The sequence below is a fragment of the Phyllostomus hastatus genome, unplaced genomic scaffold (genome assembly GCF_019186645.2).
Source record: "Phyllostomus hastatus isolate PE091 unplaced genomic scaffold, TTU_PhHast_1.1 phas_contig_40, whole genome shotgun sequence".
Taxonomy (NCBI): Eukaryota; Metazoa; Chordata; class Mammalia; order Chiroptera; family Phyllostomidae; genus Phyllostomus; species Phyllostomus hastatus.
The window spans coordinates 18,328,029-19,481,461 of record NW_025333872.1 but is presented as its reverse complement, the minus strand read 5'-3'; the positions used below and the strand labels follow the sequence as shown (position 1 = coordinate 19,481,461).

The following is a 1,153,433-nucleotide window of genomic DNA, read 5'->3' as shown; positions in this document are numbered from 1 at the left end:
ATTATTTACTAAAAATAAATGTATACGTGTCATATTTTCCATCAATTCTGCTCCTCAGTATATACTCAATGGGAAACATACCTACATGTCTTAATGAATAGACACTAGTTATGATAGCCAAAGACAAGATATAACCCAAATGTCTGTCAACAATAAAATGGGAAAATAATGATATATTCCCCTAATGGAGCACTATACAGCAGTGAAAATAAACAAAATCCAGCTATATCCAACAATGCAAATAAATCTCTTAAAATATGGTTAAGAAAAATAGCCTGTTCTGGACACATTCCATTTGCCCCTCTGGGTCCACTCTCCATTGTCTCTATTCACCTCTGTGTCTAGGGGCCTGACCCATACGATTTCTTCAAGGAAGGCTCATTCTCTGGCTTTTAGTCAGATCCCACCAATGAGAAGCAGGTAAAAGAGCAGGGAGAAAGAGGTTTAGGGTATTTGTCCCTTTAGACTCTCTCTGCCAGGGCATAGTTGGCAATGGTTACATTTCTCCGCCAAAGGCCACACGTGCTGTTGAGCAGCTCTCCCCACCACCAGCAACAGGGAGCCAGGGCTTCTATAACAGCTTGCCCTGCAGGTCTGTGGGGAGTAAGGCTCCCCACTTACCCACTGTTGTTAGCCCTGGGACCCCAGCATCCCTTGTTGATTCCCTTTAGTCTGGTATACAATTTGTATATAGTCTCTTGATGAAACTCAAATCCTCCTTTTGAATATGCTATCTGTTTCCAGCTAGGAACCACACCCATTCAAAGCCAGACCCAAATGTTTATAAACTATGATTATATAAAGTAAAAAAAATAGACCAAACTAACTACAGTTTGAGGGAATGCATACATAGGTAGTAAAATTATAGAATAAAGGAAGGAAGTAATTACCATAAAAGTCAGGCCAGTGGTTAATTTGTGGGAGGAAAAGAAGTGTGATTGAGAAAGAATGCATGAGGGGATTCTGGGGCACAGGCAATGTTCTATTAACTTACCCAGGTGACAGTTAAATACTCTTTTACCTTATAATAATTTATTAAACTTTACACATTTTTACTGTATGTTTGCCATTGTTCATCATAAAAACAGGTCAAAAAGTAAATTAAAGGGGAAATTTTATTTGATTGCTGCATCCCATCAAGTGCACTCTGGTTTAAGAACACGGATGTCAAGTGTGTAATTTAATCAGCCTCACACAGTTTGGAGAGAAAAGCAGAAACCAGGAGTGTTGAAAAACGTTTCCTCTAATTGCACTGAGACTTAACCAGGGATACCATTTTATAAGCATCCAGTTGATTTTGTTGGCCTAGAAGAGAATAGAATGAAAGTCAAGAACACAAGGAAAAAGAGACAGAATGCTTGAGCAAGAAGAGCACAATAATAAGGAAAATAATGAGTTTTAAAAAAGATTTCAGAAATACACCAAACCATTATTGCCAGTATTACAAAGATATGTGGATACAAAAGAATACACAGTAAATGTGCTCACATTTGGGCTCAGGTTATTAACATGAAAACCATCTCGTCTGTTATGTTCTCTTAGCTGCCAACTTCCAGGCAGTCCTCATGATCTCTTAGTAATAATAGATAGGTAGAAAATGAAAAATATTTACTTGCCCAGACCTATAAAAGAAATATCAAAACAAAGAAAAGTTAACAGAATACAGTCTATGTCAAGGGCATGTCCTAGCAGGCAAGCTCATTCCTTGCCCAAATTAAAAGTAAAATGCAAAATATTTGGAAAATTAATGAAGGTCAGTGGATGAATGCAGACTATTTTAAAACAGTCATATAATGGCCTGTTAAGTAATATTCTGTGTGGAAGAACTACAGGCTGCAGTCTAGTACCAGTAGGTGCACATATTCAAATCATACGAACAGATTACATGCATTACTTATTTATGTAGTGACATCCCAAATGCTATTGTACATAGCCTATAAAACCAAGAGACAAGCACTACCTCTCACGGAGTCTCAAACATTGCCCATTAGACAAAAAAAAAACCATAAAAAGTTTATAAATAGCAAAACTTGGTTAAGATTAGAAGAGATTCTTTGTTGTAGAGATGATGGCACAGAACGCATTTCACTCAGTGGAGGGAGGCTTAGTTTTAGCTGATTGGGTGGAGAGGCTTCTATAGTTCTGGGGGTGGGGGGGTTGTCAGGGTGATTTGAATCTGTGGCCATAGCGCATCTCTAGATTTTTCCCGTTAATCCAGGATATTATACGAAGTAGCATTTTCCACATGTAAATATTTTGTCACATTTTTTATTCTTCCAAGAGAACTAAACTGAATATAAGATTTTAAAACAGCACAGAGCAATTTAACCTCCACCTGAAATGCCAGATTTCTTTTTTGTCATTTGTATTGTTCATTTTGTTAAATGTTAAATCACATTTGTTTCTGAATAGATAATGTTTGTACATGGTATGCCACTCAATGCACCAGAAGGTATTCTGTGTAAAATCTTCCTCCCATGCCTCTGCTCCAGGCAATCAGTTCCCAATTTGTGAGCTGTCAGCATCACTGACAGGAGCCATCTCAGAAATGCAGACATCTCAGAAGTCTGTCCTTCCCCGCTCTGAGGTAATGACACTCAAAGGACCTCACTTGTCTCTCCACAAAGACCCACAAAAACAGACCAGAGAGGTCCTCTAAGTCCCTAGGTGTGTTAGGGGATACGCTGCCACACGAAGACAACAGAGATGTCAATGAACTAACCAGCCCTGGGCGGTCACTCGTGCAGTCACCACGAACTGGCTTATGCAGCATCATACAGGGATCTGGTCTTTCCCAATCCTTGAAGCCACCATAGGAGGGTTTTTTCAGGAGCAAAAGAGTGTACTTTAGTCCTCCTTGTGTCGTTCCATTAGCAAGTATTATTTTCTTACATGTTGTTGACTGAGAACCATTCAATGTTTGCCACTATGGTGGCCGAAGGGGTGTGTGTGTGTGTGTGTTTATATATAAAAGATGTGTGTATATATATATATCTTATTTATGTAGTGGATATATATATATATGTGTGTGTGTGTGTGTGTGTGTGTGTGTGTATATCCATGTTAGAAATTTTACATACTTCATGTGGTACAAATTAATGATTTTGTTAACCTATAGCCTATTTCATATACCAATTTTACTGATCTTGTGATATGATTTAACTTACCTTGTTTCAAGAAGAAAGAGAAGAGTGATGAATTGAACTGTGATTAAATTTAATTGAATTTTTAATGTTCATCAATCATTGCTAAAGGACAATTCTCAAAGTTCAGGATGCACAGAACGTAATCTAGAGATCTCAGTGGATATGCGCTGAAGAGAATTATTTCCTCTGGACTTGGAAAAAGAAAATTGAGAATATATTTTGTATTCTTCTTGACCATCTGTACTTTTTTCTAAAAAATCTCTAACATTTCTGCAATATGAAGAAATTATAAGCTATTAAGCTATATAAGAAGTTACTGTTCCCATTTACAATTAACAAAACTGAAGATGGCCTGAGTGACTTTGCCACTGTCCCTCAGAGATTCAGTAGGAAAATGGAATTTCGCACAGAGTCCCTCTAGGTCTTCATCTGTTTTTTAGCCCACTGACTCCACCATCTTCTTTTATAAGAGTGCTGTATCTTGAAAGCATCTCTTGGAGACACCTCTGAGGTTAATGCCTTAGAAAAACCTATCAAACGTAATGACTTTGATAGAGACCATTTCACATTGCTTTTACCAATCTATTTTTCCTGGTTCATGCTCTTAAGAAAAAGTCTGACTTTTCCCAATGACACTGTTCACACTGATTCTAGTTTTTAACAACATAGACAAAGATTAACCTCATTGTCTACGAAGCGAAAAGAAAGTGGCAGTAGCACTCAATTCTCCAGGACAGATAGGGAATATGCAATACATCTCCATATCAGGAACCATCAGTATTGCATCACCCAACAACCTCTACAGCAGCTAAAGAGGACAGTACTGGCAGCTTCATGGGATCTTTGGGGAAATCTCTCTCCTCCACTTCCACTCTGCCCCAACTTATTCCCAAATTATTCTTTGTAGCTATTAAGGTTGCCAAAATAAGTGGCTCCAGAGCCCTGAAGTGTGAATTTTGTGATGAAGAAAAGTAGGAAATGTGGGACATGGAATTTCTAGAGAATAGAGAACTCTGGTGACATATATTTGGTCTAACCCCCTCACAAACAAAACGTATGCATAAAAAGATCAAACCTTTTAATTCACTAACAAATGGTGGACTCTGCTTCTCAAGGACTTGCATCACCGTGAAGAAGTCCATTTGCCTAGTTTACCTGATACACTTTCCAGGACAAAGGAGTTGGAACAGACCTGGGGTGCCCTTCGAGGAAAATATAGGAAGGCGTGTCTGAAACTACTGAGTAACTGACCTTGACTCTCTCACCACTTTACACAGAATCTGCCTTCTCCCTTTAGGTGTAGACATTCTACCTCCTCCAATCCACCATGAGGTGGTTTCTCATGAGACACAACTTATTTCTATCCATATAGCAACAGTCATTTCCCTGGATCCAGAGAACTGGAGTAAAATGGATTGAGAGGGCTAGGCAGGTCCAACCACTAACCCTTTAGGTTACTTGGAACCAGGAATTAGATCCTAAGGGAATCATTAACAGGCTAATTCAGATGTTATAAGTGAGGGAAAGGTTGGTCTGGGTCCCATTCTTCAAGGAGATATAAATTAAGCCAGGGAGTCTAATATGCAACCAGGTCCAAGAACAACATTGAGGCCTAACTATGAAATAGAGCTATATGAATAGGGAGAAGGAAAAGAATGGAGTAGAGCTGGTCAGCAATGAAAGTGTAATGTGTCTATGCAATTTTGGTTTGGGGAGTCTATTGCTTGCCTTTAATTTAGCAGTGGACAGAATGCTGGGATTTGCATCATACTGGCTTAGAACACACACCATTATTTGTAAAGAATGTCTTCTACACTGCCATCTCAAAAGCCAGCAGGAATTGTCTATGCAAAATTAAAGTACAATTCATTACCTGTAATTCCACTTTATCTCTCCTTAGCATGTGTATCAGTCAGACTCTAGGTTGTAAGCAACAGAAGGTGACACTGACTGACAAAGCAAAAATATACAAGGTAATCCATAAAAGTGCTGGTTGGGAGGCCTGGAAGCAAGACCCAAGGGAGACCTTGGTTATAATGTCAAAAACCATAGTGCAACTGGCCTGTTAAAGAACAGTCACCATTGTGAAGGCCCCACCAAGACTAGAGGAAACAACCACTATACCAGAAAGCACAAGGCTATACCTAGGCTTCCTCATATTGCTTCCTTCTGTCAGTCTCACGTGGGTATATCTGATGGCTGAGTCCTGGAGTACATGCCACATTTTAGCTACAAGAGAGACTATAAACTAGAAGTTTAACTCTACACTGAGAATGTAGGGCTCAACAGTGGAATCTTTTTCAAATACAGAAAAGCCTATTCAAAAGGTAATGGGTAATTTGGGAGTAGGGGGTGGCAGGGAGCAAAATAATTCAAGGATAAATGTTCTTTTCAGAAAATGGTGCTGAACAAGTGGATATTCACATGCAAAAGAACTAAGTGAAAAGCATCCCTGCCCTGACCAGTGTGGTTCAATTGGTTGGGCATCATCTCACAAACTGAAAGGTCACTGGCTGGATTCCTGGTCAGGGCTCAAGCCTAGGCTGAGAGTTTGGGACATGTACGACAGGCAACAAGAGCAACCTATCAGTGTTTCTCTCTCAAATAAATGTTTCTCTCCCTTTCTTTCTCCCTCCTTTCCCCATCTCTAAAAAATAAATAAATTTAAATCTTTTTTAAAAAAATCATTCCTTACACCACATACAAAACTTTATTCCAAATGGATTACAGATCTAAATATAAGAACTAAAACTATCAATATATGACTCTTAGAGGAAAACATAGAGGTAAATCTTGGAACCTAGGATTAAGTAAAGCTTTCCTCAATATGGTGCCAAAAGCATAAAGGACAAAAAAAATGATAAATAGAATTTCATTGAATTAAAAACTTTTGTCTTTCAAATGATACCATCAAGAAAGTGAAAGGTGATACAAAAATGATTTAAAAATGCAAATTATATATATATATTTTTTACTGCTTCCCCTTTGCCTCTTGGTGAGGCAGGGATTCCCACCCTAGCATTATGGACATTGCCAAACATACAACACCCACAAAAAGCACATGAGAATGACAGCAATTCATTAGTCACATACACTCACAGCCCAGAAGAGGAGGACACCCTGCCATGCAGGGTGATGTAAGAGCTGCACTCAGAAACAGAGTAAACAATCTGGAGCCGTGGAGGCCAACTTTGTGGTATTCAGAGAGTGGGATGCCCTCTGGTCCCCAATAAAGGATGTAATTGGCTTATTTAATTTCATGAGTTGGCAGGAAATTGAAACTCACTAGTCAAGAATAAGCAGAAACCACATTTGGTCCATTTGATAAGGAGGGTTGTTTGGCTAGGTGGCCTTATACCTGGGAGCAGACTTATGCACAAGAGCAGAGTGGAGAGGGAAACAAGAAGTTAGGTCTCTCAAGGCCCTTACAAGTCTTTTGGATGTCAAGGCAGCACATGATATTAAACCTTAAGTTTATGTCCTACACCACCATAAGGCACCAAGTCTTATAAGGACTCATTTCCAGGAGATATAAAGAATTCTTATCATTAAACAATAGAAATACAAATAACTGAATTTAAAAATGGGTAAGGATTTCAATGAACATTTCTCCAAAGAAGATACAAATGACTAATAAACACATGAAAAGATGCTCAGCATTATTAACTATTAAGAAAATGCCAGGGATACAACTTCACACTCATTAGGATGACTATTATAAAAAAAAGACAGACAAAAACAGTTGGCAAAGATGTACAGAAATTGGAGCCCTCATCGTTGCTGGGAGGAATACAAAATGATGCAGCTGCTTCGGAGAATGGTTTGGCAGTTCCTCAAAATGTTAAACATAGAGTTACCATATGAACCAGCAATTTTACTCCTACTTATATGCTCAGGAAAATTAAAAACATATGCCCCCACAAAATTTGTACATGAATGTTCATAGCAGCATTACTCATAACTGCCAAAAAGTGGAAAAAACACACATGTCCATCAAGTGTTGAATAGATGAATAAAATGAGGCACATTCAGTCAATGAAACATTATTCAGCAGTAAAAAGTATGAAGTACTGGTATGTACTACAATACAGATGAATCTTGAAAATGTGGAAAGAAAATAGTCACAAAACAAACCTATTGTATGAGTCAATTTACAAAAATGTCCGAAACAGGCAAATCTTTAGAGACAGAAAGTAGATTACTGCTTGCTATAACTGGGGACGGTGGATGATGAGTGCCTGCTAATGGTTACAGGGTTTCTTTTTGGAGGATACAAATGTTCTAAAATCGATTGTGATGATGGTTGCATAACTCTGTGAATGTATTAAAGGCCATCGAATTGTACACTTTGAATGGGTGAATGATATAGTATGTGAATTATTGAGATATAAAGTGGTTATTTTTGAAAAAGGTAATTAGTAGCCTGAATATGATTGATTCCAATGGTTTAATTATCCTCAAATATCTATTTGAATCTTCTACTTTAAAATAGCTTCACAAGATTTGGAAAATCTTCTCTATGGCTGATTGCCTGTACAGTAATCCCTTCTAATTCATGGGGGATACATTCATAGACCTCAGTGAATGCCTGAAACAGTGGATGGCATCAAATGCTATAGATGTATACTATGTTTTTTAATGCACATATACTTGTAATAAAGTTAATTTATAATTTAGGCACAGTAAGATATTAACAACAATAACTAATAATAAGATAGAATAATTATAACAGTAAAATGAGGAGTAATTGAATACAAGCACTATAATACCATATCAGTCACTCTCAGAACTATTGCTGCTAAGCAGCTAACTGGCAGGTAGCTTACTCAGCATAAGTACACTCGACAAAGGGATGCTTCACATCCTGGGTGGGAGGGAAGGGGCTGATGCAAGATTTTATCATACTACTTAGAACAGCGTGCAATTAAAACCCTGAATTTTTTATTTCTGGAATTTTCCATTTAATATTTTTGTACCACAGTTGCTTGTAGGTAACTGAAACCACCGAAAGTAAACCTGCAAAGAAGAAGTCTACTGTATTCCTTTTAAATCTCCTATAATCTTGCCAAATTTGTTGTTGGTGGCAATGGTAAAAAACATAGTCATTAAAAATATAGATGAAAAAGGTTGTGGTACATTTCTGCATGGAATACTACACAGCTATAAAAAAAGAAGAAGCTCTTACCCTTTGTGACAGCATGGATGGATCTGGAGAATATGATGCTAAGCTGGTCAGAGAAAGACAAATACAATATGATCTCACTCATATGTGAAATCTAACAAATAAAATAAGTTGACAAACAAAATAAAACCACAGGCTCAGAGACAAGAAGCAGACTGACAGATCTCAGAGTGGAGTGGAGTGGCAGGGACTGGAAAAGAGTAGTCAAAGAACATATATGCATAGCTCATGGAGACAGACAACAATGTGGCGAAGCACGGAGCGGGGAGGAGGGGGGACTGGGTGGAGAGGAGCAACCCAGGGAGGGTAGAAATGGGGGACATCTATAATAATGTCAACAATAAAAAAGAACACAGCTCCACTAAATAAATATACCTTGGATGCTGAAAAAGAATATATATGAGAACTGCAATTTTATTTTTTATCCATCTGTGTAAACAAGGTTTAGGGAATAGGCTGAACATGGTTTTTAGATGAATAAAGGTCAACAGAGACCCACCAGATGATAAAAATGAATCTGAGAAAAGTGAGCTAACTTTGCAAGGTCACACAACCAAATGATGAAGACATCGTGTACATTGTGGACTCCTAACACACCATCTGTGACAGCCATTTTCCATGATGTCCCCCAGTGATCCTTGCCTCCTGACCTGTACATCGTTATGTAGACCCCTTCTCTATTTCTCATCGCTCATTCTGGAGGAAGCTACTGGGATGTAATGATGATATTCAAACAACCAATGGAGAGGTCCATGTGTTAAGGAACTGAGGCCTGCAAACAATTACATGAGTGAAACTGGAAACATATCTTCCCTTAGTTGAGCTTTCAGACAAGGCTGCAGACCCGAGTGATGGCTTGAGAGACCATGAGCTAGAGCCATGGAGCTAAGCTACTCCTGAATTCCTGCCCCACGGAACAGTGAAACAATAAATTGGCTCAAGCTACCAGGTTTGGGAGAAATTGCTATTCAGTAATAGATAATGAATACACCACTTATGCTCTTTCCACTCTAACAGATACTTCTTACCTGGGAACTGTTAAATATTTACAATGATTTTCCAGGATACATGGGTTAAAATTCAAACCCTAACCACTCTGGGTAGGAGTTTGATTTACATTTCTCCATTTAAGAAGAAGAAATATAAGTATCATGATAATTATGTAATTTTTTTTCTATCTGATTAGTTTTTTTTCTCCAACCTCCCTGGCTACTTCCTCTCAGTCTCCTTTCTTGACTCCGCCTCTTCTGCCTGCTTTCCAGATGTTTCTGTTCCTCAGGGCCAGTCAAAAAACATCTCTTTTCTCTCCTGCAAGTTGCTCTTCTACTCCCAATAAATGAAGTCCATGAAATGCCAAAATTCTCACATTTATGCCTCCAGATTTAGATAGAAAACTGTCATCTTGAGATCTCTACTTGCCATGCATACAGATTAAACTTAACATGTTTAAAGCAGAACTCTTCATTCCCCAAAAATTACTCTCCTAGGTATCTCTATTCACCTGGATGTTCAAGCCTGGAACTAACTGGAGTGTTACTGAAAACTTCTCCCTCTCCCTTAACCTCCATCCATATTTAATCCAACAGCAAGTCCTGTAGATACTATCTCCAAATTGTGTCATGAGTCCATGCATTTTATGTCAAATGCAACCAACCTAGTATTGTACAGTCTGTCCGCCACTATCATTCACCTATAATAGTTCAATAGCTCTCTTTTTTAGTTTTTTCCCCCCTAATCCCTTCCCCACACAGAAAGCAGAAAAATCACCTTAAATGACACTTGGCAAACTCAGCAACAAACTTTCAACTCCCTGCCTACCTCTCCAACCTCATCCAGTGCCAACTCTCCTCACTTGTGAACTGCCACCACTTGGACCTTTCATTTCCTGGAGCAAATTATGGTCTTTCTTGCCAAGACCTTCACAATTACTATTATATATTGCAAATATTTAAGAGCTGCGAGGTAAGAAGCAGCTTGTACAGTGAAGAGGGCATAATGGTATATTAGTTATTTATTGCTACATAACAACATTCTCCAATTTCATTCTGTCTAAAGTGAGCCCTACCCCATCCCATCCTCCAGGCTCTTTAATTGATTAGTCTATTATTTTAGACTAAATATTATCTCAGTTTTTGACTCAATCCCTTGTATTCTCTTTTATAAGTTCTTGATGGCTTATAATTATAAATGTATTTACTTGTCTGTTGCAGCTCTATCCTCCTACACTATAAATTTCATAAAGTAAACCTCTGTGTCTTCTTCATTCTAAATGTAGTGTCTAGAACAATGCTATGAATATACTAATTCCCTATTAATATTTTTAATTTATAATAATGATAATACAATATGAGATTCATAGAATCAAAGAATATTCTGCCTAAGAATTACAAAATCAGGAGACCTTTATAAAGCAAACTGGCCATTCTTGTGCAAAAGGTACATGTTATCAGTATGCCTTACATTTAAGAAGTTTACTAAGCTCAAAAATGCAAATTTTTGCAAAAATGCAAAATTCCCACCCCACCAGAGGCATATATTATTTATATGTACGTACAGCTTGTGTTTATTTCTTAAAGGTTCTCTTCTACTATTCTAATTCCTGATTCCAGCACCTTCTGACTAAGATTGACCAGGATTTGTCCCCCGCTAAAATGCTCTTGATTCCTCTTAGAATATTTGACCTTAAAAGGTCACCTGTCAGAAGCCTAAAAAAGTCATTTCCCCAAGATGCAGAGGCTTGTCTCGTTTCTTTAACCACTAAACTAAATGATAAATCAAAGATACTCTAAGGGCGGGTGGGGAAAAGGACTATCAGAAGTTTTACCCACAAAGCAGAATTAAAGTTGAAAAGAAAGTAGGAACCAGAACACTATCTGGGCATCAGCAGCCACAGGGGAATCCTGACAAAAAGTCAGAAATAGCTTCTCAAGGGTAACCATTTTCAATCTATTTCATTTCTTTTTATTACGCTTCCCAGGTCACACAAAACTTCAACTGATATGAAACCTCTTAACAAATGCAGCTTGTAAAATGGTCTATTTATATTCTTATTTTATTTGATTCAATTATTCTCCTATAATTCTCCCAGTATTAAAAGTCCTTTTGATGGTTGCTCTGTTTTCCATTTCCAAAATCATTAACCTCATTCTCTACCCGAGGTAAGGGGAATGCTTGGTGAGTGACAGCCTTGTTTATAGAGAACAGGAAAGGACTTGGCAGCTGTTTCAAAGTATCAAACGAGATAGCCTCAAGAATGCTATAGAAAACTGTCACCAAATGGGGAAGCCATGTCACACTAACTAGACTGCCTTCTTGTCGACCACTAATAGAATTCTCTGATGTGTCCCTCTGGAGAGGGAAAGATTTGCTAGGAGGAGGGAGAGAGCTGGGTAATTTCTTTTGTACCTTTCATATGACTTCTATAGCCCTTAAACTTTCCAAAGCATAGGGGTTGACTTAAACAGGCAGATAATGAGAACAAACTTTATTAATTTGAATTAAAACATGGAACCCTTTTGAGAATTATTTTATTTTTAATATCTCAGAGTACCTCTAAAATACCAAACTTTTAGCACAAAACTTATGCTTTTTATCTGTTTCAAAAGGTATATCTGAGAATGTGCCAAAGGATAATTTTGAATTATGTCATTACTTAAAAAGCATGTATTCAGTTAGCAATCAGCCAAATTTCTCTAAAATATTTAAGTATTAAATTCTTATTCTCTTGTTACATTTCATCTCTTGGGGAGTCCGATTTGCTCATTCAGAGACATGTTTTTAAACACCTACTATGTGGAGGCACAACTTGAGGCACTTAAAAGCAAATAAAATTTAAAATTCAATTTCCAAACTGCACTAGCCATATCTAGGAGACATCACATAGTTCCCAGTGAGATAGGACAGAGAGGAAAGAGGATAGCAGTACTACACTAGTCCAAAGAATGCCCACAGGGCAATATTTCCCTGTGCTTCTTTGGACTCAACCCTTTCACCTGAATCCTAATCTATTTCTTCTAATCCATGAAATTTCCGACCTTCACCTCAAGGTCAGGATGTTCAAAACAGATTTTTTTCATTGCTCCCTACCCCAGTCTGGTTCCCATTCTTAGATTGTCAAAATAATAATCAACAATGAGCCCAAACTATGTGCAGGGAATGGCATTAGTGTTCCACAGATTATCTGAATGGACCTTCAAAATATTTCTATGAACTAATACTGTTAGTCTACTTTACAAATAAGGAAATGACCATCAAAAGACCTTCAATTAATAAACTTCCAATAGGAAATGCTTCAGAAAATTAAAGGAAAGAAAAGCTTAAAATGCAAGAATGGTGGCCAAAGATATTGGTGACATGATAATAAATCTAAAACATATCTATATAAAGTAATAATAATGTCTGCTGTTTGGGGTTTAAATAAAAAAGACCTAAAATACTGAGCAAAGATCAGATGTAAGGTGCAAGAGTGTGATTGGAACTAAAGTGACCCAAAGACCTTCAACAGTTCAGAAGCAGCTTAAGATATCAAGTAATTTCTTTAAGGCAAAAAGCACTTTTAAGGATGAAGAGATTTACTACATGTTAATAAACATATGTTAATCAGAATCTTTAAACAGGAAGAAATAAAAATTCTAAATTGATATTTTAAAAAAGATATAATTTAAATGCTTATATTTTAAAAAGAATGTTTAAAACACACTGAAGTAAAAGTTCATCCTAATTATTTTTTAAATAAAATAATACATCACACTTAAAATTGTTCTGAAGGTGCTATATAAAATTTAAAATTAAAAATTAAAAATTTGGACTTCTTTAATTTAATTTAAAATTAAATTAAAATTTAATTTTGAAAACATTAAAAAGAGATAGTCATGAATACTGAAAAAATTAGACATGACACAATAGGCAAAAGGAAGCAAAGGTATAAAACTTTCAAAGACAGAAATAAAACTATGTCTCTTTGCAGGTGATATAATTGTATATCTAGAAAACCCAAGAGAATCAATGGGGAAAATTACTACAAACAATAAGGGAATTTAGCAATGAAACTCTAATATTAACATACAGAAATCAATAGTTTTCATATGTACCAGTTAGAAGATATAAGGAGAGAGAAGACTCAATTTACAGGAACAACAGAAAAGAAAAATATACTTGATTATAAGGTTAACAATAGATATATAAATTTACATGAGGAAAATTTTATATTATTTCTGAAATATAAAACAGAACTGAACAAATAAAAAGAGAACAATATTTTTGGATAGGAAGATTAAATATCTTAAATATATCAATTCTCAATTCTCCCTAAGTTAATTTATAAATTTGCTTCAATCCCCACAAAATGACAATAAGTTTATTCCCAGATACAGATAAGTCAACTATAAAGACTGAAAAATAAACAAGCAAGATGGAAAAGTTCTAGAGATCCATTGCACCACAATTTGAATATACTTAACATTGTACTTGTACACTTAAAAATGGCTAAGACAGTACATTTTGTTACTTTTTACCATAATTTTAAAAAACAGGAATGTAGGACAACTTCATACTGATCACTTCTCAAGCATTCTCACATGACATTATAGATAAGCTCTCCATTCAGAGGGAACATCTATCTACTGAACTAGAAATACTGATCTTATTGAACTGAAGTACATTACCTCAAATGTGGTACACTTGTGCTTATTGAATTCAATGCCTGACACAGAGTGAGTGATCAATAAATATAAGTTATAAGTAACCTCCAACTTTCCTTGTAAATGTATTGAGTTATCAATAAATCTATATGCATTTCCAAAAAAATGAACAAGGAAAAATCATGAAGAAGTCCTAAAAAAAGAAGAAAAAAGAGGAAACTAACCTAAATGGGTATTAAAACACTATTATAAAACTATATTTAAAGTTGTATGGTATCCAGAGAAAACAATACATAGTATCAGAAGTAAAAATGAACAAAAGAAACTATCTAGAAATAGACCCAAGCACATATCTAAATTTATGTGATAAAGGTGATATCTCAAATCACTAGAGGGAGATATAAAAATATTAATAAATGGCATAGAGAAATCTGAATGGTCACTTGGAAGAATTATCATTGAATCTATGCTTTATAACATGCATCAGGATAAACTCCAAATGAATTATATATGTAAATATAGATAGATGATTGATAGATAGATTGATAGAAAAATGGATGATATGTATGCTAGAAAAGAAAGCAAAAGTTAAGAAGAAAGGAAGGAAATGACAGAAGTACTATAATAAGACATGAATAAATTCATATATTACTTGGGAGAGGGAAAGAAATTCCTAACCATGTGTCATGTCTAGGAGCAATAAGATAAAAATGGGTAATTTTGAAAAAATTAAAAATAAACAAGCTCTTGTAAAGCAAAACAATAACACTATAAGCAAAATCAAAAAATAAATGACAATGATAAACCAAAAAAAAAAGGTCTGTAATTATTTTAAAGCAGAGCTAACAGCTCTAATATACAAAAAGTTCCTAAAAACTCAGAAGAAATAAAAAGTAATAGAAAAATAGGACACTACACACCTATTGGAATAGCCAAAATCCAAAACACTGACAATACCAAACACTGAGGAGCTCTCATTCACTGCAGGTGAGAATGCAAAATGGCACATCCACTTTGGGAGACAGTTTGGCAGCTTCTTACAAAACTAAACATAGGCTTAGCATACTACTCAACAATAACACCACTTGGTATTTACCCAAATGAGTTGCAAACTTATGTCCACACAAAAACCTGTACATGGATGTTTCTGGTGGTTTTATTCATAAATGTCAAAAATTTGGAAGTAACCAAGATGTCCTTTAGTCAGTAAATCAATAAATAAATTGTTATATCCAGACAAAGGAATATTCTTTAGTGCTAAAAAGAAATGAGCTATCAAATCATAGAAATACATGGAAGAAACTTAAATGTGTATTACTCGGTAAAAGAGGCCAGTCTCAAAAGGCTGCATACTGAATGATTCCAGCTATATGGCATTATATAAAAGGCACAACTATGAAGGCAGTTAAAGATTGTTGGTTGGCAGACCTAGGGAGTGATGAATATATGAGTACAGAAAATTTTTAGGGCAGTGAAAGTATTTTGTACAATACTACAATGTTGAATACATGCCATTATAAAAGATACATTTGTCAAAGCCCATAAAATTTACAACACCAAAAGGGAATATATGTCATAAAGAACACATTTATAAAAACACTTAGAATGTACAACACCAAGAAGGAATCCTAATGTAAACTACAGACTTTTGGATGATAATGGCATGTTAATAAAGAGTTATTGAAACAAATGCACCACTCTGCTTCAAGATGTCATCAATAGGGAAGGGTGTATATGTATAAGGGTAAATACGTATAGGAATTCTATGCACATTCCACTAAGTGGCACTATGAATTGAAAACTAAAAAATAAAGTCCATTAAAAATAACAAATTAATAAATCAGTCTAATATATACTAATTTAAGTCCCATAAAAGGAGGAGAGGCATGAAAGCAGTATGGAGATACCTCAAAAAATTAAAAATGGACCTGCCTTTTTTAAAAAAAGAATTTATTTATTTATTTTTAGACAGAGGGAAAGAAACGGGGAGAGTGAGAGAAACATCAATGCGTGGGTGCCCCCTACTGAGGACCTGGCCTGCAACCCAGGCATATGCCCTGACTGGGAATCAAACTGGCAACCCTTTGGTTGGCATGCCCACACTCAATCCACTGAGCTACAACAGCCAGGGCTGTATCTGCCTTTTGAGCCAGCAATTCTACTTTTGGGAATGCAAGGTCTGTCAGGAAAAAGTCTAGCCATTATTAACACAACAAGAACAGTTAGTGATATAACCTGGCAGCCAAGGAGAGTGGACTGGAAATCACATGCTTGACAATGATGGCTTCACTGTACTAGTCAGTGAGGGAGGTAGATGCCATTGAGTGAACATGTGTACTGTGTGGCCATCACATTCAAAATGACTGAGCGAGTAGAGCAGTGAATCCATATCAAATTTTGCATTAAGCTTGAACATTCCTCCATGGAAACTATTTGGATGATTCTAACGCCACAGCTATGGGGAACTGGTGACATGACAATACACCCACTCACGTATCACATCTTGTGATACGTGAGTGGGTGTATTAAAAGTGCAGAGTTTTTTGGTGAAACATCAAATCACCCAGGTGCCTCAGTCCTCCTACAGCCCAGATTTAGCACACTGTGACTTCTGGCTTTTCCCAAAACTAAAATCACCTTTGAAAGGGAAGGGATTTCAGACATCGATGAGATTCAGGAAAATGTGATGGGACAGCTGATGTGATTGGGAGAACTGGGTAAGGACCTAAGATGCCTAGTTTGAGGGGAACTGAGGTGTCACTGTCCTATGTACAATGTTTTTTGTATCTTGTATCTTCTCCAATAATTGTCTCTATTTTTCATATTATATTGCTAGATACCTTCCGGACAAACCTCATGTATAAGAAGGAACCCAAAACACTACTTTAAAAGAACATAAGCACCCCTATGTTCATTGCAGTGTTATTTACAATCTCCAAAACATTGAAGCAGCCCAAGTGTCCACCAAGTGTCCACCATAATTGTCTCAAAACAACTATGGGACATTTACACAATGATATACTACTTGGCTGTAAAAAAGAAGAAAATTTTACCCTTTGTAACAGTATGGATGGACCTGGAGAACATTATGCTAAGTGAAATAAGCCAGAGAAAGACAATTACCATATGATTTCATTCCTGTGTAGAATCTAATGAACAAATTGAACTAACAAGCAAAGTACAGACAGATTCATAAAAAGAGAGCAACATCTAATAGGGATTAGGGGGTCGAGGAGTTGGGCAAAAAAGAAAAAGGCTCATGGACAACAGTGTGGTGATCGCAGGTGTGGGGGGTATAAGGGAGGTATAAGGAGACTAAATGGTAATGGAAAAAATACAATTAAAAAAATCACAATAAAAAGGGAGGAGAGGCAAGAAAAAATATCTGAAGAAACAGTGGTCAAAATGTCCTGAACAGTATAAAGCAACAATCCAAGATGTTCATGATCTCTAAGAAGAAACATTTTTTTAAAGTATGTCATAATCAAATTGCTGAAAATAAATGGTAGAGGGAAAATCTTTTTTTAACCATTTTAAATTTATGTGTTTTTAAAATGTTTCTATTGCAGCCTACTTTCGGTATACAGCATAGTGGTTAAACAGTCATACACTTTACAAAGTGTACCCCTTGTAATTTCCAGTGAGTACCTGGCACCATACAGAGTTACTACAATATTATTGACTATATTCCCTATGCTGTACTCCACATCCCTGTGACTATTCTGTAGCTACCAATTTGTACTTCCTAATCCCTTCACCTCTTTCATCTAGTCCTCCAAATCCCCTCACCTCTGTCAATCACCAGTCTGGTCTGGTAAAGAGAAAATCTTAAATAAGTCTAGAGAGAGATAAACACATTATTTATAAAAGAACAAAGATAATTATCACAGCTGACTTCTAAACAAAAATTATACAGAAGAAAATGGAATGATACCTTAAAAGTAATTAAAAAAAACTCGAGTACTAGACTCAATGAAATTATCCTCTGAAAGTGAAATCAAAATGAAGTCTTGTTCAGATCAACAAAAGCTGAGAGAACCGCACCAGCATACCTACACCTAAACAACCAAGCTAATGAAATACAAACCTTCAAGTAAACCTAGTTAGGCTTAACACTACTTTCCCAATGAATTAATTTCATGAACTATTGCTGTATAGTCAGATACTCTAACTCAGTGGTTGTCAAGTCTGGATACACAACAAAACTATCTGAGAAACTTTCTTAAAATTAGAGTTACCCGTGTCCCAGGCCACAGCAACTAAGTAAGGCTCACAGTGAGTGAGGCATAGGCTCCTCAGGAGATTCTAATATTCAAGTTAGGCTCCAACTGGCTGCTTAACCTCACCCCTAAATCCCTACCCCATTTCCAATCTCTTCTGCTCTGCCGAAAATAACTGACATGTAGGTCAGCCATGTCTTCCACCAGTTAACTAAAAAGAAATATAATGAACAGGGAAAGCCACATAAGGAACACCAAGTGAACAATTTCACACTCTGCCATCAAAATTCAATTTAGAGATTTATTTTGCCCATTGGGCTAAAGAAACCCCTTAGCCTCTCCTGAGGGCAACACTTCCAGATCTTTCACACATACAAGTAAGTCAGTCTTGTATATGGTTCCCTGTCTTCAAAAGAAAACAAAGGAGAGAAATAGTTCTTTTGATCTCCATGTTGCCATCTTGACTAATCCTTCTGCTTTTCTCCTATAAGCTCTTCCTCTGCAGGACTGACAAACTCCTGCTGTCTCGGTCATCAACCTTTCGGGGCTTTTCTTTCTCAATGCACTCTATGATACTCTCAGAGCCACTGTCCTGTTAGTAAGGAAGAACAAGTCTATTTCTTCCAGTCTGGCTGAATAGGCTTAGAGTTAAGTCTATTAAGATAAAACCAAAGCAAATGTTTCTTCCCCTAGCCCAACATTTATTTGTCTCAGATAAAACTTTTCTAGTCTTTTCTACAATAAAAGTCCTTTTTTTTTGGTCTAGCCTATGTTAGACACCTTCTATTCTCTGTTACAAACAATTCAACAAGAGATTTTCACAAGAACAGAAATATTTTAAAGCCACTTCCTTTCTAATAAAACCTTTGACAATATGTGGTTGCCTATGTCCTAATTTAATTATTAGTAGCATCCCTGCTTACTCTAAAATTTCTCCTACTTTGGATAATAAATTATATGTTTACCTTGTTTTTTTATTGTTGTTCAATTACAGTTGTTCCAATTTTTCCCCTGTTGCTCTCCTTCACCATGCCCAATCTTCTGCTCCCTCAGTCAATCTCCACCCTGTTGTGTCCATTACCATGGGTCCTTTATACATGTTTCTTAACTAGACCCTTCCCTTTCTGTCCCCCATTTTCCCCTCCCCCTCCCCATCTGGTCAAGTCAGTTTGTTCTTTATTTCCATGTGGCTGGTTCTATTATGCCCATTTGTTTGTTTTGTTCATTAGGTTCCACTTATATGTGAGATCATATGGTATTTGACCTTTGCCACCTGGCTTATTTCACTTAGCATAATATTTTCCAGTTCCATCCATACTGTCTTGAAATGTAGGAGCTCCTTCTTTCTTTCTGCTGTGTAGTATTCCATTGTGTAAATGTACCACAGTTTTTTCTTATTCATTCATTTACTGATGGCCACTTAAGCTGTTTCCAGCACTTGGCTATTGTAAATAATGTTGCCATGAACATTGGGATGCATAGGTTCTTTTGATTTAGTGATTCAGGGTTCTTAGGGTATAGTTTCACCAGGGGGGATCACTGAATCAAAAGGCAGTTCCATTTTTGAAGAAATTCCATCCTGTTTTCCACAGTGACTATATCAGTCTGCATTCCCACCAACAGTACTCTAGGGTTCCCTTTTCTCCACAATCTCCCCAGCACTTGTTTGTTGATTTGCTTATGATGACCTTTCTGACTGGTGTGAAGTTGCATCCCATGTGGTTTTTATTTGCATCTCTCTGATGGCTAGTGATGTTGAACATTCTTTTGTATGCCTGCTTGCCTTCTATATGTCCTCTTTGGAGAAGTGTCTGTTCAGGTCCTTTGCCTACTTTTTAATTGAATTGCTTGTCTTCTTGGTGTTGAGTCATTTGAGTTCTTTATATATTTTTGACATCAAACCCTTGTCTGAGGTATCATTGGCAAATCTGTTTTTTCATACAGTTGGTTGCCTTTTCATTTTGCTGATGTTTTCTTTAGCCATGCAGATGATTTTTAATTTGATGAGGTCCCATTTGTTTATTCTTTCCTTTATATCCTTGTCCTATTGGCAAAGATATTGCTGTGTGGGATATCTGAAATGTTCCTGCTTGTGTTTTCCTTTAGGACTTTTATGGTTTCATGATTTATATTTAAGTCTTTCATACATTGTGATTTATTTTGGTGTATAGTGGTCTAGTAAGTTGATGGTCTAGTTTAACTTTTTTGCATGTACCTGTCCAGATATCCCAGCCCCATTTATTGAGGAGGATATTTTTACTCCATTTTATGCTTCTGCTCCCTTTGTCAAATATTAATTGACCATAGAGACATGGGTTTATTTCGGGGCTCTTTATTCTGTGCCATTGATCTATGTGTCTGTTCTTATGCCCCTACTAGATTATTTTGATTACAGTGGACCTGTTATATAATTTGATATCAAGTATTGTGATCCCTCCTACTTTGTTCTTCTTTCTCAAAATTGTTGAAGCTATTCAGGGTCATTTATGGTTCCATATAAATTTTTGAAATATTTGTTCCATATCTGTGAAATAAGACATTGATATTTTAATAGGGATTGAATTGAATCTATAGATTGCTTTGGGTAGCATGGACATTTTAATGATATTAATTCTTCTAATCCATTAACATCGTAAATGCTGCTATTTATCTGTGTCTTCCTTGATTTCTTTCTTCAGTGTTCTGCAGTATTCTGAGTACAGGTCTTTTAACTCCATGGTTATTCCTAGGTACTTTATTTTCCTTTTTGCTATAATAAATGGGATTTTTCCCCTAGTTTCTATTTCTGATATTCATTTGTGGTATACAAAAATGCCTTCAATTTCTGAATAATGACTTTATGTCCTGCTGTTTGCCAAATTTATTTATTAGGTTGAGTAGTTTTTTGGTGGAGCCTATGGGTTTGTCTATGTATGTGATCATGTCATCTGTGAACAATAAGAGTTTTGCTTCCTCCTTTCCAATTCGGATGCCCTTTTTTTTCTTGTCTGATCACTGTGGCTAGAACTTCCATGTTATGTTAAATAGAAGTGGTAAAAGTGGACACCCTTGTCTTGTTCCTGACCTTAGGAGAAGGCTTTTAGTTTGTGTCCATTGAGTATGATGCTGGCTTAGGTTTCCCATATATGGCCTTTATTAGGTTGAGGTATGCTCCTTCTATTCCCATTTTGCTGAGCATTTTTATCATAAATGGGTGCTGTACTCTATCAAATGCCTTTCTAGCATTATTGATATCATGTGACCTCTGTCTTTCCTTTTATTTATGTGATGTATTATGTTTATTGATTTACAAATATTGTACCATCCTTGCATCCCTGGGATGAATCCATCTTGATCATGGTGTATGATCTTTTTTATGTATCGCTGGATCTGGTTTGCCAATATTTTGTTGAGGATTTCATCATGTATGTTCATCAGTGACATTGATTGGCCTGTAGTTTTCTTTGTTTGTATGTCTTTACCTGGTTTTGGAATTAAGATAATACTGACCTCATAAAAAGAGTTTGGGAGTCTTTTCTCTTCTTGAAGTTTTTGGAATAGTTTGAGCAGGATAGGAGTCAGCTCTTCCTAAAATGTTTGGTAAAATTCACGAGTGAAGCCGTCTAATGCGATTTTTGTGAGCTGGGAGTTTTTTCATTACTGCTTTAATTTCGCTATCTGTTACCGGTCTATTCAGGCTTTCTGCTTCTTCTTGATTCAGTTTTGGAAGATTATATGTTTCTAGAAATTGGCCCATTTCACCCAGGTTGTCAAATTTCTTGGCATGTAGTTGTTCATGGTCATTTCTTACAATCCTTTGTATTTCTGTGGTATCAGCTGTAATCACTCCTCTTTCATATCTGATTTTATTTATTTGGCTCCTTTCTTTATTTTTCTTGATTAGTCTGTTTAAAGGCTTGTCAATTTTGTTTATCTTTTCAAAGAACCAGGTCCTGGGTTTTTTGACACTTTGAATTGTTTTTTTCATCTCTATGTTATTTAATTCTGCTCTGATCTTGATTATTTCCTTCCTTCTCCATGCTCTAGGCCTTGTTTGTTGTTGTCCCTGTAGCTCTTGTAGATGTAGGGTTACATTGTTTATTTGAAACTTTTCTTTTAAAGTAAGCCTGTAATGCTATGAACTTCTCTCTCAGTACTGCTTTCACTGTGTCCCAAAGGTTTTGGATTGTTGTGTGTTCATTTTCATTTGTTTCCAAAAACTTTTTGATTTGTTCCTTATCTCATTATCAACCCATTCATTGTTTAATAACATGCTATTTAGTCTCCATAAACTTGAATGGTTTTGAGTTTTTCCTTTGAGGTTGGTTTCTAGTTTCAGGCCATTGTGATCTGAGAAAATGCTTAATATGATTTCAATTTTCTGGTATCTGCTGAGGCTTATTTTGTGTCCTACCATGTGGTCCATCTTTGAAAATGCCCCATATGCATTTGAAAAGAATGTGTATTTTGCTTCTTTGGGGTGAAAGATTCTGTATATATCAATTAAGTTCATTCAATCTAGCTTGTTGTTCAGTGTCACAATATCCTTGTTGATTCTTTGTTTGGAAGATCTATCTATCGTTGACAGTGGGTGTTAAAATCTCCTGCTATAAGTGTGTCGCTGTCTATATCTTTCTTGAAGTCTTTCAAGATTTTCCTTATATACTTGGGTGCTCCTATTTTGGGTGCATATATGTTTACAATGGATATATCTTCTTGATGGAAGCTTCCCTTAATTATTATGAAGTGTCCTTCACTGTCTCTTTTTATGGTCTCTGTTTTGAAATCTATTTTGTCTGATATGGGTATTCCTACACTGGCTTTTTTTTGTATGTCCATTTGTTTGGGAACCTTTTTTCCATCCCTTCACTTTCAGTCTGTGTAGATCTTTTTTTCTGATGTGAGTCTCTTGTAGACAGCATATATGCACATTGTTGTTACTTATCCATTCAGCTACCCTATGTCTTTTGATTGGAACTTTCAACCTATTTACATTTAAGGTTATTATTGATAGGTATTTATTCATTGCCATTATTTCTGTACCTGTGTACTTCTCTCTCTCTCTCTTGCTCTCTCTTTTTCTCTCTCCCTCTCAGTCTCTCTTTCTTCTTTTTATAGCAGTCCCTGTAGCATCTCTTACAGTGGTGTTTGGTGGAGACATACCCTTTTAGCTTTTTTTCCCTATGGTAAGCTCCTTATTTCACCATCTAATTTAAACAAGAGCCTTGCTAGATACATTAGTCTTGGTTGTAGGTCCTTCTTTTTCATTATGTGGAATGTTTTATGCCAATCTCTTCTGGCTTGTGCTGTTTCTGTTGAGAAATCTGCTGCTATCCTTATTGGAGCTCCTTTGTATGTTACTGTTTCTTCTCCCTTGCTGCCTTTAAGATTCTGTCTTTGCCTTTAACATTTGGCATTTTAATTATGATGTGTCTTGGAGTAGGCCTCTTTGGGTTCATCTTGACTGGGGCCCTCTGTGCTTTCTGAACTTCTGTAACTTTTCCCCTCACCTAGTTAAGGAAGCTTTCTATCATTATTTTTTCAAACAAGTTTTCTATCCCTTGTTCCTTTTCTTCTTTTTCTGGTATTCCTATGATGCCAATGTTACTACATTTCATGTTGTCCTGAAGTTCTTTTAAACTATCCTCATTCTTTTTACATCTTATTTCATTCTGTTGCTCTGCCTGGGTATTTCTTTCTACCTTGTCTTCCAGCTCACTGATTTGGCTCTCTGCTTCATCCAGCCTGCTTTTAATTTATTCTAGTGTATTTTTCATTTCTGATATTGTTTTCTTCATTTCTTCCTGGTTCTTGTTCATAGTTTCTATTTCCTTTTTCATGTTGCTGTAGTTTCCACTCAGCTCCTTGTAGTTGTCACTGAGTTCCTTAAGCATCCTTATAAACATTTTTTTTTAAATTCTGTGTCTGCTAGATTGCCCTCCTCAAATTCATTTAGCTCTTTTTCTGGGTATTTCTTCATTTCTTTTCATTTGGGGTTCTTCTTTTGTCTCCCCATTTTAGGTGACTCTTTTTATTTGTTTCTGGATCTCAGGATACTCTGCTTTGTCTGCCTGTCTTTGTGGGGTGGGCTTTTGTAGTAGCAGTTCTGTGGGACTCACTGGTGCAGTCTTTTTGATCACCTAATCTCAATGCTCTAGGGTTGCCCTTTATTCAGTTTGTTTGGGCTCCCATTGTGTTTGGACTTTGCCTATTGGTGGCTCATTCATTGGTGGATTCTCCCCTCCAGCTGAGCTGACTGGGAATCATAACCCCTGCCTCATCTTATGTGTTGTTGTACAGGTGTTGGTTAACAAAGCAATGCTACTAGTAGTAGTAGCAATACTACTACTAAAGCCAACCCCATGGCAGGAAATAAAAACCTACCACATTAGCAATATTAACAGCAATTGAGCAAAGATTAATAAAGATGGAGAGAGATTAAAAATATTATAAGATAGGACAAAGGGAATATGACTAAAAGAGGGAAAAATGATTTTGAGTGAGAAGGGGGAGGAGAAATAATCAGAGTAGGGAATAGAAACAAGGCAAAGAAAGGTAAAGAATAAAATTTAAAATGTAAGTAAAACAGGGAAGGGTGATAGCAAAAATGGAGTAAGAAAAGGGAAGAGTATACTGTGAGGTTTCAAGTAAAATTAAGAAGGTATTGAACCAATGGGAACAAAATTACAGAAATACCACAGCAGAGTCAATAACAACAACAGCTGAGTGAAGATTCATAAATGTGGATAAGTAAATAAGAATATTATACAAAAATCAAAAGTGAATATGAGATGTCTATAGTAAAGAAAAATGATCTTGAGAGGATGGAAGAGGAAAACTAATAAGAGTAAGAAACAGAACCCAGGCTAAGAAAGGAAAAAAAGTGAAAACAGAAAGCCTAATTCAACTGATCAAGGGCAGGAGAAGTCAAAATGGAGTAAGACAGGGGGAGAGTGTCCTATGGGATTTGAAGTACAAACAAATAGTAAACAAATTGGAATACCGTTGGAGAACAGCAATAACCACAATATCCTCACCCAACTAGCCACAACTTATAAAGGTGGAAAGAAAATAAGACTATAAAAGGTGGGGGGAGAATGTGAGCTGACTTAAGTAAAGAAGAAGACTTTTGCAAGGAGATGGAGTAGAAAGAGTAAGGAATGGGAATATGACATAGCATATTCAGGAAAAAATAAAGTTGACAACAATAAGGAAGTTCAGGAAGATAGCAAAACGGAGTAAGACCAGGTAAGGGTACTACGTTGGATTTGAAATAACAATAATATGAAATATATATAATCTGAATAAAAAGAATAAAAAACCAAGAGTAGTGAGTTAGTTGGAATGCAATTAAAGCAAAAGAAGAAATACTAAAAAGCAATGTGAACGGAAAGAAAACATGCAAGTTCTGAAGAAGCTAGATGAAATTCATCTCAGTGGTTGGTGTTTGCTTTTTGACTTTTTTCTGGATCTGTTTTTGGTTTTTTAGCAGCACAAGGTCCAGGGTGGGTCCTCCAACTTCTAGCAACACTGCCTGTATCTCCTTCACCTGCCTCTACAGGGAGCTTCTGTTGCAATGAGAGGGTGGGGCCTCTGTGTCTCTCCTGGGAGACACCTATCAGTCCTCTGGGAAAATTATGAGTATGCTCCCGCTGTCCCTACACCTCCTGTATTAGTCTGTCCCAGTGTATTCCAGTAATGTATAGATTCTGATTATATAGCTGTCCATTTCATGGGGTGAGGGGGACAATCTGTGTAAGACTGTCAACTCTCTCCTGCTTGGTACAGAGGGCAGCTCCATGTGCAAGCCGAGGCTGGGTGGAGCCCTGAATCCCCCTTGCTGCACTACTTTCTGAACTTCCTGCTTTAATGGCCTCAGTGAAATAGGGCCCTAGATCCCAGTGTATTTTGCCTCCCTGTGAGGAGTTCAAAATGGGCCCTTTCTTTTTCAGATCTCCTCTCAACCCCCTCACCCCCCTGCTCCTGCCATCTCTGACTAGGCTCTCAGTGTGTGCAGGTGCCACAGCTGCACACAGCACACCTGCTGGCTCCACACCCAGGAACTACCCTGTTCACCCATAAAACCTCCTAACCATTCGTTTTGAAGCCTCCTTTGTAAGAGGCTTTTGGCTTCCAAACTTCGTATCAGCTCAGATTCCGTTGACTGTTTACTTTATTTTTCACAAGATCAGCTAAGTGTCCAAGCTGAGTGCAAGAGCAAGTGGCCCTGGCTCCCACCTAGTGGGCCGCCATCTTCCACCTTCCTGTTTACCTTATTTGCAGACAAAATGAAGACCAGTTTTCATCAGAAGGAGTTTTGCCTACATTAGCTAGCATTCATGAACTAGCAGATTCGTGTGGCTTAATCATCCTCCCTGTGCCATTGAACTATAGAGCATTAAAAGGCCAAACTGTTACAGTCGCAGTAGCTGGAATTATGGTTAAATGCAACTAATCCTACAGGGATGAGCACTTACATTCGAGTCTCCTAAAATTATATAATACAACTGGAGTATTAGGAAGGGTTGCTAACAAAATGAAAATAAGAGTAGGCATTAATAATGCCTATACAATTGGTTTGTAGCCAGTATTCATATGCCAAGCCAGGACCCTTTTTTTTTTATTGAGAGGAAGGCAGAGAGAGAGAGATCAACATGTTGATCCACTTATGTATGCATTCATTGGTTGCTTCTTGTACATGCCTTCACCAGAGACCAAACTTGCAACCTTGGTTTATCAAGACGGTGTTCTAACTGAGCTATCCAGCCAGGGTCACCAGGATCCTTCTTCTTCTTTTATTATTATTTTTTATTGATTGGTTTTAGAGAGAGAAATTAAGGGAAGGGAAGGGAAAGAGGGAGAAAGAAAGAGAGAAACATCAATTTGATTTTCCACTTATTTATGCATTCATTGGTTACTGCTTCTTTTATGAGCCTTGACCAGGGATCAAACACTCAACCTAACCTTAGCATATTGAGACAATGCTCTAACCAACTGAGCGACCCCAACCAGGGAGCCAGGATTCTTCTTGATCCATATTGTTCTCAATAAAACATTCATGTACCTCTTACACATAAGAATTTCTGATCAGGTGATCTCCTACTGATATAATTCAGATGCATCTTGCTGAAAACATGATTCATTACAAACTCCAGTTCTATTTCTATCTACTTCTATCTACCCTCAGAACTTACTGCCACATGTTTTCCACTTTCCCTAATTGAAAGTTCCATTCTTCACACATTGTATCCTGGCCTAAACATTGGTATCAATAGTATAAGATAATACCCAATATAAGAAACAGTTGGAGAAAATACAATAGCTTTACCTAAATCACTGAAATACCTAACAAAAGGGAAGAGAATATTTAGCTAACTCCCTATGTGTGCTGCCAATAGGTACTGGTGACTTTCGCATTCAAGGACTTCCTGAGGGCAGCTGAATGATAACAGGCAGGGCTCCCACAGTCCCCAGAGACCCAACTCTAGAGCAATGGTTTGCTACACTGCATTTCCTCTAATAGATCCATTCATAAAATCTTCTAAGTGAAATTAGTTTCTTTGAAATAACAAATGAGTTTACAGTGAGTATTTCTATATGGCTAGTCACTATAAATAAACTAGACCTTTAACACGGGGCATAACTGAAATATAGCAGGCATGTTTCTCCATAGAAATACACCAGAATGATGTGCTGCATCCGTTGACCTTTCCAAATAATCTTGCTTTGTGAACTAAAGGCAATGTTAATTTCCTCAAGAATAAGAGCTGATGCAGTTGTCAAAGATCACAGAAAAAGGACACAATAGCTGCAAACTTCAAATGTACTCTGGATAGTGAAATAATGATAGCCAAGAAGATCAGTGACCTCGAGAATGACAACATACTAAAGTGGGATTTAGAGGTCCCTGAGTATAATGTATTCACCAACACTTTTTATTTCAAATGGACAAGCAATGGAGAATTAATGTCCTGTGGAACTCATGGCTGTGCATTGAAATCCACCAAGTTACCAAGACTTATGGGCCTTCCAAACAACCCAGGTGAAGGTGGCACTCTTTACGGTGTGCTTGACCAGCAGAATACAGATTTGGTTTTTTGACCCTTGAGAAAAATACAAAGCAGTCACTTTGAGCTAAGGCTCCAAATTAGAGCTGTGGTTCAGCTTAGATTTCTTTTGTGGAATAAAACTTGCTGACTAAGGCCACAAGATTTGATTTATCTTTTCCTTTTAATGGTGTTTATCAGAATAGAATTGGTCTCTTGTTACCACTCTGAATACATTGGGCTTTGCTGCATATCTAGCTCAGTACATTTATTCTAACCTCATTGTGGCTATCAGCAAATGAATTTGCTAATTAATAGTAGAAAGGGAAGAATAAACAGAGAAAGTAAATGCAAAAGAATAAAATTCTTTAGGAATAGTGTCAACTATATTTCAGATAACTCCCTCTTGGCCAAATAGCACACAAAACTAAACATACAGGGACTTTCAGCCATGAAGAGTCAAAGAAAAGAAAAATCAACAAATTGAATATAGAAATAATTTGTCATCTCAGAAGACTTCCAAAGCACAATAAAAGACTGGAAACTAACTGAAATGATTCAGGGAATGAAATTACATCAGCGCTTGGTGAAGGCACATTAGAAAAACACAGTTGCTCCAGTGAAGAACTAACGAAGCCCTCACTTTGGCCTAATGGTGCATGGGAAAAGGCGCCTTCCAGGTCACCCACTTCGGTGCCACCACAAATCAACACGACAGGACAGACCAAAGACAGGGGCGGGCCCCGTGAGAGTGCGAGTCAGTGAGGCCCCTGCTGCCTTCAACTGGAAGTACTCATGATGAGAACAAAAAAAATTTTAAATGGGGCTTTGCCAAGCTCTCCCCAAGAATCTGCTCCCCTGAGGATAAAAGTGTTTAGAAATAGTAGGGCACGCTGCTAGCTCCTTGGAAATGGAAAGGAAGACCTGAACCCTCCATTTCTTTAAAGAAATCCTGTTTAGTTTATTGAATGTTAACAGAACATTACTAAGAACTAGGCAGACACTGTACATAGCACTGGGGACCCTAAAAGTCACAACACTTGTTTTCATATAGTTGCTCCCTTACCGAGGGTTAAATTATAATACTATAATGTGGCTATACAAAAAACATATGTAAAGTCCAGAATAATTTTGCCCAAGCTGAAGTACACCCACAAGTAGAGGTGCCTCAGTGTGATGTTACAGCATGAAGGTGAGTTCACATGCTGATGAGGCAGAGAAGGGTACAGCCAACTGACTCTGAGAATGAAGCCGTTAGAGTGAAAATCCAGAACTGCTATTGCCTAGGGACATGGAAGGGCACTGAGACAGCCAGCTGCTGTCCAACTGTGGGTGCCCTCAACATGAACAGAGACTTCCCAATAAAATCTTCCCTTGAAAGAATTGTCTATTTTCTTCTCTCCAATTCCTCTTTTCACATTTTTTCTTGAACCTACTCCAAATAGGCATTTGACCCCACCACTCCACTAAAATTGCTTTCGCCAAAGTTACCAAAATCTTTATGTTTATTTTTAATCCAAAGCCAATTTTAAGCCTTAAAAATTTTATCCAATTAATAGAATGTCTCACATCTTCTTTCTGGAAACATGTTTTCCTTTGTCTTTGGAGATACCATCCGGCACTGGGTTCTTCTGCTATCTCTAATAGCATCCCTTGGTTCTCCCTCATTTCTTTGCCTCTGAAAGTTGGAAAACTCCCAAACTCAGCCCTCATACCTCTTCCTTGTTCTGTTTAAACTAACTTCCTAGGATGTCACACCTAGCTTCACACATTTAAAAATCATCTATAGGCTAATGACTCCCACGTTTCTACCTCTGGACTAGGTCTCAACCATGAACTCCAAGTTCACATATCTCACTGCCTATTAAACACTTATACTGGGAAGTCTCATAGAAATCTCAGTCTTATCACATGCCAAAAGAAACTTCTTACTCCTCCCCCAATGTGTTTCTACTCTGATCTTAACCTGTCTCAGTTAATAGTACCTCCATATTTCCATTGTTCATGCCAGAAATCTTGGTGATTCTTCTCTTTCTGTTCCAGCCCAGATCCAGTGCAACACCAAATCTCTTTCAATATACATCCAGAATGTGACCTGTTCTCAGCATGTCTGCTCACAAAATCTTGGTCCAAATCACAATCATCTCTCACTGAGAATAGTGCAATAGCCTCCACAAAAGGTCTCCCTGTTTCTGTTCTTGCAGTCAAAGTGATTGCTCAAAAACTTGTATCAGATTTGGGCATTCCCCTGCTCAAATCCTTCCAATGGTTTCCCACTCCAGTCAGACTAGAATCCACAGTTCCTTCCCAACACCTCTACCCCTGATATCATCACCTCCATCACTTCTGCCCACTCCCTGCTTGTATAGCCTCAGCCACAATGGCCTCCTTGAATATGCAGTCTATTCATATGGAGCAGTCTCCCTCTTCAGAGCCTTTGTACTTTCCTTCCCTCTGCTTCTAAAGCTCTTCCCTCTTGGAGTTGCACGGCTCACTTTCTCACTTTCTTTAACACATATGTAAATGTCACCTTTGCAGTAAGGTCTTCCATGACCACTTTTTATAACATCCCTATTCTCTTTTCCTTGTGTTTTCTAAATTGCCCTTATTGTCAACCGATATATGTTTATATGTATACATACTCATTTGTCTCTCTATCCCTATCAGAATATAAGTTCTGGGAAAGCTAAGACTTTGTCCTTAGTTTAACGGGTGTACCTCCAGGTCTCCAAATGGTGCCAGCTATGCAGTAGGCACCCAATAAAAATTTACTGACTGATTGTATTAATGAACAGAAGTGGTTCCTTGAACCTGAGTACTCAGGAGAAAGCCAATTCTTTAGAATGCCAGCGATACCAGCGCCTCCAGAGAGGAGCTAGAGACTGAAAGCAGAATCACATAATTTCTCTCTTGCTTATACAAACAAAATACTCCCTCACACACACAGTAAGTCCTGAAACTCTCATAATTGAACACTGATACAATCATTTATAAGGTTCTCTCATAAACTTCATGAAGTTGCTAATTTAAGAATCTGTTTTAAGTATTGTTATGTTTTATACTTGAACCAAATTCATACTTGTACCTTATCTGCCTAGTAGAGTCAAGAATCTATTGCCTTTGGAGAAAAATTTAAATGGACATTTCTTGAAGAATTTTGAAAAATAGGTACTAATATTTAAGATGTACATATCATTCTCCTAGGAATCCCACCCTAGGTATATAACCTAGGAAACCCATCCCATGTGCACACGAGGAAACACGAATGCAAAATATTTATTGAAGCATTATTTATAATAGTAGGATATTGGAAACAACCTAAATACCCATTAATAGGAGAATGGATAAATAAACTGTGTTGTGTTCAAACAGTGGAATATTAAGTAGCCCTTTAGAATTAGAGTCTCATGGATCAGCTTAAATAAAGCATTTTTGAGCAAATAAGCAAGTTGCAGGGTGCATACCACATAATACCACTTACATAAAGCTTAAAGTGTATAAAACAATACCATGTAGAATTTATGGAGGCATCAGCAACATATGAAAAAAATAAAACAATTAATACCAAATTCAGTAGGGTGGCCGCCTCTGAAGAGGGAGAAGTGAAAGGAGGAGGATGAGTCTCTGAACCGTACCTGCAATGACGATTCTTAACAAAGAAAATGTATCTGAAGGAAATCTGTCAAGGTTTTAAGATTTGACAGAGCTTGGTGGTATTTTCCAGTATTTTTCTCTCTGCTTTCCTATGGGTTTGAAATGTTCCATAATGGAAAAGATTTTGTTTCCAAAGTGGGGAAACCAGATAAACAGCCCCCTTAACACAGTGCAATATTAATGAAGCTCGATTATATTTACAAGGGCATTCCAAGTGGAGAAAACTATATTTGCATAATTGCCTATTTTGGATAACACTAGTAGTCAGAGTTAAATCATGAAGGACTTTATAAGTCATGCTAAGCAGTTGGAATTTTATCCTGTTGGCAAAGGGAGGTCATTGAATTTTAAGCAAGGGAGTAACATGATTTGATTTACATTTTAGTGAGATCACTTTTAGGGAGCAATTTGGGGAATAGAATGAAGGACTAAAGTGAATGGAGGTAGTAAAACCAGATTGGAGGCTTTTATAATGGTCCAGGAAAAATATAATGAAGTCCTAGACTAAGTTAGTGACATGGGGGTAGAGAAAATCAAATGAATGTAAGAGTATTTGGGGGTGAAAAATCAACAAAGTTCTGGTATGCAAAGTGCAGAAGGAAGGAAGTCCAGGGTGCCTTTCAAGTTTCTAGCTTGTTGGAGTGAGCGAATAAGGATTGTAGCCACTCGTGTAGGAAAGGGCGATTTGGGAGTGGCAGGGCAGACAAAGAGGATGGCACAAACCCTCTGTCCTCCCCTGTACTGAAATGATTGAATTGCCTCCTCCTCCTGAAGGCTAATGTCTCCACCTGGGCTTTGGATGACTTCAAAAGTGCGTATGTAAACCCATGAAGACTACTGGATATGTTGTCAACAAAAGTCTCAAAGGAATCAATTTCCAGAGCCTCGCATTCCATATTACCCCTCTTGAAACTGACCTGCCTGAAAATACTCTTTGGGCTGGAGCATTAGAAAAAATCCTTTCCCACCTCTCCTTTAGTAATCTCTTTCTTTACTCTCTCTCTCTCTCTCTCTCTCTCTCTCTCTCTCTCTCTCTCTCTCTCTCTCTCTCTCTCTCTCTCTCTCTCTCTCTCTCTCTCTCTCACACACACACACACACACACGGAGAGAGACATTCTCCTCACCCATTCTTTTCTTTATCTCTTTGTTTTCTTAATGACTGTTGACAGGGAGGTAGGGAGAGAGAGAGAAAAAAATTGATTTATTGTTCCATTTATTTATGAATTCATTGGTTGATTCTTATATGTGCCCTGACTGGGGATTGAACCCCATGACCTTGGCTATCTGGATGACATGCTAACCAACTGGGCTACCCTGCCAGGGCTCCTTGCCCATTCTTAATAATACTTGGATACATTTCTCTAGGGTGTAAAAACATGCCAAAGAAATAATTCAAGATTTTAGTCTCACCAGAGCCTTACTGAGTCAATTAAGCACCTGAAACACATTGTGGGCCTCCTGTCTTTTCCTACCTTACATATTTCTTACAAGGGCTCAGCGTGGCTCTAACATCCTAGGTTCTGTATCCGCCTTCCGTGACCTCTTCCAATCCTTGCCATGTCCCTCCCCTCTTATTCCCCTGTCCAGTTCTGCACAGGCTTTGACCACCTTCATGCAGGTACAAGCTACAAGCTCCCGGCCTCATCTTCCCTAGTGCTGTGTGTTAATGGGCACTCACACCAACGCAATCTGCTGTGTGAGGAAGTTAACTCTTTGTACGGTGGTCCTTGAACAGTGACGCAAGCAGATAAAGCCTTCCCCCTTTATTCGGAGAGTTGGTCCTGAGACGCTTTCCAGTAGACTCCTCAGATGAGCATGTGGTAGTCAGCAGCCAGGCCTCCGTAGCCGACGACAACTGGGTACAGCTTCCTGCACTGGCTCTCCCTCTTCTGCCTTCACTGCCTTCTGCCTGTGCTTGGCAGGCACACTCCATCTCGGGCTCTGCTCTCAGGGGAACCCAGGCTAAGAGAGCTGGGATGCTCTGAAATCCGGTATTTTGTGAGGTGGGGGAAAAGGAGTGATAACAATTTCATTTAACAACTTCCCTTCTTCCATTCCTGGACTACCGCCAAAGGACAAGCCATCTCAGGGTGCGTGGTAAGAGACCGGAGAGAACAGGAAAAATACCAAAGGCGGCAGTGCCTTGTTTTACCCAAGTGACAAACTCAAGGCAAGACTCATCTTTCTACGTGTCCTAGAATTGGAATATTTGAGATACTTGGAAGGCATGCCAGGAAATCCAGTAGGCTATGACTGGGACCTGCTGTGGTTTTCAAAAATTTTGTTTTAATGAAAACTTTTGGTGAGAACTCATTTAGGTGTGCCTTGATCTCGGTCCCAGAAGAATTTTCATGATCTCAAGGAGGAAGTGAGAAAGTTGCTCAACCAGTGAGTGTTACATCTTCAGGGAAAAGGAAAATATTTGAAGGTAAGTTAACATTTATAGAATCTTGAACATTTATTCAGATGTCTGAGAGAAAAAAATTTCATTAACTTATACTAAAATGCTATTGAATCCATATTCACTTTTTTCTGATATGCAGGTCTCCTGTTTGCTACTCCTTGTCAATCACTTCACTGCTATTTATTCATCACTATTATGTGTATGTTAAGCTTACATTAATTTAATAGAAATGTTATTAATTCTACTGTAAAAAATGTTTTAAAAGGTTAATTCACCTAAGTCCCACACTTACTGGTGGCCCAATACCTTTTTTTTCCGCTGTGAATTTCCATGAGGCAGGTTAAGGTGCACTTGTAAAGCAGAGCATTTCCTTGTGTATGGAAAGAGGATACCATGTTGCATAAATCAATCTAGGATGTAATGCCCTGAAATTTAGAAAAGTGAATATTAATTTCTCCCTCTCAGAGGCAGATATGCTGTGGAATTCTCTCAGTGTATAAAGTTAAACAATTACCTTCAACAATACAATGAAATCACCAATCTGTGTATAATAATACTCCTGGGTGACTCTCTGACCTCCACATATTCTGAAAGCAGTTTTTGGTCATGTAGAAAATTAAAATTTAGATGAATATATAGGTCACCACTCAAAGCCAATGGGAAAAGTCCTAAAATACACAATTTCCAATTTCATGGTATTAGTTTTTGCTCAGTTGTCTGTATTTTTAGCTCCCAGTGCAAGGAGTTTCTAACTGTAAGAATAGCAGGTGCAATTAAGAGGCATTTTGATCAGCCTGGTTAAAGCTTCTAAGTGTATTTTCCAGAAAATGAGAAGTTAGTAATTGTAAGTGTCAGGTAAAAATACTTTGGTCAGTCAGTCATCACTTTTCCATGCTTTTCCTTCAACAGAATTAAATGTAAGCCTAATAATGGTCAGTAGCTAAATTTTTCAATATCATTTTTAATGTTACTATGAATTTGATTACATAACTTGGAAGAATTTATAAGAATTTAATGATGTTATAAAATTACTCAATTTTCTTCCTTTACTGTGTAAATAATATTTCTTATTTAACAAATATAAAAATAGGAGTATAGGCGATGCTGAACCCTGTTTTTCTAGCGATGTCATATTTATCTATGGATACATAACCTAATTAGAAAAAAAACTATCCATCTCACAAAGCAATGCAATTCCCATAAAATTTTACTTTCTAGAATTATCATTATGTATAACATATTGATTTGATAAACATGTATTAAAATAAGTGTAACTTATACTGACATACATTATCTTTGAGAAAAATACTAACCTTTCCATTTATATACATATTTGGTTGCAGAGAAGTTTGATAGAATGATACAGAAAACTTTTAAGCATAAAGTTATATTACATTAGGACGCAGTTCTTTGAAGGAATTAAAATGAAAATATTTCAAGGAGAGAAGGTAATTTTTCATCTGTTAAAGTGCTCATTTGTAGATGATAGTGAGTCATTATGTAGTTTAGATTTCCTTGTTTACATTTAAAAGAGTGATCTAACACCATTTTTTAAAAATAAAATATGTACATATAGCAGAGATTATATCCTTTTTAACGTTTTTAACTTAGTATACAAAATTTTAGATGTTTGCATAAAAATATGGGAGTGGGCTAATAGTTTTTAAAAAATTATTTAGGGCTGCCCTAGCCAGTTGGCATAGTTGTTTGGAGCATTGTCCCCTACACCAAAACATTGCAGGCTCAATCTCTGGTCAGGGCACACACTTAGGTTGTGGGTTTGGTCCCCCGTGGGGATGCATATGGGAGGCAAATGAGCACCCACATCAATGTTTCTTTCCCTCTCTCCTTTCCTTTCTCTCTAAAATCAATAAAAAAAATATGTCCTTGGGTAAGCATTAAAAAAACAAAAATTATTTAGCATTCATGTGGGCAAAAATATTTGAAGGTCATCATAGTAGATTCCTTTTGCTACTGTAACAAGTGACCACAAACAAACTTAGTGACTTCAAACAATACATATTTATTCCCCTATAGTCCCGTAGGTCAGAAGTCTGGCATGGGGCTCTGGGTTGAAAGCAGGTGTTGGCAGGGCTGAGTTCTTCCATGGGGATCTAGGAGAAAAATCTGTTTCCTAGCTTTTCTAGCTACTAGAGCCACCAAATTCCTTGGCTCATGACCCCATTCTTCTGTCCTCAAAGCCAACAATGTTGGACCACGTGCCTCTCACACTGCCATCACTCTGGCCCTCTCTTCTGTCTCCTTGTGGCACTTATAAGGACCCTTATATTACACTGAGCCCACCTGTGCAGTCCAGGTTGGACTCCTCATCTTCGAGTCATCTGATTAGCAACCTTAATTCTCTCTTGCTGTAACATGTGCTAACATATCCAGAGCATCAGGGATCAGGGCAAGGACACCTCTGAGAGCCATTATTTTGCCTGCCACAACCACTGCTCACATTCCCACCCACTTCCTCATTTTCTCATACCCCATACTATCAGTTATTCTCCTTCTCTCTTGGTATTATCAACTCCTTTCTACTTGTCTCTTCCTTAAGAGTAGAGAATACCCCTATTTTATTCATATAGTCCATTTGTTGTGCATAAATGAATAATTTACAAATTGCTTAAACAAAGACTTCTTTCCAGTTCGAACTTCCCTCGTTGAACTCCCCAGGTGTCGTCCCACCTCTCTCTGCTTTTACTTTCTTCACTCTCCTCACTTCTGACCCTCAACCCACAGCCTGCCTTTCACTCATGAAAATGCTCCTCCCACCATGGTAAACAATGGACTTTGTCATTAAATCCAATGGCCACATGACAGCATGTAACACAATGATGATTGGTTTTTCCATCTGAAACTCTTCATTCCCTTGGTTTTTGAGGCCCCACGTTCGGGGCTTTCTTCCTACCCCTCTGCTAGGTGTCTGCAGTCTCCTTTATGGTCTCCTTTCCCCATACCCAGCCTATATGTCTTGCTATTCTTTGGGGTCCCATCATGAACCTGTTTTAATTCTGCACACTCTCTCCAGGCAATCCCACAGCTTGATTACATCTATAGGTAAATTGCTCCCAAACCCTTATCTTCAGTCAGGCCTATCTCTTTGTTTCAGATCCACAAATGTTTCTATTGATCAAATTTCTTTGTTTGATGTTCTGCAAGTACCTCAGTTTTAACATACTAAAAACTGACTTTATCGTTCACTACCACGCTTCAATCTCCTTTGACCCTTCTATTCTCTATCTCAGTAAATGCCACACCAAACCCTGGTTGAACAAGCCAAAACCTGGGGCATCATCCCCTCCACCCTCATCAATCACTGTCATGTCCTGTCAGTTCTGTCTCTTAAGTGTATTGGGAATCAGCCACACACTTCCCAAGTTCAAACCACCATCATTTCTTCTCTGGGTTACTGGTCTTCCTGCTTCCAATTTCTTCCAATTTTAACACCTTCTTCCTGATTTCCACACTTGAACCCCACTGCGGTCAGAGCTGAAAGACAAATCTCATTATGTCAATTCCCTGAATAGAACAGTTCCATGGCGCCCACTGCCCTCAGTTAGGATCAAGACCCTTGCCTCACTGCAAACATGCTAAACTTCTTTCACTCCCTTCAACTTGTCATGTTGCTTCTCAATTTCAGACCATCTTACAGGCTGTTCCCTTGCCAAGCATATGCTTCCCATCCTCCTTGCCTTCCTGTTTAACTCCCCCTATTTAATCCTGAACAGGAAGGTATCTCATTTTCTGAGATTGGCAGGGAAAAGAAAGGGATGGGTAGGAGAACAAATTGTTTTGTAGCTTGGGAGTAAGAAGTTGGAACTCAGGTTTTCTCAATGAAGTGGTAAAGGCATCTGCTTAGAACAGGGATAGGTACAAGCAAGGAGGGTATGTAGAGGCTGCTAAAGTTCGATATAGCCTTTATGGAAAATGGAAAAAGAGGGTGACCAAAGACAAGCCAAGAAATATTCAAATGGAATTCCATTAATATACATTTGTAGCTTGCAGTCTGAATAGTTGAGAAGATCTTTCCAACAATGGTCATTCAAGCCTCTCTTCCTAAAACCCATTCACCTGATGCTAAGTCAGTTAACCAGATTACTGAAAAATTCAGACCTCTTTTAAATGTGTTTACAACTGATCACATGCTGTTTTTATTTTTGCCAATTATAATGATTTGATATATGCATGTATTGTGAAATAATTACCACAATAAGTTCATTTTTGTCATTTCACATAGTTACTATTTTTTTCTGGGGTGAAAAATTTTAAGATTTATTTTAGCAACTTTCATATATACAAAACAGTATTATTAACTATAGTCAAGATGCTATATATTATATTTCCAGTAATTAAGTCTCATGATTGGAAGCTTGTATCTTTTGACCACCTTCATCCATTCTCTCTGCCACTCCCCCCAATCCTTAGTGATAGGATGTCTCTCTTTTCCTAGTGAAGTGACTCTGAGTGGGCTTCTGGGTACTCATCACCAGAGAGACTGAACCATAATCAGAGGCTTGAACTTTTCAGCCACACCTCCACTTCTCTAGAGAAGGGGGAGGGACTGGAAATGAAGTTAACAATTGATTGTGCATGTGTGAGGAAGCCTCCAAAGATCTCAATCATGTGGGGATCAGAGAGCTTCTGGGTTGTTGAAGACAGGGACTTTCTGGGAGAATGGCCACCTGAAAGGACACAGAATCTTCAGGTCCCTCCCCACCTTGCTCTGTGTGTCTCTCCCATCAGAATGCTCATCTGTATCCTTTACCATATTCTTTATAAGAAACGGATAAATAGTAGACTGTTTTCCTGAATTCTGTTGAGCATGATGTTAGCTATGGGCTTTATTATGCTGAGGTACTGTCCCTCTGTACACAACTTGTTCAGTCTTTGTTAAATTTTGTCATTCTTTAGCTGCATTGCAGAGATAATCATACAGTTTTTAACAGTCATGTTGCTTATGTGCTGTATCACGCTGATTGATTTGCAGATGTATCTTGGGCTGCCTTGTGGGTCTCATAGACACAAGCTCCACTGGCTTACAGAGCTAGATGTTTTGGGGGCCCATCTCTCAGGTGAACGTCTTAGAAGTTGACGTACAATATATGTGATCCAAACTCTTATCTCCTCAGGGAAAAGCTGGGAGTTGTGAGCTTTCTCCCAGTTGTGTGTTGCTGTGCCTTGATGGCTGAGGCTTATGACAAGATTGTACCTCAGCCTCTCCTCCCCACTTCATCGTGGGTTTTCCCTCATTTGCCCAGTGTGTGGGAGTCACTCAGCTGGTTTCTGGATTATTTTAGAGGGAGTTGTCGCATGTGTTGCTGTAGATTCTGGGTGTCCCTGGGAGGAGGTGCATTTAGGAGCCTTACGTGTCACAGTCTTGAACTAGAACTCCCAGTCTGAGGAATTTTAAGGAAATTTTAAAACATTCCCATGTATATTCTTTTATAGGGCAATTATCAACCTTTAAAGGGCATTTCCATATTCAAAAGAATATTTCTAACTTCTATAAGTATTTATCAAGTTTATAATCTTGTGTAAATTATGAAACTATTTGGTAGCTTTATAGTTGACTTTTTCTATTTTTCTTTTGCACACTTTAAACACTGGTCACTTTGGAAGTATTCACTGTCTTGAATTATAATCAGTTATGAAAGCACTGCACCACTTGACCTTATCCTTAAAGTAAATGCAGTTATAACACTGCAGCTTTTGGACACTGGAATCTACACTCTGGAAATGAATTCATTTTCCCTTCATGCTGGGTCTCAATGAGGCCCAGGGCAGAAAAACTAGGATCACAGTTCCTGTTGAGTGTGTTTCCACTGCGTGGGGATCTCTCTGTGGCAGAGACCGAAGGGCACGCTTGTCACTTAATGCCTTTATGACGTGCTAACAAATAACCATAGGGTGTGTTTATAAGAGATGTGAGAGAGAGCCTGGCTGGCGCTGTCGTGCACAAACTGATGGGCATCCTAAGTCCATGGTCTCAAAAGAAAAGTTAAATGTGGTTGGCTTTGCTTCTATTTCTTATTACCCTTGTGGACAAAGAATCAAAAAACTCTTGTGGAAACCTTGAGGCTTTTCCAACTGGATTCATCCCTCAAAAGAATCTCAAAATTTTATCCTGGAAATATCTTTAGAGATCATCTAGTTCAACATTGCCCCCTTCCTATATTTATTTCACACTTCATTTACCTATTTCCTGGCATGAATAAATGGCTCTATTTTAAAATGTCTCTACACATAAACATTTGTGCATGAATATCCAGTGTGAAAGCTACACAGGATGTGCTTATTGTAGGTTATTTAATTCCTTTGCATCGCTCCTTCTCAAAACTCTAATGCAATGACCTTTCATGAGTAAATATTAGAAAATGCACATTAAATACTTGATTCTGAGATACCTAAATGCTAAGGAAGCAGAGAGCAGTGTGGGTGGAGAAAAGGGGAAACCTGAGAAGGCTGGTGTGAGAATCCAAAGGTCAAAGGACAAGCCCTCCCCAGGCCTTCACGTGATCCAAGTCGACCTTCAGCGTGGTTCACCAAGTGGGGAAGTGGGAAGGAGTCATCGGGCTGCCATAATAGAACTCAGTTTGGAAAACATCATAGTCAATTTCCTTTCCATGTCCAATCACTCTCATTTGAAGGAAGAGATTTGAACATGTCTGTGCGCTTTGCCTGCCATCCCTGTGCGTGCTGAGCAGCAGAGAAAGTGTCCCAGAAGAGACAGGGCTGGATATGAAGAACTGTGAGTGTCAAAGCATTGGGCAGTGTGGGGTGGGGGGGATTTCAGGTTCACATTCCAGTTCACATTTCAGGTTCTAGCTTTGTGTTACCTGGTGCATTGCCCAACCTTTTCTAGCCTCAGTTTCCTCAGGTGGTTAACTGAGATTAGGCTGGGGACCTCTGTAAGTTCTCTTCTGACTCTAACACCCTATGATTACAGGTGTTGAGCATCTCCTAAGCAGAGCCTTGCCTTAACAGAGACTGCTTGACGTGGGATTCAGTAAAACTTGAGTCCAGTGGGCCCCTGTCTGAGTGAGGCAAAAGGACCTCATTAGAACCTAGTATCTCCTCTAAAGCTATCACCTAAAACAAGGTCCACAGGAGCTTAGTTTTGGAAGCAGCATCTCCCACAAAGCTTAGCAGCATGCCTATAAACTGCAAACCTGAAATATAGTTTCAGCCACTTGGTAAGTGCAAATGTGAGGCTCTAGGATTGGAGCTGGCGGTAAGAGATGAAACATGTGGCCCTCACCCTCGGGGGAACAGAGATAACTTTTATTCTGTGAGTGGTAGAGAGGAGATGTGCACAGAAGGTCGAGGAGGCCAGAGAGAGTGGTGAACTCTCTGCCAGCAGGGAGGGAAGTTCCAAGGGGAGGCTGCCCAGCCTTTGAGTAGGATGTGGAACCGTGAACATTTGTCAGACAGTAACGGGCAAAGAGCATTTTCAGGCAAAAGAAACAGTTTGGATAAAGGCGCAGAGTGAAGGGCAGTGCTGTTTAAAGAAATGCTGAAAAATGAACTGAAGCTAGAATGTAGGGCACAGGATTACAGCGTCCAGGAAGAAAAAGGAGTGAATTAGGTTGAGGCCAAATTGTAAATGACCTTATGTGCCTGTCAAAGGAACTGTGAATTACTCCTTTAGGCAACAGCTGGGAGTTGAGATGTTTCTAGGTGGAAAATGTACTGGCAGCAGCATGGAGGTTGAGGAAAGGCTGGTTGATGAGAAACAAGAGTGGGTGTTCCTGCACAGCAGGTAGCCAACTTGTCCCAGCTCACACTACCTGTCATTTGCAGGATGGAATCTGAATTATATTTGCACATCCATCCTGGTCTGATCAGCAGTAAATGTTGAGATACAGAAAGACTTTCCAGGAGTCATAATGGGAATAAGGCAAATCTCTAGACCAACAGTAACAATCTTATTACAGAAAAAAGACCATGCATAGTATTTCTTATGGCTCAATTTATGACACAAACCTTACACAATTTATTACAGAAATTCGTAGTATGCTACTTTCCCTGTTATAACCTATGCCCATAGGGAAGGCTTCCAGAAAGGATATCCCTTTGTCCATCAGAATCCTTTTCCCTCTATAGCTGGCTTTACCTGAACTGTGGCCATCTGGGTGCTGATACATACTTTGTTAGAAATGTGATGGATATCATTTTCAGGCTTTGTTTTTGTTTTGACAGGGGATAACCAAGCTAATGAACTTCTTTGAATTACGTAGGTATACAGAAAACTCAGGTCTGGGACAAATATGAACATTTATCTCAAGATTCCCAATTCCTTCCTAGTAGGTGCCATTTCTTAATCTACACAATAATTCAAAAACCTGATGGCGAGAGACTGATGTAACCCTGAGAGATTACCTTTGAAATACCAAAATTTTGTTGAAATTCTCTATCCATTCTTTTCTTGTGCTCAGTGAGCTATTTTATTACCATTATTTTGAACTATCTATCAGGTAAATCACTTATCTCTTTCTGTTCATTAAAAACTTTTCTGAGTTTTTTATCTTGCCTTTTTGGTGGTCATATGCAACATATTCCTTTGTTTTTTATTTTTATTTTTTTTGACACTTTGTGTTGTGCCTGTACATTAGATAAAACAGCTGCCTCTCACCCTGGCTGGTGTGGCTCAGTTGGTGGGAGCATCATCCTGTACACTTAAAGGTCACAGGTTCAATTCATAGTCCAGGCCCATACCTAGGTTGTGGATTTGATCCCTGGTTGGGGTGTGTATGGGAGGAAACCCATTGATCTTTCTTTCTCTTTCTCTCTCTCTCCCTTCCTGTCTCTCTGAAAGCAATGAAAAACATGTCCTCAGGTAAGAATAAAACAAGCAAATATAAAACAGTTCCCTTCACAGTCTTGAAGAAGTGCCCTCATGTAAGTGATGAAACTTATCATTCAACACTGCCACAGCTCTTAATTGTCTCTTAAACTTTTGTGGGAATCGAAGCAATCTATTTTATTCTTTTTTTTATTGAATGTATTGGTGTGACATTGGTTAATAAAATTACATTGATTTCAGGTGTACATTTCTATAACACGTATATGCATATTGCACCGCGTGTTCACCACCCCAAGTCAAGCTTCCTTCCATCACCATTTATCCCCGCTTTACTCTCTTCTACCTCCTCCCAACCCTCTTTCCCTCTGATAACCACCATACTGTTGTCTCTCTATATGGTTTCTTTTCCTTTTCTTTTTTCTTTTTGATTAATCCCTTTACTTTTTTCACCCAGGCTCCCAACCCCTTCACCTCTGACAGCTATCAGTCTGTTCTCTGTATCTATGAGTCTGTTTCATTCTGTTTGTTTATTTTGTTCATTAGATTTCACATGTAAGTGAAATCATGTGGTATTTGTGTTTCCCTGACTGGCTTATTTCACTTAGCATAATATTCTCCAAGTCCATCCATATTGTCTCAAAAGGTAATTTTCTTTCTTTTTTATGATCAAGCAGTATTCCATTGTATAAATGTCCTATAGCTGTTTTGTCCACTCATCTACTGATGGGCACTAGGAATGCTTCCAAATCTTGGCTATTGTAAATAACACTGCAGTGAACTTAGTGGTACATATATTCTTCTGAATTAGTGTTTTGGGTTTCTTCAGATAAATTCCCAGAAGTAGAATTGCTGGGTCATAAGACAGTCCCATTTTTAATTTTTTGAGGTATCTCCATTCTACTTTCCACCATGGCTATGCCAATCTACATTTCCACCAACAGTGCATGAAGGTTCCCTTTTCTCCACACTCTTATCAACAATTGTTTGTTAATGTATTCATAATAGCCATTCTCATAGGTGTGAGGTGATATCTCATTGTAGTTTTAATTTGCATTTCTATGATGATTAGTGACAGTGAGCAGCTTTTTATATGTCTACTGGCCACCTGTATGTCCTCTTTGGAGAAGTATCTATTCAGGTCCTTTGCCCATTTTTAAATTAGATTGTTGTTTTGTTTTGTTTTCTTTAGTGTTAAGTTTTATAAGTTCTTTATAAACTTTGGATATTAACTCCTTATCAGATGTATCATTGACAAATATGTTCTCCCATTCAATAGGTTGTCTTTCATTTTGTTGATGGTTTCTTTTGCTGTGCAAAAACTTAGTTTGATGTAGTTCCATTTGTTTATTTTTTTCTTTGTTTCCCTTGCCTGAAGTGATATATTAGAAAAAAAAATACTGCTACCATAAATGTTCAAGATTTACTGCCTATGTTTTCTTATAGGTTTTTTATGGTTTCAAGTCTAACATTTAAGTGTTTAATCCATTCTGAGTTTATCCTTTTGTATGATGTAAGAAGGTAAGCTAATTTAAATTTTTGTGCATCTCTGTCCAATTTTCCCAACACCATTTATTGTTTAGACCATCTTTAACCCTTTATGTGTTTTTGCCTCCTTTGTCAAATATACATTGACCATTAAAGGTGTGGGTTTATTTCTGGGCTCTCTATTCAGTTCCATTAATCTATATGTCTGTTTTTATGCCAGTACCATGCTGTTCTGATTACTATGACCTTGTCGTATAGTCTGATACCAGATAGCATGATTCCTTAAATTTTATTCTTCTTTATCAAGGTGGCTGTGGCTATTTGGGGTCTATGTAAACTTTTGGAATATTTGTTCTAGTTCTATGAAACATATCATTGCTATCTTCGTAGGAATTGTGTTGACCTATAGATTGCTTTAGGTAGTATGGGTATTTTAATGATGTTAATTTTTCTTATCCATGACAAATAAATGCACTTCCACTTATTTGTATCTTCCTAAATTTCATTTTTTAGTGTCACGATTTTCTGAATACAGGTCTTTTACATCCTTGGTTAAATTTATTCCTAGGTATTTTATTTTTATTTGATGCAAGTGTAAATGGGATTGTTTTCTTAGTTTTCCTTTCTGATAGTTCATTATTGGTATATATAAATGCAACTGATTCTGGATATTTATTTTGTATCCTGCTACTTTACTAAATTCATTTATCAGTTCTAGTAGTTTATTCATGGAATGTTAGGGTTCTCTATATACAATATAATGTCATCTGTGAATAAAGACAGTTTTACTTCCTCTTTTCCAATTTGGATGCATTTTATTTCTTCTTATCTGATTGTTATAGCTAGGACATCATTACTATGAGAATAAGAGTGGTGAGAGCAAACATCCCTGTCTTGCACTCAGTCTTAAGGGAAATACTTGTAGTTTTTGCCCATTGAGTATAATGTAGGTTGTGGATTTCTCATATATGGCCTTTAATATGTTGTGGTATGATCCTTTTATTCCCACATTGCTGAGAGTTTTTATAATAAATGGTTGCTGGGTTTTATCATGTGCTTTTTCTCCATGTGGAAAATAATCATGTGATTTTTATTCTTCATTTTTTTATTAGGTATATCACATTTATTGACTTGTGGATATTTTACCCACCTTGCATCCCTGGAATAAATCCCACCTGAACATGATCTTTTTAATGTATTGCTGGATCCAGTTTGTTAATATTTTCTTGAGGATTCTAGTATCTGTGTTCATCAAGAATATTGGCCTATAATTTTCTTCATCTATAGCATATCTGATTTTGGAAATAGGATAATGCTGGCTTCATAAAATGAGTTTAGGATTCTTCTTTCCTCTTGAAGTTTTAGGAATAGTTTGAGAAGGATAGATGTTACTTCTTCTTTGAATATTTGGTAAAGTTTACCTATGCAACCATCTGGTCTAGGATGTTTGGTTTTGGGGAGATTTTTTTTTTAATTACTTCAGTTTTATTAGCTGTAATCAGTCTATTCGGAGTTTCTGATTCTTCCTGACTCAGTTTTGGAACATTGTATGTTTCCAGGAATTTATCCATTTCTTCCAGATTGTCCAATTTGTTGGCACATACTTGTTCATAATATTTTCTTAAAATCCTTTTTATTTCTTTGGTGTCACTTGTTGCTTCTCCTTTTTTCATTTCTGATTTCATTTATTTGAGTCCTCTCTCTTTTTTCTTGATGAGTTTGACTAAAGGTTTTCTAATCTGGTTTATCTTTTCAAAGAACTAGCTCTTGGTTTCATTGATCTTTTGTAATTTTTTAGATTCTTTTGTTATTTCGGTTCTGATCTTTATTATTTCTCTCCTTCTACCCACATTGGACTTTGTTGTTCTTTTTCTAGTTTCTTTAAGTGTAAAGTTAAATCCTTTATTTGAAATTTTTCTTGTTTCTTAAGGTAGCCCTGTATTGCTATAATTTCCCTCTTCGGACTGCTTTCACTGCATCCTGTAGATTTTGGGTGGGTGTGTTCTTGTTTTCATTTGTTTCAAGGTATCTTTTTAATTCTCTTTTGATCTTTTTGTTATCACATTCATTGTTTAGTAATGTTATTTAGCCTCCATATCTTTGTGTGTTTTTCAGTTTTTTTCTTGTGAATGATTTCTAGTTTCATACCATATGGTCAGTGAAGATGCTTGATATGATTTCAGTCTTCTTAAATTTATTGAGACTCATTTTGTGTCCTAACATGTAGTCTATTCTAGAAAATGTTCCATGTGCACTTGAAAAGAACATATATGCTGCTGCTTTGGGGTGAAATTCTCTGAAGATATCAATTAAATCCATTTGATCTAGTGTGTCATTTAAGGCTGCTTTATCCTTATTGATTTTCTGTTTGGAAGATTTATCCATTGATGTCAATGGGGTGTTAATATACCTGACTATGACTGTGTTTCTATTGATCTCTCCCAGCATTGAGATTTACTTTACATATTTAGGTGCTCTTATGTTGTTTGCAAGAATGTTTACAAGGGTTGTAGCCTCTTGTTGGATTGTTCATCATCATGTAGTGTCCTTCTTTGTCTCTTATTATATATTTTGTTTTAAAGTCTGTTTTGTCAGATATAAATATAACTATCTCACCTTTTCTTTCCTTTCCATTTGTATGAAATATCTTTTTCCATCCCTTTACTTTTAGTCTGTATGTATCTTTGATTTTGAGGTGGGTTTCTTGTAGATAGTATATATGGGTCTTGTGTTCTTACATATTCAGCTACCCTGTGCCATCTGACTAGAGCATTTAAGCCATTTACATTTAAAGTGATTATTGATAGGTGCGTATTTATTGTCATTTTATTTTTTTAACTATGTGTCTCTGTTTTTTTCTTCTTTTTTAAAAATAAGACCTTTAACATTTCTTTTAATAGTGGTTTACTCTTAACAAACTTCTTTAGCTTTTTCTGGTCTGGGAAGCTCTTTATTTTCCTTTAAATTTTAAATGATAGCCGTGTTGGATAATGTATACTTGCTTGTAGGTCCTTGCTTTTCATTGCTTTGAATATTTCATGCCAGTTCCTCCTGGCCTGAAATGTTTCTGTTGAGATATCAGCTGACAGTCTTATGGGAGCTCCCTTGTAGGTAACTGCCTTTCTCTTGCTGCTTTTAAGATTGTCTCTTTGTCTTTACCTTCACCATTTTAATTACAATGTGTCTAGGTATGGGCCTCTTTACATTCATCTTGTTTGGACTCTGTGCTTTCTAGACTTGTGGTCTTTTTCCTTCACCAGGTTAGGGAATTTTTCAGTCATTATTTCTTCAAATAGGTTCGCAGTCCTTTGTTTGCTCTCGTCTCTTTCTGGTACCTGTATGATGCAGATGTTGGTATGCTTCATGTTGTCCCAAAGATCCCTTAGGCTATCCTTATTTTTAAAAATTCTTTTTCCTTTTGCTCTGATTGGGCTTGTTCCACTACTTGTCTTCCAAATTGCAGATTCAGTCCTCTGCTTCATCTAACCTACTCTTTATTCCCTAGAGTATATTCTTCATTTCAGGTATTGTGTTCTTCAGTGCTGACAGGTTATTTTTTATGGTTTCTATGTCATTTTTCCATGTTGTTGTAGTCCTCACTAAGTTCCTTCAGCATCCTTATAACGATTATTTTGAACTCAATATCTGTAAAATGCTTGCCTTCATTTCACTTAGCTCTTTTTCTGGAGATTTCTCCTGTTCTTTCATTTTGGACATGGTTCTTTGTCTCTCCATTTTGCAGCCTATTTTATTTTTAGTAGATTCTAATAATTGGAGTTGTACCAAGACCCATCAGTGTCCAGTAGTGGAGGACATTAGTTAGCATCTATGAAATTGGATGGATTTAACTGCCTTGACTACAAGTTTCTTGATCTTTTCATTCACTTAATGTAGTCTGCAGTTGAACATCTCTATTGAAGTTTTCAGTTTAGTTATTATATTCCTCAGCTCTGTGATTTCTCTTAGGTACTCTTTTATTTTCAGTTTTTGAAATTCTCACTTTGCTCACACATTGTTTTTCAGACCTTGGTGGGCATCTTTATGACCATTATTTTGGACTCTGTATCAGGTAAATCACTTATCTCCATTTCTTTAAGGTTTGTTTCTGGAGTTTTATGTTGGTTTCATATTTGGATCACATTTTTATATTTATTCATTTTTCTTGACTCTGTGTTTATTTCCATGCATTAAACACCCACCTCTCAGTCTTGACAGAGTGGTCTCCTATAGGAGAGTAAGCTTATTATTCAGTCCAGCCCCAGTTCTTGGTTGTCTCTCAAACCTTTGTGATTTTCCAAGTAGCCTATTTTATTTTTAGTGCCTCCCAATAGTTGATGCTGGGCCAAGACTCTCAGCATACCAAAGAGGAGGATTTTGGTCAGCATCTAAATGCAGGCTCATTGGAAACTAGACCTCCTGACAGTGACTCTAAAGTATGCAAATAGACCTTTTAGACAAAGTCTAGGAGGTGGTCATTTTTGTCTGCTTCCTCTGCATTGACTGAGCCCTGAGGAGCTGCCAGGATAAGAACTGTTTCTTTGTTTATTCATGCTTTGGGGGACCTTTCAAATCAAGTCCTGCTTGCCACCAGAGCTAGGTGATTAAGGTTGTGCCCCTGAGCCAGTCACAAAAACCAGAGCCCTGGGGTGGGGTGGGGGTGGAGTAGTGGGGGGTAAATGCAGACAACTGTGCTTGAACAACAATAAAACAATTTTAAAAAAAACCCAGAGCCCCATAATCACATGCATAAGTTCCTTCCATGGAAATACTTATGTGGATCTGGCCACAGGAAGAATGTCAGGATGGTACCAGCAGACGTGCCTAATCTCTGGGTAGAATATCTGTCAGCCCTTAGATGTGTGCAAAATTTGAAGTCTGACCTATAGGCTGCAACTCTTAAGATATGCAAATAGACCTTTCAGGGGAAGAATGTTAGTTGAGTATTTCTGTCTGCTGCTTCTTTGTTGATGAGCCTTGGAAAGATATTTGGTTAAGAACTTAATTCATTTTTCACTACAAATCTATTGAAACTAAGAACATAAGCCCTGCCTGGCCACTAGAGTGAGGCTAATCAAGGTATATGCCCTCTGGTCTGCAGCAACAAAAAGCCAGGGTACCACAGACATGCAAAACCTCCATTCACAGAGACAGAAGTCATGTGGAGTGATGCTGAGGGAAGGCAGGAAGAGCGAATCCACTGATTCTTAGGAAGGGATCAGAATATGTTGCTAGCACTATGTTAAATTAGAAGCCTGACCCTTTGTGAATGTTGGAACACTTAAAGTTCTCCCAGAAGCTGCTTACACTACCCTTATTTTTTTGGATTCTTTCTTATTGTTGTTGTTCTGAATGGTTGCTTTTTGCTTCCTTATGTTCTGAATCATGGATTTGTTTCTTAGCTTAATCCACTCTACTGTTATTTCCCTGTACATTATTCTTTACTTCAATTCATGTATCCTTTGTTTCTGACTGGATCTTTTGTATGCTGCTGAGGTCCTCACTAAGTTCCTTGAGCATCCTTGTAACTGGTGTTTTGAACTCTGCATCTGATAGATTGCTTATCTCCCTTTTGTTTAGTTCTCTTTCTGGAGTTTTGATCTGTTCTTTCATTTAAGTCATATTTTTTGTCTCTTCATTTTGGAAGCTTCTCTGTGTTTGTTTCAATACATGTGTTAGGTAGAGCTGTTATGACTCCTTGTGGCCTAATATAATCCTATAGTGTCCTATAGTGTCCAGTAGGTACAGTCTCCCCTATCACCCAAACTGGGTACTTGAGATGTGCTGAGTACAACCTCCTCTTTTAGTTGAGCCTTGATTGCTGTGGGAGGGATATACCCAGGTCAGCCAGCTGTGAAGACTGGCTGTGACCACTGACCACCAACCTCCATGGTCCAGTGGCAGGGTGGTGATGCTCCAGTGTGGTCTGTAGCTGTTTATTGGGTGTGCAGGCTCTGAGGTTTCCTGGGTGGTACAGGCCAAGGTCAGCCCCAACCTGTGTTCAAACTGGGGTCACCCTGCCTGGGCTATAAAGCAATCTGAGATGGCTGCTACCTGTACTGGGCTTGGAGATTCCCAGGTTATGAATCTAGGCTAGCTGCTACTAGTGCCAGTCCTGGAGCCACTTAGCAAGAGGTACAGGGACTGGGGGCTCACTGAGGGTAGCTGTTGCTTCTTTCATTGAGCAAAAGTTGTGAAGCATGAGCAAAGTTGTGAAGCATGAGCAAAAACAGCCATTCATATGGAATGTCACTCTTAACAGTTTTGATGGACCCATAAGCTGAGTGGGACAGAGTCTGAGGGGATCTCCAGAGTGGGGCAAATAGTGTTAGCCAGGTTGATGGAGTGTCAGTTATGGCACCCGCCTGCTGGTTCTGTGGCTCTGTCAGTGGAGGGCTCAGAAAAGTGACAGTGGTCTCTGCCCACCTTTCTGTATGGGAGAAAGCTGTTCCCCAGCTCCCACTTTGATGCCAGGCACTTCAGTTCATCCTTCTATGCCACTGGTCCTTTCATGCTGCCACCACGGTACTGGAGCTCATAAGGAGTAATCTAAGTCTGTGTGCAGGTTGTTTAAGGGGAACTGCTTGAGACTCCAGAAGTTTCTTCGTGGACTCAACCCCCACTGGTTTTTGCGGCCAGAAGTTATGAGGACTTATCTTCCTGTCACTGGAACTCTGGGCTGGGGACCTGGTGTGGGGCTGGGACTCCTTGCTCCCGAGATATCCCTCCTGAATTTTTATCCACCACATATGGATGTGGAACAGCCCATTCCACATCTGTGCCCTCCTACCAGCCTGGATAGTTGTGGTTTCTTTAATTCTGTAATTGTCAGACTTCTATTCCACTCAATTTCTGATGTTTCTGAGTGATGTTCGCTCTATATTTTAGTTGTAATTTTGATGTGGTTGTGTGAGGACACATGCATGTTTACCTTTGCCCTCATCTGACCAGAAATCAGGTACTATATTTACGATGTTCTTGCAGGTCCCATGGACCTAGATCCACTGGCTTTTAGAACTAGAATTTTGGGGTCCTGTCAGGCTGGAGTCTTAAAATTGGTGTAGGATCCAAGTCCTTTACTTCTCAGGCAGAAGCTGGGAGTTGGGAGTATCCCCCAGATTGTATGTTACTGTACTGGAAATGGGGTTCATGGTGAGATTGTGTCTCAGCATTTTCTACCCATTACAATGTGTTTGTGGGTTTTTTTTTGTTTATATAATGTATAGGAGTCATTTGTTTAGTTTCTGGAATTATTTCAAAATTAACAGTTACCTCTGAAATAGTGTAGCTATAGGTTTGGTGTATCCATGGAAAAAAGTGAGTTCAGGGACCTCCTGTATTGCCACCTTGAACAAGAACTTTCAGTTCTGAGTTCTAGCCATGAACAACATCCATTCCTGTTTGGATTTTCATCATGTGCTCCTGACCTGGAGGCTGAAGAGCTGAGCACAGATTACCATAGGTTTATGGGCTGGGGAAGACTAAAATTAGAGTTCAGTCTTCCTAAAAGTGTTGGTAAACATCCAAGGATTTCAGCTGGGACTCCTGAAAGCTAAACCTTAGGAGGATGTCCAAAGTAAAGAATAGATTAGCCCTTCCAAAGACCAAAATCATGCCTTAAACCAGCAGTCCCCAACCTTTTTGGCACCAGACACGGGTTTTGCGAAAAACAGCCTTTCCATGGACTGGTGTGGGGACCAGGGGATGGTTTCGGGATGATTCAAGTGCATTACATTCAAGTTCACCTCCTCTGTGTGGCCAGGTTCCTAACAGGCCTGGACTGGTACCAGTCTGCAGCCAGAGGTTGGGGACCCCTGCCTTAAACCAACTCAGCCCCTGGACTGGATTAGGGTCATACACCACTGCCTAATTGCCTCACAGAAACAAACGTAAATCATTTCTGAAGGAAGAGAAATTAGTTCTGCAATTTTTCTGTATTCTGACATATAATCAAAACTTATGAGGCAAACTGGAGATGAAATCATCAAAAAGCAAGAGAAAAAAAACAAGAGAAATAAAGCCACAGGCAATATAGTCTCGGAATTAAAAGGGGGCTATAAAATAACTATGAAAGTTAATTTTTAAATTGATAATTAGATGGGGAATTTTAATAAAGAACTAGAAGTTATACAAAGAATTGAGTGAATATTCTAGAGCTAAAAAATTACAATAGTAGAAGTTCAAATCTCCATAGATAGGTTTAATGGCAGGTTTAGGTTTAACAACAATAAAGCATTAGTGAACTAATATACAGGCTGGTAGAATCATCATAAACTGTGAAGTTTATGAAATTTTATCCTATTTGTAAGGTAATAATTGAGGCTGCCACAACTTTAAAGATGCTGGAAAGTAAACATGAAAAATTCCTGGGTCAGAGACAAAGGCCTTTATCACTCAAGGCTGCACACTCAGTTCATGTCTTGTCCACAGTGGCTGCTGCACTACACTCACAGAGTTGAGCAGTTGTGACAGAGACTACTGGTCCTCCAGCTGATGATATGACTATGTTGGGTTAGAGGCTGAAAAAGGACAGCTCTAAAGTGCCTACTTTCAGGTAGGCTTCAAAGAAGGATACATAATAGATTTGGGGTGAGCTGTACTCTCCCAATTTAAGTGGCAGGAATCTGCACTTAGCCTTGTTCCATATCTTTGTCCTTCTGAACAATGGACACCACCTTCATGGATAGGGCTACTTTTCCCAAGGTAAGGGGGAAGTCACCCAGAGGCTATATGTATTCCCTTTTGCCTTGGTGCTTTTTGCAGCCTGCTATTTGTATATGGATTAGAAGCTGTATGTAACTCTGGTGCTTATCTTATTTTGATGTACAAATCAATTTACTAAGGATATTATATATGGATTTAAGTGGTATTACATATGGATGCTTAGTACCAAGAAATTGGTATATCCCAAAGCTTCTTGCTTCTTAAAACTATTGACAGGGGGCATCTGCCACAAAAGCACAGAGGCCTGGATGGGACCCAAATGAGAAAAGCCCAAAGCTTCTTTCTGAATTCTATGGGACTGACAGCCCACATCACGTGGGTTATGGGAGATAGATGGCTGTGGTCCAGGGAGGGGGATTGATTGAGATGATAGAAGATGCCATGAGAGAGACAAGCAAATAAAAGTGCAGAACTCTGACCAGGGCATGAGGAGGATATGTTAACTATTCTTCAGAAGCTTATAAACAACACAAGGCATATAAAATTTCCTATAATTTTGTTTGCCAGTTCTGGCTCTACTTTTTCTACATGACTTCATGATACCAAGGAAGCCACAGTTAGGAGAAATCCTGGTAGCAGGAAGTCCTTATAATTTTGAAAGTCTGTAGTTTGCTTTTATTTAAAGATCTAAGGGTTATGAAGTTTTTATTCTGTAGAGCAAAATTAAAATATAATCCTCATCCTTTAATATGAAATATTCTATTGTAGTTTCCAAATTTTATTTTGGGCAAAGCTTTTCTTTAAATAAAATTTAATAGAACCCCCATATAATAATAGCTAACATTTATTTAAAGATTATTGTGTCAGACCACATACCAAGCTTTTGATAAATTATTTAATCTCACACCACACATGAAATGTAGGTAATTATCATCCCAATTTTACAGATAAGAAAATTGAAGCAAAAGGGTTACTTGACGAAGACAACAGAAGAAGTCAGTCTGGTTGGGGACTGCAGTTTGTGCTGAGTGGCCGTGACGCTGCTCTAGAGGCAACTCAGTGTGAACAGCAACAGTGGAGAAGTGCAGAGACTGGAGTCACGGTGCCTGATACCATCAGGGGCTGTGTGCCCCAGATGAGGGGACATAACCTCTCCACCTGTCACTTTATTTTTTAGAGAAAATGCAGGTGATTATTATTATCCACCTCCAGAGGTGCTGTGGTAGCACCTGATTTGATCTTCACGAAAGTACTTTTATAGTGCTTACAGACTAGGCATTGCACGGGCATCACTGAATTATCACAGCCTCCACAGAGGACATTTTAGGATGCTTTCTATATACCAAAACTCAGTTTGCCTCGGACCTTCCCTTTCAAAGGACCAGTAGTACTCTGTGACGTCCTGCCAGCAACTTTTCACACCGTGGTGTTTGCCACGGATAGGAAATCCTCCAGGTTTGCAGTTTGCATCTCTCCATCTCTCCTGCTGGCTGTGAAAGCATCAAGGTGGGGTGCTCAAAAGGTGAATCCACTGACACCAGTTCATTTTACTAAAACCTTGTTTGGTGCCCCTCCCCCCACCTACTGCAGCATAGTGCATGTGGAAAGATCACTCTCGGTAAGAATCCCTCAGAATGAATGCCCCTCCATCAGGAAGGACCCACATATACCAGTTGCTTATAGAGCTGATTATCAAACAGCAACACCCAGCATTTACTAAGTGTTACCATGAGTCAGGCAGTGTTCTGTGAGCTGTAGCTGTACTGGCACTGCTCTAATAGGACCTTGTATTCTAATAGAATAACCCTTGCAATGGATGCAATTATTATCTTCATTTCATAGGTCCTAAAGCACAGGGAAATTAAGAAACTTGCCCAAGATTACACAGTAAGAGACAGCCCCAGTCTGAGGCCCCCAGTCCATTCTACCCCTGATTTGTAGTTGTGGAAACTCAGGATTTGAGATTCCTGTAGGGAAACTAAGTAAGCCTCCACCCTACACACATTTCCTAAGTGCCCAAGATTTCATGCAGGATGCTAAAAACTAGAGACAATGTTCATTATTGAGGACTCAAATATGAAAGTGACAGAGTTCCTGGACGTAGTTCCTGCCTTTAAGAACTTTACAGTCCAGTGAAGGGCAACATGAGTAAATAGGTTGTTACAAACCTAAGTACTGTGATAGAAATGTGTTAGGAGGCCTAAAAGGAACAATGAACCTACACAGGGCCTATCAGAGATGGCTGAAAGAATGTGTAAACTAGCCTGAGCCTCAGAGAAGCAGTAGTTAGTTAGCAGGACAAGGAATGGAAGGATGCTCCAGGCAGGAGAAGTGACAGAGACGAGAGAGCCTGATGAATGTGCAAGGCAAGCTTGTTTGGGGTGGCTAAATCACAGGTTTGGATGGCAGAAGAGGGTGGATGGCAATGGATGGGACTGGAGAGGTCAGCAGGTCAGGTCATGAAGGACCTCGTGCATGAAATCGTGGAGAGTTAGACTTCATGTACATGAGGGAGAGCTGTGTTAAAGAAGGTAAACACTTTAGGGGGGAAAATTGGAAACAGGCACAGGGAGAAGCAAATGGAGACCAGGCCAGTAAGTTAAAAGGTCACTGGTAATAAATACAAACTCGAAGTGATAATGAGAGGAGAGGAAGGCACTTACGATTTCTCAGCCACGCACTGACATTTTAGGCTGGATATTCCTGTTGTGAGGGGCTGTCTGTGAATCGCAGGGTGAGGAGCAGCATTCTTGGCCTCTACCCATCAGATGCCAGTAATAGGCCGCTTTCCAGGCCTGACAACCCCAAATCGCTCCAGACATTACCAGATGTCCCCTGCAGGCAAAACTGCCCCCAGCGGAGATCCGTGGGTTCAGACATACTGGTATTAAATCAGAATCGATTGGACTTGGATGTGTAAAGAATGTGAAAAATGAGAAAGTGAGAGAATGGTCAAAGTTCACTTCAGAATAGAATTTCTACGATGACAAACTCATGGGATGAAAGATAACAGGCTTGATTTGGGACACATTAGAGACACTGGTAGGACATCCTAATGGAGAAGCCCAAGCAGCAGTCAGATAGGTGAGTCTGTGCTCAGAGAAATGTGAGTTGGAGACACAGATTTGGGAACTATTTGCATGTTGGTGGGAAGTAACACCATGGGAGTGAATGAGATCACCCAGGGAGACTTGTGGAGAAGAGAACCAGGCAGGAACTCTAAAGAGAACCAAGAGTTAAGGGTGGAAGAGAATTATTAAATCACAACTCTGATCCTCAGCAATGAAAGGGAAGGTAGAAGAGAAGCATATAGCACTACGTCCTTTTAGTCAGTAATGATCTTGGTATACTCTATGACCCAAGTGCATGCTATAATTAAAAAAAACAAGGTAGGGGGAAATTAGGAAAATTTGCATGAGATGGTTAGTTTTCTTATTACACAGTCTTAAATTAAAGGTATCATTTGCTGAATTTATTTTCTCTCTATGCTTTCAGTGCAAAATCAAAAACCATTAAAGAGCCTCACAGTTCTGTTAGGGTAAATGAATACCTTGAAATGCAGGGCTGAATTGGAAAATCCATCATCCATTTATTAGCAGTGTTGTTTCACTACCTTGTCATCAGTGTTCAAAAACGGTACTGCAACTGAAGGCTTGGGGGAAATACAGAAGCTTTATATACAGAGATATTCTTTAGCTTTTGATTAGGTCCTACAGTGATAATTCTTGGAGAAAATAAAATGTCATGATGAAGCAATGGACAGAGAGAGCTTATGGGATAGAAAGCAAATCCAGTAAGTGGAAATACTATCGCTTTTGGCAGGAAGGTCAGATGGAGTGGGAACATAATTTCCTAATAGATGACAAGATTACCATGGAGTCCCAAAGCTAATTGCTTACAATGTCAATTATGGTGAAAAGTCTTAGACTTGGGCAATAGCTGTCTCTCAAAAAGGAACTCAGTTTTGGAGAGAAGGCCAGATGCTTTTGGTAAATAAGTGATTGCCTGAATGTAGCAGGTGACACTCCCCGGTGAGAAACACTAACTCTTTGGGCCCACAACGCATTTGGGAGGCCACTGCCTAGTAGTGCTGTGCATGGGCCAAAGGGCCTGACTACCAGACAGGCCCACCTATTCAAAATGCAGCGTTCGCACACTGCAGTTCTGTCTGTGTGTTGAAAAAAAAACTCCCCAAAAGTTCTTAAAATAATTTTCCCATCCTACCTACTTGTCAGAGGGGATATTTGCCATTTTTTGTTGCTACACAGGACTCTGCACAAACCCCACAGGGAACACTGGGCTGCCTTTCCAGTTCCTGCCTCTCTTGCCTCTGTGTCACCTCTCCCCCTCCCTGTGCCAACATTAGAAAAGAAGTGAACAAATGGATCTAATTACCGCAGTGGTTTGAGGCTTCTCAACTTTTTTTCCCCTTCCAGCTGTAAAGATGTCCTCAGCCTGAGCTTCACATTCACAACTGCTGTCAAACCTCACTTTAATGGGCACTTACGTTTAATGTCAAGCTGATGCCTGTGGAAGACCCTGATTAAATTTGCAAACAGTAGACTCTAACCAAACCAGAAACTTGAGCGTTGTCTTATTTTGTCTTTCAAGCTTAAATCCCAGAAGCTTCTTTCTCTTCTTTGCAAAGAATTACAGAAGTTTGCTTGCAAAGACCCTAAGTGTCAGTGAGACAGTAACGTGTAACCAGCAAACACTCTGAATGCTTTTAGCGAGAGAAGAAATCCCTCAGCTTTTTAATATTCTGTATGAATTAAAGATCTTTCCCATTGCTTTATTTGGCTCCCTCTCATTCAAAATCCACAACTGTTCACTTTTATCATTCTCTAATATTATAGGTGGTCCTAAGTTTACTTAAAACCTTCCTAGTGATCTTTTATGAACATTGCAATTAAGAGTTTTGTATTCTACAGGCAGTGTAAGAAACATGGAGAAACAATGAAAGAAATATAATAGACTCTTCACTAACAATATCATTGCTTCAGCCAGCTACAAATTTCCAGCCTAGTCTGTTTCCTCTCCTGTTTCTTCTTCTGTCTCTGACAATCATACAGCCTCTCCTCTCTGAAGAAGTCATAACAAACTAGAAGCTAAAAGACCTGGAAGACTCATATTCCTTTTCATTGGCCATTGTTCTGAAGAGAGGCTGCAGGCTTTTGATTTTTCTTTTGGGTCCTTCCTACATCATTTGATTCAAACAGGTCTGCTTTCAAAGAAAACAAATCAAAATTGTCAAGACCTGTGAAGCATGAAAAATAAATTGCTTTTTCCAACTCCAAAAAGCACCAAAAAGGCATTAATTTCTGTCGTCTTATATAAACCTTTTACCCCTATCCTCTAATCTACAGACTTCACAAAATATTTATATATTCTTCTGTATAATACATGACAGGAGATCAAGTCTTATTACAAAGAAATTGAACTTGTAATACGACTAATATTTAAACTAGTGTTATTTTGCAGTTTGACTAGAAACATATAAAACATTCAAGTAGGATGATAAATTCTTGGGGCTGCCAGTATAAAATAAAAAGTCAGCTAAGACACATATACTGTGCTGTTAATGGCTCTGTCCTTTTTGCTGGTGGGAGCACTGTCTTCATAAAGAAGGTGAACATGAGGCAGTAGAAAAAGATAGCCTTGCAAAATGTTGCCAGATATGAAATATCTTGTCATAAGGTTTCTCATTGAATTACAGTGGTGAGACTGCTTCTAATATTTCCCTTCTTTTTAATACAACAGAGACCTACATTTCTGTGCTTGGTTTTCTAAAGCTAATTTAATTCTGTGGTTAAAACAGCCCCATGCAGCACTTGTTCTTAACATTAAAAAAGAAAAGAAGACTGGTGGTTTTGCAGTTCATGGATAAAGTGGTAGGCAATCATCAGATTCCTGTTGAGAACTATAAATGATAAAAAGAATAGCAGATGGTTTCAGAAGGGAGAAACTTATAGGGGTAATTTGCAATGGAATAATACTATTTTCTGAACTAGGTAATAATAATTCACAAAGACAAGTAAAGGTTCAGGTGGTTATCTCATGAAATTATATATTACAAAATACTTCAAGAAATCTTTGCACAGCAGTTTAAAAGTAAAAACCTGATCACCTGACACTTTTAGGCTCCGACGATCTGATCCTGCTTATATCCTTTTCATGCTGCTGCAGTTTTCCAGAATTTAAAATGTGGTGCTTCCAACAGTCTAGTTTTCTGAATACAATGTTCTCTTTTCACTTTAGTTAGTATCAGATTCAAGAAGATAAAGGGAAAGTACCCTTCTTCACCAGGAAAAGAGGACTGAAACAGACTGCTATGTTTACATAATCCAAGAGACGAGGAAGGGCTGCATTTCCACAGGCTCTCCCTTGTTTAAGCCACCCCCTCCCCCACATCCTCCAGCTGAGGACCACTGGGAGGAAGTGCGTTAGACAAGGGCCTCCAATCGGACTGCTCTGCAGGGCAGAAAGTGCAGCGCATGACGTTCGTATGCCTGTAATTGTCCACAACGTTTACTAAATCCCACAGCGGGCACTGGAAGTAAGGGGTAACTATAAATACCAGAATATTCATTCCTGAGCTTAATGAATTTACTAAACCCATTTGGCAACGCAGCGACCACAGAAACAATAAGGTATGAAAGTTGGAGGGTGGAATGGGGAAACACTTCAGACTTTCTTCACAACCGTCTTTAGTAATTGTCTATTCTTTGTGAGCCCGGCCCCAGAGTGAATGGAAAATGATAGCAGATAAGGAGTTAGCATCATTTTACATAACAAAACACTTCTGTTCATTACTTACATAGCTGACAAAAATTCCATTTGATCTTAATTCATAGTTCATTTCAGTAGAGTTTTCTGCCACTCAAAAGGGCAAAAGCTCTTTTGCTGATAGGAAACAACCACAAATAGACAAGTCAAGAAAAAAAAAAAAGAAAACATGTTTAAAATCTTTACTGGTAATTGATATTGTTGGATATTCCAAAGTGCCACTTTAAAAATGAACGTAATGTCTAATCTGTTATGACATAATATGACTCCTGCAATTACACACAGACACACTTGTATGCATTTTGATATTTATTAACAAAAATGATCCAAAATAGGGCTGGACCAAAATTACAATGATGAGGGTTAAAATAAAAGTTGTTTTCACTATATTGTTTCTAGGGAACTGTAAACAGTCTAGAAAGCTGTTTTAATCTGCTAAATCAGAACTTAAATTAACACACCATTTAAGTGTTAGATTTCAAGAGAAATTTTTCTTCTTCCCTGCTGTTAAAGCAAAATATGGTGGAGGTCTTCATTTTAACCTGCTTGAGACATAGATGGATTAGATTGGGGTGGGGTGGAAGGAGAAGTTAAACAGACAGGTTAAAAAAGAAAAAAGCAATGAAATGAAATGAAAGCTAGTGAGATAAAGGGTCACACATCAGTCACTGAAGTAATCTTCTAGTCCTTCCATGTCCACTTCCAGAGAGGAATTCAGGGAGGCCAGAGCAGATGACGCATCCTTGGTTTTCTGGACACTTGGTTTGGGTTGAGAGGTTTCTGGTTGGACGGATTCCTTCTTGATGTCTTTACCACCATTTAGAATCTTCTGGCTCTCAATAAAGAATTGATTAGGATGATTCAAAGAAAAGCCACAATCATCTACCTGTATGGGGAAGTGAATGCATATCACATTAATACATAGCTAAAGTATAAATAAAAGGGCTTCAAAAACTGTGCCAGACCTCATTAAAAATCGATTTAATACTTGAAACATGGATCCTAGCAGTTCTCATTCATAACACTCAGTCTACGACCCACATTTCATTCCGAGTGACCTTCAACCACTACCTAAACACGAATGGCTCCTGCATTTATATTTCTAGCCCAACCCTCTGCACTTAGCTCCAGTTCCCCAACCATCTAGTTCCACATCCAATTCCTATTCAACATCTTGGGTGGCTGAAAGGCAGTTCCAAGCAAAATGATGGCACATTGTCAGTCAATAGGTATTTGTTGTTAAAAAAAGGCAAAAGGATCTTTAAATACTCCAGAGTCCCGGGGAATAAGTATAAGCACAGACACCACTGATACCCCTTGTATGTTAGAGCTTATTTACAAGTTTGACATAGGCAACCCCAGGAAGTATAACACAAACTCTGAAAAAGCAACCTAATTTAATATTAATGTCTCCATTCCAGTCTTGGACTCTCTCTGCTCTTTGTCTAGAAAATCTGTTTCTTTTCACAATTTTTATCATTGCTTTATGCAAACATGACCAGGCTCATTGTTGTATACGATTTCTTTTCTTAAATACTATCATTCAACTCAAAATTAAATTTTGAATATCATTTCAAATTACTCATTACTCTGTGCCTTTGGTACTCAATGAGCATTCAAATGGGTATCAATTAAAAGGTATCAATACCTTTTTTATTTGAAGACTCAGTGAGCACTACTTTTTCTACATTTTGATTCTAAAATTTACTAATGGTGAACAAAAATATATTCCTTAATAGTAGCTAACAATTACTTAATGCCCATTATGTGCCAGCCGTTGTTCTAAGTGGCATAAACACACACACACACACACACACACACACACACACACACACAATTTGCACATGTGTACTCGTAAACCCAGTTAACTTCCACTGGAGCCCTCTGAACGAAAGTTGTCTGTGCTTTCCCAGTGTTTCATATGAGGCCCCCGTGAAAGGGAGAGATTAGGCACCTGCCCAAGCGCACTCACTGACAGGGCTGGAGGTGGGATGTGACTTAGCACAGCCCATGCTCCTAACTGTATGCTCAGCTGCCTTGTTCCTGTGCCAAGGTCAATACTTTTACATTGCATTCATTTCCTAAAACTTGTAGACCTTTACTAATTCTTGGTGTTTTATACTGGGGTGTGGCATAAGAGCAAGATAACACTTACAATGAAGTTTCTGCTGAGTGTGAACCTCCTGCACGAGTCACTTTCTTCACATTCAGCCAACGGGTCAGACTGAGTCAGTGACTTGTAACACAGCCTGATTCAAATCCCCGCTCTCTCTGACTCTGTCGTTGAAGTCACCAACCAAAAATGCCATTTTGCTTGAGCTATTTTTTTTTTTACTTTTCAAATATTATTTACTTTTTTCTTTATTTTTCAAAATCCTCTTGACTTTCCATTTTTTTTGACTTTCAATTTTTTTTTTATTAATCATTGTTCATATACAGTTTTCTCCTTTTTACTCCCAATCCAGTTCCCCCTCCCACCCGCCCCCCTTCCCTCCCATTACCACCCTCCCCCCAGTCTATGACCATGTGTCCTTTAAGTTTGTTCCTGTGAACCCTTCCCACTGTCCCCCTAAATTCCCTCTTCTCTCCCCTCCGGTCACCATCAGCCTGTCCTCTATTTCAGTGTCTTTGGTTACATTTTGCTTGTTTCTTTGTTTTGTTATTTAGGTTCCTGTTAAAGGTGAGATCATATGGTATTTGTCTTTCACTGCCTGGCTTGTTTCGCTTAGCATAATGTTTTCCAGCTCCATCCACGCTGTTGCATAGGGTAGGAGCTCCTTCTTTCTTTCTGCTGCATAGAATTCCATCGTGTAAATGTACCATAGTTTTTTGATCCATTCATTTACTGATGGGCATCTAGGTTGCTTCCAGCATCTAGCTATTGTAAATTGTGCTGCTATGAACATTGGGATGCATAGGTTCTTTTGAATTGGTGTTTTAGTATTCTTAGGATAGAGTCCCAGTAGTGGAATTGCAGGGTCAAAAGGCAGATCCATTTTTAGTTTTCTGAGGAAGTTCCATATTGCTTTCCATAGTGGTTGTACCAGTCTGTAGTCCCACCAACAGTGCACTAGGGTCCCCTTTTCTCCACAACCTCTCCAACACTTGTTGTTTGTTGCTTTGTTTATGATGGCCATTCTGTCTGGTGTGAAGTGGTGTCTCATTGTGGTTTTAATTTGTATCTCTCTGATAGCTAGCGATATTGAACATCGTTTCATGTGTCTTTGGATCCTCTGTATGTCCTCCTCGGAGAAGTGTCTATTCAAGTCCTTTGCCCACTTTTTAATTGGATTCCTTGTCTTCTTAGAGTACAGTCGTGTAAGTTCTCTATATATTTTGGAGATTAGACCCTTGTCTGAGGTGTCATTGGCAAATATGTTTTCCCATACAGTTGGTTCTCTTTTAATTTTCATACTGTTTTCTTTAGCTGTGCAGAAGCTTTTAATTTTGATGAGGTCCCATTTGTTTATTCTTTGCTTTATGTCCCTTGCTCTAGGGGACACGTCATTAAAAAAGTCTCTTCGTGAAATATCTGAGATTTTCTTACCTACGTTCTCCTCTAGGACTTTAATGGTGTGCTTGAGCTATTTTGTTGCTTTTTGTTGTTGTACGGGAGGTAATTTCATTTCATATTTTTTTTATAAACTAAGAAATCATTACACTTCTTTTGGTCATCTGTCTTTATCAACCTTTTTATGTTTCACTCTTTGTACTGAAGTGATTTGCATATGGTAGATATCTAATAAATATTTGGTAAGTTGGATGCAGAACTAACCAGTGTTACATGGAACATTCATTGAAGACTTCATATGGATAAGGTCATGTATGAACCAGTCATTTTTTCCACATGTAAGAATGTATTTGACTAAGATTAACACTGAAGACATTTCCAGCCTAATAAGTCATATACTTAAAAACATCTATCAAGAATGAAGAAGTGATTGGGGCTAAGATAAAGACCTATTATTATACTCTAATCACATTAGAGAGAAATTCTGGCTGGGGAGATCAAGGAAGGCTTTGTGAAGGAAGCAGTTGGTACATAAGTTAAGTCTGGAAAGATGGAGAAAGTGGAAAGCTGATAATGGGGTCAAGGGCAATACAAGCTGCAGGAGGATAGGAGGAAGGCGAACAGGCAGTGTCCCAGGAAAGGAAATAGCTCAGATGGGCTGGTGTGAAGGGGACATAAAGGAGAACAACAGGAAATGAGGCTGGAAAGATAAGCCAGGGTCAAACCTTGGAGAGCCTTGAAAACCAAGCCACATACTAGTTTAGACTTAATCCTGTAGGCAACAGGGAGTCATTTACAATCCTTAAGAAGGGACAGAAAGCCCTGGCTGGCGTAGCTCAGTGGATTGAGTGCAGGCTGGGAACCAAAGTGTCCCAGGTTTGATTCCCAGCCAGGGCACATTCCTGGGTTTCAGGCCATAACCCCCAGCAACTGCACATTGATGTTTCTCTCTCTCTCTCCCTCTCCCCCACCTCCCCCTCCCTTTCCTCTCTAAAAATAAATAAATAAAATCTTAAAAAAAAACATTAAAAAAAAAAAAAGAAGGGACAGAGCTATGTGGTTAGAGCTGTGTATAATCTTATGGTTGATTAAAATGGATTAGTAGAGGGTTAAAGGACCTGCTGTCACAGTCCAGAATGAACCCTCTTAACGGGTGGGCCAGTAAATAGAAATGAAGTCCTTTCTGATAATACTCAGTACCCTGGGATTTTCTGATTCTCTTTAGTCAACTGTTGATACACATTGGGCCAACAATTTTACTGTAACTTCAGCATATAGCAGATTGATAATAAACAGAATGATTTAAGAGTTATTACCCAGGTAACTAAACAAATTTTTATCTACTACTTTGCTGCTTAATTTCAAAATGTTTCCTGAATGTTTTATAGTACATCTATGATTTTTACTAACAATGCAGTAATTTGTGAACTTCTTTCTTAGATTTATTTTCATCTCATTCATTAAAAATAGGGAGATTGAATTAAAAGTTTGCATTTTACAAAGTATTTAATGGAAAGTAAGTCAACTGCCTAGCACATTTCAATCAGAAGGCTTATGTTCTATAAATAGAGAATATTATACTGGAAAGATCTTGGGGCTCCTTTAAGCTGAACTCCCCCCATGCACAGATTAGGAAACCTGAAGAGATTACAGGGTTTATGCAGAGCCACAGAACTAGGAATTGATTTGGTCTGAATTAGAATTCAGGCTCTTTGACTACATCACTTAGTTGCTCTAAAATGTGTTAAGCAAAGTTAAATAAATATGCAATCTTACCATTACAAATACGATTTTTAGAGCTAAACCTGACTATAATGATTATACAAAACATAATGGTGTTATTTCATACAAAAAGAATCTAGCACTATGTCCTATAATTACATATTGAGGATTTTGTATACTTTGCTTCAAGTTGTGTAAATTTCTGATACATCTATCCAGACAAGATGACTCTGTGGATTAAACTGAATTATTAGACTTCAGTGTGGATAAAAAAATATGGTCATCCTAATAAACCTGTTTCCTCATCAATGAAATGGAGGCAATAACAGTGGTTACATTATAGGGCTGCCATGAGGAAAACCCAAGAAAAATGAATGTGAAAATAAAGAGTGGTTGGTTCTATGAATTCTAAATTAATTTATAAATTCTTATAAGTTAAACGTATGCAAAGGCTCAAGAAAAGTATCACTTAAAAAAAACTTGAAGTCCCAAAAGATGGGGGAAAAGATTATGCTGATTTGCATGTATCTTTAAGTTCCTTTTCCACTTTAAAGAAACCCAAAGTAGAACTTCGTGATGATGTATTAGGGGTATAATTTATGAAAAAAAGATGAAATTGAATGCCAATCTGAAAACTTTACTCAAGAAAAGATTTTGCCCTTACATAAAAAATTAGCATATAAATGACATTTAAATGTTTGACTTTTATGAATCCCCATTTAATTAATATTCTTATTAACAAATTAACACAGTGCCAAGTCTTAAAAGGAGGGCCTGTATCATGATTCTGTGTGATGTTATGTTTTTCAGTTTTCTCTCTTAGGTCCACAATTGCCCTTTCTTAACTCATTTTAAGTTCTATATCACTCACCTTATGGTCTGTTAAGTTACTTGACAGCATAATGAAATTATGAAGAGTTTACTTCTGTTTACTGCATTGTATTTTTGTCTAGGAAGGGTTGTCTTTTGAGTGTTTCTTTCGCTTTTATTTTGGCTAAAGGAAGTGTACAGGAGTCCTTGAATAAGTCATTTTGTTACAACATTGATGAGATGCCATAGGAATCTAACTGTTGTTTATATAATTATCTTATGATAAAATTGGTTTCACTTACATTTAAAGGTTGTTGTGCTTAAAATCACAGAACCTATCAAAGACATTAAATGATATTACTAAATGTAAGTTCCCAGTCACTTTTCATCTTGCTTAGGAAAATAAACTCAGGGTTTTTGGGGTGGAAGGTGAGGAGCATAAATCAAAGCAAATGAAAATAAATTTTATTTTAAATCAAATTAGAAAAAAGAATAAAGAAAGTTACTCCCAATTTCACTTGTTTCTGCTTAACAGTCAGTAGCTCTTCCCTTTATTCCTCATTAAAACAAAATAAAACAAACAAAAAAATCCTGTTTGTTTCATTCTGGATTTGGAAATAGTGAGAATTTTCACACTGTTGCCTGCTTTGAATCTTGTTTCTTTCCTTGCCTTTTTTCTTGTTTGGTTGCTATTGGTGATGTTTTCCTTTGTGGTTGATGATTTTTTTATTATGTTTTGTACATTTTGTTACATACTGGGAGAGGGAAATTGTAGAGGGCACTTTCATTCTGCCATATTAGCTTGGAATTCCCAAAGAATTATGGAGGATCTAAACAAGATCAGTCTAGTTGGAGCCTCGAAGAAAGGGGTCAGGTGGAGGACTCTATAGGCTACATTATAAATCTTGGATTTCATCTTAAGAGCCATCGGGAAGCCTCTTAACGCTTTTAAAGAGCATGTTACTAAAATGACCAGATTCTTCTATTTAAAGACCACTCGAGCAGCTGTGTGGAGGAGAAAGCATTGGAATGATGTGCGTGTTGCAGATGCTGGGAATGAGTTAGGAAGATGCTACTGCAGTGATCCAAGTGAGAGATGATGGTGGCTTCCAGCCCAGCATCCTGACCGATACTCATACCAATAACCTTGAGTTATTGTTAAAAAGCTTAATTGTATTTGGTACATCCTGTTTAAATTGCAGGAAAATATGTGATAGATTTTAACAAGATATCTGTAGAGATTTATATGGTTGGAAAAAAAACTTATGCTCAGCTGTTTGGAAAATAAGTATCCAGAATGACTCAGTGCCTAAAGAGGTCTATTTCTAAAGAGATTATTTTCTATTAAAATTCAGATTAATGTACAAAAGGCCTAGTGTTGTCATTTATAATGGAGTATGTTGAAAGAAAGTACAAAACATTGCTCCCTAAAAATACTGAGGAAAACAGTTTCCAACAGGCCAGCTTCTGACACCCACTAAGTGAATCTCTCTCAAACATTTGCTTGGAATCAACACATTTGTACACGGTGACCTTCACGTAAGCATAGTCTCGTATTTCTGCCACAGCAAATGTAGATTTTGAAGGAATGAAAGCAATACTGTTTTACCTATGGGATGTTTGGGTTTTAATCAAGAGGTTCTGCAATGACAGCTTATAATGAGGCAGCTGGTATTACCAAGAAAACCATATGGAACTATCAGAGTGCTGCTGTAAATGGTATCAATTAACTGGTTTATTTTCAGAACTTTTATTAAAGTGAGTTTGATTATAGAGGCCTCAGGAAAATAAACATAGGGGGCTATTTTTTGGAGAGGGGAGGGGCAGGCAGAATGGCAGAAACCTAACAATAAAAATTCTGTTTTTAAATAGATTAGAAAGAATAAGTGGAGATATTCACAACTAAAAATCTATAATGAGACATCCAGTGAACACGAACAGCCTTTTTACTTCATTGATCTATATGCAGTTTCAGTTAGACCATTTCTACATGTGGGAGGATTTAGACATGTCTTTTCAATGTCTTTATTAACTTAAGGCAGGTGTTAAACACTGACAATAGCAGTACTGCTCTGGTAGGCATAACTAATAGGAAAGAGACTACGAAAACAACCGAGAACTAAATAAACCCTTTTTAGTGAACATCTCACAAAATCAATGTTTAAATCTATCTTTCATCTTATTAAAAAGAAAAGAACTTGAATAATAGGCCTTGATTTTTTTAAAGTTCTGAGTCCTGTTAATTAAAAGGATCCACAAATAATTAAAAACATATACAAAATTAACATTCTCAAGCTGAGCAAGCAAATTAAGTAGTACAGTCTTCAGGAGAAAGATTTATGTAAATCTGGTGCTGAAAATATCAAACATGGCTTACCTGGAGGGATTCTGATAAAACTAATAAGAATCTGTTGTTTACTATTTTACTGGCATTTAGTCCTTTACATTTTTAAAATATTTTATTTATTTATTTTTAGAGAGGGAAGGGAGGGAGAGAGAGAGAGAGAGAGAGAGAGAGAGAGAGAGAAACATCAATGTGCGGTTACTGAGGGTTATGGCCTGCAACCCAGGAATGTACTCTGGCTGGGAATTGAACCTGGGACACTTTGGTTCCCAGCCTGCACTCAATCCACTGAGCTATACCAGCCAGGGCTAGTCCTTTACATTTTGAAAAAATAAATTTTATTTATTTAATAATTTTTAACTGCAGTTGACATTCAATACTGTATTAGTTTAACCTATGAAGTGATCACCCTGATAAGTCCAGTGCACGATAGTTATTATAATATTACTAACTTTATTCCCTATGTTCTATTTTACATTCTTGTGACTATTTTGTAACTACCAATTTGTATTTCCCAATCCCTTCATCTTTTTCACCCAGGCCCTTAACTCCCCTCCCATCTGGTAACCTCAGTTTGTTCTATCTATGAGTTTGTTTCTATTTATTAAGTTGTTCTTTACATTCCACATGTGAGTGAAATCATATGGTATGTGTCTTTCTCTATCTGACTTATTTTACTTAGCATAGAAACCGCTAGGTCCATCCATGCTGTTGCAAATGGTAACATTTCATTTATTTTTTTATGGCTGAGTAATACTATTCCATGCTTTATAAGTATTGCCTCTTCTTTATCCACTCATCTACTGATGAATACTTAATGTGGCTTCCATATATTGGCTATTCTAAATAATGCTGGTATGTTCTCAAACTGGCGTTTTGGTTTTTTCAAATATAAACCTAGAAGTGGGGTTGCTGGGTCATATGGTAGTTCTATTTTTAACTATTTAAGCAAACTCCATACCGTTTTCCGTAGTGGCTGTATCAATTTACAACCCCACCAACAGTTCATGAGGGTGTCCTTTCCTCCACATCCTCACCAATACCTGTTTGTAGATTTACTAATAACCATTCTGACAGGTGTGAAGTGATATCTCAATGTGGTTTTAACCTGCCTTTCCCTGATGATTAGTGATCTTGAGCATCTTTTCATGTCTGTGGGCCATCTGTGTGTCCTCTTTGGAGAAGTGTCTCTTCAGGTCCTCTGGCCATTTTGTAAATTGGATTGTTTGAGGTTGAGGTTTTTTTTGTTTGTTTGTTTTTGGTGCTAAGTTGAATTAAGTTTCTTATATATTATGGATATTAACCCCTTACCAGATGTATCATTGGTGAATATCTTCTCCCATTCATTAGGGTATCTTTTGTTTTGTTGGTGGTTTCCTTTGCTGTGTGAATCTTTTCAGTTTGATGTAGTCCAATTTATTTTTTTGTTTTGTTTCCCTTGTCCGAGGAGACATACCCCCCAAAATATTAACTAAGAATGATGTCGAAGAGTTTACTGCTTATGTTTTCTTCTAGGGGTCTTATGGTTTCTGGTCTTATGTTTAAGACTTTAATCCATTTTGAGTTTATTCTTATATATGGTGTAAGTGGTCTAGTTTCATATTTTTGCATGTATCTGTCCATTTTCCTAACACCATTTATTGAAGAGACTCTCTTTACCCCATTGTATATTCTTGCCTTTGTCATAGATTAATTGATTATATAGGAGTGGGTTTATTTTTGGGCTATTCTGTTCCATCGATCTATGTGTCTGTTTTTATGCCAGTACCATGCTATTTTGATTACTATCACCTAGTAGTATAGTTTGATATAAAGTATTGTGATACCTCCAACTTTGTTGTTCCTTCTCAAAATAACTGCCACTGTTTGGGGTCTTTTGTGTGTTTTTTTTAAGATTTTATTTATTTATTTTTAGAGAGGGAAGGGAGGGAGAAAGAGAGAGAGAAAGAAACATCAATGTGCAGTTGCTGGTGGTCGTGGCCTGCAACACGGGTATGTGGCCTGACTGGGAATTGAACCTGCGACACTTTGGTTCGCAGCCCGCGCTCAATCCATTGAGCTATGCCAGCCAGGGCTTATTTGGGGTCTTTTGTGTTTTCATATAAATTTTAGATTTAATTGTTCTAGTTTCAATGAAAATGCCACTGGTATTTTGGTAGAAATTGCACTGAATATATAGATTGCTTGGGGTAGTATAGACATTTCAACGTTAATTCTTCCTATCCATTAGCACAGTATATTCTTCCATTTATTTGCATCTTCTTCAATTTCTCTCTTAAATGCCTTAAAGTTTTCTGAGAACAGGTCTTTTAACTCCTTGGTTAAATTTATTCCTAGGTATTTTATTATTTTTGATGCAACTATAAATGGAATTTTCTTAATTTGTTTTTGATAGTTCATTATTGGTGTATAAAAATGCAACTTATTTCTGAATATTAATTTTGTATCCTGCTACTTCACTAAATTTATTTATTAGTTCTAATAGTTTTTTGGTAGAATCTTTAGGGTTCTTTATGTACAGTATCGTGTCATCTACAAATGACAGTTTTACATCTTCCTTTCCAATTTAGATGACTTTTATTTCTTTTTCTTGTCTAACTGCTGTGGCCAGGGCTTCCAACACTATGTTGAATAGAAGTGGTGAAAGTGGTGGTGACATCCTCATCATATTCCTGATCTAAAGGAAAAAGCTTTCCATTTTTCCCCACTGAGTGTAATGTTAGCTGTGGGTTTGTCACAACATGGCCTTTATAATGTTGAGGTCTATTCCCTCTATCCCCACTTTGCTGAGAGTTGTTATCATAAATGGATGGAGGATTTTGTCAAATGCTTTTCTGCATCTATTGACATGATTTTTATCCTTCAGTTTACGTGTTGTATCACATTAATTTATTTGCAAATATTGAACCAACTTTCCATTCCAGGAATAAATCTCACTTGATCTTTTTAATGTATCACTGAATTTGGTTTGCTAATATTTTGTTGAGAATTTTTGCATCTATGTTCATCAGTGATATTGACCTATAATTTCCTTTTTTGGTAGTATTTTCCTCTGGTTTTGTTATCAGGGTACTGCTGGCCTCATAAAATCAGTTTGGGAGGCGTCCCTCCTCAGCAGTTTTTTGGAATACTTTGGAAAGTACAGGTATTAATTCTAATTTGAATGTTTGGCAAAATTAATCTGTGAAGTCAACAGGTCCAGGACTTTTGTTTGTTGGGAGATTTTTTTGTTTTGTTGTTTTTCTGAAAAAATTACTGATAAATTTCCTTAGTAGGTATCAGTCTTTTCAGATTTTCTGTTTCTTCCTGATTTGATCTTAGAAGATATGTTTCTAGGAATTTATCCATTTCTTCCAGGTTGTCCAATTTGTGGCATATATTTCATAGTATTTTCTTACAATTTTTTGGGACTCCTTTGGTGTCAGTTGTTACTTCTCTTTCATTTTTTATTTTATTACTCTTTTTACTTGATGAGTGTTGCTAGAGGTATATCGGTTTTCTTCATCTTTGCATAGAACCAGCTCTTAGTTTCACTGATCTTCTCTATCAATCTTTTTAGATTATTTTAACACTCTGAACTTTATTACTTCCTTCTACTCACTTTGGCCTATGTTTGTTCTTCTTGTTCTAGTTCACTTAGGTATAAGGTTAGATTGTTTATTTGAGATTTGTGTTTTGTTACTTGAGGTAAGCCTGTATTGCTATAAATTTCCACCTGAGAACTGCTTTGGCTGTGTCCTACAGATTTTGGGTCAATGTGTATTTGTTTTTATTTGTCTCAAGGTAACTTCATTTCTTCCTTAATCTCCTAAACCAATTAAAATTGTTAACCAATTCATTGTTTACAACCATGCTATTTAGCCTCTATGTGTTTGTATGTTTTTCAGTTTTCTTGCAATTGATTTCTAGTTTTATACCATTATGATGAAGCAGACACATGATATGATTTCAATCTTCTTAAATTTATTTGAGTATTGTTTGTGATTTAATATGTGGTCTATCTGGAAGAATGTTTTATGTACACTTGAAAAGAATGTATATACTATTGCCTTTTGGGTGAAATGTCCTAAGAATATCAATGATGTCCATCTAGTCTAATGTGTCACTAAAGGCCACTGTTTCCTTGTTGATTTTCTGTCTGGATGATCTATCCATCAATGGATGGATAGATCAATGGATGTTAAATTCCCCCACTCTGACTATATTACTGCCAATCTCTCCCTTTATATCTGTCAATATTTGCTTTATATATAAAGGTCCTCCCACACTGGGAGCTGAAACATTTAGAAGGGTTATATCCTCTTGTTGGATTGATCTTTATCATTATGAAATGTACTTCTTCGTCTCTTGTTATAGTCTTTGTTTTAAAGTCTGCTTTGTCTGTTATAAGTATTACTACTTTAGGGTTTTTTGTTTTTTTTTTTAAGATTTTATTTATTTTTAAAGAGAGGGGAAGGGAGAGGGAGAAAAACATCAATGTGTAGTTGACTCTTGTTTGCCCCCTACTGGGGACCTGGCCAAAAGCCCAAGCATGTACGCTGACTGGGAATCCAACCAGGGACCCTTTGGTTCACAGGCCAGCACTGAATCCACTGAGCCACACCAGCCAGCGCACTACCTTAGATTTTTTTTCTCATTTTCACTTGTATGAAGAATCTTTTTCCATCCCTTTAAATTTAAAGTGAGTCTCCTATAGGCAGCATAGGTATATGCCTGGTTTTTTATCCACTATGTCCCTTGATTGAAGCATTTAGTCCATTCACATTTAAGGTAATTATTGATAGAGATATAGTAACTGCTATTTTATTAATTGTTTTCTGATTGTTTTGTAGTTCTCAGTTCATTTCTAATTCTCTTACTCTCTTGTATGTCGATGACTTTGTATAGTGTTATATTTGGATTCCTTTGCCTTTATTTCTGGTATATCTCTTACAGATTTTTGGTTTGTGGTTACCATGTGCTTCATATAAACCAAACTATGTTTATAGCAGTCTATTTTAAGTAGATAGTCACTTAACTTTGAACGCATTCTAAAATCACTACAATTTTTATTCATCCCCTCCACATGCATGATTTTGTCATTATTTTTTACCTCTTTTGTGTGTTTATGTGTATCCCTTAATGTACTGTTGAAATTACACATGGTCTTCCTACTTTTGCCTTTAACCTTTGTACCAGCTTTTAGAGTTGGTTGATTCACTGCTTTTACTAACTCTGCCTTTTCATTGTGAATTTTTTTGTTTCCTATATTTTTGATCTTTTCTTTTCTTCTTCAAGAAGTGCCTTTAACCTTTCCTCTAATACTAGTTTCCTAGTGATGCAACACTTTAGCTTTTCTTGTCTGGGAAACTCTCCTTCAATTCTAAATGATAGCCTTGCTAGGTAGTGCATTCTTGGTTATAAGTCTCAGACTTTCATCATTTTGAATATTTTATGCCATTTTCCTATGGCCTGCAAAGTTTTTGCTGAGAAATCAGCTGACAGTCTTATGGGAAACTTCTTGATACATAGCTAACTGCTTTTCTCTTACTACTTTTAAGATTCCCTCTTCATTTGACCTTTGGCATTTTAATTATTATGGGTCTTGGTGTGGGCCTCTTTGGGTTTGTCTTATTGCATACTCTTTACTTCATGGAGTTTTATGTCTACCCTTTATCAGGTTAGGGAAGGTTTTGCTTATTATTTCTTCAAACATGTTTTTGATTCCTTGCTCTCTCTCTGTTTCTGGCCCCCCTCTGATGCAAATATCGATATGTTTAATATGGTCCCAGAGAAACCTTAAACCATCCTCATTTACTTTCAATCTTTTTTCTTTTTGCTGTTCTAATTGGGATTTTTCTGCTATCTTGTCTTCCTGATTATTGAGTTGATCCTCTGCTCCATCCGATCTGCTGTTGTTTCTATCTAATGTATTCTGCATTTCTGATTGGTCCTTTTTATGTTGTCTAACTCCATTTTTATTTTTCCTGTCTCTTTATTGAAGTTCTTACTGAATTCATGTATTCTTCTCCTAAGTTCAATAAGCTTCCTCATAACCAATGTTTTAAACTCTAAATCTTGTAGATTGCTTGTCTCTATTCTGTTTAGTTCTTTTTCTAGAGTTTTATCTTTGTTTCATTGGGATATGTTTATCTCTTCATTTTGGCTAACTCCCTTTATTTGTTTCTATGTATTAGGTAGATTTGCTACATCTCCTGGTCTTGGCTGAATGGCTCTATATAGTAGGTGTCCTGTGGGGCACAGTCCTATAGTCTTCCTGGTACCTGAGTCAGGTATTCCAGGTGTGTCCCTTGTGTGGGTTTTGTGTACCCTTTGGTTGTAGTTGATCCTTGATTACTGTGTCATTTCAGGGGTTGGGACTGACCCTAAGACTGACTGGCTATGACTACAGTGAATGAGCTGTTGTTCAGGGGCTGACCCCCAAGACTGAGTTGCTTAGTGGGGTTATAATGCCAGCTGAGTCTACCCTTCAAGTGTGCTGTTTATGGAGCTGGGTGAGTGGTGCTCTGGTGTGGTCTAAAGCTAACCATTAGGTATGTGGGTCCTGGAGCTCTGGTGTGTTTCCAGCTTGGGGCCATCTGGTAGTACTTACAAAGTGATCTGTGCTTGGTTCATGCTTGGGCTGAGCTTGGGGGTGCTTGGGAGAGGTTATTCTGCGAACTGAGGATGGCTGTCATTTATGTTGGGCTTGAGACCCTTTGGTGGGCACCATGATGTGAGTTGAGCCAGCTGCCACTTGTGCCTGGCTTGTGGTCATTTATTTGAGGCTACATTCCAAGCCAAGATTGCCACTTCTTATGCTAGGCTTGGGACTACCTGATGTGAGTTATGATGTAAGTTGAGACAAGTCACCACTTCGTCTGAACTTGACATAACTTAACAAAAATACAGAACACACAGAGGTCAGGCACTATCTGATTACAGTTAGTGGGCCTTTGAGAGAGTTTAGGGATGTCTACAGCACAAGCCAACGCAGGTTGCTTATGTGGAGGAGTAGCTGGAAGAGGTTAGGCCAGGCATGTGAGTTGGGTGGGAAGGAGTCTCAGGGCATCTCCAGGGCAGGCAAACAGTGTTAGCCAGGTTAATGGGATGCTCAGATTTGACATCCACCTGGATCAGGCAGCTGGGTGAGGGGAGGACTCAACAAAAGAGCAATGGCACCTGCCAGCATTCCTGTCCCCAAGAGAGTTGTTTTGACTCTTGCCCTTCTAGCCTTTGCCCTGAAGCCAGTCAATTTAGTTCCTCCCATATGTCCTTGGCACTTTCTGAGCTGCTGCCTCCGTGCTGGAACCCAGAGCAAGTAAGGCTATGCACTGGCCCTTTAAGACCTGCAATGCCTAGGTCTCCAGGTGCTCTCCATCTCACTAGGATGTAATCCCCACTGGTTTTCACAGCCAGATATAGCAACTCATTTTCCCAGCACTGATGCCCTAGGCAGGGGTCCTAACCCCACAATGCCCTAGGCAGTGTGGGGTTAGGACCCCTTGCTCCTCAGGGAGGATCTCCACAGCTGAGATATCCCTCCCAATTCTTAACCACCACACTGTGGATGTGGGCACTGCCCATTCCACTTCTCTGCCCCTGCTACCAACTTCTTTGTAACTTCAGCTATAGGACTTCTATTCAGGTAGCCTTTAGGAGGTTTTCAATGATGGTTGTTCTAATTCAGTTGTAATTTTTATGTGGTAGTGGAAAGAGATAAGCACAGCATTTTCTTACTCTACTCTCTTAACTAAAAGTCTCTAAACCATTTTTTTAAATAATAATGACATTTTTAACTTCTAGGTATAATAAGGTGAGAGCTAGAGCCACAACAGCCCAGCATTCTAGCTCCAGATCTCCCACTGACCAGGTTTGGTACCTTTTGGGCAAGTCCCATAGAATTGGTAGGCGTAAGTTGTTTTAACGTAAGCTATGAAGGTTGGATGATGAATCTAGAAAGGAAAATGCTAATGATCACAACAGTAATTACAAATCCAATACAAGGTACTGTAGAACAGCATGATTAGGCTCATAAGTTCTAGGTGAGTTATTCAACAGCCTGGTTTGAATCCAAGTTCCATCCTCTATAAGCAGTGTAATCGTACACTGGCTGTTCAGCTTCTCTAAGCTCTATTCACAAATGGGGACAAAAGCAGTGCCTAGCAGTAGTCCTACAGTGTGGATCCAAAGAGCTAATGTGTCCAAAGTGCTTGTGCTATGCCTAACATGTATTAAGGATTCTATGGATGTTGGCTGATATTATTATCATTGTTGTTATTATTTTTATCATCTTTACTAATATTACAGGATATATTTTCCTATGAATTATTTTATCAAAAATATAACCAAACTAGAAAAATTTCATGAAAACTAAATTAAAAAACATAAAAATTATAAAACTTAGCATAGCATGGTAGCTGATAATGAATTCAATAAATACATCTTTTTTTTTTAATCCTCACCCAAGGATATGTTCACTAACTTTAGAGAGAAAGGGAGCGAGAGAAACATCAATGTGAGAAACATCAATCAGTTGCCTCCTGTATGTGCCCCAACAGGGGATGAAACCTACACCATTTGGTGTATGGGATGACGTTCCAACCAACTGAGCCACCTGGCCAGGGCTCAATAAATACATCTTTTAGGAGAAGGTATGGATCCCTTTGTATCTGAACAACACCACTGATTCCAAGAAAGGCTCACATATACTCATAAAAGAAATGTTTCAAGAGGTGCTTGGACCTCGAAGTCCATTCTTGGATGTCTGTCCTCAGTTAGGAAGCCATGATCAGCATCAGTGGTTGAAAACTGAGCATCAGTGAGCTGAATCTGACCTGCAGAGTCTTAAAACTTTCCGATGTGAATGCCTCTAAGGGTATGAATTCTTCAGTACACCACAGTTCCTACCATACTCTCTGGTATTAATCTCAGGAAACCTCACTTTTGGGGGTTATTTGCCTGACCTCTATAGGCCTCTGAGTTTGTGACCCTTGTTTTATACCTTTTAGCCCCTACTGTAGCAGACCTTTCTTGTACTAAGGATGCTGGGATGAAAGAAACCAAACACATTTCCCTAACTCTCTTGCAGTTAAGGGTCCACCATGTAACCTAGGTTCTACTTGCAGATAAATGTAAGACTTGGGTAGTAGATCAGATTAACATGAGGTGGCAGCGAGTAAAACAATCAGATTTTCTGTGTGGAAGATGGCAAAAGCCTTAGGTTCTTCTCAGCAACTGTGGCCAAAAGTTCTAGATCTACTCCTGACGTTGGCTATCTGAGGCCTATCTGAGGTCAGATCTGACTCACTCTGTTTTTTGTAAATAAAGGCCTACTGGAACACAGCCATGCCTGTTCAGTTACCTACTGTCTAAGGCTGCTAGTGTGCTACAACAGCAAAGCTGAGCAATTGTGACAGAGACCATATGGACTGGGAAGCCTAAAATTTTTACAATCTGACACTTTACAGAAAAAGTTTACAGACCTTTGGTCTCATCCCTAGATGTGTAGTTGTAGGTGACAGCTGTAGTAAAATAAGATTTTCTCATCATGTAGCTTCTCCTAGGAACAATATTCCCTGTTCTGGAGAATCTAAGCTTGATTCTCTGGACCTTCTATAAATTTTAAAAGGTACCTACTACCGTATAATAAATTCCTTTCTGCCAACAATAGCTGGGGTGGTTTCTGTTGCTGCAGGTAAAAACCCTGAATGAAAGACAGAGTCACAAAAGACAAAGAGTTAGGCTATAAAGTTTAAAAATTTAAAAGTTTAAAATACTTACATTATGTGTCATCTCAAAGTACTTCTGACAGGCTACCTGGTAATGTGTCCCTTTTACTAAATCCAAAATCTAAAATGAATGAGAAAAGAGAAAAGAATTAGAAATTAAAAGTTTCTTCTATACCAGAGTACCTCATGGTTGTTGGCCACCTTCATTCCACACAGGAAATGCATTAAGTCACGCAGCATGTTGTACTTCTGCAGCCTGCACACTGTGATCATTTTGACATTACACAGTAGCAGTTAAGGTCAGTATTAAACCACAGATGACAACAGACAGAAAGTGTTCTGACCTACTCACTGTGAATTTCAGTAACTTTACCTTGACAACGAGATGAAAATAGATCCTAGTATTGTGACTTTGACAGTTATTTTTTGGAACATCTTATTGCAACATTTCTTCTAAAATTGTAGATATAAATCTGGTAATCTAAATGGTTGGTGCATGAAGCAATCAAGTATACTATTTAGATTTTTATTTTCCACATTACCAGTTTATACAGAGCATAAAATACAGCTGTGTGTCCATCAGGAAAATTTGATGTAAACCCTTTGGATGGCTATCTGTGGAGAGGGAATGCTTTTACCTTCAATCGGATTTGTCCTTTTTTTTGAAATGAAGTTATTTCTAGTAAAGCTGAGCAGAATATGAGAGTAAATAGTCTATTCTGAACACCTATTAGGAACATCATCCTATCTTTTGTAAATACAATTTGCTGTCCAATTCTACTTCATGTAATCTCTTCAGAGCGATGCAAACTCCCATTCTTATCAGCAGAGTGCAATGCCAGTTGAAATTTATAAAGTTTCATCACCTCCCCCACCAAATAAATAATATATATATTTGGCCTGTTTATCAAACACACTAAAATGCTGGAATTAAGAGATAGCCTCAAATGAAGGGAAATACCATTCTGCAGAAATGTAAATTTCTATCCTTTTTTCAAAGGCTGGCCTTCCTATGACAAAAAAAAATGTTCATGAAGTTTCAAATTCTTGCTGTCTTCATTATTGGATATAGCTTACCGCTTCTGACAGACACACAAACAAATTACAGTTACAGAATGGGTATCACAGAATACTGATAAGAGTGTGCTTAAAAAATTGTACTTCTCTGACTGTCTTAGAGATTACATTTCTGAATTTCAGGTCATCTTGTAATTAAATCTATATGAATGACCTATGTAAATGCCAACCAATCATAGCACCCAGGATCCTCATTGTCTGCCTATATAACGTATCCACTTTTCATGAATTATTAGAGCAAAAATAAAAAATAAATCAAAATGAGTGACTATACACTTTAAAAATGAAAAAAGTCACAAAATTTTCCAAGTAACTCCAACATTCTGAGCTCATATTTGCCAATGTTTTTACACATAGATAATTCAAAATGTGTTGAGGTGAACTTGCAATTGATTGTTGGCAAACATCAATGATACCAACACAGGGCTGGGCAAAAGCAGGTTTACAGTTGGTTATGTGGAAAATAATACAATAATCAACAAATAATAATACAAGAAAAACCCTGTTTCATGTATTTACAACTGTAAATCAACTTTTGCCAACCCCTGTATATGCATATCTGTGAATACAATTTTGGAGAAGCCAAAGCATAACATAAAGTTTAAATGATACTGTAAATTACCAGAAAAGGACTTCACAGAAATAAGCAAAAAGCTCAACTGTGTGATGCATAAGTTACTTTTATATAAAAACAAAACAGTGAATCCCACATCTTATTCTACATATATAATATGTATACATTTCTTGTTATATATATGCATATATGTATGTACACACATATATAATAGAATTTGTATATAGTATTTTCCTTACAAAGTAAATAAGCAACTTATACGCATACAATCTAATAAATATTAGAAAGCATGCTATAAAGGAATACTTAAAAGAAATATTAATAAAATATATATAGTTGGGTAATATACAAATAAGTAAAAAATTTATCCAGGAAAATTGACATATAAGCCACAGAATGTGAGAAAAGAAGATTTATGTATCTTGAAATTTTATATTCCATCAAAAAAGTTAAATTTAGATTAATCCCATAACAACCACCCCACCCCACTCCACTCCCATAGTAGGCTCTTCATTAACAAAACTATCACTTACTTTTCCTCTTTTTGTATCATCTTTTCAGGAAGAATATGTACAAATAAATAAATCTATCATCAGACAACTTTATTAATCATGTCACAACATATATGAGTGGATAAAAGTCCCTGTATAATGAGAAATAATGGGATAATGTAAAGGTACAATGGGAAAAAAGGACACTAGAGAGTTTTTCATGGGCTAGCAAAGCTATCCAAAGACAGACAGATAAATTTGGGCCTAAGGAGAGGAGCTAGGGAGGAGAAAGAATACTAAGTAATAAAGATACAGAGGCAATAAATGAGCTAATAGAAGAAATTCAAGATAAGGACTGCTTTGAGGTGATCAGGTGTTATCTTAATTTTAGAGATGAAGAAACACATCCTCTTAAAAATAGGGTGTCTGTCCAGTGAGAACCATTTACTATGGTAAGAATTAAAAATTAAAACATCATGTGGAACTAAGTGATCCTGTTTTCCTGAAGAAAATATACAATATTTATATGTTTTAAACATAGTATAGAAAATATACAACATTACTCAAAAAATCCAACAACTAATACAAATATGTACTTTAATTTTACATTATTATCTACATTGCAAAGACACAGGAAAAGAAAAGAAGAGAAAGAGAAGGGTCTTGTGGACCAATGAATGAATTATGGCTTTTTCTCTGAGTAAAATGAGGAGCTACTGCAATGTCCTAAGCACAGGAGCGACAGCCACTGACTTACATTAACAGGAATATTTTTCCTTCAGTGTTAGGAACAGACTGGGAGGGTGGAGGAAACAGGAAGCTGATTCAAAAACACATGAAATAGATGATGGAGGCTTGCTCAGGACGGTAACAGTCATGGTGAGAACTGGTCAGGTTTGGAGACAGAAGGATTTCCCACTTAATGACCATACAGTTTCTGAAAACTAGCTGTTCTACATGAAAATGCTCAACATGAGCCCTGGCTGGTGTGGCTCAGTGGACTGAGCACTGACCTGTGAACCAAAAGCTCCCCAGTTCAATTTCTAGCAGGGCACATGCCTAGGATGCAGGCCAGGTCCCCAGAAGGGGGCGCATGGCAGGCAACCACACACTGATGTTTCTCTCCCTCTCTCCTGCTCTTCCCCCCTCTATAAATAAATAAATAAATAAATAAATAAATAAATAAATAAATAAATAAATAAATAAAATCTCTAAAAAAAATGCTCAATATGAACTTGATCCCCACTGTTTTAGAATGAGGCATTACCAATCATTGAACTCCTCCCTTCCCAGACTGATTTCCTAAATGAAACTAGTTAAATACCAACATATAAGTAACAAGCAATCATGTAAAATAAATGAAAAATGCCACTTATTTACTAGTCACTAAGCCATATGACTAAGATGCTTTTAAGCAGTAACACATGAAGACAGCCCCCCTTCGTGTCACCAGAAGTTTTGATGCACAACCCTTCTGCTGACATCAGGATTTTCACAAATGAGTCTGATGCTCTACCATTTGTACACGAAGAGCAACTTGAGACTTTTTCTGCACCTTATTTACCTAGATTTTTCTGGTATAAACATCACTCACTGGCAAATACTTACAGGTATATCTATTTTGAGGATGGTGCTGGTGCAATCTGCTGATGGGATGGATGACTCCAAAACAGGAAATGCAAGTCTAAATATCAAAGGATGGGAAAGGAGAACTGAGGTGTGAGCAAGATACAAAAATTCAGTTTGTGAAGAAGGAGCAAAAATAGAAACATGGCAAAGAAACACGAAAATACAAGAAGGGCGGGTGCCTGAGGGAGAATCTGTTCAACAGGATTTGGGGACAAAAGCTAAAATCTCTACAATATGTTTTACGTACCCTGGAAAGACTGTTCTTCCCAAAGTGAATCACTTATGTGTTCATGCAGAGATGCTGAGAGTGCCCACTGCCAACCCAGTGAGGCTGAACAGGGGTGACCAAAATGTGTGATGACTGGGATTACTGAGCTCTCTTTAATAGCTGGTCTCATTGAGAATTTAAATTTTTTGTTAAGTCATGATTCAAGTAACCCTTTTTTTAAGTGCCAAGTTTTGACAGAAGGGCTCGTGTCCCAGGGCCATGGACAGACAGGCTTGACTTACAGCCAGACTACTGTGAGCCTGAGAAAGATCAGGGTTTAACTAAATGTGGTGTGCTTTTCTTTGAAACTGAAATTTTTCTTGGATACTGAATTTTTTCTTTGATGTTTTCTCAAGAATGAAGAAATATTGGATGAGGTAATATTTTACAATGTGCTAACTTTGACCTTACCTACCTAGCCTTTTCAAAAATATATACTGTGGGCAGGGGATACAGGGTGCTCATAATGTGCTTGTTGATATATTTTGTGTTAGAATCATATATAAAATATATGAAATGTTTTTTAAAGAAAAAATATTCTGTAGAGAAGCTAGAATGAAGATGTGGTCAGGCAACAGTACTTTCTGACCATCTTAGTTTTGCCCACACCACTTGTGAAGGGCCTGACCTCCATCCTCACAAACTGCCTTTGCCCATCTCAGAGGAATAGTTTCCCTGTGCCCAAGTCCTGCCCGCAGTGACTGGCCAGAGTGAGGGTCTGAAATAACATGGGTGAGGGAAGCCCATACTACATGGAGGCAGAAACTCACTGAGAGGAACAACTGCCACGAGATAAAAGGAAACAAACAGGAAGATGAAAGACCATGTGAAAGAAAAATGTGCAAAACCAGAGAAAAAGGTAAATGACATGGAGTCCACAATCTGCTACTTACGTGGCTTGTCAACATTAAAGTGTAACAACCCACAGCACACAAAAGGTGTTCCACTGAGCAATGAGCCCCCAGTTTCCATGTTCCATTCTAGAAGAGCCCGAGCACACCACGAGTTCCTCTTGTACACACAATATTAATGCCCAAAGGTGTCTAAGGAGGAAAGCAAGACAGGCCTAGTGTAGAAGTTCCTTAATTCAGCTTAAAAATATATGTAACCAATTTGAACAGTCATCTCAAATAAAGGCATTTTTGAAACACAAGCTTATTATTTAAAGAAAATATTTCTATGAAGATCTAAGAATATTGCACAAATAGCAATTTGACCTTTGGTTTTTAATGCCAGTATTTCCAGACTAATGTACAAAATGTCAAGCATAATGATCCATTTATTATTCTAATCTAGTTCATCAGTAATCAAAAGGCTAAGAAAAATTAAGAGTAGTGATATCAAACAACTATATTTGGTCAATCATATTCTTTAACTTTTTCTGTCTGTATTTTTAACTATTCTTTTTATCAGCTAACATCCACCAAGGAGAATATTAGACCTGTTTTTCTAAACACTGCAGTTTGTCATTTTTGCAAGAAAACATCCTTGTATTTGCTTCATCATCCTTGTATTTGCTAAGTTTGGTTAAAGTATTATTTACACTCACCTACTATTTCATCCTCAAGGCAAATTACAGTTTGGTTTTGAATTCTAATAAAGTGTCCAACCAAGATAACATTACAGTGGAAGAACAAAGAGCAAGTAAGATGGTATTTTCCTCATTTGATTGGTGACAGATCACAGCCAGCTGACAAACATGTGATAGAGCAGAACACTGGGGCGGGAGGTGCTGTAATCATATTTATACACACATATAAACACATATAAAATAGAAATATAGACTGCATTTTATAACTTTGAGCCACACTTCCTTCTCCCTTCCTAATCTCTCTAATATTCCCTACCATCTGCAAATTCCTCTCTGCCTTTTGCTTCAGTGCCGGCCAGTGAGGCCCAGGTGATTGATTCTCTGGCAGCAGAATGGAGCCACCTGCTGGCCTTGGCTCCTGTGAGCAAAGCGCTGTTACAGCTAAGTATGCGACACTCACACAGTTCTTGTGCCTCTAATTCAGGGTCACATTGTGTCTCCTTTAAATGTGATAATAAACTTGTTTCTTCCTAAAAAGCACAACATTTCAAATGCAGACCATGCTGATTTTTTTCCACTTCATTTCTAGCCTGCCTTATTCCAAAGGTGGGAGAAAATGTGAGAGGCCGAATCCGGAACACTCTCAAACACATGGCTTCTGTTTCTCACACACTCAGCAGAGTGTACGCTGTGTTGCCTACAACTCTGCTGTGACCTTCGTTTGCTGGCAGATTGGGGTAAGTTTCCCCCTTGTGAAGATAAACTTTCATTCACATAAACTTTCATATGCTGAGAACTTTTCTGACGACACATTCCTCATTGCCTTTAAACATGGTTATGTGACTGTCTTGAAGACCTACCTTGTGCTCTCCCATTGTTCAGACTCTCATTCTCTTTATTATCATAAAGCTTCTAGATTTATTCTTTCCTTACTCAAGAAAGCTTCCAAACTGCCACCATAGTAACTTTTCTAAAAGCTAAATGAAGTCCTGGCATTGCTGCTTCCTGCCATGGAAGGGGTGCAAGCTCTTCGTCGCCATTCACATGGCTGTCTTCATCAGCCACAGTCTCATCTCTGGGCCTGCCTGGCCACGCGGCCCTTGCACTCTAGTCTGGCTTCTCCCACAGTCTCTTTAGCACACAAAATCCTCGGGGTGAATCAGTGGGTTTTCTAGTCTAATGCATTGTTTGATGTGGTTCAATCCAGAATTATCTCAGCTTCCTCATGGCAAGACTTATTGGGGTGGTATTTCTAATCTGATTTGTCCCTAGAACCTGTTTTCATAGATCTCCGAGGACTAGGGTGCCTCAGAAGACACCCTGACAACCTTACCTAAATACTTGTAGGCCCACCTCTCCCAAGTCTCATTATTTTCCTTTATCTTGTCTAGTTTTCTCTTACCACACTTAATTTGTTTATTGTCTGTCTCCCCCACTGGCATATCAGCTCCAGGAAGACAGGGGTCTTGTTAAGTGTGTTCATCGCTATATCCCTGGTGTCTGGAATGGTGACTGGCATACAGTCCTCGTGCAATCATTATCTGTTGATGTTGAATGAATGTTATTTCTTTTGTGTGATAGGCCTCACTTCCCTCTAGTGGGGAAACCCCTACTCAACTTTCATATCCAATTCAAGTAATACTCCCTGCCCCAGCAAGTCTGTCTCTTCTGAATCTACAACTAGTCCTTAGAATATATTTTTTACTGAGGCAATTATCATGCTTTATTTTAGTTAATTGTGTCTTTTTTACTCTACTAGGCTAAAAGCTCTAAAATAGTTTCTTAATCATGTTTCTACTTCCAGATTTGAACATAATGAAAACTCGGTGACATGATGAGCACTCAGTAAATGTTTATTGAGTGATAAAATAAATGTCTTTCCTCACCAGAGCAACTTCTGTTTCAATCAGCCTTAGAACACTTCTACTAGAACCTATGCAATTAAGACAGTTGCACTCCCTCCCTCCCTTTCTTTTCTTCCTCCCTCTGTCTCTTTGTCTCTCTCTCTCTTTCTGTTTTTGTTGTAGCACCACAGGGGGGAAAAAAAGTCACTTAATTTAGTTCTTCAGCTAGTTTTAAAAGGCTTAATAACTTGAAACCTGCCCCCCACTACCACTCTCCTGTCACCTGCCCAGCTCCAGCTGACACGGTAGCAGTGGAGGTGGGTATGGGGTTACAGCCTTCACTCCACAGTCTAGAAAGGACTGAAGGGGCAGAAGCAACATTCCAGCCTGAGTGGCCAGTACTCACTGTGGCTAAACCCACTGCAGCACCGCCCCACACACTGCCACAGAACCTAGCAGAGGCAGCTGGAACACCTCAGATAGTAAGGACAGAGCGGCTGGCAGCCTCTGGTTACAGGGAAGCAGCACCAGGAACTCACAGACTCAGAGCCCCATAGCCTGTCATCCCACCACCAAGGTGGTGTCCTGAGACCACAGTCATGGAGGGGACATCACCTCCTCAGGATAGGTGCAGTTTCCACAGCCAGGGCAACACCGCCCCACTGAAACACTGAAGTCCCAGTAGGGCAGGTAAGAGAAAACAAAAACTGGTGCTATGGCATCATCTACTGGAAAACAAAAGAAAGACCTCTACTTACCAACCTTCTAAATTGTCAGCACAAAACAGTACCTAAAAAAGATTTCAGTTCCTCAATTGTCCAGGCAGAAAAATAATCCATCAGTACCATAATTAACCAAGGTAACAAGGTAGCTCAGAAAGAAACTGAAGTCTCCAAAAAACAAACTCAAAGGCATAGAACACTGTGATTAAAATGACAGGGGACTGAAAATTATAGTTTAAAAAAAACTAAATGAGATACAAGAAAGCTCAGAAAGGCAGCTCAATGATCCCAGGAATAAAATAAATGAACAAAAGGAGTACTTTACGAAAGAGACTGAAGCTATAAAAAGAAAACAGAAATTCTAAGCTGAAAAACTCAATACATGAGATGAAGAATAAATGAGAGAGCTTAGGAAACAGAGCAGACCAGACAGAAGAAAGAATTAGGGATCTCAGAGAGAGAAATCTAGAAATGACTCAGGTGGAAGAACAAAAAGAACTGAGAGTTAAAAAATAAGAGAACTCTACAAGAACTATCTGACTCCATTAGAACAAACAACGTAAGACTAACAGATATATCAGGAAGAACAGAGAGAGAAGGGGACAGGGAGCCTATTCAGACAAATAATGAGAACGCCCCACACCTGTGGAAAGAGCTGGACCCTTGAATCTAAGAAGTTAATACAACGCCTAATTATCTCAATGCAGAAAGACCTCCAAGACACATTATATTAAAACTGTCAAAAGTTAATGACAAAGAACAAATTCTTAAGGCAGCCAGGAAAAAGAGGACTGTAAACTATAAAGAAAACCCCATTAGACTGTCACTGGATGTTTCAGCAGAAATTTTACAGGCTCGGAGTAAGTGGAATCAAATACTCAAATATATTAAAAGAGAGAAATGATCAGCCAAGAATAATATGTCCATCGAAGTTACTCTTCAGATATGAGGAAGAAATACAGGCTTTTCCAGACAGACAAAAGCTGAGGAAGTTAACCACCACAAGACCTGCAGTACAGAAAGGTTAAAAGGAGTTTTATACCTAAAACAAAAAGATAAAAGGATACAAGACTGCAAGATGACAAAGACAGAGAGAAGCAGGAAACTGCAACTCTATTTTACAATAGGCTTTTAAACAATTATAACATAAGGATTTAAGGAGGTAAAAGCATTTAAAAAATAAAGTTTCTGCAATTTAGAAGTGAATGCACAGCATAAAAAAGGGTAAGAACATAAAAGGGGCAAGGGAAAAGGACTGAACTTGCACAGGTGAATGGAGATAAGAATCAATTAGAAGAAAAGGAACTACTGTATGTATAAAACTTTTTCATAAAAGAAATCATAACACAAATCTAGAACTGAATTTAGAACCAAAGAAGCTATTTCAAACCTACTTTAGTAGGGGAAGTGTTTGCAGGAAGTATTTAGGTAACTAAAATTTTTAAAAGATATTGTTTTGAGTACTTTAATAGTAAAGATGATGTACAGGTGATTAATTTTGCATCTTCATGTAATTAGCACATTTGATTAGTGTAATAACTGATCATACTGTTTTTGTTATGGATTATAATATTGAGGCAAGTATTTTCTTCAAGAGTTTAAGACAGAATTTAACTTCATCTATGAGTAGAATTGATAGGCTATAGTTTCTTTAACAGGCGCACCCATATCCTTTAAATTGCACCTTGTTCTCTTGGCTCAATGCCTTTGTTCACGTCTTCCCTGTACTTTGAATGTGTCCTCTTGTTCTTTTCTCCACCTACCCCCAATCCACCCATCCACATTCCATCCATCTTTATGTATCAGCTCAAATCCTAAATTCAAAGAGGTTTATTTTCAGCCCCTTAGGCAGAATTAATACCTCCTAAATGTACAGTTACTGTATGACCCAGCAGTTCCACTCCTAGGTACATAGCCAAGAGAGATGAAAACTAGTGCTTGGATGTTGTCTGCAGCATTATTCAAATAGCCCCAAGGTGAAAACTATCAAATAGCCATCAAATGATGACTGGATAAACGAATGTATTACATCCATACAGTGGAGTATCATTCAGCCACAAAAAGAATGTACTGATACGTGCTGCAACATGGATATACCTGGAAAACATTTTGTTAAGTGAAAGATACCAGTTACAAAAGACCATATACTATGTGATTCTGTTGTATGAAATGTCCAGAATAGGCAAATCTATAGAGACAGAAAGTAGATTAGTGGTTGCCTAGGGCTAGAGTGGAGTAGGGGGTAATAACTAAAGAGTACAAGGGTTTCCTTTTGAGGTGATGAAAATGTTCTAAAATACTAAAAACCATTGAATTATGTATTTTAAATGGGTGAATTGTAAAGTGTATAAATTATATCTCAATAAAGCTATTATAAAAAACTAAACTTAAAAATTAGTACCTCTTATCCATATTCCTATATGCATTGTTATACCTCTAATAAAATACTTAGCACAGTCTGGTTATAATTATTAATTCAAGAACTCCATCTTTCTTATTGCATTATGAAGCTCCAAAAGAAAAAAAGAGTGTTTTTTGGTATTCTCTAACAAGCAAGTGCTTTGCTCTCTGTAAACATTAATTTAATTGAATGTCTTCACAATTATGTTCCATCCCCTGTAAAACAAGAATGAGAAAAAAATAATTGAATGTCACCACAAAGTGTTGTTACAAAATGGTATTCCTTAATTTTTATACTTAATTAGTTTTTGGAAAAATAAATATTTACTCTCATATACCAGAAAAAAAATCTAGCCCTGGCTGGTGTGGCTCAGTGGACTGAGTGGTAGCCTGCAAACCAAAGGGTCACTCCCCATCAGGGCACATGCCTGGGTTGCAGGCCAGGTCCCCAGTAGGGTGTGCACGAGAGCAACCACACATTCATGTTTCTCTCCCTCTCTCCCTTTCTCTCTCTCTAAAAATAAATAAATGAAATCTTAAAAAATAGTCAAAAAAGAAAAAAATGATAAAATCTAGAACTGAGACACATAACATAAAAAAAGAGGTAACAGAGGAAAAAATAATAGAATACTGCCAAACTAAAAGAGCACACAGAAACACAAGGAAAAAAAAAAAACAATGGAGATACAGAGCAACCAGAACACAAAATAAAATGGCTATACTAAGTTCTCCTATTTCAAGAATCACCCTAAATGTAAATGGACTGAACTTTGTTCACTTTACCCCATAGGCCAGTGAAGTAAAAGCAAAAATAAGTAAATGGTACCATACCAAACTAAAAAGCTCCTGCAGAGCAAAAGAAGATATTTGCAAATGATACCTCTCATAAGGCGCTAATATCTGAAATATATAAAGAACTCATACAACTGGACAACAACAGAAAACAATCCAATTAAGAAATGGGCAGAAGACCTGAACACTTTTCCCAAGAATACATATGGCTAACAGATATATAAAAAATTGCTCAATTTCATTAGTTATAAGGGATACACAAATCAAAACCACAATGAGATACCACCTCATATCTGTTAGAATGGCCATCATGAATGAGACAGGAAGTAACAAGTGTTGGAGAGGATGTGGAGAGAAGGGAACCCTCATGCACGGCTGATGGGAATGTAAATTTGTGTAGCCTCTATGAAAACAGTATGGAGGTTCCTCAAAAAATTAATAGAGCTACCATATGACCCAGCAATTCCTCTTTTGGGTATCTGGACAAAAAATTTGAAAACACTTATCATAAAGATATAAGTACCCATATGTTCACTTGAGCATTATTCACAATAGCCAGAACTTGGAAACAACCTAAGTGTCCTTTGATGAATGGCTGAATAAAGATGTGGTACAAAGTACTCAGCCATAAAAAAGTGATGAAATATTTCCATTTGTGACAACATGAATGGATCTTAAGATCCATTCATTCATCTTAAGTGAAGTAAATCAGACAGAAAAGGACAAGAACCATATGATTTTACTTATTAGGATATAAAACAGAAAGCAACAAGCAAACTCATTACACAGATCACAGCATGGTAGTTACCAGAGGGGAAGGGGGGTGAAGGTATATAAAAAGAGTAAATTTACTTGTAAGACTAGTTTTCAGTTTAATAGAAGTAAACTTTATTAGGTTTAGCTAACAAAGGTATATGTTATTTGACTTCCAAAGTGATTTTTATTTGAACTACCTTGAATAGTATTAAATAATCTTCAAATGACCTTCAGTCTAGAAGAAAGGAGGCTATACACAGAAATGTGTGATAGAGCCCAAACTACAACTACATGTTCCTGGCGCCAAAGCTAATACTCAGCTTTCCATCTTCTCCTTAATGCAGCTCTAAGTTGTACCAAGAACAATGTACACATTTTCAACTACAAAACGGAGAAAAGCAAGCTAAATGCAGCAAAGTACTGTTCTTATAAATCAGAAGAGATGCTCCTGGAGATGAAATAGATAGAAAAGCTGCTCTTAAAAGCAGTTACTGTACATAAAGTAATGGACAGACTGACTACCATCATCTACTGGTAAGTACCCTCACCTATGAAAAAAGGAGGAGTTTTAGGTAGTTCAGATTTATATGAACATTGAATAGTTTTTGAGATTTATCTTTGCCATAAAATCTTTTTGACATAGTGTTACTTTTAAGCCTTTGAAACTACTTTGAAAGATTTCTTCATTAGATTTAATATGTTCACTAACTTCTTCAGAACTGTTGTGCTGTGAAACCTCTCAAAAAGCATAAAGAGCATACTTTTTTTCTCATATTTCATGATTTTGCTATCAATAGCAAGTTTTCTTGGAAGCACCAATAAGATTTGCTTTTAGCCCTGGCTGGTGTAGCTCAGTGGACTGAGCATGAGCTGTGAACCAAAGGGTCACTAGTTCAATTCCCAGTCAAGGGACATGCCTGGGTTGCAGGCCAGGTCCCCAGCAGGGGATGTGCAAAAGGCAACCACACATTGATGTTTCTCTCCCTCTCTTTCTCCCTCCCTTCCCCTGTCTCTAAAAATAAATAAATGAAATCTTAGAAAAAAAAAAGATTGGCTTTTAAATAATCATTAATGGTTATGCTGAATCAAAATTATAAAACATAATTCCTTGTGCTATACAAAATTTTTAAAAACCCTAAAATGTGAAATAAAAGAATTTCAAAAATATATTTGTAAATAATACATCATTTCAATGAGAAATACTGAAAAAAGAGTAGCCTTATACTCATTTATAGCTCAACATGCAGAAGTTAAGTATTGGTTGTAATGGGTCAAACACAATTGTTAGCTGGCAGCAAACATTAAAATATGTGGAAATAGAAGCTAATCACTCTAATATAGTCTCAACCAACTGTTTATAGTATTGCTATTCAATACAAATAGGAGTGACATTTGTAATTTTAAATGGTCTATATCCATAATTATAAGGTAAAAAAGATAAAAATTAATTTTAATAATTCAAATGATTAAATCATGGTTGATTTAAATTAGTGTTGTCATTTCAACATGTAATCAATATAAAAATATCATTACTAAAATATTTTACAATGCTTATTTTTTATACTAATTTGTTAAAAGCTGGTATATATTTTAAACTTACAGCAAGTGGTATGCTTGAGCTGGCTCAAACTGACTTGTGAGAGTTGATTGTGCATATCTCTTCCCAAGTCAGGGTTTGTCACATCATACTGGTAGTTTGACACCGGCCACAGTAGGAGCATTTACATCACAATAATCGGCAAATGACATAAATTGGAGCTCCCCCCACCCCTAGAGAACTGGTTTGCCAAAACATCACAGCCTTCAGTCCCTCCCAATTTGGACCAGCCACATGTCTCGTACTGAAGAGTCATCACATGTAGCCACTACACTAGTGGCCACTACACTAACAGCATAGCCCCAGCATACTAATGGAATCAGACTTGCAGAGGCAGCAATCTTCATGGTCAAATGTCCTTCACTGTTCTAAAAATATTATGAATGATGGAAAGAAACAAGAAAGTAGGGCCCATTCCCAGGAGAATCACCAACTATCCTCAGACAGGTTCAGACATTATTAGACTAAACAAAGACTTTTAATCAACTCTTAAACACTCTCAGAAAATAGAAACCAGAAGAATGATCTTAACAAATAGAAAACAGCAATAAAGAAAATGAAACTATAAAAAGGACCCAGACAGAAATTCTACAGCTGAAAGTCATAATAACTAAGGAAAAATGAAAAAGCCAATTTCAGCAGGCAGTAAAAAAAGAATGAGCAGACTTGAGAGTAGGTCAATTGAGATCACTCAGTCTGAAGAGTAGAAAAAAATAAATATTGAAGAAAATATGAACACAGCCAAAGACATAGTGGCACACTGTCAAGTGTACCAACAGGTGCATAAAAGGTCCCCCAGAAGGAATAGACAGAAAGGGATAAAAAGAATAGTTGAAATAATAGCTGAAAATCTCCCAAACTTCATCAAAGACACACATGGAAGTAGCTCCAAAAGCTCCAGGAATGACGCATACAGAGATCCACGCTGAAGCGCATGAAAAGCAAACCGGGAAAGGGCACAGAGAGAACCTGGAGAGCTGCAAGACAGGCTCCTCATCACACTCCGGAGACAGTAGACACACTAACAGATGCTTCTCTCAGCAAAAACCGTGCAGGCAAGAAGGCAGTGAGATAACATATTTTGCTGAAAAAGTAAAACTGTCAACCAAGACTATTCCTTCAAAAATGAAGAGGAAATTAAGACATTCCCAGATAAACAAAAGCTGAGGGAATTTGTTGCTCCTAGAAGTGCCCCATAAGAAATGCTAAAGGGACTCCTTCAGGCAGGAACAAAAGGTCACTTAGATAACTCAATGTCATAGAACATTAGAGACACTAGTACAGGTATATAAAAGCCAGTACTTTTGTATGTAACTCTCCTCTTTTTCTTCCAATGTGATTTAAAAGACAAATACATAAATAATTATAAATTGATGTCAATGGCCATATATAATATACAGGGTCCAGCACAAATAACAGCCCTTTTTTATTACAAAATTATAAGCATGTAATTCTTTAACATAATAGTATCACATTCAAGCACACCATATGGCATTTTAGGTTGAAATTTTCATATTAAAACTATAAATTATTACACCCATATTATTACTCCACCAACCACATTCAAGCAGGCCTTACTTCTGCCGGGCCGTATATGAAGATGTAATTTGTGTAGACAAAAAAGGAGACAGAGCTATAGAGAAGCAGAATTTATTTCTCTGAATAAAACGGATTATAGAAAAGAATTTAAATTCTTTTAAATTCTTCTTTAAAAAGGAGAATAAGAAAGAAAAGAAAAATACTACAGCAGCAGACCACCACAGTGGAAGGAAGTTGAGCTTAGGGCCAGGTGAGGTGTGAACGCTGGCCTTCTTGTACATTAAGCTCTATGGTTGGAGCAGCCTCTTATCTTTTATAAACTTCAGCTTTCTCTTCTGAAACACAAGGACAATACTGTGACAAAAATCAAATGAGATATAGTTTAATGAAGAAAAACTACTAAAAATCAAAAGCATTCAGAGATTACAACAAAAGATATTAGCTCCACTGTGGCATATTTGAGTAGTACAATGAACCTTTTCATGTTTGTGGCACATAGTGGGATTCATTTTAGTTTTAAATTGTGCCTCCCTAATACCTAATGATGAACATTTTTTCATGTATTTATCATTTACATATTTTCTCTGATGGAATGTCTGTTCAAAGCTTTTATATATTTAAAAACTATTTTGTTATTATTGAGTTTTGAGAGTTCTTTGCATCTTTATATGTTCTCCATACAAGTATTTTATGAAATATATACCTTGCAAATATTTCTTACAGTCTATGGCTTATTTTATCATTCTCTCAACACTGTTTACGGAAAATTTTAACTTTGCTAAAATCTAATTTATCAACATTTTTCCTCGTGGGACGTGCCAAACTGAAGGTCATTCAGATTTTCATGCTTTCTTGTGGAAGCTTTACATTTTGCATTTTGAACTATGATCTACTTCAAGTTAATTTTTCTATAAGGTGTGAGGTATGAGTCTATGTCCTCCCCCTCTCCTCCTCCTGGCAGATGGACATTCAATTATTTTGTAACTACTTGTTCTAAATACTACCCTTTCCCTATAGAACTGCCCAGGTACTTTTGTTTAAAAACCAGTTGGCCATACATATGTGGGGGCCTGTTTCCTCCCAGTTGAATCTCTATGTTTATTGTTTCCCTGATACCACGCTGTCCAGACTCCAGCAGCTTAACAGTAAGTCTTGGAATCAGGAAGTCACAATTCCACTTTTCCCCTTTGACTGCTTCCATCAGTGTTTCAGCATAAAGACCTTGCACATATTTTGATAAATACATTTAAAAGCCATTGATATCTTCCTGCTACTCTTTCATATGGCACTTTAATTTTTTTTTTAGTTCCAGTTCAAAATTGATTTTTGTATGCTGATTTAGATAGAATCCCACCACCTATTATTACAATAGTGTTTTGGTAGATTCATTGAGATGTTTTTTCATAACTCACATTAAGAACAGAAAAAGGTTTTTTTCTTTCTTCCTTTCTAATTTGCCTTTTATTTTTATTTTCCTTGCCTTATTGTACTGATTATAGTTGGAGAACATATTTTCTATAGTTTCAGTTCATTTAAATATTTAATGGCATTTTGAAGACTCCAAATACGATCTGTCTGCATTAATGTTCTATGTGCACATGAAAAACATTGTGTTCACCTGTTGTTTGATGTTGTATTCTATAAATGTCAATTAGGGCAGTCAGGATGGTTGACAGTGTTGTTCAAGCCTTTATACACTTACTGATTTTCTGTCTGCTTGTTCCATTAATTGCTGAAAGAGGAGTGCTGAAATCTCCAACTATCATTGTGGATTTTTCTAGTTCTCTCAGTTCTGTTTTTGCTTCATGTATTTTTAAGCCACGTTGTTGGGGTATAGACATTTAGAATTTTGATATCTTGCTGGTGAACTGACTTCCATGTTTTTCCCTTTTGGGGGAAGGTTGAGAAATAAGTGCAGGCCTGAACATTTTCTTTGGTTTTATTTTGCTGTTAAATTGCTCTCTTCTCAAGCTGGATAGCAAGCTCATTTAAGAAGAAAAATGAAATGTGATCCCATAAATATGCCTTTTTAAAAAAGTATGTGATGTCAGAATAGTCACAATGCCCTCTCTTCTGGTCATCAAAATGATAATATTTAATACTGAAGTATTTCTAAAAGTTGAAGGTAGTTTTTTCAAGTAGTTTTTTTCTGAACAGTAGCTAAACTGAGTTTTACCTTACGTGTATTTAATGATGTTTTTCTTGACTTTCATTCAATATTTTAACATTCACTTGAACTTTTTAAGATCTAATTTACGCCAACCTGCAACTAAGCATGTAACAAAATATTTTACTTGGATTTTTCATTCATCAACATTCTACCCTTTAGAACGAACACAGTCCCCCCAGTGTTTCATTCTACTGGGATCCATTCAATTAAGACATCAGATGAAAGCCATACATTATTTACAGCTTGCCCTTGTGCATTATATATTTCTGTTCATCTCAGATAAAAGGTTACAATGCAGGTCCAAAGGATAAAGTAGAAATTACTAACCAGCTTCAGCTAAGTAAGGAATCTATTTATGGATTAAGAGGATCCATAACTTGCAATGTAGGAATGCAATGGAGTTAAAAGAAAGCATAAACAAACATTATTATTATTATTATTATTATTATTATTATTATTATTATTATTAAATAAAAACAATCTCTCAGTAGATATGGTAATAGGAGACTTCCAGCCAAGATGGAGGTATAGGTAGATACACTTTGCTTTCTTGCACAACCAAAAGAAGGACAACAACAAATTTAAAAACAAAGACTGCCAGAACAGCCAGAAAATCCAACAACCAAGGAGTTAAAGAAGAAACATTCATCCAGACTGGTAGGAGGGGCAGAGATGGGCAGCCAGGGCAGAGAGGACCTGCAGCAAGGCAGCAGGCCAGGGAGATGAGTCAGTGGCTGACAAAACAGGCGGTCCCATATTTGCCTGCAAATAAAGCTGGGAGGAACAAATTGGGAGACAGATATACTGCACAACCCAGGGTTCCAGTGTGGGAAACTAAAGCTTCAAAACCTCTGGCTGTAAAAACCTATGGGAGTTGTCGAGCAGGAGAAAGCTTCCAGGCTCACAGGAGGGTCCACTGGAGGGGCCCACAAGGTCCTAGAATGTACCTAAGCCCACCCACCTGGGAATCAGCACCTGAAAGGGCACAGTCTGCTTGTGGGAAGCAAGGAAAGTAACTCAAAACAGGGTGAGAGCCAATCAGTGGCATTGTTCCCTCTCTGACCCCTCCCCACATACGACACCACAAAGGAGCGACGTGTGTTGCCCCAGCCTGACAAATACCTAAGGCTCCACCCCTTATAACGTAACAGGAGTGCTGACACAAAGATACATGGCCTAAATAAAAGAACAGATCAAAATTCCAGAAAAAGAACTAAGTGATGAAGAAATAGACAATCTATCAGATGCAGAGTTCAAAACAACTCTGGAAACCAGGTTGCTCACAGAAATGCCTGAGTTCGGTTGCAAAATGAAGTAAGAAATGAAGGCTATACAAAGTGAAATAAAGGAAAATATACAGGGAACCAACAGTGAAGGGAAGGAAATGAGGACTCAAATCAAACATGTAGAATAGAAGGAAGAAATAAACATCCAGCCAGAACAGAATGAAGAAACAAGAGTTCAAAAAAAATGAGGAGAGGCTTAGGAATTTCCAGGACAACTTTAAATGTTCCAACATCCCAATCATAGGGGTTCCACAAGAAGAGGAAGAGCAGGAAAGTGAAAACTTAGTTGAAAACCTAATGAAGGAGAACTTCTCTAATCTGGCAAAGGAACTATACTTCCAGAAAGTCCAGGAAGCTCAGAGAGTCCTAAAAAAGTTGGACTGGAGGAAGCACATACCAAGGCACATCATAATTACATTACCCAAGATTAAAGATAAGGAGAGAATCTTAAAAGCGGCAAGAGAAAAGGAGACAGTTACCTACAAAGGAGTTCCCACAAGACTATGAGCAGATTTCGCAGAAGAAACCTTGCAGGCCAGAAGGGGCTGCAAAGAAGTATTCAAAGTCATAAAAGGCAAGGACCTACATCCAACATTACCCTATGCAGCAAAGATCATCTAGAATACAAGGGCAGATAAAATGCTTCCTAGATAAGGTCAAATTAAAGGGGTTCATCATCACTAAGCCCTTGTTATATGAAATGTTAAAGGAACTTATCTAAGAAAAAGATCAAAACTAATAACAGCAAAATGACTCCAAACTCACAACTATCAACAACTGAACCTAAAAAATAAACATAGAAACAAAAACTAAGCAAACAACTAGAACAGGAACAGAATCACAGAAGTGGAAATCACATGGAGGGTTAATAGTGCAGAGGGGGAGGGAGAGAATGGGGGAAAAGGTACAGGGAATAAGAAGCATAATTGGTAAATACAAAATAGACAGGGGGAGGTTAAGAATAGTATAGGAAATGGAGAAGCCAAAGAACTTTTATGTGTAACCCATGGACATGAACCGAGGGGCGGGGGCAGAATGCTGGAGGGTGGGTGGGTGCAGGGCAGAGGGGGTTACAGGGAGAAAAAAAATGGGACAACTGTAACCTCATATTCAATAAAATATACTTAAAATAAATAGCCTGTATTTTTTAAAGGGATTCCTTACAATTGCAGAAAAAGCCTCTAATTCTTTACTTGTAGATCCCCTATCAAATTTGTCATCCACAGTTCCTAATCTTTTCTATGTCCACAGCACCATTCCTACTCCACTTACTCTCAGCTAATGATCAGACCTCTTACTTTACAAGGAAGAGTAAAGCTACTTGATAAACTCCACCAACTTCCCTTTGCTCTGCCACTAAGCTTTTCTGTATATTCCCAATTGGTTGAGGGATATGCCTTTTTCTGTCACTATCATTTGTCCAAGTATATCTCCCCCCTTTCTTCAGTAAGGTTCACACTGTCACTGAGTTCCAATTTGCCTCTGTCCACACCCCACAAAAAACACTCCAGCATTCACTTCATATCTAAATATGCCCACTTACTTTAAACATTTTTTCAGTGCCTACCAAGTGCCAAGTCACGAAATTACTATGAGAAAGAAAGTTAAAAACCCAGTCATCCTTTTAGGAAATTCACAAACTTGTGGGAAAGATAAATAGTTAAAAAATAATTACAATTGGTGTAGTAAGAGCAAAGGTATGTATGGTATAATTGTGGTATAAAGAAAAGATAACAATAGAGAGGGATTATGTGTTTTTTTATATCTTTATGAAGCCCACCCTCTCTGATGAGTTTATCTTTCTACAGACAGGATCAGGTCTCCTCTAGCCTTAAACACACACACACACACAAAACCATTCTATGACGAGTAAGTTAATATTGCTGCCATCCCTTTTCACCAGCACATTTTTTGAAAAGGTCACTTATACTCACTGTCTGTGAATCCATTGTCTTTTATTCATTCACCTTCTGTTATCTTGGCTTCCACCACTATTTCGACACCTCTCATCAAATCAAAGCTGAGTAAGACACTCAACATATTACCTTTCCTCAGTCCTCATTTTACAAAGCTATGAAGGACTGTTATGGACTGTACCCTCTTCTCCAAATTCTCTCCTTTACTTTTGTGATATTTTACTTCCCTGATGCATTACCTCCCTCTGCTCCCAATTCCATTCAGTCTTCCCTGATTCCACTTTCTTCTACAGCTTCAGAAAGGGCAGCACTAGCCAAGATTCCCTTTGAGATATGACTTTGACCCCCAGCCTCCTCACTCCACTGTTTTGTTCTCCCTCTCTCCCATGGAAAACTCATGATAATCAGCTTTACAGTAGTAACCTGGAATTGAGAAAAATAATCATGAAATTAAAAGGCCTGACTTCAATTTCTGATTCTACTACTGACTTACTAGCTGTATACCATAGGCATGTCACAGCCTATAACCCCCTAAAAGAGAATGGCTTTCTAATGTTGCTTCCAATCCCACAGTTCTACAGGTCTAACTGGAGAGAACATCAGACTTTTAGAAGTCAGAACATTCTGACTTCTCTAATGCACTACAAAACCACATTCTATCTGCCATCTAAATGCCCCACCTCTAAAACTAATCTCCTTAACCAAATACTTCTTTAAATTGCCCACTGATGTTTATGTACTGGTGTCACCACTATCTTAAACTTAATCCTAATAATCTTAGACACATACTGCCTTTCATTCATGTATTCTCTCTTCCTAATTCCCAACCCTCCTTTTCAAGGACTAACTCAAAATCTCTTCCAAAAAGTGTTCCTTGGCCTCTACTGCTGGTTATAGTACCCACCTTCTTCAGGAAATCCAAGATATTCTCTGTGTACAGTAGTCTTCCCCATTATCCATGGTTTCAGTTACAACAGTCAGTGGCAATCCAAAATATTAAATTTCCCCAACCATCAACACAGCATTGTTCCTGACATCCAACCATCGACACGGCCATGGCTTACTGATCTGGGGTCACCCAAAGCAGATGACCCTCTACGTCAGAAGGTCAACAGCAGCCTTAAGTTACGTTCACATCATGCATCTCACTTCATCTCATCATGGACAACTTTATCATCTCACATCATCACCAGAAGCAGGGGGAGTATAGTACATAACATATTTTGAAAAAGAAACTACGTTCACACCATTTTATTACAGTATATACAGTTATAATTATTTTAGTTTATTATTAGGTATGATTGTTAATATCCTACTGTGCCTAATTTATAAATTACACTTTGTCATAGGAATGTATGTATAGCAAAAATACAGTATTTACTGTGGTATCAGGCATCCACTTGGGGTCTTGTTACGTATCCCCTATGATAAAAGGGGACATACTATACCTCTCTCATGACACTTGGCATACTTGCCCCCAGACTCTTGGTTCTGTGGAAGCAGCAGGATTTACAAACGGTTCTGCTTTGCATCCCCCAACAGCACCCTGGGCACTGTCTTGCCCAGAACACTGAAAAAACCCAAATATTTGAATTGAATTAAACTAAATTCAACCTCAACTTTGGACAGTGTAGAAGTAGTAGTATTCTAGAGTAATTATTTTCTTCAAATAGAAATAATTGTTTACGGATACATGATTTAGATTGTTCCAGCTATAAAATATATATATTGTTCTTAAACTCTGAAAGAAGCTCCTCTTGAACTCCTTCAAAATCCAAGTCAACTCAAAAGCACACTATGGACAGTAATCCTTGCGATGTCACAGTATTTTTAAAAGTATATTTACTAGAAGATATACTCTTAAATATTTGATTTTACATTTGAGCATTTTTAAAAATCTCAACTGTTTATAAGACAATGCATTTTGACAAACTATTAGACCAAATGAACTATCATTAGAACTGGAGATTTAACATAGCAACAGCTGACGCTTATCAGAGCATTTAGCCACTACACACTACATCATCTTCTGCAGCATAGAAAACAATTTCCAAAATGCAATAAGATGTCATTAATTTTCAGCTTCATTAATAAACTTCAATGCATTCCTCTATAAATTTTTTTAATGTCTTCAATTGAGATAGTAAAACAAACTGAGAGAAAAAACGGTTTCCAGCTCCCTTATTACCAAGGAAAATACAAATGCCGCCTAGCAGACCAAAGAACTAGAAAGAACTTGGAAAGAATTTCCAAGCAGTCTAAACCAGAGAAGTCAAGGCTTCAGCTTAACTCGCCTAGCAGATAGGCTGTCTGGTGGGAGGCCTGACAAGGAGTATACAGAATCACTGCAAGAACATGAAATGAAAATGAGAGGAACTGTCTGATGCCTCATTACTGAGGATGCAGAGCAGAGTCTGACCTACCTGGTTTATCCCTGCGGGAGAGATCTTGTATGACTGCAGCTTCTGCTTCAGCAGCTCCGGATCACTGTGACGGAATGGGCAGCCTGACAACAAAAAGCAGGCCAGCACACCAACAAGGTTATTTACTCAGGACTTAGTACAGTGCCACACTCGAGAGACTATCTAAGCTCCCCTTAATTGTCTAACAGCTTATTAATAAAAAAGTTAATTGCCCATGAGTGCAACTGCTTTCCTCTCTTTATCTAAGTGACGACTTAGCTGCATGGTTATCAGGGTACCACAGGTTCAAGAGTTACATGGAGCATTACAGCATCGTCAAGCTAAGCTGCTCATTCACTAGGAAGAGAAAACAGTTTTAATTGTGCTACTTGCTAAGAAGCAGGGATAATCACAAAGTAGCTATAAAACAGTTTATATAAAAACTTTATGTAACTGCACATTTTTTCTACTCAAAAAATTACATAAAAGGTGTACTAGAGAAGGAAGATAGTGTAAACAAAAAAGTAGGTGCAAACTCTAAAAAATATAAAAGTCACATCATTTTCGGATGTAAATTCTATACCCATTTCCCATTGAGTAAAAATGATACAAATGTCAATGAATCATGGATGGGAATGAGATGAATTACTAAGAAAATCTTTCATAGAAAAACAACTTATAGTGGATACATGTCATCTCTGTATTATTTCATGAGAAAAATATAACAAAGATGGATTACTAAAAGATTTGCATAAATAAGAACACAGAAGAACTGAAATGTAAAAGCTGTAGTAGGCCAAAACCTAGAAAATTTTAATATTTTAATAAGAAACTGCAATGACAAGTCAAAATACTTAAAATTTAATAAGGGTGCCAGATTATTTTTTTCTGTCACACAACTCTGTAAGTTAATTAGAAACAATCATGCATTTTTAATGAAATCAACAGGAAATTGGTTGGGGCAAAAAAATGGAAAAGAGCCTACAGTTCAAACAAATATGTTTGCCAAAAATCTTAACTACAAATAAAAACATTAATGATAATAACACAATGGATTCCTACAAATTATGAATTTCACAAAATTCATATTATGTACTTTATTCAGATTAAAACCATAGTAATTTATAGTACAAGGAAATATTGTGAGAAGCTGTGTAGCCCATGTTTAAACCACACACAAGAATAAATTCAAAGACTTAAATGTTAAACCCGAAACCATAAAAATCCTAGGAGAAAATATAGGCAGCAAAATCTTGGACACTGCTCATAGCAATATTTTGGGGGAATATATCTCCCCAGGTAAGGGAAACGAAAGCAAAAATAAACAAATGGGACTATACCAAACTAAAATGTTTTTGCATAGCAAAGGAAATCATCAACAAAATAAAAAAACAATCCATGGAATGGGAGGTCATATTCACCGATACATCTGATAAGGGGTTAATACCCAAAATTTAAAAAGAACTTACAAAACTCATCACCAAAAAAACAAACAACCCAATTAAAAAATGGTCAAAGGACCTGAATAGACACTTATCTGAAAAGAACATACAGATGGCCAACAGACGTATGAAAAGATGCCCAATGTCACTAATCATCAGAGAAATGCAAATTAAAGCCGCAGTGAGCTATCACCTCACACCTGTCGGAATGGCTACCACTGATAAATCAACAAACAGCAAGTGCTGCTGAGGATGTGAAGAAAGGGGAACTTTTCTGCACTGCTGATGAGAATGCAGATTGGTACAGCCACTGTGGAAAGCAGTGTGGAGATACCTCAAAAAATTAAAAATGGATCAGCCTTTTGACCCAGTGATCCCACTTCTGGCAATATATCTGAAGGAACCTAAAACACTAATTTGAAAGAATATAATCACCCTTATGTTCATTGCAGCATTATTTACAATAGTCAAGGTATGGAAGCTGCCCAAGTACCCATCAGTAGATGAGTAGATAAAACAACTATGGAATGTTTACACAATGGAATTCTACTCGGCCTTAAAAAAGGAGAAAATTTTACCCTTTGCAACAGTATGGATGGACCTGGAGAACATTATGTTCAGTGAAATAAGCCAGTCAGAGAAAGACAAACACCATATGATCTCACTCATATGTGGAATCTAATGAGCAAACTGAACTGACAAGGAAAATGTGGACAGACTCATAGATAGACAACAGGAAGACTTCTGGGTAGGGGAGAGGGGAGGTGGGGTGGGTCAGGGAGTGGAGGGATTCAACAAAAATGAAAAAGGACTTATGGGCATGGACGACAGTGTGGTAACTACTGGGGACTGGAGGGTATATGGGGACTAAATGGTAATGGAAAAAATACAATAAAGATTAAATCAAAATAGACAGGAGATAGATAGATAGATAGATAGATGATAGATAGATAGATAGATGATAGATAGACAGACAGATAGTCCAGCTATAATGCCTGTGTTTGACTCTCAGTTTAACAGTTACAAGTTATGAGACTTAGGCAAATTTTGTATTTCCATGTTGACTCAGCTTCACTTTCTGTCAAGTGAGGGAAACACTGAGCTCTTGTGAGAATGAAAGCTCTTAGAAGCACCTGGCACATAGTAAGCACTCAACATGTGTTAGTTATCATTATTATGCTCAAAACTATCTGAGAATGCAATTGTAAAGAATCACAATGAGAAAGATATGAGGCTGCATGGGGAATTATTGGTTCAGCCCTGAATTATTAAAGGACACAAGAAGATTAATTGAATTACCCAAATTACATTCGAAATAATGGCTATACCTGTATGAAAGGTCAGAAAGGGCAATACCAAGAACAAACTAAAGATGGCCAAAGTACTAATGATCACACAAAAGTCTTTTAAACCTATGTTCACTATAAGGAGAAAGCAGAAGAACGGGATTACTACTTAGAGAAGTTGGTGTTCTTTTAACAGATAAAAGGAAGAAAACAGAACTCAGCACTTTATTTCTATCTTCCACATCAAAGAGAATGATTTTTAAAATTGGAAAGGGTTGAACTAACAACATAACTGGAGAAGTGAGTTCATAAACAACACTGACTACAGCTAAGTGTTTGGCAGTGTTTTGTGGAAGAGATGGATAAACGTCACCCAGAACATAGTTATACCTACACAGATTCATAACTGGTGGTACAACCTTGCTAGGCAGTGCTGCTTAATGAAATAATGTCAACCTAGGAACTAATTAGTTTTACAAGCAACACAAAAATAAAAAGATGGAGACTTCTGGTTTCCAGTCCAGCACGTAAGGAGGTTAGAAGTTGCTACTTCACCCAGCTAAGAGCTGAACTGAAAAATCAGCAACTCACCGGAGATGTGAGGTCACAAGGCAAATTGCTGCCCCCAAAACTGGAGAGAGGGGCAGATACAAAGAATCACAACTTACCAGAACAGTAATCTCTGCAGGAACTGGTGCTGGTGGAGGAAAACCTAACCTGGACAAATCGCTGGGCAATACTAAGAGTTAAAAACTCCAAGGAGACCCACTCATGTCCCCCAACAACCCCAGTTTTCTAAGTTTAAGCTCCAGAAGCTCTTCCAGATCCTCACAGTGAGTAAGAGAGAAACCTCCACATCTTTCTTGAAGCAGAGGGGGAAAAATAACCATTTTGAAATAGAGTGTCCAGCCTTTTGGTGTCTCTGGGCCACACCGGAAAGAGTTGTCTTGGGCCACACATTAAATACACAAACACTAATGAAAACTGATGAGCAAAAAAGATTTTAAGTAAATCTACAATTTTGGTTAGGCCACATTCATAGCCATCTTGGGCTCTATGCGGCCTGCGGGTTGGACACCCCATCTTCCTCTTAACAAGGCCTGCCCTCAGGAGACACAATTTTACCAGGACATAAAATACTGGGGTTTTAATAAAGCCTAACTTACCTAGGGGAAAGGAAATACTCACCTCCAGCCATCCTGTCCCACCTCATGGGGTAAAAGATGACTGAGAATCACTAGTGAAATTCGTAACTCCAGGCCACAGGCTCACTACAAGACTGAGATCGAATCACAGAACTATAGAACACCTCCCCCCATTCCATTCAAGGCCTATTTACTGGAGTTCTTGCCACCCAGTATGTCATGTCTACCTTTCAACAAACAATTACAGTTGTATGAAAAGGCAAAAGATAGTTTAAAGAGACTGACCAAGCCTCAGAACTAGAATCAGATGCAAAGGGCTCTAAAGAAAAATGTAGATAACCTGCAAGAACAGATGTGTAATATAAGCACAGATGGGATATTCTAAGAAGAATCAAAAGGAGATCAAAACCACTCATGGAAATGAAGAATGCCTTTGATGTGCTTATATTAGTAGACACAGCTAAGTAAAGACTCTCTGAATCTGAGGATATGTCAGTAGAAACTTCCAAAACTGGAGAAGAGAACAGACAAGCAAGCAAGAACAGGATATCCAAGAACTGTGGGATAACTATGAAAGCGTAACATGTGACAGGGAAAACCAGTAGGAGAGAGGAAGAGCAGCAGTAATAACAGAATTTCCTTCAAATTAATGTCAGACAGCAAACCAAGGTTCAAGGACTCTCAGAAAACACCAAGAACAATAAATGCCAAAAGGTACATCTAGGTGTAATGATATTCATGCTTTAGAAAATCAAAATTGAAGAAAAAAGTATTGAAAGAAGCCAGGGAAAATAAACAGCTTAGCTATAGAGGAGCAGAGAGAACATCTAACATCAATGGAAGGCATGCAAACAAGAAGAGAGTGGAGTGAAATATTTAAAGCGTTGAAAGGAAAACCTAGATTTCTGTACCCTGGACCCACAAACCTAGATTTCTGTACTGCTACCTTATCAGTCAAAAGAGGAGAAATAGACTTTCTCAGAGAAACAAAAACAGAGGCAATCTGTTGCCAGTAGACCTGCAAGGAATGTTAACGGAAGTTCTTCAAAAAGAAAGAAAATGGAATAGGCCCAAAACTATGTAAAGAAAAAACTATCTAAAGAAAAGAACATCAAAGAATGATAGGAAAAATAAACTGAACATTTTTATTTTTCTTATTCTTAATTGACTAACAGATAAGTTTGTTTGAAATAATAGGAACAATGTATTTGATTACATTACTTACATACCTATGTGTATGTGTGCTTATGTGCAAATGAAATGAATGGTGGAATGATATAAAGGAATTAGAAATGTTTCAGTATTAAAACGTACTTGTGCTATCCGTGATATGGTATAGTGTGATTTGAAAGGAGACTTGGATTAATAGAAATGCATAGTGAAAATTCTTAGAAAAGTAAAGCCATTGAAAAAATGTAACATAACCTGTAACAGATATGCTAAGAAAGGAGAAAAGAGGTAGTAATACAAAATGCTCAATAAAAACCACAAAGGGCAGAAAAGTATGGAGGATGAAAACAGAAACAAAGAATAAGAGCAACAAAGAGAAAACAGTAACAAATACTAGAGATGCTAATCCAGTTACATCAATAATTACTCTAAACGTCAGTGGGCTACAACGAACTGGACATAATTGATTTCTATAAAACAGCTACACCTAACAGCCGATTTTACCCATCCCTCTCCACACACGTGTCACTAAGGCTCTGAGAGGGGGGACCGCTGATCAGATATGAGGTAGGAGACATCTGGGAACTCTACATTCTGCTCGGTTTTGCTGCGAACCTAAAACTGCTGTACAAAATGAAGTTTTAATTTTAACAAATAGATGGATAAATGTGTCTATAAATAATATGAAATCATTGAGTGTTTGCTAAGTTTTAATATTTTCTGATGGTTCAAATTAAAAACAAAGTAAAACAAACAGCATAGACTGGAATAAATAAGACATAACTTTTCAGGATAATAACTATAAAATCCCACATTTAAAATAATAAAAGTCAACAAAGTAAGTGACAAATGCTAGGACTTAGAAATTGGCAAGAGAATCCCTGGGAGGAGTTTCACTTGGCTAAACTGAATCTAAGTTACTTGCCTGTTGGGGCTGCTAAGAAACGCTAGAGGCTTTCTCAACTAGACAGTGTCTGGCCAGGAGTTTTCAAAGTTCAGGAAACATAAAGATCATCCAGGGAACTCGTAAATACATCTGAGTTTGTATGTCTGAGGGCAGGCCCAAGGATATACATTTCTAAAAGGTACGTTAAGTGACCAAAAGTGATAAGAATCACTCTCTGTTTATACCACCAACATGGGCTACCTTTTCATCTATTAAATATGAATGTCCAAGCATTTTTAAATGCTCTATACAAATGTAGCATCTTTCTTAAAGTTCTGTTTGTGATTATATAATCTTTAATAATCTAATGTGTCTAAATCTTTTTTAAAAGTTTCATTTAAGATGCTAAAACAAGAAAACTTTGACATATACCATCATGAACTTCAACAGTCCAGAAAATGTATTAATGTGGATTATTAAACCATTTTTTGACGTACCAGACAAATGAAGAGATTTTCAAGGTATGCCCAGGGAACTATTTTAAAGAAAGAGTTGCTGAACTCAGAAGTCTATAGAAAATAGTTTAACATGGATATATACATATAAATATATATTTTTATATATTTATATATTAAAATGTATATTTAAAATATATGTATATATGTTTATATATAATGTATTAATTATATTAATTATAATATATAATATATAAACAACATATATTTATATATCATATACATATATTTATATGTTGTTTATATATTGTTTATAAACATATAAATATATATAAACAATATATATTTATATTGTTTATATTTATATATAAACAATATATATTTATATGTTTATATATTATATATATAAAATATACATTTTTTTAACATACAACTCAGGCAAATTGATAGATGTTTGATACCATCATGACTTGTGAAATTCCTGACTTAATCTGTGTTTGTTAATCAGAGGACAGTAATGAGAATAAAACACACTTCCTTGCAGTCTTCTGAAAATTGATCAATCTACTACTATTGTAACATTTGAAGTATTCAGTTTCAAAAAGCTTTGAAGAACTTGTGTTAGTCCCTAGGACACTCGCAGACCACAAGACAGACAGAGAATGGCTAGCGAGGGGCGGTGGGCACCGAGAACTGTAGCGTCTGGCCCCGCCCAGACTGCCACGGGCTGAGTGCCTTTCTCTCACCTGACCTAGTTCAGCAATAAGACAAACTGGCAAACGAGTAATGGGACTCTGGCTTGACACTGATAACTGACCTAATCTGGAAACTAGTTCCTGTCAGTAATGCAAAACGCCATTACCCGGTTGCACTGTTTCCTGCAGAGCTCATGGGTTTCTGTACTTCACAAAACACATCAAGTGGAAGCACTTACCATGATAATCCCCTTGGCCTGGAGGATTGTTCAGAATAATCTTCATGCAACTAAAAGGTGTATAGTCTGTCCTCTTGCCTTCTTTTCCAAAGCTATGACGGATATTGTAAGAGTAGCCTTTGTCAAACTGATTGGAGGAAAAAGAAAGAAGAGACGAAGTAAGCCAATATTGTACCAGTGGTGTCAGCCATGCTAGCTAGGATCAAAGAGCACAAAGTGATATTTTCTAAAAAAAAAAAAATATTCAGGAGGACCTCGGCAGCCACTGAGGGAGAACCACATGGTTTTGCCAGAGTGGGGACCCCTGCAGCTTTAGAAGGGGGAACCACCACCTGGCTTTAGCAGAGATCCCGGTGACACAGCTGATGGTGCCGGGAACCAAGGGAGGCCTACCAGCCAAGATGGGTTATTAGGAAGAACCAGGGCTGCCTGAGCCATGGACTTCTATTTCTTTTCCTGAGATACTGTACCCCAGACTGGGCAAAGGGGGAAGGAAGGACTGTGTGTGTTTGTGGGTGTTTTAAGGGTCTTTGGGATTTTGATAAAGACATTACGTCACTATTTTAAGTCTGTACAGCATTAAATAAACATTTCCTTTCCTTTTCACACACACACAAAAATTCAGCATTCATGGGCAGATGTATTGTACATTCAGATCACAGATACCATTTGGGTCTTTTATGATACAAATAGATTTTTAAGGTGCAAAACTTACAAGAAACAAATTTCTTAGGTAGGAACAGCTAGTTTATATTTGTAAAGATGAGGCTAATCCCTTCCTAAGAAAAATAATCAGTTTGCCCATTTCTTGGTTCAATTCCAAATATTATACTAGAAGTAAACCAGTTGAGCCTCTTCTCTACCAACCTGATCCGAGTTCTCCTGGAATTCCCACATCCCATCCATTCTACTTCTGAAATGCCTGTTAACATAATGAACCCCTTCCTCTGTATTTTCACTATACAAAGCAAGCAGTCAGCAAATGCATGATGAATGAATGAACTACTGCCACTACCTACCACCTGGAGTGCCTGACTCCACATTTATATCAAGCTAATGGGATAGAAAGAACTTTGAGATGGGTGGGATAGGAAGAAAAAAAGGAACTAGCATTTGTTGAAAGGCTCAGTATAGTGGGACTAAGCTGTCCAACACTTAAAGTAGGAAAGATAATCAGAATAAGAGAGATGGGAAAATACTGTGTCATTTTTGGGGTGAAATTTTTAAATTTAATATTATAATTTATATATAGTGAAAGACATAGATCGCAAGTCTATCATATGATAGGATTTAACAAATCACTGTAACTTAACAATGCAAACAGTGTAATTTAACACTGCAAAAACCTTTGTAACCTGCAACCCCTATCCCTACCGAGAAAGAGAACATTTCCATCAACGCAGAGTTCCCTGGTTCCGCTTCTCAGTCAGTGTTCTTCCCCTCTCTCCATTCCCAGAGCTACTCCTGGGCTGCGTTTTGTCACTGTAGTATGTTATTCTACAACTTTATATAAATGGAATCACACAGCATAAAGTGTTTTGTGTCTGAGTTCTTTCATGTCTTTTTATGTTTTTGATTTATTATAAGCCATTACATGCATTTGTTTGTTCGTTCACTGCTGAGTAGTATTTCAGTGTATGAATACATCAGACAGTTTCCCTGGTCTCCTACTGATGGACACCTGGGTTTTTCCAATTTGGGGCTATTATCAATAAAGCTGCCATGAACATTTTTTTATTTAATTTCATTGGGGTGCCAATGGTTAATGAAATTACATAGGCTTCAGGGGGAACAATTTGATAATACATCATCTGTAATTGTATTATGTGTTCACTACCCCCAAGTCAATTTTCCTTCCATTTATCCCCCTTTACCCTCTCCTACCTCTCCCTACCCCCTTCCCCCCGGTAATCACCATACTGTTGTCTATGAGGGGTTTTTTTTTGTGTGTGGCCATGAACATTATATAGATGACGTTTGTGGACATATATTTCTATTTCTCTTAAATAAATACCTAGGAGTGGAATTGCTATCAACTGTTTTTCCAGAGTGGCTGTACCCCCCGCCCCTGCCACCAGCAATACATGAGAGTTCCACATGCTCCCTGATGACTAATATTGTTGAGCACTTTGTCATACTTCTTTCTTGACTAGTGATATGCCTAATTTATAAACTGTCTCTTCAAATCTTTTGCCCATTTAAAGAAATGAATTGTCTTATTTTAATCATTCCACTGTAAGAATTCTTCATATTTTCTGGATAGAAGCCCTCTGTTGGAGTATGCAGGTCAGGTTCCAGACCACTGCAAAAAAGTGACTGGTTATCTTTTTGCTAGCGGAGGGTCTTGCCTTCAGTTTGTAATAAGCACAACACCTGTGAGGCGCAATAAAGTGAGGTATGTCTGCTTAGATGTCACATATTTTCAGTTTGTGGCCTATTTATCTTCTTGATATTATCTTCTGATAGAATGAGCAGATGTTTTTATTTTTGATTACTCCCAATTTATCGACTCTTTTATGGTACTGCTCTTCATGTCCTCCCTAAGACAGGTTTCAGAAATACTCTCCTATGTTGTCCTCTGGAAGTTGTAATGTTTTAGCTTCTAAGTCTGGGTCCAGTTTCATCTCAAGCTAATTTGTGTGTGGTATGAAGTTGGAGTTCAGGTTCTTTTTTATTTCCTGTAGGGGAAGCAAGATCTTTCTCCCTCTGCCTTCCTAAGTTCACTTGCTGGGGTCCATGAATCAAACTACTAAAAGACAGACTAACAAGAAAAAACCCCACAATTTATGTATACATGTGGAAACACATACAGACATCAGGCATCTTACAAAGAAGACTCAAAGAGGTAGCCAGATAAATTAGGATACAAACACCTCTTTATAAATGTGTATTCCCTTTATTTAAAGGAGAAATTTATACTTGTGCCTTTAGCTCAAAATAATCCCTATGCCAAAGTGGCATATTTTGGGATGGCTTATTCTGATACCCTTCATCCCCATGTGAAAAACACTTTTTCCAACACCACTTGTTGAAGACACTTTCCCTTCCTTACTAAACAGTACCTTTGTCAACTTTGACTGTGAGTGTGTGGGTCTATTTTGGACACTGTATTAGACCACCAATCTACATATCTATCTTTTTGCCAGTACCACACCGTCTTCATTACAAAGTCTTCAGAGTTAAGTTGAAAATTCTGATTATGTAAGTCCTCCTGATTTGTTCTTTTTCAATACTGTTTTGGCTATTCTATGTCCTTGCATTTCCACATAAATTTCAGAATCAGCTTATCAATTCCTATTAAAAAAAAAAAAGACTGCTGGAATTTTCAATGATCAGTAGCTTAAGTCTTCACAACTACCTATCTGCCCGTAGAAATTGACAACCAGGAAAACAAAAGGTATTTCAACTAAAAGAAAACTTTCAAAAAAAGAAGACAAACTTTCAAAACAACATTAAATTTCACCAGTGAAAACAAGACTGTTTAGAAGTTGCAGTGAACATCTTTTATAAACAACTTCTGTTTGTGTTGTAAGTTATAAACATTAACTATAATCAATCACTTTGTGTAGACTTCTAGGTATGAGCTGAATTTAAATCCACATGAGATTTCTGTTTGTTCACCAGCAAACACCGAAAGACCTTTTTGGTCAGTTATCCTACTAAAGCAATGGAAAGCTACTCTCTCAAAAGGACGGAAGGCTAAATTAGTATTTTTTGCTGCCCACCTGTGTGTACATGACTAAAATTTGGACCTTACTATGATTCCAGACTATCTACACATTCATCACACAAACAGTCCTCTCTAGTTTTCAGACTGGCAAACTCTTGTAATATTGTAGAGAAGGTGTAGTTACTGGAAGAGATTTTTTAGGAAATACTGTCTACATGACCGTATCCATAACTTAAAGGAATATCTTTAAGTATTTACAGCAGAACTGAGTGAACGTACTTTCCGGTCTTGGCTCCTCCATCCCACTCCTTCCAGTGACAGGACATGCCAGGAAATCAACACTGGTCAAAAGGTGGGTGAGTGGCAGTCCATGACCTCCTAAATTAGTCCTGACATCCAAGCGGTGGCCCTGGCAACACACCAACCTATATTTCTGCCAAGTCAGCAGTAAATTATTTTCAGGAGCACTGTGTTACCAATGGAACTCAAGAAAAGTGATAAAGCAGGCACATCTGTTTGTTTTTCTCTTGTAAATCTGTCTTTCGTCAGTCTAATTTACAGTGCCCCAGCTGAAGAACTTGAGTAGAGAAAAAAGGGTATCTCCCTCCTCTACAGTTTTGTCCAAAAAGAAGTAGGACATATGTTCTCCATATTCACTTCCTAATCCCTTTCCTTGTAGTCATGGAGAAGGCTTTCAGTTCTAGAGTAAGCAGATATTCTTCCCTTCAAATTTCCCCTGAGGCAGGGTGAAGCTAAGATTTAAAAAATTTTTTTAAAGGTTTTATTTATTTATTTTTAGAAAGAGGAAAAGAGAAGGAGAAAAAGAGAAAAAATGTGTGGTTGCCTCTTGCGTGCTCCGTGCTGGGAATCTGCTGGAAACCCAGGCATGTGCCCTGACTGGGAATTTTATCAGGGACAGTTTGGTTAGCAGACCTGCACTCAACCCACTTAGCTACACCAGCCAAAGCAAAATTTTAAAATTTTGATTGACCACTTTGTTAGAAAATGAGAAGGAAATAGCAAAATGCCAAACCCACAGGAAAAGTATTGAATAAAATAATCGTATGTGATTTCATAAGTTAATTGATTAAGCAGAACACTTTCAGTAAAGCCAACAGATCAAAAGAAACATCAGCTGTGTATCAAAAAAAATAGAAATGGGAAATAGAGCCTCAAAAACACCAACTGAAAGTACCTGTGGGGATTGAGGTGCCGGGAGAAACTCCCAGCCTCATAGGAGAGTTCGTTGGAGAGACCCACAGGGTCCTAGAACATGCACAAACCCATCCACCCACGAATCAGCACCAGAAGGGCCCAATTTGCTTGTGGGAAGTGGGGGAAGTGACTGACATCCAGCAGAGAACAGAACAAGTACCATCTTAAAAAAAACCTATCTTAACCCTCAGAGTTAAATGGAGAGCTATCTGTTCAGGAATGCAGGTGGTGTGTGGGCTAGCAGGTGTTGTTTCTCTTTTTCATGTTCTGCTATACAAGACTCTACCCAAACAGTCTCAGAAAACAAAATCTGAGGGTCATCTGTGACTGGGGGCTGTGTGAGCTACATTATTTTAACTGCACTTATTAGGTTAGCTATTACATAAAGAATATCATTTATAAATTCTTAATGGAGAATTTAGTACAAATGCAATACTGTTATTAACAATAAAAATAAAGTAATATTTAGTGATGTTTCAATACTAATAGCTTACGTTTCAACAGATCTTTAGTGGTGTCAAAATGATGATTCTTAGACCCTTTACTATTTGTAAGGCTTTAAGACATCCTTATTTTATAAAAGGAAATTAAGGTTTCAAGAAATCAAGTGAACTTCCAGCCAAGATGGAGGTTAGGAAGGGCAGAGTCGGGCAGCCGGGCAGAGAGGGCTAGCAGCAAAGTGGCGGCTGGCGGACCCCGGGTGCGAAAGGCAATAGCTGGTGGACCCAGCAAGGTGGAAGTTGTGGAGGGGCCCGACGTGCAAGGCAGCTGGAGGACTGGGTAGTCCCACATTCGAGTGCAGATAAACCAGGCAAAACTGGGGAGCAAGACAGACCCAGCAACCCAGGGTCCCAGCGCTGGGAAATAGAGCCTCAAAAACACCAACTGAAAGTACCTGTGGGGATTGAGGTGCCGGGAGAAACTCCTAGCCTCATAGGAGAGTTCATTGGAGAGACCCACAGGGTCCTAGAACATGCACAAACCCATCCACCCACGAATCAGCACCAGAAGGGCCCAATTTGCTTGTGGGAAGTGGGGGAAGTGACTGACATCCAGCAGAGAACAGAACAAGTACCATTGTTCCCTCTCGGACCCCTCCCCACATACAACGTCACAACCCAGTGACGCGGGTTGCCCCACCCTGGTGAATACCTAAGGCTCCAACCCTCACTATGTAACAGGTGCGTCAAGACAAAAAAAAAAAAAATGGCCCCAAAAAAGAGTAGATCAAAGTTCCAGAAAAAATACAACTAAGTGATGAAGAGATAGCCAACCTATCAGATACACAGTTCAAAGCACTGGTGATCAGGATGCTCACAGAATTGGTTGAATTCGGTTGCAAAAGAGATGAAAAAATGAAGGCTATGCTAAGTGAAATAAAGGAAAATGCACAGGGAACCAATAGTGATGGGAAGGAAACTGGGACTCAAATCAATGGAATGGACCAGAAGGAAGAAGGAAACATCCAATCAGAAAAAACGGAAGACATAAGAATTCAAAAAAATGAGGAGAGGCTTAGGAACATCCAGGACATCTTTAAACGTACCAACATCTGAATTATAGGGGTATCAGAAGGAGAAGAGGAAGAATAACAAGTGGAAAACTTATTTGAACAAATAAAGGAGAACTTCCCCATTCTGGCAGAGGAAATAGACTTCCAGGAAGTCCAGGAAGCTCAGAGAGTCCCAAAGAAGTTGGACCCAAGGAGGAAACACCAAGGCACATCAAAATTACATTACCCAAGATTAAAGATAAGGAGATAATCTTAAAAGCAGCAAGACAAAAGGAGAGAGTTATCTACAAAGGAGTGCCCATTAGACTGTCAGCTGATTTCTCAAAAGAGACCTTATAGGCCAGAAGGGGCTGGAAAGAAGTATTCCAAGTCATAAAAAGCAAGGACCTACATCCAAGATTGCTCTATCCAGCAAAGCTTTCATTTAGAATGGAAAGGCAGATAAAGTGCTTCTCAGATAAGGTCAAGTTAAAGGAGTTCATCATCACCAAGCCCTTATTATAGGAAATGTTAAAGGGACTTATCTAAGAAAAAGAAGGAGATCAAAACTGTGAACAGTAAAATGACCACAAACTCACAGCTATCAACAACAGAACCTAAAAAGACAAAGACAAACTAAGCAAACAACTAGAACAGGAACAGAACCACAGAAATAGAGACCACATGGAGGGTTATTAACAGGGGAGTGGGAGCGGGAGGGAGGAGAAAAAGGTACAGAAAATAAGTAGCATAGATGGTAGGTAGAAAATAGACAGGGGGAGGGCAAGAATAGTATGGGGAATGTGGAAGCCAAAGAACTTATATGTATGACACATGGACATGAATTAAAGGGAAGGAATGTAAGTGGGAGGGGGTGTGCAGGGTGGAGGGGATTGAAGGGGAAAAATGGGACAACTGTAATAGCATAGTCAATAAAATATATTTTAAAAAAGGAATCAAGTGAATAGTTATTTCAAGTACTTAGGAATAAGTAATTCTAGGGTAAAGGCTGGAATTAAAATCCTAGTTGTCTACTTTCTAGAAAATGCTACAATATTATAGATGGAGAAAATGAATAAATAAATAAGTATGAGCAACTGTCAGTTATCTGTGGCAAGCATTCAACTGCAGGCTGCCTCCCTACTGTCAGTCAATTTCTTCAGGGACATGTGAAAGTCAAAGTAAACCAATCTGATTCTAGTGAAAACCAGAGAAAATTGTCTACTCTCAAAAGAAATGCTAAGTCTAGTAAGCTGTTCACATATCACTTACATGGTTTCTAATTTACCATAATTTTAGAATCACGAAAAATGGGAAATTTGAAATTACATATTTGAAGTGAAGAACACTAGTGTTTCTAAACAATAAAAATAAATAGTGTATCTGCATGCTTTCAAATTACCAGGTACACTGGGTAGTCCTTCTTCTATAGTATTCTACTTGGAGACATGATAAGGAAATGGAGAACAAAATCAAAGAAAATGCATTGTGAAAAATGGAAAAGAAAGAACACAGAACACACCATCGCTTATTTAACTGCAACTCAAACTGCAGCCTTAGCAAATTTAGCTTCTTTATCAGATTCCTAAGTTGAGGGCTCGCACAGGCTTTAGACATCATCTAGCACAGCTATTATTACATAGAAAGCAGTAACAGAGGGTCTAACCCTAACTCGCAAGGTGAGTTGGCAAAAGAAGCCCTGTCTGTAAATCCCACCAAACCTGGCACATCGTAGCTGCTCACTAAATGTTTACTAGGGCAAACTCCTAAGAATCTTCTTTGTCCTGTATTGTATTAGCTCATCCCTACCAGAAGACTGAAAGCTAATCTTATATTTATTACTCTGTTAACTTTCACTGACAAGAGATTTAACAAATTTCTATCACTACATACTGTGACTTAACACATCACTTAAATGGAGGCCTCAGTGATCCCACATGCAGGAAATGAGCTGGAGGAGTTGTGCAGGTCATTTTAACTGCTATCTGTTCAGCTCCTGTGCCTGATATTAAGAAAAGGACACATTCATGACAACTTTCAGCATCTCACCTGGAATACTTGTTTTACAGAAGAGCACTATAACTCACGGACAAAAACCACTGCCATTGCAGTGAAAGTTGATTAAGATTCTAAATATAATTTGCCCAAATTTGAAGACAGAAACCACAAACAACCCTTCATTCACTCAAATACATTTACTGAATTACATACTTAAAGCCTAAAAGACAATTTAGTAACTCTTAAGAGGTATTCAATTTAGTCACTACCTCACTGGTAGGATAAGAGCCAACATAAAACAAATATCACCAGAGAAATCACAGGGGCTAGCTGACTGATGTAGAATGCTCTAGTCCAAGAAGAGTGGCTCAGCGTGAATAAATTGGTCTTTTCACTCACTGCACACAAGGGCAGCAAACCGAAAACATCATCCAAGCCTGCAATCAAAGACTGCACAAAGTTTGCTGATGAGAAGGAAAAGACTCCCTCTTCACAGATGTAAGGATCGATTTGTACAAACACTTTGAAGTAAAAATGAAATGTAAATTTATTTAACTTCTGCTAGATTAGTTTAATCCTATTTACTTGTTTTCACAGGAATTTTTGTCAATTTTTTCATACTTTGCTTTTCTAGATTGCCTTATTTGGCGACTTTATTCTCCAGTGAGTATTTTCTATCACTAAATATCTATATTTGATAGAATTTTAAAGATCTGGCTAGATCATATATAAATAAGTCTAAGATTTTGAAGAACTATCAGGATGATTACAGAAATATAATTTCCTAATCCTACAAATGTTAAGAAATACCTAAATATTTTTACTACAAACATTTAAATATTTATATATATTAATAAATGTCAATAGCATTTTCCTATATTCCTGGTGAAGTATACCTCTTATAAACACATACTTGTCCTGTGTAATACTTTTCTCCTAGTACTGAATTTTATATAATATTTTGAGTCCAGTTCTTTTCTTTCCTTTTTTTTTTATTCCACCTGCTAGTATTCCTCTCCTCACCTTTATTACTGATCTTCCAGCATCAGAATACCTTGAACAAATTGCTCATGGGTAGTTGGTTACCCATGACCACCCTCCTTGGGGTTACTCAGATCATATTAAAACACATTTTTCTATGAATGCCAAAAATGAATCAGACTCTCTATACACAGGCACATGAAAGGTATTTAGCACACTTTTATTTCCATCATAATTATAAAATTAGAACTGCTAAAAGAATTAAATTATTTCCCCAAAGTCACCTCAATATAGTGAGATATTTCTCTTACAAGATTACATGTCATCTTCTAGAGCAATGACCAAAAGAAAAAAAATTACATTAGATTTTAAAAGCTCGCAAAAAAATGGTAGATAAAGGTATCATTCCTGGAAATAGGAAATGGCCTGAAATGAACTTTTAATTTATGGTGACAAGCCAAACTTCTCCTCTACAGCACAGGTGGCAAACACAAGGCCTGGGTGCCGAATCCGGCCCTCCACCTTGTTTTATCCAGCCCTACACCTTGTTTCTACCCAGTGGCAGCGCCAAGCTCTCGAGCTCTCGCTTAACCAGTAAGGGGTAGTTACATTTATACAGTCCTAAAATTACATTTGGCCCTTTGAAGGCAACGGTGAGGCTGATGTGGCCTCCATTGAAAATGAGTTTGACACCCCTGTTCTACAGTTTCAGAAACAAACTGAAGATTTGTTGCCTTCTGCTTCTAAAAATAGTTTCTGCTATTAGAACTTAATGATAATTTTCTACTTGCTTAAAATATGACATATAAGGAAGTGAAAAAAAGAGGTTTTCTGGCATCATAATAAGGGGTGAATTACTATATATGTAAATAAAGGCATTTTAATTTACTGTAACATCTAGCAAGTCTTACAGAACTCTACAAATTACAACACACTGACTGCTATGCTTCCTAATATAAAATATAAGAAAGGTTGATTTGTTAAAAAGGTTGTTCAATGTCAACAGGTATAAGTGTTTTCTTATAGTTCAAAGATACCTAGCACAGAAAACTTAAGTGAATTTTCAGATTTATTTTTAGTGGGTTTTTTCTTGCAACATTATACCACTTACCTACGTAACCAACATATAAATATTATTTAATACAAAGAAAAAGCATATCAAACTCCAGGGAAATATCTGAGAAATAATAAAATATTCATGACAGAAGAGAAATACTTCCCCCTCTCCCCTTTTATTGATACATTACTCACAGGCATCAGAATTAAAGTCTCAAAAGAAAGTGGCTGCTTTCTTGTAACCTAATGTAACTAAATTGAATGTTGTGTTCTCAGCAATGTAAGAAGAAAGCTATGGAAACTTATTGTACAGCTTCAGGGCATGTTTGCTTCCCAACTTTGTGCCATCTCATTAAGAAACTTAATTCATTTTGACATGCTGTTCTTTTGAATTAACTACATATAGGGGACATGCTAAGAGAAAAGAATGATAAGATAAACCAAAAAAATACTTTTTTCAATTCCACCCTCTTTTTTTTAAATCACATATTTTTAAATGTTAGAAGATACTTTAACAAATCTTTTATATAATCATTTATAGTTTTATACAATCATTTATACTTTAATTTAAAAATTAATATATCAATGACATAGTGAACATGATCTAAAAGAACAACAATGGAAAATCTGCTCACTGAGCAAAGACTAATTCAGATACAGTTTGAGACATTTGAAAACTAAGAGTTTTGGTTCCGTTCAAACCAAAATGTTAAAGTCTGTAGTACCTTAGTTAAGAAAAACAAAACCAAAACCAAAACCACATAGCTTAAATTATGAATATGAACACTGTTATTACCTATATCTGACACACAACTCTCACCCTTCTAAAGACTGAATTTTTAAACCACTTGGTAATTACTCATTTACTTTCAACCCTTATTAACTTATTACATTTCCTGATGGATATTACATTTCCTGATGGATACCTGAGTACCAGAGTTTAACAGCAAATCTGAAACTGCAATCTAGCTCTGCTGATTCCCTATCCAGAGCTCATTCACTGAGTCATAACACGTCTCAGCTATTTACCATGTGTCGTGAAGGATATGGAATAGCTTGTTGCAATGTATTAGAAAGAGCAAATACATTATAGTTGTGTTTAGCAGTCTACCAGGCTCCATTTTTATGTCTGGGTACATTTTGAAATTCAATACATGAAAATCACCATGTGGTGCTATAGAAATTATTGCCTTGTTTACTGGCTCTATTACCTTGACACAGAAACAGAAAGAGATCTTGGGCTAGGTCATACATTCGAGATCCTTCCACCTGTGATATCTATCTACAAAGTAGATAAAGTCTAAGTGTATTGTTTATTCATCAGGAACTGGGTTTAAACATGTTTGGATACCTATTCAGCACCCAGGTGGACATGTAGAGAAGGCAATTGGATAGATGTGAGTCTAGAGTAAGAGAGCTCGGTCTGGACCACCGAAGAGAATGCAATATCCAGGAAGACAGGTGTTGTCTCTTTGTTAACTACTGCGCCTTTAGCTCCTACGACAGTGCCTAGCACATCCAAGTGACTCTAATTAAATGGGACCAAATGCAACTGCTGTGACATTACTCATTTTGATTTACATAAATGGCAATTTCTTATGGCTTCACTTAATACTTATCAAATGAATAATAAACTATAACTGTTTATTTCACAGTCTCTCCTCTGGGCCTGAGCTAAAAAAAAAAACAAAACAAAACTGGGTGTCTTTCTAGAAAAAGAGTAGAGCAGAGTACATGGAGGAGCCTGAAGTTGGTCTTGACCCTGTTTCAGAGCAAGAAGCTGGAGTCTCGTGCTCCTTTCCGTGCCCCGTGCATCACGGGCACTGAATAAACATTTATTGTTGGGGTGATGATGACTATGATTACCTTGTCCTGATATTTCCTACAAGTAATTATTAGGACCTTAAGAACAGCCTCTTGTAGATTATATAAGCAGTTGACTTTGAATACGTTTGCAATGCCTTTCTCAGTATACAATCACCATTTTATAGCTAAAAGAACTGAGTAACTGATTATTTCTCCAAAGCCACAGCAGAGGCATAAAGGAAAAAAAGAAAACTCAAAGTCTCTACGTTCACTTTTATGCTCAATTCATCACAACATGTCTTTATCACCAACTATACAAAAATATTATATGTCTGTATTTATAAGTATGGTCTTATGATATTTAATTATATTAGGGATTTCCCCCCTTAACTTTTCTTCTATACTGTCACATTTAGAAACTTTTAAAGAAAAATCCAATTCCTTAAAATTTTATCAAGATAGTTACCTAGATAATCATGTGAAGCACCTCTCCTCCTAAAATACACACATGCACACATACCCATATGTATTTCATATATATGAAAAATGTTTCAGATGACGATGTTGCTACAAAAAATTTCTCGAGTAGCTATCGTCTCCAGTTTGTCATTCCATAAATTAAGCATTCACTGTAAGTTATCACTTTCTGTTCTGCTTTACAAAGAAAAGCTGTTCCTGAAATAAGAACTCTTAGTATACATTAATTTGAATGTAATGATTTAAATGACAAGGTCATAACAAAAACAAAAGCCGGAGACAGCTGTAAAAATCTAAAAACGGCACTCTGATATGACAAGTTCCAGAATCACAAGTCTACTAGCCACTTCACATGTAGATTAATTTTCTTTAAAACTTGAAAGCCACCTCTGGTGCCCCACACAGCATGTGAATGAGCAGAACAGTGATGAGAAGCATAACACACATAAAATTACAGAAGTAATATTTTTAAATGCAGCTTTCAAGAGCAAATGTTGAATACTAATAATTCTCAAATCATGTTGATACACTTAATTTGTTTTTAAAGAAATAAAAGCACATTATCACTTTGGAAACTTCAATAAGAGATAATGAGAACCTTTCCATCAAGTAGTGTGTGTGTGTGTGTGTGTGTGTGTGTGTGTCTTCAGTATACATATACTGAAGAACGTGTTTTATCCTGTAATATTAAACAATTCACACTTCACAAATCTCGCTGGTCTGACTTGTGTTAAGGGATGATGTGCCCCATCATGTGATTTAGGTTTCCCTCCCTGAACTGTATTAAATCCAACTGGACAGTGAGTTGTGGTAGCAGGGACTTCTGTCAATTTCCTTAAACCTCTCTGCCCACAATTCCTGAGAGTGAGGATCTGCAAAAGTTATACATTAAATTCCATTTAAGTATTCACATAAAATTGCATATAAACATATAATGAATATTTTAATGGTGTTGATTCTTCCAGTCTATGAACATGGTATATGCTTCCATTTGTGTCTTCCTTAATTTCTTTCTTCAGTGTTCTGTAGTTTTCCAAGTACAGATTTTCTACCTCCTTGGTTAAGTTTATTTCTAGGTACTTTATTTTTCTTGCTACTATGGTAAATGGGATTTTTCTCCCAGTTTCTGTTTCTGATATTTCATTGTTGGTGTACAAAAATGCCTTCGATTTCTGAATACTGACTTTGTATCCCCTCTATTGCCAAATTCACTTACTAGGTCTAATAGTTTTTTGGTAGAACCTATAGGGCTTTCTATGTATACTATTATGTTGTCTGCAAATAGTGACAGACTACTGCAGCCACTGTTGGAAACAGTATGGAATCTCCTCAAAAAACTAAAAATGGAAATGCCTTTTGACCCAGCGATTCCACTACTGGGAATATACCTTAAGAATCCTGAAACACTAATTCAAAAGAACCTATGCACCCCAATGTTCATGGCAGCATTATTTATAATAGCCAAGTGCTAGAAACAGACTAAGTGCCCATCAGTAGAGGAGTGGATAAAAAAATTTGGAATACTACACACCAGAATGAAAGAAAGAGCTCCAACCTTTCACAGTAGCATGGATGGAACTACAGAGTATTATGCTAAGTGAAATAAGCCAGGCAGTAAAAGACAAATACCATATGATATCACTTATAACAGAACCTAATGAACAAAACAAACAAACAAGGAAAATAGATCCAGAGTCATGGAAGCAAGGAACAAATTGACAGGGACCAAAGGGGAGGGGAGAGGAGGTTAAGGGAGGAAAACAGGGGAAGGGTGTATCAGAGGCGTCCAACCTGCAGCCCACATGCTACATGCAGCCCAGGATGGCTATGAATACAACCCAACACAAAATCATAAATTTACTTAAAACATGAGATTATTTTGTGATTACGTGTTGCAATGTATTTAATGTGTATCCCAAGACAACACTTCTTGCAGTATCACGAGGGGAGGCCAAAAGGTTGGGCACCACTAACAAGTATAGAGGACCCAAGGACACGGACAACAGGGTGGGGACTGACTGTGGAAAGAGGGGTTGGGCAGGGCAGGGGCGAACAACGGAGGAAATTGGGACAGCTGTAATAAAACAAGAATAAAAAATATATAGTGAACTGTTAAAATTCAGCTTCTTAAAGTTTCAGAGGATTATTATCTACTCTTTTGCTGTGAAAACATCATATTCTATACACCTTCAAAATTAAGCTACCCAACCCACCCAAGCTGTTTAGCTCATAAATTGAGGTGACACATGTGCAAAGGAAAGTCACCTTAATTCCACTAAGGAAAAAAAAATGCACTAAACCCCATCTCTCTCAGCTGAGCCTTCATTCAATATTGAAACAAGTAATCTCAAATTCCATGGTTTTGGCTGCCGCTCAACACTATTCCATTCAACTGGGGATTGAGCACAGCAAAATGAAAAGGGGCTTTAATCTGTCTTTTCTTCTCTTTTTGCTATACTACACTGACAGCATCTTGTTCATTAATTAAACTCTTTTTCCTTAAAGAAATTGACTGTAGAGTACCATATTGGACACTGAAGAAAGAAGGTAGAAGGTAAAAGGCATGGTTTTCAAAGATCTAGGTATTAAAAATTATAGATAAAAAATATTCACAAATGATATGACCAGTACAGAGAAACATTCCAACAAATACAAAGGGATGCAAAGGCAGAACCAGGAGTACACATGAATTGAGACAGCTCCACTTTGGTGACTCAGAGTTCACGTGCATTGTCCATGTTTCTTCATTCTCCTAAGGAGATGGGGCTATGAATTTAAATTTTTAGAAACCATGAACTCAGTTAAGAATCGCTATAAATTTGCCAAATTTGCTGGAATCCCCCAAAGCAGTCTTTTATTTTGTGAGGCTGGTTTTCACTTGGTTTCTTAAGAGAATGCATTCACTGCTATGAGCTCTAATAACAACCAGGGCAGGGATATCATGGTGGGGGGGGGGCGGGGGGACAACCAAAATGCTTATTCATTACCTTATTGATATGTATGAACTTTTGCTTTGGTACTAATTTAAAGAAGATATGTCATTTCTAATTTTGCCATCTTAAAACACAAAATAATAATTCAGTAAACTTCAAAGTTTATGCAAAATCTTCTGACAGAAAATGACAAGTATTCTAAAGGGAAATGACAGAAAGGTAAAAAAGTGAGAAAATGCTTTTCATGTATTTTTTATTTGGGTTTTTCATACCTCAATACACAAGAACTGGATGAACACTGGCTTTTGTTACTATTTTATCATTATGTAAATCAAATAGATTTTCTTTTCCAATAAAATTCTATGTGTGAATTGCCAATGTAAATATCTTAGGGGAAAATTATAGGAATGATGCCAGTTTGAAGGTAATTTCAATAAAAAAAAATACTCCTCAGCTTTACAACCTAAATATTAACAAACCTTACAGTTTCCTGAAGTCTCCACTAAAAACTGAAGACCAGTGTGAAGACCAATAGATAATCTTCTTCCTCAGTAAACAGTGATTTCAACAGTCATATTAAACAATAATCTTGAATTCACATTACAACATCTCGGTTTACTTTTGGCAAAGAGAAGTTGTTGCCTATCTACAGTAATTGTTATCTTTTACTGAGTTTTTATTCCGTTCTAGGTACTGTGCTACCTATTTTATTTCTGTTTACTTCCTAGCAATACTATGAAAAAGACTTCACTACCATTTTATAAGCCGAGGGAACTGAGGTTCAGAGAAATAAAGCAACTTGCTCAGAGAAGCCGGCGCAGCCCGTTGATGGTGGGACTGAGCTCTGGAGTCCGGCCTGAGTGACCACTCACTGCATTACAAATCTGAAATACAACATTTAACCAGCACCTAACAACATTTTCAGAGTACGATTATTCTTATTTTCCAAGTTTGAAAAGTAGACATCACAGTCACCAATTTTTTTTTAATTATACTGTTCATAAATTGTATATAGCATGGATAGCTATACCAAGAGTTATGTGAGTTGTAAGATTAGATCCACTTTATGTAAGTAATAAGCCAAATCAGTTTTGCTGGTAGAAACACCTACATTTTCACAACATTTTTCAAAAATTGTCATGACTTGACATTCTGAGAGCGTCAGTGGCAACTGTGAATTTTAGAGCATGGCATACTGTCCCAGGGCCACACCTTGCCTTTCATTGTTATGCAGGACAATATTTTTTTTTAAACAAAAATCTCAGTGCTTTAATTCCAATCGTGAAATTACTTCAATTATGGAAAATATGTTGAATGACACGTTTTATTTTTCTCCTAACATAATTGCAGTTTTGCAGGCAAAAGGCCAATAAGAGTCTTTACAGTTTGTCTAGGACAGCCTGCAAAACCCCAAAACCCTTTAGTTGGCTGCCCCAGAAAGGAAGCAGTCCTTTCAATGTTAACTGCCCAAGTATTTCACCACACTTATGCTCAGAAAAATTACCCTAATATTAGAAAAACAATGCTATTTATAGATACCAAGAGAAAGCTCTCAAAATATAAAGAACTGTGATGTTGAAGGTATTATCAAGTTCATGAATTCTAAAAGGAAATTAAAGACGTTCGTTATTTGTTATTTGTTAATTAGGAATTGCAAAAGACATGGTAAGAAATAATTTTTTACTCCATGACACTGATAAGGGATCAAATTGAAAAGCTGAGACAAAGGCATTCGGCTGGTACTACAAACCTATATAAAGTAGAATATAAAAGGCTTATACACAGCTCTTTCATAGCAGTTAACTTTGATTCCTAACATTCTCCCAGACAAGTGTTTCTATTACTTTTCTTAAAGATGTCAGCATGGCTCAGCAGTGGCCATAATGAGTTAATGGACTAAAAAGATGGTTTCTCATGCACACACAATTCATTTCCACATCCACAAGAAAATAATGGGCAAGAATAACTAATAGAGTCAACCAAAGCAAAGAGTGAGAATTGAAATGAAAGCTGGAGGCTTATGAATTCACCTTAGAACTCATTGGCAGAATATGAACTTTATAAGTTTTTCTCATTGACTTATACTTTTACTTCTATAACTTGGTATCAAATCCTATTTGTCTGTTTTTTTTTAGGTCTAAGTAGTGAACACAGTAGATGACAGCATTTAGGGAGAAAGGAAAGATCATTAGTGTAAATAAAATCTAAGCTTAGAACTTCCTTACTTATTACAGTCATTAATGTTTTGGTTTCAAGAAAAATCAATATTGTTTACTTAATTTCACAACATTGATTTTTAATTAATCCTATTACCTTAAAAGAGAAAATGATTTGAAACCAATACTTTCCACAAATGCCACATGTTGTTAAAACTAACAACTTCCTCCTTCTACCAAAAGGGTTTAGTTAGCTTCCTTCCTATTAATATGCACAAAATGGATGTGTGTTAACTATCATTACTATTTTAAAGCAAATGACAGCGGCAGCTACCATGCACAGAGCATCTATATGTGCCTGGCACTGTACCGAGCATTTGACATAATTGCTGCTCCTCACAAGAACCAATGCAAAATAGAAAGTATTTTTTCTTACATACAATGAGGGCACAAGGCAGACCTGGGTGAGGGTCGGTACCTTGACCAAGCTCATAAAGGGAATCAAATAGTCAAAGCTTATGACCAATACAGCTTATACTAACTTCAATGCATTAACAACCTGCACTGTAGAAAGAACTTGCACTTCCAGGAAACTTACTTCACCCTTCATCCTCACACACAAACAAGCAGGTATTATTTCCTCCCTTTTGCATGGGAGAAAACAGAGGCCCAAGGACAGGAAGCAGTTTTTCAGAGCTCCCAAAGCAGATCCCAGGGCCTGGTCCATGCTCTGCCTTCAGATCCAGTGCTGTTCCCAGCACTCAGGCCTTGCGAGTCGTTGAAATCCTTGTATCTGTATCACAGTACCTGGATGGGCACACCCCGCTGAAGGCTTTGACAGCTCCCCGATCTTTATATTTAATCACACACTTAAGATTTTTATTATTCCCTTAATATCTTTGTAAGAATAATTTTATGTATATTTTGCTTTATTTGAAAACTAAGAACTACCTTAAAACTCTATGATTATTGCTTTTTTAAAAAAATGGCCTACCAAGCCTGGCTGGCATAGCTCAGTGGATTGAGCGCAGGCTGCGAACCAAAGTGTCGCAGGTTTGATTCCCAGTCAGGGCAGATGCCTGGGTTGCAGGCCACGGCCCCCAGCAACCACACATTGATGTTTCTCTCTCTCTCTCTTTCTCCCTCCATTCCCTCTCTAAAAATAAATAAATAAAATCTTTTTTTAAAAAAAGCCTACCTATACAACTAGAAACTGGACTAACCATATGCATTCTGATTTGTGTGGCCAAATACGAAGCTCTTACAAACACTCATAAAATGTTAAATGAAGTATAACACATATCTGTAACACAACTGTCCTTCTGAACGGGGCTCAAAGATAAGTGACAACTCAAGGAATATAAAGGGAAAAGACTTTCATAATAGTGTTCAACAAACCCGAGAAGAAATGGCTACGAACAAACAAATAGTTACGATCAAACTAAGTGCATACACATACTTTTGGCACAGTCTTAAAATGCGAACCATTAGAAAATAATGCACAATGATAAAGTTTATAACAGACTTCAAAAGTACATCTTGAAAAATATAATTATGACTTCCATTGCCATATAAGATGATGAAAAATACTGTGCTAAAGGGAAGTCTTAAAATGTGTCTTGAAACAGCCCACCAATACAACTAAGATGACTATAAACACAATTTAAATATAATTATACCATCTATAACTAGCAAATGGGTAATGGAAAGAAGGGTAAAAGAAAAGTGCATTTTGCTTTTCCCTCATCCCACACAATACAGTATTTTACATTCTGTTAAAAATATGGCAATACATTTGACAGTTTTTCCTCCTGTGCTCAGACAACAGTTTTAAGACTCCAGAAAGCTGAGTGTGGTTGTGGGAAGAAAAAAAAGATTCCATAAAGAAGTATTCTTATGTTAAGAAATTCAAACATAACAAATTTAAAATGCAGAACATACAATTACATACATGTTTTCAATCACTATCCCTGGAGTTCACTGAGTAACTAATTCTATGTAAGTAACTAAATTTAAAACAATGTTTCTCTGCAATTACAACTGTTAATAGAAGTGCAGCTTCCACAGGTTCCATTCTTTAGATTCATGCTCTTTTTCTCAGGCCTTCAAATAAGACCTCCCAAATACTGACCTATTATCATCACTTTTAGCATCACAGCACAACATAATATTGTTTTCCTAACAATTACTATGCTATTTCAAATGCTCAGTTTGGATGGCTAATAGAATTAAAGGTGTAGGTCTTTTGACAGTTTTATTTCTGAAAAGCTAAATGGTATTGGGTACTTATTTTTTCATGAGACTGTTCTAAGCACTTTCCTTGTAGCAATTCATTTATTCCTCATAATAACCCTCTAAGGCAGATACTATCTGGATCTTCATTTTATAGATGAGAAAACTGGAGCATGGGAAGGTTAAGTAAGCTGCCAGAAGACAGGATACAGCTGCTAAGTGGTAGAGCAGAAATGCACATCAGAAAAATTTGATTTCGAAACACTCGGTTGCTCTGGAACACTATCTTTGTAGTTTATCAGATAAAACTACCTCTCCTTTTCCTGAACTTATTGGGGGTAGGGTGGGAGGGAAGAAAAGAGGAAAGGGAAATTACCCCAAATCTCTCTACTTCTCACCCTTGCACTGCTGAAGCAAGGAAGCTCATGACTCGGTCCACTGGCTCTCACTGCTGTTACATGAGACACCTAGAACGGGTATCAGAAACTTCACGTTGATTCTTTGAGCTTGTGTAGGTTGCTAGGTTTGTGACTTCACACAACTCATTGAAACTTTTTGAAACTCAATCCCAATCTATAAAATAGATTCAAAAATACTGCCTTCCCTGTATTTCAGGGTAAACAACTAACCAGGATGACTGGAGGCCATTTTTCACAGAAGAATTCCAGCTAATAAATGTAGAAATGAAAATAAGATAAATGATTTGGAAAGATGATTCAATGATTAATATCAGATGAAAAGTTGAAGAGGAACTTTACAGTGGAATGTTCACACTACTGATATGCTTCCTGATGTGACACAGTATGAAAAACAAGGTACCACTTATGAAGGATTCTTGCCAAAATGGTTGAACCTGAATTTACATAAACCTTAACAGCTAACTCCATTTACAGAAAGAAAAAATGGGAAATATAGTAACAAATTAAGTGACACCACAGGAAGCAAACATACACATTTGGAATGTGAAACATTCTATGGAACAACTGCTTCATTTTTCCAAGAAGTTGTAGCCTAAAACAACAAACAAAAAGAAGGAAAAAGAGGGTGAAAGAATTACTAAAATTGACTTATGACACAAAAAGCAAATATAACATATGATCTGATGTGGATTATGATTCAAATTATATATAGTATATAATTATATAATCATATATACATATATATGCATGTGCAATTGGGGAAATTTGAACTTGACCTGGATATTAGATGTTATAAAAAATTATTGTTAATTTTGTGAAGTGGTAAGATAATGTTAGTATAATCATGAAAGAAAATGTTCATAATTTCTAAAAATGTAAAAATATGTAGGCATAAATGACAGTTTGGAATTTGCTTTTAAATGCTTCAGCTAAAATAAAAAAGAATTAAAAGGGATATGTAAATGAAATGTGCACAATACTAATCATTGTTTGATATGGTAATGGAAATATGGTGATCTGCATCTGCACGTGTTCTACATTTGGAGTCCATAAACCATGTCCGGACCACAGGCCCAGTCCAGACAGACAGCTGTCTGTTTTGTCAGCGACAACATCGTCTCTCCATTTGTTAGACTTTGTCCATGGCTGCTTTCGTGCTACAACAGCAGAGTCGGTGCAGCGGACACCACATGGTCCACAAAGCCAAAAATACTTACTATCTCTCCCTTTAAAGAAAATTCACTTTCTCCTGTTCTAAATTCTATTTTGTTTTACTGCTTCTTTGAGAGGAAAATTAGCCTCAAAAGGTTTTCAGAGCCTTTCTCCTTCAAATTTACTAAGGATCTTCCCTAAACAGAATTATCCACAAAGTAGGATGTAGGCAGCCTCATACTTTTTCCCATAAGTGAATAAATCATTTCATAGCTTCAAGGTAGTTACTTTTCTGCTAAATCTAGAAGCTTATAATGAAAATAAATAAACCAAAAAAGCAAAGATAAAAAAATTAAACTTCAAAATGTATTATTATTATTATTATTATTATTATTATTATTATTATTATTTCAAGTTCCCTGGGTTAAAAAAAAATAGCCCAAGGGAAACAATGTGTTACATTTCAACACATTACAACCAAAGGGCATTCTTCACTTAGGGATGAAGGGAGGAAAGAACCCATATAAACACACAGAATGCTGGAATTCCGTCCTTATGAATTCAGCAAGAACACTATAAACCCATGGGCCATTTTTTTCTACCTATAAATTTCTGTATATTTTGAGTTAATAGTTTAAATACATTCTTTGGCAGTCTTTAACTTAGCTTACATAACCTTTAGGTATACCCGTGAGCTGATTAGTAATGTAAGGCCTGAGAAAAGCAAAGTTGCAGAGGGATATACACAGAGACATGCATGAGTTTAATATGCAAGTACACTAGCTAAAGGGCATAATTAAAACTACATCATTCCTTTAAGTCTACATAATTATGGCTCAAAGACATTCTTATTAGTATCTTCAAATTTGTCACAAAGCCAGAAAGGGCCTCAGGTCTCCATGGTTGAGAAATAAATATAAAATAAGTTAAGGCATATATATACAGGTCAAATAAAATACCTGCAAAACTCAATTATTGAACTTTCCTCTTTAAAGTAATATATAAAATCCACCAGTCAACCATCATTGTTCTTGAGTCCACAACAAAATACACAACCATATCTGTGGATGACCTTATGCCCATTTCAGAAAATAAAATAAGCAGAAAGTTTTAAAAAACTATTTTTTTTATTTTAGAAGAGAGAAAGCTTCTTTTTTCTGACAATAACTCAGCTGGAAATCTCTGCCAAGCAGCACTCCCGTCATCATGTGATGGTAACGGGTGCTTCTAATGATCAGCCTGCAGCAGCCCCAGATCCTGGAGTTCATTCAAAACCGTTAAAAAGAAGATAAAATTAATTTCAGTACACTTTTGGTAGTGAGTGCACATCCTAATATTCTCATTATTTTAAGATTAGTAATATACTTAAGATACATAGGGCAACTCTCCATCAAGAGGCTGTTCAACTCCAAGTCAGACATTTACAGGAGTCACGCTGAGAAGCTCTTCTATTCCTATCAAAATCTGGGGCGTGAAATTCTGTGTAAAAGGGATTCTGTCCAAGGACTTGAAGGAATTTTAAATTACTTGTAGGGAAAATATTGGCCTGAACAGTGGCCCTTCTTCCACCGGCTCCCATTGATACTGATCACATCCTCTCAGACAGAAAGAAGCTGGAAACACAATTAGGAAGCTTCTGCAACAATCCGCATGAGAGACAGTGATGGCGTGGACCCGCGCTGGAGCAGCAGGGATAGTGAGGCATGACAGACTTTCAAGACTGAATCAAAAGGACTTGCTGATAATGTAGATATGAGAGAAAAAAGTGAGTCAAAGACTGTGTACATTAAGGTTTTTGATGTGAGCAAGTGAAAGATGGAGGTGCCATTATCTGAGATAGAAAAGACAGTAGGAGTTGATCTGGGGAAAGGTGGTGGACCAGGAGCTCAGTTTTGGAGGCATCAAGTTTGAGATACTTCAAGCATTACTGTGTTTGTATGGTCTAGAATCTGGATCAGAAGTCAGCACTTGGATATCACGGCCTAGAGCTCAGGGAGGCTAGGCTGGTAGGAACACATTGGAAACCTTACAAAAGAAGGAGTTCACCTATGGAGTCAGCACACAATGTTTTGTTTTCTTTTTTTTAGGACTATGCTGTTTCCTGGGGCACTAACATATCAACAAAATGTAATACCACCTTAACGATATTGAATAGCTATGACATCTATGTTGTCTAGGATCTAACCTGTAAAGTATCCCCTGAACACTTTTGAAGCAGTTCTTCAAATTCTGATCAAAGCATTAACTTATCTTTGCTGCAACTGAAGAAAGATGGTTATAGTGACATCAATCAGATAGGATTCTAGCTGAGTAGGTCACCAGATGTGTTTTAACAAAGGCCTAAAGGCACAACTTGCTGTAGATGAGAAGCACAGCTAACACCCAGGAAAAACTGTGCGAGCTCACTAAGACACGTGCAACACCGACGTTGGGCAGTCAGCAGTTCTACTGAGACGGTGACAGTGCAGGAGGGAGACCGAAGTGACTCACTCTGCAGTACCTTTCATGCATTCAACATAAATCCTTTAAGCCTGCCACCAAAAGTCAAGTATCCAAAATGTGTGACATAAAAAATTTGAGAGGTACTAAATTAATTTTTCTATCACCTCAAAGCTTAAACGTTATCTTTTAAATGACTACCTAGAAGCTAGAATTTTGGCACTTGTTATAAAATTGAACCCTGAATAGATCTCAGCTCAGCACTCACCACCAATTTTCTTTGGACACCTGACACTGTAAAGGAAAATCCAAACACATGTATCAGGTAACCATTCTTTTAGATTTTCTAATCTCTCTCTCTGTGTTAAGATCACTCAATAGCAATGAAACCAGCCTCTAATTTCTCAGTAGACAGCAGGAATACTTTTACTGAGGTTTACTAATAGGCTCCTGGCTTTTTACAAAGGTTCAACATAAGATTCACCCACCTGAGTTATAGATCTGTTCTTCTGCCAAACATGGCTTTAAAAGGTACTCCATGATGTTACCAGCAGCCTTTACACAAGTACTTCATGGATCATGAAATACTCTTATGTTCCAATTCTATAGTTCCTATCATCTTTCCAGATTTAATTCAAACATCAATTTCCCCATGAAGCCTTTCTGAGTCCCCTGGGTAGATACAGTATCTTCTGAACTTGCCCTAATACTGTACTAAACACTTTCAACCTCAGAATGAATGAGAACTAAAGTGAGAGCATTTTATTGATTATCTACCATATATTAGACACTATGCTAATAACCAATATACTAAGAATATTATCTTATATAATTTCCATACCAACTCCATTACTTCCTTATTTGAGGGATGAGAAAACTGAAGTGAGAGAAGCTGACTTATCAAAGTCACACAGCTAATAAGCAGCAGATGGGATCTGAGCTCTGGTCGGACTGCCTTCCGAACAAGTTAAACTACCTTGTTCAGTAGGCTAGCGTTTTTATTCATTAAGTTATTTGAAAGACTCCCAAGTATTCAATAAATGTTACTTGAATTTCAACTTGAGAAAACTATGGTCTCTGCCCCTCAAAAAGCATATAATTCACTGGAAGGTAATTCAATAGTTGTATTAGAAAACAGAAGTTATATCCTTCTAGTATAGGTATTTTCCTTAAGGTCATGAGTCATGTCTTATGCACATTTTTTTCTCTCATAGTCTTAAAGCCATTGGCATGTATAGAATTTAATTAATAAGAATATGTAAAATTTTATGCTACTTTCCAAAAATGAGGATCGTAGGAATTTTCCCTCTTAGCCAAATTCTATGGGCTCAAGGAGAATAGTTAACTTAGCTAGATGTTCAACAATGCCCATTTCTCTTGTGTCTTTCATATTCTGTTTTTGTTTTTCATCTTCCCATATGAAAGAGACAATGCCATCAAAGCATATCCAGCATTTGTGGTATGGCATACCCCGCAGACGAAAAGATCATGTGAACCTTGTAGCTTCTAATTACCAAGAAATTCACAGAAAAGACTTCTGGTCAAGGTGGCAGCACAGGTAAGCATGGCTTACCTCCTCACAAAACCACATCAAAATTACAACTGAAATAGAGAACAACCATCACTCAACAGTATCAGAAATTGAGTTGACTGGAAGTCTAACAACTACAGAATTAAATTACATCCATCTAGACTGATGGAAGGGGCAGAGATGTGTTACAGGCTGGTCCTACATCCAAATGTGGTGAATAAAAATTCAGGAAGGATATCTCAGGAACAAGAAGTCCCAGCCCCACACCAAGACACCAGCCCAGGGTTCCAGTGACAGGAAGATAAATCATCGTAACTTCTGGCTGGAAAACCCAGCAGGGATTGAGTCGGTGGAAGAAACTTCTGGAGTCCCAAGCAGTTCCTCTTAATGAACCCACACATGGACTTACTCAGACTCACTCCGAGCTCCAGTACTGGGGTAGTGGCTTGAAAGGCGCCAATGGAATACAAGGAGAAACTGAAGTGTCTGGCATCAAGATGAGATATGGGAGACAGCTTTCTACCAGATAGAAAGGTAGACAGAGGCCACTGTCCCTTTACTGAACCCTCCCCTCACAAAGCCACAGAGCTGGCAGGTGGGTTTCATAGATGAGCCTCCATCAACCTGGCTAACACTGTTTGCCCTGCCCTGGAGATCCCTGGAAGTTCTGTCCCAGCCAACTTAGAGCTTTTAACAGTGGTTTTTCCATATGAATGGCTGGTCTTGGATCATGCTTCACAACTTCCTAAATATTTCAAACAAATAACAGAGAGCTTCAGTGAGCCTCCAGCACCAATACTTCTTGCTAAATGACCCCAGGCCCAGCACTAGCAGCAGCCAGCCTAGATTCACAGCTTAGCTTTGCCTGGGAATCTCCAAGACCAGCAAGGGTAGCAGCCATCTCAAATTGCTTAATAGCTCATGGAGGGTGGCCCTAAGCAAAATACAGGTTGGGGCTGACCTTGGCCTACACCACCCAAAAAACCCCAGGGCCTGTGCACCAGTGGAGAGGTACAGACCATGTCAGAAGACCAAAATCCTGCCCCCACACAGCTGACCCTCCAAGGAGGGTGGAGGTTGGTGGTCAGTGGTCAGAGCACTGACCAGCCTGGGTAAATCCCTCCCATTGACTTGTCAAGGCTCAACTATAAGAGGAGAGTATACTCAGCTCACACAAAGGGTGCACTTCAAGTAAGCAGCATGGGTGACAGGAGAGGCTGTACCACTGGACCCAACAGGACACCTACTATATTAGGTCATGTTACTAAGACAGGGAGTCATAGCACCTCTACCTAACATATAGAAACAAACACAGGGAGACTGCCAAAATGAGGAGACAAAGAAACATGGCCCAAATGAAAGAACAGATCAAAACTCCAGAAAAAGAACTAAACAAAAGGGAGATAAGTAATGTATCAGATGTAGAGTTTAAAACACTGGTTATAAGGATGTTCAAGGAACTTACTAAGCACCTCAACAGCATAAAAAACATCCAGTTGGAAACAAAGGATACACAATTAAAATAAAGGACAATTTACAGGGAAACAACAGTAAAGTGGAAAAAGCCAAGAATCAAAACCATGATTTGGAACATAAATAAGCAAAAAGCAACCAATCAGACCAGGAAGGAAAAAGAATCCAAAAAAATGAGCATAAGCTGTCCTCCAGGAGGTAAAGCAGTATAAGCAGCCTCCAGGAAAAACTTCAAGCCTTCCAACATTCACATTATAGGAGTGTCAAAAGGAGAAGAGAAAGAGCAAGAAATTGGAAATCCCTTTGAAAAATAATGGAAAGAAATACTCCTGATTTGGTGAAGGAAATACACATGCAAGCCCAGGAAGCACAGAGAGTCCCAAACAAGATGGATGCAAAAAGGCCCACTCCAAGACACATCATAATTAAAATGCCAAAGGTTAAAGATAAATAATCTTTTTTTTTAAGATTTTATTTATTTATTTTTAGAGAGAGAAGGGAGGGAGATAGAGAGACAGAGAGAAACATCAATGTGCGGTTGCTGGGGGTCATGGCCTACAACCCAGGCAGGTACCCTGGCTGGGAATCGAACCTGCGACACTTTGGTTCGCAACCCGTGCTCAATCCACTGAGCTACGCCAGCCAGGGCAAAGATAAATAATCTTAAAAGCAACAAAAGAAAAAGAAGTTAGTTACCTAACAGGGGTATTCCCATAAGACTGTCAGTTGATTTCTCAAAAGAAACTCTGCAGGCTAGAAGAGATTGGCAAGAAATATTCAAAGTCATGAAAAGCAGGGACCTACAGACAAGACTGCTCTACCCAGCAAAGCTATCATTTAGAATCAAAGAGCAGATAAAGAGCTTCCCAGACAAGAGAAAATTAAGAGTTCATCATCACTAAGCCATTATTATATGAAATGTTAAAGGGACTTATTTAAGAAAAAGATCAAAACTATGAACAATAAAATGGCAATCTATCAACAACTGAATCTAAAAAACAAATTAAACAAACAAGAAGAACAGAGACAGAATCATGGATACGAAAAGCGTTTTGATGGTTGCCAGCTGGGAGGGGAGTGGGGGAGAATGGGTGAAGAGGTTAGCGGATTAAGAAGTACAGATGGGTAGTTACAGAATAGCCATGGGAATGTAAAGTACAGTATAGGAAATGGAGCAGCCAAGGAACTTATGTGCATCACCATGGACATGAACAATGGTGTAGGTATTACTTGAGGGAGCAGAGAATGTTGGGTGGAGAGGGACAAAGGGGAGAAAATTGGGACAATTATAATATAATGAATAAAATGTAATTAAAAATTAAAAATAATTTTAAAAAATAAATTCACTGAGTGTCAGGGTATCTCTGAAAAACTTGGATAATGTAACAGCTACTCTTATATGATGAATGCCAAAGATTAAATAAGAATATTTACATAAAGTGCCAGGCGTACTGCAGGACTCAATAAGTGCTAGTGCTCTCCATTTGACAAGCCATTCCGAATGCCGTACCCATGCCAGAGGACAGCAAATTTACTCTAAATCAATCATCCTTCTAAGAGCCATTAAAAATATTACATATGTTTCAGCCCTGGCTGGCGTAGCTCAGTGGATTGAGCGCAGGCTGCGAACCAAAGTGTCGCAGGTTCGATTTCCAGTCAGGGTACCTGCCTGGGTTGCAGGCCATGACCCCCAGCAACCGCACATTGATGTTTCCCTCTCTCTCTCTATCTCTCTCCCTTCCCTCTCTAAAAATAAATAAACAAAATCTTTAAAAAAAATTACATACGTTTCTAAGGAAAAGAATGACATTTTTTACATTTGTATCTACAACCTCAAAAATTATATATCCCCTATATAGCTTTTCTTCACTGTAAATCCTACAAACAATATGGAAAATATAAGAAATCTTTTAGGATTTTATGTGTCTGTAATAAAGAGAAAATACCACAAGCCATTCACTCTGGCCCTCAGGATTCACCTGCTTTAAGGATTAAGCCACCTTGTGAGTGAATTGTCTGCAGGCGTTCCCTGAAAGAATAAAATCATCATCCTGACCAATTATAAATGTTTAATGAAAAAATATCTTTATTACTATAGCAGAATGCAAATATGAAGGGAGAAAAAGAATAAAGCACATCCTGAAAATGCTAATGAGGAAAACTAACAGTGTGACATACTCAGGACCACTTTCAACCATTGAATACATATTAAAGGTAACCTAGGTACACTGCATTCTAGTGAGGCAGGTGAATCCAGGGAGGCAGGTGGGGAGAGTATAAAAATTACAAGATAGAGTCTCTGCTACTTAGATACTTGAATTTTACCTGAGATTAAATGGGGTGTTGAGGGGGGTGGGAGTCCCTGTTGGCTCAGGTATTCAGGAAAAGATTAACCCAAGGGCTAGGCCTTTGGTGATAAACAGGAAGGATTCTTTGGCTCTTATCAACAGTGGCTTAAACTAAATCCAATTTATCCCCAGTGGAACTGAAGTTAATTTTACCTGGCAACTCCTAATTATTCAGAATCTTCTCCCCTCATCAGAAAATACAATCTCTCCCTTTTCTCTAGCCACTAAATTTATCCATACTTTGGGTATATCAAAATTATCTTTTAAAAAACCACAAAGTTTTTGAATGGCCTTAAATGTGAATATCCAAATTTAACAAAATAAAGATTTTAAAAAAATATTTACATGTAAATCAAACCATACATGCTATGAGTCCACAGAAAGGAGTTATTATTACTGGCTGAAATGAAACATAATACAGTTGTAAACTGAGATTAAATGGCATTACCACAGCATTATTCTAATTGCATCCTTTGTGTAGAAGGCCTCAAGGTGCAATCAATAAGTCAATAATTAGAACACATAAAACAGTATCAGACAGTAATCACCATAAAACTCTGCTAACATAATATTTAAGTGTTGACTTATCAAAAAAAGCCTATTATTAAAGACAGATTTTTTTTGCACTATTACTAGAAGGTCCATAAATCGGAAAACAACAGTAAGGGATGAAGAATGCCTTGCATAAGATACTTTCTGGAAGCCATCTTGGCTTGTGTTCTTTGTAATAAGGATTTGGAAACTACGGAAACATATTGCCTCAATTCATGTGTGGCCAAGGCAAGCTTTGCAAAGAATAAGGGGGCAAGAACAGGGGACTGGAAGTAGCCTTAAGTGTAATGACATCCCCAAAACTCCAACGACCAAACTAGAATGTTTCTGTCATCACAACATGTGTAAAGAATGAGGATACCCAGACTTCAAAAAGTACGAGAGTCAAGGCTTTCATGGTGAGTTAATATCGGACATGCCACGAAGAAGAAAGAACACTAAAGCTTATGACAAAAAAAGAGGATCTGCAGCCACCTTTAAAGACAGAACAAATGGAACATTTCCTGGGAAAGGAGGAAAAATACTTTAAGATCTCTTCTTCAATTACTTTGAGTGAAATTGCTTTTGTCAGTGCATATCATGTTCAAATACAGGGCGGGAGAAAAGTAGGTTTACAGTTGTTCGTCTAGAAAATAAAATTAATAGATAATAATACAAGAATAAACTTGGTGTTCTGAGTGCTCACAACTGTAAACCTACTTTCGTCCCACCCTGATTCTGACAAAATGACTATGTCCTAGATTTATGTTTTTCTAAATATATATTTTCAAGATTTTTAAGTGGTTTAAATATGATGGTAGAAATAAAAGTATAACTTGGATAAAACTCATATCCAAGAAAATTTGTCAATATACATTTTTTCCTCTGTAGGTAGAGAAACATCACATCTATAATATATTTAAAAACATCAAAGTGGAAAGCATAACTCATCTTTAATGGGTTTTAAAGTATTCTCATTATATCTAAATTACTATATCTACACCAATAAAAGTCTTTAATCCCCACATTTCCAGGAAATGTCAGTTTTTACCATTCTGACTTTACCTTCACATTTGTATTAACTGAAAGGTATTCCTTAGCCACTCCCTCAGCTAATGACAGTAATGTATTGTCTCATAAATATTTAATCATTCCAGCAAGTACTTTGTTTTCGTTGCACTGTCCAAATAAATCTGATATGATAAAATATAATTTATTTGTAGAGTTTTTATTATTACAGGGGAGAATATCTGACATGAATTTTCATCATGGAGTTTATTTTGAAAGACTATGGGAAATAAGGGTTCATTAATACAAAGACTTGTTATTAAAACCTGCCCAAGGACAGGGCAGGAAAGACAGGTGGTCACAGAGAAAGTGGGACTCTGCGCAGTGATGGCAAAGCTGACCTGCAGGGGCGGGGCTAGGACTCCAATGTGTAACGCTATTTACTTACCTGAGGTCCATGTGAAAATTCAGAGGGTCAGGATGGCATATAGGAGCCTATCTGAAGAATGTAAGGGACAGTCAGAATTAACCAATGCAAAGGAAAAGGAGAAACAAAAGGTCTTTAGGTAGAAAGATGTGTAGTAAAATGTAAAGATATAGTAGCCCAAAGGCCTAATTTAGCTCAAGACCCAGATATCACATTGGAATTGGGCATCAACCATTTCCCTCTTGGGTAACTTTCCAGTCGGGGATTAAAACATAGCCAGGCAATCTTTTGAGATTTTTGCAGGAAATCCTTCACCTTTCCCTCTCAAATCCTGGAACCTTGACTAAATTACAGGATCCTCTGTTCTAGGTGTGATTAATAAGTTTTCCTTTACTCATCCTTCTGGGCTATAAAGATCAGAGCCTGGAGAACAAGGAAGTCAGCCCCATTCAGCCCTCAAAGTGATCACAGACAAAGCCTGGTGCCTCTTTTTAAACCATAACCCTTCAAAAAAAAAAAAAAAAAGGGGGGGGGGCTCTAAAACTACTTCCCTCACTGAAACCTGAGATGCAGTGAGCTCAGTAGAGGCCTCGTGGGTGCCTGGGTCCCCCCAGCCATGGCTTCTCACCCATCTTCTGCTAGATCTGCCCAAACCTTATGACTGGGAGTCAGCCTCAGTCCGCAAGGCCTGCTACTGGCCCCAGCAGGTCTTTCCCGAGCCCCTGACTTTTTGGCTGGAGCTGCCTACATGGCAGTTTAACTTTCAGAATCCAAATCGCAATATCCAAAGTTTCTAAGATCCAGCATCTGCTGTTTCTGGGTACAGCTGGATAGAGTTCTTTCATTGTAAAATGGTGGGCACTGCCATTCACTGACTCGTAGCCCGAGATATGATAAATAACAACAATGCCAAGCCTAGAGCTCGTGCACAAAACTCAAGCTGTGGGTAAATGTCATCTTTTACTCATACCTTCCCTGACTATGTTATTTAAAAACCACATTCCCTGTTTTCTCCCTGCAAAATTTCCGTCAAAGCACTTATCACCATTAATATATACTCACCTACATGGTTACTATCTCCCACCAGAATGTAAACACCAGAGGGTTGGTATTTTTGTCTAATTTTGTTCACTGCTGAACCTCTAGTACCTAGAGTGTCCGGGACACAGTAGACACTTGATAAATTATTTGTTGAATGGATGAATAAAATATGCTCTTAATGTAGCCATCTAGGAAAAGACAGGTTGGCTTGGGTGTATTTGTACAGTGCAAAAGAAAACGACAACCTTATTCTAAAGGAAAAAAGGAATCTACTTCTTAGGGTGCCTTATCACTGTCATCCTCAAAATTTTTAACCTGAGTTACAGTAAATTTTTTAACTTACCTCATTCTTCTCTGAACGTATGCTCACTTACAAGCTGGTGTTCTTGCCAGTCTAAAACATTAACCATCTATATCTCTCCTTGAGAAAACATCCCTCTATTCCTTATCTGGTTAAGATTCCTATTTTTCTGACTGGGCTGCACACAACACAACAAACTGCACTCTCACAGCACAGCAATCCTCTGAGTCCCCACAACATGGAAACTTGCCAAGCCCTATTATAAAGAGCAATGCACGGTGACATGTGCAAAATAGCTATTTGTTTTTCTTTTTTAAGTAAAATAAAATCCTACTTTACAAAGAAGTAAACTAATTGGGAAGATAGTGCCAAGTAATTTTTTTAAAACAAAAACAAAAAAAAATTAAGATTTATTGGAGGGCTCAGAGTAATAAAGACATATGGGTTGTTAAAGAAAGCCAAGAAATACCTTCTCCATACACCAAGCCCTTGAGATTCCTGACTTTAATACATTGTCCAAAGAAAAATCCCTTAGTATCAGAAGTCTGGCCCATTTTGGAACATATACATACCTAGTTTTTCTGGAGACAATTTACCACCAGCACATGGCAATTAAGACAAACTGTTTCAAAACTTAAACTAGTACCTCCTTATTGTCATTTTCTCCTAAAAACACTGCATGTATTAACAAAATGTTAACCTATCTTTTTAAATGTTGGATAAAATGTCATTTTATAACAATTTTAATCCATAAGGTACCACTGATAAAATGGTTGTAAATGAATGTTTAAAGTTGAACTTTTCTGCTTTTTTATCTCATTTTCATAGTTTAAGAATTAAAAAGCATTTAGAGTAGAACACCAAAAGAAATTAGACTTGCTAAAGCTAATTGCTACCAGAATAGTGTTGGGAGGTAGGGATAACACTTGTTTTATTCTAATGATAGACTTAACACAATACATAATTTAATTGAAAATGTGACTTGCTAGCCTGTTGACAATTCATGAAAGTCAGTCCAACCTGCTGATGTCAGTGTTTTAGTATTAATCCTTATATTGTGTTATCTGTAATTTGTATTCCAAAGGCAATGGAAGGCATGGCAGTAAGAGTTAAACCCTTAATATGCACACATCTTTATTATACATTAAAATATTTGAAAGAGAGACTACAATAGAAAGTTTATTAAAAAAAATTTGAAAAGTATATTCTAGATGGCTTGGTAACTGTTAAGGGTACCTTTAAAATTGCTGCTCAATAACAATACTGATGATGATGAGACAGACTACTTTGGTAAGAAATTACTTTTTATTACATACAAATAACTTTCCTAGGTTATTGCTAATATGAATATTCAAACAAAACAAGGTTTTCTTTGAAAGAAAGCCCTACAACATAATTAATTATTATAATTAACATAATTAATTAGTAAACTAATTAAGGTCTGAGTCTATAGGTATTAGGTTTATATTGAAAAAACATATGAATGATTATAAAATAACCCATGCTTCATTTTAAAATCATTGACTAATACTGGTTTAGTATAGTATAGACATAATATTGCATGCATATATTTATTTCTTTGCAACATTTTAGTAGTTGTTAAATTACTTTTGTCCCCATTTTAATGAAGTGATTGAAGTTCTAAGTGATTAAAAATAGAACTAAAAACCTCTATTGTAAATTGTGTCTTAAGTTTCCATGATTGATCATATCAACATCAACCTAAATAATACGTTTATTCTTTTCCCTGGGGGTGTGAGAAAGCAGTGTTTGGAATTAAACAGACCTGGGTTCTCACTCAGTTCTGATCACATACCACTCTCCCTTGCCGCCTGGGGAAAGCTCATTACACTTTCCATAAAAGGAGGATAATATTTATCTCACAGTGTCATAAGATTAAGTAAGAAACAAAAAAGGATTTATTAATAGCATGCCTGCTTTGCCATTTTCTAAACCTGAATGAATTCTACCTTATGCCCTCTCTTGCTTCTGCTCTAGGGCCACAAGACACTGTGAGGGAAAATGCTGACTCAGCTGATTACCAATATGGCCTGGTACAGTTTTCTCACTAGTAAACTAGACAAATAACACCTATCTCCATAGATGATGTACATAAAGTATTAATTATAGTGTCTGGAATATGCTAGGCACTCAGTAAATAGTCAAATTGTAATCTCTGTAGCTTAGCAATCTTTTATTTATCATATAGGTGAACTCCTTAGCATACTTCCAGAAGGTGTTGTTCTACATTCTCTTGACCTTTTCTTAAAGCCCTAACTGCATCAGATCCTTCTGGTAAGTGATCTCCCTGTTCAGTTTACTGAAAAGATGGGCAGTTTACTGAATAGATGGGCATGAGCTTCCCCAGCTCCTTTCTTCCTTTAAACACTTCTTTACCAACTTCAAATCTTTAATATATCTTTGAAGTGTCAGACAAATAGACATCCGCACTGAACTCCTTACACAATTCATTCACTCATTCATTCAACAAATTTTATTGAACATGCACGACTCTGGGCACTGTGTGAAGTGTTGGGTATATGGTGGGAGGAGGGAGGAGGAGAGAGGAAGAGGAAGGAGGGGGAGGAGGGGGAGGGAGGAGGGGAGGGAGGAGGGGTAAGGGGGAGGAGGAGGGAGGAGGAGGAGAAGAAGACAGAAAAGCTCCCTACTCACAGGGAGCATTGCATGGGAAGGGAGAGTCACATTATATAACAACCACAATATAAATGTATATTTATAAATTTTCGGTTTCCTCAATTATTCCCCACACATTTTCCATTTCCATGAGCTTCACTGCTTCTGACCACCACACCTGAAAATAATCTTTGCCTGGCACAGTCACCCTTATAGCTAAGATGTTCTGTTTCTTTCCTTCCTGACATCTCAAACTTCTGGAACACTCTATTTCCATTGCCTCCACTGCTTCCTGTGTTCAAGGAAACTAGGAAGTCTGTCTCCTGCTCTGTACTTTTCTTAGTTTTCTAAAACCAATATCCATGCCCTTCTCAGTTCTGAAAGAACGAAGTACACCTTACTTTTGAAACTGTCCTCTTTCTTAGTGCCTAGGCCTCCAAACTGATTTCTCTCTTCTACCCCAATTTTTCTGATAACTCTGCTTTCACTTTAGGTTCCTCCCTTTCCATTCCAAGCAATGGGTATTCCTCTAAGTTGAGTCTTCTGCTCTACACATTTCTCTCTGTACTCTCTATCTGCCAACTTATTTACCTTCAAAAGATTTTCCTCCCATTTTTATTTTAACCCTCAAACCAACATCTCCACGTTCCTTCTCACAGAAGAAATAGTGCCTTTAACAGTGTAAGTACTTAACAAATAATTACAGAATGAATGAAGGAAAGAACAAACAAGCCAACTAATCAACCAGAAAGAACTTGCACTTGGACATCTGTTCAAATTTACACCTAAAACCAAACTCATGACCCATTTCTCCTCCACTCTAACCCCAGACAATTCAGCTCACCACACATTATGTTACCTATTTTAATGGAGCTTCTTATTTTTCTATTTTCCATAGGTTGACCACCTGAATTATATTTAATTCTTTCCTCAGGCTTTCCTATAAACTGTCCCTCAAAGCATTTCTACAATCCATCCCTTCCATTTCGTCCTTATCACTGTCACAAGACCTAATCAAGTCAACAATGTATCCTACTCTTAGTCTCTCTCCATTTCAACTCTGCATACCACTTCCACATTAATCACCTCAAAAAAGTTCCCCCCATTTAAAATTCACTAATGGCTTTCTCTTGACTAAAAAACAAATCTCATTTATAGCACCTATATTCTCACACTAATGTCTCTTTCTCCTCTATCCTTTCTCTCCTTATTCCCTTACTATTTTCCTAAATTCTACACTACAAATAAAGTAGGATAGTAATTTTTAAACATTGTAAGTACCAAAATCCAACTTTTAAGTGAAATCTTACAGAGAATTATAGCATGTAAAGATAAAGACAGAAGCACCTTGTTAAAGCGGGGCCAGAAATCAGACACTCAATCTCCCTTATGAAATTCTGCCCTCCTTGCCATGGAATCCATCCCATTGGTCTGTGCCCCTTGAACATTCCCTAAAACAAACTCTCCACTGGAATTCAGTCCTTAACTCCTTTCTTTCCCCTTAACCTTCCTCTCCATTCTAAGTTATAGGAACCTCTTTAAAAGCCAGCACAAATGTTATTATTCTACCTGTGGAAACTTTACTGATCACTTCACATCAAGCTAACATCTCCTTCCTATGAAGTGTTAGAATAACTAGCACTTACAGAATCTCAGAATCTGCCCCACAGTCAATGAAATGTAGACAGATAAGTAGATAGATATACCTATATATGGAAACATAGTTACTATCCAAATTCTACAGGTGATGGCCATGTTAGGTAATGTGCCAAGGGCACAGTTTTTTTCCCAATAATAGAGCCAAATCTGAACCCAGTCTGACTCCAAGGATGAACTCTATATTAGTTCTTCCCAACCTTTTTCGTGTCACTGAGCACATAAAATTATACTTGTAAAGTACTATAGGACAAATAGTAGAAACTCCTCACAGTTGAAGGCAACTAGTTTTTGAGTACTCCAAGCCCAGCTTAGCCTTCTCAAGGGTTCATGGGATCAAATTGGAGTGTGTTGGAAATTCATTAGCAATATATCAGCTGAAAAACTCTGCTGTAAAATACTCATTGAGTATTTACTAGTACCTGGCAGACAAGAGCAGCCCAAATACATATATGTGTGTGCATATGTGCAGCGTATTGACAAAGGACAATACATTATGCTAAAACAAACTGCCAATAGAAGTGGACGGGAGAACAAACAAGATATGAAAAATTTCAATGCCTATATTTTGAAAAGCTAAAACCAATTTAGATTTCTATAAGGGCAACATCTACATTTACACAATGGAATACCACTCCATCACCAAAAGAAAAAGGAAATCTTACTTTTTATGACAGCATGGACAGACCTGGAGAATATGATAATAAATGAAATAAGCCAGCCAGAGAAACAAATACTATATAATTTTACTTACATGTGGAATCTAATGAACATAATCAACTAATAAAATAAAAACAAACTCACAGATACAGAGAACAGACTGACAGCCAGCAGACATGAGTTGGGGGGGCACACATGAGTTGGGGGGTAGCTGAGTGGAAAGGGTGAAGGGATTAGGTTAAAGGGGGGTGGGGGAGGTAGGAGAGGGTTAAGGGGGGACAAATGATCTGGAATGATACTTGACAGGGGGTGGGGAACACATAATAAAATATACAGATGATGCATTTTAGAATTGTAACCTGAAACCTAAATAATTTTATTAACCACTGTCACCCCAATATATTCAATCAAAAATAAAAGGCTTCCATTCAAGATGGTGACATAGATAAACATGGCTAGCTTCCTTGCACAATGACATCAAAATTACAACTAAAATATAGAACACTCACCACTCAGGACCATAAGAAATCAAGTTGAATGGAAGTTGGACAACTACAGATTAAAGACACCACATCCATCCAGACTGGGAGGAGGGGCACAGACACGGTAAGGACTGGTGCCATATCCATGTGTGGTGCATAAAAATTCAGGAGGGATATCTTGGGAGCGAGGAGTCCCAGCCCCACAACAGGCTCCCCAGCCCACAGTTCTGGTGCCAAGAAAAAAGTCCCCATAACTTCTGGGTGAAAAACCAGCAGGGATTTAGTTGGTAGAAGAAACTTCTAGAGTCCCAAGCAGTTCCTCTTAAAGAACCCACTCAGGACTTACTCAGACTCACTCCCTCTGGGCTCCAGCACTGGGATAAAAGTTTCAAAGGCATCAGTGGCACACAGGGAGAAAAATGAAGTGTATGGCAGCAAGGCCAACAGAGAGGGACAGTTTCCTCCCAGACAAAAAGGTGGTCAGAAGCCGCTGTCCCTTTGCTGAACACTCACCCAACAAGCCACAGAGTGGGTAGGCTGGTACCATATCTGAGACTCCATCAACCTGGCTATCAGAGTCAGCTCTTTCCTGGAGATCCCCTAAGACTCCATCACACACAAACCTACAGGGCCACATAAGCTATAAACTATGACTTTTCCATATGAATGGCTGGTCTTGGTTCATGCTTCGTAACTTCCTAAATCTTCTCAAGCAAGCAACAGCCAGCCTCAGTGAAGCCCCAGGACCTGTACTTCTTGCTATGTGGCCCCAAGCACGGCACTAGCAACAACCAGCCTACATTCACAGCTTGGCTTGGCCTGGTATTTTCCAAACCCAGCACAAGTAGCAGCCATCTCAGATTGCTTTATAACTCAGGTAGGGTGGCACCAGGCAAAACACAGGTGGGGGCTGACCTTGACCTGCATCACCTGGGACCCCAGAGCCTGCACACCCAGTGGACAGCTACAGACCATGTTGAGCACTACCACACTGCTCCTGCACAGTTGCTCCTCCACGGAGGGTGGAGGTTGGTGGTCAGTGGTCATAGCCAGTCCTAATAGCTGATTGGCCTGGGTAAATCCCTCCAATAACCTGCCAAGAGCAAACAATGCCCAACTACAAGAGGACAGTGTAATCAGCTCACATGAAGGGTGCACTTTGATTACCTAGTGACAGTAATAGGGGAAGGCTGTGTCACTGGATCCACAGGACACCTACTACATTAGGCCACACTACCAAGACAGTGAGTCATAGCACCTCTACCTAATATATAGAAACAAACACAGGGGGGCTGCCAAAATGAGGAGACAAAGAAACATGGCCCAAATGAAAGAACAGATCAAAACTCCAGAAAAAGAACTAAACAAAAGGGAGAAAAGCAATCTATCAGATATACAGTTCAAAACACTGGTTGTAAGGATGCTCAAGAAACTTAGTAAGCTCCTCAACAGCATAAAAAATATCCAGTTGGAAACAAAGGATACACAATTAAAATAAAGGACAATTTACAGGGAAACAACAGTAGAGTGGATAAAGCTGAGAATCAAATCAATGACTTAGAATATAAGGAAACAAAAAACAACCAAACAGAAAAACAAGAAGAAAAAAAGAATTAAAAAAAAAAAAAGCATAGCATAAGCAGTCTATGGGACAATTTCAAATTGTCCAATATTTGCATCCTGGTGGTGCTACAGGGGGAAGAGAAAGAGCAAGAAATTGGAAATATATTTGAAAAAATAGTAAAAGAAAACCTCCCTAATTTGATGATGAAAGTAAACATTCATGTCCAGGAAGTACAGAGTCCCAAACAAGATACATACAAAGTGGCCCCCTCCAAGACACATCATAATTAAAATGTCCAAGGTTAAACATGAAGAGAGAATCTTAAAAGCAGCAAGAGAAGAGTAGTTTAGTTACCTACAGGGGAATTCCCATAAGACTATCAGCTGATTTCTCAAAAGAAATTTTGCAGGCTAGAAGGGACTGGCAAAATATTCAAGTCATGAAAAGCAATGATCTTTGCTCTACACAGCAAAGATATATTTAGACCGAAGGGCAGATAAAGAGCTTCCCAGACAAGAAAAAACTAAAACTAAAGGTGATGAGTTCATTATCTCCAAACCATTCATATATGAAATATTAAAGAGGCTTATTTAAGAAAAAGATCAAAACTATGAACAATAAAATGGTAATAAATACATATCTATCAACAATTGAATCTAAAGCACAAACTAAGCAAACACAAACAGAGACAGAATCAGGGATATGGAGAGTATTTTGATGGTTCCAGATGGGAGGCAGATGTGGGAGAATGAGTCAAGAGGTGAGGGGATTAAGAAGCACAAATAGGTAATTACAGAATAAGCATGGGGATATAAAGTACAGTACAGAAAAGGGAGTAGCCAAAGAACCTATGCATGTCCCATGCACATGAACAGTGATGTAGGGATTGCCTGAGGGAGTGGGTTGTGCTGGTTGGAGGGGGGGGCAAAGAGGCAATAATTGGGACAACTGTAACAGCATAATCAATAAAATATAATTTAAAAAATAAAATAAAAAAATAGACTTCCAGTCAAGATGGAGCTATAGGTAAACATTCTAGCCTCCTCATGCAATTACAGAAAAAATGCAACTAGACCACAAAACAAATATCACCCAGAACCATCAGAAAATTGAGCTGTATGGAAGTCGGACAAGGATTTAAAGAAGCCACATTCATCCAGACAGGTAGGAAGGGCGGAGAGACACAGAAACACAGTATCACACAGAGAGATGGTGGAACGGTTGGTCCCACTTGTAGTGGAGAAAATCAGGAGGGATACTTCAGGAGGAGGGATACCAGCCCCAAGCCAGATAATACATCCAAGGGTTCCAGCACCAGGAAGATAAATCCCCATAATTTCTGGCCGTAAAAACTAGTGGGGGTTAGGGCAGTGGAAGAAATTGCTGGATTTTCAGTAAACTCCTCTTAAAGGGCCCACACAAACTTAGGACTTATACAGACTCACCCGCTCTGGGATTCAGCACCAGTGCAAGAACTAGAAGGGCACTTGTGGTATATGTGGAAAAAGTGAAGCAACTGGAAACAGGGCAAGTGCCAGGAGACAGCTTTCTCCCAGACAAACCTCTAGAAGCCAGGCAGCAGCATTGTCCCCTCTCTAAGCCATCCCCCCACACAAAGCCACAAGGTGGTGAATCAGGTTGTGACACGCTGGCCATTAGCAAAGGCTCTTCCCCACATAATTTACAAGTGCCTTTTCTACAATAGGCCACGCTATACTAAGACGTGGAGTCAAGGCAGCTCTACGCAATACACAGAAAACAACATAGGGAGGCTGCCAAACTGAGAAGACAAAGAAATGTGGCCCAAATGGAAGAACAGGATAAAACTCCAAAAAAAGAAGTAAGTTAAACAGAGATAACCAACCAAATATGTGCAGAATTCAAAACACTGGTTACCAGGATGCTCAAGGAACTCACTGGGTATCACAAAAGCATAAAAAAGACCCAGGTAGAAATGAAGGTTACATTAAGTGAAATAAAGAAAAATCTACAGGGAACCAACAGTGAAGGGGATAAAGCTGAGATTCAAACCAATGATTAGGAAGATAAGTAAGAAAAAGGCATTCAATCAGAACAGCAAGAAAAAAGAATTTAAAAAATGAGGACAGTCTAAGGAGCCTCTGGGACATCTCCATGTGTACCAACATCTGAATCACAGGGGTGCCAGAAAGAGACGAGAATGCAAATTAGACAAGAAATTAGAAATCTGTTAGAAAAAATACTGAAAGAAAACATCCCTAATTTGGTGAAGGAAATAGACTAGACATACAAATCCAAGAAGCACAGAGTTGCAAATAAGTTGGACCCAAAGCGGTCTGCACCAAGACACAACATAATTAAAATACCCAAGGTTAAACATAAAGAGAGAATCTTAAAAGCAACAAGAGAAAAGCAGTTAGTTACCTACAGGGGAGTTCCCATAAGACTATCAGCTGATTTCTCAAAAGAAACTTTGCATGCTAGAAGGGACTGACAAGAAGTATTCAAAGTGATGTAAAGCAAGGACCTACTACCTAGATTATTCTATCCAGAAATGCTATCATTTAGAATGGAAGCGCAGATAAACTGCTTCCCAGACAAGGTAAGGCTAAAGGAGTTCATCACCACAAAGTCATTATTACATGAAATGTTAAAAGGACTTATCTAATAAAAAGATGTTCAAAACTGTGAACATTAAAATGGCAACAAATTCACAACTATCAACAACTGAATCTAAAAAAAAAAAAAAAAAACAACAAAACACTAAGCAAACAACCACAACAGGAACAGAACCATAGATACAGAGAACATTTGGAAGGCTGTCAGCTGGGAGAGGGGAGGGGGAGATTGGGGACAAAGGTGCAGGGATTAAGAAGCATAAATGGTAGGTACAAAGTAGATAGGGGCAGGTTAAGAACATTACAGGAAATGGAGAAGCCAAAGAACTTATATGCACCATCCATAGACATGAGCTAATGGCAGGCATTTGATGGAGGGTATAGGGGTACTAGGCAGAGGGGGGCAAAGGAGAAAAACTGGGACAACTCTAATAGCATAATCAATAAAATATATTTAAAAAATAAAAAGATAATAGTTTATCCATCTTTATATGCATCAATTTTACCTGGAAGGACTACGAAACCACAAACTATTGGCTCCAGACTGAGTCTGATTCAGAGAGTTTGCATTTCACACAAATTCCCAGATGATGCTGATCTGATGCTCCTGGTACATTCCTGGGAGAACCCGAGGTCTTATAAACAAAAACCGGAGTGATAAATATGCTTCATACATTCACGTTCCCTTCTTCAGCACCAGCCAATATTTAATCCTTTGGTAGTCAATTTTTAACAACGTAAGTCTGTTCTAAGTCATGATGCAAGCTGGGTTCTGGGACAAGAGATAAGCTTTTTAAATAGTGTTAAATGTTCCTTGACCCAATTATAACAACATGTAGTACACCTTAAGTATGCTATCATCAGGACAGGAACTCAGCTATATAAAATAAACATGATCTACGCTGTGCTTAATATCCAGTGCAGCCAGGTCAAAGCCATTCGAACAACAACAATATAAGCAATCTGATTAAGAGGACACATTACTTTGAATTTATTATAAGAATTATCCAGTTCAATTTATTTTTAACAAAGCTAGCGGCTGAAGTGATTTAATATCCAAGTTCCAAGTGAACAGATATTATAGCAGTATATATGTTCATGCTATAAACCTAGGTTCGATTAATGTATCCCCTGTACAAAGTGCGAGGCTTTTTCTCAGGTACACTGGCATGTAAATAATTACAACTAAGAAACACTTGCATAAAACTGTACTGAGATTAATTATATAGTTTATTTACAGAAAACACAGATGCATTTCTTTTAGGAATCTAAGAAATTATTTAAAGAATAGGATACTCAAAGCTTCAATACCTCTTGCAGAATCATTCACAAATCCAAAGAATGCTATTTGACAACCCAAAAGCAATTTTCAAATGTCCCGAACTCCCACTGACAAGGGTAACTGAAAAGGCTTCACTTAAATTTTTTAATATATCATAAATATTCATACTCAATATATGCAATTAAATCTGAACATAAAAACCTGACATTATGAAACTAATATTATTGGAGTAAAGTATAACCTAAAGCAATTAGTTTGTTATAAGGTCATTCATAACAACAGAATATTCTCTTGCAAGTGGTTGATATTTTAATACTAAAAGCCTTTATACTCTAGTATAATATGCATCCAAATTAAAACATTCAAATATACTGACCAGGTAAAATGCAAGAAGTCTGAAAGCACAGATTTAAGAATGACAACAATCCAAAATCACAACAACCCCAAACCAGATGACAAAAAAGGGAAAAAAGACTCAGTGAATGACAAATTATAAGGTAATAGAAGAAAAACAAATAACGAAAAAGCCAACAATGCCCTGCCTCCCCTCATCCCTTCTTCAGTGTATCTTCTTATCCTTACTCATCTCTCTACAAACCCATGTCATTCACTTCCTTCACATCCTAATTCAAAAAGGATCTTGAAGAAATCTGAAACGTCATCTACTTTAATAACTTCCTTATTCCACATTACCTCAACAATACCTTCCCTTTCTCTGTGTTTTGAAATTGTTTTCTAGTTACATCTATCTCTCAACTCATCCTATTGCCAAATAGGTTAAAGATTAAAATCTTAACCAAATGGACTGCTCATTTTTAAAAAAATCATTACTGGCCCAGATGATCAGAAATCCATATTTAGAGAGGCCAAATTAATGTGTACCAAGTGGGAAAATAAGTGGAATTTTTGTTCATATTATTTTTTGTCAATATACTTTCAAAACATCCCCACATTCACTATACAATTTTAGTAAATATTCAAAATTATGAAATTATCTGTTTATGTATTTCATATATAAACATGCATATAAAATATATGAAATTATATATATATTTTTAACTAAATTACAGTTATCAGTTGAGCCTTATAGCTGACCTGATCCCAGTTGGCAGTTAGCACTTCCTCCTGGCCTACTAATCCATCCATCTTTGGTAATTATTTTTAAAACAAATACCATATGATTTCACTCATATGCGGAATCTAATGAACAAACTGAACTAACACGCAAAACAGAGACAGACTCATAGAGAGCAGGCTGACAGCTCGGGGCAGGCGTGGAGAGTGGGGAATTAGGTGGAGGGATTGAGCAAAAAAGAAAAAGGACTCATGGACAACAGTGTGGTGGTTGTGGAGGTGGAGATGGGTTGAGGTAGAAGAGAGTATAAGAAGAATAAATAGTAATGGAAATAAATACCATAAAAAATGAACATTAAAAAATAATAAAAATAATAAATAAAAAAAACACCTAGGTCTGCAGACTCATCTCTAGCTGCAATCACACCTTTACTGTTCAGGGTACCACTACTGAAAGGGTGGGCTACACTCTCTCATCTAAGGTCCTTCAACAATGCTGCTCCCTTAACATGGTATTTTGCTTCTTTCTCTGGCTAACTCCTTAATTTTACCTGGCAAATATAACATCTTCACTCAGTGACACACTCAGTAACTATTCTCCTTTCTACCAGCTCCACCTTCTGTTCTGTAGAATCCTGTGACCGCCTCTACCACAGCAATTACCATGCTGAGTTTGTATATTTATATCTACCCAGTTTTTTCCAGGAGACTGAAAAGTCCTCATAGAGAAGGGCTTGTGTCCTGTCCACTGTGAACACTCAATAAAAAGCTGCTGAATGATCGATGCAAAGTAGACAGAGTATGCATACATGTGTACGCATATATATACATATGCATATTTCTGTATTCTTAACAAGACATAATTTGACAACTACATTATTAATATATTTGTAACTGAGTATATATTTCTAGACATTAATAATGATGATAACTGCTTACCCCTTCTTATATAGCTGCATATTCTTCCAACTTGTATTTTGATTTAGAGAAATACATGGAAGACAACAAATTTGGCTAGCTACAAAAATTAGTAATAATACTTTATAACTTTTTAGAAGTATAGCTCTACCTAAAAAGAAACAAAGATGATTTCTTTTCTCATACTGAAAGCCACTTGTAAAGCCTGGGCAGACTTTTACTGCACACTCAGCAAACATCGATGGGTTGCCAGGTCTTGTCCTAAGGTAAGCCCTTGAGACCCACAGTGGAAAAGTCATAGTCCCTGCACTCAAGTGGTGCAAAATCCAGTCCTAAGACACACATGCGACAAAGACAGCAGTTACAAAGACGGTGTGTACAAAGTTCAATAAGCATAGATCAGTATAAGTATTCTAGTCCTAATTTAGCAGGGGAAAAAAATGAAAATGGCAGTTTCTGAACAATTAACTAAGTGTAACACAGTAAACTAGAAGCCCTGTCCTCTACTATGATAACCTTTTTTTTTAAACCACAGACCCCTTTGGCAAGCCCATGATGAGAAATTCCTTCTAAGTTATAAAATCAATATTTCCTATGCAAATTTCAGGTCCTACTGAAATTCTTGCTGTAATTCAGCATCAAGTTCACTATAAATGGGATAACAGCATATTAACAAACAGTTATATAGTACTGATTATGTAAGATTATGTAAAGACATTTGGGAAAAATAGATTTTCCATGAATTTATATCTCTGGGGACTTATTCTTCAGGTCACTCAATGAGCAATAATTGAGTGCCTACTACGATTCAGGCACTGTTCCAGGTGCCTAAACATGCAATGATGAACAAGAAAGACAAGATGCCTGCTTTTATGTGTTTTTTATTCTCATTGTAGGATATAGATAAGAAATGAATAAATATGATTAGTGATAAGTGCCCTAAATTGTAAGAGCATAATCTGGCAGCAAGTAACCAGAAGCTATATAAGGCAGCACCTCTCTCTATCATTGATACCATATACTGGATTGTGTATGCTAGTCTTAAAATGGTTTTTAAAGTTCAGAAAAATAATCCAAACTAACAATTCTGAATAAGCATTCTATAGGCAGTTGGCTCCTTTTCACATCCATAGAGGGACCTAGTATATTGAATTCCTAATAAAAGACAACTAACAGTGAGCCTCAGAATGTTAAGACAGTAGACAATCTGTAGACAATCTGTCTACTGATTAGGCAATCAATTCATGAAGAATGGAGCTTAATTTTTAGAAAGGAGGTAGTGAAAAGAGATATTTAGTGCAGGACAGTGTGACCTGGGAAGGTGCCAGTGACGACCGTTAACAGCTAAAATGTGTGTGAGGGACAAAGCCCTTCTCTGTTGCCTCAAAAATAATTGCTGAGTACCCACAATTTCTGCTCAGATCCATAAAGCAAGGTATCTCAAATAAGTCCCAATGAGGACATAAGCATAAAGAGAAAAAAAATCTAATATATGGTCATACAATGAACAATAGTAAAGGAGAATTTCAGTCGAAACTGGCCGCATCACCACAACACTGTATTGCATTGTCAGGAAGTAAGGCATTCAACAGAAGTGACTGCTCCAAATCCTCCCTAGGGTTCGCGCCGAGTCCTTTAGAGCACTGCAAAAAATGTCTAATGTGCATCCTCCATACTCACTTTTTATCAATGGTATTTAAGCCACCAATTTTTACATTTCATAAGAGTATTTTTAATTGTGCATGTAATTAACAATGAGGTACAATTATTAAACTGAAGAGAATATTTAGTAAACTCAAAGATACTATATTACATTTTACTGCAAAAATATGTAAGAGATATCATTGAGAAAAACATAAACATGTATTTACAAATACAGACTCTAAAATAGAACACTAGACAGACACCATAAATCATAAGTATAATTTATAATCTTTTGTCAAAATAATAGATTTGCTATCATCAATAATAAGCTAATGAATATACAAACTGCTATATATTATCTAGAAAGGTAAAAATAGTTACTGATTTCCTTTTGCAATAATTTTTAAGAAAACATTTACAATGCAAAATAAAAATCCCATTCAAAAACTATTTTCAAGCACACGGGTTTAAAAATAACTAAATACCGATGACACTTCTATATAGGCCATCCCTGATACATGTGAAAACAGGTAGTTCAGTGAGCAGGTGTGCAAGCCAAAGGCCTAGTATTTAGAGCAAGTTTTCCCTTCTGTCACTTTCCCCTTCCCCCTCTCTTTGCACAGCACAAGCCACACCAAAATGCTAACTTTGCTTCTCTCTTTTCACTTCAAAACTATGGCCTTACTCTCTCCACAGTTCATAAAGATTTACCCACCGAGATGGTTTTGTGTCAAGTTGACTGGGCCACAGGGTGCCCAGACTTTCATCAAACATTACTCTGGGTGTGTCTGTTGAGGATGTTTCTGGATAAGATTAACATTTGAATTTGTTGACTGGTATGACAGATTGGTCCCTGGCGGTGGTGGGACTAAGCCAACCCCAATCTTTGGAAGATATGAATAAAGCAAAAGGGCTGATCCCCCAGTAACAGGGCACTTCCTCCTGCCTGACTGCCTTAAGCTGGGGCATGGATTTGTCCCTGCCTTCAGACTAAAGCTGAAACACTAGCTCTTCCTGGGTCTCAAGCCTACTTGCCCTTGAACTGGAACTGGCATTCCTGAGTCTCCAGAATGCTGACTGCAGATCTTGGGACTTGTCAGCCTCCATAATCACATGAGCCATTCCTTATAATCTCTTTCAGTGTAATGCATTCTATTGGTTCTGTTTCCCTGGAGAACCCTAATACTCCTTCCTACTTAATATACAAATTCCTAATAAAATATCAAAAACATTTTGAAGTAATAATATGTAAAATCAATGACAAAGCAAGATACATAGCTTCATGAGAGTCTGATCTAAAACCTTTCCTAACAGTCATTTCATAGCATACATCAAAACTTTAAAACTGTCTACAGTTTCCACCAGGTAATTTTATTACCTGATGAATATATACAGAAGACATAATCAGAACTATAATCAAGGATTTATGTGCTCAGGATATCCATTGCAGTAACATTTATGACAGAGCCAAAGAGACACAACCATATGCCCAATAATAGGGGAAAGTTAATTAACCATATTAAATCACTTTCAAAGGATGTGTCGTCTGACAGCTAACCCAAACAGTATTTTCAAATATCACTCAGCAACACTGGGAAATAATCATAATATAACATCAAAATCTACAATGGGGGAAAGCACAATGGTATCTGGCTACCTAGGTTACAGAGAAAGGCTAAATGTTCACAGTAATTATTTCTCAATAAGGAAATGGCAGGTAATTTTTTTTGTATTTCTCATATTTTCTATAATCAGAATGTTACCTTTAAAAATGGGGATAACTATAATAGCATAAACAATGAAATGTAATAAAAATATATATAATGGAAGTCTAATAACAGTATCCAAAATTGTGTTTAAAGAAAACCCTATTAAATAATAAATTAAGACTCTATATGATAATAATGAAGACAGTTTATGAAACAAATCTATAAAAACTGTAAGAGCTTTTGATATACTGTAAAAGAATCTTAACTTATAAAAATATATGAAGCTAGAGATATGTGGACTGAATTGTGTCCTCCTAAAATTCAAACGTTGAAGCCCTAACTTGAAATTGTGACTGTATTTGGAGACAGGGCATTTAAACAGGTAATGAAAATTAAGAAAGATGGTACAGGTGGATAGTAATCCCTTCTGATTGGTGTCTTTATAAGAAGTAAAGACATCAGGGAAGTGAGGGCACAGAGAAAAGGCCAGGTGAGCACAGAGATGGTGGCTACCTGGAAGTTAGGGAAACAGGTTTCAGAAAAGACAAACCTTTCAGACAAAGACAAAATCAACACCTTGATTTTGGATTGCACGCCTCCAGAACTAGAAAAAATAATTTCTGTTGTTTAAGGCACCTGTCTGTGCTATTTTGTTATGGTAACACTACCACACTAATATAAGACATAATAAAGTATTATAAAATGATGTACTTAGGGAACTTCCGGCTAACATGGTGGCGTAAGCAGGCATGGCTCACCTCTTTACACAACCACAACAAAATCACAACTAAAATATAGAATAACCATTGCTCAGAACCAACAGAAATCAAGTGGAATCAAGTCTGAAAACTACGAAATTAAAGAAACCATATCCATCGAGATTGGTAGGAGGGGCACAGCTGGCTGGTCCCACATCCACGTGTGGTGGATAAAAATTCAGGAGGGATATCTTGGGAACAAGGAGTCCCAGCTGCACACCAGGTCCCCAGCCCAGGGTTCCAGTGCCAGGAGGATAAGTTCCCACAATGTCTGGCTGCAAAACACAGTGGGCATTGAATTGGTGGAAGAAACTGCTGAAGCCCCATGTAGTTTCTCTTGAAGAACCCACACATCAACTCACCTACTCACTCACTCCCCTGGAGCTCCAGCACCAGGATAGCTGCTTGAAAGGCACCAGTGGTATACAGGGAAAAACTGTAGTGTCTGCCATAAGGTGAACAGAGGCCATTGTCCCTTTCCTGGGCCCTCCCCCAACAGAGCCCACAGACTGGTGCCTATCTGAGACTCCATCAACCTGGCTAACACTGTTTTACCAGCCTTGGAGATCCCGAGACTCCACCCCAGCCAACGTATGGGCCTACCCAAGCTGCTTTTCCATGTGAATGGCTGGGCTTGGCTCATTCTTTACAACTTCCTAAATCCTCTAAAACAAGCAGCTGGCCTCAGTGACCCCAGCCAGAAACTAGCAGCCTAGATGCATAGCCTGGCTTTGCCTGAGAATCTCCAAGCCCAACACAAGTAGCAGCCATCTCAGAATGCTTTACAACTCAGGTAGGATGGGTCTGGGAAAAACACAGGTTGGGGCTGACCTTGGCCTGCATCACCTGGAAAACCCCAGGGCCAGCATACCCACTGGACAGCTACAAACCACATCAGAGTACCACAGCCAATCCTTGCAGCTGACTGGCCTGGGTAAATCTCTCCCATTGATCTGCCAACAGCAACCAAGGCTCAACTACAAAAAGAGGGTGTACTCAGCTCACACGAAGGGTACACCTCGAGTACCCAGCTTGGGTGATAGGGGAGTCTGTGTCACTGGACCCTTCAGGACACCTACTACATTAGGCCACACTGCTGAGACAGGCAGTCAAAGCAGCTCTACCTAATACATAGAAACAAACACAGGGAGGCTGCCAAAATGAAGAGAAAAGAAACATGGCCTAAATGAAAGGACAGATTGAAACTCCAGGAAAAGAGCTAAATGAAATGGAGATAAGCAATATGTCAGATGTTGAGTTCAAAACACTGGTTATAAGCATGTTCAAGGAACTTAGTGAGGACCTCAACAGCATAAAAAAGACCCAATCAGAAATGAAAGATACACTAATTGAAATAAAGAACAATTTACAGGGAAACAATAGTAGAGTGGATGAAGCCAAGAATCAAATCAAATGATTTGGAACATAAGGATGCAAAAAACAACCAATCAGAACAACGAGAAGAGAAAAGAATAAAAAAAAATGAGGGTCGTGTAAGCAGCCTATGGGACAACTTTAAGCAACACAACATTCACATAATAGGGGTACCAAAAGGAGAAGAGAAAGAACAAGAGCAAGAAATTGGAAATCTATTGAAAAAATAATGAAAGAAACTTCCCTGATCTGGTGAAAGAAAGAGATATGAAAGTCCAAGAAGCACAGAGAGTCCCAAACAAGATGGACGCAAAGAAGCCGACTCCAAGATGCATCGTAATTAAAATGCCATAGGTTAAAAGAGATGGGAAGGAGTGTAGGAGAATGGGTGAGAGGCAAGGGGATTAAGAAGTCAAATGGGTAGTTACAGTATAGGAAATGTAAAGTACAGTATAGGAAATGAAATAGCCAAAGAACTTACATGTATGACCTACAGACATGAACAAGGGTAGGAGAATTACATGAGGGAGTTACAGGTGCTGGGTGAAGGGGAGCAAAGGGGGGAAAATCAGGACAAATTTAATAGTATAACCAATAAAACATAATTTAAAAAATGAAAAAGAAATAAATAAAATCTTTTAAAAAAGAAAAATGTACTTGGTAAATATTTCTGGTTTTATAAGTTATCTTTACTAAGAAGAAGAATCCAAGAAATACATCAATAAAAAATTTACTTCATAGCACAGTGCCATGGCTTTAAAGAGGCAAGAAACCATATTTTCAAAATAAAATGTCATTAGCTAGTACTATTAAATAAAGAATAGGATTGGGAACCTGGGTATTATAGATAAATTTAAAAACAGTTCTTTCAATAACTACCTAAAAATGCTTCATAACATAATTCAGTATAACACAGTAGAAAACATTTTAAATTGTTTTCACTTTGTTAATATCACCTAGTCCTGAAAATGACATTATATGTGCATATATGTAATCAGGCTTCTAGGAAAAACTATTAATATAATCATCATTCAAATCTATATTCCATCTGCAGAAACGGGAGAAGAAAAAAATGAAAACTTTTATACAAGTATGCAAGAAGAAGCTGACATGCTGATAAATACAGAAACAAAAGTAGGAAAGAAGGCAGAATCAACTGTCATCAAAAAACTCAAACTAAGGGTCAGAAATAGAGCAGGAGGTTGGCTCATAGATTTGTGCGAAGCTATCAACTTGTCAATCACAAACCCATGCTTCAGACAAGTGAACAGACAACTGTGTACACAGACAGCGCCAGATGGCCAGCACGGAGATCAAACAGAAGCTGTATTCTCTCTGCCAAACAAGACCAGGAGCAGATTGTGGTGCTGACCATGAACTGTTAACAACAAACATTAGAGTAAAGCTGAAGAAAGCACTAAAGGAACTGTAGAGTCAAAATACAATGTAAAAAACACTACTGCTAGATTTTAAGTCCACATTAAAAACAGACTGCACTGTTACATTTAATAGGCCAAGAACCAGAAGAACTAAGCCTAGAAATATCATCATGGAGGAATGTGAAAAAAAAAAATGCCAGAAGTGAAAGCAAAAGATAAATCGAGATGGGTGACAGAAGAAACACTAAAAATTGTTAGTGGCAAACGAGAGGCAAATGCAAAAGGTGACAAAAGCAGGGTTAGGATCCTGAACTCGCTTTTCAACAGCTGTCACGTAGAAATGAAGGCAATTATTACAATGGCAATATAAGGAGATAGAAGAGGACAATTACAAACGAAAAACAGAGACTGCTACCAAAGATTCAAGAAATCAAAGGGAAATTCAAGCCAGCAAGGAAGCACCTTATCTAACCAGGAAAAAAAATAAAGAGCAGGTAGAAACAGTGTACTGAAAATACATACAAGAAGAGACAAAAGGATGACAGATACCTTTGAAGAAGATTCCTAGGGAAAAGAATCTATAACACTAGAAAGTGAAATGAAAGCTGCCCTGAAAGTATCGGGAAGAAATAAGCCACCTTGGCAAATGGCATGCCAATGGAAGTATTTCAGGTCCCAGAGATAGAATCTGTCATAATCCTTACAAAAACATGTCCAAAAATATGGAAATCAAAACAATGACCTCCAGATTGGAAATGGTCAATATACAGCCCAATCTTCAAGAAAGGAGATACCAAGGAGTACAAGACCATTGCTCTGATTTCCCACACGAGTCTAGTGAAGCTCAAGGTGACCTAACTAACAAAGGGTTCTACCTTCCATGAAGCAAGAAATGCCAGATGTTCAAGCTGGCACCTTCAAACAAGGAAGAGGCAGGTGAGAACTAATTGCAAACGTTCTCTCAATACTGGAGCACCCCACAGAATTTCAGAAGAGGGTTACTCCATGTTTTACAGACTACATACAGTAAAGCCTTTGACTCTGTGGATCCTAAAAAGCTATGGGTTGTCCCAAGAGAAATGGGTGTGCCTCAGCCCTTGACTGTCCTGATGAGTGGCCTGTTTTGTGGACAGGAAGTCATGGTCAGGATAGAACTGGGAGAGACAGGATGGTTTCCTACAGACAAAGGTGTCAGACAAGGGTATATTTTATCTCTTTATTTGCTGTACATAGAACATATCATAATGGACTAGAATTCAGAGGAAGAAGAGTAGATTTTGATATAAGAAAACCAATAACTTAAGATATGCAGATAATACAATCATACAGGCAGAAAGCGGCAATAATTTGAAATGACTTCTGATGAAAGTGAAAGAAGTGCCAAAGCAGGACTGCATTTGAACATCAACACATTCAACTTTACAGAAGAAGTACACAACTTCAACACAGACAAGGGAGGTGTCAAAATTGTTAAAGATTTTGCTTGCTTTAGATTAGTCATCAATTCAAATGGAGACTGCAGCCAAGAAATTGTGGCAGCAATGAAAAATTTAAAAAGATCACCAAGAGCAAAGATGTGTCATTAGAGGTCAAAACTAAGATCATCCACACCCAGTTTTCCCAGTTACTATGTACAGATGTGAAAGTTGGACAGTGAAGACAGCGAACAGGAAAAAGACTGGTTCGTTTGAAATATGATGTGGGAGGAGAACTCTGTGAATGCCCCGGACAGCCAGAAAGACAAACAAGTGGGCCCAAGAGCAAATTAAGCCTGAAACATCACTGGAGGCAAAGATGACAGAACTGAAGCTGTCCAACTTCTAGCATGTCATGAGAAGGCAGGGTTATCTTGGAAAAAACAATAATGCTGGGGGAAAACAGAAGGCAGCAGGAGAAGAGGAAGACCTCATATGAAAGGGATTGATTCTATGACAGAAGCCATAAGCAGGAGTCTACAGGAGCTGAGCAGGGCTGCTGAGGACAGGACATTGTGGACATCACTCAGTCATAGGATTGCCAGGAGTCAGAGCTGACTCACTGGCAGGTACGCACACATATATTTGTAAGCTATATATACACATACATTCCTACAGAAATATAACTCAGAAAGTAATTTCAGTCTCATAACAACTACTGGCAGTATACCTACAGAGGAGAAGACTCTTCATTTAGGCATTGCTTTACACCTTACACTGCTGTTTCAATCTTCCCCTTGGAATTAATGTAACTCTCCCAATTTTTTGCTTAGCATCTATTAGATTAAAAAATGAGGGGTCTTTTGTTTGGTTTTGTTTTCACCTAAAAGAAAGTGTAGGCATGTTTATCTTTTAGAATTTTCAAGTACATTTCAGGAGCATATTGTGTATGCTCCTAAATGGTGTATCAAAAAATACACCATTTAGTTTTCAGACCAAAGTAAAATTTCAGTGACTGTTCCCATTTTCCATTATTACCTTGTCTGGATCCATCTTTCCTCTGATAAATTCCTGCTTCCAGAACTGCAATGCCTGCTCCAATGTCAAACCAATGCCCTTCAGGAAGAGGCCATACTGCATTCGGCCTCCATGGCGAAGATGGTGGTTTTCCCGCAACGCTTTGTGTAACTGACGCATGCAAGGTGGAAAGGATTTGATGGAAAGCTACAAGAAAAAAAGAGGTTTTGGTTACATGGAAGATTTATCAAGTCAGTCACAGTATTTGTTGCAAATTCCATCTAATTTGCAAATTGCAAATTCATTCTAATTGCAATAAAAACAAAAATTATAAGAATTAATGTCTTATTGTGATTATAGATGAACTTTTTATTACTATTTTTATGTTGATTACATGTTGAAATTATAAATATTTTGGCTTGGGGGTTAAATAAAACATTAAAATTTATTTAAATGAATTCTTTTTAAAAATTTTAATTAAACTTTTTCCTTTGAGAAACTATAGATTCACATGTAGTTGTAAGAAATAACACAAAGAGATATTATCATATATCCAGTTTCCCCCCAAAGGTAATATCTTATAAAACTAAATTATATTATCACATCCAAGATATTGACATTGACATAACCCACTAGTCTTAGTTAGATTTCCTCAGTTGCTCTTACATGTGCATTCCTGTAGTTTATTTCGTTTTATGTAATTTTGTCACAGGTTCCGGCCTCCACCATCACAGTCAAGATGCGGAACTGTTCCATCACTGCGAGGATCCCTCATGTTTCTCTTTCATAACTGCCCCTACCTACATTCTGCACCCACCTCCACCCCCTCACCCTTGAAAACTATTAATCTATCTCTATAAATTTGTCATTTCGAGTATGTTATGTAATCAGATAGTATGTCATGTTTTGGGATTAGGTTTTTACTCAGGATAACTCCCACGAAATTCATCTTAGTTACTGTGGGTATCAGTAGTTCACTCCCTTTTTATTGTTGAGTAATATTCCATGGCATAGCTAAACCACAATTTGTTTAACCATTCACTCGCTTTAGGGCATTTGGGCTATTTCCAGTTTGGGTTGATTTCAAATAAATGAATGTACAGGTTTTTGTGTGATCATAAAATTTAATTTCCCTGGGATAAATGCTCAAGAGCACAGTTGCTGAATCACAGATGAACTTTTAAAACAAAGAAGAACACAAAAATAAGAGAAATGGTTCTCGAAAGGAATACTCAAATAAATGTATTAAAGAAATCAACAGTTCAAACAAAGAAGTACAGGTCATTCCTTTGGCATCAAAGGTAAAATATCATTGTGTGCTTTCAATACAACTGTTTCATTCATGGTCTTAATTGCATTCTCTCTGACTTCTTCAAATATCCTCCTCCCAGGACAAATCCTCACCCCTTCAGCTATTCCTTGGCAAGTTCAACTTTCCCCATAAAAAGGAGCAGGTCGTACTTTGCTTGAGGTCCCTGCTCCCTCTAGTGGCGATGCAGTTTCTTCATGCTTTCACAGCAACAACCAAATTTTTCCATCCCTAACCTGCTTTCAGTCAGGTCCCTAGCCTCCCTGGGCAGCCCTACTGAAAAGCCTTCTATGTGTACATTCTTGTTCCTTCATACTATTACTAAATCATTTTTCTTAACTATTATTCTAATTCAAAACATCAATGAATATTCAACATCCTTAGTATGAATATGCAAGTTTCCCTCAATATCTATAGTGAACTACTTTTCAATTATATGCCACAGAACAAATATTTATTGGATGTTTTGGGCAATGAGAAGGTTAATAAAACATAATTTTCCCTGTTACTCAGTTAAGTGAAGGAAAGAGGCCTCCAACAGGGGCATAAATCATGCCGAGGAAGCTTGTGACAGTGCAGGGTAGAAGAGCCATCTGTGACTCCACCAATACGCACGCTTTGCCCCAGCCAGCTGGGTTATTCCAAGATCACAAAGTTGTGGTTTGTACCTCCTCATTTTCCTCATTCCACAAGCTCTGCCTGGTACAGTCTTGCCACTCCCTATGCCATCCAGCCAAAGCCCGGTCATTCATCAAGACCCAGCACAACTACTTCCTTTGGCACAATTCCTTGATGAGTTTTTACTCATTCAATCACCAAATAGCCACTGAATACAACTATGTGTATAATCCTGGGCAACCAGCAATGAACAAAGAAGGCAAAGACACTATTATCAGAGAAACTATATTCTAATGGGAGAAGACAGACAATAAACAGAAATATAAGTGAAAAAAGATAATGTCTGATTCCCAAAGCACTGGAAATAAAATAGAATAAAGGGTCAAGTGTAAAAAGGAGAGGAGTACTTTAACTTGAGTGGCCAGGGAAGCCCCTCTGAGCACATGGCACTGCAGCTAAGGCATACATTTTAAGTAGGACTCCAGTCAAATACAGATCCAAGAACACTGCTCCAGCGAAGGAAACACATGCAAAGGTCCTGAGAAGGAAGGAGTTTGTGTGCTAAAGAGAGCATAAGGAGGCCCATGTGGCTATGGCACAGTGAGTGAGTCAGAATGAGGAAGACAAAATTGAAATAAGTATATGTGCCTTTACTGGCCATACTCATGAGTTTGGATTTTAATCTAAATGTGATGCAAACCCAACAGAGGGTAATGAACAGAAGACTGACATGGTCTGATACACAAAGAGAACTCTGGCTGTCATGCAGTGAACAGAATAAACAGAAGCAAGAACGAAAACAGGAAGAACAAGTAAAAGAGATTTTGGCAATAATCCAAATAATGGAAATGAAAAAGATGAGGTGTAGGTGTAGCAACCATGGGATGGAAAAATGACCGTGGATATCGAGCTGACAAGGAATTAGAAGGCCAGGGTATGGGATGAGTCATCAACGTGGATGCTGCGGAGGTCAAGAACAGTAACAGGAATACTGCTAGTACAAAAGCCCATGGCCAAGTGCTAAAGCCATCAATGAATGAGGGCAAGGGTCATGAAATATCAGGGGGTATAGCAGTATCACAGGGCTTTAAAGGAGCTGGGAGTTCTGACCATAGAAGGCAGAGGAATGGTTTGAAAGTGGTCCTGTAGACCCAGGAAGACACATCCCATACTTTATACATAGAGTGTGGGAGAAAAAAGCAGCTTCTACTTGAAAGAGGCTACAGGGCAAAGTGTCATCGAGGGAGCCAGACTGTAGTTAGAGAACAAATCTAAAGGAAACATTTAGAAAAAAACTGAGAACATTGAGGGCTGTGCTAATGGCATGCCACAGTGACCGTCAGACAATACAAACATAGAGTAAGGAAGAGATCCAGGTAAGGATCTATTTGTATCACTTAGCACAGGTTCTCGGTCACAGTAAGGTCAATGAAGACAGAGGTGTTTTCTGTTTATTCACCTCTCAATCCACAGGCACAGTGGCTGGAGCCTAATTGATGGGCTTAATACATACTTACTAAATGAATTAATAATCATATTTCTATACCTTCCTACAGTATCCAGCCAAGTTCACGTTTGCTTGTGAATGTGATAGAATTAGAAATACAATTGACTTCTAACCATTCACATAATATACACAATCATATGTCAGGGGAAGTGTTAGAGATTTCAAATCAACTGTATAAGGTAGGCAATCCTATTGTTATCTCTAGACATATTAACTGCAAGTGTTGATAATAACTTTTCCAATAGGTAAGACCTATTCCTTCTGGTCTCTAAAAACTCATGGTCTCTCCTTATTCATCTTGTTATAACTCTTGTTTCCAAGCATTAAAATATCAGTATATTTTCAATTTATTGTAAATAATTTGGTAATTGTCTAAACAAAGATTATTTGTGGCTCCTTATATTCCATTTTTTGGATAATTTGGATAAAGGGGGAATTCAACTATGCATTAAAGAGAAACCCTACGGACTACAGTCAAGCATGCTACTCCTTCACCCTAACTATGGAACCACAGAGTGAAGTTGGAACACAACAACCAGTAATCTAGTGGCAATCCCAGGATGAGAGCCTGCACTTAGCGGTATAGATTTTATCCTGCCAAAATGCATCATGTTAAAGTCCTAATCCCCACTACCTCAGAATGTGGCTGTATTTGGTTCTGGGGCCTTTAAACATGTAAAGTTAAATGAGGCCATTGGGGGTGGAGCCCTGGTCCAATTTCTAAGAAGAGGAAGAGACACTAGGGACGCAGGCACAGTGGAAAGACCATGTGAGATGAGGCCCCAGAAGAAATCCCACTTGTTGACACCTTGGAGTTCTAGCCTCCGGAACCAAGAGAAAATAAATTTCTGTTGTTTAAAGCACCCAGTCTGTGCTATATTGTTACAGTAGCTCTATCAAACAGACACATTTAGTAGTTTCCCACCTTTTCTTTTCTAAATGTATAATGTATTTAAATAGAAAGACATAAACACCATTTAGCTATCATCAATTAAAAGAATTTCCCTCTGGAGTAATCAACTATATCCTGGTTTTCATCAGAATACAATTTTCTGATTAATTTTGGTGTTCCTATGATTTAAAAATATCTTATGTATAGCACGTGGGATTTCCTTTAAAAATTATTGGCAGGCTAAGAAATAATATTCTCTCCCAATCTTCCCACCCAGAAATAATCTTTGGTTGAAGAACGTCTGTGCTTCCTCCATTGACAAAAGGTCTAAACTTAAAGGGGCACGATGCTTACCGAATCAATTTGATCTAAAGCAATCTTCCCAACGTTTCCCTGTGTGCTGTAATCTTGACCAGTGTAGGAATGACTAAAATGAAAAAGAAAAAAAATATTGAAATAAGATTGTAAAACATTTTTGGTCACATTAAAGGGAATTATTATGATGATGATATTAAGTCAGAATGAGAAAACATTTTATAGATAAACCTTAGCAGAAACATAGCTCAGGGTTTTAAAGGTATTTCAATAGAACACATTTAAGTAACTTACCTAAAAATAGTACAAGAATATAGTGACACTCTCCCTCATTCCTAGCCTAGAGTGCCACTTTCCCATTTCTTAGTAGCATAATGCAAATTGTTAAAGTTCAAACTTCTACTACTGACCCTTTATTAACAGCACAGCAGCACAGCAAGAAAGAAAGTAGGGCTTAATTCAGGTATAATCACTTACTAGTGGTAAGTCCCTGAGCAAGTTACTTAGACTCTCTATCTCCCTGGTTCCTTATCTGTGAAATGGAGATGGCAATGCCTGCTTTGCAGTGTTGATAGGTCTGAATTGAAATAACTTCCCATAAAGTACAGGGAATATAGTCAGTAATATTGTAGTAACTATGTATGGTGTCAAATGGGTACTAGTCTTAGTGGGGTGATGACTCTATAAGGTACATAAATGTATAACCACTATGTTATACACCTGAAACTAACATAACACTGTATGTCAACTGTAATTGAAAAATAAAACAATTACTTAAAAGATCTGAAATATAACCCTGGCTGGTGTGGTTCAGTAGACTGACCATCAGCATGTGAACCAAAGGGTTGCTGGTTCGATTCCCAGTCAGGGCACAGGCCTGGGTTGCTGGCCAGGTCCCCAATAGGGGACTTGTGACAGGCAACCACACATTGATGTTTCTCTCCCTCTCTCCCTCCCTTCCCCTCTGTCTAAAAATAAAATAAATAACATCTTTTAAAAAATCTGACATATAGTAATCACTGTTTATTAAAATAGATTAACATCCAAATTGCACTTTATATATGCAGAGTTCTTATCTGTATCATCTACATACATCCTCACAACCCTGAAAGCATTTTTATTTTACATTCGACAAATGAGGAAATGGAGACTCAGAGGGGTGAGGAACTTGTCAGATCAGAAAGCAAGTTAGCAGTGCAGTGAGGAACTCAAACCTTTTAACTCCCAGTTCCACTTCTTTACATGCCATAATAAATTTCCCTGTAGTATTATTCATAAATTAGGATTTTAACTTTACATATATGTATATATATAGATACACACACATAACTTTGTAACTTTTCATCTCCTTACATAAATAACACCATGCCCAACTCCATAAATACTGATTCAGATGCAGACACTCAGATACAACACAGTGAGAAACAACAGCTGTAGTACACGGAAAACCACAATCCAATCATGATCCACGCAGACTCCACAGCCAAAGGGGAACCTGGAATAAAGTACCACTGCAATCATAAAGAACTGCAGACTCTCTACATTCCATCTGGTCAGTAAAAATTCCTGCTTCAGAGTGACATAAATACACACACTCAAGGTGCTCTGTAGAAGGCTGTTGTTCCTACAGCCAATCAATTGTACTGACTAAACAATGGGAAGGGATGATGAAACAAAACTACAGTACAGCTGGGGGTGCTACAGCCAAGGCTAGGAGGCTGTTAGGAATATAGATTTCTCCTCCCTATCTCCCTCCTTCCATGGATTCAGAAGGGCCTGAAAAGCACTGAGAGCAGGAGGAATGGGATGCCAAGGAGTGATACAGAACGACTCCACACCCCAAAACACGCCTTCTTGCTCCTGGTGTATTTATCGCTTGAGTAACAAAAATCTGATAACTCCACTCCTTTAAACCCAGTGGTTCCATGGCAGAGAAAGCTCATGCTAAGTTAAACCAACAATTGCCATTTAATTTTAATATTTCACATTTTAATATAGAGAAAACCAGGTAATTGTGTCAATGGAATTCCCAAACTAAAAATGTGTTTCAGGTCCCAGTACATCTTACAGTGGGGCAGAGGCAGCAACAGGAGGCCAGGTGTCTGAAGGCCCGCTCTTGTTTTGTTTTCTAATCACCAGCGGGCAAATAGGAGTGAGTCACTCACCATCCTGATTTGTACTGTCCTCACTTGTAAAACGGCACTAATAATGCCAGGCTTGCCTGACTGCCAGAAATGCTGGTAAATTAAATGAAATAATATATTCAAAGCACTAATTAAAATCATTAAATCATATTCCAGTACACAGAGCGATTGCAGCCTTGGCTAATAAGTACAGAAAAAACAGCACGGAAGTGAGGGGAGCACAACCCTGTAGAGCCATGAGCCCGTCGGGAGGTGTGGGCCACTCCACTGACCCCTGCAAGCTTCAGCTCCTTAGTCTACAAAATTGACTGCAATCATGTAACAGGACTGTTCAGGTCCAATAGACTGATAAACACAGAAGTGCTCCACCACAGGAAAATGGTGTACAAGTGTGACTGTGGTGACTAAATAAACATAGCCAGGGGTTACCATGAGGAAGCTTCTCTCGGCCCAGAAAAGTACAAAGCATACGAAGTACAAAGAGAAGGTGTGTAAAAAGGAAACACACATTTGCCTGAATAACAGCGCAAAATGCTTGTTCCTCTACACTTCAGTAGAATATGCAAAATAGCTAAATTCCAAGGGAAAAAAGTAAAAAGAGAATGCTAGTAATAATTAGTGCAAAGACTTTAATGGATATTAATAACTACCAAGAGGACATAAAAAACTATGTAGACGTATTTCTAAAAATATTATTAGTAGACAGGAAAATGGCCACCAGCCAATCCAGTGGGGACAAGCATGGAACCCAGGGGAGGAAAAATGATAGAAATGAAGATGTTAAGCTTCAGAATTAAGAGTGAGATTTCTGCTCTGCTCAGGATCAGAAGGGATGATAGCTCATGTCTTGGTTAAAAGAGCTGGTACATCATAGCTATTTAATACATGTTTGAACTAGTTATGGAGAGATGAGGTAGGGGAAGTTTTTGGGTGTAACACTAGAAAGGCAGGTCATGGGAAGCATTGTTTCCAATACTTTGTAGGCAATAAAGAACCATGAAAATGGTTTTAGGGAAGAATTCACAGAACCAGACTTACACTTGAGAAAGAAGAGACTGGAGGAATGACTAGAAAGGGGAGAGACTGGGCCAGAGACAGTCAGCAGGCAGAATACTGCAGTAATCCAGAGAGGAGAAGGCGGGAGGGAGCCTGAGGTAAAGTGGTGCCAATATGGAGAAAGGAAGGCAATCAAGGCAGGAAAAAAAAGGAACGAGGAATGCTGTCATAACAGAACAAAGAACAACTCACATTAACTCGCAAAACTGGACCTTCGTCTTTGCCCTGGAGGCATGGCTGGAGGTTGCCAGTGAGATTCATAACAGGCAGCCAGGGAGGAAAGGCGCTTTTCTGCCACATTCGGAACTCAGCCTCAGCTTTACAGCACACTGCTTCCTAATGAATGCAGATGCTACACCAATGAACTGTCAACATATATTCTTCTTTTTATGATTTAAAAAAATCAACTTTACAAAAGAATATTTCTTATACTGGGAAAACACAGAAATAGAAATAGTAATTCTTAACACTGAAATCATTTCTAATTAGTTCAAGAAATGGACAAATAGGTATTTGCAAATATAGAGATATAAACACATGTAAGACCAGCAGAAAACACTGTTTTCTGTCCATTTTAAATAATGTTTTTCTGAGAAACATTCATTGTTACTTATGTATAGTTTTTCTAAAAGGGGGATTTAGGAGGCATAAAAGTTTTCCTCATTGTAACCTTTCATAAAAGAGTAAATTGGGATATACCACACGTACAATTTTTTCAATACAGTAGGCCAACAAATATTTTAATGGACCACAAAATTCAAATTATGTCACTAATTACTATTTTGCCAAATATAAAGAGTAATATTTGATTAACTAATTAGAGAAGCCTGAAACATATCAACATGTGATTTTAATTCTCAGTTTAGCTACAAATTAGCCATGAGTTAAAAAAAAAAAGGCAAGTCAAACTATGCATAAATTGGTTTATCATAAATACACTGGGGAGGGATGGCAGTGACACACTGGCACCCTCCTTGATGCATAACTTATCTTTTATCTGCCAGAGTATCAGATGAACAGCACGAGGGTAAATGTTTATCATTTTCTCAAATTACCAAAAAGCCAGAAAAGTAGTGAAAATAATGATATGATTCAGTAAGTAGTCAATTAGAATACTCTCTGAAGATACTAGGTTATAAAGAATATAGTGTACTTTTACTAAATGTAACAATTACTACACTGCACCAGCCAAATTAACACCTTCACTACCCAAACAACCATACAAATACATAAAACCCAGGATAAAAATCGTTAGGCTGTCAAACAGGCTTTCCTCCAGTTATTGTCCTTATCTGGATAGAGCAGGCTCTAATTACCAGGAAAACCACAAAAGCAACCAAAATGCATTCAAGCATCCCTGTATGGCCCCTGAATCATCCAGCGCACACTCAATAAGCACCCTTGTAACCAAGAAAGGTCAGAAAGGAGTGAAGGGTCCAGAGAAGGTGCAGAAGGACAATGTGATCAAATGTGCCCCGAGCCCACAGAGAATAAGGTCTCTTCAAAAACAAGGGTGGGAGGAAGACATTAGCGGCATTAAAGTTCTTAAGCAATGAAATAGCACTGACTACAGAGTTATGTGCTTTAGAAACACAGACCACAGGACTCTAGAATGCTATTAGAATGCTGCTAGAATGACTGACAACAGAGTCTGGGCTGAATAAGAGAAGTCTGTTAAGCCAGAAGGGAGAGGCGACTTGGGGGACAAGCAGGAGAGGCTGAAATGAAAGATGGCAATCATTGAGAATGAGAGGGACTGGGCACAAAGTGGAAAAGTAAGAGATTATTCTCAGAAAATAATTTGAAGGTTTAGAAGTAGGATGTGATGGTCACATAAAAGTCAAAGGCCTGGTTGTTTCAGTATTTTTATCATTTTAGTTTAACAATTTTATACTCATTAAAACATTCTTAAGTTTTGACCAAGTTCATAGGTATGTGATTTGAGTTTATTAAGGTTGTTGTAGGGGTTTAAAGGTGAGCATGAGATAAGAAGGTGGCATTTTGGAGTAATAAAAAGGTCTGTTTTTCTCAGAGTCTGGAAAGTTAGTACATATCAGATGGACAGGGAGAAAGAGATAAGCAAAACCAAGGAAAATTTTAAACCACAGTTTATAGAAGAGGTTGCCTTAGGTAAAGGGGTGGGGGGAAGGAAGACAAGCATAGGCTAGGGGAAAACTCTGAAATTGGGTAGGTGGGTCCTGAAGGCAGATCTGTAAACAAAACCCTATCTCCTTTTACAATAACATAGTGCTAAATTGACATTTTAATAACAATTTGAGGCTTTGTCAAGTTTAAAATCTTTAAAAACGTAAATGTATGCATAATGGTGGTTTCTAAGAAAACAATTTTGCAATTGTGGATAACAAACCTTCTAAAGATACAGAAGTAATTCAGTGTTTGCCCTCTATTTTTTTTTGAGGTGCTAATCCTAAACTCTCTAATCTACTCTGAGAGAACTAGTAATACACATAAAATATAAAAGCATCTTCTCACTGTAGCATTTGTTCAATAAACTTACATGCAATTTAAAACTCAATCACATCTGAGAAACTTTCCCCTCCCATATTATCTTGTTTATTAAATAGTAAGGGGTAAGCACAACCAAGTTTCCAATATAGCTAAAAAAAAAAAATCACCGTCAACAAAAATTGTAAGGCTAAGAGTTTCAACATATTGAAAGCTGAAAGAAACAAAGACTTTCAGAATATCCGTAAATATTTATGTAGCGAAGTTAAAATGATCCTATTGTAAATCCAATTAAAGCAATCCCAGGGGGTGAGGAGGTTGTGGGATAACGGAGACAGGGAGGCGGAACTCCTCACATCCCCAGGGAATGTGAACTTTCCCCAAACACTACCACACAAACATCTAATTTACAGAATAAACACAGAGCAACCGTACAAACAAGGTAAATCTGAAACAGATGTATCTGCGCACATCGGATCTGTGAATCACAAGGGAAAGGCAGGTCTCCTGGTCTCTGCAGAAACCACAGAAATTTAAGTCCTGCTCAGTGCACCACAAGTATCAACATGAGCACGTAGGTGCTCAGCAAGGACTTGTGTTTTGACTATTGCAACTGAGAATTCAAAACAAAAAGAAGAAATTATATGAAAGTGGATTTGTGGGTCTCACAGCAAGATTAGCTGGTTAAGAAAAAATAATAACCTTTTCATGCTGTGGCACTGATCGTTAGTGGAAGATGGATCATCACACCTCGGCTCCGCAAGTGGTAGTCAAGAGCTCCATCCACTACAGGGACAAAAATGCCACAGGGCGTAACAGACAAAATGAGAGGGCCAGAGTCAGCTTTTCAAAGGCGATTACTTCTCCAGCCACTTTCTCCTTTTTGAGGAGAATAGCAGGAGTTCTTCTCAATGCATGAGGGAATAAACAAGGAGCACTGGAATAGCTGCAAAAGTTTATAACTATTTTGCATCACAAGTAACAGTTTATAACTGTTTTGTATCACAAGTAACAATTTATAACTGTTGCTCCTATTCCAGTGCTCCTTGTTTATTCCCTCTTGTTTCTTCAGGAGTCAGAAAAGGAGACAGTGGTTGGACAAGTAATCACTTTTGAAAAGCTGGCTCTCTCCTCTCATTTTGTCAGTTATAGCAGCAGCAACTCCTCTTCATTTGCATAATTTGTTCCCAAGCCCCAAGCAATCATGGAGGCAAGAAAGAATAAAGGAATAAGTAAAATGACTAACAGCACAGGTTGCAGAATCCTCTAGTCCGGGTTTTGCACACACTAACTGTAGGACTTTGTGAAACCTCTCAATCTCTTTCAGTGTCCTCACTGGTAGAGAGGGATCGCAAAGGGGGTCACAAAAGTACCTCCCTCCAAGGGCTATCGTGGAGACCAACACAGATGTCTGTAAAAAAGTTTACCACAGTATTTTTCACTCAAATTTTAATCATCACCATCATCATCTGGGCCTAATTTTATTGCATTTAAATGTTTTGGTGGTTGTTTTTCTTCTTAACATTTACCAGTTTCTTCCCTTGAATATTAGGGAAAAATACATTTCTTTCCTACCTTTTTTATACCATCACATAAAATATTTAATCTTGAAGTTGGAGGATATACGTGTCCTTGAATAACCTGATGATCTGGAATGGTTTTATCTACACTTATACATTCAAAAGGTTTCCAAAGTACAAAAATTCAACATCAAATATTTCAATCTCCACTTCCATGGAGATTTCAATGGAATCCAGTTTTACGGAGCTGGACTGTCCAATACAGTAGCCACCAGCCAAACAGGACTACTGAGCACTGGAAACACTGTGTGGTCTGAACTAAGACATTTAATAAATGTAAAGCATGCACCGGATCTCTAAGACTTAGTATGAAAATATCATGTAAAACATTCCATTAGTCATTTTTTCACATCAGTTACATGTTGAAATGATATTTTTGGATAGAAGTGAAATAAGATTAAAATTAATTTTACTTATTTCAAAATTACATAAGTGGTTCACATTTGTAGTTCTCATTACATTTCTACTGAATGGCACTGCTGTCATACACAAGGCAATCAAATGATTCTTGAGGACCGGGTATACCTGTCAAATAGCCAACTGACCTACCTTAACTTCTATTTGCCAAGTTAAGATCAATTTCTGTTACTTATAAGCAGAATATGAGCCACCATTGGGCCTACTAAAGGGAGTGCCTCAAGTCCACTGCAAATATGCTTGTTTTCACAACAGTCTGTCCACATAAGCTAGTTTTACTTGGGAATCAAGTTTTAAATGTGAGCCACAGGTTGCCACATATACTATTAAAGAAGCAATCTTGAATTCTGATTAGCTGGAGGTAAAATGAATACTTTCTTTGGGGGAAAATAAAGTGGTGACAGATTTCTTTCTTTTCTTTTTGCCTGTTTATTTGCATAATTTTTTAAAATTATTTTATTGTTGTTCAATTACAATTGCCTGCATTTTTCCCCCACCACTCCCACCCACCCCAGCCAAGCCCACCTCCCTCCCTTGCTTCCACCCTCCCCCTTGGTTTTGAGGAAGGGTTTTCAGGAACTACTATAAAGGACAGATTTCTATTTGGGAATCTTTGGGGCTGCTTGGCCTACCTCAATACCTAATTACAACGGTCTGTTCTTCTGTCATTTGTAAGAAGCCATGCTAGGTGGGACAGCAGGACTCTGGATGACAGAAGACCTTGGGACAGACTGGAAAGAACTCCTCTCCCATCCTTGGGGAGTGTGTCTCTGCCCACCCTCCCCAGCAACAGACTGATTCTGAGGTTCATAAAACAATTAACATATGAAACATATTTCCTTTCTTTGTCAAGAATTTCCCAGAACTCTTGAACCTAAAGAGGTTAATACTATTTACTCCTTTCTATCTGGCAGGCTACAGTTTATCCTATTTTAAAAACTGGTATGAAATATAAAAAAGCAGTGAAGAAAGCATCACAAGTAATCAAAACTGATCTCTACATCAAGGAAACATTTATTGGGACCATTAAGAAGTAAGCTAAGACATCTTTCAAACGAACTGTAATCCCCTACATCATTCTATAAGAGAATACAGAGTTCCAATACAGCCTTCTCACACACAGCCAGGTGTAATCAACGGCACAAATGGAAAAACAATTTCAGGAGGAGGAAACAAAGGTTTTGTGTATCGCCCATCTATCCACTTTTGCAATCACAATTTTACCACTTTGGACGTTAAGAAAAATAGTCTGTCCACATAAGCTAGGCTATTCAGACATTTAGAAAGCACGATCCCTGCAGTTTGGATTTGTTAGGTGGGTAGGAAATCCAAGGAGCTGAAGTTACAATATATCATTTCCAGCTGTGACGGATATCACACGAAAATTCACTCAACAGCTGTCACCACTGAAATTGAAATTAGTTTCTTTTTACAGCTAAATCCCGAATAAATGGTATCCAACTTGTGTTGGCCCAGGTGATTTTCCCTGCAGTTATTCCAAATGAGAACACAATCAATGAAACTCTGTTAAAAATTGAATGTAAATTATTTTCCACAAGCTTAAAGTCTGCAGTTACATTTTAAAAAATCTTCCTAAAACTACCATCACCATATGCAGTGTAATAATCTATATTTCTCTACAACTGGGACATATTCTGTGATACCAAGAGGCTCACATATTCAATAAAAATCAGGGTCAAATGGGTTTCCATGTCAGATGAGAAGCATAAACACCACACTTGCCACTTTATTTTGGGTTGACCTCATCTTGCTCCATATGGCCCATATTTTCCTACTTACTCCAATTTCTAAGTTGCAACAATCCTGTGAGAGCTAAAAGGTGCATCTCATTCTTCTATCAAAAATATCTGTACCTTACATTTGACTAAAGTCATTAAACTGTATGTTTAAAATAAGTGCAATTTACAGTATATAAATTATACCTCAATGAAACTGATGTAAAATACATAGACACTTATTGGTAAGATACATTCAAACTACAGACCTACATAGGAATTTTCACCAACAAATACCTCTATTTTCATAAGTAAATTTTTTATATTGCTTTACATTCCTAGTATATATTCTAGTAGTATAACTGATTTGGTTTTGACCCAAGAGAGTTAAATAATTACAATACAGAAAGGTTGCCTAAGAGAGCAAGGCACCAGTCACAGGCACTACGTACAACCTCATTACAAAGTCTATTGTTTGCAAAGGTGTGTATTTGCCTTGACTAGGTAGCCAGTCAGAGAGACTGAAAAGATTTTCCTATCTTCTTTCTATATTATTAAAAAGAAAATCAGGAATTTATTTATATTTATGTGAAAATCATTTGTTAACTCTTTTATTTAACTTTAAAACATGTTAAGCTAGCAAAGTTAATTAAGCTAACCACAAAAACTCAGGGAAATTTAGTATTCTACATAAATTCAGTTTCTTGTAAAACTGAAGAAAAGTGATACAAAAAGCTGTTTTCAACTCTCCAAAAGAAAACCCTCACCGTGAAAAGTAGACCAATGGTCCTCCCAAGATGTTCACACTCTGATCCTGGAACCCGTGCACATATCAGGTCACAGGGCAAAAGGCACTATGCAGATGTAATTAGGGTAAGAACCCTGAGATAGGGCGATTTGTTGTGGATATCCATTTGGGCCAATCTAATCACAGGAGCCTAAAAGCAGGAAACTTCCTCGGGTGGAAACAGAGACATGCAGCAGAGGTGGGGCAGGGTGGGTGGGGGTGACAGATATTGGAAGCATGACAAGGACTGACACGCTGTTGCTGGCTCTGAGGGGGGACCCACATGCAAGGTCCGGAAGGAGGCCTCAAGAGACTTACAGAAAGCATGACAAGAAATAGGGGCAGGCCTCTTGGGGCAAAGATGGGTACCCAGTTGACAGCCAGCAAGGAAAGAGGAGCTCAATCCTACAACAGCAAGGAACTGAATTCAGCCAACAACATGAATGAGCTTGGGAGCAGATCCTTCCCCAGGGTCTCCAGTAGGGACCATAGAGCCCCGCTGACAGCTTGAGTTTAGCTTGGTGAGACCCAGGTCAGATTTCTAAACTACAGAACTGTATGAAAATAAATTTGCAATGCTTTACACCTCTAAATTTGTGGTAGTTTGTTACGGCTTCAACAGAAGGTTCTGATCTACATGCGCTATTAAGGTTTAAAATTCAGCTTCCTGAATTTCATCTTTTTAAAGTCACTGGTTCACTTGTGAAGAACTCTGCCAGCTTCTCACCTGGGCACTATGACACCCTGAGAATAATGAATTCTTCTGTGTCTTCAAAGCTACACATCTCCTAGTTTGCTGCTGTTCTTTGTTCTTATCGCCATCTGCTGGAAAACATCTATGCCACGATTTTGCTTCACAGGTTTATTCAACCAAAGAAGCCTAAATACCCAATAAAGGGGAAATGGCTAAATCATAGGTGGCAAACACAAGGCCCTCGGGCCAAATCCAGCCCTCCACCTTGTTTTGGATGGCCCCGGCACCTTGTTTCTACCCGGCGGCAGCGCCAGGCTCTCACTTAACTATTAAGGAGTAGTTACATTTATACAGTCCTAAAACTACATTCGGGCCTTTGAAGGCAACCTCTGTTGCCTTCAAAATGAGTTTGACACCCTGGGCTAAGTAAAAGTAGATATATCCATCCTCAACCGAATATTATAAAGTCACTTATAATTAAAGCCATGACATCAATTGTTTACTTTATTACATGGTTGTGACATATTAAGTAAAAAATAAAAAGTTTACCCACTTTAATTATAATTACTTAAAAATATACATACAGACTACAACATAAGCCTAGCAGCAGTTTATCAGCGAGGTAGGATTTGTTTCTTCTATTTTTTCAAATTGTATATACTGTGCTTATAAACTGTATTAGAAACAATGAAATGACATTAAATTTGTAACAAAACGACAGATACTACCTCTCATGAAAGATTTCCCACCTTTCTCTTGATTAAGCTGCAGCATTTTTGTAGCACAGCCTTGTTCAGGGGGTGGGGGAGCACGTGTGTGTGCGTGTGTGTGTGTGTGTGTGTGTGTGTGTGTGTAAATTGGCCTCCTTCCCCTGTTAGAATATAAACTTCTTAAGGAACAACATCTACCTACTCTGCACTTAATCAGAGTATCCATTATGGTGCCCTTAACATGTTAGGCTGCCTTTAACAAAATGCTGACTTATGACAAGTGCATCTCTGAGAAGGCAGGAACACTTTTCCATACAGATGTGAGGAAAAAAAAATAATTCAAAGACAATAAATAATGGAAAAGGATATATTTTTTCTGATTTATTAATATCTTACAAGTTATCTGAAAAACCTTCACAATGATCACTGCGCTAAAAGCCTAGTATTGCTCTATGTAGAAAAGGAAATAAATATTACAGTTCAAGGCACTGCCAAGAGGCTGGACACAGTGATGAGAAAGAGCTGATAAACAACCGAAGCATGTGGACCGTGTTAAGGAGACCTTCGTTTCAGCCCTCAATTGATGGAAGTCTCTATCTGCTAAATATTTTTCTAATACATACATGAATTCCCACACAGTTTTCGATTTCAAAATGAGAACTAATCCAAAAAGGAAACACTGAGAACTGCACCACTATGGATACTGGGGAGAGCTTCCTTACAGAGACTGCATTTCTGATACAGAAATCTTTGCACATTCTTCACAGGAATAAACAGAAATGGGTACATATTAACCAAATGTACCACATTAGGGAAAAAAGTCACAACAATAGTCTGTAATAATACCAACTGAGTGAAGGTACTTTCATTATTTTAAATGACTTTAAAAGTCAATATCAACATCTGCTTACAAACTCAGGACACATGACATATTAATCCACACGACACAGCCTAAGTATTCACTGTCCACAATACTTTCTTTGCTAGCTTGTTGTATCCTCTATTTACACTTCATCATTGGGCTCAAATGTGGTAGTAAGGTGAGGAGCAAAAGCACAACAAATGCATGTTTTTGAAATTATCCTTTAAGAAAAACATTAAATGAAAGCAACTATTAAAGTAATCTTGAGGTGGAGGCGTAAGGAAGAAGATATCACTATGGGGAATGGCGTTATTTTTAAGGGAAAAAATCTCAATCACACAACTGAAATTATGATATGCAAGTTTTCCTCTCTAGTCTCATTTGTTTATACCCTGCATTTGTGACATAATAAATAAAAATAATAACCTTTAACACACGCCCTTGATAGTTCAATGCTACTTTATAAATATTATCCCAAGAGCATCGTCAATAAGGTAGCAAAAATACTTATGTATGACAAACTTCTACATTCACAGGAACATATCCCAAGACCTTTATATATCTCCAAATTAAAAATTCAGTACACTATAGAATTCATCCTAGGAAATGTAGTGATACATGGGCATCACTACATTGTGAAGTCACATTGAGATGTCGACACATTAGATGACTGTACCTAGATGTGTGAACTGGGGAGAACAGAAACAATGTTTATACAAATTCTCGCTGGCACTTTAGAATTTGTAACATTTGGGCATAAGTCTAACAAAGCAAGTTTATTTCTCCCAATGGAGAAGTTCTTGGTTCCAATTTTCAAAAATAGTAAAGTCTTATAAAATAATCCATTCACCTCTTTTGAGGGAATTGTAGTCCTTTTCATTTGAAAAATCAGGTTTTAACGTGAACTTACTGAGGCTCCATCACCAAACTTTAAAATAGGGACAATTGTAAGTGACCATCTCTTGCCCTCACTGGGTTTTTCTGAGCATGAACTAAAAAGCCATGTTGGAAAGTACTCTGTAAACTCTTGCCAGTTTGATTTCTTAATCCCATCTCCTCCTACCTCTTCTAAAAACTTCCCCTTTCAATTATTTCATCTTATTCTTATAGACATCATTTTCCCCTTAAAATCTATAAATATGCTCATCTTTCCAACTTTACAAGAAAAACACACACACTTCTTCAACCATGGAGCTCATTGAAAGAGGATATAGTACTCTTACCTTCCTTGCTCTTCCTATGCCTACACTCCCTGGATCTCTACAGCCTCAATTCTTCTTTGCTCCTTGGCTCCTCACAGGAATCGGACTTGTACCTGTACCATTACAATGTGGTGGCCAAGCCACCAGTGACTCACATGTGCCTAATCCAACTGACATTATGTAGTTCTGACCCGACTTTCCTGTGGGATTTGACAGTGTTTACCTTTCCTTTTTTAAATCTTTCCCTTAGTATCTTTGATACCTGATATCACTATTCTTTGCTGTGTTCCTGTTTCATTCAAGATTCTTCCCTAGTATTTTCACTGGTTTCTCTTTTAATTCATCTTCTATCGTTTCCATTGCTGCTCATCAGAGTCACTTAAACACTGATGTTCTTTGGGATCTATTCAGAAACACTTCCCCTTTTCTTGTCACTCTATACTCTTTCCTGGAGCAATCGCAATCATTCTCCTGATTTTAACCACCAGGCGTACTGTGATGATTAGCAGATGTCTCTCTCTGATGTACCCCTCACTCATAAACTGTGGTTTATATTCAGCTACTTACTAAACATTCCCCCCTCAATATCCTGCAACTAAACATGCCTCCCAATATACTCCACAGGCATCTCAAGTTTAAAATGTCTGAAACTACCAAATTTATAATCTCAGCAATCACATTCATTCCCTAATCTCTTTGTCTCCCTTTATTCTTCTTAGTTAAGGAAACATCAACATCCAAGTAAACATGAAGCTCAGTCCAGTCTGAGTGTCAACTGGAAGCCACTGTAGTGCTGGGCTCTGCACTAGGGAGTATGGAACCCAAAGCCAGTAGATCACAACCCTGTTACTCAAGGAAATAATTCAGTCAGGGGCACAGTTCAACTAATAAAACTAAGTAATTTGTGCTAAATTCTTTATGGAAAGATTTACAATCTCTCAAATGAAATCAAAACTGTAAACTCCTTCAGCACAGAAATTATGTCTATTTTTAAAATTCTAACCACATAATTGTTACACCAAAGCTCTTCAAGCAGTTAAATCCTATAAAATGATTTGTAAATTTCTCTGTATTGCTACTTCAATTTTTACAAGTATTTGTATCATTATCCCAAATTAGTTTTATTGACAAATTTAATTAAAATGATAGTCTTCATTCCACTTTGATCATCGAACACTAAAAATCAGATCTAATAATGATTTCAGTCTCAACCACCTAATGTCCATCTCCTCCACATAGCGTTTAAACTACACAGTTCATGCAAATTAATGATTATTTTTTCCTAACAAGATTATCATTACAGTCTCTCAAACCAAGTAGTATGCATTCCTGTTTTGACCTAAGCAAAAGAAAGGTAAAAAAAAAAAAGCATTGTGTTAAGACAGCCAAGAGACAATTCAATATGATTGAAAGCCATATCATGAGGTTACTTTGTACAACAGCAAGTGTCAAACTATGCACATCAACTGCCACCCTACATACAGATGTCTCTGACATGGTAATAAAATGAGAAACCATTTGGTTTAATAATAATAAAAAAGCAACACCAATTGGTGCATATTACATGTAGCATCTAGCCCTGGTTGCCTAGCAACTAGGCAGAAGTGAACCCCACAGAGAATGAAAGCCCTAAACGAATGTACAGTTTGTGCAAGTTTCAAGGACTCGAAGAGACATGCCAGTAGTTAATCTAAATTCTAGTTGACAATTACCATACTAAGGTGGAGGAAGGAAAATCCATCATTATCGCACTGAATCGAGCATTGACTCGAGGTGAGATTTGGCCCTTTTAGTGTGTATCTTCTATACCAGTGGTTTTATAGGAAGCATTGTCACAATATGATTTATGAATTATAAAAAGTACACATAAGTAAAAACAAAATATTAATGTTATAATATACATTCATTCACTCAACAAAATATATAATGAATATGTATCGTGTGCCAGATACTGTCCCAGCCACTGGGGACACAAATATGAAAGTCACTTCACAAGCTCTCAAGAAGCTCATACTATAATGGAGTACTCAGACAAGTAAACAGACAAGTACAACATTGTAAATTCTGTGAGACTGAAGTAGCTACAGGATATTATGGAAACACATATAAAAAACATCAGATGCTGACTGAGGGGAGGGGAATGGGAACTAAATGAGGACACAAGCTAAGTATTAAAGGACAAGCAAAATTTAGTCAAGTTATAAATGTGGCAGAAGGGGAAAAGAGCATTCCAGGCAGAAGAACATTTACAAGGGCATAGAGATAAGTAAGAGCATGCTGTATCAGAGCAACTTCAAGGCACTCGAAGGCACTAGAAGTTAGGGTACCAGTACTAAAAGAAGAGTCCAGAGAAACAAGCCAAGCTTCTTCCAGAGAACCTAGTATGTGAGACTAAGAACTTCAGACTTCATGCAAAATGAAATTGAAGGGACAGAAAGGTTTTAAGCCAAGGAATAGTATAATAACTCTGAAAATTATGTGACATATTTTAGAGAGGGCAAAGTTGGTGTCAAGAGCAGACAAGACACTACCACAGTAAGATAGGTACTCGAGATAAAAAAAAGCATCAACAGATTAGAGCAAGGGGGTGGGTTGGGGAAGTGACTCAAATGTGATTCACTAACATAATGCTCTAGGAAATTGAACAACTAGGCATATTATTTATGATATTCAGTCCTGATGAAATGGTAGTCTGACCCCCCCCCTCACAACCAACAAAACAACTACGAAGTTAAAAAGTACAAGTCTGGAAGGAAAAGTTACTAGAAAGCAGGATAGGAGAGCAGGGAAGGGGAAAAGGAAAGAAGGAGAAAAAAAGAAAGGATACTAAAAGATACTGGAAATTAGTATCTATCCAAGTTTATGAATGAAAAGTGATAAAGAAAAAAATTAAAAACCATAAAGGAAACCACTATTGGTGCTTGGCTACCTAAACCTTGAAAATGTTGGTAGGTTGGATAATTAAAACCTTTCAGAAAAAAAGTTTGTAACAAATACAATGAAGAGTTATTATCTTTCATATTGAAAGTTTACTTAATATATTTAAAGTTTATTTATATTGAAAATTTGCTTAAGATGAAATACAAATCAGAAGATGCTATAAATAAATGCGCAAAGATACAAATAGTTAATCCTATCCCAGAATAAGAATTGGTAATAAAATGTTTTAAAATCATTCTAAATAAATGAAATGTACATGATCACAATAGTATCTCTACATTAACTATTAAATTAGCAACTGTCCTGACTGCCCCAGCTTGTTTACAGTATGGTAACATGGGTGACCTTATACAATATGAAAATATACGTAGAATAAGATTTTAACACACATATACTTAAATCTTTGAAATGGTTCATACACTTTGACAAAGGAATTCTACTTCTGAAAGTCTATACTAAAGAAATGGTCAAAAACACAGATAAAGGTATACATGTGGTATTTTTTTATACTAGTGAAAAGAATTGGAAATAGTCTAAATGCCCCCCAAAGAGAGATAAATACACTACAGTATATCCATATAAGAAAATATAAGAAAGCATCATATAGTCACTAAAAATTATGTTTTTGGAGAGAGTCTAATAACAAAAAGTCTTACAATCTTTATTTTAAAAGGAAAAAATAAAGTATATAAAAGTATAATCTCAACACTGGGTTTTAAAAACATTATAAAAGGAAGAAGTATTCTGGGTTGTTAGTTTTACTCTCCTGTTTTTTCTAAGTTTGTTTGTTTGTTTGTTTTTAATGAGGATACATTATTTTTGTATTTGGAAAATAAATCCTACCTATTTCTTTTTCCATCATAATCCATGTGGGGATCCCAAAGTATTACTTGGCTTTGTATTTAAGTAAATAGCTCCTTCTTAGTGATCTTCCTTTTGCCAGTCATCTCTACTCATTTTAACTTAAACTTATCAACTAGTTCTACACACTTTTATTGAATTGAAAGAGTTTTCTATAGTACCCTAAAGTCAATGGTAACAAGTGTATTATATTAAGAACTTCATCTTAAGTCACTGAATTAAAGCAAGAAAAAAAAACTAAGTTTTTAATAATTGAAGGGGTTCTTGCCACTTTAATACACTTGACTTGCTATAATGCACTTGCATTTATAAGCATTAACAAGGATGTGTCTTCATATTACCTGAGATGTTTAAGCAGAGGCTGAAGTCTCTCATCAGACTGCACGGCAGGCAAGGACCTGGCGGTTAACTACAAACAAAGAATAGGGTTAGTAAAAACAGCAAAGGTCAAATATGAACATGTCTGAACACTGAATGCAAAATGGGGATAAGGTAGCAAAGGGAGAGGGAGTACTTAACATGTAAGGGCATTTTTCTCTTTGAATCAAAGAATTGTATAGGAAACTGACACTTTATATAATTAAAGCAAACTATGTGGTCCTAAATTTATAGGTTATGTCACTGAGTTTACAAGAAAGAAAAAGGAGGCAAAACAAACAATACCATCTGAGTTCTTGAAAAAGCCTCGAGTCATGAAAATATTTTCTTTGTAAATAAAAATGGAAAAACTTCTAAATGTAGAGCAACCCCCACCTTGTAGTGCTCAACGCTGGAATGACGAAAATTGGAGCAAGGGATGTGCATTTACAGCTAAGCCACCGTGAAATTCGTTACATGCAGAAGCGCGCGCACACACACACACACCTGTACACACACTACCATGTATTCCTCCATTTGACAACCATCTGACTATAAGTAACTAAGAATGTCTTTTAAACATACAAAAGGTATTTAATATTGAAAGATAATACCAAATTGCCCTACGAAACAAAACATAAGAGTCCAAGCCTTATCCTTAAATACTGTGCATGAAGTTTACAGTAGAATCAAGAAAATATGAGCCTCTGGTAGACTTTATTGCAAAAATATGAATTATAGCTCTATGTATACCTATTTTCCTATCGTTCTTAAAAAAGTTCTCTTGTGCTATGAGAATTTGACCCAAAGGAATTAAAAACATTCATCTCAAGTAATTACATAGCTTGAAGTAACCTTACTAAAATACCAAACCAAAAATAAGAGATAAATTTCTTCTGGATTCTGTTATGTCAAAATAGTTCTTGTATTCTAACAAATCATTTGACAATTCACAAAAGAGAACTTTCCTTAAGACAGGTAGCAAACTGAAATATGTCCTTTGGTTTTATGTAGGGTGTCTGTCTTCTCTCTTTAACTATGTCATACATTAAAATTTTGTAAAAACAGACATTTAATTAATCAAACCTAATTTTAATATTATGCAAATAAAATAAAACCATCCCCTTAAAACATCTAATAAATATTATATATGTGAAAAAATGTTTACTAAAATGCCACATATGAAGTCATTTTTATTAAATCATATCTAATATTAATAATAATGGAGAAATACTCCCAATTTGGTGGAAGTTAGCAAAGTTATGGACTAAAATCAATAAAGTGAGACAATCAATCTGCTGTGATCTTAACACAATGAAAAGACTCAGTATCCCTAAGAAATTTTAACTCTAGTATTTCATGATATATAAAATAATATCAAGGGTTTTTAAACAAAACACTTTAATACACCCTATATCTGCTAATGTCAGCTCTCTTTACAAAATGCCATTTTCATTGTTTAAGAGATTTCATGTCTCCGAACTAAAGTTATGCTCTAAAAATATTAAAATTATTTACCTTGATATCAAAGGTCAATTTTCTGGAAAAAAAAGATGGGGCAGATGGACTGTGTTTTTCTGTTATTTCTGTCAATCTATATAGCATGCCTTCTAATCAAATCATCTTTTCTAAATGAAAGCAAATGAATTAAAAACACTTCAGTAACAGCAAACTATTTTTGAATGTCTGCTCATTCCCCATGGGAAATTCTTCTCAACTCACTGTTATCTTAATCATAGCCTTCATTTCCTTTTTCCTAACTATTAATACATCTCCATTTCACTGTTGTTTCTGCCTCAATTCTTGCCTCTCTTCCCTAATTCATTCTCCACACCAAGACCAGATTGAAATTTTCAAAATGCAAGTTAACTGTTCCCCTAATTAAAACCATTTGAAGGACTTACAAACACAGACAACAGTGTGGTGATTGGTCCAGGTGGGGGGTGGGGTGGAGGGGGAAGGAGACTAAATGGTAATGAAAAACATACAATAAAAAATTTTTTAAATAATAATTCCCTAAGGCTCTCAGGCTACTCTTTCATCAGACATTCTCCTAAAACACTCCCTGGGTCCACACCACAGAAACACTAGGCACAGGACCAATGTGACTGACTGTGGAGCTCCTGCCAACCCCACCACAGCCCCAGTTTCTGGAAGACACATGCTCAACCACTGATTCCCTCTCTACCCCTTCCCTATCCCACAACTTATTTTCAAGTTTGAATCACTGACAAGAATTCCTAAACTGTGGGTCAGTGCTCTGAGTAAAATTATTTCAAGAAAGATTTTGAGCTTTGCAAAAGTGTTGCTGTCAACTTTCAAAACAATATTTTCAAAAAGAGCATATATCTCCTCACATTAAGGAGATGAGGTAATAAAGCCAGTATTCCACAGCTCTTAAAAGAGGCAAAGCCATCTGCTAACTTTTTGCTGACAGATTTAAACGTCCTTTTAGAGGCTTCTGGCTCCATCATTTCTCCCCAAATTTCTCTCTGAGTCCCAATAGTTACTACTCTGTCTACTGGACTATGAGGGCCAGTGCATCCCTCACACTTGCAACGTAACAGGTGTTTGATAAATATTTATTAAAAGTGTGACAAATCCAAAAACTTGCAACTGTGTAATTCTTATTCACTGATGAAAACAAAATAGTATATTTACATTTCACAGTTACAGTGTTTCGAATCCCTGCTTTGAGCAAAACTAAATGAAAATCAAGTTTCATTTAGTTTAGTCATCATTGTGATTAAACTAAATCACAATGGTCAGCCTTCCAAGAAAGTAATACACTATCATAAGAATTTCATCACTGGTTTCTTCTACAATCAAAAATGAATAATTGTCTAGTTGAAGTTGACTTTGATTTCCACATATTTCAGTTGTTTGTTTTTTCCTAAAACAACAATGTCCTTGGCCCTGGCCCGTTAGCTCAGTTGGTTAGAGTGTCGTCCAGATACGCAAAGGTTTGATCACCGGTCAAGGCACATATGAGAATCAACCAGTGAATGCATAAATACATAAATAACTGGAGCAACAAATTGATCTCTCTCTTTTTCCCCCCTTCCCTTCTCTCTCTCTTTAAAAAACAATAAAAGACAAACAAAAAAACAAACAACAATGTCCTTGATCCATAAATCACCAAGAATGAAAGAGAAAAAGCTATCATGGTTTACAACTGTGAAGCCTAAATGGGTTGTCTGAGTTAGAGCTGTTTCACAGGAACTATAATACAGTCGACATAATTTATAGTTCATTTATTATTGTTGAGAGGTCGGAGGTGAGCTGTTAAGATCTCCATTCATTATTAAGAATATATCTAGCATACTAAATTTATTAATGCAAAGTTTGTGCTGTTTTAGACAAGTATGGCAAATTACTAATTCTCAAATAAATTTTATTTTCAAGATTAGTATCATTAGCCAATCTTGCATTTTGCCATATAGTTGGGTAAAAAAAAACCAATAATGCATTTGCCAACTAATGATTCTTTTATTCCCCACGGATTTAAAAGCACATCTCACACACACACACACACACACGAGTCTAGAAGGATCTGGGCCAACCCTGTCATATCATTCTTGAAGAAACTGGGTTCTTCAGATCATAAGCAGCAGCTGGTCAGTCACTGAGATTAGGGCCAACACAACTCAGGGCACTGTGTACAGGCATAGTATGACTCATTGCACTCCGCAATCTGCCCATCGGCCTGCCTCCTCTTATTCCTTCCACTTGTCAAACTGGACAATTCTCTTCAAGATTCACAAACCATGGACTTTGTCTTGAAGACTCCCAAATTCGTACATTGAAGATTCCTTCACAACATTTGGGATTTGACTCAAATGTGACCTCCTCTCTGAGGACTTCCCCAACCACCTCTGATAAAGTAGCATCCTCTCTGTAGGTAATTTATTCCAGGTATCTCACAACATTTATCATCATCTGGAATTATTTATTAGATTGCTCACTTCTGCCTGTCTTTCTCTCCCCACGAGAATATAAACTTCATCAGGGCAAGAGCATTTTCTGTCTTGCCCACCACTCCTCCCCCATGTGCTGCTGAGAAAAGCATGTGGTGCAGCATGCAATGGGCACTCAATACATATTGTGAAATGAATAAAAGGTTCACCTCAAATGCTTCCAATAGAAGTATAAGTTTAGAAAAATCTGCCCTAGATGCTGACCCTTTTGGTCTTGCATTTCTAAAGTTTTCATAAGGAAATATGACCTGTGAACTAGAGGAGCCATGCACATTTCTCTTTCCATTTCTAGCTGATGGAGTATCTGAAGTCCTCCCTTTAAAAGGAGGGCAAATACTCTACCACTCAATGCAGCTTAAACTACAGCTCTCTGGTTCAAAGGAGACAAGTAGCCCCAAACTAACAGCCCAAAACCCAAGTTATGGACATACAGTAACAGGCACTACTGAAAAGGCAATCATGACATAATTTCTTTGTTCTAGTCTATGTGTCTTTTGGCTTTTTGTGTACTTTTCTGGCCACTAAATGATAGCCACAAATAAAGCAGAAATGTCAGCTAAATTACAACATTACTAAAATCTTAAAGCATGCAAAGTTCGACGCCTTTTACAGTGGACATCCATTAAAAAAAAAAAAAAACACCTTAACCTGGCAAGACTGAAACTGCTTCAAAAATTCACAGAAAGGAAATAAGGAACAGATATTGTAAATGTGACTATTTAAATAAGACTCACTTGGCAGATGTAAAGAAACATGCTTTATCATTATACAATAAGAAAATTAAAGTGCTGTGTTAAACAATTTCCAAGGTATTATTGCTAAATAAATGGGTTGCAATTTCTGGCAGATAAGTTATTTTGAAAGGGAATCCAAAACATTTGTCTCAAACCACTCCTACCCCAAAAGGACATAAAGTTTCAAGAACACTGAAATCCAAATAGCAATTAGAAGATTAATTCTAATCAATGATGGTAAACCTGGATATAAATTATGCTTGATTCTCACATCTTTTTAAGAGTAAAGCAAACAGAGAAGATAGTTTATTCTTAGGCTTTCCACTTAAAAATTAGATCATTGTGAGAAAAGTAATTTGCAGAATTATAATTCTGCAAGTAACTACATGGGTGTTTGTTATATTATTTTACATACATTTATGTTTGAAATAGTTCAAGAGAGAGAGGGAGGGAAGGAGGGAAGGAAAAATTGACTGATTTTCCAGCAATGTGAGGAACGAGTGGAGGAGAGTGATCCAGGAATCCAAAATGAAGAACCAAATTGTGACAGAGGCAGTAGTAATGGAAAGGAAGACAGGAATGTGAGACACATGAAGGATGGATACTCTCCCTAGCTTCATGTGTACAACAGAAGAAGTAAGAGAGGACATCCAGGTGAGTAGACAGTTGTATTAACTTCAATACAGCAGCTACAGGAAGAGGAGGTTGGGGAGATGGAAGGAAATTATTAGTTTTACGCATGCTGAATTTGAGGTGCTTTTTAATATACAAAAGGCAACTGAATATATATGGATCTAGAGCCCAGGAGAGGTTATTGAGCTACACATTTATATTTACATGTTACCAGCAAATAAGTATCAGGTAAAGCTCTGGACTGGCTAAAAATTCCCAGGGATTATGCAGAAAGCACAGAAGTCCAACGGTCACTCACTAGTAGTTTACTGGGGTAGTATGTTGAAGGTTTGTTCCAAGCCACATCCAGAAAGAAAATAGGACTTATAACAGCATCTTCCTGGATATGGAATGGGAGATTAGAGATATCTGTCATATATGTGCTAACCCTAGTGAGAATGAGACAATAAAGAGAAATAAGGAATTTAGCCAATAGATTTAAAAGTTTTACAACACTGATTTTAAGCAACTATAGATTTATGAGAGAGAGAGGTAGGAAGAGAAAGAGATATACAGAGAGAGAGATAAAGAGAGAGAGAGAGGGAGGGAGAGAGAGAAAAAAAGAGAGAGAGAGAATGAATACAAGGAACAGCTCCTTTAATTTAACTTGTTGCAAACCTGGAATGAATGAATTTCACTTTTTCACTTTGTGGAAAGAAAAAAATGTTCCCTGAGGAAAGCCTTCTGCCTCCAGCTATGAAGCTGACTGACACTCTTAAAATCCTACAGGAGATTGTGCTGTCAGCCAGCTGCTATTTTGAAGCAGAATTTTACAAAGGGGCCTGCGGAAAAAAACTTTTTTTCAAATGATGGGCATGAAGTAAGGAAACAAGAATACACCAAGAGGTAACTACATAAGTAGATATGGTAAATAGTTCTTAAAAAGTCAACATTTGGAAAACAAAGGTGACTCAATCAGGTGAAAATGATGAACAAGAGGATGACTTCTTTTTAAAATAATAAATCCCTTCTCTCAGAACTTCTCACCCAATACTGGCTAAATTAAAACACATAAAAATGACAGGAAAACAATGCTCACTTAGAAAATATTGCTCAATTTTGTTCTCTGGTGTTTTTACTCTCTACCAGTCACTTCAGCTTCCTTACAAAACTGAAGAGAAATGGCAATGTGCACTAATATCAAAGCTGCACCTTAAAAGAAATCCAAGGTTGGCCCTTTTTTTCATATAATCTTGTTCTACTCAAAGAAGCAGAACAGTGGCCAGTGATACTAAGGGAGGGGCATTCATGTATATTTACAAATGACAGAGACCAACATTAGGTTGTTTTTGTTCTGGTTTGGTTTTTTATTTCTAATCATTTTTTTCCAAGCAGTTTTAGGTTCACAGCAAAATTGAGAAGGTATAGAGAGTTCCCACATACCCTCTGCCCCACCCATCCACAGCCTCCCCTATTACCAATATCCCCTGTGAAAGCGGTGCATTTATTACAATTGATGAACCTACACTGACACTTCATTATCTCCCGAAGTCCACAGGTTACATTAGGGTTCACTCTTTGTGTTGTAGGTTCTATGGATTTGGACAAATGTATAATGACGTGTATCCACCACTGTGGTATTGTATAGAACAGTCTCACTGCCCCCAAAATCCTTGGTGCTCTACCCACTCATCCCTTCCTCCTCACTATGGTTATACAGTTGGAGTCATACAGTTTGTAGCCTTTTCAGATTGGTTTCTTTCCCTTGGTACTATACATTTATGGTACCTCCGTGTATTTTCATGGTTTGACAGCTCATTTCTCTTTAGCATTCCATCATCTGGAGGTACCCCAGTTTATTTATCCATTCACCACTGAAGGACACCGCTGATGCTACAAGTTGTGTGGTAGGTATAAATAAAGCTGCTATACACATCCATGTGCAGTTTTTTTGTGTGTGGAAACAAGTTTCCAACAGGTGTCTTTTTAAATGAAAAACAAATGGGGAATGATTTTCAAAATATCTTTACATTCTCCTTGTTTCATATGCTGCATTTTACTATCTTAATATTTAACCTGTATTTTTAATACAAAAAAAACATTGGGGTATAGATCACAGGAAACGACAGGATGCCTTCAGGGAAAATTAAGTTTTTTCTTTCAGTAAGTGTGATGCAGGTATAACGTTCAATAACCTTTTCTAAATGGAACGGGGGATGATATTTGAGATGGCTTCTACTGCACCTTATAAATCCCCAAGATACCAACTCAAAATCTAAAACAACCATCTTTTTCTACTGAATCAAAGATGCATAGATTACACTTTTGCAAACATTCTAGGGGACACACAATTTATAGGTTGAGAAAATAATTTTTTGAAACCAAAAAGGCAACAATTTATTTAAACAGAGACCCCCCACAGTAAAAAAAAGAAAATATACACACACACACACACAGCACTAGAGAAAACAGGTTGTTCTACAGAACTATCATTTTTATTACCAGAACTAAGGCAGATGTCAAGTACAATTAACTTCACAGGCAGCTGCTCTTTTAATTTCATTGATTTTAACAATGGAAAATCCTCTGTCTTTTTGATCTGCATTTTCTTAAAATACAATGATTCCCAATTACAAATCACAAACAGTGAGACTCCACATTATATTCCACCTTGCTCTGGAACCAAATTTGCCCCCCAGGTTCACAATCTCCCTGGGCTGGCTGTGAGGCTGTTTGTCACTAATCCTAACAGGTGAGTGCTTCGATGCCCACAACATTTCCTGGCATTCATGGGGCCCTGACACACATTATTTCATTGGATCTTCACAACAGTGGTCATTTCATCAGTACAGTGCTCCAGAGCATGGGAATTTCTCTATCAGCTGGCCACAAACATGAGTTTCAATATGTAAGCTCTAAAAACCAACCTTGTCAAGCAACTTTGTCAAGCAAAACGCATAGATTCCATTTGAGCTCTAAATATGCCCAAGTAGTTTAATTTCCAAAGAATATTAAACAGTGCAGAGGTAACAAGATATTTCCAGTTCAGAGGTCTGGATGATATGAAGAACTGAGAGAGTAAACCTGGGAATAGTGCAAGCAGACATTCCAGCACTAACTTTTGATCATGAAACCTATGATGTGAAAAGAAGCTTGTTATTCAAAGGCTAACCTAAGCACCTTACTGATGCTCTATATCACTTAGACATGTAAAACAATTGCTTGAGCAAGAAAAAAGGTATTAAGAGATGTGCAGTAATAAATATACATGGATCGCTGAATTTTCTCCCTTAGAGTAAAACACCCATAAAATAATTTCACTTCTAGAATACCCTGCTAATTCTGGTTCGAAATTCTTAAGCTACTACAGCAAGCAATTTTACAATTACGCTTCTCATAAGCAAAGCAAAGACCTAGCAAGTAAAATTCAGCATGATTTGTTTTTCACATTGGCACCCAAGAGATTAAATTGTCAATGTTTTGTTTATCCCCCTAAAGGACTGCTCTTGTAGATAGGAGTAAGAGCAGCAGCAACATGGGCAGCATTCCTCATCTTTTCACTACACGCAGGGTATTCTACTGGGAGTTCTACATAAACTCTAATCCTCACGATATACCTAAAAGTGATATTATCTCCAGGCATCCAATGGCTTTGCAAACTATTCAGTCAAAGGCATCTGGAACCCCAAGCAGAGGGAGTAGGTGCCCTTTATGACCTAAGCACCAACTTTTCTTAGCCTCATGTATGTATCTTCAAAATTTATCCAAAATTGGCATCTCATTCTAGAACATGTTCTTCTTGGTCTTACCATAAAGGTGTTTAATTATTTTACCACTGCCATTATTGTCCTATATGTACTTTCTATATTCCCTAGTATATCTAGTCCCATACATCCTGGCTATCCTACTGCTTCAGAAAACATGTCACTGCACTGTACTCCTTACAGTCCCGCTGAAGTCTCTACATCCACATGGGGCTGGGAAGCTGGCTGACATGCTTCGGGTCTCGCTGGCTTTCACTGCCATGTCCAGTGCCTTTCATGCGACCAGCACAACTGTTTTAGCCCCAATCTTTATATGCAAAACCTCTAAAAATCATTTCAATTCCTAGATCTTTCACTCATTTAATAAATTTGTGAGGCAATAACTGAAGCTCTAAAATTCCTTATTGGTTATTATCATTTTCATTTGTCATTTTTGTCTTCTGAAACACCTGTATCATATTTACCTAAATTTACATTTGTCAATTTCCTATTTAATGTAAGAAATATGCTTATCTAGGTTTTCCAGAACCAAACTCTTCCTTTACTGTTTGTTGTAAGCATGAATCTTGAGCAAAATCTTATTATGTGGAAGTTTCTCATAAAGCTCCCTAAATATGCACATAAATTCTACTATGTGCACAGGAGTTGCCAACTCCATCTATATAGGCGTCTAGTAAATGTTTAAAAGACTGCCCAGACAGAATAGTGGCTTTTGTAGTGTATGTCATTTATCTTCTTTAAGTAGTATAATCCAAAATTCTTCAATTTCCTGCTGAGTCTATTTCCTATTACAAATGTCAAACATAAACACCTCATTACATTGCCAATCTTATCTCCTTCCCAAATATTACTAAACAATGTACCACTTCTAATGCTGGAAACTTTAAATTCAACATAATCTATCCCACACTACACTTCCATACTTAAATTTGTTTATTAATTAAGGTGAAATTAATGTCAAAGGACCCACAATTATATTTAACTACCAAAGTGAAGAGACACAAAAGATATGTATGCGTAAGTGCATAATTTCATTTTCTACAAGAATTATTTTTCCCTTGATTTGGACTTTTACAAACATTTGGAAGTAAAGACAGAGCAATGGGGGATGGAGCAAAGGGGGAGAATGGGATCTCTATTAAAGCCTGTGTGAGAGTGACCTGCTGTGTGACAAAACAAATAGTCCTATTGTACGCACTTGAAGAACTGGAGGGCTGTCTGTGACTAGAAACAACCGATCAGCAAGGATATATAGAGACTTCCATTTCCCTCCACAGCTCAACTTCAAACCAGTGATTCAAATTTATAAGTCAGGATGGTAGCCGCAGATGGCTAACAACACACCTCTAATGTTTATGTTAACAGATGCTGCAAAAAGCATTCATTTGCTTCGTACTTGTCCTTGCCTCTGAGACTTAATTTTCCCTGCTGTTTCAGAGCACCTTGATTTCTTCCTTGTCAGAGACCCTGCTTTTGTGGATGTAGAGAATGTTTTTAGTTAAGTGTGAAAAACAGCTCAACGTGCCTCCACATCTCCCAGTCTATTTCTCTAACCTGATATAATCAGCACACTATTTTTGGTTTCGTTCAATTTTGTTGAAATTTAAGCAATTTTCTCTATTCATGAAGTACTCCTACAGTTTTCCTTTAAAAATAAATAAGACTGTTATATAATTGTGTTCCTCCACTAAAGAATTTCTATAATTAAGTCCTTCTTAAAATATTTGACCAGCTTTTGATTACACACAGAAGCACGGTTTGCTACTCAAACGAGAGCCTTATAATTAATTATAAAACTTCTAATGTATTTTAAACAAATCAGAACAGAAACAAATAAATAATTTCCATTATTAGAGCATAAAAATCAGCTATCATTAACAACCATTCACTGAGAAAAGGAAATAGAGATGTTTAGTGTCTTTACCATGGCAGACAATTAAACACAACTGGACTTTTCATTTCAAATTCTAACATCAGATAAAATGCATTTTCCAAAAGGTTTTACTTCATCATAAATTTAGAAACAAAACTTATTTAATATGACTAAAAATATAGACAAAAATTAAATAAATGCATTTTTTAATGTTTCAACAAATACAGCAGGGTCCCCAAAGCCTCTTCTTTTCTTTCTTGCTTTTTTCCCCTCGAAACATTGGTAATTAGCACAAGAGAGTGCCCTGGATCCCTGATGTCTTTTCATTTCTAAACTCATGGAAGTTTCAAATAATATACAGTCCCCTTAAGAACACAGATCCAAGCTTCTGAATTTACTAATATAAAAGAATATATCAGTTCATTGTCAGTTCAGATGACATTATAAGTTAAAACTGCATGCAAAATTCTATTTTCCTAAGAAAGGTAAATATTTTTCTTATTCCTTATTTCCTTTCAGGTTATGACCTTTTCTATTATTTTTAAAGTTGTAGGCAATAACTAAATCCTACGGTAAAGAAGAAATGGTGGTCTGAAAAATTGAAAGAATCCTTACTTACTTAGAAGGAAAGGTTTTTAGAAAATAATGTGGCTATTATAACAACTGCCTATTGTTTTGACTGCCTAAAATTATGAGCTGCCATTTTAGTGAGGGAAAGAATCCTACCTAGTATTTTCCTGAAAGCTATTGAGGGTATAGATTCTGGACCACTATGACATAATATTAAGTGCGCCTACCCCAACTGGCTCAAAGTACTAAGGTATGAAATCAAGAGAGAAGAGGGACGTAAAGTGAGCCTGTTCAAAGATACATTTCCTAAGAGTAATCATTTTACCATATCATATCTGTAAAACATCCTTTGATATCAGAACAGTTAGTTGAGACTTTTAAAAGACCTTGATACACACTTGACTGATGGCTTTCTGGTGACATTATTTCTTACTTTCTGGCACAATCGAGTTGATAGGGTTTGATGGATAACCAGACAAGCAAAGGACAAGTCTGAGCAACAGCCATCCTTTATCTCTGACACCTCCATGTTTTACTACATATCTTAGGAAAAGGGAAAGGAAACAAAACCCCGTTTTTTGTTAGTTAGACAATGTTAGTTCCAAAAGATCTCATTACACACAGAAAGGCGCAAATCAGTATTATTTTGAAGTAGCCAATCTCTAAATAAAAAAGCATTTTGGACTTCCGGCAAGATGGAGGCAGAGGTGGACGCACCGTACCTCCACGCACAACCAAGATTACAACAACAACAATTTAGAGCCACAATAACACCCAGAACTGATAGAGAATTTATCTGAATGGAAGTTGGACAGCCAAGAATTTGAAGTAGACCTGTTCATCCAGACCGGTAGGAGGGGCAGACCAGGGCGGGCGCGGGTCGGCAGTGGCGCGCCGTGATGGGGGAGAACTCGGCGCGAACTCGGCGTGTGAGCCATCCGGGGTGTGCAAGATCGCAGCGGTGGACCCTGAGTACGCAAGCAGCGGCTGGCAGACCCAGTGAAGCAGCAATTGTGGACCAGGGCAGAGCGTACAACCCAGGATCCCAGAGAAGGGACTGTGATCTCAGGAGAACGGAACTACCACCATTGTTCCCTCCCGCCCCCGCCACCATATACAAAATCACAATCTAGCAACTGGGGTGCCCAGCCCAGGTGAACACCTAAGGCTCTGCCCCTCACCATAACAAGAGCAACCAGACCGAAAAGAAAAAAAAAAAGGGAGAGAGAGAGAGAGACATGTCTCCAACAGAACAGATCAGTCCCCCAGGACTCATCCTTTTGAGCGACCAAGAAATAGCCAGTCTATCAGATTCACAGTTCAAAACACTGGTGATCAGGAAGCTCACAGAATTGGTTGATTTTGGGCACAAATTACATGAAAAAATGCAGGTTACCATAAAAGAGATGAAGGAAGATGCTCAGAGAACCAATAGTGATGGGAAGGAAACTGGGACTCAAATCAATAGAGTGGACCAGAAGGAAGCAAGAAACAACCAAGCAGGAAAGCATGAAGAAATAAGAATTCAAAAAAATGAGGAGAAGCTTAGGAACCTCCAAGACATCTTTAAACATTCCAACATCCGAATTATAGGGGTACCAGAAGGGGAAGAGGTAGAGCAACAGATTGAACATGTATTTGAACAAATAATAAAGGAGAACTTCCCCACTCTGGCAAAGGAAATAGACTTCCAAGAAACCCAGGAAGCTCAGAGAGCCCCAAAGAAGTTGGACCCAAGAAGAAATACACCAAGGCACATCATAATTACATTAGCCAAGGTAAAAATGAAGGAGAGAATCCCAGAAGCAGCAAGCGATAAGGGGACAGTAACCTACAAAGGAGTTCCCATCAGACTGTCAGCTGATTTCTCCAAAGAGACCTTACAGGCAAGAAGGGGCTGGAAAGAAATATTCCAAGTCATGAAAGACAAGGACCTATATCCCAGATTGCTCTATCCAGCAAAGCTCTCATTTAGAATGGAAGGGCAGATAAAGTGCTTCTCAGAGAAGGTCAAGTTAAAGGAGTTTATCATCACCAAGCCCTTATTTTATGAAATGTTAAAGGGACTTATCTAAGAAAAGAAGATAAAGAAAAAACATGTATAGTATAAGGACAGCAAACTCACAATTATTAACAACCACACCTAAAGCAAAGCCAAAAGAAACTAAGCAAACAACTAGAACAGGAACAGAACCACAGAAATGAAGATCACATTGGAGGGTTAGCAACAGGGGGGTGGGAGGAGGAGAGAGAGGGGAAAGGAACAGCGAATAAGTAGCATAGAATGTAGGTTGAAAATAGATAGGGGGAGGGTAAGAATAGTATGGGAAATGTAGAAGCTAAAGAACTTATAAGTATGACACATGGACATGACTAAGGGGGGGATATGGGTGGGAGAGGGTGTACAGGGTGGAGGGGAGTGAAGGAGGGGAAATGGAACAACTGTAATAGCATAATCAATATAATATATTTAAAAAATAAAATAAAATAAAATAAATAAAAAAGCATTTTGTTGCAAATAAAGAATCAACAGTTATAAAACTGGGGAGAGGAGAAATCTTCACTTTACATTTGTTAAAGTTTTCTTCTCTAATAAAATGTCCTTTGGGGGGGTTGTTTCTTGTTGTTGTTGTTTAGTTTTTAGAAAAGGGGGAAGGGAGGGAGAAAGTGAGGGAGAGATGCATTGATGTGAAAGAGAAATACAGATCAGTTGCCTCACACACACATCCTGACTGGGGACTGAACCCACGACCTAGGTGTGTGCTGTGACTGGGGATCGAACTCGTAATACAGGCATATGCCCTGACTACCTTTCGTTTTGCAGGGTGACGCCCAATTAGCTGAGCCACATCAGCCAGGGCTCTGGATAAAATGTTTGTAGCCATTTAAGTCCACAAGATCCTGGGAAAAGCACAGTACACCAAATGCAAAGTTAGGTTTTCTTGTTCTGCCGTTGGGCCTGACTTACAAATATAAGCTACTCCTCAGCTTGCCCATTTTAATCGGAGGCGAACGAATGCCAGCATGAACTGAAATCAGTCCTATCGAGATGCTTCAACAGTGTCGGCATGTGAACTACCAGAGAGCTGACAGAATTTTAAAGTCAACTACTGAAAAACACATATATTTGTCCTTAACCTCCACTAAGGTGTTTTTTTTTTTAAGTGACATTAACATTACTTAAAAGTATTCAGCAGACTTTTTTCATTAAAGATACATCACAGTAAAAGTATGGGCAACTAAGGACTTAAGGACTGTACATTTGCAACAGGAGACTATGACTTTCACCAACATTCTAGCTGGAAGTAAAGGAAGAACTTTTGGCCTGCTGGCAGGAGAGAACAGAGAGGCCATTCACTAGTATGAGGGGAAGCAGGTTTGCAAGGAAAGACCATAAATTCAGTTTTGTCCGTGTTAATTCTGAACTGCCTATTAGATGTCCATCCAGGTAGAACTACACGAATTTAAGAAATAAAACTGTAAAATCAGTCAATCAATCTCAGAACATTCTGTGGATGTATGTGTTTAACATAAGTTCTACCCCAAACTATAGCCATGAAATAATATCTTACACTCTTAGTGCTCCTTTTTATGGTTAGCTAAAACTAATGGATAGAAGTATCTCTTACTACAGGACCACTCAGTTCTAAGACCCCTTAATCTCAAGGAGATCCCTTCTTAAACCACCCAACAATTCTCAGACTACTGAACGGCCATATGCTTTAGGAATGTACTGACAATATGTTAACTACCAGCCACTTGCAGTCCTGAGTTCTTGGAGTGTGGCTCGTCCAAATGGAGATGTGCTGTAAAATAGGAACCAAATTTCGAAGACCTACTATTATATAATGGAGAAAATAATGTAAAATGTCTCATTAAAATGTTTGTATACCAATTACATGTTAGGATGATGATATTTTGTGCAATTAGGTAAATAAAATACAGTAAAATTAATTTCATCCTTTTAAAGCTTTTTTTTTAATGTTGGATACCAGAAATTTTTAAATTACATTTGTCACATTATATTTCTACTGGACAGAGAATTTCTGAATGACAATAAATATGACTTCTTTCTGGTACACAAGCAGTAATAACATGGTATTTAAATAATTAAAATCTAGGAGCATAAAGAAGAGCAACTGAAAATCACTTGCATTTTAGAAACAAAAAGTTATCTGTATCACATCTATGGCTGTGAAAAGGCATTTCTAAAAAGTACATGACCCAATATAAATTCAAATGGAACTAGAAAATTAAAAATTAAAAAAAAATAAGGAGAGATGTTATTGCTTTAATGAAAATGGTTGACAACTGTTTCTAAATATTTATACAAAATCCTAAAATTATATATTGTGATCAGCCACCTTAAATCTTTTTTCAATCAGGAAGGTTATAAAGAAAATATGTCCCTTATTACATTGAAAAAATGTTAGCAAATACCATGTGGTGTAATATACTTATTATATAAATTTTACATTATATATCATTTTCTCTTACCTCCAATATGCACAATAACTGAGAACCCCAGGGCTGAAAAGATAACTTAGTTTGATTCATGTTCATTTGTGGATAGTCCATTCTTTTGCTCCAAAACTTTTTAGATTTCCTTGACAATGATATTCTCAAATTTCACTAGTCTACCAAGATGCAGATTTGTCTTATCCTTCCTCCTTGGTATTCTATAGCCCTTTCAATCTGAAGTCTTTGTTCTTTCTTAATTGTGAGTAATTTACCATCATTATTTCTTTGAATACTTTTCTCTCCTCCAATTCCTTTTTCCCCTTCTGGGAATCCTACTACTTGAACGTTGGCACTACTATGGCTCCTTCACATCTCTTAGCCTTCTTCACACTTTCTACCTTTACTTTTCCTCTTCCTTCAAAATTCTACAGCATGGTCTGCAAGTTCATTAACTCATTTTTTTTCACTTGTATCCATCCTGTATATATGATTTACTGAGTTCTTTACTTCTGTTATTATGTGTGTCATATCTAATATTTCCACTTTGTTCTTCTTGACTTCTCAATACTACTACTATTCTCCTTTATCTGAGTATATTTAATTATGTTTATTTTAAACTAGTGATCCCTCTGTTCCAATAATTCTGCTTCATGGAGTATATACTATTTACTTTATCCTTTTATCTTTTCAATAGCAGTTGTACGAGCAAGGAACTCAAAAAACCAGGAATTTATCTATAAAAAAATTGTGTATTTATTCTTACATGTTTAACCTTCAGTCACCTTCAAAGTACTCTGCATGTGATACACCTATTGAGACTTTTTTCTCACTACTCAAAACAGTTTTTGAACTTGTCTATTTTGATGCCCTTTAGTATTTCTGCTGTTTTTTGTTTCACCCCTTCCACATAAGCAAAACATTTCTCTTTGAGGTCTTTTTTCATCCAGGGAACCAAAAAAAAAAAAAGTCACTCAGGGAGAGATCAGGTGAATGGGGAGGGTGGGGCAAAGGGGTCATATCGTTTTTGGTAACAAACTGATGAACACTCAGTGTGATGTGGGCAGGTGTATTGTCATGAAATGGGCAGACATGTTGAAAGAGTCTTCAAAAAATTCACTGAAGCCAAATGCAGTGTCTTGCAACACCACCAACTGGTACCCTGATATAGAGGGGTTCCTAGAACACTCACATAAAAGGGGAAACCTGTATAAAGGGCCTGCCCACCAGAAGATTAATTCTGGTTTTTTGGGTCCCCCCTCGTACTCTACATGCATCTAATTATTTTGATCTGTGTGGTCATGTTCACCAAAGGATATGAGCTAATAGATCTGGAAATGTTTGTGGAAAATGGCCAAAACCCAAGTCCTACTATTATCCCTCCTGATATATTTGCGGGAGATGGCAGAGATGAGCCACAGGCATCAAATAATCACACTTGACCATTTCTTTTGCTGCCACCACCTGGCAACTCCTTTGGAAGGGATTAGCCTTTATACTCTTAACAAGCAGCAGTGGCAGAAGGCCATCTCTGTAAAGTACAATCTGCAAACCCTGGGAGGAATGAGTGCCCTGGGTTTGCTGATTAACATGTACCTGTTCTCCTCACTTCTCACCCCAGCAGGGCTGTCATGCATCCCTAACAGGACCCCATTGACATCAATTTCTGTAGCAGGCAGGCAGCAATTATCATTTCAAGGCAACTGGAGAAAATCAGGTCAAAATAAAACTTAAAAGGAAAAAAACTTATATTAATGTGTGATTTCCTGATTCCTCAGGAAATCCCATGCCGTAGGCTAAACCACCTACAGCAACTCTCGACAGTCTCAGTTACCTCTAGAGTTTTCACAGTTATTTTAGTTATTTCTTGATCCGTGTTTTTTTTTCTTACTTCTGTATTTTCTCCATGGTTACTTTTGAGAAAAAAGAGCCAACAGTCCTCCTAGACTATCTTAACATGATCCCAGACAACTTAGCAGAGAAATAAGATCCCTGTGCTACAGTTCAGGAAACTGGTAAAACATTAGAAAATCCTGTAAGGATTCATTGACAACACTAAGTATAAATAACCTAGCACTTTTAAAGTAACACATAACAGTTAAAAATACAAGCAAACATCTATTCCCAGTGTCAGACTAATACAAACAATTTAAAATAATTCTTAAAATAGAAAAATAGAGCCCTGGCTGGTGTGGTTCAGTGGACTGAGCACCAGCCTGCAAGCCAGAAGGTTGCAGGTTCAATTCCAAGTCTGTGCCTAGGTTGCAGACCAGGTCCCCAATATGGTGTGTGAGAGGCAATGGATCTTTGTTTTTCTCCCACTCTTTCTCCTTCCCTTCTCCTCTCTCTAAAATTAAGTAAATAAAATCTCTTTTTTAAAAAGGAAAGAAAAATAGAGCGAAACTCCTTTACAGAACTCCTAACCATGAGATATTGCTGGTACAATGTAAGTATTGGGAAAGGTAGTCATGTGCAGCTTGTCACCATGCGTAACTGCATAAGAATAGGTTTTGGGACCAGATTTTCTTACAAAGAGATAAAGTGCTCTCACAACCTGTACTGGTCATATCTCTTAGCCTGGGAATATCTTTACCTGTTCTGGGCTTGACCTGTACTTCTTCATTCTGCTTAACCCTCTGTGCCACGTGGCACCTGGCCGACCCCCCTGCTATCTCTGTTGTGGGCAGGGAGGGAATGGGGTCCTTCATCTGCAGCACAGAGGGGTGCATATAGACCACCTCCCTGCGTAGGCTGGCTGCTGGCCACAGGGAACCGACGTTCACTGCAGAAGCTGATCGTGCTCTGCCTCTTCTCTACGTGAGTAAAGTGTTCCATCTAGTGTCTGTGCAGGTCGTATTTTTTTTGATGATTTTGGCACCTACAATCCATACATCTGGTTGACCCTGGGACTGCTGCTCCTGATGGCAGGCACTGTCATGCCCTTCTCTGTGCTCCAAAGAATGGGACTCCTCCCCTGAGGAATGACAGGTGTCACTCACCCAACAAGCACAAAAACATCCTCGGAATCACAGAATTCTCAGTGAAATTCCGAGTAACTGTTAAAACTTACATTCTACTTTTGAACTAACCACACGGTTTCTACTATTAAAAATGCACAGCTTTAAAACCACATTGTATAAACTGTACAGTCTTCCCAAGGACCACTCACTCACTCCCGGTTCATGTTAGATTGCACGTGAGGGGAGTGGGTGGCAGGGCCATTGCTCAGGAAATGCTGCTGAGGTAATAATCCTGGGAAATCTGATCTACTGGGATTCCAACCAATGCCACCAACAAACACCAATCATTTGTGGCCATTTGTTCCTGTGGAATTCTCCTTTCCAACCACCTATAACACAAAATCAATACTGTGTACTATCTGACTATAGACAGAGTTACATACTAGGATTTTAAAGTAAGACCGAAAGAGGAAGTAAGAAATCAGGTATAAAGAACACAGTAATGAATGATGCCAGCCTGAGCTTAAAGTCAGACATGCCTGGATTCAAATCCTAACCCTTACTAGCTGTGTGATCTTGAAATAAGTATTTAATTCCTAAGTACCTCAATCTCCTCATCTATAACAGGAGGGGACCAGTCCCTATTTCACATGGCTTCTGTAAGAACTAAAAATAATAAATGAAAGAAACGTAAGGACATAAGATGCCTTCAATTATTCAGCAAATACATGTTGTGCAAAACATATTTTTGTGCTGAGGGCTGCTGGCTGTTCTGTGCCAAGAGCTGCTGGCTGCTGCTAGTACACACTAACCACTGCTAAGACTACCACTACCACTGCTATTAGCTCTATTAATTCCAATAAACTGACTGAGCTTCACTCAGAATTCATATGCTTACCCTTGAGGCAATTACCCTAAGAATACATTTACTGAATTCTCAAATTATTTCAATTCCCAGTGGGTCCAATCTGCTTCTAAAAAAATCAAACTATTACTATATGGATTTTAGTAAAATGTCTCCTCCACAAGTTGGGGAATGTGTTTGCTTCTCATTATTTCTAAATATAGTGCTTGTAGTACCATAAAAATAATGACTTTAAGGTTTCAAATTTCACTGATCAAAAATACTCGGCCCCAAGCATGATATATATTGCTACATTTGTACCACGATATGCATTATCCCAAATAGGCAATTCTTTACAAAGTAATACATATACATTTACATATACAAACACCTTGAAACACATTCGATGTATATCTCTTTTATACTAGTTTCCATCTCCTTGTCTGTCTCTACTACATGAATATTTTGTAGAAGAGAGTACACTTGCAGACACTGATTCAAAACCAAGTTGAATGCTTGTTCCAATTAAAATTTAATATTAAACAAGCTTATTAGAAGACATTTCTTTGTTGTAACTTTCTAGAGGAATTGTTAGAACTTGACTAGTGATTTTTTAAATTGTTTTTCTGATGCAATGCCTGTAAAAATTCAAGGGCTAAATAAAAACCACTAAAATTAACATTAAAACTCAGCACACACTTCTGCTCTGCACACATCTCTTTGCTTGTCGCTCTCCCTCTCCTGGACAGCGAGCACCTTCAGGGCGGAGGCAGGGCTTGCTCCTCTCTGCCCCTACAGAGCACAGTGCTCACTCACTAAATGATTGACAAATGGATTGATTAACATGTAAGGAAAATACCCCACACAGGATAAGTGCTCATTAAATACATATTGAATAAACGAACGAATGAATAATTCTCTAGACATTGATAATAATGTGTGAACATCTACAGACTCTCAAATTTCTTATAAACTAAGAGTTTAGAAATACAGATGCAAACTTTTCTCCTACCCCCTACTATTCTTTGGAAACGTACGACAAAAAAGAACAAGAAAATGCTGATGCCAATTCCATAGGAATTGCAATTGGCATTCCATAGGAATATGCAATTGGCATCACCCAATTCCATAGATCAAGACCAGCTCAGACCTTATGATAATAGTTACATCTGGATGAATTCCTATGACTTGTCTCTGCCCACCTGTTATTAGGCAGAACTCTTAGTGGGGAAGGAACAGACACAAAACTTTAACTACTTGAGTGGGAAAACCGCAATTATTAAAAAGAGTCCAGGGCTGGACTAGCTCACAGAATCTAAGGAAGAACTACAGTAAACAGGGGAATGGCAAGGCCTCACAGAATAGCGCCAGGTTATTCTGGACATCAGCTCAGTTTGGGGCAGTATGTCCTAGGCTAACCACTGTGGCCAGCAAAAGGTGAAACAATGATTTCCCAGCCTACGTCACACGGTCACAGAATCTGGTCCTCCTCCATAGATATTCACTTATCCTTCTATATAACACTGCACACGTCGACTAACCCACTATTCAAATATCTCCAAAATATCAGCTCCATAGTAATTTGTCTTGCACCTTTTTAAAAACTTTTTTTAATTTTTCAATTACAATTGACATTTTTTATATTTGTTTTAGTTGTACATTACAACTTAATGAGGCAAGTATTTATCCATTCATCAATACTAATTTGAGTATTTCTGTCCAGCCACACTTCTAGATCCTAAGGCAAAACCCCTGCCCTGTAGTGGTGGAGACAGTAAACTAACACAAAATTCAATGTCTGGGAGGATTAAGTGCTATAACGAAAACAACATGTAAGGGGGGAGGGCATGAGAAGGAAGGTAAGGTTATTTTAACCAGGAACATTTTCTCTTGGAAGATGACATCTGCGGAGAGAGACCAGATTAAAGAGAGGACACAAGCCACATACATAACTACCTGAGGGGAGAGCATCCAGGATGAAGGTAAAACAAATGCAAAGGGCCTGAAGGACCAGTGTTCAGGGAACCACAAAAAAACTGGAAAAGAAGTAGCCCGTGGTGAAGGAAAAGCATAGAAAGGCTTTTCCTTCTATGAAACAAGAAAAACATGGTGCAGCGGGAGAACAGGGAGGAGAGAGTGGTTTTCCAAAGTAAAATGGGACAGGTTAGGGGGTGGGAATTTTTCATTCTGAGCTGACAGGAGACCATGTGAGTTTTTCCCTCATTCCAAACACACAATTTTCAGTTGACACAGGTCCATGCCTTCTTATTCTAGGGTGAAAAAAAATCAAGTACAGCAGCAAGTGACAGCATAATCCCTGCAACAATCCCTAGCACTATTATTTACTTTCTGACCATCTGTGTAAATACTATTATGCATCAGGTTTTGTAATCAGTTATAAAGAGATTTTATGTGATTATTCAAGGGAAAAACACAATTTTAATTCTCCCTGTTATAAAGTTTTTAAATCTATAAATCTCAAGCAAGGTGAAATATTTGAGAACAAGCAAAAAGAAGTAAATAAATTTCAATTATTAATACCCAGCAATAATAGGATCAAGGATTGGTCATATCATAAGGTACTATAAAATCAATGAATAAAATGATACAGAGACTTGTACTATTGTAAGAATATCAGAACTACTTAATACCTTAATCATTTTAGTATCAAACTCAGGCCACTTTATTTACTTTTTTACTACTTCTACACTACACATTATCTTCTTGTGCCTTTACTGTAGACCAATACTGCCTCACATTTCACTATGTTACATTACCATACACCACCAAAAAAATAAGTATTTCACTGTACTATACCAGTACTTGTGTTACATGAAATACAAGTTAGATGAAGTCTCAGTAATTAATGACAGCGCCACACACCACCACCACGTCTCCCAACCCAAACCCCTACATGTAATGTAGCGAATGGCATTTCCTTCATTCTCTTCCTGCTGAATGAATCTTTTCCTTCTTTTGCCTTCTAGGCTTATACTACATTGTCATCTGCAATGCATTAACAAACAGTCAACATTAACAATGCCTTGCTCAGCGAGCCTTTCACCTACCCTGCATCACTTTAAAACAAACAAACAAACAAAAACAAAGCCTACCTTCTGGTTGATCTGAGAGTCATAAATTTTGGTTGGTTTGAGCATTTTGTTTTGTTAACTATGATATGTGATTAATATATTTTCATGTTCACTGTAAAAAATTTAAAGGTAATTTTTTTCCAGCAAGATATACAGGAAGACACGTATGTGTCCCTTTTAAAACAAACCCACTGATAGGATTATAAAATATATTGTTTTTGCTGCTGGCACTTCTTTTCGCTGCTGCTGCTGCTGTTTAAACATTTTAATGAACGATTGCATAGTACTCATATCCTGAGGCTTTAATCAAAGCAATAGTTTTATAAATAAATAATCTGGAATCATCCAAAATGTCTCATAAAGGAAAACAATCTACTTCCCTAAGATCAGGGAAGCCACCTGATGCTTGTCCTCAGTCGTCCTCCTCAAAAATCCGTTGGCACATCCTTCTCGTTCTTCCCTCTTGGACCCTGAGAGAGGTATTTAATTTCCTTGACAGAGATGATGCTTTCTCCTGCCTCTCAGTGTTGTCTCTAACATGCTCCTTGTATCTTGCTTCAATCAGGAAACTTTGCTCTGCAGCTTTGAAGCAATTTCCCTCATATGTATCTTCAACTTTTCTGGGTTCTCTTGGTTCCTCTTTTCTCTTCATATAAATATGCTCACTTCTGTGTTTAAAAAAAAATTCCAAACTTATTGCTGCCATTTACACCTCAGTTCCCTCAGAGTTGGCATGCGCATGTCCCAGTGGACTGAAAGTGACAACACCTTTCTTCATCCTTCTCTTCCTTGATCTTCTATAGGCTGTGACTCTGCTCACCACCAATGCCTACTAAATTGGTCCCTCCTGTTTCCTTCCAGATCTCGGACTTACAGATATCTTTTGCTTACTATTGCTTATATCTAAGCAAAGTATAAACTAAATGAATTTCCAAATTAAAAAGAAAATTCTGAATTATCTATTTGACAATATTACCCTGAACTTTCAGTCATCAAGCATCAATACCCAAATTTTCATTTAACTTTTTCTCTCCCTTATCCTTAGCTGTTCACATCCATGCAGACTCTCATACCATTCTTTCTCTGCTAAAGCTGGCTACCTAAGAAACCTTCTGAATTTTCCACTTAAACTAGTTCAATAGCTCCCAAATTAATCTGGCTCTTATTTCTCTTCTGACTTGTCCAACACCAAGTTTTTTCAGAAAAACTTCTTGAAGTGTCAGTTTCAAACTCAAGAAATATTTGATGGAAAAAAATGTTCAATATCATTAGCCATCAGGAAAAAGTAAATTAAAACCACAATGAGCTAACGCTACACACCTGTCAGTATGAAGAATGCCAGACAGAACACAAAAAAAGCCTAGACCACTCTTATATTGACAGTAGAAATATAAACGATACAGCCACTCTGGGAAATAGTTTGGTAGTTTCTTAAAAAACTAAACATGCAATTACCATATGAGTCAGTAATTGAACTCTTGGGCATTAATTACAAAGGAAGAAATAAAACCTACGTTCACATAAAAACCGTACACAAATGTTGGTGGCAGCTTTAATCATAATAGTTCAAAACTGGAAACGGTCCAAATGTTCTCCAACAGATGACTGGTTAAACAAGCCATGCAGCGATAAAAAGGGACAAACTATTGCCACATGCAACAACTTGGGTGAATGTCAAGAGTATTATGATGACCAAAAAGAAATCAATCTTAAATGGTCACAAACTGTGTAAATCCATATATATAATATTCTTAAAATGAAAAAAAACTGTGTGGAAAATGAGTTAGTGATTGCCAGGGATTAGAAGTGGAGTGGGGGTAGGGAGGATGGGGGTGGGCCTCTGAAGGTAGGACAGGGAGATCTCTGTGGTGACTGAGTAGTCCTGTACCTTGATTCCGACGGTGGTTACGTGAATCTACATGTGATAAGACCGCACAGAACTATACACATCCACTTTACCAACTTCAATTTCCTGGATGTGATATTATAATATAGTTATGCAAGATACAGTCAATCAGGCCAACTAAGTGAAGGGTACAGGGAGGGACTTCTATACTGTTTTGAAAACTTCCTATGGATCTATGATTATTCAGAAATAAAAGGTTTTTTTTAAAAAAATGGTTACACACTATATTATTCCATTTACATAACATTCTTAAAAATAACAAAATTATAGAAATAAAGACAATATTAGTGTTTGCCACCAATGGGGTGGCCATGGAGAGGAAAGAATAGGGGAACTTAGTAAGGAAAGTCTTATGGTAATGGTTACACAGATCTGTACATGTGACAAAAGTACACTTCCCTCTCTCTCTCCCTCTCCCCCCCCCCCATGTGTGTGCTCACGAGTGTGTGGGCACACGGGCATACACGCATGTTGCCAGGTCTTTATCTACCATTCCTTTAGCCATCTAAGCACTATAATGAGGATAATGGTACATCTGAATATTCTTTAAAGGCCACATGTACATAGGACAATATATCCAGAGGCAAGGGAGACAGAGAGAAAGAGAGAGAACGCTTTTTTTCCCTTGTAAGACAGTAATAAGAACATTTTAGATTATGCTTAAAGGTGTATCTTTCAGAAATCTCCAAGCTGCAAATTATCCCCTACTCAGACAGGAAAATCATTAGTTCTTCTCTACTTGAGTTAAGACCGAAGAAACAAGACGAATCGTGAAAAGCAGTCCATACAAAGCTTTTCCTAATCCTGTTTTTCCTAAAAGAATTATTTTAAGTTTTGATGCATTTTTTTAGAAATCCACAGTACATTAACCAAGTAAAACTGACCAATCGAGCAATTCCAAATGCACTACTGTATAACAAGGACAAGCACACAATGCTCGTAATTATTAATTAATACTCAAATAAGTCAGTCCAGATGGTCTATTCTTAATTCATAGGATTTCTTTTCATACTTAGGCCAGCTTCTAAAATCATATAGAAAGATTGTAATAAATGTTTAACCTAGAATACAGTTTAACCAATTCTCTTCACTCTCTAGAACAGTCAGTTATGGAACCATGGAAATAATGACCACTTCACAGATGAGGAAACTCAGGCTCAGAGAGGTTAAGGAGCTTGCCCAAGGGAACAGTGGGTCGACTGGCATTGCTGAACTTCAAAACCCAGGTCTGTCTGACTCCAAAATAGATACAAATCCTAATTCTCCCACCAACTAAAATTCACCAGCTAAGAAAAGATAGTCTTACAAAGACAAAAATTAAATAGTATTAGTAGAGTGTTTTAATCTCCAAGTATTTCATATGTGTTTTTGTATGTACCAAGAAACATACACGTAAGAGGCAATATACTCTGATTTGTTCAACTTGTTACAATGAATATACAGTATTTCATCATGAGAAAAAGAATCCAATAAAAAATAACACAAAAAGGCAGTACCACAGTGGTCAAGAACACAGATAATGGGATTAGTCAGGATTAAGTGATCTTTAGCAAGTCACTTAACCTATCTGTGCCTCAGGTTTTTTTTCACCTATAAAGGGAGAAATCACTATACCTCATAGGTTTTCAGGTGTTAAATATATGCACATTACCTGACTTATAGTAAACAACCAAAATTAGCCACTACTATTTCTATTGTACTGTTATTGATATAGGTACTTTACTGCAGTGCATGATTTTGAATTATCACTGACATGCTGATTATCTATTATGTCTAGGAACAAGGAATATTATGCCATCTAAGACACAAACAGCTTGCAACACAAGTGGAGTTTATAATGCTTACTTTAAAAAATATTGCCTATTATCACATATACATACTACTTGTTTGATGCTGATGTTTTCCATGTAAGTTATTATCTGGTTTTAAACAAGTATGTTTAGTCTCCAATCCCCTATCACCACTCACTCTCACTGCTACAGCTTCCTATTTTTCTACACTTAAAAATCTACGCTCTTTTACTATTTAAAATACCTATTGTTGTTGTTGCTAGTAGTAGTAATAGTATACAGCTTAGGGACATGTAAATGTGAAAAAATTCTGTGTCAGTGTAGTATAAAAATAAACACTCATTTAAAAATTTTTAAACATTAAAGGCTATACAAATAGAAGATAGAAGACATTTTAGTTTCCTATGAAGAGTAGAAGAAAGGCTATTTTCTTTGGATTTCAAGTTTTAAGGAAACATTTTTGACATTTGATGCTATTAATTCTGAAGTTACATTTATACTACTAGGAATGAATACATATGCTTCAAACTATAACTATTCAGTACTATTTGTAATATCTAACATACCTTCAAAAACTAGGAGTAAAATTTCACAAAATCCTTAAAATCCAACTCATTTACAAAATTAGTATATAAAATCTTTTCTCAGTTCTTACAGTTTATTATAAAATTTTAAATCACATAATATTACTTACACTACATGATATTTAAAATTAATGCATCAAGATGCCCTACAGAGTTTTAGCAAAGAGCAAGGTAAGTACACAGAGAAACATTCATCTTTTACAACCAATTATGCTATATTATAAATAAAATGACAGTGGCATTGTGAATATTCTTATATGATACAACATTCTCTAATATTAACAATCAGAAAGAATGACATCCTAACTATAAAATCTAAGTGAAGCAGATGAATGGCATTTCAAACATCCTAAAGAGAATTTCTCTTGCGGGTCTGTAGATCACTCAGCGGGCCACAGCGGGTATTTATGCAATGCTTATTAGGGTACGCAGAAGCTACAAGGGTTCTCATCCATTAAACCTGCCTTTAACTCGAATTACAGCTGAATTAAATAGGACATTATCACTGTGCAATTTTGGTAGCTGAATAGACTTTTCCATTACTGAACATTTTTTTATAACTTGGTACTAAATGATACTCTACATTTTTAGATCCATTATGACCCATAAGCTTCAAGAGTCTAATAAAATTTTAATATTTATTACTTTTAAACTAGAAAAACTCCAAAATAACTCAGACTCATGTTTTGATCTTTAAATTTATGGGGGAAGGAGAATAAACTTGTTGACTACAGTTCATATCTAGGAGACCAATGCCACTTCATGAAAGGTAAAGTTATGATAAAAAAATAAAATAAAAAGATAAAAAAAAAAGAAAAAAAAACACTAACCTAGGAGCCAGGAGAACTAGCAGCCACAAACCACAAACACAAACAAATCTTTCCTTCCTCTGAACCTGATTTTGCTTACAACATGCTTACAGCACAGGTCACATGTTATGACATTTCTTTTATGTGTTTATACTGTAAAATCTAGCATAGTGCTATACACACGTTAGGCACTCAATATAAATGTAATAAATGCACAAAAGAATGAATGGTTCCATTTTACCTCTACCTAGCTGTGCAACTGCATCTGTTCTCTCCTGCATTGCTGAGAGGCATGGCCTTGGCCATTGAAGCCAAAACCAAAGCTCAGAGTTAGAGGCAAGAGATGTAGAAGTCAGAATAAAACCATCCATCTGCTACATCCATACAATGGAATGCTATTAAGCAAAAAAGAGGAATGAAGTACTAATACATGCTACAGCACAAATGAACCCTGAAAATTTCATGCTAAGTGAAAGAAGTCAATTACAAATACCACATATTATATGACTCCATTTACATAAAGTACCCAGAATCGGCAAATCCATAGAGTGAGGAGATAGGGAGATCGAGGGTGAAAGCTAAACATTATAGGGTTTCTTTTGGGGGTGATAAACATGATCTAAAACTGACTGGGGCGATGGCTGCAAATTTATGAATACACTAAAACCACTGAATTGTACACTTTAAATGGTTGAGTTATCTGGTACATGAATTGTATCTCAACAAAGCTGTTAGCAAGAAAAAAAGAATGGGGTTGCCAATCAAACTGCATTTACACCTGTAGGAAATGCTCTCCACTGGCCATTCTTGTGTCCCCTTCACCATGCCAAACCCCCACACAGGCCTGTGCCCCTCAGTGCCGACTCCACCCAGCGTGAGAAAAGAATGCCAATGGCAGGTGGCTGCCTGATGCTCAAGGTTGGGTTGATGCTCAAGGACGGAAGAAAACAAAAGAAGCTGAGGCCAAGCAAGTCAGTGAGTTCCTCTGGAAGGAAAGTGGATGTGAGCAGAAGCTCTGTGTTAGAACGGGTCCACAATAAGATGCACAGAGGTAGGAGAAAAGGCAAAACAGCTTAAGTTAAAAACCAGGTTCTGAGTACGCAAATCTGGGCTCTTCCATCCACTGGCCCCCGTTTTCTTTTCATCTTTAAAGTCGGGATAATAACAGTATGCACACCTCAAGGTTAGTGAGAGGCTTCAAGTGGCCGATGTACGTGGAGCACTTAGCACTGCTTAATACCAAGTAAGCTTTCAAAAAATTGCTACCACCGTTATTAGTATTATTAATAATACTGTCCCTTCAGAACTTCTTACAACATCATTTAGGACCATCTGCCACAACTAGGTTACAACTTCCAAATATACTCAAACAAAAGATAGCACAGTAGCACTAATAGATAACAGACACTAAAGCCATTTTCAAATAGAAAACCTGAAGCTGTGTAAGATGAATCTGTACTTGGTTTCCTCTCCTTTAAAAGAATGGATAATACGTATTAATTCCTCAGGCATGTGAAATCTAAACAAAACAGAGTTTAATCAGTAATTCACACACAAAAAAAGATGTCATGAAAAGCACTATAAATCTTTATTTTAAAACTTTTCTAGGTCAAAATGTGATTTTAAATATTCTCTCTCTCACACACACACACACACACACACACACACAAAAGGCAAAGCCTCACTGAAAAGCTGGTCCTTGGTGGAGCTATAAAACTGTCAAGTTTACCAAAGAAACCTTAGATTAAACATTGTTTACATAGGTGAAAAAAATGAAGTTACAAAACTTAAGGGAAATGTCAGGAAAATGTTTGCCTCTGAATAGAATTATACAATGAAGGAAGCCCAAGAGAAAACAATGCAACCTGGTTTTGTTCATTTGTTTTGCCTGATCATATTTTCTACTTGTAGAAGGAATATTGGAATATGAGGCCAAGAACAAAGAAGAAATCTAGCTTTTCAAGTGAAAATCAACCAAATAGGACTGAATAGATTTTTTCCATGCTTGGTTACACATTAGATTCAACAGGGAGGCCTTTAAAAACATCCACACCCAGTATTTAATTGTTGGGGGGAGCGGGAGGTTGAGGGGAGGCCGGCATTGAATGTGAAGAACAGCTGGCATTGACAACCACTGAGTTAGCTGCAAAGAGTGTCTGACAGGTGCAGTACAAAGCCTGGCATGATGCTATAAGGATAATAAACATCTGGTGGACACTTTCTGATTAATGCTTTGCAGTTTTCTGTTTTGAACTGTGATGTGGCCACCTCCTCATCATAGGACCAGAATCTCTTCCAGGCATCTGATCATCCTCAAAGTTAAACAGCATCAGCAATGCACATTTAAAGCCAACTGAGAAGTTCTCGCTGAATCAAGTACCTCTGATGAGATTCTAAAAGACAGGATTTTCACTATTTAGCATAAGACCTAATGTAAGCAATTCTTCTTCAAAAGGAGAATTTAGGTTTACTGAAGCAGAAAACTAAAAGCTGTTAATACAAAGCTGTAATTAATGGGTATTATAAATCATAGCAGCGCATCTATGATTTCAAGTTTGTGGGATGCACTGTGTGCACCGCACAGTAATTCAACAAAAAGTGGCCTCCCGCATATAATTGCCTTTCTTAGAGAAAACCAATTTGATCCCAAAGAGGTTGGAAGGAATGCAGATAATTACACACACTTACAAAACAATTGCCTCCTGCACTCCAAAGCCAACTTTAAAAAGTATGCTTTTATTTTAAGCAAAATAATTTTTCTTCAGCTATGCCTTTTTATATTCAATCTAATAGACTAGTAAAACCAAATTGTCGCGTTGGCCTATTTTATGTATATAATTAGTTATTCTGAGACTTGAACATTCCAAGGTTTCATACAGATTAAATTCCTATACTCCCCCAATAGAGGACCTAGTAGGCAAATTGCCCCAACATAAAAATACAAATCAAAAGGGAGTTAAAAGATACCATTCTTATGATGTAACAAACATGTAGAGTATCCTGCTGGGAACCCAATGGTAACAGATGGGCAATCTCTATTCCACCCATGACCTTCACTTAGGAGAGGGCAGCCGTAGCCAGAACTTGGCTTTAATGCACAAGGGGCCTCTATAGTGAGAAGCCTGTCTGTCCTCCTTGGCAAAATTCACACCTGCAGCTCCAGTTCTGTCCTCAAAGTCTCCTCCCCTACCCGACACAGAAGTCATCTAAGTGGTAACTGACTCCAGAATAACGTCCGTTTAGGGTAGTCTTTGTTTAGTTTTCAAGATTACCTGGTCAACGATGACAGTTTCCCAGAAAAGCAGCACACCTCAGAACAATTGCTCCAGAATAAATGCTATCAAAAGCTGCTATATAATAACTTGCATCTTTAAATATATTCAGCTTAAGTTTTTCTTTCTCCCATATCTTGAATAAAATATGGAAAATTCAACTTTTTATGTATGTAATAAACTATTATCATTGCTCAAAGAAACTCTCTTACTAGAGCGTATGCTTAATTTTTTTAAAGGAAAGGAAGGGATAGTAATCTGAAGACTCACCTAGCTCAGTTTAACTTTACAACTCTTTGCAAAAGTGGAAAGACGTACATCACTGTTTATCCATTCTCCTTGGGGAACTGTGAAGCACTGACCACCACTGCACCTGCTGGGAATCTACCTTGTACATAGTGACCATCTGCAGTGCCTCCCACCTATTCCAGCAGAGCACTGGACAGAGGGTCCATTTCTCCTTCCTTACCATCCTTCTAACCTTAGCTCACCTTCCCTTACTCTGTAACTCCAACGCTCCCTTAACTGCTCTTTTATTACTACTTTTTCTGTCTTACGTTGAACCCACTCTACCTCCATTCTTTGTACCACTTATTTTTCTCTAGACTCTCTCCAACCTCCTCCTCTTCTCCATGCTACCCCTTCTACCACCACCCTAACCTCGGCCTTTTTTTTCCTCTTGGCTCTCTGGCTCTTGCTTCTGCCTCAGCCATCTCCCTCCACTATTTGTTTCCCTCCCTCTCCTGGTCTTCCTTCAATGAACTCACACCTCATTACACTAAGTACCTTTCCCACAATGGTTGCTCCCTGGAGAACAGCAAGATCTAAAATTCCAATCAACTAGAAACTCTAGACTCTGGATTTAAAATAGAAAAAATGCTAATATCTAGCACTATGAATCCGTGTCACATGGGACCAACTCAATTATTGCTATCACTGTAATTTCCTACCAATATTCTTTCAAAAATTGAATAGAGAGAACTAGATTCTGATCTCATGGAATTAATAACTGGTTTTATTCATCTCTGTGACTTTACCATGGAGGCTGCTGTTGGGGCTCATTGTGGCTTCCCCTTATTCAACTTCTGACGTTCCCGTGAGAGGGTATTTAGTGGGGAAGAACAACTGGAATGCCAAACACTGAGAAGAAAACATGGTTTTCATGAAAACCTAGGATCCAGGAACCACTTTAACCATAAAAATGAAAGCACAAGATAATAGGCTGTAGCTAAAACTACCTGGAACTGCAATCTAGTAAGATGTGAAAAGACAACTTATGTTCATCCTATATTCATCCTACCAAACTAGAATATCTGCTAACAGTGAGGCTACTGGCATTTATTTAGTAAACATCTTTCCTAGTACAAATTCTGAGTGGTATTTAAAGATTAAAGCAGAATCCTGGGATTTCAGGTGTGCAAAAGTCATTCTGATATATGACAATCCACATTTACTCTCTGCACATTATTCTACCAAAGCAGCAAAGCTCCTGTCATAAGCTTTGCTAGAAATTACCTAAAGACTACCTTTTGCAAAAAAAAAAAAAAAATCTATCAGGAAAAAAATCATTCCTTCATTTTACTTTAAGCATCTAGCTCACTAAGAACCCAAGCCAACTAACTTGTGATGGAATTTAAGAGAAGAGAGCCCAGTCCCACAGAGCAAAGGAGGTGGAGAGGATAAGAGAGTTATCCAGACTGAGGAGATAAAGGTGTTTTCAAATATTTGTAAGATGTGATTGAAAAGACTGAGGGAAAATAAAACACATCTGATAAAATGCCACACACTCAAATAAAAATCTACACGTGTTGCTGTTTTAGGAAGCTGAATTTATTGAACACTATTTGTCCAAAAGATAATCTATGTTTCCTAGGTCGAGCTTAAAATGGAAAGGCTTCTTTAACAAGTCAAGGTAACCCAACTACTGCATTTTTAACTTCCCATGTACTGCAAATTGACAGATAAAGCTCAAATGGGTAATTTTACAAAAGAGCAAAATTTAGAAGAATGAGAATGCAGGGAAAAACTAAGTTCTCATGCAGGCAGAGCAAGTTTAAAGTCCTGTGTCTTTCTAAGATAATATGCTATGTTCTCAAAAATATATATTTATTAACAAATACCATTTTCAAAACAGAAATATTTAAACACAAATGATTGTGTTTTAAACACATAGCTATAAATACATAAGAAAACTGAATATCCCTTCTGTTAACATATGTTAAAATATTAAGAGTGTATATACTATTCAAGATAAATTCAAATCTACTGCACAGGACCCTGGGTCTCATTGCTTATTCTGAATCAAGGACAAAAACTCATACTATTTTCATACCTTGCATACAAAACAGCTTGTTCTCCAAAAATCAATATGTCAAATATTTGACTGCTCTATGCTCTGTGCTCTGATTGGAGAATTCTCATCACTAAGGTCACAGTGTTCTACCTGCTTTTTCAAGTTTTTCACATTAACAATCAGTATCTGGGGCTGAATTTTCCTAGGTTTAAATGTCACTATCTGTTTTCATTGTAATGGTGACAAAACCATAAATGTGATTCAGTAGTGTTTTTATATGGAGGGTGGTAAGAATTTGCCTGCTGTGAAAATACCAATAGTTCACCTTGCATGACATATTCCCATTTGAAAGTATCTGCTTCCACAAACTGAAACCTAATGTGCCAGAAGGCATTGTGCTTCTCAGCATCGCAAACAGGGTTCCAGGGGGAAATTCAGCCTCTGGAATGGCCCTTCACTCGGGGCAAGAAGTGAGTTAAACAGTGTCTTCATAGAGAATACTGATTAGGAGCAATAAATGTATGCCGAGATCATCTAGATGGATAATGAAATCACTACCTGACATCAGCCAGATAGCCTAACACACGATGCTCACCTCATAACTATTTCACCACCGGGAAGAACCTGTTCTGGAGTTTATAAACAAATATTGCAGTAAGTCTGGCATCTGAGCCTGAGGTCCTCAGTGAAGTCAGTCAATCCAAACCAGACTAGAAAGTGAGTTCAGCATTTTTATTAAAATAACATAAGCTTTGGCCCTGGACACACATGAGGAATGGTTCTTCTATAAAAAGAAACACATGATTATACTATACTCCACACATAGTCCCATTCAATAAGTGTATGTTGTATCAGTCAGGGCACTAAGTTGTAAACAACCTACTCCAACTGATAAATGTAAGCTGAAAAAAATAACTTATTTTAAAAAATGATACATACTTTTAAAGAATATCCAGAGGGTCAGAGAATAATGACAGAAAACACTAATACACATTACAACAAGTATGCCAGTCACTGTTCTGAAAGTGTTACTTTTAATTAACTCATCTAACCCTCACAACAACTCTGTGAGGTACGTGCTATTATTTTCCCTTTTTACATTTGAAGGAACTGAAACACAGAGAGATCGGCTAACCTCCTAGAGCCAACTCACAGGGCTCGAAGTGGCAGAGTTGGGCTGGGATTCCAGGAGGAACTTGAATGCCGCCAGTCTGGCACCCGAGTCCATCTTCTGGGCTGCCTGTCAGACAACCAGGTCAGGAGCAAAGTCCACAATCACTCTTCACCACTGGTCCCACAGGGAAACCACTGCTCTATTCCCAGACACAGACTCTACAGTTCGCACCACCAACTCCACTAACTCTGCACCCTGGACAGTGTCTCTGGAATGACTGATGGTGCTATTTCTGAAAATCCTATACAGCTGCTGTTCCCACCTAATCCTCAGAAGAATTGATTCTCCCTGTACCTTCTTTTTTGTGTGTCATGAGCTTCTGATTTGGAAACGAGGGCAAATGCATCATATTCCTACACCCTAGCTACAAGAAAAGCTGGGAAGGCAGTTATCTGACATGTTCTGCTTATATGAAAAGAGACAGGTTCTGTCATCCTGGAAGGGAAAGACAACTTCCAGACACAGGAATTTCCCAGGGAATCAGAGGTGTGGTAGCCAAAATAAAGGATGAGATATCTTCTACAGTCTGATGGTAGGGGTGGATATAGTAAAGAAGAAAAAAGATGTATGAGCAAAAGACAGGACTTGATCTGTGTAAGAAATGCTACAGAAAGCTTTCAATCTTTTCTTCTAATACTCCCAATTGTAGAGCATATTGCCGAGGATGTGGATTCTAGGGTCCATACCTAAGTTAAAATACTCAAGAAATTATGGTAATGATGACAATGAAAATAACAAAGAGCCCTGACTGGTGTGGCTCAGTGGATTGAGCCCGGCCTGGGAACCAAAGGGTTGTCAGTTCAATTCCCAGTCAGGGCACAGGGCTGGATTGCAAGCCAGGTCCCCAGTAGGGGGCATATGAAAGGCAACCACACATTGATGGTTCTCTCCCTCTCTTTCTCCCTCCCTTTTCCCCTCCCTTTCCCTCTCTAAAAATAAATAAATAAAAATCCTTTAAAAAAAAAGAAAATAAGAAAGATGGAGATGGGGAGAAGAGCAGAAGAATCGTGTCTGGTACAATGGAAGTGCATAATAAATAGCCTCTGCTACTGGGTTGTTATTCTTACCCTTATTTATTCCAAATCAAGAGGCTCTGGTAGTTTGGCTGTGCACTCACACAACAAATATATACTGCGCACCTACCTACTAGGTTCCAATTACTGAGTCAGGCACTAGAAATAAGTATAAAGACAGCAAAAAGAAAAAAAAAAAAGGGCATGACCTGCATTCTCATGGAGCTTTCAGTAAGTATATAGGGGAAGGAAATGAGTAATCAAATAACCATATGAATAAATGAAATTATAATGATGGCAAGTACTACAAAGGAGAGGTATATGGCACTGTGACTATGTATGAGGAAAACTGACCTAGTCAGGCAGGTCAAAGGACTGGCTCTTTTTAAGTGATTCTTGAGGGAAGGTCCGGAAAGTGAGGAGGAAGCTAACTGAGAGAGGCCAGACAGGAAAGAGCAATCCTGGCAGAGAGAGTTGCCAACTCTGTGTCAGCAGAAAACACTGCATTCCAAGAACTAAAAGGAGGCTGGTGTGACTGGAGAAGAAGAGGCAGGGCGAGGTTATGAGACTTCCAAACGATGTAAGAGAGGCTTGCAACCTGAGGGCCAGTGACTGGGAAAGCAGCACCACGTGTCTCTCGAACTAGGCTTCAAACCCACCCCGGGAATGTTGGAGTGTCATCACCACGTGAAGATGGGACCTCCGTGTGAGGAAAATAGCTTATGTGGGTTTAAGATATTGTTAATACCCAATACTTAACAGGTACTCTTCCGTATTTTTTCTAATAAGAATACTGATATATATTTCCTTTTTAAAAGATTTTCTCATTGTTATTCTAGTACAGCTGTCCTAATTTTTCCCCCTTTGCCCCCCTCCGCCCATCCCACCCCCTGCTCCCTCAGTTGCCCATGTCCGTGGGTCATTCATGCATGTTCTTTGACTAGTCCCTTCTCCTTCTTTACACCATTACCCCCTCCCCTCTGGTCACTGTCAGTCTGTTCCATGTTTTGAAGACCTAAACAGTTTAAAGTCTCTGAAGATGCTTTAAAAGACATTTGTTGGCACTCTGCCCTGCGCCCCACAGCCCCTGAAAAAGTGTTTTAAATCATAGAACCAAAGGAGGATAAATTAAAGATAAAAAGAATCCAGGCATTATCTAGCCTTCCTCATGTTCTAGAAGAAAAAATCATACTGGTGATTAGTGACAAAACCAGGACTAGAACTCAGTCCTAGATTTCCAATGCAGTGCTCTCCCTGCTATTCCTCTGCTGCTCAGAAAGTCTCATCTCTTTACCCCAAAGCCAAAACTGTGTCAACACACTGAGCAAGCTGGCTCACTTCACTGCTGAGCACAAGCCTGCCTTGAAACAAACAATTCTAACAGGCAACATAATGGACCAGAAAGGAAAGAGTAGCACATAGCAGGGGATGTCAGCCCACATTTGTTTAACAGCTGTCAGCTCTCCTCCAAAGTAGTTAAATCTTGATTAACTGGGAGCTTCCCTTTTTTGCTCAAGACTCCACTTTCAAAAGGAATCAGATTACAAGCAAAGAACTGAGATTGTTTTTCTGTTAAAAATAATAATTAGAGGTAACAAAAACGACTACAGCAAGCTGGGTGACTCCCTTATATTAACTCCATCACAGAAAGAAAGTCATGGGCAAGATGGCAGCTCCAGGGAAGTGGTGTTTCCTTTAAAGTGGCAAAGGAAACACTCCCCACAAAACTGTGCCCCTCTACTGCAGCCTACAGGGTCCAGACTGGGTCACAGGCAGGTCACAGAGGAAAAACTAGGAGAGTAAACCCCTACATGGCCACCCCCCACCCCACCGCAATCTTCCATCAGGGTTTCAATCTTCCATCAGGGTTTCGCCAGACAAGTGAAAGGATCATTCACAGTTTTGATAACAGGTAACAGAGAGGCTAGTCTCATTTTTCTAATGACAATAAAACTCTTTGGTCTTTTGTCAAAGAGTGTAAAACATTAGTGCAAAATTATAATAATTCAAAGTTTTTTAGGACAATAGCTTAGCGAATCCAATATCATCTTCAAGTGGACAGAACTGAAAATACTAATAAATGCATTGTTTATTGCCGCAATTTTCACAAAGAGATACGATTTCTACAACATTCATCTTTTCATACCTTTTTAGGTTTTATTTTGATATTTTGCCACATTCTTCTCTAATTTTTGACAAAATGGTCACAATCTATGTTTACCCAATGCTATGGACTGAATTGTCACCCCCAAATTCCTATTTTGAAGTCCCAATCAACACCCAATGTAACTATATCTAGAGATTGGGGCTTTATGAGGTAACTACAGTTAAATAAGGTCACTAACTATAGGGCCCTAACCCGAAAGGAGTTATAGGGATTATAAGAAGAGAGATCTTCCTTCTCCCCATCCCCCTCAAACCAGGAAGAGGGCCCTGGTCAGGAGTCAAATAGGCCCACATTTTGATCTTGGATTTTCTAGCATCCAGCATTGTGAGAAAACAAATTTATGTTGTTTAAGGGACCCAATCTATGGTACTTCCTTATGGCAGCCTGAGCTTCCGGCATTTGTTTTGACTTATTTGAGCAAAGAAAAGCCACTTCAAACCACTCCTGCAAGAACAGGCAACATCATCTTCACCACTGTCATCAGGACAACCACCCAACCACCGTGCGGGGCAGGCAGGTGTGTCAGGCACCCTGTTACTAATAACTCACTTAGCACTCTTTTGTCTGCTACTGTCCTGACGTTGCAGAAAAAGAAATGGCAGATTGGAGTGTTTAAATAGGAAAAGAAGAGGTTTGAATCCATGCATTTGGGTTGCAAAGCCCAAGCCACTAATCACAAATAGTCTGTATTTCATGCCAAACTGACATTTTTTCATCTTTAATGTTTTAATTCTTCAGGTATCTTTCCTTATTTTCCAGGTACTATTCTATATAAACTGATTTGGATTGCTATCATTTTTACATACACACTATTCCAGAACTGGCTAACTGAATTCTATGAAGAGAGAAAAGCAGGCATTGACTCCATCTGAGGTGTACTAACATTTTCATATATAAATTCTTTTTGCATGAATTTCCTGTTATTTTAATAAAAGTATAGACCCTCAAAATTAACCAAAGTTGGTCATGATTAGCACAAGCTAACCATAACAGACCATCTTGATTTCTAATATGTCTCCTCTTCTAAAAGGTGATTTGCACTGAATTCACTATCGGATTCAGCTACCCAGCATGCTGGGAGCTCTGCTATACTATCCAGACACTCAGAAACACAGAAAATACACTTGCACATCTGCCAGAAGCTTCTGCTGCCAGAACTTGTCAGAGTAAGAATGATTTAGTACTAATTGCAGTGCCCTTGACAGTCCCGAACAACAAGGTTTATCCATCTCAGGAAGATGGAGCAGGTGAGGGAGCAGGTGAGGGCAGACGCAGGAAGCAGCACAATCTTCTCTGACAGCTAAACAACAAGACCATCAGTAACAGTGCTCATCTTTCCACCATGTCAGCAAAGCCACTTACCAGGTTTTATGTAATGTTTTGCTGGCTGCCCCGATGATTCCCCCTCCTCTTCCCACAAGTTATTTTCAAAACCACATCACTGCATGAGCCCTCTCGGTTCTCCCTCTCTCCGTTCCTACACCTTAACTCTCCATTCTTAACTACACCTGACTTTTCCTTCTCTTTCATGGATCATATCATCTTTAAATATAGACTTTCAACTGTCTTAAAACGAGATGAGAGACTTCTGGGCTCCTTGATCCTAATCCCCCTGCAACAAGGCACATTTTTCTTATCTGTGTCATTAATCAATAAAGGTGCTGACGAGAGAGTCACTCAGTATTATGGGCCATTTGGTTGAGTTGTAACATTGCTCCAGTAAAATTCAGAATAAGAAGTTGTTAGGCTTCATAAAATTGATCTTATCCCAATAAAACTTGGTTAAAGAGTCCTTCTTCATTTTTCATAAGGAAAATCCAAGAGCAAGGAAAACACAGCTTATATGCAATTTTATAAAATTAATATTACTTTTGCAGTAAATCAAACCCATAGAGGGACCTCAGAAGTTACACCTAGAAGTCAACCTTAGAGTTCAATTTAAAGTCATTTAAAAAAAGGGTAAAATCTATGCTGACAGTCATAAGCCTGGCTTATCAAAAAGCTTAAGTCAGTGAAATCTTAAAAGACACCCTTTAAAATGACACAGGTTTAAAATCCAGTAGATACCATATTTAACCTGCTAAAGAAGACAGAACTTAACAAGCATTACAGAATATCCTCTTGATGGTTTTCAGAAGTATTTCCGTCTGTGAAATTGCAGGGACTGTTCAATTAACAAAGGAGAAGCTTACTGAGCCTCGAGTATATTCCTGAATATGAGGGAAAGCTCCACAAAAGCCTACCAAAGGCCCTGCCTGGTGTGGCTCAGTTGATTGAGCACTGGCCCGCAAAGCAAAAGGTCTCAGGATCAATTCCTGGTCAGGGCACATGCCTGGGGTATGGATTCAGTAGCCAGAGTCAGGGCATATATAAGAGGCAGCCAGTCAATATTTTTTTCTCACACTGAAGTTGCTCTCCTTCTCTTTCTCCCTCCCTTCCTCTCTCTCTAAAAATAAATAAATAAGAATCTTTAAAAAGAAAAAAGCCTACCAAAAACTATCACTGAATTAAGCACTCCAACAGATTGAACATATTCCTATTTTTTCTTTTGGTAGCACATGGCCAGCAGCAGAACAATTTTTCTAGATCCATCCTCCTTCTGATAATTGTGAACAAGTTTCTTTTTCTTTAAACGTAAGTTTGAGAAACAGAGCCTCCAAACAGTTTAGAGACCACAACAAAACCACTCACACTGGTTTATATGTTACTGCGGCTGCCACATGGCATCAGACGCACTAGAAAAGCATGGGGAATGAGGCTGCAGCAACCTTCAATATGAATGGGCTGAGGGAGAGGTGACTCTAGGTCTCTGCACCCCTCACACCCTCTTCTGCTTCAGGAATCCCTTTGTGCCTGCACAATGGTTAATTTTATTGGATATGTGAACCTGGCTAGGCTACCTGGTGCCCACCTGTTTGGTCAAACAGTAACCTAGGTATTGCTATGAAAGCAGTTTGTAGAGCTAATTAACATTTTCAATCAGCAAACTTTAAGTAAAAGAAATTACCCTTGATAATGTAGGCGAGTCTAATTTGATCAGTTGAAGGTCTTAAGAGCCCAAAACTAGTTTCCTGAACAAGAAAGAATTTTGCCTCAAGACTGTAATACAGAGCTCCTGCCCGAGCTTCCGGCATAGCTGCCTGCCCGGCAAATAACAGACTCCAAACTGCAACTTCAATTCTTGTCTGAATGTCCACATCTAAACCACAGATGTCAGACTTGACAGTCTCCCCAGTCACGTGAGCCAATGCCTCGTATCTCTCTCACCCGTCTCCTGTTTCCCTCCTCCCCCACATCCTCTCTCTTTCTCTACCCACCCCCCACACTTTTTTCTCTGCATACTATCTGCTGTTGGTTCTGTTTCTCTGGAGAGCCTGGAATGATACAACCTGCTTTAAGTATTAAGCTCAGGAAATATTTGGAAAATCACCAGGGTAGAAAATCAAGCAAAAGGAAATGGCACCAATAAAAGTTTTCAGATAAAAATAAAGCAGAACACTTTATTGCCCTAGCTGGTGTAGCTTAGTGGATTAAGCATGGGCCTGCAAACTGAAGGGTTGCTGGTTCAATTCCCAGTCAGGGCTCATGCCTGGGTTGCAGGCCAGGCCCCCAGTAGGGGGCGGCAAGAGGCAACCACACGTTGATGTTTCTCTCCCTCTCTCCCTCCCTTCCCCTCTCTCTAAAAATAAATAAATTCTTTTTTTAAAAAAGCAGAACACTTTATACCTTTTTTTTCAACAAAGGCTAAACTTTTTCATCTATGTACTCCTTTTAGGTTTTACTAAAAACATCACTTTCAACTGAGAACAAATGAAATGTAAACTACAGATGTGACTTCTCTATTTTTTTTTCAGTCATTCTGTCCAGCTGAAAGGCCACACCATATATTGAAAGGATATACTGGGTGTATTAAACAGATACTTCGGCCTACAGAGAGATTTCACTAAGCATTAATTATCCATTGCTGTGTAACAAGTACCTCTCAAATTTAGTATCCCACACCAGGGCTGAGGGTCAAGAGTCCAGATGTGCCTCGACTCCTAGCTAGGTGGTTCTAACTCAAGATCTCTCATCAAGTTGCAGTCAAGCTGGTGGCAAGGGCTGCAATCACCTGAAGACTTGACTAGGACTGGTGGGGCTGGATACTCAGTCCAAGAGTGTTCATTTCCATTGGCCAGCAGCCTCAGTTTCTCCTAGCAATTAACAGGGGGCCTCAGTTCATCCTCACATGTACCTTTCCATAGGGCTGCTTCAGTATGTTCACAATACGGCAGGTGGTTTCTCTCAACATGGGCTATCCAAGAACAAGAAGGATGCCACAGTGCCTATTATGAACTAGTCTTGGAAGTCACCTGCCATCATTCTGTCCATTAAATAGCCACACTCCACCTTTTAACAGGAGCAGTATCAAAGAGTTTTTAGATATATTTTAAACCACCATAGGGTGTGAAACCATAATCTTGATTTGATCTATAAGCTTTAATTGATCTTTATTTCTCATAATTTTATTCTTATTGTTGGACTTAAGAATTAGTTTGTCTCTTTCTATCCTACAAGTCTCTAAATGTGTAGCCTCTATATACTTTTCCATTCCTACTTGTGAACCAGGCACTTCATCTCATTTTAACAGCAGCCAACACATCCACTGTTAGCATTCTATTCTAGGTACATTATGCCTCCACAGATGCCTCATCTTCTTGAGCTAGGACGAATCATAGGTCAGTGACAGGCTATTAGGCTAGCTGATCTTGGTTCCAGTGCAGCAGGTCAACCTTCATGGAGGACGTTGGTGGTGGTGATGGTAGGACTCTTCAGGCAACCTGACTATTCAACAGGCAGAGGAGTTTCTCTTAGAAGAGCAGTATGTTTGGCAGGCGTGCTGCACTGGGGCCTGTTTATCTCAGTTAAAAACCTAGTTAACTTATCACTGTGTAGGAACTCATCACCTGTGAGAAAGATCAGTTACAAGAGCATCTGAGGCTTTCCTCAGAAGGTAATGCTTAAATTGGAGATAAAAAAGGTCCACTTAGGCATTTCATCCAATCCCTAATCTCACAATTGATTATGTTCAATCTATTCCTTTCAAATAATCCTATATTTAAACAACTCTACTAACGGAGGAAGCAAGGTGGAAGGTAAAGGGAAGGGAGATGACATTTATTAATTAAACTCTTCTCATGTACATAGTGCAATACTAAGTATTTTATAAGTCATCCAATTTAATCCTACAATCAGAAATGTAAGATAGACATTATTATCTTCATTTTACAAACGAAGAAACCCAGCCTCTGGGAACTCAAATAATGCACCAGTAGCAGAGTTAAGATGAAGCCCAGGTTGTCTTAACTCCGAATTCCATTTTGGCAAGTAGCCTTCTGCTGGTCACACCAAATCCAAAAGCTCAGTGACCTACCATATAATTTGGTTTTTTGTTCATATGAAATAAAAGTTACAGGCTGAGCCAAGCTCTGTTCCACATTGCAGGTTATTCTACACGCCTTCTCATATTGGGATTCAAGCATAAGGAGCAGTCTCTATCCAGAAAAAATTCAAGCCAAATCACAAAAACCACATTTAAAGCTTCTGCTCAGACCTGGCATACCTGATGTCCACACACGTTCTGACCAAGAAGTCACATGGTAAGCATTACTGTGGGGACACAGAGTACACTCTGCCTGCTAGAAGTTACTGAAAGCAAAGGCTACGGATGTGGCTATATACTTCCTACAAGATTTTTAAATCCTCTCACAGGAGAAGAGAGGATGTATTCCACACAAGAAGAAAAGGAAAGGGAATGGCTGAGATCAGAGGAGCGAATTGCAATAGTCACTAGTGTTGCCTATCACATAACTGCAGCTCTCCTCTTCCAGGACACGTGGAAGGGTTACATTCCTCATCCCATTGATGTCATGGGTGGCCAGGCAGCTAACTTTGGTCAATAAAATATGAGCCAAAGATATGTCATTTCTGGGGGAAAGCTGTATAAAATGGTGCATGATTGGGAACTTTCTTTCCTCACAATGTTTCTAAGGATGACTGCAGCTTGGGTCCTGCATAAGGATAATATGGGGCAGAGCCCCCAGCCAATCCATGATGAACATAGAGCATAAGTAAGAAATTATATGGACCTTTCTGTTACCTCCACATAATTAGCTTATACAGAAATATATAATTCAATTAGATTATTCCCTTAAGGAATATAAACTAAGAAAGAGAAAAAACTGGGTGGTAAACAGTAGATGACATATGCAAATGTTGAATCTAAGACTTTATAACAAGCCAAAACTAAATTATGAGTTAAGTAGAAGCTGAGACATAAAAAAGAGAGACGAGGTAAAAGATGACGAATGTAGTATGCAGTTAGAATTCTAAAAATGGAGCAGATACAAAGAAAACAACAGACACACAAGGAGAGGTCATGTGGTTCATAAGTATATTGATGAGAGTTTCCAAATTCTCAAGCCACCTTTATGACTACAGCTTTCTGGCCTGGTTCAGGATGAATGAACCATTATAATCCCCGATTTTCCTTAAAGGGCTCAAGTGAGTATTCAATGAAAAAATGGGACACAATGAAACCTGTCAGATACTCTAGGGTAAACAAAAAAAAATTATATAGTGAATCCAATTACAGAATAAAGATTTACTTCATAATATAATCATTAATTTTTATATCAAGTTTAGCTAAGGTAATATTCAGAAATAATCAAAAATGTTAAATACACATACTTATATAAAATCATTACATACCTCCTACTAAATATCATCTAGGTACATGAAGAAGTAAGGCAAAAATAAGAAAAGACTCTCCCCAAATCAAAATGCTAAAACAAAAGAAAGTCTCATCTTCCTAAAACATGTTCTTATTTATAAAGCTAAGGGGAAAGGCTGACCCTTCTATAAAAACATGCTGATCATGTACAACAACCTCCCAAGGAAAACCCAAAGCACCTGAAAGTACCTACTTTAACACTGGAATTAAATAAATACATAGATGACTGATGGAGCATATAAATCATGAGGAAAAGTATTTGCTTTATAACTCACTCAGTACATACACTCATGCTTCATATTCCAGATAAAAAGCTATTGGTGATGCCTACGTTGGTTACCCACTGTGCCAGGTGCTGTAATTCTAAGATCTAAAATGAAATTAATGTAATAAATTAGGCATATGATTGAGGAAACTAAATAGCTAAAGAGTATATTGAGCTTAATTTTTGTCTATACACATGCCAAGGCTTTCAAATCAAAATAAGAAGTACTGACTGAAAAGCTACTGTATGGTTGGCACAAGGCTAAGACTTTTCATACGGAAGGAGTAAAAAACAATCAAGAAATATTTTATAAATTATAGTATAGTACTGAAGCACTGAATTTTTTAGTAAATTCAAATAGTATATTGGCCAAATGGATAACAAACTCCACAAAATTAGTTTCCAACAGGTTTGGGTATGAGACACTGGAAAGAACTAATAGCCAAAATATTGTTCCAATTTACATTTTTATAAGTCAATAGATTTGAAGTTCCTAACTTTTTGATAGTTATATTATAAAATGTATTTTCACCTATTCCCTAAGTCTTGTTTTTGTGTTCAATCAGCTAGGATGATGGACAAACAGGAAAATGACAAAATTTATACTTAACTGATTTTTAAAAGATTGGATACATGTTCACCCTTAACTGATAGGCTCTCTAAGAATGGCATGTGACAGGGAGAAGTAAATGAAATAAAACTGAATTAGTCTTGTCATCAATCTTGTTCCTTTGTGTAGTAAATCTAGTTTGGGAGTGACACATTCTGAATTTTACTATTCAAGCACTAAATGAATGTGTCTCTTCCACATGACAGTTCCGGCACAGCAGTGATACATTTCCTCATTTTAATTAACCTAATGGTCTATTCACGGATCATACTTGGAGGTCTATTTCATTACCCTAAATTAACATTTTCTTTCTATTAAAGTCACAGATAATAAAGTAAAATAAAAAAATCACTGCTTTTGTGTGTGGCTTACAACACATTTAGTCTATAGTACTCCTTTGCTTAGTGATTACAAGCACTTAAATTTTCTTTGAAAGCACTTAGATGACTAGCAGCCTGATGATTTATTTACTCATGTGCATGAAGAGACATTAATAAGGAAAATAAAAATGCAATATTTCAAGAATAAAAATATCTATTCATTAGCTCAATGAAAGCAATTCTAAGATAAGTGTTGACTGATCTCATTTTAAAAGGTGTGATGGTCTCCTTAAAGTAAATGGGCTTGTATTTATGTAAAATAAGTAAACAATCTTAACTGACACATTTTGTCATTTTACTTTCCTTGCAATTAGAAGATTTAGAGTCAAACATAAGAACAACAAAGTAACTTTAGTTGTTCAAGAGGACTATTTAAAGCAAATGTTTGCCAATTTAATGAGAAATCATTTGGTCATAATTTTCTGATACAAGTTCAACACCTAAGGCCAAACTGTCAACCCCTGAATAGAAATTTGCATATATATCTATACATACATATGTATATACATACACACACATATGTATATGTACATATATATGTACATATATATGTACATATACATATACATATACATATATATATATGTTCATTATTTTTTAACACTCCAGATTAATCCCTATTGATCAAAACAAAACATAAACCTCGGTCTGCTTTAAAACACACTCTCAAAAACGACCATTAAACACAGTGCATTCCTTTGAACTCTCTCCCTCTGCCCATCTAATCTCCATTCTATTGCAGAATTTACTTTCAAAAGCTATTCTGATGCCTAAAAAAACCCATAAATTTTAAGTGAACATTCTACTTTTGTTACATGATACTGTAAAACTCTCACTGACTTGAAAATTTAGGTATTTTATAAAAGTGGTTAGTTTTTTTATAGAACATTTTTTAAATTTTTTTAATCTTTATTGTACTGTTTTCCATTACCATTTGTACCCCTCTCCCTCCAGCAACTGTTGTCCATGATTTAAAATTAATCTATTTTGATTAAGATTTCTTGGCAGAAACACATCTTAATAAGTTAGATTTTTCTACAGAAATATCTGTATAGCATTGTCTTAATAAATAGTCAGAGGTTTGCACTTTTAAAACTGTTTGCTATACATTTGAAGACAGTATTTTTTTAATTCTTTCAAATTCACTTAGAAAACTAAACACTGATTTGGTCAGTTCATTTTCCAAAACTTGATGAAACAAATACTCAAATACTTCAACATCAACTATCTCCAAAGTTAACCTTGGAAGTCTGGGAATAGTTTTGTGTCTATTAGGATAATACCAAAACAAAAGGTTATTCATTCCAACTATTTTTCTTCAGTGAATAATATACAAAACTATTTTATCAAAACTTACAGTTCGTCCTTGAGCAACATGGAGGTCAGGGTCACTGATTGCCCCCCACACACACACAGTCAAAAATCTGCATATAACTTCTCACTGCCCCCAAAGTTAACCACTGTACAGTTATCCCTTATTACCAGCAGGGACAGGTTTGAGGACCCTGCAGACACCAAAACCTAGTATGTTCAAGTACCTTGCATGAAATGGCATACAATGCACACAGTCAGCCCTCCACATGTGCAGATCCCCAGCCAGGAACAGGAAATACTGTTTTCAGTACGTGTTCGGTTGAAACTGCCCCTGGGATAAAGAGTGCCGACTGTATATTTATTGACACAATGTGCATGTAAGTGGACCCAGACAGGTCAAAGCTGTATTGTTCAAGGGCCAACTGTACACATATTTTTGAGTTTTAGGCCATTTTAATAAGAAGGTAGAAGGTTTTTCTAACTCCCTAGCATTTCCTCAATTTGAAACAAATCATGTGAAACATAAATCCTTTTCTATACTTAAAGAAACTACTGCTGAGAGAAGCTTTATTTAATAACCTCCTAAAATACCCTATTTTCAATCTACACCTTTCTGCCTGCCTTCTCTGGATTTCTACTAGATTGTCTCACCCTACTTCATCCTACTCACCCTTACTTCCATCTGTGCTCCTAATGGGCTCATTACTTCAGTTAAATCGATGTGATCATTATCTTCCAGTGCATATTATAGAGTTCATCCCATCTTTCTACCCATTCTCTCAGAAATGCCTGTCTTCCTTTTCCTCTCCACCTACCCAAAACCTGCCCACTTCAGGACCCAACGGAATAGTAACTGACTTCCCCTTCAATCTCTAGAAACTTACTGTGCATAAAGTGTTACTTTGTTCTTCAAGTGTTTATGTTCTGCCATCAGCTCCTTGAAAGCAACAGGGACCAGGTTCAGCACCACATACTACATCCAGAAGCATTATCTCCATAAATCTGCACGTAGGCATCTGAATATGCCCTATGCCAGTCAGCCACCAGAGCTGAGTAAAGGTAAACAAGCCCAATCCTACAGCAAAAAGTCACTAACTCTATTCTGAACTATTACACATTTGTATGCATCTCAGAACTCGGTGGAAAGACAATTTCAAGCAATTGCCTGGTGGTGCTGCCCCTGATGTGGGCCAAGAAGGCAGGAGCTGTTCCCTGACCTGTCTCACGAAGTGCTAAGTGTGAGGCCTCAGCTGAGTCAGGCCTCCAAAAGGTCCCAGTGATGAGGCTCTAGGGCCTAGACCTCATTGCCCCCTAGTGGTACCAAAAGAGTAGATGCCCCTCACCTTGACCAACATCTCCTTCCACCCCAACTTCTGACCTCCCTTCCACCATGGAGTAGCAGGTGCAGCCAACTGAACAAGCAAACGGTAGAGTGGGCAGTGTATCAGGATAACATAGGACAAATGGAGGTGGCTAGATGTCTCTGGGCTCATCTGAGGGAGGAGTAAGCAGATAGATCCCTTTCCTAAATACCTACTCCAGGAAAGCAGCCAAGTTGGGTGCAAAAACTTAAAGTCCAAAGGCTGCTTTACCAACAGCCCTGGACCCAGACGTCATTAATAACTGAGCGGATATTTCTGATGATTCTTACCTACTCAGTTCCCCTCTAAAAACCCAAATAAGACATTGTGTTCTACTTTTTTATCTCTCTAGGAACTGACACAATCCACCATCCCTTCACACATGCTATTAGTTACCTTTCAAACATTGCACATTTAAACTTTTATGAAAGTATTACAATGAAAGCAAAGAGTAGACTTCTAGTCAAGATGGCATCAGCATAGGTAAACAGGGCTCTCCTCCTCCCACAACCACATCAAACTTACAGCTACACTAGAACAACCATAACTCAGAACCATCAGAATGCAAGCTGAATGGAAGTCCAACAACTACAAAATTAAAGAAACTACATCATTCCAGACTGGTAGGAGGGGTGGGGATGTGGAACGGGCTGGCCCCACATCCGTGTAGTAAATAAAAATTTGGGAGGGATATCTCGGGATTGAGGAGTCCCAGACCCATACCAGGTCCCACAGCCCAGGGTGCCAGTGCCAGGAAAGTAAGTCCCCATAACTTCTGTCTGCAAAAAAACCAGCAGGGATTGAGTAAGCTCGAGAAACTGCTGGAGTCCCAAATAGTTCTGCTTGAAGAACCCACATACAGACTTACTCAGACTCATTCCCTCTGAGCTTCAGCACCAAGGTAGCAGCTTGAAAAGCACCAGAGGCATACAGAGAGGAACTGAAGTATCTAGAATCAAGGTGAGAATTGGGGAACAGATTTCTCCCACACAGAAAGGAAGGCAAAGGCCAAATCTGAGACTCCATCAACCTGGCTAACACTGTTTGGCCCACCCTGGAGAACCCCTAAAACTCTGCCCCACCCAACTTACTAATCCACCCAAGCTGCTTTTCCATATAAATGGTTGGCCTTGGCTCAAGCTTCACAACTTCCTAAATCCTCTTAAACCAGCAAGAGCCAGCCTCAGTGAGCCTCTAGCCCCCATACCTCTTGCTAAGTAGCCTCAGGCCTGGCACTAGCAGCAGCCAACCTAGATTCATAGCTTTCCTACACCTGGGAATCTCCAAGCCCAGCACAAGTAGCAGCCACCTCAGATTGCTTTATAGCCCAGGCAGGGCGGCCCCCAAGCAAAACATCGGTGGGAGCTGACCTTGGCCCGCACCACCTGGGAAACCCCAGAACTCGTGCACACATGTCAGAGCACCTCCACCCTGCCCCCACACAGCTGATCCTCCATGAAGGGTGGAGGTTAGTGGTCAGTGGTCACAGCTAGTCTTTGTAGCTGAGAGGCCTTGGTAAATCCTTCCATTGATCTGCCAACAGCACTCAAGGATCAAATATGAAGAAGGTATACTCAGCCCACATAAGGGCACACCTGGAGTATACTGCCTGGGTGATAGGGGAGGCTGTGCCACTGGACCCTAGAAGACACCAACCTACTCTATTAGGTCAAGCTACCAAGACATAGAGTCATAGCAACTCTACTTAATATATAGAAACAAACACAGGGAGGCTCCCAAAATGAGGAGACAAAGAAATAAGGCTCAAATGAAAGAACACATCAAAACTCCAGAGAAAGAACTAAACAAAAGGGAGATAAGCAATCTATCAGATGCAGAGTGATACCACTGGTTATAAGGATGCTCAAGGAACTTAGTGAAGTCCTTAACAGCATAAAAAAGATCCAGTCATAAATGAAGGACACGTTAATTGAAAAAAAACAATTTACAGAGAAACAGCAGTAGAATCGATGAAGCCAAGATTCAAATCAACAATATGGAACATAAGGAAGCAAAAAGCAACCAATCAGAACAAGAAGAAAGAATCCAAGAAAGCAAGGATAATGTAAGCAGCCTCTGGGACAACTTCAAGCATTCCAATATTCATCATAGGGGTGCAAGAAGAGAAAGGGCAAGCAATTGGAAATCTATTTTAAGAAAAAGGAAAGAAAAGTTTCCTGATTTGGTGAAGGAAATGGACATGCAAGCCCAGGAAGCACAGAGAGTCCCAAACAAGATGGATGCAAAGAGGACCACTCCAAGACACAAATTAAACAGCCAAAGGATAAAGAGAGAATCTTAAAAGCAGCAAAAGAAAAGCTGTTAGTTACCTACAGGGGAATTCCCATAAGAATGTCAGCTGACTTCTCAAAAGAACTCTGCAGGCTAGAAGGGATTGGCAAAATACATTCAAAGTCATGAAAAGTGGGAACTACAGAAAAGACTGCTCTACCCAGCAAAGATATCATTTAGAATCAAAAGGCAGATAAAGAGCTTCCCAGACAAGAAAAAACTAAAGGAGCTCATCATCACCAAACCATTATTATATGAAATGTTAAAGGGACTTACTTAACAAAAAGAAGATCAAAACTATGGATAGTAAAATAGCAATAAATATATATCTATCAACAATTGAATCTAAAAACAAACTAAGTAACAAGAAAAACAGAGAAAGAACCACAGATATGGAGAGCATTTTGATGGTTGCCAGATAGGAAAAGGGTGTGGGGGAATGGGTGAAGAGATAAGGGAATTAAGAGGTACAAATAAGTAGTTACAGTATAGCTATGGGGATATAAAGTACAGTGTAGGAAATGGAGTAGCCAAAGAACCTATATACATGACCTGTGGACATGAACAATGGTGTGGGGATTGCCTGAGGGAGTGGGGGGTGCTGGGTGGAGGGAAACAAAGGGGGAAAAATTGGGACAACAATAATAGCATAATAAAACACAATTAAAAATTTTTTAAAAATGTTAAAAAAGAAAGCAAAGAGTACAATCTCATCTGATTTTAGCCATCATTTCAATCTATCTCTCAGCTTAAATAGTTACTATCCATTTTATATGACTTACAACTAGGACAGGAAAGTAAGATTTAACCCTGTCACTGAGAAATTAAGAATACTGGCAAAGAAATGAGCTTAAGATTCAGAGTGGTCTCCCCTTATCCACAGGAGATACATTCTGAGACTCCCCAGTGGCTGCCTGAAACTATAACATGTGTTTTTCCTATAAATATATACATATGATAAAGTGTAATGCCTTTTCCATCTTAACTCAGTACTTATGCACTGTGGCTACAACTTTTGTTGTTTGAATTACAACAGCAATCCTAGCACAAATTTCTTTTTCCTCTTCACAATTTCACAGGTAGGTCTGTTCTTACCAAAGATCTTTACAAACTCAGCATGTAATTACTTTCCCTATTACAAGAACTTTCACCTTTTCACTTAAAAAAAAAAGCACTTTACAGCTTCTCTTTGACACATCTGAATTGTCAGTATCCCTGCTGTTTGCTCTGGGATGATTGTTAAGTAAAATAAGGGTTACATGAACACATGTACTGAGATACTAGACAATCAATCTGCTAACCAAGATGGCTATTGTGACTAACAGGTGGGTAGTGGGTACCATGTGGATACATGGACAGATGGATGATTAACATCCCAGGAGGAATGGAGTCAGGCAGTGTGACATTTCATCATGCTACTCAGAATGGCACATTATTTGAAACTTATGAATTGTTTATTTCTGAAATTTTCCATTTAATATTTTTAAATTGGTTGACCATGGGTAACTGAAACTGCAGAAAGCAAAACCACAGATAAGAGGGCACTGCTGTACATAATTCAACATATTTTCCCAGTATTTAAAAACCAAAAAGTTCTTCAGGATATTTTTAATGAATAAACATCTGGTCCTTAATGCTATGAAAGCTGAAACTACAACCACTACTCCGTGAGGATTACTTCATTTTGTAGCACCTCTGCTGCTCCAGATGATCTGACTTCACCCTTAGCTACAAGGGTAGGTCCAAACTGGCCCAAGCAAATGAGCATAGTCTCATTCCCCTTGCTACAATCTTAGATTTAGGAATAAACACATGACTTAAATTGGTCCAATCGGCATAAAACCAAAATGTTAATTCTCTATCCCTCTGGACCATCTGGTATGTGGGTGTGAAGCCTGGCATTATTCCAGTCATTTTGCTAACACAAGGGAAGCTAGCCAAGGTCAAAGTTGATAAAGAGAAAATAGAGACAAGAGAATCACAAAGAAATGGATCCAAAGCCTGTCAGACCTAAAGCCCACCCTACTCTGGATTTTATCATTACATGAACAAATACATTCCCTTTCCTGTTTATGCTATTCTGAGGCAAGTGTTCTATTACCTGCAGCTAAAAAGAAATGCCACTCATCGTTTTGAAGCACAAAAAAGAGTAAGTCCATAAGTTTAAGAACAGAAAAGACTCCTCTATCCTCAAGGGTCAAGATGTTGAAATTTCACAAGAGGAATTTCCAAACACACTGCTGGCTAGGACAGCAACTCCTCTTGATTCCAGCCCTGGATCTGAGAGATTAAATACAAAGAAATGGCTTTGCATGTCTGTGCATGCTAAGGAAACCAAACTGGAGAGCTGGAAAGTCTAGGGCTGTGCCTCTCTCCACCATTGGAAATAAATGTTAGACCAGCAGTGATGGCACATCCATCTGTTACTGTGGGGTGTTGGGCTGCACAGAGAACCACACTCTCCTCACTAGATAAGAATGCACTGGGCTGCAGGGAACAAAACTCCTTCAGTAAAACAATGAAATCTTCATGTTTCCCTCTGTGAAAACAGTAACCAGGACCAGCTACCATTCCAGGATCATTCCTATAGTTGTATAGGAATAAGTAAGTCCCTTGGGACTCTCAGGCAACTACATAGAGAGGAATCTTGAAAATAAAATAAATTCTCAAGAAAATGTGGCAGGGCTGAGGGTACTATCTGTGACATATTGAAGAATTACAGCCTGCCCTTTCCTTTCTGTCTTGCCTTCCATCCTGTTTCTAGCACAGAGGAGTCAGCACAGTAGCTGAGGCAGCTAAAGACACAGCAGTGAGAAAGAGTTAGGGGTCTGTGCAAAGGTCCAAGCCAGTCAGGGCAGGGGCAGGCAGTGGCCTAGAGGTCGTTAACAGCAAAGACAGCAGCATGACAGATACACACACATTAAGTTATTTCTGATTGAGCAAATAAAATTTACTGAGGACAACAGGTGCTGTGTTTCTCACTGCCAGAGAAAGTATTTGCAAAGTATTCCAAGATGTTGGGTTAGAATTGAAGGTATCATTGTGAACCCATGATCTTATCATACACACAGACATAGATACAGAAACATTTATAGGTATGTGCATATATGTATATGCTTCTTATAACCTTCATAAATATATATATCTCCTAATCCTGTTTCCAGATAGGGTCTCATTTTCTTCAGTTACAAAAATGAAAATTAAAGGTAGACCATAAAGTCACCCTGAATCTCTTCCAGCATTAAAATGTTGGCTGACACAAAGAGATCCACCTTTCTGCAATCTGCCTAACCTACCAAAAATAATATTTCAGAAATACATATGTCATGACAGTTAAATATTAGATATTCAATAGGAGAAAGCAGAATTATCCATTATATCTACCACACAGCATGAAGTCACACATTACAAATGTTCACTCTCCAGATGTTGTTATTGCTTAGAGGAACTGTCACCTCAGCAAAGAATTTCTGTTGATGCCAGACAGACACAACACGAACATTACTCTGCTCCGAGAGGGCGAGGGGGTAGGGAGGACTATCACTGACAAAGAGCTACCACTCTAAGTTATTTCAGTTCCACTTTACAGTAGAGATGAAATTTTAAATATTTAAAAACCAGAACACATAACATGCAGAGAGGAGCCAAGGAAAAGCAATTAGAATTGTGAAATATTAATTTTAGCTTTCGCTTCTCATAACTTTGATAAATACATCAAAATGTTAACTTTTCCGCTAAAACTCAAGTACAAAATGCCCTTGTAAAATGAACACGTATCTGTGAACTCTTCTACTCTTTTTTACGACTTTGCCACTCCCCAAGTAGCAGAGACAAATTTAACATTAGCCACCATGATAACCAGAATTCTTACTCTACACAATGATTCTTTTAGGAAACACAGATTTATTTTCTATTCAACTCAGAAGCATTTCTTTGTTAAACTGCCCTATGCATATCTAGTATCTCAAATGCTATTTCAACCAGCATAACATCGCCCTGATGTCCTCATTAATTTCACGAGTTAAACAAAGTCTTGACACAAATTCATTGTATATTTACCTGACAATGACTTTAACTTTTTGAAATGACCTTTTAACACAATAAAACCAGAAACCACGTCTGTACAAAATTATGATGGGTAAGTTTATGCAACCACTATTCATTATTAATTGGTTAGATCAAACAAAATACTGATGAACATCAAAACCATTTAATACTATAATATTATCTATCTCATAGAAATCATTATTTTCAGTGTATAAAAATGTTTAATGCACTGATTCATTTTCTCTCACTGAATTTATCTTTTTTGCATTTTTAATTTTTATTTTTCAGTTACAATTTACTTTCAATATTATTTTGTATTAGTTTCAGGTGTACTGCATAGAGTGGTTAGACAATCATATACTTTACAAAGTGTTTCCCCCAAATAGTTACCACAGTATTATTGACTACATTCCCTACGTTGTACTTACATCCCCATGACTGTTCTGTAACTACCAATTTGTACTTCTTCAGCCCTCCACCTCTTTCACCCAGTCCCCCACATCATTCCCCTCTGGCAACCACCAGTCTGCTCTTCTCTATGTCAATGAGTCTGTTTCAATTTTGTTTGTCCACTTATTTTGTTCTTTGGATTCCACACAAAGGTAATATCATATGGTATTTGTTTTTTCTGAGTACTTAATTCACTGGACCTAATATCATCTAGGTTACAATTTCTCTGGTAAGCTCAGAAGAACTAGAAAGAAAAGGTGTTGACTGTTAAGTCCAGCAGAATGAACAAATCACAGACAAGGGAGCTATGGCTCTGGCAACTGGCACGGGGTTCTCTTGACTGGGCTTCTCCTTAAATTATGCTTGAGGATGAAAGAGTACGTGGAGATGTGAAAAACCCCACACTAATACATAGTTAATGAGCAGTGGGACCTGTGCAGCTACACTCAACACAGTAGCACACACTCTTGCTAAACAATACACAGTGCATTTGACTTCGGCAGACAATAAATAACCACCTGTAATTCCAATCACCTTCACCAAGCTGCCAAGAGATGCAGACATTTCTTGATGTTAGGTTTAACGAGAGGTTCTAATGCTGCTTATAGCAAACCAGCATGATTTCTGTTCTGCTATATTTATTTTACACAAGGGCATTATATTGAATTTTACTGTTAAAAGACAAATAGAAAAATCTTTAAGATTTTTCTGTAGGAACTTCTATAGCAAAAAGATTTAAACAAGAGTGAGTTTTACAGAGAAAGAACAAATAAGGCTACTGGGAAGCAATTTAATTTGGTCAATAAATATAGTTACTGTACAAACTTGTTAGTTGATGGAATCATTAAAAATGCTGCCAGTCAAAAGTCAAAGGTATTCCCTAAATGACAAGAGACGTCACGAAGGCGAGATTAGTTAGAGTATTCGCTATCCTGCAACCCGGAGATAACTCTTGAGCCAAGGGCCTGGAGGAATGTGTGTATATGCTTCAAACTGAATAGCTGTCTACAAACAACTACAATTACTCCCCAAAAGAGAGAGCTAAAGGGGAATCTGATTCCAAAACAAGTACTAATCTCTTACTCCTTGATTTACAGTACATTTCTTCCTTACTGTCAATGCATAATCAAGACTGGTTATAGGATCCTCGGCTGGAAGTGTGGGCTTAGAAGATTCTCCTAAACATAAAATGCAACTGAGCTAGAATAAGTAATGGAAAGCTCTTTGCCAGAACGTAAATTGTGGTTATTTCTATGTGACGGGATTCTAAATTACTTTAATTTTCATACTGGCACTTCTCTGTATTCTCTGAAATTTCCAAAGGGAACACAATATTACTCTATTCATCAGAAAAAGCAGACAGCAGACAGACATATATAAACATATGTGCATGTATACATACATATATACATAATTTTAAATATTTTTAAATGAGCAGTGATCATTCAAAACTCTTTCACTTTAAAATAATTTGGGAAATAAGACTGAATTTTTAATAGATAATATCATTATTAGCTTTTTTAAAAAATGCTTCAGTCTATAGCCATATTACCCTGAACAGTGCTCGTCTAAAAAACGCTTCAAAAAATTCTACATGTCAACTACAGTATTTGATTATTAGAGACTAAAATTTTAGAATCTGGTTTAAACATATTTTACATAATCTTAATAAAGCACATGAAGTGACAGAATTTATGTAAGTTTTCAGAACAAAAGTGTCTGTTCTCAAAGTTATGGCAGTGTAACCTCTCAGCATAGGACAAAGGCAATAAAATAATTCAAACTACTAATCAGCATAGAGAGAATCCTCTGAGAAAGAGAAAGGTTTGCCTAGTTTACATTCAATTAAATTAAAAAGAAACAAGTCAGTCAGAGAAAGACAAATACCATATGATTTCACTTTTATGTGGAATCTAAAGAACAAAATAAATGAACAAACAAAACAGAAACAGACTCGTAGATACAAAGAACAGACTGATGGTTGCCAGAGGGAGGGGAATTGCGGGACTAGGTGAAAAAGGTAAAGGGATTGAAAAGTACACACTGGTAGTTACAAAATAGTTATGGGGATGTAAAGCTGGTCAATAATATTGTAATAACTAAATGTGGTGCCAGGCAGGTACATGAAACATCAAGGGTTCACTTTGTAAACTATATGATTGTCCAACCACTATGCTGTACACCTGAAATTAATACAAAATAACAATGAATGTAAACTGTAATTGAAAAATAATTTTTAAAAGGTTAAAATAAATGTGTATTTTTTTCCACTGAGGAGACAAAATACATAAAAGCCTAAACACAAATCCAAAGTCAAAGTGGTCATAATTACAATTTTTCAAAAAATGACAAAAAAGTCTGACCTAAACAATATAATTAACCCAAGTCATAGCCCCTGAACTCCCTTAGTCACCAATAGTGACTAAGTGATGTCTATCCTAAAATGTAACATTTCCTTAAAAAGCTCAAGAGCAAGAGGCAGAGTTTATTAACTTGGGGAATATACCTAGAGGGCCAGGGACTACCCTCCCCTGGAAATAAACGAACACTGCTTTTAAATAAACTCCATGAGATTCTCTGTTTCAGAAACGAATCATTTTAACCTAACTCTTTCAAGGAGCATTTAAATGTATTCCATTTCGCTTCATGCTTGAGGTAATACAACTTCTACACACCAGTATCCAGAATTAGGGTGATTGCTGAAATATCTTAATTTTAAAATATGCTCATATTCATCAAGCTCAACTAAAGTTACAACTGCAGGCTAGGCTTGGTAATTTTAGAGGTCATCGCTTCTTTATTCCAGTTCTAAAAACCAGTAAAGCACTTCCTATATGATTTTTAGCAACAATTTTCCAGCTCTTCATATCCTTTGACACATTCCCTAATATTCAAGAGTATTTGAACCTAGCCCCAAACAAAAACCTTTCCTTGAAGGACTTTTTGTTTCAAAGTAGTAAATTAAAGCTTATAAACCTGAACATTTCAACAAGGAAGAACTTTTGCCACTGATTTGCTACTAAAAAAAGAACCTTAGCATTCTTAAGGTTCTGGGATAAATCTTAAAAAGCAAATCATACAGTTGAGAAAAATAACTAGTGAATTTTTAATTTATTACTTTGGGCAAAAGACTACATTTAAAATATCTCAAAACTGAAAACAGACTTTTAAAAGCCAATTTTTAAAATGCTATTAGGAAAACATCTAACTTATTTTAGTGGCCAATACCATTTAAATAGCGGAGCTGGGGAAGGGGTATATTTAAAAATCCTTCCCAAGAATCTTTGTTAGTTGTTCAAGTACAGATCACTCTCTTTCAGTCACTTTATCTCATAAAAATTCTACACTGAAAATGAAATCTAGGTCTTAAAACTCCCTTCCAAAAATTTTTCGGGACCTCTGTTATCACACCTCTGGTAGGCAAAGCGTACAGAAGAAAACCTGAGCAAGAACCAAATAAGAGTCAACCAGGTGAAAACTGAGTATTTAAAAAAGACAAAAAATGAGTGAATAAAGGTGGGAAGAAATAATGAGAGCAACCCAAAGTCTCACCCCTAAGCAAAAACTAAAATGCCTACACTGTGCAAGTATGTTGTACAAAAACTGCAATGACAAGAAATACAGCACCTTAAAGTAGTAGCTCTCTCTTTCAATTTCAAAACCAGTATACAAAGTAATTTTTGTTAGGTAGATACACATCCACAGGACTCACAGGGCTTGTGCAACTTAGTTAAATAAACGAAATTCTTTCACTTAAATTCTTGGCCAATAGTAAAATAAATCTATTTATCACAATAACAAAATAGGGTTAAACCTTTACATGAAATGTACCATGCAGAAACAGATTTCATTACAGGTCCTTTGCACATCAACATGCAAACCTAATGCACAATGCAAAGGCTCTAAAGGCTAAGTGAGCAGCATCCAATCTAAGTCAAGTCAGTCTGTATTTCACTCATGAACACTGCTTAGTGGTCAGTACCGCCAATGGGAATCCAACTCATTACTGCTTATAAGTTTTGTGAGTCTAGGAAAGTTGAAAATCGCATTTCCTGAAGACAAATGATCAAACATTTAAATAGGAATTTTTCTCTCTTGTGATTAATGACATGTGCAGCTCACGAAGGGAGACAACTGACAAATCACATTATGCTCTGGAAAAGACTTAGGGACCTTATAATGATATATTAGATATGATGTAGTTTTCTCACACCTTTACTCATTTCAAATCCTCTTCATCAGAAATAAAACTGTCCCAGTGGCTCTTAAAAATTACAATCCAGTCAATACTACTGTTGGCAAACTCAGCAAAAGTTGTGTTATCAAGTATCAGCCTTCTTCCATTCTAATACATGAGAAAGGAGGAAGTGAATCCAAGGAAAAGAGAAACATGAAAAGAAAAGATGAGAAGATGGGGGTGAAACAAAAGAGAGAGATGGGAAAAGTACTTAAAACTTACAAGCAGACTTCCAGTCAAGATGGCAGCATAGGCAGACATGGCTCAGCTCCTTGAACTACCACATCAAAATTACAACTAAAATATAGAAAAACCATCACTTAGAATGGTCAGAAATCGAGTTGAATGAAAGTCTAACAATGGAATTAGAGAAACTACATTCATTCAGACTGGTAGGAGGGGTGCAGACACAGAACAGGCTAGTCCCACATCCATTTGTGGTGGATAAAAATTTGGGAGAGAAAAGTCCCAGCCCCACACCAGGCCCCCCAGCCCAGGGTTCCAGTGCCAGGAAGGTAAGTCCCCACAACTTCTGGCTGCAAAAACCAGTGTGGATTGAGCCTGTGAAAGAAACTTCTGGAGTCCCAAGCAGTTCCTCTCAAAACCTGCACTCAAACTCACTCCCTCTGAGCTCCAGCACCAGGGTAGACACTTGAAAAGCACCAGTGATGCTTCAAGGAGGAACTGAAGTGTTTGGCATAAAGGGAGCAGAGGCCATTGTCCCTTGTCTGAATCCTACCCCCCATGGAGCCACAGAGCCACAGAGCTGGCAGGCTGGTGCCATATCTGAGTCCCCATCAACCTAGCTAACACTATTTGCCCTGTCCTGGAGATCCCCAGAGACTCTGCCCCATTCAACCTACAGGCTCAACTAAGCTGCTTTTCCTTATGAATGGCTGGTCTTGGCTCATGCTTCACAACTTCCTAAATCCTCTAAAACAAGCAACAGCCACACTCAGAGACGTCCCCAACCCCCATTCAGCTTGCTAAGGGGCTCCAGGCCAGCAGTAGCAGCAGCTGGCCTAGATTCACAGCTTGGCCTTGCTGGGGAATCTCCAAGCCCAGTACAAGTAGAAGCCATCTCAGATTGCTTTACAGCTCAGATACGGCTGTCCCTGGCAAAACACAGGTGAGGACTGACCTGTGTTTTTGAACTGCACCCCCAGGAAACCCCAGAGCTTGTGCATCTAGTGGATAACTCCAACTATGTTGGAGCACCACCACCCTGCTCCCGCACAGTTGATTCTCCACAGACGTGGAAGTTGGTGGTCAGTGGTCAGTGGTCACTGCCTATCCTTGCAGCTGAAGGACCTAGGCATATCCTTCCCATTGACCTGCCAACAGCAACCAAGACTCAACTACAAGAGGAGGGTATACTAGGTCCACATGAAACATTCACCTTGAGTACCCAACTTGGGTTATAGGGGAGGCTGTGTCACTGAACCCTACAGGACACTTACTATATTAGGCCATACTACTAAGACATGTTAAAGCTCTACCTAATACATAGAAACAAACATTGGGAGGGTGACAAAATGAAGAGACAAAGAAACATGGTCCAAATGAAAGAAAAGATAAAAACTCCAGAAAAAAAAAATAAACAAAATGGAGAATAACAATCTATCAGATGCAGAGTTCAAAATACTGGTTATAAGGATGCTCAAGGAACTTGGTAAGGACCTCAACAACATAAAAAAGATCTGGCCAGAAACAAAAGATACACACTAATTGAAATAAAGAACAACTTATAGGAAAATAGCAGTAGAGTGGATGTAGCCGAGAATCAAATCAATGATCTGGAACATAAGGAAAAACAAAAAAACAAAAAAAAAATAAAAACCAATCATAACGACAACAAAAAAGAATCAAAAAAAATGAGTATAGCATAAGCAGCCTCTGGGACAACTTCAAGTGTTTCAACATTCACATCATAGGGGTGCCAAAAGGAAAAAAGAAAGAGTAGGAAACTGAAAATCTATTTGAAAAAATAATGAAAGAAAACTTTCCTAATTTGGTGAAGGAAATAGACATGGAAGCCCAGGAAGCACAGAGAGTCCCAAACAAGGTGGATGCAAAGAGGCCCACTCCAAGACCCATCATAATTAAAGAGCCAAAGGTTAAAAATAAAAAGAGAATCTTAAAAGCAGCAAGAGAAAAGAAGTTAGTTGCCTACAGTAGAGTTGCCATAAAACTGTCAGCTGATTTCTCAAAAGAAACTTTGCAGGCTAGAAGGAATTGACAAGAAACATTCAAAGTCAAGAAAAGCAGGAACCTACAGCCAAGACTGCTCTACCCAGCAAAGATATCATTTAGAATCAAAGAGCAGATAAAGAGCTTCCCAGACAACAGAAAACTAAGGGAGTTCATCACTGCCACACCATTATTATATGAAACATTAAAGGGACTTACTTAAGGAAAAGAAGAGGATCAAAACTATGAACAATGAAATGGCAATAAATACGTATCTATCAACAACTGAATCTATAAAACAAACTAAGCAAACAAGAAGAACAGAGACAGAGTCATAGACATGGAGAGTGTTTCTGATGGTTGCCAGACGGGATGGGAAGTGTGGGGAAATGGGTGAAGAAGTGAGAGGATTAAGAAGTACAAATAGGTAGTAGTTACAGAATAGCCATAGGGATATGAAGTACAGTATATGAAATGGAACAGCCAAAGAACCCATACACAGGACCCATTGACATGAACAATGGTTCATGTTCGATGGAGGAAGGAATGCTGAGTGGAGGAAGGCAAAGGTGGAAAACTTGGAACAACTGTGATATATCAATAAAAAAAATTAATTTCAAATTAAAAGACTTTATAGCAAAATACAAAAAAATAAAAATAAAACTTACAAGCTGAACTCAGACCTAATTTTATTAGTGAAAGAGTGGCATAATTTTGCTAGAATCTGAATGTAATGTGCCTATTGCTGACAGAACAATCAATCAGCAGCTCCAGAGAATTCTAAATTAAAAAAGATCAATTACTATACTCAAGAAATATAATAAAGTCCATTGATAGATCAGAAGAATAAATGCCCAAGGAGCAATGTGGGCAATGTATAGTCACACAAAGGTGCTAGCAATGAAAGATCTCAAAGTCAGGATGGACTGCAAGTTTAATCAATCATCATTTAAAAACTATTTAAAAGAAACTTCATGTGAAATAGAGCTTGATAGTGTTACAGGGGAAATGTATTAAAATCAACATTATAATGTTGATTAAACATAGGAAGAGATTACCATGACAGGTTGTGAAATTGTCTTCCTCAGAAATTTTTTAAAATATGATGCAATAGTTTAAGCACAGGCCTCTCTGTAGTCATGAGACGTACAAAGGGCCCCTGTCACCATTCAGATTCCCTGGCAACACCTTTACCATTTACTACAGATGCATATTTTATAGTGATAGTCACTGAGCAACTCTCAATATCAGCAACATGAGGGCCAGAAGTTGCACGTCAAAGAACAACCTTGCCCTTCCTCTACTGTATCTAATTCCTAAGACAATTACACAACAAATTAACAGGTAGACAAAACACTGTTATGTAGTGATAAATTTCCTATACCTAGACTTAGTAAAGGGAAGGAAAAGAGAAACTTATTTTGTGGGAGTTATATTAATGGAATGCTCCAGAAAAGTACAAGCATAGAAAACCTAGAAGTTATTAGGATTCTTTGAGTATTAGTCACCAATAATCTACAAAAAAAGTACTGAATTTGGGGACACACTTGAAGCTAAATTAAAAAAAACTTATGGAGCCTGGAAATTTTAAAAGGAAATTGGGAGTGGCCGCTGTCTTGAAGTGAAGGAAAATGAGCATGCAGGTGGCCTCAGTGTGGCAATTAGGAAGAAGGCACCCCTGAGAAGCCTGGAGGCAAAGTTTAGCCAGGCCAGTCAGAGCAGCTCCTCAAGTGTTAGAACAAAGGGATCGATAAAGTCTCCAGTCCTTTCAATAGGATTCTTAGGAGCAGAGGTCCCCATCTCAGAAGTGTATATTTACAACGTTGGCCTTTTCTTTTAAGTACTTGTTTTCTACTTCTCTCCAAAGTTCTTTTGAAATTATCGGGCTATCTTAACAGGGTTAGCTCAGTGTAAGTACAGTATGGGCTTAGAAGAGGAAGGAGTAATCTGAGGGAGGGAAGGCAGTCCCAGGCCAGCAAAGCAAGAAAGAGGTAAGAACAGTCACAGAGTCAAGACTTCCTGTCTCTCTTGAACGCTCTTCCTCCACAGTCCCTATTCAAACCTCAGCCAATTCTGGGACACTGGCAGAAGTCGGCTCGCTCTCAACAGATTTCATCTCTTCCACAGTCTAACTTCTTACCAAAAATATAGAAAAAGTCAGAGAACTCAGTGATTTGCACTTCAAATCATTTCGTTCCCCATATCTGGTCCTCAAATTTTGGTGTGCATAAGAATCAAGAGATGGGGATGGCGGAGACCATCTCTAAAGATCTGGGTTCAGTCAGGTCAGAGCAGAGACCAGGAACCTGACAGGTTAAAAAGTCCACCACACTTTCAGAAACTCAAGATGGTGGAGAAAAATATTTAAATGACAGAAGGCAAGCAACAGAAAGAAGTTAAATCAAGGGATTAAAAGAAACATTTGCCTCAATTAATTTGTCACTCATCAATTAAAATTGATTGTACTACAGGGATGGCTTCCATTTTCCTTCAGAAATGAAGCTTCTTACTTGGTTTTCGGCTCTGACTCTTCATATGAATAACATCACTTGACAGTTATGGCCGGTACAGAAAGAGCCCAGGTTTCAGGGCAAATTCTTGTGATTTCTTTTTTACCTTCATCCATGCACAATACTTCCAATTACAGAGGCTGCCACCTTTTGAGTGGAGGAGCTTCAATAAAGTACTATAAAAGTAAAGCAATCTTATAACAACATAAATTAAGCATTCACAATATGCCAGGCACTAAACTAACCCAACATTTGTATGCATGAACCTAACAGCCCTGTGAGGGAGGTCTTCTTCTTGTCCCCACTTAACAGACAAGAAGACTACAGGGCACGACTTACTGGGATGATCACTTCATAATCACTATGCTGTATACCTGAAAATAATGTCATCTTGGATGTCAACTATAACTAAAAAAAAAATTTTTGAAAAAAGAAAACTAGGGCACAGAGAAGTTAGGTTACTTGCCTGCACAACTGTTAAGACAGCAGAATTCAGACCCATGTCTCTCTGGATGTGTCATGATAAACTGCCTCAGGCTTTAGGGAAAATATTAAAAATTGGTTTTCATATCATAAAACATAAATAACTTGCTATATAGACTGCGAGGCAACAAAATAAAATATGAAAATAAATAGTTCTAAACACCTGCTTTGAGTGTCTTATATAATTTAACTGTTGTCTTTTTAAAAGATACTGGTTTGTCACCTTTATTCAATCACTTCTTCAGTGGCTGTTTAAGGTGGGATGTGGCTGCTAGTTAAGGTACAGCTCATTTCATAACTCCTGCTCCACACTGAGGACAAACTTCCTATAGAAGGATTCCAAATGCCACCAACACATGTAGCATGCTCCCTTCTGTGTAGAGCAATAGCTTGATTTTCTTAAACCAGGAACAAGTTCTAATCTTTTAAAATCATTTTTAAAAAATGAAATTATCTTTTTTAATCTTTTATCTAAGATTTATGCACATTTTTTCCTGCTATCATTTAGCACTGGGGTCAGCATTCTGATAGTAAATATTTAAGGCTTTGAAGACCACATAGTCTCTGTCATGACTATTCAATTCTGCCACCAAAGCCACAGGACATACATAATGAGTGGGCATGCCTGTGTTCCAATAAAACTTTATTTACAAAACTAAGCAGCTGGCTATATTTGGTCTGTGGACCCTCAGGGTGCCAGCTCCTCATTTAGCAGGCACTACTAATGGTAGAATTTAGAAAAGGCTGTATTGCTTGTTTTGTTAATTAAAATTCCTAACTACTCCTAGTAAATGTCCCTGTTTAAGTTATAGTGTAGGCTGGATCATCCTCTGGGCATTCTGCTAACACTGCTGAGCCAGAGCAAAATTTAGTTTTTAAATCAGATAAACAAATATTCAACTGCCTACTATTTCGATGACAAAGGACTAACTACTCAGTTCCTCAAAATTCTATAGCAATTTTACAACCACACACTGATGTTTCTTTCCCTCTCTCTCCTTCCCTTCCCCTCTCTCTAAAACTAAATAAACTCTTAAAAAATTCTATAGCAATTTTAAAGGAGCTTAACATCTTGTGAAGCATGTAATAATATAAGGCTCTTAAAAGGACTGACAATACTGTTGTGTGTGTGAATTATAGAAATTTTTTCCCAAATTATTGTTAACTGCTGGTCTTAAAAATAAAATAGAAAAAATTAAATTTTTATTTTAATGACACTATACCTCTATTTGTGGAATTATTTAAATGCAAATATTTTACATGCTAGTTGGCTATAATCTAGGCAAACAAGTTTTCTTTTTTCATTTTCTAAGAAGCTACTGAGTGTCCACTGTTCAGTTTTAACGATCCTCATCACAGAAAAGGCAGAACAAAAGTAGGGCCTCCCAGTACCTTTTGTTCCTCCTACTTCACGAAAATTATCAATACCATTCTTAGTATTTTAACATACCAAGCCTAAGTTTTAAAAATGTTCTGCTTTACCATTTTCACTAGAATCTAAGCAAATTTCTTTCATGAAAGGAATTGTATATTGTACCAAAAGAGAAAAAGTTACACTTTTTTTCATTTCTCATATTTCTAAGTTCATTTATTCCAAGAGTTGGCAAATTTAATCATCTAATTTCTTCTCCTTTTCATAAAAAGTCATAATGCCAACATTCCATTCATCTTACTTTTACAAAGGCTAAGTTGGTAATAATATATTAGTTGGCACAGACTATATCTATATTAAGAAAAAAAAAGTTTTAACATCTTACAATTCCTGTGATGGATAAAGCAGATGCTGTCATAGACACAAATCTAAAAAGTCTGCTTCCATCTTGATGAATTGCACCCACAACTACTCATGCAATTCTATTATTTTAGGTTCAAAGCACAGAGAGAAATAAAACTTACACACACACATATTTTAGAAAAACAAGGCAATGTTATGTTTGGAAGTGGAAGAGAGATAAGATAAGCACAATAAAGTTATCAACGTTAGATCTGGGCCACAATACCAGCATATGAAAATATCATTTAGGGCCCTGGCTGGTGTGGCTCCATGGATTAAGTGCTGGCCTGTGAACCAATGGGTCGCTGGTTCCATTCCCAGTCAGGGCACATGCCTGCCTTGCATGCCAGTAGGGGGCGTTTGAGAGGCAACCACACATTGATGTTTCCCTCTCTCCTCTTTCCCCAGCAATTTTATACATTATAATTGATGTTTCTCTTGCCCTTCCCCTCTTTCTAAAAATAAATAAATAAAATATTAAAAAAAAGAGAAAACATAATTTAGGCCCATGTGATTAAATACCTAGGTTTACCTCTCAAAAATGAACAGCTCAAATCTTCTTTAAAAGTACATTAAGACAGTCTAGTCACTGAAGACTGAAAGAGGCAAATCTGACCTGATCTTTGGGAAGCCCATTTAACAGAACCGAGGTAGCTCACAGTTGCTATGTAACAGTGGGGAAAGGTGATTTAGTTATATGACCACATGAGAAAAATCACTGTTGCTCTGAGGGGGTTCTCCATTGGGCCACAGAAGCCACAGACCTGAGAACATTAATTTACTAATTTCTATATGGACACATTAAAAGAGGAGATAGAAAAGATGAGAACAAATGTCCAATGTGGGGAAAGGGGAAAAAAAAGGGACTTGGAGGAAGACCACCTGTGTGTGCATGCACCCACGTGCATTCTTCCTTAAAACTTTCTTCTACACAATCCACAACACGTATACTACGTGAGAAAGTGGTAAAATTAAAATAATACATCTTCAAAACATGCAAAAGGTTTCATTTTGGTTTTCTGCAATCAGTTCCATTAAAATTAGGATAAGCTTATTTGAAGAAAATGCCTGAAGTAAACAGAGAATACATTAAAAGTTATTCATTATCCAAATAATCTTCAAAACCTACATTAAGAAATTTAATTATATGTATTACATATAATACTCTAGCTTGCTTCTCTCAATAGTAGCTTTTCAAGATTTGAGAAACTCAAATTAAAAATCTACCATTTTGTATAAAATTGCTTTCTGTTTTCCATTACTTATTTATGAACTCAACCTTTAATCCCATGTCTTCGGGATTCTGGTTTTTACTAGCTACTTACTAACCCATACAATACTGTGAGCAAATGTGTAAAGAGGTAGAAATCAGTTCACCTGTTACCCTTCATGAGTAGCATTCATGCACTTTGACAGTCTCTAGCAAAATGGATTTGTCATTCAAGCACTGATTTTTCTTAACACAATATTACAAAGCACACCACCAAGGACAAAGCCCAACTGTAGAATTCAATTCAATGGACAATCTTCATTGTGGCTGAGCTAACAATTCACCAGCTCTTCAAGTATCCCACTTCCGGTAATCCCAAATGTCCTTTATATCTATCCTCAATTTCAATTTCCTGGCCTTACCTCTAGTTTGCAATCAATGCTCTGCATATCCGAACTAAACAATTATGACACAAGGATGGCAAACAAGTAAATGAAAAGATGTTAAACCTCTTTAGCCATTAGGGAAATGCAAATTAAAGCCATGATTAGATACCAACACACACCAATTAGAATGGTAATAAAAAATACTGACAATACCAAGTGCTGGTAAAAATGCAGAACAAATGGAACTCTCACACACTGCCAGTGGAGATGTACAATAGTTCTGTTGGCCTGGAAACCAGCTGGACAGTTTCTTCCAAAGTTAAACATGCAGTTACCACAGGACCCGACACTTATTCCTGGGCATTTATCCTAAGGAAATACACACATGTTCACACAGAACCCTGTACATGAATGTTCACAGCAGCTTTATTCAACATGGATCCAAACTAGAAACAACTCTAATGCCCTCTAATGAGTGAATGAATCAACAAGCTGTGGGGCATCCACTAATGAAATGCCACTCAGCAATTTAAGGAATTACTGGTATGCTATTGGATGGAGAATTATGTTGCATTTTTTTTCTGATAAAAGCCAAGACTTTTATTTATTAGCAAGTAGGGGCAGAGCTGTGAGGGCATGCAATGGGCTGCAGACATCACTCATTCGCACAGCCGAGAACATCACCCAGTAAAAGACACAAATAACTTAATCTAAGTTAAGCTCATGTCCTCCTCTTTGTCCTTCTTGTCCTTCCTGTTGCCCTCCTGCTCCAATCTGGCACTGCTCTGCATCGCTTGGGCAAACGATTCCACATCACCCTTGTTGGCGGCCTGCATGGCCTCCAGAGGCTGACCAAACTGGAACAGGAGGGAAGCTGGCTGCCCGGAGGCCAAGGCCACGCTTAACATTCCCAAGGCCTATAGGAACTGGAGAGAGGTCAGCATGCCCTGGATCTCCTCTACAGTCTGGAACAGTGACTCCCTGGAGGGCAGGTAGGGCAGCAGGTGCTCCTGGACATCCGCATTGGCAAGGGTAGGTCTCAAGATCTCAGGCATCAGGACACTGGCCAGGTCTACTTGCTGGCCACCTCCTGGCCCAGCCAGCACGTTCATAGTGGCTAGAGATCACTCTAGCATGCTCTAGAGATCACTCAGCTGGATGGGCTTGGTTGGGCTGGCTGCCATGCTGGTTCCTTTGCCTGAACTGAGCACAAGGCTTGGGCAGCTGCTGGAGCAGAAGGGGATGGGATGGCATGGGCGGAAGAGGTGGTGGAGGACCGGGTGACTGCTGCCAACTGGCTCCCAGAGCTGGATGAGAGCTGCTCCTCACCAGAGGCCCTCTGCTCCCCAGTAAGGTGGTGAGGCCTGGCCCAGTCAGGGTCCCCGGCCCACCTGGTCCTCCGAGGCCAGCAGGTCAGATGCATGAGCTGGCTGTGGCTCGTGTACCCAACAGGTTCTTCCAAAAGTTCTCCTCGTCCTGGTCAGTCTTGGGCTCCTGCATCCGGAAGAAGGGTCTGCTGCCTTGAACTTGAGCAACTTGAGCACATAGACCCTCCCACTGGGGCAATGCAGGAAGCGCTTGAACTCACAGTGGTCAGGGAAGATCAAATCATCCTCCAAGTTCCCAGACATCCTGTCCTTCCAGAGTGAGGGAGTAGTCCCTCTGCTGGATGTACACGAGGACTTTCCTTTTATCAGGGGTGACAGTAGTTCCTTTAAATGACATTTTTCCTGCTCAAAATTTCACCAAATGTTGGAGGCACCACAGGAACCCGGCACCAGGCAGGGAAACAAAGAGCTGAAGGGAAACAAAGGCAGGGAAACAAAGGATGAAGTCATCATCCTGGCCCACATGGAGACTCAGCTAAGAGGTGCCCTCTTGGTTCGCTCTTCCTCGCATTTTTTTTTTATGATAAAAGGTTACAGATTGTGTGTGTATTAGTTTGCTAGGATTGCCATTAACAAAATACAGTCTGAGTGGCTTAAACAATAAAAATTAATTTTCCCACAGTTCTAGAGGCTAAAAGTTCAAGATCAAGGTGATAGCAGGGTTGATTTCTTCTGAGGCCTCTCTGGTTTGCAGATGGCCTCCTTCTCTCTATGTCTTCACATGGTCTTTTCTCTGTATACTTGCACCTCTGGTGTCCCTCTGTGGGCCCAAATTTTCTCTTCTTTTAAGGACACTAGTCACATCAGGTCGGGGCCCATTCAAACAGCCTCATTTTAACTCTATCACCTCTTTAAAGGCCCTATCTTCAATTACAGTCTCCTTCCAAGGTACTGAGAGCTAGGATTTCAACACAGGAGTTTTGGGGAGACACATAACAATATGGTTCCATACATACAACATCACTAATATGACAAAATTATAGTCAGCAACAACAGATCAGTGGTTGCCAGGGCTGGAGGAAAGGTTTTGCTATAAAGGGGTAGCACTGAGAATATTTTTTGGCAGATTGTGGTGGCTACAAATATCAATGCATGTAGCAAAATTTCATAAAATTACAGAGTACATGTAAAAACTGGTGAAAATTGAAAAAGCTCAGTATTTTAGTTGGTAATAGTACTACAATTATGTAAAATGTTATCCTGGACAAAGGTAAGTGAAAAGTATAATGGAACTCTACTGTTTTTATTATGTCACATTATCTCTTCTGATAGTTTTTTTATTGGTGACACCAGTACAGATGTCCGCCAGTTTCCCCTCCTGGCAAGCCTCCACCCAGCCCCCACCCCACCCCTGTCCCCCGGCCTTCGCCACTCTGTGTCTCCCGGCTATGCCCCCTGGAGCTATGTCCCCGGGCTATGCACACATGTTCTTTGGCTCCTCTGTTCACCTTCTTTTACCCAAACCCTCCCCTCTGACATCTGTCAGTTTGATGGAACTCTACTATTTTTGCAACTCCTGAGTGAGTCTATAATCATTTCCACATAAAAAGTTAAAATATGTATATATATTCATCACTCACAGAACCTCTAGTGAAGCCTAGAGAACCACTGTTAGTGGCTATGCTGCCAGCTGCAAAGCCCTCCCCGCACACACCCAGAAAAGAAACAATTACGGTCTCAGTATGCTCCCCCATAACTCTCAACTCACACCACAATATTATGGGTATGCTGTCAAGGGGCTCAGAAAACCTGAATCGGAAGTCCTAGTGGAAAATAACTGAAAATCAATGTCTTAGGCAAAGATTCTCAATGGCTTTATTATTTCTTTCTTCAAAATATCTTTACATGAGGATCTGAACACTTTACTTTGAAACAGGTAGGCCTAGATTTCAAGAGCAATTTGTTTATTAATTTTATTCTCCCTTGAATTTAATTTTGGAAACAATGAAGATGGAGAGGAAAGGTAAACAACTTTACATTTGGTAGTATTGGTTCATTTCCAATTAATGAAGAGTTACCTCAAAAATCATTACATTTCAGCCCTGACCGGTGTGGCTCAGTAGGTGGGGCATCATCTTGCAAAGAGAAAGGTAGCCAGTTCGATTCCCAGTTAGGGCACATGTCTGGGTAGCAGGTTCAGTCCTCAATAGGGGCACATTCAAGAGCTAATCGATCCATGTCTCTCTCTCATATCATTATTTCTCTCCCTCTTTTTCTCCTTCCTTTCCTCTCTCTCTAAAAATAAGTAAATAAAATCTTTTAAAAAATAATTACATTTCAACAAAAAGACAGTGACAGGTATAACACATTTCTTGTGTATATAATTTTTTTTAAAGAAAATCCTTTCCAGGGTATAAATAAACCCTGGCTTAAAAAATATATCAATGTTAATTACCTAAAATTAAGCTACATACCTATACAATCCTTCTTTCTTTTAGTTCATTTTTAATGTAACTTTTCTCCTGTCTAGATGTAGCCACAGGATTCCTACATCTTAGGAAACAGATGTCCTCTTAGGAAACAATCACTATCAGAGTTTTCCATATAAATTTAAATTAATTTGAAACTGCTTGAAATTTGAAGTTAATCTGCACAGTTTCACTTATAAGAGTAAGGTTCACAATTATAGTATTCGTATTTCATAAAAAAGCAGAATTATAAAACCATATGTAAAGGATTCCAGAATTCTGACTTCTGATCTTACAATTTTCTGTTATCTCGGTTAGTATCCCTGATAGGGCTCTTAATTCATCATCCTTAATGAAGTCAAACAGTACAGCTTACTTTCATTTGTAAATAAATCCCAACCCCCCCAAAAAAGAGTATGACTACAATAAAGACAATACTGATATGAATTCACTATTCACTGAACCTGAGAATTGAATCATACCATTAAAATACAATTCCAAGAAAATTTCTGATTCAAAAGGCAATCTAACTAACAAACAGTTCTTGACACACCCATTCCCAAATTCTTACTTAATACCTATGAAATGTGGAAAATAAAAAAAAAAACTTATAACAAAAATTACTACTGAAAGATTCTGGGAGGAATCAGAACAATAAAAACAAACCACTTTATTGTTTAAAGTCAAATTGTGCCAGGGTGATAGTCTACCTCATTTTCTAGATAATTCAGTTCTGACCCAGAAGAACTTTCCATAGAGAACTACTTTCATACAGGCAGAACATGGATGGGCAACACTTTCCATCATACTCTACTAGTTTTTCCCAGGTCACGTACACAGCGCAGAAATCCAATGCTTTTTCCCTTTTAGTCTCACCCAAGGATATGTTTACTGATATTTAGAGAGAAACGTTAATCGGCTGCCTCCAAACAGAGATCGAACCTGCAACCTAGTTATGTGCCCTAACCAAGGATCGAACCCACAACCTTTTGGTATACAGGATGACACTCTAAGCAACTGAGCCACCCAGCCAAGGCAGAAATTCACTGCTTTTTTAATGTGTTAGGAATAAAATGAAATAGAATTCTATTGTGATTTTTGGTTTAACAAAGACCTGGCTATTTTTTCAAGACTCTTTCTGAAAAAGAGTCTTACAATTTCTGAAAATTTCACTTTTCTAAGTTAGCCAAGGACAAATGTCCAAAGTACAAGAACAAAATAAAATCTATATAAGAATGTATTTCACTTGATGGTGGACATCTGGTTTATTTCTAGTTTGGAGCTATTATGTGCAAAACTGCTATGAATATTCATGAACAATTCTAGGTATAGATATGTTTTGCTTTCTTTTGTGTAATATCTAGGAGATTGCTGCATCACATTATAAGTGTATGTTTAAGTTTATAAACTGCCAAGTTGTTTTGCAAAGTAGATACACCATTCCACCAATCCCAATGAATACATGAGAATACAATCTCATCACCAGTTCTCAGTATTACCAGTTTTTAATTGTAAGCATTCTAGAAGGTTGTGCAATTGTATCTCACTTTGACTTTAATTTGCATTCCCCTAGACGACACATGACGCTGAGCATTTTTTTCACATACTCTTAGGCCATTAATATATATACCTTTGAAAAATGTCTGTTCAAATCCTTTCCATATTTTGGGATATTCACACAATGGAGGTTACTTAGCACTAAAAAGGAATAAAACACAACAAACGATGAACCATACAGGCATCTTTCTGAGCAAAAGAAACCAGACACAAAAGAGTACATGCTATATGATTGCACTTGCATAAAATTCTAAAATAGGCAAAACTAATGTATAATATTCAAAACCACTCTGGTTTCTGAGGGCAGAGAGCTGGAGAAGACTGACTATGAAAGACCACAAGGGTACTTTCTGGGGAGATGGGAATGTTCTATGCTGTGTTTGGGATGGTGGTTACATAAAAGGACACTTTTGCAAAGGTTAGAGACCCATATATTTAAAATGAAGTTCATTCTATGTAAATTATATCTAAGTAAACACTATGAGATACTTCACATATCTTCAGACATCTCATCTGAGTTATAATGGTTCTCTGTGCAATGAAAGGAAGTGCTTAGTCATTAGCTGTCCATGTAGACTGACTGGGAAACTGACACCTGACTCTGTGATGTAGGTCCAGGGTCCCTTCTGGGCACAAACAAGTTTATATTTGACTAAAAGACCCTGTCAGTCAGGATTTCTGTCTATTTTACAACACTTCAACTGATCCCTGGGGAGAAGGTGAATTAATAAAAAGGCACGCTACTTCTGAGTAGCGTGATTTACTGTTGTCTCTGACAGTGTCATCCATCCCTGGCCTTCTGAAAGTGCCTTGGAATTGAATTCTTAAATGACCCTCATCATTACTCAGACTACTAATGGCTTCTAGCTTCTGAGAATTATGTATCTGGTCTTTAAAGAGACCGTTAAACTTATGTTGACCAAATGTTTCCCATGCTCAAAGGAGATTACTAATCTTTCACCAACATTTCAAACATCTAATGTTATAAATTAGACTACACTCTGAATAATTTAAAATAAGCCCATGGAAAACAATGGGCTTAGAACCCAAGTCAAATGAAATATTATTTGCTCTGAAAGAAAATAAAATAGAATTAAGTATATAATCACACATTGAAAACTAGATACAGTACATATTTTATGTGAGAAAAGCGTGAGAAGTCAAAGCTATTCCCTAATTATAACTTTATAGTTACCTACTTAACAAAGAAAAAATGTTTTATGTGCTTGTGTTTATTCATTCATTCACTTATTTGTTCATTATTCTTCTACCTAATACTTGAGAGAACACTGTCAAGGTTTTTATTTTAGTTATTTTATTTGAATAGCATTTATTTACATGTGTACAAAAAATCTAAAGCAATCCTTGTTAGTTTATTTAATAATTAATATATTTCAGTTGTCTCAATTTATGTTCAGTGCATCAAAATTAATAACCTTTTCATTGTATAAAGACTATTGATCAAAAAAAGATATTTCCAGCAGCATGTGCAAACTTTGAAGTCAGAAATGCACATTCTAATTAATTTCTTCCATCTGTAATTATCCAACATGATGTCTTTTTAAGGTATTATTATACATAAGATTCCCTTAAATTATAGACCAGTGTTATTATTTAAGCATTTCTTTGATTTAAAGGTAATTTAGTCTCCTTAATATAAGAATTTCCCAAATTTGATAGTCTTTCAATGAAGTCATTGCAATGAAGCTGTATCTATTCTTGATATGCTATTTACCAATTACTTGACAAGCTTAAATACCTTTATTTTAGCACTTACTCATGTCATCCTCTAGAGACAGGCGGTTGCTCATATCTTTTGCATCTGTTCTCACATAATTAACTAAATATTTAAAATCTGTTAGGGTTTTCCCCCCAGTCTTTCAATTTTGTTTAATCTCTCCCTTGGTGCAACTTAAAGAACTTCTTATATTCTCTACTTTACCTAAAATTTTACTATCAATAAAATATTAATTTTATTAATTTTACATTAATAAAATACATTACTTTAAGCACTGTAAGATGTGGATGTAACAGACAATAGTTTAATTCACTTTGGTCTTTTAGTTAAATCCCAGAGGACCAGTGAGCCATGAGCAAATATACAAAGAAAGACTGTTTACTTTCTAGGAGTATCTGATTTTTAAATTAAATCCACATTTTGTTTTCTTTTTCTTGTAATTTATTAAAATAAATGCACTTTTTCACAATCTCTGCTAGTGAAAATAAACCCATTTCTACCTCTATATCTGTCTACTCACCTCTGGCCTCATAGACAAAAATTTCTAGTCAACCCAAAGTCACAAAGCAAGAATGCCACTCCTAAGAAATAAGATATTGAAAAGAAAAGCTCTGGAACGTATCTTGAACTAATACTGACTGGGCTTCAATGAAGCTGAAATTTTGTGGGATACACATGAATGCACACATGTGCGCACACATGCACCCCTCCACCATGTGCATCGACAGGCACACATACCACACACACAGGCAGGCACCCACAAGAAGGAGCTCTAACAGAGCCAAAAGGTGTTAATTCCACCTTCAGACATGGACCTTTAAAGCTCTTGCACTAACTGGATGATTCACTGGCTCCTGGGGATCAGCTATGGAACTAACGTATGCCCTTAATCATAGTAAATGTTTCTCTAAGGGATGTACCTGAGACAGGGGATGTGTAGAACAGCTGCAGTCGATAAAAGCTACAGAAGCTGTCCAGAAAAGAGACCCCTTCCCCTGGATTCATGGTTTAAAACTGGCAAAGACCAGCTCAATCCAACATGGCGATTAATCTCACCTAATGGTAACCCCTAGCCTCATTACACACTCATTGTCCTAAATCAGCATGCTAAACGACACACCCCAAGCCATCATGATCAGAAATGAAAAGACCATGTAAGGACACAACATAGCCGAGGAAACTCCTCTCAGAAATCTCTACCCCTTGCAGGAGAAGACCGTGGATATTCCTTCCCTCCACTGAATACCCTACTCCTCAATTAAACGAACCTCAATAAAGGAAACAAATTCTACCAAAGGGGAGCTAGTGTCTCTGTGGGTTTTTAGCTTCACTAAAAACCTCTCTTTCACTTTAAATTTTATGCTTGCTAGCGTTTGAAATCCCTCCTGTGCAGAGCAAAGAACACACAGTGGGCTGCCGACCCCCAGAATTCCTGCATCATTCCCACCACACAGCCCTGGATCCTTTAGTATTAAATGGCCAGGGATGTTTATTAAGTCAACATATAGGTTCCCTTAGTTTTGCACAACCAATCTCAGTTTGCTACTTTGTCACAATTATCTTAAGAGGACTTGTGACCACATCTTAGGCCATGAACCTTTTACTTAAATCCTATTGCCTAGTATCCACTGATATCCTACCAGACCCTAATTCTGCAGCCTCCACGCTTCTTGACGGCCACAGCCTCATCTGCCACACTGAGCATCTCTCCCACTGTCGAGGTTCCCACCCCAAACCCATTCAGGGGAACAGTGAAGTGTGCGTTGTCTCCTATTTTGACCTGAGGCCTTCTAGGTTTCTTTTGTGTTAACCATCAACTGATTGATACTGATTAATTTCATAAATTGTCAACAGCACCATTTCTCAGTTCATTGGTCTAAAACAAAGTTTACATATAAGCTTATCTGAATAATGACAGAAAATTATCATTATGTGAAAGTCTACTGAAATGTCCCTAAACCTGGAACTTCTCAGACAACAAAAAATAGGGGTGCCATAAATTATCAGTAAAATTCTACAGTGTTATATTAATGAAGAAATGAAAATAAGCTTCCTAATAGGCTAACAAGTCAACCTCAAAGTGAGAAAAACAAAAGACCCAAGGATTTTTTGTGTTGCTAAATTACCTTACTACACTAACCTTCTGTGTACATATTATAAAAATCATCTACTTGTGCTACAAGGAATTACTTCGGGCTAACACTGGAAACATGGTACCTGAAAGCAAATTCCAAGTGACAAGCTCCTCATTAATCATCATTTTGAAATATTCATGCTTCAACATGGTCTTTTAGCTCATTATTTAACATTTCAAGTAAACACAGCATCTCAAAGATTCACCTGAAAAAAACTACGTTTTTCCAAACCTTCTTAGCTCTTAGCATCTGACATGCTTGCCAATTTATTCTGAAAGGTCACAGTGTAAACAGAGTTCTGTTGTATCTAGGGGGAAAAAACCTGTTTAGCATAAAGCACTATCATTTGGATATCAGCAGTACGCTATAGAAGAGAAAATGCCATCAAGAAAAAATGTAAATGCTATTATTGTCATTGAAATTTTGACATATTAGTTTAAATAAAACTATTTAAAATTTTTTTTTGTATAGCAACTTAGTCTCTAAGTAAAATTCTAAATTTCAGTAGTCAGTATAGCCAATATAGCTATTGGCAAAAAAAGAGAAGAAAAAATTTTAGTTTTTAGACTATGACTTATAAACAACTCTGTCAAAATAGTTTATTAAAACAAAGTAAATATCAGACTAGAAATTCAAAGTCCACAGTATACATCCACTCTGCACCAGACACCGACCAGGTGCCAGCCGACCTCACTGAGCCTGGTTTTCTCCATCTGGGGGTGGGGTAGGAGTGACTCACTACCACTAGCACCAAATAAGATTATACTTCCCGTGTATGCTGCCTGGAATTATGTCATAGATAAAGCCAATAACTACAAGGTACTTTAAACTGTCATTTACATAAAGGAATAATTTAGAGAGGGGGTTAGATTCTAAACTAGATGACCACTGAAGAACCCTTAATTTAAAGTTCTATAATAGGTAATAATATTCAGATCATCATCTTCCATAAACTGAAAGTGAAATGCAATCAATTTTAAAACACTCTGCCCAAAAATGACAGAACTTATAAATAAATCTTTATTTAAGAAACACTGTTTGAATTTAATGTCTTCTATTTGACTACAGATATTAAGGCAAATAAATTAAAATTCTATAAATTTAAACTGTATGTTTGATGAAATGCCATAGCTCAAATCACAATGCAAGATACATCTTTAAGACTGGTTAAAGTCAAGATCCATTCTTGTGGATAATAAACCCTTGTAAATTAAGACTGGCATCTTTGAATCTCTCATCTTGCTTTAGTATCTTATATCTATTCTAGATTATTTTGCAGCCATGATTCAAGGCCCTTGGACTTGCATTTTGAGCAGATAAATTCTATCAGAATATCAAATATAAAGAGACAGCTCTTTTAAATAGAAAAAATGAAAACATAAAAAGACAGCACTTCGACAAACAGAAAAAGTGAAAATCTTGAGTGCCAGAGGCTATAACCAACAAAAGAAGTCAAGCTTCTCCTTCAGTAATAATGAAGTCACTGTCAATGAGCAGGAGGGAAGAAAAAGCTAGAATAAAAGGAACAAAAGACAGGCTGCAGATAGTTGGGCAAAAATGTAAAGCAAGGTCAAACCATTAACAATGATCACTGTAATACTTACAAAAGGAAACTTTTCACATTCACAATCAAAACACAGATGTCACAATTACATTTAAATTCTCAAACATTTGTTTACAGCTTACATAATAATGCTTAATGAACACTAAAATGGTAAGCAAAATATTTTCCCAAGTTTTTCACACTACAGAGCTGTTGCCTCATTAAAACAAAAGAATTTGATCTATCAATGCAGTTAAAAAGACAAACTTAACAACCAGCCTGACAAAAATCTGGTAAGGAAAAAGATATGGGCTGTTCTCTGACTTCGGAATTTATTTTATGATTTGGATTCCAAATCTGTGTAACAAAATTTGACAAGCATTTCCCATTAACCTCTTTCGTTGCAGGTATCACCTCCGTCCTTCACTCTGCTACTGTCGGGTGCTGTTCCATTTCCCTTGACTTTCTCCAAAGTCACAGACATAAGATTGGGCCCTTCTGAGTCTTTACTCTTTCTAGAGTTTGACACTACTGACTTAAAGACTGTCTGCTCCTTGTAATTGCACCCTTTTCGAGCTTCTCAAATGGCACACCCTTTGAGTTCTCTTCCATTCTTCCAGAATGCTCATTTTCAGGCTTCTTCTTTTTTCCTTCCCCCATCTTCCCCATAAATATGAACATTCCCAAAAAGGCTGTCCTCAGCCCTCCTCTCTACACATTCCATGTTGCTGCCCTTAGCACTCTCATCCAATTTCAACAGCCAGATATCTCCATAAGTGAGCATTTCCACTGGTATCTCAAACTAAACATATCCAAAACTAAACTCATTGCTCCACACTCCCAACAAGCAAATAGACCAATTACCGCCACAGTTACTTCCCGTGTCTCTTCCAGCTGCAGGCATTCCGAACAGGTCCCACCAAGATGTGCCACTTTGGCATGTGAATCATTTCTACCTGAGGCAAATGAGAGCCTGCAGGCTCATGAGAAACTTTTACCTCTCTCTTAAAAATTTAAATTTAGGGCCTCGTCCATAGTAAGTGTTATCCCCAGAATTAACTTTTCGTGACTTTTCCACAGTGCAGGGCAAACACCTAATTATTGAACATCTGCTCTCCTTACCATCCTGCAAATGACCTCCCCACCCCCCACTCTGAAGCCACAAGGTACCTTCCCTCATGCTTAGCTCAGAATGCCTCATTATAACTTTCTGTCTGAACCTCTCGTGTATATGGGGTTCCCATACACTTGTAATTAAATGTGTTACTTTCTATTGTTGATCTATCTCATACAGCTTTAATTATCAGACCAGCTAAAAGAGCTTAGAAGGGCAAAGGAAGACTTCTTCTTCTCACATACAATTCACCCCAAAATACAATCTGAAACAAGTCCCCACTAATGGGGTCTATGCCCAGCCACCCTCGCTCCTACAGCAGCAGGAGCAGACTTGGCTGACACCCACAGGTTCAGTTGCAACCAGTTACTAGGTGGCATCAAAAGCCTTGTCTTTATCTGCTGCCTTATCTCCTAAACTACCTAGTTTTCTCAGTTGAACACAAAACAGGCTAACTCAGGCTGGTTAGCAGAAAAGAAGTTTCTTAAGAGGTTTCTGGGTATCTGACAGAACTGTTCGAAAGATGAAGAACGATGCTCAAAGTTAACTTTCCAGGAACAATGTTCGAATCATGCCACCAAACAGGACAGATTGGAAATGGCCACCAGAGCTGCTGTCCCACAGAGAACTAAAGAAACTCCACCACGACCACCATTCCCAGAAGTCCAACGGGCCACCACTGGGAAGCCACTGCTGTCACCAGCAAACATGGAAGCTCTAAGCAAAGTCTGTTCCCTTGAATCCAGGTGAAGTCTTGTGCAAGATGAGTCGCACTGGTGAAGTCTAAATCATATGCCCTCATCTGATTACAAAAGAAAGTGCAAATTTAAGTAAAGCCTTCTATGTTGGCATGACTGACTCCTATATGTTATTAGCAAAGCTAAACTTACATTAGGAACATTTTACCAAATATAAAAAAACTATTCAAAAGGTGGGGTTAAATATGAATGCAACTACTACATACCACTCTTCCTCCTGCCCCTGCCTCCTAGCCTGCAATAGAGCTGTCCAAAATCCTGTCAGAATTTGGTGAGCACACTTCAATGTACTTGCTGGTCCTGGACATACCCTGTGGCCCAGGTTACTTGACTAGGGTCCAAATTCCCTGCCTGAGTACTGCCCACCCCTCCACCTAAGGCCAACACCCCCTCCCCCAGCCATACCTAGGTCCTCCCCCACACAAGGGAACCCACCCCAAACCCACATTAATGTCATCACAGACTTTAAGTATCATTAGTAACAAGGCACTCTTGTTGCTGTGTTCCAGACACCACAGTGAATCCTCTTGGATACCAAAACCAATCAAGAGTAAGTCTGATTTCTACATAGCCTTTGAAGACTAGGACTTGATGGGCTACTTCCCACATTCTCCTCGCCCCATCCTCCTGGGCTAGCCATTGCCCATCATCAATGGGACACCAAGATCCCAGGGCACATCTCTCACAATCATCCCTCTCCTTCTATCCCCACTGTCACCATTCCAGCCTGACTTCTTGTCACTTCTTACCTGAATATTGCAACAGCGTCCTAACAAATTCACCAGTGGCAACATTCGCCTGGTACTGCCTCCACCTTCACACACACACACACATAGAATTCATGTCAAATATTTAATTCTTTGGAAAGCTGAGTATCTCAGAAAAGTAAGCTGTTTATAAATACAAAAACACGTTCTCCAAAAGTACATTCCCAGGAATAAGGAGAACTGGTTCTTCATCATCCTCATCACTTTTATACATGAGTATGAATAGAGACAGGAAAGAAAACCAGGTTTGGCAAGCAAATAACTAACCTCTTTTCTGACTGACTTGGCAGAACTAAAATATGAAAAATACTTCCTAAGTTCCTCTTTACAGACTACGAACTGAGGAGGCACACATGAATTATTTAATGAATGAATAAGAATATAAAAGCATAGGAAATATAATGCTATTCCATTACTATCTCTAAATTGAGTCCTTATCCAGACTCTAAATTCTTCCATTAACTTTTTAATTTAGCCCTAGACTTCTTTTCTAAAAAACCCTTTTGACTAATAGACACTTTTCTACTTGAGTTTCCTCCCTAAAATTTCCCCTACATTAGTCTAATGTAAATGTAGTCTCCTGCCTAGTTATTTTCTCCATTCAATCGTATTATTATGGCACTTGTATATGGCCATTTTTAAGCCTTCTTATTAATAAATACCTCCTATTCTCCTTTGTTTGGTGCAGCATTTTTTAGCATTTATTTTACGCTATAATTTTCCTCAGAACTGCCTTATAGCAACCTTGTAGCTATAAATATTCACATATTTGCAATGAAGCTAAATTCCTGTTAAAATAGTGATTTATAATATTTGTGCTCTAACAGACTAGCAAGGATCTAGACAGCTGCGTGCATACCTGTCAAACAAAGGGGAATGCGTATTTCCTTTTCTTTCTTAACCGGTAAAAAGTGGTTGGGTAAGTTCATGAACTTCATCTTCCTTCTAAAGATTAACCAGTATTGCTTTCACAGTCTTTATCAAGTCAGAGATCTCTTCCTTCTCACTCAACAGACATAGCTATTGAGTAATGTTTTTACTATGCCATACTAATTGTCACCTGTTCATTTGTTCACATCAACTGAAATTGTATGTAAGCCACTCATAGCAAGAGTCCTGCCTTGTAGCACTTCTATTCCACGTCTCCTACATAGAAAGCACTCATGAAACATTAGTTCACACATTCCATAAATACCGTGTTGGATACTATGCTGGGTGCCAGAAATAATCAAATATTTAACAGTCCAGTAGGCTGACTGGTAATAAGTAAGGTAATCAAAGAACTCTGATAAGAAGCAATGCTTCACCAGCTACTACTTTCAGACAATCAAAATCTGTGGTTTCCCTACCAGATTAGTGACCAACATCTCCATATGTGAGATTGTTTTGTAAATTTATACAAGTTCCTTTAAATTAGTATTATTTCACTTAAGTACAGAAGATAAACTAGGCTCTAACAAAAATAGTGACAAGTTATCACCAAAACTATTTTAGAAAAGTAAACAACTCTCTACTCACCCAATCCCTTCTTTAAAACTCTCTTTCAAAAGGTTTCTTTTCATTTAATTTTTTATTTCTCTTATCAATTGTTATAGAACACCTCTCTCCCATTTTTCTCTTTTTAGTCATTCATCCAATAAACATTTATTAATACCAGGAGAAAACTCCAGAAACAGAACTAAATAAAATGGAGGCAAGAAATCTACCAGACACTGAATTCAAAACACTGGTTATAAGGATGCTCAATGAAGTCAGAGGAAGAATAAATAAACTCGGTGAGAACTTCAACAGGAAGATAATAAGCACATAAAAAAGGACACAGAAACAATAAAAACCAAAAATCAGTCAGAAATGAAGAAAACAATTGAAACAAATAATATACTAGAAGGAATCAATAGATTAGATGAAGCAGTAATCAGCAATTTGGAAGACAAGGAAGCAGAAAACACCCAACTGGAACAGCAAACAGACAAAAAAAGAATATTTATTAATCCTTTATAATATGCCAACTAGTATGGTAAGCATTGAGAACTCAAAGATGAAAAAGAACAACCTATTCTTTTTAGATCTGCTTCTCAATTGGCATAAAAATGTTCACGTTTTTCAAGTATCATTTATGATCTATCTTTTGTGACCATCCTTTGCAGAGAATATGAAAAGTGGCCTCATATTCTCCACTCCGATGTCATTTGGACCCTGAACTGAATTCAAAACATGAACACCAGCTAGACCTCCCCTTGGTCACAGTGTAGCTCCTACAGATCGTCCTCCCAGCCCACAACTTATTTTCCACTTACTCAGATGCTGCAGGACCCAGGTCAAATAATTTGCATAGTTCACACATCGACATATATGTAAGTACCTTAGACATCTTAGACCTTATGTTGAATTATTTTCTATGTGTTTCCTGTTGTTCATGTGTCTTCTGGTCCAGAATTTAAGCTTTCATAATATAGAGACGTTAAGTGGATCTCTATCTTTTCAAAGCCCTGACAACATGCTGAGTGTATAGTAGCTTCTTGATGAAATTAGATAGATGGGACAAAAACATAAATACCAAGATATAAATGAGATCTGTCCAGAAAGTATCTAGCCATGTACTATGAAAAATGGAGGCATTTATTGAAGATATATGATACAAGAAATATTGTACATAGGGCAATGACACCTCAATACCCTTCCAAGTAGGCCCTTTGGGACCTCACACAGTTCTCCCAGTCACCACCGGCTGCCCCATAGTATTTACCTGAATCTCATCAATGGTCTGTAATCTCTTACCTTTCAAAGGTGATTTTAGTTTTGGGAAAAGCCAGAACTGACTTTAGTTTTGGGAAAAGCAAGGCACCAAATCTGGGATGCAGTGGGGCTCCTCACTCATCCAAACAGTTTTCAAGGAGGAATGTTCAAACAATGCAAAATTTGATGCAGATCTGTTGCTCTACTCACTCAGTCACTTTGAATGCAACAGGCCACACAGTACAATTCTCACTCAGCAGTGTCTACCGCCCCCCACTAGTACAGTGACTAGTACAGTGAAGTGGTCAATGTACATGCATGTGCATTCAGTCCACTCTCCCTGGCTGCCAGGTTACATCCATGTGAAGCAAACCATTCTCATTATATTAACAATAGCTGGACTTTCCCGGACAGACCTGGTAAATAACAGTTCAGATCACATCTATAAAGTTTAACAGAAGTCTCAAATATAGTAGATTTGACCATTTTGATGACTTACTATTTTTAGATTAATTCATGTACCTTCTTCCATCAGTAAAAATCTTTGCTTAATTGGCACAGCACAGTCCTTAAGTCTTAGATTTCAGAAACTGGTACAGTCTCTCCTTCCTATCTAAATGATTAGTTTCCTATTTGCCTGTATTCCCAGGAGACAAATAACCCAATGTTAAGTACAAACACAGCATCCATGTTGCCATTTAAGAATTACAGTTTTGCATTAGTGCTAATTTTTCTTTTTTCTTTTTATCTTACTATTTCAATGTGTTTTATTGTAAGCTGCCTCAGATGTTTCCTGGAAACAAGCAGGTTATAAACAAATTTACCTATTATGAAAAAGATATACACCAAATTTCTATTTAAAAGCTCACATTTTCTTTTACCCACTAAAACATACTTCATTTCTCCTTCTCCTCTAAGTTTTTGCTAGTCACCCATGTTCTTAAATTGTACTGTCTACCAAATTTACTACAAAGACAAAATTTTCTACCTATAGCTTCAAATACTTTGTGAGTTTCACTGCTCTTTTCTTTCACTTCTTTCAAATTACTACTTTTGAGTGGCTTATTATCATAGTTGAGGCTGCAACAAGGTCTCTCTGTGCTCTAGACACTTTTAGGTAACAGGTAGCAAAAACTTTTATCAATGATATAAGCCATAAAAAGCAAATTTATAAGTACTAAGATTCATTAAGTTTAGAAAGTGTTAGCATATTTTGAAGAAATTAGAATAGGCAAATCACAGTTCTTGCATCACTCTATCCACTTCCTATTAAACTAATGAGACCATTTGATGTAAGCTAAACTTCCTTTCCCTTTCCCGAGGATACATAAATTCCACGGGGGTGTTTAACCCGCACCTGCAGGCAGCATGCGGCCCAACACAAAATCATAAGCTTACTTAAAATCTTTTTTTTGCTCATCAGTTTTCCTTAGTGTTTGTGTATTTAATGTGTGGCCCAAGACAACTCTTCTTCTTCCAGTGTGGCACAGAGATGTCAAAAGGCTGGACACCCCTGTAAGCTTTATGCTTTTGCTTTTCTATTTCTATTCATTTTACTTCAGAAACTTGTTTTCCATATAGTTCCCCTTTAATACTTCTGTTGTATAACTCTTCAGAATTAGTAGTCTAAAAATATTCAAGAGAGTTTTTAAAATATTTCCCTAGTAATTAAAGAAATGGAACTAAGAGCAATAAGATACTACTTCTTACCTATATTAGCTAAGACTTTTAATTGTAAAATCCTACACTGTTGAAGAGCTGAAATAAATATTCTTGTACACTGCTTGAGACAGTACTAACTGAAGTAATATATAGAAAAGCAGTTCCATAAATGCATCAAGGCATCAAGAACTTTAAAATATTTAAACTTTTTGACCCAAGAATTTAACTTCTGACTATATCGATTTCAGAAACTAAAATAGAGGCTTACACAAAAATGTAAATTACAAAAAAAAAAATCAGAAGTGGTAAAATTCCAATATCAAACAGACAGAAACACAAATTATTGTAACTCCACAAGACAGAGTACATAGTCATAAAAACGCTATTAACATAAATTACCTTTTCAAAAAATGCTTGTGAAATGTTAAGACATCAGATTCCAAATGTTAAATACCATGTTATCAGTAATACACTATATAAATTTTTGTCTCCACACATTCATACACTTTCCAAATTTTCCCAAATAGTCTATGAAAAATCCTACTGCCCTAGAATAATTAGCATACCTATTTTTTAAATCACAGTTTTTGATCTATGCTTTTAAAAATCTTAATACTTAAAATATTCACTTTTAATTATAAAATATTAAACCAGCTTGTAACACAAACTTAGTTAAGATCTATTTTAAGGGAAAATAAGAAAGATAAAGTTGGGGGTAATTTATGTTATTCCATATATAATTAAATTGTATGTTTTACACTACACTACTATATAAACTGCATATAGAAGATGGAACAATTTTCCAACTCATTTTATAAGACCAGCATTAACCTGACATCAAAATCAGACAGATATTATAGTTAAAGTAAACTCTAAACCAATATTCCTCATGAGCAGTGAAGCAAAAATTCAGCAATTTATTAAAAAAAAGAAAAAGAAAATATACTTTGACCTAGTAGGTTTATCCCAGGAATGCAAGATTGATTTAATAGTTTAAAAAATAATCAAGTGAAATGAGCCAGGCAGTGAAAGACAAATACCATATGATCTCATCTATAAGTGGAACCTAATCAACAAAATAAACAAATGAGCAAAAATAGAACCAGAGACACTGAAAGAACAAACTGACAGTGACCAGAGGGGTGGGGGGAGGGAGATAACGGGGGAGAGAAGAAGGGTCATCAAGGAACCTCTATAAAGAACCCCAAAATAAACAAACAAACAAGCAAATAAATAAAAAATAATCAATTACATTAAGAGACTAAACAAATTATTTCTAAACCAAATGGTCATCTCAATAAATGAATAAATGCTCAAATCATTAGATAAAATTCAACATCCATTCATAACAAACCCTTGCAATAAAAAACAAGCAAACTGAAAACAAAAGAGAGCTTCCTTAACCTGATCAAAGAACATCTATGAAAAATCCACAGATAATATCAAACTTAATAGTGCAAGACTAAATGCGTCCCCATATCAGCAGCAAGGCAGGGCATCCCACTCTAACCACTTCTGTTTGACTTGTATGAGAGCAGTCCTAGCCCGTACAGTAGACGAGAAAAATGAAAGGTCATTTCAGATCAGAAGGAAAAAGTAAAACTTTCTTTATTCACAGAATGCATGGAATCTATGTAGAAAATACTAAAGAATCTACCAAAAGACTACTAAAATTAATGAGTTAAGTTAGCAAAACTGCAACATACGAAGGAAATATTTAAAAATTCTATCTGTATATACTAGCAACAACAATTGTGACAATGAAAAAAAATTAATGTTATTTATTAAAGCATCCAAAACATAAAATACTTAGAAATTAATGAAATACAATATGAAATCCTCTACAATGAAAGCTACAAAATAGTACTGAAATTTTAAAAGACCTCAATAAATTCGATATATTCCATCTTTGTAGATTAAATGACTCAATATTGTTAAGACAGCAACGGTCTCCAAATACATCTACAGATTCAATGCAATCCCAGTCAAAATTCTGGCAGACTTCTCTGTAAAAATCAACCAGCTGATTCTGAAATGTACATGGAAATACAAAGACCTAGATGAGCCAAACCAATATTGGAAAAAGATAAAAATTAAAACATGCTACCTGATTCCAAAACTTATTAAAAAGATACAGTAATCAAAAGGCGATAGTTATAAGGACAGACATATGCATTAATAGAACAGCGTAGCAGAGAAACACACCCATGCTCACATGAGAAAATCATTTTCAACAATGTGCCGAGGTAATCCAATGGGGAAAGGATAATCTTTTCTACTGCTGGTGCTGAAACAACTTGAAATCAATATGGAAAAAAAAGAATAAATATTGACCTTTACCTTACACCATATCTCATATTGACCTTTACCTTACACCATATCTTAAAATTAATTCAGAATGGATCACAGAGATAAGAAAGAGCTAAAACCATAATATAAGAGAAATTCTTTGTGCTCTTGGGTTTGGTAAATATTTCTTAGATAGAAAATGAACCATTAAAAAAACGATAAAATGGAATGAATCAAAACTTAAAACTTTTGCTCTTCAAAAGATATCATTAAAGCAATAAAAGGGCAAGTCCAGACTGAGAAAGAATATTCAGAATGCACACACACATAAACACACATTCATGTATATGTATGTTTTATGAGTTCTATTACAGTCTTCGGATAAGCTGTTACATGGATGGGTGTGTGTATGTATATGTATAAACACACACAAACACACAAATATGACTTATCTGAAGAATATATACAGGACTCATAAGACCCAATAACAAGAACACAACCCAGATTTTTTAAATTGCAAAAGGATATGAATAGACACTTTAACAATGAAAATATATGAAACACAAATAAGGACTGAAAAGATGTTCAATGCCATTAGTCATTCAGCAAGTGAAAATTAAATGACACAGCATCATACACACACAAAAATGTTTAAAATATAAAACTCTAAAGTCAATCTTAAAAGTTCTCAGCATAAAAAAATCGTAACTGTGTGAAGGATGTTAACCAGAGTTACTCTGGTTATCATTTACAATATATACAAATACTGAATCACTATGTTATACATCTGAAGTTAGTATGTTATATGTCGATTTTATCTCAAGTTTTAAAAACTCAAGATAAAAATCAATGAAAACTGACAACACCAGCTTCTGGCAAGGTTGCAGAGTAACTGTAACCCGTACACTACTGCCGGGAAGGCAAAAGGGTCTTGTCACTTTCAAAACAGTTCGGAAGTTTCTCATAAAATTAAACATACTTTGCACACACGTACCACACAACCCAGTGGTCCCACGGGTGTTTATCCAAGTGTTCACAGCAGCTTTATTCACAGTAGCCAGAAACCAGAAACTACCTAAATGGCCATCAAGTGGGGACTGGATGAATTCTGGTGCATTCATACAATGAAATACTACCCAACAATAAAAAACAATTAACTACCAATACATGAAGTGACACAGATAAACACTGGAAATATCATACAGATTTTTTAAGCAAAACACAGAGGAATAAATACTATATGATTCAATGTATATGAAATTATAAAACACATAAAATTTTCATGATAATGAGTGTTCCAGGATTGGGAAGAGGGAATGAACTGCTAAAAAACACAAGAGAATTTTGGGGGGTGGGGAGGGTGAAGAAAATATTACATCCCTTGATTGTAGTGATAGTCACACAGCCATACACGTGTCAAAACTCCCCCAACTATACACTTAAAAATTGGTGAATTTCATGTATTAATTTCTACCTCAATAAAACTGTTTAAAAAATTCAAACTGATAATAATAAAAAGCATAGTACCAATAATATTATAAAAAAGAGAAATAATATTAAAAAGAAAAAACTGACCTCATAAACATTAAAAAATAATCCACATATATTACTAATCAAAGTATAGTGTGTAATATGTGATTCTAATCTTCACTATACTTAGTCTTCTAAGAATATGCTGCTAATCTTTAACAAGGGACAAAACCTATACTCCTGCTTCAAACAGTTTCTATTCTGCTTGATGGCTTTTCTTGGATAGTCATAGGAAAAGTATCTCTGATCCTTAAAAGGGTGAAATCAGGACTAAGGGATACTTAAATGAATTGGAGCCCAGTTGTTGAATTAAAAGCCCTATTGTGAAGCGTTTTGTAACAAAAATGTCAGTTTCAATGCCTCAGATGCCAAGGGTGGCCATAAAGAGAAACACTAAACACAGTTAAAGCAAACATATTAGTAAGAGCAAAGAAGATAACCAACACTGTTCCTTTAGGGGAACACACACGTGCACACGCACACCTGTGGGGATAGGGGTTTGAACAATTTCCAGAGGACGACCTAGAAAAGAGAACAGCCTACAGTACATACACAGGACAGAACAGTTTTTCATTAACAAAGCTTACAGGACCTTGAGGGTATTATGTTAAGTGAAATAAGTCAGACAGAGAAAGGTAAACACCATATGACTTCAAATATGTGGAATCTAAAAAAATAGTGGAAAAACAAAACTCATACAGAGATTAGATCAGTGGTTGTCCAAGAGGAGGGGCTTGGGGAGGGCGAGACGGGTGAGGGGGGTAGAGAGGTACACACCACCACTTGGAGAATAAATACGTCATGGCGCTGTGGTGCACGACACAGTGGCTGTCGTTAATAATACTATATTACATAAGAAAGTTGCTAAAAGCATAAATCTTATAAGTTCTCATTACAAGAAAAAAAACTGTAACTCTGTATGGTGACTAGACTCCCTGTGGTGATCATTTCCAGTACATACAAATATTGAATCGCTATGTTGTACGCCTGAAACGTATAATGATATATCCAAATTCTACCTCATTTTTTTAAAAAAGAATCTCTTAGGATTAAAAAGAAGCTTACAGTAGAAATGACAAAGGTATAATAATTCTTCCTAATTCTTAAAGTATTCTCTACCAAAAGTACAATATAATCAACATTTGGATGCTTCTTTGGTGAAGAATTAGAAATTTATATAAAAACAGACACTATCTAAACTGAAGACAAAACTTATCCATTAGGACTAAGATACTTTAAAATTAAACTACCTATTATTTCTAGATGCATCTTCCCAGAAACTGCTAATCTTTCTTACCATAATATTGTGACAGACAGAATCATGATGAAAATTTAAAAAATAAAATTGGAGAATATATGCAAATATGAGTGTGCATTTACACAATGAACCATGGATTCATGTCCAAACATACTGAATTATGAATTAAGCCTAAAATGTGTTGAAGTATTCCAGAAACATAATAAACAATGAAGCAAGAGTATAACTGAGTAGTTTTTGACACTATAATATGAAACCTTAAAAGTTCCACAACCCTATTTTTTAAAAGATACTTACAATATTCTATTTAACAATGTTTTATTTCTAAATAAAAGAGTAGGCTCAAATATGATACTCTCAGAAGAACTTACCGAAGCAAAATGTCGAATTGTTGGCTAGTCAAATATCAAGTACCACTCATAGATTTTTTTTAATTCATTCATGAATCATGAATCATTGCTTTTAGCAATGGTACATGCAGAAATTACAAGTTGGACTACAGGAATCATAAATTATATTTGGCCACAAAAACGATAAAAATTGTTGTGACCCAGCACTAAAAACTACAACTATAGATCATCACCAGCAGCAGAAAAAGGTCTGACTCGGGTTTCCACCAACGCAAGACCAGTGCACGGCGCTCTCCTCAGGGGACACTCACCGCCCACGAAAATCAGGACCAGGCACAGTTTCCCCACAAGTCAAACTGCAGTGTTTTCAAAAGTCAATTAATTACATCTTCAATACTTTAAAATATGTTGTAGATTATCACTTTTTCTCCCTTTATACTTCTACAAAGCCTCAATAAAATCTTCTGATTCGTCAATTTACTCCTTATCATCAATTTACTTTCTCAAAGTATTTATTATGCAATAGTGTCTGCAGTGGCACATTTTGTTTACCTCCTTAACTAAACTACATAACATACTGGGACAAATTTAAACTGTAAGGAAATAGTGGCCAGCCTTCCCCCTAGGGCAGCTCTTACTATGTTTATATTTCCTTCAAAAAATATTAATAGCATATTTATTAAGATATTGTTATATGGTTTAATGATGATGTACTTATTTGATATCTGTTATAATATTTAATATATTATAATATACTATACATAGGGGTAAAAATAGGTTGCAGTTGTATGTGAAACACAGTTTGCTCTTGTATTATTTATTTCTATAACTGTAAACCTGCTTTGCCCACCCCTGTATATTATGTGATAATACATTATCATATATATATTAATACCTAATATATTATAATATTATATTTGTTTATATTTCTTTCAAGGCAATTTCAAAAAATAGCTGAGGAAAACTGGAAGACAAATGGTCAGGTCCACACTTTCTAAGTACTTCTAATGCAATACAGAGTTCCAAAATATAAAAATATAGTAGGCTACAAAGCCTAACAGTAATTTCTTAAACTTATACACCGAACAATTTTTTTCTGTGTTTCTCACATTATTTTTATTAAGCTATATTAACATAAGCACCTCATTTTACTCCACTCAAAACCAGTGTTACCTACCAATAAGTTCCTCCCCACCTCACCTTCCCACCTCTTCATGCCTAGTCTTGCTTTATCACTAAGATAAATTTTAACAAGACACAAGAAAAAGAAAAGAAACACACAACTAGAAATACAGCTGAAGAGTTAAGAGGGACCAAAAGAGAAAAGTGCATTTCCAAAAACTATATTAGAGTCATACTGAAGAAAGAGAATTTAGTTTTACTTTATAAAGAGGACAGGTGGTCTGAGTACTGTTTATTCAAAGACACCACAATCCAAGTGAAATAAACTATCTCAAAGAGATATGCATGTTCCTTAGCCAAGATATTGAATCAACCTAAACGTCCATTGACAAATAAATGGATAAAAATATATATGTACAAACACAGGCACACACACAGGAATATTATTCAGCCTTTAATAAAAAAAGGTGAATCCTGCCACTTGTAACAACATGGATACACCTTGAGGGTTTTGTGCTAAGTGAAAAAAGCCAGACAAATATTGCATTATCTTACATGTGCCATCTTTAAAAAAAAAAAATATTCATAGTAACAGAGATTGGAATGGTGATTATCAAAGACTGAGGGCTGGAAAAAAGGAAAGATGAAAACAAATAAAGTAGAATGGTGGTTGCCAAGAGCTGAGAAGGGAAACATGGGCAGTTATTTTTTAATAGGACAGAGTTTCAGTTTTGCAAGATGAAGAGAGCTCTTGAGATGGGAGGTGGCGGTAGCTGCGTTACGATATGAGGTGCTTACCACCACTGCACTGTACACTGAAAAACGGTTAAGACAATAAGTTTTATGTTACGTATATTGTACCACAATAATAAAATCAGAAAAAAAATATGGATAAGAGAAGCTAAGACACAAGACTCTGAGCTGAAAGATCATGGAGTATATCAGTGATAATAAGAAGATGAGTATATGAAACACATGACACGGGGTGGGTAGGTTGTAGGGTGAGTAGAGAAAGCAGGAACGATGATACAAAGAGTTTAACTGAGACAGAGGGTTTGAACAGTAAAAATATCTACTGCAGCCAAGTGTCTGCAGCCAAGATTAAGCTCATATAAAATACATCACAATTTGTCACACACACACACACAAAAGCACAAAGACAGTACAAGTCCCTGTTCTAAAACAACAATGAATTAAAGGACCTCAGTCAATGGAGCAACCTAACATGACAGAATCATGAAAAAAGGAACTTATTTTTAAAGTGAACATATACTTATTGGGTAACATATAGCTAAGGGCTACTCTGTCACCTGCCAGGCAGCTAGGCCCCACAAAGTGAATGACAATAATAACTTTTCATTTGTTCCAACATCTTCCATTGTCTGCAGACTTTTCCTTTACATAGGTGCACAAACTTGGAGAGCTATAAGTCATATCAAAGGTTGTTAGTCCACCTCCCCTGGCTACTTTCTCCAGCCACAGTTAGTAACTTGGGACAGGAGAGCAGGAAGAATCACAGACAACCCATTCCCAAGAGCATCCAGACAGTGACTACCCTTACTCCACCACTCATGAAAGTAATCAATCTGGACTTGGTGATCCGAGTGATAAAGATAACACCAATCTAATCATTTCAAAAACCCTTGCTATAAACAAGACAAAACAAAAGACAGGCTAGTAACTTATTACTCAGCCCCTACTACATACAAGTCTCACATGGATTCAGCACATTCTTGATTTCAGATTTTCTCTCTCTCAACCCAGTTTCTCTCAAAAATAAATCGCTAGCTCCTTTCCCCCAAAGCCTCTCCTCTCTTCAGCACTTGCGATCACCAGCCCATTTAGCTAGAGATAAAGGTATGTTCCATTAACTCAGCAGCTATATTGTCACCTCCTAGTACTATCTTCCACTATGGAATACAACTCATGCCCACCAGGTACACATTAAGAAAGTCCTCTTCTAATCCATCTGCAGGTAAGTGCATTTCATCTCACCTAAATTCAGGAGAGCCCATCAATCTTGTGGCAAACCTGCAGCTTTGCTCTTCAATCACCCAATCCCCTGCCTGCCTCTACCACAGTGGCTGAAGAAGTAAAATATTCGTCTACACTCTCTCAAACAAAGGTGGCGATGAGGCACAGGTTTCAGCCAAACAAAAAATACAGAGCACTTTGCTAGGAAAGGAATAAGGTATGGAAATTCTGAGAGAGCATTTGCTCCCCAATGAAGAGGAGCAAAGGCAGGGTGATCATCCTAAAGAAGGCAGGAAACAGAAGCTAAGCAGCCAGACATCCTGCAACCCAGTGGCATAACCAGGAGGGAAGGAACAAGAGGATTTAAGAGACATACCCTGATATTGCTGAGCTACTGCAGTATGGGGAGCAAGCCCCTGTCTCAGGCTGGGTCAGGAAAATAACCCCTACTTCAGTTAAATACCTTAAACAACTTACTTAAGACATTTCTAACTGATAAAATCCCCAATTCTACCATGGCTATGGAGTAAGGGGTTGATTAACACATTTAAGCTCATCAACACTGATCTGAAAATGAAAAAGGAATCATATTTGTGCCACTTTCCATAAAGAGGCAGACATCAGGAAAGATCACGAGCCGAGAAACCATGGATTCAATACTGGCCTGGAATTCTGGCTCAGCCACTAGTACTGTGATCTTAGATAAGCTACTTTACCTTTCAAAGTCCCACTTTCCTCATCTGCAAAACTCATGTTACTAACCACCTCATAATGTTACAGACAGGATTAAATTGGCAATGCATATTTAAATTTAACAGTGGCTGGCTAAGTGCTGACTAGAAACCTGCCTCCATCACCACAACCACAAACACCATCACCCAGCAGGCCAGGTCTTCAGCTAAACTGGCCAAGTTCAGAGATTCTTGACCTAAGAAGAATGATTCAGTGCCACATGAAACTGAAAAGGAAAATACAGTTTCAAATTGTGTGTGTGTGTGTGTGTGTGTGTGTGTGCACGCGCGCGCGCAGCATGCCACCTCAGGCCTAACCCACAGTATGCAATTGATACATACTTGCTGAAGGAAAAATTCCTTGGTCAAAGTGTTAAGAAATGAGAGGAGAAACACACAAAACATTGCAGTCATCAAGGTAAAAAAGTAATTTCTATAACTTTCAATACCTCATCTTTTTCAGCTATCCTCAAAAAGTAGACATGATGTCCTTCTTAATATTTTAAACAAAACTGAAAAGTAGTCCAAAGGATTAATGAAAATGGACTTAAAGATTTAAGCTACTTGGGAGAAAAAACTATAAATGCAAATTGTTATTCTATCTACCCTCTTAGGGATTATAACTGCCTTGACAAAATCCAAAGCTATGAGTTTGTTTTTTTCCTCAAAGATTGAACATTATTGCATCTTCTCTCCATTATTTCAGCTTTAATAATCATTGCCATAACTGTGGAATTTTTGATGGCATGGTTATAGAAGATAACACTCTGGTTACCAGTCTTGCTTGCTACTCTTCTGTTTTCAAATTTACGAAAAAGAAATCTGTCTTCTATATCTTCTTCCAGCTTCAGTTCTCTATTTTCTAGACCATTACCCCATTCACACCTCCATTTAGTAAGCTCATTGACATTGTTCACTTAACTGTTTTGCAACTCAACAAATATAATTTGTACATGGACAAAATCATAGTTTCACAAAGGACAACTGTAATATTTTTAAGACCAGAGCTTAAGTGCTTTCCATATTACTAAAGTCTCATAACTCTATGATAGGTTTCTGATTAAAAATGCAGGCATGAAAACACAAATTCACCTACTTTCATGTTTTTAAGTATACCCTAAAACAATAAATTATAAAAAACAAAAGGAATTTTAAACAAATAGCAAGAGCCTCATAACATATTCACTTCTAACCTTAGTGCCTTTTTATATTTTTTAGGGGAAATCAAACCTGTGCATTTATTTATTCTCCATTCTCTCATTCCTTGATTATTTCTAGTATCAACTATTATTGCTACCAGTTCTGGGGCAATTCTCATTTGTTACTGTTATTTTTGTTTTGAACTTACACATTACTCTCCCAGAACATTCCAGACGCCACTTTCTGCACTGCTCCAATTTTAGAATGGCTGCTGCCCACTTGAGTTCACAGGGCTCTGTCTGTGTCACTTGATAAAGACATAAAGTCTTAATAAGAGTTTTATTTCTGAGATACAAGACTTTGCAATGCGTGTAAATCAGAAGATGGATTCTGCAGTCCCTGACAAGTTCCTCAAATATATATGTACAATTAAACAGACAAGCAGTGAAATTTGAAGGTATAGAATTCTCCTGCCTGAATGGAGCAGACAGGAAGAGAAATGTCAGGTCTTATTATCAGCTGAGGGTGTGGATGAGGAAGAAACACAGAGGGAACTTAATACAAATGAAGAAAAATCACAGTGGTCCCATTCTCCATCCCTCACCACCACCCCACAAAATGACAAGATCAAGGGATTATTCACACTGAAGATAGAACCCTGCAAAACCCAGCTTAGAGCTGACATTTTCTTCTATTCTCCTCACCCAAGGGCATTTTCTTTCATTGCTTTTAGAGACAGAAGAAGAAAGAGAGGAAGGGAGAGAGAAACACTGATGAGAGAATCGATTGGTTGCCTAGCACACACACCGGAACACAGGAATTCAACATGCCCAGACCAGGGATAGTAGGAACTGGGGATCAAACCCACAACGTAGGTATGTGCTCTGACCAGGAATAAAACCTGCAACCTTTTGGTGAGGGGATGCCACTCCAACCAACTGAGCGACACTGGCCAGGGCAGAGCGTACATCTTTGAAGCTCTATAATCCCCAGACTAAGTTCATCACTCTCTTTTCTCTGCCCCTTCAGTATCCAGTGCACACTTCTTTTTTACTGGCCTCACTGTATGATGACAAGCTTACACCTCTCCCCGCTACTGTCCTGTCACACATTCTGAGCACCCAGAATGCTTAACCAAACGCTGGTGTCCCAGTGTTTTTGCCTGTCACATAGTGAATACACAAAAACAGTTACTAAATTGAACCTGAATAAACATCTTTTTCTAAATGATGATCAGCTATAAAGGAAAGTGTAAGTGATTACTACTGCACACTTCATTTTAATATTCACTCTTTCTCTGGCATGTAATTACTAAGTATCATAGATGAAAGAGCAGACATGGGTGACAATACTGGATGTGAACAAAGTTGGTTTAATTCATACAAAATTTCACTTTGGTTTAAATTCCTCTGTGGTGTGTGTGTGTGTGTGTGTGTGTGTGTGTGTGTGTGTGTGTGTGTCTTGTTCTTGCTCTTTTTCTCATTAATGATAAATCAGAAAACTTTCAGAAAACAAACTCAAAGGCATATATATAATCATTACTGCTCACTGTCCAGTCACTGTTAAAAATTACACTCTCAACACGATCAATCCTGCAACATTATCCGTACTCCTGGATCCCCTTGTGCAAAATTTTTAAATTGGAAAACTAACAAGTGATGCATCTTTCTTTGTCGTGATTGAATAAATTTGTGCTATATGAGAGTACAACTGTCAAAGAGTTGAATTTACAAGAACCAAAAAAATTTTTTTTTCAGTATTCAGGTGTTTCTTAGCAACTGAACCTACTGATATTTTCTCATCACAAGTAATAGGAATAAAAATCAGTGTTTCAGTGCACTCTGGCGTCAATAAAAGCAGTGTAGCTCAGTGAAAAAACTATAAATAATGTGTAAAAATACTAAGTATTTTCTAGTCAATCTAGGCTGAGACTTCTGAAACAGGTAATCGTAATTCTTACATATGATAAATGATCTGAGGAACAGGTGTGTTTTACACTGGAGTGTGGATGAATCTTATCTTTTCTGTGAATGGGGTCAGGGGTGCCGGGGACACAAAGGTGACCACAAAAATTGTAACCTAAGAACTACTCTGGAGAGTCAGTTCAACCATGAAGAATGAAGCTGCTATTTTAAAGTACTACGCGTAGCTAGAGTTTAAACCTGGCTTAAATTTGGTTTACACTGCATCATAAATTTTTAACAAAGTATCAAACTCACATCTCACATACCCCAGAGAAAAAGTGTCAACGTGTAATAATTCGAACTACTGCAGCTAACTGTAGTAATTCTTCACAAGTATTTTGAGACCATCAACATTTGCAATTGAGATTTAAGAAATATTCTGCATTTACAGCACTTCACATACATTATTAGGTACCTCACTCCTTTACAAATAGTACACTGAAGTGCAACCCCATTTAACTTTAGTTTTCTCAGGTAATATGGAGAATACAAACCTGCCACTCTCACAAGGTAATTCATCAGATTCTGAGTACCTACTCTTCACAAGGCACTGTGCTAGCACCAGAGACAACAAAGTTGAATATGGCACAACCCTACCCTGGAGAACCTTACGTTAAACACGTAATGGAAACACCACTACAGGGAGGGTGAATCAGAGAAAAGTAGTAGAGGGGTTGAGGTATTTGGGCCTGGAGAGAGGTAACAAACTACTGTAGTAAAAAGGGCACTGAACTAAAGGAGCTATGCAAGCCCCAGGTCCTTCACTAAGTAGCTGTGTGAGTTTTGGTAAGCCTTCAACCCAACTGGGGCTGCACTTTCAAGGGCAAATGAAGAAGCCTGACTGGTAAGTTTTACTGAAAGCCCCTTATAAAAGAAGGCTAATGAACACTACCATACACAATAGGACAAGCAAGCACGTCCACTGATATACAAACCTAGAGTCTGCATTCTAGTTGACAAGCAAGAGGGCAACGTAACACACAAATGATACCCAAGTCTAAGATCCTTCCCTGTAAAAATTCTCTAGGTAGTAACATTTGCTAGCAGCTAAAAAACAAAGAACTTGAGACAAGTTATTCATTAAAATTCTTGTCACCAATATTTCCCATAAACACAAAATGCAGAATTGTACTGAGTACTAAAGAAATAAAAGGAAAAATCAAAACCTCTTAAAATACTCTTATGAACTAGCCCCTTCAAATGAAGGCCTAAAAAATATATAGAATTATATAATTTTTAAAGCACTGTCATATACGTTATTGATTTTTTCAATGAATGAAACTTGTTCTATCAAAAAACTAGAATATTTCCCTAAATTAAAAAAATAACTTTTACTCAATCCTATTCTGTGATTGGTGCTAAAAGCCTCACATTCTAAAATAAAATACATAAGGTGAAAGATGCCAAGACTCATGCATCATCCCCTGTCCGTTCATGGTACCCAGCTCACTGCATCCACCTGATCCCCACATCCAACCTTGCAATATTCAATTGGTATTTGGCTGTCTTCTCTTTTTATTCTTTACTCCTTAGAAATTGCAGCTACTAGTTTGGCTTCTATTTTCACAACCATGTGGTGGCTCCAAAATCTCTCTCTTAATCTCTAGGCACTCTTCTGAGTTTCAAACCAAGTTTACCAGGATGCCCAACTAATCCAATAAGCCCAACAGGCCCAATACCAAAACCATTTTCTCCCCCAAACAGCGCTCACACCCCTGTTGCTGAAACACATCTCCAAGAGCCCATGCTTTCCAGCACCCAACCATTTAGCTCTACTGCTCTCTGCAAACCGTTCATCTCCCTATCACCAAATCATTTATTTTTTTTAATATAAACTACTCTAATGAAGTAAAATTTTACATATATGTCCAAAGTTGGACAAATAATAAGGATACAGTTTGTTGAATTTTCACAGCAGACACATCCATGTAACCTCCAAAGAAATAAAAAACTGAATATTGACATTTAGAGTAATATCTATAATTTGGCTAAAATTGATATTATATATTGTATGACACTGGGGTCAAGATAATGCATAAAGTCTTGTAGACACCACTACAGTCATGGCATGAAATATTTCTGATACAGTAGGCAGTCAGACACACATGAGCAGAGTAGGAATGGTAAGCCAGGTACAGAAGGTCACCAGGGTGAAAGGCCCAGGTGCCTAGCAATGGGCAAACTGTAGGGTAGGACTTCACCTCCAGGTGGCCTTTCCTCCCCTGGCTTATCACTGGCCATATGGATTAGACCCCCTTAGAGGAGTAACAAGGGGACTCACATATCTCTCCTCAGGGCCGGAGTCTCCACTGACTGGTCGGCACCAGGGCAGGGGGTCATTAGCCCTCATGGCTGGTCCTGATGTCAGCCATGGTGTCACCTGCATGGCCTTGCTGCTCTTCTGGCCTGAAGCTGAAACAAAACTGAGGCCTAAATGTTATCTCCAGTTTGACCAAAACTCTGTCTCTGTGGTCAACAGACCCAAGGTTTTGTTCCTAAAATTATTTGATTCCGGTCAGAACCTCCTTGTCTTAAGGGCTTAATGCTTAACGGAGTGTTTGTGTAAGGGTTTATACAGGAGTCAAATCATTTGAGGTTAGCCAAATCATTTAAAGCAAATGTCAACTCTATCTCTAGAAATTCCCTGGACTCAGGTGATGCAACTCTCAGGACACACCCACTTTCTCCTTAGTCACTGAGTCCTTTTTGTACATGTTAGCTCTCCCTACTAGACAAGACGGTTGTTGAGGGCCAGACTGCTGTCTCAGAAATTTCCCATTTCCCATAGGCACTGTGCAGTAAACCTGAATATGTCCAAGAAATATTTATTGAATGCACAACAAATTACAAACTGTACATTATAAAGCGCTTAACAAACCTATACCTCACAAGCAGAGCAATGATCAAGTTTAGCTTAGCATCCTCAGTCAATAAACATCTCAAAGTAGAAACAAGCACATATGTTTCTCCCCCAAAATGATTTCTTCCTGTTAGGTTCATGCTTTCAAATACAATGTTTTGTGTTTCCTACAGATTGGTGTGATGGGAAAATAAACAAGCAGCAGCCTGGTAGCAAAGGTGGGGGGAAGATATGGTATCCACAATTTGCATATTGATGGATTAGCTGTAGCCCTGACTAGTTCATTGCAACCACTTCAAAATAGCATTTTAAAAATTAGGAAGCAGTATTAAAAAAGGCCTATCAGTCAATCTAAACCCCAAGAACATCAACTAGACACAAATAAAGCAAATAAAATTCCTATATGATTCCAAAGTAAGTAAACTACTCAACAAAATAATTATATTTAACCATAGCTTAAGGAACTAATCTGAACACTGCTTTTAAAAAGAGGATAACAGATTTAAGAGAGGTCCAAGTTCTTTATGTAAAAATTACTTGATCAAATGCCTACAAAAAAACATTTTCCAGAGCAACAAACACTTGGTGAACCATGGACTCAACTAGGATTCCAAAACTATGAAAAAGGAAATCCTTTTTAAAAAAAAGAAAATCCTTACTTTTCTCTGTGACTCCAAGAGCTGCTTACTTGCCTGTCAATTATTTACTTGAGAATTCAAACTACTTCCTTCTACATCTAAATAAAAATGTATAGATACATGTTCTGAAAGTCTGGTTTTTAGAGTTTTACCAGAGCCTCTTAAGAATGAGTCTCAGAAAGAGAAAGTAAAATCTGTCATACTACGTGAGAAAAAAAGAGAATTTGCCTTAAAAAAACTAAGCTACAATTTAAGAAGCTGTCCAGTTTTTCAAAACAAAGAAAGCCTTTCAGCTACTTAATGACAAAATGGAAGTGTGTGGAAGCTCCAGCTCAATGTGGGCCCTCTCTCTCCTCCACTGACACACCACCTCCTCCCCCCTGCCCCCCGTGACCTCACAGTCTCACGGCTGCACCCTCTCGCCCCCAGAAACCCAAATCTAACTGCATACTTGCTGTCTCCATCTGGATGACCAATATGCATCTCCCACTTACCATGGTCAAAACAGAACTCTTGACTTTATTTTATATATTTCTCTCTCAGTCTTGAGCATCTTGGTAAAAAGGCATCACCCTCTAATCAGTTATTCAGGCCAAAATCTAGGACATGGTAATAGGGTGTTCTGGAATACACAGTCATAAACCAGACTGCACAAATTCATGTCCTGCCTTTGCTTTCACTACCTGTGCGAAGATACTTACTCTAAGTTTCAGAAGGTAATAATGGTATGCACCAGAAAGGGTTGCTATGAAGATTAAATGTATTAATTCATGTCAAATATTTAGAACAGCACCTGGCAAATACTACATTTTCACTGAGTTTAGGGTACCATTATTACTATCCTGATTCCTCTTTGTCTCTCTCTCACCCCCAGTCTATCATGTCAACAATATGTCAACAACACAACTGAAATCCACTTATTTCTCTCGCGTGTTCCCACCCTGTTTCAAGCCACCATCTAGATTAATGTGATAAACTCCAAAACTAGTCTTTCTTTTCCTTTTCCTCACCCTAGGGCATGCCTATCAATTTTGGAGAGAAGGGAAGAGGGGGAGAGAGAGGAAGAGAAACATCGATCAGCTGTCTCTCACACACACCCAACTGGGGACTAAAGCCACAACCTAGGCATGTGCTCTGACCAGGAATCAAACCTGCCACACCTTTTGGTTTGCAGAATGATGTTCCAACCAACTGATCCACTGTATACCCACCCAAGTGGTTTTCAAGCACCAGCTGCAATAATCTATTTAAAATGTAAGTCAGATCTTATCACTCCCTTACTCAAAACCACCTAATGATTTTCAACTATTCTAGGCTAAAATTCAAACTCTTTACCCCGGTTTATTTAAAGTCCTACATCTAGGCTTTGTAGTCTCATCGTGTACCACTCTCTGCTAACTCACTACACTTTAGCTACAGTAGCCTTATTAATTCTGCAAAAATGCCAAGATTCCCTCCTTGGGCCTTTGCATTAGTGACCCTTCCTGCCCAGAATGCACTTTCCTCTATATTTGTTCAGCTGGCTCCTTCATATCATAAACAATATTGCTATTGTTTATTTCTTTAGTAATTGTCTATCTCCCAATAGAATATAAGCTTTATTAAAAAAAGAAATTTCATCTGTCTTGTTAAATACTGTATCCCTAGTACCCAATACATGGGTGAACAAATAAAAAGTTATTGAAAAAATAAACTATTAACTGAAAGAACTGGCTAAAGCTTCTAAAACTGTTATGTGAAGCAAAGAATATATCCTTCCCTCATTCTTTCCATAACCAGTCATCAATTTATTGCATCTCAGCTCCAAATTCACCCTTTTTGCCTGCTCTGTAACTGGACCCTAATATAATTTCCTTCCAATATTTTCTCAGAGTGTGAAGATCTAAATTTCCTAATAATACAACTCCTTACAAAGGAACAGTTACCATCAAAAGATCTTCAGAATTACGATTAGAAAACCTGATATATTCAATTATGGCCTCAGCGAAAACCTTGGATAAATTATTTAGCCTCTTGGAGCTGCATTTTCCTCATCTGTATAATGCACATTAAACCTGTCTATCCCAGAGGCTCACGGAAAGAACAAATGCATAAACAGCAAACTATGGACAAGTAGAAGTTATTATTATTCAGTGCCTATCAGTCCAACAAAATCTTACTGAGCACTGCTCCGACAGGCTACATGCTACACTAGATAAGAAATTTTAGTTAAGGCCGCTCTTCACTCTCAAAAAGCTTATGTTTTAGTTGAGGGGAGAAACACACAATTGCAAAAATTTCATCATAGTTAGGTAGCGTGATGAGTGTTACAGGAGAACAAAGGAGAGACACTTAACACGATCTCGAGGGTTAGAGAAGGCTTGCTGGAGAAAGTGAGGCCACCGCTGAGTCTCAAAAGAACAGGACGGTAAGAAGAGTTTTCATCAAATGTGAAGGCAATGGCCACCTTTTACTAGTCCCAGAGCATGTTCAAAAGCCAGATTGATTACATAATCATAAAAAGCCTATGGTCACAGGTTAAGAGCAAACTTTCAGATAACACCTGGAATAAAGCCTTCACCAACTTAGACTTCCCCGGCCCCACTTATTTCATCCTCTACCACTATTAAATACATCTTTTTTCATATTTAGGGCAATTTTTCTCATCATACAAGAATATTTCCATTCATAAGACTGAAATTTTGCAATTACATACTCCAAGGCACAAATCTTCCTCATGGGAAAGGACAGTATTAAGAGACCATAGCAGTAGATTTATATTTTTTCTTCACCATAGCCCTAAAAGAAATTCCCTACCTTCCTTCCAGTTCCCTCCCACAGCTGTCAGGGCAGGTTCCCAGGCAGCAGACTCCATCCGCTATCCTGCATGATAAGGCAAAGGGTTCTCTAGACAACCTGCCCACCAGACTTGGCCCTGACCCATCCAGGAGAAAGCCAAGCAGTGCCTTAAGCAGCAAGTCACTGTCCCTCTACTATCAAATCTAAAGACATTGAGGCCAGAGCTCCCCACAACCCCTGGCAATCAGGACAAGTTCAGCAAGTCCAAACGCATTAAAGCAGAATGTGAACTACCCTACACTCTACAGTTCCAACCCTCAGCATAGAGTCAACAGAAATGTGTTTTCCAAAGGTGCCCCAGAATGTTCAGAGCAGCAGTATGAGTAAGAACCAAAAGAAAAAGCAAAACTCAAATGTACATCAATAGAGAATAGGTAAATAAACTGTTAAATAAAGCCCATCAAAATTGGGATGAATCAAAATCAAGTGTCTCCTGATAGTATGCAATGAAAATATACCCCCACTTCTGTGATATTCCTGCTCAAGATGTATAACATGCATCTAAACATGCACAAACATCAGACAAACCCAAATTAAGAGGTATTCTATAAAGCAACTAGCCTAGAATCTCCAAAAATAACAAAGTTGTGAAAGTCAAGGAAAAACTAAAAACCTGTTCCAGGCTGAAGGGGAGTAAAAAGGCAGTAACTAAATCACACCTGTGGTTTAGGACAGATGCTGGACATAACTAAGAGAACTGGTGAAACCTGACAGGGGTCTGAGGATTAGTGGTAGTCACGTACTGATGCTCCTTTCCTTGTTTTGACAGCTGAACTCCGGTTACAAGGAAGGACATCTCTGTTTGCAGGTATTACACTCTAGAGCAGTGGTCCCCAACTTTGTGCCACCAGGGTCTGGTTTCCTGGAAAGTCGGGGGCTGTGGATGGGGAGACAGTAGGCGGAGCTCTGGAGTTGGGGGGAAGAGAGGGACAGGAGGTGGAGTCCAGGCCAGCTTTGCTCACTGCCCAGGCCTCCCGACTGGGGGTGGGGAGGTGAAGTTTGGGGACCCCTGCACTAAAGTATTGGGAGTGATGAAACATAAGGTTGGGAACTTATTTACAAGTGATTTAGGGAAAACAGTATTGTTTATAACTTGCAACTTTTCTGAAACTTTGTGATTATTTCAAAATTCTAAAAGACTATCTTAAAATTTCTTATAGTTTGTTGGAAGGAGGAAAGAATGAGCAGGAGGGAGGTACAAAGCTTAAGTGTAATTTGCTGGCAAAAATAAATGTATTACTACCTTAGGAACTCATAGAGTTTTAGCCTTAATCTCAGTGTATTTAGATCCCCCATCTTCTGCCCACAAATAGAGGAAAAAAATTTTGCAAAGATCTGCCACATGTCCTTCTTTGTACATTAGATTGTTAGGAAGATAAGCCAAAGAGCAAATACACCTGTGCCTGTTTTTATTAGCAAGGGAAGCTTTTTTCAGAAGCCCCCAAACACCTTCTCATATTTTCAGCCAGAATGACATTGTATCACATGCATAAACCCACAATTTGGAAAGGAGGAAGAAACCACTGTTATCGGCCCCAGGATGATACCAACACTCCAAAAGCTTTGTGAAATACCTGCTGATATTTTCGGTTGTAATGGGAACTGGAAGGCACTATTGGCATTTGGAGGATTCGAGTTAGGGATACCCAATATCCTGAAAAGTATACAGCCGTTTCACATATGTCAAAAAACAAAATGAGTGAACAAAACCAATAATAATAAAACAAGGAGAATGGCCAACCAGTGGGCAAATATGTGTCGGCTACAGAGATTGACAGTAGTGATAGATACTATCTTTATATGTGAACAGATTACGGCCCAGGGTAAATCATAAAACAAGGGAAGAAACTATGTAAAAACAACATTACTGAGGATAAAAAAAAAATAGGATTAGTGAGAGAGGGAAGAATATTAACAGTTATTAAACACCTATTGTGCTAGGCATTTTCATAAATTGCTCTATTTAATAAAACCAGAGTTAACATTTTAGTCTTCCCAAATTCTAATATAGCTGAATTACACATGCTTAGTTAACCCAGGAGAGTCAATAATAAAAATGACCTAGACCAGAAAATATTACAATTTTTAACTCAAAAGGAAAAGTTGCTTATGATGTAATCAGTATAGCTTAAAAAGAACCGTATCACAGAACTTTGCAGTTCTCTTCTTCATTAAGTACCAAAAAATATAAAAAGAACGAGACTTGGATTAAAACATAACACTGCAAAATATATATATTTTTAAGATGTGACACTTAAGTATAACACTTTCGACAAATCTCTTACAAAACAGTGATCGTGCCATTTATTCGACACGGCTAACACCACTCTCACGCGGCAGTAGGCTGTTTATTGATTGCAGCACTAACATGTCACTGTTTTTAGTACTTAATATACAGACTTTCTTCTACATTGTCCTCTACTAACACAAAATACCAATTTAGAACAAAATTTCAGGGTACATCCACCAGAAACCATTCTACCTGTGAAAGGTCTTATAGGAAATCCATCCCCAAGCAAAGAGACACGACCTTGAAAAAACCCAGAGGCCACTCACAAATTTATCAGCTCTCCATTAGTATTACTAAGAAAGAGAAAAAAAAATAGGAAAACTAACTATGGGCAAAAACAAATAAAAACCTGGCATTCTAGAATTACCAATACAACATCATAAGCAATTTGAATATCATTATGAAAATTAAGTTATTCCTTAAGAAGTAAAGAACAAAACTACCAAGGGTATCTAATTAAAAATGTGAATGTGGAAATAAAGTGAATATGGAAATATGGTAATGAAGTGAAAATACTTACTGCCAAAGCCTTGGACAGTTTGGTTCTAAATTCATTCAGAATGATTGCCACGATGTCCTTAAGTGGTACATAAGCAAAGCCACCTTCCAAGTAGACTTTCCTTCCTCGGAACAAGTCCAGAGCATCAGCAAAAGGGATCTGAACTCAGAGTGAAATGGGAAAAATAAGCAATAGCTGCCATTTTGAAATCCTCCCAAGTCTTCATATGTACCAAATCCAAATAAAATTCCTCCTATGAGAAATTCATTAATCCCAGACAATCAGAGAGGAAAAAAATCAATTTATACATATTAATCAATTTAAAAATAAACAATTAGCATTAGGAAGAAGTGGCAGTCTAAAACCATGTTTGTTTCAGAGTAGATGTTTTGAAAAATACTAAGTCAAGCTACAATGCTTTCTTTTTACTTACCACATGAATGTACAAATTACAGTCCCCAGGATTTCAAAGCCTCTCCCCCAGCCCTCTGCACACACTGTACTCCTCTCATGTGACACACTCCACATCCCTTTTATTCAGCAACAAGCAACATCCTCATTTGTACACCATACGTTCAGTGCTGAAAATTACTAACAAGTGGACACAAATTTCTTCACCTATGTTCCATCCTTTTTCTAGAAAAATAGTTTTCAAAAGCTAATCTCAATAAGAAATGAAAATAACAAGCAGCTTTTCTATTAAAATATTTGCCAGTATTTTTTAAAAAACCAATACTAGTCTGCATACATTTTTAAAGTCCTATAAACCACACTAAAACTTTAAGATATCATCACAATATATTAGTATTTTCCAATACTAATATAGTTTTCTCCTTTGTAAAAATAAGGTAAAAAATTATGTTAAAAAAAATTCCCAAATTGCCTATTCACCCAAGTTTTAGAGAAATGCTAAATCTTCACACCCATTATTCTTCAATATCTCCAATGACATCACACAATGAGTAGATTGTGTGATTTTGACAGTTTATTAATTTACATATTTTTACGATGGCAACACAGCCCTTGACCTGAAGCAGGTCGTCACTGCGTTGAGAAGACAAGACGGACACACAGGGGAAGTCAAACAGCTCTCCCGGGCAGCGTGTATGCTACTGCCCCAAACAGGGAAGTTCCACAGGACACATCAGAGGAGCAGTAAGAGGGGCTTTATTTCAATAATCCAGGCAAGAAAAGGGGACAGTGTTTGAAAACATGAGCTTTTCATCCAAGCTCTGTTACTTACAAGCTCTGTTACTCTGTTACTTACTTACTTATGATTTCAGTACATTTAATGAATGCTTCTAAACCTCAGTGGGCAAACCTCTAAAACAGGACAGGGCAGGAAGAGATAGTTTAAACCAGGGGTATCCAACCTTTTGAGGTCTCTGGCCCACAGTAGAAGAAGAGTTGTCTTGGGCCATAAGTTAAATACACAAATACTATCGAAAACTGATGAGCAAAAAAAGGTTTTAAGGGAATTTACGAGTTTGTGTTAGGCCGTATTCAGTCATCCTGGGCCGCATGCGGCACAGAAGCCGCAGGTTGGACACCCCTGTGCCGATTCTCCTGGGGTTTTCACCTCTAAAATCCATGATCCTAGCTTACTAGGGTGTTCACAGTGGACATAAAATGCCTAAGCAGAAGCAAAAAATAATATCAATGCAGAATAATGGGAAATGTGCAATGTGGGAGGGATAAATATACATTCCCAAACTTAACGTTTGGAAGGCTGACTGAACGACGGTCTAACTGGTAGAAACAGAGAGGTCAGAATGGGGAGCTAATGTGGAGGCAGGATTTTAAACTACTGGCACTCAACAGTAACAGAGAGTATATTCTTGTCAAAGGAAACTGGGGGCAGGGGGGTTGTAGCTATCAAATTTTAAAATGAATTTCAGCTCTCCCCTTTTCCCTTTCTGGAACTATTTAGTCCAAAAAAACATTTAATGGATTCATGTAAAGCAGGTATCTGTGCTAAGGAACAGAGAATAGCAGAGGCAACTGGTGCAAGATGCTGAGACCTGGGTGGGGTAAAGAAGGTCTGGTCAAAGGAGAGCACATGTGAGAGCCCAAGCAGAACGTGACCACATTCACACGGGCAGACGGGCCAAGCGTGGTGTCAGAGCGCAACAACAGCAAAGAGGACTTCTGTGCAGAGCAGTCATCCAGAACAGGCAGGGACAGGAGTGTCCTTGCAAGAGGCAGCCCAGCATGCGGTATAAAAGCCTGAGCCCTGTGAGAAGAGAATTCCCTTTAGAGAATGGCCCCCAGCAGGGGGTCAGAGCCCAGGCAGGGCACAGCAGGCGTCTGTGGAGGCTGAACACCCAACACAGAATGCTGGCTCACTCCTACTGGGGTGAAGAAGAAATGCACGCAGCAAAGGGGAAGGCTGTGGTGACGAGAGGCTACACACACATGGGTCCATTAAGTACCTGTACAAAGCTCAGTGTGATATATTTAACAACCCAGACAGTATTTTAAAACTTTACATACCTTATAAACTAACTCCAGCACAGCCCCACTTAAACTGGGTGATGAAGCAAAAATATCCTTTTCCCGGAGAGTCTTCTCTTCATCACTTATCTAAACAAAACACATTTTATATCATTCAAGAAAGTGAGTCTTCACTCAGTTTCTATACAATACTTTCCTGTTCTGGCGAAGGTTCTATATTTTTATAAAATGTTTAAACCTAGATATTTCAAATCATTCCTATTATGATTATCAAATCATTATTGTCATTAGTGAAAGCAAATATAAAAGAAAATTTAAATATACTTTTATATAAATACTTATATAAAATTCAATATACTTTCAGATTTCTACTCTGCCAATTTCTGATGACATATACCAAAAGAATAGCAGAAAAACAGAATATTATGATATAAAATGAAATTACAATAAAAACTCAGGTTAATATAGTCTGAAAATGAGCATTATCCCAATTCAAGGGTTATGTTAATTTATCCAAATATCTACTTGCAGTCAAGAATGCTTTGACCATTTCTCAATTTTCTACACATAAAACAACTCCAAACTTAAAATACTAGTTTTGCTAAAAACAACTATACTTCTATTATCTCAGACTAATTATGGTTTTAAAGAGTGATATATCTAACTAGATAAAAATTATAAACTTCTATACAGAACAATAAAAGATCTGCAACTTAAGATCAAATGTAAAAGACAAACTGCAGGAAGTATTTTCATCCTTCGGTATCTGAGTTACTCTCAACAAGCCCTTTAGAAGTCAGACATAAATACTCATAATTCAAAAGTAAACTATAGCCACTATTCATATAAGTGAAAATAATAAAAGTAAATTAAAATAATAATGCCATATTGTTTTCTACCTGTCAAATGGCAAAAGTTAGAAAATTCAGGGTACACAGTGTTGGGACAATCTCTGCACAAGGCTCTTTGACAAACCATTTCAGAAAGTGTTAAAACATGCAGACCCTAAAAGTTTACTTCTAGGATGTTAATCTTAAGTAAACAACAGGACAAGCACACAAATAGGAACAATTTGTCTTCATCACAATATTGTTTATAATATTAAGAAAATACAAATTCAACAACAGGTACTTGGTTTAAAAAAATGGCAGTAGATCTTGTTTCAGCATAGCAGGCTACATTATTCAGATCAACCTCTCACAGAAATCAAAGAAAAAACACCAGAAAAATTTTTAAAGCCATTTTTTCTTTACAGTACAGAAGACTAATATACAAAGTCAGGCCCAGAGGAAGGATGGTATCTAACTTCACTTTAGTTCCACAGTACAGAAGACTAATATACAAAGTCAGGCCCAGAGGAAGGATGGTATCTAACTTCACTTTAGTTCCGTGGAGACCCTCCTGCTCAAATGCATGGTCATCAGAAGAAACCCAAGCCTTGAACTGGTTTTAAGGTGGTCCCCAATTCACGCCCCAGACACCTGGCAGAAGCAAACTCAAATCCTCTCCGGAGCAAGGAGCAAAGTACATTCACTGCATGCCTCAAATGACTCCTACAAATACATTTTCAAACACAATGTCAACTATCTTGCATTTTATATAACAAGGCACACAATAAAACATCACTTCATGAGCAAAAACAAAAAAAATAGACTCAAAGCACACAGGCGTGTAAAAAAATAAAAGACAAGTGTGATGACACCTATATGAGTAGGAAGCTATAAAAACTTACTTGAGAAAGAAAGGAAAGAAGGAAAGGAAAGGAAACAAAGAACTAATAGAAATGCACAAAAAACTCAGGAACCAGAATTAGATATTCAATGAAATCATAAACACCTTAAGTTTCAGGTAATGTGGACGACGTAATTTAGACCAAACCATCTGCATCATAGTTGCCACAGGTTACTTACAATTGCCAGGCCAACAGTCAAGGCCTGTCACTTAAAGCCCACTTTTATACGTGCTCATTCTGGGAAAGAAGCTTCAAAGAAACTGCCCAAAGTGGATCAACTATCCCCTACTCTCTAGGGCCCTTGAAGGACTTAGGTGGCGGCAAACCAGAAGTTCATAAGCCATCGTATGGAGCAGTCAAGTCCCCAAGTATCTAGTGGGCCAGGGACCTCGGATTATGGATTTAATTGAAGTTGTCCTGGACTGTCAGTGTCCCCAGACCCATGAGAGAAACAAGTGAAAACTCTTACAGAGAAAGATATAACCCTCCGAGGCCTGAATGTAGCCCTCCAAATGACTTTCCAAACCCCACCCCCAGTACACAAAGATAAAGCACACAGGGAACAAGACTCATGAATAAAAACCAGATAGGGAAAACCAAACATGAGCCTAAGGATTGGAAAAGAAACAAAACTGTCATCCTTCACAGATTATAAGGCTAATAACCTTAGAAAAGTCAGAATTCACAGATAAATTATTATACCTGTTGACCTCATTAGTCAAGGTTTTGGATATAAGGGCAAATGTAGAAAAACCAATCATATTTCTGTATGCCAGCAACCAAGTACAATAATGGAATTTTTTTAAGGTACCATTTACAACAAAATTAAAACTATCAAGCACCGAGGAATAAATCTAACAAATGATGAGGAAGGCCTCCACAAAGATACTATAACTTTACTGAAGGAAACAGGATAAAACTGAAATAATAGATAACCCATAAACATGCACCAGAAGACTTAATATTATAAATGTACCAATTCTCCTCAAATTGATCTATAGAGTCAATACACTCTCAAACAAAATCACAATGGCCTTTGTGTATGTCTGTGTCTTCGTGTGAACATTTACAAGCTGGTTCTAAAATGTATATGGATATGCAAAGGGCCAAGAATAACCAAGACACAAATGAGACAATTAATCCAAGAAAAATAAGAAAAAGACATGAATAGGCCCTTTCAAAATGATAAAATTCCAAGGATTAGTAAGTCTATGAAAAGATGCTCAATCTCCTTAGTCATTAGGTAAGTGCAAACTAAAACCATAGTGGAAAGTCAATTACATGACACTACCCAGCCATGAGAATGGCTAACATTAAAAATGGGGAAAAACGTTCATGAGGGTGTGGAAGAACTGCAACACCCATTATTCGTGGGAATATAAATGGTATACCCACTTGGGAAAAAAGATCTGGCAGTTGCTTTGAAGATTAAAAGTATCTGACCCTATGACCTAGCAATCCCACTCCTAGGTATTTACCCAAGAAAAATGAAAGCACATAACCATAAAAAGACTTCTATGATCCAATTTCTATGAAGTTTTAGATCAGCCAAAAGTGAATAGTAGAAAAAGACTAGAGTAGCAGTTACCTCTGTGAGAGCCAAGACAGATTTATTGAGGTGGGGCATGAGGAAACTTTCAGATAGTAATGCTGAGTCTTTTTATAAGTTTAAGTTGCACAAGTTTATGCATTTGTCAGAATTTATGAATTGGGTATGCTTAAGATTTGGACATTTCCTTGTATTGGGTTAGCGAACAAGTTCATTTGTTTTTTTCCAGAAGATGGCTCTAGTAGCATTTACTTGTCTTTAACTTCATTTGAAACAATTCTGTTAGATTGTATGACAGCTGTCATATCAGTGTGCATTTAAAAAAATAAAAATTGGTGAATGTGCAGCCATTTTAATAGTGAAGATGGAAGAAAATAAGCAACATTTTTGGCATTTTGTGCTTTATTATTTTAAGAAAGGTAAAAATACAACTGAAACACACAAAAAAGAGATCTGTGCCCTGGCAGTGTATTGAGCGCTGGTCTGTGTGCGAACCAAAGGGTTGCTGGTTTGATTCCCAGTCAGGGCACATGCCTGGGCTGCAGACCAAGTCCTCAGTAGGGGGCACACAAGAGGCAACCACACACTGATGTTTCTCTCCCTCTTTCTCTCCCCCTCTCTCTAAAAAATAAATTTTTTAAAAAAAAGATTTGCACAGTGTATGGACAAGGTGCTGTGTCTGATCAAACCTGTCATGTGGTTTGCAAAGTTGGAAAGAAAAAGAAATTTGGAAAATACAGGCAAGAATCTAGAGCAATGGGAACTCTCATAACCTACTGACAGGAGTATATTTGGTATAACTACTTTAGAAAATGTGGTATTATCTCAGGAGTTGAAGGTAAATATACCCTATAACCTGGCAATTTTAGTCCTAAGTATATACATCAAAACACATAAGCAAGTTTTTTTCCAGACGAGGCCAAATAGTTAATATGTTAGGTTTTGCAAGCCATCAGGTCTCTGTCACAAGTTCATAGTTTTCTGTTGCAGCAGGAAAACAGCCATATGTAATTAAATGAACACAGCTGTGTTACAATAAAACTTTATTTATAGACTCTGAAATTTATATATCATATAATTTTCCTGTGCCAAGAAATGTTATTTTCCTTTTAATGTTTTTCAACTATTTCAAAATGTAAGGGAGGGATAAAAATACAATAAATAATAAATAAAACAAAATATAATATAATATAAAAGCCAGCCTTAGTTCACTGGCCATGCAAAAACAGGCAGCAGCCACGATTTGGCCCGTGTCCACATTTTGCTGACCCTTACCCTACAGCAATGGACTCTAAACTATAACATTCACAAGAATCACCTGGAAGGCTTAATAAAACACAAATTACTTGGCACCAGCCCTAGAGTTTCTGATTCATAAGTATGTTGTGAGTCCCAAGAATTGTCATTTCTAACAAGTTTTCAAGTGATGGGAATGTTCCAGTTCTCAGACCAATGCCATAAAGCAACATACAAACAAGTAAACATGAATAAGCATTATTCATGTAACCATAAGGTAACATTATTCACAATAGACAAACATTGGAAACCCAAATATATATCAAATGCAGAATTAATAAATGTATGGTATATTCAGTGTAGAATATAGGGTAACAACAAAAATAATACAACTTCACACAATGTGCATAATCTGAAATATATATTAAGCAAAACAATCCATGAACAAAATAAAATATACCTGATTGTTCCATTTATATAATGGTTTCTTTTAATACAAAAAAATCATATGGTTTAGGGATGAATACTCAGGTCAACTAAAGAAAAAATGTAAGGAAGTAGTTACCATCAAGTCAGATTGGAGGTTTCCTCGATCAGAGAGAATGAAAGACTGGTTTAAAGGGGCAGAGGGAGGTATCTCAGGAGTGACAGCAGTGCTTCATTCGTCACCTGAATGATAGTTAGACTGATGTTCCCTTAGTAATCATGTCCTAAATTGTGTATTTTTGTACTATACTCTTTTCTGGAGATGTTTATACTTCTTACCACTTAAAAGGTTAAAAAATAAATAGTAATATAATAAAATACACATTCAGTAAAATTCTTCTTAAATTATGGAAATGCATGATTACTGTCATAATGCTGTTAGGTGAAAGTAAATTAATACTTAGGTGCAAGAAGTAAAATAAATCTTTTAAGAGATTCCAAATATGTGTTTGTATATAACCTTATGAATGGAAAAAGTCTACAATGTCTAACTTTGGGTAAAGGGATTATAGATAATTTCTATTTTCTTCTTTACAGATGCACTTATTTAATTAAATTTATCCTTTAGATATTTCATGTTCTGGATATTATTATAAATGATATTTTCCTATTTCAATTTCTAATTGTTCACTGCTTTCTTGCATATCATTTTAATGTTTATTTATTTAAAAATTAAGAGCCCTGACTGGTGTGGCTCAGTTGGTTGGAGCATGATCCCATAACCCAAGGGTTGCGGTTCAATTCCTGATCAGGGCACATCCTGAGTTGTGGGTTTGATTCCCAATCCAGGCATGCGCAAGTGCAGGCACATGCAAGTGCAGGCACATGCAATTCCCAGTCCAGGCATGTATGAGAGGCAACCAATCGATGCTTTTCTCTCACATTGATATTTCTCTCCCTCCCTTCCTCTCACCCTTTTCTCCCTTCCTCTTTCCCTACAAGTAATAAAAAAAGTCCTCAAGTAAGTATAAAAATTTTTTAATAAAATTAAAGATAATGTTGACTAGCTTAAGTCCAAAAGTATTACAGTAACACCGTAGAATCTCCACTTTTGGCATACTGAGTGATTTCCATGTTTATCCAAATCTACTGAGTCAAAGACTTGTGTTTCTTACTAGTAGTATTAGCTAAGCATTTCTTTCTCTGTTTTCCATAGAAGGTAGAAATACAATAGAAAACGAGAAATACAATAGATTTTTCAAATGCATTTTTAGGAACAAAACTCCTTCTTCAAAGGAAATCTTGCTTGGAAAGATAGTGTATTGCAAAAACTAGAAAAGAAAAATGCTCTGGTTGAAGCAAGGCCAGGCTCAAAGCACTGCCTATTCACCCCACCATCACTGCATCCTGGCCCTTCTGTGGCCCATCTCTAAAGGGCACATTCAGTAAAACCCCAAGATGAGATACTTAAGCAATTGCACAAACAATACCATAAAGACAATGAGAGAAGTAAACTAGAGTAGATTATTAAAGAATGTAATAAGCTTTTCTTTCACTGAAATGTACCCAGAAGAGAAAAAATAATAATATCTAGCCTTGATTAGATTAGAAATAATGGATAAAATTGTGAGGAATTCAATGTGTTTCCAAACCATTCATCCAAAGTAACCAGGTGCATTCCCAAATCACATGACAGCTATCTAAATTACATGTCATTTCCTGAATTCTAGCCTTTCAGTAAATACTCTGTTTTTTCTTGGTGCATTAAAAAGTTCACCCATTTGTCACACATATTCTAAATTTTCATTCATCTATTTAGTTATAGCCAAGATTTAAATTTCCAAAGAGAATACTCACTGAAAAATGTAGGGTGATTGTCTGAAACTTTACTAATTAGTGTAAACTGCTATTGATTTCATTATTTTCAAAATTTTAAATAATCTTGAGTACTCTCTTCTGCTTTCTAGCTAAAAAACACTGAGAAAAATATAAGCATACTCCATTTCCTCAGACTCCCTTAACGAGGTTACCTACTGCTTGCCTCGAAAAGACTCATAGTCTCAAAGAGCAAGACAAAATTAAATGGCTTCCTGCTTCTGCTAACAAAGCGTCTCATGTAAGAGCAAAAACAGTTACAGTGGAACAATTATAAAAGTGAGCAACAGAGTGGAAAGGACATAAGTTTTGTAACTGCAGAAACCTAAGTTCAAATCTTAAACAAATTAATTAACCCTATCATACCTCTTTTCTCCAGTAAAGTGAAAAAAATACCTACTACATGTAGCTTTTCATAAAATAAAATATAGGGAGTGTCTAGAACAGGCATAACAAATAGTATGCCCTTAATAAATGGTAAACATTTATTATTATTATCAGCAACGTACATTTTGATTAGCTTCTGTTTTCCAGGCTTTTCCCCAAGAATAAAGTGAAATGTTTCCTGCATCTAAACTGATTTCAATAAACTTTTATTAATTAAAACTATGAATTGTATTAAACTAACATATAACTGGTGTTTAGAGGGTATTCAAAATATTTACTAAAGCAAGCTAGGTTATCACTGCAACATCTTACAATCAAGACACAGTAAGTCCTCACTTACCATCATGAAAAGGTTCTGTGACTTTAAGCGAAATAACATATAATGAAAATTTTACCATAGGCTAAATGGTAAACTCTGATAGCATCTCATCAACATTACAACAAAATGATGTTGAATGAAATGATGTTATTCAAGGACCTATTGTATATCATGCTTCACAAAATAAACAGCTTCCTAAAGAGAAGTATATATAACAAACTGCTCTATATGGAATCACATTTCCTAAGTGACTTAATTACTATTCCAGAAATGCTCCACCTTCACTCTGATTAATTTTCAATCAGAAAAACCCTGATCATTTTAGCTTTGAAGTTCTTCTCTTTCCACCCCTATTCGTAATTCCCCACACCTCAATCCCTATCATCTATACCCACCCACTCAACAGTCAATCCCGACTGCTTCAAATGGCAAACAGTATAATGGTAGAATCTTTTTGTCAAGCACAAATCACACTAAGCATTAATAGTTTGTGTAAAGTTTTATTTCTATATTTTATAGTTACATTATTTTACATGATACCTTACTAAAAGAATTAAGGATTTGGGTTGTGTTTTGTTTTTTTTTAAATAATATATTCTCCATCAAACCAAGAACTGCAAGAGCAGTCTCATTCTCTCCTGAATGGAGATCAGGAGCAAGCTCTGGAGAGGCAAAAACGTCCCACGTAGTAAACACATAGGTAGAAGCTGTCTGTGTAGAGGCTTGCACTGCTGCTCACCCTATGCAGAATCCCTTATGCATCCCCTAACTGCTGGACTCCCACATGGCCTTGTAACTTGCTGTGGCCAGTGAAATCTAAGCAGAAGTGACATGTGTCACTCCCAAGCAAAAGCCTCATAAGCACATGGTTTACCTACTTCCTTCCTCCCTCTGCCATAGCAACTGGTGAGGTCCAGATAAAGACTGCTCAATCCACAAAGCTGCAGCATCAGTATGACACAGAGCAGGGCTGTAGATGATGGCCCACAGGAGACACAGGGCATGAACAAGAAACAAACCTTCTCAGTGAACCCATGGTTTGGGGATTACTTTTCACCACAGCATGAGCTGCCCTGACGGCAGAGTCATCTCCCTCCTCTTTGGATCACATGTTTTTATCAACAAAAATATTCTGAGCACATACTTCCAGTATATGTATACTTAGTTATAAATTACATACATATACTATTGTACATTATGTATGTAAAATAGGCCTGTCCTAAAATGTTTAAAAATTAGGTTGAGAATATACGTTGTATTATTTATTTCCTTCCACACTCCCAAATGATCATCTCAGACATACCACTTTGGCATCTGTAACTGTCACACTACCCCCTATGGTGAAGATATAAATAAGGCTTCCCACAGATTTATTCTGTAACTTCCAATCAACAATATTCAATCACGTTTATAAATAATGTGAAGTTTTCTACCTGAATGCACATAGTGCTCTCTCTCTCTCTCTCCCCCCTCTCCCCCCTCCCTCTCTCTCTCTCTCTTTCAGGCCCTGGTCCTTAAGCAAGAATGTGCATCAGGTTAGTAGTGGAGCTTTTCAAAATTATAGATTCTTGGTGCCACCCAAACCTGCAGACTGAAAATCAGGTATATATTTTTTTAAGTCCATTAGTGATTCTGATACACATCACCTGTCTACAGAGTGATCCCATGGAAAGAACCATCTTTTCTAAAATAAATTTATCATGTCCTAAAAATACCAACATTACTGCTACAATGTTATTTTCTATGTAGAATTCATTAATTCTTTCTAAAACACTGAGGACCTACTATGTACCAAGCACTATTTACAGCAGATGAGATCCAACTATAAACAAAGAAAAAAAAAACTGTCCTCATGAAGCTTACATTTTATGAGGTGAAAAAGACAATAAATAATAAATAATAATAAATAAATAATCAGGTAGTAAGCATAACAAAAAACAAAAAAAGAAGTGCTATGGACGGACAGATTATACTTTAAGATGTATGGTCAAAGCCTCTCTGAAGAAGCTACATTTAAACAGAAACGTGAAAGAAAGGAGTCACCCGTGCAAACCCATGGCAACACCATCCCAACCAGGGGTAACAGCTAGTGCAAAGGTCCTAAAAGGTCCCTCTTTAGGGAAAGAGGAAAAAGGCTGGAGAGTTGAAGGAACAGGAAGAAGACAGATGGAGCACAGTGGCAGGCAGGGGGTGGTGCCAGAGGTGAATAGAGAGCTGGATAGAGCCCTCAGACCTGAGTGAGACAGATGTTTATTCTAGGAACTGCATTAAACCGAGGTTTTAGCAGAGGAAAATTAAGACTGATTTCCCCTGCTCATGCATGCTTAGTGGCTATTTTGGTAGTTTAGGAAAGAGATGATAGTGGACTGAACTGGAGGAGCACTGGTAGAGAAAACACAAGTGGACAGAGCTGGGGTGGATTTTGGAGGCAGCAGAGACAGACAGATTGCAAATGAAGGGGAAAAACTCCCCAGACTGGTGCCTCAGTCACTGGGCAGTGATGCCATTTGCTTGCTGTCTTTCTTTATCCTCATTATGCTGTTTGTTTTGTACTTCTATACGGATTTGTCATGTGTGTCTTGTTGCAAGTCACCACAAATCCTTTGTGGAAAGGGGCATAATATTTGCATCAATAAATGCAAATATTAATAAATAATTTAAGTATTAGTTTTTCCTAAAATGCAACACATTTGTACTAGCAGGTAAAAATACATGTTAACAATTCCAACAATATTAAAACAATTAAAATGAATAATCAAAACACTGTTTAAAACATCCAAGGTCTAATGAAACCATTAAGAATTATTTATTTTATAATGAAATCAAAAATTTATAGTGAAGCAAATACCGAAAGCAAATATCATTTTTAATAGTATTACTATTTCTAATAAATACATGTTTTGTACTGGTAGTAAGTATTATGATCTACAATGGGCACCTTGTTTTCCCAAATGCATGCACTTTGACCTAATCATTAATCTTCCTGTGAAGATTAAAGATGGCTGCAAAGTCTTTGACACTGAGAGCTGAGATCTACTTGCCCTCCTCTTTATCTGTGCTGCCCTATGGCTACTCTGACAAACAACATGGAACAAGCGATGCCATGCCAGTCTCAGGCCCAGTCTTCAAGAGAAATGCAAGCGCACTGTTTCTTGGAGTCCTGGGTCACTCCCAGGAAGTTATTCAACCCCCTTCCTTGTTGGTGGGGGCTGGTGGGATCACATGGAGAGGATCACATGGAGAGGGTCCCAGCAGTGTCTAGCCCTCTAGAAGTCTTCACCTTGGCACTAGGCATTGGAGTAGAGCTGTCTTGCACATCCTAGACCAGACTGGCTACCAACAAGTAACCCCAGGGATGCCATATGGAGCAGAATTGCCCTTTGAAGCCCAGTTTGAATCCCAGCCCTCAAAATTGTGAGATATAATAAAATGGTTGTTGTTTTAAATTTCAGGATTTGGTCTTAATTTTTGATGTTAGGTTTTAAAACTATTTTTTTTAATATTTTATTTGTTTTTAGAGAGAGGAAGGGAAAGAGAAACATCAGAGTGGTTGCCACTTGTGCGCCCCCTACTGGGAACCTGGCCCACATCCCAGGCCTGTGTTCTGACTGGGAATCCACCAGCAACTTGGTTCGCAGGCACTCAATCCACTGAGCCACACCAGCCAGGGCTAAGGTTTTAGAATTATTGCTTTAGTTTGAGGGTAGTTGCTAAGTAGACACTAATAACCAGAACACATTCAACCTAAATTTAAAGTTAGCTGAAAATAGCTTTCTATTTACACCCCAATACTACAACACACTTTCTTCATTTAAATGTACAAAAGAGAGCCAAATACACAGGAAAAAAATATTTCAATTAAATTGTTAACAACTGGTAAATCTTTAGGAAAGACTGAAAAGTGGGAAATAAAAAAGGAAATAATTTCCACTGTGTGACTGTGTTAATTAACCAAAATTGACAGGATGGTATGTCACTTAACTTACAAATTCTTTTATAATCGTCCAAAACATTAAAAGTTAGAAAACAAACAGTAATTTAATATTCTGACATTCTAATTAGTTATGTTGATGTCTCAGTAACTCCACCAGGCTGATCAATGTAAAAAAAAAAATCAATTGTCTGATTACTTTATTACCGGTCTTTTTTTAAATAGCTCTGACACATTTGAAAACTAAAAATTACACTAAAGGGAAAGATTAATTATATTCAAGCATGTTTCTTTTCTTCTACAAGAAAATAAATCCCTTTTTAAAACATGGTTAATTTATACAAGGGTTCTTAAAAGTCTCCCAAATAAATCAAATCAGCAGTGATCCCCTCGCTGGGCATGACAGGCCAGATACACGTTTAGATACATCACAACCTGACAGCACACATCAGATACACATTCCACTCCGCGCCGCCCCACTCAGCAAGCATTTCTTCAGCACCTTCTAAAAGCACCAGTAGATAAAACAAACAAAAGGTAAGATGCTAATCTGTAAATTAACTACATCATTCAACCACAGCACAAGTTTATAAGAGAAGACAAGTTGATTCCAGTCACAAGAGGAAAAAGCCTATTTCCAGCAGGCTGCTGAATGAGCGCAAAAGCTCTGTGAGAGCCTGCATGTCCAGCAGGCCTGGTGCTCAACCTTGCTTTTGAATTATGATAAGCAGAATGAAGGGAAACAAACTCATTACAGGGAAAGAGAGGCAGCAAGATGATCCTTCCCAGGAACATAACTTCAGAGCCTAGTTCAGAGACTGCTCAAACAGCTCTATATAAACTCAGTTGAAAGGAACCCAATGGCACAGCTGTGGCAGTGACTTTTGCTGAGGCTCAGAGAAGAACGGTGATACACAGGGTACCAGGCAGCATTTAGAGCATTAAACATTAAGATTGACTGAGAATAGCATGATGCCTCTCCAGAGACCAGGAACCTAGGACGCCACGTGGGGCACAAAAGATGGAAGTGAGACACTTCCAATTAATCAGTCTCTGCCTCCCTCTCCCACTCGCCTCCTTCTCCTCTACCTCCTTCCCCTTCCTCTCAGTCAGAACTGAAAACAACTTTATACCAAAATTTTCAATGAATCTTTTGTTCAGTTATTTCTGTCTCTCATCCTTGCCCTCAGTCAGTGTCCAAAATATAGATTCCTCCAGAGACGTAGCACTGCTCCTTGATCTTCTCATTTAATTCAACCCAGACCCCCATCCACCCACCTAAGTCATTTATATCTTCTCTGCTGAACTCAAGACAAACATTTTCCCCTTTGTCCTCTACTAACCAATCCCCACCCACACATGCTCAACCTCTTTAAACACTCCTCTACTCTCCTGAGAACACCACTCCAGCATAAATTAGCAAAAACACATTCCCTCCTTTCTCCCTCCACTCTGGCCAGCCCCTCCCCCTTGATTTCTCTCCACCTTTCAATGCCTCAGATTCCATCCAGCCTTCCTGGCACCTAACTAGGGTGACCAGCCATCCCAGTTTTCCCAGGACACACAGGTTTCTCAGGACAGGGACTTCAGTGTGAAAACTGGAACAGACACCATCTAAATCCAAACCCTGTCAACATCTCGTGACACTCACCTTCTTGCCACTATCCCAAGTGATTGTTACACCCACAAGTATGATTCAGGGATGCCCCACAGACCCAGGCACGCCCACCCTCTCCCACTGTCATGGCTCAGTTCACAACCACCCCAAACACTCACTCTCCCCAACTGCACCTAACCCACTCCTTTATCCCCACTACACGGGTTCTTTGGGTCTCTCCAAGTCCCTTTATAACCCAGGCCTTTCAACTCTTTCTGGTTTTCAATTTTCATCCCCAAAATACTTCATCTGTCAATTACACCAACCTATCTTACAGCCTATAGCACGCCATGACTTTTATCTCTATGACATTACACATACTTCCCATACCTGAAATGTCCCTCCACACCATGTTTCTCCTGGAAATGTCTATGTCACTTATACATTACCTCTGCAAAACTTCCCCAGATGTCCTCAATAATAGTTATTCCCTCTTCTCTGTTTGAACATGCAGTATTATAGCATTTATGTACTATACTATAAGCATTTATATGCCCATGTCCCTCACTATAACAGGGAACTATGCACACATTAATGTGCTATACTTATTCTTATATTCCCAGGTCTCATCACAATACCTGGTAAAATGTTTAGAAACTGGAATATACAAACTATGAAAGGTGACAATATTCAAACTGAAGAAATAAAAATAAAAAAAAATTCTGTATAATGAAAGTCCAAAAGACTAAAAATTTACAATGAGAGTATGTAATAAAATATTTCACCAAATGATAAAAACAGATAATTCACAAGAGGTCATAAAAAGTCACAGCTGCAAAAGAATGTTCAATTCTGGTCATTAAAGACCAGTAATGAAGTAATTAAGAGGTTACAAAGTATGTAAAAATAACCCTAGAATTAGGATACTGTGATAGAAATGGAAGAAAAAGAAAAGCAATTAAGAGAGAAAGGAAACACCAAGAAATTGAAGATGACAGGCTCATGCCTGAGTGAATGTAAGAACAGCTGTACATTTAAAAAACAGATTTTCCCTGACACAGTTCCTCCAGCCAAGCACACGAACACTTAAGCAAATTAAAATAATAGTACCCTTAAGACCCACCCTGTCTCCAGCACAGCCTTTACAGTCGCTGCAAAGAATATGCTGGCTCGAGGGGTGAGGTTCACAACAGCATTCCCAACAGCGCTGCAGTAAGTTCGGGCCCTTAGGCTCCAGCCCTGGGCCTGCAGGCAGTCTCTGATTTCTTAAGTTATTGAGATCTACTCCCCACTGAAAACAATGAAAACCACTGGATAAACTATAAATATATACACATATACATATTAATTTAAGAACACTAAAAAATTGACAAGACATGGAATTAAGAGACCAAATTTTGAGTAAAACCTCAGCCCAGGAGAGCCAAACCCACTTTGGCCCCAAGGCATCAGCCAATGCCATCTGCTTGTACTTTAGATTTTCATCCTCACGGGGAAAGGTGGCAAAAGACATGGGTTAACTCTTGTCAAACATAGAAGTCTTAAAAAAAAAAAAACCCTCCCTACATTCAATTGGGACCCCAAAGGGTAACATCTCCAGGGGAAGAATGAACTAGAATTGACCCACCATCTCTCGATCAACCACATGAGAATGAAGAACAGGTTCTCTTGGCACTGGACAAAGCAGGCAAATGAGAAGGAGGGAAAATAAAGTCTTTGAGATGTGGCCTCCCCAGGCACACAGCCACAGTGAGACAGAGAGGGGAAATCCTAAAAATGACTTAAAAGGAGTCCCTGACCAGTAATACCCCCAGAAGTATGGCAGAAGCAACCCAGTACCTCTCAGAGGACAGCACATTCGTCCTGGGAACCCCCTAAAAAATCACTCGAGGGCAATAATCAGAGATAACCAGACACATAAGAAAACAAGGCAACGCGAATGAGAAGCAAGAGTAATAGCGGAGATAGACTACACAGATTTTAAATCTTAGAATTATTAGACACAGATTAAAAAGCAACCTACAATGTTTAGAGAAAAGAACAAATTTTAAAATATCAGCAAGGTACAAGAATCCATAAAAAATAACATAGCATTATGTTATGTTAATAACATAGATCTTTAAAAAAAAAAAAAACCAACTTCCAGAAATTATAAGAGTTGAAATGTAAAACTCAATAGCAAAATAAATAAAACAGAATGAAAAATAAGCTGGGAAATAGTTCAGGAGAAATACATCACTCAGCAAAAAAAGCAGAAAAAAGGAAAATGCAGAGATGTGAAGAAGTGACTGAGAGGATTTAAAATGCATTTGGCTGGAATTCCAGACAGAAAGGAGAAAGAGTGAGTAGGGGAAAGTTTAAAATCAGTAATGGCTGAGAATTTTTCAGAATTAGTTAGTACAAGACACCAGTCTACAGATCCAAGAAGCCCAGTTATATCTAAGCAGAAATAAATAAAAAGAATTGCACTCCTAGACAAACTGAGAATGTTTAAATCAAACAAAGTATCTTGAAAGGAGACAGACAACCAGAGGGGTGGCTACCTTACCCTCAAAGGGGCTACAATTAGACTCTCAGCTGACTTCTCAACAGCAAAAGGACAAGCCAGAAGACAACAGAATTGTGCATCTCCAACGTGCTCTAAGAAAGTATCTGCCAACAGAGAATTCTACATCCAGCAAAAATGTCTTTCAATAAAGAATGTAATCTGCTTTGTTTTGTCTGTGAAAGTATTTTTAAACAAACAAAAGAAGTAATACAGTAATAAAAACTATAACCTGTACTTTACCTCAAACTAATGCAATATGAGAACAGCTGGACATTTATGGAAAGATGACCATTTAATGGTTTCGTCCACATCTCCTTTATACATACAATAACATGCTTTCTTTCATTATTCATTGGTTACTCCTCTAACTGAGCTGTGGTTCTTCAACAGATAAGACAGGAGGTCGGACACCACGTATTGAACAGGCTTCAGTGGCCTCCCTCCTACACACACTCAGAGCCGCATGGTGCCCAGTTTGGAAATATGTGCTGACTGCTGAGATTTTCAACAGTTCAAGACTGAATTCCCATGATCGTAATTCATTTTCATCAAAATATAGTTGGAATTTGATTTCAGTAGTTTAACATAAAATATTACATTAACAATCTTTCTGATTTTATATAATTAATCTTTATAATCAGTAAATATTTTGAAGCAAAACTTGAGTGAACGGGAAGTATGCTTCACAACTAAGTAATATGAAATTTGTTCCCCTCTCCTCAGTCTCTCTTTGAACTAAATCAGAGATTCTTAACTGGTGTGCCACAAGCATTTTTAAAACAGGCACTACCTGACTATTTAGTCAGGGGCACTGGCCTCCTTTCCCTTAGACTGTCAAATTAAAAAATGACAACAACCAACACAATAGCCATCCAGTGTGAATGAATCAAAATTATACCTGGTTTTTTTGTCAGAGTGGCAAAAAATATATATTTTGGAGTGCCACAGAATTTTAGCCATTAGTTTATGTGTGCCATGAGAAGAAAAAAGTTGAAAATCACTGAACTAACTGAATCAAGTCTTTGAAATTTACAACTGTTTCTTTAATTCTAAACTATTTATTTCAAGCACCCAGTTAATTGGCTGAATGCCTATTTCTTCACAAGGCTGTCGATTACTGAGCTTCGAATTTTCTTTTTTATGACATCCCCCTTATGTTATCTTCTGCAATAACCTTTTGGTGCACAATTAAAGGCCTCCCAAACTCAATCTTTCTGGAGGCTCCAACTGGCAAATGTCTTACAAAAAAAAACAAAAGTAATTTGCCCTTCCCAATTTACAGTACAGCCCAGAAGAAAATTGTTCGACTTTACTTAGTTCTCAGTTTTTAAGCTATGTGGCATTTTGGACATTTTCAATATCATTAAAAGAGAGGCAGCCAAACTGATTCATGAAATATCTGACGAAGCCTGAAGCTTTCCAAGTGAAGCAGCTAACAGTAGTATATCACAAAAATAAGGCCTTACTTAGCTGAGAAGGGAAGGCTGAAACCTGCTTAGAGTCTATACAGACCAATGGTAAAGCCATGTTTATTGAAGCAAGTGGAGAATGAAATAAAAAAGTAGGGAAAATAGGTCAGAAAAAGAAATGAATTTGTTACATTTTCTCTTATTAGGCCATGGGAAATCAAACATTTGGATATTAAATTTTTTATTGTTGGGTATTATTAAATTATATTTGCATCATATTTTTCAAATTCAAGCAGCTAATAGAATCCAAGCTATTTTTTGTGTTTGCAGTAAAGGGAAAGAAGGTGTTTATTCCAACAGATACTCAAATACATATATACAGCTAAAAATATTAGAAATTGGTTTTACGGTTTTGACAAAGGTGTCATTTGTTGACCCACTTCAACATTTTTAGTTCCTTAAAAATATTCAGACATCTGAAATTGCAGCTGGCATGATATCTCTCACAAGATCTCTCTCCATTACCTCCTTTCTGCCTAATCTTTTAAGATTCAGTCCAAATAATACTGTTAGCTCAAAGACACCTTCCTAGATGAATCCAGCCCACAGCAATATCCTCTTTTGCTTAACTCTTATTGACTGTATCAAACATTCTGGCATGTGATTATTTTACTTGTTCTCCGTTTAATGAAAACAGTTTCTTTCTGTTCTCCCAAATTATAAGCATATTACATTAATATAAACATATTAATGTAAAACCTCCACAGCATACAACATAATGCTGAATATACATAAAGCATTTCTTAAATGTTGGCTATAAAGTAATATCAAGGAAAACAGTGACTCCAGAACTTCTATATAGGAAGGGGTCAGACTCAGAATCTGGTAGCTAAGGACTTATCTTAAATGTGCATTTGCCTAGCAAGCACACTTTTTATTAACTGAGCTCAACTGGGGTGCCTTGGAAGGCAAAGGGCTGGTAAATTCAAGTCCCTCCAAGCCACTCTATGATGCTAACAGGGACTGAGACAAGCATTCCCCCACCATCTCATACACGTGCCCTACATCAAGAAGGAAGAAAGATCCTAGTCACCCATTTATCTTACTTCAAACTCCATCAACAGACTCCTTCCCTTAGTAATAATACCCTTACTCGACTACTCAAATTAGGATAGCTCTCTCCCTAATTACTGTCCTAAAAATGTTGAAGTGCTTTGTCTACACCTAAGATATAAGTTCATATACAGGAGGAAGCCATGATGCCACCCAGAGGGCTGGTTTTGTTCGGGACATCCAGTTCCCAAGAACTGCAACACTAGAGTATGACAGGAAGCAGTATTACTTGCACTACCCAAATGCCACTCTTCCATGGCCCAGCAATTCACAGACCTCCTTCTACTCCTCTACTTCAGAAATGTGAGGTAAGAGTTCGTTTCAGATACCTCTAGTCAAGGTGGAGGCATGAGTAAACACACTTTTGCCTCCTTACACAATCACAGAAGAATTATAACTAGACCTCAAAACAAACAATATCCAGAAGTGTCAGAAAATTGAGCTGTATCAAGTCCCACAACCAAGGATTTAAAGAAACCACATTCATCCAAATGGGTAGGAAAGATGGAAACGCAGAGATGGACAGAGAGGTACAGCGTTACGGTGTGGTGCAGAGAGGCAGCGGCAGCAGAATTCACATGTGGCGGATAAAAATCAGGAGGGATACCTTGGGAGAAAGTGATCCCAGCCCCAGGCCTGATTAAGCTGCCCAAGTTTCCAGTGCCAGAAGGATAAATCCCCATAATTTCTGGCTATAAAAACCCGTGGGGGTTGGAACAGCAGAAGAACTGACAGATTTTCAGAAGACTCTGCTAAAAGGGCCCACAAGGACTTAGAATATACACAAACCCACCCTCTCTGGGATTCAGGACCAGGGCAGCAGGTAGAAGGGTGACAGCCACATATAAGAAGTAAGAGAAGTGACTGGAAACAGGACAAGTGCTGGGCAAACCTCCAGGAGCCAGGCAGCAGCAATGTCCCCTCTCTGAGCCCTCTCCCACACAGAGCCACACAGAGCCACAATACACTGAAGCAGGTTGTCCCACCCAGGTGACTATCTAAGGCTCTGCCCCACCCAACTTACAGGTATCTTTTCTACAGTATGCCACATGACTAAGACAGGGAGTCAAAGCAGCTCTACCTAATACACAGAAACAAACATAGGAAGGCTGCCAAATTGAGGAGACAAAGAAATACGGCCCAAATGAAAGAACAGAACAAAACCCCAGAAAAAGAGCTAAATAGCCCTGGCTGGTGTGGCTCAGTGGATTGAGTGCTGACCTGCAAAACAAGGGCCACTGGTTCAATTCCCAGTCACAGTACATGACTGGGTTGCAGGCCAGGTCCCCAGTAGGGGACACACAAGAGGCAATCACACATTGATGTTCTCTTCCTCCCTTCCCCCTCTCTAAAAATAAATAAATAAAATACTTTTTCTAAAAAAAGAGCTAAACAAAATGGAGACAACCAACTTATCAGATGTGGAGTTCAAAACACTGGTGATCAGGATGCTCGAAGAACTCAATGAGTATGGCAACAACATGAAAAAGACCCAGGAAGAAATGAAGGTTACACTAAGTGAATTAAAGAAAAATCTACTGGGAACCAACAGTGGGGAGGATGAAGCTAAGAATCAAATCACTGATTTGGAACATAAGAAATAAGCATTCAACCAGAAGAGCAAGAAGAAACAAGAATTCAAAACAACAAGAAGAGTATAAGGAGATTCTGGGATGCTCCAAACATAGCAAAGCTGAATCACAGGGGTGCCAGAAGGAGAAGAGGAAGAGCAAGAAATTGAAAACTTATTTGAACAAATAATGAAAGAAAACATTCCTAATTTGGACAAGGAAACAGACATACAAATCCAGGAAGCACAGGAAGCACAGAAACAAGTTGAACCCAAAGAGGTCCGCACTGAGACACATCATAATTAAAATGCCCGAGGTTAAAGGTAAAGAGAGAATCTTAACAGCAACAAGAGAAAAGGAGATAGTTACCTACAGAGGAGTTCCCATAAGACTGTCAGCTGATTTCTCAAAAGAAATTGCAGGCTAGAAGGGACTGGCAAGAAGTATTCAAAGTGATGAAAAGCAAGGACCACAACCTAGATTATTCTATCCAGCAAAGCTATCATTCTGAATGGAAGGGCAGATAAAGTGCTTCGAGACAAGGTAAAGCTAAAGGAGTTCATCATCACCAAGTCATTATTACATGAAATGTTAAAGGGACTTATTTAAGAAAAAGAAGATCAAAACTATGAACATTAAAGTGGCAGCAAATTCACAACTATCAGAAACTGAATCTAAAAAACAAACAAAGCTAACAATCAGAACAGGAACAGAATCACAGATATGGAGAACATTTGGGGAGTTATCAGCTGGGAGGGAGGAGAGGGAGAATGGGAGAAAAGGTGCAGGGATTAAGAAGCATAATTGGTAGGTACAAAATAGACAGGGGGAGGTTAAGAATAGTATTATGAAAGCCAAAGAACTTATATGCACCACCCACGAACATGAACTAAAGTGGGGGGATTGCTGGAGGGAATGGAGGTGCCAGGTAGAGGGAGGCAAGGGGGGAAAATTGGGACAACTGTAATAACATAATCAATAAAATATATTTTTCAATAAAGAGCTCATTTCAGCATTGAGGAACCTATAGCATCAATATGAACTTCCCTATAAAAGCCATCATATTCTTATAACATTGTAATCATGTTATCTCATCCACATTGTAGTATCACAGTGTCTCCTTCCAAAGCCTGAACTGCTACCATACCTCCAATACGGGTATTTTAATTTTCTTTCCCCAAATTTGAAAAAAGACAATGTTGAACTCATATATTCCAGATCCTTTACGTTGTTTTCTGTAATGACCTTGACATTGATCTCTTATTCAACATATCAGTCACTTGATTCTTTATCTATATTTTCCTTCCTATTGTTTTAAGTTACAAAAAAAAAGCAAATTTATTATTTCTGTTTTGCAGAAATAATTAAGAGCAGCCTTGGGAAACTTATAAGAAAACTGTATGCTGCATCTTGTTCCCTTTGTTTCTTGCCTCTGGTAAGACCAAAAGTGATACAGCTTAAGAAATCCAGAAAGCTGAGCAGTAAATTCAAACAGCTGTTTTGTGTGTTTGCATTCATCCAGGATTCTCCTGTTCCTTAAGCACAGTGTTATAACAGCAGTAAATGTGTCTGCCAACACAAAAGGGTTTTATTAGGCTTCATCTGTCCTGTATCTCCGGACTTATGAAACAGATTTTTGATCTATGTACGTATTTTCAGTTTTTAATAAGACACAATTTCAACAGACTTTCCATATGAATTAAAATCTCACCTTACCTAAACCTAAATTCCGTATCTTGAGAGCCAACACAAAGCATTAAATGCTGAAAATAAAAGAAAGTAAAAATCGGCAAGTATTTCAAAAGGGCACATAAAAATCAAGGGGCATGTATGCTTTGGTGCCTAGGGCAACTTACTATTGCTTTTGCTTTTAATTTATGCCCCTTTCTGTTTAAGAAAGTGCTTTTAACCCCCGCCCCCCCATGGCAACCACACTGTGTCCTGAACATATCTCTTAATTCATCATCTTTTACTTGAATTGAATTCAGCAAACAATAGAACTAGATACAATCTATGCTCTGAAAAACCCATTAATTCAGGCTACTTTAAATTTTGGCAAACTCTGAGGTGGGTTAGAGCCCTGTATAAGAACACTGACTGCTTTATAACCTCACTTCCCAGGGTCCTAGAACATAAAAGGTCTCATTGGAAATAAAGACGACCGAAAGGATCCTCAAACTACTGGCAGATCTCAGACATGCAGCAGCCCCTCTTCTTCAAAATTAAAAAGCCATAAACTTTTCAACCAACTCTTTTCAAGCAGCTTCACCAAATTTATGAAAGGTAGATAGCATTTACCAACAATTTTCCCATTCCTGTCCCTTCTGAGTAATCTGAGTTCCCTCAGAGTTAGCTTCTCTATTCACGTAACTACCAGAATTTCATTTTCCATACCATTAACCATAGTTTTCTTTACATTTCATAAGTGCTTTTCAAATCATGGTAGGATTGTTTGAGGGCATTTGGGGTACATTGTTTTGTAGTGTTTTCAGCTCAAATTGAAGAAGCCAGAAGCTCTAGCTTAGCTATCGATTCCAATTATCTATTACTGAATAACAAAATGTAGCAGCTTAAAACAACAGCCATTTTATTCTATCTCCTATTGTGTTAGTCGGAAATTCAGAAAGGATACAGCTGACAATCTCTCTTTTCTGTGTGGTCACTAGAGGTACTGAGCTGGTGAACAGACAGAAGTGAGGAGTCTAAGATGACTTCACTCCCAAGATACCGGGTACCTTGGTGGGGATGGCTAAAAGGCTGGACTCAGCTGGGACTGCTGGGGAATGCTGAACCATGGCCCCTCCAGCCCGGCAGGTGCTGGTTTATGCCAGGTTTCAGAGCACATCTCTCCAGCAAGTCTCAGCAAGGCTAGTTACACTTCTCTCGGGGCACTTTAAGACTCCCAGAGTAAGTGGGCCAGATGCAGGAAGGGGCAGCTGCCAGCTTCTCAAGGTCTGCACCCAGACATCCAGAATCTGGTAGTGTTCCCTCCACCATATTCTATTGGTCAAAGTAGTTACAAAACCCACAGCACTCTGCTTCCCTTCATCCTATTACACAGTAACTTGTTTTTAATCTTCTGGGAGCTACAAATAACTGTATTGTAAAGTAACTTCCCCCTTTATCCTTTGAATGAAAATGTAAAAAGTGCTCATAACCGGGAATAGTCCAGTTATTAGTCTAGCACTTATCTATACTATCCGTGAACCCCTCACACTACATAAAAAGAAGATTTGAACTAAAATCTGTGCAATTCACTTTAATGTAATGCTAGTATTTCACATTCTATTAGTTTATTTTATACAAATGAAGTTCTTATAATTTTTTACTGACTCAAAGGGATATTGGGGAAAGAAGCCAACATTCACCATATACACACAATCTTTTGCAAATTTCATGCAAAAGTTAGAATGGCAGAAAATAATAATAGTAATAATAATGTTAATATTTACTGAGTATTACTATCTGCCAAGCACTGTTCTGTGTACTTTACATGCATTAACTCATTAAAGCTTCCTAACCCTATGAGGTAGTACTATTATATTTTCTATTCTGCAAGTATGGAAACCAGAGGGAAAAAAAAATCTAGTACCTAGCTGGCCAGTACTCAACCCTAGATGGTACCACTCCAGAGCCTGTGCTCTTCACCCCCAGTCATGTGACCTATAGATTATCCCCACCATGAAAGCAGCCACCTCATCCCACGCTGCCCCCATCTTGGTGCTGGCTGAAGCAGGATCCACATGTCAGGACCTCAGATCCCCTATCCTAACATCCGAGGTCTCCAATGCAAAACCCCAAACATTTTCTGTCACTGGGCCTTTTATATCTGACTCAGGTTAGGAATTATAGTTTCCAACTTTCTTTCTCTAGTCCTAACCCTAAATCAGATGCCTGTAACTAAATAGTTAGTTTTCTGTCTTTGTTCTCCCTGAAAAATAAAAAACAAGCTAGGAAGAATACAAAGGCTGGGAACACGGACCCAAATTCTTGCTCAGTTACTGAACTAAGATGCTCCCCTGCTTCCGGACATTAACACTGACCCATACCTGTTGACTGTTTCCCGCCACACGTCAGACTTGGTAAGATGAAGATGTGGTAACTGAAGGAAACCTAGCATACCTGTCTCTGATACACCTGCCTGTTTCTGTGCCTGGTGTGAATGCACATCTTGGCTCCCCTGTGCTGTCTGATTCACAGCAGAAAAAAAAAGAAGCCAGGAAAAGAAAATCAGAGACCCAAAGGACCAACAAAGGTACAACTAGAGAATCTAATGAGCTCAGGAAAATGTCAAAGTTCAACTCTTAACTTTAGGGAATACTGAAATTCATAATGACACCGCATACACCAAGCCTCTGGTGTATACAGCATTGTGGGTTATCCTCCCCAGCGTTACACCAGAAGTCTACAGATAACTACTGGTATTTGTTACTCCTTAAGTTTATGTCTTAATTAGTTTGACAAGTTGATTTTAAATAATAAAAGCTATCTCTGAAAGGTCCATTTAGACTTGTGCAGATAATCAGCATCTGCCTCTAATCAAACTGAAATGATTAGCAAATTAAACCCTTTAATTAGCATTTTGCATAATTTAGGCAAATTGTGCTTCTTATGCTTAAGAAGGTGAAACGGTGAATTTATCAGTTAGATATTCCTTTAAATCTTTATTAATTATCTAATTTTACCACATATACAGAAACATAAAGAAATACAAATTAAGTTCAGTTTAGTTTGCTAAAACCTAGTCCTTCACACTTAGGCTAATTCTGTCATTTGGGACAAATTAACATAATACTCAGAAGAGAAAAAGAACATTTCATTTCAATTTTCTCCGTTAACTCTCCCAGAGGTCAGCTTTACCCAAATTCAATTCAAATAGCATTTTTTACCAAGGAAGAAAGGAAGAAAAAGAAAACTTCTTTCCACTCTTAGTACTGCAGAAGCCAAGGTTAATTTCAGGCATTCAACCACACAGTTTTAAAGAAAAACACTCATAAAAAGGTAAGTAACCTGCCAATTTTCTTTGTTAGACAAAGAGAAACCAGAAGACAACAAAACTGCCATCACAACAAAAAGCTACCACATTATTTTTACCTACAGGAAGTATCACATTCTCTAACACACACAGGGATGCTGGCATTTTTTTTTTTTAAGGATTTCCTCTCTTGACTGACCCAAAATATCCCATTAGCTAACAAAAGTAAGCAACTCTGAGATTTAATACACAAAGTCAGGTAACAGATTGCAAGAGATTAAGGGATTGTGGAGGAAGAATACAGCTATCATTTCTAACATACAGTGAACCCCCACTTCTCGTGAACGCATGGTCTTGGAGATAGCCCCTATGTTCTAGAATTAATCCTCTTATTTAAAAAAGAGGAAGCAAAATTCAAAAGTAGACTTTTCTCATGACTACAGATATAGCATGCTAAAAACTTCAAATAAATCATATCTTTATCCTGCCATAAATTCTACCCAAAATATAGCGTTTTTTCATGTGTGTATGTCAGAGGAAGTGGTAAATAAACAGAAGAGAAAAAAATCATGCCAAGGCTTAAAAGGGATCTAAAATGAATTCTAATACATTTTACAGAGTATACAACAAACTAAATAAAAACTGAGATGAAAAAAAATGAAGAAGCTATCCTTTGCAAATGCAAATCCAATCTATTTGTATGCACAGCCCATTGCATCCCTGAACAACCTGTATCTAGAAAACCAAACAATAGCTCTGATGCACACTAATCAAGCAAACAGAACCAAAATTGTTTCTTTAAGGACTCACTCAAGTGGCAATATTTTTAATATAATTTACAGTGATTTGCATCCACAGGCACTAACAAAATATTAGTCAGTTCATTGACTGGAAAAATCAAGCCTATATTCCAAAGGCTCCTTTTATCAGGCATTTCATAGCAGGTCTCAATTAGACAAGGAATTGACAGTCTAACCTGAAATAACTACAGCTCTGAAGATGACATATACCCAACTGAAAAGACTAATTTTGACTCCGGTCAAGATGGCGGCATAGGTAGACATGGCTCACCTCTTTGCACAACCACAACAAAATTACAACTAAAATATAGAACAACCATAACTCAGAACCAACAGAAATAAAGTTGAATGGAAAACTGAAAACTACAGGATTAAAGAAACCACATCCATCCAGACTGGTAGGAGAGGCACAGACGCAGAACAGGCTGGTCCCACATCCATATGTGGTAGATAAAAATTTGGGATGGAAATACTGGAACTGAGAAGTCCCAGCTCCACACCAGGTCCCCCAGCCCAGGGTTCCAGTGCCAGGAAGATGAGCCCCCACAACTTATGGCTGCAAAAACCAGCGGGGATTGGGTCAGTGGAAGAAGCTTCTGCAGCCCCAAGCAGTTCCTCTTAAAGAACCCACATACAGACTCACTTACTCAGACTCACTCCCTCTCGGCTCTGGCACTGTGGTGGCAGCTTGAGGGACACCAGTGGCATGCAGGGGAGTGCCAAGGTATCTGGCATCAAGGGGAACAGAGGCCATTGTCCCTTTTCTGGGCCCTCTCCCCGAAGAGCCAACAGGCCGGTGCCTAAGATTCCATCAACTTAGCTAACATGGTTTGACTGGCCTTTGAGATCCCCAAAGACTCCACACCACCCAACTTACAGGTCTGCCCAAACTTCTGTTTTGCTGTTGCATTTGAATGGCTAGTCTTGGCTCTTGCTTCACAACTTCCTAAATCCTCTCAAACAAGCAATACCTGGCCTCAGTGAGCCCCAGGCCTGGAACTAGCAGCCTAGATTCACAGCTTGGCTTTGCCTGGAAATCTCCAAGCCCAGCACAAGCAGCAGCCATCTAGGATTGCTTTACAGCTCAGGTTGAGTGCCCTAGGCAAAACAGAAATGGGGGCTGACCTTGGCCTGCATCACATGGGAAACTCCAGGGCCAGCACCCAATAGACAGCTACGGACCACATCAGAGCACCACCACCCTGCCCCTGCACAGCTGATCCTCCACAGATGGTGGAGGTTAGTCGTCAGTGGTCACAGCCAATCCTTGCAGCTGACTGGCTTGAGTAAATCCCTCCCATTGATCTGCCAATAGCTACCAAGGCTCAGCTACAAGAGGAGGGTGTACTCAGCCCACACAAAGGGCAAACGTCGAGTACCCAGCTTCGTAATAGGGGAGCCTGTGCCACTGGACCCTACAGGAACCCTACTACATTAGGGCATACTACCAAGACACTAAGTCAAAGTGGCAGCTATACATAACACACAGAAACAGACATAGAAAGGCTGCCAAAATTAGGAGACAAAGAAATATAAGAACAAATGAAAGAACAGATCAAAACTCTAGAAAAAGAGTTAAACAAAATGGAGGCAAGCAATCTATCAAATGCAGAGTTCAAAACACTGGTTATAAGGATACTCAAGGAACTTAGTGAGGCCCTCAACAGCACAAAAAAGACCCAGTCAGAAATAAAGGATACATTAATTTAAATAAAGAATAATTTACAGGGAAACAATAATAGAGTGAATGAAACAGAGAATCAATCAATGATTTAGAACATAAGGAAGCAAAAACAAGCAACAGCACAACAAGAAGAAAAAAGAATAAAAAAACTGAGGATAGTGTACGCAGCCCATGGGACAACTTCAAGAGGTACAAAATTCACTTCTTAGGGTTGTCAGGAGAAGATAAAAAAATTGAAAATCTATTTGAATATATAATGAAAGAAAGCTTCCCTAATTTGGTGAAGGAAATAGACATGCATGCCCAGGAAGCACAGAGTCCCAAACAAGATGGATGCAAAGAGGCCCACTCCAAGACCCATCATAATTAAAATGCCAAAGTTTAAAGATAAAAGAGATAGAAGGGTGGGTGTGGGAGAATGGGTGAGAGGTGAGAGGATTAAGAAATACAATAAGTAGTTACAGAATAGCCACAGGGATGTAAAGTACAGTATAGGAAAGGGAGTAGTCAAAGAACTTACATGCAGGACCCAGGTACATGAACAAGGGTTGGAGGGATTGCCTGAGGGAATGCAGGTTGCTGGGTGGAGTGAGGCAAAGGAAGTAAAATCAGGACAACTGTGATAGCATAATCCAAAAATATAATTTAAAAAAATTAAAAATTACAATAAATACAGAAAAAAGGAAATACTAATTTCTCTTAACCCTTAAAATATCACCAAGACAATAAAAATGCAAATATAAAAAGCTAAAACACTCAGTTAATAAGCACCTAACATTTAGTCTTATTCACTTACTATTTAATAACCCCTCCAACCATTTACTATTAAAGCAGAAGAAAAAATAAAAACAAAAACAACTGTAAAGCATGAACTTTCATTCATTTCGCTATTTTTTCCCTTCACCACTGAATGGCAGCTTGTAAGCTAAAGCACAGTGCTCTGGCTCCCCCACATGACACTTCCAGAGCATGATGATCCTGTCACAGAGAAAAGAAAATCGACGCCAAGTATAACCGGGCTCCTTGTGGCCCATCTTCATCAGGAGAAATCTGTCAAGTATTATTCAGTTTTATTGTCATCATCCTTCATTTACCCCACTCTCTACCTAATCAAAGAAAAATATCATCTATTCGACCAAGAGTTTATCTCTAAATCCCAAAAGGTAAAGGAATTATATAATTAAGAAACAGATGAGAAAAGTGACCGTGAATCTACTGTACCCAAGTTTGCATTATCCAAGAATTAGCAGTCAAGAAAAATGTGAGCTTTCTATTAAAATACCTGAAAGTGAATTAAATAATTATCACAAAAATTAATTCCATGACTACAACTGACCAGACTTTCAAAAACCAAAAGTTCTAATTTCAGAAATAAAAATATCACTGCTACTAAGGTCACTTCTTAATTTCAAACGTCCAATACAACTTCTAAAGTTAGAAGTACAATTCAGTTGTTTTTATCAGCATAACCAAATTGCTTAATAAATAATAAGATAGCTTACCTTTAGTGTTTACCATGTGCCAAGCATTATGCAATTTACATAGATAATTTCACCCAGTTTCAGAACAATCCTAAGAGAGACAGAAACACTACGCTGTTCTCAATTTTATGGTAGAAGAAAATGAGGCATTCATTGTGAGGCTAAGTAATTTGCAGAGGGTCATAAGAAACCCACTATAAAATTAATTTTCCCAAGTCTTCTCACTTATATTCTCTCCCTGAGCAAACTTCTTTTCCACAATTTCCAATACTACTGTTATTTTGATTATATAACTTCAACCATGACCTCTTGAATACAAAGTAATGTTTTGAATTATCCACTGCTTATCTTCATTGGCCCACCAGGACTCATAAACAATACTTTCACAACCAAATGTACTAGCCTATCCCCAAAACATTGCTCCTATTTCTGTATTTCCAATATTCACTAACATTACACTATTCTTGTACTTCATATGGCAAATAGCTTGGAGTCATCCTCACTTCACATTCCATTAGTCATCAAATCTTCAGGCTACTTCCATAATATCTACCATTTCAAAAGACTTCTTTCCATTGCCATAGCCACTGCTATAGTTCAGACCTCCCATCAGTCCCTTCATTTGGTCAGTCAACAAATTCTCCTTATATGACATTAACACAGAAATTGGCAATATCCTAACAAAATTCTGTCATAAGTCTCTATTACTTCAAAATCCTTTTTTTTAAACTTTTAATTATAAAATAGGTATAGACTCAAGAACTTTCAAAAATAGTATAGAGAGGTCCCAATTATGCTTCTCCAAGTGTCCTTCAATGGTTATACCTTACATAATTACATTATAATATCTAAACCAGGAGATTGATACAATGTGTATATAGTTCCATGCCATTTTATCACATCTGTAGATTTATGAAACAACCACAACTGACAGCAATTATTTTTACCCTGAGGGTCTTAGTGCTAATTAATTAACCTCATTAAGCTTTTAATAGACTCAGTCATATGTTCAGTTAGTTGGCAGGTTCACTAGAAGATACATGAAGTGGTATCAACTCTCCACTTACTTATTTTCTTACTCAGATACTGTAGTCATCTTCATCATACTAAATTATAACATGTCAGCCCATGCCTCAAAAACCTTCAACAATTCCCTTCTGCCCTCATTTTCCTCTCTTACCCTAGTAATCCTCTGCCCTGGTAATCCTCACTTACTAGCCTCATTTTCCATTCTTCCCCATAATTTAACAACAAACTGCCTTGTCATAAAAATGTACAAAACCAAGATTAATGCGGGTAATAGTACATGAGTATATTTCCTTGAAATAAGGAAGGGAAAGAAATCATTAAAATATTATTAAATGAACAGAGTATATGACATCTAGGAGATGTCGAGGGGTAGGAGTTATGCTATGGTTAGGCAGATGAGACGATGGAACTGTCTGTGTTCAAGCTGGAAACAAGGAGAAAGAACCACACCACATTAAGGAAAAGCAAGCTGCTATTGATGGGGGTTGAGGGGGCGCACAGGGGGAGGTTGCCCTCTCCCACCAACCCAGCCTTGGACCAGAGCTCCAGCAGGCACTTCGGCTTCCAACAAAGAAGCAAAAGAAAGATATCACCCTAACCCACCCATCCCATCCCTCAGGTTTTATCTTCAGGACCTGCAAACTGACAAATTTCAGAGGTCCCTTAGTCCAAAGACAAAGTTCTCCCAATGGTTTATAAAGCTTAGGATTCCTCTTCGGCAATATTTACACATCATAATCATGGATTAAAATGCAAATCAATAAACTTTTATAAAATTAGAATTCTTTTTATGATTAACATTCCTCAAGACTAGCTATTTTAAGCCATAATCATAAATATTTACTCTCTTGGGATTACTTCTATACAAAGGTGATCCTCACTGATACAGACAGCACAATCCAGGAGAAAAGGCACCTTCACTAAGTTCTGTGTCTTATGACAATGATTTTCAATCAGTGTCCCACAAGAATTTTTAAAACATACAATACCTGACTATAACAGCCAATGTTACAATAACCATCCAGTGAAAATGAATCAAAATTATACATATTTTTCTTGTGAGATTAGCAAAAAAATACATTTTCTGGTGTGCCACAGAATCTTAGGGATTAGTTTATGTGTACCATGAGATGAAAAAGGTTGAAAATTGTTGGGAGCCATCCTGCCTGGTTTCAGGGACAATAGCCTCATTAATGGGCAAAAGAGTCCCACAGGTAGGGCTGCGCGGAAAGTCCTTGTGGCCATGAGCCACTAAGGAGACAGAACATATCCTCCTGGCAGGAGTGCAGCCCCTGCCTCCCTCACTTCTCCCTGCTTGGCCCAGGCAGATGACTGGTTAGCCAATGATGGGTAAGATTCCTCAAGGGAGGGCAACCTAAGACAGGCACAATAGCAATGGGCCATCAGGGAAGGACTTAGGGGTCTACAGGAAGGGGCAGAAACACCCTCACCGCTCAGCTTTGTCATAGCCTGAGTCTTCATTCTTTCTGTAAAAGTCTAGTAATCTCTTGGCTGCTTTGCTCTCCCAACCTGACTGAGCCTGAATAAAATGCCAGAGGCAGCTGCGGACTTATACTGGAACAGACAGCTTCCAGGACTGAATCTGGCCAGAGAAAGATATTGTTTCTTTTGAGACCTGCTCTTCCCTGTTAGTATGAAACAGACACTCGAGCTAAAGCCGACCCTAACCAGAGACAATCCCTGTGTTTCTTCAACTATTACCTGTAAATGATGTCAGTTTTCCATGACTGTAGCTTTTTGGACATTGCTTGATGAGCTTTATGTACATACTATGTATCTCTGTGTGAGCTGAACTCAATAAAGACGCAGGGCAGGAGATGTTCAGGACCCTTCTCCTCTGAGAGATTGGTTATCTTTCCTCCCCAGGCAGCTCATGTCTTGGTAGATTTATTCTCATCCACAACAGCGGGAGAGCTCTGTGGGTGGAGCGCCCCCCCGCCACCACAGAAAATCACTGTTCTATGAAGACAGCCCAGAGAGGAGCAGAAAGAATTGGATGTCCTACCCCAGGCCCACTAAAGGACATGTGAGCAGAGACCAGTCTTATTCTCCGCATCTCAGAAGTTTGCCTTCCTCTTCCACCAGGACACTGGGAAGCTCTGCATTCAAAATATATGAAGTGCTTAGAACTCTGCTCATTAAAGGGACTACAAAGAAGTATTATTGTGACACCGCTTTTCGCCATTTCCCTCATCTGACATGTTCACAAGTTGTTGTGGATACTGAAGTATGTGATACACAGGGTTTATTTAAGAAGGTTCTTTTTTACAAAAAAAACTAGGAAGACATCTAGCTATGACTTTGTGCCTCAGATGACAGCTACATAAGTATCAATGAGGTAAACAATATGTTTTTTAAAGGGCGTAATTCCATATATAAAATTTAAGAAAAAAATAAAAGCAAAGTAATTTAAAACAAAATAATACACAAATGATCAGGCACAGTGCATGAAACGACATGATCAAGTACTCAGATGCCATGACCATTCCTAGGAACACTGTGACTGCAACGCCTTCCCCTGCACACCGCACTGTGCATGTGGTGTCGGCACCTCCATACCACGTCAGGGATGTGCTTTCCCAAAAGGTGAGCCACTCGCAGAAACATTCGGAACAAAATGCAGTGTAATCTTTCACCAATAACAGAGTAGTTGCATTTTGCATTCTAGGAACAATCAGGGTATGTAAAACCATGGGGGGCAAAACACTTTGTGTTTATTTCTAAAACTGTTTGGTTCTAGGTTGAGATCATTAGAAACCGAGTTTGTTTTGTTTATTTGGTTCACACAAATATACAACGAACATAAAAAGTCAGGCAGCACATGGGAAAAGTCACTGTTGCACAGAACCATCTATCCAGCGCACTGGTGGCACTCCAGCACCCCCGTCTCCTTTGTATTAAATGCCTGTAGCCCCCATGAATCACTGTGCAGCTGCCAGAAGTACCACAAAGGTGTCCAGAACATCCAGTAGGGGAGTACAGCCCCTTTAGTCTGGAACCCCTAAACTGAACCAAGAAGCTATCCTCCTAAAAGTCTCAGCCTCACCCTGGCTGGTGTGGCTCAGTGAACTGAGCACAGACCTACAGACCAAAAATCACCGGTTCAGTTCCCAGTCAGGGCATATGCCTGGGTTGCAGGCCAGGTCCCCAGTGGGGGGCCTGTGAGAGGCAAACAATTATTTTACACATCATCTCACACACCAATGTTTCTCTCCCTTTCTCCTTCCTTTCCCCTCTCTCTAATAATACACACACACACACACACACTTTTTTAAAATGGCCCAGTCTGAAATAATCTGTGCACCTCCATAACTTTTCTTCTCCTGACCTGCTAAATTAAATTATTCCTGGCTTAAGCATAAATCTACTCTTGGATTTTGGTTTACACTAATCTTAGAATAATACGTGAGTTATTATTGAATACGAACTAAAACATACTTGTGATTAAAGAAATGTTAAAAAAAAAAAAAAACCCAACCCGGTACCAGAGAAGAAAAGCTACAAAGGGCATAGAAGAGCCATGGGCTAGATGATGAGCCCCTTAACAACGGAGCTATGTGGGTAAAATATTTTCCCTAGAAGCAGCACACATATTACATTGGGAAACTACTTACATTATACTCACATTATATTTCATATATTGTATTTGGTTTCCATTTCTGCCAAGAACTGTTAGCTAATATGTCTTAGTAAAATTACACTTAATGCTTTAATTCCCTATGTGAATGTAAATCTCTCACCTTGTATGTGAGCATCTACTCCACTGCCATTCAGCACTAGTTAAGGTCTAGCTGAGAAGAAATCTGCTCATATACTTCATAACACGCTCTATCATTTCCACAGTTCAAAAAACCTAGAGGTCTGATTTTTGGATTCCAGTTGTATCGCTTAACTCTGGGGAGGTTACTTAACCACTCTTGAGTTTCAGTTTCATCCTGAAGATGTTGTGAGGATTCAATTACATAATCCAGGTAAAGCACTTAGCTAAGTGGGTGGCACTCTGTTACCAGATAGCAAATGTTAGCTACTAGTGACTAACTTCTCTTCTCTGACTCTTTACATCACTGGGCAGACAAAAACCTTAGTAACTCCACTGCTCATTGAGTATTCAACAAGCATTCCTTCCTTCATGAATAAGAACCCCATGCAAGTACCAAAACAGTCCTCTAGATATTCTAACATTCATGCAGAGGACTTGCTCCCGGATCAACTAAAAGGAGCTGGAAAATATCTGAGTATTAGGCTCTAGTATAGATGACAGAAAGATTGTCTTTCACAAAAGCATCACGGGACACTGGAATTGAGAGAGAGCATTTTATCCAGAGATAATAGTGTGGGGGGGGCGGGGGGAGCCAGACAGTTGACAGGTATCAATAGCTAGAGTATGGCACCAGAAATCCAAAAGTCAGAGATCAGCAATCAGTGGCAGGTAGAACGTAAATGGATGCAGAGTTCAGAATAAGAATTTTAACTGCTCTGTCTACATGCCTTCAGCAGGATGGTAACGCTGACACGGCCTGGGCTGATCGGCAACTGTTGTTACTGCAACTACTTCCTCTGGACTTTGTCACTCAGGGTTAGCCTTTTTGTGCAACTCGACATCCCTAGTTCTTACTCGCATTCAAAGTCCTAGGAAAAGGCATTCTGACCTGGGTCTGAACTAGTCCATGACATCCAACTAAAAAGGATTAAATTTTCAGGGAGCTTGGGGGGAACAGGAAAAGGTTAGAAAGATTACAGAATAAAAAGAATAATGTATACATTAAAAAACTCTACCTTATTTTGGAACACCTTCAGAAAATATAACACTTGACAATGTAAATGTTTAACCACAGAGAATATTAAAACACTGACGAGGATATTTAGTAAAATTTATTTCACTATTGTAGGATCTAAATAGCAACATATATAACATTACAAGACAATTAGGGCATAGCTATATGCCCTAATTTAGTCATACACTTTTTTCAAGGGCAAAGTCATAGACATGGAGTCATGAACAATGAGAATATAAGGAATTCCATATTCAAAAGCTGTACAAAAACTTTAAAAATGAGAAATGACTTTGCAAGTTATTTTGAAAATTTTTGCATATGTTAATTTTAGCCTTCAAGGGTAATTCAGCTTGAAGTTTCACATTTAGCTAGGTTTAAACTATCTTATAATGAGCAGAATCTAATTTTGTAGCTTGATAAGGAAAACCCAGATTCTGTGAACTTCTAAAATATTGCCACTAAAGACCATCTGCCATGGTGTATTTTTACAACTATAGCCTCAATTAACTAGCAAATTCAGTGAAACTTTTCCTCATTCTCCAAATATAATACTATAGCTACCCCACAAACACATATAAAATAACACAAGGTTGGCTTCCATAATTCTGTCATTTGGGAAAAAAACCTGTAAAAGTATTATAGTATTTGTGGAGTCTGCTTACAGAATGGAAGCCCTGTGTTAATGCCTTCATTTAAATAACTTGGAAAGTTAAAGTTATTGTAACAAAAACACATAAAGAACTGTCTAAATCATAAATTTCCCTATATAAAATACAAAACAAATTGAAATTTGCTGACAAGCATAATCCTTCAAATTTAGTTCAATAGAAAAAGTTCATTTCATATATAACATATATTTCACCTAACATTTAACTCTAAAAAAGGGTAAGTATTCCATGTTACTGTACTCATCTTAAAGATTACCTAGTGTTCATAAAACAGAATAGAGGCAAATCTTTTGAACTTACAACTATTTTTTCTAGAAATTAATTCAAACATTTACTCAACATTCAGAGATCACCATGCTTAGAACCATTAAGAAATCCAACTCAAACCTGACTACTTCATATTCTCAGAACATAAAACGATTTACATCCCCACTTCAGAAATGAACTTCGGAAATAATCATCTGATTATTACTCCTTTCCCCCTCAGTTCCTTTTAGGTCTGAAATTTCCACCAAAAGTGTTAAGAGTGTACATCTTATGACCCCTCTTCACTCTGGTCCCAATGCCCTCTCCACTCCCATCAGGGTTGGTGGCTTGTCAGAAGTCCTGTGAAAGCTTCCAGGCTTAACAAATACATTTGTTCTCTAGGATGTTCCACTTTCACATCTGCATGTCCTGTCTCAACTATATCATCAGACTCCCTATCACCTGAAATTTATTCTGTGTCAAAAGGAGAGATTAAAGGTACACATATTTCATTTTGCAGGCACCATATCAAAATCACTTTGCAACTTATTAATAGGCTTATAATTTATAAATATATTCCAGAGGGTAGGTAGAAAGAGTCATGTATACCAAGCGGATGGCATTTTCACTTTTTAAACAGTAGAAATGAAGTTCACCGCAAAGACAAATGCACATCACAGAGGGGCTACAACCCAAACTAGACCAACTAACCATGAATGACACAGGGTGGGGCAAAGGCAGGTTTACAGTTGTGAGGACACAAAACACACAGCTTATTCTTGTATTATTATTTACTAATTATTGTATTCTTTTCTATGCAAACAACCGTAAACCTACTTTTGCCCTACCCTGTAAAGAAAGGGCCAAAATGATCAGAAAACCACAGCTACCTTAAGGTCAACTTGCAAATATCTAAGAACAATGATACACAAGAAAACACCAAAAACTATTTTAAAAGTCTACCCATGTGAAACCATTAAATCAATGTAAAAATCAATGTTCCAATATTAACTGGAGAAAGGCATCCAAAGTTCCTAATAAGTTCACATTAACTGGCATTTTCAATTACAAAGTACAAACTTTAATTCATGTTCTCTGAAAAGAAGTCATCAGCCAAAACTGACATGAGATAATTTCTAAGATAAAAGAAATTAAGATTTCAAACTACAAGGGCTAAGAAGCAAATTTTAAATGTTAGGTTCAGGATAAAGAAAAACTATTTTAAAATAAGCAAAAATAAGCAATTAAAAGTTTTGCATGTACTTATTTTCAGTGAGCAGGGCAATAAGGCTACCAGCCACACTTGCCTTCACTCAAAGTGTTAGCTCCGGAACGTATTTGGCAACTGAACAGCACTAGTTCTGTTTAACAAGCAATGGAGTTTTCATTTGTGACACACAGGATCCTCTCCACATCTTTTAGGATGCTCACCTTCATGGCCCCTGCCATTCTGTACTAGTCTAATGAAAATACCCTGCCACTAACTCCACTGGCATTTCAAATCAATTAAAAAATATTTTCTGACTGTCCTGACGTTGGAAAACACTGAGGTACATTATAAGCTGCTGTCAAGTGTCTGAGCTGCAACAGCACAGAGACCCTTCGTCTACGAGGCTGACAGCTGTCAAAGCCTGACCTTTCCCTAACTGGTCAACTGAAGAAGCGTGAACAGAATCTGTTTAACCTTACCCACTCACCTTTAATGTGACACCAGGGTGAGTCAATCAACTCAGTGGTGAGAGATCCAAAATGGTCCCACAGACAGCAAGCCTTATTTATTCATTTCTAATCCTTCCTAGAAAAATCCAAGCTATTTACACTTAAGTCCAAAAATTAAAAAAAAAAAAAAAAACACTAGTTTCCCTTTTTGAATAGTTCATATTATGGTTTTCTGTTGTGTGTCATAAAGATTCAAAATCTACTAGCCACTGGAAACCCACCTACAGACTAAAACAGCCAAAGTATCAGAGCACTGCCACAGCCAGAAACAGAACCCAAGAATCCCGAGATCCGGTAACCAGCCCCATTTGCCTCTTCCAATTTTTATCAAATAAAATTACATCAGCCGTGGCAAAATGAACAAAATCAAAATTTAAGGGGAAAAAAAACTATGCAAAGAAATTAGTTATCTATTTTTCTGTATGTCATGTCCATCAAAGTAAACACAGTACAATTTACTTGTGACACTGCATTTCCTCATAACATAAAAACATTTATTTTGCAGAAGGATCACCAAAAAAGTCATTGCCATTTTAATGAAACCGAAGAGATAGAGAAAGGCACACACTCTAAGATGTGTATGCCAGCAGTCCAGCCTCTGTGACATAGAAAACCCCCTACTCTCCACTCCTACTGTGCCCTTCAGCCTCTACTGAGGCAGCAGAGCAGAAGCACACCAGAGACCAGCTTGTGTGACAAATGCTAGTAACATTTCCCTAACCCTTGTTTTGTCCTGAGTCTAAAGCATGGGTCCTGAATCTAAAAGCATCACTGACATCTGTTTTAGTACTATAGTTTTCAAATGCAAACCAAACATTCTAATCAAAACAAAGGAAGTGTGCATGTTTCTATATATTAATGAAATGGTAAAAGTTGGGAAATAGGAAGAACTATGGGACCTAACTAATCAATAGCACCCGAATTCCAGTCACTTACTTGCATCAGAGGCCCTGGGAGAGCACCAGAAGAGGGAACAGGGCTCTGTCCACAAAGTGACTACCATCTATCACAGCAGTGATTTTTATGCAGTCCCCCTGCAATGCTTTCTTACTCCATGAAACCCCACTGGCTACAAATACTTGATCAAGTTTTATATTCTACAGTGTTTATTGCAAAAACAAAAAGCATAATGTTTTTCACATGGTACATACTTCTGCCCAAAGTTCTGATAAAGCTCAAGGAGGGCTACCTGTATTCTGTGCCCCCACTGAGAACCTCTGACCTAGAAAAGCCAAAACATCACACAAGAAACCAAAATTACTGTTCCTTTTAGAAACTGTATTGAACACCCTCACCTCCACTGATATACACATGTGGATATTAATTTTCTCTTCAGTCAATCTTTCCATTTTATCCATATTTCTACATCTTACTTTAAAGTATGTTTATTATAATGCCCCTCAAATAACCTGCAGAATGAAATAAAATAGAAAGAAAAGAAGAAAAAATTAGAGCAAACAGACTAGCAACCAGAATAATAAGAAAAACCAATTGTGACAATAAACACACTAGTTAAAAGTACAGTAGATCCACCGGGTGGGATAACTTAGTTGGTTAGAGCATCATCCTGTTCGGCAAGGTTGCAGGTTCAATCCCTGGGAAGGTTACATACAAGAAGCAACCAATGGCCCTGACCAATGTGGCTCAGTAGTTTGGGTGTCATTCTGTGAAGTGAAAGGTCACCGGTTTGATTCCCGGTCAGGGCACATGCCTTGGTTGTGGGCTAGGTCCCCTGTTGGGGGCACACGTGAGGCAGTTGATCAATGTCTCTCTCAGACAATCAATGAATGCATAAATAAGTGCAACAACAAATCAGTGTTTCTCTCTCTCCCTTCCTCTCTAAAAATCAATAATTTTTTTAAGTTTTTTTTTAAAATACAGTAGTCCCCCCTTATCCACACATTTAGTTACCCACGGTTAATTGCGGTCCACATACAGGTCCAGCATTAGTAAGGCCTGTTTGGGTGTGGTTGGTACGGTAATAATATGGGTGTGATAATTTCTACTTTTAATTTGAACATTTCAACTAAAATGTTACATGGCATGCTTGAATGTAATATGATTATGTTACAGAATTACATGCTTATGATTTTGTAATAAAAGATTTTGTAATAAAAAAGGGGCATTATTGGTGCTGGGCCCTGTGTATTAAATGAAAAGCTCCAGAAATAAACAATTCATTAAGTTTTAAATTGTGTGCCATTCTGAGTAGTATAATGAATGTCACACCACCCTGCTCCTTACCCAGGATGTGAATCATCCACTTTGCCAGCATATCTATACTATATACACTGCCCACCCATTAGTTGCTTAGTAGCTGTGTTGGTTATCAGATCAACTGTCATAGTATCACAGTGCTTGTGTTCAAGTAACCCCCTACTTAATAATGGCCCCATGGTACAACCACTATGGAAAACAGTATGGAATTTTCTAAGAAAACTAAAAATGGATCTGCTTTTTGACCCAGCAATTCCACTGCTGGGATTATATCCTAAGAATGCTGAAACACCAATCTAAAAGAACCTCTGCACCCCAATGTTCACAGCAGCACAATTTACAATAGCCAAGTGTTGGAAGCAACCTAGGTGTCCATCAGTAAATGAATGGATCAAAAAACTATTGTACATTTACAGATGGAATTCTATGCAGCAGAAAGAAGAGGGAGCTCCTACCCTTTGCAACAGCATGAATGGGACTGGAAAGCATTATGCTAAGCGAAATAAGCCAGACAGTGAAAGACAAATACCATATGATCTTACGTTTAACAGGAACCTAAACAACAAAACAAACAAGCAAGCAAAATATAACCAAAGACACTGAAATAGAGAACAGGCTGACAGTGACCAGAGGAGAGAGGGGAGGGAAACTCAGGGGCAAAGAGGAAGGGTTTACAGGAACAAGTATAAAGGACACATGGACAAAAACTAGGGGGGTGGAAATGGGAGGGAGATGGGGAGGACTGGGGGATGGGCTGGGATGGGAGTGAAAGACAGAAAACTGTACCTGAACAATATTAAAATAAAAGTAAAATAATAACAATAATAATGGCCCCAAAGCAGAAGAGTAGTGATGCAGAGTAGTGATGCTGCAATTCAGATATGCCAACGAGAATAAGGCCCACTAGTAGTGTCTCATACACTTGCATGTGCACATAAAGTCCAATCTTGCAATCTACTTTTCAGAATCTCAATCTTAAACAAAAACAGCCCTGAGTGGTGTGGCTTAGTTGGTTAAGCAGCATCCCACAAAGCCTAAGGTGTGCAGTTCAATTCCCAGTCAGGGCACATGCCTGGGTTGTGGGCTGTTAATAGTTGGGGCATGTGAAAGAGGCAACGAATCAATGTTTCTCTTCCTCTCTTTCTTTCCCTTCCCCTCTCTCTAAAAGTAAATAAATAAAATCTTTTTAAAAATAGGAAAGGGTTACTATACATTCAAGGAAAACATTCAACATGATATACTGTCTAAAACAGATGTACTAAATAAAGAAATGAGAGGCAGACTATGAAAGGAATAGGAAACAAAATCTTCAAAAAAAGAAAAAAAGAAGATATTACATTCATAAAATAAAAGCAGAAAGTTATATATAAAAAGAAAAGGACCAGAAAGACACTGAGAGTAGAAAAAATAGAAAATGTACAGTTGAAGAATTGGCAGGTTAAAAAAAAAATCTTTCCCATAAAATAAAATAAAAAGATGGCAAGGCAAAAAAGAAAACATGAAGGCCAAATTCTAACTAACAGGAAATTATAGAGAACAAAGAAAACAAAAAAAGAAATTATCAAAGCAATAACAAAAAGAAATTTACTAAACGTTAGAACCCAAGTTTTCAGATTAAAAGGGCTGACCAAGTTCCCATCCTAATAAATGAAAAAAGATTCAGATATCATAATAAAATTTGACAATACCAGGATAGGAGATGGGAGGGCCAAAGTATACAAAGTGAGTTGCAAATAATCAGAAATCAAGATGCAATCAAAAGAGGAACTCGGTAAGCTAAAAGGTATGCAGCAATACCTTCAAAATCCTGATGAGAAATATCTCTATTTGAGCTGTAAACCAAAGCAAACTTCACTCAAGTGTGACAGTATAATAAAGACATTTTCACAATTTCCAGAACTCACAAAATTGACCAGTGTTAATGTATAAAGATACCATTTGTTTGACAATAACAGTACAGCATAGGGGAAGGGAAAAGAGCAGTATGAGAGCCAGTTATTGTACACTACTAAAATTAACTTAAGTGTTAATCCAATCTAGATTGTTTTAAGATAAAAATGTTAATTGTAATTCCCAGGGAAATTACTTAAAAAATAACTAAGAAAATAGAGAAATGATAAGGGAATTAAAAGTACCACTAAAGAAAATACCTACTTAGCCCTGGCTGGTGTAGCTCAGTGGATTGAGCGCGGGCTGCGAACCAAAGTGTCACCGGTTCGATTCCCAGTCAGGGCACATGCCTGGGTTGCAGGCCATGGCCCCCAGCAACCGCACATTGATGTTTCTCTCTCTCTTTCTCTCTCTCTCTCTCTCTCTCTGTCTCTATCTCCCTCTCTTCCCTCTCTAAAAATAAATAAATAAAATCTTTAAAAAAAAAGAAAATACCTACTGAACAAAAAAGAAGTCAGTAATGGAGAACTAGAAGAAAAAAAGAATCCTAAGATATATAGCAAACAAATAGTGACAGAGCAGATGGAAATCCTAGCTTCTCAGTAATTACATTAAATATAAGTGGAAAAACACTGCAATCAAAAGGCAGAGACTAGCAGACTGGATTTTAAAAAACATGATTCAACTATATGCTATCTACTAGAGACACACTTTAAATTCAGATACAAATAAGTTGAAAGTAAAACAATGGAAAAAAGATACATCATGCAAACAAAGTATTTGAAATGGATATCCTATTATCAAACAAAACAGATTTTAAAACAAAAAAAAATGTCACTAGAGATAAAAAGGAACATTACACAATAATAAAAGGGTCAACCCATCAAAAAGATACATTTAATAATCACAGACACATATGTACCTAGAAACAGAACCCCAAAGTACATGAAGCAAAGCTGACAGAACTGAAGACAGAAACAGATAATCCAACAATAATGGTCAAAAACGTCAATACCCCACTTTCAATAATATACAAAAAAAAAGGCAAAAGATCAACACGGAAATAGACTTGAAAAACACTAGACTAATTATACCTAACATACTGTATCAAGAGAACACTCCAACAAAAAGAAGCAAATGAACAAACAGAACATTCTCCAGGACAGACCATATAGTAGGCCATAAAATAAGACTTAATTTTAAAAGGATTAAAGTCATACAAAATATATTCTCATACTAAAATGCAACTAATTTTTTTTAATATCAATAATAGGAGGAAGTTTGGGAAATCCAAAAATATGTAGAAATTAAATAACACACTACTAATGACCAATAATATGTCAAAGAAGAAAAAAGGAAATACTCTGAAATGAATGAAAATGAAGCACAACATACTAAAAATTATGGAATGCATATAAAGGAGTGCTTGAAAAAAAATTTATAGGTCTAAATGCCTACACTTAAAAAAAAACAACACTTCACACCCAGACCGGTGTGGCTCAGCTGGTTGGGCACCAAGTCACAAACCGAAAGGTCACCAGTTCAATTCCCGATCAGGGCGCATGCCTGGGTTGCAGGTTCAGTCCCCAGCTGGGGTACATAGGAGCGGCAATTGATCAATGTTTCCCTCTTACATCGATGTTTCTCTCCCTCTTTTTCTCCCTCCCTTCCTATCTCTCTAAAAATAATAAATAAAATCTTTATTTAAAAAAAAAAACCATTTCGCAAAGAGAAACCTGGGATAAAGTCACTGTAAATTCCGCCAAACATTTAAAGAATTAACACCAAACCTGTACAATGTTTTCAAAAATCACCAAAGGAGGATTCTATGAGACCAAATATTATCCTAATACCAAAACCAGAAAAACATCACAAGGAAACTATACTAATATCCTTTAGTAATAAATGCAGACATCCTCCACAAAATCCTAAAAAATCAAACCTAGAAACATATAAAAAGTATGATACAGTATGACCAAGGGGGCTTGATTCCAAGAATATCACAGCAAGGTCATTTTAATATCTAAAAACCAGTTAATCAGCTAATGTAATATTACCATATTAATAAAATAAAGGACAAAACCATATGATCACTCAACAGGTACAGAAAAAGCATTTGGAAAAAACACTCATAATGAAAAAGCTTGACTAAATTTTATTTTTTTTATTTTTATTTTTTAGAATGGACAAGTAAGTGTGGCAGGTTCGATTCCCAGTCAGGGTGCATGCCTGGGTTGCAGGCCATGACCCCCAGCAACCGCACATTGATGTTTCTCTCTCTCTATCTCCCTCCCTTCCCTCTCTAAAAATAAATAAAATCTTAAAAAAAAAAAGAATAGACAAGTAAAACATATTTATATTGCTCAATTAAATTTTAAAGGAAATGTCCTCAATCTGTTTAAGGGCATCTACAAAAAAACCCACAGCTAACATCACATGTCTCCCGAATATCAGAAACAAGCCAAGTTTGTCCACTATTGCCACTTCTATATTCATACAGTACTAGAGAGCCTAGCTAGGGAAATTAGGCAAAAATAAAGAAATAAAAAGCATCCAGATTGGAGAGTAGTAAGGTTATCTATTGGTAAGAGACATAATCTCCTATGGAATCCACTAAAAATTATTACAACTAATAAAAGACTTCCAAGCTTAATATATAAAAATCAATCAGATTTCCGGACACTAGCAATGAACACTCCAAAAATGAAAGAAAAACTCTATTCACAATGACATTAAAGAATAAAATGCTTAGGTATCAATTTAACAAAAAACGTACATTATGTTGTTTGAGAAAAATGTTTTAAATCTTAAGAAATAGAATAATATTGCATGTTCATGTATCAGGAGACTTAATATTAAGATGGATATATTCCCCAAATTGACGTACATAGTCTCTGCGAATCCAATCTGATTCCTAGCTGGCTTACTTGTAGAAACTGACAAGTTTATTCTAAAATAAAAAACAGCAAGGTACCCAGAGTAGTCAGAATAATCTTTAAAAAAGAACAGTTAGAGAACTCATACTTCTCAATTTCAAATCTTACTGTAAAGACAGAAAGTAGATTAGTGGCTGTCAAGGGATGAGAGATCGAGAAATGAAGAGTAACTACTAATGGGTACAGTTTCTTCTTTAGGGTAATGAAATGCTCTAAAATTACATTGAGGTTATGGTTGCACAGTTCTGTGATTATACTAAAAACCAACAAATTGTACATTTTAAAACAGTGAATTTTAAGACATATGAATTCAATCTCAATAAAGCTATTATTTAAAAAAATTATGATTTCATTTATATGTCGAATCTAAAAAAGCCAAATCATGGAAGCAGAGTAGAATGCTGGTCACCAGGGGCTGGGGATGGGGAAAATGAGGTGTTGGTCAGAGGATACAAACTTCTAACTATAAGAAGAATAAGTTCCAGGGATCTAAAGCACAGCATGGTGACTACTGTTAATAATGCTGCACTGGAAACTAACTACAAAGTTGCTATGACAGATTTTAAATGTATTCACTATAACAACAAAATGGTCATTATGTTAGGTGAAAGATGTGTTAACTAACCTTATTGGAGTGAATATTAATTATACCTCAATAAAACTGGAGGTGGGGGATACACCATGTAATACTTTTTATATAAAAAGGTCAAAAACAGACAATTTATGATAATGGTTACTTTTGGGGGGGAGGCAGGAGGCTGTGAATGAGAGGAGGCACAAGGGAGCACAGGGTTACAGCAATGTTCTATTTCTTAACCTTGATAATGCTCACTTTGATAATTCAGAGCTGTACACTTAATGATCTGCACAATTTTCTATATCTGTTATACCTTAGTTTTAAAAGTTTTTAAAAAGAAACACAGTTTTCACTTTAAAAAATTACACTTGCTGACATGTTAAGATACTCTAGAATAAAGAGTAAATCTCAGGACACTTTTTCTCTATGGCATAATAAAATCAATAATGGCAAAAACGGCGAAAATATAAGTTATTTTTAGTATGAAAGGATAAGTTGACTGTCATTGATATTAGCCATACTGAACTTCATGAAGAATCAAAGTTAAAAGCAAGTGGAGAAAGCATGGGGTCTGAGTGAGAAGGTCCTGAACTTGACACCTTTCTAGGCCTGGGCAGATGTTACTTAGAAACCTCCGGGGGCTCTCTTGAGAAGTGAGAGAAGCTGTGGCAAGCACATAATAGACTCTAATGTCTACAAATGTTTGTTTACTCTTTTTCTTTCCAACCCAGTAACCCACACTGATTCTTACATCCTCCACTTCTCAGATAGGATGTCTTTCATCTACTCCAAATTTTATTTTATTTTGGCCTCAAATCACCCATTCTAACACCCAAGTAGAGTGTCCACCAGTCCCACTACCATCTGACTGCTCAGATTCAGCCTTCCCACTGCAGCCCAGAGCCACCTAAGGACATAAATTCTATTTCCTCCCACAACGCTTATCCCTGCTAACCATGCCCAAACACTTCTTCTTAATATAATTACTATATGTAAATCACGCAGGTTTGTCTGCAAAGTTATTTGTAAAACTATTCAAAGATTATACTGACAACTGACTTTTAAAGTATGAACCCCTCTAAACTTCATTATTGGAAATAAGTACTACCACTTATACTTTCTTTAAAACATTATTAGCTTTAAATTTTTGGACTAGAAGATTCTGTTTAAAGATGAACTTTTATAAATTCAATCTTTTTGAATTAATCACATAGTTAAGAAAGCAACTAAACTGAGGCCTTGGTACTGAGAAGCCCCTTTTCTTCCAGTCCAGGAAAGGAAAGCTTCATTGTCATGCAAAACCCATAGCCATTCTCTGAGGCAGACACATGGGAAGAAGATGTTAAGAGAACAAACTCCACACACCAATACTAGCTAGCACTTAGGAAGGGATGACTAGTGAAAGCAATTGGAAATGACTACAAAAATATACTCACAGCCTCAAACTGCAAATGACTATCCTTTAAAAAATCTTGAATTTTGTCCCTGGGTAAAAGAGTGAATCGAAATCGAAGGAGATCCATTTCCTGTTGAATGAACCAGCGTCTAAGATCTTCACTGAAATGGAGACAGGAAAATTGTAAGTATAAATGATATGTTCAATGATTACTTTAAAAGGCCACTGATCATTAAATCCAAGAAGTTTCTATGAAACAATATTCAAACATCACCACGACGCCAACGGAGAGAAGTGAAAAGGGCTCTATTGTGATACAGATGTCACGAATACCAAACACCGCAATCTTCCAGGGATGGTTGAATACAGGGAGAGGGGTGCAATGAACAGTACAGTAAAAGAATTAAATACAGTATACTTCAAGCCTAGCTTCATTATTATCAAATAATATAAAATAGTCCACTGTATTTAATGTAACTGCAAAAGTCTATTACATTAGAATGTAGGGTACTACTTGTGCCTAAGGTGGTTTCATCAATGCCAAATGAATCCAAATTTTATACAGGTAACTTTATCTTTGAACAGATTATGATCAGATAAACTTCTCAATATAACATTTGCTTACAGCTTTATTGTTTATAATTTCACTAAATTTAAGATGCACAGTATACCTCAATTTTTTAAAAGCCAACACACAAACACTGTATATTAATTTACAAGACAGATCCATAATCAGCATTACTATTGCTATAATAATAATTATGCTACCACATGTAAAATATTTAGCTTTTTCCAAAGTGGATTTCACATTGTCAGCAATTCACTCACTGTATAAATTGCATAAACTACACATTCTTTTTTACAAAAAAAAAATCTCTAGGACCAAAGCTGGTCAATAATTTCTCAGTTACTATCTTGGGATAGTAAACAATTTGAAATTCTCATTTGATAAATCAACTAGTAAAAAGAAACAGAAAAAAAACTTATAGGTATGTTATTTTGCCAAAATCAATACAGGAAAAAAGTTTAAAATAAAAGACAACTCACTGCTTTCCCTCTGGGTGGCACTATTGACTTATAAGAAACCAACTAACAAAGGAAAATATCTTAATCGAATGGTCAGTAGCCCATACACCTCAAATTCTAAATACTGATATCAAATTCAAGTGTGTATTTGATTCATTATTTCTCATAAATATTATTGAAAAATAATATTCTTCTGGGGGGAAAAAACTGTATAAAAAGTCCTTTTTTTTTTAAAGTGGTAGAATGTCCTCAATTTATTTTAGTCAGCTTAAAAAATTTAAACGTTAGACTGTAAATCAGCACAATCATTTTTTTGGATCTTTATTTTTTTAATATATTTTATTGATTATGCTATTACAGTTGTCCCATTTCCCCCCTTCACTCCCCTCCACCCTGTACACCCTCTCCCACGCATATCCCCCCCTTTAATTCATGCCCATGTGTCTTACTTATAAGTTCTTCAGCTTCTACATTTCTCATACTATTCTTACCCTCCCCCGATTTTCTACCTACAATCTATGCTACTTATTCTCTGTACCTTTTCCCCCTCTCTCCTCCTCCCACTCCCCTGTTGCTAACCCTCCATGTGATCTCCATTTCTGTGGTTCTGTTCCTGTTCTAGTTGTTTGCTTAGTTTCTTTTGGTTTTGCTTTAGGTGTGGTTGTTAATAATTGTGAGTTTGCTGTCCTTTTACTATACATGTTTTTTCTTTATCTTCTTTTTCTTAGATAAGTCCCTTTAACATTTCATAAAATAAGGGCTTGGTGATGATGAACTCCTTTAACTTGACCTTCTCTGAGAAGCACTTTATCTGCCTTTCCATCCTAAATGAAAGCTTTGCTGGATAGGGTAGTATGGGATATAGGTCCTTGTCCTTCATGACTTGGAATACTTCTTTCCAGCCCCTTCTTGCCTGTAAGGTCTCTTCTGAGAAATCAGCTGACAGTCTGATGGGAACTCCTTTGTAGGTGTTCCCCTTATCTCTTGCTGCTTCTAGGATTCTCTCCATTTTTACCTTGGCTAATGTAATTATGATGTGCCTTGGTGTGTTTCTTCTTGGGCCCAACTTCTTTGGGACTCTCTGAGGTTCCTGGACTTCCTGGAAGTCTATTTCCTTTGCCAGAATGGGGAAGTTCTCCTTTATTATTTGTTCAAATACATTTTCAATCTGTTGCTCTACCTCTTCCCCTTCTGGTACCCCTATAATTCAGATGTTGGAATGTTGAAAGATGTCCTGGAGGTTCCTAAGCTTCTCCTCGTTTTTTTGAATTCTTATTTCTCCATTCTTTCCTGTTTGGTTGTTTCTTTCTTCCTTCTGGTCCACTGTATTGTTTTGAGTCCCAGTTTCCTTCCCATCACTACTGGTTCCCTGTGCATTTTCCTTCATTTCTTTTATGGTAACCTGCATTTGTTCATCTAATTTGTGACCAAAATCAACCAATTCTGTGAGCTTCCTGATCACCAGTTTTTCGAACTGTGCATCTGATAGGTTAGCTATCTCTTAGTCGCTCAAAAGGATGAGTTCTGGGGCACTGATTTGTTCTTCTGTTTGAGCCATCTCTCTCTCTCTCTCTTTTTTTTTGTGGGGGGGGGGTCTGGTCGCTGCTACGGTGAGTGGCGGAACCTTAGGTGTTCACCAGGGCTGGGCACCCCAGTCGCTAGATTATGACGTATGTAGGGACGAGGACGGGAGGGAACAATGGCAGTAGCTCCGTTCTCCTGGGACCTCAGTACCTTCCCTGGGATCCTGGGTTGCACGCTTAGCCCTGCTCCACAATTGCTGCCTCACTGAGTCTTCCAGCTGCCGCTTGCCTACTCAGGGTCCACCCACTGCAATCTTGTGCGCCCCAGATGCCTTATGCGCTTCCGGTTGCCTTATGCGCCCAATTCTCCCTGTTCTCTGCACCAGGACCCATGCCCAGCTGTTAGTCTCCGCCCCTCCTACCAGTCTGGACGAACGGGTCTATTTCAACTTCTTGGCTGTCCGACTTCCATTCACATAATTTTTCTATCAGTTCTGGGTGTTATTCTGCCTCTAAATTGTTGTTGTTCCAATCTTGGTTGTGCGTGGAGGAACGGTGCCTCCACCTATGCCTCCATTTTGGCCGGAAGTCAAAAGTCTTCTTCTTAATAAAATCCCCTCCAATTTTAAATCACAAATGAAGAGGCTCTCCCATAAAGGTAAAGTGTTTCAACAGGCAAAATTTTGCAATGGGTTTTTTTTGGATACTCTATAGTAAACAGCTTGTTTCAAACAATTCACTACAATATGAACCACTGGTTTCTGGTGCTGTTCTCAGGTTTCCTATGTTCAGTACAACACATGTTATCTTTCCATGCACGATTCATAACCCAAGACATCAGATTTGACAGGGGGAGTATAAATGTGTACTCACGACTGGCAATATGCAAGACGCAAGATGAAGTGAGAAATGTGATCTCGTCTTCGTGCTTCATATTCATTTTCTAAGTTTTCCTTAAAAGTAATGATACATGGATAAAATAAATGCATTAGAATAGTTACAGATATAAGGAAGTACTGAGTCAGCATAAGCCAATGTAAAGTAAAAATTTCAAAGCCACAAATTTTACAATATGCTTTCCAGGATAACTACCATTTTAACTACCATTTTACTTAAGTCAGCAATGGGGTGAAACGGAGAACTGAACTCATCTCAGCAAAACTTCCTGGGTTTGAATACCCACTATTTTCTTCCTATCAACTCCTTTTCTCTTACCTTTTCTTTTTTTTAATTTTTAACCCTCACACAAGGATGTTTATCAACTTTAGACAGAAAGGAAGGAGTGGGGGGGGGCAGGAGTGTAGAGAGAGAGAGAGAAACATACAATGATATGAAAGAGGAATATCTATCAGTTGCCTTCATCCACTACCATACACACCTGGGCAGGAGATCAAACCCACAACCTAGGTATGCACCCTGACTGGGAATAGAACCCACAACCTTTTGGTGTATGAGATGAGACTCCAACCAAATATGCCACCCAGCCAGGGCATAACTTTCTTTTTTATCCAGCATATAACCAAGGTACTCAACGTTTCAACAACTTCTTACATCAACCCTCAACTTCTTGCCTTTCAACCTTCTGGAAAAACCTAGATTCTAAATTAATCTATAGCTATACTCTGTAGTCCTATTCCAAAATGCTGAGAACCTTTAAAGAAATATACAACTTTGGGAATTTGGAGTATTAAAAAAAATCATATCCTCTAACCTCAGCTGGACCTTTACCAACACTAAGGAAACCTTATCAAGTCCAAAACAGTAAGGGCAAACGTCTTGTGCACTTACAAGGTACCAGGCACTATTATAAAGCATTTTTAATCTATTAACCCATTTAATCCTTAAAAAAAAAAAAGCCCTATGAGGTATACTTTGCTGTGTATTCCTGTTTGAAAAAAGAGGAACTTGAGGCACAGGGAAGGTATATAACTTGTCCAGGGTCACAAAACTTTCAAGCAGTAGAGCTGGGATTTGACACATAATCATCTCTGTTCTCATTTCTTAGAAAAGCTATTTCACTCTTCACTGTTGGCCCAAATTCGTATCATACCACCTTCCCCTTCTCTCGGTTTATGACTTCAACTATTTCACAGAAAATAAATGCCACCAGGCTGACTTCTTCAGCTCCAAGCTTCTGTGTCCACATGCCATATTACGTTCCGTTCCCTTCCCTTCCCTTCCCTCCCCTCCCCTCCCCATGGACAAAGTGCCTCTCCATCCCCCTACAAAAAGCTAATTCCTACACCTAAGCCCTGCAACCCATCTGTTCCTGCCTAAGGACTGTAATCTGTCAATGCTCTCTCAAAGTATCTTCAAGCCCCTCTCCTCTTTTCTAGATCTTCCTGTTCAGCTTATAATTCTTTAACTATGTCCTGTCATGAAGTGTGTATATATATACATATGTGTCTTCACTTTTCCCTACAACTTCCTCCATATTCAGCTCTATTTCTCCCCATCCTTCCACCTAAACATCTTAACAGAACACACATTCCATCTCCACCCCTCAGCATCCCCCTCCAACCACTGTCATCATTGGGGCTTCTACTGTACAGAGTCCACCCCGCTGATAAATCAATGGCTCCTATATAACTCATCTTAGGTGATCTATCCAAAGCTTCTGAAACTTGGAATCTTGGCTCTACCATTAACTGTCTCCTGAGCTTGGGCAAGTTATTTCGCCTCTCTGTAACCCAGGATCCTCTTTAATATGACAGGGACGACAATAGCACCACCAGATAAGACTGTTGTCTGGGTCACATGGGTTAATGCATGCAATGCACTTAGGACAAACTCTGGGGCAGAGTAAGCATGATAGAAATGTTTGCTGTTGTTGTTTCTATAATATCACTATTAATATCATTTATCGATTTGTATCTTAGGGTTTTTTTTCAAATTAATTGACATAGTTCTTCACATCTTGATAATATCAACTTTTTCGAAAAATATTTATGGTGCACATTTCCTGCGGTTTGATGACTGCAAATATTTTTGTAATGTTTTTTAAATGCACAATTTTATATTTTTAGAGTGAAATCTTTAGACTTCTTTTCTTTGTAATTTATTATATGTAGTTTCCTCTCCTATCCAAAGATCATATACTCATGTAAATGTCCCTATGGTCTGTGCTCCAGGTTTTTTCAGGCAATTCTCAGACTTTCAGGTGTCTTTTTTGGGCCAGGCAGCTCCTTCCCAAACTCCTCCATTCTACTTCAGCCTAAATATGGGTATTTCTCACATCCTGTCCTCTGTCACCTTCTCTTCTCACTCCAGTACGTTCTTATAGCACTCTCACTTACTCCTGATAAGTCCATCATTCCTCTTAATTCTATACTCCTACTCCAGATGTTCCGTAAGGGCAGACCTCTATGTATATCCAGTTATCCACCAGGCATCTCCCCAGGCACCTGAAGCCCATACCTAGAACTAAACTCAACATCTTCCTTCTAAGTCTTACTTTTCCTCCTATGTATCACATTTCAAATATCACCACCATCCACCTTATTGTCCTAACTAAAAACCTGGGTGTCATTCATAACCCTTCTCTCTTCTTCCTGCAACCAGTCACTAAAACCCTTTGATTCTACCTCCCTAACGCTCTTCAATCAGTCTTCTTCTGTCCATTCAACTCACTCAACTGTCATTTCCAAACTCCTACCCCGTTTTCCTCCTACCAGACATGAGCCTATCAACACACTGTTAACAGTCATCTTCCCAAAATAAAAATCAAATCACTTCCATGAAGTTGCAATCCCATCACTATCTGCTCTGGGAAGCCTGCCCAAACCACCCCAAACCACCCCCATCTGAACTGGGTGGTTATTCGTGCCACTGGAATTCCTTAAGCACACCACCAGTGACAGCACTCATCACCCTGTGTTGCACTGTGTATACATGGTAGTGTCTGGAAACACTCAGTGGACAGAAACCAAGAATGCTACTGAGCATCCTACAATGCACAGAACAGACCCCACAACAAGGGATTAGCATTCCCAAAATGTCCTCAGTTCCAAAGCTGAAAAACCCCGCCGTGTGACAATCATCTTACTACATGTCAATCACCCGTAGGGGACTGTATGTACCTTCAGACAAAGTCAATGCTATATCAGTCGTTATGAAAGCCCTGTGCCTAATATAAGCCCCTTCCCATAAATGATACTCAGTACATGAATATACAGAAACTGAAGGAACATTTTTTTCTCTCTTTTACTTACTCTGTAAGAAAACTTGACCTTTCGAATCTCAGCCTCCAGCTTACTCTGGTATTGCTCACTTCCTTTCACATAGCTCACACCAAGATGTTCAACTGCTTTTAGCACTAAAAAAGATAATTATTTTAATAAAAGAAAAACATATAAATACAAGATCATTATTAAAAACTAAATTCACTACATAAAATCTATGAGTAACAATTCCATAATTGTTTATAAAAGATGACAAGTTATAACAGTTATTTTTTGCAAGTACAATATGAGATCTGTCCAGAAAGTATGCAGCCATGTACTATGAAAAATAAAGACATTTATTGAAAATAATACAAGATACAAGAAACATTGTACATAGAACAATAATGACTCAGTCCCCTTCAAATTAGGCACCTTGGGACCTCACACAGTTCTCCCAATAGCTATCAGCTGCCCCATAGTAACTTTCTGAATCTCATCGGTGGTCTGAAATCTCTTCTCTTTCAAAGTTGACTTTAGTTTTGGGAAAAGCCAGAAGTCATACGGCACCATATCTGGGCAGTAGTGGGGTGATCCCCGGGGTAGTAGCTGGGTCACCTGGGTGATCTGATGTCTCACCAAAGAACTCTGCATGAAACATGATGCACAAGCAGGCGCTTGTTGTGATGAAGCTGCCAATCACCAGTTGCCCATAGCTGCAGCAGATTCATTGCTCTCCTGGCTCAGTCATTTTGAATGCAATGGCCACACAGTACACATGCTCACTCAAGGTAGTGTACTGCCCTCAGTGACTAGTACAGTAAAGTCGTGTCACTGTTCACGCATGCGCATTACAGTCTACTCTCCTTAGCTGTCAGGTTACAACAATGTTGTGCAAACCATTCTTATTATATTAACAATGGCTGGATTTTTTTCAGAGAGTCCTCGTAAATTATATCTGTTTATAAGAGGATAACCTCCTTTCATGTGCAGAATATATTGATATCCCACAGCATAATCTAATACCAAAGATTACCAACCAGGGGAAAGGGAGAAATGGTGATAATCACTGCTATACTGAGCCACTGTGGTTGAGGAACAGAAAAGGAGAAAAAATATTAAACATCCCTTGTTTGCATCCCTCATGTGGAGCTGCCTTTTGTCAGTCTGCTTCATTTACTCAGCACAGACTCATCAGAAAGATAGCCCTTGCTTTCTGATGAAGCAGAGAAAAAGACACCATAGTGAAAAAGCAGAGCCCTCCAATCATCCAAGGAACCACTCTGAATCTTGTTTAAAAGTTCTTAAAGCCCCTTGTCAATCATTCAGATGAATTTTTCTTCTCTTGATACAAAAAAAAAAAGAGGTATTCTTGAATTCAAGAATTAAAAACTTCTCAGATAAACCCTGAACATAAACCCATGCCCCTCCGGTACCTCCTCATTATGGTATACCGAAGCAAACTAATTATCTTCCTCCAAGTCCTGCTCCTTTTCTGGCTATCACCGTCTCTACTAGCTTTAGCCACCACCACTACTACAGTCTTTAAAACACTGTTGTCCCTCGCTATATCTCGGTTCACTTATTGCAGCTTTGCTGTATTGTGGGTGTTTTTAAAAAATATATATTTAATTCTGTATCACGGAATTTTCGCTATATCGTGGGATTTTGCAGTATACTGTACCTATATAGAATTTTATATGTTGTTAAAATTACCTAGGTTTAAGAGTGTAGAAAGTGTTTAAGAGCATATGAAGTATTTATAAGAATGTGGGAAAGGTTAATAAGAGTGGGAAAAGTTTATAGGAGTGTGGAAAGGGCTTATAAAGCCTTAAAATATATATAAATTATAAGATAAATACAACACCGCTACTTTGCAGATTTTCACCTATTGCAGGGGTCTCTGGAACGTAACTCCCACGATAGGTGAGGGATCACTGTACTAAAATATGATTTTTATTTTGGATGCCTGTCACCATGTACTAGAATACAACTTCATCAAAGATGAGGATTACATTATTCATCTCAAAATCCCTACCACCTACAGTCCAGTGGATTCTATAAATATGAACTGTACAGTAAATAAATAAATAGCAAATTCTCAATAAATAATTGAATGGATTGCTTAATAAAGGAAATAAATTACCATACTCATTCTCACAAAGTATAAGTGAGGTGCTCATGAATATATAAGTTCTAATTAAAATATCACTCACATTTAACTCTGTCGATAGCCAAGTTTTCAAACTCCATCAAAGATATATTTTCGGTGGGTGGCTTCAAGTAAAACTGAAGGCTGTGAGGGTAGCAAGCATTCCTCTGATCACCTCCCAACTTCAGTTTCTTCCTCTTTCCTCCGGAAAAGTCCATCGTTACCTTATAAGAAAGCACATGAAAAGTTTGAAATGACGGAAACGAGTTGAATAGAAAACAACCAAAAACATAAACAAAAAAACAGTAACTCTACACGCACAGGAAAAGAAAAAACGAAGTTCAAGGGCATATCTCTGGGCGATGTCTTTCTGTATTTTCCAGATTTTCTACAATTCACCTGTAACAATTTTGTAATTAGTTGGGGGAGGGGCGTGTTAGAGAAGACACAAGTGGTCATCCTAACATCCATCAACATGAGAGTCAGGTGATGTTGCCTGCTCCCTCTAAGTCTGTGTGTCACTGTCCTTAGACTCTGACGTCCCAGGAGTTATAATGAAGTTCATACCGGCTGCAATCCTCTGCTCCTGGAAAAGCGCGGTAGGTTCTATATAATAAGAAACTTACTGGACCGGATCCAGTTACTTCCTACCTTAATGACCCGTGGAAACAAAACTGTCTTGAATCCAGTCTTTAGGAATTCCTTCTAGGGGGCATCCACAAGTTCCTTATAAAAATTCCCATCCCCGATCCTTCCCAGATGCCCCTCCAGTGAAGCTGTCTCTACTGAACCAACTCACAAGCACCAGAGTCTCTGGCCCAACAACCAACCCAATAACCAATACCGGAGGCAAATCGATCCTTCTGCTCCCACTGCCCGCTAAGTGCTTTCCCTTCTTTCTCGACTTGCGAGCCTCAACACCAGCATTGCTGTCCCTCCTAAACCCACCGGAATGTCTCTTACCGGCAACCGCACCAAAAGCGTACAGAGACAAACGCCCACTGCTGGCTTTCCCGGGTGGCGGGAGATTTCCCTTAAACTGGAAGCGGAAATGACTGACAGAAGTCCCGCCCCCGAACGTCCCGCCCACGCAGCGCGGGCCGAGAGCGGGTTAAGGGCGCGCACCTGAGAACCTGCAGAGTAGAAGGTAGGTAGTAGCTTTTAAAGGTGGACAGTGGGGTGCTGGAATGCTGATAGCAAAAATCTCCACAGCCGAAGAGTCTAGTACCAATAATTGTGTTTGGAAGACCAGAAACGATTCCAGAAGTTGACAATGTGGCAGCGCTTTAACCCACAGGGCTGGCACTCATCACTTTCGATCTGGGGGAGAATGGAGGAAGAATAGGCATTTACTAAGCTCCTTTATTGCACCTGGCTCACTCTTAGGAACTCGTAGTTGTACTTTTTTAAGTACTTTAAATTTTATTTTTCAATTACAGTTTACATTCAATATTGTATTATTTCGGGTGTACAGCATAGTGGTTGGACGGTCACATACTTTACAAAGTGTCTCCCTACCCCACAGAAGCTCTGATTTGTCTAGTTTAATATTTCAGCGATCCTGTTGGGTAAGTGGCATTACCCCATTTCACAGATGAGAAAACAGTAGCTAAAAGATCATCGTTAGTGTGCCCATCTACGTACAATGCTTATTTTGTTTTTTTCTGTTGGATGGCAACCCCAACAAGACAGATAGTTTTTCTGTTGAAAGGCCACCCCATCAAGTTCAGGTCACTACTGCGACACGCCCCACCCCGCCCCAACCCTTCCCACAAAGTGAGCGCCCAGGAAAATATGTGGAATTAACTAGAAAGAGTGAATGAACGCGCACACACAGAGAAGTCGTTCTGGGATCTACAGAAATTAGTAAAAATCAGGCTCAGAGGGGAAAAAAAATAGGGGTAGAATAAGATATGGAAAGCGCTGGGAAGAAAGCGGATCTCGGACTGCAGACTCTCGGAAGAGGCGGGTCAAAGCTACACCAGCTCTATTGTCAGTAGGGTTTTCTAGAGCTGGAAATAAAGCACTCTTGTAGCCTCTAGGAGGCGTGTCTCACTTACAAAAGTGGCCGAGCAAGGCTCTAGTGAAGGAAGTCACTGGAAATGAAGATCGCGTTGAAATGTTCAAGTTTTTAGAAATGTAAAGTATATTGAAACAGTATCAAGCTTCAGAGCACCTACCCAGCATTGGCCAAACTGTGAGTGGCACTGACTTTGTACCAGGATGTGTTGTTTTAAGTGATTTACATGCCAACTTATTTTATTTGCATTACCATATGAGGTAGATTCTATTAACCCATTTTACAGATGAGAAAACTGTAGAATGAAGAAGTTAAGTGACTTCAAAGATCTCAATAAGTGACACCGCCAGCTTCCAATTCAGAGACTATCTCCAAGCACCACAACACTAACCATTACACTGTACCTATTCCACTAATATGATAGCTGTACCTCTCCATAATTCCTCCCTGTATCAGACAAATAACTGATATCCTCTGGCCCAAAAAAGATACCTGAAAGCATGAGAACTGCCTGAAAAAACCTAGAGCACAGACCATAGGAATATTTATGAGAGTATCTGATCTCTTGATAGGAAGGAAACTAAATATAACAAGTTACAAGGGAAAAATCTAAAGATTTGACTTTAAAATTATAAAATCTTTTTCAGTCATCAAACTGTAGGAGATGTTCACCATAAATATATATCAAAAAGCTAATACTTTTAAGATGTGAACTATTTCAATTAATTTGAAAAAATCCTAAGATACAAATTGGAAGATGAGAAAAGAACAACAGATAGCTCAGACAAATAACTAATGATAAAATGTGAAAAAAAAATGTTTATCATTGACAGCAAAGAAATTACTCCCTACAAAATTGACCCAAAAAATTACAGTGAATACTCAGTATTGGGAAAAGTACAGTACAATAGGCTCACATAGGACTTGATTGTGGTGTTATAATTCCAGAACACAGTATAGTAATGTGTGTTACAATCCCTAAAAGAATTTATACACTTTGACCAGATAATTTCACCTACATAAATCTGTCCAGAAATGGACATCAAAATATGTGTTCAAAGAACTTCATTGCACCATTGTAAGAGTGAAAACCCAGAAAAAATAATAAATAAAGTATGGTATATTCATGCCATGGAACATTACACAACCACTCAAAAAATATTATGTTTTGAAGAATATCAACCTGCAGAAATGCTCAGGATACTTTAAGTTAACAGAACAGAATACATAAAACCACATATGTCATATGATCCCAATTTTGTAAAAATATTACTTGACAACATTAATTTTTAAATTATTTTTTCTAGTAAATAAAGGTACTATATATTCATTGTGGACATTAATATCAAAAAGAAAATCCAGCTATGATGCTGCTATCCACTGATAGCTTCACCCAGTGACACTGTTAACACTTTGCTTCAAGCAGCAAAGCCTCATGGTTGATGAGAACTAATGAAAGTTCCCATTATTTACATTTATCTGTGATGCTTCTGACTATAGGGAGGCTGCCTCTGCCACTCCTCCTGTCCAAACATGCACTAATCCTTGTCTTCCCCTTATTTTACAGTCTTAGCAGATGTTATTCATTACAATCAGAATTTTAGGTGTAAGACAGCCCCTCTGATCTATACTGATTTTTATTTAATTTTTCTTGGCTTTATCCTCAATCTGGTCTTTAAACTGTCCCACCTTTATTGCAAATGCCAATGCCCCTTTCTCTACAATAGTTAATGTCTATTAAATATTTCTTTGGACAGTTAAAAATAGTCTACCACAAACAAAAATGCTTACATTAGTGGCAACTAAGAAACTGGCAGTGGAGTCGAATATATGAGCATTTGATGATATTTTTAAATTTCTATTTTAATCATTCAGCAAACATCTGAAGGCGTCCCACCACATGGTACCAAGGTTTGGTGACTATTGCCTACACATGCCCTCCAGCTTAATAACCAGCTCTTCCTCAAAGAAGGCCTTGCACTTCCCTGCCTTCTGTCTCTCTTGACAGTGGTCTCTCCACTTCAAGAGATTTACCCCTCCCTACAGTGAGACTCCCACCTATCTATCCGTCAGTAGTCACACACTGCCTTCATCCTATTGAAATTTTGCTATGCCGCCTAGGTTGCTCCTCATTTACAACCCATGTTCTTTGTAATTTCTGTACAGTAAAGTTTTTCTCTAGTGATATTTCTTTACTACATTGGTTCTTAACCTTTTGGGACCATGAACCACTGGATGATCTGACATACACACCTCTCAGAAAAGTGCTCCTGCACACCAAGTTTGTGCACTACTTCAAAGGGTTTGTGAACACATATGCAGCAAGTTAAGAATACTAGCACTACTAGCTTTTAAGCTTTTAAGCTACTAGCTTTTAAGCTTTTTTCCACCAATCCTTTTGTTTGTCTTTTTGATCCCTAAAGTGCCTGCCATACAAAGTATCTTCCAAATTAAAAGTTGAGGTAATGTCAGTTTATGACCAACTCGAAGATGACTGGAAAAATATGCTCATGTTTAACATTACCAATATCTTACCAAACATGTCTCATAATAGTTGCCTTTCATCATTTTAAAAATCTATTTTAAACCTCAGAGAACAAAGTAGTCTCTGTGCATAAGCTATTCCAGCATCCTTAATGTTTTCTAAGTGCCAGTTTGGTTCACTACCTGTGAAGGGGGTTTTCTGTACCTACAGGCAATTGTGGTATGAATCTACAAATTATAGTACCAATTATGCACAATGTTATATGTTTCAGTAGCCATGTTTGGTAAATCACTGCAAGCTCTTTAGTGTATTTCATCAACAAAAGTGGGTCCACACAAAGCTCAGCGCTGGCAACCAAAATGTATGTAAGTTACAAACCCTGACCTCACAATTGGGGTCAAAAAATGCATATAAACTGTTACTTCCACTAAGCCATAAGAAGCATCTCAAAAACAGGAACCACTGTATTATTTATCTTTGTAACCCCAGTGTCTGGCATTCCATGGGCCCCCAACAAATATGTATTATTCTAACCTGATGTAAAATGTGAGAGATGTATGAGAGAAGTGATGGGTTCAGCTTGACAATTCAACAGATGGTTTTAATCAAATGTGACTCCAACCTATAAAACTTCAAGTCCTCTTCTGAAAATTTCATACACATTCCTTCCAGAATGACTTGGCTCCTTGGTTTATCCTGTAATAAAGCACAGAGTACCTTCTCTGACAGAATTTCCATGAATCATCACTGCTCAATTCAGGCCTGTCCTGGGCATTACACAGCTGCAGACAGTCTGTCCCACAGAGCAGGCACCTTGAGATGACTCCACAGTTTCAGGAGTCCTGTCCTGTAGTGTGTCACACTTACAGGTCGGATTTTAGTTGCCATGCTTGGTAAATCACAGTGAGTGTCCATTCTCCCCCTGGGCAGGGTGTGTCACCCAAAAAACCAAAGACATGGTATGTTTTTTTACCCAGTGAGGACACTAGAAACTCTAGATCCTGCTAGCTCTGCTTGCCATGGAAAGCAGGACGGGGGCATTTCCAGCACAATAGCGTACTCATAAAAGCTAATGTACAGCTAACCGACCACTGGCCCCTCCACCCTTTCTATCCCACTGCCCATCTCTGGGACATGGCTAGGGAAGAAACCTTAAGGAACACATCATTCTTTCTTCCTTTGCTTAAGATTCCTTTTATCAATCCAACATCAAAGAGCAAGAGAACTAGAGAAAAATTATATTCTTAAAGGGAAGGATAGGGAGGAAGGGTGACCCGTCCATATATCAACATTATGTGATTTATTCCAGGCATACTGATTGAGCACTTTCTAAGTGCCAAGCAATGTTTTCTGCGCTGGGGATACAAGAATGATGAAATAGCCCCAAATCCCTGACCCCATAAACCTAATGTTCTAGTAGGAAAGAGAGACAATAAACAAGAGAAGTATATACATTACTATGTTAAGTAGTGCTTTTCTTATTTATGGATATTTTTTAGGGAGAGAGAGAAAACATTGATTTGCTGTCAACTTATTTATGCACTCATTGGTCGATTCTTATATGCGCCCTGACTGGGGATCGAACCTACAACCTCGATATATCAGGATAACACCCTAACCAACTGAGCTACCCAAACAGGGCTGTTAAATAATGATTTCTAAGAAGAAAAAAGATTAAGCAGAGAAGGGGCATATAAAATTTTTGGAACAGATATTGATATTTTAGAAGAGTAGCCAGGAAAGGCTGACTAAGAATATGACCATGAAGGAGAGACCAGAAGAAAATTAGCAATTTAGTAGTATGTATATTTAGGATAATAGTATTTCAAGTAGATGAAAGTCTTATCATAATTCCATAGTATTGAAGACAATGTGATGTTGGCACAAGAACAAACAAATGAGCAATGAAACAGAAGAGAACACAGAAATGGACCCACACTTGTCAAGAAACATGGTATATGACAGATCCACTGTACAAATCAATGGAGAAAAAAATGGACATTTCTAAATGGTCCTGGGACAATTGGCTATCTATATGGGGGGTGAAATGTGTTTCATACCTCCTGCTATACACAAAAAACAATTTCAGATGATTTAATGATTTATGTATAAATGGCAGAACTTTAAGAATTTAGAACAAATATACAGATGGTCTTGATATAGCAAAGAATTTCTGAAAACAAAACATTAAGAAAAAGTACAAGCAGTTCTGGAGGTGATAGTGGCGGTAGTTGCACAACAATGTGAATATACTTAAGGCCACTGAACTGTGCACTTAATATGATTAAAATAAGTTTTGTGTAAATTACATCAATTTTTCTTAAAAATCACATAAACATACATTTTTATAAGATTTTATTTATTGATTTTTAGAGAGGGGAAGGAAGGGACAAAGAGAGGGAGAGAAACATCAATGTGTGGTTTCCTCTCAAGCACCCCCTACTGAGAAGAACTTGGCCCACAACCCAGGCATGTGCCCTGACTGGGAATTGAACTGGTGACCCTTTGTTTTTCAGGTCAGCACTCAATCCACTGAGCCACACCAGCCAGGCACATACATTTTTTACTGAGCCACAAATTAGGAAAAGAAAGTTGTCAGCTATAATTAACACAGAAGTAATATCAGAATATATTCAATTCAAAAAGATAAAAACACAATAGAAAAGGGGAGAAGCCTGAATAGATATTTCACAACAGAGGAAACATAATGACCAAAAAATATATGAAGTATGTTCAACCATATTAGTAATTGAGAAAATGAAAATAAAACCCTGGGAATAACCCTGGAAATAACTGGTCCTGGGACAATTGGCTAGCCCTGGTGTAGCCCTGGCTGGTGTAGCTCAGTGGATTGAGTGCCAGCCTGTGAACCAAAGGGTCGCTGGTTCAAGTCCCAGTCAGGGCATATGCCTGGGTTGTAGGCTGGGTCCCCAGTAGAAGGTGCATGAGAGGCAACCACACATTGATGTTTCTCCCTCTCTTTCTCCCTTCCTTCCCTTCTCTCTGAAAAATGAATAAATGAAATCTTTTTAAAAACCACAATAATATAATATTCTGCACCCACTAGATGGACAAAAATTTTAAAGTCTAAGAATATCACACTGACAGGAATTCATGTACTCATGTAGAAGTATTAATTGATGCAGCTACTTTTGACAGCAAGTTGGCATCATCTGGTAAATTTGACCCTTTGTCTCAGTGCAGTAATTCTAAGTATAGAATTCTAAGTATAGAATTACTCTAAGTATATTCTCTACTCTAAGAATATTCTCTAAAGAAATTCTTGTGCATAAGGATCAAAAACCATTAACAAGAATGATTATAACAACATCAAAATAGTAAAACATTGGAAACTACTCATCATCAAGAAACTGGGTAAATGAATTGCAATCAATTAACAGAGGAATATGAAAAAAAACTGAGAATGAATGAACTACAATTAAGGTTAACATAATATTGATGAATCTCAAAACATGTTAACTGAAAAAGCAAACCACAGAAAAGTACATGTATGCGCTGGATATCTTCCATTCTACTCTTCACCCTACATGCCCATCCTCTCCCCTGCTCTCTGTTTCTGACTTTTATGAACCATATGAGGTCTGTTCAGAAAAAGTCCAACCATTGTTAATATAACAAGAGTATTTTGCTCGACATTAGTGTTGTGGCAGAGAAAGAAAACCCCCATGATAAGCTTCTGTGCTCTGTAGCCCCATGGTAAGCTTCTGCGCTCTGTAGCCTCTGCAAATTCCTCCCGTGCTTTGTTCCTTTGTTTCCCATGTAAGGTAGCTAGACCTAACTTCCGCATTTAGCTTCTGCAACCTCGCTTAGCTATGTAGGTAGGAAGCCCGAGGCTATTTAAACCCTGGGAGAATAAAGTTCAGGGCTCAGAATTTGGAGTTTCTCCTCTGAGCCTGCGTGTAATAAAGGATCGTGCTCCGCCATCTCTCCCACGTGTGAGTTATTTTTCCACAACATTGTAACCTGGCAGCCAAGGAGAGTGGACTGGAATGAGCATGAGTGAACAATGATGACTTCACTGTACTAGTCAGTGGGGGCAGTAGATGCCGTTGAGTGAGCATGTGTACTGTGTGACCATCACATTCAAAATGACTAAGTAGAGCAACACATCTCCATCCAATTTTGCATTAAGCTTGAACATTCCACTGTAGAAACTATTCAGATGATTCAGAAGGCCACAGCCATGGGCAACTGGTGATTGGCAGCTTCATCACAACAATGCACTGACTCATGCAACACATCTTGTGCAGAGTTGTTTGGTGAAACATCAAATCACCCAGGTGACTCAGCCCCTCTACAGCCCAGATTTGGTGCCCTGTGACTTCTGGCTTTTCCAAAACGAAAATCACCTTTGAAAGGGAAGAGATTTCAGACTCAATTAGATTCAGGAAAATATGACAGGGTATATGCTGATGGCAATTGGGAGAACTGTGTGAGGTCCCAAGGTGCCTACTTTGAAGGGGACTGAGAAATCATTGTCCTATGTACAATGTTTCTTGTATCTTGTATCTTCTTCAATAAATGTCTCTGTTTTTCATATTCCAGGCTGGACACTTTCTGAACAGGCCCCAATATGTCTTCCTGTGCCATCTGCTTCCAGGACTCCTAAAGTTACCTTAGGATCCCCAGTAGGAGGAAATGGGAAGGAAGGAAGGAAGTGAGACGAATGTATTTATTCCCCTAGCTGCCTCTCCACAACTGTCATTGCTCCTCTAATGGTGACAACCCTAGAGGAGTCCCTCACTCTGAGTCTGTTAAAAGCCCCCTTCCTTCTACCTTTCAAGTCTCAACACAGTATAGACTTCAATGAAATCCCAGTTGATTTAACTACTAATCTTTATGGTTCCTGACTTCCACACCTTTACAGATAATTTCTGCAAAAAGAAAAAATCCATGTTTGAATTAATCTATATTGAGTGTGCCATCTGTCTTTTCTTGGATCTTGGTGGACACATTCAGCATTCATATAAAAGCTTTTTAAAAAGAGAAATAATATATGGTTCAGGGATACATACTACAGGTAGAAAATTATCAAAAGAAATTCAAGACAGTTGACTCTGAGGAAGGGAAAAGGATGCACTGTTGGGGACGCGTGAAGCCTTGAAGGTTCTGGTGATGTTCCAGTGCTTGTGCTCAATTGCGAGTACATGAGGGATCCTTTTATTCTTCTTTAAGCAGTACATAATGCATGGGGGGAATTTTAAAAGGAAAAGAATAAACACAGTATGACAGCCCAAAAAACAGGAAAGTCCAATTATTCTTCCTCCCCATAGTACCTCACTGGGGAGTGTTTGGAATCATTTTCACCCTCATTCCCTCCCCCTTCGACCCCACAACCCATCTCCACTTCTCATCCCCCCAAAGCCCTCTGTCCTCTCCTTTCTCTCCCTATAAGACCCAAGGCAGATCTGGTGTATGATAGGGACTCAGATTTTTTCAGAGCATGGACTCCTGACAGCTCACTGTAGAGGTTTCCTGCAGACAAACATACACATGAGGTCCCCTGCCTCTTCCACCCATGGTCCTGGGACCAGGAGCTCACCCTGACAACACAGGTCCTCTTCTTGGTCTGTCTCCCTTATCTCTGAACTGCTAGGTGACAAGATCCACAGGTTCTTTTTACCTACAGCTACCAACCAAGCCTAAATTCTCACCCCCACCTGCCAGTGCAGTTCTCCCTTTGCTCTAATGACCTGGTAGGGAGGTCGCCTGAACCCCCGTGCAGCTTGTCCTGCCTGGAGCTCCTCAGCACCCTGCACACATCTGGGAGGACATGGTGTGGTAGATGCACTAGTCTGGCCCTCTCACTTGGGGTAGCATGGTGTGGAGCTGAGCACAGAATCCTGAATCTGGGTGGGCCCAGGAAGAGACATGAGACAGGAACTCTATGAAGCTTAATCCGATACCTTTGCTTCAAGTTTATCCACTTGTGTGAGTAGGAGGGGTGTGTGAAGTGAATCTCACAATGAACATACTATCGAGTAAAACTGTTCTTCGTATATATATCATATATATGTATACATGATAAGAAGCACAGAAAACAATTGACCTTGAATTAGCCATGTGGAAATAAGTTTACTCGTATTTATGAGCACCACTTATCATTAATGGATAATTGCCCTATGCACCATAATTTTAGGCATTTCATTACTCTGATAAAATAATTTTTGACCAAATTAATTTTGTTATAGTACTAACTACACATGCCAGCTCAGAACATCCAAAAACTATAAGAAATATCTATTTTAGGTAAGTACACAACCCAATTTGGTGCCTAACAATTTAGTGGAATGTCCTTTACTGTTTTTTTCCCCATTTAAACTGACTGGAATCCATTGTGCTAGACGTGCATACTTAGAATCACCTTACTGATGCTGAAAGGAATTTATTTGAAGAAAGAGATCATGAGAAAAAAATCTAAGCAACTAAGGAACTGCCCTCTAATACAATTTTAATTTTTTCTCTTCAATTAATGACATTTTTAAATATGCCATTTATATAACATGATAAATGAGAACTCCTAAAGTGGATTGGTTATTTTGGATGAATTCAACCAGATCTTGGCAACATCCATTGTCTTATGGGCCGGAACTACTCTGAATACTTGAGCTCTGAATACTACTCTGAATACATGGTTATTAAACCATGCGCTCCTGGAGACCAAGCTACTACCGCACTCGTTTCCTCACTCCTGCCTCAACCTCCTGGCACAGGACTGATGTTCCATAGCTGTCTGCTGAACTGGATTGAACTCCTCTTGTATTTACACCCCACTCCAGATGGGTTCTCATACACTTCATGATGTAATCCTTCACAGAAGATGTGTTTTCACTTTAGGTTTTGACTTTCCCACTGAAATTCCTGATCAAAATAGTTTCTTTCAGTTGGCTGACTTTTAGAAGCTGAAGTAGGTGTAAATATGATCCTGTTATGGGGCCAAGATTTAGTTCCAACCTGACTGATAATCATGTCCAAAATTTAGGATTCTTAGAAAATCATTTTAACATTTTAGAAAATGGAAATTAAAAAATAAAAGTAAATCTACCTTACTCTGATAAATATAAACATTTCAGGATCCATGTTCAGGGTTATCCTAAGCAGAGGGGAAAAAGGGAACTTCCTAACACATGTGAAATCAACTTATCTGCATATTCTTCTTGAACAACAAAATGATCTGTCAGCCATGGGCCCATGTGGTAAAACACTTCATCCATCTACAAGGAACATGTTTTTTTCCTATGAGGTTAAATATTTTAGGGTCAGTGCCCCAGAAGCAATGTAGCATGTACGTGGGACTTAACTCTAAATAGGCTTCTCACCTACTGCTCTCTCTCCAGACCTCTCTGCCCCTTGAGGGATAAGGCCACGAGCCCCCAAATCAACTGCTACAACCTCTTCCTCCACACCCGACACTACCTCCCCTTCACTCAACACACACACATGCTCAGGCCACACAGGCAACTCTTCGAACCAAGCTCAGTCTTCCCCAGAGTACATTTATGAAGGAATTAGGTTGTTTTGTGCTCTTTCCAGTGGATTGATAGGAGCAGATGTTTTCCTGGAAATGCTGTTTAATGATCTCCACTGTGGGAATTTTTTGTCTGCTATGTAGAGTTAATCCAATCTCTTTTATATTAATTCCAGACTTTTCCAATTATCCTTGTTTCCTAATAATAATGGTATTGGCATTTGTGGAGCACGTTATAGTTTTCAAAGCAATTTCATTTGTATGTTCTAACCAAGGATTTCTCAAATCAATTGAATCTCTAGGCTCTTTAATATGCTCTTTATTCAACTATAATTTCCATTTTCCCTTTCATTTTTCTGGTAAGCTTTAAAAGTTTAATACAAAGCATATCCTGGGTCATATGTGAGACTCTGCTATTTCCAAATAGTGCTGTATAACTTCGGTGATTGCCATTGCATGTGACACCAATCCCACTGGTGTCGTATAATCATCTGAAAACACACGGGGTGGCATGTCTGTATTGGTAAGCTGCCCTTAGATTCCCAGCAGGTCCTAAAGGCAAAATGTCAGTTATCACCTTGCCTCACCGATGTTCTTAATTGGATATTTTTTAAGTTATAAAGACAAAACTAGCTTTTATCTTGCAGTCATAATTTGCCATTGCAAGACATTCTATTCTCATGAATAAGCATTTAGTTTCTTAAGACATTTGATAAGTTAAGGTTTGGTTTGCTATTGTGAAAACAAACCAGCATAGAAAAATAAAGTACTATTGAAAAGGTGCACTTAAACATGAAAATGATTCCTTAAAGCCAAATAAGGTAAATAATACTTCAGTTCATTGAACAAGCCGATTTCATAGTAGTTGAATAGATATTTGTGGTAGAATGCTTGGGTTTTCACCAGGTTTATAACAGTGATTCCAAAGAACCTGCTGAGCCCGTCCAGCCAGTACTCAGTGAGTACTACGAGTAGAAGGATCCCTCCCATTCTGCCTTTGTAAATACGGACTTGCAGTAGTGTACAATCAATATAAAATATTTGTTTGTATTTTGCAGGGAACAATTAAATTGATTGACCCTCTGATCCACTGTAGTGGTTAGAAACAAATTCACTTTTTAAATAGGAAAATAAATAAGCAACCATGGTAAAGACAATGATACAGATAATGAGTTACTGTGGTCAAATAAAAAATATCAAGTAATAAAGTGACTAAATCTTTCTATAATTACCTCAACATCATATGCTCTTTAGTTTTAGCAAAACATCATCCAGAAAATTAAATTAATACTGTTAATTGGAATTGTATTGATTTTACAATTTTGCATTTAACATATAAACGTATTTAGGTTTTATGTGGTTATCTTTAGTATACACATATAAAAACTATCATAACAATGACATCAAAATGAAATACATCAGCTCTGGATATTCTCAATTATTTTCTTTCTCGTAAGGGCTTATTTACATTACTCAAGTTTGAGAAAGTCTAATCTAACAATAAATTTACAGTAAATATTTTGACTTACAGTGTTTCTCAGTATAAGTGCTACCCACAGTAACTTAAAATGTTTTTGACAAACTTAAAAATTTAAAATCAATTTAGATTTTAGAAATTTAAAAAATTAATCAGTTCTTACTTTCTCCTTCAATAATTATTTTATTTGAATTAGCATGAACTTTTTATGACTGGGTTATTTCCAGAATTCATTGGCTTAAGAATACAAGTACTACGGCTCTGAAGTGTTTAGTCTGTGGGACGCAATGTTGTTTTTTAAAAACACTCTTCCAAATGACTCAAGGTTGTTTAGAACATCCATTAACCCTAGTGGAGTTACAAAATATTAAGGGAAAAAATGTGTTTTAGTAGGTGTATCTTTGAGAGCTAGAGATAAAACACTTTATATATTTATCCTTTAGCTATATGTGGATAACCAAGCAACAATATTCATATCTCCATTGGGCATATAATTTTTAACATACTATTCAAAATTCTACACCTACCTCGAATTCAATGAAGCATATGCAAAAGTTCTGGGAAAAAAATGAAACACCAAAAATGTTTGCTAATGATTCAAATATGTACTTAAAAACTCAAGAGTTAAATAACCTAGAATGAATATATATTTATATATATTCAAATGTAAGTAACTCTACTCAAAAAACTAAACTAAATAATAACTAAATTATTTGGCAGATATTTATATTTAGGTTTTTTCCTAAATAATTTTATATTATAAAATGCCCAGATGAGGCAATGTGTCATAGCTGGTAGTTTAAATTTGGAAGTGAAATTAATTCAAATTTGGAAGCAAGAATTTTCTGACTCCCCACCCTCTCCCCACCAACCAAGGGTAGAGACTGAAAGTTCTGTCTGAGCTTTTGACCTCCCGGCCAGAGCCTGGGGAAAGTCTTCTGAAGTATCTGTCTTGATGAGTGCTGTGGAGAGGCAAAGGAAAGTAGAACCAGAGTTGCTTTAGGATTCAGTCTTAACTCATTCTTAACTTCAACACTCATATAATCAATAATTCATAAAAGTTCTTTTATGTAAAGTCTTGTTAGTGCACATGTGCAGGAAATCAGAGTCTGGCTGGCAAACTTTTCCACTTTATTCTTAAGACTAATCATTTCAAGGCATCAAGTATAAAGCTTCTAGGTCTATTTCATTCTTAAGACCACCAAGACTGACAATGATCTGAGCTCTGGGCCACCTGGAGTTTTAGCTTGGGCAACAGTCTTTTAAAGGAGAGGTAGGAAGGATAATAAAACAAAGAAGAAAAGTGTTCTTGTCCACACCAGGTACTTAAACAATTGCTACACTGCAATTAGGGCAGTCAGATATTACTTCTGTTCTTGCCAAAAAAAAAAAAAGACCTTTAAGCAAAAAAGGACCTAAAACATCCTGTGTTTGAAATCAACTACCTATTTCTCCAAAATCAACTTATCTTACACCAACATTAATAGTAGGGTGGAAAAGATAAACCTTCCCTACCCCCATGAGAGGGAAACCCTTCCCAATCAGGATACTTTTGTAAAGAGTAGTGTCTTGCACAAGGAGAGACAGAGAGCATTAAAGGTCCTCTGTGTTGCTGCTGCTTCCCTTGGGTCAAAATTGGAAAGAAGTCTGACTTTGCATCTCAGCATGATGATTAGGACTATTGTTTCTGAAGGTAGAACCACAGCAATGCTAGCAGGGAAAATAGCAATACAGAAAAATTAATGTCTGTCCTTAAGAAATGTACTCATTTATCGTCAACAAATCAAGAAACCAACAGCCTTACTACTCTTACTGAAGGAAGACTTAACTCCAACTGGAAGACACACATTAAACAACACTCAAGGGACTGGAGCCCATTCACTTCCCAGTCCCCAGACCTGACACACACACACACACACACACACACACACACACACACACACACCCAGTATTGCACAGCAACTACATTCATACTTACCCAGCTCGCATACCCAGATCTGAAGCCCAGGGTGTTATTCTAATCCAAATCTCATTTTATGCAGAAAGGCTTCATTTTCCCCAGAGGAGTTGAAGTTGCTAGGCTGAGATACATGAAGCTGGAGGTGCTTGTGAGGATGGAAGGAGCACAAGGTGCAGTTGCAAATGTAAGAGCCAAAAAGCCAAGTCCGAAGTGGAAGAAGCATCAGCAGGACTCAGTTCCTGATGCAAGAGAAAGTCCAAGCTGGCTAAAAATTTAACACTCCTCCCTCATATACTATAAAGACCTTTTGAAATTACCCTCACCCTTCAGTAAAGAACTTCATATATAGATATACAGGGTTAACTGATAAAAAGTGTGTGTGCACATGTCAAGATACCTACTCTACCTCACTCCCTCCTGGGCTTTAGTAGAGAAAAGACGCCAACATTCTGTGGATTTGTCAACTGGTGCTTTGCAGACAAAAGAGACCTACATACTGTATGTACCACCACCTTCACTGCCTGCAGAATAAACTAAACCTGTGCAGACCTGAAGACCATCTCCCCAGCAAGGTTCTGCTACTTTAAGGACATATCTCTGGTTTAGGTAAGGTAACTGAACAGCACATCAGAGAATATGGGAGCAGAGAAGTGGGGAATAGATTCTCAGATCTCTTCTCTATTCCAAAATTTAAGAGTATCCTGCTTATCTGTGGCCTCCAATAGTTCCTCCCTTTAATTAAATGCAAAGGAATTAGGCTCATTTCTTCAAGACTCAAAAAGAAATATATATCTATCCATTCATTTGTTGATTCATTTCACAAAAGTTTGTTGGATGCCAAGCATGGGTGGACTGGGAAAGAAGACAAGATGGGATATAAGGAGCTCAGGAAGTTATCACTTTGGATATTTTAGTCCAGTACATTGATTCCCAGATGCTGGTCCTGGAACCACTGATGGTTTGGGCCAGTCTGCAGCCAAATGAGAAAACCAAAGACGAGGTGATTTAGAAATGTAAGTCAGCACAAGGCTGGGAGGGATTGTTTTTCATGCTAAGAGTATGTTCTTCCAGCACTTTTCTGTTAAAATGTCCTACCTTTCATGAAATGGTATAGTGAGGAAGATGTAGCTCTTTATTTCGTCAAATGGAAAGTTCTGTCAGTTAATCAATTTTGTTAGTTCATAAAATCATAAAATTGGGGAACTGCTCATCAAGATAATAGCTATTAAAGCCCTGAATAAAACCCAGCATTTGTATAGCACCTTACAGTTTATAAGGGGTTCTCATGTGCGTGATTTCAGTGAAACTTACCCACTCTCCTCCCAAAATACACATACACACACAGAGGAACTAGGGCACAGAAGAAAACGTCCAGTCACAGGACTAGCAAACACAAAGTGAGGATGAGAACCCAGGCTTTCTGATGCCAATCCTAGTGTGAGAAATCATGTGAGGATGGAGTTGACAGGGCCTAGTGACAAATGGGACATGGGAGAACAGGATATGGGAGGCAGGGAGGAGAATGCAGATCAGAATGACTCAGATTTTTTGTTTTGTTTTTGTTTTTTTACTATTCTCAAGTGTAAAGTAAAACTACATAACTTTTAACTTCTATAGCAATGCACAAGTTTGGACAGCTTGACAGTCATCTTACACAACTGAAAATAACTGAATAAAATGACTATTTTTACAGTTTAAAGGAAGCCAAATGCCTCTCATTAATCTGGAGGGAGAGGAGAATAAAAGGGAATACACTGCTTTTCATGAAGGCTCAATTCTGTAGCTGTTAAAACTGTGCTCTCCTTGGTGACATTTAAGTCCTCTTCCATCTGCCCCTAGCCCTGCTACCCAGGGTCATGCCCCCGGGTGCCCTGCATGTGCCCAGTGTGCCAGCCTGGGATGCACATCCACTCTTCATCCCTGTGGCCTTATCATACTGTTAGTGCAGAGAACCAGTCTGCAAATTGACATTCTTTTTTTAACTGATGTTTAAATTTTTAGCCTTTTCATTTTGAAATAATGCAGGCTTGTAAACAAAATACAAAATAGCACCAAAAATTACCTGTCAACCTTCATCAGCTGACCCCAAAGACATTGTGCCACTGATGTCTTTTTTCATCGTCCAGGATCCCACATCACATTTTGCTGTCATGTCTCCTGCCTCCTTTATAAAAGCCAGTTCCTGAGACCTTTTTGTCCTTCATGTCTTTGCTACTTTTGGAGAGTATTAGCCAGTTATTGTGTACATGGCCCCTGTTTGCTCATGACTAAACTCAAGCTGTACAATCCTGGCAGGAGTACATCCTCCCAGGAAAAGATGATGGGCCCATTCACCCATTCCCTCCACACCAATTCAGATGTTATTTTAATCTGGGTGTTGGGGATTTTGCTCTTAGGTATGTTGTGGGTTTTGCTCTTAGGTACATTAAGAAACCAAGGGACAGATGGCAGATATATGGAAAGAAGATAATGTCTTCAATTTTGCAAATGAGGAGTTAAGATGCCTGCCTGTGTTCACGTGCAATGAACATCAGGGTTTTGGCAATTAAGATTTACCCCTCAGAAGAGATTTAGAACAAAAAGAGAAACAGTCCTTCCCTTAAGTTCCTGGCAAATCCATATTTTCTTCTATCCTTCCATATATTCTCTTTTCATTTTCCTGAACCAGTCATTCATTAAAAGCAAACCTCAATATTATAATTCTATCTCATTAAACTATAATATATTATCCACCAGACACATAAGTGGCCTTTTTTCATGCCAAATATTTTCTTTGGCAAAAGAGAGATTTAAGGCTATTTTTTATTGAATTGGTGTAGACTAATTCATTCCAAAACAAAATAGTAGTTTGCTACTGGTTAAACCTCTAGGCACTGGATCAGATATTCTACATCTAAACTGCTATTAGTATAAAGCCTAATTCTTACTGATTAAAAAAATCTTGCTTTGGAATGTAGCTGTATTTGTTATGTAGATGTAATTATTGGCACCAAAAATGTTTGCAGCATTTCCTCACCCCAGTTGGGGGCAAGGAAACAAATAACTCTTAAATAGATGACTTATAAGTGAAGTTTGAAAACTGGAGTTCTCCTAATTTTTTAAAACAAAGTGTTTCTTTTTTCTGATTATAAAAGTAATATATCTTTACTGTAAAAATTAAATTGATAGAGAAAATATGACAGAGTAAAAAAATTCTAAGACTCTACCATTTAGAAATAACTATTATTAACTTTTTTTGAATTTCCCTTCATGTATTTTTATTGGATACACATAAATAGCAAAAGTTTATTATATATGTGTATGTGTTAATATGTATTTATATATATAACCTGCATATATAGAAACATATATAAATGTGATTATACTTTAAAACTGAGCCTAATTTTGCTCATTTAATGACATATTGTGGACCTCTTTCCATATCAATAAAAGTAGCACTAATATTGTCATCTTTAATGACTCCATATTACTCTATTGCATGCCTGTACCATAATATATTTAACCAATTTTCTACTAATAACACATTAAATCATGTCTAGATTTTCATGACTGCAAACTATACATTGCAATGAATATCCTTGTGTATACATCTTTATCTGATTACCTATTTCTTTGAACTGAAATTGCTCAATCAAAAAATATGTATTTGATATTTTGTTTTTGCCAAATTGTCTTTCTGAAAAATTGGACTAATTTATTAAGATTATAATTTGTTGCATTTATAGAATGTTTTAATATTTATAATTTATTTGTACTCACTCTTTATTTTGTGTTTTTTTAATTTAAATTACATAGGAAAAAGTGAGATTGGATGGATAAGAGGTGATGGAGGGAGAGACATTTTTACTCTCTTTAATCCAACATCATTTTAACTAGACACAACAAAACTATACACATGTGTTACTTGGGTAATTAAAAACAAACACTCTTTAAAATCAGAATATAGACTACATCTTTAACTTTTGACAACACACATTTTAATGGTATGATTAATAACTTTTCAAGCTGTCTGGCATCCAAGTGTATCTGCCAAAAATTAAACTCAAAGACTAAACTTGGCAATGTTGCAGTGAAGTACAGCTGGTTTATCTTATCTGACATACAACTATTTAAGGAAAATAAATTTACCCACAGGCTTTATGATGTCCATCAGCTGAAATATTTTCCCAAGTAAAACATTTACTCTTGGACTCAACTCTTTTTGTCTTCAGAGTTTTCTTTCTTCAGAGAAAGTTTGCCTTGTGTCCCTTATATTTTCATGAAACAAATTGCCATGGTTCTGTTTAAGCAGGGTCACTCACGGGGAGGGTGACCAAATGTATATCATTGTCCAAATAAACAGAGTTCTGAGAGGGAGGGAGGGGCTATACTAATTATGCTAGAATAACAAGAGTAAACCAGAACCATCTCATGCAAAGTAGATTGAATAATCACCCTACTGATAAGTATTTCTAACTACTGTGATTTTAGGGGTTAGCTTTTTTAATTTTTTCAAAATTCAATAAACAACAACTAGGTGCTGTAGGAGTCAGAAATAATAGATGACCCAAGATCTGGTCTTCCAAGGAGAAGTCACCAGGCACTTAGGAATACAGGACTAGCGGCAGTAAAACACATCATGGCAAATGTAAAGAGGCCAACAACAACAAATAACACCAAATGCTGCTTCCTTAGTGCCTTACCAACCTTTCAAATATTAATCTACTCTTCTTCATAATATGCAAGTGAAATGAAATATTATTACCTTCACTTTAGAGTTGAGGCTGAAAAAAGTTATGCCTCTCCCAAAGACACAAAGGTAATATAGATGGGGACTAAACCCAAAATTCTAATATGACCCAACGTTAATCTTCACTACCAGCTACCTGTATATATGGTATACTATATGGAGAAGCACCTCTTTGATTGTAGGGCTTACACAGTGTTGATTATATATTTGAAACTATAGCTGATGTAGGAACAGAGCAGACAGACAGGTTAGGAGGTTGAAACTAAGGAAGTCAAAAATATATATACCAAAGTCAGACATATAGGTCAGATGAGAAGTTAGCAAAAAGGCATGTAGTTATATATCTAGATCCACAAATCACTAATTAGGTCTTAGGAAAGAGAAGCAAGGACACTCCCAACAAAGGTAACAATATGGGCAAAAAAGTGCTTGAATTGTCAATCATTCAGTATGATTTGCATTCAGAATACATATGGGATAGTATCATAAGAGATAAATCAGGTACTGAGATCTGTGTATAAAGAGAATTGTGTTCAGCCTTTTAAATTAGAATCAAAATTGTGGCAGACTAGCCTTGGCTAGTGTAGCTCAGTGGGTTAAGCATCGACCTCCAAACCTAAGAGTCACTAGTTTGATTCCTAGTCAGGGCACATACCTGGGTTGTGGGCCAGGTCCCTAGTTGTGTGCATGCAAGAAGCCACTGATTGATGTTTCTCTCTCACATCAATGTTTCTCTTTCTTTCTCTCTCCTTTCCTTCCCCTCTCTGTAAAAATAAAATAAAGTCTTTTTACTTTTTCAAAGATTTTATTTATTTTATTTTTAGAGAGAGGGGAAGAAAAGCAGAGAGAGAAGAAGAAAGTAAAAATAAAATCAAATCTTTTAAAAAATTAAAAGATTTGATTTTATTTTTAGAGAGAGGGAATGGGAGGGAGAAAGAGAGGGAAACATCAATGTGTGGTTGTCTCTCATGCACCCCCTATTGGAGACCTGGCCCCCAACCCAGGCATGTGCCCTGACTGGGAATTGAACCCACAGCCCTTTGGTTCACATGCCAGTGCTCAATCCACTGAGACACACCAGCCAGGACTAAATAAAATATTAAAAAAAAAATTTAAGTTGAGGCAGACTAGAATAATAGCAGTGTTGATAAAGGAAAGAAAGGGAACAAAAATATTTAGTGATGATAAAAGGAGTTGAGAGTATTGACAAAAGACCTCCAAACATTTATGCCTGAGAGAATGTTGGTAAGTGACGAAAATGTAGAGGAGCATCAGTAAGGCCAGCCATCCACTCTGTGGTACTTTGATGTGATTGGGCTACCCTAACAGTACCACAGCCTGGGTGGCTTTCACTTTCTCACCGCTCTGCCGGCTAGAAGTCCAAGATCAAGGTGTAGACTGAGTCTGTTTCTTCTGAAGCCTCTCTCCTTGGCTTGTAAATGGCCATTTTCTCTCTGCGTCTTCATGTTGTCTTCCCTCCGTTCCTCTCAGTGTCCTAATCTCCTCTACTTATAAAGACAACCAGTCATAGTAAATTAGGGCCCATCCATGTGGCTTCATTTTGCCTCAATTATCTCTAAATATAGTCACATTCTGAAGTACCTGGGGACTTCAACATTAGAATTTGGGGGATACGATTTAGCCTATCACAGTAAGAGACGAAGAGGAAGGATTACTTTAATATTAGCTTTCTGGAATTTGCAATGAAATTATGTTACTGAAATAGAACCATGTAGGAAGAATTTTGAGATACCCAACAGAATTTACATACTGAAAGATATTACTTGAAACTCTGAGACTTCATGATTTCTACAAGGGAAAGGACCCATGGATATGAAGAGCACTGTGGTGATTTCAGTGTGGAGGGGGTATAAGGGGGACAAATAGTAATGGAAAATACAATAGAAAATAAACTAAAAAAATTAAATAAATTTTCAAGTAAAAAAATAAAAATTAATAAATTTTAATTTTAAAAAATATTTAACATGTGATAAGTAGCAAGGCATGGTACTGAGAACTGTGCACTACTTAAAAATGAAAAAGATACAGCATTACTCAGAAAATATACAATATAATAAGAAATAAGCTCATGCACACATCTCATGCATACGTGAAAGGCATAGTACGAAAATAGCCCTAAGAGAAGACAAATAAGTGTTAAGGATGTTTTAAAAAGAAAGAAACTATATCAGATGGTGAAAAGGAACAAGCAGAGGATCTAGGACTGAGGCTTGGAAATAGTTTGTTTCTATCATTAGTGGTGACTTTTGCCAGCATTTGATATTTTCCTTGGACGATCTGTGAGGACCAAGTAATTAACCCAGTACTTCAGGACTGATCATAAATCATTCAGCATTGGCTTTAAGCAATGCCAGTAAATGTTGGATCACACTCAGGGTTTAAACTAGTCAAGATAACACAGAAAGTCGTTTTTATTACTTTTCTTAAATATAAAAAGAAACATCTGCAGATCACTTATCGATATCTTAGTGAGTCAGGATTCATCTGGAAGGAGGGCTCACAGCTGCTTCCATATGCAGGCTAAGCTATAGGGTCCTGAAAGTCCCCTCCCTGCCCGGAATTTCCACTCTTCTAGGTTAATGCACTGTGACTCCCCAAGACCTTGTTCAAGTACAGTTGTGTTTCAGGCTGAGAAAGTCCATTGGCTCACAGGACTATGGCCAGTTTTCCAGTTTAGTTAGTAGTCACTTTAGAAACCTCAGTGGAAATATAATAGAGGTAAGTACATTTTGACAGAGAGATGAGGAGATAGGAAATAAAACGTAAAATAAACATTAGAGAGCTGGGTGAAGGACATGCAGAAACTCTTGCACTCTCTTTGGAACACTTCTGTAAGTCTCAAATGATTTCAAAGTTAGAAATTTATAAATAAAAATAATATAAAGTAAGGAAATGTCCAGGAAATAATGTTAATGTAAAAAAACAAACCCTAGTATTATATATAAAATGATCACAAACTTGCAAATAGATATATACCAAACATGCCAAAATATTAGCAATGGTTGTCTCTGTGTGATGGAAATAAAGTTGATCTTCTGTTTCTGTTTATACCTTTCTATAAAACCTCTAAATTTTCTTTAATGAGAACTTTTAAATTTTATAAATGAAGAAAATAAAGATTATAGAAACAGTTTTTTTTTTAAAAACCCTCTTTTAAATGCTCACAGCCTTAGTTGATCCCTCAGTGTCTCTATGGAGTGTTGAAGAGGCTATTCAGATTTCTCAGCATGGCAAATGGGGACCTCTACTTCAGCCTCATCTTTTGTGTTCTTCCCTTACCATCCTAAACCACTTAAAAGCCCCCAACCTACCTCGTGCATGTGGAATGTCCCCAGTGTGGAAAGCTCTTCCCCAAACCCTCTCCTACTTAAGGACTGCACCCTCAGGATTCAGCCCAGGACTTCCCGGAGGTCCACTCAGCCCATTACTACCACAGTACCATACTTGGACTGACTTTAGCACTTCCCACACATTGATCTGTCTCACCCAATTGTCTGTGAGCTCCTCGAACACAGGGCTCTGTTATTTTCCCCCTTGGAGCATAACAGTGCTGGCACCTACTAGGGCCACAAATATTTTTTAAGGACACTAATTTTATTTACTATATTGTTTATCTCCCCTCTAGCCCACCCCATCCCACCTTCCTAAGTCCCTATATGTAAAGAGAAGCTTCCCTCAGTCTAGTCATACAGTTCTCCAAAAAGGAGGTGTCTGCCTCCCACCTGGGGGAGATTGATCCAACATCTTGAATTCCTGGAAATTCTCCCAAGGGCACTGCAGTTACTGACCCGCAAAAGGTTACTGTGTTCAAAATGCTGAGCAAACTGTTGTCCAGTAGTTCCCTAGGCTATTTCCCTACATCTTAAAAGCAAACTAACCCACCTGGGAATTGAAAATGGAAAAAGCAGGGATTTCCTTTTCCTACCAGACCTAACGAATGCAGTTTCCAGAAGTTAATATATTTTTTAAGTTTTTTAGATGAAAGGAGACCAGTAAAGTAAACAATCAGATCTTCCATTTCTAATGGGCAGTTTCCCTTACATAAAACCTTGACAAGTACAAGTCCTTCTTAAGACTGGACTTGGAAACAGGATTTTAAGTCATTTTGAAAGCCAAACCTCAAGTACCATGCTTTCAGTGAGTTGAGTTTAGGGTTTCACAGAGCACAGCTTCACTCCTTTTGGTAGCAGAACACACACTCTCAGCACTCACAGCCACGGCCTTCACTGCATGCTGCAGGCCATGCCCTGGTGCCTCCCACAGCGCCTGGCGCATGGCGGGCAAGCAGTAGGCATAAAACTTAATCACTGAATGAATGGTAGTCTCTTTTTTTCTTATTTGCTTCATTGTAACACTATAACTGTCACTTAGAGAGTGGGGAATATTCCACAAAGTTCCAGAGCAATCTTGATGGAAAAGGTCTCAGTCTGTACCTTGCTTCGTATCTACGCCCCCCATTCCTTCCCTAACTGCTGGAGACCCTTTCCCACCTCCTTCACGGATCCTTTCCTGAAGCCACTCCCTCATCCACAGCTCTTCTTTTCTCTGTGGAACTCTTCAAATCTTAGAAGACTTGAAGAAGCAAAAGAAAATGAGAAAAATCACAGACACATCATGTCCATATTTTATATTGGATTGTGTCTCTCAGAATATCACAGCTCTTTATGCGCTACTGCCAACAAAACATTTTGGGACATAGCTCTTGTCAAAATATTAAACTTGCAAATTAGACTATGAAGAATTTATTTATAAAACATCTTCCTAAACAATAGTGTATTATTCATAATAAAAATGTATTGAGGCAATGGAGTGAATTTATAACAATGACAGATTGGTGTGAGGAGAGCAGATACAAGGAAACGGTTTTGGACAGCAGGCTCTCCCGGAGCCCTACAGCATGCATCTCCCCTGAGGCATATGCTCCACAGGCAGAATCTTTCACCCAAGCTCACGAACTGACGCTGACTCTGAATTCCCATCATGGCCCTCAAAGATCATCAACTCTATGTCCAAGCAGAAGCAGAATCCCAACACTCCCCACCACTTCCTCTGTGTTCCAAAGGTACCTTGTGCTTTCCTCCAACACACTGAACCGCAAGTATCTAAGTATATGTGTGACTCTCCTCACTGAATTCTCCTCGCTTCAAAAGCAAAAGCGAGGATCCATTCCATATCTTTAGCATCCAGCAGTGTTTGCCATCTATGAAGTGTTCAACACATATTTGTAGAATGCATGAATCTCTCTCCTTCCCCAGGTGTCCGGCTGGGAAGTTCACACTTGAACAGGTTGCACACTGAAAGAATTTACCTGCCAAACATCTCAGCTCCATAACAGCAGATTTTTGGCTGTTTTGTCCACTGCTGCATCTGGAACAGTGCAAAGCACATATAGTGAACAAATACATTTTGAATGAATGAATCTGCTCTATTTCCATCCTTCTCTTTCATCTGATTTTCCTGGCAGTCACACACAGATCTCAGATTCGCCCCCTCGGTGTTCCCTCCTTTTACACTGAGTCTCCATGGTGGTGACTCCTTGCTAAAACTGCACACCTCCTAGAGCTCACTGGCCTACTGCTTCCCATTCCTGCTCCTTCCCACATGGTCTTCTCCCTCTTCCTTTCCTCTCCTCTTCTCCCTTCCTTTTGTCCTCATCCTCCACTCTCCCCCTTCTTCTCCCCTATTCTCCTTTCGATTATTTGAGACATGCCAAAAATACATATATTATATCTCTTTTTTCTTTTTCTATTTAATTTTTATTGTATTTTCCCATTACCATTTAGTCCCCTTATATTCCCCCAGCAATCACCATGTTATTGTCCATGAGTCCTTTTACCTTTTGCTCAGTCCCTCCATCATAAATTATATCTCAATCATCACGCCTCCACCCACCATTCAGCTCACAAATTAAGATATTACAGTTGTAAATGAAGCCCCTGTAGCCTTTCTCTTCCTAAAAGTAGCCATCATCTTTTTAAAAAATATATATAGTATTGTTTCACAGTTTTTAACTTATTATTATATATACAATGCATAAATGCATACTTGTCTACATGTGGCTACATGGAGCTATAGTTCCTTCTTCATCAGTGCTGTATAATATAATATTCATTGTACAAATATATCACAGCCAATTAATTTATATTGCTACTAATTGATGTGTAGGTGGTTTTTACTTTCTGCTCTTAGGGACACTATTGCTATGGACATTTTTGTTACCCTTTAGGTGGGAGCAAAGCTGGCCCTTGGGGAGAGAGACCAGTTGGCTTTTTCTCAAGGACACAGGCAGAGCCAGCACCCTCCAGCCACCTCAGACTCGGGACCTCAGAAGCTCAGGAAAGGGAGCCATGTGGGTCTGACAGGGACAGTGAGGAGGAATGCATCCAAGTTGCCATCTTTTCAGAACCTCCACCCTCTACACAAAGCCTTGACTTTATAATAGCACCAAACTGTCCTGTTATGAGATGTTTCCTTGGCAGCCTGGCAGTTCGAGTGTATGACTGGAGAAAACAAATTTTTGGATTGATCCAGGACTGGGGTTGGAAGAAAAAAGTTATTTTAAAATTGTGCCTCAGACAGTTTAAAACCATCCAGTAGTGACAGCATCTACTTTAAACTACAGTGTTGCTTTCTTGCCTCGGTAATTAGTAAATCATTCTGCTTGCCTTTTATTTCCCTTTCCCCCCAAATCACTACTTTTGACAGAATTATCAATCCATATCTTAAACATTTTGGAGATGGCATTGAAAGATGAGGTATAAATGTGGAAAAACAACTTTTTAACAGTGTTGGCAACCAAAAGATATAATAATATAAATAAAAATCCTGATAAATGCCCCAAAATCTAGTGTATTAGAATTCTTCTTAAGCTTAATAGAAAAAATGTGGACAAACATTTTGATATCACATATTTTAAAAACCATTGATAGTCCTCTCAATATATGAAATCTTTATGTGTTGAGGCTAAAATAGTTGAATACATTCTGCTTTTTGGTTCTAGGAGTGCATATCCTTATATTGTACTAGAAATCATGGAATTCTGTACAGTAATTTGAGCACCACCTAGTGGTCATTCCAACTACATTTTTGACCTGAAGGAAACTAATAATGTGGTTTAAGGTATGTGAGTCTAAGAAGGAATGTGAGTAGCAAGATGCCTCCCCTTCCTACTGCAGGAGACTGAAGTAACAACTTACATAATGCATAGATCCCTCTATCTATCCACCCAACACTTTCTTTAATAATGATCATAGGCTCTTCTAAATCCATCTTACTTAAAATGTAAAGCCAGAAACGAAAGCCATTATTCTTCTAAGGCCCAAACAATGCTGGGTGGACTAAAAGGATTGTGCTTCGGCTCCCATATGCTCGAATCCTACAGCTCAGCAACCTGTTTTTACAACAGGCTTCATCTTGTGTGTCTCTCAGATCTTTTCTGGGACACAGTTCAGCACAATCTGTCCTGCATTTTCTATGTCTGGACTTCATTATTGTTTCCATTTCTAGCCTTTAATAATTTACAACCTTTTCTTCCTTGATTTTTTAAATCACCTCTGGTTCTTTTAACTAATATTGATTCAAACAGCATATTCCAATATAATTAAAGGGAGATGCTAATAATGAATGCTTTAAACAATTAACAAAACAGTTTTATTACTATCAAATCAAAAGTATTTCAAAAAAATTAATGGCCATTAAAATAAACAAGGACTTAAATTCTTTTTTTTAAGATTTTATTTATTTATGTTTAGAGAGGGAAGGGAGGGAGAAAGAGAGAGAGAGAGAGAGAATCATCAATGTGCAGTTGCTGGGGGCCATGGCCTGCAACCCAGGTATGTGCCCTGACTGGGAATCGAACCTGCGACACTTTGGTTCGCAGCCCACACTCAATCCACTGAGCTACGCCAGCCAGGGCAAGGACTTAAATTCTTAATTTAAGAAACAAACAATTATTAAATTAAAGGTGGTATTGAAAGTTTAGCAGATGTCACTTAGCCCACAGTATTATGGAATCACTGACAGCAGAAAGCTTGGAAGTCATTGTTCTTCACCATGGCATAGGGATCCCTTTGAATTTTCAAGCAAACAACCAATCTCTGTGAGAGAGAGAGAATAATTAGGTCTGAAACAAAGAAAAGACAATGGGTTCCAACATCAAACAAAATCAAGTCCTGGTCTTTGCTCTTGGGAGTCCAAGTTTTGCAACCTTGGGCAAATAGCAAAACCTCTGAAATGTCCCTTTTATGTTCTGTAAAATAGTTTGGTTGGGGATTGAGGGAAAAAGTCAAGATCCCCATTCACACGATTATTATAAGAATTAAATGAGATAATGTGCCATGTGCTGCTCTCCACAAGCAGTCTATTTGCTTTGAGACAGCTCTGATAAAGACTTCTATTTGCCTCCCTCTGTTTTTCACCTATTCATACTGTTTTTACTGGACTTCTATTTTCTGGACAGTTTTTCAGTATAGAAAGACCCTAAACTCCAACTTCTGACCTCATAGCCTTTGACCACACAGCCTAACATAAAGTTTCCTTTCTCTGTGTTAGGTCTGTACTTTTCTCTCAAAGATTCTTCATCGCAACTCTTCCCCAACTTTTCATGTGGTAACACTCCTAAAAAGTGATAAGATTTGTACAATACCAAGCTACATGGATGAGGTTGCTCAAAGCCAACAGGTTTCTGCTGTCTCTCAGAGGGGCCCCAGTGGGATGGAACTCACTAGACCACTCTGGTGGTAGCCCTCTTATCAGGGTACCTTTAATGGCATTCTGCTCTTGCCACTCTTACTCTCCCATTCCTGGTCATGCTTGCTGGGATCACTTCCCAAATAAACCACTTGCACCCACATTCTTATCTCATCATCATAGATAAGGAGTGCCTCCTCGCAAAAATTACAATAAAAATAATATCCAAGCAAAGTGAACCATTGTGCATCAAGCTCTGCTCCAAAGCATTTATCAATCAGTAAGATAAACAAAGTCTTTGATCAATTAATGAAGGTAACTGTTTAAATTCTATACTTCACTTTATGTGTAGAAGCATTACATTCATTTTAAGAACATTTTCAGACTTATATCAAAATAATTGTCTTTCATAACTAAAAAACTAGACTATAAAGTTTTAATGACTTCCAAGTTCGCATCTTTAACAGTAAAACTAAGATAGTTAAGATTTATTGAGCATTTACTATATGCCAGGCCCAGTGTGAGGTACATTGTACCATTCCACTAATTATTGCTGCAACCTTATATTATTTTACAGGTGTTATTTTATCCACTCTGCACATGCAGAAATTGAGGCTTAAAGAGATGGTACAAAGAGGCACCAATCAAAAATTAAAGAGAAAGTTTTAAACTGGCAAATGGAGAGATGTGGCATGATAAACTATTTTCACCCTACAAAATGTTATTCTGATAAAGTCTGCATAAACATCCAGAAGTGAAGTGGAAGGTCGAGGTAGGTAACTAAATAATGCAAGAGCAACAGATTATTTCTTTCCTTGATGATTTATGAAGAATATTTTGGGGCGAAACCATCCATGTGGTACAATCAAATCTGTACTACATATTCTATATTTAACTAACTTTGGACTTTGTTTTAAACAAATAGTCACTTTCATCAATTCCATAAGCAACTATGGCTACAAAAATTGTCAAGATGATTATTTGATTAGATGGAACTGAAAATTCTGGTATTTTAGAGCTGACATTATTGACACTTTAGTAAAATGAGTTCTTCATTTTTGGCTTTGAAGGCTGCCTGGGTTTATTTTCTAGAGAAAGACAGAGAATTTGTATCAAAAATCTAAATATAGAAAAATAGGCCTGAGCATATGGCCAAGTTTTCATGCTAAGTTGCTTAAATACTTGTGTGCTCACATGAAACTGCTGTTGTCTTCCATAAAGGCTTGGTTTCTCAACTTATTTACACTGCCTCACATTATAACCACTTGATATTGAAAGTAAAATGGAAATTCTGCTGCATTCTACTCGAAACCATGCAAATTGCAGCTTTTCCTTTCATTTCTGGGTATTTCATTTCTTTAAGTGTCTCATAATAATAGTCCTGAGCCTAGAAATTAGATTTCTAAGTGTTCTGGGTTTTTTAAAATTTTTTCTAATTTACAAATCAAATTATCAGACTTCATTCTACTTTTGTAAGTGGGCAAAAAGCCTGTTTCCTGTGAAGGATGAGCTAATCATGTTCAGACAGCACTTTAAAGGAGACTTGGACAACCTGCTGGTAGGAGAGAGTCAACTGGGAAAAAAAGTATATTTGCATTTGGAAAATGAGTCAATGCTAGATACCAACTACATTCAACACAAAAACATTTGCTAAAAATAAGCAAATTGAAAAGGATTCAAAGAAACCACTAGAGCTGATAAATGAATTCAGCAAAGAATACAAAATTAATGTCCAGAAATCAGTTGCATTTTTATATGCTAATAACGAACTACCAGAAAGGGAAATTAAGGAAACAATTCCATTCACAAGTGCTACAAAAAGAATAAAATACCTAGGAATAAATCTAACTGAGGAAGTAAAAGACCTGTACTAAGAAAACTATAAGACACTGAAGAAAGAAATAGAAATAGATACAAATAGCTGGAAGTGCATATTGTGTTCATAGATAGGAAGCATTGACATCATTAAAATGTCCATACTACCTGAAGCAATCTGTAGATTCAACACAATTCCTATCAACATTCTAATGATGTATTTCACAGAACTTCACTAAAATATTTCAGAAATGTATGTGGAACCACAAAGACCCTGCATAGCAACAGCAATCCTGAAAAAGAAGAACAAAGTTGGAGAAATCACACTACTTAATATCAAACTCTACTACAAGGCCATAGTAATCAAAACAGCATGGTACTGGCATGTAAACAGACATGTAGAACAATGGAACAGAATAGAGAGCTCAGCAATAAACCCACACCTTTATAGTCAATTAATATTTGACATAGGAAGCAAGCACATACAATGGGCTAAAAATGGTCTATTCAATAAATGGTATTGGGAAAACTGGACAGATACATGCAGAAAAATGAAGCTAGACCACCTTCTTACACCACACACAGGAATAAATTCAAAATGGATCAAAGATTTAAATGTTAGACCCAAAACCACAAAAATAGTAGAAAAAAAAACATAGGCGGCAAAATCTCAGACATTGCTTGTAGCAATATTGTATTGGATATATCTCCCCAGGCAAGGTAAACTAATGAAAAAATAAAGAAATGGGACTACATCAAACTGAGAAGTTTTCATACAGCAAAGGAAATCATCAACAGAATAAAAAGACAACCCAGAAAATGGGAGAGCATATTCACCAATACATCTGTTAAGGGATTAATGTCCAAAACTTATAAAGAACTTACAAAACCCAACTACTGAAAACCAAACAATCCAACTAAAAAATGGGCCATGACTGGTGTGGCTCAGTAGATAGAGAGCCAGCCTGTGAACCAAAAGGTCGCTGGTTCGATTCCCAGTCAGAGTATGTGCCTGGGTTGCGAGCCAAGTCTCCAGTTGGGGGCATGCGAGAGGCAACCACACATTGATGTTTGTCTCACTCTCTTTCCCCCTCCCTTTCCCTCTTTCTAAAAATAAATAAGTAAAATATTTTTTAAATGGGCAAAAGACCTGAATAGACACTTCTCCAGAGAGGACATACAGATGGCCATAGACATATAAAAAGATGTTCAACATCACTAATCATCAGAGGAATACAAATTAAAACCACAATGAGATATTATCTCACATCTGTCAGAATGGCTACCTTCAATAAATCAACAAACAACAACTGCAGGTGAGGATATGGAGAAAAGGGAATCCTTTACATTGTTGATGGGAATGCAGATTGGTGGAGTCACTGTGGAAAACAGTATGGTAATACCTCAAAAATTAAAAATGGACCTGCCTTTTGATCCAGTGATCCCACCTCTGGGAATATATCCAGAGGAACCCAAAACATAATTTGAAAGAACGTAGCACTCCTATGTTCACTGCAGCATTGTTTACAATCACCAAGATACGGAAGTGGCCCAAGTGTCCATCAGTAGATGAGTGGATAAACAACTATGGGACATTTACACAATGGAATGCTACTCGGCCATAAGAAGAAGAAAGGTTTACCCTTTGTGGCAATGTGGACCTGGAGAACATTATGCTAAGTGAAATAAGCCAGTCAGAGAAAGACAAATACCATATGATTTCACTCATATGTGGAATTTAATGAACAAACTGAACAAACAAGAAAAATGGGGACAGACTCAGAGATGGAGAGCAGGATGACAGCTAGGGGTGGCATAGGGTATTGAGGGATTGAGCAAAAAGGAAAAAGGACTCATGCACATGGACAACAGTGTGGTGATTGCTGGGGGGGGTATAAGGGGACTATATGGTATTGGAAAAAATACAATAAGGATTAAAAATAATTAAAAAGAGAAAAATAAAATGCTTCAACAACCAATGTCACCGCAATAAATTCAATAAAAAGGAAAAAAGAAAAGAAAATGCTTCAAGAAAAATTATATAATAAGTATATCTGGACTTGTCAGGCAGAAAATTCTTTATTAAGAAATCTGTTTAATTACAATGACATCAATTTTTAGAGCATCTCCAGAATAAATTAACAGATTTGTAAAACTAAAATACATAAATCAAATCACTAAGTGTATTCAGAACTTTGCTCTAGAATTTTTGAAGTCTGCACACCTAAATGTGTTTTAGTAAGAGACTAAGTGTCTGCCCTAAACCAAAGTATATAAAAATTTTTTTGAAGGAACAAAATTATAATAGTATATGTCAATATGCCACACAAGCAATAGATTAATAAGAGAGACTTTATTTCATTTTTCTAATTAATTTATTGTTGTTCTATTTTTTATTTTTTGAGGTATTTCCAAACTGCTTTCCAGAGTGGCTGCACCAGTCTATATTCCCACCAACGGTGCACAAGGGTTCGCTTTTCTCCACATCCCCACCACCACTTGTTTATTGGTGATGGCCATTCTGACAGATGTGAGGTGATATCTCATGGTTTCACCAGAGATTGTTTCTTCTCATGTTCACCCAGGTCAAAGACATGTAGGTCAAAGGCAGAGCCAAGACTATTAAGAGTCTACTTGTTGTAATTCACAATGACATTTGTGAGCATTTATGGCACCATATAGCTTACAAATTGCTTTCCCATGCATTAATCACGTGGCCTTTATCACAATCCTACCAAGTAGGTAGCACAGGTATTGCTATTACTATTTCCATTTTACAGAAGCAAACGAATCTAAGTCTCCCAATAGCACAGTTTTCTCTCGTCCCGTTACTCAGTCTCGATTCTCAAATGGTACATCCTTAAAAGATTGCAAGTGCTCTGACAAGCCTAGATCGCCCCTCACCACATTGATACTGAAGGACTGCATCCACTTATTGATTTACTTGGTGACAGGATGGGGCTGGCCCTGCCATTACATTCTGTGAAATCATGGGTTGATCATTTAAAGAGGTGATGAGCACTCTAGAACCAATGAAAAGGGAAAAGAAACCAGTGTAATAAATCAGGCAACCAAAATAAATACATATCACCCCCCTGATGACAACCAATTACTAAGCCATAAAACTAGCAAATGAAACCCACGGCTTGAACATCATCATAAATCTGCACTAAAGTAGGCTCCAGGCACCACCGCACCCAGCACTGCAGGGAACTCTACAGTACTTCCATGGCAACTGTAACTAAGGACATCATCAAGATGCTGAAATTAAAAAAAGAAGAAAAAAGAGCCATAAACTGGAGACAAACAAGATTGTTTCCCTGGTAGAGTGAAGTCTGCTTTTCACTCCCAGAAAACATAAATATTTAACTACCTGAGTCAGGCAGCAGCCAGCTATTTCAGCCAACCAAACCCACCCTCCTGATCTATATTCTTTCAAGGAAAAAAAAATGAACCAAAGAGCTGAAAACACAAGGAACTCAGAAATGCATATACCAAGTAGGCGACAGCATGCTCCAGTCTAATGGATTGGTTGTGAGTCAAGAAAGAAGCCCAGTCATTTATTAACTATCAAAGCTATATGGCCAGGCAGGTATTGCCAGGGCAAAGAGAAAATCACAAACAGATTCTGCCCTAGGTCTGTTGTAAGAGGGCATAAAAGATAAATTACTTAAAGAGAAGCTAAAATGTGATGGATGTCAAAAGAGAACTAGGTAGTTGCTATTAGATTTTAGATTATTGAAGGGTATTATGAGTTCAGTTATGTACCTCAAAAAGATATTATAAAGTCCTAATCCCCAGCGCCTCAGAATGTGACCTGATTTGGAACCAGGGTCTTTGCAAACATAATCAAGCTGAAATGAGGCCCTCAGTGTAGCCCTACTCTGACTGCTGTTCTTATGAAAGAGGAGAATACCATGTGAAGGTGAAGGCAAACAGGGAGAAGACACCCATGAGACAACACAGACAGTTTCGAATGATGCAGCTACAAAGCCAGGTACACCAAGGATTGCAGAGGACCATGGGAAGCCAGGAAGAGGCAAAGAAACATTGTCCCTAGAGCAGGCAGAGAGAAGATGGGTCTGCCAACACACTGATTTCAGACTTGTACCCTCCAGAACTGTGAGGGCGCACATTTCTGTGGTTTTCAGCCACCCAGTGTTTGGTACTTTCTAACTGCAGCCCTAGGACACTGATACAGAGGGAGAGATCACTTTCTACTGAAGAGTTTACAGCCAGGCTTCTTGTAAGAACTGACATCTAAATTGAACCTTGAAGCACTTGTAGCATCTGAATGCTAAGAGATTCCTTACTTATATGATAATGCCATCTACCATTTATTGAGAATATACCATTTCCAAGTATTGTTCCAGGAATCCTTCATGTGTAACTGGAGTGATGCCCTCTGACTCATACATAGAGGACATCTGGAGCTCTCCTCCCTCAGTGAGCCTCCCTGCTCCATCCCACAATGGGTGATGTATATAGAAGCTTCAATTTGGAGAATGGAAGAAGCAGGAGGGTGTGGGGGTTGGGGGAGAACTGCGGAGGGTAGGAGAAAATGGAGCAGATGGCAAAGCATCTGTTCCCATTCTAAGCCCTGGCCACGACCTCCCTTTAGAAGAGAAGGTGGAAGCAAGTTCCAGAACCTCTGTGAGTTGTTTTGTTTTCATGTGGTACTAGGTGAGGAACTAGTTAGAGTGATTCTCAGAGGCTCTGCATGTTTGGGACTGAGACGGCTTAGAGCCAGCCCTCGTCCTCTCCACAGAAACAGGCCACATGGAGGCTTCCCAAGGACCAGGCTCTTTAAAAAAGGGAGCAGTAAGAGTCAACACCCTTGGCATGGGCTGTGTTCTCCTAACGGACAGTGACCCTGGATAAACTTCAGCTTTGGCGAGGCTTCAGCAAGTGGACTTGTAAGCAGATGCTGGCCATGTGGGAGTTAGGGCAAAAAAAATTAAAAAATAAAAAAATAAAAATAACAGGACAGAAGCCCATGGCAACTGCAAAAGAAACAGGTTAGCAAGGGAACTTGTGGGAAGGGAGTCAATTTCCTGAAGTCAATTATGGTGGAAATTCATACCATAAAAATTGAAATATAAAAAGAATGTGAGACCTTGTTTTGTGATAACAAGCTGATGATGAGGCCTGGAACACACAGACTAGGTACAGATTTTCCCATTTAACCCAACAAAAATCCATCATTATTTCCACTTGGGAGGCAATGATGGTTAAAAGGTTAAATCATTTGCCCAGCCAGTTACCCAGTCATTAAGTGATTCAATCAAAAAAAAGCTGTGCCCGTCCACCACAAAGGCCAGGGCTCTTTCTGCAATGCCACACTGCAGATCTAGGAAAAGGGAAGTCACGACATTTGCAAGGAGTTCAGGAAAGAGTGCAGTAGGTCAGGGTGTCAGCCTGGGTCCTGGCAGGAAACGGAATGCAACCCAAGTTGTTCAAATGAAGAGACTTTAATAAAGATACTGCTGACATAGCATAGCTGTGGGCTTAATTAAGAATATCAACAAGGGCTATTAAGACACCCTGAGATCAGCAGTAAAAAGAAACTATTACTCTCCTAATGAGTCCTAGTGAGACCTAGAGCCATGATAGAGAGGCCACCAGCAGGATCTATAGTTGTGGAGTGACAACACCCCAGCCAGAGATGTGGCTCCAAAGCAGAGAGAGAATGGAAAAGAACAATTCGACCTTTGATCTCATCTTCCAGTCTCCTGGTGCCACCTACCAGCTGTGCCCAACTCTAAACCAGCTGTGACAGGAGCTTGGGCGAGGCTGGTACAAGGATCAGAGACTCATAGAGATGGAAGAGAAGGAAGATATTTCCAAGGAGAGGAAGGTAGTTCAGGCTGTGTGCTGGCTTTGACCTGTTTTTGTTCTCAGATCCATCCCCTGCCCTACTCTGCCGTGCTGTATATCAAAAAGAATTACTTTTCCCAGCTTCCTTTGCCCTCTGTTTCCTGCATGAGTTCAGCCAGTGCCAGGGGCGGGTATTGAAGGAAGACGTTAGGACAGAAAGGGAGAAGCCAGCGTGTTTCTGCAACTCTCTGCTTCAGGTGTTTTCTATGGCAGGGGCTGTCTCTTCCAGGGACACGGTGTTGCCGCGAGGACTGCTGTAACCCCAGCTTCTGCTTGGTGACCCTGGATCCTTTCTTCCCTTAAGCTTTAGGCAGTGGTTGCAGCTTTCTGCTCTTAATCTTAAGGATTCCACACTCTCCCACCTTAGGCTTCTTAGCTCTGTCATCTCCTATATAACCAATTTCTTGAACTAAATTTTCTCTGTGTAAAACATCAAGAATATATCTGGGAGCCTGGCTGATAGAGTAAACATATCAGAGAGCCCCAACTTTCCCAGAAAAATAGGAGGACAATGAATATAAAAAAGACTTGCATCTCGCACTGTTGTGAGCCTGTTCCTTCCTGACATTGGGGCCTCCAGGACCCCAGCCACCAGTGTTCTGACTTACTTTCTGGCCCAGCTTGCCATTCTCACCCCTGGAGCTCACAAAGAGCATGGAAGCAATCTTCAACTGCAGCCCTTAATTTTCTTACTGACTTGTTCTTCTGTAGCTGTCTTATGAATACCCAGCCATGACTAGGACAAAGTATCTATTTTCTCTCTTCCTGCTTGTTTAGTATAGAAATACAGCTTGGTCCAAAGTTTCTTCTCCTGGGCTGTTTGTCTGTTCTATTCATTATTTGCATAGTACCCATTTCCCACAATCCCACACCCAGATCTTTCCAGAATCCCTTGAATCTGCTAGGGTTCATATTGGTTTAAAATTAGTGCAAAGGAAATCCACTAAGAATCAGAGCCCAACAATAAATTTATGACAACATGCTATAATTTCACACATGAAGTTGTAAAAACCTGAAATGACTTTATAAAAATGAAATAAAATGTTGATATATGAAACCTGACATAGAAAAATCAATAAGTGTTTACAGTGATTACCCACAAAATAAATTCACTGCATTTTTCACTTTAGAATAGAAAACTCCTACCAACACTTGGAATTTAATTCAATTTACAAAATTGCCACTTGCCCACAACTCTTCAGGACCACCTGTCTTTATAAACTGAGTTTCATCTCAAATACATGACACTGATTTAAATACATATAAGGACATTCCAGACAAACACTCAATGTTTTCTCCAATTCATACTTTTTCTTTCAAGCTGGGATGCAATTTAGCCTAGTTGTTAACTGTAAAGTTGTAGTAAATTGCATTATTGGGTATGATTCTTTCCTATATTCTATCCAGTCCTTTACTGTTGTCTTTGGAATCCCTCCCATGTGGAAAGTTAGATTTGCAGGTGGTAATTATTGAGGAGTGCCCTTAGGAACACAAGATTGGGCAGAGAGAAAAATCCAATCCATTGAGGGCCTAAATATGAATAGAACAAAAGACAGAAGAAGAAATTCATCCCTTTTTTTGGCTGCCTCACTGCTTGACCTGGGACATTTCATTTCACCTTCTCCTGCCCTTGGGCTGGAATTTACAACATCATCTCCTCTGGTTCACAGGCCTTTGGCCTTGGACTGAATTACACCACTGGCTTTCCTGGGTCTCCAGCTTACAGATGGCAGATATCTTCTTTTGGGACTTTCATAAATGTGTGGCTCAATTCCTTATAATACATACAGATCTCCTGTTGTTTCTGTTTCTCTGGAAAACCCTGACTAATACAATGAGCTACTTGTGACCTTGAATAATTTTCCCAGCTTCTTCTTCTAAGCCTCAAGTTCACCTTTGATATAGAAATAATAATGTCTGTCCTATAATGTGTGTGAGTTTGGCACATAGCAGCTCAAAGGCACTCAGTTACTTTGAGTTATGGTCAATATTTGTATGCTTTTGTTTCTAATTGCAAAAACCACAAGCCTAGAAAATATCGGTTGGTGAAGCGGGGGAGCAAAGACAGGATGAGTTCCCACCGATCTCTAGTTTCTTAGGCTGCTCCTGTCCTGACCTCTGCCCTCCAAACGTTTATGTTCTGGCAGTGGAGGTGATGGCAGAGTTGGGTCCAGCAATGTGATGGTAACTGGAGTATCTGGCCTTTGATTCCTGGACCACTGAGCCAAAGATAATATCAGATGGAAGAGACAAGAAAGAACAGGGGACATGCCCCCTCTAGTCCTACACTAGTGCTTTCCTGTGCCTTCCAGGCACTGGAACTTTCTCAATTTTACATAATATGATGTTCTGATGCAGCAAGAATAGTGTGTGGGGCCCTCACTGTGCAGCTACTTCAAACATTGCTGTAGGTGGAAAATTTTTGTTCACTGAAACTCTTCTGCCGAGTTTCAGCAGGGTGGCAGGGTGCTTTGCTTTTTTCTCTTCCTTTTAAAGCTGACAAGGAAAACAAAGTGCAGAAGTCATGTTAACCAAATAAAGAGACACTGTGCTTTTTTTAAAACCTCATTGGCATCAGAAATTTATTCCCAAATGAGCCATAACCAGATGAGGCTACACATATCCCAAGTCTTATGAGAGAAAGTTTTAATTACAGACTTTATATTTTATGAACACTGGATCCAAGTTTAGTTTCTGAGGAGAATTGAGACCTTCAAATTACTCACAACTTGACCTCTGAAATCTTAACTATAGCACTCTATTTCCAATTATTAGATTATTTTATTTTAAACATGAATGAAACTGAGAGTCATTCCTCTTCACTTTCTAAATTCCTAAAACAGCCACTCTTTGTTTTTAATGGTGCTGTAAAAAAGAGAAAAGAAAACAGTGCATTCCTGAAACATTACGAAAGACCAACAGAAGAGAGGCAAGTGCAGGATATTGGAGAGGATCCTGGGGAAGGGCTTCTCAAATGTTTTAAGCCAAGACACCTTAACAAAAGAGGAGGGAAAAAAATTGCCCCTGGGACATCAGGAAGTATAAATACAAATGAAAATAGATAACATTAGTGGGAGCTCACTGTGTACCCGCCACTGTTCTAACACTTAACATAGATTTGTAATTTATGCTCATAAATGTATAAAGGAGATGATATTATTATTTCCATTTTATAAATAAGGAGGCTGAGGAACTAAGACCTAAAGAGATTAAGCCACTTGCCCAACAACACACAGTTAGAAAAAAATAGAGCTAGGATTCCGAGTCCTGCTCAAAAGTCTACGGTTTCAATCCCAAGTTGCCTAAATAGTCTACCGCCAGCTTCAAATTTCATTAAGCTTTACCTTGAAAATACAAATGGAAATCTCATTCAATTCCATAATAGTTTCATATTTAATTTAGTATAAAATACTCTTTAAAAATATTTTAATCTATATTTTCAGTGTCCTAATTCTTCTTCAAGTAAATCCTCAAGTAAAAGTGATGCTCCAAGAAGACAGACCAATTATTTGAGATGGTGTGCTCAGTGTGAGAAGTGTTGGCCCAGGGTAGCTAACTAGCCCAAGAAAAATGAAAATATCTTTATTGTTTCAGTCATGATTAATTTCTCTAATTAACCAAATATTTAAGACAAAGCTTAGTTTCTTTCCCAGTGTAAAGGTGACTTATTCTAAAGGGTTGTGCGTAAAATGGGATTGAACAGAACACAGGAATGGAGTAATTCAGCAGGAAAAAGGAGACTAACACATTAGTTAGACAGATGAGGTTTACCAACTCAAAATAAGCATAAGACTTGACATAAGGCAGGCCATCTTATTAACAGGATATTTTTAGTTTGTGCTGAGATGAGGAGCATGTGAGAAAGAGAATGAGAGGAAGAAAATGTGTGTGTGTATGCATGTGTAAGAGGGAGAGAAGGAAAATTTGGAGAAGGAGCAAAAAGTCTGCTTTTGTAATAAAAGATGATGCAATTTGAAAAGGATAAAGTGCAGGATTTATAGCTAATTCAACCATGAATGAGAACATTATATGTAATACTTAATAATAGTGCAATTTATTTTATTTATTCAAATTCATTCAAATTTCAAAGACTTAAAATGTTTTTTAATTTCACCTTAGAATTGATGATATGCAGTAATTTTTCTGAATCCCATTCACAAAATGAAGATAACTCAGCCCTACAGAATGATGGTGAGGGATAAGTGAGGTAACACAGGCCTAACATAATACAAGTCCTCAGGAAACATAAGAAGTATTATTATTTCCACCCCTTTTTGCCAAAAGCAAGTTAATACTGTGCTTCCTAAAACTAATATTTTAGTTTTTACTGCAAAAGTTTAAATTACAAAAGGGAGCATTAACCTCATCATAAATGAAAACAATATGCCAATGGATAAAGCAAGACGATATTTCTCCTCCCCAGTTTTTCCTGTGCTTTCAGAACAAATACCTGTGTGTGAACATCTGCACACACATAGAAAGTGATACATCTCTTTTAAATACACTTTTAAATGTATTTATTTGAGCACCCGTAGGGTTTTTTGTACTGCATTATAAATAAAGAAGCACATTAGAAGAAACACAATTTATTAATTCTCTTTTTTAAAAGTACTAGGAACTATTAGTGAAATGAATATACATTACACCATATGTATACTTAAAGAGCTTTAGAGACTAGCAGCGTTTTATTCATACTTGTGTCTCCCATAATAGACTTGAATGTTTTTATTTTTCTTTTTTTAAAAGATTTTATTTATTTATTTTTAGAGAGAGGGGAAGGAGAAAGAGAGAAAGAGAAACATCAATGTGTGGTTGGCTTTTGCACACACCCCCACTGGGGACCTGGCCTGAAATTCAAGCATGTGCCCTGATTGGGAACTGAACCAGCTACCCTTTGGTTCACAAGACAGCACTCAATCCACTGAGCTACACCAGCCAAGGCAAAAGTTTTTCTGATCATCCTAATTAAATGTAGTGTTTCTCACCTTTACAAGTTCAAGAATTTCTGTATTATGTTTATAATTTTTTTTCAGAAGTTACTGGTTACTGTGGTGCCAGACCAGTGGTATTAACATCGCCTAGGAACTTGTTAGAAATGCAAATTCTAGGCTGCACTCCAGATCTACTGAATCAGAAACTGAGGGTAGGGCTAGGAAACTGGTATTTTAATAAACCCTCCAAATGATGCTGATGCTTGCTGACGTTTGACAGCCACTTGTTTAGAAGTTGCCATGGAAAAAACTGAACAAGTCAGCACCCACACATTTTCCATTACAACTGTATTTTAGTCTACTTTGAGATTTAGATTTCAGTCAATCCCAAGAACTGGAGGAAGCATTGCAGAGAAAGACTGGTGGCTAGAAGAGATTGTTTACAATGGCACAAGAGTTCCAGAGTCAGGTCTGGATGTTGACTTCCTGCCATCCTATCCTAAGCCTTTGTGTGACTCACTATCCTAAGCCTTTGTGTGGGCTCAGCCTTTTTTTGAGAGAGAAAGAGAGAGAGGGAGGGAGAAAAACATTGATGTGAGAAAGAAACATCAATTGGCTGCCTCCCATACATGCCCCACCCCAGGACCACACCCATAACCCAGACCCTGACCAGGAATCCAACTGTGACCTCTGGGTTTACAGGACAATACTCAAATGATACACATTGCTCATGGCACTCAGCCATCCTTTTATTTATCCTTTTATTTCCTTTTTCCCCCTTAATTTTAGAGAGAGGGGAATGGAAGGAGAAAGAGAAGATGAGAAACATGGATGTGAGAGAAACATCCATTGGTTGCCTTCCATCTGCAACCCAAGAGACCAAATCTGCAACCCTGGCATGTGCCCTGACTGGGAATTGAACTGGCAACCCTTAGGTTCACAGGACGATTCCCAACCAACTGAGCCACACCAGCTGGGGCTTAGCCAATTCTTGATAGAAACTAGTGACTGGTGTATACAAGGGGGATATCTGGATTAATAACTATATCAATATTTCATAATAGTAACTATAGTTAATAACTATTAATCCAGGTTCAGTGCTAAAAACCAGCAAAAGGACAAGCTCCATGGTCTCGCAGTTCTGATGGGTGGAGCATCTGTTTGCACAAGTCTAATATCATATGCAACAGGCATAGCCAAATAGACTAACAACTATTCTGTTTATCCTCAGACTAAGCAAATCATAGGATATTAAGCCCACAGTACCTAAGAAGCACTTAAGTTCACAGGGGATTTTATTTATTCAAATGGGGAAGGGAGGGAGATAAACATTGATTTGTGAGAGATATATCAATTTGTTGCCTCTTGCAGACCTCCATGGCCCCAGCTGGGAACCTGGCCTGCAACCCAGGCATGTGCCCTGACCAAGAATCAAACCAGTGACCTTTTGGTCTGTAGGCCAGTACTCAATCCACTGAGCCACACCAGCCAGAGAGAAACTTTTTGATTCATACTCCATGCTTGTGCTCATGGACTTCTCCTTTGCTGCAATGCACACCCCTCCCAACCCACCACCAAGACCATTCTCCAAATGGAGCCAACTATACCACTGGTGGCTTCAGCCCTAATTACACATGTTACTTCACACTACTGTTTACATCATTTGTATTTTGTTTTTCCTAAGAAATTGATGAGGGGATCCTGACACCCAGACAACTAACTGGTCTGTTATAGTTGGACTCTCTCCTCCTGGCTAAGCTTCAGCTTTGTTCTTGGCTCTCAGCACTCTCGAGTCTCGGGAATGTAAACACTGGGAAAACTCATTCTTTTTATCTTGTCTCTTACTTCCTATGTCCCCGGAATTTACTGATATATATTTTTTTACAATAACTACTAAACCAAATACATTTCCTCCCTTCAATAAAATAGATCTCCTTTTCGATCAAAACAACCCGAAGTGAACAAGGCAAGAAGGTGGGGCCAGGCATCCACAATGAACAGGGTGAGGACTGGGAAAGTAAAGAGCTGCGATGGGAATGCTGGCTTAGCCAGTGTTTGAATGTGAGTCAGTACAGAGTTGTGGCTGATGAGAGAGCTTGGAAACTTAGACAGACTTGGATTCCAGAATTAGATAAGCCAGTGTTTCGCTGTGTAATCTTGGAAATAATAATAGTAGGCTCATAGGCTTGTTGCAAAGATTAAATGACAATAAGTGCACAGCAGAGTTTCCAGTACAGCATGAACCTCAATAAACAGTAACTTGGAATTTCCATTTCTTATGAATAAACTACACCACTCCTTAGACCAGTTAAAAGATAATGCACAATACAGATTTAAGTGATAATTGAGTTTTTATTGGTTTCTATAAACATAAAAATATTCCTGAGGAGGGAAGTATTACTAAGTCTTTGGATAAGATTCAGGAAGGAATTAGCACTATGCTATAATGAATTTAAAGGAGAAGACAAGGTCTCCAACCCCAATGGGGCAAGACATGGAATTTTTTAAAGACCTTATTTTTTTAAAGGAATTTTAGGTTTACAATAAAATTGAGAGGTATGTACAAGTTATAGAGATTTCTGGCATATTTCCTGCTTCCCCTCCTGCATAAACTCCCCCTTTTCAACATCACTCACCAGAATGGGGTTTTTTGATTATTTGTTTGTTTGTTTTTGGCCAAGGATGAACCTATATCGCGATACATCACAGTTATCCAATGTCTGTAGTTTACTATGCAATTCTTTCTTGGTGTTGCACATTCTATGGATTTTGACTACAGTATAATGACATCCATCCATCATTAAAATATTTAGAATATTTTCACTGCCTTAAAAATTCTTTATGCTCTGCCTATTTATCTCTCCCCACTTCCACCCCTGGCAACCTTTGACCTTTTTATTTTCTCCAGAGTTGTGCCTTTTCCAGAATTTCCTATAGTTAGAATTATATAGTATGTAGCATTTTCAGATTGGCTTCTTTGACTTAGTAATGCATATTTAAGGTTTGTCCATGTCTTTTCATGATTTGATAGCTCATTTATTTTTAGCACTGGATAATATTTCCATATTCTGCATGTACCACAGTTTACTTAACCATTAACTTACTGAAGGACATCTACTTTGCTTCTGAAACTTGGAAGTTTTGGCAATTATGACTAAGGCTTTTATATACATCCATGTGCATGTTTTTGTGTAGAGAAAAGTTTTCAACTTTGGGGAGCAAACACCAAGTAATGAGATTTTGCTGGATTGAATGATAATAATATAGTTAGTTTTGTAAGAGATCACCTATCTTCCAAAGTGGCTCTACCATTTAGCATTTCTACCAGCAATGTATGAGAGTTTCTGTTGTTCTGCATCCTCACCAGCATTTGGTATTGTCAGTGTTTTGGATTTTGGCCATTCTAATGCATAGTGGAATCCCATTGTTGTTGTTGTTGTTTTTAAAGATTTTATGTAGTTATTTTTAGAGAGGGGGGGAGAGAGGGAGAAAAACATCAATGTGTGGTTGCCTCTCAAACACCCCCCAGTGGGGACCTGGCCTGCAACCTAAACATGTGACCTGACTGGGAATCGAACCAGCACCCTTTGGTTCACAGGCCGGTGCTCAATCCACTGAACCACACCAACCAGGTCCCACTGTCTTAATTTGCATTTCCCTGATGTATACAATGTAGACCATCTCTTCATATGCTTATTTGTCATCTGTGTACCTTCCTTGGTGAGGTGTCTGTTAAGGTCATTGGCTCAATTTTTTAAAAGATTTTATTTATTTACTTTTAGAGAGAGGAAAAGAGAATAAGAAAGAAAGGGAGAGAAACATCAATGTGCAAGAGATATATTGATCTGTTGCCTCTAACATGCCCCCAACTGAGGACCTGGCCCACAGCCCAGGCATGTGCCCTGACTAGGAATCAAACCAGCAAACTTTTGGTTCACAGGCCGGCTCTCAGTCCACTGAGCCACACCAGCCAGGATGCCGGCCCAATTTTTAATTGAGTTATTTTCTTATTGTTGAGTTTTGAGTTCTTTGTGTGTTTTTGGTTACTATTTAGCAGATGTGTCTTTTGCAAGTACTTTCTCCCAGTGGTTTGTCTTCTACTTCCTTTGATGTTGCCTTCCACAGAGCAGAAAAAAATTTTATTTGAATCAAGTTAACTTTGTCATTTATTTCTTTCATGGATTGTGTCTTTGGTGTTACATCTAAACAGCATCACCATACCTAAGGTCATCTAGGTTTTCTCCTATGTTAGCTTCTAAGAGTTTTAGAGTTTTGCATTTTACATTTAGATCTATAATCCATTGTTAGTTAATTTTTATGAAGGATGTAGATAAGTCTTGGAATTTTAAAAGGTAAAGATTAGTGCACTGCAACTATACAAGCAAGGTTAAGGATTACTTGGTTAGTGAATAATGCCATGCAGGAATTGAGCAGTAGGAAATAATTAGTAAGGAGTGGAGTTAATTAAGAATGTCTTCCTAGAGGAGGTGAAGTTTGAAGGAAGACATAATTGAAATTTTAGGATGGAAGTAATAACCCAGATTGTTCAGACTCTAGAAAGCATACAGTGTTTACTCTGGTTAAAAAAAAAAAAAAAGAATGAAGCTGGTGGGAAAGAAAGGATGGTTTTGAAGGATATCTTATGGAGTAAAAATGGCTGCCTCAGTAACACCTAGTCTGATGGTACCTGCCAGCTCATTTCCCCTTCTGTATAAATGGTTCCAATCCACAAAAATGATCAGCGCACCCCTTTGAAGCAGTTAACTGCTACGCCATGGCCCCAGATGATTGAACAAAGATAGCATCTAATCCAAGTTAGGCATTCAGATCCTTTTCTAGAAATTTGGGATGGGCCCAGGGATAACTGAACCACTAGATGAAAGTGACCTAAACCACTAAAGGAATGAATGGAGCAGAGCACTCTCCTGACAAACTGCATTAGACTGTGACCCAATGAGAAATGAACACTTATCATATTACACCACCAAGACTTGGCGAATGATTGCAACAGTGGTTCACCTACCTGGACTAAGATAACAATTTGACTATACCACCTTTAAATAGCTGTTCAAACTCTTAGATTTCCTAAAAAAGTAAGACTTTAAAAAGTATATAATCTATAAATGACCAGAAAGATGGATCAAAGGGAAAGAGAAAATGGAAGTAGATCAGGTAAAAATCTCATACAAAAATTTAGCATGCACATGTTAGGGGCCTAAATCTGGGACTAGGGTAGAAACACAAAAGTAAAATATAACTGAGAAGATTACTAGAGGGAAATCAATAGTAACTAATTGTATTAGTCATGCCTTTTTATTTCTTGTATTTCAGATGATTTGACATTTGGTATCTTATTGACCCAAGGAGAATGATGCTCCCAAGAATACCCAATTCCTAGGGGTACTTGCCTATGAGCACAACTCTATATGCAAACTAACCAACCCAGATCTTACATTCCAACTACCTCTTTTCTAGGGTGCTGGCTCACAGGGCTCTCACACTGACCCATTACCCACTTGCCCTAATCACCAAAGGGCCAGATACTAAACAACTGGAGACAGCCCCTGTGCCCCAGAGCCTGCTGAAATTATTCAAACTAATAAAAGCTAAACCTGCTCACTCTGCTTCATTCCTCTCCTTGAAAACCACAACAGAGACTCTAATCCACATTTTCCCCTCACTCCCACTGCCTCCTGACCAGCCCTTCCCTATACAGCCTGGTTTGGCATGGTGTGCCCCTCCTTTTGCAAGTGTGAGTAACAACCTATCTTTTCCATGGCAGTTGTCTCCTGGTTTGTTGGCCTTAACATGCCTGAATAGTAATAACACCCACATTTAAAAACACTCACTGGGTGAGATGGGCAAGAAAGAAAGGGCCAAACACTGCCTCATCTTGTACCACTCTCCACCTGCCCACTGTATTTCAGTGGTTTTTTAGTACCTTAAACACACTGAGTTGTTTTCCACGTCAGCGCATTGATACATAACCTTCCTTCTGGCTAGAATCTTTATCCTTTCTCTTCATGTGGCTAACTCTCTGCTGGCTATTTGCAGGTCTTTATGCAAACGTCACTGTCATGAGAGGCTTTTCTTGATTCCTCGAACTAAATTATGTCCCCCCCCTCCTCATTTTTGTCTTTCACAAGCCCCTGAATTTTTTCTTTCATAGTATTACTACAAATTACTAATTGTATCTATTTAATTATATACATATAATGTATATATGTAATATATGTATATACATATAATGTATATATACAAGTATATGTATATCTGTAAGTGTTTATTTAAAGTCAGCCTGTCCCCCTGAATTATAAATATCATGAGGACAGTGGTCATGTCTCTTGTATTTCAATATTTTATACCCAGTTCCCAATATAGTACCTGATACTATGGAGTAATAAAAGCCAAATAAATATTTGATGTATGAATGAATGAATAAATTCCCAGATTTCTAATATGAAACATTGGAGAAATGATACACATTGTCTGAGTCAGTATTCACATATTGAAGAATAGCAGTATTTGTAGAATCAAATAATTAAAGACTTAGGGAATAAAAACAAATCAGGGAATATCATCTGTCTGGCTCAGTATCTGATCAATCAACAAACAGTAGTTCCATATCTTTATCTCCTAAGGGTTATACCCCAAACCACCAGACAAATCATCTGCCACAGTGGAACTTGCACTGAAACAGAAAATACAGGGTCCAGCAGAAGTGAAGTGTGCTTCATTGTGTTTGGTAGGGTAATAATATGGCTGTAGTAATTTATAGTTTTAATGAATTTTTCTCCTAAAATGTCATATGGCGTGCTTGAGTGTGATAATGTTATATTACAGAACTGCATGCTTATGGTTTTGTAATTTAAAAATTTGTAATAAAAAAGGAGCATTATTTGTGCCAGACCCCTGTAAAGACTTTTAGATATTGGTCTTCTTCATACCAAAAGGGAAATAAATACTCCAGACAGGATGTAACAACTTCAGAAGCATCAGACCCATAAAAGAGCCACAGTCCACCTTGTCAATAATCAATATTCCATTTAAAGCCTTCCCATGCATCTCAGTTCTCATACTCATTGTGCCACCTCTAATCTCTGCCCAACCTTTTTTGGCTCTAAGCCTTCCACCAGCACATTAACCTATGGTAAGGTGATAGGTAAAAATTATTTATCTTTCTCCATGGATAGCAATGATGCATTTGAAGATTTCTTCGTAATGTAAAGATCTTAGCTCAACTTCAAACTGCTTCTACAATTGTTTTCAGTGTTAATTTGCTGAGTGTCTGGGGACTACCCTTTTCTGACCAACTCTCTGCAGTTACAATTCAAAACCACATGTAAATACAGTTGGATACTGTCTTATGCCATGTGATATTTATAATATATGATTGGGATATGCCACATGAAATGTATGATTTATATAATTAAAGATTTTATGTGCATTCCTTAATTCCCTACTTGGTCTCATTCTGACCATTGGTCCCTATAAAGGATCCAATTCCTTTTCAGTTAAACTCAAAATTCCCAAGGATAGATTGAATTAGATGCTATGTTGACTAGTGTTGTTACACCCAGTGTCTTGCTTTTTCTTTAATCTCAGTATTCTCTAAAGATTTCAAAATAATCTCATTTTAAATGTCATATTACACCACGTTTTCCTAATAGACATTTTTTGAACATTCCATCCAAAACTTGCAGGTGCCACATTTTTCTTAAGTACACATGGGACATTTTCCAGGATAGGCCATATATTAGGCCACAAAACAAACCTCAATAAATTTAAGGAGACTGAAATTATATCAAGCATAATTCTTGACCAAATTGGCATGAAACTGGAAATCAACTACAGGAATATACCTGGAGAAAACACATTTGTGCAGGGATTAAACTACATTCTAATAAACACTCAATGTATCAATGCGGAAATCAAACAGAAAATCAAAAACCTTGAGGTAAATGAAAACACAGCTTTACAAAATGTATGGGATGCAGTAAAAGCAGTTATAAGTAGGAAGTTTACAAGTATACATGCCTACCTCAAGGAGCAGGGAAAATTCCAAATACACAATATAACTTTGCACATAAAAGAGCTAGGAAAATAAGAACAAACAAAACTCAAACATAGAAGGAAAGAAATAATAAAGATCAGAGTGGAAATAAAATGAAGACTTGAAAAATAATAGAAATAATCAATGAAATTAGTAGCTGCTTCTTTGAAAGGATAAATAAAATAGATAAACCACTAGACTCACCAAGAAAAAAAAGATAACCCAAATAAATGAAATCACAATTGAAAGAGAAGAGATTACAACCGACACAACCCCGCAGAACTACGAAGGATCATGAAAGAATGCTATGAACAATTTTATGCTGACAAATTGGACAACCTAGAAGAAGTGAATAAATTTCTAGAAACATATAACTTTCCATGGCTAGACCAGAAAGAAACAGAGAATCTGGACAGACTACTAGCAATGAAACTGAAGCAATAATCAAAAAAACTCCCAACAAGCAAAAGCCCAGGGCCAGATAGTTTCACAGGTGAATTCTACACAACATTTAAATAAAAGCTAATACCTATCCTTCTCAAACTATTCCAAAAAAATTAAAAAGGAAGAAACACTTCCAAAATCATTCTACAGGGCCAGTATTACCCTGATACCAAAACCAGATAATGACAACATAAAAAAAGAGTATTACAGGCCAATATACCTCATAAACATAGATGTAAAAATTATCAGCAAAATATTACCAAACTGAATTTAACAATACATTAAAAGGATATATACCAGGGAATCAAGAGTTCAATATCCACAAAACAATTAATGTGATTCATCACATCAACAATACCAAGGATAAAAATTATATGACCATCTCAACTGATGCAGAAAAAGCATTTGATAAAATTCAATATCCATTTATGATTAGAAAAAAAACTCTCAACAAAATGCATACAGAAGGACCTTACCTCAACTTGGTAATGGCTATATATGACAAGCCCACAGCTAATATACTCAATAGTGAAAAGCTGAAAGATTTTCCTGTAAGACGAGAAACAAGACAAGGATGCCCACTCTCACCACTACTATCCACTATAGTATTAGAAGTCCTTGCCACAGTAATTAACAAGAAATAGAAATAAAAGGCACCCAAACTGGAAATAAAGAAGTGAAACTGTCACTATTTATAAATATTATATGATATATAGAAAATCCTAAAGAATCCACCAAAAACAACCTTGAAAGTTTTTAGTATTCAAAAATAACATTCTAAGATAGAATTTTGAAACACTTTCTCACACAGACCAACCATGTAAAGAACATTTCCACTTTGTCCACAGCAGCTACAAATGGGGATTTATGCTATTTCAGCAGTTTTTACTATTTTATTGGTTTCTTTGACATTTATCTGGTGCTCAAAATATACCAAAAATAATGTTTCTCTGAATGAGCTTCAGTTATAACTCTGTCATTTATTTCACAATATTTTTTCTTTCAAAGCTTACTCATTCATGGGTAATTATTAAGCACTTTTCAAATTCCTAACAATGTATGTGGTATGAAACACAGCCTTGGAATTTGACAAGTGCTAAAATTCATTGCCATCTATTCAGGCCAGAGAAGTGATGAGTAATTTTATATAACTCAATCCATGCCACCCCCAGATGGGATGGCAATGAAGGAAGTCTAGGCTGAAAGGGTTAAGGTTAGTTCTCCAGCAAAATGGGAGAGAGGGTGGATACCTTAGGTCTACACAATCAAGAAAGCACGTTGCAGGGATGTGAAGTGGACAGGAGGGAGCAAGTGAGGACTATAAGCACAGAAGCAGAAACCAGCAGGTGAGAGAATCAGCAGGAATGGTTACCTTTGTATGCATCTGCCTGGCACTCCTTGCGATGATGATGTGCCTCTCCTTGTTCCAGTCTGGTGGTTTTGACAAGAGCTACCTCTCCTATCACCTTTCCCCATCTAACTGGGCAAAGGTACGGATTTACAGGTATGGATTTACTAAACAGACTGAGTAAATCCCAGCACTAGGAGGAACTGTGCTCCCCATTTCTGAGGTGGTGCAGCTCTGTCTTACTTTTAATACCTGCTTCCCCCATCACCAAAAGGTAGTATCAGAGGGGTGAACAGAGATTGAGGAGGGGAAGTTGTTGGTAAGATTTGGACCAGAACAGGACTGGGTCAGTTTGGGTTGCTTTGGTTTTTTTTTCTTTTCAGGTGAAGCATTTCTGCAGCTATATCTCACTAATATCTTAGGAAACCCAGAAACAAACTTAGGTAGAATAGCATTATCTCTAGTTTCACAGCCATTTTCTCTTGGCCTCTAGGAGAAAGAAAATCAAGTAACTTTCTATTGTTTTCCACTTGAAGATGTAAGAAGTTATATAGGAACCAAAAGAGTGGATGCTTTTAAAGCACACACCAAGAAAGCCTGTAATACTCTTTTACTCACACATGGCCTCTAGAACAAATAACAGCTTTTTATAACACAATTTAATATTTAAATTAGTTTCAGAAAGAAGGAGGAAATAATTTATTTATATGAAAATTAAATTTTTTACAATGTTGAGACATGATACATAGGTAAATAGATACACCTGTGATACAATAGGAGAACAACCACTAAAATAATAGGACTGTGACACAAAATCAGAATTAGACATGTTTTCTACAATTAAAGTGACATTCTAAATAATCATCTCATCTTTTGCAATAATTTGGAGACTGTAATTTTCAAATAAAAATTCAATGTTCTATATTTCAGGAATATTCAGGTCCTACCATTTCTAAGCAAGTGATCCAGGTGCACTCCCACTCCCCCCAACCCCCACCTCCACCTCCACTCACTGGCGCCCAGACTCAGGGACTCAGGGAATCTGCGGGGACTCAGGATCTGATCATTATGTTCTTGCTGAGCTGTTGTTTGGTACCTCTGAACTCTGAAATCCCAGCAAATGTGCTGGACCAAGAACTTAGATTGGCCAGTATCTCAGAGCTAGCGATGGGAAATCTACGCAAAAAAACTGGCAAAACTGCAATTGGAGTCGGAAAAAGGCAAGGCCTAAGAGGATAAAAAACAGAGTTTTGTTGCAGCTTCCTGAGCTTACTTGGTGATTTGGTTACCAGAGCCAAGGCAAAGTCTCCCTGTGCGGTTACTGGCACCCCCCCACCAGAGATAAGAGATATCATTATTATATAAAGCATAATTAGAGGTAGGCAGGCTGGGCTTCATGGATATGTGACCTGGTGTCAGGTTTTCAGAAAGACTTACACTGTCTTGAAATTATAAATAATATTTCCCTGACCAGTGTGGCTCAGTTGGGGGGACATCATCCCGCACAGCAAAGTTCACCAGTTTGATTCCCAGTCAGGGCACATGCCTGGGTTGCAGGTCTAAACCCCGGTCAGGGTGCATACATGAGGCAGCCGATTGATGTTTCTCTCCCTCTCTTTCTCCTTCCCTTCCCCTCTTTCTAAAAGTAAATAGTCTTTAAAAAAGAATTATTAATAACTGTATCTTTGAACTTGTTTTGTAAATAAGATATGACAGGCACATACTCTAGGAACAGAGAGAATGGTAGCATACACCTTTGGCCTTGGGCCCACCAGCAAGACCTACAGTGCATCCTGGTGACTTGGCTGACCTGGTGTGCCCCTGCATGCATTGGAGTAGTACAGGGTGCAACAGAACCCCAAGGTGATGGGAGATTGGCTGTGGCAAAGGTAGTAGCAGAAATAGCAGAAGAGAGAGGAAGGGCTCCATGAGGAGCAGTGCTGAGACCCACAGTGGAGCAGCTAACACTCACCCATCCCCAGAGCCTGTCCATCCCCATAGAGGGTTCCTGGGGAGTGTACACAAATATTACCTCTTCAACCTTTGCATTGGGACAAGAACCGCTGGCCCTCAGGAGGTAAACTTTGTAAACTTTGTCTGTAATTATTACACAATAAAAGCATAGGTCCTGGCCAGGTAGCTCAGTTGGTTAGGGCATCCTCCAGATATGCCAAGGTTGAAGGTTCAATCCTTGTCAGAGCACATAAAAGAAGCAGCCAATGAATGCATAAATAAATGGAACACCAAACTGATGTCTCTCTCTCTCTCTCAAATCAATAAATAAAAACTTTAAAAAAGAAATGAACTGTTACGAAAAAATAAAAAGTATATACATAGACATTGCAATAAAGCATTTTCAGGGAGTTATTACTATACAAGGAGTTTAGGAACTTTGGTTTTGAAAACTCTTGCAACTTGGCAGAGCAAATATCCTCAGGCTAAGAAATAAAAATTAAGTGCAAAGATTGTCATATTCAATGGAGAAAAAAAGCTATTTTTATATGAAGCTTTGGATGAAACAATTATTAATAAATTAAGATAAATTTAAAATTAGTTTTTTGTTATAACTGAAGATACAGTGATACAATGCATAAATGGGCCTAATGAATTATATGCAAATCATGAAGCCATTTGTAGGTCTCTGTACAACCTCCACAAGTTTAAGGAATGTCAGAAGAAACATTAAAATGCTATCATATAAATTTCATTGAAATTCAAATTCACACTCAGACTTACACAAAACAGATTTGTATAAACATTTCTAGAAAAATCATTCCATGACAATCATCATCTCCAGATGTACTAAAACATATTTCAAAAGAACTGGCCAGAAATTCATCTTAATGTTGTCATATCAGGATATTAATTCACATTAATTTTTGAAATCATGTGTGAACTTGCATTTGCTAAGTGAGACTGACATTACTTTGTTATATCAGCTGAAAGTGAAGTTTCTTAGGTCACATTTGATGACATAATAAGTTAATTTGCAGAAATCTGATCTAGAAAAGTCTCATAATTAATCAAGGTATAACATTAATCAAGTATAATTATTTATTGCATTAATAAAATTATGACATCAAAAATATTACATAGTTTTCAATTTGTAATTTATGTTTTTACTCAGGTATCACTACTATCCTCATTACTTTTCACAGTTAACAAAAGCATTTTTAAATGAAAAACCTTTATATTTTAGTTTTTTTAAATGGCATGTTTTCTCTACTTTTTTAACAAGAAGCTCTTCAGTTTTATTTTGACTGAGCCCTACCAATAACGTAGACATCCTAGAAGTAAGATTAAATCAAAGAATTGGACTTCTCACAATTTAATTATAATTTCCACATGATCCCAGAGCTATGGGAGTAATTTTTCTTTTGAAAAGAGGTGGAGGAGATGTGGCATTACAGTGTGTCAAAAGTTACATTTCAAAAGTGACTCAACACCCACTTGGCTTATAAATAATTCTGTCCCTGATGATCTTATTTGTATCTATAGTTTAAAAAACATAAATTAATATTCCAGATATGGAACAAAATTAATGAAGACAAGTATACTTTGGTTTTGCAGATACTATCACATTTAATTATTTAATTCAACAAAATATTTAATCAGAAAACTTCCAATCAAGATGGAGGTGTAGGTAAACATGGCTTGCCCCCTCACACAACCAATCAAAATTACAACTAAACTATAGAACAATCATCACTCAGAATCATCAGAAATTGAGTTGAATGGAAATCAGATAACCAAGGAATTAAAGACACCACATCCATCCAGACTGGTACAAGGGGTGGAGATAAAAAACAGGCTGGTCCCATCCTGTGTGTATAATGTATCCACATGTGATGGATAAAAATTTGGGACATATATCTCAGGAGTAAGGAGTCCCAGCCCCATACTAGGTCCACCAGCCCAGAGGTACAGGTCGAGGGAAATAAATCCCCACAAGTTCTGGCTGCAAAAACAGGTGGGGAGTGAGTCAATAGAAGAAACTTCTGAAGTCCCAAGCAGTTCCTCTTGAAAAACCTACATACAGGCTTACTCAGACTCACTCCCTCTGAGCTCCAGCACAAGGGTAGCATTTGAAAGGCCCCAGTGGCATACAGGGAGGAACTGAAGTGTGTAGCACCAAGGCAAGAGCTGGGGGACAACTTCCTGCCAGACAGAGGGGCAGACACTGGCCATTGACCCTTTTCTGAATGTTTCCTTCACACAGCCACAGAGCTGGCAGGCAGGTGCCAAATTTGAGACTCACAACCTGGCTAACACTGTTTGCCCTGCCCTGGAGATCTCCAAGGCTCTGCCCCACCCAACCTATGGGCCCACCAAAACTGTTCACAGTGGCTTTCCCACTTGAATAGCAGGTCTTGGTTCATGACTCACAACTTCCTAAATCTTCGCAAACAAGCAATGCCAGCCTCAGTGAGCCTCCAGCCTTCATACCTCTTGCTAAGTGGCCCCAGGCCCAGCACTAGCAGCAGCCAGCCTAAAATCATACCTTGACTTTACCTGGGGCAGAACAAGTAGCAGATGTCTGCTTTGCAGCTCATGGAGGGTGGCCCTGGGCAGAACACAGGTTGTAGCTGACCTTGGCCTGCATCATCTGGGAAACTCCAGAGCCTGAGCAACAAGTGGACAGCTACAGACCATGTTGGAGCACCACCACCCTGCCCCTGCACAGCTGACCCAGAGGGCAGAGGTTGATGGTTAGTGGTCACAGCCAGTCCTTGTAGCTGACTGGCCTGGGTAAATCCCTCCCATTGACCTGCCAATAGCAATCAAGACTCAACTACAAGAGAAGGGTGTACTTGACCCACACAAAGAGCTCACCATGAGTACCCAGCTTGGGTGACAGGTGAAACCTTGCCACTGGGCCCTACAGGACACCTACTACATTAGGCCATGCTACCAAGACAAAGCATCCCTACCTAATACATCAAAACAAACACAAGGAAGTTGTCAAAATGAGAAGACAAAGAAAAATGGCCTGAATGAGAGAACAGATCAAAACTCTAGAAAAAGAACTGAACAAAAGGGAGATAAGCTAAGAGAGATAATCTATCAGATGCAGAGTTCAAAACACTGGTATAAGGATGCTCAAGGAACTTAGTGAGGCCCTGAGCAGCATAAAAAGACCCAGTCAGAAAGGAAGGATACACTAATTAAAATAAAGAACAGTTAACAGGGAAACAATGGTAGAGTGGATGAAGCTGGGAAACAAATCAATGATTTGAAACATAAGGAAGCAGAAAGCACCAATCAGAATAACAAGAAAAAAGAATTTTAAAAAATGAGGATGGCACAAGAAGCCTCTGGGACAACTGCAAGACAACATTTGCCTCATAGGGGTGCCAGAAGGAAAAGAGAAAGAGCAAGAAATTGAAAATCTATTTTTAAAAAACCATGAAAGAAAATGTCCCTAATTTGATGAAGGAAATAGACATGCAAGTTCAGGAAGCACAAAGAGTCCCAAACAAGATGGATGCAGAGGCCTACTCCAAGATACATCATAATTAAAATGCTAAAGGTTAATGATAAAGAGAGAATCTTAAAAGCAGCAAGAGAAAAGCCATTAGTTACCTACAGGGAACTTCCCATAAGACTTCTAGCTGACTTCTGAAAAGAAACTTTGCAGGCCAGAAGGAAGTGGCAAGAAATATTTAAAATCATGAAAAGCAGGAACTTATAGCCAAGAGTGCTCTACCCAACAAAGATACCACTTAGAACTAAAGGGCAGATAAAGAGCTTCCCAGACAAGAAAAAACTAAAGGACTTCATCATCACCAAACCATTATTATATGAAATGTTAAAAAGACTTATTTAAGAAAAAGATCAAAACTATGAACAATAAAATGGCAATAAATACATATCTATCAGCAATTGAATCTAAAAAACAAACTAAGGAAACAAGAAGAACAGAGACAGAATCATGGATATGGAGAGTGTTTTGATGGTTGCCAGATGGGAAGGGGCTGTGGGGAAATGGGTGAAGAAGTGAGGGATTAAGAAGTACAAATAGGTAGTTCTGGAATAAGCATGGGAATGTGAAGTACTGAATAGTAAATGGAGCAGCCAAAGAACTTATATGTATAACCAATAGACATGAACAAAGTTGTGTGGGGTGCTGGGAGGAGGGGGGGCAAAGGCTAAAACTAGTACAACCGTAATAGCATAATCAAAAAATATAATTAAAAAATTTTTACTCAGTGTCCCCGTATCAAAGGTGTGTGAAATATAAGGGAAGTTTAAAAATACTTAAAAGGATACAGAGGTCAGGATGTAGCATGTCATATGGCTTGGTTAAATATGAGGAACCACAAGGAGCCTCCACTTTAGCTTTCCTAGCTTTCATGTACCAATAAATAAAATAAGTAATAAGACACCCTGAGCAACAATTATTCAGTGTCAATTATTTCTTGCTACCACAAATTTGAAACTAATTATCTACCATAACACCCCAAAAGGGTCAATAATTGTTCTTTTGCTTTTGTTATGTTGGATCCTAGAAGTCTCAGTGCTTAATTTAAAGCTTCATCACGGTAACCAAATTAGTTTGATACACTCACTGGTCTCTCTCTGTTTTTAATATTTCTATTTTCATTTTAATGATATTCATCTGTATGTGCCATGAAGCTTTGATGCATATAGAACTAATTTGGTAATCACCTGATCACAGTGCTTGGACAAGGTGAACCAAACTAGGCTTGTCAAATGTTCTTTAACGTGAATATGAATCCTGAGAGATTTGAAAGAATCTGAAGAACAGACCTGGGACAAGGCATTATTCCATGTGATTGTTCACAAAAACAAATAGGGAAGTGCCATGTTAAACAAGGATGGGTTTTCTCTACAAAGAATATCTTTTTTAAAAGAAGGTCATGCCCTGGTTAGTATGGCTCAGTGGATTGAGTGTGGGCCTGCGAACCAAAAGGTTGTTGGTTCCATTCCCAGGCAGGGCACATGCCTGGGTTGTTAGCTAGGTTCCCAGTTAGGGGCATGCGAGAGGCAACCAATAGATGTATCTCTCCATATTGTGACTGTTCAAGGCCAGACAGGTTCACTCAGGACTTGGGCAGATGAAAGAAAATGCGTGGACCTATGGGGATGCTTGACACACCTTTATTCAAGGGTGGGCAATCCACACATGCTGCAAACCTTGTGTCTCCCCAGCAGGAAGCCCCTAATTCCCTTATATACTAATTGCACACAAAGCCAGCAGGGAGCCAGCATATTATGTGATACAGCATGATTCTGTGCACGTGAACTGATTCAATGTTATGGGAACCATTTATTGGACCCAGTCTCAAGGCTATGGGAACACTGCTTTTCTTGGTTCCCCAGACATCTGGGTGAGGGAGCCAGACTGACTTTGTTTACCCTGCACTCTGGCACATCGATGTTTCTCTCCCTCTCTTTCTCCCTGCTTTTCCCTCTCTCTAAAATTAAATAAATAAAATCTAAAAAAAAGTCATGAAAGAGCTAGCAGTAAGATACAATAATGTATGCTATTGTCTGTCTTTCCCTTTAATTTAAGGGAGATTACAATGTGGTCTAGCCACCAGATGAGCAGCCATAAACTGATTGGTTAGATTTGGCAGTCTCGACAATAAACTGTGAGTAATATTCTGAAAATATTCAATAACAGATTAAGGATTTGCTGTTAACAGTGGACGACTAGCCTCAAACTGCTGTTTTTACAACACAAACAATTTGGGAGTGTTTAGGGGATATCTCTTTCACATGCTGAGTACTCTCCCATTTGAAAAAGAACAGTTCATTACTTGTTGCTTACATTTTTTTCTTCCCACAATCAAAATGAATTTATATCAGTAAGAGGCATTGTATTTACCCAAAAGAAATGCAAAATAAAATTAATACTCCGAAAAAGTGCCTTGTATTAACCTTGTCTTTCATTTTCTGTATTTTAATGCTTTGAAATCAATCAATCCAGAGCCCACACCCCAAACCACCTTCTCAATGGGCTTTTGCAGGCAGGGCAGCTCCTCTGCCCCAGGGCCTGCTGCCAGACAACGAACTAGGGACAGCCCCTGTGCCCCAACACCCACTGAAATTATTCAGACTAGACACCTGTGTACCCTGCTTCATCTGTTTCTTTTTGCAGAAACAACAGTAAAGGCTCTTGCCCACATTTCACCCTATTCCCTCTGCCTCCCAACCACCTGATGCCCCCCATAGTGAGGCAGGAGGTAGTCAGGAAGGAAGCTCCCGAGGCCCCCCGCAGGGCTGAGGTAGAAAACACCTATACATGACAAAGACCCCCTAAGACGGGTTGTGCCTGTTTTCTGGGACAACTCTGAATCATAGAATGCGCCTGCGCGCTACCCCTGATTCATTATAATATCATTATAATGAAATAACATCGTGGGACTCCCTTCTCCAGTAGCCAATCAAGAAAGTCATGGGAAACCACGCATGCACAGTAGCTTTGAAATCCAACTCCTTGTACCTGCGCAGGAAAAGCCCGCCAAAGACTAGCAGGGGGCTTCTGCCTCTATAAGAATAGAATCCCCCAGCCCACGTGCCCTTTTTTTTCCTCTGCTCAGAGCTGGCTCACTCCCGTGTCCTGTGGTGTGCACTATCACTTAATAAACCTCCCCTCTTTCTTTATGCTATAAACTTTGTGTGTTCGGTTCAATTCTTTGTCCTCGATCACTAAGAACCTGGTTACCTGTGCACACCTGTGCACACCTGTGACAATAGGGCCCACATGGTGGAGCCTGCCCTTTCCTCTTGGGATCTGTGAATATAACAAACTTCTTCACAGCAGTCATGTCATGATGTATTGTCCTTTCCATACCCAAATAATAATGAAAACTATATTTTAAAACATTCCTGAAAACTTCAACCATGATTTTTCTTTACCTAATAATAATTTATTAGAGTTGACAAAAACACTATGTAAATAATGTATTTCAACCCATGCCATGATGAATTTAATAATAGGCTCTGGGGAGGCCACTGGCAAATTATGTTCATGTCCTGTCAGCTTTCCTGCTGAATGCAGAGGCAACCCCAGGGCCCTCTGACAGGAGCACTCCAGGCAGCTTCTATCAGTCACAGATTTGGCTTAAAGATGAAATCTATTTACTATACATGGATTAGCCCAGCTATAGCAGTGCCCTGACTGGACCTGTCACAGGTGGGCACAGGTAGCCAGGTTCTTAGTGATCGGGACAAAGAATTGAACCGAACACCCAGAGTTCATAGAAGAGAACATGGGAGCAGGCCAACTCCAAGCAGAGATTGACCTCACGGGCTGGAGGGACTCTATTCTTATAGGGAGCATCCTTTCTGGCTAGTTTTGGTGGGCTTTTACTGAGTATGTACAAGTAGTTGCATTACTTTAAAGCTACTGTGCATGTGGTTTCCCATGATCCTCCCCGATTGGCCACCAGGGAAGAGGGTCCCACAATGCTACCGAATTGATACCCGTTTCTCCTGGGGTCCCCCTGTACTAGGTTTGCCTTTCCCTAAGCCAGAGAATTATAGCTCTCCATGCTAGAGATTGGTGAAAAAGAAAGGAGTTATTTATTCAAGTTATACAGACCAAAAGTAATGACTTAATGCCTTTGTCAAAATCCCAAAGTCCCTTGAAACACTCACAAACACACACAGTCCTTCCTTCCCCCCTTTGCCCAGTCTGGGGTACCATATCTCAGGAAAAGAAATAGAAGTCCGTGGCTTAGGCAGCTCCCGGTTTTTCTTAGTAATTTGTGCTCAGCTGGCAGGCTTTCCTTAGTTCTCAGCACCATTGGTTGCGTTGCCAGGATCTCCAGCTAAAGCCTCTTGGTGATTCTTCTCAGGGATGGGGGGGTGGGGGGTGGGGGGGTGGGGTTGATCCCCCTTTCTGGGAGAGTGATGGCAGCAGCAGCAGCACCAAGAGGGCTAGCGCAGAGCTTATTGTGTCCTGGCCAGAGCAGGTGGCTGCAAGGTTGGCTGAGCACGAGCGGTGAGAGCGCGGGCGCAGTGTGCGGAGGCCTGGTGGTGGCTGCGGCGGGCAGGCAGTGACCTGGTGCTCCTGAGTCACTTACTGGTGGCCCCTTCTCGCAGCCGCGGCTGCTGAGCCAGCTAGGGCTCAGAGCTGGGGGGTAGAGGAACCACAGGCAGCTTCATCATGGACGGTGTCTGCATGGCTGCAGGAGTCCCCACTCTGCTAAAGCCGCATGGTTCTCTCCTCAGTGGCTATGGTCCTCCCTGCACTGCCACAGCTGCATGGTTCTCTCCTCAATGGCTGCCATGCCTGAGTTTAAATCCCTGCGCCAATCTTCCTCCGTAGCCCTATTTCTGACTCCTCCCACATTCAGCCTCACATGCCAGAACTCATATCCTTCCAGCTTTACTGGGCTGCCATCATGAGTCTGGGCAGGTGTGGCCCCATGTCATGGAGCCAATCTTCTCTGAGCTCCCACGCAGATGCTGTAACTCAGGGGACCTGCCCCCCCAGTTACATCTTGGTGGGGAAGTTACTTCCATTCCCCTGGCTTAGAGCTGGTCACAGCTATTTAACATATCTATGCAACCAGTTAAGGTTATAGATATGTTAAATGACCACACCAGAGGGTTGCTGCAAGGCTGTTGCTATGCAAAACAGTTCTCTATGGCCCTGCTTCATTTGTCCTTTCCCCCAACCCACACCTGGGGGCGGGGGGTGAGGACAACTTAAAATCACCTGGACACCTTGAGTTCTGGACCTCATTCCAAATCCTTCTTTTGGGGACCCTTTGACTGCACCCTCCTACAGACCTAGGTTTTCTGACCCCCGCTTCAGTGCCCTTTAGGTTACCCCATCATCTTCCACCTCCTCTCTCACAGTGGGGAAGACAAACTTAGTGAAGAAAAATAGCCTTCACTGTTATTTCCCTTTAGATCTGATAATATGTGAGATTTAAATTTTTAACATCTAAGTACATAATTATACACAATGAGCATACATTAATTTAAAATTAGAAAAAAGTGAAAACAAAACAAAAAATCTGTTATAATAATAGCATGAAGACTTCATAATTGCTTGGTCTCATGTTCTAACTACTAAGAAGCAACAGGTATAAAGCTTGAATATCTTTCTCAGTTCAGCAAGAATTTATTAAATGTCTACAAAGTGCAAAGCACTTATATAAATCTGGTGAGCGACTTGTCTAAAACTCTCCAAACTTTATGGCTATGGTTTCCAATAGCTTAGAGAAAATGTAATAGCCAACAAATATAAATTCAATTTCCAAGCATTTATGAAGCTTAGCTAATACAATCTTGTTTATCCTTTTTGTCTTCATTTCTGCTTTCTGTATATTTTTTCAAGAGTTTGGCTTACTCCTTTTATTTACATTTTAACTAATCCAGATTTTTAATTATTTATATTTTAACCTTCAATTTATTTCAGGACTACTTCTAATTCTTTATGAGACAAGTAAGGAAATGACCAAATAAAAGAATAAATCATGTAAATTATAAAACTTGAAAAGGAGTCTTTATGCAAACTTACTTTTCACTTTATGTATGCTACACATTAATTTTCCATTCTTTTTTGATTCTCAGAGTGTCTGTATTACCTTCAGCCTCTGCAGGACTTTATTTTAAAAGTTGACTGTTATTTCAAATAACTTCAGTGAAAATGCCTCTATCCTATAAAGGGAGATAGATAAATTTTGAACCATTAACCAACACAAAAACTTTGAGGAACTCTCCTTGTCAGCTAAGTGTTTACTCAATGGGTGGGCCATTCATAGTGACAAAAATGCTAAAAATGTAGATTTTGGTGGTTTATTAGTTATATTAATTTAATTATTAATTTAATTAATTATTTCTCTTTTTCCCATATTATAAATGTGGCTCCTTTGGCCAATATATCAATGGTTGTTTTCTACAAAATAAAACAAGACAGAATGCCTCACTATCATTTCTAAGTAAACAAGAAGAAAAATCCAGGGGAAACCCAAAAAAAAAACCCCTGGAATTTATTTATAAAAAATTGTGTATTTACTCTTACATGTTTAAACTTCAGCCACCTTCAAAGTACTCGCCATTTGATGCAATACACCTGTCAAGACTTTTCCACTGCTCAAAAGTTTTTGAACTCATCGATTTTGATGACTTTTAGTGCTTTTGTTGGTTTTTTTTTCCCCACCTTTTCCAGATCAGTAAAATGTTTCACTTAGAGGACTTTTCTCATCTGGGGTGAGAAGCAAAAAAAAAGAAAAGTCACCTGGGGTGAGACCAGGTGAATAGGGAGGGTGGGGTATGGGGTTCATGCCATTTTTGGTCAAAACTGATGAACACAGCACGGGGTGGGCAGGTGCTCTCATAGATCACCCATCATAAAATGGGCAAATGCATTGAGTCTTCAAAAAAAATTCACTGAAGCCAAACACAGCCTCTAACAACAATAGCTGGTACACTGAAACAGATGTGTTCCTAGGACACTCGCCTAGCAGGGTAAGCCTATACTACAAGGGGCCCACCCTTCAAAAGATAATTCTGGGTTTTTTGGGGTCCCTCCCTCATATAGTGTGTCATTTTCTCTTCAGACTCCTGCAATGCTGTTCAAAGATTATTCCTTAATACTTCCCTCCTGTCAAGAAAAACACACTCTTAATGAAATGCTTTGTGTCATTGGGTAAATAGAATTTACCTTTGTGTTACAAGATAAAAAGAAAAGTGTTGCACAGAGTAGCATCTACCCCTGCTCCAATTCATCAAAATGTTTCCAGGGCATTTTGCATGTGTGGGCATCTTTAGTAGAAATAAGATGAGGGCCACTGCTGCCCTAGCTTTTGACTCCATTCTACACTGCCTTCTCTATCTATTCACTCTCCTTGGGTGATCTTCCCCAATCCCATGACTTTACATAGCATCTACACAATGACAACTCACATTTCCTACCCCCAGCTCTCCCCAGAGCTACAGATATCCAGCTGCCTATTCAATGACTCACTTGAATCTCCAACATGCATCTCAGTCCCAACATGTCCACTGCACACATTTGGCTGATTCTCCTGCATTTAAGTAGTCCCCTCCAGCTATAAGGCAGAGCCACTTTCCACTACAGAAGCTAAGAGTGCAGGGGAGGTTAAGAATGGTATAGGAAATGGAGAAGCCAAAGACTTGTATTTACAACCCATGGACATGAACTAAGGGGAGGAAGGTGAATGCTGCATGGAGGGGGGTGCAAGGCAGAGGGGGGTAAAGGAGAGAGAAATAAATGGGACAACTGTAACAGCATAATCAATAAAATATACTTGAAAAGTTGTCATGGGGAAAAAACCTCCTATATTATACCAAAATTATGATTTAATAACATTTTATTTACAAGCAGTTATTCATGAGTACAACTCTAGCCAAGAGCAAGGCACACCTGTACAGGTGCTATATCAGCATGGGTGAGGACAGAATCTTGGCTGGTCGTGGTGGGAGACTCAATTTGCTTTGTAATAAATTCTTCAACAAAGATGCTGAGGAATAGGTCAGAGTGGTCTAGGCCAGGTCATATTTGCAAGAAGCTTATTCCACAATTGCTTTTGTATATGCTCAACCTTATTTCCCAAAGTGTATGAGATCTGAACTGAATATGATATTGGGAACCTGACTTGTTGATTACTTGGTTCTCAGACTAACCCTAGCTCATTGTGTCCTCAATATGGAAGGGCACTCTTGTGAGTACTCTACAAGGTTCCAGGGGGCCTAGCTATAGGATTCTTAGATGTGTGAAGTGTGAGGTCTGGCTCCAGTCTATCTTCCCTTGAGCCCCATGCCATTCCTATCTCCTGGCATTAACTGTACATTCCCTCCAGCCTCTGGTTCTACAGTCCCCTTACCAGCAAGCTGCCCTCTGGTGATGGGGCAGGGGTGGTACAGGGGGCAGGATACCGGCAAAGCGGCTCCAGTCATCTTAAGCAGTGACCACTTACCTGCTGTAAACCACCAATCCTGCAATGCCAAATTACAGGAGTGTAGGTCCCACCTCCGCCACTCCCTCTCTCCTCTCTAAACTCTTGTCAACTTCCCTGTATTCACTCAAGTAGGCACGGGGTCGATCAGTAATCCCCTCTGTTGGGACCACCCGCCTGGTTTCAGAAGCGGTATTCCCTCCTGGCTAAGGTTGAGTAAAGGACCTTGGGACCATAAACCACTAAGGAGACAAAGCTTATCTCCCTGGTAGGGGTGCTGCCTCTGCTGCCTTTCACTTCACCCTGCTTAGCCCTGGGTGGATGGCTGGTTAGCCAAGGACGGGTAAGATTCCTCAAGGGAGGGACCACCTAAGACAGGCATGGTCACGAAGGGACCTTCAGGGAAGGATTTGGGGGGCTATAGAAAAAGGGGGTTATGAACCCTCACCTCTCGGTTTTGACATAGCCTGAGTCCTCATTCTGTCTGCAAGAAGTCTCCTAATCTTTTGGCTGCCTTACATCCCCTGCCTGACTTAAGCCTGAAACAATGCTGGAGGTGGGTGCAGCCCTGTGCTGGAAAGAGCAGGTTCCCCAGGGCGATCAGGCCTAAGAAAGAATGCATAAAATCCTGTGAAACCTGCTTTGCTAATACCCTCATTTTAAATGATAAGGGTCCAAGCATAGAATGAGTTTGTTTCCCCAAGGTTTTAAGGCCCTTTAGCTATGTGACCCTGACTGAGAATAAGCCCTCATAGTTCTTTGAATGTTATCTATTGTTTGATCATTACTGCCTGACAATGATTGCGATTTATATATATGCCCTGTGTTCCTATGCAAATTAAACCCAATAACAGCCCATTGAGGAACAGACTCAAGGCCCTTCTCCTTTGAGAGATCGGCCACCTTTCCTCCCCAAACAGATCATGTCTTGGTAGGCTTATTCTCATCCATGGCGGCTGGGGATGGGGGCTCTGCCTGCAGAGCAGGGAAGCGTGCCCAACACCCTTCTCCTCCCTGCAGACACCATAGTCTTTCTGAATTGTTTTGTTAGCACTCTCCCCTCTTGGTTTGGAAGAGAGGGTAAGAGCACCTCCCTACAATGGAAGGGGTGCCTCTCACTGTGGACCTCACTCTCGCCAGGCTGCCACCCCTCAAGTCCCCTCTTCCTCTTCATCAACCTTCTGCTCACATTGGCTAGAGTGAAGAGGGGTGATTTTCCATTTGTGGAAACTCTCTTCGGGATGTGGGGTTCTTAGCACCTTTGTCTTTGGCATTAGGCCTAGCACCATTCCTGGAGCGATAAGAGAGCCCCATTCATCAGCCTGCACACAATTATTTCACCAAAGTGCACTGGCCACAAGTTGACTCCACTCTGCTCTGTAGCAAACATTCCTTTTGACAAGAAATTCCAAAGTCATCACAAATGTCTTTTTAGTCGTAGAATACATTTCTTTAAAAAAACTTTTTTTGCCATGCCAGTGACTTCTGTTGGATTGAGGTGATTTTTCCAGTTAAAATGTATTCTTACTGATTCATTCAAAAACTATTCATGGAGAATTTGGGATACAGTTGCTAGCCAAAAAAGGCAGGTGTTTTTCCTTAGGGGACTTGCAGTCTAGTGAAAATAAGATAAAAGAATCACCAAATATGTGTAAAATTCAACTTTGAAAAAACAACTGAAAGAAAAGGATATAATTGGATCAGGGAGGTCGGGAAAGGCCTTTGTAGGCCATTGAGGTATGTGTGCTTCCCCATTTTACTAGCTGGAGTCAAGTGCTCTATAGACAGGGACAGACTGTGAGCTTAAACACTGAGTAAAGGCCTCCTTTTGCACACTCAGTTGTACAACGGAATTTAACCTCTTCATTTGTGCTAATATTCCTATTCACATACCCTTTTAATTGTGGGACGCCCCATCCCGCAGAGCTCTCCCGGCCACTGCGGATGAGAATAAATCATCCCAGACACAATCTGCTGTTCTGGTGGGAAAGGGGGCAGCGATTCCCTCTAGTGGAGAATGCCCCAAGTCCTTCTCCAAAACGGCTTTTATTAGGATCAGTATGTGTAGGGGAATACAGGATACATGCATAGCTTATCAATCATTGTCCAAAAGGCTATAGTCATCAAAAACTGACATTATCTATAAGTGACCATTGAAGAAACACAGAGATCTTGTCAGATTAGGGTCTGAAGACATTCTGATGCCAGATGGTTGTAAAGGCATATTTCATGAAGCAAGGAGTTCACTCCATATGCTTTGAACTTAAGCATCCGGTTTATACCAACAGGGCTATACCAAAGCAAAGCAAACCTCAAAGGATACAATGTATACTTCAGGTCTGATTTCCCACGGGGAACCCTCCTTGCTAGTATCAGGTCATGCCTGCCTCCTGTGTTCCTGGCTTTCCAGTCAAGTCTTACAGGCCTCTTTCAATGCCTGCTTGTGCAGGGCTAGTCTCCAAAACCACACAGAGTGGTCCCCAACACTTAATCTTTATCTAGGGGACCAGCACCATTTCTTTCCACATCCTTCTTCCCCCTTCCCCGTGAGCACACAGTGTCCCATTCCATACTCTGGCTCTCCACAGCCACCCACTATCTCTTCACACACTCTTCTAATCTCTCATCTCCCCACTGCAGATTCCCTCTTGCGATTACAGTTATTAAGGGGAAAATATTGGGTACTGAATGACCATCACCACTTGCATTTTTCACCATTTGCATTTTAAAAGGATCTATAATGTTGACATACAGAAAGTGTACCAATGCAAAATGATGAATTGTGGAACTGTAGATTTCAGATGACTTCAGACTGAAGATAAGGGACCTTCTGAGAACCTCTTATATTTGATATGTGGCTGGCCTTTGTAAATGATATTGATAGTTGATACCAAATTGGGGAACGTGGGTTTTGGAACAAATAATACCATACTGTTTGAGAATATCAAAGTTTACAGAAGACATTGTTTTTATACTTGTTCAATTACAGTTGCCCCCATTTTTCTCCCATTACTCTCCCCTGCTCTACCCCCACACCTCCCACAGTCAATCCTCCCCCCATTGTCTTTGCCCATGGGTCCTTTATACATGCTCTTTGACTTGACACTCCCCCTCCTTTCCCCCATTATCCCCATCTACCCTCCCCCATTGTTACTATCAGTTTATTCTTTATTTCAATGTTTCTGGTTCTATTTTGCTTGTTTGTTTGTTTTGTTGATTAGGTTCCACTTATAGGTGAGATCATATGGTATTTGTCTTTCACTGACTGGCTTATTTCCCTTAGCATAATACTCTCCAGTTCCATCCACACTATCATGAAGGGTATAAGTTCCTTCTTTCTTTCTGCTACATAGTATTCCATTGTGTAAATGTACCACAGTTGTGTTTTTTTTATCTACTCATTTACTGATGGGCACTAGGCTGTTTCCAGCACCTGGCTATTGTAACTTGTGCTGCTCTGAACATTGGGGTGCATAAATTCTTTTGAATTGGTGTTTCAGGATTCTTAGGGTATAATCCCAGCAGTGGAATCAGCAGGTCAAAAGGCAGTTTCAGTTTTAGTTTCAAGGAAATTCCATATTGTTTTCCACAGTGGCTATACTAGTATGCACTCCTACCAACAGTGTAGAAGACATTTAAACAAGAATTTCTAGAAAGTTTTTCTTTTTCATGAGAATTTATTCCTAACACAAAAAATTCAAAGCTAACCTCACAGTGAAATTGCCTGTGATTACTACAGACACAAATCCAGATCAGATTACATCATTGCTTAAGTATAATGTAAGAAGCCTGGGTTTTTAAGAACTCTAAATAAGCTTGGGTGGCAACTTTGTTAAAAAAAAAAAGAAGAGAAAAACAAGCACATGATATGTTACTAATCTTCCTCTGAGAGTTAAGAAAATACACACCCTAAGATGTCATATAGTAAGAACTTTAAAATTGTACCACATTAGGAAAAAAGCTTATGCTATGATTAACCAACGTGTTTTTCCTTTTGATTTGCTAACCATCATGTTGGTTTGGGGAAACATAAAACAATTTAAATCAATTCTAAGTTATTTGATTTTCATGTCATAGTTACAGAATTATAACTTTTTCCAGTATTAAATTATTATTCTTAAAAGTAACCTAATTTATAATAGTATTCATTGGTAGACAAAAAAATCAAAATTTCTCACTTTTTTCTGTTTGTTAACACAATACAGTATTATGTTTTAGTGGCAGAAAGTGTTTAATACTTTACTAGAGACTTTGAATATATTTTGACATAGAGAAAGTTTTAGGTGCTTTTGTTTAGAAGTAGTAGGAGAAAGACATCATTATTTATTGAGCATTTACTATATGGCAAACACTGTTCTGGACATTAATGTGTAAACTCTCATTTAACTACCATAAACATTGTACTAAATCAACAATCATTAATAATATAGTCTTTATTTGTTACTTTACTATTTACAAAAAATTTTAATGTAATTTTATTTTTATCAGCTTATATATTCATAGTTTAAAAAATTAGTTTCACAAAGTTGATGACTTTCAGTAATACAATAACTTCATGTGCTTCCCTCCCAAATGTAATTTCCAAAGGACTAATTTTGAATCCTTTTTTTTTTGTTTCTTTTAATATTTATAGCCATATTTCTATTCTTGTTCATATTGCTATTCTAAATTTGTTTTCAGTTTTATGTATCTACCAACTTCCCATTGTGGAAGATGGGAAAACAGTTGTGTTACACACTTACTGCCCCCTCACACCCCCAAATATATACTCACATAGCTCCTTTTTATAATGGATTATTGTCTCAGTGCTTGATTAGATTAATGGTCAGTATTTACACTGTTATGACCATGAGATATTTTTCCTTGCTGAGCCATGTAGCATAGTATATTTTCTTTCTTGTACAATTTTTTGTTTTCCTGGTATTTGTTTAGTTTTCTATATACCTTACATTAATTTACCCTAAAATCTCTTCTAGAAGTATAAAACTCTTGACACATTTTTCAAAGATATTAGGTACTCTCTCAAATCTATCTTTATGGAGACAGCCATTCTGGAGCCTCTCCCCCTTCTACCAATCAGGACTTGTTCCCTCTGCCCCACACAGCTGCTGGACTGGGGCTTTCTACCTCTCACCTGTAGGGGATCCCCCATTTCCTGGACTTCCTGTGGTTGAGTCAGGAATCATTTACCTTCAGAAGTTTGAAGATCCTACTCCATTGTCATCTGGAGTCCTGCGTGTCTGCCGACAAGCCTCAGGCCATTCTCATCCCTGATGCTTTCTATGAAACAGTTTTTCTTTAAGATCTATTTTTCCCAAGTGTTCTGAAATTTTATGATAATGTAGTTTGATTTAGGTGTTTTCTTATCTATTATTCTGGGAAAGTGGTGGGAGCTTTCAATCTACAATGTCAGTCCTTCCATTCTGGAAATTTTTCTTGAGTTATTTCTTTTATAATTTATGTCATTTTATATCTCTTTCCATTTTTATTCTACTTTCTGAGAGATTTCTATTGAGATTTTCATTTTCTAGTACCATATTTTACATTTCCAAGAGTTCTTTATTGTTCTCATAATATTTCTTTTCTACTCATCTATTTTTGTTTCACAGATGTTATTTTTTTCTTATCTCTGTAGATTTTAATGAGCTGGCTTTTTTTTTTATTTTTCTTTTTTCTCTTAGTTTCTGTTTTCTCTAAGTTCCAGCTTATACTTAGATTTTGTCTCTTTTATGTTAGAGGCTTTGCTAAAATGCATGGAGTATTCATGCACGACTCATTTATACTTGAGAGTAGAGCATTCAAATCTGACTCGAAGCTGCACATGCAGGGATTGTAAATTGGTGAGATTTACTACAGAGTGAGCTGGCTGAGGTTATTCTTGGGGAGACCTGCAATCATCCATATCTTTAGGCTTTATGTTTCGGGCTTCTTATATTTCCAGAAAACAACAAGAACAACAAAAACGTGTCCAATGCTCTCCATGAAGCTCTAAGCCTGCTGCTACTGATCTTGGAGCTGAATGAATCTAGAGTTTGTCCCTTCAATATGTGGACTTGCATTTGCTACTTTTGTTTTCAATGTGGTACCCTTGTTACAGAAACAGGGCCAAGGGGGATACGATATACTATTACTGAAAGAACCCCTACTAGGTTCACTATGCCCACCGCCAGAGGAAAGACATCTCTCAATGCCAGAGATATGTGAAGAGGAAAGGAAATGTTTATTTAAAGCTATACAGACTTAACGTAGTGACCCAATGTCTTCATTAAAATCCCAAAGTCCCTTAAAACACCCACAAACACACACACAGTCCTTCCTTCTCCCTCTGCCCTAATCTGGGGTAGTGTATCTCAGGAAAAAAAGTAGAGGTCCGTGATTCAGGCTCCCAGCACCATCAGCTGTGTCGCCGCCAGGATCTTCAGTTAATCCAAAGCTATGTGGCACTTCCTCATGGCCCACTAGCAAGAGTCCTTTCACCCCTTTTCTTCCAGGCAAAGTCTGTCCTGCTTCCTAAGTCACGTGGCAAAAGGGAGCACCCCCAAGCCACATGGTTCTCTCCTCCGCCAAAGCTGCGGTGATCCCCACTCTACCAAAACCGCGTGGTTCTCTCCAGGAAAAACTGCAGGGGTCCCCACTCTGGCCAAAGCCATGTGGTGCTGTCTTGGCAAAGCTGCAGGGTGGGGGCCGCCACTCTGCCAAAGCCAAATGGTGGTTCTCTGCTAAAGCCGCATGGTGATTCTCCCTTATATGGCTTCAAGGGTCCCCACTCTGGCCAAAGCTGCATGGTTCTCCCCACAATGGCTCCGCATCTGGGTTTAAATCTCTGCGCCAATCTTCCTCTGCAACTCCATTGCTGACTCCTCCCACAATTAGCTACACTTGCCAGCACTCTTGTATCCTTCCAGCTTTAGTGGGCTACTGCATGGGTCTGGACAGGCGTGGCCCCATGGCGCAGAGCCAATCATCTCCAAGTTCTCACACAAGTGCTGTAACCCGGGGGAGTTGACTCCCAGTAACATCTTGGGTGGAAGTCACTCCCTTCTCCCTGGCTCAAAGCATGTCCACACCTATTTAACACATCTATGAAAATAGTTAAAGATTATAGATATGTTAAATGACCATTCTAGAGGTTATCTGCAAAACTGTTGCTATGCAAAACAACTCAATATTCCTGCAGCATGTATCCCACCCCCAACTCACACCCATGGGGGGGCGGGGGGCAGTGGGGAGAACATTCTATATATCTTTCTAATATTTCCTGGACACCTTGAGTTCTGGACCCCATTCCAAATCCCTATTTGGGAACCCCCTCTTCGCTGCACCCTTTTACACCCTCACTCAACTCTGGTTCACTTTTTTTTTAAGATTTTATTTACTGATTGATTTTTAGAGAGGAAAGGGAGGGAGATAGATAGAGAGAAACATCAATGTGCAGTTGCTGGGGGTCATGGCCTGCAACCCACGCATGTACCCTGACTAGGAATTGAACCTGTGACACTTTGGTTTGCAGCCCACCCTCAATCCACTGAGCTACGCCAGCCAGGGCTCTGGTTCACTTTTATTCATAAAGTCAACAAATGTTTCTGCTGTAGTGGAAGAGAGGAGTTGACCAGCCATGTATGGTGGTAGGCAAGGAGGGTGGGTGGTAGATAGTAAAGGAAATCTGGAGTATCTAACTGCTTCGTTTATAAACTTTCAAGAAATCCTCCCATTTTTCTGGTCTTTCTCAGGGATTCCTGGTGTTTTATCATTTATTTTTATTATTTTATTATTATTCAGATCAGGAAGCAACTTCCATTGAAGATAGTTTGTTATGCACAGTTGCCAAGGGGAGGAGACATACCACACCACACACAGCCACAGGAGAAGCACCAGGGGATCAGAAGGCAGTGGAAGTGAGGGGAAAATGTGGGCAAGAGCCTTTCTTGTGGTTTTCAAGAGAAGAATGGGAGAGGTGGGGTAAGCAGGTTAGGATTGGCTAGTTCAAATAATTTCAACAGGCTCTGGAACCTATGGGCTGGTCTAGGGGCCTGCTACCTGGCCCTGGGATGATTAGGACAGACAATTGGCATAAAATGTAAGAGCCTGATAGCAGAGGTGGGAGGGGGAGTGTGGACTCTGGATTGGTTAGTTTGCATATGAAAGACACAATGAAGGGGAATTGGCTAGCCCTAGGAGGTACTTATGGAAGGCCTCAGGTGTCAAAACATCAGAATTAAAGGTGTGCTTAATACACTTGGCACTGCCAATTTCTGAGCCTCTGGGAGGTCCGTGGTGCAAGGTGGTCGGTTCACTCCTGGGGTTTCTTCACTGCCTGTCGACAATGGTTCTGCTTCCTTGGATATCATATGATTATGACAAGTGAGAACTTACCACCCATCTATGTTCTCTCTCTTTCTCTCTCTCTCTCTCCCCTCTCTCTCCCTGCCATGCAGTTTGAAAGGGTGCCCAAGGGTCCCACTAGCCCACCATGAGGTCTGGTGTGTAAGGAAGTGCCATGCTGTTTTGGATTGAGGGCCGGACAACATGGTAACATGACTGATGGCGCTGGGAATTGTGGAAACTGCCCAGCCAAGCATGGATTACTGGGAGAAGCAGAAGATGCTGAACTGTGATGGGGAGTGCTGAGCTGAGGACTTCTGTGTTTTTAAGAGACTGTACCTCTGACTGGCATATTTTGAAGTTGGCCTGATTTGGTAAAGGGAGGTGGGACTGTGTGTTTGTGGGTGTTTTAAGGGGAGTGAGAGTTAACAGCAGAATTCTACCATCATTCTAAATCTATATAACTTTTAAGTAAATAATCCCTTTCCTTCTCACCAAACTCTGGCATTGTCAGTCACACTTCATCGAACCCCTCAAAATTGTTTCAGAACTGCATGGGCTGGGGTTCTGTAACAGTTTGACAATAAAATGGCAATGAAAAGTTATTCAAGACTCTTAAGCAGAAGATCTTACACTTTAATTTAGAAAGATCATTCTGGCAGCAATGTGTGGGATGGATGAGAGGTGAGGAGGCCAGAGGCAGGGAAACCATTTGGAAATGTGAATGGTAGAACAAAACACTAGGACATGAACACAATTCAGCCAAGTTCTTTGCCACTTTATAACAAGGACTGTCTTTCCTCCAGTTCCCAATAACAAGTTCCTCATTTCTGTCTGATACCTCACCAGAATGGCCCTTACTGTCAATGTTTCTACCAACATCCTGTGCCAAATTACTTAGAAGATAGAGACTTTTTCTACAGCTCTCATCTTTTCTTTCCTTGTTCTCACCACAAGCACCCTTCGCGGTCCATTCACAGCAATGTAGCCTTTTTCTGGCATTTACCTCAGAACTTTTCCAGCCTCTGCTTACCCTCTTCCAAAGCCACTTCTTCATTTGCTACAGCAGGCCCCCACTTCTCAGTGCTAATTTTCTCTCATAGGCTGTCTGAGCTGCTATAACAAAGTACCACAGACTGGGTGGCTTATAAACAACACTATTTTCCCTCAGCTCTGGAGGCTGGGAAGCCCAAGATCAATGTACTGGCAAAAAGATCAGTGTCTGGTGAGAGTCTGATTCTTGGTTCACGGATAGTCATCTTCCCACAGTGTCCTCACATGGCAGAAAGGGCAAGTGAGCTCTCTGAGGCCTCTTTTATAAGGGCACTAACCTTATACATAAGGGCCCTGTAAAAGGTCCCACCTCGTAATACCATCACATGGAGGTTAGAATTTCAGATGTGATTTTAGGGGTAGGGGACACAAACATTCAGTCTATGGCACCTGGCATCTTTAATTCGTCAAAGACAGAATATTCCTTATCTCTTGCCATGCTATCTGTTTCCAGTTATTATTTATTTATTTATGGAATTATTCTTCATTATGAATCTACAGACTCCTCCAGTGTTACTGCTCCGATTCTAACCTACCATTAGCTGATACTGCTTATGTCTTCATCCCCAAGGGCGTTATGACCTGGTTCAGGGTGACAGTAAACCAATGATGCTAACTCAGTTCATATGTCTCTGCAAATATACAAATATACTCTGCATATTACTTGGTCGCAATTTAAAGTTTCATGTTTTTAAACACCTAAACAAATAAAATATAGTTTTAATGAAAGAAAATATTTTCCTCCAAAATGTTAAGCATGATTTGTTTAAAAAACAATGTCACTATTTACAGTGCTTGGTATGTAGAAGGCACTCAATAACTATATGATAAATGAATTTTTCAGGTCAGGAAATCAAAGTAAATGCCCAAGATGGCAAACTATGGGTATGTTCTAAAAATAGCAATAGTATAAATATCAATACATGAAAGTTCATAGTGAGAAGGTGAGCAGGAGTGAAACTTTGGGGAGCTCTGATGGCTAAGCTGAGTCATTTGGATTTTATAGAGAGCCATTAAGATGGTTTATAATCAGATATCTGCTTAAGAAAGACAATTCTGAAATTTTCTATTTCATAGGGAAAGTATTTTCATCCTTTCAAATGCTATTGGAATGGCCAATGTAATGAAAACATAGGAACAATTCTATTTCTGGGACAGAAAAAGAAGGTATAGGCCAGAGAAATTTCTATAAAACGAAGTACAAATAGGACCAGATTGGGGAAAAAATTGAGCAGTAAATGAGAAAAGGAAACACCTGCTTGGGAAATAAGTAGCGTCTAGTACAGAAGCAGCTCCCTGCGCTCCGAGTGAAATAAGTAGAGCTGCAGGGCTGTCCGCAGGAGGCCCTGTCCCCTCCGAGCAAGCCAGCTGCACGAAGTGGAGGAGAAAGGGGGCTGAGGCAGGACTCTTGTAAATGAGGTTGGTGCCTGCTGCCAGTAAGAGTGTAGGGAGGTGGGGGAGGGGCGTTGCCAAGGAACAAACCACCTTGAGAAACAACCAAACTAGCACATCAGTGAATTTTGCTGAGAAAATTTCCTCCCTACCCCAAACAAGCTATCAATATTTCAAATCTTGCAAAATTACAAGAGAAAATATAAACTTTCACCTCTTCTTCTTTCAGACCAAAAGATTTGCCTAGGGACCTAGATCATCTCCAACACAACTCATCTCAAATCCCAATACTGGACCCACACGGACACTCTGTTAGGATGAACAAATAGAAAAACAAATTTTGAAAAGTTTACACACAAACACACTTCAAAGACTTGAGTAAATAAACTAATATTATGATGTTACTGAATAGAAGACTCAATATGACGAAATGACAATTGGCCCCCAATTAATCACTAATGTTTATGCAATCCCAATCCTAAAAGGTTAGTATTGAGAATTTCACCAGAATTCCCTCTACTCACTCTCCAAAGCCCAGCCCTCCTTCCTTGGGAAAAGAATCAAGAGCAAAGCCTGCATGTTTTCCTTTAATCTGGTTCCATGTATACTATTTGAGAGAAACTCCTTGGAATTTGTGGCATGTAGATGGCAGTTTTCTTCATATCCCAGGCAGTGCTGATAAGTTGTTTTAATTTGCAATTGCTATATAAGATACAAACCCAGTGTTTAATAACTTGAAACAATAATCATTTGTTTGCTTGTTCAATGGGGTTAATGTCTCTGCTCCCCATGACACTAAAGAGGTTGATAAAGAGGTTGGGAGACCTGTTTCCAAGTGGCTCCAGGTTGGTGCTGGCTGTCAAATGGGAGCTCAGTAGGGCCTGTTTGCTGGGGGCCTTTAATCTTTGCCACATGGGTCTTTCCATTTGACTGCTTCAGTTTCCTCACTGCTACTGGGATTCGGAGGCAGGAAGCAGAGGCTTGCTAATGCCTCGGCTCAGAGTCCCAGAATGTTACTTCTGTGCATTCAACTGGACAACGCAGTTACAGGCACAGATCAGATTCAAGAGGAGAAACTATAAGCTCTCTCCTGATGGAAGAAGCTGCATGTGCATATAGAGAGAGGTGAAATTATTTCGGAACCAGCTTTGGAGACTATTTATTACTCAGGTTGTTTCTCAATTTTTTATTCCATTGGTTATTTTGGTCAGTTTCCATAAAGGATATGCAAATTGTCTGTGTTTAAGCCATAACCCTTAATTAAATTATAACTCATATTACAAAAGTGGTGTTTCCCAGAAAAGAACACATATTATTCTTCTAATTTTATAATGAGGCATAATTTGCATACAGTGAAATACATAAATCTTAAGTATATAATTCAATGAGTTTTGACAAATGTATGTTGCTGTGTAACACATACTCATCTCAAGATACAGAATATGTCCCTTACCTAAAAACATTCTCTATGCCTTTTCCCTGTCCATGCATGCTCCCAGACACAGTCACTGTTCTGATGTTCTTCATCTTGGATTAGATTTGCCTATTCCAAAACTTACATTTAAATGAAATCATACAGTGCCTCCTTTTGTGTCAGACTTCTTTTGTTCAATATAAAGTTTTTAATATTGATTCATGTTGTTTTCTATAATAATAATTTGTTATGAGTTTTTGGAGCTTCTGGCCAAGATGGAGGCATAGGTAGATATGCTTTACTTCCTCACACAACCAAAAGTAGGATGATAACCAATTTAAAAACAAAACAACTAGAACTGCCAGAAAATCAAATTGTATGGAAGTCTGATAACCAAGGAGTTAAGGAAGAAACATTCATCCAGATTGGTAGGAGGGGCAGAGACAGGAAGCCAGGGCAGAGAGGATGCACAGCAAGGCAGTGGTTGGCAGACCAAGTGGTCCCACAGTTGTGTGTGGATAAACTAGCTGGAATAACTGGAGAGATACACAGACCAAGTGACCCAGGGTTCCAGTGCAGGAAAGTAAAGCCTCAAAACCTCTGGCTATAAAAATCTGTGGGGGTTGTAGTGGTGGGAGAAACTTCTGGTCTCATAGGAGTCCATTGGTGGGTCCATGGAGTCCTAGAATGTACATAGACCCACCCACCCAGAAATCAATACCAGGGCATCACCTGAAAGGGCACAGTTCACTTGTGGGAAGTGAGGGGAGCATCAAGCAAGCAGCATTGTTCCCTCTCTGATCCCTTCCCCCACATACAATGTCACAGTTCAAGAGAAGCGGATTGCCCTGCCCTGGCAAATACCTAAGTCTCCTTCTCTTATAACATAACAGGTGTGCCGAGACAAAGAAATATGGCCCAAATGATAGAACAGATCAAAACTCCAGGAAAAAAACTAAGACAAGGAGACAGCCAACTTATCAGATGCAAAGTTCAAAACACTGGTAATCAGGATGCTCACAGAAATTATTTAGTACAGCCTCAAAATAAAGAAAGAAGTGAAGGCTATACAAAGTGAAATAAAGAAAAATATCCAGGGAAACAACAGTGAAGGGAAGGAAGCTGAGACTCATATCAATGACTGGAACAAATGGAAGAAATAAACATTCAACTGGAACAGAATGAAGAAACAGGAATTCAAAAAAATGAGAAGAGGCTTAGGAACCTTGGGGACAACTTTAAACATTCCAACATCTGAATCATAGGGGTACCAGAAGGAGAAGAAGAAGAGCAAGAAATTGAAAATTTATTTGAACAAATAATGAAGGAAAACTTCCTCATTCTGGTGATGGCAATAGACATGCAAGTCCAGGAAGCTCAGAGAGTCCCAAACAAGTTAGACCCAAAGAAGAACATACCAAGACACATCATAATTAAATTGCTAAAGATTAAAGATAAGGAGGGAATCTTAAAAGCAGCAAGAGAAAAGGAGACAGTTATGTACAAAGGAGTTCCCATAAGACTATCAGCTGATTTCTCAAAAGAAACTTTACAGGCAAGAAAGGGCTGGAAAGAAGCATTCAAAGTCACAAAGACAAGGACCTACAACTAAGATTACTCTATCCAGCAAAACTATCATTTAGAATGGAAGGGCAAATAAAGTGCTTTCCAGACAATGTAAAGTTAAAGGAGTTCATCATCACCAAGCCCTTATTATAAGAAATGTTATTAAAGGGACTTATCTAAGAAAAAGAAGGAGATGAAAACTATGAACAGTAAAATGACAACAAACTCACAACTATCAACAACTGAACCTAAAAAGAGAAAAACAAACTAAGCAAACAACTAGAACAGGAACAGGATTATAGAAATGGAGATCACACGGAGGGTTATCAGTGGGGAGGGGGAGAGGGAAGAATGGGGGAAAAGGTACAGGAAATAAGAAGCATAATTGGTAGGTACAAAGTAGACAGGAGAAAGTTAAGAACAGTATAGGAAATGGAGAAGCCAAAGAACTTATATATATAACCCATGGACATGAAGTAAGGGAAGGGGAGGAAGGCTGGAGGGAATGGAGTACTGGGTGGAGAGGGATAAAGGGGAGAAAAGATAGGACAACTTAATAGCATAATCAATAAAATATACTTAAAAATAATTTGTTCCTTTTAGTAATTTCATCTTATGATTATACTACAATTTGTATAACTGTTCATCTGTTGGTGAATATTTGGATTGTTTCTGGTTTGGGATTAATTCAAATATAGCTCCTCTGAATATTTTCATACAACTCTTTTTCATATGCTTAAGATTTTATTTCTGTTGGGTAAAAACCTAGAAGTGAATTGCTGGATCAAAGAGATAATACCTCTTTACTTTTACAAATAATTGCCAAGAGTTCTCCAAAGTATTTAAATCAGAATTCCAGTTGCTCCTCATCCGTGCAAATATTTAGTGTTGTTAGTCATTAATTTTAGCCATCCTACAGCCGTGTGATGGTAACTCACATTCGCATTTCCCTGATCGCTAATGACGTTGAGCACTTTTTCATGTACTTATTGCCCATTCATATACCTTTTCTTGTGAAGTGTCCATTAAATTATTTTGCTCATTTTACTCGGGTTGTTTGTATTTTTATAAATGAGTTTTAGGTGTTTTTAAATTTTTTTTATCAGATATAAGTCTGGCAGATATGATTATTATATTTTCTTCCAGCCTGGGTCCTATGTGTTCTTTTCTTTAACTATGTCTTTGATGAGTAGAGGTTTTAAATTTTACAATGTCTTATTTATCAATATTTTCTTTTATAGTCAGTGCTTTCTAAGAAAGATTTGCTTACCTTAAGGTTTATGAAGATAATCTCTTCTGTTTTCTTCTAGAAGCTTTAGAGTTTTGACTTTTAAAATTAGGTTAAACATTCATAACATTACTTTTTGAGTATAGTGTGAAGTAAGGCCATATATATATGGCAGTTGGATAAAATATATATTTTTGTGTTTATTATAAAATGTATTTATATTTATTATATTTATATATAATGTGTTATATATTATATATATATAGCAGCTGGATAAACTATACCAATGACAAATAAAATACATAGCCTAATCATGAGAAAGAAAGGGAATCACCAGGAGCCTTGGCAGCTCATGAAAATGCCACACCTGAGGTTCAAAACAGAGGTTTTAATGTCCCCAGGGAACTGAAGATGTTTGCTGGTCTAGATGAAAGATGGAGCTGGACATGAAACACTGACATAAAGACGAGACACTAGAAATGCTACCAGCTTGGTGAAAAGGGCATGAGAAAAATTCTGTCCAGGGGAACAGAGAACCACCAAGAAAGCTTGCTGTGCTCTAGGGCAGCGATTTTCAGCCTTTTCCATCTCATGGCACACATGAACTAAGTACCACAATTCTGCGGCACACCAAAAAACATATTACATTTTTAGCCAATCTGACAAAAAATAGGGATAATTTTGATTCATTCACATTTGATGGCTATTGTATTGGCTGTTGTCATTTTTTTATTTGACAATCTAAGGGAAAAGAGTTGAGTGCCCCTGACTAAATAGTCAAGTATTGCATGTTTTAAGAATTCTTGTGGCACAGCAGTTGAAAATTGCTGCCCTGAGGTTCTGAATGGAAAAAGGGCTTCTGGGAAGAATCAAACCCCAAACCTATACCGCAGGTGGGTATGGTTTCTGAAGTCAAACTACCTACATGACACAAGAATTACAAGGTGAGAATTTAACATAAATGTTGGTTCCAGATCCATTCTCAAGCCCTGGATTTGGAAAAGGCAAACATAAAAAGAAGATACCAAACAGGGGCTAAGCATATGGATGTCTCATAGAAAACATAGCCACAGTGAAGATGAATTCACATTCCTGAATTACAAATCCTACAAAGATATCCGATGAGGGAGAGTCATCAAATGGAGCAAAGAGAGAGAATTAAAAATAATGGAAAAATCCAAATGGATCTATAATAATGACATTCTAATTATTAAAACAATGCAAGAAAGATTTTAAAAGCATAATGAATAAAATAATTTGACTACAGGCAAATGAAATAGAGATTTTTAATAAGACAGTAAACATATGGAAATTTAAAAATATAGTTACTGTAATTATAAACTCAATGAGCAAATTCAAAATGTAGAATCTAAATAGTTGGAGAGGAAATCTGCAAACTGGAAGATGTCATCACACCCAGTGAAGCCATAAAGATATGAAAAATATGAGAGGTTAAGGATCAACTTCTTCTAATAGGAGTTACAGAAGAAGAAAATACTATAGAAATAGGTTAGAGGCAATATTTGAAGAGATAATGGCTGAAAATTTTCCAGAATTAAAGACATGATTCAAGTAGCAAAGCAAATATTGTGGGTTAAATGAGCACAATCCATACTCAGACACTACAGAATAGTAAAGAGAAGAAAAACACTTAAAAGCAACTAGAGAAAAAAAATATATATATCATAGGCAATGCCATTGGCATTTCTGGTGATGTACCTATTTGTAAAGATTTCTATGCATTCCATTGTTATAGTGTCTTTCAAATTCTAATACTGTTTCTATCTTTGACCATTCCACACCACATAAAGATCAGTATAACATTGTCATTATATCTCGTTATTGAATCAACTCTTTGTACTTTTCTACAACTCCTTCCCCCCATTTATTTCTTTTTTGTCCCATATCTACTCAACTTTTAAAATTGCTTTAGGCATGAAACCCCAATCACTGAATAATGTGCAAAGGACTATATAATATTCGATAAAAAAATTCTGTTGTGGTCATCAAGTATTTGATTGTTAGCATAACTAGAACATCTCCCCATCACTGTATGTGAGTTAATAATTGTAAGTCCAAGTAATGGACAACTGAATGAGTTTAGATTTAAAATTGGCCATCAAGAGAACTGGATTCTTTCTTGTACCTAATTTATCTGCAGGACATGTGACCTTTATTTACTTTGTTTGCATCTAAAACTATAGTTAATTATACAATATATTAACCCACTTATTTTATGAGAACACTGAGAGGAGTTTAAATTAAGGAGTGGCTGACAAAATGGAGATTGTGAATAAACTTTTGAAAATGTATTAAATGTTAGAAAATTGGAGTGATACATAAACAAATGTTCCAATAGATGTACAAGAAAGATATCACACAGATGCCCTCTTATGTGTTATCAGTGAAGTCCTTAAAAATCAGAGTTGCACAAACAGGCCAGACATTTGAAAAGCAAATGTATATATGAGGAAGACTTGGGCACTGAAGGAAAAAATGGAAAGATCGTTATGGTCTAAGAAATTTCTTTATTGATAAGTGTCCTAAATCCAGAAGTGTATATGATGATATGGACTAGCCCATCTGAGACCAGAACAGGCTGTAACAAAGGAAAAAGGAATCCAGAATGAACTGAATATTTCTAGACTCATAATGCTTAGGATTTATACTAGTTCCATAGTGACCCTACTAGCAAGGTTGTGTAATATTGTGACATATATTAATAAACACATATTTGGTCTTTGTTCCCACTTCCTTTGTGAAACAGAGCTCCTAAAAACCCTTGGGATTACTTAAGTGATGAAAGCCAAAAAGATGCCTTTCATTATGTCAGCGAGATGGCTTTTGCAAAGCCCCTAAATCACCTAAGGGTGGAGGCCGGTTGCTAACGGAACCAACTACATGATTACATGGCTGTCAGTTCCATTCCCTGACCTCGAAGAGAGGGAAGGGGCTAGAGATTGAGTTCAGTCACCAATGATTTAATCAGTCATGCCTATACAATGAGGGCCCATAAAAAACCTAAAGGACTGCCCTGGAGAGCTTCTTGGCAGGCCTGCTCTCAGAAGGGTGGGTTGCAGGCCATGGCCCCCAGCAATCGCACATTGATGATTCTCTCTCTCTCTCTTTCTCCCTCCCTTCCCTCTCTAGAAATAAGTAGATAAAACCTTAAAACAAATGCATCCAGTCTTCTTTTTGTTAATTTGTTCTTTTTAACTTTATTATTATTGTTGCCACCATTGTTTCCCCTCTCTTTGTCCATGTCCACCTAGGCCCCAACCCCATTCCCTCTGGCCATCACCACACTGTTGTCTGTGTCTATGGGTCATGCATATATGTTCTTAGGCTAATCTCTTCACCTTCTTTCATTCAGTACCACCCTTCCCTACCTCTGACTGCTGTCAGTTTGCTCCATGTAAACCCACACCTCTATTTCTATCCTGTTTGTCAGTTTATTTTGTTCATTAGATTTCACATAAAGTGAGATCATATGGTATTTGTTTTCCTATGACTGGCTTATTTTATTTAGCATAATAATCTCCAGGGGCATCCACGCTATTGCAAAGGTAAGATTTCTTTTTTTTTTTTTTTTTACAAGTGTATAGCATTCCATTGTGTAAATGTGCCACGGCTTTTTATCCACACATCTACTGATGGGCACTTGCGCTGTTGTAAATAACACTTCTATGAATAGAGGCGTGCATATATTCTTTCAAATTGGTGTTTCTGGATTCTTAGGATATATTCCCAGAAGTGGGATCACTGAATCAAAAGGCCATTGCATTTTTAAGTTTTTGAGAAAACTTCATACTGTTGTCCACAGTGGCTGCACCAAACTGCCTTCCCACCAACAGTAAATGAGGGTTCCCTTTTCTCCACATCCTCTCCGGCACTTGTTTGTTTCCTTCACTCTTTTTATCACTTCTGTTACCACCTCAATTAAGCCTCCATCATCTCTCATCTGGACTAGACTTCCACTGGTCTCCCATTTTCCTCTATGCTGTACTTTTGCTACACGGCAACCAGAAAGATCTTCCCAATGGCTTTCCTTATCCCTGAACTAAAAATCCTTCAAAGGCTTTCTCCTATGTACTTGAGATAAAAACCAAATTACTTACATGACCCACAAGGTCTTCATGACCTGGCCCCTGCCTCTGTCACTATTTCATTTTGTACCACTCACCACCTCATTTCTGCACATTAGCTCCCTTTCAATTCCTCAAACCCACCAAATTATTTCCTGCCTCAGGCCATTGTACTTGTTGCTCCCTCTACTTATTATCTTTTTCTCCGTATACTTTCCCCAGCTAATTCATTTATACTTCAGATGACAGATTAAATGTCACTTTGTCAGAAAGACCTCTCTGGCTCTCCAATTGAAATTAGAGCTCCCCGCTGAAACCTATATAATTTTATTAACCAATATCACTCCAATAAATTTAATACAAAATTAGGACCTCCTTTTATATAGTTTAATTACATTTGTCATTTAACTTCATATAATTATAAATATCTATATATCTTATGTACATACGTATATTTTTTCTTACCAGACTATGAGCTGCAAGGGGTCACAAATCATGTCCCTTTTGTCCATCACTGGATATCAGTGCCCAGCATAGTACTTGGCACAGTAAGTATTTTTTGAATGATCCTGTAAGGTGGATAATTCCATATTTTACAAGAGGACACTAAGATCCAGAGTGAAACAACTTTTAAGAACAGTATTTTGATGTCTGATTAGAAAACATTAAAATAAATTTTCCCACGTGGTTGACTTGATTCTGCAGACTATTAGATTATTCACAACTTTGGAATAGAGTTGTTGGGGGGAGAGAGGCTCCACACCAGACTTAATATGTACTGAAATCTCACTGCAGGTGTTGTGTCCTGTGTCTGGTTAAGTGTTCCACAGAAGGAGAAATCTCCATGTCAGCACCCAGCCCTATACTGTTTACCTCTGAAATGGTACTAACCACACTTCCCAGGGTGCTTTGTTCCAGTCAAGCTTTTTGACTTGCAATGGGCAGGGCATACTGGGAAATTTAGTTTCCCAAACTGCCTTATCACAAGGGTGGCCATATGTGCTATTGTATACCTTTTGCTCTTGAGTAATTAACAGCACCCTTTTTACTCTCAAAAGTATCCCAGTTGGATGATAAATTGTATGATTACATTACATATCAAAGTCTATGTTTAGTCTATGTCAGGATATGTCCTGTTTTTCCCACCTAACATCAAGAGGAACCATCCCTGGTGAGGTTTAGTTTTCAGGTTACAAGGCAGTAGAGGTAAAAGAGTGTAACTCGGAAGTCAACTTTTATGATTTAGGAAAGCATTCTCTTTCTTCTTCTTTACTATTATTCATTTATTTTTATTGTTTTTCAAGTACAGTTGTCTCCATTTTCCCCCATCCCCTCCCACCCACCCCATGTACCCTTACCTCCCACCTTCAATTCTATCCCCTTTGGATTTGTTCATGGGTCCTTTATACATGTTCACTGATGACCCTTCCCTTTCTTAAAGCAATAGAGGATTTATTTAACTTAGATCCTACTTGATCAGTTAAAAAAGAATTGTAAAGTCTTTCTTTGGTAAACAAAGCCTCTAAAAATTCAAATTACTCCCTTGATAAATTTTAATAATGGAAAAAATAAAAGGCCAGGTTTCTGTGCAGGCTTTTCTCAGCACATTTCCTTATCACGGCATAAAAATCTCTGCTGTGTCCTTGGGTACAGCTTTGAGTCAAATAAAAAGTCAACTTAACTGCATTGAGAATGTACAACAATCCCCTGGAAATGGAAAAGGGAATAAGGAATGGCCTTGGGGACTTCTTCAAGATGTTTCTCTCAAATTTGAATTCTCAGATTTATTCTCTAAGACATACTTGGATTTTCTTTTTTACTCACTTAAAAAAACTGTGGTAAAATATGCTAACAGAAAATATACCGTTATGACCATTTTTAAGTGTACCGTTTAGGGCTACTAAGTACATCTACATTGTCATGCAACCATCACTGCCATCCAACCCCAGAACTTTTTTCATCTTGGAAAACTTAAACTCTGTACCCATTAAACCTGGACGATCAGAAGATCATTTAGTAGATAGTGTCATTTTTCAGGAGTTGGTCCGTTTTACATTCCAGTAGTTGGGTAGAAGAATTCATTTACTTCACATCCTCGCTAACATTTGGCATTTTCCTTTTTTTTTTTTCATCCCACTATTCTATTTGGAAATATAAAAGCAACAGAAGCAAAGTTTAGTTTGCCTTTGGGAATCTTTTAATTTTTGGTTTGGTTCTCTGAACTATTAACCATCTCAGACTTCTACTTCGTCCAGCCACAACGTGCAGACTGAGTGCGTTTTCGACTTTGCTCCATATTTTATGCTTACTTTGCCCCTTGGATGCCATCCGGTCAAGAAAATAAGGTGTGTGTGCTGGGCATGCAAAGTCCTTTGAGGACTGGGAAAGTCTGAGCACTGTGTAGGCGAAATTTATGAAGACCTTTTCCCGTCAGTTTACCTTTACTAGACTCCAATCCACGATCTAAGAGGTCCTGCTCGCCTCCAGACCCCCCAGTGCGTACCCGGGTCCCAGGAGGCACCGGGAATGCAGAGAACTCCGCGTCTCCGCCACCAGCCAGAACCAGGGTGGAGCCGGGCTGTGGACCTGATCTCCGCGGAGCATGCGCAGACCAAGCCCGGCGCATGCTCGGCAACGCGGCGGGTCTACCGATGAGGGGAGTCTAGTCTCCCGCGCCCCACCATTCTCGGCGGACCTGCGGCTGAGCCGCTTGTTCTGCGCCCTGACTGCCAATAAAGTTTGTTAAAAAATCATAGTCATTCTTAAAAGAGCAAAAGAGGGCGCGAACCAGCCAGGCGGACGCGCCGCGGGTGCTGGCGCTCTAGGAGAAGGTGACGGCGGCGGTGGCAGCGGTTGCGCCGCGACCAAGAAGAGACGGTCTCGCCCTGCTGCGGGTCTGCGGCGGCGGGGAACGGTGAGTGGAGGCTCGCTTTCCGGGGTAGCGGTCCTGCACTTACTCGCCCTCTCCAAGGGATGAGGACTTCTCCGTCTCCCCTGGGAAAGGACCCGTCTGTCTTCGGGGTCCCGGGATGTGCCTTTCTCTGGGGACTGGAGAGGGACTTGAGGGTCAGGGGCCTCCAGGCCCGGGCTCCCATCCCCCGGCCCAGGCCCCCGGGCACCCGCTTGCCCGCCTCTGAGCGTGGGGTCCCAAGTTCCAGCTGGGGGAGGTGGGCGGCAGCGCCTGCCGGGCGCCCCCTCCCAGTTCCCAGCGGTCTGGTCTTCCTGGGTGTGGGTGCTTGGAATTGCCCCTTGGGCGGGAATGCGCGAGGTGGAGCGGGGTGAGGCGCTGCGCGTCCAGCCTAGCGGAGCTCCTGCCTGCTTGCTCTCCCCGGGTTCCCAGGTTCGGAAGGGGCGACCCCAGCGGGGCGGGACACCAGCTAAAGGGCATTAAATGTCCGGGTTAGGTTTGATGGGGAACAGCTGGTCCTGCGAAGAGCCCCCTTCCTAACCCGCAGCCCCACCCTTCCCTAGTTCCTCGCTCAGACTGATGGAATATGAATGAGCCAGACTGCACTATTTCATCGACACTGGAAGCCACAGAATTATTTTACTCGAACCGAGGAGCCCTAGTTCCCAGGCAGAGGAACCTGAGGGTGTGTGAGGGAGTAGTAAACTTCTCTATCAAGTAGCGGTAGACTCAGAAAAGGGCTGTTTACCTCCCTAGCTTTTATGTAACTCCTAACATGTAGGTGTGAATATAATCACACCGGTACTTAAGTACAGGCTGTGATGTAAAAAAAACAAAAACAAAACCCTTTTGATCAGTGAGTTACTCTTTTCTAATTTATGATTGCATTGACAAATCTTTCAAATTAAATTTGGAGTAAAAAGTAGGTAAAGCGTTACTGTCAAGCTTTTAAATTATTGTACTCAGAATTATGCCTATTTTTAAAGAACTTAATTGTTTTGATTTAGTGTTTTAAGAGGAGAGTAGTAGTGACAGTCACAAACATTACACTGCCTGTGTTGAAATCTGATTGCATTTTTCTTCAAATTTTATTTTTTAAATTATCATATAGTAAAAACTTGTTTTAGAGTTGTGTTCAGTGAATTTTTAGATTCATGTAACCACCATGACACTCAGGATATAGAATAGTTCTATCACCTTCCTGCCAAAACTCATGCTATCCTTTTATATCCTTTCCCTAACTCAGCAATCACAGGTGGGCCCCCCCACCCAGCTTAAGATGGGGTTAGGACCTGATAAACCCCATTGTAAATTGAAAATAAGCTGAGGTCCTGGCAAGTAGCTCTGTTGGTTAGAGCATCATCCCCATAAGCCAAGGTTGTGGGTTGGATCTGGGTTAGGGCACACAAGAATTGACCAGTGAATGCATAAATCAGTGGAACAACTAATAAATGTTTCTCTCCCCCTTTTTCTCCCCCCTCTCCCCCCTCTCCATCCTCCTTCCACTCTTCTTTTCTCTCTAAAAACCCATTAAAAAAGAAAAATAAATTGAAATGCATTTAATACCTACTATACTGTAGGGTATATCAGTTGTTTACCCTCCTGAATTCCTGCCTGAGTGGGAGTGCAGCCTTAGCTGCATCCCAGCATCACAAGAGTCTATCATACTGTATTATCACTAGCCTGAGAAAAGGTCAAAATGCAAAATTCAGGTATGGTTTCTACTGAATTCCTACTCTTTTCACACCATCATAAAATTGAAAATTAAAAGTCAAACCATGTAAGTCTAGGACCATCTGTGCTGATCTTTTCTAGAATGTCATATACAGTAAATGGAATCAGGTAATACATAATTTTCTGATGCTGACTTCTTTCAGCATGATGCCTTTGAGATTCCTCCAAGTTGTTGCATGTACCCCACTGAAGGATGCTTGGATTGTTTCTAGTTTTTGGTGATTATGAATAGAGCTGCTATAAACATTTGTGTACAGTTTTTTTTAAAACATATACATTTAACTTTATCATTACCATTTAAAGCTTGATTTTATAAAACACAAGACATTTTTAAGAATTCAGTATCACCAAAACTTAAATAGTAGAAATAGCGATAGCTTTGTAAGTGTAAATTACACTAAATCAAATAATTGGAGACTTTTTTCAATATGGAAACTATGCAAATGAAATAAATGGCAAAAGCACCTAACAGCAATATTTTCTTATTGTGGATTATCAGTTACTTTAGGACCTAAAAAAAATTCTGAATAGTCAAGATTTCTTTTGCTGTGTTTCATATTTACCTATATTCTGAGTCAAGCTACTTGACCAAAAGGTCTGAATACAAAGGCATTTAGCTTTATAGCAAAAGTTTCCCATCTAGTTTCCACTTTCCAAGAAAATGACATGACAGTACTAATGTCATCTGCTGGTACCCTTTTGAACAGTATGCGAAAAATTACACCAACTCTGTGGAAAGTCAAAGAGGTACCCCAAAATGGAACAATTATGCACAATTTAGTAAATAAAGCATAATGTTAAGTTTTCCCCATCTAAAAATTAATCAATGAAATACATCATGAATTATAGTTAACTTGGATTCAGGAAACACATTTGAGAATTATGTTTTTGTTCCTGGCTCATCTTCAGTCAAGGACAGGAATTTTGTAGGCCACCATGCTGTTTGTGGATTGTAGTAATTAAGGAATGCAGATGGACTTTCTCAGAGTTGATAATGAACTGTGTGTGGTCCCGACTCTACCCACTTTTCAGGTACAACCAAATCTTTATATATAGATCAGCAGATCAAATGAACAAGAAACTTCCAACAGTGGCAAAAATGTCACTGTAGCTGTGATCTGTTTGATCACTGAGTGGATTTCATCTTGGATAGCTTTCTGAGATTTTTCTCAAGGAGTCCTGTCATCTTTGGCAGTTTTATCACACTTAGTATCAAACTGCATTCTTTCAAGGACCCCTTTCAATATTCAAGATGACGACCACCAGTTTCTGAACTGAAGCACTTGTATAACCAATCTTTTAGTTGTTCCAACTTTAGTTGTTCTGCCATATTATTTATGTATTTCATGAGCTCAGGATCAGTAGTTATAAGCAAGGTGAGTCCATATTTCTGTGCTCGAGTACAGGTTTCAGAGGCATAAATGCCACACTGATATAAAACGCTGTTGATGCCAAGTGGGAAGAACTGGGCCATGATTTCGGTACTCCTTCGCAGGGTGATGCCCTCCTCCCTGGAGAGCTGCTGTACCAAGGTCAGGAACACCCCACCCCAACGCCGACAGTGACCACAGGGCTCTGATGTGGTTTAAATTTTTTTTTAAATGAACATAAATTTTAATTTCTCTAGGGTATTGGTAGAAGTGGAATTGCAGGTTCATGTAAAGTATGTTTAACTTTATGAGAAACTGTCTTATTGAGTGGCTGTATCATTTTGGATTTTGACCATTCTCATAGGCATGTAGTGGTATCTTGTGGTTTTTAAAGTGTCTTACTAATGGCTAAAGTTGTTGAATATCTTTTCATGTGCTTATTTGGCATATATAATCTTTGCTGAGTATTTGGCCAAGAGTTTTGCCAATTTTTTAATTGAGTTGTTTGTTTATTGAGTTGTTTGTTTATTGAGTTTAATTGAGTTGTTTGTTGAGTTTTGAGGGTTCTTTATATATTCTAAATACAAGTTATTTGGTCCATATGTGTTTTGCAGGTATTTTCTCCCAGTCTGTAGCTTGTCTTTTCATTCTTTTAAGAGTGTCTTTTACAGAGCAAATGTTTTAATTTTGATGACATGTAATTTATCAATTTTTTCTTTTGTGGATCTTTTCTTATAATGTCTAAGAAATCTGCCTAACCCCAAGTCATGAAGATTTTCACCTTCTAAAAGTTGTTTCTAAAAATTATAGTTTTACATTTGTGTCTATGATCCATTTGGGGAATTCTTTGTACAAAGTGTGATGAGGTTTAGGGGAAGATTTATTTATTTGCATATTAATATCCAGTTGTTCCATTGAAAAGGCTGTCTTTTCTCCACTGAATTGTTTTTGTACTTTTGTCAAAAATCAATTTGCTCTATTTGCGTGGGTCTAGTTTGGGGCCCTCTGTTGTTCCATTGATTTATGTATTTCTTTGCTAGTATCACACTTTTTAAAAAAAAAGATTTTATTTATTTAATTTTAGAGAGGGAGAGAAACATCAATATGTGGTTACCCGCTGAGTGCCCTTTACTGGGGACCTGGCCTGCAACTCAGGCATGTGCCCTGACTGGAAATTGAACCAGGGATCCTTTGGTTCACAGACCAGCACTCAGTCCACTGAGGCATACCAGCCAGGGTGCTCACATCACACTTTTTTGACTGAAAGAGCTTTATAGTATATTAATATCAGGTAATAGGATTTCCTCCAATTTTATTCTTTCTCAAAATTGTTTTAGCTATTCTAGTTCCTTTGCCTCTCCATATAAAGTTTAGAATCAGTTTGTTTCTAACTACAAAAAATCCTGCTGGTACTTTCGAATTGCATTAAACCATAAATCGATTTGGGGAGAATTGCTGTTTTTACTTTACTTAGTCATCTCATCTATGAACATGCTATGTCTTCCCACTTATTGAGGTCTTTGTTTCATTAACATTTATAATTTTCAGCATACAGATCTTGTACCTGTTTATTAGGTTTATTCCAAAGTATTTAATATTTTTGAAACTCTAGTAAGTGTCATTTAAAAGCTTCTGATTTCAAATTGTACATTGTTAGAATATAGAAATACAATTGAGAGTTGTGTGTTGTTCTTTATCACGTGTCCTTACTAAACTCACTAGCTCCAAGATTTTGTTTGTTTGTTTGTTTGTTTTGATTCCTTGGAGTTCTCTACATAGACAGTCATATCATCTGTGACTAGAGAGTTTTATTTCTCTTTTCCTTTATCTAAGCATTTCTTTTTTTCTCTATTACCCTGGCTAGGACTTCACAAATAATGAATAAGAGAAGTGAGAGTGAAATTTCCCATAAGGGCAAAAACAATCAGTATTTCAGAATTAATTATGATGTTAGCTCTAGGGTTTTTAAACAGATGCCCTTTATCAGGTTAAAGAAATCCTCCTCTGTTTCTAGTTTTCTGAGTTTTTCTCACAAATGGATGTTGAATTTTGTCTACTGTTTTCTTTGCATTAATTGATATGGTGATGTGGCTTTTCTTTTTTACCTTGTTAATGTGGTGGATGATATTGATTGATTTTTGAGTATTGAACTAGCCTTGTATTCCCAGAATACAGCCCACTTGGTTCTGGTTATTCTTTTTACGTATTACTTGATTGGATTTACAAATATTTTATTGAGGATTTTTGCATTTGTGTTCATGAGGGGATATTGTCTGTTTTTTTTTCTTTTAATAATGCCTTTGTGTAGTGTTGGTATCAAGATAATACTGACTTTATAAAATAAATTGGAAAGTGTTTCCTCGTCTTATGTATTCTGGAAGAGATTGTATCATTGGTGTTAATTCTTGAAAGGTTTTAGAAATCTTTGATGAAATCACCTGAGCCTGGAAATTTCTTTTTGCATTTTTTTGTTTTTGTTTTTGAGAGAGAGAGAGGAAGGGAGAGAGAGAAACATTGATCAGTTGTCTCCTGCATGCACCTGGCCCAGGGACTGGACCCTGCAACCCAGGTATATGCCCTGACCAGGAATCAACTCTGTAACCTTTCAGTTACTGGGCAATGCTCCAGCCAACTGAGCCACATTGGCCAGGGCTCTTTTTGAGTTTTTAAAGTTACAAATTCAATTTCCTAAATAGTTATGGGGCTATTCAAATGATCTATTTTATAGTGAGTGAGTAGTGGTAGTTCTTTTCCAAGAATGGATCCCTTTCATCTACATTGTCAAATTTATGCGTAGAGTTGTTCAGTGTATTATCCTTTTGAGCCTGCAGAGTCTGTAGTGATATTCCTATTTTATTCCTGATACTGGTAATTTGTGGGGAGGGGGTTTCCTGTTTTCAATTTTATTGATCTTTTCAAAAACCCAGCTTTTTGTCTCATTTATTTTTCTGTTTTAAATTTTATTGATTCTGCTCTTTATTATTTCTATCTTTTTCCTCACTTTGGGCTTATTTGCTCTTTACTTTCTTGAAGTGGTAGCTCAGATTATTGATTTGAGACTCTTTTCCTAAGGTAAGCATTCACTGCTGCAAAATTTCCCTCTTATCACATTATCTATGTCCCATAAATTTTGACATCTTATTTCTTCATTTTCATTCAGTTCAATTACCTTTTTTAAAAGATTATGTATATATGTATGTATATATGTATGTATTTTTAGAGGGGAAGGGAGAAAGAAAGAGAGGGAAACATCAATGTGTGGTTGCCTTTCACATGCCCCCCTACTGGGAACCTGGCCCGCAGCCCAGGCATGTGCCCTGACTGGGAATCAGTGACCCCTTGCTTTGCAGGCCAACACTCAATCCACTGAGCCAAACCAGTGGGAGCTCAGTTCAATTACCTTTGAAAATTTCTCTTGAGCTTCTTTGTAAGCCCACAGATTGTTTAGAAATCTGTGTTTTTTAGTTTCCAGATGTTTGTAGATTTTTTCCATTGTCTTTTTGTTACTGATTTGCAGTTTGATTCCATTGTGATTCCATAAGTTTCTTGAGGTTTGTTATATGGCCTAGTATGTGTTCTATATTGGTATACGTTCAGTGGGTGCTTGAAAGAAGTATGTTCTGCTGTTGTCATGTGGACAGGTCTCTTCATATTCATTTGATTATGATAGTTTTATTGTTTTTAGAATTTCCATTTGTTTTATCTGTAGTGTTTTCAAGTATATCTTATTGTGAAACCTCTTTAGCAGTTGCTCTGGGTATTACATTATGTATATGTAATTTATCAGAACCTATTGGTGCCAACATTTTATTAGTTCAGCTGAAGTATAGAAACTTTACATCTCGTTATCCTCTGCATTTGTATTAATTGTCTTTAATATATTTTCTACATATATTGAAAATCACATTGGTTATAACTTTTGTTTCAACTGTTATAATTTAGAGTGCTTGAGAGAAGTCTGTTTATTACCCTTTTTTTTGTAATTACCATGTTCTTTTGTTCTGATATTCTCAGTTTTTAGGTTTTTAAAATTACTTAATTTTGTAGGTGGAGACTAGAACCAATATTTTAGCAAGTGTTTCTGATCATGCCAGTTTGTGAAGCATTGGGGACAATTATTGAAACCTTGTTAGGGACAAAGAAAGGAGTGTTCGTCACATTGCAGACTTTGTGCAGTGGTTGTGTAGATGGATTTTTCATTTAAGGTAATTGCAATATAATGGCTAAGTAGACAGGAACTTAACTAGTAATTTTATGAAGAAATATGAAGAAGTTGACTTTCTGTTCTTTTTAGTCTGAAATACAAACAGTAAATGCTCTATTACTTTCATTATATGAGTAACAATAACTAATCTGAAACTAAATTCTAAAGAAAGGATGCGTGGTATAAGATTATTTGTGGAGGATTCATTGTCACCTGAACACTAAAGCACTGTAACCAAGAGCCTGCTGTGGTCATGCAGCTGTACATTATTATACAAAACCTTTCTTTGGGGTGCGTTTATGGGGACATTATTGTTACCTGTGAGGTTGAAAAGCAGTTTCTTTAGATTTTGTGTTTGTTGCACACTTGGTGGTAACTATGGAGAATTTATTATGTTGTATGTACCTACCATTTTTTGCATGCTTAACTTTCATTATGTGAGGTGCTTTATAACTATCACTGATCAACAATTCTGTGTGGTAAACATCCTCAGAAAACTGAGGCTTAAAGGGGATAAGCAGTAACTTCACTTGGAGTACTAAACTAGTAAATGCAATTTAAATCAGGCCTCAACTCTAACCCTCCATAGTCTTAGTTTCAATGAAAGGCAAAACTATGCAATCTAGGCATGTTATTCATACCTGGATGTTATACATTGTGCTCTTAATAAGGATTCAAAAATGAATGAATGAATGATACTATTATTGCCCCTCCTGTTAATGAATTTACATTAGCAAACAGCATGGTGAGGGGGCCTTCATCATGGATGAATTCTTGACATTTAATGTAATTATTCCCTGATAAAACAATTACAGCGTATTTTATTTTGTATAGTTTTTGTGTCATGGAAAATTAATTTTATTTTCATTTTAAACTACAGATTTCAGAAAGATCTGATCACCTGGAATTAAAGTTGGTACAGAAACCTTTTCAACTCCAAAATGTTGGAGGAAGATATGGAAGTGGCCATCAAGATGGTGGTTGTTGGGAATGGAGCCGTTGGAAAATCGAGTATGATTCAGAGATATTGCAAAGGCATTTTTACAAAAGATTATAAGAAAACCATTGGAGTTGATTTTTTGGAGCGACAGATCCAGTATGTACTTGGCCATTTTATCCTCTTGGTTTTAAATTGTGAACTGTGCCCAAGACTTCACAGTCCTAGGTTAGGCTTCTAGTGGCTGTGGCTCATGAGACAGTTGGTGGTGGTTTTGGATTACTTACTCTCTGTGTATCTTTATCCTTCTGTTTCCTGCCCTGCCTTCATCTCTCTTCCCTTCCTCTCATGTTTTTTTCTTTTTTTCAATTTGCCTCCCTCATCCTTTTTTAACTTATCTTGTGTCTGTTTTATATGTATTGATGGTGCTTTAGGCACTTCTTCAACACAAACTGATGCTTGACTAGTGAGATTTCCACCCACTATTTTTTTTTGAAGGAAAGTTACTTGTCTATCAGAATAGTTCTCATCTCCTATAGTATGAGATACTTTTGTTTAGAATGGCTCTTCTGTCTTTAAAACTGGGCAAGACTATATAGAAATTAGAGAATTAATATTTTGTTTTTATTCTAAAGAAATGAGAGAAAGAAGATTTGGATTAAATACTCCTACAGAAAGGAAATCTTCAGAAAATCTAATTGGATTTTAAAACACATCAAAGTAACACTTTTTGTCATTAGTCTTGACAACTTTCTAGGATATCTTAAATTGTGAGAGACAAACTAAAATGCATTACAAAAATAAGTGACATCAGACAGATCTGACTGAACTAGCCCAGGTGTTAGCATCAAAGATAATTGTGTTCATTGTTTTAAAGATTCTTGAATTTTTTATTTGTATTCTGTTTTTTAAAATATTTTTGTATTTGCTTCCTTTAGGTATTTTAAGAGGATTCATTTTAAGTCTTGATGATATTTGTTTTTGTACTTGTTATCTGAATCAAATTAATTATTTTTTTAAATCCTCACCTGAGGATATGTTTATTGATTTTTAGAGAGAGGAAGGGAGACAGAGAAAAAAAACATTGATGTGAGAAACATCGTTTGTTGCCTCGCGTATGCGGGGATTAAACCTGCAACCTAGATATGTGCACTGACTGGGAATTGAACCTACAAGCTTTTGGTGTGGGGAATGATGCTCCAACCAACTGAGCCACTGGCCAGGCTGAACCAAATTAATATTTTAAGTATACAGTTGTCATTATTTGTGGATTCTGCATTTGCAAATTCACCTACTTGCTAAAATTTATTTGTAACCCCACAATCAATACTCCTAGTGCTTTGGTGGTCATTCATGAACATGTGTAGAGCACCAAAAAGTTTGATTCACCCTGCACACACATTTCCAACCTGGGTGGGATAGGGCAACCCTCTGTTTCATCCCTCATACAGTGAACAAGTGTTCTTTCAATGTTCTGTTTTTGTGCCACATTTTTGTGCCTTTTGTTGGTGATTTCACTGTTTAAAGTGGCCCGCAAGCATAGTGCTAAAATGCTGTCTGGTGATCCCAAGTACAAGAGAGTTGTGTGTGATATGCATTACAGATAAAATATGTGTTTCAGATGAGCTTCATTCAGGCATGAGTTACAGCCCTGTAGGCTGTGAGTTCAGTGTTAATGAATTAACATATATTAAATGAGATGTCTTTAAAGAGAAGCACGTAAAAAATATGGTTATGTATTGATCAGTTGATGAAAATGTAACCAGGGGCTTGCAGGAATCTAACCCTGTATTTCTCCCTAAGAGCAGTAGTTCAGTACTTGTTGTTTCATTGGTTGCTGTGACTTTGTACAACATAAGTGTGATGAGTAAGACAATGGACTATATAACAAAATAGAGTGACTTTTTGAGTTAAAGGGCAACCAAGCAGGTAAGCTACTGCTTTCCTTTCTTATTCTATTACTTGTGCACTGTAACTCGATAGAATGTTGTAAAGAGAAGAGCAGGCACTGACCTGAGGGAATCCCTCTTTCCCAGTACTGCTAGTCTTAGCGCCACCACTATCTGTGACTGCCGTCAAAAGAGAAAACGTGCCAGTGAACCCACATCCTGTGTCAAGTTATAGCTTTGGAGGAACATCTTTCACCCTTACTTTCGCTGTTGGTAATTGTATCAGCATTTAAAAGTACTCAGGCGTTTTCCGAGTGAAACCATCAATGTTGTTATAATACCTTCATAATTGAAAGATAAAAAGATACACACAGCTATATTGCTTAAAGACATTTCCTTCACATATGAAACAAATTCATCTCTTGTTTCAGAGTTAATGATGAAGATGTCAGACTCATGTTATGGGATACAGCAGGTCAAGAGGAATTTGATGCAATAACAAAGGCCTACTATCGAGGTAAATTATGGCATTTTTGCTTGTTTGGGCATGTTCTTTTAGCTAAACAAAGAATTTTGGTGATTTTTTTTGTTTTTGTTTTTTCTGTTTTCTGTAGAAAGGCTTATTTTTTAAGAATACTTAAATTATTTTCAAAGCATTTTTTATAGTGCCAGGTCATTATTCTTCTGAAGATCCTTGAGTGGTGAATAATACTTTGTTCTATAGACAGGATGTCTCTGCCTTTAGAATTACAATGACTAGGTATTCCGAGACCTAATCAGTCAGAAACCGTTAAATTCCTACTCCTGACCCCAATGAAGTGACTACATAGTTAGAGAGTAGGAACTCTCATATAAATAGGATGACATTCAGTTATGACACATGAGAGTTCACAGGTAAGGCCTTCTCAGTGTTGCAGAAGTTCAAAGTGCGAGACACATGTGAAAGGAAAGAATTACTGTTCTAGGATTTAAGAATCTAAAATGCAGGGTTAAATTCCTGAAGAAATGCTTAGACCCCAAAGTTTCCATTACATTGTCCTATAAAATTTTGTCCTTTTCTTTTGGAATTTAAAACAGTATTTTAGTGTTCCTCCAACTCACTGCCAAGGTGGTTGTAATGAGAACAAAGTCACTGGAAGCTTAACCTAGTACCATGTAGCGGATAGCCTGTTGGTGCTTCTGAACTCTTGTATCTTGTTTTCCTACTTTTGAAAATCTGGGATTGATTATAATGCAACTGAGGTCTAATTACACTAACATATAAGCAACCAAAGGTTCTTTTCTGAATTGGTAACACGGAAAATTGACTTCCACTGCCTGCTCTAGGAAAACATTTGGTTCTTTGAGAAATAAGAGAGGTACACCTCTCACGTGTCATCCTGATAATGTCACCACTCCTCACTGCTCATTCTGTTTGCTGTGTCCTTCAAGGCTTCTCATCTGCAGCAGCTTTGAGTATGGCTGTCCTGTGGGTGCCAGTTTGGATCTTGAGCACTTGTCTCACGGTGTAAGGTGAAATTATGTTCTTACTCCCCAACGCTCTTAAAATAGATGGTATTTTTATCAAATTGAGAATTTCATGAGATTTTTCACTGTTGATTAACGAGTCCTAAATGTACTGTTTATTCTTGAGTAAAGGTTATTTGTATTTTTTTAAGTGGGATTATTACCACTACAATTGCATAGGAAAAAATAAACAAAAAACAGGGTGGGAACATTAACATATGGTAGAAATGCATACAGATGTCATTATTTTCTTTTTACCTACCTACTAGCTTTTTTCTCTATAAAGTCTTGCTATGAAATATATGTTCTTGTTGTGAGGAAAAAAAAATAGGTTGGGCTATTTTTCTTTAAACTTTTGATAGTATGATATGGTAGTATTACTTTTTAAATGAGTATCTTATTTTTGGAGACTGTATTTATTGTTATGTATCTAATTTAAAAAGGCAAAACTGGGTGAATCTACAATTATCCAAAAATAAAGTTTACCTTAAAAAAGGAAAAAGTGGTTAAATGTCAAAAATGATTTGATTTGTATATAAATAAAAAGAAGAAAATGTTGGAACCATATAGTTAAGTAGATCATTTGAATCCCTGGTTTAAAAAAACAAACAGCCCTGGCTGGTGTGTCTCAGTGGATTGAGTACTGGCCTGTGAACCAAAGGGTTGCTGGTTCGATTCCCTGTCAGGGCACATGCCTGGGTTGCAGTTTCAGTCTTAGTCTGGGTGTCTGTGAGAGCAACTGATCGTGTTTCTTTTCTCTCTCTCTCTCTCTCTCTCTCTCTCCCCTCCCCCCTCCCTCCCCCCTCCTCCTTCCCTCCCTCCCTCTCCCTCCCTCTCTCCCTCCCTCTCTCCCTCTCCCTCCCTCTCTCCCTCCCTCCCCCCCTTCCCTCCCTCTCCTTCCCTCTCCTTCCCTCTCTCTCCCTCCCTCTCTCCCTCTCCATACCTCCCTGCCCTTCTCTCTAAAGTCAGTAGGCATGTCCTCAAGGGAGGATTAAAAAAAACAAAGCTTTTCTTAAAATCTTAAAATGGCAAAGAAGGTGGACTGAGGTCTTAAGAATAAACGTTTATCACATCTCAGTTTGAATTAAGGAACAAACAGCCGCAATTATACATAAATTTGAGAAATGGCACATTGAACATTCTTTTTAAGCTTTCCTTTGAGGTTCTACCAGGATACTTTTGGTTGCTGACAAGCAATTTCAAACTGACTTGAACTACTAAGGTTTATTGACTTGTTTAATAGAAAAGTGGGAGTGGCCTAGCTTTCAGTTGTTCTGACTATAACCATTGGTTCTCTTGGCTTGCCTTCCTCCATGGGTAGGGTTCCTCTTCGTGCTGATTTTCCTCCTGGTTGCAAGGTTGCTAGCATCAGCAGTGGAAGCTGCTTGGTTTTCACATCCTTTTGGAGAGAGAGTTACTCCCCACAACAGTGGATCAAAAGTCCTGAGGTTGTATCTGATTAGATCACCCTTGACTAGATTACAGTAAATAGTCAGAGGATTGTGATTACCTTGATTGATTGGCTTGGTGCATTTAGGGCCTCAACTCCCAGAGCAGAGGATACATTTAGCCTGTCGAAACCATGGTTAAAGTGCAGTAGGGAGAGGTGTTCTCAGGAAGGGAGGGGAGCTGGGATGTCAGTTAGGCAACCAGGTAATATCTGCTACTAGTATAGATTCAGATGATAATGTAATTAAAGAGGAATAAGGACTAGGAAAGGAAGGAAAGGGCTAGGAGGCATGAATTAAGATACGGATTTAGTGGTAAAACACAATGCTTTATGAAATTATGACTTACTGGTTTATGTCCTAGAAGGATATTATTCAGGAAGCATAAAAATGTTGTAAATTTTATTTTTAAAACAGAAAAATTTAAATACAATTCATTTAAAAGACCTGTTATACCAAAAACCATTGCTCAAAGGCATTCTTACATTTTTGGAATGCTGGCGTAATTGTGTAATGAGACATGTTGAAACATGACCTCCTTGTAAATAGGTTAGAATAGAGCACAGATCATACTAGGAATCCTCTTGGGGTCCCAAATTATTTCTCTTAAGCTCTTAAAGAAGTCTAGCCTAGGCAGTAGAAGCCATACTTAGTACAGAAAGTTACATATAACATAAAATAGGTTTTCATTATACTTTTTTACTGTGATTGGTTCTAAGAAAAAGATGCTTCTTTCTAGCAACATATGGAAATGAAGTTATAGATTTGAGACCTGTTATCTAAGATTATGCATATAAATGGAAGGAAACCCTTGTTTTTTAAAAAATGTGCTTTCACAAACAAATTAATATAAATTGTTGGAAGTGAAATACTCTGGACAAGAAGCGGTTTATACATGATAAGTGCAGGAGTTAGGGGCAGCAATTAGGCTGTGCAAGTCTCTCAGATTTGTTTTGAAATTATATGAGCGTGGAATCTGTGATAGATTTGTTCAATGAATAATTTGTATGCTTTAGATTATATAAAGTGTCTTAAGAGAATAAAGGACAAGTGCTTTAAATCTAGAGTAATATCTATAAAAGTATATAAAGCCTGTTTCTGATTGGTCTTTGCCAGTGTCAGATTTGATACTGTGTTCCCTAGAGTAGTGTTTTTTGAATTTTAAAGTGCAAATGAATCCCCCAGGGAGCTTGTTAAAGTGCAGACTCTCATTCAGTAGCTCGGGGGGGGGGGGAGGCTCTGTGAGAGTCTTCATTTCCACAACCTTCCAGGTGACCCTGATGCTGCTGGTCTTCAGCTATACTCAGAACAAGTCTAGAGACCATCTTGTAGGGTCTTTCAGTTATTCAAGAATAAAGTTACTCTCTATACATTATATGTCTTGGGGAGTATTTTCTGAATTGCATTCAGAAATAAACATTTTTTAATGATCTTATCAATTAGAAATAAATATTTGTTATTGGTGATCTCATACTTGACACCAAAAATTTATTTTGATCTTTTCCTGATGTGTGGATAATGGGGTAGTTTGTTAACTATTAGAAGTGGTTCCTTTGTGGGTGGTTTACTGGTATTTATGATGATGAAGTAACTTTTCCAACAGTGTGATTTTTAGGGAAGTATAGAAGGAAGATTGAATAATAGGAAAATAAAGGTTTATGTAAAATATATGGATAGAAAAACACCTGCTGTCTTTACATATCAAAGGCACAAGATATGTTCAAATGACTACAACTGATAAATGAAAACATTGACTTTCCTAAAGATAGCTGGTACCAACACAGGACTGGAAGTCAAGGAAGAAAAAGAAAGGATAACAGTACAGGGTCATTTTTTAATTAAGAATATTTATAGTAGTTAGTATGTTGAACAGGACACAGCTTATGAAGTTGCCAAAATGCAACTTCTTTTTTTGTCTCTCACAATCCCTTTATATTTGATTAGGCAGTAGGAGGAAATGAATTCTCCTTCTTGACCCTCAGTAATAACCCCCTTCAACTCATGTCTTTTCTGGTTACTCTCCAGTAATTTCTTTCATTTGCCTCATAGTTATTTCTAGTGATGAACATGATCTCAATTTGGTAATTAGAATAGCCAGGCCTGTGTATTAATCAAAACTCCAAATGTAATTTAGCGTTAAATCTTCTACCCTCTCTGGGATTTTAGCAGGCCAGTACCTGTAGTCTGGGAAAGGAGTGATGGCACTTTTCCTTCTCCTGCTTTCCTTCCCTAGCTTGCTGGAGATGTTTTTTTATGCTCCTGGGTCATCATAGGGGAAGACCAAATTGGGAAATGAGAACACTGTGGTGGGTGCTGCTCTCTGATGTTGGGGGCTTCTGGGTGGCAGATGTTTAAAGATGATATTCTAGGAAATTGTGCTGGATTCCTCCAAGGTTCCCATTCTTGGGGATGTCTCCTCAGGGCAAATGTATACTTACTTCAAGCAGTTGCTCTGCCTCCTTGTGGGACTCAGCATTCCACCTCCTTCTTCCTTCACTCTTCACCCCACAGATGGCCCTATTGGACTCGATTTAAAATTATCCCATGCCTGCTTATCTCTTAGGCGTGGCTCCATACTTGTGTGCAATTTTTGTGCATTCTTTGTCTTGCTATCAGTGGGAACACAGTTACTCCCAAATGCAGCTGTCTTTTTTTTTTTGGTATGTTGGTCTTGTCTTCTCACTCTTGCTCTCAGCACCTGTGTCTTTCTCAGGCTTGGGTCAAGGCAGGATCAGTCGAGAGTATCCCTCAGTTGCTGGGGAACACATAGCAAGCTCCTTAAGTGGTCTGCTGAAATCCATTCCTGCTAGGTTGAGTTAGAGGAGGCCATCTGTTACTTAACAGAAAGTGGGGTTTGCTGCCTACTGCCACCAATAGGCAAATTCTGGAGGCAGAAGTTTGGTGAAAAAGGAAAGGGATTTTTTTATTCAAAAACTGCACAATTTGGAAGAATGGCAGGCTTCTGTCTCAGAGCCCTTCAACTCCAGAACACCCAAAGAAAAAAACCCTACCACCCTCTGTCAGATCAGTTCAAGGCTGTGCCAGGAGTTCCATCTCCCATTTAAAAATACTGCTCTTTGGGAAACCACAGGTGGCCAGTGGGCACGGTCATCCAAGTAGCCCAGCTCCAAGTAGCTCAGCTTCTTTTGCATCAATTGTCTGGCCTCAGGCTCCTTTCAGTAGTCTGTGTGCCTGGCCAGCTGCCCCCGCCACTTCCACTTCCTGCACCGGGGGTCTAGGGCCACTGCTAAACACTGGGGCTGGCTATGCAGGACCTCTGTAGGGCCTGCCACCTGGTTACACAGCTTCCAGGGCCCCGCCGGCCTGCAAGCGCTTTGGCCCGCATGTCCATGCTGGGAATGGCAGAGGAAGAGATTCTCCCTTCCTTCCATTTAAATCTGCCTGCGCACACTTCTGTGTGCTCAGGGAGGGTCCAACTCCCCCAGCCAATCCTGTCCTTTTCCCGGGCTATACTGGCAGGTCTGCACCTCCAGCTGCCACCATGTTAACCTTTACGGTACGCTTGTGCCGCTGTGACCTTTGTTTTTCCCTTCAGTCAGGTACTGGAAGGAGTAGGAGGGCCTTTCCCTTCATCAGTTGCTATCTTGTGTACCTAAGGAATGCAGCCTCTCCCGCACTGTCACGAGACCCCTCCCCCCTGCTCCCGGAACTGCATAGGTATCATATCCATCCCACCTTCTTGAAAGAGAGAAGGGTTGGGGGTGGACAGTATTTTCTCTACAGAAATCCTTGAGAAATCTTCTTTTCTCAATTCTTGAAAAAAAAAAATCTTGTGCTTGAGGGACTTCCAAAGTTGTGTAGGAGTTACAGCTATTTCCTTTGTAAATTCTGTAAATGATAATCTTCTTACACACATTTTGGAATCCATTGTTTGTCATCTGTTTTATTGGTGCCTCAATCAAAAAAGCCCTCTATTAGATAGGGATTTTTTTTTTTTGGCTCTTTAGGGTTTTCCTAAATGTAAAAGAACCATAATACATCATACCTTAACAGGGTATTTTCTCTATGGATGGATGATTTCAGTTAGGGGTAATTGAAACAAGTAGTTGTCCAACATTTGTCAGAATTATTATAACTGCAAAAGTAATCTAGGTTGTCTGTTTTTGTTTTTTTATATTTCTGTAGGTTTTTTTTTTCTATTTTCTTTCCTCTTGTACATTGGACAGTTCTGCTTTTCTCCTGTGGTTTAATAGGCACACATTGTCTTTTTATTTTTATGGAGATTGCCTTTAACTTAAGACAGTCTCTTAGTTTGAGCCTCCCATCACCCCTCCCAAGACACACACAAAGCAGTTCTTGGCACAACTAGGTGAGGGTGATTTATTGGGGAAGTGATCCAGGAAGTAGAAGTGAGAGACTGGGGAGAGAAGGAGAAAAGCTTGCAGAGGGTGTATTAATGAGCTACTTAAAACTAAGCAGTTGGGGATCAATCCCTGTGAAGAACCTAACAGGCATACCTCAGGATACTCCTACCAAAGTGAAGCTCAGGTATTGATCCCATCTCCCATAAGTTGAAGCTTCCTTCAGAAGCATCAGTTCCCCCTAGAGGATTCGGTAAACCAGGGGTCCCTTTTAAAACATCAGAAAAAGCCCTGAGTCAGGAAAGCAGAGGGCCACCTGCAGCATATGCCCTGGTAGGACACTAGCAAAGGCAGGAAGTGTCTCTACAGCTGCAGCAACACTAGGGCTGAGGGGACAGTAGCAGGTCCTCCAGCATCTGTTACATCAGTTTATTTGCCTCCCTTAATTACTCACACATATCAATATTGTACCTTCCTCCTCTTCCAACAGGCACTTTCGCACATTCCCACATTCCTTTGGTCGCTCCCTGCTCAGGACCCCACTAAATAATTTTGGGGTTGTTATGGATATACCTTTTATTTTATCCTTTGGTTCTTAATTTTGAAAACATTGTGTTTTTCTTAGTTAATCATGTTTTTACTGCCCATATTTCTGACAGTGTCTGCATAGTTTTTCTGTTTATTAAAATTATATAATTCTCTAGGGGTTTTTGGTTTTTTGGTTTTGAAATGGGTACCTGAAAAATACCTTATTTAACCTTCAAAATAAATGGCAGTTGGTTAGATGTAAAATTCTAGGTTTAACACTAACAAATGGTTTTATAATAAAATTTAGTTAAGTGGAAGTTAAAGTATGATTAAATAATGTTTTGTTTGTAGTTTAAGTAAATAGTAGAGTTCAAGTAAATATAAATTTATTTATCGATGTACTAGTGACCTCATCAGTTTTATTCCTCTTTCAGTTTTGATATTTTCAGTTTTGATAGCCTCATGGTGTATCTGCTGGTCTGTCTTCCCCGTATACGTTTCATATAATTCACTTAATTTTTGATTTACAACGTGTCTAGAGTAGGGAGATTCTCCCGGATGAAGCCCCTGCTGTTAGGGTAATAATGAACTGCTAATTTCTCTTTCATCATATACTCTTTTGCTTTCTACAGTATTCCCTTTGGCGATAAACAAACTTCTCTTGGCTTTAAGAGTGTCTTAGGATAGCCAAGGCTAGCCTGAGTCTTTGTAGGAAACTCGCACACCTGAGGGGTCTGGAAGGAAGGTGTAACAGCAAGAAAACACGCCTTCCTTCCAGGAAACCCCTGGACCACAGGGCAGTTTTTCTTGTCACCTAACACACCTGCTTTTGTCACAGCTAATCATTTGTAAGAGAGCTTCTTCCAGAAGGTTGCTGCTTATATTTTATTTTAGATATTATCAACCTAATTGATACTTGATAAGTAAAATATTGTCAATAGATATAGAATGGGAATTATGCATTTAAACAGGGTAAAAAACTAAATTAAACTTTTCCCTGTGTATTATATATTTATTTTCTTTTGTCATTGGTTCTTAAATGATGTTCATTAGCATCATTGGTATTCTACTAAAATAATAATCATAGTTTTTTAAAAAGTAAATAGGATGAGAAAATTGTGATTTTTTTTCTCAGATTTGCCTTAAATCTGTGCTAAAAGAAACTAAAGCAGATCACAGATACAGGGTCTGGCAGAAGTAAGGCCTGCTGAGTGTTGTTGGTAGGGTAATAATATGGGTGTGATAATTTATAGTTTTAATTTGAACATTTCACCTAAGATGTCGTATGGTATGTACTTGAGTGTGATATTGTTATATTATAGAACTACATGTTTATGATTTTGTAATAAAAGATTTTGTAATTTAAAGAGGGGTGTTATTTGTGCCAGGCCCTGTATTAACAGGAAGAAGGTGGCAACAGCCTATCACTCATGCTTAGTTCACCATTCTCTCTGGCTCTTAAACTATAACTAAATATATCAGTATTTCACAATGTTCCCCCCAAAAGGTGTATAATTTTTAGGGTACTTTGAAATTTGTACAAGTTTGAGAACCACTGTTTTTGATAAAAGTTGATTCTTTGAATTAGAAAATAGAGTTTATATGTTATAAAAAATAAGCAGAGTGCTAAAGATGAGCTCAATATTTACATAAAAATTATTTTGATAGGTAATAATTATCCTCACCCTGCATAGGATTGTTTCATTAATATAAATAACATTTTTATTTTGTGACCTTACAGGAGCCCAGGCTTGTGTGCTTGTGTTTTCTACCACAGACAGGGAATCTTTTGAAGCAATTTCCAGTTGGAGAGAGAAAGTAGTAGCTGAAGTTGGAGATATACCAACTGTACTTGTACAAAACAAGATTGATCTCTTGGATGATTCTTGTATAAAGAAGTAAGATGGCTGCTTTTGAGGGGGTGGTGATAACTCTATAAAGTTGGAAGTTATTTTAATTTTTGCATGGACTTATAAAAGGAAGTTTATATAAAGAGTTCCTTATACTTAAAATTTCTGTGAGCTATTGCTGTTAAAAACAGAAGAGTGAAAACTGAAGTACTCATAAAGAAAAGTGATATTTCACTATTTTAAGTTAGAGTTCAGTGACTTTATGGAAAATTGTCTCTTTACAGTTATATAATATAATGGTTGGTGTTTATCCCCCCAAAGTAGTGAAAACTGAAAACCCTGTTTCAGCACTGAGGACACAGTTTTAACGAGTCTGGGAGGTCTGACGCCCCCTCCCCAGGCTGTATCAGCAAATGTAATAAAACTGTTCTTAAAAATAAGTTATCAGAAAGTACCTATATAAGCATTTTTTTAAATTGATGTATAGTGAGGAAGCTGAAGCACTGGCAAAAAAGCTAAAGCTGAGATTCTACAGAACATCGGTGAAAGAAGACCTAAATGTGAATGAAGGTAAACTGCCTTTTTAAAAAAATTAACAGGAAATTTGTTTTATTTTCCTTACTACTTTAACTGTTGTGTTGTTTAGAAAACATTTGTAATAATAGAATTTTCTTGTCATCTATCATTAAGAAAACTTTAAAGATACAATTCCTTTTTGAGTTAGTTTGTAGTTATTTACTAATGTCTTGAAATACTTGTTGCTCTATAGCAAAACCCTGGAGTTTGTTTTGTCTTTTTATCTTTAAAAATGTAACTATGTGTGAGTGTGTATGCACGTATGTGTTTTTCACGCATACCTCTTAACATTACTGAATTGTCTGAGAACTCCACAGTAGTGGGTATTCCATTAGGTAGTTGCAATGGCCTTAATTTGTTCAATAATATTTCCTACTCTAAGAAAGCAAGAGTAGAGAAAGATGATTATTATTTTTCTCATTCCAAAATTTCTACTACTTTTATTACATAACAACTAGATTGTTGGTCAGGTGTCTTTTGGGTAGATTTTTTTTTTTTTTCACTTAAAGAAATGAGACATCTTTTCAAAACTAAGTCATTTGGTGGTGTTGAGCCAGTGATTACAAATATTATTTCATTTCTTTATTAATCAAATGCCACTATTAGTATTGCTATTCATTGTACTTAGATATTAAATAAATTTTAAAAATTGAATTTTTCAACTCGATTGTATACTTCTAATTTTAATTTTAAATTTATTTAGTAAAAATAAATATTATAGTAAGTGATGTGAAATAACACATTTTACTTGCGTAAGTCATACTGACCTGGTAGGGTTTTTGTTGTTTTTATTCTAGTTTTTAAATATTTGGCTGAAAAATATCTTCAAAAACTCAAACAGCAAACAGCTGAGGATCCAGAATTAAGGCATTCAAGTAGTAACAAAATTGGTAAGTATACAGGATATTTTATGCCCATATTTACCTATAGTAAATTTATTTTCCATTCATTATGATCATGTTTACTATTTTTAATACAGTGTGCTCATTTAAAAAATGTGATTAGAAAGTATTAGATCAGTGATTATTTAGGAGCATCAGGTCTCTTACTAAAGGTACATTGATTCCCATTATGGAACACATTACATACAGACTCTCTTCATTCCAATGTTTAAAGACAGTTTTGCCCACTATTTTATATGTACCCCTTCTACCAGTTCCACTGTATCTTGCTCTTTCTTGAACATGCCCTGTGCTGTCTTACTTCTTCACTTTTGCTCAGTTTGGTTCTTCCATCAAGAAGGACCTCTCTCTCCTGACCAGTGTGGATCAGTTGGTTGGGCATCGTCCTGCAAAGCAAAAGGCTGTGGGTTCAATTCCTGGTGAGGGCACATAGCTGCGTTGTGGGCCCAGACCCTGGTTGGGGGCATGCAAGGGGCAACCAATTGATGTTTCTCTCACATACCAATCTTCCTTTCCCATTCTTTCTCCCTCCCTTTCTCCCTCTAAAAATAAATCTTAAAAAACAGACAACAACAACAAAAAAACAATGATCTCCCTTTCCCATCTTCTGTCAAAAAACTATTCATTCCTCATGGCTATGTAGAAAGCTCACTCAGCTGTACAGCTGGCCTCATGCTTCTCTTCTAAAAGAATAGAGATCTAAGTCCAGGACGTTGCTGGTTATCTAGTTCTATCTTCTCCATGTAATTGCTCCTTTCTTACAAATTAGATGTAATTGGTCCTTCCTTTGAACCATCTGTGGGATCTTGTGTCTCTTAAGGCACTTAACATATAATATCTTACAGCACTACTTCTTTGTATACTAACTCATCTCATTAATTAGATTGTAAATGGGTTTTTTTTGTTTGTTTGTTTTGTTTTTGGTAAACATCTTGTGGGCAGGAATGGGTCATGGTCATCTCTGAATCATTGATAGTGTCTCTGGCCCAGAGTTTTGTCTTTATCAGTAGCTCACAAAGACCAGCACAGTTCCAAAAGGAAACTGTGATAGTTAAAAGGCTTTTTTTAAATTCATCCCTTTTATCTACCCATGACTTTAATTATCTGTAGGCCATTTTGTTGTTATTTTAGTTTGGATAGAAAAATCCTACATTACTACCAGCTTTTACGTATGTAATACTTTTATTAACTTAAAATTTCACAAATAGTATTGTTAACTACAAATCATGTCTACCTATGAATAAAATATCTTTGGAAGGAGACATAGGAAAATTGATGAAACATGCTACATCAGGGGAGAAGAATGGGTGGTGGGGGGTTAGGATGGAAGGGAGAACTTTGAACCAGGTGTATTGGCTAACTGAAAATAAATGAAGTGAAAACAAAAACTTAGAATTGTAAATACTCAGAAATATTATTGATCCACTGAGAAGCTGGATGCAGTTTTCAGTAGGTGGCCCGGAGGCCTATCAGTGTCAATTCCTGTGTCTCCTTCAATTTGTTGCAGGTGTCTTCAACACTCCTGGTGGAAGTCACTCGGGCCAGAATTCAAGTGCCCTCAATGGTGGAGATGTCATCAGCCTTAGACCCAACAAACAGAGGACCAAGAAAACCAGAAATCCTTTCAGCAGCTGCAGCATTCCCTAAAATGCTTTAGGTAGTAAGAAATTGTGCAATTCCGCAAGAACTATTCAGTACGTCAAGCTGTCATGGTACATTACAAGTGTTCTTCAGCAGACGTTGCACCTAATGGCGCTCTGGATGTTGACAAACTTAAATATTGTTCTGCAGTGCTTTTCAGGATGGAGTAAGATCTTTGGTGGAAAAATTACTGCCCTATGGACTCATTTTTAATTTTTTTACATTAGACGAAGCTTCTCCTGTTTTTGAGGGAATACTGTGAGATGTCAAAAAACAGGTTTTGCTGAATTTTAAATGCTGGAAAACATAAATGAAAAGTCTAAATATATAGGTACACATTTTAATATTATGGATCAAGGAAAGATAGCAAGCATTCTTTTTCTGAAATTGGTCATCTAGCTTTTCTAGAAAATAATATTGAATCCAGGTACTTACAAAAAATAACAGTGAAAGGTAAACCCTAAGTCTTGTCCAACTTCAACGTCACTTGTGCAATATCTGTATAATATAGAGGGTGGAGGTGTGTTTGCAGATACTTGGTGCTGGAGTAAACCGAAGGTGTGTGCAGTATTTAAGGAAACATAGACTGTGGTTCGTTCATTCATTCATAGAACCACTTACACATTGTGTGTATGTTGAAAGGTTTTATTTTCAAATAAGAAATTCCAGACATATATTTTACAGAAGAGGAGTGCTTTGTGCCAAAATATCATACCTACTTTTTACAGTGCTTTACTATCAGAATTTATATTGTTTATGATATCTTTTAAAAGCAGTTTTTCTCTCCGACAGGATAGGTAAAAGAGGAGTATAAATGTTTTAATGGTAGAGCATCTCCCAGGTGAGATACATTGCAAAATCTTCCTCCTGTGTCCCTCCAGAAGGAGGTCCTTAAGCAGGCAGAGCGCGTCTGCGGTTCCTCCTCAGGGCTGGGAAGTGCGGTGGTGCTTCCCATGCCTTTGGCTGCTGACTGAAAATGCAGTTTTGAACTTTCAGGATCATGTTAACAATTTTCTCAAGGGCACAAAAGATGATCTGTCATAATTCACATTATGGATTTTATAACGCCCTGTAACTGTAAAACATCTTTTTGTTTACACATTTTTATATGGTATTTTAAGATGATCACTTACACATTTCTATAACCTTTGATTTCTACAGCACTTTCTCAAGACCTCTGTCAGGAATAAATATAAAATAATTTCTTGTAAGAAATAATTTTAGTATGTATCATGTTGCAAAGCATAAATGTGACTTGAGACAGTAGCTTTCCAACTAAGATAATTGCATGAACTCTGTTAAAACTAATTATCATTTATGAATCATTTTGTTTTTGACCCCTTGCAATATACCTGGTTTTTACAGGATTTTGGAATATGTAAAAATAACTTTCCTTGGAAAATGTGCTATAAAGTCCTTTTTCATTATTTGTACTAAATGCATAATATTTTATATATTCCTTTTGTATGCTGTCTTTGTTTTTTGTCTGAATCCTCCATCTGCACCACTCTTATCCCCCGTCCAGGTTAATGCTAAGGACCTAATAGAATTTTCTGGGGCATGTCTTTGTTAATTCAAGAATGGATGTTTGCTTTTCATAATCTTGAAGTGATCTGGCACTATACATTTCAAAGTAATATAAAATGTTTATTTTTATGTCAATGGGAGTGGTGACCAGTTGTCACCACTCCCATTGCTGGCAGCAGGATAGGTCCTGGGCAAAACTCCATTCCTGACTATGGATACCTGCTAGTGATTCGTCTTTCCTTTCCTACTCTCTTGAAATATAGTCTCTCTAATTTTTGCACAAAATATATTTTGAGTTTTTTTGGTTTTAGTAGCAGAAAAATCACATTATGTAATATGTTGTAGTTGTATTTCATGTTAATTAAATGTGTGTTGGTAAAAGTTTGATCTATATAAAAAAATGTAATCTCTGACGGTTGCAGTTCCCCTGATATTTGTAATGTAATTTCATGTACTTAGTTTGTCATTTCTTGCAAGAACTGAAGAAAAAGCTTTGTAACATCTGAATTTTTAATTTGCACTTTTGTATTTTAAATCTAACCATAACCATTTTAAAGAATTAAGTAGGCCTGAAAATCAGCCACTAGTGATATTGTTAAATACATTGCAATTTAATTAATTCTAAAATCTTCTAAATTGACATTAGTTCCCCCCCAGACCCTTAATTCTTTTAAATAACTTTACAATTAATTTCTAATGAACCATGGTTGCTAAAGAAAACTTGTCTTAAGCTCCAGGATGTTGTGAATTTGTGTTCTTATGTTTTTGGGGTTTTTTCTTTTACATTATGGCTGATTCTTAGCAAACAGACATATAGCTCTGTGATAATTACCATATATCAAAGTTTCCGAGGTTTGGTTTTCCTCTTTCAAGCTGCCTATTAAATAAAATAGTATATTGAATAGCCCATGCAAAGCCATATAGTTAAATAAAACCAGGCTAAATGGTTTTCTTTTCATCTGCCCAAAGTTGACAGCATGCAGCATGCGGTTTTTCTAAATAAAGTGAAACTAACATTACCAAAAAGGATGGACACCTTTCCTCGCCGTGGAGTGAAGTTAGATGGTTGTTTCAGAAGTCGGCGATGCAGTGCTTAGAGAGAGCACTCATTATTGCACTCTGCTGAGCCGGGGGCTTCTAGGGCTGCGGTCTTTTCTGAAGATCTTAGAGTGGAGAGTTGGCCTCAGGACCTAATGTCCCAACTTAAAAAAGTGAACTACTTTATTGTAAACTGTTAACTTGATAGAATCCTTCTTAAAATCTTTGAAATAGTTAACTGATTATTTGCTAAAATGCTCCCATTACTGCATATCGGTTTCTCAGAAAACAAAATGAACTGTAAACATGGGTCCCACACTGCATGATATAATGAACAGGTAGATTTATTCAGTTTTAACTTTTAGTTACAAAGATGAACATCATGTGTGCTGTTCCCACTCTAGGTTTTCATCCTAAAACATGTCAGCCTATCATGTAGGTGAATTTATTTGCTAAGAGAAAATGCTTAAAACAACAGTGGACTCTGAAATGTCCAGTTAACCTAACTCCCAGGTGATTGGATGGTTTAGCTGTAATAACCCTTATTACTACTACTTTTCTTCTCTTTCTTGAAGTATCTATATTAGGATGTTGATAATTGTCTCAAAAATGAAACTTTGTATTAAAAGGAAAGCTCAACTCCTATATTTTTGTTACTACTAAATAATGCTTTTGTAAATTTGGATGGAACACCACTTGTATGTATTGCTATTGGGTTGCAGTTATGCCCTTGAGCTTAATTTAAAATATACTACTTAATAAAAATTTCATGAAAGATGAATTCCAATAATCAAAAAAATAAATGCATTTCATAGCTTGAATTTTGTGTGATATGTACCACTGGTGTGGAACAGGTATTAGTGTGACTTCTTTAAAAATCAAAACAACTTAAAAATATTTCACATTTCAGATGCTCACTATGCCAATATTTAGCATACTTATTTCATTGATAGTGGATATTTAATGCAGTTTAGTAGCACTGGTTTTTAAGTCATTTTGCCTTGGAAACAGTTTCTTTTCTAATTTATCAGTGTCAGTCTGTTTTAAAAGTTGTTTCATCTTCTTTTGACCCTTTTACCTCCTGCCCCAATAATACATTTACTTTGTCCTGTGGTACAAAATATAATTACAGTGGTACCTCAGTACTTGTTAATTCATTCTGTAACTCGTGATGAGTACCAAACAAGGAACGAACAATGAAGTATTTTCTCTCACGGGGTGATGTCGTGACTCAAACAAGTTGTAGCAAGTGCAACTAGTCCCAAGCAAGTGAAGTGCTGAAACATTTTTTTCTCCTCAAAATGCGACCAGTATAGGAGTGTGACGAGTTATGAAGCCGAGTACCAAGGTATGACTGACCTGTTAAAGGTGCTTTCTATTGGCCACTATGCTAAATACCTTGTATGCTATAGTGTATCTTATTTAAAGTAACTCACAGAAGCATTATCTTTCCCCATTTTACAGCTGGGAGCGCAGGGATGTGCATGGGGCCCTCTGCTGGCAAGAGAAGGGGTTGGAAGCTTGTGCCAGGGCTTCTGCAGCAGCTAATGGCCTATGTGTGTGTTCTGTTGTCTCAGGCCTTGTGTCATCTTCAGTCCTGAGGTATAACGATTACATTTGGAGATGTATTTATAATACTCCCTGGGTCCAGGTACTACATCCGTTTTCCAACTCCATGTTTTTCTATCTTTTCTGACAACTTTGTCAAATTCCTGCACAAACTGTGCCCTGTTTAAGCTGTTCTGGTCACTCCTGATTAAAGTGTGTTAAAGCTGGACTAGATACTGAAGTCAGCCCTCACCAAATGGGAGTGAATGCCAAAATGCCAGAGTGATCTGAATGCCCACTGCATGCACAGGAAGCATGTTTGCTATGATATTTAATGGTTTGTGGCGGGTAATCAAAAGATTTTCGTGGTCCAGTTCAAGTTGTTTACTCTAAGCTCATGACTGAAAAATGTGGTCATGTTGTTACCGAATGGACCTGTGGCGAGGCCAAAATACTGTTACCGAAACAAGCCTCCTCTCTCGAGGTCTCTCTGTTACTGTGGGTTCTTTGCCTGCTGCCAGGTGTGAGAAATTGTGACTCTCAATGCCAGAGTTTGGTGAAAGGAACTATACAAAAGTTACACAGGTTCAGAGTAATGGCAGAATGTTGCTGTTAAAAATCCCAAAGTTCCTTTAAAACACCCACAAACATTCACACAGTCCTTCCTTACCCGCCTTGTCCAGTCAGGCCAGTCATGGGTACCATATCAGGAAAAAAGACAGTAGAAGTCTGTAACTTGGCTAGGCTCCCATTCTTCAGCCAAACCGAATCCTCATAGTGAGCCAAGGAATCCTCCTGCATCTTCCGAACTGCTAAGAGAGAGCTCTGCCTGGCTGCTACATCTTGCTTTCCTGCTTCCTAAGCCACGTGGTCAAGGGAGCCCCCTCTCTGCTCCCAAAACCGTGGGGTTAAGCTCCAGCATGGCTGCTCCAGCATGGCTGCTCCGCCTGGATTAAAATCCCGGTGCAAATCTTCCTCTGTAACCCCATTTCCAACTCCTCCCACAACTGGCTACACCTGCCAGCACTCCCGCATTTTCCACCTTTCTTGGCTGCCATAGTCCCAGCAGGTGTGGCCCTGTGGTGTGGAGCAAACCATCTCCAAGCTCTCAGGTAGGCGCTGCAAGGGGAGCTGCCTCCCAGTTACATCACAGGCCAAATCTCCCTAGCTAGAGTTGATACACAAAATAACCATTTTTGCATATCAGATATGAAGTTACCCTGCTGTTACTGATATGCACAATAACTCTCAATGGCCCTGCTTCATGGGTCCCATCCCCCAGCCAGACGTGTGGGGGAGGACATCCTATATTCTGGGACACCCCAAGTTCTGGACACTTACAAATCCCCCCCCCCCCGGGGGATTTGTAAGTGTCCAGGGATGTCCCCTGGGGTGGGGACAACATCTCTAAGCAGAAGGTCCATTTCATTTTGCTTGCTTGTGTAAATAGACACTAAAAACAGGTCAAGCTTACTACTGTCCTTGTCTTACCTTTTCCAAAACCTTCGATTTTTGTTGTGAAATAATTATAAAATCCAGCTTTCAAAAACAGTGTTATTATATATATGCACTCCAAAAATTAATTAGTGTTTATCATAGTAATGTGAAAGGAACAAATGCATGGATGTTTCCCAGTTAAAAGTCACTGCATGTAATTGTGTTTGCCTGGTCCTTATTCTGCTTTTCAGTAGTGCTTATATTCTCTCATGTTTTCCAGTTTTAAAATGTTGAAGCAGCCCTGGCTGGTGTAGCTCAGTGGATTGAGCACGGGCTGGGAACCAAAGTGTCCCAGGTTCGATTCCCAGCCAGGGTACATGCCTGGGTTGCCGGCCATAACCCCCAGCAACCGCACATTGATGTTTCTCTCTCTTCCTCCCTCCCTTCCCTCTCTAAAAATAAATAAATAAATCTTTTTAAAAAATGTTGAAGCCGAGTTCTCTTGTTGATCACCTTTTCAGGGTGAGATCTGAGTCAGGGTACTGGACGGGGCCCCAATACAAAGGGTCATGCCCACGCTCATTGTGTCCTGCATAATGCCTCACTTGACCAATGATGTTTCATTAAATTAGAGGATGCTATTCACAGAGAGTGCAGTGTGAATGCTGCCCCCTAGAGGATGCAGTATGGTACTGGGAGGCAAGCATAGCAGTTCACTTTTAGGGATTTTTTCTCAATGTCAGGGATTCCTATATTAAAATAGCAGAAGGGTCACTTCTGCACCTGCCAGGTTTCTAACCAGGCAGCAGTGTCACTCTCAGCTAATGAACAGTACTGAACACTCTTGTCAGCTCCTATGCAGGTCCTGCTTGCTTACCCAGGAAGAGCTGGGGTGGGGACAGAAACTGCAGGGAAGCAGTGCTCAGGAGGGATGGCAAAAACCATACACTAGATGGGTGTCCCTATCCCAGTCAGGGCCAGTGGGGAATATATCAACATAGACAAAACATACACTCTGAATTCCCTTAGGGTCCTTTATAAAAGATGATAGTTTAAATGAAGGTAAAAATGTGACGTTTGGGACTTTCTTTTGAAAATAAATCATACTTCCATTCTTAAAAATAAGTAAGAACCAACACACTGAGGTCAGTGCCCCCTCTATATGGCTCAAGCTGGAGATATGGAGGGCTGGAGGCCAGCATACCAGGGACTATCGTAGCTTGGAGATGGTAGGTCTGTGATAAGGAATAACCTCTAATAAACTCCACTGCAAAAAGTAAGCCAAAGACAATGCAAGGAATACAAAGGTCAAGGAAGCAGAGCTGGGATCTTTTGTGCTGACGTCCCAGGCTGACACGGAGTCAGTGGGAAGGGGGAGTGCTTCCCTGAATGGAAGGGATGTACAGATGCTGACAGTCCTTGAGCACTTGAGGCAAACTAGATCATCTGTTTAATTTTCAAAGGGCTGATAAAGAAATAGATGGCACAAAAACATCTTTATGTAACAGGAAACCTGGTAACAGCGAATTAGAATTTGCTGACCAATCAAGAGGCTTTGCCACAGTCATCAATGAGAGCTAATATTTCCCGTGAAATGGGAAGATTTACATGAGGCAGACTTGGGGCCAGCCATCAAAGCCACCATGAATGTCCTTCAATTGTAATTGCTTTTAATGACAACAGGCTGACTGGACATTTTTGTCCAGAAAACAAAGCTCAATATTGTTTTCATTGTTACATATATATAAATATACATTGATATAAATAAATATCTAGATCTTAACTTTTTTTAAATTGATGTTCAAGTACAGTTGCTACATTTTCTCCCCACCTCTCCCCGATACCCCAAGATCTTAACTTTTTTAGTGTGAAAGAATACTTGTGTTCTAATAAAAATCAAGTTTGAAATATTTGCTTTTTGCAGCAGTATTTGGGAAAGCTGAGAGCTTTGTGTATCAATAACACTAATAATAAATAAAAATATTCTATAGTTGCTTCATTTGCTACAAATAAAAGAATAATCAATATACTAGGCAATCTGATGAGCAAACAAAATGCAAACTAAAGGTGTTTCATTATCTCATTAGAAAAAAATACTCAATGCTGGAAAGACTTCAGTGAAATGGCTACATTTTAATCATTGAAGACAGTATAAATTGATGTAATTACACACACACACACAAAACTGGAAATACGTTAGGCCAGGAAAATGTATATATCCTTTGACCCAGCTGGGAATTTATAAAAGAAAATCAAAATCAAAAGAAGGAAAACGATCTATGTACATGAATAAGTTGCAGTAACAGCAACAAATGGGAAACAACCTAACCTAAGTGTCTAGTAAGGAGACTGGATAAGTTGGAGGTTTGAAAGTGGACAATTTAAGCAGACTTAAGAGCAGCATTTAATTTTTTTTAAAGGCAAGTTACATTGTACTCATCTAATGATTAAAATTTTAGAGATGCATTTGGAAAAATGAAGTGTATAGTTGTCCACAGTGGTAAGATCAGATGTGAATTTTCTCACATTTGTCATGTTTTCATATATATCAGGAAATACATTCAAATGAGATGCATAAATCTTTAAGTTCAAAATAATTTGACACGTCTAAAAAAACTGCTGCATAAGAGAATGCAGGGAAAGGCTTTCACTGTGTGATCTCTTTTACCCCTGTGAACACATTCCTTGGCTAACACTAGATGTGTGTAAGTGCGTGCTGCTGTGTAAAGAATTTCTAGTTAACAAATGCCCCATGTGCCCATGTGTCTCCACACCCCAAAAAGCCCAGGAAAGAATAGTGATTCTCCTGCCCCTAGCTGAGCACTCACTTCCCACACATACAAAGTACTCATCCACAATTATAAAACATAGAGAGAGGGTGCTAGCTCTTAGTACAAGCATTCAATCTAAAACTTACAGGGTGAGAATGAAAATATTTCTACTTTTAAATGTTATTCACAAAACTGATGACACTGGAATACTTTCATTATCTGAAACAACTTTCAGTATATCGAGTGAGTGGTTATGCCTGGCATAAAGTACTAGTGATCACTTAAAATAGTATTTTATCGCTTTTACACCATAATTTGTAAGTGCTCTCAGGTTTGAAAACTAGTTAAATCTGCTTTCAGCGTTTTGCTGCAGAGTTAGGGAACTGGGTCCTTTAGAATGCTCTAACAGCTTGATGGCCTTGTCAGAGTTTTCAATATTTCTAAGCAGAGTCTCTAATCGTCTCTTAATTTTCTTCTGATCTTCAAGAGCACAGCCGATTACTATGGATTGAAACTTCTGATCAACCGGCCCAGGTGGCACCTCTGACGTACACGCACTATACAGCGACATCAAGTGAGTCTTGGCATTTCCCAAATCATCCAAAAACTTACTGACCACCTCATCAATAATCCTGGTGGCGTGCTTTAGGGACTCTTGCTGCTGAGGGTTTCTAATTGTTTCTACCGAAACTTCAACAGTGAGGGTCCGTCCCATCAAACGGTTTGCAGTCAGATTTAATTCTTCTCTTTCTCCTAAACATAAAAAGTTCAAAATGTCAATCAATATGAGACATAAACTCAAATACACTGAAGGGGTTCAGAACAGGCCTTCCCAGGATGTGCTACACTGGGATGTGAATTACTTTGAGCTGAAGGCACTTGAGACCCTGAGGGCTCATGAAAAACACTTAGTTCAACCCTAAAGAATTTAAATTAGGGGTCTTGCTCATAATAAGAGTTTCTACCAGAGATAGCTCTTATGGCCTATCCACAGGTAAGGGCAAACTTCTAACAAATGAAGACTTATTATTGCCCTGCAAATCCCCCTCCTCCCCTCTGAAGCCCCAGGCACTCCACCTCATTCCATAGCTCTCAGTCACATGCACTGCCTTGTACCTTTGGTCTCCAAACCTCTCAAGTATATGGGGTCTCTGACTCTCTGCACATGGGGTGCCCATATGTACATATGTAGTTAAATTTGGTTATTTTCCTGTTGCTAATCTGTCTCGTGTCAATTTAATGATTACACCAGACGAATGAAAAAGGTAAAGATAAAGAAACATTTCTTCCTCCCAACAATGCCAAGAACATCAGCAGTCATTTGTTGTTGGGAACTACCCTGCCTGGTTTCAGAAGCTGTAACACACCCACCCCACCCCCGCCCCCACCCCCGTGGCTAAGGCTGAGTGAGCGACCTTCAGACCATAAGCCACTGAGGAGACAAAGCTTATCTCCCTGGCAGGAGTGCCACTTCTGCTCCTTTTACTTCACCCTTCCTGGCATCCAATGCTTGATCGGTTAGCCAATGATGGGTAAGATTCCTAAAGGGAGGGGCGACCTAAGACAGGCACGATCATGTGGGAGGCCCCAGGGAAGGACTTGGGGAGCTATAAAAAAGGGGTGATGGACCCTTGCCCCTTGGCTTTGACATAGCCTGAGTCCTCATTCTGTCTTCGAGAAGTCTCCTAATCTCTTGGCTGCCTTACTTCCCCTGCCTGACTTAAGCCTGAAACAATGCCTTAATCCTGAAACAAGGGCAGGTTCCCTAGGGCAATCAGGCCTAAGAAAGAATATGTAAAATCCTGTGAAACCTGCTTTGTTTAGAATGCTCTCAATTAAATGATAAGGGTCCAAGCAAGAATTGAGTTTGTTCCTCAAAGTTTTGTAACCCTTTAGCTAACAGACCCTGACTAAAAATAAGCCCTCAGAGTTCTTTGTATATTATCTATTGTTTGATCCTTACTGCCTAACAATGATTAATGAACTTTACCTGTATTCCTGTGCAAAACGAACCCAATAAAAGCCCACTGAGGAAAAGGCTCTTGGCCCTTCTCCTTTGAGAGATCGGCCACCTTTCCTCCCCAAGCAGATCATGTCTTAGTAGGCTTATTCTCATTCATGGCAGCCAGGGGGTTCCTGTGGGCCAAGCCCCCCCCCCCCCACACACACACAATTTGTGGCTGCATCTATTTTCAGTAACCACCTCTGCTATGGACTTGCTCAGGGTCACAGTTAAAACTATAGCATCTAAGTTTAACTGATGAAGTGTATTGGGTTATAGAGAAAAGTTGTAGAATATCTTTCTCTGAAAGTCTGTATATACGAAATACCAGGTGACCTCTCAAGTTGTCGTGTTTGCAAAGGTTTGGGCAGGTTTGTGTTTGTAACTGGTATGGAGATGAGGTCTTAACCCAGAGTGAACAGTGAGCAAAACTAGGGCTTTATGCTGGTTAGAGCTGCAGGGCTCAGGTGTCCTGGATCTCTCCATAAGGATGTACATGTGGGGGAGAAAAAATAACACTCACTCTATCTTTCTGAGTTCTTGTCTGAGAATACCTGCATAAAAGATTAACAAGAAAAAAATAAAAGTATATTAATATGTGGACCTCACACACACATGAGAAGTTGAGTAACTGTTCGAAATGGCCCAAGCCACTGCCTAACGTGCCAGCTTCGGCTGAAGACAGAAGGTGCTGGGGAGGGAAGGAAGCCAGTCCGGGGAGGTTACCAGGAAGAGCATGGTAAACACAGCTGAGATTTAACTACAATAGGTACCTACTCCATTGATAAAGAGTTTCTTGTGATTTACAGTCCTCTTCCTGAACAGAGAGGGAAACATCCTTGCAAATGGAAGTTTAGAAATGTAAATGTCTCTTACAAACAAGGATAACTTCTCTGTTTTCAGAGTTTCTGTGTCTGCAGTTTCTCAAAAATAATCAGGTCAAAATCACCTTATGCCAAAGAGGTATATTTTGGGGTGGCATATTCTGCATGTTTATCAGAAACAATGCCCTGATTTGGGCTGAGAAAACAGCCACGAAAGTAGAGAAAAGCTGGCCTCAAAGTTAGCCATCGATTTCACCCCCTCAAGACAAATTTAAGATGGCGGTGGTCTGAGTGCTGGCCAGCACAAAGAGACAATGATGGGGACAGGAGCTCTGTCAACATCTCATTACTCATATGAAAAAGTCTGTAATCTCCTATTTGTCCTGTTCTGCAACTTCTTTCCTCACTCACTGCTCTTTCACCAGGATGGCGAGGAGACAGACTAGTCCCTGGCCCCACAGTGTCCTCAGGATTAGACCACACCCTTACTGCACCAGCTGCCAGGCCCTAGCTTGTCCTGCAAAGCACTGAAGGAGGTGACTTAGGAAGTCCATTGCCAGTGAAAATCACCAGTGACCTGTTCCTCCACGGACAGCCATGCTTTCATGTAAAAATGATAGCACTTTGTTACATTAATGGGGTTTTATTGGGTCTATAATTTATTTTCTCCTCTTCCCCTCTCACCTTTTCCCTCTGCTTTTACATCTTCTAGTAACTTGTATAGAACTGAAGTTAGAAGGGGAATCTGAGGTCAAATTCTTGGCCTTATTGTTTGGGGCCAGTTTTCTGCCAGAGGAGCTTGTGGGCGTTTTGCTGAGACTCCCGGCACAGCCTGGGCTGGGGAGCACAGGGCAAGGAGGATCTCTGGGTGAGCGGCTCTTCTGGTAAACTGACAGCGGTAGCTGCTGCCCGCTGCTCACGGTGACTGCTGAAACCCGGTGCGCTCACAGCACAGGTGAGGCAAACACCGACCCACGCTTATCTTAAACCCCTTAAAGGGTGGAAAGACGAGCCCCCACACGTGGAAATAGCTCTCACCGTCACTGATCTGCCTCATGTCCTGGCTGTTTTGGATGCTGTGGATCATTTCCAGGAGGATTTCTTTCTCTTGCTCAATAGCAGTCGCTGCTTCTCTCAAAGCTTCCACCCTGTATAAATTGGGAAAACACAACAGTCACTGTATGGAAGATTAGTTTTCCTCATCTTTATATCGTTCAGCTCAAGTTTAAAGATCATTAGGAACACTTTTCAAGACATCCTTAAACGTTTCTATTTTTTACTCTCATTTTTCTATTCTTTTTTACCCACTTACCCCACTCCCATTTTCCTCCCTGCTTATAGGGCAACCACTCTATTTAGTAATTATCTATTTGTTCTTGCAAAATCTGTATTTGTATATTCATACACTTTTAATTTCTATCTCACTGTTTCTTTTTTCACTCCGCATCATTTTATTAAGAACCACCCAGGATCCTCTCTGTACATCAACTCAGAAGCCTGTAATTGCAGTTATCCACGTGTATATCTGCCCGACTTCACCTCCACTCACACTCACCTTGTCCCTCAGCTATTCCTCACTACGAATAACACTTCGTTGCCTACCTCCCCCTTAGGATACATCCCAGGTCAGAACCGCTGAGACACGGCACGTGTTCCCTCAGTTTGACTCAGTACTAGGATTGCTTTCCAGAACGGCAGTCCACTGGGCCATGCTCCTGGCGGCAAAGCCCAGGCGTCCCTCTATTCCCACAGCCGTACCAATACTCAGCGTTTTCCAATTCTGTAACTACTCGTTGCCAGTCTAGTAAGTATAGTGAAGCCTGTTCACAGCCTTTGCCCATTTTCTTTTTAAACAGGTGTTTCTGTTCTCTTGTTGATTTGCCTACTCACAGTACTAACCCCTCTGTGGTACAGACAATGCACCGTCTCCTCCCATTCCAGCATACATGAACTTGGGGACACCCTTCACTGGACAGAAATCCTTAGTTTGAAGTGATCAAATTCAGTTTTCCTGGTTTTATTTTGCCTTATGGTTTATGCTTTTGAAATTTTGTTTCAGATTCTTCCCCATCCCTAGGTCATAAGATGTTCACCTATATTTCCCTCTATTAACTATTATTTTACCTTTATCATATTTACATGTTAATCCATCTAGAATGCACCCTTGCATGTAGTTAGGTTAGATGTTGTTTTATTTTTCTCCCAACAGTGAACCATTTTCTCCAACATTATCCACCAAAAATCCATCTTTCCCCCAATGATTTGTAGATGGTCTACCTCTGAAATCTCTATTCCATTTGACTGTTGTTACACAAACACCCATTTTAAGAAATAGAACTGGTCTTATAAAATGCCTGTGGTAGGAACAGCCCCCTAACCCTCTTTAAAGAAAACTTAGCTGTTTACACTTTTATTCCTCTGTATAAACTTTAGAGTGAATATATTGGGGTTTTCAAAAACTGGGGTAACTTTGACACCTTTGTAGTACTGTCATTCCATGCAAGAGCACGCTAGGTCTCCATTTATTCAGATCCTCTGCTATATACTCTATCAGAGTTTGAAGTATTCTTAATGGTAGTATTGTGGGCTCTTGAGTGTTCTAGATACTTGGTGGATATTGGGGCTATATCGGGGTACAGAAATGCTATTTCTTAGGTTTATTTTGTAACCAGCAACCATAACTTACACCTAATTTTAATGGTTTGTCTTTTGATTCTATTGGTTCTTCTAGATTGATGATCATAAAATGATAGTTTTAATCTTCTTTTTCTCAATGCCATTAGTTCCTATTTTTCTTTATATACTACTGACTAGAGACCGCCAGTACTGTATTAAATAGTGGTGGTAAGAGGGCATGTTTGCCTTTTCCCAAATTTAAAGCAAATGCCTCTGTAAGTTTCTGACATAGAGCCATGATCAAACTACAGAAGCACTGCTTTCCCCAACCCCCCAACCACACACACTCACACACTATGACCACACACACTTGGATATACCCAGTCACTGAAGAACTAGGCTGTGGAATCTTGACAGCAAGAAAAAAAATCCGGTATATTTAAAGCGCTCTGTTTCCAGGGTACTTCTGGCTGTAGAGTACACCACAGATAAAGAAGTTGCCAGCTTTTCCAAAATAAACAGTGGCAGGCCCATCCCCAGTATTCAGGCGGCCTTAGAAACATAAGCATTGGAAGATCTAGTCCTGGGTGCTGCCTTAAGGGGGCACAGAAGGAACAATCTCACCAGAGTTTTAGCACCTGTCCACTCCATATAAAGGTCGCCCAACCCCCACTCACCCCAACCACACATATGCCTTTTCTCCAACAGTCGCCCACCTGTCATACCCCGAAATAGCAGGCCGAAGCAGAAAAGTCACAGGGGCTCTTTATTCATCAAGATGCTAAATATATGTTGGATTTAGTGTTTGTAAGAGCCAGTCAAAGCAAAGAGCAGTAAGAACCTTACTACATAACAAAGCTGGCTAAAAAACACAATAAAAAATAATAATCTATAACATAGAAAAAATGTAGCATCAGGCTACTTCTAGCAGCATTGTACACATTTCACATTTGCAAACTCTCAGACAGATAACCTAGAGCCCGGTACACACGAAAGAGACTGAGTTGGCACTAAGATGAAATATTTATGCTAAAAGCACAAGCCCTGACCCTAGTATTTAAATGGCACAGATGGACTGTGGACTGGTAAATGAGAAGATGATAAAAAAAGAGATTAATTTTTTAACACTCGAGTTTGTATTGAAATGTAAGATGATAAAGGATTGAAAGCTTTCTAAAAAGTGAGGCTTCACTTACAATGGTTACAATAGTAATTTCATGGTGTTAATAAAAATGGTTTAAAAGGGGATACTCTAGAAAAAATATGATCTGTCATACGAAAAAGTGTATTTTCTCATTATGATGAGATCAAATACATAGGAAATACATAGGAAAATAGATGGAAATTTTATGGGTTCCCCCCCAAAAGGCTAGATATTGACAGGGCATCTTCCTTATGAAAAACGGATTTCATCTTTTACAAAACTTCCTGTGTTTGTTTTCATGTAATAGCAGAGGTAAAATATCATTCTTTGGAACCAAGGGTTTTTGTTTTTTTTCTGGCATCCTTGATCTTCCATTTGCTATTCTCTTGTCAGCAACGTTCTTTAAAAAAAAAAAAAAATTATTCATTTATTTTTAGAGAGAGGGGAAAGGAGGGAGAGAGGGAGAGAAACATCGACTGGTTGCCTGTCTGTCGCACACCCCCATCTGGGGACCTGGCCCACAACCCAGGCACGTACCCTGTCTGGAATTGAACCAGGGACTTTTTTGGTTCAAAAGCTGGTGCTGAATCCACTGCATCACACCAGCCAGGGCGACTGCAACATTCTCTATCCTTGACCCTTGTCTACTGGTAATCCTTTGTCAAAACCCAATCCTTTGGCAGGAACTGTTCCCTCACCAACTTCCCCTTCCTCTTCCTTGAGGCAATCAGTGCCTTCCTCAGCACTACCATCTAGTGTATGGACTACATCATGCTTTCAATCTTTTCTTTTAAAAAACTGTTACCTAGATCTCTACTTAGCTTGTTTAAGTAGTATTTGTACTGTTTATCAGCTATTGGTATTGCTTTTCTTTTTAATCCTCACCTGAAGATATGTTTTTTTAACTTAATATGGTTTTTAATTTTAATTTTAGAGAGGAAGAGGGAGAGACAGAAAGAGAAACATCTATTGATTGCCTCCTTTGCCCCGACCGGGGATCAAACCTGCAACCAAGGTATGTGCCCTGACTGGGGATCAAACCCATAACCTTCTGGTGCACGGAACAATGTTCCAACTAACGGAGCCACCCAGACAGGACTATTGGTATTCTTAAATCCAACTCCTATAATCTTTTGGTCTACCTTTCCATTAGTTCTAGAAAATTGTTAGCTATTTTATCTTCAAATATTTCCTGTCCTCCATGCCATTATTTTCTTCTGGAACTCTGGTTAGACAAATATTAAACGGGGTAGGACCACTTCACTTAATCCTTCAAGTTTTTTTAACACATCATTTGGCAGCACTTCTCTTGGCGGAGAGGGGCAGTTCTGTTTTTACTAACAGATCCTGGAAGCACCTACACGTCCAATTTGGGAAGGAACTTCTCCTCACATCAAGGCTGGCCTGGGCTATGCTTCTGGAAAGCTCTTGCATGAAATGACAACTAAGCAGGCTTTAACCAAAAGGAACTGTAATCAGAATATTCACAGGGGACAGAACTGAAGTGCACTCACACTCAGGTAGTGCTCTGGTCTCTGGTGTCTCACAACCCCTCTGCAGCCTGGGTATCAAAAGACAAATTATCAGACTTAGGAGAGACCCAATGGTGATTTCACAGAATGTGGCTGCTACGCTGTCAGCTAGTCCAGGATACATGGGCCCTGCAGTGGCTTTTCAGTCTAGCTCTTCACCCCTTGAGTAGTTATGGAAACTCTCCTCGCCTCAGTTTTCCTCGCAGATGAGGAGGAAGAATTTAACACAGTGACTGACAACACTGGCTTAAAAAATATATACATGAGTTAATATATGTAATGGGTCCCAAATTGGGGCTGGCACACATTAGCTTAATGATATTTATTATATACTAACCATTATGAACATGGACTTACAAATAACAGGAATTTCTGTCTTCATAAAAAGGAGTGAAAATGGAAAGTGCTCCTATCATGGATTTATTTCAAAGAAATAATTTCTAAAACATGTTCTTAAAATTATAGTTCTGTCTCTTATTCAATGCTCTGGTATCAAAAGAATACTACAAAAATGATCACTAATATTTTAGGCAATGTAAGATTTTGAAGGGTTTTCCTGATCATAACCAAAACATTCAAGTACACTCACTATGGAGACACTGGTATAAAAATGGAACTGGTGTTCAGTGTGAGGAGCTACTCGTGAGGAGCTGGCCTCAGGCAAGCCTCGCAGTCCCGCCGGACCTCAGGTTCCTCATTTCCAAGAGAGGTAACAGCTGCCCTCCTAGTAAAAGGGCTGTGTAAGTTTCAAATGACAATGTTTATGAAAAGTGCTCTTTTAAATTATAGGCTGTTGGACAACATTAACCATGACACCATCTTCTTTTATGACTCTTGGGACCCTGGCACACCCAGAGGAACTTTAAGCAACAGGAAACTTTCAGTGGGACAAATGACCCGTATCACCCGCCTTCACTCCCCCACCCTCCATTCCCCCACTGCCCCGTAAGCCCCTGCAAACAGTTGATAAGAGGGAGAAGGAGCCACAGTGTGATCAGTGTGGGAAAGTTTGTGAACAGCCAACCTCCCGTCCTGTCACTTTCCCCTGTGCCCTTCTCCATGACCCCTGTCCCATCTTCATCACCATCCAGAGCCTTCTAGGAGCCACTCAATACCTGGCACCAAGCGGGTATTCAATTGTTACTGAATTCAATACCAGTGTAAATAGGCTTTACACATCTTTCATATACTCATCCTTGTACTTCCCACATTTTAAAACACGACCTATTTAGGAAAATTAGTAATAAGGCATTAAGCTCTACAGCCAGTATTCTGGGGTTCTAGCCATGTGACCTGGAGCGAGACATTTAACTTTTTAAATTTCAATTTCCCATCAGAAGAATGGAGGTCATAACTTCCACAAAGGCATGGGACCTGGCACACAGTCAGTGCTCATTCAATGAATAAATGTTAGCATGTATTATTTATAATTAGGGCAACTTAAGCAAGGTGTTTTGAGCCACCGAGAATGCAAAATCCAGATAACCATGTAGAACTGGTGATGAAAACTAGGAGATACAGTGATCAACTTATTAGAAGGAAGCAAAAAAGAAAAGTCAGTGACATGGTAAAATGTTAGAAACAAAAGGGGTTCCTTAACTGATTTGCAGAATGTTGCCAAATACCTTAAAGCAATTTAAACATCATGTTCACCAACCAAGTCGACTGGCAGGTCCATCAATTCTGTTTTCAGTTTCATAAGAAAGAAGTTTCAAACACAATCTATAAAATTAGTATTGATGAGAAACTGTAAATGCAAGCTTCTGTATGTAAACTCTACCAAAATCACTGCTTTATTAGTCATCCTTGATATAGAATTAAACTATTTGAGCAAAATTACATGTATCATGTTTTCTTTTAAAAATTAACCTTCTAGGCATAATTCTAGTTTTTCACGGTGTAGTGCTCTGTGATTTTGCCCATGTGGTTTCAAATAAACTTTAATGCATGACATTTGCATTTTTGTTTTTACTTCCTGAAATAATTCCCTATTGTTCAGTCAATATTACTTTTTTTTAAAGAAAGAAACAAAGCTTACAACAGTCTAAAATTATGAGAATCATAAGTCCTTACAATGAATGATTCAACACAGTCTTTTCTCCTCAGCTCAAGGGTTAATTAAGAAAGTGCCCTGGCTAGCGTAGCTCAGTGGATTGAGCACAGGCTGCAAACCAAAGTATCACAGGTTCGATTCCCAGTCAGGGCACATGCCTGGGTTGCAGGCCACAGCCCCCAGCAACCACACATTGATGTTTCTCTCTCTCTCTGTCTCTTTTTCTCCCTCCCTTCCCTCTCTAAAAATAAATAAATAAAATCTTTTTAAAAAGTGATTAATCATTTGTACATAGCAATCAGAATTCATTTTATATTAATCAATATTAGAATATAACAATACTCAAAACCAGAGGCTTTCTTTCAGAGATGAGTATTTGACTCTTGTACCTACCATAAATGAGGTTTGAGGACAATGACTTAGTTTGAAGAAGGAGAGGGAAGACCTCATTCCTTTCAGGAAAAACTCTAATTAGGGGAGAGAGACCTCTGAAATGGTTGAGAACACGCCCTCAAAGCTGTAAAGATCCAGGGAGGTGTGTAGTTACTCATTATACTGCTACCTAAAAAGAAATATTTTTCAGAGGGCATTAAGTATCTGAGGCCACTGATCTCTAGTTTTGCTCCACTTTCTCTGGGGGTTGATGTAAAAACGTTCATGTTAAAAGTAATGGAGAAGCATTACTTTTTCTTGTTCTATTTTTTCTCATTCTCAGCAGAACCCCAGAAAGTGGTTTTGGCTCAGGTTTCCCTGACTGTTGCCATCCATGAGATCATTGTGGGTGGAGAATTTCTCTTTTCTGACTCCTTTCTTGGGGTGGTGATAATGAATGCCTCCTGCGCTAACATATACTGTGATTATCAATGCACTGCCTTGGAAAACAGACACCTTTTCAAGTTTTGCTGTATCAACCCGGGGAGGTAATGCAATGCTTAAAATGTTTAGCTCACACACTCCTTTGCTCACCCAGAACCTGATGAAAACTATGGGAAAAAATTCCGTGTAGTTCCAGGGGACTGTGGGTGCTTTAATGAGATTGTCATTTAACTACACGTGCACACAATTTACACAACATTAGTGACATAAACATTTACAAGAAATACATTGAAGTTTTCATACACTGTTAAAGGAAGTATTTCCAAAATGTAATATGACTTGTTTAGGGATTCTATACAAGCCTACCACCTCATTACTGAATAAAATCGTACTCCATGAAGAGGGAAAAACTGTGACTATCTTATCCTTTCAGGCTGGTAGCTAGCATTCTGAAGAAGGTGTCAGCACCAGCGTCTCTGGAAGGAGGTACACACAATAAATACCGAGACTAAGAGAGGGCTGAATACAGGATCAGGAGGGAAACGGGAGGTGCAGGGTCTTTATTCCACAAAGTACCAAGCTACTGTTCACCCAGAAGCACCTCATTTGTCCTACTCTAACCCTTGCTGTCCGATGGATTCCTGGATTTTTAAATTTTTTTGCTCTGAAGTGTTTCGGAGCAGAGAAACTGATGATTGCCATCAAGGACCGCTCATCTGCTGCCTCTGTTCAAAATGTGCAATAGGTAATGAATAAGTTGAAAACATTTGGGAAGACTACACGCCGGCACCCAGAAGGTTCCAGAAGTTCTGTAGACTGTGCGTGTCACCGTCCCTAATCTCAAATGACGTCCCTTTTTATCTTCTCCGATTTTTCTGAGCTCTCAAACGCTCAGGTCTGTTAAGGACCACGTGGCCGCCAGTAATGCGCTCATGGGTTCTGCTTAAATAGAACGCGTTTTCTCTCAGACCAGGAGAGGAAAAGCTACCCAAACACAACTGCACCGTGTCCAAGGAAAACAAGTCTCCGGTGCGCAGTGCCCCTGGCCGCCGCCACCGCGCTCACCTGAGCTCCAGCTGGTCCAGGCTCTCCAGCAGGCGGCTGGAGCGGTCGGCCATGGAGGACGAGCGGCAGAAGCGACCCTCGTTGGCTTTCGCGTTGATCTTTGCTTGAGCCATCAGAGCCTCTGAGGCGGGACAGCCACGAGGTCACGGCCTCTCCGGCGGCTGTGGCGAGTGGAGAGCTCCTGTGGCCGCGGGTGGCGTCGTCACTGTGTGGGCTCCCGCCTCCTTCTGACGCCCGAGGAGGGAGGGGGCAGCCCAGAGGCGCCGGTTCTGCCGCTGCCGCGTGGCCAAACAAGGGCAGGCCTGCCGCCCACGGCCTCGGGGGCTCCGGGCCTGGCCAGGGGAGCGGCCAAGGCTACGACGGACACCTCCTAGACAGGCAGACACAGAAGGGGAGGCCCTAACGTGATCCCCGGATCCATCTGCCCCTTGGACCCTGTTACAAATCAAACCGATGCGGAGGCACACAGAACACCCCCACCCCTCCCAGGCCCTGACGCTCTATGCACCCCAAAGTCACTAACTCCCCACAAGCTAATGGTAGGCTGTGGCTGTATCTGTGACGGCTTCGCTTAGTTCCTCCCAGCCCCCATAATTCACAGGGATACATGGAGAAAGGGTCCCCTTTGGGGAACGGAAGGCATTTAAGTCCAGCTGCTAGGCAGTCTGTACTTGCCCTGTTACCACTTCCCTGAGGACAGCTTGGATGACACAAGGTAGGTACTGGGGGGAAATAAAAATCTACCCAACTTTCCAGTTGGATGTAGGAAGCAAGGTGAACTGACTTCAACACATTCTCCTAATGAAAGGGGTTTTTAATGACTTTTCCCTACTTAAAAAAAAAATCATTCTCGTTGGAATTTGAGTGAAATGATTAGCTTAATTAAAGCCATTTCACACCTAGTTCACGTAAATCTGTCAAGAGTGAAAAGATGCAGTAAGTCACTAGGTCAGTTACTATAAAAGCTGGTAAAGTGGAATAGGGCTGGGAATTCAAAGATTTCTCTACCTAAAACTTGTGATTTGCTCCCATCTCATTATAGCTACATGCTTCACATTGCAAGGATGAGAATGTATAGGACACAGAAAATGATAGGTAATGATAGCTTAAAGCTGAATCACAACCTGTAATCTGAGATCAAAGCCATTTAAATACTTGAACAGAAAGAGGCCCTTACTCCCTCAGACCTCAATCCAAAACTAATGAACTTTTGGCAGAGGGGATTACTTGACATCATTAAATGTATTTTGTCATGCCATAATACAAACTTGGAATTCGAAGATATTCTGTGACTGGTTTAAAAGTATATTAAGTAATTTTAGAATCATCCTAGATGCTCTACTTTCAGAATATATCCCAATCAGTCTCCCAGTCTCACTGCCACCACCAATTCTCACCTGGATGATACTGGAGTACCCTCCTCTCTGGTCTTCCTGCTTCTCCTCTGGCCTCTCATCTATGCTGTCACTGCAATACCTTCAGTAATCTTTCTACAATAAATAAGGCAGATCACAACTTATCCTCAGAAACCTTCAATGGCTCCTCATTTGAGTAAAAGCCAAGGTCCTTAGAAAGGCCTCAGGGACTTCATCTATTACTCTCCTTCCTCCTGATAGTCTTCTTGCTTTTCCTGGATGTATCAAACTGACTTCCAGACCTTTCACCCTTTATGTGGCACTCTTTTCCCCATACTATTTGCATGGCTCACCCCATCAACTTCTTCAGGTTTTTTTGCTCAAGTTCGTCTTATCAGGATTCTTTCAGACCACCCCATTAAAAAAGACAATGCCCCCACCCACCCTATCTTTCCCTTCCTCATATTCCTTCATTACACTTGAATCACCATTGGATACACTTGCTTATTATATCTTAACACTCTCTGACCTCCTCTCCTACAATGTGTGCTCCACAGAGTGTTCTTTGCTTTGATCACTGGTATATACCTCAAGTGCTTAGAACCATTGCTGGCACATAGAAAATATTCAATACATATTTTGTGAGTAAAGGAATAAATGAATGATAAAATAAAAAGATAAGCATCTTTATCAATGTTAGAAACATTTACTTTGGTAATTGAGTAATCCATATAACTTTCTGTAACATTATCCACTGATTACACCTCCACCTTGTATCTAAATAAATTTCAAATTGTAAAATAATTTTTAAATTATTTTAATCACTTAACAAGTAGAAATACAATCAGTATTATAACTTTCTGTAATGTTACCCATTGATTATATTTCCCCCTTATATCTAAATAAAATTCAAATTATAAAATAATTTTTTAATGATTTTAATTGCTTAACAAGTAGAAATACAAACATTAAACAACTCAATTGCTTTTTAAGGGTTGTGATGAAAAGCTTCAGTTACTTTCTACCATATACATGCCAAAAAATTTTTTAAAAATCTTCACTTGAGGATATGTTCATTGATTTTAGAAAGAGAGAGACAAAGAGAAATATCGATGTGAGAAAGAAATTGGTCAGTTGCCTCCTATATGAGCCCTGACTGGGGACTGAACTTGCAAGTCAGGCCTGTGACGCAACCAGGAATTGAACCCACAGCCTTTTGGTATACAGGACGCTGCTCCAACTGAGCCACCTGGCCAGGGCCAAAAGCTTCTTAACAGAACATCAAGGTACATCACACGTGTGCAGCACCTCTGGTACAGAGGTGTAGTTTCCTCTTCTCCTTATCTGTTTAACCACACTCCTTTCTGGAATGTTCTCTATGTGCTCACCATTGCGCAAGCTCCTGGAGATGTCTGTAAGGTCTGGCTCAGTGACTACCACCTAAGACCTTGATCACTTTAACATACAAATCAAAAGCACAATGTGGTCATTTTGGGAAAATGACTGGTAAGCTCTCAAGCTATAATGTCTAGTTAAAAAAAATGCAAGCAGGTAGAATAGAACTGACATCTTAAATAAAAAACACACATTGATTTTCAATGCGGACTGAATCAACTATACTAATAAAAAAAATACAGCAATGCTATTTCACACTAAAATATGTAATTGCACAGGAAAAAAAGAACCAAAATTCTAGCCATAATTCTTTTCTTTAAAAACTTTATAGAAAATTTGCAGTTCAGTAAGCAATTACTACTCAGAAATTTGGGACATGACATTTCTGGTCAAATACCATGAAGCATATACATACACAAAGACAGGATGACCAGTCCTTCTTAGTCTAATTATGCAGTATTTTTAATGATTCACAATGGCGTCTCAACATTAAAAAATGAACCATGTATACCAAATGTAGGGAAATGAAAAAACTTTAAAGATTATCTAAAATTAAGGTACTTTCATATGAAATAAAAATTTTAAAGGGTTAAGGAAGATTATTCCTGAGTAGACCTTGAACATTATTTTTTAAGATTATGTTCACACAAATATATAAAAAAGGACTATTATTAAAAGTAAGTTTAATGCTATGCAAATATTTTGACACCATTCCCTTTAAACAGTAGGTAATACAAGTCACATAAAAGTCTAAGCGGATAAAAGGAATTCAGAAGGTTTCTTTTTAATTATTTCAAAGAAATTAGTTTTTATTCCAGAACTGTGCAGCTCTAATTAAAGCAAAGCTACATATCTTTGTGAAACCCACAAGGAACAGTGCTGGTAAAATTTTTATCTGTTTCCATTTCCCTCTTCTAATAATCATAAGTGAAGATCTCGAAAGTTATTATATACATATATTAGTGTACATGAGAAGTAGAATTTACGGAAAAACTAATCTATCACAGCTTTATTTATATTCATTTTCACTCCTAAAAAATATAAACTAGAATCATCTGTACAGTACAAATAAAGAAATAATGCTATTTGGGAAACATATAAACAATAGTCAAGAGCTTTTCTATTTTTTTAATTCTTTTAACCTAAATATATGAATTCCAAGTAAACTAGGGAACTGTTAATATAAAATTTTGAACATGAGAAAGCATAAAAGCAGGTTTTCAAATACATCTGTACTAGTAGACTGCTGGCCTCCTTTAGAAAACAAATTCAAGAATTCATTATCCTGAATATCTTCAAGGCTACTTGATGGTGTGTGGTAATATACTTAATTACATTTCCTCAAGGCTTCTTCTAATAGCTTCTTCTAATTCCACATCTGCATTAAAAAAACAGAGAATTTTAATATTTAGGGCAGAAAACTATTAAACATGTGTTTTATATAGGTCCCATCTCAACTATATCTGTCTTTTCTTTTTTAATTTTTTAAAGGATTTTATGTATTTATTTTTAGAGGGGAGGGAAGAGAGGGAGAAAGAGAAGGAAACATCAGTGCAAGAGAGAATCATTAATCGGTTGCCTCTCATGGGAGCCCTGACCTGGGACTGAACCTGCAACCCAGGCATGTGCTCTGACTGGGAATTGAACCGACCACCTTTCACTTTGTAGGGCAACACCCAACCAAGTAAGCTACAGTCAAGGCTACACCTGTCCTTTCAAAAAGTAAACAAATCAAAATGGAGAAACTTGGGAGTCTCTCCATAAATTTTGAACATTTCAAAATATGAGAATCTGGATATAACCTCAAACTGTGTTATAACATATGTGAACTTAATGTGCTAAGGAACTTGAAAGTTATTTCCACACTTAGGAATGTAAAAGGTCAACAAACTTCTAGAATACTGATAGGTAATCACTAAATTTAATATTAAAATACCTATACACTTAACTCCAAGAAGAGCTGAGGTAATACAAATAAGACAAAATAGAAGTGGGCAAAAACATAAAATGGTAAAATATCACAGGCTATTAACATTTTACTTTTAAGCTTTCTAGCATCTAAGGCAGAGAGCGAAACTCATGGCTATATATGTCTTGTCAGAAGCCTATATTACATACACATATGCACTCATTTAACAAATACTTATTAAATGCCCACTGTACCCCAGGCACAGAAATACAATAGCGAACAAGAGACATTCTTGGGTTCAGAGGTCTCTCCATTTCCTCCCTCAGAACAAAGCAGGAGCCCAGAAGGGTGGAATTAAGTGTCAATTTCTTGGCCTATACTAGCTTCTCACACCAGATTTATCTCATCTCATCAAACCTACGGTCTCTCAAAGTCTACTTGCTTCATAGGACTGGTGATTTTTCAAGAATGCAGCCACACCTTCCTGAGCTGTCATTTAAAATACAAGGTGGTATATACTGTGTGTTCATTTAAACTGAGATTCTAGGTCAGTGAGTTGCCCTCAAGTGAATTCAGAGGGATGAAGAAGTATAAGGAAAAGCCAAGATGCTCTTAGCAAAGAAGAATTAAAATGACAAAATAAATGTAAAGATATGAAAACTCATTATGAAGTTACAGTAATGAAGAGAGAGGCACTAGTGCACAACTAGATGAATACACCAAAGAACAGCACAGACATCTCGGAAACAGTTCCCACACATACATGCAAACTTGAATTATGACAAAGGTGGCACAGCAGAATAGTGGGAAAATATGGTCTTTTTTAATTTAATAAGTGGTGATGGGTCAAAAAACATGAGGAAAATAATGGTAATTTGGAATGTGTTAAAATTATGTTTATTCATTAACACACCATTAAATGAAGAAAAAGGCAAACCACAGAATGGGAGAAAGTGTATATAGAACACATGAATTTAAACCCAGAAATAAGTGAAAGATTTTAAACCAGGAAAATCAATAAAATGATAATCTCAAAGAAAACTGTCGAGAAATTTGAAGACACTGACAAAACACTGTGTCAAAATGGTCGTTAAATATTATGCATCAGAAAAAAAAGTAAATTAAAACCACAAAGAAATACCAGTACATACCCATCACTAGCTAAAATAAAAGACTAAACAATTTCAAAGATTAGTGAAGATATGGATCAACAGAAACTCATATACATTACTGTAATGAATGAAATTAGAACTACTTGAGACAAACAATTTAGCATTACATACTAGAATTGAACATAAGCAACTTCTAGGTATATATTCCCAGAAATGTGGACATATGTGCACCAAGAGGCATGTAAGAGATGCTTATAAAAGTATCATTTATAATATCCAAAAATACAAACCAAATGATTATAAATAATAACTGAATTGTGATATATACATAGAATAGATTATACAGATTTTGGAAATGAAGAAATCAAAATTCTATGCTAATATCTTCATGAATATGTAAGACAATATTGAAAGTATCCAAACACAAATTAATTTAGACCATGCCTATTTAATAGACCGTGCTATTTAATATGATGGACACAGTCCATCATATTAAATAGCCCCCAAGATACCCCCAACCCCCAAGATACTCAAGCTGTTGGAATTAGCAGGTAAGGGTTTTGCAAAGTTATATTTTCAAAGACTTAATGATGAATGGATAGGAAATCTCAACAGAGAAACAAAAAGTATACAAAAAACTCAACTAAATTCTAGAACTGAGAAATACAATATTTAAAATGGAAAATTCACTGGGTGAGTTTAACATTGGAGGCAGCAGAAGAAAGGATCAATAAATTTGAAGGTTGATATTTTGCAAAATGAAGAAGAGAGAGAAAAAAGATTAGAGGAAAATGAACAAATGTGTATTTAAGCTGCTTAACACATGTGCCACTGGAATTCTGAAAGAAAAGGAGACAGAAAGTGAGGCAAATATTAAGAAATAATGAGGACTGCTGGTCAAGATGGTGGCATAGATAAATACAGCTCACCTCCTCACACAACCACATCAAAATTACAATTACAATATAGAAAACCATCACTCAGAACCACCAGAAATCCAGTTGAATGGAAGTCTGACAACTATGGAATTAAAGAAACCGCATCCATGCAGACTGGTAGGAGAAGCAGAGACATGGGAACAAGCTGCTCCCACATCCATGTGTGATGGATACAAATTTGGAAGGGTTACCTTAGGAGTGAGGAGCCTCAGCCCCACACCAGGTCCCCCAGCCCAGGGTTCCAGTGCCAGGAAGATAAGTCCCCACAATTTGTAGCCATGAAAATCAGCAGGGATTCAGTCTGTGGAAGAAACTGGAGTACAAAGAAGTTTCTCTTAACCCACACATGGACTTAAACTCACTCCCTCTGAGCTCCAGCACCAGGGTAGGAGCTAGAAAGGCACCAGTGGCATACAGAGAGATATTGAAATGTCTGGCATCACGGCAAGAGCTGGGGGGCAGCTTTCTCCCATACAGAAAGGCTGGCAGAGGCTATGGTGCCTTTTCTGAACCCTCCCCACCACAGAGCCCTAGAGCTGGCAGGCTGCTGCCATATTTGAGACTCTATCAACCTGGGTAACACTGTTTGCCCTACCCTGGAGATCCCCAGAGACTTGATCCCACCCAACTTCCACCGAACATGCTTTTCCATGTGAATGGCTGATCTTGGTTCATGCTTCATAACTTCCTAAATCTTCTCAAACAAGCAACAGCCAGCCTGGGTGAGCCCTCAGTCCCTGTGCCTCTTGCTAAGTAGCCCCAGGACTGGCACTAGCAGCAAGCAGCCTAGATTCACATTTTGGTTTCACCTGGGAATCTCCAAGCCCAGCACAAGTAGCAGGCATCTCAGTTTGCTTTACAGCTCAAGCAGGGTGCCCTGGGCAAGACACAGATGGGGACTGACCTTAGCCTGCATCACCTGGGAACGACCAGAGCCTGCACACCCAGTGGACAGCTTCAGACCTTGTCACAGAACCACCATCCTGCTCCTGCACAGCTGATCCTCCACAGAGGGTGCAGGTTGGTGGGCCATGGTCACAGCCAATCCTTGCAGCTGACTGGCCTAGATAAATCCCTCCCATTGATCTGCCAACAGCAATCAAGGCTCAACCACAAGAGGAGGGTGTACTCAGCCCACACAAAGGGCATACCTCTAGTACTCAGCTTGGGTGATAGGGCAGGCTAAGCCACTGGACCCTACAGGACATTAACATTAGACCACATTACCAAGACAAAGCAGCTCTACCTAAAACATAGAAATAAAACAAGGAAGCTGCCAAATGAGGAGACAAACAAACATGGCCCAAATGAAAGAACAGATTAAAACTCTAGAAAAAGAGCTAAACAAAATGGAGATAATCAATGTATCAGATGTAGAATTCAAAACACTGGTTATAAGGATGCTCAAGGAACTCAGTGAGGACCTCAACAGCATAAAAAAGATCCAATCAGAAACAAAGGATACACTAACTGAAACAAAGAACAATTACCGGAAAACAACAATAGAGTGGATGAAGCCAAGAATTAAATCAATGATTTGGAACATAAGGAAGCAAAAAACAACCAATTGGAACAAGAAGAAAAAAGAATGCAAAAAAACCCCAAGGATAGTGTAATCAGCCTCTGGGACAATCAAGAGTTACAACATTCACCTCATAGGGGGCCAGAAGGAAAAGAGAAAGAGCAAGAAATTGGAAGTCTACTTTAAAAAACAATGAAAGAAAACTTCCCCGATTTGGTGAAGGAAATAGACATGCAAGTCCAGAAAGCACAGAGAGTCCCAGACAAGATGGATGCAAAGAAGTCCATATCAAGACACATCATAATTAATATGCTAAAGGTTAAATGATAAAGAGAGAATCTTAGAAAAATTGAGAGAAAAGCAGTTAGCTACCCACAGGGAAGTTCTCGTAAGACTGTAAGATGATTTCTCAAAAGTAACTTTGCAGGCTGGAAGGGACTGGCAAGAAATATTCAAAGTCATGAAAAGCAGGGGCCCACAGCCAAGATTGCTCTACCCAGCAGAGCTATCATTTAGAATTGAAGGGCAGATAAAGAGCTTCCCAGGCAAGACAAAACTAAAGGACTTCATCATCATCTAACCATTATTATATGAAATGTTAAAGGGACTTATTTTAGAAAAAGATCAAAATTATACACAATAAAATGGCAATAAACACAAATCTATCAACAACTGAACCTAAAAAATAAACTAAGCAAACAAGAACAGAAACAGAATCATGGAAACAAAGAGTGTTTTGATGGTTGTCAGACAGGAAGGAGTTGTAACAGAATGGGTGAAGAGCTGATGGGGTTAAGAAGTACAAATAGGCAATACAGAGTAGCCATGGGGTTGTGAAGCACAGTATAGGAAATGGAGTAGCCAAAGAACTTATATGACCCATAGACATGAACAGTGGTGGGGAGACTACCTGAGGGAGTGGGAGGTGCTGGATGGAGGGGGGCAGAAGTGAAAAAATTGGGACAACTGTAGTAGTATAATCAATAAAATATAATTTAAGGAAAAGAAATAATGACTGGAAATTCTATATCTGGGGTAAACCCATAAACTTAGATATACAAGGAGCTAAGAAAACTCCAAGTAGGATAAATAGAAAGATCACTACACCTAGGGATACTACCAAAAACTGCTAAAAAAGTCCCAGGACAAAGAGGAAATACCTAAAGCAGCTAAAGGAAAAAATGACACACTACATATAGGGGAACAAAAATGCAATTAGGGTGACTTATCATGACAAACAATGGAGGTCAGAAGATAATGCAATGAAATCTTTAAAGTGTTGAAGGGAAAAATATAAGTCAACCAGAACCTGAAGCCAGAGGAAATATCCTTCAAGATTAAAGAAAAAATAAAAATGTTTTCATACAAACAAAACCAACATATTCATTACTAGCAAAACTGAATTACATAAAATGAAAGGAAATTCTTTAGGCTGAAGTAAAATAAAATCAACTGAAATATCTAATCTACTGAAGAGAAAGAAGGTCACTGGAAATTGTAACTATGTGAGTAAATATGAAAGACCATATATTTCTTCTTTTCTTCCTTTAAAATTTACAGCACTGATTAAAGCAAAAACAAACAAACGAAAAACGGAACATTTCCCTGCAAAGTTTATAATACATGTAGAGTACTACAATGAAAACTACAGCACAGAAATTTATGGGCAGAAGTTAAACAGACCTATAGTATTGGAACATTTTTACATTTTAGATAAAATACAATATAGTAGCTGTCAGTATAATGTAAAAAGCAAAGAATGTAGTCTTTGAAATATTTTTTTGTCCTTTTAATTGATTCTAGAGAGAGGGGAAGGGAAGGAGAAAGAGAGGGAGAGAAACAGCAATATGAGGGAGAAACATCAATCGGTTGCCTCTTGCCTATGCCCCAACTTGCGTGAGCCCTAATTGGAAACTGAACCAGTGATGATGCCCTACCATAAGCCACACTGGCCAGGACAATATTGTAATCTTTAGAGCAAACAAATATTAATGCAAGGGATCCTAAAGAAATAAAAATATATAATAGTTATTATGAACAACTTTACATTGGTACATTTGAGAAAGTAGATAAAATGGGCTAACATCTAGAAAAACACAATTCTCCAAAACTGACACAAAATGAAACAAAATATGAATGTATATAAAAAATGATTTTATTATCAAAAGAATTCCTAGAAAGAGACTCCAGGCAAAGATAGTTGTACCAGTGAATTCTACAACACTTAAAGAAATAAAATCAGTCTTGCAGTAAATTCAACAAAATGGTGGCTCCAAAAATCCATCCATCCACAGAAACACTGAAACACAAGCAAAAACCATTTGAAACAACTTTGTCAAAAGTCTGGAAAATACTGAAAGGTTCACAACCTTTCAGTGAAGCAAATACTCAATCAGGAAAAAGACGATATGAAAACAGTAGGAAAGCCTTGAGGCATTCTTCCTTGCCCTTGCCCTGCCACCTCCCTGATTTGGCAGCAGTCTTTGACAGCAGCCCGTGTTCCTAGTTTGGGACCCTAGTCCTTGGTTCCAGATGGAGCACAGCAGAATATACTCACAAATTACTGTGTTTATGTTCTGATCTGTCTGGGGGCTACCTAAAGGACTGACACAAGGCGTTCATCTTTATTTTGCCTCTCTGAGAACCCACTCAGGGCAGAAAAGCAGCAGGTATTGTGCAGCAACATTGAAAGGTTAACAAAAGCCTACAGCCTGGAGCAAAAGACTACAGTTAAGAGTGCCTAATACCTAGAAGGAAAAGCCATTAAGAAAATTTCTTAAAAAATTAGGGCATTCAAAAGCATTAATGTGTAGTGTGGAATTTAGGAAGTCAAGTACATGCCCAAGATAGAATGCATGCTCAGAAAATACCTGAGAAGACTTGGAGCTTGCACCACAGAATGATCTGTATGCTCAGTGTAAGCCTGGCTAAATATCAAGAGGGCCCCAGCACAAAGCCAATCTGTAAACACTGAAGAAATTTTTTTTTTGTAGTTCCTGGTATAGGGAAATCTCTATCAAAATACTAGCTGAACGCAAGCTAAAGGAACAGAGGCTTTAGTGATGAGGCATGATTAGGAATACTATTTTTGCAAAGAACAGTTGGGAAGAGTAACTAAATAAATAGACAATGGCAACAACCTTCATTGATCAAGAACAGCAAACTCAGTAAGAGATAAAATCTGAGTTCCAGAAGTACTACATATAATATATGCATATCTAGTTTTCAATAACACACACACAAAGAAAACAAAGGAATGGGAAAGTATGGCCCATGTGAAGAGGAAAATAATAAACTGTCCCTAAGGACACCTAGACACTGGACTTACTAGACATAAATATGTTCTAAGCAGTAAGCCATGGGCAAAGGAAACCAGAAAAACAAAAAATATACAAAATGAGAACATCAATATAGAGAGAAATTGTGAAAGACTACCAAATACAAATTTTAGAGCTAAAAAGTACAACTAAAATGAAAAAATCATTACAAGAATTTAACAAATTTAAGCAGGGAAAAAAAGAATCAGCAAAGTTGAAGATAAGATAATTTATCTAGTTAGAAGAACAGAAAGAAAAATGAAGGAAAGTAAGCAGAGCCTAAGGGACCTCTGAGGTGCCATAAAATGGATGAAGATACACATTATCAGGGTCCCAGACAGAGAAGAAAGGGGCAGAAAAAAATACTTGAAAAAGTATTGTCCAGAAATGTCCCAAATTTAATGAAAGATATAAATCTATACATTCAAGAAGTTCAGCAAACTCCAAGCAGGAGAAAAATCAGAGATCCATACTGAGACACATTACAGTCAAACAGTCAAAAAGCTAAAAACAACAGAAGCAGCAAGAGAGAAGTATTTTCTCACAAATAAGACATCCTCAATAAGATTAATTGCTATTTCTTTCTCATAAAAAACCAGAGTTCAGAAGTCAGTGAGGTAACATTTAAAGTGCTGAAAGAAAAGAAAAATGTCTATATCCAGCAACACCAATCTTCAAGAATGAAGGAGAAATTAAGACGATCCCAGATTAACAAAATCTAAGGAAGTATGTTATTAGTAGACCTGCTCAAAAAGAAACACACAAGGGAACCCTTCAGGTTGAAACAACAAAATATTAGACAGTAACCCCAAGCTATATGAAGAAATAAAGAACACTTGTGGGAAGTATATCTTTGTTTTTCTTTTCTATGACTAAATGTATGTTTCTCTTACTCTCCTTTGTCTCTGCTTCATTTTATTCTCTTTGAAAGAGAGGTCATTATGGAAATAAGAAAGAATCCAGTAATAGGAGTTAGATCGCCTATTTACAAATCATGCCCCAATCATTTTGTGGCTGTGAATCTGAAAGCAAATAACTAAAATACTTAATGTTTACAACAGTGATTTACAACTGGTGTGCCACAAGAATTTTTAAAACACACAATACCTGACTCTTTAGTCAGGGCCACTGACCTCTTTTCCCTTAGACTGTCAGATAAAAAAGAAATGACAACAGGCAACACAACAATCACCATTTGATGTGAATGAATCAAAATTACACCTATTTTTTTGGTCAGATCAGCAAAAAATATGTTTTTTGTGTACCACAGAATTTTAGTAATTACTTTCTGTGTGCCATGAGATAAAAAAGGCTGAAATCTCTAGTTTTAGAGGACTAAGTTTTTATGTAAAATGAAGAGAATGTTCTGGCTTTCACAAGTTGTTAAGATTAAAAGCAGTTCATAAACATTAACTGAATTAAAAAATGAACACACTAGTCTTTTATCCTTTCTTTGGCTTTTAAACTGGCCACAATATGGACTTTCACTGCTGTTACATTATAATATTAATAATTATATTGATAACTGCTATTAACCAAAGGAATTCTAAGATAAATTGCTGACATTTACAGAAAGATGGTTTTGCACTGGCAACCATCCACAAAAAGCTGTCCTCTTTCCTTTTTAGAGATTTGAGTCAGAACACCTCTGTTTAGTAGGTATATCTACACAGAGCAGACCTCAGATGCAGGTAACAGTGGGTAATGGTGATAATAATGATCAAAAGTCACAATAACTGCAGCAGCAACCAATACCTTGTGCCAGGTTACTCTAGTACTCTATTTCCATTTTTAAAATGAGAAAACTAACATACAGTGCATTGACTTGCCCAATATTACAATACATAACTTATAAGTGGAAGAACTAAGTTTCAACCCAGGCAGTCCAAACCCAAAGTCTTTACTCTTTACCACAACACTATTTGGCCTTTTTTTCCCATCTGGTACACAAAATAGCTTCTGAAGGATCTTTATGATTAGCTTGGATAGTCAAAGACTAATGGTCTACAGACAGCAACAAAGGATATGACAAATCATGGCAGGGGGCAGATGAGGGGAGGGGAGATGGGGATGATAAGGGAATCTAACTTTCCTCAAGGCAAAAAGAAACATGCAAATTTATCCTGACTTCTACCACCATTTGTCAGGCATTTATGGTGTTGTGTTGGGAAGGGTAGGAAGAGAAACGTGGGAAGTCACATAAACTTTTTTTGAGTTTTGCTATCAAGTCTAGACTAGATACCACTTTCCTTTCATGGTACTGGGTCAACAAAATCACTAATCAAATGGCCTGTGTCTTAATTTCCCTTATCCAATTACAGAGAGATGGGTCATGGTAGCTCTAACATGTTTTAAGTTTGCTATAGGCTCATTCCTTCAATAACCAATCATTTACTGCCAAACTCTGTAAGATTCTGTTAAAGAAAATAAAACATGATCCTACCCTCTGAGGAGCTCATAATTCAACGGAGACAAGAGACACAGGCAGAAATTTTTTTCTGTACTATACCATTTGGTATGGTACAGAGGGATCCTAGGAGGTAGGAATTAGCTCTCTGTAAAGATGGAAAATCTAGAAGAGACATTGACCACACAAAATTGCCTGTAGAAATGACAATTATGTATGATTCAAACTAAGAGATGATATTTATGTTAGTTCTTGTTGGGCAGAAAGAAGGGGGTAAAGGAAGGGTATTAGAGGAAAATGCCAGATCCCTTAACTTTCATGGAACACTGTGTGCATCTCACTTTTATTACATATATTATCAGGAAATCAGGAAATAAAAGACAACACACACATAACAGCACCCTTTGATTTTTCTTGGAGTTAAAGCATTATGTCCATACCTTATATGACAACTACTTTAAAGTACCTTCTCTTTCACCCTTTAATAGTAATCCTTTTTGTGAACTAAAGAATCACAAAATATAAAACCTCTCCAAACCCCCAAACCACAAAATTCATTACATAAGATAATAAAATGCTAGAAACTCTGATACACATTCAGTATATACATCTCAGATTTTTGAGCTAGCTAGGAGCCCACAAAACTGTGAAGTCTTCCCAATTATTAAAAGTTATACTTTTGTCTGGCATTTTCCATAGGATTAGTCATGGGTGGCAAATAAAGGTTGCAAAGCCTGAACTGCTTAGATGCCCAACGGTGTTTATCTCTTAGTGGCCTTAATAAACAACCTAGCTGGCAGTTTTTGTTTAAAACTCATGAAAGTTCATTTGTTTAATTTATTATTGTGTGGTTGCTAAGCACTGAGCTGGACCTTGCAAGACCATGCTGCTGAAAACAACTGGTCAAAAAGCTTGCTTCCCATCGGGCTGCAGATTTACCGCGACCTTTGTTTAACCAGTGAATTCTGGCTAGAAGAGAGAAAGATGAGTGTTTTCTACTTCATTGAATGGATGAATCAATTCCCCTGCAGACTCAAATTCTCAAATCCCTAATGATATAAAGTTCTAGTATGCTCTTAGCCAAACTAATTTTTTCATGTGAGAGACCAAGCAAACACACACAAAACGAACTAGTCAAACCATTCTGTCTTTGCATGTTTGGCCACCTTTCCCTCCTCACTTTCTGTTCCCCACATTCTCACTCCTAACTGTTGTCCTTCACATCACAGAGGCCAATGTTAACGTTTCATCCTCTTCAGTGAAGCTTCAAGTGTTTTCTAAAATCGGTTGCTTCATTTTTTCCCATGCTTATTTAAAGGCAACATTTTATGGAAAAGCCAAAGCACAAAAATGGGACTACAACACAACCAAATAGTGGTCTAGTCAGTAAATTATTTGCTGTAAAGTACACAAAAAGTTCTCTTTAACCTATGGAAGGAAATAAGTAAAGTTTCCTTTGAAGAAAGGGGAAAAATTTTAATTTGTAGAAACAGCCCATTAATATTTAGATATAACTGACTGCTCTCATATTTCTTCTGTATAACTTTTAATATTCTTAATTTAATACTCCTCGAAATAAGTACAAACTGAAAAATTGAAATATACTCATAGCCCAGGGGTTAGCAAAGTTTTTGTGCAAAGGGTCAGAAAATAATTATTTTAGGCTTGGAGGGGTTAATTATACTGTTTGTGTACCAGCTACTCAACCTTGCTCTTGTAATGTAAAAGCAACAATATAGTCAATACTCAAACAAGAGTGAATTCTAACAAAATTCACTATTTTACAAAACCAGGTAGTGGCCTGGATTTGGTCCAAGGGCCGTAACTGACTGATTCTTGTTCTAGCCTCCTAATTTGGTATTATCACTAAATCACCTTACATGAGAAAATGCAAACTATCATTTGAACAAGTTAACAACTATTTTTAATCCCGGGGGTAGGAGGACGTACAGGAGATGAACAGGTGAAAAGGGGAAAAAAAACATGCAAGATACAATCAAGTAGGGAAAAGTTTAATTATTACATTAGGTTACCTTCTTTGGATCTGAATTCTTCTGTTGGAGTACTTTTTATGCCCAGGTTGTCATCACTGTCACAATCTGTGAGGCAGAAAAAATAAATGGAAATGTACTTATGAAGAGGTTATTGTGCCATAATTTATGTATTCTCAAAGAACATCATCAATGACTTCTCCTGTACCAAAGCTTAATAATTACAATTCATTAGCAGTATACCACTCTCCCTTTAGGGTTGTGTGTTTCACTTTTTAAAAAAATTATCAAATTATATTACTTAAATCAAGAATAAATAAAGAATAAACTAATGAAGTGGGCAGTTCAATTTTAATTCTATATTCAAAAATATTATTTGAAAGTTCTTTTAACATAACTGTTGAGGATGAGGAAATAGAAAATTCCAGTATTTAAGAAACCTAAATTTTAAAAAGCTAGTATGTTTACTTGGAGCTGGCAAATAAACTCCAAAGTTTCACTTGCATAAAACCATCTTAAAATTTTGGTGCTAGATAAAACTCTCCTGTATCTTGAAAATCATATGCATTCATTTCTATAGACAGCACAGGATTTCCTGAACAATGCCTCTGCATGGCATTTACTTGATGTCTTATATGCTTTCATAATGAGACCTAAGCCTTTATAAAAACAACATGACTGACCAAATATTGCAAAAGTCACTTAAAATCTGAACCATGGTTTATCAGTGACCTAATATTTGGCTTTCTGGCTTATTACTTTATCTTATTTAAAAAAAAGATTTATGTATTATTTATTTTGAGAGAGAGGAGAAGGGAGAGAAACACCAAGTGTGGTTGCCTCTCATGCACCCTCTACTGGGACCTGGCCTGCAACCCAGGCATGTGCCCTGACTGGGAATCAAACTGGTGACCCTTAAGTTTTCAGGCCAGTGCTCAATCCACTGAGCCACACCAGCCAGGACCTGGCTTATTACTTTAACTACAATTATATTACACACACACACAGGGTGGGGCAAAAGTAGATTTATAGTTATGAGTATTTAAACAGACTTCATTCTGTTATTTATTAATTACTCTATTATTTTCCATACAAACTGTAAACCTATTTTTTGCTCCACCCTGTATATAGCTCAGAGTGACTGTACAAGGTTTAAGTAACGAAATAAAAGTCAAATGGATGTATTTGCATCTCTGGAAATATGTTAAAACATAAAATACATATTTAAAAATTAAAGATTTATAACTTTTATAAAAATCACTATATATCCCTCACATTGCTTTGCAGCAAAAATTTGTTCTTACAAGTTTTTTTTTTTGCCATTCCAGCAAAAAATACTATCGCTTTTTCTACACTGTTATATACATCTGCTACTTCAAATATTTCAAGCAAAGTTTTAGGAAAATAAAACATTATAGTTACAATTTGAAGGACAAATTAAGTCTTAAAACACTAGGTACAGAGATAAAATACCCAAGCTTTCTGTTATTATAATTCAAAGTCAAGGCCAAAAGAAGCATGTCTTAACTGGCCTAAACAATTCATTACTGACAGCCACTGCAGTACACTGAGCTCCACAGAAACAGCATGTCGGGGCAACTGTGAGCCGGACCCACACTGGGCAACTCTGTGTTCACTGAGGAAAAATGAGTAGATGCAGGCAAAGAAGATCCTATGAAACTGAGAGGGAAAATATCATCACAGGCTTTCTCTGTGCAAACTTGCTGGGAGAAGCACACGAAGAAGCACCCAGATACTTAAGTCTGCTTCTTAGTTCTCTATCAAGTGCTCAGAGAGGTGGAAGACCATGTCTGCTAAACAGAACTGAAGACACAGCAAAGACAGACAAGGTCCGTTATGAAAGAGTAATGAACGCTTATATCCTTTCTTAAAGGGAAACCAAAAAGTTCAAGGATCCCAATGTACCCAAGAGGCCTCCTTCAGCCTTTTCTTGTTTTATCGCCCAAAAATCAAGGGACAGCCTCCCAGCCTCCCTTATCCAATGGATAATTGGTGATGCTGCAAAGAATCTGGGAGAGATATGGAGTAACACTGCTGCAGATGACAGGCAGTCTGGTGAAAAGAAGGGGGCTAAGCTAGAGAAATATGGAGACTGCTGCACATCAAGCTGAAAGAAAGCCTGATGCAGTACAGAAGGAAGCAGTCAAAGCTGAAAAAAGCAAGAAAAAGGAGAGGTGGAAGACGAAGGTGAAGAGGAGTAAAATGAAAGATGTTGATAAATAAGCTGGTTGTAGTGCAGTTTTTTTCTTGCCTATAAAGCATTTCATCCTCCTTTATACAACTCACTCCGTTTAAAGAAAAAAATTGAAATGTAAGGCTGTGTACGATTTGTCTTTACACTGTACAGTGTCTTTTTTAGTTAACATACTACCAAATGTGTCTTTAGAGAGGCCTGTCCTGGTGTTATTTTCAATAGCCACTACCCTTGTCTGGTATGGTGTGGGGGCTGTAAATTGGCATGGACATTTAGAGCCAGTTCTTGTTAGGGCACAGCACAAATTAGTTATATATGGGGATGGCAGCTTTATCATCTTCAGCTGTCTGATGCAGTTTATATGAAATAATTGTTCTGTTAACTGAATACCACTCTGTAATTGTAAAAAAAAAAAGTTGCAGCTGTTTCGTTGATGTTATGAATGCTTCTAAGTAAATACAATTTTTTATTGAAATATTCATCATTGCCTACAAGACCTAAGGCAAAACTGTAGGTTTGAATTATGAGGATTAACTTGACACTAGGTTTCAAAAATTAAAAATGGTTTCCTTTGCCTCCATCAGTTCCACCGGTAGCACAGAATTATTTCATATTTTCAGTGCTTTGCACAGAATTATAACATATACATTTTGGGGGTGGTGTCTACCTACAACCTACAATTTTATTAACAGGCTGAGGAAACAACAGGGAGGTAAACTTTTAGAATGAAGTCCAACCATTATTTGATATGATGCCTATTCCAGAGCTTCTGCTGCTTCAATCATCCATACTTTCACAGCATGGGTGGACTTTTACGTTCAGATTTTAAGAAGGCTTTTAAAATCTATGTAATTGTTATGATTCTATAGATGCTAACTCTGCTTAATGCCTATACCCCATATATTCCCAAAGACAAACAAAATAGATACAAAAATGTTCTAGGCCCATAAACCAGATAGTCCAAGGAGAGTGTTCAGATTCAAAAATTATCTTGAAGGATAGTGAAATGCATCAACTTGAATTCACTAATACATAACAGCTTAGGCTCAAGTTCATTCTTGCATTACCTAAGAAAAAGTATTCTAGATAAGTTAATACTTTGCATAAAACCATAAAGAGGATGTTTAAGAACTAGAAACTATTGAATATATAAAAATGTCTTTAAAATCTTAGCTTCTGGTCAACATAGCAATGTAGGCAGAGGTGGCTTGCCTTGTCACACAACCACATCAAAATTACAACTAAAATGCCCAACAATCATTACTCAGGAATGTAAGAAATCAAGTTGAATGGAAGTCTGACAACTACGGAATTGAAGAACCCACATCCATCCACACTGGTAGAAGGGGCGTGGAGGTGGAACGTGATGGCCCCACACTCACGTGGATAAAAATTCTGGAGGGATATCTCAGGAGCAAGGAGTCTCAGACCCACACCAGGCCCCTCAGTTCAGGATTCCAGTGTCAGGAAGATAAGTCCCTACAGCTTGGGGCTGGGAAAACCAGTGGGGATTGAGTAGGTAGAGGAGGCTGCTGGAGGCCCAGTTACTCTTGGGGAACCCACACATGGACTCACCTACTCAGACTAGCTCCCTCTGAGCTACTGCACCACGGTGGCAGCTTGAAGGGCACCAGTGGTATACAGGGATAGACTAAAGTGTCAGGAATTGGGGTGAGCAGAGGCTATTGTCCTTTTGCTGAGCCCTCCCCTCAACAGAGCTGGTAGGCTGATGCCATATCTGAGATTCCATCAACCTGGCTAACACTGTTACTCACCTTGAAGATACAAAAAGGCTCTACCCTTCAGTGAGCCCTAGCAGCAGCTAGATTAGAGTCACAGCTTGGCTTTATCTGAGAATCTCCAAGCCCAGCACAAGTAGGGGCCATCAGGCTGCCAAAATGAGGAGACAAAGAAACATGGCCCAAATGAAAGAGCCGATTAAAATTCCAGGGAAAGAGCTCAATGAAATGGACATAATCAATCTATCAGATGCAGAATACTAAACACTGGTTATAAGGATGCTCAAGGAACTTAGTGAGGACCTCAACAGCATAAAAAAGATCTAGGCAGAAACGAAGGATACACTAATTGAAACAAAGAACAATTTACAGGGAAACAACAGTAGAATGGATGAAGCCAAGACTCAGATAAATGATTTGGAACATAAGGAAGCAAAAAACAACTATGCAGAGCAACAAGAAGAAAAAATAATCCAAAAAAAAAATGAGGATAGTATAAGCAGCCTCTGGGACAATTGTAAAAGGTCCAACCAACATTTACCTCATAGGGGCACTAGAAGAGAAAGCAAGAAACTGAAAATCTGTCTGAAAAAATAGTGAAAGAAAAATTCCCTGATTTGGTGGAGACAGACATGCAAATCCAGGAAGCACAGAGGGTCCCAATTTATGGATGCAAAGAGGTCCACACATCATAATTTAAATGCCAAAGGTTAAAGATGAAGTGAGATGCTTAAAAGCAAGAAAGAAGTTCGTTACCAGAAGGTTGCCATACAGGAAGGGGGACAGGGAGAATGGGTAAAGAAGTGAGGGGATTAAGAAGTACAAACAGGTAGTTCCAGAATAGCCATGGTGATGTACAGTACAGGAAATAGAGCAAAGAACTTACACACATGACCCATGGACATGAACGATGGTGTAGAGATTGCCTGAGGGAGTGGGGTTTACCTTGTAGAGGGGAGGGAAGGGGGAAACATCAGGAAAAGTGTAATAGCATAATCAATAAAATATAATTAAAAAAATTGAAGAGGTAAAAAAAAATGTTGTTGATTACATTAATCAAGATATTGTTTTCAGCTAAGCTACCAGATATGGCTCAGTTCTATTATATAAAAAGCTCATTAAAAGCACACAAAATTTTTTATATAAGCAATGGTCATCACCAATGAAATAGTGAAAAACTGTAATTCAAATTCAATCAAGAAGTTTGACTGAGGAAGGTGCAATAATTTAATTCAACACTTTGGAAAGTAAAACAAATAAAAAAACCTTTAAAATGTATGGTCAGTGTATTCTAAACAAGAAGCATAGTCATTTAATCTTACGGAGGATATATTATAAGCAGGGTAGCAACATCATACAAAGTAAATGAAAAACGGTGCTTACATGGTTTCTATAACTCAGCATGTACTCGTCACATGTAGATTGCGTTTCTACAGTCACAAGAAAAGAAAATGGGGCTTAACCGTTTAATTATGAGACAAAAGATCCAAGGGATCTTACAATGCTGATCACTTTCCTTGGCTATGTCTGACGAATAATCAGTATACTTTTTTAAGTACCAAAACCTACAATCAAATCTTTTTATCTTCTGGAAAAAAAAAAAAAAGATTCACATTTCCCTGAATGTTACTCTTAAAAAAATCTCTCATATTTGATATCTTTATCAAACTGATTCTGCAAATGTTAGAATGCAGCAGAGCAACTTTCATCTTCATTCTTCAAGGATATGTTGAAACAATTAATTCATCCTGGTTTCTCTCTACATCATAAAATCAGATATTTTATTAGTGATACTGAGGAAGAGAAAAACACACATGGTCACACGTAGCTTACTTTTAACTTTTCTGGACCTGTGCTTCCTCATCTACAAAATGGGGTCGGGTCACCTAACACACACTAACTCATAGGATCACAAAGAGGATTAAATAACATGTGGAAGAAGTTCTTTAAACATCTCCAAATGCTACAAATATAAAGAGCAGCTAGTCTGGTGGCTGGCACATAGTAAGTCCTGAATAAAGGTTAGTTCCCTTTCTCTGTTCTCAAACATTTGCCCTGGCCGGTGCAGCTCAGTTGGTTGGAGAGTCATCCTGTATACTGAAAAGTGCAGGTCCAATTCCCCGTCAGGGCACATGCCTAAGTTGCAGGCTTGGTCTTGTTGGGTCACATATGGGAGGCAACCACTCGAAGTTTCTCTCTCAGGTCAATGTTTCGCTCCCCGATGCCACCCCTCTCTCTAAAAGCAATGAAAAAATGTCCTCCACTGAGGATTAAAGATAAATAAAATAAAGCATTTATTTGAAAAGCTATATTTACATCTTTGAAACATGAGGCTTGGGTTAAACATAACTGTGAATAAAATGTAAAAAGTCTATATGGCTGGCTTATTTCACTTAGCATAACATTCTCCAGTAAGCCAGATGGTGAAACACAAATACCCTATGATCTTACCTGGAAGAGGCATCTAATGAACAAAATGAACTAATGAACAAAATGGAACCAGAGACATAAAAACGAGGAACAAACTGACAGTGACCAGAGGGACGTTGGGAGGGGGATAATGGTGGAAAGAAGGAGAAAGGTCTAGTTAAAGAGCATATACGAATGACCCACAGACGTGGATGACAGTGTGGGAATTGACTGTGGGAGTGGGGGGTGGGCTGAACAGAGGAGGGCAAAGGGGAAAAAATTGGGACAACTGTAACAGAATAACAATAAAAAAGTCTTTTAAAAAATTTCAAATCTCAAAAAAAAAAAAAAGAGTGAAAGGTCTAGAGGAAGAGCATCTCCCTGGCTTCTCTGATTAGGATTACCATTTTTAAAGGATCCATATGTCTTTGGCAAGTTATAAAGAAGTGAAGACAAGTGTGTTATAAAATAAATTGATGTAGGATAAGGAGGCCAAGGGTGTCAACTAAGAGGTAAAGATCTCTAAATAACTGTAGGAAGATATAAATATTTTCATATATTATAGCTCTAATAAAAAGGTTGGTGCTAAAACCCTGATGCTTAGGAGAAGAGAGAATTTATAGGGCAAAAACCATGGCACATTTAAATCTCAAAATTAGTATAAAGGCTCACCCTACTACAAAGAATAATTGATCTACCTTAACTAACCAAGTCAGAGATCTAAAAAAGTACCAGTATCAAAGCTATTGTATTTACCTACCTCTCCCCTTCCTACCAAGCAGAAGAGTGGCACGTTATGGCCAAATGACTAGACAACCAAATATGAAACAGCAACTCTGAATATCTCTATTTTTACTGAGATAATTACCTCCTGAAAAAACTTTCAATTAACTGAAAAGTTAGCAAAAATTAAATTCTCAAAATATAAAATAGTATTAAGTCACTGATTCTCCTGACACTATTCAACAGATTCTGTTTATATAGGAAGCTCCAGTCTAATAAAATCACATTCTGGTCCTAATGACGAAAAATCTCTGAAAAGTTAGAAATCAGTAATAAGGGGTTCAAACTTATATCATTTGTCTATACTATGATGATTTTAAAAGCCTAAAAAAATTGCCAGATTCCTTATAAAATAATGGTAAATATGGGAGAGCTTCTATTTTATGTTACTTATATTATGAACTTTCGTCATATCCTAAAGATAAGAGTTTTATGGGTTGGTTGGTTGGTAACCGGGAGCCTTGAGACCACAAATCCCCTGAAACTGTACCTGATATTGTGTATACATGTTCATTTTTAGGGAAAGAGGCAGAGAAAGTTTTGGTCAGATTCTCAAAAGGTCCACTGACTCCTCCCAGAAAACCACAGTGTTTTAAGAAACTGTCCAGTTGTCACACTTGAAGATAGGAACACTATGCTAAGAAGCTATCCTGACATTCTTGTGGTGACTTAAATTACCCTAAAGGCCCAACAACAGTTATAGTATTTGTGGAGATTGAGAGATTTTCTAAGTCCCAATACATATTAAATACCATTCCTTAACAGAAACTATGACTCTACCATTCACAAAGCCATTTGTTAGGAGTTATGTTAAAGTTATCCAAGAAAGTGATTGCTCTCTGATTTTCTTACTACAGTAGAACCCTCTTATCTATGGTTTCACTTTCTGTGGTTTCAGTTACATGTGGTAAAAAATATTAAATGAAAAATCCCAGAAATAAACAATTCTTAGGTTTTAAATTGTGCGCTATTCTGAGTACCATGGTGTAATCTCATGCCATCCAGTTCCACATCCACCCAGGCAGGACATGAGTCACCCCTTTGTCCAGTGTCTATGCTGTCTAGTTGACCCTCAAGCAATACTGGCTTGAACTGCACAGATCAACTTATAGGTGAATGCTTTCAACTGACCTGCATAAATCAAACCCACATTGTTCAAGGGTCAACTCTATGGTTGGGAATCTAATATATTCAGAGGGCTGACTGAAGTTACACAGATTTTCAACTGTAGGGGGTAAGCAGCCCTAACCCTGTGTTGTGCAAAGGTCAACTGCATATGCTACCTGCCTGTTAGTCACTTAGTCTTAGTCATCAGATTAACTGTCATGGTATCTCACAGTACTTGTGTTCAAGTACTCCTTATTTTAGTTAATAATGGTCCCAAAGCTCAAGACTAGTGATGGTGGCAATTTGGATATGCCAGAGGAGTCATAAAGTGCTTCCTTTAAGTTAAAAGGTATGTATGTATATATAGAAAAAAACAGTACATAGGGTTTCGGTACTTACTATCTGCAGTTTCAGGCATCCACTGGCAGTCTTTGAATGTAACCCCCACAGATGGGGGGAACTATTGTATAGAGTTCACTACCAGACAATTTAATGCCTTTAAGTCATCCATGAAGAAAAAAATTTTGTCTTCAATCAGATAACTGAATCTGACCATACTACAACTCAGCATAACTTAAACTTTTTAATTTTAGAGTTACAAAAACATCTTTAAATCTAAATCAAAGTAAAATACTATGACTTAAGGGCTCTATACTTCTTTGGCCACTTAATAATTTTCATTACTTTTCAAATACAGTGGTCACAGCACATAAAAAGATGCTCAGCATCACTAATCATTAAGAAAACACAACTTAAAACTACAAGGAGATACCATTTCACACCCCTTGGAATTATTACTATGAAACGCAAACAAAAAAACAGAAGATAACAGGTATTAGCAAGTTTGTGCAATGTTGGTGGGAATGTAAATAAAAACAGTACCATCCCTATGGCAACCAGTATGGCGGTTTCTAAAAAAAATTGAAAATAGAATTACCATATAATCCAGAAATTCCATTTCTAGGTGTATAATCAAAAGAATTGAAGGCAGGTTCTCGAAGAGATATTTGTACACCAATGCTCACAGCAACCCTGCTCATTTCACAGTAGCTAAAATATGGATACAATTAAAGTATCCATCAGTTAATAAATGGGTAAGCAAATGGAGTATATTCATCAAATAGAATATTATTCAACCTTAAAAAGGAAGGAAATTCTGACATATGCTATATCATGGATGAAACCTGAGGATATTATGCTAAGTGAAATAAGCCAGTCACATAAAGACAAGTGTATTACATCATTTACATGAAATACTAATAGTCAAAATCATAGAAAGTACAGTGGTGGCTGCCAGGGGCTGGAGAGGGATAGGAGAGTTAAGGTATAATGGGTACAGAGTGTGTTCTGCAAGATGAGAAGAGTCTGAGGATGGATGGTGGTAATGGCTGTACAACAATGTAAATGTAGTTAACACCACTACACTACACACTTCAGAATGGTTAAGAAGGTAAATCTCACATTATGTGTATTTTACTACAATAAAAAAAATGAAAAACAAACAAAAAAAAATCTAGTAGTTAGGATTCACATTTTTTTACAGTACTACTACTAAAAAGAGCTGCTATTGAAATAGAGGTCAGGCTGACAGTGCCCACAGAAGAGAGTATTTAAGAGGGAATTTCAGGGGACAGTGGGAAGGGTTCATGGGAACAAACTTAAAGGACACATGGTCATAAACTGAGGGGAGGGTGGTAATGGGAGGGAAGTGGGGGGGGGGGGGGGGGGGGGACTGGATTGGGAGTAAAAAGGAGAAAACTGTATTTGAACAATGATTAAAATAAAATTAAAAAAAACTAAAGAATGGATGATATGTGAATATGCTCATAAATACATTAAACACATTTTACTTTGAAAAAAAAAAGAGCTGCTATCAAGCACATACAGCGCTTTATACATATGACTAATTCTTACAACCTTATACATATGAAAAGTTAGACTCAGAAAAAGTTGCATGACTTGCCTGAAATCACACAGCTAGGAAGCAGCAAAGTTAGCACTGAAACCAAAGCCCATGCCATTCTCTATGTATTGCACGATCTCTGCATTTCACAAAAATACAGAATAAAGTACACATGTGCCCCCAAAGGACAGTAAGTATGAAAGAGCACTCATTATGAAATGATTTTTAAAAATCCCTATAGCCTAAGAGGCATTCAGAAGGGCACAATCAGCATATAACAATAACCCGTATCTTACCTCCAATACTAATATACCCATGCAGACCTACTCTACTGCAACTCTCATTCCAAATAAAGTTGAAATAAGGGCAAATCCATAACAGGTTTCACATTCTAAATTGCAAAAGAAATACTCCCAAAAGCATCAGCAAAAGAGAAGAAAAAGGTGGTTGGCCCATGGTGTCAAAAGTAAAAATTTAAGTATTTTATAGGATATTAAATAAATGTTAAGGGAAAGAGGAAGGCAAAAGAATGAAAGAAAAAGAGATCTTTTTTAAAAAGCCAAAGGTTTCAAAAAACGAGCAAATGAAAACAAAAATTTACAGAATAGAAAGATAAAAGTCAATACTAAGCATGACATAAATATGCGAAACAGTTGATTTTCTTTTAAAGAGCACAGTTGGGCTCCCATTAATGACTCCTAAGTTTGTGGAAGTGAATTAATTCACTGTGATGAGTGATATAGTAAAATTCTTCAGAACAGGTTTTCAATCAAAATGTGGCTCCAAAAGTTGAAGGAGAAATAGCTACAAGGTGAGCAGAGTTGGAAAATTTAAAGGCATGCAATAAAAAATGCCAAAAAGTCATCAGTTTTCATTGAGGTCATTCATCAATACCTTTGAATGCTATTCATGGCTGCAAATTTTAGGATATTTAAAAAGTATTTTATTCCCTTCTACCCACATTTATTTCAGAAATTGTGAGAAAAAAAGAATCTTTCTGAATCTCTAGAATTACTTTCTTTTTTAAATACTCGTTAGTGAAATTGGACATCAGAACTGTTTCTTTGAACAATCTCAGAAAGGTAGGGAAGAGATTGTAAATTGCAGGCATGGGACAGGAAGTACCTGTCCCTTCCAAGAAACTAAAGATCTTTCAGGACTTCATTTTGTCACTGTCAACCTCTCAAATGGTCTTTTTCTTGGGAGGGGGCAGGTATTGACATACTATTATTTACTGCTTTCCAGATTCACCTGTAGGAACTTTGTTTTCTCAAAAATTAAAGATAAATTTGAAATTTCAGAAACAAAGTGAAGATCTGAATTCTTCACTTTGCAAAATCATACTAACATTATTTCATACCATGAATATGTTATATACATTAATATAGATTTTTCTCTTAGATCAAAAAGGTTCCAGAAAATTATGAATTCATCTTATTCTAAAAAACTAAAGAAGGGAAGTGAGATAAGGAAAAAATAAATAAGATAGAAGTGTCAAAGCATGTAGTTTAGTGAGTAGACAACAGTTCACAAGCGGACAGCAGTTTATTGATTTCTCTCAGCAGTGAAGTCTCCTCCTCTTGGGTGGTTTGCACTGTGATTGCAGCGGCATACCTTTGGTGGTATCAGATATGCTATTTAACAAGGCACACATCATATCTCCCTCTAAGTGGTGAGGGTTTAGTATATGTGCTGGCCTCTGAGTCTTCTTAAATTGATTCTCTAGCTCCAGAAAACCTTGATCTCCTGAGAGGATGGTGAAAGGAATTTGCTTGGGTAGTTGTTCATCTAGACGGCCAGCCTAAGTTGGAACAAATAGCATATGTTGATGAAAATCAGCATCGGAGTTTCAAATCAAGTTACATCTATTTCAAAATGAACACATGTAGGAAGGTATATTTAACTGGCTTCCTAGTTCCCACCAAAGTAAAGATCTTCATAAATGAAATATACCACATTTAATCAAGTATAAAATACCATCAATTAAAAGATAAGCTATTTTATGTCACTTGAAATATATCACACCTAATCAAGTATAAAATACCATCGAATAAAAGATAAGCTATTTTATGTGTCACTGAGAAACACAGAAAATAAAGCCAAAAGGAGTCCAATAGGAAGCTCTCATCCTAAAGCTGATACGTTATAAATCAATCACAGAAAAGGTAAGCAATGTAATTTGCACACTTATTCTTGGCACTGGATAGGTGAAAAAAGAAATTTCTTGTGATTTAAAACATAAGCATCACTCAACAAGTTTGCAGTGCGAATTCATGTTGTTAATTGTGACATATAAACCCTTCAGCAGATAATGTAATTTAAACTTGGTCTCAGGTTGGTTGTTTCTCTAAGGTGGACTGGCAGAGACAGAAGCAAAGGCAAATCCTGTCTGCCCAACAGTGATTGTTAAGGTGCCTCCCAATTTCAAAGATTTAAAAATGTAAAAGTGTCTTAGTACATCTCAAGTAGTGTCATCTCTTGATCATATATTCTATAAACAGTTGCAGTTGCTATGATAGCTAAGAGTCTGCTAGAAGTTAGGGATAAAGCAGTAAATATTTAAGCTCCTGGGTCCCTGCCCTCACAGTAGTCATAAACAGAAACTGATGCAGAAGGTTTTATACAAAAATATAGTGCTGCAAAATGGTCTACAATGTCATTATGATTAAAGTGGGGGGAAAATACAATGGGTCCTAGATTCACATTAGATCTTGAATAAAACAATGACTCACATGCATACATATGGCAAAATCGGCAGCATCTTTTCTCTTACTACAACGAGGGTGAAGGAAGAAGCATCCAATCCTATTCAGGTAATTATAGATCTTACAGTTGAGTGGAGGCTTCCAATTGGTGTTTCCTCCTATTATTTTTAGAAAAGACATAAATGATAATCAAACAGGAGAAAAAGAACAGAATGCTAGATACAACTGAAAATTTTACTCAGGAAAAACACTAGAAAAAAATTCTTCTAGAGAGAAAGTACCAGATTAGAATGCAGAAGAACTTAGTTCTAGTGTGGGTATCACCATCTTGTTGCTTTACAACCTTGGGAAAGTAGACCAACTTCCCTGAATCTGCCTAATCATCTGAAAACTCACAGGGATGTTAAGGAAATCTAAAGTAATGAGTGAAAAATCATTGAATGGTATCATTCTATATGAATATAAGCATTAGTGGTTTTTTACAAATATGTCATGGTTGTTCAGTGGAGAGACATGACAGACAATCAGCAAAGCTAGACTTAGTGAAAGGCTGACTGGCTAACTTATCCAGGTCAGTATATTTCTATCTTAAAGTCCAGCCCTCCTCTTTAGGTGCGACTTCTTATCAAACATGAAGTATATTAGATGCTCATTACACTAAACTTCTATAAATTGAAAAAGTCTTTCTGCAAGGTTTGGTCAATGCTTTGTGAACAGATTTAAATAAAGTCACACATTTTTTGAGCAGTAACATAGTTGCCACAACACCTAAGTTCAAAAGCTAACTCTGCTATTTATTAGTTTTATACTTTGGGAAAAATAAACATCTCAGCCTACTTCCTCATATTTTTAAATTGGTAAGCAGGTATTAACACCAAGTATAGTACCTGGCACACTGTAGGCATTAAATAAAGGCTTTTTCAATCTGTACCTATATATCCACGAACTTTGCATCACCAAATAGAGCTAACATTTTCTATAGAGATATGCAAAGAGAAAAATATCCTAGCAGAGTAACTATAAATGCAAAGTGAACAACATTCCAATTATGTTCGTATATTCCATTCACAAAGGCTCAAGAGGCATCCTTTAAAATAAACCATATTCGAAGGAAAAAAACAAAGAGTGGGGGTCTCAAATGTTTTCATTATTAACCATACCTTGAAAGCCCCAAATAAATGTTCCTTGGTTAAGATGCCCTGGTAGATGACCAAAAAAGTTTGACCAGTTATCAAAATCTACAAAGACTATATGAGTCATGGTTCGCAGGTAATCCAAATCTGGAAGCTCAACAACTTCATCTAAGAAGAGAGAAACATTAACATGGATTCAGTAAGAATTAGCCAAAAACATTTTAATTTCTCAAGTTTAAAAGACATCAGAGAACTAATAAGCAAAACATTAGTCTTGTATGTTATTTCTATCTAAACCTTTTTGTAAAGTCCAAACCTATACATGATACAGTACTGATTTAAATCAGATAAGAATATTCTAAATATTTCAGAAATATTATATATCCTTTCTAAAAATATAGGCCATTGTTCCTCTGTTTTTTAAAATATCACTTATAAAAGGAATTTTAAAAAATTAACATACTAGAACAAGATTTTTTAAATAACTTTTTAAAAAGATTTTACTTATTTATTTTTAGAGAGAGGAGAATGGAAGGAGAAAGGGAGAGAAACATCGATGTGTGGTTGGTTGCCTCTCACACACCCCCTATCGGGGACCTGGCCTACAACCCAGGCACAGGCCCTGACTGGGAATTGAACCAGCAACCCTTTGGTTTACAGGCCCATGCTCAATCCACTGACCTGCACCAGCCAGGGCTAGAAGAACAAGTTTTAAGGCTAACCAAAATCTTGCACCATCATCCATCAAAATAAAACTTCAAGGTTACCTGCTAAGAACGTTCTCCCCACCAGAATTTTGTGTGCTTTTCTTAATCTAGACCAATTTATTAGTAGCCCTCTAGCTCTGTGATTAAAAACCTTAGAGAGCAGAAATGAGATAACCTATAACCCTGCTACCATAAAATGATGCATAATAGGTACTGGTGGCACTTCAGTACCTTCACCACAAACATATCTTTCTTGGTTCTCTCAGGTTCTTCAATGTTCCACAATTCTGCAACTCTCATTCTTCCTCGCCTACCTTTCTTTCATACTTTGCTACCTTGACAAAGCCTTGAAGTTTCTAGTGATAGCAATACAAGCCTTGGAATGTGAAATTATTTTTAGAATAGCTTCTGCTCCATCTAATAGACTCCTTCAAAAATACTACTGCATCTCTTTCCCACTTCCAAGCTACACATCATCTTATATATTTTCTTTAAATTCTCACTAATTGTAAATTTAGATAATACAATCATCTTCTACTAAACACAGACCACCCCAAATTCCTGAAAAGTAATCAGGCTCCAGGTGTGTGGGCTCAGTGGATTGAGCACTGGCCTGTGAAACAAAAGGTCGCTGGTTCAATTCTCCATCAGGGCACATGCCTGGGTTGTAGGCCAGATCCCCAGTTGGTAGCTTGCAAGAGAGAACCAATCAATGATTGATGTTTCTCTCCCTCTACCTCCCTCCTGTCCCCTCTCTCCAATAATAAATAAATAAATAAAATCTTTTTAAAAAAAGTAATCAGGAGAGCAATAGAAAAAAAGCACGAGAAAACAAAATGGGGTGATCCCTGATTTACTTTTTGGAGCATAGTTAAATAGGTTTGTAGTATGTCAGTTAATAATTTCTTAAATAAAGCATGCCATGACTAAAGGTGATGCTGAGATTTACATGTGATAGAGACCCAGCTTATAAAAAGTCAGTATTTCATAAAAATATTTTATTAGCCAAAATTTCACCTATCCTCATTGGCTCTACTCTATGTGGTAAAACTTACCAAAAGTTAATTATTTACACTGAAGGGATTAAACAAAGAACAAAAAAATCCCTCATAGACAGAACAGTATGGTGATTACCAGAGGGAAAGTGGGGTGGGGGAAATTGATAAAGGTAAAGAGAGAATAAATGGTGATGGAAGGAGACTTGACTTAGGGAGGTGAACATAGAATGCAATATACAGATGATGTGTTAGAGAATTGTACACCTGAAACCTATAATTTTATTAACCAATGTCACCCCAATAAATTCAATAATTTTTAAAAAGGATATATACTTACATTATACTCTAAACAAAACAAATTGTATTTCCAAACAAAATATAAACATTGCCCTCTTCTAGACTGACTTACTTAATCTTACCATATGCAAGAAGAAAATCCAGAGTAAGTACTTACCATATGCAAGAAGAAAATCCAGAGTAAGTACAAATAAGGGGACCCTTAACTCATTTCTCTTCCTCGTTTCTTGCTACCACTTGTAATTCTACTTCTAATTCCTACTTTAACTGTAAGTAAAAGCTTTGCTTCCAAGAAAATCATAACAAAAATATACAAATCCTAAAGTGACCTTTAAGATTTCTCATACTTATAGAATAAGGCCAAAATAGAAACAAAAAGAACTCTAGTTGATTTATCATCTTTTGAATGAACCAAAATCTAAATAATAATATGTCCAGGATAACTTTCAAATCTTAATTTCCAAAACACTGTAAATTTCCTTCATCTCACAAAATTCCCATGCCTTTTAAAAAAGAAAATGTTATCTAAAATACATATTATTTAAAGATAACATATACACTTTGTCCCCTTACATTTAGAAAATGGCTGGCTGAATGTAGTAGGAATATAAATCCCTATAAAGCATATGCTATAGTAATTAACTAACATATCATTCTATCATATTTTTTTGCTTTAAATCTGCATCATTATTAGCTTTCACAAAACTGATGGCTATAGTACATATAAGTCTCCATGTTAAAACAGAAACCTGCACAGACATTCTTGTAAAGCCATACCTATATTCTGACAACTGGGGTCATTCTCTGCTCCTTTCTCCATGTCTGAATTTTTGGGATAGCTTGATGCTTGTTTCAGTTTTCTCTCTGTACGTGAGCCACTGGCAGCAAACTTGTACGGGCTTGTTTTTTCAAATCCAAAATGAGCCACATTGGGTTTCTGTAAAAAGCAATGTTTTGTATGGAAGTGCTGCTGAGCACTCTCGGGATCATGAAATGTTTTGGTGCAGGTGCCACACTTGATTACATACTGCTGCTGCTGCTCCTCACTCTTTTCTTCTCCATGCACTTGATGGATATGAGTGTTCATGTCAGCAACATTCTGTGCTGTTACTGAACACAAACTGCAGCGAAACCACAATTTACCTTTATCCAGCATGATTTGGAGACATCTACTATAATCTTCCTTTCTGTTGACTTTACAGATGTAACTCTCACGACAGCCACAGGTTAACAGGTTACCGGTCTCTGGTACTGGAAAATCGTTCTCAGTTTTAATGGAAGCTTCAGTTTTTTCTGATACAAACACATAATCTATGCTGTGGTGCTCCTTATAATGACTCAAAAATGCTTCTTCCACATTAAAGGTAAGATCACAAAGCCCACAAAAGTACTTAACCCTTATCTCATTGTTATGCTCATCTTGGCAATGTCGGTACAGTGTTTCTACCTTGTGAAAAGTCTTTTTGCAATGGGCACAGCTATATCTATGAAATTGGTGACTTGCTAAAGACATGCAGTGCTGTTTTACACATTCTTGGGAATCAAACATATCTTCACAGATTCGGCATTGCCATTTACCCCTTGGAGGACTGTTTGATGGTGAATGATCAATAATAGTAATAGTTGAAGGAGGATTCTTAGCAGTCAAATTATTCCCCAGTGCTGTAGAGGATGACGGCACAGTTTCACTTTCTACCTCATCCATCTCATAAAAATATCTGTGACCACTATGAAATTCAGTCACATGTGTCATGATGCTCTCTTTCCTTGTTAACTCCTTTTTGCATGTTCGACACCAGAAGAGAAAGTTATTTAAATGTGCCCCTCCATGAATCCGGCTCATATGTAAACGGATGACCCCTGAATCTTCACACACCTTTCCACAGACCACACATTTATAACACATTGTATTTGCTGAGAAAACATGCTTTTCCACTAAATCTTCACTTGGGAATCGTTGATGGCATTCACAAAACCAGGTTTTAGCAACTGACTTTTCTTTCTGGACACAAAACGTACCTTCATGGCTTTTATCTTCTAAATTAATCTTCTTCTTTGGAATGGTATTGCAGTCTTGTGAGCTAGATTCTTGAAGAGACATAGTTCTCTTAAGTGATGAAAATTTTGATTGATCTAGCAAGAGATTCAAGTCAGAAGGAGGTTTGTTTCCTTCACTGCTGTAGCAATAAAGTAAGACTGACTCTTCCATTGAGTTAATAACTCGAACTTTGTGTCCTAAATTCTGCTTGTGATTTCGGGTACTGGTTTCATCCAGAAAGACTTGGTTGCAATTTGGACAATAACCTCTTAATATGAATTTCTCTGCAACCTGGGCAATGGTTTTCTCAGCTACAGCTACAGGACCAGCATTCCGACAACGAACTCTAAAGTGGGTAAGAAAATAAACTCTTTCATAAGTATTTTCTAAATACAGTATCCCTGCTTTTATTGCAAAAATTATAACATAAACAATGTACACACATAAGCACTGAGATATTTTTCAATAAAGATGCAAGCTATATAATATTCTATCATCTCAAGGTACAACTATCCTTGTCTCTTTCTATCCTTTATACAAAAGGGGTAAAACTAGAATCAAGAGATCAAAAAAAAATTTCAGAAAAACTTTAGAAAACTAGAAACAATATCAAATGATACAGGACCTTATCAGACAAGCAAATTATTAACTTCTCTATGATAATTAAACTGTGTTTAATTAGTATGGTATACTATGGAATACTATGGTAACATTCTCAATAACCTGTTACCTATTCCTCAAGAACTGATTTACTTTATGTGAGAATTACATCATGTGCATAGGTACTTTTATACTAAAAAATCAACCTCAATTAAAAGACCACATACTATTCCAAAAATAAACTCAAAACAAATCAGCTTCTCTAGGGAACGGAAAAATGGAACTTTACTTCAGCTGTCTTCCTTTCACTATTTACCTCCAAAGAGAACAGACCTCCTACCATCCCATCTATTTAATATATTTTAAAAGTGGAAAACTACACAAAGTATGATCTTTAGTTATAGTGGAATTAAACCGGAAACAAGAAATAATAATAAAAATCTCTAAATATTTGGAAATTATATACCTGAATCTTTAGAGATTAAATGACACCTTTCTAGTAAATCTATGGGTCAGAGAAAATATCAAAAGAGAAAAGGTAAAATATTTTTAACTTGATGAAAATAAAACCAAACTATAAAAATCTGAGGGATTCAGATTGTAACTTTAAATGTTTACATAAAAAAAGGTCCAAAGTTAATCTAAACTTCTACCTTAAGAAGCTAGTAAAAGATAAGCAAATGAAACTCAAAGTTTAAAAACAGAAATCAACAAAGTGAAAAAATGGGCAAACAACAGAGAATCAATCATCAGTGAAATCAAATGCTGGTTGCTTAAAGATCAACAAAAATTTTTTAAGAGATTATAGGAAAACATGCAAAAGCTTTTAAAAAGCTGAACTTTTAAAAACAATGAAGTAAATTAAAAAATATATTCCTGAAGCAAGAATAAGCAAAGGTTTCTCAGGACAGCAAAAGCAAAATGAAAAAAAAAATCAATAAATTACACTTAATGGGATTAAAAACTTCTGCTCATCAAAAACCACAATTAATAATATGAATATGTATGAGAGATTGGGAAAGAATACAATCACAGTACTTATACCTGACAAAAGATATAATATATAAAAACTACAACTCCAAATCTAATTTTTAAGGTAGGCAAAAGACTCAAACAGACACTTCACAAAAATAAATGAATGGCCCATAAGTACATGACAAAATGCCTAACATCATTATTCAACAGGGAAATGCAGATTAAAACCATAATGAGACACTCAAAATAGCTAAAATGAAAAAGACTAACATTACCAAACCTTGACAAGGCTGTAGGGTAACTGGAATTTTGCACCTTGCTGCTAGAAACACACACTAGTAAAACTTTGAAAAAACGTTTAGTAGTTTATAAAACTAAATACACAACTACTCTTTGACCCATCAATTCTACTCCTAGATATTCATCCAAGAGAAATGAAACATATATTCATAAAAAGACTTGTACATAGGGTGGGGTTTGGTAGAATTGGGGAAAGAGATAAAAAGCAGGAACTGTAACAGCATAAACAATAAATAAAAAAGAAAAAAGACTTGTAAAATATACATAGCAGCTTTATTCACAATAGCTAATAACTCAAAAATCCACATGAAAATAAACAAATTGTGCTATATTCATAAAATAAAATACTTCTCATCAGTAAAAAGTAACAGTGTACTAAACAATATGGATCAATCTCACAGATACTATAACAAACACAAAAGAGTACACATGATACTGTATATTCCATTTACATAAAACTCAAGGAGAAAAAAACAAATGTAAGGTATAAGAAATATTAGAACAAAGACTGCTTGGAAATGAGAGGGTAGAAAAAGATTGGGAAGGGACCCAATGGAATTTTCCACAGAGAGGTATATTATGATAAAAGTATGCGTTAAATAGATGTAGCCATTTGTCAAAATCATACAAGTTAACATTCGTACACTTCAGCAAATTTAAATTCTACCTCAAATACAAAGAATTTTAAAATTTAAGGGGTATAAATAAAACAAGATGTATATAAATACAATAAGAATGGCAGTAATGATTATTACTGAAGCTGAGTGATGGGTAAATGGAGATTCATTGTACTAGTCTACTGATTTCATACAGTTAAAAATTTCCATAATAAAAAATTCATAGAAATAAAAGCAGAACCGGGATTTGAACTCATAAAATACAAGTCAGAACCAGGACCTGTTAACCTCAGTAATTATACTGAGTATATACAAAGTAATTATACTCTGCATTTTTATCGAGATATTTTACCTGAAGGGTTATAAAAACAATTGTTCTGTTTAAATAAATTCAACTGTAGATAAACTTTTAATGCATTTTAAAGGAATAATAGAAAAAAAGGAGACCTAAGAGACAAAGCATCTATATGCCAAAGAACAGACTATGTTTGAATCAGGATTCCAAAAGCCAAATGTAAAATATTTCAAGAGATAATCAGGGAAATTTGATAATTAACCAGGTATTTGATGACATTTAAAAACTATTAATTTGTAAGGTATGACAATGCTATTAATTTTTTAAAAGAGTCCTCATCATTTATATATACCTTTGAAAATATTTACAGATAAAATGACATGATTCGCTTCAAAAATTGGCAAAGGGTGAGAATATAAATCAAACACCACTGCCATGTGTTGATAACTACTTAAGCTGCATGAAAGGTATATAGGGGTTTATTATACAGTTTTCCCTTTATATATTGCTTGATAATTTCCACTGAATAGATAAAAAAATTCATACTGAAATCCTCTTGATTATTTGATAAATTTGGCCTTTCACTAAAATTTAACCTTTCACATGTATATGATATTATGTTCCATTCTGGTTGACTTAAAGCCAAGACTCTACTTTAACCCTCTCCTTCCCTACACAAACACTCACAGAACACACAGAGAAAAATTACACACAGAACTTAGAACTACTAGCTTGTTTTACATTTATAGCAATATCCATTTACCTACTTGTTCAACACCTCTAATTTCTTTCATTATGCTAATTTGGTTAATTTACATCCAGGCAAATTCTCTCAGGTTAAAAGGAGAGAAACATGGAATAGAACAGTATTTGTTGAATCCCACCAGTGAAGAGCTTATTAGGCAGGATTCCCTTCCTGCCCAAGACTAGACCTGTACAAACCTGAAATGGGCAGTGAGCTCCATGTGGGAACGCAGTGTCTGGTGGCAGGCCACACACTTAACTTGAAATGGAACATCTTTGCACAGAGAAATCAAAAGTTTCTTTGCAAAAGATGGAAATGAAATTGGATATGGTATTCCCTTGCCATCTGAAAGACAAAATAAACCGTAACTTGCAAAGACAGGAGAGTGACCAACATTCCCTCCCTTTTGCCTTCCTCAATGTCAGCTGGACTAAGTAGAAGATAGTTATTCATGTAATACAAATCTAGTCATTTCCTAGCCTTAGGCACAAATTACGCTGAAAAACTCTCAACTTCCCAAATATCATGGATATTTAAAAACATTATTCTGAATGGATGTTTTCTCCCCAAGTTTATCTTCATTCTTTAAAATAAGTTAAGCCTTATTCTTAGGCACAGATAAACACTGAGAGTCTTTAAAAAAAAAATTTTTAATCTTTCACTTTCTGATTTTCACACTAAAGTGAGGAATAAGTAACCTCAAAAATTATCTCAGAAGTATGATAAATCTGCAAAAATTAAAGCAGTTTAATACCTTCCAGATAACAGAGTATGAACATACCACCTAGTTTAAAATGCTGATAGAAATGATTTTTTCCAGACATATGCTTCAAACACTCATCCTTGCTGCTAAAAAGAAGGAAGCAATTTGGACACGCAAAACACTGAATAATCTGAGGAAGAAGGTTGTTTTTATGTCCATCATCTGCAGCTTCCTAAAATAAAAAGCAAAGCTGAATTATAGACAACTAAAAATCAATCAGTATTCAACTTCTTAAAATCAACTTTCATGATATTTATTATTTGGAATATTTTCTATCAGTTGGAGCTTTTTGTATCTTAAAAGAGGTCCCATATGTAAAATATTTAATTTTTCCTTGAAAACAGATTATAACCATCCTTCTGTGACAATAAATGTACAAAGGTATATTTACTCTATTTTCCTCTTTTACATACACACACATGCAATGTTACATAGATGTGTAAATGTTTTCATATCAAGTACTTTTTCTAATGTTTTGCTTTGTTCACTTTACTATGCAATATAACCTATGTTACAAATGTGTATTTATCCATAAATTGCTTCATGCTTAACAATTTACACATATATAAATAAATATACAAGGGGAATTCCTAATGTTTTATCAAATATTTTCAACTTAGACTTTTCTGCCTCTTAGTTTCCCAATTCGACAATACCTAATGGAAATACCTAAAAATCAATTGCTATAGCTTTAACTCATTCTTCTTAATGGCTGCCAATTACTCCATGCTGTGGATTAGCTATGATTTAGTAAAGTATTCATTTTGAGGACTTTTTTTTGCCATTATAAACAACAATGTTGTAAACATACTTGAATATATATCCTTATTTATAGGTGCTTTTCTCTCATTATCAGAAATGGTCCTATTGGGTTAAAAGGTGTATTATTTGAATATTAAAAGACATTGTATGCTTACTTTTTGAAATGGCTCTACCAATTCACCTATCTCCTACCCTGGCAGCAATAGCTATTATTTTTGCAGTGTAACAGATGTTGTGATATTCATTGCTACTTCAGTTGCACTTCCTGTCTACTAGTGAGTGTGAGCATTTATTCACACAATTCTGTGGAGATTGCTTATTCACCTTCTTTAGCCTCATATTTCACTGTTTTTATTTTCTCTCCTACTGATCAACTTTATTATCAAAACTTTTTTTAAAGATTTTATTTATTTATTTTTAGACAGGGGAAAGGAGGGAGAAAGAGAGGGGCAGAAACATCAGTGTGTGGTTGCCTCTCACATGCCCCCCCACTGAGGACCTGGCTTGTAACCTGGTCGTGTGCCCTGACTGGGAATCGAACTGGCAACCCTTTGGTTCACAGGCTGGTGCTCAATCCACTGAGACACACCAGCCAGGGCTATTATCAAAATGCTTTGTCTCATCCTCTATTTTGCAAATATTTTCAAACATCTGTTTCTTAATTTTGTATATGCTCACTTTAAAATTTTGATATAGTCAAACAGGTATGTCTTTTCTAGAATCTAAGTTTCCAAACTTGGTAAGAGCCTCCTTTATCCCAAAACTGGAAATATTTTTAAGTGTGTATTTGTGTGTGCGTGTATGTGTATGTGTATTGTGTACACATACAAGCAATGGAATATATACATATATTCCACTGTATAATTTCACTTCCTGTTAATAGTCTTTAGAATAATAACCTTAAATGTTGTATTGTGTCCTCTTAAATATACTATCTTAAATTTACATTAAGGATATCAAAATAGTTTGTGTAGTCTTATGAAATGCAACAAGAGGAGGAAGAGCAAATTTACATTTATATTGAGCACATGTCTAGCACCATATTAGGATTCCAGATGTGTTTTTTCACTTAATCCTTATAATAACCCCATGAATCACTATTTTCATTATTTACAAATAAGAAAATTGAAAATTAGATAAGTCAATAAAATTACCAGTCCCCCCAACCAAGGAATAACCTTAGAAGAGACAGGGCTACCATTCTAACACAGCTTTATATCTTTGGTTATAAATTCTATGCCCTTTCCATTATTCCTCAACCTGTTTTAATTTGGTGGGTACCACACAAAAGATCACACCATGAAGATATTTTGCATTTCATTAGAAGTTTCTAAATTATAAGAGCACTAAAGGCATTTATTAAGCACAAATTTATACAAATGTGTCATAATAAAGAACACTAAACTAAGAAAATAAGATAATTTTTAGTTTAACTGTGAGTTATAAATGTATTCAATATAATTTTTTTTAAACAGTTTGCTCAACAGAACAAACATGTAGTTCTACATAAAATTTTTTTGGACTATACCTATTATATAAGTACAGCATATTTGCAAAGACTGTCTACAAACTAGAAGAAGGAACGGGAAATATAATGTTTGATTCAAGTACTTACATTTTTTTGTACCATTATGTTTCTGGTTACATTAAAATAAAATATGCCATAAAACTGTGTGTATATATATTTTAAAAAGTAGAACAACAATAAGGTACTACTTCATACCCATTAAGATGGCTATGTTAAAAGATAGTTAATAAGAGTTGGCAAGGATGTGAAGAAATTGGAACTGCATATCTCGCTGGTGAGAAAATAAAATGGTATAGTGTGTTGTATAATAATTTAGCAATTCTTCAAAAAATTAAACATAATTACCATATGACCCAATGATTTAACTCATCTGAGATGTAAATACATATGTCCACACAAAGACTTACATGCTTGTGTTCACCAACTAGATGAATTGATAAACAAAATATGGCATATATCTGTATAATGGAACATTATCTGGCAATAGAAAGGAATGAGGTACTGATACGTGCTAGAACATGGAGGAGCCTTAAAAATATGTTAAGTGAGAGAATCTTATCACAAAAAAGGCCATATGCTATGATTCCATTTATATGAAAAGTCCAGAGAAGGTAAAAGCATAAACACAGAAAGCACGTTACTGGTTTCCTAGGGCTAGGAAAAACAGGCTATCAAGGGGGAAAATAACCTTTGATGACAGAATGACCCTAGGAACAGAACGAGAAAGTGGTAGTACCTATGTGCCTTTGAGGCACACTGAAACTTACACCATGTCTACCACCACCACCACAACCAAGAAAGGAGAAAAACAGGAAGCTATCTAGTGATATATCCATTGGACAACTTTAATGTCAAAAAACACTAGACACTTACTACTGAAAGTGTGACCCAGCAGCACTGACATCACTTACAAGCTTGTTAGAAATCCTGAATCTAAGGCCCCACCACAGATCTACTTGTCAGAAACTGCATTTTAACAAGTGATTCATGCACATATTGAAGTTTGAGAGTACTAGTCTAGATAGAAGAAATTGGAGATGAAAGGAAAAGGGGAGGGAAGCATGAACAATGCAAATTGTGGATAATTTCACTCTCACTGAAGAATGCCATCTTTATAAAATAGAACTCACTGGTATACAATCTTCTAGCAACCTCTTATGGCTGATTCAAGAGAGGCAATTATAAGCTAATACATACTAGTTTTCTGCAGTGTCCTTGTGACACATTCCAAAGAATATGAAGCATTTATTAGGACTTCTGGCCAGGACAGAAGTACAAATGGATATACTTTGCCTCCTTGCACAACCAAATGGACAACAAAAAATTTAAAAACAAAAAATAGCCAGAACTGCCAGAAAGTCAAACTATATGGAAGTCCGACAACCAAGGAGTTAAAGAAGAAACCTTCATCCAGATGGGCAGCCGGGGTGGAGAGCACACACTGCAAGGTGGTGGCTGGAGGACCAGGTGGTCCCACATTTGTGTGCAGATAAACTAGGAGGAACAACTGGGAATGTGAGACAGACTGCACAACCCAGGGTTCCAGCGCAGGAAATGAAGTATCAAAACCTCTGGCTGTAAAAACCTGTGGGGGTTGCAGTGGCGGAAGAAACTCCCAGCGTCAAAATAGAGTTTGTTGGAGAGATCCACGGGGTCCTAAAACATAGCAAACCCTCCTACCCAGGAATCAGCACCAGAAGGGCCCAATTTGATTGTGGGTAGTGGGGAAAGTGAACGAAAGCCGGCTGAGAGCCAAGCTAGCAGCACTGTTCTCTCTCCGGCTCCTCCACCACATATAGCACTGCAACACAACAAAGAGGGCTGCCCCACCCTGGCAAATACCTAAGGTTTGGCCCCTTACAACGTAACAGGTACTCTAAGACAAAAAAAAAAACATGGCACAAATGAAAGAGATCAAAGCTCCAGAAATAGAAGTAAGTAAGAAGAGATAGCCAACCTATTAGATGCAGAGTTCAAAACATTGGTAATCAGGATGCTAACAGAAATGGTTGAGTATGGATGCAAAATAGAGGAAAAAGTGAAGGCTATGCAGAGTGAAATAAAGAAAAATATACAGGGAACCAACAATAAAGGGAAAGAAACCAAGACTCAAATCAATGATTTGGACCAGAAGGAAGAAATAAACATTCAACCAGAACAGAATGAAAAAACAAGAATTCAAAAAAATGAAAAGAGGCTTAGGAACCTCCAGAACAACTTTAAACATTCCAACATCCCAACCACAGGAGTGCCAGAAGAAGAGGAAGAGCCAGAAATGGAAAACTTATGTGAAAAAATAGTGAAGGAGAATCCCCCAAATCTAGCAAAGGAAACAGACTTCCAGGAAGTCCAGGAAGCTCAGAGGTTCCCAAAGGAATTGAACCCAAGGAGGAACACACCAAGGCACATTATAATTACACTACCCAAGATTAAAGATAAGGACAGAATCTTAAAAAAAGCAAGAGGAAAGGAGACAGTTACCTACAAAGGAGTTACCATAAGACCATCAGCTGATTTCTCAAAAACAAAACAAAACAAAAAAAACCCTACAGGCAAGAAAGAGCTACAGTTATAAAATGCAAGGATCAACAACCAAGATTACTCTATCCAGCAAAGCTATCTTTTAGAATGGAAAGATAGATAAAATGTTTCCCAGATAAGGTCAAGTTAAAGAAGTTGATCATCACAAAGTCCTTATTACATGAAATGTTAAAGGGACTTATCTAAGAAAAAGAAGATAATTAAAAATATGAATAGTAAAATGACAACAAACTCAACTATCAACAACTGAACCTGAAAAAAAAAACAAGAACAAAAACAAACCAAGCAAACAACTAGGATAGGAACAGAATTACAGAAATGGAGATCACATGGATGGTTATCAGCAGGGATGGAGAGGAGGCAGAATAGGGGGAGAGGTACAGGGAATAAGCAGCATAATTGGTAGGTACAAAATAGACAGGGGGAGGTTAAGAATAGTACAGGAAAGGGAGAAGCCAAAGAACTTATATGTACAACTTTAGTTCATAGACATGAACTAAAGTGTGGGAATGCTGGTGGGAGGGAGGTGCAGGGTAGAGCAGAATAACAAGGAGAAAAAAATGGGACAACTATACAACACAGTCAATAAAATATTATTTTTTAAAAAAAAAAAAGAAAAAAGAATCCAAAATACCAAGGACAGTGTAAGCAGCCTCTGGGATAACTTCAAGTGTTCCAACATTCCCACCATAGAGGCACCAGAAGAAGAGAAAGAGCAATAAATTGGAAGTCTATTTGAAAAAATAATGAAAGATAACTTCCTTAATTTGGTGAAGGAAACAGACATGCAAGCCCAGGAAGCAAAGAGAGTTCCAAACAAGATGGATGCAAACAGGCCCACTCCCAGACACATCATAATTAAAATGTCAAAGGTTAAAGATAAAGAGAGAATCTTAAAAGCAGCAAGAGAAAAGCAAAGAGTTACCTACAAAGGAGTTCCCAGAAGACTGTCAGCTGACTTCTTAAAAGAAACTTTGCAGGCTAGAAATTTTGGCAAGGAGTATTCAAAGTGATGGAAAGTAAGAACCTACAACCTAGATTACTCTATCCAGCAAAGCTATAATTTAGAATTGAAGGGCAGATAAAGTGCTTCCTAGACAAGGTCAAGTTAAAGGAGTTCATCATCTCCAAACCATTATTACATGAAATGTTAAAGGGACTTATTTAAGAAAAAAAAGATCAAAAGTATGAACATTAAAATGGCAATAAATACATAACTATCAATAACTGAATCTAAAAACAAACTAAGCAAACAAGCAGAACAGAAAAAGAATCACAGATATGGAGATCTTTGGGATGGTGGCCAGTGGGGAGGGAGTCTGAGAGAATGGGGGAGAAGGTGAAGGGATTAAGAAGCATAAATTGATATTACAGAATAAGCAGGGGGATGTTAAGAGCAATTACAGAAAATGGAGTTGCCAAAGAACTTATATGCGTGACCCATGAATATGAACAAAGGAGGGGGTCACCAGAAGGAGCTGGGGGTGTGGGTGGAGGGGGGCAAAGGGGGAAAAATTGGGACAATCGTAATAGCATAATCAATAAAAATTTTTTTAAATAAATTTTAAAAGAAGCATTTATTGAGAGCTGTATCTAATATCAAATATAGTAAATACTTGTTACAGAGTTCTACATTTCATGGATTTTCATATATCAGGAACCAACTCATGTTCCTTGAGATGTTATAACACTTAATGAAAGTTACATAACAACGCCTTTTAAGTACTAGATCTATTTCTTAATGCTAGCATTAATAAAAGAACTGTTATTCAGTACATGGCTCCAACATTTTAACAGGCAGTGAAAAGCAGTGGACTTAAGACTAACTCACAGGGCATCTTAAATAAGGTAAGGTAACTTCATAAAGCAAGTCCAAACAAGGAAGGGTTCTGTGATAATCTTTAGGACTGCTAGTTTTCCAATATCAAGTTTACCTGACCACAAAATTTAATGTTCTAATTCATTTTATTCTTCACAATCACAATTTTGATCCTACGTGTATCACTGGTGATTGCAATTTTAACAGTAGCAAGAAAAATAATACTTTCTCTTAACTTAGGACATGTTCTTACCTTAGAAAAAAGATGCTCCCTATATTGTAGTTGAGTAGCAAAATTTTTATAACATACTACACAAGCAAAGGAATTGATGAAAGGTCCATGTAGTGTAATTGTTGGGTCACATGGAGAGTGATCAAACCTACTTGGCAAAAGAGGGGTAACATTAAAAAAGCCCACATTCTAAGGGCAGAGCTATTTAGCTTCATTTGTTAAGCTAATCACACACACACACACACACACACACTCAGAACTTTATACATTTTTACTGAAATATTAAATAATGTTTCTCATATTTAGGAAATATCAAGTGATTTGCATAAGCCAAACAATCCCTTAGACAGTGACTAACAGTTAGCTTAAGATTTCATTAATGATCTCAAGATCCCATAAAATATATTTAGGAATGTCTTGCCAAACTGGTAAACTTCCAGTTTGAAAACTATATACTCACCATCTTTTCTTCTTGACTTGTTTACCATAAAGCTCACAAATAATTTAAAATGAACCACTGGAGACCATGAAAACTGAGGAAGAAAGGATATTTGCTATGACCTTGGCTGAGTGTCAATAGGAGGTACACTTTCCTTGAGGAGATAAAGGCATCCACTAAGGCTGCCTTTCTCCAAGGCAGATCACAACTGTCAAATGTGAATAGGCAGTAATTCTGCTAATTTAACTTTTTTCTTTGGTGAGCTGTGAAGCCTTAATTACTTAAGGATATCAAATCTCATGAAGTTTCACCAAAAGGCAATAGAGACTCAACTCTTAAGCAAAATGTTTATCAAGGAAAATAAAGGTGCCACTTTGCTTAAGAGTAAGTAAAATTTAAACTATCCATGTATGAAAAGTTCAGTATTGTACCAAAACATGTTTTTTTAATAATGTATGTTGCAGCCACTGACCAGCAGTGACCGAGGAACACTGTGGATGGCTCGTCAAGACATGAGAAAAACATACACAGAGACAACCCAGTCCTGTGGGGAAACAGGGACGGATCAACCACTCTCTCTAGTGGGGAGTGCCATGGCCACCCTCCCTAAGGAAGAGCGCCCCTAGGGGATAGCGCCTGTTATTGGGTTCATTTGCATAAGAATTCAGGTAAAGCTCATTACTCATTGCTAGGAAGTAAGGATCAAACAATAGATAACAAGGAAGTCTGAGGGCCTATTTTGAGTCAGGGTCAAAGAGCTATAAAAAACTTTAAGGAACAAACTTACTTCTTCCTTAGACCCTTATCATTCAATTGAGAGCATTCTAAATAAAGCAGGTTTCACAGGATTTTACATATTCTTTCTTAGGCCTGATCACTCAGGGAACCCGCCCTTTCCAGCACAGTGCTGCACCACCCTGTCATTGTTTCAGGCTTAGGTGGAGCAAGGGAACTAAGGCAACCAAGAGATAAGGAGATTTTCTCACAGACAATGAGCACTCAGGCTTTGTCAAAGCCAAGGGGCAAGGGTCCATCACCCCCTTTTGCTATAGCCCCCAAAGTCCTTCCTTGGGGGCCTCCCACGTGATCATGCCTGTCTTAGGTCATTCCCCCCTTGGGGAATCTTACCCTTCACTGGCTAACCGATCAAGCATTGGGGGCCAGTTATGGATGAAGTAGCAGAAGCAGCGCTCCTGCCAGGGAGATAAGCCTGTCTCCTTGGTGGCTTACGGTCCAAGGTAGTTCCCTCAGCCTTAGCCTTGGCGGGGGTTACAGCTTCTGATACCAGGCAGGGCGGTTCCCAACAAGTGTATACATTTTAAATTAACTATTTTTGATAAAATGTATAATTGAAAATAAAAAATAAAAATAAAAAATAAAATGAGCCACTGAAATAATAAGCTCAAGTCAAGATTTCTGGCACACACCTGTTTCCTAAAAATGGCTTTTAATCCTTTCAATGTTCATTTTAACCATGTAAAAAATTTGTCATTTTAAACTGCCTTGAGGACTTTCTAAAATAGTTAAGGTACAGCACACTACCCACTTATTTATAGAATGCTGAAGCTGCCCCTAGAAACCTCTCTTGGTAAAGTAAGGCATAAATAGGATGAAACATATGGAAAAGACAATGACTCAGATTTCCTCTCAATTCCCATCTTTGAACTAGTCAATATCAGAAAGGGATTGTGAAGATATTTAATTACTTTAATACTGTCTTTCTTGATATTTACTTTCTCATGCTCTACTATTCAAAAATCTAGTAAATTAATAAGATGGGTTTCATAAATAGAATATTTATTGTTAATTTTGCTACATTTGGTTTGCCTTTAGCATTTATTTTGCAATGCTATATTAGCTTTCTTTAGGCTAAACATCTGTGTTTCATGCCTCTTGAAATTCACATTTATGGGGTGGGTATCTCTAAAATTGATCCAATTGCACAGCAATGAAAAAACTCTGTCCAGAACTGTATGAGAAATTTAGAAATAAGTACATATTTCAAAGCTACATGCCTTTAAAGACAAAATATCACTAGAAGAATCTGACTTCATCAAGCCTTCTAAGAAACCTAAGAAATGTAATTGTAAATAATTACATCATAACACCACAAAACAATTTGAATTTGGAATATAAAGCTATAATCACAATGACAGAGGCACATCATGCTTTCATTTTATGAAATCACTTTGTAAGTCACTTGATCTTTAGCATCCACTGTTCCGAATATCATGCTTACCTTTTTAAATGTCCTAAGAGAAGGTGCCCATTATCAAATTCCTTGTTACAGTGCATTATGGGACATGAAATTGGCTTCCCAGACACCCGCATTTGGCCTCCTCTTCGGAATGAACTTTTTGTTCCAGAATTAATTGTGCCTGTTTTGAGTCCTGCATCATCAGAATATAAAATCTTAAGTTCCTATTTCAGATATTTATACTTTGGACTGGTAATCAAAATTATGACAAAACAATGAAAATTATGATATGGCATCAACCAGGTATATCATAATTAAATGTTTATAAGCTCTCTTATAAAAGAGATAATAAACTAAAAGTACATAGTTATTTGGGACGAGGAAAGCAGTCAACATCTTCAAATAGCCTTCTCTGGAGGAAAAAAATCTGTTTCCTTAAATTAAACATCCAAGAAATATCAAAGATCAAATGCATTAGAAAATCAGTTGCTCTACAGAAACCCTACCTCCCTTTTCATTTATAAAAGTTTACAAGATCTCATTTATAAAAGATCTTTTCTTCTAACTCTTATTTTCTCTTTTAACTGTCTTAAATACATTATAGTGGCTATATAATAGAGGATATGGGTTCTATGAAAAGTTCATTCAACAATGTAACTGAGAGAGTGGGGAGAGGCAGAGAGAACAAGGAAGCTCTAGCCTGGACATCAAGTAATGCAGGTGTCAGCAATAACATATTTATAGAACACAAAGCAAAGATTTACTTGTCATTGTCTTCTTTATATTTATCCTATTTTGTCCCTTCCCTTTTTCTCCTTTCAAAACCAATTAGAAAATATTGGGTTGGACAAAAAGTCCATTTGTTTCTTTCGTAAAATAAAAGACACATTGTTCATTTTCACCAGTAACTTTACTAATTTGGATATTTTGAGTGTGTCGGCTATCTCCCACTATTGGCTTCTAGTGGGTAGAGGCCCAAGTGCTGCTAAACATCTTCCAATGTACAAGACAACCCCACAGTGAAGAATTATTTGGCCAAAATGTCAACAGTATCAAGAAACTTCACAAGCCACTTTTGACATGTTCAATTAGTCACAGCACCTTCTCCATACACTGCACAAATCTTTTTTTGTGTGTTTCAGTTTTGTTATTACATTCCTTGATATCATAAAGCATAATACAATGAAAATGTTGCATATCTTCAATATTAAAATGGCTGCACAAAATTTTACCAATTTTGGTAAGTTTTTTTAAATGCATGCTGATATGACAGCTATCACAATACAGTCTAACAAAATTGTTTTGAATGACGTTAAAGACAACTAAGCATTACTAGAGCCATCGTACAAAAAATCCTAAAACTTTCTGGCTAACCCATCAGTTTGTCCATCATTACCTTCTCTTAATTCCCTCTTATCCTGGCCCATTCTTCATCCCTTTTCTTTATAATTTTGGTCTTACAGTCACACAACTCTTATATACTAATACCCTTGGCCAAATATCATTCTCATAGAACTCCCAATACATAGCATAAGTGGAAAATTTAGAATTATGTTGTGTAAGTAAAGAATTATATAACTGCCAGGAGGATTCTAATATAAAGAGTTTGATTTTTGACTCTCCTTTATTGTTTCTTGTGGATTGTTTAAATTAAATGCCTTAAATATTTCATACAACAGAAAACTGGGTATATCTTTGCCAAGTTTCTTCAAAGCCCCTGAGCATTTAACTAGAGTAGAATATTATTCCTTTAACATCACTAGTCTTAAGATCCCCAAATGGTTATATATGCTTAAAGTTTCAACTGCCTTTTCATGCTTCTGTTTTCATGCTTCTGTAGGGAATACCACATTTAAAAGCTGCCAAAACGATTATGAATGTGCTCTGCCAACAAACAATGAACAGCACTGCATTACACTTTAATCTTAGGGGCATTAAATGACAATACAATTTTTAAATGCAGTCAGAATTAGGGCAATTTTTTAAAGATTTTATTTGTTCATTTTTAGGCAGAGGGAAAGAGAAGGACAAAGAGAGGGAGAGAAATATCAGTGTGTGGTTGCCTCTCGAGGGCCCCGTACTGGGGACCTGGCCCACAACCCAGGCATGTGCCCTGACTGGGAATAGCACTGCCAACCCTTTGGTTCACAGTGCATGCTTAATCCACTCAGCCACACCAGTCAGGGAGGGCAACTTTTATTTGTTGTCCATCCACATTCTAGATGTTGCCCATTAAAACCTTTATTTGCCAAATAGAAGCTCTAATAGAAAAAGCAATTGAAAGAAAATAAGCTTTACCTACCTATGGAAAAGCAAAGTACAGAGAGATTTAAACAGATCTTTTCCTTAAATAGTATATATTCAGTTTTTAAGTTATTAAGTATTCAAATATATGCAAAATGACCTAACTGTAAAGGCCTATAAAAGATATTGATAGATTTCTAAAGTTAGAGTGATTTAGAAAATGGATTATAATAGCTGAATACTTATGGAATAGATTGAATGAGTCCCTTAATGTTACTGAGAAGTAGAATCTCACTTTTTAAAATTAAAGAGTACAATGGCTCATCTCTTTTCCCCCAGCTGTACACTTGTTCAAAGATCTCATCACTCTAAAGCCCATTTATGAAAAATAAATACCCATACCAAATATAGCCCAATGCTAAAGCAGCTGTCCTAGCAATCGATCCCAGGCTTCAGTTTTACAGTGCTGCAAGGACCAAGCAAAAAAGATGAAACAATCACAAAAAAAGAGCATAACGAAAGACCTTAACCCCATCATCCACTAATGAACCAGGTGTAACCTAAAGATATATAAAATGCCAAGTCTTGCCAAGGATCATAAAGACAGCCAAATGACTCATTGTTCCCATCTGGCCTGCTGAGGCAAATACACAAACAGGTATCATAAATTCAATTTATAATGAATTAAAACATTCTGACAATCTGGAGGCCAGGGGTTAGGCTTAAAGGGGCATATTACCTGCCCAATAACATTCTAGACAGGACATGGAAGTGTTAGATTCATATGAGGTAAATGATTTTTAGAAGTGATCTTACAGGTGATAAAAGGCTTGTAGTTCCAGCCCATTCTCCTATCAAAATCACCTAGGATTCTTCTAAAAACTAGAGATGCCTTAATTATCTCTGGAGGTGAGGCACAGGAATGTATTTAAAAGTTCCCAGGTAATTCTCAGGCAGCTAAGGTGAACCCACAGAGCTAGTCATTAACAACTACTGAAAAGTGAATGCATGGCTATCAAGGAAGATTTTTTTTATTATAAGCTATATCCGTAAAAGAACACTCCAAGAGGCAAAACCATTTACCATAATTTCTAAGTCTCTTCTGCTAAAGTACCATAGGTATGGAATGCAAACAATTCCTTTATATAGCTGAATGAAGACACACTTAGAACCCAAGTTCTAGGCTTGTTTTCTGTGTTCACAAAAATGTTTATACAGACTCCTTTCATATAATAATATTCAACTAATATTTATTGAGCATCTCTATACTGAGCATTCTTTTTAGGCATCGACACTAAATAGGATTAATAAGCATTGGTCTCCATCCCCACAGAGCATACATACAGTGTGGTGGAAGAGACAGACAGGTAAACATATCAATCCAATATAACAGATTTATCTTGTATTAGAAATAAATAAAGCACTGTGGGATCAAAGAAGGCTGAGCAACCAAACTTAATTAGAATAAATAAACCTAGCGACCTGTAGTGTTGAGTACTATCTGTGGGGCTAACCCCATAGGAAAGTAAGAAAAAAGAGGAAAAGGCATTTAAAATGGACATGCATGAGGTAGAAATTTGCCAGACACAAATAGATTAAGTGATAAAAGGGAAATACAGTTTCAGGGAATGGCCAAGTGTCAAAACATCTACAAACTATTGCAATTATTGTATAAGTGGTAGTTTGACTCTATTTTGAAAAAGCCCTCTGAAAACTAACTTCAGAAAAGATATCCATGTTCAAAGTTGAGAACTGCATGCATTGATATTTCTAATGACTTTCTGCAGTTAAACGTCTTGCTGAATTAAATCCACATAAAAAGTTTCTGCGGATATCCCAAGCCTTTAAGGGCTTAGTGGATCTTCTACAAGACAGACTAGAAAAGTTGCCATGGTGAGATAGTTCTACTGGCTCTTAAAAATTCCACCGAAATTATCTAGTAGGGAAAAATATTTCAGTGAAACTCTTCCAAGAATCTCAGATCTGCAAAGTAAAGAAGAGGCTACCCCAATACTTTAGCTGAGCCTCCCATGTGGACACTTAATTACAGAATATCTACATAGGCTACCCTGACAAATGAGTAAACTATAATCCTTTAGATCTCAGCTTAAATTCCATTTCCTCAGAAAACCTTCCCTGACCTCAAATAACCTGTTATACACCCTCCAACAGACACATGTACTATTTCATGTGATAACTGTAAAATCATATGAATAAATGAGCAATACCTAAAGAGCTCAAGGATGACCTTTATTATTTACATTCATGTTATACTTTTGCCAAGCAGTAAGATAATTGGTAAAGTAGGCCATTATTAAGAATCACTAAAATTAAATTTCAATAGTTTATATGCTCATTAGCAACCAAATAAATGAACATAATGTCTTAAATATTAAAGCTTTAGAGAAGCTAGGTAACCTTAGCATTCCACTCTGAGTTCTAAAGAATACCTGGCATTTTTAGCCACTGGTCCACACACAGTCTTGCTGCTTCTGTATCAGAATGTCCTCGAATAAATTCCAATTCTTGTAACCCATGAGCATGCTGAAAATCTATTTTTTCCTAAAGATATTAAGGAAAAAATCAATTAACTATGATTACTAACCTGGTTTCCTTGAGAAAAAGATTTTGACACTTTGGTGATTAGAAAGTACTGATTACCCTTTATCTCTGGAATTCCACATCTAGGTCCCAAAGAGATAAGTCAAAAACAAAGGTTCAGGCTCTAAGATGTTGATCCCATTTTATCCATATCTGCACAAAGTTCACTACAATCTACATCTCTAATAACAGCACACTATTTAAGTAAATTATGGTAAGTACATTTCATTAAAGTCAGTAGAAACACTAACCAAACTTTTTCAATGAAGTAGGGACACACTTTTGATATCAAGCAGGCCACCAAGTAGTATTAAAAAAAATAAGGCCAAATATAAACAAAGATTACTTTAAGCTATATGTAACTATATCTGTAGAGGGGGGAAAAGGTTGAAAATAATACATTAAATTCAATCTCTAGGAATAAAGATATCAATGAGTAGTTTCATTTTTAAACTTTTATATTTTTCCCAATTTTCCACATACAGGGTGTGGCAAAAGTAGGTATACAGTTGTTTGTATGGAAAAATAATACAATGATTAACAATACAAGAATATACTGTTCTATGTACTCACTACTGCAACCTACCTTTGCCCCACTCTGTATAGTCTGAAGTCACAGAAGCCTATTAAAAATTTGTCCAGTGAATAGTATTACTTTGAGCAGACACTTATTAGTACTTAATACATGCCAATATAAAGCACTTATTGACATTTAGACCAAGGGTTGGCAAATTTTCTGGGCCCATAAAGGGCCAGATAGCAAATATTTTAGGCTTTGTTGCCCATTCAGTCTCTATTGTAACTCTGCCACTGTTGTATGAAAGCAGCGCAGACAATGTGTAAAACAAATGGGTATGGCTACATTCCAATAAAGCTTTATTTATAAAAACAGGCAGCAGGCCAGTGCCAAACACTAAATTAGATGCTTCAGACTGCTGAAGTCTCTAAATCTTTCTAGATACATTACCTATAAATCTATTTGCACATTCTCTAATCATGCTGTATCTAACAATTAACATTTATTAACACTTACCATGTGACAGGAACAGTTCTAAAAGGATTTTAAATTCTCACAATAACTGCACAATAGATACTATGGTTGTTCCCATTTTATAATGGGAAACAAGTACAGAAAGGTCAAACAAATTGCCCATGGATAAAGAACAATGCCAGGATTTAAACTCCTGCAATCTGATTCTAGGATCCATGCACTTAAACAGTACACCATGCTGCACCTCAAAAAGCCTATGTTCTCAAAAAGAAATAACAAATTCACAAACATTATATTTGTAAGACATGAGTCAGAATAATGAATGGCCTAGTTAGCAACAGACAGGTTCTTCTGTAAGTAGGACAGGGAGATTTAAAATTTTAATCTGAAAAAAAAAGTCTTATAACATTGTTCAAAGTACAGACATAGAAGATGAATTTTCAAAAATGTTAATGTGCATTTTATATTTAAAAAACGCTCTATAAATATAACCAAAGACACTGAAATAGAGGACAGACTGACAGTGACCAGAGGAGAGAGAAGAGGGAATTTCAGGGGAGAATGGGTAGGGTTCACGGGAACAAATTTAAAGGACACATGGATAAAAACTAGGGGGAAGGTGGTAATGGGAGGGAAGTGGGGAGGGTTGGGTGGGTGGGCTGGAATGGGAGTAAAAGGGAGAAAACTGTACTTGAACAATGATTAAAATAAAAAAAAAACAACGCTCTATAATCAACTTAACTAAGTATAGAAACACTGGTTTCAAAATAAAGTTTAAAAGGTTCATTTAGTGCAGGACTTCCAAAGCCTTAAAGTACTAACATGCTTGTGATTTTTCCATCCAGAGAACAGACAGTATCTTAATAATTCACCTATTATTTTTTTTTCAAATGTATCCTATAGGATCAGTGTTCTGAATAACATGCTATGGGAAACAAAGTTAGTTTATTCAAAGATAAAGATTTTTTTCTTATTTATAAGATTAAACCATTTATCAATGTTCCTTATAAAAATCTATCACAATAAAAACTCTTAAATTAAATTACCATATGAGATTAAATATTACTAGTAGCCTACATATTTTAAACAATTACCAATAATTTAAGAAAAAACATGTTTTTAAAAAATGTTTTCTGGCACTTTTGACAATAGAATTTTAACTCTACGGCAAAACACAGTCAATGTTCAAAAAAAAAATTTGCTGGCTGAAATCATCTCCAAATAAGCCACCTTTTTTCTGTATCACAAAGCTACTTCCACAAACTTCAGGGTTACCTCACTTTTTGCAAGTCATCTTAAATCGAGAAATATCAATAAGCAAAGCTGGTAGCTTATTAACTAGTCAGCACAGTACAACATCCTGCTGTGATAAATGTCCTGAAAGTGATTTATCCTGCAAAGATTTTAATGATTTCCTTTTTTTTTTTCTTTAAAACCCCTCCATCATAAAAGATGGACAATCTACTTTAATAGTGAGATACCCGCCATTCACAAACACCTAAAATAGTTGAAAGACTTTTTCTGCTATTAACTATTTTTAGTCAGAGTTATCACTAGAATTCTTCAAAAAAAGTATTTTTATTTCAGTTTCATTATCTTCCTTTCTGGGTAGTTTTTGTTTTCTGTTATTTAGTTTCTTAAAAATAACTTATCCATAAAGGGAACCAAATAGGAACAACAAAAAAAGTCATGAATGGTTAGCAAACAATGAGCTAAAACACCTGTGTGAGTTTCTCTCCTAGAGAAAATAAATTTACTCTTTACAATTGGTTAAACAAGAATTTCAAAAAACTCTTCAATGCTAAGGTAAAGTCTTTGATTCAACAAATGAACATTTACAGAGATGGAGGCTAAAACTACCTTTGAGAAAAACCTTAGTTGTCACAGTGACTATAAGATTCTGAACTCATCATGAAAGTTTTATTCTCTATGTGTCCATTAACACTGCCTGGGAAAAAAAGGCTAGCATCACTCAGGAAATTTGCAGAAAGGGAGGGCAGCCTGCAAACCACTCCTCTCTCAAAAACATTATCCCTACGACCCATAAACAACACACTTAACATAGCTTCAGTAAAGAATCTTCCTTAAAAATGAATAGTGTTTCTGCCAGAAAAGAAAAATTCTGTTTTTAAAATATCTTTATGTCTTGAGCATTTTAGACATACAACTAGATACTATGCTCTAATTTAATTGGTACTGCATAATAAAGTTAAAGTCCCCAAACAAACCTAGTTCTAAAGATTAACTTACTCTTTATCAAATTAGATGACAATGAAACAGGTTATAAAAATATGTATATACATTTATTTATAATAACCAATGAATAAATAATCAAGGAATCAAAAACTGATGTTGAAACTATAAAGTCGTAGTGCTTATCTCAACCTGGGAAATCATCTTCAACTCTGCTCCTTTACAGATTGAAGCTCAAAGTCTATAAAAGCTAAGTGACCTGCTAAAATCCAAACAGTTGCTGAAAAACTCACAATTTCAATTTCCACTTTTAAAATCCTACTATGAAAATTTCTTTAAACAAACTCATTAACATTCTACTCCAAATAGACATACTGGGGGAGTTATTTAAGTAATTTCATTTGGGACTTTCTAAAGCAAGTCAAGGAAAAAGTTGGTATCACATGAGTTTCTAAAGGAGGCTTCATTTTCCACATAGCTCTTCTATAACCCTGATTCAAGTTTCTTCCTCTTAGTAATCAATTTAATCTGAAAGGACAAGCTGAGGTTTGAGAAAGTGATCTGGCTCTATTTAGTAGAAAGTAACTTGGCCACAGCTTATATTTATAAAACTGATAGACAATTTTCACTCTTGCAATAAAGTAACTATAAACCCTTTAATTGCTCATTTGCTTTGAGTAACCCAATGATTTTTAATTCCCAGAAATAAAGTCCACTCAAGTAATTCTATTTTTCCTTTTTTTCCTGTATACACATATGATCAGAGTCCAACAAACTAAAAACAGAGACGTAAAAAACTATTATGAATTACTACTAAATTGATGCACTATCTAGAGTCCTTGCTGAACATGGTTTCAATTATACTTTTTTTGATTACAAATTTCTCCTTACAACTTTATTGTAAGCAATTCCATAATTTGGTAAAACACCAATTAAAATAGCTACATACCCTAAATGCTCTATTCTTTTCTTCTTTCTGCTGTTTCTCCACTTCAACATGGCGGGCTAGACGAGCCAGAGTTAAAGCAACTTTATCCTTCTGATGGTCAATATGGTCTTTATGCTTAACATTACCCTATAATTGAAATAAACAATTTTGATTCCTTTTAACAAACAACATTAGTTTTAGGAGAACACATCCATTTACCAAAGTTATTGTATTAAAGAACTACTTACTTTTACCATTTATCAAATTTCTAAGAAACTTGTCTTGTGTATTTTATACCTTTGCAGTGTTTTGTTGGTCAACCAATCATTCACCAGCACCATTGTTTTCAAAGTTAGATAGACTAGCTGCTAGGGCATTTATCATCTTTATTTACTTTGTAATCACCTGGATATTGAAAAGGTTGGCATTGCTTTGCACTGAGTCCATAAGGTAATGCCATCAAGGCATTAAACCACAGTCCAAAAACATAGCTGGCAGACACAAGGCCCGAAGGCCAAATCCGGCCCTCCACCTTGTTTTATCCGGCCCAGCACTCTGTTTCCACCCGGCGGCAGCACGGAGCTCTCACTTAACTGTTCAGGAGTAGTTACATTTATCCAATCCTAAAATTACATTTGGCCCTTTGAGGGCAACCATGAGGCTGATGTGGCCCCCAATGAAAATGAGTTTGACACCCTGAAGTATAAACATCCTTAGCTTTGTTTTTTTTGTGTGGGTTTTTTTTTTATTTGTTTATTTTTTTTTAGAGAGGGAAGGGAGGGAGATAGAGAGAGAGAGAGAGAAACATCAATGTGCAGTTGCTGGGGGTTATGGCCTGCAACCCAGGCATGTACCCCTGGCTGGGAATCGAACCTGCGACACTTTGGTTTGCAGCCCGCACTCAATCCACTGAGCTATGCCAGCCAGGGCTAGCTTTGTTTTTTCAGCAATGGCATGCCAGTATTTACTTAAGAGAAACTACTGATTTTAACTTCCAGTTAACTTCCAGTTGCCTTCCAGTTGCTGATCCAACATGTAAGTGGCTTAGAAGTTGCCACTCCATCCTAACAATGAGCAAAAAGCTAAACAAACTGATAAGTCAACAGGTCTTCTTAGATTCATCAAAGTCAAGTCACAGTATAAACTGCTGTCCCCCAAATGAGAAAGACAGGGAGGCAGACACAAAGAATCACATCTTAGTGGAGAAGAAACCCATGAGTAGAAACAGTAGCAGGAAGCAATACTGAGTAGGAAAACCTGAACCATAACTGATGAATTGCTTGTCAGTGTGGACAAGTCTAAGAGTTAAAAATTCCAGGGGGACCCAATGTCTGCATCAATTCCCATTCCCACCAGCAATGTATCAGGATTCTGTTTTCTCCACATCTTTAACACTTCTTGTCTTTTTGATAGTACCCATTCTAACAGACGCAAGGTGGTATCATATTGTAGTTTTGATTTGCATTTCCCTGATAATTATAGTGATGTTGCACATCTTTCCATGTGCCTCTGGCCATCTGTATGCCTTCCTTAGAAAAATGTCTATTTGTATCCTCTGTCTGTCCCTTTTGAATCGAACTATCTTTTTGTTACTAAGTTCTTTACACATTTTGGACATTAACCCCTTATTGAATATGTAATTTGCAAATATTTTCCTCCCATCAGTAGATTGCCTTTTCATTTTGATGGTTTCCTTTACTGTGCAACTTTTTAGTTTGATATAGTCCCACTTGTTTATTTTTGCTTTTGGTGCCTTTGCTTTTGTAGTCAGATCCAAAAATTTAATGCCAAGACTGACATCAAGGGGTTTACTGCTTTTTTTTTCTTTTCTGGGAGTTTTATAGTGTCAGGTCTTACATTCAAGCCTTTAATCCATTTTGAGTTAATTTTTATATATGGTGTAAGACACTGGTCTAGTTTCATTCTTTCAAATGTGGCTGTAACCACCACTTACTGACAAGGCTGTCTTTTGTCACAGATTAATTGATCACGTATGTGTGAGTTTACAAGTATTTCTGGGCTCTCTACTTGGTTCCATTGATGTATGTATCAATTTCTATGCCAAAACCACAATGTTTTGATTAATACAGCTTTGTGATATAGTTTGAAATCAAAAAGTGTGCTATCTCCAATTTTGTTCTTTCTCAAGATTTTTTTTGGCTACTCAAGATACTTTTTGTCATTCCATACAAATTTTAGAATTATTTGTTCTAGTTCTGTGAGAAAAAAGCTGTTTGAATTTTGATAGGGATTGCACTACATCTGTAGATTGCCCTGGGTAGTAGGGACATTTGAACAATATTAATTCTTCCTATATATAAGCACAAAATTATGTCCATTTATTTGTGCCTTCTTCAATTTCTATCACAATGTCTTAACAGTTTTCAGTGTATAGGTCTTTCATCTCCTTGATTAAATTTATGCCTAGGTATTTTATTCCTTTTGATGCAATTATAAATGATATTTCCTTAATTTCTTTTTCTGATAGTTCATTATTAGTGTATAAAACTCCTGTATATTGACGTTTTATCCTGTGACTTAATAAATTCATTTATTAGCCCCGGATGGTGTGGTTCAGTGGATTGAGTGCTGGCCTGTGAGCCAAATGGTCACTGGTTTGATGCCCAGTCAGGACACATAACTGGGTTTCTGGCCAGGTCTGCAGTACAAGGCACAAGAGGCAACCACACATTGATGATTCTCTCCCTCTCTAAAATTAAATAAATAAAATCTTAAAAATAAATAAATTCATTTATTAGTCATAAGTTTTTTTTGTTTTTGGAATCTTTCGGGTCTTTTATATACAGATGTTCCTTGACTCATGATAGGGTTATGTAAACTCATCTTATGTAAACTCATCAAATAAACTCATCTTAGGTTGATAATATTCTAAGTAAAAAATGCATTTAATAGCCCTGGCTGGTGTAGCTCAGTGTGGATTGTGTGGGCCTGCAAACCAAAGGGTTGCCAGTTTGATTCCCAGTCAGGGCACATGCCTGGGTTGTGGGCCAGGTCCCTAGTTGGGGGCACATGAGGGGCAACCACACATTGATGTTTCTCCCTCTTTGTACTTCCCTTCCCCTCTCTCTAAAAAATAAATAAAATCTTTTAAAAATGCATTGAATACACCTAACTTATGGAACATTATAGCTTAGCCTAGTCAGTTTTTATTGAATGCAAATCACTTTTCCATTCTAAAGTCAAAAAATTGTAAGTCACATCATAAACTGAAGACCATCTATACAGATTATGTCATCTGCAAACAGTGTGTTTTACTTCTTTCTTTTCAATCTGCAATTAGATGCCTTTTTTCCACCTGGCTTAGACTTCTAAAAACTACATTGAATAAAACTGGCAAGAGTGGACATACTTGTCTTGTTCCTAATCTTAGAGGAAAATCTTTCAAACTTTTCATTGTTGATTATGTTACCTAGAGATTTGTCATATATGGATGTTGAAGTACATTCCCTCTATATCCCCTTCCTTCAGGGTTTTTTTCTTTTCATAAATGGATGTTGAATTTTGTCAAAAGCCTTTTCTGTTTTTATTTGGATGACCATATGATTTTACCCTTCATTTAGTTAATGTGATGTATCACATGGATTAATTTGCAGGTACTGAGCCATCCCTGCACCCCTGGAATAAATCCCACTGGGTCATGGTATATAATCTTTTCAATCTATTGTGGAATTTGGTTTGGTAATATTTTCATGAGAATTTCTGTATCCAAATTTTCTCAAATATTAAATACAGGCTTCTTATACTTTACTTTTCACTCATCTGCTCACCCAAAAGGTGAGCCTCTAAGTCTCTTCTTACTGCCATAACTAGCTAAACCAGTTGTCTAGAAATTTTGCCAAGATCAAGTCAAAGGGGACGGAGAATATACGTCACAATCCTGCTTTTGTGAAGCAAGGTCTCGAAACTCCGTACTGAAAAGTGGGACTTCGTAAAAGAAATTGTCATTTTACAAGAGCTTGTAGTAGTGTATCATTTTGTGGTTTCATGCTAGATAAATTATTTGTATTTTAAAATTATTATTACTAATCTCTAAAAAGTACTTCAGTTCTTAACAAATACAACCAAATTAAGCATTTTTTACACTATTACTTTTTTAATGAAAATATGAGTAGAGTCACTAAACTTCTCTGTGAAATAGAATAAATCTGCTTCAGATACCACATAGGGTGATATAATCAATGAGAAAGCACTCTGTAAAAATAGTTATTATCCAGAAAAGTGATAACAATCCAGTTCCCTATGTGACTCACCAAGGCATTTTTTGGCTACTAAAAAAGCCAGTAATAAAAAAAGATGAAATTTGGAGGAGGAAGAGTGTAGGTAAAGAAAAGAGAGAGGGAATATAGATAGAATCATCCAAGGCAGAGCATTATTTACTGTTGTTATCTCTCTGTGAATGTGACCTGGCACTGATCAGAGGAACACCAATTGGAAGATGATTATTCCCTCCTACCAACCTCTTTATCTTCTATGTAAGGGATCCCAAGTTCAAAGAAGCTCAAAGGAGCAACCAACTGCAAAAGTGGCATAAATTAAGTTTGCAAATCATATTATCCATCTGACTCGTGCAATTGGTTTGAAAAGAATTCCTAAAACTGCATTACATCATACATAGTCAAGTTTCAAAGCCTGATTACCCATCCTAAAATTCTGGTCCATAGATCTGAAGTTTGCCATCTCCAGAAGTGCTGTTTATCAGAAGCTTCTCATACCCAACTTGTAACTCAAACCACATCCCAAACAACATTTTGGAAAGCAACAATTTTTCTCAAGAATTTTATATTCAAATACAGATGGAGCAGAAGAAATAAACACAGCAAAGCAGTACAATATTTATTTACCATTTCCAGCAGCAAAGCTTTGGAACCAGGAAACAACCCTTTTGCACAAAGCAATCTCCTTCCCACCCCCAACTGGTTATTGTTTACAAATACAAAGCACACAGAATAACTGCTTTATATGAGCAAATTTAAAAACATACATATATACCCCATTCTGTAAAGTAATTTAGTTAAGAAGGCTACAGTAACATTGAGCCTGTTAAATAAGATTCTTCCTGTATTGTCTTTTGGGTAAACTGCCAATATCTACATGTATAAAAATTCCCTTCTAGAAAGAAATGACTTCGATTATCCTTCAGTATAGGTTAAAAATAAATAAATAAATGTAACCTTGGAATTTCAAGGAATTTAAAAACATCTCTGAAAATAAAGGAAAATAAAGCAAAACAAAGCAAAGCAAAGCAAAGCGGAGTCACGACTTTTTAACCCTGAATGCCGCTGCTCTATCTCTGGCACAGGAAATAAAAGGATGAATCATGCAGAGAAAAGGTGACAATGACAACAGCAGCAAGGAAAAGAAACCCAAACCAGAGAAAAAACAGGGAGTTGGCAAAACATGCTTTGGGTGCTGCTGGAGATACCATTGGCACAAAGTTCACAGGTCCTTATTTAATACAATACCTCCATACTCCAATGAAGCAAGATTTTTAGAAATATCTTTATTTTCTCCAAGTCCACCCACAATTCATCTGTAAGCCAACAGGGAAATCACCCACATTTACTTACAATGAGGACACACTGCCAATAGGTGGTCCTGAAGTATGCAACCATATACCCACAACGGGATTTCCCATTCCACTTCAGTGACATTATCCTGTTCATCTTCAAAGTTATTCTCTACCAGTGCCTCAGTTCTATTTCAATACTAGAGCTGTCCCTGCCGCTAGAGGTGCACTGATTGAGAGCTCTCCTTTGGCTAAGTTCAGGTAAGAAAATAATTGCTCTAGATGTCTGTAGTGGACTAGGGTGCAAACCAACTTCTATAGACAAGACTATTTCTATAACCTTACAGGTAAAGGCTACACAAACAGTACAGTTTGAATAGGTAGGAACCAATGTTTTCATGGGTAATGTATCTTTCTTCAGTTTAATTTCCTCCAATTATGGCCTCATAAAGCTGTGTCTTACAATTTTAAAACCAGAAACACAATGCTGCCCATACCCTTGCACACAGATTCCTTCACCAAATGCCTGGCTCCCATTTCTCCACTAGTCCAACTAACTCTTATCTGATCATGTTCCAAACCTCAGCTCAATCAAGAACTTCACAAGAAAACCTTCCTTGACTCCTTTACATGGACCTCTCTTTTGTCCCAACTGCATCACAGGCACTCCTCTAAACAGGATAATTACTTGTATTGGTATTTCTTTCTCTTAAGGTAACATACCATCTCTTAACTCCCAGTATCCCGAGAGCTTCTTTAGTACCTGCCTACACATGGCAAGAATTGAAAAAGAGGTTTGACAAATGAAAAGATTTTTTCCAGCATTGATGCAAAATGACAAAATACCATCCATCAAAAATTGTATATACATACCTACATATCCTAGTTCTTCAGTCTACATTCTCTTTTATTTTTCTTACTGTTTATTATAAACATTTCTTAGCTTGCACTTGAGAAAAGAGACTATTTTACTTTAAATGTTTTTCTATGGCGTAGTCCACTGCTGGGCTTGTGACATAGTTTAATGGTTCAGCCTTAAAAATATACTTTAAACAGGGGGAACATGATCTGATAACATGAAACAAACTATTGCATGCTATTAAATACATCTTAAAATGCATCTGTATTTGTATCCAGTACCATCCCATGGTTACAAGAAATCTATGAATGTGGATAGAAACAGCATAACTACTAAAGGAAGGAAATCAATATTGGGCTTCCAAGTTTTCAAAATACTTCTGGGCACTGCCTCATTTGAGAGTAGGAAAGCAGAGGCTCAGGAAATAAGTGACTTGCTAATACTCAGAGCAAGGTGTTTATAATTCAAATACAATGTGCTCTGCATCATTCCACCTTCCTTACATTAAGCCAATATCCTCACGTTACCAGTTAAAAAAATTTTCAAGTGTGTATCTCAAACAAAACAGGTGTAACAAACAAAAAAGGTAGAAGAAAAAAAAAGTAGCAATGACAACCACAACTAAAACATTCAAGGCTGAAAACAAATGAAATGCAAATAAGCAACATAGGAAAGAGCAGCCAATGACCAGGAATCAAGAATCCTAGTCTAGCACTATAAAAACCTCAATGGGAAAACTAAGATGTTAGGGGTTTTGATCCAATGAGTGAAATAACCAGGAATTAGTTAATAGAAGACATCAAGTACTCAGGGATGGGAGTACAGACATAAATACAAGGGTTAGTATATATCAAAGATTATATATCACGGAAGACATAGATTAGTATATGGCAAATTAGTTTATATCAGAGAGGTAAGACTTGAGTGGGACCTTGAAAAACACATAGAGGCAGCCTAGCACAATGTTGACTTCAGACTATGAAGGAGCAGAATCATATTCAAAGCTCAGTTCCACCACTTGAGCAAGCTCCTTATTGGTAAATTTCATTTCCTCATCTGCAAAAGAAGGGTGAATTTCTGCCTCAAACGTATCTTGCAATTAGCACAGGGCCTAGTAAAAATAAGCTCTATAAATGAAGGTTCTCTCCTCTACTTCCTTGCCAGGCAGGAAGATGACATTTAGACCCAAGGCTATCAAGGTGCTTCCAAGACCTGTCAAAATACATTTTTGCCCAAAATAAAAGAAATTAGGTGCTGTTACAAGCTATTAAACAAAGACCAGCATTCATGCAACTCTGTTAAGATTCTAAATGAGACCAATTACAAATTAACTATCAACATATTCTACCCAAAACAGAAAAGAATGGGCTGTACATCTAACAGCAAGAAGCTTAATGTAAATAAATGTAAAAAGAACTGAAAACTTGAAACCAGTGAATCAAAAAATGTTTTCCCCCATCATTTACATTATTGTTGCTTCAATAACTAAAAGTGGTATAAAGAGGCCACATGACTGGTAGTTATTTTAGCACATTATACTACATTATAATTCATGAAACACAGCCATAATAGATACAAATAGGAGTTAACAAGAGATCTAATTGTAGCCCTTAAAATTGAACGCTGTGATAGAACCATTCTTATGGGTTATGGAAAAAAAAACAGAAAGCGTATAACAGCTCCTGAGGAAAAACAGCATATGAAAGTTAGTCTTATAAAGGGACAACTAACACAACTCATAGTAACACTTGAAGTATTTAAAGTCAAAGGAGAACTCTAAAAATTATCACCAGTTATAAAACATTTACCTTCACCTTCTACTAAGGAATACACTCAGGAATATTTGAAAAGTCAATGTAACTTGAGAGAGCTCCAAAGTCCTAAAAGTACAGATAACCTGAGAACTCTTATGAATTCTTAACAATGCATGAGAAAATCTAATAGAGCATTTGAAATAGACAGTTACTCAACAAAACCAGTAAGGCCCTTACAACCCACGGAAAACTTGGCTAACTTTAAGATACAGTATATCTCAAGCTGTACTATAAATTCATGGTGAAGAGCCTAAAATCTTTATACAGAGAAAAGATGCAATTGACCATAAACTATATGTAATAATACATTTGTGTGAAAAATATGTAAAAATGAGAAAATAATACTATCATTAAACAAGAAAGCATTAAAGACTGATGAAAATTCAATAGCTAGGGGGTAGGTTGAGACTGGATTGGGCACTTTTTTTTTAAGGACATTATAAGAGAAAACTAGAAAATCTCCTATAATAATGCTGAAGGCATCGTATTTAAATATACAAATACAAAGCCACATCAAAATTCTGGCTAGCTTATACTGGCAGAATGGAAAATTTAATCTACATCAAAGAGATTAAAGCAAGATCAGACATCCTTCTAGAAAGAGATGTTTTATAAAAAGGAAGAAAAGAACAATATGAAGAATGGACCAATGTGCTAACACCGAAAGGACATAGTTGAACTATGATTACTTCCAGATATATCCAACTGGAAGCAAACATAATTTCCAGTAATAAGATATCTCAATGGTACCAAACACTACTATTAAAAAGTTCTCATTGTATAAAGTCAAGCAAATGAAAAGACAAAGTTATACAAAAATATCATCCCACTAATCTATAAGAGAAAAAAGATTTAATAAAACAATATTCTCATCATTCACCAGGAAGGGAAATTCCATAAAAGGGTATTTTAATGGCTTACAAAATTCAGTCTATCTGAAAAAATAACTGAAAGATTTGTATCCAATGCCATGATCATCATCAGTTTACTGTTAGCTTCCACCTGTACATTTTCTTAAGTGAAAAATGAAAAACTGGTTGGTTTGTGTATCCACTAATGAAAAACTATGCAGAAGTGATCTGGCCAACTGAATAATATACAAAAAAATGTATACAGTTATGACAATTGATTGGACTAGCCACTAACATTGAATAAAAAATCATCAATTTCAAAAGATCAGGAAACCTAAACAGTGCAAGTCACAGACATAATATGCCTCACATCTTTAAAAAAGTTTTGTTACTGTAATCTTTAAAACTCTTTTTACAAAGACCTAATCCATAATTTCTAGTATCATTAGAACGAGTCAATTAATTATATCTTCAAGAATACTAATGTGGCCTTTAACTGAGTCCAATATTATAGCCAGAAGCGATTCTGGATTGTGTCTATTCCAACCTCCTTCTTCATAGTAATTAAAAGGTTATCCTGGATGTACTGGAACCTTAAGGACATTATCAATATGGTCAGGTATCATTCAGTAAATTATCAGTACAGTACTAATATAATATACTAATTAGTATCCAAGTAGCCTGAAAGAGTTTATGCTCCCCTCAAATGTCATTTTAAGGGCTAATACTGGAATTATATCAATAAAGGAGCTGTCACACAATTTTAAAAAGTTTAAGTGCAGTTACAATGATAAGGAAGTGGTTACACAGTCTTAAAAAAAAGTAAGATAAAGTATCAGCAAATTTACTGCTTTTCCCTAATGTCCTTGTTTCTTCTTACCAACTAAGCACATCCACTTATCAAATATAACTTATGCTACTATGGCTACATATGAGACAAATGACTCAGTCAAAAGCCTAGAATCTACAGATAAAAGCAAAAGCTGCCTCAATGCCCCCAAAATTGAGCCAATCACTATTATTACTAACATTTACTACTGTGAAGTTATTTAAATAAAGGAGGGACATACTCTACAACCTTCTGAAATGGATTAACAGTGCTATAAAGAAAACAAACATTCAGAAGGAGAGTACATTTAGATAGTGCAATTAATTGTACAAATGAATAAACTACAAGATTAAAAATCACTGTACAAAATTCACATATCACCAGCAACATATGCAAAACATCAAAATGTTAACTTTTAAACAAGAGTGTGAAATTTAAAAAGGCACTTCATGTAACAATGGAAATAGTATTTCTCTGTACATAGTAACTACAAGAAATCATATTGTCTCCACCTACATTTTGTCTAGTCAAGAAATAACATTTTTAAGAAAAAGTATTATTAGACACATCCCTTTTGAGAATACCAAATCTTTAAACTTGCAATTATTGCAAGGCCTCCTAGAAAACCTGTACGTATTAAAACATACAAGGTTGGCCTAATGGAGAATTTTGTCACAGGCTCTGCACATGGCAGGCACAATATGAAAACTTATTATCTGACTAATTATGAGTTCCATATGCTATTGGGGTTGTGTCCCTAGACAAAGTCCTCGTTTTTAGTTTTATAACACCATTATAATTCAAGTATGTCAGAGAAAAACTTTAAAATAGTAAAAACCAAACAGGTTAAGGATATTGTTTCTTCTGTCATCAGGACAGAAGCTACTCTATAGCTAAAAACAGTCCCAACTCCGTAGTATTTTGTCCCTATCCCCATTCAGTTGTCAAATGCCTTCAGAAGTGAGCTACTTGATCAATTCAATAATTTCCCAATACCTCTTTACTTTTAGGAAAATTCTCTGGAGAAGGTTGGACATATCAATTAGGAAGTGATAAAGCAATGTTTTTTCAGCTTTGTTACTGAGCAACATAACACAAGAGGAAGAGAATAGCAATGCTGTTTTAGAAATATTTAAGAAAGGAGGAGCTACAAAACAATGTAAATATAGTTAACACTATTGAACTGTACACTTGAAAATGGTTAAGGTGGTAAATTTTATATTGTCTTTTTCTAAACCACAAAAAAAAAATACAAAAATTACAAAGGAGGAGCATATTAAGCAGAAGTGCCAAAGCAATTTCAGAGAATCATACCTTCAAGCATCGTTTTTTTTTGGTTTGGTTTCTGGAAAATCAGAGTACCTCAAAGACCATCAAGTTTGTGACCCAGTATTTAATTCAGGGAAGGAGAGCAATGGAAAAGCAGGAGCAGTTTGAAGTAGCCTCAGCTAATTTAATATGCATGTACAGCCATATAGAAGTTTCAAGGTCTCTTTCTCTTCCAGTGACTAGTTCTTTCACAGAATAAACTATAGTCCCACGTCAATGGCACATGAGACTACTCAACTGGTATAGTAGAAATCATGTACTATAAAAATCTTTTTATGATTTCGTAGGCCCTTGTTTCTTTACAGGAAGATAATCAATGCTCTTCTAGAGTTCAATTTGAAAGACAGTTCCTATAGCACTGGCATGGACCTAAAAGAGTAGATGACTGTAGAAATATAGAAAAAATAAAGATAAATGTTAACTGTAGGTATGACTTAACCTACTTTGCAAGATGATCTCTATCAAAGACTGTAGCTTAATCTACAAACTGGACCAATACAGTATCCTCAAAGTATCTAACAAAATAACTCATTCCAAGTAGGGATATTTGCCACTTTAACCTCTACAGCACAAATATGTTTCTGAATATGGTTATGATGGGGAAGAATGAAACTCCAATAAACTACTGAAAAGTGGGGCACGAGAAAAACTGTCAATCACCACTGTGCAAGAACTATACCAAGAAATTAGAAACCACGTGAATCCTAGAACAGTTACATTCCATTAACAGTATACCCAAAATACTTGGATCAAGCAGATGAGAAAATGTAGATGTTTGACAAAGAAGTTACAAAATTATAAGTCTGATAAAAGAAATTTTTTTGACTGGCAAGTGAATAATAGTAGGCCATGTATCTAGATCCCACAAACTTGACAAGTGTCTCCATTCCTGAAGTCATGCTACGAAGACAAGGGCTCATATACAGTACAGCCACTGTCTTGAAATTAAAAAGAGCATTGTGGGACATATAATTGAGGTATCTGCTGCTAGTTCCAGGATGGTAGAGAAATCTTAATTGAACCAATTGGGAGCAAAAAAGTCAGTCATCTCTCATTGTAAGAGTCTGACTAGATTAAGGAACCAATAAACCAAGATATGTCTCTGAAGTCTTGATTTCAGATTTTAAGATATCGTTAATGGATATCATCATTTAAATAGATATCCAGAACCAGAAGTGCGTGATATTCTCTTTACTGCATCCACAGTTACACTCTAAGTCTTAAGGATTTCTCAGTAACATGGATTGATGGCATCCCTCTTTATTATAGTAAGAGGACTGGATTGTCAGGCATGTTTGGAATTCTTGCTCTTTTAAGAGTTCAGATTTGCATGCCTGGATGGTATGAGTAATATCCTTTATTTCCAGGGCACCAATGTATATTTTGGTGTATTATCTTTTTTGTATTTATAGTGTGACGAATTATCAAGCTCGGAAAAAGTTAAGTGTTTAGAAGGTGGGTTTGTTTTAGAAGGTCATCTTGGTGAAAGGTCCAGATTATCCTGACAGAACTCCATTACTGGGTCTCACAGTTTGATATGAGAGCTTGATAGGTCAAAGACTTATGAGTGATAACAGCAAAAAATTCCCTCATACGTAACTTGAAGTGGTGATGGCACGATAGCCATCAGTCTCAATGAAGATAGTTACTGTGAAATTTTTACAGAGATGTTACAGGTAGAAAAGTATCTTTCCAGCTGGTGCCGACAGTAGACCTGTGACGTCTAGTCATCTCACTAGAAGCAAATTGGATTTGGCAAAATTTCAATTCCAGTTCTAGATATACAGCTTCATGGTTGATTTTGAAGTCTCATAGAGCTTGAGAGTAGTATGGACCCCCAGTGAGTTGATCATCCTGATATAGACAGATTATAACAGATTTGTCATTTTGTGAAGATCTGACCAATGAAGCCAGAACAAGGAAGTACTGATGACCTAAAGACAAAAGATTTGCCTCTGTGTTAAACAGAGACCTAGTAAGTAGTAGGTTATTTCCAGGCCCAAAATCTGCTAGTCCTCAGTTTACCAGCAAGATTTTCCTGAGGAACAATCTTTATATTCTTCTTTAATCACAAGAGGATTCAAATTCCTGAGTATCTTCCTCTGGGCTTACTTTGAACCAGAAGTAATGGGTAAATCTCTGTCCAGCCCTACTCAGATGAAAAGTCTCTGCTGCTCATTTGGCCAATAAAAGATGATTATCTTTATTATATACTTCATTCCAAAAGTCTAGAATTTAAACATCAGCTGTGGTAATTCTAGACATTCATTCAGTTTTGGAGGTGACCTCCTACCTGTAAATCCTGTGTAAGTCAGGAAGACCAAATAAATACTTAGGATGCTGGATGGCTATACTGCTGAAATTCAGGCTACTAATTCTTGTACCCATGGCGTTCTGGAGATTCCCCTTTTTTTCTGTATCTATAGGGGTGATTTCGGGGTTTGTACCAATCCCCTTTGGAGTACCCTCTGTTGTGATAATGTACTTTCTGATCATGACTATAAAAATATCGATGTTGGTTATAGTATTTGCTGTGGTCTTTATAGTCATTTTCTTTTATACTGTTTTCTTCTGCAACAACAGCATTCACATCTTGTCCAAAGAGGGAAGTGCCATCAAAAGGCAAGTGTGAGATCTTCTCCTGGGTTTTCTTAGTGAGAGATGTAAGTCGGAGCCAGGCTTGCCTTCTGTAGTCTACTGCCATTGCCATAACTCTGACTACAGAGTCCATTATGTCCCTAGTAGTACAAAGCTGCCAAAGGCCTGCATCCATACCATCAGATATTATACATCTTGCTTTTCCACGATCAAATTCTGGGTCGTGGACCAGGTCCTCCATGTCTTCCCAGAGTTTACGCTGATATTGAGTCATATAGGCCATGTAGCTAGCAGCTCGGGCTGCAATGGAAGCAGCATGGTAGAATCTACAACCCATGACCTCCATTTCTTTTGAGGTAGAATCTAGAGGAGATGCTGTGCTTCCTCTTTTGCTATGCTCTAAAGCTTCTACAATGGGGCCCTCAGCTGGAGGATTTGGTTGGAAAGGAGAGGTATCCTTGGCCACAGGATATACCCTGTGTCCCATGAAAGAAGAAGGATGGCAATCAGCTGGGTCTTTAAAAACCTCAGTGGTAGCAATTCTTAGAAGAGGATGCAATGGAGGAACCAAACGTTTTTTAGAGGTCACATAATCAGGTTTTCCGTCACATGATTCTCCTTCAGACTGTAATGTTACTCTCTTTATAACACCTCTCTGTTCCATTCTCTTCAAAAGGCCTGTGAAACTAGTCTGACTGGGGTCAGCTGGCTGCCCTTTGTCATCAGCTGAAGGGGACTTGCAGTCAGCCTCTTCTTCAACTGTGGATAAGTTTTCTTCCTTGGAGGTGATGTCCCAAGGTACTGAGGAGTTCTCACTTGGCCTAGAATGATGAAATCTGAAACAACTCCTAGACTGAAGATCACGTATCACTCGGGACATCTCAGCCACTTGTGTCTGGAGATAGAGGATGGCATCCTGTCCATGCTGTGAAGATGAAGACTCTGGAGATAAATCCTCCTTGACCTCTGAAGAGACCAAAGATTCTTGGGGGACCAGAAGTGGAGATGAAGGCAGAGTCTGATAATTTTGTGATGACTTAAGTGTTTCTGTCTCAGAGATCTTAACATCTGAATTATTTTGATCATTTTTCTGGTTCTCCAATGGGTTCTCAACAGAAGAAGGTTGAGAAACTATCCTTTGTGGACTGCTGGTGCAACTCCCAGAGGAGTTGCTCTTTCCAATGGGAAGAGGAACACTGCAGCTAGAGCACATTTCTGGGCGATGATTCTCAGAGGATGGCACCTTAGACTCAGGCATTCTCTGGGTTATCCACATGAACAAGAAAACCAAGGAAGAAAAAAAAATGCTTTTAATATGTTAACTTTCAAGTGCAGAGATGCATGTCCAGTAAGTAGAATTCAATTTTTTAAATTATTATAATTAACAATGAAAGATGCAATCCACTACAGGTCAGCAAGGGGGTTCCCAGAAATCAAATCCACAAACTTCACTTTCCCAAAGACCCAATACCAATCACTGGCATTAACCTGGCACTCTGTCTCTGAAAAAAGAGAGTACAAACAAACCCAGTGGTGCCATCCTAGCTTGCTGCTTGGTCCCATGCCAGGATAAGAAAAAGTAGTGAGACCATTGGTGATAATGATTTTTTAAAAAAATCCATTTAACATATTTAAGTCAACAAGTAGGAGCTAATAACTGCAGAGAAAACTTGGGGAAAGTTTCAGAGAAAAAAATAGTTTCTTCTAAAAGTCCTCCATTGTAGAATCACTTTTAAACCCCTTTAATAAGTCTCTCATTCACTCTCCATGAATAACAAAACTTTCCAGTTGCAAATTCCTAATATATAGTTTTCAAGGCGCTTACATATATTTCTGTTACCTCATTTCATCCTCACAACAACCCTGTGAGGTAGGTACTATTCTTATTTGATAAAGAAACTAAGGTTAAAAAGTTACTTAATTTATCCAAAGTGACAGAATTAATAAGGAATAAAGCTGAGAATAAAACCTAGGTATCTTGATTCCAGGTCCAAGTCTCAATTCCCTACTATCACAAAACAAGAAGCTTCTGGTCACCTTGAACAAGAGCCAGGAATTCTCTAATCCATCAAGTAAATAACCTATCAATAGCAATTCGGGCTACAAATGAAAGACAAGACTGCCACAAAAAGCTCAGTTAATTTGGTTCTCAAAGTAAGGAAAGTATTAGCTTAGGGGTCAAACCCACATCCAAAAAAATCATATGTAAAAGAGAAAACTTTAAATATATGGGGGATAGAGGAGGTTAAAAGATATGACAACTGAAGTAATTTATCACCTATAACCCTTCCCCACATGCCATTTTCTAAAGGATCTTTACATATCTTTTCTTCCAAGATAAAACAAACTTTCTGTGGCCACATGGTTATAGATAAAAAGGATCCAGTTATATAGGGCACCTGAAGAGAGATAGGAAAGGAGAAGGACACAGGAGCCAAAAAGCTTGCAGTTTTTATTCCATTTCCCTTTTATCAGATATTACCTCCAAGGCTTAGAACTTCCATGTGTCATGTCATCCTTTCACATCCTCACTGAAAGACGGAGATATTCTGGGCAAAGACCTCCATGGACTACCTATCATGGCCCATTTTAACAGTAATGGGCCATTCTGTAAAGCACCAAACACAGTCACCCATGAGTTGATAACTCTCTTTCAAGAATACCTCTTAAATGACAGGGGTAAAGAAATGCAAATCCCATATAATGTACTTACATCACTATGAGAGGTGCTTGGCTCTTCATCATCACTGCTGACCAGATCAATGTATTCAAGAACAGGTCTCAATGGTCCTTCCTATGAAAGAATTGAGCAAATTCACAATTCATGAAGTTATTCAAACTAAACTAGCATTTAAAAGAATCATCTTTGTTGGGATTGGCAAGAATTCCTCTGAAGAGGATACCTTATGGCTGGCAGAAAATAATCAGAATCAGAATAAAGGCAAAGAAAAATATTCAGAGTATGTATTGGGTTGGCCAAAAAGTCTATTACATTTTTTCCATAAAATAAAACATTCACTTTTAATTTTCAATACTAACTTCATTGATTTGGATTATTTTGAGTATGCTGGCTATCTCCTGCTATTGATAGAGCAGGGGCCAGAAGTGCTGCTCAACATCTTCCAGTGCATAAGACAGCCCCACAGCAAAGATTATTTGGCCAAAATGTCAATAGTACCAAGAAACTCTGCAAACCACTTTTGACACATTCAGTCAGTCACAGCACCTTCCCCATACACTGCACAAATCTTTTTTGTGTTTCAGTTGCAGTTTTACCTTTCTTGAAATAATAATGCATAAAATATCAAAAATGTGTAACTTCTTCAATCTTCAATATTAAAATGGTTGCACAAAATTTCACCAATTTTAATAACTTTTTAAAAAAATGCATGCTGATATTACAGCTGTCACAATACAATCTAACAAAATTGTTTTGAATGAAGTTAAAGAAAACTAAGTGCTACTAGAGCAATCATATGGAAAAAATGTAACAAACTTTTTGGCCAACCGAATACATGAATAAGAAACGACGAGGCCTAGAAGAGGCTAATACCGGTGAGATTATTAGGACTGTGTCAATTCCTTGGGGAAAGGGTGAATAATACAGAAACAACCTATAAGGGCATAGATATTATGATCCAATGCTTTTCAAATGGAATGGGTATCAATGATTCGTTAGATATCCAAGCTTAAAATCCTGGAGTTCTCTGACCATTAGCTCCTTTTCATCTCCCACTTCTACAGATTCAAACACTAAACCTCATTCTTCTCCATCCTTTCTTTCTATCCATACTGACTCTATAATGAACCAGGCTTGGATGCTAGGCTTAAAAGCCTCAATTTTATTCCACACACAAAAGGGAATTAATAAATACTAAAATAGGAGTAACAGCCTTGACCAGTGTGGCTCAGCTGGTTGGACATCATTCCGCAAAGCAAAAGGTCACTGGTTCATTCGCAGTAAGGGCATATGCCTGGGTTGTGGGTTTGGTCCCTGGTAGGGGCATGTATGAGAGGCAACCAATCGATATCTATCTCTCTTCCTCCCTTCCCCTCTCTAAAAATACATGAATAAAATCTTTTTAAAAATTAACAAAAATAAAATGGTAGTAGCATTATTTGAGAGTTCTGCTTCAAGAAGATTAATGACATAAAGAAGTATAAGGAGTAGGGAAAGCAGAATAATTAATCAGTATAGAGACAAAATAATGTAGAACTAAAATAGTGACGATAACAAGAATAGTGTTGTGGTGCATATACGAGAATAGTGCATGGTATAATGAGGGAAAAAAACACTGGCAATACAAAATGAAACCCCAACAATAACCAGAAATCAAAGTGGCATTCAAGTTTTCAAGTTTGGGTGACTAGAAGGATACTAATGCCATAAATATAAATTTGGAATACAAAAACACAAAGCTGATATTCTTTTGCATATGATGATTTGATATGCTAATGGTACACAGAGGTATTTGGCAGAGAGCTGGAAATGCAGGCCTGTAATCTGGATGTATGAACATAACTGAGAATAGAAATTTGGGAATGGCTCCCCTAAAAGACTATTAACTCTAGTTTTAAATTGAAACTATGTTGTTGCTAAGGAATAAAGTGAAGAGCAGAAGAGATTCCAGAAGGCTCTTGAGGAAATGCTGGAATTTTAGGATTCAAGGAAGAAGGGCCTTGAATAGTACCTAATACTATTATGATCCTACCCCACCGTCATCAGCTTTATTATGTGATTTACCATCACATAATAAAAAAATTACTTCAGTTGTCATATCTTTTAACCTCCTCTATCCCCCATATATTTAAAGTTTTCTCTTTTACATATGATTTTTTTGGATGTGGGTTTGACCCCTAAGCTAATACCCTCTCTGGGGATAGATCACCAATTTTAATAACTTTTTAAAAATATGAAGCTGATTATGTGATTATGTGAAGCATATGATGGTGATCTAAGCTAGTACCCTCTCTGCCTTTAAGTAGGAAATCAGAGATTGGAAAAGGATTGGAGAATTTATAAACTCAAAGAAGCTAAAGATAGACTAAACCTCAACAAAAAGTTATCAATGTTAAATGAAGCCAAAAACACCAAAAAAAAAAAAACCCACTGAATCTGGCAACAGATTTTAAAATGCCTTTGAGAGAGCAACTGTCAGGAAAATAGTGAGTATAGAAGCCATTCTAATTTAAAAATTGAGTAGAAAATAAGGCAGTAAAGGACATGAGTAAAGAGTATTTCTTGAAAAAAAAAAATCTAGTATGTTGAGAACAAGAGAAAGGAACACAGGAGGAGAATATGGCTGAGGGAAAGATTTCTTAAGATACAGAAAACTGACTGTTGGCAAGCCAAAGTGTTTAATTCAGTGGAAAAACTAACATAAAAAGATTAGAGTCTGGAGACAGAAGCTAAGATCTAGTTAAAGACCCTGAAAGAAGCATCCAGTCTCAAAGATAGCTTGTTTCTCTCACTAGGCTAGTTTCTCTGCAGGCAAATTGCTCACCTTGCAGGTAGTGATCCTGCCACTATAAGATACAACCAGAAAGCAAAACTTCTGGGCAGAAATCATGAATAAAGTAACTGGGATTTTTGCCTAAACTGTAAAAATGCAAGTTTAAAAAAGAGAAAAAGAAAACAGATATTCTCCAATGTGTGGTCAACAGAGATGCATCACCTACTTTAAGACTAAAATCTAATTATCAAAATCATGTTAATCTAAGAAGAAAGCAGAGGAGTTAAAAACAGCTTCTACTGTTCATGTAATTACCTGAGTTTACACTCTTCAAGAAATATGCATTAGATAATTTTATTATATACCCACAGAAATAGCACACTAAGAAAGTCCCCAGGTTACCAGAAATACAGAGGTAGAGGTAGAACTTTCATGAACAGATAGTAGGTACAGAAACAAGGGAGATGAAAGAAAGTATGTAATAGGGCACAACGTAAAATGCAAAATGGGCAGGAAAAAAACAGAATAAGGACACTGGCCACAAACAGGATTAAAAAGTAAATGTAGAAATAGTATAAGGGGCAGGATTAAAAACAGATGAAAGAAGACTACCAGAAATGTGTTATTGGAATGAACCGTTAGAATGATACACACAACTAAACAATGGCAACTTCATATAATTCACACAAAGTAAGAAGATAAAAAGAATCGATGTAGGAAATCTAAAAGTGAGAAAAGGCAGGAGTCAGTTAGAATATTTATTATTCACTGAACAAATAATTACGAAGTTATAAGTGCCAGAATGGTAGAAAGAGAGATAAGGGTCTGAGACTTCCAAAAAGGCAAAGAGGCTGAGTGGAAAAATAAGAGAAGTATCCTAAAGGAAAATATTATTTTATAAACAAATACTCTACATTTCAGCTAATTTCCACAGTGGATATGGAAAAACTTACCCCATAATAAGGCAGTCAAAACATTTCACTACTGCATTTATTTTCCTATTAATCGATAACATTTGTCATTGTGTCCTGTACAGGGACTATGCTAAATTATTCATGCACTTGATTTTATTTAATCTCCACAATTACCTGACAAGGTAAAATACTGAATTACTATTATCCCACTTAACAAATGTGAAAACTAGGTGAGGTATACCTGGTTCTCTAAACATATAATTGTGTAGTCAAAGCAACTGAGGTATTAAAAATATACATATATGTACTATTTTTATTTTTTAAATACTTTATTTTTAGAGAGAGAGGAATGGAGAGAGAAAGAGAGGGAGAGAAACATCAATGTATGGTTGTCACTTGCACCCCCTACTGAGGACCTGGCCTGCAACCCAGGCATGTGCCCTGACTGGGAATTGAATCAGCGACCCCTTGATTTACAGTTCAGCACTCAATCCACTGAGCCACATCAGCCAGAGCTATATGTACTATTTTTAAATCATGCTTATTACCTAAGTTTCTGAGATAAGACACTTGTCAATAAGACAAAAAGGACTACCTGCTATTATCCCCAACTCAGAGTAATTCAGAACAGTAAAAAATAAGTTAACTCCCCTAAAAAAATAATGTTTATAATACAAACACTGAGAAGAAATAAGGTCTCATATTTATATTGACTGCTCATATCCTAAATAACTATAAATGCAGGTGGTCCTCCATTTACAAGGTATTTTATTTGAATTTACTCCATTTATCAACTAGTAAACCCTCATTTTCATCTCCTCTATACCAATAACAAAACCAAAGGATTCTACTTCCAAGGCCACACAGTTTAGGGGCAGGAATACAGACATAAGCAAAACAGATCAGGAACACAGCTGTATTAATTAGATTAAGTTTTTTAAAAAATTAAGTAAAGCCCTGGCTCGTGTAGCTCAGTGGATTGAGGGCAGGCTGCGAACCAAAGCATCGCAAGTTCGATTCCCAGTCAGGGCACATTCCTGGGTTGCAGGCCATGGCCCCCAGCAACCGCACATTGATGTTTCTCTCTCTCTTTCTCCCTCCCTTCCCTCTCTAAACATAAATAAATTAAAATCTTTAAAAAAAATCTTTAAAAAAAAAGTAGTTCTTAAAAAAAATAAGTAAAAAAAGGTTTCATTCGTTATTAGAACACTAATTCTCATACCAAAACATCAACTGCTTACTAATTGAAAAGTGATGCCAATATACTAAGATATAGGATACAAAAATTTTTTTTACTCCAGTCTAAAACAAATATGGATTTAAGAAGATGCAAAAACCTAATCTAAAACCTGATATAATTCATTTTTTTCCATATAGAGAAGTTAGGGGCACAGTTTACTTCTGCAGTCTTGCTCAGTTCTAAAATTTCAAATGGTTCCCAATCTCCCACTGTAAGTTCATATTTAGTCCACAATTCAAGATCTATATATCTGGACCATCATTCTTTCCTCTCACATTAAAAAAAAAAAAAATTTTATTCACCAGAACTACACAAATCCTGCTTTCCCAGTTGATGTCTTTCCTTATTTCTTCTCAAAATGACATTTTAAATACATATGAATACTAAATGCTATTTATGCCAAAGTAATAAACTGAAAGTCTTTTTTTTAAAGCACCATGTTCTTTTTATAAAAGAACTTTGTACTTACTAGAACTATTTACATAGTTCTCATCTACTTCATCTCCCACACTGAAATACTGATATTTTTGGGTAGAATATATTTCCAATTAATATTTATAGCTCTACTGTACTTAATTCATGACTTTGCATATTATGAGCTCCAAATTCTTTTTATTAAATTCATTACAATCCTAAACACCCAAACAAAGGATACCCTAATTTTTTTTTTTTTTTGCCTATGACCCATTCTACTGCAGGTAAAGTATTACCATTTGACCTATGTGCTCAGGTTATTTATAAAATTATACCTTAATTTCCTTTATTCTTTTCACATGTTCAATGATTCTACAATAAACTAGTAATCTTAGCTGAAACCTAAATCTCAGGTGCTGTTCTCAAGATTATAAGCTGCCTCAGCAGTTTTAAATAGCTTTGTTTCCAGAGTAGCACTGAAAAATCACATCATCAAGCTCTTAGCTTAAACAGTTTTTGGGAGTCTATTAAAATATCCACTTTCAAAGAAAGACACAAAGATGGTTGAATAAAGAGTTGTATTACTAAACAGAAAATGAGAGAAAAAGATCTAAATGAAAAGTTCTTGTCATGGTAACATTCTGTTTCTTGATTGGAGCTGTTTATACAGGTGTATTGGCTTTGCAAAAATCAAACAGTTCTCTTATGAATTGTGTTCTATTTTACATTTTAATAAAATATTGGGTTGGCCAAAAAGTTCATTTAGTTTTTTCCATAAACTAAAAGACACATTTTTCATTTTCACCAGTAACTTCATTGATTTGGATATTTTGAGTATGCCAGATATTTCCTGCTACTGGATTCGGGTGGGTAGAGGCCAGGGGTGCTGCTAAGCATCTTCCAATCCATAAGACAGCCCCATGGCAAAGAATTATTTGGCCAAAATATCAGTAGTACCAAGAAACTCTGCAAACCACTTTTGACACATTCAGTCAGTCACAGCACCTTCTCCATACACTGCACAAATCTTTTTTGTGTTTCAGTTGCAGTTTTACCTTTCTTGAAATAATAATGTATAAAATATCAAAAATGTGTATCTTCTTCAATCTTCAATATTAAAATGGTTGCACAAAATTTCACCAATTTTTATTCTTTTTAAATGTACAATGATATGACAGCTATCACAACACAATCTAACAAATCTTGTTTCAAATGAAGTTAAAGACAACTAAATACTACTACCGAAAAAAAGTACCAAATTTTTCAGACTGTAAGGTGCACTGGACCATAAGACGCACCTAGGTTTTAGAGGAGGAAAATAGGAAAAAAAACTTTGAAGTAAAAAAATGTAGTAAAATACCTAGTAACATAAATAACATAGGCCGCCCCTCCGCCCCCACAGCGAGCCAGGCAAGCGATATTCAGACTATAAGATGCATCCCCACTTTCCTCCCAAATCTGGTGGGGAGTTGTGTGTGGGGGGGGTGTTTTATAGCTGAAAATACGGTAACTGACTTTTTGGCCAATGCAATATAAACAAAAAGGGTTATTTGAACCTGTACATTTATATTTATCCTTTCTTTCAGCATGCTATTTAGTTTCAGATTCTGTATTTTGGAAACCACAGAAAGACTGCTGTGCACCATGTGGACTGAAGATGACAAAATGTAATTAACAGCAAACTAAGAAATCCAAACCAGAGTAAATCCAGAAATGACATCATAATGGTCTTTTTGTATCTGAATAAATCTTAAGCATTATCTTTATTGGATAAGAGTTACCTGGAGGAGTTAAGTATAAGATTAGGTGACAGAAAGAAATAGAAGGTTCCATCTCTAACTGTATTTTGAAATGGAATTAAGGTATCATTGTCATTTAAGTGTTATCACTAAAAAGACAGAGGGGATGTTTTTAATAGGTTTCTTCTAGGATTATAATTGCACTTGATACATATAATTCATTTCTCCATGTGGAACTATCAAATCTCCCAACCTATACTAGAAAACTGGGATAAATATAAAATGTTGTATCAACCTCGACAAAACACTGGTTGCATGTTTTTTATTCCAGATGCAAAGATTAACAAGTTCTCTATATTTAAAATAAAATTTCAAGAACATTTTTAAACTTCTAATACAAACTTATATTAGTTACAAACTACAATTTTTCATTCTAGAGCACAAAAAAATATATATTATTTTCCAAATCTTATTTTAGTAAATTCCATCTGTGTCTTTCAAACTAAGACATGTGGCTCATAAAGAAGTATGTCATTCTTACTTATATTTATACAAAATATCAAGATATTATCGAATATATCAATATTCAGGAAGAACCTGAAATATCTGTCAAGAGCCATGGAATCCTGTTACCAAACATACTTCAGTCTACAGTGACTAAAGGGGCAGGATACAATTCTTCTAAGTACACCCCCCACCCCAAAACCTTAAAAGTTTAAAATGAAAAAGAGTGCCCTATACACTAGCATTGGAGAACAAGGCACAAAATGATCTTGTGAAAGACTCCTACATAAACCCATTAAAGCACAATACAGTAATGGATCACCAAAATGGACCTAATGTTGGGATACTAGATAACACTGTTTAATAACTACTTTTACTAAGTTGTCCCAAAATGAATACAAATACATATCAGATGCTGTTAAATAAAAATTACACACCTAATAGCAAACCTCAACTATAGTATTCAGAATAGTTTATAGCAAAGGTATTATCTCGGTAAAATACTACTTTACCCATATTACTTTATTCTTTGTTACAGTGTAACAAAGCTGTACTTTAAAGCAGGGGAATCAAACTCATTTTCACAGGGAGCCACATCAGCCTCATAATTGCCTTCAAAAGGCCAAATGTAATTTCAACTACTTAACAGTTAAGGAGTTAAATTTATACAGTCCTAAAATTATTTCGGCCCTTTGAAGGCAACCTCAAGGCTGATGTGGCCCCTGGTGAAAATAAGTTTGATAACCCTGCTTTAAAGTATACTTGTTATACTTTAAAAGTTTTGGGTGAAAATCATCCCAAAATACATCATACCCACTATTTCCCTAAATCAATGCTTTACAAAGAGTGGTCCAGAGACTCGTCTGTCCTTGTATTTTTCCAAAATAAAGATTCCTAGGCCCACATTCAAATTCTGTAGATACAGAGTGAGGCTTAGGAATCTACACTTACTAATGCCTGAAAACTGTCTCCAAAGAAATAAAGTCAGAAAATACTATATAGTAAATTCCTGGTAATGCAAGGACCTTCACTACGAACACCAATTGTTGTACTATGCTGTAACATCATGACCTCAGGGATTAGTGAGACCTTCAAGCCATCTGCCTCCACATTATGGAGCTGCGTAATCCTCAGGTTTTGAGTTCTTACAACACCCCTATTTTCTACATACTTCCTCATCATTAGCTGTCCCTTCTCCCTCACCTGTGTCTCTTCTCAGAAGACACTCTTGCCCCATTTCAATACACAGTCTCAAGAGACCAGAACTTTGTGTAGACGGAGTATAAAATGGCTCTGCAGGAAGGTGTGAGAAGAGTGATTAAGCTGCAACATGTACTTAACCAACAGTCCTTGTGATGGCTGTTGCGGCTGCTCAGAACCTTCTTTGGGTCCATTTGCTAATCCTGTGCCATGCTCCACACTGTCTAGTACCTTAGACGAGCGAACATATTTGTTGGATGATGAACGAACAGGTGAGGTGTAGTCTCGTAATCGCTTACCACGCAGGCTTTGACTCTGGGAAAAACCCAATCATTGCTACTTACACAAACAAACTGAATGTCATCTTCATTTTCATCGGTTGTGGACTCAGTTGCCTCAGGCCCAGCTGGAGGAACGGATTCTATTATCTACAAAAATAAGCCAAAACATGCTTATCTGTACAGCCACAAATTTGCAGGAAGAGATGTTCTCAGAAAGGACGAGCTTTAAAGGAAACTGACGGCACAATTCCACACAAACCAGACTAAGAACAGAATTCGATGGAGTTGGATTATGCCTCTGCATACGTGGAGCTGCATGGACCAGACAGCGAAAGCCAGTTACTGGCTTCTCAGGATTTCCCCATCTGCGGAGAACGAAGGATGCAGGCTCACTATCGAACAGCAAGCCTGCCCGCCAAGCAGCAGCAACAAGAAACTCAGAGCTGGTGCTGGGGCCCGGGGGCGGCTGGGCGGCCATTGTTTCTGCTAGCTCCTGGCTCAGACCAGCACCGTTCCCAACGCCAAGCTCGGCCACAGACGCTGAAGGTATCGCCCCTCTGCTGCAGCTGAGCACCAGGCCTCACACCCAACAAAATACAAAACGCTTCGTGCTTCTCCTACTCACCTCCGACCCAGGGTCTCCCATTTCTCCGACGGCCTAACTGACAGCACCGCTGCTCCTGCTGTCCCTGCGGCCGCCGCTGCTGTTGTCCCCGCAGACACGGCTACCGCCACGACCTCCCTTCCCGCCGAGCACCGCTTCGCGCTGCCGTGACCCGCCCCTGCGTGAGCGCTGACGCCGCCTGACGCTGCTAGCGGAAAAGAGGTACAAACCCACTTCAGAAGGAGGAGCAGCCAGCTCTAGCCCGATTTCCTCCGGAGCCTCTTTCCCACAGTCCCCACCCTCCCCAAACCGCGAAGGGCTCTGGGAGTTGTAGTTCTCTTAGCGTCCGTGGACGCCCAAGAATCGGTGGAAAAGAGCGAGAAAGTACCCGAAGGCACACAGCATGCCTTTCGCCATGGTGACATCACAGCAGTTCAGCCGAGCGGTGGGTGGGCTAGGTACTGTTTAATAGAGAAGGGCGGGGACGTGGATGTGAAGAAGGTTTCCAGTTGGATTTTGTTCGCTTGTGGGCTTAAAGGCAGTGTTGGGCACTACTCAATTTTTTTTTCTTGTCTTTTTTGTTTGTTTGTGTGTTTGTTTAACGGAGGGTCAGGAATGTAGAGTTTTAGCTGAACTGTAAGATCAGAAAAGAAATCTGTTGTGTCTTTGCTCAACTGCTCTCAAGCTTCAGTCTCCTAGACATAGCTTGTATTAATACAACCTAAGAAGAAAATTGAAGATCAGATCTCCAGTCTCCAGGTTAGCTTGAAGAAAACTGGCAAAGTTAGAGCGCCCAGGGCCCAATAGGACAGGAAGCCAAGGCCTAGCTAACTTTATCACTAAGCCCTAGACCCGTGATACTAACATGTACTTTTAAAAGATGTTCTCATTACCATTGTAAAATAAAATAGTTGACCTTTTTACAAGGTTCAGACGCAGAAAGCAGTCTCTATAAAATAATTCACTCATGTTCAACTACGTATGTGTTTTTAATATTTTTTCACTTAACACCTTACCAAAAAAGGTCTTTTTTTACACTCCAACTGCCAAAGGTTTTGAAAACAATTCGAATTGGAAAATTATTTTAAATCTTAGATTCCTATTTTTATCTGTATATATGCAAACCTATGTCACATGACCAACTTATCTATGCTTGCAGTAATTATTGCTTTACTATTTGATATTTTCTGCATTTCCTTCAAGTGTTTTATGACTTCAGTTGCTTTTCTCCCTAGTCAGTTTGAGAAATTTAGGGGCAAACTGATGAGAAACCTGCCTATTGTGTTCTTCAAAAGCTGTATGTAAATGTCTAAAACTTTTAAATGTGTAGGTAAAAATTGTATTTAAGTTTCTCTTAATGTGCTGGTCAAAATTCAGTGAACATTTACTTGCCAGGTTACAGGTAGGAGGAGCCCACTAGTAAAACTCTTGGAAAGCAAGTATTATGTGACTAGAGTCCCAAAATACTCACATCCTTCAATTCAGGTGTTGTCATTGCAAGGATTTATCCTGAGGACATAATTTAACATAATTTAATCTGTAGGAAAGCTTTATTTAAAATATTCATCACAGGTTTTTCCTACAATAGCAAAAATGGGAAAACATCTAAATGGGAAAAGGAATGGTTCAACTTTGGCATGTACTCTACCAGTAAAACAGTATGAAATATTTTTACCATTGTTGAAAATGTTTAGCAAAAATTTCTAAAAGCATATTTCTCAAAAATGCAAGATACATATAATATGATGAGAATCAAGTAAAATTACCAAGCAAACCATTCCAGAAATAGGAAACCTACTTAAATAGAAATAATTTTCTCTAGGTAGCTGGACTATAAATTTGTAAGAAAATCCTTTGAAACCTTCTAGCAGATTTATCAGACATGCCTGTTGTTCCCACAAAGCCAGGTTTATTTAGGTTCATGTAGCGAAAGACAACAAACCATAGGCAAAGCCTGGGAGTCTCTCAATCCTAGGACATTTAGAAAAGATTGGGCTGGATGACTTTAAAGCCAGTTTTTGAAGAAGGGAACTGGTAGGGAAGGAGCAGAGGTGTTTGTCGATTGGTTCAGGATTCAAGATGGAGAGTTAACTATGAGGACATTTTTTTCATGTTTTACTTAGGATGCAGATCCATTATTTTGCTTTATGAGGTAAGATCTTTTCTCTCTCCCTCTTAGTATAGTTTTTTGATTATGATATTACAGTGGTCCCACTTTTTCCCCCTCTGCCCCCCTCCACCTGGTATCCCCCTTTTGTCCAACAATCTGTCCCCTGCCTCCCTCAGTTCATGTCCATGAGTCATGCATATAAGTTATTTGGTCTCTTCATTTCATATACTATTTTTAACATACCCCTGCCTATTTTCTACTTACAAATTATGCTTCTTAATCCCTGTACCTTCTTGCCCACTTTTCCCCCTCCCAGCTGATAGCCCTCCAAATGATCTCCATATGTATGAATCTGTTCCTGTTCTGGTCGATTGTTTTTGTTTTTAAGTTAAGTTGTTGCTAGTTACAAGTATATTTTTTTAATGTTCATAGTTTTGATCTTTTTTTTAAATAAGTCCCTTTAACATTTCAGATAGTAATGGTTTAGTGATGATGAATTCCTTTAGCTTTACTTTGTCTGGAAAGCACTGTATCTGCCCTTCCATTCTAAATGATAGCTTTGCTGGGTAGAGCAACCTTGGTTGTAGGTCCTTGCTTCTCATCACTTGGAATACTTCTTGCCAGTCCCTTCTTGCCTGCAAATTTTTTTTTGAGAAATCAGCTGATTAGTCTTATGGGAACTCCTCTGTAGGTAACTCTCTGCCTTTCTCTGGCTGCTTTTAAGATTCTCTCTTTATCTTTAACCTTTGACATTTTAATTATGATGTCTCTTGGTGTGGCCCTCTTTGGGTCCAAGTTGTTTGGGACTCTCTGTGCTTCCTGGACTTGTATGTCTGTTTTCTTTGCCAATTTAGGGAAGTTTCTTTCATTATTTTTTCTTTTTTTCAAAGATTTTATTTATTTATTTTTAGAGGGGGAAGGGAGGGAGAAAGAGAGAGAAACATCAATGTGCAGTTGCTGGGGGCCTTGGCCTGCAACCCAGGCATGTGCCCCAATTGGGACTCGAATCTGCAACACTTTGGTTCACAGCCCACGCTCAATCCACTGAGCTACGCCAGCCAGTGCTCTTTCATTATTTTTTCAAAAAAGTTTCCAATTTGTTGCTCTTCCTCTTTTCTTTCTGGCATCCCTATGATTTAGATGTTGGCACTTTTGGAGTTGTCCCAGAGTCTTCTTATACTCTCTTCATTTTTTCAAATTCTCATTTCTTCTTTCTGTTCTGGTTGAATGTTTATTTTTATGTTCCAAATTGTTGATTTGAATCTTGGCTTCCTTCCCGTCACTCTTGGTTCCCTGTTGATTTGTTTATTTCATTTACTGTAACCTTCATTCCTTCACTTTTGGTTTTTCCATACTCAGTGTATTCTGTGAGCATCCTGATTACCAGTGTTTTGAACTGAGCATCTGATAGGTTGGTTATCTCCATTTCATTTAGTTTTTTTTCTGGGGTTTTGCTCTGTTCTTTCATTTGGGCCATATTTCTTTGTCTCCTCAATTTGGCAGCTTCCCTTTGTTTGTTTTTGTGTATTAGATAGAGCTGCTTTGACTTCCTATCTTAGTATACCTGTTAAGTTGTATGGGGAGGAGCCTTAGGTATTTGCCAGGGTGGGCAACCCACTTCAGCACTTTGTGGCTCTACATGGTGGGAGGGGTTGGAGAGGAGACAATGCTGCTGCTTGGCTTCTGGAGGTTTGCCCAGCATTCTCCCCATTTCCAGTCACATCACCCACTCCCCATATGCAATTGGCACCCTTCTAGCTGCTGCCCTGGTGATTTACAGACTGGGTGGGTTTCTGCACATTCTAGGTATGTGTAGGCCCATTAAATGGACTCTCCTGAGAAACTGGCAGTTTCTTCCACCACCCCAAGCCCCTTTGGTTTTTATAGCCAGAAGTTTTGAAGCTTTATCTTCCTGGTGCTGGAAACTGGCTGTGCAGTCTGGCCTGCAGCTGAGATCACTCACTCCCATGGTAACTTTCCTGATTTTTGTCTATCACACGTGAATGTGGGACTGCCCGTTCCACCACCATCGCTGCCTCTCTACACCACACTGTGTCCTCTCCACCCTGAATTCCATGACTGTGTCTTTCCTCCATGGCTCCACCCCTCTTACCTATTTGGACAAACATGGTTTCTTTAACTCCTTGGTTGTTGGACTTCCATACGGTTCAATTTTTTGGCAGTTCTGGGTGTTTTTTGTTTTCAGATTAGTTGTAATTCTTGTGGTTGCATGAGGAGGCAAACCACGTCTCCATCTTGACCAGAAGTCTCTATGAAGTAAGATCTTGAAGGGAGCTCATCATTGGATTTGAAAACCACTCTAATTTAATTGTCTTAGATTTGTCCTAAGCAATATCATAACAGATTTCCCAATCTACATTAGAGGCATTATGTTGATATTCTTTCTTCAACTCATTATGTAACAAAGAAGTAATAACTTCAACTTTTGTTTTCATCAGTTTTCTATTGACTTTCTTGCTGTTCTTGGTGGAGGATTATTTATAGAAACATCTGTGTGAACACTGGCTTCACAGCAGGATTTAAGATTCTAGAGACCAGGTTCTTGCTAAGGGAATGTATCAATAAGGCTCAAGCCTCATTAGGAATCATTATCCAATATTCCTAAATCTCAAAAAAAAAGAGAAAGTATGGCTAACATGAGCCTGTAACTTACTTAAGGATCACTCAACTTGGACAAAAGAGTTCATGAATACACAGCACCAAATCCTATTATATGTTAGTAAAAGTACAAATACTTCCAATGCAATTCTATTTTTAAGAACTGTATTTGGTTTGGATTAAGTGCTCTGGTTTTAAAACCTGGAAACTGGAATGATCTCTTTGACAATGTCTGATAAAGTGAGAAGTAGCTTTATAGACATTTATTCCAAAACAATATTCTTCCAGGAAGAAGATGGCTTTTTATGGAGTCAGTTGTCATCATCATTTCCTGGGAGTTATAGGATTAAAACAAAGATGTTTTGGTTCTGTAAGAGTATAAAAAACTAATCCAGAGGTCTATAGAACAATTTTTTGGTCCTCTCAAGTCTGGAATCCTGTACAAGTGTTGTTCATAAAGAAAATATGCCTGTTGGAGCACAAGACAAAAGAGAGGGGCTTATTTCTATGCTTGGTTTGTAAGTACAAGGCACTTTTCTCATTAGAGCAAGCTATGTTAATTACTTCCTTAGAATATAGACATTGTCCCTTTGAACAATAGTGTATTTGCCCTATGAGCAAACTGCAGTGGGCTTTGGTGCTAATATTACACATTTTGAGCAACTTGCAAAATTTCCTACCCCTTTTCTAGAAATATCTGAAGGATCATCATTCACTGTATTTGCAGTATAGTAATACTATTCCTCCATGTAATGCTACTGAACAAGAATTCTGACAGTTCAACTTGTAACGGGTTACAAGGGTTTTGAAAAGATCAGGGATATCTAAAAGTATTAGAACTGGTTTGTATTTATTAAAGGAATTAGTCTATTTCATAGTGTTAAGTGTAGATATAATTGTAACAATACTGCTGCTAGGTCATAAGTTTTAAGAGTTATTTAACCTCTTTTATGATAACCTCTGTGTTAGAATACTTACAAAAATTTATTTACTGAAGAGTAACTGTGGAGGAATTTAAGTAGTTAAGTAACATAACTAATATTTGTTTCTTCCCAGAAGCTGGAGAATGAAAAATTCTAAGCAGAAGACATCTCTGTATGATTTCATACTTACAGAAAAACTATAATATGTATTGTCATATTCTCTGTCCTACTTATATATACACAGAGACGTACTTTTTCCCTGAATCATTGTAGGGTAGGGTGTTGTATCATGCCTCCTTATCCATTAATATTCAATGTGTAGATCCCAAGAATCAGGACTTTCTTTGACAAAAACATAGTACTTATGTAGCCTGGTCAGGCTGCTATAACAATTTACCATAGACTTGGTGGCTTAAACAACTTATTCCTGACAGTCTGAAGGCTGAAAAGTCCAAGATCAAGTTGCCAGCAGAAATCAATTCTTGGTGATGGCACTCTTCCTGGTTTGCAGTCTTCTTTTATCTTCACACGGTGGATAGCAGAGAAGCAAGCTCTCTTGTGTCTTTCTCATAAGAACAATCCTGTCATGACTTAATTACCTCCCAAAGGCCCCATCTCCAAATACAATCCCATTGGAGATTAGGGTTTCAACATGTGAATTTGGAGGAGGGGTACACACTTGTAGTCCATAACAGTACTCCTATCAAAATCTGGAAATTTAACACTTATTTAATACTATTTTTTAACCTACAGTCCTTATCACATTTTATCAGTTGTCCAGTCCAGGATCACACAATGGATTGAGTTGTATGTCTCCTTATTCTTCTTTAATTTGGAGCAGTTTTTAAGCCTTTGTCTTTCATGATATCGATGTTTTTGAAGTACCAAGGCCATTTATTTTATATCCTCAATTTTGGTTTGTCAGAGTTTTTCTCATAAGATTCAGATTGTGCATTACCAGACAAAATAATATGTGATGTTGAAGTGTTTGAGAGTATCACACCTAGAGGCACATGATGGCTCTCTGCACCTCATAGAGAATATTAATTTTTAAATTTTTTTCAATTACAGTTTACATTCAGCATTATTTTGTGTTAGTTTCAGGTGTACAGCATGGTGGATAGAAAATCAATTACTTTACAAAGTGTTCTGCCCATATTCCTGGCATCATACATGGTTATTACATTATTATTGACTGTATTCCTTGTGCTATAATTTACATCCCTATGACTTTTGTAATTACCAATTTGTATTTCTTAATCCCTTCACCTTTTTCACCTAGTCCCCCAACATCTCTCTCATCTGGTAACCATCAATATTAATTTTAATCATCTGCTCAAGGTGTCATCTAGTATCACCACCATGTAGTTTTTCCCCTTAAAACTAGTAAGCAATATGTGGGGATGTACTTTCACCACCATGCATACATCATGCTCCTCATGAAACTTACTGTATGCCCTTATATATATTCTGATGATTTTTGCCTGTTCTAACCTTTATGATAATGGTTACAAAATGGTAATATTTCAACTCTGCTGTTCTCTCAACTTTTTTTAATGGCATTTTTTAAATAGGGTTTTACCTTTGCTCTTTAAAAAAATGTTATTGTACCCTGGCTGGTGTGGCTCAGTGGGTTTGAGTGCCGGCCTACAAACTGAAAGATCACTAGTTCAATTCCCATATGCTTGGGTTGTGGGCCAGGTCCCCCCCAGCTGGAGGCAAGCAAGAAGCAACTGATCAATATATCTCTCACACACTGATGTTTCTCCCCTCTCTTTCTCCCTCCCTCCCCCTCTTTCTAAAAATAAATAAATAAAATCTTTTAAAAAATTTATTGTATGAACTCACTGACTTCCTATTTTTTAATTTTTGTTTTTTAATTGATTTTAGAGAGGAGGGAAAAGAGGGAGAGCAAAGGGGAGAGAAAAAGAGGAACATTGATTTGTTGTTCCTCTTATATATTTATTCATTGGTGTGTTCTGTATGTGCCCTGACTGGGGATTGAACCCACAACCTTCATATATTGGGATAATGCTCTAATCAACTGAGCTACCCAGCCAGGGCTGATTTCCTATTCTTTTTAACCTTACATTACATAATATTTTTTTTGATGTTTGCACAGAAAATAGAGACACTCAGAGTCATGTCAAGAGTCTTCACTGCGTGTTATCTGGTAATCACTTTGTAGATATTAGGGGTTCCAAATATCAGAGATAATTGATTAACAGCTTTTCTTATGGGTCTACTTTTTCTATCAGGAAGCTTACAACACTTATCTTAGAGTTTAGCCATGCTATATATTTATGTTCTGACTAGGGTTTTTTTTTTTTTTTTAGGTAATTTTACATTCACACATAGTTGTAAGAAATAATATAGTGTACTGCTGGTATAACAGCATGAGGAGCTATGCTGACCTGCTCCCAGGTGAAACTGATGGAAATTGCATTAAACCACTTAAATCCTATGGAAGTAGTACTAAAGATAAACACCAAGTGAAATATCTATTCAAGAAAATCTATGAAAATTCTGCAACAAAGGCAAGACTGTATGGTATTTGAACAAACACAACTTCCTATCACCCCCCTCCCAGCTCATTGAGACAGAGACTCCCCTCCAGATTGCTGCAGACAAGAACCAAGGGCTCTCTCTCAACTCCCTCACCCCCAGCTCACAATCAGAGAATGAGCAGGACATCAGCATTTTTCATCTTGTCCCCAGATTGGGTGCTGAGGCTAAGTCATGGATAAGTGCAGTTGACAGGGGTACTCCTTTTCTATGCAAATGGCACTCATGTACCAGAAATTCTACTTTGAACACAGTGCACTGAGAATACTGGGGCCTTTATTACCCTTGCCCTACCTGGTAAGGTGATGATTCAATGTCAGGAAAGACAAGACCAGAGGAGCTCAGGCTAATGCCTCTACTCCTTCACCAAGTGTTCAGCTCCTAAAGTGGGACGTTATTAAAAGAGAAGTTTGCCATTGTCCTCACCCCTAGCTCCAGAGCCCTAGTTTAGATATTGTGCCTGGAAGGAAAACTACGCTGTAAAACAGATAGCCCCTAATCTCCTCACAGAGGAGCTGACTTCATTTGCAATAAATAGTGAAGTTCAACCCCATAGATGCTGTCTACAACAGAGGAAATTGTGGTGAAAGGCAATTGGAAGGACATTCAAGATACAGGATAAAACTGTGGCTGTCAAGCTTTCAGGAGAACCATGGGATAAGATAACTAAAAAGGAGTCCTCTTAAAAAAATGCCAGGCACTGATTTCAGAAAATATCCCTACCCTGGTCAGGTACCTGAGTTGGTTAGAGCACTGTCCCAAAACATCAAGATTGTGGGTTCAATGCCCAGTCAGGGCACCTACAAGAAGCAACCAAGGAATGCATAAACATCACAGCAAATCGATGTCTCTCTCTCCTCTTACTTTAGAGTCAATAAACATTTTTAAGTTTTAAATATTAAAAAAAAAGTATTTCTTCAGAGACATAATTTGATTGGATCACTTTGTAGAATAATTTATCCTGACAGCATTGTTGATAACAATAGAGCAACCAGCAGGAATTAGTACATTTTAACTGCTGTGTATGCTTAGGAAAAGAGGAAGAGAGCTCTACCGAAACCAATGTCAGCCATGGTGACTGTGGGATGCAGTACCTCCCTGAGAAGCAACATAAAGGCTTTTACACTGGGAAGCAGTGGGGAGTAGAAGTCACTAAAATAATCTATCCAGTCACTAAACAAAGGAGCAAATAACAACTCCTGGAGGGAGAATACAGAGCTGCTACAATGTTATCTAAAATGTCCAGTTTACAACAACAACAACAACAAACAACAAAAGGCAAGCAAAGAAACAGAAAAGTATCACCCATACACCTGGAAAAAACAAGCAACAGAAACTGTGCATATGGATTTGTAAGAAAAAGACTTCAAATTAGCTATTGTACACATGTCCACATGTCCACATGTCCACAGAACAACAAAGAAAGATGGCTAAGAAGTAACAGGGACTCAACTTCCAGTCAAAATGGTGGCGTAGGCAGATGTAGCTCACCTCTTTGCACAACTATATCAAAATTACAGCTAAAATATAGAACAACCATCACTCAAGAACATCAGAAATTGAGCTGAGTGGAGGTCTGACAATTATAGGATTAAAGAAAACATTTCCATCCAGATTGTAGGAGGGTTGCAGATGCGGAATGCGCTGGTCCCACACCCACATGGATAAAAATTTGGGAGGGATATCTTGGGAGCAAGGAGTCTCAGACCCACACCAGGCTCCCCAGGCCAGGATTCCAGTGCCAGGAAGATAAGTCCCCACAACTTATGGCTGCAAAAATTAGTAGGAATTGAGTTCGTGGAAGACACTTCTAGAGCCCCAAGCAATTCCTCTTAAAGAACCCACACACAGACTCACCAACTCAGATGCACTCCTGAGCTCCAGAACAGGGCTGGCAGCTTGAAAGGCACCAGTGGTACACAGGGAGAGATTGAAGTATCTGGCATCAAGATGAGCAAAGGCCATTGTCTCTTAGCAAAACACTCTCTCCACAGAGCCAGCAAACTGGTGCCATATCTGAGACTCCATCAACCTAGGCAGCACTGTTTGACCCGCTGTGGAGATCCCCAGAGACTTAATCCCACCCAACTGATGGGCCTCCCAAGCTTCTTTTCCATAAGAATGGCTGGTCTTGGCTTCTAAATCCTATCAAACAAGCAACAGCTGGCTACAGTGAGCCCCGGGCCTGGCACCAGCAGCAGCCAGACTAAATTCACAGCTTGGCTTTGCCTGGGAATGTCCAAGCCCAGCACAAGTAGCAGCCATCTCAAATTGCTTTACAGCTCAGCAGAGTGCCCTGGGAAAAACACAGGTTGGGGCTAACCTTGGCATGTATCACCAGGGAAAAACCAGGGCCAGCACATCCAGTGAAGAGCTACAGACCACATCAGAGCTCCACCACCCTGCCCCTGTACAGCTGATCCTTCAGAGTGTAGGGAGTAGTAATCAGTGGTCACAGCCAATCCTTGCAGCTGAGTGGCCTGGGTAAATCCCTCCCACTCATCTGCCAACAGAAACCAAGGCTCAGCTACAAGAGGAGGGTGTACTCAGCCCACACAAGGGGCACACCTTGAGTACCCAGCTTGGGTGATAGGGGAGGCTGTGCCACTGGACCCTACAGGACACCAACCTACTAAATTAGGCCACACTACTGAGACAGCTATACCTAATAAGGTATACCTAATACCTTAACGGAGTTAAGGCAGCTATACCTAATATACAGAAACAAACACAGGAGGGGTGCAAAAATGAGGAGATGAACAAACATGGCCCGAATGAAAAAACAGATCAAAACTCCAGAAAAAGAGCTAAACAAAATGGAGATAAGCAATCTATCAGATGCAGAGTTCAAAACACTGTTTATAAGGATGCTCAAGGAACTTAGTGAGGACCTCAACAGCATAAGACCCAGTCAGAAACAAAGGATACACTAACTGAAATAAAGAACAATTTACAAGGAAACAATAGTAGAGTGGATGAAGCTGAGAATCAAATCAATGATTTGTAACAAAACAAAAAACAACCATGCAGAGCAACAAGGAGAAAAAAGGAATCCAAAAAAAATTAGGATAGTATAAACAGCCTCTGGGACAACTTCAAGAGGTACAAAATTTACATCATAGGGGTGCCAGAAGGAGAGGAGAAAGAGCAAGAAATTGGAAATCTATCTGAAAAAAGTAGTGAAAGAAAACTTCCCTAATTTGGTGAAGAAAGACATGCAAGTCCAGGAAACACAGAGTCCTGATTATGATGGATGCAAAGGGCCCACTCCAAGACACATCATAATTAAAATGCAAAGGTTAAAGATAAAGAGAGAATCTTAAAAGCAGCAAGAGAAAAGAAGTTAGTTACCAGGTGGTTGCCAGATGGGAGGGGGAAGGGGAGAATGGGTGAAGAGGTGAGGGGATTAAGAAGTACAAATAGGTAGTTACAGAATGGCCATGGGGATGTAAAGTACAGTATAGGAAATGGAGTAGCCAAAGAACCTGTACACATCACCCATGGACATGAACAATGGTGGGGGGATTGAGAGAGTGGGGGTGCTGGGTGAAAGGAGGTGAAGAGAGAAAAAAGCAGGACAACTGTAATAGCATAATCAGTGAAATACAATTTTTTAAAAAAGTAAGAGAAGGTATGATGACAATGTCACATCATATGAATATAGAGATGTTAAAGAATCAGGCAAAGGATCAGAAGGGGGATATGGAGGAGGAAGAGGAAGTGCAGAAAGGGGGAGATCATCAAAATCTTGGGGAGATTGAGGAGGAAGGGAAGTAGGTGTACGGGAGAGCATGTGACAGGAGGTATGGAGATCAGGATGACAAGAGAGTTCAAAAAAGGCCTGAATGTAAGGAACATCAGACCATTTCTTAAGATGGCAACAGTACAGGTCAAGTTGGAGGATAGTATTATAGTTAAGAGATCTGTTCATGGGCCAGACCTCCTAATCACCTGGTTTGTATTGGGGCCAGGCCGTACTGCAATAGAAAATCAAGTGCTTGGGCTCGAGGTTGGTAAGTCCCAGAGCCTTCAAGTTCTTAAGGAGATATCCTAGTGGGGAGTCCTTGGGCAGGTCAATTGAGTATTGCCCATGGTGGGAACTATAAGAAAGAAAAAGGAGGACATCTCAGGGATGGAAACATATGGAGGGAGGGAAAGGTCAGAGAGGGACATCCCCGACTCTGATGACCTAAACAGACCTGACCCCAGGAATCAAACATCCCTGAGTCCAAGATCAGACCAAATACACAGAGATCTGTCCTAGAGTCAGATGTCCCTGAGTCATAGGACAAGATTGAGATTAGAAGGGAGACAGTCAAGAGGCATCCCTGATGGCCAAATCTGGGAGGAAAGCAATAGGCCCGCAAACAGGGCTTGACTAGAAAACTGTTGCCTTTGGTTATGTGAATATTAGCAGCCCAAGATCCAGAGAGACTAGCGATCACTGGCCATGAAGGTGGGTGAGGAGGAGGCTGTCTACAAAACCTAGAGAGATGGAAAAGTATTTGAATCCTATCCAATTATGCTGGCCCTGAGGGGTTTGGGTTTTGAGCTTTTATTGGATTATAAAGGGTGGGAGTAGGGATTACTGTTGTGTGGCGGCTAGGCTGTGGGGGGTGTTGCAACACAGGGGGTTTCGGCTGGTTTTGCTGCAGTTTGCTCCAATGTTATCTTTTGCCTGTGGCTGTGGGGAGTGGTTAGTCACAATCTGTTTTTGCTTTTCCAGTAATTTTCCAGTCCTGAGAACATAAACTCAGAAGAGTAAAATGGAAGTGATGTTTAACAAGGTCATAGGCCTGTTAGGCAAATGATGCCACAATACCAAATGGCACTAGCTTCGTCTTTTCATGTGACCCCTTTCCATCCACAGTCATCAGGTAAGTGCCAATCAAAACCACAATGAGATACCACTTCCTGTCCTTTCCATTTTGGAAAATAGCATGTAAGTTCCTCAAATGATTAAACAGAAGAGTTACCATATGATCCCCCAATTCCACTCCAAGATATATACCCAGGAGAAGTGAAACCATGCCCATACAAACACTTGTCCAAGAATGTTTATAGCACCATTATTCACAACAGACAAGAGGTGGAAACAACACAAATATATCCATCAACTAATGAATGTGAGTAAAATGTAGAATATTCATATACAATGGAATACAGTAGTCTTCCCCCTGCCTTTTCTGTAGTTTTGTGTTTTCTGCAGTTTTCAATTGCCTATAGTCAACTGTGGCCCAAAAATATGAAGTGAAAAATTTCAGAAATAAACAACTTGTAAGTTTTCAATTGTGCATTGTTCCAAGTAGCCTAATGAAATCTTGGACTGCCCTGCTCCATCCATCCTGCCTGGGATGTGAATCATCCCTTTGTCCACATATCCATGTGCTATACACTAGCCACCCATTAGTCACTTAGTAGGCTCCTTGACTATCAGAGTGACTGTCACATCACAGCGCTTGTGTTCATGTAACTCTTATTTTATTTAATGCCCCCATAGTGCAAAAATAACAATGATACTGACAATTCATAAATGCCAAAGACAAGCCATAAAATGCTTCTGTTAAGTGAAAAGGTATACATGGACAGGAAAAAGCACAGTTTACATAGAGTTCCATACTATCTGCAGTTTCAGACATCCTTTGAGGGGTCTTAGAGCACAAGGACTAATGTATCATTCATGCATAAAAAGAATAAAGTAATAATACATACTAAAACATGGATGAATCTTGAAAGCATGCTAAGTGAAAGAAGGCAGTCACGAAGTACTATATATTATTCCATTGGTATTAAGTGTCCTTAACAGTAGGTAAGTGTTTGCTTAGGGCTGGAGATCGGGATGTATGAACAAAGTCTAAAAGAGATTGTAGAGCTAGTTGTACATATCTGTGACTATACTAAAAATATTGAACTGTACACTTTAAGCGAGTGACTTGCTTGGTATGTATGTTGCCACCCTTCAAGGCCAGGCAGGTTCATGGTATTCGTGCAGACAAAAAAATATTCACAGAGCCATTGGGATGTCTGGCCTACCTTTATTCATGGGTCAGTGAGCCACTCACGCTTGCAAGCTGCATGTCTATCTGCATGTCTCATGTCATGGCTCTTGCTCCCCAGCATGGTACACATCACGGCACTTGTCCCCTTGTGTATCTCTCATCATCATCGCCCCCAGCCGGGAGTCCCTACCTGTTTAAGTACTAGAGAGGATCAAAGCTGGAAAACTGCCAGAACATTACAGAACATAACATAATTCTGCACTTGTGAGCCCATTTCATGTTATGGGAGCAGTTTATTGGACCCAGTCTCAAGGCTATGAGAACACTAGTTATCAGGCCCCTCCAAGGCTATGGGGACACTGCTTCCCTTAGCTACCCAGACACCTGGGTGAGGAAGCCAGACTGCCTGTACTTGCCCTACAGTATGTGAATTATATCTCAATGAAGCTGTTTAAAATAAATAAATATGATAGGTACTATGTGCACTTTTCCTAGTTTTCCCCCATGGTAACATCTCACAGGATTCCAGTAACACAACCAGGATATTGATAATGATACAGGATATTCCCATTTCCACGTGGACTCTTCCTGCTGCCCTTTTGTATCCATTCCATCTTCCCTTCCAGCCCCACCTCCTCCTTAACCCCTGGAGACCACTAATCTGTTCTCCATTTCTACAATTGCCATTTCAAGAATGTTATACAAATGGAATCATTCAATATATAACCTTTGTGGTTGGCTTTTTGCACACAGAATAATTTGCTGGAGATTCTTCCAGGTTGTTTCATGTATCAATACTTTGTTCTTTTTCCATTGCTGAGTAGTATTCCATGGTATGGATGAGTGATAGTTTAACCATTTATTTGTTGAAAGACACTGTTGGGGTTGTTTCCAGTTTTTGGCTGTCACAAATAAAACTGCTATAAACACTTCTGTACAGGTTTTTATGTGACCTAAGTTTTCATTTCTCTGGGATGAATACCCAATAGTGTAATTCCTGAGTCATATGGCTTAGCATATTTACTTTCTTAAAGAAACAGCCAAACTGTTTTCCAGACTGTTCCTGTACCATTTACTTTCTCACCAACAGTATATGGATCAAGTTTCTCCACATTCTTGGCAGTATTTGGTGTTATCACTATTTTTTATTTCAGCCATTGTGGTAAGTGTGATGATGTCACATTGTAGGTTTAATTCTTATTTTCCTAATGGAAATGATATTGATCATCTTTTCATGTGATTGCCATTTGTATATTTTGCATTGAAATGTCTGCTCATGTCTTTTGTCCATTTTCTAATTGGATTTTTTATTATGAAATTTGAGAACTCTTTACATATTATAAATATTAGTCTCCTATTGCAGATGTGGTCTGTAAACATTTTCTCATAGTCTAACTTGTCTTTCATTTGTCAATAGTGTATTTCACAAAGCAACTGTTAATTTTGACCAAGTCCAGTTTATCCATTTTATTTTTCCATCTATGGATCATGCTTTTGGTATTAACTCTAAGAACTTTGTGTAGCCTTGTTAGATCCCAAAGATTTTATCCTATGTGTCTTCTAAAATATCTATAGTTTCACATTTTACATTTCTGTTCATGACCCATTTTGAGTTAATTTTTTATGAGGTGTGAGGTTCATTTTGGTGGGTGGGGGGATGCTCACTTGTGCCAACAACATTTCTTGAAAAAGCTCTTTCCAAGCCCTGGCTGGTGTAGCTTAGTGGATTGAGCGCAGGCTGCGAACCAAAGTGTCGCAGGTTCGATTCCCATTCAGGGTACATGCCTGGGTTGCAGGCCATGACCCCCAGCAACTACACGTTGATTTTTCTCTCTCTCTCCCTTCCCTCTCTGAAAATAAATTTAAAAAATTCTTTATAAATAAATAAAAAAAGGTTAAAAAAGAGAAAAAAAAAGAAAAATCTCTTTCCTCCATTGTTTTTGCACCTTTTTCAAAAATAAGCTAGAGATGTTTGTGTACTCATTTGTGTACCTATTTCTAGGTTTTCTATTCTGCTCCATTGGTTTATGGTTATCCCCCCACTAACACCACCCAACCTAGATTATTGTAGCTATGTAAATCTTGAAATCTCATATTCTAGTCACCTACTTTGTTCTTGTTTTCAAAATTGTTTTAGCTATCCAGTTTCTTTGCCTTTCCATATAAATTTTACAATGACCTTGTCTAAATATTCAAAAATCTTGTGACTTTTATTGGAATTGCATTGTAGCTGTATATCAATTTGATGAGAACTAACATTTTTACCATTTGTACTATGCCAATCCATGAACACAGCACATTTGTGATTTTTTTCATCAGCACTGATAGTTTTCAGCATATAATACTATATAAATTTTGCTAGATTTGTACTTGTGTTTTTTTGAAGTGGTGGTAAAGGGTACTGTGTTTTTAACTTGGGTGTCTGTACGATCATCACGGTCACTGTCTGCTGGGAACCGCGCTCCCTGGTTTCAGAAGCTGTACCCCCCCCACCCCCAGCCCCCAATGGCTAAGGCTGAGGGAGCGACCTTCAGACCAGAAACCATTAAGGAGACAAAGCTTATCTCCCTAGCAGGAGCGCCGCTTCTGCTCCTTTTACTTCATCCATAACTGGCCCCCAATACTTGGTCGGTTAGCCAATGATGGGTAAGATTCCCCAAGGAGGGAACGACCTAAGACAGGCATGATCACGTGGGAGGCCCCCAAGGAAGGACTTGGGGGGCTATAGTAAAAGGGGATGATGGACCCTTGACCCTCAGCTTTGACAAAGCCTGAGTCCTCATTCTGTCTGCAAGAAGTCTCCTAATCTCTTGGCTGCTTTGCTTCCCCTGGCTGATTTAAGCCTGAAACAATGCTGGAGATGGGTGTGACCTGACTCTGTGCTGGAAAGGGCGTGTTCCCTAGGGCAATCAAGCCTAAGAAAGAATATGTAAAATCCTGTGAAATCTGCTTTGTTTAGAGTTCTCTCAATTAAATGATAAAGGTCCAAGCACTAGGAGTTTGTTCCTCAAAGTTTTACAGCTCTTTATCTATCTGACCCTGACTCAGAATAGGCCCTAAGAGTTCTTTGTATGCTATCTATTGTTTGATCCTTACTGACTGACAATGACTGATGAGCTTTACTTGTATTCCTGTGCAAATGAAACCAATAAAAGCCCACTGAGGAAAAGGCTCTTGGCCCTTCTCCTTTGAGAGATCGGCCACCTTTCCTCCTCAAGCAGATGATGTCTTGGTACACTTATTCTCATCTGTGGTGGCCGGGGGAGCACTGTGGGTGGAGCCCCCCCACAACTGTCATCTACAGAAACACAGCTGAGTTTTACACATTGATCACAGTGATCTTGTGACCTGGCTGAACTCACTACTCCTAGCTGTTTCTCTCTCTCTCTCTCTCTCTCTCTCTTTTTTTGTAGATTTCATGAGATTACCTATATAGTCAACTATCTTCAAACAAGAACAGTTTTCCTTACCTCCATGTACTGGCCAGAATGTGAAGCACTATGTTGAATAAGAGTGGTGAGAATGAAGATCCTCACCTTGTTCCTGACCTTAGAGAGAAAGCATTCGCTCTTATACCATTAAATATTAAGTACTGGTGTTTTATAAGTTTTTTAAAAAACATTTTCATCACAAGTGAGTGCTGAATTTTGTCAAATGTTTTTCTGGTGTCAATTAATGGGATAATTACTGCTCATATGTTCAGCTTAATTACTAATGACAGAATAAAGTAATGTAAAATAGATTACTTTTAAAAAAGTAATCATGAGGTGTAGTCTCCACACACTGTTAGTGTGATCATAAAATGGAATTGTGTGGGAAGCAAATGACCCTGGAAGTCACTTCCAGGGTCAGAAATTCGTGCCAGAATTGTGTGGTAGATAACTTCAAGACTCTAGATAGAGCCCTTCTCTCTCTCTTTCCCCTCCTTTTTGCCACTGGGTCCTGCTATTCTCAATAGAAAACTGTCCACTTTTCTTCTGAGAATATAGCTAGATTATCTATCATAAAGGTCTCAGATATCAGGATCCCAATAATTGTCTTCTTTGAGTTAGTATATATGTGAGATATATGTGTGTGTGTGTGTGTGCGCTTTCTTGTAGATTCTTGCTTAACACAGCAAAGGCATAATATAAATCAGCTGGATACTTGTTAAACAATGTCTTATCTCTAACCAAAAATAAATAATTAAAACATAAACAACACTAAAGACACTCCTACTCAAGCGAGGGATAAAATAAACATGTTTGTAACCACCACTCACATCTCTGGAAGTCATAAGCAAAGCTATAAGAACAAGAATACCTTTGTTACTGCAAGGGTATTAGAAAAAGGAAGTGAAATGACCATATTTGAAAATGATGCATTTTTTTCCCTGCCCAGGAAACCCATTGAAACTTAACGGGAAAACATAAATATCACTATTTTTTATATAGCAATGGACAAACATAAAATTAAAAATAATGTTCCACTTAGAGTAGCAAAATGTAAAATATAAAAAATATAAAATACATGAGAATTAAATTCATGATTGTGTAGGACCTGAAAAAATACAAAAATTTCCTAAGGAAAAGAAAAACTATAATTTAAGCTGACCTTATTTGTGAATTGGAAGAATCAATTTTGCAAAGACACAACTTCTTCCCAGATTTGAAAATTACTTAAGTGTAATTCCAATCAAAATTTCAAGGGTAAAATACCATTTTCAAGGGAAAGGGAGACAGAGGGATTGGGGAAGACCAATATACATGATCATAAAATTCGTCTGGATTAATAAATGTATGAAAATAGTCAAAATTTCTTTTAAAATAAAGAACAGAGTTATAATTAAATATTATAATTTATAAATCTCAATTAAGACATTGAAATGGCAGAATTAAAGCATGAATTTAATTTCTCCTAATTAAAAAAAAATATTTGTTTTTAGGAGAGCTGAAAGGAGGGAGAAAGAGAGGAGAGAAACATCTATCAGTTGCCTCTTATATGTGCCCTGACCAGGGACTGAACCTGCAACCTGGGCATGTGCCCTGACGGGGGATTGAGCCGGTAACCCCTCACTTTATGGGACTATGCCCAACCACCTGAGCCACACCAGTCAGGGCTCTCCTGATTTTTTTCCTAAAATGATTATAAAAAAACATTAATAAGTCCACAAAACAGCAATAAAGGAGATTTGGGGGACACTATCACTAGTGAACTAATGTGCCTACTAACACTGTCAGGGATTTTGAGAGGTTATGTAACACAAATAACTACCATTTGTAGGATGATTACTACATGCCATACGCTGTGTTATGCATATAACATACATAACTTCATTTGATCCACACAACTTTATAAGCTATTATCTTCATTAGACAATTGAGGAAACTCTGGGAAAAAAAATAGATGGAGTAGTAACTGATTTCACAGGGCATAAGAAGCAAATCAGTTCGCCCCAGAAAACCCAGGAGTGACTCAGAACTGACACCTCGTACAATGAATGAAGGAGGTAAGGTTCTACATAACAGAGGTTGACAGATTGCATGTAGTAACTGGAAATTCCTCGTCTTACACATCTCCACATACTACTCACAAGACATTCTCTGCATTAAATTAAAAGGAGATATCCATTGCCTAGGACACCAGATTTTAGTTGTGGGCAAGAGTGAGAGCTAAAAAGAGAATTCATGGTGTCTCTTTTTGCAACATTGTTACTTCCAGCCCCATTCTGCAGGACAACAACTAGTCTTCTGGTGAGCAATTTGGCACCAACCAAAACTCAGTATCAGACTGATATGTAGGACATGCCCCAAAACACAGATGGCCTTCTACATACACAGTGACCCTTCTACATACACAGTGACTCACAAGTGAAGCTTCCCAGGCAACAGATTAAACATAAAAGGCCATGCAAGGATAAAACAGAAGACCCTGGAGAGGAAAAGAAAATTTAAGATAACGAGAAAAAGGGATCTTCATGAAACAAATAATGCCCAGAAAACAATATCTTAAAACAATTTTCCCCCCAGAGGAAAAAAATAACTAAAATAACTACAAAATAACTAAAGGGCATCCAGAAGTAAGCATAGGATTTTAATGGGAAGGAAACAATCAAAGAACAAGAAACAGATCCTGTAAATTAGAATTTTGACTGTTGAAATTAAAATTTCATAGATGGCTACAAGTTATAGAACCAAAAACCTCTCAAAAACAGAAAAAAGGAAAGAAGTCCAGAGACTTAAAAAAGAAAGTAGAGAAAAGATAGGAGACATAGAGATTTAGCACATGATCACTGAATTCCCAGGATCACTGGAATTCCAGGAGATAAAATGAAGAGCAGGGAGAAGAATCTTATATAGATATTATACAAAAAGTAATAAAATAATTTTTCCCAGAATTGAAGGATGCAATTATCCAGATTGAAAGGGTCCATCATGTACCCAGCACAATGAATAAACAAGAAAATAAACAACAGGCACATTTTTATCCAATTCTAGTATATCAGAGAAAAGAAGATTAAAAGAGTCTAGGGGAGTATAAAGAGTATGAATAAAAGAATGAGGATCAGAGTTGCCTTAGGCTTCTGAAGAGCAACACTGGATGTAACTCTCTGGTATGAACAAACTGGTCATTCTTTTCCTTCTCTTCTAAGAAAGTAAACAAAGCAACAAGAAAAAAAAAGAAACAAAACAAATACATATTTTAAAAAAATATTGCCCCACTTTTTCAGCAAGTAGGTGACAGACAAAATCAGCAGAACCCAAAAGAATTAAATTAAAATTAAACAGAAAATGCTGAAAATGTCAAGGTGCCTCATGAGTGGCAGATCTCAAACAATACCAAGGGAAGTATACAAAAGATTAAAACTATGAACAATAAAATGGCAATAAATACCTATCTATCAATTGAATCTAAAAAACAAACTAAGCAAACAAGAACAGAGAGAGTCACTGATATGGAGAGCATTCTGATGGTTGCCAGATGGGAGAGGGATGTGGGGGGAAAGGGTAAAGAGGTGAGGGGATTAAGAAGTACAAACAGGTAGTTACACAATAACCATAGGGATGTAAAATACAGTATAGGAATGGGGAGTAGCCAAAGAATTTAAACCCATGTACTATGGACATGAACAATGGTGTGGGGGTTGACTGAAGGAGTGGGGGTTGCTGGGTGGAGGGGAAAAATCAGGACAACTGTAATAGCATAATCAATAAAATATAATGTAAAAAAAAAGAAGTATAAACCTTTTTCCTTTCTTTGGAGTTTCAAATTTGAATCATGCATATCATATTGAGGAGAAAACTACCATTTTCTGTTTATTATGTATTTAGCTAGCCATTTCTGTTGTAGCAAGAAAATCTTCAACTGGTGTTACCAGTACATACAGTAAGTTTTGTAGAACCCTCCCACAATTCAATGAACTGACTAAGTACACACGATCGCCAAATTCATTGCCTTAATTCTTTGACAGTCCTATAACCTGATGTTGATTCATAGTATTTGCATTCATATAATGGACACTTAACAACTATAACCATGACACCTGTCAAAAACTATTTTAGAAAACTTAGCACAAATATTTTTAAACCATATCATACCATCTTAGAACAAAGAAATAAGGGAAACATTAGACTCACATAAAAATTCCAATGAAAAGTGACTTTTGACCTAACTTTGCTGGGATGCCATTCATTGTGATAGAAATAATTTTTTCTCAGCTTGCTGAAACTATTCTGACAAATGTAAAAGATTAAATAATCTTTGATTATTTAAAGAATTGGATAAAGTTTGATTTTTTATGGCCATGAGTCAAAGTTATTTCTTTCATAAATTTAAGTCCTATGACACAAAATGTATTCCAAGTATTACTTGGATTGTGTCTCTTATACTACATAACTCATCTAAATCTAAAGAAAAGTAGTTGCAATCCTTCAGATTTTATTTATTTATTTATTTATTTAAAAAAGATTTTATTTATTTATTTTTAGAGAGGGAAGGGAGGGAGATATATATATAGAGAGAGAAACATCCATGTGTGGTTGCTGGGGGTCATGGCCTGCAACCCAGACATGTACCCTGAATGGGAATCGAACCTGCGACACTCAATTCTTCAGATTTTAAATAAATCAATCTTTAACATTCTTAGGTCCTGTATTCTATAAGCAACATTTGGTGACTTAACTAAAAACTTCACATTTTTTTTTTTATAAATAAATTCTCTTCTTTTTTTTTTTTCTTAAGATTTTATTTATTTATTTTTAGGGAGGGAAGGGAGAGAGAGAGAGAGAGAGAGAGAGAGAGAGAGAGAGAGATCAATGTGCCGTTGCTGGGGGTTATGGCCTGCAACCCAGGAATGTACCCTGGCTGGGAATCGAACCTGGGACACTTTGGTTCCCAGCCCGCGCTCAATCCACTGAGCTACGCCAGCCAGGGCTAAAACTTCACATTTTTTAAAAATAAAACATGTTTAGGCTTTAACTCATAATTTTCTAATAATTTCTATAACTGAAATAACTTATTTTACTGTCTATCCATCTAAAACTTGTTCTTTCTCATGAAAGAATCCAAGCTGTTTTATATCTGGCTAAACTTACAGGCTTGATTTCTTTAAAAATTGTTTAAAATTCTTGTTAGACATTTAATTGTGATTTCAGGCAACTAAATGTCAATTCATTTTTTACTTTTAATAGATAAGCTCATTAATTCATTCATTAAGCACTTACTGAAACTGTCTCAATATTGCCTACTTTCCAGTCTTTAGTTAAATAACAGCTTGTTCTTCTCTGCCACAGCAAACTGGAATTGTCACTCAGCATGAAGTTTGCAGAATACCTTCATCTAGTTATTTTGTTTATTGTTCCAATTGTAGTACTAGTTCTGAAACCGGAAAAGACACTGGCGTTTGGGCTGCCAGTCACTCGGAAACCCAATAAGCAATGACAGCGATTGAATCTTTATGGGAACTTTATTCAGATGGCCAGCGATCTGAGAAGATGGCAGGTTCATACCCTAACAGACAATCTTGTCTTCTCTTTCCAGGCCAGACTTTTTATACCAGGGAATAAGCAAGGTGCAGTGAGGGCTTTGAAATTCAGGGAGGATTACGTGATAAAAGCTGCCACTTCCTGTCCTGGGCTGTTAGCTGTTCCCAAGGGCGGTGGTCGTCTGTCCTTCCCTGGAACATAGAGGCCTGGATGCCTCCAGTTGTCCGCAGGTGGTAATCTATCAGTGCCCCAGGTCAGCCGTTTTCCCAGGAGCCAGGAAGGGCCTTGTCTGTATTTTCTGAAACAAAAGCTTTAACATACACATAACTTGCTAGATTTACAACTTTTTACCTTAAGCTAAAATTTTGCAAGTCTTGAGTCCCCTATCAGTTCCTGTATCTTCAGTTGGTTATTTTTCAGTATGCTTTCATTTCAAACTTTAAAATTTGTTCAAATTCATATCTAATATAGAAAGATAATTTAATTATGCTTATTTCAATTACTAAGTACAATTTACATACTTATCACCATAAATCCTGTTGTGTGTATAAAGTATTTAGATCAACATGCTATGTTTACACTGCTTTATAGAAAAAACTAATTTGCAGTGAATTCATCTGCCTGCACCAACTCAGTCAGTAATGTTTTTCTGTAATACTAGACATGGCACACGAGTTTGACAGGCACACTACAGCTATCACATTTTAGACAAGGTAACAAAGTGAAACGCTTGTAAAAAAAAAAAAAAAAAAAAAGGCTGAGTCAAAAATATTTTTCACTGCATTCACTTTTATTTCTTAATAAATACATAATTTACTTTCTTAGTAAACTGAAGTGCTTAGGAGCCACCTGTAGGTTGTGGTCACTGTGTTAGCGCAGATATGGAAGTGAGAAAGACAAGAGCCAAAAGGCTTACAGTTTTTATTCCATTTCTCTTTGATTTGATATAACTTCTAGAACTTCGAACTCATCTAGGTTGTGCCATTCTTTCGCATCCTAACTAAAAGTAAAACAAAGCAAAAGTGGGAATGGTTGGATTTTCTGTACAGAAGTCCTTGGAATGTATATTGTGGGCTACTCCAGCAGACGTTGGCCAATCTCCAAAAACCTATAGCTCCTAAAAAAAACAATCATCATCAGCTTTATCTCTTTGGTAAATGCCTTTTAAACAGCATCATGCTGATAGAAGTTTGACATTTGGCTTTCAAAAAATTTATATGAGAATGTATAGCATACGATTTACATATGATAAAGCATATAGTAGGCCCCATACAGCCAGCTAATTTTCATAGAAGGCTTTCGTTGATTTTTTGCCACTCATATCTGCAGTCTACCTATGGTTGCACTTTGACCAAGATTTTACAAATGGAGTTGCATCCCAATCTGCTCTTCCCCCAATAAATTTATTGTCATTAAATCTGTGACCTATTGTTAAACTGTTTCTCACTCTTGTACAAATCATGTTTATTAAACTGAAACCACTTTCAGCTTCAGCACTATTGATTGTAACAGTGCTGTCTTTTTAGCTTTTTGTATAGTTGCAGGAATTGAAACATTGTTCAACTTTATATTACTTACAAATTCCTAAAAATCATTCAAATCAATTTTAAAATGTCACATAAATGAAATAATTTTTTTCACTAATAACCCATGTTGAAGTTATTTCTTCATAAGGCCATGTAGAAGGTTCTAGCAAATCAAAATAATTAAAAATACTTTCATTATGGTTTCTGTCAGATAGAGGACATAAGTTCATGTGTTGAATTATATTTTGAGTAACATATTCCTAGGGAAAGCATTACATTTATTATTTTATTAAATAGAGTATCTTTAAACTTATCTAAGTTAATCAAAGCTTCGATTTGAGACTAATGATTTCTAGTACCAATTGTTAAATTTTCCAAAGCTCTTATGATGTGTTTGATTAATTCTTATGCTTTCTGAAATGTTGGTTGATCTTGACTGTGATGCAGTCGAAAGCAGTGAAAATTCTTCAAGAAGGTCAGCTATTATAGCAACAGCTTGTAAGAAATTAATGTTAGCCAATCTCTTTGCCAAACCAGGGTAAGAATGATAAACTACAAGCTGCCCATCTTGGTCCCATACCAGGCCAAGTTTAAAAATTTCAATTTCAAGGTCTTTGGCCACAGGTTCTAAAAGCTTGTTTTGATTTTATTAGACTGATGATAAATGGAATAAATTTTATCAAGAAATATTTTTAAATGATTAACTTGATTTCGGATATTAAATCATCAGGTGACTATGTTACAGAACAACAAGGGGGGGTGGGCCTAGGACGATATACTATTACCAAAAGGAACCCCCCAGGTTCGTTATGTTCAACATCAGGGGAAAGACGTCTCTCAATGCCAGAGATTCCTGAAGCAGAAAGGAAATGTTTATTTAATACTATACAAACTTAAAGTAGTGACCTAAGGTCTTCATCAAAATCCCAAAGTCCCTTAAAACACCTACAAACACACAGTCCTTCCTTCCCCGTTTGCCCAGTCTGGGGTACTGTATCTCAGGAAAAGAAATAGAAATCCATGGCTCAGGCAGCCCCTAGTTCTTCCCAGTAATCTGTCTTGGTTGGTAGGCCTCCTTCAGTTCTCAGCACCATCAGCCATGTCTCCGGGATCTCTGCTAAAGCTGGATGGTGGTTGCCCCTACTAAAGCTGGGAGGTCCTCTCTCCCAGGGCTAAGGGAGTCCCCACCCTGGCAAAGCCTTGTGGTTCTCCCTCCTCAATGGCTGCAAGGAGGGGGGTTGCCACTCTGCCAAAGCTTAGTGTTGGTTCCCTACTAAAGCCACATGGTGATTCTCTCTAACTGGGCCGCAGGAGTCTCCACTCTGCTAAAGACCGAGTGGCTTTCCTTTCTATTGCCACAGCCAAGTGGTCCTCTCTGCACAATGGCTGTGTCACAGGTGGGCACAGGTAACCAGGTTCTTAGTGATTGGGACAAAGAATTGAACCGAACACCCTGAGTTTATAGCAGAGAACATGGGAGCAGGCCAGCTCCAAGCAGAGAATGACCTTATGGGCCGGAGGGACTCTATTCTTATAGGGCAGATCCTTCCTGGCTAGTTTTGGTGGACTTTACTATGCATGTACAAGTAGTTGTATTGCTTTAAAACTACTGTGCATGTGGTCTTCCATGATCCTCCCCAATTGGCCACCAGGGAAGAGGGTCCCACAATGCTACCGAATTGATCCCCGTTTCCCCTGTCTAGGTTCGCCTTTCCCTAAGCCAGAGAATTATAGCTCTCCATGCTAGAGATTGGTGAAAAAGAAAGGAGTTATTTATTCAAGTTATACAGCCTAAAAGTAATGACTTAATGTCTTTGTCAAAATCCTAAAGTCCCTTGAAACACCCACAAACACACACAGTCCTTCCTTCCCCTCTTTGCCCAGTCTGGGGTACCATATCTCAGGGGTATCCATGGCTTAGGCAGTCCTCTGGTTATTCTCAGCACTCCATCTTGACTGGGAGACTGGGTTCCCAGCACCCTCAGCTGAGTTGCCAGGATCTCTGTTTCAGCCACATGGTTGGTGGTTCCCCCTACTAAAGCTGCAGGGTCCCTGCTCTGGCACAGGCACCTGGTCCTCCATCGCTCCAGCCACATGGTCCTCTCTCCCTCAGGGCCACGGGAGTACCCACTCAGCCAAAACCCACATACTTCTCCCCACAAAGCTCTGGGGGGTGGGGGTGGGGTCGCCACTCTGCCAAAGCTGAGTGGTGGTTCTCTGCTAAAGCCTCATGGTGATTCTCTCTCGCAGGGCTGTGGGAGTTTCCACTCTGCCAAAGATGCATGGTTCTCTTTTTAATGGCTGCCGTGCCTGAGTTTAAATCCCCGCTCCAATCTTCCTCTGCAGTCCCATTTCCGACTCCTCCCACACTCAGCCTCACATGCCAGAACTCTCAAAGCTTTCCAGCTTTACTGGACTGCCATTGTGGGTCTGGGCAGGTGAAGCCCCATGTCATGGGACCAATCATCTCCAAATTCTCACGCAGGTACAGGCGCGGTAACCAGGAGAGTTGCCTCCCAGGCACCGTAACTAGGGAAAGTTACTTCCATTTCCCTGGCTCAGAGCTTGGCCAGGGCTGTAAACATATCTATGTAACCAGCCAAAGGCCATAGATATGTTAAAAGACCACGCCAGAGGGTAGCTGCAACACTGTTGCTATGGGAAACAGCTCTCAATGGCCCTGCTACATTTGTCCCTTCCCCCAACCCACACCTGGGGTGGAGGGTGAGGACATCCTATATATTTTTCTAATATTTCCTGGACACCTTGAGTTCTGAACCCAATTACAAATCCTTCTTTTGGGGACCCTTTGGCTGCACCATCCTATAGCTGCAGGAGTCTCCACTCTGCCAAAGCCCAGTGATTCACCTCTCAATGGCTGCTGAGTCTGGGTTTAAATCCCCACACCAGTCTTCCTCTGCAGCCCCATTTCTGACTCCTCCTACAATCAGTTACACCTGCCAGTACTCTCAAAGCCTTCCAGCTTTTCTGGGCTGCCATCGTGAGTCTGGGCAGATGTGGCCCCATGTCATCATCTCCAAGAGCCAATCATCTCCAAGCTCCTACGTAGGCACTGTAACTCAGGGGACCAGCCCCCCATTTATGTCTTGGTGGGGAAGTTAGTTCCGTTCCCCTGGCTCAGAGCATGGCCACAGCTATTTAACATATCTGTGCAACCAGTTAAAGGTTATAGATATGTTAAATGACCACACCAGTGGTTAGCTGCAAAGCTGTTGCTATACAAAACAGCTCTCAATGGCCCTGCTCCATTTGTCCCTTCCTCCAACCCACACCTGTGGGGGGGCGGGGGTGAGAACATCTTATTATTTCCTGGACACCTTGAGTTCTGGACCCCATTTCAAATCCCTATTTGGGGACCCCCTCTTGGCTGCACCCTGTTACAACTATTGCAATCGATAGTTTAAACAGATCAGGAAACATTTCAGAAAACTTTTCTAACATCTTTGTAGCTACTCCAGATTTTCTTCCCAGCATTATGTTAGCACAATCAGAACAAAATGCAATTAAGTTTGTTTTCACATATTTATTAATAAAGCCACAATCATTTAAAGTACTCAATAGTGTATTGACAATACACTCTACTGTAGTTGACACCAATTCCTTTAAAGCAACAAATAACACAACTAGTGTGGGAGCTGACAGACATGTACACTGGAGATAAATCAGTAGGGTGCCTTTTTTCAAAATTGTAGGTGCCTCATCAATTATGATACAGATTTTGGCATTCTATAATATTCTTAAATATCTTCAGCTTAATATTTTTGAATTATGTTCTGCTATTCTTGTTTCACGGTAGTGTGTATTTAAACAACTGACCTCTCCATTTTCTTCTTGTAATTCTATTTCCCCCTCAATATCAGATAAAGGCCTATTACATTTTACTAAACTGTAGTCAGTACTGAAAACTTTTACAGCAGCATCAATATTTTTATTATTTTGTTTATGCACTGTACTAGATATTGAGTCAGTAACCAATTCCTTTAACAAATCCTGTGGGGGAGCTTTACCCAAAGAGCCCCCCCCCATCTCCCACAGATAAGAATAAGTCTACCAAGACGTGATCTGCTGGGGGACCAGGAGCTGTTCCTCAATGGCCTTTTATTAGGTTTAATTTGCATAGGAATACAGGTAAAGCTCATCAATCATTGTCAGGCAGTTAGGATCAAACACTAGATAACCTTCAAAGAACTATGAGGGCTTATTCTGAGTCAGGGTCAGATAGCTAAAGGGCCATAAAACTTTGGGGAAACAAACTCATTCTTTGCTTGGACACTTATCATTTAAATTGACGGTATTCTTAATAAAGCAGGTTTCACAGGATTTTATGCATTCTTTCTAAGGCCTGATCGCCCTGGGGAACCTGCTCTTTCCAGCACAGGGCTGTACCCACCTCCAGCATTGTTTCAGGCTTAAGTCAGGCAGGGGAAGTATGGCAGCCAAAAGGTTAGGAGACTTCTTGGAGACAGAATGAGGACTCAGGCTATGTCAAAACTGAGAGGTGAGGGTCCATCACCCTTTTTTCCTATAGCCCCCAAAATCTTTCCTTGAGACCCCCTTCGAGACCATGTTTGTTTTAGGTCATCCCTCCTTTGAGGAATCTTACCTGTCATTGGCTAGCCAGTCATCTGCCCAGGGCCAAGCAGGGTGAAGTGCAAGGTGGCAGAGGTGGTGTCCCTACCAGGAAAATAAGCTTTGTCTCCTTAGTGGTTTATGGTCCCAAGGTCCTTTAATCAGCCTTAGCCATGGGGGGTTATAGCTTCTGAAGCCAGGCAGGGAGGTTCCCAACAAAATCCTGAATTTTATTAAGAGCTTTAGAAATATCATGTATGTTCTATAATTTTTTTTTCACAGAGAAGCTTGTCTAGTAATTTTATTACTGCCATTAGCAGTTAACTAAATATACAATCCATTCATTCCTTGGATATATGTACATGCTTTTCTGCTTTTGGTCCCAAATATGGAACTGTTAAGCAATCCTTACATCCTAATCTACCTTCTTTTATTTCAAGCCATTTGTACTGTGCAGTAAACACCAGTGCTTGTTTTTCATTTCAACAATCTGGAAGTTTAAGATTATCGATTTCTTCCTTTGATGAACATGATGGCTTTTCTTTAATGACTGGTTTTTCAACGTATATGAAATTTGATTCCTTTGACAGGCAACCCACACTGATTTTTGATTATCACTTACTGTGTCTGTTTTCACCTTCTTCACATTTAAAAAAACACAAAAACTCACCTGGCATTTTGGCATACTAGGGAACAGAATCTGAAAAATAATTTTACATATGTAAGTTAAATTCATGATAACACTCTCAGGGTTAATGTAAATAGTTTTGTTAGTGATTTCTGTGTATAATTATTGAAATAAATATTAATCTAAAATACTTGCCTTGATTTTTAGTTCATACTTACAACATTGATACAACTTGCTACTTCTTGAAAAATCCACTATCAGTTTTTAAATTCTATAGCCAATAATTATGCCAAAAAATGTTTATCATCCAATTTAACAAGTTGCTCATACGATTTATAAATGAGTACAGTTCCAATGTAAAGAGTGGTTGATATTTTCATTTACATTAATGAATAAGATGAAAATGAAAAAATGAAGATAAACATCAGAATTCTACTCATTCATCAATGACATCAGCATCTTTGTTGACTCAATGAAGAGTTTTCAAATATTGCAAGGAAATTGCCTCAATTTTTCCTATAGCATAAAGTCTAGCAGTTAGAGACATAACACATTTTTAGGCTTAACTTGCATTAACATTTCATTACCACTTTTTTAAGTTTAAACAATCAACAAAAAATCAAACAAATCCTGATTTGTAGTTTGCTGATTACCTTGGCGTAAATATTTCCATCATGCCACAGCAACACACTATTACATAGTATTTCTACCATACAGATACAATAGATGTAAATAACTTCAAATGTATAGATTTTAGGATATGATGAGTTTTGAGATTTACCCTAAGTGATCATTTATTCACTTTAAGTTTATACACTTTAATTTTTAAAAGAATATTATATTGATTAATTTTTAGAGAGAGGGGAGAGGAAGGAGAAAGAGAGGGAGAGAAACATCAATGTGTGGTTGCCTCTCGCATGCCCTACTGGGGGCCCGACCTTGCCAGTAACCCAGGCATGTGCCCTGACTGGGATTCAAACTGGCGACCCTTTGGTTTGCAGGCCAGCACTCAATCCACTAAGCCATACCAGCCAGGACTATATACTTTAATTTTTAACAATGGCTATGTTTAACAATCAGCTCACAAAATTCCTGAACACTTAATCAGTTCTTGCAAGCCAGTTCAAGCCACCTCCAGCACTAATGACAGAACTGAAAAAAACATAAATAAAATATACTCACATCAGTATGAAAGGTGCTAGGTTCTTCATCATTACCACAGGCCAGATCAATATATTCAAGAACAGGTCTTGAAGTTCCTTCCTAAAAAGGAAGTGAGCATATGTGCAAGTCATGAAACAACTCATTCAAACAAACTTTCATTTACAAACAGTGGGATTTTTGTTGTTGTTCTTGTTGTTGGAATTAGCAAGATATCCTGAGAAGAAAGACTTGAAAGTGGCACAGAATAATCAGAAACAAAAGCATCACAGAAAAAGATTCAGAATAGATGGGTATATATTTAAAGCAAAACCCCAAAGAGTCTAAATCTACACAGAGGAAAAAGCCATGTGGATTCCTTTGGAAGTGGGAAATAGTATAGGGGTGGTGTTAAGACACATATGTCATAGAATAGTATTTTTTAGCTTGGATTGTTATCAATAATCTCTTAGATATCCAAGCTCAAATCATGGAGTTCTTTGATAGCTCTGCTTCACTGTGCACATTCTATTAATACAATCAAACATCAAACCCTTAATCTTCTCAATCCTTTCATTACATGCATACTACCTTAAAATAGACCAAGCTGTAACTACTCCAGTCAAAAACCTAGATTTTATTCAATAGGCAAAGGAATCAATAAATAGTTTTGAGATGGGAACAATATTAGAGCTGTTTCAAGAAGATTAGGAGAGTATGATGTATAGGAATACTAGTAACAAAATAATCAATCCCCCAAAATGATAATGAAGTGCTAAAATAGAGCAAGGGCAAGTAGAACAAGGAGGAAGTATATACTATCTGTACAGGGTCCAGCAGAAGCAAGGCCTGCTTGAATGTTGTTGGTAGGGTAAATATATGGGTGTAATAATTTATAGTTTTAATTTGAACATTCCACCTAAAATGTCATATGGTATGCTTGAGTGTGATATTGTTATGTTACAGAATTGTATACTGATGATTTTGTAATAAAAGATTTTGTAATAAAAAAAGGAGTTATTTGTACCGGACTCAGTATATTTCAATAGTATTTAAAGATAAGGGCTCTTTTTGTACTGCCAAATTTTTATCACTCCTTTCTTTTAGCATATTGTGTTTAGTTTGAGGTTGTATTTATGACAGAATGCAAAGAAGATGCTGTGCCACAATGCAAATTGAAGGCTGGGAAGTGAGATTTATATGAATAGACTAATAAATCCAAGCCAGAATACATTAAGTTGTAACATACTTCTTGATAAAAGATATAAAAGAACACACCTGGCCCTGGCTGGTGTGGATCAGTGGATTGAGTGTCTACCTGTGAACCAGAGTCACTGGTTCAATTTCCAGTCAGAGCACATGCCTGGGTTGTGGGCCAGGTCCCCAGTAAGGGGTGCAGGAGAGGCAACCACACAATGATATTTCCCTCCCTTGCTTTCTCCCTACTATCCCCTCTCTCTAAAAATAAATAAAATAGTTTTTTAAAAAGAACACACACAAAAAATGTTTTTTGTATATGAAGAACCCTCAAGCAGGGGGCTGTACCCAGAGCATTTCATCTTTATGGGATGGTAGTATAAAAAACATGGAGAAATAGCTCTGGAGGGGGTGGCTCAGTGGATTGGGTGCTGGCCTGAGAACCAAAGGGTTGCTGGATTGACTTCCAGTCAAGGCACATGCGTGGGTTGCAGGCCAGGTCCCTTGGGGGGGTGAGGGGCTGTGCGAGAGGCAACCACACATTGATGTTTCTCTCCTTCTCCTTCTCTATCCCTTCCCCTCTCTATAAAAATAAATGAATAACATCTTTAAAAAAACAACACACACACAGAAATAAGGATATTTTGGTGGATCCCAGCATAAGGTAGTGTAAAGAAGAAAGTAAATTCTGTCTCTGAATATATTTTAATGGAGAATTAAATCATCATTTTTTTTATGTGACACCATTTAAAAGCAATAGGAGTATTTTTACTAGGTTCTTTCTGGTACTGCATTTCCACATAGAGCATACAGGGTGGGTCAAAAGTAGGTTTATTGTTGTGAGTATGCAAAACAGAGTTTATTCTTGTAATGTTATTTATTAATTATTGTATTATTTTTCCTCAGGAACAAGTATAAACCTACTTTTGCCCCATCCTGTATAATTCACTTCTCCTCAGGGAGGTAACAGATCTTCCATCCTCTATTTGGAAACAAAACTAGATGCATAAAGCTGGATGTACAAAACTCTGGATGCAAGGATACAAAAGATTCTCTATATTTAAAATAAAATTTAAATTAAGGCTTTTAAACCTCAGCTGAACACAAGCTGATATATTAACTGAGTCAGAAGTTACAATATAATTATTTAGTCTTCAGAATATTAAACTTATACCTATTTATTTTTTCACCGTTCTGTGTTTCTCAAGGCACACAAATCATAAACATGTTTCACTCCTAATCATAGTTACACAAAACCCCACCAAGACCAGAATGTCCCACATTTCTGTCAATATACCACACTCAAGGCACCAAAATTATTTTTCCTAAAGACACACAGAATCCTTTTTCCAAATGTTTTTCAGTACAAAAACAGACGCCATTGCTCTTCAGTTTCCATAGCTACATACACCCTTTACTCCTCACCCCAAGAAGGCAGTCAGCAACAAACCCTCTTGGTACCTCCAAATATAAAAGTTTCAAGTGTCAAGAAAAGAGTATCATATGCACTATTAATGCGGAAGAATGTCAAGGAAATGACCTTATAAGGAATTTCTATACAACCCCTACTAGAATAACAAACAACATTAACTATACTGCAGTGTTTAGGGAGGAAATTTTTTTATTTAAAAAACAAGTGATTTATGAAGTTGCCCTAATCGTAAAGTGAATAAAAAGTACACATAAAATTAAACACGCATTCATTTAAAAATATTATACACCTTTAACAGGAAACCTCAACTCATCAGAGAAATTATCAAAAGAAATGTTTGGGGCAGAAGTGATTTTAGCTAGCTAAATGTTCACTTTAAACAGGGACTTTGTAATAATTTAAGTTTGGGGTGAAAATTATACCAAAAAGTATCATATCACCCACTTAGATTTTCTAAAGCAGTGCTATACAAAGTGTGCTTATGGAGTTATATGCCAAAATACAGATTCCTAGGCCTCACCTTCAAATTCTGATTCGGCATGTCCCGAGTGGGGTCCAGGAACCTGCGCATTTCCACTTACGAATGCTTGCAAACGACTGGCCTACAGGGACCTTCACTACGAACACCAATTGTTGTACTATGCTGTAACATCATGACCTCAGGGATTAGTGAGACCTTCAAGCCATCTGCCTCCACATTATGGAGCTGCGTAATCCTCAGGTTTTGAGTTCTTACAACACCCCTATTTTCTACATACTTCCTCATCATTAGCTGTCCCTTCTCCCTCACCTGTGTCTCTTCTTAGAAGACACTCTTGCCCCATTTCAATACACAGTCTCAAGAGACCAGAACTTTGTGTAGACTGGCTCTGCAGGAAGGTGTGAGAAGAGTGATTAAGCTGCAACATGTACTTAACCAACAGTCCTTGTGATGGCTGTTGCGGCTGCTCAGAACCTTCTTTTTTGGTCCATTTGCTAATCCTGTGCCATGCTCCACACTGTCTAGTACCTTAGACGAGCGAACATATTTGTTGGATGATGAACGAACAGGTGAGGTGTAGTCTCGTAATCGCTTACCACGCAGGCTTTGACTCTGGGAAAAATCCGATCATTGCTACTTACACAAACAAACTGAATGTCATCTTCATTTTCATCGGTTGTGGACTCAGTTGCCTCAGGCCCAGCTGGAGGAACGGATTCTATTATCTACAAAAATAAGCTAAAACCCTCCAGACAGCGCAAACGAGTTACCAGCCGCTCGGGATTCCCCGCGTCTGCTCAAGACCGAGGGGTGCAGGCTCACCACTGAAAAGCAGGCCTGTGGTTCGAGCCTTGGCACACAAACCCTTCGGGCTCGCGCGCGCACCGCCGATCCCCGGTTTCCCATTTCTCCGACGGTCCGACTGACAGCACAGCCGCTCCTGCGGTCCCGTCCCTGCAGCGGCCGCGGTCGCCGGCGTCCCGCCTTCGAGAGCCGGCACCCCGAGCTCCGCTCCCGCCCAGCGCTGCTTCGCTCCGGGGTGACTCGGCCCTGGGTGAACGCCTAACCGCCCGCCGATGTCAAGGGGTGCAGAGCCACTTCAGCTGGTGGAGTGGCCAATTATGCCGTGAGCTCCCCAGCATCGTTTCCACGGCCCCCACCTTCCCACCCACCTGCACCGTGCAGGACGCTGGGAGTTGTGGTTCTCTGGGCGGGGAGGTCGCTTGGGGTGTATGCGAAGACTGGAGTAGCGTGTTTTTTTGTTTTTGTTTTTTTTTTTTAGGCTGTAATTCTACTAAAAAGAATAATAGAAGAGCTTTTTCTTTCAATCTCTTATTTTTTATAGTCAAATATTGGTATAGATCAACGATTTTCAACTGGTGCGCAGCAAGAATTTCTAAAACGTGCAATGCCTGACAGTCGGGGGCACTGACCTTTTTCCCTTTAGATTGTCAAATAAAAAAATGACAATAGCCAATATGGCAATAGCCATTCAGTGTGAATGACTCAAAATTATATCTATTTTTTGTCAGATTGGTAATATACATATATAATTTTGCCAATCTGACAAAAATGCATATAATATAAATATATAATACATAAAAATACATATATATATAAAATTTTGCTGAGCTGCAGAGTGTTAGTAATTAGCTTAGTTAGTAATTAGTAATTAGTAATTAGTTAGTAATTAGTGTGCCATGAGATGAAAAAGGTTGAAAATTGCTGGTCTAGATATTAATGATGTTAAAATGCTTTTTCTTGGTTTGCTCAGACATTGCCTTACCAAAATAGTGGCCAGCCTTTTTATCCCCAATATTCACAAACAACTGTGAACAGATAAAATGAATGAAAGCAAATGTTAACTGAGCATTCTTTTAAAACTTTTTCTGGCCCTGGCTGGAGTAGCTCAGTGGATTGAGCGCAGGTTGTGAACCAAGGTGTTGCAGGTTCGATTCCCAGTCAGGGTACATGTCTGTGTTGTAGGCCATGATCCCCAGCAACTGCACATTGATGTTTCTCTCTCTCTCTCTCTCTCTCTCTCTCTCTCTCTCTCTCTCTCTCTCTCTCTCTTTCCTCCTTCCCTCTCTAAAAAGTAAATAAATAAAATCTTAAAAAACAACTTTTTCTACTTGCCCTACCAACCTAAGGTCACTTGTAGTCTCACAAATCTGTAGTACCCCCAAATTATCTTAATGATTTTGGGTCAAGCCTATGATGAGTGAGATCATACAACAAAGGAATAATTTTATTAGAAGATTTTAAGGAAGGGTAAAGGTAGGTGAAATTTAAGGGAAACAGTGTTTGGGTAGGCTCAAAGCTAATTAAGGCTGCATGAGTTCAAATCAGGTTTAGACTGCCATGTGGACCTAGGGTCCTGTTAACTTGGAGGCTACAAAGTAACATAGATTCTAAATGTTGCGCCTACAAATTCCTTAGATGTAGCCCTGAACTGGGTTTAGAATATGAAGCTGGTTCTCTGTGTCAAAGTGACTGGCCAAGGGAGAGATATTTCACTGTTACTGATACATTTTTGAACAATAAAGTATCTGATACTTTATGACTTCAGAGAACAAAGTTTCATATTGAGTATGACAACAGTAGTCCCCAAAGTCACCTTGACTCTACAGTATTTCTTGAGGAGTAATATTGTCTTAATTTTTCAGCTCACTTTATTCCTGTTATTTGAGCTCAGCAGATATTTACCTTTTCAGAGGCTGTTTTTTGCTGGTCTAAATGAAAATGTGGCATGTGATTGATTATTTATGTTAAATGGAGGTCCTTTATTGGTTTGAGGAAATTTCCTTTGAGTCCTAATTTTCTAAGCATTCTGTGTGTGTGTATGTGTGTGTGTGTTTAAACAGGAATATACATTAGGCTCTCTGGCTGACTCCTAAAGGGACAGGCAGGTGGAGTAGGGGGTGAAGTTTCAGACACACTACAAGCCCCACTGCCTGGCACAGGGATACACAGCCCCTGCCTCTGGGGCTCACATGAAGCTCCAGGCAAAACCTCAGTTCAGAAGTAGGTTTCCAGCAGCTGGCAAAGAAACTTTACCCCCACCCTTTAGCACTGAAGTGAAGCTAAGAATTCTGCTTATGGGCCTCAGTAGAAACAGAAAGTAGTCTATTCAGAAAGCTGTTTTTCACAAAACATCTCCAGGCCAAACACTGTTCTCAGCACTATTAAGATAGGCAGAGAAGATGTATCCAACTGCTCCCTTAGTTTTCAGGTTTGCGACTTCCCAGGACATAATGACTTTTTTGACTCCACATTTGACTATGACATGATCTTTGGGGAAACAGGGACACTGATATATGTTATCGAACCCCAGGATGATTGGCCAAGGAAGGCCTGGCCAGCCTCTGCTTCACAGCAAACAGGGCTTACCAAGTGAACAAAGACAGCAAACTTGAGGTGCATGTTCATAAAGTCTTTGGTCTGTTTGATGACCACAAAATGGAAACCTAAAGAGACAGTCAACAGAGAGTAAACAATGATCTTGGAGATGCTGAATTAGAGAAAAAAAATCTCCTTAGCTTTTACCTGACAAGAATGTATGATCATCTAATATTGGAAGCTTTTAGCAAATGGTTCAGATATTGATTACCCATCTCCCAACCCAGGAGAATTTGCCGAACTTCTTTATGTCAAATTTTGGAATTGAAACGGCATTTCTGTTTGTGGTCAGTAAAATTTATGTTGTAACTGATAGCACCCCAGTAGATGCAAACCTATGAGCTCTGTTGACATCTCTTGTATTCATGGTCTCAAAGAAGGTGGAGCAGGAACCCCCTACAAAGAATCAATAGCCATTATGAAGCTGAATATTACAACAGGCCTTTATTTAAAAGAAGTGACAGTGTTTCTTGCTGTGGCAGGTGTGGCTTAGTGAACTGAGGGTCTGCCTGAGAACTGAAAACTCACTGGTTCAATTCTGGTCAGGGCACATGCCTAGGTTGTGGGCCAGGTCCCTGACTAGGGCTGTGTGAGAGGCAACTGATCAATATTTCTCTCCCACACATTGATGTTTCTCTCCCTCTCTTCCTCCCTCCCATCCCCTATCTCTAAAAATAAATAAATACAAGGAAGGACCCCTCCTAAAAATAGAATTATCTTCTAGAGGGCAGGCCTCATGTAGTATAGGCTCCCCTCACTAGGTGAGTGTTCCAGGAACCCATGTGTGTCAGTGTACCAGCTGGCATTGTTGTGAGAGGCTGTGTTTGGCTTCACTGATTTTTTTTTAAAAGACTCATTTAGTGCATTTGCCCATTTCATGATGGGTGATTTATGAGCACACCTTGCCCGCACCATGCTGAGTGTTCAGCAGTTTTTGAGCAAAAAATGGCATGACCTCCATACCCCACCCTTCCCATTCAGCCCATCTGCTGAGCAACTTTTTTTTTTATTGTTTCCCCAATGAAAAAAGTCATTAAAGGGCAACATTTTGCCAATGTGGAAGAGGTGAAACAAAAAAATGGCAGAAGCACTAAAAGGCACCAAAATCAACTACTTGAAAAGCTGTTTTGAGCAGTGGGAAAATGTCTTGATAGGTGTCTCCATCAAATGGAGAGAACTTTGAAGGTGCCTGAAGTTTTAACATATACGAATAAATACACATTTTTTTGTAAATAAATTCCTTTTTGGCTCTCCCTTCATAAATTCTTGACAAAAATCTTTAAACAAATAAATAAAAATAAAAGACGTGATGATATTTCTGACTCTCATTTGCTTTGTCAGAAGAGAAAGTTTTGAAAGAAAAGGGCTTATTGATTATTATTTTCATTGCTTCTGGAAGACCATCATGAAGTTTTGAGGTGAGAATGAAAGTGGTGAAATCTCAAAAAAAACCCCAAAAAACCAGGAGCCAACTCTAATGGGACTGCTGCAGGTGAGGTTTGTGGATCATCTTTTGAAATCAGATCGTTTTTGATGAGGCCAATGGGGTGTTCTACTAAAGAAAGAGGAAGAAGGACCTTGGGACCCTTTTTGACTTCCTGTTTACTTGAACGATAATTATTGAGGAGGTTTTGAAGTCAGTTATAATTGTGGCTTTGTCTATTTCTCCTTATCTATTTCCATTAGTTTTTGTTTCATGTGTCCTAAAAGCTCTGTTACTTGGTACTTAATCTTTAGGAGTGTACTGTGGATGAATTGTCCCTTTTTCCATTATGAAATAGCCCTCTTTATCCCTGGTAATGTTTTTTGCTTTGAAATCTATCCTGAGCTTTAGGGCCCTGAGTTCAGTCTAAATATTTTAATTTGGTCTTGGGTTTCAGGGGACCGCCTGAGGGTAGTCAGGCCAAGCAGTCCTGCTTGTCCACAGCACTGACTGATACTCTACCTACTGTGCACTACATTTCACACAGTGTGTTCTAGGAGAAAAATACAGGAGTTTGGGCTCTGGCTAGTGTGGCTCAGTTGGTTGGAGCGTCATCTTGCAGCTGAAAGGTTGTGAGTTTTATTTCCCATCGCATGCCTAAGTGGCTGGTTTGATCCAGGTCAGGGCGTGGGCGATGCCACATCCACACATCTGGACGTGTACAGGCCCCACTCAGGGTGCATACTGTAGGCAACCCTTCAGTGCTTCTCTCTCACTGAGGTTTCTCTCTCTCCTTTCCTGTCTCCCTTCCTCTCTGTCTAAAAAAGCAATGAAAAAAATGTCCTCAGGTGAAGATAATTTTTTTAATATTTAAAAAATGCAGAAGTTTGGGTAATCATCTGCTGTTTCGTAGTTAGACAAGAATGGCAGGCTCAGTATCCAGTTTAACACACAGGTCTTCTAGTAAGTTTGGGAAAAGCAGTGCCTGGGCACTTAACTTCTCCTGGATTAATGTCCACATCTGTAAAATGAGGAAATACACCCCATGATCTCTTCTGGCTTTTAACAACTTAAGTTAACAAGGAAAGACATGAATGGATTTTTTAATAAGAGAAGTAATATGACTACCCCATTAAACACCCATCAATAGGGAAGTGCAAACTAGTAAATAATGAGATAGCTACCAGTCACACCCCCCTCATTATATTAAGAGACCAAGAGAGGAATAAAATGAACTTGCCTACTATCACTACTATTATTTAACTTGTTTTGGAAATTGTAAGCAATACAATGAAATAAGAGAAAGTAGCAAAAAAAAATTTTAAGGGAGAGAAACTATCATTATTTGAAGAATTTCTTTTGGCTAGAAAAAAACAAGGGAAAAAAAGAAAAGAGTAGGGTTGATGCTTAAAATATATAGTAAACTATGTAGATGCTTTAAAAAGAAAGTCAAACACTAATTTTTCTATGTAGCAATGATCAATTACATAGGAACAATAAAAATAAAATAGGTATTAAAATAAAAAAGGTGCAGGAGCTATACAAAAGAGGTAATTGTTTACTGGGGAATGAAAAAAAAACATAATATAACTTTGACCTTGTTGCTATAGCAGCAACAGTGGCTGCAACTCTCCAGTGAGAACATGCAGGTAGCCCTACTTATATTTTCCTTACCTAAAAAATCAAATAAAGCAACAAGGAGAAATAAAATAACAACAAAACACCCTACCCTACTATTTTTAGCAAAATAAGCAACTGATAGAATTAGCAGAATCCAAATACCTTCAAAAGTAGCTAAAAGAAGTTAAATTGGGAAGAAAATACAAGGAGAATGTCTAGGCGCCTCATGAATGGCAAATATCAGACAGTACCAGCAGAAGTATACATCTGGAAATGGAAAAACTCAACCAGAAATGCAAAATCTATAACCTATAAATCTAGCAGCTGAGGGGGAGGTAAGCTTCAGCAGGAATCGCAGGGTTGGGATGCAGAGAAAAGACGCAGAGAGTACCTGGAGGGCTCCCAGCCCCAGATCTCAGAAAGACCCTGTGAAATCATGGTCCCTGCAAGGGAAGGGCTCATCTGGAAGTGCAGGGACTCGCTCTTCTTCTTCTTCTTCTTCTTCTTCTTCTTCTTCTTCTTCTTCTTCTTCTTCTTCTCCTTCTCCTTCTCCTTCTCCTTCTCCTGCTGCTTCTTCTGCTGCTGCTGTGGACCTGGGGATGCAGAGCTGCTGACAGAAATCTGCCGGGGTCCAGCCTTGGCGGGGTCTCGGTGTCCCCGAAGGATATATGGCTAAGGCGAAGAGACTGAAGCGAGACACTGGGTGGGGTGCCAGAGGACAGCCAGGCTTTTTGGGCCTGCCTGACTCACTGAGAAAAATCAATCTTTATTTTTATAGGGGAGGTTATACAACATTCAATGCATAGTATGATTATTAAAACAGAAATGGTTACCACAGAAATAATTTCTAAAAACACACAATATTTTACAGATTAATCATGTTAAACAAAGAAATAACCGAAAAGTACAGGAAGTCCCACTGATCAATCATATTAAACAAAGGTTATTTTGACTAAGAGGGCCATTAATCAGTTAGGTAACGAAGCTATACAGGCACAAACTTTCAGGTGCCAATTAATAACTAGGTATCTATTAAAAAGTTAGGAATTGACCTAAATTAAAAGAGTGCAAGGGGTGATTTGTAGGTATATAAAATTCAACTATTATCCATTGAGATTAAATTTGTCTGGATTAGGTAACTGGATTTTTGCCTAGGTTTTTTGATTTATACATCTTGGGGGGTCATGTTTTGTATTCGTTTCCATGTATTGAGATTATTATTCTTAACTAGAACTCCTTGTTTCTATACATTCCTGTCCAGGGTATGAGAGATGTAGTGGCTCTAATAAATCTTAAGTTTCAGGTGGTGAAGCCCTAAGAAACATTCCTAGCAACAGCTTCCTTCAGCATTCTGGCAGTTGGTCTGCCCATAGTTTAATTTTGTCCTTAACTTCCCAGGTGAGGGAAACAGACAACATTAGGGTAGCTAGGGGTCTCTAGTCTGTGGTCAACAAGTCATTTCGCTCAGAATCAGAGGCATCATGCAAAGTTTTTTGTTGAGATTTTTTTGTCCAAAAATCTTACCACCTGATGCTAATAGGGACAGGCATACGGAAAGAGATAGACAGGAGACCTGGCCGCAGCCGCTTCTGCTGGCAGACACGTCTCACCCGACCTGATTGTGTCAAAAGGTCAGCTGTTTGTCGGCTCCCGACAGAAATCCTTCCAGACTTAGCCTGGGTCAGAGAAAGCAGGCGGCAGAGCTACACAAAAATTTCTCAGAGGAGCCATGCTGGCCTGAATCAGTGGTATGACAGAAAAGAGAGGTCCTTGGAAATGTTTGGAAAGGAACTCTGGCCCCTCCCACCATCCACGAACCCCTGTGCAAATAGCTGGACCAGGAAAAAATTGTGTCATTAAAAAATGAGTTCCCCTGGGCGCCAATATGGAGCCCAGTCTGGGTGCCCACCCTCCTTCACTGCGCTGGGACTCTGAGCCATCTGCAAACCCTTCATTGTTGCCCCTGTTTCTTTAAGATCTGTTCTTAGTATTAGGCTGGGCTGGAAAAGGACGAACCTGTCCAGAATTTCTGCAGGACAGGAAAAGGAGGGAACGTTTCAACATGGAAAAACTTCAGCGAAAATGAAGGAATGCCTGAAAATTGAGGAGAGATGGAAAACAAAGAACAGCCTTAGAATGCTGGAAAGTCAGAAGTAGTGCATACTCCAGAAGATAAGGAAAAGTTAGAAAGTGAGGGAAAGATAGAAAACAAGAGAAAGACAGAAGCTGAGGAAGTACTAGAGGAAGGAAAAAAACAGAGGAGGAGGGAAAGTCAAAAGAAGGGGGACAGCCAGTGATAGAAGGAAAGTTGGAGAGCCAAGGAAAAACAGCACGTGAGGGAAAAACCAAAAGAAGGAAAACCAGCAGTGGAACCCAGGGCTGCAGGAAAGTGCCCCGCTGGGGATGATGTACCAGGAAAGCCAACAGAAAACACGATGAGGGGCTGACTCAGTGCTTCCAGGAATACTAAGAGGTCATATACCACATGCATTTGAGCCATGAGGAGACGATAAGAAAATTTGATCAGATGGCTAGGGCGGAGGATGAGATGAGGAAAACCAGACAGAAATTGGAGGAGAGGGGGGTTCTGTGGATGCAGAAAAGTTCACAGGACCCTCTCTCCAGAAGGGCCCAAGGGAACTCGAGTGGCGGTAGGGCCCCACAAAAGGGCTTCGAAGGACCTTTGAGTAGTGCCCCCAGCAGGCATTTGCCAGCCCAGGGCTTCATGCCAATACTTTGCTCCATATGTCACTCTCATTACCCAGCTGCAGCCCTCTGTGTTTCAGTAGCAGATTTTCATCTTTGCATGGGATAATGTTTATGGTGCATTGCAAAGTTAAAAGAAAAAAACAGTTTTCAGAACCATAAAAAAAATGTGTCCAGGAAAGGCTATGGTCCAACATCTGTACAAGATTTTGTTCTTTTTTAAATGTGGAAAAAAGCTGCAAAATTAATGAATGTATGAAAAATGTTCACAAGGAAAATGTCATAGAACAAATGAAAATGCTGACCATACTCTGAGGTGAAAAATAGTAACAAACTATGACGTCGCACATGTAGGAAGACCTCAGAACAGATATGCAGAACTCGTATCTTAGTAAAGTGTTCTTTGATGCTTTGCTGTAGTTACTGTAGATGTAGATATGCTTTACCCTTCAGAGAATATAAAAACAGTCCTTTCATCTTAGTCCCATTTTTACTTTTTATTAATCTGTAATTCTTCATGAAATAAAGTAGAAATTTGACTTAATTTTCATTCACCAGTTGTTTTTGTGTCATTTATTGAATGAGCATCCTTTTCCCCCATTATTAAAGGTTCTACTTTAATCATATTCTAAATTATTATATATGCAAATACATAACATGTACATTACACATATATAGCCATCAGTTGCTTTCTGGGTACTCTATTCAGTTTCAATAGTTTTCCTAACTTGTAATGAATTTAGAACCAATATATGAAGTGGAATTAAAAACAATACATATATTCTATTATCCATAAAAATATCAGCATATCTCAAAATACTTTCTAAAAATTTTTATTGATTGATATTAGAAAGGAAGGAAGAGAGAGAGAGGAAACATCAATATTTTTGTTCCACTTATTGATACATTCATTAGCTGATTCTTGAATGTGCCCTCACGGGGGATCAAACCCATGACCTTGATGTATTGGGATAATGTTTTGACCAACTGAGCTATCTGGCCAGGGCTACCTGAAAACACTTTAAGGAAAAACCATAGATGTTTCATTTGAATAATACAGTTGTGTTTTGAAAAGTAAATTTTATTTACATTGAATAGGCAAAACTTATATTACAAAGTATTTTTTTAAGGAAATAACATGTATAATATTAAGCACCCTGGACATTGTGTATATATCTACATAGAATGAACATTTACTATGGGTATTGTGTGTATATTCTACATAGCAGAGCTCTTTAGAGGACAAACAAGCCAGAGCCACATACACTTAATGTATGGGTAAAGAAGCCATCAGCATAGAAAGGGATCCCCACCCCCAGATTCTATACATTAATAAAAACAAGCAAATACTTTTTATGCTTTCAATGGTATTTATTCATATTTAAGTAAAAGTAGCAAATGCTAACATAAGTTATTTCCTAAAGAATATTCATTTTGTACAACTACATTGTTATCAAGCAACATTTATGGAATGTTCCCTGGGTCCACAGTACTGAACTTTCTGTTATATGCATCCTCTTTCCAAGTTTAGACCTAACTCTGCGCACCGAAGAAGCATGGTGTGGCAATGCAGAGTTGTCACGTGTGACAACGAAGGAGAAGCTTCTTGATGAAGAATGTTTTAGCTTCATTCATTTACAAAATGGCATTTTTCTTTTTTGTGTGATTATCAATCCCATGTGATTTGTTTAATTATTTTTTCTTCTGAAGCTATGGAAACAAACCAGTTAAAACTAAGCAGTATAGCAATATAACCAAATATATAGAATATTACCTCTTATAAAGAATGTTTTAGATGATATTGATGTTTTATATTACATATCTATAATTTTACTTTGGGCAATAAAAAGTTAGAAGCATGTAAACATAATTTTTTTTCTGAAAGTTGATGCCCTGTTTTAACTATCATAAACATTAAATTCAGGTTTATTTCCTTTTTAGAAATACAGTGAAATAGTTTCATATTAAAATAAAAGATCTTGCTGCTGTCATTTTTTATTTCTATTTTATATATTTTAAAAACAGAATTATCCTGAATTTTATTGCTAAAACCCTATTGCTTGGTCAGATATGATTACCAGATTTTAGGATGACTTTGCTGCTCTGCTGTTCGTGGACACTGATCATTTCACCACACTGTTCCACACGTGTGCTCATGCTAAAGATCTGAAAACTGAAACGGAGAGTGACTGGTAATGATACATGTACAGCAGTCGACTATCATGTTAGGTGAGCTGTACAGGAAGCATTTGGGAATAGAAAAATGCAAGAAATCATAATGCATGCTTATTTGACTGCTAAAAATTCTCTAGTTTGATGCATTGTGGGTATTTAGGGTGGAATCTACATGCAGCTTCTTCAGCAGGCTTGCTGCTCCATCGGAAGAGTCCATCGGTGTTACAGATGTCTCACAGCCTGTCCCTGCCGTGTTTCTGTGCTCACTGCCAGGCAGGTGGCAGCGTCTCCAACAAAATCCAATGATAGATTTAAAACTGGAGGTGCTTTATTTCAGATACTGGTAGTACCTATGAAAAGCAAATTTCAAGAAACAAAGCAAATTCATTTTAGAATTCTTATAGTATGTTAACAGTGGTATGAATTATTTATTGTTGTGTCCAGTACAAATTTTTGCTCAACAATACAAATTGTTAATAAGAAGCATTATTATTGAGGTGATTTATGAATTTTTTAATGATCTTTGCAGAGAATTTCAGTATAGACAACAGTTGAAATACTTAGCATACATTTTGATTCAAAATGACTTTTAAGAAACTTTTTAATAGGTAAAATTTCAAACACACGGAGTAAAATGAACCCTTCCCAAATACCCATCAACCATCTTAAAAATTTATCAACAATTTTTTTTTCATTCTTCAGTAACATTTATTGATTCTTAAATATCAGGCAGTTTCCCCAATCTGCTTTGCCTCTTTCAAAACTCAAGAAAACCAAATGAGCTAAGCTGGCCAGAGGCAGAGTTACTGTGAAGTGAATAACACTTACTTGCATTGGGACCTTGCAAGAAAAAGGCCCTATAATCCCCTCACAAGTTTATATGTTTTTGTTAAATTTGCCAAAATTAGGCATTTCAGCTATAATCAGTTAAGACCCTTGTCTCTCTCTATTGTAACTGCCTCTCGTTCATAGTTTGTCCTCTAACTGTAACCACAGAGTGTCAGTGGGTATTTCTGAGATTTTGTTAAGGACTGGCTGGGATATATATTTTGGCTTTGTAACCTCGTTCATGTACAGTTACATTATTGCTGGTCATTCCAGTTTGCAATGTCTTCTAGGAATGCTACGAACATGGTCAATTCAAAGAATATTTAAGAGCACTTACTCCAGAGAAAACTTGAAATGCCCTGAAATCTTAAAGCTAAGGTATCAAAGAAACTCAATGGAGGTTTCCTGAATTTGGCAACAATCCTAAAAAGCACATTTTTAACAAAGAGTTGAGAACTTAAACCTCTGTAAACTATCAAAAGGAAAAAAAAAGGAGGAATTTTCTATCAAGTATGCTAGAAGATAGTGTAAATTATTTTTCTATTCTTTTTATGGAAAAGGCTTTACAAAATTGTTTTCAAATGAAGAGGCAACTAACATGTATGCAATCCCCCCAAAACAGAATAAAAGTATTGTAGAGATGTTAACAACAATATTATGTAATTTCCTCTACATAATGGGATATTTGAGAAATTTGTTAACTTTTAACCATTATGTAGTTTTCATGATTTATTTATTCAAAATTAATATCTACAGTTGTAACAAATTGTGTATTCATAATTGTTGTGTTTCTTTTCTTAAAGAGAATTTTTCACATTCTACACGCTGTAAGTTCCATAAATCCTGAATCCATTCCTGAGCTAAGTAAATTCAGAGAGGTCTAGATCCTTTCCAAAGGCTGTGCATTTATTAAGAGCTGGAGCAGGCTTCAAAACCAGATGTTCTGGCCCTAAAACATTTCATTTTATGTGTCAGCTTGGCTAGGCTGTGGTACTGTTGTTTGGTCAAACACCAGTCTAGATGAACTACAAACAACTACCTTTGGCCAGTCATGGAGAGTCCGGGCCCCACTGCTCGGTGGCTGGTGCAAAAGCAGCTTGCCCTCTGGGAGCAGAAACACTCCCACACAGCCTGGGAGCTGCTGGAGACCTAGCAGCGCTGCCGGGAACAGCTGGGGCTGATGGCCACATACTTCATGGGAATTCTGAAAGCCAAGGGCATGCTCGACCACCAGAACGCCAGACCCTGTTTGGGCCCTGGGAGCTCAATTATGTGCAAGCCAAGAGCTGCTTCCCTTCCTGGAAGGAGGGCACTTGGGACTGGTCCTGGAGGGCTTCTTCCCTGACCTGGACCTCTGCACCCAATTTGCTGCCAATGGAGAGAAGTCTTGGACCACTATGCAGGAGCAAATGTTTCTGGAAGTTTGTGCAGCTTCAGGAAGGCCACCCTGACTCTGGAGGCCTTTAGCTCCAGGACTTGCTCATTCTGGCTCTGCAGAGGCTCCAATAGCATGAGAATCTTGTTGTTGCTTTGGCAGAAAACTCAAGTCCCAAATACCCTGAGCACTGGTAGCCCACATGGGCTTCTTGATTAAAAAGTGAGACTACTCAAGAAGTCCTCACCATTGGGCAGAAACAGAAGAATGACCAGCTCCTCTGGCGTGTCCAGGCTCTGCTCAATGGAAGCCAGGCACAGGGACTGACCTCAGGTTGCTGGTTCCTACACCAGAGCTGGCTGGTGCAGGAACCAGTGGGTGGTGCTGCCTTGTGGGGATCCTCTCCCGAATGTCCTTCCTGTTCTCTGACTTGCTCCTTGTGGCCAAGCCTCAACTTTCATTCCATTTGCTGCAGAGTGGCACCTTTGCCTGCCAGGCCCTCTACCCCAAGGCCCAATGTCCACTCCACAGAGTCTCTGGCCATGCAGGAGGCCCTTGTGGTGGACTGCTCAGCTTGTCCTTTTCCCAGGGGAGAAGCTAATGCTGTGTCCACAGACCAGGAGGTGCTGTTGTGCTGATAGCACAGTCTGACCTTGTCCATCACCAGCCAGAAGAACTAGAAGAATCTTACAAATTCCAGAATCCAGGATACTTCAGGGATAGGTCAGGGTCAGAGTACAAAGGAATCTTCTCTAGTACTAAATGAAACAGAGCCCTTCATGATTAGAGAAGGGTCATTTTGTGTTTGCCTGGAACTAAGCCACACTGTGTTATCTGGCCAGCTCTTAAGAGTCAGGAACCAAGTCTTACGCAATTGAACCTGTACTGCACTGGCCCCTCCGGCAGAGATGAAGAGATTGGGGACTGACAAATTCCATGCCCTGTCTATGGCCAGTTGTTTATCAAGGTTGCTGCTATGTAAATGTGGCCATTTTTATGTCATATATGGTTTCTATAATTTATTTTCCCTCTGGATTTCAGTAAATTTCTTTTTGTGACGTCTCCCCCAACCCCCCCCCCAAAAAAAAAAAAGAAATGAAAAACTGTATGCTAGTGTTGGCTCTCCAATAGTCACTAATTGTATGACGCTATCAGTTCACTTTGCCACTTTAGGCTTTAGTTTCATTATCTCTAAAATAAGGAAAACATTTTAGACTAGGATTTTTCAACCTTGGCACAGCTGGTATTCTGGGCTGGGTAATTCTTTGTGGTCCCTATCTATACATTGGAGGATGTATAGCAGCATCCCTGGCTTTTGTCCACTAGATGTCAGTAGTATCACCCAGTTGTAACAACCAAAAATAACTTCAGACATTTTCAAATATCCCCCAGTTGAGAGGCAGCAGACAAAAGCCCTCCTACCCTGTTTCAGCACTGCTATATTAGATAATCTTTAACTTATAATATATACATATGTAATATCATGGTGCAGATTATATATACTGAGGCAGTGTTGGATATTTCTGGAGAAGGCTGTTTGACCACTTAGTGGGATGTTATAGAAGTGGTATTCTAATATTCTGTTATTCTTATAAATGTAATTTTCTTCAGCTCCTATAAGAGAGAAGCAAAAAAATGGAGAAAGGCCAGAAAGGCTGGCAACATCAAACTCTTGGCAACATGCAAGCTGCTTAAAGGCATTAAAAAAAAGAATATAAATGGAACCACTTTGAAATGGAGTCAGAGCTGCCATCCCTGAGGAATGGTCTTTGCACGTCTTATTTCTCAAACCCTTGGAATGTTAAACAGGGCAAAATAACCTTTGGCTTGGGCCTAAAGCAGCATTGTGTCTCAAACAACTGTAAGTAAAGATAATAAGAAAGTAGATATTATGACTACCAGACTAAAAATTAAAACCATTCTTTAGAATTAGCATCATTGTGTTAGATTCTCTGAACAATAAAAATTTCTTCTATTCATGTAACTGTTTCCTTTCCCTTTTTCATAAATAATCCTTGCCTTCCCTTCTCATCAGAACACTATTTGGGTTTCTGCCTGAATCAGTGCTTTCCTAATAGCTATTCTTTTGGATCTCAAATAAATGCTTGTTGCCTCTCACTTTGGCCTAACAGCAATCAGAGGAGTGAGAGAGAATAGATGAAAAAAGAGGAAGATGGAATGTAGCACTAATCCTGAAGGAAATGAGTCTTAGCCGGGAAGTGGTTGTCCTGTCAGATCTAAATGACTAGTGGCAACCTTGAACTCAGTACTGGGTGGAGGGCACAGTCACCACAGAGCACGTCAGTGGGGGATGCTAGGCTTTTTGAATGAATAAGAATTCATGTAAGTATATGTGATTTTGCAACATATCACCTGCTAATAGTAATGCAAAGGAAAAAATTTTTTTTCAAATAATACTTTACGGAGAAAGAGGCTGAGCAGAAGGCATGGATTGACTAAAGAAGGGTAGTCACCTTTTGGGTTCCAAAGACCACTAGATGGTGCTATGTCTGACTACTACCTCAAGCTTGGCTAAATCCCTAGGGTATTTTCTGTGCTTTCTAGCTTATTTTCTGTCCTTTCAAAATAATTTTGCTTTTGCTATCCTTCAAATGAAAGATGTCTGTCAATTAAAACAAACTTTTTTCCATTCAGAACATACTTCCGACACCTTGTTAATCTCTACTTCTGATTCATGATACACCCATTTCTATCATTAACAACCTGGCAACAAGGCTCAGGCTCAGAAGGCACTGAAACATATTGTGTCCATAGCAAAAGATTTGTTCTTTTTAATAATTTTAATTAAGGCCATATCCAGGGGGTTTAATAGCACTAGCATTGGCAAGTACAAACAAAACTGATATAAAAATTTTTTAACTTCAATTTCTTCAACAGTCTGCTGACTGATCTTATCAGGGATGAGTTTTGTGCTTACCCTTGGCAGTCTGAGATATTAAACAGGGAGGAGTTAGATTACTGATGTGCTTTGAGAGGCTCTGAAATACAATAATGTGCTACAAGGAGGTGTAGGTAGACACACTGTGTCTCCTCGCACAACCAAAATTAAGGACAACAAAAATTTAGAAACAAAAAACAACCAGATCTGACAGAAAATTGAACTGTACGGAAGTCCAACAACCATTTCATCCAGATACATAAGAGGGGTGGAATTGGCAGGCAGTGGAGAGGGGTCACGGCAGGAAAAAGCAGTGGTTGGCGATCCCGGGCACACAGGTGGCAGCTGGAAGACCCAGTGAGGCGCGCAAGGCCGCTGGCTGACCATGGACACACATTCGAGTGCAGATAAACCAGGTGAAAATGGTGAGCAAGACAGACCATGCAACCCAGGGCCCCAGCTCCAGGAAATAAAGCCTAAAAGCAGCGGTTGAAAACACTTGTGGGAGTTGAGGTGCCAGGAGAGGCTCCCAGCCTCACAGGAGAGTTCATTGGAGAGACCCACGGGGTCCTAGAATGTACACAAGCCCACCCACCCAGGAACCAGCATCAGAAGGCTTCAATTTGCTTGTGGGAAGCAGTGGAAGGGACTGAAATACGAGAGTGGAGCAAGTGCCATTGTTCCCTCTCGGACCCTGCCCCCATATACATCATCACAACGCAGCAACTGGGTTGCTCTGCCCTGGTGAACACCTAAGGTTCCACCCGTCATACAGAACAGGCGTGATTAGAACCCCCCCCCAAAAGGACCCAAAGGGAAGAACAGATCAAAGCCTCAGAGCCAGTACATCTAAGCAACGAAGAGATAGCCAACCTATCAGATGCACAGTTCAAAGCACTGGTGATCAGGATGCTCACAGAATTGGTTCATTTTGGTCGCAAATTAGATGAAAAAATGTAGGCTACTTTAAGTGAAATGAAGGAAAATGCACAGGGAACCAATAGTGATGGGAAGAAAACTGGGACTCAAATCATTGGAGTGGACCAGAAGGAAGAAAGAAATAACCAAACAGAAAAGAATGAAGAAACAAGAATTCAAAAAAATGAGGAGAGGCTTAGGAACCTCCAGGACATCTTTAAACGTACCAACATCTGAATTATAGGGGTCCCAGAAGGGGAAGAGGAAGGGCAACAAGTGGAAAAGTTATTTGAACAAATAATAAAGGAGAACTTCCCCAATCTGGCAAAGGAAATAGACTTCCAGGAAGTCCAGGAAGCTCAGAAAGTCCCAAAGAAGTAGGACCCAAGGAGGAACACACCAAGGCACATCATAATTACATTACCCAAGATTAAAATGAAGGAGAGAATTCTAGAAGCATCAAGAGATAAAGGGACAGTCACCTACAAAGGAGTTCCCATCAGACTGTCAGCTGATTTCTCAAAAGAGACCTTACAGGCAAGAAGGGTCTGGAAAGAAGTATTCCAAGTCATGAAAGACAAGGACCTATATCCAAGATTGCTCTATCCAGCAAAGCTTTCATTTGGAATGGAAGGGCAGATAAAATACTTCTCAGATAAGGTCAAGTTAAAGGAGTTCATCATCACCAAGCCCTTATTATAGGAAATGTTAAAAGGATTTATCTAAGAAAAAGAAGATCACAACTATAAATAGTAAAATGACAGCAAACTCACACTTATTAACAACCACACTTAAAAGCAAACTAAGCAAACAACTAGAACAGGAAAAGAACCACAGAAATGGAGATCACATGGAGGGTTAGCAACAGGGGAGTGGGAGGAGGAGAGAGGGGGAAAAGGTACAGAGAATAAGTAGCATAGATGGTAGGTAGAAAATAGACAGGGGGAGGGCAAGAATAGTATGGGAAATGTAGAAACTAAAGAACTTATGACCCATGGACATGAACTAAAGGGGGGAGTGTGGGTGGGAGGGGGTGTGCAGGGTAGGATGGAATGAATGGGAGGAAATGGGACAACTGTAATAGCATAATTAATAAAATATATTAAAAATAAAAAATAATGTGCTACAAAAGATAGCTTTATGACTTATGTGTCTGGTTGCATGGCAGTTAGAGAGGGAACGTGGCCATTATACATCAGCGTGACAGAGCAACCCCCTGTCAAAGTGTTATGTTCCAAGGGCTCATTTAAGCAATTATCTACTAACTGAGAAGCCATGAAACTCACAGTCTATTGAACTTTTTAATCACTTGGGAATTAGATATCCTTATCTTTTGTAAATCTTCAAGTCAGTCTACCCATATATATGAGCCAAGGGAATGGACCCCTGAAGTTGTGATAAATGCTTCTGTTTGTTTTTAAGGAAGAAAGACTGTTGTTGCCCCTCATCAGTAGCCTTACTTGTATAGAAAAACAGTAAGGGACCCTCAAGGAGGATGGGGTGCTGGTCAGCAATGGGTGCAGGGTGGGTTAGTTGAATTACTGCAATCACTGCAGTTTCACGTTACATTTAAAACATGGTCAGAAGAAACACAGAGATGGACTCATGGATAGAGACCAGGCTGACAGCTCTCGGTCAGGGATGCGGGGCGGGGGGAAGGTGATGGGGGGCGGAGTGTAAGGGTAAAGCAGAAAAGATAAAAAAAGAGAAAGAATTCGTGGACACAGAAAAAAAAGACAAAATGGTCTCAGGGGTGGCTAGGGTTAGGTGGAGAACAGACAAAGCAGAAGTTAAATGATCAAACACCTGCCCTCATGAGTTTACTAAATACCTCTATTTATGAATTAAAATATTCATAACACAGTACTGCATATTTTTTACATATTTCCCATCAAAATAATGGAGAGGAAGGGTAAGCACAAGTGAAACAGCCAGGACTTTGGTTTGCTAAAGCAAACGTGAAATTCCATTTCACACTTTTATCTAGGGCAGGGCCCGAGTCTAAAGTGTATCTTCCTCAGAACTCACTAAAAAGAAATAATTCTTTTTCTTAGCATAGTACAAACATCTTGGTAAAACTCTTTATCAAACCAACAAACTATAACAACTGATTTAAAGATCCAAAGACAATGAGGAGCAGAATGGGGGATGGTGGAGGAAAGCCCTCGATACTTCCAGCCAGGAGTTTGTGCCCAGGTCAAATCACTGTATTAGGGTTGTGAGTTCAGTCCCACTGATGTCCCACAGATATTCCCCAAGGGTGTGCATTGCCTCTGTTCTGGAGAAACACTTCCTACATTGTCCTGTGTTCCTCCGTTGGCTCCTTTCTACCCACAACTTAATGTATATTCTGTGGAGGAAAAAAAGAAGTTCCTCAGTAAAACACATTTGGACAATACTACATACTATATAGCTTCTTAGAGATTTCTGGTGCACTTGAGCATATTAAAGAGTATCAAAATATCTGAGAGGTGCTAGGAAAAGAAAATCTGTGTAATTGAACTCATTGTTCCCAAATCTAAATTTCCTTTCCTGTCCCCACCCTCACCCCCAGGAATACCAGCATTTCACAGACCACCAGTATTCTGTAGAGAGTGTTTGGAACATACTTCTCCAAGGATAAAAGTATTACATCTTCCTGCTACGTTAAAAGAATTGTGAAGATTTAATGTACTTACCGAAAGGATCTACTTAATATCCTGAGAGTTCATATTTTTGCTTATGTTTGGCTTCTTGGTGCAGTTGTTCAGCTTCTGCCCTATCATTCTTCTGATGGAGACGTCATCAGTGTTGGGAAATAACTGTTTGGTGACTCCTGCAAAGACCACAGTAACACAAACACTTGATGAGGTCTTTGCATCTTACGGCATGAACTGAGATAAGACATGAAGCAGTCCACATTATAATTTTGCCTTCATTTTGCAAAAGCAGCCCAAACACCCATGAGACATTTAAATAGATGAACATATAGGCAGGTTTTACAAAGCAAAGCAAGAGATAACAAAGGTCTAAGTTATACATTTAGAACGTACATATTTGTCTTCTTATGGTACCACTCAACTTTAACTTTGCTACTTGCTCTGAACTCTGTCTGCTTGCTCCAAAATGTTCAGAATTTAATTTCATCCATCCCAACATCAGCTGAGACAACTAGAGTCCATCTGATTTTTTTCCAAGTGAGAAATTACGTGCCATTCAAATATAGAGAGCTGGCATTCCGTGATTCCCTAGATTTGTTGGATGCTTGCAAAAAAAAATTATATGAAAATCTAAATTATTATATTTAAAGAGATTTATTAACTTAAAAACCATAAATAAGAGTCAAATTAACCTCTATCTTTCTAGAATAAAAAATAAGAAATAGAACAAAGATAAAAAAGACAAAATAAGATATAAACTGTTACTGAAATTTTGGTTGAAAGGATTTTAAAAATTAAATGTACTTTTCTAAAGCTATGAATTTTATGAAGCCAAACATTTCAGTGATATAAAATTTAGTTTTAGTTTAATATCTACTTTTAGTGTAAAAATTTTCTATAAAATGTTTCATATTTAATAGGGCTTAGACTATCCTGAGGTTCCTTCTTTCATAGAAAAAAATAAATTTGAAGAAAAAGATCATAAAAGGATCAGTTAACCTTGAAGGGTAAAGTAATTTCAAATTCCTGTGACAATGTAATACAATCGTGTTATCACCTATAATTTCTTGAACTTCATTCTGATTCATAGCTGGCTTGACAGCTTTCTCCCTCGAAGTAGAGGACTTTGCACCCGTCAGGCTGTGTGTGGCCATGTACTCGTTTGTGTAAAGCACTTGCATTAAATCATTAATAAACTTCTGAGGCTTGCTCTTGTTACAACGGGCAATCTGCCATTTTTCAATCTTGAACTAAAAAAATAAAAAAATGATAAATGAAATTGGAAAAGAAAAAGAAAGTGATATCTGGAGAAATATATTATTCATTAAGGCATACCAGAAAACAAAATCAACGTTCTTTAAGGTGATGTATTATACTTTTAGTATATACTTTGTATTTTAGGGGCTAAAGTTAAATATTACCTTTGATACAATTCCAAATATTTATGAGGTGTTTGTTACAGACTATGTACAAAACTTGTTATAGGCTCTAGATTTGGTGCTTCAACTAAGTCTGGTGGGCAGAATAATGGCCCACTGATGATATCCACATCCCATGCCCTGGAACCGGTGAATATGTTACTTACATGGGAAAAACAACTTTGTATGTATGATTAAAGTCATGAGATTGGAAGATTATCCTGGATTATCCAGGTGGGCCCCATCTCATTACAGGAGCCCTTCCATGAAGAAGAGGAAGGTGGAAGAATGGGTCAGGAAAAAAGATGGAGGAGGAGAGATTGGAAAAGTGGGAGGGGCTTCACTCGCCCTGGCTGGCTTTGAGGGCGGTGGAAGTGGGCCACAAAGCAAGGAATGTGGTTGCCTCTAGAAGCAGGCATTCAGTTTTCAGTCAGCAGGAAAATTGGAACTCATTGTCTAAAACCCCAGAAACTGAATTCTGCAACAACCCAAATGAACAGGAAACAGATTCTTCCACTGAGCCTCCAGAAAGGAGTGCACCTTCCAGCAGCTTGATGTCACCACCCTTCTGACCCAGAGAACTCTGAGACAATAAGTTTGTATTACTACAAATTACTAATTTTGTGGTAATCTGTTATACACAAAAAGAAATCTAACACACTAAGATTCAAATATTCTGAATGTTAGATTTTTCGTATTTAATTATTGCTCGAGAAGTCGTATTTTCCAAATATGATACCTAATTCTAATAAAACTCTTGTCCTCTTAGTTTCTGTTTCTTCATGAAAAGAAATCAAGAAAATAGAAAAAGAATTTTGTCCAGACAGCATGGAGAGGATGAAATTTACCCTCTCTTAATGATATAATTTCGAATGAAGAGCTATCCTTCTGTCACTGGATTAAGAATTTTCTAGTTTAAAAACTTTATCACTATCCACAATTTGACTTTAGTTTTCTAAACTGAATATTTGTTTTACAAATATTAGATTTATCATAAAAAATCATTTCATGCAATTGGAATGTTATGGTTATGACCTGAAGTTTCCAAAAGACATCTGATTAAACAATTGTTACTTTGTACTCTTATTTTAATTTTTGTATTTAACTATATCCCAGAAAAAGATAGGGCAGGTATTTCAACTGACCTGTTTTTCATCAGTATGATGCTCCTCTTCAGCTCTCAAGGAGATTGGTGAACTGGAATTAGAATTAGAATTAGAATTACTGCACATTGAGGCAAACGAATCTGGTGAGGAGTTGTTTGTTGCTCTCCAGAGGGTGGATGCAGACGTGACCATGGCTCCTCTACCCTTAAGCACTGCCTCCGCCATACCAACCAATTCTTCAAACTGGGTGACTGCTTGTGGTAACACTAAAATGGCAAGAAAAAGTAGCACTTTACAAAGACTTTTAATAACAGGGGCATATATACATTTTCTTTTGTGTGTATATGCATAGAAATATGTGGAACAAATTGTTAACATTTGCTACCTTTGGAAAATAAACACAGCAAGAAGAGTGGTTGGGACATATTTACTTTTTATTATTAAATAATGTAATTGCTCAGTAATAAAAATCAATTTCAAAAACTTTTGGAGATCGTATTTAAATGTTTACACATTACATCATAACTAAAATGAATGTTTTAATGAGTTGATTCTTTTTCCAGTTGCTAGTAGTATTATTTGAAAGTGTTTAATTTCTTGTTTGGAGACATTACCGATTCTGTTATCAATCACCTTCCAGATACTCACATTAAGCCAGTTTAAGTGACAAGATAAAACAAGCTATTTCTCACAGATTAAAGTAAATTTTACGTGACCTTTGTGAGTGGTTTGCCAGGGAGTCAAATTCCATCAAACTAATAAAAATTCATTGCCGAAACTCAAATCTATTTTTTTCACGTATCAAAGATGAATTCTGGTAATTAATTGAATTTAGTCTTTGTTTTTTTTTTTCAATAGAAACTTACACATTCAAAGGTTTCATGTCTCCATGTAAAATGGTCTTCTCTGTTGTTATATTTAGTTTCCTAAGGACAAATAACATTTTGTTGGAGTTGGAAGTCACCTTGAACCCTGTCTAATTCAACTCCTCACTTTATGGCTGAGGGTCAAAAAGACTGAAATATTTTTTATACTTTTCTTAAGCATATTATTATGCTATAATCTTTAGAGTAATATAAGGTTTGAGAGCTGAAAATCAGGCATATTGATGGCATATTGATATATCTGGTATTATATTAAAAGAAAAATTGGAAACTCTACTAAAAAAGAAAATCATGAATGTTATATTCATTCAATTAATATTTACTAAGTACTTCTCCTTTGCCAGACACTCATTCAATCAGAAATTACTTATTGAGCATTTAATAATGTTAAACATTGACCTAGCTTTTACGCTGTACCATACATTATTCTGGGAACTTAACTCATGTTTATTTATTTAATCCTCATTGCAACTTTCTGAGACAGGCATTATCATTATCCCCAATTTATAGGTGAGACAGTTAGGCAGTGAGAGGTAAATAACCCATCCAGGGTCAACCCAATTAGTGAAAAGAAGAACCAAGATTCAAATTCAGACTCTGCCAATTTCACATCATAAACTACAGTTGACCTTTGAACAACATGAGTTTGAACTGCACTGGTCCATTTATACTCAGATTTTTTCCAGAAATAATTTTGAAAAATTTTTGGAGATCTGTGACAATTTGAAAAAACTCACAAACTGCATAACCTAGAAAAATTAAGAAAAATTTAGGTGTCATGAATGCATATAATATAATACATATACAAAAACGTGTTCATCGGTTGCTCATGTTATCAGTAAGGCTTTGAGTCAACAGAAGACTATTGGAGGTTAAGTTTCTGGAGAGTCAGTTATACATGGATTTCCAACTGTATGGTCAGCACTCCTTACCCCACATTGTTCAAGGGTAACTGTAGCATATCATGCAGACTCAACATTTTCCAACCACTATGTTAGGTGATGGGATGAAACTGAAAGCAAACCCAGATGTGATTCCAGCTGTTTGGAAGTGAGAGCGGGGTGGGGGATATTATTTGAATAACCATTCTGTGAAATAAGAATCTCCCCTGCTCAAAGAGAGGCTGCAGCCCCCCCACAATTCCCCATTAGTTCCTGGGAGGCAGTCCTAAATCCTTGGAAATTCCTCAGTAGGAGTATCTTTGTTATTTATGGTGAGCCCCTCAGACCGCACTTTATAGTTTATGCTAAGGGGTTTCTCAGGGCAAGAATGATCATACTCAGTAGCCAGAAAGATTTAGAGACTGAGTTCAACTATGTAGGCAATCAATCAATCAGTCAGTCAGTCAGTCATGCCTATGTAATAAACCCTCAATAAAAATTTTGGATACCTGAGCTTGGGGGAGCTTCCTGGATGGACAACACCTCATGCATATTGTACCACATAAATGCTAGTGTAGCAGGCAGTTAGACAGCCATGAGCGGAGTAGGAATGATAGGCCAGGTAATGAAGGTGACTATTGCAGAAAGCCCCAGGTACCTACCGATGGACAAAACTGGGGTGGGACCTCCTCCCCCAGCCCCTGGGGTGACCTTTCTTCTCCTAGCATATCACTGGTCATGCAGTTTAGAAGCCCTGACTTTTCATATCGCTGGTCATGTGGTTAGGACCCTCCCCTGACCTCTCCCCTGGCATGTCACTAGTCATGTGGTAGAACCCTTTAGAGGAGGGACAAGGGAGCCAGAGAATAGCCACATAGACTCATACAAACACTTACACAGCCACTTCCTTAAGCATTGAGCCCTCAGGCCAATGAAGTTCTGACCCACAGCAACTAACCTTAAGAACAAAGCCTCGGGTCTGTTGGACACAGAGGCAGAGTTTTGACCAAACTACAGATAACATCTAGGCCTCAGTTATGTTTCAGCTCCAGGTGCAGAAAAGCAGCAAGGCCGGATGGAGAAAGGCCATGGCTGACATCAGGACCAGCTCTGATGACTAATGACCACTCCCCTGCCCTGGTGCTGACCAGTCAGTGGGGACCATGACCCTGAGGAGACACACCTGGAAAGCTGATGAATAGTCTATTGAGATCCTTCCCTGAGATCTTCAGGTAAAAATTCTCAAGACAAAGGACTCAACCCATATTCTCTCTCTCTCTCTCTCCCCCCCCTCCCTCTCTCTCACAACCCACACCTAACCCAACCCCTTCTTTTCTGAGCATGCTCTTCTCTCTAGAGCACACCTGAGCCTTTCCCACTCCTTTCTTCCCTCAAGTCTCGTACCTTTGCTTTCTTTCTCCTAAGTTCCAAGGGCCCTTCTTTTGTCTCTGTAACTTATTTCTTCTACCTCGGTGATTTTCTGAAAAAAATTTTCTCTTGTATTTGAATTTCTTGGCTCTGAATTCTTTTCTTAGCTGAACTCAAGGACCGAGGTCTAACCTTCGGTGCCATGTTCTGCTAACACGGGAGGGTAATGCACCTAAGGACAACATTCAGAAGCTTCACACTTGGAAACTGCCCAGATTCTGCTCTATGTGTCTTTTCTAATATTTGCTGATTCTAGTTGGTATTCTTTCAGTGTAATAAATGAAACCATGAATATAATAGGTTCCAGTTGAGTTGTGAGTTTCTCTAGCAAATTATTGAAACTGAGGGTGATTTTGGAACCCCCCGCCCCCGAATTTGCAGTTGGTATAAGAAGTCTTAGGCAGACTTGGAAATCTAGAGGACAGTGCTCTTAAATTTGCAGTTTGATTAACTAAGGTACACTTAAAGAAATGAAAAATTACAATTGTTAAGTGTTAAAAAAATGATAAAAATGAAGACACTTTAAAATGGAGTCATGGCCACCATTCCAGAGGAATTGCCTTTGCACATCTTAATCCTCAACATTTGGAGTATTAAAACTGGCTGAAATATTGAGCACAGGCTGGGAACCAAAGTGTCCCAGGTTCGATTCCCAGCCAGGGTACATGCCTGGGTTGCAGGCCATAACCCCCAGCAACCGCACATTGATGTTTCTCTCTCTCTCTCTCTATCTCCCTCACTTCCCTCTCTAAAAATAAATAAATAAAATCTTAAAAAAATAATAAAATAAAAAAAAACTGGCTGAAATAACCTTTGGCCTGGACCCAAAGGATCATTGTAACCCAAACAAGTGTTTGAAAAGATGAGAAAACAGATACTATGGCTGCCAGATTGAAGGTTAAAAACATTCTTTAAAATTAGCATCACTATGTTAGCATATCTGTATCTATAGAAATTCCTTCTTTCTACTGATGTAATTATTCCTCTCCTCTTTCTCATAAACAACTCCATTGCCTTTACCTCCTAATCCAAACACTACTTGGGGTTCTGCCTGAATTAATGCTTCCCAAATAGTTATTCTTTTGGATCTCAGAAAAATGTGATAGTCCCTCATTGGCCTTTTATCTTTAGGTTAAAGAGAAGCATAAAATGTGCTTGACCCAGCCTGGGAAGGGAAGGGGCATAGGAAGCTTCTATGAGGTCAAGACTGACAAGAGTGCTGAAGGCTAAATAGGAATTCAATACCTAGAGGGAAGGAGGAGGTCATCAGAGGCATAGAAAATGCAGGGTTCTTATCTGAGGAACTGCAGGAAGTCCAAAGCTAGAATGTAAACAGAAAAGGGAATTCTGTATAAAGAGAAGTTTCAAGAATATTTACTGTGTTTTCTAATTCTTGCCTGTTAATTGGAATGTCTTTGTCGTTTCGGTGTATCTCTATATATTCACATATTTTCTTTTATACAATTAGGACCATACGCTATATGCAGATTTGTATCACTGTTCAGTTTTCCAATTAAGACTATACGTTGAATATTTTCCTATTTTATTAGATTATCTTGGAAATATGAATTTCGAGGTCTAATTTACATTGAATCAAAGGCAAGATCTTACATAAAGTCTGAGCAGACATTAAGTAGATAAAGGGAGATGAGTTTGACAAAAGGATCCACCTGGCTAATGCACACCCATTACAACATAGAATATTTCCATCTTCTCGGAAAGTTGCTTCATGACTCTGCTAAGTCAATCCCTGGACTTGCCTTAGAGGCAAGCACTCATTTGATGTCTAGAGTCATAGATAGTTTTACCTGTTCTAGAATTCCACATAGATGAATTCAAACATTATATTATGCTCTTTTTGTTTTTTTTTTCCTGCATAATGTTTTGGGATTCATTCATGTTATTTGGTCAGCCATTGTTTTTGTTGTTACTAATATTCAATTACATGGATACTGCAAAATTAATGTGTGCATTTACCTGTTGATGGGTTATTTTCCATTTGAAAATACAACTTTAATAGTTCCCTAAGATTCTAAGGTATTGATGTTCTATTACTTATTTAAATGTTCCTCTTTTTTCCTTTTGGACTTTAGGTTGCTTCCAATTTTTCTTTATTACAAACAAAAATCTGACAAACTGTTTAGCACATACATACATCTTCATACGCATCTATAATCATGTCAATGCTATAAATTCCTGAAAGCATAATAGTGGGTCAAAGGTATAAATGATTTTAGACTCAATGAATATTGCTGAATTGCTTTCCAGAAAGATTCTTCCAGCTTAAGTGCCTACTAGCTATGTAAGAAGTCAGCCATTTCACTGCACCATCAATAACAAGCATTGACCACTAACAATAGCCTTCACTATTTTGATAGGCTAAAATCTCAGCACTGTTTAAATTGCAGTTATTTGATTATCATAAAGTTAAATATGTATTTGTTTAGGATTCTTTGAACTTTTTCTATGAATCACCTATTAGACCATGGAATATCAATACTTTTTCTATGTTATAAGAACATAAGTGGTTTTTGTAAAGTGCCCATAAGAGTGGCCAGCACATTGTAGGCACAATATGTTAGCTATTCTTATTAACTCCCTTATATATTGAGCATTTTAACCTTTTATTTCTCATAAATTTTGGTTTTGTTAGAGTGTTTACTTTTAATTTTGAGATTTTTTTTGAAAACACACATTTTTAGTTTTTATTTTGGTTAAAGTAGCAGTCTTTATTTTTAGTATGTTATTTATTTTATGCTTTAAAAGTCATTGATTATTCAAATCATTTAAATATTCCCCCCAAAGTCTGCACAGTTTGAACATCTTTTTACAAGTAAGCTCCCCCCAAATATATGTTTCAGACTATCAATGGAAAAATTTAAACACAAAAACAGTAAACACCCATATACCCAACCTTCCTGTTATAACCAACAGCCATCTTTTTTCATCTATATGCCCATTCACTTTTTCTCTCCCCTCAAAATTACCTGAAGCAAATCATAGGCATTATCTCATAGTATCTGTAAATATTTCCATATGTATCTCTTAAAGGTAAGAAACTTAAAATATATAGCTATGACACCATTGTCACAGCCAGAAATACTTAACAATAGCTCTTTAATGTCATTTTTTTAAAAAACCTAGTAAATGTTCAAATTTCTCTGTACATCTCATGTATTTTAAAGTTAGCTTGAATCAGGAATCAAATAAGGTCTATATATTACAATTGGTCATTGTCTCTTTCATCTAAACTATAAGGTTCCCCTCCCTAGTTTTCCTTGCAGTTTATTAGTTGAAGAAACTGGGTCATTTGTCCAGCAAAGCTTCCCATAGTCTGGGATTACAACCCCAAAATGGTGTTTAATATATTCTTGTGTTACTTGTATTAGTTATAAATTGATTGGATTTAAGTAGTGCTTGATCAGATTTAAGTAGTGTTTTAGTTCCATCACATGGCATTTCATTCATTGTTACTTTTTTTGTGATATTTGCAGTCACTGATTAGATTCACTAAGTCATAAGAGTTGCGAAACATGTTTGAATTTTTTCTTTGTTTATTAGCTGGAATTCTACAAAGGGAAACTTTCTCTTTTCAACTATTTGTTTATGTGGAGGTTCATTTCACATAATAATGGTAGAATAAATGTTTGATTTTTTGGTCTGTATTTGCTAGATTTCAGAATAATGTTGGTTCTTTCAGATGACATCAAGTTTTTTCTTCTAAGCAAACCATTATGAATCATGCATTTAAACATATGTGATATGTTTCTATCTATTGTGGTTCTCATTCTTACTGGTGCTCAAATTGTCCCCCTTTTGGCCACTGGCAACCTCTCCTAGCTGATGTGTCCACATAGTCTTTGCTAACTTCCTTGCTTTCAGGTATGCAAAGATGTTCATATATAGTAAGTATTTCCTGTTCAAGCCTCCTGACAAGGCTCGTCTTGTACATCTCCTGTGCAAGACCTCGAATTAGCCATTTCTACAAAGAACCCTAACTATTTTTAGTGGAAAATGGTGTTAGAAGACCATATCCAGGTGCTAGGAGGGCTTTTTGCTATTGGATTCTTGTTTGTAGGCCTATTTAGTGAACAATATTGGAATATACTTATTATTAATTTTTAAAGATAAAATGCTTCATGTGTTTAAACAGGTACTTCCCCTTTAAATTCAGAACATGGACATTTCATTTAAACTGTAGTTATGTGGTTAGTATGCCACATGGTGTTAAATGAGGACCTGACTGGAACCTGCCCCTACCCCTACACACTGGGGTTGATTTGTTGAATAATTCATCCTTTTCCTCATTGACTTGCAGGACTCACTACATAAATTACCAGGCCCAGGGAAAAATGAAAATGCAGGACTCCTTGTTGAATACTTCATAAGAATTTTAATATGGTAACACCAGAGCCTGTAACCACTGTGTGCGGCCTTTCTGAGAGCAGGGCCCCATGTGACTGCATGGGTGACACACCAGGCAGCTGGCCCTGATGACTTGTGATAGTGAGCACCACAGCAGCAAATACTTACAGAGCATCTGCTATGGCCAGGCTCTGTTCTGAATGCTTACATGTTGCCTAGGTAATTTCTTTTATTATTTCTATTTTTGAGATGAGGAAACTGAGGCACAGAATGGCTAAACAGCTTGTACAAGGTTACACAGCTGGGAGGTGGCAGAGCCAGGGTTTGTATCCAGTGATTGGGCCTCTCTAAAGCCACACTCTTTACCTCGCTGCTGCAGGTCCTCGGGATCGTTTATTTGTCGTGTACAGGAGGTTCTGTTTGGGAGATATCTTTCTGTCCATTAATCCGCTGACTCTTGCACTGGAAAGTTGCTTTTAATTTTTGGAACTTCATATTGTTTAATGTTGAAAAGTTATATCCTCACATTCCTTTTCAGAATGTTCTTAATTGATTTTGCCTACTATTCTTTCAGGTTAACTTTAGAATAATGATTGTCAAATTACCAAAAACCAACCAAAAAATTACTGGTATGTTGATGGGGATTCCATTCAATCCAGCAGTTATTTGAGATGAATGGCATCTTTGCCTCTCTTGTTGGAATGAGATATATCTCTCCATTTATTTGGGTTTGTATTACTTCTCTATTGAGTTTTGAATTTTTCTTCATCGATCCCACACATTTCTTGTTAAAATAATTAGTAGATATTATGTAATTGTTTGCAATTAACATGAGATTTTTCATTCTTGAAGAGAAATAACTGATCATTTTTGTTCTACATATAGGGAAGTTACTTATTACTGATTTCAAAAACAAATGGTGGCTATCGGATTTGGGCTATCTATTATGTACTAGGCATTTGTTATTTTTTAAATAAAATAAGGCTTTTAAGGAAAAACAGTAGTCATCTGCCCTATCACTAGCACCCTGATTACCAGTCCTAGAAGCCACTACCTCCAACCCATTTAACTGTTTCTTCTAGTAGTTGCCTTCCTAGTCTTAAATAACACTATACATACACAACTATTTATTGATTTTTCAGATTTGCACATTTATTGACTTGCAGCTATGTAATATAACAGTGCAGCTCCTTTCAATTTCTACACACACACACACTACTCACTTGAAAATATATGCACAATGTTCACCTTTTCCATCATCCTAGTATAGTGGTTACACAACTGTTAGTTTAATAAACATTGTGCTTCCATTATTTTAGTGATGTAAATATTATTCACAATACCTTTCCTTTAAAACAAGATTTTTCCCCCTAGACTTAACAATAATCTCATTTTTTAGTTTGCTTTTTAAATTTTTTTTCTCTTACGTATCTCTACACCTCCTACCAAAGGTGTAAGATTCCTTTCCGTATGTTTTGGTACATTGGGTTATTTATCTATTTCATATTTTTCTTGAAGATATCTCTGCAGGGACCTTCCAGACCTCTCCATAGTTTGGACTAGCTCCTTTTCAGCTGCCTGTCATCCTGGAGCTTCCCTTCACTATCATTTTGTGGCTTCTCCTGGTCATTCCCCTGAATTCAACCACTTGTTTTCTGGATGCTATGTTTTCCTCTGTTCACTCTCTCATTTTGGAGGAGATGTCCTCCTTAGCTTTTGAAAAAGAAAGCATGGGAAGTACATATTGAGAGGTTGTAAGTGTGAGAATATTGCTTTACCCTCACACTAGGTTGATAATGTCACTGGGTATAGAAATCTAGGTTTAAATCATTTCTCTTCAGAATTTTGAAGGCATTGCTTAATTACGCTGGAGCTTCCAGTGTTGCTTGTGGGAAGTCCAATGTCATTCTGGTTCAAATTCTAAGCATGTGACATACTTGTCTCTGAAAGCTTTTCAATCTCCCCTTTATTTCTGGTGTTCTGACATTTCACAATATTATGCTTTGGACAAGACTTTTTGCTTTTTGTGGTATCTCTTAATTCAGAAATTTGTGTTCTTCAGTTCCAGAAATTTATTGTTAAATTTTAAACATAGCTGCTGCTGCTTCTGCTTCTGCTTCTTCTTCTTCTCTCTCTCTTTTAGGACCTCTCGTCTTTGGAGTTTCTACCTCCTGGACTAATTCACTGTTTTCCCAAATCTTTTCTGTTTTACTTTCCTTTGTCTTCTTGCTCCAACATCTACAATATTTTTTTTTAGATTTAACTTCCAGACATTTCATGGAATTTCTAGGTTTCTCCTTTTGCCTTGTTCTTTAATTTTCCCTTCTTAAACTACCCTGTTCTTGCTTCATGGGAATTTCTTCTGCTCCCTGAATTTTCTGTCCTTTGACCTTATTTTTCTCTTTGTTTGTTCTTGTCTTTGTGTTCCACGTTACAGGATTTCATCATATAATCACACCTTTTTCCTCTGCTGTGCCCAGTTTCCTTAAGACCTGGGTCAACCAGGTCTAGCTCTGGGTCAACCTCTCCTGAGAAAAAAAGCCTGTCTTCGGCTGTGGTGAAGAGGGGTATTCGCAGGCTCCATGGGAAGAATGTGTAACTTTGTGGTCCAAAGTGTCTTTACATAGGTTTTACAGAGACTCCTCCAGTTTTCACACTTTCAGCACTATTGTAACCCTTTTCATAGCACAATCCCTAAACCTTCCGCAGCTGTGTTGAGTGATTTGGCTTATTTCTTTTTAATTTCTTGGCCTCTATCTTCTCCCCACCCCCATCACGGACATTGAGTTTTTAGATTTCTCTAGATTTAGTCAGTCACTATTCATCAATCTGCTTTTCAGCTTCTAGAATTTTATTGGCCTCTTTTATCCACTGTGGTCTTCTCTTGATTGTTCTTGTTGTGCTTTTATCTATTTTAAGTTTATTTTTGGTGGGGATTCAAGAAAAAGGGAGATTCACACATATTTAATATGAGTGTTCTGTTATTTTTAAACGACCTGGGTACTGGCAAACCGCATCCAACAATACATTACACGACCTGGGGAAAAATGTAATTGGTTTTTTATTCCTTGTTTAAAAAAAGATTTTATTTATTTATTTTTAGAGAGAAGGGAAGAGAGGGAGAAACAGAGGGAGAGACACATTGAGTGGTTGTCCCCAACTGGGGACCTGGCCTGCTTTCTCAGTTTGTGTGGTGACGCCCAACCCACTGAGCCACACCAGTTGGGGCAGGCTTTTGATTCTTTACTGAAATCTCATTAGTCACAAAGTTGAGTTTTTTTGTTGATGCTTTGTTTTTCCTGGGTATATGTTCATTTTCTATAAATAATGACAATTTAAAACCCTTCTATAAATAGGTATGTAACTGTTTTCCTTTTATATCTTATTCTGAGGATCAGTTGTGGACCACAAGGTAATGTTTCAAATGTTTAACACACACAGATTTGTCATTCTGAATCTCTAGACAGGCATATATATTCTGCTACTTTTCTTAGTTATTACGCTTCAAAAAATTGAGAGCTGTCCTAATCCTTAGTTCAAAGAATTATTAGGAACATTACTAAGTAAGAGATAAATAACCACTCCCTGCACTCTTCTCTCAGACCTCTTTCTTATTTGGATTATCCATGAAATTTCAACTTCCTGGTACCTTCCTAGTTCCCAACTGTGGCTTCACAAAGTGGCCTACTAAGGCTATGTCATTTAAATTCATAAAATACTCCTTCTCTCTCAAATCTCAATTCTTCTTTCCTTCCCCTGTGTTTTTTCATAGCACTTATCACTAGCTAATATTTTATGTAATTTACTTAATTAATTTTTTTTTCATATTTTGAGTGTTCTACCCCACTAGAATGTAAGTTCAGTGAGAGCAAGAATCTTGGTTTTGTTTACCGGATTCTCCTCCGTACTTAGAGCAGTGTCTGACATACAGTGGGACTTCATACATATCTATAGAATGAATGCATGCATGCATGCACGAATGCTACAGCAGCAGCTGGCAGTTCCTGACTTTTCCTGTTGTCTGAAGTCCAGCCAATAGAAAACTTTACTACTTAGTTTCTAGTGGTACATTGTAGTGTGTATGTATAAAGAGGGCAGACAGTATTAAATACGTAATAGATTATGCAGAGTTGTAAGTGCCAGAGAGGAAATGAAGCAGGGGACGGGGCTACAAAACAATGAGAGGGAAGAGGCTGAAATTTTAGATGGAGGGAGGAGGTCAGGGAAAAGATGAATTTAGAGTGAAGAGTTGAAGTAAAATAAGAGTACAAACCACTTGGACACCTGGGAAAACAACATTCCAGGCCAAGGGAATGGCCACTACAAAGACACTGAAGTCAGATTATGTCTGATGTTGTCAAGGAAAAGCAAGTGTGGCTGGATTACTGAGAAAAGGGGAGAGAGTGGCAGACAATAAGGCCAAAGAGGTAAGTGAAAGGAGGTGGCCAGATGATTCAAGGATTCAAAGATCTTAAAAATAACTCCTATTTTTATGTTGAGTGAGATGAAAATGCACTAAAGGGGTCTGAAGAGAGGAGTGACATGAACTGATTGATGTTGAGTAGGATCATTCTTGCTGCTATGTTGAGAACAGACAACAGAGGAGCAAGAGCAGAAGTAGTGACACCAGCTAAGAAGTTGCCATAATAATCTAGAGACAGTGGTGGCTTGGACCAGAGGGGCAGTAGTCAGGGTGGTTGAAAGGACTGTATTCCAGAAATGTTTTGAATGTAAAGCCAGTAGGATTCACCGATGGACTGAGTGTAAGGTATAAACGAAATATAGAAATACAAAATAGCACCATGGTTTTTGGCTTGAGAAACTGGAATAATATAATTAGCACCAAGCAAGATGAAGAATGAGAGAAACAAGTTGAGGGAGAAGGACAGGAAGGTGACTTGGGACGTGTAAGTATGGGATGACGACGAGTCATGTCAAGTGAGCAGTTGGACAATGAACCTAAAGGTAAAGGGAGAAGTCCAGGCTGGAGACAGGAAGCTGGGAATTGGAGCTTATGGGTGCATTTTAACACCATATGGTTGGACAGGATCACCTATGGAGTGAATGCAGATACAAAGGAGAAAGGGGGGCTTGGACTTCATCAAATATTTGGAGGGTAAGATGGCACAAGGAATCAGCCAAATAGACTGAGATGGAAAGATCAGCAGTACAGAAAGAAAACTGATGAATGTAATGTCTTAGAAACCAAATAAAGAAACCTTTTCAAGAAAGGAGAGGTGGCCAAATATATCAAATGCTGGTAACGGGGCACTTCAGATGGCCATTGAGAAACGACCTTTGGGATTAGCAGTATGGAATGCTATGGGTTGAATTGTGTCCCACCCAAAAGATGGGTTGGAGTCCTAACCCCAGTACCTCAGATTGTGACCTTATTTGGAGACAGAGTCTTTACAGATGTAACAAAGCTAAAGTGAGGTCCTTAGAGTGGGTCCTAATCTGATACAAGCGGTGCCCTTATCAAAAGGGGTAAGTGAGGATGCAGAGAGACAAGTGCACAGGGACAGCACCATGAGAAGACTGGCATTATGCTGCCTCAAGTCACAGAGAGACCGGGAGTTGGAGAGAGGCCTGAATAGATATTTCTGCAGTGCCTTTCGAGGGAGCATGGCCCGGCTGGCATCTTGATTTCAAACTCTGTCCTTCAAAACTGATAGAAAAATAAAGAAATTTCTATTGTTTAAGCTCAGAAAGTTCTATTGTTTAAGCCCAGTGTATAGCGCTTTGTCACTGCAGCCATTGCAAACTAATACATGGAGGTGCTCGGTGGTGATCATAAGAAAAGAAATTACAATGGAATGATAAGGATCTAACTGAAGTGGGACCCAGAGAGAGTAAAAGGGGAAAACGAACACAATGTGTAGAATCAAGTCATTTAAGGAGTTTTCCTTTAAAGGAAAGGACAGAAATAGGGCAGAAAGCAGGCAGAGAATCAAATGGCCTGAAAAAGAGTTTTTCTTTTTTATGGGAGATGTAATAGTATGTCTGATGTCAATGAGGATTATTCATTAGAGAAGGAAAACTTGATCATGCAGGAGAGAGCAAGGAGAAACTCTGGAGCCATATCCTTGATTAGGTGAAAGAGGATGGGAACGGATGCAGAGATGGAGGTGCTGCCTTTGGCTGGATAAGGGAGTAGGTCATTCATGAGTGACAGGAGAGAAAGTGGAGCTACAGGCCCAACCGATGAGAGATGAGAGTCTCTTCATATCCTCCCCTTTCTCACTGGAGTAGGAAGCAAAGCCATAAAGTGAGAGAGAGAATAAGAGAAGAGCTGTGGGAAGTTGGCAGGCGTGGACAAAATGAAATGGCAATCCTGGAGTGTGGGAGAGAGGAGAAGGTGGTCATAATAAGTGAATCTTTTCACACTGTTGAGACTGATTTGCTACTCTTTGATTTGAATTTTCTCATCTATATTTATAACAAAAGTTGGCCTATAATTTTTTGGGTGGTGTTTATATATCAAGCTCTAATTACACCATTAGTGAGCACCGATCATGCACTGTACACTGGGGATTTCTTTCAATTATCTCATTTAATCCTTATAACAACAAGAAGATAAATTACCCCTTATTTTACAGATGAGGAAATGGAAGCTGGGTCTGAGGGGACACAAAGTGACATGGCCAAAGTTGTATAGTTGGTAAGCAGAGCTAGGGTTCAAAGCAAGGTCTGTAACTCCAAAATCAATACTTTTCACTAGCAGTTTTTATTAACTTTATGTTTATAAAGCTTTTTTTATCTTACTCTAAGTTTTAGAACAAATTAATAGGTTATATGAACATGAGAAGTATGTATTGTTTTTAAAGATTTTATTCATTTATTTTTAAAGAGATGGGAAAGGAGGGAGAAAGAGAGGGAGAGAAACGCTGCCTCTTGCATGCCCCCAACTGGGGATCTGACCCACAACACAGACATGTGCCCTGACCAGGATTTGAACCAGTGACTTTTCACTTCACAGGCTGGTGCTCAATTCACTGAGCCACACCAGTCAGAGATGGGTTTTTGTTTTTTTTTAATCACAAAATCCTCACCAGGGAAAGCCATCTGTTATAAAAATGCAATATTTCCAGTTGAAAAAGTAGAGATAATGGCTTGTTATACACATTGTATAACCATTCATGTGTGGCTGTTTCTAATTAAAACTATGAAGGCTTTATTTTAATAAATATTCTGAGGAAATCAGGTGACCATTACTCTATCACTCTCACTAATCACCATGTTCTGTCTCACCATTTCTGCCTCTACAAATATAGAACTGTCTTGTTTATTTCCAGCACCATCGTCCCCAGCTAGGCTGCCATCATGTTAGTCTGGGTGACTGTGATACAGTGCAAGTTCCTTCCCACTTTCTTTCTTCTGTCATTTGTACTCACTCTGTACACAGTAGCCAGAGAGATTTATTTCAAAACGTTCTGACTATTTACTGTTTACAACAGCATGCTGCCCACCATAGGATATAATTGCCAACTATTCAGCTGTATAACAAAGTGCATGGTGCTAAACTACAAATGGAAAATGTAATTTTTGAAAAATAAACACTTAAACACAACAGAGGATCCTACTGAAAGGCATTGTGCCAAGTGGTTTTTAATTCGCTTATGCTGATCTTTCTCCTTAATAAATCTTCAATTAATGTGATTATTTTTCCAAACCAATCCTCCAACTCCAAAGTTGCCATTTAATATATGGACTCTTTAATTCTAGTAGTTCTATAATGTAGCAATTTTCAACCGATTGCAAGTAGTACATTGGCGTGCCACAAGAATGTTTAAAACATGCAATTACTGACTATTTAGTCAGGGGCACAGGCCTCTTTCCCCTTAGATTGTCAGTAAAAAAAAAATGACAACAACCAACACAACAATAGTGGTTGGTGTGAATGAGTCAAAATTATACCTATTTTTTGTCAGATAGGCAAAAAATATATTTTTTATTGTGCTTCAGAAGTTTAGTAATTAGTTTATGTGTGCCATGAGGTGAAAAAGGTTGAAAATTGCTGCTACAATGGGTGAGAACAGGCCCCATTTTCCAGTGTTTTCCTCAGCAAAGGGGATTGAGACAAGTATATCATGAACACCTTAACACATTTGTTTTGTTTTACTAATCTTTTCTCTCCAAGGCCTACCAGTGAGTGGTGTATATATTAAATGCTCAATAAATGTCTGTTGAACATTGTTAAATGAACACAATATATGGTATTTGTAGGAATAATTAAAAACTTTCTACGCAATAAACTTGCAGCTTCAATAAGTGCTTCCATATTAAATTATGTAATCACAGATTTTCTTAAAATGTGATTTTTTCCCCTCTGAGGTCTTGATTTTCTTTTTCACTCTTGATAGCTTATTTGCAGTATTTTCCACTCATAATGTACTTTCCCTTTCATGTAGAGATGTCAATTTTCTCAAAGTTTACCTTGAAGCGTAACCAAAGACTGTCGAAGTCGGCTGTTTTCTTTCCGGATGTTTGTTAGTTTTTGTTTCAGACTTTTTATTTTCGTGCACAATTCCTCCTTTGACAATTCTTCTAAAGGCTCTTCATCCTCACTGGAGCTCTCGCCAGGCAGAAAGGCATTTCCCGAAAATGGGTCTCTCTAAAATACAAGGCAGATATGATAAAGGAAGCTTCTAAGTGATGTCAGTGGCTCATCCTACATCCTGCATGCTGAAGGGACCTACACATTCCTGCTCCCCCAGGCACTTCCTGTCCAAGAGAGGAGATGGGCTCTAACTAATGATCTGGCTCTGGCTTTGTCTTCCACGGTCCAGGAAACTCAGAAGAAGGGAAGAACATCAACGTTTTATGCACATGTATTGTGAACATCAGAAATCAGGATTCTGACTTTCTGCCTACCCTCAGTGAGAAATATAAAGTAGAAAAATAGTGTAACAGAGTAGAATCAACAAGATTCTACCATTCAAATCTTTGTAACTCATCCCCATTCTTCATTTCTCCCCTACTTCTCATTCACACCCTCTCTGTTGCCATGAAGACACATCTGGGTTTACTGTATCAGAAATAGGAGAGACAAGATTCACTTAGAAAAAACCATTCATGTTGGCCTTTGAGTTTTAAAATAGTTCTGAAGGTCAATAGCAAGACAATAGTCTGAGCACACATGCACTTGTGTCGTAAAACCCAGGTAACATCGAAACAGAAAAGAAACTGGATTACCAATTACCAATTAACAAGCTGTCATTTATATATATCTGAACCTGAAAAAGTGGAGCATAGAGTGGAACTGATAAAGATCCAAACCTACTCTTGGAGTATAAAGTTTTTTAAAAAATATGCTTTATAGTAGAAGAGGTAAAGGCATGAATAAAGTTCCTGCTGCACAGGAAGGGAAAAGACATCCCAGTGCTGGGGGGAGGAGCCCAGGAAATCAAGAACTGGAGTGTCAGGACATCAGATTCAGTTGTGTTTGATCTTCCTGCCACTGCCCTTTGGGGAGAAGGAAGACAGATTATAGGGGTAGGGATATATGATATAAACATCCAGATAAATAAGGGGCAATTCTAGAGCAGCAGGGCTGGCTCCTTGCTTCTTGGTCCATTATAAACCCCCTAAAGAGGTTCCATGTTCAGCATAACATCATAGCAAACACAGCACCTCTCTGAGCTGTAGATGAGAAATGGCCGAAACTGGTGTCTGGACAAGCAGACCTGAGACAGCATCCAGATTTCTCAGAGCTCATGCAGAGCAGCTAGAGAGTCCAAATGGTCCCAGTGTCCTGGTCAGGAAATAGGTAAGGGGGTGGGGGGAACTGGTGAAACAGAAATAGTTTAGTTTGCACACAGAGAGGCCACAGGGTGCCAGAACCATATAGAACATGGCAGTGGGTTCCAGGATGACAAACTTCAGTAGCAGGTGCCAACAGAACCCCCAAAGAACCTAGGAGGCCTGCTTGTAACTCAGCAGTGACAGTATTGAACACCTAGGAACCAGGCAGAAAAGTTAGAACCTTGGAGGAAAACCAGCTATTCCTGTCCAGAGGCTGGGTTATGTAGATTTCTAAAGACTTGCTTGGATCACTTCCCAGAAGAAAAATGTAGAAAGTGGGAAAGGCTAAGAATCTAGGATCCACAGAGGCTTAAATCCTGAAGTGACTGAAATTGTATTAATGGTTCAAAGGAACTTGTAAAAACTAGAGCATTTTGTCACTCACTGTGAATGGGCAAATTTAAGCTTTTCTTTCTTTTCTTCCTTATCAAGCTGGGAAGGAGAATTGAAAGCCAGATGAGACCAATTTTAGGAAATGCAATTACATTTTTGCATGATTTGTAATGTGTGCATTTACCCTCACTCCTTATTTTATAAATATATAAGTATATATATATATATGTATACATATTCATTATTATATATACTTGTGTAGGTGACATATATTATATGAGGTCTGTCCAGAAAAAGTCCAGCCATTGTTAACATAATGCAAATGGTGTACACAACAACTATGTAACCTTGCAGCCAAGCAGAGTGGACTGGAATGCATATATGTGAACAACGACAACTTCACTGTACTAGTAAGTGGGGCAGTAGATGCCATTGAGTGAAAATATGTACTTTGTGGCCGTTGCATTCAAAATGACTGAGCAAGTTGAACAATGAATCTGCATCCAATTTTGCATTAAGCTTGAACATTCCTCTGAAGAAACTATTCTGATGATTCAGAAGGCCGCAGCTATGCGCAACTGGTGATTGGCAGATTCATCATGACAAAACACCTGTTCATGCATCATGCCTCATGCAGAGTTTTTTTGTGAAACATCAAATCACCCACGTGACTCAGGCCCACTACAGCTCAGATTTGGTACCCAGTGACTTCTGGCTTTTCCCAAAACTAAAGTCACCTTTGAAAAGGTAGAGATTTCAGACAATCGATGAGATTCAAGAAAGTAAGGCAGGGCATCTGATGGCAATTGGGAGAAGTGTGTGAGGTCTCAAGGTGCCCACTTTGAAGGGGACTGAGGTGTCATTATTCTATGTACGATATTTCTTGTATTTTGTATCTTCTTCAATAAATCTTTCTATTTTTTATGTCACATGGCTGGATATCCTCTAGACAGACCTTGCTGTATATATAAAATGGTAATGAAAATTACTATTATCATATGTGGGTAAGTGGCTAATGTACTGACTCTAGATATATAAATCCTAAAGAAAAAAAATGGATATGATTAAACAGAAATGAAGGATTTTTTAAAACTCATGTATGTCTACTGAGACCATAGTTCTAGGGAGAGCACAGTAAGTCCTCACTTAACACTGTCAATAGGTTCTGCAACTTCAAGTGAAATGACATACAACAAAACCAATTTTACCACAAGCTAATTGATAAAAATGAGAGTTAAGTTCCTATAGCATCTCATCAACATTATAATGAAACAATGCTAAAAGAAACCACATCATTCAAGGACCTGCTGTAATTAAAATAATGAGAATGTATAGTCTAGTTCTTGCCACTTTTAGCAAGTACCTACAGGAAAGAAATAAAAATCAAGCAAAAGCTAATCTATTGGCAAGCAACAATGTAAGACATAAAGTTAACAAACAAATTATCAGACCAGGAGAATATATTTGTGAAATCTAAAACCACAAAGTATTTACTAATTTCTATCATAGATATTTGTGCAAATCAGTAAGAACAGAATGGGAACCCACTAGGCTAGCCTAAGGAATCTAACAAAAAAAGAATAAGAACCCAATAGAAAAATGGACAGGGGAGAGACTGCTAGCTATTTCCAAGTATTACTCTCACATTCTACTTCAGTAATAGGTGTTTAGCTGGGCCAGAAGCTGTCAGCTAAAGGTTACATTTCCCAGACTCCTGTGCAGCTCAGTGCAGCCACGTGACTAAGTTTCTGTGATGAAATATGAGCAGAAGCAATGTGTAGCACTACCACATTGTGACTTTAAAAGGAATGAGCAGGACTTCCCCTGTCTTATTCACCCTTTTCCCCTGATGGTAGAGAGAAAGCCATGGCTGTGGGAGCTGCAGCAGTCACTTTAGCCCCAGAGATGGAGGTTGTGTGTTGAGAAAGGCAGATCAACAAGATTAGAGGGATCCTTAGCATTGTGGCGCTGCCATACCAACCTTGAGCTGCTCTTGCTGTTATGTGAAAAGGAAATAAACTTCCATCTTATATAAGCCACTGTTATATTTGGGTCTTTGTTACAGCCTTTGCAACACATATAATAACTAGTCCAGACTTGGATACCTAGAAGCAGGATAGCCCAAACCTGAGAGAGGTCATCTTATGGGCAAAAAAACATAAGTGTGACATGCCGAAAAGCTGTTGATTCTTGTTAGACCTTGGTGACGTATTTGGTAAAACTGTCACCTGGAATACCTTGGAAGGCTTACTGAGTCTGGAACAAAGAATGTTTATGTGTATCAGCAACTTCTTGTCAGTGCTGGCCAGTTTGCAGAAATGAAAGATTTTTTTCCTTCCATCTGTATTTAGAATGCAGTCTGCCATCTAAATCAACTGAGAGTCTACTAGTGTTAAATCTTCAAGGCTTGGAAAAAGCCAATTACCTCTATGTTTAAATAGCTGTAGATAAGACTGTGATCTCAAGCTTTTTTAAGAACTTCCCTTTAAGTTCTCTGCTAGACAGAGATCATTTCCAATGAGAAGTATTACATTCAGTGTGCGACCTTCAAGCCTTTTGTTTCACATGCTCTTTCGGTACCTGGCATGAGTCGGAGAGAAAAGAGGCTGAGAACAGATGCCATGGGAAAAGAGGAGAGTTTCCAGGCTTACTTTCGACCAAATAGGATCTGTGGCTGTAGTTACTTGTGATGGATCCAAATTGGAACAAATAGTTTGGAAAGCTATTAGGTGTTTTCTAAAGATTTTATTTATTTCTTTAGAGAGAGGGGAAGGGAGGAAGAAAAAGAGGGAGAGAAACATCAACATGTGAGAGAGAAACATCCATCCGTTGCCTTTCATATGCCCTGCGTCCAGGACTGAACCCACAACCCGGGCATGGGCCCTGACCTGGAGTCAAACTGGCCATGTTTTGCAGGTCAACGCGCAACCAACTGAGCCACACTGGTCAGGTGCTATTAAGTTTTTGAGAGAAACAAATTGCTGCAGAAATCACAATACTAGTCAGTAAGAGCATGTGACTGTTTTACCCCTCAAGGAACCAGGGGTCCCCCAAACCTGCACCAGCACATTGAGACAAAATATAATTTTTCCCATTAACTGCCAAAAATATGAAAGATGGTTATAAATGCAAAGTGTCAGTAGGGAAGTACAAATATAGGAACCTCTCATGTATTGCTGCTGGCATTGTAGACCAGTGCAGATATTTTGGAAAGCAATATTATGGTATCTAGTCAAATGAACTACAAATAAACATATAATTTATAAGTCATAAATCACCCTTCTATGTATTTAATCCAGAAAAATTCTCATACTGTCTCTTAAAAAGACATATGTGAGTATATTTATTTTGTCTGTTCATAGAAGCAAAATGCTGAAGGCTATCTAAGTGTTCATCATTGGGGAAAGTATAAGTATATGTAGTGGTTAGACATAGTAGATCAGATATATGGTAGTTATATAGACAGATGCTAAAAACAGTGCCAATTGAAAAACCAGAAAGAGATTGAGGTGCATAAAAACAACATACTATTAAATGATGTACCAAATGATGTATCCATAAGATTGTATAGTGAAATGTGATTTGTAAAAAAAAAAAAGATTGGGAACAGACCATATCTATCATAGGAGACTAGTTAAATAAAGAATGGTAAGAATGGCACATAAACACAGAGAAATAATATGGAGCTGTAAAAAGAGAAAGCTCTTTATGTACTAGTGGAAGGATCTTCAAAATATATTAAATAACAAAAGCAAAGAACAAAACAGCAGATCTGCTAAGTTACTTTTTGTGCAAAAGAGTAGATAAGAAAATCTATATTCATGTAGGCTTTATTTGAACAAAGAAACATCAAAAGGATAAAACAAGAAAGCAATAAAGGGGGTTATCTGGAATAGAGAGGCTGGGACGGGAGGGAGACTTTTCCCTGTTTACCTTAAAATATATATGTTACATAAATCTTTTAAAATTTTTTATTACTCAAAACACTTTATTTTTAATTTAGCTCTCTGATTTTGTGCTTGTGCCTTTAATCAGAAAAAGCCACTTGATCTGGCCCCGCACACATTTCGTACACACAGGGCCACCAGAGGCACTGCTGACGCACTCTCTCATTCTAGACAATCTGCCGAGAACTTTAGGTCTCAGGGCATACACTCTTTCCTTCCAATTTGCCTGGGCACACTCCAGGGGTGGATTCTGGTGCTTCCCAGCCTTCTTGGTATAAAGGTAAATAATTCTATTTTTCCAGACAGCCTAGTTTTGTTAGAGGTTGTATTACAGGATACAGCCTAATACAGTGTGTCAAATGCTGGACCATTCTGAATGCCTCTAGACCCATCCATGAAAGACTAAAAATATTTTAATCCATGAGAATGTATAGTAAATAATTTAAAAATTAAGCATACATGCACATAAAACACTATATGTATTACAGAGACATATGCAAATGTCTCTGTAGACAAACTAAAAGACAGGCAAAAAGATACAGAATAAATACATTGATAGGTTGTTCAAAGCCATAGGAGGAGAATGGGAGTGAGACTTCAGCTCAAAAAGGGATCAAGGAATAAATAAAAGTAGGAAAGATGCCCTGACCAAACCAGTGATAAAGATTGGCTACAAAATGTAGTAGAAAGAAAGAAAGAAAGAAAGAAAGAGAAGAAAACAGTAAATGTTAAAGAAGAGGTATTTCAATTTCTCCAGTATATTTTGAAAGGAAAAAATATTTTCTGATCTTTAATTTTGCAGAATATCAAGGAAAGTTTAAACAATAGCATAGTTGGCCATTCTTAAATGGAGGCAGGTAAAATGTCTTTTGAATATGTTTCTAATTCAACTTGTTCAACATTAAAAAGAGAACATGCAATTTTATTCCCTGGTTGAATAAAAAAATTAAAAGAAAGAATAAGTTAATAGAACAAGGGAGAGTACTAGTAAGTTATGAGAGGAATGGTAGAATTGTTGTAGAGCTAGACAATAAAATTCTATCAAAGTGACAGAACACCGACCTGTCCTTTATCCATGTCGCTGTTTGCATTCTCCGAATCCATGGTCTCTGTCCTTTTCCTTTTTCCTTTTCTAAGAGCTTGGGTATTGGTAACTTCATCTCCTTGCAAGATCGTCTGCATTTTATCAATAAGTCACCAACAGTTTTCTGAAATTGTAGGAGAGAATGCCCATGTAGATGCTGCTATTCCAGATGTAGCCCAAAAGTTAATGTTCTCCCTTAAAAACAAAAACAAAGAGAATGATACATAATATATTTACAACTGTATGTTTCACAATGACACTAGCCCCTCAAGTTAACTACTAATACTAGATGTTTCCTGTCATTCTTTTTTCCACTGACCAACTTAGTACACATTTTAATTTGATTAAAATCTTTCAAATTCATCATCACCATCACCATGATGTCATTTCCATGTGATATAAAGTGAGTTGTCACTTATAAAATCAAATATTTTAAAATTTTTGCACATTTACAAGTTTTTTCTTGGTAATCAGTTATGAGCAGTCTAAAAAACAAAGTAGAGGTGTTATAAATTGATGCAAAAATATTACAGAGGACTGAAGTTATAAATATTTAGGAAAAAGACATCAATAATAGCAGATCTCACTAGGACCAAAATATTTTGAGGTAGATAATGAATTAGTCAGAAGTTTGTTTGTTTTTTCCCCTGAAAACTCGAAAGTTTTGAGATGGAAAGTTTTCCTTTGCATAAACTTAAGAATTCTACCATGAACAATGGGGGGAAATATCTTAAAGAAAACACATTTTATAAAAAATTTAAGGGATAATCATTTTTCAAAACCTGATAAAGCAGATGATAATTCCTAGGTAGCATTAGGTTGAAATGAGCAAATTTAACTTTTGCTACAGATGATGCAGCATCTGTATAAGACATTTGGTCTTAGCATCCTTATTATTTGCATATAATGGTTTCTTTTAATGAGAATATATTTAATTATAAATAATAAAACATACAGAAGGGACTGAAATTAAAGGGACCTCAAGAAATATGAGGACTGTTGAGGAGAAGGTAACATATGCTCCTTACCAAATTACATTATGTAACTATATTGGAAAATACGGGAAATTCATTATTCTTTACCCCAAGCATAAAACAATACTTAAGATGGTTTTGCCAGAATTATTTATTATGACTCTTTGAAAAGTAACTTTAGGTTTTCAAATACATAAAAAGTATTTGAGCTAACATATAGGACTGATTCACAAATATCAGAGATCTTACCTAGTACCAAGTTTTATTAGTAATTTCAAAGATTCAAGCAACCAAGAGGCACAGGCAGAGCAAGGAGAGGCCTAAGACTCCTTCTAGACCGTGCTGGCTTGTAGGTCCTTCCTTCTCACACCATATAGGAACTCTGTGGTCTAGAGTAACAGGTGAGGCCTCTAAATGAGGTTTGGGGGTCACCTCACACCATGGGGAGTGTTTAAGTTGTGACACATCATCATTTTATACCTCAGAGTCTAGGAATTTATAAATCCATAGGTTCTAGGTAATTTTTTCTAAGCAATCCTAAATCAGGAATAAACAATTAAGAGCATTCCATAAATGGAAATTCTACTTTTAGTAAATATCATTAGTATATTTACCCAAGAGAAGGTCAACAAATATTTTCTGTAAAGGGTCAGATAGTAAATATTTTAGGCTTTGTGAGCCAAGAGCCAAAATCAAGGATATTATGTAGGTACATAGCAAGAAAGAACAAATTTTCACACATTTTTATTTATAAAACTGAGTATATACTAATAATAATTGAGTAAAATTTGTTTTGTAACACAAGTCTACTAATGGAATTGAAAAATAACATCTTGCTTAATTGGGGTTCAAAGTGGTTTTCTACCATCAATATCAATTGCAAATGCTCATTGTTAATGCGGACCTATAATGACATTTTTCTGTATTTCTTCTTTGGAAATGTCTTACACACTGATCGGTACTGCCATACACTATAAATCTATGGGCTTATAATTTTCCTATTGAGATAAAATTCACATAGCATAAAATTCACCATTTTAGCTATTTCAAGTGTATGTATAGTGTTTTTTTAGTATATTCACAATACTGTACAGCCATCACCAGGGAAGTCCATACCTCCCAATATAAGCTTATAATTTTAATTGAATGTATTCATCTCTTATAGAATTCTGTGAAATTCTTTCAATATTTTCTAGTTAGTGTGCCATTACATTACAAAACCTCCAATTAAAAGCTTAACGGAATCCCCTCGATTGCACGGTGAATGTCTGGCACACCCCCAAGGTACTGCAGGTGTAATTCCAGACCACCACAGCACACTGGATACACAGTACAGTGAGTCACACAGAGGTTTTTTGTTTTCTGGTGCATATAATAGCTATGTTTACAGTATACTGCAGTATATTAAGTGCACAATAGCATTATGTCCAAATAGCAGTGTACATACATTAGTTTAAAAATACTGTATTGCTAAAAAAAAAAAGGCTAACCATCATTGGAGCCTTCAGCGATTCATACACTTTTTTTTGCTGGTGGAAGGTCTTGCCCCTGTGTCAATGGCTGCTGACTGATGGGGGTGGTGGCTGCTGAAGGCTGGGGTGGCTGTGGCAATTTCTTAAAATAAGACACCAAGTCTCATTCTTCCTTTCACAAACAACTTCTCTGTAGCATGTAATGCTGTTTGGTAGCATTTTATCCACAATAAAACTTTCAAAATTGGAGTCAGTCCTCTCAAGCCCTGCTGCTGCTCTGTCAGCTAAGTTTACACAACATTCTAAATCCTTTGTTTTCATTTTGACACTCTTCACAGCACCTACACCAGAAGCAGATTCCACCTCAAGAAACCACTTTCTTCGCTAATCCCTAAGAAGGAACTCTTCATGGGGTAAAGTTTTGTCATGAGATTGCAGCAATTCAGTCCCATCTCCAGGCTCCACTTCTAACTCTAGCTCTCTCACATTCCACCACACCTGCAGTTACTTCCTCCACTGAAGTCTTGAACCCCTCAAAGTCATGTTGCTATTTTGACCTTTTTCTATGAATCATGAATGTTCTTAATGCCATCTAGAATGGGAAATCCTTCCCAGAAGGTTTTCCATTTACTTTGCCCAGATCCATCGGAGAATCACTAACTAGCCTTATGGAATGTATTTTTTAAAATAATAAGACTTGATGGGGAGTCTGGGCAAACAGAGATGAAGTGACTGAGAAGTACAGATTGGTAGTTACCGAACAGTCATGGGGACGCAAAGTGCAGCATAGGGAATATAGTCAATGGTATTGCAATAACTATGTATGCGGTCAGGTGGTACTGAAAATATGAGGGGGGACACTTTGTAAAGTATAGTATTGTCTAACCACTATGCTGTACACCTGAAACTGATCCAAAATAATGTTGAATGTAAACTGTAATTGAAGAAAAAAGCCTTGAAAGTTGAAATTACTCCTTCATGTGTGGGCTGCAGAAGGGATGCTGTGTGAGCAGGCATGAACACAACATGGACTCACTGTACCTCTCCATCAGAACTCTTGGGTGCTTTGTCAGTGAGCGGTGATATTTTGAAGGGAATCTTTTTTTTTTCTTTTATGAGCTGTAACTAGGTCTCAACAATGGGCTTAAAATATTCAGTAAAACACGATGTAAACAGATGTGCTGTCATCCAGGCTTTGTTGTTCCGCTGATAGAGCACCAGCAGGGTAGATTTAGCATCATTCTTAAGTGCCCCCAGGAATTTTAGAACGGTAAATGAGCCTTGGCTTCAAGGCTCCAAGTCAACAGCTGAATTAGGCCTTAGTGAGAGTTAGCCTGTCTTATAAGTTTTGATGCCAGGCATTGACTTCTTTCTAGCTATGAGAGTCCTAGATGGTGTCTTTTTCCAATATGAGGCTGTTGTATCTACATTCAAAATAGATTCCACGTAGTCACCTTCTTTAATTATCTTAGCTAGACCATCTGGATGACGTGCTGCAGTCTCTACGTCAGCACTTGTTGCTTCACCACACACTTTCACATTGTGGAGACGGCTTCTTCCCTAAACCTTGGGAACCAACCTCTGCTAGCTTCAAACTTTTCTTCTGCAGCTTCCTCACCTCTCTCAGATTTCATAGAATTAAAGATAGGGATTTATTTGTTCTGAATTAGGCTTTGGCTTAAGGCCATGTTGTGGCTGGTTTGGATCTTCTATGCAGACATTAAAACTTTCTCCATAGCAGTGATGAAGTTGTTTAACTTTCGTATGATTTGTGTGTTCACTTGAGTAGCACTTTAATTTCCTTCAAAAACTTTCCCTTTGCATTCACAATCTGACTAATTGTTTGGTGCAAGAGGCTTAGCTTTCAGCATATCTTGGCTTTGGACATGTCTTCCTCACTAAGCTTAAACATTTAAAGTGCGAGGTGTGCAACTCTTCCTACAATGGCCTCTTTACGTGAACACTTAGAGGCCATTGTAGGGTTATTAACTGGCCTAATTTCAATATCGTTGTGTCTCAGAGAACAGGCCCAAAGAGAGGAAAAGAAATGGGGAAACTGCTGGTTAGTGGAGCAGTAAGAACATGCACAACTTTTATAAATTAAGTCCACAGTCATATAGGCATGGTTCATGGTGGCCCCAAACAATTATGATAATAGCATCAAAGATCACTGATCACAAATCACCATAATAAATTATAATAGTGAAAATTTGGAATATTGCTTGCAAGAATTACCAAAAAATGACACAGGGATAGGAAACTAGCAAATGTTGATGGGAAGATGATGCTGATAGACTTGGTTGATGCAGGGTTGCCACAAACATTTAATTTGTCAAAAACATAATGTCTGTGAAGCACAATAAAATGAAGTGCAATAAAACAAGGCATGCCTATATTTTGAAATATGGGAATTTCCTTTGCATGTGTATTGAAGTCTGAAAGACAATGCTGGAACTGTAATTTGAACTTGAAAAATATGAACTTGAAAATATGTAAATCTGAGTCAGAGTGAACATCTCACTTGTTGTTTCAACTATTGACAGCAGGGGACTCTGTTGCTGTTGACCCAGTGCAGGCTCTGGGGTATCCTGGGTAGTGCAGTCTAAGATCAGTCACCACCTGTGTTCTGCCCTGGGGGCCATTCTGCATGGGCTGTAAAGCAGTCTGAGATGGCTCCTTCTTGTGCTGGCTTGGAGATTACCAGGCGAAGCCAAGCTGTGGATCTAGGCTGCTGCTCCTAGTGCTCAGCCTAGGGTCACTTAGCAACAGGTACAGGGCTGGGGACTCACTGAGCCTGGCTGTTGCTTGTTTGAGAGGATTTAGGAAGTTGTGAAGCCCAAACCATCCATTCATATGGAAAAGTTTCTGTTAACAGCTTGGGTAGGCCAACAAGTTGGGTGGAAGGAAGTATCAGGGGATCTCTAGGGTGGAGCAATCTGTGTTAGCCAGGTTGATGGAGTCTTAGATATGGTACTGGTTATGTAGCTTTGTTTGGGGAGGGCTTAGAAAAGGGAGGATGGCCTCTGCCCACCTCTCTGTCCGAGAGAAAGCTGTCCTGCCTTGATGCCAGACACTTCACTTCCTCCCTGTGTGCCACTGGTCTTTTCATGCTGCTACTCCAGTGCTGGAGCTCAGAGGGAGTGAGTCTGAATAAGTCCAAATGTGGGTTGTTTAAGGGGAATTGCTTGGGACTTCAGAAATTTCTCCCACTGACTCACTCCTGCTGGGTTTTGCAGCCAGAAGTTGTGGGGACTTATCTTCCTGGCACTGGAACCCTAGGCTGAAGGACCTGGTGTGGGGCTGGGACTCCTCACTCCTGAGATATCCTTCCTGAATTTTATCCACCACATGTGGGTATGGGACCAGCCTGTACCACGTCTCTGCCCCTCTTACCAGACTGGATGGAGGTGGTTTCTTTAATTCCATAGTTGTCAGACTTCCATTTAACTTAGTTTCTGACAGCTCTGAGTGATGTTTGTTCTAAATCTTAGTTGTGATTTTCATGTGATTGTGTGAGGAGGTGAGCCATCGTTACCTATGCTGCCATCTTGACCAGAGGTAGAAATCAGTTATATTTAAAAGAAGTGGAAGCTGTGTCACTCCTTTCTCTTCTTTTATCTTCATTTCTTTTCCTAGAGAGCAGGCCAGCTGCTTTAACTTCTTACTCCCCTTATTTCATGGCACATTATTACTATCAAATGAAGAACAGTACTAAAAAGACACAATAGATAGCCTGTCAAGATTCTAAAGCAAGTTGTTGTGTTTTTTTTTTTTTATAAAACTGAAACTCGCCAGATTTAACTGATAGGGACCTGTTAAATATTACTTAGTGGTGGTGACAGATTCCAAGTTCCTGGTTCTCTGGGACTGAGGAGAACCCCAGGGTTGGGGAGAGAATGGGGAGTTATTGTTCAATGGGTACAGAGCTTCAGTTTTGCAAGATGAAGAGTTCTGGAGATAGATGGTAGTGAAGACTGTGTAACAGTGTGAATGCATTTTATGCCCCTGAACTGTACACTCAAAAATGGTTAAGATGCTAAATTTTATGTCATGTGTTTTTACCACAATAAAAAATGAGAAAAAGATCAGTTTGCAAAAACAGAGTTTTTATAGTATCCCTAATGTACTAATATTCTCTCCTGCTGATGCCATTTAGTTAAAGAGCAAACCCTCAAGTTACTTGACAAAAGGCAGAAAACTGTATTTGAACAATTAAAATTAAAATAAATAAATAAGTAAAATTAAAAAAATAAAAATAAAGTTTCTTCAAAAATAACTCATTTAAGACCAGAAAGAATGGACATATTGGATCTCTTTTAGAATGACTACTTTTGAGTAGATCCCAGGCCAGTGTTTTGTTATAACATTCATAAACATATAATTCAATGTTTATATTACCTGCCAATTAGCAAATTCAAAGGGGATGTTAATAATGTGTTATTTATTAAACACTACTAGTTCCTGATAGTAAAACATTCACTAGGCAGTAATATGCCCCCCCCTTTTTTTTTGCCAATAGAAAGCATTTCATTAACTCCCTACCTAGGTGCAGGGGTGAGTTTAAACATAACCACATCCATGAGTACAACTAATATATGTGGTTGGATGAATAACAAAAGACAGTAGTTTTGAATCTCTTTTTGAGCACAGCTCATAGAAAAAAATACATTTTACATTTTGATTCAAAGCATACATGTCCACACACACACAATAAACCTAAAAAAATTTCATGAAACATACTCACCCTCACTATACATGATGTACTTTTTCAGTTCCTATTATATCTACTGTATTTTACTTCATTTTTAAAAGTGCTGCTCAAAGCACATTAAACTGATTTCCCAACTCACTAATGGGTTATAACCCATTGTTTAAAAATAATGCTCTAAGCAACATCCAAATTTTAAAAACCAATATCTAAGAAGTAAGAGAAAGGAAAGTTAGTAACTAACAAAAGCAAATGAAGTTAATAAAAATATAAATTCTTAATGCACATGGTTTACTTTAGTAAATCAATGAAGTGATTAATTCCCTCTAAAATTCTATAAAAGTCACCAAACTTGAGGAAACCAAATGAATATAACAATATAATTCCATTGTCTCTTCTGTCTTTGCATTAAATATAAATTTTCTATTATGAATTAAATAAAATTGTAAGTCAAGTATAGCAATACAATAAAACTTAAGTGCCCTTTCATAATTTTCAAGAGCTTTGGATTGCTTTCTATACATAGTAGTTTTGGAATGTATAGACATAAAAGGTCTCCTGCAATACTCAGCTCAGAATATGAACTTGGGACCCCCCCTCTAAATGAGTTCCAAGTGTCAGGAAAATAGGGTCAATGTCATTCTCAATATTCAGTGGCAGTTTTAAGGTTCTCTGTGAAATGGAATACTAGTTTCAGGCCAGCTCTAGCAAGGGGAACATGGGGAAGGAGTGTACCCCTAGTATTACTTTTAATATATATATTTGAGGATAAGAAACCAAGATCAGAATGGCTCCAAATAACTGGGTGCCTTCGACAGTACTGACAGCACCCTGAAACAAGTGCTTGGATGGCTTTCTTTTCAAAGTGTCCTTGACCACCGGACAGAAGTTACTGGGTTTTACTGATGTCCATTATGGAGCAATTCAACTCATTCTTTTTATTCCCTTCATTACCAAATGATGTCAAACACATTTTTAATTTCTAAGTTGTTCCACCAATATCCTGTTTAAAAAGATAATCGATATACTTTAGGATGGTTCAACAAGGCTGCCAAACTATGACTGCATTACTTAGATTGGATGGGAGACTATGCAAGAGCCTAAGAAATGTTAAGTGTGTTTGAGGGACTATAGACCTGAATCATTTTCAACTTCCCATGATTGGAAGGGAAAGAAAAAAACATTCTTCTCTGGCCAGAGTTTGTGGATGTAACTTTTCTGGAGCTAATTTAACTAATAAGCAGTGATATCAGGCACTGTCACGTATGTAACCGTTATCTAGGAAAGAAATTCATTTAGTATAGTCCCTATACTGCCCTATGCAACATCCTCAGATCCTTCCAATCCTGACTTCTTTACTTAATGAGAATAAAAATATAGCTAATTTTTACTGAGTGCTTACTATGTGTAAAGTACTGTTCTAAGCATTTAACCTGTAGTAACTCGTTTAATTCTCATAGGAAAAAATTATTATTCATAATTTACAGATGAGGGAACTGGGGTTCCTAGTGGACCCAAGCAACCACTCCTAGTTGTTCACCCATAAACATGCTAAAGAAAGACTCCAGAGCCATAACTCAGAAACTAATCGTCAAGTCAGCTTTGCAACAGATTCTATCAATTCCAGTACCTGGGTTTTTGCTTTCTCCACTTGACCAAGTGCCTAACAAGGCTCTCGGTGCCTAAGTCCCTTTCCCTTATAGTCCCTCTGCCTTATAGTCCCTTTCCCTATAGACAGAGGTCTTAACTTGCTCACCAAGTTCTTCTTGGCACTAGAGTGCTGCTCAGACATGAGTGCTGGAGATCCTCTCTTTGCCCCTCTGGATCCCTTCTCCAGTCATCTCTACTCTGCTCCCTAATCTGGGAGGTCAACCTGTCTGGGTTTCTTTGCCCATTTTCTGGCTTGGTTAAGCAGTGGAGTGTCCAGGCAGGAGCTCAGAAGGAGGGAGGGCAGGGAGTTAGGGGAATGTATCTTCCTGGCTCCCTTTCCGTTTTGGTCTAGGGCTAGTGACACTTCCACCCCAAGGCACACCACTATTCTTCATGGTTTCCCTACACTCAGCTGCAATGGTCTCAATCTGTCTTCCCATACCACACCCCCAACCCTGACCGCCCACCCTGACCGCCTATCCCGACTCATGGGTTGAAATTGCACCTCTCAAAGGTGGTAGTATTTAGGTGATGGGGCCTTTGGGAGGTGATTAAGCTCATGACGGGAAAAACCTCCTGAATGGGATTTGTGCTCTGAGGCTCCAGAATCCTTCCACCCTTCTACCATTTGAAGGCAGCAGTCTGCAGCTTGGAAGAGGGCCTTCACTAGAACCTTAAACCCTGAACTTGGATTTCCATCTTCCAGAACTGTGAGCGAAAAATTTCTGATATTTACAAGCTACCCCATCTCTGGCCTTTTGTTATAGTATCCTGAACATACTAAGACACTAGCCACACGTGTTAGCTTCATCATCCACTCCAGAGTCTCTCCGTTGCTTCTGACCTGGCATAAGAGCCAGACACTAAATGACCCAGACTCTGTCCTGCTTGTAACTAGACAGTGTGACTGGCTTACTTTCTTCATTATGCGTCCAGGAAAAAGACTTTTATGGCAGAGAGGTAATAGCACAGAAATCAGGGGCTGGGAAAAAATGGGAAATAATCTTCACATGCTTCCTGATGCCAGCTGTCCCAGCAACTGCCTATGAAAAGCCTGTAGCCCTGTGTGGGACCACCCGAAACATTGCACAAGAAAGTATATGCAACACTTAGAGGGACTCTGGACAAGGTTTCCTACAGTTGCAGAGCCTCCAAAATCTTTTTTAAGAAACACCAGTTTTTGTGAACACCAGTCCTTGTTACTACCTTTCTCCCAGCCCCCTGATGTTACATGGTAAATATTAAAAGATATTCACACCTTTCCCCATTTATCAGAAACACAAATACAGAGTTAAGCCTAAACAATAGTAAGAATCGATTAAAAGTTCTATTTTAGGAAAACTGTAAGTCATGCAAATATCTCCTATTTCACATTTTTTTGGATTAATGTAGAAAATTCTATTCACATTAAAAGCTGAGAGCAAGATGAGATCATCATGCTTTTTGCTTTAACTAATCATATTCTAAATCATTAATGTTTCAGACCAATTTTAAAAATTCACAAAATGTAATAATTTTGATGTAACAATCAATCCCTATGCATAAAAATCAGGATTGGTCTAACTTTCAAACATTAATTTATCTTACAATTAAACATGAAAGGACAAGCTAATTTCTCTTTGAAATATTTACCCCATTATACCTTATATTAATATCATATATTAATGAAATAACTCATTGCCATTTACCAATGTCTCCATTAATTTTGTACTTTTATAGTTTCAAAAGATTAAGTCTAAATATAATTAATGTGCTGAGACTCACACTTCAGATAATTTACTTAATAAATCATCTTAACTGGTTTTCCCCCTCACATACTACCAATAATTTTCCCTTCTTGCTCTGATATTCTTTTGTACCACATTAAAGCAACATTTAAAAGATTGGCTACAATTCACATTTTTTAGCATTTCTCTACCTCCTATGTATAGGTAATTAGAAACATAAGTAAGTATAGCCCTGACTGGTGTGGCCTGGCTCGTTGAAGTGTTGTCCCACACACAGAAGATTCTTGGGTTTGATTCCTGGTCACGGCATATGCCTAAGTTATAGGTTCTGTCCCTGGCTGGACAAGTTGAAAGACAACTAATTGAGTGATGTTTTTCTCCCACATCAATGTTTCTCTCCCCCTCTCTCTCCTTTTTCTCTAAAATCAATAAGCAGGTCCTCAGATGAGGATAAAAAAAATACATACACACCTATTTATGAATGATGGTATTTTTTTATTAATAAACTCACAGAATAATAAAATGGAAGGGAACATAAAAGGCCATTTTCTCTCTGTTACCTGAATTGCCAAGCCTGGGTATAGGCAGCTATAGGGCAAGTTAAAACTAGGAAGCTAGTTAAGAGTGGAGAATGCAAGTATTAATCAAAGCAGGAAACCTAAAGAGATGGATTTGATCTACATAATATTGCCAAGACCCAGAAAGTTACATAAAAGCAAGGAAGAGGGTCACTGGTTCGATTCCCAGTCAGGGCCCATGCCTGGGTTTCAGACCAGGTCCCCAGCTGGGGGAGCATGAGAGGCAACCACACATTGATGTTTCTCTCCCTCTTTCTCACTCTCTTCCCCTCTCTCTAAAAATAAATAAAATGTAAAAAAACCAAGGAAGGATACTTTGAACTCACTGCTTGGAAGCCAACTTCAAGGTTCAAGAGTGCAGAGAGTGAAAGGAACAGGGGACTCAACACCACTGACATATGGGACAATGTTGTGAGCCCATATCCTATAGCAGAGAAGTTGTTCAGTCAGGGAGAAACAGAACTTCAGGCAAGTGTACATCCTGTTCACGAAGAGGGGAAGCTTGCCTTCTACTAAAGGATAAAAAGCTCCTTGAAATACCTTTTTTTTTTTTTTTTGGTAGAGGTCAAGTCTTGCTATATAGATAGTTCAAGCTAGTCTTTCAGTCTGAGTCTCTACCAAATATATTACATGATGAATCAGGGTCATGTCAGTGGTGATGAACACAGGCTCTAGAATCCAAGTGTCTGGATCCATAACCCTAGAACCAATACTGACTACCTATTTCTTTTTTATTTTCTGTGTATCATTTCTGTGACTGTTTCCCTCTCCGTGACAAGGTGGTAATAACAGTCTCCATTATGAGTTGATATCTACCCAGGTATTTATAAACTGCTGTGGAGAGAGGAGGAGTCAATAAGCATAGTTAATTAGCCTGGATGCCTATGATGCTATAATAGACAATCTCACCTGTAAGAGGAGCCTAATAAACAAAACAAACAAATGAGCAAAATAGACCCAGAGGCATGGAAACAAGGAACAGACTGACAGTAGCCAGAGAAGGGAGGGAGATAAGTGGGGAAAGAAGGGGAAGGGTTTAGTCAAGGAATGGGTATAAACGACCCATGGACATGGACAACAGGGGGGACTGACTGTGAGTGCAGGGGGTTGGTGGGGCAGGGGAGAGCAATGGGGGAAAATTGGGATAACTGTAATTGAACAATAAAAAATATATACATAAATAATTATTAGAGCTATCCCTTTTATGAAGGATAGCCAGGTAGTCTCCAATAGAGGCCTTTTTCCCAAAGTAGGCATCTGCTTGCCCTCCCATGCTTGTTTAGCTTTTTGAAGGTGCTGTCAAATACACCCAAGTGGTAGTGATGGGGATACACCAGTGAAATGGTAAGAATGGGTCTATAATTTTTTTTAATGAAAGGAGTCTTGTTAGACTTAGGTATTAGAGGAGGTGGTCTGAGCAAATTCCTCACAGGCTAAAGGAGAAGACCAGAACTTGTTGCTAGGAGACAGCTGATAACTGCTGCAGTGTTGATAGGCTGGCCCTCACTCACTGGGTAGGGGTGGCCTAAGGACAGTCAGGAAAGAGGAAGAGTAGCTGCCTAGCAAACTCTAACTGGGAAGAATTCCTTTAGAGGAGGGGATGCAGTACAAATGAAAACACACAACAGAAAATGTAAAGTTTTTGAAGTGCCTTACACCACTTCTCGGCTGTGTGATCTCGGGGGAATTTCTTATGCTTGGGCCCCAGGTCCTCACCTATAAAATAGGGATAAGACTAGTATCTAAACATGGCTGCTGTGAGGACTAAACGAGAGATGTATGGCAAGCCTTTTGCAGAAGTTTAACAGAAAGTGGATACTCAGTGTTAGCTACTACTAAAAACACAACTTGGTTGTCCACACCAGGGTAGCCACTCAGTAGTGAGGAAGCCTAGGACATGTTGTCTGACACCCTGTGAGTGAGGGGGAGAGGTGAATAATTATTATGCCAACCAATTCCCAGGGTGCTGGTGCTGCCCTTAATGCAGGCACTTAGACCCAGGGTTCAATAGCACAGCAGATGGCAGGGGGTCAGGTGCACTAAGTATAGTGCTATGGTGCTCCTTCAAGGTGGATTCCTGCATCATCACAAATGGCCACAACATAACATTGTGCAAATAGTGTTCGCTAGACCCAGAGGGGTCTGAGGCACTTAAGGAATGGCATTGGTTCAAAGCCTGTCTCTGTGCAGAATGCATGAATATTGTGTCACTAAACCCTGTACCGCCTTGGAGGGTCAGAAGGGACCTTGGCAAAAATAAAACCAGGCAGACTGAGAGATCAGGACCCCCTGGAAACTGCACCTGCCCATTGGAGTGAAAGTCACATGAGAAAATAACCAGCTGCATGATGTGACAGAATGTGATCACAGCAATGGGACATTCGGACCTAGTGACCTAAGAACCCAGTGGTGGTGGGAGAGTCAAGTTTCACAAGTATTGCAAGTGTGGGAAGCTAGAGAAAATCGGTAGTTGGAGCTGAGCACTTGATATGTGAAATTATCCTGCTTGGATTGAGGGCCCCAGTTACCAGGTCTCTGTAGAAGGCTAAATGTTGAAAAGCTTCATAATCTATGGCTTGGGGCAAGGTTTAGGAATAGGAGGTGCTACATCACCAGGATGTCTAGGAGTAATTTCCAGGAGTCTGATATTAAGCCCTTCTACCTCTCTTTTAAGCTGTAAGACCATGAGGATCCTTATAGACTCTGAACTCAAGACTACATTTTAGAACTAGGGTTTTGGCTCAGAATGTGCTTATGCATTCAAACTTCTAGATGTAAATTGGAATGCTTAACTGGCCTAAAGGCAGGTCAGGAATTGAGCTAGTCCTTCTTCTTGTGACCAAAGTCTGTGGAAGTGGTCCTAGATAGTTACAGTTTTCCCCTAGCAGGGTAAGGACTGTCATCCCAATGAAAGTTACCCTAAGTAACTCACTTGTCTCTCTTCCAATCTGTTTAACAGTCCAAGAGGACTAAGTCACAGCACACTGTCTCTAGTTAGTCTTAGGATGGGCAGTATTTCTGTGCATTTGGGAGATGTCTCTGACCTTTTACAGGTTAAAAGTTCACACTTTCCTTCACTCATCCTTGACTGACAGGGCTCAAGACACTTCTCCCAGTCTTAGAGGAGGTGCTTGGTGATGCTAATGTTGCTGGGCAGAGAGAATGATTTGATATTGCAGGCACCTTGGAGTCTGTGTAGATTTGTATGGTTCTGACGTCTCTCTCTCTCTCTGTCCCCCCCCCCGCCCTCTCTCTTAAGAATCTGATGAACACTATGGATCATGTCCCTCCAAAAGAGACCCACATTTTAATATAATTTCAGGTCCCTGGAAACCTGTCCATGAATTCCAGGTTAAGAACTCCTACAGCAGAAATAGGACCAGCAAGAACAGGCTTTGGGTTTTTTGGCTTTCTTCTTTTGAAATATAAACTTTACTATATTTCAATTTAGTGTTTGCTGTTTGTTTCCCTAATTTACTTCAAAAACTATTTTGGGACTACTTTTTAAGATGTACTTTTCTTTCTGTTCCTAGATCCACAAGATGTTATTATATTTGGATAATTTCAATAACCTCTGGAACTGTGTGTTATTGAAACATGTTTTACTAATCATCAGTTACTTGTCGCAATTCTGTTCTCCTTGGTACACTTGGAACCTCTGCTCTCTTAGTGGCATTATTCTTTCAGCACATGGAATCATTAGCATACAAATCTATTAACACCAAATATGTAACACAGAGTCCTACAAAAATTATTGTAAGAAATGGAAGATATTTAGCTATTAAATGCTGCTGTTGTTTTATTAAGACAATGTGGAATTTAATTCATAAATGTTAGTCAAGGTTTAATTCACCTCATATTCTAACATAGTTACTATGGAACTTTAACCCTCCATTTTACTTTTATTTTCTTTTTTTTTTTTTCCACTTAAGAATGTAAAAATGCTTGTAACTTATATGGCAGTTCTTATCTGGGATCTAGAAGGCAATAACTTCAGCTTTCAAACTTGCTTTGTAAATTACCCATTCTTAGAAGTGGTAGAAATATTTTACACTATCTGAATAATAATGAACAATGCTCTCAGTGATTTATAACTCTAAGAGCTTTATAATTTGATTTATGAACAGCTCTCAAATTTTCCATTGGCAGCTCATACAACTATGAGTAAATTTTCTGGCCAAATGACTCAGTATTTTGCTGCATGACTAATCCCACACTCAGTGTGGAAACTATATAAATGAAGTCTATTTGCTTGTGGATAATAAATGACTACTTTCCAAAAATTCTCTGCAAAGCATTATGAGGTAGATGAAATCAATTACATTGACATTTTAGACTCTCAAACTTAGACTTTTTTGAGAAGTCTGTAATGTTCAAACACACACACACACACACACACACACACAAAGAATGCCACAATAAAACCACATTTCCCCCACAGCATTATCATCAATTCCACAACCCACAGGGTGAAAATCCTACATTAGGCTCTAAACTTTCTGAAATATTAAAAGAACAATTTAGAATGATTCCATTTGCAATATTTTCTCTTACAATGTCTTTAAATTATTAAAAAATTTTTATTATGGTAAAATGAATATAAAATACTTTCCCAGGGAATATTTGCTGAAAGTATTTGCAACTACTGTAAATAATAATTGTTTTTTCTTCAAAAACTCAACATTTAAAAAGATACTAATGATCCATCCACATTACAGCTCCCCTGACTCTGGTGGTTGAAAATCACCTCCAAGATACGTTAAACGAGGTAGGTTCTCCCAAATGATGTGGTTCTTTTACCTTTCAATACAAGAACATGTATGCTGTTGTTGGCATATGTCATGGAAAACCACTGGAAATAAACAGGCCACACAACACATTTCCTCTGATTCCTTTCAATTTCTTTCATGTCACTTAATTCTGAAAGTAAAAAATTTCATCTAGGAACAAGTAGATCACCAGTCCCAAATCAGTATGATTTATTTCAAATTTATTGCTGGAGCCATTCATACATGAAACTTCTGTTTTCAAGGAGGTAATATTTCAATGTAATGCCCTTGAGTGATTACCAATTGGGTAACTTACTCACTTCTATATATGTTTGTAATAAAAACTTACAGGCAATCTGAACTACATTCCAAAATATTCCTTATCTTTCCTCAAAATCATTCTTCTAGTCTGAGTAGTAGTAGTCAGGGTGAGTATAGAAGCAACCATGGGCAGGGGTCCAACATACTAGTCAGAGTTGGGAACCGCCCTGCCTGGCTTCAGGAGCTGTAACCCCTCATGGCTAAGGCTGAGTGAGCGACCTTTGGACCAGAAGCCACTAAGGAGACAAAGCTTATCTTCCGGGCAACAGCACTGCTTCTGTTCCTCTTTTCATAACTGGCCCCCAATGCTTGATCAGTTAGCCAATGACAGGTAAGATTCCCCAAGGGGGGAATGACCTAAGACAGTCATGACCACATGGAGGCCCCAGGGAAGGACTTGGGGGTGCTATGTTGGAAGGGGGTGATAGACCCTCGCCCCTCGGCTTTGACAGAGCTTGAGTTCTCTTTCTGCCTGCAAGATGTCTCTTATCTATTGGCTGTCTTACTTCCCCTGCCTGACTTAATCCTAAAACAATGACAGAGGGCGGTGTATCCCAGTGCTGGAAAGGGCGGGTTTCCTTGGGTGATCAGGCCTGAGAAAGAATACAAAAACTCCTGTGAAACCTGCTTGGCTAAGAATGCTCTTAATTAAATGATAAAGGTCCAGGCAGGAAATGAGTTTGCTTCCCAGAATTTTGTAGCCTGTTAGCTAACAGACCCTGACTCAGAATAGGCCCTCAGAATTCTTTGTATATTATCTATTGTTTGATCCTTACTGCCTGACAATGATTAATGAACTTTACCTGTACTCCTGGGCAAATTAAAAGCCAATACAAACCCTGTGAAGGGAGGATTGGGCGCTCTCCTCTTGAGAGAGTGGCCAGGCCACTCCGAGGTGCCCTCCCCTTGAGGGGGTAGCCGTGCTGTCTCTTTTCCTCCACACAGGACTCAGTAGTCTGTGTGAATGTCTCATGTCTCATCCATGAAGTCGTGGACATTAGGGGCCGGTGTGTGCATCAAGTCAGGGTCAATCTTAACTCTGCAGAGGCAAAAGTAGCCTGAGAGCAGAAAGAACCAGTTCTGGGTACTCAAGGTATGTTAAAACAAACAGCTTAACCACAAATGCCCAGGAGAATGTGTTCCTCTTTTCCTCTCTCTTTACCTCTCCATTTCTCTCCCACTGCTGGTTCCATTCCCCCAGAAACTTGTTCAGGCGCTTCTATTTGACAAAAGAGACTTTTATTAGCCTTTATGCAGGCTTTAATTGCATTTCTGCTCACCGCTTTCATAGTTAAATTTCTCCCAAGATTGTGGACAGCAGCTCTCCTCTGTTTCACCTACCTTCCCCACTTCTACCCATTAATCTGTTTTTAGCCTCTCCCACTACAGTGAATCAGTTCTCTGGAAGGTTTCTAGAGGTCTCCTAGTCACCAGTCCGCAGTCCTCATCTTCCTTAACCTCCCATCTGTGCAACTGTTCTAGTTAGCCACCGAATTGGAACACTCCCCATTTGACTTCCACGCGTTTTGCCTCCCTCTCTCCTTCTCCAGTCCACAAATGGAAGCAGTCTCCAAAATTCTGATTCCAATTCTTTCTGGTATCCCTTCCATAGTCATTTAATCCATTTCCATGACTTCAACTATAATTTCTGTTGATGACTCCAGTCTGTCTTTAGTTCTGACCTCTCCACCCACATTTCCATGAGCCTGCCGGGTAATTTCACATGGTTGTCCTGATACCTCCACCTCAGTGGGTCTAAAACTCAATTTGTCATCTACCCCTTCAAAACTCTTCCTCCACCTCAGCTCATAACTTGTTCTCTTCCTCCCTTTTTCTCAGTTGGTCATTACACAGCTTAGGGTGGAAACATCTTCTTCTGATTCATAAGTTAGATATTTGTGCCACAATTTCCTACTTCTAGGGAGGCCCTGCAAACATATCTGCCATCTTATTAAAGCCACTTACTCTTATCTTTGGGAGGTGGAATGACTAGGTGATGAGGGAAATTGGGGAGGGCCCACCAGCTACTAATGGACAAGGCTGGTTTATAAAAGGTCCCTTCTCACACATGGTGCTATCTCTTGCTCACTCTTGCAGAATGCCTTGTGGATCGGAGAGTGTCAGGCTCATCTTAGCCCCTGGTCTGCAGGTAAGAAGTATAGGTAGGGTCCTTTCTGCCCTAGAGCTGGGAAGGACTATACAATTGACCCTTGAACAACACGGGGGTAAGGGTGCTGACTTCCCTGTGCAGTTGGAAATACGTGTGTAACTTCTGAATCCTCCCAAACTGAAGTACTAATAGCCCAGGTTGACTGGAAACCTTACCAATAACATAAATAGTCTATTAACTCATATTTTGTATGTTATGTATATTATATACTGTATTCTTATAGTAAAGAAATGAAAATATTACTTTTTTACTTATTTATTTTTAGACAGAGGAGAAGGGAGGAAGAAAAACATTAATGTGTGGTTTCCTCTCATGAGCCCCCAACTGGGGATCTGGTCTGAAACCCAGGCATGTGCCCTGACTGGGTATGGAACCAGATACCCTTTGGTTCACAGGCTGGCACTCAATCCACTGAGCCACACCAGCCAGGGAAGAATTGAAAATATTATTAAGAAAATCATAAGGAAGATAAGATGCATTTAAAGTATTTATTTTTAAAAAAATACATGTATAAGCAGATCTCATAGTTCAAACCCACATTGCTACAGGGTCAACTGTGGTTCTTCAGCTATGACTGAGGGGGCAGGGCACATGGAGTCAGGGGAAAAGGAATAAGATGCCCCCTTTTGATCTTGGGTTTAAGCCACATTCTTTAATCTGACTTTACTCTCAATAAGTTAATATTTTAATTTCCTTTTGGTTCCTTGTGTGTGTTCTCAGTTTGGTTGAGAATCCAAAGGGAAGAACAGTTGTACAATGGACCATCTTCTACATAACTGGTACGAAACTCTCAACTATTTTCCCCAACACACTGTCTTCTTTTGGGTGACAGCACTAACTCACTATCATAAAAAGTCAAGAAGTTATATATACTTTTCCATTTTGATTTTTTACTTCTTGGGATGTCTCATCCCTACCCCCAAACTTCAAATTTTTGTGACTTGGATACAATGTTAATTATTCTTTTAAAATGACAACCTAGCAGAAAGAAAGGTATGACTTCTACTAAATTAACGTCTAAAATGGATTGATTAGCTGACTTAATATTTATTGAATTCTACAATGGATTAAGCATTACAGAAACACACACAAAGAAGCAATTAACAACATATCATTATTTGGAGAAGGAAATGATAAATTAACAACAAACAAATCAGAAAATAACAATAGAACCTAAATACTAAATTCTTTCAATGATTTGGTTTGCTTATTATAGGTATCCTTGAGATAACTGATGGAAAGAACAGAAATGAATGCATCTAAAAAGAAATACCTATAATCCTATTGCATGGCAGTTAAGCATTTGCCTGCCAAAAGAGATAAATGATGTTCTGGTGTGCACTTGAAACTTATAAATGGCTGCAGCAAGACTCAGGATGATAACAATTGTGCTGAAGTAATAGCTCAGAAAACCACAATTGCTATTTAGTTGCTTTTTGTTGTTGTTAAAAGTGTAGAGTTTGGGGCAAACTGGTTACCATGCTGTGTTTGTGGTCTTAAGACATGTCTCAAGCATATTTAGGCCATTTTTGCTCACTCACAAATTTTAGTTAATGAGAAGCATAAAGTAAAATGACCTTCCTAAATTCTTAGTCTATGGCCATACCACTCCGAATGCACCAGATCTCGTCTAAATTCTTAGTTACTTCTCCCAGTGTTTGCAGAAGGTTAATTCAGGTTTGTTGCTGTTTTAAATTACTCCACTAGGACACTGAGTCAATGCAGTAAAGAATTCTTCCTTTCCCGATGTGCCACACATTGCAGGCTCTCAGGATTCTCTTCAATAGTCCCTGCACTGTGAACAGGAATGCACTCTCTCACTGCAGTGGGCTGCGGTGTCAGGAAGCTGCTAGGCAAAATGCACATGATACAATGCTCTCTGTCAGCCCAAGCGCCAGAGACCTAGGAAACCTCTCCTGTCTTGTAGTGCAGCCTACACTCTGACATTCAACATTCCCACCTTATACAGCATCTGCAAGCAGAGTGAACTCATAACGGAATGAGATTAGCATGTCAACAACTTGAATGTTTATTTTGTTTTATGAAGTTGTAAGTAAGAGAATAATCCATTGTTTCCCATGCTTATGTATCTGGCATTTATGAAATGCATGAGGCAATGCACTTTTGAGTTTCCTTTACTGCGTACACATGGTAATATGTTAAAGGTCTTAAGAACATCAATGGTTAAGCTTTTAAGCAGATATGCACAATTGATTTTGTACCATTAGAAAACAACACCAATAGAGAGATCCTTCAAGCACATACAAAACTTAAGTATTGTCATGGATTCTTGCTTTTCAGAATCTTACAAACTACTTTTTTACGACATAATTTCTTGTTTCTTAAATATTCCAAAGAGTCCACCTCAATAATGATTAGAATTCACAAATACAGTAATGGGCTACCTTGCCATTATTACTGCAGTTTCCTTATACAAGTAAACAAAACAAAACAAAACAAAACAAAAAAACAGCTCCGCACAGCATTGCCTTGAGAGGAGCATAACGCGGTACCACACTTGGCCGGCGGGCCAAGGCTGCAAGATGCCGCAGACTGCGGCAGCAGCGGCGGCGTCCTGGCCAGGTGGCAGAGGCCGTCCACAGAACGGCGCACTGCAGCGCACCCGCCATACCTTCTGCGTTGGCATTGAACCAGCGACCACTGACAAATCTCCCAGCCATGGATATACTTTTAGCTGGTTATGAAGAAATGAAAGGGGGCAAGAGGGACAGAAGAGGGAACGTGTGCATTTTATGTGACAGATCATTATTGCCTCCCATTCTTTAAAAAATTTCTCCTCCAAATGTTTACCAGCCAATCCCAATTTCCTTCATCTGCCAGTTCTCTAAATCTGAAATTGCCCTTCCCTTGCAAACACACTAAAATGAGTCAGATTTTACAGTAAACGCATAGATACATGAGATCTAAAGTGCCCCGTCTCGGCACGAAATTGCACCAAGTTTGGGGTAGCACGGCTCACGTCTGCAGACCGGAGCGCTCTACTGGGGAGCGCTCCCAGTTAGAGGGGCTTGGAGGTGGGTGGCCTCCCGTTCCTGGAGGACCCCAATTCCCAGGGAAGGCCCTTCCCGATGTTCACGCTTCAGCGTGCGAGGAACCCCCCCCGCAAGCAATAGCTCACCCGGCTGCATCTTCCAAAGCCCCAACCTCAGGGCGGGGCGCGGGAAGGTGGGAGGTTGGGGGTAGTTCAGCGCGTTTTCCCCCTGGCTCCTTGGCGCCCCCTGACGCCGGGCTCCCCTGAAACTCGGCCAAGGGAAGCTGGATAGATGGAAGACCCAAGCGTCGGGGAGCTTAGAGGCACCCGGCTGGCGTACCCTCGGACAGAGCAAACTGGTAGGCGGCCCCGCAGGAGGGCGCTGGGCGCTCAGGCCCGAGCGTAGCCCGCGGCCGCCGCCACAGCCGCTGCAGCCATGTCCGCGCGCCCGCGCTGCCGCAGCCCGGCTGTGATGTCATCAGGCGAGCCCCCACCACGGCGCCCCATTCCCGCCCCCCGCGGGCCACCAAGGCTGCAGCCCGAGCGCCGCGTCCCCGCCCCAACCCACGTGCGCCCGTCTTTGGGATGCTAAGGCCGGCCGCGGCTGCGAGAGGATGCACAGAGCCGGGGTGGCCCCGGCAGCAGTGCAGCTCCTCCCAGCCCGCCGCGTCCCCGGCGGGGCTGCGCCCGGGGGCTGCGCTTGGACGCGGGCGGGGGCGCCAGGGGAGGGAGGAGAGAGGCTCCCGACCGCCAAATCCCTGCCTCGTCGCCGTCTGCTGAGTCATGGCAAGCGCTGCCCGCAGCCCTGGATCACTTGCTTAGTGCTTTTGGCGCGGGGTGCGCAGCCATTGGGCTGGGCGCGGGGCCGCGTGCGCCGGGCATGACGCGCTGATCCGCGCTCCCCCGTGCCCGCCGCTTCTGTGTGCGCCCCGCACTGGTGCCTGTGCCGCCGCCCTCCAGCCCCGCCGCCGAGCTGTCCCCGCTTCGCCCGCACCATGATCGCCGCGGCTTTCCTGGTCTTGCTGAGACCCTACAGCATCCAATGTGCCCTCTTCCTCTTGTTGCTTCTGCTGGGCACTATCGCCACCATCGTCTTCTTTTGCTGCTGGCATCGCAAGCTCCAGAAAGGGAGGCATCCGATGAAATCGGTCTTTTCGGGTCGTTCAAGGAGCAGAGGTAAGACGCGCCGCGACGGGTTTCCTAGGGCTGGGAGGAACGTTTAAGCTGATTTGGAGTGTGAAGCGCAGTTGGCTCTCCTTTGCGCTGCGCCCTGTCTCCATCATTGCCCAGTCCCCAGGCAGAGTACGTTTTTGGATTTAACGTCCCTCGCCCTTTTTCCTTCCTCCAGTCGGCTGGGTTGGGGGATAAACACAGCGATTAGAAGAGGTGGGAGGACAGGCGCGGACGCAAATTCTTAGTGCCAGTTTGCTAAAGCCACTAACGGTAATTGGAGCCCGAAGCCTTCCTTCACCTATCCATTGCTGACTTTCTTCATGGAGAGTTAGGGGCTCTCCAACTCCCCCAGAACTTTTCCTAAAACTTCTCGTGTTGAAATCATCTAGAGACCGATGGCCTAGTAACCTCCCCGCCCTACAGGATGTCCCCACTGAATTCGAGGCGTCTGGAATATGCCTTCCTGATTCCTCACCCCACAGGTAAGGTATCAGTTATTCGGCAGGTAAAGAACAGGGAGTTAAATGAAGTCTCGTTTTTCTCTTTTTCTCCCCAGATGCTGTTATGAGATCTCACCACTTTCGTTCTGAGGTAATTTATTTAGCGCGCACGCTCAAGGTCAGAAGAAGTTCTCTTTCCGAGTACCAATATTAATCATACTGTTAAGAAACCAGTAGGGCATTGCATGGCGAGCATGCTGCCCCCAACCGAACTAGTGCCCAGGGACGAGTTTCAGCAAATTTCTTGTGTAGTGGAGCCGCTGTAAAAGGGGGGGAAAGACAGCCTCTAAATGCATTGCAGACCTTAGAAAACTTAGCCTGGGGGTGGATCTCAGCTTCGTTTAAATCTGCAATTTGCCTGTGGAAGCTTTCTGGGTGCTGTCAGCTGGGGTTGGTCACTTGGATTATCCAACAGCAGAGCTTTTTAGAAGTTAGTGCAGAGCAATTCGATCCACACGCATTTCATTTTAGACTTTAATTTTTATGTTACTGTTCACTGATAAAGCTCTCCCATGTTTTATTGGGGCCATATGATGATTTTTGCAAAGTGATGGTGGTAGTAATCGAACTTTATCTGATTGTGTGTGCAAGCCTCTACTCTCAAAGTGTGGAGCATCCCTCCAGTGAGCAGGTGGGACTGCTGAAGCACCAGCTCCACTGAAGAGAGAACAAAGTAAAACAAAAACATAAGCTCTCCCCCACCCAGCACTTCTTTACGAGTTTCCAGGACAATCCCACTTAGTATGAGATATTTTCCTGTGTTTTAAAGACAGTTTCACACAACCAGGCTTGGAAATTACTGGTACCAATGCTTGTTGTGGTTTACTCATGTTAGCAGACTTCATAGTTAGACACGCTCCATTTACTTGCTGTTTGTCTGAGAAGTTATTTTACATTTCATTTCACTAGTTAATAAGATATTTTATTGGACTCGGGTTAATTGAAAGCTTTAAGTGCATTATTATAACAGCCTTCTAATGTTGCACAATGAATAATTCTACTACATGTAGCCCTGGAGAGTGAGAACTCTGTGCACAATTTAGTATACTTAAAGAGAATAAATTAGCCAGTCAGATAACTGGTCCTTTCCTGGCTTTACTCTAACCAGCTGTGTGGTGCTGGGAAACTCTCTACTCAGCACCATAGCTTTCTCATCGGTAAAAAAGGACTAATAGTATTGGCAGGGTTGTAAGGGGGAAATTGATTTCAGGTTTACAAGTAATTATGTTAAAAAACCCACTTAGTTCATAGTAGGCATTCAGTACTGAATAGATATTATTACATTTTGTAAAATAGAATTAAAAAATGTAAAAATAAAAATTTGTTTGCAAATTTTTAAAGTCTTTATTAAATTAATTAATTTAAATCTATGGAAAACAACACAGACTATGTCTATCATGAAGCTGCACTTTTTGACTATCTAATTTATTTACTAGGTTAACCTACACAGATATGACAAAAATAATGGCCAGGGTGCAAACATCAAAATTTAGGATTTTGATTTTAAAAAGAGATTACCAATTCTGTACACATACATGGTAGAACCAGAATAATAATCTTGTTATGGATTATTGTATTTGCCATCAGGTGTTTCAGTTAAAGCACAAACAGGAAAAAAATGAGATAGAACTATATCTTGTTTACTTATCTCTCAGTTAAGCACTTGTCCGGAGCTTGCATTTGGGTAGCAATGCTGGGAGCAGTTGTTTAATGCCTTAACTCATTTCACAAGAATGCTGGTACAGTCTGACATCCTGTTTGACTTCATATTTGCCTCATCTGCTAGACTGTGAGCTCCTTGAGGGCATGGACCATATCTCTCATTTAAGGGTGTATCCCCACTGCTTGGGATAGTGGGTTCTTAATAAATACTTATTGAATGAATGAAAATTTTTTTCAGTGGGTGCCAGTTCCCATAACTGGGCAAATAGAACTCAGATTTGGGCAAAGAAGAAAAATACACATCCTCAGGACGTTGCTCAGAATTCAACATTGGCTGAATCCCTACTCTTATCTTTCTAGACTTTTAATAATTACCCTGGAGTTTGTATTAAAAATGTAAGTCACTGATTATAACAAAATGGATTTGGCCAAATTATCTCAGAAAATCAAATGCAAAATTAGCTTAATTTGTTGATGGGCTACCTGGGTTCCTTTGTGTACCAAGTTCCTTCAATAAACAACTGAAAGAATATTATTTTATAAGTGAAAATCCTGAGACTGTGTTGCATGAGAATGTCATATTTCAACACTGTTTTATGTTGACCACAAATAAACATGTTCCCTTAAGGGTAATATAGGGAATGTTTTCTTCTCCCTTTTTTCCAAAATGTCATTTCCTGTAGTATTTTCTCCTCGAGAAATGCCTCCAAATTTTTTGTATTCCTGTATATTAAAAACTTAGAATTTGCATGGCATAGTGGATATTCTTGTTTTTTAGCAGTCGCTTCTCCAGACTATCAAAGAAACGGTTTTCATTTTCTGACATCCCATAATCATAATGAATTAAGAAGTCAGTGCCTTGTTCCTCATTCGAATCTTAGTAAGTAGGTAATTCATGCTCAGCAATTCCATAGTGGTCAAATAAGAAAAGTGAGTTTAGGATCTGCTGACTCATTTTGAAATCTGGAAGAGCTTTGGGAAAGCCCTTCAACACATGGAAGAAGTTCAGTTAGCACTTTGCTGCTTTACTTGGGAGAGGACATTGCTTCTGCTACCCACATGCCCAGCAAGATTCCAGCTGGGCAGGGAATTTTAGGATGTTCCTTCCCAGATAGAGAAATACTTCTCCAGGGAGGAAAACCATGGCATTGGACCCAGTTTGCTCTGGGGAAGTTCTGCAGCAGGGAAGGAAGCCACATCTCTCATCGGAGGAGCTCCAGCTTTTTTCTCTTCACTGAGAATATAATAAATACATTTCTCCAACTTTGTGTCTTCCTCATGAAAGTAGAAATAAATAGTAAAGATGTTGATAAGATGTTTTGGAACCATAACCACCGCCAAGTCTTTGTATTTTCACTTACTTGCAAACTTGTCTTTACTAGCTTTTTATTAATCCTTTAAATTTTAATAATTAAGATATGAGAATGTGAAATTATTAATCCACCTGGCAAGGACTAAACAGTATAACCCCAATTCACTGACAGATAAAAAAGACAGATAAATAGAAACAAGTGTTTTGTGTATGCAGATAAAGAACATGTACAGCAAATTAATTAATTAATTAATTCTAAATTGCTAATGAAAAGAAGTGATTTCACATTGATGTAGGACACAGTCTAGAAACCAAATGCTCATTCTGTATCTAAGACGTGCACTTCTGAAGATTTATAATGTTTTATGCTATGACTTTATACAATGATTAACTGTTACACTAGATTCCTGTGGTGAAAATCAGGCAGTGACAATCTTGATTTTCAGGAAACTTTAGAAAGTGATATGGGTAATTGAGGTACCATTAGGTTACAAGAAGGAGCCCTGGGAGTACTTCAGTAGACTGCAGACAATTATAATGCCCTTTGAGAATACCCAGAGTGAACAGTGGTAAATGATCCCCATTCATCAGCTCAGCAGAATAAGGGAAGCCTTGTTTGATCAAAGGAGGGGAAAGAGTGTGTTTTATGTCCATCAGGATTTGAGTAAATATCTGCATTTCCCATTTCAGGTAAAGGAAAGAGTTAACTCAAGTTAAGCAATTCTTGAATGATCACATAGCAAGATAAGGAGTGAGTGAGACAAGCATGCCCAGCTACATTTTGTCTGCCCTGTGGTGTTGAACTGTGTCACTTTCACAGCTGAGAAAGTAATAATTTGCCCGAAATTCTCAATGAAAGAGAGAAGCTAAGCAGAGTGAATTTTTAGTGGACAGTTCTTAAAAGCTAAATAAGCAAGTCCATTAGGTTTTTCCAGTGATTATTCAGGTTATCCCAAGTGAAAGGATGGTCTACACAACCCCTCGCGGCCTCATTAGATTCCCAGAGTGACCCTGTACCAAATCATTGAAGAACGGTCAGTAAAATAACCACATTTCATAGCTTCTTATTAAATTTACATCTTTCATTCAGAATCACCCAACTTACTGGATTAGAAAAAAATGATAGTTTATTATTTAACTATCTTTTGCAATTAGTTTATCTTTACAAATAAATTCTTTGCCTAGAATTAAACTCCAGGTCTAAATTAATTTTTACTAATTAAATCAGCCTTAATTTGAACTGTGCAATGATATAGTGTTCATTTAGTGTCACACAATTATTTAAAAAAAACACTTTTTTTATTGTGTGCGAGGTTCGATGTTAGATATAGGGCTAACAAAGGGTCCAAGTTACAGACCTTGCCCTTGACAATTAGTTCTAGGTCACTCCCAATATCAGCGCTGAAATTTTATAGTTACTGGTTTCTTCTGTTACAGTAACTGAACTGCTGTGCTGTTTCCAGCTATGAGTCACAAATGTGATGAGAGCATCAGAGGCTGAGGTGTACCAGTACAGCCAGCACATTGTACAAAGCTCACCGTATTCGTAGATGCTTATTATAGCAGTCACTACGACTGTATAGTTTACTCTTCAGCTACATGGTGACAAAACAAAATGCTAAAAGGAAAAAAATAAAGGAGGGAAAAACTTTTTTTCATGCATTCAAACTAATTAAACACAAGCTAGATGAAGATGAAAAAAGCTTTTCCAGAGAAGTTTGCCTCTTTGTCTAACCTTAAGGTTCAAGAATGACTGTTTGTGAGATTTGGATTATAAAAATATAATCAGGCTAACAATGACAAGTATTGTTCTAATGAAAGGAATACAGGAGTAAAGTTCAAAAGTCCTGATTTTGAGTTCCAGCTCTGCTATTAACTAACTGTGTGATCTTGGTCAAGTGTCTCAGTGTCTCCAAGACATATGGTTGGTGTTCTTACTGGTAACATGAAGATGATCTCGGAAGCACCTTCCCGAAGTAGTGGGCCATGTTTCTGGTATGTGTAAAAGCATCATGCTAAAAAAGCATTATGTAAAACATGATTCCTGCCTTCGAGGAGTTTAAGGCAGGCAAAGATAAAAATATAATTAGCTTAAGTACCAAGTAACAAATTATGAATAGAATAGGAATTGTTGAAATAGTTCTGATGAAATGATTGCTCCTAGCTGGGGTGATCGGAGAAGGCCTCCAAGAGGAGGTGATGTTTGTGCTGAAGCATGGGGTTGAGTGATACATAGCTAGACAGAGAGAGAATGAGAGCAATCCCCCAGTCCAGCAGAATGGTGTGAAAATAGGCAAAGATTTAGGAAGGCACACCTGTTTTCAGAGCTCAGAATACACCAATAGGATTAGAATGATGGGTTCTTGATACTGCATAAAGGAATATAGAGCTGGAAATATAAGTAAGTTCCAACTACAATAAAAATATTCTTGTATACTATTGGACAATTGACAAAAGCCTTTGACATAACATTATTTTATTTGAACACCTTAGGAGGCTACCTGCTAGAAGCCCTTTCAAGAGAAACAAAAATTGCCATTGTTTTTTTCTGGTACTGTAGCAAAATGGCCTCATCACTTTTTTTTTTCACTCTGAAGGAAAATGAAGAGTCGTGGCTTCTGCTGTAGAGGGCCTGGGAAATTGACTAACTGTGGGCCTTTCTGGTCACTCTGAAGCTCCACTTTTGCAGGGCGCCATGTTTTCGGGTCCAGTGCACAGGCATCGCTGTGTTATATTTTGATTGCAGACACCATGTGTGGAGGGATTTTGACACCCTGCTCATGTGTTCAGTGTTCATGACAAACCCCCATGCAAAGTATAATAAATTTGCAGGTAATTCATTATGTACAAGGCCATTTTTATCCGCTCTGAAATACATTACGTTTTTATAAAGTATTTGAAAAGCGTGTGTCTATATTTGAACTTCTTCCTTGAAAATTCCTTCCTTTTGCACCCCCCTCAAATCCTCAGGCCTACTTCTTCACCCTCAGCCTGTGACCTTTGTGTCTTAACTCATAGAGAACATCAGTGCCATCAAGTAATAGCACCTTAAACTTCTTGCCCCTAAAAATTAAGTGAACATCTTAAACTTCCCTCCCAGTCCAACGGAAAATTCATCTGTTTTTTATGCTGATATTTTATGCTTATGTTGTGAATTCCTTTTTTTTAAAATCTTTTGGGCGATGTTGTTCCATTATTCCTTACCTCCTCTTCTCTATACCACCAGCTCTTCCCTTGGCAAGAGAAGTTTCCTGAAAAAGGCTCTTTATTTTTCACCTCCTATTCCTCACCTCTCGTTCATTCTTCAACATAGTACAATGCAGCTTGCACTATGGCTACTATTTAAAGTCACTTAAACTCCCCAGTGATTTCTAAATTGCTAAATGAAATACAGGATGGGGCAAATGTGGGTTTACAGTTATTCATATGGAAAATAATAGAATAATTAATAAATAATAATACAAGTACAAACTCTGTTTTGTGTATTCATGGTAAATCTGCTTTTGCCATACCCCATATTTCAGTCTTTACTATAATTGACCTATCTTATATTTGACACCATTGGACACTATTTGCTTATTGAAACTCTTCCAGGTTTTTGGGCAATACTTTCTTTTTTTCTTTACTTTTTTTTTGTATTTGATAGATGTTGACATTTATTAAACATTTTCTTTTAAGTATATTTCATTGATTATATTATCACAGTTGTCCCAATTTTTCTCCTCCCCTTTATCCTCCTCCTCCCTACACCACCCACCTCACCCTCCAGCATCCCTCCCCTCATGGTTCATGTCCATGGGCAATAATTTCTTTATTCCACCCCACCCCTTCCCTTTCTGGCCATGGCTCCCTCTGTTCCTATACTGGGTCTTCCACTTATATGCTGATATTCCCAAGGTACTGCCTTGGGCCTAATTTTTTTTTAAGCAGCTTTATTAAGATATAGTTCACATACTATACAGTTGATCCATTTAAAATATACAATTCAGTAGTTTTTCATGTATTCCCAGGGTTGTGCCATCATCACACAATTTAATCTTACAACATTTTCATTACCCACCTAAAGAAACTTTGTATCTGTCACTCCCCACTTCCCTCCCACCTTCACCCACTAACCCTGAGAAACCACTAATGTATTTTTTCTCTTAATAGATTTGTTTGTTGGGTTTCATTTTTGCTCACCCTTTTCAAACTTTACTTGTGTGATCGCATCATGCTCACTGTTTTAGGTTACTTCCATACAGTGATTACTTTGAAATCTGTATCCCAAATTCACACTTCATCTTGACCTTCAGATACAGAGAATCAATTGCTTTCCCTTCATTTTCACATGATACTCCATGGGTGCCTGAGAATAAATGCTGAGCTCATCAGTCCCTCACCATATCTGCCTCCATTTTGGAGAATAGTACTACCCCTTCTACCCTCTACAATTGTTCAAACTAGAAATCTGAAAGATATGACAGGCAACTTTCTTATCCACCCTTCCCTGTTTGTCTTTAAACCATGTAATATCTCTGGGGTCACCTTCCTTATTACCCCCATTGTGATTATCTTGGCTCAAGCTCTGTAATAAAACACCTGACAAATCTCCTTGCTTCCCCATCCTCAATCCATACACACTAGTTTTACAAGGATCATTCTGAAATATCAATTAATTGTTAAAACTTTTATCACGATCATTTTATCTGAATGTTCAGATTCAACTAATCTCAACATAAAATGAGTGATTAATAAACAGGGATTTACATTCTCTTGCAGCAAGAAGCCTAGAGATGTTGCTGGCCTTGTTTGAGCCACTCTGTGTGCCATTGCTAGTGTGTTTGGGATAATCCTGGCCTTTCCCTCAGGGTTGCAGGGTGGCCAGCACAGCTCCAGACATCATGCCCAAGTTCAACAATGGAAGGAGGGGAAGGAGCAAGCCAGCCAAGGAAGGATATTCATCAGGAAACCAAAACCCTTGCTAGAAGCCTTTCCAGTTAGATTTCTTCTTACCCTTGACAGGTCAGAACAGTGTCGCAAGGCCATCTCACACTGAACAAAGCTTGGGGTATGAGCTTTATTTTTCTAAGCATCTGCAGTAGAGGTAGGCTAGAAAGAGTTGGGTAAACCATATTCCTCTTCTGCTTAAAATCCCTTAGTGATTCCTATTTCCTTTGAGATAGTGCAGGTCAGCCTTCTTAATATAACATCAGAGGGATGGATCCCTATACTGATCTCCTTGCGATAGTTCTAGCTTAACCATTTATCCGCACCTGTAATTATCCGAGCGGACCATGACCTTTTAGGATTATTGTTTTTGTCATGGTATTTCCAACCAAGGAAGCCTCTCTTTTTCCTTTCCTCTCTTTGCCCACTCACCTGTAACAACCCCCTAAAAGAACCCCAAAAAACAAAAAACAAAAATACTTGGGCACAAAAGACTAATCCTGCTCTTCCTCTAAAACCCGGTTCACAGGTTATCTCCTTCAGGAAACTTTCTTAGTTCACTCCTCATAATCATAATTGAGGTTTTTGTTTGTCTGTCTTACAGGATTATATCTTGAACATACTATAAATCTCTAGTTTTTAGCTCAGTGTCTGGCACGGACTGAAGCTTGGTAAATGTTCCCTGACTGAATATTTGACATTTTCTAAAAGTTAGTTTAATTCTCAATTCTCATGGATTCTGTAACTTTCTAGATATTCCCACATCCCTCTTTTACTTAAAGGGAAAGAGACAGACGCTTTTTGGTTTTTATTTCAGACATACAGTTATGCCTTGTTAAACACCCTGTGTTTACTTCAAAAATACACAGATTCAGACACTCTTAAAAATGAGTTGAAAATATTCCCTGACATTTTTATTCATTATTGGATAGATTTTAATACTTTGATGTAAGAGTTTTGAACAAAAAAATTTAATATTTAATGTTTTCATTTTAGTTTAAATCTGAAGATCAATGTAAGCATATTATGAGTGATCTTATCACCAATATTATCACCCAACTCCAGTGCCTGAATTTATGGTTTTTTTTACAGTCACATTGGTATCAAGTGGTATTGATTTAACTGTCATGATCTTATGAGAAAAGATCATGGGCAATTTTAGTGTGCAATTTGTGTTGCTGCCTGGTGAGGGACAAATGGTGTGCTTTGGTAATCTTTGTTCAGTTAGAGAAATGCAGTGGTGAATTTGAATAAAGAGCATCAAAATGCCAAATATCAAGGTAAATAGAAAATACTATTTTATTTTTCTTAATTAAAATGTACATGTAATTAAGAAAAATTTTAATCCTCATCTAAAGATATGCTTTTTTATTGATTTGAGAGAGAGAGAGAGAGACAGAGAGAGAGAGAGAGACATCTTTGTGGGAGAGAAACATTCATGTGTTGCCTCCAACTGGCGACCCGCCCATGACCTAGGTATGTGCCCTGACTGGAATCTAACCGGTAACTTTTTGGTGCATGGGACGGTGCTCCAACAGGGTGACCCAGTCAGGGCAAAAATATATATTTTTTTATTTTTAAATATGTATATATTGTAATATATATTTTATTTTTAGAGAGGGGAAGGGAAGGAGACAGAGGGAGAGAAACATCAATGTGCAAGAGAAACATTGATGGGTTGCCTCTCTCACACCCCCAACAGGGGACCTGGCCCACAACCCAGGCATATGCTCCAACTAGGAATTGAGCCAGTGACCTCTCAGTTTGCAGGGCAATGCCCAATGCACTGAGCCACACCAGTCAGGGCAAAAAAATACATATAATTTTTTAAAGCATAAATTATAACATTGTCTTGTGGGGTTATAATATACACATTCTATGTATTTCATAAAACAACTATAGTGTAGAGAAATATGTAGGGGGATAAGTGAACTCCCTATATAATTGCAAGGATACATATTTAGGATGCGTATTTTAATTCCATGAACAACCAATACAAAATGGATAATAGATAAACCCTATCTAAATTCTAAAAAATATCTGAATGATCCAAAGAAGGAAGGATAAAGGGAACAAGGGAACAAAGTACAGAGGGATGAACTGAAAATAAGATGTGCCTTGAGTGAGAATGGAATCAGGGAACTTTTGGTTTGCGGGATGATGCCCAATCCACTAAGCCATACCAGTCAGGGCAAAGACTCTGATTTTTACCTTAGTGTGCACGTCACCTTGTTCATGTCCAATCATTTTCTTGTAGTTAATAATTTTTTAGGGGAAGGACACTAGAATTGCTGTTATGACATTATTTTTAAAGTCTGAAATGTCAAAGTCTTTTAAACTAAGACTTAGATATCCTAAATTCCAGGAATGTTACATATTACTAGATAGAACTATTATACTGTGTGTAAAATTCTTCTATTTAGCACTCAGAAATTTCACATGGGGATTTGGTTAGTTATTGACCAATGTTTTTTAAAAATTATTTTATTGAGCAACTACTAACTATATAGACTATACATACTGCAGAATATTGGTACTGCATAATACATGTGTAGATTATAGGTCAACTGAAAGCATTATCCTCTTAAATTCCAGTTTTATTTTTTGTTTTTATTTATATTTGTGCTACATAAAATATTAATAGACTAAACACTCCAATTAAGGGATAAAGATGATCAGCATGAATAATAGCAAGACATGACTATATACTATTTATAAGAGATGTGCTTAATGAAGCAGTTAGATTGAGAGTGAATGAATGAAAAAACATAAATGATACAAACAATAAGCATTAGAAGATTGGCATGGCTGTATCCAAATCAGATAAAATAGATATCAAAGTAAATAGTATTAACAGAGATTAGAGGGATTTCCATTATGGTAAAAGGGCTAATTGTCCAGGAAGACATAATCATAAATATGTATGTACCAAATAACAGGGCCTCAAAATACAAAATTTAAACATTGTCAATGTTTTTCTTTTTTTAAAAATTATTTTACTGTGTTCTATTATAGTTGCCTGCATCTACCCCCACTACTCCTGTGCCCCACCCCAGCCATTCCCACCTCCCTCCCCTGCTTCCAGCCCCTCTTGGTTTTGTCCATGTGTCCTTTATAGTTGTTCCTGAAAACACTTCTTCCCTTCCTCCCATTATCTCTTCCCACCTCCCCTCTGGTTACTGTCAGATTGTTCTTAATTTCAATAAACATTGTCAAAATTAAAAGGAGAAATAGACAGTTCTATAATTATAATGGATTATTTTAACATCCTCCCAGCAATTGATAGAATGAACATCCACACAGAAAATCAGTAATGGTATTGTTGACCTATATAACCCTCAACTGTCCTGACCTAATGGATATTAATAGAACATTATACTTACATGATGCGTTCACAAAGCCAGACTATATTCTAAGTCATTAAACAAGTCACAATAAATTTAAATTTAAGAGGACTGAAGTCATACAGAGTATATTGTTGATTATAACAGAATCAAGTTAGGAATCAATAACAGTAATATCTCTAGGAAAATCTCAACCATTTGGAAGTCAAATAAGATGCTTCTAAATAAGTCATGCATCAAAGAAAACATAGGAGAAATTAGAAAATATTTTGAACTGAATGATGATGAAAACAGTATTTCAAAATGTTATGATGCAGCCAAGACAGTCCTTAGAGGAAAACACATAGCTTTACCTGCATATATTAGAAAAAAAGAAAGCTCTAAAATTTAAAAACTTTTAAACTTTAAGAAGTGAATGAATAAAAAAGGCAAAGTAAACACAAAGTGGGTGGAAGGAAATAATAAAGATAAAGCAAATATTGATGAAATAGAGAAAAAACATGCAATAGAGAAATTTAATAAAGCCAAAGTTGGTTCTTTGAAAAGATCAATGAAGTTTGTAAGCATGAAGCTAGGCTGACCAACACACACACACACACACAAACATCAGTGTTAGGGCATATGGGAGAGAGGTTATAATTGTAGAATCCACAGATATTAAAAGCATGAGAGAATATTCTGTGCAACTTTATGTCCAAAATTTGACAACTTAGTAAAATGGACAAATATCTATCCATAGTTCTCTGATTATCCATCCTTTCATCCATCCAACCCATGTATATATATCTTCAAGCCACTGTCACTCCCGAATCCTGAACTCTAAAATAGCTTTGACCACACCTGCCTATCTGCACCTCCTTATGTGCTCTTAGTGAGTTTCTTCCTTACCTCATCAGGACCTCCAGTCCTAAATTTTCCTTAGGCTTCAGCCTGTCTGCACTCTGTGACTTAATTTCACTTGCCTTTCCACTAAGTATAGGCTCTTAATCAATTGTACAGAGAAGTGTTCATCTTTACTGTTACTTTGCTCATGCAATTATTTCCTCTACCACATTGACTTTGATAATTCCCAGACCAGAGTCTAATTCACTGACTGCATTTCTATTCTTGTGCCTAGGAAACTTATCTTTGAAACCCAGTCATTTGGTTTGTATGTTATCCATCAGTCATATCTGTTCCTTTTTAGTGTTTCAATGAGCTGCTGCTTTGTAAAGAACCACTTAAACTGCTAACTATTTAGTATACAGTTTTGGGAATTGGCAGTATGGGCTATGCCCAGATGGACAGTTGTTCTGGTCTGAGTCAGGCTTGACTCATCACAGCTGGAGCTCTCTTATGTGTCTTCGGTCAGCGTCCGGCTGACTCACTTTTCCTCTGCTTGGTCTCTCTTCTTCCAGCAAGCCGACCCAGGTTGGGTGCAAAAGCAGCAAGAGTAGAAGTGCGTGAGGCTTCTTGAGGTCTAGGCTCTGAACTCTTATAGGACTTCTGCTCACACATTGTTTTGGGCAAAGCAAGCTCAGAGGGTGGGGGGAATAGAGTCCTAATGGGAGAAGTTGCATAGTATTGCGGTCACTTTAGCAATCTGTCATAGATAATTGTTTATTTATAACTGACTGTACTTCTCTCTACTATCCCCAAAACATTCATCTAAAGCTTTTAAAATTCTTTTTCCTAGACAGTCTTTTCCAATATCATGGCTTTTATATATATGAAAATTACTTCCACCTGAAATTTCTAGGCCTAACTTAAATCAAAAACGTTTTGAGAGATAATTTCCAATTTTAGAATATTTTCCATCACCCTAGAATTATTTCTGATGCCTGTTTGCAATCATGAGAAGTGTTTCTACTGCTTGCCTCAACAAAACCATTAATCTGCTTTAGTATCTATAGAATTGCTTTTTCTGGACATTGCATATAAGTGAATCATAACATGTAGTCTTTTGCGTCTGGCTTCCTTCATGTAGGTTAATGACTTTGAGGTTCAGCCATGTTGTAATATGTATCATAGTGTAGCATATATAAGTAGTTTGTTCTTCTTTATTGCTGAATAGTATTCTACTCAATGAGTATACCACACATTGTTTATCCTTTCACCAGTTGATGGACATTGGGTTTCCCCTCCAATTTTTAGCTATTGTACTATAAGAAATACTGCTATGAATATTTAGTTAAAATCTTGTGTGGAGGTATATTTTCATTTACCTTGGGCAGACATCCAGAGTAGAATTGCTAGCTTATATTGTACATTTATGCTTATTTATATATTTTATCCTCACTGGAAGACATACACATTGATTTTTAGAGAGAAGGGAAGGGCAAGAGAAAGAGAGGGAGAGAAACATCTATGTGAGAGGAACATTGATTGGTTGCCTTTCATATGTACCCCAATTGGGTACTGAACCTGCCACTTAGGCACGTGCCTGGACCTGGAATTGAACCCATGACCTTTCAGTTTGTGGGACAACACCCAACCAACTGAGCCACATCGGCCAAGGCTATGTTTAATTTTAAAAGAAATTGTCAAACTTTTCCAAAGTGGTTGTACAATTGAACATTCTTACCAACTATGGGTTCCAGTTTTTCACATCCTTGGCAATGCTTGTTATTGTCTATCTCTGTGATTATAGCTATTCTAGTGGGTCTGAAGTGGTATCTGTGGTTTTTATTTCCTTGTCCCTAATGACTAATGATTTTGAGCACTTTTTCATGTACTTATTTGCAGTTCATAGATCTTCTTTGGTGAAATGTTCTAACATTTACCCACTTTAATTTTAATTTAATTTTTTTTACTATATCACAATATTGAGTTTATTTCACATATATATTTTTGTCTCCTGACCATTTTAATTTGTCTGACCACCATTACTACTATGTCTTTCCATAATATTTCATATATACTTAAAACCAAGCAAAGGGTGGAGTTCTATCCTTTCTTTAAAAACTAAACAGGTGGACTTTGGCCAAGATGGAGGTGTAGGTAGATATACTTTGCTTTTCACACAACCAAAAGAAGAAGAACAACAAAATTTAAAACAAAAATTAACCAGAACTGCCAGAAAATTGAACTGTATGGAAGTCCAACAACCAAGGAATTAAAGAAGAAATATTCACCCAGACTGGTAGGAGGGATGGATACGGGCAGCTGGGGTGGAGAGGACAATGAGACAAGGCAGCAGCTGGCAGACGGGACAGTTCCACATTCATGTGCAGAGAAGCTGGGAAGAACAACTGGGGAGCTAGGCAGGCTGCACAACCCAGGGTTCCATTGTGGGAAAATAAAGCCTTAAAACCTCTGGCTGTAAAAACCTGTGGGGATTGTGGCAATGGGAGAAACTCCCAGCTTCATTGGAGAGTTCGTTGGAGAAACTCATGAGGTCCTAGAACATACACAAACCCACACACCAGGAATCAGCACCAGAAGGGCCCGATTTGCTTGCAGGTAGCAGGGGAAGTGACTGAAAGCAGGGAAAGAACTCAGAAGGTGGCATTGTTCCGTCTTGGACCCCTCCCCCATGTACAGCACCACAGCACAACAACATAATTGACCCGCCCTGGTGAACACCTAAGGCTCCACTTTTTAACTGTGTAACAGATGTGCTGAGACAAAAAAAAGAAAAATGGCCCAAATGAAAGAACAGATCAAAACTCCAGAAAAAAGAATTAAGTGATGAGGAGATAGTCAACCTATCAGATGCAGAGTTCAAAACACTGGTGATCAGGATACTCACAGAAATGGCTGAGTGTGGTCACAAAATGGAGGAAAAGTGAAGGCTATGTAAAATGAAATGAAGAGAAATGTACAGGGAACCAACAGTGAAGGGAAGGAAACCAGGACTCAAATCAATGATTTGGAGCAAAAGAAAGAAATAAACATTCAACTAGAACAGAATGAAGAAACAAGAATTCAAAAAAAATGAGAGGCTTAGGAACCTCTGGGACAACTTTAAACATTCCAACATCCAAATCATAGGGGTACCAGAAGAAGTGGAAGAGCATGAAATGGAAGACTTACATGGAAAAATAATGAAGGAGAACTTCCCCAATCTGGCAAAGGAAATAGACTTCCAGGAAGTCCAGGAAGCTCAGAGAGTCCCAAAGAGTTGGACCCAAGGAGGAACACACCAAGACACATAATTAAATTACCCAAGATTAAAAATAAAAGGAGAATCTTAAAATCAGCAAGAGAAAAGGAGACAGTTACCTACAAAGGAGTTTCCATAAGACCATCAGTTGATTTCTCAAAAGAAATCTTATAGGCAAGAAGGGGCTGGAAAGAACTATTCGAAGTCATGAAAGGCAAGAACCTACATCCAAGATTATTCTGTCCAGGAAAGCTTTCATTTAGAATGGAAGAGCAGATAAAGTGCCTCCCAAACAAGGTAAAATTAAAGGAGTTCATCACCACCAAGCCCTTATTATATTAAATGTTATAGAGATTTAGCTAAGAAAAAAAAGATCAAAACTATGAACAGTAAAATGACAACAAACTATCAACAAGTGAACCTAAAGAACAAAACAAAACAAAAAAAGCAAACTAAGCAAACAATTAGAACAGGAACAGAATCACAGAAATGGAGATCACATGGAGGGTTATCAGCAGGGAGGACGGGGTATGGGGGGAAAAGGTACAGGGAATAAAAAGCATAACTGGTAGGTACAAAATAGATGGGGTGGTTAAGAATAGTATGGTAAATGGAGAAGCTGAAGAATTTATATGTACGACCCATGGACATGAACTAAGAGGGTGGGGCATGCTATTGGAAGGGAGAATACAGGGTGGAGAGGGATAAAGGGAAGAAAAAAGTAAGACAACCGTAATAGCGTAATGAATAAAATATACTTTAAAAAAGTTAAAAAAAAGCTACACAGGCATTTTGGACAACAGCAATGGAACCAAGACAACATTTAACAGACATAGAAAGTTTAAACAGTTTAAATTATTTTCTTAAGGAGACTTTCTCCACTGCCAGAGATCTTGAATAGCCTCCAGGCCAGTCATCTGGAGCAATTCTTCCCATAATTGATGAACTTTGAAATGATAACCACCTTTTTCTATACTCATTGGCATGTTTGTTTTAATGTCATCTGCAGAACTAGATGCTTTCTGTGTTTTACAAGTATTTCCTGTTTTTGAAAGATTCTTGACCTTTTGATGTTGGTGTTGATGGTTTTGAGTCTTTTTAATTCTGGTTTGATTTTTGTGCATTTTTGGCTGGAGCATCTCATATAGATTTCTTTAAGGGAGCTTTTGGTTTTTTAGCTCCCTCATCATCAAAACCATCATCTTCATCATCATCTTCAGCAGCAGCCAGTTTTGCATTTTTCTGTGGAAACTTGCTGCCACTTCTCGAGGACAGATCACTTTCCAAATATGCTTAGGGCTTTCACCTCCTCTTCATCTTCTGACTGCATTTTCCCCCCATAGCTACAAGTGCTATCCGTTAATCTGCATAGTCCTTGAACCACACTACCACCCTTAGACCTCGGTACTTGTAGGCTTCAGAACTTGTCAAACCCTGTACTCATTGCATTTTGACAAGAAAAAAAATGTTTCAGCACTCAGTCCTTGCTTGGGCCTCCTTATACTGCTAGAACTTGTAAGAGTCACAATGCTACCCTGCACGAGAAAATGCTTCATGGTTCAGTACTTGTCAGTTTCAGCACTCATCATGAGTTCCTGAACAAATTAATGATGAATACTAAGGCACCACTGAATATGTTATTTTCAAGCCCCCTGGAAAACTGTTGGCTTTACAGGCATTTTCGAAGTTGCCAGTGTTACTGTAATTGGACTGCCTTCATAATTCATTGCCTCTGCTTCAATGATGTACAGTTCATCCTTTCCACCAGCCCCTAAAATGACCATTCTGAAGGAAAACTGGTGCTAATTTTTATCATTATCCATTTCAAAGTGGTGATTTTTGTCAGCCTTTAGTTTACCATCAAAAAGATAGCTTTGCGGTCTCAGGGACCTCATGCCCATGTCCATTAAATGGCACACACTTAGGTGGGAGAGGTGGTGGATGGAGATAAGTGACTGCTCCAGAGAAGAGCTGTGCAGAACACAGTCACACCAGTGCTACCCTTTGTCCATTTTTAAATGGGGTACATATTATTTTCATTGAGTTGTAAGAGTTTTTTTTATATATTCTGGATACAAGTACTTTAACAGACATGTGATTTGCAAAGGTTTTCTTATGTTGTGGTTTGTCTTTTCATTTACTTAATGGTATCTTAAGTGCAAAAGTTTTAAATATTTATTAAGTCCAATTTATCAATTATTTTCCTTTATGGATTGTGGGTTTTTTCCGGGGGTGTCATATCTAAGAACATTCATTGCCTCACCCAAGGCCATGAAAATTTTCCTGCTGTTTTTTTCTAGAAATTTTACAGTTTTGGTTCTTGTATTTAGTCTATGATCCATTTTAAGTATTTCTTTATTCTCTGAGTTTGTGAATTGTTGGTATTATTTTTAATTAACTACTTTATAGAGTTCATCAGTGAAGTAATTTGAAGCTGGTGTTTTCCTTGTGGTAATATTTTAAATTATCAATTTAAAATTTAAGTGTTCAATTTCTTTACTTTTTATATGCCTGTTCAGACTTTCTATGTCTTCTTGAGTCAGTTTGGTAATTTGTGTCTTACTGGGAATTTGTTCATTTCATCTAAATTGTCTAATTTGTTAGGCTAATAGTATTCCCATTTACTCCTTTTGATTTCTGTATGGTTGGTAGTACTTACAGATTCTCTTATGTTTGGTTAGAAAATTGAGGTTTTTGTTACCCTGTTCTGTTGCACACTTCTGTGACTGTACTTGCATCCAGGGCCAAGCGGTGGGAAGAGAGAGAGTATATAGAGATGGGAGTGTGTCCCACTGTCTTGGAATCAGAGGCAGGTTTCTTTCCAAAGAATTTTGGCTCCTCTTCCACTGGGACTTTTTTAAGAGAACTCAGAGAAGAAAAAAAAATGAATGATTTCTGCATTGTAGTCTTAAGAATTCCCTTTCTCACTTCTCAAGCCAGAATAAGGGTGCTTTTCCTGGAGCTCTCTCTGTCTGAGCCTCAGTACCCGGCCAGCTTTGGGTTTCAGGCTGCATGGATGCCTTATTTTCAGTCTGGAGATAAGTATGACAAACTCACCACTGGTTTGGTGATACTTCAAATTCTGGCCTTTTAGAAAACTTCAAGTCCATTGCTTCTATTTACTTTTTGGAATCCTCAAGTGTCTGCTCACTGCATTAGTCTTGTAATTGCATCCAGTGGGAGACATTTTATTTTACTATAACTAGAACCATAATTTGTTTTTAATTAGTCTATCCCACCCTCTACTTTAAGCCCATTGCTTTTCTCTTTTTATTTATTTATTCTTGGAAAATCTGGTAGCATTTTGCCAGCTAATAAGATGATGCTGTGAGATGTGTGTTGTTACACACAACCTGTGCAATCCCGAAGATTCCATTTATTTGATTACCACACAGAAGTTTTAGAACTCTAATCTTAAAACATTGTCATTTGAAGAAAAATTCCAATATTCTTCAGATTTTCTGGATTTTCTTCCAATTTCTGTAAACCAAAAAGATTAAGATTATAAAACTATGTACAGATTTCACAGAAAACAATATATGTTTAATCATGATTGATGCTATTTATAAAGAGAATAGAACTCTCACATTAAGTAGCCCATTAACAAGTTTTTTAAGCATATATATATATATTTTTTTATTGTTTTTCAAATACAATCTTCTGCCTTTTCCCCCTACCCTTCTCCACCACCCCAGCCCTCCCTGCCTCCCTCCCCCATTTCCACCCCACCCTTGTTGCTGTCCATATGTCCTTTATAATTGTTCTGGTAAACCCTTCACCCTTGTCCCCCTTTATCCCCTCCTCTCTCCCTTCTGATCACTGTCAGCCTGTTTTCAATTTCAGTGTCTTTGGCTGTACTTTGCTTGCTTGTTGGTTTTGTTGATTAGGTTTCTGCCATTAGCAAGTTTTAAATAACTAACTGACAACTCTAGAGAATCATTAACAAACATTAAATAAATAAATTCCTGCCACTACCCACTGTGTGATGAGCTACTTGGAGAAGGCAGTGGGCATTTGCAAACATTTGAGACTAATCTAGGGTGTAACAGCTTCTTGTTTTGAAAGCTACCATAGAGTATCTCAAAGCAGCCTCAAATATATTTGGGAATATTTGGTGAAATTGTCTAGCTTTTTATTCATTTTTATTTATTTATTTACTTTTTGTTGTTGTTCAATTATAGTAGTCCCAATTTTTAACCTCTCTCTCTCTCTCTCCTGCCTCTCCCACCACGCACTTCCACAGTCAATCTTCAACCTGTTGTCTGTTCATGGGTCCTTTATACATGCTTCCTGACTAAACCCTTCCCTTCTTTCCCCTGGTTATCCCTCTCTTCCCTCCCCTCTGGTCACTGTCAGTTTGCTCCTTATTTCCATGTCTTTAGTTCCATTTTGCTTGTTTGTTTTGTTCATTAGGTTCCACTTATAGGTGAGATCATATGGTATTTGTCTTTCACTGCCTGGCTTATTTCACTTAGCATAATAATCTCCAATTCCATCCATGCTGTCACAAAAGGTAGGAGTTCCTTCTTTCTTACTGCTGTGTAGAATTCCATTGTGTAAATGTACCACAGTTTTTTAATATACTCATTTACTGATGGGCACTTAGGCTGTTTCCAGCACTTGGCTATTGTAAATAATGCTGCTATGCACATTAGAGTGCATAGTTCTTTTGAATTTGTGTTTCAGGATTCTTAGGGTATAATACCAGAAGTGGAATTGCTGGGTCAAAAATCAGTTCCATTTTTAGTTTTTTAAGGAATTTCCCTACTGTTTTCCACAGTGGCTGAACCAGTCTGCATTCCTATCAACAGTGCACTAGGTTTCCCTTTCCTTCACATCCTCCAGCACTGATGGCCCTTCCTACTTGTTTAAAGTGGTATGTCATTGTGGTTTTAATTTGCATCTCTGATGGCTAGTGATAATTGAACATTCTTTCATATGTCTAAGAGCCCTCTGTATGTCCTCCTTGGAGAAGTATCTTTCTAGTCCTTTGTTATTTTTTAAATTGGATTGTTTGTCTTCCTGGTGTGGAGTTGAATGAGTTCTTTATATATTTTGGAGTTCAAACCCTTGTCTGAGGTATCATTGGCAAATATATTTTCCCATAGGGTTGATACCCTTTTCATTTTGATGATATTTTCTTTAGTTGTGCAGAAGCTTTTTAATTGGAGGTAGTCCCATTTGTTTATTCTTTCCTTTATTATTCCTTGCCCTAAGAGATATATCAGTGAAAATATCGCAGTGTGAGGTATCTGAAATTTTCCTGCCTATGTTTTTCTCTAGGACTTTTATGGTGTCATGGCTTATGTTTAAGTCTTTTATCCATTTTGAGTTTATTCTGGTGTATGGTGTAAGTTGGTGGTCTGGTTTCATATTTTTGCATGTAATTGTCCAGATTTCCCAACACCATTTATTGAAGAGGCTATTTTTCCTCCATTTCATGCTCCTGCCCTCTTTGTCAAATATTAGTTGACCATTGAGACATGGGTTTATTTCTGGGCTCTCTATTCTGTTCCATTGATCTATTTGTCTGCTCTTATGCCAGTACCAGACTGTTTTGATTATAGTGGCCTCATAATATAGTTTGATATCAGATACTGTGACCCCTCCTACTTTGTTCTTTTTTCTCAAAATTTCTGAGGCTATTAGAGGTCATTTATTGTTCCATAAAAATTTTTGAAATAATTGTTCTATATTTGTGAAATATGTCATTGGTATTTTAATAGGCATTGTGTTGAATATAGATTGCTTTGGGTAGTATGGACATTTTAATGATGTTAATTCTTCCAATCCATGAACACAGTATATGCTTCCATTTATTTGTGTCTTCCTTAATTTCTTCAGTGTTCTGTAGTTTTCTGAGTACAGATCTTTTACCGCCTTGGTTAAAGTTATTCCTAGGTATTTTATTTTTCTTGTTACAGTAAATGGGAATTTTTTTCTAGTTTCTGTTTCTGATATTGCTTTGTTGGTGTAAAAAATGCCTTCAGTTTCTGAATATTGACTTTGTACCCCACTGTTTTGCCAAATTTACTTATTAGGTCAAGTAGTTTTTTGGTGGAGCCTGTAGGGTTTTCCATGTAACCTATCCTGTCATCTGCAAACAATGACAGTTTTACTTCCTCCTTTCCAATTTGGATGCCTTTATTTCTTTTTCTTGTCTGACCATTGGGGCTAGAACTTCCAATATTATGTTGAATGGAAGTGGTGAAAGTAGACACTCTTGTCTCATTCCTAATCATAGAGGGAAAGCTTTTAGTTTTTGCCCATTGAGTATGATATTGGCTGTAGGTTTTTCATATATGGCCTTTATTATGTTGAGTATGCTCCCTCTACTCTGACTTTGCTGAGTGTATTTATCATAAATGAGTGCTGTTCTTTATCATATGCTTTTTCAGTATCTGTTGATGTAATCATGAGATTTTTGTTTTTCCTTTTGTTTATGTGATGTATTACATTTACTGATTTGCAAATATTGTACCATCTTTATATTTCCAAGATGAATCCCACTTGATCATGGTATATGTTCTTTTTAGTGTATTGCTGGGTCTATTTTGACAATATTTTGTTGAGGATTTTAGCATCTATGTTCATCAACTATATTAGCCGGTTGTTTTCTTTCTTTGTTGTATTTTTACCTGGTTTTGGAATTAGAATCATATTGGCCTCATAAAAAGAGTTTGAGTGTCTTCCCTCTTCTTGAATTTTCTGGAATAGTTTGAGAAAGATGGGAGTTATCTCTTCCCTAAATATTTGGTAAAATTTGCTTATGATGCCATCTGGTCCAGGGTTTTTGTGTGCAAGGAGTTTTTGATTACTGCTTCAATTTCACTAGCTGTTATCAGTCTGTTCAGCCTCTCTGCTTCTTCTTGATTCAGTTTTGGAGGATTGTATGTTTCTAGAAATTTGTCCATTTCACCCAGGTTGTCAACTTCTTGGCATGTAGTTGTAGTAGTTTCTTACAATCCTCTGTATTTCTGTGGTATCAGTTGTAATTTTTTCTCTTTCATTTCTGATTATATTTATTTGGGTCCTCTCTCTTTTTTTCTTGATGAGTCTGCTTAAAGGCTTGTTGATTTTGTTTATCTTTTCAAAGAACTAGCTCCTGGAATTATTGATCCTTTGAATTGTTTTTTAGTCTCTGTGTCATTTAATTCTGCTCTGATCTTGGTTATTTCCTTCCTTCTACTCACTCTGGGCTTTGCTTGTTGTTGTTGTCTAGCTTTTTAAAAGTGATGCAGTATAAAAGAAATTTGTGGAATAAATAGATACTTAAAATTAAAAAAAAAATCAATAACAACAAGGTCTAATTTCTACTCTTCCAAAGTCCCTTTGCAGAATCTTAACCTCTGGACGACATTCTGAGAATCTGCTGAAAGCTTTGGTCTACACTTCTAGAAATATTAGGGATAGATATGGTGTATGCTTTTGCGTATATTTTCAAGTACCTGCCCTCTTAATGCTCATCTGTGGATTCTCAGGGCAGATGTAGATCCCAGTTAAAAACCCCTGCAGTAAAATAACTAGATATCCTTGTCTTGATAGGATTGGGATCATTTTTGAAAATCTCTACCAGGTGAAAATTTAGGTATTGGGTAATGCCTTTGGCAGGGCAGGTTGAGCATTAGTTCCTACCATGTTCAGGTATGAGATGTAGATAACATTCTGTAAATTATCTGTGATACTTTGAGAAATAGCAATTCTCAATGTTGTCCCTAATCCACAATCTACGATTTGAAATTCCAGTTCTGATTTTTTCTTGTAGCCATAGGAGATACCCTTCAGGCTGATGTGCTCCAAGTTGATTTGTTTTGTTTTAACAGTGAAGTGCTTGTTCAAGAATTGGTGTGTGGGGGGTGTGTACCAAATCTCACCCTGGAGATGTTTCTCGGAATTCCTTCTCCACACTGCACTGCAGTGACAGGACCCTGTGAGAAGGTGGTGGTGTAGTGGACAGGGTCCCACCAAACATAGTGGTATGGTGGAGGGGATCCTGATTTAGTGTTAAAAGACCTGAGGTCAAGCCCTCCTGCTTAAATTACCTTGGGTAAGTCACTTAATATTCCTGAGGTTTATTTTCTCTTTTGGTAAACTAGAGATAGTAATACCTATTATGTCTTTTTACAGATCATTGTGAGAATCAGTGAAAATAATAAATGTCATTTTTAAAAATACTTAAGTCTATTGAATTGAAAGATAAAGGGACACAGAGCATAATAGCTATGATAGAACATTCATCCATTCACTATGCATTTATTCATTAGTAAATACCTATAATCTAACATGCACAGGGCATCTTTAACTTCCCTATTTTTCTGGTTGGAAATATAACCCTTCTATCTCTCAAGTACTTTTTAGAATATCTTCATCTTGTGCAGAAAAGAGAGAATAAAAGGAAGTTTAGTGGTACAGAATGAGGAAGTTAAATGATTTGCATAATACTTAAGTCAGAAAAATCAGTATAATTGAGTAGTTTATATTAGCTTTTGAAATGATAGTCAGACGAAGCAGGATGCTTTCAAGCTTTTCTGAAAATTTCGGAGATCTCATCCTGCCCCACATCCTGTCCTGGAGATGACCTGCTTATTCAGAAATGATACCAGCTGCCATTTTCTGAGGGCTTCCTTATCTTTGCATATGTCCTACCTCACTTAATCATCACTTGGCTAAGGTCAGTTGGCTCCCAGAGCTGAAATTTCAACCCTGTCCTTTTACCTGCACAGTACATGCTCATAGCTACCTAGAAGCAGGAAAGTGAGGCTGAATTACTAGGAGCTGAACTGGCATTTGCCTTTTCTAAAGTTCATAGGGATCAGTGTTAATTTACATTCTTTAACCTTGAAAGCTCAGAATAACCTTTGAGCTTGCCTTTCAAGACTTAGAGATAGTGGTAATTGCCATCTGAAAGCAGGGTAGGGACTCAGATGGAATCAAATTTTAGCTTTAAGAAATAAGGTTCTCTGAGCTCCACTTTTTTAAAAATAAAAAATTTATTTTGTGATTTCAGAGAGAGAGAGAGAGAGAGGAAGTAGGGGAGAGAGAAAGACAGAGAGAGAGACAGAGAGAGAGAGATTTGTTGTTCCACTTATTGATGCATTTATTGGTTTATCTTGGGATATGCCTCAACCAGTTAACTGGCCAGGGCTCTTCAGCACCACTTTTAATTTTTGATTCTTTAAAGAAGTTATTTTCCATTCTTTAACCTATTTTCTGAGAGCTCCTTTCTCAAGCATATTGGAATTTACATTTCTGAGTTATTAGAAAATATAAAGCAATAGATTATGACAACATGTAAGTACAGTGTATTTTCTTCATTATTACTAGAAAGAAAAATGTTCTGGTGTTTTCCACAGGTGCAGCGTGTGTTCGAGTGAATTGCCCCTTGGTCTGCTATCTTTGCCTAAGCTGCAGTCTGTTGGTTACAGTACCTACCAATATGACAGAACAGAAGAAACCAAAGGCTGAATTTTAAACAACATTCCTAGTTGTTTAGACTCTCTGAAAATATTTAGAATACCTAGCTCTATGTCTGAAGAGTATGCTGAACTGGGTGGGAGGTAAAAATGGGAAATTTTTGGCTGGCTACTGCTATATACAATTTCTCCAGAAACCTCAAGAAAATAATGGACTCAAGCATGCCTTAAGCTGTTCTCTGAGAAACTATGGCAACCGCGTTTTAATTAAAGCTGAAGTAGTGTGTGTAGCTTAGAAAAACAGAGAGATACTGCCAACTGATAAGGAGAGGGTCTGGGAATAATTTAGACAACTAAAAAAAGATTTTTTACATATATTTGGTAACTTTATTACCTATATTGTTCAAAGAAATAAGAATTTTTAAATTGAAAATTTAAATTGAGTAACATTGGTTAATAAAAATTATATAGGTTGCAGGTATACAATTCTATAATACCTCATCTGTGTACTGTGTGTTCACCACCCTGAGTCCAGTCTCCGTCCATCACCATTTATGGCCCCATACCCTATTCTACCTCCCCCCAAGGAAACTCTTTCAATGGATATCAATATTTGGCTTTGGAATATGTTATAACACATTTTTAAGGAAAACACAGTCTTAAAGTATGTTTTTTAAGGTTACATTCAAGTTAATGTTTCCTGAGTATACCTGTTAACCGGTAGCTGGAAGGGCCAGCCTGGAGCACCCTCAGCAGCAGGGGGCAGCCATGCTGGGAGAGTTACCAAATGGGTGGTCTTTCCATTTTGATAATGGAGACCCTGTGTATGCCCCAGTAAAATGCACTGGTGGGCTGATGATCAACAAATTAGTAAACTGGTCCCTTCTTGAGCTGAAACATTTATAGCCAACATGCTAGAATGTATAAACTCAGAGTATGCAAAATAATACCTTAAAAAAATAAATGGGAAAGTCAAAGTTGCCATTTTTCTTGGATCAGAATATGTGTTAGGCTAATGACCCCAATGATGGAAAGACTTTATTATCCCCTTTGCCAGGGGAGTTTGAGTTTATGCCTACTATTTTAGCATCCTCTCTGATTAGTGCCTCTATTCATTGTTAAGAATGTACCTGTTTGAAGGGTAAGTGGTAGGGGTAATATCTGGAAAGACGTAATATATAGTTGCAAATATAACGCTTGTAAGCCAGAGACCATGCAGGAACTGGCTCTTGCAGTACTTTGTTATCCTGCCTCCTTGGCTCTGGTTTCCAGTTCACCTTCATTATACTGTTGGCAGAGTTAGCTACCTATAATCAGATCTGATCTTCTGCTCCTTTTGCTGGGCTCCTTATTGCTTCCAGGGTTAGTACACCTTTTCTCAGTCTCAGCTCCAATGTACCTCTAATGCATGCAGTACTCAAACAAGGCCCAGCATCTCCATGTTCATGCTCCCCTTCTGTGTTTTCATGTTATTGCCAGTGCTGGAATTCCTCTACTCTGTGTGTGCATGTATGTGTGTGGCAAATGCCTACTTATACTTCAAAATGAAGATTAAACATCACTCCCCTTTTCCCTTTATCTCATGATCCTTCCTTACTCAGAGTATGTTTCCAAACATTCTCCCCTCTGGGACTGGATGAGGGCACCAGAGGTGAAGATTTACACATCTGTCTTCCAAAGGCAGGTATTGTATAGCTTTTATCTTGTCTCCATAGCCCGTGTGGAATCTTGCATGGAAAGCGTACTTACTCGCTATTAGTTGAATATTTGATGTTGGTAAATATTTGATGACTGGATGAATGGGATTAAGTGGGTAAAATAATTGGAGTCACTAGGGCATATCTGAGAAAACACAAGTGGTTGAAACCTGGTCCTGCTGTTTGCCCACCTCCCCGTTTCTCACTATCTGCTCCTCTAGGTACCCTGTTCCTTAGCTTCCCAGAACACCTTCTTCAGGGACTTGCCTAGGCTCACCCTACCCCTAAGTGCCCCTCAAGCTTCTAAAATATCCTTTGCCTTTCTTCCCCAAACCTGTACCCTCAACTCTAGTCAGAATGCCATGTCCATACTGAAGCTAGATATAATTAGAAGGTAATCACTTCAGCCTGATTCATTCCAGATTATGAAAGACACACAGGAAGACAGCTGGAAGTGTCTGCAATTGAATTCTACAATATAAGAGGGTGCTGGCCTGTTCAGGTTTCTGACTGTGTCTGTAACATTCCCTTTCAGTGCTGTCTCTAAAAAGGTTTTCATGCCAGGATTTTGGATTGTGTCATTCTATCATGACAAAGGAATATTTTGAAAGCTGCCTGCCTGAAAACAGTTTCAGCAACATTGCTGTCTTCATTCAACAGCACTTCTGCAATTATTTGAATATTTTATTCCTTTTTTGTATCTCTTTAAATATAAATGAATGAACATAAGGAAATTAGATCTCATACAGCTAATGCACTATACACAAAGATATAAAAAAAATCACCAGATGAAGCTAAAGAACCAATTTTTAGCCTGAAATGGTTGCTCCCTGAATTTAAGCCCATTTATAACCTTTTATTACATAGGTAAAAAAAAAAAAAGCAAAAGCAAGGAACATATAGAGTTCTGGAACTGTGTTCTAGAAGGTTGTATACAAAAGAAGGAGGTATTACTTGGGATTTTCTTATATTTTACTTTCTGGACCTGAAGCTTAAGTCTCTATATGACTTCTGCACATGTCATTCTTGTGCTTTCACAAAAAACATTTTATGGGGCAGGGGCACCTGGAAAAGGTAAAGAAGGTATGCCTGGGCATTCCTTCAAGCTGCCTCTTCAATGTTATTAACTCTTGCTTTAAATCCTTCTAGCAGCTAGAATTTAGCTAATACCTTTGTTTCAACCATTTTAGTAGATCCTAAGGCGAGAGCCCTGTAAAACAAGGGTTTGGTACAGGCCCTTGGGTTGTGTGCTGAGACCTACAACAGGAGACCAGAGGCCCTGAAAACCATTTCCACTTTCCTTACTGTTTTCTTTACCCATTCAGGACCCACCAGGGCCATTAGTCCCAAGGGCTGGGTCTCACCAGAATAATAACCCAATCTGTTGAGCTCTCTCAGTCAGAAGTTTAAATGGAATAAAATCAGGTTGAATAAGAACTGTCCCAACCCCTGAAGAACTCTCTTTTTCTTCTATTTCACAGTGATGTATGATCCTATTAGGAATTTATCACTCATTGAAGTTAGGACACATGCTTCCTTTTTTCTCTTCTTTGGTTATACCTGTATTTTTCTGAGAGATTCTGTGTCTTATATGTAGCATCAAAGGATAAATTGTGTTGTTATTATTTGTTTGTTTTTTTTCCTCTGGCCCTACACCTGAGATTTTAGTAAGAGAATTAGGGGAGTAGAGAAAGGTAACAGGAAAAACTTTTTGAGTGTTCTTATCTATTTGCTCTAGGAATTACAGACTTAGTTTGGCAGCATTTGCTATTCTAGTATTGCCTATTTATTTTAATTTTAGTATAGTTTTTGCATAGGTAAAACAGTCACATGATTAAAAATTAAAACATAAAAATATATCAGTGAGAATTCTTTATCCCATTATTGCTCCTCAGTTTTAAGGAAATCTCTTAGATAATTTGTCTTCTTAGTTCCATGTGAATCTTTTCATTATTTATTTTTCTATATACAAGGGAATAAAGCTCCCCCTTTCTCACTCTTCTCCTCTAGGTACCCTGTCCCTTGAAGAGGAAAGAAAAAGATACTTTATTTTTCTCTTTTTTTGTGTGGATAGTAGCATACTGCATATGTTGTTTTACATCTTATTTCATCCACTTAGTGTTTCTCAGAAAGTTTCTGAAGAGAGTGCTCTACTTTTTATACCTATGAAGTATTCCATTGGATACATCACTATAAATTCATTGACCATCCCCCTATTAATGACATTTAATAATTTTCTAATATTTTATTCTTATAAATGATGTTTAAATGTAAAACCATAGTCATTTCACAGGTATGCAGATGTTATCTTTAGGATGACCTCTCAGGAGGAAATGTATGGGGTCAAAGTTTGTATATTTAAGTTTTGATAAATATTATCATATGGCCCTCCATAATGGTCTATATTGATTATTGAGGCTTTATAATATGTTGTAGTTTTCTCTTACTGCCCCGGCTGGTCCACCCCAAACTGTGCAGTAAGCAATGTGTCTCTTTAAACTCATAATGTTTGTACTTATGTCTCTAAGTAATTCTCCCTCTTACCTGTTCCTCTTTTCCATTCTATTTTGAAGCCAGTCCCTTCTGAGGTTACCTACTACTAACTGATACAGCTTTTGAGATATGACCCTGAACAGAAATATTTGCATTTTAGTGGGAGGATTCTGTATGTGGTCATGACAGAATCTTGGGTCCTGATACTTTATGTTTTGTATCCCCTTTGTTTTTTTCAAGTTTTACAAGTATAGTCTTGATTGAGGTGAGGCATAAGGGCACCAGGTTGAGGAGAGCATCCTCACATTGACTCAGTGAAGCAGGTTTAATAAGCTTTCCACTCAGGATCCTTAGGGAGTCTCCAGCTTTCTTAAAGCACAAAACAGGCACTACCTAACTACCTCGGAGAGAGTAAAGGAAAAGATGAAATAATACCTCATTCAAGTTTCTGATCTCATCTCTAGTCTTCTAGCTCATTGTTTATTTTCAATGCCTTTATGCATCCTCTTTCTAACCAGCAGGCCTTGTGTTGCCCTTGATTCTGCTGAATCTTCACTTGCTTTTGAAGTTGTGGCCCTAGTTTCTGTCACACAGTGGTACCCTTCCTCACCTGTCCCCTTGAACTGACCAGTAATGTCTCCTGAGCATGCTTCTTCACGTTACCTTCTTTGCACTACTTGAATTTTAGTCTGTGTTCCCCAATGGACTGGTTGCTCCTAAGGGTGTGTTCTGTGTGTATTCATTTTTGTTTCCCAAACAAAAATGTGTGCAGCTTAATATAGTGCTGCACACATAGGAGGCCTCAAAAACTATTGATGAATTATTGAATAAATGAAACCCAAGTAAAAGTGAAGAAAAAGAAAGATGAAAGGCAAATGAATAAATGGACTCTGAAGGGACTTCAGTACCATGTGCCAGATGCTAAAAGCCGGGTTTTAATAATCCAGTTGCACTGTATGAAAGTAAACAATGTTTTCATTCAGAGTGAATTTAATTTATATTTGATTTATGTTTATGTTGCACAGGCTTTTCTGGCAACACATTTTCTAAATCTGCTTACTCAGAAGATGCTTATCAGAATAAGTCAAAAAGGCAGCTTTCAAGTCTGTGCAAGTCTAAAATCCTCTGGTAGCTTCATAATTCACCTTTTGTATCAGGAAATTTGTGTGTACCCTTCCTACATCAGGAAATTTTGTCCTGCTTCCGGAAATGATGATAATGGAGACGGGGATTCAAAGGGAGTAATAAGGGATGCTAAAAATAGATCTGTTGGGAGATGAGATGACCTGAAAGCAGAGAATTAAGCTGAAGGGTTTGAGGGAAATACAAGCTCTTTCCATGATGCCTCCATCTGGAAAGTATAAATATAAATGGAGCATGGGATTATGTTTAGCTTGAATTTTTTCCCATCTTTGAGCTGCTGGAAAAAATTCTAATTGGCAATCTGTGTTTGAATGATAAAGGGAGGGTTTAGAATTTTTTGGACTCAATTTAGCCCCCAGAATTATTCAGGAACACATAAACATTGCTATCCTTATTGATGTTATCTGCCCAAAATACATCTTTATGTATTCTTTTTTCTCTATTCTCTAGGTAGGTATTTTATGTTCTATTTTCTTACTGATGTATCAAACTATTTTTAGTCATGCTGAATTATGTAGGGATGGTTTTTGGAGAAGATTTACATGCATATCTACATGTATTATTGAATCACATCAGTAGTTAAAATTAGTCTTTTTAAAGAGTTTAGCATTACCCCCAAAGGAGGAAAAATTGTTTGACAGTGACAATATAAATTTGCTGACTGCATAACCTTACTTCAGAAGTGTCATTCTTTTTGATAAGACAATTTGATTTTGGACTTCTGGCCAAGATGGAGGCATAGGTGGACGCACCGTACCTCCACGCACAACCAAAATAGGGACAACAATTTAGAAACAGAATAACACCCAGAAATGACAGAAAATTGATCTGAATGGAAATCGGACAACCAAGCAGTTGAATTAGACCCATTCATCCAGACCGGTAGGAGAGCGGAGACCAGCAGCCAGGCATGGGTCTTGGGGTGGAGAGCAGAGAGCAGTGGGACCGGGCGTGTAAGGCATCCAGGGGCGTGTAAGGTAGGCATCTGGGGCATGCAAGACTGCAGCGGGTAGACCCTGAGTGCAAAGGCGGCAGCTGGCAGACCCCGGCCCAAGGGTGGCAACTGGCAGTCAGCAGACCCAGTGAGGCGACGACTGTAAAGCAAGGCAGTGCGCACAACCCAGGGTTACAGCGCTGGGAAATAAAGCCTCAGGACACTGATTGAGGTCACCTGTGGGAGTTGAGGTGCATGGAGAGACACCCAGCCTCACAGGGAAGGTCCTTGGAGGGTCCCATGGTGTGCACAAGCCCACCCACACGGGAATTGGCACCAGAGGGGCCCAGTTTGCTTGGGGGAAGCAGCAGAGGGGACTGAGGTCCCACAAAGAATGGAGCAACCACTATTGTTCCCTCTCAACCCCACCCCCACATACAACGTCACAACCCAGTGACTGGGGTGCCCTGCCCTGGTGAATACCTAAGGCTCTGCCCCTTACTGTAACAGGTGCGACCAGACCCTCCCCAAAAAGAGAGAGAGAGAGAGAGAGAGATGGCTCAAACAGAAGAACAAATCAAAGCTCCAGAACCTATCATTTTAAGTGACTGAGAGATAGCCAACCTATCAGATGCACAGTCCAAAACACTGGTGATCAGGATGCTCACAGAATTGGTTGATTTTGGTTGCAAATTAGATAAACAAATGCAGGCTATGATAAGAGAAATGAAGGAAAATGCACAGGGAACCAATAGTGATGGGAAAGAAACTGGGACTCAAAACAATAGAGTGGACCAGAAGGAGGAAAGAAACAACCTAACAGGAAAGAATGGAGAAATAAGAATTCAAAAAAATGAGGAGAAGCTTAGAAACCTCCAGGACATCTTTAAACGTTCCAACATCCGAATTATAGGGGTACCAGAAGGAGAAGAGGAAGAGCCAGAAATTGAAAACTTATTTGAACAAATAATAAAGGAGAACTTCCCCATTCTGGCAAAGGAAATGGACTTCCAGGAAGTCCAGGAAGGTCAGAGAGTCCCAAAGTAGTTGGACCCAAGAAGGAACTCACCAAGGCACATCATAATTACATTAGCCAAGGTAAAAATGAAGGAGAGAATCCTAGAAGCAGCAAGAGATAAGGAGACAGTAACCTACAAAGGCGTGCCTATCAGACTGTCAGCTGATTTCTCAAAAGAGACCTTACAGGCAAGAAGGGGCTGGAAAGAAGTATTCAAAGTCATGAAAGGCAAGGACCTACATCCAAGGTTGCTCTATCCAGCAAAGCTTTCATTGAGAATGGAAGGGCAGATAAAGTGCTTCTCAGATAAGGTCTGCTTAAAGGAGTTCATCATCACCAAGCCCATATTTTATGAAATGCTAAAGGGACTTATCTAAGAAAAGAAGATTAAAAAACATGTATAGTAAAATGACAGCAAACTCACAATTATTAACAACCACACCTAAAACAAAACTAAAAGAAACTAAGCAAACAACTAGAACAGGAACAGAACCACAGAAATGGAGATCACATGGAGGGTTAGCAATAGGGGAGTGGGAGGAGGAGAGAATAGGAAAAGGTACAGAGAATAAGTAGCATAGATGGTAGGGAGAAAATAGACAGGAGGAGGGCAAGAATACTATGGGAAATGTAGAAGCAAAAGAACTTATGACCCATGGACATGAACTAAAGAGGGGAATGTGGGTGGGAGAGGATGTACAGGGGTGGGGGGGAGTGAAGGGGGGAAATGGGACAACTGTAATAGCATAATCAATAAAATATATTTTTAAAAAATGTAAAAAAAAGACAATTTGATTTTATGAACTGTGTTATAAGAAGGCTAACTCTTCCCTGTAAACCAATATGATTGCTTGCATTTGTATTGCACAGGGCTTGTTTCTGTCTTCTTTGAGGGAGTGAGAAAAGCGGGTACAAGAATGAAACTGAGGGGAATAGAGCTTATGGTTTCTCCAGTTGGAGTGTCCTTTCCTGGGGGGACGCTCCTCCTATCCAAAAGGTACACAATGTGGAGTCCCCTGCTGCCTATTTTCCTTGAAATAGATGTACACTGGATCACCATGAGAGTTCTAGCGGTCTGGGGCTTGGCTGAATGCTCCCCAGCTCTGGGGGTGTGAGGGAGGAGGGTTGAGGCTCTGTGAAGAGCCGGGTCACAGCCCATGCCTCTAGGTCTCATTCATCCTTTAACTCTTCTGTTTCTTCTTGGTATCTACATCTAAGCAGAGGGGTTTTGTCTTCTTGTTCCCCTGTCCTAGACTTTGCATCCTCCTCTCTCCCCAATCCCCCATCATCAGACATCCTGTGGCGGTCGGTGCCTTTCTCCTTGTCTCATCTGCTGCCATCCCTGAGAGAGGCAGGGTGGACTTTGACTCGTGACTGCTGATTCTGCCCATCTCTGCAGGATTTAATGAGAAAGTAACACTCTCCTTATTTAATGCTATTTTGACTATATATTTTTGTGACCTGTCAGTCCAGTAGTACTATGCTAAGAAAGCTTTTAAAAGTAGCAAACCATTAAGATGTCAAAATCAGTTCATCTTAATCCCTATGAAAAAGTCAGACACAAATATAATGTAACCCAATTCAAAGTCTGGCATGAAATGGAATGCCATGGTCCCTCTTCTTCTATCTCAGAACATTAATTTTTATTCATTTCTTTATTTTTTAAAAAGAGAACACTTGTACTTTGGGTTTTCCTTTAAACTCAAATGGCCAAGTGGAAGTGATATATCTGCATGCTGGGTCATCCTTGAAAGAGAGCTGCTTGTCTACCAGAGTCCGTTTCTCTCTTCCCATGCCGGGGAGGGAACTGAGGTGGTGGTGAGCCAGGCTTTGACTATCTGGACAGGCAATACCTGAGGGAAGGGCAGTGCGGTGGGAGAATAGGATCCTGGGTCCTTGGGTGACCTCATTGATCAGAACACCTATCCACCGTGAAGTGGCCACGAGAAAGACACATTTCTTTCTTGTTCCAATTACTGTATTTTTGGATCTATTTATTATAGTAGTTGGCCTGTATTTTACTATGCTTTTCATCTCAGTATAATGCAGTATAAAGAACATATTTCTATTGTTTTTATAGAAATATTTGAGCCCTGGCTGGCGTAGCTCAGTGGATTGAGCTTGGGCTGCAAACTAAAGTGTCACAGGTTCGATTTCCAGTCAGGGTACATGCCTGGGTTGCAGGCCATGCTCCCCAGCAACTGCACATTGATGTTTCTCTCTCTCTCTCTATCTCCCTCCCTTCCCTCTCTAAAAAGAAATAAATAAAATCTTTAAAAAATATTTTTAAAAAGAAATATTTAAGTGTGTATATATCATTATATAACCACATTAATTAAAGTAGAACAGAATAGAGCAGATTGTTCAGATATATAGCCAAGCATATGTAGAGATTTATTAAATACTAAAAGTGCTATTTTAAATTAATAGAGATAGATTGATGGCTGTTGAAGCCAGGTGATGAATACTTAGAGTTCTTTACACTCTTACCTTCCTTTTTATACTTTGTAATTTTCTGTAATAAAAAACAAACATAAAAAAGTGAATACACTTTTTGGAGAAAGAAAAGATAATTCAGTGGATGATGTTACTCATTTGGGAGAAAACAGTATTTGTGTATACCTCACACTGTAGTCAAAGTTAATTTCAGATAGATTAAAAATATGCATGTAATTAATTCCTGATGGATGATAAATGTACATTTAAAGGACTTAAGGAATAGAAGAAGATAGAGTAGAACATTTTATATTCTTGCAGTTGGGAGAAACTTTCTAGGAAACAAAATTAGAAGTCATAAAGGAAAGATTGACAGTTTTGCAAAAAAGAATTGTAAGCTTCTCTACAACTAGATTAAGAGACAGGTTGCAACCTAGGCAAAAATACTTGCTGCATATATAGCAAATAATTATTTTCCTGTTACACTGAAGCTTCCACAAAATGAATACAGCAGATGCATATAACTTGCAGGAAAATGAGCCAAGGACATGAGCAGACAATTCAAAGAAAACAAAAACAATGGTTTATAAAAGTATTTTCAACCTTACTAAATAAAAAATGCAAGTTAAAACTAGTTTTTTTGTCCATCAGACTAGCAACAAGAAAATAGATACTATCCATTGTTGATGGGGATAGGATTAAATGGGAACTTTGATAATGCTAGAAATATAATTGTTTCAACATTTTTAAAGACAAATTTGGTGGTAGTTTTACAGTGTGATTTTTTTCTGTCTCTTGACAACTCCATTTCCAAGTAAAGATTAAAAGATATATAAAGATGTGTATATATATATATATATATATATATATATACATATTGTGTATTGCACTGTTTGAAATAGAAAAAATGGAGACATCCCAAATTTTAATCAGCCAGGGGAACAGTTAACTAAAGTATGGCACATACATATACTAGAGAATTTCAGTTGCTAACAGAAATGTATACCTGAAATACTGTTTTTGTTATTGTTAAATAAAGAGAGCAAAATGTAAAACAATATGTACAACAAGATCCTATTTTTGTGTATAAATATCTGTATAAACATAAGGAAGAAATCAATATGATATTTACTAACCTAACATTGCTCTAGAGGGATGTGTTTGGATGTATCGAACAGGGACATTAACTTATTTATATAGTTTTAAAAGAGGGACTGTGGTATATTCCTTTTGGTGGGTTTGAATTTCTAATTTGTTCTTTTCTGCAATTTTTAGACAAAGAGATCATTACAAAAATAGAAAATAAATACCAAGACATATTGAGAATCTACTTTGTGCCACATAGAATTAAGAACAATGAAGGATTCCTAAGGGAAAAGAAGCATGTCTCAGCTTGTGATATAGGCTGATATTTTACACATTTATTATTTACAAATAAATTTTAGAAAAGCCAAACAGTGATAAATGCTGTGAAAAAGTCACACTGAAATAAACACCACTTAAATTAATCTCCTGAGAAAAAGTCAACAGGGTTATATGATCTAAGTTAAAAAGTTCATAGCTCTTGCCCAAATAACCGCAGAAGAAGGTAACAAAAGCTTTAAAGCTTTTAGCTAGCATTCAATAACATTAGCTTAGGGAAAAGAGCAAGTACAAGGTGACTTCTTATGTGGAGTTTTAACTGGTGTCCACCTGATATGTCAAAGGGCAGAAATGCACAATAGAAGCTGTCAGAATGGACCAGCCACACATATTTCACACAAACCTCTAATTTACTGTCTGTGTTTGGACCCTGGTCCTGTTAGCTCTATCTGCTCTGCTCCCTTTTCTCTGTCTCTTTACTTAGTATAAATTATCAGAAGATTGTAGGTCATGAAAACATTTTTTCTGCTTCTTGCTGGTAAGTATGTCTTCAGAGTAAGCAGATTTTGAGAGGGAATGTGCTGCCAGAAAAGCATTTAAGACTTGAACACAGACCAAATACACATTCAATTAGTCTCTTCAGGGGCAAAGTTTCAGCTTCCAGACTGGGGGCAGGAATGGCCTGTCCTTCCTATTCTGTGTGTCCTCAGTAGGGATTGTTGATGTTTCTGAGACATTTCTGAGCACAGCAGTTTGTGCTGGAAGCCTCTGCCCACTGTGTTTTTAGGCTTGTTACACAGGCGTGGTGCCTGGGGCTTAATGGTGAGCTTGGCTAGCATTCACCCTCTGACTCCTGGCCTGGGGGCTCAGTGAAGACTACCTCACTTCCCTGTTTTAGTACAGCTGCCCACCTTTGGGACTTGAAATTCTGCACTGAACTCCAGCCCCAAAGCCTGAATAGCTTTTGTTCACTTTATATATTGGCAGGGGTGATGGTCAAAATAGTAGAAAGTGGGCACTGACCAATCAGAACAGTTGCCAAGTAAGAACATTTTTGTCACTAGATCCTGGAGGAGGTGTGGGGGGTGGGGTGAGGTGGGGGAGGCGAACAGGGAGGACATTAGGGGTCTTGGGGCCTCTACCACTTGTGACTGCCCAAGCCCTGCTCTGCCTGAACTAATCATCTCGTGCCTTGATGTTCCTGCCCACCTAGCTTTGAGGGTTTCATGCTTGGAGCCTCTGACAGCTTTGCTGACTCATTGCCTCTTGCCTGTACTTACTCACGACCCTTAGCAGGCCCTAGTTGCTGTGTGCCCCCATTACCTGTCTGCCACGTGAGTGAGTGTGGCTCTGTCTGCCTTGTGGCTGAGCCTGCCTGAGTCATGATACGGTTTGACTCAATTTAAGAATTTCTCATTGAAACAGTACCTTACTGGGATTAAGTTAGACCTGAAGACGAGGTTATTACTTCAGATTAATTAGCTTATTAGGATTCTATCGATATAGCTGTAGTTGCTAGGTTAGTTTAACCACCCATTCTTTCTTTGTGTATGGCCATAGCCATTTAGTTTGCTTATGCATTTGTCTGTATTTTGATCTCTTGGTCTTATTAGTTCATTGTCCTCTCCTGTGTCTTGAGTTGCTTTAGATGCATTATCTGATAAATTGACTGGCTCCTTAAAGACTCTGATTTCATAACGGGTAATAAAAAGTACTTAAGGATGACCTTGAAAAAGACTCAGTGAACATGTGTTAGGACTTTGCTGTGACTTCTTGCAAATTAGCACAAGTTGGTTTTTTCCCCATTCTTATTTTCTTCTTGTTTTCCATCTTGTTCCCACCTCCACATTTTCTCCTGCACACTCAGTGGACTGCACAGCCTCACCCATCTCCCTTACCTTTCCTCCCTGTGTGCTTTCTGTGGCTCTTTCTTTCTCATCCATGTTGTCCATCCCGCCCGCCTCCACCCAGTTCTGCCTTTCTTAAGACTGATCTCTGTGGCCTTTGCTTGGTGTGACTAATGGTCTTTGCATGGTGTGACTAATGGCCTTTGCATAGTGTGGCCATTGACCACCTCAGAAATCTCACTGTTTGGGTACTCTTTGGCTTCTCGGTATTTGAAATGGGGAAGTAGTAACCATCCCATGAAATGTGTTTCTTTATTTTATATTTCCTAGCTTCTTATTTTGACAAAGACATTGTCTCTGATGTATTTATATTTTAAACTGAGACTTTAAAAAAATCTGTAGACATGATAGCTGGTGATATTGTCTGTGAGTTGGTTGCTCAGAAAAGGACTGCATGCAATTTACAGAATTATCTATAACACCCCTGAGTCTGTAATTATGAAGGCTGGGTTATGATTTGCTGGGTGCTCTGCTATTTATAGAGCCTGTCACTGCGCATGACGGTCTGTGCCCAGGGCCGGGTGCCTGGTTGCCGAGAGGGGCTGAGCTCCAGCTGCGTGAGAGAGCAGACTGCTGCTCCTGTTTCCCAGGCAGCCTTCCTCACTTGCCCTCCTTAGCTTTGAGAGGAGCTTTGGCTTCCCTCTAGAACTGTCTACTCCCAATTCACTTCTCCAGATGGCTGCTGCTTCTGTCTCCTGTTGGTACCTCTTTTTGAAATATATACTGCCCAGTATTTTGCTGTTGCTCTCATTTTTTGTCCTGATGGATTTGCTATCTTCTAGATACTCTTTATTTCTGATTCTTCCCTGTCATTGAATGTTAAATATGGCTTGGAAGTTATTGATGGCACTTTTTAGGAAATCAGACTTCATGTTTGTTGCAGGTTGTCTGCCCAGGGAAATAGGCTTTGAGGAGATGATGTGCAGGAGATCGACTGTGGGGAGTGCCCTTGGAATAGCACTTATAGGGAGTGAGGGGTGTGGCTTGAGGCACAGGGAGAAGTTGCATTGTGATGCAGCAAAGGCCTCAAGCTGGTCATGGAAGTTCTGGAGCTAAGAGGCTCTGAAGAGTGGTTCCTAACTGAGGCAAGCACTGTCTCCTTCCCCAGACCAGCATGGGCCCTAGGGGAGTGGGTGTGACCCGGGCCAGCCAGCTAGCTCTCAGGCTGGGGGTAGTTCCCATGTAGGAATTCAGTCTAGAACTAGGAACTGCCATCAGTCCTAGCCACTGGGGAAATGAGCACCTGCCTCATGGAAATGAGATTTGGGTGGTGCTCTGCAGCAGCCATTAAAATGTTATCAGTATAGTTTTGTGGATAGATTTCTATGCTATTTTTTAAAGATTTTATTTATTTATTTTTTTAGAGAGGGAAGGGAGGGAGAAAGAGAGAGAGAGAGAAACATCAATGTGTGGTTGCTGGGGGTCATGGTCTGCAACCCAGGCATGTACCCTGGCTGGGAATCAAACCTGCAACACTTTGGTTCGCAGCCTGAGCTCAATCCACTGAGCTACGCCAGCCAGGGCAGATTTCTATGCTATTTTTAATTTGATTTTAATACAAATGCAATCAATGTAGGTTCCATATTATGAGAAATCTCTTAAAAGCCAAGCATATTTATTTTCCTTTTTTATGGTTCATTTTGGTATAAAACGTGATGTAAATGAATTCCATCTGAGACAGATAAGAGTATAGGCCTGTTTCAACAGAATAAGCTGTGCCTTACTTGATAGCCACTGCCTGTAAAATTCGCTGTTCTCTATCACTTTATCTTTAGAAACTGAAGCAGGAGGTAGGAAGGGTGAAGGCTTGAATCCTGTTGTACCAAAAGCAGCAGAGTTGATGAATTTGTGCAAACCTTTTGCTTGGTAATGACAGTCCAAATATAAAAAAAATCAGGGAATAAGCATAATTATTATTAGAAAAATAGTGCAAATGCGTCCTTTGGTAGTAACATCTATGTGTTTGATGAAACAGCATAACAGATGTTGTTTGATCTGCCTGTGAAACCACAAGCAGATGGAGTAGACATGGCTGCCAGAATGAAATCAGACTGACCTTGTGTTTCACAGCTCAGGTTGTTGATGGAGACTACAGATTAGGAGGCCATAACATCGAGTTAAAATTACTTTTTACTTTGTGAGAGAAGGAGTGTGCTCAAGGCCCTGCAGGACCCAGGAGAGCAGGGGTTGGCAAAGGTTTTCTGTACAGAGCCGTCTGTTGAAGATTTTTGACTTTGTCGGCCATATGAGCTATGTCGCACCTACTCAACACTGCTTTTGTAACAGAAATAGCCACAGACCATTTGTACATGACTGGGCATGGCTGCATTCCATTAAAACTTTATAAAATAGATAGTGGGTCACTGAACAGCTGCTGCAATTTTGAGAAAGAAGAGCAAAGTAGGAGGGATCACAATACCTGATACCAAAATGCACTACAAGGCCACTATAATCAAAACAGCCTGGTACTGGCATAAAAACCGGCAAATAGACCAATGGAACAGAATAGAGAGCCTAGAAATAAACCTAAGTCTCTATGGTCAATTAATATTTGACAAAAGGGACAGCAACATAAAATGGAGTAAAAATAGCCTCTTTAACAAATGGTGTTGGGACAGCTGGACAGCTATGTGCAAAAAAATTAAACTCGAGCACCAGCTTACACCATACACAAAAATAAATTCAAGGTGGATAAAAGATTTAAATATAAGCTGTGACACCATTAAAGTCCTAGAGGGAAACATAGAGGAAAATCTCAGATATTTCACACAGCAACATTTTTACTGATATGTCCCCTAGAGCAAGGGACATAAAGAATAGAATAAACAAATGGGATCTCATCAAAATAAAAAGCTGCTGCATGGCTAAAGAAAGCAGTATTAAAACGAAAAGAGAACCAACCATATGGGAAAACATATTTGCCAATGATACCTCAGACAAGGGCTTAATCTCCAAAATGTATAAGGAACTCACATGACTCCATACTAAGAAGACAAGCATCCCAATTAAAAAATGGGCAAAGGACTTAAACAGACACTTCTCCAAGGAGGACATACAGAGGATCCAGAGACACATGAAAAGATGCTCAGTATCGCTAGCTATCAGAAAGATGTAAATTAAAATCACAATGAGATACCACTTTATACCAGTCAGAATGGCCATCATAAACAAAGCAACAAACAATAAGTGTTGGAGAGGTTGTGAAAAAAGGGAACCCTAGTGCACTGTGGGTGGAATTGCAGACTGGTACAACCACTATGGAAAACAGTATGGAATTTTCTCAGAAAACTAAAAATGGATCTGCCTTTTGACCCAGCAATTCCACTGCTAGAATTATATCTTAAGAACCCTGAAACACCAATCCAAAAGAACCTGTGCACCCCAATGTTCAAAGCAGCACAATTTACAATAGCTAGATGCTGGAAGCAATCTAGATGCTCATCAGTAAATGAATGGATCAAAAAACTATGGTACTTTTACACAATGGAATACTACACAGCAGAAAGAAAGAAGGAGCTCCTACCTTGCGACTGCATGGATGGAGCTGGAGAGCATTATGCTAAGTGAAATAAGCCAGGCAGTGAAAGACAAATACCATATGACCTCACCTTTAACAGGAACCTAATCAACAAAACAAACAAACAAGCAAAATATAACCAAAGACACTGAAATAGAGAACAGGCTGACAGTGACCAGAGGGGAGAGCAGAGGGAATTTCAGGGGAAAGGGGAAGGGTTTGCAGGAACAAGTATAAAGGACACATCAACAAAAACAAGGGGTGTGTGGAAACAGGAGGGAGGTGGGGAGGGCTGGGGGTGGGCTGGAATGTGAGTAAAAGGCAGAAAACTGTACTTGAACAATTAAAAAAAATGGATAGTGAGTCAGCTTTGGCCTGAGGGCCATAGTTCGCTGACCCCGTAATAGAGAGCATATGTCAGGTTGCCTGGGTTTCAATCCTGGGGTAGATACTCTTAGGCAAATTTTTAAGTATCTTTTTTTTAATCTGTAAAATGGGCATTAAAATAGTATTTACCTCCTAGGAATAATACAAGAAATGACTAGATGATGCATGGCCCAAAGGAAGTCCTTGGTAATTAGAAATTATTATTATTATTTACACAACTGTAAAGAGTTAGTGAGAGTTAAATATAGTTCACCAGTTGAAAAATGATGAAAAGTATTAGATCAGTGAGGCTAAAATTAGGTTTGGCTTTGTAATAAGATGTGTAAATGGAACTCATTTTGTCATAGTTTTGTCTGAGGCCCCAAGTATTGTCGTTGATGAGGATCATGTGGCCAGAGAAGAGCTAGACCCCTGTGGGAAACTGGCAAAGGAAGTGGTTGTAAAATTGGTTTTTCCTCTACCTCTGTAGCCACGTCTGCTGTTGCTCACCATTATTTGTGTTCCTTTCTTCTGAACACATGGCCTACCTGTGTTTCTGAGCTTCTCTTGCAGTTAGGTGGTCGCCATGTAACTGAGTTCCAGTTAATGAAATGTAAGGAGAGGTGATATGTGCTATTTGCGGGCCTGGCCCATTGAAACTGTCCACACAATCTTGGCTCTTTTCCCATAAACTAGCAGAGTGGAGAGGACACTGAGGACTTCACGAACCACAGGGAGAAGATGCTTGGTGCCCTACATGACTGCATGGAACAGAGCATTTACTGTTGCTGATCCATGGTGACTGTGCCGGGATGGGGATGCACACTTGCTGTGTACAGATCCTGGGATTTTGTTGCTGCTTGCTACAGCAGTTAGCCTACCCTGACATTTAATCGCCATCACCAGCTTTAGGCTATGTCCATAACGGCTGAGGATCCAGTTATGAGAGGTGAGAGTAATGCTGTTCAATAGGACTTTCTGTGATAATGGAAATGTTTTATCTGCATCATCTACTACAATAACCACTAGTCACATGTAGTATTGAGTACTTGGAATGTGGCTAGTAGGTCTGTAGAACTGAATTTCTAGTCTAGTTTTAATGAATTAAAATTTAAATGCAAATTGTCATATGTGGCTATTGGCTACCCTATTGGACAGCTCAGGTTTAGAGACGGGAAAATCTCCTAGTCTCGCTCCAAGTCCTCTTAAGTCTTAGAACAACTTTAAGGAAACCACTAGGAAAGCTTGGCTCATACCCTCAGAGTCTGTGTGCGAAGGCTGGGGCCAGATCATGTTATAATTGCAAAAGACCAGAGACGACGTCTGACTGCTGTTCTGATGGTTGAGTAAACAGAGGTGGCTGCACTGGGGACAGCTTGCTGCCCCAGAATGTGTGGGGGCAAAGTATGCATGAGTAATTCTTATGGGTCTCTTGGGAGAAAGAACCTGGACTCATTGTAGACTCTGTCCAAGAAGAAACCAGGAGGAGTGATATGACCTCATTGGAATGGTATTGTTTGGTGACTGGAAGTGGCTAGAAAACTTTTCAGCTAAGAAAAACCAGAAAAATTATAGGATCTACCCCAAATTTTACTGTTGGGAGAAAACTGACCTTTTTTGTGGGTTTGAAGGAATGCCAAGAGAAAGAATATATAGTTTTCTGAGTGTACCCTATGATCCTTGCTTAGGTTAATCTAACAGTTATAATTAAAAAGTGTTTCAAGCTCCTCAAAGGAGAAGACACTATATCTCAAGTAGTTTCAAACTCCAAGTCCTTTTTTATTTTTTTCCTCATTCCACCATGGAAACCATATGTTCTGTCTTAAGCTTATTTGGATGCAGAATCAGAGACCTACTATATTTAAGGGCACGTTGTAAGTCTATATGTGTTATTTAATGGACTTTGAGAAAAAGGTTCACACTAGGATCTGGCTTGAGAGTTGGTTGTAGATTTAAGGCCTCTGTGCTGCAGCGAAATACCAAAGGTAGGAGTCAGATTTACTCCACTAGCTGCTGCTTTTTTTTGCTATCAACCTTTCTTCATCCCTCACCATGGTTCCTATACTCTATTATCCTCAGTCTTCATCAGGCCTCTACATCTTGTTACCCCATTTGGTCTGCAGACCAGCAACACTGGGATCCCCTAGAAGCTTGTTAGAAATTCAGAATCTGCATTTTAATAAGAATTCTAGGCTCTGCATATATATTTGGGTCTACTCTGACATTTTTTTCAGTTTCAACTTCTGTGCCAGTGGCCCAGGCTCTCAGTATTTCTCTATGGAACTCTCAAGGTATAGACTCTGACCAGGTAACCGTGACCTGGTGGTGTTGAAGGTGGGGGTGTTGAAGGTAGAGGTGTTGAAGGTAGGCGTGTTGAAGGTGGGGGTATTATTGTATAAAACATGCACCCCAAGGCAGCAGGGACTGTGTGCGGTGGGGAGAAGGATGTCTAAAAGAGAATGATGGACAGCAGTAAGAGACTGAAAAAGATTTCTATTTATAAAACTACATTTAAGTTGTAATTCATTTGCAACTTGAAGACATCAAGACTCTGTCAGTTAGATTTTCAGATCAGCAGAAACTACTGACCAGTTTATATAATGTCAGTCAGTATAAAAGAAATACTACATTAGTAGCCTGTGAAACCTGGTCTAATGTAAGTATGTATATACTTCCTTATATTGGCGGCAATAATGGCACCAGAATGTCACTGCCAATTGGACCTTGGTTCAGCAACCTCAGTTTTTTACTTCTAGCTAAAGAGTATTCAGAGGTAAGACTCAAACTATAAAAGAACATTTATTTAGAAAGTCAGAGGTAGGAAAAGTGAGCCAGATGGGCGTGGCCTCAGGAAACAAGTTACAAAGGCAACAGAGGGGCCCTTGGAGCTTAGGAGAGAGAGTGGTAAAGGTAACATACCCAGGGATGGGCTGGGGGGGAAAGAGGAAAGGTGTGGGCATGCTTCTGGGAGGGAGAGCCTCACTGGATCCTCCATCTTGAGGGTATTTATCTTGAGGTCTCAGAGGAGGATCACAACAGAATATTCATCAGCTTTCCAGGTGTGTCCTCTCAGGATCATAGTCTCTGCTGATTGGCTGGCACCAAGACAGGGGGCATCAGTCCATGCAGCTGGTCCTGAGGTCAGCAATGGCATCCCTTGTCTGGTTTTGCTGCTTTTCTGGTCCAAGAGCTGAACAGAAACTGAGACCTAGCTGTGATCCCAAGGGGTTAATACTCAAGGGAATGGTCTTTCAAGGGCCCTAAGTGGGAGTCACATGAGACCACTCTTCTGCCGTATGCCTACTTCAAGGAGTTAATATATGACTAGGGACATAACAGGGGAAGAAAGGTCAAGGAAGTGTCTGAACCACATGACCAGTGATGTGAAAGGTCAGAGGTCCAAACCACAAGACCAGGAATGTGCTAGGAATGTGCTAAGATCACCCTGGGGCAAGGTCTTTGTTTTCCCATTTCACCCTTTGTGAGGCACCGGGGCTTTCTGTCCTGGTGACCTTCCATGCCTGGCCCATCATCCTTGCTCTGCTCATGCTGTCTACTGCCTACCATAGTTAGACTTTGCAAATATGCAAAATGGGAACCAGTGATCTTTACCAAAGAATGATTATTAATTAGAAAATAAGACTTTAAAAATAATATTTTGCCTCATTATTTTGTATGTCAGAGAATACATCCTCTCTGAAAATCTAGAAGGTAGTTCTAGAATCTAGATGTTCTTATCCAGCTGACAGAGTGGCTTCCATGCCCATTCTTTTGATGTAGGATTATTAAACCACAAGGGACAAAGTTGGTTTAAACCTGAGGGTTTTGCTGCACACAGCACAATGGAGAATAACATTATTATTGTTACCACGAACCACTTGGGGTTCTGCTACCTGCTGCCCATAAATTACTTTCCAGCAATCTGGCCAGAACCCTGTGTTACGTTATAATCAAAATCACTCACTAACCACTTGATAAGAGGCAGGGACTGGTATTAGAGTAAGGATTCTCATACTGTAGTTTGGGGATGGCAGCATCAGCAGCACAGAACTCCTTAGAAATGCAAGTTCTTAGCCCCATCCTGTGGTACCTGCGTACAACTCAGGGAGGGTCCCTGAGGGAGGGGCCCAGCAATCTGTGTTTTCATTGGCCTTGCTGGTGGCTCTGATGGTTGATAAAGTTGTGAACCACTGATTAGAGTAGTGCATACTCCTAAAGCAAATATATACTTCATCTTTTAACAAAATGGAAATATATTTGTTGCTCATTTAAAGGTAAAAGTAGGTGAACAGGTCAGCAGAATGGCCTCCTCTATGCAGTTATTCAAGGACTCAGACTGATGAAAGGTACTGCCATCTTTAATATATGACTTTCAAGTTTGGTCTCAAGGTCATCCTAGCCAGAAGAAAGGAGCATGAAGAGGTGGCTATGGAAAGTGTTTATGGGCTAGGAGCAGAAATGGCATCGTTATTTATGTCCACGCTCCATTGGCTAGAACTCAGTCACATGGACCTGCAAGGGAAGCTAGGAACTGTAGTTGAGCTTGTGCCCAAGAAAAAGGCATACAAGGATTTTAGTGAGCAGCTGTCAGTCTCTTGTTATAAATTCTTTATGGAAGTTTCTAAGATTTTCTGTATTCTGGACCTGTTTTATGCCATTAACCTTATTGACAGTCTGGTAAAACTCATGGACTCATTCTCAGGATGTTTCAAAATGTGTAAAATAATAGCCCTGGTCAGGTTGCTCAGTTGGTTGCAGCGTCCTGCAATGTGCCAAGATTGTGGGTTGGATTCTTGGTCATGGCACATGTAAGAATCAACCAACGAATGCACAAATGAGTGGAATAACAAGGTGATATTTCTCTCTCTCTTTCTCTCTTCCCCTTCCTCTCTCTAAAATTAGTAAATAAAAAAAATGAGTTCTCAAAAATAAAATAAAATGTATAAAGTAATAAAGTTATAAAGGAAGGCAATTGTATTGAAATATAATTATGAATTACTAACAATGAATTAAGTTTTAGTGAAATATTATTAAAAGTATTTTTTGACAGAGCAATATATGTACTACTTTATCAATATATTAAATAGGAAGATCTAATGGCAGGTTTACTAATTACATACTGTGATTTCAAAGTAACAGTGAGTATAAATGATATTTCAAAATATCTGCAGCAACTATAACTTAATATTTAAACATTTGTGATTTCTTTTGGTGGCAAAAGTCATAGGTACTGCTAATAATACCAGGTTTATGGCCTATGTTCATGATTGAGTAATAACGTTAAATAAATGGGTTGTGAAAATAAAGACACAATTTTTCCTGTTGAAGTTCATTGACTGCACTCAAAAGGTTATGATAAAATAGGGTAGCCTTAAAAATGGCCAGAAGTCCACTACCAAGAGACTTCCAAGTGTCCATCACCTATTGGTTCAAGGGTATCCAGGCAAGATCAAAGACATTAGAGAGAAATTGATTTTATACTCACTCCATCAGATCTGGTTAACACTTGTAAGAGCTTATAGCACCACCTACTGTTTTAAAATAGAATTTCCTGCTGTTAAAAGTGGCTTAGGATAAGCAAGTGTGATAGATAAACCAGGACCTATAATTCTATGCAGTGGTTTAGAAACACGAGAAAGGTGACTGCCTGTTGATGACTTCAAGTTGTTTATAGTGTTTTTGGTCATAGCTTTGAATTGCTGGCTTTAAAAGCCAGGAAGTGAAATAGTAATAATTGTGATAATTTATTAACTGCTATGCTTGTAACCTATATACTGTTCTGAGTACCGAATGTGGATTATCTCATTTAAACACCATCATAACTCTTCAAGAGAGGTATTATGTGCACTTGACAAATGAAGAAATTGAGAAGTAACTAGGCCAAGATCGCACACTGAGTAATGGGAGCGGTAGCTTTCAAGCCCAGATAGTTTGACTCCCTGGAGAGTGTGGCTTGGGACTCTCTGGAGCAAAGAACTGTCTCCTAGTGACCAGCGGTGTCTGGTGTCTTGGCAGTACCTCCATGTGTCTGTCAGCAAGGCACACCTGCAGAGATCCGTTTTCCTTGTCACATCTGACTAATAATGCGCTTTGCTTTTAAGAATGTCTTTTTAAAATTTTTTTATTTTTTATTTTAATTGTTGTTCGCATACAGTTTTCTGCCTTTTACTCCCATCTCAGCCCACCCCTCAGTCCTCCCCACTACCCTCCTATTTCCACCCTCCCTTGTTATTCTCCATGAGTCCTTTATACTTGTTCCTGCAAACCCTTCCCCTTTTCCACTGAAATTCCCTCCCCTCTCCTCTGATCACTGTCAGCCTGTTCTCTATTTCAGTGTCTTTGACTATATTTTGCTTGTTTGTTTGTTTTGTTGCTTAGGTTCCTGTTAAAGGTGATATCATATAGTATTCACACAAATCATATACATAATAGTCATAGACAACACTTACATAACATTATGTGCCAGGTGCTCTTCTGGGTACTTTACATAGATTAGTTCATTTATTTTTTCTCAACATCGCTATGAAATAGGTACTAGTTTGAAACCTGTTTTCCAGACAAGAAAACAGTTAAGTGACTATCCAAGATCACACAGTGAAGTGACAGAGGCAGTATTTGAACCCAGATAGCCTGGCTGAAGTCTGTGTATTATATACTGCAGAGCTTATAAAAAGTTATTTAAAAATAGTACAAGTGTATTTGAGTATGAGAGAAATCACAGAGGCCTACGTGGTGGTAGTCGGATCTTGAAAAATGAATCTGGAGTGGAAATGACTGAAGTTTAAGAAAGACTGATTTAAAACTGTTTCTAATTTTTATTATAAGTAATGTTTGAGTATCTTCTTAGAGATCCTTGGAAGAATTTCTTTAAGAGTAGATACATGGATGTGGATTTACTGGGTTATTGCTCTCCAGAATGGCTGTACCAACATCTTTTCTTTTCTTTTTTCTCTTGTCAGTTTAAGGGAGTTTTATGTAGTTTTTTACTGTTTCAAAAATGTGTGGGCCACTGAGGACTATTGGTAATAATACAAGTTAAGCAAACCTTGGTTGCTTATTATTTATAAGAGCATAAAAGAAAGGGAATCTGGCCCTAGCTGGTGTGGCTCAGTGGATTGAGTGCTGGCCTGCAAACCAAAGAGTGGCCAGTTTGATTTCCAGTCAGAGCACATGCCTGTGTTGGAGGCTAGGTTCCCAGTAGGGGGCGCACAAGAGACAACCACACATTGATATTTCTTTCCCTATCTCCCTCCCTTCCTTTCTCTCTTAAAATAAATAAATACAATCTTTAGAAAAAAGAAAAAAATATGCATTTTTGTCAAAGACATCCACTCAACTCGCCTCACTATGACAGAAGCTAGTATATTATCAAATATTTTATTAATTCTACCAGCACACGGGTTTCTGAAGTAGAGAGGGCAAGGGATGTGAAAGTTAGTGCCACCTAGTGGCTATACTATACTTTGGCTCCTAGAGATTCTGTCTTCAAAGTGCTGAAAATTAGCAGAAGAGCTTGTCAAAAAATCAGATTCTTGGCCTTATCCCTAGTGACTCTAATTCAGAAGGAAGAAGAGTAAGGGGAGTGGGGAGGAGAGGGATGGGAGCAGAGAGAAATAGGGTAGTGGGAGTACTGTCCAGGAACTAGCATATTTAAAAGCAGCCCATGTGGTGGTTGGTTCTTAACCATTTGGTTCTAACTCTGCCCTAGAACATAGTTTAGCAATTGGCCCACCTCTCTCTTCTCCTTAATCTTCTTCACTGGCAGCTGCTATAGTAGCTTGTGGATTATGTGGGAGCTATGAGGATCTTCTGGGACTACTTTGGGTTGAAGGGGGTCCAGCTGAGCTTGCACGCAGAGGAAGGAAGGGAACAGGCTATGTGTTTGGGGATGAGAAGAAATCACCTAAACTGTGACCACATCCATTAGCATTTCCTCCCTATTTATTTCTGTTGACCTCAGTGCTACTTTTGACTCTCGGCCATACCCTACCTTCTTCATATCCTTCAGCCTGGTATTCAGGGTCTCCCTAAGAAGACTCCAGACTTTCTGCCATATTCCTCGGCAAGAATCCCTTGTGCACATTCATCTTTCAGTATCCCCCAGAATCATGCTCAGGCCTTTTGTCATACTGCTTCTTCCCTGAGATTCTTAGTCTCCATTCTTTGTGCTTTCACTGCAATCTTTAAGTGTTTATACATCTTTTAAAATTCAGAAGACCCACAACCTCTGAAAAGCCCTCCTTCGAGCATTAACACCTCATCCTTTCTACTTTCCCACCATACTTTGTGTGTACCTTATACTAGCATCCTGGCACATCACCAAATAATGTTTCTTATTGCTACATAAATATTCCATCTATCCATCCATCCATCCATCCATCCATCATTTTACTTATTCATTTATTTCTTATGCTGTTTCCCTGGCCTGGAATATAAATTCTATTCATTCTTCAAGTGCCATCCACTCCAAAATGAAGCCACATATAGACTATTCTCAGCTTCATTTATTGATTTCTTCTCTGAGATCTGCTAGCATTGATAGTCCTCAGCTGCCTGCTCTAACCCTTGATTACACCTTTTGGTGTGTTCATGAACTTCGTGTTAGACATGTTTTCCTGCTCTTCAGTAAATTGTAGCTGCATAGGACAGAAACTATTTTATGTAATTCTTTGGTATTTTCCAGAATCATTTGCACATTCCCAAGTGCATTTTAGGGCTCAGTTGGACTTTTTTTCCATTGTTGAGTAAGTTGTGCTTGTACTCACCTAACTCTAAAAGCAAAGAAAAATGAACATTTTATTGAGCATCTGATATTTGGCAGATGCTGTGCTTAGAATTTTACATATAATAACTTACCTAAAACCTAAAAACCCTTTGAATAGAATGCTATCTGTTTCTTGGATTAGAAAAGTTAGACTCGTAAATGCTTAAAAAATGTGTAGCTATAATGAACCAGATCATCATGTGGCCCAGGGCTCATCTGACCCCAAAGCCCATGCACTTCATGCCACTGATTTCCTGCCCTCTAGTTTTAGAGCTTCATCTTCTGGTATTTCATAATGATACTGTGCATTTCTGAGTTCTTCCTTTAAAGAGTCTGCTCTCCAGAAGGTAGAGTGGCTCTTCACCCTGGAGTAATTCTCAGTCCAACTCCCTGTGCCCTGCTTCGTGCCTAAGTGGAAACACCCTTCTTCACATGTAGTCTGATTTCTATATAAAGAAATAAAGCAATGTGCTCCCCCTTTTTCTGGACTGGCTTTATGGGTTTGAAACATTTCTTAATGTGGAATAACTCTGGGCCCTAAAACACTGAGGTGCCTTAGAGAACACTGTGGACGAGTGTCGCTGGCATGTCGAGCCTCCTTCTCTGTCTCACTTTGGGAATGTAAGTGATCTCATTGAGTTTGGTGGCTCTGGGAGCTCTTTGCATAAGGAGCCCCAGAGAACTTCCAAACAAACTGAGGACTAATCGGGATTTGTCTGGCTGTTTTCTGCCACAGGGATTCAGAGCGAGCCCCCGGCACATTAGAAGACGCGCTGCAGCGGCTGCGGCTGCCCGTCTGGAAGAAGCCAAGCCTGTGGTGGAGGTTCACCATCAGAGTGAGCAAGAGAGTTCAGTGAGGAAACGAAGAATCAAAAAGAACAGCCGAGTCCAGCCAGAATTCTATCACTCTGTTCAAGGTGCTCCGACCAGAAGAACTGTAAGTAGAGAATTGTCTTTCCTAACAATATTAAATAAATACACTGTCATATGGTGTGGTTATTCTCTTAGTTTTAAAAAACAATCAGATTAACTTTAAATAATTAGATTTTCCTCCTCTCACCCCAACAAGTGACGGTGTGCTCACATGCTTTCCAGCAAGGAATGTGGTTGCGCAGGTTTCACTGGGGTGCTGGGGCAGTCAGTCACTGTTAGACATTGATTTAAAAACTGGTGAATTCATTCTGGCCAAGTGGCTCAGTTGGTTAGAGTGTCGTCCCACACACCGAAAAGTTGTGGGTTTGGTCACCAGTCAGGGCACATACCTAGGTTGCAAGTTCAATCCTGGTCTGGGCATGTATGGGAAGCAACTGATTGACATTTCTCTTTCACGTTGATGTCTCTCTTTTTCTCTCCCCCACCCTCCCCTCTCTGAAATCAATAAAAACATATCCTCAGGTGAGGGTGGAAAAAAAAACTGGCGCCATTCTGAGCTGAATTCTGAGCTCCATTAGAGCCAGGGTCTATGCTAGAGTCTAGACTGATGGCAGGGGCCAGCAAGCTGAGGTGTGGCAGTGGCAGAGTCAGAATTGGTGCAGAGGGGTGACAACAAAGCTAGTGTCAGGATGGGAGAAGCATGGAGGGGAAGGTGAGCCTGGAATCTGGGGTGGTAGCTGAACCCCTCCAGGGGCTTTTGGGTCAGTGAGGCTGGTCTGCCCTCTGCAGCCAGCCGCCAGCCAGGGTGACTCTCTTCTCAGTTGTGGCTTTAATATTGTTTCATGGCCTAAGTGTTGCTCTTTTCTCTAACCAGGCACCCTTGTGTCTCTGTGGGCACAGTGCTATCTTCACTGGAAATTCAGGGCTCAGCTGAAAGCTGGCCTCCACCTCTTGCTTACCTCCTGAGCACATTGTTCTATGTGCTCTGATTCTGTTTTCTTTTCTTTTTTTTTCGGTTGGGGTCTTTACACAGACACTTTGTACCAACACTGTGACTGAGGATTTGGGCTTCCACAATGACCCTTTAAAGCTTTTAAAAAACTGTTTCATGATTGTGATAATTTTGCATTGCTTTAGCATTAAAAAAGGTTGCCTACAGTTCGCTCCTCTACTGCAGGGACCCTGTTTTTATTCTTCCTCATGCCAGCCCAGCAGAACCATCAAGATTTGACTGGATAATAAGTCTTTGTAAATCACTACAACAGAACTTCCTTTCTGTGGGAGTAAATGTGTGGCAGGCACATGTGGAGATTGATAGAAAGTCGGGAGAATGTCTGACTCAGTGACTGGGCCAGTCACAACGGCAAGAAAAAGTCTGGAGCAACTTTAATCAGTTGTAGAGTAGGTACATGCAGGGGTGGGCAAAAGTAGGTTTACAGTTGTGAGTACACAAAACAGTTCGCGCTTGTATCATTATTTATTAATTGGTGTATTTTTATGCAAACAATTATAAACCAACTTCTGCCCACACCTGTGTTTAGAGATGTGTCTTCTTTTCATGATTTAATACAACAAAAGCTAAATTGAATCTGGTATCTATATGGAGCAATATGAAATAGTAGGAAAATTTACTCCTTTAACAAACTTTTTGGTACAGGAAATAAGGGGTGCACATATATTAATACCTAGTAGTTATTAAGGGCTTACTGTGTAAAAGGAGTCATTCTATTTGACTCACTTGACAACCCTATGAGGTAGATGTTGTTATTCCCATTTTATGGATAATGAAACTGGTGCCCAGAGAGGGTATATAACTTGCCTAAGTTTACTTAGTTGTTTGGGAGCAGAGTCTAGGATTTGGATCTAGGCAGCTTGCCTCTAGAGCTCCAGAACCTACCTTCTGTTAGTACCTGGTCTCTAGGAAATCACAGTTGAGTAAATGGACAGACATGTAAACAAGTAAACATAGTACATGTCTGTGTTATGAAAATGCTACTGTAGAATTATGCACAAGGCACTATGGAAGCTTCTTAGAGGGCCAGAAGTATTTATTGAGAAGCAGACCCCAGAGGTGAGTCCTGAAGGCACGGAGTTTATCAGGTAGAAAGTATAGGTCTGTATCTCTGTTGAGAGGAACGTGTACAAGAGCACAGAGGCATGAAAGGGAATGGCATACTCAGGGGACAGCTCGAGGTGGTGCTAGCTCAGTCAGACAGGGCCCTGGTCATTAAGGGTTTGTATATTATGCTAAATAGTTAGGTTTACCTTTTGTGATGGGGATCTATTAAAGGCAGGGAATAGGCATGCTGATTGGGTCTGTTGCTCAGAATCTCGCTAATTCTTTGCTTCTTCTAATCTTTCCATATGGATCAGAATGCAGAAGTGAATCTCATCAAAGTTTAGAAACTCTCAGCCACCATCATTATCTCATGAGCGTAACTGCCTTAGGTAATACTCAGTGTATTCCTTATGCCTCTGTGACTTTGAACTTGCTGTCTACTTTGTCCTTGAATACCAGTCCTCACTCTTTGTTTTCCTGGTGAATTTCATTTCACCTCTTAAGACTGGCTCATGATCAATGACTGTTTAGAAAAATCTTTTCTGATCCTTCCTTTTTGTTTTGATCCTTGGCACTTTGTGGAGATCTCCGACACAACAGATATTCCAGTGAAAAGGGCAGGCTGTGTAGAAAGACAGACATAGCTTAAAATCCTGCTCTGCATGTCTGGCAGGAAATAGTTGGCACACTAAGAGAGTTTAACTGAAGATAGTTTGATAAAAGGACTATTTACAGAGGTATGGGCAGGACTTGGGTGCTTCACCAACCCTGCAGTAGAACCTGCCTGCCACTTCTGCCCTGAGGACAGTGTTCTCACTGATCCTGGTGGAAAGAGCTGGAGCTCTGGAAGAGCCTTCCCCAGGAGTTGTGGCTGAGAAGTACAGCCACGGCCTGAACCCGGGGAGTCAGGAAGAGACCAAGATGGTAAATGAACTGCGGGTGCTTTCAGTTCACCCAACGTAACTGGAGGCCAGAGGGCAGATGAGCTTGGGTGACACGGATTATAGAGTCAGCACCCTGAAGACAGAGTGAGGCAGAGATGGGTGGAGACTGAGACAGCACAGGGCCAGTGAAGAATAAAAAATATGCATGGTAACCTTTGCAACTCCTTGAGACTCAGCTTTCTTGTTGTAAAGGGATAATAACAGTAGCTACCCCATTGAGTTGTGAGGATGAACTGAGCTGACACATGGAGACAGAAGGCACAGTGGCCTGCTTAGGTTAAACTCTCAGTAAGTGGTAATTCCTTCCTATCCTTTCCTCCCCTAGACCTTGACTTCTTTGGGGAGCCATATCATGTTGTCTAGAAAATCTCATCTGGATGCATTTTACTGAGTGAATGAATGATTGATATTTATACATGACATAAACTTATATGCTGTATAGATATTCAGAGAATGGAGAGGGTTTTTTTTTTTTTTACACACCCTTCTCTAGTAGGATGGTCAGGGAATAACTACTTCATGGAAAAGATGGGACTGAGTTGGGCTTTAAAATCTGGGTAGAGATTAGCTAGGCAGTAGATGTTAGGTCTGGGAAGCAGAGTAAGCAAGAGTACCAAGAACTGTTTGGCTAGATGTGGGGATTTATACAAGGGAAGTGCAAGACCGAGCTGTAAAAAGAGATTGGGGCCAAAATGCGTTCCAGACAACAGGTGCATTTAAGCTTTATTTCCTGTGCTTCGTGGAGCCCCTGGAAGAGGTGAGCGGCATGATGGAAGCATGGCTATAGGAAGATGGGACATGAGCAGGGTGAGTCAGAGGGGAGCGAGACAGGGCCAGGTTAGCAGCTATTGTAGAATGTAGGTGTGCAGTGACTGGGACTTGGACTTGAGTGTAGCCCATGACATGAGGTTCTCTGCTGGCATACTCCATTTTCCTGATCTCCCGGGGGTCATTTTGGAGGCTGGAAATTGCCTGCAATTGGTGGTCAGGAGGCTGTTGGCTCCTTGACTGTCATGATTCCTGCTCAACCTTCTGGAACTTTATGGCCTCTGCAGACATTTTCCTTGTTTTCATTTCAAGAGGCCTTGTGTCCTCTTCTGGACTTAGTCAGGTGTCGTAGGTCATGCCCGTTAGAGCCACTCTATTCCACATGGGCCAGAAACCTGAGCTTTTTTCTAACTAGCCCATTTGGAGAAAATCAGTGTTACCACACGTTGCCCTGAAGGCAGCTCTTGCCTGTGGTGACTCAGGTTATCTGAATGACTTCATGTGAAAAACCCAGGCATTTCCAGGGCAATCTGATGAAGAAACAGGCCCTTGAGGGAGAAAGACTAAAACAGGATGCAGCTGCAAAAGAGATGAATCAGAAAAGGTGGCAGTGCAGTGTCAGCCGCTTGCAGGAGGAACTGTCCTCTTGTGAGGGGGCCACATGCCATGTGAAAGGTGTTATACTCCAGCATCTTCGCTACTCTGACCCATTTACCTATTCTGAATTCATAAGTTATACTCAAATATGTCTGTAAAAATTTGTAATGGACACCATTAATATAAACTTAATAATATACATGCTTTTTATTTCACTCCTTTGGAATGTTCCTAAGGATGGGTTAGCTAAAAATTTATCCTGATTTTCTCTTAGGAAATACATTTGTCTTGGGATTTATGCTATACATGAAGACACTGAAACACTTAGGACTTTTCTACCACCTTAAAGCAGAAAAGATAATTAGATCCAGATCTCCATTTGTTCTTTAGTATTTTGACATGACAAAGAATGTTTTTTTTTGTGCCTAAATCCTAGTGTTTTTAAACATCATCATCATCATCATCATCATCATCATCATCATCACCATCATCATATTCAGAGCTCTCCAGTATCACATGCTTACTCTGTTGGCAACACAAGGACATTGTTCTTTGTGTGCTTCCCTGTTTTGTTTTTTTTTCCATTTAATCTTCCCAGCAACTTGCTGCGGTAGGTGCTCACTTTTCAGAGGAGGAAACTCATCAAGGTCACACAGCTGGTAGATGATGGAACTGAGATTTTAACCCAAGCACTCCGGTGGGAGCACTTTGAGAAGAGAGAAATTCAAACCATCACAATTCTGATGCTAGATGTTTATCCTCATCAACCCGCCTCAAGTATTTTAATTGCTTTGAGTCTCAGTTTTCCTACCTGCACAGATGGTAGATATAGATGAGATCTTTGTGTCTTTCAACTATTACATCATTCAAAACCTATTTCTAAATGGTACTGAAAACCATAGATAAACCCCAAACCTTTGTGCCATGCATTTTATTGATCCTCTCTTTTTGTGGCAGAGCACTTAGGAAGCAGTGAGAGTCTTTCTCCGCCTGTATTGCCCACTCATGTGACCTGTTAATGTGTAACAACTCTCAGGCCCAAGAGAAATTTCTGTTTGGTATCAGGGATGGAGTGATAAATAAAAATTTTAGAGTAGTTGAAAATAATCATGTACACTGCCTCTATTCCTGTTACATTTTACTGATTCCAGTTTTTTGCACACTGCGACAGCGTCATGTACATTTTCTCATGTCTTAGAATCTCACACTTTCTCATGGAGGTGACAGAATAGCTGATGGAAGTTGCTAGCACTCCCACATCATTGCCCAAGCTGTAGCTTGCTCCCTGCACTGGCAACATCTTGGCCCATGAACTTCTGTCTTTTTGCCCTGGGGCTCCAACCATAAGTAAATGAATTATTGAGCCTGATAATTTTGACTTAGGAGTTGGAGGAAAAGACAGACTTTGCACAGATGGTTGATGGCCCCACTCTCTGCAACAGTGAGCACTGAGGAAGAAGCAGGTTTCAGTTTGACAAATCTATTAGATATCCTAGTGTCTGGATTTCATGGAAGACATAAGCCTGGACTGTGGGTCATTTATACATTGATATTATCAAATCCATGACACTGGTTGGGATGACCCAGGAAGGGAATATTGATAGAAAAGAGTAGAGAACCGGACCTCGGATTCTCCAGCATTAAGAAGCTGGAAGGAGGACTGAGGTTCCCATATAACTTCCATTTCTTTTCTCAGCAAGACAGCCACCTTCAGCAGAGATGGGTCCAGGCCTCTTGACTTTCACTAAGGATATTCACCTTAGGCCAGGAAAAGGCAGCTCAGGTAGAAACTAGAGAAAATAGCACAAAAGGATTTTCTAACATACTGATCACTGTTCTCTTTCCTACTCTCTCTGCTCCTAAACCACTTCCTTGACCTCACCCTTCTTTCCCTTCTCTTTTTGGATTTCGTTTTTGAGTTTGGGGGAAATTTTCCACTTTTCCGATTGCAGCTTTGGTCATTGTAGGCTGCAAGATATCTTGGGACATTGCACAGTTTTTATTTTTTTAAATTAGTATTAAAAGGATTTTAGGTCATTTTTGTTGTTGGAAGCCTGCTGCAGTATAGAACAGACTAACTACATGTCTTTGGTCTTGTTGAAATACAGAAGGATGTTTCTCTGTTCCTTTCCTGCTGATATAATTAAAAGGTATTCCCTTTTTCTTTCCTTTTCAAATATGTAGAACCAGGTAGCTTTATTTGAAAACCCCAGGACCCTTCCCTTTTAGTGGAAGGCTTGACTCTACAGCCCATACCTTACTATGGCTTAGTTAATCAACAAATACAAAGCTTCTAAAGGAAAGTTTTGTTTCCTTTTCCTTTTTGGAATTCTAGAGCATAAATTGAATTAATAAATAAAGTCAAATCTCTTTTGTTAACTTCCTCAAAAGGATTTTATTGCACTATGTTCATTCAACATACTGAGTCTTTGCTACACTTTGCTATGCCTCCCTTACGAAATCTTACCAAATATTTCATTTATTAAAAATTTGCCATCAGTAGATATACAGGAGCATGCAAGGTAGGTGGGTCATATTAAATGAACCATGCTAACAGAGAGTTTAGTTTCTTAAACAGTTCATGAAACAAGATTAATTTGGTAAAGGGATTCATATGCTGTGCTTGGAGAAATATAAGTGCATCTTTCTAACTCCTGTTCCTCTTCAAGGTCAGCGTTTTGACTGCTTGTCATTCTTTTTGTCTATCTTGTACTCAGGGTTCCCCCTTAAATTCTTTAAGCTCCAAGCAAAGGATACTTAAATGAAGCTTTTAGGTAGCCACTGATAATTCATGGACAACTGAGAAGCAAAGAACTGATAAGAAAGCCCCTTCGAAGTGGTCTAGTTCATTGCTTCACCTCTAACAAGAACAGTCTTTAAATTGTTGTAGAGGATGGGTATAAATTCCTTTATTTTAAAGGACACAGGCATAGTGTCCTTGGAATTCTGGTTGAATTTTAATAGCTGTCTTTGCCTCAGATGACTCCTTGATCTTTGCCCTAAATCCCATGAGTTACAATTTAAGATCATTTCCTGTTGTATTTTCTGTGAAGAGGGTAAAGTTTAGCCCATCTGCTAGTGTGTTCCCATCAGTCCTTATGAAATCAAAATGTTAAAGTTTGAGGGAACCTTAGAGTTTATCTGATTCAACATTCTCCTGCTGCTAGGTTCTTTGTTATTTGAGTACTTTTAGTTACTAAATCTTTTATTGTTAGATAGTTCTAACTGGTTGCAAGTTAATTGTACTTGAGAATGGAAAAGCTCTTTTTCATGCTCATGGTTCCATTTCTCTGGGAATTTTCTCCTACATCTAATTTTCAATTTTTCCAAATATCACCTTTGCTGCACTCTCCTAAGCCATCTCCTAGAGAATGGCAGGGATCTGTCTGATTTCTCAATAGTGCCTCTTTTGTCCTTATAAGATGATGCATGTGGTTCAAGAAAATCAAAGTGGACCTTTGAAGTTAAGTAGTACTTCATATTTTTAAAAGCATGCTCATATTCATTATCTCACTTAATCTGCACAACCACTTGTGCATTGGGTAGAGTATATATTATTTACCCAATTTGACAAAACTGCATCTCAGAGAGTAGCAGACTGACCTAAGGTCCTAAGTTTAGGTGGAGGCAGATGGCCATCACCCTTGCAATCTGTTCAGGAGAGCTCCAATTCACTAACACTTGGGGAATTGGGTGAGAGATTTCAGGGACAAGAATTTAGATTCCAGCAGCCTGGAAAAATTATTTGTTTTTCTCAATCTGACTCATTCCCAGGGAGTAGCTACAGGTCTTCAAGAGCCCGCTCACAGCCTGTGTTATCTGTGCTGGCCCCTGGCATCCCAGGGTGTTGGCAAGTCCATGCTGCAGCCCCCACATGTCCTGCTCAATTATCCAATGTAAAGTGGGTTATCAAGTGTGAGGCTGGGGAATATCACTGCTTTAGCACTACTGACCACCGTCCCCCCAACTATGAACTGATTACATCACTAAGATGGATGCAGATCAGATACCTCATTTGATCTGGTGTTAAAATTAGATTTAAATAATCTTGTGCACCATTACTAGGAGTATAAAATCATACAGCTGCTATGAAAAACAGTATGGCACTTCCTAAAAAATTAAAAATAGATTTACCATAAGATTTAGTAATTGTACTTGTGGATGTATACTCAAAGGAACAAAAAAGCAGGGTCTCAGAGAGATATTTGTACACCCATTTTCATAATAGCATTACTCATACTAGCTAACAAGTAGAAGAACCCAGTGTCCATTGACAGATGAATGAATAACCAAAATGGGATATGTACATATGAAACAGTATTATTCAGCCTTAAAAAGGAAGGCAATTCTGACATGTGCTACAGTATGGACAGACCTTGAGGACATTATACTAAGTGAAATAAGCCAGCTACAAAAATGAGAATACTGTATAGTTCTACTTCTGGGATGTGCCTAGAGCCACAGAATCATAGAAACAGTACTTGAATGGCAGCAACCAGGGACTAACCGGAGGAGGGGATGGGGAATTGATGAATATAGAATTTCAGTTTTGCCAGATGAAGAGAGTTCTGGAGACTGGTGGCACAATGGTGTGAGTACAGTTAGTACTACTGAGCTGTACATTTAAAAAAGGTTAAGATGGTGGTTTTTATGTTTTGTACATTTTACCAAAATGAAAAAGAAATTGAGTTTAAACAGCCACTGCTGGGGAATCATTTCTTACAGAAACAAACTGAGGCTGAGTCTTTGGTTGGGTTTTTTAAGCAGAGCCTGAGAGGGGGCATGCTTGTGAAAGTGGTTCCTTGAGAGAGTGCTGTCAGGAGGAGGATAAAGGAAGCAGGATAGGGGAGGGAGCAAAGCTGGTAAGCAAGGACGCAAGCTTGGATGGAGACTAGCTTTAGCCTGGCCATGCACTGGGCTCTGGTACACGAATTACACTATAGAGTTAGTCTCAACTTGAAGCAAGACTTTTGTCCTCCACCTCAGTTGGTTGTTGGCCATGGGCTACTGAGGTGGGGTGTGCGAAGCTCCATTTAACCACTGAAGTTCTTTGAAGAAGGTGCAGCTGGGAGCCATAAGCAGTCAGCAGTACAGCAGCTGGGAGCACACTGGCTGGGTTGGGGGGACACGGTCAGAGCACCCACAGCAGCCTTCACAGACTTCTTGCAGAAATGGTGGGTGCTAAATCTGGCACAAGAAATGTAGACGAACCCAGCACATCTTTTCAGACCAGAGAGAAGGAAGCATCAGAGATTTCTGTGGTCCTGTCAGAAGGGTCAGCAGTAAACTTGGAGAAGCTCCTACTGCCCAATCAATAAGAGAAGAGTGATTGCAGTGGGTTGAAACCTATCAGTCTATTTAAAATCCATGACTTCCTGATATTTAAGAAAAAACACCTTATTGGTGACCTTAGCAAAATGCTACATGAACCAACTCATGTTTTTGAACAGTGGTAAAGGGAAAGAATCAAGCACTATCCTGTCTTTGCTGTAAGAATTTTTCTATCCCATAATCACATAATTGCTGAGAAAGATGGAATGATGGAATCAGAGTGCCACCATTTTGCACACCCCAATGAAGTAATGAACCTATATGGTGACCATCAGTCACTGCTGTCTCCTGTGAGACAGGCAACCACATATTACGTGCCGCCTGATGAAAACACATAATGACACGAGGTAGTCTTGCAAAAACATGGAGCCTCCATCAGATCAAACTGCTAGTTGTAATTACAGGTTTATACAGAACACAGAGGACAGAGGAGTATGTTAAATGATATGCTAAAGGTATAGTTAGCAAAATCTGGACTGTGGGAAACTTTGGAGCAAACATTCCAATTTCTTCAAATAAACTGTAAGAAAAAAAAGCAAGAGAAGTAATCTATAAATTAAAAGGTTTAAGAGACCCACCAACCATATGTAATGTGTAGGCCTTTTTTGGATGAACAAACCAAGGGTAAAGAAATAATTCTTGAGAAAATTGGGGACTGACTAGATATTTGATGATATTAAGAATTTATATTAATGTTTTAGATTGGTGATGGTATTGTGATTTTGTTCAAAGTAGTCTTTATCTTTTAGAGATATGTATTAAAATACTAGGGGATTTCAGGGGAATTTCAGGGGAAAAGGGGAAGGGTTTATAGGAAGAAGTATAAAGGACACATGGATAAAAGTAGGGGAGGGTGGAAATGGGAGGGAGGATGGGAGGGCTGGATGGGTGGGTTGGGATGGGAGTAAAAGATAGAAAATTATACTGCAACAACAATTAAAATAAAAAATATAAAAAATAAAATAAAATACTTGGTAATGAAATAATGTTATATCCCTGGGATTTGCTTAAAAACAGTCTAGTGGGGTGGAAGAGGAAATGTGGGTAGGAAGTTAGTCCAAACAACACAGACAAGAACTGGGTAATTTTCAAAGCTGGGTGATGGATGAATGGTAGTTCTATTGTTGTAAAGGCTTGAAATTGTCCATAATGAAAGTTTTAAAACATTTTAGAAATCTTTATTTGAAATTTACATACTCAACACTTTGCTCTATCAAGTCCCTCTTTTGGCTTTTGTGTTTCTCCTTTCTTTCAACAAAGGACTATTTGCTTATTTGTCAGCTTTCTACTTAGAACACTTTATAATACCATGTCAGTGAATGGTGTAAAATGCACTTATTTAAAATTTAAACAAATAATGTAAAATAGACAAGGAACTATACAGGCATTTTCTTCCACTTTAATATCTAAAAGCTGATTTTTTTGTTCTTTGTAGATTTATTGATATGAAAATAGAATTATTATTGAAACAAAACTGACCGAAAAGGTAACATGCTATCACATTGCTTAATATTGTCTCAGTTGATGCCTAGCCTTACACAGTTTTCATAGTAAGAAGAATTCTTATATCCAGCAGTACTTTTCCCCAGCACATTACACTTATATCTTCTCACAGAGCTCGTGAAATTTTGATGATGTCTGAAATGCAAGCCACTGAATAGTTGTCTAATCGATTTGAGCTAATCTTTATTATTGGCATCATATTCCATTATGTGTCTCTCAACTCAGGAGACAGTTTTCCAGAGGTAAGATTGTTGGCTTTTATTTTGCTGCTCATACATCTGCTTTTCTGTTGCTAAATAGAGAGGTGAGATGGTGATTTACACATTTCTACCTCTGTTTAAAGCTTATTTAAGAAAACTTGAGACGATCATTAGTTAAGGTGCTTTGAATTTATCTGTGAATTTTATTTATATATTAGCCCTGTTAGAAATGGGCATCAGTAATTGAGAACAAATTATAATTTTTAGCTGCTTTGCCAAATGGAAAAAAAAATTACTCCGTTTGTCTTCACTAAAATTGGATAACTAGGCATGGATCTTTAAAAGCAATGGGGTCCTTATAGAATATGTGCTCTCATAGTACTAATTTTTATAACTTGCAGCTGTAGAAAAGTAATTATTTTAAAATAGCTAGCATAAGTGTTGAAAATGAGCTCCTCTTTTTTAGCTGTCAGAGTAACCATTTTCCTTGAACTGTGATTATAATCAGTTTTGACATATTACCTTCAGCAAAAGGCTGAGAAGCTCCTTATGCATTCTAAGAAGGTTAAACATGGTCAAGCATAAAACTTTTTTTCAAGAGTTCAGAATGGCAAAAATTATACATTCAGCTTGAACATATACTTTAAAGTGGAGTTCCGTGTGCTCATTCAGCTCTTGTGGAGTTAAACACAAGAGATGACTGAAAAGTCATCAGCCAAGCCCTGGCCAGGTGGTGCAGTTGGCTGGAGCGTCATAATGTACACCAAACAGTTGTGGGTTTGATCCCTGGTTAGGGTGCATCCAGGAGACAACTGATGGATATTTCTCTCTTACACTGATGTTTCTCTCTCTTTCTCTCCCTTTCCCTCTCTCTGAAATCAATAAACATATTGTTGGTTGAGGATTAAAAAAATGTCATTGTCCAAAGTCCTTGGCATATTTTTCCATTCTTTTGTTTGGTGGTGTTTGTGAGGTGTTTTGTTTTTGTTTTTTTGTCTCTGTGAAACATAAGATTAACCTCCCATTTAAAAACGTGTGAATTAGAGTTAGTCAGACTTGATTCCTTCCACTGATGACAAATTATAGAAATTTATGATTTTTGCCAGTAAAGAAAAACCACTTGCATTAAATATCTGATTATTGATCTGCTTTTGAGTTGTGTTATTGTCTGTTTTTAGGCATGAGTGTCTGTGTATGGTCGGAGAGTTTTAGAACTCTGTGGTCTACTTCTAAAAACATAAATGGTTCCTTTTTAAATATAAAAATAGACTGTTGGTCTAAATGTGGGAAGTGAAGTGGGAAGCTGAGTCAGTTAGATGTCAGGCATTGTCTGATTCTTTTAGCAATTACTTAGTATATGCTTTATATTCTTAGCTATTTTCAGTGGTTCTTTTTATTTCCCTATGTACATATGACTTTGAGGAAGAGAGTATTTTATATTGTTAGGCACTGTAGAAATGTTACATTAGTTAATATTTTAAAATATCTTTTATACTAAATATGGAGCTAAATGAGTTGAAAAACAAAACAGCACTGCTTTCTCAGAAATATACTAAATTGTTTTCCTAAAGTCATTTCTTCATTGTAGTTCTGTTTCTTGTTCTGATTTTAGTAATGAGAAGAATTATGTGACCTTACAAGAAAGAGATTGTGCTTTGTGTTCTAAACCTTAGCCCTGGGGAATTGTGGGATTTCAATAAATTTTTAATAAGAAATCTCTGGTCTCCTTTTTTCTGAATAGTTATTGCTTAGCCATCATGTAGGAAAGGAAATTTGTAAGTTGAGAAATCAAAGTGTGGAGGAATGGAGAAAAGAAAAATTATAAGCTCAGTTGCTGTGGCAAATCTCCAAATTAGATTGTATATTATGTCTCCAGAAGTACCTTTCTTGATACTCTTTTGAGTGTTATCTATTCATCATGGGAACAGAAATTAAAAGGCTTTTATATCGTATGATACAAGACCACCCAGGTTATTAATGGGCTAGGCCGAGCTTAAGTTTGCTTGAGCTAGGACTTAAACCTTTCAGCAAACACAAACAGTACAATGGAGTGGCTAAGACAGTCTATTCTGGAGTCATTCTGCTTTGTGAGTGTAAATTAGGTCTTTAGCACTTAACAAGTTCAGTGCCTTTGGCACGGTGAGTTATTCAGCATCACTATGGCTCAGATTCTTCAACTGTAGAGTATGGATCATAACTTTATAATGCTATTGTGAAGATTCACCTTTTGGTAGTGCTCAAAACAGTACTTGGCACAGAGTGAGTGGTATGTCTGTTTATTACTATTATTACTTAGCAACCTGTGCATGGGATAGGATTCTAGATGTACTGAAATTATGGAGGGGAATAACATAAGGCCTCTGATCTTAGGGGTTTTATAGTCTTGTAGAAGTGGACAGACAGAGGGTTACCATGTAGGGTGAGAGAGGGTGTTGTAAGAGAATATTAGAGAGTCACTTATCTCAAAATAAGAAGTTCAGAGGGGGCTTCTTGGAAGAAGTGGTTGCAGAATTGAATATTGAAGGACTACTGAAGAAAAAGGGCTCTCCTTCAGGAGGGCCCTGAAGGATCATGAATAAGGGAAGCCTGGGGTGAGAATTTCAGGTTAGAAAGATTAGTGTGGTTTCAGTGTAGCAACGGGATTGGAAGAGTACAGGGTTAGAGCCAGGGAGACTACTGCTTGGTCAAGTGAGAAATACTTAGGGCCTGAATTAAGATAGTAATAATAGGTGAAAAGGGAGGAATTGATTTAAGATCTATAAAGAATTAGAATATATATAATTTGGTAATGAATAATATGTGGGGTGAGGAAAAAGGAGAAATCGTATATATTTATTTATATGTATTTTTAATTTTTTGTTTCCAACTTTATTTAATGGGTAGATCCTAGAGTCTTTCATTAAAATGGGAATAAAGCAAAATGAGAGGGATGGGATGTGGTGCAGGGGACAGGGAGGATATGTTGGATTTTGTATGTGCTGATTTTGAAGTGCCTATGAGACATCTCAGGAGTGATGTTTAGAAAGCAGTTGAAGCAGATGACAGCTAGTGGGGTGGGAGGTTAGGTGGTGGGGGGATTGAACAAAAAAGAAGAAGGACTCATGGACGTGGACAACGGTGTGGTGATTGCTGGGGGTAAGAGGGTATAAAGAAACTAAATGGTAATGGAAAAAATACAACATAGATTTAAAAAATACAAAAAAAGAGAGAAAACAGTGGAATAAGAATAAAAAGGAATATGTAATTCATAGGAAGAGACAAAGTTGACAAGATGGATTTGGTAGTCTTCAGCACATAGAAAGTTGCCAAAGCTATGAGAGTGAATGAAACTAGTCAGGGAAAACCTATAGAATGAGAGAGGAAGTTGAGATCCCAGATAAGATGCTGAAATTCTGGATAATAATGTGTGAGGGTTACATGGTAGGAGAGAAAGCCATTGGAACAGAACAAATAGAAGAAGTATTCAGAGAGGAAAACTAGGGGAGAATGGTGTCATAGAAGCAAGAGAAGAGGAATTCCAGGAAAGGGGTGGTAATGATATAAAATATTGCCAAGAAGTCAGAAAAGGTGAAGACAGAATTTGTGCTCTGAATTTTAAGCAACAAAAAGGAAATTAGTGTATTTGGGAAGAGGAAAAGTTAGACATATAATGTTGGGTGGAAACCAGATTTCAGTGGGTTAAAGGGTACACAGGATTTTTGATTTCAAGATGGCAAGTAAAAACCTTTCAATTTATGACTTTTCTGACAAAATTACCTCAAAACAAGAAGGGGAACAAGAAACTGAAAGACAAAGTCAATCTTTGAGGAAAGTGAAAGAAAGTGTAAACTTGAACCACAGTACTTGAAGATGGAAGCAAATGGAGAAAGGTAAATGACTTAGGCAAAAGAGGAAAGGTTTACAGAGACTCTAACCAGTGCCCTTCCCAGCACACCAGATATGGTCAGAATAGGCATCACCAAGCTGTATTGTGGGCAGAAATGAGGTGAGGACCGCAAATATTAGAAATTGTTTAAAAATCTTCCTAGGGAGCATTTTAACCAGGCTCCCCCTTCATTACTCAGTCAGAAAACTTCTTCCTTACTCCCAAAAATATGGTTTCTGAAGAAACAGAATCAGAGAGACTATGGACTTAGGAGTAACAGGCATTGAGGAATGCAGAAATGAGGTGTGGGGATGGGTGAATTTGGTAAGTCTGGTAAGACTTCTATACCCTACCCTGGCTGATGTGGCTTAGTGAACTGAGTGTTGGCCTGTGAACCAAAGGGTCACTGGTTCAATACTCAGTCAGGGCATGTGTCTGGGTTGTGGGCCAGGTCCCCAGTAAAAGCCATGCAAGGAGCAAGCACACATTGATGTTTCTCTCCCTCTCTTCTCCTTCCCTTCTCTTTTCTATAAATTCAATACATAAATGAAAGAATGAATGAATAAATACATAAATAAGGTAAGCAAGTAAGTAAAATAATATTAGTAAAAAAAGACTTCTAGCCCCTATACCACCCTATACCCCACTCCCACTGGCATCCAGGCTTATGCTTCTTGGGCAAGAGACTGGAAGACCCTTCTCTGAAGAAATTGAACTGTCCCAAGGAAGACACAAATGTTAGTGGGTATCTCTTGAAAAAATCAACTGCCATCTAATTACCTGGTAGCAACTCTCACAAGTTGACAAGTTTTAACCAGTCATGTTTTGATGAAGATCATTAGTTGAACAAGCCTAAATCATGTTTCCAGTGAGCCTTTTAGTATCTCAGTTCTGAATGTGAATAATGGATGACCATCACCAGATATTGAAAAAAGCCTCCAACACAAAGGAGGGAGGAAAAAAATCAAAATAAAACAAAACAGACTAACAAAGAGAAAAGAAGAGGAACTCAGAGGAAGTAGTGACAGGATAGGGAGATGAAGAGAATTCTTACCATCCTCAAAAGGATGAAGAAGACATTGAATGTTAAAATGTAATTTTCAAAAAATTAAAAATATGGACCTTATGTAAATATAAAATGAGCATGTGTTGAAGATTTTATTCAACTCAGTTAATGGGGGATCTTGTGAGATAATAGATCAATTCAAAGGAGAATCTGAAGGATGTAGACAGTCAAGAATGCAGAAGTGAGTTTGCTAATAGATGTAAAACAGGTTAATATCTGATAGGTGAATGCAATATTGGGGTTACCATTTTTACTGGGTGGAAATTAAACTAACTGAATCACTGGACAAAATTTATTTTCATTGCTATGGGTAAGAATCATTTGCTTTATTACAAGTTAACTTTACCCTTACAGTGTTGTAAAATAGCCCAGTCTTGTGGTTCCCAAAGTATGGTTCCTGGTCCAGCAGAATCAGAAGAAAGGAGGGAAAGGTAGAGGGAGGGAAAGGAGAAGGGAGGAAGACAATAAATATAAAGAATGACTTCAAATGGACTTATTCATTTCATATAAACTTTTCCTCAATAGAGTTGATTTAGACAAAGACTCAAATGATGGGGGGTGGAAATCATCAGACTTAAGAACAATTCCGGAAGCTTTAAGACAATGGAGCATTGTCCTTGAAATTCTGAGCAAAAATGACTTCTAACCCAGGATGTTATACCCAAGCTGTCAATAAAATATAAGGATAAACACATTTTCATGCTTGCAGGGATTCACAAAATTTACCTCAAATGAACCTTTTCTCACTTGATTAAATGAAGATGCATTCTCTCAAACGGTAAAATAAAACAAAGAAGAGAAAGACAGGAGATTTAGGAAACTGGAGATGTGATGCGGGAAGACAAGGAGAGGCTGTGGGATGATGACTAAGGATGGCACCGACATGGTGTCTGAGCAGCAGACCCAGGGGCAGCCATCTGAGGCAGGAGCAGAGGGAATGGAGGATTCCAGAGGAGAGTTCTTCACGAATAAAAATGGAGCAGATCTGACCAGATGGAAAGTTCACATTGAGAGTTTTACAGAGCTCTTGGTAGACAACAGACTCAGAGGTTAAAATAAAGAAAATAAAAAGAAATGAGGAAATTATTAACTCTAAGAAAAATAAAAGTTTGAATAAGCAAGAAAATTTAATCATGATACACTGCTTGGTTCAGAGTGAATACTATCAACATGGAATTGATTATGAAATCACTGAATGTGGATTTAACTAAATTATGAAAGAAAGTTATAATCTTTTTCTACCATAATAGGAACTTAACTGATAATATCTTAAATTAATCGATCTAGAGATTCTACTGTGTGCATATTATACAGAACTGTAAAGATCAGTGCCATAAGAATCATTAAGTTGAAAGTGGTTGCATCCTGGGAGAGGGAAGGTGAGCCAGAGACCAGTATTTTCTGTGTGATCTGTTTATTGACTAGGGTGCAAAGCAAAATCAAATGATTCTTACTCACCAATTTTCATTTGACTCACTTTCTGCTCCTGAGGAAAAACTCAAAACAGGTTCCACAATTTCTCTGGTCACTCTTAGATATTGGAAAGTCCTCTGATTACTTTAAAGCATTGAAGATTTTAGCCCAGGCTAGTAATAACATAACTCCAGTCTGGTCTTGTTTATTATCAAAACTCCATATTTTTTCCCTCAATTTTATTTTAATCATTGTTCAAGTATAGTTTTCTGTCCTTTACTCCCATCCTAGCCCACCCACCCCTCCCTCCCCACCTCCCTCCCATTTCCCACCCCCTCTAGTTTTTGTCCATGTGCCCTTTATATTTGTTCCTGTAAACCAGTTAACATTTTCTCTCTTCCCTCAGCTTGAGTCAGTTTCAGGCTGAGGTGCCAAAGGACATGGTTGGCCTCTTCTCTTTTCCTTCCTCATTTCCTCCTGTGCTCTCCAGTTGTTGCTTCTGATAGCTCTCGAACTCGCCCAAGGAGAAGAGCGGATTAGGGTGCAAGAGCCTGGCTTTGCACAGCCCCAGCAGTAGTGATTCAACATTGGTGTCCTGGCCTCCCAAACTTCTGATGTTTCACCCCCTCTATTTAGTTCCTTGTTAAGTCTACAAAATCCTCTTGGATAAGGTCCCTTTGCGTAGAAGTCTAAGTTAGCTCCCTCTCCACTGGGGACCAGATCAGGTCCTCCCAAAGCATGTGCCTTTGCCTGCCGGTGAGGCATAGCTCAATTCTGTGCAGTCCTCTTACTCCAGCTGCAGCCTTCAGCTTTAGATTCTCTTAGAGCTACTCATATTCCAGTCATATGTTCCCTAACCCCAGGGAAGACATGTTTTGCCCTTGAAGAGGTCTCCTTGAAGCCTTCTTCCTTGGTTTAAGGTACAGAGCTAGCACCCCAACCCCTCCTCCAGGAGGAAATGCTCAAGACGTCAGCGGCTTCCTTCAAAGCAGTCTTTCTTTTGGTTTCTAGCGTCATCCACCTGTCTTGGAGTGGGTGATGGGCTCTTGTTGCTGATTAGGTGTTATACTCATTTAACATGGCCTTCTTAGATGATCTAGCACAGTGTCTTTGGCATGTTTGTGTGGAAGATTTTTCAAAAAAAATTCTGATCCATTGATTATGTATACATGGTTCTTTATTGCGTGACTGGTCTTCAGGTGACATGACAGGTGACTCACCACAGGATTGAAACAAGCACCGGAAACAGTCTGTTTAACAAGGCAAGTCTGCTGATGGTTGCATTTTCAAGGCAATGTCAAATTATTTTAAAAGTTTCTAAGTACTCTCAATGTCTGTATTTACCTTGTAGCAAACTGGTAAAAACAGTTACCAGACTGGCACTGGCACATGGACATATTTGGAGTTGAACTGTTCTGACATTTGCCTTTAGGGCTGGAGGATAGCAGTGGTTACTGTATCATTCCTGGCCTTTGGGGCATCAGCTAAAACAGACCCTCAAAGTTCTAGTTTAATACTTCATTATAATTTTAATAGCTCTTTATCAATCGACATATATTTATTACATGTCTACTCTGTGACACAGATCCTACACAAACAGAGCTCCTATTCTAGAAGAGGGGCAGGAGATAAAGATTAACTAAATATATATTATGGTAGGAAATAAGTGATGTGAAGAAAATACTTGAGGTCAGGGGGAAGAGAAAATTGGAGGTGAGATGGGAAGCTGCAGTTTTATATTGTGTGGCCAGAGAATATTCTTTGATACTGTTTCATTTGATCAGAGACCTGTATCAGTGACAGAACCATGTTCTGGGTTAAGAGCCTTTTAGGCCAAATGTTTTTTAGCATTATTTGCTTCTTGACTTAAGGGTATGTCTTACTTTGATTTTTTTTAAAATTAAATTTTAAAAATGAATGGGGAAAAATAAATGGGAGATAAGGACATATCATCTTTTACTTTTTAAATAAATTTGCAAAAGAAGGGAGTGAGGAATTTAGGCAGTAAGCTAGGGAGGATGTAGGATTCAGAAAGGTCTTTCTTGCAACAGGAGATATGAAATGTTTTGATAAAAAGGAAGGGGGCCTTCTCTGGGCCTAGGCAGAACAAAGGTGAGGATAAGAGCAGAAATAGATACATTTTGGGATTAATACAGGAACAGTGTTACCAAACAAAAATAGGGGTTTGGCTGCCTGCTGCTACCGAAGGCAAACTCTAGAGGCAGAGGCTGGTACGAAAAGAGTTTTTATTTGGATGCTGAATGATTTGGGAGAATGGGGAGTTCCCTGTCTCAAAACTCATCTCCTCTGCAAAACCCAGACAAAACCCAGCCGTCCTCACTAAGACTTAAATAATAAACAGTGACTGGAGTTCCTGCTCCGTTTTAAAGTACTGTCCTTTGGAGCCCAAGGCAGTTGATATGAAATCATCCAGGTAGCTTAGCTTGTTCCCAGCTGCTGTTTGGCTTCAGGCTCCCTTCTGGGGGCTGTGTGTGGAGCTGGTGCCATCATTGGCCACGTGGCTTCTAGTGCTACAAGGTACCATGCTCCCAGTCTGGAGAGCACATGAACTCTTTGGTGAATGTGCCACCAGATGAGAGAGAGAGAGAGAGAGAGAGAGAGAGAGAGAGAGGGAGGCAGGGAGAGAGGGAGGGAGGGAATGAGAATGAATGAGAGAGAATGAGACAGAGACTGACTTTCCCTTCTGGAGGTCGTGGGCCACGTAACTGCTAAGGTCACATGGCCTATGGAGAGGGCAGGCCAGTGCACCATCTGAGGACAGGTTCCAAGCAGTGAACAATGAGTCAGAGAGAGTTTCTTTGTTCCTCTGGAATTCTATTAGCTTTAGGTGCAGAATGGACCAGGTGCTTTCCCAAATGATCAATCAACTTAACCAAACTTTCATGTACTTTAGGTGGGTCCACCTCCCAACCAATCCCTCCCTTCCCCAGGCTGGACTGACAGTCTTTTTTGGTCCAGCACCTCCCCTGAACTAATTTGACTTCGAAGGCCTGGTGCCTGCCTTCCCCTGGTCACACCCTCACTCTTGTACTGGTTGGGGGTAGGAGGGCTCTTCTCCTTTTATTGAATTATCTTGCTAGCCTTGCGTGTGCTCAGTGTAAGAACTTCCTTCTGCCACCATCTTGCCCTGAGGGTCGGGGAGACTTCTAAAGCACTCTGACAACTCCACACCCTGCCATGCACTAGGCCCCATATGAAGCCAGTTGACCACACTTGGGGCCCATTGGCAAACATCCTAAGTAAAGGGAACCTAGAAACCCTGCATGGCCTCTCAGGCAGCAAGGGTGGCCTCAGCGGGAAGGGTGGGGCATCTGCAGACAGGAACAGGACCTCTATTGGGGATGGAAAATCTGTAAGACATGAACTTGGTTTAACTAGCCTTGCGGTGTTGTGAAACTCAGTGTCCTTGCCATGGCCCTGGGCTGTTTGTGAAAGTATTGTCTGCCTGCATACTGTACCCTCAGTGCTTGAACCTCCGACCTCTGTCCCTGAGGAGTGTGGCTTGATGCCCAAATGGCTCCCAGGTTCCATTCCTATGACCTGGCTCCAGCTTCCCTCACAGCCCTTCCTATTCTGTGCTCTCAGTCTGGTCCCACTCGTCCAGACAGGCTGTCTCTCAGTATCAACAATGCTGAGGGTCTAGTTGATGTTAGATACTTTTATATTTGTCAAGGTATCAAACTGCTTGGTTGCAGGTTTCAAAGCAGGTTTCAGCAATTTAGGATTAAGAGTTAAGGTGAAGGTTTTTGCTGATCCAAGATAGAAGGTGGAATGGATAGCTCTAGGGAAGGTGGCTGGGATATTGATGACAAGACAATGCTTGAAATGATGCATCATGAGACCCAACAAGGAAGGACAGGAAATCACAAGGACAGTCGTGGATCCAACCAAGAGCAAAGAGGATTGGAAGGCTGTTTAATTTGAAAAGGAGTGAGAGAATTGGAGAGCCAGATATTTGAGGTCATGTTGGGTTAGAAAGAGTGTTTTAGAATTTGTTTCATTTCCAGGTGATGTCATCATCCAGAGAGTAGCCAAGGGTCAGAAGAGGAGAGAAGGTGAAGATTACTTGAGTTCAGGAGATTAGGAACTTTTGTGGTTGAAGTGTTGGATGGCTCATCCAACTGATGTGGAAATCTTCCCGGATGATGACGACACTCATTATGGAGAAACAGCAGTGAGTCAGGTGCCAAGTCCTCAGTGAATGAGGGGGTGTGGCCAGAGGTCAGACAGTTCAGAGAGAAGAGAGTGGTGTTGGATGATGACTTTAGACTTCAGAGAGGGAAGGCTTTTGATGGGATGCCTGGGAGAAGGAACAGCCTCTCCTGGAGAAATGCAGGAGTGCAGAGAGCAGGCACTTATACATGATTAAAGTAAGACATGCAGTGGAGATTGCACTTTCTTTTTTTCTTTCAGGAATTTCTTTGTTTTTTTTTTTAAGATTTTATTTATTTATTTTTAGAGAAGGAATGGAGGGAGAAAGAGAGAGAGAGAAACATCAATGTGCGGTTGCTGGGGGTCATGGCCTGCAACCCAGGCATGTACTCTGACTGGGAATCGAACCTGTGACACTTTGGTTCGCAGCCTGCACTCAATCCACTGAGCTACACCAGCCAGGGCAGGAATTTCTTTTTTTTTTTTTTAATTGTTGTTCTACTACATTGTCCCAATTTCCCCCCCATTGCTCTTCCTTGCCCTGCCCACCCCTTGCTCCCACAGTCAATCCCCACCCTGTAGTCCATGTCCATGGGTCATTTATATATGCTGTTTAACTAGTCCTTTCTCCTTCTTTCCACCATTATCCCCCTCCTACCTCCCCTCTGGTCACTATCAGTTTGTTCTTTGCTTCCATGCCTCTGATTCTGTTTTGCTCATTTGTTTGTTTTGTTAATTAGGTTTCTGTTATTGGTCAGATCATGTGGTATTTGTTTTTTGCCACTTGGCTTATTTCACTTAGCATAATACCCTCCAGTTCTGTCTATGCTGTCATGAAGGGTAGGACAGCATGGACAGAACTGGAGGGTTCCTTCCTTCCTTCCTCCCTCCCTCCCTCCCTCCCTCCGTCCTTCTCTCTCTCTTTCTCTCTCCCTCTTTCTCTCTTTCTTTCTTTCATGTAGTTTTCCACTGTGTAAATGTGTTGCAGTTTTTTTATCCACTCATTTACTGATGAGCACTTAGGCTGTTTCCAGCACTTGGCTATTGTAAACAACTCTATAAACATAGGGGTGCATAGGTTCCTTTGAATTGGTGTTTCAGGATTCATAGGGTATAATCCCAGCAGTGGAATCACAGGTCAAAAGGTAGTTCCATTTTTAGTTTTTTGAGGAAATTCCATACTGTTGTTATCCACAGTGGCTGCGCCAGTCTGCATTCCCACCAACAGTGCACTAGGGTTCCTTTGTCTCCACATCCTCACCAGCACTTGTTGTTTGTTGATTTGTTGATTTGTTAATGTTTGTCTTTCTGACCAGTATGAGTCAGTATCTCAGTGTGGTTTTAAGTTGTATCTCTCTTATGGCTGGTGATGCTGAGCATCCTTTCATATGCTTATGGGCCCTCTGTATATAGTCCTCCTTGGAGAGATGTCTGTTCAGGTCCTTTGCTCCTTGTTTAACTGGAATGTTTATCTTCCTGGTGTTGAGTTGTATGAGTTCTTTGTATATTTTAGAGATCAAATTCTTGTCCGAGTTATCATTAGCAAATATATTTTCCCACATGGTTGGTTACCTTTTCATTTTGATATTTTATTTAGCCATACAGAAGCTTTTTAATTTGAGGTGGTCCCATTTGTTTATTCTTTCCCTTATTTTTCTTGCCCTATGATATACATCAGTGAAGATATTGCTGCATGGGATATCTGAAATTTTACTGTCTGTGTTTTCCTTTAGGACTTTTATGGTATCATGGCTTATGTTTAAGTCTTTTATCCATTTTGAGTTTATTCTGGTGTATGGTGTAAGTTGGTTGTCTAGTTTCATTTTTTTGCACATACCTGTTTAGTTCTCCCAACACCATTTATTGAAGAGGCTATTTTTACTCTATTTTCTGTTCCTGCCCCCTTTGTCAAATATTAATTGATCATAGAGACATGGTTTATTTCTGGGCTTTCTATTCTGTTGCATTGCTCTATGTATCTGTTCTTATGCTCGTATCAGACTGTTTTGATTACAGTGCTCTTGTAATGTAGTTTGATATCAGATATTGTGATCCTTCCTGCTTTGTTCTTCTTTCTCAAGATTGCTGAGGCTATTCATGGTCATTTTTGGTTCCATTAAATTTTTTGAAATATTTGCTCTAAATCTGTGAAATATGTCATTGGTATTTTAATAGGGATTGCTGTGAATTTATAGATTGCTTTGGGTAGTATGGACATTTTAATGATGTTAATTCTTCTAACTCATGAATGCAGTATATGCTTCCATTTATTTATGTCTTCCTTTAATTTCTTTCTTCAGTGTTTTCTAGTTCTCTGAATACAGGTCCTTTACCTCCTTGGTTAAGTTTACTTCTAGGTACTTTATTTTTCTTGTTAATATAGTAAATGGGATTATTCCCCTAATTTCTGTTTCTGGTATTTCATTGTTAGTGTACAAAAATGCCTTCAGTTTCTGAATATTGACTTTGTATCCCACTGTTTTGCCAAATTCACTTATTAGGTTGAGTAGTTTTTTGGTGAAGCCTACAGGGTTTTCAATGTACACTATCATGTCATCTGCAAACAATGACAGTTTTACTTCCTCCTTTCCAATTTGGATGCCTTTTTTTTCTTGTCTGATCTCAGTGGCAGTATAAAACTTCCAATATGTTGAATAAAAGTGCTGAAAGCAGATACTCTTGTGTTGTTTCTGATCTTAGGGAGAAATCTTGGTTTTTGCCCATTGAGTATGATGTTGGCTGTAGGTTTCTTGTATATGGCCTTTGTTATATTGAGCTATGCTTCCTCTAATCCCACTTTGCTAAGTGTTTTTATCATAAATGGATGATGTGCTTATCAAATGCTTTTTCAGCATTTATTGATATGATCATGTGATTTTTCCTTTCATTTTGTTTATGTGGTGTATTATGTTTATTGATTTGCAAATATTATACTATCCTTGTATTCCTGGGATGAATCCCACTTGATCATGGTGTATGATATTTTCAATGTATTGCTGGGTGTGGTTTGCCAATATCTTGTCGAGGATTTTAACATCTATGTTCATCAGTGATATTGGCTTATAGTTTTCTTTCTTTGTTGTGTCTTTACCTGGTTTTGGAATTAGAATAACACTGACCTCATAAAAAGAGTTTGGGTGTCTTCCCTCTTCTTGAATATCTTGGAATAGTTAGGGAAGGATGGGGGTTATCTCTTCCCTAAAAAAATTGGTAAAATTCACCTATGAAGCCATCTGGTCCAGGGCTTTGGTGTGTTGGGAGTTTTTGGATCACTGCTTCAATTTTGCTAGCAGTTACCAGTGTATTCAGGCCTTCTGCTTCTTCTTAATTGAATTTTGGAAGATTCTATGTTCCTAGAAATTTGTCAATTTTACCTAGGTTCTCCAATTTTTTGCCATATAGTTGTTCAGTAATTTCTTACAATACTTTGTATTTCTGTGATATTGGGTTGTAATTTATCCTCTTTGTTTCTGATTTTATTTATTTGGGTCTTCTCTTTTCTTGATGAGTCTGGTTAAAAGCTTGTTGATTTTGTTTATTTTATCAAAGACCAGCTCCTGGATTTATTGATCCTTTGAATTGTTCTTTTAGTTTCTATGTCATTTAATTCTGCTCTGATCTTATTTCTTTCCTTCTACTTGTTCTGGGCTTTGTTTCTTGTAGTTCTTCTAGTTCTTGTAGATGTAGGGTTAGGTTGGCTATTTGATATTTTTCTGTCTTTTTTAGGTAGGCCTGTATTGCTATGAAATTCCTTCTCAAGATTGCCTTTGCTGTGTCCCATAGGTTTTGGACTGTTGTACGTTCATTTTCATTTGTTTTCAGAAACTCTTGGATTTCTTCCTTGATCTCATTGTTTACCCATTCATTATTTAATAGCATTCTATTTAATCTCCATGAATTTGAACGTTTTTGAGTTTTTCCCTTGAGGTTCGTTCCTAGTTTCAAACCACTGAGACCCAATAAGATGCTTGATAGAATTTCAGTTTTCTTTACTTTGTTGAGGCTTGTTTTGTGTCCTACCATGTGATCTATCTTTGAAAATGCTCCAAATGTATTTGAAAAGAATGTACATTTTGCTTCTTTGGGGTGAAAGGTTCTGTATATATCAGTTAAATTCATTTGATCTAGTGTCATTCAATGCCATGATATGCCTGTTGATTCTTTGGAGTACCTACCCATTGGTGACAACAGGGTGTTAAAATTCCTTACTATGAGTATGTTACTATCTTCCCTGAAGTTCTTCAAGGTTTTCCTTATATACTTGGGTGTGCCTATGTTGGGTGCATGTATGTTTACATGGATTATTCCCTTAAGTATTATGAAGTGTCATTTTTGTCTCTTTTTATGGACTTTGTTTGGGAATCTATTTTGTCTCATATAAGTATTGCTGTCCCAGCTTTTTTTACATGACTGTTTACTTGGAATTTTTTTCCATCCCTTCACTTTCAGTCTGTGAGATCTTTTGTTCTGAGGTGGGTCACTTATAGGCAGCATATATGTGGGTCATGTTTTCTTATCCATTCAACTACCCTATATCTTTTGATTAGAGCATTTAATGCATTCTCATTTAGGGTTATTATTGATACATACTTATTCATTGCTATTGTTCCCTTTTTACCTCTCTCTTGCTCTCTTTTTCTTCATCTTCTTAAAGCAGTTCCTTTAGCATCTCTTGCAATGCTGGTTTGGTGGAGATGTATTCTTTTAGTCTTTTTTTTTTTCTGGTCTGGGAAACTCCTTATTTCGCCTTCTATTCTAAATGAGAACTTTAGTGGGTAGAATAGTCTTGATTGCAGACCTTTGCTTTTCATTACTTGGAATATTTCTTGCCATTCCCTTCTTGCTTGTAGTGTTTCTGTTGAGTAATCAGCTGATAGCCTTATTGGAGCTCCCTTGTAGGTTATTTCCTGTTTCTCCCTCTCTGCCTTTAAGATTCTCTCTTTGTCTTTAATTTTGCCATTTTGATTATTGCATGTCTTGTAGTGGGCCTCTTTGGGTTCATCTTGATTGGGACCCTCTGTGCTTCCTGGACTTGTGTAACTTTTTCTCTCATCAAACTAGGAAAGTTTTCTGTCATTACTTTTCCAAACAGGTTTTCTATCCTCTTCTTCCTTTGTTATCTTCTTCTATCCTTTGTTCCTCTTCTTCTCCTTCTGGTATCCCTATTATATGGATATTACTACTTTTCATGTTGTCCTGCAGTTCCTTAAACCCCTCTTCATTCTTTTTGAGTCTCTTTTTGGTTTGGTTGCTCTGTCTGGGAATTTTTTTCTTCCTTGTCCTCCAGCTCACTGGTTCAGTCTTCTGCTTCAACTAGCCTGCTTTTAATTCTTTCTACGGTGTCCATCATTTCAGATATTGTATTCTTCCTTTCCTCCTGGCTCTTACTGATAGTTTCTATGTCCTTTTTCATGCTGATGTAGTTTGCAGTGAGTTCCTTGTAGCTTCCCTGTAGTTCATTGTAGTTCTCACTGAGCTCATTGAGCATCCTTATAACCATTATTTTGAACTCCATGTCTATAGTTTGCTTGCCTTTATTTCATTTAGCACTCTTTCTGGGGATTCCTCCTTTCCTTTTGGTTGAGGGTTGTTTCTTTGTCTCCCCATTTTAGGTGACTCTTCTTGTTTGTTTGTCTTTTTTAGATTGATCTCCTTTGACTCCCTATCTTTGTGGTGTGACCTTCTGTGGTAGGAGACCTTGGGATTCAGTGTTGCATTCTCCTTGATCTCCTGCACTTGATGCTCTTTACCTTTTATTTGGACTCTCTTGTTGTAATTGGGTTTTGGTTGTTATTCAGTTTTGGGCCCTTACTGCTGGATAGCTGACTGGGAGTCACTCCACCCACCACATCTTGTATGCTGTTGTACAGGCGCTGCCAGCACAAAACCAAACACCCCAGGAATGAAACCCACACCCACAAAAATGACCCCCACTGATAATCACAATATCAACAACAAGTGAGCCAATATTAGTAAAGGTGTTAAGACTATTATAAAAAAGGAAAAATGAATATGAGATGACTAAATGAAAGAAAAATGATTTTGATTTGAGCAGTAGGGGGAAGAAATAATAAAAGTAGGAAATAGAGACAAGGCAAAGGCAGAAAAAAATAAAATTTACATCATAAATAAAAAGAGGGAAGAAAGAGAAATGGTGTAAGAGAAGGGAAGCATATAGTGTTAGGTTTAGACATAAATTTAAAAAAAAGTGAGAAAGAGAACAAAAAGAAAAAAATAGGAACCAAATTGGAGAAAAAGAGCCACCTAAGGACCATAAACAACAAATGAGCAAAGATTAATATAGGAGGGATGGGAATAAGAGGGAAAAAGGAAAGAAAGAAAATCTTAAGAGATGTTTAGAGGAAAGTGAAGTGATTTTGAGAGGTTAGAGGGAGAAGGAATACTAAGAGTGAGGAATAAAAACCAGGATAAAACAAAAAAATTAAAATTTAAAACAAAAACAAGAAAGTGCAGGATGAAGGCAAAATGGAGTAGGAGAGGGGAATGGTAAAATTTGAGATTTAAAATACAAAAATAGTGAAGATATAGAAATAAAATTGAAGAAATGCAACAACAACCACTCTGTCTACAACCAATAAGCAAAGAGTGATAAAGGTGGATAGAGAATACGGGTACTTTAAGAGCAAGAAAAAGAATGTGAGATGACTAATGACAAGAAAAGTGGTTTTGAGAGGCTGGAGAGGGGAGAAAAAGTAAGAGTGCTACAAGTTGTAGCAAGAGAGAAAAATTTTAAAACAAAAGTGAGAAGAGGAAAGAAGCTAGTGAAATGGAATAAGAGAAGGGAGGATCAAAACATGAGATTTGAAATAAACTATAATATAAAAACTAGTGACCTTGAAGGACAAGAAATGAATGTTAAAAAGCCATGTAGGAGAGAAAATAGTGCAAATCACGAGGAAGACTGTGGTGGCATTCATTTCAGTAGAATCTAGTGTTTACAACTGTCCTCTCTTTCTGGATCCTCCACTGGTCAGATGGTATCCCAGTATGGACCTAGGCAGCCTGTTTGAGATAACTGGTTATCCACAACCTATGCCCGTCTCCTTCAGTTGTTAATCTAGTCACTCTGTAATCATCAGTTGGGCTTAAGCACCACAGGGTGGTGCAGAGCAACTCCTGGGGGTGGTGATATTGCTTCCCTTCTGGCTGATGCCACTCAGAGAGGAGTGCTCTGCCTGCAAGAGCTGGCTTCTGCATTATTGGGGATGACTCAGCACAAGGATCCTGGCAGCTGCTCCCTCAGTTCTTTTCCCAAGGCCACTGTCCTCTGACTCTCCTCAAGCAACTCTAGTCCACTCTGGCTGCCCTTTGCCCAGAGCCCAGGGTAAATGGTTGTAAATGAAATTTTATGCATTGTCATTTTAAGAGGCACTGTGTCTCCTGCCATCTCTCCCTGGCAGACAGAAACCCAGCTGCTTTTCGCAGTTGGATGTTATCTGGGTTCCTTTCTGGCTCTGATGCTATAGGCTAGGGAACCCAGCTTTGGATTATACTCTGTACTTCTCAGGGAGAACACCCTGGCTGCCAAAATTTCCCTCTGGCACTTCGGCTGCTGCCCATGGGAGCCCTGCCAGCCCTCTCATGTCTCCTCCCACTCTGTACCAGTCACATTGTGGTGAAGCTGTTTCTGCTGTCTATCCACAATTATAAGGCCTCCTTCCAACTATTGTTCCATTGGTTATTATGGATGATTTCTCTACAGTTTAGTTGTAATTTGAGATTGGTGCTGGGAAGAGGTTAGTGCAGCTTTCACTTACTCCTCTGCCATCTTGGATCTCTCATAAAAACCCGAGATGGCATTTTCTATGATGAGGTACAGCTTGTTGACAGTGAAATGGAGGTTCCAAAGAACACCTTGAGAAAGGTGTCCAGGTGTGCAGCAGTGAAAGAGATACAGACAGTAGGAGGATGCTAGTCTTTGAGATGAGAGTTGCCTTTGGGGTTTGAATTTGGGTCAGTAGCCAAGGGATGAACAGTGTTATGGGTGAGTTCACCTGTGCTGAGATCTCATCAGTTCTGGGGATGCACCTCAGGCAGTCCTCTGCCATCCATACCAATAGTCTAGCCTTTGCTCCTGGCCAGGTGTTGTGTCTACTCTAGTCTGTGTTTAGCATGTGAGCTCTTCAAAAGACTTCGGAATGTCTGAGACCTAAATATATTATTGATTCTAAAATATGAACTTTGAAACTTGAACTTTAAAATGGTTTTTAAATGATGACAAAATATATCATTATTTTAACTGGCCAGTTGCAATTCAAGTTTTATATTGTACATAAATAAAACTTAAAATGATTTAAAAAGCATTTCAACAAAATTTATTTAAATAGTAAATCACTTTCAAACATTTAATGGAAAGGTATATTAAATGTGTCTGATCATATGTCTGATGATATGGATAGAGCCTATAAAAGTGTCCAGGACCCTGAGAATATCTAAATAGTCTTTGGCTTGGGTTCCAAATAGAACCTCAGAAAGACCTTGTTCAGAGGCATTTGTGTGCAGTGGAAAATTATGTGAGTAGTGATAATAGGCCCCCAACATGGACCTCTTCAAGCTGGGAAGGAGATCCTCTAGTATTCTGAGGAAATTTCTCTCTCAAAGGTATTAGTTTTGGCATTTGCTTTGGTGATTTGGAGGTGTAATTTTATTGTTTCTTCATGATCTCTTAAATATTGTATGATTTGAAATAGGTGATGGGAAACATTAGAGAAGATAGGTATTCTTCAGACTCACATACAAAAGAACACAGAATTTGTAGTTTTAAGACCTGGATTTCAATTGTAACAATAGCTTCATATCTTTGAGCCATAGTTTTCATTGATGCTGACAGAATGAGATTAATAGCAATATATGCCTCATAGGATTGATTATTGCAGGGGTTAAATGAGATGATATTTTGACAAAGGTTCCTGAGCTATAAAATGCCCCACAAATGTAGTTATGAGGTGACAGGGCTTTTAGGTGGTATGACAATGATACAGAGGGATGAAAAGAGATTAAGATGGCTGATTTAGGACACACTGCTATCATTGGCTGATGTAGGCCCTTTTTACTAATTAATGAATTAATCTGGTAAGCACCTACAATCTCCCATTCAAACAGAAGCTAGCACTTTGGCAGTAACCTACATCTAACCATGTGATCTCTCCTTTCCAGTCACCTGTCTCTCCCTATCCAAGGTAACCATCATTCTGAAACACCTTTATTATTCTAGTTTCCCTTTTCACAGTCTGTTACATCTTTCTATATTCTTTAAAAGTTTGTATTTGAAAATTTTAGTTGCTTTTAACTAAATAAAAAGATTCATACTTTATGTAATCATTTTCTTAAATTAATTTATTTTTAGAGCAAAGGAAAGAAAGGGAGAAAGAGAGGGAGAGAAACATTGATATGTGAGAGATACATGGATCAGCTGCCTCTTGCATGCCAGGAACTGGCCCGCAGTCCAGGCATGTGCACTGACTAGGAATCAGACCAGCGACCTTTGGGCTTGCAGGCTGTTGCTCAGTCCACTGAGCCACACCAGGGAGGGCATGTAATTATTTGGGACTCACTTTTTTCACTTAAAACTACATTGCTAGTATTTAATCATATCTTTGCAGGTCACTTTAGTGTATTCATTTAGAATCTCATGTTAATGTGGCATTGTGTGTTCATTCACTCTTTTATAAATGCACATTTGATTCTAGGCCTTTGCAAATCATTTGAGTGCTACTGCAAGTTTTCTTGTATATGCTTCTTACTCTGCATGTGCAAGAGTTTTTCTTGGGTACATGCTTAATGGAAGTATACATGTGTATCAGTATACATTTCATAGGGTATACCTGAATATTAAACTTTAAGAAACAATGCCAGGCTGTTTTTCTTTTCTTTTTTCTTTTTTATTCCAGAAATGTATTAATACATTTGTAGTACAATTATGAAGTCACATCCAATCCACTGAATATATTCAAGGGATTAATAAAAATATTATACTTCTTTATTCACTACCTTAATATAATTAAAGTATTTGGTTCTTATAGATCAGACTGGTTGCCCGGTTCATTTGTATCTGCACTGCTGGTCAAACAGCATGTGAGTCAGTCTGTGGATCATAGTGTGGGGCTTCACTCCTTATTGATCTGAAGTCTATCAAAATTGAATGTTTTCTCTTTTAAATGTCACAATGTTGAATCCTAGAAAGGAACGATTAACCAATTTAAGACAAGATATTGAAACTTTTATATGACTTTAATTTTAAAAGATAAAAGAATACTTTTTCAAAGATCACACATGCCTTAACATTTAGATACCTACTGATTCTTATAAAGGCAGTAATAAAAAATGTCAGGACAAGTTCTACATTGGGTTCCTCAGTAAAGAAAACAATAGGTTTTTGGAGTAAACCATTATTTTCAAATCCCAAAACACTCCATGAGGAAAGAATTCTTCTGGTGCAGGACTTACATATAGTATACTTATTTTTTCTCAATAAAGATAGATATAAAACATGATTATACATAAAAATTAGTGTCTTGGCCAGTTTGTTTAAACTTTTATTTGATTTACTTGAATGCGAGCTTTAAAAAAATAATGATTTAAAAACCAACCAATTTAAAATCTATTAATAGTAGTACAAAAAGAGGGCTGAAGATTAGCATTTCACAAAGAAATAACTTACATTAAAATATATGTATAGTGTGTGTGTGGTATTTTAATGACCAAAAAAGGCACAAAGTGAGTTAAATTAAGAGAAAACATTAGCACTTGTTTTGAACTCTGGTTAACTATGAAATATTCATCATAATATACACTTTTAGATAAGAATCCAGATTTCTTGTAATTGAAAAGTGACATCACATTTTCTAGCTGTGTTATTTGTGCTAATAGACACTGCAGAAAGACTGCAAATAGGCCTTCTGCATTACCAAGACTGTACTTCTACAGTGGCTGAGAGACAACTCATGGAATGGAATTAGGTCTCAAAAGCTTAAGTGAAAATATGTACTACTTTTACATTTGCAAAGTTGCTTACACACTTAAGGGAAATATTAATGGTATGTGGAAAAAGAAAAATGGTGGTGATTTGATATGCATTTTAATTAATGTATTAAATAGAGAACACATTTCAACATTAAAAAAAGATATTCATATATCGCACTCATGAGGTTTCCTACAAATGGACCATTAGTGTTAGGTACCAAAAATTTCAAGGTTTTCTCCTTTTTTTAGCCTGTCCCACCAATACATTCCCAACTCATCACTTTCAACTTAATCAAGACAAGTGTTTTTGAGTGTTTTTACCACAGAAAGATCATTTGCTCCACTTGTGATATGTGACTTATTTAAAGTCAGCCATTTGATTTATGTTTTTGTCACCCAGTAACTGAATGAGATTCACCAATGTAGTGGACACTAAATTTCACCATTCCATTATAATCCTACATTTGTTTCCAGGGGTGTGAGTTGAAGTTTGATAGTTTCACTTCCATGTATCTATACTCTACTCCCTCATTAAACAAGTGAAAGTTGTTTACCCATCTGTCCATTCCTGTTTGGCAGAAGAACTCCAATGAGTAGGGCTGCATCTTCACAACAGGTCTAGGACAAGAATTCTAGGGTCCAGAAAGAATTTTTATGTAGACTTTCATGGCAAAGTTGGTCTTGTAAGCTGTCTTACATTTGTAAACACTGTACATTCAAGTTATTTTCCTTAATGTAAAGTGACTCCAAATCATAAGGGACATGATTGAAATTATTTACAGTAACCATTAAGAGTAAGTCATTTTTTGTTGCTGTTCAAGTTCACACAGTTTTGTGTTTAGTTGGAATAAATGTGTGTGTGTGTGTATATATATATATATATATTCTATGGCTAAAATAGAAATGATAATAGAGATTGTAGCAGCCTAGGTACTATGAGATTAAGATAACTGACAAAACATGCAATGTATATTGCCAAGAAAGAAAGGACAGTTTGCAATTCAGTTGTCCAGAACAGAATTTTTATGAACTGTTCAAATGTTCAATGTATATGGTGATACCTGCGGGCTGTTTTTCAAAGTGCATGCATCACTCACACGTCACTGGCTATGAACCATGCTGCTTTAGGCACATAGTAATATTAGACTTAAAAGTTTTTTACCAGTTGAATACATATGTTATCTCACTGTAGGTTTGATACGCTTTACTCTGATCACTAATGATGCCAAACCTTTTCCCATATGTCTATTAGCCGTATGTGTTTGCATTCCTGTAAAATGGGATTCATTCATTTCATTTGCCCTTTTCCTCATTTGGTTGTTTGTGGTGCTCTTACTGATTTGTCAGAGTTCTTTATATATATTTCTGTTCACTGGGTTTTAATTTAAATTATGCTTGGTTAACTTTGATAATATCTTTCCCCTAATTCCTACTTTTGAGGTCTTTTTCCATTTCTTTAAATATATGAAATATATTTTATATTTAATATCTGATAATTAACATACTTGAAGTTTTTGTCTATGGGTTGTGTTTGTCTTTTGTTTCTGTAGTCCCACCTGTGAGGTTTTGTTTTATTACATGTTTTGCAACTTTAAAAAAAATTGAGGTATAGTTGACATACAACATTATATTAGTTTCAGGTATACCACATAATGATTTGATATTGGCACATATTATGAAATGATCACCACAATAGGTCTGCTTAATATCATCACCATACATAGATATGGGGTGTTTTTTCCTTGTGATGGAAACTTTTAAGATTTATTCTTAGCAACTTCCAGATGTGCAACATAGTACTATTAACTACAGTTGTCATGTTCTGTATTAGTATTACATCTCTGTGGCTTATTTATTTGACAACTGGAAGGTTGTACCTTTTGACTCCCTTCAACCATTTCACTCTCCCACTATTCATGTTTTGCCACTTTTTATCCTGAACTTCCCTTTGCTGGAACGTCATGGTTATTCTTGTGGCTTGGAGTGAAGGTATATTTCTCTGGAAAGGGTCTCCTTTTATTTCTGCCAGGCTTTACTAACTGTGGGAAATAAATGGTCAGCCTCAGAGGTTTTAATACAGCTTAGGTAGTGTAACTGGTCCCAGAACACGAGAATGAGCTTGTGGTTATGAAGACGGTTTTTCTGCTTCATCCAGCCTCAGGCTTGAGACAGCAAATGTCCTTACTATCTCAGGATATTTGATTTATTTTCCTAATTCATTCTTTCCTGGCTTTATTTGGGAATGTCCCAGTCAGACTTCCTCGTTTTTTGTCTTCTGTCCCCTCCCAGGTGCTTAGCCTTCTTCAAAGAGGAAGCTTTAGGTCACAGGGATTAACACTTCATCTTTACTTCTCTTGCTGTTGAAGATTTTCCTTACTTTCCTGCCAACTTACTGATGCATAAAAAAATGTGTGTGTGAGTGTGTATATGTAGATATATATTAATAATATAATAATATATATTAGTTATAGATATTGTTATTATATATAACAATAATATATATTAGTTATAGACACTGTTATATATTATATATAATATTATGAATAATTATTATAATATATTATATACATAAAATTGTTATTTTGTCCAGCATTTTTAGATATTGTATAGTAGGAAAGCTTGTTAAGATATCAAGTCTGTGATATATCTGAGAAACCGTTGTCTTATTTTTTGTAAAACTAAAGAGGTCCCCCAAATTGGTTCCTCTCAGACCAGAGCTATATATACCACAGAGTTCTAGGGTTATTGAGAGTTAAAAATTCTTGACCTCATTGTCAAAGTACATTCCCGCCCTCCCCCAGCCAGGGAGCCAAGACGTGGCTTTTAATTCTCCTTTCTAGTATAATTTTATTTCTGCTTAGGGCTGTGCAGTAGCACACTGAGCCAACTGTTTGTGATTTCTTAGTCTTGAAGCAGATGACAGCACCTTCATTTCCCTCAGACTTAGAATTCATGCCCACATAGGGTATTGAGAAGTCTTCTAGTGACTCATTTATTTTCAAATCTCAAATTTTAGTTCATATTTGTTATTTCAGCTAAGCCACGTCAACCTTGTCATTATACAATGTTTTGTTATAATTTGGAGTTGAACATAAAACTTCAAATAGAGAAGATACTGATCATTATTTTTCTGATGAAAAATCCAGATAAATGATAAATAGCTCTGGGAAAGGGAAGGGGTGTAGTTTTTTAAAAAAATTATTTTTAATTTTAGAGGGAGGGGAAGGGAGGTAGAAAGAGAGGGTGAGAAACATTGATGTGAAGAGAAACATTGATTGGCTGCCTTCTGGACCAAACCTGCTACCCATTCATGTGTCTTGACCAGGAGTTGAACCTGTGACCCTTCAGTTCACAGGATGATGCCCAACCAGCTGAGCCACATGGGCAGGGGCCAGGGATGTAGTTTTTGAAAATAACTAATTGTAATGTGTCCTAAAGCTTAAATTTTCATCTAGAAATTCTGTAAACTTCATGATAGGCCTTATTCTAATTCACTCTAATAAGAGTAGAATCTATAATCTCCTCTTGGTACAGACATTTTGGAGCACAATTAGGCTGTATCTTTCAATTACTGAAAACAAGATATTTTATTTATTAATTTTAAGTTATTTTAATATTATTTAATTTAAATTAAGTTATTTTATTTAATTTCCTATAAATAAGAAACCAAATTATTTTGTTTAATAATTTTTATATATTGTTTTTGATAATCAACAACTTTCTAAAAAAAGTTAGAGTCTAAAACACATCTTTTTTTCCCTGTACCCTGTACAGTTTTACTTATTTATGGTTACAAGGTACAAGGTACAAGGATGAATTAGGAGATTAAGTGAGGATATTTTTTATTTTCTTGCTTAAATGTGATACTCAGTACTTGATATCTCTAATTTATTAGCTTTTAAATTTAGTTCAAGATAGATATATTAACAGGCTTTATGTAAGCTGGAAAACAGCATGTGCAATTTGGGCATTAAAAGAACATTAGAGGTGAGGAATAGACTCATGGACAATTTAGGAATCTCAGAAATTACCCAGCCTGGCTTGTCACTTTGAGGAAACAAAGTGACCCAGAAAAGTGACCTGAGATTCCAAACATCATATCCTTTTACCTTCAGAGTCACAGCTGGAGACATGAGTCCTCATTGACACGCTCTTTACTATGCTAAGTTGTTTCCCTCTTTATATGCCCTGTTTAGCAAAGCATTTTTATTGTAATATTATTTAATTTAATTTTAATTAAGTTATTTTATTTAATTTCCAATAAATAAGAAATTAAATTATTTTGTTTAATAATTTTTATTTCAAGTTTTTTATATTTATAAATTTTAAAAAATTATGTTTTGTAAAATGAACTGACACCCTCCCCAGTTTAAAATTAATTTAGAAAACCCAGGCATTTTACATTTAAAAATATATCATAATCTTTGGAATTTATGGGAATATTAAGCAGGCAACACAGATGTTTAAAGTTTATTTCTGTAATATGTGTAATCACCATGACTCCAGGCAAATTCGTCTGTTTATTAGAGCAAAAGAATCAGGAAGTCTAAGATGTTGACGGTTCAGGATTCTAGGGAAGTGAAAAAAAGTCTCCTCTGAAATGCTGCTTTTTATAAACAAATGACCATCATTTCCTGATTTTTAACCCTATTAAAACTCTTTTGAAACATCATCAGCTCTCTGTAGCTCCAGAGATAACCATAAATAAGTAAAACTGTACAAGAAAAGAAGTTATGAAGATACAGATATTTCATGCCAACAGCAGTTTTATTGTTGTTGACTAACGATACTAGTAGTTATAGCTGGTATTTCTTAGGCACTTCCTCTGAGCCAGGCACTGTGCTCGGCAATGGGCATTAGTTCACTTAATCCTAAAGCAACCCTAGGAAGCAGATTTGCTTTAGCAATTAGAAAACCGAAGCTCAGAAAGGTTAAGTAGTCACTCATGCAAAGTCAAGTAGCTAATACAAGGTGGAGCAGGCTTAGGAAGCACAGTGATCTGCCAGACTCCAGGGCCACGTCTAACCTCAGTTCTCTATCATCGCCCCAGTTAGCTTGTAAGAACAGCTTCATATCTGATGCATCGTTAGGACAGTTTTACCATGGGTCATGAGACTACGCGACTGCTCTTTTTCCAAGACAAGCTTCAGGGCAACTATGAGAGGCAATGATTGTGGGCAGGAGGAGGATAAGAAGGAACTAATATTTATTGAAGGAGTGAGTATTGACTGAGTTCTTACTGTGTGTTAGGCAGTACAGATGCGTTTGCAAATGTCACTCATGATTCATGTTTCCATTCCACAACTATTTACTGAGTACCTGTTGTGGCTGTGTTAGGAACTGGGGCTCCCACCGTGAAGGAAACAAAGGTCCCTGTACTCCCAGAGCTGGGTTATCCAGCGGGGCAGACAGACAGCACACTGGTTAACACGGAAATATGTAACAGGCCATGTGGGGATAAGTGCTTTGAGGGTAAATGAAGCAGGTTAAGGGGTATAGAATGATGGGAGTGGGGGTAATATTAGACAAGGTTGTTTGGGAAGAACTTTCTTTATAAAGGTGACATTTGAGCAGGTATCTAAAGACAGATCATGAGGCCTTGTCAGCCACGGCACAGGCTTAGGATTTTACCGAGCGCAGTGGGAAGCTATGGAGCATTTTGAGCACAGGCCTGATGTGCTCTGACTTGTGCTTTTATAGACTCGGTCTAGCTTCTGTGAGGGAATAGACTGCTGAGGGACAAGGAAAAATGTGACTTAGAATGAGAAGTCGCCATTATTTGTTCAATGCCTACTATGCATTTTATGTATATCACCTCTAATCATTTCAGTAATCAGTAGAATTGTTGGCCCCGTGCAGATGATAGGATTAGGGAGCTCCTAGTGGCTTAGACATTTGCCGAAGGCCCTGCAGCTGTGACTGTAGGACTTCTTTATCACACTGACAATGGGGCACAGCACTTGAAAGTGACAACTGTCATTTAGGGTGGCCTCCTGTATGTGAGATTTGGTCCCAGGAGCCTTAAATACATCACTCTTTCATAACAGCTCTGAGAGGTAGGCATTATTCTCATTTGCAGACAAGGAATCAAAGGTCCTAAGAAGATGGGACTTAATGATGTGCAACAAGACCCCGTAGTTAGTAAGTGGCAGAATTGGGAATCGAAGCCCTGGTCTGTGGACCTTCTATGTAATTATGGCAAGGCAAAGAATTTACAAAATTGTGAACAATTCTGTTCTTCTCCTTTCTGCCTTTTCCCTGTGGCTTTGGTTGCTTTCAGGTGATCCACACACCATCCGTTTTGGAAGAAATTACCTGAGAAGTTACTAATAGCTTAATATAGCTTTTAGTATAATATAATATTTTCTATTTTAGTAAAATACATTAAAATATAAATAAAATGTATTAAAACAATATATTAAATATATTATTAAAATATTAAATATAATATATTTTATTATCCTTTCCAAGCATTTGTGTTTTATGAGTTTATCACAGGGAAGAAAACTGAAGAGTGAATCTCTAACAGGAGAATTTTAGCCATTGTGGTGCCAGTTTTTGGTAGGATCTTCTGACTCCATCAGATGACATGAAAGAGTGTGTTCTTCCTGGAGAAGCAGGAAGGCAGGTGAGAAGACAAGGCCGTCTGTCCTTATCACTCAACAGAGTGGTGGCGATGAGTGTGCCCTCTGAACTGGGAAATGAGGAGTGGTAGTCACATTCAGTTGAAAGCATGTAATCCTGGCAGTACTCCTCCAGAGCAGTGTTCTGAATCAGGGCCGGGCTGGGCTTCTGTTAGCACAGATTTGTGTGGCTCCTTAAGTCTCTGTCTCTGGGACAGTCGGAACTGGCTCTTCGAAAAACTATGAGGAGAAGTTTGTCATGCTTTACCTCTAGGGCCCTCAGTGTTCCCTCTCTTTATATCAAAGTATTTCTTCAGGGTATAGTCTGATGACCTTACTCCCTGTTTTATATTGATCAGAATCTTGAAAAGAAATAAAAAGCTTTAAACCAAAATAATGAATCTTCATTACTGGAATTTTAGGCATCATTGTGCAGGTGATGTGAAAGGAGGTGAACATTTTTTTCGAGTCCTCAAAATGATATACTTTTTGGTAGTATAACCAGTGATTATATACCAAAATGGTAATAGTTTGGTAACTATGATCACTGATATTTTAAGTACTTTTTACCAGGTTTTCATTTTGTCTTTTCGTCTTAGAATGAAATGCTATAACAATGTTTTGAGTATTATGTGCTAGGCAGACATTATATGAGATGCTTTACATACATTATATCAGTTTAATATTGTCTAATATCCAATGAAGCAAGTGTGATTATCCACATTTAGAAAGTGGGCAAATCAGAGAGGTTAAATTCTCCCGGTAGTGTGGGCAGTGAGTAATGGAGCCAGAGGAGACTGTGGCCTCCTAACAGCCTGATAAAAGTCCTGTGTGATCTTTCTTTACATTAAATTATACAGTATATGAATTACAGCAGTTGTTTCTATTTCCCTGAAATGTAGTAAAAGTGACTCATAAAAGTCTCATAAAGTAATATTGTAGCCAATTGAGTTTGTTAGGATTCTCCAGAGAAACAGGATTTGGCTCATGGGATTGTGGGCTCGCACACCCAAAATCTGTAGGGCAAGTCTGCAGGCTGGAAATTCAGATAGGAATTGACATTGCAGTCTTGAGTCTGAATTTCACCAGGCTGGAAACTCAGGTGGGGCTTCCACGTTGCAGTCTTGTGGAAATTCCTTCTTATTTGGGAAACTGTAGTCTTTGCTCTTAAGGCCTTTAACTGTTTGGATGAGGCTACCCACACTACAGAGAGGGTAATATTGGCTTTATTCAAAATCACATCTTAAAAAATACCTCCACAGAAACATCTTGACTAGTGTTTTGCCTAAAACTGGGTGTCATAGCCCTGCCAAGTTGACACATAAATTATCCATCATACCCAGTGATTTTCATTGAATAGAGTATTGAAGGTACTGGGCTTCTTTACCTACTAACTTTCTGGCTGATTTCTGTGGGATGGATGTAGACACAGAACCAGTTCAGGAGGAAATGAAGCAGGCACATGGGAACAGCTATTGTTGGTTTATTCTGTTATCCCATGGTATGTGCGTGTATGTTTCTGATAAAATTCATCATATTGTTTTCTGGACACAGATATACATTTAAAAAATTCTTCTTGTGTTAAGTTGTTGTTGGAGAAAGCTATCAGATTGGCTGGGAAAGCACCCACTAAGAAAGGAAGGAGAAAAAAACCTTAAGGAATATTTCAGGGTCAGGAGTACAGCTGAGAATGGGAGGAAGGTCATGCAATTGGAATTCACATAAACCCTAAGCGCACAGTATGACTAAGGAGGAGCAGGATGGGTCTGCAAAGCCAGAGCACAGGATTATAACTGATGAGAGAGCCCTGTGGTGAAAGAATGAGTGAATTTGCTGTAGAAGCCCAGTGGGAAGAGTTTATCTACTTTCTTGTTATAGACAATTAGAAGTGAGAAAAATGTGAATGTTACTGTTTTTGTTTTTAATTAATATAATATCATAGCTCATATACTGTTACAAAAATGTGTGTAAATGGCATGTCTTTTATAATCTACAATACAACTCCTGTGTAAAAGGGGACAATGAACAAGATGGCTTATACACTCTTGTTCTTTCTGTGTGTGCAGAAAAAAGGCAAATGAAAGCTCAAGTGCTTAGTATTGCCTTGGTACCAGCATGCCACCCTATCAGCAGGCCATTGTGTGATGCTGACATTGCTCCTTGGAGAGCAGCAGTGTCCTTGGTCACTCCTGCAGTGTCCGGGCCAGGGCTGGAGTTGGAGGGAAACTGGGGTCTCTTGGAGGTTGGGGTCTAGCCACTCTTCTGAATCACCATGTACTCTGTGGCTTATCAGAGAGACTTGGATCTTGGGCCTCCTTGTATGACTCCTCAGAGACTCACTCATTTCTCTACTGCCCTTTTCTTGCCCCCATGGTTCCACTTCAGCCTGACTTCTCACCTTCTTATTCCTTCTAGGTAAACTATGTCAACTTCTTACTCTGTTGACCACAGCCCAACCGTCTTCTCCCTTTCTTTTTTTCTAGTCTCTAAATATTTCTCAAATCCATCCTCTCCTGTCCATTCCTAATTCAGAGATTTAGTTCAGGCTGTCATCATTTGCTGAACTGTTACAAAAACTGCAAACTAATTTTGTCTGAGGCTGACCCCTCTCCAGTCCATTTTCTCCATGGATGTCAGAGTCACCCTGTATCAGAACAAACTACTTCTAGACCTTCAGCAACAACCTGGCTCCTACAAGTTGAAGTCCAAGTTCTAGCACACAGGCCCTGTATGATCTCCATCTGCTACCTGCTTCCACAGCCTCATGTGCTGCCACTTCTTCCTCCTGCTTTCTAAGCACCTTATTCTTTTTCCACATTTCATTTTGGGCTACTGGTTACTGAACTCATAGCTATCAACGTATCCCCTCTCCCCACTACCTTCTTATTAGCTACCTTAATGCCCATTTTGGAATAAGGTGGCAATAAGCAAGCAAGCAAGCAAGCAAGCAAGCAAATACATTCCTCTTTTTCTCTGGTTCCAGAGTAATTCAGAGTAGCTTTAAAATGAAGAATAATACTGAGGAAAGGAGGAGATGTAGGAGAAGGTAGCTGTCATGGTGATCGTGTGTATGTGTGTGTGTGTTTGAGTGAGAGAGACAGGCAGACAGATACAGAGACAGACAGATGGACAGACAGATGCTCAGCATTTCTAGCCCTTGTTGGCAGACCTTCCTCTCTCAGTCTTTATTCACATGGGATCCAGCTGCTGAAGCAAAGCTGCCAAGTCAGTGGATTTATTCAACACAGTCATGGGGGTCCACTCCCAAGAATGAGATTCTAAAGTAGGAGAACAGTCACTGCCCGCACAGGGAATTCGAATCTTAGTCTATAAACTCTGTTTAAGACTAAGTAACAGTGTTACTTAAGTCTAGGATGGTATAAGACATCCCTTTTTGTTTTCATCTCAAGTTAGGTTCTGACTCCCAGTCTCACATGTTGCCAGGCCTTGTGCTTGCTTCTCAGTTCCTCCACCTCAGAGTTTCCTTAAGGTTCTGGGGTCTCAGATGCCAAAGTGTCAGCAAATAGAAGGGAACATTGGTGCCTCCAGGTAATGCTGACATATCCCTATGACTGCTCCAAAGGCCCCCCCACCTCCCAGACTGCTGTGGGTTGCTGTTAGGACACAGGGACTGTTTGAAAGGTTAACTATGTGACTATCCCTCCTAGACACACCAGGCACCCATCTCTCTCAGAGTCTTCTGGGATTCCCTGCTCCAGGATCCACAGATGTTCCCTTGAACCCAAGGGGACCTCTTTGTAGGCTGGGGGAAGTCTTTTTTACTCACTAGAACCTTCTTCCCTTTTCTATAACTTTAGCCTCAATGGTTTTAGGTTTGTGAAAAGAAAAGGCAAGTATGCTTGCAGCCTGTTTCTGCTTCCTGTCCTGATGCATGCTTTCCCCAGGGATAAAGCAAGGAAGGGACAGGCCCAGATGGCCCTCTGAAAGAAACATCTATTACAAAGGCAAAATGAAACCAGAGGTAGTTCTTATTACAGATGTAGGGGCTTTGGGCCGCATAATTGTTCTGGATGAATCACAAATGCTCTAGGACTGGAATGTGCAGCAGATCTTAGGGAAAACCCAGATATTAAGGACATTTATAATGAACTTAGCATTTATTCTTCAGAGGGGAGGCTGCAGTTGAACTGGGTTGCCACCCTTCAGTATGAAGCATACCATCTGGGCAGTTTCCCACCAAACCAGCTCAGGGGCAGTGGCCCTCTTTGGGTCTGGGAACCGCTCCCTGGTCCCAGTCAGTTACGGCTCATGGTGGCAAGGTTACTTCCCCTCAGCACATGGGGGACAAGCCCTGTTTTCCTCAGAAGGGGCAGTGGAAGTGCCAGGCACTTAAAGTTTCAGGGACTTAATTTTAAAGCAGTAAGAGAAACTTTTTTTTTAATGAAAAAGTAATTCTTCCACTTGATTGAAGTAGTAACTGTAGTGAGAGAACAACTATATAAAAGCTATTATCAAAAGCAATTTTCTGAAGTCTCATTAATAAAGACAGGTAATGAAAACAAAGCAATAAAGACACAACCCCACTTATGTTTCAACAGGGAAGAATTGAATATAATTGATTTTTTAAGATAATGTGTTTATCTGAGTTTTTGTTGTTGTCTCCAACAATGGGGACAATGAATTAAAAAACAAACAAACAATGAACAACAATAAGAGGAATGTATTGGAAGAATGTGTTTACAAAGAACTGAAGGTTCAATAACCAAGCTTGGGGAGGGATAGGTATGGGAACTACATTGGCCCTGTCTCCTGAGAGCTGCTAATAGTATGACCTTATTCAATAACTTCTAGTCTCTGTGTTTCTGTTTGTTGTTTCAAATTTCCTGGAGTGACAATACTATTAGCTCACCTGGAGTTAGTCATCTACCCATGGGTTGCACATGCGTGAATAGGTAAACATCACTAAATGCTAAAATTTACTTAGTGCTTTGTACATTTTGGGCATTGCTTTCAGCATTCTTCAAGTATTATTTATTCTGCTGCAATAACCCTATGTTTCATGTGCTATTATGTTTCCCATTTCAAAGATGAGAAACCAAGGCCTAGAGAGGCCAAGGAGCTTTCCAAGATCATATAGCTTTTACCCACCATTCAACCTTTGGCATGGCATGCACACATTTTTAACTTTATAGGTAATTAGGGTAGATGGTGGTTGCAGTTTGGTCTCTGGGAACCTCCTGTGTTTATACCTTTGGGCCCCACATGGGTGATCATAGACAACATCTTTCCAACAGAAGTCAGAGCCAGGACTTCCAGCTGTCTGAAGTCCTTGACCTCAAAGCCTCCTCCATGATCTAGACAAGAGTAAGAGAGACATGTGGGAACAGGGTTGACCACAGGTAGGAGCAGGAGCAAAAAATAGCAGAATCAGCAGTAGTAGTGGTGGGTGGGTAGTTCAGCTAGATACGTGGAGAACATGAGCCAGCATTTCCTGAACCATACAGTTCAGGTTCTTTTCCTGGGCTTTAGTAATGTTAACCAGGGTTCTTGGGATGGAGCAGAATCCATGGAATAGATGGAACGATTAGCACTTGGATGTCAATAGGAACATGGCATCACCTAATTCTGTTTGTCACTAATTTAACTGACTTTTTTTGGTAGCCATCTTCTTTTTGTTTTGGTTTGTTCCCTCCTTTCTAGTTTTCTTCTCTTTATTTTTTTAAGCTCTCATGCTTTTTTATTGATTACTATCATCCTTACTCTCCCTGCCCCCACCATTGTTCCTTTACTCTCTGAATGCAACAATGCTGCCCATTCCTTTGATGCCAGGGCCCCCAAACTCATAAGCCTACAGGGACCCGGTATCATAAGTGAATGAAGTGGGCCAGTAAGGATTGTGTCAGACTGGAAAGCACATGTCCTTTCTAATTAGGGGAAACTACTACTAGGCCATTATAATGCAATGAATTTTAATGCAAATTCCCAATTTTTAAATGTTTGTCATTAATTAGTTTTTTTAAAAAAATGGTCAGGGCAACCACAACACGTCTATAGGCTGGCTCAACCAGCAGTCAACATTTTTGGATATTGATACCGTTTGAGGAGAGAAGGATGTAGGGAACACCTGTATCTTCATCCTGGCTTCTAAATGAACTATAGATGCTCCATCTTGGCCAGTGTGGCTCGGTCGGTTGTTGCTTTGTCCTGTAACCAAAAGGTTGCTAGTTTGATTCCTGGTCAGGTCATATACATAGGTTGTTGGTCCCATCCCTGGTCCAGGTACGCACGATCCCCCATCAAATTCCCATTGACTGATTGACTATGGGAGGCAACCAATCAATGTTTCTCTCTCCCCCTTACTCTCTCTCTAAAAGCAATGAAAAAAATGTCCTTTTGAGGAAAATGAAAATAAAATAAAGGGACTATATATATTCCTGTTGATTTCTCCTTCCTAATTGACTTTATACTGTAAATCATATTTTGTGTGTACCTTTATATTATCCCACTGGAAGACATATTTTTTAGCCTAATATAGACAGATGATAATTTTAAGTATATGTTGACTATTTATGACCTTTGCTCTTCTAGTTAGATTTTAAGCTCCTCCCAAGCAGAAGTCTGAGTGCTTAGGACATATTTTTTAATTGACTGATATAAATAAACATCCCTTTAAAATATAAGTTGAAATACTCTCTAGTTAAAGAGATGTTTTCAGTATTTGAGTTTGTGTTCTTAATGTGTTTCTGTTTTGTGGGGCTACTTTCAGAGTTACGTTTGATTTTCTTTTAGGCAAATTACTCAAAATTTCATCCTCAGTTTGGAAAGACAGTTTGCAGATGTTTAAATAGACCCTAGTTCTTGATGTCTCTATTTCTGTAATTTTAATATTATTGAATTAAGGTAGACTTGCAAAAAAAGGTGTCTCATTTTGAAAGATTTTTACAACAATTTGATATTTTAGGATAATTTGGTGTTTTGATACTTAACATAGGTTTTCTGTTTTTTGTAATCTATTTAGGGAGAGGATTTAGGGAGGTGGAGGAGCACATAGGTCCAAAGAGTCTCAGGGTTGGAAGAGAGCATGGAGTAAACCCAGCGTTTCACAGTGAAGGCTTGGCTCCTTGGAGTGGGAAGATGCTCACTGCCACACAAAGTGGTCCTTTCCACTTTTGAGTACTTGCATATTTCGGAGTGTTTTTTTCTGGATTGTGAACTGACACCTGTCTGTGGTCATTTCCATGCTTTGGGCCTAGTCAGCACAGAACAAGTCTAACACTTTTGGGTTCCCCAAATACATGGTAAAATCTTTGAGAGCTGTGAGTATGCTCTAGGTTCCTCTCAGTGTCTGGGACCACATTTTAGAGTATGCAGTAACCCATGGTTGAGAGCACAGGCTTTGGGGTCAAAAGGACCCAGATGGAAATCTTGGCTCTACCTTGTACTGACAGGATGACTGTGGAAACGTTACTTCACCTCCTTAAGCATCTGCTTCCTTATTGGGTTACACTGAGTATTAAATAAGATAGTGAGTGAAAATGCTTAGTACAGTCTCTGACTATACTCACTCAATAAATGATGTGTATAGTTAGAACAAGCTGGTTGTCTTAATGCTAAGTCAAGACTGCCTAGACTATGAAGCCATGCTTCTCATGGAAATGAGTCTCTGCTACTTACCTTATAGAGAGAGCTTCTTACACAGATAGAGGAAAATGGTGTTGGAAATTTTTCTTCCCATGTCCCAACACTGAGCTCAGTTTCCCCAGAAATGTAATACCAAGGGACACTCTAATGCACAGTCTTTACACCCTAGAAAGAGTTCGTGTCCTGAATTCCAGTGGTCTTCTTTCATAGGCATATGAACTGGGCCTCTCCCCTTAAAGAAACCTTTGACTTCCTTAACTCTTTTCCCAAAGACTCCTCCCTTGAGTCAGATCCAAGTACCTTCCAGCTTCCCTCCCTCTGACCTCCCTTTCCTCCCTGGCTCCACCCAGGCTCCTCTTCCGCTCTGAGTTAAGGGCTCCCACAGATCTCTCCTAAAAGGAGGGAGTGAGAGCTAGCTGAGGCCTCACCAACCCAGAGCCCCCCTCCCCTCCCCTTAACATTTAAAGGTGGTTTTCAGTTGTGAGGCTAATTAAGAGCTATTTATTTGGTGATAGAATACTTGAATTGTTTGACTAGTTTGAAAAAACTTTAAACTAAAACAAGCACCCCGTCTCCAAATTTGCCATCACTCATTTTGTCTTCAAGGGTAAAACAGTTTCTTACATTTCCCTTAACTATTTTCTTCTACATCTATTTATTTGTGGTAGAGATTGTATTCCCTGGAGTCTCTAAAATCAGATAATATGCTTTTGATATTTGACTTATTTCCAAATAAAAAAGCGAGTATACAAGGAGGGCTAGATAGTCTTGGGCCATGCCATGGATTCTTATACTCTATGTAAGAAGTTAGTGTTTGTACATACCTAATCAAGGGGATTTTAAACAAAATTGGACCTTCACATTTTCTAAGTTTTGATGCCTTTTTTGTTTATATGAAATATAAAAAATATATGATAATGAACCAATAGTATGTTCACCATGCTGTATATTAAATGAATAACAGAAGGAGCTTCTTTTAAATCCTTCTGTCTAAACTTATGCTTAGGACTGAGGCAAACAGATGGCCTTTATCCTGTGTCTTATTGATACAGGACAGCACTTTGCTGCTTCTCTAAGTGTATGTGAAGAAAAGCCACAAGAAACTACTTAGATGGACACTATTACTGTGCACTTGAACCTGGGAATCCTGATTTGTGAAAATAGGCTTAAACCAAGCGACATTTTTATAAAACGAAAAAGGCCTTTTATGTGTTTCCCCCCAACTCTTCATTTTGAAAATATTCAATTTACAGAAAAGTTGAATGAGTAATACAATGAATACTTTTTTGTTAACCTGTTGCTGCATCTTTCTGCTTTGATTGAAACAACTGAAAGTAAGCGGAGGCATCATGAGTTTCTTCAGCCTGCGTCTTCTAGGCTAAGAACACTTTCTTATGTGACCATGACATCATTATCCTGCTTTAGAAAATTAACAATAATTTCCCAATATTTTCTAATAAACAATCCATGATCCATGTTCAGATTTTCCCAATTGTCCCTAAAATTTTTTTTATAGCGTAAACAAAACCAAACCATACAAATCAGAATCCAGTCAAAGTTTTGTCTTTTAACTTTAGAATAGTCCCTGCTTTGGGGTATGTATGTTTCATGAATTGACCTTTTTGAAGAGGACAAGACAGTCAATTTGTAGAATATCCCAGAAAATCTGGATTTGACCAATTGTTGCCTCATGTGTTTTTTAAATTTTTTTTCATAAATTTTTGGAAATATACCTGTGGAAATATGCATGCATCATAAGTATGTGGGTTTGTGAAAGTTCCCTTTCCAGCCTCTGGGATTCTAAAAGTCTGGCTACCTTACAAACCCTTATCTCTGCACTTGTTTCTGTGTTGCATTTAGAGAATGCCTAGCGTAGAGACAATTTCCTGGCACTTTCCTACAGATCTGGGTGCTAAGCCTGGGCAACTTCCAGTTTAGGCAGTTCCATTGTACTTATCTCAGATCTCTCCCAGGGGTTTCAATTAGAGAAGTTATTGTTTAGTTCCCCTTCTAAAAATGTTGCATTATGTAATTATCCTGGTTTAGGAGCTTTGGGTTGTTTTTATACCACATGAATGAATTGGCTATTAGGAAAGTCATTTTTAAAGCTTTTGGTGATCTAATTCAATTGTTAAAACTGCTTTAATAACTAGGTTGTAATAAGACACTAAGACACTTTTTTGTTTGTTTGTTTCTCACAAACTAGTGTTTTGTTGTTGCTGTTGTAGAGATCCAACATCAGTCTCTAAGTGGCTCATGATCCTTCATTAAAAAGTAAAAGAGCCAAAGGTTAAATATATTCTGACAAGTCAATTTTGTCTTTGCTATCTTAATTATCTTTCCCCAACTTTGTCTTTATTATCTTAATTACCCTTTTCTCTCTTTCTCCAACTCCACAGCTCTTTCTTATTTCTCTTGTTCTTAACACACATGCCAGATGGTGGTGATGACAGATGATGGTGTAAACTGGGGTCTTAATCTTGGGTCAGTAGGTCAATGACCCCCTTAAAATTTTATGCAAAGTTTGTGTGTATTTACTTAAGAGCTTTTCAAAAATTTCAACACTTCAGTGCTGTCTTTGGGCCCCAAATGGTTACAGCACTTGCTTAAATAGTTACTTTTTTCTGGGGCCTTTGATATTTTCTCTAACTTTTGACACAGAATCTTTTTCTTTTTTAGTAATCTTTTTGTGTATTTGTCTTAGATAAAGTGTATTTATCTTTTTTTGGTAATCTTTTTGTGTATTCCTTAGAAGGAATAAAATAGAGTCCATTTATCATATTGTCATCACCCAGAATTAACCACTGTTTATATGTTGACACATAGTTATTTATCTATTAATCTATCAGTCATACCCATCTTTCTGACCACCTACACACACACACACATGCAGATTTTTTTAAAGGAATCATTCTATATGAATCCTTTCCATTTTGCTAAATGTGGACCAATAACATTTTTGTTTGATTTCTGCAGAGTAGTTCATTGTATGAATATACTGTAATTTTTTATGGACACTGATATCTGTATTGTAATCGGAATCAAACCTTAGGCAACAGAGTAGAAGAAGAGATGGGAACTTGGGGTCTTGCTGGTCACCAGTGCTCTTTTCCTTTGTCTTACCCTTTCAAGCCCCACATCAAAGGTTAGGCTCTGGACTTTCTGTCAGAGAACATGCTTTCTTCTTCCAAAAGAAAAGAGAACTGTACTCTTATGCTCTTCCCTCTAAGCCCCAAATAGTGACATGAGATGACAAGTCATTTCAAATCAATGAAGAGTATAAGAGTTTAAGAGGATCAATAGACTTCCAAGCAGCTTTGTTTAATGATATCACTTCTCAGTTTTTAGGATTCAAATGGACCTAACTTGATACTGCTTACCTTTTATTTTATAAAGCACTAGTGAAAATTATTGCCAAAAAATCTCATGCTTTAATTGTTAACATGCTTGAGTCATGTAGCCTGGGGAGAGACTTTGCCATATATAAATATGTATGATTTCTCTAATTCTCTGTGTGTGTCTGTATTTTGCTTGTGATGTATTGCTGAAAGCTGTTGCCGATTGTCCTTTCTTTCTTTTCTCTCTTATCTGCTTACCAATGACACTACCAGATTAGAGGCTGCACCAGTCAACACCCTTGGGTCCAAGGGTAGTAACTGTTCCCATCTGGCCACGTGTGATTAATGGTATTTATGTCATGGCACGAATAACATTTTGCTGTTCAGTCAGCTGAGACTCTGGCCATTAAAAATTTTTTACTTTACTAAAATCAATAACCTGTGAGTTTTGGAAAGGCAGTTCTTTAACAGTTATTCTCTAAGTCTGTTTGTAAAGATAAACAATCAAATTACCATACTCTTTGAAAATAGTGCAGGCAACAAGAAGAAATATAATATCACAGATAAAGGATGACCTTAAGTAAGGACAGGTAGAAAGCCTTTTTAAGGAAGACAGAAGGCAAGCAAAGAAACCCAATACCCTTTTGAAAGTCTTTAAGAATGTCACCCTTTTTCACAGATCCAGCGAACAACACAGCCTCAGAGAGCTCAAGATGAATTTCCAGAAAAGCATGGAAAATAAATTAGCTTGATGAAAGCATTCTGTGACTGACTTAATGCCACTCACAACTCTCTATGGACTTTAGCTACAATACAGAAAATCGATTTTATTTATTTATTTGCCTCAAGTGCCTAGTACATTATTTCTACTAGGAAAACGTATACAATCTAAATAAATAAATTTGCCAAGGTGATGAAAATTTCAGGTAAAATAAACAGAAGACTGCTTTTCCAGGAAAGAATGTAGGTAAAGATAAATCTTAGATACTTTATTTTGTGGGAAATATCATGTCCTTTTAAAATGATGGTGTTGACCCCGTGCAGTGATATGTCTGAGTGGAATGAGGTAAGGTCAATAATCTGGATTCTCTGGTAGTTTGTTTTACATGCTTTCGGTGAGTGCTTTGGGGTGTTGCTCACACAGCCTGGTTTTGCTGTTGTTGTTGTTGCCACTGCTTTTGTGAGCAGCTCTGTGTTTTTGCTCAAACTGCAGCACGCCTCACTGATTTACACCAGTAACTTGCGTCTTAGGAATCTGTGCTTGCAATTTACATTTCAGGAACCAGTTTTGTATGTTCACCATGAGCTTCTGCAATGTAGAATTCTAAATGGGAAAGGGAAGATTTACCTTCAATGCTTTATCTTATTTATAATTATAATGTTGTTCACAGCACAGATGGTCAGCATCCTTGTTTCCATTGTACGCCCTCCAGATAATCACAAACTTAACCCCTCACAGAAGGAACGAATAACATTGTGCACCTCTTTTCTGAATAGGAGACATAATGAAAGGTATGACCCTGCAGATTTGCTGTAGCTAGAGGAAGGGGTGACTAACCTTCAGGCAAAGTGCTCTGGTAAAAGCATCATGTTTCCATTCCACAGGGTAATGACCAGGAGCTGAGAAGAGCTCTGTTTCCGGCCATGGCACTGCATCATTCTCATTTACATTATTGGCAGCTGTTACTCTGCCTGAAGTTGAAGTTATCTCAAGAACTCTAAACTGAGTTCAGATGTTTGCTTATTGGAGCTGCCTTAGGTTTCTGAAAACTGTCTCTTGTGTTCTCCCAGTCTTAAGAAAAGGCTCTTCTCAGAATCGGTCCTTCCTCCCTCCCTGCTCTTTTCCAGTAACCTGCTTTACGCTCAGGAAGGAAATTAAATAGAGCACAGGGGCTCAAACCTGGTCAGAAAGGAGACTCCAGTGGTGAGGTGACCTGGAATGGAAAGGAACTGGGCCTCAACATCCTGTATTTGTGCTTTGTTTTTGAAACTTAAGAGTTACTTGTGTTAATGAATTAACCAGCAGTCTAGTTTGGAAAATGTTTCTCCTGTCCTGGTGGGGGAGCCAAATACTATAGATTTGTAACAGGAAGGCTGTTGATTCTGGCTTCATTGTTGGGCCAGTCATTTGTGAGCTGGTGGCCGGAACGCAGGCCACACACTCTTGTGCAAATCTTCCATGCATTGGAACTGCCCGGGTATTGTTTCTGCTGTCGGAGTTGTGGAAAGAAAAGATGGTGAGCGCTGGGTTTCATTTCTTGTTTGTGTGTCTCTTCAGCGCTGAGGAGGGTGCAGGATGCCAGACTCAGTTTGGGGGCAGGGACAGCGCTGTTGAAATCCATGAGCATATGCGAGTGTTCTGTGGTTAATGCCTTTTTCTGTGTCATCCTCTGTAGAGTTCCGGGAACGCGTCCTATCGCTGCTCTATGTCTTCCTCTGCGGATTTTTCTGATGAGGATGATTTCAGCCAGAAATCTGGCTCGGCATCTCCTGCTCCTGGAGACACCTTACCCTGGAATTTGCCTAAACATGAGAGATCGAAAAGAAAGATTCACGGGGGCTCGGTACTGGACCCCGCGGAGAGGGCAGTGCTCAGGATAGCAGGTAAGAGCATCCGGGAAAGGGATGGAGGCAGGACGAGAGTTGCGGAAATTCACCCATCTGCGCCACGGAGGGCTGTGGGGGCGGCAGAACGGAGGAATAATTTCTGGGAGCTGATGCACTGGGCTCAGATTTGTGGTCACGGTGGGGCAGGAGGATGACCATGTTCACTTTGTGCCCCTATTTTTTGATAGAGCGATTAGCCCTGCCTGCTGGTGACTAAGCGTTTGGCCCGTCTTCTGACTGGATGAATCGGTACCTTTAAAACGCAAGGAGATATTTACAGATACCTGCATTAAACTTTCCTATTTACATGCAGTAGCCACCGTGAGAATCTGAAAGTACATTGTGAACTCCAGTGGGTACTAGTGTACTGGCCGGAAGCCGTGAGAGCCTTCCTTTTCATTTTTGCCCAGGAGCACTGGGCTACGCAGATTTAACCAGGGTAGAGTCCTGGTTTTTGGTACCCAGGATGCAGAGGGTATTCCAGCAACTCAGAGGCCATTTCTTTCTTTCTTTTTTTCTTTTTTTAGTGTAACATCCCTGTCAGTATCATGTATGTGCCTGTAGCAGCTTACTCTTGCCGGTGCTTTTGAGGGTTTAGCCATCAAGCATTCCTGATTAATTAATATATGGGAGGTGCCAATGTTTCTGTTCTGTGTTAACCTGTGTTCCCTTGCACTGGCGTAAACGTGGAGCCAGAAGTGATGGCTTGTTTTACCTAGCTGAAAGCTGAGAACACCTGGGTAATCAATCCTCCAAACTTTCAGCACCTGTGTGGTTTGTGTGTCTGTGTTCTGTGCGTGAGAGTTGCTTCTTGGGGTGGCTGTTCCTCACTTTGATAATTGTTTTTTCTCGGAAATGGCAATGGAGTAGAATGGAGTATGTCCTTGGGGCTCTCTTGCAAAGGCCAAAGGCCAGATGTTTTTCCAAATTGGTTTCTGTGGCCAGCTGGTCAGACCTCCTTTTCTCTCCCTCCCCTACTTTCAACGCTGGAGCCCCCTCCCACTCAGTTTTTTTTTTTTTTTGCCTCCTTCTATAATGCAAAGTTGGTAGCTTACCTTCCTCTGAGGGGGCTATAGGGGGTAAGCCAGGAAATCAGCCACACTGGCAGCTGCGAGTCCCCCTAATGTCCCCCTAGTGGGATTTTCTGATTACGGGAAAAACAAACAGCACCGGCAGCCATTCTCTGTTCTGGGTTTCTGGGGCAACAGCCTGAGCTTCTTCTGGCTTCCCTTGTGAGATGCTGGCTGGTCTCACCCAGGCCTTTGGAGAGGTTGGGAGGAGTGGGGAAAGGGAGGGAGGAGGCAGGCTGGAGGATGGAGAGACCATTTGGGAGCCAAGGGACAGTGAGCAGGGGTGGCTTGGGAGAACTGGGGCAGACCTGGCTCTCAGCACCTTCCTGGAGTACAAAAAAGTGTTTAGTCACTAAGGCCTGATTTCTTGCCCTGTTGAGACATCCCTGGCCTGCCCCCCAGCAGGTCTGAAGCATGAGGATGGACAGACAGTGTGGGTATCAGATGTTTGGTCAGCAGAAAGGGAAGATAGGTGAAAGGAGGATGGTGAGAAAAGTTGCTGGAACTTGGTGGAAAACCTGGGGCATCAGAATGGGATGCCTGTATGTCGTGAATTTTAATGGAAGGTAGAAGGTATTTCTAGCTTCAGAGTTTTGATAGTGGTGGCAGATGGTGATATAATGATTTTAGTCTGAAGGAAGAGTTTTGAAAGAAGAACGGAACAGATATGTGTCAGGGGGAATGAGATTATGTGAACTGAAGACTATTAGGGAGAAAGTCAAGGAAGTCAAGGGAAGCTGGTGGAAGTAACTTAAAGTGTAAGCTCAAGGTGCAGAAGAACTTGAGCTCTAATGCAATGCAATGGACAAGCAGATGCTAATACTAGTAGAGCAGGGGCCATGTCTTATTTTTGGTAAAATGTTTGTTGAGTGATTTGTGGGGGTAGCTACAAAATTAGTGGTAGTTGATGCACTTGAGACTGCAAAGTTACACACTTTGAAGATTATATTAATCTTACAACAGAACACAATGAAATTAAACAGCAAATCATAATCAATAATCATAGACTTGGGGGGCAGTCCACAAATATCTGTTTAATTATAATGTGGGTAAAATATGAAATTCAGATACAGTATGTGTTAAATTTGCCACTGAGTACCCAGTATGAGAATCAGGGAACAGGGCATCTGAGGAAATTTGGTGTTGTGGATAGTTTGAAAATGTACTGTTAATTAAGATTTGGACTTGTAATTTTATTTTTCATTTTCACACTCTGCCTAAAGCTTACCTTATCTCTGAAATTCAACCCTAGTAAGAGATGGGGTGACGTTTAGAAATGGTGTGAGGATGTCCATAGTGTTCATTACTTAGTAATAAAGAAGTTGAAAGTTCAATATTTTTGTTTTTACAGCCATGAAAATAGAACTGAATATGAAAATATCTAGAGCCAAAAAGGACTATATGGTCTGTAGAATCCCTTAATTTACTCCCATTTAATAAATATTTACTGGGCCCTGGGAATAAAATGAAGAAAAGCACACGGTTCTGCTTTTAAAGAAGTCATAGTCTAATATGATAAATGGATGTGCTGTTAGACAATTACGATATGGTATGAGAGATTAAGTGTAATGGCTAGAAGCACCTAACAGTGAAAGAACACAGCAAAGAATCTAATTAACTTGGATAGAGAAGGGGAGACATGGGGAGGGAGGGTTCCTGAAAAGTTTCTGAGGGGAATTGCCATTTGAGGTGAGATTTAAAGAGCCTTTTGGAATTAGGGTGAAAGGAAAAGCCATTTAAGAGGGCTGAAACTACAAGAACAAAATTAGGGAGATGTGTTTAAATGGAATCTTCTAGGAATGTGTGTAGCTAACGCATGGGGTTCAGTAGGGGGTAGCAGAAACTGTAGAAGTGCTTGTGTAACAATACTGAAGAGATTGGACTAACCACTGAAAGACTTTTAACCTGTTCAGTGACATAATCAGGTTTACATTTCAGAAAAGTCTTACTGGTGATGGTGTCGTATATCAGAAACTTTATATTTATATTTTTATTTTTTGAAAGATTTTATTTATTCATTTTTAGAGAGAGGGGAAGGGAAGGAGAAAGAGAGGGAGAGAAACATCCATGTGTGGTTGCCTCTCATGCACCCCCTACTGGAGACCTGGCCCCCAACCCAGGCATGTGCCCTGACTGGGAATTGAACCTGCAACCCTTTGGTTCACATGCCAGTGCTCAATCTACTGAGCCACACCAGCCAAGGCAACACTTCATATTTTTAAAAGCACTTTTGCACTTATTATAATTTCTTCATTTTAAAGTCTTAGACTATCATGTACGTCTTTCCTATTTCTCAGAGGGGTCAAAGTGAGAATAAGATAATAGAATGTAAGGAAATACCCACTGTATAAGTACCATTTACATAAGAACAATCCAGATCTGCTCTTCTTAGTTATAGGATATTGTAAATTGGGGTTTTCCGTCTTCAACTGACAGAAATACATGGTTTTTCAGTGGCAGTGCTAATTAAAATACAGATTTTTTTTTTTTTTTGGTCTCAGGTGAATTCTTTGAAGTTGGACTTGAAGCAGAGTCAGATTTTGAACTCAGGAAAACTTGGGTTTTAATTCTCCTTTTATCACTAACCACTAATGGTTTCTTGGACAAACTACTAAACTTTCATTTTCTCTATCAAAGGGTCATGGTTGTGGTTATTAAATAAAATTGTGAATGTAAAACATTTCACAAATTCCTTGATACATGAAAGATGCTCTATAAATGATGGGTTACTGATAGCCAGATGCTCTTATAAGCATTTAATGTTGTTTCACTTAGGCCTCCCAACAACCGTATGAAGTAGGTACTATTATTTTCTCTGTTTCAGTCCAGAAATCTTCTGAGGGAAGATTTCCCAAGGTCACCCAGCTGGGGAGTGGTAGAGCTAGGGTCTGAATTCAGGCACTGTTGACTCAGGCCCAGCTGTTAACTGCTGTGCTTTCGCTGCTTCCCTATGGAATATACTATTGTTATCAGCAGTTTGACCCGATATTACCATTCCAAGAATGCATGGGGCAAAGGCTGTTTTTGTAGACCACTCCAAATGCTGCTTCTGTCCGTTTTGGCTGGTTCTTTAAATGGATAGTTAAAAATCACTTAAATGTGCACTGATTATATGCATCAAACTGGATACTACTGTGTGTCAGTCTCTGATGAAGACTTAGACTATGTATGTCCTCAACGACCTCAGTCATTGTGAGGGAACAAGAATTTTTGAGAATCTACATGTGTGGTCTGTAAAGGGAATGACTCTTAGGAATCTAATTACTAACCCTTTCACTTCAAGAACATGTACCATATGATATATGTGTCCATTACTTCATGAACCAATGTTTACATACATGCCTACCAAGTTGCAGGAAAACTCTAGTGATCCTAAAGGCTTAGTGGGACATGGGATGAAACTTAGATTATAAGCTAATGGTCAGAATAGAAAAGAGAGATGTGCTCTTTCTTTGATTGGAATAGGCCAATTGCTGAGTAGAAGTAAAGCATTCCAATTCAAACTTAAGTTTTCTTTCAAGAATATCCAGTTTTTTTCAAGAGTACTCATCTCCATCTAAGAGTTAATGGAAGGAAAATGATTCACAACATGGAAAAAAACAAAATCATCAAGGGCCAAAGGTCAGTACATATGAAAGGAAGACACAGGGAGGGAAGATGTAGGCAAGAGGTGAAGTTGTCCCAAGTCAGATGGTGAACAATGAGTGAGTTTATCTAATAATAACAATAGCTGACACTTATAAAGCTCTTTAATACAGAACTTTATGAGGTAGGCACTGTTATCCCCATTTTACTAATGAAGACAGGCTCAGAGAGGGTAACTTGCCTGTGACAGGGTTAGTAAAGTGCTAGTGCCCTGAAATACATCCATTTACACGCCTGGGTACCAGCTGGTTCCTCCAGTCGACCCTTACACTCACCCACTTTGAGTATATGATATGCCGAAGTTAAATGAATCGTACCCATTTTTACTCAAGTTCAGTGGATACCAGTACTGTGCGGGATGGATAACAGGTGAAAAAGAGGGAGGTGACACAGTTAGCTGGGGGAGTTGTGGAAGGGCTGGGGCCCTGGCGGAGCGCAGCGGCAGATTCTCGTGCTGGCTCTGGGGGGCGGAAGGGAGGGACCGCGGGCTGGTTCTGTGGCAGCCGCTGGGTGGCCGGGCGCGCAGGCGCAGACGCACGCAGGCTGTCAGGCCCTGACGTGCTGGGCCACCTGCAGAGGCCATCCGCCCCCAGCCCCTGAGATGTGCCCTGGGCACGAACCCCCTTGCCCTTTCCACTCCGCGCTGCCACACAGTGATCCGAGTCCTTCTGTGCCATAAGCTGGGATGAAAAAAGTATATCCCACTCTCCTTCCCACCACCCTTTCCCCAGGGAGAGTCGCTGGCTCCTCTGCAGGGGGCTGCGCGCTTTGGTGGCCGAGATCTGCGGCTTTGTTTCACAGGCACCTGTTGTGGGTCCCAAATAGAAACCTTGTCCTTGGGGATCCGGGGCTGGCCGGCCAGTGTCCGGGGGTGGGCGTGCTTGGCTGCGCAGTCAACCTGGGTGGGCGGACGGGGGAGGGGGCCTGGGGCTGCGGTTCTCCTTGGAAGGGAGGGGCCGAGCGGTGCCGGGGTCACAGCCCTGCTAGCCTGGGCGCTGGCCGCTGCACTCGCCCCCTCCCTTTTGCCCTCCCCCCACTGGCCCTCCCTCTCTCCGGGGGTGCAGACGAGTGTCTGCAGCGCGGCGGCCAGGAAATGCCGCAGATGCGCCGCTCTGCATCCCGGGCGGAGGCAGCGCGTCTGTTCTCCAGCACGGCCTCCGAGCTCTCGGCTGGTCCCAGAGCAGGCGCCTAGCACCGCCGGGGTGGAAGCCCAGTGGCCTCTGAGGGTCTTGGCGCCTGCAGTCCCCTGCCTGTTCAGCCCTGCTCCTGGCTCCTCCGCCGGTCGTGGCGTGGCGCTGCTAGTCACCGCCCCCGGGGCACGCCGAGATTTGCTGCTGCTGAAACCTGAGAGCGACTGTGGCTCCCCCGGAGCCAGGCGGCCCAGCACCCGCGGCCAGGCAGGGGGCCTGGGCGTTTCCTCTGCCGGCTGGGTGCCCCCGGCTCTGCGTCTCCGTCTCCGGCTTCAGCGCTCTCCCCAAGCCCATCGCTCCTTCCGCTTTCCAGTTCTCCAGGCTGCGTCTTGCTGACTAAGACACTGTCCGGGTTCCGAGCGGGAGAGGGGAATTGGCTAGTCATCGCTTAGATAAACTTCGGCATGGCGGGGTACCTCTCCCCAGCCGCTTACCTGTACGTAGAGGAACAGGAGTACCTCCAGGCCTACGAGGATGTCCTGGAGAGGTACAAAGGTATGTAGCTCCCCTCGCTCGCTCGGGCTGCAGGGCTTGGCACAGACCAGCAGGGTAACCGTTACCTTGCTTAACCAGAGCCACCACTGCTTGGGCACAAGTAAACAGGTGTCTGGAACCAATCTGGGGAATGGCCCCTATCTTTTTGGATGGGATTCAGCGTCCCCGACGCTTGAGGGTGGAGGGTGGGCCACGGACCAGAGATGCCCTTGGATGGGTGGTAGAGTGGGGGGGAGGGTTTTGGTTTCCAAGAAGCACATTGCATTTTCTCTTCCCTGTAAAAGCTCTTAAGCACTAGGCATAATCATAATTCTTCCTGGGAGGGTGGGTACCAACTAATTGTCCCTGGAATTATTAAGGCATTGCTGCCCTCGCCTGGCACGGAGATTTGGTTGATCCTACAGAAAAGGTTCTTGGGTTCTTAAATGGACTGTTTCACCATTGAGAGCATCACCAAATCATTTTTCTTAAAATGATCTTATTTGAAAAAAAAGTTCATGGGCTGAGACTATACATCTATTCTTATGTATCATAAAAATTATTTGATAGTGATGAATGTAAGATTGTAGTCAGTAAGACTTATAAATTTAAATGTAGAGGAATATATTTTGAGATGTTAGTCTGTCTATCCTTTGTGTTTGTGAAATTCTATGCTATACTGATAAATATTGGTATTTTGGTATTGTGCATGCTTTGACTTTATGGTTAAATACAGCATTAGACAAAGTTCACCTTTTCATCTTAAAGGGTCTTTTTGTCTCAGGAAATACTTTTCAGTGTGTACAAATTATCTTATGGCTCCTAAAACACTCCACACCCAAAGATAGCTTATGGAGCCTTTATTAATAGTGAATAGTGGGCTATTTCATAGGTTGAATTTAAATGGTTTTGCATCTTGAATATTTGCTTTGGGTTTTAAGTACTCAGTTTCTGTAAATTGAATGGGGGGTTATATAGTTAAAATGCTTGTATTAATAGTTTCCTATTAGTAGAAAGTAGAAATATACAATCCTGAACTGAATATTTAAATTCCAATTCTCCAAGAAGCTCAAAACTCACAAATATGTTCTGTCTCTTTCTAGAACATGAACTCTTACTGACATTCTTCTAATCGATGTAGAATTTTGTAAACAGTACAATCAGAACTCCTTTGTGTCAAGACCCTTTTGTGTATAATGCTGCCACTGAGCAAGTACAGTGATGTTTTAGGATAAAGCACATTTGTAGAATTTTTGTACATGTGTAATATACTCATGTTTACATCTATCTTTCCATTTTAAAATATGGTTCTTCATCAGTTGTCTCCAGAACTTTACAAATGAGAAATAATGATGTAGATTAGTAAACCTTATTGAAGACATACACCTGTGCTTTTTAAAGTCAGAGAGAACAAAGTCTGAAAGTAGTAAAACATATACATTTTTTACTTTTGAAAAAAAAACATAGCTTGATGAATTTTTTTTTGTCTCTTCAAGTTTTTCCTCAGTGACAGTAGATGATTTCAGGTGACTTTGAAAACTCATATAATTAAAGTGCTGATTTGACTTGTCTGGAGGAAGCAGACATGATTTAAAAACTTCCCTTCATTTGTTTTTGGGAAGTAAAGATGTACAGGTCATTGTAGTTCTCACTACACTTCATTTTAATTATATGCTAACGATCAGTATTGCATTTAAATACGTTCTTTTTCAAACATATGGTCCAAAATTTGGCTGAACAAAGGAGGGTTCTTACCTTCATTGTTTTTGTGGTTTTAAAATCAGTTTGTAGTCAGCTTTATAGACGTTCCATATTCATTTAGTCTTGGGGAAAAAGTAAGAGTATTGGCCAGTATATTACATGAAAAGCTGGAGACCTGGAAAACTCATTGTTTCCTGATGTTTTGAAGCTAGTTATGATTTCCCATCAGTATCCAATACGATGACTTCACTACAGTGCTTATTATCCTGATGACTTGCTATGGGGGCTGATCTAATCAGAAAAGAATTGTAGGCTTTGAATAGGGAGTGTCAGTTTACTAAACTTTCAAAGTACGGTTGCTCATTTTCTGAAATCATGCATTGTTCAAAACATTTTACATTCCCATTTGAACTTAAGAGAGGCTATTTTCATTTTTATTTCTGGCAAAGTTTCTTAGTTACAGAATGAGTTTACATTCAGCTAGAATATTATCAGGTTGCCAAGTTATCATATGCCCAGCTGTTGAATAGTGTAAGTGGTAGAGTCAGCTGAAACAAATTCAAAATCTGTCCGTTGTCAGAAACATAGAATTATAATAATCTATAGTGTTAGCATTTAGGAGTATTAGATTCAAAAGTTGAGAATTTTGTTAGACTTACTTAGTCCTTAGATGGCCTTGGAAGGCCTTCAAACCTAGCGTTTGCAGAAAAGCAAGAATAGTGGCCAGTGAGGCCTAAGTATTTATGGTGTGGTCTATTCTGGTATTTTGCTTTGGTCCTTTACTTCTGAGTAAAAATAGGCAACTGTTTGCTGTATTTGAATAACATAGAAAGAGCTATTTGCTACACACATATAGATGGGCACAGTGTTCTGATTCATACTCTAGTCCTTTTACTAATAAAATATATTTACAGCTAGGACATTCAGGGTATCTGATTTAAAAAATCACATTACTTCAGTTGATTCCATAGTCAGTGTGAATAAAGACATTTATTTATGAATAAAACATATTTCTTTGTTATTGTTCGTGCTAGAAATACCCTTGTTAGTGGCTTTCTTTTATATCTATAGTAAATTATCCAGTTTATTTGTCATGGGCTACAAAAAATTTTTGTAGATTAGCAGGAAAGATACAAATGGCTCCTCTTGTTTTTCTTGTCAGTATAAGAAAAATAACCTATAACTGCTATTATAATGAACTATTGTTTACTATATTATTAAAATTGATTAACTGCCACTTTAATCTATGAATTTCTGCTATTTGAGTTTGTCATTAGAAAATTTTATATTCTCAACACATTGTAACTTTAAAAAATATAATGATATTAGATGTGAAAATGAGCTCATTAATGTGGACCTAATAAATTTTATTCTATATATTTTAGACTTAAGAAGTAAAATTATTTTGGTACAACAAAATGCAGTTTTTCCCCACTGACATGGGAATTAGTTTTTCTCAAAACATTGTAAAACGTGTTTTATTGTTACCCCTATGAAAGTTGAATAGCAGATATGTGACTTGTCTATAGTATCACTAAGAAACCCTCTTCAGTTATTTAGAAAAAAAGTCAAAATTTTCTGTTTCTCACAAAACTTTTAAGTAATTCCTTTAGCCTCTTCCCTCAGTAGGCAATACAACTCCACGTATGTGCATGGTGACAAAAGGAACCGAGAATACTCCAACTATAGTTTCCATTTTCAGTTAGGTTTGCATTACCCAGATATGTGATTGGTAAAAATTCTGTCTTTTTACAATGTAAACCAACTCAGGTGCCAGTGGAATTGAAAGTTGGAGTACAGTAGTTTTCCAGTAGTGGTTTTCCCATATCTACAGGGGATACATTCTAAGAACCCCAGTGGATGCCCAAAACCGCATATAGTACTGAACCCCATATAAACTATATTTTCTCCTGTACATGCATATACTTTGGGTCTTCTCGTTGGTATATCTGAATTGCCAGCATCACTACTCTGCTGCTGCTTTGGGGCCATTATTAAGTAAGATAAGCATGGTGATACCATGACAGCTGATGTGATAACCAAGACGGCTACTAAGTGACTGAGAGGCAGGTGAGATGCTGGAAAAATGGGGATTCACCTCCTGTGCAGGACATCGGGGACAGGAGAGATTTCATCTCACTACTTAGAATGGCACACATTTTATTTTATTTTTATTTTTACTCCTCACCTGAGGATATGTTTTTTGATTGATTTTAGAAAGAGAGGAAGGGAGAGAGGAGAGAGAGAGAAAGGAAGAAACATCAATGCAAGGGAGAAACATTGATTGGTTGCCTCCCATACCCGCCCTGACCCAGGATCTAACCTGCAGTCTTTCTGGTGCATGGGAAGACGCTCCAACCAACTGAGCAACCTGGCAAGGGCAGAAGGGCACACATTTTAAAACTTATGAATAGTTTATTTCTGGAATTTCTCATTTTATATTTTCAGACCGTGGTTGACCATGGGTAACTGAAACCATGGAAAGTGAAACTGTGGATAACGGGGGGACTAATATGTAAACCTCTCCAGGAATTACTCCCCTGCCCCGCCCTCCTAGTCATATATCATACAGCTTAGCTCTGTTTTTCAGTTGGCTTCCAGGATTCTTCAAAAACTTGATTTCAGATTTCATCTGCTCATGCTCTGCTCATGGCTTAATAGCCAGTTGTGTAATAAGTGAACTTTAACTGTGTTGCATCATGATGGTGTTATTCTGTAGCTAGTTGAAACTGTATTAGTTGGGGCTTTTTCTTTTCTTTAAACAAATGAAATAGGCTTAATTTGATTATAAGTGTTAGTTAAGATTGTGTTCGGCTGTAATGGAAACAGATGCTAATTCTGAACCAAGTAGATGCTTTCCTTCTCTCAGGTATTGAGAGGCTCAAGGAAGACAGGCCATGGCTGTGGGGTCCCTCTGTTGGCCAGCAGGACCCAGACTCCTGTGTTTCTGCCTAGTCACTTGTCACATATCATGTGGTGGTTCTGTCATCACAAGATGGCTGCTTCTCTTCCAGCCCCTTTGTCTTAGTTTCAGATGGGAAGAAGGGAAGTAGAAGGAAAGCACAGAGGCACACTAGTTAATTCAGCCTCCTGTAAAGAAGCTTTTTAAGAAGTCCACTTTACAACTTGCATGTGTATCTTATTGACCCAGCGGTTCCAGGGGCCACCACTATCTGCAAGGCAGACCAGGAAAATACAGAGTTTTTGGCTGGCCCCACTTACAGCTCTGAACAGAACTGAAGTTCTGTTTGTGAAGCATATGGAGAGAATGGGTATTGGGCCTGGCACACAGAGGGTCAACTGCCCATCCTGAAATTAAAACTTAAATTTTGGATGCAGTAGCATCCACAGTGCAGTGTGTTTGACTTCATTGAACTTGGAGAGACCATCAGAGAGCACCTTTGAAGTACGAGGAATTTCAAAATGACACCACTGAATGTTTTTATAATGATACAACATGGATTTTAAAAGTAATTTCTACCAAATAATCAGGATTTAAATTGGCCAAAGAACTTGTTCATTGCCTCACATCATAGTAAATATATATCAAGTTGAGAGATGTATCCAGTTATTAAATATTGTTAGTGAATTCAACTTTGAACTCCAGTTGCCATGTTGATTCTCCTTTAGTTTCTTTTGTTTTGACTTAACCTTAGTAGTTATCTCAACGTTTATTTAGTCAGGGGCTTTTTAAAAAGCTTTGTGCTTTTTAAAACTTTTTTTGGAGCAATTTGGAAAAGCTTATTTTCTGGCTCAATGACGATTTTAGGTAATAAGTAACATGCAAGGAGAAGTGGTGAGAAAGATTTCTTGTCTTACCGTTATTGTGTAGCCAGGCAAGGAAGCGCTTGTGTTTCTGCCTTTGGGTCACGCATGCTCTGGAGTCTGGCTCTGTGGGGAGCTGGAGAATTTGACCAAATCATCTTTGTGAAATTGCAGATTGTAAAAACATCTGAAGTTAGAGAGGTGACAAAAACATGGAGTATCCAGGCTGTCCTATGTTCCTTTTGTTTCATTCCACAACTGAGTGTAAAAATGTATAAAATACAGTAAGATTATTTGATCCTATAAGCCTGATGAATGAATTGAGTAAGAAGGTCTGTAGTTTAGCTGTTTAGTGTTTCATGTCAGTTAAAAAGAAACTCAGATGCTTCAATTACATGAAACTCTTCTCTAGAATGGCTTTTGAAGAAAGGCTTCTATGTCCATTCCTCAGCTCTTAGTAATTTAGGGGTCACATTCTACCTACTTCCAAAGAGAAATTTCAGGTTGCTGTCAGCTGAAGTATATCATCATTTCTATAAGTGATCAAGTAAGGCTTTTATTTATTTGTTTGTGGTCTATCACTTTAATGCAACTTAATGTGCTATTATTTTCCACCCTACTTTTGTCTCTCTCAGTGGAGGAAGCAAATAATTCTTCTTGTGTTGGATGTTGGGGAAAGCTTTGTACTTAGGGTCAAATGAGATTTTACCCTGTAAGAAGGTGAAGGTACCAGTGAGGAAAACTCCAAGAGGAGAAACTAGCATAACTTTTTCACTTCATGAGCATAACCACAGAATCTCTTGAATGCTTGGCTGAAGTGTATGGTAGGTTTTAGGGATGGGAGAGGATAGAGGTGATTGGAAGATGGAAATGGGTGAATAGGGAGGGTTTCATTGGACCAGATTGGAAAGTGCCTGAATGCCAAAACCAAGGCCAACCTTGGGGTTGATTCTGTAGGCAGGGAGAGGAACCTTGATGATCTTCAGCAGGATACTACTAATGAGGTAAGTTTTTAGAGAGGTGATTCTAATAACAGTGCGGAAGACTGAACGAAAGGGAAGACTCAGGAAGCAGGGAGACAGATCTGTAAGATTCTGGTAGTTGGAATGGAAGGCTGGATTCAAAAGAAATTTCAGAAATTGGCAGCTTGGTTGACTGGTTGGCTCTGTAATGTGTGTGCAGGAGCGATGCAACAACTTCCATATTGAAGTTATACTCGTATTTGGAGAAGCTTGGAGTAGTTTCTTTTTCATTTGTAAAGTGAATAGTTCTGTTTAATACATAAAAAAGTTCATTAGAAAGAATGTTTTGAAACACTTTTAGTATTAGCCATTATTAGACGTTCTTTGGTAGTAAAATGGAGTGAATGCTATTTTACTTGGCCTTGGAAATACACCAAAGAGTGTGACCTACAGAAATGGAATGTTCTCTTGAAGATGCGGCTGCATAAGTAATACCTCATCAGTCTACTTGCTGGGGACCCTCTGAGCATGGTTTGTAGTGGATTACAGCAGCAAATCTGTTTTATATAAGCAATAAAATTACTGGCTTCAGATCTTTTTAGATGTAACTGTTAAGTGGTCAAAAACCAAATCTCATAATATATTTCAAAAATTTTTTCCTTTGATTTTATTTCAAAAGCCTCCTAATTTTTTTCTACATAAACTACAGCAAATTTGTAGTTAGTTTTGTTTGCTGTGTAAGAAATTTAATGGTTATGTGATGATTTAATATGGTAAGCCATCCTTGAATTTATCTGTTCAGCCCTTAATTTTTAGTTTAATAAGTAGCTACATTTATATGCCTATTTACTTATATGCTAGGCTAGTGCTAGGTATTACAAATGAATTTTTATTTTATTTATTTATTTATGGTCTGTTCAGAAAGTATCCAGCCATATACTATGAAAAACAGAGACATTTACTGGAGAAGATATAAGACACAAGAAACATTGTACATAGGACAATGATGCCTCAGTCTTCTTCAAATTAGGCACTTAGGACTTCACACAGTTCTTTCAGTTGCCATCACCTGCCCCATCCTATTTTCCTGAATCTCATTGATGGTCTGAAATCTCTTCCCTTTCAAAGGTGGTTTTAGTTTTGGGAAAAGCCAGAAATTGTAGGACACCAAATCTGGGCTGTAGGGGGTCTGAGTCACCTGGGTAATTTGATGTTTGGCCAAAAAACTCTACACTTCAGCTGAGACATCACCAGTTGCCCATAGCTATGGTCTTTTGAATCTGAATAGTTTCCACTGAGGAATGTTCAAACTTAATGCAAAATTTGATACAGATTCATTGTTCTACTTCTCAGTCATTTTGAATGCGATGACCACGCAGTACACATGCTCATTCAAGTGCATCTACCACCCCCACTGACTAGTACAGTGAAGTTGTCATTGTCACGCATGTGCATTCCACTCTACTCTCACTGTCTGCCAGGCTACATTGATGTTGTATAAACCATTCTTGTTATATTAACAATGACTGAACTTTTTCCAGACACACACACACACACAAGTGTTTGTGTGTGTGTGTGTGTGTGTGTGTGTATGTATTAATTCTCATAACCCTTTATCTTGGCTATGGAAATTGGCCAAGCCTTAATATGGAAACTGAGGCTTAGAGAAATTAATTTTCCTGAAATCATATAACTATAAGTGGCAGTAGTGACATTTAATAAATGTATTTTTGACATAAACTATATATTTTGATTTCATTACATTGGCTGGGTAATGTTGCAGCAGTAGTTTCTATGAAAATTTTATTAGGATTATGATTTTGATTACTAGAACTTTCTGAGATGTGTTAATGCGTGAAATCAAAATTGAGTTTAAGAATTCTTAGAGATTTATATCAATTCAGTTATTAGACAGACTTGGGAGCTTGAACTGTTGTATCATAGCTGGATTATTCTAATAAGATCCATGAAAGGAAAATAAAATTTTAACATGAGCATTTCCAGTGTGTATATAGGTTGAGGAGATTTTGAAAAGAATTGCGATGTATAAATGTCACCAGTGAATGTGGCTACTCTCATACATGCCTGAAATGTTTCCTGGAAATAATCGTCAAAAGAAGTTGACAAAGTTCTGATTTTTCTCTAGTGGGTGAAAATATTTCCCAGTGAATCCTGGCATTAAAGACATTATACAAAGATACTATTGTCCCAGTGAATTAAAAAATGCCCCTAATTCAGTGCTAAAGTTCTCCATGTCAGCCATGACAGTGTGATAGTTTGTATTCTTGATTTTGGGATGAAATAATACTGCTTGGTGGCTTATTTTTATCCCACCCTTATTAAGCCAGTTAGTTAGATGTGGTAGGTGTGCCTTACTGTCTACCTCACTGGGCTAATAAAGGTAGGATAAAACAGTGCATATGAAGTATTTTGAGCAGTACAGATTATATAGACAGTCAATGAATGTGATAGACCTAAGAACCAAGACTTCTGGCTCCTCTTGGCCAGAACCCTTTAAAGAAATTAATATACTAAGTTTTAGAGCAGTTTCATGATTACAGAAAAATTAGGCAGAAAGTACAGCATTCCCATACACTTCCTCCTTCCCCCTGCATTTTCCTCTTTTGATATTTTTCAGTGGAGTGGTACGTTGGTTTGATTGGTGAATGAATATTGATTATTATGTATTAAGAACCATAGGTCACATTAGGGTTCACTGAGTTGTACAGTTCTGGATTTGACAAATGTTTATCATGTGTCTACTATTACATAATAGTTTCACTGCTCTGTATTCTACCTATTCATACCCCCATCCTAGTCTCCAGAAACTAGTAATCTTTTTATTGTCTCCGTAGTTTCACCTTTTCCAGAATGTCATAGTTGTAATCATACAGTATGTAGGCTTTTCAGACTGGCTTTTTTTCACTTAGTAATATCATTTGAGATTCCTCTGTGTTTTTCCACAGCTTGATAGTTCATTTCCTTTTGTTGCTGAATAATATTTCATTGCCTGGATGTACTACAGTTTATCTACTCACCTATTGAAGGACATCATGGTGCTTTCGATTTTTGTCAACTATGAATAAAGCTGCAATACACATCTGTGTGCAGGTTTTTGTGTGGATGTAAGCTTCCACCTCATTTGTGTGAATACCTCGGAGTACAACTGCTGGGTCGTGTGGTAAGGCTGTGTTTACCTTGTAATGAACTACCGAACTGCCTTCCAAAGTAGCTGTACCATTTTTTCATTTCCACCAGCAGTGAATGAGAATTCCTGTTGCCCCACATCCTTACCAACATTTGGTTTTGTCCATGTTTTTTAATTTAAATATTTTATTGTTTATGCTGTTACAGTTGTCCCAATTTTCCCCCTTGCCACTCCCATCCAGCCCGCCCATCACTCCCATAGTAATCCCGCCACTGTTGTCCACGTCCATAGGTCTAATCCCTTCACCTTCTTTCAACTAGTTCCTCCCTCCCTCCTCCCCTCTTACATCTGTCAGTCTGCTCCATGTTTCTGTGCCTCTGGTTCTGTTTTGCTTGTTAGTGTATTTTGTTCAATAGATTCTAATTATAAGTGAGATCATATGGTATTGTCTTTCACTGACTGGCTTATTTCACTTACCATAATAGTCTTTAGTTGTATTCATGCTGTTACAAAAGGTAGGAATTCTTTCTTTACTGTTGTGTAGTATTCCATTGTATAAATGTGCCATAGTTTTTTTATCCACTCCTTTATTTTGATGGGCACTCAGGCTGTTTCCACCACTTGGCTACTGTAAACAATGCAGCTGTGAACATTGGGGTGCATATATTCTTTTGAGTTCATGTTTCAGGATTCTTAGGGTATAGTCCTCGCAATGGAATTGCCGGATCAAAAGGCAGATCCATTTTTAATTTTTTGAGGTAATTCCATACTGTTTTCCACAGTGGCTGTATTAGTCTACATTCCCACCAACAATGCACTAGGGTTCCATTTTCCCTGCATCCTCGCCAGAACTTACTGTTTGTGGATTTATTAATGATAGCCATTTTGGCAAGTGTGAGGTGGTATCTCATTGTGGTTTTAATTTGCATCTCTCTGATGGCTAGTGATGTTGAGCACTTTTTTCATATGTCTATGGGCCATTTTAGCCATTTTCATAGATGTGTAGTGGTAGTGAATTTGCAATTTCCTAATGATATGTAATGTGGAATGTCTTTTCATATGCTTATTTGCTCAATCTGTGTATCTCCTTTAGATGTCTCTTCAGATCTTTTGCCCACATTTTAATTGGGTTGTTTGTCTTTTTATTTGTTGTTTTCAAGAGTCTTTATATGTTTTAGATAACAGTCCTTTATAAGATATGTGTTTTGCAAACAGTAACTTTTTATACCACTCTCTCCTTTTGACACTTTTAAACCATTGCACATTATTGATATTATTTAAATAAACGAGGCCCTAATAATTTCCTTTCATATAGTCACATTGTCCGTGAGTACTATTTTGTTTTGGATGTTCACATCGTATTTGTACACATTTCATAGAATTGCATGCAGTGTCTCAGAGTTCAGCAATCTGACAGTTTGCTTTAGTACATCTACATATGCTGCTACAATCAGGTATCCAGTTAGCTGGTTGGCAGCTATGCTTTGTAACACTTGAGTCTAAAATTAGTTGAACTGTTCTATTTTAGGGATAGACTGAAATTAGTAGTCCGAGTCCTGCAAAACATATGAAAGTTAAACTCTTAGGATATTGAATTACTTCTTTTACAATGTAATCAGAAGTAGGGTTAGGTAGAAAGCAGTTTGTTTCAATGTTTTAGAAAGTTTTTGTTAGGCAATTTGGGTATAGCCTGAGTGTAATGCTGTATGTACATAATACCTAAGAGTACAAAGCTTTACTATTGCCCCTAAGGGTCAAGACATTGCTTTTACATGAATGATTGTGTTTGAGTTTTGAAACCATGTGGGTTAAGAGGTAGAACAAGACTACCTGATTTTCTTTTAGAAAAGCTTAGAGAAGTCACAGTCCATCAATATTTATGAATGCTGGAACACCATTGACTGCCTTTGCTAGGAAAAAAGTGAATGATTAAAGGTTTGTGATTTTTGTGATAACTTTATATAACAGAAACTAGAGAATGTTGAAAATTCTTAGTAGATAAACCAGCTGAGTGATTGAAATTCAGAGTTTAATTTTGCATGTACTGTGAATTTTATAATTTGTTTAAATGGGGGCTTATGGTTATGAAAGCATTTGCAGTGTTATTTTAATGTATCCTTCAAGAAATCTCAGAAACTATAACAATTTACCTATTACAGATAATCTGTAGTCTTTATATTTTGAAAAATTTTGGAGGGTCTATAGAAGTATTGAAGAATTCTAAGTTACAGAAAGCAAAATGCAAGGATACTTTACTTTTTGTGTGAAAAACAGACTGTACTTAATTTGCATGCTTTTACATTTAGAAAATTATACAGAAATTTAAATTTGTGCTTCAGTACAATTAAAATGATAAACAGAATGAAAAAATTTTGTAATTAGCATTTCCTTGAAACATTCCAGCAGTATTGCTCCTAACCTCATATTTCTCATATTTTCAATCACAAATTAATTGATTACATGCTTCAAGTGATCAAATTACCATGTAGTATACATTCCTCTCCTCCAGCCTCCATCACATTTTGTGCTCAATATTTCCCTAGAAAAGCTGGGAAGAGGTAAACCACTTGGGGCCAGGAGAAATTGATTCTCACCAAAATGGAATATTTGGTTTAATTCTAAATAGTTATTGATGCTGTACTTTAAAAGTGTGCAAAGGCACTAGGGTCTACAGAAGGAAGAGGAACACAGGGCTAATGGACTGTAGCCCCCTGGAAGAGCACAATTGGTGAGGAAGGTGGACCAGTTCCACTTATTGTAAGTGAGTGCTACGCAAGATCAGTAATTTGAGCATCGGAGAGTTTCGAAAGCAGGGCTGGCATTTGAAGGACAGCAGAATTTCCGTTGTGGGGAGGAGCTTTGTGGTGTTTGTGTGGGAGTTGATGGTGTGGGTAGAGGGCTCTTTGGACCTTAGCATTTCATCTGGACAATCTGACCTTGCATTTCACTCTTTGTATTCATTGTAGGAAAATTATTATCCTAATGATTTAATTAATGCTTTAATGTAAACGAGAGCAATTTTGTTAATAGGAAATCAGTATTCAGTTGAAAATTTTATCCTCTCTTTTGAAGAACTCTGTTAATATCATAAATATATTGTAAAATCTTAGGGTTTAGTAGAGAGAAATAACTTTTAGGCATGGCTCAGCAAGTGTAAAGATTGAACGAGACACTCTTAACATGGTGTAGGAAACTGTGAATTAGATTGATGGCCATAATAATAATAGTGCCATACATACTTATATTTTTATATATATGATATAATTTGATTCTATTCCAACTCTCTGAGGCAAGTAATATAAGAGCCAGTTTTATAGCTGAGGAATCCCAGCTTCCATGATTATATTGACTGGGTGCTGATTAGAACTACTATAGAGTATTGTGGCTCTTCCTCATATACATTCAAAGTTATTATTAAAAGTATAGGTTAAGTAATGTATATGGTGAGAGGTGAATAGTCTCAGTTTAAGTGAATAGGCATTGACTATGTTCCGGAGTTACTAGTAGAGGTGCATATTTAGAAAGGAGACAAGTATGGTTTATTTTTTATTTAATGTGGTTTGGAGCTATCCATAATCTATAAATTTTAGTGGAAAGTTCTGTTGTTAGCTGTTGAGAATTTAGTTACTTGAGGAAAAAACTCCAACCACTGTTAATTGAAGTAGCTCTCAAAATTATAGGGTTTTAAATTTAGACAATTATCCCATTGATTAAACATGTAATTTTTGTATTACTCAGTGGAAAAGGAGGAACTATGTAAGTGCTTGGTGGAATGTAGAAAGAAAAATCTGTATCATAAACTTGCTAATGCTTTCAGAAAATTAAGAAATGTACAAAACACAAATAAAAATAATCTGTAATTTTATTAGCCAAAGATGTGAATTAATATTCTGACATATTTCCTATTCCCTTTTCGTTTCTCTTTTTTTCCCCTAGTGCATAGCATTTAAAAATTTGGGCCACTGTGTATAAAGTTCTGTATCCTGCTTATTCACTATATATCATGGCATTTTCTAATGTCATTGAATATTATTTAAAACACTTTTAATGACTAATGCTGCATGTATTCTGTTATGTAGTGGTGATAAACAGTACCATGAAACCATTTAAACAGTGTTTGTTACTGATGGGCTTTGGTTAATATTATTATGTTGGTATATTTAAGTCTAATTAGAAATTCAGAAATATAAGTTTTCAAGAAAAGAAAGTAATCATATGGATTATATAAGCTACTTAACAAAGAACTGTTTGTAGGATATTGCCTAATTCCTGATTGAATAGGTTATTGAGTTATACATGCAGTTTAAAATTCAAATCACTCTTGAATTCTAGAAATTCCAACAGTAAAGGAAACAATGACTAATAACCAGGAGATCTGGTTTTCATTTCTGGCTTTTACCCTAACTAGCTATTCTTAGATGGCTTATATATTAAAATGAATGCCTGTCAAGTTTCCTCATCATCATATAATACTTTTCTTAATGAAATAATTAATCATTTATGCATTTACAAAACACTTATTGAGTTGTGTGTTAGGAAGTATGTTAAATCCTTAGGGTAATAGACATAAGAAAGTTAGTCGTCTTTCATGTTTTTTTGTTGAGCTGTGAATATATCACTTACACTGATATAACCTGTACAGGTATCCTTGACTTAACTTTCTGAAATACATTTCACTTATTGTTTATAATATATACCTAATTTTTTATTTTTAAAATGATCATATTTGTGAGTTTTATTTTTTCAGAAACTATTATTGTATTTCTTTTGAACACCTTTAAAAAATGTCTTTGGCACTTTTGATGTAGGCTATAATCATTTATATTTGATTAATTGTGCTAGTATTCAAGACTGTATTATTTATTAATGGTACTGGATTAAGCAGTACTTTGAGGGATTAGATTTATCTGTAACATTGATTGAAGTAGAGCTCTAAAAGAAATTCATAATTTGAAAAAATTTTCCAACTTCATCACATGCATTGATGATATATAAACTTAGTGTCTTTGAGTGTACACAACTGACCTTATTTTGAAAGTTTTAAATTGCTATCTGTCTTAATCACTGTGTGTTGTTCTTGCATGTCTAGGTCCTTGTTTCTTTTGTGTTTAGTTAAATGATGACCATACGCAACTTGAGAACAGGCCTAAATGTTGTCCTCTCTGAGCTTCCTTCTTCCATCTATGGTTAAATGAAGTTTCTTTCATGTATTTTTAATTCTTTGCTTTAGAAATGAAGGTTAACAAAAACTTCCTTTTTGGTCATTCTTTGAGTCTGAGATGGAACTACAGCTTCTGGTCTAGGGGTTATAGTCTTCAGTGGTCTTCAGTTTTGAAGTGGCTTTATTCTGGGACATTGCTTAAGCTGTTTGATTTGTTTTTCCCTTTCCTTCTCTAACCCCCCAACTCCTTCAGAGAACAGAACGATAGTTCTGTCTCTAACCCTGATTCTACTCTCTTACCTGCCGGTCTTTGAGAACTACCATTGCTTGTGGTTGATACAGGAAAAAGATAGGAACATTGAGTGTGCTGATTTTTCATCCTTGCATTTTATGCTTGAGAAATCTGAAGTCCAGAGAAGAGTCAGCAAAGAGAAAAGCAGTATCTAAACTGAGGTCTCCTGATTTCCATTTTCCATATGTTCAGTCTGCTTTTTTATTTGTAGGTAGATAGCAGATATGATTTCGTTGGCTGTATCTAAGTCATTTAATGAAAAAGCCGTGGCTTACTAAAGAATCAGTAAGGGAGATAATACAGAAGATATGGGCAGAATAAGTGAAGCAATAGCAGAGATAGAAGCAGTGATGGCAGTGCTCTTCCAGATATGTGGTGTGAGGAATGGCAAGTTTTCAATGTGGCACTTGATGTTTATGGATTTTAGGGACTACCATAATGTCAATGATGATAAATTGCATGCAGCAGGCTCATCAGTATTCTGGAGCTTTAAAAGCTGATTAGGCTCAATATAAATAGGAGGTATAACATGTAATTAAAATATTTCTCCATTTTAAAAGGTTCATTGGCAACTTGGCTGCAGGTTTCAGGCCAGGGTGCGGATGTTTACTCGTTATCTACACGATACATGTTCACTCGTTAACTACAAGAGGCAGGCTCCAGGCAGGTAGATGTGGGCCACCGACCACCCCCATACTTCACCCCTTCCCAATGGCCTTCCTTCTCGGGATCTGTTGAAGTCTAGAACTTTCCCTTCTGCTGGACTGAGGAGAATACGATGCTCTGTGGCCTCCATTCTGATATACTTAGTAGGAGTAGCAGAGGAAGGGATGGAGAGTTTGGATTTGCTCACACCTCAAATGGGCACGAAGCATGTGGGAGGCAGGGAGTGTGGAGGAGAAAGGGGCATAGAAAAGAGGAGAGGGAACTGTCTCCTCGTTATTTTCTGGGAAGATGGGAGATAGAGATTTTTAGGTGAATGGTAGCCTGACTCTCTTTCTCACCTTTTGGATCTCCATACATACATTTTACCTGCCCTTACCTCCTTCCAAGCTCAGTTGTGTTTCTTCTGGCTGGCCCTTTCTCCTCACTTCTCTCTGTGGTAACCACAGGTAGGTAACGGAGTTGGAAAGGAGGTGATTTGGAAGGTGTGTCTTCAACAGGAACATGCCTGTTGCATGTTTCCATTAAATGTTTTATAAAAATAGATCCAATGTTATATATTTTAATTATTATTCTAGGTTGACTATGAAATGTCCATGTATATTGTACATCAATAATGTTGTTTTATCATTTTTTAAATAAATATAGCCTTTCATTAGCCAAGAGTATTTAATTTTTACTTAAATAATAATTTTAAGAGAAAATGTATTATAATTTTGTTGTTTGGAACTGGCAAATACATTTCTAAAGCACAGTCCATTGGTAAATTGAAGACAACTTACAAATTTTTGATGGTTGGCAAGTCTATGGAGAAATTTAAAGAATTTTAGAAAAAAGTTAGATGTAGTATTTTTTTTAAGGTTAGCAATCACTTTTATTCTTATCATCATCTTCCAAAAGCATTTAGGTAGCATCCAATACTGGTAGGAATGTGGGGAAATGAAAAAAAAAAAGAATGCGGGGAAAGAGTTCTCTCATGCATTGCTTGTCCCACGTGATGATGTTACCATCTTTGAGGAAAGAAGGTTGCTGAAGGCACATCTGCTCTTGACCCACAAAAGTTTCAGAATATTTCCTACAGGTAGAATTTAATATTTATTGTGACATGGCAAACACTGGGAACAACCTAAATATCAGTAGGGGACAGTGAATACATTTTGATACTTCCATACCTTGGAATGTTAAGCAACTAATAAAAATTATGAGTTAGATCTCTTAAGTATTGACCAATAATATTTCCCCAGTAGGTTATTAAGGAAAATTAAAAATCAGGGGGCTAACGTATATGTTATTTTTATAAAAAAAAAGAGAGAAAGAGATCTATATTGAAACATAAGGAGAGATATAAATGAAACTACATTATTAATAGTGGTTAGTTCTAGGGGGAGTGAGATATTTTTTTAATCTCAGTATTTTGACATTTTAGAAAAGTATCTGTTACCTCTGTAATAAATATAAATACCACCAGAAATAAAGTAGAAATTTAAAAGAAAAAAATTATTAAATATATGCATGCACATGATGACATGATGAAGCAGTGCTGGTTTTTTAGAAAAGCTTCCTCCATGTGATTCTGATGCATGCAATTTACAAGCAACATTGTGGGTATTAAGTGACACTGATTTAATAGACCATCTGGCACTTTCATAAACAATTTACAGACTTATGGCTTGTATGGTCGTTTATAGCTGAGGTGGTTCATCATGATCGCAGCTATCATTTTCAGCATCTGATTTGATCGTACATTTGCAGGCTATCTTCTTAGGCGAAATCCAGTGGGGCGAGAAGGCGCTGACTTCGTAGGTCAGATAAGTAAATGTAATAACGGTTTATGAGGAGTGCCATCCTAGTCTGAGTTCCTGTTTGTTTTGTTTCTTACCTGACTTCATTTTTAAGTTCATTTATTTTACAAATTATATAAAAATGTATTGGGTGCCCATGACATACACAAAGAGGAAAAAGATGATCTTACTTTCCTCTAGGAAATCTCAGTCTGTTGGGGAAAACCAGCAAGATGATTTAGAAGGCAGTTAAAGTGGAACACACGGTATGAATAAAGTACCCTAGGAAGAAGGTCCTTGTACCTTTACCTGGTGAGGCCAGTGTATCCTGTGTTTTTCAGCTTGTTTCTTCAAGTTTTATTTCTCTGACAAGTAGGAATAAAGTTATCATAGCAGAATCCTATTATAGTGCAACTTTTTCTCTTGTAGATTGGAATATAATGTAACCCCAGGAAGTACTTAATACTAAGAGATGATATGGAAATAAAGTAGAGAGATTGAGAAAAACAAATTGTATATTTGTTTACAGGATCATCAGATAAGGGAATACTGAATACTTCTGAAGTTTGAAAGAGTGAGTTGGGAAACTTTAGAAAATATTTTTTATTTAAGTTTTTTAACTATTTTCAGTGCTCATCACAGTGCTTGGCACATTGTAGATGCTTGATAATTATTTTGTTTTTAAAATGATTGAATGTATGAATTTCTACTGAGACTTTTGGGCTTTAAGATTTTTCTGAATTCATTTTTTAACCAAGGTAAGTAGAATTATTCTGCTTCATTAATATTTTAATATTTATGGTTCATTAATGTTTTTCTTTTGCAGTGTCTAATCTGTTAATCCCATCTGGTATAATTTTTTTATCTTTAGAAGTTGAGTTTGTATCTTTTAACATTTTTTTTTGTGTCTTCAACATACTCATGCTTTCCTCTATCTTTTGAACACACAGAGTATATTAATAATAGCTCTTTTATTAGTCTTGTCTACTACTTCTATTGTCTGTGCCGTTTCTGAGTCTGCTCCTTTGATGACCTTTTCTCCATATTATGGGTCATATTTTCCAGCTTTATTTTGCATGCCCATTGTTTTTTATATAGATGCCGGCTATTGTTAATTTTATTTAGGTGGGTGCTAATGTTTTAAAACGTGTTAAGTGTTTTTTTGAGTTTTGTTTTGCAATACAGATAAATACTTAGAATAGATTGATCCTTTCAAGATTTTCTTTTTAAGCTTTGGTAGGCAGGACCAGATCAGGCTTTATTAGCCTAAGGTTAATTTTTTTCCTGTTACTGAGGCAAAACCCTCTTCTGTTCTGCTTACTCCTTTCTGGTGGTTCTTTACTTATGCTGGTTTCCTTGCACATACGTACACAGTACTCAGGTAAAGATGTAACCCTAGCCCTGGCTGGTGTGGCTCAGTGGACTGAGTGCCAGCCTGTGACGTAGGGGGTTGCTGGTTTGATTCCCAGTCAGGACATATGCCTGGGTTGCTGGCCAGGTCCTCAGTAGGGGGCACATGAGAGGTAACCATACATTGATGTGTTTTTCCCTCTCTTCTTCCTTCCCCTTCTGTATAAAAGTAAATAAATAAAATCTTTAAAAAAAGATGCATCCCTTCCTGGTCTCTAGAATTGGCTCTTGTGCAGTTCTTTCTGGTTCTTTGCCCTGAAAACTCTAATTGTCTTGACATCCTCAGATTAACTCTGTCTCCTTAACTGAGGGAGACTGCTACCCTTGTCCCCACCAGCTCTGCATTGTACTTCGAAACTCTATCCAGGCAGTAAGGTGGGGTGAGAGGAGGGCTCACCTTGTAGTGTTTCCCTTTTCTCAGAGATCATGGCCGTTTGTCTGTCTGTTGTCTAGTGTCCAAAAACTGTGGTTTTATAAATTTTGTCTTTCTTTTTGGAGATAAAAATGGTTGTATACAGTGAAAGAATAAATCCAGTCCTTATTACCCCATCATCCAGGGGTGGAACATCCCCCTTTCTTTTTAAACAGGTTCATATGCATATGAATTTTGCATTAATTTCAAAATTATAGTTAGACTATAGAAATGCTGTAGACTTAAAATTCTCAAATTCCTCAATGTACAGTTTATCTGCTTGTTTATTCAGTTCTTTCTGTTGGATTACAGCTTTGGATTCAGTTAGAAAGTACAGAAGGGAAAGAAGTATGGTCCTTGGTCATGCATGCATTTGCCTTTGTGTTAGTATAACTCTAAAAATGTAAAAGTTGTTGTGTAGCTGGAGAATTAAGACACGATGCATAATATTTCCATATTTTCACATTACATGAGTGTTTCCATTTACATGATATTATATAAATATCATAGTAGGTAGGGCAGGCAGAGAAGAAGGATATAAAATGCCCCTGCATTTTATATGTGAGAGAAATTAGGCTCGGAGATTATTAAGTTCATAGAGAACTAATAAGAACCAGAGTTGGAACCAGAGCCCCAGTATTCTCATTCTTGTTTAATGCTTTCCACTCAATCATGTTGCCCTAAGAAGTCCTTAAGCACCCAGATGCATGTGTTGTACTTCCTCTTCCTCCTGGGCCTCACCAAGAAGGGTAAGTCTGGAGGGCCCAGCCCAGTGTTTCCTGGCAAGCTTCATTCTGTGCTGTGTAAACACTGCCCCACTTTTGACATGTATCTAATAAACATTTAGCTGGTCCCTTTGAACACATTATTTATGTATGTATTGTATTAGTTCCTAACATAAGACATGCCACAAGCACTTGGAAGGCATTTGAGTACTCGACCATTATTTTTTGAAAGTTAACATTCGTGTTTCAGCTGCAGTGACTGTGGGCCTGTATGGTATTGACTTGAGTTGCTAAGTAATGTCAGAAGGTCAAAAGAATTTGAGATGTGTGGGCTGTATCTGAGGACAGTTTGGCACTGAGCTTGTGTCTCCTTCAGGTGGCCTCCATAATGAAGCAGGACAGATTGGCTTTGTTATTTTTAAAGAATACTGAATCTGTGTGGCTTTGGTAGCACAGAAAAGGCAGGCCCCTGTCTGTCACCACTATAGACAAAGGTATGTGGTCTTTTAGGGGTACAGTTTTGAAAAGGAACCTGAGTTGGGCAGTCATGTTTGTCTGTACAGTACCATGTAGGCACAAGTAGAGTAGAGATAACTAACATTTTGGATTGCCACCCTTCCTTTTTCTGTGAAAAGGACAGAAACTAAAGATAATTTATTGTAATAATCACTGTAATAGTAAGAAGTAGTGTGCTGATAAATATTTTACAGCGGGGGTAAAAATCTTGCTTTATATAGCGTTTGCTCTTCTCCATGGTGTAAATATGTTCACCAGGGTCAATTTCAGGCTCCTAACTTGACATCACTCAGTGCAGATTCAAAAAGAGATGTGTGGCAGGACCCCATTATGTAGTGCTTGCACCGTACAGAGACAATAGATGTAAATAAAATCAAGAGCATAGATCATAGTAAAACATAGTAAGTGATGAATTCTGAATATTGTCTTTTAAAAAAATTTATTGAAATTAGTGAGAGAAGAAAGGGGAGAGAGACAGAGACAGAGACAGAGAGAGACAGAGAGACACATTGATTCATCTTACATGTGCTGTGACTGGGGATTGAACCCAAACTTTGGTGTATTGCATTGATGATCTTACCAACTGAGCTATTCAGCCAGGCTTATTATCTTTGTTTTTAATGTAATTTATTTAATCGTAGCTTTATGTGATTTAATTTTTAATGATAGCTCTGTTTAACAACTAACACAATTCTGAAAATTCAACAATCAGCTCACTCAAACAGGTCTGAGCTGGCACTAGCATCCATTGAAAATAGGTAACACTGAGCACATACTGTCTGCTAGGCATAGTCCTAAGTTTTTCGGAAGAATTATGTCATTCTCAAAGCAGCCCCCTGTGAAGTGGGTGCTTAACTTAGCTCCATTTTGCATTGATAAAGTTGAGTCACATGGAGGTTAAATAACTTGCCCAGGTCACAGTTTGGAAATGAGTGAGCTGAGGTTCAAAACCAGGCCACCTGCCCCTAGAGTCTGGGCTCTTTACCACTTTGCACTACTGGCTCTTGAGGTTAAAGATATTCTTGAATGTGAGGCAGCAGTAGCTATGATAAATTTTAAGTAGATTACTCATGCTTCAGAATTATTTTATGATCTGCTTCAGTAATTGTTTAGATTTTAATTTATTTGAATATGTGGAATTTTTTTACACATTGGCAAGAAAGCCGTATTCCTTTTTGTGGAAAAACAGACCAGAGACTTCAGTGGGCAGTTTGTAAGAACCAGCAGTGGGCTGTAAACGTTGAAGGCAGGGACAGTGTCCATTTTGTTCATCACAATACTAAGCCAACCATTGCTGAGTGCTTGACACGTAGTGGGGCTCCATAAATACCATTGTAGTACCTGCTAATTTTCTACATGTTAATTAAGCATATACAACAATTTCTTGAACTTTTGCTTATATAAAGCTATTTTCTAATGTTGCCTTAATTAAAGAGTTAAAAAATTAAAAAAATGTTTGATTGTGTTGTTAGAGACATTTTTATTATTTAAAAATCTGAGTTCAAATAAGGATGACAAGGCCTAATAAATTCTTTAAAAATTATAGTTAAGATCAATATATGCAGTTTTATGTAATTTCAGTATGTAAAAAATGGATATTACTAAATTTAAGAGACCTAATACAATTATGAGAAATTGCTGTGTAATTTATAGAACCTTTAAGTTACATGTAGTGATGTTTTTAATGCATCTAACTATTCATCTACAAATCTTTTTGAGGAATGTACAGTGTAGCCTGGACGTTTCAGAGACTGATGTTTCACTTTGCATCTCTTTCTGGTTTTCCATTTCTTTCTTCTTCCTGGTAGATGTTGTTTCGGCCACTTCAGAGTTTACATAGACTTCTGAAGGATGTTGTGAATTACTTTGAGAAACAATGAGATATATCAGATTGCTTTTGGCGTTGACAGCTGAAGTTTGGAGTTTAGGAATTAGAGATTTTTGAATTGGTTTAAAAGATGTGTTTTAGTTATGTCAGTAAACTTATCTCTTGGTACCGGTCATCTGGGACTTGCTGTAGCATTTCCTTCTGGAGATGGACAGGCAGTATAAGGGGAAGGAGAAGGGAAAAGGGACAAATACTAATTGATAACTTAGGGTCAGATCCATTGCTAAGTGTGTAAAAACATATGATTTAAGCAAAAGCTCTCTTATGCAGCAACAGAGCAAAAGAGGTTGGTTGGAGGAGGTGGCAGAGAACTGGTGGTACCTTTAGAAAATACGCAATTCACTAGCAAGTGATTGTCACTAGTGCTGTCCTGTTTCTAACACGATCAATGAATTGCATTTCAGGCGACAGACCAAAACTGCAAGTCATGCAGTGGGAGCACCCAGAGAGGAGAGAACTTTGCCTTTCAGCTGTTTCCGGATCAGAGTTCTGTCCCTGGTCCCCATGGAACCAAAGGATGGTGACCTAGCTTGAACTTAGACACTGGAACCTTTTCAGAAACAAAGGGTCCGCTGTCCATGAAGGTCCAGTGTTGAAGCCCCTTACCATAAATGGCCAAATTCCAAGGTCCTCCAATTAAAATGTGCCCCTCCAGCACTTCCACATGCTTGTTCCACCTAACCCTTAACCCTCAATCTTTGCCTTTAAAAACCTTTGATTAAAAACCATTGGGAAGTTGGGTTTTAAGCAATAGCTTCTCATTTTCCTTGTTTGGCCCCTGCAAATAAACAACTTTAATTTCTCCACTGCATACCTTGATGTTCAGTTGTTGGGCTTTGCTGGTAAAATACCAGATAGCACAAGCTTTTTTATATTAGTTGATCATCATGGAGACCAGAGATGTTGTCCACTAACCTCAGAAAAATTGTCATGATTTCCTTTAACATATAACTATGACTTAAAAAAATAAAATATGGCAAGTTCAGCTAATTTACATTGTGCTGTGTTGGGAATGCAGAAACTTTCCCTTAGTTCTTCTGGCTGGAATAATTATTAAAATTACACAAGGTAGATTAACAGCAGATAATCAAGGTTTTAATATACACACGGGGAATTGACAGAAGGCTAAAAACTCAAAGTTAAGGCAAAATGAGGTGTCTGTGTCCTTCTAAACTAAGGAGGGTAAAGTAGGGATCTCGGGCTTCAAAGAAAAGTAAGACAAATTTACAAGGGGATGAAAACAGTTAATGTTTACTAAACATTAATGTTTGCTGGGCCATCTTGAAACCAGGGACACAGGGAGGACTTTTTGCTAGTTTTCTTCCTGTCTACTCTACCTGGTTCAGATTAAACTATAGTTACCTGTGATGTTACCTCCCTTCCCGGAGCAGGTCCATTTTCTTAGATTATTTTAGGCAGTAAATGAAATAGTTGAAGTTCCTTCCTGAGTCTGAGCCTTGCCTGTTTTTACCTCAGGATAACCTGTGCGCCAGACTGGCTCATCTCAGGGGCGGCTCATCCCGAACTCCTCAGGTCTTGTGTCTTAAAATGGGGAAAATGTTCACAGGAAATATGACTTGATATTTTGCTGTAAGACTTTAGTGACAAAATATGAAGGCTATTGAAAAAAAAATAAAGCATTTATCCCACAGTATCCCACCAAGTCTTATTTTCAAAAATAAGGGCAAATTTTTGCATTATTTTTCAAATATCCAACCTACTTATATAAAGAACACCTTTTTTCTTCATCTGAAAAGGAAAATAAAATCAAATGGGCTTTAGAGTCTCTTGGAAAGGCTAAGCTGTTTCCTGATTTTATGTTGTGAACTTGCGTTTAGAACTATTTAAATTCTTATCCAAGAAAATGATTAGGTCAGCCAAGTTACCTGAAGAGAGGCTATCTTTAGAAAGGGAGATACCAGAGTGGAAAGCCATAGTCCTCACTAAAGTTTTTTAAGAAGTATTTTGCGGGTCTCTCTTTTTCCTCTCTCATTTTCCATCAGTATCTATTTAATTCCTTGTACTTTAAGGGGCTTAAGACAGCACTCACTTATTACCCCCCAGTTTCTGGCAGTCAGGGAGCTGGGCATTACTTGGTAGGGGAGCTCTCTGCCCAGGACCTCTCACAAGGCTGCCTTTGTGCTTGGTTTTCAGAACCCTGGAAAATTAGAATTGAACAGGGACTACTGGCATTGTCGGTAGGAGAGAATTTTAAAATTAAATATGAACATTATTGTTAACAAGTTATACATTATACTTTATATACCTTTTTATATAGACCCTGAAATGTATATAAAGAGCAAAAAATTAAAACAGTTTCTTCTACTTAAAAATATATTTCTGGACATATGAGATTTGAAATTAAGAGAGATGTAGATTAGTCAGACTGAACTTGGAGGCTTGTTGAGTGTTTCCTGCTAACTACCAACACCTACGTGAGCCGTGCACAGGGATGGGATTCCTTTGGTACTATTTATTTCACAGATAAGGCCTGTTAATAAACTGCCAGAATTTTTATAACGAGTGACCAGAGCAATGACCATGGAGTGCCGTTGCTATGCAGTTGAACCATAGGACTATAATAATACATTAGGGATAAAAATAAGTGTCCTTACATGTGCCATAGCTCTTGGGTACTCTGCTAACTCTCTCTACTTGTCTGCATTTGTAAAGTAGTTGAAACCTCTTCATGCAATGTGGGATATGTCTAAGGGGCTGTAGAAACACAGGTTTTGTCATTCTCCTGAAGGAATATCGGGCAAATTTTTGCATCAGTTTGATTTTATAGGAAGCTAAGAAGTATGAGGTAAGCAGTTTCCGAAGGTCCATAAATTTCCATCAGTTCATTAACACCTCACTTGCTGTGACTTCAGGTCCATCCCATGTTATGGAACTGAATTCATTGAATGGAATGTAAAATGGAGCAAACTCAGCAGGCAGCTGTAGGGAGATGGGAGTGGGACTAGGACAGCAAGAGTGAGTACTCCTTTTGGGTTGCTTTTTTCACCATGAAGTTGTTGCTTTGGTGAAAACTCAATAATACTCAGTACACACATTTTATTAGTCCTGTTAAGTTTTCATGGAAAGCAGAGGAAGAAATAAAAGCAAAATAGATTTTTCAGTCCTAATATTGTTCAGAGTTGGGACATGAGGTCATAAAGTTTCATCATTTGTTAATCAAATACCTAAGTCATATGGAATAATCATGTGTCCCAAATGTCTGCATTTATTTAGATATAGCAAATATTTGTTAATAGATTAAAATACATTTTATATGATTTGTAGTGCTTTTTATTTTAATATAATTGATAATATTGTTGGAGTCATCATTGGCTAAGATATTTAAGTTTGAAAGAGTGGGAAATCAGATGTTTACAGTGTTTTATAATTTACTTTCAGGGTTAGTTTAACCTCATTTGCTCTGTCGTCCTCTGAAATGTCCTCAAGCCCTAAACTTAGGCAAGGCGGAGGTGCTGAGGATCTGGGTTTCAAAGGTATCTTCCATTCCCCTTTGTGGGGATCATCTTTAAAGGGCATGAGCCCAGACCTTTCACCCAGTTCTAAAAGTGGAGCACTTCTATGGTGCTGTCAAAATTGCCTGAATTGGTCATACTCCTTTTTGGAAAGATATGGCAAACTCGTGTTAGCTAAATACAGTGCATAATTAATTTGGTTAGTGGAGACATCACACACTAAAGCTGTCTGGTCTTATAAAAATAGAATGGGGTATAAATGACCCAAATTTAAAATTTGACATTTTAGCCCTGGCTTGTGTGGCTCAGTGGATTGAGTGCCAGACTGCCAACCAAAGGGGCACAGGTTCAATTCCAGGTCAGGGCACATGTCTGGGTTTCGGGCCAGGTCTCCAGTAGGGGGTGTTCAGGTGTCAACCACACATTGATGTTTCTCTCTCTCTCTCTCTCTCTCTCTCTCTCTCTCTCTCTCTCTCTCTCTCTCCCTCCCCCGCATCCTCTCTCTAAAAATAAATGAATAAAATCTTTAAAAAATTTTGAATTTGTATACCTTGGTATAAAAAGACAGATAATATGGATAAAATAAAAACAAATCTTATATACCTAGCACATGGTAGAGGGCTGTGTGTATTGGCCTTTTTTTTTTATGGATCCATTTTCTACTTCTGTCCTGTTTCTCACTTCCCCCCACCCAACTTTCCATCTTTGGCTGACATTTCTATAAAATTTACTGCTTGCCAGGTACTGTTTTAAGTGCTTTACATATGTTGCATTAATCTTTACAACAGCCCATGTGGTATCAGCATCCCATTTTACAGATGAGGAAATGGGTGCAGAGAGGGGATAAATGACTTGCCCAATATCACCCAAGGTCACACACGTATGATGGTGAGGGGCTCTGTAGCCTCTGCCCCCTCCTCTCCCACCCACACTATGCTGCCTCTACCCCGGCCCCACCTGTAAATGATAATATCTTGCTGTAATTTTGTAAGTAACCTCAAATCATTTTTGGAACATGGTGAGAATACTAATAAACAAATAGATAAAACCCTTTAGTATATATTTTGCTTCTATTTTTCTTTAGTAATATTTCGATTAAGGCATTAAACTTCTAAGATCTCACCAGGAAGTTTGACCAAAATATATCTCTAGAACCAGCTTTGGAGTCCTCTCAGATTCTATCAGATGTCTTAAGAGTAAAGAGTTTGTTTTTCCACTTTTCGGGGTTTGTTTTCGACAATTCTGTTGTGTGTTGCAATTGGGTTTACTTTGAAAGCACAGCATAACGGGTGCTGTGACAAACGCTGGTGAAGGGAAGCACTGCGTTGTGAGCAGGGTTGAAGAGATGTGCTTCAGCTAAGTGTTTTCTTTGGTCCATCATAGATTTAATAGGAGGTCAAATCCTACTCCGAGGGACTGCCAGTGGCAGGTACTATTTCTGTCACCAGGATGGTCTCTGCTAATTTTTAATGCAGTGACATCCCCAGATAGAAGCACTCTGTCATTCTCTCTCTCAGTCCTTCCACTTGTGGAATGATGTTGATCAAAGGGTGATTTTTGCTTCTTGTTTATTGAGGCACAGCATCATATTTCATATAAAAATACCTTGTGTAATGGTAAAAATGAAATTTAACAAGATAGAGTAACTCATTTTCTTTGCTTAATTTTTACATATGTGAATTTTGGACTTTAAAGATGAAGTCAGAGACATTGAGTTCTCATGAATTCTCCCAGGAGCCGCCACTTTTCCTCTTCCCGAAAGCAGCCAGACATGCATGACCTCTGAAAATGTCTTGCTATTCAGTTGACCTAGAAAACCCCAGAAGATCACACAAATCAAGTTTCAGATCTTTGTGTTCACTTTAAGAACACTTGTGAAACTGCTCAGGCCATCAGGGGTATGCATATTCGAAGAGCCACCAAGTATGTGAAGGATGTCACTTTAAAGAAGCAACGTTTGCCATTCTGCCCTTAACAATGGTACAGTTCTCAGGTGTGCCAAACAGTGGGACTGGACACAAAAAAGGTTGCTGAATTTTTGCTGTTCATGCTTAAAAATGCAGAAAGTAGCTCTGAACGTTAGGGTTTAGATGCAGATTCTCTGGTCATGGAGCACATCCAGGTGAGCAAAGCTCCCACCGTGTGTTGTAGAACTTACAGAGCTCATGGAGAATTAACCCACACGTGAGCTCTCCCTGTCACATTCAGATGTCCTCACTGAAAAAGGCCAGTTATTCCTAGACCAGCAGAGGAAGTTGCACAGAAGAAAAAGATATCCCTGAAGAAACTGAAGAAACAAAAGCTTGTGGCCCAGAAGTAAATTCAGCATAAAATAAATACTAATAAAAGAAAAAAAGATGAAGTCATATTGAAGCACATTTCCCCTTTATAAACCTCTATTTACATAATGGTAAGTAATAATGAGTAATTTTGTTTGTATGTTGGTACCATCACAACTACTGAATTCATATTCTTAATGATTTTCTTTTTGGGAATCAACTTATTTTGAGTTAGTGATACAAAAATCATGCTTAGGCTCACTAACTCTTTTTTACTTTTGTTTTTTTATCCTTACCTAAGGACATTATTTTCATTGCATTTTAGAGGGAGAGAAAAAGGGAGAGAGAAGGGCAGAGAGAGGAAGGAGGGAGAATGACAAGTGGTGGGGAGGACGATAGAGAGAGAGTGAGAGAGAGAAACATCCATTGGTTGCCTTCTTGTATGTACCCAGACTGGGGATCAAACCTCAACCTTAAGGTATATAGGGATGATGAATCAGCTGAGCCACCCGGCCTGGGCTCAGTAATTTAAAAAATACGTAACGAAAGATACTGATTTCATGTACATTATTTGTAGTCTAGTAAAGATTGGCTGTTGGGGAATAAAAGAGCTGGAATATTTTTAGTGTCCATAATTTGTTTAGACAAATACCTGTTAAGTAGCATAAAATTAAATATATTAAACTCGAATTTTAAAAAATATTTGCTTCATTAAGTGAATAGCTCAAATGAAATGAGTATAGTTGCATCAAGGGATGTTTAAATATATATTATTCTAAGATTTGAAGATATTCGTTCATGTTGTGACTATTTCAGTTCAATATATTATAACAGAATTTGAGGTCTTTCATATTGTCCTTTATTAAAAAATTAGTCTACTTATCACAAATGTTTTTAGAAGATTAAAAGTTTTTTTTTTTAAACTAGATGTTAATTTTGATCTGCCATTTGAAACAAATTCCCCCTTATAGTACTTACCTCAAGATATTTTCTCCTTTTGTGGAGTATAGTTTATGTTTCAGGTTTACATTTTTTTTTATTTTTAGACTTTTTCTGAAAAAATTATTTTAGACTTATTATTAAATTCTTATCTTAGTTATTAGTTGTGATCTACTTTTTTAAAGCAGGTAAGAACATTTGATTTTATTTTTAAAGTAATTTTAATTTCTAACAAGCATTTAAAATAAAAGCCTAAAGTTAACTGTTTAAATGACATAGCAATTACCAAAATTATTAAGCATATTTGTTGTTTTGTTATCAAAATTTCATATTTCCAATCACATTTTCTGTTAGAAAGTGCAGTCGCTTGTTTTCAACACAGTCTTGACATCAATGTATCAGATTCTTTCTGACTTACTGGAAATGAGGAAGACCTTTGACAGGTGACAGTGTTTACCTCCCACATGGGAAAATGCAGTTGACACAGTTTCATTAACAGCTTGCAGATCACGTCCCCATTTGGAAGAATAGTCAGTGTCTTATTAACAAAGGGATTTGTTTCAAAGTTTCACTTTAAATTGGCTTTCTGGACCTCATATCTCTTTCCTTAAGCCAAGACTTCCTGTCGATAGTGCTACAACATTCAGCATGGTGGTATTTATGGGAAAAGTATATCCCTTAGTTCCATTCAGAATGTCAGACACCTGGATATGTGACCCTTCCTTCACCTCAGCCCCAGCTAACTCATTTCCTTCTGGCAGCTTGGGGAGGAGAGCTGACTTTTCTCCAGATTCCTCCCTGTTGTCACCTGAGGCTCTTTGGCTTCCTCCTTTATATCCTACTAGGAGCCCAGTGCTTCCTGATTTCTCTCTCTGGCTGGGACTGGGAATTCCTTTCCATCCTGCTTTCCCCCAGGGTGGCAGCTCTGCCCTGTCACCCCAGCAGGTGCAGGGGGAGAGGGGATTCTTGCTGGTCAGCATCCCTTGTAAACTTGAGGCTTTTCAGCCCTTGGTGGGCTGGTGGGGGAAGGTGCTGCTTCTTGTTCTATTTAATGATGACAACATGATGTAGCAGGAGGAATAAAACACATGGAATCAGGATACCCGGAGTTGGTGTGATGCTGTTATTTCCTTACTGTGAGACCTTGGTCAAAACATTGCATGTGCGTGTGGGGTGGTTTAGTGGATCTGGAGAGTAGGTTGCGTTAGGTTGATGCTAACATCCCTTTCTGCTTTAACATTATATGCAATGACCACATATTTCAGAGGGGAGTTGCAGATGATTATGTTCTCAAAAGACAGGAAAACGATTATTTAATGCATGAAGTTTTACCCTTGGTTGAACAAGAAAATTGTTAGAATTAGGACGTTTAGAGTTGAGGATATTATCAACTCCTGATACTATAATCTCAGTGTATTCCTAATGACATGCCCTCATGTCTGGTGGGGCTGTTCTCCTGTTGTACAGAAATATGATATTAACATTATACCTAAAATGTTCTGTTTAGCTGTTTACTGCAAGTACAGTTGTCCTTTTATTTCTGCAACCTAACACTGAGTGCTGCTGGGAGACGGGCATGCAAGAAAGTGAAGTGATATTGGTAAATAAAAGTGCCATATTTAAAAATTTGAAAAAGTTTACAAAATTTAAATGGTTCATGGAATTTTTTATGTGAAGACAAAGCCGAAAAAAGATTTTTAAAACTCACACTTTTGTGATTGAAAATCTATCTAAAATGTATCAGTTTCTTTTTCAGTCTTAGTTCAAGGTGGTAGTCACAACTGAAGCAGTATGGTGCTGCCGAGTGAGTCATCTGTGGGAACATTTACTAAGACTTTCCCAGCTGTCCGTCTGGAAGGTGGAAGGTTAAGCTAAATGTGTGCTGACACCAACCAACAATCAATTTATATTTCAATTATTAAAGTAAAGTTATGAGAGGCTATATATTGGAGGCCATGTTTTGTTGGGTTTCTAATGTTTTACTACATAATAATTTAACTATAAGGTGGCAGTATTTTAAAATGTAATTTATAGCACTACCCAAATGCCTAGATTGTAAACAAGGGAACTGTATTTAATACAAGGTGGGGCAAAAGTAGGTTTACAGTTGTGAGTACATGAAACACAGAGTTTATTTTCATATTATTATTTGTTATTGCTTTATTTTCCATACAAACAGCTGTAAACCTACTTTTGCCCCACCTGTATAGTAGTGAGAAGATTGTGTTCTGTTTTACACAGGACCCTGGCACGCCGATGGAAAAAGATGCTAGGAGCCATTCTGTGGTTATGCCTCACTCAGGGAGGGACAGTTGAGGTTTGCTCCCCCAGACCAGCCCCATTCCTGGAATACTTGTGACTGATGAGGCTGATGTGGAGGGGTGAGATTGAAGGAATTCATGGTGGGGTGGTATCGTGGGGGCTTATGTGAGAGCCTAAAGAAGCAATGCATGGGGCAGAGAGGGATTAGTGCCTTTTAAGAGAGGGTGGGGAGTTTTGGGAGGACTGAGCCCCTCATTGTAGGTAGTCCTCAACAGCCCTGCCTCCCAGCTGTTCCCTTTGCCATCAGATGCTGAGTGACTTGACGTTGCAGGCAGTCTAGGAGGCGGAGGGGGATCAGGAAGGCTAAGCGGCACCATGGGATCCACACCACACACTCAGGCATCTGCCATCATGTTTGGCCTCATGCAGCAAATTTGCCAGCTCACCATTATTTAGAAATTACTGAAATTCTCACCACTAATAAACACAGACTACCAGCAGGTGGTAAAAAGTGTTGTTCAATTTCAATTATTAGATTGTGTTCCATCTGCTAATCGTAAAAATGTCAGTGGTTGTGGTTTTTTTTTTAATATCTTAATTGAGGATTACTAAGGCAAACATGTTGTAGAATATTTCTTACTGATTATGGGAAATCAGTCTTCTTTAAATAGCAGTTAATAAATAGAATGGTATTTCATGCTGATTCTAAGTAGCCATGTCCATAATTTTCCTTATTAAAAATTGTTGGTTAGACTCAATTGTGTGTTAAGAAATGATCACAAGATATTAGGTAAATTGGAGGCCATTTTTCTGCTTTCTTGTCCATTATTTTTTCTTTATAATAATGGAAAACATGCATTTTAAAGGTTTTTCTCCTCTACTGTATCAGATTTTATTGATTCATGACTGGTTTTCTTTGTTTTCATTTCAGATTATTCATTTCCCTTTGCCTGTTTTGTTCTCAGACTTGCTCGAGCACTCAGTAGAAAATGTTAACTACTCCAATAGACCACAGCACAATTTTCATATCTTGGGGAAAAAAAAACAGTGTGGGAAATTTCATCTGATTTCTTAAACAGAATCCTGGTTTTCCAAAGTGCTGTTTCTTATAGTTAAATAATACATGTATGTAGAGAGAGATTTTATTAGAGTTTGGGTGGGTGGTCTAGGCGTTGGGGTGTTGTTACCTTAGACCAGTGATTTTCAACCAGTGTGCCATAGCAGACACACTAGTGTGTCACAAGAATTTTTAAAAGATACAATACCTGGCTATTTAGTTGGGACACTGACCTGTTTTCCCTTTGATTGTCAACTAAAAAAAACAAAACAAAATGACAACCACAATAATAACTGTCTGGTATGAATGAATTGAAATTATACCTATCTTTTTTGTCAGACTGGCAAAAAATGTAATGTATTTTTTCCGCAGAATTTTAGTAATTAGTTTATGTGTGTGCCTTGAGATGGAAAAGACTAAAAATCACTGACTTAGATGAAGTCGTCATAGCCCAGGGTCTGTTTTATAGTTTTATAGGTGTAGAAACTGAGTCTTGTGAACACGTCCCACTCAGGGAGACTGACGTGTTCTGGGACAATGATGTGTAAACCAGAATGTCAGTTTATTAACATCCAGTGAAAAGAAAAGAATGCAGCTGCCAGACAGACTGGACTGTGCTGGGTAGAAGACTAGTTTGTTCTCCCCATCAGAAAAGCTATTGGAGAAGCTGTGCTGTATATGGAAGGGTGAACATTTATCATTTTGATGAAGTCCAATTTATCACTGGTTCATGCTTTTCATGTCCTATTTAAGAAGTCTTTGCCTAACTTAAGATCATAAAGATTTTCACTAGTATTCTTCTATAATTTTGTCTCTTATGTTTAGGACTAAAGTCTATTTTAAATTAACTTTTGTATACGATGCTAGGTACATATGGTAGTTGCATATGAATGACAAGTTGTTCTAGCACACTTCATTGAAAAGACTATCTTTTCCCCATTGAACTTCCTTGGCATCTTTGTTAAGAGTATATTGACCATATATGGCTGGATTGGTCTGGGCCTTATTGTGTTCCATTGATCCATACGTCTAATTTTATGCCACTACCACACCATCTTGATAATTGTAGGTTTAAGTGTTGAAATTGGGTAATGTGAGTGCTACAATTTTGTTCTTTTATAAAATTGTTTTGACTTTTCTATTTTCATGGACATACTAATTTCTGTTAAAACATTTGTTGTGATTCAGCCCTGGCCAGGGGGTCAGTTGGTTGGAGCATTGTCCCATGCACCAAAATGTTGCAGGTTTGATCCCCATTTGGGGTGCCAATAAGAGGCAACTGATAGGTAGTTCTCTCTCACATTGTTTCTCTCTCTCTCCTCCCCTTCTTCCTCTTGCTCTAAAACAAGGGTGTCAAATTCATTTTTTACTGGGGGCCACATCAGTCTCATGGTTGCCTTCAAAGGGCCAAATGTAATTTCAACTCCTTAACAGTTAAGGAGTAGGTACATTTATACAGTCCTAAAATTATTTTGGCCCTTTGAAGGCAACCTTGAGGCTGATGTGGCCCCGGTGAAAATGAGTTTGAGACCCCTGCTCTAAAATCAATAAACAGGTGAGGATAAAAAAAAACGTTTGCTGTGATTTTGATTGTGTTAAATCTGTCTTTAGGTAGGGAAAATTGAATGTTAACAATATGGAATCTTCCAATCTATGAATACAACATTTATTTAGGTTTCCTTTATTTTCTCTCAGCAACCTTTATATTATTTTAATGATGAGTGGGGCATAGACTGTGGTCTCTGATCTGTGTTCTGATCATGGCTCGGCCAGTTACTATGGTGGTGACATTAGGCAAGTTACTAAGCTTCTGTAGCCTCATTTTCCTCAGCTGTAGAGATAATACCTCATTGGTTTTTGTAAAGGTTAAATGAAATAACGTATGTAAAGGACCTAACACTTTGGCTGGAAAAAAGTTGAGTAGTGCACAATAGAAGTTAGTTGTTGTCATCATTACCATCATTGTTGTCTTTGCCACCAAGTAACCATGGCCAGGCACGGCTGTCTCTGCCAAACAGTTATTCTTGCCCAGTGACCAGACAGTTTGCAGCAGCTGCTCTGGGCTCTCTTTTTTGTTAACATGGCTAATGAACACTGCCGAACTCCTGCTCTTTGGGCTTCTCTTTTCTCTGTGCCACACTAACATTCCCCAGCTGTAGCTGTTACATATTCTTTGTTTGGATTATGTTAATACCATTGACGAGACCACAGCTTTCCTTTGCATTCAGCCCCGTCTTTTTCTGACTTGAGAGCAAATCTTGCATTTGCTTTTGCTTGGAAGATTTTTGTCTTCAGTGTTTTTCTGTCATAAGTATGCTGTTGAACCCTCCTATTACGTGTTCATTTCATGAGTTTCACTTTTAGAGTTTTGGGCAGCCTCACTCACAATTATCCTAGTTTTTAATTGAGTACTTTGTAGATTGTGCAATAACTTAAGGTTTATTGGGAAATTGTATTTTATGTGTTTACACATGATTTGTGTTTGTAAATTTTGCCTCATTTATGGGAAAATGGGGAAAAACAGAATGACATTTTAATTTTTAAAATGTTTTAAAGATGTTAGTGTTGTAGTAGAAAATAATTTGATGTTGTCTAAATTAGCTTGTAGTGGTAATATTACTCCCAGGCTAATAGTTTGGAAAATCCATTGTCTGGGAATCAGAAACTTTACTCTCTCCACTGCCTCCATGAGATTTGCTGGTCGTCACTGGGCATCACTGATGCCCTCCTGGGGATCATCAGGGAAATGGAAGTAGGTGCTCATGGGAAGATTTGGGATTTTTATTCTATGCCTGCATTTTTGTACAGTTATGATTTAGCTTTAAAAAGAGTATGCTGTGTTTGGCACTAAATATTTTACTCCTTTCTGAATCATCAAATATTACTATGTTTTACTCAGTGTTGGTTTTAAGAACAAAATATTCTACTTTATAACCATGTAATTCTGGGCCGGGGAGGTACCCTATTTGTGCATCAGTTTCCTTCTCTCTAAAATGGGGATAAATGGGAAATAGTACCCACCTAGTTTGAGGATTGAATCACTAAACTTTCAGAACAGTGCTGAAAATGGCAGGTACTCAGTAAACATCAGCAGCCTGTGTTATTCTAGTTCTTTGAAGAGTGGCATCCTATGCTTAATTACTTTGTTCAGTAAAAATCTTTTAGCCAAATTGTTGCTTTAACCAGTTGTTTCATTCTTTAAACATCCTGCTTACAGAGAAAATACTGAAGGTTTGATTTTTTTTGTTAAATTTGAATGTACATATTTTTACTTAAGAGTTGTAGGAGCTCAGAGATAGTCTTTTGACTCCATGGTGATATTATTTGCAAATAAGTGGTAACATAAAGTTTAGTTTTATTTTTTAAAATAACATGGAAATTTTGTCTTCAAATGATGAATCTGATTTTCCACAGATCCTGTGTTTTACCTTGTTTCTACATAAGCTAACTGAGTCACAAGGAAGGTATTTGATTTGCTAATAGGCACATAGGAAATCAAAACACTTGGCTCCTAGTTTGTTTCCCCAGTCTCCGCTGATTTGGTTCCCTTAGAAACTGCACCGTACACATGATTTATGTATTACATATCAGCTAAGCTTAAGAACTCTCTCAGTTGTTTGAAACTTGTTTTAAACAATTAAGATAAATTGAATAATTTTAATGAACCAATGCTCACTTATGAATACATGTATATTTATTTAAAGATTTAAAATTAAAATATAAAATTGAAAGTGTGGAAATTATCTTTATATAATAAAAACCCTCCAAATTTTGTACCCTAAAGGAAATTTGATGACAAAGAATTTAGCATTCAAAGGAATCAATATCATTTCTACATTTTTTTATACAGCAATTTCAAAATCAGTTAAACAATTTCAGCTTGAAATGATAGTTTTGGCTTAACTTAAAGTCTTATAGCAACCCCAGGAATGTCAGTTAGATATCCATTCAGGATCATGGCACTTGGAAAAAAGTTAGTAACAGAAAATACTGCTGGTAAGAAAAATATTCCACAAAGAGAAAGTTAAAAGGTAATAGAGAGCACATTAAGGTAGAAACCAAAATTCGGTTTTCATATGCTAAAATACAGTAGCAAAGTTGGCAATTCCACTTTTTATGAATCAGTCATGAGGACAACTGTTCTTCTTTTTAAGGGATTACTGATAATTATTATCATCAGATTAGTAATTAAAAGGTTTGCTCTAACAAGATCTGTGGAGGATCAGAGTCTGGTTTAATGCAGTTTATACTCATCTTGTCTGTGAAAACATATTTAATGGAGCTACTTCAGTGTGGCCTCTAGGATGCAACCGCTTGTGATCTGGTCCTTGAGAAATGTACTATTGCAGTGGACTTTCAGGAAAATCTGTATTTTACCTTTCAAATATTAATAGTCAAAAGCAACTGGTGTATATATAAAATCCCCAGGAGACTAAGAAGTTTTTTGGAGTAAGCAATAATATTTCACGTTTCTTCCTTCTTTTTAAATTAGTATATCAATGAGAAATGTAAGTGGTGCCCAAACATTTATTTCTGAGTAACAAGGGCCAAAACAACCTTAAGGCTACCTTAAAGGGTTTTTTAAAAATAATATTTATTTTTTAATTTTATTCCATGACACTTTTTCCCAGAAATGGATTTCAAACTAACTGCAATAAATCGGTGTTCAGAATTTGGAAATTGTCTAAATCCTTCCGATTGCAGAGTTGCAGATCTTCTTTATCTGTCCGATTGCCATCCATTCAACCTTTAAGGTAAAAAGTAATTGTAGTCAGAGCCCTTCGCATATTTGCTACTTAATTACTCAGTATGTGCACAACAGTGTAGCCTGTATCTTGATAACTTGATAGAGTGAATGAAATCTGTGATTTAATATATTCAGATTCATGTGGTAAGTAAAACAGCTAAATTGGATAATCTCAAAGACTGAATTTTTGGTCCTGTGTTTAATATTCAGGACTTGAGATTTGCTGAAATGGGATCATGGCCCCCCACTTCTGTTCTTTGCATCTGTGTGGTGGGAAAACCACCTTCGTTTCTAGTGCCATGACTTCTAGTTTAGGAGAGCAGGTTGCATGAGGTTGTGTCTGCACTGTCCAGATTCCCCATGAGCCACAGAAGTTCCTGTGGCACTGTACCCTGGGGAGCTGACTGAAAGCTTTAACAAGGGGATTATGACATTTGGAATAGTCTCAAGGTCTGGGTCACCACACTGTCAGTGTTTGAGCTCTTGCTCTTGTAGGGTGGGTGTTGACTGGCTTGTCTGTTTCATCTGCTTGAAAGGTTCATATTAGGAGCTATGGGCGATAGAACAAATTTTCCCATAGCTTTCTCATTGAAAGGGAGGTCAGCCTCTGGCAGTCAGGAGAATGGTTGCTGGCAGTTTGACAATTATATCAAAAGAAAATGGCAATGGTGGATTTAAATAAAAGATTGTTTGGTCTAAGACTATGCTACACACATTTATTATTATTTTGCAGTCTCCTGAACACTTAAGAGACTGAAAGTGTATTTATGCAACCGTGTCACTACTGTAGAGATTGAGGAGGGAAAAGGAAAACTGCCCTAGAAAACAAAGTATCAAATAAGATTGTAGGATAAAAGATTGTAGGATTGTAGGATTGTAGGATTGTAGGATTTCCAAAGGAAATCGCTTTTAGGCTATTTCCAAATATTTAGTTAATGTCATTACCCATGTTTTAGAGTTAATGTTAGATATACCATAGTATTTTAAGACCATATGAATTTTATAATGTTGGCCCTTCCAGTTTACCTAAGTTTCACTTTCCTCACCTACAGAATAGGGATAATATCCACCTACATGATTTTTGTGAGAGTGAAATGGAATGATACATGTAAAGCACTTAGCTTAGTGCTTAGCACATAATAAACACTTCACATGGCAGTTATCATTGAATAGATTTTCATGTCATCTACAGCAGAGTGTTTTTGATCATTTGTCAGTATTGTACTATACTGTATGATACTGATTTTTATGTTCTGGGCCTTCTTAAGTATAATGATTCCCTCTTTTCAAATTGGGTTTTGACCTTTTCAAAAGTCTGGAATTCACAGAAGACAAGGGATTATCTTAACACTTCATGAATAGTGACGTTTATATCGGATTGGCTGGGAGCCAGGTGCAAACAACATTCAAAAGCAGACATAAATTTTTCCCTTTCACAGAGGCCAAATGGCGCTCCATCCCTGCATCAGGGCTTCGTGCATCTCAATGGGTGTTATGTGTGTGGAGCAAGGGAAAGGTCTTGCCACTAAAAAGTAGGGCAGTGAGTTGCATGAGATCAATTACTATGTTCCCATGAGCTCATGTTTGTACTAAAGGATTTCTTTGTCTTGAGGACATATTAGAGCTTAGCTAGCAGTAAAGGGTCAATATTTGGTCTAATTCTCAGTGGTTGAATGTTACTAGGATGTTCTCTCTGAGTTTGTCAAGAAACTAGTGGTATTAAAGCCTTCCAAAAATGTTCATTAAAATCTTATATACTGCACATTCTTTAAAGTGATACTTGCTAAGGAGTTTATTCTTATTAACAAATTTAAAAGGCTGACGAACCTTTTCCCCAAAAGTTTTAATATAAGTGGTATTTGAATCCATAGAACTAAGAAAATTTTTGTTCATTGTCGAAAGTTCAGAAAATGTAATTCTAATTATTTATAGAATTATATTCTAAAATTTAAGTATGCTTCTTATGCCATTTAATTTGTACTTTTTTCTATTCAATAATGCCATTTTCAAACCTGTTTTCTGATTATTTGATAAATTAATGAAAAAAATCAAGAAGTAGATAAAATTAGAAATTAGGAATCAGTTTAAATTTTTCCCTTTAAGTTTTATTATGTGGCATTTATCACTAAAATTAGAATATTTAGTCAGTTTAAATTAGCAGTTCTTTGGACTTGTTGTGATTTTTCCCGCTAAAGTTTCTCAAACATTTTATTATATACAAGTCTTGTATGAACATGACAAGAGTTTTTGGTTTCTCAATTCAATTTTAAAGATGAAGATTTATACTCAGGGGGAGAAGGAGGGTTTTAATTCTCTTCTGGACATTTTATGAGAAGACATTTTTGATTCTTGTCTGATTTGTGAGTAATACATATTAAGCAAGTACACACTCCCAGTATGGAAAACAAAGTTTATATGCTCCTTTCATAGGTATTATTAGATATCCTCAAATAATGGTATCTTCTCATTTTACAGCAAAGGGACCTGAGGCTCAGAGAGGTTAAAATGATTTGCTTAACTTTAACAATGTACATTGCTTAAACAAATTTTTCATGAGAATAAGTGAAAAACACTCCTTGAGACTGGAGAGACATGACTACTAAGTATTAAATGCATTTTTGTACTCTGGATGGGATCTTGGAACAAACTAAAAGATATGGGGAAAAATCTTGAAATCCAAGTAAAGCCTACAGTTTAATTTTTTAATGTGTAAGAAGTTAAACATTCTTTGGGGAACACAAGACAAAAAGTTTGAAGACAGTTGAATATATATATGAAATCTTACACATGTACAAGTAGATATGAGTTTCTAAAATCATACTGTTGTTTTTTATATAGAAACTTTGGAAATAACCCCAAAATGCGTATCAGTAGTTTAATAGATAAATAAATGATTGTATATTGGGCAGTAAGTACAATAGGCCCTTACTTAATGTTGATATGTTCTGAGGCCTTAAGCAAAAGGACATCAAATGAAACCAATTTTACTACAGCAAATTGATATAAACAAGGATTAAATTTCTACAGCATCTCATCCACATTATAATGAAACACTATTTGAGGACCTACTGTACTACATCATCAGTTAAAAGATGAACAAGAATTGTGTCAACATAGTTACTTTAAAAATGTTAATGTCAGTAAATAAAGCAAATCATCAAATAGAAGCCTATGAATAATTTTTAAACACTTTATTTAAACATCATACTATCATACAACATCAGACTGTGCAGAAGGATTTATAATAAAAATGAGTAGGTTCAGCTTTTCTTCTTTCCATTTTCTACTCTGCTCCTAAAGTCACTGGAAATCGTGTTTTAGTTTTTCCGGTGGTCACGTCCACGTTTTGGTCACTGTGAGTGATGCTGCAGTGAGCATGGGGGTGCTGATCTCTCTTCATGATGGTGATTTCATTTCCTCTGGCTATGTACTCAAAAGTGGGATTGTGAGATGATGTACTAGTTGTTTTTTACTTTAAAAAATTAAAATAAAAATTAGATTGAAATATTAAGTTAAACTTAAAAAATTAATCTTGTATATTTTTTTCCTTAATGACTGTCCTAATTTACATTTTCTCCAGTAGTGCACAAGGGTTCTCTTTTTTCTAACACGTCTTATCTCTTGCCTTTTTGATAATCATCTTTCTAACAGGTGTGAGTTAATAATAGCTCATTGTGGTTTTGATTTGCATTTTCCTGATAATTAATGATGTTGAGTGCCTTTTCATGCACTTGTTGGCATATCTTCCTATTCTATCTTCCATACTCTGTGAAGATGTAAGTTTTTAAGTTTTATCTCCCCTCCCAGGTCTGATTCTTCTCAATTACTTTTTAAAAATCTTTCTTTTGTTTAGTGTCTCCCTTTCATATTAGAGGCTCTCCTCAAAAGGCCTCCTTGGCTGCCTGCTTACTCATGTTCCGCCCCTGGCTGTGGAGGCCGTCTTTGTGGGGGACCTTCGTTGTGGCCTTGACTGCAGGATGACCTGGCTGGCCACTGCAGTATGGAACCCTTGCTATCTGAGCCTTAAGGTCTTTTCTCTTGCACTCTTCAGATTCATCACAGAAAACTGTTTTTAGCTCCAGCTAAGGAAACAGAATGAGCAGAAAATGTTGGAGAGTCTTCATTTTTAATGTATGAATTCACACTTAATCTCCTTTCTCATCTGTGTCTCTTTTCATGCAGATTAGAGGCCCTGTCTCTTTTTCTCTGTCCAGATAATGAACCTCCAGCCCTGCCCAGGGTAGGCAGTCATTTAAGGGAGGGAAATATGCTTCTTAGACTTTGCTCTTTTGTATCAAGGCACACCCTCACCCCAACATCTGGTGCTACCTGGTACCATCAATTTCTGGTGGGGATTTGGGGGATTTCAAGGTGTGAATCAGGTTGTCTCAGTGCGCCTTACTACTGGTTTAGGATTCAGCTCTGTCTGGTAAGTCAGATATAACTTGTTCTTTTGATTTTAGCTCCAAATGTTCTTAAAAACTGCTGTCCTCATGTTTCTAAGGGTACATCCTAAAAACAAATCCTATTTCTGTCAATATACAGAATGGGGCAAAAGTACGTTTACAGTTGTTTGTGTGGAAAATGATTACAATAATTAATAAATAATAATACAAGAATAAACTTTGTGTTTTGTGTGCTCACAACTGTAAACCTACTTTTACCCCACCCGGTAATGTGTTTGCAGGAGAGAATGGACGTAACCTATGCATGAGTTCAGTCTGCTCTGTTTATTCAGGGCCAAAATAATTTGATTATGATAAATGAAAAATAAAGAGATGGTGAAGTCCTCAGGTTTTTTAAAATAATAATTCCATTTTGCATGTAAACTCTGAATTTCAGTCAAATTACTTGGTATGTATATGTATAATGTCTGCAGACACTTGGCCATAGCTCATGTTTGGTGTTCTTTGGTGGTGGAGCATGGTGCAATTAGTTGGAGTGAAAGTTAAATTTGGAAGAGTTATTTAGACTCTTCTGCTGCAATGAAAGTTGACTGCCTATATTAAAATAAAATGTTTAGTTTAGAAACCCTAAAAACTGACTGTTGGTTTCAACCAAAAGAACTTGAATTAAACATTCTATTTTCTCAATACCATGTTTACCTCTACCAGATATCACAAAGAAAATTTAGAAATTCCAATTCATTTTTATTCTTTTATTATACTTTTAAAGTATAAACTCTATAATGTAATTTTTACTTTAATGATGTTTTCTTTCTCTAGAGAGTTGATAACATAAAATCTTAAGGGGCTTTTAATGAAAATACTATTTTTTGATAAGTTGGCTGTCATTACTTATATATCAGGGATAGTATGTACATTGTTTATTACATATTCATTTAAATTGAGAAAGCCAGTCAGAAATTAGGATATATTTTCTAAACTATGAGAAAGCCATATTTTTAATGTTTGTATTATCCAGAAACTACCATTTTGTTTTGTGTTTTTCTCCCCTTCAGAAAAGGTATTGTCTATCTAAGTTCCGTTTTTGTTGTTAGACTTCTCTGTGGGTAGTTTGTTTTCCCTCCATTGTTTTATTTTGAAAACCTTAAAGTCTGTAGAAAGTTGAAAGAATGATTAAATGAACACTGTCTACCCTTCACCTAGGTTCACTCAGTGTTTAACACTTTGAGCTTTGTCTCTATATTTTCAATTTTTTACTGAACCATTAAAATTAAATTTACATATCATGACACTATGTCCCGAAATAATTAAGTGTGTATGTCTTTAGAGTAAAGACATTCTCTTCTATAATCGTGATACCATTTGCATCCCTAAGAAACAATTCTATATCATCTACTATATAATAATACATATTCTTCTCTAATTTTCATCAGCCTTTTTAAAAAAAATCCTCACCAGAGGATATGTAGATATGTTTATTGATTTGAGAGAGAGGGGAAGAGAGAGAGAGAGAGAGAGAGGAGACAGAGAGAGAGAGTGGGGGGACAGAGACAGAGAGAGTGGGGGGAGAGAGACAGAGAGAGAGAGAGAGAGAGAGAGAGAGAATGAGAGAATGAGAGAGAGAATGTGAGAGACAATTATCTATTGGTTGCCTTCCATATGTGCCCTGACCGGGACTGAACTAACAACCTAGAACTAGGCATGCACTCTGACAGGGATGAAACCTGCAACCTTTTGGTATTTGGGGACAGTGCTTCCACCAACTGAGCCACCTGGCCAGGGTTTCCCCAACCTTTTTTAGCCCTTGGCTCTCCAGCACTCCCTAGGACTCTAAGATCCAAATAAAGATCATAGATTGCATTTGGCTGGTGTATATATTTAGTCTCATTTATTCTAGATAAGCCCCCTCTTCACCAGTTGTTTTATAGAATGTTCCACAATCTGGATTTTTCTTATAATCTCTTCATAATCGGATTTTGATTAAACATTTTTTTTCGAAAAAAATGTACTGAGGTGATGGTGTGTATTTCCTATTGCATTATTTCAGGAGGCACATGTTAGTGGATCCCCTTAATGATGGTGTTAAATCCAATTACTTAATTAAGCTGGTATTTACTAGATCTCTCTTCTGTAAAAGTACCTTTTTGGGCACTTTTTCTCTCACACTTACTGTGTTATCTGTGAGTAATTTGTGCTTATCCTGTTCACCAACAAACTTTTACCTAGAGATTAGTATTCTTTGATCTTTCCTTTATTCAGTTATTAAATTGATAAAATGGCAATCATTTCTTTCTCATGTATTAGCTAAAATTCTGAATAGAACTTTCCTTCACTACCCCTTCCTCTTTCTTTTTCTTTTAAAAAATATCAGTGTTCACTTACGGACTTTTTTTACTCAGTGTGTTAGAATCGATTATCATTGCTATTCTTTTTGATGCTTAAATTGTCCCAAATGTGGCTAATGGGAACCCATTGAGGCTGGTTTCCAGGTCTTTTTTTTTTTTTTTTAACCACGTTCTTATTGATCTTTAAGCATGTCTTTGCCTTCTGTCATAACAAGATATTTCAAGCTCCCTTCGTATTTTTCCCTGCCCCAGATCTGGAATTGGTTATTTCTCTAAGGAGTCCTAGTTTATTGCAGTGGGGATTCGTGTTCAGAAGTCAGGACCTGGGCCTAGATGTGCTTGTTGCTACCTGGTAATCGATGCTTTTAGGCCCTTTTAATTGAGAGGGCTAGGAAATAGATATCCCTTATATCCCAAGTTTATTACTGATACTCTCTATTTTATTCTCATACCATGGAATACTTCTTTACCTTTTCCCATTCTATATCCCTGGATTCCTCACAATATTAATGTACTTATCTAATTGTTTTTTCCTACAGTACATACACAAAATAATTTCTCAGTTACTACACCCATGTCCTTACCAGTCTTATTTGGTTCCAGTAGACAGAGATTCGCTCAAGCTACTGGAAAAGGTTAAGAAACAAAGGAGTTAGTGTAAGGGATGTACAGTGGCCTAGATCTAAGGCAGCTCTTGGCATTAGCTATTTCTACCCACCTGCTTTCTTGGCCTTGATTGGCATTTTTTTTCACCCCAGGTGTCTGCTTCTCAACTTCAGTGTTCCCAAGTATGGAGGAATTTACTCAGTAGGTTATTTACCTTCTCCTCTCATAAGTAACATTCTTGTTGAGCGGTTCCTGATCCAAGTACCTATGGTACTTGGCCAGGGTCAGGGCAATGGGGATTTCTTTTGTTGCAAACATCTGACTTCTTCTTCTTCTTTTTTTTTTTTTTGGTGTGGTCACTGTAATTGTGGGGTGCTATTAGGTTTCATGGACTAGGACAAACTGGTTTTTATTTTCTTAGTATAGTTATAGTTCTTAGTATAGTTACAGAAATGTGGTTAATGGTACATTTTAAGTTCATGAATAATTTAGAAAATAAGATAGTAAAACATGTTTAGTTTCCAGCTTGCCAACGAGCAAACTATAGCTTTTTTCTGAACAAATGAAAATTAATACACAGTGTAGATATATTTAGTTATTGGTGACATATTCTTTGAGGGTGCCCCAAAGGAGGAAAAAGGGGTGTTTTCTTTCTAGATTTCTATTTTCTTTAATGTGTGGATAAGTAACAATTTTATTTTATTTTAATTTATTTAATTTTTAAATTTTGTTGCTTTTTAAAAAAAAGATTTTATTTATTTTTTAGAGGGGGAAGGAGAAAGAGGGGTAGAGAAACATCATCATTATGTGTGCCTCTCACATGCCCCCCCTCTACTGGGGAACTGGCTGGCAACCAATGCATGTGACCTGACTGGGAATCAAACCAGTGATTCTTTGGTTCACAGGCTGACACTCCATCCACTGAGCCACACCAGCCAGGGCTTTATTTTAATTTTTGATTTAACCATTATTGTATTATTTCCATTACCCTTTAGTCCCCTTTTACCCACCTCCCCCTAGCAATCACCTCATTGTCGTCCATGTCCATGAATCCTTTTTCATTTTTGCTCAATCCCTCCACTCCCTAACCTTCCCCCACCTCAGTAGCTGTCATCTGTTCTCCATATATGAGTCTATCTTGTTTTGCCTATTAGTTCCATTTGTTCATTAGATTTCACATGAGTGAAATCATACGGTTTTGTCTTTCTCTCACTGGCTTGTATCACTTACCATAGTGTTCTCCAGGTCCATCCATACTGTTGCAAAGGGTAGATTTTTCTTCTTTACAGCTGAATAGAATTCCACTGTGTAAATATCCCATAGTTGTTTTATCTTTTCATCTACTGATGGCCCAAGTAGATGAGCCATCTCTTGGGCTGCTTCCACATCTTGGCGATTGTAAATAATGCTGCATAGATTTCTGAATTACAAGAAGTTAGTGCCCAAAGTATGTAAATCTGATGTTCTGAGAAGAAAAGTGGTTTTTATGTACTGTAGGTATTAGTGACTGACAATTAACAAGAAAACTTAAGTTCCAAATTTGGCTTGACTCATTCAAACTTTGTGACATTGGGTAAATTACTGATGTATTATTAGCTTTGGTTTTCTCTCTGGTAAAACTAGTGTCATAACACCTACCATCTCTTATAGTAGAGTGAGAAATCATAGAGGATTGGACAAAAAACCTTTTTTTCTAACTACTTTCTGGCAAGTTAGAAATCCCAGCTCTGGAGAAATACTGGAAAAGCCCTTAATGTTAGCAAGTGAAAACATGATCAGGAAGAGGAACAGAAGGACAGTCTCCAAGAAGTGTGATCTGAACGCCCAGGGAACAGCCCATGTGTGAAGAGAGATGAGGTATTGTAGCTGGGGTGGGCTGCTGAACTGTACCTGGTTGGGACTGGAGCCTGAGATCTCATGAGGTCGGGCCGGGAAGAGTCCCTGATTCCTCCAGTGACCCTGAGTGATTCCATTTTCCATATGGGAGCTCCAGGGACTGAGAGGTGGAAAAGGTGGGCCTTCCCATCTCTGCCACCCAGTGGAGATAATGTTCACTAATTTTTCTTATCTGGTGTGTGATTTCTTTATAACATGTGTGATGTGCTCACAAGCACCAAGCTCTGTGCTAGCCAGTAGGGTGAAGTTGTGAGCCATGCAAAGTGGAATTATCCTCTCTCCTTAGTAAAATAATCAGAATTCTTTGGACCAAGGACTCCTAACATAAGGTTTTATTGTGCTTATGAATATTTATAAATAAGCACAGTATTCTATGGTACTTGGTAGGATTATTCTCAGTAGCTAAGAGGTGAAAGCAATCCATGTATCTATTGATGGATGAATGGATAGATAAACAAAGTGTGATTTATATACTCTGGAATTTTGAGCCTCAAAAGGCTCAATAGTGAGCCTTAAAAGGAAGGAAATTCTGACACATGCTACCTTGAAACCTTATGCTAAGTGAAATAAGCCATTCATATAAAGATAAATACTGTATGATTTCACTTATATGTAGTAGTTAGAGTAGTCAGATTTATAGGATAGAAAGTATAATGGTGATGAGGGAAGGGGTGGGGGGGCAGGAATGGAGGAGGAGCGGTTTCAGGGGTGTAGAGTTTCAGTTTTTTGGGGGTTGGTCCCACAACTCATGAGTATTCTCCACATCAGTGACCTGTACACTTGAAACTAGTTAAGATGGTAAATTTTGTTACATATTTTTATCACATTAAAAATATTTATAAAATAAGCACAGTATTTTAGTAGATACTGTTTATGTAATAGAGTATGTGTGATTATAAAATACAAATATTTAAAAATGAGTATAGACATGTATTTCATATTGTGCTATTTCAAACAGTATTTCTGCTAAGACTGAGAATGATAGTCTTTCTGCAGGACGAAGTACACATTCATGTTGACTGTGAAATTACACTTTTAAGAATTTATTACAAGGGAAAGGTAAATATGACCAAAGGTTTAACAATGGTATTGGTTATGGCACTATTTATAATAATAATGAAAATTTGGAAGCAAATATTATTGCTCAATGGTGTGGAACTGGTTAAATAGATTAGGTGCAGCCATCATCTCATTGGAATAGAGTGTTGCAGTAATATATCTTGACACTGAAAAATGCCTACTGTTAATCTTTGAAAAAATGTAGGTTCTGCATATGAATGGCAGAGCTCAGGTTTAAATCTGCATATGGTATTGCAGCCACTCTAATAGAGGGTTTCTCCTGATGTCTGAGCCCTTTTTCAGAAGCTGTATCTTACACAATTAAGTATAGTAGAATTATAGCTTATATAATTAAGTATTTCATAAACTTTTGCTCCCCCAAGTATTTGATAGGGAAGACATTAATGGAGCATTTTTCTGTATAACTGTCATAATTAAATTCTTTTCAGAGTCTGATTTTTAAAAGTGTGTGTTTAATGAAAGTTGTATTTTCTTTCCTAATACTCATTTTTTCAAGTTAACATTATAGTAGTCACTTTTACTGATAGCTATTAAATGATTTGATGTTAGAATCTCTTAATAAACCTGTTTCTTCCTTTAACACAGTGTGGCGTATATTGACAATCCCCAAAGATGATGATCAACAAATATTCATGTGTTATTAGTGTGCTTCTCTGTAAGCTTGGATTTTTAATTCTGAAGTGATGAAAATTTACATGTTGTCTTTTGTGGTATACGTTACAATGTTTCATGTTTTTCCTTACTAACCCTGGTGAGAATTATAGTTACAATGTTTCACATTTTTCCTTACTAACCCTGGTGAGAATTGCAGTCAGTCTTAGATAATGAAGTACTTCAGCTCATAAAAGCTATTTTGTAACATTTGGTACAGTGTCTAGGAATCCAAACCATTTAGCCTAGTTTGTTTTAGAGATCCTGAACTTCCAAATCAACTCTCAGTTTTAGTGGCCATACTTAATTAAATACTTTGTCTCTCTCAGCATCAATTTACTCATATGCAATAAAAGCAGAGATGATAATAGACATAATTCTGGGAATAGAATACTATTCATTCTAGGCTCATTTACCTTAGTCTCTTTTCACTGTTACATGCTCAGATGCAGAGCCAGTTCTGTCATCTCATGCTCTGATAGTTGGACGTCCTTATGCCTCAGGTCCCTCATTTGTAAATGGGAAGCATAATTGGACCTGCTTCATTGGGTCGTTGTGAGACGAAATGAGCTACTGCAAGTGAATTTCTTGGAAGAGTGCCTGACACATGGTTACTCAATACTGCAGTGAATGTTATGGTTACTATCTGAGTTCAGAATCTGTGATAGTTGTTTATAACTTAAAACACTTAATGTTTTAATAAATCAGAACCTACTATATAAATATAAAATATAAAAATATATATGTGTATATATTTTTTTTCTGTCCCACAAATCATGGTTTCAAGGAAATTGTACTTTACCTAGTGATCAACTTAGTTTTCACTTTTTCGGGGAACTAATATCCAATTGTAGTAGACTAATAAGAAGAAGCAGAAGATTCCTAATAATCAGGATTCTTGCTGACCTTTGAGTTGAGAATTTAGTCTATTTTCTTCTAAAAATAATGTGATATTCCACGAAGTCTCTGTGAACGACTTTCTCAGCCATTTGTGGGTATGGGAAGTGCCGTGTGGTCCTCTAGTGCGCGGAGGAAAAGGCAGCACATGGCACATGTTCAGGTGACGCCTGAATTTCTGTCCCATCAGCTGCTGGACCCTTGGTGTTAGTGCATAGAACGTTTGGTTGTTCTCACCAAAGGTGCGTGTTGGGGTAAACTGTGCCAGGACTGTGACTCGAGGCACGTGGTGTCAAGGGGAGGAATGATCAAGGACCTGTAGGGCTTGGTGATAAACACAGATGTCAGCCAGCACATCTTTGGCTTTCATTGTGGACTGATCAGGAAATCAAACTTTGGAATAAGGTCAGACAAGATTAGTATTAAATTCTGAAGAATTTGGGCCATTTGTGACTCACCATTTGTACTGGTTTGTCTGTGAACAAGCTGTTCATAGCTTCTGGCCTGTCCCACTGTGCTCTAAGTGTTCGGTGGGCAGGCTGTCCTCACGCCCAGGGCACCACACTGCCTGTGACAAGAGGGGTAGTGTCTGTTCAGTCTTGGGGCTCAGTATTTGGAAACCACCTCCTAGTTTGTAGAAATGTTCTTTCATTTAGGTTTTATTGCAAGTAAAGGTGACATTTTGGTATTATTTATCTTATTTCTCTTATTTTCTCCATCTGTCTAAGTTATATCTTTTTTCCCATCTCATCTATTTTATTTTATTTCTCAAGTGGTTCAAATTTTGGGCAGGAAACAGGGCTTCCTATTTGTTGGATTGCCTTACGACATAAGTGCCTTGTGCTTTTTTATGCCTTACATTTCTGAATTTAATTACATGTTGTTTGCTATTTGTGTAGAAAAACTAGTGTTGATCCAAGTATCAGGAGCCACTGCAAGTAAAGAACAGTGGGCAGTCAAGATAAAAACTTCCATCTTTGCATAAAGATGAGCAACATTCATTCTCAATTTCTGGTAAATTAATTTACAAAGCATAATGGGCCCTGTTCCATCTACCAAATAGTATTTGCACTTGTATTCCACTACTATAAATGTTAAAATTTTAAATTAAGCTGTCACATGTCTGTCTCCTCAAAACTTATTTTCTCCCTGGTATGCAGAAAACCTTTAAGTCTTGATTTCACTATAGTTTTCAAATAGATGATTTGCTTTTGTAATGCTGTAGAGAATAAAATCTGTAGATGTGATAAAAAAGTTTTGGTGGATAAAAAAATTAAAGACATTTAAAATAAAAAAGAATAATTTAGGTGTCATTTTTTAAAATAAAAACTTCAGGATAAAGTTTAAGTTTAGATTCTTATTTTTTACTCAGAAGAGTTTTTGAAATATTTAACCCCTTTCAAATTCTTTAATAATTCAAATGAACTTTTTAAAAAGGTTTCTTTTTTTTTTGCTAAGATTTTATTTTTAGAGGGGAATGGAGGGAAAAAGAACGGGAGAGAAACATCAATATGTGGTTGCCTTTCGTGTGTACCCTACTGGAGACCTGGCCGGAAAACCAGGCATGTGCCCTGACTGGGAATCGAACCGGTGACCCCTTGCTTTGCAGGCCTACACTCAGTCCATTGAGACACACCAGTCAGGGCTTAAGTAAATTTTTTATTTGAAAATAGTTTTGAATTTCCCGGAAGTTGTAAAGGTAGTGTCGATAGTTCCTGAATACCCTGTGCCCAGTTTTCTCTGTTGTTACTGCTGTATGTTCATTTGTCACAACTACTGGACCCACATTCGTACATTACCCTTAATTAAGCATAATATTTGACTTGGATTTCCTTAGTTCTTTCTTAACATCCATTTTCTGTTCCAGGAACTCGTCTAGGGGATACCACATTGCACTTAATTGTCCCCTCCCTTTAGTTTCCTCTGGTCCATGGTGTTATCATAGACTGTCCTTGATTTGATGACCTTGACAGTCTTGAGGAGTTCTGGTTGGGTATTTTGTAGACTGTCCTTCAATTTGGGTTTGTCTGATTCTGTTTTTGTGATTAGATTAGGATTTCCTGTGGGAGTAATAACACTTTATGTGTAACTCACTGTCCCAGTATCTGACAGGCTAGAGCACAAGTCTGAGAACTAACTATTCAATGTGATCCTGCAGTGGGATTTTTCTTCAGGTTAGAAGTGTTTAAGCTGAGGTTAAGAATCAGGCTCTTTCTAAGTCTGTGGGTAAAAGTTTGCATTCACGTGCACGTATTGTGTGCATTTGGAAGAGATCCCATAGGTTGTATCAGGTTTTTGAAGGGACCTATGGCCAGAAAACTCAAAAACTTTTAATGTGTCCTAGTGTTTGACACAATTTTGGCCATTTCCTTGTGATTAATTTTGCTTTTATGTAGGTGCAGTTTGTGTGCAGATTTCCTTTTTTTGTGTGTAGGGAAGTGGAGTCTCAGCATTTTGCTCATAACTGCTTAAAAACAAAACATACACATGGATATTTTGACCCAGGGATTTTATACTTATTTGATGATTATTTATACATTTGTTATTGTTACAAATAATAATCTTTACAGTTTAATGTGTTATAAACATCTTAATACTCTACATTCAATTACAGGAAATTATTGTGTCTCCTTAAATGACACCACATTCTTTACCTATTATGTTACAGACACAGCCAGGATGTCGTTGGGACAACTGCTCTTTGCAGACAATTTTAGTCACATACCAGTGTGAGGATTATCATAAGCCTAAATCAGGGGCTCAGGGTAAAAGAATTTATGAACTTCCAAAGTGATACCCAGTTTTTTTGGGTAATGTTTATCATTCTCCTCCCTTTGGAAGAGACTCTGTTATCTAACAGGAATGTAGTTATGTCCTGATAATTTTACGGTCAGAGTTATTTTAAAATGTAAGTTACTCCGGGGTGTAGGAGCTCTCATCTCAGACTGTCTATATATTGTCCAGAAGAGATACTTTTATAAGTAAAGCTTTCTATTTTCCAACTGCTGCCTTACCCCTTGATAATTTAGGTGTCTGGCTGATTATTTCTTTGTTTACATTTTTAAAGGCCACAAATTTTACTGAGAGTCACATTTTAAGGCTATAGTAAAAACTAGTCTGGGGAAAATGATGGTATATCTTTGCAAACCCTTGTCCCTTTGCAGGTCTGGGATACATTGAACATGACAGAGTTATGTTCTGTCAGTAGTGGACCTGACCTCCCAGTGCTGGGCAGATGCATGGGAAAAAAATAAGACGTCTCACACTCTGATTTTAATTTATTAACAAATTTAAAAGTATCAGTTATGATCTTGATTAAGTTAAGCTGATGTCAGGCTTAACCACTAAGCTACATTTCCTGAGTCACTCACTACCTTTGGCAGCTTGAAGATAACATAGTACAGAAATTATGCTTGGGAGGGGGGCAGAGGGGGAGAATTGGGAGAACTGTCATAGTATAAACTCTAAAAAATGCTTAACTTTCAAAAAATTATACTTTACAGTTAATGCCAAGACCTTGAAGTCTTGGAGTCAAACAGACCAGGTGTCGAAATCCTGGCTAAACCATTCTTAAGGGAGGGCTTTTGTTATGTAAGTGCTCTGTCCCTCAGTTACCTTACCAAATTTATGGCTTCCTAGTTACTACTGCATTGCTAAACCCCTTTATATGCTTTTAAGGAGTCTAATGTGGGGGCAGATTGATGAAGTCACCACATGTGGACCTGTAAAATTATAATTGGAGTAGGTGGTATGAAGAGCAGATTCGTGGAACAATGATAGAATATATGGCCCTCCCGCAGTATTTCCTGAGGATGGGCTCCAGGACCCCTCTCGAATATTAAAATCCAAGGATGCCCAAGTCCCTTGTATAAAAAAGTATGCTATTTGCATATAACCTATGTGTATCTATGTGTGTATATGTTAAATAATCTCTAGATTACCTGTAATACCCAATACAATGTAAATGCCACCAGTTGTTATCTGTATTGTTTAAGGAATAATGACAAGAGAAAGTCTCTACATGTTCTGTATAGGTGCAGCCATTGTAGGCCTACCTATGTAGTACACACCAGGAACAGCATAACATTTTTTCCCAAATATTTTTTATTGGGTATGGAACTTGTGTAAGTGGAGGCCAACTGTAATGAGGTTTGTCAGAGGGAAGTCAGCAAAGAGATACTGAGAAGTAATGTTTTATTTAAAAATTTTGGTAGAGTTGCATTGCTTTCCATCCACATGGTTTGGACACTTTAGGTCTACTTTCATTGTCCTTTTTGTATGTGTTATTTTAACTCCATTTGGAAGTGAGCAGGATATGGATGATAAAGTAATATGACTAAGTTTTTTGAAGTCAGGAATACATTTTTTTTAATTAAATAGACTTTTCGATCAGTTTTAGGTTTACAGAAAAATTGGATGGGAAGTGAAGAGAGTTTCATTACACACCCATTCAGATCTTTTGCCCACTTTTAGTTGGGAGGTTTGTTTTCTTATTGTTGAAATTTTAGATAATAGTTCATTTCAAATATGTGTTTTGCAAATATTTTCTCTAGTCTGTGATTTGCTTTTCAGTTCTCTTGAGAGTGTCTTGTGCAGAGCAGACGTTTTTAATTTTAATGAAGTCCAGCTTATTACTTTTCTCTTTCATGGTTTGTAGTATTGGTATTGTATTTAAAAAGTCACCACCAAATCCACAGTCACCTAGATTTTCTCCTGCATTATCTTCTAGAAGTTTTATAATTTTGCATTTTACATTTAGGTCTGTGACCCATTTTGAGTTAATTTTTGTGAAAAGTCTGTGCCTATATTCATTTATTTTTCCTGCCTGAATGTTCAGTGCTAATGCCGTTTGTTAAAAAGGTTAACTTTTCTCTCTTGAATTGCTTTTACTTTTTTGTCAAAGATGAGTTGATTGTGTTTGTGTTCATCTATTTTTGGGCTCTTTTCTGTTTCATCGAACTGTTTGTCTGTTCTGTCACCAATACCACTCTCTCTTGATTGCTGTAGCTTTAGAATAAGTCTTGATGTCCGGTTGAGTCGGACCTCCAACTTTGTCATTTTTCAGTTTTATGTTGGCTATTCTCAGTTAGAATAATTTTTTTAAGATTTTATTTATTTATTTTTAGAGAGGTGAAGGGAAGGAGAAAGAGGGAGAGAAACATCAGTGTGTGGTTGCCTCTCATGCGCCCCCTACTGGGGACCTGGCCCACAACCCAGGCATGTGCCCTGACTGGGAATCCAACTGGAGACCCTTTGGTTTGCAGGCCGGCACTCAATCCACTGAGCCACACTAGCCAGGCCAGGAATAATATTTTTATATCTCAGGAGAAAGTACTTGGTAAACATTTTGTACTGAGAATCTTTTTTTTCCCAATATAGTAGCCATAGTGATCTTTTAAAACATTAGTCAGATTTGTTATTTTTCTGCCCCATATTGTTCCAATGGCTTTCCATATCAGTGAGAGTTAAATTGAAAGTCCTTGAAATGCCTTACATAGCTCTTCAGTACCAGGCTCTTCTGTTACCTCCTGGACCTCATCTTTTAATACTCTCCTCCTCAGTCTCCTCCATCTAGACACAGTGTCCTTGATCTTGCTTGAACACACGAGGCATACCCTGTCTATTATTGCCTTAGCAAGGCTGTTGCCTCTGCCTTGAATATGTTTCTCCCAGCTATCTGCATGGCTAACTCCTTCATCTCTTTTAAGTCTCATTCTAATGCCACCTTCCCAGTGAGGACTCTCTGATCATTTTATTTGAAATTCTTCCTCCCCTCAGCCTGTACACTCTCAATCTGTTATCATGCTCTACTGTTTTATAGCCACCATTACTTTTAACATCCTGTATAGTTATTATGCTTATTGTTCTTGCTTATCTTCTCCCTTCTGCTAGAATTTAATTCCAAATGACAAGGCTTTTTGTCTGTTTTGTTAACCAATGTGTCTTCAGTTTATAAACAATAGGTGTTCAGTAACTATTAATTTTCAAAAATGAACAAATGAATGAATGATTTGGTTACTGAGAGGTGACTTCTAGAATGCTGGCTTGAAAATAATGCCTGTAAGTTCTAAGATGTTTTGTTTCAGTGTCCATATCTATTGTGAAACTAAAAATATTTTGAAACATAAAATTGGGGGAAAATGACATCTGCAGAGAGGGGAAGCAGTAAAGGAGGCAAGGCTTTGCTTTCGAAAATCTCGCCTAAAACAGGTGTTTCCTGTGGCGACCTTCACTAGCATGGGGAGCATGTGTGTAAGACAATAAGGTATTCGACTGTACAGGTTATGAAATCTTCAGAGGTCATGATGATAGTCCAGCAACCTCATAGATGATGAAACTGGGCCCAAAGAATAAGTGTTCTTGCTCCTATAGCTAGCTAGTGGCAGCCAATCATAGATTTGCTGAGTCTGAATTTACTGTCTTTGGATTCTTTCTTTGCCTACTGCTCTTCTAACATCCATTTATCCTGATGTCCTTCCTAGCTCCCTTTTCTGTAATTTTCTCCCCTTCTTTTAACAAATATTTGAATACCTTCTTTCTGCTAGGTATGTGCCTGTTGCTGAGAATACAAAGATAAATGAAACAGGGCCATTGCTCTCCAGTTTTATCATGAGTATTCAGGGAACTGGCCCTGACCCTGCAGCTAGGGGATTCAGTCCACTAATGCAGAGGGAGCATGGAAGGCCCAGGAGCATTTGACAGGCACCAGAAGGTTCAGAATATTGACAGTGACCAAAGGAGGTAGAAGGAAAGCCTTCTGGCTAGGCAGAATAGTGAATGGTATTTGCTGTTAAGGTGATTTGACCACAAATAGTCCTGGAAATATGCTTGTTGCTTTACTTGTTGGTGACTTGCATTTTTCAGGTTAGCCACTGGGGTGCGCAGGAAAACTGAGCAGTGACTTTCACAGGTGGAAGTTCTTCCAAGGAGTCTTTGACTCTGTGTGTGCTTTCTGGAAAAGGTTTTGCCTATAAGGAAAGGTACTGAGGTGGTTAGACTTTAGCTGGAAACTTGTTATTACTGGATTTTAACTACTGTTAAACTTTTCTGCCCTCTGTAGTAGGGTTGAAAGATTTAATTCACTATTAATTCACTAATTCACTATACAGGGCAGATATGGCTGGGATGGGGCTGTGAGTGGGTAACTGCTGAGGCTGGGTGATGGATATGTGGCAGCTCACTATACCCTCCTCAGTATTTTTGTCAGAATTTCTCGTAAGTAAAAGTTCTGATAAAAAAGTAATGTTTAGACCTTTTCTAGGGAGCTGAATATTTTGAATTCCATCTCACAGGTGAAGTCTCGTTTTGCATTAGGTGATAAACGTATGTTTCACAAATCACAAACACAACTTTTCTTTACCTCAGTTCATTGAGATATAATGGACATACGTGACATTGTATAAATTTAAGGGGGACAATATGATTTTATGTATGTATATATTGTGAAATGATTACTATGGTAAGTCCAGTTAACACCCTTTACTTTACATAGTTATAAATGTTCCTCCCTTGTGATGAGAACTTTTAAGATCTACTTCCTTAGCATCTTGTAAATATGCAGAACAGTATTGTCAGCTGTAGTCATCGTGTTGTACATTACATCCTCAGAACTTGTTTATCTTACAACTGGAAGTCTGTACCATTTGACGGCCTTCACCCAGTCACAAACCCAACTCTTGGTCTCAGTTGCTAATTACAGGTGGGAACGTTGAGGAAGATGACCCCTAGAGCCCTGTTGGAAGAGTCACTGCTGGCATTACCTGGCCAGCGCACTGTCGTTGGCATGCTCCCAGGAAACCACTGCCGCAGGCTCTTCCAGGACCATGCCAATCTGTAGATGAATTCTGTTGGTCCTGCCTGAGGTGGACAAAGAGTAAGGAGAATGCAGATCTGTAGGCTTCTCTTGGGGTCTATTGTGTGACACCAGCAGCAGCAGTTCATGACGTGGTCTCCTTATAGTGCCGTTTTATCAAAGAGAATTGGTGGTTTTTCTGTCTAAGTCAATATTGCCTTATTTTCTGCTTGTTCAGACCCCAGCAGTTTTATCTAGCCTTCTAGAAGTCCGGTTGGATGTGTAGTGACCTAGAAAGAAAACTGGTGAGAGTATGTGGTACCCTCAGTCGTTTAGTGAGTTAGCAGTTCCCGACTTGAATGGAGCGCTAACAAGTGCTGGACGTCTGCCCCGTGCCAGGTGCTGTGTTTGATCCTGTGACGTGCCTTGGCAGTTGGTTCCATTTTAGGGACCTGTGTGAACTGAGGCTCACGGAGGTTAAGTAACTTCTCTCAGGTTATGCAGCTGGTAAGTCGTGAAACTTGAATTTTAACTTCATCTGTTTTAAAAGTCCTTATTTTTCTGAATTCTACATTCATGGATTTTATTATTAAAGTATTCTCCTCTAGGAACATATTTCAAAGTAAGATATGTGGTTTAAAATATATTTTGACATGTTCTGACTTTCATGGTTTTCTATTAAATATCTGCTCTCAGAGTGTTTTCTTTGTTTTGAGAGGACTTGAAAAACACCAGTGATCCATTTACATGCTTTGTTTCAAGTGGGTACGAGGGGGTAGAAGTCCTATTGTCCATTATTGAAAAAAATATAAAGGTGATATGATTAGAATGTGAAGTGATTCTGTGAAACTAAGGGGTTCTTCAAGGATTCGCTTTGCTTAGTTATAAGCAGACGACAAGAAGGGCAGGCCGAATGAGGTCTTTACGGGGCCTGGAGTCGGGTCTCTGGGGGAGTACCTGTCCCATGAGTGGCTTTAGGGCCCCTGCAGTCAGTCACAGTCACACAGAGCGCCTGGATCTCTTTGTTTTTCAGGCTGCAGTTTCTTGGCTATGTCAGCATCTTTATTGTCTGGGCTCAGAAACCTTTCAGTGCACCAAACTGGGAAGGGAGACGGACGAAAGGAGCGATCTGTATTAGGGGTTTCTGATGTTCATTCATAATTTTGAATGAGGAAAATATGCCAACAGCATAATATGAAATAAATTATAGCTAAAAGGTCATTGTAATCATTACAAAATCAGTTTCTTGGGATATTCATTGTTGCTACTTGTGATTGATGATTTGTTTAAAAAAATTGGGTACGTAGTATTTTTTAAAATTTTTCTACAAAGACCTGCAACAGTGGCTTTAAACTGATCACTTGTTTCCAGTCAGGCAGCAGTTCAGGGTTGGGGAGGCCTGGGTGGTAGGCAGCTCAGTTCTGTGAGTTCGGCTGCCGCTAGTATGATGTTCAGGGTGATGGACTGTGGTGGTTTTAAAACGTGTGCGGTTTCTTTGCTGCTTTTGCCATTGAAAAGTCAGAGTCTTCGTCTTCTCCGCTCAAATCTGGTGGGGCACCTGGCTCACCTGTAGCTAGGAGAATGTGGGGTTGGTATTCCTACATGACTTTAGAGATTAGGACAGGAAAAATGATGCAGCTTCTGCCTTGTTCTGTGGGACCTTGCATTTGGAACCCCAAATGACTACCCTGAGGCCACCATTCTGTCAGGCCACATGTAGAGGCTGCCTGTGGGTGATATGGCTGACTCCCCCAAAGGAGGTCCCAGATAATAGCTGGCATCAGTCACTAGACCTAGGAGTGAAGGTTCGTTTGGATGATTCCAGCCTGCACCTGTCCAAGCCATTCTAGCTGTTGAGTTTTACCAGCCAAGGCCTAGACATCTTGGAATAAGCTGCATCCCCTCCACCTCCCCTTCTGTGGGTTTGAATTTCTGACCTACAGAATTTGTGAGCCTAACAAAATAATTGCTTTACACATCGCTTTACACAGTTAAGTTTTGCAGTGGTTTGTTACATAGCAATAATAACCAGAACAGAGATCCGGGCTCCTCCTGCGGTATTGCTTTGCCATCTTAGGCTGTTACCCTCACATGGTTCTTAGATGTTTGGCTACCACAGCTGTACTCCGGGCATCTGGGCTGAGGCAGTACAGAAAAAGCACTGTCTTTCTCTTCAGGGACACTCCCGGAAAGTACCACAGTCACTTCTATTCACATCACATTGGCCAGGACTTAGCCAGACATGACTACATCTAGCTCGAGGAAGATTGGGAAATGTGTATTATTTCTGGTGACTGTGCACCTACCTGAAAATGAGAGAATCTAAAAAAAAAATTAGGGAACTTATTTCTTTAAGAGGCAAAAATACATGGATGTGGGGAAAGGTATAATTTCTGCTACAGTTTTATTGGCTTGATTGTGCTATATTCCTTACTTTGTAGTTTGTAAATGGTATCTGTTTCTCTCTGAGGAAAATTTTCATTTCAAAGAGCTTTCAGTAGCAGGTTTGCTGGAAAACACTATGTTTTGGTTAGGATTTGAATCAGGTAATAATAATCCTGTTTTGCAAATTAAAACAAAGCAAGGGTGACTTAAAGAGAATTAAGTTTACTTTTCTCTCATGTAAAAGAAGTCCAGCAGGAGGCAGTCCAGGGCTGGCTAAGAACGCCTGTACAGATACTGGTTAATGCTCCATCAGCAGCAGCCCAGGCTGTTTTTATCGTGTTCCCGCAGCCCTAGTTGTGAAGGTGCTGCTTGTGGTTCAAGATGCTCGAACTTTATCTATCAGGTGGGCTTCCCAGCCAGTGGAAAGGAAGAAAGAGGGAAGAAGGGGTAAGAGGCACACCAGGTGCTATTCATAGAAAATTCCTCGAAGTTGCCATGTGACATTTCTGCTTTTGGTTCATTGACCAGAACTTTGTTGTTTGGCCATGCCTGCTGAGAGGAAGCTGGGGAAGTATAGTTTCACTTCCAGGCCACTGTGTCACCTCATCCAGATCAGGGTTCCTGTGATACCTCCTGAGTCATCAGGAGGCTAAACAACCGTTTGGTTTACCAGAACTTGGGCCACATTATATATTATAACACAGACAGAAAATGGTTATAAAATGCAGAGTAAGTTTAAGAATGTTTTGATCTACATTTGTGTTCACTTGAGACTTTCAGCTGTTCGTTCCCCAGTATTATAAACACTTGAGTTTGTAGGGACATCTGATGTTTACTGGCAGACTGCACGTGGCCGGGTACACAGACTGTCACTGTTTTAGCCTCGGTGCTCAAAGACTTTCCTGAAAAAGAACAATCCCATTTCTAGTATACACATAATAGGGCCATCTGTCATTGTTTCTCGGTAGTGGAAAGTTGCATTGTTTGGGGTTTTGCTTTTCTAAAAGTATACTTTTTTTCTTTTCTGCTCCCTGGAAAGATTTCCCCCCTTTGCTTTAGAATTGAAAGCATCTGAATGAATATTTTAGCCACTTCTGGTGCAAGACTGAATTAGTTGTGAGGCATTGATTCATCCCATACCGCATACAGTTGCTGTAGAGCTTTTGTCTTGTTAATACCTCTCTTGAGAAAGAACCATGACTCTTTGTTGTGCTCTGAATAAAGCAACTTTTCTGCCCTCTGTAGTAGGGTTGAAAGATTTAATTCACTATTAATAACTTGGAAATGCAAAGAAAATATTTTCTTTCTTTTTCCACCTTCTCTGGCTATCTTCATGATTCTACCTTCTGATTAGTAGAGAAAATGTACTAAAGTTGAATGTGTTTTGAAGCTTAGTCTGGTGTGGTAATTTGAACAGTCTCTGTGTGGCACTGACTCTCCTGGATAGAAATGCTTGTTTCTTGTATGTAGCTTCCCTCTCTCCCTTTTTCTCTGGGCCTCTATGGGGGTGGGATGTGGCTTCTGCAACCATGTCTTTCTGGGGAAGCAAGATGCTTGCACCTACCAGTGCCTTTATCCTCCTTTTTAATGCCTCTGCCTCCTGGGTGGTGCCCCCTTTCTGCCTTGTGCTTGCCACCCCATTGGTCACCGAGTCCCAAGTCAGCAACCAGTGAGCTTGGGGCCCACTGTTGTCACTCAGGCCACACACTTCATGTACTCAACTCCACCCTGCTTCCTACTGGTGCTACAACCCCCTCTGTGGTCTGGCTGGGATGCTCAGTTGTTCCTGGCCTGTGTGATCGGCTCTGCAGCCCTTGCTAGAATAACCCTTCTTTCTGCCAGGGTGGCCCCTCTGGCCAGTGTCCCTAGCTAGAGTCACAGGCACCTCTGTGTCCAGGCCATACCAAGTAGAGCCAAGGACAGCCTCCTTCCCGGGTACCCAATAGGCAGTAGGGCTGAGAGTCCCCCTGTGCCTTTTCCACATCACTCCTCACAGGACAGATCTCCCTTTGTCAGGACCAAAACCTGGAGAGGGGAAATTGGCCCATCTTTTTGACCCTTTCTTCCCACAGTATACTTGTTCCCTCTCCTACATTCCATATGTCACATGTTCCTTTTAGCTAGCCCTGTGACTCTGCTGTCATAGCTGGAAGGGGTGTCTTTTCTACCCTGGAGAAGACTTCTGTGAGCAGCATTAGGTCCCTGAATAAAATAAGGCAGGCAGGGGGGAAGAGGAATAAAGCAACTTGTAAAATTCTCTTTAGATAACAGGATGGCTAGTAAAGTTATAGGCTTTTTGAACAAAGCAGTTTTGCAACTCAGAAGTGATTATTCATCTTTTTGTAGAATTTCTATCATCTCTTTTTAAGGCTGATGAACACTTGACGCTTAAAGGCAAAAGAGAATCTATGAGTAATTTTCAAAATATTAACTTGTTATACTTGCTTTTAAGGTGTGAGAAAATTTTAGCCATCTTGAACTTCACATCTTTTAAATCAGTGTCTTTGCTGGTAGGGTGTAGCAAGAATATGGAGCTTTGTAATCCAAAGACCTGTGTTCAGGTCCTGGTTACCAGGTATGTGAGGGGTGGTAAATCAGTCTCATTTCACAGTGCCTCAGTTGTTTCGTCTTCAAATGTGAATGAGAATCTACCTCACAAAATAAATGTGAATATAAAGTGAGACGATTATGTGAAAGCAGTCTGCCCCCTCCAGAGTGCCGTGCTACTTTGTTGATACTAGTTTTCCCTGCTCACATTACGCTCATTCGTATTTGTGTTCTCCTGCTGCTGCTCCTTCTCCTTAGAGCATACAACTCCTTCATGCCCGCCGGTCCAACATGATACCCAGACGACGCTGGTCCTGCTGCTGTTAGTTCCTCTTCTGCATGTGCTCAGTACTCTTCTCATCATGTGTCAGATAGCTTATGCTTGTTTTGTTTCCTTCCGTGTTAAAATACTTCAATAGAAGAAGCCAGTTTTTATATACCTGTGTCATAGCCCATAATATCCTTATATCATATGCTCCTTTTAGCTAGTCCTCTTCACTTTTTTTAGTACATTTAGAAAAATATTTTATACATTTAATTTTAGAGAGAGTGGAAGGGAGAAAGGAAGAGAGGTAGAGGAACACTGATGGGTTGGTTCCCTCTTGCACACCCTCAACCAGGGACCTGGCGCACAACCCAGGCAGGTGCCCTGACTGAGAATCGAACTGGAAACCTTTTGGTTTGCAGGCCACCACTCAGTCCACTGAGCCACACCAGCCAGGGTCCTCTTCACTTCTTGTATATTTCATGTTTTGGGGGTATTTCCTATGATCTTAGGGCTCACTTCAGAGCTGAAAAGAACAGACATTGGTTGGTATTACTACAGGCTGTGGTGTATAAAAGAGTCCAATTATATTTATTTCATAATCCCTTTTCTTATCTGATCCCTTGTGATTTTGCAGAGTACCCTGCATATGAATAACTTGTAACTAGCTGAAGTTATTTAGAATTTATGAAATAAAAAGCATATGTTTTAATTTAAATACATTATCTATATGTAGTTTTGATTGTTAGAAAATATTTTTAGCTGTTAGAAACTTATCTTCAAGCTACAAAGTCATTTCTTTTACCACAATAAAATACTTGTGGCTCAGAGGTTTTTTTTTTACATTTGGTTTGTTTGAATCCAGACCTAATATATGTGAAATTTCAATATTGGTGGCCATGTTTACATTATAGCTCTTGGATCTTCTCAAGGGTGCTTCTTATTTCTTCAGTTACTGTAATTAAGCCATCTCAGATTTCTCATATATTTAGCTAATAAATATTTATTCTCAGTGTTTCCTCATCTATAAATTAGGAATAATAATGGATCTCCACTGTGAAGTTATAAAATGCTTAGGACAGGGCCCGGCACACAGTAAGTGCTATATAAATGTCAAGCAATGTACTTACTGTGTCAGAACACATGAGTGTTTTAAATGTATTAGAAGCTTCTTTACCAATATTGCCAACTTTTCATAAGGTTCTGCTGGTGGAGTCTCCCATTGGCACTATGAGGGTGTCTATGTTTACCACACAGAATTAGCTATTAGCAAACTTCTTCATGTGCATCTGTTGTTGTTGGCACATCGTCATTTATTTTCTCTTCTTTGCTCTACTGGTCCTGATTTTTGTATGTAATTTATCTACTAATTAATGAAAGTATGGAAACAACAACAGGATGCATTGACTATGCTTTTTTATTTACATTTTCTTTTTCTAAGGGCTAGAATGGGACATGTTATTTTCTCATGAAGATAGGTAGTAGGAGGCGTCATGGAATTTGAAAGTTTGGGTAGACTGTTCTAATTGTAGACAGTAAAGGTGCATAGAATATTTCAATAAATTCCAGGAAGGATATCTGAGAAGAGCATCCAATTCTTCAAAATTTGCTTTTGGTTTTCAAGGAAAAAAAGTGGACATGGTAAGAGCCCTGTTGAAAGTTGATGCGAGGAAATGACCAGCCCACCAAGTTACTGTAGTGGGTAACTTAGGGAAAAGCTCTCTTCTCTGACTTCAGCCAGAGCTATTTTTTCCTCCCATCTGTTTTATGTTCTGAGTAAGCTGTGGGTGGATGAATGTGCCCTTGGTTAAGAAACAAGGGAGAAGCCTCCTGGCACCCCAGACACTAGGATGTGTGCCTTTCCATTTGCTCATCAGTGCTCATGGGTGCGGCTGTGGGGAGTGGGGGCGGTGTGGCAGGCTTTCTGGTATTCAGTTTGGGTCACCTGATGTGTAACTTCTGAAGCCCACTGGGGCCTGCATGGTGATCCTGTAACTAAAGCAGTTGCCCCACAGGCTGTAAACTACATTTAAATTAAAAAATTTTGGGTGGGAGGTAATCTTATTATGAAATGAGCCCAGGCTGAATTTCCTTTCCAGTGGTTCCAAGGAGTTGTTTTAGGTGTTTCCCCACTCTCATATCCCTGCTGCTGACTCACCCTGTAATTTCCATGGACTCGAGAAGTGTAGCTGAACAACCTGAAAATGTGCACTTAAATCCTTGGTCAAAATAAAAGAGACCACAACTGTATGAAAGGTGTTACTAAGAATTCTAGATGTTAGTTATACCTCAATTAAAATAAAAAGAATTCTAGATCTCTCTTTTTTTCCATAAAAGTGGAATTTGTTAGGTGAGTTTTGGACTATGTAAAAAGACATTGTTCCTTGGACCACAGTGACAAATTCATGGTATTAGTGCTGATCAAGAAAGACTCTGATTATATTCAAGGTAAAAGGAATTAGAACATTCCATGTACATTTACCTGTAGAAGCTAGTACCAGAGAGAGACAAAAACTCCCAAGCTCTTATTTTTGTCCTTGTATTGTCACTTGGTGCAGATTGAGAATTTCTCTAAACCTTTTTCTAATCTACAGTATAGAGAAATTTTATGCAGTTTATTTGGTAAAGGGATAATTTCCTCAGTAGCTGAAGACATTTTATTTTGGCTTTTCTTTTTCTGGAATTGATAGGGTAAGAAATTAAAGCACCTTCTTGTCTTATGTTCTTTTCCAAGTTCCTTGATTTTGGTGACTATATGGGTTTGATTCACTCCTGTGTCTGTTCCTGTAAAAAGGGCACTAGAAATCTGTGTTAAACTCTAGCTCTGCTGCTTCCTTGCTTAGAGAAACACTGGGCCACGTTAAGTTCTTTGAAATTTATTTATTTATTTTTAACCAGTAAACCACAGATAATGGTATGTAAATACAGTTCTAGGGTTGTTGGGAAATTATGCAAAATTCTGTAGTGCATACCATAGTAACTTCGATGTAATTTTTATGTTCATTCTAGGTGCTCAATACATATTCTCAAATTGAATTAGAGTGAGTATTGTTGAGGGCCTGCTATGGCTATGTGTACTATATCATCATATTTAATGCTTATAGTAATTCTATGTTATAGGTGTCTATTAAGGTATCTGAAGAGCATGACTCTACAGATGAGGGAAATTGAGTTTCATGGAAGTGCAATAATTTTCTCAAGCTGCAATTGCTAGGTAGTCTTCATTCCAGGATTTGGACCCATTTTTATGTAGGTTCCTTGTCCTCCTGCTGACTCTTCAGTCTGTTCTCTATCCCCATCATACCTGCTTCAAATCGAGCAGATAGTTAACCATATAGACTCCTTAAAGTTTAATGATACCTAATTACTTAATGAACATATGTGGGAATGATTTTTCTAAATAGGGTATTAGTTGGGACAGGAAATAACATAAAGGTAAGAGAAAATTCAGTTCTTTGAGAAACCAGTAAGTCGTAAAATTTCAAAGAAATCTGTGGAATTAGATACATTCATTAGAGTTGTTTCTATTTTTATCTTCACTAATGGAGGTGTTACTTTGATATTTTTTGAGAATATCTTTATTAATTTGAATCTTAAAGTGAATGGTTCTGTTTTCTTTATATATAGTAGTTATCATTGTAAAAGGTTTCAAAACTAAAGACTAAAACCCAAAATTATTTAAGGTGTTCATAAACATAGGTTTATCTCATACATAAATAATGTAGAATAGGTGTTTATTTATTTTCATCAGTTTATGTAGTATCTGTACACATTGGAATATGTTCTTAATCATACCTCTGGATCTGGAACAACTAAGATTGAAAATATTTTTTAAAAATAAACTTTTTTTTAGTTACAGTTATATAATATTATATTAGTTTCAGGTATACAACTCAGTGATGACACATTTATATAACTTAGAAAGTAGTCACTCTAATAAATCTGGTGTCCATCTGACATGAAATATAGTTATTACAATATCATTGACTATATTCCCTATGCTGCACTTCCACACCCCCATGACTGTTCTGTAACAACCGATTTGTACTTCATCCCTTCTCCTTTTTCATCCAGTCACCCAACTCCCCTCCCATCTGGCTCATGTCAAAATGTTCTCTGTGTCAATGGATCTGTTTTCTGTTTTGATGGTTTGTTTATATATATATTTTAGGTTTCACATATAAGCCAAATCATAATATTGAAAACTTTAAAAGAACTCTAATTTCTTTAAGTTAGTGTAACAGATAAAGTAATTGTGTAAATTTCCTGTCCTTCCCAGGGACTGTTAGATCATATGCCACACTTCGATGTGCTAGCAGAGTGCCTGTGATCCAAAGGTTGTGTTTTTAGGATGTGTCAGTAGGAGAAAGTAGATTACAAGCAGATTCTAAGATTTTTATATTCAATTCTTGGCCGGTCGTGTGAACAGATACCAGTAAATTTTTCTTCTGAGTGGAAGCCAGTATCCCTTTGTTCCCAGCCACCCAGGCTGTTGATGGGCAGCCACACAGCCTGGGCACTGACCACTGACGGGGCAAAGCTCACTTGGGATGCGGTCACTCACTGGGGGGAGGGGTGGCAGCCAGGAGGTGTTGGGGGGAGGCAGCTGGGAATAGGTAGACAAAAAACATGTGTGGGCAGAGATCTGTGGTGTCTGTTGTTCTGCACCATTTATGCCTCAGCTTACTTAGCACATTCTGCCCTTGTCCTGTTTCTGGTTCCTGACAAAGCTAAAACCACACTGCATTTTCTTCTGTGACAGTTAGACTTAAAACAAGGATATGCTCTAATCAGGGTAATTTTTTGAATATATTCTGTTATTGATTCTCCTTTCAGAGACTTTCTACAGCCTCATCATTTTGTATCCCAGCCTGGGCAACCATCTGTTAAGTGTGGACAGTTGTGCCTCCACCCTTCTCTCAACCTCTAGCCTTTCCTATTTCTCCTTCCCTTATGCCTCCTCCCTCTGCTCTCCTCTCCCCTCTCTCTTCCCTTCAGCAGCCAGCAGCCTAAGAGTAAACCTAACCATACCTAAAGTGGGAGAACTCTGTCTTGTGTCTTAGTTTTTGTCCCTATCCCTTCTATAGAGTACCAGAGTATTGAATACATAAAAGAATTTGAAACACTTTTATTCTCACAGTTATTAGTAATAGTAATATATTGTGGGGGAGGACAAAACTTTTCTAAGTTCTTCCAGCTGGTGTAATAATCAAGTAGACACGAGACAGATTAACAAAAGAAAATGACCAAATTAATTACATATGTACGTGTAGGAACCTGACATACACAAGAGAGTCAGATGCCCCGCATGCACGAGAGGTTCAGAGACTTAAAGTTAAAATGAGGTATGCAGGACATTCCAAGTTAAGGGTGAGGGTAAGTCATTTTGGGGCTTCAAAGGAGAGGAGGGTTAGTCTCAGGATGATAAGAAGAGCAGATGTGTAGTCATTAGAAGTTTCCCCCATCCTATTGATAGGTCATAAAAAGTTATTTATGGGAATAACTCTTGTTATGGGCAGGGCCCTTAATTTAAATTCTTTAAAGGAGAGGTAGGAGTTTCTTACCACTTCAGTGTCTTACTGCCTTCAGCTTAAAATATTTCACATGCCAAAGTGACATATCTTGTGATAGCCTTTTCTTGAAGCCCTTCAACACAAATACATCTTTGTAAAAGATTCAATCTGGAAATACGCAGAATGAAATATGAGACATATCACACCAAAACCCTCTCCTTCTAGCTTCCACTCTCTTCTCCTGATGAAACTGTTCTTTTTCAATTTGTTGGGCATCTTTTATATATTTTTACTATTTTGCACTTTTTCACTTAACTATGTACCTTAGAATCTTTCTCACTTCACCATGTGCAGGATATGTGAACTGTATTTCATTCATCTAGCATTCTAATGACTAACATCTCAATGGCTTCAAATATTTTTCTGTAGTAAACATTCTTGTATGCTAATCATATATATGCAAGTATTTGCAAGTAGAATTGTTGGTTCAGAAAATATATGCATTTTATTTTTAACAGAAAAGTGCCAAATTGCCCTCAGAAAAGCTTTTGCCATTGTACATATCCACCAGTGTAGCTTAGGGTCTACGTGCTTCTCTGTGTTAGTTACTATCATTCTTTATGCCACTATGAAATAATTCGCTTCGCTCCCAGTTCCTGGTGAGAAGGGTGCATGAGCATTTCCCCACATCTTCATTGGCCATTTGCATTCCTTCCCCAGTGCATTGTGTGCTCACATCATTTGTAACTGGGGGGGAGCTTTTTTTCTCCTATGGATTATGGGAGTTATTCATCTATTTTGGAGATTCTTGGTGCATTATATATATATGTATATGTGTGTATATATGTGTGTGTGTGTATATACACATATACATATGAAATATGTATACATATATGTACACACATATACATATATATGTATATGTGTGTATATATATACACACATATACATATGAAATATATATATATAGCAGATATTTTCTTTCAATCAGTCATTTTTTTAACTTCATTTATAGTATTTGCTATTACTTCAGTTTCTTATCAAATATGTCACCTTTTATATTTTAATCTCTTTTGGATTTTGTAACTTGTTTTGAAATACTATCCTTAGCTAAGTATTTTGAAAATAAGAAAACATTGTTTCTTAATTTTTTTAATGGTTTTATTTATTTCTAAAAATTTCTCATTCTCATTTCTGATATTGTATAATTTTTTTCATGTACTGCCAGGTAGTATAAATCTGAAGATTTTATTGTTACTTTATGTCTGAGATGCGTTGTGAGTTCCATGCTCATCTTGAAATATTTCTTTTTTTCAGCTATCTTCCTTTCTTTGGCTTTTGAAATTGTAAAGAGCTTCTTTATGAAGATTATAATTTAGAAATGCTAATAACTCCTTTTAAAATGTAGATTTGAACCATACTTAGTATTTAGCACAAAAGCTGTAGATTGATTATGCTCTGGTCAAGGAGGGACTATAGCAGAAATCAATGCCAATTTAACTTAGATCCAAGTCCTAATGAATAATAGTTACACAGAAACAAAAGCTAAGAAAATCATCAACATTGAGAATTTAAAGTGCTAAAGCCAGTAATAAAAGGGAACCCTAGAACCTTTTTATGCTGTCAATTCTTATAGAAGAGGAAGAATTCTGTTTCAGTCCTGGAGAATCAAACTTTGAAAATGAAAAAGAAAGCCTCTCTCAACCAAAGTTTTCAGGTATTTCTTTGCATCATGCAATAGCATAAGAATCTGCTGTTGCCAAAAGTAGTTACCATGGAGGCAGAGCAATGCTCATTATCGGGAGATCAGCTATAGGCTTTGCAGTAATGACTATGCTAAGAAGTTATTGGGAAATCATTCCCAGTCTGGTGTGGCTCAGTGGATTGAGTGCCAGCCTGTGAGCCAAAAGGTTGCTGGTTTGATTCCCAGTCAGGGCGCATGCCTGGCTTGCTGGCCAGGTCCCCAGTTGTAGGGGGCATGAGTGGCAACCACACATGGATGTTTCTTTCCCTCTCTTTCTCCCTCCCTTCCCCTCTCTTCATAAATAAATACAATCTTAAAAAAAAGTTACTGGGAAATCACATATTCGCAGTTATTAATTTAGCAGTGTCTTTTCCCTTGGCAAGATGGAATTTGCTGGTTTTCTATTGCTGAAAATATATAGTGATCCTTTTTTGTTCATTGTTTGTTATTTTGGAGTTATTGTTTGTATAGTTTCTATTCAGGCAGGTCCATTTGATGTTTCAGACAAACATAGGAGCGTTGAAGATACATGGGCTGTTGCTTCTTTAGAATAAGGGTTGTCATTTTAAGCATTTTTTTCATTTCTTCATGCTCAGAAGTGAAGTTCTTATAAAGGAGAGACTCTGTGTTTTGACTGCATTATTAGAGAAGGAATTGTGTTCTTTGGTGATAGAGAAAAGAAGTGGGTTTGAAATAATTTTTTTAATTTAGATTTTATTTATTTATTTTTAGAGAGGGGGAAAAGAAGGAGAGAGGGAGAAAAACATTGTTGTGTGGTTGCCCCTCATGTGCTCCCTACTGGAGACCTGGCCCACAATCCAGGCATGTGTCCTGACTGGGAATCGCACCGGTGACCTTTTCCTTTGCAGTTGGGGCACTGAATCCACTGAGCCACACCAGCCAGGACTGGAATCTATAGGCTGAGGAATCTTAGTCTAGTTTCTTAATCTCTTGAAACCTTGGTTTTTACATCTTTAAGAGGAAGATGTACCATCTAGCTCAAAGACTCGTTAAGTTTCAAGTGAAACTATATGTGAAGTAGACGTAAAGGGGTACTTGCTAGTGGTGTTCTCCTGAAGGATAGTGTTTAGACTGTAAAATGGAACTTTCCAAATTGCCTTCCTAGCAGGCATGGTAGGATGAATTGAACAAGTCTGGCTGGGTGTTGTTCCCGTTCCAGGGGAATTCTGCCTGGGGTGTCAGAAGAGAGAATGTGATGAGCTAGGTCAGCAGTGAATCTAACATCCTATTGTTTTGCCTCATTGTCAAGAAAGAGAATCAAAACTCTCTTTTTAAGGGACTTTGTATGAACTACCTTAAGATTAAAGGAGAAATAGATAATTTAGTTTCTTTTTAGTAGTAGCTGTGTCTGGGTCCCCTACCAAATAGTGGAGAAGGCTGGCTTTGCTAATGTTTGTTTAAAAGGGGGTGTCGACAAGTTTTCAGCTTGCAAGTGGGAGTGTCTAGCAAATGTTTTCCTTTCTACACAGAAAGTTAACAGGACTCTGACACATCAGAGTTTGTACAGAAAGAGTTTAGGGAACTATTGGACAGATTTCTCTCAGAATGATGGGGCAGCTCATGAAAAAGGATCAAGACTGGAACGCAAAGCTGGCGGGGCTGATGTGCTGCATGGGTCAGTAGTATCACCTGTAATGCCACTTGCATGTTTTCAGAACTGGGAAGGAACAGCCGCGCTATCAGTGTTAGTTTGCATGGTGGGAGGTTAGCAGACTGTGGGGCACCTTTCAGAAATCTGGACAGGCTCCCTACAGAGAATTTCCCTTCTCTTGTTGTGCATAGAATATGCCTTTAAATAATCTTAGCGTTATGCATATGATGTGGTACTAAGTGTATTTATCTTTCATTGGATTTCTGAAAACCAGTCAGTGTAGGTTATAGTAATAATTAATGCTCTTTTTGCACATCTGTTTTCCCAATTTTTGTTATTAATTGTATTCTGTGTTATTATGTATTTTCAGCCACATTGTACTGTATAAGGTGACCAGGAATTTATATCTTCATTTAAAACTTACTCTATAAATGAAGTAATTTCCCAATGGAGGAATGTTTTAAAACTTTATTCAGAAAAATAACTGAATAGTCTATGAAACCAACTGACTCGGTTTAAATCTCAGGAATGAATTTCCTTTTTGTTGTCATGGCAACAGTGCCCTAAATATAAATCTCAGTGTTAGCCACCACTTACTGAAATGAAATAAAGAACCATTATGAGACTTGTAATTGGGAAATTAGATGGTGCAATCTGGAATACTCCCTTTTGAAATAATGGATATTATGGAAAGTGGTAAATCGCAGTCTCCTCAGACTGAAATTACTCTCTGATTATAAGTTGCTTTCCTGAAAAAGGTCGAGGCCCTCAAAGTCCACCTTAAACATTTGGGATCCTGGTGGTAAAGAGCTCCCTTTGGTATACATGATGGGACTCCTTGAGGTTTGTCATGTTTAAAAAGATTTGGGTGTTACTGTTAGAGATTTGTATCAAAATTTATGAATTATGTGTGTTAGCTAGCTTTCGTATTTGTACCTCACTTGTTAACTTTAGCTATAGATCATAGCCCTCAGATATTACCTTCGTGTTACCTGCCAAATATTTAGCTCCTAACGTTTTCAGCATATTTTTGAGCTTCTAGCAATAACCACCACAGATAAAACCTCAGTTATCAAAATAATGTGTTTATAGTTAATTATTTAAGGGAATGTCTCATCTGTAATTGGAGGTAAATTATTTGATTAAATCGGTGTTCTTATTATACCCCTTTGGAAGAAATTAACCAATTAATGACTGGTTTTTAGAACATAGCTATGTTCTATTTCTTCATGTTTCTTAAAATATAGGACCCATTTTAGTTTATTTTTATGTTTTATTATTTTTTAACTAATCACAATGTATGGACTTTATTTGGATTAATTAAAGCAAATTAACTGTTGAAAAAATTAAATAATTTGAATAATGTGAACACTTACAGGATTAGTGATAATAATAAAGAATTATTATTATTATTATTTTTAAAGGTTTTATTTATTTATTTTTAGAGAGGGAAGGGAGGGAGATGGAGAGAGAGAGAGAAACATCAATGTGTGGTTGCTGGGGGTTATGGCCTGCAACCCAGGCATGTACCCTGGCTGGGAATCGAACCTGGGACACTTTGGTTCCCAGCCCGCGCTCAATCCACTGAGCTACGCCAGCCAGGGCATAATAAAGAATTATTGTTAAATGTTTTTGGTGGGGGCTAGTTTTCATTAATTTAGAAAACAAGAAATAGATTTTATTAACAGTTATGTAACACGAGGAGAGGATTTTATGTAGTACGTGTAACATGTTAAATTTAATGGGAAAGAATAAACTTGTTAGGGTTCATATTATTATGTGATGATTCAATGAATTAATGAACTTAATATGGAAGCTATCTTTTTGAATTATGAAGATTTTAAATTAGTACATTTTAACTTTTTTCTTGATGATTTTACATCAGGATCCTAGGCTATTAATTGGGTGGGAATAATATGGATGTTGCCTAGGAAGTAACCTTTACTTTTTTCCACTGTTTTCTTTTTGCTGGAGGCTTAGACAAGCTGAAAATGTGGTGTGAGTAGTAGCAATTGGCACATAAGTTCCATTGTTTGCATTACTTGTCCAAAGTTCATATCACACAGCAGGGCCACATTCCTCAGCACCCTGCCTCTGGTTGAGGTGTGCTCAGCACTTCTGTTTGAAAGACAACAGTATCTGGAGGTAATGGAAGCAACTCTGGAGGGAATCACAGTGCTTGGGTTCTGACTATGGCTCTTTCAATCTGATATTATTAAACCAGGGTTTCTTTTTGATGGAGAAGCCTGTTCCTGGTTGGTTTCTGTCTTGCTACCCTACTTCCTTTCCTTTAAGCCCTGCCTGACTGCCCTGGACAAGGTTGGTCTTTCTCTCATTTGTACTTGTTCACCTGGTGAGTGCCACATCCTTGATTCAGTTGGATGTTTATCACACTGCCTTCTTTTTTTTTTTTTTTTTTTTTATCTTGGACATTGCTCCTAGCAATATCTTTTCTAAAGATTTTATTTATTTTTTAGAGAGGGAAGGGAGGGAGGGAGGGAGAGAGAGAGAGAGAGAGAGAGAGAGAGAGAGAGAGAAACATCAATGTGCGGTTGCTGGGGGTTCTGGCCTGCAACCCAGGAATGTACCCTGGCTGGGAATCGAACCTGGGACACTTTGGCACACTGCCTTCTTGTCAGGTGCCTTCTCTAGATGATGAGCTCCAGAGAGCAAGGACCAGTGCTCTTTCTGTCCAGTTAGGTCGTCCCAGCACCACTGTTGCTCTGGGCTCATCCAAGGACCTGCTGGGTGCTGCAATGAAAGAGTAAATGAGAGAAGTATAGAATCTGCATTTTGTCAGTAAGGAGGACTAGTAGATTGCTTCTCTTTCTTTGTTCTTGCCTTAGGTACTAATTAGAAATTTAGTTTCATTCCAACCTCATTAGGAATAGCAAGGCTGAAAGACATTTAAAGCACCATATTTCACTTTAAGAGATATAGTGGTATATCTCCTGTATATAATTAAATAAGCGATTATACATTGTTATTCTGAGTTGGATTGTCCTTTTTGAAACATAATTTACATCATGATATTTGTATGTTGAGTGCATAAAAACATTATGATGTCTACTATAGGATACACAAAGATGAGTGAGGTGTGGATGATGCCCCAAAGGGACCAACAGGTGATTAATAAATATTTTGTGGATGATATTGGTTAACTATTATTAATATCATTGATCTTGATACAGTAGTTACAAAGTGTCTGGGGATTTTACGTTGAGAATCAAGCAAATTTAACAATTCTAACATAAATTCTAGGCATTTATATTCAGATTCAGCAAGCACCTGTCTTCTAGGCCTGTTTTCTATACTCTTCAATTTTTTCATAGTGTTAAATCAAGAAGTAGAGTAGATGTTTGGGGCATGAAAATGAACTCGTTGGGCACAGACCAAATGCTAGGCTATGTTTAGGTGTTTTTTTTTGTTTGTTTGTTTATTTGTTTCTCCATGATGATGGAGGGAAATAGAAAGGGTTTCAAAGACATATTTTGGAGAATAAATGCTTATGAAATACAAACTAGGTTATAGGATCCCCTTTCCTGTCCTTTCTGATGTTGGCATTAAAGTCCAGACAAGCTCTAAGTTGTATGCCGTCATTGAGTAGCTCGGCGAAGAATTGAATCTGAACAAACCATTGGATTGTTTCACTAAAGTTCAACAATTTTTAAATCACTGGACACGTATTTTTGTAGAGCTTTTATTTTGCTGTTGTAAACACTAAGATTTACATTTTTACAGGTACATTATGTATACAACCAAATTTTAGAAGTAGACTTGCTGGGAAAGTGCCTATATTTTTGAGGCTTTGGATATTTATTGGCAAATCGTTTTAGAGCAGTGGTGTCCAGTAGAAATTTTTATGATGATGGGAACGTTTTCTATCTGTACTGTCCAATATTTTAACCATTAACTGTGTGTGACTAGTGAGCACTTGAAGTGTGAATAGTGTGACCAAGGAAATGAATTGTTAATTTATTTTGTTTTAATTAATTTTGGTGTAAATTTAAGTGGCCATATGTGACTAGTGCCTGTAGTATTGAATAATGTAGGTCTAAAAGATTTAAACCGAATTACATTTCCACTAGTGGTATACGTATATGTGTGTGTCTTTTCCCTGTGCCCTTGTCAACATCAATATTTCTCCATAAAACCTTGGCAATTGGATAGGTTAAAAAACTTGATTTGTGCTATTTTATATCGCTACTATTTTCTAGTGAGTTGTGGTACTAGTGGGTATTATTTTTTCAATGGATTACCTGTCTGCATATACTAAGTTCATCTTTTTATTTCTTATTTCTGTTTTTTTTGTATTAATATTAGTAATCTTTGTCTCACAGATAATATTTCCCAGCTGATTTATTTTATATATTTTTTAAAGTTATCATAAAGTACATACATATTTTTAATAAGTGGGACAAGCATTTTCAAAGAAACTTTAGTTCCATTAAAATGGTTTAAGAAAGTTCAGGGATAAAGAAGGAGAAAGAAAAGAGTTGAAAAGACCGAAACATGCCTTGCCCCAGGGAGAGAACAGAGAACGCCTGAACTGGTGGGAGAGGAAAGGAGACAACCAGTGAGAAAGAAAGAGATGTGACACCCTGGGCAGGGAGCAGAGGGAAGGAGGAAACGAGAAGCCAGGGCATTGCCTCGTAGAAGCAGGGAGAGGGAGAGTCGTGTAGCTCAGAATGGTAGCTCTAAGTGTTGGCAGATTATGATTCCCTTTTGAAATAATATCTTGATGAACCAGAACATTCCAGTATTCTTCCTTCTTAAATCATAAGAAGTCTTCTCTGCTTCGTGTCTGTAGTAACTACAAGGAGTATCACTCTCCAGTAAAGATCTAGTTGGGGTATTTTTTTTTAAAAAACTAGACAATTCACAATTAGAAGTGTAGGACAGAAACAGCATGGTTAGAAATTAAACCAGAGTTCACTTCAAATCAAAGGACCAGAATATAAACCCTTCCTTATACCTCAACTTTAAACAACTTGCTGAATAATTGTGGACAATTTTTTTAACTTCTTATGAATCTTGGTTTCCCATTCTGTAAAATGGGAATGAAGCTACCTACCCTCTCTTGTACGAATTTGAAGACCAAATGGAATGTAACATGTGGTGTGTGCTTTGGGCAATTCAGTGCAAGGACTCAGCTGACGCTGTCAAGTTTGGATTAGACATCTTTGTGTTGCTGGTGGTGGTGATAGTGTTACAGAACACAACAAGGGGGGCCTGGGATGATATACTATTATTGAAAGAAGACCCCGGGTCCGTTATGTCTGCCGCCTGAGGAAAGACGTCTCTCAATGCCACAGATTCGTGAAAAGGAAAGGAAATGTTTATTTAATGCTATACAAACTTCAAGTAGTGACCTAATGTCTTTATCAAAAATCCTAAAGTCCCTAAAAACACCCACAAACAGACACAGTCCTTCCTTCCTTCCCCCTTTGCCCAGTCCAGAGTACCGTATCTCAGGAAAGGAAATAGAGGTCCACGGCTCAGGCAGTCCTCTGGGTCTTCCCAGTTAGTACTCCATTTCGACTGGGAGGCCTCCCTGGGTTCCCGGCACCCGCAGCTGAGCCTCTGGGATCTCTGCTAAAACCAGGTGGTGGTTCCCCCTTCTAAAGCTGCGGGGGGTCCCCACTCTGGCAAAGGCACGTGGTCCTCTCTCCCAGGGCCACGGGAGTCCCCACTCTGCCAGAGCCGTGCGGTTCTCTCTCTCAGGGCTGCAGGAAGGGAGAGTCCCCACTCTGTCCAGGCCGAGTGGTTCTCTCTCTCAGGGCTGCGGGAGTCTCCACTCTGTCAAGGCCACGTGGTTCTCTCCCAATGGCTGCTGTGTCTGGGTTTAAATCCCCCGCACCAATCTTCTGCAGCCCCCTTTCCGACTCCTCCTACACTTGAACATACTTGCCCTCAATCTGCTGTCTTCTCCAGCTTTTCTGGTCGCCATCGTGGGTCTGGGCAGGTGTCACCCCATGTCATGGAGCCAATCTTCTCCCAGCTCCCACGCAGGTGCGGTAACTTCAGGGGACCTGCCCCCCAGGTCCCATCTTGTGGGGGAGGTCCCTTTCCATCCCCCTGGCCTTGAGCATGGCCATAGCTATTTAGCATATCTAAGTGACCAGCCAAAGGCTATAGGTATGCTAAATGACCATGCCATGGATTAGCTGCAAAGCTGCCCTGCATGTTCTTGCTGTGTGTGCCCCTTCCCCCAACTCACACCTGTGGGGTAAGGAGTGAAGACACCTTAAAATCTCCTGGATACCTTAAGTTCTGGACCCCATTTCAAATGCCTATTTGGGATCCTCCCTCTTGGCTGCACCCTGTAACAATGGGGGATAGTGCTACAGAAGGCACAGAGGACATTTGTGTGATGCTGTAATGTTGGCAAGTACAGCACTAGGAAGAGACCAGTCTGATAGCTCTTTACCCCTTCTTACAGGTAGCCTGAAGTCACCAGAATTCAACAAGGAAATTCAAATGCAATAAACAGTATTTTTGAGTACCTTATTTTTGTTTACATGCATAATCACAATTAAAGTCTGTTAATAGATTGTACTAACCTTGTTTTATATCTTTTTTCCCCTTCCAGATGAACGGGACAAAGTTCAAAAGAAAACGTTTACAAAATGGATAAATCAGCATCTCATGAAGGTCAGTTTATATTTCACATGTTGGGATTGTTTGCATACTTTGTTGTATAGCAGTAATTGATCATATAGCTCTGAAGCACAGCTTTTCAAATCAACTTGCAAGTTTAAATTCTAGAGCACTTCACATGCATTTTAGCTATCTCTGTTTAGTTGGTGTGTGGCCTGTGGGTAATGACGGAGATGGGACTATAAGTACCCAGTGATTACAGTGCATTATGTGACATTAGTAAAACCTATTATTGGACTCTAAAACATCTCAGCTACTTAAGAAATATGTAAATAGTTGTATGTCAGAACATGGAAAAACTGCAATTCTCAGTGAGACTTTTTTTTTCAAGATTCAAACCAAATTCTGGCATCAGTTTTATGTGGACAGCAGAGGGTTAGATGAGAATAAAGGTGGATTGTGGAGACGGAATTCTAGATGCATTTTAGGTCTCCTGCTTAGTTTGACCCAGAAAGTGGCACCTACGTATACATTTCTCTGTCTGTGCAGCCGTTCATAGCTGTGATTTTTAAAATGATATTTATTTCTGTGCCATGGGTCATATAATATAAGCTTTCCAGAAAAATATACATGTACCCAGAATTTACGTACAATTTCATGGAGTTATCGGATCCCACTGAAGCCCTTCTCTGGATCTCAGCTAAAGAACCCATGGGACATCACAACTAACTATTAGTTACTTTTTTCCTTTCTTATGGACAGTCAAAAATTGGAAATAGGTAATGTCTTAAGTCTGTTCTTTGGGACTGGGAAGAGGTTTATTATATAGAAACAATATTTAGAATGTGGTTATATTGTTAAGCTATTCTACAAGTCCTAGTTAAACCATCATGTAGCATAGCGGTACCAATAAAGTAAGTAACCTATAACTGATTCTCATTGTAGGGGACATACCAGAATTTACTGAGAGGTGTTTTGGCTCCCTCTCTCTCACCTCCCATTGACAAAATCCTTTTCCCGAATTCTGATACCTCCTTCCAGGAGGCCATATCACGCACTCCCTAATCAGGAATCACTTCTGTGGGGAGCTTCTGTTACTGCTGGGAGTTAAACCCTCTGGTGTTTTGGCAAGAGATAAAAGGTTAAGATCCTCAGCTTTTGTGGGGAAGTGTACTATGAATGCGACTGAAGAATACCAGCAGTTTACCTACTCTCTTCCGAGCTCTTGTCTCATCTTATGTGGGATGGGGACAGACTGCTGTGAGCGTTGGGATGTGGATGTTTGGAGCCCAAGGCTCTGACAGAACTTTCCCACTTCAGAGGCACATCCAAGGGAAGCAAGGTTTTTGATGAAGATGTGCCCTTGTGGTGGCTGGGTATCTGGGGGGGGGGTCACAGAGTGTGGCCCCCATTTTCTGGAGTGTAATCGGTATGGTTCTAGGCTGGTAATCAAGTCCGCTGGCAGTGGACACTGGAGAGAAAAAGAAGTGCAAATGAGGGTGACTTCCTTGGGAACCACAGCATTGGCATTATATAGTTAGTTGTTAGGGGTCTAGTATGTGCCAGCCATGTTGGACTAAAGCCGTCTTATGAGTAGTTCCTAAACCTGATGACTGAGTGAAGGAGACTGCCTTTGCTAAAAATGTCACAACACTAGTTGAGCTGTTTGCAGACAAAGGCTGTGTTACTCCCTCCTAGGGCACATTGCAGTGCTGGCGAGAGTGTTCTTATTGTGTTGCACATCCAATCATTTAATCATTCCCACAACCCTCCAAAATGGTTTACTTTAGTAGTTACGCAAGGGTTCAAATCCTGATTTACCTGGCATGCGTGATCTCTTTTTTTTTGTTTCAATTTTTATTCTGCAATGTAAAGCTCTTTTAAATTAGAGTTGAGATACAATATTATATTAGTGTGAAGTGTATGACATAGTGATTTAACATTTATATAACTTACAAAGTTATCACAATGAAAAGTTTAGTAACTGTCACCATACAAAGTTATTGATATTATTGACTATATTCCCTATGCTATGCCTTATATCCTTGTTACTTGTTTATAAGTTTGTACCTCTTAATCCCCTTCACCTTTTTGTTCATCTTCCCACTGCCCAACCCTCTGGCAACTATCAGTTTTTCTGTATCTAGAAGTCTGTTTGTTTTGTTTGTTCATTTGTCTGGTGTTTTAGATTTCACATATAAGTGAAATGATACAGTATTTGTCTTTCTCTGACTCATTTCACTTAGCATAATACCCCATAGGCCAGTCAATCCATGTTGTTGCAAGTGGCAAGGTTTCATTTCTTTCTCACAGCTGAGTAATATTCCCCCACACCCATCATATACTTGTATGCACACACCCAGAAATATGCTGTTCTTTATCCGTTCATTTATCAATAGGCACCGAGGTTGCTTCCATATCATGGCTGTTGTAAATAATGGTAGAGCAAGCATGGGGTGCATAAATCTTTCCAAATTAGTGTTTCATTTCCTTCAGATAAGTGCCCAGAAGTGGGATTTCTGGGTCCTTCTTTGTCTCATCTTTTAGCTTTTGTTTTAAAGTCTGTTTTGTCTGGTATAAGTATTGCTACTCCAGCTTTTTTTTAAACTCATTTACATTTTCATGAAATATCTTCTTTCATCCCTTTGATTTCAGTCTCTGTGTGCCTATGACCTCTTTTTTTTTTGATAAAATAACACATCTCAGAGATATAAGTCTTAATTCTGCTGCAAGAGGAAGAATTGGGAAAATATCTTAGGCACCATAGCCAGTTGATAGATGCCAGTCCAACTGAGTAAGGTTAGAGTCAAATTAGTGTATTTGCTTCTTGAAGTATGTTGTAGGCCAGAATTTAAAATGAACTCCTATTAAATGAAGAGCCACTTTAGGGAGGGGGAAAGTTGAACAATGTAGTCTTTGGCTAACTCCCACTGTTAGCTGCTTACATTCTTGTCTTGTTCTAAAATCAGCTCAAAGTAGCCTTTTCTGATAATCTTAAGACTTATACACTGAAATTAATGGCATAAAACTCAAATATGTGAGAACGTAGTTTTAAATCTTTTGTTCTTTTATGTCTAGAAGTTACAGCATTAGCCTCAAGTGAAGAAAAATAATGAACTATCCCAAACATTTTTGGGCACCAAAGTTTGCTAGCTAAGCAGAGGGAGTGCAGGCTCCACGCAGACATTTCCGTGTCCCACCCACGTGACAGTAAGAGGGTGGTCAACCTCACACTGTCTCACTGACAGGAATGCTGGACACAGCTGTCGTAAGTGACCATTTGGCCGTACTCCATCAGTGGGGAATACAAAATACCTTTATGAATTTTAGATGAAAAGTCAATATTAGAAAGATATTCATTCTTTTTTGATTTTTACATATTCTTTTGAAATATTGAACATATTCATGGAGAAACTGGGAAAGGAGAGAAGCAGGTTTCTTATCTCTCTTGCCTTACCATATTCCTTTTCAGTTAATGAAAAGTACATTATTTGAAGTTTTCAGTAAAATGGGATCTTGACATATGAATGTTAAGGGAAAGGGTGACCATAAAAAAAACAAGTCAATAAAATGAAGGAATAATTGATGGATAAGGAGAAAATAAAGTGGGAATGAAATCACTTGGATAAAATTTGGATAATTCTATTTGTATTCTCTGTTTTGTTAATTTTAACTGTAGTCACTAGTAGTCCTTAAAGCATGAGGGAAGGAGGGAGGAAAAGGGAGCTTCAAGGAGAGAAGAGAGAGGAGATGAGGGAGGAGGGTGGGGGGAAGGGGATGAATAGCTGCCTTATGCACTCAGGGCACTTCCCTCACAGCCCTGGAGGGGGCAGTCATAAGGGGCCAGGGCTTGGGGACTCTGCCCTTGGCTCAGCTGCCTGGGAGTGCTGACTCACGCTAGTGTTGCGTTTTCCATCCTTTGAAATAATTCTTTTTTAAAAAAGATTTTATTTATTTATTTTTAGAGAGAGGGGAAGGGAGAGAGAGAAATATCAATGTGTGGTTACCTCTTACATGGCCCTGGCTGGGGACCTGGCCCACAACCCAGCACGTGCCCTGACTGGGAATCTAATCAGTGACCCTTTGGTTCTCAGCCCACACTCAATCCACTGAGCTACACCAGCCAGAGTTGAAATAATCTTAAAAAATGTCCCCTTTCTAAATAATTAATTTATTTTATTTATTTTAATTTAGTATCACTTAATTGTTCCTTAATTTTTAGTATCACTTAATTTTTAGTATCATTTAATTTTTCCTTCATGCTAGTTAAGACTCCAAGGAGAACAACTTGGTAGTTGTGCTTATTTGGGCAGTGAGGTGACTGAGAGGTTCATCCCAGAACACATGTTTCTTCACTGCATTTTTCTTTTTTACTTCATAAATAGTATATTCTGGTAACTTGGACCACATCATCTTTCAAAGAAGAGTGTCTCCCACAGGGTTATCAGTCTGTGATATGTAAGCCAAAGATGGGAAGCATCAAGAGTCAGGCAGACAGGAAGTTGCAGCTTTGCACTTTATTATTTGTGTGACAGTAATCCTCTTTGTCTTTCATCTGCAAAATCGTGGTGATGATAGGTTATTGTGAGGATTTAAATGACATAATCTAAGTATAAAGAATGAATGGTACTTTGAATATTGTAATTAGTGAGAGCGGTGGTATAGAGTGGATGGACTTGGGTGGCTTCAGACAAAGTAGAAAAGGGGGCATAGTTGTTGCCCTTGGTGCCCTTCTGCTTCTGTTATCCAAATCCCTTTTCCTACCTCAGTGCTCTCTTTAGTTTATTCATTTTAGGAAAAGCTGGAGTTTGGTGTTCAGAATCTATCCAGAGGTGGACTGGCCTGTTGCCCCCCTGTGCGTTAGAGTCTTGCTGAGATACTGAAGAATTGATTGAGTTCCTCTCTCTTCCCGCATCTCCCTCCCCAGTCATTTATAGGTTGATCTTGGTGCCCCAAAACCTATTTTGCTTGCTTCTCTTTTCGCACACACTTTCCTCACAGACAGGGAGTCCGTGAAACTCTGAAGATTCTGAAGGTTCTGGAAGGTTGGCAGCTTTTGGTCCTCAGTTGTAATTTCACTTAGCTTCATACTGCGGGGAGGGCATCTTCCAAATCCTCCTGTTTGCTTCCCTTATTTATTTATTTATTTTTATTATTATTATTGTTTTAATCATTGTTCAAATACAGTTTTCTCCTTTTTACTCCCAATCCAGTCCCCCCTTGCTTCCCTTATTTAACAGAAGGGGAAACTTGCCACAGATGCTCACCAGTAGAGCTGCCCTAGTGATCAAGAAACACGAGTACGGGTTGGGGTGAGGGGCTGTGCAGTGTTGGATTTCTCTGTGCGCTGTAGGATGTTGCCATCTGCCAGCAGGTTCCCCTTGGCTATGAGATTGTTTACTTTTCTCTACCTCATCGTTTCAACTATGTGCTAATTAATTCCCATGATTTAGGAAGTTATGATTTATGGAGCTGTAAAATAGCACATACCCAGTGCCTAGGGGATGAATCTGGCATGGTCAATTTTAAAGGATTATATGACGGAGAAAAGTAAATATTGTGGAGTTTAAAATGATTACTTAAGTTACTGTTATGTCCATATGTGTAAACATTGGTTCCTTAAAATATATTGGTTAGGGTTTTTTAATATAGCTTTTTCTCCAGAAAAAAATTAATGTAGCCTTATTTAAAATTTATCAAAGCTAAAATTACATTTGTTTAAAGTGAACAGATTGCTTAATTCAAGCTTATATTTGTTGGTGAGCAGATGTCTCTGGCTTTTTCCCCAAGTGTATTTAAATTTTAGTGTTCTGGTATTTCAGTTGTATGACTAAGCCTGACCTTAAACTGGTTGTTCTGGCAAGAATGTCTTCCTTTTGATTCATCATTCCTCAGAGTACTTTTAAGAATAAAGTTCAGTTAACGCATTCAAGTCTGCTGCCTCTACAAGTCTCTTCACATGCTGGGTAGGCCAGTTGTTGCCTTGCAGATTGTGATTGCTAGGTAAACCACTGGTGTCAGTAACATTCATGTATTATTCTTTAACATAATTTTAATTATGGTACTAAAACATGAGCTGATTGTTTTTAAAAATACCTATGACTTCAGTTAGCTTAATTTTACCCAGAGAAATTTCTAAACTTTGAAGTTGATGACATTCTTTTATTATTTTATACCCATTCTACCTAATGCACTGTATAAACTAGAGGGTCTTATAAAACTACTTAGTTTTTGTTGTTACTGGTCACATGAATTCTGTCTTGCTCTCTAGAAATTGATAAGATGGTGATGTGAGAGATGACACCTAAGATTTGAATACCTGTGATTGGGCTTTTGTCTTGTTCTCAGAAGAAAAAACAAAGAAGGAAACCCTTTATTTTCTGAAGCACTTTAAAGATCTGAAAGAAGAGTCCTTAATTGTTCTCTTGGATGCAGAATTAGAACTTGAGTCATGATCTAGAGGCTGTATTCAAAAGGAATAATTTAAGAAGATAAATGATTTTTAGAAGAAGATGGTCTGAAGAAGTCCATATAATGTGCTTTCCTTGTGTTGGACCCATTTAGGTGGCAATAGATAGTGGAGCATATTCTTTAGCCCTTCCTTAATGTTGTGTAATAGGATATTTGGTCTAAATTTTAATTTATTTTTTTGATACCTAAATGCATTTGGAGAGAAAGAGGCCCTGGGGTCCAATATTGAACCACACCCTGCTTGTTAGTAACTTGCTTGATTACCACATGGGAGATACCCAACTGACTGTCAGATTTTTTGTGTGTTCATCATATCTCCGGAAAGCTTAATTTATTCACGGCACAGATATCCTTTGCCCACATTATACACTCAACGACTTCGTGGCTCCACTGAATCAGTCACACCGTTCTTTATTTTCTGATTTGGTGACTGGAAGGAAATGTAAATCTCCAAGCTGAGAACATGGTGATAACTTTTAGGGAATAGATAAAAAGCTCTGTTTGCTCTGTGTTCTTCTTGGCCATTGCAGCTTATCAAGTAATTTTACATCTGTGGGCGCAGATGAAATAGAAGAACTGTGGAAGCATGGACTTTATAAAGGGCTAATGAAAATCCCTCTTCAGAAAGTATAATGCAGTGTTTTTGTTCTTAAAATCTGCAGATAAGATATGTTTTTTTAAGACTTCAGACTTACATGAGTGGTTCTGAAACTTGAGCTGCGACAGACTCACTGGGAGAGCTTGATAACAATAGGTTGCTGGGCCTCACCCCAAGAGCTTCTGATTCATTAGATCTGGGGTGGAGCCTGAAAATTCCATTTCTAACAAGTTCCAGGAAATAGTGTTTCTAACAAAATGCTGGTGCTGCTGAACCAGGGCCACGTTCGTAGAGCCCCTGATGTAGAGAAATGGATAAATATTATATAATTAACCATCAGTTCCATTTGGTGTAACCAATAAATATTCTAATATGGTTTAGAAAATAAAAGCAACTATATTTTGTTGTGCCCCTACAGTATGCCAGGTACTTTAGAATATCAATATCAATATTTACAATAGAAGCTGCTAATATTACTTGTCATGTAACCATGTGCCAGCATCTGTTACTTTTATGTCTTAAGATACTTAATTTTCACAACAATCTTAAAAAATTTTTTTTAATGTATTTTTTCCACTACCATTTAACCCCCTTATTCTCCCCTCCCCTCTGCAATCACCACACTGTTGTCGATGTCTGTGAGTCCTTTTTCCTTTTTGCTCAATCCCTCCACCCCCTAACCTACCTCCACTTAGCTGTTATCCTCCTTTCTATGAGCATGTCTCTACTTAGCTTGTTAGTTCGGTTTGTTCATTAAATTACACATATAAGTGAAATCATATGGTATTTGTCTTTCTCTGACTGGCTTATTTCACTTGGCATAATGTTCTCCATGGCCATCCATGCTGTCTCAAAGGGTAAAATTTTCTTCTTTTTTATGGCTGACTATTCCATTGTGTAAATGTCCCATAGTAGTTTTATCTGCCTTTCTACTGATGGACACTTGGACAGCTTCCATACCTTGGTGACTGTAAATAATGCTGCAATGAACCTAGGGGTGCTTTTGTTCTTTTGAATTAGTGCTTTGGGTTTCTTACAACAATCTTTATGTACAGGTCCTGACTAGTAGTATTATCCCTGTGTTACAGATGATGAAACTAATGCACAGAGAGGTTCCATAATTTCCCAAGGTCATTCAGCTAGCAATTCTCGGGATCTGTGTGGAAAATAAGGCTAAGATAGATTGCATAGTTTTTAAAATATATTGGACCACAGTCTAAGGAAGAAGTGAAAATGACATCCCAGTCTGCCTGATTCTAGATCTTTTGCTCTCTCTACTACACTAAATTGTTAAGGATAAATTTCAAGTTGCATGATTAAAGCTGAAAGGGGGAAGCTGAGCTTGACACGTGGACACTGGTCTGATTTCTTTACAAATGTGATTTAACATTTAAGTTATTTCTCTTACAGTAGAAGATAGCAGTGTATTAGTAGAGGAAAGGTTAAAACCTTTTTAGGGGAAATGTCTGATTAAAGATTCAAAGTTTAGAATTTAGAAGCAAATCTTGAAATATGATTTTTATAAATATAAAAAAATAGTTCATTTTGTAATCTAGATAATTATAAGATAGTATGAGATACATAGAAGAGTGTAAAGTTACTCTGTAGACAAATAGTAGCTTGGAATTGAAGAATTCTGAATGTCTTCGCATCATGAAGAATAATAATTTCTTGGTGATAAATTTCTCATCAGAGAAAAATGACCAACTAACTCAGGCTAACACCATGCTTGCTTTCAACAGGACTGAACTTCTGGTATAATTTGGACTGTATTTGAAATACAGTTTGGGAAGTACTCCATTTTCATGCAGCTTGCTGTTTGGTTACAGATATTAAAAATACATATGTGTAAAACTATTACATAGCTCTGCAGGTTAGCATAGGATAACGTGCCAGAATGAATGGCTCTGAGGAGTCAGGGACCATGCCAGGCCAGGGAAAATGACTTAAGCAAGGTGTGGAGGAGAGGGTGTGACAGGAGTGGGTGGGTGGGCACAGTGAGGCTGACATACTGGACTGGAAGAAGGCCAGGTTGCGTAGGAAATGGTGAAGCCAAGTAAGAAATAGATGTGATTGGTTAGCGTAGGGTATTGTAGGAAGTTTCTGTGGGCAAGAGTGACATAAATAACTGACATTTTAGAAAGAACTTTGAATTTCATTCATAGATAGGCATTGAGGAACTAAATGTAAATTCTCTGACAAGTCTTCACATAATAATAGCTACATGTTTGCTAAATGAGTACTTACGGAGAGGTGAACTACTGGTTTACTCCAGGGGACTCTCTTAATTTTTCCCTTTACTTTGTAGCAGATACTTGGATGAATCAGGGAAGGCACGCTGACCTGTATCTGTAGCATACAGGAGGTCTGGAGTCACAGTAATTTGTGTGATGAGACCTGGGAGGTTTGTGAGCCTCAGATCTACAGCAGCGGGACACCTGAACGCGGGCTCAGGCTGTCTTAGTAAAGCTGAGAGTCCACAGCTCTTTCTACTGTTCACTCCACACCCAGAATACTTTGGTTAGTCTTTGACAATGCACTGTAAGCGAAAGTGTCCAGAAGGCGGCAGCCATGAGGATGAGGGTCTGGAAACAATCTCTCAGATGAGGAATGATACAGACAAGAGGGGAGGTTAGCTTTGAGAAGAGAGGATTAAGGAGAAACATGATGGGTGTTTTCCATTGATATGGCAGTCATATGAGAAAGAGTGCAGTGTGGGTTTATTTGTTCCAAAGAGAAGATTGCTGGATAATTTCCAGGTCCTAAACTCACATAAAAAAATATCTGCAAAAACCCTTAGGGCAGAGTCCAGTTTGGGGTCAGGTATTGCATTTAGTTGTCATGTCTCTTTAACCTGCTTTAATCAGGAATAGTTTTGTAGCCTTTTTATAGACTTTATGACATTAACTTTCTTTGAAAAGATTTTATGTATTTTTAGAGAGAGGGGAAGGAGAGAGGGAGAGATACATCAATGTGTGGTTGCCTCTCACATGCCCCCCACTGGGGACCTGGCCTGCAACCCAGGCATGTGCCCTGACTGGGAATCCAACCAGTGACCCTTTGGTTTGCAGGCCTGTACCCAATCCACTCAGCCATACCAACCAGGGCACATTAACATTTTTTGAAGAACACAGAACAGGGGTTTATTTACAGAGAATGGAAGGTGAATTAATAGCAAAATATATTTTGGATTTGAAGTTATTATATGACAAGTAGACAAATTCTTTTTTCCTATGAAAATCATTTAAACCATTACGAGTGATTTTATTATTGTTAATAGAATACCAACAAAAAATAGTCAGAACTACCTTTTCAGACTAAGAACACCAAGATTTTACTCAGTAATTTCGCCAAATAACTTGAGTTCCATCTTTATGGTCAGTAATAACTTTTCTTTTTTTTGATTTCCTTATTCATTATTATCTTTATTGCTTCCTTCCTCATCACTGCCATCTATTGAATGCTCACTATGTGCTAGATCCTGACCTAGATGCAAGGCAAATGTGATCTGATTTAATCCTCCTTTGCCAGTGAGGGAATGGAGCCTCGAGGGGAGAGTTTGCCTGCCCACCATGAAGCAGCTAGAATGTGGCGGGGTGAAGATTTCGTCATTGGTTCTCTGGTTCTACAGAAAAGCTGTGTCATACCACTGCATCTTGCCATAATAGAAAGGCACAGTTAAGGAATGATCAAAAAGAAATAAAGATCCTGGCCTGGTAGCTCAATTGGTTAGAATATTGACCTGATAGGCCAAGATTGTGAGTTTGATCCCCAATCAGGGTGCATACCAAAATCAACCAGTGAATGCATAAGTAAGTGGAACATCAAATTGATCTCTCTCTCTCTCGCTCTCGCTCTCTCGCTCTCAATTCAATGAAAAAATGTTAAGAAAGGGGAAAAAAGAAATGAAGACACAGAGGGGAGGGGAGAAAAGCAGTTATGTCACTTTACTCAGTTGTACTGTCCCTCAGCATTATTCTATTTACTTTAAGCCTTGTTTTGTCTCAGCCTCATTATATGGTCATACATTTTTATTTACATTCTTCTCCATTCAGTATATTTTACCAGAATTTAGAAACGTAGATCAAAGTGAATGAAGAAGTCAGGCAGCATTCCTGAAGGTCATTGTTTTAGCTGGAGAAAGGGTACTTGACTCAGGCATTTTCAAAGATGGAAAACATTACTTTCTGATCAGTGATGCTAACGTTTTTAAATCATGTGTGGGCCTTCACATCAGAAGTGTCTTCATTCTGTAGGAGGCTGATTAAAGCAGAACACTGGTTTGTTATTTAATACTAGACTTTAAACTAGGGAATGGGGCTGTGTCTGACTTATTAAACAGTACATCCCTGGCACCTAACATGATGTGTAATATGCTGCTCCTTTCCTCAGACCATACTAAGAAATTTGTTGTTTAATGAATGAATGTGAAACCAAATGAAACTTTCCCCCCTAGTTTATGATATAGAACTAAAACCATGATGATGGGGGGAATGGAAGGGTTGTTTTGGTAGGAGTCACAAAAAAGTCTGGTGGAAAAATAAATTTATGAAATCTTCCTTCTTTTCATTGTTTTAAAGATTTTATTGATTTATTTTTAGAGAGAAGGGAAAGGAAGGAGAAAGAAAGGGAGAGAAATATCAATGTGTGGTTGCCTCTCGAATGCCCCCCACCAGGGACCTGGCCTGCAACCCAGGCATGTGCCCTGACTGGGAATTGAACCAGTGACCCTTTGGTTCACAGCTCACACTCAATCCACTGAGCTACACTAGCTAGGACCATCTCATCCTTCTTTTAAAGCTGAAAAGACCTACTTCATAATAGGTATAGAGACTGAGGCCCCAAGTCAAACAGATCACGATTGGCAAGGGCCAGACTGAGGATCCCTTCTTCTGACCCCTTTCCACTGTTTCTTGTGGCTAGGGAGTAAAAAGTTTACTCAAATTCATAGATGAGATTAATTTATTTATCTGAGTTTACTAATTAACTTTGCTCTACTCGTCCCCTACATTTTCAACAGTTCAGAGTATAGAAGAATATTGGCTCTAGCTAGATTCTTCTCACTTGGAAATTCTCTAACAATATATTAAAATTCATAGATTCTGTATAGTCTTAGTGCATGTAGAGGGATGAAAAAAATATTTTTCTTCTGCCCTTCTGGGTTCTTGACTGGGCTTTATTACAAAAGACAGATTAACAACAGAAAAACATAAACTACACTTAATAAAAGTTTCATGTGATACCGGAGCCTTCATAAGGAAATAAAGATCAGAAGGAATGATTAAACCTTAGTGTTTTTACACTAGATTTGATTAAGAGTGAAAGTGATGGAAAATGTGAAGGCGAAAGGGTGTGAGACAAGGGTGGTGAACTGGGAGAAACTCAGCAAGGCCTGTTTGGGTGCTTTTCAGAGTCTCTCCACCTTCAGAGACGAGGGCTCTCCTCTCTTCCAGGTCCGGGGAGGATGCTTCTTACAACAGGGTCTGAGGACCTGCTTCCAGAGGGCATTAGCGTGGAGACACAGAGGCCTTCCAGCATCTGTTCTTTCCCAAATTCCTTCCACTTAAAATATTTACAATGCCAAGGTGCCATATTTTGAGACAGTGTGTTCTGAACCCAGTCATGAGGATGCAATTAGGTTTCTTTGAAGACACTTTCTAAAATATTTCTTTCCATAGAAGCAAACAGAAAACTCTGTTTCCAGACCCTGGTCAGAGTTTCCTGTACTGCAGATCTGAGCGAAAATTCAGAGATTAGTTTTAAAGGGGGCTGACAGAGGAAGACAAGCAGCAAAGGACGTGGGAGCCAGTGCTTGGAGAGGGATGAGAGAGCTGTGCTCTGCAGGGAGACAATCTGATAATGAAAGTGGTTGGAGTGTCAAGGGCAGTGATGGGTCACGTTGAACTTGCCGGGAGTTTGGAAACTATTATCCGTATAACAGAATCATTTGATCTTAACATAATAGAGAAGAAATTTCTGTGCTGTGGAAAGAAAAGGGGGGTGACCTCAAAGGTGTTGAAGCTGGGAAAACTGTTGCATACTTCTAAAAACGCTGAAATAAACGCTTGATGGCTTTGTACTGTTGGTTTACGTTGCTAACATGTTCCAGCATTGATGTTTGCTTAAAGAATTTCTTACCAAAATTGTTCAAGTATTCTTGTTTGTGATTTTTTTTAAGCTCATGGAAATACAGTACCATTTTTCAAATAAAATTTAAGGAGTCCATTGCATTTATTATAAAGTCAGTTTTTTCTACTACTTATATACAGAGTCCCTGAGATACAAATGGGGACTTCTGTATGTCATTTTTAGAGGCCTGGATTTCTCTATATGGTTGATATATGTTATAATGTTAGAGTTGTTTTCAGACTAGTGCATTAGTCTTATTTAGTGCATACCCTGCTTACAGATGTTTAGTCCTAAGATCAAGGAGCCATAACACCTTAGAGAAGAAAGAATGGTCCCCCTGCCCATCCCTAAGTAGGCTTTTTCCAAACTTCATTTCTCTGTCCATTCTTGAGTTGCCCCGTTTTCTTCCACCAGGGGCCAAGGGAATATGTGTGTCCTCCTAAGACACTCTCTTTTCCAGCATGTTCATGTTCCATTTTGGATTCTCATGGCAACTGGTCTCATGTGGGGTCAGAAGCACAGCTTGATGGGAAACTCTGATGGGAACCTAAGTCACTGAAGTCTGTAAATGATAGAGCACTCTAGCCATCCCACTGGAAAAGAAATCTGTTGGTTCAGACAGATTCAAGAAGAGTCCGTCATTGATAAGAATGCCAGCATGGAAGTAAACTTATCATGCCTATAATTAGCCCTGGAGGCTAGATTTCCCAAGCTGCTCCTACATTTTACAGCATCTCCCCTCACTGTACTTTGGAACCCAAGAAAGGCGGTCTGGAGTGGTGCTGAAGAGCACGGGCTGTGCCCTGAGGTGCTTGGGTTCATGTTTCCCCAGGACTGTTTGCTAGAGATGTGACCTTGAACCTTTCTAGGTCTTTGTTTTCTCATCTATAAAACAGTGCTAAGAATAATGCCCTCTTTATATCTGTACACATTTAAGATTGTCAAAAATATTCAAGTTTGTCCTCGCATCTTCCATACCAGTGACAGTTGTGGTCCCGATTTTTGCATTTTTATGAGTTTTAGTCTAAATATTGCCTATATAATGAAAAAGGGAGATTGCCCATACTGCAGAGCTATTGTGGTTTTATAATATTGCAGTAATGGATGCTAGTTAAATGGTGACCTCTAACCAAGGAACATGATTTTTATAGCCTGGCTCAGACCCCTACAAATACCTTTACTTTTCGTACTATGGGTATGGCAGTTTGAGGTGCAATGCTGTGAACATTGGCTAGTCGGCTGTTCGGATTATTAGTGAGCTGTCACATCACTGGCTGAATTTAACCTAGATAAAACAATTCCCAGAACATTAGCCCGGTAGAGCCATGACCACGGCGTAGCATTCCCAACTCCTGCCTGAGCAGAAAATCTGGCATTTACATTTTCTATAAGAGCAGCCTTCCAGTATTTTTTTAAAACAAAATCCAAAAAATCAAGATACTTTAAGGTCTCCAGAAAATAGTACTACTTACTGAATTCTTTGTAGAATAATGTAAATACTCCGTTTCTTAGATTTATGTACAGTTATGCCAGATAGATATATAGCATAGATGTCCTTACAAGTTGTAAAAGTAGAAATGTTTCCTATAGATTTACTGTATGAGTTAATGAGTTTTAATGATATCCTTTTAAAAAAATCTCACAGTTTGTCATTATTCCCAAATGTTTTATTTTTAAATGTATTTTTTATATTTTAATTTCATTTTAGAGAGAGGGGCAGGAAGGGAGAAAGAGAGGGGGAGAAACATTGATTGGTTGCCTTCTGCAAGTGCCCTGATCAAGACCAGAGCACAGAGCCTGAAACCCAGGCACATGCCCTGACCAGGAATCGAACTGGTAACCTTTTGGTTTACAGACGATGCCCAACCAACTGAGCCATCCATGCTGCCCAGAGCTATGCCCAAATGTTTTAACATCTTTTATTTTACATAAACTTAAACGTAAGGAGCCATATTTGTAGACATTGTACTTTTACTTCCTTTTTTGGGGGCAGGAGGAGCAGTAAACAATCAAGTTCAGATCAGGTTCAGATCAGAACACCAGTATTGTGAGATGCCCTGGAAAAAAAAACCCAGTTTCAATTGCTAAAGAAATTTGGAAAGCAGCACTCTCTGGTTCCAGAGATTTATAATACACATTAGCATATCAAAGAATGAGTGAGGACCTCCGTGGTAAAGAACCCTGTTTAATCCAGTGTTCCACAAATTCACTTGGTCATGCATTCCTTTTATCAAAGAATATCTATTGACATCCTTTGGGAAATCATTCCTTTTATCAAAGAATATCTATTGACATCCTTTGGGAAATCCTGCAGGAGAGTTTTAAAGTGACTGCTTTTAAGCAAATTTAATTAATTATGTATTAATTTGAATTACAGATCTGGATAGGATCTAGTTAATTTTATTGTCATTGCAGAATGTTTTCTCCCAGTCTTTCTTATGGGTCATCGGTTTTTCTTATTTATGGACAACTTAATATTTTGGTCTACTTGAGTGGTAATGAAGTTAGAATTTATGACCTAGAATTTGATTACTGTAACTCCCACCCTATTATCTTGGGACAGCCCTCCAGAATGATATGACACAGATGGCAGCTCTTAAATATCCAAAAGAACTATTTTGTCCCCCTTAAAAAAACACACAAAAAAACTTTTCTTGTCACTCAAATGTTCCCATTTACTTAATTTCATTTTCATGTGATATGATTTTTATATCATACATTTATTTATTTATTTATTTGATCCTCATCCAAGGATACACTTACTGATTTTAGTGAGAAAGGGATAGAGAGAGAGAAAGACAAAGGGAGAGAGAAAAAGAAACACGTATGTGAGAGAGAAAGATCGATCAGTTGGTTGCCTACTAGATGTGCCCCAACTGGGGATCTGTCTAACCCAGAATCTAGGTATGTGCCCTGACTGGGAATCAAACCCACAATATTTTAGTGTACAGGATGACACTCCAGCCAACCGAGCAACCCATCCAGGGCATTTCTTTTTTCTGTCATGCTCTTTTCAGCTCTTGCCTTTGAAGTTTTTATTTTTATTAATACCATATTTATCTTTTATTAGTGTGTAAGACCATTCTCAGAGGCATAAGTGTTGGTTGCTGTGATGTCAGTTTTGCTTCAAGGGGATAAAGGCTTATTATACAGCATATGATTAATTATTAAGTTGAAGGCAAAAAATGATTCTTGTTACCAGGTAACAAGACCTTGGGGACAGTTATCAATAGTAGGATCTCAACTCTGTTTTTATTATCTAGCTACCTTTCACCTCCCTACCTTTGTATGTGTTGAGCTACTTAATCTGTTTACTTCTCTTTACGGTGGTTTTATCTTCTCTGCATTGTAAGATAACTCTTTCAGTTTGAACTATTTTCCAATTTTTCTACAAAGTATTGCTGTTATTATCAGAAAAATAACCAAGATGATGTTATTTTATAAAAACTGAATCTTTCCCACTCTCACTTTGCTGTATAGCAAGGGAAAGCAGTGGGATAAGTCACCCCCTTTGCAGGTGAGAAGGAATGGTTAGACTCCTGTGCTGCCGCTTCCAAGGGTATTTGCATTTCAATCGAGAACTCTTAGGTGCTGGGGTTGGGGTGGGGGGATCTGTAACTCTCTGTGGCCTGAGGACCAAATTTTGCCACAACCTCTCTTTTGGTACTTACAGCCCAGGAACTAAGATTTATTTTTAAAATTTTAAAGAATTGAAAACAAATCAAAAGAATAATAATGTTTTGTGACACATGAAAATTATATGAAATTCAAAATTCACTGTCCATAAATAAAATTGTATCAAACTCAACCACTCTCATCCATTTATCAATTGTCACCCCATGGGAACCTTAAAGCCCAGAAATCTTTGTTCTCTTGGCCTTTACAGTCGAAGTCTGCTTACCTTTGTCTTGAGGGAGGTTTTGTATGTATTTAGGATAAAGTTTTATGCATATTTACTTTAGTGGTGAAGAATGGCCTTTTTTATTTCCCTGAATCCATTTATAAAGGTGACTTTCTTTTCCTATATGTAAGTAAGATCAGTTATGGTTCTAGGAATATAATTTTATACTATAGCTGCTTTTCTGAATGAGCTTCCCCCCTTGATTTATTTAACAAAATATTTGAAAAGTTCAGTTTAGTATATTGCTTTACTAATTAGACAAAGTTTTATTTCAATGATATTCCTCTTTGAGTCAGGGTGTGGTCATGAAAGATATACCCATTGCAAATGCCACTTCAGATAAGAGTTCAGTAATTTTGATGTAAAGCTGAGGAAATATTTCTTCAGTCACATTGGATCTGTCTCCTGACTGCGTCGCTTGGGGATGGTTTAATTATGACAGCTCCATGTGCTTTTTATCTTCTTAATATACTTCCATTTTGGTCCATATTAAAGGTTTTATCTTGGCATGGCCTGCTTTTCCAGCTTTATTAGAATTATGATTGGTTCTTTTAAATTAAGTATCAGTTGATTCTCTTTGGAACTATTTTTTATTTTCTTACAGTTATCCTAATTTTTCCCCCTTTGCCCTCCTCTGCCCAGCCCATCCCCCACTCCCACAGCCAATCCCCACACGGTTGTCCATGCCCATGGGTCATTCACACGTGTTCTTTGACTAGTCCCTTCTGCTTCTTTTCACTGTTATCCCCCTACCACCCTACCACCCTACCACCCTGTTCTTGTCAGTCTGTTCCATGGTTTCTGATAAACAAAAATAAATTAATGAGCAAAATAGAACCAGAGGCATGAAAACATGGAACCATTTTTTAATAAATGAAAATCACGCATCCTTTTAAGTATATTTCAGTTGTGTGTACTGACCTGTATTAGAACAGTCTAGCATCCTATCCTGCGTTTGGACACTTATTAATTCTTGTTGAATTGTGGTGAGTTTGAACATTTTCCATGTGTAAGCACTGCTGCCAGTCTTTCAAAGGGAGTGTGATTAAAATAGTTTTAAGAACAGCTTTATTGAGATATGAATTGAACACTGTAAAATTCACTTGTGTAGGTATATAATTGAATGGTCTTTAGTTAATTTACAGAACCATGCATCTGTCATCATGCTCTGATTTTAGAACATCTCCATCACCTCCAAAAGAAACCTTCCCCCCATTTCCCATTTCCCTTATCCCCCTCCCCACACCTCCACAACCCTAGGCAACCGCCGATTTACTTTCTATCTCAATAGATTGGCCTTTTCTGGATACTGCACATAAATAGAATTATACAATATGTGTTCTTTTGTCTGGTTTCTCTCACTCAGCATAATGTTTTAGAGGTTCATCTATGTAGAAGCATGTTATCTTCATTCCTTTTTATTGTCAAATATTTTATTTTTATGGACATATCACATTTTGTTTATTCACTTACTAGTTATTAGCATTTAGATTGTTTCCATGGTTTTGGTATTATGAATAGTGCTGCTGTAAACATAAACATGCAAGTCTTTATATGAACACATGCTTTCATTTCTTGGGGATATTTATCTGGCAGTAGAATTGCTGGGTTGTATGGTAAGTCCAATTTAACATTTTAATAAAACTGCCATACTGTATTCCAAAGTGGTTGAACCACATTATATTTCCACTAGCAGTATGTGAGGGTTCCAGTTTCTCTCAGTCCTTGCTAACACTTGTTATTGTCTGCCTTTTTTATTTTGGCTATCCTAGTAGGTGTGGAATGCCAGCTTATGGTTTTGCTTTCTATTTCTCTAGTAACTAGTGATTTTGAGCGTCTTTTTATGTGCTTATTGGCCATTTTTGTATCTTCTTTCATGAAGTGCCTTTTTGTATCTTTCCCTGTTTTTAAGTTGGATTATGTACCCTTTTATTGTTGGGTTTCTTTTATCACTTATGCTTTTGGTATTACACACAGGAAATATTTGCCTGACCCAAGGCCACAAAGATTTACTATATGTTTTCTTCTAACAATTGTATTGTTTTAGCTTTTACATTAGATCTGTGATCCTGTTTGAGGAAAAGGTTCATATGAATCCTTTTACATGTAGATAGATACTCAGTTTTCCAGCACCATTTGTCAAAAGGACTATCCTTTGTCTAATGAATTGCCTTTGTTCTTTTGTCAAAACCAGTTGTCCTTAAATATGTGGGTCTATTTCTGGATTCTGCATTGGTTTCATTAAATTAAATATCTGTTTTTACTGAAAATATTTTTTTCAGGTCCTTATTAAGTCTTGAAATTTGATTTTTCTGAACACCTTCCTGTCAGTCACTTATCAAACTAATTTAGATGCATAAGAGGATATACTTAGAAGGTTTGGCAGGCAGAAATGGACATGTCATCTCTGCATGTTAGTCACTGAGTGGGCACTCCAGGGCCCACAGACGAGGGCATGGCTCAGGTCACAAATGACTAATCTTTTGTTTCTTGAACAAACCTTTGAATATCTACTGTCTAAAAGGTACTGTGCAGAACATGAGGCATTTTCAATGAGAACTTGAGACACAGCCCTGTCCTTTTTAGGGGCTTATTGTGTACATCATGGAGATGTGTGGGAGGAAAAATAATTTTCCTCCCACCTTTTGAAATTCTGGCTGGACTAATAATCAAATCAGCATGACACAGATTAACAGGAGAAAGTGACCACATATATTACATGTGTACGTACATGCAGTGGTTCCCTAAGATTAGGAGACCAAGATTAGGAGATGGGCGGTTAAGGCGAATATGCCATCTGGAGCTCAGAAGAAAGGGCCGGTCTGTGGTTTGAGACTTCAAAGGGCAGGAAGGCAGAGTTTATGTGGAGGTGGAAAAGCACATGTTTGGTAAATGAATGTTTGTTGGGCCGTCTTTATCAATGGGTCACAGAGAGGACTTAGGTTAAAGGATCTTGCTGGTTGCTCTCTATTATACTTAGTTTGTGGTAAAATATAGTTATCTGTGAAAATAGCTTCTTTCCTCAAGCAGGTTCTCTATCTAAATTCTTTGAGGCAGTTAGGGGAAGGTCAAAGATTTTCCTGAGTCATTTCTTGAAAATAACCAGCTTAAAATAATCAATATCTAAAAAAATAATATTTTGTGGTGGCAAACTCTGCTTCCCCTCAGAGATAAATCTGTTTTATACGGAAAATGATGATTGGTATCCTGGTATAAACCAAGGAATGTGGGAGTGCAGAATACGGAAGCTTTCACAGCCTGGGTGACATTAAATCCTGACCTGAAAGGAGTAATAAGACTTTAACAGCTAGAGGAGGAGTTGAAACAGAACAGTGTTGTGAGTAGAAGGAATATGGTGAGTGCAAGCAGAGAGTGCGACAGTGGTGGTTTGGAGACTGTGACCTCATCTATTTAGCTGCCATTCTTTTCAAGTTCTCTTAGCCTTTCAGATTGGAAGTGAAACTCCGCTGTTAGGATGCTGGGTCCTATGTGTCTTGCATTATGCCCACAGCTGTGTCCTGTGCTTCACCTTTGCAAATGCAGCCCCCAAGTTACTAGGTGTTAACCTGGCTCAAGCCTACACTTGGCAGAACATTAAGTTTAAAAGAGAGGGTGCTTGTAACGAGGGCTAGAGACAAAATGACTTCTGCTTAAATTGTAGACTTAAGTATGAACATGAATGTGCATCTTTTCCGACTATCCATGTACAACTGGGAGGACAATGGTGAACACTGTGGTCTGCAGACCTCTGTGGAGTAGATTAGAATTGGGAAATTTGGCAAAATTTGGCAAAATTGTCGTTTTGATGTTATCACATTGCAAAAATTGATAGCATCTTTGAAAGTCTTCATCTTCCTACAGAAGGTATAATTCTGTTGCAGAGATTAATTTTAATGTGTCAAAATTCTTTGTATTAAATAATCAGTGGAATAAGTCTGAATTTATAATTCCATCCAAACATAAGAGTTTCCCAGATATGTTTTACAGTGGTTTTGTTTTGGAAAATGTAAATCATGATGCTGGGGACTTAGAGTTTCATCTGAATTTAAGGCAACAAAAAATGTTAAAAAATAACAGAAGAGGTGTGAAGCATTAGCATACATTCTGGCAGAGGCAATGGAATCTCATCATCTGGGGGTGTCTTTAAAAATAGTTTCAGTGTTCATCTCCCTGTGACAGTTGCCATGATCGTCATCCTGGATTATTTCAGAGGTTTAATGAAGAGGATACAACCAGTTGTTCTCAGTTGTTTATTTGTAAGGACTTGAGGAAATGGGCTTAGGTTACAGAAGAGTGATTAGTTTGCATATAAAGTATTAGAATATTCTAAAGGCCTTAAAGCTATAAAATATGCTAATAAGAGACACTGTAAATTTTCCTTTCCTCCGTGAGACTTAGAAAGAAGTGAAGCAACTGCTTGTGTCATCTCTGCCCTTGGTAGTGTCTTCCCCTGGCAAACAGTATTCTGAAAGGGACACCAGGAAGCGCCCCTGGAGGTGTGACCAGAAGATATCCATATTGGCCAGCTCCACCTCTCCTGAAGCCTTAGCCACAGGTGGATTTGATTACTTGCCTAGCACTCTCCACTCTCTGTGAGGACCTGGCTTCCGCCAGCCTAGAGCCTGACTCTTCATATACATCCATTCCAGCAAGTGGCTCCCTGCTCCACTGAGGAGTGGTGGAGATGTGCTAGACATCATCCCCGAAGCAGATGGTTAGTTTTGAGGTCTCAGTTGGTTCTTTGATTTTTTCTATGCATTGAGAGTATAGCTGTTTTCTTTTCCCCTATAAACACCTACGCTGTAAAAGGTATTTTAAATGGTGCCAGAAGAAGAGAGGGTAGTTCTTACTTGGGACAAGTATCTACTTAATGGTTGAATCACTGTGTAACAAGTCAGGGATTAGCAACCTATTAATCATTAATAATTAATGCATTTGACAAAAGCCCCAAAGGAGATGATTCAGCTCAGAAGTATTCAGTAAGCAGTTGGCATAACCATCACTACAGTCAGAATGGCAAGGTAGTTGAGATTTTTATCACTTCTCTGTATCGCTTCCCCGCACCCTCCTCGCCCCACTCGCCAGCTGCCCAGGGTGCTCCCACTACTTTCTCATGGTGAAAAGCTCCTGCTCTGGAATGCACCCCTGCCCTTGCACTGCATTGTTTCCTCGAATCCACCCCCCCACATTGTTCCATCTTTGAAATTGATAATGTGGATAATACACAGATGTTAAGAAAATTAGTCTGATAAAGTGACTTGGCATTAAGGGGCAAATGACTGATTGATTGCTCCATCCAAGAAGTTGTTTTTATTTTTGTATAGGAAATAAATGTATTTTCTTGAATGCATCTCCAATTTATAAAAATTAATCTGATCCTGACTTATGTCACTGATACAACCTTACTAATCTTTAGTAGGGATATATTGAGGAAATACACATTTTTAAAAACTGGTTGTGAATTTTGGTCATGACTATAAACCAATTTAAATTTAAATAAAACCAATTAAAATTCTTTAAAATAGTTTTACATGATTTTTATTGAAAAATATGCACAAGTCTATTTCATGGTTTTTTCAATAAAAACTAGAATTTGAAAATATAGTGGAATCTGCTTGAAATGTTGATGGTAAAGGACAGGACTTTGATGTTATAGGTGCAGATTCTCTAGGTTAAATTGACTCATTTTACATTTAGTTATATTTTTTAGCACTTGGCACAAATGAACTCATGTAAGTAAGTATGTAGAACTTAGCTATTATAATAGTATTCTCAGTTGTCATTATGTGTCTTATTATGTATTGCTGTAGCACATATTTATATTTATATCAAAGTTTAGTTTTATGGACTATATTATTATTTGTTAGAAGTGTTGAGTGACTATAACCCCCACATTTCCCAGCTTTTTCTTCCCACTGCCCAGATGGTGAGAATGTGAGAGGAACAGGAGAGGGTGAACGTAAAATGCCGGTTACTGGTTCTCTCTTCATTATGCTGTTACTGAAAACTGCTCTTGGTAGAGGAGTGCGTACCATGATCTTTTGGAGTGACAAATAGTTTAAAGATTCATATAAGTAATGAGTTAGGAGGATATTTGAAGAGTTTTAAGAAGGGAAGAACTTTATCTTTCTGTTGTTTATCAGGGAATTTTCACCCTCAGTGATAGAATTCTGGTCAGAAGCATCCTTTATTCTCACCCTTTAGTCTCGCCTGAAATCTACCTCACCCCCTAGTTTTTATTTTTATTTATTTTTATTTATTTTTATTTATTTTTTAAAGATTTATTTATTTTTATTATTATTTTTTAAAATTTCATTTATTTATTTTTAGAGAGGGAAGGGAGGGAGAAAGAGAGAGAGAGAAACATCAATGTGCAGTTGCTGGGGGCCGTGGCCTGCAACCCAGGCATGTGCCCTGGCTGGGAATCGAACCTGCGATACTTTGGTTTTGCGCTCCAGAACACATCTTTAATAGAAATGAACTCCAAAAACAATGGGCAGATACAGAAAAATTAGTAAGCAGGGTAATTGGTTTCTAAATGTATTGTCCTCTTTCAGTTATATTATTTATAAATGCTCAACACTAAGGTCTATGCAGATCTGCAGGATGAGGGAAAAACACATGCAAAAATAAATTTTTGTCTGTTTTCCTGTTGACAAAAGGGAAGAGCTGGCTGGAAAGGTAGAGGCTCAGACCCTAACCAGACCAGATCAGAACTCATCACCCAAAACCCCAAACAAATTAGTATAGAAAGGAGTAACACGCTGGTACATTTCTAAATTTGAAATAGCCTTGTAAAAAGATCCCTATGATAGTGATGAACCTGGGCACAGGAATTGAGACTACAATGCTCCCAAATAAAAAATGGAAATTTTATCAATAATGTAAACTGTTTTGATTGCAGATTGTCAACCTGACAGTTTAAAAGAGAAACCTTCTCTGTCAAAGAAGTAAATAGGGTCCCTGTGCTGTAGTAGGTTACTTTTACTGCCTGGGGCCAACATCAGTTTGTTTCAAACTCGTCATTATTTTATTTATTGATACCTTAAGATGTACAACAAATACCTTTATAGTTTAAAAACACAGTAAAAAAGATTAATTACATTTGGCCTTAATGATGATTGAACATATTGCTTAAAAAAGCATGAAACCTCTTTATTATTGTACATCCCATAAAGATGTTTCCCCATTGTACATACCTGCACCATTATACAATTTATGGTAATTTAGGTGGAATTTGAGCTGTACTTTTATTCTTTCACAAGTCTTAAAGAAATAATACTTAAATAAACTTGTAATGAACAAAACTGTTCAGATAAGACAACTACCTAAGAGAATACTTTATTTTTAAGCATCTCTGTGTATCTTAAAAGCATCAGTTTACTTATCAATAATTGATAATGGTGATATATTGATAGATTATTTTTATTTATTTTTTGAAATAGACCTTTTAAGGAGCTCTTCCAGGAGAATTCAGTAGCTTATTTTTTATTAATGTATTTGTTTGAAGTAATAAAAATGTTACATTGAAAATAATTTTATTCATTTTCACTGAAGCTGACTGTTCCCTTTCTCTTTATCCAAGTTCATGCAAGGCTGTGTGGTGATCTTATTTGGGACAAGCCTTCTTTTATTATTTATGTTCCTTTCTAAAGAAAGCTAGTTATTTTCCATAATACTGTATCCTTTAGATGTAGGACTTCTTTAAGAGAGGACTGTGAATCCTTCCTGATATTTCCCTTCTTGCTGCTGTGCTGGGATGCATACATTTTACCCATGAGGACTAAATGTCCTCTCTAGTTGGCTTTTTTTTTTTTCAGGGACCTTTATTGTGATTCAGATGTGCTCAAGATAATAGTTTAAGGGAAGCTTATGTATTGGTCAGAGATGCTATGTGATCATTCTGCTTAAAAGCATCCAGTGGTTCTCTTTGCTTAGGAAAAGTCCAAGCTTTTTCCCAATGACATGCAAAGCCTCCATGTCTCCTGGCCCACCTTTCCTACCTCTCATTTCATTATTTCATGGACTGCTGTCCCTCCCTGGAACTCGCTGTAGAGTTGCATGTATCCTTACCTTTCCCCTTTGCTCTTGTTCTTCCCTTCACCTGGAACATTTTTATATCTTAGCTGTGTGGACTTCTTAGATTCCAGACTTGGTTAAGGCTCCTCAGAGCTTCCTGAACATGCCCTGAGTATTTGTACTGAAATTTCCTCTCTAGCATTTCTACCATCTGGGACTGAAAGCCTCAAGAGGTGACACTCTCATTATTTATCTTTATACCCTTGGAAGTTAAATGATTCCCTGGCATATGGGGGATGCTCTGTGACCTGAATTGAACTGCCCTTATATGGTAGCAGTATGTTTAACTATGGAAAGTAAAACTTCTGTCGAATTTGTCTGAATTAATAACAACCACTATAAAGTCAGACTTTTGAAAAAGGCTGTTTTAAACATTAAATAACTAGCTAGACAATGATCTTATTTTTAAAGCTGAATTTGATTTAGCCCACAGAAAACCAAATATTACAAGTTAACACAATAAAAATTTTAGAGTGGTAAGTTTCCTCAGTTAAGCCATTTCCAAGATGTAGACCTGGCCTAATCTCTTCTATTCTCTCTCCAGAATAAATGTGAAATACTCATTGCCTCAGCCGTCCTCACCTGCACCCTGTTTAGAGTCTCCCTTCCCTCCACCCCTCACCATTGTTTTCTGCAGCACTTTATTTTCCTGTGTTTAGGATACTCTTAAGCAAAATGTTGGTGCCCTCTAGGGGTGTATACTGCACTCGCAGTGCAGTACACAACATTTTAAAAAGCACTGCACAATTCTGGGAGAATTGTATGAAATACGGAAAATGATATTTTTCCCCTCTTTATGTAATTCACGTTATATAATTTAATCCCAGGGTATCTCAAAGTGCTTTTACTTTGCTCATCTGCTCCTTTAGCTCTAGTTATTCAGACAGTTCTTTGTTCCACAGGGAGAAGACATCCAAAATGAGAAGAAAGGCTATTTTATTAAAAATTGAAAACGGAAGGGCACGACTATTGGCAGTTAGTGCAGTCATTTGGGAAGAAAGTTGCCAGTTCAGATGTCTCTGACTCAGACTCCGGACAAAATAAAAAGCTTTTCTATGTCAGCTTAACCATTTAATTCCTTTTTTCTTTCTCCTAAATTTCATATATTTCTCCAGAACCCCATTTTTTCCTCTCAGTTTATCCACTGCCACTCTTTCCCCATAGTGTTGATTTGTAATTTTTAATTACCATTCTCTTTTATCTCATTCTTTTGTGGTGAGGAGAACGAGCCCAAGATTTTAAAAGATCCTGCACAGGGTCAGGTACCTAGTATTAACTTATCATGTGTGTATTTTTGTTTATTATTAATAATGGTGACATTTGTTTTTCATAGAGCAATAAGGATAATGTCTTATATTTATGTAGTCTTTTTTATATCCAATATTTTTGTGGACCCTCATAATAATGACCCGAGGCAGGGAAAACAGGCAGTAGCAATGCCTCAGCCAATGCCTCAGCCAATGCTTCAGAACGTGTTCAAGCATCATAGATGTTAACTAGTCTATTTCTGCATTTCCCCCCAGATTCTTAAGAAATGAGGACAAAAGTTGAAGAAGCTTTCCATTTTACATATTTTCTTTTAAGTTGACACAATGAATTTTGAAAAGATGACAATTTTATTTTCAGATCATAGAATTTTGTTCTCTCGTTTGAACAGAGGCTTTTTGTTTTCAAATTCTTATTTTGTTGAGAAAATTGAAACCCAGAGAGTATCGGCAGCTGGTACTAGTTTATGGGACCTGTGGCAGAAGCAAGGCTGAAATGCTTTCTCTTCTTCTAAGTTTTGATGGTATAATATTAATTTGCCTTTTATAAGCATGCCTAATTTAATTTTTGTTATTGTTGAGTGAATATGGAGAAAAAATAACACCTCTTTTTGGAAAATTTCTCTGACGTAGGAGGTTTAGTTCAATCTGGCAGAGCAAGCTGTGAAATTGTCTTCCTATGAAGTAAGTGTTCACAATCACACCCCATCTTTAGCTGTCCTGGAGTGAGAAAGACAAAGGAAGTGGACTGTGGAGTGTCATGTGACTCGAGCAGGACGTGGTGGGGAGAGTGTGGGTCCAGGAGGCCCAGCATTTAGGGGAGATATCCCTCCTTGGCAGACTGAACAGACAGGTTTTGGGAAATCTTTGGCAGTTTGAGCTCTAAGATCACAAGCTGAAATCAGCCTTGTGGAGTGCAGGAAGGAGCTAGTGTAGGGTGAGGGTTAACTTTGTGCTAGTGATAATGTGGTTTTGAAAACCCTGCCCCACAACAAGATTCCTGTTGTGGAGAGGAGGGTTTGGACAGAGGTCTTCTAACCTCACATATGTGAACTTTTAAAAAACATTTTATTTTAAAATAACTATGGACTCACGGGAGCTTGTGAAAATCGTACCCTTCACCCAGCTTGCATCTGTGGGTTTTGAATGTGTGGAGTGTGTGCTGCTGGCTTCCTGGATCCTATGGCCCAGGGAAAGGAAGGCCAACTGAGGGTACAAAGTTGCCTCTCTTGCAAAGTTGGCTCTGGTTGCTGCATTAGGAGTCATGAAGAAGGTCAGAGTGTTGCCTGTAATTTTAAAAAATTATAACCCCAGTCCTGGCTGGGTAGCTGTTAGTTAGTGTGTTGCCAGATAAGGCAAGGTTGTGGGTTTGATCCCCAGTCATGGCTCATACAAGAAGCAACCAATGAATGTATAAATAAGTGGAACAACAAATCAATGTCTCTCTCTTTCTCTCTCTTCTTCTTTTCTCTCTCTCTAATCAATAAATAAAAAATAAAAATACTGTAATTTTATGTAGTTGTCCAGGTTTATATTTATATAGTATGTTAAAACATGTAGTCAATAATAATTCTATTTATCTTTATGAGTTATTTATCTGAAAATTACCTTTTGAGTGTTGAAGTTTTCAGTTTAAATTCAATGTTTAAGTAGTAAGAGGATAAAAATTTTAAAAATCATTATGTGAATGAATACCATGTAAGAAATGTTTTCTACTTTGTCTCCTTTCTTGTTTGAGTATTAAGGATGATTCTGGGTTCTAAGACCAAAAGTTAAATTTCTTTTTCTGTGTAGGTTCGAAAACATGTGAATGATCTCTATGAAGACTTAAGGGATGGACACAACTTGATCTCTCTTTTAGAGGTTCTTTCAGGAGACACCTTGGTAAGTTGTAAATTTTTTATTTTGATGAACATGTGCATATATGACTAGTGTGTGTTCAGCACCAGCTGTTCAGAGTTTTACACTATTCATCTTTTCAGGTACAAATTCTGCCTAGGAAAAAAAAGGGTTCTGGTTGGATTCCTAAGCATTTTTAGACTTTGATGATGTGACTTTGAGAGATTGAAACACTTAATTACCTTGCTTATATAATTGGTTTTATAATTAAAATATTATTTTTGTTTTTGCTTTTTTTTACCTTTGAGTTTTTTGGCTTAGCAGAAGTTGGATACAAAATATAACCACATATTAAAAGACTCACAAATAGCAAGGAAATAAACATGGCTTTCTGAAAAGTGGTCTAACCCACTCCACAGGTGTCATTTCCTTTTTTTTTGTGAACATTACTTCCCCCCTTCTCAGTTACCTGTTCTCCTTCATTATGTTCTGTTCATGCTCTTCTTTTCATTTCTGGTCTGTCTTGTGTCTTTGCTGTCCTTTCTTCTGTCTGTTATATTCATTAGCCAAGAGAGCGAGATTTTTTGAAGACCTTGCGATTGGTGAGTGCAACAGAAGCATGCGAATATGAACAGCATGAGGATGTGGAGGATGAGGATAAGGGGGTAGGTGTCGGCCCCCATAACTCAACTAACCTAGCCGTTACAGTGCGGTGAGCGCTAACGTGGTAGAGAAGTAACCCACGGGTTCGGGCTCCTTTTTAGAAAACTATGGAAAGGACCAAAACCCACAGTGAGGTGGATGCGTGTGTACCAAGAAATTGGACAAAGTAAATATTTTCTCTTTAAATTTATTTATAGATTACTGTGCACTGCATGGTAATTGTATAAGCACTTAAGTGATGAGATGGCATTTTAGCTAAAGGATTTTATGTAGTTAGACATCTTGACAAATAGCCTGCAAATTTATTCTACTTCTGGAATACCTGTTGGTAATAGGTATTTGATGGACATTCTTTACCTACCCTCTGTTTCTCCTGTTATTTAGAAAGGGGGAAGGTTTTAAAATTTCCAGTCGTAACAGAACCCACAGAGCTGTTTCATGTCCGTGACACTTAGGTGACTGCCAGACAGAGGGGCTTCTTTTGCCGTACACCTCCCTAGCATCCTGATTTCATTCACTGGAAATTGTGCTTTTTAGAACCAGTGGTGAATTCCGTCAACACCATTCCTGCCTGTTGTGTAGAACCTAATTTCCCATTCTGTAGTCTACTGTCTGTTTTATTACGGTGCCTTTGGCTTCAGCAACCTCTTCATGTTTGAGAAGTGACACTGTCAATTTTCTTTTTTTTCCCTTTTGGAAGATTTGATGTGGTAAATTTCAGCTCCATTCTTTGTATTTTTTTTGTTAAGCGTTTTCCCCTCTGTTTCCTTATGTTTTCCTTCTGCCAAGTCATACTGTTTCCTAAGGAAAACCGTATCAAGGAACAGAATCATGGTTTATCAGCTCTCCTGAGACAATAAATAATCATGTCCATCCATCCCTGAGCAATGTAAATAGAGTCCATCCGATTTTGTGCAAAAAACTAAAATAAAATAAAGAGGAAATATAATATATGGCTTTAATTACTTTTCTGTCTTCCTCTATCATGGCTAAGTAAAACTCCACTGTCTTTCTCCTTCTTGGTGATTTTTTTATACTAATTGCATGCTACTTTACCTTATTTTCATTTACACACCATACATATATAATTATAAAAATTATCTTGATAATAGAGCTTCATTAAGAAGGGAAAAATGGAGAATGGTATTTAATTCTTTTTGTGTATCAATGGTTTAATAATGTAGGCTAGAATTGTGGTTTAGTGAATGTAAAAATCTATATGTTCTATGGTATTTTCTCTTTTGGAATAAAGCATCTGTTTAAACAAAATACATTTGGAAAAATCCCTAGTAGTTTAAATTTAATCCCAGATAATAAAAAAAATTAGAACTACCTTTAAAAATTTAATGGATTTACCCAAACAGTAAACAATGTTTTGATATATTAAGATGAACATGAAGTTTATTTATATAATATATTTAGCATGGTCAGTGGTATTAGAAACTAGTGTTTTTTATACCTTGCATTTTTCTATCCTTAGCCCAGAGAAAAAGGTCGGATGCGTTTTCACAGACTACAGAATGTACAAATTGCACTTGACTATTTGAAAAGACGCCAGGTATGATGTTTTTCAAAGACTATATAGACATATCATATAGACATATATGACTGAGTATATCTACACAGAAATCTGTTAGAGAATGAAAAGGTTAAAGTGACTATGAATTATAATCATTATACTTGTGCTTTTGTGAGACAAATATTTTGAAGTGGTTTTAAACATTTACTCCAAACAGAAGAAAGTTAATAGCAGGTGTAAGCTTAGAGGAATTATAAGTGGCTACATTTCCATTTGAATAAGAGCTACCAATTTTCCTTCTGTCAGAATTGGAGTGCTTTGCCTAGGAAGTTAATAACAGAATGTTAAGAATGTCTCTGAACAGTTCTTAGTAGCAGGGAGGCAATACCTTAATTTTTATACTTAGTTTATATAAAATTATTTTTATAAAAAACACTTTGTATAATATAAAAATAGTGTATTTTCAATATTTAGTTGCGATGAGGCAATAATTTATTTTTTAGAAATAGATAATACTGGGTGATTTGTAAGTGATTAAAAATAAAACATTTCTGACAACAGTCTCCAACTGGCTTGAGGTTTCAGAAGAAATCACAGAAAAGAATGAACATCATACTGGATATGATCTTGATTTTGGTAGCATTGTGCATTATAGTCCTGTAGACCGAGTAATTGGTTTAATTCAGGAGAATTAAAAGTTTCTGAAAACAATGGGAAATCAGAGGTGGCAACAATTTTGATTTTTCATGGAGTAGGAAAAAGGGAGGGAGGGAAAGGGGGAGAGGGAAACTATCTTATATTAGTCTTTCATTTAGGTTGTTGTGAATATTAAAATGATTTTTATTAAATTCTAGTAAATACTTTGTATTTAAATATTATTTGGTATTTGCATGATCATTTTTAATTCTAGTGGAAGTTTCATGAGGATTAATGGTTAATTATATCGCCTGGTATGAAGTATTTGTGGCAGTATCTTGTTCAGAAAGCAAAATGTTAGATATCGTTGTATTTAATTTTTGATATTAAATTGATGATATTTAATTATTTTGTCCATTCAGGAGGAAAACATTAGATGACATCATTACATTTATTTACCTGATTATGACATATATGTTTTTATATTTGAATAGCTATCCAAATGTCCAGTCACTCATATATTTACTTATCTGGGTAATAGTTTATGATAAATAGAAAAATAATGCTAGCTTTTTTTCCCTTTGTGAAGGAAGGGGGAGAAAATTTTCAAAATTATTTTATGATTCAGAATAGTTTCCTACTTAACTGTAAAATAACGCTTATTTACAAACTTCCAATTTTAAAAATCTCAAGTACTGAGGACTTTTCACTTGAGTTGTAATTTGTTTTGACAAATGAATAATTTTATTATTTGACCTAGAAGACAAAACTAAAGTAATATGTTTCCTTGTGATTATTATATAATTTGCAATCTAAAATGTGTGAAGATAGAAAGTAAAACAATATTTTGAGGATTATGGTATTTGAATCATTCAGTTTTTTTCTTTGTATAACTTAGAATTGCTTTAATATAGGTAAAGATAAGTCATTTGATGGTTTAAAAAACAGGTTGTTTTCTCTCTTCTTCACAAATAACCCAGGTGAAATTAGTGAATATTAGAAATGATGACATAACAGACGGAAATCCCAAATTGACTTTGGGATTAATATGGACAATAATTTTGCACTTTCAGGTAAGCTTAATTTTCCTTGATTGTCATTTCTTTTAGCTTCTTTTTGCTAGTTTTCAGATTGTTCACCTCAAAAGTGAATTACACATACATATACTATGGGAGGAAATAAATTTTAGGTTTCTTTTCTTAAACAATATATTTGTATTACTCCTTTCAAGTAGCTACTTATGAGTCTGGTGCTCCATTTCCTGTTGTTGATAACCTTGACTGTCGTTAGGACAACACTCGTAATCTCACAGTTGGAAGACAAGATTCTTTTTAATTGAATACGAACACTTTTTTTTATTTATTGGAAGTATTACCTGACTTAGATATATGAAAATTTTATTACTCAATCCTTAATTTAGAATGGTTTCCATTGATGTTATGGCTTCCCAACTATGCAAACTATTTTCTTTTATTGATAGACACTAGATGGCAGTATAAACATGATAAAGAGATCTCCTGAATTAGTATTCCTGTTTTTCTATAGAACTACACTTTTTCAAATGAGACTTTAGGAGAGTAAATGCAAATAAATAAAAATTGATCAGCAATGAATTATTCTCTAATAAACTCATGCCAGTTGAGGGTTGCTTTTGATTTTTAGTTTTTGTAAAATGGTACATTTTGACAAAACCATCTTCATTCAAAAAGCAGAGCCCTAATTTTGGAACTTGCTGTAGTTCAGTGATGCCGTGGCCGCTCACAGGGTGTTCTGTGTGCAGCAGAGCCTGACCCACAGCAGGCATGCGACACCCCTCACTGACTGACTGCCGTGCAGCTGGGCCTTGAAAGGGGGAGAGATAGATAACTTGCCAGCTTCAGAAAGGAGCTGGAATTTTAAACCAGATTTTGAGAGGAGTTTGATTTATTTTTTCTTTCTAAAATTTGATTGGGGGCCCTGGCCAAGTGGCTAACAAAATTGGTTGGAATATTGTCCTGTTCACCAAAAGGTGGTGGGTTCGATCCCTGGTTGGGGCGTGGACAGGAGGCAGCTAGTTGATGTTTTATTCTCTCTCTCCCCCTTCCTTAGGTGAGGATTTTAAAAAGCAACTGACTGGGGTATAGGATTTGTAGGGGAATGGTGGAAAATAATGTACTTGGGACTCACTGGGGAATAGGGAAAATATGACAGGTATAGAGAGTTAGAGGAATTAGAGTCTAGGTAAGTTCCAGGTTTTGAACAGGCAGCTGAGCAAAGATGTAGCAACCAGAAAGCAGAAGGGCAGACTCAGGTGCCAGGAGACCCAGGTAACCAACCAGGTGTCAGGCCTCCAGACTACAGGGAAGCTAATATAGGTGAATACTCACTCAGCTGGGTATTGATGTCAGGGAGATCCAGAAACAGGAACCGGGGGCAGGACCCTCAAAGCCTGTGAGTTTACGTTTTTAGAGGACCCCATCCTTATGGGACCCAGAGCACTGAGCGTTAAACCAAGACAGGGATTTGGGCATGGAGCCAGACCTTGTTACCAGAATTGGGTAAAGACTGAGTAGAACTGGCCAGAAGCTGATTTCATATGGAGTTCTTTGGCCACTTTCTCAGGGATTCTTTAGCCCTAAGTGGTTTAGGTACCTCAACTTTTAGTAGAGTTGAAACTGCAAGAACCCCACTTTGGAGGGTTAGAGGCCTATTGGGACAGGGAGCCAAATCACATCATTACCGTTACCGACAGAACTGGTAAGACAGGCTGTGTCTGGGTTTTGAATTTCAGAGTAAGAAGCCCTGTGGGGCAGAGGGAAACCCCTCAGGTTTTGGAGGGAGGAAGAGCTGAGTTTCATTATGGGCTCTTTTATGTGCGGCTGTGCTGGCACTGAATGAACCACTTACTCATTCTGCACCTGAAAAGTGGTGTTTTTAGGAAACTCTCCATGTCAGTTCTGTGTAAAATAATTGAAATGAGCAGAATCCACAGTCAGGGAGATAATGGAAGAAGTTGAGGTGTTGATCTCTGGGTAAAGTGATAAAGGCCAAGACTCAGGTGGGGATGAACAATTGAATCCAAGAGATGACATTTTGAAGGAAGAAAGAAAGGAACTTGGTGATAGTGAATAGAAGGTGAAGGAGAGGGAGCAAAGGTGATGACTGTAAACTTTCAGCCTGGGAGGTAAAAACCAACTGACCAACCAAGAAAAAACCAAACTATTGAGAGAAATGGGGATGATGGTAAGGGCAAAACTAAAGATCTTGGCAGGTTCGATGGCATGGTGGGACATCCTGTCCATTTGTCTGCTCAGCAGTGGGAGATCTGTGAGCAGAGCAGAGCTGAGAAGTCAAAGGTACAGATAAACTTGGAAGTTACCAGTATACAAGTGGCCATTGAATCTGTCAGAGACAAGGGATCTTTAGGGGATCTAAGAGATGCGCATACATGGAGAAGAGCCTAGAGCAAAGGACAGCACTTTGGGGGAGGGCTCATGATTAGGGGTGCAGGAGGAAGAAGATCCATTTGGGGAAACAAAAAGAACGTTTGATGAGATGGGTGAAACGACAAGGATGTGTAATACTGATGAAATCAAGGGAAGAGAATTTCAGGTGGAAAGGCATAGTGAGCAGTATGAAATGCTACTAGCGAGCATGAGAAATTTAAGACTGAATACAGGTTAAGAATTTGTATACAAGGAAGACATTAGAGACCATGGAGAAAATACTTCCACGCTCCTGGGAGCAGAAACCAGAAAATACAACAGACCAAAATATGAGTAAATGATTGTGAATTAGAAGTAGTATGTTTAGACCGTAAGTCTGAGAAAACTTAAGTGAAATATCATTCAGAAAAAGAACAATGTATTAAGAAAGTTCTTTGGGGTTCAGGTGTTTTTGGAGAAGAGAGGAGGACCAGCTACAGAAGAACCAAGAGAAGTTTTGATTCTAATATGATCTGTTAGGACCACTGTGTTTTAGCACCTGAATTAGAAGATAATGACTGTTGCATTATCAACAATATTTAAAAATTAGACCAAGACCTATTTAAATGAAACACATCAATGTTTCAGTAAAACAGAAATGTTCCTTTATTTAGATGAAATGCCATTTTTTTAGTACTATGATAATTTAATATTAGAACGATTTTACTGGTCATGCCAAGATACAAGGCTATTTATAGTAGTGGCAGTCATTCAAAGTGACTGGGCTTAGTTTTTTTTCTTCTTTCTCTCTGTACTTTATATAAGTAAGGGAAGTAGTTTCAGAAGACCAGTTTATTTTAAACTATCTGTTGAGAGCATCACACATTGAATCTATTTTCTAATCAGCCTGGTGGAAGGTGAGCAGTATCAACACAGCACTCCTGTATCATTAGCTACCATATGCTAGATCTGGAGGTACTAAAATGATGAAATATGTAATTCTGTCTATTGGGAGAATGTTCATAAAACTGAGTATAATCTAGGGGAGTAAATTTATTGTGATATAAATACAAATAGGGATGTAGAGGAAGGAGTCTCCTTCCTAGTAGTAGGATCAGGAAGGCCTTAGAGAGTAAGGGAAATTTTCACTGATATTACAGATTGGCTTTGCAAGGTGATGGCCATCTACCAAGCACAGGGTAAAGCTGGGCCATTACTGAGGCAGGGAGTGCTGTGCAATGGTCTGAGCCTGGACAGCTGTTCTGTGTGGCAGGGTTGGGGGTGGGGCAGGTGGTGTGCAAATCACTGGCTGCACCTCCATTGTGTGGGTGCGGATGCCAGCCGTTCTGCTTTTACATTCTCTTGGAAAATGTTTAATTGCCATTGAAGATACTGAAAATCAAATAAAAAAATGAACAACAAAAAAACAAATCAGAGGCTTTATTTTTGCCAGCTTGTCTTCTGGGATATTCACTTTTTGCCATGGAAGTTGGTTTAATTTTCTCTTTAAATGGTCATGGAAAAGCTCACCATGTAGGCCTGTTATTGAGAAATATTGACAATGTTGCTAACCTGACTCTTTAACTATATTCGTATTTAGAAAAACCCAACGAGTTTCATCTTTTAATCAGTCCAAACATTACATAGAAAAAAGCAATTAGCAATTTATTTTTATTAGATGATTTCTGCTTACGTGTAGGTCCAGCCATGCTGTACTGATTTCCTTTTTGCCCTAGCTATGACTCAGTGTTAGAAATATGCACACCTTAGATAATCAGGTTCCATGCTGGCTCATTATTTTTATAGCAAGGCCCTAGAAAAACTATATAATATTTAACTAAGGTACAATTGTAAAAGTTACATATAAAGTTTAACTGCCTTAATTCATGTAAGAGAACACGCAAGTGTTTCTTTTGGCTGAGTGTTCCATGCTTTAAATCGTAAAATTTATCAATTTGCTTACATGAAAATCCTAATGAGCACATAATGGAAATGGCTAGGAAAAACATTTCAAACAATTTTGAAAAATTGGTTTTAGAAACAATCTTAATAGAGTATTTTAGGCATTATGCATTTATTATATCTCCTTCAGCTGTTAAATTGTCCTGTTACTTTTTTTATGGCTGTTTTGAATACAACTCCTAGTGTACTTTACAGAGATTTTTGAGTTCTCTTTTCAACTACCAAAATTAAGTTAAATAGCAGAGACTCTCTGAAATGAAATTTGAAAGGCACTTTGAAATGGAATGTGAAAGGCACTTTGGTAAATGTCTCCTCACTATATTTGCTTTCTGTTTGCGCTCACATGTGTTGAATCACAAATAGTTTCAAAGGTTAACGCAAACTGTGGTGGCGTAGCTGCACTTCAGAAAACTGAAAGTTACGGTGAGGGTCAGAACCTCCTTGTATGACAAAGCTAAGGGTTTGCCGGGCAGGCTCATCAGTGCTGCAGTTTGACAGTGAGCAGTGATGTTTGTCTAAGAGGATTGGTGGCCAGAAATAAGTCACACTGTCTAATGAGACACAGGGACACAGCCGGGCAGGATGCCATGGCATTTCTTGCGTGCGCCTTTCTCATAAGCAAAATGGCCTCATGCTGAAGAGGGTGGTCACACAGTCTGAGGAATTACAGGTCAAAGTGGAATTTTGGGATTTAATGGAGAAGATCTGAGTAAGCCCTGGATTTGGAAATGAGTGAATCTGTGGAGCTGTGATCTCTCCCGCAAATCCAATGGGGAATGTCTGTGGATGTGTAAGAGCTGAGAAAGAAGAACAATATTTAGATCCTGCCAAAACTCCTTTGAGCCCTGAAAAATATTCTCCCGGAAGAAAATATTTCAGAAGAAAACCAATCAAGAAAATTGTAAAGGACACAGAGCCTGGAGAGCCCAACAATGAAAATGAGGGAAAGAAGAAGAGCAGCATTCAGCTCTCAAGAGAACAGCCAGCTCTTTTATCCAGGGGACTGGCACGGGAAGAATCTATTGCCCCAGACCTCACACTGGAAGATGGTATTCGGGAGGAGAAGGCAGAAGTGGTAGCCGACAGTGTTAAGCAGAAACTTTTGCCGAGTGCTGTGAGCAGCTGGCCTTACCGTGTGAACATTTCCCCTGCTGAAGGCAGTGAAACAGAAGTAAAAGTTAGTGAGCTGGATGAAAGGATTTCAGAAAAAGACAGCACTCCATATTGTACAAAGAGGAAGAAGCATGTAGATGATGTCAACACAAGAGAAATAACATTCCAGAGCAAAACTGATGTTTTTTCTTTCCGAAAGGCAGCCAGCGTCAGTTCCACTCACAGTGGTACAGAGAGATCACTTGAAAAAAGTGAGTTCTCTGAAGACCCATCAAAAAATTTCAGTAGTGGTCAAGAAAAGCAAAACACTGAGAGATTTTATCCTTATGAAATACACCATTTTCAGCTTGAAAAAAAAAGATGTCATTCCCTCTGTACTAATGTGCCCTCTACTTCCAAGGACACAAATGAAAATGAGGTAAGTGAGATGTGGCGCCTGAGTTTAAGGTGTAAGTACGTTCTCCAGGTGCTCACATCTGACTGTGGTTCCCCCTATTTGTTTTTCTTTAAGTTATTTCCATATTAGTTTATGTGAAAGCTGTAGAGTTCTTGGTGCATTTAATTTGTAGCTGTAGGTTTGATTTTTATGGTTTTATTTCTTGTGACATCACTTTCTCTAATCACACTTTAACTTCAAAAGCCCATACATTTTTGTTATTGTTGGATTGCCTCTTTAAGAGAATGTGCATCTTTTTAATTTCTTTAGTTCATGTTTCTTCACTTTTCCCATTGAGTAGCCTTTGGAAACTTAGCAATACTGTAGGCAAAAATTAAATCAGAAAGTGGTCATGATGGGACAAGAGCTTCATGACAAATGCAGGGAGGATAGAATCCCATGATTAGTAGTGACTTGCTGATCGATAAGTTTGGAGCCAAAGTCTAGTTCTCTATCAGTTTTCATATACGGAAACACTCATATCTTGCTTTCAAGTCTCCGCAAGTGTGTATGTTGGGGGCGAGGGGTGCAGATGTAATTGCCCTGATCTATTCTGTGTTTTTGTTATGAGTTATTCCCTGATCCTAGTCTAAAATCAGAATCATTTGGGCAGCATGTCCTAGGAATTTGAATACGACACAGACTGCCAGGACGTTGAGATCTTTATTCCTAACACTGATCTTTAGCTTTAGACAAGTTACTTCTCTAGGGTTTTTAGTTTTCTTTAAAATGTAAGTGAATATGTTTTATTTGACAGAGAAGTACATTTCCCAAGCAACCTCCTCTATCTGTTACCGGTTGGGATTCGATGGCTTTTTTTTTAAAAGCTATTTCTAACTTTGTCTTTTAACATAAATTCTGGACGTGAGTGGTACATGTGATGTTAAACATTCTTGGCCAGGTCGTTGCATCATGGGGCAGAGGTCAATTGCATGGTGACAGGATGAGGCTGTTATTAGGGCTAGTGTGCACAATCATCATCGGCCTTAGCCTCGGGTTCTCCTGAGCTGTTCCTGTTTATATATACCGCCACACCTTGCCAATATTATGTCATCAACTCTATTTACATTTTACAGTGGCTGCGTTTTACAAAGGAAGCATCCAGGCTATGTCATTATCTGTGTAGGTCTAGCATGAAGGTCAGTGCGAGAGGAAGCGACTTGGCTGCCACATGTTTATGAATGGAACCACTTGGTTTGCTCACATATGTTTTCCAACTGTTTTTTTTTTCTTTGCATAATTTGGATTCAAGTAAGGCTTACGTGTTTTCATTAATGGAAACTCTTAAAATCTGTTTCCTCATGGTATATAAGCCCCCTTTTCCTTTCTAATTGTGTATCTAATAATTTTTGAAACTTCAATGAAAAGTGCATGTGAAAATATGTCATAAACCTGCCATTAAAATTTGTAAAATAATCGTGATATTGATGTACTTAACAAAGCCTCACACATTTTAGGTAAAAGGTGAGCAGGATAGTTTTTATTTACCTGAGGAGTTTGATGTCTACTTCCCTGTAGTCCAGATAAAGACAGTGTATTCAGTGCTGCACAGAGTCAGAACCAATAGCTTAGCTACTGCACTTAGGACATTCTTCCTGTTAACTTTGAGGTATTTGACTCTGTTTGCTTCATTACCTTCCTTTTGAACTTTGCACAGAACTCTTTATTTTGCATTAGAGTTTACATTCTTCATTGGAGAATTAGATGCAAATGAGAGCTTTTAGCCCTTGATCAGTATTACATCCCAGAAATGGGCCATAGCCCCTATTCTTTGTACTTACTCCTTCAAGAATGTTTTCATATCCTCTCTATTTGATCCATTCTTACTCTGAGACATTTGTATGCAGGATTGGGCTTTATGACTTTTGAGTTTACTTCCAAATAAAGTAGTAAAACAAGTCTTTGAACTTTTCTTAACTTTCTTGATCCTGTGAAATTTGTCTGTCTTAGTATAGGTGACCAGCCTGTGTCCTCTTTAAATCACCTTACTTGCAGTCACATGCTGACCTAGAGTGGCCTTCCACGTTCAGGAGTTCTATGGAGGTGGCTCAGCCAGCCCCTCATTCAGTGCCTAAATAATAGAAACTCATAGTATACCTTTACTAGGATAAGGAGGTATAAATTTAAAAAAAAGAAAGAAATACCTTAGATTTTTACATTGCTTTAGAATTGAAAAAATGCTTTTGGCCACGTGTTTTTGGATCATCGTAACAACTGCATGAAATAGGCAAAATATTCAGTTTTTCTTTATGGAATGAGGAAATAAAAACTCCAAGAGGTTAAATAATGTCCTTAAAGCAACACTGTAAGTGGCATTAGCTGAGTTAAACTGTGTTACTGCATCCCATTTTGATTAATTGTCAAAGTTCTGAAAGGGATTGATGTGAGTCAGAGCAGGGGTGGATGTTTAGAGGAATACATATTCATCTCTGAAGGGTGAGTATTATAAACAGAGGTGGCAAGGGTGGGCCATGATTGGGGGCAGGGAGCAATGAGCTCACTGTCTATACCTTCCCAGACTCCCTTATTTGTCTAAACTTACGTGCTTTCTGTACCTTACGACAGTCTCTGACCTTTGCACGTGAGCTTTTCCCACAGAGCATTCTTTTTAAAATCTCACCTCATTCCAGTCTTTAGATTGATCTCAGCAAAAGTGGTTGTTGTCTCTGTTTATAGGCTATTGGTTCTGTAACTGACCACATGTAAATGTCACCTGAGGAGCTTTAAAGCATATAGATGCCTGTTGTCACTCCAGTGATTATAATGTCATAGAGCAGGTGGGGCTCCGCAGGTGATTCTAATGGTCATGACTATGGATAGGGAGCATGTGGCCCTTCTCATCCTGTAGCAGTGCTTCTCAAAATGTGACCCCAGAGTCCTTGCAGTAGAATCACCTGGGATGTGTGTGAAAACACCTTACCCCAGATTTAATTCGATGAGAATATCTTCTAGTGGGGCAAGAGAGAGCACTGCACATGTTTCAGGCACCCTCCCACATGTTTCTTAAAAACACTAAATTTTGAGAACCAGTATCACTCGAGCTCAGCATTTGCCATTCTTTTCTTCTCAACGTGGGTTTTCTGATAAGCAATGTGGATTATGGGCTGGAAGGCTGGAGGTGTGAGTTCTAGTCGAGCTTTGCTTCCAGAGAGCTGTGTGACTTCAACAATCTTCTTCATTTCTCTAGGTCTCTGGTTTATTTTCTAGAAAGAAAGGATATTGGACTAGACCATGATACTAGTCTTAATAATAATGGAATTTGTTGTATCCTACTGTATAACAGACACTCTACCATTCTGTTATTTAATCTTCAGAGTGAGCCAAGGAAATGGTTCTGTTATTAGCTCCATTTTACAGAGGAGTCAACCAGTAAGTGGAAGAGTTTAGATTTCACCCCAAATTATCTACTAAACTGAACATTTAACTGACACAGTTTTTCCACATATAGTCAGTTTAAAATTTCTATGAATCCATGTATTTGTATGCATAGGTTTTTGTTTGTTTTGTGTTCTCACTTCCTCCTCCATCCCTCCCTTTTTTAATTTCTCTACCAAATATTCATTATTTACTTGTTATATACTGAACCAAAAGTTGTTACTCTGGGAGAAATAAAATATAGCTCTTTTCTGCATGTATTACACCCCATTGTTTGTTCATAACAAATGATGACCATGGCTGTAAACTGAGTCACCTGAAAGTTAAGCTTCTAAGATGATGATCATGAATGATTTTAACTCCCCCGACCATACTGTGTAGCTGTAATGAAAACTGAACTATCCTTGTACTCCTTTTATCCTTCGGTGAATTGACAACGGATAGCACAGAGACCTAAGTAGGAAAGAAGCGAAGAAGAGAAGGAGGAGTATGGACATTGTACTAATTATGTTCTCAGTGTCTGAATAATGAAGGGTTGAATATACTTATCAATTGACTTTTACATTATAGACACTTAAAAAATTGAGAACATCTCCACATTTGAGAATACATTAATATTCAAGTTCACTGAAATGTAATACTCATTTTTTTCTTTAACAAAGTCCTTTATGAAGGTTAGGCTACAGAATCTTAGAATTCAGGGACTATGATAAAATCTAAATGTTTCACCTTTCATATGGTATCATTCCTCTACAGATCTTGAAAGCAAAGGTCATTTGAGTTACGGTTGACTAACTCATTTTTTTTCAAATATTTCATCTTTTTAGAGAAAATGCATTTTTTACTATTTCTAGTCATTTGGATTTCATAACTAGTTGGTGAAAAATTTAGTTATAAAATGATTGCATGGATTTTGGGTCTCTGTCAGTATTATAATGCCTCATCTTTTCAGTTAAATGAAGGACATACAGAAGTTTAAAATCCTTTGCTATACAAGAATAATTATGTCTATGGTTAGTTTTCCCTGTATATGAATAAGAAATAAATGAGCATTTGCTAAAGGCAGCCATCAGTTCAGGGCATTAGCACTTGAAGCCTCTCAACCTTTTGCTTTTATCCTCCATTTAATTCTATTTAACTCTAAGGCAGCCGTTAACCAAACACAATTTTCAAAGTATTTTTGCCATCTTTATGTGAAAAATATTTTGTGGGGCATTTTCACACATTTCTTAAACTTGGAAACAGACACTAAAAATGTGTTGATTACATTTGTTTCTGCCAAAATAGTTCAAACATCTTTGAAGAGATTGTCTTTGGAAGCAAACATCTTGGCTTGGAAATTCTGCCTGTGTTGACAAAGTCAATATGGAACTTGTTTTTGCCTGACTACAGTGTCAAGTATTGTGAATAGAAGAGTTGAAGCAACAATATTCCTCCTGGTACACAGTTACCCTCACTCAATAGAGGGCAGGCACTGTACTGAACCCTGTGGGCATGTTGTCTGAGTCTCTCAGCATCTTTGAGGAGGTACTTCACATGAGAGGAAACTGAGGTCCATGAAAGTCACAGGGTTGGAAAGCGGTGTAGTTAAGAGTTGAACACAGGTCACCACCCTTCACAGCTCTGTGCCAGTCTTCCACGTTAAACTTCTACTCTTGGAATGACTATGTTAAGAGACTCCTGAAATAGAGGAATCTTGAGATCCACCTTTTCCAACCTGCTGCTTTCATTCTCATTAATACCTAAAGTTTCTCAAATCGTATAAATTCTTTTTTTAATTTTAACAAAATATAAAAAGAATTGAATTTCCTTTCATAATGCTCTTATGTCCAATTCCCTAAACCAGTAGAGATTTTGTGTTTTGTAGGGAAAAACAGTGAACTAGCTATCAGTTCTTTATCTACTGTGTGTCCTTTAAATCAGTGTTTGCTCCTGTAAAATGAGATGGTTCATGAATAGATAGCGTTCCTTATGGAATACTGTAGGGAGTCACTATAGATTTGGAATAGTAGCAGAAAGAGTACTTATGAGATCTTGAGTCAGAAGACTTAAGTTTAATCCAAATCTTACTTTCCACATCTGTAAAATAAGGTGTTTCTTCTTTTGAAGATTAAATGAGGTGATATATTTGAAGAAGACTTAGTAGACTGTCAACATTTTATGAATTTTATCATATTAATATCTTCTGCTCTTGTGAAAAAGAGAAAGCCTTTTGTAACTGCCTACTGAGTGGAAGAACTGTATACATTTTCAAAACTTTCAACAGCACTACTTGCTGTCCGTTGGACAAAAAGCGTTGTGCGTAGGCAGAGCGGGCTGCCTCCTGTTGCCCCCAGCTCCACTCGTCCTCTCACTGTTTCTTCAGCAGATATTTACTGAGTACCTACTATGTGTCAGACGTTATATTCCTCTAATTCCATAATTTGCTTGAAATTTCGTCCACCTATTAGAAAAGACATAGCCAGTGGGAGGAACCAATTTTTGAAGTTAACATTGGTTATTTATATCTGAGTACAGATACATTTCAAAGGCATTATTGATAATAGCTCTGGTATGAAAGAAGAGGAAAAGGTAATGCCAGGGGCAAAGTGCTCTTTTGTGGGAGTAAAGGCTGTCAGTTAAGGCAGAGTGCCTGGTCTAGTGAGGAAAGTTTCTGTGAACCCTGATGTTCCCACGGTGTATCTTCCCCTGAACATGTGTGGTGTCGTGTGTATCAGCGGCTTTACCAGTGTGGAGACTGATAGCTCCAGTGAGAAGGGCCTTGACTATCAGGGGCTGAGGGGAAGCTAGGCGGTGCCCTTTGTGACCTATGTGTGTGAAGCCATTTTCCCCGTGGTCAGTGCCCTGAGAGGAAGCACCCGCTGTGGCTACTGACACAGAGGACAAATTAGTCTGAGTGGTTAGCATAAGTTTCTTTTTTAAATATGCAGGAGAAAGATCACTCTCTTCTTGCAGATTCTGAACTGGAATTTCAGAGACCTAAGGCAAGGCAATGCCCTAGTCCTCCTGCTTGTGTGCTGTGAGACCCTGGACAAGCTGTAGCCCCCCTTTCAGCCTAGGCTCATTCACCAGTGGGACTCGGGAGTTCACCAAATGGCTCTGAGGTTTTTTGGTGTGAGTTCCCCTGGTTCCTTAATGCTTACTATATTTATGGCCTGCTTAAAACTAAATATCTTAGTTTTCCTAACTTTAGATATATTTCTCAATGTCACACATAAATTATTTGTTTGTTTGTTTGTTTGTTTATTTAAATTTCTTGTGGTAACATTGGTTACAATTCTATAATGTACTACCTGCATATTGCACCGTGTGCTTACCACCCAAAGTCTAATCTTTCATCACCATACATTTGACCTCCTATACCCTCTTCATTCTCTCCCCACCCTCTCTACTTCTGGGATTCACCCTACTGTTGTCTGTGTTTATGAGTTTGTTTGTTTTGTTTGTTCATTTGCTGCTTTCTATTTAAATCCATCCCTCCAATGAGTGAAATCATATGGTCCCTGTCCTCTCCCGTATGACTTAACTTCAGTTAGCATGATACTCAAATAGTAAAGTTGATTTAAATGTTTTATTCTTTTCAATACATTATTATTATTAAAAAACTTAAAAACCAAAAGTTTTATTGTTTGCCTTACATAGAATAATGAAATGCATACATTTTAAAAAATGTGCATTACCTTTTAGGGAGTCTCTGACTCAGTTTTGGAAGTTGACTGTTCTTGTGTACTCAGTGCATACCAGAACCATGACAACATCAGTAAAAATAGGGCGTTCCTGTCGTCCAGTTGTCTGGTGCCATTGACTTTGCTCAAAGGACTTTCACATTTACAGCCTCAGCTGACCAACACAGTGAGGCTATTGCAATCCCTTCAGCAGTAAGTGGGTCACCTGGCAATGAGCTGGGCATGAAGGCAGATTGTGCAATGAGATGGGACGTGCTGGCTGGATTTCTTTCATTGGAAAAACATTTTGAGGTTCCGTAGTGTCTCAAATGTATAAAAACTGCTTTAGATAAATGATTCAGGTGCAGCTTAGGTTCACTACTTGACATTGGGTTCTCACTGAGTAGTCTCTGGGCTTGTGCCCTCTGCTGGGCACTTTATGTAGTGGTCAGGGTGTTCTGTTATTTTGGAAAGGGAGGCTAATTGGAAACCATTTATTTTTTCTAAGGTGACAAGGTTTATATGACATTCATACCAAATGAAAACTGGAAATGTGTCCCTCCCTCTTTATGTTCCCCTCTTATTTAGCAGGTAGTTAACCCATGTCATGTTGGGCAGAGTATGGGGAGAATGTTCCAAGGGGAGTAGTGACTAGAACAGAAGACTGTAAGAGAGAGGGAGCATGTAGTTCACATGGTTTGAAGTTTATATGGTTTGATCATAGAATAGAAAGAGAATGTCTTGAGTCTGGAAAGATCAGCCAAGACTGAACTTGGTTACTGTGCCTGTGGAGTAAAGAACCACCTGAACTGGGAAGTGAGAATAGGGCAAGACTCGGTGCAGTGATACTAGCTAGAAGACTGCTACTGGTCTAGACACTGAGGCTTATTAGTTCCAGAGGAAGGTGCAAGCTCCCTTTTCACCAAATGTCATTCTAGGCCTGTTATGACTGTGTCGTGAAAGACGACATTTTCTCCTGTGCCCGACCCCAGAGCCTCTCCCATAGCCCCCGTACCTTCTTCTTTTAGTTCCGGTTACTAGGGTTTCAATTATTGAGTGTTGTCAGAGCTCTGCCAAGAGGGAGAAGGGAAAATGTACAGTAAAATACTGTTGTTCTGTGTCAGGGTAGAGGCATTGCGGGAAAGGATAATGTAGGAAAGGGCATGAGGTTTTTTGGTTCTTGGTAGCATGATTTTTTAGGCTGAGTTAAGTTTTCAGTTTTTTTTTAGTTTTAGTTTTGGACCTTGCTTATATGGAGTGAAAAGGTAAAACAGAAACAGTGAATTCTTTGTTCTTAAGGCTCAGAATCCTGAACTATAAAAAATGACTTTATGTATTGAGTGTCTGGATTGTTTTTTGTGCTCTGAAGGGCTCAACATAATTTCTTCAAAAATGTAGCCACCAGCCAAGTTTCCAGTTCAGTGGGTTGAAGACCTCCTATCCAAATGGTTAGATTTTCTGAGCATTTGTTTTATTAACCACTAGGAATAATACTTTTGGAATTACATTTGGAGAACCTGCTTTCTAACATGACCAGACAGTTTTGTGAATGCCTAATGTTGAGTGTTTTTATAGCCCAGTACTGTTTTCTGTAAACCAGCTTTTGTCAGGGCTCTGGAAAATATTTGCCCTTGACATAAAAAGCTTGCAGTTTTTTTTTCCTAATTTAGGCTTGGACTATCTAAGAAGAGGAATACGCATAAGTAGACTGGTGGCAAAAACAAATTACCCTTCCTTGCTCTAGCCATGTAGTGGCATCACCCCATTCTGGGTTCTACAGTATAGGGAGAAATAACATTTCCTCTATAATTCAAGTGAAATTAAAATTTGGCCTTTCATGCATGTGATATGTATGTATAGCAAAAAGGTTATGAAGGTTGGGTGTTTTCCTGTTACTTTGCTGTAACCATTTTCATGTGGGACTTGAACTTATCTGATAATAATAAATAATAAAATATGATTACTTTGGCAGAATCTGTGATAATTTACTGAAATTTCACATTTAAAGCAAATAAGCCAGAAAAAGAATTCAGTGAACTTTCTTAGTTAAGTAAAAGAGGAAGCTCCTAAAGCAGACCAAAACATGACATTACCAATGGTGAGACAGTTCTAGAAGAAGATGGAAGCTTTGCTGACCAATATTATTCTAGACCTATCATAATTGTGTCCTCAAAGATACTATTGAAATTGCCATTGGAGTTCACTTGGTTCCTATGGTTGTATGGTTTTCTATAACACATCTTTATAGCCGAAAGTTTAAGGCAAGAGTAGAGAAGACATAGAGCTGCCTTGATCAGGACTGAGGCTTGGCTGGGTGGTTGCAGGGCAAGGAGGAAGGTGTGAGGGCATTGAGGATAATGATTGAGGTGACAGATCATGTAGTACAGGCCAGATAAAGAAGGACATAATGATGGAAGAGGACTCATAGACTGGGGCAAAATTTGGAAAGACAGGAAATCTGAGATGTTGGCAAAGCCCGATAATTGGTTTAGCAAGTGGTTAGAGAAGGAAAGTACTAGAAGAATGGAAAACTGCTATCAGAAGGTAAATATGTGAGCTGGACTTGTTCTGGTTCAAGATGCCGAGATCCAGGATGTGGTGTGTGAACAGCTAAAGTAGAGAGAAGCTCAAGGACTGTAAGGATGAGGTCCTAGTTGGAGAAAGGCACATACTCAGCCAGGTGCCAAACCTTTGGGATGTGGGGATCATTTCTGAGGAGAGGAAGAAGATGGTAGTGCAAGAGTGGCCTATGGTGTAAAAAATGGGTCTTCATACACATGACTAATGATTTGAAAACTACTGGCTTTGCATCACAGGGGAGTTAGAATACACTCGCCTTGTCTGTGGTACCTGAGACTTGAATTAATACAATGGGGGAGACTTGGAGTTCAGTATAAAGGTAGAAGCAGTGTAAAGTATTGAAGGTATAAGAGATTTTGTTTGCTATGAAATAAATGTTTCTGGAAAGTTTAGGAATGGTGGCATGCTGAGTCAGGAGAGATGCAGCATGAGAATAAGCTCAGTTACAGGAAGAACTTGAATTTGGGTGGTAGTCAACAATGACCTGGATGTGAGGCATGAGGGCTTCAAGTTTCCAAAAGGAACTCTGGTATAAAGTATTTCATTTGTTTTTGACTCTGGCTGACAGATTGCTGGTGAGAAGCTTTAAGCAGCAAATACTACAAATAAAAATGCAAACATTTATAGTTTTTGCATGCCACGCATTTTGTTAAACACTTGATGTAGATTATTCCACCTAATCTTTAGAACCACTCAATAAGTAGAAGTTATATGTTGTTATATAAAGTTTTAAAATGAGGAAATGGATTTTGGAGAGATTATGTGAATAGCTCGGGTTTATAATTTTAATTGGAAAGAAAGAAGTAAAACTGTCATTATTTATAGATGACATGATACTGTGTAGATAGGGAGAACCCTAAAGATTCCATCAAAAACTACTGGAGCTGATAAATGAATATAGTAAAGCAGCAGGATACAAAATGAATATTCAGAAATTGGTTGCATTTTTATACATTGATAACGAACTGTCAGAAAGAGAAACTAAAAACAATCCATTTAAAATTGCATCAAAAAAAAGTAAAATACTTAGGAATAAATTTAACCAAGGAGCTAAAACACCTCTAACATTGAAGATTATAAGACATTGAAGAAAGAAATTGACCCTGGCCAGTGTGGCTCAGTTGGTTGGAGCATTGTCTCATAAACTGAAATGTTGTAGGTTCGATTTCTGGTCAGGGCAGATGCCGAGGTTGTGGGTTTGGTCCTGGTCATGGTGCATATGAAAAGCAGCCAATTGATGCTTTTCTCTCACATCAATGTTTCTCTCCCTCTTTCTGTCTCCCCTTCTCTTGACATTAATAAGCATGTTCTTGGATGAAGATGAAAAAATGTACTTGCATGTAGGACAACTCAGAAAAGTAAATGAATGGATGGAATTTACTGTATGATAAAAATGCTATGCACACCATTTAAAAAAAGACAGAAAGTGAAGAAGATACAAATAAATGGAAGCACATACCATGCCCAGGGATAAGAAGAATTATTATTGTTAAGATGTCCATGCTACCCAGATTCAACACAATTCCTATCAAAATACCAATGGCACTTTTCACAAAACTAGAACAAATAATCCAAAAACTTATGTGGAACAACAAGAGATCCAGGATAGCCACAGAAATCTTGAGAAAGAAGAACAAAATTGGAGGTGTTACACACCCTGATACCAAACTATACTATAAAGCTATAGTAATCAAAACAGCATGGTACTGGCATAAAAAATAGACACATAGATTAAAGGAACAGAATAGAGAGCCTAGAAATAAACCCATGCCTATATGGTGAATTAATATATGATAAAGGGAACAAAAACATACAATGGGGTAAAGACAGTCTATTCAATAAATTGTGTTAGAAAAATTGGACAGATACATGCAAAAAAATGAAAGCAGATCACCAACTTACACCATACACAAGAATAAACTCAAAATGGATTAAAGATGTAAATGAAGATCCAAAATCATAAACTTGAAGAAAACGTAGGCAGTAAAATCTTTAACAATTCTCTTAGCAATATTTTTTCTTATATATCTTCTTGGGCAAGGGAAACAAAAGAAAAAAATAGAGAAATGGGACTACATCAAACTAAAAAGGTTTTGCACAGTAAAAGAAAACATTAGCAAAATGAAAAGACAACCTACTGAATGGGCGGAGATATTTGCCAGTGATACGTGTGGTAAAAGGAGTTACTGTTCAAAATGTACAAAGAACACATATGACTCAACATCAAAAAACCAAACAATCCAATTAAAAAGTGGGTAGAAGACTTGAATAAATACTTCAAAAAGTACAGGTGGCCAATAGACATATGAAAAAACACTCAACATCAGTAATTATTAGAGAAATGTAAATTAAAACCACAATAAGATAGCACCTCACACTTGTCAGAATGGCTGTCATCAATAAGTCAACAAACAACAAATGTTGGCGAGGATGTGGGGAAAAGAAAACCCTCATGCACTGTTGGTGGGAATGTGGATTGGTACAGGTGTGAATTACTACATGCCTTAGGAACTAGCAATTCCACTTCAGCATATATATTCAAAGAAACTTTAAAACACTAATTCAAAAGAATGTATGTACCTCTGTGTTCATTGCAGCGTTATTTACAATAGTCAAGATGTGGAAGCAGCCCAAGTGTCTTTCCATCAGTAGACGAGTGGATAAGATGTAAAGTATTACTGAGCCAAAAAAGAATGAAATCTCATCATTTGGGACAGCATGGGTGGACCTAGAGGGTATTATGTTAGGTGAGATAAGTCAGAAAAAGATAAATGCCATATGATTTCACTTATATGTGGAATCTATAGGACAAAATAAATGAACAAACAAAATAGAAACAGACTCATAGTTACAGAGAACAAGACTGATGGTTGCCAGAGGGGAGGGTGTTTGGGGGCTGGGTGAAAAAGGTGAAGAGATTAAGAAGTACAAATTGGTAGTTACAGAATAGTCATGGGGTGTAAAGTCCAGCATAGGGAATATCGGGGGGATCACTTTGTAAAGTACAGGATTGTTTAACCACTGTGCTATCCACCTGAAAGTAATAAAATAATGTTGAATGTAGAGTGTAATTGAAAACTAAAGTTACAAAATCTGTTAACTCTTGGAGAATGGGATGTGAACCCAGGCAGCAGGAATTGAAACCTTCCTCATCATCACTGTGCTGCCCCAGGATTTGACAAAAAGAGGCCTGATTACTTCTAGTGCCCAGCCTGACCGGTGATTATTGCTGGGGCATTCAGGCTGTCCTGCTGATTTTACATCGGGGTCATGAAGACAAGAGCAGGTTTACAATTTTTGCCATTAATTTCTTTTTCTTTTTCATTTTGGCTACATGGTGTCACCAACAGTTTGATATACTCTATAGATAGTGAATGATGGTACAATATATTAAAAAAATACCTTGCATGTCCACGTGGGGGTAATATCAGTTAATTGGAAACAGCAGGAGAAACTGAAAATAAGTTAATGTGTTAGTAATTGATATGTTGAAGTTTGGTTCATAATATGTTTGAGTATGGATTTTTAAATTATAGCCTTTTGAATAGTATATGCATGTGTAACACTGAAATTTTTGTGTATATTTAATCTATTGCCCATTATCTATTTGCCTGAAGTTTATCTATTAGAAAGAAACTTATTTAATAAGAATATGTGATTTTCTCTTGGTTGATGTTTAGACTATTTTCAGACTTGTAAACTTTTCCTCCTTTAACATCATTCCTGGGGTAAAATACTGTTTAGCACTTGAACCTATTAAACTTAAATTGGTACCTTGCAGTTGAAATTTACTGACTTCCCTTGTTACTAGGTAATTACTTTTTTGACTGCACTGGCCTGGACTGTTCCTGACCCAGGAGAAAATAGCCCCCCTCCCCCAGCTACCCCCTTTTTCTTTATATAGTTATGAATACCACCCATGTAGCTTCTTCTGCATTGCAAGGGTCCCCAAAGTAGTTAGTATTATAATTTGTAAAGGTAAAAAGGGACCTGTGAAATTTTACCTAGAGGTTTAATGTTTTCATTTACACAGTTTCCTAGGTTAGTTTCTCTGAACCCTTGTGTTTGTAGATTTTAATTATTTTAAGGCAGCAAGTTGAAAAGCTTTACCTTTTACTCCTCCTCACAGGAAGAGAATTGGGAGGACAGTGAAGCCAAGATTGTGCTCCTCCCTTTGTCAAAAAGAATAATAATCACAATAAAAGAGCTGACACGTTGAGCATGCACTTACTACACACCAGGTGCTATGTTGTTGAATTCTCACCGCACAGTGTAATAAGTGTTACCATCATTATTTTAAAAGTGTTGGAGATGTGATTTAAGCTTACACAGTGTGCTAGAAAGATTCTCCAGCATAATCTTAAACCAGAATGTCAGTTGGAAGTTGGATGGGAAAATATTGGTGGTTTTTCAGCTCTTTCTCACATTCAAAAAAAAAAAAAGAAAAGACATTTCTTCTATATATCCTTTATAATGTGTTCACGAACACAGTTTTTCTCCATGCTGTCGATGTTAACACAGATACACAGGAAAGATGGTTAAAATCCTGGCCACCTGTCAAGGAGCATGTCCCTGCTGTGGCTGTGAGTGGAGCTCGATAGGGCATGGCTGCCTCTGCTGAATCCCAGAGAAAGGGTGTGCGTGGCGATGATCCCCAGGTGGTGGTGTTGGGGGCTGCCAGGCCTGGCATGGTCCTGAGCTGCTGGAGCATTGTAGCCTCAGGTCCCTGGGTTGGGCACCCCTCTGGCTCCTGTAGCAGCTGGGAGGAATAAAGGGCTTCCTGTTTGAGCTTGGCATTGCCACAGTGACTGAAGGCTTTCTTTAGTCTGGTGGGGTTTTTGTTGTTGTTAATTCTCTACTGTCTTACTTGACTCTGCCTATTTTGACCTCTGACTTTTGTGTTGTATTTATAATCTCATAGAATTTTAGGCTGAAAGACTCAAACATTATTTGCTTCTGTCCCCTACCTTCTCATTTATAGATGGAGAAGTTGACTCATAGACATGAAATAAATTATTCAAAGTCATGGGACTTGTGGCTGGGACTAGAAATCAATCTTGTGACTTTAGTGATTTTTTTTTTCCTGTTACCAAGTGACTTGTCCCTCCCTATGTCCTGCTTCCAATCTCTTATTTGCTCTTCATGATCCTGGCTTGCTGCCTGTCTTCCTAATCCTCTGGATTTGTGCCTTGCACTGAATGAGGGAACAGTTGTTTGCTGGTGTTAATCGCAGCTTTGGAATTACTGTGTGGCTCCTCGTAAAGGCACTTTGTGCCTTAATATCATTATCAGCAGAGGACAGTTCTGTTTCTTGAGAAAACGTAAATCATGTGAACTGGTGATCTGGTTTATTATTATTATTATTATTATTATTATTATTATTATTTAATGGAAGAAACTTTTAGGAAATTTAATGAAAACCAAAAGCATGGGGAAAAATCAGATGAGAAAGGTTTCACGTTGAGTAGGCTGAGCAAGGACACATGAGAAAATTAAAGAGACCTTAGGCCAACCTGTTATGCAATGCACTTAATTGGATAGAGCACATTTTCCTTCTTTGCACAATATCTGTTGGATCAAATTCTGATCTGCAGGTGGAAATGTAGATTAATTTGTAGGTTTTACTTTTGTTCTATTTGAATTTGGAAAAACATTTGCTTGAGTTGTTTTAACAGATCTGATTAACAGGAGGAATGTAGATTTTTTTAAAGAGTTTATTTATTTATTTTTAGAGAGGGAAGGGAGGGAGAAAGAGAGAGAGAGAGAAACATCAATGTGCAGTTGCTGGGGGCCATGGCCTGCAACCCAGGCATGTGCCCTGACTGGGAATCGAACCTGTGACACTTTGGTTCACAGCCCGAGCTCAATCCACTGAGCTATGCCAGCCAGGGGGAATGTAGATTTTTTAATGCAGTGATATCTGGCTATAAGAAAAAAATTAGATGCTTAGATTTACTCTTTTTCAATCTATTAATTTCATTCTTTTTAATCCTCACCTGAGGATATGTTCATTGATTTGGGTGGGGGGAGAGAGACACTGATAGGTTGCCTCCTATCTGTGCCCTCAGTGGGGACGGTCCTGCAAACTTCATGTATAGAAGGATGCTCCAACCAACTGAGCCACCCAGCCAAGGCTGTTAACTTCTTTGAAACTCAGTTTCCCTAGATGTAAAATGGGATAAATATGCTTAGTTTACAAGTGACAGTTATCAGAATTAAGTAAAATAAAGCTCGTATAGTGTTTGGCACATAGTAGATTCTTACTCTGAGTTGGCATCCTTCCTTTCTACTGATTTGACACTTTTCATTATGTTTAGATATCTGATATCCATGTTACTGGAGAGTCAGAGGACATGTCTGCGAAGGAGAGGTTGCTCCTGTGGACACAGCAGGCAACGGAGGGTTATGCTGGAATACGGTGTGAAAATTTCACTACCTGCTGGAGAGATGGAAAACTATTTAATGCCATCATTCATAAATACAGGTATGGAATTTGTGGAATTTTTTCTTTAGACAAATATGAGTTTCTGTCATTTCCAAATTTTACAATAACCTTTTTTATTACAGAGGCAACACATGTGCAGGCAGAAAATTAAAAAATACAGACAAGTAAAAGTAAAAACATTGCATTCCAACCACACAAGAGATCTTCCCTCTAAGCTTAAAGCACACACGCAGGCCTGCACAGCTATAATATGCCTTTGGATTGTGCTAGTAGTCTAGCAGGCGTTAAGGTCTGATATGTAGAATCTACCTGTAGGTGACCAAGTTTGTGTATGTAGAGAACTAATGAGTAGTAAGATAAGGGTTTAGTTCAGGCTTAGAGATCATAAATGTCCAAATTATAGTCTCCTAGTCTAGTTTACTCTTGTGAGTAGCTGGGTTTAACATTGGCCAATTTTGAGGATTATTAACAACTAAATCTAAGGAAACACTTACCTGGTACTTAGTAAATTCCAGGCACTATCCTGAGCAGTTTACACGTATTAATTCATTTAATCCTCACCGTATCACTAAGGGAATATTGTCACCCCGATTAATAGAAACTGAGACACAGAGTCAATACTTGCTTCAAGTCACACAACCAGCAAGTGGCCAACTTGAGATTCAAACCCAGGCACTCTGGCGCTTGAGTCTGTGTTTCTATCAGGAGCTAAATTCCAAGAAAATATTTATTGAAAACTACGTATTTCTTGATCCCAGTTATTTTTCCTAGTTTTTCAAAGATTATATCATGTTGTTGAGGAACTGAGTATTTTCCTAAATATAGTAAACCTAAGCGATAACTCATGAAACTGTGACAAACTTATTTGATACAACAACAAAATAATAACTTGATAGAATAGTTAATATTTTGATACCTTTCTAAATGTCAGGTATTCTGTATGTGCTCTCCATGTGTTATCTCATTCAAATCTCCCAACAGTCCCCTGAAGCAGGAACTGTTACTGTCCCACTTCACAGGGACCTCCAGTTTGCTAAGGCCACACTGCTAGTGAGTGACAGAGTTACTTTACCCCTGGTCTGTTTGACTTGAAATCCTCTGATCTGTTTCTCCTCTCTTTTCCCTTTGTTTCTTTCCTCTCACTCCCTTTCTTTTCTCTCTCTCATAGTTTGGAAACTTTGACATCTATGAAACTGTGATACATCTCACACCAGGGCCCCTTTTAAACACTCTAACAGTCTGCTTCCTTTACAGAATGACATTTCAGTGGAGGCAAGTGTAGGCTGCTGAATTAAGAGGAACCAGGATCAGCTTGCCTACACTTGCCCAAAATAAAATACAGCTCTTCTTAAGTAACACGACGACGAGAGGGTTTAGCGGTTATAGACACTGTGATTATCATACTGTGCTTCACATGTGACTTAGAACACGAGGCCATCAGAGGCCTGGGTAGCTGGACACAGTCTACAGCTGAGATGATAAGATCATCTGGGTCTTTGAATAAAAATATTTAGATTCTTTGAAGTCTTTTAGGTAGAAGCAAAACATTTAGAAGCTAGCTATTTTCAAATAATTAACTTAGAAACAATGATCTCTAGGCATTGTCTCTACAATACTAATGAAGGATGATAAATATAGATTAGTATAGTATATTCATGCTATGCATTTTTCCCCTGAGTACTTGAATAAGTCAGTGTGTATGTCAAAGATCCTAAACTTTCCCAGGGAAGTTTAATGTTATAGAGCTTATATTGCTTAGGAGATCATTTGGATCTTTTGAATGTTACTTATTTTGAACTTTTATTTTGGCAGAATGGTCATTTTAGAAAATCGTTTAGCCTTCACTTTGAATTTTGATTTCTTAGTTTGCTTTGTTTTCCTTTGTTAGAATTCATTATAAAGATTCTGAGTGTCAGGTCTAATTCTTACAAGTATTCTTTGTTGCTAAGTTTTGTTAACTTATCCTGTGCCTCATAAAATATAACTTTTTTTTTTTCACTACAAGGAGCTTTTCATCTGTGGAACTGTATTTTAATTAATGCCCTTGGGCCTTTTTTTTTTTACTTAAAAAACACTTAAGTACTTTTCTTCTAGCATGTGTAAGAATTAAATGGATGGGATTGAACTATGCATAGTTTTCACTATTGAATGTCTTGATTTTTTCTAAAAACAAAAGACAAAGTTATAGACAATTGAAAAATCACTATGAGTAGACATTTGATATTGGACAGTAATTGCATTTAGAGAGTAGTGTCTTCTTTTATAGTTGATTTTACTTGGCAATTATTTTCATAAATTTTGTGATGTATTTGTACTGGGCTTTTTGGATATTTTTTTAGATAAAAAGTTTTCTTATTAATAGGCATTTTATTTGTCTTTTGGCTCATGAGTTTCATTTCTACTCAATTATCAAGTCCAACCCCCTGGAAAATTTGTTGAGAAAATTGTAAGCATGAGTGAGGGCTTAGCAGGAAAGAACCCTGAGATCGTTGCAGTGGCCAGAAAGGGATATGATGCCCCTTACACAGCAAGTCTGCCTGCTCTAGAGAGAATGTGAAAGATTTCTGTGGAGATTAGAAGAAAAATAGGTAACATTGTCATTTAAAAGTGATTTGTCATTGTAAAAAGTGACTTAAGATTTCTGTCTATATAACGTGTTCTAAAGATTTAGAAATATTGATCTGAAATGAGAACAGAGTAATAACATCCATCACATTGTATTATTGTAAATACTGTTGAATGTTATTAGTTGAGTGCATTAGTTTGGATTTTTCTAGCATATTTTTATTGTTCCCACATAGAATATGATTTTTAAAAGTAGGGAGAATGTGACCGTAGTAAGTAGTACTTCACTAATAGTTTAGGTATCCTAAAATATTCCATAGAAAACTTAATTTTCTATTATCCCTGTTTCTTCAAAGAACAATTAAGTGAAATAAAAATGATGAGAAATTCATATAAGACTAGTTTATAGATATTATACAATAAAATGGCCCATAAAGGTAAAAAGAAAGTAACTGTCGCATAATAGGTATCTGAGAAATATATGCAGAATACTGACCATGTATCAGTTTCTGACAAGTTGTTTTTTATATGTGGTAGGTTTTAAAATGATCAATATCCTGTGAAATAGATGGCACTTTTTCCATTGTATCAATTTATTAAATTAGCAAATTATTAAGTTGAGGCTCCAAAGGTAACTAACATGCTCAGCATCACATACTTTTTCAATAGCATAGGTGATCGCCTTGGCTGGTGTGACTCGGTTGGGCATTGTCCCACAAACTGGAAGGTGGCCAGGTGTATTCCTGGTCGGGACACATGCCTGGGTTGCAGGTTTGGTTCCTAGTCAGGGCGTGTACCAAAGGCAGCCAGTTGATGTTTCTCACTCACATTGATGTTTCTCTCCCTCTCTTTCTCCCTCCCTTCCCCTCTCTCTAAAAAAAAATAAGTAAATAAATAAGCATAAAAAGTCAATAGTAATAGATGATTGCTTTGGATTCTCAAGTCCTCATATACTTCTGTATAACTGCTCATGTAATTTCCTGTAGGCAAACTAGATATCAAGAAATGGAACTATTGACTAGAACTGCTATGTGGTATTACAGCCTTGAAGATTAGCGATATTCAGCAAAGATATATAAAACTTCTTGATGAATTAAAGAAATGACTAAATGACTAGAACCGTATATAACTGCCATCTAAGATCTTTGTCCCTTGTAAGAAATGAATGAGGGACAACCCTGATTGCTTAACTTGAATTAGCCATCGATGAAAATAGCTTCAGCAACAACTCTAATGTAGTAAATAAAATTGTCAATAAGGGAACATGGAAGATACTTGGCATTAGTAAGAGAAAAATCACCAACAAACTGTTCTATAGTTTTAGTATGTCATATTATCCCAAAGAGGCTGGGTTGTACAGTGGATAATAAGGATGAGAGAGTATTTAATAATATGATTTTGTGGAAGAGATTACAAAAGATAGTTCTGTAGGTTCTATTTAAATAGCTCATTGACAAATACATTATTTTGTTCTGTTTTCTTAGGAAATGCTGTTCCTCATTCCTTCTAGGAACGTCTATGTTCAGTTTTCAGTGGAAAGGGTTCAAATAATAAAAATACCACATATCTGTACTAGTTTCTACTTGTTTTGTTTGTGTAGTTTGAATTTTCTTTAAAGCATATTAAAGTTTTGTTCACTGAAAACCACCACTGGTGAGAGATCTTAGGTAAAGAAGCCTTAGGTAAATAAGATCTTAGATAAAAAAGCCTTAGGTAAATAAGATCTTAGGTAAAAAAGCCAGGTAAATTGCCCCTGGCCTTGATTTTTCATTCAAACAAACAAGGAAGACTGGATTTGATGGACTTAGATCAAAAGGATGTCATAAAAATATTTGATAACTAAGTAGCTTAAAAGCAAGAGAGGATAAAGTAGAATTAACCGAGAACCAGCAGCCAAGGGATAGGAGTATCTCCTAAACACTAGTAGATTAACCAGTCACCAAGAGATAAGATAGAAACAGAGGAGTAAAATTCCAGGGTAGTCCATGTCCTTCAGAGGTAGGTGTTACAAGAAGTTTCAACTGATAGCTCTGTGCTCTTATTTTTAAGTTTGCTCTGGCATCAGTAAAATTGACTTCTTTCTTTCTGAGAGAAGTAAAACTCTGTCTTCCAACTTGAAGTTCAGCTCCTGACTTGTCTTACTTTATCAGTCTCTCCAAGTGGGTATCTACCCCAGAACGCTGATGAAAGCCAAGTTCCAAAACAGCAGTACCCAGTATCTGCGAGTGTGGAAACATGTTTGCCTGAGCAGGCATGAACATGAATGCGGCCCACAGGCCTGAAAGGAGAGACAAAGTGTGCAGTGGGACCAGATGAACCTCAGGTGGCGACTTGGAAAGATACTGCGTGTGTCAAGACCAAACTGCCTGGGGGCTAGGGGGTGTTTTGAAGAGAGATGATTTGTTTTCTAGTTTCTGCTAGTCTTATTCTTGTTTTTAATTTATTTCATTCATTTAATTAATTTTCCTTTTAAGGCCCCTGGCATTCTTTTCAAAAGCATGTTTTAAATATATTACCCAAGTAAGACTCCACATTTTTGAAATAGGTTGTATTCAGGAGCATGCCTTTTAAGTATTTTCTAGTTAGGCAGCTAGGAATTTTTCACTTGTCTGAGTGTATAGTTGGAAAGGTAGCAATTATTTTGTTTATTGTTTGCCTTTTGAATTAGAATTTAATGGGACCATCATATTTCATTACTTTAAATGTTTAAAGATGCTGTAATTGGGAAGGTCAAACTGTAAGGCTGTGGTCAGAACCATCTGGTTTAATAGTCTGACCCAGAGGCCTGTGATTCAGCCACATGCTTGGATTCAGTCACACCTTACAGGCTAAACTGGATCAGACTGGTTTAATACAGCAAGGACTGCCCTTTAGGGTTTGAAATGTTCCCATAGGAAGTTGAATTAGTGTTGAGTAGGTGATTCTTATCCCTCAGATCTGGTCAGCCCTCAGGCTGCAGAACTGAGGGTGTGTGTGTGTTCGCATACTGCACGCTGGTATGGGCCCTGGTTTGTGTGGCTGTAGGCTAGACACAGAGAGTTCTGCAGGTTCTGAATTTTTAAAAAGTCACAAGTACATATATCAGTTTATCAGGCAAAATCAAATTGCTTACTTACCTTACCAAATAAACTCAAAACACTTGAACTCTGAGAGCATAAATGGTTGACTTCCAACCATTATCACAAATTTAAATCCTTGGAGAGCTGGCATGTGCTGCTTGTGCTGAGTCTGCATGCAAGTGAGGTCTGCGAGTTTCTGTCCACATCTGATGACAGTTTCTGTGTATCAGTGTATTTTTACACGCAGTTTTGGGGATACTGTTGGGCATGTAGAGGAATATCTACTTATTTTATCTTCTTTGTATATTCCTGGCCCTCTTGCTAACGTTAATTTATAGAAATTCTCTATAATACTAATTCTGTATAGTACTAATTGTATGAGATAGCTCCTTACAGATAATAAGTAAGGCACAGCTGAAATTTGCTTGGTTCCATTTTTTGAGTCAGAAAACTGAGAAAGTGATGCTACCATAATAGGAAAATGGCTCACCCAGCTGTGCTCCTCGTGAGAGCAGTTTCTGCAATAGTTCCTTGCCATGGCTCTACTTTTTCCTGTGCATGTGATTAAAAAAAAAGCAACCAGTTGAAAATACAATATATGAATATAAAACACTCAGAGTAAAAGGGATGGTATCAAAATGTGATCCCCCCAATTTCTGAGGCAATTGCTGTTAAGTTTCTTTCATATTCTTCTAGAAATTTTCTATGCATGTACAAATACCTGTTTTTCCTTTTTTAGGGGAAGAGTCAACTTTATTGAGGTAGAGTTTACATAAGCACCTAATCTTGAACACATATAATCTTTTATAAATACAAATGAGAGAGCAGGCAGTATAGTTGTTTTTCTGTTATTCAATAGATGTTATTGCATTATTCTTTGTTTCCCTTTAATTTATTTTAGACATCTTTCCATGTAGGAACAAATAGATTTACCTTATTCTTTTAAATGCTGCATAGGATTCTTCTATATGCATATAATATAATTTATTTAGTAGCATCTTATTGATGGACATTGTTATTTGCTACTTAAAGATGTTGGGATGGACTTTGTATGTGTCTTTGTGCAGATGTATGAATGTGTCCACAGGATAAGGTCCTAGAAGTAGAATGGCTGCGTTAAAGGATATTACATTTAAACTTCTAAGACATATGTCTGAATGGTCTGCCAAGAGTCAGATTGATATATACCCCTTCTGTGCTGTTTCCCTTCCATGATGCCTTTAAGAAAGAAGCAATTACTTTGTTCATTTCATTGTAGCAATTTTAACCTCCCCTTTGATTTTTCTTCAGCTTTAAAATATGTGCCAGAAATATGCAGATCTGTGTTTCCTTGTGCATGGTATGCAAGCTGTTAGTCTAAACATGTATGTGTTAAGAGTTTAGTGGGGAAAATGGCCAAATAAGTTGGCAAATCTGAATGATCCAATCATTCAAAAAGAATGTCAGCAGTGGGGGCTGTCTTGGGATAACATCACTGTGCCAGAGATTTAGGGAGTGTACAGCGAACGCCAGTGTCCCACCCTGCGTGATGCTGCTGCTCCACTGGCACTAGGGCACGTGCTTGTGCAGCTGAGGAGAAGGGGGGCTTTGATGAAAGGCTTCGCTTACTTGACAGCTGACCTGTTCTTCCTCCACCATGTTTCCTGTCAGCATCCTTACCTTTCTCTTACATTACAATTTCTTTTACGCTGCAGGAGCAGCAGGTGTGGGATCTCTCCATCTACTTTTCTTTGACAGGTCCATCTATTTCATTACAGCACTTTTATTTTGGCCCATTCATAGGTTCATATTCTAATGTTATTCTGTGAAATGAAGTAGTTTAATTATTTTTTCTACCAGAGTAAAAACTAAGCTGAGCCATCCCCTTTTCTTGGGTGGTGGCACGGGGTGGGGAGAGATGGTGGTGTTGATCCCCTAGTCACTAAGGCTTACTTATAATTTACTTTCATAAGTTCACTAAAATGTAGTTACTGAAGAACTTACTTCACTGTCAAAATCAATACTATTTTTCTGCATTTCTTAAAGTCTATGAGGCTGTTATGGAATTGATTGTTTGCAAGATGAGTCATAGTTTATTAAGTATCTTTTAATTTCTTAGGTGGTGAGATTCCAATTTTGAAGTACTAATAAAGCTTGCTGTAAATTGTAGTGCTTCTTATTTTTTGCTTTCTCTCTTGTTGTTAGTAGAGAGTCAGTTTGTAGAACAAAGTTGGAAAAATATTTGAAATAAACTCAGGCATCTAGTTTTGAGAAAAGGGAAAATTACCGTCATAGCTTGTTGCTTCCTTGGAGTTCTTGGCTGTGTTTCTTTCAGTAATATGTGTCCAAATATGAGCATAAAGGAATGTTTCTACCTGGTTACGCAACTGTGGGTGGGACTCCTGCATGTTCATATTTATTTGTGGGGAGGAGAAGGGAGGATCTGTTACAGGTCTTTTTTTTTTTCTTTCCTGGGGGTGAGGTGGGGAGGTAAGATGCTTTTTGCACCAATAAAAACAGTAGGAATATGCTAAGCCCGAACATGATTTAATCCAAACAGTCATCTTAGGGAATTTGTTATGGCAACTGCTCTGCCATCGTAGGATAAGCGAGGCACATTCAGTGAATATTTTCATTGTGTGATTTATTGAAGAGCAGATGTTAAGTGGCATATGTGGCTTCACGTATGTGTGTGAGTTGGTGAGCTGTGTTCTAGAGTACAGAAGTAGTTCTAAATCTGACCTCTAAATAAAGGCAGTGGGTTTTTTTGTTTTAAACTTCCATAGAATCCTTTTTAGTTCCTTGAAAGCTGCTGAGAGCATGCTAATTTCCCAGGAAAGCCTGAACCCATATGAGCGCAGTTATCTGCTTTGTCTGTGCTTGTACCCAAGCAATGAAGCACATGGGAGAAAGTTAAACTTCAGGATGGATGGGTTTCACTGTAACCTCATGGTTAGCAGCCTCAAATGGTGCTGTGGCTAAGCAGTCTTTCTGTCCATGTTAAATCAACCTTTTCTCTCCCTCACACCACCTTTCCTTCCCTCACTGTTAACTGATGGTCTCAGTTCCTGATCTCAGAGTAGATGGGAGCTAGCCAGTGTCAAGTCTTTCTTTGTGCCTTCAGACTTGCTTTGCGTCCATCCTAGCCCCTGTCAGCAGAGGAAGCCTCTCTGCACTATCCAAGGCCTGTCCCACTCCTCCTGTGTTCTGGATCCCATCTCTGATTGCCCCTGGAAACTTCTTTTTCATTGTGTTAAACTTTTTTCTCTCAACAGATCTTTCTCATTAGACTTTAAACTCGTTGAAGCTTCTTTGTTAATAAAACAACAAACAGTAACCTGCCCCCAGCCCCATGCTTTTTTCCATCTACTGCCTTATATTACTCCTTTCCTTGAAAGCCAGACTTCTCAAAAGAGTTGTCTATACACTCCATTTTTATTTCTTTACTCCATATTTATTCCTCAACCCGCTGTAATCTGCTTTCTGGCACGATAATCCACCAAAACATTTCTTTTGGGCCAATGAATGACTTCTGTGTGGCTAAATCTTATGGACATTTTTTTAGATCTCACCTTTCTTACTGCTTAGTATTTGATTCTCTTAACTAGCCTTTTCTTCCTGAAATACTCTTTTTCTGTAGCATTACAGCACTACACTCCCCTGATTTTTCCTCCTGTTTCTTGGGCTGCTCCTGCTTACTTCCCTTTGCAGACTCCACCTCTTTCCTGTGAGGCTGGTAGGAAGTTTTTCAAGGTTGCCTGTTCAGCTTTCTCTCTTCTCTCTGTGTTGACTCTCATCCATGCTGACACCCCTTATTACTATAACCAGTGTTATAAAACCATATTCTGTGGATTTGACCTTGTAAGTATCTCTTCACTTTTCCCCACTGCTACCACATTCTTCTGCGAGTCACCGTGGTCTCCTACCTGGACCCTGTGGGAATGCTTTCACCACTTTAAATCTTTAAATTTCTTCTCCATTGGACCTCGGATCTGATCATTTAATCCTTTATAACCTTAATGCATTTTAATGGTTTTCTGTAGTCCTTGTAAAAATGTTCAGAATCTTTGCAGAAATTCATGTGATTCTGTTTTTCATAAATCCTTATCCTAGGATATGTTTATTGATTTTAGAGAGAGGAAGGGAGGAGAGGGGAGAGAGAGAGACAGAGAGAGACATCAATCTGTTGCCTCTTGAATGTGCCCCAACTAGTGATCGATCCTGCAGCCTTTGGTATACAGTATGATGTTTCAACCAACTGAGCCACCTGGCCAGGGCAGAAATTCTGCATGATCCTGACCCCTGCCATCCACCTAGCCTCATCTCTTACCATGTCCCCCTTGCTGCTGGCTGCTCACCCATGAGTTGATCTCCTTGTATTCATGTTCCTTCCAGGTACAGAACACATGCATGGCTTTGTTAGCTACCTGGGTTCTGTCCACTGGGTTCTCTTCTGTCTTATTCCCAAGCTCCCTTTGGAGCTCTGAGCTCTGCATATACACAGTGCCTACATCCTAAGTGCCTAAGGGCTGAGCACATGGTAGATGCTTATTAAATATGAAGAAAATGAATGAACTTACTAGTTTATTGACTGGGAAGAATTATTTATAATTAGCATAACAAAGCACCAACTTCTACCTTCTCTGATTATATATTCTTTACATTGTTTATTATGTAAATAGGTTTATGGTCTTTATAACCTGCCTACATTGCTCATTGTAATGAATTTCACAAGTACTTTCACATGGCTCCTCTCTTGAGACCTTGGGCAAATCTGTTAGATTCTTTAAACCTTATGGCAGTAGCAGCCCCAAATATCCTCCCTCCACCCCCACACATATTTCCAGAGGCTCCTTAGGGGGAACTGGAATTCTAAATGATTATTGTAATTCCTGATTTCCATTTTTTTTGTAGAAGGAAACTGAGATACAGGTTTCTAGATTAGTGTTCTAAGTTAAATAGCAAATTAGGACTAAATCACGGGATACTTGAATCACATCCTTTAATTTTTTTTCATGTCCATATCACCTTTACTCTCAATATGTAGAAAGAGTCTTAAATTTTTTAAACATTGTGGTAAAATACACTAACATAAAATTTATTATCCTAACCATTTTTAAGTGTACAGTAAAGTGGCATTAAGTACATTCACATTGTTGTGTAACTATCACTACCATCCATTTTCAGAACTCTTTCCATCTCACAAGACTAAGATAGTAAGTATATCCATTAAACAGTAACTCCCCATCTTCCCCTCGCCCCTAGCAACCACCATTCTGATTTCTATTGCCCTTTTTAAAAATTAGTTTATTGTTGTTCAATTACAGTTGTCTGCATTTTCTCCCCACCACTCCCCCCACCCCAGCCAAACCCACCTCCTTCACTTCCACCCTCCTTCTTAGTTTTGTCCATGTGTCCTTTATAGTTGTTCCTGAAAACCCTTCTCCCCTCTGTTCCCTCCCTGCTCCCCTCTAGCTATCATTAGATTGTTCTTAATTTCAATGTCTGGTTATATTTTGTTTGCATTTTTCTTTTGTTGATTAGGTTCCAGTTAATGGTGAGACCATATGGTAGTTGTCCCTGACCACTTGGCTTATTTCACTTAGTATAATGCTCTCCAGTTCCATCCATGCTGTCCCAAGGGGTAGGAGCTCCTTCTTTCTCTCTGCTGCATAGAATTCCATTGTGTAAATGTACCATAGTTTTTTGACCCACTCATTTACTGATGGACACTTAGGTTGCTTCCAGTGCTTGGCTATTGTAAATTGTGCTACTATGAGCATTGGGGTGCATAGGTTCTTTTGGATTGGTGTTTCAGGGCTCTTAGGGTATAATCTATTGCCCTTTTTTTAATTGAGAAAGAAAATTGCTGCCCACCGTCCTTCCAGGTGATCAGGTAGCTCAAATCACAGAGTTAAATGCTTTTGGTTGTGATTTAAAAAATGTTACCAAGTGAGACAGAAAAAGACAAAAATATGTTACCAAATGGTGTCTTTTCTAGACTTCATCATTTACTATGTATTTCAGAGTTGGGCTAACATGAAATGCTCCCCACCCCCAATCCTACATGTGTTCTTCTCCTCTAGATTTAAACAATGAAAATCAACACTGAAAAAGAGATAAAAATGTTGCTGTCTCTTACTGAGGGCATAAAACAGTAGGCACATTTGTGTTTATGTCTTTTCATGTTTGCCTTGTAACACTTATCTGATAGTATTGTGGGATTTTTAAAAACTTGAAGTATAATTGACATATAACATTATTAGTTCCAGATGTACAGCATAATGATTCAATATTTGTATATATTGCAAAGTGACCACTACAATAAGTCTAATTAACATCTATCATCTCATATAGTCACAAACATTTTTTTCTTGTGAAAAGAACTTTTAAGATCTTTCAGCAACTTTCAAATATGCAATATAATATTATTAACTATAGTTGCATTTTCTCTCAGAATTGTATGTAATTCTCATGCAAGCTAATAAATTCATAAAGTTTGAGGACTGTCTGTGCCAAAATTTTAAAAATTTTTTATTTTATTGATGAGAGAGAGAGAGAGAGAGGAACACATGAATTGTGTTCCACTTATTTATACATTCTTTGGTAGATTCTTATATGTGGATCAAACTCACAACTTGGGCATATCAGGATGAACCTCTAACCAACTAAACTAGCTGGCCAAGGCAAAAAAAAATTTCTTATGCAATTTTAATGTTTTGCTAGTTTGGTTATCTGTCATGTATCCACATACATGTACACATATGGATGCATGTGTATACCAGTATGTACATGTGTATGTATGTGTGGATGTAGATATATATCTATTTTGTCCATAGAGAATACTTTTTAAAAGATGCATGTTGTATGAAAGATAAGCATTACTTTTATCCAAAATTATTTGGTATAGTGGTAATAGCCATATTTTTGGTGCCTTTTTATCCTGTATTTTTGGAACAAATTACTGCACTAAGCATGCATGTATGAGTGGTTTGTTCTTTTTTGGCCTCATTTGAAACTTTATCTTATGGCCTGTTTTGGTTTTCTACTTCTAATTTAAAATTTGTTATTTTCTTACATTTTCCTTTTTTTGTAAGCTGTTTTTAAAAATTCATAGAAAAATGATGGCATATAAACAGTATATATTTATAATTGCAATCTATGATGATTGAGCCATTTAGAAAATTTTGCATTATCATAGAAGTTAGAGTGGCCTCTTTTTCATAAAAGGACTATGATATATTATTTTAGGCGGCAAAGGATTATCTTATATGATTTTGAAAGGTTTCCAGCAATTAAGGAAGTCAGAATAGTTAATGCTTAACTTCTAAACTATAATACAGGAACATGGTTACTATCTTCTACATGCCAAAAGTATGGTGTTGTCCTTGGTTAGTGAAACCTGAGATGGGAATGAAATTTCCTATTAATACTATAGAAAAAGGAGATAGCACAGTGAAATGAAACCCATCTTCTTTATGTGGAAAATAGCTGAAGCTTTTAAATATTATATTATCCCAGAAAGACTACAAAGAAAGAAAGAAGGTAGACAGGTCACAACATGTGTGACTTCTGGAGGCTTCAGACACATGGAGGCGAAGCAGTATGAAGGCTAAAATGACCAACGTTAGCAGATGACTGGGGAGGGACAGGACTTTACTTTTTTGTACTGGTTTTAGAATTGTATCCTTTTTTGCTTTTTTGCTTAATTTTGTCTACTGTCATTTTTTAATGGTCAAAAACCGTTTCAGTTTTTGTTCATTAAAGTGTTAACTATCATGATGAAGAGGTGATTTATCCAAACTCATCCAGCTTCTTTTGTGCTGAAATGACTGTGTCATTCAGGAGGAAGTTTTATGTTTTATTTTCTTACTCAAAAACTTGATTCTTCAATGACTTTATTCATTCTGCTTGGGATTACTCAGTGCTCACTTTCTTTGCTAATGGCAGGGTTCACATAGCAACATGCTCTTTCTTGTTGGGAGATTTGGCAAACCCAGAAAGGCTGGTTTTTATTTCCTCAAAATGTGTGAACTTTATGGAAGCAAAGCAGTTTTATGAACTTTAGATATTTGTTATTGTCAAGAATGTTATACATACCTGTTCAGTAATTTTGAAGCGGGCAGATTCTTCAAAATGGGTCATGTGAATAAAATGCTTTTATGTGAATAAAAAATGTTATTTCTGGAGGCATGTCACTTAACTCTTCTGTTGTTTTCAGTGGATTTATTGCTTCTATAATAAATGTAAGATCACTTTTCAGTGATCAAATTGGTGAAATTGTAAAGCATAAAAATTTCCTGGGAAATAAGTAGGTGGGTGATGGTAGCTATAATTCAAGGTAATGAACATTTCAAAGAGCTGTGTAACTGTAACTAGATTCTTTGGAAGTCTGTAGTCTCATCAGATAAAAATAGGAGTACAAATTGCTGTTTTCCTTCCTAAGATTAATGACATATTTTCAAAGAGTTTCTCATATAGACAGCCTTCCAAGTAGTACTCAAAGCAACGTGCATTTCACTTGTTGCACACTACGGCTGGGCCCTCCCGCTCTCTCTTCTGCAGTTAAAACAGAATGCCTGTAGACGCAGAGAGCCTTCACTTAGAAGCTGACAAACAGGTTCTAACTCAGCGATTTTGGGACTGGGTGCCACTCTTTTTTGAAGGCTTTACTATTTCCACATTTGTTTCTGCGTTCTTTTAATGCTTTATTTTTGAGATGAAAGTTTCCTGACTGGCTTCTGACCTTGAGTAAAGTTTCCAACTGCTGTATTTTACCTCCTAACTTAAGGGTATTTTAGTCTTTTCTTGTCTTACAGAGATAGAGCTAGGTATCCTTGTGGTTTAGAGTATCATGTCAATCTTACAAATTAGAAAGAGATGAAGACTGAGGTGTAAGAGCATGATGTATGTGTGTGTGTGGACATGCAAATATACAAACTAGTGCTTAGTTATTTATTATTCAAATTCCTAACTAACTAACTAACCTGTTTACTGGCTTATCTATAGGTATTTGTTGAATGTCTACCAAGTATGTTCCTCTCTATCTCAGCAGAAGGATAAAATACAATTGCATATTAGTACATGGTTCTTGCCATCTTGATGTTGACCAGTTGGGAGAAACAAAGATGTGCACATTAAACAGTGAATTAATAGGGCAAGGAAGTGTGTGATTATTCTAAGTGCCAAATTGACTGGCACAGGCCCAGGAGTATGAGGAGTTTGAGGAACAGAGAGAGAAAATTGAGAGCTGGGAAGGTGAGGGGTCCACAGAGGAGGTGGAACTTGATCCCTGCTTGCAAGGATGAGTGGGATCATGGGAGACAACAGTGACAGGAAAGGACTTCTGGGATATGGGGGTGCCACAGGCATGTCATTGAACTGGGTAAAAGCTTTTGTGTTTGGGGAGAAACATTGAGAGGATGCTGGTTAGACTGGAAGGATACTGTTGAGTAGTGGAAATTACATGAGTTGAATAGGACAGACGTTTATATAGATTCTGATTTTGAGGGATTCATAAACCTTGCCAAAAGTTATACATATTCAGAGTTTTATATTTTCCTCATTACACTTGCCTTTGCCACACAAAAGTTTCTGAGAAAAGTAAGCAATGTTTGATGAAAATCTCCTTAACACGGACTTGGTATCAATGTTTGCAGCAGTTGCTATATAATCGTTACACATGTAAATATGATGTTGAATTGGCACATGAGAAATGTAATTGACACAGTGAATTTCTTCCTAGGCCGGACCTGATAGACATGAATACTGTTGCTGTTCAAAGCAACCTCGCAAATTTAGAGCACGCTTTTTATGTAGCAGAAAAAATTGGTGTTATCAGACTTCTGGATCCAGAAGGTGAGTTGTTGTTGTGACCTGATGTAGACTGGCCTGCGTGTTTGAATGAGAGTGATCTCTCAATATTTTGAAATAACTTCTGTTGCTGCTTTTAGATGTTGATGTCTCCTCTCCTGATGAAAAGTCAGTAATAACGTATGTGTCATCTCTCTATGATGCCTTTCCCAAAGTCCCGGAAGGTGGTGAAGGCATCGGTGCAAATGTGAGTATTGACTTTTCCATACTAGAAGCTTCTGATTCAGCAATGCCCAGTTAACTGAATTCTTTGATAGTGCTTTTTAAACCGTTCTTAACTATCAAATATTTTTAAAGAATTTGAGTTAATATGCTATTTATTAAACTGATATTGCATGTGTTTTAATGGAGCCATTCCACCATTAAAATTAAAATATAACAAAATGTGTTCTGTGTCATAAAGTAGGCTATTCACAGTTATTGGTCATTTCATAAAGAACATCTATAAACTACTGAACTTTGGAGATTCTCATTTTTAACTTGTTGCTATTTTTATAACTGCTCTATTTGATATATTTGTATAGAGTATTTCACATTTGAAGTCACTTTCAAGTTGTCAGCTCACATGCTTCCATGAGAGTAGGTGGCTCGGTACTTTCTCACTGAGTAGTGAGACCCAGAGGAAGGTTATGTATTTTGCCAAGTTGGCAGAGCTACTGTGCATGCAGGGCAGGGTCTCTGACACATAGCTTTGGACTCTTTATCTACAGTCCACCAAGATTTGTGTAATTCAGCTCAATTGTTCATTTTTAGTGGTCGTGCTAACAAGTGCTTATGCATTTCTGGAAGAGACAGGAACCCCTATATGTGTTATGCATTTGGGGGTGATCACCCCTTACTCTGGGCTTCTCCTCTCCACCTTGCAAGTACCATTTTAAAAAATTTACTTTGAAGATTTAGGAGCTCATTTTGGTGAGCTCTCTTTTCTGGTCTTTCACTTCACCTCTGTATGCTGTTGTCTTTAGACTTATTTCCACACTCATCCTCTTGTTCTCTCAAAAGTTTTATCTACTCCTTTTACTGATATCTAAGTAACTTGCTCCTGTTCATCCTCTCTGATTCAGTGTAGTTCTCCAATGACTCAGTGTTGAGTGCTGCTTGAGAATGTTTCTGGTGACCATTCTTTGCTCCACTCTCTGCCTACCTCCACCCCATTCCTGGCTCTTACCCCTTTACACTAGAACCAGGATGATGGCTTTCTTATGGTTTTCCATCGCCCATTACTTTTCTCTTCCCATAAACCCTGCACACTGTCACCAAATTAGCTTGAAAACATTTGGTGGCTTCATGTGGCTTGCAAGATTAAATCCAGTCCAGATATGCTAACGTTCAAAATTCTGCATATATGGATTCAACCTGTCTTCATTTTGAGCTATGCACCTCAACTTGAACTGTTTGCTGGTAGCCTGGGCATTTCTGTTTCAGATCCTGACTCACTTGGGACTCCCTTAACTTTTACTCAGTCTTCCCCATCCTCCACCAACAATTACTGTATTTTGCCGTGTATAATGTACTGCCATGTTTTTGGACCAGACTTTCAGGGAAAAAAAACTTAAATGTTTTCATTTTTTAATTCATTTACCGGTAGTTATTTATTTATATTTAGATACTTGGGGTTTTTTTTTTTTTGGTATTATAAAGGGAGTTTAGCATTTATTTTTGAACATATTATGGTAGAAGAAGTTTTATATAGTAAATAATTATAAAACACAAGAACAGATATAAGATATTATATATATATATATATATGGTGCTTCTTTATTTTTTCCTCAAAAGTCTGGGCAAAAAAGTGTGCTTACAGGAAGTTTAGGAACTGCTCAGGGACCACCTCACCCAAGAAGCCTTTAGTGACCATTTGGGGCACACTTATGCTTATCTGCCTCTTATCTCAACTCCTGGCATATACTACCTCTTTCATTTATTTCAGTACCTCATTAAATACTGCTTTTCATTTTGTTCAGCTGTTTATATTTTGAACCTCTCTTGCATTGCTATGTAGACAGTAACTCTTTCATACTAGGTATTAATTATGTCTTAAAAGTTACATTTTTATTATAACACTTAGCTCAATGCTTTAAACATAATGAGCACTCATCAAATACTTAATTGAGTAGAGCAGTTGACAGACTGCCAGTTTCCTTCATGTTTAAAAAGTTTGATAAATGAGTACTTGAGCAATCCCATCATATACATTTTCTGTAGTTTTTATTCCTACCTAGTTTCTTATATACTGGATGGCTCTTTTGAGTTTTATACATACAATGGACTTACATCTGAAAAGGGTGGCAGACTGGCACCCAGCCAGGCTTAGGCAAGCTATCATTCCCCCTTCTTGAGCCCCTGGCAAGTTGATTGTGGAAGTTTCTTCTGCTGTGCTTGGATGCTGCCTCAGAACCCTTCTCAACACAGAGCTTCAGGCAGCCACTGTCTCTGGATCAGAACTGGCGCTCATTAGGCTGCTCTGAGGCTCAAATGTTGATAGGATGCATTTAAAGCTGTTTAAGTGGAAAGGACTGGGACTACATGGAAAGTAAAACAAACAAACAAACAAACAAAAAAAAACCATTTAGCCGGTTCTCTCTGCCAGGCTTAAAGGAGTAAATTCACAGAATGACCTCTGACTAAATTGTGTTAGATAGGAATGTTATTGTCTACAGACAGGGGCCTTCATTTTTTTGTTCTAGGATGTTGAAGTCAAATGGATTGAATACCAGAACATGGTGAACTACCTCATCCAGTGGATTCGACACCATGTGACCACAATGTCTGACAGAACATTTCCTAATAATCCTATAGAACTAAAGGTCAGTGGCACTCAGGAGCGAGGTAGGATTGACTTGATTATTAAACTGCTAAGTAATGTGGTGATAATTCTGTTATTTTAGAAGTCCAAGAAAAAATACTTTTGGCATGCCACTAATAAGTAGGCATTAAAAAATGTCCTCCTCTCCCTATTATAAAGAGAAAATGGTGGTAAACATTAGTCATTAAAACTTAATAGCAATGACATCGTAAAGAAATTTATAGTCCCTTAGCTTTGAATTGAGTGTTTTAAGGTTTGAGAGACTCTCTGGACGTGACCTTGCCAAATGTTTTTCGGTGTGTGGGAAATGCTTGGTGCCCACCGGATGGCTGGGGTGGGAGGGACCCTGGGAAGCTTGCACACGGGTGACAGTGGCCGGGAGTGTGCCTCATCAAAACTGCTTCAGAACCTTCTTCTGTGTAGTAAGAGGTATGTGCTATATTTCACTATGAAGTTGAAAATACATACCTGATTCCTGGTATAAATTAATTAATGGTCTAGTAAAACATTTGCTGCTACCTAAAAAAAAAACAGGTCTAACTCTTTAAGGCAAAAAAATTTTAGAAATATAAAAGACATTATACATATAGACACTTAATTGAAGAATGTATTGCCTCATTTTGTAATATTAGGATTTATGGTTGCAAAATAGCCTGCTTTATTTCAAGAAACTGGTAATGTGAATGTTAACAACAAAGTCTAATTCCTTGAATTATAAGATTTGTTTTCATGATCAAACTGGAATCACAAAAATTGTCCTAATCCAGCGTGGGCCCTGTTCAAGTTATTTGCTGTGCTCACATATCTGTAGAGAACATCTGTGAAACAGCTCTTAATTCACACTGCCACAGGGAGTTTGTCCTTGGCACAGAGTTACTTGGCCTGTGCTGACTGTGCTGATAGGATGCTTCTTAAGTGTGCTAAAGTTGTTTGTGTGAAGTTTCCCTACATGGATGTAAACCTTTCGAGGGCAAGAAACTTTCCCCATTCTATCACCACATCTACCACGAACAGCGTTTCGCATATAATGGTGTTCTGTGCTTATTTATTGATGGATGTCTTCAAACATTGCATTTTAAGTTTAAAATACTTTTCAGATTTCAAGTGCATATTACTTCCAAATGGATTCCTATTGTCTAGACACTTGGGTAAATTTGTACTGGCTTCTGATTAATGCAGATTCTTAAAGTTTTAGAAAACATTTAAGTGATTATCCAGGTTACTTGCTGGTGCTTAGGTTAGGATGTAATATAAAAAAGAAAATATATATGGGGAAAATGCCTGTAATTTGATTAGCCAGCAAAACATTGCATGGAGTCCTTCAGAAATGTATCTGCCTGAAGATTTAAAAGGACTTAAAAAAAAACCAGCATGAAATAATTAGTATACACTTAATACATTTGGAGATATTATATCTATATAATTTTTATGAAGGTCCTTTTTAGTAAATATGATAAATTATATATAAGAGATTCTAAATTAGTATCTGCAAACTAGATAATAATTTAATTACATGGTTGAGACATCCATAATAAAGCAGTAATCAATGACATTTATCTTTGTTTACTAAGAGATCTGTTTAACTTGGCCAGTAGGACAGTGAAACCAAATTTTAGCTCCATCTAGCTGATAAAAATTCTATTTTCAAGGATAGATCCACAGTATACACAAGACAGACTTTTTTCCCTTTATGGGAATTGCATCAGATTATTTTTCCAAAAGCTAATTTGCCACAGTTGGAAAGTACTGCTTTTAAAGATTGTGTTTTCTTGTTTGTATGATGAAAGGTTTTTAGTAGAACCATAGTAAACACGACCAGGGTTCATTATTATCCAGATGCCTGTGGAGCACATGTTGAATCACAGTGCACATCACTAGTTACACCTCATCAAGTCTGTGTGCTCTAACCTGGTTGCCGACCAGCTGGCAGTCGGCATGCTCCTTGAGTGTCGATGTTATGCAGGACTCCCCCTGAACGTACATGACACTGTCAGTAGCATTTGAAGTGGTAACATTATGCAGTAGTGAAAACAGGTCTTTGAAGTTGGAGCCTTCATATATTTTCCCTTTCATTTTAGGCACTTTACAATCAGTATTTACAGTTTAAAGAAACAGAAATTCCACCAAAGGAGACAGAAAAATCCAAAATCAAACGCCTATATAAATTATTAGAGGTAAGCAGAAATTTCCTTTGTATTGTCAAGTATAATAATTTTTCCTTTATTTCCTTATTTTTACATATTTTCTTTGTTTTTTTATCAAGATATGGATAGAATTTGGACGCATCAAGTTGCTTCAAGGTTATCATCCAAATGACATAGAAAAAGAGTGGGGGAAACTCATCATTGCCATGCTCGAGAGGGAGAAGGCCCTTCGTCCAGAAGTGGAAAGGTAAGCTGGAGTGATTGCTGCCAGGGGAACTCGGGGAGGGGGTCTCTTTCTTTTCATGGAAAGAACTTAGTTTTGGAGCCAGGATGACCAAGAACCAACTTTCACCTTTTCCATTTCCTTGGCTGTGTGACCTTGGATAAACCACTCACTCTTTCTGATGTTTCATTCTTCTTACCTCAAAACTCTTCTAATAGATTTCAGAGATTAAATCAGTGAAGTGCTGTTCAAAAAGGACCTGATAGGCTGGGTTGGTGTGTGAAGTTTTATTAGGTGGTTATAGCTTCAAAGCCTATTAAAATTACCCATGAGAATTTCTCAAAGTGGCTTTTAAATGGCCAGGGTCTGGATCTGGAAGCTTCCAGGTCAGTAATGAACATATTTTGTTTTTTGTGTCCTTGGCGATGACCCTCTTTCTGTGGGGCAGTGGAAACCAGAGTCCTGTCTGCCTCCATTAAGAGGGCAGTGAGGAGGCTTCTAGAAAACACTGAGTATCTCGGTGTAAGTTCCCTTTCAGACACTTCTTCTACAAGTACATTTGTTACATGAAATCATCACTGACTCTTTATCACTCTGTCCCTCTCATCATATCCAGTTTCCCTGGCAGGTACCTCAGGAGACATTTGTTAGGTCCATTTGTCTTCATTCTGGTCCCTACCTCACAGCCGGACTTAGTGGCACGTGGGAATGGTGATCTCTGTTCCTCATTAGCTATGGGCTCCTCAGGGACTGGGTCTTCCACCGCACAGACTCTTCCTACACCACACCCTCCTTGCCTCCGCCGGGCAGCCACACTGGCTGGGAGTTCTGAAGTGCCGAGGTCCCACCCTCCTCCCTACCCAGGATGTTTGCAACCTTCTGTGCCTTTGGCAGGGAAGTCTGTTTCATTCTCCTCCTTTCTCTTTTCTGCTAATCATTCTCAGATCTCAGCTCCAGTGTTACTTTCCTAAGAAGCTTTCCTTGGTCTCCTGGGCTAGTCCAGATGTCTTGTTTCTTGCTCTCATTTTTACATATCTTATTCCTGCACAGCACTTTATCTCAGTAGTAATTTTATATTTATTTCTGTGATCCTTTGATTAAGGGTTACCTGTTCCACTGTTAAGAGCTCTGAGGATGTGGAGACAAACTCTTGTTTTCACTCCTTCTTGTGTTGCCAGAGTTGAGCACAGTGCCCGGTGTATGTAGGGCTCCCAGTGTGCTCAGGCTCTCTGTGCCCCATGCTTGACAGCAATGTTGTGGAAATAGGAAATAGAGCATTGACAGTGAGAAATCAAGTCTAACTTGTCAGCCCTTTATTCAATTACTGACTGCACTCTTGTTTAAGCATAATTTTATATCTATCATTAGAACCAAAATAAACCTGAAATACTCAGGATGGACCTTTTATGGAGGAGGCACTGGTGGGTGATTAAACTGAGACTCTAAACTTATCATCTGAAATAATTGCAAAGCCTACCAGAGAAGGATACGGAGCTGATTTTCAGTCATCAGAATAGTAGCTGGATTCTAATGTGTGTTAATAAAAGAATGCAGTGGTTGAGTTCAAGGTCCAGGAATCAGTCGACCCTGGATTAAAGTATTAGCTTAACTTGCAAGCCATATCATTTTAGACAAGCTCATTAACCTCCCTAAGCCTCAGTTTCCTCATTTGTAATCAGGATGTAATAGAATCTACCACATTTGGTGGTTATGAGTATGAGATGATGTATATAAAATGATTAGTTAGTCTCCTGGCATGTAGTAGTTGCTTAATAAACCTTAGATGCTGATGTTATTATTTTGAGATTTTCTGTTTACCAACTGTACTTTATATGGTGCTTGCAAATGTCCTCTTTCTTGTCTTCCAAAAAGCATATATCAACCTTAGAAGTAGAGAAGCAAGCTTGGTTTTGCAGTGTTGGAGGGAGCAAAATATTTAGGGGCTTGTTTGAATAAATACCTTCAGTTTTCTTGATGCAACAGTTTTTTGGCATTAACTGTATGTTGCAAATAATGTGGCATGGGCATGTGTAAGAGACAAATGAGACATGCTTATGCCAGGTAATAACCTATGGAAAGGAAAAACAAGTGCAGACCAATTAAATTTGCAAGCATTGCATCAATATTCCACTTACCACTTAGGCTTTTAAGAATATAAAGTAACTGTGGTAAGATTAGAGTAACATTCCCGAGAGCACATCAAAATTAAGAAAGGTAAATGGATCATTTCTTAGTTCATTTAACCTAACAAACAAAGGACATGGTTGTTAAAATGGGAATGGACTTTGTTTCTCATCAAACAAATTTGTTTATACATACTTTGAGGTGCCAGCTTTTAGCCCTGTGTTATTCAGTACACATCTGGCCCTTTACAAAAGTCAGGCTATAATTAAATGTTTGTGTTTGTTTAGCTGGTGTTTGCTGTAGCCTGAATAACTTTTACTAATTGTACCTGGGTTTTGGTCAGGCATCTGAGTTGTTTTTTAGGTGGTTGCAATTGATGACTCCTGGTGAAAATATTTGGCCAGTCTTTTTCAGTGACGCCCATCAGTCTGCCTTGTCTGTACTTGCAGGGTTTTAATGCAAGCTACAAAAGGCAGACCTCAGCAAGCAAATGCATGGCTTTAGGCGAGATTCTTTTGAATAGTTATCAGCATATTATTTGCTGTGTGTTGAATATGCATGTTGGAGCATATTTAAGGAGCCATTAAAGTCGTAACATTCTGTTGCCACTTTTCACTGTTGGAAGTAGAGCCTTTTGCAGGCCTACTCTTTTGTCTATCTGTAATGGTCAAGAAGGAACATTTCAGGAATAAAAATGCACAGTAGTAGTTATAGTTACCGTAGTAGTGATTCTGTGTTCAGTAACACTACTAGCACTCGAACCAGTCTTGATTCAAATGAAAATTTTCTTTCTGTTCATTGTGGTCCGACACTGATCAACTCCTGCATTAGCTTTGGCAATGAATCCTTGGATGGACACAGGTATTAAGTCAGTGGTGTGAGATTGTGTTTTACTTCTCAGGTGGGCAGCCTTTTTCCGTGATTGCGAATTCTGCAACTTCAAAGGGAAAGCTGTATTTTATTTTGTTCCTTCTTTCAGGTTGGAAATGTTGCAGCAGATTGCCAACCGAGTTCAGAGAGACAGTGTCATCTGTGAAGACAAACTGATACTTGCTCGAAATGCTCTTCAATCTGTAAGTTGATTTTGGGAGCCAGTGGGATTGTGGTAGAGTGGGGTCTGTGCATTCGGATGGACTAAAACTTTTCTATAACATTTGGTCAATTCTTGGTGTTTTTGTCAACTGAAACTTAGAGTTTGTTAAAGATTATGAGTGCTATTTGCTCTATTGAGGGACAGGGAGCAAAGGCAAAGCATACATTTAAACTGAAAGGGAAAACCGAGAACCTAAGTAGCCCTGTGTTTCAATATTTTGAGTTTTACATTTGACACTAGTTTTGAAACTTTGTTTCACAGAATTAATATTGACTTCTTTTAAAATACAGGATTCTAAAAGATTAGAATCAGGAGTGCAGTTTCAGAATGAAGCAGAAATTGCCGGGTATATACTTGAATGTGAGAACCTTTTACGCCAGCATGTAATTGATGTGCAGATACTCATTGATGGAAAGTACTACCATGCAGATCAATTGGTGCAGAGGTCAGTGTGCTGCTTACTTATTCATATTCTGTCCTTGTGCATAACTATTTCATGGGCACTTATGATAGGAATGGAGAGTGTGACAATTTTAGGAATTTCATTTTGTAAGCTCTTTTCACTTGCAATTGCATGTCACTAATTCTGCTATATATTTTTTGTGTTAAAAAGGTATCTGTTCTTCAAAGATAAGTAATGGAAAAACATTTTATAATACATATAATATTTAATATTATAGTAATGAACATGTAGTTCGAATATGTGTGACATTTGAAAAAGGGAATATATTTGAAAAGTTTCTTTTTTAATTCAGTTTCCTAGTTTTCTCTTTATATGAAAATGTTTTATAACAAAATATTAGAAAAATATATGTGTATAAAATCTGTATCTCTGGAAAGTAGGTTTGGGATTAGAGATAGAACCTTTTGGGTTGTATGCCATTATATACATATATGTGTGTATGTATATATATAAAACATATATATAAAGCAAAAACTGTAAATGACATTTTGATATAGTCTCCTTTTAGGAATCTATAGTAGTAATTATAAAAATAAAACATATTAAACAAATATAGACAAATAGCTTTTTGTTCCCTTGAGAAATGTTTTATAATAACAAAAATTAGGAAATATCTTAAAGGTCAAATAAAATGAGAATGGTCACATTACAGTTTAGTAATTATATTATAAATGATGGTTATAAAGGCTGTGTGATAATGAAAGTGCTCAATTCAGTGGAAAAATTATGGTGCAAAATTTTATCAGTATGATTATTACAATGACTTTTTCTTTTTTTTAAAAAGATTTTATTTATTTAGTTTTAGAGAGGGAAAGGAGGGAGAAAGAGAGAGAGAAACATCAATGTGTGGTTGCTGGGGGCCATGGCCTGCAACTCAGGCATGTGCCCTGACTGGGAATCGAACCCACGATGCTTTGATTCACAGCCCGCACTCAATCCACTGAGCTACGCCAGCCAGGACAACTTTTTCAAATAATAAACTTTATTTAGCAGTTTAGATTTTAAAAACTTGAATAAAAAGTACAGAGGGTTCTCGTATGCCTCCTTGCATACCCTCTTCCCCCATTAACATCTTGCACTAGTGTGATACATTTGCTGTAATTGATGAGCCAGTATTGACACATTATTGTTAAGTAAAGTCCATAGTTTACCTTAGGTCCCACTCTTTATAAAAAATGCCTTTTATATTATAGCTTGACCCTTTTGATTTTCTTTTCAGGGTTGCCAAACTGCGTGATGAAATTATGGCCTTAAGGAATGAATGTTCCTCAGTGTACAGCAAAGGACGCATGCTGACGACAGAACAGACGAAGCTCATGATATCAGGAATCACTCAAAGTTTAAACTCAGGGTTTGCACAGACCTTAAACCCCAGTCTGAACTCAGGACTGACCCAGAGTTTCACGCCTTCCCTGACCCCTTCTAGTATGAAATCAGGCCTGTCCTCAGGTTTGTCTTCCCACCTAACTCCATCCCTCACTCCAGCTTATACACCTGGTTTCACAACTGGATTAGTTCCAAATTTCAATTCAGGAGTAGAGACAAATTCATTGCAAACCCTGAAGTTGATGCAGATCCGAAAGCCTCTTCTAAAGTCTTCTTTGTTGGATCAGAATTTAACAGAAGAGGAAATCAACATGAAATTTGTTCAGGACCTTTTGAATTGGGTTGATGAAATGCAGGTAAAAAAAAATGTTTACTTTACCTGAGATTTTCAGTCTTTATTGCTGTCAGTTTCTTTTTTGAACCTAGTGTCTTTCTGTTTAAAGGGGCAGCTGGACCGCACTGAATGGGGATCAGATTTGCCAAGTGTTGAAAGCCATTTAGAAAATCATAAAAATGTTCACCGAGCTATTGAAGAATTTGAATCTAGCCTTAAAGAAGCTAAGATCAGTGAGGTATATGAATTTAAAATCTGAACATATTTGATTTTAGCTTACTGACTTGCTTTTTATATAAAGACCCTGTAACAAGGTAATGGGTACACTGAATATGAGTCAGAATTCTTTAAGATTCCTAATGGCAATTTTTTATGCCATATTTTAGATCCAAATGATGGCACCTCTTAAACTAACTTATGCAGAAAAGTTGCACAGATTAGAGAGTCTGTATGCAAAACTCTTGGTAAGTTTGTTTAAGCTTTCTTTTCCCCTTATCTTTATTTGGCAAAGATGTGAATTCTTACAAATGATTTTCCTTATAAAGAATACATCCAGGAATCAGGAACGGCACCTTGACACACTCCATAATTTTATATCTCGTGCTACGAATGAACTTATTTGGTTGAATGAGAAAGAAGAGGAGGAGGTTGCTTATGACTGGAGTGAAAGAAATACCAACATAGCTCGGAAAAAAGATTACCATGCTGTAAGTGCTACCTTTATAGTTGAATATTGAAGTTGTATTTCTGGGTTAGATCTTTTTCTAACATATTTCTGAATTCTTTTGTTAATTAGGAATTAATGAGAGAACTGGAGCAAAAGGAAGAAAATATTAAGTCAGTTCAGGAGATAGCAGAGCAGCTACTTCTGGAAAACCACCCAGCCCGATTAACTATCGAGGTAAGTCAGGAGGTGTTATAGTCATGGTTGAATATTGCCATGTGATTACTACCCTTCAAGTTGTTTTATAGCTGATAAATTGAAAAATGGAAACTATCAAATTTTTATTACAACCTGGCTCAAAAGTCACATTTCTAAGTCATGCTGATTTGCCTTCACTTCTTTCACTCCAAGTGTGTCACCCACCTGCCACTTAAAGGTAATTTTGTTAACCCCTGTGGCCCAAGAGACATACTGCAGTGAACATGAAGGACCTTGACTTGACAGGCTTTGATGTTTCATTTCCTCCTGACAGTGTGACATTGCACAAGTGATGTAACTTTGCTAAACTTCATCTACCTTCATAAATGGGAAAGTTGTTTCTAACCCACTGAGTTGTGGTGAGAGTGAGGGCAATAATGTACTGTTATTACTTTGTACAGTTCTTGGTATGTAGTATGTTCTTAAAAGGTATTGTTTAATAATTGTTTAACTATTAATTATTTAAATACTAAGTATTACCTAATTAGTAATTATTTAATTGTACTATTATTTAATTAATAATTTTACTTATGATCTGGTTTTGTGAAGTGCATTGAAATAATACCCTGATGAGGCCTCATGGTACAGAGTGCACACATCAAATCCAGAAGTGGAGAGTTGATGTGGGATTTATCAGGTTGCCCATGTAGTGAGGTTGGTGGTGGCATGAAAGTGTTGTGTTTAATTTTTGGGGACCTGATATATACACTAGTTAGAGTTAGTGACTTTATAAATGTGAAGTGGGGGTAAGTAAGAGGGCAAGGAGCATCAAGAATGGGTAGATGTGTATTTCCAGAGGAAAAAAATGTACTTAGAATGTGACATGCTTCCAACTATCTCAGTTGAGGAAAGGAATGTCTCTGTTCACTGAAATCATGATGACACAAAAGATTAGTAAAATTCTAGGCCTCATTAGGAAGTATGGGAAAGTTTCATTTGACCTTCTTGTATGTGAAAATAGGGTTGTGCATCTGCATGAAATGCTACCTGGGAATGTTATAGACACAGAAGAGTAGGAGGGACAACAAGGGTAGGAAATTAGAATAATGGCGCATCTGGGTAACTTTTGTACAATGATAAACTAAAAATGGAATATTCCTGGGAGTAGAGAGATTAAAGCTATTGGAGAATCTGATTATAGGTTAAGAATTTTGCTGAAAATAGAAAATGTGGATATGAACCTGATTACTTTCATGTAGAAATTTTAATGTAATTAAAAGTTTCTTGAGGGATGAAATTAAGCCTTAGTCATCTTTATGATTCCATTGGCCTATTCAGTGTCTTGTGGGTACAAGGATAATAGTTAATTATCAACAATATTCATATTGTATATGAAAAAGAAACTAATAATCTAACAATGCATGATAATGTCTTTTATAGCTATTTTACTCAAAGTGGCTTAATTTGAGGGAGCAGGTAATGTAATTATGATATGTTGCCACATTTCCAGTGCCGTTGGAAATGCCTGTCTGGGCATACCTCAGCTGGAAATGAGGTTTTCCAAAAGGAGCCAGTGTGACAGGCTTAGTTAAGGTAGCCATTAAAGTATCTGGAGCACCCTCTTCTGGAAGGCAGTGAATTGCACCTTCAGTATAAAAGGGTGTTGCATGCTTCCCTAAGGAACTAGGTGTCTTCTACAATATTTTTGCCCTCATGAAAGATATGCTTTATCTAAAATATAAATTAAAGCAATAAAATATTTTTAGTAAAAATTTCTAGTATTATAATTATTATAACTCCAGAATTACAGTGATAGGGGATTGTATACTCTCTTCTCCACCCTCCCCAAACATTTTCCTGGTAAAAACAAACAAATAAATTAATCCCTGCCCCTGGTCCCAAGATCTTCTGGCCTGGGTTTAGAAGCAAAACAAAGAGAAATCTATGGAACCAGGTCTGTCCTATGATCCAGTAATGTAAAATTCAGAAAAAAGAAAGAACAAAGAAAGAGGGACAGGGTCAGTCGGACGAGGATCTCACAGAGTGGGAAAAGGGTGGCTGGGAGAGGAGCACAGGGTCTGCTGGCCTCTATTTCAAATGTTAAATATTTTTTCATGTATGAATAACCAGAGTTAGCTTTTCTCATATATTTTAAGGAATAAATGGAAAGTTTAAATTTGAAGGAAATTGACTGGAGTGACTTAAAAATTTATATTTCAGCTTTTAAGACTGGCTTTAGGCAAGTGATAGTTTGAGGTTAGAGGGACATTCACTACCCTGATTTTCAAGTCTTAATCTGTAAAAACAAAGTCCTACCATCTGTGTAGATAGTGGAGTCTCTGATCCTAGAAGCACTGTGGTGCACGCCTGCCATTGTCCAGCAGCAGTGACTGTAGCTGTGCTTTGTCCTCAAGGCCTACCGCGCAGCGATGCAGACGCAGTGGAGCTGGATCTTGCAGCTCTGCCAGTGTGTGGAGCAACACATCAAGGAAAACACTGCTTACTTCGAGGTATGGGAACGGAATCACAGCCTTAGTCGATGCCACTGTGATGTTGGCTGACTTACAGAAAATGTTTTCATAATCTGTTGTAAGATACATGTCTGTAATGTGCTGGGGAAATAAACAGAATTTTGATTGCTGTCGGATATAAAGCATATATGTTCTATAGGACACATAGAAGCATTCTGTTAAGGAGGAAATCCTTAAAGTGTCAGAAAAATCTTTATTTCACAAATGCATCTCTTATTAAGGAAGTATTTTTATTACAGGTAGTCATTACAGACAGCTCTTCTTTTTTGTTATTCTTCAGAAGTTTTAAATTATTGTTGGAATTTCACCCCTACAATTGTTTCAAATTTAGTAAATCTTGGACATTTAGTATTCAATCACAATTATCAAAGTACAAGAGTTGTTTCTTTAAAGGAAGGATGTGGCTATTGAGTTGTACTAATTTGATTTTATGCTGTTCCCACTGATGAGGGCTACACACAGGGCCCTTGTAATTGAACTGGGTAACTGTGTGCTTTACTGGTATTTAATATACTTGAACTACCAGTTTTTGTCTTCCCCCAGTTTTTCAATGATGCCAAAGAAGCTAATGATTACTTAAGGAATCTAAAAGATGCCATTCAGCGGAAGTACAGCTGTGATAGATCGAGCAGCATTCACAAGCTGGAAGACCTTGTGCAGGAGTCAATGGTACTACTAAGAAAATCTAGGAACTTCATTAGTAATGCAACATGGGGGTTAGATCGTTTTTATTATATTTTTATGGGTGCAGGACTTTATATTTTATTGGTAGTCTTAGTAATTCCACTTCATTTAATTAAGCATTTAAACATTGTTTTAGTATCTTTTTTGGTAACAAACATAAAAAAGTATTTTTTATGTGATAACCTTGTTATTTTAAAATGCTTTAACAGTGTTCTCTGTGTGTGTGTGGTCGTTCATTCCACAAATGCTTGTTAAGTATTTTCTATGTTGCAGGTACTGTTTTACCTGCTGTAGATAGAGCATGAACAAAACAGACAAGAATCCCTACCCTCGTGGGGCTTGCATGCTAGAGGTGGGAGTAGATAATAAACATTGAAATAAGTAAAATATATTTGTATGCTAAAGAGGAAAAACACAACAAAACAAGGGCAGAAACATACAAGAGGGAGTGGGGAGGGATTGAAAATTTAGATCATGGGGTCAGGGCAGGCTTTTCTCATGGTTACGTTTGTGGAAAGCCCTAAAACAGCACAGAATACAAATCTTCTACCATTTAAAATCCATCTCATTTATTACTTAGGAAGAGAAAGAAGAACTTCTGCAGTATAAAAGCACAGTGGCAAGCCTGATGGGGAGAGCAAAAACCATAATTCAGCTGAAGCCTAGGAATCCGGACTGTCTGCTCAAAACATCTATTCCAATCAAAGCCATCTGTGATTACAGACAAATTGAGGTACTCACGACTCCTAGAAACAGACCAGTTCCTGGCATTATGCATATATTTAAAAAATGAGGTCATATTGCTCACTAGTAAAGTTTTCCACCTCAAACAAAAACACACACGCACGCACACACAAACACACACACCAATAAACCCAAGTTTGGGTATGGAAAAAAGATTAGTCAACAATGATTTCATTTAGCTATTCTGTTCTTCGTTTTAAATCAGATAACCATTTACAAAGATGATGAATGTGTTTTGGCGAACAACTCTCATCGTGCTAAGTGGAAAGTCATTAGCCCCACTGGGAATGAGGCGATGGTGCCATCTGTGTGCTTCACAGTCCCACCTCCAAACAAAGAAGCGGTTGATTTTGCAAACAGGTACGTATGCAGTAGCTAAAAACAGACCCCTGGTCTTGGAAGCTCTCTGAAGGTTAAAGAAATAACCGGCATTTGTCTAGGCCCACAGGATCAGAAGGATCTAAAACTAGTAAACATGGGATATTTCACACACACATACACACACACATACACAAAAGAAAAAAATTGTAGTGTGTTTTCAGAGGGAGTAAAAAAGCTTAATCTGTGTTTTCTTTCACATATTTCAGAATTGAGCAACAGTACCAGAATGTCCTAACTCTTTGGCATGAGACGCATATAAATATGAAGAGTGTAGTATCCTGGCATTATCTCATCAATGAAATTGATAAAATTCGGGCTAGCAATGTGGCTTCCGTAAGTGTAAACCTATACCTCAACCCAATCTGTCCAAAAACATGGGGCACCTTGTTATGAAGAGTAGAGTTTGCATTTGCTATAGAATAGGATAGAGTTCAGCAGAGCCAATATTCATTCACTCAATGGCTATTTGTTATATACCTATTGTATACAGGGAGCTTTCGAAGAAATCCGGGAGATCTCACATTTCATTTAATGCTTAGTATATTTTGATAGGGAGACAAGATATAGTGTTTGGACTTCTAGAGCTGAGTACAGTGTAACTTCATTTATAGAATTTTATAGTCTTGTTTTTCTTTGTCTTTTAGAACCTGAAGTTGTTAGTGAAGAGGAAAATTAATTTCAAATGATTATTCTATTTATGATGATTAATATAAACTGGCCTATACCATGAGACCCTAGTTTGAGATCTGTCCCATTTAAATTTAGCTCTGAGGACTCTGGTCACTTAATTGTATGGTCATTTTTCTTCTTCAGATAAAGACAATGTTACCTGGTGAGCATCAGCAAGTTCTGAGTAATCTACAGTCTCGTTTTGAAGATTTTCTGGAAGATAGCCAGGAATCCCAAATATTTTCAGGTTCAGATATAACACAGCTAGAAAAGGAGGTTAATGTGTGTAAGCAGTATTATCAAGAACTTCTTAAATCTGCAGAACGAGGTAAAGTATGGGAATCCTTTTTTTTTTTCCACCTCCCATAGGTGTTTAGTACAGGCTATTTTCTGCCCTGAATGGGAATTTCAGCCTTAGGTGTGTTATGCCACTCTGCCTATGATGGGCAGACACAATTGTTGAAATGTTGAAAGCATGCTTAAGGTGAGAACTTGCAAAAAGGGATTAATTTATTCCTAAATGATGAGTTAGTTAAAAGATGCCAACCAAACAGTATGACAGACAATGAAATCTTAATGCATCTACTTTTCAACATTTTCACTGTTTCGCAATATCATGTTCAGAGTGATGGTCTTTTCATTTCAGAAAAGATTCAGTTATTTTTCTTTTTCTAATTTATTGATTTGAGAGAGAAAAAGAGAGAAACATTGTTTTTGTTGTTGCACTGATTTATGCATTCATTGATTGATTCTTTTGTGTACCCTGATCAAGCATAGAACCTGCAACCTTGAGGTATCTAGCCGACACTCTGTCCAACTGAGCTACCCTGCCAGGGCCTAATTATTTTCTATGTATCAATCTTGGATTTTAAAAAATGACATTCTGCCCTGGCTGGTGTGGCTCAGTGGATTGAGTGCTAGTCTGTGAACCAAAGGGTCACCAGTTTGATTCCCAGTCAGGGCACATGCCTGGGTTGTAGGTCAGGTCCCCAGTAAGAGGCACTCAAAAGGCCCACACACTGATGCATCTCTCCCTTTCTTTCTCCCTCCCTTCTCCTCTCTCTAAAATTAAATAAATAAAATCTTAAAAAAACCAATGATACTCTTTTTTAGAGCACTTTTAGATTCAAAGCAAAAGTGAGAGGAAGGTGCAGAGATTTTCCATAACCAATCTTGGATTTGATGCAGAGGTTAAAGGAAAAAACATTTTGTAGTTAACTTTTGTTAAGTATAAATTTTATTACATTGTCTTTTGAAGTTACTTAGAGACAAAAACTGTACTAGTAATATTCTATTTTTAAAAATTTAAAACAGTAACACATTTTAATCTATGTTTAATTTTTAAGGATTTTTATTTAATTTTTATAATCTGCAACTAATGTGATTGACATTTTTCATGAACATAAAAGAGCAATATATTACTTTTCTTGGATGTAATAAATCAGAAATGGGTACTCCAAATGGCATTAAGGGAATTTTATTAAATCTTTGTAAATTGTAAAGTTTACAAAGATTTAGATTGGGTTTGTGATGATAGCTGGTAACATTACTTTGACTCACCGTGCCCCAAGACATAGTAAAACTGCCATATTCAAACATAAGCAAGAGCATCCAAAAGATAGAAAACAAGGTACTTTCTGAACATTATATTTGCTTTCGCAGAGGAGCAAGAGGAATCAGTGTACAATCTCTACATCTCTGAAGTGAGAAACATTAGACTTCGGTTAGAGAACTGTGAAGATCGGTTGATCAGACAGATCCGAACTCCGCTGGAAAGAGACGATTTGCATGAAAGTGTGTTCAGAATCACAGAGCAGGAGGTGAGATTTATAAATGTGTTGGGACAAAATTTGACTTAAGGTAAATTACTATCTTTAATGACTGTCAACTGCTGTGACTTCTTACATGCTCAACTTTGTCCAGTGACACTTTGTGAGGTCTGATTGTGTTTTTATTGCATATTGTAAACTCGGATTCTATAATTCACTTCTATCTCTGACTCATGTAAACAGAGGAAGGTGTGCCCTCTTGCTCACTTTGGTGGAGGCAGTAAGGGCTTCCCCCAGTGGAAGTCATTAGATGTTTGTTGATCATCTGCTACGTGCAAAAGCATTGGGTAAATACTTGGTCTGAAAAGGTGGGCAGTAAAGGAATTACTGATAATAACACTTGAATGCTATGGCTTAGTTTTCTTAGATAAAGAGAAAGTAAAGAATATGTAGAATTTTAAGGTAATGATCATAATGTAAAATGTGAGTTTTAAAACTGTTTAAAGAACGATGCCTGGTCTGGAGTGAAAACTGAATACCGATGTTTGTTCTCTCTTTTATAGAAACTAAAGAAAGAGCTGGAGCGTCTTAAAGATGATTTGGGAACAATCACAAATAAATGTGAAGAATTTTTCAGTCAAGCAGCAGCTTCTGCATCAGTTCCCACCTTACGGTCTGAGCTCAGTGTGGTCATTCAGAACATGAACCAAGTCTATTCTATGTCTTCCACTTATATAGACAAGTATGTGTCCACTGTCTTAATATAAATGTGCTTCATACAACTGCCCTGTTTTTATGTATAAGCTGTACATTTAAAAATATTCATTTTTATGGATATAAATATCTACTTTTATTTCTTTATGACAATATATTAATTATTTCTATGGATTTCTGATGCTGCTTCATGGTGAAAGGGCATGTGCCACAGAGATTAGGGAATAATATATGATCTTCCCACATTTTGCCTATATTTTGGTAGCTTAGCTATTGCAACCTGTAGGCTTTTCCTCTCAAGTGTGGTCTGAACAAGGCTTGAAGACCATCTTATCTTGGAATCTTTGGCTAGACACTGCTCGTGAGTCAGGGCATGGGTTGGAGCTCTTGCTGTCTATTAGGAAAAGAGTCGGATGAATATTAGTCTTGTAGTTAATGTGTCAGTGATTCAAGATGAAGAGCACGCTATAGTATGTATTATAATGGTGTTTTAGGACTTCCTTAAAGAAAAATAAACATTTGCCGTTAGAACTGTTTAATTCTCTTTATTAGGTTGAAAACTGTTAATTTGGTATTAAAAAACACTCAAGCTGCAGAAGCCCTTGTAAAACTCTATGAAACTAAACTGTGTGAAGAAGAAGCAGTCATAGCAGACAAGAATAATATCGAGAATCTAATAAGTACTTTAAAGGTATGTCTTGTTTTTGGCTGTTTTCAAAATCTTACTCTAAAATTAATTTCTCTAGCATTTAGATCTTCAAAAATCAACCATTAAATATCTTAGCTTGATTATGTGTATAGTCATTCATTGCACATCTCTATAATTCCATAGCTAACTGCAAATAAATATGTTCAGGCATTTTTAATTTGAAGCAAGTTCTTCTCATTGAAAGTTTGAATCTTCTTGACTGCAGCTTTTTATAATCAAGAGGAGTTAAAATTAAAAATTAAATCATTGGTAATATATTTTCTTGCTGAAAAGAGGCAATTATTTGAAGAGATCAAGGAGGAACTAGAGGAATTAACCTGGGGAAGAAAGAAGACTGGTGGTCGTACTCATCTGTACCTACAGATGTGCGTGCAGAGCCAAGTAAAACTATTGCAAAAACAATTGTGAAAAGTTATCTCAGTGATTTTTTAATGCGTCCACTCTGTTTTAAACCAAGAGATTAATACATATTTTAGAAATAATCAATGAAAAAGACATTTATAGAGGTAGCTGACTTGCTTATGGAGTATTGATATGTAAATTCTGTTACACTGAATTTTATTAAATTGTCAGGGTTTGTTTTTTAGATCAAAGTATAGTCAAATATTGGCAATTTTGTAAGGTCCAACTGCATACATTATTTTTGTATATGAAAGATAATGTTTCCTTTCTCTGATTTTATGTCAGTCATTTGTAAATAAGTTGTAAAATTAGGTAAGCAATATGTTTACCCAGTGAGTGGTTGACACATTTTTATAATTTTCACCAATTAATGTATTTTAGCAATGGAGAGCTGAAGTAGATGAAAAGAGAGAGGTGTTCCATGACTTAGAGGATGAGCTACAGAAAGCAAAAGCCATCAGTGATGAAATGTTTAAGACATATAAAGAACGGGACCTCGATTTTGACTGGCACAAAGAGAAAGCAGATCAGCTAGCTGAAAGGTGGCAAAACGTTCACACTCAGATCGACAACAGGTTCGTATCCTTTTTGTTCAGTTTTAGCACTGATTTAATGTCTATCCTTGGAGTCTAGATAAAATCTGAACTTAGGCTGTTTCTTTCTAAACTTTTATATATAGTTAATTTCATATACATAGTTAATTTCCATATACAGTTAATTGTGTTAATTTCAAGATCTCTAATTGTATTTCTTTGTTACATGGTGGACTTAAGTAAGACATTTAACTTCAAAATCAATATTTTTAACTATGTTATTAAAACTATTGACATACTCTGGCATTCGCATAGTTAATCTGCTTGCTTTTTTCCTAAAGGGAAAAGCAATATAGTTCTCTACTTATTGCCAGCTTATGATATTCAAATGCAATATTTAAATCATTCAAAATTATCACCAGCCTACAAGACTCAATAGGAGCATGGACCATATGTTTTGCAGGGCTGCAGCAGCACTCTATACCAGCCCGAAGAGATGTTCATTTTCTATTAAAGATACAAGAAAGTTGAAGTCATTCGCCCAGTGACTGAAATTAAAAAGCGAAAGGAAATTTGATGGTTTTAGGGCTCATCTTAAAAGAAATGGAATAGTGTCTTTTCTCATTCATTTCACCTTTCTATTAATGCAAATAAAATCCTTTTATGATGTAGTACCATTCTTGAGAAGTAAAATTATATTCAAATATAACATATTTCATCTCTAAATTATGTGACATATAGGTTTAGTGTAATGATTTTAAGACATAGAAACTGAAATATTTAATCACAACTCCTGGAAAGTACTCTCTCATTCCATGCTGAACCATTCAATAAACTATCTTGTCATTATTTCAAAAGTGAACTGCCATTTGATGCAAGCTTTGGGTAGTTAAGACATGTTGATTGATAGTAACTATGGTTAAGTTTTCAGTTTTCCTGCTTTTTAGCCTTAGTTTCTTGGACTTGCCCCTAGGATAATCAGGTGCATGACTCTCAAAACAATATAAGCTGTACAACACCAGGAATAAAATATTTACATTCAACCTGAGCCCTGTGGAATGCTCTTGGAGATGTTCTTCAGTGTGCTGTTACCTTGCTTTCTCTACACATACCCCTATTGTTGTGTTTAGTGCATTAGAGAACAGTTATTTTGTCTCTCCCTTCTCTGTTCTATACCTTTCACCCTCCTAATGGATACTATTAGAAACTATAACTACTCTGTTACGATTTTCTTAGATTACGGGATTTAGAAGGCATTGGCAAATCGCTGAAGTACTACAGAGATACCTATCACTCTTTAGATGACTGGATCCAACAAGTTGAAATTACTCAGAGAAAGATTCAGGAAAATCAGCCTGAAAATAGTAAAACCCTAGCCACCCAGTTAAATCAACAAAAGGTATGTGAACACAATTCCTTGTACTAAGGCTATATCTACATTTGCCCATTAATGACCCTTATCTTCCTTTCCCTTGTTAAAAGAAATAGCCAGCAGCTATTTGGAAGAAGGTGGGAAATAAATCATAAATATTAAAATCCTGCAATCCAAACTTACATATAAAGGGGTCCCCCAAAAACCTGGAATTATCTTCTGGAGGGCGGACCTTTTGTAGTGCAGGCTTCTGCTGCTAGGCGAGTGTTCTAGAAACCCATCTGTATCAGTGTACCAGCTGGCATTGTTGGGAGAGGCTGTGTTCCGACTCTGAATTTTTTTTGATGACTCTTTCAACGTGTTTGCTTGTTTCATGGTGGATAATTTACAAGCACACCTGTCCACACTGCACTGAGTGTCCAGCAGTTTTTGACTGAAAACAGCATGACCCCCGTGCCCCACCCTCACTATTCACCAGATCTTACCCCAAAGCAACTTTTTTTTTTGTTTCCCTGATAAAAATAGTCCTCAAAGGGAAACGTTTTGCCCATGTGGAAGAGGTGAAACAAAAAATGGCAGAAGCACTAAAAGATATCAAAATCAATGACTGTTCAAAAACTTTTGAGCAGTGGAGAAAACATTTTGGTAGGTGTATTGTATCAAATGGAGAGTACTTTGAAGGTGACTGAAGTTTAAACATTAAGAATAAATATACAGCCCTGGCTGGCATAGCTCAGTGGATTGAGTGTGGGCTGTGAACCAAAGCATTGCAGGTTCGATTCCCAGTCAGGGCACATGCCTGGGTTGCAGGCCAGGTCCCCAGTGGGGGCCATGTGAGAGGCAACCACACATTGATTCTCTCTCTCTCTCTCCCTCTCTTCCCTTCTCTAAAAATAAATAAATAAAATCTTTAAAAAAAGATTTTTTTAAAAAAGAATAAATATACAATTTTTTTATAAATAAATTCTGAATTTTTTGGATCCTCTCCCCTTAATATCACTTACTTTGGTTTTTTGGAAATCATATTTGAAACCATGAGGAATAAGAAAGGAACACATTGGGGCAATTTTCAGATTCCTAATGATTGTTTAATCACAGGGACGGAGATCTCTTTGATACTCAGCTGTTCACAATAGTTTTGTGGGATCCTAAATAAATGAAAATGTTTAGTGGTAGAAAATTAAACAGCCATATTTGACAAAAAGTTCAATTCTTTGAGATTTTTTTTCTCTATCTTGATGGGCCAGTAATTTCTAGCTCTATTTTGATCAGGAATAGGTAGGGGCCCAGGGCTTCCAGTCTACTTTTGGGTAATGTTTATGAAGTTTTATAATTTCTGCTTCAGAAGCTCCATGTCGGTGGGTCACTTATATGGGTTATTCTAGAAGTTTGTGATTTATCCATAAGGCACATTACATATTATGTGCTAAGGGCTAAGGAACTATACTGTTAAATGATGTGGATATTTCTTAGTTCCTGAGCATTTTAGGTAGTTCAGTAGCACATAAATTCCTTTTCATTTTTCTTTTAAATTGTGTGTACTTATAGATGCTGGTGTCAGAAATAGAAATGAAACAGAGCAAAATGGATGAGTGTCAAAAACACGCAGAACAGTACTCAACTACAGTGAAGGTAAGAGGATTCAGTTACCTGCCTCACATTTAATATTCAGGTTTGTGATTCTACATTGAATTTTTTAAAGCCTTTGCAAGTCATTTCACTCTGTGTTAAAAAGTGAAAACAGAGAGCCCTGGGTAGATTGCTTAGTTGATTGGAGCAATGCCCTGTACACCGAAAGGCTGCAGGTTTGATTCCTGGTTGGGATGCATACAGGAGGCAACTGATTGATGTGTTTCTCTCACATTGATGTTTCTCAATCTCTTTCCCTTCCTCTCTCTCTCTAAAATCCTAAAACATATCCTTGGTTGAGGATTAAAATGAAAACAGAGAATCTTTATTTGAAACTTTTTGACACCTATCTAATAATTCTTTGACATCTGAGTCACACAACAGCCCTTGGTTTGTTCATTTTCTCAGTGTCTCACATCTCATGCACACACACCCCTCCACACACATAAGAAAGACTCTGAAGAGCTCTGAAATTCATTTTACTTTGTGCTCCCTCCCTCCTTTCTTTGCCCTTGATTGCTCTCTCTTCCCCTCTCTTTCTCTCTAACAGTGCTATAGTATTCCGTGAAAGAACCTCTAACTTTTTGAGTTCTCATGCTTTTTGAAGTCTTTAACAATGAATCAGCTTTAGCCATCCAGATGCACAGTACGCTAGCCTGACTAGAGGAAAGTGAGCCGAGTGTAACTAGCATGTTGTACTAAATGTTTCCATGAGCTTCTAAAGAGACTTAGGAACTTCCCTGACCACCCTAAATGTTTCTGATTTTATTGTCACCTTTCGGACATCTCATGATTGGATGGAATTGTGATAGATTCACAAAAACTGTTGTTTTGTAATATTTTCTTTGAAGTTATTCAGTGAAACTAACTTCCAATTTGGACGCTTTAGCACTTTGCTTCAACTAATTTAATTTCATTGGCTCCTTTATCTAGGACTACGAATTACAAACGATGACCTACCGGGCCATGGTAGATTCACAGCAAAAATCCCCAGTGAAACGCCGAAGAATGCAGAGCTCCGCAGATCTCATTATTCAAGAGGTAATAAAAGTTCAGTAGAGAAGGGAGGGAGTACAACAAAACAATACTTTAAAAAATTCATATATTTGCATTGTAAAATATACATAATGGTAGATTTACCATTTTAATCATTTAAAACTGTACAGTTCAGTGGCATTCAGTTCATTCATGGTGTTGTGCAGCTTTGGCCACTGACCATCTCCAAAAACTGTTCATCAATCCAAAAAGAAATTTTCTACCTAGAAATTACATTTTACTAAGTTTTTCAAAAAAACCCTTCGAAGGGGAGAGTAATGGGGAGAAAATGGGGACAACTGTAATTGAACAACAACAAAAAACGCTTTGAAAATCTTTGGTCAGGTTTAATTATTAATTGCAGATTATAATAAATATACTTCCTGATTAAATTTAGAAGAGAATTGCCATTTAGAATGGCTTGGGCAACAGTAATAAGCTCATTCCTGTCACCATTATTGGGGAGTGTGTACTTTGCTGTCACAGGGCCTAGTTAATATTATAACCATTACTTACCATTAGGTAAGTAATGATACTCACTAGGACACCTGGAGGTTATGTTTGTATTGTTTTTTCCTTACTTGCAGTTCATGGACCTACGGACACGATACACTGCTCTGGTCACCCTCATGACGCAGTACGTTAAATTTGCTGGTGATTCACTGAAGAGGCTAGAAGAGGAAGAGGTAACCATTAACTATGAACAACTAACTAAAAAGGAAGTATGTAGTGTGGTTTGGAAAAACAGAAAAGGTTTTAGGTTAAATTTACATGGTTAATAGCTGATATGTAAGTAAGTATTTAATTATAAAATTAAAATGGAAACAAGTAGAGGCTTCGGGTTTTTTGACTGGTATTAAGGTTTTCTCAAATAGAAAAAAAAGTCTTTATTTTCACTGTAGGACTCTAATTTGAACCATTTGATTTCTTAAATGGTTCTACTTAAATTATGAAATGTTGACATTGGCGGAATTTTTGTGTTTTCTCAAGTTGAGAGGTATAATTCTTTGAAGTATAGTGACTACTGCTATAATGTCTACAGAAATACCGTGTAAACACATCTGTTTTATGTATTATAATTAATTTACATCTTCAAACATAAAACAGATTTAAAACATACAAGCCATTAATTTAGAAATAATAGGTATTTGTACAAAATGATAGTACATTTTAAGAATTGTGGGGTTGTTTTTGTTTTTATTTTTATTTTTAACCAAAAAGATATGGTATATAATAAGATTGTTTAACTACCAGTCTAATTTTGAAGGATTCTGCATTTTAGAGTATATATTCACAAAATAGAGTAAGGAGTTATTTGTGAATATATATTGTCATAACAGGCTATTGTATGTATTTTTCAAGGGACTGTACTTTGCTTTATCATCTTGGTATGCTTTCTATTCCTAACCTCAGAACAGACAAAAATAGTAGACTGAATGGTGAAATTATTAAATTGTCTGGCATTAGTCATTCGAAATTAGACCGTTGTTGAAATTCTGAAGGTGATTATACTTAGTATAACTGTGCATATAATGAGTGAACTAAAACAGTAGTAAATGTTAAATAGATGTTACCTTCTTAGTTTCTAAAAATCAGACTGCTTTTGTAAACTATTTTAGTCTGTTCAGTGTTAATAGTTTTCTGCAGCTAAATTGCTAACATAGCTAATTGCAAGTCTTTATAACTAGCTTCCTTTGTGCTTAGAGAGGAGAACCAGAATATTTGTGACCATCCAAATAATTGGCATACACCTCTCATTTGTGAAAAAAATCCCTAACTTTTATATTTTGACTTTTTGAGAGATGCAGTTCTGTATAAATGGCACACAGGTCTTTTAAATTATATTTTTAGCTGTTAAATTTAAATAAAATAATTTAAGTCCTTTTCCTTTTTTTATAATATATAACCTTTATTGCACACATACAAGTCACTTTGCTGAAGCTTATCTTATGAGGTAGGATACTAATTATAGAACCAAATCATATTTCCACAAAGCCTGAATATATACAAATTATGCTTGTCATCCTTTGAAACGTAAAGGAATTATAGTGAATTGAAAGTCAAAATAATATAGGCAATACAAATACTATAATGTAAAATATATTTTAAAAAATTCCTGAATAAAAATTTACCACTTAAGAGTTTATATTAATGGAATGTAAAAGGTGTATTTTATAAAAGGTATATAGCTCAGCTTTTAGACTCCAAAGAGTAGTGTTTCTGCCACTGAGTCTGTGAAGACCCACATGAGAAACCTTGGTCTTTTGAGAGTAGAATTTTCCATAATAAACATGAAATCAAAGAAGGATGCAAGTTAATTTCAGAAGATAATATCAAATTAGAAATGAAAGTAGAGTACCTATAATGGATATTAGACAGGTAAAGAGATTTTTTGAGTCGGTGTTGAGAGGAAAGTACATTAAATATTAATTGCTGAGACTAAAGGACAGTGTATCTCCTTGGGGGAAAGTTAGAGAAAACTTGAGGTATTTTTATATGAATAAGCTTGAAATCTATAAGAAAGCAAATAAACAATAGGACTAAATTATTTCTAGTAACTTTTCTAGTATTTGCCAAAAAATTCAGAGTATCTAGACAATGTGAGATTACTAACAATCAATAAAATTACTTTAAGATGCTGAGGGTTCAATAACATTTTTTTTTCTGAGAGAATTTTTAATTTTTTAAACCTTAAAACATAGCTAAGAAAAAACAGGCTCAAATCTTCTTAGCAATAGCTAACTTTTAAAGGGGGTTTGATAAAAAATTGAGAAAGACCATATTAGAAATAAACTAATAAAAATATTGATAATTTAATATTTAAACTGAAAAAATGCTTACGTGTCACTAGAAGTTGACTCTGATAACAAAATAGAGCAATTGCACTAAGTATTGCAGACTGCAGTGAGTTCTGTTTAAAATGAGTTCTTATTTTAAACCACATTTAGGTTAGCAAAGGAGACAACTGAAATGTTTGTCAGAATTATGACGGTCCAAGAAATTTGAGGAAGCAAAATAAGATACATGGTCTATAATGTCAATTAAATTATCGAAATTTAGCAAAGCTTCTCAGTTTAAAAAAATATGTTCTAGAATAATTTCTCAACTCTTGTTTAAACTGTTTATAGTTATGGTTTGGGCTGATGATATGAAACTAACAACTTTATGGTATTAATAAAGAGAAACTAAATAGTAATTGGAAATGAGCTCTGACCATGTAGTTCTGTAGTTAATGCCAAATGGGCTCCTCCCAGCTGAGGTTGATTTTATCATGAACAAGGTAAAAAAAATCTTACATTTTATTTTATCTATTGACTCTAAATCCCTAAGTAGATTTTAAAAAGCATTTATATTTAATGAATATCTTTGTGTTTATGGAGTATCTAAAGGTACATGTCAAGGTGGATTTGTATGAGGCATGTCATTAACAAGAGCAACAAATCTGTGAGTATATGAAGCACATCTTTTCTAAAGCCACCAGGAGCTGTAGCTGCCTTTGCATTAGCAATTCTGATTATGGTTTTCTTAATATGGCAATTTGTACAAGTTAGAAATTTGACTTTAGAAGTGACAAGTTTTTGTATAATTTTCCTTCTTCCCCATGTTAAGTATTATTTCCTGATTTGGCTCTCAGTCCCAAAATTCTGTATTTGGTTTCTTTAATCATAAAACAGAGGGATGTGAATATCATTTTAATTTCCATTGGGCTAGATATGGAAAAGTAAATTCTTTAATGTCATTTGGTTCTTATATGTTGTATGTTCTTATCAGCTTGGACTAAGTTGTGGGCGAGAGCAGAAAGAACACTGTTGAGAAAGCTTTCAAAATTATTTAACCATTAACTCTAAATCCCTAAGTAGATTTTACCTGTACCTCAGTTTTCTCATCTATAAGCAATATGTTTTGGAAGGTCCCTTCTTGCTATAAAATCCTGAGCTAGCTAATTTTTACAATCAAACTATTTCTGAGAGATTAAAAAAAAGATACTTTGGTTTAGAAAACCCGTTATGAAGGGTTTTTACCTTCTCCTTTTGCTGACTGTCTGAAGCTTCCTTTCTGAAGAAGGTGGTGGTGGTGGTGGTGGTGGTGGTGGTGATGGTGGTAGTGCTTGTTCTGCATTTTGGTTCACTTGTTTTTGTAAGTACTTTTCTGGGCCTGGCTTCATATTTTTAAAGACAAATTGGAGTAGAACAGGTTTGATGCTTTTAAACATCTCTTGTAGATGAAAAGGTGTAAGGAGACCTCTGACCATGGGGCATATTCAGATCTGCTGCAGCGCCAGAAGGCCACAATGATTGAGAATAGCAAACTTACAGGAAAGATAAGTGAACTGGAGAAAATGGTAGCTGAACTAAAGAAAGAAAAGTCCCAGGTAGAGGAAGAACTTCCGAAGGTCAAGGAGGCTGCAGAAAATGAATTGAGAAGGCAGCAGCAAAATGTTCAGGACATTGCTCTGCAGAAGATCAGAGCTGAGAGTGAAGCAAAACAGTACCGCAGGGAGCTGGAGAGCATTGTGCGGGAGAAGGAGGCTGCAGAGCGTGAGCTAGAACGCGTGAGGAGGCTCACGGCTGAGGCCGAGACCAGGAGGGTGGCCGTGGAGGAAAACCTCCGCAAATTCCGGAGCCAGTTAGAGGAAAACACATTTACAAGAAGAACCCTGGAAGATCACCTAAAAAGGAAAGATTCGAGTCTCAGTGACTTGGAGCAACAAAAGAATAAGTTAATGGAAGAATTAAGAAGAAAGAGAGACAATGAGGAAGAACTCTTGAAGCGGATAAAGCAGATGGAAAAAGATCTGACATCTCAAAAGCAGATCGCAGAGCAACAGCTGAAAGAAAAGCAGAAAATTGAATTGGAAGCCAGGAGGAAAATAACTGAGATTCAGTATTCATGTAGGGAGAGTACGCTGCCCACATGTGCTGTCCCAGAGAAAGAGCAGGACAAACAGAAGGCAGAAGAGCTCCAGCAGCAGGTGCACGAGCTGGTAACCGCCAACAGAAAGGCCGAGAAGGACATGAGGGAACTCAAATTTGAACTCAGTGCCCTCCAGCTTGAAAAGACCTCATCTGAGGAAAAGGCTCGCTTGCTAAAAGAAAAACTAGATGAAACAAATAATACACTAATGTGCCTTAAGTTAGAGTTGGAAAGGAAGGATCAGGTAGAGGAAGGGTATTCTCAGCAGCTCAGGGAACTGGGGAGGCAGTTGAACCAAACTGCGGGTAAAGCTGAAGAAGTCATGCAAGAAGCCAGTGATCTGAAGAAAATAAAGCACAACTATGAGCTAGAATTAGAATCTCTTCAGCAGGAAAAAGGGAAACTGCAAAAAGAAGTAGACAGAATCACCAGGACGCATGCAATAACTGAGAGGGATATTCTGCACTTAAATTCACAAGTGAATTCTTTTCGGGATGAAAAGGAATTCTCTAATGAAAGAATACAGATCTGCCAGAGAAAATCAGATCATCTAAAAGAACAATTTGAGAAAAGCCACGCACAGTTGCTTCAGAATATTAAAGCTGAAAAAGAAAATAATGATAAAATCCAAAAGCTTAAGGAAGAATTGGCAAAAAGTAATAAGTGTGCAGAAATGTTAAAACAAAAAGTAGATGAACTTAGTAGGCAAAATAATGAAACCAAGTTAGTGATGCAGAGAATTCAGGCAGAATCAGCCAATGTGGTTTTAGAGAAACAAGCGATCCAGCAAAGGTGTGAAGCACTGAAAATTCAGGCAAGTGGTTTTAAAGAACAGCTACGCAACACAAATGAACACTTGCACAAACAGACGAAAACAGAGCAGGATTTCCATAAAAGAATTAAATGCCTAGAAGAAGACCTGGCCAAAAGTCAAAACTTAGTGAGTGAATTTAAACAAAAGTGTGACCAGCAGAACATTATCATCCGGAATACTGAGAAAGAGGTTAGAAACCTGAATGCTGAGCTGAATGCTTCCAAAGAGGAAAAGCGACTGGGTGAGCAGAAAGTACAACTACAGCAAGCTCAGGTGCAAGAGTTAAATAACAAGTTGAAAAAGGTACAAGATGAGCTGTACTTAAAGACCATAGAGGAACAGATGACCCACAAAAAGATGGTCCTATTTCAGGAAGAATCTGATAAATTCAAACGTTCGGCAGAGGAGTTTCGGAAAAAGATGGAAAAATTAATGGGCTCCAAAGTTATCACTGAAAATGACATTTCATGCATCAAACTTGACTTTGTGTCTCTTCAGAGAGAAAACTGCAGAGCTCAAGAGAATGCTAAGCTCTGTGAAACAAATATTAGAGAACTTGAAAGACAGCTTCAACAATATCGTGAGCAAATCCAACAGGGGCGGCATGTGGAAGCAAATAACTACCAAAAGTGTCGGAAACTTGAGGAGGACCTGGTAGCCCAGAAACGTGAAGTTGAAAACCTGAAGCAAAAAATGGATCAACAGATAAAGGAACATGAACATCAATTAGTTTTGCTCCAGTGTGAAATCCCAAAAAAGAGCCCAACCAAAGACTGTACCTTCAAACCAGATTTTGAGGTGTTAGTGAAGGAGTGTCAACACTCTGGGGACCTCTCCTCTAGGAACACAGGACAGTCTCACCCAACAGCCAGATCTCCTCTGTTGAGATGGACTCAAGAACCACAGCAGTCGGAAGAAAAATGGCAACATCAGGTTGTGGAACGAAAGGATGTCCAGTGCTGGCCAGCAGGTACTCCACTGGAGAAAGAGAAAAGCCAGCAGTGTTACTCTGAGTATTTTTCTCAAACAAGCACTGAATTTCAAATTACTTTTGATGAGAAAAACCCTAGTTCAAGACTCTCAGAAATAGAGAAGATAAGAGACCAGACTCTGTACAATTCCAGACAACCTGTTAGATATCAAGATGACAAATGTGAAGTGGACCTGGTGAAGCTTTTGGCACCATTAGAGGTATAATCTGGACTGTAAAACCCTATCAGCTACCTATGTTAAGTTTCCTCTCCTGTTTCCTTTCTCTGCTAGACCAAATTTAAAAAAAAATAATGTTAACTGTGATTGGCTCTTTGTCATTCTGACAGAAAAATAATACTGTCATTGTCTAGTGATTTACTTGAATCTTTAGTACAATTTATCAATCTTTAATTTTTAAGTGAGATTAAGCACACAGATATAATGGCTATACTGTTATATCTATGGGATTATATTCTGAAAAATATGCCCATTAAAAAACTGGAAAACTAGAAAAAACTAGAAAACCAAGCAGTTAACTTTAATTTCTAACATGTTCTCTGGACAAATTTCTTCCCTGTCTTTTTTAAACTGAATTTATTGGGGTGACATTGGTTGATAAAATTATAGGTTTCAGGTGTTCAGTTCTATAACACATCATCTGTATGTTGTACTGTGTGTTCACCGCCCAAGTCAGGTTTCCTTCCATCACCATTTATTCCCCCTTTACCCTCTTCTATATCCCCTCACACCCTTTCCCCCTCATAGTCACCATACTGTAGTCTGTGAGCTTGCTTGTTTTTTCTTATTCCCTTCACCTTTCTACTATTTTAATGCCTTAATCATCATCTAAAGTAAGCTTCAGACTCTCAAAATGTATTACCTGCTCCTGAACTGTCTTTGGTTTGAAATTTTTCTTGTCTTTACTTATCTCATCTTTGTTATTCTAGGCATTATATTTGGATTAAGAGTGGGTAAAGTGGCATAATATTCTTTAGATGACTTTTAACGCCTTATAAATTCCTGTTGCAGATAGCTAAGAACAAGCAGTATGATATGCATACAGAAGTCACAACATTAAAACAAGACAAGAACCCATTTTCCAGTGCTGAAGAATGGATGCTTGGATTCAAGAGAGATTTTATTAAGAAAGGCTTAGAACCAGAGACCTCCCAGAACTTTGATGGCGATCATGCATGCTCGGTTAGGGATGATGAATTTACATTCCAAGGGCTGCGGCACACTGTGAGTGCCAGGCAGTTGGTTGAAGCTAAGCTTCTGGACATGAAAACAATTGAGCAGCTGCGACTTGGCCTTAAGACTGTTGAAGAAGTTCAGAAAACTCTTAACAAGTTTTTGACAAAAGCCACCTCAATTGCAGGGCTTTATCTAGAATCCACAAAAGAAAAGATTTCATTTGCCTCAGCAGCCAAGAAAATCCTAATAGACAAAATGATGGCTTTAGCATTTTTAGAAGCTCAGGCTGCAACAGGTTTTATGATCGATCCCATTTCAGGTCAGACATATTCTGTCGAAGATGCAGTCCTTAAAGGAGTTGTTGATCCCGAGTTCAAAATTAGGCTCCTTGAGGCAGAGAAGGCAGCCCTGGGATATTCATATAATTCTAAGACATTGTCAGTGTTTCAAGCCATGGAAAATAGAGTGCTTGACAGACAAAAAGGTAAACATATTTTGGAGGCCCAGATTGCCAGTGGGGGCATCATTGACCCTGTGAGAGGCATTCGAGTTCCACCAGAAATTGCTCTGCAGCAAGGCTTGTTAAATAATGCCATCCTGCAGTTTTTACATGAGCCATCGAGCAACATGAGAGTTTTTCCTAACCCCAATAACAAGCAAACTCTGTATTATTCAGAATTACTGCGAATGTGTGTGTTTGATGTAGATTGCCAGTGCTTTCTGTTTCCACTCGGGGAGAGGAACATTTCCAATCTCAATGTGTCCAAAACTCACAGGATTTCTGTGGTAGATATTAAGACAGGAACAGAACTGACAGCCTATGAGGCTTTCCAGAGAAGCCTCATTGAAAAAAGTACTTATCTTGAGCTGTCAGGGCAGCAATACCAATGGAGGGAAGCCACATTTTTTGAATCCTATGGGCATCCTTCTCACATGCTGACTGACACTAAAACAGGATTACAGTTCAACATTGATGAGGCTGTGGAGCAGGGAACAGTTGACAAAGTGTTGCTGAAAAAGTACCAGGAAGGCATTATCACACTCACAGAACTTGCCGATGCTTTGCTGAGCAAGTTAGTGCCCAAGAAGGATTTGCATAGTCCTATTGCAGGGTATTGGCTGACTTCTAGTGGAGAAAGGATCTCTGTCCTAAAGGCCTCCCGTAGAAATTTAATTGATCGGATTACTGCCCTCAGATGCCTTGAAGCCCAAGTCAGCACAGGGGGCATAATTGATCCTATTACTGGCAAAAGGTACCGGGTGGCTGAAGCTTTGCACAGAGGCCTAGTTGATGAAGGGTTTGCCCAGCAGCTGCGACAGTGTGAATTAGTAATGACAGGGATTAACCATCCCGTCAAGAACAAAGCGATGTCAGTGGTGGAAGCTGTGAATGCAAATATCATAAGTAAGGAAATGGGAATCAGATGTTTGGAGTTTCAGTACTTGACCGGGGGGTTGATAGAGCCACAGGGTCACTCCCGGTTGTCAATAGAAGAGGCTCTCCAGGTCAGTATTATAGATGTCTTCCTTGCGACTAACCTCAAAGATCAAAAGTCGTATCTCAGAAATATAATATGTCCCCAAACAAAAAGAAAGTTGACCTATAAAGAAGCCTTAGAAAATGCAGATTTTGATTTCCACACAGGACTTAAACTCTTAGAAGTGTCTGAACCCTTGATGACAGGAATTTCTAGCCTCTATTATTCTTCATAATAGGACATGTTGAGTAACTTTGCACAGGGGAGATGCTGTCTAGTTCATGTGATCTGTCTGGGGCAGGATGATGTTAGCTGCATGGACAGTCGGATAATTGTGTCACATACTCAAAGCAGTATTTACTTCTGGAAGGCTGGAAATAGCTCACTGTTCAGAAGAGAGAATGATTTTTAAATTGAAAAAAACAAACAAAAGATTTACTGTTCTTAAAAATGGTTTCATTTAGCTTTGAAATTAGTTCTTTCAATCTTGCTCACACCAAAATAAAGGTATTTTACTGAGAATACAGCATAAACTTGATGAACTCCAGTAAATTCAGAGAGAACATCCTTTCTTCAGAACTCTCCATCACTGAATAGATCCTCGGGTTTCCCTTTATTAAATGATCCCTTACACTCACTGAAAGAGCACTTCAAACAGCACCAGGGAATCAAAGAGAGATGTACATTCTCTCCCAGCACCCTGAGGCTAGTGTTTTAGACTGCCTTAAAACACGAAAAAGTTTTTAGTTTTCTGTATATAGTCACGTTCTTTACATATTAAATGTTTACTACAGTCTTCCATTTTTAATTAGACTTTGTGATGAATGGATTGTGTGTTGGAAGAGGGAGAAATATTCCTCTTCATTCTGTGTATTTTTCAAAAGTGTGCACGCATTCTCCGTTCTTACAGCTTTCCGAGGTCTTATACGGTGCTTTTCTGTCAAGACCATTGTGTTTGTGATGCTAATGCAAAGGCAGCAATACAGATATTTTCTAGTGCTTCATTAATAAAATCAAGATTTTGTGTGTTTTTTTAAATTTGTCATACTGATAGACCAGCTGGGAGGTTAAAGAGTGTTTGTCACACCTTCCTTTGTTACCATAAACATTTTTGAAGTACATCCACGAAGGGACATGGTAAACATGGTTAAGTGAATGAATAAAATATCTCAGTAACCTGTGTGTGATAAAAGCCTTTTTACACTCTTGTTTTCTATGGAGATGTCAGACTCAGTCATTTACTGGAATGTATCTTCTTTTACTACTCATATCTGTCAGAAGTCACTGGAAGAAGAAAAGAAAGAGCATGTTGAAAAAGCCAAAGAATTACAGAAATGGGTATCAAATATCAGCAAGACATTGAGAGATGGAGAGAAGTCTGCAAAATCTCCCTTCTCTAAGCAAAAGGTATTCACTGAGGGCCTGGTTAATAATAATAATAGTGGGTAGAATCTATAAGATGGTACAGTCCATCTAAAAAATGTTTCATTCATTACCTTACTCCCCCACTCTGTTTTTATAGGCAGTTATAATGAGGATCAGAGAGGTTGAGTCACTTGCCCAATGAATCACAGTATTTGGCAGGCAGAAAGAAGGTGTTTTCTGATTCCAAAGCCTGAAGTGTGTATTAGTCTTATTATTAGTGAACAAATATGTTGTGCTGCTTTTCCAGCACAGCAATAATTAGCTCTGCTTCTCAGTTACTGTGATGAGCATTGTGAAGAGCAGAGGCATCTGTTTTGTGCCCAGAAAAAGCCCATGCACTCCAATTCACACATGTATGCAGTCTCTTTCTTAACAGATGAGGAACCAAACTTAACAACCATTACAAAAATACAAACTAGGATAAACATTTTTGAGGACTGAATTTAGTTGTGCTTTTTTGGACATTTTCTGTTTTATGAAGAAGTGCTCTCCAGTTAGTGACTGGAAATCCTAGATTCTTTCCCTTACTTAGATGAATTCTTTAGTTCTGTGGGCTATCTCCTGTACCCCAACTACTTGGCATTAGCTGGGTAGCTCCAGCTCCCGAGACGTTAGTGTTCCACGCTGTCTGTTGGTCTGCCTCCACTCGAAGCTTCAAGGCCATTGGTCTAAATTCCAGTATTGCTGCTGCTGCTAGTGATAGCACTGGGATTGCAGCTGGGTTCTTAAAAATTTCCACTAAGTTAAGCAGCATTTTTCTTGAAAACTTTTCCTACATTGTCCCTCTGCCCATACCTGACCTTTGGAAATTTTAGGGGCTATTGTTAGCTATCATTAGCTTCCCTTTCTAGCTCTGCATCAACACTCATTCATCATCAATTAACATTGCTGACATCATTATATAGGGAGAAACTTCGGTGCCTTAACTAATTTTCCCTGTGATATGAGGCAGATGTAATTTATCTCCTCCACCGCCCCCCCCACCCCAAAGTTTACAGACCTGGGCATATAGTTGAATTATTCAATTGAAATAAAGCTATATTAGCTCACAGTCTTGCATACTGTATTTCATAAAGTGTAGAAGAAGTAAGAAGCTTGAAAGCAATTACATTTGGTATAAAACCGTCAAAGTAATGTTATACATATATTTAGTTTAAAATATCTTCTTTCCTCCCCACCCTGTCAAATAGGAAAAGAACTAAAATAGGTACAATAACTTAGCAAGGATATCTTGGGAGAACAAGTTGCATTTGAGAAATGTGGATTATAAACCATTGGTATTTTCTCATTCTGTAGTTTTAAAATTCTTCAAAATTTTACCACATCAGTTTTAGACCTACTGGACATAAAGTAGATACTTTTTTTTAGTGAAGATCATGGCCTAAATTATAAATCTCTAATAACAGTGATAAAGGAATTTAAGGCAATTTGATGTGAATAATAAATGCCTTTCAAAATATCATTATGGCTTCATTATTACCTGTAACCATTAAAAATAGACCTTAGTTGACTCTTAGTAGAATACATAGGGGGAAAGATATGTTTTCATTGGCCCATCATTAACTCTCATTTCTGTTCATTTTAAAAAAATGGCAATTTCTGATATTAGGTATTCAGAAATGATATACGGAGGAATTAGGAGAAAGTATTACCTACACTCCTCAAATGGATCAATTTTATCCCTCTGACCATCATGAGCAACTTTTTCTACTGCGTCTTAGCAATAAAAATTATTTAATCTTGATCAGCAGACATACAGATTAAACTGTACTGTAATTTTTTCAAAAGTAGCATTGTATTCAGGAACTTGGGCGAAGTAAGACGCTTGTTGGGAGTAGTGTTCTCCAGTCATGCCATTTGGGGGCACAAGGATGACGTTGGGCCAGTGCTGGATCTCTGGCCACCTGGGCTGTGAAGGCAGCCTTGATTCATGATTGAGCTGGGACAAAAGCAAGAACCATATAATGCTGCATTACTGTTTCCTCATGAAATAATAAGGCTTTCCTTAATTATTCATTCTAAATATAAAGTACTCCTTTTATCCAGGCCCCTAGACTGATGGTAAGTGATGGGTTATTGACTTGGGTCACCCAGAAAATAGACATCATTTGGGTCTTAAAACTTGATTTGTTTTTTAAAATTACCGTTGGTTAGTTTCTATGAGGGCAGAATTTGAGTGTGTTTTTCATACTTTGCAGATTTCCAGTGAAGAAATATTAACCAAGAAGGAACAGTTATCTGAGGCACTTCAGACAATGCAGCTATTTTTGGCTAAACATGGAGACAAGTATGTTGGTTTTCATTAACCTTTTATTCAGTGTAGGAAAGTGGTCTTAAAAATGCTCAGGAAAATAGAAGATGGTAAATTATATTTGAGATTTTTTAATGAAATTCAATCACAAATTTACTTAGTAATGTAATAATATAAGATTATAAATTGAGCAATTTGAGTAATTGTCATTTTTAGTTACTTTAGCCTGTGTTTACCAAAAGCCTGAGAAGTATTTATTATCCCCATATATTACTGATAAGAAAACAGGCTCCAGAGGATAAGGATTAGTAGCTAGTGAGTTGTGAAGATTCCAAGCCAAGTCTTAATATAAGTAGCACTGTCTGAGATTTGTTTTTTGGAATATATCGTCTTCATTTTATTAAATATGTGTAAATATTTCCTGAGTCTTGAAATGACTCTTGTAAAGTCAAGTCATTCAGGTCTTTCATTTCATCCCGTGGTTGTTTGTATTAAAGCAGAGGAAAAGGAGATGAGAGAGGAAAAGAGAAAAAGATAAGGAGCTAGTTGAAGAAAATAGGGTGGAGATAAAAAGGTAAAATGATAGGCAGTCCCATGCAGAAGCAGTGAGACTGGACACAGGCAGGCCTCCACCAGTGATATAGGCCAGGGTGTTTCCGTATGGCCCCATCACTCACTCCGGGAGAGCAGGTTAGAATGAGGGGGAACAGAAAAAAATGTGTATGTTCTTGGAGTTCTTAATGGGAAGCCTGGTTTCTCATATGTTGTTCCTACTTTTTGTACCAAGACACTTTATCTATTTCAGCTAATACCTCAGGCAGGGAAGGAATCTACCTTTTTCTTAAACCCGTTTTGACTGTCCACTTCAGGATTATTCCAGAATGATTTTTTATTGTACCTTAGAGAATCAGGTTAATTTCCTCTTTATCCTTCATCTTAAACAAGTTTCGCCTTGAGTAATAATGGTACCTTATTGTCCCTTTTCCTTGTTGGGACTAACAATGCCAACTTTCCCTCTATCAGTCAACAGCTACTGATATTTCAGAATCTTGTATATGACAGAGAGGTGCTGACATAGTAGTTCACAACTTTCCTTCAGTCCCCCGTTTTTAGGCAAGAGAAGGATTCCTAGATGTGTTTAGGGCCATTCTTAATTTTCGTATGCAGACCTGAGTTATCTGAGGTTATATTAAAAGGTTATATTGTATTTTATGATTGTGTACCTATTTATTTAGAAGAGTATTTTATAATATCATTGAGCCTAATACATCATCTTTATCACCTAAAGACTTGTACTCCTCATTTCACACTTTCTGGTTATTTTAGAATGACAGATGAAGAAAGAAATGAATTGGAAAAACAAGTAAAAACTCTTCAAGAAAGTTATAATTTATTTAGTGAATCTCTGAAACAACTTCAAGAGTCAGAAACTGTGGGAGATGTAAAGGTAGAGGAGAAGGTAATATTATTAAAACATGAAGCTATTTCAAGATTCTTAGTTTTATTGCATGATTGTAGAAATGTAAGTCAGTGGTAAAGAAATGACTCTGAATTGTGTACATGGAGAAAAATGGAGTTTACTTAAGTATTTGGAGATTTCAGTGTTGTTTATTAAATGCAATATTACACTTGCTGTCATCAGTTTCTGTGACATCTTAATCTCTGCCTTGCATGATGAAGGAAAAGAATCATTCATTTTTCTAACTCTTCTCTTTAAAAGCCATTCTCCTACTGCTAATTAGGTATTTTACTATATAAATGTGATGTTCTACTTGTGAAATAGCCTGGGAGTCACCTCTACTGGTGACATTGGAGTGTTATGGGATTTTTTTTTTCCAGAAATATCATGGGATTTATTTGAGTAACACTGGGCCATATGTTATAATGAGGATGCCCTAGCATCTTCTTAAAATTTAACAGAAATCACTTAAAATTTGGCCTCTCCTTAAGTTTTTAAAACTTGATAATACATATTCACAATATTCAATATTCAAAAAGTCATCTTTGTATTCAATTCCCTTACTCCCTGGAGTACTTTACACACTATTTGTCTCATTTGGGGTTTTGTGACAATTTCTCCAGTTCATTATGTTTCGACTGGGAAGAAGTCTGTATGCTGTAAACATCAGTAGCATGGGGTTTGACACACTCTCTTTCATGTTAGTAGACTAATCTCACCCAATTGCAGAAAGCATGGTTTTCCTTCTGGGTATGTGTTCTGTTTTCTCACTGTCATCATTTACTCTGTTGTGTCTTCACTAACCTTGTTAATGTACACGATATTAAGTTTTCAATTCACAGATGCATGTTGTTTTCAAAGCTTTTATCATATCCTGTGCTGTTGAATAGATCACTGACATAGATCACTTGTGCATTTGAGCTGCCTAACATTCACAGCATTGCCACGCCTTGGTAAGTAGAGGATTTTTATGTTGAAGTGCATTACTTATTAAAAAAAAATGCGCACCAAGTTTCATGAAACTCTGCCCACCCTTGAATCCCAAACTGACCTGAGAATTTTGTATTTGCCTTTCAGCTGGATAAAGTGATTGCAGGCACCATTGATCAGACAACTGGAGAAGTCCTTTCAGTCTTTCAGGCAGTTTTAAGAGGCCTTATTGACTATGACACAGGAATAAGGTTGCTTGAGACACAGCTAATGATTTCTGGTCTAATTTCACCAGAATTTAGAAAATGCTTTGACCTCAAAGGTGCCGAAAGTCATGGCCTCATTGATGAACAAGTTGTGCGCCAACTCCAAGAACTCAATCAAGCAAAGGAGATTATTTCTGCTGTGTCTTCCACCACAGTTCCAACACTGGATGCTCTGGCTCAAGGTGTTATATCAGAGGCTATGGCCGTCAGAGTCCTGGACATACTCCTTTCCACAGGCTTGCTAGTCATTCCAGCCACAGGAGAACAGCTGACCCTGCAGAAGGCTTTCCAACAGAACTTGGTTTCCTTGGCATTATTTTCTAAAGTTTTGGAAAGGCAAAATACATGCAAAGATCTTATTGATCCATGTACCTCTGAGAAGGTATCTTTAATGGATATTATGGAAAGAAGTATTTTACAGGAAAGCACTGGGATGCGGCTTCTACCTGTAAGACCACAAGAAGGAGGCAGAATAACATTAAAATGTGGGAGAAACATTAGCATTTTAAGAGCAGCTCATGAAGGTCTCATAGACCGTGAAACCATGTTTAGGTTATTAGGCGCACAGCTTCTTTCTGGAGGTCTGGTCAACTGCAGCTCTGGTCAAAGAATGACTATTGAAGAAGCTGTGGCAGAAGGGGTGATTGACAGAGATACTGCCAACAGTATTCTAACCTATCAGGTTCAGACAGGTGGAATCATCCACTCTAACCCTGCTAAACGTTTAACTGTAGATGAAGCAGTCCAGTGTGATTTAATAACCTCAAGCAGTGCTCTGTTGGTACTAGAGGGTCAGCGAGGCTACGTTGGACTCATTTGGCCTCACTCTGGTGAAATATTTCCCACATCTTCTTCCCTGCAGCAGAAGTTGATTACAAATGAACTGGCATACAAAATCCTGAACGGTAGGCAGAAAATAGCTGCTCTGTATATTCCAGAAACTTCTCAAGTCATTGATTTAGATGTTGCTCAGCAGCTAGGAATAATAGATCATAATACAACATCAATTTTAAAAAGTATAATACTGCCTGATAAAATGCCAGATTTGGGAGATGTAGAAGCTTGTAAGAATGCCAAGAGATGGCTCTCTTTTTGTAAATTCCAGCCATCTACAACCCACGATTACAGACAAGAAGAGGATACTTTTGATGGAGAAGAGCCAGTGGCAGCGCAGAGCTCAGAACAGACTAAAAGATTATTCCTGTCTTACTTGATGATAAATAGCTATATGGATGTGAACACAGGGCAGAGGCTTTTGCTGTATGACGGGGACTTGAACGAGGCTGTTGCTATGCTCCTGGAAGGCTGCAGTGCAGAATTTGATGAAGGCACATCCATGACAGAATGCACTGATGTCCTGAGGCTCCCTGGTGTATTTCTGAATAGTGCCCCAAGTAAAGAGAAGGATAAGAGTATAACTTCACCAACTAGTTTTGATAAATGTTATTGCAGAGAACCTAAACAGGAAGAAATGCCTGAAAATAGAAAGCATGCCTTAGATGAAGGGTTTAATGAAATGGGAAATAATGTTCTCAGTGAATTTTGTCAGTCAGAAAACTTGGCAAATGTAATAGTAAGAGATCATACAGTTGAGAATCCATCCAGTGTGAATCTTTCCAATTCTGGATCATATTTTACACAGGCTGAACTTGCCAAAGTTAGCAGACTTAGTCAAGACTCTGGAAACATACCTAAAAACTGTGAAAATCAAAGTCAAGTTGAAACAAATGAACATGCAGATGAATGTAGTCATCCTAAAAACATTGAAAACCTTGCAAGTGATTTGATAACAACTTCTGTTGTAAAGTCAAAAACTAGTAGAATGTGTGACTTGAAAGAAACAGAGATTGAAGATAACATAAACAAAGACTCAGCTATCTTTGACTATTCCCCCAGGCTGAGTGCCTTGTTAAGTCATGATAAATTGAGGAATGATCAGGAGAATTTTAATAATTTACACAGCATGGAGAGCAATGGAAGTAAATGTGAAGACTCTACATTGCCATCCAATGAGCAAACCATGTTATTGGGTCCAAGAGTGGGAGATCTTCAAGGCCAGTTTCTAGGAATTGCAGCTATTAACATCAGTTTGAAGGGAGAACGCTGTGGACAAAAACCTTTAAATATTGATTATAGTGATCCTCAGGTACAATATCACAGTGATAAATATATTTCAGATACTTGTGGGGAAGGTGAAAAAATACATGCCGCTTCTCAACAGAAATCTAAAGACACTCAAAATGAGTCCAAAATGGAAGAGCACTCCTGGGCCATAACACTGAGGGGCGATACAGATAGTACTGATGCGTCTTATGTTTGTGGCACACCACTGCATGAAGAGGCTGTCGGTGCTGGTGACTACGAAACGTCACTCCTGGATGACCAGCAGAGGGACACGGAGACAGACAGTGATAGTGATGATGATTTTTACGATACTCCCTTGTTTGGAGATGATGACCATGATTCTTTGCTCCTTGAAAGTGGTGACTGTGATGGTCTACAACCTGAGGACTGTGACACGCTGCAAGAGGAAAATGCTGGGGCTGCTTCTGGCAATATTTTCTATGATGTTCCAAAAGAGAATGAAAATTCCATGGTGACTCAGGCAGGGCTAGTGGAGAGCTTAAGAGTGAGGGAAAAGGCACAGTTTTTTCAGGATTGTCTCATAGGTAGTGAGAAAGCTGAATTAGATGCTGATGAAAGAATACATTTAAATTCACTTGACTCGTACAATGTCAATGAACAGTTGCTGGAAACTGTATCAGACAGGGAAAGTGCAGATAGCCTAGAAAGTGATGAGTCTGACTTTTTGACTGATTCTGAAACTGTAGGAAGGGAAGAGAGCTTCAGTGCTTCTTTAAAATTTGATGACACTGGCTGTTGGAGAGGGAGAGGAGAAGAATATATAACTGGAGAAGAATTTAATTCTGATACCGATCATTTAGATTCTATGCAAAATGAAGACAGTTACAGGGATTACATATGTGACAGTAATAATCAGGATGATGATGATGATGAAGAAGAGGAAGGAGGAGGAGCAGAAGGGGGAGATGAGAAGGAAAAGCCCGTGTGCCAAGATGAGGCTAAAGGCATGAATATGCAGTTGTGTACTACCACCACAAATGAAAACGAAAACAGCTGTGAAAATCAAAGTACTAATAAAGGGATTCTCCTGGGCCAAAAGCACAATTATAATTCTTTAGGAAAACAAGAAAGTGTAAATGTTTTACAGCTAGGATCAAGTACTAAAAGTAGCTTAGTTACCGAAAGAGACAATCTTCCAGAACACACAACTGAGGTTGTTGAAAAAAGCAAAGAAAATCTGTTGAATCCTGAGACGGCCCTTAAGGATATATTGCTGCCTATCACTAAAGACACTGAATCAGAAGACACCTGTGGCCCTGTGGATGTTTTACATAATACTTATATCAGTTCAACTTCTGATGAAACCATTTGTTCTGAGCCTGATTTAACAGGAAAACCTGCTGAGGGAGGTCATTTGTCATCTGTGGACTCTGTAACTGATAAAGATCAGAAGGGAAATGGAAGAGATGTAATTAAAAAGAGAGATAAGAAAAACAATATACTAACAGAAGATAAAACATCAATTCATAAAATGTGCTCAGGAGAAGATCCTATAGAAGGGCCAGTAGAAGATAATGAACATTGCAAACTTTTGCCTAGTAAAAGGATGAGGGAGAATCTGGATTTAGTTAGTAGTCAGTTTCCATTTCCACAAATCACAAACAGTGAAGAACATAATCATAAAGGAAGCCTTAAAAAAGCAACTATAGCTGTTAAAGGTGAAACAAAGAATCTGAAAACAGTTGGTAGTCAAAGTCCTGTTCAGTTTGAGAATCTTGAAGAAATATTTGACTCATCAGTTTCCAAAGTGATCAGTGATGCTACTTCAGACATATTGTCTGAAGGGAATACAAGTACTAAGACCGATTTACTCACCGACAGACCTGAGAAAGAGCTTGATCTGTTCACTTATTCAAAACATTGTGCAAAAAATGTAAAAGCAAAAGATGGACTGAAGCCAAATGCAGAAATCCCAGGCTGCACTCTAATAGCTTCCCCTCCCATGAAAGAACACATAGAATTAGGAACTGATAATGCAAAAGAGAAGGCAGCCCTCATTCAAGAAGACTCACCTGTAAATGAGATGGTTCAACAGAATGACCTCTGTACTAGAGAAGATGTCTCAGAAGGAGGAACAGAAATTGCTCAGTTCACATCAGTGAGAAATGAAAGCACACTTTCAATCTCACCTCTGAGAAATGTGGAAGGCCTTGGGGAAAATACTAGTTCTGTGTTACCAGGCCTCAGCACGAAAGGAATACGAAGTGATAATTCCAGTGACACTTTAAGTACTGACTGCTCATTCTTAGAAATGAACAGTGAGAAAAAAATAATTGGGCAACAGCCACAAGAAGAACAAGCCTTGCCTCCAGCATTTGAAGAAAAGGAGATTCAGATTCCTGAGTTATCTCAGGTGTTTGTTGAGGATGTAAAGCACATCTTAAAGAGTAGATTGAAAGAAGGTCATATGAATTCTCAAGAGGTCGGAGAACCTTACGCTTGTGCAGACACTAAAACTTTAATTCAAAGCTTAACTAAAAGGATGAGCACATCACAAGTGGTAAAGGAAGCATCTTGTGTGCCCGGAGATGACTCGAAGATCAGTGACTCTCCTGGAATTTCCCCCCTGAGCAACTCACCAGAACTAAGAGCAGAGAGTAGAGATGATCCATTCTGTATTGCAAATCTTAAGTCTGAGCTTCTCCTTGACATACTTAAGCAAAATCAGTATACCCAAAATATTACAGGAACATATGAATTGATAAAAGAATTAACTCAGATGGGGTATGACCTAGAGAAAATAGGTATTACATCTAAAGTAGTTCCACTGCAACTTGAAAAAATTTTCTGTAAGCTGCTTGCTGATGGCTGTTCAAATGAAGCAGAACAGTTTGGAAACTTGAATCAAAAATCATCTCCTACTTCTGAGATTGTGGATAGAAAGCCATGTCTTCTTGATGATCTTAAAAGCAAAGAAGGACACCATGGTTCTCTTAATTCACAAAATATAGAAAAAAGTGGACCAGAAAACTCTACTGTACAAGCATCACCCTTACCAAGAGTTGAGAAGCTGGAGAAGAAATGCCACAATTTCCCGGACCATTTGAAATGTATTTCAGGGTCAGAAGAAATGACTTCTGGGGATAGCTCAATGGAACAAGTAAGTTGACTTTATATTCCATATGGAAGTAGCTGCATGAAACATTTGGGAATCATCCCATATATTTTATTGGCTCTGAAAACCTGCATAGAGGCTACTGAATTAAAATGTCCAAATTTGTGTTTAGTTTTCCAAGGAGTTACAGCAGTGTTTACAGCACACATCAAAAATGCATGAGTATTTGGCTTTGCTTCAGGATATGAAGTCTCCCTTAAACACCTCAGAGTCTCTGGATAACAGTCTAGAAACTTTGAAGAACCAACTTAAACAGTTAGAGGTAAGAACTGATAAGAGTATTTGCCTGTTATGGATGATAGCCCACTCAATTAAGGTGGAAATAAGCAAAACTCTTTACATTTGTGTTTTGAATACTAGTTATATTTGTGTTTGTCACTAAATGGTTCTGTCTGGGATATGGATATAATACTATTATTAAAATCTAACCAAAATTTCGGTTTCTTAAGTGACAGATCTTTGGTTTACAGATAAATGAAGATTACCCTAAAATGCTAGCAGGTGTCTAGGTCCAGTGTGTCCGGTTTATTACAGATTAGATGTGCCAGTAGCCAAGTTTATTCAGTAAACACTTAAATCTTGTACTTGTTTTATCTGATTTTATTACTCTTAACCCACAAACAGTGGTGATTCTCTGATCCTCTGGAAATATTTAATGCTTACCATCCTGCTTTGTGTATCTAATTTAATTCATTATAAGGTAGCACTGATTTCAACTTATTAATGTGATTTCTTCCTTGTTGTCCACTGTGGTCTGTATTCAATCCAGAAAGCTTCTCAAAGACCCCTGTCAAGTCCTAAATATGTAAATTGTGATTATTTTGGGTAGAAAATACATACTTCATTAGTTTACAATATTAAAAAATTTCACTCTCGAAAACCTGTTGAGTTCCTATTGTTTTTTTTCTTTTGTATATTTTTAAATTGATTTTTCTTCTTTTACTTGAATAACTGTTTTATTTCTAAATGTGGTCCATATTTACAACCTAGTTCAGAGCCAAGCCTTATACTGTACAGAATTTCCACTGTAATTAAACTATTTAGTGTTTAGTGACACTAACTTTAGTTGAGTTCTGGTAAACCATCGGACCAGTTTAACTATAAATAGCTTCAGAAAGATATTCTCCATAGGTGTAGGTGTTGGCACACTTCACACAGAGTCACTCCATTACACCGTCTACTGTATTACACAGCCCATGTGAATGTATGTTTCTGCATAGTGAAATAAAAACGGTAAATGCAAATATATACATATATATATTTTGCAGACATTTGAATTGGGATTGGCTCCAATTGCTGTTATTTTAAGGAAAGACATGAAGTTGGCAGAAGAGTTTTTAAAGTCTCTTCCCAGTGACTTCCCCAGAGATCATCTTGAGGATCTGAGTAGAAGCCACCGAAATTTGCAGAATGCCTTCTCTTCCCTCAGCGATGCGTCTTCAGAAAGAATGGAGCACATTGTGCTCGCAATCGACTGTGAAATGGTAGGTGTTGGCACACTTCACACAGAGTCAGATTTGAGTGTTGAAGAAAATTTGATTGTTTAAAAATTTAACCATAAACTGAAGTATTTTGTTTTCAGAGTGTTAGGCCCTTAAGACAGAACTGTCATTTATAGGCATTTGAATTTTAAGGACAGAGAGAAATGAACACAATTTTGTTTTCTAGTCAAAACTAGCCATTTCCCATGAAGAATTTCTACACAAACTGAAGTCGTTCTCACATTGGATAGCAGAGAAGAGCAGGTCTGTGAAGGATATGGAGGCTGGGAATGCTCAAGGTACCCAACGTGTGAGGCAGAGTTTGGAGTTTCTTAAGGTAAGTATCAAAATAGTGAGACAGAAAGCACATTTAAAAACCTGTGGATGTAATATAACAAATGTTTACAAAAATACATGACTTTGCTAAAGCTCTATGGGGCTGTTTCCTTTCTTTTTCTTTCCAAAGTATTTGTTTACAGTTGACACAACTGTCAATAATCACAACTGGGTGATCATTCTGTTGCTGTCCCAGCAGCCTCCTATAATTCTTATGACCACTGACATGCTGAGATTTACATTTATGTATTTATGTATATATCAGTATATATTAATCATATAAGCAGATCACAGTGTAATAAGTACTTTTGTATGAGTTTTTTTGTCATGACTTCCCCCATCCCACAAGTTCTTAATCTGAACAGCGTGCCCCATGAATGATGGTTAGGCTCCTGACTTGGGAGCCAGAAAACTGAAATTCTGGCCCACTTAATTTATGTTTCAAATACTCTGTAGTCTCATTTACGTGCTATCACAATAGCATGGGTGCTATAAATATTGGCAAGCAGTATTTTAATGTTGTTACCTTTCAGTGTGCTAAATTTACATAAGTTGAATCCTTTTGTGAGAGTTTCATTTGACATGTGATGTGGTGAGCAAGGTTAAAAGATTCTCAGAGGGTTTATCTTTTTATATATACTATTAATTACCACAGGATTTAAGTGATTTCATCATCACCATTTTTACTAGATGAATACGTTTTTGACTAAATAAAAATATCAATACAACATTGAGTTTGATACAAGAAGCGTATTTTTAAAATAAATGTTATTGTTGATATACACTGTCTGTTATGGCTTCACTCCCTGTTGGTAACTTGTGCCGCTTTGTTCTCAGGGCGTGTTGAAAGACCTTGGCCATACCAAAACGCAGCTGGAGACGACTGCCTTTGACGTGCAGTTCTTCATTTCTGAGCATGCACAAGATCTGTCTCCCAGCCAGAGCAAACAACTGCTGCGGCTCTTAAATGAAACTCAGAAGTGTTTTCTTGACGTACAGGAATCAGTAACTGCCCAGGTGGAACATTTAGAAACTCAGTTACAGCTAGAACAAGACCTGGATGATCAGAAGGTTTGCCCTTCTTTGTGAATTCTTTTTATTTAGTTCTTCAGGGTGAAACCTGTAATACAGACACGTAGGGATTATGGCATGATGGGAGAGATTTTTCTGGATAGGCAATTAATGGACAGGGTATAATGTATAGATTCTCAATATATAACACTATTACTTTCTGTGATAATGCTGTAATTCATTGATTTTAATTTTCATGACTCCCTGAAACTACTGTTTTCAGGTGATAGTCTTCCTTTTTTTCTAGAAGTAGGATACGTAGATGCACTCAGCAATTTCAGAGGGAAGATTGATGAGCATATGCATAAAGAAGTTAAGGGTGTCCCCCTCTGGAGGGTGGCATGACACAGCAGGGCTCTGGAGCCAGACTGCCTCCTTCCACATCCCAGTGGCACTACGCACTCATTGTGGGACCTGGGGCAAGTCATGTGACAACAGTTTTCTCACTGGCCAATTGGAAATAGTAGCAGTGCTTACATGGTAGTGTTGTGAGCACTGATAAAATAATGAATATAAAACACTCAGCAACTTGCCCAGCGTGTGTTAGGCTCCTGGTAAACACAGTGGCTGTAAGACAAATAACTAGTGTGTGTGTGTGATGGAAAATGAAAGATGTAAGCAATTGACTGAGGAAATAAATCTCTTAGAAAGATTTAATGAATTATATTAGAGTGCCACATCCAATAGCAATCAGTAATGAAGAGGTAGGAATGGAATTAGATGTAGTGATTAAATAAAAATAGTGCATGCAATGGTCTTTTTATTATTTCTTGAAGCATCCAGGCATTGTCTCTAGCATGATAACCTATATGCACATATCAAATATATTAACAGACAAACCATGACTAACTTCTGTTTTGATATCCTTTTACAGAATTAATTGTGTGTGTCGCAGGTCTCAAGAGCTTAAGAAAATGGAATGTTTCTTCCTATCGGTCAGAAGTTCCATCTCTTACACATGTGCATGGCCAGTATTCTGCTGAGCAGTTTCACCCAAACACGATCACTTTCCTTGTCTGTGGGACAGCCTCTTACTTTGTGTGTCACCCTGCTCAGTTTGTACCCCACTGCTATCATGTTTACAGCATACTCAGAAAGCTTTTTTAGAGGAAACTTACAAAGTGTATTCTAATAAGGAGCTGTCAGAGTTGTGAGTGTGTGACCACCATTACAGATGCTTTGGTTCTGTTCCCCTCTAGAACGTGGCAGAGCGGCAGCAGGAGTACAAAGAGAAACTCCAGGGGATCTGTGATCTCCTGACCCAGACTGAAAACCGCCTGATTGGGCACCAGGAAGCCTTTGTGATTGGAGACGGCACCGTTGAGCTAAAGAAGTACCAGTCCAAGCAAGAGGTAGAATTTGGTTTTGCGTGATTAGTTCTCTGTTGATCTTAAGTTTGATTACTGTTATTTGGAAAGCAATTAGGATTATTGACAAATAGCTCCCATTTTAGCTTTTCTAAGACAGTGTATGCTCCAGGCCTCCTGAGCTGTGCACTTTATACTAAGGGTTACATTTTCAACTTCAAGCAAGTCATATAATTTTCTTGACTGGTTTTTGGTGGGATATTGAGTGGACAAAATACAAAGGAGGTTTGGTAATAGAAATACCTTATATGATGAATTCAGACTTGGATACATTTAAGGCCAGTCCACTCACTTTCAAATCAGGTGAAATACACATCAATTTGGGTTCTTTCTCTTTCTTAGCTTTTTCTTATTCCTTTCATCTTTCCCTGCAGTTTGTCTCTTTCCATGGAAGGAACATACAATAATGACAGATAAAGGTATCTTTATTTTGGTGTCAGAAAAAAGAATGTTCTCATTGTAATTAGCTAACTCTTGATCCAAATCCCAGACACTACACATGTTAGCTTTGTAATTGAATCTTTTTAAGTCTCAGTTTCTTCATTGGCCATAATCCCATTACCATGTCATTATAAAAGTTAAGTCAATATTGGTGTTCAGTGACAGGCACAGTTAATGTCACAATGTTGTAGTTCAGTAAGTATTTCTTTCAGTTCAAATACTCAGAAAACTTTGAGGAGTCTGGAAAGCATGGGAAAAGCTTAAACAAAGTACGATATAGGGAATTAAAATGCCAAGTAAAGGAGGAACAGAAGAACAAATACATAGAGAAATCTAGACAGAAGGAAGCTATCACTGCTGAGGAGAATTCTTAATGCTGAGCTTCTTAACACCTGAAACAAGGGAGCAAACATTACATATTATGGAGCTCTGGTGTTTAGAAGAGATTATTACAGTAGAGACACTATTTTAGGAACAACTTAGCTTATAACTTACAGAACTATGTGTTTTTATCCTGAGCACATATTAAAAATGAATGTTTAGAAATAATAAATAATATGGTCATGTATTTCAAAGCTTTTATAAATGCACTCACACAGTGTGAAAAATCTGGTATACGCGAGTTTATATAGATTATATACTGAATACTTCATTGTTTTCAATGTCTTACAAACCATGTCTCTTTGTCAAACATGAAAGCCTCATACCTTTCTTTAATGCTGTTTGAGATTTCAAATTATATTAAATATTGTGATTTAAATAAACCAACTCCAATGAACATACTCAGTGTTCTTTTTCGGCCTGTATGTGCAGGATTATCCTTCTTTTGCTCATCTCCTTTTTCAGAATTACAACTTTGGAAAAATTAAATAGGTAGTAATTTCATAAGATTTTTTCCCTTTTCTATTATAAGGAATTACAGAAAGATATGCAAGGAAGTGCACAGGCATTGGCAGAAATAGTGAAAAACACAGAGAACTTCTTAAAAGAGAATGGCGAAAAACTGTCACGAGAAGACAAGGCTTTGATTGAACAGAAGCTCAGTGAAGCTAAAATAAAGTGTGAACAACTTAATTTAAAGGCAGAACAGTCAAGAAAGGAGCTGGATAAAGTTGTGACAACAGCAATCAAGGAAGAAACTGAAAAGGTCCTTATCCGATTACGTGGTACACTGTTGCTTTGTTAGGAACAATTAGTATAGCAGCCTCTGGATTCATTAAGTGCTATCAGGTGGTGGTGAGCAACGACTAGCACCAGAGAGCGGAATTCTGGGTTTCCAGGTTTATAATTGACCAAATACTACACAAAGTTTGAAGAGTTAGCCCTGCTTAACTTTTTTTTTCTTTATTTTTATTGTTGACACTGTTGCAGAAGTCCCAATTTCCCCTACCACTTACTTCCCCGCTTCCCTCTCTCTGGGCATCGTCTCACTGTCTGTGTCCCACACAGACGCTCTTTGGCTCATCCCTTCACCTTCTTTCCTCCGGTCTCCCCTCCCCTCTGATAGCTGTCTGTTGTGTGTTTTTGTGCCTCTGTTTCTGTTCTGTTCTTCATTTTGCTTAACTTTTTAAAAAAGTTTAAGTGGGGTTGTGAGACTTTCTACTTGTGAAATGTGTGGGGACTCAGTCGTTACTACAGTTAAAATTTCGGAATGTATTTTTACGAGCAGTGGAAACTTCAAAGTAACTTCCTATTTCTCTAAGGTTTAATTTTAATGTGTTCAGTTTTCAAGGTATGTCAGTTTTTAGTATCCCCACTCTAATTTTAAATGATACAAATATGTACTTTGGGGATGTCTTAAAGCTAATACCTTGGCCATATTCAGAATACCCATTGTCCTTCTCCCCTGCCCCACCCCCCACCCAGGTTGCAGCTGTGAAGCAGCTGGAAGAGAGCAAAACCAAAATAGAAAACCTTTTGGACTGGCTGTCAAATGTTGACAAAGACTCAGAAAGGGCAGGGATAACACAGAAACAGGTAATTGAACAGAATGGGACTCATTTTCAAGAAGGTGACAGCAAGTCGACGATTGGAGAAGAGGACGAAGTTAATGGTAACCTGTTGGAAACGGATGTGGATGGGCCAGTTAGAGAGAAGAATTCCACTGAAGAGAATCTGAACCAGCAGTACCAGAAAGTTAAGGTTTGTTGTCTAATGATATCGTAAAATTCTGTTTTCAGGTTTATAAAGATAGGAACAATTTAGCACATGAGATATCTTTTCAAACCTTAATGACCATTGAGTATCAGGTCTTTTTTTTTTCTAGGTTCATTCTTATGTCAAAGAGAAATTGTGAGAGTTCTAAGCAAATCAAAAACAATGAGGAATAAGTCATTAGATGTGGCATTCTTATAAGTAAAGCAGGGTTAAAAGGAATTAAGAAAAATAATACTACTAAAGCTAAGATTTATAGAGCAGTTATGTGGGCCAGGTACTCTTTTTAGCTCTTCCCATTTTAGCTTATTTAGTTCTCACAGCTACTCTCTGAGGTTTTTATTCTGATTTTATGGATGGGGAAACTATAACTTAGAGAGGGAAAGTAACATGCCCAAAATGACACATTTAGTGAGGTATGGAGTGTGGATTTAAAATCAGGCCATGAGCTCAGCCACTCTGCTCACTTGTAATGGGTGTTTGGAGACCAGCTTGCTATGTGTTCTCTGCACCTCAGGTCTTCCGTGCAGGGAACACTGTTGTTGGGAAGAGGAGCGAGAGCCCTTCTAAAAACTCACTGCACATTGGAAGCTAACAGAAGTGCTACTACAGAAGCAAAAGAAGTTTTGGAAAACTATTTTAAAGTGTCATGTAATCGATGGTTTTATTTCAGGGTTTGTCGTTTGGTAGTGAGGTGACTGGACTTTAGGAACTTTTGCAGTTCTTTGTGTTTTCCTCCGAGTTGGAGTGTTTGGAATAGAATTCTCTCTGTGAAGTGGGTTCTTACGTTACAGGAAATATAAGTTAAACCAGAGGAAGTGGGGGAGTATTTACTGTATCACACTGTCAAGGGGCAATTATAGGACCTTATTGTAATTGTCTCTTACAATGAAAAATCAGGTGTATTCTGAAAGGATTATGAGTCAGTTACAAACAAGTCAGGAAAGGTTGGTAACTTGACCCAAGTAGTGAAAAATACCAGTGGGTTGACTCAAACATATAGAGGCCAAATAGGAAAGCCTATGCTTTTAGCCATAACATGACGTTTGCCTTCCAATCTTTTAACTTCTAAGAATAGGAGACTCTGAAAGTGCTTTAGAAATTCCACGTCTCCTGGTAGAGTGGAGAGCTGGCCCGAGGGCCGGGCATGGCTCTGTGTCTCGTTCTGTTTGTGCCACGTGTCCCAGGCCAAGCTGTTTTCCTGCAGCCTGAGTTTTCTCATCTGTCCAAGGAACTCGATGTATCAGATTATTTGTAAGGTATTCTATGTGTTTTTCTAGCCTACTGTGTGCAGAAGACCTATTGGAGGATAGTATATGAAGGTAATTCGAATATCAAAGATATAGCCTGAGTGGGAAAAGTTATTAAGACAAAAATATTTATCCGGTGCCACAGTGGCAGGCATTGTTGTAGACAGTTCAGATACAAATGCTAATGATTCTGTTTTCAGCTGACTGACTGCCTTGGATCAGACTTATAAGAGAATAATCGCCCCGCAGTAATGCTTCTCAACCTTTTAGTTTGTAGCATATATTTACCCCCCAGGTGCTAGCATTGTTCCAGGTCCTTAGGGTTCCCCAGGGAGCAAAATAAATTCCTTGTCCTGGTGCTTACACACTAAGGAGAGATGCGAATGGGGCAGGCAATAAATAACCAAGTTCTATGGGATGTTAGAAGGTAACTTTTTGCTAAGAGAAGAATGTTGAGTTGGGTATGGTGGTTGAGTGTGGGGTCGGGAGCAATTTTCAGAGCTAAATAGGATCATCAGAGTAGACCAATGAGATGGGGAGATTTGTGCAAAGACTTCAAGGAGATGGGGGGTTGCCAAGCAGATGTCTGAGGGAAGAGCTGTTTTTAGGCAGGAGAGCAACTGGGGAAAAAACTCTGGAAGCACCTAACAAGGTGGGGGTGAAGGTAGGGATGGGAGGGCCTGGAGTGTTTGGCACCAGCTGGGAGAGGGCAGGGGTGCAACAAGAGCTCTGGCATCAGGTCATTGGCTGCATTAAAGGCAGTATGAGAAATGTGGGAAATTGCCCATAAGGATTATTATCCTTTTGGTCATATTTGCATGGCATATGGGGGTGAATAAAAGAAGCTGCTTCTGGCTGGAGAGAAAGGGTCTCTCAGCCGCTTTGAGGCCCCCAGCTTCCCTGAAGCCTGAGCTATAAAATCACCAGCTCTGCACACCCGTGTCCTGTTTGCAGCACACCCACCGGAAGCTCTGCTTTCAGACTTCAATGTGCATTTTAATCTCTGGCAAGCATCAGGCTCTTTGGGCAGTGTGCTACACATGTGATATTACAAAGTCCTTTCAGCAAACCTGTGCCATGTATGGGTCATTATCTCTGTTTTCTACATGTAGGACACTGAGGCCCAGTGACGCTAGTTAGCTACAATATTCTCTTTTATTATATGTTTCTCTAACTTAATGGGGCTTCTGCGAATGTGTATTGTTCTTGATTAATTATTGCCATAGTGTTTTTACAACTTTAAAATTGAACATTTTTTTTTCTGCCTAGGTGTCCTTTCAGGATCATTTCATAATAAATAATATCATACCCATTTGCTCAGTGATTAGCAGTTTCTTTTAAGATGGTTGTGAGGAAGCAATGAGTAAAATGAGATCTGATTGTAGATGCTTGTTTTAGAATTGGAAGAGAAATCTGTTACATTTCCCTCCCAAACTTCTCAAAAACAGTACTTACCCTATGTGATTATGTAAGTACTTTCATATTTATATAATATAAATTGGAAGATTGGAAATTTTCTAAAAAATAAGATTAGAGTGTTCAAAACGTAGCTTTTGCTATTCTGAAATTCACCAGTAAAAGGCAAATACTGTGCATTTTGGAAAGGCTGACAAGAAGCAAGTCGTCTGTCTGTAGATCATTCAAGTCTGTAGGTCCCGAGGCAACAGGGAGCTCCCCCAGCCTCCATGCTACCACCTGAAGTCACAGTGGATTTGATTTCTTTCACTCAGGCCCAGCACGAGAAGATCGTCTCTCAGCACCAAGCTGTCCTCGTGGCCACACAGTCTGCACAAGCCTTGCTTGAGAAACAGGGTCACTATCTCTCTCCTGAGGAGAAAGAGAAACTGCAAAAGAACATGAAGGACCTGAAAGTGCATTACGAAACTGCACTGGCCGAGTCAGAAAAGAAAATGAAGTTAACTCATTCTTTGCAGGAAGAGCTAGAGAAGTTTGATGCTGACTATAGCGAGTTTGAGCACTGGCTGCAGCAGTCGGAACAAGAACTGGAAAACCTAGAGGCAGGTGCAGATGACTTCAGTGGTTTAATGACCAAACTAAAGAGGCAGAAGAGTTTCTCAGAAGATGTCATTTCTCACAAAGGGGACTTGAGGTACATCACAATTTCTGGAAACAGGGTGTTAGAAGCAGCGAAATCTTGCAGCAGAAGAGACGGAGGTGGCAAGGCTGACCAGCATAATATTGACACTTCGGCCACTCACAGAGAAGTCCAGAGCAAACTGGATCATGCTACTGATCGGTTCAGGGCTCTCTATTCTAAGGTAATTTTGTTTTTGTCTTTTAAGGAAAAGATCAATCTGTGATTATAGTTTTTATTCTATCCTCTTAACTTTTGTTCTTGGATTAGAAGTGAGAAACCTAAAAACTGAAGCAGGGAAAATAAGATAATTTAAAATTTTATCTTGTTTACCGCAGATGTATTTGTCTTCTTTACTTTAAAAAAGTGTTTTTAAAGATTAGGAGCCTAAAGTTATTTTTTCAGTTTTGAGTGATTTCTAAAACTCAGTAATACCCAATTTGACCACCAGGTGGTGTTTATGTTTTGTCTCCAAGCAAACAGAATAACTTGCTCATTTTTGCAGCTTCTCGAGCTTAAGAACTATTTTTGTCTCAGACCATTTCCTTCGCAAATACTGCCAGTGTGTGTTTTACAGATATATTTGATCAGTGTATTATTTTAATACTTAATGAGTCACAGACTGTTTCTGCTTCATATTCCCTTGGACAAGTAAAAGAGTTGCTTTATTTTTTAAACAAAAGTAAGAAAACATTCCCCTGATTGTATGTTGAACAGCCTGACCAAAGCTACACAATGGACATGAAGAGCATCATTGACTCTCTTCATTCTGATCTAGAGTAGTTACCTTCCTCGTGTTAATCTTTTGTAACATATGGAAGTGATTCATTAAGCACCTTGAAAACCTTTCCATCAAATACATATCTAGACACATAGTATATAAAACCTAGTGGAAATGGGCCTGGTAGATCAGCCTCCTCTGCTGACTGATGTCCAAATCCTCAGTTGGACTTGTTAGAGGATGCTTCTTCATATAGAGGAGAAAAATCTTAGTCCTATAGTTTCACCTCACATTGGTCAGAGTCCGGTGTTTTCTAAGTTACGGAACTCAGATTCTAAAGTTATTTATCATAAAAAGTAATAGATTTTAATTCTCCACCCTTTTTTCCTTTGATTTTTTTAGTGCAGTGTCCTTGGGAATAATCTTAAAGATCTGGTGGATAAATATCAGCACTACGAAGATGCTTCATGTGGACTTCTTTCTGAGCTCCAGGCCTGCCAGGTCACAGCGAGCAAACACTTATCTGAACCCATTGCTGTGGACCCTAAAAATCTGCAAAGGCAATTGGAAGAGACCAAGGTAAAGAGGAGAGAGAGGCAGAGACAGAGACAGAGAGAGAGAGAGAGAGAGAAAGGACCCAGCCCTTCAATAGTCATACTGAAAACCTTTCCCTTTCCCAGTCTTGTGATAGTTTCACCTAAGGAAGGGGAACAAAGTATGGAAAAGTGTATTTCTCCCTCTAGAGGGAGTTATGACTTCAGCTCTCAACCATCTGTTTATTTCTCTTTCCAATGAGCGTGTTTTTCCTACTGTTGTTGAGCTGGGTTGACTTTGCTGTTATGGTTTCTTCCCTGCATGCCATCAGTCCTACCTCCACAAACAAAACCCAGGTGGTCCGGGCCACTTCTTTATCTCTGTCCATGTTTATTTTCATTTATTGCTTTTCTCCACCATTAGAGTTAAACTCCATGAGGGCAAATGTTTCTGTTCATTGCCATATCCCCAGCAGCCAAAACAGGAGCTGACCCATTGTGTGTACTCAGTAAATATTTGTTGAAGACGGGACTGGTGGCAGGGAAGAAGGGGTGTCACTGTCATGTGTGGGCTTGGAGGACCAGGATTGGTATTCCTATTGAGATTCCTATGATTCATAGAGATACAAACTTTTTTTTTAGTCAGCACAGTTCTCAAAAAGTATACCTGCTTCTTCAAAACTGCAGGCTTGATGCGGGAACAGAATAACTATGGAGGCCTCAGCCATGCCCACAGTGACTGGGAAAGTCTCTGCTTCTTAAATTTAAAGCACATTTTAACATCCTAATGTAAGGAGAGATAATTTTTGAAATATCTTATTCTTAATCCATAGGACCGATAATTTTGAGTTTGAACGTTTAATTTCATAAATCCATTCTTTGATTCCTTTCAGCAGGTGAGTGTAGTGTTATTGCTGCCATAGCTGGAGAGTAAACACTGTATTGCCAGTTAAACAACTGCCTTTCAGAACTTAGTTACAGAATCAAAAATCATTATCGTGCTGTTAACAAGGAGAACAGGCCCCGACTGAGTGAGCTTCACATTAGGAATTGCCCGAGACTGGTGACTTGAGGCTGGAAGAAAGCTAAATCATACCCTGGGGTGCCATGTGGCAGTTTAAGACCAAGGCAGAGAGAAGGGGGATGGGAGCATGGGGTGAGAGGAGGGAGGAGACACGTGGAGAGGAAAGGAGGATGGTGACCCTGCTTCTTTCCTGGACTCGGCTTGGGACCAGCCATGGGGCTATGTCATGTCAACTGACACGTCCACCTTCCAACCTCTCACTGATCTCTGAGGTGGCTCTAAGTCAGGAGACTTCTATGAGCTGGACAAGTGCCCAAGTTCATCCTTTTCTGGTTCAGGCTGGAGATCAAGATCATAATCTTTCAGTATTCCCTGTCACTGATGCTTCTCTCATGTTTTAATTTCACTGAAGTCCATTAAAAACAATGTATGGTACTGATTTGAATACTTTAATTTGTAGTTTTTTTTCCCCAAAGTAGTGCTATAAACCACCACTACGGCTAAATTATAACCTGATACTATGTTAGGAATAAAAACTCTTGACGCTTTGAACATAATTATGGAGAGAAAAAGCATGGGATGTTTTGAAGAGAAAGATGAAGAAAAATGCTTCTTTTGTAATCCATTTCTAAGTTGGATGATGTTGGGGGCCCACTTTGGTACTGGATGACTTTCTAGAACTACAGCAGCACTTGGATGTGTGTGTGCATTTGGTAGACACTTACGTGCCAGGCCCACTGTCAGGTTTTGTGAAGATGCAAAGATGTTAAAACCCTATCTCTGCCATTGGGGAACTCATGTTCTAAAACTGCTGTTTTTTTGGAAGAACCCTTAAACTTTTTTTACATTCTGACTAATCACGCAGTGCGAATAAGCTGTCCCTGTGGCTTAGGTTTCAGTCTGGTCACAGGTCAAGTTCCTTGAGGGGTTTCTTATATAATACTTCTCTGTAACTGGACTTCTGGGAGACTTTCCCAAGCAGATTCCCTCTGATGCAGATCCTCTGGCCGCTTGGAGCAGCTGCGGGAGTTGTAGTCAGACCAGAGACCGCGTGCCAGTCGCAGTTCAGTGGGCTTTCCAACACGTGCCACTGCCTGGACATTGCCACCGTTTCTCGGCTATAAAAATAGGTGGAGGAAATTGTTGCTATTGGCTAAAGGCATTTGTGTTTTTTTGTTGTTGTTGTTGCTGTTGTTGCCATCAAAGGCTGAAATAGAAGAGGATCTTTTAAAGTCTTCCACCTGATATCTTCATTTATTTACTCATTCATTCACTCATTTATTCCAGAAACTTTTTTCTAAATATTCCTTTATTTATTTCTTAAAATATTTTTTATTTTTCAGTTACAGTTGACATACAGTATTATATTAGCTTCAGGTGTACAACACAGTGACTAGACATTTATATAACCAATGAAGCTATCACTCTGATAAATCTAGTATCCACCTGACACCGTACATAGTTATTACAATATTATTGACTATATTCTCTATGCTGCATTTTACGTCCCCATGACTACTGTGTAAATGCCAGTTTGTACTTCTCAATCCCTTCCTCCTTTTCACCCATCCTCCCAATCCCCCTCCCCTTTGGCAACCATCAGTTTGTTCTCTGTACCTCTGAGTGTGTCTGTTCTGTTTGTCTGTTTATTTTGTTTTTTATATTTCACTTAGCATAATACCCTCTAGGTCCATCCACATTATCTCAAATGGCAAGATTTCATTCTTTCTTATCACTGAGTCATATTCCATTGTGTGTATGGACCACATCTTCTTGATCCATTCATCTATTGATGAGCACTTAGGTTGCTTCCATATCGTGGCTGTTGTACTTAATGCTGCAATGAACATAGGGGAGCTTGTATGTTTTTGAATTTGTGTTTTGGGTTTCTTCTTATTCCAGGAACTTTTATCAAGGCCTATTATATGTCAAACACTGGGCTAGGCAGTAATGATAGAAACCTGAACAGGATAAATTTCTAATTCTTAAAGAAGTTAGTTTGATAGAAGAGACAAATGAATCCAGTGATAGTCACAGGAGCTCCTGGAGGGGGAGTACTTAAATAGGGTTCAGGAAAGAGCTAGGGAAGGCTTCCTAGCTGAATTTTAAAGAGGGAATAAGAGCTAAGCTCAGGATGATGCGGGGGTAGGTTGCATGTGGGAAGGTTGGTGTGTAGAGATGCTAAAGCATTGGGTCTAGCATGACCAAATAGCTAGGAAATAGCTGTGTGTTGGACGTTTCAGGAACATTAAGTAGAGAAAGATGAGATTAAAGATTGAATTAAGGAATGGATTTCACTGGGCCTTTTATAGCATGCTCAAGTTTTGCATTTATTATGAAGGGAAATAGGAAGCTTCTGAAAGAGTTTAAAGAGGGGAGTGATGTATGTAGTCAGATCTGTGTTTTCCACAAAACACATTGGGGGGTTCTATTTCAAGGAAGACGTTGGAGGCAGGGAGCACAGTTAGAATGCTGTTTCCAATTAAGTGAGAGATTATCCTACCGCGATCCAGAAACACAGAGCAGAAGTCTGATTAAAAAAAATTAGCAGGTAAAATTGTTAGGTCTTAATGGTGGATTTGCACGTGAAAAGGAGGGCATTCAGGAGGAGCCTTAGGTTTATTACCTGGGTAATGAGGTGCAACCCCCAGGAGGAAGTACAGGTGTAGGGAATGAGATGATGGGTTCAGAGTTAGCTTTTTGAATTTGAGGTGACTGTTTACACCCAGATGGAAACATTCAAGAGGCTGTTGGAAACCTGGGCCCATGGCCAGGGATGAGTTCATCTACACTCAGACATATGGGAATTTGAATTTGAAATCCAAATGTGCGACTAGAAGAAGAGTTTGAGTACCTCAAGTGAAAGTAAAGCCAAGCCTGGGGCCCGGGTGGCCAGGCAGCCCATTTGGACGGAGGTGTCAGGCAGGCAGGGCCAAACTTCTGCAAGACTTTACGGTTCCTGTCTCTACCTCTTTTCTCCTCATTCTTGCTGTTGACGTGCATCTGCTCACTCAGAGCACTCCAGGGACCTGTGTGCAGCAAATTAAAGGTTACATTATCCTTTTGAAGCAGCTGACAGTTAACTGTTTCCACTTTCTCTCTTCCTTTAAACTTTGGGGACAGAATTATTCTGGGCTCATTTCCACCTTCCTGATCACTTTTGGTCTGTGTTTTCTCCTGTCCTTATCACTTTGATATAAGTACTCTCCATGATTCTTTATGGCCTCCTTCTCTTGTATTTCTGTGCATTCTCCCTTCAGTCTCATCCCCGGGCTTGCCTCCCAGGGCTTTGTGTCTAGTTGTAGCCTGTGTTCAGAGTCTCCTTTATGTCAGCTCTGCTGTTGGTTTCTGCGTGAGTGTCCCAAAATCACTTTGAAGTCGTGAATTCCCAAACAGACTCTTGTTTTTGCTCCTAAACTTGCTCCCACTTTGGCTTGTGAATTCCATTCATTACCTAGGCTCAAAAGCTTTGGGTACTTCTCAAGTCTCACCTTTGTCCTTTGTACCTGCCCTCTCAAGGAGAAATGTCCAGTGGAACATTCTGTAATGATGGAAATGTTCTTAGATCTGCTTGGTCCAACATGGAAGCCCCCAGTCACACCTGGTTATTCAGTGCTTGCAATGTGCCTAGTACAACTGAGAAAGTGAATTTTGAATTCCATTTGATTTCAATGAATTTAAGTTTAAAAACCACATGTAGTTAGGTGCTACCATATTGGACAGCACAGCTGCAGATAATCAATCATTGAGTCCCGTGGACTTTTCCCAACTCTATAACCAGCTCTGCTTTCTCAGCTCAGACATGCCCTCTCGATTTTATTACTGCAAAGCTGCCCGTAACTGGTCTTTGCGCCTCCTTTCGTCCCTCTGAGTGGATCCCACACAGTGTTACTGACTTAGCCTTCCCCGAGACAGCTCAAGCATGTCACCCCTCACTCCAGAGCCCTGAGTGTCTCCCTGTTGCTGCAAGATAAAGTATAAACTCCTCAGCCTGACATTTGAGGCATTTTCAGTCCTATTAGTATTTATTCAACTGTACACATTCTCACGCTGGATGGGACTCTCGTTTTCCCAAGATGTTTTCCCATCTTTGCTCCTTCTCTTTGTTCTCTACCTCCACTTCCATTTGCCCAAATCCATCCTTTCTTCAGGACCATCTCAACGCCACTGCCCCAGAGGGAACACCATTTTCCTCTCCCGTTATTGTTCCTCTCAACTTCTGGTGGTACTCTAACTCACTTTTGGCTTTTAATCACTTCCTGTCTTAGACTAGGGGATCCCTGTGAGTAAGCTCCATGTGTGTTTGATTTCTGTATTTCTCACAAAATGTAGCAAGATCTTTTTGAATATGATAGATGTTACATGACTTTTATTGAAATAACAGAAGGAAATGTGACTCAGGATCTGCTGAAATAGGGGTCCTTAATTATATTTTTAAGTGGAGGTATTTGTTTGTTGTTTGCTGGTAGTAGTGGGAGTATTGTACAAAGCCTAAAAATGGGGATTAAGGGGCAACTCAGGCCAAGGGTTGGGGGGTCACAAGGTCAGGAATAAGGCCAGTTATTGTGAACATATGCTCGAGATTTATTGCAAGACTGAATTTGTATTATCCTGACTGGCTGCTGCTTTTGCTAATGCTACTTTATAACTGGCTGTAGTCTAAGAATTCTGGAGTAAGTTTATGATGTTGAAAAATTTCCTTTGTCCACCTTAACTTTACCTTTCTGTAAGTTATTTTTCTCCTATTGGAAATCTGTTACTTAGTCCTACTGAGTATAATTGAAGCATTTGGTCCTCCAGGCTCTCCAAGGACAGATATCAAGTCAACAGGTTGCCGTAGAGAAACTGAAAAAAACAGCTGAAGTGCTTTTAGATGCCAGGGGATCTTTGCTTCCGGCCAAGAATGAAATCCAGAAAACACTTGGTGAGTGTTCATTTCCTTGTTTTAAATGAAGGGATTCTAATGGATACGGAGAAAAGGTTCACCAGCACATACTTTTCATTCACATCCTTTCCCTGTGGAATGGTGTTTCTCATTCTGGTAGAAGGCATGCCTTGTTTGGTAGGAATGTCAGAATCTGGAAATGGGAGCTGTGTTGTTTGAAAAGAGATTATTTAGAAATTTAAATAAATTTCAATGTTATATTTAGACAATGTAACAGAAACTCTTTATCTGATCGTCACCACAGAAAGCAGAACTTTCCAAAACAGACCCTCGGTGGGCTCTTTCTCTCCAGAGCAGGAGCGAGAGTTTAAGGGGTTGAGAGATGAGCAGATGATTAGATATGTTTCACCCCAAAGAGAGCTTGAACTGAATCAGAACAGAAATTTCGGATGAAGAGAACAAATAAGCTTTGCTCTTCTAAAACCACTTTCTACAGGGGGAGCCTTTTTTTTACAGACATCCAAACTCTTTTGATCTTACACCCTTATCAGAGAACTTTTAGTATGTGCCCTCATACATGCACACATATTCGTCAACTACATACACATATAACTGTCTTATATTATGTGTACTGTAACTGTAAAACACACAAATACAGGATTTCAAAGTGTAAGACAGAAATACTGATGGGAGCTCGGCCTTTGTTTCCTGTGCTCCAGTGGGCTGTCCCCACGCCCCACGCCGGCCGCACCACTGTGAGGGGCTGAGTACAGGGACTGAGGTGGGGAGAACAGCTGTGCTGTATGTGTTTCTGTTATTTGAAGAGGCATTTTGACATTTCCCCCATTGTGAATCATACTTAGTTTGGCTTTTATTTGTTTACAGTCCATACATTATATTATTTTAAGACTTTAAAACTTCTCTCAGGCATAATTTTCTAGGAATATGTGTAAGTATATTTAAGATTTAGAGGAGTTTCTCTAGGATCTATATGATTTCTAAAAAAATCAACCACTTAAAATAATATTTTAGTGCATTTTGTTCTGTGCCTTTTCCTAAAATAATTTTAATGACTAAAATCAAGATTTTACTTCAGTGACAGTATTGCTTCACACAGAAGTCCAGAAATACCAGTAACACCAAAGCCGGGTTAATGTTATTAAGGTGGCTGCTCAGGGAATCACTGGCTCGGTTAAAGGGTAGCCGATGGGACCCCAGGCCAGAGCTGCCCATCTGAGAAGCAGCTCACCTGCCCATCACGACCTGCAGGTCAGAGTATTTGCTCTTTCAAATTAGGACTCATGCTTGCACCCATTGCTTATTCCCCTGCCAGTAGCAGGGGCTCATTCAGGCTGGCGGGTGCCCCCGCCCCCCGTCAGCGTTCCAAGGGGCTTTATTTTGTTTTAGTGACTGGAGCCTGGTTGTCTCCGTGAGTCATCGAGGTGTAGCATCTCACTTCATTGGACATTTGCCTGTTTTCTCATGATACAATATCAGAACAATTAAGAAGAAATACTGTTTGTTTATATGGATTACGTTCCCTGGGCCAAACACAAGCATACAAGATATTTCATTTTTATAGAGATGTTTTAGGTTCAAATTTTCTTCTACTGAAGGATTCTACAGTGCATTAGACTAAGGCATTCAGAGATAATTAAAATACTTTTCGAATTCTTGGAATATAAGTGATAAATTAACAATTAAAACCAGGTTGTGTCAGAGAGAGAGAACGTTAAAAACCATTGTCCTTGGAACTTTTCATTGCTCTGCAGCAGAGAAAGTAGGATGTTAAAATGTAGAGCTTTGCATGCAAGTGAAGACTAGAAATGGTTTTGTTTTTTTTAAGCATCTTACATCTTCAGAATTAAAAGTACAGTTAAGCTGTTCTCAGATATGTTGACCTGTTAACCTTGTTTATTTTTCTCTTTTGTCTGGTATTAAACTTTTTAAATAAATTCTATTTGTGTATATTTTAGAAGAATAATCTCAACCTTCTTTATCTATTTAATTTTATTGTGTTTTTTCCATTGCCTTTTATCTCCCCTTCAATCACCACACTGTTGTATGTGTCCATGAGCCCTTTTTCCTTTTTGCTTGATCCCTTCACCACCACTCCCCACCTGCCAGAGCTGTCATCCTGCTCGCTGAGTCTGTCTCTATTTTGCTGGTTAGTTCAGTTTGTTAATTGGATTCCACATATAAGTGAGATCATATGGTATTTGTCTTTCTCTGATAGGCTTATTTCACTTAGCATAATATTCTCCTGGTCCATCCATGCTGTCAGAAAGGATAAAATTTCCTTTTTTACAGCCAAGTAGTATTCCATTATATAAATGTCCCATAGTTGTTTTATCCACTCATCTACTGATAGACACTTGGGCTGCTTCCATATCTTGGCGATTGTAAGTAGCACTGCAATGAACATAGGGGTGCTTATGTTATTTCAAATTAGTGTTTGGGGTTTTTTTCTGATATATTCCCAGAAGTAGGACTGCTGGGTCAAAAGGCAGATCTATTTTTAATTTTTTGAGGTATCTGCATACTGCTTTCCAGAGTGGCCGCACCAGTCTGCATTCCTACCAAAGGAATCCCATTGTCCACATCCTCACCAGCACATGCTGTTTGTTGATTTATTGATGATAACTATCTTGACTGGTGTGAGGTGATATATCTCCTTGTGGTTTTAATTTGCATTTCTCTGATGATTAGTGATGTTGAGCAATTTTTCATATGTCTATTGTCCATCTCTGTGTTCTCTTTGGAGAAGTGTCTATTCAGGCCCTTTGTCCATTTTTAAATTGGATTGTTTTTGTTTTAAGTGGATTTTTATTGTTGTATGTTTTCTCAGAACATCTGCATTTGCAAATTTCTGTGCATTTGAGTACTTTGCTTAGGATGGTGACAGAAGCTTAATTTATACACGTGTGTGAGAGAGAGAGCTAGTACAAGGGAGAGGGAGAATTTTGATATATAAAGGTTGATTCTTGGCAAGTCTTTATGACTGTATATTGTTCCTTGAGAACAGCAGTATGTAAGGGTCCCCTTTTACCTTCCATGTAGTCATCAATAAGTGTGGCTCATCTGCAATGTCGGTTTGGGAATGTGCATTTACTCCAAAGATTTGCCATGTGGACTGCTCTCGTCTCTCTGGGACAACTGAAATGTTCATGCATCTAAAACTCTCTTTGCAAATGCAGATGATACACGTATTAACTATTTTTAAAAATATTTTTCCTCTTCCAATGTGATCTTTTCTCTCTTTTTTAAGATTTTAGATGGTGCTCTAATTATATGTTATGCATTTATCATTTAAACTTTTTTCTGTTCCAGCTTTGGTGTGGAAATTTTGTGATTTCCTCTTAATGTATTTTTTGAACAGGACTAGGGCAAAGGTAACTTTGTGGATAACATCTGATTTTTTTGGACTAGATGACATTGTTGGGAGATACGATGATCTGTCCAAGTCTGTTAATGAACGCAATGAAAAACTCCAGATAACCTTGACCCGTTCACTGAGTGTACAGGACGGCCTGGATGACATGCTCGGCTGGATGGCAGGTGTGGAAAGTTCTCTGAGAGAACAAGGTCAAGTGCCCTTAAACTCTGCTGCTCTCCAGGATGTCATCAGTAAAAACATTGTAAGTGACATATAAAAAGGAAATAAATAATGCCACTTTTAGATGAAAAATAAACCCAATTAAATAGCTCCAAGGGTGAGTAAATTTAAGATTAATTTAAGGACATAGAAAAACAGACATTTTCTGAATATATCTGTGGAAAGTAGTACTTGTACAAAAACAGATGTGTAAAATAATTTCTCTGTAAAGGAGTATAGAAAGAGTTTTGTGTCCTTTTTCATGAATATTATTCATTATAGGGGCTTACACACATCGAGTCCTATCGTGGTTATCACTGCCTCAGCCAGCTGCACATGAGGTTAATCAGATCAATCTTGTTGTTGTCTAGCCTTTTAAAAATTAGGACCGTGGATAATCCCCAGGCTCCATTAGATCCCGGGGGTTGCTGAGTAGCAGCCACCTCCTGCCTCTCTCAGGCAACCAGCCAGCTGTTCTGTACTCTCCCTTGAAGAGATTTGGGATGGGATTCCTCGAGGGACAGATCAGACTTGTCAGTCAGTCCCAACCGTTAACCTTCCTTAGTCACAGGTTGTTAAGCTTATGTTGTTAGGAAGAGTAATTTTTAAAACTCTGGGACATTATTTGTAAACATTCTTATAAAACATATGCAATACTTGATTCGTTTCAGATGCTGGAACAGGACATCATGAGTCGCCAGGGCAGTATAAATGCCATGAATGAAAAAGTGAAGAAGTTTATGGAAACAGCAGACCCGTCGACCGCATCCTCACTGCAAGCCAAAATGAATGACTTGTCTGTTCGGTTTTCAGAAGCAAACCGTAAACACAAAGAGAAACTTGCAAAGATGGAGGAGCTGAAAACCAAAGTAGAACTGTTTGAGAACCTCTCAGAAAAGCTTCAGACTTTTTTAGAGACAAAAAGTCAGACCCTCACTGAGGCAGATGTGCCAGGAAAAGATGTTACTGAATTGTCTCAGTATATGCAGGTATGTCTCCCTTGGTTTTCACAGGGCTGGTCGAGTACATGAACGGTTGAGACAAGCTCATCTGTTTATTGGCAGAATTATAATTAGCCATCATTATTTCATTTGCTGATGGATCAGTAAAGATCTCTGCTTTCTTTCTGTACAAAGCACAAAGTCCAGCTTCTCCTTGAAGCCTTTGCTCACTGATTGGAAATGAACACCGTATCTCACACATACACTTTTCACATATCATAGATGATGTAAGCTTCTTATGTGCCAGAACTCACAAAGAGACAGATGTAAAAAGTGAATTTTTCAATTAAGTGAAGCTTACTGTGTTCTAAACAACCTGCTTGCATGTTTATTTATGTTTAGAATACTGACCATAGGGCAGGACTGTTTTCATGTCAGACTCTGGTCACATTCGCACTTCTTGATGGGATGACATTTGAAGATCTAGCAACATCTTACATTGATTGGATATCTAAATGCTTTGTAGGAATCAACTTCTGAATTCTTACAACGCAAGAAAGATCTGGAAGTTTTGCACAGTCTCTTGAAGGAGATATCCAACCATGGCTTACCAGGTGATAAGGCCCTGGTTTTTGAAAAAACAAATAATTTGTCCAAGAAATTCAAAGAAATGGAGGATACCATCAAAGAAAAGTAAGCACCACTGCAGAAATTGGATTTTATTCCGTATGATACTAATTAGAATGAGTTATTTTTATTTACTTACATAGATACCTGAAACAACCTTGAACACTTGAGAATAAGCACAGACTACTAGATAAGTGCTTTTGTGTTGATTTTTTTTTGCTATTAAAATTAAATGTAGTTTTGTTAAAATATTTAGGAGGGAAATTCAAGACATCATACATAAAAGTAGACAGCATTATGTAAGGAAAATGGTGGTGGTAGCATATTACTGAAAATAACCTGAACTTACTGTAGTGTCTGAAGCCTTTGGCAAATACCACCTTTTTATTCGTAAAGGCAGAAATAACCTTAAGATAGCTCATGATCTGTTGTTGTCTGGGTTCAAGTCAGAGCCTGGCTTTTTGTAAAACAGTTTACTTGCTTTGAGTTGTTGATAAGACATGACTCTATGAACAGTCAAGATAAGAAACAAGAGAATGAACCTAAGCTGAGCTATGAAGCTGTACAGGGCTAAGCCTTGTGACTGAACTTTTGTGTTTCTGATCTCATGTGAGTTTAGCACACATAGAACATCTGGTTTTGCTAACATTTATACTGAAGACCCCCCCAAATAGAAAATCATCATTTCTCTTTCAACTATTTGTTATTTCTTCATAATTCTCTACCTAAAGCTTCTGAGTGCTGTCTGTACTTCTTAAGGAGCTCCATTTTCCATCTTGTCATATAATATTTAATCCATATTTTAAACAGAAGAAATGATCTTGGTTGTCTTAGGTAAACTCTAGGTTGTTTCTTTCAAATGGATTCGATTCTAAAACCATGCAGCCATCAGCAATTAGTCCAGCCGCAGTGTGCTTTTATGTGCCAGTATTCCACACACTTGCACATGTGCACATGTTACCCACATGTTGTCCACGTTCCCAGCCTAACTGTCTCCACAGCTGTTCCGGTGCTAGGCATGTTCCCCCCTCCGTGGTGTGAGTGAGGTAAAGAAAGATCCACATAGTTAACCTAGGAGCTTCCTCAATATCTGTAGGGGAGACAGCCATTAAAACTTTTCAGCCACTAGGTCTAACCTCTTTTGGTGCCTGAAGTCTGTGCTTTAAAAGCACCTGCTTTTATCCATCCACTAAAGTGACTGTAGTATAGTGTGAGAACCACTAGGTGGCGGGATGTTTTCCTCATGTCTGTGATGTGTAAATGTTTCCCCTCTGGTTCTGTGCCTGCTGGCAGTAAGCTCCAATAAAGTGGACAGATCAAAGCTCATTGAATCTAAATAATGTTAAAACTGTTTATATAGGCTTTATGTAGCATTATGGAGTGCCATTACATATGGGGTACAGATTTATTCTCTCAACTTTATCTATAGACCTTGCCTCTGAGAATTAGACAAATTCTCCTTTGATTTCATTTACTACCTATAAACCTTTCCTCCTGTATCAAATGGTTAGAGTGTACGTGGAGGAAGATTTTTCTTAATATTAAACCTGATTTTAGAAAAAATACTTAATAGTAATTAGTCCTTTGGAGCATCTCCTTTCTGTGGCTTAAATTCGTCAATAATTTCTGTATCTAGAAAAGAAGCTGTGTCTTCTTGTCAAGAACAGATGGATGCTTTCCAAGTCCTGGTTAAATCATTAAAGTCATGGATAAAAGAAACCACAGAAAGAGTTCCCATTGTGCAGCCTTCTTTTGGTGCAGAAGATTTAGGAAAATCTTTGGAAGAAACTAAGGTGAATCATCGTGTCTAATACTAATTGCTCATTTGCCTGTGTTGGTAATTAGAGGTTCAGATTAATAGTGGTTTCCTTGTTTTTAGTGTCACATAAGTTAGATCCTCATGTAGGTACAGTATGTTTTGGTTATATTTGGAAATCATGGCATGGGGCTATCTGATCCTTTGAGGAATTAATTTGCTTTTTTTAAAGAGATGGTTAGTGAGTTGTTGACTCTTATAGAAACTAATTTCCCTTCCTTACAAAATCTCTACTTAGTTTCAGCCTATTTTTTATGCCATGTCTCATAATGTTAAGTAATAGAATCACTCTTTAACTCAGCATTTTACTGTAACCTGAGCATAACACTGTAACCAATATTTGAAGATAGAAGTTAATTTAATCTCCATTACAACATGTACAAGTCTTTTTGGCATCTGAGTCGTCAAAACCTATGGCCAGTTGCACCAATTTTTATACTCCAAATTTATGAAGGTGTGTGTTTCTCAAAATTCATTGAAATTTTGATGATTAAAACATACTCTTAAATGGAATTTTGAATTCCTATTTTTTAAATTGTTTCCAGTACAGGTCTTGTAACCTGACTGTTACCTGGTATAGTGCTGCATGCTTACAGTTGACAGTTTAGAACCCATGGCAGCCAGGCAGAGCCAGGCTTCCACTGCGGCTGGGAGCAGAATGCAGCTGACCCTGCTCCACTCCTCACTGCTAACAGTGTCAACGGTCACCCGGGCTGTTGGAGCACATAGGGATGCTGCCTTGTTCTTCCATCCACTCCCCGACGAATCGGGACCCACAACCATTATTGCTTTAAGACATGTTTAAGAAACCGGATTGTAATGTGTAACTTTGAAAATCTTATGAAGACTGAAAAATAATGTGTTTTTATACCTCAAGAAATTACAAGAAGAGTGGAGTTTAAAAACACCAGAGATTCAGAAAGTGAACAGCAGCGGGATCTCACTATGTAACCTAATAAGTGCCTTGACCACCCCTGCAAAGGCAATAGCGGCAGTTACATCAGGTATGCGTTTTGTTTACATTCATGGCAAGACCCGTAAGAATTGGGCTGGCTCATGATCATGCTATTTGTGTGTTATCTTTTAAATCAATGCATAAAATAATCTCAGAAATACAAAGGAAAATAACAAGAAAGATGGCACCGATAAACATGCTAAAAGCTCTGATGGAAAAGTATCTGTACTAAGATTTTAAATCCTGCTCATGTTTTATTTTATGAAAGACTACAACTAAAATATAGGCAAATTAATTTGTAAGAAGAAGAAGCATTATATTGGGAAAGGGAAAGATCAGATCAGATTTGTTTGTTTTTTACCTTAATGAATGGAGATTTAAACTTCGATTTGAAATACTTGATGTAGAAGTGAGTCTGGCTTCCTGGGAAAGAGGAGGTGAGGGAAGGAAACAGGTTCTTTTCTGTAGAGTGGACCTCACATTTTATTCCCAGCTGCTTCTACTCCTCACACTCTTCACAAAGAAAACAATTATGTAATATGTTAACCAGTACATCTAAATCACAATCTTTATTATGGTTGAATCACTCTTTTCAACAGGAAGGGAGGCTTGTGTACAAATAATGATTCTATTGATAAAATTAAGTTGTGGGAATAATTTTAAATATAAAACATACTTACATTGTTGTCAATTTCAGTGTGTTTTTTTTTAATTTTTCTAAATCCAAGAACAGACAGAAGGCAGATCCTGTATCTTTATTCTGAAAGTTTCTGTGGTTTCTGTGTCCTGCCCAGCCCCCGGCTGTCCCTGCCATGAGAGACGTTCCATCGGGGCGCTCAGCCAACCATTTATTCTGCTCCATGAACCCCATTCCAGGCCGTGCTCCTGTTTTATGTGATGTGATGAGCTTTCTTTTCTCTCCTCATCAGATTTTATGAAATATCAGGTTTATTTTTAAGGAAAGGAATTCTGTGGTGTTTTATTTTAGTTCTTCATGTCCACTTTCTATTTGCAATAAGTAAAAATGGAGGGGGCGTAGAATTTGTGAAAGATGGTGAAGGGATTAACCAAAGAACATTTGTGTATGACCCATGGACACAGACAGCGATATGGGGATTGGCTTGGAGGGGCGGGGGCAGGGCTTATAAGGGTGGGCACAGGGAGAAAAAAGCAGGGACATCTGTAGTAGCATAAACAATAAAAAAAAGAAAATCAAGTTTATATTGCCCTTTAAAAATATTTTTCTATTCTTGATAACTACTGAAAATGGTAGGAATTAATCTTGAGCATCTACAGGACGTTTTCTCTTTCATCTGAAATGCCATTGTTTGTGTTGTTTTTAAAGGAACAAAACTTAGATTAAGATTCAGATATTTAAATGTTTCATTTGTTTAGAATTGCTCTTATGTGGTTAGTTTTGGAAAATGTCTGTGTGTGTTGGATAGATAGCCAATGCATACTTGAACAACAGAGTTTAATTATCTGTTTAATATTCTAATTATGGAAAAAGGTACCAAGGCTACATATTTATATAATTAAAAGAAATAATAATTATTACTCACTGAGCAGTTTTGACTTTCTAGGCAATATAGGTTTACTGTATTTATTTCTTACTGTGGTCTCCCAAGATTGGCATTATTTTCCCCATCAGTTTGGTAAGGTGGTGACTGATTTGTCCAATCACACAGCTAGTGGTGAGTGGGGCCAGGGGGTGGGGGGGGTGGGGGGGCCTGGCTCAGGTGAGTGACATGCAGACGCCCAGGCCCTCAGCCCCTGTGCTCTCCTCTGTCCCTGTTGCAGACCCAGTGTGAGTTTAGCAATAGGATTTTTTTCCTTTTTACTTTTAACTTTTCTGTCCTGTCGTTTTACATCACTCTACCTCTGTGCAAACCATGATCACACTGTGTAAATGCACTGATGGTTTTCAACTGCTTTAGTAAGGCAGAAACTCTTTGTCCATCAGTCTTGTGTGCTTCGTGCGACACTTGCATTGAGCAACTCCTAGAGACTTGATCACTAACGTGGCTGCCAACAAAGACACTTCACCACAGAATCGTGTTCTAAACTCACAATTAATGAGTAATATATACAATGTACATTTACTGAAACTCTCATGTTTAAGGTGATCATGTCACTACTTGAAGAATGAATTTTTGTATAGAAGAAACGATGTGGCTTGATCTTTATATTTTGCACTTTCAGTTAATTTTGAAATTGAATCAGTATTTTATATTTTCAAATAGTAACAACTTGTTAAAATAATGACTGCTGAAAGGGGTTTGACTTCATGTCACCTACTATTAGTGTGTAGAAATACTGTGGAAATCTGTGATGACTTCAGTGGTAATATTTTCACAGGTGGAGTGATGTTAAATGGTGAAGGAACAGCCACAGATACTCAGGAAATTTTGGCAAATAAAGGTGAATAGTAACTTTAAGTGCTTATTGATTACAATAAATTGGTGTTCTTTTTTGAGAGGAAGTCTTCTTGGAGGTGAATAGTAGTTATATTAAAATATCAAATGAATTAAAATTATATTAATATGATAGTCACATTCTCCATAAATATATTATATGGCATCTTATGTAATTTTGTTCATCTGAAATTAGTGAAATCCAGTAGTTCAGTTTGGCCTTTGGTTATGTTTCCTTCTTTTTGATTAATATGAGATATTTTTTCAGTGGACATATTACTTAATCTATTTTCTTGAGTTTGCTACCTGAAAAATTAATATTTCATGGTTTTAGTTTTTTTATTCTATTTAAAATATCTATTTCATTTCACTTGTATTACATAGTGTCCCTAAATTATTTGTCATTAAATAGCATTATAAGATGATCTAACCTGTCTATTACTTCTAAAAATTCTAACTTTATCACAGTAGGCTTAATATTCACAAAATAGAAGGGGATATCCTATAAAGCAAACTTTTCTTTCTAGAGCTCTACTCTAAACATCCTGAAAATGTGTCAATGTAATAATTTGTCTTATTCATAGGATTAACATCTATTAAAAAAGATATGACTGACATAAATCACGGTTACGAAGAGCTTGGCCTCTTACTTAAGGACAAAATAACCGAGCTGAACAGTAAACTCACCAAATTGCAAAAGGCTCAGGAGGAATCAAGTGCCATGATGCAGTGGCTACAGAAGATGAACAAAACTGCAACAAAGTGGCAGCAGGCACCCACACCTACAGACACTGAAGCTGTGAAGACCCAAGTTGAGCAGAATAAGGTATATTCTGGGGGTGCACTTACTGAAGATGTGGAAGAGAACAGACAAGCGTCTGAAATTGAGCCCTGGTGGTCAGGAGCCCTGTTGTGATTTCTTGCTCCATTACCTTCGGGAAATAATTTGCCATTTGGTTTAATGTGCCTTTCTGAACAGATTGATGATAACAATTACCTATTTTTGTGCACAGACATTATAAAGATGAGTGAACTGTCGGGTATAAGCAACTTTGCCACCTTTAAATCAGTTTAAGTCTAGGATTTTAACCAGTCAACTATTGGAAATGATTTATTTAAGGGCTAAGTGTACAGTGTATTAGGGATCTGTTCTGTCTGGTATGAAAGAGGGAAGCTCATGCTTTCCCGTTCTTTAATAGACAGTATTTCTTTCCACAGCCATCAATATTGGGGAAATAGTTTTACTTTGTAGCAGCGATGGCAAAAATGTTTACAAATTACTAACCTATATTTGAACTCATTTTGAGTTGTCCAGAAAAGTGTTTATTCACTAGCATATTCTCAAATCTGCCAGTCCTTGTCGAGACTGAGTTTCGTGTTAACTACAATCTTTCTGATGTCATTTTTCTTTTTTTTCCAAAACGATTTATTTGAGAATAATATGAAGTTCTTCCTAGGTAATGGGGTGAGCCATTATCTCTATAGCAATAGCATTCCTTTGGAATTCTTTTATCAGATAACTGAAGACAAGTGAGAACAAGAAGGAAAATACCTAACTGTTCAATCCAGATCCTCACCCATGTCAGCATTTAAGAGCAAAACTTTTCCTTTTCTGGTCATGCTAGAGAAAAAAAAATCTCTATCATAATTGTGTTGCTGTCTTTTGATATGGACATGCATTAATGTAGCTACTTTATTTTTCCCCCCTTGTTAGTCATTTGAGGCAGAACTGAAGCAAAATGTAAACAAAGTGCAGGAGTTGAAAGACAAGTTGACAGACCTGCTGGAGGAGAACCCGGAGACTCCCGAGGCCCCCAAGTGGAAACAGATGTTGGCTGAAATAGGTGTGTTGTGTGGCTTGCACCAGAGTCTGTGAACAGAAGCTTGGTCTTATTTTCAAAAAGCCCTAATCTTTATCAGAAAACATGTATCCAATAACCTCCCTTATCTTGGGATTTGCTTTGATGTTTCACAACCTCTTTTTGCATATTTAAAAGTGTCACTTCAAATTAAATTGTTCTAATGTGGCATATTTTATGTTACAGGTTTTTTTTCTAAACACAGTAACTAAATTTATTTTTATGAAGAAGATAGATACTTGTTAATAACATGCTGTGCATTGAATGACATGTTTTCATTATTGCTTATTTTTTATTAGGTTGTTGATGCTTCTAATTTTTCATGCTTTATTTTAATTTAAAGATTCCTTTTAGTTTATTTCTCCGGAAAAGGTAGGCTCTCTTCTCCTCCATGGGGGTCCCTTTGGGACTCCTCCAGCTCCTACTCTGTGCTCTTCTCTTCCCCAGCCAGTGTCAAAAAGTAGCTCCCCGCAGAAGTCTGGTGGTTTCACTTCTGGATTCAGAGTCATCCTATCGTATCAGTCTTGTCCCTATGTAAACCTTGGTAAAGGTTTCTCCTTGGTAAAGAATTTTTATAAGCCCTGTTACCACCCCTTTTCATTTCTATAACAATAGGGAAAATGAGTGTAAGACAATGATACCAGTTTTCCCTACTTCATAGAATTGCTTTTCAGAATTCAGTGAGTAAGTGTGTGTGCAGCTCAGATGAATACTGCCTGACACATAGTGAGTGAGTGCTCTGTGTTTGCTATGATGATAATAAGAAGTATTTTACTTTCAATCATTCTATTATATTTAGCTAAAGAGTGTCTTTCCTTAGAGCCAGATATGTTGTGATAAATTTGGAGATGTAGAAGTACATCGTACTTTGAAAAAGGTTATCCCAAGGGATCTTAATGTTCAGTGGTGCATTTAATCCAACACAGAGAGTCCTGTTGCATGATAATGAATTTGTCCCTAACTCACTGGCTCTCACCTGGGATATGAGTTACTTGGGGCAATATTATTAATGCATTTTACAATAGGGGTTAGAGTGAAGAATGCATACTTCAAAACAGCTTCCTGATAAGATTTAGACATTTCTCCCTCTCAATTTTTCATTTTAATTACATTATTTTGTGAGATTGTGTTTGACTACCACATGCCATGCTGTTAGATAGGGTTCGGGGTGGGTCCTGTTAAAACCAGGCCTTTAGTAGCTGAGATATATGGAGAGGAGGTAGAGCATGTCAGGTATGGGGCCTGTGTGAGCAGAAGCCTGTTTGGATGATATCGGTAAGATCAGCAGTATTAGAACAGAGGGTTCATTTTGAAATGCAAACCTTCTAAGATGAGAAGACTTAGGTCAGTTTGTGGGAATCCTTGAATGTCAAGCAGAGGTCTTCAGATTTTATCGTCTAGATGGTGAGTAGTTATTCCAGACTTTTAGCACAGGGAGCGACATATTTAAAAGTGATTTTTTTAGAGATACTATTTCAGAACCAAATGGATTGTAGCTGAGAAACACTAATGGCAGGGAAACCAGTTGGAAGACTTATAGTTTGGGTCCGACCAGTGGTTCTCAGAGTGTGTTTCTGGGAACAGTAGCAGCAACATCACCTGGGAACTTGTTAGAAATGCAACATTTCAGACCCCGTTTTGGACCTACTGATGGGAAACTCTGGGTGTGGGCCCAGCAACCTGCATAATCATTCATCCCTCCGGGTGATTTTAATGCAGCTGAAGTTTGAGAACCACTGGTCTGAGCAAACCATGGTGAAGACTGAAGTGGAGTTAGGGCACTGGAAATATAAAGGGATGTGTTTAAGGGTTTAGGATCAAAGCTATAGGAGAGTTGGGAGAGTCATGAAAGACCATTCTGAATCATTGCATCTCCATGACATGGGTAGAAGGTAACCTCTGAAAAAAATCTAAAAGTCAGAAAAATACACCAATTTTGATAGGAAAATTTTTAAAATTTTTATTAAATTTATTGGGGTGACATTGGTTAATAAGATTACATAAGTTTCAGATGCATAGTTCTATGATACATCATGTGTGTATTATATGTCCAGCACCCAAAGTCAAGTGATGAATTTTTTTTTTTTTAATGTTGAGTTTAAAGGGTTAGTGAGATGTCCTAGTTTAATTTTCAAGCAGCTGGTAACTAATGTGCAATTTGAATAGAAGAGAATAATTGGGTAAACATATAAAAATTTGGGAGTCACTTGCCTAGAACTAACTGATCAGTGGAGATTTAATATTAAAGAAAAGGATTAATATTCATTGTTTTAGCAGATCAGTTATAGTTGAATGAACAGACTGTGTAGGACTTCTAGAAGGAATGAGGGAACTCAGGATCCTGTTTGCTTTAAGGAATATTCCATACTCTGCATCATTATCTTCTAAGATCAGATTCAAATTTACTTTCCTTTTATTTTAGTTGATACGTAACCATCAGGGCCATAAAATCTGTATCAATAAATGAAATTAATTCTCTTAGATTAGACTTTAATCAACTCTGCAAGAAGAGTTATAAATATGGAATGATAGCCATTATTTATCATTTTGAGTCACATCCTGAAGTCTTCCTAGATATAATCATGTTAAATGTATAAAAACCAAATACCAGTTTTTTCCTTTATCTTTTTTCTTTTAGAATCTAAGTGGCAAGAACTCAATCAATTAACCGTTGATAGACAACAAAAACTGGAAGAATCCTCTAACAATTTAACTCAATTCCAGACCGTAGAGGCTCAGTTAAAACAGTGGCTTGTGGAAAAAGAACTGATGGTCAGTGTTCTCGGGCCCCTGTCAATTGACCCAAACATGCTGAACACACAAAGGCAGCAGGTGCAGGTGAGTATTACTTGACTTAATAAGACAAATGTTTTCTTTATAAATATATCAGCTTTGGACAGTATGTTCTTTAATTGCCTTGGAGTGTGTTTGTAATGTTTCAGACATCCATAAGATACCATCCTGAGGTTCATGAGACGCCCCAGAGAACCAGGGCTGTGAGGCAGCCCAGGGTGGTCTGCTGAGCCAGAGTGGGTCAAGTCCCTTGACCATTTCACTCGGACTGTGGTTTGTGCAGACCCTGTTACAGAGGGCCGTTTTTGAAGTATTAATGTGATTGTATGAGTAATAACATTTTTATGAGAATCTAGTATATGCTTTTTATTATTTAGAAATTACTCCTTTGAGGTTTTGTTTATTTTGGGTATGGTAGTAGATAATGAAACTTGTAAAACTCATGCAATACAGCCTTGATATGGGGGTGGGTGGTGGTGGGGAGAAACAATAAGAAAGGGAGAAAGAATAAAAAAAGCAGAGAGGGAACCTTGAAACCCAGAGGGTTAATTAGATTCGTCTAATTATAAGCACATAAATCCACAAGGGGAAAAGTCCACAGAATTTAAGTCGACCATGCTAGCAGAAGCCCCTTTGTGGCTGCAGTGAGATTTCTTTATGTCTGAGTGGTATTGGAGCAGTGAGGCCGACCCTGAGCCCCGAAGATACTCTGAAGAGAAGGAAAACAAAACCTGTCAATAAACATCACAGGGGAAATAATTGCCCCCACTTTTGGTAATCTGTCAGAGGTACATAAAATATTGTACTAAAAAAGGAGGAAATTTTTGGATTATTCACTTTATAATGAGAGCCAACATTGAGCTTGTACATTCTTAGCAACATGATTTATTGGTGAAAACCATTCTTATAATGGCTATCAGTAAATCTTACATTAAAAGAAACCTTCGTAAATCAGTGTACCATGAGGTAACATATTCTAGCACTGTTATCACTATGCACTTCTTTTGGTGTAAAATGCTGTCATTTAAAAAATCCTACAAAGAGGTAGGAAAAAACAAATTTGTGTGAGTGTGAGGTGACCTTGTCCAGTAGCAGTGTTTCCTTTGTATATGAAAATTCACACATGAATTTTGTGTTCATTTTGCCCAGACTGCTGAAAATTCCCTTCTTTTTTCCCCTTTGGGGGATATTATGTTGGGCAAAATGTTATCTTTACGAAACTCCATAGCTTTTTGGATTACTTTCAGATAATTGCACTGTCCTCAAACTGAAAACTAGGAAAGTAGTAACTCAAAATCAAAAATAAAAACTAGATAAATAAGTAGCATTTCCATCTCTTTAGAAACTTAAAGTTATGTTTTCTGCAATTAGTTATTCCATAATTTGTGTGTTTATTTGCCCTCATTACCTCTTTACCTTAGATTCTGCTGCAAGAATTTGACACTCGGAAACCTCAGTATGAGCAGCTCACAGCAGCTGGCCAGGGCATTCTGAGCCGGCCCGGTGAACACCCTTCCTTCCATGGGATTGTGAAAGAGCAGCTAGCAGCTGTGACCCAGAAATGGGACAGCCTAACAGGACAATTGAGTGACAGATGTGACTGGATTGACCAAGCCATTGTTAAAAGCACACAGTATCAAAGCCTGCTGAGAAGCCTTTCTGATAAGCTGAGTGATCTGGATAATAAACTCAGCAGCAGTGTGCCTGTGAGCACACACCCCGATGCTGTGAAGCAGCAGTTGGAAGCAGCCCAAAAAATGCAGCAGGAACTACAGCAGGAAAGGAAGCAGATAAAAGTGGCCCAGGCCCTCTGTGAGGATTTGTCAGCCCTGGTTAAAGAAGAGTACTTGAAAGCAGAACTTAGTAGGCAACTAGAAGGCATCTTAAAATCATTTAAGGATATTGAACAAAAAGCAGGTTTGTCTTTCTTCTTCTAACACATGTATTTCCTGGAACTAGAGGTCACAGATAGCCTGTTTGCAAGCTGTTCCCAGTAATCTGGGCCCTAATGAGAATCTGTTCACACTGGAAGCACAAGCAAAGAGGTGGCTGCTCACACGAGTACAGAGAGCGGTTGTGTTCATAGGCCCACACAGCGTAGGGTTGTTCCATGCAGATAGCAGAGGGACAGTGTTGGCAGAGCCCGCTTAATGAAGGCCCATTAAAATTCCAGGTATTCCAAATTGACTTTTAAAAGATGTAAATGCTTTCGCTGTGTGACAGTCTTATTTCACTAGAAAGACAGATGAGGTCTGTTATTTAAAAGGTTTTGGATCGTTTTCTCATCTGCCATTATTTTGTCTGACTCCGCCATAGAAATTCGAATTTCTAGAGAAATATGTGAAAGAGGAGCATTTGGCACTGTTTTCCTCTCCACTACTGTGGCCACGATTCTGTGACCCACGTACCAGTGTTTGTCAGAGGCAGCGGCAGTGAGTAAATGGATTTCACAAGGGCCTGTCAGAGGAGTGCATTTCACTACCAAGTTTGTTCTGTTTGAAAAGTAACACGGGGTATCTTGCTCCTAGTAAATTCTCAGTTTATATTTGTAATTGATTGGATTTGCTTTCTGATCAAAGCCACCATTTAGGCTTACTCCTCTTTTTTTGACATGATATTGGTAATATTAACTGTTAAGATTATGATTATTACTGTTATAAACTCTTCTATGTGACAGGCATTAAGGTAAGAACTTTACTTATACTATCACTCAATTGCCACAACAGCTTTTATTCATGTTGCCAGTTTACTCTTGGGGAAATGGGGCTTAGAGGCTTGATCATTTGCCCCGGGTTCAGTTTTCTAGATCCTCAGAGGTTGAGGTGAGACCCAAACCTGTGCTGTTCCTATGTGCTGCATTGTATTGCCTCCGTGGTGATGTAGAAATCATAGAAGCAAAACCACCGTGTTTAATAGGAGATGCATTATTTATCAGCATAGAACTGTGGACAGTTGTCACTTCCACTTACTGGAGCAGAGACGACTCTGCATGGCAGGCAGTGTGTGTGTGTGTGACTGTCCTCCACCACCCTGCACCTTTATGCAGTTTTACTGATTCCTGTAGTCTGTCTTGGGCCCCTCCTCTCCCTTCTCCTACCTTGATTGTCTCTTTGCTTATTGCTTTGCCCACCCTTTGCTCCCTTTCCCCCCTTTGTCAATGACTTAAGCTCACTTGTAGTTCTCATAGTCAGTGCTCACAACCCTTGCTGTTAGGCATTCCTGCACATTTATTTGGTGACTTCCCTTTTGGCTTTTCATAGATTAAATCAGCATTTGATGTAAAATAAACATGCCTGTAATTTTATTTTTAGAGAATCATGTCCAGCACCTTCAGTCGGCCTGTGCCAGCTCTCATCAATTTCAGCAAATGTCTAGAGATTTTCAGGTGTGGCTGGACACAAAGAAAGAAGAGCTAAGCACATCTCACCCAATCTCAGCCAAACTCGATGTCTTGGAGTCATTAATTAAAGATCAGAAAGATTTCCGTAAAACTTTGACTGCTCATTCTAGTATTTATGAAAAAACCATTGCAGAAGGTGAAAACCTGTTATTAAAAACACAAGGGCCTGAGAAGGCAGCCTTACAGTTACAACTTAACACAATTAAAGCCAATTGGGATGGATTTAATAAGCAGGTGAAAGAAAGAGAAGACAAAGTGAAAGATTCATTGGAAAAAGCCCTCAAGTATAAAGAGCATGTGGAAACTCTTCGGCCATGGATAGATAAATGTCAGAATAACCTGAAGGAGCTAAAATTTTGCCTGGATCCTGCTGAAACAGAGAATTCTATTGCCAAGTTAAAGTCTCTGCAGAAGGAAATGGACCAACGCTTTGGGATGATAGAATTGCTGAACAATGCAGCCAATAGCTTGCTCAGTGTGTGTGAGACAGATAAAGAGGTTGTTACAGATGAGAATAAGTCACTGAACCAGAAGGTAGATGTGGTTACCGAACAACTTCACAGTAAGAAATTCTCTCTGGAGAACATGGCCCAGAAGTTTAAAGAATTTCAAGAAGTGTCCAAAGAAGCTAAACTGCAGCTCCAGTGTGCAAAGGAACAGCTAGATGTCCATGATTCTCTAGGTCCCCAGGCTTACAGTAACAAGTATCTGACCATGTTGCAGACTCAGCAGAAATCACTGCAAATCTTGAAGCATCAGGTAGATTTGGCCAAAGGACTTGCACAGGACCTTGTGGCAGAGGCCTCAGACTCAAAGGGAGCCTCTGATGTTTTATTACAAGCAGAAACCTTAGCTCAAGAGCATAGTGCCCTAAGCCAGCAGGTTGATGAGAAGTGTTCATTCTTAGAAACCAAGCTTCAGGGTATTGGGCATTTCCAGAATACCATCCGGGAAATGTTTTCTCAGTTTGCAGAATTTGATGATGAACTGGATAGCATGGCCCCAGTGGGGAGAGATGTAGAAACATTGCAAAAGCAAAAGGAGGCTATTACAGCCTTTCTGAAGAAACTAGGAGCCCTCATAGCCAGCAATGACAATGCCAATAAAACCTGCAGGATGATGCTGGCCACGGAAGAACCGTCTCCTGACCTTGTTGGAATCAAAAGGGACTTGGAGACTTTAAGCAAACAGTGCAACAAGTTGCAGGACCGAGCACAAGCCAGAGAAAAGCAGGTCGAGGGGACAGTTGAGCGTCTTGGTGAATTTTACAGCAAGCTGAAGGAATTTTTTACTCTGCTTCAGAAAGCCGAAGACCATGAAGAGTCACAAGGCCCTGTTGCTATGGAAACAGAGACAATCAACCAACAACTTAATGTGTTCAAGGTAGGGAATTCTTCATTTTTACTGAGCACTTTTATTATTAAAGGAAATTTTTCATTGGTATAGAAAGGAGATGGTCTGTTTTGTAAACACCTCTCCTATGACTGTCACACAGTGTTTGAGCTTGAATGAGAATGTATGGGGATAATATCCAGGTACATGGGGCAGTTCCAAGCTTCCTGGGGATTTGGGCCCCCATTGGGTAAGGACTGAGATACTATAAAGAGATCAAAAGGGTGCTTGAAGAGTTCCAGTGCTTTTCCATGAAGCCTGAAACTGACATCGTGGAGTCCGTTGATGATGTCATTCACGACTGACATCTGGAGTGGCCAGAGCTGTGTTTTGAACTCTGCTGCAGAGGCCATTCTGTCACATAAAAAGCTTGTTCTCTTCATGCTTGTCTCTTAGCATTTTCTTTAATGGTGAATTATAGTCTTTTCCTGCCCTTTCCTTTTTTGTGGTCTTATCCTTCTTACTTGAATTTCTTTTTTGTTAAAATCTTTTCTTCCAAAAATTCATATTTTTAAAGAGTGGCATTTCTTTTTATACATATGAAAACTCTATTAATGTTTTGATGCATTTCCTTATAGTGTGCTTCTGCACATGTGTTTATGTGTGGGTATGTATACTTTTTAATAGCTTTATTGAGATATAATTTGTCTACCATAGAATTCACCCATTTAAAATTACAATTCACATTTTCTAGTACATTCACAGGGTAGTACAACTATCCCCACAATCTAATTTTAGAACATTTTATTCATCTCAAAAGAAACATACACCTTAACATTTAGTTAGCAACCACTCCCAATTCCCACCAATGGCCAACTCCCAGCTCCAGACAGCCACTAATCTACTTTTTCACTCTATGGATTTGCCTGTTCTGGGCATTTCATATAAGTGGATTCATACATTCAATCCTCCTCTATAACATTTCCTTGATGACCTTTCCCTTTCTTTTCCCCATTATCTCCCTCCCCACTCCCCTCTGGTTACTGCCAGTTTGTTCCTTATTTCCATGTCTCTGGTTCTCTTTTGCTTGCTTGTTTGTTTTGTTGATCAGGTTCCACTTATAGGTGAGATCATATGGTATTTGTCTTTCACCACCTGGCTTATTTCACTTAGCATAATGCTCTCCAGATCCATCCATGCTGTCATGAAGGGTAGGAGCTCCTTCTTTCTTTCTGCTGTGTGGTATTCCATAGTGTAAATGTACCACCATTTTTGATCCACTCATTTACTGAAGGGCACGTGGAGGTGGGTGGAGGAAAGTCATGAGGGGCAATGGGGATAATTGTAATTGAACAACAATAAAAAATAAAAATAGATTAAAAAAGGAAAAATGTATTCATACAGTATGTAATATTGTAATCTGCTTCTCACTTGATAGAATGTTTTCAAAGTTTACCATGTAGTATATGTCAGTGCTTCATACCTTTTTACAGTTGAAGAACATTTCATTGTATGGATATGCTATATCATGTATTATATTTATCCATTCATCCATTGGTGGACATTTGGACTGTTTCCACTTTTTGACTATTAGGAATAATGCTGTTAAGAGCATTCACATACAAGTTTTATGTGGATGTATGTTTCCATTTCTCTTTGGTATACACAAAGCTGGCCCTTGAACAATGTGGGGGCTAGGGACACCAACTCTCTACATACACAAAGGTCCATGTATAACCTAATGCCCCCCAAATTTAGTTGCCCTTCAGCCATGGGGGATTGATTCTAGGACCCCCACAATACCAAAATCTCCCAATATGAAATAGCATATATCAGTGCATACAGTTGGCTCTCTGCACCCGTGGACTACTGACCACAAATCAAAAACAGTACAGGTATTTATTGAAAAAAAAATCCACATATAAGTGGAGCCATGCAGTTCAAATCTGTGTTGTTCAGGGGTCAACAGTGGACCGAGGAGTAGGATTGCTTGGTTACACAGTAACTCCATGTTGAACATTTTGACCAACTGCTAAACTGTTTTCCAAGTGGCTGTACCATTTTATATTGTTGTAATCCTGGTTTTACAAAACAAAGATCTTCAGCTCCTGCCCCAGAGGGTTAGGAATAAATTATGTTTGATCAGATGGTAAGTTCCTCAGTGCCAAGGAATGTCTGTCACTTGACAGCACACAGTGATGCTTCATGAATGGGACATGAGGTAAAAATGTTGGGCCCGGTACAGTGTCACTAGGATCGGCCTCATTTATGATAATAAGAACAGAAGTTGCATGTCAATGATGAGAACAGAAGTGTATGTTCATCCCTGCACTGAGAAGGTTCTAAATATCAAGCATTTGCTGCCTGGGAGCCTGGGGGTTGGCATGGCTCCTGTTCTATTTATGAGGTGTGTTGGTGTGTTTTACTTTCCAATAGAGACCAGTGTAATGGTAAGTCCCACCACTAGCACCTAAAGGATAAAAAAAGACCAAATGAAAATAGAATTTGCAAAACCACAAATTGTTTCCCGTGAGAAATGAATATAAATGAAGTGGACTTCCAAATTCTGTGCTGTTATATTTAACATAGTGTTTCCCCTGCTCATCCTTAATGACAGTGTTTAGGTGCTTAAATACTGAAAACTTCAAAGTAACTTTATTTTTGCCTTCTTCTTTTTTTTATTATGGTTATTTGCCATTTATAACGTGCCTTAGAAACCCAGTTCCTTTAGGGCTTTAACATCTGTGATTCTATATTTAGATCTTCATTCCTGAAAGTGAAGGAATCCACCTACTGTTGACTTTACTTCCTTCATTACCCTGCCAAACTTCCATATTTCTGATTTGCAAAATAAAGATTTCATATGAGAGAATTCTGTTTGAGAAAAGCAAAGTTTTGTGGCAGTTGCTGCTCCAGAGACTTGAGGAGTAGGGAGTGTTCCTTAGACAGAAAACTTTGGAATTCTCTGTAGATCACTGACAAAACTTGAAGGCTTATATGAGAGTAGCCAAGTTGTCTTTTTACTCATGAAAGTTAATGCCTTTCAGTGCCTTTTTGAAACATTTTTATTTCTATAGATTTTCTGTGAATTTGTGTTGAGAAAAAGAGTTTGTTCATTTCTCTTTACCACTTCAATACCTGCAAAAAAATGGGCAGAATTAACGGTGCTGCTGTGTGAGGCCAGTCAGAATGTGTCTCCCCAGGTGGAGAATTCTTTTGAAAGTAAGAAAAAATGAAAGATAGGAGGAGCACTGTCACCATTGCATAGAAAGTGTTTTGCAGATTGAAAAGTGCTAAATTGAGCATCATTGCCATCCATGGTTAGAGAGATTGTTTTATTCAGTTGTGAAGAAAACTAAACCATTTAGCATGTTGTGTTGTTCTGTTCTGTGATTTCTTTGGAGGGAGTTGATTGATTTTAGTGACATTCATACCAAAGAATATCATGTCACACCATCAGTGTCTTGTGACCCAGTGACTGAAATAAAAGTTTCCAAGTGGACAAACCACCTGCATTTAATATATTCCAGTGCCATAGGTAAAAAAGGACAAGAATATTATTATGGTAAATAACATAACTTACACAGTTACTAATTGTATTTATTTGTGCTCTAAAATGTAGTCATTACAACAGTTAACACTTACTATATGTCAAGCGTTTTTCTAAACTCTCAGTCTTTAATCTTGTTAACAGTCAGGAGAGGTAGGCACCCCATTTCACTATAAGGAAGCTGAGACCCAGGGAAGTTAAGTGACTTGCCCAAGGTCATACAAGTAGTGTGAGAGTCTGCATGGTTTTGATGGAGCTGATGCAGTGTGTGGTGTCATCTTTATTTATCACGTTGTGCGTGAGATCATTTCTCTGGGAAAATTTCAAATCATTTTTGCTGTAACCTACTTTGGGGGCCTGAGTAACCAGCCATTGTTCACTGTAATCTGAAACCCCAGGAACACCCCCTTGAGGAACGAGTCCTGTTAGACAAGCTGCTACAAGAAACAAGAGATAAGCGTGTATAGAACAGGCTTAGAAACTGGTGTGTGGACACTGTGGTGATGCCAGTGGTGATTACCAGCACTGCCAGAAGGAATCACATATTTCATTGTTTTAGTGATTATATCTTAAGTGATAAATTAGTTTATAATTCACATCTTAATTTAGTTTGTGTTGGGCACTAGGCTTTTGTTGACTATTATTTTTAACATAATGTTTTAGAAATATTTAAAAAAATTAAGTGGAATAATTTGTGTTGAGGGAAAAACTAATAGTTTGCTAAAAATAGCAAACTACTAGTTATTCTAATTTCTAAAAACAGAGAAGCACTGAAGGTAGTGGGTTTCAAGAGTCTACTTTTATTGTGGACTTTGAAATATAATCCTGTTTGACTACTCTTTCTGGTAGATTTAGTTTTAAGTTTAACTTAGTATCTCCAATGAAATTTAACAGTTTTTCATAACATAAAATAAACTGCCTTTAGAGTTGGACTAAACCTTAATAATACCTATTACGTGGTTACTTAGTAACAGTTGCCTTATATTCACTAGGAACTTAATGAGTTATTTAAAGTTGGTAGGACTAACTTTCTCAGCTTCCGTTTTTTCCCCCCTAAAATTTAACCTAAGAAATAACAGTTAAGGCCCTGGCCAGGTAGCTTAGTTGGTTAGAGTGTCGTGCGGATACTCCAAAGTCGTGGGTTCCATCCCCAGTCAGGGCACACACAGGAATCCACCACTGGGGCATAAATAAGTGGAATAACAAATTGGTGTTTCTCTCTCTCCCTTCGCTCTCTTTCTAAAATCAATTTTAAATAAAGAAGTAGCAGTTAATATCCTTAAAGGACAAAATTAATTCATGTTTAAGATGCCAACCCAAACATGATTGAAAATATATGCTATTCTGAACCACATTTCCTAATTCACTGTCAGTGAAAGTTATTCCAAGTTTTGAAAATTGATTAGCATTACCTTTTGTATTAGCTTAAACTTTTTAAACTATTTTGAAATGTAAGTTCTGTTTACTATGCTTTTTCTACTTCTAAATAGTAGTCATTGGACTAAAATGTCTGAAGAGCAAGGTGTTTTTATTACTGTTGATGATTCAAAGTACCATTTTTCTACTTACACTTTGCTATGATTACATCAGATTATAGGCACACTGCTATAAATTCTGAGGCAGAAAGTAAAAATACCCCTTTGGTGTTCCCCCTAGCCCTGTCTTCTGTTGAAGACTACTAGGTCAAGATTAGCTTCTAGTCTAAACTACATTAAGTAACATTAGTGTTTCCACACTTTTCTTTATCAAAGACATATGTAACCAACTATATAGGAATGTGTCCTGGCAATTCCTATGACATCATCAACAGCCAACTAGATTTTTCTGATTATCCCTAAGTAATTATTATCACCATATTGATCTGATTTAGTTTCGGTGAAGATCAAAGAAACTTGATGTTTTAATGAGTATATCCAGTCACATAAATGGACACCTTTATCTAGGCTGTGGTAAAAAGTCTTAATTCAGAACCTGATTGCTGTTTATTTCTGCCCCAATTGCAATTCATTTTGTTCCCACAAAAATAAACATCACTGGTAGAAATCTCCCTAAACCGAAGTTTTTTTTTTTATTTTCAAAAAGAGAATAGCATTATACAGAGCAGAGAATTTTTCAGCCAAGTGGAAACCACAAAGACCAGAACACATGCCTAATTATACTGTAATAAATTCTCTCTGGTTCAGGTGAAGACATTGTTTAACCTCGCTTGCCACCATCATTTGAACGTTGAGTAAACTAAACGCCAGGTGTCCTGAGGCTAGAGAAGCCAGGCAGTTTCAGCACTATTTGTAAATAGTATTGCTGAAATAAATTACTTACAAGTATCTTACTATTTATTAAATGATCTTAAAGCAACCTCTGCAATATCACCATATTTTTAAAGATAAAATTAAATTGCCCAACAAATGCTTTAATAGTGGTTTTTAAGTGTGACCATGTTGTTATTTAGAGGTCAGTGATGAACTGCTCACAGTTTTGTTGAGAACAGGGAGAAATTAGAAAAGCTGTTGTAGAAGAGGTTTTTTTAGGGAAAAAAATTCTTGACTTGATTTTTGTCAATGAGAGTACATTAATTAGCAAGGAGGTTGTGTGATACCTTCTTTACCGTTTTTAAAGGTGAAAATATTTTCACTGCAGAAACTGTAACTTGATGCATGGGCTTTACAGGTAGGTCACATTGTTTAATCAGCTATATCAAAGTGGCATTGATGATTTTGGGAAGAAAGACTATCGCGTGAGATGGACAAGAGAGAAGCCCCACCAAAGCAGAGACCACTTCAAACTACTAAGAGTTGGAGTCCATCTGCTGTGTAGTAATAATACCTCACATTGTCACTTGCCCAGGGCAGGCATCGGATGAGTGCCCTCTTTCTCCCATCACACACACTGCTCCTAAAGGGCTGTCAAAAGTGAACTTGGCAATATGGGTTCCACTGTTGCTGCTAACCAGTGCTGTGACTCTTTATGGTATATAGCCTCTCTTAACTTCTTTTACTTTGTTTAAGATTGAGGGATAAAAATAGGTTGTTCTGAGGGCAGTTCTAGCCAGAGATTTTATAACAGATCTTTTAAATGGTTTCGTAATGGTTGTTAACAGGATGGTCCTATATTACTATTTTAAAGTGATCCCCACCAAAGCATCTACTGTTATCATAGCCTCCCTTAGATAAAAGTATACTTACATAATATATTTAACTAATGTGGAAAGTTGCTTAAAGGTGTGTATATGTCTCTGTGTGTAAAGAATTTGCTCTGTTGTTAATTTGACCATGAGGTAATAGCTGAGGACAGGTCAATGCTGTGATTGTAAATTAAGTGAAAAGCTTTTGGAGATGTTAAAGAACCAGGATTCCCTGAGAAAATGTCTGTGCTCACTTCCTGTTCCTTACATATCTTTGTCTTAATTTCAAGATTACTTTTTTGGTCAGGGTTTAAATATGAGAAGTTTTTTCAGTTTTTGTTTCTCTGAAGGAAATTAAATGAGGTCATTAACATGTGTATTGGTTTTGCTTCCTGGATGACTTTTTTGTTTAATCAACTTTTAGAGTTTATATATACATATATGCATATATTTCCCTTAATAATGTTTACATATGGAATTATTTCATGTTACATACAGTATTTTCTTCCTGAACAACATTTCGAAGATGGGGGGAAACATAGTCTTAGTAGTATTGTAGTAACTTACAGGAAGAATAGCAAGTGCTTATTAAAGATATTTTCCATCATGGGCACAATAAATCTATTAAGAGTTTCTGAATTTGTGTGCATTTGTGGTGGGGTCTGAATAGCCTACTTCTGTTAAATATAAACTATTTTCCACTAAAATAAGTAGCTGTTGTATATTTATATGATGAATATCTTTGTAAACTCTTTTAGCCATTTGTGAAGAAGTTTATTAGTTTGAAAACTGAAAATATATGATGCTTTCAGTTTTCATTAGCTAATGGCCTGTTTTAGAAAGAATAAGAGAAATTGTTGTTCCTAAGGCCTATTTTTTTACTCCCAGGGGAAAAAAATCTCTAGTTTATAACCCAGATTTCAGAAGCATTTGGCCAGGAGGATACTTTTGTCAGTGTTTGTGAATAATGTTGCATTTATTCATGCAGACATTTTTCTACTTATTATGCATTGATTTTCTTAATATCTCCAATCTTTCGGTTCTAAAACCTACATGTTTCAGTTGATGAAATTAGCCTTTTAACGTTTCTATGAAGGGGACTGTTGTACTTAGTGGTAAGATTTTTCAGGAACTTCGCTTTTAAACATTTAACTTAACTTTAGAAATATAAAATGGAAAGTGGTGCTATTTTACTTCTATTTCATTTAGTATTTGTGTACTTCCCCAAATCATCTATCTGCCTTTAGAAGATCCTTTACCTAGATCACATCTGGTAGGCTATGCCAAAGTAATGTTCTGAGAACATTTAACATTTTATGAAATAATACTGTTGACAATTTTTCAGAAAAACTGTTCATTTTATTCATTCTGTGTTTCTCTTGTGAAAATGTGAGAGATCTAGATATCATGATTACTGTTGAACACAGTTTAATAAATCTTGATTTTATTAATATCAGAGACAGTAATAGTTAAAGTAGCTGTATAAACCAAACTTGGGAGATAAAGATAAACCAATTTAGTTCTGTTCTAAATATGAGCTCTTTCATATTCTCTAGTAGATACGTCTTTGGAATGTGGTTTCAGGTAACAAGATACATCTATGTATATGTACATATAATTGTCGTAAATACTGATATAATAGTGCAAATTTTAACTTGAATCAGAATGTATTAGGATTGTGATTAATAAAATTAGTCAAAATCATTTGAATAAAATAGGAATTCCATTTTTTAAAAAATGGCATGTACTTCATAATCAGCTAGAGGACATTTTCCATAGCATGTCCTCCTTCTAAACTGTATCATGCCCACTTCCTCACTTACGTTTTCCATGGCACTGTAAGTTGTGGAAGGACAGTGGCACTTCATCTCTGTATGTGTTTTGCTAGTGCATACCATGGTGTTTGACAGACAGTGAGCACTATTTGATGAATGGTTGAATTTATGAGTGAATTAGCGTTGTAGTTTTAAAAATGTACTATCCACCTCAAATGTGAGGTTACATGTTGCTCTTAGTTTTACATAAGATTAGAATAATATGTGAATGACTCAGAGTTAGAGGGTAAGATAGACTGAATTAGGGACATTCTTTCGTATGAAAAGTTCTGTGACTATCTCAGAATGTTTAGAGAAAGGCAGTCATTCACATTTCATGGAAATGTAATTATTAATATTGCCATGAATAAGTAGCTTTCCAGGGTTACATGTCAAGATAGTGGCAGTTGGGAGTAAAACCCTTAGTCTCCACTAATTCCTGGCCTAGTGCCCAATCCCACCATTCAACATGGCAACTTATGTGCATGTTTTTCTGTTCTTACCATCAGCACCTCAGAACAACCTATATGCTCGAACACCACAGGGTCAAGTGTGTGTTGAAATATTTCACTTCTTGTCTATGAAAAGTGGGTATTGATATTGTGTTATTGTTGGGTATTTTATTTTTTCTTTACAGATGGCTAGCTATATATTTTAACAACTACTACATCGTATGTAGTCATACGATGACTACGTACTGAATTGTATCTAATAATTGTTGAATAGGTGTGTTATAGTACTTACAGAGTTCTGGTTGTGGATAGATTTTTTAAATTTATTTTTTATTGTATTTCTTTTTATTACCATTTATCCTCCTTATAACCCACTCCTCCTCACCCCCCCCACCATGCTCAGCCCCACCATCAACCACGTTGCTGTCCATGTCCGTGAATTCTTTCTCCTTTTTGCTTGGTCCCTCCACCCCCTAATTCCCCACCCCTAGATTTTTTTTTAAGATTTATTTTTTAAGTTTATAAAAATAGTTTTGGAATAATGTTTTATCATTCAAAACTCACATTTTTTTTTCTGTAAAAGTATCAGAGAAAGTATAAGGTTGTTTTGGCTTAAAACTGCCTTCTTCATGTGGGGTCAGTGTAGTTTTATGTATGTTCAAATTATTATTTTGTGAGATTGAGAAAAGACAATCTGCTCTCACTTATAACTCTATCTGCTGCTCCAGCAACGTTGCTTATTTAAGTAAAATAAACAATGTATAAATTTTATTTAAATAAAATCATTAATTTTCCCCCAAAGGCTAAGGCTTGGCTTGATTTTGTTTTCAACCAGTATTTTAAAAGAGTGTTTGTTCAATAGATAAAAATCTGTGCATGTGATTTTGTTTATGAAGTATCTGGAGTCACTTACTACCCTTGATCTCTTAACCTCAAGAGGACTGCATGGTTATTAGTAACGACTAATACTCATGTCAGCGGTGGTCAGGGCACCCTGCCATAGAAATAATCTACTCTGGACAACAGGTAGGCGAACTTGGGCTTTAAAAAGAATGACACAACACGACTTCAAAGTGATCCGCACTTCGCGTGGCAGATCCTATTTACACAGAGTCTGCAACTGTGTGAGAGTGTGGTTTCAACGGAAGGATAGGGACCTGTTAGCTCTTTCTCTCCCTATTTAATATTCAAATGAGCACGGCCACTAGCTGTTCACAGAAATGATTTCGCGGAGCTCCTGGTGTCAGGTTTTGCCTCTGCAAGCCCTTCGAATCCCTTCCTATTTTGAACTAGGTGGTGAGCTTGGGGCGATTCTGAACCCGTGCTGCCTCTCTCCCCTGCGGGTCTGATTTGTGCTGATGTCACCACCAAGCTGTTGCTTTGCAGCCTCTCGGCCTTTGGGTACCTCCCCCTGAAACGCGCTCGCCGCAAGGAAAGGAAGCAAGGAGTCAAAGGAAAGATGACTGTGAAGTTAAGTCACGGGAGGGCGTAGCAGTAAAGTGCCGGAGACCTGCACGTCCGGAGAGCTGGGCGTCCGGAGAGCTGGGCGTCCGGAGCGCTCCTCGGGGAAGGGACGGGGCAGATGTTGCCTAAAGAGAGAGAGCATTCCTGGAAGCGCCCTGGCTTGGGAGGTTGCCTGCCCTGCCGGGGACCGGACTGCCTTAAGGAGCTGGGGACCGCGCAGGAGGTCCCTGCTGGAGTTCCTTTTCTGCCGCCTCCGCCGCCACCTCTGTCTGTCTCCAGCTGTAGCTAAAATGAAAGACAAACTGCGGCCACAGTTGGTCAGTTTCAAAGGACAGAGTAGCCTTGTTTTTCAGCTTGAATGTGAATGACGCTGCCTGTGCCTTAGAGGAAACCCGGAGCTCTTCTTTGCTGCAATTGCCTCAGGTGGAATAAACCCTCTTAAGGAAGATCAGATAAGACTCTGGAAAATGGCTTTTTTTTCTTTTTTTTTTAAAGGAGAGTTTATAGAACACCATGCTTTCTAAACTGTTTACTTTAAACAGTTGCTGGATTGTACTTGCCTGGCTGTCCCAAAGACGGATTTTTTTTTTCCTTTGGGTAGTTCTGACTAGCCTCAAAGAAGCTTAATATGGGAAGAAAAACTGCTGGTTGAATTCAGATTATTTATAGCTACTACCCCAAAAAAGTAATAGAAAATTTTAACTTTCTTACAGCATTAGACTTATTTTTTCTCAGACGATTTGTTCTGTGCCTTGATCTGAACAATACACGGTCCCTGTATTTGTCTTTTAAGTTTCTAAAGGATGGTTTATTTATAAAGGAGATGAAGTTTTGCAAGCCATGTTTAAGTGGATTACAGTTAACCAGAGCTCTGCCTGAATTAACAGTCAGCCTGTTAAAATGCTTGGTCATTTGGGAATTTTAATCTGGAAATCTCAGATGCAAAATTAGACTGAAAAGGGAAATGGATTGACAATGGAATGTTCTGATTGTTTGAGCCACTGTTAAGTGTATGTTTGTGGGTGTGTGTTTTTTGTGTTTTGAAGTATGTGAAAGGGAACTTTGGGGTGGGGAAGGGGGAGGAAGATTTCTGTTCTGTGTTCTTGATGCACTTTATTTTTTTAGAATCACTCTGAAAGCTACCAGCTAAAAGGATAGTTGCATTTAGACTGACGCACTGATGATGACCTTAAACACCTCATCTGTTACGACGTATAATTATTTGAGCATGTGTCTTTATGCTAAAGACACTTTATAGTTCTGTTCAGAAGTATACTTTTGTGAAAGATGCTTTGCCTTATTTCTTATTTTCTGTTGTAAGAGCTGCAATATTTGCTTTAACTTTCTACAAAATGGGGAAGCCACTCAGCAGACCAGACTGTTTACGTCAGAATCCCCCATGTGTAGGGAAGGGTGAAGAAGAGGAGGACCTAAATATCGAAGACTGTTATGTCCCACAGCGGTCAATCTATGATACTGTTAGACTGAATGAACAGATAGACTCTGGTTCAAAAGGTAGCCTGTCTTCCAGGCATTTTGCAGATCGGACCTTACCCTACAGTCACAGGACACTGGATGTTAGTTCTTTATGCTCCAACGGTGCCCTTGCTTCTTCCAGTGGGTTTGAGCTGAGAGGTCGTGAAGCTCACACACTAGATGAAAGGATGATCTTTGATGCCCTCAAACTAAATAGTGATATCATTCGAACCACAGGATTACCCAAGGCCAAATCTCATGCAGAAAAGAAAGAGCACAGACGGTCATGGCGAATGTTTGTCCCAGCCAATTTTATGGATTATGTAAACAAAAGTGAAAGCTCCTTTGTTGAACCTACTGATACGTCAGATGCTGTTACCAAGGCCAGCAAGTGCAGGTGGGGGACTAATTCTCTCACATCGGAGGAGGATGACTCTGGTTTATGTAGCCCTCCAGCAGACAGGGAAGAAAAACAGGGCATTTTAACTGGAGACCAGTCACGCATTACAAATTTGTCTTCTGCTGAAGATATTCATATAGCAGAACAACATACACCATTTTTTCCTGTCAATTCCATCAGTGAACAGAAAATCCCATTGCTTTCATGTAGAAGTGCCCGCCCTGATGAAAACTTCAAAATGATTATACAGGGTATTTCTCCACTAGAGGAAATGAATGGTGTAAATGGGCACAGGGAAATCCCTGGTGAAAATTGCTGCCTGCAGAATGATTGGAGAGAAAGCACTGTTAAGTGTGACCCATTAATTATGCCAAGAGATGGAGAAAAGGTGTGTATTTCTAATACCGGAGAAGAAGGGAAAACATGTGGACCGGGAGAATTCCAAATCACAGCCCAAAGTAGGGAACTTTTGGAAGATTCTCCTGAGGATTTAGGGTACTTGCATTTAGATCTGGGGGGAAATGACATAGATTGTGGTAGCAGAAGTTTAGAAGAAAATGTGATACTGTTAACACCATGCAATTCAGAAGAATCCAACATAGCATCTGAAGAGGAAGTGGAGGCACCTCTTTCTGCCCAGGAGATGGAGGTGATCCATATGACGTGCTCCCCGAAATTTGTAGCAGTGAGAAAGAAAGCAGCTCCCAGAAAAACAAGGGCCCAGGCAGGAGTATTGGACCCAGTCTGTAATGGCTTTCAGTCAGTTCAGGTAACTAATGCAAATCTGAAACCCTGCAATGCCAGAAGTTTGTGCTTCTGTTCTCAACTGGTCACTAGTGTTTCTAATAGTGATCATATGCAGTCTTTTATTTGGGGGTGGGGGCTTGACTGGTATCCTGTAAGATGCCAGATATTGATAAGTCAATCATTACAACAAAGTAATTAGGGACTAGTTTTGAGAATGATTGTTCCCAGCTGTAGAGAGCCCTGCTATTGATTGTGCAGATGGAGGCTGTTTGCCTTCACTTAGAATGCCTCCACTGTGAATTTATGTTAACATTCAGCTTTTACACAAATTGTGGTTTAAGACACTGCCATTTAAGGGCAGCTACATTGGATGTATTAAGCTTGAACAGGCTTAGTCATAAAGGTACAAACACAATATTATATTGTTGTGGTCTACAAAGTACTCTATTCAAATTAAGGACATTTTAAAATGTGCTGAAAGTTTTCTCTCAGTAGCTCTGCGCAGGGATACAGAGAAGTTACATTGTGCTGCATTTTGCAATCTTGATAGCTCCTAACTTTTTGTGAGTGGTGAATGAGGTAAGAAAGTAAAGGGTGCAGCTTCGTAATAAGTAGAGGTTGTTTGTCAGGCCTGTAATTTTTTTCTTCCCACTTAGACTGAAGTTCAGCTATTTTGGTACTTTTACTAAGCTCTTCTGGTAAACTTTGCCTCAGAGGCAATTGTATTTATTTTCAGCTTCTCTGTGTTTGTGTGCTTATGATTGGGGGAAAGACTCTCTCGATAGACATTTTGTTACCACTGAGAGATAAGGAATTTGGACAATATTAGAAAAGTTCCTCTTCTCAGCCCACGAAATGATTGCTTTCATTAGCCATGCCCTTTCTTTGAGCATACTTTAAATGGCACGCAAGTTTAAAAGCTTGGCAGAGTACTTCTTTATGTAAAGGATCTTGTAGTTTATTTGCAGAAAGTAATGAAGCTCTTGGGAGCATATAGATTCTTTAGGAACCTTTTTAACCCTTAGTATATTTTTGTAGCACTTTGGAAAATTACGACAGACTTCCCTAGATCTACTTGATATGCAACTCTAAAATTAATTTCTTTAAAATCAAGGTGTAAGAGGTTAAGGCCATTTACTACAACATTTTATTAGGGTTTTGTGTTTGTTGTTTTTTTTTTTGTCCTGAAAATTCTCTAAGAGGGAGACTAGAACTTTCCTCTGAATCCTTATATGCCAGAAAAGTTCTTGCATTTAAAAATGTAGCAGTCTCTGCCCTCACCTGCTGACTTTTTTTTCTTTTTTTCTTTCTTTTTTTGTGAGTAGTGAAACATATCCCCAGCTATTCATTCCTAGAAGTAGTAATTTAGGAAGTGGTATAGAAAAGAAATAGAATCATAATACAGCACCAAGTTCTATTTTCACCACCTTGTCTTAACTTTCTATTGCCTTATAAAGGAAATTGATGCCTTTTAAAAAGTTATGAAAACTTACTTTTTTCTCAGTTATTTGGGGAATTCTTACAATTTCTTTGGTTATGAGTAGTTGACTTGTTATATATGGTTGTGCTATATAGCTATAATTCTCCAGTGTGAAATTGTCTATATAGGAGGAGACTTCTGGAGGAAAGGGTCATTTATTTGTTTGCTATTCCTAATTTACTCATTCATACAATAACACAGGATTATCCTGCTTTTTGGGCTTTGTGCCAGCAGAGTCTGGAGACTTTGTCTCTCCCAGCTGCTGCGGCTTTCAAACTTATTTTCTACACCATGCCTGAATTTTATCAAGTACTGTTTTGATATTTGCCTTTGTTATATTTTGATACATTCTGTTTGATTGCTTACTTCTTGAATTGTTGAGATACTTATGTAGTGCCCTGTTGTTTAGTGACTCAGAGCTCCAAACCTTGTCTTACCTTAGCTGAAACTTTCCTTCCAGGCTAAATTAACTTACTTTCTTTATGGCATCCTTCAATCCCTTCATTAGAAACATTTGTATTATCTCTGAAAGTGTTGATCTACCCCCAATATTATCTGTTAAGGGGTGGATGTCATTCCTTCCAAGACATAAATATTATTTTTCTGTACTGATGTTCATTTGGCAAATAATTATCAAGTACCTGTTGCATGCTAGGTACTGTGGTGGGTCTGGGGCATGAAACTGTTTTAAGTACAACAGAAATTTCTGCTTTCATGGAACTTGCATTTTGCTCTAACACATTAGATCTTTTGACAGTTACAGGCAACTGGGGACCATAAGTTGGGTGGGATGAGGAATAGGGGTCAGGTGGGTCTGGAAAGCTGCTGACGGTGAAGGCAGAGTCACTGGCTGGTCCTGTGTGTGATCAGGTCCGGGCAGGAGGTCTACATGCCTCTTGCAAGCCCATTGGCATCCTGACAGACATGGAGGGGGCTTGATGTATAGGCATCCATGCTACTGCAGGGCCAGCCTATATCATTTTCTTTTCCTGTGCCTGTGTTTTGTCCCCTCTGGCAAGCCATAGATTGGCATCGTGGCTCACCTCATCATCTTGTGAGTGGTTCTCACATCCAGTTTGAGTCTCCGACTTTAGTGCCAGCTAACAGCAGGCATTCTCAGAAGAGCCTATTAAGAGTCCTTGCCCAGTAACTAGGCTTAGCTTGGGCCCATCTTATCACTTTGTTCCTTTACATTTTTCATACATTTTTGCATTATAGTTATACCATAATGATAGGCAATTTCTAGTGCTATGATAATAAATCAGTAAAGAAAGGACACATATACTATTTTTTTGGTTTTATAGGTAATATGATTAAATGCACCCAAACTATTACTCTTTAATATTCCTAAATAGTTTTGATAATAAGTATTATGAATTTATATTTAGTTTGCTTTCTGGCTGTTATTAATAAGGTTGCTATGACATAAACAGGCAACAGGAATTATCTTTATCTCCAATCATTGCTATCTTATCATTGAATAAGTGTTTATATTTGCTGGTTCTTAGGTAATATCAGTCATATGATTATTGCTCTTCCAACTGCAGGTATTCCAAAAAGAAGAGATTGAACCCTTGCTGGTTAAACAGCAAGAAGTAAACTGGTTGGGTCAGGGCCTTATTCAGAGTGCTGCTAATAGCACCAGCACCCAGGGTTTGGAGCGGGACCTGGATGATGTCAACACAAGGTGGAAGACTCTCAATAAAAAGGTAGTTTTCTCATCCTCTTCACTGTCTTTTCTGTTTGTTATTTTTCACTGGCATTTGTTGTGAGTATGAATCATATTTACAGTAGCCAGACTTCCTTAACATGCCCACATTTTATATTTCTGTAAACTGGATGGCCCAAACTCAGGTGCCTACAGAGCTCATTAGGGAACATAAATGAAGGGATCCAGCCAGATGAAACAGGGCCTCTCCCTGTCATTATCTTGACTGCGATAGACGCACAATAGCACAGGTGTGGTGGCAGGTGGCCCCTGACATTGTCCTGTATTGGGATACCACACACTCTGAAGGCACAGAAGCTACTTAGCTCCAGCAGGTCTCTGCTGTGGAGGGGTCTGTGCTTGCTGTCCCACTTACTTTCAAAAGAACCTGGGAATCTCACTCCTTATGTGAAATCTTTTCATTTTCAAAGGTCAGCAACTAATTTCACGCTGCATATAATAGGTCACACTGTGCAGGGGACAAGAGAACAACTATGCCTGTCTGTCAGACCTGGACTGAGGGTTCTCCACCCTCATTATGAACTGTTAACACCAAATATTATCACATTGTTTGCGGGTAGTTTATATTGTGCGCTCTACTACCAGTCAACGTAAAACGTATAAATACATTTCCCGTATACAATGTGTTATTTTACTTGTCAAGTATAGATCCAACCTTTTAAAGAATATACCCATGGGGGAAAACACTGGGAAATAATGCTCTGCTATCTTAAAGAGATAATGCAGACATATGGTGGCGGGTCTTGGCACGGCGTGGATTGTCAGGAAACTGGTACTGGATGGCAGACCCTACCTGGTGGCAGTGGGTATTGCCTATATACGAATTTTCGCTGCATCGAAATCTTTAGCATTGTCAGGCTTCAAACTCACGTTTATCATTCTTTAAAGTCTGATTAATATTGCACTGCTCTTTAAAAACAGTTGGAATGCAGTGTCAGGTGAAAACATAATGCCATGTGTTTAAAACACCTTGCCAACTCCTGTCTTTGTCCAGAGGAAGAAGCTCTATGAGAAGGGCAGCAGGGTGTTGTGCAACGCAGAGGCTCCATTTCCCAGCAGACAAAGCCCCTGGTCTGTTAGAAAAGGACTCCAAGCTGGGAGCTAGCAGGATTTAATTGGATACTTCATAGTTATTTTGCCTAGCAAAACATAATTCTGACTTTCTCTGTTGTAATAGTTATTTTTCAGTCTTAGTCATTTTATCATTATCCCTGATATTCATCAGCAGAAAATAAAAAATGGACCCCAGGGATAATAATGAAAATGACTAATGCATTATTTCTTTCCATAAGCTTAAAATATTTGGATCATTCACTGCCAGTCATAAAGGCATTGGATATTCCCAAAATCTCAAAGATTTTTTCTTTCACATTGACTGTTTATGATGGTAAACTTATCTTCTTGGCTGACTTGCTAAAGTTTCACACCTTTCTACCTCTGTCCTGTCCACGATCAGTGCTTTGGGTAGATTTTAAGTAAAAAGGAAAAGACAACTTGTGACCAGATGGGGAGAGAAACATGAAAACTGGTGGCTAGTGGGCAACTTTCATTATTTCAAGCAAGTAAATAAGTTGGAAAAACTGGAACTTGGCAGGTGTCTCAGAGAGCAGCACAGTTGCAGGAGGCCCTGTTGCACTGTGGGAGGTTCCAGGATGCCCTGGAGTCCCTGCTCAGCTGGATGGTGGACACGGAGGAGCTCGTGGCCAATCAGAAGCCACCGTCAGCCGAGTTCAAGGTGGTGAAGGCCCAGATACAAGAGCAAAAGGTAAGGTAGCGATCATTTTGTATTGTGTTTCATGTTCCATATTAATGAGAGTAAAAATTTAACTTGTGACTCTTTATTTATGTTAATAGGATAGCCTAGTTAACTGGTTGTTGATGTTCTAGACATTATTTGTTGGCCATTTGACAAATATTTATGGAACCAGGTGCTGTGGATCAGGCATTGTTCCAGGTGCTAGAAATACATCACCAAATAAAAATGATAAGAGTTCCTCACTGAGTTTGCATTTTCATGGGAAAGGAGGAACAGGAGAGAGAAGCAGTAAAGTAAATAAGTACGTTGTGATAAGTTAGCAAGTGATAACTAAAGAAGGGAAGCGAGATACGGATTAGAATGTGGTAGCAAGAATGAGGGACATCCAGTGCTCGAGTGGAGGGTTGTACGTGTGCAATTTTAAACAGAGTGGCCAAGGAAGCCCTCACTCACGGCAAAGGCCATTTAGGACAGAAATACCACTGTTCCCTTATCTATTAGGTTGATCCCCATGAAATAGCCTTTTGTGTAGATTAAACATGGGGAGTTTCAACCTGTACTAAAGAGAAAAATATTTGATTCACATATGCTAAAGAATGAGCAGTTGTGTCTTTTGACACGCAGTCAGGACCATGTTGGAAAGGCACACTTGTTAGAGGGGTGGTGACTACTTGGGACCACACATACGGTGTGGTGTCCCTAACGGTGGTGCTCAGACAGGAAGTGCTTAGTGATGTCGTCAGTGCCCATTTGTCAGCCGTGACCTGAAAGGACATATGGGGGTCCCAGACCACAGCACATTGGTAAGTTTTCTCCTGGGTGAAACCTTAAAAAGGAGGGAATAGATTAAGAGGCTTAATTTAATTTCAGTATTCAATACTTAGAAGATTTTAGTATATTGGCAAATCAACCTATTAGAAATAGATTTAGAGATAAGAGTTAAAGAAACGTGATGGGAAATTGTGCATTGCTTTTGTGCGATTTTTGAATAATGTATATTATATGTAATAAAATAATGTATATCATGATATTCAAAATGTTATTTTATACATAATAATATAATTTTTGCCAGTCACAATTTAATTTAAACCTTTGTAATTCTCCCAGAGTTATTGAACTGTGTTTCGCCAACAAAACCTCTTTTCTGATTTTGCTTTCGGCATTGCCAGATGCTTTTCTTTTAAAGTTTATCGAGCCCAGGTAGGTGTAGCTCAGCAGATTGAGTGTGGGCATGAGAACCAAAGGGTCACCAGTTCGATTCCCACTCAGGGCACCCGCCTGGGTTGCAGGCCAGGTCCTCAGATGGGGGTGCATGAGAGGCAACCACATGCTGATGTTTCTCTCCCTCTATTTCTCCTTCCCTTCCTCTCTCTCTAAAAATAAATAAATAAAATCTTTTAAACAAATAAATAAAAAATAAGGTTTATTGAAAGTAATCTACTTAATTAGTTTTCTCTACTGCCTAAACCACCTGGTAGACTTTGATTTTATAATGACTCTAACCTGTGTCAAGAAAGTTTATGTTTCTTCTTTTTAAAAAAGGTCCTCTACTTCCTGCCTTGGTAGTCTTGCTCTTGAAATGAAAGTGAGTGAACAGTCTTCTAGCTTGTTACTTCTGGGTAACTATCTATGTCTGTACTCCTTAACTATCAGTAAGGGTCAGATGAAGAACACAGGGAAGTAGTATTTTGTGCGCTGTGCCTCCTCATTGCTGTTAGTAAACAGGGCGCCTGTGCACGGATAGCACTTGCTCGTGAAATACTTGATGAGATAAGAGCAAAGGAATCCTGAGCTCTGGCTACCGATACTGACATTCCATTCCAGGCTTCTCCAAATGTTTTCTGAGGATTGAATGTATTGTTTTCTGCTGCTAAATCCTAAAATGTTAGTCTTAATTAGCCAGCTTTGGAGATTTCTCACATGTTCCACCCTCTATCCCTTTGGGAGTGGTATTTAAAAGCTCTTTTTTAGTTTTCATCCATGTGAAGGATTTTAGGAGCTAGCCCCACCTAGTTAAAAGAGCTGAGAGCCTCTAATTTTTGCCTCACTAGCTTGTGAACTTGGTCAGAGTCTCAACTTCGCTGTCTATACTGGATTGTTTAACATCGGAAACGGTTGGGAAAACATTAATGATTTATAATAATCTGTTTTGTCTTAATGGGACAGATCATTGTTCAATGTTTAGAACATTCCCATTTCATTACAATGATGGGGATTTGTCACTCTCAGTGCAGTGGAGTTATCCTAAATAGCACCTTCTATGCCATTATTTTACATTAAAAATTAAAAATGAATGGTTTGGTGGCCTTATCAATATTGGTTTTGTCTATCCGAAAAGCCTCTATCACAGTATCTGACAGAGTAGTAATGAGTCATTAAGCAAAATGAATTGTTTTTAAAATACTACTTTTCAGACCCTTTTGTATGTGAATCCATGCAAAATATATGTTTTGGTCACATAGCAAAATTGCCAGAATATATTTTCCTTTGTGTTGGTAAAATTATTCCTTTGAGTTTTTTGCATGTGTATTTGTTTTCTTTCCAGCTTCTGCAAAGATTATTGGATGACCGCAAGTCTACTGTGGAGGTGATCAAACGAGAAGGAGAAAAAATCGCTGCCACAGCAGAACCTGCAGATAAAGTGAAGATTTTGAAACAACTGAGTCTCTTGGACAGTAGATGGGAGGCATTGCTTAATAAAGCTGAAACAAGGTAACTGAAATGCTACCTTCGATCTAGAAGAGTAGCAGTGGCTTTAATACTGATGTTTTGTATTTTAGTAATATTTTCCTTGTTATTTTCCTGTGTTTAACATGTATGTGAACATAGATAGCAAGGGCTATGGTGCCTCTCTTCTCATTCTGCTAATGGTTGTGTCTTGGAGTCACCAGACACACCCCAACTCTTTAAGAAAAAACATTTCTCTCAGGGGTAATTTTCTCATTTGTAAATTTCATAGTTATCGCCTGCCTTCTATGTATCAGGCACAGACTTGGCCGTGGTATACAGGGATGAGCAGTGTCCTCAGGGCCTAGTAGGGGTTTATAGCAATTGAAAAGTAATGACAAATGTGAAACAATTTCAAAGCAAAAATACAAGGTTCTGTGAGGGCATTCAATAGGAAGAACCTAGTCCTGGGGCAGGGAAGTGGCAGCTAAGCTGGTAAAGGAGGAGTAGGAGTTAGGTAGGACACTGGGTGGGTGAAAGGGTGCTGTAACATATATGGAGGCCAGGAAGCCTAGAGAATGGCTCTGCTGGGCTTCTGCACTCAGCCCCTCTTTATTACATCTCCGCATCCTCTCCGTTGACCAGTTTTGAGTAGCAGCCGCATGGACGTGTAGCCACATAGACTTGTTGGGTTGAAAATAGATGCACCACTGAACAGAATGGGTATTTCCATAAATTCCTACCTCCTTCAGAGCAAAACTATGAAAAGAAAAATTGAATGATGGAGTCAAATTAATTACAGGTCCAGGACCATAGAATAAGGTGCTGCTAAGGAGGTTGAAGTCTTCCTGTTGACCTTTAGAATGTGTCAGTAGGTGACTCCTTCCCTCTGATGCCCCAGGACGTTGTGCCCTGGCTCCCATGGGAGATGCCCTCTGCGTTTTTCCCCTAAAATAAATGTGTTCAGTATATAATATCTTATTGTCATTATGATTGATGATATTGTTGTTATAACATTACTGTTGTTATTATAAAACTGTTAAGTATTATAACCTAATTACTTAGGACTTCTATTAAGATTCAGTCATTCAAGGTTATTCTGTTGTTTAACTTTAATTTTATTTAATAAAACTATTTTAACATGTTCTTTAAATGTGACAGATTTTGAGTCTAACCTTAGCAGTTGCCTACAAAAATGTTCAGAACAGAATTCAGGAGCATGAGTGCAGATTTGTGTTGAGTATTTCACACAGTCTTTATCCCTAAGGGACCTTTATCTTGGCACATTTGTAGGAATCGTCAGTTGGAAGGTATCTCGGTGGTGGCACAGCTATTTCACGAAACCTTAGAACCGCTGAATGAGTGGCTTACGACCATAGAAAAGAGGCTGGCCAACTGTGAGCCCATAGGAACCCAAGCATCGAAACTTGAGGAACAAATTGCACAGCACAAAGTAAGATACCCATTGCATGTTAGAAAGAGTTGGTCCTCCTTTTCCTTCATGGTTTTATGCCATAAATTTGAGTTACGTATTGTTGTGTTACGGACATTGCTAATTAAATTCATTTCAAATGTCATCTCTTCATTCTATTTGTTTTCATTTTTATCTGTCCATTCTGTTTGTTTTTCTTTTTGTAAACTTTGTTTAGGCCTTAGAAGATGACATCATCAATCACAATAAACATTTACACCAGGCTGTTAGCATTGGCCAGTCCTTAAAGGTTTTGAGCTCCAGGGAGGATAAAGATATGGTGCAGAATAAATTAGACTCCTCTCAAGTGTGGTACATTGAGATTCAAGAGAAGAGTCACAGCAGGTCTGAGCTGCTCCAGCAGGCCCTGTGTAATGCTAAGATTTTTGGGGAAGATGAAGTGGAGCTGATGACATGGCTGAACGAAGTACATGGCAAACTGAGCAGGCTCTCAGTCCAGGACCACAGCACTGAGGGCCTGTGGGAGCAGCAGTCTGAACTTCGGGTATTTTGATTTCTTTTGTTTTATTTTACTGTATTTTCATTTTGGTTGTCATTATTTTCTGGGTCTTTCTTATTTCTGTATTATGTTGCGTTTGTTATGATTTAGGTCTCTTGCTATACTCAGGAAAGACTTTGCCTTTGTATACAAATTGCTTTTAATGAAGTTGCTTTAAAGAAGAGGTTGAATGTATTCAATAGCGGGGTTTTTCACTTTTCCCTTCCTTTCTTATTTTATTTTTGTGTATGATGACTGGTACTCCCGTATCTCCATGTAGCTCATTTTCCAAGGGCCCTCAGTATTTTCTGACTGGGAGAGTGCTGTCAGTTGTGGTAGATAGACCTGGGACATGGGCCACAGTGATAGAAAGAGGAGGGTAAATGTGGGAACAACAGCATACATTTAAAAATGCGGTGTTTGATATATCTCAAAAATACCCAGTTAAAGACCTCTAATATTGACTAATGTTAATACTTATTTAATTTTTCTTTTCCCTCATAAAAATGGTACCTGCATTTTAGGTTCTGCAAGAGGACATACTACTCAGAAAACAAAATGTAGATCAGGCGTTACTAAATGGTTTAGAACTACTTAAACAAACAACAGGTGAGATATCTTTCAAATTAAATATCACAGAGTTGACATTCTGCTTTGCTTTCAAATATTTAAGGGATGGGGAAAAATACTAAGTTTGTCATTTGGGTATCACTCCAAAACTTTATCCTAGAGAATGGTTTGAAGACAGCCCATGGGTGGGTGGGAATACGATCTCACTGTTTTTCTCATGACCTCACTTGAGTGCTTAATGAAAGTTGTGTGTATTACTCATAACCCAAAGCACTGTGCCACAGGAGATGGTGGGAGAAGCTCACGGTGGAGTTGCATTGGTTTTCCACCTGTGGGGGGCAGTTGTTCTAGATGAGCACGTAAGCTGGAAAATTTTTTAAATATTAAGATAGACTGCATTCTGTGACTCATATTGTGGCTAAACCCAGGCTTCATGTTTTCATGCTTAAATTTACCAAGGAAACATATCCAAACCAACTTGTTTATTTTTTTATTTATTGATGAGAGAGAGAGAGAAACATCAATTTGTTGTTTCACTTGTTTGTACATTCATTGGTTGATTCTTGTATGTGTCTTGACCAGGGATCGAACCCACAACCTTGGTGTATGAGGATCATGCTCTAACCAACTGAGCTACCTGGCCAAGACCTCCTATTCCCCCTCACCCCCCAGACAATCTCATCAGTATGTAATAATATCTGAAGAAACCCTTCTCCCTTTCCTTCCCCCTTCTTTCCTTTCATGAGCTTTTACCATGCCTTTGAAATTTTAGGTGATGAAGTTTTAATAATTCAAGATAAATTGGAAGCCATTAAAGCAAGGTACAAAGACATTACTAAATTGAGCGCGGATGTAGCCAAGACTCTGGAACAGGCCCTGCAGCTTGCAAGCCGGCTGCACTCCACACACGAAAAGCTCTGTACCTGGCTGGACAAAGTGGAGGTGGAATTACTTTCATATGAAACTCAGGTTCTGAAGGGAGAAGCTGCAAGCCAAGCACAAGTGCGACAAAAAGTACGCTCTGATTTATGCATTTTGGATCTGTTTGTTATCTTTTAGGGAGTCTTATTCACACAGGAATGAAATGGTATCTTTCTTGTGTCATTACTAATATGCTGAAGGATGCCTTGGTGGGCGGGGACCCAACAGAAGTTGGCAGCCAATCAACTGTTTAAACTTTTAGGAACCAAAGATGAAAACAGTGTATTATAATTTGTTTTCAGAGTCATATAGTTTATTACACTACACAAGAGACAGAATGATGAAAACAGAAAAAAATAAAGGAAAAGGATCATTGTTTCCAGAGATACACATAATTTGGTTAGAATAACAATATTTTTATGAGACAGATGCATAAATATGAGGTGGCTTTTAAAATTATATTGCAAATGTGATCTTCCACCATGCTAATCACTTTTCTTTTAAGAGATATCAGCCTGTTTTTATCATCCCTGTGGTGTTGTCATATGGGGGGAGGGGAGTCGGTGAGGTCAGTCTTGCTGAGCTGTAATGATTCAGCTGGGATGATTCAAAGCCCGTGTGTCCTCATTTTGAGGATCACTTGATGCTGGCTTGGACTTTCCTCTTTATTTTACTTTTCTGGTACCAGATTGCTTAGAGGTTATGAGAAAGCAAAGAGCAATACGTAACTTGCTTGCTTTTGTTTCCCAATTTTTAAACATATTAAATTTCTAAGATAAAATCTTGCCATGTTGACAAGGGAATTGTTCTTCAGAACTTTTCAGGAAACACTTTCCTTTTTGCTTTAAATAATGAAGGTTTACAGAACTTAGCTGTGACTAAGGGGGCCAGTGCATCGCATGCTTGGCCTGCAGGTGACTGTAGCCCCCAGGACGGTTAAAGGAAAAGACTGTTCAAACATATAAGCATTACCCACAGATTTGTATGTTTTCTTAATTCTGTTTTCAGGAGCTGAAAAAGGAAGCTAAGGACAGCAAGGCCTTACTGGATTCCCTTAACGAAGTGAGCACTGCATTACTGGAACTGGTACCGTGGCGGGCGAGGGAAGGACTTGAAAAAATGGTGGCCGAGGACAATGAGCGCTACCGACTGGTGAGCGACACCATCACTCAGAAGGTGGAGGAGATCGATGCTGCCATTCTGAGGTCACAGCAGGTAGGGGCAAGTGGTTTGTTATCTGGGCAATAAATTTTCTCCAGTTCCCAGAGCCTTTACCTGAACAAAGGTTCCTGTTAATAGTGTTCCCATTCATTTGTTCTGCTTCAAAAATGAAAGGAGGAGTTTGAAAAGAATTTGGGTTACTTTGACATCTGAGTGCCAGGGCAAGGCTAATCTGTACATTGTTAACAGCCATCTGCCTCATTGTTTCCCAGACTTGTCCTTACCAAATCAGCCCCTGGGAAGATCAACCCAGCTTTCCAAACAAAAAGCCTTTTGTGTACATATATATGCATATCGCTAATGTTAATTTTATGCATTGGCCAAGTCTAATCTGCATGGGAGTTGATATTTTGAGCAATCATGTAAGTCGGTATTAACTGTTCGTTTCCATGCAGCCATGGCACAGAGAGGCCGTATTCTTTCCAAAAAGGAAACTGTTGTGTTGGCAGAGGTTTTTCTGAAGGTGACGGAACAGGGGAAGTGATGGTTTCTGACCTATCTGTGACTCACACAGAGCTGTGGTTCCAGAGATGTTACGTGCAGTCCGCTCTTAGTCACAGTTCCCTCGGAAAATTGTGGGCAGCAAGGGGGGTCCTGGAGATAGAAGTTTATAATGCATGTTTTGATTAGCTTTTATTGAAATCTCCGGATATTTACATGAAGTCATCAGTCTTTTATTGCAAACTCTCTGTGTTGGGGTTAGCGTGGTATTACAGTGAGCTTCAGAGCAGAGCTCGAGAAGGTACAGAGCTAAGCTTCTACTGGTACAAGCCAAAAGCAAGAAACACAAATCAAGCAGATTGTGTGGGAGCATCCAAAATTAATTTTCTAAGGTTGCTGTAAAAGTGTTATTTATATAGTTTTGAAGCGTAATGCTTCACTGCTCATTCCAGTGCTCTGGAATCACCAAAGCTGATGAAATACAATGACAGCCGAAAGCCTGCCTCTGAAATTTTTGTGAGGGAGGGCATTCATGCCTGAGGAATGTATTTTCATGACTGTTTTCAAAGTTTGGAGGAGTTTATGTGCCTCATTATTCTAGGAAAATAAGTGTGTTACTTTGTGAAGTTTATTCAAATATTTGAGAATCCTGACATTTTTTTTTCACCAAAATTTATTCTAACATTTTAGAATTGGCCCTAGAGACTTCTATAAATAGCAAGACAAATATTCTGTACTCTTGGGAGTAGTTAACTATGGTCGGTTAGTTCATTGCAGCAGGATGGTAATAAGGGCAAGGTGACAGGTTGAGCTCATGTTGGTTAGTAAGCTCTAATATGTGCCAAGGTCATTAACTATTCTAGGCTTTACAGTGTTTTCCAAAGTTAAAAATAATAATAACCAGGTCGGTATATGTCTTCTAGAACCCAAAGTATATATCCCTTAGGAAAATAATGGTTACTTTTTTCTTGATAAAATCCTTACAGAAAATTTTAAGATTTTCTGAAAGAATACAGAAAAACTCATGGGAGAAAGAATACATAAACAGTGTGGTCTCTGTCCTTCCAGCCTTCCTTTTGAGAGAGAAAATGTGTATCATAGAAGAATATTAGTACCAGTAGGTCCTATAGCTAATCTCAGTGCCATTAACATCTTCTGGTTGTTCATCTGTATTTATTCTGTATTTATATGTGCATTCCTTTGAAATGCCTGCGAGTTTGCCCAATGAAATATTTCCAGTAATAAAGAAAACCAGTAAAGTGCACTTAAGTCATCAAAAAAAAATGGAAGAAAAGAAAAGGATGAAAAGAGAAAAGAAACTCCCAGTAAGGCCAGACAGACACACAATTTTGAGCTGGGAGGAGCACGTGCAGGAAGTGGTTCCAAGACTTGCGAGTGGCCCCACAGTTAGTGTGTGGTGGAGCTGTGGCCATAATTTCATCCAGCCCTCATGTTACCACAGCAGAGTGCCTCCTTATAAATTAGCTAGGGAGAAAAAATCCTTAGGGTGGTCCATTATTTTCTCACCTCCTTCATTAATCTGAAGGAAGGTGCTGTTATTGCAGCAAAATGGAAGTATGCAGTGAGGGTATTTCCAGTCCATAAGGACTCTGAAACACAAGAACGCAGCACCCAAAGGATCATGAAAGGTCACTCACTCTTCAGGCAAGTTGAAGATGAAATGGGTACCTGTCTTTCTGATTTGGCAGATATTTTAGTTTTACAATCAAAATAGTAGTTTCTAAACTCGTAATTTTCAAGTTTATGAAGGAGCTAATATATCACCAAAATTACTTTACAACCTTGCCCACTTAGAGATGTTTGGAATTAGGACCAGAGTACAGTCTACTGTACATTACAGAGTACTGAAATGTTTGTTTTCTTGTTAACCAATGATAGTATACCACTGATTACAGGAAGGGAATGATGAAAGAAATCTGCAGACCTGATGTTAGCCTCGTATTTTGTTACTACCTGTTTTTTGATGTATAAACCAATCATCTACCATTTTGTCTTTTCCATTTGAAATATGGACATGATCTGACCACAGTCCATCTTTTAGACATGTCTCTCGACACACACACTTTGTTATATTAACATCACGCCCTCCCAGATTGCTACCTACAAAGTAACCACACCCACAGGTGTTGGGGTCAGGGTATGTGCCTTAACATGACTTGGAGATTTTTAAATTTATAGAGTAACCTGGCCAAATTAAACTAGATTTTGAATACCAGTTTTCCAAGCAAATTTCCCTTAAGGTATTTCATCTTTTACTCACATTAAAGTTGTTTATATACAGATCTATCACTTTCATAACGTTACAACCTACATTTGGGAATTCAACAAATGCTTAGGGACTTTGCAAGCTGTCAGGCCACTATCACGGAGTGTACTGGTTTTTCAAATATTGACTTGAAATATGCCCAGGAAAAAACATCGAAAAGAATAAAACTTTGAAGACAGAAGGGAGCATAGAGATGTTTTTAAATTTACATTTACTTTGTAACTACCCTGTGAAAGTTGTTTAAAAAGTTCTGATTTGGCATGGTTAGATTTTCCATGTTAATCCTTTATCACAGTAGCAGTTTTGAAGAGATGTGGCATTAAATTTTGAAATCATAGGGTCAAGAGCCTAAGCAAATTTGAGTGTTGGCCTTTACTATTTGGGTAATAATTGAACAGCCTCCATTATGGGCAAATGAATGAGGACTGTATACATTCAGTGCTACCAGTCAGCAAGCCCCGAAATCTGACTCTACAGATTTGTAGGCATTGATATTCTGAAGATGATGTTCTTTTAAAAAAAGAATTGGCTCATTCATGACTTCTAGGAAACATTGGAGGTGAACCAAGGCAGCTTAGTAAATAGTAGGGTGAGCTTTATTACAAAAACAAATAAATAAACAAACAAACACAACAAGGCATCTACCTCCTGACATTGAATACCATTGTCTGCGCTATAAACAGTAAGTATAGTTGCATGTTAAAACTACACAGAGTAACATATCTTCATTACTTTCTTTGTTGAATTGCAAATTGAACCAAATGAGCCATGTGGAAATGAGGAAAGGCACTTGTGATTAAAAAATGTACAAACTTCTGGCCTGAATTCTGACTACTGGGATTGTTTAAACCTCAGAGAAGTTTGTAGTTATTTGCCTCTTATTAATGTGCAGTTGTCAGAAGTTGCTAAAATGCGGCCATGTCTCTGGGACCGAAAATCCCAGGCACTCCTTGGGAGTTCTGATTGCCTAGTTTATTTTAGCAGGGCCATCGTAACCCCACTATAAAGGCACATGTGTTGGTGATTTGAGTGCAATTAAAATAAACAGCTCATTCCATCATTAGGAATCAGCCTTGGAGAAAAATAACACCTGTTTATTTCTTTTAAAGAGCTAGAAGGAAACCTCCCCCACGGAAGTGAGGTTTGTTTAGATTCTCCAGGTGTTGGGGGTGGGAGACTATGGGCTGTGTTATTAATAATATGGAGCAAAATGGAAGGAAGTGCTAATCAAAAGAAAGTGATAAGATCCTCACCAGGGACAGGGAGTGAAAGGATTTCCTTGAGGTAAAGGTTTCCTATCACTGTCTTTCTGAAACCTCCATCTCCACTCAAGAGGAACTTTCTAGATAAGTATGAAAGCAATTTGTCAGAGATTGGAGAAGTGTTTAAATAGTAAGTTAAAACCTACCACTTATTAATGGTTGTGGTATTGGAGCCATTTTTGATGAAATCTCATGAGTATTTTTAGTTCCCAGAGCCGGAGAACAAGGGATAAAACATGGTGACTAAGACTGCAGCCTTGAGGGGTCAAATCAGACCACCTCGAGTTCAAGTCTCAGATCCAACCTTTGTTACTAGCTGAGTAATCTCTGGTAACTCAGTTGAGTTTTCTCTGCCTCAGTTTTCTCAGCTGTAAATGGAGTTAATGGCAGTACCCACATTATAGAATTGTTGTCAGGATTTAAGGAGATAATACCTGGTAAGCACTCAGTGTGTTCAGTAGAAGCCTTGCTGTTACTGTTTTAGAGAATGTTTTTCAGGAACATTAAGAGGTAGCCAATTGCAACATCTTTCTCTAACTTGTAGAAAATTTCTGAAATGCTCATTCAACTATAATAGAAGTTACAGTAGCTAAAGCTGATGACTAGACTCCACTGATGATGCTATTAAAATATTTCCCAGTATTCAGTTATGGATGCTAAGATTATCTACAATTTATTTGAAGTCAATTTTCACTAGTTGTATGAGTCGTAGGCAAATTCATTGACATTTGTCCAGTAATCGTGCTCTTGTGTTGCTCACATGTAAAATAAGCAGTTTTTATGGTTCATTAGAAAGACATGTTAGTAGTCATTTAAAAGTCATAGGCCTGAATAAAATACCTTAATTTACTGTAAATTGCTTAATGTAGACCCTGTGGCTATTCCATTTGTTGCTAAATAATAAATATTTGTCAATTTAATGCAAAAAAAAATTAAAAGACAGAAGGGAAATTTGTGCCGGAAGTCTTGTTTTCTTTCGGCAGAGCAAATATTTGCCTGGTTAAAGAAACAGTGTTTGACTTTCAGCTTTCCATTTTGGCAACTTAGATGGATGGTATCATTACACTGTTTTTCATTGGTTCCTTTTTTTAAAGGGAGGGAGATGTGGTATTAAATGAACATGAACATTAACAGTCTGATTTTCTTCATTAGGACTGTCACATAAATACTAAAGATAGCATGAACACAAATGAGAGGGTTGGTGTGTCACTTTATTTTTTCAGAAACTAGCAGAAGAAAAAAGTCATAACTGTTAAATTTTATTCAGGTTTCTTACAGCATTTGCAACCACGTAGAAAGGCCTCAACTGTCTCTCGGCGTCGTGCTCTTTAAGTGAATCGTATAATGAAGTTCTTCCTTTAAATTCCGTTGTCTATGGCCTTAAAGCTAATAATTCATGCATAGAAGAGTCTTCCACTTGTTTTTTGAAATTTTATTGAATTTATTGCAGTGACACTGGTTAATAAAATTATATAAGTTTCAGATGTGCAATTCTATAATACATCCTCTTTATATTGTGTTGTATGTTCACCACCCCAAGTTTAAGTTTCTTTCCACCATCATTTGTCCCCGCTCTGCCCTCTTCTTCCTCCCCGCATGCCCCTCCCCCCTGCCCCGCGCGCCCCCCCCCCCCCAATCACCACACTGTTGTCTGTGAGGTTTGTTTGTTTGTTTTGGCTCAATCCCTTCACCTTTTTTTACCCAGACCCCCACCCACCTCTTCTGACAGCTATCAGTCTGTTCTCTGTACCTATGAGTTTCTTTCTCTTTTATTTGTTTATTTTGTCCATTAGATTCCACATATAAATGAATTCATTCAGTATTTGTCTTTCTCTGACTGGTGTATTTCACTTAGCATAATCTATCAGTTTCTAATAATCATGCATAGAATACTCTTCCACTTATTTTTAATGAAGATTTATTTTTTCACATCTGAAGCTGCTGAATTAGTTGATGAATTTTTGTTTCACTTTATCCTCTCATGAGTTTGTGTAATGTTGCATAGTGTTTTAAAAGTAAGATTGATGTTTTTTCATTCTAGTTTCTTATCTCCACCCTTCTTACCCCTCACCTAGTTGTCCCCCCGCCCCATCTGGATTTCCAGGTCCTCTTGAAAAATTAGAAGGTCTGGCAGTGCCGGATTTGAATAGTCCCAATATTCATTCCCTGTTGAATCTTCCAACTGAGACCATTGCGAGTTACCATTTCTTATTGGTGCTGGTGGTGTCACTTACCCTCTTTACTCATTTATGGTTAAGTGCTTGGCCCTGTAAGGCATTGGGGTTTATCTGATGCAAGGCATTGAAAATGTTCATGCTCTTTGACTTGGTAGTCAATGTCTAGGAATCTACCCTAAGGAACTAATTAGAGATGCCAATGGAGATTTATGTACAAGGATATTCTTTACAGGGTTGTTTATATAATAGCAAAAAAATGCAGAGAACCTAAATGAAAATATCCAAGTGTGCTAGAATACAAAGGTGTTATTTAAAAATCACACTGGAAAGAATATGACATGGGTGGTGTTTATAATAAATGAAAAGGCAGGATATGAAACTATTTATACAGTATTATCCCAGACCTTTATAAATCTTTCTCAACTCTTGGAAGAAAAATTCACTAAAATACCAGTGGTATTAACTCCAGTTTTTAATTTTCTTCTGTATATTTTTCTATACTTTATGAATTTCTACCATGAATTACTCTTATGATCAGGAAAGTAAAATCCCTTCAAATATTTGAAAATGCTCTTGAATGTGTTTTCTTATGTTATTAAATGAGATGTAGAAAATTGTACGCGAGTCCTTTGGGAATATACTCTGCGTACATAGACACATTTTGTCCATACACTTTTAGTACTAGATATTGAATAGATGGAAATGTTTCATTCTTTTTGCTAGAAATTATATACTTCTATAGCAGAATACCTGCATTTCATATGGGTTGAAGTGATGAGGAGATGAATGAAATACAGTATGCAACTATTGACTTTTGACTTGACTTTTATAGCTGTTTAATTTGGATGGTGCTCCTTAGGAGAAGATTCCTAGGACTGCCCAAACGAAGGCAGCAGTGTTTGGTGTCCTAAAATCATTAATGCCGTGCTATGGAATCAACATATTTTAAGCTTGTGTTTACTTGTTCTGTGAAAATTCTCCTTTCTTTATAGCTTCAGTCATTATTATGAACTATTTTGGGGTGCCATGAAGAGATAAGCTCAGATTTTCCACTTGTGTAATAAGGATATTTAAAAGTAATGTAGATAGGTATTTTTCTGGCACCAATTACAGAAGCTTGCTGATTAATTATTTATCTTTTGTTTAGTTTGACCAAGCGGCTGATGCTGAGTTATCCTGGATTGCCGAAACAGAAAAGAAATTGATGTCTCTGGGTGACATCAGGCTTGAGCAAGACCAGACTGCTGCTCAGCTGCAGGTTCAAAAGGTGAAGGACATTTCCAATTGTGTCTACATTTGCTAGTCTAGAAAATGTGTGCTTGCGTGATTTACTTTGCAAGACTCAACTAGCGTAACTTGTTATTTTCAGCTACTTTGCCTAATTGTTTTCATTTTATTCATATGCTCTCTTTTTTAAAAAATCTTTTATTTTTGTAACTCACAGACATTCACTATGGAAATTTTGAAACACAAAGATATTATTGATGAACTTGTTAAATCTGGACATAAAGTCATGACCACGTGCAGTGAAGAGGAAAAGCAGTCAATGAAGGTATAATCTTGTCTATGTGACTGGCAGTGACACTCTTGAATAAAGAAATGCGTTGTGCTTTCAGTCCTAGAAAACCATTTTTCATTATCCACAGCTGCCATTTAAAGAACTAAATTATTACTTGCAAATGAGGCATTTTTCACGCTTCCAGAATAACAGTAAAAGGAATATCCCTTACGGGAATTACCCTGGGACAATCTTTTTAATGTACAGAAAAGCTATTAAACTTTGAGCCCTTCGCTAACTGGTACACATTAAACTTTCAATTAATGTTAGCGGTATTATTGCCATTATCAGTATAAATTGTTATTATGTATGTCAACTATTATATACATGCTCCAGAAACATTTGGATCTCTTGAGCTGAAAGAAAAGCCAAACTATGTGGTTGTCTCTAATGTTGGTATCCTTTCTTTGTGAAGTTACTGTAAGCTGTATAGGAAAAAAATGAGCTGAGTAATTAAGGAAGCATCTAGTTTATGTAGTTTTAATGATTCTTTAAATTGATGAAAAACCAGCCACAGTAAAAATGTTTAGTTCAATTTATATTCCGACATCTGAACAGCCTGATGAAATTAACGCTTCTAGTAGGACAATATGCCATGGTAAAAACAAAATTATACAAATACCTATTCTTAAGTCACATTTTGAAGAGTATGCATTGCTTTTAAGGTATAACGTAGAGTAATCCAGTGCACATTATACAAGTATATTGATACTTCTCGTTTATTTATCCTCTCCAATGGCAATTTATTTGTTTATAATTTAATCTTTCCTTTATTATTTTTGTAAAGATTCTGACATGCAAAGCATAGGTCATCATGAAATAATTTCTCTTTCATTCTTCATTTATTAGATTACTGCTGTGCTTTATCTTCTGCTATTAGTTTATCATGTGAATTTATACCATAATCTAGATCACTGTGATTGCCCCATCAAATCAGTGGGTAGCATGTTATTCACCATTAATTCTAACATATGTAATTAATTTTGTTGACTAGCAGTTCCTCTTAGAATTTCATTAGTGAAAAGTAGTTCTTTTTTTTTCTTTTTTTGAGAAATAATATAAATGTTTCTAGACTCAGGAGACTTGTTTTCTAACCTAGAAAACATTGTAAGAATGGCTGGAGAATTTTGTTTATTATGTTTGGAGAACTTAGTGTCTTACTCTTAAAAATTTGAGGCCTTGCTTGCTTGCTTATTTATTTATTTACATTTTGATGTTTATCAGTTAATATATTTTTTGAGAAGATATGTCATTAAATTCCGTGATTTTTGAGTATTGTGTAGAATTCCATTGTATGAATATATCAATTTATTGGCCTGATCTTCAACTGTAGTACTTTTAAGATGTTCCACATTTTTGCTCTGTTTTACATACATAAATATGTATGTATACATGAAGGGGGTCCCCAAATAAAAACCAGAATTACCTTCTGGAGGGCGGGCCCCTTGTAGTACAGACTTCCTCCATTAGGTGAATGAATGATCTAGGAACCCATCTGTTTCAGTGTACCAGCTGACATTGTTGTGAGAGGCTGTGTGCATTTGGCTTCAGTGAATTTTTTTTTTTTAAGATTGTTTCATTACATTTGCCCATTTCATGATGGGTCATTTACAAGTGCAACTGTCCACATCTTACTGAGTGTTTAGCAGGCTTTCACCAAAAATGGCTTGACCCCCATGCCCCACCTTCCCTATTTGCCCGATCTTGGCCCCAGCAACATTTTTTTTTGTTTCCTGGATGAAAAAAGTCCTCAGAAGGGAACATTTTACCAATATAGAATAGGTGAAATCAAAAACAGCAGGAGCAGTAAAAGGCATCAGAATCAATGAGTTCAAAAACTGGTTTTGAGCAGTGGAGAAAATATCTCTATAGGTATATTGCATCAAATAGAGAATACTTTGAAGGCAACTGAAGTTTAAACATGTAGGAATAAACACACAATTTTTATACATAAATTTCATTTTTGGGGGTTCCATACACATACACACACATTTTTTAAATTGTGGTAAGGACACATAATATTAGCATAGAGTATACTATTACTCAGTCTTAAGAAGGAAGGAAATTCTGCCATATGCAACAACATGGGTGAACATGAAAGGCCCTTCTTTAATTAAAAATGAACTTTTTAAAATATAGACAGTTAAAATGTAAATAGCTTTTATTGGTTTATGCATTTAACATACATTACCGAGTGTCTGCTCAGTGCTGGACAAACATTCTTGAGCGCATGCGCTACTTGGCCTGCCTCATCAGTGAAACCCATTTCATTGTCTTAATTTCTAGAAAAAACTGGACAAGGTGTTGAAGAACTATGATACCATCTGCCAGGTAAACTCAGAGAGATATCTACAGCTAGAAAGGGCACAGTCCCTAGTTAACCAGTTCTGGGAAACATATGAGGAACTTTGGCCATGGCTGACAGAAACACAAAGAATCATCGCTCAGCTTCCTGCCCCTGCCCTTGAGTATGAAACTCTAAGACAACAACAGGAAGAACATCGGGTAAGTTCGGCATCAAAAGGAGTCTTGTGTTCCTCACTAAAAGAGAGAATTGTAATTTTTTTTGTTTCTATTACCTAGTTAGACACCTTTGACATCGTTAGGATATTTTAGCAAATCATGTTCTGGTCTGCACAGCTTGCTTTCCTCGGAATTGCTTACCTGTTATCCAGGTTTACAGTGAGAGGACTCATGTGGGAAGACCACACACTGAGTATATCATTAATTATATCACAGCTTTTATAGGACAGTATGCAGCATAAACCATCTGGGCATGAAAACAATTTCCACTTATAATGTTAGAGAAATAAGCTTTGGAAATACTTTTAATTTGTATATAATGACTGGTTTTAATTTACATGTATCGACTAAGTTCTATACTTTATATGTAGTGGTGAGAGCAATCAAATGTCAGCAAAGAGTAGAAACACATGGAGGTGACATCACACAGCTACACTGAGCTGGGAGAAATTGTGCAATATAAGAAATATGACAAAACAGCAATGTCATGAAAGCTAACTCTGTTAAAGGAAGAAATGCTGAAGTATGAAGACATTCTTTCCCCGTTTTTCATCTTATGTACATGGAACTCTTTTCAGGTTGTCTACTCCTGTAAAGGAGTAAACTAGAGAGCATGTTTATATCTACAAGAGTTAACATGTTTAAAAAATATATAAAATGGCATAAAAGCTCTCATTCCAGTGGTCACTTAAATGTTAATATATCTTAAAATTTTGCAAAAGTTTGAGTGAAAGAGGATGCGAGACTATCATAAAAAAATCCAGACTTCTTGCTGCTTATATACTTGAACCTAGTTGTTCTCCCAGATCTTTACGAGATGTACTCTGAGATTGACTGGGGGGTGTGCGTGTGTAAAGTTTAACTCAGAAGTATATTACATCATTGTTTGAAGTATCCGACGTACTTTTTAATCTTGTTTGTTTACTTTTTTAATGCATTGACATTGAAGAATATCTCTAACTAAAGTATTTATTTAGAAGAGATCTTTAGAGAACACTTTAATATAAAATTGAAATTGTTTGGAGTTCTGTCTAAGTCATTCAGCAGGAGACTTACAAACTCTGTAGAATTCAATTGAATTTTAGTGTAAACATTGATTTGTGGCAGAAATCCTGATGCCTACCCATTGGATGATTTTTAATATAAAATTTTTCATGGATTTCTTCTACTCTGAGGAGAGATTTGATTAGCTTTGCTACTAGCATAACATCAATTATTATTGAACTGAGAATTTCAAAATCGAGTTAACATTTTTACATAATTTTCAGCTTTCAAAACAAATTTATGATTTTCTATATAAGGAGAACTATAATACTTTGTAGCCAAGTTTTCAAATTGTTCAAACTAAATTGTTCAGAAAATTTACCACCTTCTAGAACGGCTCTCCATCTGTAGCTTCACAATATCCTCTTCAGCTATTTTTGGAAATACCTTCTAATTCATGCTAGCCAAGAAAAAAAATGGCTCCAAGAGCCATCTTACCAAATGGTAGATATATTGAAGTTACATTGGGTTTCTCCAACACTCATATGCTGGACTCATATGGTAGTAGGATGCCAAGAATCATTTTGTTACTATTGAAGCAGAAGGCATCTACTGTTGGGCCCTTTCCCCATATACACACAAATACCCAAATAGGCATCTTGGAGGCATTCACTTGTCCCTCATGAAATGGACTTACAGAGGCTCATCTCACTACTTCCCAAGCAAAGGTGTCTCATACTAGTGTTACAAAAATGAGATCTACTTAGACTCTAGGCAACTGAAGAACTCTTAGATTTCTTGCCCTGGCTGGGTAGCTTAGCTGTTTAGAATGTCATCCTGATATGCGAAGGTTGCAGGTTCAGTCCCTCAGGGCACATACAGAATCAGCCAATGAATGCATAAATAAGCAGATTAAAAAAAATCAGTGTTTCACTCTCCCTCTCTCTCTCCCTTCCTCTCTTTAAAAACTTAATAAACTTTTAAAAATTAAAAGAAAAAACTTTTTGATCTCTCATTTTACTTGAGATTGTTTTACAAATATGCCTCATAGAATATTGAAACCAAAATGTGTGTAACACATTTCTTTTCCATTAGATTATATGTTGGCCAGTATTACCATTGCCACCTCTAGTCTGTAAAGCAGCATGAAGCTATGTCTAATAATACAATATAAATACAAATAAGAAGATCACAGCCTGGGCCACCCAGGAACTAGACTGCAGACACGACCCTCCTACATTTATGTGCAGCATGTTAAATTAGACCCCTTCCTTTTTTAAAAAATTGAATTTGTAGTTACTTAGCTCTTTTCAAAAGAGTTTTGAGACCACATTCAGAAAAACTTCAACTATAGTGTATTACATTGGAGATTGTTAATAATCTAATAAAGTAATGTTCTCAAAAATTTTCAAACTAATTTCTCAACCAATTTTATTGGGTACTTTCAATAAAATTGGTATGTGGTTATCCTGGTGATTCTTCTTGAATGATAGTAAAATATTTATAGGAAAAGATTGGTAGCTTTCTCTAGACTGTCTTCCCTGAATATAATTTCTCTCAGAGAAGCTTTTATTTGGGCTAGATAGCAGACAGTTTGGGGACTACCTTCTGGTGAGAACAAGGAACTGCTGCTTAGTGAACCAAATGAATAACGTGGAGTAACTGGAGCACTCCTCAGTGGTGCGTGGAGGCTGGTCTCAGCGAAACCTGCAGGCAGTGACTGAGCTTTCCCCCAAGAGTGGTTTGGGATTAGGCCCATGGAATGTGTTCAGTGGAAGCCCTGTACTCCATGGCGTGTAGATATTGCAGATTTATTCATCTCCTTAGAAAGAATGGGACTTCACTTGGATTTTACACCCACTCATTAATATAAATATCATTGAGTCTATTGATTAGATATTGTTCAGTGTACTCATACATCACGTTTTTCTTTAAATACACCTTACAAGTAGTGCTCAGTATAGAGCTGTGTTTGATAGATTGATTATCCTTGCAGTCTTTAACATTTTAAAATTAAGTACAAATCATTTGTTGTAGTTATCATATATGTACATAGACTAGATTAATACATACATATACATGTCATGTAATATATGTATGCATTTTATATTGGTTTACATATAATTACAATGCCTCGTGGGCTTATATCACCTAATGTAGCTTTGTGCATCGTATTTTTTTCTCTCAGCATTGTGGTTATCTTCTACTGAAATTATTTCTCCTTCCTTCCTTCCTTTTTTTCTTCCTTCTTTCCTTCTTTTTTTCTTCCTCCCTCCTTTCCTTCTTTTTTCCTTCTTATTTTCTTTCAAATATTTTTTGTGTATATCATGATTGTGTATAAAGGGACACCAAGAGTTGTTATTATTATGGCTTGGTCTCTGCAGGTTGGGAACAAACAGTAAGTTTAGAATCCTTTTATGTAATGTGACCCTTGGCTAATACTCTTGTCAAAATATATGATGATATGAAATGTATAATGAACTGGGGTTTGATATTTCACTCAACCAACATTTGTATGTGGACTTCGACATGACCAAACTGTTGTTTAATCTTGGTGTCAGGGGCACCTCTTTCTGGCAGAGTTGTATAAGCCATCGTGTATTAAATGCCTTGTGAGGGTACGTTGTTTGTTTGGAGTTTTGCTAGCTGAGTGCCTTGGGGTTGTAGGCAACTGTAATATGGAGTGTTGACCCTGAGATCCTGAGAAGCTGTTTGGTTTGTTATAGCAACTGCGAGAGTTGATAGCTGAACACAAGCCTCATATAGATAAGATGAACAAAACCGGCCCGCAATTATTGGAATTGAGCCCAGAGGAGGGCTTTTCTATCCAAGAGAAGTATGTGGCAGCTGACACCCTTTACAGTCAAATTAAAGAAGATGTCAAAAAGCGAGCTGTGGCACTGGATGAAGCCGTTTCTCAATCTACTCAGGTAATCGTTTGCGCCAGAAATAAGATTGGGTTCTTCCAAACAACAGAGTATGGAAAGATTTTCCCGGACCTCCTGATTAAATTTCAACTACAATTATTTCACTGTATTATCTTTAGAGTATTGATATCTTTGTCTCTCAAAAGTGATAGTTCCTTTGGTCCAGTCCTAATATTTCTCTGCCTGCTTATAGATAAAATAAAAACATAATTTTCAATGGCTTGAGAAATTTATAGTTTTGTCCACATTGTCCAAATATTTAAATAAGAGTACAAATAGTATGCAGTATTTGCCATTGGGAGAAATAAAAGAAAGCCTTACTGTCATTATGAATAAAACACTCCCAAGAAGGCAATAAAAAGTGAGAATGACGGGCTGAGTAAGAAGGAAAAGACATCAAGCTGCAGAATGATTTTTAAAAAATTTTTGAAGATATCTCTTTTAAGAAGTTGCATTTAAAATTACCTGGAAGTTTTCCATTTTCAAGATTTGGCTTTTATTATTAGATATACTGACATTAGAGTGGTCCATTTTCTATAATCCTAAGTGAGTGATGATTCCTTTAATATTGAGAATAGTGTAGAATCTATGAATTAACAAGTTTTTATAACTCTGCTTCATTATCTGTGGTACCTTTGCAAACAGAAGTTTAAAATTCTTTCATTAATCTGATTAGTTTCATTAATCTGATTAATTCCATTAATGTGTTTGATCCTGAATTACCATAAATACAAACTCTCATTAAAACATGGGAGGTTTAACATTTTTTCAGTTCAGGAAACTTTTAAGAAATTCCTTTAATCAAAAATGCTCATGAATTTCACATTTATTAATATAAATTTTTAGGGTGCTAAAACAGTCAGTAAAAGCAAATAAGACAATTAGTTTTGATAGACAGACACCCAGATTATTGAGCTTACCTTACAAGACTAGAATTAAAATAACAAGGCGAAACAGTAGATGAGATGCTGTTGAGAGAGTTCCATTACACATTAAAATACACCATTTCTTAATGAATACACTCAATTATTTGCAAGAAGCATTCTAGTCTACATGAATGGTGTGGTGCAGAGAGGGCCACGACTTGAGGAAATCTTGATACACCAGCTATATATAATTCTTTGGATGGATATGTCAACCAAAGGACTGAAATTTAGTTCTTGATTGTGACATTAAATGGATGTTTTTCCTTTTCATCTAAATTTTCACATTTGATATCACAGATCTTTTCTCACTAAGTGATCCCTTTATTTTGCTGCTAGTTCCATGACAAGATAGACCAGATTCTTGAGAGCCTGGATCGCATTGCGGAGCGCTTGAGGCAGCCACCCTCTATCTCTGCCGAGGTGGAGAAGATCAAGGAGCAGATCAGTGAAAACAAGAATGTGTCAGTAGACATGGAGAAGCTACAGCCATTGTACGAAACTCTTAAACAGAGGGGAGAGGAAATGATTGCTCGGTCTGGGGGCACTGATAAAGACATTTCTGCCAAAGGTAATAATTTCAGGTTAAGGAAACAATTGAATTTTACTTTTAAAACAATTCTAAATGTTCGTGCTATTTACTGGCAGTCCAATTGTATATCAGGGTGCCAGACATCAGAAAAGGTATTACAGGTATGACATGTTTGGGATTGAAGGGCTGTGTACTTTAATCCCTTGTTAATGTCTTCCTGTGTTTGTAAAATAATGGGTTAAGTACAAAGTGTGCCATTATACAAAAACCGCACATTCTCCAGACCTTTGAAACCTGTTGATTAAAGCATAACACCAGTAAGACTAACCCAAAGGATTTTTTCCTCTTTACTAACTACACTGCCTTACATGATGGGTGCTCTCTCTGATAGTCACAGGAATGGCAACCATGACCACAACCAGCTGTCCTTAAAGATATGAGCTGGGGGTCAAAAGAAAAGCATGCGCATAGGTTAGTGGGAATTCATGTTAAAAATATTCTAGAAACAAGCCCAGAATGCATATCCTACATTGTTATATTCCTGGGACTGAACAGACATCTTTACTCTTGATTGGAGAGCATAAAGAATATACTTGGGTGGTTATTTCACTTTCCTTAGAATTAAGGCCAGCCTTGGTGAACTTGAAAGTCGATGGACTTGGGTCTACTCTGGGCTCACTTGCCTTTGAAGACCCACTTTCATCAGGAAGAGTCTTGGTTCAGGAGGAGCTGGACATCCTCCAATCTTACATTTGTCTGGAATAGGCCATTGGGCCCGTGGTCCTCTCTAAACTGGGATCAACCATAATTTGGTCCAATTTCAGATACTGTATTGAATCACCATTTCTGTGTGAACCAAAATGTTCTGCTTTATTGCTTAAATGGGGCTAACATGCGGCCTTTTTGACATTGTTTTGCTCCCACAGCTGTTCAGGATAAGCTTGACCAAATGGTTTTCGTTTGGGAGAACATACACACGCTGGTGGAAGAAAGGGAAGCCAAACTCCTGGACGTGATGGAATTAGCAGAAAAGTTCTGGTGTGATCACATGTCATTGGTAGTTACCACTAAAGATACTCAAGATTTCATCCGGGATCTGGAGGAACCTGGAATTGATCCCTCAGTAGTGAAACAACAGCAGGAAGCAGCAGAGGTGAGCAGTGTATACCATTTAAAGTGAAGAAATAAGTTGTAGTACAATGTGGATCCCTTGGGTAAATATTCAGAATTACTTCATTAAAATTTATATTTGGATCTGAAAGTGGAATGCATAGTGATATATATATAGTAGGAGTATGTATTTTAAGATCACTCTCCATCTCTGCTGCTTTTGTCTAATGTCAGGACCTCATTATCTTTCGTGGTTTCTAAAGGCTTTCCTTGCCAGGCCTCCAACCTTGCTCCCAGTCATCTCCCTAAGTCTGCTCTTATTGTGTTGCTACTTGAAACCCCTCGGAGGTGCTCACAGCCTACCGCACAAAGTCCAAACTCCCTAGAACAGGGTATGAGCCTTTACGTCCTAGGTGGCCTGTACTTGTGTTTCCAGGGCAGTTTTTTTCCTGCTGTCCCTTTACCAAGCACCCTCTCTTCTGGCACACATGTGGCTTTCCCCAGAACTGCTGTACTCTTTCTAGCATCTGTATCTTTGCACATTTTATTTTCTCACCTTTGAATGTCCTTACCACTCTGCTGGCAAATCCTGCTCAGACTCTGAGGGTCAGTTGGATAGTTACCCTCTGTAAAATCTTCTCTTGTGTACTTAGCAGAGTTAGTCTGTGTCCCCATAATAGTTCCTCATGCAAAGAATCTGAGCGTAGTATGACTTATCATTGATTGTAACTTTGTCTTTCTTAATGGACTCAAAGCCCCGTGAGCAGAATGGTCATATACCTGTTTATCTTGGCATTCTCAACACCTTGTTTAGGATTTGTTTCATGCTTCATAAAGGCTTCTTGAATCAATCATTATATTTAACTAAGAAGATAAAAGCAAAGTTAAAATACTGCGCTTCTGTCACAGTTTTTGTTTGTTTTGTTTGTAATTTACATGCACCAGGGTGAAAACATAAATCCAGAGCTAGGCTTTCTTGGCTCTATTAAACACATTATTTGGTGTGAGGTCTTTGAACTCATGTTTTACTTATGTCTGTTTTATATATGTATTGCCAAACAAGTCAGTTTGAAAAGCAGTGTCTTTCTATGCTTTTTAGTATTGTTGTGTTTGTATTTTTTTAAAAAAAACTTGTTCTAGTATATTACAGAGAATTATTTCCTAAATATTATCTTTTTAATAAACATTTGACATTTGTAACTCAAAGTATGCTTATTTCTTTAAATATTCTCCTGTTATCTTTTCTCATTGAAAGGATTTATTCCAGAAACTTAGAAAACAAAAATTGATCATAACCCTACTCCTAGAAATAACTACCATTAATGTTTGTGTGCATCTTTTCAGTGTTAGTATAGTTTTGCTTAAAACTCTAAGGCTGCCATTTCTCATTCTAGGCCATACGGGAAGAAATAGATGGACTACAGGAAGAGCTGGATATAGTTGTTAACCTGGGCTCTGAACTCATCGCCGCATGTGGAGAGCCTGATAAACCCATTGTCAAGAAGAGCATAGATGAGGTATAACTAGCACAGTTTCTGCTCTTATCAGAATGCTATTTTTAAAAATTTCATTAAATCATGTTTGGTAGAAGTATTTGAAAACGTAAGACAATAAAAGAGTTCTAATGTTCTTGTTGTAGTTAAATTCAGCATGGGATTCTCTAAATAAAGCGTGGAAAGACCGGGTGGAGAGACTCGAGGAGGCGATGCAGGCTGCTGTTCAGTACCAGGATGGACTGCAGGTAAGGGGACCGCAGTGTGCCTGCTGGGAGCGGGAATCATGCTGACTCTTGTCTGCAGATGTACACTCAGCGTCTCCCGGGGCTGCAAAGGTGTGTGCCGTCTCCTCACCCGCTTCAATGAGTGTTTGCCCTTAGGAGGTATTTCTGTCACTTGAAGTAGGTATAGACTTATATACCCATTTAAATGTGTTTTTATACACACATTCTGTGAAATATCCTTTGAAAAGAAGTATTTTAATTTTTTTAAGTTAAGGGAAATATTCCCACACAGTGTTTTCCTAAATGGCTTAGCACCAGACACTGAGATCGAACTGAATCTGGCCTGTGTTCTGAAGTTGAGTGGGGTAAGATGAAAGGAGTAAACACCATCTAAAAATACCACCAAGTTTAACCAAAGTCACAAGTAAAGAAATTTGATTTGAAGCCAGTGTTCCCTAGGAACTCAAATAGATTTCTAGTTTATTAGGTCATAATCTGTTTTCTTCTTTTCATATACATAATTCCTTTTAATAGTTGTTTTCCTGTCCCTTCAGGGTTCTCCTTCAGTTCATTAGCCATTTTTAAGGGTTTTTTTTTAATATTAAAAGTTATCTTGTCAGTTGAGGCCAACTCCGGGCTATTTCTTGCCCTACCTTCTTTAACTTTCTTCCTTTCTCTAATGTTAAGGCCGGCAAGAGTTTAGTCTTTTATCCCTCTTACCATATGGAAAAAGTATTTCCATAACACCAAGTGAATATTATTTTTAAATCTCAGATGAGAACATCTTTTCCTTTTTATTATGCCACTCCATTTCTATATTTGTAAAAATAAATATCATAAGCCAGGCTTTATGCCAGCTGAAACCATTTTGAACCTTGGAAATAGATGAAAAAATTCACTACAAATAAGATCTTATTAAATATAACTTTTCCCCTCCATACCCTTTCCTTTTTACCCTAAAGTGATAAATTATTGGTTAGATATCACTGACCAGTACCTAATCAAGCTCCGGTTCTCAGTCTGTGAAGCCACATCATGATTTTTCATGTGCTTTGCTAAGTCCTTGAGTTGGCCCTTCTTTCCTGGCTAGAGATGTCACTGTCACCACTTACAGCCATTTGACTTCAGGAGCCATTAACATAGGAGCCTGCAGGCTAGACACTGTGATTCAGACAGTGTCATCACCACTGCTGTGGAAGCAAGGTCCGTCCTGGGTTAGTAGATTGCCTGTGGGAATGAAGGGCAACTTGACCTATTAAGTGGCTGTGGCCAGCTGTAGCCAGAGGCTGAAAGCTCTAGAAGTCCCAGAGGTTTCAAGAGGGGTTGTAAAGTAAAATAAACTTATTTCCCAGGTTGCTGTTTAAGTTCTTAGGATTTATTCATTATAACTTGAAAAGATCAGATATTTTCCATGAATTTTCTCCCTACTCTCTGGTCTGGCAACTTCATTAAAGTGCAAAATAATTTTGTGTATTCAGTATGTGAAAAAAATATGAGTTGAGCCTTTTTAGAATGTTTATATTACCTAAAAATAACAAGAAAAAAAGATTTTGAAGTCTATGTTGCAATTCACAATAACGGTCTTAATATTAATCATTACATATGCTGGATTTTAATACTAATCTAAATGATGCACAAGGGTTTAGTTGAGCCAAATATTTTTCTCCATGCCAAACAATAAACTTCTTGATTGCTTGAATAAGCACATGGGTTTGAATCTTTTTCTTTCAATACACAGGGCCCGGCAGAAGTAATGCCTGTATGAATGCGGTTGGTAGGGCACTAATATGGGTGTAACAATTTACAGTTTTAACTTGAACATTTCACCTAAAATGTCATACGGTGTGCTTGAGTGTGATATTGTTATGTTACAGAGTTACATGCTTATGATTTTATAATAAAAGATTTTATAAAAAACAAGGGGTATTATTTGTGCCAGACCCTATATTTATGCAATCTGCTTTTAGAGGAACATAAGAGAACATAGAGAATTTTATTTCCTGTGATTGAATTTATAAAACTTTTTTCAAATGAACATTTTCTTTAAGTTCGTAATATTCTAACATTCTACTCAAAATAGAATTTCCTTTGCAAACTTGGATACAGAATTGGAGGCTACATCTAATTCATATTGTGGTCAACTGTTTCAGTATGCTGCTGCTTTTACCTATTTAGATGAACCTTCTTTATGATTTGTGAAATAGATGCATTGCATAATATCTTTACAGGTTTATAATTGTACTTCTCTATGACATCTAAATATTGAAGCAATTTCAAATGTACTTTTACAATAACACATGGACTAATGTGTTTTTCAGGCAATATTCGACTGGGTAGATATTGCAGGTGGCAAATTAGCTTCAATGTCTCCAATCGGAACAGATCTTGAAACTGTGAAGCAGCAGATTGAAGAGTTAAAGGTATGGGTAGGGGCTAATGTATCAAAGACTTAACATTTTTTAAGTTTCTGATTCACAGGATTCTTTACACAAATTTATTTATTTTCCATAATTGAAGCACATTTTGATTATGAAACTGGTTTAATGTAGTACCTGTACCTAATAAGCACTACGTAAGTGTTCCTTCAAGAATATAAAATATTGGTGGTTTTCTTCTTATTAAATCAGTAGCTATTTCTTCTAGAAAAATTGGGAAATACAAAGAAGCAAAAAAGGTGTTTTTTTTTTTGCCACTCAATGTTATATCCCCAGAGACAACCACACTTGAGTTATGGTTTATAGCCTTTCAGACATCCTCACGTAGGGGGCAGGATGAGGTATAGGGAACGTATGTGTATTTTATACATATGTAGATAATACTGTAAGGATTTTTATAACTTCATTGTTTGATATTTTATTATTGTCAATATACATATAGCAACATTTTTATTTTCTTTATTGTATTCAGAATAATTAATTTAGTTTTATGGGCTAAAGAGCCACACATAGGATAATTATGTTTCTCAAAATGTTTGTTTTGTAAATGTGTCTTGTTTTCCATCCGCCTTCCTCTTTAATTTTTCCTCTTGGGGTTCTTTATCTCCAGCTGTGAAAATGGCTGGCTTTCTCTTTGTATCCTCTGTGTTGGTCACTTATCAAAGTGGGATCAGATATTTCTTTCCGAATTTTGTGTCCATCCACAGACACATCACATCATTTTCTTTTTTTTTTTTTTTTTTGGAAGGAAACACAATTTTATTTTCATATGACACTTCATTTGTTGCGTTTATAAACAAAGATAGGTAGCCAACTGAAAAATTCTGTTACATATGCTTTCTGAAATGTAATTTAATCACACACACATGCACACACACACACACACATCCATTCACACTTGGAATTTAATGCCTGTATGAGAACACCGAGACTCACAAAGATAATTGCATGAAGTCACATAATTGTAATACACTGATGAATTCACTGACCATTTCGCTGGATTACAAGGACATATTCATCTTACTGTATCATGTTATATCATTACAATGGAAATTTTACACTGGGTTATATTTTACCACATTATAATGCTAGGACTCTCAGAATAAAATGTATTTGATAATATTTAAATATAATTATTTCCATAAGAAACTTTTTCTTCAGACATCTTCAATATTTAGGTTTTGTTATGAGATTTAAATGATGCTAAACTAAAATTTATATGTTTAAATCTTTCACATTTTTTATATTTAACTGATTTCTGTTCATGTAATTTTTATTTACATTACATTAGCTATTAATTTGGCTCACTATAAGAGAGGATTTGGATTGTTTTGTGTTAAGACTCAGTTTATACAAAGAATATTTTAATTTGCATCCAAAATACCTTGTCTTTAACTTTTTTTTTTTATTATTAATCATTGGTCATATACAGTTTTCTCCTTTTTACTCCCAATCAAGTCCCCCCTCCCACCCTCCCCACTTCCCTCCCATTACCACCCTCCCCTTAGTCTATGACCATGTGTCCTTTAAGTTTGTTCCTGTGAACCCTTCCCACTGTCCCCCTTAAATTCCCTCTTCTCTCCCCTCCGGTCACCATCAGCCTGTCCTCTATTTCAGTGTCTTTGGTTACATTTTGCTTGTTTCTTTGTTTTGTTATTTAGGTTCCTGTTAAAGGTGAGATCATATGGTATTTGTCTTTCACTGCCTGGCTTGTTTCGCTTAGCATAATGTTTTCCAGCTCCATCCACGCTGTTGCAAAGGGTAGGAGCTCCTTCTTTCTTTCTGCTGCATAGAATTCCATCGTGTAAATGTACCATAGTTTTTTGATCCATTCGTTTACTGATGGGCATCTTGGTTGCTTCCAGCATCTAGCTATTGTAAATTGTGCTGCTATGAACATTGGGATGCATAGGTTCTTTTGAATTGGTGTTTTAGTATTCTTAGGATAGAGTCCCAGCAGTGGAATTGCAGGGTCAAAAGGCAGATCCATTTTTAGTTTTCTGAGGAAGTTCCATATTGCTTTCCATAGTGGTTGTACCAGTCTGCAGTCCCACCAACAGGGCACTAGGGTCCCCTTTTCTCCACAACCTCTCCAACACTTGTTGTTTGTTGCTTTGTTTATGATGGCCATTCTGTCTGGTGTGAAGTGGTATCTCATTGTGGTTTTAATTTGCATCTCTCTGATAGCTAGCGATATTGAGCATCGTTTCATGTGTCTTTGGATATTCTGTATGTCCTCCTTGGAGAAGTGTCTGTTCAAGTCCTTTGCCCACTTTTTAATTGGATTCCTTGTCTTCTTAGAGTACAGTCGTGTAAGTTCTCTATATATTTTGGAGATTAGACCCTTGTCTGAGGTGTCATTGGCAAATATGTTTTCCCATACAGTTGGTTCTCTTTTAATTTTCATACTGTTTTCTTTAGCTGTGCAGAAGCTTTTAATTTTGATGAGGTCCCATTTGTTTATTCTTTCCTTTATGTCCCTTGCTCTAGGGGACACGTCATTAAAAAAGTCTCTTCATGAAATATCTGAGATTTTCCTACCTACGTTCTCCTCTAGGACTTTAATGGTGTCATGTTTTATATTTAAGTCTTTTATCCACCTTGAATTTATTTTTTGTATATGGTGTAAGTTGGTGCTCAAGTTTCATTTTTTTTGCACGTGGCTGCCCAGTTCTCCCAACACCATTTGTTGAAGAGGCTATTTTTATTCCATTTTATGTTGCTGCCTCCTTTGTCAAATATTAATTGACCATAGAGACTTGGGCTTATTTCTGGGCTCTCTGTTCTGCTCCATTGGTCTATGTGCCTGTTTTTATGCCAGTACCAGGCTGTTTTGATTACAGTAGCCTTGTAATATAGTTTAGTGTCGGGTATTGGGATCCCTCCTACTTTACTCTTCTTTCTCAATATTGCAGCAGCTATTCGGGGTCGTTTATAATTCCATATAAATTTTTGAAGTGTTTGTTCTATGTCTGTGAAATATGCCATTGGTACTTTAATAGGAATTGCATTGAATGTGTAAATTGCTTTGGGTAGTATGGACATTTTGATGATATTAATTCTTCCAATCCATGAACACGGTATATGTTTCCATTTGTTTGTGTCTTCCTTGATTTCTTTCTTCAGTGTTGTGTAGTTTTCTGAATACAGGTCTTTTACCTCTTTGGTTAGGTTTATTCCTAGATATTTTATTTTTCTTTTTTGCTATTTCAAATGGGATTTTTTCCTTGATCTCTGCTTCTGCTGTTTCATTGTTGGTGTACAGAAATGCCTTTGATTTCTGGATATTGACTTTGTATCCCGCTGTTTTGCCAAATTCATTTATTAGGTCAAGCAGTTTTTTGGTAGAGTCTATAGGATTTTCTACGTACACTATCATGTCATCTGCAAACAATGACAGTTTTGTTTCCTCCTTTCCGATTTGGATGCCTTTTATTTCTTTTTCTTGTCTGATTGCTATGGCTAAAACTTCCAGTACTATATTGAATAGAAGTGGTGAAAGTGGACAGCCTTGTCTTGTTCCTGATCTTAATGGAAAAGGTTTTAATTTTTGCCCATTGAGAATGATGTTGGCTGAAGGTCTCTCATATATGGCCTTTATTATGTTGAGGAATGCTCCCTCTATTCCCACTTTTCCGAGTGTTTTTATCATGAATGGGTGCTGTACCTTATCAAATGCTTTTTTCTGCATCAATTGATATGATCATGTGGTTTTTTGTCTTTGCTTTTGTTTATGTGATGTATTACATTTACTGACTTGCGTATATTGAACCATCCTTGCATCCCTGGAATGAATCCCACTTGGTCATGGTGTATAATCTTTTTAATGTATTGTTGGATGCGGTTTGCCAGTATTTTGTTGAGGATTTTAGCGTCAATGTTCATCAGTGATATTGGCCTGAAGTTTTCTTTCTTTGTTGTGTCTTTATTTGGTTTTGGAATTAGGATGATGTTGGCCTCATAAAAAGAGTTTGGGAGATTCCCATCTTTTTGGATTTTTTGGAATAGTCTGTGAAGGATAGGGGTTAGCTCTTCCTTAAATGCTTTGTAGAATTCTCCTGTGAAACCATCTGGTCCCGGGCTTTTAATCACATCATTTTCAATGAACTCTATTGGCTTTTTATGGAAAATTATTACCTGGCTTTAAAAGTTGTAGCATTTTCATCTCCAAGCATGATAACAGAATATTCGATTTAGAAAAAATGTGGGATTTTTTAAAAGAATTTTACTGTTATCATCATTATATTGGGATTTTTTTTTATTTGATAATGTAGTAACACATCATATACTTTATATACATTTACAGCTGTGGAGGACTATATTTTGGATAATTACATATATCTCAGTGATTTTTGTATGGCAGGCGGGTTAGGAAGGCTGTCTCTGAAATTAGGTTGACTGAGATTACATTCCAGTTCATCCACTTACTAGCTAAGTGAGCTCAGGAAAATTATCTACCTGGTCTCTCTTCTGTGTCCTTAGCTTAAATTGAGAATAAAATTATTTTCTTTATTGGTTTACTGAAAGTAAGTTGAACATAACAAGTGTTCACTCTACCATAGTTATTATTTTTAAATTATTTTTATATGTTTGAAAAATTATGGGCCTTCTTAATCATTAATTACTATTTAATTATTTACTATTACACATTAAATATTTTATAAAAGGACAGTTTCCTATTACAAGCAACCATTTGTTAACCTGTGTGGATTGGCAAAGGCAAGACTGCTAATATGTGTCAGTAAGCACTAGGAGAGAGAATAATGTTATTCTGAGTCAGCCACAGGTGAGTCATAGGGAAAACTAAATATTAATGAACACAGCACAGAAAACAAAATGTTCAGTGGATATAAGATACGTATATATATTTGAGCAAGAATATTAATTTGAGGTTCTTAGAGATCTTTTTATTTTTTCCTCTTTATAATTTCAAAGTTCATTTATTGAATATTATAATTAGACATTAGAATAAATTCATCCTTGAAATTTGTTTATTTTTTTATTATAAACTGCAAAAAGTGAAATAACAAAATTATAAATAAAAACATCTTTCCATCAGAAACACTGAATAAAGAAAAAAGATTTCCCCTTTTTTAATCTATAACTCTTTTATTAGTAAACTGTGTGTTACATTTTAATTCCTTTTCACCCCACCTGCCCCACAATAAGAAGTATGAATTAGAATAAAGATCTAACTCATAGACTTATTTTTGTTTAATGTTACTGATTTATAACACATTTTCCTTGTATATTTCTTTTAAAAAATAGCAATTTAAGTCAGAGGCCTATCAACAACAGATAGAAATGGAAAGACTGAACCATCAAGCAGAACTTTTGCTGAAGAAAGTAACAGAAGAAAGTGACAAACACACTGTCCAAGACCCATTAATGGAACTGAAATTGATATGGGATAGTCTGGATGAGAGAATTATTAACCGGCAGGTAAACAACAACACTTTTGTTAAGAATTTATAAAATTTCAATTTTATGTATTAATGTAAAATAATTATTAGAAACTAAAATTAAGTGAATACATACATAAACTTTTGAAGCCCCCTAAATTCTCTTATTTCAGAACTCTTTCTGCTTCTCATATGCCATGTTTTAACCATAAAGCATTTTGAACTGAGAATGTAGAAGTATATGATAATTGGGCTTCACTGGATATGCTTACGGACTTACGCTGCATGAAACAATTGATTTGTTGCTCTTATTTTATAAATGTATGTTATTTTTAATAACAGATTCATACATGATTTTTTCCTCTCTTCTTTTTCGGTAGCATAAGCTGGAGGGTGCCCTGTTAGCCCTGGGACAGTTCCAACATGCTCTCGATGAGCTGTTGGCGTGGCTGACACACACCGAGGGCTTGCTGAGTGAACAGAAACCTGTTGGAGGTGACCCTAAGGCCATTGAAATTGAACTTGCCAAGCATCATGTACGTAGCTGTTTTTGCATATTATGTTTCTTCTCTGTGTATTTCTGGTTTCATCAATTTTTTATGTATCTTCTTTAGGTATTTTTCTTTTTCTTTTTTAAATTTTTTCTATTTTTAATTAAAAATTTTTTTTATTGTTGAATTACAGTTGTCCTCACTTTCCCGCCATTACTGTCCCTTGCCTTGACCACACACCCCCTTCCCCACTTAGTCCTCCTCCCCGCCTGCAGCCCCCTCCACCCGCTGTCTTTGTCCATGGGTCCTTTATACAAGCTCCTTTACTTGACTCTTCCCTTTTTTCCCCTATTATCCCACTCTCCCCTCCCCTCTGGCCTCTGTCAGTTTGTTCTTTATTTCCCTGTCTCTGGTTCTATTTTGCTCACTCTTTTGTTTTGTTGATTAGGTTCCACTTATAGGTGAGATCATATGGTATTTGTCTTTCACCGCCTGGCTTATTTCACGTCGCATAATACTCTCCAGTTCTCTCCATGCTTTATGTATTTTTCAAGTTTGTAATTTTAGCACAAGTTTGTGTTTGACATTTATAACTAAAGGTTATACTTCTTAAAACATTTCTTAAAAGACTGTAAAAATATTTTTCTCATTGCTCAAGGCAGAAATTATCAGAAAAAGCAAGGTTGGGAAATTCCTAGCTAAATTTTATTAGAGCTGCCTGGCAAACAACACATGCAAGTTTAAATCCCCAGTTGTCCCTGTCATCGGGTTAGTGTAGCATGGTTTTGAGAGTTCTTGAGAATACGCTATTTCATAAGCTCTAGATTCCGATGTTGTTGCACTGCAGGTTGTATGTGTATATCCTCTGTTCACCCTTATCTCCATGGGTCTCTCACGGGCTGCTTGCTTGGCATGTCTAACATATTTCTATCTGTAATCTCTCATTATATTGAGGCTTGCTTTTCTGTCTCCGTCTCTCTTTTCACTGGCTTTTTGTTTTTAGTCCTTTTTGTTATGAATTAGTTTTTTTTTAAATTCTATGTTTAAAAGTTTTTATATGTCCTGCACTTGATTTAAAGCTTGTAAGTTGAAAATGTTTATCTTGAGATCTAGGAAACAGAATTTTATATTGTTTTGTTTGTGACACTGATAATTCTTAATGGAAAATTCCTGTCTCTTAAATTACTAGGCTTAATGAATAAAAAGCTTATGTGCTCAGTAGAGTTTACCCTGACATTCAACAGTCTTTCATAGAACCCTACCATTCCCATTAATAGTGGTATCTATTTGTTAGATCCTAAATCCTAACCTTAAATAAGTTTCATTGGTTATCAAATAGAAAAAGTTTGATTGTTTTACATGTTTAACAGCGTTTAGAAGTAAAAGGTGTTTTTTAGCACTCTAAGATTATGATACACAGTTTTTGACTGTTCTTACTTTAGTTCTCCTTCTTCCATGCCCTTTCCCACGGTAATTTTTTTCTAATTTAAAATTTTCTCCCTTTTTTAACCTTGTTCTGTCTATATTTATAGTCATTGCCCAACCATATTTGATTAAGCAGTTAGAACTTACGCATCATTAATACTTCTCGTTATTTAATGTCTATATTATATCTTCACTAAGAGCAGTAATGAGTAGTCAGACTGACTCTGCATGTAAACACAACATGTTTATTCTCATAGTGAGGGTTCATAGCATTTACATTTCATAACCTAGCAATTGTCCTAAAGAGTCACATACATCAGTGATGAGAACTCTATGGAATATAGTAAAGATGGAAAAATGAGCCACCATGATCCAGTTATTGTTGTGAGTGATGAGTTGGGGACCTTTCATTTCTGTTTATTTATCTTTGAGCAGTTAAAAATGGATCCTTCTTTCATTTCTCAAAGGTCAGCAGTTACAGGACTCAGGGTTGCCAGCACAGATGCTGCAGGGAGGGAGGGAGGAAGTGTTGCCTTCTCTCTCATGCCTCCTTCTCCTGGGTTGTGGCTTATGTAGGACTTGGACCATTTAGAAGAATGCATTTTATAGAATTATTTTTTTATATTTTGTCCATGAGAATATTTAAATCTTACCTTTCAAAGGTGATTCCTAGTGTTAACATACCAAAGCTCATGCTTATTATAAAGAAGACTTCTTACTCAGTTGATTTTATAGTCTGAAAATCACTTCCTCACCAGCTGCCTCAGAAATGAGCATATACAGAGAAACGGTGGTTGTGGATGAGTAGTGCCCTTAGTGAAAATCCCCCCTGGTCTGCATTTCCCTCCAGATGCAACATGCCTTACCTAGGACAGGAGACGATGTTTTTTTTTTTCTTTCCCATTGACAGCCCTCAGTCAACGTGGAGAAGGGTTATCAACTCTTATATACATTAGAAGAGGGGTTCATCTGGTTTCCAAAAACGAAACCACAGTCTTCCTCAAAGGAAATATTACTAAGCTGTATTTGTTCTTTAAAATGTAATTCTTATCATTCTTTTCAGGATAAAAGTTGATCCTTTTAGCCTTGCAGTAGCTTTCTGTATGTAATCACTCTTGCCCTATGTTAGTACATTTAAGTGTTATTAACCCATGCTGGTATTTCCACTGTATAGCAGAATAGAAAGGCATTATTTACTGGGGCGAGTAGAAAGAATGTCATATGTGCATTTTCTACTAAAAGAACAGCTTGACTTTGGAATGCTGGGCTTGAGTATCCCTGATACACAGGGAAACTAACCTCTTTCCCTTTAGTATTAAAGCTTCCCAAGATTCCTGTCAACTTAGTTCTAGCACCATTCCAATGAGAGAAGATAAAAGAATATTACATGACAATTTGTGCCTTTTAGAGTGCTAATTGTAAAACATGGTGCTGTTTTTCTTAGAAATGTAATAATTTCATATTTGAAAGTGAATATATAGAAACAAATATCTTTTAAATTGTTTACTTAAAATGTTAAAATAAAGTTCAATTAAAATGAACTTGGATTGAATGAACTCTCTTAGAGACTTTTAATCATAATGCCTAGTTACTTAATGTCCTTAATTGCAAAGCTATTCTAATGGGAAGAACTAGCAGTTGTCTCACATAATCATTTCAGGGGTTGTTGGTAGACAGGAAAGCTGCAAAGGTAAGGGAAAAGAAGTCTCATCTTTAAAAACTTTATTAGCATTAAAATTCTATGTATATGATGCTTTTGTTTCAGAATTTTCCAAAACCAGGAAATCAAACAATAGCATTAAAAGTGATGTTAAAATGTTATAAACTTGCAGCCATATTGTTATCCTAATATTTTCAGGTGCTCCAAAATGATGTATTAGCGCATCAGTCCACAGTGGAAGCTGTTAATAAAGCAGGAAATGATCTAATTGAATCAAGTGCAGGAGAAGAAGCAAGCAGCCTTCAGAACAAACTGGAGGTTTTAAATCAACGCTGGCAAAATGTTTTGGAAAAAACAGAACAAAGGAAGCAGCAGCTGGATGGTGCCTTGCGCCAGGTGAATAAGAGAATACGTTCTGAAATTTTCTATAGCCTTCAAGACCAAATTAGCATGGAATTCTTTCATTGGCTTACAGGCCCCTGCTTAATTTTTCTCCCCCAAGGAGAAGAGTAAAAATAAATGGGATAAAGAGTAGAGCTGATGAGAACACAGCTCTCTAGTTCTTAGTGTAATAGCCTTATCTAGTAGCACTCTCCTGAAGAAGAAATGCAAGGCAAACCTAGGGGCACCTGGCTGTTCTTAAGAATTCATGAAGAGCTTAGCAGTCTGGATTATTTAAACCTTGTTTTCTGCTTGGAAGTGACTATGTTTATGGCCCAAACTCAAAACTCTCTGTCACTCTAGGCCAAAGGGTTTCATGGTGAAATTGAGGATTTGCAGCAGTGGCTGACTGACACAGAGCGCCATCTGTTAGCATCTAAACCCCTGGGAGGTTTGCCAGAAACGGCCAGGGAGCAGCTCAATGCCCACATGGTAAGTGTATTATTTCCCACAGCTCTCACCTCAGAGTAAGAAACTGATCATTTTGTATGGGCCCTGGTGATAAATAAATAGTGGCAGAGGGTTTAAAGGATATACAGTTTCGTAGCAGAAATCTCCCTTTGTAGGTGCTAGAATTGCCATTTATTGATTAAAATTTTCAAGTCAGAAACTATTATTTATTTCAAAGGTTAATGTGTCAGTATATGAGAAGAGGTTTTAGAAGTCTAGACATTTTTTGAAAGTATACCTTCTCCCATAAAATGATAAACTAGTGTGGGTAGTAATAAACATTGTGTAAATCAAAAACTTTTGCTCTTTGAATGGTAAGAAAAATCCCTAAAGGAGTCAGAATTCACCTAAAAATTATTGCTGTAATCATTTTATTTCCACCTTGTTTCATAGGAGGCTGGAAAGTGTTTTTGCTCTGTTAAAACAAAGTTATTTATTTATTTTAATGGTGATAGGGCTATATCTTCAGCTTCACACCTATTCCAGATATGGACGAGGGGAAGCTTCTGTTTGATTGTCCAGTCTGGAGCCTTCTGCCTGTGGGCAGTTCCCCCCCAGACTCGCTGGCACTGTCAGCTCCCAAGGACAAAGAGGAAAACGTGATTAAACTTGAGGCTCTGGCTTTCTTTCACAGATATATGGACTGACAAATTAAATTTAGACTGCTTTTGATTTATTGACATTTCTTATTCATTTCCTATTAATATTCATCTCTGAAAGTTCTAAGAGTAAACAGTCTGTTTTAAATTTTGAAAACTAATCCTCTAATTTTTACACTTGTGAATTTCCATCAGGAATTCATTTTAATATTCAAATGCTGATAATTAGTATCTTATGAAATAAAAATAGAAGTATTTAGAGATTTGACAAAAGAAATGGGCCACTACACATTAAAGTCTATATATCCTTTGGCACAGGTCTAATGTTGTAAGAGCCTCTTACAACTATAGTTATTTAGAACCTACTTTGAGTTTGGTGATTTGGAGAGGAAGTAACCATTTGTCGGTGTTGTGAAGAACACACAACAGAATTAATATCTTAGTCACTTCACAATTGCCATGAGCATTTAAAATAAATCTTATTAGTCCTGTATGAAATTTTCTAGAAACCTTTACTATATATTCATTATTTTAGAAAATTATTGTTTTTGTGGTTTTGTTGTTTTTACTGTTGTATTAGGTTGTGTTTTTGTGTGTGCCACTGGTGACTATTTGTTCAATGAAAAAGTGATTGACTAAACAATAACGCAGGAGTGTTTATCTTTTCCATAAAACCTGACTGACTTCCCATTTCTTTACTTTTCTGGAAGTATCTATGTAGTTATTATAGTGGTCATTAAATATAAGATTAATGAATTCGTGGACAAACATGCCCAAGGTTAATTTCTAAAAAACAAGTATTTTTAAAATGTTAATTTAGAAGTCTATAAGTAAAAAAAGAAAGGAGGGCAAAGAGGGCAAAGGAGGGCAAAGTGTATCTTTAGGATATTTTATTTTTATTTTATTTTATTTATTTTTTTTAAAGATTTAATTTATTTATTTTTAGAGAGAGAAGGGAGAGAGAGAGAGACAGAGACAGACAGACAGACATCAATGTGTGGTTGCTGGGGGCCATGGCCTGCAACCCAGGCATGTCCCCTGACTGGGAATCGAACCTGCGACACTTTGGTTCGCAGCCCGCGCTCAATCCACTGAGCTATGCCAGCCAGGGCAAATGTTAGGTATTAGCTTTTATGTGGTTTAGGTGGGACGTTTCAAATAAATTTGCTATAACCTGCCGTAATTTACCAGATTGTAGAAATTCCAAGATTTAAAGAATTTTAAAGAGTTACTGATATTTATAATACATTTTTAGCAATATTCTTTTGATTTGGTTATGTTAGAATTGAAGGAAATCAAAACCTAAAATATTACAGTTTCCTGTGATTTAGCTATATTTAAAAGGTTTGCTTTAGGATTAAAAGTTTTCAGTTATTGATACTGTAAATATCTTTAAAAAGGGTTTTTTATGGCTTAAGAAATTTTAAAGTTTTGAGCCAATGAAAATGTTCTGGAGTTATAGTAATCGTTGCACATCCTTGTAATATATTAGTAAAACACTGAATTCTACACTTTAATATGGGTGAATTCTTTGAATTATATTTTAGTTTTAAAATTACAAAGTTGACAATGTTAGACATAGAATATATAATTTTTCAGTGGCAGCAATGATTTGACCCACATTATAATTGAATCAGTGGACTAGAACAAGTCTTAATTTTTTACATGAATGTAACTCTTGTTTCACTGACTTTAAATTTAAATCTGTTGAAGCAGTATTTTTATATTCTCTATAGAAAAGATACACACTGCATACTAGTTGAAAGCTTTAAAAATGTTATAATTAGAAAAATATTTTCACAGTACTACAGGTTTATCTTTTGTGATTCCAAAGTCTGAACTATCAACTTAAATGTCTTAATACTGGGCCTTTACTTTCTGTGCACTAGATGTCTTTCGAGCCCCAATTTAATTATACCAAAAATAGGACAGTCATTGTATTATACAGTTTGAGGAAAGACTTAGGTCCTGCTTTACAGAGGAAGAAATCGAGGCTCAGGGAGGTTAACTTACCCAAGGCCACAGAGCTCATTGGTTACTGTACAGTGAAGGCTTTCTTGACACAGTAACATTTAAAATACTGCTTCACAAACCTTTTCATGATGGTAGCAGCATTTCTGAGATTCTTCGGTAGACAGGGTATAGCCATAGGTTTAGGTGTTGTTTCAATACAGTGAAAAGCTTGAATGTGTCAGTGTTATTCTGTAGGCTGGATAGAGTTGAATATGTGATAAGGGGGTTGGGATTGATGATCTGGAATAAGAACTCTTAGATTTTATTCTCTCAAAAATGACATAATGTGGGGGTATCTCAATTTAGGAAATCTGTGCTGCCTTTGATGTTAAAGAAGAAACGTACAGGAGTCTGATGCAGAAGGGCCAACAGATGCTTGCAAGATGCCCCGAATCTGCAGAGACAAATATTGACCAAGACATAAATAACTTGAAAGAAAAATGGGAATCGGTGGAAACCAAACTCAATGAAAGGAAAGTATGTGCCTTGATTAATATAATAGAATGAATGTTTTAGTTGTTTTATTTCATGAGTCTTAACCTTATCTCTGAGTAGCATGCTCCGAGGAACTTTTACTGGATTGTGTTTGAATTCTCTTTGCATACGTTAGGAGGTATCATGGGGGTCCGTTGAAAACATTATTCTTCTTAACATAGAAGGACAGAGTTAAAGTAATCTGTGCAGACATAGATAATGGTATATTGTAGATCACTTACTGGTTATATTTTTAAATATGTGAACCACTGGAATTCTGGATTGTTAATTAATTCTACCCTAATCATACTTATTAAGCAAAAGGGAGTATAGTTTGTAGGGAGAAGGAGAGAGGGAGATCAAGAGAATGAGATAATTATCTCTCTATATAATAATCACTTACATAACAAAAATCCATGAGACAGGATTAAAAATATTACTGTTTAACGCTATAAGAAAAATGATTGGATGGGAATAGTAGATTGCATGCCCTCACTGACACGTCATAAATATATTTTTTAGTATTGCAGTCCCAAAAATTAATCATGTGACTGTCAAGCTTTCTTTGTACAGATTCTTTTTAGTAATTGGTTTCTGTGGTTAACTGCCCCCAAACCACAATTTGATGTATATTCAAATGTTTTTAGCTGCAGTGAGATTCTTCTTACTATAATTCAAGGGGTTTGGTTTGTTGAGTATCTTAGTGAAGACCCATTACATTCATAAACTGTTTAGGCAATGTAGCTTGTGCATAAATAAAGTATAGATGGGAAGGAAATCTGCCAGAGAGTGGTTTAGCTGGGTGGACTAAAACTCTCAAATATCATCAAATACTAAATAATCTTTCTTCACAGACTAAACTGGAAGAAGCCCTCAACTTGGCAATGGAGTTCCACAATTCTCTCCAAGACTTCATCAACTGGCTCACCCAGGCTGAACAGACCCTAAATGTAGCTTCTCGGCCAAGTCTTATCTTGGACACAGTCTTATTTCAAATCGATGAACATAAGGTATGCTATAACTCAGATGGATAGCACTCTGATTTCATACCTTTGTTGACAGCAGGCTGTTTTAATGTCAAAAGCATGAATTTGATAGTTTGAAAACTTTCTTTTATCTTTTGAAATAGTTTCTGCTTATGACACCAGAAGCATTTTCAAGATAGATCAGTTTCTCATTTGTTTCTAATTTTACCTTATCTTGTGAAAGGTCTTTGCCAATGAAGTAAATTCTCACCGTGAGCAGATAATAGAGCTGGATAAAACTGGAACCCACCTGAAATATTTTAGCCAGAAACAAGATGTTGTCCTCATTAAGAATCTACTTATCAGTGTACAAAGTCGATGGGAAAAAGTGGTTCAACGGTTAGTAGAAAGAGGAAGATCTTTGGATGATGCAAGGAAGAGAGCCAAGCAGGTAAACCTTTGTACAAATTCTCCAAACTTGGCAATGAATCAGTTCTAGCTGTTGAAATACATGTTATGTTAGTAAAGTACTTTTATCGCAGACTATCCTAGGTGTAACAACCCTGGCATGAAGCCAAGGTGTCTGTTTCCTAAGACAGTGGCCTAAATTGGGATAACGACATCACTTTTTGACCTGGCAGCAACTTCAGGCCCTGGGGACTATTCCTGAAAAGCCCGGTTATAGCTTGACTTCATAGATGGACCATTATCATAAGACCCCAAAAGAGACTCAAAATTTTTGTTACTGGGTTTGCTTGTTTTTTCTTTGTCCTTTCAGCTTCCACTCTCATATTCAGAGTAAGACATCATACTTTATTATATTACTACCTTTTGTTTAGTTCCTGAGCCAAACTTTCTTCAAATGTCAGAGTGGAGAGCCAGACAGCTTCCTGGCCAGCTTTTTGAAAGGGCGTGTTCTGTGTCTGAGCCGTTCAGACTCCTCACCTCTCTCACTCTGTATACTTGTTGGCAAGCCTTTACTTCTTTTCTAATATTTTGATACAGCTCCATCCCACTTTTAAATTGTCTGAATCTTTTGGGGCTGCTTTTTAAAGAAAATCTAGAAACACTCACAAGGATCTTGCCTTATTTCCTTCACTTATTAATATTCTATTCTAGACTAAACACAGAGAAGAAGTAAAATTATGTGTCTCTATTCTCCAGAGAAGACAAAGATGCACCCACCTTGCTTGGCATGTATCTTTGATTTTTACTAGAAACTAGAAAGTGTCATATTGAGGCTGGATTTTGTGACTCCTTCTGTCCCATTCAGTTGCATTTGTCTATCCGTGGTGCTGGACTCCATTGTTTTGAGGAGCTAGGCTCAGTTGGGTGATAAGAAGCTGTCCTGGGAGTCTAGTGTTTCAGTGTTTAAAGTTATCAGCGTAAGCTTTTAAAGTCTTTAGAAATGACATATTGCACTGTTATAGGATTACAAGCCCTGTATCCCTTTGTGAGTGGGAGGTATGATATATGCAGTGTTATAAATGAGTCTCTGGAATGGAACTGGTCTGCAGTGATTTCATAAGACAGTACTAATGCTGAGCGCGACATTTTTCTCTCCAAATATGTAACAGTGTCATCCACAGTGTAGGCTTTTATGAGTTATGAACATCTAGCTTATAAAAGTCTCTTGGATGCCAGAAGCCAGTTGTCCACCCTCTTCCCCCTTCTCCATTTAATCAATTTTATCTTCTCAATTGGTTAATTAACTTTAGAAGGATTTTCTACCAGTCTCAGTAGGAAAGTATAGCATTTCTTATGTTTGAGCGACTTAAAAATAGTTGTGAAAGTAGGAGCAGCCTTAGGACCTGTGTGTTTATACCATCAAGCTTACCATCTCACTGTTACAGCCAAGGTTATTTGTAGTAAGACTACCTACAACCGTGGCTAGCTGTATCTTTATTTGTTTTTATTCTAACATCTCAGTTTTTCACTCAGATGTTGACCACAATTATCTGACTTTGACAACATCTATCCGTGTTCTGGCCTCCCTGTTTTCATGTTTAAATGGATTAGAGCCTGGGGAGGGGTGTGTGGGGAGAGTGGGCCCTGAGGAGAGGGGCCCAGTGAGCCTTTGCAGCTCTGTGACTCCGTGCTGTTACTGTCCCATTTTTGTAAGAAGCGTCTTTCTTTTACTTCGTTATTAATGTGCTTTGATATAAAACACATTTATTTTGATTACTTAAGTTTTTGCTCTGTATCTGTTCACTTAAGTTTATTATGAGAAATAATGTATAACCATTTTCACAATTTGATCTCCAAAAATAGTACCCACTAGTTCTCAATGATACACAGAAAGCAGACTGTGGGTGAAATGAAATATATGTAGCACTAGACTTTTTCAAGATCATAGATGACAAAGAGAATTATATTTAGTTAGAACTCAAGTGTTGTGCGCACTCTTACATATTTAACCAATATGTGAGGCATAGGCATTAATTCGAGGATTCTGATAGCAACAATAAAGATGTTAGCTGATCTTCATATTAAATAGGAACGAAATGACCCCTTTTCGTTCTTGTTACTTAATAAAGAAAGCCATTGTACACACTTTTTCCTCTCTATCCTGTTTTGTTCCTTTCCTTAACATAAGAATTAAACACCATTGAAGTAAACCCAGATTCGGCAAGAGACAGCAGGCAGCAGTTACAACTCTGCAAGAGTTGGTGTTAATTATTAAGCAAAAAAAAGGGACTCCTCCCTGGTGCTCCCGAACATTTCTGTCTTTATTAAACTTTATGTGCTTGAGTGACTTATAATGAAGTGAGCAAGGGACAGGACCATAAGAGCCAAGTGTTAACAAGGGAGTTTGTAATCTGCTGATGAAACTACTACTTTTTTCTTCTTCAAGGGAAATGTTAAATTAGTAAATTTCAACATTTAATTAACATTAATTTCTATTTTAAATAAATAATAGCTTTTAAATATGGTCGGTATACCAGAAAATCTTCTGGACACAATGTGAATTTCTTTACAGTTCCATGAAGCTTGGAGTAAACTTATGGAGTGGCTAGAAGAGTCAGAAAAGTCTTTGGATTCCGAACTGGAAATCGCCAATGATCCAGACAAAATAAAAACACAGCTCACGCAGCATAAGGTGGGTCTACAATTAAGAGAAGCATAATGTGTCTTTATGTACTTCAGGCTCACTTTTAAATTCCTATTTAAGTCGTTGATTATGCATTTATTCATCACTCGAGGAAAGAAAGGTTGATCAATGTGAACGACACGAAATTGAAAACCAGTTGCCCTTCACATTGGTGAGGTGGCAGTAGCATCTTTACTCTCCAGGGACCATTCCATTATGATCCAGAGTTAATTAGTAAAACAGAAAATTAAAACTGTCTTCTACAATCTAAAACATGTAAAGGATTTGTAAGAGTCCAAACCCTGGGAATTCAATTTTTAACAATTGTCTTATCTTGTACTTTCTTTCATAGTCCATGCAGAAGATAATTCTATAGTATAAAGTAATGTACATTTTTCCATATAGGTTCTTTTTAACAGTGCATTGGGGAAAAATTGTCTTTTTCTACCTAAGTTGGCATTTTATTGTGTATATGTGGGTATATGAAATTCCATCCTTACCCTCAACCACAGTGGTTCCTTGTATAGATTAGAAGATATAGGAACATTACATTTTATATTTTCTACCTTTTGTATTCCTACTCCCTGGCATTCAAAGAGCATTTCCCCATCCTCCTCCAATCTATTGTATTTGGGTCTCTCTGTAATTCTGTTTGACATCAGCACTCAGAAGGAGGGTGTGGGCAAAAGGAGAGTGGTTCCTGCCAACAGTTTGACAGCTTTAGGAATCTACAAATAACTCATTGCTTGAAAGGTGGTAATTTATAAAAGGAAAAAACTGGGGCAATGTAAGGTCATCGTGAGAAAGTTCTGGCCACCATCTTCACTTAGGTTGGTTGCTTCCACTGGTGAAGCTAAGTAACCTCAGAGGGTCATGATCCTAGGGTGATGGAAGCAAACATACTGAGCATCTGTTTTTGTCTGGATGAGAGCTTTATGAGTGGCTCTTTCTGTTGGCACCCTGTGTCCCTGAGCTGCCACATCTAACATTGGCAGCAGAGTGACAGTGAGCCGTACTTTCCTTCTTTCCCCTTTGATGGAAAAATGAGAACCTCCTTCTCAATGTAGAATGCCCTATTTGAACTTGATTGTAGATGTTGTGTCGTGTAGTCTTATGAAAGTATACTGAATATTTAAATTTGAAAATCCTCGTAATAAGGATATGCAAGGAACCTTGTTAGATTCTCTGTTTTCCCTAGTGCAGCTTAGTGCCATAGTTACTGTTTCTGAGATAAAGATACATGGTACATTCAGCCAATTTTTAAAGTATATTTTATTTCTTATGCTATTACAGTTGTCCTAATATTTTCCCCTTTGCCTCCCTCTGCCAGGTACTCCCCTTCCCTCCAGCAATCCCCACCCTTAGTTCATGTTCATGGGTTGTGCATATAAGTTCTTTGGCTTCTCCATTTCCCATACTTCTCTTTACATCTCCCTGTCTATTTTGTGCCTACCATGTATGCTTCGCATTCCCTGCACCCTTTTCTCCCCCTCCCCACTGATAACCCTCCATGTGATCTCCATTTCTGTAATTCTGTCCCTGTTCTAGTTGTTTTTGTAGTTTGTTTTTTGTTTTTGTATTTTACATTCAGTTGTTGAGAGTTGTTTGTTGTCATTTTACTGTTCATAGTTTTGATCTTCTTTTTCTTAGATAAGTCCCTTTAACGTTTTATATAATAAGGGCTTAGTGATGATGAACTCCATTCAGCCAATTTTAAAAGAAGTCCTTTGTGTTCATCACTTGGGTACTTTTTGTCTTTAAAAAGTATTAACTTACCTTGTATTCAGCTATAACAGTTATTAAGTATCTGCAATGTGAAGAAAATCTGTCAATACCATGATTATAAAACTAACATCCTGTTCAGAATAACATGAAAAAAATTATATCAGTTTGTACAGAAAACAAACTGTAAAAATAGTGTGATATTGTAATGGTGTTTGTTACTAAAAAATTCCCAGATGTAGTTGCCTTGTGTTAGAAGACAAAATAAATATCTTAGTCATTATGAAACATTTGACGTGTCTCACTTTTAAAGGCAATAAAAACTTATTAGGTAATTTTAACTGAGGTTGCTTTGGAAGATTATACATTTGCATAGCATTTTACTCTCTAGAGTGATTCTAACTAATGTTCTTCCAGGACTGAGAATCACTGTATGTGTCCCCATTTTTGTTTTTGAGCTTATAGGCTGCCTGTTATGTTGACCTTACTTTTCTTCCCATCCTTGGGGTTATATTGTATATGCAATAGCAGTTGTCTCATTCTTCCTATTACATAGTTATAAACACACATAGAATATAACCTGATAGTGAGGAGCCTACAAAGACAATATTCCTGCTCCAGAGAGGCTTATAATTGAGTTGTATAGAAAGAATAGAATACACCCCTCCCACACATATACACACAAATGTGAAGATTAACAGTGGAAGAAGCAACACAGCATAGATTCCATGTTAGCAATATAGCTTTCAGGTACTTAGAAGAGTGACCTGTGCATCTTTCAGACTTCGGTAGGTCGTCACAAAGGTGGAGAGGAGGGTACAGGCCTCCCAAGTGGTGTGACCTGAATGACCAGTAGGTCCAAACATAGAAGTCTATAGATGTGGTTCTTATTTGTCCCTCATCCTACCTAGTTCACGGATGAAATTACACTTAACATTATTATGACTATCAAAAATGTGTGACAATAAATCTGTTTGACCAAAAAAAAGTAAAATTTTACATTATTTAGTCACTCTGTGTCCTTACTGGACCTCTGGACCTCACAGAATGTCAATTTTTTCTTAAACCATGGGATTTTCAGTAGTTTACTAGCAATTCCATCTTATCATAACTGTTTGTGGTTTATAGCTACAGAACATTCAGAATTTTTTTGTTTTGAAATTATTTTCTTGACCATAACAGGTGCTCTTGGAGACACCTGGCTTCTAAGAAAAGTGAAACCTTCCATTTGAAAATGTAAAGATCCTTTTCTACCCTGATGTGTTCCTACCAGCACTCCACTGGATATGACTCGATTGTTTGCTGATGTCTTCTCATTAGGTCCCATCTGTTAGAGATGCCTTTTTTGATGTCTCTTACCGATTTGTTTGTTAGTCCCAAGTACACATGCACATCGTTGTCTTGTTGTATGTATAGGAGTTTCAGAAATCACTCGGAGCCAAGCATTCTGTCTACGACACCACCAACAGAACTGGACGTTCTCTGAAGGAGAAAACCTCCCTGGCCGATGACATCCTGAAACTGGATGACATGCTGAGTGAACTGAGAGACAAATGGGATACTATCTGTGGAAAGTCTGTGGAGAGGTAAAATGTTCTGTAAGACAGTTGGGTTACTTTGTTGGACCTCTTTCAGATACCCAAGGGCCATGCATTTTAGAAAGCTTAAGTATGTCCTTTGCCTGGGGAACTTCTGCTGGTCCTTAGTACCCCCCTTACACAGTTCCTGCACTGAGAAGGCTTTGCTGTTCATTATCATTTGTTTTTAACTATGCAGTTCACTCAAAAGTGAGAATATTCTGCAAACTTCTGTCATCTCACACTTGCTATAGCAGTTAATCTTCTGACTGGTCTCCCTGGGTCTGCTATTGTCCTTAGTCCTGTTTCTACATAACTACTAGGGTGGTCTTTTTAAAGTGGAAATGAAGCTTGCTATTCATTCCCCTGCTTCATACCCTTTGGGGTCTCAATATTGGTGTGAACTAAAATATAGGTGTTTTCTCTGCAAGGTCTACTGATCTCACCCCTGTGGTCCCCTCCAACTTCCGTCCGCTTATTTCTATGCCCATTTTTCTCATTACACTTTAAATGTGAAAGCCCAAAACTTATTTCAAAATTTTTAAGTATTTAAGAAGGAACAGTAGTGTGAAAGAATTCAAATATCTTTAAAATGTTTTCAAAGTTTTTATTGATCCTTAGTCTAATTACTTTTGTCAGTGTCAAGGGTAAATAGAATATTATATTCCACTCTAGGGAACTTCACAGTAAGTTTGTATGTGTACATTTTAATTTTAAAAATCTCCAATTTCAAAAGGTCATGCTTTTTACAGTGTCACATACTCAGATAAATCATTTCTTTTATATGACATTCTGGAAAAGACCAAAGATCAGTGAGGGCAGACAGATCTGTAAAGGCCGGGCTGAGAGTTGGGGGCGGGCTGTGCCTATAAAGAGACAGCCCGGGGGAGATTTTTTTTCCAGGATGATGAAACTGTTCTATACCTTGATTATGATGATAGTTATGTGTATTAAAATTCATATAATGGTATACCCCAAAACCTCAGTTTTTACTGTATGATAATTTAAAACAAAATTATAAAACTTTTGAGTTAAAAAAGCATATTTTTATGAAGAAAAGGGTCTATGATTTCCAGGGGTAATGATGAGAGAATTTTCCTGGAACAGATGCCATGTATCTAAGGAATAGGAGGGAAAATTTGAGAACAGTGTTGTTATTTTCTAAAGAAAGTGCAGAAACAGCAGTGAATACCAACGTATTGTTTTTATATCTTGAGTAAGGCTCAAACCTCATAGATGAATTTTAGCTGTTGGCTGTATAGGCTGGCTCTTTTGTTGCTTAGAGTGATTTTTCCTCCTTCCCCCCACCCCCACAGACAAAACAAATTGGAGGAAGCTCTGCTGTTTTCCGGACAATTCACAGATGCCCTGCAGGCCCTCATTGATTGGTTATACAGAGTTGAGCCCCAGCTGGCAGAAGACCAGCCTGTCCATGGAGACATTGATTTAGTGATGAATCTGATCGATAACCACAAGGTATTGTTTACCTGGGACATTTTATTCATCTCATTTGTTTATTCTGAGTATAGAAAAAACTATTACCACTTAGCCTTTTAAAATCTTAGAGACTGTATCTCATACTATGTAAGTCTTTAATATTGAAATGCATGGACATTTGAGCAGAAGCAGGGAGCCAAGTTTAAAAACAATGTAGGAAAATTATTTTAGTATCAAAGAAATACTTTTGTGTTTAATTTTCCAGATTCAAGAGCATTTAGAACTTGGAAAGCGATTTTATTCTGTGGTATTTTAAAACATGTTTCAAGAATGTTTTACTACCTTTCTTTATTCATTTAAATAATTATGTAATATAATTTAAAATCATTCACTCAGTGACCTGGAACTCGGTCACTGCGTAAATGCACAGATTTGTGACATGATCTATGGGGGTCACGGTCAGCTGCTTTTCTTTTCTTTTTTTTAACTGTTTTAACCTTGCCCCTTGAACTACAGCAATTTATTAGACAACAGCATATGCTGGGAGGGATTTGATTATTACTTCAAGAAAATTGGTTTCTTTGCAATCTCCTGATACGTATGTTAAACTGTTGGGCAAATCAAAGGTCGTATTTGAGAACTCCAGCTGTCACGGGGTGTGCAGTCCTCAGTTGCGATCAAATGCTGTGTTACGACCGAGCCTTAAAAACAGCGTGAGGCACAGCACTAGGTAGAATGGTTTTTATCAGACGACTTTATACAGAGGTATCTTACAGCACTGTACTTGAATTCATGCTGTGTTTCCCCTCTATCATTTTTGAGTTCAGAAAATCTATTTTATTAAAAAATGTTCTCTTTATACTTCCCTGGTTATGCTATTTTGATCTTGTTCTTTTTTACATCATTGGTCCTTTTGCATATTGAGTTCCCCTTTTCTTGTTCCATTATCTCACTATATCATTGAAGGAGACTTGGTTATTTTGAATGTTAGAAGATAAAAGAATAGATAATGAACATTGATCAGGACTGCAAAAATTAAAAATTTTAAAAAGTATGTTGCTTTGCCTATATTAAAACAAATATTTTGTACGTGATTAATATAAACTTTTCCATTCCCTGGCTTTCATTCAATGAGTAATGAATAGTGTAATGTTCCTTTTTACATAAATACCATTTTTGTAAGCTCACTGTCTAAATATTTACTCCCCTAGGCACTTGCCAGGTTTTTTATATATTAAAGGTCATCAAGAATGAATTAATCATTCAGCATTAGTAATACAATTGGAAGACTCAAGAAGAAGTTTAAGTATACAAAGTACATTGGAAAGTCTGCTCAGAAATATTGGACTAGTCTTTTCACAAACAGAATGTTTAGATCCTGCACCGTCTGTGCATGTGTGTGCATGCACATGTGTGTGCACGTGTGTCTGTCTGCAGGCACATCTCATTGAAAAGTAATGGAATGAAATCAGCAAAGAATTCATCATACTATGTTTGCATTGGTTCTGATGGGCTGTCTTTTATAAATGATCTGAGTATCAAAAGAGAAAGCCACAGATATAACCACGGTTATAAAATATTTGGTAATATTCATTTGTGACTTTTTTAGAAAAAAATAAGGGAATTTTATTCTATATATAAAGTCAGTTATTTGAAAGACCTGGTTTCATACACAGATTCTTGGATCAGAAGTAAAGAATCCTGGACTCATTTCTTGGATTGAGACTGTGGCCAAAAGAAGCCAATTTAATTCCTGGCACATCAGGTTTCACCTAAATTAGATGGGAGGGAAACAGAAAACGCTTTCCCTCCAAGGTGACAAGGATTGAAGCTTCTAAAATTTAACATTATGGGTTATTAGTACTCAGGATGCTATAAAAGATAAAGGCATGTTATAGAATAAATGGATTACATGCCAACCTCCTTGAGATTTCCTGCCATTATACTTAAGGATCCCCGTGAAGTACCCCAAGATTGCTTAGTTATTTGTTAGTCTCTTAGATCTGTTTACTAATTAAGAGGAGTTTGGTAGCCAACACACAGATGGAACTCAGTAATGATTTGAGAGGAACTGAGGCACCATTTTAAAGAATCAGAGATAAAAAAGAATTTGTTGCATTATTTTGTGAAATTGAAATAATGAAGGGTGGCCACCATTATTTAAGACCGGTGAGTCATTTAAAAAATAAGGTTGTTCACTGGAGAAACTGTTATAAGATTGAACCAATTTATACAGGACTGTCCCTTTTTTTAAAGAACTTTAAATTTTATTTTTCAAGAAGTTTATATTCAGTGTTATTTTGTATTAGTTTCAGGTGTACAGCATAGTGGTTAGACAATCATATACTCTACAGAGTGTTCCCCCTCATATTTCCAGTACCCACCCAACATGTATATAGTTATTGCAGTGTTGTTGGCGGTGTTTCCGATGCTGTATGCACATTCCATGTGACTGTTTTGTAACTGCTGGTCTGTACTTCTCAATGCCTTCACCTTTTTCACCCAGCCCCTAACGCCTCTCCTTTTGGCAACCACCAGTCCGCGCTCTGTGTCTAAGGCACCAGACTGCTCTTAACAGTGCTCTGCAGGTGGCAGTGTGTCATGTCTTCTGAAGACTGTGAAAAGTCTGGGTCCTTCAACTACAGGGCTCGGAGAGTTATACATGATGTCATTTCCACGCGTATATTTCCAACTATGTTTTACTGTTTTGGCTTTGTAATTAAAAATAAATTTCTATAAAAATATGGTTCTCTTAGGCCTTCCAAAAGGAATTGGGGAAGAGAACCAGCAGCGTGCAGGCCCTCAAGCGCTCGGCCCGAGAACTCATAGAAGGCAGCCGAGACGACTCCTCCTGGGTCAAGGTCCAGATGCAGGAGCTAAGCACACGCTGGGAGACGGTGTGCGCACTTTCGATATCAAAGCAAACACGATTAGAAGCAGCTCTGCGCCAGGTAATCATCATGTAAATTATAGCAGGGTGTAGTGAGAGGGCATGAATCCTCGGTAGGAACTGCTTTTGTGAAGAACCATGAACGTCCTCATTTCCCAACCAAGACAGCCATGGAGAAGGAAGTTCTGATACCATCATTGCCTTGGTCCTTCCCTCCAACCCCTCTCCCCAAGACCTTAATTTACTACTGAGGGAGGTTTTCTAATCTTCACCTGAATGTGCTGCTTGAGTAATTTTTGAGCTTGAGTGTATAAACGGGCTGCCATTCATCTAAAATCAGATTGTTAAAATGGTGAGTTATTCTTCATAATATAGGCTTTTTGATATATTAGATGTTTTCTTACATTTGTAAAAGGCAGCACCATAGCTTAATCTTTTTAATGGGGATAATTCATAGAATCAGTTTAAATGTAAAACTTTTATTCTTATTGAGAGGAAGAATCTACTATACTAACAAGCATATTTGGGACTCTGTGTGGGGTGCGTGTGTATGTGAACCTTTAGGCGGAGGAGTTTCACTCAGTGGTGCATGCCCTCTTGGAGTGGCTGGCTGAGGCCGAGCAAACCCTGCGTTTCCACGGAGTTCTCCCGGACGATGAGGATGCTCTTCGGACACTCATTGATCAGCATAAAGTGAGTTACGTAAATGCTTAGTAAAACTAAGTGAGAAAATCAAACAAAGTAAAGAAAATAGACTTATGACTGCAAATATCAACTATGTGAATATTTTCCTTCTTGAAAACTAATTAAAGATCTGGTGCATTTGAGAATTTACCTGTGTTCTCATTGCTTGCATAGGTGTGTCCCTGTGCACCTTTACACAGGTATGTGTAGCTAGCTTTTTATCTTTTCTTTATAAAGAACATGGTGGTTCTTCAGGTTGAGGAACATGTATATGAAGGACCCATGGACAAGGACAGTGCGAGGGAGGATTGAACGTGGGGGGTGGGCAGTGCAGGGGAGAGCAAGGGGGAAAAATGGGGACAACTGCAATTGAACAACAATACAAATTTTAAAAAATAGAGAAAATCCAAACTAGGAAAAAAAGAAGATGGTTATTCTAAAATTAGTCACTTGGTTTCCTATCTTTAGGAAGCTCATTGATTTTCCTAGGGGTTATTTGGCTTCTGACCAAAGTTGGTCAATATTGTTGCACTTTTATGTGCATTTCCAAAATAAAACTTCCTTAATAAGTAGTATGGCATAGTCATACCTTTAGAATTATAAATTAATAACCTTGACTCTTAAGATAAGCAAGTAATTTAATAATTGGTCTGCAAATTTTATTTTTAAGCCTTTGCCAATTCTGTTTTTAATCAAGAGGTGCCTTAAATTCCTTTGAGAACTAACTCTAGTATAAATTGTAAGTGGATAAATGAATTATATAAGTAGGCATACCATAAAGTAAATAAAAATCTGGCCATTGAGTTTCAGATCAAGGTGTTTCTTGTGATAATGCATTGAAATAGCAAAACCCTGAAGAGAGTGGTTCAGATAGATCTTAACTGATTCTTTTTAAAGCTTTGACTCTAAATAGCAGGAACTTGCAATGCTAACACTCAGTGTAGTATTGCTGTCAGGGTTCCTGTTAACTTTAAAGGATCTGTTTGACCCCTGAGTAACCTCATCTTTCAAGATCAAGTTAGAAATACATCAGTAATTCCAGGGTAGCATGGATTACATCATCTATGGAGTCTTCTTACTTTAATTACAACGATCTCTCAATGACTGGTTGTGTGACCTATGGCAATGAAACACTGCCTTGTCACTAAGGAGAGTGATGTGATCCAGCATGACATTATCTGAAGAAATGAAATGCTTCCTACACCATGTAAAGTTGAGGCTAGAATGTAAAAATAGGAAAGTTACATCAAATTTATTGTAAATATTTTATTCAGCCCAGTATTTTGAAAATTCAGGTTATACAGGGTCTGGCAGAAGTAGCACCTGCTTGAGTGTGGCTGGTAGGGTAATAATATGGGTGTAATAATTTATAGTTTTAATTTGAACATTTCACCTAAAATGTCATATGGTGTGCTTGAGTGTGACATAGTAATATTAAAGAATTACATGCTTATGACTTTGTAGTAAAAAAATTTTGTCGTAACAAAGGGGTGTTATTTGTGCCAGGCCCTGTATTATATTACTATAGGCTGACTGGTACCCTGACCTGCTCAGGCCTGGATCTCAGAGGAGCCCCTCCCAGCCCAGGGTTCAGATCTATCCCCCCACAGAAAGGAGTCCACTTGTGGTCTCACCACCTGCACAGCAGGATCAGAAAATCCCCTGAATCACCAGGAGGCAGGTATCCAGGGCAGTGGTAATGGCTTTTATAAAAATAGTAGGTCCTCCAGTAATGTCATTTTTTTACAATATTGATGAGCTGCTATAGGAACTTAACTTTTGTTTGTATCAATTAGCATATGATAAAATCAGTTTCGTTGTGTCATTTTACTTAAAGTTGCAGAATCTATCAACAATGTTAAATGAAGACTTACTGTAATTACCTTAAAATTTTTTTAAATAGCATAAGCTATTTAAACAACATGTAATTTTATAAAGATCTTCTTAGTAATAATATTTCACAGTAACATTATTCATTCTTTTTCAATCCTTCTGCCTCCCTTCACACATTCACCAGTAGGGAAAAAAAAGAACAACAGAGTATCAGCCCCAGGAGTGGAGACTGCTCAGCATATTTTACTCTCAAAAACGGCGTGTGTTCCCATGTGAGCACAAACTACTAAAGCAGCACTCAGGCGACAGTGGAAGAGCAGAGAACACAGCGGGGAGTTGACAGCCAGTCCCCAGTGTTCGGCAGCACCGGGCTTTTCCAGGTGTAGAAGTGATTAAAAGTACATGGTCAGATCAGCTGTCCTCTGGAAAAGCACAGCTGTTGTTGACCTTCCTAGTAAAGTTTGTTTTCCTTCATTTAAGGGGATATATATTGGGGGAAATTACAATATTTTTAGAAGTGGGTCACGATATTTTAAAAAGTAGGCCACATTAGTGGAGTATATTATTAATCGAACCTTGGCTCCACAGTAGTAAAAATGTGTAAATAAAAGGCTGAAAAGCATTTATTCAATCACAAAGACACAAAATGGAATAAGACACAGTCTTTTGATCATGTGGACCTTAAACTCTAGTAGATAAGTATGTAAACAAACTATGGTAGCATAGCAAACTTCAGGTAGGAGGCACGAGACAGAGCTGCTTCACGGAGATTCACAGGGTCCCTAGACTCTATAGTCAACGCGTAGTTTCAGATGATCGCCCCTGGTCAGAGGGCATGAGTGCCCACTGTGTTTGCAGCCTCTGGGACCCCCTGACACTGTGATCTAGGTAGGAATCCATTTTTTTTTAAAGATTTTATTTATTTATTTTTAGAGAGAGGGGAAGAGAAGGAGAAAGAAAGTGAAAGTAACATCAATGTGGGTTGCCTCTCATACGCCCCCAACTGAGGACTTGGCCTGCAACCCAGGCATGTGCCCTGACTGGGAATTGGACTGGCAACCTTTGGTTTGTGGCCTTTGCTCAATCCACTGAGCTACACCAGCCAGGGGTCAAGGAATCCCTCTTAGCGTGGGGGTCTAGATAGACTGGGGTATCTGTGGATGCTTGAAATTCAGTGTGTGGTTTTGGAATTATATCAGCTATTTTGAGGTAAAGGTCCTCATTTTTTAATGACGCTTGAAGAGTTCTATGATTCAGGTATCTGTGGATACAGTTCTGGACGTTTTAAGGCTCATCCATCCCGCTGGAGCGGAGAGTGGCTCTTACTGGCCTTTGAATGAGAGGGGCAGCTCTCACACAGTCGGCCTGCTGTCTGGCCCACTCCCTCCAGCTTCCGCCTGCCTCCTTCCTGGCTGGACATTTGTGCCGTCTCTCCACACCCTCAGCCTTCTAGAGCGCCTTGCCCAGCTCGCTCTTCCTTGTTTTGGAACATACTCCTATCTTTCCTGACACAGTGAATGCTATTTTAAATACTAACTTCCTTGTTTTGTTATTTTGTTTCAATAATATTCAATATTATTTGTATGTTTGATAATACTGTCTCTCCCAATCCTACTCTCCATTAATAATATAATTATAAAAATTAGGAGAGCATATGTCTTGTCTAATATATTTTGTAAAGCATGGGATGCTATCTTATAATTTTTAAAAAATAGGTATTAGAAAGTACAGGGTCTGGCAGAAGTCACACCTGCTTGAGTGTGATTGGTAGGATAATAATATGGGTGTAATAATTTATAATTTTAACTTGAACATTTCACCTAAAATGTTATATGGTGTGCTTGAGTGTGATATTGTTATGTTACAGAATTATATGCTTATGACTTTGTAATAGAAGATTGGGTAATAAAAAGGGACATTATTTGTGATGAACCCTGTATTTATTTCCTATTTTGGGTCCTTCTCCTCCTTTAACTCCCAAATTTGTGGATTATTTCCAGCTGTGAATAAACCAGTTGAAGGTCGTGTTTATTTGTTTAGCTCTGACAGTCAAACGAATGTCACTGGAGTTTTGTTTTCAGCCAGTGCCAACAGCTAATTGAACTCTTTGTTTCTGCTGTAGGAATTCATGAAGAAACTGGAAGAAAAACGAGCTGCACTCAATAAAGCGACCAGCATGGGGGATGCCGTTTTGGCTATCTGCCACCCTGACTCCATCACCACCATCAAGCACTGGATAACGATCATCCGGGCCAGGTTCGAGGAGGTCAGTGTGGCTCAGGTCACCTTTAGAGCTACAGTAGCTTGGACAGTCAGGGATATGAGAACTTTGGCAATTAAGGTGCACTTACAGCCATGGCAACATGAGGGCTCTGCAGAGAGAAATGTTCTTTAACATACCCTTCTGTATGTGTCACCTGTCTCTGAAGTCCATCCTCGCTTTGCTCCCTTCTTCCCTCCCTCTTTCCCTCCCTCCCTCCCTCCCTCCTTCCCTCCCTCCCTCCCTCCCTCCCTCCCTCCCTCCCTCCCTTCCTTCCTTCCTTCCTTCCTTCCTTCCTTCCTTCCTTCCTTCCATTCTCACCTGAGAACATGCTTATTGATTTTTGGAGAGAAGGGAAGGGAAGAGGGGGATAAAAATCTATATGAGAGATAAACATCAATTGGCCTCCTTTCAACCTAGGTATGTACCCTGACTAGGAATCGAACCTTCAGCCTTCCAGTTTACGGGATGGCATTCTAACCAACTGACCGACATCAGTCAGGGTGGTCCACTTTTCTTTAAACACCGAAAGGAATTTTGCAGCCATGTCCCTGAAACATGAAAAGGCCAATACTTGCTTCACTAGATAAGTTTCTGCCTCCCTTCCACATTGTGCCTGTTGAATAATCCAGCAGTTGAATAGTATTTCACGGAAGCATAATATATGTTTGTAGAATGAATTGTGTACAATAATTGAATTAACTCTGTATTTAAGATCTTAGCTACTTTTATTTCTACTCTGCTCTAAATGGAGTGAGCACACTTGATCCTTCAGAGAATGCGTATTTGAATGTATGTTAGAAAGCAAAAGGAAGCCTGGATGACCGACGTCCACCTGTGAACTTCCGAAGGTGATGACTCTCGTCAAGGGCACCCATGTCCTCTGCCAGCTGGGTCTCGGCACCACTGAGGGGATCTAGAAAGGCTTCTAGTCCAAGTTCCTAGTTTACTTGTAAATTTTGTGTATTTTACATCAGTTAAATTACTCACCAAAGTGGAAGAAATTCAGAGAAATTTCTGTTTCTCAAACAGGTGCTGGCCTGGGCGAAGCAACATCAGCAGAGATTAGCAAGTGCTCTGGCTGGGCTCATTGCTAAGCAGGAATTGTTGGAAGCTTTGCTGACGTGGCTGCAGTGGGCTGAAACGACACTTAGCGAGAAGGACAAAGAAGCCATCCCCCAGGAAATTGAAGAGGTGAAAGCCCTCATTGCAGAACACCAGGTAAAATAAATGTCATTCTGAACCCTGGTCTTCTCAGACAGTTTCTTTCTTGCGCTGCTCTAGTGCTCAAAACATGGCTTTGTGCTTGTTACCTTCCCTTCCTCAAACGCACTCCTCAGCTCCTTCCAGCGGGTTTCTAGTCTCTCCTGTGTATCCTGCCTGTTTTAAACTCTGGAACGATGGGCATTACCCTAACTCTCATTTGTTTGCTTGTTTAATTTACATTTACAAAGGGTAACATTGTATCGGCCTAGTTGGTTAAACAGTTACCATTGCTATTATATTTTAATAAAAATAGAAGTATCCATGTCTGCAGTGGCCCTGCACTGTCTCAGGTCATGCTCTCTGTGATCAGAGGTGTTAAAGTGAGTAGTTTTCTAGTGTGAAAAATACCCCAGAAATCTGTCACTGTGCACTTTCACCTGCCTCCTCCTTTATATATATATATAAAGTCAACAATATAGTTAATAATAATAAGCCCAAGGAGATGAGATAAGAAATATCCAGCTAATTGAACCTTTTAAATCTAAACTTTAACCTGAACAACTTTTATCCTCCTTGGTAAAGCACATTCATTGCCAAAAATATTTATATCCACATTTAATGTGGATGCTTTTTGTCACTGTATGTCCAAGCCATCTTAAATATTTTCCATATGTTGGTGAAGTGTGTTGGTAAGACAAAAAGGTCTTAGGGACCACCCCAGCTAACTGGTTTCTTTGCAGACAAATGCTGACTCTGAGACCCTTCAGGAAGAGGCCGGCCGGACACTGGGCCCTGGCTGGTGCACACACAGGTTGTGTTGCTCACCCTGTGGCCCCAGGTGTGGTGCTCAAGCGAAAACCAATTACCTTTGTGATGCTGTAATTACTTACCAGCTATAACCTTTTGAATTCTTTAGAAATTAGTAAATGCTATGTTATGATGGTTTTCATTTATATCAAAACCCTTAAGATAAAACTTGATAGTTGGTTTTTCAGAGACAATTGTGTGGTCTTTTTTTTTTCCTCTTGTTTTTAGTTCATTTCTGCAGGTGGCTTTCTCTGATATCCTTGTGTTTAATTGATATAATTTCTTTCATTTCAGACTTTCATGGAAGAAATGACCAGAAAACAACCTGACGTGGACAAAGTTACCAAGACCTACAAGAGGAGAACAACAGACCCCTCCTCACTGCAGTCCCACATTCCAGTCTTGGATAAGGGGCGGGCAGGCAGTAAGTAGGGGCCAGTTTCTTCAAAATGAAGATAGTTAAGCAAGGAAGTTGTTTTTATTTTATTTTGATTTATTGTTTGAAATTTTGGAGCAGTTGGTGATTGTACATGAGTTATCTATCATAGAAAGTTTTCTTGAAAGAACACATGGGGCGTACATTTTATAGCGACTTATTTAAAAATAAAGAAAAAGATATGTTCAGGTCACAACATGTAAGTGTGTTGGCTTGAAGTATATCTTTTGGATTAGCTAGAAGAAATTGAAAAATATATATCAAGAACAGAAATCATCAGCCCCTTTGAATTGTCTCATTTTACAGCTAGTATATAAAGAACCATAGTATGGAATGGAACAGAAATGGCCGTGACCTGGGTACAGTTGTGACCTAACTGTTTAGTAGTGACCAGCAGTCTGATAGATGTTTTGCATGTCCACATGACTTTAGTCTACCTTGACCCAATGAAGTGACATTAAAAAAATAATAGCCAGCTTGGAGAAGATTTAAAAGAAGCACAATTTATATCATACATTTTGTATATTTCTGAATGGTACTATAACTTCAAAAATGGTTCCCAATCTGTTGTAGTTACTGTATTTCACAAGGAGGCAAGGTAACAAACTCTGGTTCAGAACTCTGGAGACAGACTCCTTGGCTGTCCTCACCACTCACCAACTGGAAAATGGAACCTTGGACAAGCTACTCAAATTCTTCCTCCCTCTCCCTCTCCCTCTCCCTCTCCCTCTCCCTCTCCCTCTCCCTCTCCCTCTCCCTCTCCCTCTCCCTCTCCCTCTCTCTCTCTCTCTCTCTCCCTCCCTCCCTCCCCACCTTCTCTCTGAGCCTCAGTTTTCTGTAAAAGGGGAAAATTATAATCTCATTGAACTTTCGTGAGGATTAAATAACCTAATACTCATGAAGCACTTAGCATACTTTCTGGTGTATAGTTAAATGCTCAGTAAATACTAGCTATTGACGTTCTGATATGTGTAGAGCCCTATGTGAGTCAGGAATTCCAGGCAAGCCCCAGCTGGACAGCAACTTCCCATGTGACCTTAGGCCAGGAATTCCTCTAGGCCACTTTTAATTGTTTAGTTAAGTGAGAAAAATGTGTTGAGATCATTGTTCTGTGAAGTTGTAGAAACCTGTGAAAAACAGCCAGAAAGAGGGAGAGAGCATCAGTAAGACACTCAGTTGTGGCATGAGACTATGTGGAAATGTGTGTGGGACCCTAGCTTTCATCCAGGTCCATGTTCCACATTTGATTGGCATTGTCAGATATCTTGCTCAGACTCTGATGAATGCCCAGTGTCTCTTGCCCTCGTCTACCTTCACCTGCCCTCCTTTCAGCCTTATTCTCTGAGAAGGGTTTATGTAACCGATTCTAAGCTACTCTTACTACCCTGGGAGATTGCTTTTATCATGCCTTGACAAAGAGGCAGATCACAGTATACTTCATTCTCATTGAAATGGCATGAGTTTTAAGCTAGAAAATGTTTTGAGCATACATTTATCGGGAGAGCTTTTCAGTATTTAAATGCACCTGTTAAGACATATTTCTCTCATTTATGTGAAAAGTATATGATCCTTAATACATAAAATAGGTTTGCACCTTGACATTAGGCATCATCTGAACAGGGCATTTGTATTCGTAATGCCCAGTAATTAAGTTGACTTCAGAAGCCCGGAAACTGCCAACATAACTAAAGCTCTATTTTAACAGGAAAACGCTTCCCAGCATCAAGCTTATATCCATCTGGATCACAAACACAAATTGAAACCAAGAATCCCAGGGTCAACTTACTGATGAGCAAATGGCAGCAAGTCTGGCTCCTCGCCCTGGAAAGGAGGAGGAAGCTTAACGATGCCTTGGACAGACTGGAGGAGGTTAGAAAACTCACTCATATACACAGCACCATATTGTCCCTTGCTCTGTTCACCGTGACACATTGCCAAAATCTTGATTTTTCAACTTTTCTGCTAATACTTAAGCAAACTTTTGCTATTTGAGTGCATGTTTTACTTCTAGAATTAATACTAAAGTATGTACTTTTTTGTGAGGGGGAGCCCCTGATATATAGAACTGGGATTTAGGGAAGCAATAAAGTGAAAAACGAATACATTTCAACATAATCAGAAGCTAAGTCAAGAAAAGATCTAGCTTGACATGCAATTGTTTGGTGGTATTAAGTGGCAAATATAACCATTTATAGTTCAGATATTTTCATTATATACATTCTTTGATCTGAGATTTAGAGTTTCAGGTGGTGAAACTGGAAAATGGTTGGTAGTCTAGGGGAGTTAGAGGAGCAGTAGCAGAGAATGAGGAGTTGTGTGGTGCTGGTGGGCTGGGGCTGCTACCCAGTGGGCATGGAGCTTATTAGTGGTGTCATGTTAGGGCACACCGCCACCTTTGTGATTTTGGCACTGTCACAAATTTTCAGTTTGACATTTCTGGAGGAGTTTTATTTTTTCCTGTATTTGTAAAGAAAAACCAGAGTGACTACAGTAACAAGAATGAAATAAACCTTATAGCAAAAAATTTTCTAGCTTCCCCTTTGCAAAGCTATACCTTGCTTTGAAGTAGGAAAGATGTCCTTACTAGAGGTTCATTAAAAGTAACTTTGTTCATATAACCTGAGCACAGCATTAACTCAACCAAAATATCTTTTGCCCTTTTCAGCTGAGAGAATTTGCTAACTTTGATTTTGATATCTGGCGCAAAAAATACATGCGATGGATGAATCACAAGAAATCTCGGGTGATGGACTTTTTCAGGAGAATTGATAAAGATCAGGATGGGAAAATAACCCGACAAGAATTTATTGATGGCATTCTTTCCTCAAGTAAGTCCCAAGAGAAGTGACTGAAACTGATGTAATTTTTAAAGAAAATAAGCACAGTTTAAAATTGTGGGGCCAGCAAACTTGGGTTGCCAATAAAGCTTCACCTTTAAACTTGGCTCTGAAATCACCACTCTCCAAAGAAGTGTCTTTGGTAAAATTTATGGCTGTGGCTTCAGGCACACTTGAATACTTGTGTCACCACAGACAGATGCCTCACACCACCGAAGCAGTGTCCTCATTAGTATAGTAAACCTAACGATACTTGATTCTTAGATGGTTTGTGTTGCTTGGCACAGTGGGAAATCAGCAAGTCAGTCTCTGTCATTTTGATTGACACTCTGGTCTAACATCATCATCAGTAGGAAATTAGAACTCTGTGGTATAAACTTCTGAAGGTGCGTGCCATCCTCTTGTCTGGTAGCTCGGTCGTGTGTATGTGATGTCTCTGGCTCATGTTACTGGAAGTCATTCTTAAAATAAATTTCACATAAATTATTCCTTAAGTAGAGTGATAGTTGAACCATTTGAAATGTGCTAATATTAAACAGTTTTCAACCTAGAAAAACAGCAATTTCAAATGATTTACCCTAGTAGTAATTAAACATAAATTTAGTAAAGACATATATATAGTGGTTTTCTTTGTTATTATGTAAATCAGTTTTTTAAAAAGGACTTTAATACATTTGATAACCCTGATAATTTAATCAGCCACATTAAAATTAAAATGTACAACAAAGAATGTCTTAAGGCAGACTTAAGTTACACTACTTACTATTTTTTAAAGACTTAAATCTTTTTAATAAAATGTTATAGTAAGTATAGCAGGTCTTACAGACTTTTAACTGGGACTATTATATGGCTTATACTGGTAGTATCTTAATTATTACTGATATGTGGAATCTAAATACAAAGTCAAACTCTCAAAAACAGAGAAGAGGAGTGGTTGCCAGCGACTGGGGGAAATAGAAGAGGTTGGTAAAAGGATACAAACTTTTAGCCCTGGCTGGTGTGGCTCAGTGGTTGAGCGCTGACCTGCGAACCAAAGGGTTGCTGGTTCAATTCCATCAGGGCATGTGCCTGGGTTTCTGGCCAAGTGCCCAATAGGGGGCACATGAGAGGCAACCACACATTGATGTTTCTCTCCTTCTCTTTCTCCTTCCCTTTCCCCTCTATTAGGGAGGGAAAAAAAAAAGGATACTTGCAGTTATAAGATGTAGTAAGATGGATGAGTTTTGATGAGTAACACCGTGCCTATACACAGTGGCTATAGTTGATAACACTGTAATGGAAACTTGCTAAGAGAGTGGTGTCTTTAAATGTGCTCTCTCTGTCTCTCACACACAAAAGACAGTGAGGTGATAGATGTGTTAATTAACTAGATGAGAGGAATCCTTTCCCAATATATAAATATATGTGCATGCATTTTAAATATTTTACAGTTTTGTCAATTACATCTCAGTCACACTGGGTTCTGTTGCTTTGAAAATTTCAGAGTTCCCGACCAGTCGCCTGGAGATGAGCGCAGTGGCAGACATCTTTGACAGGGACGGCGATGGGTACATCGACTACTACGAGTTTGTAGCTGCCCTCCACCCCAACAAAGATGCATATAAACCTGTCACTGATGCTGACAAGATCGAAGATGAGGTACTCATCATCTTTCACTACCCATGACAATGATACTGTAATGCGTTCTGGCCAGGATATCAAGCACAATTCATGCAATCCTGTTATTTTCACATTTAGCAGGTGTCGAGGTTTTAAGGACTCACTGTGTAATACTAACATTAAAGTGGATGTGTCGTCATTGTTTTCGGCAGGTGACGAGGCAGGTAGCTAAGTGTAAATGTGCAAAACGATTTCAAGTTGAACAGATTGGAGACAACAAATACAGGGTAAGTTTCCAAAATAAACTTTGTAGTTCTTTTAAATTGAGATCTGTTGATAATTTGGTCCGCATTGTTTTCTGGGAGTGCTAGTTATTTATTTTTACCTCATATCAAAATTTAATGGTATATGAATTTCTGATTTTCATTTTAAAGTATATAAAGATAGCCCGCATTTTGTATGTAAGGATGTATCTTTGACATGTACATTGCTTTTCAAAAGAAAAATACTCACAGAAAAACATATTTCTTATATTTACGTTGCTTCACACTACTTTGTAATATATTTTATAATGATGAGAGGTAAGTTTTCATATTTCCAATAACAAAGCTATTCCAAGCCAGAATCACAAAGTTTAAAATGTTGACTCATTCTTATAAAATGAAAAAGAGGCAGTGTTTTCCACTTATGCTGTAATTTTTCCTTTTATTCAAAGTCTTGATAACTTGGTTCTCCTTCCTCAAAACAATTACTTGAAGATGAGTGTGACTTCATCACTCTTTCTCCATGTTGGAACATCTCTTACATGTAGTAACCAGATAGGAAATGTACTGAATGTCCCTAATATAGTCTATTACTTAAAAATGAAACATTATTCATTTTTTATTTTTATATTTCCACATTTTAAAATGGTCATCTAAATATCTGAATTTTTAACTTAATTTTGAAACCCAAGGATTTTCAAGAAAAAAAAATGCATAGAAAATGCTCTGATTGTTGTGTGCGCAGGTAGCTGCCTGCACACCTCTGAACTAGATGCAGTATCTGGGAGCCCTGAGTGTGAAGTGTGTGTGTATTCTAGAGCCATGTAGAAAGTTTCCTGTTGAACTAATTATATCTTTCTTCCATTTTTCATTTTTTTATCAGTTCTTCCTGGGAAATCAGGTATAATTCAGTGGAATGTATTTTCAAGTTCCCAATGATTTTTTTTTTTTTAACTTTAATTCATAGTCATTAAAGCTTGCCATGGCCAATCTTCCCCGTGCTGCCCCCTAGCTACTACACTGTTGGTTGGCGTGGTGTTTCTGTAGACGCTGTAAGGGTCCTTGATCCAGGACTCCTTTTCGCCTTGTGTCTCAAATGAGGAGATTACTTTTAAGCAAACCAGATAATGAATTGTAGCTTGGCTGGTTACAGCATTACAAGTACAATTTTCAGTTCCCATTTTTGATAAATACTATTAGCATATATTTTATTCCAGTACTCGTTGGAACACACATCTGCACATGGCTTCTCTTGTGTTCTCCACCGAGGACGTGTGGTAGGCAGAAGCTAGAGGAGCATCGCATGAGATAGGGACACAAAGACAGAGTCCTGAGAAGTCTCCGTGGCACGAGGTCTCCATGGTACTCGGCCTCAAGGAACGTGCTCTCTCCAAAGGAGCTATGGTCCATTTGTTCTAAATCATTAATGTAGGACTTTGCATCCTGTAGGTAGAAAATTTTACCCTGGAAGTTTTTAATATTGTAATTCCTTTTGAGGAAATGTATCTCCTGTAACTTACAAAGTCTTACAGTCATATTTTATGCCATTTGACCTCACATTTAAGTCAGTATAAATGGTTCAGTGGCTCTGCATATGATCAGAATTTTAGATCTAAAGATAAGAGCAATCATATTTTGATTTAAAGGAGAAGAGTTATTTACTGTGTGCTTTTAGAAAGAACTGTGCTATGCATAGTACCTGACCACATCATCTTGGTTATTACTCTGCCTCTCAGTTTTTAAGCCCATATTGCATCTTAATCCTCAGATTAGCTATGATACCCATTTATTCCATCACATAATTGTTTCAAGTAGATCAGCTACTTGGGAGAGTTGTTTTTAAAACTTCTGTTTCTTATAATACATTATTTGGGATAGCATTTGAGGTGTAGTATCTTTTATTTTTAGAAAGGATGAAATACCTCAAAGAGTTTTCTTCATCGAAAGCACAAAGAACAAAATTAGCATATTTTTTCTTGTCTCACAATTTGGCTCTTGGGAAAATTAGGGAAGTTCTGAAGATAATCTTAGTTGTCTAGATAATGCCTTCTCAAAATAAATTCTAAAATCATTCCTATTTATTGGAATTGAAATTTCATCTCTATAAAGTACTTCAGTTAGTTCCTTAAAACTTTTGTTTTGAATGTCATCTTGGACCAAAAGTGTCGGGTCTAATTATCTGGTTACTTAAGGGTAATTTTCTTTAAATCCCCTCCTTTCCCTTTGCTTATTAGCAGCACCAAATTTTTTCTAACAAAATATATTTTGATTTTCACACTTTGATTACATTTCAGGAACAGGTTCAATTGTAGGCAAGCTTAAATGTCAAGGCTAAAAAATGGACTTAGAAATAGCAGTGTAAAAGGTTCAATGTAAAACGCATGGGTTGCGGCCGGTGCCTTTTCCGTGCTTTACAGGTTCTTCTGAGTTTCAGGGTCTTGAATGTGGGCTTTGTGCTGGGGTTCGCCTCCTGAAACTCAGTGATAAAGCTTATTGAAAAGGAGCAGATTGTTTCTACTTAATTTTTTTTCTGTTTTTATCTATCATGAGCCCAGACAAATAGTCAAAGTCATAATAGTATTTCACTTCCCCTAAAAAAAAAAAAAAAGCTATTTTTGTTTAATTGACTGTTCATTTTGCTATGGTATCTGCTGGGTTGGCAGCCATGAAATTCAATATGGTGCTTTTTATGAGTTGGACATGAGCCTATTAGAAATGATGTAAAAGTATGAAATTATTTCTCATGGGCTTTCAAAACAAATAAACCTTATGACGAGAAACTCCATATAGTCTAGACATTTATTCCGGACTTGCAGAATTTATAGCATTTCCAAGTGATTGGAGACCCATTGAAAGGGCAAGGGAAAACTGATTGCTTATTACTGTCCGTGGTTACGGCACAAACAGCTTTAAGAGAAAGCCTTTTTGATTTGAAAGCTGTGTCATTAATGTGCCAGAGACTGTTCTAATATTACAGCAATATAAATTGGCACATTAATCTAGTCTGTAACAAATTGGTTTACCACATCATTAGTGATGCAGAAATTTTATTTGACTGTGAAATTTTTATTGGTCATGTTCATTTACTACTTTATCTCCTTGAGAGTTTATGAAGACCCCTTCACAGATTTCAATGAAAAAGTTTTAGTGTAAAAGGAAGGTTTAATGAAGAAAAATCAGAGTTTCTTAAATCTTCTTTAGAATCATTTTATTTTGTATAAACCCTGGGCAAGTGGGCCAGTGCTTATTTTCATGGCTTTTTTAAATTTCTAGAAACATTTTTAATCACTGCCTTACTAATGTTGTATCTGTCCTGAGAGAGAAAATTCATTTTTAGAAGAAATCTTTCATATTATACTTGATAACCTTTGTTATCATTTTTCAAACTATTTCCTTTGGGCTAAATCAGCATGCAGCAGTCTAACACAGATCATTACAAACCCCTTTTTCTGAGATTTTACTAATCGCTGTGAACTAAGCAAAACATTCAAGTGGGTTGCTTAAGCTACTGCAGATTACCCACCATCCTTTAGTTTAGAATGACTGTTGACAATTAGAGGTTCTTTCTTTCTTCATCTTCACAGTTTGGAGACTCCCAGCAACTGCGACTCGTTCGGATCCTGCGAAGTACCGTGATGGTTCGTGTTGGAGGTGGATGGATGGCACTTGATGAGTTCTTAGTGAAAAATGATCCTTGCAGGGGTAAGGAGATACTTATGTCAAGATGATAACACCATAAAAATACATCAAGTTTGTATTCGTCTCCAGCATCAATGACATACTTGGATACAATTTTGGTCATTTATTACGATATAGTGAGTGTTTCACATTGGCCCGTCAGCCTGAAAGTTCCAGAGAACTTGTGTCAGCCATATAAAACATGTTCTTCTCATTGCTGTTTTTACTTCTCTGGATAAACATGACACTGGTAGGCAAGAAATACTAGACTTGATCTTCTTTATGAGATGATCCCATCTGCAGTTTTCAAAATGAGCAGTGACACCCACCAGGGAAAGGATTTCATCTGTCATTAAATAGCAAAGTAGGAGGAAAGAAAGTTGAGGGGATGAAGACTGAAGATATTGGATAGTAAAAGTTTAAAGTGAAAGTTTTTATGAAATTAGTGGATGGTGAGGAAAGTAATACTTAAAGGTTAAAAAAATAAGAACTGCTAACTTTACTCTTACTTTAAGGTGGCAGATTAGAACATTAAAGATATAAACATAGACTATAATTGTTCTCACCATGTCTACAGCCTAAGAGCTTTTGGTTAGCTTTTAATTTTCCTTATTTTTTTCAGATCCTCTTATCAATTTTTGAATTTTTAATTGATTTACTTTATACATGGTCTTAGTCTCATTTATAGAATAGGCCCATTTTTCTCTGAAAAAAAAAAACCCAGCTTTTCTTAAACCTGTGAACTCATTTTAATCCTTTTAAACAAATAAACAATAAAAAATGTCTGTGCCGGCACTATTAGGCTCCCAACTAGGAAGTCCTCCCTGGGCCTCTTTTCTTTCGGTGCTGGCATCTGTTATCTTCTGTTTGTTTGTTTTGTTTTTTAAAGATTTTGCTTACTTATTTTTAGAGAGAAGGGAAAGGAAGGAGGAAGAGAGGGAGAGAAGCATCCACATGTAAGAGAGCCCCCAACTGGGGACCTGGCCTGCGACCCAGGCATGTGCTCTGACTGGGGATCAAACCTGTGACCTTGAGATTAACAGGCCAGTACTCAGTCCTCTGAGCCACACCAGCCAGGGGTCAATGCTGGCATTTGAATACACAGGTGGTATAGTGGAGTGAGTTCCTGTGTGCTTAGCAGCCTCTCTGATAAGGCCGCAGGGGATTGCTACACAGCCACACTTAGGAGCTGTGCTCTACAAGTCAAAGATACAACCACAAATGACAGTGAAATAACAAAAGCACCCTTTTTATTTTATACTTTAAAAATAATGCAGCCTAAGGTAACGTAGCTCTGTCTATGAAACAAAGAAATTAGAACATGTAGTGTTCTGTTAGTTTGCTTAGCAAAGTTAGCGTGACTGTGGCAGCACCTTCCAAGTACACTTTTCTTCTTGAGTCCAACCTTCGAATGCTTGTCCTAATGCAATTCTTCTAAATTGTGCGCTCCAGGCCGGATGTGAGCACCCTTTGCGTATTCAACTACTGTACTTTGTTTCTTCTCCTGCTAACAGTGTTCTTTAATGTGATCGGTATCCTGTGTCATTTTTTCTAGTTCATCATCATGGGAGTAAAATGTTACGTTCGGAATCAAACTCTTCAATTACTACTACTCAGCCTACTATAGGTTGGCAACCCCTCTCTTTGCCTCTCCTCTCTTATCTTTGCTCTTTCCTACTTTTACATTCTCGCTTTAATTATTTGTTTGAAAATAACACGCTTCATCCATTGCGTATGGCTTAAGTCACATCCAACTGAGCTGGTGCTTCCAAGTGTAAATTCTGACAGTTTCACACACTTGTGGTGTGTTGCAAACGTAGGTGCTGTGTAAGTGATCAAACACATGCTTACACGTTGCTCGTTGGGTTCTGTGGCGTGTTCTCCGTGTGCACATGTGTTTGTACGAGTGTTGCAGCACTGATTACCTCACGGATCCTTGGGTCTGGTGTTTGTTATTGCATGTTGGTAAAACAGAGCTTTTTAAGGCATAAAATAAAACTACTAGCCTCCTCCTTTAAAGAAAAACTTGAAAGTTTATATGTTGTCATCATGATTAACAAGCCATCTGTCATTCTGTGTAATTCTATTGTTTATTTAATCCCAATGTTATTAAAATGCTGGCATTCTCCTGACCTTAGCAGTACATGCAAAAGACACAGTCCCTGCTTCCCTGGCTTGTCTCCTCAGTGTGCGGAAAGGGTAGCGAACCCATGTGGGCATCAGTAGCTGGTGGATTAACAATATTTTAGCATGAGCTTTCCATTTTCATGCTGATTCTTTCTTTACTAGTGGTTATTCTGGCTGGTGTCTAGTGTTAGAATAAACACTTTTTTTTTCTTTCCCAAATTTACTTGTATCCAAAAGGAATGCATTGTAAAGGAATGCATTTACCTTTTTGTTGTGCTGAGTTGGGGTTGGCATGGCAAAAAGATGTACTTTAAATCTTCAGCGTGACGTGTATGACGCCAGGTGGTTGTTCGTCCCATGAAGGATTGAGCGCCTCTTTTTTCTTCTTCTTCTATTTGTGTGCACTATTGTCTGTTACGTGATCCAGCTAAAGGAAGGACGAACATGGAACTTCGGGAGAAGTTCATCTTGGCAGATGGTGCCAGTCAGGGTATGGCTGCTTTCCGACCCCGGGGCCGAAGATCACGGCCTTCATCGAGAGGAGCTTCGCCCAACCGGTCCACATCCGTATCCAGTCAGGCTGGCCAGGCGGCCTCTCCACAGGTCCCTGCCACCAGCACACCCAAGGTAAGACTTGGGGAGGAAATGTTTTCCTCCCCCCATGCAGTCAAAGTCTTGAGTATACTTCTGAGTGCTTTAGGACCCTAGAATTTGTGAGCTTTCTCCATTTGTGTTTCTTCTCACAATATGGCAAATGAAGGATTTTTTTTTAATATATGTTTTTGCCTTATAGCCTCTAAAAAGACTGTCTCTGTAAGTGCTGCTTTGGTTACCTTCCAGATTGTTTTTTCTTTGTAAAGCTTCATTCATTTTTTGGTGTGTATGATTTGCCATCAGATCTTTTCATGTATTTTTAATTATTGTTATTCTTACTTTGAAATGTGAGTCTTGCTGATGAGTATCTTTTTCTGTGGCTTCCTTTTTGATCTGCTCTCCTTTACATTTGATTTGCCATTGTTCCATACAGATTCTCCATCCTTTAACACGCAATTACGGTAAACCATGGTTGACAAACAGCAAAATGTCAACTCCTTGTAAGCCAGCAGAGTGCTCAGACTTTTCCGTGCCATCTGCAGAGGTATCGTAAGGCCCCAGCTTCCAGTCTAACAGCCTTCTTTAATTGAAACTATCACCCACTAACATTGCTTTCCCTCTCCCTTAATATATATGCTTTAGATAATGCTACATTGTTTTAATTGACTTCTATAAAATAATTATCAACCCAGCAATTCTTGGAAGGCGTGAGAGTAACTGGTTAACAGGAAAGACAGTTTTTGCTCCTTTAACAAGGTCAGCTTCACATAGTCACACCTGCGAGCGCTGCACCTCCTTTGTTTTTTTGTCGTCTTACTCATACTTAATATTGCTTTTCTGTCGTGGGAAAGTAAAATACAGGAGATTGTATCCAGACTGAAGTAAAGTTTCTTTTAGCGCAGATGGTATGCTCTTGCTTCTAAACATAAGAAGCACTACCAACCCCCTTTAGGTGAGAATGAGAGGCAGTGTCATTTGCAAGAGAAACCACTTCAATTAAAAGAAGTTTTATTGAGTGTTCACTATAGCCAAGGTCTTTCTGAATGTCTGTTACATTTATTTCTGCCCAAGAACAGTAAGCCTTTAATCATTAGAGGGAATTGGAAGCTTAGGTATGTAAAGAGTTATGTACCATTTTCAAATGGTATGTGTATTTACTAGACTTTAATGGTTATTTTCACTCAAGCAAGCTCTCTCTTTTAATAAGGCATGATATATGGGGATGGGATATTTAGGTGATGTAAAATTTGCCAAGGTTGACACATAAGTCATTTGCATTCAATTGGAAGTCAACCTAAAGGAAATTCTCTGTAAAATGACAAACACAGGCACCAATTAAGCACGTTTGATCGACAAGAATCACAGTAATTAAGGGGGGAATCCCTAAATAGCTTCTCTTGAATTAAAGGAGGTATTTCATGTTCAAGGCCAGGATCCAGGTATAAAAGTGTAAGTGGCTTTACAAAGCCCTCTGTGCTTTTCGTAACATCTTCTTCCCTGGCATTTAAGCCTTGCACCAGTGATAATAGGCAGGCAGAGAAAATTTTATTACCCTTGTGCCTCAGGTGGAAATAGCATTAATGATAGGGGTTGAAATGGGACAGAATCAATCATTCTTCACCCTTCCTACCCACCCCCCCCAGCCCCTCATGTCCACCGCGCCCCTCAACTGAGGAATGTGGCTGTCACACATTACATCTAGAGATGTCTGCCACTCGTGCTGGGTCTGTTGTGGCAAAAACTGGGAACAGTTTGAGGAACCTCAAACAACATGATTTTTGAAAATATTTAGAGCTGCTATGTTCAAATTTTTAGAAAGTAGAGAGTCCCTAAAATTAAAGTCTAAGTGTGCTATTTTGAGCAGTAGAAAACTGTGTTTTATTTCAAGTAGCCTAATCCGAGAAAAACAAACCAACCAATGCAACAGCAGTGTGCTTTTATAGAAGGGTCTTTAAAGGTAGGGCTTGTAACAGGAAAATCAAAGCAACCAAGGTGTTCTGAGCAGAATGATTCGGGTTGTTCATGGTAATGAATTCTGCTACCTGGAGTGATATTTCATAGCTGTGGGTCCTCACTGTCTCATGGATTCTTGAGATTCTTAGGAGTTTAACTATATGGGAGTAGTCAGATCTCAGGAAAACCACTTCCTTCCTCAGGCCTCATTTTTCACAGTTGTCAAAAAGTTGTGATGAGGTGAGCGGGGAGATTAGTTGTGGGCATACATGTGAACATGCTTTGAAAACTTAAGTATACAATATGCATGCAAATATATAAATTCTATATTGAAATATATGTATAGAATACTTACATAAGTGAATTATGGATATTATGTTAATGTTACAGATTTGTAACCCTGCTGTATCAAAAGGTCTTACATATGCTTTATTAAACATTTAAAACTACTTAATAAAGGAACAATTAATTTTGTTAATACACATAATTTAATTTCTTCCAGATAACTCCCTGTGACTTTAGGAGAATCCCTACACTTCTTAGGAATTTGTCGTCTTCGTTGTTGTTGTTTTTAACTTTGGGAGAATTCTCAAAATGTTGTAGTGAGCTATAAAAAATGCTGTGGTTTTAGACTTACAATAAAATTTCATAGTTGTGATTGCCTTAGACAGTCTCTGTGAACTCCTGTAGGGAATTTTAAAAGACTTGTCCCCAAATGTTGCCTAGGTATCTTCTGTGCGTGGACCAGAGAAAGCAATAGAGCCAAGAGTCAAAGTGGCATTGTAGCAAGTTACAAAACGTCACTTTTCTTGCAGTTAATGTGTTTAAATTATGGCTCGGTGGGCTTTGCTCACTTATCGTTCCATTTCTGCCAATTTAGTTTTGCCTGATTTCCTACAGGCTGTGCTGCAGCAGAACACCCGAGCACAGTTTCTCAGGGCCCCACCTTCTCTCTGCGCCAGGCAGCCCACACCGTTGTATGAATCTTCTCTTTAACTCTGTGGCATGTACTAACAGACTGGAAGACACTCAAATACTCACAGTTTAATTTGTCTTTTGTTCCTTGCCATCCTTTGGGAATCTCTGTTTTTGTGTTTCTCTTCAACATGAATCCATTTTCTTTGGAAGTGCCCTTTGAATTCAGGGAGAGTGTAAGAAATCAGTGGAGACAAGCAAGTGGAACCCCATGCCTCATTGAAGAGGTCTAGTAGAGGGTTTGTAGCTGCCTGTAAAGTGTATTTGGTGTTATGTCACAGAACACGAGCAATATCTCGAAATGTCCTTTCGCTGGTTGAATACAGGGAACACCTATACAAGGCAGCAAGCTTCGACTTCCGGGATATTTGTCAGGGAAAGGCTTCCACTCCGGGGAAGACAGTGGCTTGATAACAACTGCAGCCGCCCGAGTCCGAACACAGTTTGCTGGTGAGTGTGGTATATTTCCTTCTTTAATGGCTTTCGCAGTATGTTCTGAAGATGAAAGTCCCCTTTCTTACCTCCTCGCTGGGAAGAAATTACGAGTTGCTGATGCTGTACTGTATTCTTTTGAAATGACACAAAGCCTCAGCCTTCCGACCAAGGTAGGGGATAAGTGAGTCATGGGGTAAATAATTAGAAAATCCCATTTGGAAAGTACCAGAGAAAGATGAGAACAGGAGAAAAACTATGAGAGTGTCCTACGCCTTTTTTTAGCTGCAAAATCTTGGTTCTTCTGTCTGCTTGGAAAATGTACTGGGCTTTATTTTGGGTGGCTGGAAAAACCCAACCACTATGGACCTTAAACCAGCATTTCTCATATTTCTCACATAAACCCCAGAACCTGGGGTTCTGAGCTCAGCAAGCATGAAGCGTCTTTAAAGTTTCAAGTCTTTTAAATTCCTGTGTGCTTTCAATGGCTTCTCCTTGGGCTAAACTTGCACCTAAGAGTTTGTTTCATTTTGCACTGCACACATCTGGGTTTACACACTAAACTTTGGAAAGGACAGCCTTTAGTTATAGCTGTTTCCTTATATCTGTTTGTAATAAATGGAATCCTGTTTTAATCATGGTAAGCCCACACCTCAATTTCGTTTGTAAACCTAGCTTTTTCTATATTGCATCTACTTAGAGTGAGGCTGCCCTACCCTTGTGGAATGGAGAGAGGCCACGAATCCACAGTATTTTCTGAGTGCCTACACAATGTCAAGAGAAGTCACTGAGACCAAGGGGGCATTAGGTTGCAGGAGTCTGGTGCAAATGCACCCAGTGATAAGGGTGACCCACCTCTGCCCTTTCTCCTCAGATCCCAAGAAGACTCCCAGCCGACCAGGCAGCCGAGCTGGAAGCAAGGCCGGGAGCAGGGCCAGCAGCCGCCGTGGCAGTGACGCGTCAGACTTTGACATTTCAGAAATCCAGTCCGTGTGCTCAGACGTGGAGACTGTCCCCCAGACACACAGGCCTTCGCCCCGAGCAAGTTCTCGGCCATCCACAGCCAAGCCTTCCAAAATCCCCACACCCCAGAGGAAGTCACCTGCCAGTAAATTGGACAAATCCTCAAAGAGATAGTGCAATTGGTTCCACCAAGGCCCTTCCTTGAGCATTTATTATTTAAGTTTGAAAGATGTAAAATACGATGTAGAAATTATTGTGAAATATTGCAAGAGGTGAGTTTAAAATTCTGCAGATGGCCTTATTTGTGTATTTGTCTTTTTATTTTATCTGTATAATTTTTTTGTCAGATACTCTGGGGTTAAAGTCACGTCATGTGTGAGGGGGAGGATAGAGTTTAACATGCACTAACATTTCTGCACTGTGCGTCTCGAGTACACACTAAAATCAATTCCTGTACCTGCAGGTAAGTCCACACCCTCTGATGTAAGCCACAGCCCTCCATCAGTAACTAACGTTAAGGATACCTCATGACTTTCTCTTGCTCTCGTGGACACTTTGAAATGCAGACAGACACACACAAGGGATGTATTTTGATATGACTTAAATATAAACCAAAATCTGGGAGGCAAAAAGATAAACACACCTGCACAGTTCCTCAAGCTGTGTGTGACAGAGAGCTCCCAGGTAGTCGCAGTAAGCACTTGCCGGTGCTCTGATGTTCAAGAACCTTACACCATTGCTTTGCCATTGCTTCACATGAGGCCAGAGGTGTCCTGAATGTTAGACCTATTATACTGTAAGAATATAATTATAAAGTGCATTCATATAAATGTGAGGTTTTCTTTTGCTTGAGTGGACAGTAGCACCTGTATCATCAAACTCATTTTGTATCAGAGCAATTTTGCTTGCAGAAAGCTATGAAATAAAACATGTCCCTTAACTACATTGCTATGGAATTAATTTTTTTTCCCCAGGGAAAAATCAGTGTATTTTTTTATGAGCAATATCAATTTGGAGTGACCAAAAAATACTTAAAAATGGGTTTATTTTGATTTCTCATCTGAAATAATCATGTTCTGGTATTATATCTATATTTAATAAATATATACATTTTAACTTATTATGTATACTCACTATAGAAAGATACTAGTATGCATTTAATAAAACGTATTCACTTAAACATATGGAATACCTGATTATTTAAATTGAACTTTTTTTGTTTGTTATTTTGTTTGTTTAAATTAAAGCTTATGTGTATGATGTATTTTTACTAACAATGTAACAGGCTAAGCTCAGGGGACATCAATTGCAGGGATATGATATTATAAGAAATATATAATAAAATTGCATTACCCACTAATTCTACAAATATATTTAATAAGTGCCAACCGTGTGCCAGCCAGTCGGTGACCTTGAGGCTGCAGGGCCCCCAGCCCTCTTACATTCACGGGGGAAAGAGTTAATGAACAAATAAATCACCAAAAAACATAAACTGAAACCAGGAGATATGTGACAAGGTGGCTGATTTTATGACAGTAATATAGTAATAGTCTTCTAGCCTATGGACCTTTAAAAGACAATGATAGAATTTTCCTAAATATAAAAATGGTATCAAATATAATTACAAGTATGGCAGATTGTTACTTTGGGCATGACAGGTCATGACTTTCCCTATAAATTTGTAAGTTTATTTCAGCAAATGGTAGCGGTGGTGTTCAGGTTCAAGAGGAAGTACTGTGTGTTCCCCGTGTGGCCTTTTCATGGAGGCCAAGGCAGAAGAGACTGGAATTCCCACTAACAGAAATTAGGTGCCACTTTTAAGTGATAGTAATTCCTTCTCTCTGAAAGCATCGGTCTCAGGTGGTAGCCTTGATGGAAAGGGTAATTCTAACCTAAGAGATCACATGCTATGATGCATGCATTTGAGTGTAAGCATGTCACCCAAGAAGGCAGCTGAAATTGTTGTTACTCCTTTGGTGCTTTGCATGGGATCCTGTTTCTACTTCAAAGACAAATTTAAGGGAATGATTTTATCTCAGCCCTTTTGAATGCCACCCCTGTTAAAGACCTAGGGGTTTTGCTTTTTTTAAGTAATAAAATAACCTGTTGGAGAAAAATAAGTGGTTTAAAATATTTCAGAGAAATCTTAAGGAACTGCTCCTAGTTATCAGCAGTTGCCCTCAGGGGTAGCTTTTCAAACTCTGATGCCTCACTCATACTGTTTCATCTTGAACTAATCCTGGAGCCTCAGGCGACTTCAGAAAAGTCCCCTAGTTTCAGTGAATACAGCAGGCACACCTCTGCTTCTCCTAAACGCATTTCTGCCCTTTACCTTTTCTTTTTGTTTTCTTTTTCCTTCCTGCCTGCCTTAAAAAAAAAAAAAGACATTGGAATGAATCTCAGCTCTAAATATCTTAATGTAAAGATTGGTTCTGTTAAGAGAGAAATTTAGGCATATTAAAATTTTTAAGACTTTATTTGAGCAAAACAACTGGAATTGGTAGCGCCAAACCAGAAGTGCTTAGGAGGGCTCCACTAAGGGGAGCTCAGAAACAGAATTGCACAAAGAAAATGCAGAAGCAAAGTAAGGAAATTACAGGTGGGCTACAGCTTTAAAGCCTAGTTGGCTGGCTGTGCATGTTTGTCCTTAGCGGTTTGATTTTGTGACCTTGAGGAATTTACAGGCTTAGCTTTAGGTTTGCTTACATAGACTACAGTCCACCATGGCGTTGGAGCCACCTCTGTGTAATGGCCTTCTCATTTAAGGAACAGTTTCGGGTTAAAAGTTCTCCAGTGTGGCCATGGTAATTCAAGATGATCTTTGGTAAGGTTAGCCTGCTTGTTTAGCTTTGAAACAAAGTATTGTTCACCTGAGGCCTCACACTGACCCCATCCTGGTTTCTATGTGGGACCCTGCCCACCCCCAGACCTGTCCGACCCCAGCTGGTTTTCCGAGGCAGACAGAAAGAGAAATGCTCCAATTAAGCCTGAAATCGCAAAAATGCAAAGGCTGCGGACCAGGGATCAGGAGACTTAGGCGTCCCCTCCAGAGGCAGCTCCAGAAGCAGGTGCTCCCATAGCCCAGCAGGTACCTTTGCTGGTTCCTCCTAGCTGCGGGGGCGCAGACAGGGGAACCCTTTGGTTTCCTCTTCAGACACCAGAACTTTCAAAACATAAACATATTAAAGTTTGTCAGAGTTTGGGCAGAAATCAATTTGAATCTGGAAGTGCCAAACCGGAAGTGGTTAGGAGGGCTCCCCTTCCCCAACAGGAGCTGGGGGGAGACCTTCATGGTGGAATTTACTTACCGGCCACAGCTTAAAGCCTAGTTGGCTGCTTTGGAAGTTTGCCTTTAGCGTTTTGATTTCCTAACCTTGAGGCATTTACAGGCTTAAATTTGGGTTTGCTTACCTAAGCAGCCACAGCATTAGCTCCACCTTGGCCTAAGGGTCTCTTTGTTTAATTAACAGTTATTAATCATTAGAAAATCGGGATCACGGAGTAGACTTTTGTGTCTTAAAAACCAAAACTACTAATTCTTATGTATTGCTACCTCCTTTTCAAATAATAGGGTATTGTTTTTTTATAGCAGTGCAGAAGTAGAGGGGCTTGGCCAGATCTCAGGTCTGGTTCCTTCAGTAGCAAATCTTGGTGGAAGGGCCTTGGAAGTGCCCGGTTGGCGGGAGGGAGGTTGACCTGTGGGAATGAAGAGAGTTTGGGAAAGGATGTTGTTTTCCTTATTTTGATCATTTTAAAACTTGTAAATATTTGCAACAATAAAAATTGTAATGAGCTGCAGTTGTTTTCTCCTTTTAACAAAGTGTTTTGAAACGCATGTGCTTTATTGTGAAATGGGTGGTCTGGTGCCATGCAACAATACATTTGCAAATGCCCAAGCTATTGTGTCTGATGACACTGTCTTAGAATCCACCTTCTCTGCCAGTGGTGTTAGTCTTCTCTGGTGGTGTATTTCCATCAATAAAAGTTTTTTGAGCAAACACTTCCAATGAATGTACATTAATTTCTTTGACATTATTATTTGCACATATTTATTATTAACCAGTTTCTCAAGGCTCAGTATAATCTTGGAGTGAAATTTATCTTTAACAACATTGACATAGGTATACATACGTATTTTTTTTCTAGAAATGTATTTATTTCATCAAGATTTTCAAATACATTTACATAGAGTTGTGCAAAGGAGCCTCTTAATGGTTTTTTAAAAATTTCCTGTTTTGATGGTTTTTCCATTCCACATTAACATTATGTGTTTGTTTCCCTTTTTTACTAATTAGGTTTGCAGTTCATCGGTTTGATTATTTTTTAATATATTTTATTGATTATGCTATTACAGTTGTCCCATTCCCCCCTTTATTCCCATCTGCCCTGCACACCATCTCCCATCCAAATTTACCCCCTTTACTTCATGTCCATGAACTTATATGTATGTCCATGTGTCATACATGTAAGTTCTGTGGCTTCTACATTTCCTATATTATTCTTAGTCTTTGATGAGTTTTTTGGCCAAATTCTTATCAAATCTGATTAGATCCACCCTGGTTGAACTCATGATGTGGCCGATGAAGGGCTTGTTCCAGAAGTGTCATCTCTGCCATTTTCTTAGTTGTTTCTTTCATTGTATCTTCAGTCCACGTTGATTTTTTAAAAAATGCGCCGGGATCTATATAAACCACATTTTGTAAAGGTTGCTTAATGAAAAATAGATAAAATATGTAATTTCACCCAGGTTGGCATAAATAATTTGCAGTCTACTGTACATGCTGAAAGCAAACTTGGAGTTTGGGAGCTTTTGGGACACCCACTGTTCTTATGTCACCTCGGATACTGAGCATGAGAGGACGCTGTGGATGTCACTGAAGGACAGGCACCAGCGTCAGTCTGTAGTAAATGTTCATGAAGCCTAATTTACTGCTCCTCCTTTTAGATGGAGTGTAAATATAAATTGACATCTTATTTTTTTCTCGCATCCTCTGGGTTCACCTTTCATTCATCCTGTTGTAAGGATCACTATCGAATTGATCCTTAACTGTTAAATTATTTTTCTACACTGTTTTCTTCTTTCTACTATTTCTCAACCATCTTTGTGAACAGGCCCCTCTGCTACTAATTGTTCAAGAATGCACATGTGTGCTCGGGGTTGTATGTAATTGCAGGCACACCTCGTTGTATTGTGCTTTGCTTTGTTGTGCCTCACAGGTGTTGCGTTTTTTTACAAACTGAAGGCAAGATCCTCCACCAGCAAAAAGGTCACGACTTGTTCTGTTGTGGTATTTGCTTTATTACAGTGGTCTGGAACTGAACTTACAATGTCTCTGAGGTATGCCTTTGTAGTCCTGGTTAGCTAGTTTCCAAAACTTCAGTAGGGGTGTGGGGGACATGTCGATATTCCCGAAGCCACAGTTTAGTTCTGACCTTGTTACCTCTTACTTGTGCTACTATAATGGCCACCTGTTTAGATAAGTCTCCTCATTTCCAAAGTCACCTCCAGACTTCAGTTTGGAAAAATTGACATCAAAGAGAGGGGCATGGCTTTGATGTGAAGGACTGGAAGAAAAGGTGATTAAGGTGGGACAAGAGAAGTTGAGGGAGTTACCCTGAAGTGACTTAACTTCCATTGGCAAAGTAGATGTGTTCTGCCTGGAGTTAAGGAGACGGTTATAGTTTATGGTATTTGAGTTGAGCAGAGATGGTTTGAAAGAGCTGAGACCATGAGTTTATAGTTACCCTGATCTGCAGGGTGTGGCCTGGTGTATAAACAGAGGACAGTGAAGTTTGTTGATCCAGAGCTGGGGGTTTTCCAGCCAGGCTCTAAAGAAGGCAAGGGATTGGAGCAGTGGAAGGGAGCAGAGGGGGAAGGATGGGTTGTTACCTCAGAATCAGGTGTTAGGTACCCAGGAGAAACGGGTCTGGGAGGAAGTCACACTAAGGAAGGGCATTTGGATCAGGATGGTAGGAGTCTGGAGCAGTCTGGACAAGCCCACAGGAGAATGCATTACAAAGAGTCACACATTTGGGGCATTGTCTAAGGATTGCAAGAATGTGAATTTTGGTGGCCTCAGCAGTTAGAAATTAGTCTCAGCTGTTCCAAGTCTTCATTGATTTTTATTGTGCTTGTAGCAGAATTTGCATGGAGAAAGCAACAGCCACTTCCTAGAGTAGGGGAGAGGGTGGAAGAGCCTGCCTTTCAGCTGGGATTGGTTATGCTTCAAAGCCCTAAGTAGGCTGACGTGTGTGCACGTATGTGTGTGGCTTTGGCTCTTCACGAAGGCAGGAGCCTCAGGCTTCAGGAGTATGGTATGTTGATACGTACTTACTAGATCTAGTTGTGGGCCTGAGTTCAAAATAGGTTACCATACAGGCTACATTTCTTAAAGGAGGGCTGACCAGGTAGAAAAACAAACATGCTTAGGTTTTTAATTACTGTCCTAATGTAGAAAAGTTTAACCAGTCAGTGGACATATGTTCTAGTCAACAGTGTTGTCACATTATGCCTGCCTGAGAAATGCCTAGTGAATTCAGGCGAACAGAGCAGGTTTGAAGCAGCATCTTCAGATGTAAACTATAGACTTCACAATGCTGTATCTGATCATGGATTGATTTGAAGTTGCTTCTGGAAAATCTTTTGCTTCTTTAGGTACTTGATTATGCCTACATTGATTTTTGTCTCAGTTTTGGTTTATAAAGCTCTTAACACAAATATATACATATTTTACATGAGGTTCCCAACCAGTCATTGAAAAATGCCAGATAAGTATTATTTGAATTTTATGAATAACTTAAAATGAAGCTGGAGAGGTTGTTATTAGCCTAGGCCCGAACAGCTAGAAAATGATTAAGATAAATCTTTTCGTGCTGAGACAAGTAATCACTCCACCGTGCCTCACTGTTGTCCCAGGATCTGCATTCTTTTCTAAAGACAGTAACTTCATAAAGACATGATCATGACCTCTCTCTCAGAACACACATGCACACAAAGAAAATCACATCTGGATTTTGCAGAGTAGCAAACTTGATCTTACAACAGTTTTAGTCTGTTCTTTGGAGAGTTGGAAATGTCTGTGTTCCACAACTAGATTAATTTTCCGTTGTGTCATGTCTCATTGAATTATCTGGGTCCAGAAAAGTGGTGACCTTTTGAAATTGGTTTGCTGAGTAAGATGGTCTAATTTGAGGCAGCTAATATTTAACACCAGCTTTCCCAGCAGCCATTACAAGATGCATGAGTTCCTCTGTAAAGTTGCTTCATCAGATAGCTGCTAGAGTCTTTGTTCTTCCTGTTGCCAAATTGGTACCCAAAATGACTTGCTGGAATTAGACGTTTGAATATTCTGTAGTTTGCTTAAGTTCATTGACAATATATATGGATAAATGCTGGGTCTCTTCACTGACTATGTCACTGCGTAGTATTTTCAGATCAAGTGGTTTTCAAAAATTCATTTAAAGTATAGAGACACAGGCATATGTGATCTAACCAAATATTATGTATAATCTCTATCCTCCTGCTTTGGTCTCGGTTAGTTTGACTACAGTGCTTTACCAGGGGGTCCTAGGCATTTATCTTCAGTCAATTGCTCAGATTAGGTAGATTATTTCATACATGTGTTCTTTTGCTCATTATTACTCTGATACACTTCTGAAGATGTATCTTTAAATATCAGTTTAATATATCAATGTCAGAGTCAATTTGTTTTTGTCAAATGAAAGTCATTAATTCAGTGGAGAACTTTTATTTAGGATGATCCTTTGATCTATATTAACTGCATTTTGGCAGTGGCATATTGTATGCATTCTGTGCATAAAATTGGTATATTTTGTAATCAATTTCTGATTATACAACTACTCTTGTCAATTGTAGGAAAAGTACAAAGAGGAAAATCAATCACTTATCACCCCACTACTCAGAATAAATCATTGATAAATTAAATTTGGGGGGGGTTAATTTGTTTTAAATTTTTTATCTCATTCTGTACTTTCAGGTTGCATCTTTAAACTCCAAAAGACCAATGACACTGCCAGTTATTTATCTGTAGTTATTTTAGTCTTAAAACTTAACAGAGGATGATATTTATATTGCTTTTCATTGCTATACAACAATTGCCCTAAACTAGGTGATTTCAAATAATTTATTTAATAGTTTCTGTGATCAGAAATCTGGCCCAAGCCTAGCTGGGTCCTTCACTTCAGGATCTCTTATGAGGCTGCCGTGAAGGTGCCAGCTGGAGCCTTGGTCATCTGGGTCTCAGTTAATTTGGGGCAGGACTCACTTTTAAGTTCACACTGAGTGTGAACTCATGGTTGGTAGGCTGTCAAGGTTCCATTCCTCATAGGCTGTTGGACTAAGGGCCTCAGTTCCTTGCTAGCAGTTGGCTGGAGGCCACTCCGTTTCTTGGCACAAAGTCCCTCCCACATGGCAGCTTGCTTCACCAAAGTGTGCAAGCCAAGAAGACAGTAGAGCTCATCAAGATTGTGAGTCATAGTCTTCATAATCTAAGTACATAAATGACATCCCGTCACCTTTGCCATGTTCTGTTAGAAGCAAATCACTAGGTCCAGGCCATGCTCAAGGGCACGGGATTACACAAGCGCACAACTGCCAGGAGTCAGGGACCACGGAGGGCCATCTTTGAAGCTGTCTACTGCAATCCTAAGTTGGAAAAACTTTATTCTCATCCTTAACTGTTTTATGTAATGGAGAAACTATATAAAAATCTCAAAGTCCTTTTCATCACACATGAAAAATATGACACTTCAATGTTTAATTATTGGTTCAATGCAGCCTAGATGGGAAGAGGAGTGTTTCTTCAAAACTTTACTAAAAAGTTACTTATAGTATTGGAAAATGGGCGACACAAACATTGAAGCAAAGATTTTTTATCCCAAGCCATAGGGGGTGTGACACGTGAAACAAGAAACAAAAACAGGTTTCAGTACAAATGGGCAACAGTGACTCCCTGGCAGGGTGATGCACAGGTGCAGGGAAGTTAATGAACATTCTTCAGACACTGTGAGAGGACCAATGGGGTGAAGACTCTAGGTTGGAAACTCACTAGAACCCCCCTCACTGCATCCTGGTTAAATGCTGCTTTGCCCTATTCTCCTTCACTCCCTTCCCTTTGTAACTGGAGATTTTAGTTGTTACATGAAGACATTCAGTTCTCTCCACCGGAAAACACCTAACTCTCACGGCTGGGAATATGTGCTCATTGTCACTGGCACCTACATTCTCCTTTGCTGCCTAGGAGCCTGCAGGAGTTAACTAACTCTTCAGGATTCACACCTCTTCAAATTTCCTTCATGGGACCCTACATTGGGAGCACATGCATTTTAGTGGGTTGACCAAAAATTCATTTAGTTTTTTTCCCATACAATGGCTCCAGTAGTGCTTAGCTGTCTTTACCTTCATTTGAAACAATTTTGTTAGATTGTATTGTGACAGCTGTCCTATCAGTGTGCATTTAAAAAAAACTTATCAAAATTGGTGAGTTTGCATGCAGACATTTTAATATTGAAGAGGGAAGAAAATATACAACATTTTCATTGTATTATGCTTTCTTATTTCAAGAAAGGTTAAAATGCAACTGAAACACAACAAAAGATTTGTGCAGTGTGTGGACAATGTGCTGTAATTTATCAAATATATCAAAAGTGGTTTGCAGTTTCTTAGTACTTACTGATATTTTGGCCAAATAATTGTTTGCTGTGGGATTGTCTTATGCATTAGAAGATATTTAGCAGCACCCCTGGCCTCTACCCACTAGAAGCCAATAGCAGAAGATAGTCAACATACTCAAAATATCCAAATCAATAAAGTTATTGGTGAAAATGAAAAATGTGTATTTATGGAAAAAACTAAACAGACGTTTTGGCCAACCCAATAAGAGACCGTACTTTCTTGTGAAGCAGGAGAAATGAGTTTGGCAACAGATAAAACACACTCTTGTGAGCCTTCCCTCTTTGTGTACATGTCCCACTGTGGTTTTACATTTGGTTTGTGCCCAGTGAGGTCACTTTCAAATTCAGTGGGACTGCTTCACCGTGTTCTCTAGAAAACTGACATGAACAAAATACCTCATGAGCAAGCACTGTTCTGTGGACTTTGCACTGAAGTTTATCCAAGGGATCTGATGTATAAGGAAGCAATGCCACGTAGACGGTTTTTGCAGCAAGCATGAGCCAGCTCACCTGTGAGTTATTGTTAAACAAACTATGAACAATTGAGAGAGCGCTCTTCATTACCATTCGTATATATCAACTTTCAGGGGACAGCTGTTTCCTAGTTTTTATTACTTCTAGAGAAAAGCCAAAAGAACACTGGAGCCATTTTGGAGGGTTTGGCACTCCCTGGCCCACATATCACAGTAGACAGATAGTGAAAAGATGAAGGAAATTGGGTCTCTTGCAGGTCTCTGTGCTAGGAACCATGTTTGCTTAATTCTTACTCAAGCCTTAGGGATAACAGGTATCCCAAAATTTGAAGAAACTGAGGCTCTGAAATTTACATGCCCAAAGTCACTCAGTTAATAAACAGGATCCATGTTAACTGGCCCAGTCTGTGTGAACTCCAAACCCTTGGTCTTTCTGCTGCACCACGCTACTTGTATGAGCATGTTATGTTTTTAGATTTATTTCTTACATCCTGGCCTGCATCTTCCTGATCAGTTTTCACTTCATTTGTTCCTAATTTGAGTGCTTTTGTAGCTTAAAAAAACTAAAAATATATTTTCTCCATCATGCTTCTTCCACCAACAAAAAGGTGAAATAAAGCACTATTTTTTTTAAAAATTGCCAATTTCATGCAAACATACTCACCTGAAAGATAAACGTGGGGAAAGATTAGGAAGGGAAAGGCAGAAGGATTTAAAAGGCCAATTGGGAAGCAACAAGAAATGTGGGGCTTTGACACCGTGATGTATATTCAAAACACACTGGATTTGTGTTCAGCTGTGGAGGGAAGTCCTTGACTTTAGAGAATGATGCGTAAACACTGCTTAGGATCAGGCTGAATTATGGCTCCAACTGAGAGTCCATTTTCTGTGCCAAGAATCTGTGATCTTGGCTTAGTTGCCTCTTATCTCTTTGCTATGTGGTGCTCAGGTCTTTTAAGATCAAGGATGGCTTTTGGAATGAAGTGCTTTTTCTTCATCACTGCCAGATAGAAAGTTGTTCCAAGCCTAGATATATGATTATAAATGTTAGAACTACATTATGTGATTGCACCTACCAACATGTTTGCAGAAAAAATATTAGAGAAGAACAACACCTGATTCTAGTACACATTCTAAAACACATTTGAAAATGCAAAATAAAGCTTATCTACTTTTCTACTGAGCTCAGAATACTGCAAAGACCCACTATCATCTGTCAATTCCCTTCCTTCCATGGCCTGCCTCCTTGTGAGGCAGATACACTAGAGCGACTACCCAGCTGGATGCCCACGTTGTCTGGTAATTGGCCTGAGTGACAGTGATGGTTACCAAACACTTACTGGTAAGAACCGCCCCCCCCCCACTTTGGTATAACACTAAACAGAGGGGATCTATTTCAGTTTTTACACCTAAGATCCCTCAGCCATCCTTCCTCGGAGCTTGAGTTTCTAAATTAAGAACTGTTTTAAAAACAAATTGATGGCAGATGAAGATTTAGAAGAGTACAAAAACAATCTGGACATGCTAGATTGGTATCTTATAGATAAAATCTAAAATTTAACAAGATTTAAAATTTGGAAATGAGGAAACCAAAGGCAGGATATGAGAAATTTATCCCCAGCATACATAAACAAGGGGAAAACAAGTAGCTACAGTTGACAACTCAGCAGAAGTCAGCTGTGATGTGTTCAGTCATCTTGAGCTGCATGAATGCACATACAGTGTGGGCAAAAGCAGGGTTACAGTTGTTTGTATAGAAAATAGTACAATAAATAATAATCCAGGAATACACTCTCATGTTTCGTGTACTCACACCTGTAAACCAAACTTCGCCTCCATGCTGTGTACTGCCCAGAACAAGCGAGTTGGAGAAAGCTGTGCTCTACTGTGGCACCTCATTATAAGATGGGGGGCAGCTAGTCAGCTTCTACAGGTGAGGGACCAGGATGTGGCTCAGAATTGTACTGGAAATGGACATTGTAATGTGGAAGAGTAAGATTTTATGTTATTTGTTAATAATGTAAATGCCTGCATGCTAATTATTCCAAAGAAAGCTACTGTTGCAAGAGAATCTGCATAGTTTATATAAGGCACTGCTTATTTTAATCATATCAGACGAAATTATAGGAAAGAAGTTACTTATTACAACTTTGATTTTGAAAAATCCACTAATCCCTGCCTTTGGAGTTCATCTGTTGTGAGGGCCTTCCTGCCTCCATCTCTGCAGCAGCTGAGATGGGGTCTTCATAGCAGCTGAGACAGCGAGGGCTCAGGGACATTGAGTTCTTGCCCACGGCCACCAGCCTGTATAGGGCAGAGATTCAAATCCCAAAGGAACTCCCCCAAACCCAGCCCTGACTAGCTCGCCCAGGCCTGGGGTGAGCTAGAAGGAGCTAGAAAGTGATTAGAAGGTTAGAAGAAGGCTGAGGAGAGGGGACTAGCAAGTCCCCTGCAAGACCAAATGAAAGGAAGCCCCCCCCTGTCAGGGTCCTGTGGGGCATTCTGCCACCTGTGGAGGCGTGAATTGAGTCACATTCGATTCCTAGGAATGGAGTACATGGGTGCCTGGAACTTCATGGTAGCTCTGAATTCAGAGTTACCCCCAGAAAGATCTGTGCCCATGAGATCCTGAGTGAAGTCCTGCTCCACCTTTGCCTGACCATCTGTGAGAAGGTGGGAGAGGACGCTCCATCCCTGTTAGAGGAACGCTGAGAGCTGAGTCCTCTTCTGAGGACATTCTGGGCTAAGGGGTACCAATCTGCAGGAAGCAACAGATGGGAGGGGTACAGAGAACCACCTTTTGAGAGTAAAGTTCCTGCGTGAAGAAGGCACATTGTCAAGGTCTAAATCCTGCTTTGATATGTTATTGAAAAAAGAACACAGGAAAGATTACTTACACTTTTAAGTGGGCTAGCAAAAATTTTCCAACAACTAGCATTTATTCTCTATACCAAAAAAACATAGTCTCAAGGTTACCATAACTGTACTTGAGGAATGAATGTACAGGAATATTTTTACAGGAATGATCATGGGAACATTTTTTGGATTTTTGAGATAACAGACTTAGGATGATGACTATATACAGAACATGCATAATCACAGGTAAGCATTCTGTAACCATTTCTCTGATATCACTCCCCATTCCCCAAGCAAAGAGTAACAAGGATCTTAGTGTTTTATGCTTGTAAAAAGAGTCTTTTCTAGATTTCCAATATCATTCAGAATTGTGACTGATTAGAACTACCACTTTAAATAGGCTAAACAACATTATTTGGGGCTTATAAGAACAATAATAATAATGATTTACCTGAAAGGTCAAAATGCCTCATTTCAGAGATGACAAAACAGAGAGGTTACTACAGAAACTGCCCAAGTCACAAAGTAACAACTACACCAGGTCTGTCTGACTTAAACATTTCTGTAGCTTCTTTAAAAATCTGAAGGACCACCAATGGGTAGGAAACTTATTTTTTTAATTTCTTCATAAGGAAGACCTTTTTATTCATTATAGCTGTCCTAAGATGAATGAATGCCTTGGAAATCGAGTTACCAGATAAAATATAGGACACAAGCTAAATTTGAAATTCATACAACAATGCAAAGTTTTTTCAGTATAAATTAGTCTAAAACATTGCATAGGATCTCTTTACATTATTATTCACTGTTAATTTGAAATTACCCTGTACTCTTATTTGCTTAATACAGTGACCCTGTTTGGGAAAGATTTGTTCCCAGGTGCTGGAGATTGTATGGAGATCAGGAGGAGGAGAGCGGGGGCTGCATGACGAGTAGGGGCATGATTCCATCGTCTCCCTGGGTGTCTCCATCGAGAGCAGCTGGGCTCCGTGGGGGAGGGGCGCCGAATGACTCTGCAGTCCATGGCTTTGCGGAACAGTGGCCTTTTATGGTCTGTCCACTACAGTGTTTCTCGTTCCTTTGGCAGGATCATCTCAGTGCTCTGCAGCCCCTGGTAGAGAACGGTGGACAGTACAAAAGAAAACAACATTTTGTGTCTTACCAATATTTTTAAAACTGTGTTGGTGGTAGCAATCCTGAGAAACATGTCTGTACATAGGGTTGTGTTTCTACCAGGAGTTCTGGAATTTTCACCAAGATGTAACATGTCCAGTATATTTTCTATTTTGTTCCCAAAAGAATAAGGCATTGGAAATAAAATATCTTCTTAGAGATGGGGATCAGGATAAATAACTTCTGGCAGACCATCCAAATCACATAAGAAGATAAGTTAAAAGTTGGCCCTATTTTGAAGTTGATGAAACCATTTATTTGGAAACATTTCTTAATGTTTCTGAATAAAACACTTTAGAAGAATTGTTCTTTAATGCATGTCACATAGCCCATAGTATTAATGACCTGTCACATGAAATCCTTAAAGTGGCTTCATGTTGATAATTGACAGACAATGGAAGTTCAGCTGAGGCCCCCTTTCAAATTCCATTTTCCCGTGCTGGGTGACGTGTTTACTGGAGACTGTTGTTAAGGCTGAAAACAGTGCCTGTCTGGCTGCCAGAACAGAATGCGGGCTGCCCAAGGCATGAAAAGTCAGTTGTGCATGCACTCAGTGGTTTCTATAGATGTATTTTTAGGTTCAATTATGAGAAATACTTGAAAATGGCCTTAGAGAGGCAGGGACCAGAGCCATGATGCCTTTAGGGGAACCATTATATAAGAAAAATACCCAGTCTTATGAAATGTTTTTTTTTAACTGGTGCACACCTGCCTTCCATCAAAATAAGATTCTATTAATGTACCCTACCAAGCTGAAAGTGAAAAAGCCTGATGATATGAACATTTCTCAAAATATAATTTTACAGTGCTTTTCTAAGCAAGACACAAAATAGGGACCATGAAGGGGAGATAGATAAATATCTACCCATCAAAAAATACCACAAAGTCCAAAGACAAACTGGGAACATATTATAACAGTAAAGAACAAAAGTTTCCTAATGAACATGAAAATACAATTCATGTTAGTATATTAATGGCTAACCCAACTCAAGTTTAAGAGTTATGAGATCACATCTTCCCCTAGTAGTTTGGCAAATACAGAAAAGTCTGACTGTGCCCAGTGTTGGCGAGAACATTAGGAGAGGCCCTCAGAGCACTCTGTTGCCGGGAGTGAAAACTGAAGTGGGCTCTATAGGAGACGCTTTGGCTGCGTCTGTCAGAGCTTTAAGTGCATGGACCCTTTGATGTAGTAATACTAGTTCTGAAATGTATCCAATGAGCATGTGTGATACCCTAGAAACAGCTTTCCAGGAAAAATAATGGTCTCCTCACCAGACGTGTGTTGCTCTGCCAGCCAAAGACCCAAGGAGTGAATTAGCATTGCCTGGGGGAAGAAGGAGAGGGAACCGCAGAGAACTTATCCTTGGTTTAAGCTTGCCAGGATGCTGGTCAAGCTGAGCTGGAGTTCAAAGTGAATGTACAGTTCTTAAAGTGAATCTCCACAGAGAGCTAGTCCATCAGGTTCTTAGTTAGAGATACTATTATTTGGGAGTGCTATATTTCCATATGGGGAGCAAGAACCCCTATGTACACTCACTCCTCTTGAAAAGAGTGACATTTGAGACACTCCAGGATTCTTCCTCTTTGAATCTAGCCAATATTTAATCTTTTTTTTTCTCTTTCCCCCTTGATCCCTATGTTCCTTTATCCTGCAGTGTGGCATGGCCTTCACTCCATCCTGGGACCCTGGTTTCCTTCAAATTTGACATGCAATTCTCTGAGCACATTTCCAGGCCCCAGTCCTCTGCATTCTTCCGTCCTCAGCAAATGCTGGGCTTCCCATGGGTCCAGGCAGGATAGCATTCCACTGTCTCCTGCTCTGGAATTCTGAGGCCTTTGCAGCCCGTCTCCTGTGAAGGTTTCCCTTCAATGCCACATTTGTCTTGGCCTGAGACAAATGGACATGGCAGATACTTCAAATGAAGCCACTGTTCATGTGTCCATTAAATTTTAGGCCCCAAGAGACCCAGAAAGGGTCAGTCTTTGCTTCACTGCCTCTTCTCTGTCCTCAGCTTTTTGGTTTTTTTCTTTTTTGGTAATGTCTTAATTTTATTTTTATTTATTTTTAAAAAGATTTACTTATTTATTTCCAGAGAGAGGGGAAGGGAGGGAGAAAGAGAGGAAGAGAAACATGAAAGTGTGCTTGCCTCTCATGCATCCCCTACTGGGGACCTGGCCTATAGCCCAGGTGTGTGCTCTGACTGGGAATGGAACTGGCGACCCTTTGGTTCATGGGCTCAATTCACTGTGCTACACCAGCCAGGGCTTAATTTTATTTTGAATAGGCAATATGTTTATACGATTCAAAAGTCAAAGCTATGAAATAGGTGTACACAGAAGTCTCAATCCCATTCCCTCCATCCCATTTCATTAGTTTCCTGTTTATTCTTCCAGTGGTTCTTGGCACAAATAATTGTGTGTTTGTGTGTATATACATACAAATGGATATATCTTTAATATCTCTCCAGCCTGTCAGGAACAGAGTAGAAGAAAGTATCTTTTTCTACCCAACCCTGGAACCTCATCTACAGGCAGGAATACACGAGCCAATAATAAGTTGAGGCTTGTTAGAAAACACTTTGGAGCCTGATTTCTGTGATTCTAGAATTCTACTAAAAGTTACCTATTTTTAAATATTTTCAGCTGGCATATCTACTCTGTTAAAGATACATATGCAGTTGAAAAAGCAAGAACCTTCTCAATCTAGCAGACAGATGGATAGTAATAATACAGGAGGAAGATTGGAAATCTGAATGCTTTGAAACTAAGTCAGGCTACCTCCTTGGAAACTTCAGAATGTTTTGCTCTCAGGTGTTCCACCTCTAGATTCCTTGGAAACTTCAGAATGTTTTGCTCTCAGGTGTTCCACCTCTAGATTCCTTTCCACTGATTCTCTTTGAGCAGTACCATTCTCAGCTTACTCATGGCCTGTTCCAGAGACTGCTAGTTGTTCTCCAGTTTTTCCTTTTTTCTCTTCACAGCAGAACCTTAGTATTTAGCTGAACACATGGCCTCCCAGCTAAAGATGATACTTTCTGAACTCTCTTGCAGCTAGTTGTGGTCATGTGACTAAGGTACGGTTCAATAGAGAAGTACTATACGCAACTTTGTCTTTATAGGTGATGGTGTACTTCTTTCTTTATCCTCCTGTCTCGAACATGGGTATGGGAGGGAGCTATTTTGGACCATGTAACTGTGAGGATGGCTGAGCCACAGATAAAAGGAGCCTGGGTGCCCAGCAATGAGGCATTGCTCTATCAAGTCTGGACTATTTCTGTTCAGATTATTGTCTGGGATAGGAAATATCTGTAGGGAAAAACCGCCCCCCAAGATTGCTTATCTTGTCTAAGCCATTTTATTGCAAGTGATTAAATCTGTACATGTAATAGTTGAATCATTTGCTGTTATTTGCATGTGCAACTTTGGCTACCCTTGGCCCCAAATAAATAGTACTTATAAGTGCAGGTACTCATCATTGTCCCACTGACTCAACTTTTAGATTCCATTTCTGCATTCTGATGAGAAGGAATCTGATTGGCTAAGCATGAGTCAGCTGTCTAACCTAGTCTAGTCATCTGTGGCTGGGGTTTGGGTGGAGTGGAAGAGGAGGAGGTCATGTGGTACAGAGAGTAGTCCTGTCCAAAGTCTGTCAATACCGAAGTTTCATTAATAATAGAATATGGATGTTAAGGTAATTATTGACATGCCAGAAACCCTGTGATGTAGTGCATATGTCCAAAAAACAAAGCTTCTGAGATATGTCAGAAATCAGGTAAGATTCAATCCAAACTTCCAGAATCCACTACTTGTGTAGGACAGTATAATGATCACTGAAAAGAATAATCCTGCACAAATAAACAACTCAAATACCACAACACTCTCTAATTATGTTTTTCTATTGATTTGACAAGGCCTAAAAAGTATACCTATAGATATTTTTTGGCCTAAATTAACCTGAGTTAACGAGAAAACTAATATATTCAGGTACTTCATACCCTGGGAAATTTAAGTTACTCAGGATTTTGCTGTCTGTGAAGTTTTTTAGCTCTGACATTTTCAAAATGGTTTTCTATAATAATGTAAACTGGGTACAGTAGGTACCTTTGGCTCTCGTAATTTCATACTTAAGTACAAGTGTCACACTTCATCTGTGTGACACACTTTGTCAGTGTGGGACTACTGGGGCACACCTTCTGAGAGTCTCTTTGTCTTTAACAGTGAAGCCATTTCACTTCCACCAAGCCTGTAAGAGTAGTGTTCCAAACATGTGTTCTGCTGACCATTGGGCCCAAAAATACTCCAGGAAAAGAGGAGTTCCACCATGAAATAAATTTGGCAAGTTGTAGTTTCCTCTAGGACGCTCATCATGTTGTACATAACTAAGGCTCTGAGATATCCTGCTGAAATGAACTGTATGACATCTGTTGGACGTTGCTAAATCCTGTGTTTCTCCAAGGTTTCACACTGCGGAAAAGGCTATGTGTGTGGATGTATTCGCATTGGGAGGGTCAGATGCAATAATGAGTCCTTGGATAGAATTATAAGAAACAGAGGTGAAAGTAGTGAAGTCAGAGGCAATGGTGTTCAAGAAAGACAAAATCTGCATGCTTTTAACCTGTGAAGGGCCATAGACATGTTTAAATACAGATACACTTTGTTTCATTGCACTGCATTTTATTGTGTTTCACAGATACTGCCTTATTTATTTATTTTTTTTTTACAATAGAGGGTAGCATTCTCCATCAGCAAAAATACTACAACTTGCTGAAGTTTCAGGTGATGTTTAGCATTTTTTAGCAATAAAGTATTTTTTTAAATTAGAACATACATTACCTTTTTAGAGATAGTGCTGTGGCACACTTAGTGGATTACAGTACAGTGTTAAATGATTTTTATGTGCACTAGGAAACCAAAACATTTGTGTGACTTGCTTAATTGTGACATTTGCTTTGCTGTCGTGGTCTGGAACTGAACCCATAATATCTCTAGGTATGCCTGCAGAACAGAAGATGTGAAGAGACATGTACGTTAATCATTACCACTAGACTAAAATGTGGCCTTTTATAGACTTTATCATTTACAAGGCAGTTATATATGTAAATAAACTTTTACTTCCTCCTTATGTTAACCTCATGATTCAGTGTTACTCTGTTTTGAAAATGAGAATGCTGAGTGTTAGAGTGACCGGGCCTGAAACATGAGGACGCACTGCAAGGAAAAGATGAGGGTGAAATTCTCTGCAAACACTAACACCCACATAGTTTTAAAAGGCTATCTTCAAATAAGTTTGGAGAGGAACAATATACAATAGGCCATTGACCACACTAAATGTTGTTAGTAGGAAAACTCACTTTTAGATTTCGCCTGACATTTGTCAAACCCATTTGCCTGTAAGACCTTTGTTTAAAGTTATTTTTCCACATTAATTTCCTATTAACTTTCTGTGGAATATACTTTGAGAATAGCTGCTCATTCCCATGAGCACTGGTTTCTTGCTGGCCAAAAACAGGAGTCACTGTGGCCACAGCCCTCACATAAATCATGGCTTGTTAGTCCGGCTGCATTACACAGAAATGTCTGAGAAGTCCTGGAACTGGATTAAAGTTTACCTTTGTGGTTTACATAAAGAACACCCTTGCTAAGTAATTAGTATCAAATAGATTCCCTTCCCCACTGCAATTTGCCCTAATTATTTGGGAGTGACTTAGCTCATAAAGGTTTTTCTGTTGTAGGTCCTTTCCAAGAATTTTTGAGCCAGGTCGATGCCTGCCACGGGTTGCTTCGAGTATTTGGAAACTTATATACCTTCTGAAAAATAAATGGGAAGCATGGGCCAAACTTCAAAAATAAATATTCCAGATGAAAACAAATTGATAACCATCCCCAGATGTTAATTCAGTGAACACATCTCATGTAATGCCATTATAATGGCAAATTCCAAGTTTTGAGTGGCTAAAGTGGAGAATTTTTAAAGTCTTCCTGTCTCCAGTTAAAAGCCTCTGTTGGGGAGGCCCTGCTTCTTCAGTTGCCATATTTAAACAGACCAGTCTCCAAGCAGTCTACGAAAAGTAATTTTAAATACGTTGAAGAATAATTCCAGGAAAGGTACCTCACAGTATACTGTGAAAAGCAAAGACCAAAAGACGTATAAGCCAAAACTTCACCCTGAAAGCAATGGGGGGGGGGGGGGTTGGGGGGGGAGGAGTTAATGCCATTTAATTTTTCTTGATTCATTTAAAAGAATTAAGCATTTCTTTAATTCATATTCATTCTATGTGACAACAGGAGAGCAGTCACTTGAATGTTTTTACACATCAGATTTTTAAACTTTTCCTGGCTTTATCGAGGTATACTTGCCATATAACATTGTGTAAGTTAAAGTGTATGATGCGATGATGTGATACTCATGTATATTGTCAAATCTTTCCAACAATAAGTTAATGAACGCATCCACCACATCATGCAATTACCATTTTGTTGTTGCGGTGAGAACATTAACACACTGCCACGATAGCGACTTTCAGTACATAGTCCAGTACGTTAGCTCAGTCCCTGTGTTCCACCGGAAGATCCCAGAACTTACTCATAACCGGAAATTGATGTCCTTTGACCAAGACCTCTACCTTCCCAAAACCCCCTGGCCCTGACATTTTGTTCTTTGTTTCTACAAATTCAGTGTTTTTAGGTTCCACATATAAATGACATTACATGGTATTTGTCTTTCTGTGTATGACTCATTTTACTTAACATCATGCCCTCAGGGTTCATCCATGTTATCACAAATGGCAGGATTTCCTTCTTCCTCATGGCTGAATAATATACAATTGTATATAGATATATACATGTATATCTGTTGATAGATATCCATTGTGAATAATGCCACGATAAACAGAGTGCAGATTTCTCTTCAAGATAGTGATTTTATTTCCTTTGAATATAGAGTAGCCCCCCTTTAACCACTGGGAATATGTTCTAAGCCCCCAGCAGATGCCTAAAACCCCAGATAATACCAGACCATATATACTGTTTTTTTCTTACCTATACACACTGTTCCACTTAGGTAAAGGGAAGCACTTTACAGCTTCCCTTCGGCATATTGCCAGCATGGCAACTCTTAGGGCTGCTGGGTGACTAACGGGCAGGATGAATACACTGGACAAAGGCATGATTCATGTCCAGATGGGGATATAGCAGGATGGTGTGAGATTTCATCACTATTCAGAACAACATGCAATTACAACTTAGGAATTGTTTATTTCTAGAATTTTCTATTTAATATTTTCAGAATTTGGTTGACCGTGGGTAAACAAAACCCATGAGGAAAAGTGAAATCACAGAAAGAAGCGTCTACTCTATACCTAGGATGGGGTTGCTGGATCATATGGTGGTTCTATATTTAAATGTTTGAGGGTCTTCCACAGTGTTTTGATAGCAACCAGTCTAACGGGTGTGAGGTGACATCTCATTGTGGTTTTGTTTTGCATTTCCCTGATGATTTGTGATGTTGAGCATCTTTTCACATACATTTTGGCCATTCATATGTCTTCTCTGGAAAAATGTCTATTCAAGTTCACTTCCCATTTTAAAATTTAATTTAATTCATAATAATTTTTTTTACTATTGAGTTGTTTGAGTTTCTTATGTATTTTGGATATTAACCCCTTATCAGATATGTGATTGATAAAGGTTTGGTCCCATTCTGCAGGTTGCCTTTTCACTTTGTCGGTTATTTCCTTTTCTGTACAGAAGCTTTTTATTTTGATGTATACCCACTTGATGATTTTTATTTTTGTTGCTGTGCTCTTGGCATTATATCAGAAAAACCATCTTTGACACCAATATTAAGGAGTATTTTTCCTATTTTGTCTTCTAGACATTTTATGCTTTAAGGTTTTACAGTTGATGTTCACGAGTGGTATAAGGTAGGAATCCATTTCACTCCTCTACATGCGAATATTCAGTTTTCCCAGCACCGCTTATTGAAGAGATTGGCCTTTCCCCACTGAATATTTTTTGCTCCCTTGCCAAGTGTTAGTTGACTCTATATGCAATGGTTTATTTCTAGGATCTCAATTCTGTTCTATTGGTGTACTTGTCTGTTTTTATGCCAGTAACATGCTGTTTTGATTGTTTGGAATCAGGAAGTGCATTGCCTTTGGCTTTGTCCTTTCTTAGGCTTGCTCCGCCTATTTGGGGTCTTTCGTAGCTCCATATGAATTTGAGGATTAATTTTTCTATTTCTGTGAAAACCACTGTTGGAATTTTGATAGAGATTGCATTGAATGTGTACATCACTTTTGGTAATATGGACATTTTAACATTATTAATGCTTCTGACCCATGAACATGGTGTATATTTTAATTTATTTGTGTCTTTTAATTTCTTCCATCAATGTCTTATAGTTTTTGTCTTACAGTTCCTTGGTTAAATTTATTCCTAAGGTTTATTGTTTTTGGTGCTATTGTAAATGGGATTATTTTCCTTATTTTTACAAAAGTTCATTGTTAGTGTATAGAAGCACAAATTATTTTTTTGTATGTTGATTTTATATCCTGAAATTTTAATGAATTTATTAATTCTAACAGTTTTTTTGTAGAGTCCTGATGATTTTCTACACATGAGATTATAACATCAGCAAACAGGGACAAGTTTATTTTTTTCTTTCTGATTTTGATTTGGGCATGCTGTAACTGAGGGGCAGGGGAACCCTGTGTCTGCCAGGGTTTGGCACTGGTAAGCACACTGCACTGGAGGCTGTGATTGGAGTTGGGCCAGCAGGGTGCAGGTGCAAAGCTAGTGAGGCAAGTTGTAAGTAAGCACAGCAGTGCAAACCAGTGACAGAAGATAGGGCCAAATCCAAGCCCAGGAGGAGCTGCAAGAACCCTGACTGCATGCACTCTTGTGGCTGCAGCATCCCCCTATGGGCATATGCACAGTTGGGAAGTCAGGCCAGGGCAATCCAGGTGCACAGCCAGAGGAGCCAGCCTCAAAGTTGCACATAACAGTGAGGGGAACTCCAGGCTTGCATTTTGTACTCTCCCTGCAGCATAGGCTTGGGCTGGCTGCTGATGGGGATCCTGGGACTCTGGTTGGAGTAGAGCAGGTTAAATAATAGGGCACATTTACACAATAGAATATACCATGCAGTAGAAAGAAAGAAGGAGCTCCTACCCTTCAAGACAGCATGGATAGATCAGAGAGGATTGTGCTAAGTGAAATAAGCCAGAGGGTGAAAGACAAATACCATATGATCTTACCTATAAGTGGAACCTAAGCAATAAAACAAACAAGCAAGCAAAATATAACCAGAGACATTGAAATAAAGAACAAACTGACAGTAACCAGAGAGGAGGAGGGAGAGGGATAATAGGGGACAAGGGGTGGGTAGAGTGGGCATCAAGGAACATGTATGAAGGACACTTGGACAAAGTCAAGGGGGTGGTTTGAGGATGAGAGGTAGGGATGGATGGGGCTGGGGGGCATGGTGGATTGAAGACAGAGACGAATGTATTTAAACAACAATAAAAAATACAATGGTTAGAAAAAAAAGAATAGGGTGACACTCAGGTTGCTGACAAAAACCTACGGTGTGAAAGCCTGGTAAAGTACTTGGGGCATCTGTGGTAACTGTGCTGGCCATTGCTTTATTCAGGAGTCCAACCAACAGCTTCTGCCTGTTGGTTGGGCTCCTATGCAGAGAAGGTCACTGGGAATCATGGTTACTTCTACTGCTTGTCTAATACTGGTATACCTGCTCTTCCTTGTCCCTAGGCATCTCTATACATCTCAATCTTGCTGGTCTCTGGGTACGTTGAAACTGAGTCCCTTGAAAGGCTGGGGGAGCTGGTTGCTCACATTGCTCTCCTTTTCCTGGCAGGGGGTGAACTCTTTCTAGCTGGGGAGTTCTCCCTTGGCACTGAGCAGTGCTGGCCTGGGATGGGATGATGCAGGCAAATGGAAGCTGCCCTTCTCTGTTCTTCCTATCTTCAATGCGCTGGTATTCTCACTCTGTTGTTCCATTGTGCTGCTGAAGTTTCTTAAGTGGACTCTTGAGAGCTCCCAGAGTTATTTTTGTTTGTGGACTGCTGTCTAATTGTTGATATTTTGTGGGAAGATGGAGGCTGAGGTCTCTTACTTCATCATCTTGGTGACATTAACACCTAAATGTTTTAAAATAAAAATCCATAGATTCATCATTTTTTATATTTTGTTTCTTTCTTTTCTTCTTCTTTTTCTGGGGGCGGGGGTCTCCCATTCATAGTTGATAGGGATAGAATGCTCCTTATTTTAAAGCCTCTTGACTTCTCTGAGCCTCAATTTTCTCATACCCAAGTGAAATGATTGGGCCAGAAATGTTTAAGATCCCTCATTCCATGATTTTAGTGCAATTTGTGCCCCATGGTGAGTACTGAATAAATGCTTGTTGAATAATTCTGGGTATTTAGCCACATATCTGACCTCTACCAAGCACAGTAGCTCTGCTGTCTAGTAGACCCAGGTTAATATCATGGATCCACAATTTATTAGTTCTGTAAACTTGAGCAAATTTCCCTCTCCAAGTTCTTGTGGCCATATCAATAATATAGATTTAAAACATGCCCCCATCATTAGGTTAGTAGAGGAGGAGACAAGGCAGCCATTACAATCAAGCCCTCAGTACAATGTCTGATACAGAGCAAGCATGCAATAAATATTTGTGGCTATTATTATATTAAAACATACTTATAAGAAATAATTATCACTACACTGACTGGTGTGGCTCAGTTGGATGGGCATAGTCCCTCAAAGTGAAAGGTTGCATTTTTGATTCCCACTTAGGACAAATGCCTGAGTTATGGGTTCAATCTTGATTGGGGCACTTGAGAGAGACAACTGATTGATGTTTCTCTCCCTCTCTTTCTGACTACCTTCCCTTCTCTCTAAAAATAAATAAATAAAATCTTAAAAAAAACCACAATTCCCTTTTTTAAAAAAGAAATAATTATCTCTAACTATAGCTGTATGAAAAAAAATCCCTGAAAGCCTTTGCTAGAACAGCTATCTTTATGGGTGGTGATCTGCCTCACATAACATTCATTACATTGGGGAGCGTGTTTACAGAACATTCTGGTATCACCTTGCTAGTTCCTAGAAAATTGCTCACCTCCCTTTGACTGATCCTGAATTACTCTTCCACAGCCTACTTTCTCCATCTCCTCCCAACCTCTCACTGTCTCTGCCCCCCTATCTTCTGGCCAACTCCTGCGCATCCCACTCCTGCCAGCTTTGCATTCCGTGTTTTTCTGGTCATGGCACTTCCACGTTTGGCTGTAATTCTTCTCCGGCTCTCTCACTGAGCAAGAGCTGCCTGGTCCTCACGATTTTGACTAGCTCATTCACCACTCTGAACCATACAGCTAAGCACGTAATAGGTGTACAACAAATATTTGTTGAATAAACAAATAAATAATGTATGTGTTATCAAGAAACTTTGATCCCAGGTAGATGTTTCAAAATACTAAGATAGCGGGATCTTGGCTCTTCCCGTTATTGCAGAAGCTCATGGGTGTGGATTATCTGAGATCATGGCACTGACTCAGAGATTAATGATCAGTTTTTCCATTTCCCCACTTTTCTATACCCTCTACTGGGTGTGGCACAGCAGCGTTTGCTCCACCCAGTGCCTGGCCTGCCTGTTTTGTCCTTCCACTGAAGAACCAGAGAGTGGTTTGTACCATTTGTTAATAGATAAGAGGACTGATGTGCTTTTTGGCAAAAAGAAGCTGAGAGTAAACTGCAAGGTTAATTTATTTTAAAGCACAGTCTTCCTCTACTTTGGTAAGGGAAAAGAGATTTTACCAGTTTGTAAGTATGGCTCTGCTGGTTGTTAAGGCAAATGCTTTCTGAGAATGAACATCATCTTTGTTTGCTTAAAACCACCCACAATTTCTTTTTATTCTCTGTATCTAATAAATGTTCATTCTTTGCAAATTACTTTTTGAATTCAGTTTACCTGAAAGCTAATTCCAAAAGAATACATTTTGGCTTGGATCATCTTTAATATGATAAATAACCTAAAAACTATCTTACCTCTATTAATGTCTTATTTGTGGATGTTATTATCCGGATATGTAGTATATAAGTAGAGTTTATCAAAGCTACTAAAATGATTAAGAAAATGTGCAGTGGTAAAATTTAGTTTAAACTAGAGATTTGTACAGCAGTCTGAATGGCATTGTGAACTTAGAAATAAGAGTAGGACTCTCGTCAAGGATCAGTGACCATTCCTTCACTCTTTGTTAAGTAGTTCCTCTGTGTTAGGCACTGCATTATACTCATGACATACAATCCACTCACTCATTTCTAAGTTCTTTCAAAAATTACACACTGACTATATAGGTGCCAGGCAAAATTCTAGATGCTGTGAATGAACAGTCACATGCCATCAAGAAGCTCCTATCATGTGGTGGAGGGAGATGGATGATATAGTCACATAAGAAACGTGTGCTCGGACCAGGTCTTCAAGAACAACACTAAGATAAATAGCTAACTTTTCATCAAAAATTGCAGAAGTATAAATCAGTGGAATGATATTTTTAAAGTTCTGAAGGAAGAAAAACTGTCAATGTAGAATTCTGTATCCTAAAAATGTTTTTCAAGAATTATGGCAAACTAAAGACATTTTCAGACAATTAAAAGTTGAGCAATATTGTTACTGGCAAACCTTCAGTACAAGAAATCTAAATGAAGTTGTTTAGAGTAAAAAATTTGATCTCAAGAATCTTCAGCAAGAGAAGAAAGTCCCCAGAAAGGGTAACTGGGGGGAAATATGAAAAATATGTGTGACTGGAAGCAACAGCAATGGTAATGTCTTGTGTGCCTTATAACATTTGTGAAACAGTAGCATAAAGGCAGGATGAGTACAAATGGACTTAGCCAGTTTGCACGATTCAAGCAGTGGTAAAAGTGCTAATTTAAGGTAGATTGTACTTAGTCGAGAAGGAGGTGCATGTTATAATCTTTAGAGAAACCACTAACAGAACAATATTAAAATGCTTAACTAAAAGCTAACAGAAAGGATAAAACATAATACTGAAAAAAATATTTGATTAATTAAACAGAAGTTCAGACAACAAAAACAAAGGAACAAAAAGTGGATGGTTAAATAGAAATAAAATGGAATATAGCAGACTTATAGCCTAATATGTTAGCAATTACATTAAATGTTATTATGAGAGACAGCTATGATTGAGAGACCAGGATTGCTAGAATGGATTTTAAACATTATCCCAAATATTTCCTGTTTGCAATTTACATATTAAATATCAACACAGATATGGTGAGAGTAAGGATGGTAAAAGATATACTATGCTAACTAACCAGAAGCATAGCTTCTGGCTCTGGCTATCAAAGTATACTTTAAGACAAGATTTAGTGATATAAGGAAAAAGAAATTTCTTAACAATGCAAAGGTCAATTCAAAAGGAAAAAATAACTCTAAATGTGTATGTTTCTAATGGTCTATGCTTAAATATATAAAACATAAATATTTTGTTAGTGTGGTGTGTCACGCTGATCGATTCGCTGTTAAGCCATCCTTGCATCCCTGGGATGAATCCTGCTTGATCTTGATGTCCTTTTAATGTATTGCTTTGTTTAATTTGCTGCTATTTTGTTGAGGACTTTTGCATCAGTGTCCATCAGAGATACTGGCCTGTAATATTTTGTGTATGTGTTGTCCTGCTTGGTTTTGGCATTAGTGTAGTGCTGGCCTCAGAAAGTGAGTTAGGAAGTATTTTCTCCTCATTAACTTTTCGGAAGAGTTTGAGAAGAGTAGGTATTAAATCTTTGAATGTCTAATAGAATTTACCAGTAAAGCTATTTGGACCTTAACTTTTGTTTTTTGGGAGATTTTTGGTTACCATTTTAATTTCCTTACTATGGATTTAATGTATTCAGATTTTCTAGTTCTTTATGATTCAGTCTAGAAGGTTGTCTGCTTCTAAGAATTTGTCCATTTTTTCCTAGGTTGCCCAATTTTGTAGCATATAGGTTTTCATAGCAGTCCTATGTGTTTGGTATTTGTATGGTGTCTGTTGTAATTTTTCTTTATTTCTAATTTCATTTGAGTCATCGTCTTTTTTTTCCTTAGTGAGTCTAGCTAGGGGTCTGCCAATCTCATTTATCTTTTCAAAGAACCAGCTCTTCGTTTCATTAATTTTTTTCTATTATCCTTTTATTGTCTATTTCATTTATTTCCATTCTAATTAATTCCTTCCTTCTACCTTGGCTTTGTTCTTATTTTTTCTAGACGTTAGATTGTTTGAGGGTTTTTTTTGTTTTGTTTTGCTTTGTTTTTTGAGTTAGGCCTGGATTGCTATAAACTTCCCTCTTAGTACCACCCTTACTTCATTGCCCAAATTTTGGTATGTTGTATTTTCATTTTAATTTGTCCCTGTGTATCTTTTGATTTCTTTTTTTATTTCTTCTTTGACACAGTAGTTACTTAGTATTGTGTAAAAGAATTATACAAATCCACAATTATGGATGTAGATTTGAAAACACTGATAAGAAGGGAAAAAGGCAGCATTCCAAAACCATAGGATACATAATCTTTTTAAATACATATGGTGGAACAGTCACCAAAACAGACCATACACCAGAGCAAAAAAAAGTTTCAACTAATTCAAAGGATTGAAATAATTCATTGTGTATTCTCTGACCTGAGTAGCAAAAACAGAAAGATAACTTGGAACCTCCAATTGTTCAGAAATTAGCACATTTCTAGCCAACTCATGAGTTAAAGAAAAAAATCACAATAAAAGTTAGAAAATATGTTGAAGAGAATGACAGTGAAAATACAACACATCAAAATGTGTCAAATGAAGATAAGACAATGCTTAGAGAGAGATTTATAGCTTCAAATACATTATAAAAGAAGAAGTTTGAACATTAACAATCCAAGTTTCCATCTCAAAAATTGTTGATAAAGAATAGCAAATTAAACCCAAAGAAAGTAAAAGTAACAAAATCATAAAGCCAAAAGTAGAATCAGTAAAATATAAAGAAGTTGTAAACATAGAAAATCAGTAAAATTCGAAGCTGGTTCTCTGAAAAGATTACTAAAATTAATAGAACTCTGATTCAAACTGATCAAGGAAAAAAAGAGAAAGAAAGAACAATTTTCCAAAACTGCCTAACAGGAAATAGCCAATCTGAATAATCCTACATATATTAATGTAGCTGAATCTATAATTTGAAATATTCCCACAAAGAAAACTCCAGGCCTACATGGCTTTGCTGATGAATTTTTCAAAATATTTAAGGAAGAAATAATGACAATCTGAGGTATAATCTTTTAAAAGATAAGGTAAGGGGGAATGTTTCCCAACTTTGTGAGTGAGACCAAAGCTGACACAGGAATAAAAGAAAGGAAAACTATAGTTCGATATAGCTCAGAAACAGAGAAAATATCCTAAACAGAATATTAGGAAATGGGACCTATGGTAATGCATCTTCACCAAGTGGTGTTTATTCTAGGACGGAGAGGCTATTTTACTATTCAAAAAGATGAATCAATGTAGCCAATTAGTGGACATTTGTCCCTGTCCAAAACATTCTCGGAGCCTTGACTGGAGTGACTCCATTGGCTGGGCATCATCCCACAAAGCCAAAAGCCCCTGGTTTGATTCCCGGTCAGTGTCTGGGCTGTGGGTTTGGTTCCTGGTTGGGGCGTGTGGGAGAGGCAACGATGGATGTTCTTCTCACACATCAGTGTTTCTCCCCCTCTCTTCCTCCCTTTCCTCTCTCTAAAAATAAATAAAATCTTAAAGAAAAATATTCTTGGAGATATTTGTTTCATTCCAAATGTCCCCAAAGTCTGGTCTTGTTCAAAATCTCCACGAACATATTTGGCCCATGGTAAGTGGTCCTTGATATTTAGCCCTATCAAAAATAATCACACTTAGAAAATGTCTCCGGGATCCAATAGCCCAAAACAACAAATTTGTATTTTTGGTTTGTAGGATTAATACATAAAAACAGTATCATGTCTTATTGGTGCAATAATTTTATTGTGACTGTATTGCCAGTAATAATCCTTCTTGCCTTGGTAGCCTGACTGGTAATGGCAGGTGGGATTAGGTAGAAGGGTTGGGGTTTAAATCTTGCAGAAGAGTAGGATTTATATTGCCTTTTTGTCAAATATTTCAGACAGGACCAAACTTCAAAACCCTTGTGGCATAGACCAAATGTCCCCATGGATATTTCAGACAAGACCAAATATCCTGTGAGGTTCAACGTTGTTCTGCAGGTTTCATGCAGGGGTATAAGGTAAGAAAAAAAAGGTATAAAAATAGAAAATGAAATAAAATTCATATTATTCACACATAACATGATTATTCACATAGAAAATTCAAAAGAGTCTATACATTGTTAGAGTTAATCTACAAATTTGGTATGATTATTGGATACAAAGTCAACATATAAAGACTGATTGTATTTCTAGATAGTAGAAATAAACCATTGGAAAGTAAATTTTAAATAAACTACCTTTAACAATAGCATCAAAAAATTAAATACATAGGAACAATACTAATAAAATGTGTACAAGATCTCTACACCAAACACCACCAAAGTTTGCTGAGAAAAATTTAAGAATGCCTCATGTAAATGGAGAGACATATCATGCGCTATATGAAAGACTAAATGTGGGTATTATACTAGTTCTTTGCAACTGATCAATAGGTTCAATGTAATCTTAATAAAAATCCCAACAGAGGGTTTTTTTTAGTTTAAAATTTATATGCAAATGCAAAAGACCTAGAATCCCAAAACAGTTTGAAGAACAGAATTGGAAGACTTGTATACTACCAAGTTTCAAAACCTTAGGAAACTATAAAATTGCTGTAATTAATTTAGTATGGTATTACAAAGGATAATCAAATACACCAGGGAACAGAATCAAGAATCTAGAAACAGAGCCTCATACAGGGTTAAGTGATTTATTACAAAGGTAGCTCCGTAACTGAGTAGGGCAGGTATTTTCAACCTTTTTCAATTCATGGCACATAAAAACTAATTACTAAAATTTGGCAGCACATCAAAAAATATATTTTTACTGATCTGACAAAAGAATAGGCATAATTTCAACTCATTCACACCAGATGGTGATTGTTGTGTTGGCTGTTGTCATTTTTTAAATCTGACAACCTAAGGGAAAAGAGGTCAGTGTCCCTGACTGAATACTCGGGTGTTGCATGTTTTACAAACTCTTGTGGCGCGCCGGTTGGAAATCACTGCAGCAGGAAAGTGGCAGTCTTTTCAATAAATAATAATGAAGCCATTGGATGTACGTGTGGACCTGCATGTAGTTTACTCCACACAGAAAGCACATGTAGAATGAATCATAGAATTAAGTATGAAAAATAAAACAAGCTCCCAGAAGAAAATAGAAAAATATCTTTATTTTTATGAAGTCTAAGAACTCACAAACTAATGACAGAGTGGTTACCTTTAGGGGGATGGTGGATTAGGAAGGGGTGAAGGGTGCTAGAATTGTTTCTTCCAGGTCACGATCTAGTGGTTATAAGCATTTACACATATGTACAACTATTCGGACACTTTACTCAGTAAAAAGTAAAAATAAAAATTAACTAATGCATCAAAGAAGAATACAAACGGAAATGAGAAAATACTCTGATATTTGTTCTCCTCTTCCCACCTCTCTTTCCTGGCACCAACCTCAGGCGGACCCTTGCCAGTTTCTTTTCTGTATACTAACAAAAACACTTTTAAAGTCATTTCAATGACTAAATCTAAGTTTCTGTGAACATTCCCCTTGATTTTAACTCCAAATGAACTAGAAAAAAAGTTCTTAGATAATCTAGTGACATGGCAAAAATCAAAGTTATATTCATTGATGAGAAAACTCCTGAATAAAATAATGACATTAAACAGAACCAAAATTACTTGGGAGTTTAACCATGGTAACATGCAGTAACAGTCATTACACTAAGCCTAAGGGAGTCCATAAAAATGAGATGCTGCCTCTTCCTTCAATGGGCTCAGCCTCTAATAATAATAACCAAGGTTCATATAGCATTTCTTCTGTGAAAGGAATTATTCTAATCACTTTATCTGTATTAATTTATGTCATTCTCCCAAGAAGCTAATGAAGTAGATTATTTGCCCCCATTTTACAGATGACAAAACTGAGGCATTGAGAGGTTAAGTAATTTTCCAAGATCCCTGCTAACAAATGGTAGAGCCGGGATTTGACCACAGCATTCTGGTGCTATTCTGTTTTTTACTCCCCCTGTTGTCCTCTCTGACAACAAGGACTTCTTCTCCCTTATGGTTGGTTAGGAATATATTTTGGGGAAGCATTCTTTGGAGCTCCTTTAAAGCCCAAACTATGCTGTGTGCAGCCAGGAAGGGGGCTGCCACCTCCTCCCCCCCTCACCCCCTACATCTGGCAGCCTGGTCTGCTGGAGGCAGCCTCTGGGTCTATGTTTAACCTCTGAATAGGGCAGGTATTCCTGAACCAGGCATCCTGTCCACCTCAGATTTAGAAGTCGTGTTTTATCTTAGATGAAGCAGTTTCTCATTCTAGAACCTCGGCCCTGTAGCATGCAGGGGAGCTAACTAACGTATTTTCCTAAGAGAATTTCTGGGAGAGGCCGGAAATTGAATCTTCCTTCCTCTAGTGTACCAGCACCACTAACAGCATTTGCAAAATTCCCGGTAATTAGATTATTTGCCAATACTGCAGATTCAAGGAGTATTTTAAACTTGATTTTATTTGGCTGCATATGCTTTATTTCTTTAACAGTGCTATGTTTTTTTATATTTTTCTCAATTCTACACAGGGTTTTTCCCTTAGCAGATGGAGAGGAATCCCCTAAATGAGAGCTATTTTTTGTTCATCTTTGATTAAAAAAATGACTTACCAGTATATTTGACATGCAACATTGTATAAATTGAATGTGTACAGCGTATTGATCTGGTACATTCATACTGCAGTATTATTGCCATCACAGCATTACTTAACACATCTATTACGCCATATAATTATCATTTTCCCTAGTATTGGGAACAATTAAGATCTAGTCTTTTCTCAAGTTTAATGTTTATATTGCAATTTTATTGTCTATAATCACTGTATTAGATTTCTAGGACTTATTTATCTACTAGTTTTATCTTTGATTTTTTGGTACATGGTTTTTTCCTTTATATTCTCAAGCTCAGCACTGTTGACATTTTGGGCAGTATAACTCCTGGTGCTGGGGGCTGTCCTGCCCTGTGCATGGTGGGATGTTTAGCAGCATCCCTGGATACAGCTACCTAATGCCAGCACCATCCATACCCTCAGGTGTGACACCAAAAAAAAAATGTCTCCGGAGAGGGCCAAATGGGGGAGGGGAGAATCATCCTAGATTGAACTGCAGTTTAGTTCATGGCTCACAACAGGATGAAAGCAGAGTATAGTTGGTAATAAAATCTTAGATGTGACATTTCTATACGGCCAGCCAAGTTGTGGGCACCTGCCCCCTTGCTGGAACATTCTATGTCAGCTCTCAAGGATACGAACTCAAGTAGCTTCTAGCCCTGGGTGGCAGAAAAATTCTGTTGGGTGAATGAAGAAAGTGAATGTTGAATGTATAAAAAGTCTTTCTAATTCTTTCATTACTTACTAGTTATGTCATAGGCATGTGATAAAACTTCTCTAAGCCCCAGATTTTGAAAGTTAAAATGGAAAGAAAAATTCCTATACCTCACAGAATTGCTGTGACAGTTAATGTGAATAATGATTATAAAGAGCTTACTATACTGCCTGTAAGTGCATTAATTATTATTCTAAAAGAGGGACTAAATTTCAAAAGAAAAGAGGAAAGTAGCACAAGTATTCCAGAAGAGACAATGCTGGTTGCCTTACAATGGCTTCCTTACAATTTGTCGGTGACAGACCTGGGTGATGATGGCTAGCACAAGAGGCTGGCTGGTACCTACTTGTTAAAAGTTAAGTAATTCCCCTTGCTGAGTGACTCCCCTGTACTGCGCACCCCCGTGTACAGGAGGTAACATAAGTAGGGTGCAGCCTCTGCCCTCAAGGAATCCACATTTCTGTGGGGAAGACAGGCCTGACAAGTAAGCACTGGCAGTGCTGAGCCTGGTGCCCTAGCGCTCAGGACGGTAACCCATTCTGCCTCTCCCTCCTGAGAGCTGTAGTGGGTGGGAGTGCAGGAGGCAGAGGTGAGGGAGCGGAGGGGCTGGGATGGGGCACAAACTGAGCACCCTTGAACCAACTTTTTAAAGTAAGTTGCAAAATGTTCAGCTGTAAATTGGAGCAGATATGGGGGTTAAAGGGACATTTAGAAAAAGGACAAGCAACAATAATATATAGTTAAATTGACATCTTTCCTACCATTTCTCCCAAAGGCCAAGTTGTTCTGGTTTATGTTTAAGGAGAAGAGAGGGTTGAGTGTGTGTGGTTCTTTCACAAAGCACAGGAAAACTTCATTTTCCTCATTTTATTCACATCCAGATTTTCTACAACTGCTTTTTGAAGTCATCTCTTCCCTGACTCTGCACTCACCTCCAAAATGGGCCCTTATGAATCCAGACGGTCTCTTTTCCCTCCCCCATCTACCCTAGCGCAACTCTTTATTGTTGTGGGTTGATTTTACCTCCAGTGAGTCTTTGCATTGGCGTTGGTTCCCACGCCCTGGATTTTGTATAATCAGGACCTGAAGCTGATTACACTGGTCTGTACCTTCCCTACTCGGGAACATGGGGCAGGGAGAGGGGGGAAATGGCCTAGTGAGTATCCTCCTTAGAGATAGAGACAGGGAAAGAGGCATCAACTGTGCATCAGCTAATGACTTTTTATCCTGTTTTAAAGAACAATTGGGAGTGAATCTTAAAAGAAATTTGACAAATTTCCCATATACCTTCTTTTTTTGGTATGTGTGTACGTGCACAAGGGAGTTGCCAGCCTCAGTTTGAACTGTAAGACTGTACTAGCACTTCAGTCTGTTATTACATGGACGATGCCCTCCAGGCAGAGACCACCAGGAATCCACCTGCTGTGGAAGAAAGTTTGGATTTATCAGTTCGTTCCAGCAGGGGCAGCCTTACTGCATGGGTAGTTGTGGGGATGTCTCAGCAAGGGGGTGTGAGAAAGGAATTATTACAGAATTCGGACTTGGGTTAGGTGATTTGGGTGAGGGTTCAAGGAAGCAGGTTTCTATTTCTGATTGAATGCTGTTAAGAGCAGAGGTAATTCTGTGACTGGGCATAATTCTTCTCGAGAAGGCACAGATGTGTAACTGCCCGGTGCTTTAGTCACGTGCCCAGCTAGCCCCATTGGTGCACAAAGCCATGGTCTGAAAACATCATGGAAAAGAGTCTCTTTATGAATTTATTTTTGGAGGTCCTTTTAGATAATCCCAATTTCAGCTTTTGGCCTGTAAATAGAATGTTAAATGGCAGTATTTTCTTAGTCCAATGAGACTCGTAGCATAGTGAAGTACCCAGTTTTTCATGGAGTGTCTTTCCTATTTTTAATTTTTGAAAGGCATTCCAGAAAGTGATAAATTGTCTGCACAGGGCTGGCCACAGTTTGCCTTCAGACACAATTTCATGGCTTACTGGGCAAGTTTGTGGTCTGCTGGAAAGTAAATGAACTGCTTGAGACAGGGCTCATTTTTCAGGGCTTGTCCATTTCAAAAAGCTGTGTGACTTTTCTGTCACCTTGAGCACATTGGCCCAACTAAATGCTACGTACATTTCATTTCTTCTGTCATCTCAGCGTATCTCCCTTGGAGTCAAATATTTGTTTGTGAAATTTTCCTTCTGCACTTACTTTGTTTATGATACAGATCCTTTAAACACTGGACTGCCAACTTAATTCTCCTCAGTACAGGGTCATCCTTTAACGAAAACACCCATTATGCTTGCCACAAATAGACTGTAATTGGGTGGTGTGTGCTGCACCGCTCTTGACCTCCTCTTGAACTCAGTAATCAGAGTGACTTTGCCAAGGTTATTCCATGACTCCTGGCTGTTGGGGGAAACTGGCTCTTCAGGAGGTTTCAGTGCATCTGTTACCTCATATCCCCAGAGGACTGAGCCAGACACAGTCCTCTCAAGAGCCCAAAAGCTTCCCTGGGCTCATTGGTGAATTTAACAGACAGAAGACAACAGAATCTCTTAAATGTTGTCTATGCTTTTACTGTTTGAGGGTTGCCAAATGCTGTCACATCTTTTAAATAGCAGACGAAGAAGATTTTGTAGTTCTCTTATCGTTAGCTCTTACCCATCAACCTATTCCATGTGACACCAGATGATTCTTTCTGGCCTCTTAGTGAGATTCCTTTCTAAAACTGTAAGAATTGCCACTGCGACCAGGTTCTTGATGAATATTGCAGGTCAGAGCTGCTGGTCACACATACTTGGCTTTCTCAGATCCTTTGGGCTTTGGAACTGAAGCCAGAGCTTATCTAGCTTTCAACTTTCAGGGGAAATTGAAAAGAGCCTACAGGCACCAGATGCAGAAGAGTGGCTGAGCCTTCAGTGCTCTGAGGTCTCTGACAGCATCTTCGGTGTGAAGACAAGAGATCACTATGCAAAGGATCTGTGCTCAGACCACATATAAAGATAGAACTTTGTCCCACAGTCTCTAGTGACCATTCAGAAAGCCGGCTGATAGCTCTAGTGGCCCCTTCAGTGTAAAGAGGTTCTGACAGCCCTGAGGAGGCAGGAAGACTCTGCTCTGTTTACCATCATTTCCACCCATCAGCCCCAGAGTCAGCTGAGGATAAGGAAGAGTGCCTCCCATAGGCCTTCTGGGGAGGACGGTCGCAGCACAGGGAGCCTCAGCAAATGTGGACATGCTCTGTCTTGGAGCATCCAGAAAACCCTATTGCTGGCCCTCCAAAGGGATGCATTGAAACTAAAATGCTTCCTTATATTATCTAGCAGAGTCAGTCTAAAGATGTAACAATGCTAACTAACCACAGCTGTATTACACTGGGTAGATGTTTACTAAATTAAAGGGAACCTGGTAGAATTGAACTCGTGTAGGATCGGCAATTTTGACAAAGTTTTGCAGTGTGGAGGCATATTGAGGATGAGAAAAGTGCTACAGTAAAAACTTTTTTAAGAGTACTCACTTAATTGACTTAGGTAAGGACAAGCTTTTCTACTGAAGAGAGGACTGCTATTTCTCTTCTTTTCCTCTGCCTCAGCTCTGCCCCTCCCTGTTACCACGGACCCCTCCCCATGCAGTTGCAGGTGCCTGGGGACTGAGAAGGAACCGAACTGTCAGGAGTTATGTAGCTGCCAGGGTTTTCTTCTTGTCTTTGTCTCTTACCCAGGAAATATGTCTGATAAATTTTTAAAAAGTGAATATCCCAGACATATTGCAAAGCAGGCATGTTTGTCTTTGATGTTTCCTGGTGCCTAGTGACCTTAACCTTGCCCTGGCTCCCAGGAGGTAAACTTCACCCTCCTTAGCTGTCACTTTGACCATGCCTCTTTCCTCATAGAAGGAACATCTTATTTTCTATATTTTCAGAGTCCTGTATCCCCATTTCTAAAGTGACAGGTGTCTAGGTTTATGAGTAATGGGTGTTAGCCTACCTAATGCATTTTTGTTACCCACATTTAGTGTATTCTAACATGGCATGGAGATAGTGCTAATTTCATGGTGTGCAGGCTGGACTGGCCGTGACAGAGCCCTAGACTAGAGGGCAAATCAGGCCTACGTCCCTCTGCAGTCACTCTGAGGAGGGAGCTGATCATCATCAACCAGCTTTGCACCTTGGGCACGTTATCTCTCTGAGCCTCAGTTTTCTCATCTTTAAATTTGGTGAAATAATAGGAATATGTCACACTTATAGAGTGCTTTCTCTTTGCAAGGCACTGTTTAAAGCATGTCATATCTATTCACTTACAGAAATCTTACAACGAACTTAACTTTAGGTTCATCACTTCCTTCTCTATGACTTCTGTGTGTGTGATTTAATCTGGAAAATTTAGCTAATTTTTTTAACATCTAAGAGTTCCTGTAAGTATGCAGGTGAAAAAACAGTGTAAGATGTCCCGTGAATAATGAGTCTGCGTGTGGTAGACGTGTGTACGAAGTGCTGTAACATTCACTGTTACTCTCTTATTGAGGAAAACTTTAAAGGAGCCTCGTTTGTTTTCCTTCATGAATTAATAAACTTTCTCCTCACTGTTACTCAGTAATCTACCTCAATTTATTAGTTTTGGTGTCTTGCACCTTTAAATAATTATTTAAACCACCTTTCACACTTAATGCAGCCCAGAAAAACTAAGGTATTTGCTGGTGATGGACTCATAACTAAATGGAAATATGTTAAATGGTTATATTTTGCTGATGAGGATGTAAGTACCCTGAGGACTTTGTCCATATCTGTTCCCCACAGCCATGTTCTCAGAGTTTAGAAAGTCTGGCTGCAGCAGGCAGTGGGTTTTTATGGAGCCAATGAGTGAACGAGACAGTAGACACAGATGCACACCCTCTTCTTGCTGGAAATGCTTTAAGCAGAGCTGTGAGAAGCTTGTTTGTTTTCTTATCAAATGAATTAATGCAAGTGAATGAATGAGTGCTCTTTATTAAATTAATATCCACTAAAGAATTTTGAAAACTGTGAAGCACTGCAGAAATAGAGGATGTAACTTTTATTTCCTTTTGGGTAAATGTTTGAGGAAAAAAAAAGTTTTATAGGACACAATATCAGGCTTCCTAAGTTTGTTCTTAGTTTATTTAAAGAACATGCATGCAAGCAATAACTAGAGCACTGTATCCTATTTGAAAATTGAAAAGGGTCCACGAAGTAAAATGTGAGGAAAATCTGACTTCTCCAATAGTTTGCTGAGTGTGTGGCAGATGTGTTTGTAATTCAGCATAATTGTTTTTCCACCCAAAGCCAAAACTAATCTTTTAACAGCTTCTTACCACATTAGACTCAGTCTTTCACTTTCTATCAATTCCATCTGAAGAGTCATTTTGTCAGTTTAAAAGAAAGCAGAATGACATTTGCCCAGATGTTCCAGGGAAGTGCAGGGAGCTAGTTGGATCGCTGTCCTCTATTCTTAACTTGATGTGTTAGGGTGTTAATCCTGGCAACTAGCTAAAGCCCACAGCAGCTTGAAACTACCTCTGTTAGGTCTCTACTCCATGTTTTGTTCATTAAAAACAAACTTTTTATCAGTAAATGAGGGGCTCTAGCTCTGTAATCTAGGTCTCTACCCCACAATGTTCAGTAAGCCACTTAGAAAGTATGAATTGCAGATTTTAATGCTGATGACATACAACTGATGATAAAGTTGTTCATTGCTGATTTTAAAATGTGCTTTACTCAGCCCTGGCCAGTGTCTCTCAGTGGGTTGGAGCATCATCCATAATGGCAAGGTTGCAGCTTCCATTTCCAGTCGGGGCACATACTACATACATACATACATACAGTCGGGGCTGTGGGTTTGATTGCTGCTCCTGGGTCCAGGCACTAAAGATCCCAGATCCTGGCACAGGCTGGAGACAACCAGTCGATGCCAAGATACTTCTCTCTCTCCGTTCCTCTCTCTCTAAAAGCAGTGAAAAAAAACTTGTTCTATACAAAATGTCTTCAGGTAAGGAATATATGTGTGCATGTGTAAACACACACATATGATTTATTTGGATATGTAATCTTTCAAGCAAAAACTATATTAAGTTCTCTTGGCTTGGGAGAGCTATATCTTTGTGCTTTTTTATCAATTTATATGTCTCGATGACTTCTGGGAAGTTTTTTGTTTTATTGTTTACTTGTTTTTATAATGTAACTTTTTTTCTTTAAGCCCCAAATGAATGAAAATGATTGATCTGAAGGTTATTGCCTACAACAAATTCACTCTGTGGGGATATTACACTATATCATTAAAAATTATTATAGCTTAGTTTCCAAGCTTTTTCTAAAGATATATCTTAACATATTTTTAGGAAACCTGGTCCATTTCAGATGACCTTAATGTAAATTTCATGGGTGTTCTAGCCTAGTGGTGTTTTTCCCTTTGGTAAATTTAACCACTTATCATACTCTGGGGTGGGGATTGTAAGAATACTAGCAAAGAACAGAGCAGAGACCACAGAGGAATTGCTCTGAACAGAGGTCTTCTGGGTTTACCCTCTGAGTATGTTAGGCTGCTGTCTGGTGAAAGGATCAGAAAACCTGGACCCAACTGGCTTGAACAATAACGGGGTTCATTAATTTTACACTACAAGATGTCCTTAAGCAGGGCAGGTTCCAGGCACAATATTTTAGACTCTGTCTGTGCTTTTCTGGGATCCCCCCTTTGGCCCTACCATCCATTGAGGGGTGGCTTTATTCTTGGGCTGGTTAATGAGAGGCTATCACAGTTCTAGATATCGCTTTCAGATATGACAATATTTCCAGAGAAAGTGTGTGTCTCTTTTCCCCCTGCATTTTTTTAAGGGTACGACATTCCTCTATAAACCCTAGTAAACCTCTCTTGGTGAGAGAGTGGCTAAAATCTGTGATAGGACTGATCCTAAAATCAATCAGTAACAAGGAGACTGGGATTTCCCTGGAAGGTGGGTATAGCCTTTGACTTTTTGGAGGAGGCAGGTTATCCCAATAAAATCAGGGTTTAGTGTGGGTACCCCAGGGCTTGAGCTATGCCCTTGGGGGAGCATCAAGGAAAGATTTTTGAAAGATAAGAAATGTAAATGAGGTTCTTGACTTGTTCCAAGTGAACAAAAGAAGTCTCTTAAATATTTGAAGGAAAAGAGAATTAGTGATAAAGACTCTAAAACACAGGGGTTACAGAGCTGAAGTAAATTTACATTTTTGGTCATGCCACCCAGGAAAGCATTTTAACTCTAAAAGATTTGATAGTCCCATCCATCTTCCAGTTGGCAAACCAGTAAATAAATAGGAGGAAAGCTTTGGTAATTAGAGGAGTTAATGACATTAGTGCACACAGAGCTTCTGAGTTAGTGGAGCACTTCATCTGTTTTTCCAATTACCTTTTCCCACGATTTAAAAAGTATTGTTAATACTTTTTCACTTGCAAATGATCCTTTTTCTAGGTAGTGAGGTAGATTAGTTAAAAGATAATTGGTAGAATAAAAGATGTGCTTCTAGTTTGCCTCCAATGAAGGGCATGTGGGCTGGTGAGGTGGGCTGGGGCCATGGCAAGGCTGGGCACTGTTCAGTAATTCTGAATGTCACGGAGGTTACCATTACAGAGTTGCTTCAAGGCCTCTCCTCCAAACTGCTGTAAAGAAATCACCTCTTCAGTGCTGAACTGCTCAGTGTCTTTTATAATATCCCAATGGGTTCATTGCATGTGGTTAATAGATACTTTTTTTTCCATTTTTATTCTTAATTCTTATTTTTTAATTCCTTTGGGATTCTTTGTTTTTATTTTGTGGGAAAACATGTAAGAGGAGCATCTTAACTAACAGTGAAAAATTCAAGGGAGGACCTCCCCAAAATGGAAATAGCTTCTGGAGGGCAGGTCCTTGTAGTACAGGCTTCCCCTGCTAGGAGTGTTCTAGGAACCCATCTGTCAGTGTACCAGCTGGTGTTGTTGTGAGAGACTGTGTTCAGCCTCAGTGAATTTTTTTGAAGACTCAGCTCGCTTGCCCATTTCATAATGGGTGATTTACAAGTGCACCTACCCACACTGCATTGAGTGTCCAGCAGTTTTTGACCAAAACCGGTGTGGCCCCCATGTCCCACCCTTTCTATTCACCCAGTCTCACCCTGAGCAACTTTTTTCCCTTTGGATGAAAAACATGTGCAAAGGGAAATGTTTTGCTGATGGGAAGTGATGGAACAAAAAACTGCAGAAGCACTAAAAGGTGTCAAAATCGATGAGTTTGAAAACTGGAGCAGTGGAAAAAACCTTTTGATAGGTGTGTTGCATCAAATGGAGAGTACTTTGAAGGTGCCTGAAGTTTAAACATTTAAGAATAAATACACAAGTTTTTATAAATAAATTCTGTTAACTTTCAGGTCCCCCTCATAATTTCATTAAATATTTCTCTTCATGAGGGTCCTTTTTTTGGAAAGAGGTAAGGAATGGAGAGGGCTTTGGTAAAATTCAATCAAATACAGGCCTAAATATGGGAAATTAGCACTTTCTGAGGTAGCTTTTTATAATTTAAGAAAGGGAGGAAGGGGTCAGGGGGTGGAGGAGGAGAGGGTAGCTTTGCAATTGACCTGTTCTAAAGAGGTTGAAAAAGAAATGAAGTTTCTTTTATTTTCTGTGGGTGTCTGGCAAAACCTTACTTAATTTCTTTCTTTTAGGTAGGGAAGCCTGCCAGCATGATAAAAAAGAGTGACTTAAAATTTTTCCTGCATTTTGTAACGAATGTAATTTGGCATCCTTTTAGTTTGACAGCAAGCTCTATGTGAATTGTAGATTAGTGAAGAGAATGATTGGTGTAAAGTCTTACCCCACAGCTCATCACTGTGCATGTGTGAGCACTCACTGGTTCAAAGCCCCTCTGAACTAGTACTTCCCCTAATGCTTCTTAATTTAGTTTTTCTTTCTTTCTGTGTATGTCTTCTGTGCTATGTCTCAAAAACCCTACAGTGGACCCCTGCAAGTGACTTAAAATCTGGAAAATAAGCTTTCCGGGCCAATTCTGGTTCACCTCAGTAGTGTTTTAAAGACTTTCTGTGCTAAGTGCAAACATTCATATATCAAATTCCATGGGGCCTCCATCATTTTTAATGTGAAAAGAATCTGGCTTTGGTTTCTTTAATCTTTTATGGCCAAATTGGGTCCAGAAGATGAAACTGTGGACCTACACTTTCTAACCAAACAAAGCATTGCTAGTGTAGAGGAAGTGTGTGAGATCCTGCGCAATCAAATCTCCACGGTATGCTTTCGTTGTAGCAGAGAGATCTGTTTAATACATGAGACAAATACTGCTCTCTGGTCTTAAAACCACTGAGAACAGACTTCAGGGGCTCAAAGTCTGGTGGTATTTGAGATCTACTTGGAACAGTAGACCTGCATGAAAAAATGTAACGAATCCCTCCTTGCAGTGTGACCATAGCCAATTTTATAAATGCCACTCAGGTGAGTAAAGAAACCCTTTATGTGTGGCCCACTCTAAGACTTTGACAATATATTTGCATATTTATTATTTTCTCCAAAATAAGCATTCTTAAATTGTGACTTGTGGCTGTCCAGAGGATTTGTGAATGAGTTTAGGAAATCTGTGGAACTCTCTGGAATTCTGAGTTCATTTTTCCTTGGTAGAGAAATCTTAATTTGTGTTAGATCTGGAAGGAGCAATTAATGACCCTCAGAAGTTAGTTATCATTTCTAAAAGACTAACACTCCAGGCAGTTAGAGCCTTTGTTTTTAGAGTTAAATATTGAATAGGGGCTAGAATTGAATTCGGAATATATACAGATATAATATTTCTTACTTTAAAAATTTATATTTTAATCAGCGTTATACATATTTTCATGGTCATTCAGCTCCATGATGTTTATTATACAAATTCAGTGCTTTCCCACTCTATTTCTGTTTTGCATAAACAACCATTTTAAACTCTCATAGCTATTTCTTTTGGAGTTTACCTCCATATTTCTTGTTTTCAGCAGTGTTAGCTATATTATCCAGAAGTAGATGTAGCTCTCATAACACCATCCCAAATAGGCCTAGCATATTGCACGTGTTTGCACATGCAAGTACTCGCACACTCACCCGACTTTCCGTCCCTCATTGCTCCAATATATCAACATAGTAGTGTTTAGTTAGCTCAATATTCATGGCTAACAATATTATTCTCATGTCAATTTTGTTCACTGCCAGGCCACACAGTACACTATGACTATATTTCTTATTTTGTATAACCTTTGTTTCTCTTGGACCTAGTAATTTTCTAATGTTCTGGAGAATAATTCTTGTGATTTAAAAAATTTATTCCCAAATTCTCTTCCAGAAATGTATATTTCTTCAAACATTCTTGCCTATCAGGCTTCCCATCACTATGGTGACTTGGAGAATACCTCCTGCAGTCTTCTCTCCTGTGGCTGTTCTCTGGGTCTGTTGCCCTTGGATTTGCTTTCATTGTCACCTTGGACTCCTTTCACCCCTCTTCTGACTGCATCATATGGTTGATGGATTTATGCTGTCTTCTATCTTGGTTTGCTCCCTTTTTTTATGAGAACAGATTCTTTGATAACTGCCTAATAAAGGTTGCAGGGGTAATACATTTTTTGAGAATTTGCATGTTAGAAGGATCTTATTCCTCCTACCTGCACAACTGATTGATAGTTTGGCTTGTTATAAGAGTTCTAGGTTGGAAATCATTTTCTCTCAGAATAGTTGAAGATATCTAAACAATAATGTTTTATTGATAAAAAGTTAGTTATTGATAAAAAGATAAAAAAGTCCATAAGATTATTGTTTAAAACAGTGTTTCCAAAATATATTTTTATAACTAGAGAATAGTAATATCTTTGTAAAATAGCATATAAAATATCATTAACAAAAGAATTTTTCATGAATCTAGGCAGCAAAATAAAAAGTGTTAGAAAAAGTATAGGTTCCCTCTCTCCCATAAACATCATTAAGTGTTAACTTCCACCATGTAATAATTTTGCTCAAACAGGAGGCTTATTAGTTGATGGTAGTGATTTACAATAGATATTTTAAAACAGTTTTATCTAGTGTAAATTACAAATGTCAAAGTAATTAAAATAATTGGCCTTCTATATAATGTACTGAAATCATAGAATACTTCCTCTTGGTGAGAATGTGCATAATAACTCAAAGGTAACATATTAATAGCATTCATAGAGGTAAATATTGAAAATGTTTCTTAAAAGTAAACTATATCACATTTGACCATTCATAGTTATTTAATGGTAATAGTGCAGTCTTAGTGAGATACTTGAATATTTTGGGAAGTAGTATAGCTTCAAAACTAATAGTTTTAATTTATTTTTATTTTGTTATTTGGTCTGGCCAATTATTAAAAAAAAATGCTTCATCCTTAAATTAAACTTCTTTTCAATCTCTGTATATTCCACTGATGAAAAGGAAAACACAAACAAATCAACACACTCTGTTGTCTTTATCACTATTAATTCCCTTTGATATGTCAATTTTGGGGGGCTAGCTTCAGAGCATCAGTGGAAAGTTTGAAAGAAGCAAGCCTTTTGAACATGAACTTTCATATTAATGTACTACAGTCAAATACATTCAAGTAAATGAGGATAAAGGCCATGCTTTGCATATAGTAGGTAAAAATAAATAGCTTCGGTCATCGGTTTCAGATAACATTGATTTCAAATACTTTTATTCTTGTACGACATAGGAATTTTTGTATTGTTCAAAAATGAAGGGAATGGCAATGGATGGCATGATTTAAGCAGAACACAGCTATCATTACTAATTGAATTCTATCAGAAGACTATCCAGATGAGGAACAGCGTCGGGTGAAAAGACTTGATAGGTACTACGGCTCCATTTCGCTAAAGCCACAAGGAAATCTCTGGTTTGGGATCTCAAAAACTCTATCCTCAGATCTGATGGCTGTTGCTGAGGCTAATCTTTAAAATAGTGTTTGAACATGTCTACTAAGGCTTTTAAAACTGTTACTAAAAAGAGAACATTGTTTTCAAATGTAGTAAAAATACAGCCTTACTGACTCACTTTATAGGTAAGAATGTTAAAATCCAACAATTGGAGCTTATAGGCTATTTTGATTTTTCTCTGTACCATCATGTAATCAGTATTAACTTTCTATGAATAAACATTGTAGGAGAAGATGATAAACTAAGGATGGCTTATGATGAGTTTGCTGCAGTCACAGGTTTAAAGTTATTTGGCATCAGAATCCAGAGAATTTTTAATAGTTGCCCCATAAATTTATTATTTTTTCAATGGTACTTAACCATGACCATATACACCTCACTGTATGGTTTTCCACTGTTTCACTCAGTAAGAGATAGATACGTAGGTAAGTTTTTATATGGAATGGTAGCCACAAACTGGTTTTCAGTGTTGTGCTTACAGGAGTGCCACAAGGACCAGGGAGTAAGAGACTTAAAATGGTGACACACACTAAGTAATGTCCTCATCATTGGCCCCATCAACTAGTTTTTCTGTATCAATAAGTAGATGTCCTACTACTCAAAAACATCTCAGATAGACATAATTTTTTTACATAACCTAATCAGTGATTAGCTAATCAGGCCAGTTTACCTCAAAGAAAATCATTGTTATTTATAGTAGCTGAGCAGTCATTGAAAAATAATTCCAGCATTTGTGGCTAACAGGAAGGAAAATGAAAATAAGAAATTCACAACACAAAAAAAAATCATAACAATGATAAATAATGTTAAAATAAATTTTAGGAAAAATTACAGCACATCTAAAGATAAAACCAAAATTAAATTCCACCAAAATTGTTAAAATGATAGGCATTCTTTCAATAATCTCATGAACCCCACACTGGGATTGATTCCCACTCTGCATGTTTTCCTACACAGGTGCCCATGGACACTGCTGTTTACATTCCCGTGCCTCATTTGCATCTATGTTTGCATTCCTGTACACATCTCTTACACATGATAAGTTTCTCCAGCAGAGGTCTGGTCTTTATGCATGTCCTCACCTTTTACTTTTCTGTTGTTTCTCTTAAAGCCCCTCAGAGTGAAAAATTTCAGAGTGGAGGTCCTGGGTTACCCCCTCAGGGTCTGCAGATGAGCAGTGAGTTCTGTCTTCTGCTGTTCTGGGGTCTCTACCTCACAAAGCCCCAGAGTGAGAGACATGACTTCTAGCCTCTTCTCACTCACTTCCATCATTTAATTGGATACTACCACAAAAACTGGAATCCTAGATGTGAGAGGGCCCAGTCCCATCTTTTTTTTCTTTATTTTTATTGTTGACACTACTCCAAAGATGTCCCCATTTCCCGCTTTTGCCCCTTTCTCCCAGCCCCAGCGCCTTTTCCTCAAGCCATCACCACACTCTTATCTGTGTCCATGGGTCATACATATATATTCTTTGGCTAATCCCTTCACCTTTTTCATTCAGTCCCATTTCCCCTCCCCTCTGACAGTTATCAGTCTGTTCCATGTGCCTATGCCTCTGTTTCTAATTTATTCATCTGTTTATTTTGTTCATCAGATTCCACATACAAGGTCTGTCCGGACAGTATACAACCATGTAATGTGAAAAATAGACATTTATTGAAGAAGATACATGATACAAGAAACATTGAACATAGGACGATGAAACTTTAATTCCCTTCAAAGTAGACACCTTGGGACTTTGCACAGTTCATCCAATTGCCATTAGCTACCCTGTTTTACTTTCCTGAGTCTCATTGATCATCATATATTGCCTCCCTTTCAAAGGTGATTTTAGTTTTGGGAAAAGCCAGAAGTCACAGGGCACCAAATCTGGGTTGCAGGAGAGTTGAATTTCCTGGGTGTTTGATGTGTTGCCAAAAACTCTGCATGAGATGTGAGGCATGAGTGGGCTCATTGTTGTGATGAAGCTGCCAATTACCAGTTGCCCATAGCTGTGGCCTTCTGAATCATCTGAATGGTTTCCAGAGAGGAATGTTCAAGCTTCTTGCAAAATTGGATGCAGATTCCTTGCTCTATTTACTTAGTCATTTTAAATGTGACAGCCACACAGTACACATGCTCACTCAATGGTGTCTATTGCCCCCACTAACCAGTACAGTGAAGTCATCATTGTTAATGCATGCACATCCCAGTTCACCCTCTTTGACTGCCAGATTACATTGATGTCATGCAAACCATTCTTGTTATATTAAAAATGGCTGGACCTTTTCCAGACAGACCTTGTCTTTCAACTCTTCATCTTCAACTGATTCTTCTTCAGGTAAGTAATAAACTTTGATATTATATTTTTCAGTGTTATCAAGAATCCATTCCTTCAACTACTGTCATTTCTTTAGAATGAGGTTGTCAAGCTTTTGGAATTACAGGTACAATAATTTACCTTGATAAATATTATCCTCATACACTTAGCTTCTAAGCATTTAAGTGTATGCTGAAAAGGTGAAATAGAATGAAGCAACAATGAATTGTGTTCTCTATGGTATGGCCACCTGTTCAAAACATTTTCATCATGCATATAGCATTAAAACTGTTCATCAATGTAAGAAATTATTTAAAAAATTTTTTTTAAGATTTTATTTATTTTTTGGAGAGGGGGGAAAGAGGGAGATAGAAAAGGAGAGAAGCATCAATGTGTGAGAGAAACATCAATAAATTGCCTCTTGCATGCCTGCAACTGGAGATCTGGACTACAACTCAGGCATGTGTCCTGACCAGGAATTTAACAGGTGACCTTTCATTTTGTGGGAAGATGCCCACTAGAGACAAACCAGTCAGGGCAAGAGATAATATTTTTAAAAATCCAGCCAAGATGGGAGTATAGGTAAATATGCTTCACCTCCTTGCACAAAGGATAACCACCAATTTAAAAACTAAAAACAACCAGAACTATCAGAAATTGAACTGTGACAACCAAGGAGTTAAAGAAGAAACATTCATCCAGACTGGTAGGAGGGGTGGAGATGGGCAGCCAGGGCATAGAGGACATGCACTGAGGTGGCAGCTGGTGGACCAGGTGGTCCCACATTTGCATACAGATAAAATCTGGGAAGAACAACCAGGAAGCAAGCATTCCCAGCCCAGGACAGACCATAACCTCTGGCTGTAAAAACTGTGGGGGTTGCAGTGGTGGAATAAACTGCTAGTCTCCCAGGAGAGTCCCCCTCAGGGGACCATGTGTTCCTAGAATGTACACAAGCCCCTTCACTCAGGAATCAGCACCAGGACAGCAACTGGAAGGGTGCCATTTGCTTGTGGGAAGTAGAGAAAGTGACTGAAAGTAGAATGAGAGCTGAGCAAGCAGCATTGTTCCCTCTCTGACTCCTCCCCCACATACATTGCTACAATGTGGCAAAGGTTTCCCTTTCCTGGTGAATACCTAAGACTCCATCCCTTACAACATAACAGGTGCACTGACAAATTGGGGAGACAAACAAATATGGCCTAAATGAAAGAACAGATCAACTCCAGAAAAAGAACTAAGCCACAAAGAGCTAGCCAACCTATCAGATGCAGAGTTCAAAACACTGGTGATCAGGATGCTCACAGAAATGATTGAGTACAGTCACAAAATAAAGGAAGAAGTGAAGGCTATACAAAGTGAAATTAAGAAAAATATACAGGGAACCAGCAGTGAGGGGAAGGAACCTGGGATTCAAATCAATGATTTGGAACAAAAGCAAGAAATAAACATTCAACTGGAAAGAAAGAAGAAAGAAAATTTTTAAAAAAATGAGGAGAGGCTTAGGAACCTCTGGGACAACTTTAAATGTACCAACATCTGAATGATAGGGGTGCCAGAAGGAAAAGAGGAAGAGCAAGAAATGGAAAACTTATTTTGAAAAATAATGAAGGAAAACTTTCCCAATCTAGTGAAGGAAATAGACATACAAGTCCAGGAAGCTCAGAGAGTCCCAAACCAGTTGGACCCAAAGAGGAACACACCAAGTCACATCATAATTAAAATGGCAAAGATTAAAGAGAGAATCTTAAGAGCAGCAAGAGAGAAGAAGAGAGTTACCTACAAAGGAATTCCCATAAGATAATCAACTGATATCTCAAAAGAAACCTTGCAGGCAAGAAGGACTGGGAAGAAGTATTCAAAGTCATGAAAAGCAAGAACCCACATCCAAGATTACTCTATCCAGAAAGCTATCACTTAGAATGGAAGGAGAGATAAAGTGCTCCCCAGATAAGGTAAAGGAGTTCATCATCACCAAGTTCTTATTATATGAAATGTTAAAGGGAATTATTTAGGAAAAAGAAGAAATTCAAAACTGTGGACATTAAATGACAACAAACTCACAGCTATCAACAGGTGAACCCAAAAAAACAAAAACAAACTAAGCAAATAACTAGAAGAGGAATAGAATCACAGAAATAGAGATTACATGGAGGCATATCAGCAGGGAGGGGGAGGGGGAGAATGGAGGAAAGTACAGGGAATAAGAAGCATAATTGGTAGGTACAAAATAGACGTGGGGAGGTTAAAAATACTATAGGAAATGGAGAAGCCAAAAAACTTATATGTACAACCCAGGGACATGAATTAAAGGGGGGCAGGTTGCTAGAAGGAATGGGAGTACTGGGTGGAGGGGGGCAAAAGGGAGAAAAAATGGGATAACTGTGACAGCATAATTAGTAAACTATACTTAAAAAAACTATGCAGTTGATTGTATTAGCAATGTGTAAGTCACAGTTGACTCTCTTTAATATTAACTCTTAAAGCCTCAATGGAGATAGTTTTTTCAATTTTCTCCATTCTGTGTAAAATTATTTTGAGTTGAAGATCAGTCAAGGATAGGCTATCTATGAATATAGATTTTTCAATCATTAGTATGAACTCAGAAAGCATTTTCACTGGACTTGATTGGGAAGATTTTTAAATCCAAAAAAGCCAAGAGTTCCTAGATTAGTAAACTGAGCAAGCTTCTTAATATCTTTAATGAAGTTTGTTTTAACGGCAGACAAGTCAGAGAGTGGGTACCAACTGACTATCTGGCCCATGATCATGCCTTCTAAGTTTTAAAATAAGAGTTTTAAGGGGTGGGGAGAAAATACAGACACCTTTAATTGAACAACAATAAAATAATTTAAATAAAAATTTTTAAAAAATAAAATAAAATCAGAGCTTTATTGAGATATAATTCATATACCATAAAGTCCATCCATTTAAAGTACACAACTGAGTCATTTTTAGTATATTCACAGAATTGTGCACTCATCACCATGACCTAATACCTAAATATTTTCATTATACCCAAAAGGAACCTTGAAGCATTAGCAATCATTTTCCATTTCCCACATCCCCTACTAACCACAAATCATCTTTATGTTTGCATTAATTGGCCTATTCTGGGCATTTCATGTAAATTGAATCATAAAATATGTGCTTTTTTTGTGATTGGTTTTATTTTTTTTCACTTAGCATAATGTTTCCAAGCTTCATCCATTTCACAGTGCTAATACTTCCTTTCTTTTTATAGATAAATGATATTCCATTGTATGGGCATAATAACTTTGTTTATCTATTTATCAATTAATGGGCATTTGGGTTCTCCTTTTAGCTATCATGAATAAAGTTGATGCAGACATTCAAATACACATTTTTACATGGATATATGTTGTCAGTTCTCTTGCATGCGTACTCAAGAGGGGAAGCGTGGGTTGTATAGTAACCCTAGGTTCAACAGTTTGAGTAACTGTCAGAGGGGCTGTATCATTTTACAGTCCCTCCAATAATATTTAAGGATTTCAATTTCTTTATAGCTTTGCTAACACTTGTTATTGTGTGTCTTGTCTTTTCTTTCTTAAATTATAGCCATCTTGGTGGATGTGAAGGGGTATCTGAATTATATTTTGGTTTCTGTCCTTTAATGACCCGTGTTGCTGGGCATCTTTTCATGTGCATCATGGCAATTTGTGTGTCTTCTTTGGAGAAATGCCTATTCAAATTCTTTGCTGATATTTTAATGAGTTTACTTGTCATTTTGTTATTGAATTATAATTTTTTTTTACATTTTGGATACAGGTTGTATTAGTTATATGATATTTTTAAATAAGATAACTTTCAAATATTTTCTCCTATTTTGTGGGGTACTTTTGAAGGAACTTTTTATTGTCTTCTGTAGTCAAGTTCTCTATGGAAGAGTCCACTGCTATTGTAATATTTATTCCTTTTCATAAGACCTTCTCTCTTTCTCTCTCTCTGATTTTAGGACTACTATTTTGTCTTTAGTGTATATTAATTTTTGGATAATGTACTTTAAAAATGGTAATTAAAAAAATCCATTGTGTTGGGATTATATTTTTACTATGGTAATTTCCAAATATACACAAAAGTAAAAAAAAAATAATGTAATGAATATCTATATATAGTCACCTGGATTAAATAATTAAAACATTTTGCCACCCTTGCTTCATCCATCCATTTCTTTTAAAATTTTTCCTGGAATATTAAAAAGGTAATATAGGATCTATTATTTTACCCATAAGTCCTTCAACATGCATCTCTAAGAGATGAATTTTCTCTTAACATATTTATGATGTCATTATTACCTCTATAAAAATAAATAATAGTGCCTTAATGTTATCTAATTGTTCATTTATAGTCATATTTCTTCTAATGTTTAAAGATTTTATTTACAACTGGATGACATAGTTTACTTAGTCATACCCCTATTGATAGACATCTGGATTATTTTCAGTCTTTTATTATTACAAATAACTCTATAATAAATATCCTTGTGCATGTGTCATTTGGCATATTTGCAAGTATTTCTTTTGGATAAAATCCTAGTGTATGATTGCTTGCTCTAATGGTAAATGCATGTATATTTTGTTAGATATCCCAATATCTTTATATGAGTGTTGTATAATTTTGTATTCCCTTGGTATATACATTAATCTAGGAACACATATCCTTCACTTCTCTTTTGTCTCTTATCTCATTCTTTGGAATTCCTGGTATATAGGTACATTCCCTTCTATCATGATCCTTTAATCTTGTCATGCCCATCCCCACCCCCATTTTCCATTTTATTTTTTTCTTTTATTTTCTGGGATAATTTTATCCACTTCATCTTCAAACCTGTCTACCAGATTTCAGTTGCAGCTGTCATATTTTAATTTTCAAGAGCATTTGGTTTTGTTTTCAAAATGCTCTCTTTGTAGCCTTCTATTTTTATTTGTGGGAGTTAATTTCAATCAGTAATTCATTTAACAATAATAATGAAGCACAAATTAGTATGTCCCAGGTATTGTTCTAGGCACTGTAGAATTG

General features: G+C 38.0%; 6 protein-coding genes and 7 pseudogenes across 25 annotated transcripts; 6 read left to right on the top strand and 7 right to left on the bottom strand.

Moving 5' to 3' along the window:
- Positions 1-60,302: 60,302 nt before the first annotated feature.
- PRIM2 (DNA primase subunit 2) lies at positions 60,303-437,460 on the bottom strand. Of its 5 annotated transcripts, XM_045843197.1 has the most exons (16): positions 437,347-437,460; positions 435,373-435,476; positions 376,096-376,154; positions 350,671-350,830; positions 348,506-348,609; positions 345,168-345,247; positions 341,786-341,906; positions 295,678-295,767; positions 293,206-293,343; positions 185,707-185,774; positions 167,950-168,022; positions 163,291-163,476; positions 108,421-108,547; positions 101,124-101,206; positions 78,161-78,229; positions 60,303-60,897 (listed from the first exon to the last, which is right to left on the bottom strand). In XM_045843197.1, exons 4-16 carry the CDS (start codon positions 350,822-350,824, stop codon positions 60,673-60,675), a joined length of 1,518 nt encoding a protein of 505 aa, XP_045699153.1. In that variant the 5' UTR covers positions 350,825-350,830; positions 376,096-376,154; positions 435,373-435,476; positions 437,347-437,460; the 3' UTR covers positions 60,303-60,672. The 5 variants fall into 5 exon arrangements, with proteins under 5 accessions (XP_045699153.1, XP_045699154.1, XP_045699155.1 ...); XM_045843198.1 differs by lacking the exon at positions 376,096-376,154; XM_045843199.1 differs by lacking the exons at positions 376,096-376,154; positions 435,373-435,476; positions 437,347-437,460 and adding an exon at positions 368,100-368,119.
- On the bottom strand, positions 254,325-255,736 carry LOC123821397 (annotated as a pseudogene).
- A 70-nt stretch (positions 437,461-437,530) lies between the features above and the next one.
- Positions 437,531-464,108, top strand: RAB23 (RAB23, member RAS oncogene family). The gene is made up of 7 exons (XM_045843914.1): positions 437,531-437,821; positions 446,004-446,219; positions 448,381-448,466; positions 457,495-457,651; positions 458,091-458,173; positions 458,977-459,069; positions 460,589-464,108. Exons 2-7 carry the CDS (start codon positions 446,065-446,067, stop codon positions 460,726-460,728), a joined length of 714 nt encoding a protein of 237 aa, XP_045699870.1. The 5' UTR covers positions 437,531-437,821; positions 446,004-446,064; the 3' UTR covers positions 460,729-464,108.
- LOC123821476 lies at positions 440,455-445,779 on the bottom strand (annotated as a pseudogene).
- A 4,277-nt stretch (positions 464,109-468,385) lies between the features above and the next one.
- BAG2 (BAG cochaperone 2) lies at positions 468,386-481,332 on the bottom strand. Its single transcript, XM_045843381.1, has 3 exons — positions 481,096-481,332; positions 472,908-473,017; positions 468,386-469,796 (listed from the first exon to the last, which is right to left on the bottom strand). The coding sequence occupies exons 1-3, from the start codon at positions 481,206-481,208 to the stop codon at positions 469,384-469,386; spliced, it is 636 nt and encodes a 211-aa protein (XP_045699337.1). The 5' UTR covers positions 481,209-481,332; the 3' UTR covers positions 468,386-469,383.
- Positions 481,333-483,372: 2,040 nt separating this feature from the next.
- Positions 483,373-564,189, bottom strand: ZNF451 (zinc finger protein 451). 3 transcript variants are annotated; one of them, XM_045844227.1, is made up of 16 exons: positions 564,023-564,189; positions 563,461-563,544; positions 554,366-554,446; positions 537,867-537,992; positions 533,583-533,694; positions 528,931-529,081; positions 526,274-526,400; positions 519,389-519,542; positions 518,805-518,952; positions 513,815-515,421; positions 511,063-511,203; positions 509,930-510,060; positions 508,812-508,998; positions 502,379-502,425; positions 497,084-497,149; positions 483,373-485,223 (listed from the first exon to the last, which is right to left on the bottom strand). In XM_045844227.1, the coding sequence occupies exons 1-15, from the start codon at positions 564,041-564,043 to the stop codon at positions 497,120-497,122; spliced, it is 3,147 nt and encodes a 1,048-aa protein (XP_045700183.1). In that variant the 5' UTR covers positions 564,044-564,189; the 3' UTR covers positions 483,373-485,223; positions 497,084-497,119. The 3 variants fall into 3 exon arrangements, with proteins under 3 accessions (XP_045700183.1, XP_045700182.1, XP_045700184.1); XM_045844226.1 differs by lacking the exon at positions 502,379-502,425; XM_045844228.1 differs by lacking the exons at positions 483,373-485,223; positions 497,084-497,149; positions 502,379-502,425; ... (8 more) ...; positions 533,583-533,694; positions 537,867-537,992 and adding an exon at positions 545,666-552,913.
- On the top strand, positions 498,076-499,285 carry LOC123821395 (annotated as a pseudogene).
- A 31,185-nt stretch (positions 564,190-595,374) lies between the features above and the next one.
- LOC123821473 lies at positions 595,375-603,051 on the top strand (annotated as a pseudogene).
- Positions 603,051-607,632, top strand: LOC123821472 (annotated as a pseudogene).
- A 588-nt stretch (positions 607,633-608,220) lies between these two features.
- BEND6 (BEN domain containing 6) lies at positions 608,221-665,196 on the bottom strand. Of its 3 annotated transcripts, none has more exons than XM_045843491.1 (7): positions 664,915-665,196; positions 643,385-643,601; positions 636,675-636,852; positions 620,720-620,946; positions 619,214-619,406; positions 618,196-618,332; positions 608,221-609,847 (listed from the first exon to the last, which is right to left on the bottom strand). In XM_045843491.1, the coding sequence occupies exons 2-6, from the start codon at positions 643,502-643,504 to the stop codon at positions 618,205-618,207; spliced, it is 846 nt and encodes a 281-aa protein (XP_045699447.1). In that variant the 5' UTR covers positions 643,505-643,601; positions 664,915-665,196; the 3' UTR covers positions 608,221-609,847; positions 618,196-618,204. The 3 variants fall into 3 exon arrangements, with proteins under 3 accessions (XP_045699447.1, XP_045699448.1, XP_045699449.1); XM_045843492.1 differs by having other exon boundaries at positions 643,385-643,530; XM_045843493.1 differs by lacking the exons at positions 608,221-609,847; positions 618,196-618,332; positions 619,214-619,406; positions 620,720-620,946 and adding an exon at positions 621,573-621,606.
- Positions 611,377-612,380, top strand: LOC123821767 (annotated as a pseudogene).
- A 566-nt stretch (positions 665,197-665,762) lies between the features above and the next one.
- On the top strand, positions 665,763-1,101,264 carry DST (dystonin). Of its 12 annotated transcripts, XM_045843510.1 has the most exons (104): positions 665,763-665,943; positions 666,497-666,558; positions 717,558-717,758; positions 770,556-770,763; positions 854,658-854,719; positions 882,903-882,992; positions 883,514-883,549; positions 885,091-885,168; positions 886,746-886,838; positions 908,618-908,784; positions 924,094-924,206; positions 924,302-924,408; positions 926,906-927,025; positions 929,103-929,198; positions 929,288-929,415; positions 932,495-932,588; positions 932,899-933,053; positions 934,291-934,753; positions 934,841-934,969; positions 935,118-935,195; positions 935,277-935,438; positions 935,528-935,632; positions 938,008-938,103; positions 938,668-938,793; positions 939,389-939,541; positions 939,758-939,912; positions 940,140-940,266; positions 940,747-940,930; positions 942,265-942,422; positions 942,935-943,113; positions 943,638-943,776; positions 944,578-944,771; positions 945,966-946,128; positions 947,650-947,733; positions 948,664-948,771; positions 949,353-949,451; positions 959,416-959,544; positions 961,761-961,849; positions 963,140-963,272; positions 964,350-969,713; positions 969,841-969,990; positions 970,997-971,212; positions 971,397-971,546; positions 972,383-972,616; positions 973,816-973,968; positions 975,338-975,571; positions 976,291-976,566; positions 979,559-980,107; positions 981,047-981,223; positions 987,002-987,125; positions 990,516-990,724; positions 991,353-991,670; positions 992,149-992,315; positions 993,886-994,042; positions 994,943-995,069; positions 997,379-997,441; positions 998,019-998,260; positions 999,149-999,278; positions 1,001,932-1,002,131; positions 1,003,508-1,004,003; positions 1,005,398-1,006,869; positions 1,022,870-1,023,031; positions 1,024,646-1,024,816; positions 1,027,353-1,027,519; positions 1,028,768-1,028,927; positions 1,029,124-1,029,450; positions 1,029,969-1,030,053; positions 1,030,787-1,031,028; positions 1,031,944-1,032,150; positions 1,039,471-1,039,590; positions 1,039,768-1,039,875; positions 1,042,168-1,042,386; positions 1,046,115-1,046,318; positions 1,047,578-1,047,809; positions 1,048,697-1,048,923; positions 1,050,275-1,050,397; positions 1,050,520-1,050,621; positions 1,052,919-1,053,020; positions 1,058,304-1,058,477; positions 1,058,818-1,058,973; positions 1,062,212-1,062,409; positions 1,062,758-1,062,886; positions 1,065,823-1,065,993; positions 1,066,845-1,067,000; positions 1,067,200-1,067,406; positions 1,069,936-1,070,055; positions 1,073,185-1,073,354; positions 1,074,662-1,074,821; positions 1,077,539-1,077,733; positions 1,078,237-1,078,365; positions 1,082,312-1,082,455; positions 1,083,482-1,083,670; positions 1,084,757-1,084,886; positions 1,086,604-1,086,767; positions 1,087,564-1,087,726; positions 1,089,219-1,089,373; positions 1,089,547-1,089,621; positions 1,090,481-1,090,498; positions 1,093,182-1,093,299; positions 1,094,831-1,094,902; positions 1,095,830-1,096,029; positions 1,096,430-1,096,540; positions 1,099,251-1,099,374; positions 1,100,231-1,101,264. In XM_045843510.1, exons 1-104 carry the CDS (start codon positions 665,763-665,765, stop codon positions 1,100,491-1,100,493), a joined length of 23,301 nt encoding a protein of 7,766 aa, XP_045699466.1. In that variant the 3' UTR covers positions 1,100,494-1,101,264. The 12 variants fall into 12 exon arrangements, with proteins under 12 accessions (XP_045699466.1, XP_045699459.1, XP_045699456.1 ...); XM_045843499.1 differs by lacking the exons at positions 665,763-665,943; positions 666,497-666,558; positions 717,558-717,758; ... (1 more) ...; positions 883,514-883,549; positions 1,096,430-1,096,540 and adding an exon at positions 776,618-777,166; XM_045843500.1 differs by lacking the exons at positions 665,763-665,943; positions 666,497-666,558; positions 717,558-717,758; ... (2 more) ...; positions 1,029,124-1,029,450; positions 1,096,430-1,096,540 and adding an exon at positions 776,617-777,166.
- LOC123821394 lies at positions 682,627-689,743 on the bottom strand (annotated as a pseudogene).
- Positions 1,101,265-1,153,433: the final 52,169 nt, after the last annotated feature.

Coding starts and splice junctions, on each gene's coding strand:
- BAG2 (XM_045843381.1), bottom strand. CDS start 481,208: ATGGCTCAAGCAAAGATCAACGCGAAAGCCAACGAGGGTCGCTTCTGC. Junction 473,018..481,095: donor CTGGACCAGCTGGAGCTCAG/GTGAGCGCGGTG, acceptor CAATTTATACAG/GGTGGAAGCTTTGAGAGAAG. Junction 469,797..472,907: donor CATGAGGCAGATCAGTGACG/GTGAGAGCTATT, acceptor TTTTATGTTTAG/GAGAAAGAGAAGAATTAAAT.
- PRIM2 (XM_045843197.1), bottom strand. CDS start 350,824: ATGGACTTTTCCGGAGGAAAGAGGAAGAAACTGAAGTTGGGAGGTGAT. Junction 341,907..345,167: donor CGTCTTGCATATTGCCAGTC/GTGAGTACACAT, acceptor TCTCCATTTCAG/TGAAGATCTTAGACGCTGGT. Junction 60,898..78,160: donor ACTTTGAGATGACACATAAT/GTAAGTATTTTA, acceptor TTCCCCATACAG/GTAGATGATTGTGGCTTTTC.
- DST (XM_045843510.1), top strand. CDS start 665,763: ATGATCGCCGCGGCTTTCCTGGTCTTGCTGAGACCCTACAGCATCCAA. Junction 969,714..969,840: donor GGGATAGCTCAATGGAACAA/GTAAGTTGACTT, acceptor ATTTGTGTTTAG/TTTTCCAAGGAGTTACAGCA. Junction 1,096,541..1,099,250: donor TTTCCGTGCCATCTGCAGAG/GTATCGTAAGGC, acceptor GGTTGAATACAG/GGAACACCTATACAAGGCAG.
- BEND6 (XM_045843491.1), bottom strand. CDS start 643,504: ATGCAGACGATCTTGCAAGGAGATGAAGTTACCAATACCCAAGCTCTT. Junction 620,947..636,674: donor GTCTTTGGTTACGCTTCAAG/GTAAACTTTGAG, acceptor TTGCCATTTTAG/TGTTACCACAAGCAGTCACC. Junction 618,333..619,213: donor TGAAGTTCAAGAAATTATAG/GTGATAACACGA, acceptor TGGTCTTTGCAG/GAGTCACCAAACAGTTATTT.
- RAB23 (XM_045843914.1), top strand. CDS start 446,065: ATGTTGGAGGAAGATATGGAAGTGGCCATCAAGATGGTGGTTGTTGGG. Junction 446,220..448,380: donor TTTTTGGAGCGACAGATCCA/GTATGTACTTGG, acceptor CTCTTGTTTCAG/AGTTAATGATGAAGATGTCA. Junction 459,070..460,588: donor TTCAAGTAGTAACAAAATTG/GTAAGTATACAG, acceptor AATTTGTTGCAG/GTGTCTTCAACACTCCTGGT.
- ZNF451 (XM_045844226.1), bottom strand. CDS start 564,043: ATGGGAGACCCTGGGTCGGAG. Junction 537,993..554,365: donor CAAGCACCTCTCATAGTGAT/GTAAGTACATTA, acceptor TTTCAATTATAG/GGTAATGTTAAGCATAAAGA. Junction 485,224..497,083: donor AGAATTCAGATCCAAAGAAG/GTAACCTAATGT, acceptor TTTTTAATGCAG/ATGTGGAATTAGAAGAAGCT.